Source organism: Phyllobates terribilis, unplaced genomic scaffold (genome assembly GCF_046119375.1).
Source record: "Phyllobates terribilis strain yellow unplaced genomic scaffold, ASM4611937v1 Scaffold_6__1_contigs__length_29720123, whole genome shotgun sequence".
Taxonomy (NCBI): Eukaryota; Metazoa; Chordata; class Amphibia; order Anura; family Dendrobatidae; genus Phyllobates; species Phyllobates terribilis.
Window position 1 is genome coordinate 26939303 of NW_027362766.1, and position 1153433 is coordinate 28092735.

General features: G+C 47.9%; 8 protein-coding genes across 14 annotated transcripts; 7 read left to right on the forward strand and 1 right to left on the reverse strand.

Annotated features, from left to right (window-relative positions):
• The first annotated feature begins 167871 nt into the window (after positions 1-167871).
• Positions 167872-263289, forward strand: LOC141152646 (embryonic protein UVS.2-like). 2 transcript variants are annotated; one of them, XM_073637203.1, is made up of 11 exons: positions 167872-168007; positions 178756-178890; positions 178981-179098; positions 191720-191898; positions 192195-192276; positions 192419-192546; positions 192677-192792; positions 209072-209297; positions 238971-239089; positions 261658-261868; positions 263111-263289. In XM_073637203.1, exons 2-11 carry the CDS (start codon positions 178812-178814, stop codon positions 263113-263115), a joined length of 1263 nt encoding a protein of 420 aa, XP_073493304.1. In that variant the 5' UTR covers positions 167872-168007; positions 178756-178811; the 3' UTR covers positions 263116-263289. The 2 variants fall into 2 exon arrangements, with proteins under 2 accessions (XP_073493304.1, XP_073493305.1); XM_073637204.1 differs by having other exon boundaries at positions 167889-167951.
• A 114821-nt stretch (positions 263290-378110) lies between these two features.
• LOC141152760 (cholinesterase-like) lies at positions 378111-431727 on the forward strand. The gene is made up of 4 exons (XM_073637444.1): positions 378111-378266; positions 401025-402537; positions 421019-421182; positions 430391-431727. The coding sequence occupies exons 1-4, from the start codon at positions 378251-378253 to the stop codon at positions 430492-430494; spliced, it is 1797 nt and encodes a 598-aa protein (XP_073493545.1). The 5' UTR covers positions 378111-378250; the 3' UTR covers positions 430495-431727.
• Positions 431728-482717: 50990 nt separating this feature from the next.
• LOC141152761 (uncharacterized) lies at positions 482718-969163 on the forward strand. Of its 6 annotated transcripts, XM_073637450.1 has the most exons (6): positions 482726-482765; positions 534489-534563; positions 888850-888942; positions 894785-894908; positions 897937-898029; positions 955093-956162. In XM_073637450.1, exons 3-6 carry the CDS (start codon positions 888874-888876, stop codon positions 956040-956042), a joined length of 1236 nt encoding a protein of 411 aa, XP_073493551.1. In that variant the 5' UTR covers positions 482726-482765; positions 534489-534563; positions 888850-888873; the 3' UTR covers positions 956043-956162. The 6 variants fall into 6 exon arrangements, with proteins under 6 accessions (XP_073493550.1, XP_073493551.1, XP_073493549.1 ...); XM_073637449.1 differs by lacking the exon at positions 534489-534563 and having other exon boundaries at positions 482718-482765; positions 955093-956161; XM_073637448.1 differs by lacking the exons at positions 482726-482765; positions 534489-534563 and adding an exon at positions 803976-804199 and having other exon boundaries at positions 955093-956160.
• LOC141152647 (embryonic protein UVS.2-like) lies at positions 586766-624767 on the reverse strand. Its single transcript, XM_073637206.1, has 10 exons — positions 624637-624767; positions 624429-624546; positions 620781-620959; positions 620400-620481; positions 620130-620257; positions 619884-619999; positions 615255-615480; positions 597637-597755; positions 588288-588498; positions 586766-586842 (listed from the first exon to the last, which is right to left on the reverse strand). Exons 1-10 carry the CDS (start codon positions 624713-624715, stop codon positions 586838-586840), a joined length of 1263 nt encoding a protein of 420 aa, XP_073493307.1. The 5' UTR covers positions 624716-624767; the 3' UTR covers positions 586766-586837.
• Positions 927417-928768, forward strand: LOC141152655 (uncharacterized). Its single transcript, XM_073637213.1, has one exon. The coding sequence runs from the start codon at positions 927866-927868 to the stop codon at positions 928766-928768; it is 903 nt and encodes a 300-aa protein (XP_073493314.1). The 5' UTR covers positions 927417-927865.
• Positions 942138-943731, forward strand: LOC141152762 (uncharacterized). Its single transcript, XM_073637452.1, has one exon. It carries the CDS (start codon positions 942587-942589, stop codon positions 943664-943666), a length of 1080 nt encoding a protein of 359 aa, XP_073493553.1. The 5' UTR covers positions 942138-942586; the 3' UTR covers positions 943667-943731.
• Positions 965023-966002, forward strand: LOC141152763 (uncharacterized). The gene has a single exon (XM_073637453.1). It carries the CDS (start codon positions 965118-965120, stop codon positions 965985-965987), a length of 870 nt encoding a protein of 289 aa, XP_073493554.1. The 5' UTR covers positions 965023-965117; the 3' UTR covers positions 965988-966002.
• Positions 969164-992465: 23302 nt separating the features above from the next.
• Positions 992466-993404, forward strand: LOC141152648 (olfactory receptor 6N2-like). The gene has a single exon (XM_073637207.1). The coding sequence runs from the start codon at positions 992466-992468 to the stop codon at positions 993402-993404; it is 939 nt and encodes a 312-aa protein (XP_073493308.1).
• The last annotated feature ends 160029 nt before the right edge of the window (positions 993405-1153433 follow it).

Sequence of the window (1153433 nt, forward strand, 5' to 3'; positions counted from 1 at the left end):
CATCTAGCTCTGAAAAAATATTTGGGCTTCTAGCAGTTTGTGGGACTTGGTCTATTAGTCCATCTATACTGACCTCCATCAGGTTGCAAATTGAATATAATTTTTTTCAGCATCTAGCTCTGAAAAAATATTTGGGCTTCTAGCAGTGTGTGGGACTTCGTCTATTAGTCCATCTATACTTACCTCCATCAGGTTGCAAATTGAATATAATTTTTTTCTGCATCTAACCCAGCCAATAGTTTTGGCTAATACCACAGTTTGGCCACTCAGCTCTGCTCGGTTCCCATCCATTGTTTTTTTGTGCAAACAACTCCAGAGTTGTGAATTAGTTAACCACCAAAATGAGTGGAAAAAGGCCTGCTGCTGTTGTAAAGGGTAATAGGTGTGTTGGGAAGGGGAAAAAAGGTTGTGTCCGTGGGGTAGGTGTTAAAGCAACAGTAACATTTGCAGAAGAAAGACCATCTTCCAGCCAAACTAAAATGTCTACTTCTTTTAGCGGACAATGTGATAAGATCCCTTTCTTACAGCCACGCCAATCGCTACAAATTCCAGATGAGGCACAAAAACAGCAGGTGCTTCAATGGATATCAAGTGCTCCTTTAAATGTGCTCTCCTCCACATCAACTTCAACATCACAAATACTTCAGTCCTCAGAGGTGTCACCCCAATCGCACTTGCTTCCTTACAGCTCCCAAATCTCCAGCTGCCCGTCTGAGTATGAGGTAGAACAGATGGTTGAGTCTGCAGAGCTGTTTACTCATACTATAGCCTGGGAATCAGAGGTCGGCTCCAGCGCTTCTGTGAATCCAGATGAGGAAATGATCTGCACTGATGCCCAGAATCTTCATGAGTCGGATCCAGGACCAGACGCAGAAGGTTCTTACCATAATGTAGACCCTCATTCCCAAACTGTAACTCCTGTTGGTGGAGACAATGAGGAAGACGATTATGAAACTCAAATACCTGATTGGAGCGACAACTTTAGTTTTTTGTCAGGGCAGGAACAGGTTGGCTCTGAGGACGACGGGTGTGATAACGCACAGGGTGATGATGATGAGGTTGGAGATCCCACTTACTGTCAACCCACAGTCAGCCAAGAGATGAGGTCAGCAGAGGAGGTGGAGGAGAATGCTAGTGACGACGAGATCAGGTTGCGCCTTCCTGGACAGAGACGTAGTACTGGAAGCACGTCAACAACTGCATCCTTAAACAAAACTCTGCCTCCCACCACAAGTCGTGGTGGCTCTTCAGGTCACATGAGTGCTAAGCTTTGCATAGCCTGGGCATTTTTTCAGATCGATAAAGATGACCCAACTCGTGTTATCTGTAACATTTGTCAGCAAAAGCTAAGTAGAGGCCAAAAATACATAGTTTGAGTACTTCATGCATGAACCGGCACATGGACATGAAGCATAAGTTGCAGTGGGAAGTAGAGATGAGCGTGTTTCTACTCGAACTGTTCGCCAATCTCAAATTCGAGCTGTTTTGGGCGGTGTTCGAGCCGTTCGGCGAACACGAACAATTTGAGAAAAATTCGGCTGTTCGAGGTTATGTTCGATAACTGTTCGTGCACCAAAATCATAACTGGATTTTTTCTCAGTAATGATGAAAATTAATGTTAATACGCAGTTTGAGTGTACAGCGGGGTGGGGGGAGGGGCAGGGGATGGATCTCTGCAGGAACAATGAAGATCTCCATTTTTTTTTCTCTTTCCCGCATTTGCAGTGGGGAGGTGCAATCTGTCAGCCTATCAGCAGCGCACACACGGAGCGAAGTGCTTTTTTTCACACAAGCAAGGGCATGTGTCATTGGCAGTGTATGTCACATGTCCTTGCCCTATAAGACCAATCCATTTTCCCCGTCGCCACCATTTTCTCACTGCTGCAGCTGCGTGTTAGATGGCACCGCTGTTGCTGTGTGCGCTATACCTTGTTAATTTCAAGCCAATTTTCGCACAAATATACAGATAGCTTGGGAGTAGGGAATAGTTGTGATTGCAGTCCTTTTAAGGACTAGGTTACAGCATTTCCTACGACTTTTATCAGGGAGGTCTGTGCTCTTAAATAGATAGGTTGTGGGAGTAAAGACTAATTGTAATTGGAGTCCTTTTCAGGACTAGGTTACATCAGTTCCTATCAGTTTTTGCCAGGCAGGTCTGTGCCAGTGCTGTGCAAGTTTTTTTCACAGCATTTGGCTGAATCTAGCAAAGCTAATTCTTTTTGGCCTATTGCAGAGTGTGTTAGTCAGTGGAGTAGCCTATCTGTGTTGCAAGATATACCACCTGTGTATAGAATACCAATTTTTTTACTGCACCTAGTGAAGTAAAATCTTTTGGGCATAGCATCATTCTATTAGTCCATCTATACTGACCTCCATCAGGTTGCAAATTAAAACTAATTTTTATCTGCATCTACAGTACCTCTGAAAAAATATTTGGGCTTCTACCTGTGTGTGGGACTTGTTGTATTAGTCCATCTATACTGACCTCCATCAGGTTGCAAACTGAATATATTTTTTTCCTGCATCTACCTCTGAAAAAATATTGGGCTTCTAGCTGTGTGTGGGTCTTGTTCTATTAATCCATCTATACTGACCTCCATCAGGTTGCAAACTGAATATAATTTTTTTCTGCATCTAGCTCTGAAAAAATATTTGGCCTTCTAGTAGTGTGTCGGACTTTCTCTATTAGTCCATCTATACTGACCTCCATCAGGTTGCAAACTGAATATAATTTTTTTCTGCATCTAGCTCTGAAAAAATATTTGGCCTTCTAGTAGTGTGTCGGACTTTCTCTATTAGTCCATCTATACTGACCTCCATCAGGTTGCAAATTAAAACTAATTTTTATCTGCATCTACAGTACTTCTGAAAAAATATTTGGGCTTCTAGCTGTGTGTGGGACTTGTTGTATTAGTCCATCTATACTGACCTCCATCAGGTTGCAAACTGAATATATTTTTTTCTGCATCTACCTCTGAAAAAATATTGGGCTTCTAGCTGCGTGTGGGACTTGTTGTATTAGTCCATCTATACTGACCTCCATCAGGTTGCAAACTGAATATATTTTTTTCTGCATCTACCTCTGAAAAAATATTGGGCTTCTAGCTGTGTTTGGGTCTTGTTCTATTAATCCATCTATACTGACCTCCATCAGGTTGCAAACTGAATATAATTTTTTTCTGCATCTAGCTCTGAAAAAATATTTGGCCTTCTAGTAGTGTGTCGGACTTTCTCTATTAGTCCATCTATACTGACCTCCATCAGGTTGCAAATTAAAACTAAATTTTATCTGCATCTACAGTACCTCTGAAAAAATATTTGGGCTTCTAGCTGTGTGTGGGACTTGTTGTATTAGTCCATCTATACTGACCTCCATCAGGTTGCAAACTGAATATATTTTTTTCTGCATCTACCTCTGAAAAAATATTGGGCTTCTAGCTGTGTGTGGGTCTTGTTCTATTAATCCATCTATACTGACCTCCATCAGGTTGCAAACTGAATATAATTTTTTTCTGCATCTAGCTCTGAAAAAATATTTGGCCTTCTAGTAGTGTGACGGACTTTCTCTATTAGTCCATCTATACTGACCTCCATCAGGTTGCAAATTAAAACTAATTTTTATCTGCATCTACAGTACCTCTGAAAAAATATTTGGGCTTCTAGCTGTGTGTGGGACTTGTTGTATTAGTCCATCTATACTGACCTCCATCAGGTTGCAAACTGAATATATTTTTTTCTGCATCTACCTCTGAAAAAATATTGGGCTTCTAGCTGTGTGTGGGACTTGTTGTATTAGTCCATCTATACTGACCTCCATCAGGTTGCAAACTGAATATATTTTTTTCTGCATCTACCTCTGAAAAAATATTGGGCTTCTAGCTGTGTGTGGGTCTTGTTCTATTAATCCATCTATACTGACCTCCATCAGGTTGCAAACTGAATATAATTTTTTCTGCATCTACCTCTGAAAAAATATTGGGCTTCTAGCTGTGTGTGGGTCTTGTTCTATTAATCCATCTATACTGAACTCCATCAGGTTGCAAACTGAATATAATTTTTTTCTGCATCTAGCTCTGAAAAAATATTTGGCCTTCTAGTAGTGTGTCAGACTTTCTCTATTAGTCCATCTATACTGACCTCCATCAGGTTGCAAATTAAAACTAATTTTTATCTGCATCTACAGTACCTCTGAAAAAATATTTGGGCTTCTAGCTGTGTGTGGGACTTGTTGTATTAGTCCATCTATACTGACCTCCATCAGGTTGCAAACTGAATATATTTTTTTCTGCATCTACCTCTGAAAAAATATTGGGCTTCTAGCTGTGTGTGGGACTTGTTGTATTAGTCCATCTATACTGACCTCCATCAGGTTGCAAACTGAATATATTTTTTTCTGCATCTACCTCTGAAAAAATTTTGGGCTTCTAGCTGTGTGTGGGTGTTGTTCTATTAATCCATCTATACTGACCTCCATCAGGTTGCAAACTGAATATAATTTTTTTCTGCATCTAGCTCTGAAAAAATATTTGGCCTTCTAGTAGTGTGTCGGACTTTCTCTATTAGTCCATCTATACTGACCTCCATCAGGTTGCAAACTGAATATATTTTTTTCTGCATCTACCTCTGAAAAAATATTTGGCCTTCTAGTAGTGTGTCGGACTTTCTCTATTAGTCCATCTATACTGACCTCCATCAGGTTGCAAATTAAAATTAATTTTTATCTGCATCTACAGTACCTCTGAAAAAATATTTGGGCTTCTAGCTGTGTGTGGGACTTGTTGTATTAGTCCATCTATACTGACCTCCATCAGGTTGCAAAGTGAATATATTTTTTTCCTGCATCTACCTCTGAAAAAATATTGGGCTTCTAGCTGTGTGTGGGTCTTGTTCTATTAATCCATCTATACTGACCTCCATCAGGTTGCAAATTCAAAATAATTTTTTTCTGCATCTAACCCAGCCAATAGTTTTGGCCTAATACCACAGTTTGGCCACTCAGCTCTGCTCGGTTACCATCCATTGTTTTTTTGTGCAAACAACTCCAGAGTTGTGAATTAGTTAACCACCAAAATGAGTGGAAAAAGGCCTGCTGCTGGTGGAAAGGGGAATAGGCCTGTTGGGAAGGGGAAAAAAGGTTGTGTCCGTGGGGTAGGTGTTAAAGCAACAGTAACATCTGCAGAAGAAAGACCATCTTCCAGCCAAACTAAAATGTCTACTTCTTTTAGCGGACAATGTGATAAGATCCCTTTCTTACGGCCACGCCAATCGCTACAAATTCCAGATGAGGCACAAAAACAGCAGGTGCTTCAACGGATATCAAGTGCTCCTTTAAGTGGGCTCTCCTCCACATCAACTTCAACATCACAAATACTCCAGTCCTCAAAGGTGTCACCCAAATCGCACTTGCTTCCTCACAGCTCCCAAATCTCCAGCTGCCCGTCTGAGTATGAGGTAGAACAGATGGTTGAGTCTGCAGAGCTGTTTACTCATACTATAGCCTGGGAATCAGAGGTCGACTCCAGCGCTTCTGTGAATCCAGACGAGGAAATGATCTGCACTGATGCCCAGAATCTTTATGAGTCGGATCCAGGACCAGACGCAGAAGGTTCTGACCATAATGTAGACCTTCATTCCCAAACTGTAACTCCTGTTGGTGGAGACAATGAGGAAGACGATGATAAGACTCAAATACCTGATTGGAGCGACAACTTTAGTTTTTTGTCAGGGCAGGAACAGGTTGGCTCTGAGGGCGACGGGTGTGATAACGCACAGGGTGATGATGATGAGGTTGGAGATCCCACTTACTGTCAACCCACAGTCAGCCAAGAGATGAGGTCAGCAGAGGAGGTGGAGGAAGATGCTAGTGACGACGAGGTCAGGTTGCGCCTTCCTGGACAGAGACGTAGTACTGGAAGCACGTCAACAACTGCATCCTCAAACACAACTCTGCCTCTCACCACAAGTCGTGGTGGCTCTTCAGGTCGCATGGGTGCTAAGCCTTGCATAGCCTGGGCATTTTTTAAGATCGATAAAGATGACCCAACTCGTGTTATCTGTAACATTTGTCAGCAAAAGCTAAGTAGAGGCCAAAAAATACATAGTTTGAGTACTTCATGCATGAACCGGCACATGGACATGAAGCATAAGTTGCAGTGGGAAGCTCAGTGTGCTACAATGCGGCCTAGCCGGCCGGGCCAACCACCGTCTGCCATATCTTGTGCATCCGCGGCCTCTTCATCCTCTGTGACTGGGGGGACAGCAGTCACACCTGTTTTGGGGCGCAGACCTGCCACCTCTTTACCCGCAACAGCCAGCGTGATTGGCAGGTCATCATTTTCTTTGGAGGTGGTAACACCAGCTGGTGTTGAGTGCTGTCCGACATCGATAGCACCACCTTTGGATCAAGGCAACCTAACATGTCCGCCTGCATCTTCCTCACAGACCGGCAGTTTGCCGGGGACACCCTTATCAACCCCGTCTAAGCACAATAGCCAGCCCTCGGTCCCTCAGATGTGGACAAGTAAAAGACCATTTCCTCCTAGCCATGAGAAAGCTAAGAGGTTGAATTTCACCATCTGCAAGCTCTTGGCTACAGAAATGCTGCCTTTCCGCCTGGTGGACACAGAGGATTTTTGAGACCTTATGTCCGTCGCAGTGCCCCAGTACCAGATGCCCAGTCGGCACTACTTCTCAAAGAAAGGTGTGCCTGCGCTCCACCAGCATGTCGCACATAACATCACCGCTTCTTTGAGAAACTCTGTGTGTGACAGGGTGCATTTCACCACAGACACTTGGACGAGTAGGCATGGACAGGGGCGTTACATGTCGCTGACTGGGCACTGGGTAACTATGGTGACAGCAGGACAAGGGGCTGCTGTCCAAGTCTTGCCGTCCCCACGAGTTGTGCGTCAATCCTCTTTATGTCAAAGTTCCTCCACTGCTTCTGCCTCCTCAACCTCCTCTCGGTCTTCCACCTGCAGCCAAAGCCTGTCTGGTCATGCCACAAGCTTTCTAACTGCGCAGAAGGGATCCTGCACACCTCCTTACTATGCTGGCAGTAGGGCTCAACGTCATCAGGCGGTTTTTACATTGAAATGTCTGGGAAATGTGAGTCACACAGCTGAGGAGTTGTGGTCAGCTCTGGAGAACCAATTTCATGAATGGTTGTCTCCACTGGACCTGAAACCAGGGAAGGCCGTGTGCGACAATGCTGCAAACCTGGGTGCGGCCCTTCGCCGGGACAATGTCACACACGTGCCTTGTATGGCTCACGTGTTGAACCTGGTTGTCCAGCAATTTTTAGCCCACTATCCCAGACTAGATGGCCTTCTGCAGAGGGCACGGTCGCTGTGTGCTCACTTCCGCTGTTCGCATCCCACAGCTCAGCGACTTACATCTCTACAGAAGTCGTTGGGCCTGCCACTTCACCGGCTAAAATGCGATGTGCCTACCCGGTGGAATTCAACTCTGCACATGTTGCAGCGACTGTGGCAGCACCGACAAGCCCTGGTGCAATACGTTCTGACGTATAGCCTGGGCCAACGAGATTCAGAGGTGGGGCAAATCACGCTGGAGGAGTGGTCTCAGATCAGGGACCTATGCACCCTTCTGCACAGTTTTGAAATATCGAAGAAGATGTTTAGTGCTGACGATGCCATTATCAGCATGACTATTCCGGTGATTTACATGCTGGAGCACATGTTAAACAGAATTCGGAGTCAGGTGGTGGCACAAGAGGAGGTGGAGGAAGTAGAGGAGGAGGAGTTGTATGCAGAAGGGCTAACATCTGCAAGGTCCAGACGGTCGGCAGCACCAAGGCGGCAGGCATGTGAGGGTGGGGGAGATGGTTTTACCAGGGCGCATGGTAGCAGCCAAACTAGTGAGGAAGGTGCAGGAGCCCAGGAAGAAGTGGAGGACGAACTGATGGAAGACTCATCAGATGAGGGAGACCTTGATCACATTTCTGTTGTGCGAGGTTGGGGGGAGAGGACAGAGAAAGGAAGCATGATTGTTACCTCGCCACCAACACAACAGGGACTTGGTGCTCCTGGATGTGCAACACACATGAGTGCCTTCTTGCTGCACTACCTGCAACATGACCCTCGAATTGTGAGAATTAGAAATAATCCTGACTACTGGGTTGCCACACTGTTAGATCCCCGGTACAAAAGTAAATTTGCAGAAATTATTCCTGCCATAGAAAGGGATGCACGCATGCAGGAGTATCAGCAGAGACTGTTGCAGAATCTTACATGTGCTTTTCCACAAAATACCAGTGGTGCACGTAGTGAATCTCACAGTTCCAACTTGCCAACCGTGGGACCGTCAAGTGTTCAGCACTCAAACCGTAACAGAACCACAGTATCTGCTGGTAACATCAATTTTGCGGAATCATTTCACCACTTTTTTAGCCCATCCTTTGCAAGGCCACAGGAGACAAGAAGTCTGACACATAGTCAACGCCTAGAGACGATGGTACAGGAGTATCTCCAAGTAAACATTGAAGCCACGACTGTGTCACTGGACCCTTACTCTTTTTGGGCTTCCAATCTGGATAAATGGCCGGAGCTAACCACTTACGCCTTGGAGATCTTGTCATGCCCCGCAGCCAGCGTTCTGTCTGAACGTGTGTTCAGCGCTGCTGGTGGTGTGCTGACAGATAAGCGCACGCGGCTCTCCACTGATAATGTAGACAGACTCACGTTCATAAAGATGAACAAATCATGGATCCGAAACGACTTTTCTACCCCTGTGTCATCCTGGGGAGAGTAAAAGCTTGATGATTGGTTAAAATCACCCTACCAACCGTTTTAAGCTTTCAAATTACTAATCATGTTTATCTGTATCTTGACTGGAAAATAATTTGGGCTTTGTAGCAGTGTGCAGCACTGATCCTATTAGGCCATCTATACTAAAGCTTCACCAGATTTAAAATTAAAAATAATTTTTAGCTGCATCTAGCCCGGAAAATAATTTTGGGGCTCAGAGATGCGCAAGGCACATAAGTGCCTTCTTGCTGCATTAACTGCAGCATGACCCTCATATTGTCAGAATTCGAAGTAATCATGACTACTGGGTTGCCACACTCTTAGATCCCCCAAACTTTTCGATCAACCTTTTCATTTTAATAAAGACCAAAAAAATGGTCATTTTTGAAATTATAAGCATTAGCAGGTTGTTAGAAACTGAAATCAAACAGTTTTCAACTCAAAACTTTATTCTAGGTGATGTTACATTTTCACATAGGACCCCTTGTTCGAAAGGAGCTTCTGAACTCTCTCGTCCATTGAATTTGTCAGGTTTTGGATGGTTTCTGCTTCAATTGTTTTGCATGAGGACAGAATACCCTCCCAGAGGTGTTGCTTAGATGTGAACTGCCTCCCGCCATCATAGACACTCCTTTTAATGATGCTCCAAAGGTTCTGAATGGGGTAGAGGTCAGGGGAGCATGGGGGTCAAACCATAAGTTTGTCCCCTTTTATGCCCATATCAGCCAGAGATGCAGATGTTTTATGTGCAGCATGAGATGGTGCATTATCATGCAGAAAAATGATCTTGTTGTGGAATACACGGTTCCTCTTCTTGAACCATGGCAGGAAGTGCTGTTTGAGAAAATCCACATACATTATGGAGTTCATCTTTAGCGCCTTCAGGGATCCTAAAGGGGCCGACAATCTCTCTCCCCATGATTCCAGCCCAAATCATTACTCCACCTCCTCCTTGTTGGCGCTGTAGCCGTGTTTGCGTGGGGTGTCCATCAACCAGCCATCCTCCACTCCATCCATCTGGACCATCGAGCGCTGCACGGCACTCATCCGTGAACAAAACAGTTTTGAAATCAGTCTTCATGTAATGTTTGGCCCACTGGAGCCGTTTCTGCTTGTGTGAAGTGGATAGAGGAGGTCGACAGGATGGCGCATGCACAGCTGCAAACCTCTGAAGGACCCTGCATTTTGTTGTTCGGGGGACGTTGGAGGCACAAGCAGCTTCAAAAACTTGTCTGCTGCTATGACAAGGCTTTTTTGCCGCTGCTCTTTCAACCTGACGTAATTGCCTGTAGGAAAGAGTCCTCAATTTGCCCTTATCAGCACGCACACGTGTGTACTGTGAATCAGCTACATACTTCTTGATTGCCAAGACACTTCATCCTGATCATCGCACAATGTTGATTGTAGTCATGCCTTGACCTAAACACTCCACAATTTGTTGCTTCTCAGCAGCCGACACATCCTTTTTCTTTCCCATTTTGGCAGAAAATGTAGGCTGCTTAATAATGTGAGAGAGCCTTCTTAAGTAGTCTTGCCTTTCATTGGACACACCTGCCAAACTAATTAGCACAGGTGTCTGCAATTGCTTACAGTGATATAAAGAGCCCTGACACACATCACCATCAATGAGTTTAACTGACAAACAAACAAATTCTTCCCTTATCACTCCTAAACACTTTTTGCATAATAATTTGGAACGCAGTGTACATGTGCTTTTCCACAAAACACCAGTGGTTCACGTAGTGAATCTTACAGTTCTAACTTGCCAACCGTGGTCTGTATGGAGTTGTTCAATAAAGGGCCCAAAATTAAGATAACATAGATGGGAGAGGTCTCTATGAATAGGAATTCCTAAGTATTTGATACCCTGTGAGGGCCAGGCAAAGAGAAAGTTGGACTGGATGGAATCCTATATGGATTTGGGGAGGGAGACATCGAGGGCCTCAGACTTCGCTGCATTGATTTTAAAATTTGACCATGTAACAAAGTGATCTATTTCAGCCATAACAGCATGGATGGATATATGTGATTGAGTGATATATACTAGGACATCATCAGCAAATAGAGAGCACTTGTACTCGGTGCCTCCCACCTCAATCCACCTAATATTGGGGTTATGGCGAATTGATGAGAGCAGGTGCTCCGTCACTAGGATGTATAAGAGAGGGGACAGAGGACATCACTGCCTTGTCCCATTGGTGATTGTGAAAGGTGATGAAAATGTTCTGACACACCCCCTGGGCCTTGGGACACCCGGAGCCGGACCCTTTTTGGTGGATGCTGGTGGTTGTAGTCTTCATGGCGGCGACCCGGTTCCGTGGCTCAGGGCGGTCAAACCAGTGGCGGAACTATTTATGTGGTTTTGATGCTTAAATGTCCGACTACGCCACCCGTGGAATGCGGTCAGAGTGAACCGCCGCTACAGGGCAGACCGCTGAGGCTGGTGTTGTGGGTGCAGCAGAGCGTAGCATAACTCCCCACGGGAGGAGTATAGCCTCAGGGCAGTGTATGCGGAGGATGGGGGTGATGGTGCAGGGCAGCAGCAGTTATGACACGGAGTCAGTGATGCAGTTCAGGGCCTTTACTCACAGTTCTTATTATCCAGACCACGTCTGCAGGTAACGGCTGCCCACGTCGTACTGTGCTCACCAGGTGAGGGGCTCAGACAACTCCCAGATAACTTTGGAGCACTTCACAGGACCCCCTTTGTGTGTCCTTTGTCTGGCCTTTCTTACCAACACTTCTGTCCGGCTGCCTCGGGCCTCCTCTTGGTAAACTTGGCGCCAGTTTCCCTGACCCTATGTGGTGCCTTCCTAGCGGGTGTAGCGAGGGGCTGCGCCACATAAAATGTCAGAGCCTCCGGTTTCTAGCTGAGGGTCGTTTCCTGCCTCCACTAGTTCGGGGACCGGTCTCCCCCTTTGGCCTGACCCCTCCACGCAGGTGGATTCGGGCGTGCGGTGGCGACTCGCCCGTCCGCACCCCTGGGATCCCTTCATTCCTCGTTCCTGGAGCCTTCTCCGCTCCTCTTCCTTCCTTCTCCCTCTTCCAGGCCTGGGCCTCTGTTACTAGGCCCGCCTCCGGAGCAGAGCTCATGCAGAGCCCCTGCTCCCTGCCACTTCTGCTCAGACTTCTCTGCACTGAACTAAGATGGTGCCCACCTTTTATACTCCCTTCTCAATGTACCCAGGAACTGCTTCCTCCCTGCTCCTGCACTACAGGGTTCCCCTTCCTCAGTGTTCCCTCCCCCCACTCCAGCCAGGGACAGGGACTGTCGTGCCCATCTCAGGGGCATATTGGTCGCCCTTCCCCACGGCAATGTGGTGTAATGCATGCAGGTGTCGGGTCCTGATCCACACTCCATCCTTACCTGAGAGTGAGATATCACACCTCTGGGTGAGGTGCAATACGTCTGTAGCAACCGAGCCCTCAGGGTGCTACAGTTCCATTTATCTTCAGCCTAGGTGACGTATTGCGATACAGGGCCGTGATTTTGGCTATAAAAGGGTCCCCTAGACCCCTACCCCAAGCTTTTTAAGAGAATCATATATGGCGTGCCAGGAGACTCTATGGAATGCTTTCTCAGCATCCAACGAGAGTATCTAATTACAAATTTTTAACTGCATCTAGCCCAGGAAATACTTTGTGCCTAGTAGCAGTGTCTGCTAGTCAGCGGATTATCCCGGCTGTTAAGCAAGCTGCACCACCTGTAGTTTAGACACTTAATTTTTTCAAAGGAAATGCTTCGGGACCATGGGATACTTAGTGAAGAGCATCAGGAGGCACCCCAAGGCATAGGGGCTGGGACTGGCAGTAGGATGCCTTGCGGTGGACAGCCGAGCTCGATCCTTATAAAAGCTTTTTAACTGCAGCAGCTTTAGTGGACGCTACTGGAGCTGGAATTACCGCGGCTGCTGGCATGAGACTTGCCCTCCAATAGATCCTTGTAAATGGATTTAAAGTGTAGTCATTCAAAATAGAGAGACAATTTAAATTAAAAAGCTTAGAGCTGCCTCCACCACAGGGGGGCTCGCTCGACCCACCAGCGGACAGGCACCAGTATTGGGAGAGGGGGGCTAGCCGTCAGGGTTCACCGCGGCTCTGGCACAAACCCGGCGACACGGAGGTGGCACGGGCAGGAGCGGACTGGCCGTGTCGGCTTCTCACTTTTTGGATTTTAGAAGGGCATGACATGCCTATTAGTGTTGAGACACCCCCGTAGTGTTCGAGTTCGGTTCGGTTCGTCGAACACCCGTGTGTTGGCCGAACTGTTCGTCGAACTGTTCGTCGAACACCTTCGAACACCGTTAAAACCAATGGCAGGCAAGCAAAAACACATAGAAACACATAGAAAACACCTTCAAAGGTGTCCAAAAGCTGACAAACTGCTCAGAAGACACAACTAACACATGGAAAAGTGACAAGTACATATAGTCATGCGAAAATAAAAGAGGTGGAGGAGTAAAAGGAGGGGGAGACACAGATATAGGCATGTCATGCCCTTCTAAAATCCAAAAAGTGAGAAGCCGACACGGCCAGTCCGCTCCTGCCCGTGCCACCTCCGTGTCGCCGGGTTTGTGCCAGAGCCGCGGTGAACCCTGATGGCCAGCCCCCCTCTCCCAATACTGGTGCCTGTCCGCTGGTGGGTCGAGCGAGCCCCCCTGTGGTGGGAGCAGCTCTAAGCTTTTTAATTTAAATTGTCTCTCTAATTTGAATGAATACACTTTAAATCCATTTACAAGGATCTATTGGAGGGCAAGTCTCATGCCAGCAGCCGCGTAATTCCAGCTCCAGTAGCGTCCACTAAAGCTGCTGCAGTTAAAAAGCTTTTATAAGGATCGAGCTCGGCTGTCCACCGCAAGGCATCCTAGTGCCAGTCCCAGCCCCTATGCCTTGGGGTGCCTCCTGATGCTCTTCACTGAGTATCCCGTGGTCCCGAAGCATTTCCTTTGAAAAAATTAAGTGTCCAAACTACAGGTGGTGTAGCTTGCTTAACAGCCGGGATAATCCGCTGACTAGCAGACACTGCTACTAGGCACAAAGTATTTCCTGGGCTAGATGCAGTTAAAAATTTGTAAGTAGATACTCTCGTTGGATGCTGAGAAAGCATTCCATAGAGTCTCCTGGCACGCCATATATGATTCTCTTAAAAAGCTTGGGGTAGGGGTCTAGGGGACCCTTTTATAGCCAAAATCACGGCCCTGTATCACAATACGTCACCTAGGCTGAAGATAAATGGAACTGTAGCACCGAGGGCTCGGTTGCTACAGACGTATTGCACCTCACCCAGAGGTGTGATATCTCACTCTCAGATAAGGATGGAGTGTGGATCAGGACCCGACACCTGCATGCATTACACCACATTGCCGTGGGGCAGGGCGACCAATATGCCCCTGAGATGGGCACGACAGTCCCTGTCCCTGGCTGGAGTGGAGGGAGGGAACACTGAGGAAGGGGTACCCTGCAGTGCAGGAGCAGGGAGGAAGCAGTTCCTGGGTGCAATGAGAAGGGAGTATAAAAGGTGGGCACCATCTTAGTTCAGTGCAGAGAAGTCTGAGCAGAAGTGGCAGGGAGCAGGGGCTCTGCATGAGCTCTGCTTCGGAGGCGGGCCTAGTAACAGAGGCCCAGGCCTGCAAGAGGGAGAAGGAAGGAAGAGGAGCAGAGAAGGCTCCAGGAACGAGGAATGAAGGGATCCCAGGGGTGCGGACGGGCGAGTCGCCACCGCACGCCCGAATCCACCTGCGTGGAGGGGTCAGGCCAAAGGGGGAGACCGGTCCCCGAACTAGTGGAGGCAGGAAACGACCCTCAGCTAGAAACCGGAGGCTCTGACATTTTATGTGGCGCAGCCCCTTGCTCCACCCGCTAGGAAGGCACCACATAGGGTCAGGGAAACTGGCGCCAAGTTTACCAAGAGGAGGCCCGAGGCAGCCGGACAGAAGTGTTGGTAAGAAAGGCCAGACAAAGGACACACAAAGGGGGTCCTGTGAAGCGCTCCAAAGTTATCTGGGAGTTGTCTGAGCCCCTCACCTGGTGAGCACAGTACGACGTGGGCAGCCGTTACCTGCAGACGTGGTCTGGATAATAAGAACTGTGAGTAAAGGACTTGAACTGCATCACTGACTCCGTGTCATTACTGCTGCTGCCCTGCACCATCACCCCCATCCTCCGCATACACTGCCCTGAGGCTATACTCCTCCCGTGGGGAGTTATGCTACGCTCTGCTGCACCCACAACACCAGCCTTAGCGGTCTGCCCTGTAGCGGCGGTTCACTCTGACCGCAATCCACGGGTGGCGTAGTCGGACATTTAAACATCAAAACCACATAAATAGTTCCGCCACTGGTTTGACCGCCCTGAGCCACGGAACCGGAACGCCGCCACGAAGACTACAACCACCAGCATCCACCAAAAAGGGACCGGCTCCGGGTGTCCCAAGGCCCAGGGGGTGCGTCAGAACATTTTCATCACCTTTCACAATCACCAATGGGACAAGGCAGGGATGTCCTCTGTCCCCTCTCTTATACATCCTAGTGACGGAGCACCTGCTCTCATCAATTCGCCATAACCCCAATATTAGGTGGATTGAGGTGGGAGGCACCGAGTACAAGTGCTCTCTATTTGCTGATGATGTCCTAGTATATATCACTCAATCACATATATCCATCCCTGCTGTTATGGCTGAAATAGATCACTTTGTTACATGGTAAAATTTTAAAATCAATGCAGCGAAGTCTGAGGCCCTCGATGTCTCCCTCCCTAAATCCATATAGGATTCCATCCAGTCCAACTTTCCCTTTGCCTGGCCCTCACAGGGTATCAAATACTTAGGAATTCCTATTCATAGAGACCTCTCCCATCTATGTTATCTTAATTTTGGGCCCTTTATTGAACAATTCCATACAGACCACGGTTGGCAAGTTAGAACTGTAAGATTCACTACGTGAACCACTGGTGTTTTGTGGAAAAGCACATGTACACCGCGTTCCAAATTATTATGCAAAAAGTGTTTAGGAGTGATAAGGGAAGAATTTGTTTGTTTGTCAGTTAAACTCATTGATGGTGATGTGTGTCAGGGCTCTTTATATCACTGTAAGCAATTGCAGACACCTGTGCTAATTAGTTTGGCAGGTGTGTCCAATGAAAGGCAAGACTACTTAAGAAGGCTCTCTCACATTATTAAGCAGCCTACATTTTCTGCCAAAATGGGAAAGAAAAAGGATGTGTCGGCTGCTGAGAAGCAACAAATTGTGGAGTGTTTAGGTCAAGGCATGACTACAATCAACATTGTGCGATGATCAGGATGAAGTGTCTTGGCAATCAAGAAGTATGTAGCTGATTCACAGTACACACGTGTGCGTGCTGATAAGGGCAAATTGAGGACTCTTTCCTACAGGCAATTACGTCAGGTTGAAAGAGCAGCGGCAAAAAAGCCTTGTCATAGCAGCAGACAAGTTTTTGAAGCTGCTTGTGCCTCCAACGTCCCCCGAACAACAAGATGCAGGGTCCTTCAGAGGTTTGCAGCTGTGCATACGCCATCCTGTCGACCTCCTCTATCCACTTCACACAAGCAGAAACGGCTCCAGTGGGCCAAACATTACATGAAGACTGATTTCAAAACTGTTTTGTTCACGGATGAGTGCCGTGCAGCGCTCGATGGTCCAGATGAATGGAGTGGAGGATGGCTGGTTGATGGACACCCCACGCAAACATGGCTACAGCGCCAACAAGGAGGAGGTGGAGTAATGTTTTGGGCTGGAATCATGGGGAGAGAGATTGTCGGCCCCTTTAGGATCCCTGAAGGCGCTAAAGATGAACTCCATAATGTATGTGGATTTTCTCAAACAGCACTTCCTGCCATGGTTCAAGAAGAAGAACCGTGTATTTCACAGCAAGATCATTTTTCTGCATGATAATGCACCATCTCATGCTGCACATAAAACATCTGCATCTCTGGCTGATATGGGCATAAAAGGGGACAAACTTATGGTGTGACCCCCATGCTCCCCTGACCTCTACCCCATTCAGAACCTTTGGAGCATCATTAAAAGGAGTGTCTATGATGGCGGGAGGCAGTTCACATCTAAGCAACAGCTCTGGGAGGGTATTCTGTCCTCATGCAAAACAATTGAAGCAGAAACCATCCAAAACCTGACAAATTCAATGGACGAGAGAGTTCAGAAGCTCCTTTCGAACAAGGGGTCCTATGTGAAAATGTAACATCACCTAGAATAAAGTTTTGAGTTGAAAACTGTTTGATTTCAGTTTCTAACAACCTGCTAATGCTTATAATTTCAAAAATGACCATTTTTTTGGTCTTTATTAAAATGAAAAGGTTGATCGAAAAGTTTGGGGGATCTAAGAGTGTGGCAACCCAGTAGTCATGATTACTTCGAATTCTGACAATATGAGGGTCATGCTGCAGGTAGTGCAGCAAGAAGGCACTTATGTGTCTTGCGCATCTCGGAGCCCCAAAATTATTTTCCGGGCTAGATGCAGCTAAAAATTATTTTTAATTTTAAATCTGGTGAAGCTTATTATAGATGGCCTAATAGGATCAGTGCTGCACACTGCTACAAAGCCCAAATTATTTTCCAGTCAAGATACAGATAAACATGATTAGTAATTTGAAAGCTTAAAACGGTTGGTAGGGTGATTTTAACCAATCATCAAGCTTTTACTCTCCCCAGGATGACACAGGGGTAGAAAAGTCGTTTCGGATCCATGATTTGTTCATCTTTATGAACGTGAGTCTGTCTACATTATCAGTGGAGAGCCGCGTGCGCTTATCTGTCAGCACACCACCAGCAGCGCTGAACACACGTTCAGACAGAACGCTGGCTGCGGGGCATGACAAGATCTCCAAGGCGTAAGTGGCTAGCTCCGGCCATTTATCCAGATTGGAAGCCCAAAAAGAGCAAGGGTCCAGTGACACAGTCGTGGCTTCAATGTTTACTTGGAGATACTCCTGTACCATCGTCTCTAGGCGTTGACTATGTGTCAGACTTCTTGTCTCCTGTGGCCTTGCAAAGGATGGGCTAAAAAAGTGGTGAAATGATTCCGCAAAATTGATGTTACCAGCAGATACTGTGGTTCTGTTACGGTTTGAGTGCTGAATACTTGACGGTCCCACGGTTGGCAAGTTGGAACTGTGAGATTCACTACGTGCACCACTGGTATTTTGTGGAAAAGCACATGTAAGATTCTGCAACAGTCTCTGCTGATACTCCTGCATGCGTGCATCCCTTTCTATGGCAGGAATAATTTCTGCAAATTTACTTTTGTACCGGGGATCTAACAGTGTGGCAACCCAGTAGTCAGGATTATTTCTAATTCTCACAATTCGAGGGTCATGTTGCAGGTAGTGCAGCAAGAAGGCACTCATGTGTGTTGCGCATCCAGGAGCACCAAGTCCCTGTTGTGTTGGTGGCGAAGTAACAATCATGCTTCCTTCCTCTGTCCTCTCCCCCCAACCTCGCACAACAGAAATGTGATCAAGGTCTCCCTCATCTGATGAGTCTTCCATCAGTTCGTCCTCCACTTCTTCCTGGGCTCCTGCACCTTCCTCACTAGTTTGGCTGCTACCATGCGCCCTGGTAAAATCATCTCCCCCACCCTCACATGCCTGCCGCCTTGGTGCTGCCGACCGTCTGGACCTTGCAGATGTTAGCCCTTCCGCATACAACTCCTCCTCCTCTACTTCCTCCACCTCCTCTTGTGCCACCACCTGACTCCGAATTCTGTTTAACATGTGCTCCAGCATGTAAATCACCGGAATAGTCATGCTGATAATGGCATCGTCAGCACTAAACATCTTCGTCGCCATTTCAAAACTGTGCAGAAGGGTGCATAGGTCCCTGATCTGAGACCACTCCTCCAGCGTGATTTGCCCCACCTCTGAATCTCGTTGGCCCAGGCTATACGTCAGAACGTATTGCACCAGGGCTTGTCGGTGCTGCCACAGTCGCTGCAACATGTGCAGAGTTGAATTCCACCGGGTAGGCACATCGCATTTTAGCCGGTGAAGTGGCAGGCCCAACGACTTCTGTAGAGATGTAAGTCGCTGAGCTGCGGGATGCGAACGGCGGAAGTGAGCACACAGCGACCGTGCCCTCTGCAGAAGGCCATCTAGTCTGGGATAGTGGGCTAAAAATTGCTGGACAACCAGGTTCAACACGTGAGCCATACAAGGCACGTGTGTGACATTGCCCCGGCAAAGGGCCGCACCCAGGTTTGCAGCATTGTCGCACACGGCCTTCCCTGGTTTCAGGTCCAGTGGAGACAACCATTCATGAAATTGGTTCTCCAGAGCTGACCACAACTCCTCAGCTGTGTGACTCACATTTCCCAGACATTTCAATGTAAAAACCGCCTGATGACGTTGAGCCCTACTGCCAGCATAGTAAGGAGGTGTGCAGGATCCCTTCTGCGCAGTTAGAAAGCTTGTGGCATGACCAGACAGGCTTTGGGTGCAGGTGGAAGACCGAGAGGAGGTTGAGGAGGCAGAAGCAGTGGAGGAACTTTGACATAAAGAGGATTGACGCACAACTCGTGGGGACGGCAAGACTTGGACAGCAGCCCCTTGTCCTGCTGTCACCATAGTTACCCAGTGCCCAGTCAGCGACATGTAACGCCCCTGTCCATGCCTACTCGTCAAAGTGTCTGTGGTGAAATGCACCCTGTCACACACAGAGTTTCTCAAAGAAGCGGTGATGTTGTGTGCGACATGCTGGTGGAGCGCAGGCACACCTTTCTTTGAGAAGTAGTGCCGACTGGGCATCTGGTACTGGGGCACTGCGACGGACATAAGGTCTCGAAAATCCTCTGTGTCCACCAGGCGGAAAGGCAGCATTTCTGTAGCCAAGAGCTTGCAGATGGTGAAATTCAACCTCTTAGCTTTCTCATGGCTAGGAGGAAATGGTCTTTTACTTGTCCACATCTGAGGGACCGAGGGCTGGCTATTGTGCTTAGACGGGGTTGATAAGGGTGTCCCCGGCAAACTGCCGGTCTGTGAGGAAGATGCAGGCGGACATGTTAGGTTGCCTTGATCCAAAGGTGGTGCTATCGATGTCGGACAGCGCTCAACACCAGCTGGTGTTACCACCTCCAAAGAAAATGATGACCTGCCAATCACGCTGGCTGTTGCAGGTAAAGAGGTGGCAGGTCTGCGCCCCAAAACAGGTGTGACTGCTGTCCCCCCAGTCACAGAGGATGAAGAGGCCGCGGATGCACAAGATATGGCAGACGGTGGTTGGCCCTGCCGGCTAGGCCGCATTGTAGCACACTGAGCTTCCCACTGCAACTTATGCTTCATGTCCATGTGCCGGTTCATGCATGAAGTACTCAAACTATGTATTTTTTGGCCTCTACTTAGCTTTTGCTGACAAATGTTACAGATAACACGAGTTGGGTCATCTTTATCGATCTGAAAAAATGCCCAGGCTATGCAAGGCTTAGCACCCATGCGACCTGAAGAGCCACCACGACTTGTGGTGAGAGGCAGAGTTGTGTTTGAGGATGCAGTTGTTGACGTGCTTCCAGTACTACGTCTCTGTCCAGGAAGGCGCAACCTGACCTCGTCGTCACTAGCATCTTCCTCCACCTCCTCTGCTGACCTCATCTCTTGGCTGACTGTGGGTTGACAGTAAGTGGGATCTCCGACCTCATCATCATCACCCTGTGCGTTATCACACCCGTCGTCCTCAGAGCCAACCTGTTCCTGCCCTGACAAAAAACTAAAGTTGTCGCTCCAATCAGGTATTTGAGTCTTATCATCGTCTTCCTCATTGTCTCCACCAACAGGAGTTACAGTTTGGGAATGAGGGTCTACATTATGGTCAGAACCTTCTGCGTCTGGTCCTGGATCCGACTCATAAAGATTCTGGGCATCAGTGCAGATCATTTCCTCGTCTGGATTCACAGAAGCGCTGAAGTCGACCTCTGATTCCCAGGTTATAGTATGAGTAAACAGCTCTGCAGACTCAACCATCTGTTCTACCTCATACTCAGACGGGCAGCTGGAGATTTGGGAGCTGTGAGGAAGCAAGTGCGATTTGGGTGACACCTTTGAGGACTGGAGTATTTGTGATGTTGAAGTTGATGTGGAGGAGAGCCCACTTAAAGGAGCACTTGATATCCGTTGAAGCACCTGCTGTTTTTGTGCCTCATCTGGAATTTGTAGCGATTGGCGTGGCCGTAAGAAAGGGATCTTATCACATTGTCCGCTAAAAGAAGTAGACATTTTAGTTTGGCTGGAAGATGGTCTTTCTTCTGCACCTACCCCACGGACACAACCTTTTTTCCCCTTCCCAACACGCGTATTCCCCTTTCCACCAGCAGCAGGCCTTTTTCCACTCATTTTGGTGGTTAACTAATTCACAACTCTGGAGTTGTTTGCACAAAAAAACAATGGATGGTAACCGAGCAGAGCTGAGTGGCCAAACTGTGGTATTAGGCCAAAACTATTGGCTGGGTTAGATGCAGAAAAAAATTATTTTTAATTTGCAACCTGATGGAGGTCAGTATAGATGGACTAATAGACCAAGTCCCACACACCGCTAGAAGACCAAATATTTTTTCAGAGCTAGATGCAGAACATTTTTTTATTCAATTTGCAACCTGATGGAGGTCAGTATAGATGGACTAATAGACCAAGTCCCACACACTGCTAGAAGCCCAAATATTTTTTCAGAGCTAGATGCAGAAAAAAATTATTTTTAATTTGCAACCTGATGGAGGTCAGTATAGATGGACTAATAGACCAAGTCCCACACACTGCTAGAAGCCCAAATATTTTTTCAGAGCTAGATGCAGAAAAAAATTATATTCAGTTTGCAACCTGATGGAGGTCAGTATAGATGGACTAATAGAATGATGCTATGCCCAAAAGATTTTACTTCACTAGGTGCAGTAAAAAAATTGGTATTCTATACACAGGTGGTATATCTTGCAACACAGATAGGCTACTCCACTGACTAACACACTCTGCAATAGGCCAAAAAGGATTAGCTTTGCTAGATTCAGCCAAATGCTGTGAAAAAAACTTGCACAGCACTGGCACAGACCTGCCTGGCAAAAACTGATAGGAACTGATGTAACCTAGTCCTGAAAAGGACTCCAATTACAATTAGTCTTTACTCCCACAATCTATCTATTTAAGAGCACAGACCTGCTTGATAAAAGTCGTAGGAAATGCTGTAACCTAGTCCTTAAAAGGACTGCAATCACAACCATTCCCTACTCCCAAGCTATCTGTATATTTGTGCGAAAATTGGCTTGAAATTAACAAGGTATAGCGCACACAGCAACAGCGGTGCTGTCTAACACGCAGCTGCAGCAGTGAGAAAATGGTGGCGACGGGGAAAATGGCTTGGTCTTATAGGGCAAGGACATGTGACATACACTGCCAATCACACATGCCCTTGCTTGTGTGAAAAAAAGCACTTCGCTCCGTGTGTGCGCTGCTGATAGGCTGACAGATTGCACCTCCCCACTGCAAATGCGGGAAAGAGAAAAAAAAATGGAGATCTTCATTGTTCCTGCAGAGATCCATCCCCTGCCCCTCCCCCCGCCCCGCTGTACACTCAAACTGCGTATTAACATTAATTTTCATCATTACTGAGAAAAAATCCAGTTATAATTTTGGTGCACGAACAGTTATCGAACATAACCTCGAACAGCCGAATTTTTCTCAAATTGTTCGTGTTCGCCGACCGGCTCGAACACCGCCCAAAGCAGCTCGAATTTGAGATTGGCGAACAGTTCGAGTAGAACAACGCTCATCTCTAATGCCTATATCTGTGTCTCCCCCTCCTTTTACTCCTCCACCTCTTTTATTTTCGCATGACTATATGTACTTGTCACTTTTCCATGTGTTAGTTATGTCTTCTGAGCAGTTTGTCAGCTTTTGGACACCTTTGAAGGTGTTTTTTATGTGTTTCTATGTGTTTTTGTTTGCCTGCCATTGGTTTTAACGGTGTTCGAAGGTGTTCGACGAACAGTTCGACGAACAGTTCGGCGAACACACGGGTGTTCGACGAACCGAACCGAACTCGAACACTACGGGGGTGGCTCAACACTAGTGGGAAGCTCACTGTGCTACAATGCGGCCTAGCCGGCCGGGCCAACCACCGTCTGCTGCATCTTGTGCATCCGCGACCTCTTCATCCTCTGTGACTGGTGGGACAGCAGTCACACCTGTTTTGGGACGCAGACCTGCCACCTCTTTACCCGCAACAGCCAGCGTGATTTGCAGGTCATCATTTTCTTTGGAGGTGGTTACATCAGCTGGTGTTGAGCGCTGTCCGACATCGATAGCACCACCTTTGGATCAAGGCAACCTAACATGTCTGCCTGCATCTTCCTCACAGACCGGTAGTTTGCCGGTGACACCCTTATCAACCCCGTCTAAGCACAACAGCCAGGTCTTGGTCCCTCAGATGTGGACAAGTAAAAGACCATTTCCTCCTAGCCATGAGAAAGCTAAGAGGTTGAATTTCACCATCTGCAAGCTCTTGGCTACAGAAATGCTGCCTTTCCGCCTGGTGGACACAGAGGATTTTCTAGACCTTATGCCGTCGCAGTGCCCCAGTACCAGATGCCCAGTCGGCACTACTTCTCAAAGAAAGGTGTGCCTGCGCTCCACCAGCATGTCGCACACAACATCACCGCTTCTTTGAGAAACTCTGTGTGTTACAGGGTGCATTTCACCACAGACACTTGGACGAGTAGGCATGGACAGGGGCGTTACATGTCGCTGACTGGGCACTGTTTAACTATGGTGACAGCAGGACAAGGGGCTGCTGTCCAAGTCTTGCCGTCCCCATGAGTTGTGCATCAATCCTCTTTATCTCAAAGTTCCTCCACTGCTACTGCCTCCTCAACCTACTCTTGGTCCTCCACCTGCACACAAAGCCTGTCTGGTCATGCCACAAGCTTTGTAATTGCACAGAAGGAATCCTGTACACCTCCTTACTATGCTGGCAGTAGGGCTCAAAGTCATCAGGTGGTTTTTACTTTGAAATGTCTGGGAAATGTGAGTCACACAGCTGAGGAGTTGTGGTCAGCTCTGGAGAACCAATTTCATGAATGGTTGTCTCCACTGGACCTGAAACCAGGGAAGGCCGTGTGCGACAATGCTGCAAACCTGGGTGCGGCCCTTCGCCGGGGCAATGTCACACACGTGCCTTGTATGGCTCACGTGTTGAACCTGGTTGTCCAGCAATTTTTAGCCCACTATCCCGAACTAGATGGCCTTCTGCAGAGGGCATGGTCGCTGTGTGCTAACTTCCGCCATTCACATCCTGCAGCTCAGCGACTTACATCTCTACAGAAGTCGCTGGGCCTGCCACTTCACCGGCTAAAATGCGATGTGCCTACCCGGTGGAATTCAACTCTGCACATGTTGCAGCGACTGTGGCAGCACCGACAAGCCCTGGTGCAATATGTTCTGATGTATAGCCTGGGCCAACGAGATCCAGAGGTGGAGCAAATCACGCAGGAGGAGTGGTCTCAGATCAGGGACCTATGCACCCTTCTGCACAGTTTTGAAATGGCGACGAAGATGTTTAGTGCTGACGATGCCATTATCAGCATGACTATTCCGGTGATTTACATGCTGGGGCACATGTTAAACAGAATTCGGAGTCAGGTGGTGGCACAAGAGGAGGTGGAGGAAGTAGAGGAGGAGGAGTTGTATGCGGAAGGGCTAACATCTGCAAGGTCCAGACGGTCGGCAGCACCAAGGCGGCAGGCATGTGGGGGTGGGGGGGATGGTTTTACCAGGGCGCATGGTAGCAGCCAAACTAGTGAGGAAGGTGCAGGAGCCCAGGAAGAAGTGGAGGACGAACTGATGGAAGACTCATCAGATGAGGGAGACCTTGATCACATTTCTGTTGTGCGAGGTTGGGGGGAGAGGACAGAGGAAGGAAGCATGATTGTTACCTCGCCACCAACACAACAGGGACTTGGTGCTCCTGGATGCGCAAAACACATGACTGCCTTCTTGCTGCACTACCTGCAACATGACCCTCAAATTGTGAGAATTAGAAATAATCCTGACTACTGAGTTGCCACACTGTTAGATCCCCGGTGTGCTGAAATATAAGCGCACGCGGCTCTCCACTGATAATGTAGACAGACTCACGTTCATAAATATGAACAAATCATGGATCTGAAATGACTTTTCTACCCCTGTGTCATCCTGGGGAGAGTAAAAGCTTGATGATTGGTTAAAATCACCTCACCAACCATTTTAAGCTTTCAAATTACTAATCATGTTTATCTGTTTCTTGGGTGGAAAATAATTTGGGATTTGTAGCAGTGTGCAGTATTGATTCTATTAGGCCATCTATACTAAGCTCCACCAGATTTAAAATTACTAATCATGTTTATCTGTATCTTGGGTGGAAAATAATTTGGGCTTTGCAGCAGTGTGCAGTAATGATTCTATTAGGCCATCTATACTAAGCTCCACCAGATTTAAAATTACTAATCATATTTATCTGTATCTTGGCTGGAAAATAATTTGGGCTTTGTAGCAGTGTGCAGCACTGATTCTATTAGGCCATCTATACTAAGCTCCACCAGATTTAAAATTACTAATCATGTTTATCTGTATCTTGGCTGGAAAATAATTTGGGCTTTGTAGCAGTGTGCAGCACTGATTCTATTAGGCCATCTATACCAAGCTCCACCAGATTTAAAATTACTAAACATGTTTATCTGTATCTTGGCTGGAAAATAATTTGGGATTTGTAGCAGTGTGCAGCACTGATTCTATTAGGCCATCTATACTAAGCTCCACCAGATTTAAAATTACTAATCATGTTTATCTGTATCTTGGCTGGAAAATAATTTGGGCTTTGTAGCAGTGTGCAGCACTGATTCTATTAGGCCATCTATACTAAGCTCCACCAGATTTAAAATTACTAAACATGTTTATCTGTATCTTGGCTGGAAAATAATTTGGGCTTTGTAGCAGTGTGCAGTGCTGATTCTATTACGCCATCTATACTAAGCTCCACCAGATTTAAAATTAATAATAATTTTTAGCTGCATCTAGCCCGGAAAATAATTTTGGGGCTCCGAGATGCGCAAGACACATAAGTGCCTTCTTGCTGCACTACCTGCAACATGACCCTCAGATTGTCAGAATTCGAAGTAATCCTGACTACTGGGTTGCCACACTCTTAGATCCCCCACACTCTTCGATCAACCTTTTCATTTTAATAAAGACCAAAAAAATGGTCATTTTTGAAATTATAAGCATTAGCAGGTTATTAGAAACTAAAATCAAACAGTTTTCAACTCAAAACTTTATTCTAGGTGATGTTACATTTGCACATAGGACCCCTTGTTCGAAAGGAGATTCTGAACTCTCTCGTCCATTGAATTTGTCAGGTTTTGGATGGTTTCTGCTTCAATTGTTTTGCATGAGGACAGAATACCCTCCCAGAGCTGTTGCTTAGATGTGAACTGCCTCCCGCCATCATAGACACTCCTTTTAATGATGCTCCAGAGGTTCTGAATGGGGTAGAGGTCAGGGGAGCATGGGGGTCACACCATAAGTTTGTCCCCTTTTATGCCCATATCAGCCAGAGATGCAGATGTGTTATGTGCTGCATGAGACGGTGCATTATCATGCATGAAAATGATCTTGCTGTGGAATACACGGTTCTTCTTCTTGAACCATGGCAGGAAGTGCTGTTTGAGAAACTCCACATACATTATGGAGTTCATCTTTACCCCTTCAGGGATCCTAAAGGGGCCGACAATCTCTCTCCCCATGATTCCAGCCCAAAACATTACTCCACCTCCTCCTTGTTGGCGCTGTAGCCATGTTTGCGTGGGGTGTCCATCAACCAGCCATCCTCCACTCCATCCATCTGTATCATCGAGCGTTGCACGGCACTCATCCGTGAACAAAACAGTTTTGAAATCAGTCTTCATGTAATGTTTGGACCACTGGAGCCGTTTCTGCTTGTGTGCAGTGGATAGAGGAGGTCGACAGGATGGCGTACGCACAGCTGCAAACCTCTGAAGGACCCTGCATCTTGTTGTTCCGGGGACGATGGAGGCACCAGCAGCTTCAAAAACTTGTCTGCTGCTTTGACAAGGCTTTTTTGCCGCTGCTCTTTTAACCTGACGTAATTGCCTGTAGGAAAGAGTCCTCAATTTGCCCTTATCAGCACGCACACGTGTGTACTGTGAATCAGCTACATACTTCTTGATTGCCAAGACACTTCATCCTGTTGATTGTAGTCATGCCTTGACCTAAACACTCCACAATTTGTTGCTTCTCAGCAGCCGACACATCCTTTTTCTTTCCCATTTTGGCAGAAAATGTAGGCTGCTTAATAATGTGGGACAGCCTTCTTAAGTAGTCTTGCCTTTCATTGGACACATCTGCCAAACTAATTAGCACAGGTGTCTGCAATTGCTTACAGTGATATAAAGAGCCCTGACACACATCACCATCAATGAGTTTAACTGACAAACAAACAAATTCTTCCCTTATCACTCCTAAACACTTTTTGCATAATAATTTGGAACACAGTGTACATGTGCTTTTCCACAAAACACCAGTGGTTCACGTAGTGAATCTTACTGTTCTAACTTGCCAACCGTGGTCTGTATGGAGTCGTTCAATAAAGGGCCCAAAATTAAGATAACATAGACTGGAGAGGTCTCTATGAATAGGAATTCCTAAGTTTTTGTTACCCTGTGAGGGCCAGGCAAAGGGAAAGTTGGACTGGATGGAATCCTATATGGATTTGGGGAGGGAGACATCGAGGGCCTCAGACTTCGCTGCATTGATTTTAAAATTTGACCATGTAATAAAGTGATCTATTTCAGCCATAACAGCAGGGATGGATATATGTGATTGAGTGATATATACTAGGACATCATCAGCAAATGCAGAGCACTTGTACTCGGTGCCTCCCACCTCAATCCACCTAATATTGGGGTTATGGCGAACTGATGAGAGCAGGTGCTCCGTCACTAGGATGTATAAGAGAGGGGACAGAGGACATCCCTGCCTTGTCCCATTGGTGATTATGAAAGGTGATGAAAATGTTCTGACGCGCCCCCTGGGCCTTGGGACACCTGGAGCCGGACCCTTTTTGGTGGATGCTGGTGGTTGTAGTCTCCGTGGCGGCGACCCGGTTTCGTGGCTCAGGGCGGTCAAACCAATGGCGGAACTATTGATGTGGTTTTGATGTTTAAATGTTCGACTATGCCACCCATGGATTGCGGTCAGAGTGAACCGCCGCTGCTGGGCAGACCGCTGAGGCTGGTGTTGTGGGTGCAGCAGAGCGTAGCATAAATCCCCACGGGAGGAGTATAGCCTCAGGGCAGTGTATGCGGAGGATGGGTATGATGGTGCAGGGCAGCAGCAGTAACGACGCAGAGTCAGTGATGCAGTCCAGGGCCTTTACTCACAGTTCTTATTATCCAGACCACTTCTGCAGGTAACGGATGCCCACGTCGTACTGTGCTCACCATGTGAAAGGCTCAGACAACTCCCAGAAAACTTTGGAGCGCTTTACAGGACCCCCTTTGTGTGTCCTTTGTCTGGCCTTTCTTACCAAACCTTCTGTCCGGCTGCCTCAGGCCTCCTCTTGGTAAACTTGGCGCCAGTTTCCCTGACCCTATGTGGTGCCATCCTAGCGGGTGTAGCGAGGGGCTGCGCCACATAAAATGTCACAGCCTCCGGTTTCTAGCTGAGGGTCGTTTCCCGCCTCCACTAGTTTCGGTGACTGGTCTCCCCCTTTGGCCTGACCCCTCCACGCAGGTGGATTCGACTCGCCCGTCCGCACCCCTGGGATCCCTTCGTTCTTCATTCCTGGAGCCTTCTCCACTCCTTTTCCTTCCTTCTCCCTCTTCCAGGCCTGGGCCTCTGTTACTAGGCCCGCCTCCGGAGCAGAGCTCATGCAGAGCCCCTGCTCCCTGTCACTTCTGCTCAGACTTCTCTGCACTCAGTGAAGAGCATCAGGAGGCACCCCAAGGCATAGGGGCTGGGACTGGCAGTAGGATGCCTTGCGGTGGACAGCCAAGCTCAATCCTTATAAAAGCTTTTTAACTGCAGCAGCTTTAGTGGACGCTACTGGAGCTGGAATTACATGGCTGCTGGCATGAGACTTGCCCTCCAATAGATCCTTGTAAAAGGATTTAAAGTGTATTCATTCAAATTAGAGAGACAATTTAAATTAAAAAGCTTAGAGCTGCCTCCACCACAGGGGGGCTCGCTCAACCCACCAGCGGATAGGCACCAGTATTGGGAGAGGGGGGCTGGACGTCAGGGTACACCGCGGCTCTGGCATAAACCCGGCGACACGGATGTGGCACAGGCAGGAACGGACTGGCCGTGTCAGCTTCACACTTTTTGGATTTTAGAAGGGCATGACATGCCTATATCTGTGTCTCCCCCTCCTTTTACTCCTCCACCTCTTTTCTTTTCGCATGACTATATGTACTTGTCACTTTTCCATGTGTTAGTTATGTTTGTCAGCTTTTGGACACCTTTGAAGGTGTTTTCTATGTGTTTCTATGTGTTTTTGTTTGCCTGCCATGGTTTTAACGGTGTTCGAAGGTGTTCGACGAACAGTTCGATGAACAGTTCGGCGAACACACGGGTGTTCGACGAACCGAACCAAACTCGAACACAACGGGGGTGGCTCAACACTAGTGCTCACTCAGCATAGAACACAGGATCAATGTGATCTAAAATGTTGTGTAAAAATGTTCCAAATCAATCCACAAAAAAAGCAAGTCCCCACTCAGGTCCATCATCTGTCAATGGAAATATAGGGGCTTCCACATTACTAGTAGAACAAAGGCTCTGGAAAAGCAAAATGGCTCCTCGCCCTTCAAAAGAAATCAGCAAATTTTGCACCTCCAAATCCAAATTTCCACTCCCTTCTGAGCCCCATTGTGCCCACATCACATTTAGCATTCACATGATTGGCATTTCTGTAGCCACGAGAGCCCGACTAATTAACAGGTGCATGTCTCCAGAAACATGAGCTGGGCACAACTTACTGGGCAATACAACTTACTGGTTACTACAACGTACTGGTTGCTACAATGTTAGTTTGCAATTTTCACTCAGCAACTTCCACTGCTGCTTGTTTCTTGAAAAGACCCATGGAATCAAAATCGTCACTACACCAATAGATAAATTCACAAATGGGTAAAATTTCCAAAATACGGTCACTTGAGGGGATATTCTGCTCTTCTAGCATGTAGGGGATCTGTATACAGAGTCCACAAAATATTCTAGGGAAATCTGCACTCTAGGAGGCAAAAAGTGCTCCATCCTTTCCGAGTCTCACCGTATGGCAAAGCAGTACTGCAAAGTCACATATTGGGTATTTCTACCTTCAGCAGACATTTTGGTGGTGAAAATGTAACTATTTTTTCTTCACTGCCCAATGGTATAAAATGTCATGACACGACTGTGGTGTCAATATGATCACTGCACCCCTATATGAATTCATTGAGAGGTGTAGTTTGTATAATGGGGTCACTTATGGGGGGTTCGGCTGATCTGGCACCTCAGGGGCTCTACCAAAATCTGAACTCCAATATGGTGCTTCTACCTTTCTGAGCTTTGCATTATGCCTCAAAAGTAGTTTTCAACCACATATGGGGTATATGCATGCTCAGGAGAAATTTCACAACAAATTTTGGGGTCCATTTTCTCTTTTTACCCTTGTGAAATTGCAAACTTTGGGGATAAAAAACATTTTTGTGGGAAAAATGTAATTTTTTTTATTTTCACGGCTCAACGTTATAAACTTCTGTGAAATACCTGTGGGTTCAAGATGCTCACCGCACATCTAGATAAGTTCCCTGAGGGGTATAGCTTCCAAAATGGTGTCACTTTGTGGGGTGTCTCCACTGTTTAAGCACATCAGGGGCTATCCAAACGCGACATGGTGTTTGCTAATTATTCCAGCAAATTTTACATACAGTGCATTGTGAAAGTGGCCCCCTTGAACTTTTCTACCTTTTGCCACATTTCTGGCTTCAAACATAAAGATATAAAATTCAAATTTTTGGGGGAAGAATCAACAAAAAGTGGGACACAATCGTGAAATTTATTGGATATTTTAAACTTTTTTAACAAATTTAAAGCTGAAAAGTGAGGCATGCAATATTATTCGGATCCCTTGAGTTAATACTTTGTAGCGCCACATTTTGCTGCGATTACAGCTGCAAGTCGCTTGGGGTATGTCTCTATAAGTTTTTCACATCGAGAGGATGAAATTATTGCCCATTCTTCCTTGCAAAACAGCTCGAGCTCATTGAGGTTGGATGGAGGGCATTTGTAAACAGCAGTTTTCAGCTCTCTCCACAGATTCTCGGTTGGATTCAGGTCTGGACTTTGACTTGGCCATTCTAACACCTGGATAAGTTTATTTTTGAGCCATTCCATTGTAGATTTTGCTTTATGTTTGGGATAATTGTCTTGTTGGAAGATAAATCTCCGTCCCAGTCTCAGGTCTTTTTCAGACTCCAACAGGTTTTCTTCCAGAATGGTCCTGTATTTGGCTCCGTCCATCTTCCCATCAATTTTAACCATCTTTCCTGTCTCTGCTGAAGAAAAGCAGGCCCAAACCATGATGCTGCCACCTCCATGTTTGACAGTGGGGATGGTGTTTTGAGGGTGATGAGCTGTGATGCTTTTACGCCAAACATATCGTTTTGCATTGTGGCCAAAAAGTTCGATTTTGGTTTCATCTGACCAGAGCACCTTATTCCACATGTTTGGTGTGTCTCCCAGGTGGCTTGTGGCAAACTTCAAACGAGACTTTTTATGGATATCTTTGAGAAATGGCTTTCTTCTTGCCACCCTTCCATAAAGGCCAGATTTGTGCCATGTACGGCTGATTATTGTCCTATGTACAGACTCTCCCACCTCAGCTGTAGATCTCTGCAGTTCATCCAGAGTGATCATGGGCCTTTTGGCTGCATCTCTGATCAGTCTTCTCCTTGTTTGAGATGAAAGTTTAGAGGGACGGCCGGGTCTTGGTAGATTTGCAATGGTCTGATACTCCATCCATTTCAATATCGTTTGCACAGTGCTCCTTGAGATGTTTAAAACTTGGTAAATCTTTTTGTATCCAAATCCAGCTTTAAACTTCTCCACAACAGTATCTCGGACCTGCCTGGTGTGTTCCTTGGTCTTCATGATGCTCTCTGCACTTGAAACAGAACCCTGAGACTATCACAGAGCAGGTGCATTTATACAGAGACTTGATTACACACAGGTGGATTCTATTTATCATTGCCAGTCATTTAGGACAACATTTGATCATTCAGAGATCCTCACTGTACTTCTGGAGTGAGTTTGCTGCACTGAAAGTAAAGGGGTCGAATAATATTGCACGCCCCACTTTTCAGTTTTTAATTTGTTATAAAAGTTTAAAATATCCAATAAATTTCGTTCCACTTCATGATTGTGTCCCACTTGTTGTTGATTCTTCCCCAAAAAAACTAGAATTTTATATCTTTATGTTTGAAGCCAGAAATGTGGCAAAAGGTAGAAAAGTTCAAGGGGGCCAAATAATTTCACAATGCACTGTACAAAAAGTAAAATGCCACTCCTTTCTTTCTGAGCCCTGCCGTACACCCAAACACTAGTTTTCCCCCACATATGGGGCATCAGTGTACTCAGGAGACATTGCACAACAAATTGCATAGTCCCACTTCTCCTTTTACCTATGTGAAAATGCAAAATTTGGGGTTATAAAATATTTTTGTGGGAAACGTAATATTCTTTATTTTCGTAGTTTAACATTTTAACCTTCTGTGAAGCACCTGGGAGTTCAAGGTGCTCATTACACATCTATAAAAATAGGTCTAGTTTCCAGAATGGTGTCACTTGTGCGTGGTTTCTTCTGTTAAGACTAGTGTTGAGCAAGCATGCTCGACACTGCTCGGTACTCGCCCGAGCATCTCACTACTCGGGATGTTCGGCGAGCATCAAGCATTTCCGGGTTACTCGGGCGGGAGCTCGGGTCTCCGCCCTGCACGTTTGGCGCTCTTTACAGAGCCAATGAACATGCAGGGATTGCCAGCCAGTCACTGTAATGCCGCAGCCATGTTGTTTGTGGGCATTACAGTGATTGACTGGCCGCACAACGTCACCTCGAGTATTTAAAACTGGGCGCCGCCATCTTGGACACAGTCGCCCCGGGAACAGACAGTGTAGGGTCAGTGCTGCTGAGTTATGGAGAGATATATAGTGCGAAATAGGTAGTGTAGGGTCTCTAAAGCCTGCCAAATCAAACAAACAGTCCTTCTCAGGACTAATATCCATCCCAGATATCAGGCAGACAGGCAGGCTGTATAGGAAACGCAGTGGTTATACCAACAAACAGTGCATTACAGTCCTTTGTGCTCCTGCTGGTCAAATTGCTAGACTTATCCCCTGGTCTCAGGGGCCAGGAAAAATCCTTTTTTTTATCTAAATCCTGTATTTTTTTTCCCTCAGTCAGACTGTAAAAATACGCGTCTTATTAACCTTTTGGTATTCCCCCTCTCCCCCCCCAAAAAAATTGATTGTGTCTGTGATTGTTCAGACACCAATATATCTGTTTAAAAGACTCTGGTGTAGGCCACATAACTATAACTGTGGTTTTGAAGTTCCATGGTTCAAATTTCTGTATTATCCAGCTTTTGGCATTTTTTCCGTAAAAAAAAACAGTAATAGTGTCTCCCTGACTGTTCAGACACCAATATATCTGTTTAAAAGACTCTGGTGTAGGCTACATAACTATAACTGTGGTTTTGAAGTTCCACGGTTCAAATCTCAGTATTATCCAGCTTTTGGCCTTTTTTCCGTAAAAAAAAACAGCAATAGTGTCTCGCTGACTGTTCAGACACAAATATATCTGTTTAAAAGATTCTGGTGTAGGCCAGATAACTAGAACTGTGGTTTTGCAGTTTCACGGTTCAAATCTCAGTATTATCCAGCTTTTGGCCTTTTTTCCTTAAAAAAAAACAGTAATAGTGTCTTCCGGACTGTCCAGACACAAATATATCTGTTTCTTTGTTGGGTGAAGAGAATGGGGCATCAAACTGCGCTGCTCGCCTGTCAGAATTATGTACCAGAGGAATCCAAGTCGATGTAATAATAAGATAGACTTTATTTCTACGCGTTTCGTGGTGATCACACCACTTCCTCAGGACAGTCTATACACATACACATACATGGTCTGTTATTTATAGTAAAAGGATACACATGGAGAAGCCTCCCTTCAAAAAATCACCACACCCAGTGGGCGGGGAATCAGACTAAATGAATGTATACACCGTAAAGCACACACAAAACAATCATAAAGCATAATGGAATATATCGCTTAAACATTTAAAAATATGACTGCTGTTTTTTTTTTTTTATATATACAGTACAGACCAAAAGTTTGGACACACCTTCTCATTTAAAGATTTTTCTGTATTTTCATGACTATGAAAATTGTACATTCACACTGAAGGCATCAAAACTATGAATTAACACATGTGGAATTATATACTTAACAAAAAAGTGTGAAACAACTGAAAATATGTCTTATATTCTAGGTTCTTCAAAGTAGCCAACTTTTGCTTTGATGACTGCTTTGCACACTCTTGGCATTCTCTTGATGAGCTTCAAGAGGTAGTCACCGGAAATGGTCTTCCAACAATCTTGAAGGAGTTCCCAGAGATGCTTAGCACTTGTTGGACCTTTTGCCTTCACTCTGCAGTCCAGCTCATCCCAAACCATCTCAACTGGGTTCAGGTCTGATGACTGTGGAGGCCAGGTCATTTGGCGTAGCACCCCATCACTCTCCTTGGTCAAATAGCCCTTACACAGCCTGGAGGTGTGTTTGGGGTCATTGTCCTGTTGAAAAATAAATGATGGTCCAACTAAACGCAAACCGGATGGAATAGCATGCCGCTGCAAGATGCTGTGGTAGCCATGCTGGTTCAGTATGCCTTCAGTTTTGAATAAATCCCCAACAGTGTCACCAGCAAAGCACCCCCACACCATCACACCTCCTCCTCCATGCTTCACGGTGGGAACCAGGCATATAGAGTCCATCCGTTCACCTTTTCTGCGTCGCACAAAGACACGGTGGTTGGAACCAAAGATCTCAAATTTGGACTCGTCAGACCAAAGCACAGATTTCCACTGGTCTAACGTCCATTCCTTGTGTTCTTTAGCCCAAACAAGTCTCTTCTGCTTGTTGCCTGTCCTTAGCAGTGGTTTCCTAGCAGCTATTTTACCATGAAGGCCTGCTGCACAAAGTCTCCTCTTAACAGTTGCTGTAGAGATGTGTCTGTTGCTAGAACTCTGTGCGGCATTGACATGATCTCTAATCTGAGCTGCTGTTAACCTGCGATTTCTGAGGCTGGTGACTCGGATAAACTTATCCTCAGAAGCAGAGGTGACTCTTGGTCTTCCTTTCCTGGGGCGGTCCTCATGTGAGCCAGTTTCTTTGTAGCGCTTGATGGTTTTTGCCACTGCACTTGGGGACACTTTCAAAGTTTGCCCAATTTTTCGGACTGACTGACCTTCATTTCTTAAAATAATGATGGCCACTCGTTTTTCTTTACTTAGCTGCTTTTTTCTTGCCATAATACAAATTCTAACAGTCTATTCAGTAGGATTATCAGCTGTGTATCCACCAGACTTCTGCACAACACAACTGATGGTCCCAACCCCATTTATAGGGCAAGAAATCCCACTTATTAAACCTGACTGGGCACACCTGTGAAGTGAAAAACATTTCCGGTGACTACCTCTTGAAGCTCATCAAGAGAATGCCAAGAGTGTGCAAAGCAGTCATCAAAGCAAAAGGTGGCTACTTTGAAGAACCTAGAATATAAGATATATTTTCAGTTGTTTCACACTTTTTTGTTAAGTATATAATTCCACATGTGTTAATTCATCGTTTTGATGCCTTCAGTGTAAATGTACAATTTTTAAAATCATGAAAATACCGAAAAATCTTTAAATGAGAAGGTGTGTCCAAACTTTTGGTCTGTACTGTAAATATATTAAAAAATGATTAAATAAATTTTACAAGCTAGGGGCGTGCTTGAACCTATGATGTTGACCCATTTGTTCTTTGTCAGCACCCGGCTGCTACTGCTGCTTTAAACCAGTGAGCCATGGGTGAATTTGATTTGATCTCTTTATTTGGTAATGGTTTCACAAGAATCAAAATAAATAATAATAATATTAATGATAATAATAATACTAATGGATAAAAGGAGCTCCAAAGCTCTTAGACTAGTTTAAAAGAAGGGATATTCAATTTTATAAGGAATTGCAGTTAGGTGATCCTTATAAAAATCACATAGCAATTGATGGGTCAAAAATAATGGAAAAAACGGGGGTTAGATAAAAGGGAGCAAAGACAAACCACACTGAAAGGGATGAAACCCCTTCCTAGAAAGAGCGGATGTTTGTCAGCAACATTCATTATTGCAAAATATAAAGAAAAAAAAGGAGGTGGGTTGTACAGAGGAACAAAGCAGAGTCCATAAATATATCTCAATTAATTGAACAAATCAGTTGTTTCATTGAGTCCATGTGGATTTATAGTGTTCAGCTTGTGAATCCAGAAGATCTCTTTCCTGTTAAGAGTCTGGACTCGATTGGAGGTCTCATGGGGGACATGGTCAATGGGGATCAACCTAAATGAGATCCTTTAATTGTGATATATCGCATAATGCCTAGAAAGGCCATGTTGTAAAAATCCTTCTTTTATATTATACCTGTGTGAGTTTATTCTTTTATGTAGCTGTTGTGTTGTCCTTCCCACATATAATTTCTTACATTCGCATATAATGACATAGATGACGAAACTGGATTGGCAAGTCAAATGATATTTGATTTGGAACTCATCGGGATTTTCACTGTCTGGTGGAAAATTTTTCGCATTATGAATGATGCTGGAGCAACATAGGCATCTCGGGATGCCACATCTATAGAAGCCTTGTCTGGCCTTTTCTACAGAGGGAGTAAAATCCTCTTTTTTCTTTAGCCGACTTGGGGCCAACATATTTTTTAATGTCGGGGCCCTTCGGAAGGTTATCAGGGGATTGTTGGGTAGAAGCCTCCCCAATATGGGATCATTGAGAAGTATACCCTAATGTTTTTTCAGAACTAAACGAATTCTCTTGTTCTGGGCTGAAAAAGTGGTGATAAAATTAAAATTAAACGTAGTGTTGGATGCTGATTTTTTTGTTTTTGTATTATTAGAGATTAAATCTATCTGTTCTATTTTTTTGCTTTCAGAGAATGCTCTCTGGATCAATTTTTTCAGGTAACTTCTTTCAATAAATCTATGTGATAAAACTTTTGATTGGTTGATGAAATCTATGTCCATACTACAGTTCCTCTTAATTCTTTTGTATTGGTTGAGCGGGATATTCCTCAACCATTTAGTGTAGTGTCCACTTTGATAATGGACATAACTGTTCGCATCTACAGGTTTAAAGTAGGTTCTTGTGTGAATTTCTTTATTGTCATGAAAGAAAGTGAGGTCAAGGAAGTCGACTTTGTCCGGGTTTACTACGGGGGTGAAACCCAAACCCCAGGTATTATTTTCAATGCTCCTGAGGAAAGACCCCACATAATCCTTTGAATTATCATAAATAAAAAATAAATCATCTATGTAACGTTTGTAAATGATGATATTGGGTGCATGTATACTACTGTATATGAAGATGGACTCGAAGATGGCCATGAACAAATTTACATAAGTTGGTGCCACCTTCGAGCCCATTGCGGTCCCAAGTATCTGATGGTATAAGGAATCTTGAAAAGTAAAGAAATTGTTATAAAGTATAAACTGCATGCTTTCATACAGAAAATCTTTTTGTATGGGTGTCATCCGTGGATCAATGTCTATGAACGTTTTGAAACACACCAGTCCCAAATCATGTGGGATACTGGAATAAAGGGCAGAAACATCCATGGAAATAAAAACAAATGTGTTCTTCCATGAAATGCCCTTCGTAAGTCTGATTAAATAACTGGAGTCCCTCAAGTAACTGTCTAGTTGGTCTACATGTGTGTGCATTACTACATCCACATAATTAGCAAGATTTGATGTCAGGGACCCTATCCCTGAAATTATGGGTCTCCCAGGGGGTTTTACAGCATCCTTATGGATTTTGGGGAGGTGATAGAAGAAAGCGATCGGTGGATTAACAACTTTTAGAAAATTTTTCTCTGATTTGTTCAGAATGTTCTGTCTATCCGCTTTTGATATTAAAGCGTTATAAGTGATCACTGCATTATTATATTGAGTGTTATTAACCTTTTTGTAAGTATTGGGGTCAGACAATAATCTCAATGCTTCTGCCAAATAATCCCCCCGTTGCTGTACCACTATCCCCCCCCCCTTGTCTGCCGTGCGGATGACAAGGTCTGGATTGTTCTTTAGGGATTTTAATGCCTCTTTTTCTTTTGGGGTAAGGTTGGATTCCCCCTTGCTGTGTGTCAAATTGATTTTGTCCAGGTCATTTGAAACAAGATCAGAGAAAGTTTTCAGATGGTGCCCTTGACTTTGGATGGGGTAAAAATTAGACGTTCCTTTTAATCCTGTGTGATAAATGGGATCTTCTGTTCTTTTACTACTCTGGAGGGGGTTTTCCTTGGCGAAATGTCGCTTAAGTGTTAGTTTTCTTATGAATGACTGGAAATCCATAAACAGATCTATATCCCTAGTGTTATGGGTGGGACAAAAAGAAAGTCCTTTCTGTAGGAGACAGATTTCTGTAGAAGAAAGGTTATAACTGGATAAATTGAAAATATTGTTACTTTTAGTGACAGAACCGATGGAAGCTGTATCCATGTCACTTTCATTTGTTGGTACTACTTTTACATCAGGGATGACCTCCCTTTTTTGTTTGTGTTTTCCACCCCCTCTTTTCCTTCTGGGGCGTTTTTTCGTTTTGCTGATTTTACTGAGAGGTACTTCGTGATGAGATTGTTCTGGAAGGAAGCCCTGGGTAAAAAAGGCACCAAAGAGCTTCCCCCACCAGTATTGTCAATTACAATCTTATTTCCATCTGTTTCTATTTCATTTGTGATACAAGGTGCTGTTTGAGATGATGCTCCCTCTTCTGTCTCATGTATGCTGAAATCAAGGAGATTGATCTCCACCTGATCGGTTTTCCCTTTGTCAGGTGAAGCTTTTGTCTGATCAATTCTTTCATTGTCAGACAAAATTTTAGTTGACGTGGCCAATTTCTTATCTTTTTTGATTTTTTCTATCTGTTCAATGATGGCCCTCAAATGGACCTGGGTGTCAGAAAGGGTTTTTCCTTTTGTTCCATCAATGTCATTATTGCACTCCTCAGTGTTGGTTGGATTGATCTCTGGGACCTGTTCAGACCTAGTGGAGCTAGTAATGACCTTTGGTTTGTTTATAATTAGTTCAACCCCCTTAGGTGTGTTCTCATTGATTCCAGATGATTCAGTGGTGGTCAGATCCACCATTGTCTCAGTATTGTCAGTTCCTTTATGTTGTTTGAGGAACATGTTTGTCAATAAACTAGAAGTAGGTGTATGACCTTTATGAAAGGGAAGGGATTTCTTAGGGGGGGCAGTCCCTATAGGGGATCCAGTTCTCTTAAAATTGCTGTTAGTGAACCTCCTTTTGTGAATGAATTCCACCCCTCTGTTGCCATTGGGAGGATGGGGCATCAGATTGGGATTAGGTGCTGAGGGGTTCCTTGGGGCCCCCTTGCTACTGGAGCTGTAATCCTCCCTATCCCTATAAAGCTTTTTTGATTTTTTTAAATGTTTAAGCGATATATTCCATTATGCTTTATGATTGTTTTGTGTGTGCTTTACGGTGTATACATTAATTTAGTCTGATTCCCCGCCCACTGGGTGTGGTGATTTTTTGAAGGGAGGCTTCTCCATGTGTATCCTTTTACTATAAATAACAAACCATGTATGTGTATGTGTATAGACTGTCCTGAGGAAGTGGTGTGATCACCACGAAACGCGTAGAAATAAAGTCTATTTTATTATTACATCGACTTGGATTCCTCTGGTACATAATTCTGACAGGCGAGCAGCGCAGTTTGATGCCCCATTCTCTTCACCCAACAAAGGATCATTGTTTCGGGGTTTGCAGCAGCCGCCAATGCTAAGTACAGTGGTTGTGTCTTACACAACCCCAATAGGTGAGTGAATTTGATTCATCTTTCACATTTATTCCCTTTATCTCGGATAAGACCCTATGTGCGCTCTATATTCCTTCTAGTTACCTTGTTAAATATATCTGTTTAAAAGATTCTGGTGTAGGCCAGTAGTGTAGTGGTGTAGTGTGGTGCCCCTGTGGGTTCATTCGCCACAGAGGTACTGCATCTCACCCAGAGGTGTGGAATCTCTCTCTCAGGTAAGGATAGAGTGTTGCCCGGGACCCTAACACCTGCATCCAACACTACACTACTCCAGACCAGCAGGAGGGGAAAGATGTGCTGCTCCTCTGCTGAGCCCTGTCCCTGGCTGGAGTGGGGGGAACCAAGAGAGGGGGAACCATGTAGTGGGTGTGGGTGGAAGAAAGAGTTTAGGGGAGCACTTCAGCAGGTGTATTAGAAGGGATGGAACCATCTAGAAGGGTTACAGTCAGAGGAGTACAGTGAGTGGGAGCAAGAGCTCTGCTGGAGGCCCAGAAGGTGAGACTGACTGAAGAGAGGAGAGGAGCAGGAAGGAAGGCTCCAGAAGGAAAGCGGGGACCCTAGGTGTACGGGAAGTGCTGGAGGCCACCCGTGTGCCCGAATCTACCAGGACGTGGAGGGATCATGCCGCAGAGGGGACCGGCCCCTAACTAGTGAGAATGGCAACATTTAACTGGAGGGTGCAGCATTTCAGGTGCTGCAGCCAACGGCCACATATAACTAACCAAAAAGGTGGCCATAGAGGACCCAGGGGACATCAGTCTATACAGACCACACCTGGCAGGCAATATGGAGAGAGGTCAGCCTGAAGCTCCATCTTGTGGCCTGCAAATGAGTGCATCACCCCTCACTTTGGAGGGAATGCTGTTGAAACTGTCCCTGGAGGATACTGGATTCCTCCCATATGAGGTGCAGGAACTGGGCAGGAGAATGGAGGAGGCCCAGAAAGCTGCAATTGCTGCCTGGAGAGTGGAGCTCATGGAGAAGATGATGACCCGGCAGCAGTCGGCGCTGCAAGTGACCCGCAGCGCCCCAGCCCCGGCGGAGCAGCTCCTGCACCAGGAGGTGTCAGGCCGAGCTGAAGCAATCGCGGGAGCAGGTAGGAGCGATATCCCTGTCCCTGATGCCACTGGTGCTAATCTGTTCCTGGTCCCCCTGCAGGAACCTCCTTCCCTGGGCACTTTCAACACCGACCCTGGAGACAGGGTCATCTACACCAGGCACAGAGGAGAACGTGGGTGGTACGCCTTGAATATGTGCAGAATGGAGGAGGAGGAGAATGCACCCCCGCCATCTAGAGCTGACGACCCGGCTGGGCCAGCCTATAGTGGACAGGTGTCTCCCAGAAGGGAGCACCACTACTGAACCATCAGTTAAAATTGAAAGAAACTGTATATAGTTACCCGTATAGGTATAGCAGGAATGCTGTGAGTTTAAAAAATTTTTTTTTATTTGTTTAGTGTACCCGGTTAAGGGTAGAAGAACTGACAGGCTTAGGACTGTGAGCAGCCAAAAACTTTTAAATTGTATATAGTTTGCACTTCTTAAGGTGCTTCTTATTGGTTTTATATTAAAAAGACAACTGAACAAAATCCCGTTTGGTGTGGCCGAAGACGTGGTCCAACAGCTGGATCACCTATGCCCTGCAGCCATGCCCAGGGCCTACGTTGAGGGTTTTCATACGGGTCTCTCATGTTGATCAGATTGCACCTTGTTCAGTGAAATGGACACTTGGCTATAGATTTCACTGTAGTTAATGGAAAATGTTTGATAGGGAAAATGTTTTATTGATTTGAGGAGAATTTTATTGGAAGAAAGTTTCATAATGTTTTATAAGCTGATATAGTAACAAGTAACGTAAGAAAATGTGCCTCCCATAAAGGGAAGAAAAAGTTGTGTATTATTCTACTATGTGAATGCATTCTAAAAATTGTATGTCTAAAACCTTGTTTTACTCTGTTCCAGCCCGTGGACGTGCTGTGTTTTACCAGGGGGGTATGTGGTGACCCTGCTGGTTCAGTTGCCACAGAGGTACTGCATCTCACCCAAAGGTGTGGTAACTCACTGTCAGGTAAGGATAGAGTGCTGCCCGGGACCCTAACACCTGCACCCAACACTACACTACTCCAGACCAGCAGGAGGGGCAAGATGCGCTGCTCCTCAGCTGAGCCCTGTCCCTGGCTGGAGTGGGGGGAACCAAGTGAAGGGGAACCATGTAGTGGGTGTGTGTGGAGGAAGGAGTTTAGGGGAGCACTTCAGCAGGTGCATAAGAAGGGATGGAACCATCTAGAAGGGTTCCAGTCAGAGGAGGACAGTGAGTGGGAGCAGGAGCTCTGCAGGAGCTCTGGTCAGGCGGAGCGGGCCTAGTGAGAGAGGCCCAGGAGGTGAGACTGACTGAAGAGAGTAGAGGAGCAGGAAGGAAGGCTCCAGAAGGAAAAAGGTCAACCTAGGGGTACAGGAAGTGCTGGAGGCCACCCGTATGCTCGAATCCAACAGGATGTGGAGGGATCAGGCCGCACAGGGGACCGGTCCCTAATTAGTAAGAATTGCAACGTTCAACTGGGTAACCGGAAGGTGCAGCATTTCAGGTGCTGCAGCCAACAGCCACATATAACTCACCAAAAAGGTGGCCATAGAGGACCCAGGGGACAGAGAAAATGTCGCCCGACAAGGTCCGAGGTCACTGGCTTTGGACACTCTTTGCGAGGCGCAGGGCAAGAAGGGTGAGAGCCAGCGCAGGAAGACTGCTGAGAAGGGCATATAGGATGGGGTCCTGTCAGGCACTCTTGAAATACCTGAGGGATTGCTGAACCCCTGCCCGGTGAACGCAGCACGACATGGGAAGTTATGATTAGTGTTGAGCCACCCCCGTAGTGTTCGAGTTCGGTTCGGTTCGTCGAACACCCGTGTGTTCGCCGAACTGTTCGTCGAACTGTTCGTCGAACACCTTCGAACACCGTTAAAACCAATGGCAGGCAAACAAAAACACATAGAAACACATAGAAAACACCTTCAAAGGTGTCCAAAAGCTGTCAAACTGCTCAGAAAACACAACTAACACATGGAAAAGTGACAAGTACATATAGTCATGCGAAAATAAAAGAGGTGGAGGAGTAAAAGGAGGGGGAGACACAGATATAGGCATGTCATGCCCTTCTAAAATCCAAAAAGTGAGAAGCCGAGACGGCCAGTCCGCTCCTGCCCGTGCCACCTCCGTGTCGCCGGGTTTGTGCCAGAGCCGCGGTGAACCCTGACGGCCAGCCCCCCTCTCCCAATACTGGTGCCTGTCCGCTGGTGGGTCGAGAGAGCCCCCCTGTGGTGGAGGCAGCTCTAAGCTTTTTAATTTAAATTGTCCCTCTAATTTGAATGAATACACTTTAAATCCATTTACAAGGATCTATTGGAGGGCAAGTCTCATGCCAGAAGCCGCGTAATTCCAGCTCCAGTAGCGTCCACTAAAGCTGCTGCAGTTAAAAAGCTTTTATAAGGATCGAGCTCGGCTGTCCACCGCAAGGCATCCTACTGCCAGTCCCAGCCCCTATGCCTTGGGGTGCCTCCTGATGCTCTTCACTAAGTATCCCGTGGTCCCGAAGCATTTCCTTTGAAAAAATTAAATGTCCAAACTACAGGTGGTGTAGCTTGCTTAACAGCCGGGATAATCCGCTGACTAGCAGACACTGCTACTAGGCACAAAGTATTTCCTGGGCTAGATGCAGTTAAAAATTTGTAAGTAGATAATCTCGTTGGATGCTGAGAAAGCATTCCATAGAGTCTCCTGGCACGCCATATATGATTCTCTTAAAAAGCTTGGGGTAGGGGTCTAGGGGACCCTTTTATAGCCAAAATCACGGCCCTGTATCACAATACGTCACCTAGGCTGAAGATAAATGGAACTGTAGCACCGAGGGCTCGGTTGCTACAGACGTATTGCACCTCACCCAGAGGTGTGATATCTCACTCTCAGATAAGGATGGAGTGTGGATCAGGACCCGACACCTGCATGCATTACACCACATTGCCGTGGGGCAGGGCGACCAATATGCCCCTGAGATGGGCACGACAGTCCCTGTCCCTGGCTGGAGTGGGGGGAGGGAGCACTGAGGAAGGGGAACCCTGCAGTGCAGGAGCAGGGAGGAAGCAGTTCCTGGGTGCATTGAGAAGGGAGTATAAAAGGTGGGCACCATCTTAGTTCAGTGCAGAGAAGTCTGAGCAGAAGTGGAAGGGAGCAGGGGCTCTGCATGAGCTCTGCTCCGGAGGCGGGCCTAGTAACAGAGGCCCAGGCCTGCAAGAGGGAGAAGGAAGGAAGAGGAGCAGAGAAGGCTCCAGGAACGAGGAATGAAGGGATCCCAGGGGTGCGGACGGGTGAGTCGCCACCGCACGCCCGAATCCACCTGCGTGGAGGGGTCAGGCCAAAGGGGGAAACCGGTCCCCGAACTAGTGGAGGCAGGAAACGACCCTCAGCTAGAAACCGGAGGCTCTGACATTTTATGTGGCGCAGCCCCTTGCTCCACCCGCTAGGAAGGCACCACATAGGGTCAGGGAAACTGGCGCCAAGTTTACCAAGAGGAGGCCCGAGGCAGCCGGACAGAAGTGTTGGTAAGAAAGGCCAGACAAAGGACACACAATGGGGGTCCTGTGAAGCGCTCCAAAGTTATCTGGGAGTTGTCTGAGCCCCTCACCTGGTGAGCACAGTACGACGTGGGCAGCCGTTACCTGCAGACGTGGTCTGGATAATAAGAACTGTGAGTAAAGGCCCTGAACTGCATCACTGACTCCGTGTTGTTACTGCTGCTGCCCTGCACCATCACCCCCATCCTCCGCATACACTGCCCTGAGGCTATACTGCCCTGTAGCGGCGGTTCACTCTGACCGCAATCCACGGGTGGCGTAGTCGGACATTTAAACATCAAAACCACATAAATAGTTCCGCCACTGGTTTGACCGCCCTGAGCCACGGAACCGGATCGCCGCCACGAAGACTACAACCACCAGCATCCACCAAAAAGGGTCCGGCTCCGGGTGTCCCAAGGCCCAGGGGGTGCGTCAGAACATTTTCATCACCTTTCACAATCACCAATGGGACAAGGCAGGGATGTCCTCTGTCCCCTCTCTTATACATCCTAGTGACGGAGCACCTGCTCTCATCAATTCGCCATAACCTCAATATTAGGTGGATTGAGGTGGGAGGCACCGAGTACAAGTGCTCTCTATTTGCTGATGATGTCCTAGTATATATCACTCAATCACATATATCCATCCCTGCTGTTATGGCTGAAATAGATCACTTTGTTACATGGTAAAATTTTAAAATCAATGCAGCGAAGTCTGAGGCCCTCGATGTCTCCCTCCCTAAATCCATACAGGATTCCATCCAGTCCAACTTTCCCTTTGCCTGGCCCTCACAGGGTATCAAATACTTAGGAATTCCTATTCATAGAGACCTCTCCCATCTATGTTATCTTAATTTTGGGCCCTTTATTGAACAATTCCATACAGACCACGGTTGGCAAGTTAGAACTGTAAGATTCACTACGTGAAACACTGGTGTTTTGTGGAAAAGCACATGTACACCGCGTTCCAAATTATTATGCAAAAAGTGTTTAGGAGTGATAAGGGAAGAATTTGTTTGCTTGTCAGTTAAACTCATTGATGGTGATGTGTGTCAGGGCTCTTTATATCACTGTAAGCAATTGCAGACACCTGTGCTAATTAGTTTGGCAGGTGTGTCCAATGAAAGGCAAGACTACTTAAGAAGGCTCTCTCACATTATTAAGCAGCCTACATTTTCTGCCAAAATGGGAAAGAAAAAGGATGTGTCGGCTGCTGAGAAGCAACAAATTGTGGAGTGTTTAGGTCAAGGCATGACTACAATCAACATTGTGCGATGATCAGGATGAAGTGTCTTGGCAATCAAGAAGTATGTAGCTGATTCACAGTACACACGTGTGCGTGCTGATAAGGGCAAATTGAGGACTCTTTCCTACAGGCAATTACGTCAGGTTGAAAGAGCAGCGGCAAAAAAGCCTTGTCATAGCAGCAGACAAGTTTTTGAAGCTGCTTGTGCCTCCAACGTCCCCCGAACAACAAGATGCAGGGTCCTTCAGAGGTTTGCAGCTGTGCATACGCCATCCTGTCGACCTCCTCTATCCACTTCACACAAGCAGAAACGGCTCCAGTGGGCCAAACATTACATGAAGACTGATTTCAAAACTGTTTTGTTCACGGATGAGTGCCGTGCAGCGCTCGATGGTCCAGATGAATGGAGTGGAGGATGGCTGGTTGATGGACACCCCACGCAAACACGGCTACAGCGCCAACAAGGAGGAGGTGGAGTAATGTTTTGGGCTGGAATCATGGGGAGAGAGATTGTCGGCCCCTTTAGGATCCCTGAAGGCGCTAAAGATGAACTCCATAATGTATGTGGATTTTCTCAAACAGCACTTCCTGCCATGGTTCAAGAAGAAGAACCGTGTATTTCACAGCAAGATCATTTTTCTGCATGATAATGCACCATCTCATGCTGCACATAAAACATCTGCATCTCTGGCTGATATGGGCATAAAAGGGGACAAACTTATGGTGTGACCCCCATGCTCCCCTGACCTCTACCCCATTCAGAACCTTTGGAGCATCATTAAAAGGAGTGTCTATGATGGCGGGAGGCAGTTCACATCTAAGCAACAGCTCTGGGAGGGTATTCTGTCCTCATGCAAAACAATTGAAGCAGAAACCACCCAAAACCTGACAAATTCAATGGACGAGAGAGTTCAGAAGCTCCTTTCGAACAAGGGGTCCTATGTGAAAATGTAACATCACCTAGAATAAAGTTTTGAGTTGAAAACTGTTTGATTTCAGTTTCTAACAACCTGCTAATGCTTATAATTTCAAAAATGACCATTTTTATGGTCTTTATTAAAATGAAAAGGTTGATCGAAAAGTTTGGGGGATCTAAGAGTGTGGCAACCCAGTAGTCATGATTACTTCGAATTCTGACAATATGAGGGTCATGCTGCAGGTAGTGCAGCAAGAAGGCACTTATGTGTCTTGCGCATCTCGGAGCCCCAAAATTATTTTCCGGGCTAGATGCAGCTAAAAATTATTTTTAATTTTAAATCTGGTGAAGCTTATTATAGATGGCCTAATAGGATCAGTGCTGCACACTGCTACAAAGCCCAAATTATTTTCCAGTCAAGATACAGATAAACATGATTAGTAATTTGAAAGCTTAAAACGGTTGGTAGGGTGATTTTAACCAATCATCAAGCTTTTACTCTCCCCAGGATGACACAGGGGTAGAAAAGTCGTTTTGGATCCATGATTTGTTCATCTTTATGAACGTGAGTCTGTCTACATTATCAGTGGAGAGCCGCGTGCGCTTATCTGTCAGCACACCACCAGCAGCGCTGAACACACGTTCAGACAGAACGCTGGCTGCGGGGCATGACAAGATCTCCAAGGCGTAAGTGGCTAGCTCCGGCCATTTATCCAGATTGGAAGCCCAAAAAGAGCAAGGGTCCAGTGACACAGTCGTGGCTTCAATGTTTACTTGGAGATACTCCTGTACCATCGTCTCTAGGCGTTGACTATGTGTCAGACTTCTTGTCTCCTGTGGCCTTGCAAAGGATGGGCTAAAAAAGTGGTGAAATGATTCCGCAAAATTGATGTTACCAGCAGATACTGTGGTTCTGTTACGGTTTGAGTGCTGAACACTTGACGGTCCCACGGTTGGCAAGTTGGAACTGTGAGATTCACTACGTGCACCACTGGTATTTTGTGGAAAAGCACATGTAAGATTCTGCAACAGTCTCTGCTGATACTCCTGCATGCGTGCATCCCTTTCTATGGCAGGAATAATTTCTGCAAATTTACTTTTGTACCGGGGATCTAACAGTGTGGCAACCCAGTAGTCAGGATTATTTCTAATTCTCCCAATTCGAGGGTCATGTTGCAGGTAGTGCAGCAAGAAGGCACTCATGTGTGTTGCGCATCCAGGAGCACCAAGTCCCTGTTGTGTTGGTGGCGAGGTAACAATCATGCTTCTTTCCTCTGTCCTCTCCCCCCAACCTCGCACAACAGAAATGTGATCAAGGTCTCCCTCATCTGATGAGTCTTCCATCAGTTCGTCCTCCACTTCTTCCTGGGCTCCTGCACCTTCCTCACTAGTTTGGCTGCTACCATGCGCCCTGGTAAAATCATCTCCCCCACCCTCACATGCCTGCCGCCCTGGTGCTGCCGACCGTCTGGACCTTGCAGATGTTAGCCCTTCCGCATACAACTCCTCCTCCTCTACTTCCTCCACCTCCTCTTGTGCCACCACCTGACTCCGAATTCTGTTTAACATGTGCTCCAGCATGTAAATCACCGGAATAGTCATGCTGATAATGGCATCGTCAGCACTAAACATCTTCGTCGCCATTTCAAAACTGTGCAGAAGGGTGCATAGGTCCCTGATCTGAGACCACTCCTCCAGCGTGATTTGCCCCACCTCTGAATCTCGTTGGCCCAGGCTATACGTCAGAACGTATTGCACCAGGGCTTGTCGGTGCTGCCACAGTCGCTGCAACATGTGCAGAGTTGAATTCCACCGGGTAGGCACATCGCATTTTAGCCGGTGAAGTGGCAGGCCCAACGACTTCTGTAGAGATGTAAGTCGCTGAGCTGCGGGATGCGAACGGCGGAAGTGAGCACACAGCGACCGTGCCCTCTGCAGAAGGCCATCTAGTCTGGGATAGTGGGCTAAAAATTGCTGGACAACCAGGTTCAACACGTGAGCCATACAAGGCACGTGTGTGACATTGCCCCGGCGAAGGGCCGCACCCAGGTTTGCAGCATTGTCGCACACGGCCTTCCCTGGTTTCAGGTCCAGTGGAGACAACCATTCATGAAATTGTTTCTCCAGAGCTGACCACAACTCCTCAGCTGTGTGACTCACATTTCCCAGACATTTCAATGTAAAAACCGCCTGATGACGTTGAGCCCTACTGCCAGCATAGTAAGGAGGTGTGCAGGATCCCTTCTGCGCAGTTGGAAAGCTTGTGGCATGACCAGACAGGCTTTGGGTGCAGGTGGAAGACCGAGAGGAGGTTGAGGAGGCAGAAGCAGTGGAGGAAAAATGACATAAAGAGGATTGACGCACAACTCGTGGGGACGGCAAGACTTGGACAGCAGCCCCTTGTCCTGCTGTCACCATAGTTACCCAGTGCCCAGTCAGCGACATGTAACGCCCCTGTCCATGCCTACTCGTCCAAGTGTCTGTGGTGAAATGCACCCTGTCACACACAGAGTTTCTCAAAGAAGCGGTGATGTTGTGTGCGACATGCTGGTGGAGCGCAGGCACACCTTTCTTTGAGAAGTAGTGCCGACTGGGCATCTGGTACTGGGGCACTGCGACGGACATAAGGTCTCGAAAATCCTCTGTGTCCACCAGGCGGAAAGGCAGCATTTCTGTAGCCAAGAGCTTGCAGATGGTGAAATTCAACCTCTTAGCTTTCTCATGGCTAGGAGGAAATGGTCTTTTACTTGTCCACATCTGAGGGACCGAGGGCTGGCTATTGTGCTTAGACGGGGTTGATAAGGGTGTCCCCGGCAAACTGCCGGTCTGTGAGGAGGATGCAGGCAGACATGTTAGGTTGCCTTGAGCCAAAGGTGGTGCTATCGATGTCGGACAGCGCTCAAGACCAGCTGGTGTTACCACCTCCAAAGAAAATGATGACCTGCCAATCACGCTGGCTGTTGCGGGTAAAGAGGTGGCAGGTCTGCGCCCCAAAACAGGTGTGACTGCTGTCCCCCCAGTCACAGAGGATGAAGAGGCCGCGGATGCACAAGATATGGCAGACGGTGGTTGGCCCGGCCGGCTAGACCGCATTGTAGCACACTGAGCTTCCCACTGCAACTTATGCTTCATGTCCATGTGCCGGTTCATGCATGAAGTACTCAAACTATGTATTTTTTGGCCTCTACTTAGCTTTTGCTGACAAATGTTACAGATAACACGAGTTGGGTCATCTTTATCGATCTGAAAAAATGCCCAGGCTATGCAAGGCTTAGCACCCATGCGACCTGAAGAGCCACCACGACTTGTGGTGAGAGGCAGAGTTGTGTTTGAGGATGCAGTTGTTGACGTGCTTCCAGTACTACGTCTCTGTCCAGGAAGGCGCAACCTGACCTCGTCGTCACTAGCATCTTCCTCCACCTCCTCTGCTGACCTCATCTCTTGGCTGACTGTGGGTTGACAGTAAGTGGGATCTCCGACCTCATCATCATCACCCTGTGCGTTATCACACCCGTCGTCCTCAGAGCCAACCTGTTCCTGCCCTGACAAAAAACTAAAGTTGTGGCTCCAATCAGGTATTTGAGTCTTATCATCGTCTTCCTCATTGTCTCCACCAACAGGAGTTACAGTTTGGGAATGAGGGTCTACATTATGGTCAGAACCTTCTGCGTCTGGTCCTGGATCCGACTCATAAAGATTCTGGGCATCAGTGCAGATCATTTCCTCGTCTGGATTCACAGAAGCGCTGGAGTCGACCTCTGATTCCCAGGCTATAGTATGAGTAAACAGCTCTGCAGACTCAACCATCTGTTCTACCTCATACTCAGACGGGCAGCTGGAGATTTGGGAGCTGTGAGGAAGCAAGTGCGATTTGGGTGACACCTTTGAGGACTGGAGTATTTGTGATGTTGAAGTTGATGTGGAGGAGAGCCCACTTAAAGGAGCACTTGATATCCGTTGAAGCACCTGCTGTTTTTGTGCCTCATCTGGAATTTGTAGCGATTGGCGTGGCCGTAAGAAAGGGATCTTATCACATTGTCCGCTAAAAGAAGTAGACATTTTAGTTTGGCTGGAAGATGGTCTTTCTTCTGCACCTACCCCACGGACACAACCTTTTTTCCCCTTCCCAACACGCCTATTCCCCTTTCCACCAGCAGCAGGCCTTTTTCCACTCATTTTGGTGGTTAACTAATTCACAACTCTGGAGTTGTTTGCACAAAAAAACAATGGATGGTAACCGAGCAGAGCTGAGTGGCCAAACTGTGGTATTAGGCCAAAACTATTGGCTGGGTTAGATGCAGAAAAAAATTATTTTTAATTTGCAACCTGATGGAGGTCAGTATAGATGGACTAATAGACCAAGTCCCACACACCGCTAGAAGCCCAAATATTTTTTCAGAGCTAGATGCAGAAAAAAATTATTTTTAATTTGCAACCTGATGGAGGTCAGTATAGATGGACTAATAGACCAAGTCCCACACACCGCTAGAAGCCCAAATATTTTTTCAGAGCTAGATGCAGAAAAAAATTATATTCAATTTGCAACCTGCTGGAGGTCAGTATAGAAGGACTAATAGAACAAGTCCCACACACTGCTAGAAGCCCAAATATTTTTTCAGCGCTAAATGAAGAAAAAACTTATTTTTAATTTGCAACCTGATGGAGGTCAGTATAGATAGACTAATAGACCAAGTCCCACACACTGCTAGAAGCCCAAATATTTTTTCAGAGCTAGATGCAGAAAAAAATTATTTTTAATTTGCAACCTGATGGAGGTCAGTATAGATGGACTAATAGACCAAGTCCCACACACTGCTAGAAGCCCAAATATTTTTTCAGAGCTAGATGCAGAAAAAAATTATTTTTAATTTGCAACCTGATGGAGGTCAGTATAGATGGACTAATAGACCAAGTCCCACACACCGCTAGAAGCCCAAATATTTTTTCAGAGCTAGATGCAGAAAAAAATTATTTTTAATTTGCAACCTGATGGAGGTCAGTATAGATGGACTAATAGACCAAGTCCCACACACCGCTAGAAGCCCAAATATTTTTTCAGAGCTAGATGCAGAAAAAAATTATATTCAATTTGCAACCTGCTGGAGGTCAGTATAAAAGGACTAATAGAACAAGTCCCACACACTGCTAGAAGCCCAAATATTTTTTCAGAGCTAGATGCAGAAAAAAATTATTTTTAATTTGCAACCTGATGGAGGTCAGTATAGATGGACTAATAGACCAAGTCCCACACACCGCTAGAAGCCCAAATATTTTTTCAGAGCTAGATGCAGAAAAAAATTATATTCAATTTGCAACCTGCTGGACGTCAGTATAGAAGGACTAATAGAACAAGTCCCACACACTGCTAGAAGCCCAAATATTTTTTCAGAGCTAGATGCAGAAAAAAATTATATTCAGTTTGCAACCTGATGGAGGTCAGTATAGATGGACTAATAGAATGATGCTATGCCCAAAAGATTTTACTTCACTAGGTGCAGTAAAAAAATTGGTATTCTATACACAGGTGGTATATCTTGCAACACAGATAGGCTACTCCACTGACTAACACACTCTGCAATAGGCCAAAAAGGATTAGCTTTGCTAGATTCAGCCAAATGCTGTGAAAAAAACTTGCACAGCACTGGCACAGACCTGCCTGGCAAAAACTGATAGGAACTGATGTAACCTAGTCCTGAAAAGGACTCCAATTACAATTAGTCTTTACTCCCACAATCTATCTATTTAAGAGCACAGACCTGCCTGATAAAAGTCGTAGGAAATGCTGTAACCTAGTCCTTAAAAGGACTGCAATCACAACTATTCCCTACTCCCAAGCTATCTGTAGATTTGTGCGAAAATTGGCTTGAAATTAACAAGGTATAGCGCACACAGCAACAGCGGTGCCGTCTAACACGCAGCTGCAGCAGTGAGAAAATGGTGGCGACGGGGAAAATGGCTTGGTCTTATAGGGCAAGGACATGTGACATACACTGCCAATGACACATGCCCTTGCTTGTGTGAAAAAAAGCACTTCGCTCCGTGTGTGCGCTGCTGATAGGCTGACAGATTGCACCTCCCCACTGTAAATGCGGGAAAGAGAAAAAAAAATGGAGATCTTCATTGTTCCTGCAGAGATCCATCCCCTGCCCCTCCCCCCGCCCCGCTGTACACTCAAACTGCGTATTAACATTAATTTTCATCATTACTGAGAAAAAATCCAGTTATGATTTTGGTGCACGAACAGTTATCGAACATAACCTCGAACAGCCGAATTTTTCTCAAATTGTTCGTGTTCGCCGACCGGCTCGAACACCGCCCAAAACAGCTCGAATTTGAGATTGGCGAACAGTTCGAGTAGAACAACGCTCATCTCTAGTTATGATCTGCAGTTATAACCAGGAGCAAAGTGAGAACAGTGAGTAAATCTCGAAGACTGCACCCCACTGTCTCTGTGAATTATTACTGCTGCGCCATCACCCCCTGCACTAGACTGCACCACAACCGTTGCCTCAACATCTACAACATCTACACTGCACTGGAGCTAAGCTCTACCTGTGGAGAGCTAAACTAACTCTGCTGCATTAAAAACAGCTCCATAGGACCTGCTCTGCAGCGGTGGTTCCCTATAGCCGCATACCACAGGTGGCGTCACGAACAATAAAATCCCCTTTGTTAAATCATTCCCCTTTTCATTGACTGTTCTGGGTCACGGAGCGGGTCACTGCCAGTGTGACATCCCCAGCCCCAACGACCGGCCCTGCTACAGAGTACCCCATGGCCCATGGGGCGCGTCATACAAGCAAATCTCTCCCTGACTCAGCAGCAGCTCTCCCTACTCTGCCTGTTTCTGGGGTAGACTGTGACGAGCATGGCGGCACCTGGTCTTATATACACCTGATGATGCTGTGTGGCCAGCCACAACCAACATGGCTACGGCATTGCAGTGAGTGGCAAGCAATCCCTGCATCTTCATTGGCTTGCTAAAGAGCGGCAAACATGCAGGGAGGGGACCCGAGTTCCCACCCGAGCAACCCGGAAATACTCGCCCAGCGCCGAGATTGTTGACTTCCGAGCTCAGGCGAGTACCGAGCAGTGAAGAGCACGTTTGCGCTTCACTACTTAAGTTCTCATGTTAGCTTCAAAAAGGTTTCATCCAAAATTAGTAACATCTTTTGATAAGTGTGTATCTTATGATTTAAATTAATCCATCAACTCCCAAACCCTGATTATTATACAACTAAAATATATTTGACTATTAAAAGTAAAACAATATAAATTGGAAATTCTATAAATTATGTACATTATACATACATGCAGTCTAAAGAGCACAGATGACGTCCCATGTAAAGCTTGGAAATCTAACTGTAACAAACATGTTAATAAAATTATCAGTTAAAGTAACAAATTATACAAATTGTAGTTCTCTTTGTCAGATCTGACACACACACAATTATCTAATTTGTCTGTAGACCATGAAACTTTCTAGACGTGCTGAACAAATTAAACAACTTCTCCGTGATTGTCATCATTGTTGTCATATATGGAAATAATCATACATCTGTAACAAGCATATCTCTGCTTCAAGGTCTTCTTTTGAGCCATACAGAAACTAGCGATGAGCGAGTACCGTAATATTCGTAATCGCTATACTCGTAACGAGTACTTTGTAATAATAGCGTATTCATTCCGGGGAAATGCGAGTAATTTTCTGCTGGACCCTTCAAAGGGGTCTGGAGGCCTGAGGAGAAGGCTGAAATGGATGGGAAAGTGATGAAACAGAATGGGAAGAGCCTGGAGAATATACCTGCATGCATTTCTGACTCACATATGGTTTCTGGGAATAAGTTTGTTGCAGTATTACGCCACTTTTACAGACACACAAGAACAAGTACCAAACCTAACCTAAATTGCATTTAACAGGCCAAAAAGGTTAAGAAACAGTTTTCCCTGCACAATCACTTGTATATAAGGCTAAATAAACTAGAGAAACAAAAATTATATCCCTTTAGCGTTTGTTCACACATACTGTTGTGGCTTTTTTTCACATTTTACAATTGGGGGAGCCCTGACTTATACATTTTGTTGGTCCCTCAGTCATACATCATTTTTAGCTCGCTATTCCCCAGCACTTTACAAGCACAGCTAGAACGTACCAGTAGGTATGTTAATCCTTCACCTGAGAGGCCTCAGGTGGCTCTGTAACATGCGTTTTGGAGGGACAGCTGTTACTTAGACATTTACGCGGTCCCTCCATCATTGACACTCAGATAGTGGAATACAAATTCAATAGCAGTTTACAATATGCCCATTGTAGCGTTGGGCTTGACCCTCCTCCTCCTCCTCCTCAACCACCATGTGATACTGTGGCCCTAAATTCAAATATTCAGAGGGCCTGCAGTAGGCAGGAATGCTGAGTTTTCTGAGAGCCCTCGTGTTGCCCTGTAACATACATTTTGAAGTGCCCTCCTCTAGAGATTTTGGAGGTCCCGCTTGTGTACATTTGAGAGTGCCCTCACTTATTCATATTGCAGGGCCCTCACTCTATTATTTAATTCATTTAAGGACAGAGACTACAGAGAAAAAGGCCAAGAGACATGGAGAACTAGAAGGTAGCAGTGAATGCGGCCTGCGATCCTCAGATATGGCTGAACTCGGTGAACCGGAAAAATAAAGCTGCACTAGTCAACTGGATGACGAGCTCAAATATATCACTTGTACAAGTCAATGGACAAAGGATAAATGGTGGCCCCCCTCCAGGATGGGTTGGAGAAGCTTCTCTAAATGGCTCAGAGATTTTGATTGTCAATATTCCCCAGATTATATAGGAAGCGAAGACTTCTTGATACTGTACTACTTGGTCCAGTGCAGAATATGCATCATATTTCCAAAAATTACCCCTGGGGGCTGTGTCATAGGTGCAGGGAGATTCCATGACAAGGGCCTCCCTTGTCAAACATTATTTACAATGGAGTATTGTAGAATTTGTGGCCCTCAATTCAAGTTTTCAGAGGGCCATCAGTCGGTCATCAACAGTCAGTGTAAATTTCTATTGAATATGTATCCCCTATCTCAGTCACAATGTGGGACAACCTATGACAAGAGCCTCCAATGACAAATATTAGTTTGGTAGGACCACTGTACATTCCAGATTTGTCCACTGCAAAATGTACATAGGGTTTGTAAAAATGAGCCCTATGGGCTGAGTCATGGTTGACGTAGGTAGCCACCATCCCAAGGACCTTCAATCACAAATAGTTGTTAGGCTGGAGTAGGAATACTGTCCTGGTTTGTCCACTGCACAATGTGCAAAGGGAAAAAATCAAAAAGAGGAGGAGAACTCAGCATATCTTTGCAAAAAAGTGTCTTTATTTAAACATATTAAGAAAAGTGAATATTCCAACCAGACCAAAAGTAGGAAAAAGATGACTGGATAGAAACATACTGAAAAATCAGATACATATAATAATAAGACACTGGTTTTAGCCCTTTGGTATAGATAGAATTGCACATTTGCCCATGATAAATCATAAATATAATAAATATGCTACATATAATAGGAATATTCCACCTGTATAGGGTAAACAGGTACCATTAAAATAACATGGGGCAACACTGCCATGTGGTAAGGGGGCACACCAACATATGCCTAGTGCACAGTCCACATGTTTACCCTATACAGGTGGAATATTCCTATTATATGTAGCATATTTATTATATTTATGATTTATCATGGGCAAATGTGCAATTCTATCTATACCAAAGGGCTAAAACCAGTGTCTTATTATTATTATATGTATCTGATTTTTCAGTATGTTTCTATCCAGTCATCTTTTTCCTACTTTTGGTCTGGTTGTAATATTCACTTTTCTTAATATGTTTAAATAAAGACACTTTTTTGCAAAGATATGCTGAGTTCTCCTCCTCTTTTTGATATGTTCTTTCAGCATGCGGTTGGACAGATGCTCGCCACTTGACTAGCTATCCGCCCATTTTTTCGCAGTTATTATATGGCTCTCTCTTTGTTAACAATGTGCATAGGGTTGGTAAAAATTAACCCTATGGGCTGAGTCATGGTTGATGCAGGAAGCCACCATCCCAAGGGTCTCCAATAGTGTTGAGCGAGCGTGCTCGACACTGCTCGGTACTCGCCCGAGCATCACGCTACTCGGGATGTTCGGCGAGCACCGAGCATTTCCGGGTTACTCTGGCAGGAGCTCGGGTCTCCGCCCTGCATGTTTGGTGCTCTTTACAGAGCCAATGAACATGCAGGGATTGCCAGTCAGTCACTGTAATGCCGCAGCCATGTTGTTTGTGGGCATTACAGTGATTGGCTGGCCGCACAGCGTCACCTCGAGTATTTAAAACCGGGAGGCGCCATCTTGGACACAATCGCTGTGGATTAGACAGTGTAGGGACAGCACTGCTGAGCTAGGGAGAGATTTATCCTGCAAAATAGTTCGTGTAGGGTCTGTAAAGGCTGCCAGATCAAACAAACAGTCCTTCTCAGGACTAATATCCATCCCAGATATCAGGCAGGCAGGCTGTATAGAAGACGCAGTGGTTATACCAGCAAACGCTGCATTACAGTCCTGTGTGCTCCTGCTTCTGAAATTGCTGGCCTTAGCACAAGGTCTCGGGAGCCAGTAAAAATCCTCTTTTTTCATCTAAATCCTCTTTTTTTTTTCCTCCTTCACACTGTACAAATACCAGTCTTATTGACCTATTGGTGTCCCCCCCCCCCAAAAAAAAAGTGTGTCTCTGATTTTTCAGACACAAATATATCTATTGAAAAGTATCTGGTATAGGCCACAGAAACAGAAGTGTGGTTTTGCAGTTCCATGGGTAAAATCTCTGTAGCATCCAGTTTTGGGCCTTTTGTATCTAAAAAAAAACAGTTTGAGTGTGTCGCTCACTGTTCAGCCGCAAATAATATATTTTTAAAAAAGTCTGGTATGCACCAGTAAATTAAAACTGTGGTTTTGCTGTTCCACTGTAAAAAATCTCTATTTTCCTGTTTTTCGCATTTTTTGCCTTAAAAAAAACAGTAGTGTCTCCTGACTGTTCAGACACAAAAATATATCTGTTGAAAATAGTCTGTTGTAGGCGTGACAAATCCCAGTGTGGTTTTGCAGTTTCACGGGTCAAATCTCTGTAGTGTCCAGTTTGGGGCCTTTTACATTTAAAAAAAAACCAGTTTGAGTGTGTCGCTCACTGTTCTGCCACAAATATATATATTTAAAAAAGTCTGGTATACACCAGTAAATTATAACTGTGGGTTTGCTGTTCCATGGTAAAAAATCTCTATTATCCTGCTTTTCGCATTTTTTGCCGTAAAAAAAAAATGTAATCGTGTCTCCCTGATTGTCCAGACAAAAAAATATATCTGTTGAAAATAGTCTGTTGTAGGACCGACAAATCCAAGTGTGGTTTTTGCAGTTCCATGGGTCAAATCTCTGTATTATCCAGTTTTGGGCCTTTTGTATCTAAAAAAAAACAGTTTGAGTGTGTCACTCACTGTTCTGCCACAAATATAAATTTTTAAAAAGGTCTGGTATACCCCAGTAAATTAAAACTGTGGTTTTGCTGTTCCACGGTAAAAAATCTCTATTATCCTGTTTTTCGCATTTTTTGCCTTAAAAAAAAACAGTAGTGTCTCCTGACTGTTCAGACACAAAAATATATCTGTTGAAAATAGTCTGTTGTAGGCGCGACAAATCCCAGTGTGGTTTTGCAGTTCCACGGGTCAAATCTCTGTATTATCCACTTTTGGGCCATTTGTATCTAAAAAAAAAAACAGTTTGAGTGTGTCGCTCACTGTTCAGCTGCAAATATATATATTTAAAATTTTATGGTATACCCCAGTAAACAATAACTGTGGTTTTGCCATTCCACGGTAAAAAATCTCTATTATTCAAGTTTTGGTATTTTTTCCGTAAAGAAAAATAGTAATAGTTTCTCCCTGATGTTCTGATTGTTTAAAAGAGTCGGGTGTAGGCCAGATAAATAGAACTGTCGTTTTCCTCTTCCACGGTTCTAATCTACTTTTTATTGCCTTTTTTTCCATTGATAGTGCGAGTGTAAGCTATTTTACTTCCTTTACAATGGGCAAGGCGCGTGGCAAGGGACGTGGAAGTGGATGTTCTGGTGATGGTGCGTGCAGAGGACGGGGTCGTGGCCAAGGTGAAAATGTGCCACAACCAACAGCCACATCTTCTCGCTCCCACTTCTTGACCAAATTACTAGGGAAGCACAGAACAACACCAGTATTGTGAACTGATCAGTGTGAACAGATTATTAATTGGATAGCAGATAATGCTTCCAGTTACCTGGGCACCACCAACTCCGGTCTGTCTTCCACACGGTCAACTCTTAGTAGCCGTGAGTCTCGACCGCATACTCCTCCTCACCCTGATGCTCCTTCCTCACACCATGCCGAGTGTCGTCAGACAGAAACTGATCCCACACTTGGACACTCTGAAGAGCTGTTCACTGGTCCATTTCCAGATTTGTGCCCCTCGCCTGCTCCTCTTGAAGTGGAGGAAGAGGAGATCCCATGTAGCGATGCCCAAATATTTGAACAGCCACGGCCACAGGAAGTCGACGCTGGCAATTTGTCACAAGAGGTGGACGATGACGAGACACAATTCCAAGGAAGTGAGGAGGAGCATCGTGGTGCACAAGTGGAAGAAGAGGAGGAGGTGGATGATCTAGTAACTGACCCAACGCGGCAGGAGGACATGCAGAGTGAGGCCAGCAGCACACAGGGGGAGGTATGCAGAGTACCCCAACAGGCAGTAAGAAGCAGTGTGGTGGCCGCAGACAGGTCTTCCAGGTCTTCCAGAGTCTGGAATTTTTTTAAAGACTCTGCTAATAACCCCCAAAAGGCTATTTGTACCACCTGCCTTTCCAACATCAGCAGGGGTGACAAAACTACCAGCCTGACCACCACAAGCATGATCAGGCACATGGCAGCAAAGCACCCGACTTTGTGGGGCAAACCCCAGGGTCCACGACCAGTGTCAGCGGGTGTCACCACTGCTTCTTCCGCTGTTGTGCGTGCAATAGAACCCCCTGTTGTGTGTGCAAGGCAATCCCCTGTCCATGCTGCATGTAAAGATGCACCCTTCTCTCAGTCTTCATTTGTTATGGCAGTTTCTCAAGAAACAGCATCAACGTCCACGTCCACGTCCCACCGCAGCGTTCAATTGTCCATATCCCAGACCTTTGAATGAAAGCGGAAATTCACAGCTAACTAGTGTTGAGCCACCCCCGTAGTGTTCGAGTTCGGTTCGGTTCGTCGAACACCCGTGTGTTCGCCGAACTGTTCGTCGAACTGTTCGTCGAACACCTTCGAACACCGTTAAAACCAATGGCAGGCAAACAAAACACATAGAAACACATAGAAAACACCTTTAAAGGTGTCCAAAAGCTGACAAACTGCTCTGAAGACACAACTAACACATGGAAAAGTGACAAGTACATATAGTCATGCGAAAAGAAAAGAGGTGGAGGAGTAAAAGGAGGGGGATACACAGATATAGGCATGTCATGCCCTTCTAAAATCCAAAAAGTGAGAAGCCGACACGTTCAGTCCGCTCCTGCCCGTGCCACCTCCGTGTCGCCGGGTTTGTGCCAGAGCCGCGGTGAACCCTGACGGCCAGCCCCCCTCTCCCAATACTGGTGCCTGTCCGCTGGTGGGTCGAGCGAGCCCCCCTGTGGTGGAGGCAGCTCTAAGCTTTTTAATTTAAATTGTCTCTCTAATTTGAATGAATACACTTTAAATCCATTTACAAGGATCTATTGGAGGGCAAGTCTCATGCCAGCAGCCGCGTAATTCCAGCTCCAGTAGCGTCCACTAAAGCTGCTGCAGTTAAAAAGCTTTTATAAGGATCAAGCTCGGCTGTCCACCGCAAGGCATCCTACTGCCAGTCCCAGCCCCTATGCCTTGGGGTGCCTCCTGATGCTCTTCACTGAGTATCCCGTGGTCCCGAAGCATTTCCTTTGAAAAAATTAAGTGTCAAAACTACAGGTGGTGTAGCTTGCTTAACAGCCGGGATAATCCGCTGACTACCAGACACTGCTACTAGGCACAAAGTATTTCCTGGGCTAGATGCAGTTAAAAATTTGTAATTAGATACTCTCGTTGGATGCTGAGAAAGCATTCCATAGAGTCTCCTGGCACGCCATATATGATTCTCTTAAAAAGCTTGGGGTAGGGGTCTAAGGGACCCTTTATAGCCAAAATCACGGCCCTGTATCGCAATACGTCACCTAGGCTGAGGATAAATGGAACTGTATTACCCTGAGGGCTCGGTTGCTACAGAGGTATTGCACCTCACCCAGACGTGTGATATCTCACTCTCAGGTAAGGATGGAGTGTGGATCAGGACCCGACACCTGCATGCATTATACCACATTGCCGTGGGGCAGGGCGACCAATATGCCCCTGAGATGGGCACGACAGTCCCTGTCCCTGGCTGGAGTGGGGGGAGGGAACACTGAGGAAGGGGAACCCTGTAGTGCAGGAGCAGGGAGGAAGCAGTTCCTGGGTGCATTGAGAAGGGAGTATAAAAGGTGGGCACCATCTTAGTTCAGTGCAGAAAAGTCTGAGCAGAAGTGGCAGGGAGCAGGGGCTCTGCATGAGCTCTGCTCCGGAGGCGGGCCTAGTAACAGAGGCCCAGGCCTGGAAGAGGGAGAAGGAAGGAAGAGGAGCCGAGAAGGCTCCAGGAACGAGGAATGAAGGGATCCCAGGGGTGCGGACGGGCGAGTCGCCACCGCACGCCCGAATCCACCTGCGTGGAGGGGTCAGGCCAAAGGCGGAGACCGGTCCCCGAAACTAGTGGAGGCAGGAAACGACCCTCAGCTAGAAACCGGAGGCTGTGTCATTTTATGTGGCGCAGCCCCTCGCTACACCCGCTAGGAAGGCACCACATAGGGTCAGGGAAACTGGCGCCAAGTTTACCAAGAGGAGGCCCGAGGCAGACGGACAGAAGGGTTGGTAAGAAAGGCCAGACAAAGGACACACAAAGGGGGTCCTGTGAAGCGCTCCAAAGTTATCTGGGAGTTGTCTGAGCCCCTCACCTGGTGAGCACAGTACGACGTGGGCAGCCGTTACCTGCAGACGTGGTCTGGATAATAAGAACTGTGAGTAAAGGCCCTGGACTGCATCACTGACTCCGTGTCGTTACTGCTGCTGTCCTGCACCATCACCCCCATCCTCCGCATACACTGCCCTGAGGCTATACTACTCCCGTGGGGAGTTATGCTACGCTCTGCTGCACCCACAACACCAGCCTCAGCGGTCTGCCCTGGAGCGGCGGTTCACTCTGACCGCAATCCACGGGTGGCGTAGTCGGACATTTAAACATCAAAACCACATAAATAGTTCCGCCACTGGTTTGACGGCCCTGAGCCACGGAACCGGGTCGCCGCCACGGAGACTACAACCACCAGCATCCACCAAAAAGGGTCCGGCTCCGGGTGTCCCAAGGCCCAGGGGGCGCATCAGAACATTTTCATCACCTTTCACAATCACCAATGGGACAAGGCAGGGATGTTCTCTGTCCCCTCTCTTATACATCCTAGTGACGGAGCACCTGCTCTCATCAATTCGCCATAACCCCAATATTAGATGGATTGAGGTGGGAGGCACCGAGTACAAGTGCTCTCTATTTGCTGATGATGTCCTAGTATATATCACTCAATCACATATATCCATCCATGCTGTTATGGCTGAAATAGATCACTTTGTTACATGGTCAAATTTTAAAATCAATGCAGCGAAGTCTGAGGCCCTCGATGTCTCCCTCCCCAAATCCATATAGGATTCCATCCAGTCCAACTTTCCCTTTGCCTGGCCCTCACAGGGTAACAAATACTTAGGAATTCCTATTCATAGAGACCTCTCCCATCTATGTTATCTTAATTTTGGGCCCTTTATTGAACAACTCCATACAGACCACGGTTGGCAAGTTAGAACTGTAAGATTCACTACGTGAACCACTGGTGTTTTGTGGAAAAGCACATGTACACTGTGTTCCAAATTATTATGCAAAAAGTGTTTAGGAGTGATAAGGGAAGAATTTGTTTGTTTGTCAGTTAAACTCATTGATGGTGATGTGTGTCAGGGCTCTTTATATCACTGTAAGCAATTGCAGACACCTGTGCTAATTAGTTTGGCAGGTGTGTCCAATGAAAGGCAAGACTACTTAAGAAGGCTCTCTCACATTATTAAGCAGCCTACATTTTCTGCCAAAATGGGAAAGAAAAAGGATGTGTCGGCTGCTGAGAAGCAACAAATTGTGGAGTGTTTAGGTCAAGGCATGACTACAATCAACATTGTGCGATTATCAGGATGAAGTGTCTTGGCAATCAAGAAGTATGTAGCTGATTCACAGTACACACGTGTGCATGCTGATAAGGGCAAATTGAGGACTCTTTCCTACAAGCAATTACATCAGGTTAAAAGAGCAGCGGCAAAAAAGCCTTGTCATAGCAGCAGACAAGTTTTTGAAGCTGCTGGTGCCTCCATCGTCCCCCGAACAACAAGATGCAGGGTCCTTCAGAGGTTTGCAGCTGTGCATACGCCATCCTGTTGACCTCCTCTATCCACTTCACACAAGCAGAAACGGCTCCAGTGGGCCAAACATTACATGAAGACTGATTTCAAAACTGTTTTGTTCACGGATGAGTGCCGTGCAGCGCTCGATGGTCCAGATGGATGGAGTGGAGGATGGCTGGTTGATGGACACCCCACGCAAACACGGCTACAGCGCCAACAAGGAGGAGGTGGAGTAATGTTTTGGGCTGGAATCATGGGGAGAGAGATTGTCAGCCCCTTTAGGATCCCTGAAGGCGCTAAAGATGAACTCCATAATGTATGTGGATTTTCTCAAACAGCACTTCCTGCCATGGTTCAAGAAGAAGAACCGTGTATTTCACAGCAAGATCATTTTTTTGCATGATAATGCACCATCTCATGCTGCACATAAAACATCTGCATCTCTGGCTGATATGGACATAAAAGGGGACAAACTTATGGTGTGACCCCCATGCTCCCCTGACCTCTACCCCATTCAGAGCCTCTGGAGCATCATCAAAAGGAGTGTCTATGATGGCGGGAGGCAGTTCACATCTAAGCAACAGCTCTGGGAGGGTATTCTGTCCTCATGCAAAACAATTGAAGCAGAAACCATCCAAAACCTGACAAATTCAATGGACGAGAGAGTTCAGAAGCTCCTTTCGTACAAGGGGTCCTATGTGAAAATGTAACATCACCTAGAATAAAGTTTTGAGTTGAAAACTGTTTGATTTCAGTTTCTAATAACCTGCTAATGCTTATAATTTCAAAAATGACCATTTTTTTGGTCTTTATTAAAATGAAAAGGTTGATCGAAAAGTTTGGCGGATCTAAGAGTGTGGCAACCCAGTAGTCATGATTACTTCGAATTCTGACAATATGAGGGTCATATTGCAGGTAGTGCAGCAAGAAGGCACTTATGTGTCTTGCGCATCTCGGAGCCCCAAAATTATTTTTCGGGCTAGATGCAGCTAAAAATTATTATTAATTTTAAATCTGGTGGAGCTTAGTATAGATGGCCTAATAGGATCAGTGCTGCACACTGCTACAAAGCCCAAATTATTTTCCAGCCGAGATACAGATAAACATGATTAGTAATTTTAAATCTGGTGGAGCTTATTATAGATGGCCTAATAGAATCAGTGCTGCACACTGCTACAAAGCCCAAATTATTTTCCAGCCAAGATACAGATAAACATGATTAGTAATTTGAAAGCTTAAAACGGTTGGTAGGGTGATTTTAACCAATCATCCATCTTTTACTCTCCCCAGGATGACACAGGGGTAGAAAAGTCGTTTCGGATCCATGATTTGTTCATCTTTATGAACGTGAGTCTGTCTACATTATCAGTGGAGAGCCGCGTGCGCTTATCTGTCAGCACACCACCAGCAGCGCTGAACACACGTTCAGACAGAACGCTGGCTGCGGGGCATGACAAGATCTCCAAGGCGTAAGTGGCTAGCTCCGGCCATTTATCCAGATTGGAAGCCCAAAAAGAGCAAGGGTCCAGTGACACAGTCATGGCTTCAATGTTTACTTGGAGATACTCCTGTACCATCGTCTCTAGGCGTTGACTATGTGTCAGACTTCTTGTCTCCTGTGGCCTTGCAAAGGATTGGCTAAAAAAGTGGTGAAATGATTGCGCAAAATTGATGTTACCAGCAGATACTGTGGTTCTGTTATGGTCTGAGTGCTGAACACTTGACGGTCCCACGGTTGGCAAGTTGGAACTGTGAGATTCACTACGTGCACTACTGGTGTTTTGTGGAAAAGCACATGTAAGATTCTGCAACAGTCTCTGCTGATACTCCTGCATGCGTGCATCCCTTTCTATGGCAGGAATAATTTCTGCAAATTTACTTTTGTACCGGGGATCTAACAGTGTGGCAACCCAGTAGTCAGGATTATTTCTAATTCTCCCAATTCGAGGGTCATGTTGCAGGTAGTGCAGCAAGAAGGCACTCATGTGTAGAGATGAGCGTTGTTCTACTCGAACTGTTCGCCAATCTCAAATTCGAGCTGTTTTGGGCGGTGTTCGAGCCGTTCGGCGAACACGAACAATTTGAGAAAAATTCGGCTGTTCGAGGTTATGTTCGATAACTGTTCGTGCACCAAAATCATAACTGGATTTTTTCTCAGTAATGATGAAAATTAATGTTAATACGCAGTTTGAGTGTACAGCGGGGTGGGGGGAGGGGCAGGGGATGGATCTCTGCAGGAACAATGAAGATCTAGGACTAGGTTACAGCATTTCCTACGACTTTTATCAGGGAGGTCTGTGCTCTTAAATAGATAGGTTGTGGGAGTAAAGACTAATTGTAATTGGAGTCCTTTTCAGGACTAGGTTACATCAGTTCCTATCAGTTTTTGCCAGGCAGGTCTGTGCCAGTGCTGTGCAAGTTTTTTTCACAGCATTTGGCTGAATCTAGCAAAGCTAATCCTTTTTGGCCTATTGCAGAGTGTGTTAGTCAGTGGAGTAGCCTATCTGTGTTGCAAGATATAACACCTGTGTATAGAATACCAATTTTTTTACTGCACCTAGTGAAGTAAAATCTTTTGGGCATAGCATCATTCTATTAGTCCATCTATACTGACCTCCATCAGGTTGCAAACTGAATATAATTTTTTTCTGCATCTAGCTCTGAAAAAATATTTGGGCTTCTAGCAGTGTGTGGGACTTGGTCTATTAGTCCATCTATACTGACCTCCATCAGGTTGCAAATTAAAAATAATTTTTTTCTTCAATTAGCTCTGAAAAAATATTTGGGCTTCTAGCAGTGTGTGGGACTTGTTCTATTAGTCCTTCTATACTGACCTCCAGCAGGTTGCAAATTGAATATAATTTTTTTCTGCATCTAGCTCTGAAAAAATAGTTGGGCTTCTAGCGGTGTGTGGGACTTGGTCTATTAGTCCATCTATACTGACCTCCATCAGGTTGCAAATTAAAAATAATTTTTTTCTGCATCTAGCTCTGAAAAAATATTTGGGCTTCTAGCAGTGTGTGGGACTTGGTCTATTAGTCCATCTATACTGACCTCCATCAGGTTGCAAATTAAAAATAATTTTTTTCTGCATCTAGCTCTGAAAAAATATTTGGGCTTCTAGCGGTGTGTGGGACTTGGTCTATTAGTCCATCTATACTGACCTCCATCAGGTTGCAAATTAAAAATAATTTTTTTCTGCATCTAGCTCTGAAAAAATATTTGGGCTTCTAGCGGTGTGTGGGACTTGGTCTATTAGTCCATCTATACTGACCTCCATCAGGTTGCAAATTAAAAATAATTTTTTTCTGCATCTAGCTCTGAAAAAATATTTGGGCTTCTAGCAGTGTGTGGGACTTGGTCTATTAGTCGATCTATACTGACCTCCATCAGGTTGCAAATTAAAAATAATTTTTTTTTTCATTTAGCTCTGAAAAAATATTTGGGCTTCTAGCAGTGTGTGGGACTTGTTCTATTAGTCCTTCTATACTGACCTCCAGCAGGTTGCAAATTGAATATAATTTTTTTCTGCATCTAGCTCTGAAAAAATAGTTGGGCTTCTAGCGGTGTGTGGGACTTGGTCTATTAGTCCATCTATACTGACCTCCATCAGGTTGCAAATAGAGATGAGCGTTGTTCTACTCGAACTGTTCGCCAATCTCAAATTCGAGCTGTTTTGGGCGGTGTTCGAGCCGGTCGGCGAACACGAACAATTTGAGAAAAATTCGGCTGTTCGAGGTTATGTTCGATAACTGTTCGTGCACCAAAATCATAACTGGATTTTTTCTCAGTAATGATGAAAATTAATGTTAATACGCAGTTTGAGTGTACAGCGGGGCGGGGGGAGGGGCAGGGGATGGATCTCTGCAGGAACAATGAAGATCTCCATTTTTTTTTCTCTTTCCCGCATTTGCAGTGGGGAGGTGCAATCTGTCAGCCTATCAGCAGCGCACACACGGAGCGAAGTGCTTTTTTTCACACAAGCAAGGGCATGTGTGATTGGCAGTGTATGTCACATGTCCTTGCCCTATAAGACCAAGCCATTTTCCCCGTCGCCACCATTTTCTCACTGCTGCAGCTGCGTGTTAGACGGCACCGCTGTTGCTGTGTGTGCTATACCTTGTTAATTTCAAGCCAATTTTCGCACAAATATACAGATAGCTTGGGAGTAGGGAATAGTTGTGATTGCAGTCCTTTTAAGGACTAGGTTACAGCATTTCCTACGACTTTTATCAGGCAGGTCTGTGCTCTTAAATAGATAGATTGTGGGAGTAAAGACTAATTGTAATTGGAGTCCTTTTCAGAACTAGGTTACATCAGTTCCTATCAGTTTTTGCCAGGCAGGTCTGTGCCAGTGCTGTGCAAGTTTTTTTCACAGCATTTGGCTGAATCTAGCAAAGCTAATCCTTTTTGGCCTATTGCAGAGTGTGTTAGTCAGTGGAGTAGCCTATCTGTGTTGCAAGATATACCACCTGTGTATAGAATACCAATTTTTTTACTGCACCTAGTGAAGTAAAATCTTTTGGGCATAGCATCATTCTATTAGTCCATCTATACTGACCTCCATTAGGTTGCAAACTGAATATAATTTTTTTCTGCATCTAGCTCTGAAAAAATATTTGGGCTTCTAGCAGTGTGTGGGACTTGGTCTATTAGTCCATCTATACTGACCTCCATCAGGTTGCAAATTAAAAATAATTTTTTTCTTCATTTAGCTCTGAAAAAATATTTGGGCTTCTAGCAGTGTGTGGGACTTGTTCTATTAGTCCTTCTATACTGACCTCGAGCAGGTTGCAAATTGAATATAATTTTTTTCTGCATCTAGCTCTGAAAAAATATTTGGGCTTCTAGCGGTGTGTGGGACTTGGTCTATTAGTCCATCTATACTGACCTCCATCAGGTTGCAAATTAAAAATAATTTTTTTCTGCATCTAGCTCTGAAAAAATATTTGGGCTTCTAGCAGTGTGTGGGACTTGGTCTATTAGTCCATCTATACTGACCTCCATCAGGTTGCAAATTAAATAAAAAATTTTTCTGCATCTAGCTCTGAAAAAATATTTGGGCTTCTAGCGGTGTGTGGGACTTGGTCTATTAGTCCATCTATACTGACCTCCATCAGGTTGCAAATTAAAAATAATTTTTTTCTTCATTTAGCTCTGAAAAAATATTTGGGCTTCTAGCAGTGTGTGGGACTTGTTCTATTAGTCCTTCTATACTGACCTCCAGCAGGTTGCAAATTGAATATAATTTTTTTCTGCATCTAGCTCTGAAAAAATATTTGGGCTTCTAGCGGTGTGTGGGACTTGGTCTATGAGTCCATCTATACTGACCTCCATCAGGTTGCAAATTAAAAATAATTTTTTTCTGCATCTAGCTCTGAAAAAATATTTGGGCTTCTAGCAGTGTGTGGGACTTGGTCTATTAGTCCATCTATACTGACCTCCATCAGGTTGCAAATTAAAAATAATTTTTTTCTTCATTTATCTCTGAAAAAATATTTGGGCTTCTAGCAGCGTGTGGGACTTGTTCTATTAGTCCATCTATACTGACCTCCATCAGGTTGCAAATTAAAAATATTTTTTTTCTGCATCTAGCTCTGAAAAAATATTTGGGCTTCTAGCAGTGTGTGGGACTTGGTCTATTAGTCCATCTATACTGACCTCCATCAGGTTGCAAATTAAAAATAATTTTTTTCTGCATCTAGCTCTGAAAAAATATTTGGGCTTCTAGCAGTGTGTGGGACTTGGTCTATTAGTCCATCTATACTGACCTCCATCAGGTTGCAAATTGAATAAAAAAATTTTCTGCATCTAGCTCTGAAAAAATATTTGGGCTTCTAGCGGTGTGTGGGACTTGGTCTATTAGTCCATCTATACTGACCTCCATCAGGTTGCAAATTAAAAATAATTTTTTTCTGCATCTAACCCAGCCAATAGTTTTGGCCTAATACCACAGTTTGGCCACTCAGCTCTGCTCGGTTACCATCCATTGTTTTTTTGTGCAAACAACTCCAGAGTTGTGAATTAGTTAACCACCAAAATGAGTGGAAAAAGGCCTGCTGCTGGTGGAAAGGGGAATAGGCGTGTTGGGAAGGGGAAAAAAGGTTGTGTCCGTGGGGTAGGTGCAGAAGAAAGACCATCTTCCAGCCAAACTAAAATGTCTACTTCTTTTAGCGGACAATGTGATAAGATCCCTTTCTTACGGCCACGCCAATCGCTACAAATTCCAGATGAGGCACAAAAACAGCAGGTGCTTCAACGGATATCAAGTGCTCCTTTAAGTGGGCTCTCCTCCACATCAACTTCAACATCACAAATACTCCAGTCCTCAAAGGTGTCACCCAAATCGCACTTGCTTCCTCACAGCTCCCAAATCTCCAGCTGCCCGTCTGAGTATGAGGTAGAACAGATGGTTGAGTCTGCAGAGCTGTTTACTCATACTATAGCCTGGGAATCAGAGGTCGACTCCAGCGCTTCTGTGAATCCAGACGAGGAAATGATCTGCACTGATGCCCAGAATCTTTATGAGTCGGATCCAGGACCAGACGCAGAAGGTTCTGACCATAATGTAGACCCTCATTCCCAAACTGTAACTCCTGTTGGTGGAGACAATGAGGAAGACGATGATAAGACTCAAATACCTGATTGGAGCGACAACTTTAGTTTTTTGTCAGGGCAGGAACAGGTTGGCTCTGAGTACGACGGGTGTGATAACGCACAGGGTGATGATGATGAGGTCGGAGATCCCACTTACTGTCAACCCACAGTCAGCCAAGAGATGAGGTCAGCAGAGGAGGTGGAGGAAGATGCTAGTGACGACGAGGTCAGGTTGCGCCTTCCTGGACAGAGACGTAGTACTGGAAGCACGTCAACAACTGCATCCTCAAACACAACTCTGCCTCTCACCACAAGTCGTGGTGGCTCTTCAGGTCGCATGGGTGCTAAGCCTTGCATAGCCTGGGCATTTTTTCAGATCGATAAAGATGACCCAACTCGTGTTATCTGTAACATTTGTCAGCAAAAGCTAAGTAGAGGCCAAAAAATACATAGTTTGAGTACTTCATGCATGAACCGGCACATGGACATGAAGCATAAGTTGCAGTGGGAAGCTCAGTGTGCTACAATGCGGTCTAGCCGGCCGGGCCAACCACCGTCTGCCATATCTTGTGCATCCGCGGCCTCTTCATCCTCTGTGACTGGGGGGACAGCAGTCACACCTGTTTTGGGGCGCAGACCTGCCACCTCTTTACCCGCAACAGCCAGCGTGATTGGCAGGTCATCATTTTCTTTGGAGGTGGTAACACCAGCTGGTCTTGAGCGCTGTCCGACATCGATAGCACCACCTTTGGATCAAGGCAACCTAACATGTCCGCCTGCATCTTCCTCACAGACCGGCAGTTTGCCGGGGACACCCTTATCAACCCCGTCTAAGCACAATAGCCAGCCCTCGGTCCCTCAGATGTGGACAAGTAAAAGACCATTTCCTCCTAGCCATGAGAAAGCTAAGAGGTTGAATTTCACCATCTGCAAGCTCTTGGCTACAGAAATGCTGCCTTTCCGCCTGGTGGACACAGAGGATTTTCGAGACCTTATGTCCGTCGCAGTGCCCCAGTACCAGATGCCCAGTCGGCACTACTTCTCAAAGAAAGGTGTGCCTGCGCTCCACCAGCATGTCGCACACAACATCACCGCTTCTTTGAGAAACTCTGTGTGTGACAGGGTGCATTTCACCACAGACACTTGGACGAGTAGGCATGGACAGGGGCGTTACATGTCGCTGACTGGGCACTGGGTAACTATGGTGACAGCAGGACAAGGGGCTGCTGTCCAAGTCTTGCCGTCCCCACGAGTTGTGCGTCAATCCTCTTTATGTCAAAGTTCCTCCACTGCTTCTGCCTCCTCAACCTCCTCTCGGTCTTCCACCTGCACCCAAAGCCTGTCTGGTCATGCCACAAGCTTTCTAACTGCGCAGAAGGGATCCTGCACACCTCCTTACTATGCTGGCAGTAGGGCTCAACGTCATCAGGCGGTTTTTACATTGAAATGTCTGGGAAATGTGAGTCACACAGCTGAGGAGTTGTGGTCAGCTCTGGAGAACCAATTTCATGAATGGTTGTCTCCACTGGACCTGAAACCAGGGAAGGCCGTGTGCGACAATGCTGCAAACCTGGGTGCGGCCCTTCGCCGGGGCAATGTCACACACGTGCCTTGTATGGCTCACGTGTTGAACCTGGTTGTCCAGCAATTTTTAGCCCACTATCCCAGACTAGATGGCCTTCTGCAGAGGGCACGGTCGCTGTGTGCTCACTTCCGCCGTTCGCATCCCGCAGCTCAGCGACTTACATCTCTACAGAAGTCGTTGGGCCTGCCACTTCACCGGCTAAAATGCGATGTGCCTACCCGGTGGAATTCAACTCTGCACATGTTGCAGCGACTGTGGCAGCACCGACAAGCCCTGGTGCAATACGTTCTGACGTATAGCCTGGGCCAACGAGATTCAGAGGTGGGGTAAATCACGCTGGAGGAGTGGTCTCAGATCAGGGACCTATGCACCCTTCTGCACAGTTTTGAAATGGCGACGAAGATGTTTAGTGCTGACGATGCCATTATCAGCATGACTATTCCGGTGATTTACATGCTGGAGCACATGTTAAACAGAATTCGGAGTCAGGTGGTGGCACAAGAGGAGGTGGAGGAAGTAGAGGAGGAGGAGTTGTATGCGGAAGGGCTAACATCTGCAAGGTCCAGACGGTCGGCAGCACCAAGGCGGCAGGCATGTGAGGGTGGGGGAGATGGTTTTACCAGGGCGCATGGTAGCAGCCAAACTAGTGAGGAAGGTGCAGGAGCCCAGGAAGAAGTGGAGGACGAACTGATGGAAGACTCATCAGATGAGGGAGACCTTGATCACATTTCTGTTGTGCGAGGTTGGGGGGAGAGGACAGAGGAAGGAAGCATGATTGTTACCTCGCCACCAACACAACAGGGACTTGGTGCTCCTGGATGCGCAACACACATGAGTGCCTTCTTGCTGCACTACCTGCAACATGACCCTCGAATTGGGAGAATTAGAAATAATCCTGACTACTGGGTTGCCACACTGTTAGATCCCCGGTACAAAAGTAAATTTGCAGAAATTATTCCTGCCATAGAAAGGGATGCACGCATGCAGGAGTATCAGCAGAGACTGTTGCAGAATCTTACATGTGCTTTTCCACAAAATACCAGTGGTGCACGTAGTGAATCTCACAGTTCCAACTTGCCAACCGTGGGACCGTCAAGTGTTCAGCACTCAAACCGTGACAGAACCACAGTATCTGCTGGTAACATCAATTTTGCGGAATCATTTCACCACTTTTTTAGCCCATCCTTTGCAAGGCCACAGGAGACAAGAAGTCTGACACATAGTCAACGCCTAGAGACGATGGTACAGGAGTATCTCCAAGTAAACATTGAAGCCACGACTGTGTCACTGGACCCTTGCTCTTTTTGGGCTTCCAATCTGGATAAATGGCCGGAGCTAGCCACTTACGCCTTGGAGATCTTGTCATGCCCCTCAGGCAGCGTTCTGTCTGAACGTGTGTTCAGCGCTGCTGGTGGTGTGCTGACAGATAAGCGCACGCGGCTCTCCACTGATAATGTAGACAGACTCACGTTCATAAAGATGAACAAATCATGGATCCAAAACGACTTTTCTACCCCTGTGTCATCCTGGGGAGAGTGAAAGCTTGATGATTGGTTAAAATCACCCTACCAACCGTTTTAAGCTTTCAAATTACTAATCATGTTTATCTGTATCTTGACTGGAAAATAATTTGGGCTTTGTAGCAGTGTGCAGCACTGATCCTATTAGGCCATCTATACTAAAGCTTCACCAGATTTAAAATTAAAAATAATTTTTAGCTGCATCTAGCCCGGAAAATAATTTTGGGGCTCTGAGATGCGCAAGGCACATAAGTGCCTTCTTGCTGCACTACCTGCAGCATGACCCTCATATTGTCAGAATTCGAAGTAATCATGACTACTGGGTTGCCACACTCTTAGATCCCCCAAACTTTTCGATCAACCTTTTCATTTTAATAAAGACCAAAAAAATGGTCATTTTTGAAATTATAAGCATTAGCTGGTTGTTAGAAACTGAAATCAAACAGTTTTCAACTCAAAACTTTATTCTAGGTGATGTTACATTTTCACATAGGACCCCTTGTTCGAAAGGAGCTTCTGAACTCTCTCGTCCATTGAATTTGTCAGGTTTTGGATGGTTTCTGCTTCAATTGTTTTGCATGAGGACAGAATACCCTCCCAGAGCTGTTGCTTAGATGTGAACTGCCTCCCGCCATCATAGACACTCCTTTTAATGATGCTCCAAAGGTTCTGAATGGGGTAGAGGTCAGGGGAGCATGGGGGTCACACCATAAGTTTGTCCCCTTTTATGCCCATATCAGCCAGAGATGCAGATGTTTTATGTGCAGCATGAGATGGTGCATTATCATGCAGAAAAATGATCTTGCTGTGAAATACACGGTTCTTCTTCTTGAACCATGGCAGGAAGTGCTGTTTGAGAAAATCCACATACATTATGGAGTTCATCTTTAGCGCCTTCAGGGATCCTAAAGGGGCCGACAATCTCTCTCCCCATGATTCCAGCCCAAAACATTACTCCACCTCCTCCTTGTTGGCGCTGTAGCCGTGTTTGCGTGGGGTGTCCATCAACCAGCCATCCTCCACTCCATCCATCTGGACCATCGAGCGCTGCACGGCACTCATCCGTGAACAAAACAGTTTTGAAATCAGTCTTCATGTAATGTTTGGCCCACTGGAGCCGTTTCTGCTTGTGTGAAGTGGATAGAGGAGGTCGACAGGATGGCGCATGCACAGCTGCAAACCTCTGAAGGACCCTGCATCTTGTTGTTCGGGGGACGTTGGAGGCACAAGCAGCTTCAAAAACTTGTCTGCTGCTATGACAAGGCTTTTTTGCCGGTGCTCTTTCAACCTGACGTAATTGCCTGTAGGAAAGAGTCCTCAATTTGCCCTTATCAGCACGCACACGTGTGTACTGTGAATCAGCTACATACTTCTTGATTGCCAAGACACTTCATCCTGATCATCGCACAATGTTGATTGTAGTCATGCCTTGACCTAAACACTCCACAATTTGTTGCTTCTCAGCAGCCGACACATCCTTTTTCTTTCCCATTTTGGCAGAAAATGTAGGCTGCTTAATAATGTGAGAGAGCCTTCTTAAGTAGTCTTGCCTTTCATTGGACACACCTGCCAAACTAATTAGCACAGGTGTCTGCAATTGCTTACAGTGATATAAAGAGCCCTGACACACATCACCATCAATGAGTTTAACTGACAAACAAACAAATTCTTCCCTTATCACTCCTAAACACTTTTTGTATAATAATTTGGAACGCAGTGTACATGTGCTTTTCCACAAAACACCAGTGGTTCACGTAGTGAATCTTACAGTTCTAACTTGCCAACCGTGGTCTGTATGGAGTTGTTCAATAAAGGGCCCAAAATTAAGATAACATAGATGGGAGAGGTCTCTATGAATAGGAATTCCTAAGTATTTGATATCCTGTGAGGGCCAGGCAAAGGGAAAGTTGGACTGGATGGAATCCTATATGGATTTGGGGAGGGAGACATCGAGGGCCTCAGACTTCGCTGCATTGATTTTAAAATTTTACCATGTAACAAAGTGATCTATTTCAGCCATAACAGCATGGATGGATATATGTGATTGAGTGATATATACTAGGACATCATCAGCAAATAGAGAGCACTTGTACTCGGTGCCTCCCACCTCAATCCACCTAATATTGGGGTTATGGCGAATTGATGAGAGCAGGTGCTCCGTCACTAGGATGTATAAGAGAGGGGACAGAGGACATCACTGCCTTGTCCCATTGGTGATTGTGAAAGGTGATGAAAATGTTCTGACGCACCCCCTGGGCCTTGGGACACCCGGAGCCGGACCCTTTTTGGTGGATGCTGGTGGTTGTAGTCTTCGTGGCGGCGACCCAGTTCCGTGGCTCAGGGCGGTCAAACCAGTGGCGGAACTATTTATGTGGTTTTCATGTTTAAATGTCCGACTACGCCACCCGTGGATTGCGGTCAGAGTGAACCGCCGCTACAGGGCAGACCACTGAGGCTGGTGTTGTGGGTGCAGCAGAGCGTAGCATAACTCCCCACGGGAGGAGTATAGCCTCAGGGCAGTGTATGCGGAGGATGGGGATGATGGTGCAGGGCAGCAGCAGTAACGACACGGAGTCAGTGATGCAGTTCAGGGCCTTTACTCACAGTTCTTATTATCCAGACCACGTCTGCAGGTAACGGCTGCCCACGTCGTACTGTGCTCACCAGGTGAGGGGCTCAGACAACTCCCAGATAACTTTGGAGCACTTCACAGAACCCCTTTGTGTGTCCTTTGTCTGGCCTTTCTTACCAACACTTCTGTCCGGCTGCCTCGGGCCTCCTCTTGGTAAACTTGGCGCCAGTTTCCCTGACCCTATGTGGTGCCCTCCTAGCGGGTGTAGCGAGGGGCTGCACCACATAAAATGTCAGAGCCTCCGGTTTCTAGCTGAGGGTCGTTTCCTGCCTCCACTAGTTCGGGGACCGGTCTCCCCCTTTGGCCTGACCCCTCCACGCAGGTGGATTCGGGCGTGCGGTGGCGACTCGCCCGTCCGCACCCCTGGGATCCCTTCATTCCTCGTTCCTGGAGCCTTCTCCGCTCCTCTTCCTTCCTTCTCCCTCTTCCAGGCCTGGGCCTCTGTTACTAGGCCGGCCTCCGGAGCAGAGCTCATGCAGAGCCCCTGCTCCCTGCCACTTCTGCTCAGACTTCTCTGCACTGAACTAAGATGGTGCCCACCTTTTATACTCCCTTCTCAATGCACCCAGGAACTGCTTCCTCCCTGCTCCTGCACTACAGGGTTCCCCTTCCTCAGTGTTCCCTCCCCCCACTCCAGCCAGGGACAGGGACTGTCATGCCCATCTCAGGGGCATATTGGTCGCCCTGCCCCACGGCAATGTGGTGTAATGCATGCAGGTGTCGGGTCCTGATCCACACTCCATCCTTACCTGAGAGTGAGATATCACACCTCTGGGTGAGGTGCAATACGTCTTTAGCAACCGAGCCCTCAGGGTGCTACAGTTCCATTTATCTTCAGCCTAGGTGACGTATTGCGATACAGGGCCGTGATTTTGGCTATAAAAGGGTCCCCTAGACCCCTACCCCAAGCTTTTTAAGAGAATCATATATGGCGTGCCAGGAGACTCTATGGAATGCTTTCTCAGCATCCAACGAGAGTATCTAATTACAAATTTTTAACTGCATCTAGCCCAGGAAATACTTTGTGCCTAGTAGCAGTGTCTGCTAGTAAGCGGATTATCCCGGCTGTTAAGCAAGCTGCACCACCTGTAGTTTAGACACTTAATTTTTTCAAAGGAAATGCTTCGGGACCATGGAATACTTAGTGAAGAGCATCAGGAGGCACCCCAAGGCATAGGGGCTGGGACTGGCAGTAGAATGCCTTGCGGTGGACAGCCGAGCTCGATCCTTATAAAAGCTTTTTAACTGCAGCAGCTTTAGTGGACGCTACTGGAGCTGGAATTACCGCGGCTGCTGGCATGAGACTTGCCCTCCAATAGATCCTTGTAAATGGATTTAAAGTGTATTCATTCAAATTAGAGAGACAATTTAAATTAAAAAGCTTAGAGCTGCCTCCACCACAGGGGGGCTCGCTCGACCCACCAGCGGACAGGCACCAGTATTGGGAGAGGGGGGCTGGCCGTCAGGGTTCACCGCGGCTCTGGCACAAACCCGGCGACACGGAGGTGGCACGGGCAGGAGCGGACTGGCCGTGTCGGCTTCTCACTTTTTGGATTTTAGAAGGGCATGACATGCCTATATCTGTGTCTCCCCCTCCTTTTACTCCTCCAACTCTTTTATTTTCGCATGACTATATGTACTTGTCACTTTTCCATGTGTTAGTTATGTCTTCTGAGCAGTTTGTCAGCTTTTGGACACCTTTGAAGGTGTTTTCTATGTGTTTCTATGTGTTTTTGTTTGCCTGCCATTGGTTTTAACGGTGTTCGAAGGTGTTCGACGAACAGTTCGACGAACAGTTCGGCGAACACACGGGTGTTCGACGAACCGAACCGAACTCGAACAATACGGGGGTGGCTCAACACTAGTTGCAAATTAAAAATAATTTTTTTCTGCATCTAGCTCTGAAAAAATATTTGGGCTTCTAGCAGTGTGTGGGACTTGGTCTATTAGTCCATCTATACTGACCTCCATCAGGTTGCAAATTAAAAATAATTTTTTTCTGCATCTAGCTCTGAAAAAGTATTTGGGCTTCTAGCGGTGTGTGGGACTTGGTCTATTAGTCCATCTATACTGACCTCCATCAGGTTGCAAATTAAAAATAATTTTTTTCTGCATCTAGCTCTGAAAAAATATTTGGGCTTCTAGCAGTGTGTGGGACTTGGTCTATTAGTCCATCTATACTGACCTCCATCAGGTTGCAAATTAAAAATAATTTTTTTCTGCATCTAGCTCTGAAAAAATATTTGGGCTTCTAGCGGTGTGTGGGACTTGGTCTATTAGTCCATCTATACTGACCTCCATCAGGTTGCAAATTAAAAATAATTTTTTTCTGCATCTAGCTCTGAAAAAATATTTGGGCTTCTAGCGGTGTGTGGGACTTGGTCTATTATTCCATCTATACTGACCTCCATCAGGTTGCAAATTAAAAATAATTTTTTTCTGCATCTAGCTCTGAAAAAATATTTGGGCTTCTAGCGGTGTGTGGGACTTGGTCTATTAGTCCATCTATACTGACCTCCATCAGGTTGCAAATTAAAAATAATTTTTTTCTGCATCTAGCTCTGAAAAAATATTTGGGCTTCTAGCGGTGTGTGGGACTTGTTCTATTAGTCCATCTATACTGACCTCCATCAGGTTGCAAATTAAAAATAATTTTTTTCTGCATCTAGCTCTGAAAAAATATTTGGGCTTCTAGCAGTGTGTGGGACTTGGTCTATTAGTCCATCTATACTGACCTCCATCAGGTTGCAAATTAAAAATAATTTTTTTCTTCATTTAGCTCTGAAAAAATATTTGGGCTTCTAGCAGTGTGTGGGACTTGTTCTATTAGTCCTTCTATACTGACCTCCAGCAGGTTGCAAATTGAATATAATTTTTTTCTGCATCTAGCTCTGAAAAAATAGTTTGGCTTCTAGCGGTGTGTGGGACTTGGTCTATTAGTCCATCTATACTGACCTCCATCAGGTTGCAAATTAAAAATAATTTTTTTCTGCATCTAGCTCTGAAAAAATATTTGGGCTTCTAGCGGTGTGTGGGACTTGGTCTATTAGTCCATCTATACTGACCTCCATCAGGTTGCAAATTAAAAATAATTTTTTTCTGCATCTAGCTCTGAAAAAATATTTGGGCTTCTAGCAGTGTGTGGGACTTGGTCTATTAGTCCATCTATACTGACCTCCATCAGGTTGCAAATTAAAAATAATTTTTTTCTTCATTTAGCTCTGAAAAAATATTTGGGCTTCTAGCAGTGTGTGGGACTTGTTCTATTAGTCCTTCTATACTGACCTCCAGCAGGTTGCAAATTGAATATAATTTTTTTCTGCATCTAGCTCTGAAAAAATAGTTGGGCTTCTAGCGGTGTGTGGGACTTGGTCTATTAGTCCATCTATACTGACCTCCATCAGGTTGCAAATTAAAAATAATTTTTATCTGCATCTACAGTACCTCTGAAAAAATATTTGGGCTTCTAGCTGTGTGTGGGACTATTTGTATTAGTCCATCTATACTGACCTCCATCAGGTTGCAAACTGAATATATTTTTTTCTGCATCTACCTCTGAAAAAATATTTGGCCTTCTAGTAGTGTGTCGGACTTTCTCTATTAGTCCATCTATACTGACCTCCATCAGGTTGCAAATTAAAACTAATTTTTATCTGCATCTACAGTACCTCTGAAAAAATATTTGGGCTTCTAGCTGTGTGTGGGACTATTTGTATTAGTCCATCTATACTGACCTCCATCAGGTTGCAAATTCAAAATAATTTTTTTCTGCATCTAACCCAGCCAATAGTTTTGGCCTAATACCACAGTTTGGCCACTCAGCTCTGCTCGGTTACCATCCATTGTTTTTTTGTGCAAACAACTCCAGAGTTGTGAATTAGTTAACCACCAAAATGAGTGGAAAAAGGCCTGCTGCTGGTGGAAAGGGGAATAGGCGTGTTGGGAAGGGGAAAAAAGGTTGTGTCCGTGGGGTAGGTGTTAAAGCAACAGTAACATCTGCAGAAGAAAGACCATCTTCCAGCCAAACTAAAATGTCTACTTCTTTTAGCGGACAATGTGATAAGATCCCTTTCTTACGGCCACGCCAATCGCTACAAATTCCAGATGATGCACAAAAACAGCAGGTGCTTCAACGGATATCAAGTGCTCCTTTAAGTGGGCTCTCCTCCACATCAACTTCAACATCACAAATACTCCAGTCCTCAAAGGTGTCACCCAAATCGCACTTGCTTCCTCACAGCTCCCAAATCTCCAGCTGCCCGTCTGAGTATGAGGTAGAACAGATGGTTGAGTCTGCAGAGCTGTTTACTCATACTATAGCCTGGGAATCAGAGGTCGACTCCAGCGCTTCTGTGAATCCAGACGAGGAAATGATCTGCACTGATGCCCAGAATCTTTATGAGTCGGATCCAGGACCAGACGCAGAAGGTTCTGACCATAATGTAGACCCTCATTCCCAAACTGTAACTCCTGTTGGTGGAGACAATGAGGAAGACGATGATAAGACTCAAATACCTGATTGGAGCCACAACTTTAGTTTTTTGTCAGGGCAGGAACAGGTTGGCTCTGAGGACGACGGGTGTGATAACGCACAGGGTGATGATGATGAGGTCGGAGATCCCACTTACTGTCAACCCACAGTCAGCCAAGAGATGAGGTCAGCAGAGGAGGTGGAGGAAGATGCTAGTGACGACGAGGTCAGGTTGCGCCTTCCTGGACAGAGACGTAGTACTGGAAGCACGTCAACAACTGCATCCTCAAACACAACTCTGCCTCTCACCACAAGTCGTGGTGGCTCTTCAGGTCGCATGGGTGCTAAGCCTTGCATAGCCTGGGCATTTTTTCAGATCGATAAAGATGACCCAACTCGTGTTATCTGTAACATTTGTCAGCAAAAGCTAAGTAGAGGCCAAAAAATACATAGTTTGAGTACTTCATGCATGAACCGGCACATGGACATGAAGCATAAGTTGCAGTGGGAAGCTCAGTGTGCTACAATGCGGCCTAGCCGGCCGGGCCAATCACCGTCTGCCATATCTTGTGCATCCGCGGCCTCTTCATCCTCTGTGACTGGGGGGACAGCAGTCACACCTGTTTTGGGGCGCAGACCTGCCACCTCTTTACCCGCAACAGCCAGCGTGATTGGCAGGTCATCATTTTCTTTGGAGGTGGTAACACCAGCTGGTGTTGAGCGCTGTCCGACATCGATAGCACCACCTTTGGATCAAGGCAACCTAACATGTCCGCCTGCATCTTCCTCACAGACCGGCAGTTTGCCGTGGACACCCTTATCAACCCCGTCTAAGCACAATAGCCAGCCCTCGGTCCCTCAGATGTGGACAAGTAAAAGACCATTTCCTCCTAGCCATGAGAAAGCTAAGAGGTTGAATTTCACCATCTGCAAGCTCTTGGCTACAGAAATGCTGCCTTTCCGCCTGGTGGACACAGAGGATTTTCGAGACCTTATGTCCGTCGCAGTGCCCCAGTACCAGATGCCCAGTCGGCACTACTTCTCAAAGAAAGGTGTGCCTGCGCTCCACCAGCATGTCGCACACAACATCACCGCTTCTTTGAGAAACTCTGTGTGTGACAGGGTGCATTTCACCACAGACACTTGGACGAGTAGGCATGGACAGGGGCGTTACATGTCGCTGACTGGGCACTGGGTAACTATGGTGACAGCAGGACAAGGGGCTGCTGTCCAAGTCTTGCCGTCCCCACGAGTTGTGCGTCAATCCTCTTTATGTCAAAGTTCCTCCACTGCTTCTGCCTCCTCAACCTCCTCTCGGTCTTCCACCTGCACCCAAAGCCTGTCTGGTCATGCCACAAGCTTTCTAACTGCGCAGAAGGGATCCTGCACACCTCCTTACTATGCTGGCAGTAGGGCTCAACGTCATCAGGCGGTTTTTACATTGAAATGTCTGGGAAATGTGAGTCACACAGCTGAGGAGTTGTGGTCAGCTCTGGAGAACCAATTTCATGAATGGTTGTCTCCACTGGACCTGAAACCAGGGAAGGCCGTGTGCGACAATGCTGCAAACCTGGGTGCGGCCCTTCGCCGGGGCAATGTCACACACGTGCCTTGTATGGCTCACGTGTTGAACCTGGTTGTCCAGCAATTTTTAGCCCACAATCCCAGACTAGATGGCCTTCTGCAGAGGGCACGGTCGCTGTGTGCTCACTTCCGCCGTTCGCATCCCGCAGCTCAGCGACTTACATCTCTACAGAAGTCGTTGGGCCTGCCACTTCACCGGCTAAAATGCGATGTGCCTACCCGGTGGAATTCAACTCTGCACATGTTGCAGCGACTGTAGCAGCACCGACAAGCCCTGATGCAATACGTTCTGACGTATAGCCTGGGCCAACGAGATTCAGAGGTGGGGCAAATCACGCTGGAGGAGTGGTCTCAGATCAGGGACCTATGCACCCTTCTGCACAGTTTTGAAATGGCGACGAAGATGTTTAGTGCTGACGATGCCATTATCAGCATGACTATTCCGGTGATTTACATGCTGGAGCACATGTTAAACAGAATTCGGAGTCAGGTGGTGGCACAAGAGGAGGTGGAGGAAGTAGAGGAGGAGGAGTTGTATGCGGAAGGGCTAACATCTGCAAGGTCCAGACGGTCGGCAGCACCAAGGCGGCAGGCATGTGAGGGTGGGGGAGATGGTTTTACCAGGGCGCATGGTAGCAGCCAAACTAGTGAGGAAGGTGCAGGAGCCCAGGAAGAAGTGGAGGACGAACTGATGGAAGACTCATCAGATGAGGGAGACCTTGATCACATTTCTGTTGTGCGAGGTTGGGGGGAGAGGACAGAGGAAGGAAGCATGATTGTTACCTCGCCACCAACACAACAGGGACTTGGTGCTCCTGGATGCGCAACACACATGAGTGCCTTCTTGCTGCACTACCTGCAACATGACCCTTGAATTGTGGGAATTAGAAATAATCCTGACTACTGGGTTGCCACACTGTTAGATCCCCGGTACAAAAGTAAATTTGCAGAAATTATTCCTGCCATAGAAAGGGATGCACGCATGCAGGAGTATCAGCAGAGACTGTTGCAGAATCTTACATGTGCTTTTCCACAAAATACCAGTGGTGCACGTAGTGAATCTCACAGTTCCAACATGCCAACCGTGGGACCGTCAAGTGTTCAGCACTCAAACCGTAACAGAACCACAGTATCTGCTGGTAACATCAATTTTGCAGAATCATTTCACCACTTTTTTAGCCCATCCTTTGCAAGGCCACAGGAGACAAGAAGTCTAACACATAGTCAACGCCTAGAGACGATGGTACAGGAGTATCTCCAAGTAAACATTGAAGCCACGACTGTGTCACTGGACCCTTGCTCTTTTTGGGCTTCCAATCTGGATAAATGGCCGGAGCTAGCCACTTACGCCTTGGAGATCTTGTCATGCCCCGCAGCCAGCGTTCTGTCTGAACGTGTGTTCAGCGCTGGTGGTGTGCTGACAGATAAGCGCACGCGGCTCTCCACTGATAATGTAGACAGACTCACGTTCATAAAGATGAACAAATCATGGATCCGAAACGACTTTTCTACCCCTGTGTCATCCTGGGGAGAGTAAAAGCTTGATGATTGGTTAAAATCACCCTACCAACCGTTTTAAGCTTTCAAATTACTAATCATGTTTATCTGTATCTTGACTGGAAAATAATTTGGGCTTTGTAGCAGTGTGCAGCACTGATCCTATTAGGCCATCTATACTAAAGCTTCACCAGATTTAAAATTAAAAATAATTTTTAGCTGCATCTAGCCCGGAAAATAATTTTGGGGCTCCGAGATGCGCAAGGCACATAAGTGCCTTCTTGCTGCACTACCTGCAGCATGACCCTCATATTGTCAGAATTCGAAGTAATCATGACTACTGGGTTGCCACACTCTTAGATCCCCCAAACTTTTCGATCAACCTTTTCATTTTAATAAAGACCAAAAAAATGGTCATTTTTGAAATTATAAGCATTAGCAGGTTGTTAGAAACTGAAATCAAACAGTTTTCAACTCAAAACTTTATTCTAGGTGATGTTACATTTTCACATAGGACCCCTTGTTCGAAAGGAGCTTCTGAACTCTCTCGTCCATTGAATTTGTCAGGTTTTGGATGGTTTCTGCTTCAATTGTTTTGCATAAGGACAGAATACCCTCCCAGAGCTGTTGCTTAGATGTGAACTGCCTCCCGCCATCATAGACACTCCTTTTAATGATGCTCCAAAGGTTCTGAATGGGGTAGAGGTCAGGGGAGCATGGGGGTCACACCATAAGTTTGTCCCCTTTTATGCCCATATCAGCCAGAGATGCAGATGTTTTATGTGCAGCATGAGATGGTGCATTATCATGCAGAAAAATGATCTTGCTGTGAAATACACGGTTCTTCTTCTTGAACCATGGCAGGAAGTGCTGTTTGAGAAAATCCACATACATTATGGAGTTCATCTTTAGTGCCTTCAGGGATCCTAAAGGGGCCGACAATCTCTCTCCCCATGATTCCAGCCCAAAACATTACTCCACCTCCTCCTTGTTGGCGCTGTAGCCGTGTTTGCGTGGGGTGTCCATCAACCAGCCATCCTCCACTCCATCCATCTGGACCATCGAGCGCTGCACGGCACTCATCCGTGAACAAAACAGTTTTGAAATCAGTCTTCATGTAATGTTTGGCCCACTGGAGCCGTTTCTGCTTGTGTGAAGTGGATAGAGGAGGTCGACAGGATGGCGCATGCACAGCTGCAAACCTCTGAAGGACCCTGCATCTTGTTGTTCGGGGGACGTTGGAGGCACAAGCAGCTTCAAAAACTTGTCTGCTGCTATGACAAGGCTTTTTTGCCGCTGCTCTTTCAACCTGACGTAATTGCCTGTAGGAAAGAGTCCTCAATTTGCCCTTATCAGCACGCACACGTGTGTACTGTGAATCAGCTACATACTTCTTGATTGCCAAGACACTTCATCCTGATCATCGCACAATGTTGATTGTAGTCATGCCTTGACCTAAACACTCCACAATTTGTTGCTTCTCAGCAGCCGACACATCCTTTTTCTTTCCCATTTTGGCAGAAAATGTAGGCTGCTTAATAATGTGAGAGAGCCTTCTTAAGTAGTCTTGCCTTTCATTGGACACACCTGCCAAACTAATTAGCACAGGTGTCTGCAATTGCTTACAGTGATATAAAGAGTAGAGATGAGCGTTGTTCTACTCGAACTGTTCGCCAATCTCAAATTCGAGCTGTTTTGGGCGGTGTTCGAGCCGGTCGGCGAACACGAACAATTTGAGAAAAATTCGGCTGTTCGAGGTTATGTTCGATAACTGTTCGTGCACCAAAATCATAACTGGATTTTTTCTCAGTAATGATGAAAATTAATGTTAATACGCAGTTTGAGTGTACAGCGGGGCGGGGGGAGGGGCAGGGGATGGATCTCTGCAGGAACAATGAAGATCTCCATTTTTTTTTCTCTTTCCCGCATTTGCAGTGGGGAGGTGCAATCTGTCAGCCTATCAGCAGCGCACACACGGAGCGAAGTGCTTTTTTTCACACAAGCAAGGGCATGTGTGATTGGCAGTGTATGTCACATGTCCTTGCCCTATAAGACCAAGCCATTTTCCCCGTCGCCACCATTTTCTCACTGCTGCAGCTGCGTGTTAGACGGCACCGCTGTTGCTGTGTGCGCTATACCTTGTTAATTTCAAGCCAATTTTCGCACAAATATACAGATAGCTTGGGAGTAGGGAATAGTTGTGATTGCAGTCCTTTTAAGGACTAGGTTACAGCATTTCCTACGACTTTTATCAGGCAGGTCTGTGCTCTTAAATAGATAGATTGTGGGAGTAAAGACTAATTGTAATTGGAGTCCTTTTCAGGACTAGGTTACATCAGTTCCTATCAGTTTTTGCCAGGCAGGTCTGTGCCAGTGCTGTGCAAGTTTTTTTCACAGCATTTGGCTGAATCTAGCAAAGCTAATCCTTTTTGGCCTATTGCAGAGTGTGTTAGTCAGTGGAGTAGCCTATCTGTGTTGCAAGATATACCACCTGTGTATAGAATACCAATTTTTTTACTGCACCTAGTGAAGTAAAATCTTTTGGGCATAGCATCATTCTATTAGTCCATCTATACTGACCTCCATCAGGTTGCAAACTGAATATAATTTTTTTCTGCATCTAGCTCTAAAAAAATATTTGGGCTTCTAGCAGTGTGTGGGACTTGGTCTATTAGTCCATCTATACTGACCTCCATCAGGTTGCAAATTAAAAATAATTTTTTTCTTCATTTAGCTCTGAAAAAATATTTGGGCTTCTAGCAGTGTGTGGGACTTGTTCTATTAGTCCTTCTATACTGACCTCCAGCAGGTTGCAAACTGAATATAATTTTTTTCTGCATCTAGCTCTGAAAAAATATTTGGGCTTCTAGCGGTGTGTGGGACTTGGTCTATTAGTCCATCTATACTGACCTCCATCAGGTTGCAAATTAAAAATAATTTTTTTCTGCATCTAGCTCTGAAAAAATATTTGGGCTTCTAGCGGTGTGTGGGACTTGGTCTATTAGTCCATCTATACTGACCTCCATCAGGTTGCAAATTAAAAATAATTTTTTTCTGCATCTAGCTCTGAAAAAATATTTGGGCTTCTAGCAGTGTGTGGGACTTGGTCTATTAGTCCATCTATACTGACCTCCATCAGGTTGCAAATTGAATAAAAAAAATTTCTGCATCTAGCTCTGAAAAAATATTTGGGCTTCTAGCGGTGTGTGGGACTTGGTCTATTAGTCCATCTATACTGACCTCCATCAGGTTGCAAATTAAAAATAATTTTTTTCTGCATCTAACCCAGCCAATAGTTTTGGCCTAATACCACAGTTTGGCCACTCAGCTCTGCTCGGTTACCATCCATTGTTTTTTTGTGCAAACAACTCCAGAGTTGTGAATTAGTTAACCACCAAAATGAGTGGAAAAAGGCCTGCTGCTGGTGGAAAGGGGAATAGGCGTGTTGGGAAGGGGAAAAAAGGATGTGTCCGTGGGGTAGGTGCAGAAGAAAGACCATCTTCCAGCCAAACTAAAATGTCTACTTCTTTTAGCGGACAATGTGATAAGATCCCTTTCTTACGGCCACGCCAATCGCTACAAATTCCAGATGAGGCACAAAAACAGCAGGTGCTTCAACGGATATCAAGTGCTCCTTTAAGTGGGCTCTCCTCCACATCAACTTCAACATCACAAATACTCCAGTCCTCAAAGGTGTCACCCAAATCGCACTTGCTTCCTCACAGCTCCCAAATCTCCAGCTGCCCGTCTGAGTATGAGGTAGAACAGATGGTTGAGTCTGCAGAGCTGTTTACTCATACTATAGCCTGGGAATCAGAGGTCGACTCCAGCGCTTCTGTGAATCCAGACGAGGAAATGATCTGCACTGATGCCCAGAATCTTTATGAGTCGGATCCAGGACCAGACGCAGAAGGTTCTGACCATAATGTAGACCCTCATTCCCAAACTGTAACTCCTGTTGGTGGAGACAATGAGGAAGACGATGATAAGACTCAAATACCTGATTGGAGCGACAACTTTAGTTTTTTGTCAGGGCAGGAACAGGTTGGCTCTGAGTACGACGGGTGTGATAACGCACAGGGTGATGATGATGAGGTCGGAGATCCCACTTACTGTCAACCCACAGTCAGCCAAGAGATGAGGTCAGCAGAGGAGGTGGAGGAAGATGCTAGTGACGACGAGGTCAGGTTGCGCCTTCCTGGACAGAGACGTAGTACTGGAAGCACGTCAACAACTGCATCCTCAAACACAACTCTGCCTCTCACCACAAGTCGTGGTGGCTCTTCAGGTCGCATGGGTGCTAAGCCTTGCATAGCCTGGGCATTTTTTCAGATCGATAAAGATGACCCAACTCGTGTTATCTGTAACATTTGTCAGCAAAAGCTAAGTAGAGGCCAAAAAATACATAGTTTGAGTACTTCATGCATGAACCGGCACATGGACATGAAGCATAAGTTGCAGTGGGAAGCTCAGTGTGCTACAATGCGGTCAAGCCGGCCGGGCCAACCACCGTCTGCCATATCTTGTGCATCCGCGGCCTCTTCATCCTCTGTGACTGGGGGGACAGCAGTCACACCTGTTTTGGGGCGCAGACCTGCCACCTCTTTACCCGCAACAGCCAGCGTGATTGGCAGGTCATCATTTTCTTTGGAGGTGGTAACACCAGCTGGTCTTGAGCGCTGTCCGACATCGATAGCACCACCTTTGGATCAAGGCAACCTAACATGTCCGCCTGCATCTTCCTCACAGACCGGCAGTTTGCCGGGGACACCCTTATCAACCCCGTCTAAGCACAATAGCCAGCCCTCGGTCCCTCAGATGTGGACAAGTAAAAGACCATTTCCTCCTAGCCATGAGAAAGCTAAGAGGTTGAATTTCACCATCTGCAAGCTCTTGGCTACAGAAATGCTGCCTTTCCGCCTGGTGGACACAGAGGATTTTCGAGACCTTATGTCCGTCGCAGTGCCCCAGTACCAGATGCCCAGTCGGCACTACTTCTCAAAGAAAGGTGTGCCTGCGCTCCACCAGCATGTCGCACACAACATCACCGCTTCTTTGAGAAACTCTGTGTGTGACAGGGTGCATTTCACCACAGACACTTGGACGAGTAGGCATGGACAGGGGCGTTACATGTCGCTGACTGGGCACTGGGTAACTATGGTGACAGCAGGACAAGGGGCTGCTGTCCAAGTCTTGCCGTCCCCACGAGTTGTGCGTCAATCCTCTTTATGTCATTTTTCCTCCACTGCTTCTGCCTCCTCAACCTCCTCTCGGTCTTCCACCTGCACCCAAAGCCTGTCTGGTCATGCCACAAGCTTTCTAACTGCGCAGAAGGGATCCTGCACACCTCCTTACTATGCTGGCAGTAGGGCTCAACGTCATCAGGCGGTTTTTACATTGAAATGTCTGGGAAATGTGAGTCACACAGCTGAGGAGTTGTGGTCAGCTCTGGAGAACCAATTTCATGAATGGTTGTCTCCACTGGACCTGAAACCAGGGAAGGCCGTGTGCGACAATGCTGCAAACCTGGGTGCGGCCCTTCGCCGGGGCAATGTCACACACGTGCCTTGTATGGCTCACGTGTTGAACCTGGTTGTCCAGCAATTTTTAGCCCACTATCCCAGACTAGATGGCCTTCTGCAGAGGGCACGGTCGCTGTGTGCTCACTTCCGCCGTTCGCATCCCGCAGCTCAGCGACTTACATCTCTACAGAAGTCGTTGGGCCTGCCACTTCACCGGCTAAAATGCGATGTGCCTACCCGGTGGAATTCAACTCTGCACATGTTGCAGCGACTGTGGCAGCACCGACAAGCCCTGGTGCAATACGTTCTGACGTATAGCCTGGGCCAACGAGATTCAGAGGTGGGGCAAATCACGCTGGAGGAGTGGTCTCAGATCAGGGACCTATGCACCCTTCTGCACAGTTTTGAAATGGCGACGAAGATGTTTAGTGCTGACGATGCCATTATCAGCATGACTATTCCGGTGATTTACATGCTGGAGCACATGTTAAACAGAATTCGGAGTCAGGTGGTGGCACAAGAGGAGGTGGAGGAAGTAGAGGAGGAGGAGTTGTATGCGGAAGGGCTAACATCTGCAAGGTCCAGACGGTCGGCAGCACCAGGGCGGCAGGCATGTGAGGGTGGGGGAGATGATTTTACCAGGGCGCATGGTAGCAGCCAAACTAGTGAGGAAGGTGCAGGAGCCCAGGAAGAAGTGGAGGACGAACTGATGGAAGACTCATCAGATGAGGGAGACCTTGATCACATTTCTGTTGTGCGAGGTTGGGGGGAGAGGACAGAGGAAGGAAGCATGATTGTTACCTCGCCACCAACACAACAGGGACTTGGTGCTCCTGGATGCGCAACACACATGAGTGCCTTCTTGCTGCACTACCTGCAACATGACCCTCGAATTGTGAGAATTAGAAATAATCCTGACTACTGGGTTGCCACACTGTTAGATCCCCGGTACAAAAGTAAATTTGCAGAAATTATTCCTGCCATAGAAAGGGATGCACGCATGCAGGAGTATCAGCAGAGACTGTTGCAGAATCTTACATGTGCTTTTCCACAAAATACCAGTGGTGCACGTAGTGAATCTCACAGTTCCAACTTGCCAACCGTGGTCTGTATGGAATTGTTCAATAAAGGGCCCAAAATTAAGATAACATAGATGGGAAAGGTCTCTATGAATAGGAATTCCTAAGTATTTGATACCCTGTGAGGGCCAGGCAAAGGGAAAGTTGGACTGGATGGAATCCTATATGGATTTGGGGAGGGAGACATCGAGGGCCTCAGACTTCGCTGCATTGATTTTAAAATTTTACCATGTAACAAAGTGATCTATTTCAGCCATAACAGCATGGATGGATATATGTGATTGAGTGATATATACTAGGACATCATCAGCAAATAGAGAGCACTTGTACTCGGTGCCTCCCACCTCAATCCACCTAATATTAGGGTTATGGCGAATTGATGAGAGCAGGTGCTCCGTCACTAGGATGTATAAGAGAGGGGACAGAGGACATCACTGCCTTGTCCCATTGGTGATTGTGAAAGGTGATGAAAATGTTCTGACGCACCCCCTGGGCCTTGGGACACCCGGAGCCGGACCCTTTTTGGTGGATGCTGGTGGTTGTAGTCTTCGTGGCGGCGACCCGGTTCCGTGGCTCAGGGCGGTCAAACCAGTGGCGGAACTATTTATGTGGTTTTCATGTTTAAATGTCCGACTACGCCACCCGTGGATTGCGGTCAGAGTGAACCGCCGCTACAGGGCAGACCACTGAGGCTGGTGTTGTGGGTGCAGCAGAGCGTAGCATAACTCCCCACGGGAGGAGTATAGCCTCAGGGCAGTGTATGCGGAGGATGGGAGTGATGGTGCAGGGCAGCAGCAGTAACGACACGGAGTCAGTGATGCAGTTCAGGGCCTTTACTCACAGTTCTTATTATCCAGACCACGTCTGCAGGTAACGGCTGCCCACGTCGTACTGTGCTCACCAGGTGAGGGGCTCAGACAACTCCCAGATAACTTTGGAGCACTTCACAGGACCCCCTTTGTGTGTCCTTTGTCTGGCCTTTCTTACCAACACTACTGTCCGGCTGCCTCGGGCCTCCTCTTGGTAAACTTGGCGCCAGTTTCCCTGACCCTATGTGGTGCCTTCCTAGCGGGTGTAGCGAGGGGCTGCGCCACATAAAATGTCAGATCCTCCGGTTTCTAGCTGAGGGTCGTTTCCTGCCTCCACTAGTTCGGGGACCGGTCTCCCCCTTTGGCCTGACCCCTCCACGCAGGTGGATTCGGGCGTGCGGTGGCGACTCGCCCGTCCGCACCCCTGGGATCCCTTCATTCCTCGTTCCTGGAGCCTTCTCGGCTCCTCTTCCTTCCTTCTCCCTCTTCCAGGCCTGGGCCTCTGTTACTAGGCCCGCCTCCGGAGCAGAGCTCATGCAGAGCCCCTGCTCCCTGCCACTTCTGCTCAGACTTCTCTGCACTGAACTAAGATGGTGCCCACCTTTTATACTCCCTTCTCAATGCACCCAGGAACTGCTTCCTCCCTGCTCCTGCACTACAGGGTTCCCCTTCCTCAGTGTTCCCTCCCCCCACTCCAGCCAGGGACAGGGACTGTCGTGCCCATCTCAGGGGCATATTGGTCGCCCTGCCCCACGGCAATGTGGTGTAATGCATGCAGGTGCCGGGTCCTGATCCACACTCCATCCTTACCTGAGAGTGAGATATCACACTTCTGGGTGAGGTGCAATACGTCTGTAGCAACCGAGCCCTCAGGGTGCTACAGTTCCATTTATCTTCAGCCTAGGTGACGTATTGCGATACAGGGCCGTGATTTTGGCTATAAAAGGGTCCCCTAGACCCCTACCCCAAGCTTTTTAAGAGAATCATATATGGCGTGCCAGGAGACTCTATGGAATGCTTTCTCAGCATCCAACGAGAGTATCTAATTACAAATTTTTAACTGCATCTAGCCCAGGAAATACTTTGTGCCTAGTAGCAGTGTCTGCTAGTGAGCGGATTATCCCGGCTGTTAAGCAAGCTGCACCACCTGTAGTTTAGACACTTAATTTTTTCAAAGGAAATGCTTCGGGACCATGGGATACTTAGTGAAGAGCATCAAGAGGCACCCCAAGGCATAGGGGCTGGGACTGGCAGTAGGATGCCTTGCGGTGGACAGCCGAGCTCGATCCTTATAAAAGCTTTTTAACTGCAGCAGCTTTAGTGGACGCTACTGGAGCTGGAATTACCGCGGCTGCTGGCATGAGACTTGCCCTCCAATAGATCCTTGTAAATGGATTTAAAGTGTATTCATTCAAATTAGAGAGACAATTTAAATTAAAAAGCTTAGAGCTGCCTCCACCACAGGGGGGCTCGCTCGACCCACCAGCGGACAGGCACCAGTATTGGGAGAGGGGGGCTGGCCGTCAGGGTTCACCGCGGCTCTGGCACAAACCCGGCGACACGGAGGTGGCACGGGCAGGAGCGGACTGGCCGTGTCGGTTTCTCACTTTTTGGATTTTAGAAGGGCATGACATGCCTATATCTGTGTCTCCCCCTCCTTTTACTCCTCCACCTCTTTTATTTTCGCATGACTATATGTACTTGTCACTTTTCCATGTGTTAGTTATGTCTTCTGAGCAGTTTGTCAGCTTTTGGACACCTTTGAAGGTGTTTTCTATGTGTTTCTATGTGGTTTTGTTTGCCTGCCATTGGTTTTAACGGTGTTCGAAGGTGTTCGACGAACAGTTCGACGAACAGTTCAGCGAACACACGGGTGTTCGACGAACCGAACCGAACTCGAACACTACGGAGGTGGCTCAACACTACTCATGTGTGTTGCGCATCCAGGAGCACCAAGTCCCTGTTGTGTTGGTGGCGAGGTAACAATCATGCTTCCTTCCTCTGTCCTCTCCCCCCAACCTCGCACAACAGAAATGTGATCAAGGTCTCCCTCATCTGATGAGTCTTCCATCAGTTCGTCCTCCACTTCTTCCTGGGCTCCTGCACCTTCCTCACTAGTTTGGCTGCTACCATGCACCCTGGTAAAACCATCTCCCCCACCCTCACATGCCTGCCGCCTTGGTGCTGCCGACCGTCTGGACCTTGCAGATGTTAGCCCTTCCGCATACAACTCCTCCTCCTCTACTTCCTCCACCTTCTCCTGTGCCACCACCTGACTCCGAATTCTGTTTAACATGTGCTCCAGCATGTAAATCACCGGAATAGTCATGCTGATAATGGCATCGTCAGCACTAAACATCTTCGTCGCCATTTCAAAACTGTGCAGAAGGGTGCATAGGTCCCTGATCTGAGACCACTCCTCCAGCGTGATTTGCCCCACGTCTGGATCTCGTTGGCCCAGGCTATACGTCAGAACGTATTGCACCAGGGCTTGTCGGTGCTGCCACATTCGCTGCAACATGTGCAGAGTTGAATTCCACCGGGTAGGCACATCGCATTTTAGCCGGTGAAGTGGCATGCCCAACGACTTCTGTAGAGATGTAAGTCACTGAGCTGAGGGATGCGAACGGCGGAAGTGAGCACACAGCGACCGTGCCCTCTGCAGAAGGCCATCTAGTCTGGGATAGTGGGCTAAAGATTGCTGGACAACCAGGTTCAACACGTGAGCCATACAAGACACGTGTGTGACATTGCCCCGGCGAAGGGCCGCACCCAGGTTTGCAGCATTGTCGCACATGGCCTTCCCTGGTTTCAGGTCCAGTGGAGACAACCATTCATGAAATTGGTTCTCCAGAGCTGACCACAACTCCTCAGCTGTGTGACTCACATTTCCCAGACATTTCAAAGTAAAAACCGCCTGATGACGTTGAGCCCTACTGCCAGCATAGTAAGGAGGTGTGCAGGATCCCTTCTGCGCAGTTAGAAAGCTTGTGGCATGACCAGACAGGCTTTGGGTGCAGGTGGAAGACCGAGAGGAGGTTGAGGAGGCAGAAGCAGTGGAGGAACTTTGACATAAAGAGGATTGACGCACAACTCGTGGGGACGGCAAGACTTGGACAGCAGCCCCTTGTCCTGCTGTCACCATAGTTACCCAGTGCCCAGTCAGCGACATGTAACGCCCCTGTCCATGCCTACTCGTCCAAGTGTCTGTGGTGAAATGCACCCTGTCACACACAGAGTTTCTCAAAGAAGCGGTGATGCTGTGTGCGACATGCTGGTGGAGCGCAGGCACACCTTGCTTTGAGAAGTAGTGCCGACTGGGCATCTGGTACTGGGGCAGTGCGACGGACATAAGGTCTCGAAAATCCTCTGTGTCCACCAGGCGGAAAGGCAGCATTTCTCTAGCCAAGAGCTTGCAGATGGTGAAATTCAACCTCTTAGCTTTCTCATGGCTAGGAGGAAATGGTCTTTTACTTGTCCACATCTGAGGGACTGAGGGCTGGCTATTGTGCTTAGATGGGGTTGATAAGGGTGTCCCCGGCAAACTGCCGGTTTGTGAGGAAGATGCAGGCGGACATGTTAGGTTGCCTTGATCCAAAGGTGGTGCTATCGATGTCGGACAGCGCTCAACACCAGCTGGTGTTACCACCTCCAAAGAAAATGATGACCTGCCAATCACGCTGGCTGTTGCAGGTAAAGAGGTGGCAGGTCTGCGCCCCAAAACAGGTGTGACTGCTGTCCCCCCAGTCACAGAGGATGAAGAGGCCGCGGATGCACAAGATATGGCAGACGGTGGTTGGCCCGGCCGGCTAGGCCGCATTGTAGCACACTGAGCTTCCCACTGCAACTTATGCTTCATGTCCATGTGCCGGTTCATGCATGAAGTACTCAAACTATGTATTTTTTGGCCTCTACTTAGCTTTTGCTGACAAATGTTACAGATAACACGAGTTGGGTCATCTTTATCGATCAGAAAAAATGCCCAGGCTATGCAAGGCTTAGCACCCATGCGACCTGAAGAGCCACCACGACTTGTGGTGAGAGGAAGAGTTGTGTTTGAGGATGCAGTTGTTGACGTGCTTCCAGTACTACGTCTCTGTCCAGGAAGGCGCAACCTGACCTCATCGTCACTAGCATCTTCCTCCACCTCCTCTGCTGACCTCATCTCTTGGCTGACTGTGGGTTGACAGTAAGTGGGATCTCCAACCTCATCATCATCACCCTGTGCGTTATCACACCAGTCGTCCTCAGAGCCAACCTGTTCCTGCCCTGACAAAAAACTAAAGTTGTCGCTCCAATCAGGTATTTGAGTCTCATCATCATCTTCCTCATTGTCTCCACCAACAGGAGTTACAGTTTGGGAATGAGGGTCTACATTATGGTCAGAACCTTCTGCGTCTGGTCCTGGATTCGACTCATAAAGATTCTGGGCATCAGTGCAGATCATTTCCTCGTCTGGATTCACAGAAGCGCTGGAGTCGAACTCTGATTCCCAGGTTATAGTATGAGTAAACAGCTCTGCAGACTCAACCATCTGTTCTACCTCATACTCAGACAGGCAGCTGGAGATTTGGGAGCTGTGAGGAAGCAAGTGCCATTGGGGTGACACCTTTGAGGACTGGAGTATTTGTGATGTTGAAGTTGATGTGAAGGAGAGCCCACTTAAAGGAGCACTTGATATCCGTTGAAGCACCTGCTGTTTTTGTGTCTCATCTGGAATTTGTAGCGATTGGCGTGGCCGTAAGAAAGGGATCTTATCACATTGTCCGCTAAAAGAAGTAGACATTTTAGTTTGGCTGGAAGATGGTCTTTCTTCTGCAGATGTTACTGTTGCTTTAACACCTACCCCATGGACACAACCTTTTTCCCCTTCCCAACACGCCTATTCCCCTTTCCACCAGCAGCAGGCCTTTTTCCACTCATTTGGTGGTTAACTAATTCACAACTCTGGAGTTGTTTGCTCAAAAAAACAATAGATGGGAACCGAGCAGAGCTGAGTGGCCAAACTGTGGTATTAGGCCAAAACTATTGGCTGGGTTAGATGCAGAAAAAAATTATATTCAATTTGCATCCTGATGGAGGTCAGTATAGATGGACTAATAGAACAAGTCCCACACACAGCTAGAAGCCCAAATATTTTTTCAGAGGTAGATGCAGAAAAAAAAATATTCAGTTTGCAACCTGATGGATGTCAGTATAGATGAACTAATAGAGAAAGTCCCACACACTGCTAGAAGGCCAAATATTTTTTCAGAGCTAGATGCAGACAAAAAATTATTTTGAATTTGCAACCTGATGGAGGTCAGTATAGGTGGACTAATAGAACAAGTCCCACACACTGCTAGAAGGCCAAATATTTTTTCAGAGCTAGATGCTGAAAAAAATTATATTCAGTTTGCAACCTGATGGAGGTCAGTATAGATGGACTAATAGAGAAAGTCCCACACACTGCTAGAAGGCCAAAGATTTTTTCAGAGCTGGATGCAGAAAAAAATTATATTCAGTTTGCAACCTGATGGAGGTCTGTATAGATGGATTAATAGAACAAGTCCCACACACAGCTAGAAGCCCAATATTTTTTCAGAGGTAGATGCAGAAAAAAATATATTCAGTTTGCAACCTGATGGAGGTCAGTATAGATGGACTAATACAACAAGTCCCACACACAGCTAGAAGCCCAATATTTTTTCAGAGCTAGATGCAGAAAAAAATTTTATTCAATTTGCAACCTGATGGAGGTCAGTGTAGATGGAGTAATAGAACAAGTCCCACATACAGCTAGAGGCCCAAATATTTTTTCAGAGCTAGATGCAGATAAAAATTATTTTTAATTTGCAACCTGATGGAGGTCAGTATAGATGGACTAATAGAGAAAGTCCCACACACTGCTAGAAGGCCAAATATTTTTTCAGAGCTAGATGCAGAAAAAAATTATATTCAGTTTGCAACCTGATGGAGGTCAGTATAGATGGACTAATAGAGAAAGTCCCACACACTGCTAGAAGGCCAAATATTTTTTCAGAGCTAGATGCAGAAAAAAATTATATTCAGTTTGCAACCTGATGGAGGTCAGTATAGATGGACTAATAGAGAAAGTCCCACACACTGCTAGAAGGCCAAATATTTTTTCAGAGCTAGATGCAGAAAAAAATTATATTCAGTTTGCAACCTGATGGAGGTCTGTATAGATGGATTAATAGAACAAGTCCCACACACAGCTAGAAGCCCAATATTTTTTCAGAGGTAGATGCAGAAAAAAATATATTCAGTTTGCAACCTGATGGAGGTCAGTATAGATGGACTAATACAACAAGTCCCACACACAGCTAGAAGCCCAATATTTTTTCAGAGCTAGATGCAGAAAAAAATTATATTCAATTTGCAATCTGATGGAGGTCAGTATAGATGGAGTAATAGAACAAGTCCCACAAACTGCTAGAAGCCCAAATATTTTTTCAGAGCTAGATGCAGATAAAAATTATTTTTAATTTGCAACCTGATGGAGGTCAGTATAGATGGACTAATAGAGAAAGTCCCACACACTGCTAGAAGGCCAAATATTTTTTCAGAGCTAGATGCAGAAAAAAATTATATTCAGTTTGCAACCTGATGGAGGTCAGTATAGATGGACTAATAGAGAAAGTCCCACACACTGCTAGAAGGCCAAATATTTTTTCAGAGCTAGATGCAGAAAAAATTATATTCAGTTTGCAACCTGATGGAGGTCAGTATAGATGGACTAATAGAGAAAGTCCCACACACTGCTAGAAGGCCAAATATTTTTTCAGAGCTAGATGCAGAAAAAAATTATATTCAGTTTGCAACCTGATGGAGGTCTGTATAGATGGACTAATACAACAAGTCCCACACACAGCTAGAAGCCCAATATTTTTTCAGAGGTAGATGCAGAAAAAAATATATTCAGTTTGCAACCTGATGGAGGTCAGTATAGATGGACTAATACAACAAGTCCCACACACAGCTAGAAGCCCAATATTTTTTCAGAGCTAGATGCAGAAAAAAATTATATTCAATTTGCAACCTGATGGAGGTCAGTGTAGATGGAGTAATAGAACCAGTCCCACATACAGCTAGAGGCCCAAATATTTTTTCAGAGCTAGATGCAGATAAAAATTATTTTTAATTTGCAACCTGATGGAGGTCAGTATAGATGGACTAATAGAGAAAGTCCCACACACTGCTAGAAGGCCAAATATTTTTTCAGAGCTAGATGCAGAAAAAAATTATATTCAGTTTGCAACCTGATGGAGGTCAGTATAGATGGACTAATAGAGAAAGTCCCACACACTGCTAGAAGGCCAAATATTTTTTCAGAGCTAGATGCAGAAAAAAATTATATTCAGTTTGCAACCTGATGGAGGTCAGTATAGATGGACTAATAGAGAAAGTCCCACACACTGCTAGAAGGCCAAAGATTTTTTCAGAGCTAGATGCAGAAAAAAATTATATTCAGTTTGCAACCTGATGGAGGTCTGTATAGATGGATTAATAGAACAAGTCCCACACACAGCTAGAAGCCCAATATTTTTTCAGAGGTAGATGCAGAAAAAAATATATTCAGTTTGCAACCTGATGGAGGTCAGTATAGATGGACTAATACAACAAGTCCCACACACAGCTAGAAGCCCAATATTTTTTCAGAGCTAGATGCAGAAAAAAATTATATTCAATTTGCAATCTGATGGAGGTCAGTATAGATGGAGTAATAGAACAAGTCCCACACACAGCTAGAAGCCCAAATATTTTTTCAGAGCTAGATGCAGATAAAAATTATTTTTAATTTGCAACCTGATGGAGGTCAGTATAGATGGACTAATAGAGAAAGTCCCACACACTGCTAGAAGGCCAAATATTTTTTCAGAGCTAGATGCAGAAAAAAATTATATTCAGTTTGCAACCTGATGGAGGTCAGTATAGATGGACTAATAGAGAAAGTCCCACACACTGCTAGAAGGCCAAATATTTTTTCAGAGCTAGATGCAGAAAAAATTATATTCAGTTTGCAACCTGATGGAGGTCAGTATAGATGGACTAATAGAGAAAGTCCCACACACTGCTAGAAGGCCAAATATTTTTTCAGAGCTAGATGCAGAAAAAAATTATATTCAGTTTGCAACCTGATGGAGGTCTGTATAGATGGATTAATAGAACAAGTCCCACACACAGCTAGAAGCCCAATATTTTTTCAGAGGTAGATGCAGAAAAAAATATATTCAGTTTGCAACCTGATGGAGGTCAGTATAGAAAGACTAATACAACAAGTCCCACACACAGCTAGAAGCCCAATATTTTTTCAGAGCTAGATGCAGAAAAAAATTATATTCAATTTGCAACCTGATGGAGGTCAGTATAGATGGAGTAATAGAACAAGTCCCACACACAGCTAGAAGCCCAAATATTTTTTCAGAGCTAGATGCAGATAAAAATTATTTTTAATTTGCAACCTGATGGAGGTCAGTATAGATGGACTAATAGAGAAAGTCCCACACACTGCTAGAAGGCCAAATATTTTTTCAGAGCTAGATGCAGAAAAAAATTATATTCAGTTTGCAACCTGATGGAGGTCAGTATAGATGGACTAATAGAGAAAGTCCCACACACTGCTAGAAGGCCAAATATTTTTTCAGAGCTAGATGCAGAAAAAAATTATATTCAGTTTGCAACCTGATGGAGGTCTGTATAGATGGATTAATAGAACAAGTCCCACACACAGCTAGAAGCCCAATATTTTTTCAGAGGTAGATACAGAAAAAAATATATTCAGTTTGCAACCTGATGGAGGTCAGTATAGATGGACTAATACAACAAGTCCCACACACAGCTAGAAGCCCAATATTTTTTCAGAGCTAGATGCAGAAAAAAATTATATTCAGTTTGCAACCTGATGGAGGTCTGTATAGATGGATTAATAGATCAAGTCAAACACACAGCTGGAAGCCCAATATTTTTTCAGAGGTAGATGCAGAAAAAAATATATTCAGTTTGCAACCTGATGGAGGTCAGTATAGATGGACTAATACAACAAGTCCCACACACTGCTAGAAGCCCAATATTTTTTCAGAGATAGATGCAGAAAAAAATTATATTCAATTTGCAACCTGATGGAGGTCAGTATAGATGGAGTAATAGAACAAGTTCCACACACAGCTAGAAGCCCAAATATTTTTTCAGAGCTAGATGCAGAAAAAAATTATATTCAGTTTGCAACCTGATGGAGGTCAGTATAGATGGACTAATAGAGAAAGTCCCACACACTGCTAGAAGGCCAAATATTTTTTCAGAGCTAGATGCAGAAAAAAATTATATTCAGTTTGCAACCTGATGGAGGTCAGTATAGATGGACTAATAGAGAAAGTCCCACACACTTCTAGAAGGCCAAATATTTTTTCAGAGCTAGATGCAGAAAAAAATTATATTCAATTTGCAACCTGATGGAGGTCTGTATAGATGGATTAATAGAACAAGTCCCACACACAGCTAGAAGCCCAATATTTTTTCAGAGGTAGATGCAGAAAAAAATATATTCAGTTTGCAACCTGATGGAGGTCAGTATAGATGGACTAATACAACAAGTCCCACACACAGCTAGAAGCCCAATATTTTTTCAGAGCTAGATGCAGAAAAAAATTATATTCAATTTGCAACCTGATGGAGGTCAGTATAGATGGAGTAATAGAACAAGTCCCACACACAGCTAGAAGCCCAAATATTTTTTCAGAGCTAGATGCAGATAAAAATTATTTTTATTTTACAAGCTGATGGAGGTCAGTATAGATGGACTAATAGAATGATGCTAGGCCCAAAAGATTTTACTTCACTAGGTGCAGTAAAAAAATTGGTATTCTATACACAGGTGGTATATCTTGCAACACAGATAGGCTACTCCACTGACTAACACACTCTGCAATAGGCTAAAAAGGATTAGCTTTGCTAGATTCAGCCAAATGCTGTGAAAAAAACTTGCACAGCACTGGCACAGACCTGCCTGGCAAAATCTGATAGGTACTGATGTAACCTAGTCCTGAAAAGGACTCCAATTACAATTGGTCTTTACTCCCACAACCTATCTATTTAAGAGCACAGACCTGCCTGATAAAAGTCGTAGGAAATGCTGTAACCTAGTCCTTAAAAGGACTGCAATCACAACTATTCCCTACTCCCAAGCTATCTGTAGATTTGTGCGAAAATTGGCTTGAAATTAACAAGGTATAGCGCACACAGCAACAGCGGTGCCGTCTAACACGCAGCTGCAGCAGTGAGAAAATGGTGGCGACGGGGAAAATGGCTTGGTCTTATAGGGCAAGGACATGTGACATACACTGCCAATGACACATGCCCTTGCTTGTGTGAAAAAAAGCACTTCGCTCCGTGTGTGCGCTGCTGATAGGCTGACAGATTGCACCTCCCCACTGTAAATGCGGGAAAGAGAAAAAAAAATGGAGATCTTCATTATTCCTGCAGAGATCCATCCCCTGCCCCTCCCCCCACCCCGCTGTACACTCAAACTGCGTATTAACATTCATTTTCATCATTACTGAGAAAAAATCCAGTTATGATTTTGGTGCACGAACAGTTATCGAACATAACCTCGAACAGCCGAATTTTTCTCAAATCGTTCGTGTTCGCCGAACGGCTCGAACACCGCTCAAAACAGCTCGAATTTGAGATTGGCGAACAATTCGAGTAGAACAACGCTCATCTCTACAGCTAACGCCCCACAGGCCACAGTCCTAAATTCGCACATTTCATGACTGCTTGGATTGGAAATGCTGCCTTTTAGGCTGGTGGAGACGGAATCCTTCCGCAACCTTAAGGTGGTGGCCGTCCCTTGGTACTCGGTCCCCAGCCGACACTATTTTGCCCGGTGTGCCATCCCCGCACTACACAAGCACGTGTCCCAAAACATCTGCCGTGCCCTCAACAACGCAGTTACTGGGAGATTCCACCTGAAAACGGACACGTGGACAAATGCTTGTGGCCAGGGACGGTACATCTCCCTGACGGCACACTGGGTAAACATAGTGGAAGACGGGACGCAGTCGGACCTTGGGACGGAACACATCCTCCCCACACCAAGGATTGCGGGACCTATGTCTGTCAGAGTTGCCCCCCACAGTGTACAGCTCCTGCGCATCATCCTCCTCCTCATGTTCAGCCTCCATCTCAGATATCACCACATCAGTTACAAGCTGGAAGCACTGCGGTACTGCCTCCGCCAAGCGACAACAGGCTGTGCTGAAACCTACATCCAGGCATGGTCGTTTGTGGCAATGGCTGTAACCTGGTGGCGGCTCTAAGGTGAGGCGAGATCACACACGTATCATGCTTGGCTCATGTGCTTAACCTCATGGTTCAGCGGTTTCTTAAATAATACCCCGAGTTGCCAGATGTGCTCATCAAAGTACACCGCCTGTCAGCTCATTTTTGCAAGTCAGCTACAGCTTCCGCCGCCCTTGCTGTGTTGCAGCAGCGCTTGCAGCTTCCGTCACACCGACTGCTGTGTGATGTCCCCACACGTTGGAACTCTACCCTCCACATGTTGCTAAGGATTTGTGAGCAGAAGAGAGCAGTTGTGGAGTACCAGCTGCAACAAGGCCATCGATATTCAGGTCAGACTCCACACATAAGACCTCAGGAGTGGACCTGGATGTCTGACATATGTACCATCCTCACAAACTTTGAGGAGTCCACCAAAATGGTGAGTGGCGATGACGCCATCATTAGTGTCAGCTTCCCACTTGTCTGTCTTTTGCAACGCTCTCTGCAGAGAATTAAAGAGGAGGCATTGCAGCCAGAGTGTGATGAGATGGATCAAGAAGCCGCAGCAGGTGATTACACACAGCCCAGTCTCATCTCATCCCAACATGCATTGGGGGACAATGAGGGGGAGGAGGAGGAGGAGGAGGAAGAACAGGAGCTGGCATCATGCGCTGTAGACGGTGGTACCTGTACAACTGTCATACCGTTGGTTCAGCGTGGGTGGCCTGAGGGCAGGGGGAGGAGGAGGAGAGCAATGTCAGTCGTCATCTTGGTGAGGACACGGAAATCTTGCACGTTAACAGTCTGGCACGCATGGCTGACTTTATGTTACGCTGCCTTAACCGTGACCCTCGCATTGTCAAAATGTTGGGTGACAGTCATTACTGGTTGGTGACACTTGTAGACCCCCGCTACAAGGAGAACGTTCACTCTCTTATTCCTGAGGTGGAGAGGTCTACAAAAAAGGGTCAGTACCAAAAGGACCTTGCTGCAGAACTGTTAAAAAAATTCCCATCTGAATACGCTAGCGGCAGAGGTCACAGTTCGGTCCCAACCAAGGCGTACATGCGAGAGAGATGCAACTCCAATCCAGCAGAGGCAGGGGAACACTGTCAACGTTCTGGGACAGTTTTCTCAGACCCTCCCTTCAGACAGACCCTGAGGCATGGGGTACTCTTGCAAGGAGTGGAAAGTTTCAAAAGATGGTGAGGGAGTACCTTGCCGACCGTACCAGCATCCTCCGTGATTCCTCTGTGCCTTTAAATTAATGGGTATCCAAGCTGGACACTTGAAATGAACTCACTTTGTACGCCTTGGAGGTCCTGGCCTGCCCTGCCGCTAGCGTGTTATCGGAGCGTGTTTTTAGTGCCGCTGGGGGAATTATAACTGATAAGCGCACTCGCCTGTCAACTGACAATGCTGACAACCTAGCCCTTATCAAAATGATCAAGGGCTGTATTGGGCCAGACTTCTCATCACCACCAAATGACAGCAGAGTAACATAAAGTCAAATCCACTTTGTTATTTCGGGAGGTGTATTCACATGCACCGCTTCACACCCACACATGGGTATACGTTTCCTCATTTCGGCTGTTTTATGTTCTTTTCCTTATCCTCAGCCTCCACCATCACTATACCAACAGGGTGACCGTGGTCCGTGTTGCCATTATTGAAAGTTCTTCCACCCTGATTTTTGTCAGCTTTTGCTTGGAATTCATAAGCAAAGACTGTGGGAGACCCACTCCCCAATAATGGGAATAATATTTTTAAGATACTGTACTGTATGGTTCTTCCAAGGGGCATTAAAACCATCTTGTTATACCACTCTGACCTCCACATCTCTTCCAAGGGGCATTAAAACCGTCTTATTATACCACTCTGACCTCCACGTCTCTTCTGAGGGGCATTAAGAGTCTTGTTATACCACTCTGACCTCCACGTCTCTTTTGAGGAGCATTAAAAGCATCTTGTTATACCACTCTGACCTCCACGTCTCTTCTGAGGTGCATTAAAAGCGTCTTGTTAAGCTACTGGGACCTCCACGACTCTTCGAACGGGCGATGCATTTCCTCATAATTTTTGGAAGCTTTTGCTTGGAAGGCATAAGCAAATACTATGGGAGACCCACTCCCCAATAATGGGACTAATGTTTGTAATATGCTGTACTGCATGGCTCTTGTAAGGGACATTGCAAGTTGCTCCATCCTAATTTTTGGAAGCTTGTGCTTGGAAGGCATAAGCAAATACAATGGGAGACCCACTCTGCAATAATGGGACTAATGTTTGCAATATGCTGTACTGCATGGCTCTTGTAAGGGGCATTACAAGTTGCTCCATCCTAAATTTTGGAAGCTTGTGCTTGGAAGGCATAAGCAAATACTATGGGAGACCCACTCCCCAATAATGGGACTAATGTTTGTGATATGCTGTACTGCATGGCTCTTGTAAGGGGCATTGCAAGTTGCCCTGTCCTAATTTTTGCAAGCTTTTGCTTGGAAGGCATAAGCAAATACTATGGGAGACCCACTCCCCAATAATGGGACTAATGTTTGTAATATGCTGTACTGCATGGCTCTTGTAAGAGGCATTGCAAGTAGCTCCATCCTAATTTTTGGCAGCTTTTGCTTGGAAGGCATAAGCAAATACTATGGGAGACCCACTCCCCAATAATGGGACTAATGTTTGTAATATGCTGTACTGCATGGCTCTTGTAAGAGGCATCTCAAGTTGCTCCATCCAAATTTTTGGAAGCTTGTGCTTGGAAGGCATAAGCAAATACTATGGCTGACCCACTCCACAATAATGGGAATGATGTTTTTAAGATGCTGTACTGTATGGCTCTTGTAAGCTACTGTGAGCTCCACGTCTCTTCTAAGGGGCATTAAAACCGTCTTGTTAAACCACTCTGAACTCCACAGATCTTCCAAGGGGCATTAAAACCGTCTTGTTAAGCTACAGTGACCTCCATGTCTCTTCCAAGAGGCATTAAAACCGTCTTGTTAAACCACTCTGAACTCCACAGCTCTTCCAAGGGGCATTAAAACCGTCTTGTTAAGCTACCGTGACCTCCACATCTCTTCTGAGGGGCATTAAAAGCATCTTATTATACCACTCTGACCTCCACGTCTCTTCTGATGGGCATTAAAAGCATCTTGTTATACCACTCTGACCTCCACGTCTCTTCTGAGGGGCATTAAAAGCATCTTGTTATACCACTCTGACCTCCACGTCCCTTCCAAGGAGCATTAAAACCGTCTTGTTAAACCACTCTGAACTCCACCACTCTTCCAAATGGCATTAAAACCGTCTTGTTAAGCTACTTTGACCTCCATGTCTCTTCCAAGGGGCATTGATATTGTTTTTTTATTCCATTGAGACCTCCACCACTCTTCCAAGGGGCATTAAAACCATCTTGTTAAGCTACTGTGACCTCCACGTCTCTTCCAAGGGGCATAAACACCGTCTTGTTAAGCTACTGTAACCTCCACGTCTCTTCCACGGGGCATTGATATAGTCTATTTATTCCTTTGCAACCTCCACCACTCCTCCAAGGGGCAATAAAACCGTCTTGTTAAGCTACTGTGACCGCCATGTCTCTTCCACGGGGCACTGATATTGTCTTTTTATTTCACTGCAACCTCCACCACTCCTCCAAGGGTCATTAAAAAGGTCTGGTTAAGCTACTGTGACCTTCACGTCTCTTCCAAGGGGCATTGATATTGTCTTTTTATTCCACTGCGACCTCCACCACTCTTGCAAGGGGCATTAAAACCATCTTATTAAGCAACTGTGACCTTCAAGTCTCTTCCAAGGGGCATTAAAACTGTCTTGTCAAACCACTGTGAACTCCACAGCTCTTCCAAGTGGCATTAAATCCATCTTGTTAAGCTACTGTGACCTCCACGTCTCTTCCAAGGGGCATTAAAACCGTCTTATTAAGCTACTGTGACCTCCACGTCTCTTCCACGGGGCATTGATATTGTCTTTTTATTCCACTGCAACCTCCACCACTCCTCCAAGGGGCAATAAAACCGTCTTTTTAAGCTACTGTGACCTCTACGTCTCTTCCAAGGGCATTGATATTGTCTTTTTATTCCACTGCGACCTCCATCACTCTACCAAGGGGCATTAAAACCATCTTGTTAAGCTACCGTGACCTCCACGTCTCTTCCAAGGGGCATTAACACCGTCTTGTTAAACCACTCTGAACTCCACAGCTCTTCCAAGGGGCATTAAAACCGTCTTGTTAAGCTACTGTGACCTCCACGTCTCATCCAAGGGGCATTAACACCATCTTGTTAAGCTACTGTGACCTACACGTCTCTTCCACGAGGCATTGATATAGTCTTTTTATTCCACTGCAACCTCCACCACTCCTCCAAGGGGCATTAAAACCGTCTTGTTAAGCTACTGTGACCTCCACGTCTCTTACACGGGCATTGATATTGTCTTTTTATTCCACTGCAACCTCCACCACTCCTCCAAGGGGCATTAAATCCGTCTTGTTAAGCTACTGTGACCTCCACGTCTCTTCCACGGGGCATTGATATTGTCTTTTTATTCTACTGCGACCTCCACCACTCTTCCAAGGGTCATTAAAACCGTCTTTTTAAGCTACTGTGACCTCCACGTCTCTTCCAAGGGGCATTGATATTGTCTTTTTATTCCACTGTGACCTCCATCACTCTACCAAGGGGCATTAAAACCGTCTTGTTAAGCTACCGTGACCTCCATGTCTCTTCCAAGGGGCATTAACACCGTCTTGTTAAGCTACTGTGACCTCCACGTCTCTTCCAAGGGGCATTAAAACCGTCTTGTTAAGCTACTGTGACCTCCACGTCTCTTCCAAGGGGCATTAATATTGTCTTTTTATTCCACTGCAACCTCCATCACTCTACCAAGGGGCATTAAAACTGTCTTGTTAAGCTACCGTGACCTCCACGTCTCTTCCAAGAGGCATTAACACCGTCTTGTTAAACCACTCTGAACTGCACAGCTCTTCCAAGGGGCATTAAAACTGTCTTGTTAAGCTACCGTGACCTCCACATCTCTTCTGAGGGGCATTTAAAGCATCTTCTTAAGCCACTCTGAACTCCACAGCTCTTCCAAGGGGCATTGAAATGTTGTTTTTAATTACCTCTAATCTCCATGACTCTTCCAATGGGCATTGCATTTCCTCCTAATTTTAGTCAGCTTTTGCTTTTTAATGCAAAGGCGAAAACTAAGGGAGACACACTCCCCAATAATGGGTAGAAGGTTTTTAGTACGCTGTAATCCACGTCTGTTTCAAGGGGCATTGCAGTTCCTCATAATTTTTGGAAAGCCTTCCATTCACTGCTTAGGCCAACAGTGCACAGGAGACCCAGTTGCTATAAATGGAAAAAAAGGTTTAGTTAAGGCCCCCTAACCTGCATGTCATTTCCAAGGGGCATTGGAGTGCCTCGAAATTTTTGGTAGGCATTACACTCACTGTATGCCATATAACTGTGTAGCCGAACCGCTCCTTTTGTTACAGAAACATATCCTACAAGACCTATGTGGTTGACTGGCCTGATATTGATGTGAATTGTCCCTGTTCCTCCTGCTCTTTCTCCTTTGCCACCACCTCGTCCATCATTTATCACCTGAAGCTTTGTTTTAATGGGAGTCATAGAACTTGGACAGTAGCAGGAAAACATCCAGCAATCCTCGGAGGAGGTAGGATATGTGCCAAAACGCTGACCACTTCAGGCCTAGCCGCTACTGCATACATGCGCTTTCATTCCAAGAAAACAAAGCAGATGCTAACTTCTATCATCCTCATCATGCTCCTCACATTGGCACTCTCAACTCCCCTGATTGGGAAGCCCAGAGTCTGGTTCTCCGGTGGGCTCGTCCAATGCTGCCCTAAAGCTAGCCGGGCTAAGAAAAGTGTGTGGGGGGAAGTTCCAAGGAGAAATAGGGATGGCTGGGGACCGTTTATGGACACCTGGCCAGCTGCCCCAAGGCGGCTGGGGACCATGTCTTGACACCTGGCCGCGGGGCGGCAGGGGACCGAGTATGGACCCCCGGCTGCCCCCTGGGAAAGGGGATAGTTGCAAGTCTACAACAACAGGTGCAGGGTGGGAGGCATCTTCGCATGTACCATGAACAGGGGTTTGGCATGCACACACTACAGCGCAATAGGATGTCCTTCCCACTAAATGCACTGGGGAGGGCACAGGTAATGTGTCCATAAATGATCCCCAGCCGCCCCTATTTCTTCTTGGAAAAATATGGCGAAGCCCACGTCAAAATTTTTGGGAAAAATTAATTTAAAAATAATAATAAAAAATAATAATTTAGGGACTGCATCTTTATTAACCCCTCTCGTGGAGGGGTTAATAAAGATGCAGTCCCTAAATGTGTTTTTTTTTTAATTTTTATTGAATTTTTCACCAAAAATTTGACGTGGCCTTCGCCATATTTTTGTGTCCAGCCAGGTACAGCAGGCAGGAACGGGCTGCCCCCAACCCCCAGATGCCTATTTGTACCTGGCTGGAAACAAAAATACAGGGAAGCCCTTTTTTTAATTATTTCATGAATTTCATGAAATAATTTAAAAAAAATTGCCGTGGGGCTTCGCCTTATTTTTGTGTCCAGCCAGGTACAGCAGGCAGGAATGGGCTGCCCCCAACCACCAGCTGCCTATTTGTACCTGGCCGGACACAACAATATAGGGAAGCCCTTTTTTTTTAATTATTTCATGAATTTCATGAAATAATTAAAAAAAAAAATATGTGTGGCTTCGCCCTATTTATGTGTCCAGCCAGGTACATCTAGGCAGCTGGGGGCTGGAATCTGCAGTGCAGGGAGGCTCAAGATTTCTGCCCCCCCCCCAGCTGCAAATTGCAGTCCGCAGCCACCCCAGAAAATGGCGCATTCATAGAAGCGCCATCTTCTGGCGCTGTACCCAACTCATCCAGGGCCCTGGTGCGGTGGCTCACTGGGTAATAAAGGGGTTAGGGCCAACTTGGCATTATCAGCTGGCCCTAAGCCCGAAATTCATGGGGTTACGTCAATATTAGACATGACCTCCATGAATTTCTAGTAAAGTATTTAAAAAAACACAACACCAAGAATAAAGTCCTTTAATTGAAATAAACACACAATTTTTTAATGTTCTAAATTAAACCATACTTACCATCACGCCCATTCCAGCTGAAGCCAACGATCTCCTGCAATAAAAGTAAAATAATAAAGCAACCTCATCCTTACCTTTCCATGGTTCCCACGACAGCTTCAGCTCTGCTACATTCACAAGACAGGCTGGATCGCAGCCGAAAGCTGCCATCCAGCTTGCCACGCCACAGACACTGAGAAGCGCAGGCATGCTTGCGCTCCTCAGTGTCTCGCTGTGATGGCATCCAGATGAGCCGAGGTCATGTCCAATGAAATCGGCTCACCTCATGCACATCACTGACAGCGTGGGAAAATTCTCCTGCGCTCAGCGCTTGAGCAGGAGAATTCTCCCACGCCGCGATGGCATTGAGATGACAGGCTGGATGGCAGCTGAGCGCTGCCATCCAGCATGCCATCCTTCATAGACATTGCAGAGCGCAGGCAATTCTCTCACGCTGTCACTGACGTGCATGAGGTGAGCTGAGTTAATTGGACATGAGCTCACCTCATGCACGTCACAGACAGTGTGGGAAAATTCTCCTGCGCTCAGCGCTTCAGGAGGAGAATTCTCTCACGCTGACTGCAAGTACAGGAGAATTTTCCCACTCTGTCAGTGACGTGCATGAGGTGAGCTGAGTTCATTGGACATGACCATGGCTCATCTTTATGCCGTCACAGCCAGACACTGAGGAGCGCAAGCATGCCTGTGCTTCTCAGTGTCTGCGGCATGGCAAGCTGGATGGCAGCTTTCGGCTGCGATCTAGCCTGTCATGTGAATGTAGCAGAGCTGAAGCTGTCGTGGGAACCATGGAAAGGTAAGGATGATGTTGCTTTATTATTTTACTTTTATTGCAGAAGACATTGGCTTCAGCTCGAATGGGCGTGATGGTAAGTATGGTTTAATTTAGAACAATAAATAATTGTGTGTTTATTTCAATTAAAGGACTTTATTCTAGGTGTTTGTGTTTTTTTTAACTTTGACTATGGGGTTAGTAATGGGGGTGTCTTATAGACGCCTCTCCATTACTAACCTGGGCTTGATGTCAGCTGGCATTATAAGCTGACATCATCCCCAGCCCTATTACCCCACTGCCACCGCTACAGGGCATTGGGAAGAGCGAGGCTAAGTGCCAGAATTGGCGCATCCTATGGATGCGCCATTTCTGGGGCGGCTGACGGCTGGTGTTTCTAGCCTGGGAGGGGGCCAATATTCATGGCACCCTTGATGAGCTATTAATATCAGCCCCCAGCTGTCTGCCTAGCCTTTGTTAGCTATTAAAATAGGGGGGACCCCACGTCATTTTTTTGTGGGTCCCCCATTTTAATAGCTAGTAAAGGCTAGGTATTCAGCTGAGGGCTGATATTAGTAGCCTGGGAAGCTCTGTGGGTATTACCCCCTTCCCAGGCTTCAAACATCTGCCCCAGCCGTCTGCTTAACCTCCGCTAGAGACTAAAATTACGGGGAACACCACGCCAATTTTTTTTTTAATAAATCCTTTATTTTAACACTAAATGACAAGTACAGTAATCAACACTATCACTGTACTTCTTATATATGTGACTGACATGTTTCTATCTATCTAATCTATGTGTGATGCTCTATTCTTTCTGTTATAAATTGTCGGGTACCGATGCTGAATTGCCGGCGTCTTTTTTAAAGAGACAGTGCATGAAAACACTATTATTTTTTTATATAAATCCTTTAACACTAAATGACAAGTACAGTAACCAACACTGTCACTGTACTTCTTATATATGTGACTGACATGTTTCTGTCTATCTAATCTATGTGTGATGCTTTATTCTTTCTGTTCTAAATTGTCGGGTACCGGTGTATGCCGCTGCTGAATTGCCGGCCGGCTTTTTTTAAAGAGAGTGTCTTCTGAGCAGTTTGTCAGCTTTTGGACACCTTTGAAGGTGTTTTCTATGTGTTTCTATGTGTTTTTGTTTGCCTGCCATTGGTTTTAATGGTGTTCGACGGTGTTCGACGATGTTCGACGGTGTTCGAGCCGAACAGTTCCACGAACATCCCGGTGTTCGAGGAACCGAACCGAACCCGAACACTACCGGGGTGGCTCAACACTACCAAGGAGAACCCCAAACAAGTAAGGGACACAATTGTTGAGAAGAACAAGTCAGGGTTGGGTTATAAAAAAAAAATCCCAATCTCTGATGATCCCCCGGAGCACCATCAAATCTATCAACAAATGGAAAGAACATGGTACCACAACAAATCTGCCAAGAGAGGGTGCCCACCAAAACTCTCAGCTGGGGCAATGAAGGCATTAATCAGAGAGGCAGCACAGAGACCAAAGGTAACCGTGAAGGAGCTTCAAAGTTCCGAAGCAGGGACTGGAGGATCTGTCCATAAGACCACAATAAGCCATACACTTCAAAGAGCCAGCCTTTATGGAAGAGTGGGCAAAAAAAACACTTTACTTACACAAAAATTGTAAGGCTCATTTTGAGTTTGCCAAAAGATATCTGGGAGACTCCCCAAAAGTATTGTGGCAGGTGTTGTGGTCAGATGAGACCAAAACTGAACTTTTTGGTCACCAAGGAAAACTCTCTGTCTGGCACCAATCCAACACTGATTATCTCCCCAAGAATATCATCCCCACAGTGAAACATGGTGGTAGCAGCATCATGCTGTGGGAATGATTTTTGACAGAAGGGACAGGGAAAATGTTTGAAACCAAGGGAATGATGGATGGTGTGAAATAAAGGGAAACCTGTTTCAGTCTGTCAGTGATTTGAGACTGGGACAGAGATTCACCTTCCAACAAGACAATGACCCAAAGCATACTGGTAAAGCAACACTCCAGTGGTTTAAGGGTAAAAGTGTAAATGTTTTAGTGTGGCCTAATCAAAGCCCAGACCTTAATCCAATTGAGAATCTGTGGCAAGATGTGGAAAACGCATAGAGACTTATCCAAAGAGATTTGTAGCTGTAATTGCTGCAAAAAGAGGCTCTACAAAGTACTGACTTCAGGGATGTGAATAGTTATAAACACTGAAGTTTTTAATTATTTTATCTTATTTTTTTTCTTCACAATAAAAAGAAAAAAAACAAATATTCACAGTTGTAGGCATGTTCTTCACATGATCTGATGCAAACACTTTAAAAATAATAGTGAAATTCCAGGTTGTGAGGTAGCAAAACACAAAAAAATGACAAAGGGGTGAATAGTTTTGCAACCCACTGTATTTCTCATGTTTTCATGTTATTAGTGGAAAGATTGTACACAAAACTAGAGCTATTTTTTGGTTGAATTTGCATCTTATGAATGAAATCAACCCCAACTCCAAAAACTCAGACCATTAAACAAGTAAAATATTTTTGACTATTAAATGTAAAGGGGAAATATTATACATTATTTTCATTCTACATGCCTGCATGAGCACAGATGATGTCCCTTGTAGCGCTTGTAAATCTAACTGTAACAAACACATTTAAATAATTAAACGATCAAGTATCAAGGTGTACAAATTGGTCTTCTTTTATTCAGATTTGACACACACACAATTATCAATCAAGTCTGTAGACCATGAAAATTTCTTGACTTGCTGAACAAACTAAAGATCTTCTCTACGATCGTCATCATTGTTGTCATATATGAAGATAATTATACCATCTGTAACAAGCATATCCCTGTTTGGGAATCTTTTTTTAACCATTACAGATATATTTATTTCTGGTTTGTGATTGGATAGATGTGTGTATATAAGGCACTGTTGACATGAAGGTTAGCGTGCATTTTGGCAAGAGACAAATACTTCCAATATTGTAGACTTAGTCTTAAGATGGATAAGAATATGTTCCTACTTCTACTTTTTGTAGTGGGACCTGTGACAAGTCTACCTCTATCTTCATCTGTACAGGTAAGATACATTTTTATTTCCGCATTACAATAGTATCTTCTCAAATGTTCTGCGAGCCTCCTACATTGTGTAATCTATGTTTTTCGCTTGGCTTAATGATAGATGACATTACAAGCCATCTACAATTCATCAACAACTACTGCCAGTTATTTTGGACACGAAGAAGGGTTAAACTTTAATTGTCATATCTAAGTCAATTTTGTGGCACATTTAGCATCCCAATAACAGAATGCTTCAAGATTTTGAGAGAACGTTGTTGATAGAGTTTTTTATGAGCTTTCGAGAAGATGGCTGTAAGACCTCAGTGACTTCATGGATGCTCATTCTGTATAAACAGCAAACATTTACTGCAGTAAAGCTAATGATTGTACATATTTCTTCCATAGTTTTCCATACTTGGCTTAAAGGAATATGGTAAGCACTCTCTGTGTCATACCTATTTTATGCTTTATACCTGTCTTTATTATATGGTTTTATTTTCAATACGTAAAATTCAGTGAACTAACACTCAGTGTAGTTTTCAACAACATTTTCAGAATCCATTGTATACGCAAATGTAAAACATCTTGTAACATATTTTTTTTTATAAAAAAATATACTTTTTCTCTATTTCTGAGCCACTTCTCCTCCCTACCTCCTTTGCTCATCATTTGCACTAGAAATTAGTAAAAGTCCATATGCCTGAAGACAGATTGCCAGCTAATTGATGGCAGAGGATTGCGGAGCAGAATGAGATAGGAAGAAAGCCAGTGCAGCTGGTTTCTAATTGTTTTACCCCATCCCAATGCTGAATTCACAGCTAAACTGCTCAGTAGTTTTGAGCAAGCACTAAAATGCTCGAGTGCTCGAAGCTCGGGCCGAGCTCGCCGTGATACTCGGGTGCAACGAGCCCAATGTTAGTCTATGGGAGACCCAAGCATTTTTGCGGCGGCACCCCCGGCAGTTTTTTAAAAGCCTAACAAGTGCCCAAAACGATAGTTACAGTGCTCAAATGACATGAGGACAGCATGGGGATTGCCCCAGGAAGCATTTCTCACCCCCAGGTCACTGCTGTCAACAACGTGGTCAGAGGTATTAAGACACTTTTAAGGGCTCACAATAAAATGTTCAAAAACGAAACTGAAACTGCTTTCCTGTGAAATATGTTAAGGAAGTTCCTTTCTAGGGTTAAGACTTGTGTATAAGGTAAAATAAATAACCCCCCCCCAAAAAAAAATACTCCTCCACACCTTGGGCTATGTTCACAAGTAGCATTTTTTATGCGTTTTTGCACTTTTGTATTGCTTCAACCGTGACAAATGCATTCACCGGGAAATGTCATTTTAACATTTTACAACCTTAACCTTATCTGGCCATGTGCTGTGTGACACATGAATACAGTGCTAAAAAGACATGGGAACAGCATGGGGAAGACCCCTGGAAGCATCACTGACACCCAGGTCACTGCCAAAAGTGTGCCCATCAGAAGTGATCCTTGCTGCATCAGAAGATGCAGACTTGCAACTATCCCCTTGCAAGTCCTTGTCCCAGGGCAGTGTTCAATTGTATCTCTCCCATTCCTTGCAATGCAAGAGCAAGTATGCAGACTGCCACCCACCCACCCCCACCCTGCAATACCATACTGCTTGCTTGTTTGCACTTTAAATTGGGCCTTTTAGGCATGTGGAGGTGGAATCTGGCCACCACGTCATGGCTGCGTTGGCGGTCGGGTGTCCATACTTGGTCCCCAGCCGCCCCATGGCCGGGTGTCCACACACGGTCCCCAGCCGCCTGGGGGCGGCCGGGTGTCCATAAACGGTCCCCAGCCGCCCCTATTTCTCCTGTCACACACTTTCCTTAGCCTGGCCTGCTTTAGGGCAGCATTGGACGAGCCCACCAGAGAACGAGACTCCTCCAGTGGGCCCTCGCTTCTCCATCAGGGGAGTTGAGAGTGCCAAGGTGAGGAGCATGATGATGATGATAGAAGTTAGCATCTGCTTTGTTTTCTTGAAATGCAAGCGCATGTATGTAGTAGTGGCTAGGCCTGAGGTGGTCAGCATTTTGGCGCATATCCTACCTCCTCAGAGGATTGCTGGATGTTTTCCTGCTACTATACCAGTTCTATGACTCCCGTTAAAACAAAGTTTCAGGTGATAAATGATGGATGAGGTGGTGGCAAAGGAGAAAGAGCAGGAGGAGCAGGGACCATTCACATCAATATCAGGCCAGTCAGCCACATATGTCTTGTAGGATATGTTTCTGTAACAAAAGGAGCGGTTCGGCTACACAGTTATAGGGCATACAGTGAGTGCAATGCCTACCAAAAATTTCGAGGCACTCCAATGCCCCTTGGAAATGACATGGAGGTCAGAGGGCCTTAACTAAACCGATTTTTCCATTTATAGCAACTGGGTCTCCTGTACACTGTTGAACTAAGCAGTGAATGGAAGGCTTTCCAAAAATTATGAGGAACTGCAATGCCCCTTGAAACAGACGTGGATTACAGCATACTAAAAACCTTCTACCCATTATTGGGGAGTGGGTCTCCCTTAGTTTTCACCTTTGCATTGAAAAGCAAAAGCTGACTAAAATAAGGAGGAAATGCAATGCCCGTTGGAAGAGTCGTGGAGGTTAGAGGTAATTAAAAACAACATTTCAATGCCCCTTGGAAGAGCTGTGCAGTTCAGAGTGGTTTAAGAAGACGCTTTTAATGCCCCTTTGAAGAGACGTGGAGGTCACAGTAGCTTAACAAGATGGTTTAAATGCCCCTTGGAAAAGTGATAGAGGTCGCAGTAGCTTAACAAGACGGCTTTAATGCCCCTTGGAAAAGTGGTGGAGGTCACAGTAGCTTAACAAGACGGTTTTAATGCCCCTCGAAAGAGACGTGGAGGTCCCAGTAAATTAACAAGACAGTTTTAATGCCCCTTGGAAGAGACGTGGAGGTTACAGTTGCTTAACAAGATGGTTTTAATGCCCCTCGGAAGAGACGTGGAGGTCCCAGTAGCTTAACAAGACAGTTTTAATGCCCCTTGGAAGAGACGTGGAGGTCCCAGTAGCTTAACAAGATGGTTTTAATGCCCCTTACAAGAGCCATACAGTAAAGCATCTTAAAAGCATTATTCCCATTATTGGGGAGTGGGTCTGCCATAGTCTTTGCTTATGCATTCCAAGCAAAAGCTGCCAAAAATTAGGATTGAGGAACTTGCAATGTCCCTTACAAGAGCCATGCAGTACAGCATATTACAAACATTATTTCCATTATTGGGGAGTGGGTCTCCCATAGTCTTTGCTTATGCCTTCCAAGCAAAAGCTGCCAAAAATTAGGAGGAAATGCATTGCCCGTTCGAAGAGTCATAGAGGTTAGAGTTAATTAAAAACAACATTTCAATGCCCCTTGGAAGAGCTGTGGAGTTCAGTGTGGTTTAACAAGACACTTTTAATGCCCCTCAGAAGAGACGTGGAGGTCCCAGTTGCTTAACAAGATGGTTTTAATGCCCCTTTGAAAAGTGGTGAAGGTCGCAATGGCTTAACAAGATGGTTTTAATGCCCCTTGAAAAAGTGATGGAGGTCACAGTAGCTTAACAAGACAGTTTTAATGCCCCTCGAAAGAGACGTGGAGGTCACAGTAGCTTAACAAGATGGTTTTAATGCCCCTCGGAAGAGACGTGGAGGTCACAGGAGGTCACAGTAGCTTAACAAGATGGTTTTAATGCCCCTCAGAAGAGACGTGGAGGTCCCAGTAGCTTAACAAGACGGTTTTAATGTCCCTCGGAAGAGACGTTGAGGTCCCAGTAGTTTAACAAGATGGTTTTAATGCCCCTTGGAAAAGTGGTGGAGGTCACAGTAACTTAACAAGATGGTTTTAATGCCCCTCGAAAGAGACGTGGAGGTCACAGTAGCTTAACCAGACGGTTTTAATGCCCCTTACAAGAGCCATACAGTACAGCATCTTAAAATTATTATTCCCATTATTGGGGAGTGGGTCTCCCACAGTCTTTGCTTATGCAAAAGCTGACAAAAATAAGGATGGAGGAACTTTCAATAATGGCAACATGGACCATGGTCACCCGGTTTGTATAGTGGTGGTGGAGGCTTAGGATAAGGAGAATAACATAAAACAGCCGAAATGTGGAAGCATATACCCATGTGTGGGTGTGAAGCGGCGCATGTGAATACACCTCCCGAAATAACACAGTGGATTTGACCTTATGTTACTCTGCTGTCATTTGGTGGTGATGAGAAGTCTGGCCCAATCCAGCCCTTGTTAATTTTGATAAGGGTCAGCTTGTCAGCATTGACAGGCGAGTGCGCTTATCAGTTATAATTCCCCCAGCGGCACTAAAAACACACTCCGATAACACGCTAGCGGCAGGGCAGACCAGGACCTCCAAGGCGTAAAGAGCGAGTTCATTCCAAGTGTCCAGCTTGGATACCCAATAATTAAAAGGCACAGAGGAATCACGGAGGATGCTGGTACGGTCGACAAGGTACTCCCTCACCATCTTTTGAAACGTTCCACTCCTTGTGAGAGTACCCCGCGCCTCAGGGCCTGTAAGCTGTGCGAGTTAGAGAAAACTGTCCCAGAGCGTTTACAGTGTACCCCTGCCTCTGCTGGATTTGATTTGCGTCTCTCTCGCATGTACGCCTTGGTTGGCCAACGGATTGTGACCTCTGCCGCTAGCGTGTTCAGATGGGAATTTTTTTAACAGTTCTGCAGCAAGGGCCTTCTGGTACTGCCCCATTTTTGTAGACCTCTCCACCTCAGGAAAAAGAGAGTGAAAGTTCTCCTTGTAGTGGGGGTCTAAAAGTGTCACCAACCAGTAATGACTGTCACCCAACATTTACAACGCGAGGGTCACGGTTAAGGCAGCGTAACATAAAGTCAGCCATGCGTGTCAGACTGGTAATGGGCAAGACTTTCGTGTCCTCACCAAGATGACGACTGACCATGCTCTCCTCCTCCTCCCCCGTGTCCTCAGGCCACCCACGCTGAACCGACGGTATGACAGTTGTACAGGTACTACCATCTAGAGCTCATGATTCAAGCTCCTGTTCTTCCTCCTCCTCCTCCTCCTCTCCCTCATTGTCCCCCAAAGCACGTTGGGATGTGATGAGGCTGGGCTGTGTGTAATCAACCGCTATGGCTTCTTGATCCATCTCATCTTACTCTGGCTGCAATGCCTCCTCTTTAATCCTCTGCAGAGAGCGTTGCAAAAGACAGAAAAGTGGAATGCTGATACTAATGATAGCATCATCACCACTCACCATCTTGGTGGACTCCTCAAAGTTTGTCAAGATGGTACATATGTCAGACATCCATGTCCACTCCTGAGGTCTTATGTGTGGAGTCTGACCTGAATATCGATGGCCTTGTTACAGCTGGTACTCCACAACTGCTCTCTTCTGCTCACAAATCCTTAGCAACATGTGGAGGGTAGAGTTCCAATGTGTAGGGACATCACACACCAGTCGGTGTGGCGGAAGCTGCAAACGCTGCTGCAACACCGCAAGGGCAGCAGAAGCTGTAGCTGACTTGCGAAAATGAGCTGACAGGCGGCGTACTTTGATGAGCAGATCTGGCAACTCGGGGTACGATTTAAGAAACCGCTGAACCACGAGGTTAAGCACATGAGCCAGGCATGGTACGTGTGTGATCTCGCCTCACCTCAAAGCCGCCACCAGGTTATGGCCATTGTCACACATGACCATGCCTGGATGTAGGTTCAGCGGTGTCAGTCACAGATCTGCCTGTTCTTTCACAGCTGTCCACAGCTCACAAGCAGTGTGAGGTTTCTCACCTAAGCTTATGAGTTTCAGCACAGCCCATTGCCGCTTGGTGGAGGCAGTACTGCAGTGCTTCCAGCTTGAAAATGATGTGGTGATATCTGAGATGGAGGCTGAACATGAGGAGGAGGAGGAGGATGATGTGCAGTAGCTGTACACTGTGGGGGCAACTCTGACAGACATAGGGCCCGCAATCCTTGGTGTGGGGATGATGTGTTCCGTCCCATGGTCCAACTCGGTACTGGCTTCCACTATGTTTACACAGTGTGCCGTCAGGGAGATGTACCGTCCCTGGCCACAAGCACTTGTCCACGTGTCCGTTGTCAGGTGGACTCTCCCAGTAACTGTGTTGTTGAAGACACGGCAGATGTTTTGGGACACGTGCTTGTGTAGTGCGGGGATGGCACACCGGACAAAATAGTGTCGTCTGGGGACCGAGGGACGGCCACTGCCATAAGGTTGCGGAAGGATTCCGTCTCCACCAGCCTGAAAGGCAGCATTTCCAACTCAAGCAGTCGTGAAATGTGCGAATTTACGACTGTGGCCTGTGGGGCGTAAGCTGCGAATTTCTGCTTTCGTTCAAAGGTCTGGGATATGGACAATTGAATGCTGCTGTGGGACGTGGACGTGGACGTTGATGCTGTTTCTTGAGAAACTGCCATAACAAGTGAAGACTGAGAGGAGGGGGCATCTTTGCATGCAGTATGGACAGGGGATTGCCTTGCACACACAATATGGGATTCTATTGCACGCACAACAGCGGAAGAAGCAGTGGAGACACCCGCTGACACTGATCCTGGACCATGGGGTGCGCCCCACAAAGTCGGGTGCTTTGCTTCCATGTGCCTGATCATGCTGGTGGTGGTCAGGCTGGTAGTTTTGTCACCCCTGCTGATGCTGGCATGGCAGGTGGTACAAATGGCCTTTTTGGGGATATCAGTAGAGTCTTTAAAAAAATTCCACACTTTGGAAGACCTACCGGTTGTACTGGCAACGTCCCTCGTGTTGGTGTTACGGGGAACTGTTGCCCGCCTTCTGTGTGCGGCCACCACACTGCTTCTTACTGCCTGTTGGGTTACTCTGCCTCCCTCACCATGTGTGCTGCTGGCCTCGCTCTGCATGTCCTCCTGCCATGTTGGGTCAGTTACTAGATCATCCACCACCTCCTCCTCTTCCACTTGCGCACCACAATCCTCCTCCTCACTTCTTGGCAATTGTGTCTCGTCATCGTCCTCCTCTTGTGACAAATTGCTAGCGTAGATTTCCTGTGGCCGTGGCTTTTCAAATATTTGGGCATCGCTACATGGGATCTCCTCTTCCTCCACTTCAAGCGGAAAAGCGAGGGGCACAAATCTGGAAATGGACCAGTGAACAGCTCTTCAGAGTGTCCAAGTGTTGGATCAGTTGCTGTCTGACGACACTCGGCATGGTGGGAGGAAGGAGCATCAGGGTGAGGAGGAGTATGCGGTCGAGACTCACGGCTACTAAGATTTGATCACGTGGAAGACAGACCGGAGGTGGTGGTGCCCAGGTAACTGGAAGTATTATCTGCTATCCAATTAATAACCTGTTCACATTGATCAGTTCGCAATACTGGTGTTGTTGTGTGCTTCCCTAGTAATTCGGTGAAGAAGTGGGAGCGAGAAGATGTGGCTGTTGGTTGTGGCACATTTTCACTTTGGCCACGGCCCTGTCCTCTGCACGCACCATCACCAGAATGTCCAGTTCCACTTCCCTTGTCACGCGCCTTGCCCATTGTAAATTAAGTAAAATAGCTTACACTCGCACTATCAATGGAAAAAGGGTAATAAAAAATAGAAAAATATTTCTCTGGCCTACACCAGACTATTTTCAACAGATATATTTGTGTCTGAAATATCAGGGAGACGCTATTGTGTTTTTTTTTATGGCAAAAAATGCCAAAAACAGGATAATAGAGATTTTTTTCTGTGGAACAGCAAAACCACAGTTATAATTTACTAGTGTACCAGACTTTTTTAAATATATTTATTTGCGGCTGAACAGTGAGCGACACACTCAAACTGTTTTTTTTAGATACAAATGGCCCAAAATTGGATAATACAGAGGTTTGAACTGTGGAACTGCAAAACCACTCTTCTGTTTCTCTGGCCTACACCAGACCATTTTCAACAGATATATTTGTGTCTGAAAAATCAGGGAGACACTATTAGTTTTTTTTTTGCGGTTAAAAAATGCCAAAAGCAGGATAATAGAGATTTTTTTCTGTGGAACAGCAAAACCACAGTTATAATTCTCTGGTGTACCAGACTTTTTTAAATATATATATTTGCGGCTGAACAGTGAGCGACACACTCAAACTGTTTTTTTTTAGATACAAATGACCAAAAAATGAATAATACAGAGGTTTTAACCGTGGAACTGCAAAACCACACTTCTGTTTCTCTGCCCTACACCAGACTATTTTCAACAGATATATTTGTGTCTGAAAAATCAGGGAGACACTATTAGTTTTTTTTTTTACGGCAAACAATGCCAAAAGCAGGATAATAGAGATTTTTTAATGTGGAACAGCAAAACCACAGTTATAATTTACTGGTGTGCCAGACTTTTTAAATTTTTTTATATATTTGTGGCTGAACAGTGAGCGACACACTCAAACTGTTTGTTTTTAGATACAAATGGCCCAAAAGTGAATAATACAGAGGTTTGAACCGTGGAATTGCAAAACTACACTTCTGTTTCTCTGGCCTACCCCAGACTATTTTCAACAAATATATTTGTGTCTGAAAAATCAGGGAGACACTGTTAGTTTTTTTTTTACGGCAAAAAATGCCAAAAGCAGGATAATAGAGATTTTTTACCGTGGAACAGCAAAACCACAGTTATAATTTACTGGTGTTTACCAGACTTTTTAAAATATATATATTTGCGGCTGAACAGTGAGCGACACACTCAAACTGTTTGTTTTTAGATACAAATGGCCCAAAAGTGAATAATACAGAGGTTTTAACCGTGGAACTGCAAAACCACACTTCTGTTTCTCTGGCCTACACCAGACTACTTTCAACAGATATATTTGTGTCTGAACTGTCCCAGACACAATTTTATTTTTTTAAACAGATTTATTTGTGACTGAACAGACAGGGAGATACTATTACTGTATTTTTTTACGTAAAACATGCCAAAAGCAGGATAATACAGAGATTTGACCCGTGGAACTGCAAAACCACACTTCTATTTTTCTGGCCTACACCAGACTCTTTTAAACAGATATATTGGTGTGTGAACAGTCAGGGAGACACTATTACTGTTTTTTTTTATGGCAAAAAATGCAAAAAGCTGGATAATACAGAGATTTGACGTGTGGAACTGCAAAACCACAGTTATAGTTCTGTGGTGTACACCAGACTCTTTTAAACAGATATATTGGTGTCTGACCAGTCAGGGAAACACTGTTTCATTTTTTTTTACGGCAAAAAATGACAAAAACAGGATAATACAGAGATTTGACCCATGGAACTGCAAAACCACAGTTCTGTTTTTCTGGCCTACACCAGACTTTTTTAAACAGATATATTGGTGTCTGAACAGTCAGGGAGACACTTACTGTAATTTGTACTGAAAAAAATTCAAAAAGCAGGATAATACAGAGATTTGACCCGTGGAACTGCAAAACCACAGTTATAGTTATGTGGCATACACCAGAGTCTTTTAAACAGATATATTGGTGTCTGAACAGTCAGAGAGACACTATTACAGTTTTTTTTTTACGACAAAAAATGCCAAAAACAGGATAATAAAGAGATTTGACCCGTGGAACTGTAAAACCACAGTTCTATTTTTCTAGCCTACACGTCTTTTAAACAGATATATTGGTGTCTGATCAGTCAGGGAGACACTATTACTGTTTTTTTTATGGCAAAAAATGCTAAAAACAGGATAATACAGAGATTTGACCCGTGGAACTGCAAAACCACAGTTATATTTTTCTGGCCTACACCAGAGTCTTTTAAACAGATATATTGGTGTCTGAACAGTCACAGACACACTCAATTTTTTTTTTTTTGGGGGGGGGGAAATACCAAAAGGTTAATAAGATGCGTATTTGGACTGTCCTGGCCCCTGAGACCAGGGTGGGAAGTCTAGCAATTTGACCAACAGGAGCACACAGGACTGTAATGCAGCGTTTGCTGGTATAATCACTGCGTCTCCTATTCAGCCTGCCTGCCTGCCTGAAATCTGGGATGGATATTAGTCCTGAGAAGGACTGTTTGTTTGATTTGGCAGGCTTTAGAGACCCTATGTAATGGGTCTGGGAGGCGGAACCTCTGAGCTACTATACAAGGGGGCGGTCCTTGTAAGGGAGCGGGTGGCGACCAGGGAAGACGGGCTGGAAGTCTCAGCAGGTGAACGGGACAGTCTCTGAGTGAACGGGACAGTGTCTGAGTGAACGGGCTGGAGGTCACGGCAAGTGACCGGGGCAGTCTCTAGGTATAGGGTTGGTACGACCTGTGGCGGCTGAAGATAGACGTGAGCTCCCAGGTGAGCAGGCGAGAGTCTCTGGATGAACGGGTGGTCACAGCATGTGACGGCGGAGCCTCCAGGAAGGCCAGCGGACAGGCGACAGATGAGCGCTCCCAGGTGAGCGGGCAGAAGTCTCTGGACAGGCGGGTGGTCACAGCACGTGACGGCAGAGCCTCCGGGTAGGCAAGCAGACTGGTAGCAGATGAGCGCTCCCAGGTGAGCGGGCAGGAGTCACTGGACAGGCAGGTGGTCACAGCACGTGACGGCGGAGCCTCCAGGTAGGCTAGCAGGCAGGTAGCAGATGTGCGCTCCCAGGTGAGCGGGCAAGCTGGGCCATAGACAGACTGACAGGAGTTGGAAGGCAGACCGTCGGACCACAGGCAAGCAGGCAGGTAGCTGATGTGCGCTCCCAGGTGAGCAGGCAGGCTGGTCCTTAGACAGACTGACAGGATTAGTAAGGCAGACCGTCGGACCTCAGACTAGCAGGCAGGTAGCAAGTAATCAGGCAGGAATCTGGCAGGTAACTGGCAGGTAACTGGCAACGGGACCTGAGGGCTGAAGCACAGGTGAGACACAGGTGCAAACAACATTGCTCGGGCACCTCCATTTTGGAGGAGGTGCCTTATATATGGTAAAGTCCTCCGGCCATTGGCCGGGGACTCCTTAGGACGGCGCGCGCGGCCCCTTTAAGAGGGAGGGAGAGCGCGCGCGCCCTAAGCACAGTGGCCGGGAGGGAGCGCGCGCTGCCAGCAGAGCGGGAGAGGGACGCCGGGCACGGAGCAGAGCGGTGAGGGGAACAGCGTCCCTGCCTAGCAGAGGGCAGGGACGCCAGCACTACACCCTACACTACCTTTTTCGCACTATATATCTCTCCCTAACGCAGCAGCACTCTCCCTACTCCATCTGATCCGGAGCGACTGTGTCCAAGATGGCGGCGCCCGGTTTTAAATACTTGAGGTGACGCTGTGCGGTCAGCCAATCACTGTAATGCCCACAAACAACATGGCTGCGGCATTACAGTGACTGGCTGGCAATCCCTGCATGTTCATTGGCTCTGTAAAGAGCACAAAACGTGCAGGGCGGAGACCCGAGCTCCCGCCTGAGTAACCCGGAAATGCTCGGTGCTCGCCGAACATCCCGAGTAGCGTGATGCTCGGGCGAGTAACGAGCAGTGTCGAGCATGCTCGCTTAACACTACTGCCTTACTGAGACACACGTTCCAACAGAGAGAATCCCCCCCACCTCCATACTGTGCAGCTAGGCCTCACCGCAATCAGGCAGTGTTAAAATTAATATGCCTTGGAAATCCCAGTCATACAGCTGAAGAGTTGTGAACAGCTCTCCATGCCGAGTTTGAGCAATGGCTGTCTCCACTGAACCTGGAGCAAGGTAAGACCATGTGCGTTAACGGTGAAAACCCGGTGGCGGCCCTACGCCGGGGCAACCTCAGACACGTGCCTTGCATGGTTCACATCCTCAACCTGATGGTACAGCAATATCTCTGCCAGTATCCAGGCCTGGATGTGCTGCTGCAGAAACCACGGTCTCTGCATGCTCACTTAAAACTATAAAAATGAGAAGGATCTTTAGTATAAAAGAAAGACTACTAGACAACGAGCAAACGCCTTCTTGATGATAGAGGCCACCATCTCCTTAGCTTGCTGATACTTTTCTGTGGGAATGAGCTTGTCTCCAACCAGCCAGGAATATCCAGTGAATGGCACACCACGGTTTGGTATTAGCACCCAGTACCAGAAGCAAAGCTTGGAATGCAAGTGCAAGTATGCAGTCAGCCACCCACCCACAGGCCACAATACTGAACTTCCACATTTCTGGACAGCTGCTTGCACTTGAAATGTTGCCTTTTATGCTCGTGGAGGCGGATGATTTTCACAAGCTCATGGTGGCGGCCGAGTCTCCATATTCAGTCCCCAGTCCCCACTATTTCTCCCGATGTCGTCACCACCTTCCACAAGCATGGGTCTTAGAACATTACCCGTCCCCTCACCAGAGTATTTAGTGTGAAGGTCCGCCTAACCACAAACACATGGATAAGTGAATTTGGCCAGGGATGGTACATCTCACTGGAGCCAGTCCACAGTAGTTTAAACTTTAATACGCTGGGCAATAGGGAGCCAGTGAAGGGATGTTATAGAATGCAATCTTATGGATTTCTGGAGCCTGTAAAAAAGCAGCCATAGAGTGTTTGGGAACCTTCCCACACACTTTTCTTAGTCAGGGATGCCTCTCAGCAGGGTTGAACTGGCCCACCAGAGAACCAGAGAATCCTCTGATGGGCCCTGGCTTCTCCATCAGGAGAGTTCATAGCCCAAACCTTGCAGCTGCTATGGGGCTCTTTAGCAGGAGAGAAAGGTGGTCCCTCAGAATCAAATCCTCTGGTGGGCCCAATGTTCTTCAGTCTGACACTGCTTATCGGTGAGAGTTGTACTTCACCGCAGCCATATTCTTTAGCTCGGTGAAAGAACTTGCATAGAGGGAAACCATTTCTTCTCCGGCTGTCATTTCTCCCAGGAAGTCATCTAATGCAGCATGTTACATAAGCAATGGCAGCTCGTCCAACATCAGCTCACACTTCTCTATGGTACTTAGTCACAGATAAAGATCTTTCTTTACGCCTTGAATTTGATCATTACAGAGTTGGACAATGGCCTTATCTGCATTGCATTTTGAGAAATAACGCGCATATGCAAAGCCATGGTTTAGGCCACTGAAGGTCATTAAGCGAAACTCATACTGCTTTCCCACAGACTAAAAGTGAGGTATCAAGACTTCCAAGACAGCCAAAACTTCCTGTCCTCCCCAATAAGACGCCTGTCCATGTTTTCCTCCTTATTATCATCGCATTGAGATGAGATGAGGCTGGGCTGCATAGTTCCTTGCTCCGCCTGCAATGCTTCCTCTTTAACTGTGAGCACCAAGCGTTTCAGTAGACAGAGAAGCGGGATGGTGACGCTAATTATGGCGTCATTGCAGCGCACCATCTTGATGTAGTCATTAAAGTTTTGGAGGATGCCACAGATGTCAGACATCCATGCCCACTAATCAGTTCTTATGTGTGGAGGTTGACCTGAATGCCGATGGGCATGTTGAAGCTGCACTGAACAACTGCCTTCTGCTACTCACAAATCCTTCCCAACATGTGCAACATTGATTTCCAATATGTGGTGACATCGCACAACAGTCGTTGAGCTGGAAGCTGCATATGCTGCTGAAGCACTGCCAGGGTGGCGGAAGCTATAACTAACTTTTTGATATGGGCACACACACATTGTACTTTCACAAGCAGCTCTGGCAGATCTGGGTAGGTTTTGAGAAACCGCTGAACCACTAAGTTGAGCACATTTAGTGCTCTCTCATTACTAATGTGTACCCCTGTATGGAGAACAATTTCAGCACCAAAAAAATTAAATATGAAATATACCAAGGTAATAAGATAACCAATCTTGATTATATCTTGTGAACCCCTGTCACAAAAATATCTGCACCAAAGAATAAATTTCATTAGAGTAGAACTAGTATAATGGTGACCGACAATTCTTCCACTACAGCCAAACCCAATAGACGGAGACTTAATAAGGATTCCCCACATTTCCAAAAAATAGTGGCAGACACTAGCAAAGTGGCATCAATTTCACCAGAGTAGAAGTAGTTTAGGGGAGACAGAAATCTCTTCCACTACAGCCAACCCAATAGATGGAGACTAGTGATGAGCCACCCCCATAGTGTTCGGGTTCGGTTCGGTTCGTCGAACACCGGGATGTTCGTGGAACTGTTCGTCGAATACCTTAGAACACCGTCGAACACCATCGAACACCGTTAAAACCAATGGCAGGCAAACAAAAACACATAGAAACACATAGAAAACACCTTCAAAGGTGTCCAAAAGCTGACAAACTGCTCAGAAGACACTCTCTTTAAAAAAGCCGGCGGCAATTCAGCAGCGGCATACACCGGTACCCGACAATTTAGAACAGAAAGAATAGAGCATCACACATAGATTAGATACATAGAAACATGTCAGTCACATATATAAGAAGTACAGTGACAGTGTTGCTTACTGTACTTATCATTTAGTGTTAACGGATTTATTAAAAAAAATGATAGTGTTTTCATGCACCATCTCTTTAAAAAAGCCAGCAGGCAATTCAGCATAGGTACCCGACAATTTATAACAGAAAGAATAGAGCATCACACATAGATTAGATACATAGAAATATGTCAGTCACATATATAAGAAGTACAGTGATAGTGTTGATTACTGTACTTGTCATTTAGTGTTAAAATAAAGGATTTATTAAAAAGAAAATTGGCGTGGGGTTCCCCATAATTTTAGTCTCTAGCGGAGGTTAAGCAGATGGCTGGGGCAGATGTTTGAAGCCTGGGAAGGGGGTAATACCCACGGAGCTTCGCAGGCTACTAATATCAGGCCCCAGCTGAATACCTAGCCTTTACTAGCTATTAAAATGGGGGACCCCCAAAAAAATGACATGGGGTCCCCCATAATTTAATAGCTAGCAAGGGCTAGGCAGACAGCTGGGGGCTGATATTAATAGCCCAGGAAGGGTGGCATGAATATTGGCCCCCTCCCAGGCTAGAAACACCAGCCATCAGCTGCCCCAGAAATGGCGCATCCATAGGATGTGCCAATTAGAGATGAGCGTTGTTCGACTCGAACTGTTCACCAATCTCAAATTCGAGGTGTTTTGGGCGGTGTTCGAGCCGTTCGGCGAACATGAACAATTTGGAAAAAATTCGGCTGTTCGACGTTATGTTCGATAACTGTTCGTGCAACAAAAGCATAACTGGATTTTTTCTCAGTAATGCTGAAAATTAATGTTAATACGCAGTTTGAGTGTACAGCGTGGCGGGGGAGGGGGAGGGGATGGATCTCTGCAGGAATAATGAAGATCTCCATTTTTTTTTCTCTTTCCCGCATTTACAGTGGGGAGGTGCAATCTGTCAGCCTATCAGCAGCGCACACATGGAGCGAAGTGCTTTTTTCACACAAGCAAGGGCATGTGTTATTGGCAGTGTATGTCACATGTCCTTGCCCTATAAGACCAAGCCATTTTCCCCGTCGCCACCATTTTCTCACTACTGCAGCTGCGTGTTAGACGGCACCGCTGTTGCTGTGTGCGCTATACCTTGTTAATTTCAAGCCAATTTTCGCACAAATCTGCAGATAGCTTGGGAGTAGGGAATAGTTGTGATTGCAGTCCTTTTAAGGACTAGGTTACAGCATTTCCTATGACTGTTATCAGGCAGGTCTGTGCTCTTAAATAGATAGGTTGGGAGTAAAGACTAATTGTAATTGCAGTCCTTTTCTGGACTAAGTTACATCAGTTCCTATCAGTTTTTTGCCAGGCAGGTCTGTGCCAGTGCTGTGCAAGTTTTTTTCACAGCATTTGGCTAAATCTAGCAAAACAAATCCTTTTTGGCCTCTTGCAGTGTGTGTTAGTCAGTGGAGTAGCCTATCTGTGTTGCAAGCTACACCACCTGTGTATAGAATACCATTTTTTTTAGTGCACCTAGTGAAGTAAAACCTTTTGGGCATAGCATCATTCTATTACTCCATCTATACTGACCTCCACCAGGTTGCAAATTGAATTTAATTTTTATCTGCATCTAGCTCTGAAAAAATATTTGGGCTTCTAGCAGTGTGTGGGACTTGGTCTATTAGTCCATCTCTACTGATCTCCATCAGGTTGCAAAATGAATATAATTTTTTTCTGCATCTAGCTCTGAAAAAATATTTGGGCTTCTAGCAGTGTGTGGGACTTGGTCTATTAGTCCATCTATACTAACCTCCACCAGATTGCAAATTCAATATAATTTTTTTCTGCATCTAGCTCTGAAAAAATATTTGGGCTTCTAGCAGTGTGTGGGATTTGGTTTATTAGTCCATCTATACTGACCTCCATCAGGTTGCAAATTCAAAATAATTTTTATCTGCATCTAGCTCTGAAAAAATATTTGGGCTTCTAGCAGTGTGTGGGACTTGGTCTATTAGTCCATCTATACTAACCTCCACCAGATGGCAAATTCAATATAATTTTTTTCTGCATCTAGCTCTGAAAAAATATTTGGGCTTCTAGAAGTGTGTGGGACTTGGTCTATTAGTTCATCTATACTGACCTCCATCAGGTTGCAAATTCAATATCATTTTTATCTGCATCTAACCCAGCCAATACTTTTGGCCTAAAACCACAGTTTGGCCACTCAACTCATTGTTTTTTTGTGCAAACAACTCCAGAGTTGTGAATTAGTTAACCACCAAAATGAGTGGAAAAAGGCCTGCTGCTGGTGGAAAGGGGAATAGGCGTGTTGGGAACGGGAAAAAAGGTTGTGTCCGTGGGGTAGGTGTTAAAGCAACAGTAACATCTGCAGAAGAAAGACCATCTTCCAGCCAAACTAAAATGTCTACTTCTTTTAGCGGACAATGTGATAAGATCCCTTTCTTACGGCCACGCCAATCGCTACAAATTCCAGATGAGGCACAAAAACAGCAGGTGCTTAAACGGATATCAAGTGCTCCTTTAAGTGGGCACTCCTCCACCTCAACTTCAACATCACAAATACTCCAGTCCTCAGAGATGTCACCCCAATCGCACTTGCTTCCTCATAGCTCCCAAATCTCCAGCTGCCCGTCTGAGTATGAGGTAGAACAGATGGTTGAGTCTGCAGAGATGTTTACTCATACTATAGCCTGGGAATCAGAGGTCGGCTCCAGAGCTTCTGTGAATCCAGACGAGGAAATGACCTGCACTGATGCCCAGAATCTTTATGAGTCGGATCCAGGACCAGACGCAGAAGGTTCTGACCATAATGTAGACCCTCATTCCCAAACTGTAACTCCTGTTGGTGGAGACAGTGAGTAAGACGATGATGAGATTCAAATACCTGATTGGAGCGACAACTTTAGTTTTTTGTCAGGGCAGGAACAGGTTGTCTCTGAGGACGACGGGTGTGATAACACACAGGGTGATGATGATGAGGTTGGAGATCCCACTTACTGTCAACCAACAGTCAGCCAAGAGATGAGGTCAGCAGAGGAGGTGGAGGAGGATGCTAGTGACGACGAGGTCAGGTTGCGCCTTCCTGGATAGAGACTAGAGATGAGCGTTGTTCTACTCGAACTGTTCGCCAATCTCAAATTCGAGCTGTTTTGGGCGGTGTTCGAGCCGGTCGGCGAACACGAACTATTTGAGAAAAATTCGGCTGTTCGAGGTTATGTTCGATAACTGTTCGTGCACCAAAATCATAACTGGATTTTTTCTCAGTAATGATGAAAATTAATGTTAATACGCAGTTTGAGTGTACAGCAGGGCGGGGGGAGGGGCAGGGGATGGATCTCTGCAGGAACAATGAAGATCTCCATTTTTTTTTCTCTTTCCCGCATTTGCAGTGGGGAGGTGCAATCTGTCAGCCTATCAGCAGCGCACACACGGAGCGAAGTGCTTTTTTTCAAACAAGCAAGGGCATGTGTGATTGGCAGTGTATGTCACATGTCCTTGCCCTATAAGACCAAGCCATTTTCCCCGTCGCCACCATTTTCTCACTGCTGCAGCTGCGTGTTAGACGGCACCGCTGTTGCTGTGTGCGCTATACCTTGTTAATTTCAAGCCAATTTTCGCACAAATATACAGATAGCTTGGGAGTAGGGAATAGTTGTGATTGCAGTCCTTTTAAGGACTAGGTTACAGCATTTCCTACGACTTTTATCAGGCAGGTCTGTGCTCTTAAATAGATAGATTGTGGGAGTAAAGACTAATTGTAATTGGAGTCCTTTTCAGGACTAGGTTACATCAGTTCCTATCAGTTTTTGCCAGGCAGGTCTGTGCCAGTGCTGTGCAAGTTTTTTTCACAGCATTTGGCTGAATCTAGCAAAGCTAATCCTTTTTGGCCTATTGCAGAGTGTGTTAGTCAGTGGAGTAGCCTATCTGTGTTGCAAGATATACCACCTGTGTATAGAATACCAATTTTTTTACTGCACCTAGTGAAGTAAAATCTTTTGGGCATAGCATCATTCTATTAGTCCATCTATACTGACCTCCATCAGGTTGCAAACTGAATATAATTTTTTTCTGCATCTAGCTCTGAAAAAATATTTGGGCTTCTAGCAGTGTGTGGGACTTGGTCTATTAGTCCATCTATACTGACCTCCATCAGGTTGCAAATTAAAAATAATTTTTTTCTTCATTTAGCTCTGAAAAAATATTTGGGCTTCTAGCAGTGTGTGGGACTTGTTCTATTAGTCCTTCTATACTGACCTCCATCAGGTTGCAAATTAAAAATAATTTTTTTCTGCATCTAGCTCTGAAAAAATATTTGGGCTTCTAGCAGTGTGTGGGACTTGGTCTATTAGTCCATCTATACTGACCTCCATCAGGTTGCAAATTAAAAATAATTTTTTTCTGCATCTAGCTCTGAAAAAATATTTGGGCTTCTAGCAGTGTGTGGGACTTGGTCTATTAGTCCATCTATACTGACCTCCATCAGGTTGCAAATTGAATAAAAAAAATTTCTGCATCTAGCTCTGAAAAAATATTTGGGCTTCTAGCGGTGTGTGGGACTTGGTCTATTAGTCCATCTATACTGACCTCCATCAGGTTGCAAATTAAAAATAATTTTTTTCTGCATCTAGCTCTGAAAAAATATTTGGGCTTCTAGCAGTGTGTGGGACTTGGTCTATTAGTCCATCTATAATGACCTCCATCAGGTTGCAAATTAAAAATAATTTTTTTCTTCATTTAGCTCTGAAAAAATATTTGGGCTTCTAGCAGTGTGTGGGACTTGTTCTATTAGTCCTTCTATACTGACGTCCAGCAGGTTGCAAATTGAATATAATTTTTTTCTGCATCTAGCTCTGAAAAAATATTTGGGCTTCTAGCGGTGTGTGGGACTTGGTCTATTAGTCCATCTATACTGACCTCCATCAGGTTGCAAATTAAAAATAATTTTTTTCTGCATCTAACCCAGCCAATAGTTTTGGCCTAATACCACAGTTTGGCCACTCAGCTCTGCTCGGTTACCATCCATTGTTTTTTTGTGCAAACAACTCCAGAGTTGTGAATTAGTTAACCACCAAAATGAGTGGAAAAAGGCCTGCTGCTGGTGGAAAGGGGAATAGGCGTGTTGGGAAGGGGAAAAAAGGTTGTGTCCGTGGGGTAGGTGCAGAAGAAAGACCATCTTCCAGCCAAACTAAAATGTCTACTTCTTTTAGCGGACAATGTGATAAGATCCCTTTCTTACGGCCACGCCAATCGCTACAAATTCCAGATGAGGCACAAAAACAGCAGGTGCTTCAACGGATATCAAGTGCTCCTTTAAGTGGGCTCTCCTCCACATCAACTTCAACATCACAAATACTCCAGTCCTCAAAGGTGTCACCCAAATCGCACTTGCTTCCTCACAGCTCCCAAATCTCCAGCTGCCCGTCTGAGTATGAGGTAGAACAGATGGTTGAGTCTGCAGAGCTGTTTACTCATACTATAGCCTGGGAATCAGAGGTCGACTCCAGCGCTTCTGTGAATCCAGACGAGGAAATGATCTGCACTGATGCCCAGAATCTTTATGAGTCGGATCCAGGACCAGACGCAGAAGGTTCTGACCATAATGTAGACCCTCATTCCCAAACTGTAACTCCTGTTGGTGGAGACAATGAGGAAGACGATGATAAGACTCAAATACCTGATTGGAGCGACAACTTTAGTTTTTTGTCAGGGCAGGAACAGGTTGGCTCTGAGGACGACGGGTGTGATAACGCACAGGGTGATGATGATGAGGTCGGAGATCCCACTTACTGTCAACCCACAGTCAGCCAAGAGATGAGGTCAGCAGAGGAGGTGGAGGAAGATGCTAGTGACGACGAGGTCAGGTTGCGCCTTCCTGGACAGAGACGTAGTACTGGAAGCACGTCAACAACTGCATCCTCAAACACAACTCTGCCTCTCACCACAAGTCGTGGTGGCTCTTCAGGTCGCATGGGTGCTAAGCCTTGCATAGCCTGGGCATTTTTTCAGATCGATAAAGATGACCCAACTCGTGTTATCTGTAACATTTGTCAGCAAAAGCTAAGTAGAGGCCAAAAAATACATAGTTTGAGTACTTCATGCATGAACCGGCACATGGACATGAAGCATAAGTTGCAGTGGGAAGCTCAGTGTGCTACAATGCGGTCTAGCCGGCCGGGCCAACCACCGTCTGCCATATCTTGTGCATCCGCGGCCTCTTCATCCTCTGTGACTGGGGGGACAGCAGTCACACCTGTTTTGGGGCGCAGACCTGCCACCTCTTTACCCGCAACAGCCAGCGTGATTGGCAGGTCATCATTTTCTTTGGAGGTGGTAACACCAGCTGGTGTTGAGCGCTGTCCGACATCGATAGCACCACCTTTGGATCAAGGCAACCTAACATGTCCGCCTGCATCTTCCTCACAGACCGGCAGTTTGCCGGGGACACCCTTATCAACCCCGTCTAAGCACAATAGCCAGCCCTCGGTCCCTCAGATGTGGACAAGTAAAAGACCATTTCCTCCTAGCCATGAGAAAGCTAAGAGGTTGAATTTCACCATCTGCAAGCTCTTGGCTACAGAAATGCTGCCTTTCCGCCTGGTGGACACAGAGGATTTTCGAGACCTTATGTCCGTCGCAGTGCCCCAGTACCAGATGCCCAGTCGGCACTACTTCTCAAAGAAAGGTGTGCCTGCGCTCCACCAGCATGTCGCACACAACATCACCGCTTCTTTGAGAAACTCTGTGTGTGACAGGGTGCATTTCACCACAGACACTTGGACGAGTAGGCATGGACAGGGGCGTTACATGTCGCTGACTGGGCACTGGGTAACTATGGTGACAGCAGGACAAGGGGCTGCTGTCCAAGTCTTGCCGTCCCCACGAGTTGTGCGTCAATCCTCTTTATGTCATTTTTCCTCCACTGCTTCTGCCTCCTCAACCTCCTCTCGGTCTTCCACCTGCACCCAAAGCCTGTCTGGTCATGCCACAAGCTTTCTAACTGCGCAGAAGGGATCCTGCACACCTCCTTACTATGCTGGCAGTAGGGCTCAACGTCATCAGGCGGTTTTTACATTGAAATGTCTGGGAAATGTGAGTCACACAGCTGAGGAGTTGTGGTCAGCTCTGGAGAACCAATTTCATGAATGGTTGTCTCCACTGGACCTGAAACCAGGGAAGGCCGTGTGCGACAATGCTGCAAACCTGGGTGCGGCCCTTCGCCGGGGCAATGTCACACACGTGCCTTGTATGGCTCACGTGTTGAACCTGGTTGTCCAGCAATTTTTAGCCCACTATCCCAGACTAGATGGCCTTCTGCAGAGGGCACGGTCGCTGTGTGCTCACTTCCGCGGTTCGTATCCCGCAGCTCAGCGACTTACATCTCTACAGAAGTCGTTGGGCCTGCCACTTCACCGGCTAAAATGCGATGTGCCTACCCGGTGGAATTCAACTCTGCACATGTTGCAGCGACTGTGGCAGCACCGACAAGCCCTGGTGCAATACGTTCTGACGTATAGCCTGGGCCAACGAGATTCAGAGGTGGGGCAAATCACGCTGGAGGAGTGGTCTCAGATCAGGGACCTATGCACCCTTCTGCACAGTTTTGAAATGGCGACGAAGATGTTTAGTGCTGACGATGCCATTATCAGCATGACTATTCCGGTGATTTACATGCTGGAGCACATGTTAAACAGAATTCGGAGTCAGGTGGTGGCACAAGAGGAGGTGGAGGAAGTAGAGGAGGAGGAGTTGTATGCGGAAGGGCTAACATCTGCAAGGTCCAGACGGTCGGCAGCACCAGGGCGGCAGGCATGTGAGGGTGGGGGAGATGATTTTACCAGGGCGCATGGTAGCAGCCAAACTAGTGAGGAAGGTGCAGGAGCCCAGGAAGAAGTGGAGGACGAACTGATGGAAGACTCATCAGATGAGGGAGACCTTGATCACATTTCTGTTGTGCGAGGTTGGGGGGAGAGGACAGAGGAAGGAAGCATGATTGTTACCTCGCCACCAACACAACAGGGACTTGGTGCTCCTGGATGCGCAACACACATGAGTGCCTTCTTGCTGCACTACCTGCAACATGACCCTCGAATTGGGAGAATTAGAAATAATCCTGACTACTGGGTTGCCACACTGTTAGATCCCCGGTACAAAAGTAAATTTGCAGAAATTATTCCTGCCATAGAAAGGGATGCACGCATGCAGGAGTATCAGCAGAGACTGTTGCAGAATCTTACATGTGCTTTTCCACAAAATACCAGTGGTGCACGTAGTGAATCTCACAGTTCCAACTTGCCAACCGTGGGACCGTCAAGTGTTCAGCACTCAAACCGTAACAGAACCACAGTATCTGCTGGTAACATCAATTTTGCGGAATCATTTCACCACTTTTTTAGCCCATCCTTTGCAAGGCCACAGGAGACAAGAAGTCTGACACATAGTCAACGCCTAGAGACGATGGTACAGGAGTATCTCCAAGTAAACATTGAAGCCACGACTGTGTCACTGGACCCTTGCTCTTTTTGGGCTTCCAATCTGGATAAATGGCCGGAGCTAGCCACTTACGCCTTGGAGATCTTGTCATGCCCCGCAGCCAGCGTTCTGTCTGAACGTGTGTTCAGCGCTGCTGGTGGTGTGCTGACAGATAAGCGCACGCGGCTCTCCACTGATAATGTAGACAGACTCACGTTCATAAAGATGAACAAATCATGGATCCGAAACGACTTTTCTACCCCTGTGTCATCCTGGGGAGAGTAAAAGCTTGATGATTGGTTAAAATCACCCTACCAACCGTTTTAAGCTTTCAAATTACTAATCATGTTTATCTGTATCTTGACTGGAAAATAATTTGGGCTTTGTAGCAGTGTGCAGCACTGATCCTATTAGGACATCTATAATAAGCTTCACCAGATTTAAAATTAAAAATAATTTTTAGCTGCATCTAGCCCGGAAAATAATTTTGGGGCTCCGAGATGCGCAAGACACATAAGTGCCTTCTTGCTGCACTACCTGCAGCATGACCCTCATATTGTCAGAATTCGAAGTAATCATGACTACTGGGTTGCCACACTCTTAGATCCCCCAAACTTTTCGATCAACCTTTTCATTTTAATAAAGACCAAAAAAATGGTCATTTTTGAAATTATAAGCATTAGCAGGTTGTTAGAAACTGAAATCAAACAGTTTTCAACTCAAAACTTTATTCTAGGTGATGTTACATTTTCACATAGGACCCCTTGTTCGAAAGGAGCTTCTGAACTCTCTCGTCCATTGAATTTGTCAGGTTTTGGATGGTTTCTGCTTCAATTGTTTTGCATGAGGACAGAATACCCTCCCAGAGCTGTTGCTTAGATGTGAACTGCCTCCCGCCATCATAATAAGTAAAAAGATAGGGGCGCAATAGCGCTGTTATCCAACAACAACCACGTGGGTAAAAAGAAAATGTGCTCACCTTAATGAGTTGTGAAATGCACAACTCATGTAAGAATTAGTGACGAAGGGCTGCAGCCAGCACAGAATCCCTAGGGATCTTGTAGGTAGTCTGTAGTAGGATGAAGTAGGTGCTGGTAAAAAATCCGCGCTCCTCCGTAGTGAAGAATTATGACGAGAGATTGTATAATTAAACAATCTTGTGGTTTATTGTTAAAAGCTACGATTACTACGCGTTTCGTGGACGTCCCGTCCACTTCCTCAGGTACATAGCTGATGTAGACCGATTTATCAAACGGTCTTATATACATAAAACTACACGTGGTGAAAAAAAAAGGAGAAAAGCCCGCTGTTATTCTTGGCGCCAAGACCAACCAACCATAATAGACTCAATTCTCATAGACATAATATAACCACAGGATTCATGAAACATGGGCTGTCCCGACATATGGTCCTGCAACACAAGCAGGATTACAGGGATCTTAAGATCTTACCTATTGAACATGTTTTGCCTGACACCCCTAATAGGGTGCAATGTCTGAATCGTAAAGAAATTTATTGGATGTATAAACTCAACACTTTGAAGCCACAAGGGCTAAATGAAATCACAGAGGTTTTTATATGAGTCTTGAGGTCAGTTATCACATATACCCATTATATACATTTCTAATTCAATTATATATCATATGTCCACCCCACCCCCCTTTTTTATTCCCAATGTATTCTGACACATGGCTCAAACCCCACAATTCCTACAACACAAAATTCGTTATCGTCCTTATTCCTGCCATACATATTATATATATTGATGATAACAGAACAGCAAGATTTCTAGCCTTGCAATTCGCATACCAATTCCTTCCATGCATTTCCCGAGGTCTTCTACACTAACATCTATATACATATGCCACAGCACATAATAAGAATTAAGTATCTCAGCATTCTACAGTCACACAGCCATCTCCTCATTCCCCCACTCTTTCCTACAACCTGCCCCCTTCTATTTACACTGCTACTGATAACACACATAATATACCTTTAGCAGACTAGTACGTCCCACGGAGACTAGTTTGCATTTTCTTCTCTTCCTTTAGTTCCCTGTCCTCTGTCAGTCAGCCGACGAGGTGTGAGATCCAGCACAGTGATCTGGAAGATCTTATCTTCAATACATTGTAATATACCAATCGTTCAGGAGTTTACACACTTGCGGTCCTCAGTCATCTCTACATGCCCGTCCTCCCTCCTTCCCCCCCTTTCCTCACTGACAAACACCTCATACCTAATACACCAGTAGCAGGCTTGCACCTTCTGCCATTCCTTCAGCTCTTGGTTTTCCGCCTGTCAGCCGACTAGGTGTGAGGTCTGGCAGAGCGGTCTGGACTCTCTGATCTTTCACACATGATACAATATAGCTAGGACTTTGGGATCGCATACACTGCGGTCCTCGATCAACTACAAATGTTTTATCCCATGTGCTTTAATATAAATGTTTTAAAACATTTGGATCATTACATTTCAGAGGTCATTTTAATTATTTGTTCTATGGTTTTCATTTTATCTGCATAAGAGTGTAATTAGTCGACCAATAATTTTATTTAATCTATTTATAAATAATTTCACTGTCTCTCTGTAAACCGTTGGTTGGTCTTGGCGCCAAGAATAACAGCGGGCTTTTCTCCTTTTTTTTTTTCACCACGTGTAGTTTTATGTATATAAGACCGTTTGATAAATCGGTCTACATCAGCTATGTACCTGAGGAAGTGGACGGGACGTCCACGAAACGCGTAGTAATCGTAGCTTTTAACAATAAACCACAAGATTGTTTAATTATACAATCTCTCGTCATAATTCTTCACTACGGAGGAGCGCGGATTTTTTACCAGCACCTACTTCATCCTACTACAGACTCCCGCCATCATAGACACTCCTTTTAATGATGCTCCAAAGGTTCTGAATGGGGTAGAGGTCAGGGGAGCATGGGGGTCACACCATAAGTTTGTCCCCTTTTATGCCCATATCAGCCAGAGATGCAGATGTTTTATGTGCAGCATGAGATGGTGCATTATCATGCAGAAAAATGATCTTGCTGTGAAATACACGGTTCTTCTTCTTGAACCATGGCAGGAAGTGCTGTTTGAGAAAATCCACATACATTATGGAGTTCATCTTTAGCGCCTTCAGGGATCCTAAAGGGGCCGACAATCTCTCTCCCCATGATTCCAGCCCAAAACATTACTCCACCTCCTCCTTGTTGGCGCTGTAGCCGTGTTTGCGTGGGGTGTCCATCAACCAGCCATCCTCCACTCCATTCATCTGGACCATCGAGCGCTGCACGGCACTCATCCGTGAACAAAACTGTTTTGAAATCAGTCTTCATGTAATGTTTGGCCCACTGGAGCCGTTTCTGCTTGTGTGAAGTGGATAGAGGAGGTCGACAGGATGGCGTATGCACAGCTGCAAACCTCTGAAGGACCCTGCATCTTGTTGTTCGGGGGACGTTGGAGGCACAAGCAGCTTCAAAAACTTGTCTGCTGCTATGACAAGGCTTTTTTGCCGCTGCTCTTTCAACCTGACGTAATTGCCTGTAGGAAAGAGTCCTCAATTTGCCCTTATCAGCACGCACACGTGTGTACTGTGAATCAGCTACATACTTCTTGATTGCCAAGACACTTCATCCTGATCATCGCACAATGTTGATTGTAGTCATGCCTTGACCTAAACACTCCACAATTTGTTGCTTCTCAGCAGCCGACACATCCTTTTTCTTTCCCATTTTGGTAGAAAATGTAGGCTGCTTAATAATGTGAGAGAGCCTTCTTAAGTAGTCTTGCCTTTCATTGGACACACCTGCCAAACTAATTAGCACAGGTGTCTGCAATTGCTTACAGTGATATAAAGAGCCCTGACACACATCACCATCAATGAGTTTAACTGACAAACAAACAAATTCTTCCCTTATCACTCCTAAACACTTTTTGCATAATAATTTGGAACGCGGTGTACATGTGCTTTTCCACAAAACACCAGTGGTTCACGTAGTGAATCTTACAGTTCTAACTTGCCAACCGTGGTCTGTATGGAATTGTTCAATAAAGGGCCCAAAATTAAGATAACATAGATGGGAGAGGTCTCTATGAATAGGAATTCCTAAGTATTTGATACCCTGTGAGGGCCAGGCAAAGGGAAAGTTGGACTGGATGGAATCCTATATGGATTTAGGGAGGGAGACATCGAGGGCCTCAGACTTCGCTGCATTGATTTTAAAATTTTACCATGTAACAAAGTGATCTATTTCAGCCATAACAGCAGGGATGGATATATGTGATTGAGTGATATATACTAGGACATCATCAGCAAATAGAGAGCACTTGTACTCGGTGCCTCCCACCTCAATCCACCTAATATTGGGGTTATGGCGAATTGATGAGAGCAGGTGCTCCGTCACTAGGATGTATAAGAGAGGGGACAGAGGACATCCCTGCCTTGTCCCATTGGTGATTGTGAAAGGTGATGAAAATGTTCTGACGCACCCCCTGGGCCTTGGGACACCCGGAGCCGGACCCTTTTTGGTGGATGCTGGTGGTTGTAGTCTTCGTGGCGGCGATCCGGTTCCGTGGCTCAGGGCGGTCAAACCAGTGGCGGAACTATTTATGTGGTTTTGATGTTTAAATGTCCGACTACGCCACCCGTGGATTGCGGTCAGAGTGAACCGCCGCTACAGGGCAGACCGCTAAGGCTGGTGTTGTGGGTGCAGCAGAGCGTAGCATAACTCCCCACGGGAGGAGTATAGCCTCAGGGCAGTGTATGCGGAGGATGGGGGTGATGGTGCAGGGCAGCAGCAGTAACGACACGGAGTCAGTGATGCAGTTCAGGGCCTTTACTCACAGTTCTTATTATCCAGACCACGTCTGCAGGTAACGGCTGCCCACGTCGTACTGTGCTCACCAGGTGAGGGGCTCAGACAACTCCCAGATAACTTTGGAGCGCTTCACAGGACCCCCTTTGTGTGTCCTTTGTCTGGCCTTTCTTACCAACACTTCTGTCCGGCTGCCTCGGGCCTCCTCTTGGTAAACTTGGCGCCAGTTTCCCTGACCCTATGTGGTGCCTTCCTAGCGGGTGGAGCAAGGGGCTGCGCCACATAAAATGTCAGAGCCTCCGGTTTCTAGCTGAGGGTCGTTTCCTGCCTCCACTAGTTCGGGGACCGGTCTCCCCCTTTGGCCTGACCCCTCCACGCAGGTGGATTCGGGCGTGCGGTGGCGACTCGCCCGTCCGCACCCCTGGGATCCCTTCATTCCTCGTTCCTGGAGCCTTCTCCGCTCCTCTTCCTTCCTTCTCCCTCTTGCAGGCCTGGGCCTCTGTTACTAGGCCCGCCTCCGGAGCAGAGCTCATGCAGAGCCCCTGCTCCCTGCCACTTCTGCTCAGACTTCTCTGCACTGAACTAAGATGGTGCCCACCTTTTATACTCCCTTCTCAATGCACCCAGGAACTGCTTCCTCCCTGCTCCTGCACTGCAGGGTTCCCCTTCCTCAGTGTTCCCTCCCCCCACTCCAGCCAGGGACAGGGACTGTCGTGCCCATCTCAGGGGCATATTGGTCGCCCTGCCCCACGGCAATGTGGTGTAATGCATGCAGGTGTCGGGTCCTGATCCACACTCCATCCTTATCTGAGAGTGAGATATCACACCTCTGGGTGAGGTGCAATACGTCTGTAGCAACCGAGCCCTCGGTGCTACAGTTCCATTTATCTTCAGCCTAGGTGACGTATTGTGATACAGGGCCGTGATTTTGGCTATAAAAGGGTCCCCTAGACCCCTACCCCAAGCTTTTTAAGAGAATCATATATGGCGTGCCAGGAGACTCTATGGAATGCTTTCTCAGCATCCAACGAGACTATCTACTTACAAATTTTTAACTGCATCTAGCCCAGGAAATACTTTGTGCCTAGTAGCAGTGTCTGCTAGTCAGCGGATTATCCCGGCTGTTAAGCAAGCTACACCACCTGTAGTTTGGACACTTAATTTTTTCAAAGGAAATGCTTCGGGACCAGGGGATACTTAGTGAAGAGCATCAGGAGGCACCCCAAGGCATAGGGGCTGGGACTGGCACTAGGATGCCTTGCGGTGGACAGCCGAGCTCGATCCTTATAAAAGCTTTTTAACTGCAGCAGCTTTAGTGGACGCTACTGGAGCTGGAATTACGCGGCTGCTGGCATGAGACTTGCCCTCCAATAGATCCTTGTAAATGGATTTAAAGTGTATTCATTCAAATTAGAGGGACAATTTAAATTAAAAAGCTTAGAGCTGCCTCCACCACAGGGGGGCTCTCTCGACCCACCAGCGGACAGGCACCAGTATTGGGAGAGGGGGGCTGGCCGTCAGGGTTCACCGCGGCTCTGGCACAAACCCGGCGACACGGAGGTGGCACGGGCAGGAGCGGACTGGCCGTCTCGGCTTCTCACTTTTTGGATTTTAGAAGGGCATGACATGCCTATATCTGTGTCTCCCCCTCCTTTTACTCCTCCACCTCTTTTCTTTTCGCATGACTATATGGACTTGTCACTTTTCCATGTGTTAGTTGTGTCTTCTGAGCAGTTTGTCAGCTTTTGGACACCTTTGAAGGTGTTTTCTATGTGTTTCTATGTGTTTTTGTTTGCCTGCCATTGGTTTTAACGGTGTTCGAAGGTGTTCGACGAACAGTTCGACGAACAGTTCGGCGAACACACGGGTGTTCGACGAACCGAACCGAACTCGAACACTACGGGGGTGGCTCAACACTAATAGAGACGTACTACTGGAAGCACGTCAACAACTGCATCCTCAAACACAACTCTGCCTCTGACCACAAGTCGTTGTGGCTCTTCAGGTCGCATGGGTGCTAAGCCTTGCATAGCCTGGGCATTTTTTCAGATCGATAAAGATGACCCAACTCGTGTTATCTGTAACATTTGTCAGCAAAAGCTAAGTAGAGGCCAAAAAATACATAGTTTGAGTACTTCATGCATGAACCGGCACATGGACATGAAGCATAAGTTGCAGTGGGAAGCACACTGTGCTACAATGCAGCTTAGCCGGCCGGGCCAACAACCGTCTGCCACATCTTGTACATCCGCGGCCTCTTCATCCTCTGTGACTGGGGGGACAGCAGTCACACCTGTTTTGGGATGCAGACCTGCCACCTCTTTACCCGCAACAGCCAGCATGATTGGCAGGTCATCATTTTCTTTGGAGGTGGTAACACCAGCTAGTGTTGAGCGCTGTCTGACATCGATAGCAACACCTTTGGATCAAGGCAACCTAACATGTCCACCTGTATCTTCCTCACAGACCGGCAGTTTGCCGGGGACACCCTTATCAACCCGGCCTAAGCACAACAGCCAGCCCTCGGTCCCTCAGATGTGGACAAGTAAAAGACAATTTCCTCCTAGCCATGAGAAAGCTAAGAGGTTGAATTTCACCATCTGCAAGCTCTTGGCTACAGAAATGCTGCCTTTCCGCCTCGTGGACACAGAGGATTTTCGAGACCTTATGTCCGTCGCAGTGCCCCAGTACCAGATGCCCACTCGGCACTTCTTCTCAAAGAAAGGTGTGCCTGCGCTCCACCAGCATGTCGCACACAACATCACTGCTTCTTTGAGAAACTCTGTGTGTGACAGGGTGCATTTCACCACAGACACTTGGACGAGTAGGCATGGACAGGGGCGTTACATGTCGCTGACTGGACACTGGGTAACTATGGTGACAGCAGGACAAGGGGCTGCTGTCCAAGTCTTGCCGTCCCCACGAGTTGTGCGTCAATCCTGTTTATCTCAAAGTTCCTCCACTGCTTCTGCCTCCTCAACCTCCTCTCGGTCCTCCACCTGCACCGAAAGCCTGTCTGGTCATGCCACAAGCTTTCTAACTGCGCAGAAGGGATCCTGCACACCTCCTTACTATGCTGGCAGTAGGGCTCAACGTCATCAGGCGGTTTTTACTTTGAAATGTCTGGGAAATGTGAGTCACACAGCTGAGGAGTTGTGGTCAGCTCTGGAGAACCAATTTCATGAATGGTTGTCTCCACTGGACCTGAAACCAGGGAAGGCCGTGTGCGACAATGCTGCAAACCAGGGTGCGGCCCTTCGCCGGGGCAATGTCACACACGTGCCTTGTATGGCTCACGTGTTGAACCTGGTTGTCCAGCAATTTTTAGCCCACTATCCCAGACTAGATGGCCTTCTGCAGAGGGCACGGTCGCTGTGTGCTCACTTCCACCATTCGCATCCCGCAGCTCAGCGACTTACATCTCTACAGAAGTCGCTGGGCCTGCCACTTCACCGGCTAAAATGCGATGTGCCTACCCGGTGGAATTCAACTCTGCACATGTTGCAGCGACTGTGGCAGCACCGACATGCCCTGGTGCAATACGTTCTGATGTATAGCCTGGGCTAACGAGATCCAGAGGTGGGGCAAATCACGCTGGAGGAGTGGTCTCCGATCAGAGACCTATGCACCCTTCTGCATAGTTTTGAAATGGCGACGAAGATGTTTAGTGCTGACGATGCCATTATCAGCATGACTATTCCGGTGATTTACATGCTGGAGCATATTTTAAACAGAATTCGGAGTCAGGTGGTGGCACAAGAGGAGGTGGAGGAAGTAGAGGAGGAGGAGTTGTATGCGGAAGGGCTAACATCTGCAAGGTCCAGACGGTGGGCAGCACCAAGGCGGCAGACATGTGAGGGTGGGGGAGATGGTTTTACCAGGGCACATGGTAGCAGCCAAACTAGTGAGGAAGGTGCAGGAGCCCAGGAAGAAGTGGAGGACGAACTGATGGAAGACTCATCAGATGAGGGAGACCTTGATCACATTTCTGTTGTGCGAGGTTGGGGGGAGAGGACAGAGGAAGGAAGCATGATTGTTACCTCGCCACCAACACAACAGGGACTTGGTGCTCCTGGATGCGCAACACACATGAGTGCCTTCTTGCTGCACTACATGCAACATGACCCTCGAATTGTGAGAATTAGAAATAATCCTGACTACTGGGTTGCCACACTGTTAGATCCCCGGTACAAAAGTAAATTTGCAGAAATTATTCCTGCCATAGAAAGGGATGCACGCATGCAGGAGTATCAGCAGAGACTGTTGCAGAATCTTACATGTGCTTTTCCACAAAACACCAGTGGTGCACGTAGTGAATCTCACAGTTCCAACTTGCCAACCGTGGGACCGTCGAGTGTTCAGCACTCAAACCATAACAGAAACACAGTATCTGATGGTAACATCAATTTTGCGGAATCATTTCACCACTTTTTTAGCCCATCCTTTGCAAGGCCACAGGAGACAAGAAGTCTGACACATAGTCAACGCCTAGAGACGATGGTACAGGAGTATCTCCAAGTTAACATTGAAGCCATGACTGTGTCACTGGACTCTTGCTTTTTTTGGACTTCCAATATGGATAAATGGCCGGAGCTCGCCACTTACGCCTTTTAGATTTTGTCATGCCCCGCAGCCAGCGTTCTGTCTGAACGTGTGTTCAGCGCTGCTGGTGGTGTGCTGAAATATAAACGCACGCGGCTCTCCACTGATAATGTAAACAGACTCACGTTCATAAAGATGAACAAATCATGGATCCGAAATGACTTTTTTACCCCTGTGTCATACTGGGGAGAGTAAAAGCTTGATGATTGGTTAAAGTCACCTCACCAACTGTTTTAAGGTTTCAAATTACTAATCATGTTTATCTGTATCTTGGCTGGAAATTATTTGGGCTTTGTAGCAGTGTACAGTACTGATTCTATTAGGCCATCTATACTAAACTCCACCAGATTTAAAATTACTAATCATGTTTTTCTGTATCTTGGCTGGAAAATAATTTGGGCTTTGTAGCAGTGTGCAGGAGTGTTGAGCCACCCCCGTAGTGTTCGAGTTCGGTTCGGTTCGTCGAACACCCGTGTGTTCGCCGAACTGTTCGTCGAACTGTTCGTCGAACACCTTCGAACACCGTTAAAACCAATGGCAGGCAAACAAAAACACATAGAAACACATAAAAAACACCTTCAAAGGTGTACAAAAGCTGACAAACTGCTCAGAAGACATAACTAACACATGGAAAAGTGACAAGTACATATAGTCATGCGAAAATAAAAGAGGTGGAGGAGTAAAAGGAGGGGGAGACACAGATATAGGCATGTCATGCCCTTCTAAAATCCAAAAAGTGAGAAGCCGACACGGCCAGTCCGCTCCTGCCCGTGCCACCTCCGTGTCGCCGGGTTTGTGCCAGAGCCGCGGTGAACCCTGACGGCCAGCCCCCCTCTCCCAATACTGGTGCCTGCCCGCTGGTGGGTCGAGCGAGCCCCCCTGTGGTGGAGGCAGCTCTAAGCTTTTTAATTTAAATTGTCTCTCTAATTTGAATGAATACACTTTAAATCCATTTACAAGGATCTATTGGAGGGCAAGTCTCATGCCAGCAGCCGCGGTAATTCCAGCTCCAGTAGCGTCCACTAAAGCTGCTGCAGTTAAAAAGCTTTTATAAGGATCGAGCTCGGCTGTCCACCGCAAGGCATCCTACTGCCAGTCCCAGCCCCTATGCCTTGGGGTGCCTCCTGATGCTCTTCACTAAGTATCCCATGGTCCCGAAGCATTTCCTTTGAAAAAATTAAGTGTCTAAACTACAGGTGGTGCAGCTTGCTTAACAGCCGGGATAATCCGCTAACTAGCAGACACTGCTACTAGGCACAAAGTATTTCCTGGGCTAGATGCAGTTAAAAATTTGTAATTAGATACTCTCGTTGGATGCTGAGAAAGCATTCCATAGAGTCTCCTGGCACGCCATATATGATTCTCTTAAAAAGCTTGGGGTAGGGGTCTAGGGGACCCTTTTATAGCCAAAATCACGGCCCTGTATCGCAATACGTCACCTAGGCTGAAGATAAATGGAACTGTAGCACCCTGAGGGCTCGGTTGCTGCAGACGTATTGCACCTCACCCAGAGGTGTGATATCTCACTCTCAGGTAAGGATGGAGTGTGGATCAGGACCCAACACCTGCATGCATTACACCACATTGCCGTGGGGCAGGGCGACCAATATGCCCCTGAGATGGGCACGACAGTCCCTGTCCCTGGCTGGAGTGGGGGGAGGGAACACTGAGGAAGGGGAACCCTGTAGTGCAGGAGCAGGGAGGAAGCAGTTCCTGGGTGCATTGAGAAGGGAGTATAAAAGGTGGGCACCATCTTAGTTCAGTGCAGAGAAGTCTGAGCAGAAGTGGCAGGGAGCAGGGGCTCTGCATGAGCTCTGCTCCAGAGGCGGGCCTAGTAACAGAGGCCCAGGCCTGGAAGAGGGAGAAGGAAGGAAGAGGAGCGGAGAAGGCTCCAGGAATGAGGAATGAAGGGATCCCAGGAGTGCGGACGGGCGAGTCGCCACCGCACGCCCGAATCCACCTGCGTGGAGGGGTCAGGCCAAAGGGGGAGACCGGTCCCCGAACTAGTGGAGGCAGGAAACGACCCTCAGCTAGAAACCGGAGGCTCTGACATTTTATGTGGCGCAGCCCCTCGCTACACCCGCTAGGAAGGCACCACATAGGGTCAGGGAAACTGGCGCCAAGTTTACCAAGAGGAGGCCCGAGGCAGCCGGACAGAAGTGTTGGTAAGAAAGGCCAGACAAAGGACACACAAAGGGGGTCCTGTGAAGTGCTCCAAAGTTATCTGGGAGTTGTCTGAGCCCCTCACCTGGTGAGCACAGTACGACGTGGGCAGCCGTTACCTGCAGACGTGGTCTGGATAATAAGAACTGTGAGTAAAGGCCCTGAACTGCATCACTGACTCCGTGTCGTTACTGCTGCTGCCCTGTACCATCACCCCCATCCTCCGCATACACTGCCCTGAGGCTATACCCCTCCCGTGGGGAGTTATGCTACGCTCTGCTGCACCCACAACACCAGCCTCAGAGGTCTGCCCTGTAGCGGCGGTTCACTCTGACCGCAATCCACGGGTGGTATAGTCGGACATTTAAACATCAAAACCACATAAATAGTTCCGCCACTGGTTTGACCGCCCTGAGCCACGGAACCGGGTCGCCGCCACGAAGACTACAACCACCAGCATCCACCAAAAAGGGTCCGGCTCCGGGTGTCCCAAGGCCCAGGGGGTGCGTCAGAACATTTTCATCACCTTTCACAATCACCAATGGGACAAGGCAGTGATGTCCTCTGTCCCCTCTCTTATACATCCTAGTGACGGAGCACCTGCTCTCATCAATTCGCCATAACCCCAATATTAGGTGGATTGAGGTGGGAGGCACCGAGTACAAGTGCTCTCTATTTGCTGATGATGTCCTAGTATATATCACTCAATCACATATATCCATCCATGCTGTTATGGCTGAAATAGATCACTTTGTTACATGGTAAAATTTTAAAATCAATGCAGCGAAGTCTGAGGCCCTCGATGTCTCCCTCCCCAAATCCATATAGGATTCCATCCAGTCCAACTTTCCCTTTGCCTGGCCCTCACAGGGTATCAAATACTTAGGAATTCCTATTCATAGAGACCTCTCCCATCTATGTTATCTTAATTTTGGGCCCTTTATTGAACAACTCCATACAGACCACGGTTGGCAAGTTAGAACTGTAAGATTCACTACGTGAACCACTGGTGTTTTGTGGAAAAGCACATGTACACTGCGTTCCAAATTATTATGCAAAAAGTGTTTAGGAGTGATAAGGGAAGAATTTGTTTGTTTGTCAGTTAAACTCATTGATGGTGATGTGTGTCAGGGCTCTTTATATCACTGTAAGCAATTGCAGACACCTGTGCTAATTAGTTTGGCAGGTGTGTCCAATGAAAGGCAAGACTACTTAAGAAGGCTCTCTCACATTATTAAGCAGCCTACATTTTCTGCCAAAATGGGAAAGAAAAAGGATGTGTCGGCTGCTGAGAAGCAACAAATTGTGGAGTGTTTAGGTCAAGGCATGACTACAATCAACATTGTGCGATGATCAGGATGAAGTGTCTTGGCAATCAAGAAGTATGTAGCTGATTCACAGTACACACGTGTGCGTGCTGATAAGGGCAAATTGAGGACTCTTTCCTACAGGCAATTACGTCAGGTTGAAAAAACAGCGGCAAAAAAGCCTTGTCATAGCAGCAGACAAGTTTTTGAAGCTGCTTGTGCCTCCAACGTCCCCCGAACAACAAGATGCAGGGTCCTTCAGAGGTTTGCAGCTGTGCATGCGCCATCCTGTCGACCTCCTCTATCCACTTCACACAAGCAGAAACGGCTCCAGTGGGCCAAACATTACATGAAGACTGATTTCAAAACTGTTTTGTTCACGGATGAGTGCCGTGCAGCGCTCGATGGTCCAGATGGATGGAGTGGAGGATGGCTGGTTGATGGACACCCCACGCAAACACGGCTACAGCGCCAACAAGGAGGAGGTGGAGTAATGTTTTGGGCTGGAATCATGGGGAGAGAGATTGTCGGCCCCTTTAGGATCCCTGAAGGCGCTAAAGATGAACTCCATAATGTATGTGGATTTTCTCAAACAGCACTTCCTGCCATGGTTCAAGAAGAAGAACCGTGTATTTCACAGCAAGATCATTTTTCTGCATGATAATGCACCATCTCATGCTGCACATAAAACATCTGCATCTCTGGCTGATATGGGCATAAAAGGGGACAAACTTATGGTGTGACCCCCATGCTCCCCTGACCTCTACCCCATTCAGAACCTTTGGAGCATCATTAAAAGGAGTGTCTATGATGGCGGGAGGCAGTTCACATCTAAGCAACAGCTCTGGGAGGGTATTCTGTCCTCATGCAAAACAATTGAAGCAGAAACCATCCAAAACCTGACAAATTCAATGGACGAGAGAGTTCAGAAGCTCCTTTCGAACAAGGGGTCCTATGTGAAAATGTAACATCACCTAGAATAAAGTTTTGAGTTGAAAACTGTTTGATTTCAGTTTCTAACAACCTGCTAATGCTTATAATTTCAAAAATGACCATTTTTTTGGTCTTTATTAAAATGAAAAGGTTGATCGAAAAGTTTGGGGGATCTAAGAGTGTGGCAACCCAGTAGTCATGATTACTTCGAATTCTGACAATATGAGGGTCATGCTGCAGGTAGTGCAGCAAGAAGGCACTTATGTGCCTTGCGCATCTCGGAGCCCCAAAATTATTTTCCGGGTTAGATGCAGCTAAAAATTATTTTTAATTTTAAATCTGGTGAAGCTTTAGTATAGATGGCCTAATAGGATCAGTGCTGCACACTGCTACAAAGCCCAAATTATTTTCCAGTCAAGATACAGATAAACATGATTAGTAATTTGAAAGCTTAAAACGGTTGGTAGGGTGATTTTAACCAATCATCAAGCTTTTACTCTCCCCAGGATGACACAGGGGTAGAAAAGTCGTTTCGGATCCATGATTTGTTCATCTTTATGAACGTGAGTCTGTCTACATTATCAGTGGAGAGCCGCGTGCGCTTATCTGTCAGCACACCACCAGTAGCGCTGAACACACATTCAGACAGAACGCTGGCTGCGGGGCATGACAAGATCTCCAAGGCGTAAGTGGCTAGCTCCGGCCATTTATCCAGATTGGAAGCCCAAAAAGAGCAAGGGTCCAGTGACACAGTCGTGGCTTCAATGTTTACTTGGAGATACTCCTGTACCATCGTCTCTAGGCGTTGACTATGTGTCAGACTTCTTGTCTCCTGTGGCCTTGCAAAGGATGGGCTAAAAAAGTGGTGAAATGATTCCGCAAAATTGATGTTACCAGCAGATACTGTGGTTCTGTTACGGTTTGAGTGCTGAACACTTGACGTTCCCACGGTTGGCAAGTTGGAACTTTGAGATTCACTACGTGCACCACTGGTATTTTGTGGAAAAGCACATGTAAGATTCTGCAACAGTCTCTGCTGATACTCCTGCATGCGTGCATCCCTTTCTATGGCAGGAATAATTTCTGCAAATTTACTTTTGTACCGGGGATCTAACAGTGTGGCAACCCAGTAGTCAGGATTATTTCTAATTCTCACAATTCGAGGGTCATGTTGCAGGTAGTGCAGCAAGAAGGCACTCATGTGTGTTGCGCATCCAGGAGCACCAAGTCCCTGTTGTGTTGGTGGCGAGGTAACAATCATGCTTCCTTCCTCTGTCCTCTCCCCCCAACCTCGCACAACAGAAATGTGATCAAGGTCTCCCTCATCTGATGAGTCTTCCATCAGTTCGTCCTCCACTTCTTCCTGGGCTCCTGCACCTTCCTCACTAGTTTGGCTGCTACCATGCGCCCTGGTAAAACCATCTCCCCCACCCTCACATGCCTGCCGCCTTGGTGCTGCCGACCGTCTGGACCTTGCAGATGTTAGCCCTTCCGCATACAACTCCTCCTCCTCTACTTCCTCCACCTCCTCTTGTGCCACCACCTGACTCCGAATTCTGTTTAACATGTGCTCCAGCATGTAAATCACCGGAATAGTCATGCTGATAATGGCATCGTCAGCACTAAACATCTTCGTCGCCATTTCAAAACTGTGCAGAAGGGTGCATAGGTCCCTGATCTGAGACCACTCCTCCAGCGTGATTTGCCCCACCTCTGAATCTCGTTGGCCCAGGCTATACGTCAGAACGTATTGCACCAGGGCTTGTCGGTGCTGCCACAGTCGCTGCAACATGTGCAGAGTTGAATTCCACCGGGTAGGCACATCGCATTTTAGCCGGTGAAGTGGCAGGCCCAACGACTTCTGTAGAGATATAAGTCGCTGAGCTGCGGGATGCGAACGGCGGAAGTGAGCACACAGCGACCGTGCCCTCTGCAGAAGGCCATCTAGTCTGGGATAGTGGGCTAAAAATTGCTGGACAACCAGGTTCAACACGTGAGCCATACAAGGCACGTGTGTGACATTGCCTCGGCGAAGGGCCGCACCCAGGTTTGCAGCATTGTCGCACACGGCCTTCCCTGGTTTCAGGTCCAGTGGAGACAACCATTCATGAAATTGTTTCTCCAGAGCTGACCACAACTCCTCAGCTGTGTGACTCACATTTCCCAGACATTTCAATGTAAAAACCGCCTGATGACGTTGAGCCCTACTGCCAGCATAGTAAGGAGGTGTGCAGGATCCCTTCTGCACAGTTAGAAAGCTTGTGGCATGACCAGACAGGCTTTGGGTGCAGGTGGAAGACCGAGAGGAGGTTGAGGAGGCAGAAGCAGTGGAGGAACTTTGACATAAAGAGGATTGACGCACAACTCGTGGGGGCGGCAAGACTTGGACAGCAGCCCCTTGTCCTGCTGTCACCATAGTTACCCAGTGCCCAGTCAGCGACATGTAACGCCCCTGTCCATGCCTGCTCGTCCAAGTGTCTGTGGTGAAATGCACCCTGTCACACACAGAGTTTCTCAAAGAAGCGGTGATGTTATGTGCGACATGCTGGTGGAGCGCAGGCACACCTTTCTTTGAGAAGTAGTGCCGACTGGGCATCTGGTACTGGGGCACTGCGACGGACATAAGGTTTCGAAAATCCTCTGTGTCCACCAGGCGGAAAGGCAGCATTTCTGTAGCCAAGAGCTTGCAGATGGTGAAATTCAACCTCTTAGCTTTCTCATGGCTAGGAGGAAATGGTCTTTTACTTGTCCACATCTGAGGGACCGAGGGCTGGCTATTGTGCTTAGACGGGGTTGATAAGGGTGTCCCCGGCAAACTGCCGGTCTGTGAGGAAGATGCAGGCGGACATGTTAGGTTGCCTTGATCCAAAGGTGGTGCTATCGATGTCGGACAGCGCTCAACACCAGCTGGTGTTACCACCTCCAAAGAAAATGATGACCTGCCAATCACGCTGGCTGTTGCGGGTAAAGAGGTGGCAGGTCTGCGCCCCAAAACAGGTGTGACTGCTGTCCCCCCAGTCACAGAGGATGAAGAGGCCGCGGATGCACAAGATATGGCAGACGGTGGTTGGCCCGGCCGGCTAGGCCGCATTGTAGCACACTGAGCTTCCCACTGCAACTTATGCTTCATGTCCATGTGCCGGTTCATGCATGAAGTACTCAAACTATGTATTTTTTGGCCTCTACTTAGCTTTTGCTGACAAATGTTACAGATAACACGAGTTGGGTCATCTTTATCGATCTGAAAAAATGCCCAGGCTATGCAAGGCTTAGCACCCATGCGACCTGAAGAGCCACCACGACTTGTGGTGAGAGGCAGAGTTGTGTTTGAGGATGCAGTTGTTGACGTGCTTCCAGTACTACCTCTCTGTCCAGGAAGGCGCAACCTGACCTCGTCGTCACTAGCATCTTCCTCCACCTCCTCTGCTGACCTCATCTCTTGGCTGACTGTGGGTTGACAGTAAGTGGGATCTCCGACCTCATCATCATCACCCTGTGCGTTATCACACCCGTCGTCCTCAGAGCCAACCTGTTCCTGCCCTGACAAAAAACTAAAGTTTTCGCTCCAATCAGGTATTTGAGTCTTATCATCGTCTTCCTCATTGTCTCCACCAACAGGAGTTACAGTTTGGGAATGAGGGTCTACATTATGGTCAGAACCTTCTGCGTCTGGTCCTGGATCCGACTCATAAAGATTCTGGGCATCAGTGCAGATCATTTCCTCGTCTGGATTCACAGAAGCGCTGGAGTCGACCTCTGATTCCCAGGCTATAGTATGAGTAAACAGCTCTGCAGACTCAACCATCTGTTCTACCTCATACTCAGACGGGCAGCTGGAGATTTGGGAGCTGTGAGGAAGCAAGTGCGATTTGGGTGACACCTTTGAGGACTGGAGTATTTGTGATGTTGAAGTTGATGTGGAGGAGAGCCCACTTAAAGGAGCACTTGATATCCGTTGAAGCACCTGCTGTTTTTGTGCCTCATCTGGAATTTGTAGCGATTGGCGTGGCCGTAAGAAACTATTGGCTGGGTTAGATGCAGAAAAAAATAATTTTGAATTTGCAACCTGATGGAGGTCAGTATAGATGGATTAATAGAACAAGACCCACACACAGCTAGAAGCCCAATATTTTTTCAGAGGTAGATGCAGAAAAAAATATATTCAGTTTGCAACCTGATGGAGGTCAGTATAGATGGACTAATACAACAAGTCCCACACACAGCTAGAAGCCCAAGTATTTTTTCAGAGGTAGATGCAGAAAAAAATATATTCAGTTTGCAACCTGATGGAGGTCAGTATATATGGACTAATACAACAAGTCCCACACACAGCTAGAAGCCCAAATATTTTTTCAGAGGTACTGTAGATGCAGATAAAAATTAGTTTTAATTTGCAACCTGATGGAGGTCAGTATAGATGGACTAATAGAGAAAGTCCGACACACTACTAGAAGGCCAAATATTTTTTCAGAGCTAGATGCAGAAAAAAATTATATTCAGTTTGCAACCTGATGGAGGTCTGTATAGATGGATTAATAGAACAAGACCCACACACAGCTAGAAGCCCAATATTTTTTCAGAGGTAGATGCAGGAAAAAAATATATTCAGTTTGCAACCTGATGGAGGTCAGTATAGATGGACTAATACAACAAGTCCCACACACAGGTAGAAGCCCAAATATTTTTTCAGAGGTACTGTAGATGCAGATAAAAATTAGTTTTAATTTGCAACCTTGTGGAGGTCAGTATAGATGGACTAATAGAATGATGCTATGCCCAAAAGATTTTACTTCACTAGGTGCAGTAAAAAAATTGGTATTCTATACACAGGTGGTATATCTTGCAACACAGATAGGCTACTCCACTGACTAACACACTCTGCAATAGGCCAAAAAGGATTAGCTTTGCTAGATTCAGCCAAATGCTGTGAAAAAAACTTGCACAGCACTGGCACAGACCTGCCTGGCAAAAACTGATAGGAACTGATGTAACCTAGTCCTGAAAAGGAATCCAATTACAATTAGTCTTTACTCCCACAACCTATCTATTTAAGAGCACAGACCTCCCTGATAAAAGTCGTAGGAAATGCTGTAACCTAGTCCTTAAAAGGAATGCAATCACAACTATTCCCTACTCCCAAGCTATCTGTATATTTGTGCGAAAATTGGCTTGAAATTAACAAGGTATAGCGCACACAGCAACAGCGGTGCCGTCTAACACGCAGCTGCAGCAGTGAGAAAATGGTGGCGACGGGGAAAATGGCTTGGTCTTATAGGGCAAGGACATGTGACATACACTGCCAATGACACATGCCCTTGCTTGTGTGAAAAAAAGCACTTCGCTCCGTGTGTGCGCTGCTGATAGGCTGACAGATTGCACCTCCCCACTGCAAATGCGGGAAAGAGAAAAAAAAATGGAGATCTTCATTGTTCCTGCAGAGATCCATCCCCTGCCCCTCCCCCCACCCCGCTGTACACTCAAACTGCGTATTAACATTAATTTTCATCATTACTGAGAAAAAATCCAGTTATGATTTTGGTGCACGAACAGTTATCGAACATAACCTCGAACAGCCGAATTTTTCTCAAATTGTTCGTGTTCGCCGAACGGCTCGAACACCGCCCAAAACAGCTCGAATTTGAGATTGGCGAACAGTTCGAGTAGAACAACGCTCATCTCTAGTGTGCAGTACTGATTCTATTAGGCCATCTATACTAAGCTCCACCAGATTTAAAATTATTAATCATGTTTATCTGTATCTTGGCTGGAAAATAATTTGGGCTTTGTAGCAGTGTGCAGTACTGATTCTATTAGGCCATCTATACTAAGCTCCACCAGATTTAAAATTAATAATAATTTTTAGCTGCATCTAGCCCAGAAAATAATTTTGGGGCTCCTAGATGCGCAAGACACATGAGTGCCTTCTTGCTACACTACCTGCAACATGACCCTCAGATTGTCAGAATTCGAAGTAATCCTGACTATTGGCTTGCCACACTCTTAGATCCCCCACACTCTTCGATCAACCTTTTCATTTTAATAAACAACAAAAAAATGGTAATTTTTTTAATTATAAGCATTAGCAGGTTATTAGAAACTGAAAGCAAACAGTTTTCAAGTCAAAATTTTATTCTAGGTGATGTTACATTTGCACATAGGACCCCTTGTTCGAAAGGAGCTTCTGAACTTTCTCGTCCATTGAATTTGTCAGGTTTTGGATGGATTCTGCTTCAATTGTTTTGCATGAGGACAGAATACCCTCCCAGAGCTGTTGCTTAGATGTGAACTGCCTCCCGCCATCATAGACACTCCTTTTGATGATGCTTCAGAGGTTCTGAATGGGGTAGAGGTCAGGGGAGCATGGGGGGTCACACCATAAGTTTGTCCCCTTTTATGCCCATATCAGCCAGAGATGCAGATGTGTTATGTGCATCATGAGACGATGCATTATCATGTATGAAAATGATCTTGCTGTGGAATACACGGTTCTTCTTCTTGAACCATGGCAGGAAGTGCTGTTTGAGAAACTCCACATACATTATGGAGTTCATCTTTACCCCTTCAGGGATCCTAAAGGGGCCGACAATCTCTCTCCCCATGATTCCAGCCCAAAACATTACTCCACCTCCTCCTTGTTGGCGCTGTAGCCGTGTTTGCGTGGGGTGTCCATCAACCAGCCATCCTCCACTCCATCCATCTGCACCATAGAGCGTTGCACGGCACTCATCCATGAACAAAACAGTTTTGAAGTCAGTCTTCATGTATTGTTTGGCCCACTGGAGCCGTTTCTGCTTGTGTGCAGTGGATAGAGGAGGTCGACAGGATGGCTTACGCACAGCTGCAAACCTCTGAAGGACCCTGCATCTTGTTGTTCGGGGGACGTTGGAGGCACCAGCAGCTTCAAAAACTTGTCTACTGCTATGACAAGGCTTTTTTGCCGCTGCTCTTTTAAACTGACGTAATTGCCTGTAGGAAAGAGTCCCCAATTTGCCCTTATCAGCATGCACACGTGTGTACTGTGAATCAGCTACATACTTCTTGATTGTGCGATGATCAGGATGAAGTGTCTTGGCAAAGTTGATTGTAGTCATGCCTTGACCTAAACATTCCACAATTTGTTGCTTCTCAGCAGCCGACACATCCTTTTTCTTTCCCATTTTGGCAGAAAATGTAGGCTGCTTAATAATGTAGGACAGCCTTCTTAAGTAGTCTTGCCTTTCATTGGTCACACCTGCCAAACTAATTAGCACAGGTGTCTGCAATTGCTTACAGTGATATAAAGAGCCCTGACACACATCACCATCAATGAGTTTAACTGACAAGCAAAAAAATTGTTACCTTATCACTCCTAAACACTTTTTGCATAATAATTTGGAACACAGTGTACATGTGCTTTTCCACAAAACACCAGTTGTTCATGTAGTGAATCTTACAGTTCTAACTTGCCAACCGTGGTCTGCATGGAGTTGTTCAATAAAGGGCCCAAAATTAAGATAGTAGAGACGGGAGAGGTCTCTATGAATAGGAATTCCTAAGTATTTGATACCCTGTGAGGGCCAGGCAAAGGGAAAGTTGGACTGGATGGAATCCTGTATGGATTTGGGGAGGGAGACACCGAGGGCCTCAGACTTCGCTGCACTGATTTTAAAATTTGATCATGTAACAAAGTGATCTATTTCAGCCATAACAGCAGGGATGGATATATATGATTGAGTGATAGATACTAGGACATCATCAGCAAATAGAGAGCACTTGTACTCGGTGCCTCCCACCTCAATCCACCTAATATTGAGGTTATGGCGAATTGATGAGAGCTGGTGCTCCGTCACTAGGATGTATAAGAGAGGGGACAGAGGACATCCCTGCCTTGTCCCATTGGTGATTATGAAAGGTGATGAAAATGTTCTGACGCGCCCCCTGGGCCTTGAGACACCCGGAGCCGGACCCTTTTTGGTGGATGCTGGTGGTTGTAGTCTCTGTGGCGGCGACCCGTTTCCGTGGCTCAGGGCGGTCAAACCAGTGGCGGAACTATTTATGTGGTTTTGATGTTTAAATGTCCGACTACGCCACCCGTGGATTGCGGTCAGATTGAACCGCCGCTGCAGGGCAGACCGCTGAGGCTGGTGTTGTGGGTGCAGCAGAGCGTAGTATAACTCCCCACGGGAGGAGTATAGCCTCAGGGCAGTGTATGCGGAGGATGGGGGTGATGGTGCAGGGCAGCAGCAGTAACGACACGGAGTCAGTGATGCAGTCCAGGGCCTTTACTCACAGTTCTTATTATCCAGACCACTTCTGCAGGTAACGGCTGACCACGTCGTACTGTGCTCACCTGGTAAGGGGCTCAGACAACTCCCAGATAACTTTGGAGCACTTCACAGGACCCCCTTTGTGTGTCCTTTGTCTGGCCTTTCTTACCAACCCTTCTGTCCGGCTGCCTCGGGCCTCCTCTTGGTAAACTTGGCGCCAGTTTCCCTGACCCTATGTGGTGCCTTCCTAGCGGGTATAGCGAGGGGCTGCGCCACATAAAATGTCACAACCTCCGGTTTCTAGCTGAGGGTCATTTCCCGCCTCCGCTAGTTTCGGGGACCGGTCTCCCCCTTTGTCCTGACCGCTCCACGCAGGTGGATTCGGGCGTGCGGTGGCGACTCGCCCGTCCGCACCCCTGGGATCCCTTCGTTCCTCATTCCTGGAGCCTTCTCCGCTCCTCTTCCTTCCTTCTCCCTCTTCCAGGCCTGGGCCTCTGTTACTAGGCCCACCTCCGGAGCAGAGCTCATGCAGAGCCCCTGCTCCCTGTCACTTCTGCTCAGACTTCTCTGCACTGAACTAAGATGGTGCCCACCTTTTATACTCTTATACTCCCTTCTCAATGCACCCAGGAACTGCTTCCTCCCTGCTCCTGCACTACAGGATTCCCCTTCCTCGGTGTTCCCTCCCCCCACTCCAGCCAGGGACAGGGACTTTCATGTCCATCTCAGGGGCATATAGGTCGCCCTGCCCCACGGCAATGTGGTGTAATGCACGCAGGTGTCGGGGTCCTGATCCACACTCCATCCTTACCTGAGAGTGAGATATCACACCTCTGGGTGAGGTGCAATACCTCTGTAGCAACAGAGCCCTCGGGGTGCTACAGTTCAATTTATCTTCAGCCTAGGTGACGTATTGCGATACAAGGCCGTGATTTTGGCTATAAAAGGGTCCCCTAGACCCCTACCCCAAGCTTTTTAAGAGAATAATATATGGCGTGCCAGGAGACTCTATGGAATGCTTTCTCAGCATCCAACGAGAGTATCTAATTACAAATTTTTAACTGCATCTAGCCCAGGAAATACTTTGTGCCTAGTAGCAGTGTCTGCTAGTCAGCGGATTATCCCGGCTGTTAAGCAAGCTACACCACCTGTAGTTTGGACACTTAATTTTTTCAAAGGAAATGCTTCGGGACCCCGGGATACTCAGTGAAGAGCATCAGGAGGCACTGTTATGTTCTGCTACTAAAGCTAAGGAAAGAGAGGAGATCTGTCCCTACTATAAGACTCAGCTGAATCCCTACGATGTAACAGGGAACCTGATCCTGCGATCAGACCTGCTAAAGTCCTAATCTAGTCTGTACGAAGACCTATAGATGTGGGGAGGGAATCCCTACAAGTACTAAGGACTGGGAGGAATATGGGACACCTCCTAACAGAAATAGTAGCAGACAGATGAACAAACAAAATAGATAGAACATAGAGGTCCGTAGACCAAGCAAACTAACAGAGTTAGATACAGAGCACAGGCTAGCTAGAAAGTAGATATACAATGAAGTCCAGCAAAGCCAGAAGGGCGGAGCAGGATTAAATAGGCCAACAAAGTCATGTGACCAGCAAAGGAAAAAAAAACTAACAGCAAGGTTCTAACAGTACCCCCCCTTCTAAGAGGATCCTCCGGATCCCCTAGGACCAGGCTTATCAGGAAATCTCCTGTGAAACGCTCTGATAAGTCTGGACGCGGAAACATCATCTGACCTCACCCAAGAGTTATCCTCGGGTCCGAAACCTTTCCAGGCCACAAGATACTGCAAACTACCTCTATACCGTCTAGAGTCAAGGATGCGAGAAATTTCATATTCCCCGTCCTCCACCACCGGAGGAACAGAGGCAGAGGCGTCACCATCCGACACAACAGCTTTTTTTAACAGAGAGACATGAAAGACCGGATTAATTCTCCAGGAGGTAGGAACCTCCAACCTAACAGCAGATTGGTTGACAACCTGAAGCACCTTAAAGGGCCCTACAAACTTGGGACCCAATTTCTTAGAAGGAATCCTCAACCGCAGATTCCTAGAGGACAACCAAACCATGTCACCAACAGCGAACAAAACCTCCTGTCGTTTCCTATCAAAGTAGTCTTTAGATTTTCTGTTGGCCTCCTGAAGATTACCACGCACATCCGTCCAAACTCTTTCCAAATCACCGGAAAAATTCTCCTCCTCAGGCACGGCAGATCCCAACTTGGAGAACGACCCAAACGACGGATGTCTCCCAGAACAGCAAAAAAAAGGCGAACAACCAGCAGAAGAAGATGTATGATTGTTCAGAGCAAATTCGGCAAGTGGCAGAAACTCAGACCACCCCTCTTGATTGTCTGCCACAAAACAACGCAAGAACTGCTCAACATCCTGGTTTTTCCTTTCTGTCTGGCCATTAGATTCAGGATGATATCCGGACGAAAACGACAAATGAATTCCCAACCTGTCACAAAAGGCACGCCAAAAACGAGCCACAAACTGAGGACCCCTATCAGAAACAATGTCAGTAGGAACGCCATGAAGTCTGACAATTTCCTTGACAAAGGCCTTAGCGAGAGTTTTAGCGCAGGGCAGTTTGACGAAGGGAACCAAGTGACACATCTTGCTAAAACGGTCCACGACCACCCAGATGACAGTAAAACCCTCAGAGGGGGGAAGGTCAGTTATAAAGTCCATAGCCAAATGTGTCCAAGGAGCACTGGGGACCTCCAAAGGACAAAGCAACCCCGCAGCAGGAGTATGTGAGGACTTAGATCTAGCACATATAGTACATTGGTGCACCCACTTAATGACTTCCTTCTGCCATCCAGGCCACCAAAAACTGCGACCCACCAGTCTCTTGGTCTCAGAGATTCCGGGATGACCTGCCAACCGAGATTCGTGACACTCAACAAACAAATCTCTCCTAAAGGTCCCAGGCACAAACAACCTCCCATGAGGAGTGTTAGATGGGGCATTCTCCTGAGCTTTAAGAATCTCATCTTCCAAAACGGAGTCTAAAGCAGCTATCACAACACCTTCTTGTAAAATGTTTTCCTCTTTCTCAGCACCGACTATGGGAGAAAAACTGCGAGATAAGGCATCCGCCTTAACATTCTTAGTACCAGGGATGTAAGTAACGGAGAAATTAAACCGCGAGAAAAACAGTGCCCACCTAGCCTGACGGGCATTCAGGCGCTTGGCAGCATCAAGATATATCAGATTTTTATGATCCGTAAGAACCTGAACGGGAAATTCCGCACCTTCCAAGAAGTGGCGCCAGTGTTCAAATGCGAGTTTAATAGCCAATAATTCCCGATTACCAATATCGTAATTCAGTTCAGTCTCCGAAAATTTTTTTGAAAAAAAGGCACAGGGATGTAATCCATCCCCGTTATCCTGAGACAATACTGCGCCAACCCCCACAGAGGAAGCATCAACCTCAACCAAAAACGGCCTAGTAACATCAGGCTGCATAAGGATGGGAGCAGAGGTGAACCTCTCCTTGAGATACACAAAAGCTTCAATGGCCTCAGAAGACCACTGAACCGCATCAGCACCTTTCCTGGTGAGATCAGTCAGAGGTTTGACAATACTAGAAAATTTTTTTATGAATTTTCTGTAGTAATTGGCGAAACCCAAAAACCTCTGTATCGATTTCAAACCAATAGGCCTAGGCCATTCCTGCACAGCCTGAACCTTAACCGGATCCATCTCAAAACCTTTGCTGGAGATAATGTAGCCCAAAAAACTAATTCTCTGTACAGCGAACTCACATTTCTCCAGCTTAGCAAAAAGCGAATTGTCCATTAATAACTGTAATACCTCACGCACGCTCCGCCTATGAGACTCCAGATCTGGCGAATAAATCAAAATGTCATCCAAATACACAACCACATTTTTACCGATCAAAGGTCTAAGGATGTCATTAATCAGATTCTGAAAAAATGCAGGAGCATTAGTAAGACCAAAAGGCATAACCAGATTCTCAAAATGACCCACAGGAGTGTTAAAAGCAGTCTTCCATTCATCACCCTCCTTCATGCGCAACACATTGTATGCCCCCTTAAGGTCAATTTTAGAGAACCACTTGGCCCCCAATAACTGGTTAAACAGATCAGGAATCAATGGCAGTGGGTAAGGATTGCGTACCGTAATTTTGTTAATCTCACGAAAATCCAGACAAGGACGTAAACCGCCGTCCTTTTTTTTTACAAAAAAAAATCCAACCGCCACAGGAGACTTAGAGGGCCTAATGTGACCGGCGGCCAAACTTGTCTGTATGTATTCCTCCAAAGCCTTCCTCTCAGGAATAGTAAGGTTAAATAAACGACTTTTAGGAAGAGTCGCTCCAGGGACAAATTCAATAGAACAATCATAGTCTCTATGGGGAGGCAAAACCTGCGATTCCTTCTCAGAAAAAACTCTCCAAAAATCCTGAATAGGAACAGGCAATTCTCCCCTATCCAAAGCTGCAATACGCCCGTTACAACACTTGTCATAACATTTATGGCTCCAGGATTTAATTTCACTGGTAGACCAATCCAGTACAGGATTGTGAAATTTTAACCAGGGCAAACCCAATATTACTGGAGAAGGCAAGTTATTCAACACTACCAAATCCAATTTCTCATGGTGAACACCATTAATAGTGAGAGGAAATTCACTGACCTTGAGAGTAATATTCTTCAAAGGGGAGCCATCCACAGAAACCACAGCAATGGGGGATGATAAAGGTTCAGGTTTTAAATTGAGTTTTTCTACGAATCCCCCATCAATTACATTCAGTGTAGACCCGCAATCAACAAACACCCGAAATTCCATTAATTTTTTCTGAGCAATCGTGGAAGCAGCTAAAAATATACCCTTGGAATTTAAACAGGCAATACGGGCGTGACTGACCATTTTTTTTTCTTTCTTCATCCGAAGCTCACAGCCTTTAATCAAATGACCAGATTTTCCACAATAGAAGCACAAGCCTTCCGAAAAACGACGGTCTTTTTCTTGAGAGCGAGGTGCCACCGATCCAATCTCCATCGGTTCACCACTGTTAGTACACACATTATCATAACCAGAAACTGACATAGCAGAGGATTTGCTCTCATTAACCCTAGCACGCAGTCTTCTATCCACCCGTATAGCTAATTGCATAGCCTGTTGCAAATCCTCAGGTGTAGGATAAGCAATTAGCAGGTCTTTAACCCTTTCACTGAGCCCAGCAAGAAATAGACTTTTCAGAGCAGAATCGTTCCATCCTGTTTGAGTGGACCAACGACGAAAATGTGTACAATATTTTTCCACATTACCCGATCCTTGTTTTAGACGTCTCAACTCAGTCTCAGCTGATGCGACACGGTCAGGATCATCATATAATAGTCCCAAAGCAGAAAAAAAACTATCCACTGATCTGAAGCATGAATCACTAGGTTGCAAAGAAAAGGCCCACTCCTGAGGCTCTTTGCGCAAAAGTGACATTATGAACCCTACGCGCTGGGATTCATCCCCAGAGGACTTAGGTCTCAAACGAAAATACAATAAGCAAGCATTTTTAAATGAAAAAAATTCTCGGTGTTCACCAAAAAATAAATCCGGCAAACATACCTTAGGCTCCAAGAAATGTGCTCCAGGACAGTTACTCACGTGCTGACGGAGTTCGGCCACCTCCAGAGAGAGTCCCTGCAGGCGATGAGCCAAATCCTGAACCGACACCATGATGGAACAGAAAAATCTTTCCTTAGAGAATTTGCAGGCTGGACTTACTGTTATGTTCTGCTACTAAAGCTAAGGAAAGAGAGGAGATCTGTCCCTACTATAAGACTCAGCTGAATCCCTACGATGTAACAGGGAACCTGATCCTGCGATCAGACCTGCTAAAGTCCTAATCTAGTCTGTACGAAGACCTATAGATGTGGGGAGGGAATCCCTACAAGTACTAAGGACTGGGAGGAATATGGGACACCTCCTAACAGAAATAGTAGCAGACAGACGAACAAACAAAATAGATAGAACATAGAGGTCCGTAGACCAAGCAAACTAACAGAGTTAGATACAGAGCACAGGCTAGCTAGAAAGTAGATATACAATGAAGTCCAGCAAAGCCAGAAGGGCGGAGCAGGATTAAATAGGCCAACAAAGTCATGTGACCAGCAAAGGAAAAAAAACCTAACAGCAAGGTTCTAACAGGCACCCCAAGGCATAGGGGCTGGGACTGGCGGTAGGACACCTTGCGGTGGACCGCCGAGCTCGATCCTTATAAAAGCTTTTTAACTGCAGCAGCTTTAGTGGACGCTACTGGAGCTGGAATTACGCGGCTGCTGGCATGAGACTTGCCCTCCAATAGATCCTTGTAAAAGGATTTAAAGTGTATTCATTCAAATTAGAGAGACAATTTAAATTAAAAAGCTTAGACTTGCCTCCACCACAGGGGGGTTCGCTCGACCCACCAGCGGACAGGAAGCAGTATTGGGAGAGGGGGGCTGGCCGTCAGGGTCCACCGCGGCTCTGGCACAAACCCGGCGACACGGAGGTGGCACAGGCAGTAACGGACTGGTCATGTCGGCTTCTCACTTTTTGGATTTTAGAAGGGCATGACATGCCTATATCTGTGTCTCCCCCTCCTTTTACTCCTCCACCTCTTTTCTTTTCGCATGACTATATGTACTTGTCACTTTTGCATGTGTTAGTTATGTCTTCTGAGCAGTTTGTCAGCTTTTGGACACCTTTGAAGGTGTTTTCTATGTGTTTCTATGTGTTTTTGTTTGCCTGCCATTGGTTTTAATGGTGTTCGAAGGTGTTCGACGAACAGTTCGACGAACAGTTCGGCAAACACAAGGGTGTTCGACGAACCGAACCGAACTCGAACACTACGGGGGTGGCTCACACTAGTGCCAATTCTGGCACTTAGCCTCGCTCTTCCCACTGCCCTGTAGCGGTGGCAGTGGGGTAATAGGGCTGGGGTTGATGTCAGCTTATAATGCCAGCTGACATCAAGCCCAGGTTAGTAATGGAGAGGCATCTATAAGACACCCCCATTACTAACCACATAGTCAAAGTTAAAAAAAAAACACAAACACCCAGAATAAAGTCCTTTAATTGAAATAAAGACACAATTCTTTATTGTTCTAAATTAAACCATACTTACCATCACGCCTATTCCAGCTGAAGCCAATGTCTTCTGCAATAAAAGTAAAATAATAAAGCAACATCATCCTTACCTTTCCATGGTTCCCATGACAGCTTCAGCTCTGCTACATTCACATGACAGGCAGGATAGCAGCTGTAAGCTGCCATCCATCTTGCCATGCGGCAGACACTGAGAAGCTCAGGCATGCTTGTGCTCCTCAGTGTTTCGCTGTGACGGCATAAAGATGAGCCGAGGTCATGTCCAATAAACTCAGCTCACCTCATGCACGTCACTGACAGCGTGGGAAAATTCTCCTGTGCTTGCAGTCAGCGTGAGAGAATTCTCCTGCTGAAGCGCTGAGCGCAGGATAATTTTCCCACGCTGTCAGTGACGTGCATGAGGTGAGCTCATGTCCAATGAACTCAGCTCAGGAGTAATCTTGGTATTATTCATGGTATTATTATTATTATTATTATTATTATTATTATTATTATCTTTTCAGGGCATTTGGAGTTTTTGGAGTTGTTTTAATTTGTGGAGAAAATCTAATTTTTCAGCCAAATTTGGTGAAGCCGGATGATTTGAAATTTAAAAGATTCACTCATCAGTAATAAATATTCATATTTAGAATTACAGTATTACATCAATATGCATAATATTTATTTTATTATATAGAAAATTATAACCAATGGAAGCATTAAATGTATTAATACAAAAAATATTATGGTTGAGCAAACTTCTCTAATGCTTAATTGCTTCATTATGAATTTGTGCTTTAATTGGCAGATATAGAAGATGAAGAAGAACCTGAAGGAATCTTTAGCAAGATATTAAAAGCTAACAAAGGCTTAGGTAAAAACGTATTATCACATCTAACGGATAATAAAAGTGACAAAGTATAAACATTATAAACCTAATATTAAGCATTGACAACTTAAAGGGGACCTGTCACCATGTTAAAAGTTCCCAGTTTTTGTTCTTACTGTTCCCCTGAGATTTCCACTTTTTTTTATGGTTCCGCAATATTTTGGTGAGATCTCTCATCGTGCTCTTTGCTCACTGCTTTGCAATTTGGTAGAAAACAGTCCAGATGCGAATTTAAGAAATTAATATTTAAGGACCTGTTACAGTAATGATCTTTATATGTTTTGAGGAGATTTTCCACCAACTGTTCATAATTATCTGCTCTTGAGTTTACCAAAAAATGAGTTTCTACTAATGCGAATGCTACCCATGCAGCCTTATTCTTGCCCTGAAAAAACAGAGAAACTCCTCATCTAGAAGAAGCTTATAAATCTCAGGTCTAATAAGACTCCTCCCTTTATCTTTGCCTCACTCAACCTTGGAAAATTATCAATGAGATACTTGAATGTTTTTGCATTTTTATCCATTGTCTTTAAAAAGTTCTTCATCAGGTCCAACTTGATATGCAATGGCGGTAACAAACTTTTATGTGGGTCAACAAGTGCTGGATGCAGGACATTTTTACTCTTTCCTGGTTGAAGTGAATGTCGGAGAGGCCAGTCTCATTTATTGTAGTGATATTCTCTTGCACGACTGTCCCACTCACACAGAAAGCAACAGTACTTTTTTTTCTAACCTGGTGACCACTGAGGGGTCACAAATGTTGGTCATAGTTCAGGCACCTCAACAGCTCCTTCATGTTGCCATAGGTTTCTTTCATGTGGAGGCATAACCAACTAGAATTGAAGGTAGTGCATTGCAATTATGCAGCAAAACTTCTTTTAGACTTGTTTTGAACGAATCGATAAACAGTCTTCTTCTGGATTATCACTTATCTTCAGAGCTGCCATTAAACTGTTGATGTTGTTGCATGCCACAGTATCGCCCTCCTTGGGCTATTGGACAAGATCTTTATCACAGTTGTGGAACAAAGAAATCTGAACATCGGCCACTAGGAAATTTCACTGCTATCACCTGGAACCTAAGCACTCAGCCTTACTCTTGGGCAGGTCCAAACCTCTAACAAGATGGTTCCAGTCGCTTTGTAGTATAAGATGTGATTAAGTTGAAGTTGCTGACAGAAAGTCTGGGTCATGAGAGGAAGATGCTTCATGACACCAAGCACCCTTTTCTTCCTCACTTGACTTGACAGAGAATGTTTCTACTTTTGGAATTGGCAGTTCTTCTACATGTGGTATTGCAGATGAGAGATTTGGATACTGTAAAGTTCACTTCTTCTTCCTTGAAACTCCTTTCCTAATGGGGGGCACCACGCAGAAATACCAATCGGTAGTGTCATTGGTTGATTCTCTCCAGATCATTGAGACTAAAAAAGGCATAGATTTCCTCTTCCCATGCAGTCACTTGATAAGATGTGATGCACATCTATTGCAGCATATATGTGGAGCCTAACTCTTAACCTGATCTCCTATTCTGCAGCCAAAATACAGGTTGTAGGCTTTCCTTATCATGGTAGTCAAGTTTCGCTTTTGTGACGAAAAAGTGACTTCTCCGCATATGTAGCAAAAACTATCTGCTTTGTTAATGCAAGAATGAGACTTATATGAAAAAAACATATAGAAATATGTCTATATGCTAAGAAACTAAGCTAAGACATCCTAAAACTGTATATCTTACACAGAGAGCATTTATAAAAGTAGGTGACACAACTGTAATTAGGATTACGTCAACAGAGCTGAGTTGACACTTTTTGACTGGTCACACTAAGATAATAGAAGACTAAAGGCTCAATATACTAAATAGATGATGTAATAGACAAGCTACTAACAATGCAATAATGATGAGGAAATAATAAAGACACAGTTTTTCTATGAGCCTGTATGAATGGTGTCATAAGTAATTACAACCTCTTCCCTTCTTTGAGTTGTAGGGCAGACCTGTGCAGGCACTTTATGCTTTGTCCTACTAAGGGCAGAGCAAAGTCCTGAAATGCGCCAGAACCTATTAACCTGGGGGTGAAGTCGGTGACGGCTCTTGTGCAGTGTGGGACTTTACCCTGCTCTTATTATGACAGTGCATAGAGCGCCTGCGCAGGTAGTATTCATCATTCATTTTCAAAGAAGCCAGGAGGATGGCAGCTGCAAAAATTGAGGAGGTGCGAGAAAAGAAAAAAGACAGACCATACCGAGCCATATGCTAGAATTATATAAGGTATTTTGTAGCATTTGCAGCTGGAGTTGGGGGCTTAGATACAGGTCAATAAACTGAAGTAATAGACTATTTAAGGGTGGTGACTTTTGTTTCTATAGAGTTATAGGCGTAAATGCTATGTTGTGGTTTCTCTTGAATTAACGCTAAAGAGGACATCACTGAATTTAATTGAGAACACAATTGCAGAAACATTTTTAAGGAGTCATTTATAAAACTCAAACACATAATTTCGTAGATCGGAAACTCATATTATATGAAATGATCATTTCCATATAAAGTTTTCATCATTCTTCACAAGTTACTTTGAAGATTATGTTTAATTAGATGGAGGCCTGATGCTATCACATCGGGAGGGCGGTGATGTCACAATGGGGGCAGACTTTGCAGCGTTGAGAATCTCTCCCCGCCATGTGCTCACCCACCTATCCACTCTCTCTTTCCCCCATGTGCTGTCTTCTCCTCTCATGTGATCTCTTCTTTGACCTGTCTACCCCATGTGCTATCACCCTCGTCTGCTGTCTCTCTACTACCTGTGCTGTGTTCTCCTCTCATGTGCTGTCCCGTTTGAGCTGTCTCCCTCCTGTGCTCTGTCTCTCTCCCCCCTGTGTGCTTTCTCTCTCCCCCATCTGCTGTCTTCTCCTCTCATGTGATCTCTTCTTTGACCTGTGTACCCCATGTGCTATCACCCTCGTCTGCTGTCTCTCTACTACCTGTGCTGTGTTCTCCTCTCATGTGCTGTCCCGTTTGAGCTGTCTCCTCCCTGTGCTCTGTCTCTCTCCCCCCTGTGCGCTTTCTCTGTCCCCCATCTGCTGTCTTCTCCTCTCATGTGATCTCTTCTTTGCCCTGTGTACCCCATGTGCTCTCCCTCTTGTCTGCTCTCTCTCTCCACCCCTGTGCTGTCTTCTTCCCTCATGTGTTGTTTCATTTGAGAACACGGCTGGGATCAGCTGAGAGATTCACTGCGCCTGGGCGGAATTCGCAGCAGGAGCAGTAAATCAGATCGCCGCCATCTTTGTGCAGGCAGATAACGGCGTCACATTAAAACTGCAAATGCGCTCCTCCTTTACAAGGATGGCGGCGGTCAGTGAATCATTCGGCTGATCTTGCGTGTGCAGCGTGTACGGCGTGTTCACGACGGTGTTCCGCTGGTAGTACCGCGCTAGAGGTTGGTACCACCAGCGGTTTCCATATTGAGACACCCATCACTTGGGTGTCCCAATATGGTGGTCGGCGAACTTCCGCCTCTTGAAATTCTTGGATCTGGACACATCTGGACGGAACAGGACGTGAAGCCTAGTGTTGAGCCACCCCCGTAGTGTTCGAGTTCGGTTCGGTTCGTCGAACACCCGTGTGTTCGCCGAACTGTTCGTCGAACTGTTCGTCGAACACCTTCGAACACCGTTAAAACCAATGGCAGGCAAACAAAAACACATAGAAACACATAGAAAACACCTTCAAAGGTGTCCAAAAGCTGACAAACTGCTCAGAAGACATAACTAACACATGGAAAAGTGACAAGTACATATAGTCATGCGAAAATAAAAGAGGTGGAGGAGTAAAAGGAGGGGGAGACACAGATATAGGCATGTCATGCCCTTCTAAAATCCAAAAAGTGAGAAGCCGACACGGCCAGTCCGCTCCTGCCCGTGCCACCTCCGTGTCGCCGGGTTTGTGCCAGAGCCGCGGTGAACCCTGACGGCCAGCCCCCCTCTCCCAATACTGGTGCCTGTCCGCTGGTGGGTCGAGCGAGCCCCCCTGTGGTGGAGGCAGCTCTAAGCTTTTTAATTTAAATTGTCTCTCTAATTTGAATGAATACACTTTAAATCCATTTACAAGGATCTATTGGAGGGCAAGTCTCATGCCAGCAGCCGCGGTAATTCCAGCTCCAGTAGCGTCCACTAAAGCTGCTGCAGTTAAAAAGCTTTTATAAGGATCGAGCTCGGCTGTCCACCGCAAGGCATCCTACTGCCAGTCCCAGCCCCTATGCCTTGGGGTGCCTCCTGATGCTCTTCACTAAGTATCCCATGGTCCCGAAGCATTTCCTTTGAAAAAATTAAGTGTCTAAACTACAGGTGGTGTAGCTTGCTTAACAGCCGGGATAATCCGCTGACTAGCAGACACTGCTACTAGGCACAAAGTATTTCCTGGGCTACATGCAGTTAAAAATTTGTAATTAGATACTCTCGTTGGATGCTGAGAAAGCATTCCATAGAGTCTCCTGGCACGCCATATATGATTCTCTTAAAAAGCTTGGGGTAGGGGTCTAGGGGACCCTTTTATAGCCAAAATCACGGCCCTGTATCGCAATACGTCACCTAGGCTGAAGATAAATGGAACTGTAGCACCCTGAGGGCTCGGTTGCTACAGACGTATTGCACCTCACCCAGAGGTGTGATATCTCACTCTCAGGTAAGGATGGAGTGTGGATCAGGACCCGACACCTGCATGCATTACACCACATTGCCGTGGGGCAGGGCGACCAATATGCCCCTGAGATGGGCACGACAGTCCCTGTCCCTGGCTGGAGTGGGGGGAGGGAACACTGAGGAAGGGGAACCCTGTAGTGCAGGAGCAGGGAGGAAGCAGTTCCTGGGTGCATTGAGAAGGGAGTATAAAAGGTGGGCACCATCTTAGTTCAGTGCAGAGAAGTCTGAGCAGAAGTGGCAGGGAGCAGGGGCTCTGCATGATCTCTGCTCCGGAGGCGGGCCTAGTAACAGAGGCCCAGGCCTGGAAGAGGGAGAAGGAAGGAAGAGGAGCGGAGAAGGCTCCAGGAACGAGGAATGAAGGGATCCCAGGGGTGCGGACGGGCGAGTCGCCACCGCATGCCCGAATCCACCTGCGTGGAGGGGTCAGGCCAAAGGGGGAGACCGGTCCCCGAACTAGTGGAGGCAGGAAACGACCCTCAGCTAGAAACCGGAGGCTCTGACATTTTATGTGGCGCAGCCCCTCGCTACACCCGCTAGGAAGGCACCACATAGGGTCAGGGAAACTGGCGCCAAGTTTACCAAGAGGAGGCCTGAGGCAGCCGGACAGAAGTGTTGGTAAGAAAGGCCAGACAAAGGACACACAAAGGGGGTCCTGTGAAGTGCTCCAAAGTTATCTGGGAGTTGTCTGAGCCCCTCACCTGGTGAGCACAGTACGACGTGGGCAGCCGTTACCTGCAGACGTGGTCTGGATAATAAGAACTGTGAGTAAAGGCCCTGGACTCCATCACTGACTCCGTGTCGTTACTGCTGCTGCCCTGCACCATCACCCCCATCCTCCGCATACACTGCCCTGAGGCTATACTCCTCCCGTGGGGAGTTATGCTACGCTCTGCTGAACCCACAACACCAGCCTCAGCGGTCTGCCCTGTAGCGGCGGTTCACTCTGACCGCAATCCACGGGTGGCGTAGTCGGACATTTAAACATCAAAACCACATAAATAGTTCCGCCACTGGTTTGACCGCCCTGAGCCACGGAACCGGGTCGCCGCCACGAAGACTACAACCACCAGCATTAACCAAAAAGGGTCCGGCTCCGGGTGTCCCAAGGCCCAGGGGGTGCGTCAGAACATTTTCATCACCTTTCACAATCACCAATGGGACAAGGCAGGGATGTCCTCTGTCCCCTCTCTTATACATCCTAGTGACGGAGCACCTGCTCTCATCAATTCGCCATAACCCCAATATTAGGTGGATTGAGGTGGGAGGCACCGAGTACAAGTGCTCTCTATTTGCTGATGATGTCCTAGTATTATCACTCAATCACATATATCCATCCCTGCTGTTATGGCTGAAATAGATCACTTTGTTACATGGTAAAATTTTAAAATCAATGCAGCGAAGTCTGAGGCCCTCGATGTCTCCCTCCCCAAATCCATATCGGATTCCATCCAGTCCAACTATCCCTTTGCCTGGCCCTCACAGGGTATCAAATACTTAGGAATTCCTATTCATAGAGACCTCTCCCATCTATGTTATCTTAATTTTGGGCCCTTTATTGAACAATTCCATACAGACCACGGTTGGCAAGTTAGAACTGTAAGATTCACTACGTGAACCACTGGTGTTTTGTGGAAAAGCACATGTACACTGCGTTCCAAATTATTATGCAAAAAGTGTTTAGGAGTGATAAGGGAAGAATTTGTTTGTTTGTCAGTTAAACTCATTGATGGTGATGTGTGTCAGGGCTCTTTATATCACTGTAAGCAATTGCAGACACCTGTGCTAATTAGTTTGGCAGGTGTGTCCAATGAAAGGCAAGACTACTTAAGAAGGCTCTCTCACATTATTAAGCAGCCTACATTTTCTGCCAAAATGGGAAAGAAAAAGGATGTGTCAGCTGCTGAGAAGCAACAAATTGTGGAGTGTTTAGGTCAAGGCATGACTACAATCAACATTGTGCGATGATCAGGATGAAGTGTCTTGGCAATCAAGAAGTATGTAGCTGATTCACAGTACACACGTGTGCGTGCTGATAAGGGCAAATTGAGGACTCTTTCCTACAGGCAATTACGTCAGGTTGAAAGAGCAGCGGCAAAAAAGCCTTGTCATAGCAGCAGACAAGTTTTTGAAGCTGCTTGTGCCTCCAACGTCCCCCGAACAACAAGATGCAGGGTCCTTCAGAGGTTTGCAGCTGTACATACGCCATCCTGTCGACCTCCTCTATCCACTTCACACAAGCAGAAACGGCTCCAGTGGGCCAAACATTACATGAAGACTGATTTCAAAACTGTTTTGTTCACGGATGAGTGCCGTGCAGCGCTCGATGGTCCAGATGGATGGAGTGGAGGATGGTTGGTTGATGGACACCCCACGCAAACACGGCTACAGCGACAACAAGGAGGAGGTGGAGTAATGTTTTGGGCTGGAATCATGGGGAGAGAGATTGTCGGCCCCTTTAGGATCCCTGAAGACGCTAAAGATGAACTCCATAATGTATGTGGATTTTCTCAAACAGCACTTCCTGCCATGGTTCAAGAAGAAGAACCGTGTATTTCACAGGAAGATCATTTTTCTGCATGATAATGCACCATCTCATGCTGCACATAAAACATCTGCATCTCTGGCTGATATGGGCATAAAAGGGGACAAACTTATGGTGTGACTCCCATGCTCCCCTGACCTCTACCCCATTCAGAACCTTTGGAGCATCATTAAAAGGAGTGTCTATGATGGCGGGAGGCAGTTCACATCTAAGCAACAGCTCTGGGAGGGTATTCTGTCCTCATGCAAAACAATTGAAGCAGAAACCATCCAAAACCTGACAAATTCAATGGACGAGAGAGTTCAGAAGCTCCTTTCGAACAAGGGGTCCTATGTGAAAATGTAACATCACCTAGAATAAAGTTTTGAGTTGAAAACTGTTTGATTTCAGTTTCTAACAACCTGCTAATGCTTATAATTTCAAAAATGACCATTTTTTGGTCTTTATTAAAATGAAAAGGTTGATCGAAAAGTTTGGGGGATCTAAGAGTGTGGCAACCCAGTAGTCATGATTAATTCGAATTCTGACAATATGAGGGTCATGCTGCAGGTAGTGCAGCAAGAAGGCACTTATGTGTCTTGCGCATCTCGGAGCCCCAAAATTATTTTCCGGGCTAGATGCAGCTAAAAATTATTTTTAATTTTAAATCTGGTGGAGCTTATTATAGATGGCCTAATAGGATCAGTGCTGCACACTGCTACAAAGCCCAAATTATTTTCCAGTCAAGATACAGATAAACATGATTAGTAATTTGAAAGCTTAAAACGGTTGGTAGGGTGATTTTAACCAATCATCAAGCTTTTACTCTCCCCAGGATGACACAGGGGTAGAAAAGTCGTTTCGGATCCATGATTTGTTCATCTTTATGAACGTGAGTCTGTCTACATTATCAGTGGAGAGCCGCGTGCGCTTATCTGTCAGCACACCACCAGCAGCGCTGAACACACGTTCAGACAGAACGCTGTCTGCGGGGCATGACAAGATCTCCAAGGCGTAAGTGGCTAGCTCCGGCCATTTATCCAGATTGGAAGCCCAAAAAGAGCAAGGGTCCAGTGACACAGTCGTGGCTTCAATGTTTACTTGGAGATACTCCTGCACCATCGTCTCTAGGCGTTGACTATGTGTCAGACTTCTTGTCTCCTGTGGCCTTGCAAAGGATGGGCTAAAAAAGTGGTGAAATGATTCCGCAAAATTGATGTTACCAGCAGATACTGTGGTTCTGTTACGGTTTGAGTGCTGAACACTTGACGGTGCAGGTGGAAGACCGAGAGGAGGTTGAGGAGGCAGAAGCAGTGGAGGAACTTTGACATAAAGAGGATTGACGCACAACTCGTGGGGACGGCAAGACTTGGACAGCAGCCCCTTGTCCTGCTGTCACCATAGTTACCCAGTGCCCAGTCAGCGACATGTAACGCCCCTGTCCATGCCTACTCGTCCAAGTGTCTGTGGTGAAATGCACCCTGTCACACACAGAGTTTCTCAAAGAAGCGGTGATGTTGTGTGCGACATGCTGGTGGAGCGCAGGCACACCTTTCTTTGAGAAGTAGTGCCGACTGGGCATCTGGTACTGGGGCACTGCGAGGGACATAAGGTTTCGAAAATCCTCTGTGTCTACCAGGCGGAAAGGCAGCATTTCTGTAGCCAAGAGCTTGCAGATGGTGAAATTCAACCTCTTAGCTTTCTCATGGCTAGGAGGAAATGGTCTTTTACTTGTCCACATCTGAGGGACCGAGGGCTGGCTATTGTGCTTAGACGGGGTTGATAAGGGTGTCCCCGGCAAACTGCCGGTCTGTGAGGAAGATGCAGGCGGACATGTTAGGTTGCCTTGATCCAAAGGTGGTGCTATCGATGTCGGACAGCGCTCAACACCAGCTGGTGTTACCACCTCCAAAGAAAATGATGACCTGCCAATCACGCTGGCTGTTGCGGGTAAAGAGGTGGCAGGTCTGCGCCCCAAAACAGGTGTGACTGCTGTCCCCCCAGTCACAGAGGATGAAGAGGCCGCGGATGCACAAGATATGGCAGACGGTGGTTGGCCCGGCCGGCTAGGCCACATTGTAGCACACTGAGCTTCCCACTGCAACTTATGCTTCATGTCCATGTGCCGGTTCATGCATGAAGTACTCAAACTATGTATTTTTTGGCCTCTACTTAGCTTTTGCTGACAAATGTTACAGATAACACGAGTTGGGTCATCTTTATCGATCTGAAAAAATGCCCAGGCTATGCAAGGCTTAGCACCCATGCGACCTGAAGAGCCACCACGACTTGTGGTGAGAGGCAGAGTTGTGTTTGAGGATGCAATTGTTGACGTGCTTCCAGTACTACGTCTCTGTCCAGGAAGGCGCAACCTGACCTCGTCGTCACTAGCATCTTCCTCCACCTCCTCTGCTGACCTCATCTCTTGGCTGACTGTGGGTTGACAGTAAGTGGGATCTCCAACCTCATCATCATCACCCTGTGTGTTATCACACCCGTCGTCCTCAGAGCCAACCTGTTCCTGCCCTGACAAAAAACTAAAGTTGTCGCTCCAATCAGGTATTTGAATCTTATCATCGTCTTCCTCATTGTCTCCACCAACAGGAGTTACAGTTTGGGAATGAGGGTCTACATTATGGTCAGAACCTTCTGCGTCTGGTCCTGGATCCGACTCATAAAGATTCTGGGCATCAGTGCAGATCATTTCCTCGTCTGGATTCACAGAAGCGCTGGAGTCGACCTCTGATTCCCAGGCTATAGTATGAGTAAACAGCTCTGCAGACTCAACCATCTGTTCTACCTCATACTCAGACGGGCAGCTGGAGATTTGGGAGCTGTGAGGAAGCAAGTGCGATTTGGGTGACACCTTTGAGGACTGGAGTATTTGTGATGTTGAAGTTGATGTGGAGGAGAGCCCACTTAAAGGAGCACTTGATATCCGTTGAAGCACCTGCTGTTTTTGTGCCTCATCTGGAATTTGTAGCGATTGGCGTGGCCATAAGAAAGGGATCTTATCACATTGTCCGCTAAAAGAAGTAGACATTTTAGTTTGGCTGGAAGATGGTCTTTCTTCTGCAGATGTTACTGTTGCTTTAACACCTACCCCACGGACACAACCTTTTTTCCCCTTCCCAACACGCCTATTCCGCTTTCCGCCAGCAGCAGGCCTTTTTCCACTCATTTTGGTGGTTAACTAATTCACAACTCTGGAGTTGTTTGCACAAAAAAACAATGGATGGTAACCGAGCAGAGCTGAGTGGCCAAACTGTGGTATTAGGCCAAAACTATTGGCTGGGTTAGATGCAGAAAAAAATTATATTCAATTTGCAACCTGATGGAGGTCAGTATAGATGGACTAATACAACAAGTCCCACACACAGCTAGAAGCCCAATATTTTTTCAGAGGTAGATGCAGAAAAAAATATATTCAGTTTGCAACCTGATGGAGGTCAGTATAGATGGACTAATACAACAAGTCCCACACACAGCTAGAAGCCCAATATTTTTTCAGAGGTAGATGCAGAAAAAAATATATTCAGTTTGCAACCTGATGGAGGTCTGTATAGATGGATTAATAGAACAAGTCCCACACACAGCTAGAAGCCCAATATTTTTTCAGAGGTAGATGCAGAAAAAAATATATTCAGTTTGCAACCTGATGGAGGTCAGTATAGATGGACTAATACAACAAGTCCCACACACAGCTAGAAGCCCAATATTTTTTCAGAGGTAGATGCAGAAAAAAATTATATTCAATTTGCAACCTGATGGAGGTCTGTATAGATGGATTAATAGAACAAGACCCACACACAGCTAGAAGCCCAATATTTTTTCAGAGGTAGATGCAGAAAAAAATATATTCAGTTTGCAACCTGATGGAGGACAGTATAGATCGACTAATACAACAAGTCCCACACACAGCTAGAAGCCCAAATATTTTTTCAGAGGTACTGTAGATGCAGATAAAAATTATTTTTAATTTGCAACCTGATGGAGGTCAGTATAGATGGACTAATAGAGAAAGTCCGACACACTACTAGAAGGCCAAATATTTTTTCAGAGCTAGATGCAGAAAAAAATTATATTCAGTTTGCAACCTGATGGAGGTCAGTATATATGGATTAATAGAACAAGACCCACACACAGCTAGAAGCCCAATATTTTTTCAGAGGTAGATGCAGAAAAAAATATATTCAGTTTGCAACCTGATGGAGGTCAGTATAGATGGACTAACAGAGAAAGTCCCACACACTACTAGAAGGCCAAATATTTTTTCAGAGCTAGATGCAGAAAAAAATTATATTCAGTTTGCAACCTGATGGAGGTCTGTATAGATGGATTAATAGAACAAGACCCACACACAGCTAGAAGCCCAATATTTTTTCAGAGGTAGATGCAGAAAAAAATATATTCAGTTTGCAACCTGATGGAGGTCAGTATAGATGGACTAATACAACAAGTCCCACACACAGCTAGAAGCCCAATATTTTTTCAGAGGTAGATGCAGAAAAAAATATATTCAGTTTGCAACCTGATGGAGGTCAGTATAGGTGGACTAATAGAACAAGTCCCACACACTGCTAGAAGGCCAAATATTTTTTCAGAGCTAGATGCAGAAAAAACTTAGATTCAGTTTGCAACCTGATGGAGGTCAGTATAGATGGACTAATAGAATGATGCTATGCCCAAAAGATTTTACTTCACTAGGTGCAGTAAAAAAATTGGTATTCTATACACAGGTGGTATATCTTGCAACACAGATAGACTACTCCACTGACTAACACACTCTGCAATAGGCCAAAAAGGATTAGCTTTGCTAGATTCAGCCAAATGCTGTGAAAAAAACTTGCACAGCACTGGCACAGACCTGCCTGGCAAAAACTGATAGGAACTGATGTAACCTAGTCCTGAAAAGGACTGCAATTACAATTAGTCTTTACTCCCACAATCTATCTATTTAAGAGCACAGACCTGCCTGATAAAAGTCGTAGGAAATGCTGTAACCTAGTCCTTAAAAGGACTGCAATCACAACTATTCCCTACTCCCAAGCTATCTGTATATTTGTGCGAAAATTGGCTTGAAATTAACAAGGTATAGCGCACACAGCAACAGCGGTGCCGTCTAACACGCAGCTGCAGCAGTGAGAAAATGGTGGCGACGGGGAAAATGGCTTGGTCTTATAGGGCAAGGACATGTGACATACACTGCCAATGACACATGCCCTTGCTTGTGTGAAAAAAAGCACTTCGCTCCGTGTGTGCGCTGCTGATAGGCTGACAGATTGCACCTCCCCACTGTAAATGCGGGAAAGAGAAAAAAAATGGAGATCTTCATTTTTCCTGCAGAGATCCATCCCCTGCCCCTCCCCCCACCCCGCTGTACACTCAAACTGCGTATTAACATTAATTTTCATCATTACTGAGAAAAAATCCAGTTATGATTTTGGTGCACGAACAGTTATCGAACATAACCTCGAACAGCCGAATTTTTCTCAAATTGTTCGTGTTCGCCGAACGGCTCGAACACCGCCCAAAACAGCTCGAATTTGAGATTGGCGAACAGTTCGAGTAGAACAACGCTCATCTCTAGTGAAGACATTACAAGGTAATTATATTATAGACTGTTACTTCATCTCTCCATGGTGTCCATTAGTGCAACATCTGATAACTGAATAAAGAAGACAATGATATGCTGTGAATGTTTCTCTTTTACAATATATATATACATATAGATAGATAGATAGATAGATAGATAGATAGATAGATTCAGCATTTAAAATGTCACTATCTTTTACATTTAGCTAATACCTTGCCCTTACAAGAAGGGGACATTTTGGTGAAAACTGGACGCAATGCTATGATCTGTACAACTTGCAAGTGGCCCAAATCTGCAGATGGGACGGTCATTGTACCCTACAATTTAGCAGCAGCTTATAGTGAGTTTTTCTCGATTATTTTATAGCTAAGGTGATCATGCCTATTGTCCAACAATAGATTAATTATAAAAAATATTCTTGTAACTCCAGATGATAATCATCGCAAGCTGTTTCAGAACGCCATGGATGAGTTTGAATCACTTACATGTGTGAGGTTTGTGCCTCGGACAGTAGAAAACAGTTTTGTCAACATTGTGTCTGGAGGAGGGTAGGTTCATCTTTGACATTTTACCAAGTTGTATTGAATAAAAGGTTATTCCACTTCATGCCGAGTAAAATAATCTATTCTTGTAGATATACGGTATATCAAGTGAAGCAATGATAATTCTGTTTCTAAGATTATTGTATTGGGGAATTATGTATATGAAGCTTAGTGTATCAGTACTAATTTAAAGATGAATTCCGTAATGTAGTCAAAGTTTAGAACATTTTTCTAAAAGATATGAAGGAAAGTTAATATCCCCATCATTGCCTAACAAACTAAGCTTGTTAGAAGAACATTAGATGTGTATGGCAGTCTGTACTTACATGTATTCTGTTTATTGACCAAGATTTAATACTGCAATATCCCTTGTACATGGTTATTATCTCCTACTCATCTGGTGAGGGTCCATAAACACTTAGTACAGTGATTGCAAACCTTTTATAGATTGAGTGCCCAAACAGCAACCCAAAGCTCACTTATTTATCACAAAGTGACTACATGACAATTTAACCTGGGGCTGGTGCGGGCATCACAGGAGCAATTGGGGGCCAAGGGGCCAGTGCAGACATCACAGGAGACATTGGGACTGGTGTATGTATCACAGGAAACATTGGGGCTAATGCAGTCACCACAGGAGGCATTGGGACTGGTGTGGACATCACAGAAGACAATGGGGTTAGTGCATGTGACGCGCCCCCAGGGCAATGGGGTATTCGGCAGCCGGGCCTATGGATGCTTGGGGGGTTATGTCACAGTGGCTGGCCTGGTCCGCGGCCCAGGGTGGTCAACCAAAAAGGGGAATGTAACTTGGATAGAGATAAAAATAAAATAAATAGTTTGTGACGCCACCTGTGGTACCTGGTAAGGATTACCAGCGCTGCTGCAGACCTCCGGGGGGTGATGGGATGGCAGCTGGGATGTTTCTGCTCCCCACAGGTGGAGCGGGCCCCCGGGGCAGTGTGGAATTTGATGGTGGTGCTGCTGGGACTTGTAGTGCAGGCGGGATGGCGCAGCAGGAGTAACTGACAGAGACAGGGGATTCGCTGCAATACCTTTACTGGTGTGGATGTCAGGTACGGTCCAGGGTACTCAGTAGGATGGGTGCACTTCAGGACGTCTCCCCAGTGAGCGGGTATAAGGCCTCCTGGTCCGTGTCTGCCTCTCTGTATGCTCCTGGCCAGCCTACAACTGGGCCTAGCTTATGTGTCGTGCTGTTCCTTCACCTGTCGCTCGGTAGTAGGACCTTCTGCTGGCAACCACTATCCCTGTTAATGCTGGGGCCTTCGTGGTTCCTGGTCCTGTAATGTGTCTAGCTTCAGGTATGCCAGGGACTTATAGTCCTCCTGGAATGCCGGTGATCCCTACTGGGTATGCGCTGACCAGGTGTCCGGTTTGTATATTCGGGGTGAGCCTATGATGCTCCTCTGCCCCCTCAACTCCTCTCCCCTCTCCTCTTTGCCTTTGGCCACACTCGGGGCCCTCAGAACTCAACAGCAGACGCGCTGCATCTTCGCTGCTCTCAGCGTCAGCACGCTCTCAGACTCTCTGTCTCTGTCTGAACTGAACTGCCTGGCTCCACTCTCCATATATCTATGCCCCTAACGGGCTCCCTCTGCTGGTATGAGGTGGAAGGGTGGAGGTGTTTGTATGTAGCGAGGGCCTCTTGTGGAGAAGTCCGTCCATGCACCCTGGGTCCTGTGGTATCTGTGAACAGCAGGGTGCCACACATGTATCACAGGAAACATTGGGGCTAGTGCAGTCACCACAGGAGGCATTGGGACTGGTGTGGACATCACAGAAGACAATGGGGCTGGTGCATGCATCACAGGAAACATTGGGTCTGGTGCGGACACCACAGGAGGCATTGGGGCTGGTGTGGACATCACAGAAGACAGTGGGGCTTGTGTGGACATTGCAGGAGACAGTGGGGTTGGTGCGGACATTGCATGAGATAATGTGGCTTGAGCGAAAATCACAGGAGGCATTGGGTCTGGTGTGGATATCACTGGAGGTATTGGGGTTGATGCAGACATTTCAGGAGACAGTGGAGCTGGTGCCAACATGGCAGGAGACAGTGGGGCTGGAGCGAACATCATAGGAGGCATTAGGGCTAGTGCAGACATCACATGAGGCATTTGGGATGGTGCAAACATCACAGGAGGCATTGGGGCAGGTGCAGATATCACAAGAGGCACTAGGGCAGGCATGGCATTGCAAGAGGCATTGGGGCTGGTGCAGACATTGCAGGAGATAGTGGGGCTGGTGCGGACATCACAGGAGACAGTGGGGCTGGTGCAGACATCGCATGAGACGAAGCTGGTGTAGGCATCGCAGGAAACAGTGGGGCTGAAGCGAACATAACATGAGGCATTGGGGCTGGTGCAAACATTACAAGAGACAGTGGGGCTGGTGCATGCATCACAGGAAACATTGCGGCTGGTGTGGACATCACAGAAGTTAGTGGGGCTGGTGCGGACATTGCAGGAGACTGTGGGGCCGTAGCGGACATCACAGGAGGCACTGGGGCTGGTGAGTAAATCACAGGAGGCATTGGGGCTGGTGCATGCATCACAGAAACATAAGAGATGGTGTGAACATTGCAGTAGACAGTAGGGTGGATACAGACATCGCAGGAGACAGAGGGGCTGGTGCCAAAATCACAGGAGGCATTTTAGGCTGGTGTGTATGTGGCACCCCAGGGGTCTGGTACCACAGTAATAGAGATATTATGTCTGAGAGCAAGTGGAAGGTTTCTCTGGTCAGGAGCCCTAAGCATGCAACACGGCCCACCCAGACCTGGGAGGGGAGGAATCTGCCCTTATAAACTGGGTCTGGGGCGGGATTAGACAGTGAAGTTCCAGAGACAGGGAGAGTTACAACAGGAGCTCTGTAGGAGCAGGAGCGAGTGCCAGAGGCTGGAAGCTAGAAAGCTCGCTTTGGCTGAAGACACTAAGACCGGACACGGAGTCCGAGGCTGTGGGGACATCCAGGTCCAGCAGCAGAATCCAACCGGCAGGGGATTCCATGTCCTCTGGCCTTAGAAACCCGAAGGCACGGTCACAAGCAAGGGACCAGCACCGCCATCGTGAAGCGGAGGCTAACGGAAGGCCCCAAGTCACCGGCCATACGGGTGAGCACCACACGGTATACTCAGGGACGTGGGCTACTTCTACCCGCATAGAGCAAGGTAGCCAGGAAAGAGTGCAGATAGTCGGGGAGGCCTACAACTCCACCTGGCCAGGGGAGATCCTGCTTGCTCACAGACTGACCACGACCCTACTGCTAACCAGTACTCCCGGGAGGGTCTGCTTTATACCATCAGTAAAGACCCTGAACTGCACCACACGTCTCTGTGTTTCATCGCCGCACCAGCACCATTACTACTGGGACGCTCACACCATCACTCCCATCATCCACATTAGCTGCCCTGAGGCATTACTTCTCCCGTGGGGAGTTATCCCATACTCGGCTGCGCAAACTACATCAGCCTCAGCGGTCTGCAGCGCAGCGGCGGTCCCCACTGACCGCAATCCACGGGTGGCGTAGTCGGACAATTACAATAACAATAGACTGCCACTGGTTTGACCGCCCTGGGCACGGACCGGGTCACCGCCAGGGAGAACTACAACCCCCAGCGATCCGGCTCCAGGTATCCCCCTGCACAGCACAGGCCCAGGGGGCGCGTCAATTTTGGCGTAGTCGGCAGGATTTCGTGCCCGCAACCACCGGGAATTGCGTGCCTGAAATAGAGACTTTTATACTTCCCTGTGGTGAAGTTTCCCGCCGTCCGGAGTCGTTTCCCGCCATCCGCAGCCGTTTCCCGCCATCGGACGCCATCTTGGACCGTTTCCCGCCGTCTTCTGCCTTCTTCCCGCCATCCGCAGCTGCTTCCCGCCTTCGGACGCCATCTTCGGGACGCCGCGCGGGAAGAAGAGGGGCGTGGGCGCCGAAAGCGCGCGAGATCCGAAGCTCCGCCCCACGCTCCGCCCCACGCTTCGACGCTGCGTAAGGTCCCGGAAGGAAGGAAGAGCGACGCTGACGTCATCGGAGCGCGACGCCAGGTCCTCAACCCCGACGATCGACTGCGGAGCCGCAGCCTACGGAAGAAGAGCATCGCAAGGTAGGCCACGGTCCACTAGGGGGGAAGGAGGGTGTCGGACACAGAGGGGAGCTCCACCGCCACACCGGCCGCCAGCGCAACCGCTGCTGCGGTCATGCCATTCACCATGCCCTATATCCCGGGGGCAACCTGGCTACCCCAGTACTCAGGGGAGTCACATACACTGAGTGACTTTAGGGAAAGACTTGATAGCCTCTTCCAAGTATACCCCCTCACAGAAGAGCAAAAAGTGAGCATTCTGGTGGCCCAGTTAATCGGGGCAGCCCAAAGGGAGGTAAAGTCCTGGTCACCGGGGAAGAAGAGGACTGTCAGAGAAATACTAGCCCGGCTGAAAGACACATTTGATACCCGCACCTCAGCCGAAATAAAGCTCAGATTTTACGGGTGCAAACAACAGGCACATGAAGGTATAAGAGACTATGCCCTAAACCTACAAGAGGCCCTGAGAGCTATTAAGCAGGCAGACCCTGACAGTGTGGGAAATGAAGACAAGCTGTTGACTGAACAATTTATTGAGGGTCTACTGTGCAATGCCCTCCGAACCCAGTTGCGGGCTATGGCCTTACAGGACCCTGACCTGGACTTTGCACAGTTCAAGGACAGAGCCATCCGGGTGCTCCGAGAACCGGCACCAGGTGGCGCTGCGACCCACAGGCACCCTGCTATCACTTATCACCAGGAGACTTCGCCCTTGTCTGCAGGGCCTGTGGGAGCTGATGCGCAGGCTTTGAACAATGACCCGGCAACAGACCTGCCCCATCAGGTCCAAGAGCTGACTAAGAGCGTTGCCGCGCTAACCAGAACTGTGCAGTCTTTACAGGTCTCTTCTCCAGGAAAGATCCAGCTGGCATCCGGACCGGAGGATGTCCCGTGGCGCCATCTGAGGAGGACCCCACCGGCCAGAGGAAGACCCAGCGACAGATACAACGAGGACGGACGACCCATCTGCCGCCGCTGCAATCAACCCGGACATATGGCAAGGTACTGTCATTTAAACAGGCACAACCTGGGGTAGAGGGCCAACCCCCAGGCATAAGATCATCAGGCCCATCGAACTGGCGTGACAAATACGTAGGGGGACGTCCGGTCTTGCCTGTGGTACTGGATGGCATTCCTATGAGTGCCCTACTAGACACCGGGTCACAGGTCACCATCTTCCCGTACGTGCTCTTCAAGCGGTACTGGAATGACTCGGACATAACCCGCTACCCAGATGACGACCTGAGCATTATCGCCAGCAATGGTCAGCCCGTGCCACAGATAGGATTTAAGGAGGTGACCATCAAGGTCGGTAAGGTTGAACTGCCGGCACAAGGACTGATCATTGTGGACATTGACCGTCGCGAGAGTCACCCAAAAATAACCCTAGGTACTAATGTAATTGAAAACTGTCTTGCAGAGGTGATTCTTATTTTGCAACAGGTTGCCAAGAACGCCAGTTCCAGCCAGCAGCGTGTGCTCCAAAAAGAGATCCGGGCACTGATGAAGCGGCAACAAGTGGAACTATCTGGTGGTGAGATAGGTAGCGTGAGAATGTGTGACCCATTCCCTATTGCCATGCCCCCAAAAAGTGAGATGATGATTTGGTGCCGGGCAGCTATTGGTCTAAGAGGTAGAGACTACCAAGCAATGGTAGAACCCATCTACACAGACAGTAGGCCCACCATTTTGACAGCACGGGGGGTGGTCGATGTACGTCATGGGAGGGTGCCCGTCCGCATCATAAATATCGGGGAGAGAGAAGTATACCTGCCCCGGTATGCCACGCTAGCCAAATTGTTTGCCATCAACCAGAACTCTGTACAGGCCGTGGAACCCTTGCCTCCATCTCAACCAGAGGAAGGTAACGGCTCTAAGAAACCAATGGAGGGCTGGTGTCAGCAACTGCATTTGGGTACTGACTCCACTCCCTCACACCAAAAACAGGGAGTCTATCGGGTGGTTCAGGAGTACGAGAGAGTGTTTAGTAAACACCCGCTAGACTTCGGGTGAGTAAAGGGGGTAGAACATCACATCCCCACAGGAGACCATCCTCCCATAAAGGAGAGATACCGACCCGTACCCCCTGCACACTATCAACACGCTAAGGGGATGCTAAAAGACATGAAGGAGGCTGGGGTAATTAGGGACAGCTGTAGCCCCTGGGCAGCTCCACTAGTCTTAGTGAAAAAGAAAGACAACACCATGAGAATGTGTGTAGACTGCAGGAAGGTCAACCGTATCACACACAAAGATGCGTACCCGTTACCAAGGATAGAAGAGTCCTTAGCTGCATTAAAATCTGCTAACTTCTTCTCTACTTTGGATCTCACTAGCAGGTACTGGCAGGTTCCTGTAGCAGAGGCGGACCGGGAGAAAACAGCATTCACCACCCCGATGGGACTCAGCGAATTTAACTGTATGCCGTTCGGGCTCTGCAACGCACCAGGAACCTTCCAATGGTTGATGGAATGCTGTCTGGGACACCGGAACTTCGAGACGGTCCTACTATAAATGGACGACGTCATCGTCTATTCCAAGACCTATGAGGACCATCTGGAACACCTAGCAGAAGTGTTTGAAGCCCTGGCAAACTATGGCCTAAAGGTAAATCCCTCGAAGTGTCATCTACTGAAGCCAAAGGTACAGTACCTGGGACACGTGGTGAGTGCTGACGGAGTAGCCCCCGACCCTGACAAGATCACCGTGATTAAGGACTGGCCAAGACCATCCAGCATAAAGGAAGTGCGGCAGTTCCTCGGGTTGGTAGGCTACTACCGAAGATTCATTCCCGGTTTTACCAAGAAGGCAGCTCCTATGCAGGACCTCCTGATAGGCCAGTCCAGGAAGGCCAAAAAACAGAAGCCACCCTTCAAATGGGAAAAGCTGGAAGAGGAGTCCTTCCGCCAGCTGAAGATGGCCCTCACGGGGGATGAAATCCTGGCATACCCTGATTACAGCCAGCCCTTTATCCTCTACACGGACGCAAGCAACATCGGGCTAGGAGCCGTACTGTCCCAGATCCAGCAGGGGAGAGAACGGGTAATTGCTTACGCCAGCCGAAAACTGCGACCCACAGAAAGAAACCCTGAGAATTACAGCTCGTTCAAGCTAGAGTTCCTGGCAGTGGTGTGGGCAGTGACCGAACGTTTCAAGCATTACCTTGCCTCTTCCAGGTTCACCGTGTACACGGACAACAACCCGTTGACACACCTGGACACTGCAAGACTGGGTGCCCTAGAGCAGAGATGGATGGCCCGCCTGTTCAATTTTGAGTTCACCATCAAATACCGGGCAGGACGCTCCAATACCAACGCGGACGCCCTGTCCAGGATGCCAAACCTACCGGACGAAGGGGAGGATCCAGAAGAATTGGAAGAGATCGAACTCCCTGCATTTCACCGTCATGGGATTACCCAGTATTCCCACCATGTGAGGGGCCAGCAAACCGCTACGTTCAACCCCATACCCCACTACAACTGGGCGGAGACACAAGACAGTGACCCTTCAGTCCGTCTGGTGAAGGAGATGCTGACCCAGGCTGACGCCCGCCTGGACCCAGACGCTCCGGAAGAGACCAAGCAACTGTGGACGGAAAAGAGCAGACTGTTTCTCTACAAGGAGAAGTTGTGCCACAGAATGGTCAATTCCCGGACACATGAGCTGATCTGGCAGGTTGTGGTACCGAGACGGGACGCGGCTATGGTGCTGGAGGCCTACCACAATGGGGCAGGGCACTTCGGATGGAAGAAGCTGGAGTTCCTGCTGCGTGAACGGTTCTACTGGATAGGCATGAGAGGAGCCATTGAGAGGTGGTGTAGAGACTGTGGCCCGTGCAATCTAAGAAGAAGGGACCGTGCCAGCCAGAGGACTCCCTTGCAGCCCATCATCACCAGGCAGCAGCTGGAAATGGTCGCTCTGGACCATGTTAAACTGGCTCCAAGCAGAAGCGGGTATGTCTACACCCTAACCATCGTGGATCACTACTCCCGGTTCCTAGTGGTGGTCCCCGTCAAAGACTTAACAGCACATACAGCAGATAGAGCCTTCCAGCTGCACTTCTGCCGCCCACACGGGTACCCGGACCAAGTGCTGACGGACCAAGGACCAGCCTTCGAAGCGGAGGTCTTCCAGGAGTTCTGCAACCTGTATGGCTGCAAGAAGATAAGAACAACGCCCTATCACCCCCAAACCAATGGATTCTGCGAGAAGATGAACCAGGTGGTGATAGATCTGCTAAAAACATTGCCCCTGGAAGAACGCAGTCTGTGGCCTGAGAAACTGCCCGATCTGGTGGACCTGTATAACCACATCCCGGTAGGTTCCACCAACTGTACCCCGGCTTACCTAATGCGAGCAAGACCTGGTAAGCTGCCTGTTGACCTGGATATGGGAGTCCTTATACCCGAGGACACCTCGCCAGAGACAGACTGGGATACAGAACGGCAGCAGCAGTACCGGAAAGTACAGGAGAGCGTCGAGCGAAGTCTCTGCCAATCAAGAGAAAGGCAGGAGAGGACTTATAACCAACATGCTCCCCCTGTTCCCCTGGTACCTGGAGAGCAGGTCTTGAAAAGAAAAAGGCGGCTCCATAAGTTGGATGACCAGTGGGAAAAGGACCCATACACCGTACTGCCCTCAAGCCACAATAATCCAAGGGTGTACGTCATCAGCAAGGATGGAGGAGAGACCACAGCTACTGTCTCCAGAGACCACCTGAAAAAGTGCCCCGAGAAGTTGCAAAGCACGGATGAAGATCTGGAAGACCCTCAACCCGTAGAGGAAAAGGAAGAAATGATCAGCACCGTACTCGGAGATTTTCCCCGGTCCTGGACACAAGTAAAAACCGCTATCGTGGTGCCCGTCCTCACCTTTCTCCAGCCAGCCCCTCAAGTGCCTACAGAAGACCAGGTAGAGCTGGAAGAGCAGCCGGTCAAGGAGGCAGAAGAATCCACACCAGCAGCCCAGGAGAATCAACCCTCTGCTAGTAGTGAGCCTGCCGTGCCCCTAGTGAGCCAAAGAGTGCGCAGACAGCTGCCCAGCTTACCCATAACACCTCCTACACCCTGTAGTGCAGGACCAGTTAGTGAGCTCCGTAGGTCCACTAGAGTCACTAGAGGTCAAATGCCCACTCGCTGGAAAATCTAAAGTAATGCACTGTAAATTTACCTGTTTCTTGAAAATGTTTCCGGTTTTTGTTGTTGCCTGTTATTAATTATGTTTCTCAGTTACCCTGCAGATTTATTTGGACTAACAGGTTATGGACACTGGATAACCGGAACAATTTTGTAGATAGTTGCACCTTGGTGCCTCTTGTGAAGACGGCCGCGGAAGAGAAAACCTGTCTGGTGTGGCCTCCTTGCGGCCCAAAGTAGCTAGCTTCAGCCTTGCAGCCATGCCCAAGGCCAACGCAAGGGGTTTGCTTTGGACAGGTCCCCTACTTCGCTTAAAACTTCACCTTGGGTGATATGGACACCCAGTTGCGGACACGCCGTGACCTTTAAAGAACTAAAGCTTCTTGTAAATATGTTATTGTATTATTGTTATACCCTGTATTTATGTTTCTTTAAAAAATGTGTTTAGTCCCGGAGTACTAAAATTTACTAGGGGGGAATGTGGCACACCAGGGGTCTGGTTACCACAGTAATAGAGATATTATGTCTGAGAGCAAGTGGGAGGTTTCTCTGGTCAGGAGCCCTAAGCATGCAATACGGCCCACCCAGACCTGGGAGGGGAGGAATCTGCCCTTATAAACTGGGTCTGGGGCGGGATTAGACAGTGAAGTTCCAGACACAGGGAGAGTTACAACAGGAGCTCTGTAGGAGCAAGAGCGAGTGCCAGAGGCTGGAAGCTAGAAAGCTCGCCTTGGCTGAAGACACTAACCCGGACACGGAGTCCGAGGCTGTGAGGACATCCAGGTCCAGCAGCAGAATCCAACCGGCAGGGGATTCCATGTCCTCTGGCCTTAGAAACCCGAAGGCACGGTCACAAGCAAGGGACCAGCACTGCCATCGTGAAGCGGAGGCTAACAGAAGGCCCCAAGTCACCGGCCATATGGGTGAGCACCACACGGTATACTCAGGGACGTGGGCTACTTCTACCCGCATAGAGCAAGGTAGCCAGGAAAGAGTGCAGATAGTCGGGGAGGCCTACAACTCCACCTGGCCAGGGGAGATCCTGCTTGCTCACAGACTGACCAGGCCCCTACTGCTAACCAGTACTCCCAGGAGGGTCTGCTTTATACCATCAGTAAAGACCCTGAACTGCACCACATGTCTCTGTGTTTCATCGCCGCACCAGCACCATTACTACTGGGACGCTCACACCATCACTCCCATCATCCACATTAGCTGCCCTGAGGCATTACTTCTCCCGTGGGGAGTTATCCCATACTCGGCTGCGAAAACTACATCAGCCTCAGCGGTCTGCAGCGCAGCGGCGGTCCCCACTGACCGCAATCCACGGGTGGCGTAGTCGGACAATTACAATACCAATAGACTGCCACTGGTTTGACCGCCCTGGGCATGGACCGGGTCACCGCCATGGAGAACTACAACCCCCAGCGATCCGGCTCCGGGCATCCCCCTGCACAGCACAGGCCCAGGGGGCGCGTCATGTACATCACAGGAGGCATTGGGATTGGTATGGACATCAAAGGAGGCAATGGGGCTGGTGCGAATATCACAGGAGGCATCGGAGCTGGTGTGGACATCACAGTAGACATTAGGGCTTGTGCACACATCACAATAGACATTGGGGCGGGTGCAGACATCACAGGAGACATTTGGGCATCTGCAGACATCGCAAGAGACATTAGTGCTGGTGCAAACATCACAGGGAACATTGAGGCTGGTGCGGACATCACAAAAGACATTGAGGCTGTTGCAGATATCACAGGGCACATTTGGGACTGGAGCATATATACATCACAGGGCACATTTAGGGCTGGTACATATATTACAGTATACACTGGGCTGGTGCATTATAATTACATAGAATCATAGAATGTTAGAATTGGAAGAGACCTCCAAGGTCATCATGTCCGATTCACTAAACCATCTCAGACAGATGCCTGTCCAGCCAATGTTTGAAGACTTACATTGAAGGAGAACTCAACATTTCTCGTGGCAGCATATTCCACTTATTGATCATCCTCACTGTCAAAATGTTTTTTCTAACATCTAATCTGTATCTTCTGCCTTTCAGTTTCATTCCATTGCTTTTCATGTTTCCATGTGCAAATAAGAATAAGGATGATCCCTTTACACTGTGACATCCCATCAGATATTTGTAGACAGCTATTAAGTCTCCACTTAGCCTTCCTTTTTGCAAGCTCAACATGCCCAGATCGTTTAACCGTTCTTCGTAGGAAACAGTTTGCAGTCTACTCACCATCCTGATAGTTCTTCTCTGAACTTGCTCTAGTTTTTCAATGGCTTTTTAAAAATGTGGTGCCCAGAACTGGACATGGTATTCCGGATGAGGTCTGTGCAAGGACGAGTAGAGGGGGATAATTACTTCACATGATCTAGACACTATGCTTCTATTAATACATTCCAGAACTATGTTTGCCTTTTTTGCTGCTGCATCACACTGTTGACTCCTGTGCAGTCTGTGATATATGAGCATACCCAAGTCTTTTTCACACATGCTGTTGCTTAGTTCTATTCCTCCCATTCTGTAGATGTTATTTATATTTTTCTTGCCCAGATGTAGAATCTTGGATTTCTCCCTGCTAACTACCATTATATTAGTCACTGCCCATTGTTGGAGCTTATCTAGATCCTTCTGAATCCTTTCTCTGTCTTCTCTAGTGTTAGCAATCCCTCCTAGCTTTGCATCATTTGCAAATTTGATTAGTTTACTTGGAACTCTGGGGCTGCCGCTGCGATCTTCACTTCATCTGTGGGACGGGAGTGCATTGTGCACTTACTACACTCACAAAGTACGTCAGTAATCCTTCATTACACACGCCGCATCGTTCAGCTGCATGCACGTGCAAGAATAAATGAAAGGGCCTCCAGAACGACCCGAGCAATCTAGATGGGGGCTCCATGGTGCTGCTGGGACAGCATGCTGGGGTCACAGTGTGCATGCCCACCAAAAGGGCTCTGAGTGCTATAGGTTCGCCACCACTGGCATAGTATGTAAGACGCATCCCTATTTCACAGAAAAAACAGTTACATGGTATGGTTGAAATAAAGACCAATGAAAATCCTGTTAGACCAAGGTATAGGAGAGACTATTACACCCAGATCCTTATCTACAATCCTAGTTTTACTCCCTTACATTTAATAGAAAAATATGTTCTAAAAACTGCACAAACACACAATTCTAGTACTGGTATATTATTGTAAGAAACAGGTTGATTGCTTTAAAATGACTCATCCTGAAACAGTATTAATAACTTTTCATGTTTAATATAATGCAAGCTTTATTTATTAGATCTTATAATTCAACCTTTCCCTTGATTCTAATATTAATGGTAGCATTATTATAAAGTCTTATTTTCTCTCCATATTCAGATGTTATGCAATTATTGGAAGAACCGGAGGAGGCCAGGCAGTTGGGGTAGACATATATGGTTGCATGTATAAAGGAATTATACAGCATGAGCTAAACCATGCCCTGGGGTTCTACCATGAGCATATGCGGAGCGACCGTGACAGCTATGTCACCATCATGTACCAGTATATATCACCAGGTAATGCCCTCACCATGAGTACAAAACTATACTCTCATACAGATGTAACCATCTTATAACAAACATTCCTCGTGCCGCAAAGGTTAATTTGGAGCCACGAATGTTGAGATGGAATTTGTTCAACACAGATGCTTTAACACAAAGTTGGCATGTGGTGGTTGCATGTGTATCTACTAAAGGCATGCTAGATTAATGCTGTAGCACAACTTATAGATCTATTTTAAGATTACTACATCTCTACATTGATATCCTTATCATTATAAAATCCAGACAAATACAGATGTTTTGTCTTGTAGGCTATACCGGAAATTTTAAAAAACAAAACACTAATAATCTTGGTATTGAGTATGACTACACCTCAGTGATGCATTATGACAAGTAAGTCATTGGTTTTTGGTATCAGTAATTATACATGGCTACTAGAAAGATAAAAATGAATATAACATCTGGAATCTTCTATTCTACGATGTATCATTCTGTCTTCAGTTCAAGCTTTCAACCATGTTTTTCTCCTGTATAGGTATGCATACAGTAACACTTCAGGACAACCCACCATTGTCCCCATACCTAATCCCAATGTCCCAATTGGACAAAGATATGGACTGAGTGTTCTAGATATTTCTAAAATCAACCTATATTATCAGTGCGGTAAGCTCTTGAAAATCTTTTCAAATAGTTGTATTCAAGATTTACCAGAAAGCGACCTTAGAACCATAATGGGATATTAGAGATTTTCTTCATAAATATAAACATTTATTAAATCATTTTTCTCCTTTAGATGTCTGTTCTAATTTACTAATTCAAGATAATGGAATTCTGACCTCAGCCAACTACCCATCAGCGTACCCAACTAATGCCAACTGTGTCTGGCTGTTTAGAATACCATCAAATCAGGTACAGTAATGAGGAAACAGAAATATTGACATGGAAACAAAGTTCTGACTTTTTTTGACACAGGACAATATTGTATAACAAGATTTAATTTCTAATATATCAGGAAGGTGCACTTTTCTTATTGCATATGAAGTCTTCTCGGGCGCTCCAAAACCAGATTGAAAAAAGCTCTTACAAAATGCGAAAAATAATGAACATGTGCACTGCAGGGGCAAAACAATTTGCTGTGCATATTTTCAGCTTCTGTTAATGTCATTAGGCTTCTACTGGCACGAAGCAGTGGAAAGAGGTGACTTTACCATACTTCAGGCGGCTTCTGTTTGGAAGCCACTCACTATGTTATACATAGAAGTAAAAAAAATCCCGAAAAAAGTAAGAATAAAGGATGATAAAAAAGACACTTCAGAAAAAAACACTACAGACATCTTCCTGTTGCAAAATTAGTGACCTACGACGGTGTCGAAAAGACATTGTGTGGACATACCCCTATCGTATATCCCTGCTGATATATGGTGGTGTATTCAATCCTGATTTATTCTCCACCAATTTTTGAAATAACTTATTGGACCAATGTCGTAGGTTGGATTACCCAAATGTGATTGCCATTGATGATCCTTTTATCCATACTGTTACCATAGGCTAATTCTGAATTAGCTCTATTAAAGTGTCAAAAGTAACAACTGCTATGATTTTCTCTGTTCTCTTGCTTAAAATTAGTGTTGAGCCACCCCCGTAGTGTTCGAGTTCGGTTCGGTTCGTCGAACACCCGTGTGTTCGCCGAACTGTTCGTCGAACTGTTTGTCGAACACCTTCGAACACCGTTAAAACCAATGGCAGGCAAACAAAAACACATAGAAACACATAGAAAACACCTTCAAAGGTGTCCAAAAGCTGACAAACTGCTCAGAAGACACAACTAACACATGGAAAAGTGACAAGTACATATAGTCATGCGAAAAGAAAAGAGGTGGAGGAGTAAAAGGAGGGGAAGACACAGATATAGGCATGTCATGCCCTTCTAAAATCCAAAAAGTGAGAAGCCGACACGTTCAGTCCGCTTCTGCCCGTGCCACCTCCGCGTCGCCGGGTTTGTGCCAGAGCCGCGGTGAACCCTGACGGCCAGCCCCCCTCTCCCAATACTGGTGCCTGTCCGCTGGTGGGTCGAGCGAGCCCCCCTGTGGTGGAGGCAGCTCTAAGCTTTTTAATTTAAATTGTCTCTCTAATTTGAATGAATACACTTTAAATCCATTTACAAGGATCTATTGGAGGGCAAGTCTCATGCCAGCAGCCGCGTAATTCCAGCTCCAGTAGCGTCCACTAAAGCTGCTGCAGTTAAAAAGCTTTTATAAGGATCGAGCTCGGCTGTCCACCGCAAGGCATCCTACTGCCAGTCCCAGCCCCTATGCCTTGGGGTGCCTCCTGATGCTCTTCACTGAGTATCCCGTGGTCCCGAAGCATTTCCTTTGAAAAAATTAAGTGTCCAAACTACAGGTGGTGTAGCTTGCTTAACAGCCGGGATAATCCGCTGACTAGCAGACACTGCTACTAGGCACAAAGTATTTCCTGGGCTAGATGCAGTTAAAAATTTGTAATTAGATACTCTCGTTGGATGCTGAGAAAGCATTCCATAGTGTCTCCTGGCACGCCATATATGATTCTCTTAAAAAGCTTGGGGTAGGGGTCTAGGGGACCCTTTTATAGCCAAAATCACGGCCCTGTATCGCAATACGTCACCTAGGCTGAAGATAAATGGAACTGTAGCACCCTGAGGGCTCGGTTGCTACAGAGGTATTGCACCTCACCCAGAGGTGTGATATCTCACTCTCAGGTAAGGATGTAGTGTGGATCAGGACCCGACACCTGCATGCATTACACCACATTGCCGTGGGGCAGGGCGACCAATATGCCCCTGAGATGGGCACGACAGTCCCTGTCCCTGGCTGGAGTGGGGGGAGGGAACACTGAGAAAGGGGAACCCTGTAGTGCAGGAGCAGGGAGGAAGCAGTTCCTGGGTGCATTGAGAAGGGAGTATAAAAGGTGGGCACCATCTTAGTTCAGTGCAGAGAAGTCTGAGCAGAAGTGGCAGGGAGCAGGGGCTCTGCATGAGCTCTGCTCCGGAGGCGGGCCTAGTAACAGAGGCCCAGGCCTGGAAGAGGGAGAAGGAAGGAAGAGGAGCGGAGAAGGCTCCAGGAACGAGGAACGAAGGGATCCCAGGGGTGCGGACGGGCGAGTCGCCAACGCACGCCCGAATCCACCTGCGTGGAGGGGTCAGGCCAAAGGGGGAGACCGGTCCCCGAAACTAGTGGAGGCAGGAAACGACCCTCAGCTAGAAACAGGAGGCTGTGACATTTTATGTGGCGCAGCCCCTCGCTACACCCGCTAGGAAGGCACCACATAGGGTCAGGGAAACTGGCGCCAAGTTTACCAAGAGGAGGCCCGAGGCAGCCGGACAGAAGGGTTGGTAAGAAAGGCCAGACAAAGGACACACAAAGGGGGTCCTGTGAAGCGCTCCAAAGTTATCTGGGAGTTGTCTGAGCCCCTCACCTGGTGAGCACAGTACGACGTGGGCAGCCGTTACCTGCAGACGTGGTCTGGATAATAAGAACTGTGAGTAAAGGCCCTGGACTGCATCACTGACTCCGTGTCGTTACTGCTGCTGCCCTGCACCATCACCCCCATCCTCCGCATACACTGCCCTGAGGCTATACTCCTCCCGTGGGGAGTTATGCTCTGCTCTGCTGCACCCACAACACCAGCCTCAGCGGTCTGCCCTGGAGCGGCGGTTCACTCTGACCGCAATCCACGGGTGGCGTAGTCGGACATTTAAACATCAAAACCACATAAATAGTTCCGCCACTGGTTTGACCGCCCTGAGCCACGGAACCGGGTCGCCGCCACGGAGACTACAACCACCAGCATCCACCAAAAAGGGTCCGGCTCCGGGTGTCCCAAGGCCCAGGGGGCGCGTCAGAACATTTTCATCACCTTTCACAATCACCAATGGGACAAGGCAGGGATGTTCTCTGTCCCCTCTCTTATACATCCTAGTGACGGAGCACCTGCTCTCATCAATTCGCCATAACCCCAATATTAGGTGGATTGAGGTGGGAGGCACCGAGTACAAGTGCTCTCTATTTGCTTATGATGTCCTAGTATATATCACTCAATCACATATATCCATCCATGCTGTTATGGCTGAAATAGATCACTTTGTTACATGGTCAAATTTTAAAATCAATGCAGCGAAGTCTGAGGCCCTCGATGTCTCCCTCCCCAAATCCATATAGGATTCCATCCAGTCCAACTTTCCCTTTGCCTGGCCCTCACAGGGTATCAAATACTTAGGAATTCCTATTCATAGAGACCTCTCCCATCTATGTTATCTTAATTTTGGGCCTTTTATTGAACAACTCCATACAGACCACGGTTGGCAAGTTAGAACTGTAAGATTCACTACGTGAACCACTGGTGTTTTGTGGAAAAGCACATGTACACTGTGTTCCAAATTATTATGCAAAAAGTGTTTAGGAGTGATAAGGGAAGAATTTGTTTGTTTGTCAGTTAAACTCATTGATGGTGATGTGTGTCAGGGCTCTTTATATCACTGTAAGCAATTGCAGACACCTGTGCTAATTAGTTTGGCAGGTGTGTCCAATGAAAGGCAAGACTACTTAAGAAGGCTGTCTCACATTATTAAGCAGCCTACATTTTCTGCCAAAATGGGAAAGAAAAAGGATGTGTCGGCTGCTGAGAAGCAACAAATTGTGGAGTGTTTAGGTCAAGGCATGACTACAATCAACATTGTGCGATGATCAGGATGAAGTGTCTTGGCAATCAAGAAGTATGTAGCTGATTCACAGTACACACGTGTGCGTGCTGATAAGGGCAAATTGAGGACTCTTTCCTACAGGCAATTACGTCAGGTTGAAAGAGCAGCGGTAAAAAAGCCTTGTCATAGCAGCAGACAAGTTTTTGAACCTGCTGGTGCCTCCAACGTCCCCCGAACAACAAGATGCAGGGTCCTTCAGAGGTTTGCAGCTGTGCATACGCCATCCTGTTGACCTCCTCTATCCACTTCACACAAGCAGAAACGGCTCCAGTGGGCCAAACATTACATGAAGACTGATTTCAAAACTGTTTTGTTCACGGATGAGTGCCGTGCAGCGCTCGATGGTCCAGATGGATGGAGTGGAGGATGGCTGGTTGATGGACACCCCACGCAAACACGGCTACAGCGCCAACAAGGAGGAGGTGGAGTAATGTTTTGGGCTGGAATCATGGGGAGAGAGATTGTCGGCCCCTTTAGGATCCCTGAAGGCGCTAAAGATGAACTCCATAATGTATGTGGATTTTCTCAAACAGCACTTCCTGCCATGGTTCAAGAAGAAGAACCGTGTATTTCACAGCAAGATCATTTTTTTGCATGATAATGCACCATCTCATGCTGCACATAAAACATCTGCATCTCTGGCTGATATGGGCATAAAAGGGGACAAACTTATGGTGTGACCCCCATGCTCCCCTGACCTCTACCCCATTCAGAACCTTTGGAGCATCATTAAAAGGAGAGTCTATGATGGCGGGAGGCAGTTCACATCTAAGCAACAGCTCTGGGAGGGTATTCTGTCCTCATGCAAAACAATTGAAGCAGAAACCATCCAAAACCTGACAAATTCAATGGACGAGAGAGTTCAGAAGCTCCTTTCGAACAAGGGGTCCTATGTGAAAATGTAACATCACCTAGAATAAAGTTTTGAGTTGAAAACTGTTTGATTTCAGTTTCTAACAACCTGCTAATGCTTATAATTTCAAAAATGACCATTTTTTTGGTCTTTATTAAAATGAAAAGGTTGATCGAAAAGTTTGGGGGATCTAAGAGTGTGGCAACCCAGTAGTCATGATTACTTCGAATTCTGACAATATGAGGGTCATGCTGCAGGTAGTGCAGCAAGAAGGCACTTATGTGTCTTGCGCATCTCGGAGCCCCAAAATTATTTTCCGGGCTAGATGCAGCTAAAAATTATTATTAATTTTAAATCTGGTGAAGCTTTAGTATAGATGGCCTAATAGGATCAGTGCTGCACACTGCTACAAAGCCCAAATTATTTTCCAGTCAAGATACAGATAAACATGATTAGTAATTTTAAATCTGGTGGAGCTTATTATAGATGGCCTAATAGAATCAGTGCTGCACACTGCTACAAAGCCCAAATTATTTTCCAGCCAAGATACAGATAAACATGATTAGTAATTTGAAAGCTTAAAACGGTTGGTAGGGTGATTTTAACCAATCATCAAACTTTTACTCTCCCCAGGATGACAGAGGGGTAGAAAAGTCGTTTCGGATCCATGATTTGTTCATCTTTATGAACGTGAGTCTGTCTACATTATCAGTGGAGAGCCGCGTGCGCTTATCTCTCAGCACACCACCAGCAGCACTGAACACACGTTCAGACAGAACGCTGGCTGCGGGGCATGACAAGATCTCCAAGGCGTAAGTGGCTAGCTCCGGCCATTTATCCAGATTGGAAGCCCAAAAAGAGCAAGGGTCCAGTGACACAGTCATGGCTTCAGTGTTTACTTAGAGATACTCCTGTACCATCGTCTCTAGGCGTTGACTATGTGTCAGACTTCTTGTCTCCTGTGGCCTTGCAAAGGATGGGCTAAAAAAGTGGTGAAATGATTCCGCAAAATTGATGTTACCAGCAGATACTGTGGTTCTGTTACGGTTTGAGTGCTGAACACTTGACGGTCCCACGGTTGGCAAGTTGGAACTGTGAGATTCACTACGTGCACCACTGGTATTTTGTGGAAAAGCACATGTAAGATTCTGCAACAGTCTCTGCTGATACTCCTGCATGCGTGCATCCCTTTCTATGGCAGGAATCATTTCTGCAAATTTACTTTTGTACCGGGGATCTAACAGTGTGGCAACCCAGTAGTCAGGATTATTTCTAATTCTCACAATTCGAGGGTCATGTTGCAGGTAGTGCAGCAAGAAGGCACTCATGTGTGTTGCACATCCAGGAGCACCAAGTCCCTGTTGTGTTGGTGGCGAGATAACAATCATGCTTCCTTCCTCTGTCCTCTCCCCCCAACCTCGCACAACAGAAATGTGATCAAGGTCTCCCTCATCTGATGAGTCTTCCATCAGTTCGTCCTCCACTTCTTCCTGGGCTCCTGCACCTTCCTCACTAGTTTGGCTGCTACCATGCGCCCTGGTAAAATCATCTCCCCCACCCTCACATGCCTGCCGCCCTGGTGCTGCCGACCGTCTGGACCTTGCAGATGTTAGCCCTTCCGCATACAAATCCTCCTCCTCTACTTCCTCCACCTCCTCTTGTGCCACCACCTGACTCCGAATTCTGTTTAACATGTGCTCCAGCATGTAAATCACCAGAATAGTCATGCTGATAATGGCATCGTCAGCACTAAACATCTTCGTCGCCATTTCAAAACTGTGCAGAAGGGTGCATAGGTCCCTGATCTGAGACCACTCCTCCAGCGTGATTTGCCCCACCTCTGGATCTCGTTCGCCCAGGCTATACGTTAGAACGTATTGCACCAGGGCTTGTCGGTGCTGCCACAGTCGCTGCAACATGTGCAGAGTTGAATTCCACCGGGTAGGCACATCGCATTTTAGCCGGTGAAGTGGCAGGCCCAACGACTTCTGTAGAGATGTAAGTCGCTGAGCTGCGGGATGCGAACGGCGGAAGTGAGCACACAGCGACCGTGTCCTCTGCAGAAGGCCATCTAGTCTGGGATAGTGGGCTAAAAATTGCTGGACAACCAGGTTCAACACGTGAGCCATACAAGGCACGTGTGTGACTTTGCCCCGGCGAAGGGGCGCACCCAGGTTTGCAGCATTGTCGCACACGGCCTTCCCTGGTTTCAGGTCCAGTGGAGACAACCATTCATGAAATTGGTTCTCCAGAGCTGACCACAACTCCTCAGCTGTGTGACTCACATTTCCCAGACATTTCAATGTAAAAACCGCCTGATGACGTTGAGCCCTACTGCCAGCATAGTAAGGAGGTGGGCAGGATCTCTTCTGCGCAGTTAGAAAGCTTGTGGCATGACCAGACAGGCTTTGGGTGCAGGTGGAAGACCGAGAGGAGGTTGAGGAGGCAGAAGCAGTGGAGGAACTTTGACATAAAGAGGATTGACGCACAACTCGTGGGGACGGCAAGACTTGGACAGCAGCCCCTTGTCCTGCTGTCACCATAGTTACCCAGTGCCCAGTCAGTGACATGTAACGCCCCTGTCCATGCCTACTCGTCCAAGTGTCTGTGGTGAAATGCACCCTGTCACACACAGAGTTTCTCAAAGAAGCGGTGATGTTGTGTGCGACATGCTGGTGGAGCGCAGGCACACCTTTCTTTGAGAAGTAGTGCCGACTGGGCATCTGGTACTGGGGCACTGCGACGTACATAAGGTCTCGAAAATCCTCTGTGTCCACCAGGCGGAAAGGCAGCATTTCTGTAGCCAAGAGCTTGCAGATGGTGAAATTCAACCTCTTAGCTTTCTCATGGCTAGGAGGAAATGGTCTTTTACTTGTCCACATCTGAGGGACAGAGGGCTGGCTATTGTGCTTAGACGGGGTTGATAAGGGTGTCCCCGGCAAACTGCCGGTCTGTGAGGAAGATGCAGGCGGACATGTTAGGTTGCCTTGATCCAAAGGTGGTGCTATCGATGTCGGACAGCGCTCAACACCAGCTGGTGTTACCACCTCCAAAGAAAATGATGACCTGCCAATCACGCTGGCTGTTGCGGGTAAAGAGGTGGCAGGTCTGCGCCCCAAAACAGGTGTGACTGCTGTCCCCCCAGTCACAGAGGATGAAGAGGCCGCGGATGCACAAGATATAGCAGACGGTGGTTGGCCCGGCCGGCTAGGCCGCATTGTAGCACACTGAGCTTCCCACTGCAACTTATGCTTCATGTCCATGTGCCGGTTCATGCATGAAGTACTCAAACTATGTATTTTTTGGCCTCTACTTAGCTTTTGCTGACAAATGTTACAGATAACACGAGTTGGGTCATCTTTATCGATCTGAAAAAATGCCCAGGCTATGCAAGGCTTAGCACCCATGCGACCTGAAGAGCCACCACGACTTGTGGTGAGAAGCAGAGTTGTGTTTGAGGATGCAGTTGTTGACGTGCTTCCAGTACTATGTCTCTGTCCAGGAAGGCGCAACCTGACCTCATCGTCACTAGCATCTTCCTCCACCTCCTCTGCTGACCTCATCTCTTGGCTGACTGTGGGTTGACAGTAAGTGGGATCTCCAACCTCATCATCATCACCCTGTGCGTTATCACACCCGTCGTCCTCAGAGCCAACCTGTTCCTGCCCTGACAAAAAACTAAAGTTGTCGCTCCAATCAGGTATTTGAGTCTTATCATCGTCTTCCTCATTGTCTCCACCAACAGGAGTTACAGTTTGGGAATGAGGGTCTACATTATGGTCAGAAACTTCTGCGTCTGGTCCTGGATCCGACTCATAAAGATTCTGGACATCAGTGCAGATCATTTCCTCGTCTGGATTCACAGAAGCGCTGGAGTCGACCTCTGATTCCCAGGCTATAGTATGAGTAAACAGCTCTGCAGACTCAACCATCTGTTCTACCTCATACTCAGATGGGCAGCTGGAGATTTGGGAGCTGTGAGGAAGCAAGTGCGATTGGGGTGACACCTTTGAGGACTGGAGTATTTGTGATGTTGAAGTTGATGTGAAGGAGATCCCACTTAAAGGAGCACTTGATATCCGTTGAAGCACCTGCTGTTTTTGTGCCTCATCTGGAATTTGTAGCGATTGGCGTGGCCGTAAGAAAGGGATCTTATCACATTGTCCGCTAAAAGAAGTAGACATTTTAGTTTGGCTGGAAGATGGTCTTTCTTCTGCAGATGTTACTGTTGCTTTAACACCTACCCCACGGACACAACCTTATTTCCCCTTCCCAACACGCCTATTCCCCTTTCCACCAGCAGCAGGCCTTTTTCCACTCATTTTGGTGGTTAACTAATTCACAACTCTGGAGTTGTTTGCACAAAAAAACAATGAGTTGAGTGGCCAAACTGTGGTATTAGGCCAAAACTATTGGCTGGGTTAGATGCAGAAAAAAATTATATTCAATTTGCAACCTGATGGACGTCAGTATAGATGGACTAATAGAACAAGTCCCACACACAGCTAGAAGCCCAAATATTTTTTCAGAGGTAGATGCAGAAAAATTTTTTATTCAGTTTGCAACCTGATGGAGGTCTGTATAGATGGATTAATAGAACAAGTCCCACACACAGCTACAAGCCCAATATTTTTTCAGAGGTAGATGCAGAAAAAAAATATATTCAGTTTGCAACCTGATGGAGGTCAGTATAGATGGACTAATAGAACAAGTCCCACACACAGCTAGAAGCCCAAATATTTTTTCAGAGGTACTGTAGATGCAGATAAAAATTATTTTTAATTTGCAACCTGATGGAGGTCAATATAGATGGATTAATAGAACAAGTCCCACACACAGCTAGAAGCCCAATATTTTTTCAGAGGTAGATGCAGAAAAAAATATATTCAGTTTGCAACCTGATGGAGGTCAGTATAGATGGACTAATACAACAAGTCCCACACACAGCTAGAAGCCCAATATTTTTTCAGAGATAGATGCAGAAAAAAATATATTCAGTTTGCAACCTGATGGAGGTCTGTATAGATGGACTAATACAACAAGTCCCACACACAGCTAGAAGCCCAATATTTTTTCAGAGGTAGATGCAGAAAAAAATATATTCAGTTTGCAACCTGATGGAGGTCAGTATAGATGGACTAATACAACAAGTCCCACACACAGCTAGAAGCCCAATATTTTTTCAGAGCTAGATGCAGATAAAAATTATATTCAATTTGCAACCTGATGGAGGTCAGTATAGATGGACTAATAGAACAAGTCCCACACACAGCTAGAAGCCCAAATATTTTTTCAGAGGTACTGTAGATGCAGATAAAAATTATTTTTAATTTGCAACCTGATGGAGGTCAGTATAGATGGACTAATACAACAAGTCCCACACACAGCTAGAAGCCCAATATTTTTTCAGAGGTAGATGAAGAAAAAAATATATTCAGTTTGCAACCTGATGGAGGTCAGTATAGATGGAGTAATATAACAAGTCCCACACACAGCAAGAAGCCCAAATATTTTTTCAAAGGTAGATGCAGATAAAAATTATTTTTAATTTGCAACCTGATGGAGGTCAGTATAGATGGACTAATAGAGACAGTCCCACACACTGCTAGAAGGCCAAATATTTTTTCAGAGCTAGATGCAGATAAAAATTATATTCAATTTGCAACCTGATGGAGGTCAGTATATATGGACTAATAGAGAAAGTCCCACACACTGCTAGAAGGTCAAATATTTTTTCAGAGCTAGATGCAGATAAAAATTATATTCAATTTGCAACCTGATGGAGGTCAGTATAGATGGACTAATAGAACAAGTCCCACACACAGCTAGAAGCCCAAATATTTTTTCAGAGGTACTGTAGATGCAGATAAAAATTATTTTATTTTGCAACCTGATGGAGGTCAGTATAGATGGACTAATAGAGAAAGTCCCACACACTGCTAGAAGGCCAAATATTTTTTCAGAGCTAGATGCAGAAAAAAATTATATTCAGTTTGCAACCTGATGGAGGTCAGTATAGATGGACTAATAGAGAAACTCCCACACACTGCTAGAAGGCCACATATTTTTTCAGAGGTAGATGCAGAAAAAAATATATTCAGTTTGCAACCTGATGGAGGTCTGTATAGATGGATTAATAGAACAAGTCCCACACACAGCTAGAAGCCCAATATTTTTTCAGAGATAGATGCAGAAAAAAATATATTCAGTTTGCAACCGGATGGAGGTCAGTATAGATGGACTAATACAACAAGTCCCACACACAGCTAGAAGCCCAATATTTTTTCAGAGGTAGATGCAGAAAAAAATATATTCAGTTTGCAACCTGATGGGGGTCTGTATATATGGATTAATAGAACAAGTCCCACACACAGCTAGAAGACCAATATTTTTTCAGAGGTAGATGCAGAAAAAAATATATTCAGTTTGCAACCTGATGGAGGTCAGTATAGATGGACTAATACAACAAGTCCCACACACAGCTAGAAGCCCAATATTTTTTCAGAGCTAGATGCAGAAAAAAATTATATTCAATTTGCAACCTGATGGAGGTCAGTATAGATGGACTAATAGAATGATGCTATGCCCAAAAGATTTTACTTCACTAGGTGCTGTAAAAAAATTGGTATTCTATACACAGGTGGTATATCTTGCAACACAGATAGGCTACTCCACTGACTAACACACTCTGCAATAGGCCAAAAAGGATTAGCTTTGCTAGATTCAGCCAAATGCTGTGAAAAAAACTTACACAGCACTGGCACAGACCTGCCTGGCAAAAACTGATAGGAACTGATGTAACCTAGTCCTAAAAAGGACTCCAATTACAATTAGTCTTTTCTCCCACAATCTATCTATTTAAGAGCACAGACCTGCCTGATAAAAGTCGTAGGAAATGCTGTAACCTAGTCCTTAAAAGGACTGCAATCACAACTATTCCCTACTCCCAAGCTATCTGTAGATTTGTGCGAAAATTGGCTTGAAATTAACAAGGTATAGCGCACACAGCAACAGCGGTGCCGTCTAACACGCAGCTGCAGCAGTGAGAAAATGGTGGTGATGGGGAAAATGGCTTGGTCTTATAGGGCAAGTGACGCGCCCCCTGGGCCAGTGTTGTTGGGGATACCCGGAGCCGGATCAGATGGGGGTTGTAGTCTCCGAGTGGCTGTGACCCGGTCCGTGCCCAGGGTGTCAAACTCAGTGTGTGGCAGTCCTTATGATGTTACTAGATGTTCTTTTGTGTCGACTACGCCACCCGTTGATTTGCGGTCAATACGGCCGCCGCTGCAGCAGGGTCCACTGAGGCTGATGATGTGAGTGCAGCTTAGGTAGTATAACCCCCAACGGGAGGGGTATAGCCTCAGGGGGTCAGCCGTGGAGGATGGTGGTTGTGAAGGTGCAGCAAGGAGACTCAGAGGCATAAAATGCAGTTCCAGGGTTTTACTTACTGGTGTTGCTCGGGTCACTGTGTACAGCAGTGACCACCCAAGCCGTGCTGCGTCCACCAGGTCCTGGACTCGGTCAACTCCCAGGCAACTCCGGAGTGTGGTCCTGAGCTCCTTTCTGTCTCTCCCTTCTTCTGGCCGTTCCCACCAGGGATCCACCTAAGTCCGGCTCCCTCGGGCCTCTTGTTGGTCAAGCCTCCTCTGGGCTCCCTGACCCTATTCTTGGTCTGCCTTCCGGGTGGATTTAGTGGGTGATCGTGGCAGATCCTGCCCACGACCTCCGGTTCCTGGCTAAGGTGTGCTGTAGCCTCTGCCAGCTTGGGATCCGGTACCCTGTTGCCGACCCTTCACCCTATTAGCTCTCTTATGGGCTCTTGGGGTCCCCTCTGCGCCTCTGGGTCTCTCTCTCTTCTCCTCGGCTCTGCTTCTCAGGTTACACTCTGACAGACTGACGTCTCACAGACTGACAACTGACTGACTGACTGACCCTGATCTAAGATGGTGCCCACCTTATATACTCCCTCTATGTGTGAGCTCAGGTGACCAGCACCCAATGAGCTCCTAGCTTTACCCAGGCTGCTCCCCCTATCTGCCCCTACACTACTGGGATGTTCCACCCCCCTCCCACTCCAGCCAGGAACAGACACTGTCGTACCTGCACATTTCTCTAGTGGGAGTACCATCGGTCTGTTCCCCGGAAATGGGATGTGTGTAGTGCATGCAGCCTACTAGCTCAGTTCCACACTCCATCCTTACCCAGGAGTGGAATATCACACCTCTGGGTTGAGGTGCAATACCCCTGTAGCAGCCGAATCCTCAGGGTGCTACACAAGGACATGTGACATACACTGCCAATGACACATGCCCTTGCTTGTGTGAAAAAAAGCACTTCGCTCCGTGTGTGCGCTGCTGATAGGCTGACAGATTGCACCTCCCCACTGTAAATGCGGGAAAGAGAAAAAAAAAATGGAGATCTTCATTGTTCCTGCAGAGATCCATCCCCTGCCCCTCCCCCCACCCCGCTGTACACTCAAACTGCGTATTAACATTAATTTTCATCATTACTGAGAAAAAATCCAGTTATGATTTTGGTGCACGAACAGTTATCGAACATAACCTTGAACAGCCGAATTTTTCTCAAATTGTTCGTGTTCACCGAACGGCTCGAACACCGCCCAAAACAGCTCGAATTTGAGATTGGCGAACAGTTCGAGTAGAACAACGCTCATCTCTACTTAAAATACCATTGTTATTGTTGTTTTAAAGTGTTCAAAGCTAACTATTTCACTGTTTTATGGCTCTCTGTTGTACACTGGTTTGTTTATCCTTATCCTGCATAGTAATGCGGGGCTCTGGTCTTGTGCTATTTGGCTAATTACTCAACTGGTGCTGGATGTGAGCAGACATTTTAATTCATATATATATTCAGCTCTGACTCGGGATAGCACGCGTGCTGGGTCACGTGTGCAATAGACTTTAAGTGCTTTTAATAAGCAGTTATACAATGGCAGTTGGACAGGGCAGGAGACAGGTAAGGTGCAAAAGATATTCATACAAACGTGCTGCTTCTTGGTCAGTTGTATTGCATTATGCATTGGCCATAGCAATCTGCTTCTTACTTGTTTTAACCCCTCCCTTCTCCCCTCTCCCATGTTTAACTCTGAGGCTCTACTGACATTTATCACCCACTCCAAACCACCACTTTCACCATACAGCACTCAAAACGTTCATACAAATCATTGCACCACCTGCTCTTTCTCTTTTTTCTCTTTCTCCTAGTCACTGGCGACATCTCCCCCAACCCTGAGCCTCTCTCCACTAGCATAGACTACTCTCCTCTAGCTTCATATAGAAACCTTGCTAATCTTATTAACATTCAGTGCATGCCTTCTCCTATCACTTTCCACTGTGCTCTCTGGAATGCACAGTCTGTGTGTAACAAACTAACTTACATTCACAATTTTTCCTTTCTAATTCCCTTAACCTTCTGGCTATTACAGAACCCTGGATCCACTCCTGCTGCTGCTCTCTCATTTGGTGGGCTGACATTTTTACATACTGCCAGACCTGAGAATAGACAGGGTGGAGGTGTTGGTTTGTTCCTTTCATCACAATGTACTTTCCAGGTCATCCCTCTGGTTCCCTCACTTATGTTTCCTTCCTTTGAAGTCCACACTGTCAGACTCTTTAAACCCTTCTCCTTGTGAGTGGCGGTTGTGTATCACCCTCCAGGCTCCTTTCGCCAGTTCCTGGATAACTTTGCCACCTGGCTTCCTCACTTTCTATCCTGTGACATCCCAACCCTCATCAAGGGAGACTTTTACATTCCCATCGATGACCCCCTCTCCCAAAAGCCATCCCTGGACCATAATTGCACTACTAACTACAGACCCGTCTCTAACCTTCCTTTCATCTTTAAACTCTTGGAACGTTTGGTCCACTCCCGTTTAATCTGCTATGTCTCAGATAACTTTCTCCTCGACCCTCTACAATCTAGTTTCCGCTCTTCACACTCCATTGAAACTGTTCTCACTAAAATCTCTAATGATCTACTAACAGCTAAATCCAAAGGTCACTGCTCTCTTCTGATTCTCCTGGATCTCTGTGCAGCATTTGACACTGTGGATCAACAGCTCCTCCTCAGTATGCTCTGCTCTATAGGCCTCACGGAAACCGTTCTCTCCTGGTTCCCTTCCGACCTCTCTGACCACTCCTTTACTGTATCTTTTGCCGGCTTCTCTTCCTCTCCTCGTCCCCTTACTATTGGGGTTCCGCAGGGCTCAGTCCTAGGCCCCCTCCTCTTCTCTCTATACACTGCCCCTATTGGACAAACAATCAGCAGATTTGGGTTCCAGTATCATCTCTATGCTGACGACACCCAATTTTATACTTCTTCTCCCTGACATCACTCCTACCCTATTACAAAATACCAAGGACTGTCTGTCTGCTGTCTCTAACATCGTGTTCTCCCTCTATCTTAAACTGAATCTCTCCAAAACTGAACTTCTTGTGTTTCTCCCCTCTACTAACCTAACTCTACCTAACATCGAAATTAAATTGGAGGGTTCAACCATAACTCCCAAGCAGCACGCCGGCTGTCTTGGGGTCATATTCGACACTAACTTTTCCTTTACTCCCTATATCTGATCACTCACTCGCTCTTGTCACCTGCATCTTAAAAATATCTTCAGAATCCGACCTTTTCTCACCTTTGAACAGCTAAAACTCTTACTGTCACTAATATTCACTCTCTTCTGAATGCAGCAGCCAGGGTCGTATTTCTGTTCAGCTGCTTCACCGATGCCTCCATCTTGTGCCAGTCATTACACAGGTTGCCCATTCACTACATGGTCCAATATAAACTCATCGCTCTCACCCACAAAGCTCTCCACAGTTCTGCACCACCTTATATTTCCTCTCTCATCTCTGTCTATCGCTCTACACGTGCCCTCCGTTCTACAAATGAGCTAAGACTAACATCCCCCATAATCTGAACCTTTCACCTCCGTTTCCAATACTTCTCTCGTGCTGCGCCAGTTCTCTGGAATGCACTACCCTAAATGATCCGACTGATGCCTTGCCTAGTCCCCACATCTTCAAGCGCGCTTTAAAAACCCATCTCTCTAAACAAGCCTTCCACCTCAACTACTCAATAAACCAACTTTCCCCTGTTCCATCCTTCTAAATATTATTCATCTGTCTTCACACCCTCCATGAACACTATAACTGCACTCAATGCTTGATTATTGCGCTTAAGCATACTGACTGATGACTGGATCATGTAGCTTTATATGAAAACCCCTATTTATTATAATTGCCTGACCTGAAATAACAAGCACTTTTCACCTATTATGCCCCCCTATTCCCTTGTAGAATGTAAGCTTGCAAGCAGGCACCTCACTCCTGATGTAGCTGTTAAACTGTCTCACCTTGTATTGAATTTATTGTTTGTACATGTCCCCGCTTAATTGTAAAGTGCTGCAGAATATGTTGGCGCTATATAAATAAAAATTATTATTATTATTGTTTTTCTTTATTTTATGCTCAAGGCTTAATTATCCATCATTTCTATTGCTCATTGCTCTCTGTGACTTAATTATTAGATGATGTTAATGATTCACTAAACTATACAAATATTTTTTATGGTTTTAGATTTCATTGAACTTTGTTGCCTTTGATGTCCAGTCATCTCCTAATTGCGTATCTGACTACATTAAGATTTATGATGGCCCTACTAAGAGGCATCCCGTATTGATAGACAGAACTTGTGGATCTGGACTGGTGCCTCCAGTTATTGCATCTACCAACCAATTACTGGTTGAGTTCTCCAGTGATAGCAGTATTACCGGGACGGGCTTCAAAGCTTTATACAGCACAGGTACAGTGTTACATTTGATGACTGGTACTATAATTTACACTATCATTTTGTAGTTTTTATTATTTTCTAAACATTGTATTGGTTTTATGTTGTTACAAGAGTATTGGGACAGGTAGGAATTAAAGGAAAGGTAAGGTAGGAAAATATCTTTAGCACAGAAAAGATAAGGATAAGGAGTAAGGGAAAACAACATATTATGTACCAAAATACATAATACCTAAAGAGGTATATAATACTTTTTGTAGAAATAGAAGTATTAGGAAAACTACTACATCACCAAAAGCAGTCCACATAGAAGGGATCCCTAGTGGTTGTGCCGTCTATTCCATTTTCTGCAATACAAATTCTGCAGGATATGTAAGTTTAGAGACAAAGGACAATAAATCATTATTTCTGCTACCTTCCTCGAAGAACTAGCCAAGAGCAAAACTTTTAATGGGAACCTGTCACCAGAAATAACACTGATAACCTACCAATATGGGGTTAATATGCAGGTTAACAGCGTTATTTTGCTGCCCGGCACCTGCATGCAGCCAAATGCAGTGGGGAGAAAATGAACTTTATTCTCCCCTCCAGCATTCAGTTTCAGTCATGTGGTCAGGGGCACCGCTGGTTCAGTCACCTCTCTGAGTATACATAGCGGCCACCATAACCGCGCAACCGGCCCTGACTCAAAGATGAGCCCAAATGCAGAGCGATTGTCAGTCAGGGCCCATGGTGTGGTTACTCAGAGGGGTGACTGAACCCGTGGCGCCCCCGACACATATGCCATATGCAGAGCGATTGTCAGTCAGGGCCCAGGGTGTGGTTATTCAGGAGGTGACTGAACCCCTGTTGCCCCCACCACATATGCCGTATGCAGAGCGATTGTCAGTCAGGGCCCAGGGTGTGGTTACTCAGAGGGGTGACTGAACCCGTGGCGCCCCCGCCACATATGCCGTATGCAGAGCGATTGTCAGTCAGGGCCCAAGGTGTGGTTACTCAGAGGGGTGACTGAACCCCTGGTGCCCCGCCACATATGCTGTATGCAGAGCGATTGTCAGTCAGGGCCCAGGGTGTGGTTATTCAGGAGGTGACTGAACCCGTGGCACCCCTGCCACATATGCCGTATGCAGAGTGATTGTCAGTCAGGGCCCAGGGTGTGGTTACTCAGAGGGGTGACTGAACCCGTGGCGCACCCGCCACATATGCCGTATGCAGAGCGATTGTCAGTCAGAACTCAGGGTGTGGTTACTCAGAGGGGTGACTGAACCCCTGGTGCCCCCGCCACATATGCTGTATGCAGAGCGATTGTCAGTCAGGGCCCAGGGTGTTGTTACTCAGAGGGGTGACTGAACCCCTGGTGCCCCCGCCACATATGCCGTATGCAGAGCGATTGTCAGTCAGGGCCCAGGGTGTGGTTACTCAGAGGGGTGACTGAACCCGTGGCGCCCCCGCCACATATGCCGTATGCAGAGCAATTGTCAGTCATGGCCCAGGGTGTGGTTACTCAGAGGGGTGACTGAACCCCTGGTGCCCCCGCCACATATGCTGTATGCAGAGCGATTGTCAGTCAGGGCCCATGGTGTGGTTACACAGAGGGGTGACTGAACCTGTGATGCCCCCGCCACATATGCCGTATGCAGAGCGATTGTCAGTAAGGACCCAGGGTGTGGTTACTCAGGGGGTGACTCAACCCGTGGTGCCCCTGCCACATATGCCGTATGCAGAGCGATTGTCAGTCAGGGCCCAGGGTGTGGTTACTCAGAGGGGTGACTGAACCCGTGGCGCCCCCGCCACATATGCCGTATGCAGAGCGATTGTCAGTCAGGACCCAGGGTGTGGTTACTCAGAGGGGTGACTGAACCCGTGGCGCCCCCACCACATATGCCGTATGCAGAGCAATTGTCAGTAAGGACTCAGGGTGTGGTTACTCAGAGGGGTGACTAAACCCCTGGTGCCCCGCCACATATGCTGTATGCAGAGCGATTGTCAGTCAGGGCCCAGGGTGTGGTTACTCAGAGTGGTGACTGAACCCCTGGTGCCCCCGCCACATATGCCGTATGCAGAGCGATTGTCAGTCAGGGCCCAGGGCGTGGTTACTCAGAGGGGTGACTGAACCCGTGGCGCCCCCGCCACATATGCCGTATGCAGAGTGATTGTCAGTCAGGGCCCAGGGTGTGGTAACTCAGAGGGGTGACTGAACCCGTGGCGCCCCCGCCACATATGCTGTATGCAGAGCGATTGTCAGTCAGGGCCCAGGGTGTGGTTACTCAGAGCGGTGACTGAACCCGTGGCACCCCCGCCACATATGCGTATGCAGAGCGATTGTCAGTCAGGGCCCAGGGTGTGGTTACTCCGAGGGGTGACTGAACCCGTGGCGCCCCCGCCGCATATGCTGTATGCAGATCGATTGTCAGTCAGGGCCCAGGGTGTGGTTACTCAGAGGGGTGACTGAACCCATGGTGCCCCCGCCACATATGCCGTATGCAGAGCGATTGTCAGTCAGGGCCCAGGGTGTGGTTACTCAGAGGGGTGACTGAACCCCTGGTGCCCCCGCCACATATGCTGTATGCAGAGCGATTGCCAGTCAGGGCCCAGGGTGTGGTTACTCAGAGGGGTCACTGAACCCCTGGTGCCCCGTCACATATGCCGTATGCAGAGCGATTGTCAGTCAGGACCCAGGGTACGGTTACTCAGAGCGGTGACTGAACCCTTGGTGCCCCCGCCACATATGCCGTATGCAGAGCGATTGTCAGTCAGGACCCAGGGTGTGGTTGCTCAGAGCGGTGGCTGAACCCGTGGCGCCCCCGCCACATATGCCTTATGCAGAGCGATTGTCAGTCAGGGCCCAGGGTGTGGTTACTCAGAGGGGTGACTAAACCCGTGGCGCACCCGCCACATATGCCGTATGCAGAGCGATTGTCAGTCAGGACTCAGGGTGTGGTTACTCAGAGGGGTGACTGAACCCCTGGTGCCCCCGCCACATATACTGTATGCAGGGCGATTGTCAGTCAGGGCCCAGGGTGTGGTTACTCAGAGGGGTGACTGAACCCCTGGTGCCCCCGCCACATATGCCGTATGCAGAGTGATTGTCAGTCAGGGCACAGGGTGTGGTTACTCAGAGGGGTGACTGAACCCGTGGCGCCCCCGCCACATATGCCGTATGCAGAGCGATTGTCAGTCAGGACCCAGGGTGTGGTTACTCAGAGGGGTGACTGAACCCGTGGCGCCCCCGCCACATATGCTTTATGCAGAGCGATTGTCAGTCAGGGCCCACGGTGTGGTTACTCAGAGGGGTGACTGAACCCCTGGTGCCCCCGCCACATATGCTTTATGCAGAGCGATTGTCAGTCAGGGCCCACGGTGTGGTTACTCAGAGGGGTGACTGAACCTGTGACGCCCCCGCCACATATGCCGTATGCAGAGCGATTGTCAGTCAGGACCCAGGGTGTGGTTACTCAGGGGGTGACTCAACCCGTGGTGCCCCTGCCACATATGCCGTATGCAGAGCGATTGTCAGTCAGGGCCCAGGGTGTGGTTACTCAGAGGGGTGACTGAACCCGTGGCGCCCCCGCCACATATGCCGTATGCAGAGCGATTGTCAGTCAGGACCCAGGGTGTGGTTACTCAGAGGGGTGACTGAACCCGTGGCGCCCCCACCACATATGCCGTATGCAGAGTGATTGTCAGTCAGGGCCCAGGGTGTGGTAACTCAGAGTGGTGACTGAACCCGTGGCGCCCCCGCCACATATGCTGTATGCAGAGCGATTGTCAGTCAGGGCCCAGGGTGTGGTTACTCAGAGGGGTGACTGAACCCTTGGTGCCCCCGCCACATATGCCGTATGCAGAGCGATTGTCAGTCAGGGCCCAGGGTGTGGTTACTCAGAGGGGTGACTGAACCCCTGGTGCCCCCGCCACATATGCTGTATGCAGAGCGATTGTCAGTCAGGGCCCAGGGTGTGGTTGCTCAGAGCGGTGGCTGAACCCGTGGCGCCCCCGCCACATATGCCGTATGCAGAGTGATTGTCAGTCAGGGCCCAGGGTGTGGTAACTCAGAGGGGTGACTGAACCCGTGGCGCCCCCGCCACATATGCTGTATGCAGAGCGATTGTCAGTCAGGGCCCAGGGTGTGGTTACTCAGAGGGGTGACTGAACCCTTGGTGCCCCCGCCACATATGCCGTATGCAGAGCGATTGTCAGTCAGGGCCCAGGGTGTGGTTACTCAGAGGGGTGACTGAACCCCTGGTGCCCCCGCCACATATGCCGTATGCAGAGCGATTGTCAGTCAGGACCCAGGGTACGGTTACTCAGAGCGGTGACTGAACCCTTGGTGCCCCCGCCACATATGCCGTATGCAGAGCGATTGTCAGTCAGGACCCAGGGTGTGGTTGCTCAGAGCGGTGGCTGAACCCGTGGCACCCCCGCCACATATGCCGTATGCAGAGCGATTGTCAGTCAGGGCCCAGGGTGTGGTTACTCAGAGGGGTGACTAAACCCGTGGCGCACCCGCCACATATGCCGTATGCAGAGCGATTGTCAGTCAGGACTCAGGGTGTGGTTACTCAGAGGGGTGACTGAACCCCTGTTGCCCCCGCCACATATGCTGTATGCAGGGCGATTGTCAGTCAGGGCCCAGGGTGTGGTTACTCAGAGGGGTGACTGAACCCCTGGTGCCCCCGCCACATATGCCGTATGCAGAGCGATTGTCAGTCAGGACCCAGGGTGTGGTTACTCAGAGGGGTGACGGAACCCCTGGTGCCCCCGCCACATATGCCGTATGCAGAGCGATTGTCAGTCAGGACCCAGGGTGTGGTTACTCAGAGGGGTGACTGAACCCGTGGCGCCCCCGCCTCTTATGCCGTATGCAGAGCAATTGTCAGTAAGGACTCAGGGTGTGGTTATTCAGAGGGGTGACTAAACCCCTGGTGCCCCGCCACATATGCTGTATGCACAGCGATTGTCAGTCAGGGCCCAGGGTGTGGTTACTCAGAGGGGTGACTGAACCCCTGGTGCCCCCGCCACATATGCTTTATGCAGAGCGATTGTCAGTCAGGGCCCACGGTGTGGTTACTCAGAGGGGTGACTGAACCTGTGACGCCCCCGCCACATATGCCGTATGCAGAGCGATTGTCAGTCAGGACCCAGGGTGTGGTTACTCAGGGGGTGACTCAACCCGTGGTGCCCCTGCCACATATGCCGTATGCAGAGCGATTGTCAGTCAGTGCCCAGGGTGTGGTTACTCAGAGGGGTGACTGAACCCGTGGCGCCCCCGCCACATATGCCGTATGCAGAGCGATTGTCAGTCAGGACCCAGGGTGTGGTTACTCAGAGGGGTGACTGAACCCGTGGCGCCCCCACCACATATGCCGTATGCAGAGCAATTGTCAGTAAGGACTCAGGTTGTGGTTATTCAGAGGGGTGACTAAACCCCTGGTGCCCCGCCACATATGCTGTATGCAGAGCGATTGTCAGTTAGGGCCCAGGGTGTGGTTACTCAGAGTGGTGACTGAACCCCTGGTGCCCCCGCCACATATGCCGTATGCAGAGCGATTGTCAGTCAGGGCCCAGGGCGTGGTTACTCAGAGGGGTGACTGAAACCGTGGCGCCCCCGCCACATATGCCGTATGCAGAGTGATTGTCAGTCAGGGCCCAGGGTGTGGTAACTCAGAGTGGTGACTGAACCCGTGGCGCCCCCGCCACATATGCTGTATGCAGAGCGATTGTCAGTCAGGGCCCAGGGTGTGGTTACTCAGAGGGGTGACTGAACCCTTGGTGCCCCCGCCACATATGCCGTATGCAGAGCGATTGTCAGTCAGGGCCCAGGGTGTGGTTACTCAGAGGGGTGACTGAACCCCTGGTGCCCCCGCCACATATGCTGTATGCAGAGCGATTGTCAGTCAGGGCCCAGGGTGTGGTTGCTCAGAGCGGTGGCTGAACCCGTGGTGCCCCCGCCACATATGCCGTATGCAGAGTGATTTTCAGTCAGGGCCCAGGGTGTGGTAACTCAGAGTGGTGACTGAGCCCGTGGCGCCCCCGCCACATATGCTGTATGCAGAGCGATTGTCAGTCAGGGCCCAGGGTGTGGTTACTCAGAGGGGTGACTGAACCCTTGGTGCCCCCGCCACATATGCCGTATGCAGAGCGATTGTCAGTCAGGGCCCAGGGTGTGGTTACTCAGAGGGGTGACTGAACCCCTGGTGCCCCCGCCACATATGCCGTATGCAGAGCGATTGTCAGTCAGGACCCAGGGTACGGTTACTCAGAGCGGTGACTGAACCCTTGGTGCCCCCGCCACATATGCCGTATGCAGAGCGATTGTCAGTCAGGACCCAGGGTGTGGTTGCTCAGAGCGGTGACTGAACCCTTGGTGCCCCCGCCACATATGCCGTATGCAGAGCGATTGTCAGTCAGGGCCCAGGGTGTGGTTACTCAGAGGGGTGACTAAACCCGTGGCGCACCCGCCACATATGCCGTATGCAGAGCGATTGTCAGTCAGGACTCAGGGTGTGGTTACTCAGAGGGGTGACTGAACCCCTGGTGCCCCCGCCACATATGCTGTATGCAGGGCGATTGTCAGTCAGGGCCCAGGGTGTGGTTACTCAGAGGGGTGACTGAACCCCTGGTGCCCCCGCCACATATGCCGTATGCAGAGCGATTGTCAGTCAGGGCCCAGGGTGTGGTTACTCAGAGGGGTGACTGAACCGCTGGTGCCCCCGCCACATATGCCGTATGCAGAGCGATTGTCAGTCAGGACCCAGGGTGTGGTTACTCAGAGGGGTGACTGAACCCGTGGCGCCCCCGCCACATATGCCGTATGCAGAACAATTGTCAGTAAGGACTCAGGGTGTGGTTATTCAGAGGGGTGACTAAACCCCTGGTGCCCCGCCACATATGCTGTATGCACAGCGATTGTCAGTCAGGGCCCAGGGTGTGGTTACTCAGAGTGGTGACTGAACCCCTGGTGCACCCGCCACATATGCCGTATGCAGAGCGATTGTCAGTCAGGGCCCAGGGCGTGGTTACTCAGAGGGGTGACTGAACCCGTGGCGCCCCCGCCACATATGCCATATGCAGAGCGATTGTCAGTCAGGGCCCAGGGTGTGGTTATTCAGGAGGTGATTGAACCCGTGGCGCCCCTGCCACATATGCCGTATGCAGAGCGATTGTCAGTCAGGGCCCAGGGTGTGGTTACTCAGAGGGGTGACTGAACCCGTGGCGCACCCGCCACATATGCCGTATGCAGAGCGATTGTCAGTCAGAATTCAGGGATGGTTACTCAGAGGGGTGACTGAACCCCTGGTGCCCCCGCCACATATGCTGTATGCAGAGCGATTGTCAGTCAGGGCCCAGGGTGTGGTTACTCAGAGGGGTGACTGAACCCCTGGTGCCCCCGCCACATATGCCGTATGCAGAGCGATTGTCAGTCAGGACCCAGGGTGTGGTTACTCAGAGGGGTCACTGAATCCCTGGTGCCCCCGCCACATATGCCGTATGCAGAGCGATTGTCAGTCAGGGCCCAGGGTGTGGTTACTCAGAGGGGTGACTGAACCCGTGGCGCCCCCGCCACATATGCCGTATGCAGAGCGATTGTCAGTCATGGCCCAGGGTGTGGTTACTCAGAGGGGTGACTGAACCCCTGGTGCCCCCGCCACATATGCTTTATGCAGAGCGATTGTCAATCAGGGCCCACGGTGTGGTTACTCAGAGGGGTGACTGAACCTGTGACGCCCCCGCCACATATGCCGTATGCAGAGCGATTGTCAGTCAGGGCCCAGGGTGTGGTTACTCAGAGGGGTGACTGAACCCGTGGTGCCCCCGCCACATATGCCGTATGCAGAGCGATTGTCAGTCAGAACCCAGGGTGTGGTTACTCAGAGGGGTGACTGAACCCGTGGCACCCCCACCACATATGCCGTATGCAGAGCAATTGTCAGTAAGGATTCAGGTTGTGGTTATTCAGAGGGGTGACTAAACCCCTGGTGCTCCGCCACATATGCTGTATGCAGAGCGATTGTCTGTCAGGGCCCAGGGTGTGGTTACTCAGAGTGGTGACTGAACCCCTGGTGCCCCCGCCACATATGCCGTATGCAGAGCGATTGTCAGTCAGGGCCCAGGGCGTGGTTACTCAGAGGGGTGACTGAACCCGTGGCGCCCCCGCCACATATGCCGTATGCAGAGTGATTGTCAGTCAGGGCCCAGGGTGTGGTAACTCAGAGGGGTGACTGAACCCGTGGCGCCCCCGCCACATATGCTGTATGCAGAGCGATTGTCAGTCAGGGCCCAGGGTGTGGTTACTCAGAGCGGTGACTGAACCCGTGGCACCCCCGCCACATATGCGTATGCAGAGCGATTGTCAGTCAGGGCCCAGGGTGTGGTTACTCCGAGGGGTGACTGAACCCGTGGCGCCCCCGCCGCATATGCTGTATGCAGAGCGATTGTCAGTCAGGGCCCAGGGTGTGGTTACTCAGAGGGGTGACTGAACCCTTGGTGCCCCCGCCACATATGCCGTATGCAGAGCGATTGTCAGTCAGGGCCCAGGGTGTGGTTACTCAGAGGGGTGACTGAACCCCTGGTGCCCCCGCCACATATGCTGTATGCAGAGCGATTGTCAGTCAGGGCCCAGGGTGTGGTTACTCAGAGGGGTCACTGAACCCCTGGTGCCCCGCCACATATGCCGTATGCAGAGTGATTGTCAGTCAGGACCCAGGGTGTGGTTACTCAGAGCGGTGACTGAACCCTTGGTGCCCCCGCCACATATGCCGTATGCAGAGCGATTGTCAGTCAGGACCCAGGGTGTGGTTGCTCAGAGCAGTGGCTGAACCCGTGGCGCCCCCGCCACATATGCCGTATGCAGAGCGATTGTCAGTCAGGGCCCAGGGTGTGGTTACTCAGAGGGGTGACTAAACCCGTGGCGCACCCGCCACATATGCCGTATGCAGAGCGATTGTCAGTCAGGACTCAGGGTGTGGTTACTCAGAGGGGTGACTGAACCCCTGGTGCCCCCGCCACATATGCTGTATGCAGGGCGATTGTCAGTCAGGGCCCAGGGTGTGGTTACTCAGAGGGGTGACTGAACCCCTGGTGCCCCCGCCACATATGCCGTATGCAGAGCGATTGTCAGTCAGGGCCCAGGGTGTGGTTACTCAGAGGGGTGACTGAACCCGTGGTGCCCCCGCCACATATGCCGTATGCAGAGCGATTGTCAGTCAGAACCCAGGGTGTGGTTACTCAGAGGGGTGACTGAACCCGTGGCACCCCCACCACATATGCCGTATGCAGAGCAATTGTCAGTAAGGATTCAGGTTGTGGTTATTCGGAGGGGTGACTAAACCCCTGGTGCTCCGCCACATATGCTGTATGCAGAGCGATTGTCAGTCAGGGCCCAGGGTGTGGTTACTCAGAGTGGTGACTGAACCCCTGGTGCCCCCGCCACATATGCCGTATGCAGAGCGATTGTCAGTCAGGGCCCAGGGCGTGGTTACTCAGAGGGGTGACTGAACCCATGGCGCCCCCGCCACATATGCCGTATGCAGAGTGATTGTCAGTCAGGGCCCAGGGTGTGGTAACTCAGAGGGGTGACTGAACCCGTGGCGCCCCCGCCACATATGCTGTATGCAGAGCGATTGTCAGTCAGGGCCCAGGGTGTGGTTACTCAGAGCGGTGACTGAACCCGTGGCACCCCCGCCACATATGCGTATGCAGAGCGATTGTCAGTCAGGGCCCAGGGTGTGGTTACTCCGAGGGGTGACTGAACCCGTGGCGCCCCCGCCGCATATGCTGTATGCAGAGCGATTGTCAGTCAGGGCCCAGGGTGTGGTTACTCAGAGGGGTGACTGAACCCTTGGTGCCCCCGCCACATATGCCGTATGCAGAGCGATTGTCAGTCAGGGCCCAGGGTGTGGTTACTCAGAGGGGTGACTGAACCCCTGGTGCCCCTGCCACATATGCTGTATGCAGAGCGATTGTCAGTCAGGGCCCAGGGTGTGGTTACTCAGAGGGGTCACTGAACCCCTGGTGCCCCGCCACATATGCCGTATGCAGAGCGATTGTCAGTCAGGACCCAGGGTGTGGTTACTCAGAGCGGTGACTGAACCCTTGGTGCCCCCGCCACATATGCCGTATGCAGAGCGATTGTCAGTCAGGACCCAGGGTGTGGTTGCTCAGAGCAGTGGCTGAACCCGTGGCGACCCCGCCACATATGCCGTATGCAGAGCGATTGTCAGTCAGGGCCCAGGGTGTGGTTACTCAGAGGGGTGACTAAACCCGTGGCGCACCCGCCACATATGCCGTATGCAGAGCGATTGTCAGTCAGGACTCAGGGTGTGGTTACTCAGAGGGGTGACTGAACCCCTGGTGCCCCCGCCACATATGCTGTATGCAGGGCGATTGTCAGTCAGGGCCCAGGGTGTGGTTACTCAGAGGGGTGACTGAACCCGTGGCGCCCCCGCCACATATGCCGTATGCAGAGTGATTGTCAGTCAGGGCCCAGGGTGTGGTAACTCAGAGGGGTGACTGAACACGTGGCGCCCCCGCCACATATGCTGTATGCAGAGCGATTGTCAGTCAGGGCCCAGGGTGTGGTTACTCAGAGCGGTGACTGAACCCGTGGCACCCCCGCCACATATGCGTATGCAGAGCGATTGTCAGTCAGTGCCCAGGGTGTGGTTACTCCGAGGGGTGACTGAACCTGTGGCGCCCCCGCCACATATGCTGTATGCAGAGCGATTGTCAGTCAGGGCCCAGGGTGTGGTTACTCAGAGGGGTGACTGAACCCTTGGTGCCCCCGCCACATATGCCGTATGCAGAGCGATTGTCAGTCAGGGCCCAGGGTGTGGTTACTCAGAGGGGTGACTAAACCCGTGGCGCACCAGCCTCATATGCCGTATGCAGAGCGATTGTCAGTCAGGACTCAGGGTGTGGTTACTCAGAGGGGTGACTGAACCCCTGGTGCCCCCGCCACATATGCTGTATGCAGGGCGATTGTCAGTCAGGGCCCAGGGTGTGGTTACTCAGAGGGGTGACTGAACCCCTGGTGCCCCCGCCACATATGCTGTATGCAGAGCGATTGTCAGTCAGGGCCCAGGGTGTGGTTACTCAGAGGGGTGACTGAACCCGTGGCGCCCCCGCCACATATGCCGTATGCAGAGTGATTGTCAGTCAGGGCCCAGGGTGTGGTAACTCAGAGGGGTGACTGAACCCGTGGCGCCCCCGCCACATATGCTGTATGCAGAGCGATTGGCAGTCAGGGCCCAGGGTGTGGTTACTCAGAGCGGTGACTGTACCCGTGGCACCCCCGCCACATATGCGTATGGAGAGCGATTGTCAGTCAGGGCCCAGGGTGTGGTTACTCCGAGGGGTGACTGAACCCGTGGCGCCCCCGCCACATATGCTGTATGCAGAGCGATTGTCAGTCAGGGCCCAGGGTGTGGTTACTCAGAGGGGTGACTGAACCCTTGGTGCCCCCGCCACATATGCCGTATGCAGAGCGATTGTCAGTCAGGGCCCAGGGTGTGGTTACTCAGAGGGGTGACTAAACCCGTGGCGCACCCGCCACATATGCCTTATGCAGAGCAATTGTCATTCAGGACTCAGGGTGTGGTTACTCAGAGGGGTGACTGAACCCCTGGTGCCCCCGCCACATATGCTGTATGCAGGGCGATTGTCAGTCAGGGCCCAGGGTGTGGTTACTCAGAGGGGTGACTAAACCCCTGGTGCCCCCGCCACATATGCCGTATGCAGAGCGATTGTCAGTCAGGGCCCAGGGTGTGGTTACTCAGAGGGGTGACTGAACCCGTGGCGCCCCCGCCACATATGCCGTATGCAGAGCGATTGTCAGTCAGGACCCAGGGTGTGGTTACTCAGAGGGGTGACTGAACCCGTGGCGCCCCCGCCACATATGCCGTATGCAGAGCAATTGTCAGTAAGGACTCAGGGTGTGGTTATTCAGAGGGGTGACTAAACCCCTGGTGCCCCGCCACATATGCTGTATGCAGAGCGATGGTCAGTCAGGGCCCCGGATGTGGTTACTCAGAGTGGTGACTGAACCCCTGGTGCACCCGCCACATATGCCGTATGCAGAGCGATTGTCAGTCAGGGCCCAGGGCGTGGTTACTTAGAGGGGTGACTGAACCCGTGGCGCCCCCGCCACATATGCCGTATGCAGAGTGATTGTCAGTCAGGGCCCAGGGTGTGGTAACTCAGAGGGGTGACTGAACCCGTGGCGCCCCCGCCACATATGCTGTATGCAGAGCGATTGTCAGTCAGGGCCCAGGGTGTGGTTACTCAGAGCGGTGACTGAACCCGTGGCACCCCCGCCACATATGCGTATGCAGAGCGATTGTCAGTCAGGGCCCAGGGTGTGGTTACTCCGAGGGGTGACTGAACCCGTGGCGCCCCCGCCACATATGCTGTATGCAGAGTGACTGTCAGTCAGGGCCCAGGGTGTGGTTACTCAGAGGGGTGACTGAACCCTTGGTGCCCCCGCCACATATGCCGTATGCACAGCGATTGTCAGTCAGGGCCCAGGGTGTGGTTACTCAGAGGGGTGACTGAACCCCTGGTGCCTCCGCCACATATGCTGTATGCAGAGCGATTGTCAGTCAGGGCCCAGGGTGTGGTTACTCAGAGGGGTCACTGAACCCCTGGTGCCCCGCCACATATGCCGTATGCAGAGCGATTGTCAGTCAGGACCCAGGGTACGGTTACTCAGAGCGGTGACTGAACCCTTGGTGCCCCCGCCACATATGCTGTATGCAGAGCGACTGTCAGTCAGGACCCAGGGTGTGGTTGCTCAGAGCGGTGGCTGAACCCGTGGCGCCCCGGCCACATATGCCGTATGCAGAGCGATTGTCAGTCAGGGCCCAGGGTGTGGGTACTCAGAGGGGTGACTAAACCCGTGGCGCACCCGCCACATATGCCGTATGCAGAGCGATTGTCAGTCAGGACTCAGGGTGTGGTTACTCAGAGGGGTGACTGAACCCCTGGTGCCCCCGCCACATATGCTGTATGCAGGGTGATTGTCAGTCAGGGCCCAGGGTGTGGTTACTCAGAGGGGTGACTGAACCCCTGGTGCCCCCGCCACATATGCCGTATGCAGAGCGATTGTCAGTCAGGACCCAGGGTGTGGTTACTCAGAGGGGTGACTGAACCCCTGGTGCCCCCGACACATATGCCGTATGCAGAGCGATTGTCAGTCAGGGCCCAGGGTGTGGTTACTCAGAGGGGTGACTGAACCCCTGGTGCCCCCGCCACATATGCTGTATGCTGAGCGATTGTCAGTCAGGGCCCAGGGTGTGGTTATTCAGAGGGGTGACTGAACCTGTGACACCCTCGCCACATATGCCGTATGCAGAGCGATTGTCAGTCAGGACCCGGGGTGTGGTTACTCAGGGGTGACTCCACCCGTGGCGCCCCTGCCACATATGCCGTATGCAGAGCGATTGTCAGTCAGGACCCAGAGTGTGGTTACTCAGAGGGGTGACTGAACCCGTGGCGCCCCCGCCACATATGCCGTATGCAGAGCAATTGTCATTCAGGACCCAGGGTGTGGTTACTCAGAGGGGTGACTAAACCCCTGGTGACCCCGCCACATATGCTGTATACAGAGCGATTGTCAGTCAGGGCCCAGGGTGTGGTTACTCAGAGGGGTGACTGAACCCCTGGTGCCCCCGCCACATATGCTGTATGCAGAGCCATTGTCAGTCAGGGCCCAGGGTGTGGTTACTCAGAGCGGTGATTGAACCCGTGGCACCCCCGCCACATATGCGTATGCAGAGCGATTGTCAGTCAGGGCCCAGGGTGTGGTTACTCAGAGCGGTGACTGAACCCGTGGCACCCCCGCCACATATGCTGTATGCAGAGCGATTGTCAGTCAGGACTCAGGGTGTGGTTACTCAGAGGGGTGACTGAACCCCTGGTGCCCCCGCCATATATGCCGTATGCAGAGCGATTGTCAGTCAGCACACAGGGTGTGGTTACTCAGAGGGGTCACTGAACCCCTGGTGCCCCCGCGACATATGCTGTATGCAGAGCGATTGTCAGTCAGGGTCCAGGGTGTGGTTACTCAGAGGGGTGACTGAACCTGTGACGCCCCCGCCACATATGCCATATGCAGAGCAATTGTCAGTCAGGGCCCAGGGTGTGGTTACTCAGAGGGGTGACTGAAACCGTGGCGCCCCCGCCACATATGCTGTATGCAGAGCGATTGTCAGTCAGGGCCCAGGGTGTGGATACTCAGAGTGGTGACTGAACCCCTGGTGCCCCCGCCACATATGCCGTATGCAGAGCGATTGTAAGTCAGGGCCCAGGGCGTGGTTACTCAGAGGGGTGACTGAACCTGTGGCGCCCCCGCCACATATGCCGTATGCAGAGTGATTGTCAGTCAGGGCCCAGGGTGTGGTAACTCAGAGGGGTGACTGAACCCGTGGCGCCCCCGCCACATATGCTGTATTCAGAGCGATTTTCAGTCAGGGCCCAGGGTGTGGTTACTCAGAGCGGTGACTGAACCCGTGGCACCCCCGCCACATATGCGTATGCAGAGCGATTGTCAGTCAGGGCCCAGGGTGTGGTTACTCCGAGGGGTGACAGAACCCGTGGCGCCCCCGCCGCATATGCTGTATGCAGAGCGATTGTCAGTCAGGGCCCAGGGTGTGGTTACTCAGAGGGGTGACTGAACCATTGGTGCCCCCGCCACATATGCCGTATGCAGAGCGATTGTCAGTCAGGGCCCAGGGTGTGGTTACTCAGAGGGGTGACTGAACCCCTGGTGCCCCCGCCACATATGCTGTATGCAGAGCGATTGTCAGTCAGGGCCCAGGGTGTGGTTACTCAGAGGGGTCACTGAACCCCTGGTGCCCCGCCACATATGCCCTATGCAGAGCGATTGTCAGTCAGGACCCAGGGTACGGTTACTCAGAGGGGTGACTGAACCCCTGGTGCCCCCGCCACATATGCTGTATGCAGAGCGATTGTCAGTCAGGGCCCAGGGTGTGGTTACTCAGAGGGGTGACTGAACCTGTGACACCCCCGCCACATATGCCGTATGCAGAGTGATTGTCAGTCAGGACCCAGGGTGTGGTTACTCAGAGGGGTTACTGAACCCGTGGCGCCCCCGCCACATATGCCGCATGCAGAGCAATTGTCAGTCAGGACCCAGGGTGTGGTTACTCAGAGGGGTGACTAAACCCCTGGTGCCCCCGCCACATATGCTGTATGCAGAGCGATTGTCAGTCAGGGCCCAGGGTGTGGTTACTCAGAGGGGTGACTGAACCCCTGGTGCCCCCGCCACATATGCTGTATGCAGAGCCATTGTCAGTCAGGGCCCAGGGTGTGGTTAATCAGAGCGTTGACTGAACCCGTGGCACCCCCGCCACATATGCGTATGCAGAGCGATTGTCAGACAGGGCCCAGGGTGTGGATACTGAGAGCGGTGACTGAACCAGTGGCACCCCCGCCACATATGCTGTATGCAGAGCAATTGTCAGTCAGGACTCAGGGTGTGGTTACTCAGAAGGGTGACTGAACCCCTGGTGCCCCCGCCACATATGCTGTATGCAGAGCAATTGTCAGTCAGGACCCAGGGTGTGGTTACTCAGAGGGGTCACTGAACCCCTGGTGCCTCCGCCACATATGCCGTATGCAGAGCGATTGTCAGTCAGGGCCCAGGGTGTGGTTACTCAGAGGGGTGACTGAACCCCTGATGCCCCCGCCACATATGCCGTATGCAGAGCGATTGTCAGTCAGGACCCAGGGTACGGTTACTCAGAGCGGTGACTGAACCCCTGGTGCCCCCGCCACATATGCCGTATGCAGAGCGATTGTCAGTCAGGGCCCAGGGTGTGGTTACTCACAGGGGTGACTGAACCCCTGGTGCCCCCGACACATATGCTGTATGCAGAGCGATTGTCAGTCAGGGCCCAGGGTGTGGTTACTCAGAGGGGTGACTGAACCCGTGGCGCCCCCGTCACATATGCCGTATGCAGGGCGATTGTCAGTCAGGACCCAGGGTGTGGTTACTCAGAGGGGTGACTAAACCCCTGGTGCCCCCGCAACATATGCCGTATGCAGAGCGATTGTCAGTCAGGGCCCAAGGTGTGGTTACTCAGAGGGGTGACTGAACCCCTGATGCCCCCGCCACATATGCCGTATGCAGAGCGATTGTCAGTCAGGGCCCAGGGTGTGGTAACTCAGAGGGGTGACTGAACCCGTGGCGCCCCCCCCGCATATGTTCTATGCAGAGCGATTGTCAGTCAGGGCCCAGGGTGTGGTTACTCAGAGGGGTCACTGAACCCCTGGTGCCCCCGCCACTTATGCCGTATGCAGAGCGATTGTCAATCAGGACCCAGGGTACGGTTACTCAGAGCGGTGACTGAACCCTTGGTGCCCCCGCCACATATGCCGTATGCAGAGCGATTGTCAGTCAGGACCAAGGGTGTGGTTGCTCAGAGGGGTGACTGAACCCGTGGCGCCCCCGCCACATATGCTGTATGCAGAGCGATTGTCAGTCAGGGCCCAGGGTGTGGTTACTCAGAGGGGTGACTGAACCCCTGGTGCCCCGCCACATATGCCCTATGCAGAGCGATTGTCAGTCAGGACCCAGGGTACGGTTACTCAGAGCGGTGACTGAACTCTTGTTGCCCCCGCCACATATGCCGTATGCAGAGCGATTGTCAGTCAGGACCCAGGGTGTGGTTGCTCAGAGCGGTGGCTGAACCCGTGGCGCTCCCGACACATATGCCGTATGCAGATTGATTGTCAGTCAGGGCCTAGGGTGTGGTTACTCAGAGGGGTGACTAAACCCGTGGCGCACCCGCCACATATGCCGTATGCAGAGCGATTGTCAGTCAGGACCAAGGGTGTGGTTGCTCAGAGGGGTGACTGAACCCGTGGCGCCCCCGCCACATATGCTGTATGCAGAGCGATTGTCAGTCAGGGCCCAGGGTGTGGTTACTCAGAGGGGTGACTGAACCCCTGGTGCCCCGCCACATATGCCCTATGCAGAGCGATTGTCAGTCAGGACCCAGGGTACGCTTACTCAGAGCGGAGACTGAACCCTTGGTGCCCCCGCCACATATGCCGTATGCAGAGCGATTGTCAGTCAGGACCCAGGGTGTGGTTGCTCAGAGCGGTGGCTGAACCCGTGGCGCTCCCGCCACATATGCCGTATGCAGAGCGATTGTCAGTCAGGGCCTAGGGTGTGGTTACTCAGAGGGGTGACTAAACCCGTGGCGCACCCGCCACATATGCCGTATGCAGAGCGATTGTCAGTCAGGGCCCAGGGTGTGGTTACTCAGAGGGGTGACTGAACCCCTGGTGCCCCCGCCACATATGCTGTATGCAGAGCGATTGTCAGTCAGGGCCCAGGGTGTGGTTACTCAGAGGGGTGACTGAACCTGTGACACCCCCGCCACATATGCCGTATGGAGAGCAATAGTCAGTCAGGACACAGGGTGTGGTTACTCAGGGGTGACTAAACCCGTGGCGCCCCTGCCACATATGCCGTATGCAGAGCGATTGTCAATCAGGGCCCAGGGTGTGGTTACTCAGAGGGGTGACTGAACCCGTGGCGCCCCCGCCACATATGCCGTATGCAGAGCGATTGTCAGTCAGGACCCAGGGTGTGGTTACTCAGAGGGGTGACTGAACCCGTGGCGCCCCCGCCACATATGCCGTATGCAGAGCAATTGTCAGTCAGGACCCAGGGTGTGGTTACTCAGAGGGGTGACTAAACCCCTGGTGCCCCCGCCACATATGCTTTATGCAGAGCGATTGTCAGTCAGGGCCCAGGGTGTGGTTACTCAGAGGGGTGACTGAACCCCTGGTGCCCCCGCCACATATGCTGTATGCAGAGCCATTGACAGTCAGGGCCCAGGGTGTGGTTAATCAGAGCGGTGACTGAACCCGTGGCACCCCCGCCACATATGCGTATGCAGAGCGATTGTCAGTCAGGGCCCAGGGTGTGGCTACTGAGAGCGGTGACTGAACCAGTGGCGCCCCCGCCACATATGCTGTATGCAGAGCAATTGTCAGTCAGGACTCAGGGTGTGGTTAGTCAGAAGGGTGACTGAACCCCTGGTGCCCCGGCCACATATGCCGTATGCAGAGCGATTGTCAGTCAGGACCCAGGGTGTGGTTACTCAGAGGGGTCACTGAACCCCTGGTGCCCCCGCCACATATGCCGTATGCAGAGCGATTGTCAGTCAGGGCCCAGGGTGTGGTTACTCAGAGGGGTGACTGAACCCCTGATGCCCCCGCCATATATGCCGTATGCAGAGCGATTGTCAGTCAGGACCCAGGGTACGGTTACTCAGAGCGGTGACTGAACCCCTGGTGCCCCCGCCACATATGCCGTATGCAGAGCGATTTTCAGTCAGGGCCCAGGGTGTGGTTACTCAGAGAGGTGACTGAACCCCTGGTGCCCCCGCCACATATGCTGTATGCAGAGCGATTGTCAGTAAGGGCCCAGGGTGTGGTTACTAAGAGGGGTGACTGAACCTGTGACGCCCCCGCCACATATGCCGTATGCAGAGCGATTGTCAGTCAGGACCGAGGGTGTGGTTACTCAGAGGGGTGACTAAACCCCTGGTGCCCCCGCCACAAATGCCGTATGCAGAGCGATTGTCAGTCAGGGCCCAGGGTGTGGTTACTCAGAGGGGTGACTGAACCCCTGATGCCCCCGCCACATATGACGTATGCAGAGCGATTGTCAGTCAGGGCCCAGGGTGTGGTTACTCAGAGGGGTGACTGAACCCGTGGCGCCCCCGCCACATATGCCGTATGCAGAGCGATTGTCAGTCAGGGCCCAGGGTGTGGTAACTCAGAGGGGTGACTGAACCCGTGGCGCCCCCGCCGCATATGCCGTATGCAGAGCGATTGTCAGTCAGGGCCCAGGGTGTGGTTACTCAGAGGGGTGACTGAACCCGTGGCGCCCCCCCCGCATATGCTGTATGCAGAGCGATTGTCAGTCAGGGCCCAGGGTGTGGTTACTCAGAGGGGTGACTGAACCAGTGGCGCCCCCGCCGCATATGCTGTATGCAGAGCGATTGTCAGTCAGTGCCCAGGGTGTAGTTACTCAGAGGGGTGACTGAACCCTTGGTGCCCCCGCCACATATGCCGTATGCAGAGCGATTGTCAGTCAGGGCCCAGGGTGTGGTTACTCAGAGGGGTGACTGAACCCCTGGTGCCCCCGCCACATATGCTGTATGCAGAGTGATTGTCAGTCAGGGCCCAGGGTGTGGTTACTCAGAGGGGTCACTGAACCCCTGGTGCCCCCGCCACTTATGCCGTATGCAGAGCGATTGTCAATCAGTACCCAGGGTACGGTTACTCAGAGCGGTGACTGAACCCTTGGTGCCCCCGCCACATATGCCGTATGCAGAGCGATTGTCAGTCAGGACCAAGGGTGTGGTTGCTCAGAGGGGTGACTGAACCCGTGGCGCGCCCGCCACATATGCTGTATGCAGAGCGATTGTCAGTCAGGGTCCAGGGTGTGATTACTAAGAGGGGTGACTGAACCCGTCGCGCCCCCGCCACATATGCTGTATGCAGAGCGATTGTCAGTCAGGGCCCAGGGTGTGGTTACTCAGAGGGGTCACTGAACCCCTGGTGCCCCCGCCACGTATGCCGTATGCAGAGCGATTGTCAGTCAGGACCCAGGGTACGGTTACTCAGAGCGGTGACTGAACCCTTGGTGCCCCCGCCACATATGCCGTATGCAGAGCGATTGTCAGTCAGGACCCATGGTTTGGTTGCTCCGAGTGGTGGCTGAACCCGTGGCGCCCCCGCCACATATGCCGTATGCAGAGCGATTGTCAGTCAGGGCCCAGGGTGTGGTTACTCAGAGCGGTGACTGAACCCGTGGCACCCCCGCCACATATGCTGTATGCAGAGCGATTGTCAGTCAGGGCCCAGGGTGTGGTTACTCAGAGCGGTGACTGAATCCGTGGCACCCCGGCCACATATGCGTATGCAGAGCGATTGTCAGTCAGGGCCCAGGGTGTGGTTACTCAGAGGGTTGACTGAGCCCGTGGCGCCCCCGCCGCATATGCTGTATGCAGAGCGATTGTCAGTCAGGGCCCAGGGTGTGGTTACTCAGAGGGGTCACTGAACCCCTAGTGCCCCCGCCACATATGCCGTATGCAGAGCGATTGTCAGTCAGGACCCAGGGTACGGTTACTCAGAGCGGTGACTGAACCCTTGGTGCCCCCGCCACATATGCCGTATGCAGAGCGATTGTCAGTCAGGACCCAGGGTTTGGTTGCTCAGAGCGGTGGCTGAACCCTTGGCGCCCCCGCCACATATGCCATATGCAGAGCGCTTGTCAGTCAGGGCCCAGGGTGTGGTTACTCAGAGGGGAGACTGAACCCGTGGCGCACCCGCCACATATGCCGTATGCAGAGCGATTGTCAGTCAGGACTCAGGGTGTGGTTACTCAGAGGGGTGACTGATCCCCTGGTGCCCCCGCCACATATGCCGTATGCAGAGCGATTGTCAGTCAGGACCCAGGGTGTGGTTACTCAGAGGGGTCACTGAACCCCTGGTGCCCCCGCCACATATGCCGTATGCAGAGCGATTGTCAGTCAGGGCCCAGGGTGTGGTTACTCAGAGGGGTGACTGAAACCGTGGCGCCCCCGCCACATATGCCGTATGCAGAGCGATTGTCAGTCAGGGCACAGGGTGTGGTTACTCAGAGGGGTGACTGAACCCCTGGTGCCCCCGCCACATATGCCGTATGCAGAACGATTGTCAGTCAGGGCCCAGGGTGTGGTTACTCAGAGGGGTGACTGAACCTGTGACGCCCCCGCCACATATGCCGTATGCAGAGCGATTGTGAGTCAGGACCCAGGGTGTGGTTACTCAGGGGGTGACTCAACCCGTGGCGCACCCGCCACATATGCCGTATGCAGAGCGATTGTCAGTCAGGACCCAGGGTGTGGTTACTCAGAGGGGTGACTAAACCCCTGGTGCCCCCGCCACATATGCTGTATGCAGAGCGATTGTCAGTCAGGGCCCAGGGTGTGGTTACTCAGAGGGGTGACTGAACCCCTGATGCCCCCGCCACATATGCCGTATGCAGAGCCATTGTCAGTCAGGGCCCAGGGTGTGGTTACTCAGAGGGGTGACTGAACCCGTGGCGCCCCCGCCACATATGCCATATGCAGAGTGATTGTCAGTCAGGGCCCAGGGTGTGGTAACTCAGAGGGGTGACTGAACCCGTGGCGCCCCCGCCGCATATGCTGTATGCAGAGCGATTGTCAGTCAGGGCCCAAGGTGTGGTTACTCAGAGGGGTGACTGAACCCGTGGCGCCCCCGCCGCATATGCTATATGCAGAGCGATTGTCAGTCAGGGCCCAGGGTGTGGTTACTCAGAGGGGTGACTGAACCCTTGGTGCCCCCGCCACATATGCCGTATGCAGAGCGATTGTCAGTCAGGGCCCATGGTGTGGTTACTCAGAGGGGTGACTGAACCCCTGGTGCCCCCGCCACATATGCCGTATGCAGAGCGATTGTCAGTCAGGGCCCAGGGTGTGGTTACTCAGAGGAGTGACTGAACCCGTGGCGCACCCGCCACATATGCCGTATGCAGAGCGATTGTCAGTCAGGACTCAGGGTGTGGTTACTCAGAGGGGTCACTGAACCCCTGGTGCCCCCGCCACATATGCTGTATGCAGAGCGATTCTCAGTCAGGGCCCAGGGTGTGGCTACTCAGAGGGGTGACTGAACCCCTGATGCCCCCGCCACATATGTCATATGCAGAGCGATTGTCAGTCAGGACCCAGGGTGTGGTTACTCAGAGGGGTCACTGAACTCCTGGTGCCCCCGCCACATATGCTGTATGCAGAGCGATTGTCAGTCAGGGCCCATGTTGTGGTTACTCAGAGGGGTGACTGAACCCCTGGTGCCCCGCCACATATGCCGTATGCAGAGCGATTGTCAGTCAGGGCCCAGGGTGTGGTTACTCAGAGCGGTGGCTGAACCCGTGGCGCCCCCGCCACATATGCTGTATGCAGAGCGATTGTCAGTCAGGGCCCAGGGTGTGGTTACTCAGAGGGGTCACTGAACCCCTGGTGCCCCCGCCACGTATGCCGTATGCAGAGCGATTGTCAGTCAGGACCCAGGGTACGGTTACTCAGAGCGGTGACTGAACCCTTGGTGCCCCCGCCACATATGCCGTATGCAGAGCGATTGTCAGTCAGGACCCAGGGTGTGGTTGCTCCGAACGGTGGCTGAACCCGTGTCGCCCCCGCCACATATGCCATATGCAGAGCGCTTGTCAGTCAGGGCCCAGGGTGTGGTTACTCAGAGGGGTGACTGAACCCGTGGCGCACCCGCCACATATGCCGTATGCAGAGCGATTGTCAGTCAGGGCCCAGGGTGTGGTTGCTCAGAGCGGTGGCTGAACCCGTGGCGCCCCCGCCACATATGCCGTATGCAGAGCGATTGTCAGTCAGGACCCAGGGTACGGTTACTCAGAGCGGTGGCTGAACCCGTGGCGCCCCCGCCACATATGCCGTATGCTGGCGCGGAGAATAATTTTAATTTTCTCCCCGCTGCATGCAGGCGCCGGGCAGCATAATAACGCTGGTAACCAGCAGATTAACCCCATATCTGCAGGTTACCAGCATTATTTCTGGTGACAGGTTCCCTTTAAACAAAGCCTGCTAACACCCTGTATCATTATTCTTTTTAATGAAACATATATAAAGCTAATAGAAAAACAAAGTTATTAAAGATACATATATAGATCTAAATAGTTTCATTGATAATCAAAGCAAAATCTAAAATATTAACCATAACAGTACCAAATGCCTTCCTCAAGGAGATCATTGGATTGATTACAGATGGTATGATATTATCAACAAAGAGACTAATTTTATACTGTCCATAGTTGGAAGTTATTCAATGTATGGTTAAATTTAGTCTGATGCTTTACCCAATAGTTTAATTGCCAATACAAAGAGTAGTGGGAATAATGGGCACCCCCGCCTTGTTCCATTGGATATCTTGAATTTGTCAGAAAAGCTGTTGTTTGCATGACTCTGGCCGAGGGATATGAGTAGAGAGACCTGATACCAGCCAATGTGACACCTGAAAATTCTAATGTACTTTCTAAGTAGTCCAAGTGTAATCTGTCAAAGGCCTTCTATGCATCCAAAGTGAGCAGCAGAGAAGGCGTTTTGTCTCTTTCTGTAATGGCTATAAGATTAATCAGCTTTCTAGTTGTATCAGGAGTTTGTCTGTCTTGTATGAAACCTACTTGTCCTGACGGATAAGATGTGGAAGGAATTATTTTCTTCTATTAGCTAGAATGTTAGCATAAATTGTTATGTCTGAATGTATTCATTAGATTGTCCTACAGTGTGTACGGAAAGTATTCAGACCCCTTTACATTTTTCACTCTTTGTTTCATTGCAGCCATTTGGTAAATTCTAAAAAGTTCATTTTTTTCTCATTAAAGTCCACTCTGCACCCCATCTTGACTGAAAAAAAACAGAAATGTAGAAATGTTTGCAAATTTATTTCAGTTTTTTATATCAGTTTTTATTTTTTAATAAACTGGCGTGACAAATATGTGGGAGGACGTCCAGTCTTGCCTGTGGTACTGGATGGCATTCCTATGAGTGCCCTACTGGACACCGGGTCACAGGTCACCACCATCCCGTACGTGCTCTTCAAGCAGTACTGGAATGACTCGGATATAACCCGCTACCCAGACGACGACTTGAGTATCATCGCCAGCAATGGTCAGCCCGTGCCACAGATCGGATTTAAAGAGGTGACAATTAAAATCGGTAGAGTCGAGCTGGCAGCCCAGGGACTGATAATTGTGGACATTGATAAGCGCGAGAGTCACCCTAAGATAACTCTAGGAACTAATGTAATTGAAAATTGTCTTGCAGAGGTGATTTTTATTTTGCAGCAGGTTGCCAAGAACGCCAGCTCCGGCCAGCAGCGAGTGCTCCAAAAAGAGATCCGGGCACTAATGCGACGGCAACAGGTGGAACTCTCCGGCGGTGAGATTGGTAGCGTGAGAATGTGTGACCCTTTCCCTATTGCCATGCCCCCAAAAAGTGAAATGATGATTTGGTGCCGGGCGGCTATTGGTCTGAGAGGTAGAGATTACCAGGCAATGGTAGAACCAGTTTACTCAGACAGTAGGCCCACCACTTTGACAGCACGGGGGGTGGTCAATGTACGCCATGGGAGGGTGCCCGTTCGCATAATAAATATCGGGAAGAGGGAAGTATACCTGCCCCGGTATGCCACGCTAGCCAAATTGTATACCATCAATCAGAATTCTATACAGTCCGTAGAACCCTTGCCTCCATCTTCTCCGGAGGAAGGTAACGGCTCTAAACAACAAATGGAGGATTGGTGTCAGCAACTACATTTGGGTACTGACTCCACTCCCTCCCACCAGAAACAGGGAGTCTACCGGGTGGTTCAAGAGTACGAGAGAGTGTTTAGTAAACACCCGTTAGACTTCGGGCGAGTCAAGGGGGTAGAACATCACATCCCCACGGGAGACCATCCTCCCATAAAAGAGAGGTATCGACCCGTACCCCCTGCACACTACCAACACGCCAAGGGGATGCTTAGAGACATGAAGGAGGCTGGGGTAATCAGGGAAAGCTGTAGCCCCTGGGCAGCTCCACTAGTCTTGGTCAAAAAGAAAGACAACACCATGAGAATGTGTGTAGATTACCGGAAAATAAACCGTATCACACACAAAGATGCGTACCCCTTACCAAGAATAGAGGAGTCTTTGGCTGCTTTAAAATCTGCTAACTTCTTCTCCACCTTGGATCTCACTAGCGGGTACTGGCAGGTTCCTGTAGCAGAGGCGGATCGGGAAAAGACCGCATTCACCACCCCGATGGGACTTAGTGAGTTTACCTGCATGCCGTTTGGACTCTGCAACGCACCAGGAACCTTCCAGCGATTGATGGAGTGCTGTCTGGGACACCGGAACTTTGAGACGGTCCTGTTATACCTGGACGATGTCATCGTCTACTCCAAAACCTACGAGGACCACCTGAAGCACCTGGCGGAAATGTTTGAAGCTCTGGCAAGTTACGGCCTAAAGGTGAAACCCTCCAAGTGTCACCTCCTGAAGCCAAAGGTGCAGTACCTGGGACACGTGGTGAGTGCTGACGGAGTGGCTCCCGACCCTGATAAGATCACCGCAATTAAGGAATGGCCAAGCCCCTCCAGTGTAAAGGAAGTGAGGCAGTTCCTCGGGTTGGTAGGCTACTACCGAAGGTTCATACCCGGTTTCACCAAAAAGGCAGCTCCTATGCAGGACCTCCTGATAGGCCAGTCCAGGAAGGCCAAGAACCAGAAGCCGCCCTTCAGATGGGAGAAGTTGGAAGAAGAGTCCTTCCGCCAGCTGAAGATGGCCCTCACGGGGGATGAAATCCTGGCGTACCCTGATTATAGCCAACCCTTTATCCTCTACACCGACACCAGTAACATCGGGCTAGGAGCCGTACTATCCCAGATCCAGCAGGGGAAAGAACGGGTAATTGCTTACGCCAGCCGAAAACTGCGACCCACCGAAAGAAATCCTGAGAATTACAGCTCATTTAAGCTAGAGTTCCTGGCAGTGGTGTGGGCAGTCACCGAACGCTTTAAGCACTACCTCGCTTCATCCCGGTTCACCGTGTACACGGATAACAACCCGTTGACACACCTGGACACTGCAAGACTCGGTGCCCTAGAGCAGAGATGGATGGCCCGCTTGTCCAACTATGAGTTTACAATCAAATACCGGGCAGGACGCTCCAATACCAACGCGGACGCCCTGTCCAGGATGCCAAACCTACCGGACGAGGGTGAGGATTCAGAAGATTTGGAAGAGGTCGAACTCCCTGCGTTCCACCGTCATGGGACTATCCAGTATTCCCACCGTGTAAGGGGTAAGCAAGCCGCTACGTTCAACCCCTTACCTCACTACAACTGGGCGGAAACGCAAGACAGTGACCCTGCCGTCCGGCTGGTGAAGGAGATGCTGACTCAGCCAGAAGCTCGCCTTTACCCAGACGCTCCGGAGGAGGCCAAGCAACTGTGGGCAGAGAAGAGTCGACTGTTCCTTTACAAGGGGAAGTTGTGCCGCAGAATGGTTAACTCCCGGACGCATGAACTGATCTGGCAAGTAGTGGTGCCAAGAAGGGACGCAGCTATGGTGATGGAGGCATACCACGACGGGGCTGGGCACTTCGGATGGAAGAAGCTGGAGTTCCTGCTGCGCGGGCGGTTCCATTGGGTAGGCATGAGAGGAACCATCGAGAGGTGGTGCAGAGACTGTGGCCCATGCAACCTAAGAAGGAAGGACCATGCCAGCCAGAAGACCCCCCTTCAGTCCATCGTCACCCGGCAGCCGTTGGAACTGGTAGCCTTGGATCATGTAAAACTGACCCCAAGCAGAAGTGGCTACGTCTACGCATTAACCATCGTGGATCACTACTCCCGGTTCTTGGTTGTCGTCCCCGTCAAGGACTTAACGGCTCAAACAGCAGCTAGAGCCTTCCAGCAGCACTTCTGCCGTCCACACGGCTACCCAGAGCAGGTGCTGACGGACCAGGGACCTGCCTTTGAAGCGGAGGTCTTCCAAGAGTTCTGTACTCTGTATGGCTGCCGGAAGATCAGGACGACACCCTATCATCCGCAAACTAATGGACTTTGTGAGAAAATGAACCAGGTGGTGATAGATCTTCTAAAAACATTGCCCCTGGAAGAACGCAGTCTGTGGCCTGAGAAGCTGCCCGACCTGGTGGACCTATACAACTACATCCCTGTAGGTTCCACCAACTGTACCCCGGCTTACCTAATGAGGGCAAGACCCGGTAAGCTACCTGTTGACCTGGAGATGGGAGTCCTGACACCCGAGGACACTTCACCGGAAGCAGACTGGGACACAGAGAGGCAGCAGCAGTACCGGAAAGTACAGGAGAGCGTGGAGCGAAGTCTCTGTCTAGCTAGGGAAAGACAAGAGAAAACTTACAACCAGTATGCTCCCGCTGTTCCCTTGGTACCCGGAGAGCAGGTCTTGAAGAGGAAAAGACGGCTCCACAAGTTGGATGACCAGTGGGAGAAGGACCCGTACATTGTACTACCCTCAAGCCACGACAACCCGAAGGTCTGTACCATCAGTAAAGACGGAGGGGAAACCACAACCATTGTATCCCGGGATCACCTGAAGAAGTGTCCCGAACAGCTACGGAATCCTGAAGAGGAACAAGAAGACCCTCGACCCGTAGAGGAAAGGGAAGATGTGGTTAGTACTGTGCTCGGAGACTTCCCTCGGTCCTGGACTCAAGTCAATGGTGCAGTTGTGGTACCCGTCCTCACGTTCCTCCAACCAGCATCCCAAGTACTCACGGAGCAACCGGTAGAGCTGGAAGAACAGCCGGTCCAGGAGGCAGAAGACTCCACACAAGCAGATCAGGAGTATCAACCCTCTGCTTATAGTGAGCCTGCCATACCCCTAGTGAGCCAAAGAGCCTGTAGACAGCTGCCCAGTTTACCCTTAACAGCTCCTACACCCTGTAGTTCAGGGCCAGACAGTCAGCTCCGTAGGTCCACTAGGGCCACTAAAGGCCAGTTACCCGCACGTTGGAGAATTTGAAGTGTTTAAATTGTTTTATTTGTGGTCACCTGTCTGTTACTTGTAAATAATTATGTGTTTCTAGTTATTTTTATGAGTCCTTGGTGGATTTACCGGGAATCCTTGTACAATTGGTTGGAGCGTAACTTAGGAATGGACTAAAGACTGTTAAGGACTCGGGGCAGGACAGACCCCTACCTGGTTACGTCTCCCTGTTTTGGTGAAATGGACACCTTGCTTTTCTTCAAAAAACTGCACCCGGTTGCGGACACGCCGTGACCATTCTAATATGTTTTTTTTTTTCTATTGTACCGTTTCTGTTTGTATTGGTTATGTTTTTCTAAAATATGTTTAGTCCCGGAGTACTAAATTTCACTAGGGGGGAATGTGGCACCCCAGGGGTCTGGTTTCCACAGTAACAGCAGTGTTATGTCTGAGAGCAGGTGGGAGGTCTCTTGGTCAGGAATCCTATGCATGCCACACCTCCTGCCCAGTCCTGGGAGGGGAAGGACTTCCCCTATATAAACCTGGGGCTGAGGCAGGGTTAGTGAGAAGAGTAGAGAGAAGCAGTGATAGGAAAGAAAGATCAGGAGCTCTGTGGGAGTCGTGCTAAGAGGAGATCAGGGCTGGAAGCTGTAGAGCTCGCCCTGATTGAAGATTTCTTACCGGACCCGGAGTCCGAGGCTGTGGGGATTAACCCAGACCCAGCAGCAGAAACCGCCCGGCAGGGGATTTCAGGTCCTCTGGCCAAGAAACCCGAAGGCACGGTCACACGCGTGGGACCAGCACCGCCGTCGTGGAGCGGAAGCCACTAGAAGGCCCCGAGTCACCGGCCATACGGGTGAGCACCACACGGTACACTCAGGGACGTGGGCTACTTTTACCCGCCTCTAGCAAGGTAGCCAGAAGAGTACGATTAGTTGGGGAGGCCTACAACTCCGCCTGGCCAAGGGGGATCCCATCTGCTCAAGGACTGACCAGGCCCCGACCGCTAGCCAGTACTCCGGGAGGGTCTATCTTTGTCACCAGTAAAGACCCTGAACTACACCGCATCGTCTCTGAGTGGTTCCTGCTGCCCCCATCATCCACGTCGGCTGCCCCGAGGCCATACCCCTCCCGTTGGGGGTTATACCATCCACGCTGCACCATCCTTCCACCGGCCTCAGCGGTCTGCCCTGCAGCGGCAGCTCCATAGCTGCATTCAACGGGTGGCGTAGTCGTCCTACATCTACTGCTAATATACCGCCACTTAGTCTGACTCCCTGGGCACGGACCGGGTCACCGCCACGAGACTACTACCCCTATCAGATCCGGCTCCGGGTAGTCCCTGCGTGCGCAACGCTACGTCACATAGGCCCAGGGCGCGTCAAGAGCAGCACTTCCTCTTCTTGTCCTCTGTCAATGGGTCGTGCCAGCTGATGTCATGCTGATTGACTGCCTGCTCCCCACAGTGAGGCAGTGGGGCGCCATCTTGACATCGGCAGTCTTACTCCATGAGCAGAGCAGAATAGAAGAGAAGCAGCTGCTCTGTCGATTTGACACCAGCGGAAGCTGCAGAATCAATGGCAGAAGTGGTCTGTGACCGCTCTGAGCCTGCAGAGATCATGAGCTGGCAGAATAGGCAGGTAGTTATTAACCTGTTAGTTATTAGGCCCATAGTGAAATTATAATATAGTCCCAGATAACTACTTTAATGATATACTAGACAAATTGCCAATGTTACAAAATTACGTATCCTAAGACTACAGACTGTATAAGCTGTTTAACGATATATCCAGCATTTGAAAAATAGATATTTTTGAAAGCTTTACAGTTTATCTTTGTTTGTTTTTAAAAAAAAGCATACTCTCTTCTTTCTTCACAGTAATATAATACAATTCTAGCTACTGTGCAAATAGAAAGATGGGTATATTACTAGAAAATTGGATGCAATTAAATTAACAATTGTAAAAATTGTATTTCCTTTCTTCCTTAAGGCTACTATTTTAAAAATGTAAAGCTCAGGAATATCTAGCCAAAATTAATTAAAAAATATATAGTATTTTTAATTGGCACTTTATTAATGAGGATAAATGTCATTTCTACAGTTACTTGTGGAGGAACATTCTATACACCCGGGAGAAACATTACTTCCCCCAGTTACCCTAATTCCTATTACCCAAATCTGAAGTGTGACTATAAAATCACTGCTCCTGTTGGAAGCAGGGTAAGTTTTCTTATTTCTTTTAATAAATGTATTAAATAGTAATAAATGTTACATTTTGTCTTGCAGTCAAACAGATGATTAAAAAATTGGAGCAAATGCCAATAAGTATCGTGTGGTCATGACCTTTTACAAGGCTATAACGCTCACAAATAATAGTTGTGGAGTAAAAGATGGGAATACAGAATAAGAGTGTACAGATGAAGTATGTTCAGCCTCTCATATTGTACAGGCCGCTTCCTCTAGTTGGCCACGCTCACTAGATGGCCACTACACTAGCGACGCGGCTTCGGCTCCATACAAGTGTATGGAGCAAGACCGCTCCCACCTACCCGGGGTATGTATGACTGATACATACTCTCCAGTCCCCGGTCTGAAACCGGCGAGTCCCCACAGTGCACAGTCCGAGCACTGATGGGATTCATAAGTCTGCAGTCATACAGAGTGACTGCAGACTGATTAGCTTGGATTGGAGAACCCCTTTAATATTGCAGTAAATTGCCGCTGCACCTTTAAAACAACAGTCCTTGTCAAGGCTAAATATTTTCCTTTCTGTAGTAAAACCGCTGTTACTTGCATTGAGTGGAGGGATAGTTTTGGATTGGAGGCATCTAGGCAGGGTTTAATATTTCTAATGCAGGACTTGTATACCGCTGCTGCACCGTTACAACAACAGTCCTCTTCAGGGCTAAATATTTTCTTTTCCCTATAAATATTTAAACATAAAAAGCAAATATCCTGCAGTAAATAAATACTTTACTATAAAGAGTATTTGCTTTTTATGTTTTTATCTTAGGTTTTATCTGTTTAGTTGCCAGTGTGAACATGCGCCTCGATGCAGCATGCTCACCAACTTATATTCTACTTCATCACTTTGAGTTTTTTTGTTTCAGTTTTTTTTTACATTAGGTGCAAATAATGGTGTGGCCTCCCTTTTCTCTGAGCTGGACATTACATTCATGTAATTCACCATGCCTTGATGTCAATTGTCCGGGTATCGTTCCTTCTCAGCCCTTATGCACATGTACAATACTTGACAAATTGTAAGGTTTTAATACTAAAGGTTAAGACCGTCCCAGATAGGGTCACCGTGACGTGATGTTATGGCTTTTACATTTTTTTGATCAAAATTATGTTACCTAAGCACCATATATTATTTCAATGCACAATTGCTGTTTATTTGATTCTTTTCTGCAAGATATTTGCTTTTCATGTTTTTATCTTGAGTTTTGTCTGCTTAGAGGCCATTGTGAACATGAGTCTACATGCTGCATGCACAACAATTTATATTCCAGTTAATCTCTTTAATTTTTTTTCCCCTAGTAATACCAATAAGTTTGCAGGGATATAGATATATATCTATTTTAAAATGCGCAAGGTGTGCGGTAAGTGACGGGGAAGTGGACGTGCTGCTGATGGAGCACGCGGAGGCTCAGGCCATGTCAGCAGGTGAAACTGTGTCTGCTGCGGAAACACAACAGACACACTCATCCACAAGACCTAACTTCTTGTCCCATTTTGCATGGGGGCACGGGACACTACTCTTCAAGTCAAAACAGTGTGAACAGGTGGTCGGTTGGATGGCAGATAATGTTTCCAGCATGTTTCCATCCTGCCTTCCACACAGTCCAGTCTAACTAGCCAAGAGTCTAGACCACATAATCCTCACCCTGATCCTCGTTCTTCTCACCATGGCGAGTGATCCCCCACTCGGACAGTCTGTGCTCTTTACATTTCCATGTATTTATTCTTGCCTCTTGACATCCACTTTTCAAGAGGGACATGAGGAGATTGCGTGTAGTGATGTCCAAATATTTGAGCAGTCACGGTCAGAAAAAAATGACAGTGGGGAACTGAAATTAGTGTCTCAATAGGTAGATGATATTGAGACACAGTTGACAACAAGTGATGTTGTTAAGTCAACAAGTCAGGAGAGCCAGAGTGCGGAAGTAGAAGAAAGGATGGTGGACGATGAAGTCACCTACCCAACTTGGGAAGGTGCCAGGCAAAGCAAGGACAGCAGCACAGAGGAGGAGGGATCCATATCACTGCAATAGGCAGGAAAAAACCTGGGAGTCTGAACTGAAATGTAAATTGATGTGCATGCAAAATGTAAATGCATGTTCACATAAGGCTACTAGATAGAGAAAAACCAAAGACAAGCAAAATACCCAAATAACTGGAAGAAAATGGATAAATCGCACAGTGCAAAAATAATGATAAATAATAAAGGGTATTTAGTTAACATAATTTTGATCAAAATAATGTAAAAGCCATCCTGCCATGTCACGGCAACCCTCATGGGACAGTCCTAACTCTAATATTAAAACCTTACCATTTGTCAACTGACATACATATGGATAAGGGCAGAGAGACTGAACCCCTAGTAGAAGCATAAACCTGAAAGGCAGAATGAACCTTTCAGCTCTGACAAAGGACGGCCACAACCTTATATTCACTGAAGCACATTAAACTACAAAGAAAAAACCTGGGAGTCTGAACAGAAACGTAAATTGATGTGCATGCAAAATGTAAATGCATGTTCACATAAGGCCACTAGACAGAGAAAAACCAAAGACAAGCAAAATACCCAAATAACTGGAAGAAAATGGATAAATCGCACAGTGCAAAAATAATGATAAATTATAAAGGGTATTTAGTTAACATAATTTTGATCAAAATAATGTAAAAGCCATCCTGCCATGTCACGGCAACCCTCATGGGACAGTCCTAACTCTAATATTAAAACCTTACCATTTGTCAACTGACATACATATGGATAAGGGCAGAGAGACTGAACCCCTAGTAGAAGCATAAACCTGAAAGGCAGAATGAACCTTTTAGCTCAGACAAAGGGTGGCCACACCCTTATATGCACTGAAGCACACTAAACTACAAAGAAAAAACCTGGGAGTCTGAACTGAAACGTGAATTGATGTGCATGCAAAATGTAAATGCATGTTCCCATGAGGCCACTAGACAGAGAAAAAACAAAGACAGGAAAAAAAACCCAAATAACTGGAAGTAAATGGATAAATCGCACAGTGCAAAAATAATGATAAATAATAATGGGTATTTAGTTATTAGGAAGAGGCAGTGGGGTGGTCAGAGGGAGAAGGCAGGATTCGGTTTACTAGAGCACTCACGCAGCAAGTCAAGGGTTAGGAGTTCCCCAGTCTGACACTTTTTTAAAGAAAGTGCGGACAATAAAAGAACAGTCATTTACAATCTGAGCCCTGCCAAGATCAGATCAGCAGTGGCCAGACCACTACCAGCCTGACCACTACCAGCATGCTCAAACACATGTCATCAAAGTGCCTGACTAGGAGAACTGAATGCCTGGGTCCACAATCAGTGTCTGCGGGGACACTAGTGACTCTTCCCCTGTGTTGCGTGCTTGCCAATCCCCTGTCCAAGACGCAGGCATGGATGCCTCTTGCTCTGCACCTGTCATTGCAAATTTGCAAGCACCATCAGCAACCACGTCTACTTCCTTAGTCGAGAATTGCAGGCTCTAATTCTATCAGGGTTTCCTCCACCTCCTACACCACATTCTCCGCCTTCTCCTCATCCTTTTTCTCCGAATTGTTATCTTGGAGCAAGTCATTCATATAAGTCACAAGCTGGAAGCACTGCAGCACCGACTCGATGAAGCGACAACAGGCTCTGCTAAAACTAATTTGTTTAGGTGACAAACTGCACGCACACTGCAGCACAGTTGTTGAAAGGTATAAAAGACTAGACAGATCTGTGGCTCTTGCGGCTGAACCTACAGCCAGGCATGATCATGTGTGATAATGGCTGCAATCTGATGGTGGCTCTGAAGCGTGTCAACCTTGCACATGTACCATGCCTGGCCCATGTGCTCAACTTAGTTGTTCAGCGGTGTCTGAAAACCTACTCAGTTTTGCCTGATCCACTTGTGAAGGTATGCCGCGTGTGCGCCTATTTCCGTAAGTCCAGCATGGGCTGGAACATATTGCATATGTCAGCAATGCATTGTGAGCAGCACAGTGAAGTAGTTGAATACCAGCTACAACATGCCCGATGGTATTCTGGTCAGCCTCTGCACATAGCAACTGACGAGTGGATGTCTGGCTTCTGTGAGGTTCTACAAAGCTTTGAGGAATCAACTAAGGTGAAGGAGCAGTGATGATGCCATAATCAGAGTAACATTCCACTTCTGTGTCTACTCAAATGCTCGCTGCTCACAATTAAAGAGGAAGCTTTGCATATGGAGATGAAGGAAGAAAGTACATAGGGTGACGCTACCCAGCCCAGCATTATTTCATCTTCTCAGCATGGATTTCGTGATAATGAGGAGGAGGAGGCCGAGGAGGAGGAACAGGACATGGTTGCCTGCACTACAGAGGGTACAACCCACAACAGCTTCATCCAGTCTGTTCAGCGCAGATGGGCTGAGGGGAGGAGATGAAGAGTCATTCTCCTGGTGGGGACAGGGAAGCCTTGTCTGTTGGGAGTATGGCACATATAGCTGACTTTGTGTCCAGCTGCCTTTCCTATGACCCTCACGTTATACACATTTTGCCCAACAATGATTACTGGTTGTTCACCCTTCTTGACTCTTGCTACAAGGAACACTCTCTATCTCTCTTTCGGGTGGCAGAAAGGGCTAGTAAAATGTTGTAATACCAGCAGGCCCTAGTCAATTAGTACAAAAATTCCCATCTGATAATGCTGGCAGTAGAGGTCATAGATCCTTAGGCAACCAAGGAGGAGAGAAGAGGAAGTCACACACCAGGTCCAACAGAGGCATGGGAACAATATCAAAGGTCTGATTTAGTTTCATTACACCCTCTCAGCGCCCAGGCCCTGATGCTTGGGGTAGTCTGACAAGGAGGGAAACGCTTTGGAAGCATTAAGGGAGTACCTAGCCGACCTACCAGATTCCTCTGTGTCATACAACTATTGGGTATCCAGGCTGGACATGTGGCATGAACTGTCCCTCTATGCCTTGGAGGTGCTAGCCCGCCATGCAGCTAGCATTTTGTGAGAGCTAGTTTTTAATGCCGCCAGAGGCATAGTAACTGATAGGTGAATCCGCCTGTCAACTGAAAATGCTGACAGGCTGACTCTTATCAAAATGAAAAAGGCCTGTATTGGCCCTGACTTTTCAACCTTACCAGATGACAGCAGCGGCACATACTGTAAAGCCAATTCAAATGTTCCTTTTTTCTGGTATATTCCCATGCACCCTTTCATACCCAAAAAGGGTAAGAGTGGCAGTGGTATTGGAGGAAGAATAAAAGTCGGTTGCCATCTATTAAATTGTCCAGTATTCCTTTGGCGCTCCCTGAGACCGCTGCACCATTGTTTACTTGTGAAATATCTCCATACGGAGCCAAAGCGGCAGGAGCAGCCTGGTCTATTTGGATGTGTGAGGACCTGCGGTTATCCAACCACCGGGTTAAACTACTGAGGACCTGCGGTGACGTGGTATCTGGTCCGGTAGGATCGTGTGACCACTTGAGGAGCACGGAGTTGCGAGGCAAACACCTACAGGACGGTACTACAAATAGAGGTGACCCGGAGCCTCATTAATCACACGCTTAATCTTGGTTGTGTAGACTTACACAACCATCACAGGTGAGTGTACTGCCACTTTTTAAATTATTTAAATAGCCCTGTGAGTCTACACATGCGCCCTTTCTTTTCTTTTCGCAAAAAGGGCATATGGCTCATAGAATCTTCTTCTCCTCTTCTTCCTCCATTATATCAACAGGGTCATCATGCGGCCCTCTATCTGAATTTTTAGAGGATCATTGGGCGGCACTTGCTCCAAATTTTTAGAGTGTCTTCATGCGGCACTTGTTCAAAATTTTTAGAGGGTCATCAGGAGGCACTCGTTCAAAATTTTTTATAGGGTTATCACATGGCACTCGCTCCTAATTTTTAGAAGGTAAATAGTTGGCCCTCACTCAATCTTTATAGGGTCATCAGGTGGCCCTCACTCAAAATCTTTATAAGGTCATCAGGCAGCCCTCACTTTTAAAATTTTTATAGGGTTATCATGTGGCCCTCATTCAAAATCTTTAGAGTGTAAACAGGCAGCCCTAATTTTTAAAAAGTCATCAGGCGGCACTCACTCTAAATTATAAGAGGGTCAGCATGCGGCACTCACTTCAAATTATTAAAGGGTCATCATGCAGTAATGATTAAAAATTTTTAGAGGGTCATCATGCTGCACACGTTCAAAACTTTTTAAAAGGCCATCATGCGCCAATCGTTCAAGATTTTTGTCTTCCAGGGTGTATTGCAGTTCCTCCTACTTTTTTGCAGCCATTGCACTTAGTGCATAGGCTTTACTAGTAGAGATGAGTGAACATTTCAGTGTTCGGTGCGGAAATGATCGCCATATATTTAAACATTCGCCAAATTTATTCCTCGAATGTTCATCGAACATTACCGAACAACTAATTCAATGGGGGGATAAAAAAAATGCATATACAACACCTTCAAATGGGTCCAAAAGCAGCCAAAGCACATAAAATAAGGGGTAGACACCAGGAAAGTGCCATTAATTGACCCAGAGTACAAGTACTATAATTATTATTACTATTACAGCGACATTTATTCCGTGGAGCGTTACATGTGAAAAGGGGTCACCGACTGGTACAAGAGGAGAGAGGACCTTGCCCGCGAGGGCAAACAAACAATGTACAAGGGAAGGGTGAGGATACAGTAGGTCAGGGTACAGCTAATCATGTAGCGGTATGCTGGAGAAAGGGTTACTATAGATTGTACGCTTGTCACAAGAAGTGGATCTTCAGCTTCCTTTTCAAGGTTTCCACGGTAGGCGACAGTCTGATGTGTTGAGGCACAGTGTTACAGAGTAGGTGAGATGCACGGGACAAATCTTGTATGCGATCGTGACAAGAAGAGATAAGAGGGAAGTAGAGAAGGAGAACTTTGAAGGATGGGAGGTTACGTGCAGATAAATAGTACAGGGAGACTAGGTCACACATGTATGGAGGAGACAGGTTTTCGAAGGCTTGGTATGCCAAAGTTAGGCTTTTCAACTGCAGTGTCTGGGCAACAGGGAGCCAGCGCAGGGATTGACAGAGGGGAGAAGCCTGGGAATAGCAGGGTGACAGGAGGATTAATCAGTCAGCACAGTTTAGGATAGATTGGAGGGGTGCGAGAGTGGTAGAAGGGAGGCCACAGAGCAGGAGCTTATAGTATTCGAGGCGGGAGATGATGAGGGCGTGCACTGGTTTTTTTCTACATTCATGGTTGAGGAATGTGCGGATCCCCGAGATACTTTGGAGTTGGAGACAGCAGCCAGTGGAAAGGGCTTGGATCTAACGTTTGAAGGACAGATCAGAGTCAAGCTTGCGGGACTGGGGAGAGTGGGCAGCCATTCACTTTGATGAATAGGTCAGTTGGGGCGGATGAATGAGTTGGTGGAAAGATGAAGCATTCTATTTTATTTATGTTAATTTTTACAAATCTAGCAGAGAAGAAAGATGAAATACAGGACACACATTGTGGGATTCTGGTTTTTAAAGAGGTGATATCAGGTCCAGAGAGGTAAATCTGTGTGTCATCAGCATAGAGGTGATGCTGAAAGCCGTGAGACCATGAGCTGTCCCAGGCCGAAGGTGAAGATGGAGAAGAGCCTGGGTCCTAGAACTGAACCTTGGGAGACACTGACACATAGGGGGTGAGATGAGGAGGTGGTGTGTGAGTGGGAGACACTGAATGTCCTGTCTGATAGGTATGAAAAGATCCAAGGCAGGGCCAAGTCTGTGATGCCAAGAGATGAGAGTCTGTAGTGAGAGGGTATGGTCTACTGTGTCGAAGGCAGATGATAGGTCTAGGAGGAGGAGGACAGAGTAGTCTTGCTTGGATTTGGCAGTTAGTAGGTCATTGGTGACTTTAGTTTCAGTTTCAGTGGAATGGTGAGGTCGGAAGCCAGATTGTAAGCAGTCAAAGATGGAGCAGAAGGAGAGGTGGGAGGACAGTTCAAAATAGACAGTAGTTTGGAGGCATAGGGGAGAAGTGAGATGGGGTGATAGTTAAACATAGCTAAATATAGGATGGGTCAAGAGAGGGCTTTTGGAGGATGGGTGTGATCGAAGTATGTTTGAATCATGAGGGGAAGGCACCAGTTGTTAGTGACAGGTTGAAGAGGAGGGTTAGGCTTGGGATGAAGACTGTGGTACAGTTTGGAATGAGGTGGGATGGTATTGGGTCAAGTTCACAGGTGGTGAGATGTGATTTGGAGAGTAAAGATGATCTTCCGTGATGGCAGAGAAGCTGGTTATGAAGGAGGAGAGTTGAGTCTTTATGAGAAGAGGCTGTTGGGACTTTAAGCAAAAGTTTTGCCCTATGTTGTCAATCTTCTGCTTGAAGAATGAGGCTAAGTCTTCAGCAGAGATGATAGGAGAGGAAAGGAGAGGTAGGTCGAACTGGTGGACAGAGGAGGGACTTGAAAGTACTGAATAGCTGTTTAGGGTCATGAGACACGTATGATATGAGACATGAGAAGTAGGTTTGTTTTGCTGCAGTGAGCAATTGTGCAGCATTTTTAAATCTTCTGTTACCGGACTCCACTCCCTTTCTTTGGCAGTCAAACAGCAATACGCCTTGTAGATGAGGGGCAGGAAAAACATGTGCTTCAGTAGATGACAAGTGTTGCATCAAGTGGCCTCTGCTCCTCTTCCTCCACATTAACATCACACACAGTACAGTCCTCAGAGGTGCCACCCCACTTACCCTTGTTTTCACCCACGTCGCAACTCTAAAATCGGCCAACTGCTTGTGGGGAAGCACAGATGGGCAAGTCTGCAGAGCTGTTCAAACATTCTATTCCGGGGCATCAGAGGTCTGATCCAAACTTCACAAATTCAAGAGGGGGAAAGCATGTGTAGCGATGCCCATAATTTTTTTCAGTTGATCCGGGCCCGGATGAAGTAAGGTACAAGAAGGATCCAAACCCTCGTCACCAGACGTTAATCCCTGAGGGTGGGCATGGATGGGTTGGAGAATGAAACAAATAGAGACTAGAACATGGAGAACTAAACTAATAGAAAACATGGTGTGGAGAACTGAACTAATAAGACAACAGAGGTTGGAAAACTAACCTACTAAACAGCTAGGGTTGGAGAACTAAACCACTATACTCCACGGGATGGCGAACTAAATCACTAGACATGAAGGTGTCACTAGACAGCAAGTGTTTGAATCCCCAAGGTTTGCGGGACAAACTTCTGTATCTAACACTTCCTCCAGTGCTTCGGCATTCTCCACCTCCTCTAGGGCCTCCAACTGTGCCCTCAACCTCTGCCCTAATGAGACACACATTCCAACAGTGCAGAGAGAATCCCTCCACCTCCATACTGCGCAGCCAGGGCTCACCGCAATCAGGCAGTGTTAAAATAATATGCCCTGCAGATCGCAGTCATACAGCTGAAGAGTTGTGGACAGCTCTCCAGTTTGAGCAATGGCTGTCTCCACTGAACCTGGAGCAAGAGGAGGCAGTGTGCGATAATAGTGCATACCTGGTGGCGGCCCTACGCCGGGGCAACCTCAGACACGTGCCTTGCATGGCTCGCATCCTCAACCTGATGGTGCAGAAATTCTCTGCCACTATCCCAGCCTGGAAGCGCTGCTGCAGAAACCATGGTATCTGTGTGCTCACTTAAAACTAGAAAAATGAGCAGGATCTTTAGTATAAAAGCCAGACTACTACGAGCAAACTCCTTCATGATGATAGAGGCCACCATCTCCTTAGTTTGCTGGTACTTGTCTGTGGGAATGAGCTTGTCTCCAACCAGCCAGGAATATCCAGTGAATGGCACGCCACGGTTTGGTATTAGCACCCAGTACCAAAAGCAAAGCCGTCCACAATTTCCGTACCTCAGAAATTTTATTTGGTAGACTGGCTGAGCAAACATTAGTTTCTTACAAAGATGCTGAAGACACTGAGTTGCAGTAGGTGCAAGTTTCCCCATTCCTGTTTGTTATTGTTAGATATCAGAGGGAGAACATAACTGGGCTTTGCCAAGGTGCCATATTGCATCTTAAGTCTTATAAACCCTGCACTTGTGACCTTAAATTCTACAGGATGGTGGGGAAGGAGACAGTAGGTTGTGGAGTTGCATTAGCTCCGGTGGTGTTAAGGTGGCAGTGAGGCAATGGCAGGCTGTAGGCTGTCTTGAAGAGATGGGTTTTCAGGTTGTATCCGAAGGATCCGAATGTGGTGGCTAATCGGACGTGTTGAGGCACAGAATTCCAGAGGATGGGGGATACTTGTTAGAAGTATTGGAGGTGATTGGGTGAGGAACAAATAAGTGTGGAGAGAAGGAGGTCTTGGGAGGACTGGAGATTACGTAAGGGCATATATCGGGAGATTAGTTCAGAGATGTACGGAGAAGAAAGGTTATGGATGGCTTTGTATATCAGTGTTAGTAGTTTGAACTGGATACGCTGGGCAATTGGGAGTCAATGAAGGGATCTTATAGATTTTAATCTTATAGATTGCTGGAGCCAGTCCACAGTAAAAAATCAGTCATAGAGGGCCCACCAGAGAACCGGAGACTCCACCTGTGGGCCCTAGCTTCGTCATCAGGAGAGTTCGTAGCGCAAACCTTGCAGGTTATGATGATGATAGAGGCCACCATATCCTTAGTTTTCTGTTACTTGGAATGCAAGTTCAAGTATGCAGTCAGCCACCCACCTACAGGCCGCAATACTAAATTGCCACATTTCTAGACAGCTGCTTGCACTTGAAATGTTGCCTTTTAGGCTCGTGGAGGCGGAAACTTTTCACAAGCTGATGGCGGCGACCGGGTCTCCATTTTCGGTCCCCAGTCACCACTATTTCTCCCGCTATCGTCCCCGCCGTCTACAAGCATGGGTCCCAGAACATTACCCGTGCCCTCCCCAGTGCACTTAGTAGGAAGGTCCACCTAACCACAAACACGTGGACAAGTGAATGTGACCAGGGACGGAACATCTCACTGGAGCCAGTCCACAGTAAAAAAGCAGCCATAAAGTGTCCGGGAACCTTCACACAGACTTTTCTGTGGGCTGCTTCTCGGCAGGGTTGGACGGCCTATCAGCGAACCGGAGACTCCTACAGTTTGCCTTGGCTTCTCCTTCAGGAGAGTTCATAGTGCCAAGGTCGTAATGATGATGGAGGTCACCATATCCTTAGCTTGCTGATGGCACTTTTCTAAGGGAATCAGCTTGGATTCAATTAGCCTGGAATATTTCCAGTGAACTAAGGCATGACGCCATGGTATTAGCAGTACCCCCAGTACCATTAGTGAAGCCATTCACAATTTCCTTCTCAGGAATTTTATTTGGTAGACTGAGTGGCTGCCCAAATACATTTGTTTGTCACAAAGGAGCTGAAGATACAGAGTGGCAGTAGGTGCAAGTTTCTCCAGCATGTTAGATATCAGAGGGGGAACAGAGAGAACAGCACAGTGGCTCAGTGTTTAGCACTGAAGCCTTGCAGCGCTGGGGTCCTGGGTTCAAATCCCACCAAGGACAACATCTGCAAGGATTTTGTATGTGCTCCCCATGTTTGCGATGGTTTTCCCTCAGTAAAAAGCAGCCATAGAGTGTCCAGAAACCTTCACACATACTTTTCTTAGCCAGGGCTGCTTCTCGGCAGGGATGGACGGGCCTTCCAGAGAACCAGAGTATCCTTTGGTGGGCCCTGGCTTCTCCTTCAGGAAAGTTCATAGCGCAAACCTTGCAGCTACCATGGGGCTCTTTAGCAGGGGAGAAAAATGGTCCCTCAGAACCAGTCCTCTGGTGTGCCCAATATACTTCAGTCTGACAATGCTTCTTGGTGAGAGTTGTATTTCACAACAGCCATATTCTTTAGCTCAGTGAAAAGACTGACATAGAGTGAAACCATATCTAATCTGTCTGTCATTTCTCTCAGGAAGTCCTCTAATGCAGCTTGTTGCATAAATAATGGAAGCCTGTCCAACATCAGCTCACACTTCTCGGAGGTGCTTAGTCCAGACAAAGTTCTTTCTTTACACCTTGAATTTGATCACTACAGAGTTGAACAATGGCCTGATCTGCAATGCTATTTTTTAGAAAAAATGTGCATAAGCAAAGCCACAGTTTAGGCCACTGAAGGTCATTAAGCGAAACTCATACAGCGTTCCCACAGACTGAAAGAGGGGTATCAAGACTTTCAAGACAGCCAAGAGTTCCCTGTCCTCCCCAAGAGGATGACATTCCATGTTCTCCTCCTCATCCTCCTCATTATCACCCAATCTGCATTGAGATGAGATGAGGCTGGGCTGCATAGTTCCTTGCTCCGCCTGCAATGCCTCCTCTTTAACTGTGAGCACCGATTGTTTCAGTAGACAATGGAGACAAGTGGAGTCCTCAAAGTTTTGGAGGACGGCACAGATATCAGACATCCATGCCCACTCATCAGCTCTTATGTGCGGAGGCTGACCTAAATGCCGATGGGCGTGTTGAAGCTGGTACTCAACAACTGCCCTATTCTGCTCACAAATCCATCCCAAAATTTGCAACGTTGATTTCCAACATGTGGTGACATTGCACAACAGTCGGTGAGCTGGAAGCTGCAAACGCTGCTGAAGCACTGCCACGGTGGCAGAAGCTATAGCTGACTTTCTGAAATGGGTACACACTAGTGATGAGCGAGCGTGCTTGGCTGTTTTCCGACTATCTTCAGTGTGCTCGGTGTTATGTTTGAATCACTCCCTTGTGCATGATTTGCGACTGTTTGACAGCTTATTACATGTGAGGAATGCCTGTTTCTTAGGCATTTCTCACATGTAATAAAGCTGTCAAACAGTCGCAAATCATGCACACGGGAGTGATTCAAACATAACACCGAGCATGCTTTTAATACTCGGCGAGCACTAGAGCATGCTCGCTGAAAGGGTTAACAGAACATACTCGCTCAACACTAGTACACACGCGTTGTACTTTCACAAGCAGCTCTGGCAGATCTGGGTAGATTTTGAAAAACTGCTGAACCACTAATTTGAGCACATTTAGTGCTCTCTCAATACTAATGTGTACCCCTATATGGAGAACAATATCATCACCGAAAAATTAAAAGTTGAAATATAGCCTACTTTATATACCACGGTACTAAGAAAACCAATTTCGATTATATCTTGTGTACCCCTGTGACAAAAATATCTGCACTAAAGAATTAATTTCACTATAGCAGAACTAGTATAATGGTGACTGACAACTCTTCCTCTACAGCCAACCCAGCAGATGGAGACCCAATCAGGATTCTCCACATTTCCAAAAAATAGTGGCAGACACCAGCAAAGTGGCATTAATTTCACCAGAGTAGAAGAAGTTTAATGGAGACAGAAACCTCTTCCACTACAGCCAAACCCAATAAATGGAGACCCAATCAGGATTCCCCATATTTCCAAAAATTAGTGGCAGACACCAGAAAAATGGCATCAATTTCACTACAGTATAACTAGTGAAATTAGGACAGATACTTCTTCCAGTACAGCCAACCCTGTAGAAGGAGAATGAATCAGAAGTGTTTACATTTCACTAAATTAGGGTCTAAAACCACCAAAGTGGCATCAATTTCACTAGAGTTTAAGTTTTTTAACGGGGACCCACTCGGCTTCCACCACAGCCAACCCAACAGATGGAGACACAATCAGAACTGTTCACATTTAAAACAATTAGGGCCTAACACCACTATTTCCATGGCCTACAGATTAGAGATGGTGGAGTTCAACCTCTTAGCTTTGTCATGCGCAGGAGTAAACAATCTTTTACTTGACCACAAACTGCGGAACCGAGGCCTGGCTGCAGTGCTGAGAGAGGGCGGAGTACAGTGCAATGGACAAACTGCTAGACCGTGAGTGAGTTGCAGGCAGAGATGTTACAGTGGATTGAGAAACATGTGGTATGCTCAGTGAAACAAACACAGCAGGCATGTCCACTTCTGTTACAGCTGATGGGCTCTCACTCAGCCTGACCGGAGCGAGTTTACAACCGTAGGTTCTGCGGTTGGAGACCTGCATGACAATACTTGGCACGGCAACAGAGGAAGAGGAAGAAGCAGCAGATACGTTTGATGGGGCGGCTGATGGTTGTTTATTGAAAACCAATTTTGAATTTATCATGTTTGTGTACCCCTTTGTGGAGAACAATATCTGCACCAAATAATTAATTTCACTACAGTATAACTATACGAATAGCTGGAGACCAAAACCTCTTCCACTACGACCAACCCAGGAGATGGAGACCTAACAGGAGTGTTCACATTTCCCTAAATTAGGGCCTAACACCAACAAAGTGGCATCAATTTCACTAGAGTAGAAGTAGTATAATGGAGACAGAAACCTCTTCCACTACAACCAAACCCAATAGATGGAGACCCAATCAGGATTCTCCACATTTAAAAAAATTAGTGGCAGACACCAGAAAACTGGCATTAATTTTCCTACAGTAGAAATTGTAGAATTAGGTACGACACCTCTTTTCCTACGGCCAACCCACTAGATAGAGACCCTATCAGGATTCCCCACATTTTCAAAAATTAGTGGCAGACACCAGCAAATTGGTATTAATTTCCCTACAGTAGAAATTGTAGAATTAGTAACGACACCTCTTGCCTACAGCCAATCCAGTAGATGGAGACTCTATCAGGATTCCCCACATTTCCAAAAATTAGTGGCAGAAACCAGAAAAGTGGCATCAATTTCTCTACAGTAGAAATAGTATAATTAGGATCGATACCTCTTCCAGTACAGCAAGCCCAGTAGATGGAGACTCAATCAGAAGTGTTTACATTTCTCTAAATTAGGGCCTAACACAACCAAAGTGGCATCAATTTCACCAGAGTATAAGTAGTTTAATGGAGATAGAAACCTCTTCCATTACAGCCAAACCCAAAAGATGGAGACCAAATCAGGATTCTCCACATTTCCAAAAATTAGTGGCAGACACCAGCAAAGTGGCATTAATTTCACTAGAGTAGAAATTGTAGAATTAGGAACTAACACCTCTTCCACTACAGCCAACTCAGCAGATGGAGACTCAATCAGGAGTGCACCATCCTCTCTAGTCATTCACCACGTGTCAGACTTGAACTTTGTTGTACAGTTGCATGAGCTGGTCTAAAAAATGTGTGAAAGGACTCACAGAAATTGCTTCTGCAACTTACAATACCGCTTGCTGCTAATATTTTGGCATTGACGTGCCAGAGGTTGGAAGTGTAGAGCTACGATGAACTCTGTGTGCCTCACTGCTGGCTTGGGGAAAACCTATGTTAAGGTTGTGTAAAAGCGTGTTTCGATACTCCAGCATTCGCGGGTCCCTTTCAATGGCAGGAAGCATCTGGCAAAATTTACTCTTATAACGTGGATCTAACAGAGTGGCAAGCCAGTAGTCAGTACTATTTAGAATCATAACTATAGGGGGATCATGTTACAAATAATGCAGCAAGAATGCGCTCACATGTCGGGCTCTTAACTGAGGTTCAAACCTTTGCTGTGTTGGTGACTGGGTAATTCTGATGCTTGTTTCCTCCATCCCCTCCTGCCAAACACAAACAGAGAGGGGATGATTATCCTTTTCATGTTCTGACTGTTGCTTGCCCATCATCTCTACCTCTTCCATTTGCTCCTCGCCTTCACTAACACCTTCACTAACAGTTTTTCTGGTATCGCCAACCCCCCTCGATCGCAGTGAACCACCCTCCCTTGGCATCCTAGTGTATGACTTTAGTAACAGAAGAAAGTATTTTTTTAGTGTGGATGAGTCCTGTATAACATACGAGATATGCTATGAACAACTTCAAATAGAGATGTCCCCTACCGTATCACATTAGTAACAGAAGAAAGTATATTTTTATTGTTGATGAGGCCTATATAACATACGAGATATTCTCCAAACTAATTCAAACTGAGATATTCCCTGCTGTATAACATTAGGAATCGAAAAAAGTATTTTTTGATTGTGGATGAGGCCTGTATAACTTAGAATATATGCTCCAAGATATTTCAAACTCAGATGTAGCCTGCCATAACACGGTAGTAATAGTAAAAAATAGATTTTTTTTACTCTGTATGAGCTCTGCATACAGCTGAATTTCACCGCCACTAAAATAGTAGGTGGCTTTTAGCACATTTGCGATACAAAAAAATCTTTTGTGGACTCTGTCTAGCAAGACAAAAAATATTTTTTCTACTCTGAAAACAGCTGAGGTTCACTGCAACTAACGTAGTAGCTGACGTATAGCAGAGTGTATAACGTTTGCCACTCAAAAAAATCTTTGGTGGATACTGCCAAGCAATAGAAAAAAAACAATTTTGTTTACTCTAAAAACAGCTGAGGGTCACCGCCACTAAGATAGTGGGTGGCTTTTAGCACAAAAAAATCAATCATTTGTGGACTCTGCCTGCAAACAGAAAAAATATATTTGTTTACTGTGCATACAGCTGAAGTTCACCCACCAAAAAAATAACAAACTGGTCTAACACATCTTGCACTATCACATTAGCAACTTAAAAAAAAGGTTTTTGTTCTCTGCACTCAGAAGCCCTGCACTGACAAGCTCCGCAGATAGCTGAATTTCAACCCCATGAAATCAAAAAGTGGCCTACAAGGGCTTGCTTGCTTTATCACATTAGCAAGTGCAAAAATAGATTGAAGGCTACTGGAGCACAGTATAATTGGTGCACAACACTGTTCTATGCCATGGGCCCTGCTGTTTCTGTCAGAATCTCAGTAATTGTGTAACACGGGCACTTTAGATGCAGTGACACAGAAACACAGAGCAGCCAATACGGGGTTAATAAACAGGGGAAGTTTATAATAACAGGGTAAATCTCCACACAGGGAGTATCAGGGGAAAATATGGGGGAAAGACAAGGGAAAAGCAGGTAAAAGTCTATCACTGACAGTTCACAGTTTAACTGGATGTAGCAGAGTCGAACCGGTTATAATCAACAGTTTTTTGTTACTTAGCTGACTCGCGCTCCTCACAAGGCAGATGCATGCTAATGCCGGTGTTGATTTTTCAGGCGTCCCCGCCCAAACAATGCTCTGTCTTCTGGCGGCAGTGGGCGGTCTCCGGTTTTACCCGCTGAGCCCCTAGTCCATAACACGGCACCTCACGTGCCCGGCTCCACCGACCCTGCGTCTCTTCTCTAGTCGGCCTGACTCCTCCGGTCCACTGCACTCGGCTCTTGCTCCCAGTCCTGGAGCCAGGAGCCTGGACCCTCTCACACTGCTCTGCTGAGCAGGACCCTGCTCCGCTTTTCCGCGCAAAACATACTCGTATCTTCCTCTCTCTAGTCAGACCAGGAGTCCCCTGATCACCTGACCTCCCAGCTTTGTCCCTGGACACACCCCCAACTTCTCAGTCACATGACTCCTGTGCTTGCAGTCTGTCTCCCCCCTGCAACAGGAGGTACAGGCCCGGCAGTTCCGGATCCCTTGATCTGAAAGCACTTACACCCTGGTCTTCCCCCTTACAATTGCACAAGAAAAAAAAATGTGCTGCAAGGTCAATTGAACAGGTACACAGCAAAGAACTTATCTACACTATCTAACTTCCAAACAAGCGCCCATCTATCTAGCTAATATCTCTCAGTACACAGGCGCACACTCAGCAGCGTCTGTCTCCTTCAGTGACATGGATAAAATGGTGCTGAGGAAGCATGGCCAGTTTTTATATAGAGAGGACATGTGATTTCAGCAGCCAATTGCAGAAGCCCTTGTGTCTGGACAGTGTGGATGCTTCTTGCGCTCTAATTGGCTAGCCGCGCTTTCCTGATTTAAAGAAGTTGTCCACTACTTTATATGAACCCCCCAATGTATCCCCCCGGGGCCCAGAAGTGTTTTTGTAAATACCTTGCGGTGCCTTTTCTGCCTCTGAGCGGCACTATCGCTGGCCGCTCAGAGGCATCACGTGAACCGTCACTGATGTCACGTCAAGTGAGGCGTGACATTAGTGACGCACTCTCCACGGTGGAAGCTGGGCTGTGGGTGGGGTTACCCCCTGCATCACACCCAGAATCCATGGCACGCTTTCCCAGTGAAAACCCTGGCCACAACCCAGCAGCCACCGGTGGAACGCAGAAGAGGGACCCTTGGCTGCAGCCTGGACTTGTCGTGACGTCAACGGATGTCAGAGCCGGCTGCAGCCGGGGGTCACGTGATGCCTGTGAGCAGCCAGTGATAGCGCCACTCACAGGCAGAAAAGGCACCAAAGGTATTTAGAGGAACACTTATGGGCCCTGGGGGAATACATTGGGGGATCATATAAAGTAGTGGACAATCCCTTTAAAGTTACCTCCTACAAGAAGAAAAAAAAATTACAAGCACGCCGCTGATCTGACCTGTTCTGAGCTATCACCAATTCCCCCAGCCATCTACCATGTTCCCCCGCTCATCATACACAAGCACTATGCGAGCAAAACAGTTAAAAACGCTGTAGTTGCCCCGCAATCACATTCCCGCATTTATTCTCCGAACGTTGCAGATTTTTCCAGAATTTAAGAAATTTTGCTCGCATTTCCGATCACGAATCCGAATGTGCCATATTCGTGTCGAACTTAAGTTGTAAGATCGGATTTCAAACAAATTCACTCATCAATAATTACTAGTCTAGGAATCCCACTCCTTGAAAATGGAAACAAAATGTTTTCTGAGGCCATTCTCTATGTGTCTCCCAGGGTGTATTGCAGTCCCTCCTTGTAATTTTGGCATCACTTGCACTCAATCATAGGCTTTATGAGTGTATAAGTCCAACTACTTAACAATTTTAACAGAATGTGTATGAGACCCTCCTTTATGTGTAATACAGGGTGTATCGGGGTCTCTCTTCCTTCTAATTTTTGGCAGTTCTTGCATTGTCCGCATAGGCTTTGCGAGTTTCAGAGTCCCTCCAGTATAAATTAAACAGGATGTGTCTGATCATGTCACACACCACATGCTCAGATAAGGTAGTAACATGTAAAAATTACATTTACCAGTGACTACCAGTGGGTGTAGTTTTATTTTGCCCTCTACTATGTCATCTACTAAAGTCATCGGCAACAGCGAAATACAGTGAGAGATGGCCCGGCTATTGAGGGGTGGAGGAGGTGCTTTTTTTTTCTTTTCTTAATTCTGACTTATATAATAGTCATTATACAGAAAAAAAATGATTCCTAACATATTTTCCAGTAAAATCCATTTTATTTTCAGTTTTGTATGTTTTATTTTCAGCCCGTAAAAGTGGAGTAATATTCTGACAACATTGTTCACAGCAGCGACCTGGAAGTCAGAGATGCATCCAGACGTCTTCCCCATGCTGTTCTATTTGGGCACTTTTACCATCCATTTCAATGATTTTCCTTCCCCAGCTCTCCTGTTAGGGTCTGCCGGAAAAATGCTTGAGTTTCCCATTAACTTCTATTATACTTGTTCCTCACATCGAGCCCATCTGAACATCTGACCTGCTTGATTCGAGTATCAAGCACATGTTAATCCTCAATCATCACTAGTCATTATCAAAGAGATTTTTAAATATTAAAAAGCAACTGTACCACCATCATTTGCATAAAAAAAAATATTCACGCAAAGTAATTACCCAACTTTTAAAATAATGTAATATACACATTAGGGCAATGTAGTCAAATAAATATTATTACAGTAAATTAAATAGTCACTAAGCAATGTGAGAAAATGCAAAAAAAAATAAAAAATATATGTCATACTAACAATACTCCAATTAGTATTGTAAAATTTTTCATGATGAATTTTATGAATTTAATACTGGATAGGTGTCCATTACTACTTTTAATAGTGCACACTTAGCAATCATTGCTTGTTACAGTATTTGGTGATGCCACTTAAGATACCACATAGCAATTAAAGGGCTTGTCCAGTCCAAATCGATAACTCTGCAGTCTCTCTGTGTGACTGCAGACCTATGAATCTCCCCAAAGCACGCACTGTGCGCTGTGGGGATTGGCCGGTTTCAGACATGGGATTGGAGGGGATGTATGAGTTATATATACCCCCCGCCAGTGGGCACGACCTCGCTCTCCATACGCTTGTATGAAGCGAGGCCGCGCCTTCTAGTTGGTCACACCCACTGGACGGCCACGTCTGTAGTCAGTATGCAACTTTGGCTCAATACAAATGTATGGAGCGAGGCCGCGCTCACTGCCCGGGAGAATATACAGTTATACCTATCCCTGGTCAGTGGGTGCAGACTCGCTCCATACACTTGTACTGAGCCGAAGCTGCGTCCCTAGTGACAAGGCCGTATAGTGGCCATGGGCAACTAGAGGGAATGGCCTCGCTCAATACAACTGTATGAAGAGCGAGGATGTGTCCACAGGCGAGGGGTATGCATATCTCATGCCCTCCGGTCCCAGGCCAGAAACCGGCGAATCCCTGCAGCGTACAGTGCGTGCCCTGGGGGATTCATGAGTCTGCAGTCACACAGAGAGACTGCAGACTTATCGATTTGGACTGAGCAACCCCTTTAAGCTGCTGTGCAGAGAATAAGTTCTAAGGACATAAAATGTATTACCTACAACATGCCACGCTAATGAACCACATGACACAGTGCCCAGTATCCCGATGCAAGTTCTGCATAATGGTTTGTTTGGGAACACTGGATAGGTGTCCATTACTAGTTTTTTTAGTGCACACTTAGCAATCATTGCTTGTTACAGCATTTGGTGCATGTCAGGTGATCACCACCACATCCTTCATTGATTCTGGCATCCCAGAAGTTGCGCTGCACTTGTGCACAAAGCCCAAGTCCATTACTGATGCCACAGGCAAAATGCATGACTGTCCTAGATGGAGTATTATATCAAACTGAAACAAGTAAAAGCTACTGGACAGAGACAAACATTATAAGAGTTGTCCACTACTCGGACAAACCCCTCTCAATCAGCACTTTTGCCCCTGCAAAATATCAACAAATATACTCACCTTCAGTGCCGGTGCTGTTCTAGCTGTGTCGGCACGTGCTATCCCAGGGCTCATGTGACATTGCTCTGTCATGTGAGCCCTGCACCCAGTCAGCGCCGTCTTCACTCTCTCCACGTTCAGATGAATCAGACATAAAGAGGAAGGCAAATATATGGCTAATCACTCTCTCTCCCTCTTGATGTCTGATACGTCCAAAGGCGGGGAGTGTGAAGACAGCGCTGATTGGGTACAGGGCTCATGTGACAGAGCAAGAGAGTGAGTGTCCACACCACTGGAATAGCGCCGGCACCAGAGGTGAGTATAAGTGTTGTTATTTTACAGGAACTATTGGGAAGGGAAAAGAACAAAAGGTGGAAGAGAAGTGAACAGAAATTAATAAAATTAGCCTTTATTGAAATTCACTATTAAAATTGATTATTAAAATTTTCTTTGCAGATCACGTGCATCTATAGATTCATATAAGGTCACAATCTACATCAGGGGACTCAAACACATGACCTAAGGGCTGCATGCGGCCCCTCAGGCTCTGTTTTGCTGCCCTCGGGCCCCAGAGGCAATCGTGTCCAACGAGCCAGGGGCCGCCGACATCAATGCTTCTTTTCAATTGAATGTGCATCCGAGGACGTACATTCAATTGAAATTTATTACGGAGCAGAGACCAGCTCTCTACACCTTAATACTAATACAAGTCACCGGCAAATCAGAGCCAGCAGTTACCGACAGCATCCCTGCATGTCCGCACAGGACGTCACTGCTAAGAGCCCTGGCTGGGGAATTTTTGCGTGGGTGTGTAAAGAGCGAAAGAATGAGGTACATTGTGACAAGCAAGGGACAAGGATGAGAACATTTCAATAGGATGAAACCAGGATGGGAAAATTACTATAAGAATTGTATTCATTTCTATTCACTTCTTTTCCCCCTTTCTTCTTTTGCCTTCCCGAGTATCCATTCTTCAGTGTTGGTCTCTGGGCGAGAGATGTACAGTGTTCTCCTTCCACTTCTTTGTGTCTGGGCTAACAGTTTTCTTATACTCCAAACAGATCAGTTCAGCTTCTTGGGCCATTATTTATTCATTATGCTTTGATATATATAGAGCCATCTTTTACATGTGTCATACTTTATCTTGATGCCCTTATTATTTATTCTTCTCTTTTGTTGCACAACTTTTACTTATAGGCTTCATTGCCAAGTATAACACATTTGCTTCAATTGTTTGCTCCTCTGGGTGACTTTATTGCTATGACTTGTACTATCCAGCTCACCTCTCTTTATAAGTAGCAATTTTTGTTTTCTTGTATACTCTGAAATCTAAGAACATTTACTTTTCTATATCATAATACAATTATTAGACGTGTATCTCCATCTCTTGATGGCTCTTTATCCTTATTGAGAGAATCCTGTTACGTCTCGTTGTTCCTAGGTTGGGTAAAGTTTCACCGTGAGAGAGTAACCATCAATGCATGACGTTGTCTCACCGCTCTTCCCAACCATACACAAGTTACAATTTTCTGTTCTGTAAGAATCATAATAAATAATCCACATGTGATAGTGATGAAATATACAGACTTACATTAGCTCTACAATAGCCTGACAATGTTTCCTTCTGATCTTTACAGATTAGACTGACCGTTAGTGACTTCCAGATAGAGGATGGGGAAAATTGCCTATTCGATGCTTTTTATGTCGTGGATATCTACCGTAACCTTGGTTTATTCTGTGGTGAAAGAAGTATCCCTACCATTACCTCTGACTATAATATTATGACACTAAAGTTGAGAACTGATAAAACCATTCAGTTTAGAGGGTTCCTGGCGACATATACCTTTAGTAAGTATTACCGCCTCATCTCTATATTATCTTGTGCAATTAGGTATTAGATAATAATTCCATTATTCAGTAAAAAGTTTGATAGGGTCACAAAGGATGATGTGTCATACATATGACTTTCTAGAAGTTATTACGTTTTACAGATATAGATTTTTAATATTTTTCATTGTGTACAACTTCACTTGGTAAAAAGGACCTAGAATCCCTCTGCTGCTTTCCTCAGGAATCAACTATAACCTGTGAGAAAGCATGGCAGTAAGTGTTGGGACCACCATCGGCACCATTATACGGGAGAATATGCTCTACACACAAATGCCCATTTAAAGCAATGGATTGCTCATGTAATGCAGGACAGGACAGGTCCTCCAGACACTTTTGTTACTATTCTCTGATGTGACAAAAAGACGAGTCTTCAAGTCTAAGGCAACCCATTCTCTAAAGGACATCAACATAATTGTCTCATTTGGACTATCCTTTTAGTGTTAGACGGACTGTAGACAATATGCTCATCATAGTAGAACCCTCTGCTGTAATCTCAGGGAATTAATAGTTATCTGTAAGGCAAAGCAGCAAAAAGAGCCTCCAGTGAAGCAATAAGCATTATACAATTCTTATTGAACTCACTGATTGTCTATGTAATTTCTGGATCTTCTGAGTCCACCACTGAGGGATTGAGCATTACACAGTTCTTATTTATTCATTGGGTTCTCTATATAATTCCATGATTTTCTGATTCCTCTTTCGTGAGAGTTGCTCGTTTTGCCATTATTTTACACAATTGCCAACACATGTGAACATCGGCCTCTAGAGATGGTGCAAGTCGATTTGCAGGACCCATCACTGACTATATCAGTTATCAGCCTTAAAAACAGCCCCTTAGCTTCCAGAATCCTGACTCTTCTTTTGGTCAGTCAGCTTAGTGTGACGTTACATGTGATTCATGTCACAACATTGACACCATGCTACAACGGCTAATAGAAGGAAGAGCCATGGATGCCAGCACGTAAGAGGCGGTCTGCAGGGCTTCCTTCCAGTGGTCACAAATTACTGTGAATCGATTCACACCCACTCTGTCGGCCTCCCTTTTATTGGTAATAAAATATTTCAAATGTTTTTTAAACAGAAAAGCCTAGAATAAATCTGCTATTACAAGAAATTCTTTACATCTTTATGAAACATAATTGATAGAATTGGATTTATTTGTTGTTTTTTTAAAACATCTTTACGTCTCTTTCTCTACAGTATAACTGGAGACGGCCAAGCACCTGCATACCCCATAACCCTAACGGGTCATTACTGATGATTTATCACTGCCTGTATTTTCTTTTAGCAAATTTTAATTAAAATTAATTTCCAAATAAAATATTATAATGAATAACTTAATCTTTTAAATTATTTTGCTGTAGAAAAAAAAATCATTCTAATAAAGATTCTAATTAAATATTCTATAAGTATTGTGTTACATTTAATTGCTTGATGTTTCCAGAAAACTCCATTGCCACAAGTAATAGCTGTTAATAGAAAAGATCATTTAGAATATCCATTTATTGCCATCTCTTCCTCCGAAGGAGGTTAAGTCTCACGTATTATCATAAATGTTAATGGAGCCGTTCACACGTCCATGATTTTTTGCCAACTGAGCATTATGTGCAAAAGTGCGGAGACGAGTCTGATATTAATATAAGTGTCAGATCAATATCAACATAGCAAGTCTATGGGTACTTTCACTTTGGAGATAATGATATGCTCGTGCTCTGGGGCAGCCTGTGGGGGGCGCTCTATCTAGTGTTCTACTTACATATTCATCTGTATCCTCTTATAAAGATTACCCAAGAACCACAGGATGGATTTCATCAACCAAAGTATCATGTTAATCAGTGTAATGTCGCCCACCTGACAGTGTATGTAGTTTACTGAGCACAATCCTGCTGACAGGTGCACTTTAAACCAGAGAGCTATGTCACATAAAATAGTTAATAAATAACATTTCTCACATGTCTACTTTACATCAGCACAATTTTTGAAACATAATTTTTCTTTGTTAGGAAATTAGAAAGGTTAAAAGCTTACTGGTAATGATGAACGAGCACTTAAATGCTCAGGTGCTCGTTGCTTGAGCCGAGCAAATTGTAATTCTTGGGTGCTAGACCCGAGCAACGAGTCCAACGTAAGTCAATGGGAAACTCTAGCACTTATCTAGTAGCCCCCCCCGGAGGTCTGGAGGGGGCCTAACTATTGGCAAAATTGAAGGGAACAGTGCTGAAATGACATGGGAACAACATGAGGAATACCCCTGGAAGCATCTCTGACTCCTAGGTCACTGCTGTCAACAATGTTGTCAGAGTACTGTATTACTCTACTTTTATGGACTCACAATAAAACATACAAAAACGAAGCCAAAATGGATTTTCCTGGAAAACATGTTAAGGAACATTCTTTCCAGGGTAATGACTTGTATATAAGACAAAATAAAAAAACAAAAACAAAAATGCTCCTCCACACCTTGGACTATGTTCAGACATAGCATTTTTGAGGCGTTTTTGTACTCTTGCATTGCTTTCAATGGTGAAAAATACATTCACCAGTTAATGTAATTTTAACATTTTACTACCCTATCTGGTCATGTGGTGTATGATACATGATCAGACACATCCTGTTTCATTTATGAAGGAGGGTCTCTGAAAGTCACAAAGCCTATTTTTATAAGGCCATCAGGTGGCCCTTACTATTGTTAAAGGGATAGCAGTCATCCCGCACTATTGTTAAAGGGTCATCAGCTGGCTATGCTTTGTCGTTCCCATTATTAAAGAGTGGGTCTCCTATACTGTTATTGCGTATGCAGTGACTGCAAGGGCTGCCAAAAAATGAGGACGCACTCCAATACCCCTTTGAAGAGACATAGAGGAGGGTCCAGAAAAAAATGTTCCCACTATAAAGGAGTGAGTCTCCTATACTGTTATTGAGTATGCAGTGAGCGGCAGGACTGACAAAAATTTGAACACACTCTAATACCCCTTTGAAGAGACAGAGAGAAGGGCTTCAGTAAAAAAAATGTTTCCATTACAAAGGAGTGGGTCACCTATACTGTTATTGCATATGCAGTGAGTGGCAGGACTGCCAAAAATTTGGAAGCACTCCAATACCCCTTTGAAGAGATGTAGAGGAGGGTCTCATTAAAAAATATTTTCCCATTATTAAGGTGTGGGTCTCCTGTAGCGGTAATGCCCATGCATTAAGTTCATGGGCTGAAAAACATTTAACCCTCAGGGGTATACATGAACATACTGTTTACCATACAGAATGTTAGAGGTAGGCATCTAAAAAAATTTCCTATGTGTTGAGCGAGCACTAAAATGCTCGGGTGCTCGAAGCTCGGGCCGAGCTCACCGTGATACTCGGGTGCTTGACCCGAGCAACGAGCCCAATGTTAGTCTATGGGAGACATTTCAGACCCCAGGTCACTGCTGTCAACAACGTGGTCAGAGTTATTAAGCCACTTTTACAGGCTCACAATAAAACATTCAAAAACAAAACTAAAACTGTTTTCCTGTGAAATATGTTAAGGAACATCCTTTCCAGGGTAAAGACTTGTGTTTAAGGTAAAATAAATAACCAAAAACAATAATACTCCTCCACACCTTGGGCTATGTTCACAAGTAGCATTTTTTATGTGTTTTTGCACTTTTGTATTGCTTTCACTCTTGACAAATGCATTCACGGGGAAATGACATTTTAACATTTTACAGCCTTATCTGGCCATGTGCTGTGTGACACATGCATACAGTGTTGAAAAGACATAGGAACAGCATGGGGAAGACCCCTGGAAGCATCTCTGACACCCAGGTCACTGCCTAAAAGTGTGCCCATCAGAAGTCATCCTTGCCGCATCAGAAGATGCAGACTTGCAACTATCCCCGTGCAAGTCCTTGTCCAGGGCAGTGTTCAATTGTACCTCCCCCATTCCTTGCAATGCAAGCACAAGTATGCAACCTGCCACCCACCCACCCGCAGGCTGCAATACCATACTTCTTGCTTGCCTGCACTTGAAATTGGGCCTTTTAGGCATGTGGAGGCGGAATCTGGCCACCACGTCATGGCTGCGTCGGCGGCCTGGTATCCATACTCAGTCCCCAGCTGCCCAGCGGCCGGGTGTGCACGCTTGGTCCCCAGCCGCCAGGGCACGTCCGGGTGTCCATACTCGGTCCCCAGTCGCCCCACGGCTGGGTGACCACACATGGTCCCCAGCCGCATGGGGGCGGCTGAGTGTCCATAGACGGACCCCAGCAGCCCCTATTTGTCCCAATGCGCCTTATACACAAGCACGCATATCAAAACATTACCTGTGCCCTCCCTACTGCATTTAGTGGGAAGGACAGCCTAACCACAAACACGTGGACAAGTGAATGTGGCCAGGGATGGTCTATCTCACTGACGCCTTCACACTGGGTTAACCACTTCGCACCAGAGCCTGTTTTTGCCTTCGTGAAAAGGCCAATTTTTTCAATTCTGACCACTGTCACTTTATGAAGCAATTACTCTGGAACGCTTCAACGGATCCCCCTGATTCTGAGATTGTTTTTTTGTGACATATTGTACTTCATGATAGTGGTAAAATTTCTTTGATATCACATGCGTTTATTTGTGAAAAAATCAGAAATTTGGCGAAAATGTTGAAAATTTTGCAATTTTCAAACTTTGAATTTTCATGCCCTTAAATCAGAGAGATATGTCACACAAAATACTTAATAAATAACATTTCCCACATGTCTACTTTACATCAGCACAATTTTGGAACCAAAATTTTTTTTTGTTAGGGAGCTATAAGGGTTAAAAGTGGACCAGCGATTTCTCATTTTTCCAACAAAATTTACAAAAACATTTTTTTAGGGACCACATCATATTTGAAGTCACTTTGACGGGTCTTTATGACAGAAAATACCCAAAAGTGACACAGTTCTAAAAACTGCAACCCTCAAGGTGCTCAAAACCACATTGAAGAACTTTATTAACCCTTCAGGTGCTTCACAGGAATTTTTGGAATGTGGATGAAAAAAATTAACATTTAACTTTTTTCACAAAAATGTTACTTTAGACCCAATTTTTTTTATTTTCACAGGGGTAACAGGAAAAAATGGACCCCAAAATTTTTTGTGCAATTTCTCTTGAGCGTGCTGATACCCCATATGTGAGGGAAAACCACTGTTTGGGCGCACGGCAGGGCTCGGAAAGGAAGGAGCTCCATTAGATTTTTTGAATGTAAAATTTGTCTGAATAATTAGCAGACACCATGTTGCGTTTGGAGAGCTCCTGATGTGACTAAACAGTGGAAACCCCCCACAAGTGACACCATTTTGGAAACTAGACCCCTTAGGGAACATATCTAGATGTGTGATGAGCACCTTGAACCCCAAGGTGCTTCACAGAAGTTTATAATATTGAGCTGTAAAAATAAAATTTTCACATTTTTCCCACAAAAACGTTTTTCATCCCTTAATTTTCCATTATCATAATGGTAATAGGATAAATTGCACCATGAAGTTTGTTGTGAAATTTCTCCTGAACACGCCGATACCCCATATGTTGGGGAAAACCACTGTTTAGGCGCACGGCAGGGTTTGGAAGGGAAGGAGCGCCATTTGACTTTTTGAATGTAAAATTTGTCTGAATAATTAGCAGACGCCATGTTGCGTTTGGAGAGCCCCTGATGTTCCTAAACAGTGGAAACCCCCCACAAGTGACACCATTTTGGAAACTAGACCCCTTAGGGAACTTATCTAGATGTGTGGTGAGCACCTTGAACCCCAACGTGCTTCACAGAAGTTTATAATAATCAGCTGTAAAAATAAAATTTTCACATTTTTCCCGCGAAAACGTTTTTCATCCCTTAATTTTGCATTATCATAAGGGTAATAGGATAAATTGCACCATGAAATTTGTTGTGCAATTTCTCCTGAACACGTCGATACCCCATATGTGGAGGCAAACCACTGTTTGGGCGCACGGCAGGGCTCGGAAGGGAAGGAGAGCCATTTGACTTTTTGAATGTAAAATTTGTTTGAATAATTAGCGAACGCCATGTTGCATTTGGGGAGCCCCTGATGTGCCTAAACAGTGGAAACCCCCCACAAGTGACACCATTTTGGAAACTAGACCCCTTAGGGAACTTATATAGATATGTGGTGAGCACCTTGCACCCCCAGCTGCTTCACAGAAGTTTAGAATATTGAGCCATAAAAATAAAATTTTCACATTTTTCCCACAAAAAATGTTTTCCTTTCCCTAATTTTGTACTATCATAAGGGTAACAGGATAAATTGCACCATGAAATTTGTTGTTCAATTTCTCCTGAACACGCCGATACCCCATATGTGGGGGAAAACCACTGCTTTGGTGTACGGCAGGGTTCGGAAGAGAAAGGAGCGCTATGTTGGCTGGGATAGGCAGCAGACACCATGTCACATTTGAAGAGTCGCTGACATGCCGAAACAGCAGAAACCCCCACAAGTGACCCCATTTTGTAAACTACACCTCTCAAGGAATTTATCTAGGGAAGTGTAACATACCTGGCGGCGTCCTTGCATAGTGGTCCATCTCCCACTGTGCAAGAGCGCGCACTTGATCTCCTGTCCAGAATGTCTCTCTGGCTTCCCTCCATGCTGTCTGTTTGTGTCTGTTTCTGCTGCTTAAGGGCGGCGCCCAATCACTTCCTGCTTTTTGTACCTGCTGTGTGTCACACCCCTTGTGCTCTCCTCAGCCTATTGCTGTCTGTCACCTGGTATATAGCTCAGCTGCTCCAATCAATCCCTGCCTGAGCATAGTGTTTCATTCAGTGTGTGCTTGCACTCTGAAGGTGCCAGGTCCCGTTCTGTGTTCTCTTGTCTGCCTATCCTGGAGGCTGTATTTCCAGGCCTGTCTGAACACGCTCCTAACCTGTTCCTCCTGCCTTCTAGGGGCCGATTACCTAGACCCGCTCCTGTATCTTGTCTGTCCTGTCTGAACTCGCTCCTTGCCTGCTCGTCCTGCCTCTCTGGGGGCCGTATTCCCAGACCCGCTCCTGTATTCCGCTGCAGTGTCGGTCTCCTCCGTACACTCAGTTCCAGTCTGAACTCTCTCCTATCCTTTACCTGTTTTGCCTCTATGTCCGTTCCCTTCCTTTTTCTGCAGAGTCTGGACTCGTACCTAACTCCTGCTTGTTGTCTCTGTACTCCCGTTTGTGAGTTTGTGGTCCACTCGCTACTTCACTGCAAGTACCCTGTGGGTATCTGGCTCTGCCTTTCCCTTCCTGTCTGTTCCGTGTGAACAGAGCCCTGTCCCCCCTGCTCAGCCTTGCCTGCTCTGACTCCTTTGCTCACCGCTCCGGCGGTTCTAGCCTGCTCTGACTTCTTTGCTCACCGCTCCGGCGGTTCTAGCCTGCTCTGACTCCTTTGCTCACCGCTCCGGCGGTTCTAGCCTGCTCTGACTCCTTTGCTCACCGCTCCGGCGGTTCTAGCCTGCTCTGACTCCTTTGCTCACCGCTTCGGCGGTTCTAGCCTGCTCTGACTCCTTTGCTCACCGCTCCGGCGGTTCTAGCCTGCTCTGACTCCTTTGCTCACCGCTCCGGCAGTTCTAGCCTGCTCTGACTCCTTTGCTCACCGCCCCGGCGGTTCTAGCCTGCTCTGACTCCTTTGCTCACCGCTCCGGCGGTTCTAGCCTGCTCTGACTCCTTTGCTCACCGCTCCGGCGGTTCTAGCCTGCTCTGACTCCTTTGCTCACCGCTCCGGCGGTTCTAGCCTGCTCTGACTCCTTTGCTCGCTGCTCCGGCAGCCTTGCTCCGCTCTGACCCTTTTGCTCACTGCTCCGGCAGTCTCGTCCTGCTTTACTCTTGCTCACTGCTCCGGCAGTCTCGCTCAGCTCTGACCCTTTGCTCACCGCTCCTGGCGGCCTTGTCCTGCTCTACTCTTGCTCACCGCTCCAGGCGGTCTTGTCCTGCCCTGTTCTCGCTCACCTCTCTGGGCGGCCTCACTCTGCTGTGTTTGTCTGCCACATCTGTGGTTCTGTTCCTGAGTCCCAGTGTGTACTGGGTCCTATCCCGCCAGTGTCCCTACATGCTAGTGCCTCACTGTCTGCACTCTAGCTGTGCTTGCCTGTACCCCTCTGCCTGTATTGTTCCTGAGTCCCAGTGTGTACTGGGTCCTATCCCGCCTGTGTTCCTACCTGCTAGTGCCTCCCTGTCTGCACTCTAGCTGTGCTTGCCTGTACCCCCCTGCCTGCATACCCACCTGCCTGCATACCAGTCGTGCCTGCCTATACCCACCAGTCTGTGCGCCAGCCTAACCAGCCTGTTCCTGTATTCCCCTGTGTGGGTCAACAGCCGTGTCCGGGGTCTGTCCTGGAGTAGCACCTGGTCCCTCTGCTCGGTTCCTCCTTGGTGCACTGGCGTCGTATGCCGTCGTGCGACCCTGGTCGGATCGGGTGAATACCTAGTTACGCCCCTCCAGGCATTCACTCTCCGGCACGGTCCAGTGGAATCACACGCACACGCCGCTCAGCCCGGGCGTGTGCATTACAGCATGCTCAGGCCATGGTTCCCGTTGAGCCCCACGGCCTTCGCTCTCTGAGAAGTTTTCCAGCGAATACATGCATTAAAATAAATAATTTTTTTTTTCCCTTTAGCTGAGTTCCAGGCGAATTACGCACCCGTCCAGATGGATCTATCTGCTCTCGTTCCTGCGGATCCGCTACATTATTATGGGGATCCAAGACAAAGTCGTGCATTTGTGGAGCAATGCATGCTACACTTCAAGTTCTACCCTCTCTGTTTTCCCACCGATCGGGTTAAGGTGGCATTCATTATGTCTTACCTGGTGGGTGATGCCTTGGAATGGATCAACCCCCTATATGAAACACAGGATCCGATCCTCCTGGACCTAATGGCCTTCCTGGTGGCCTTTCTAATGGTCTTCGATGATCCTAACCCGGAGGCTCCTGCTGAAGCTTCACTTCCCAATATCCCGGAGCAGCCCCAATGGGTAATGTGTGTGGGTAGCGCAATAGTCCTCCAGCCCAATGAGACTACTGCCCACCCAGAATCCTCACAGGGTGACTACGCTTTCTGGAATACTTCTCCCAACCTCAAGAGGCAGTCCAGACGTGCTAGACGTAGAGGCAAGCCGTCACGCCAGGGTCTGTCCTCCCTGAGACCTCCTGACCCCAACCTTGAAGTCCCTACTGAAGCTTCATCTCCCTGTATCCCGGAGAAGCCCCAACGGGTAATGTGCGTGGGTAGTGCACCAGTTCTCCTGCCCGAAGAGACTTCTGCCCATCCAGACTCCACACAGGGGAACTTCCTGCACCCGGCATCAGATGCTTCACCCACTTTAACCGGTGTGCATGTCCAAGGATGCTCCAAAGCTGTGGTTACCTCAGAGTCTGTGCACCTCTACTACCTGGCGGAGGACCCCCTGTTGCCTCCTGAATCCTCCGGGATACCACTCGATGACAAATGGAGAGAGACTTCTCTACACCCGGTACTCGATACTTTGTCCGCTTCGTCCTGTGAGCCTGACAATGGGTACCCCAAAGTGGTAGTTATCCCCGAGTCTCTACACCCCTCCGACCAGGCGGAGGACCTCCAGTTGTCTCCTGAACCCTTCGGGGTGCTACCTGGTAGCGAAAGGACAGAGACTCTCCTATACTCTGTACCTGATACCTCGCTCACTTCGTCCAGTGAGTCGAACCTAGTGTACTCCGAAGCAGAGGTTACTCCCGGGTCTCTACACCCCTCCGACCAGGCGGAGGACCTCCAGTTGTCTCCAGAACCCTTCGGGGTGCTACCTGGTAGCGAAAGGACAGAGACTCTCCTATACTCTGTACATGAAACCTCGCTCGCTTCGTCCACTGAGTCAAACCTAGTGTACTCTGAAGCAGAGGTTACCCATGAGTCTCTACACCCCTCTGACCAGGCGGAGGACCTCCAGTTGTCTCCAGAACCCTTCGGGGTGCCACCTGGTGGTAAATGGACAGAGACTTTCCTATATCCTGGATCTGATACCTCGCTTGCTTCGTCCAGTGAGTCCGACCTAGTGTACTCTGAAGCAGATGTTACCCATGAGTCTCTACACCCCTCTGACCAGGCGGAGGACCGCCAGTTGTCTCCAGAACCCTTCGGGGTGCCACCTGGTGGTGAATGGACAGAGACTTTCCTATACTCGGTACCCGATACCTCGCCTGCTTCGTCCAGTGAGTCCGACCTAGTGTACTCTGAAGCAGATGTTTTCTCTGAGCCTCTGCACTCTTCTGACCCGGCGGAGGACCTCCAGTTGTTTCCTGAATCCTCCGGGGTACCACCAGATAACAAAGAGACAGTGACTTTTCCTCATTATGTACCTGATAACCCGTCTATTTCTTCCTGTGAGCTTGACAAAATGTACCTCGAAGCAGAGATTACCCCCAAGTCTCTGTCCCCCTCCAACCCGGTGGAGGACTTCCAGTTGTCTCCTGTACCCTCTGGGTTGCCACCTGAAAATATGTGGAGAGAGACTTCCTTGTGTGCTGTTTCTGGTACTCCACCCGTTTCGTCTGTTGCTGAGGATGGCTGGATGGGAGGTAGCATCCTAGCTACCCAGAGGAGACCAGTTTTTCCGGTGGACAGTGGAAGTGATCTCTTCGAAGTGAAGAATTGGCCCTCGAATTCCCTGCGGAAGATCCTGGTAGGCCTGAAGAAGAGGGGGCGTAAGGGGGGGGTACTGTAACATACCTGGCGGCGTCCTTGCATAGTGGTCCATCTCCCACTGTGCAAGAGCGCGCACTTGATCTCCTGTTCAGAATGTCTCTCTGGCTTCCCTCCATGCTGTCTGTTTGTGTCAGTTTCTGCTGCTTAAGGGCGGCGCCCGATCGCTTCCTGCTTTTTGTACCTGCTGTGTGTCACACCCCTTGTGCGTCCTCAGCCTATTGCTGTCTGTCACCTGGTATATAGCTCAGCTGCTCCAATCAATCCCTGCCTGAGCATAGTGTTTCATTCAGTGTGTGCTTGCACTCTGAAGGTGCCAGGTACCGTTCTGTGTTCTCTTGTCTGCCTATCCTGGAGGCTGTATTTCCAGGCCTGTCTGAACACGCTCCTAGCCTGTTCCTCCTGCCTTCTAGGGGCCGATTACCTAGACCCGCTCTTGTATCTTGTCTGTCCTGTCTGAACACGCTCCTAGCCTGTTCCTCCCGCCTTCTAGGGGCCGATTACCTAGACTCGCTCCTGTATCTTGTCTGTCCTGTCTGAACTCGCTCCTTTCCTGTTCGTCCTGCCTCTCTGGGGGCCGTATTCCCAGACCCGCTCCTGTATTCCGCTGCAGTGTCGGTCTCCTCCGTACACTCAGTTCCAGTCTGAACTCTCTCCTATCCTTTACCTGTTTTGCCTCTATGTCCGTTCCCTTCCTTTTTCTGCAGAGTCTGAACTCGTACCTAACTCCTGCTTGTTGTCTCTGTACTCCCGTTTGTGAGTTTGTGGTCCACTCGCTACTTCACTGCAAGTACCCTGTGGGTATCTGGCTCTGCCTTTCCCTTCCTGTCTGTTCCGCGTGAACAGAGCCCTGTCCCCCCTGCTCAGCCTTGCCTGCTCTGACTCCTTTGCTCACCGCTCCGGCGGTTCTAGCCTGCTCTGACTCCTTTGCTCACCGCTCCGGCGGTTCTAGCCTGCTCTGACTCCTTTGCTCACCGCTCCGGCGGTTCTAGCCTGCTCTGACTCCTTTGCTCACCGCTCCAGCGGTTCTAGCCTGCTCTGACTCCTTTGCTCACCGCTCCGGCGGTTCTAGCCTGCTCTGACTCCTTTGCTCACTGCTCCGGCGGTTCTAGCCTGCTCTGACTCCTTTGCTCACCGCTCCGGCGGTTCTAGCCTGCTCTGACTCCTTTGCTCACCGCTCCGGCAGTTCTAGCCTGCTCTGACTCCTTTGCTCACCGCTCCGGCGGTTCTAGCCTGCTCTGACTCCTTTGCTCACCGCTCTGGCGGTTCTAGCCTGCTCTGACTCCTTTGCTCGCTGCTCCGGCAGCCTTGCTCCGCTCTGACCCTTTTGCTCACTGCTCCGGCAGTCTCGTCCTGCTTTACTCTTGCTCACTGCTCCGGCAGTCTCGCTCAGCTCTGACTCTTTGCTCACCGCTCCTGGCGGCCTTGTCCTGCTCTACTCTTGCTCACCGCTCCAGGCGGTCTTGTCCTGCCCTGTTCTCGCTCACCTCTCTGGGCGGCCTCACTCTGCTGTGTTTGTCCGCCACATCTGTGGTTCTGTTCCTGAGTCCCAGTGTGTACTGGGTCCTATCCCGCCAGTGTCCCTACCTGCTAGTGCCTCCCTGTCTGCACTCTAGGTGTGCTTGCCTGTACCCCTCTGCCTGTATTGTTCCTGAGTCCCAGTGTGTACTGGGTCCTATCCCGCCTGTGTTCCTACCTGTTGGTGCCTCCCTGTCTGCACTCTAGCTGTGCTTGCCTGTACCCCCCTGCCTGCATACCCGCCTGCCTGCATACCAGTCGTGCCTGCCTATACCCACCAGTCTGTGCGCCAGCCTAACCAGCCTGTTCCTGTATTCCCCTGTGTGGGTGAACAGCCGTGTCCGGGGTCTGTCCTGGAGTAGCACCTGGTCCCTCTGCTCGGTTCCTCCTTGGTGCACTGGCGTCGTATGCCGTCGTGCGACCCTGGTCGGATCGGGTGAATACCTAGTTACGCCCCTCCAGGCATTCACTCTCCGGCACGGTCCAGTGGAATCACACGCACACGCCGCTCAGCCCGGGCGTGTGCATTACAGGAAGTAGTGAGTATTTTTTAATTTTTAAATTTATACCATTGGGCAGTGAAAAAAACATAATTATATTTTTACCACAAAAAAATGTTTTACTCTCAGATTTTACATTTTCACACAGGGCAATGGGTAAAAATGGTGCCGAAATGTGTCACACAATTTCTTCTAAAAGTGGCAATACCCCATATGTGGCTGTATCGTACCGCTCAGCCATATGGCGAGATCTGGGGGGGACGGAGTGCTATTTGACAATTGGAGAACAAATTATTGTAGAATAGGCATTTGGATTTGGGAGCACAAAATTTTTTGAATTTCTTTTGGGGGAAAAGGGCCATTTCGCTTTTCCAGAGCCTTTCTGCTACCAGTAACTTGGAAGTCCCTTATATTTTTAACAGATGACGGACCTGAGTGGGGACTAGCTTTTTTTGAGGACTGAGTTGAAACTTTTATTGGGAACATTTTACGTAACATTTATCCGGCGCTCTATGCTGAGCACTTACATCGGGGTTTCCATCTAAATTTCCAAGTGATGTAATTCAGATAAAACCCCTGCGGGATCCATTCACTGTAATGAGGCAGCAGAGTTACTCTGGACTCCGTCTGGCCTCTGTGTCCTTTTTTTCAGAAGTGCACAAAACTGTGGCCAACTGCACTTTTATGCACGCCTAAAACAAATGACACCGTGGGATCACAGGCCAGACGGCATCCACAGTGGCCTATATCTGCCTCATTACCGGGAATCTTCCGTCATGGGTTCCGGCTGAATCACATATTTCAGAGATTTACATGGAAACTCTGGCGTAAGTGCTCAGCGCAGAGCACAGGATAAATGTGTGCCGAGCCATACTGCGATCTTTGGGAGACATAATAAACAAATCAGTAGCAGGTGAAGAATTGGTTTTATTTATTTTTTATGCCGTTCCTAGTGTGATATAACTGATTAGATTACTTTATTCTTCGGGTCGGTGCAATTACAGAGATACCAGATTTATATCGGGTTTTTATGACTGACAGCTGTCACACACTAAGAGACGCTTTTTTTTTGCAAAATCTAGTTTTTGCATCGCCATATTTTGAGAGCTATAATTTTTCCATATTTCGGCCGACAGAGTCATGTTATAGCTTGTTTTTTGCGGGACGAGTTGACATTTTTATTGGTACCATTTGTGGGTACGTGACATTTTTTGATCGCTTTCTATTCAGTTTTTTGGGAGGTAAAATTAACAAAAACCAACAATTCAGGAATTGTTTTTTGAGGTTTTTTTTTTATGCCGTTCTGCGTGTGGTAAAAGTGATCAGGCAGCGTTATTCTTCGGGTCAGTACGTTTACAGCGATACTACACTTACTGTACATTTTTTTATGTTTTGGCGCTTTTACACAATAAAACAATTTTATAGAAAAAATATTTTTTTTGCATTGCTTTATTCTGAGAGGTATAACTTTTTTATTTTTTGGCTGATGGAGCTGTATAGCGGCTTGATTTTTGCGGAACAAGATGACGTTTTCAGCGGTACCAATTCTATTTCCATTTTGCTTTTTGATCGCATTTTTTTCCACTTTTTGTTTGGCGATATGAGGAAAAAGCATAGTTTTTTGCTACGTTTTTTATTTATTTTTATTACGTTGTACACATAAGGAGTTAATTAGTGTGACAGTTTTATAGCTCGGTTTGTTTCGGACGCGGCAATGCCAAATATGTGTACTTTTTTTATTTTTGCATAAATATATGGATTTATCGGTTTAATATTTTATTTATTTATTTTTATTTATTTTGTATTTTTTTTTAACAGTTTCAAAACATTTTTTTTTACTTTTTTTTACATTTTTACTTAGTTCCTGTATGGGACATTCATTTTTATTTTTCTGATCCCTGATCTCATGTAATGTAATAGACATGTATTACATTATATGAGATCTTCACTGACTGCTTCACAGTCTCCTGTCTGGCATCAGCTACAGGCTGAAGCCAGACAGGAAGGACACCATATATGGCAGAGCTGGAGGCGGTCATGTGACCTCCAGCTGCCATAGCAACGCCAGGTCCTGAAAGCAATCAAGGGGTCGTCGGAGAGGTAAGTGGACGACCCCCTCTCCTCCTGCTGTCTTCTATATGCCGCGATCACTATAGATTGCGGCATATAGAAGACAGCAAAGGGTTAACATCACTGGGACCTGATCTAATCAGGTCCCGATGATGTTCCCTGTCAGAGCTAACGCTCTGCACCGCTCTCACAGCGCTTGCAGGACCCTGGGGGTCCTGAGCACTGCGAGACCACCCACCGTTTTTAAACGTCCGCGCTGCACAGAGCCCAGGCAGCGCGGACGTTTATCTACAGTGGGCGGGCGGGAAGCGGTTAATATTGTGGAAGCCGGGACACAGTTGGACACTGGGATGCAACACGTCCTCCAGACATAGAGGATTGCGGGTCCTGGGTCAATCAGGCTTCAACACAAGGTTCAGAAGGTAGACAGCAGCAGTGGTCGGCCTTCTACACAACGAGTAAATTATTCATGATTATGAGGCCATCCATCTCCTTAGCTTTCTGTTCCTTGGAATGCAAGCGCAGGTATGTAGTAGCGGCTAGGCCTGAGGTGGTCAGCGTTTTGGCGCATATCCTACCTCCTCCAAGGATTGCTGGATGTTTTCCTGCTACTATTCCTGTTCTATGACTCCCGTTAAAACAAAGCTTCAGGTGATGAATGATAGATGAGGTGGTGGCAAAGGAGAAAGAGCAGGAGGAGCAGGGACCATTCACATCAATATCAGGCCAGTCAACCACTCATGTCTTGTAGGATATGTTTCTGTACCAAAAGGAGCGGTTCGTCTACACAGTTATAGGGCATACAGTGAGTGCAATGCCTACCAAAAATTTCGAGGCACTCCAATAGCAACTGGGTCTCCTGTACACTGTTGGCCTAAGCAGTGAATGGAAGACTTTCCAAAAATTATGAGGAACTACAATGCCCCTTGAAACAGATGTGGATTACAGCGTACTAAAAATCTTCTACCCATTATTGGGGAGTGGGTCTCCCTTAGTGGTCGCCAATGCGTTGAAAAGCAAAAGCTGACTAAAATTAGTGTAGCGTCGGCATCCCTGCCTCCTGCTAGGCAGGGACGCTGTTCCCCTCACCTCTCCGCTCCGTGCCCGGCATCTTCCTCCCGCTCTGCTGGCAGCGCGCGCTGCTTCCCGGCTACTGTGCTTAGGGCGCGCGCGCGCGCTCCCCCTCTCTTAAAGGGGCCGCGCGCGCCGTCCTAAGGAGTCCCCGGCCAATGGCCGGAGGACCTCACCATATATAAGGCACCTCCTCCAAAATGGAGGTGCCCGAGCAATGTTGTTGCATAGCCTATCACTCTGCTTCAGCCCTCAGGTCCCGTTACCAGATACCTGCCAGTTACCTGCCAGTTACCTGCCAGAATCCTGCTTGATACCTGCCTGTTACTTGTCTATCTACTTGCATTCCTGCGGTCCGACAGTCTGCCTACCAGCCCTGCCAGTCTGTCTATGGATCTGATTGCCCACTCACCTGGGAGCGCTCATCTGCTACCTGCCTGCTAGCCTACCTGGAGGCTCTGCCGTCACGTGCTGTGACCACCTACCTGTCCAGAGACTCTTACCCGCTCACCTGGGAGCACTCATCTGCAACCTGCCTGCTAGCCTACCTGGAGGCTCTGCCGTCACGTGCTGTGACCACCTGCCTGTCCAGAGACTCTTACCCGCTCACCTGGGAGCGTCCGCCTGCTACCTGCCTGCTAGCCTACCTGGAGGCTCTGCCATCACGTGCTGTGACCACCTGCCTGTCCAGAGACTCTTACCCGCACACCTGGGAGCGTCCGCCTGCTACCTGCCTGCTAGCCTACCTGGAGGCCCTGCCGTCACCTGCTGTGACCACCTGCCTGTCCAGAGACTCTTGCCCGTTCACCTGGGAGCGTCCACCTGCTACCTGCCTGCTAGTCTACCTGGAGGCTTAGCCATCACTTGCTGTGACCACCTGCCTGTCCAGAGACCCTTGCCCGCTCACCTGGGAGCGTCCACCTGCTACCCGCCTGCTAGCCTATCTGGAGGCTTAGCCGTCACTTGCCGTGACCACCCGCCTGTCAGAGACTGTCCCCGTCACTTGCTGTGACCTCCTGCCCTTCTACCCAGAGACTGTCCCCGTCACTTGCCGTGACTACCTGCCCACCTACCCTGGGAGCCACCTGCTTCCTTACAAGGACTGCCCCTTTGTATCGTTGCTCAGAGGTTCCACCTCCCAGACCCGTTACAGTTTGCTCGGGCCATGGAACCCGGTGGCACCCAATCTCCCTCGCTCTCGGACTTGTGTCATGAACTTTCCCATCAGAGGTCCCAACAGGAGTCCATCCCGAGTCATCTGCGTAGTGTTAACTCCCGCCTGGACACATTGTCTACCTCTTCAGGAGCTGCCTCCACACGCACACTTACTACCCCGGCACCGCTGCAGCCCATCAACACCATGGCATCCCTTCCTGGCCCCCGCCTCTCCGCTCCTCCTCATTTTGGCGGAGATCCCAGCCAGGCACGGGGCTTCATTAACCAGTGCACTCTGCACTTCGAACTGTTGGCACACCAGTTTTCCACTGACCGAGCCAAAGTAGCCTTCATCATGTCCCATCTCACGGGAGAGGCACTGGCTTGGCTAAATCCTTTATGGGAGAGAGGAGAACCCCTGGTGTACAACCTGCCAGCCTTTCTCACGGCTTTCCGGAAAGTCTTCGACGAACCAGGACGGAAGACCTCATCCGCATCATCTCTGCTACGCCTCCGTCAAGGAAATCTCACCGTGGGCCAATATGCCATACGGTTCCGTACCCTTGCTTCGGAGCAGGCCTGGGATAACGACGCCCTGGTGTCTGTCTTTTGGGAGGGTCTGTCTGGCCGTATTAAAGATGAACTCGCCGGTCGGGACATTCCTACCACTCTCGACGACTTAATAACTCTTGCCACCCGGATAGACATCCGGTTCCAGGAGCGCGCCAAAGAGGTCACCCGTGAGAGGAGGTTTCCACGTCTAGCCCCTACCTTCCAGAAACCCGTCACTTCTCCCGTTACTACCCAGGCGCACTCACCCGTGCCTATGCAGGTCGACCAGACCAAGATGGTCAAGACCCGTCAAGAGTTACGCCGAGCCGAGGGGAGCTGCTTCTACTGTGGCAGTAAGGAGCACCGGATCCGTTCCTGCCCGTAGAGGTCGGGAAACGCCTGTGTCTAGGATCGCTCAGAGAGGTCGTCCTAGAAAAGAGTAAACCCTCTCCATCTCTGTTGCTGTCGGTCTCTATCATCTGTGGGGAGAACCGTTATTTTGAACTAGCCCAACTTGACTCTGGAGCTGCCGGAAATCTCATTTCTCAGTCCCTGGTAGAGAAATACCGCATTCCCACCAAACCTCTAGCTGTACCCTTGTCTGTCGCTGCCGTAGATGGGGGTCTCTTACCACATCCCATCCAACTCATCACCGAATCCATAACCCTGCAGGTGGGAATGCTGCACTCAGAGAGCATCTTCTTTCATGTTCTGCCTGGACTCTCTCACGCCCTCTTGCTAGGCCTACCTTGGCTTCAGAAACATGCACCCGTGCTTGATTGGCAGACCGGAGAAGTCCTTCGCTGGGGACAGGACTGCCATAAGACTTGTTTAGTTCCCGTCCATCCTGTCCGTCCTTCTCCTACCCCAGCCAATCTACCTGGTCTTCCGGTTCCCTATTGGTCTTATGCGGACGTCTTTAATAAAAAGGAGACAGAGACATTACCCCCTCATAGACCATACGACTGCCCTATCGAACTGATGCCCGGCGCTACTCCTCCCCGTGGGCGTATTTACCCTTTGTCCGCTGCTGAGACCCGGTCCATGTCTGAATATATTGAGGAGAATCTGGCCCGGGGATTTATCCGGAAATCGACCTCCCCGGCGGGAGCAGGCTTCTTCTTCGTCAAAAAGAATGACGGCTCACTCCGTCCCTGTATAGACTGTAGAGGCCTTAACCAGATCACGGTGAAGAATAAATACCCCCTTCCGCTCATTCCGGAGTTATTTGACCATCTGAGGGGGGCTTGAATCTTCACCAAGCTGGATCTCCGTGGGGCGTATAACCTGGTCCGTATCCGTCAGGGGGATGAATGGAAGACGGCATTCAACACCCGGGACGGCCACTATGAATACCTGGTAATGCCCTTCAGTCTCTGTAACGCTCCCGCCGTCTTTCAAGAGTTGGTCAATGACATCTTCTGTGACCTTCTCTACTCCTGCGTGGTGGTGTACCTGGACGACATCTTGGTCTTCTCTCCGGATCTTCTCACTTACCGGAGGGAAGTTCGTCAGGTCCTGCTCAGGCTCAGGCAGAACCACCTCTACGCTAAATATGAGAAGTGCCTCTTTGAGCAGACCTCGCTTCCGTTTCTGGGCTACATAATCTCTCAGACCGGCCTACGAATGGATCCTGAGAAACTGTCTGCCATCCAGAAGTGGCCCCGACCAGAGGGGTTGAAGGCTATTCAGCGGTTCCTGGGCATCGCCAACTACTACCGCCTCTTCATGCCGCACTCCTCTTCCCGGACTGCCCCAATCTCTGCGCTCACCCGTAAGGGCACTAATCCCAGAGAATGGCCGCCCGAAGCAGAGGAAGCCTTTCTTTCCTTAAAACAGGCTTTCTCTTCCGCCCCGGTGCAGCATCGTCCGGACGGCAACAAACAATTCTTCCTGGAAGTGGACGCCTCCTCCTCTGGAGCCGGAGCGGTACTTACCCAAAAGTCGTCTTCCGGAAGAATGGTAACTTGCGGCTTCTTCTCCAAACTCTTCTCCCCTTCTGAGCGCAATTATTCTATAGGAGACCGAGAGTTATTGGCCATTAAGCTGGCACTGGAGGAGTGGCGTTACCTGCTCGAGGGGGCTCTTCACCCGGTAATTATTTACATGGACCACAAGAACTTGGCTTACCTCCAGAGCGCCCAGAGACTTAACCCACGCCAAGCCCGGTGGTCCCTGTTTTTTGCCCGCTTTGATTTAGTTCTACATTTTCGCCCGGCAGACAAAAACATCAAAGCTGACGCCTTGTCCCTATCCTTCCTGGTGTCTGATCTAGAGGAGGAGCCTAAGCACATCATTGATCCCGCCAGAGTAATGCAGGTGGCCCCCGTGAATCTAAATCGTCTCCCTCCCGGTAAGACGTTCGTAACAGTACCTGATCGGAAGAAGATCCTACACTGGTGTCACTCGTCTAAGCTAGCTGGCCACGCCGGTCAGAAAAAGACCCTCCAGCTTATTTCCCGGCATTACTGGTGGCCTACCCTGCACAAGGACGTAATAGACTTTGTTTCAGCCTGTGGGTCCTGCGCCCGCAACAAGGTTCCGAGACATCTGCCAGCCGGTCGCCTCCTTCCTCTTCCAGTACCTGCTGCCCCGTGGCAGCATATAGCTATGGACTTTATAACGGACCACCCTGTCTCTGCCGGTTGTACGGTCATATGGGTGGTCGCTGACCGCTTTTCCAAGATGGCTCACTTCATTCCCCTGCCGGGCCTCCCGTCTGCACCCGAGCTGGCTAAAGACTTTGTCCGCCACATCTTCCGTCTCCATGGCCTGCCCCTCCACATCGTGTCGGATCGTGGGGTTCAGTTCACCTCACGCTTCTGGAGAGCCACATGTAAGCTACTGGACGTCACCCTGCACTTCTCCTCCGCCTACCACCCACAGTCCAATGGTCAAGTGGAGCGGATCTATCAGATCCTGACCAGTTACCTCTGGCACTTCGTTAATGCCCACCATTCGGACTGGGTGGATCTCCTACCATGGGCCGAGTTCTCTTACAATAATCACGAGAGCGAATCTTCCTCCAAATCCCCGTTTTTTGCAGTCTTCGGTCAGCATCCTCGGATCCCATTTCCCGTCTCCACCTCGGTGGACAATCCGGCTGCAGAATCTTTCGTTAGCGAATTCTCCTCCATTTGGGAGAATACCCGATCCGCAATCCTTCAGTCGTCCGAGCGGATGAAAAAACAGGCTGACAAAAAACGCCTGGATCCTCCACAATTCCGTCCTGGAGATAAAGTCTGGCTCTCGTCCAAGTATGTCCGGCTCAAGATTCCTTCCTAAAAGTTAGGGGCTCGGTTCATCGGCCCACTGGAGGTTATCAAACAAATCAACCCTGTGGCCTATAAATTGAAACTCCCGGCCAACTTGCGGATCCCTAACTCCTTCCATGTATCTCTCCTCAAACCCGTGGTACTTAACTCTTTTTCCAAGTCTGCAGGTACGCCTCCTGCTCCGGTTTCCGCTGAAAACGAGTTTGAGGTAGAGAACATTCTGGCCACCAAAAGGGTAAGAGGAAAGACCTTTTTTTCTAGTGGATTGGAAGGGGTTTGGTCCTGAGGAGAGAACGTGGGAGCCCGGGAGAACATCCATGCCCCTCTCATCCTTGATAAATTTCTGTCTGGCCTAAAAAGGGGGGGGCCTAAAGGGGGGGGACTGTAGCGTCGGCGTCCCTGCCTCCTGCTAGGCAGGGACGCTGTTCCCCTCACCTCTCCGCTCCGTGCCCGGCGTCTTCCTCCCGCTCTGCTGGCAGCGCGCGCTGCTTCCTGGCCACTGTGCTTAGGGCGCGCACGCGCGCGCTCCCCGTCTCTTAAAGGGGCCGCGCGCGCCGTCCTAAGGAGTCCCCGGCCAATGGCCGGAGGACCTCACCATATATAAGGCACCTCCTCCAAAATGGAGGTGCCCGAGCAATGTTGTTGCATAGCCTATCACTCTGCTTCAGCCCTCAGGTCCCGTTACCAGATACCTGCCAGTTACCTGCCAGTTACCTTCCAGAATCCTGCTTGATACCTGCCTGTTACTTGTCTATCTACTTGCATTCCTGCGGTTCGACAGTCTGCCTACCAGCCCTGCCAGTCTGTCTATGGATCTGATTGCCCACTCACCTGGGAGCGCTCATCTGCTACCTGCCTGCTAGCCTACCTGGAGGCTCTGCCGTCACGTGCTGTGACCACCTGCCTGTCCAGAGACTCTTACCCGCTCACCTGGGAGCACTCATCTGCTACCTGCCTGCTAGCCTACCTGGAGGCTCTGCCGTCACGTGCTGTGACCACCTGCCTGTCCAGAGACTCTTACCCGCTCACCTGGGAGCGTCCGCCTGCTACCTGCCTGCTAGCCTACCTGGAGGCTCTGCCGTCATGTGCTGTGACCACCTGCCTGTCCAGAGACTCTTACCTGCTCACCTGGGAGCGTCCGCCTCCTACCTGCCTGCTAGCCTACCTGGAGGCCCTGCCGTCACCTGCTGTGACCACCTGCCTGTCCAGAGACTCTTGCCCGCTCACCTGGGAGCGTCCACCTGCTACCTGCCTGCTAGTCTACCTGGAGGCTTAGCCATCACTTGCTGTGACCACCTGCCTGTCCAGAGACTCTTGCCCGCTCACTTGGGAGCATCCACCTGCTACCCGCCTGCTAGCCTATCTGGAGGCTAAGCCGTCACTTGCCGTGACCACCCTCCTGCCAGAGACTGTCCCCGTCACTTGCCGTGACCTCCTGCCCTTCTACCCAGAGACTGTCCCCGTCACTTGCCGTGACCTACTGCCCTTCTACCCAGAGACTGTCCCCGTCACTTGCCGTGACTACCTGCCCACCTACCCTGGGAGCCACCTGCTTCCTTACAAGGACTGCCCCTTTGTATCGTTGCTCAGAGGTTCCACCTCCCAGACCCATTACAATTAGGAGGAAATGCAATGCCCGTTGGAAGAGTCGTGGAGGTTAGAGGTAATTAAAAACAACATTTCAATGCCCCTTGGAAGAGCTGTGGAGTTCAGAGTGGTTTAACAAGACGGTTTTAATTCCCCTTGGAAGAGACGTGGAGGTCACAGTAGCTTAACAAGACGGTTTTAATGCCCCTTGGAAGTGACGTGGAGGTCACAGTAGCTTAACAAGATGGTTTTAATGCCCCTTGGAAGAGACATGGAGGTCACAGTAGCTTAACAAGATGCTTTTAATGCCCTTTGGAAGAGACGTGGAGTTCAGAGTGGTTTAACAAGACGGATTTAATGCCCCTTGGAAGAGACGTGGAGTTCAGAGTGGTTTAACAAGACAGTTTTAATGCCTCTTGGAAGAGACGTGGAGGTCACAGTAGTTTAACAAGACGGTTTTAATGCCCCTTGGAAGAGACGTGGAGTTCAGAATGGTTTAACAAGACGATTTTAATGCCCCTTGGAAGAGACGTGGACGTCACAGTAGCTTAACAAGACGGTTTTAATGCCCCTTGGAAGAGACATGGAGGTCAGAGTGGTTTAGCAAGATGGTTTTAATGCCCCTTGGAGGAGACGTGGAATACAGAGTGGTTTAACAAGACGGATTTAATGCCCCTTATAAGAGATGTAGAGGTCACAGTAGCTTAACAAGACGGTTTTAATGCCCCTTGGAAGATACGTGGAGTTCAGAGTGGTTTAACAAGACGGTTTTAATGCCCCTTGATAGAGACGTGGAGTTCAGAGTGGTTTAATCTGCAAACACTGTTGAAACACGGCAAGGGGGGGGCTGTAGGTGACTTTCTAAAATGGGCACAGAGGCAGCGTACTTTAACAAGCAGATATGGCAGCTCCGGGTAGTATTTGAGAAACTGCTGAACCACGAGGTTAAGCACATGGGCCAGGCATGGAACTTGTGTGAGCTCGCCTTGCCTCAGAGCCACCACCAGGTACTGGCCATTGTCACACACGACCATGACTGGCTGTAGTTTCAGCAGTGTGAGCCACAGATCTGCCTTCTCTTTCAGAGCTGTCCACAACTCTTCAGCATTGTGTGGTTTGTCACCTATTTGTCGCATATTAGCTTCAGCACAGCCTGTTGCTGCTTGGCTGAGGCAGTGGTGCAGTGCTTCCAGCTTGTGACTGATGTGGTCATTTCAGAGATGGAGGCTGAAGAGGAGAAGGAGGTTGAGGAGGATGACGTGCAGGAGATGCAGACTGTAAGAGGCAACCCTGATTAATCTAGGGCCTGCAATCCTTGGCGCCTGGAGGACGTGTTCCGTCCCAAGGTCTGACTGGGTCCCAGCTTCCACTATGTTAACCCAGTGTGCCATCAGCGAGATGTACCATCCCTGTTCACAAGCACTTGTCCACGTGTCTGTGGTTATGTGGAATTTCCCGGTGACTGAGTTATTGAGGGAACGGCAAATGTTTTGGGACACGTGCTTGTGTAATACGGGGACGGCACACCGGGAGAAATAGTGGCGGTTGGGGACCGAGTACCAAGGATTGGCCCCCGCCATCAGGTTGCGGAAAGCTTCCGTCTCCACGAGCCTAAAAGGCAACAATTGTAGCGCAAGCAGTCGTGAAATGTGGGAATTTAGTAGTGTGGCCTGTGGGGTGTTGGTTGCATATTTGCATTTGCATTCCAAGCACTGAGGTATACTCAGCTGATCGATGCGCTGAGACAAGGATGTGGACGTGCTTCCTGATGCTGCTACTTGAGAGTGTGCAATGACAGGTGCAGGGCAGGAGGCATTTTTGCATACACCATGGATAGGGGATTTGCTTGCATGCACAACAGTGGAAGAAGCAGTGGTGCCACCCGCAGACACTGTTCCTGGACCCTGGGGTTCAGCCCACAAAGTCGGGTGCTTTGCTGCCATGTGCCTGATCATACTGCTGGTGGTCAGGATGGTAGTTTTGCCACCCCTGTTGATGCTGGCCTGGTAGGTGGTGCAAATGGCCTTTTTGGGGTTATCAGCAGAGTCTTTAAAAAGCAACCAGACTCGGGAAGACCTAACAGTTGTACTGGCAACTTCCTTTGTGTTGGTGTTTCGGGGAATGGTTGCCTGCCTTCTGCCTGTGGCCACCACACTGCTTCTTCCTGCCTTTTGGGGTGCTCTGCCTCCCTCCCCCTGTGTGCTGCTGTCTTCGCTCTGCATGTCCTCCTCCCAGGTTGGGTCAGTTACTATATTATCCTCAACCTCGACTTTCATTTCCGCACCCTGGATCTCCTCCTGAATTTCTGGCAATTGTGTCTCATCGTCCACCTCTTGTGACACTTTCCCACCATCGCCTTCATGTGACCGTGGATGCTCAAATATTTGAGCATCGCTACATGTGATCTCCTCTTTCCCTGCTTCAAGGGGACCGGGTGAGAGGCCCCAATCTATAAATGGAAAAGTGAACAGCTCTTCGGAGTGTCCAAGTGTGGGATCAGTTGTCTCTGGGCACTCGGCATGGTGGGAGGAAGGATGTTCAGGTTGAGGAATATGCAGTCCAGACTCACAGCTACTGAGACTTGACCGTGTGGAAGACAGGGTGGTGGTGGTGGTGGCTAAGTGACTGGAAGCATTATCTGCTATCCAACCAATAACCTTTTCACACTGCTCTTTGTTCAATAGTGGTGCTGTGCGGTCCCCTATTAATTGAGACAGGAAGGTTGAGCAAGAAGATATGGGTGTTTGTTGTGGCACAATTTCAGCTTGCCCATGGCCTCGGCCTCTGCATGCACTATCACCATCATGTCCATTTCCCCGTCCCTTGCCCACTTTAAATGGAGGACAATATCTTCCATGCTCACTACAAATGGAGCAAACTTATATATGATCCGTGTGATGGACAAACCACAGTTTTAAATAGTTATCCTGTAGGTAACTATTTTGAACAGCAAACTGGTGTCAATAACTTCACTGACACACTGAAACAAATTTTTAATGGAGGCCAGAAATGGCACTATTTTCTGAAAACTTATATGTGATCCGTGTCACGAAGAAAACATATTTTTAAATACCTGGCATGTAGGTAACTATTTTACACAGCAAACTGGTGTCAATAGCTTCCCTGACACACTGAAATAAATTTTTAATCGAGGCCAGAAATGGCAGTATTTTCTGATAACGTATGTGTGATCCATGTGACGGAGAAAACACAGTTTTTAATAGCTGACCTGTAGGTAACTATTTTGAACAGCAAACTGGTGTCAATAGCTTCACTGACACACTGAAACTAATTTTTAATGGAGGCCAGAAATGGCAATAATTTCTGTCAAAGTATATGTGATCCGTGTGACGGACAAACCACAGTTTTAAATAGCTGGCCTTTAGATAACTATTTTGAACAGCAAACTGGTGTCAATAGCTTCACTGACACACTGAAACACATTTTTAATGGAGGCCAGAAATGGCAGTATTTCAGCGCAATTATATGTGATCCGTGTGACGAACAAAAAACTGTTTTAAATAACTGGATTTTTAGCGCTGTAATATGGAAAGGACCTGGCTGTATTCTGCAGTGCCAACAAGCAAATGGCGCAGAAAAACAGTGTTCTCTGGATTGCTTTTTATGCAAATAATGAGGATTAAGATCCAAAAAAAAATTATTCCTGGCCCCTGAAACCTGGGCCTATGTCTAGAAATATCTAACAGCAGTAGTAGCAGCAGCAGCAGACAAAACTGGAATGGAGCCTCTTGTGCTATATGCACTGCAGTCTGCTATATACCCTGCCTGCCTGCCTATATACACTGCCTGCCTGATATCTCTGCAGATGGATTAGTCCTCAGAAGGACTGTTTGTTGAGATGAATATGTGTCTCTAATATAGTTTGGTATACCTACACTAACTAGAAACAAGCAAATCTCTCCCTGGCTTAACAGCACCTCTCCCTACACTGTCTGATTCCAGAACGACTGTGACGAGCACGGCGGCGCCAGGTCTGATATAGACCCGATGACGCTGTGCGGCCAGCCAATCACTGTAATGCCACAACCAACATGGCTGCAGCATTACAATGAGTGGCAGGCAATCCCTGCATGTTCAATGGCTCTGTAAAGAGCGGAAAACATGCAGGGAGGGTACCCGAACTCCCGCTGAGCAACCCCGGAAATAGCAGTGAGATGCTCAGGCGAGCACCGAGCAGTAGCAAGCATCACTAGCGAGCACTAAAATGCTCCGCTGCTCTTTACTCGAGTTAAGCAAATCGTAATGCTCGGTTGCGCGACCCAATTTCGAGGCACTCCAATAGCAACTGGGTCTCCTGTACACTGTTGGCCTAAGCAGTGAATGGAAGACTTTCCAAAAATTATGAGGAACTACAATGCCCCTTGAAACAGATGTGGATTACAGCGTACTAAAAATCTTCTACCCATTATTGGGGAGTGGGTCTCCCTTAGTGGTCGCCAATGAGTTGAAAAGCAAAAGCTGACTAAAATTAGTGTAGCGTCGGCATCCCTGCCTCCTGCTAGGCAGGGACGCTGTTCCCCTCACCTCTCCGCTCCGTGCCCGGCATCTTCCTCCCGCTCTGCTGGCAGCGCGCGCTGCTTCCCTGCTACTGTGCTTAGGGCGCGCGCGCGCGCTCCCCCTCTCTTAAAGGGACCGCGCGTGCCGTCCTAAGGAGTCCCCGGCCAATGGCCGGAGGACCTCACCATATATAAGGCACCTCCTCCAAAATGGAGGTGCCCGAGCAATGTTGTTGCATAGCCTATCACTCTGCTTCAGCCCTCAGGTCCCGTTACCAGATACCTGCCAGTTACCTGCCAGTTACCTGCCAGAATCCTGCTTGATACCTGCCTGTTACTTGTCTATCTACTTGCATTCCTGCGGTCCGACAGTCTGCCTACCAGCCCTGCCAGTCTGTCTATGGATCTGATTGCCCACTCACCTGAGAGCGCTCATCTGCTACCTGCCTGCTAGCCTACCTGGAGGCTCTGCCGTCACGTGCTGTGACCACCTACCTGTCCAGAGACTCTTACCCGCTCACCTGGGAGCACTCATCTGCAACCTGCCTGCTAGCCTACCTGGAGGCTCTGCCGTCACATGCTGTGACCACCTGCCTGTCCAGAGACTCTTACGCGCTTACCTGGGAGCGTCCGCCTGCTACCTGCCTGCTAGCCTACCTGGAGGCTCTGCCGTCACGTGCTGTGACCACCTGCCTGTCCAGAGACTCTTACCCGCACACCTGGGAGCGTCCGCCTGCTACCTGCCTGCTAGCCTACCTGGAGGCCCTGCCGTCACCTGCTGTGACCACCTGCCTGTCCAGAGACTCTTGCCCGCTCACCTGGGAGCGTCCACCTGCTACCTGCCTGCTAGTCTACCTGGAGGCTTAGCCATCACTTGCTGTGACCACCTGCCTGTCCAGAGACCCTTGCCCGCTCACCTGGGAGCGTCCACCTGCTACCCGCCTGCTAGCCTATCTGGAGGCTTAGCCGTCACTTGCCGTGACCACCCGCCTGTCAGAGACTGTCCCCGTCACTTGCTGTGACCTCCTGCCCTTCTACCCAGAGACTGTCCCCGTCACTTGCCGTGACTACCTGCCCACCTACCCTGGGAGCCACCTGCTTCCTTACAAGGACTGCCCCTTTGTATCGTTGCTCAGAGGTTCCACCTCCCAGACCCGTTACAGTTTGCTCGGGCCATGGAACCCGGTGGCACCCAATCTCCCTAGCTCTCGGACTTGTGTCATGAACTTTCCCATCAGAGGTCCCAACAGGAGTCCATCCCGAGTCATCTGCGTAGTGTTAACTCCCGCCTGGACACATTGTCTACCTCTTCAGGAGCTGCCTCCACACGCACACTTACTACCCCGGCACCGCTGCAGCCCATCAACACCATGGCATCCCTTCCTGGCCCCCGCCTCTCCGCTCCTCCTCATTTTGGCGGAGATCCCAGCCAGGCACGGGGCTTCATTAACCAGTGCACTCTGCACTTCGAACTGTTGGCACACCAGTTTTCCACTGACCGAGCCAAAGTAGCCTTCATCATGTCCCATCTCACGGGAGAGGCACTGGCTTGGCTAAATCCTTTATGGGAGAGAGGAGACCCCCTGGTGTACAACCTGCCAGCCTTTCTCACGGCTTTCCGGAAAGTCTTCGACGAACCAGGACGGAAGACCTCATCCGCATCATCTCTGCTACGCCTCCGTCAAGGAAATCTCACCGTGGGCCAATATGCCATACGGTTCCGTACCCTTGCTTCGGAGCAGGCCTGGGATAACGACGCCCTGGTGTCTGTCTTTTGGGAGGGTCTGTCTGGCCGTATTAAAGATGAACTCGCCGGTCGGGACATTCCTACCACTCTCGACGACTTAATAACTCTTGCCACCCGGATAGACATCCGGTTCCAGGAGCGCGCCAAAGAGGTCACCCGTGAGAGGAGGTTTCCACGTCTAGCCCCTACCTTCCAGAAACCCGTCACTTCTCCCGTTACTACCCAGGCGCACTCACCCGTGCCTATGCAGGTCGACCAGACCAAGATGGTCAAGACCCGTCAAGAGTTACGCCGAGCCGAGGGGAGCTGCTTCTACTGTGGCAGTAAGGAGCACCGGATCCGTTCCTGCCCGGAGAGGTCGGGAAACGCCTGTGTCTAGGATCGCTCAGAGAGGTCGTCCTAGAAAAGAGTAAACCCTCTCCATCTATGTTGCTGTCGGTCTCTATCATCTGTGGGGAGAACCGTTATTTTGAACTAGCCCAACTTGACTCTGGAGCTGCCGGAAATCTCATTTCTCAGTCCCTGGTAGAGAAATACCGCATTCCCACCAAACCTCTAGCTGTACCCTTGTCTGTCGCTGCCGTAGATGGGGGTCTCTTACCACATCCCATCCAACTCATCACCGAATCCATAACCCTGCAGGTGGGAATGCTGCACTCAGAGAGCATCTTCTTTCATGTTCTGCCTGGACTCTCTCACGCCCTCTTGCTAGGCCTACCTTGGCTTCAGAAACATGCACCCGTGCTTGATTGGCAGACCGGAGAAGTCCTTCGCTGGGGACAGGACTGCCATAAGACTTGTTTAGTTCCCGTCCATCCTGTCCGTCCTTCTCCTACCCCAGCCAATCTACCTGGTCTTCCGGTTCCCTATTGGTCTTATGCGGACGTCTTTAATAAAAAGGAGGCAGAGACATTACCCCCTCATAGACCATACGACTGCCCTATCGAACTGATGCCCGGCGCTACTCCTCCCCGTGGGCGTATTCACCCTTTGTCCGCTGCTGAGACCCGGTCCATGTCTGAATATATTGAGGAGAATCTGGCCCGGGGATTTATCCGGAAATCGACCTCCCCGGCGGGAGCAGGCTTCTTCTTCGTCAAAAAGAATGACGGCTCACTCCGTCCCTGTATAGACTGTAGAGGCCTTAACCAGATCACGGTGAAGAATAAATACCCCCTTCCGCTCATTCCGGAGTTATTTGACCATCTGAGGGGGGCTTGAATCTTCACCAAGCTGGATCTCCGTGGGGCGTATAACCTGGTCCGTATCCGTCAGGGGGATGAATGGAAGACGGCATTCAACACCCGGGACGGCCACTATGAATACCTGGTAATGCCCTTCAGTCTCTGTAACGCTCCCGCCGTCTTTCAAGAGTTGGTCAATGACATCTTCTGTGACCTTCTCTACTCCTGCGTGGTGGTGTACCTGGACGACATCTTGGTCTTCTCTCCGGATCTTCTCACTTACCGGAGGGAAGTTCGTCAGGTCCTGCTCAGGCTCAGGCAGAACCACCTCTACGCTAAATATGAGAAGTGCCTCTTTGAGCAGACCTCGCTTCCGTTTCTGGGCTACATAATCTCTCAGACCGGCCTACGAATGGATCCTGAGAAACTGTCTGCCATCCAGAAGTGGCCCCGACCAGAGGGGTTGAAGGCTATTCAGCGGTTCCTGGGCATCGCCAACTACTACCGCCTCTTCATGCCGCACTCCTCTTCCCGGACTGCCCCAATCTCTGCGCTCACCCGTAAGGGCACTAATCCCAGAGAATGGCCGCCCGAAGCAGAGGAAGCCTTTCTTTCCTTAAAACAGGCTTTCTCTTCCGCCCCGGTGCAGCATCGTCCGGACGGCAACAAACAATTCTTCCTGGAAGTGGACGCCTCCTCCTCTGGAGCCGGAGCGGTACTTACCCAAAAGTCGTCTTCCGGAAGAATGGTAACTTGCGGCTTCTTCTCCAAACTCTTCTCCCCTTCTGAGCGCAATTATTCTATAGGAGACCGAGAGTTATTGGCCATTAAGCTGGCACTGGAGGAGTGGCGTTACCTGCTCGAGGGGGCTCTTCACCCGGTAATTATTTACATGGACCACAAGAACTTGGCTTACCTCCAGAGCGCCCAGAGACTTAACCCACGCCAAGCCCGGTGGTCCCTGTTTTTTGCCCGCTTTGATTTAGTTCTACATTTTCGCCCGGCAGACAAAAACATCAAAGCTGACGCCTTGTCCCTATCCTTCCTGGTGTCTGATCTAGAGGAGGAGCCTAAGCACATCATTGATCCCGCCAGAGTAATGCAGGTGGCCCCCGTGAATCTAAATCGTCTCCCTCCCGGTAAGACGTTCGTAACAGTACCTGATCGGAAGAAGATCCTACACTGGGGTCACTCGTCTAAGCTAGCTGGCCACGCCGGTCAGAAAAAGACCCTCCAGCTTATTTCCCGGCATTACTGGTGGCCTACCCTGCACAAGGACGTAATAGACTTTGTTTCAGCCTGTGGGTCCTGCGCCCGCAACAAGGTTCCGAGACATCTGCCAGCCGGTCGCCTCCTTCCTCTTCCAGTACCTGCTGCCCCGTGGCAGCATATAGCTATGGACTTTATAACGGACCACCCTGTCTCTGCCGGTTGTACGGTCATATGGGTGGTCGCTGACCGCTTTTCCAAGATGGCTCACTTCATTCCCCTGCCGGGCCTCCCGTCTGCACCCGAGCTGGCTAAAGACTTTGTCCGCCACATCTTCCGTCTCCATGGCCTGCCCCTCCACATCGTGTCGGATCGTGGGGTTCAGTTCACCTCACGCTTCTGGAGAGCCACATGTAAGCTACTGGACGTCACCCTGCACTTCTCCTCCGCCTACCACCCACAGTCCAATGGTCAAGTGGAGCGGATCTATCAGATCCTGACCAGTTACCTCTGGCACTTCGTTAATGCCCACCATTCGGACTGGGTGGATCTCCTACCATGGGCCGAGTTCTCTTACAATAATCACGAGAGCGAATCTTCCTCCAAATCCCCGTTTTTTGCAGTCTTCGGTCAGCATCCTCGGATCCCATTTCCCGTCTCCACCTCGGTGGACAATCCGGCTGCAGAATCTTTCGTTAGCGAATTCTCCTCCATTTGGGAGAATACCCGATCCGCAATCCTTCAGTCGTCCGAGCGGATGAAAAAACAGGCTGACAAAAAACGCCTGGATCCTCCACAATTCCGTCCTGGAGATAAAGTCTGGCTCTCGTCCAAGTATGTCCGGCTCAAGATTCCTTCCTAAAAGTTAGGGGCTCGGTTCATCGGCCCACTGGAGGTTATCAAACAAATCAACCCTGTGGCCTATAAATTGAAACTCCCGGCCAACTTGCGGATCCCTAACTCCTTCCATGTATCTCTCCTCAAACCCGTGGTACTTAACTCTTTTTCCAAGTCTGCAGGTACGCCTCCTGCTCCGGTTTCCGCTGAAAACGAGTTTGAGGTAGAGAACATTCTGGCCACCAAAAGGGTAAGAGGAAAGACCTTTTTTTCTAGTGGATTGGAAGGGGTTTGGTCCTGAGGAGAGAACGTGGGAGCCCGGGAGAACATCCATGCCCCTCTCATCCTTGATAAATTTCTGTCTGGCCTAAAAAGGGGGGGGCCTAAAGGGGGGGGACTGTAGCGTCGGCGTCCCTGCCTCCTGCTAGGCAGGGACGCTGTTCCCCTCACCTCTCCGCTCCGTGCCCGGCGTCTTCCTCCCGCTCTGCTGGCAGCGCGCGCTGCTTCCTGGCCACTGTGCTTAGGGCGCGCACGCGCGCGCTCCCCGTCTCTTAAAGGGGCCGCGCGCACCGTCCTAAGGAGTCCCCGGCCAATGGCCGGAGGACCTCACCATATATAAGGCACCTCCTCCAAAATGGAGGTGCCCGAGCAATGTTGTTGCATAGCCTATCACTCTGCTTCAGCCCTCAGGTCCCGTTACCAGATAATTGCCAGTTACCTGCCAGTTACCTTCCAGAATCCTGCTTGATACCTGCCTGTTACTTGTCTATCTACTTGCATTCCTGCGGTTCGACAGTCTGCCTACCAGCCCTGCCAGTCTGTCTATGGATCTGATTGCCCACTCACCTGGGAGCGCTCATCTGCTACCTGCCTGCTAGCCTACCTGGAGGCTCTGCCATCACGTGCTGTGACCACCTGCCTGTCCAGAGACTCTTACCCGCTCACCTGGGAGCACTCATCTGCTACCTGCCTGCTAGCCTACCTGGAGGCTCTGCCGTCACGTGCTGTGACCACCTGCCTGTCCAGAGACTCTTACCCGCTCACCTGGGAGCGTCCGCCTGCTACCTGCCTGCTAGCCTACCTGGAGGCTCTGCCGTCATGTGCTGTGACCACCTGCCTGTCCAGAGACTCTTACCTGCTCACCTGGGAGCGTCCGCCTCCTACCTGCCTGCTAGCCTACCTGGAGGCCCTGCCGTCACCTGCTGTGACCACCTGCCTGTCCAGAGACTCTTGCCCGCTCACCTGGGAGCGTCCACCTGCTACCTGCCTGCTAGTCTACCTGGAGGCTTAGCCATCACTTGCTGTGACCACCTGCCTGTCCAGAGACTCTTGCCCGCTCACCTGGGAGCATCCACCTGCTACCCGCCTGCTAGCCTATCTGGAGGCTAAGCCGTCACTTGCCGTGACCACCCGCCTGCCAGAGACTGTCCCCGTCACTTGCCGTGACCTCCTGCCCTTCTACCCAGAGACTGTCCCCGTCACTTGCCGTGACCTACTGCCCTTCTACCCAGAGACTGTCCCCGTCACTTGCCGTGACTACCTGCCCACCTACCCTGGGAGCCACCTGCTTCCTTACAAGGACTGCCCCTTTGTATCGTTGCTCAGAGGTTCCACCTCCCAGACCCATTACAATTAGGAGGAAATGCAATGCCCGTTGGAAGAGTCGTGGAGGTTAGAGGTAATTAAAAACAACATTTCAATGCCCCTTGGAAGAGCTGTGGAGTTCAGAGTGGTTTAACAAGACGGTTTTAATTCCCCTTGGAAGAGACGTGGAGGTCACAGTAGCTTAACAAGACGGTTTTAATGCCCCTTGGAAGTGACGTGGAGGTCACAGTAGCTTAACAAGATGGTTTTAATGCCCCTTGGAAGAGACATGGAGGTCACAGTAGCTTAACAAGATGCTTTTAATGCCCTTTGGAAGAGACGTGGAGTTCAGAGTGGTTTAACAAGACGGATTTAATGCCCCTTGGAAGAGACGTGGAGTTCAGAGTGGTTTTACAAGACAGTTTTAATGCCTCTTGGAAGAGACGTGGAGGTCACAGTAGTTTAACAAGACGGTTTTAATGCCCCTTGAAAGAGACGTGGAGTTCAGAATGGTTTATCAAGACGATTTTAATGCCCCTTGGAAGAGACGTGGACGTCACAGTAGCTTAACAAGACGGTTTTAATGCCCCTTGGAAGAGACATGGAGGTCAGAGTGGTTTAGCAAGATGGTTTTAATGCCCCTTGGAGGAGACGTGGAATACAGAGTGGTTTAACAAGACGGATTTAATGCCCCTTATAAGAGATGTAGAGGTCACAGTAGCTTAACAAGACGGTTTTAATGCCCCTTGGAAGATACGTGGAGTTCAGAGTGGTTTAACAAGACGGTTTTAATGCCCCTTGATAGAGACGTGGAGTTCAGAGTGGTTTAATCTGCAAACACTGTTGAAACACGGCAAGGGGGGGGGGCTGTAGGTGACTTTCTAAAATGGGCACAGAGGCAGCGTACTGTAACAAGCAGATATGGCAGCTCCGGGTAGTATTTGAGAAACTGCTGAACCACGAGGTTAAGCACATGGGCCAGGCATGGAACTTGTGTGAGCTCGCCTTGCCTCAGAGCCGCCACCAGGTACTGGCCATTGTCACACACGACCATGACTGGCTGTAGTTTCAGCAGTGTGAGCCACAGATCTGCCTTCTCTTTCAGAGCTGTCCACAACTCTTCAGCATTGTGTGGTTTGTCACCTATTTGTCGCATATTAGCTTCAGCACAGCCTGTTGCTGCTTGGCTGAGGCAGTGGTGCAGTGCTTCCAGCTTGTGACTGATGTGGTCATTTCAGAGATGGAGGCTGAAGAGGAGAAGGAGGTTGAGGAGGATGACGTGCAGGAGATGCAGACTGTAAGAGGCAACCCTGATTAATCTAGGGCCTGCAATCCTTGGCGCCTGGAGGACGTGTTCCGTCCCAAGGTCTGACTGGGTCCCAGCTTCCACTATGTTAACCCAGTGTGCCATCAGCGAGATGTACCATCCCTGTTCACAAGCACTTGTCCACGTGTCTGTGGTTATGTGGAATTTCCCGGTGACTGAGTTATTGAGGGAACGGCTAATGTTTTGGGACACGTGCTTGTGTAATACGGGGACGGCACACCGGGAGAAATAGTGGCGGTTGGGGACCGAGTACCAAGGATTGGCCACCGCCATCAGGTTGCGGAAAGCTTCCGTCTCCACGAGCCTAAAAGGCAACAATTGTAGCGCAAGCAGTCGTGAAATGTGGGAATTTAGTAGTGTGGCCTGTGGGGTGTTGGTTGCATATTTACATTTGCATTCCAAGCACTGAGGTATACTCAGCTGATCGATGCGCTGAGACAAGGATGTGGACGTGCTTCCTGATGCTGCTACTTGAGAGTGTGCAATGACAGGTGCAGGGCAGGAGGCATTTTTGCATACACCATGGATAGGGGATTTGCTTGCATGCACAACAGTGGAAGAAGCAGTGGTGCCACCCGCAGACACTGTTCCTGGACCCTGGGGTTCAGCCCACAAAGTCGGGTGCTTTGCTGCCATGTGCCTGATCATACTGCTGGTGGTCAGGATGGTAGTTTTGCCACCCCTGTTGATGCTGGCCTGGTAGGTGGTGCAAATGGCCTTTTTGGGGTTATCAGCAGAGTCTTTAAAAAGCAACCAGACTCGGGAAGACCTAACAGTTGTACTGGCAACTTCCTTTGTGTTGGTGTTTCGGGGAATGGTTGCCTGCCTTCTGCCTGTGGCCACCACACTTCTTCTTCCTGCCTTTTGGGGTGCTCTGCCTCCCTCCCCCTGTGTGCTGCTGTCTTCGCTCTGCATGTCCTCCTCCCAGGTTGGGTCAGTTACTATATTATCCTCAACCTCGACTTTCATTTCCGCACCCTGGATCTCCTCCTGAATTTCTGGCAATTGTGTCTCATCGTCCACCTCTTGTGACACTTTCCCACCATCGCCTTCATGTGACCGTGGATGCTCAAATATTTGAGCATCGCTACATGTGATCTCCTCTTTCCCTGCTTCAAGGGGACCGGGTGAGAGGCCCCAATCTATAAATGGAAAAGTGAACAGCTCTTCGGAGTGTCCAAGTGTGGGATCAGTTGTCTCTGGGCACTCGGCATGGTGGGAGGAAGGATGTTCAGGTTGAGGAATATGCAGTCCAGACTCACAGCTACTGAGACTTGACCGTGTGGAAGACAGGGTGGTGGTGGTGGTGGCTAAGTGACTGGAAGCATTATCTGCTATCCAACCAATAACCTTTTCACACTGCTCTTTGTTCAATAGTGGTGCTGTGCGGTCCCCTATTAATTGAGACAGGAAGGTTGAGCAAGAAGATATGGGTGTTTGTTGTGGCACAATTTCAGCTTGCCCATGGCCTCGGCCTCTGCATGCACTATCACCATCATGTCCATTTCCCCGTCCCTTGCCCACTTTAAATGGAGGACAATATCTTCCATGCTCACTACAAATGGAGCAAACTTATATATGATCCGTGTGATGGACAAACCACAGTTTTAAATAGTTATCCTGTAGGTAACTATTTTGAACAGCAAACTGGTGTCAATAACTTCACTGACACACTGAAACAAATTTTTAATGGAGGCCAGAAATGGCACTATTTTCTGAAAACTTATATGTGATCCGTGTCACGAAGAAAACATATTTTTAAATACCTGGCATGTAGGTAACTATTTTACACAGCAAACTGGTGTCAATAGCTTCCCTGACACACTGAAATAAATTTTTAATCGAGGCCAGAAATGGCAGTATTTTCTGATAACGTATGTGTGATCCATGTGACGGAGAAAACACAGTTTTAAATAGCTGACCTGTAGGTAACTATTTTGAACAGCAAACTGGTGTCAATAGCTTCACTGACACACTGAAACTAATTTTTAATGGAGGCCAGAAATGGCAATAATTTCTGTCAAAGTATATGTGATCCGTGTGACGGACAAACCACAGTTTTAAATAGCTGGCCTTTAGATAACTATTTTGAACAGCAAACTGGTGTCAATAGCTTCACTGACACACTGAAACACATTTTTAATGGAGGCCAGAAATGGCAGTATTTCAGCGCAATTATATGTGATCCGTGTGACGAACAAAAAACTGTTTTAAATAACTGGATTTTTAGCACTGTAATATGGAAAGGACCTGGCTGTATTCTGCAGTGCCAACAAGCAAATGGCGCAGAAAAACAGTGTTCTCTGGATTGCTTTTTATGCAAATAATGAGGATTAAGATCCAAAAAAAAATTATTCCTGGCCCCTGAAACCTGGGCCTATGTCTAGAAATATCTAACAGCAGTAGTAGCAGCAGCAGCAGACAAAACTGGAATGGAGACTCTTGTGCTATATGCACTGCAGTCTGCTATATACCCTGCCTGCCTGCCTATATACACTGCCTGCCTGATATCTCTGCAGATGGATTAGTCCTCAGAAGGACTGTTTGTTGAGATGAATATGTGTCTCTAATATAGTTTGGTATACCTACACTAACTAGAAACAAGCAAATCTCTCCCTGGCTTAACAGCACCTCTCCCTACACTGTCTGATTCCAGAACGACTGTGACGAGCACGGCGGCGCCAGGTCTGATATAGACCCGATGACGCTGTGCGGCCAGCCAATCACTGTAATGCCACAACCAACATGGCTGCAGCATTACAATGAGTGGCAGGCAATCCCTGCATGTTCAATGGCTCTGTAAAGAGCGGAAAACATGCAGGGAGGGTACCCGAACTCCCGCTGAGCAACCCCGGAAATAGCAGTGAGATGCTCAGGCGAGCACCGAGCAGTAGCAAGCATCACTAGCGAGCACTAAAATGCTCCGCTGCTCTTTACTCGAGTTAAGCAAATCGTAATGCTCGGTTGCGCGACCCAAGTAACAAGTATATTGGAAGTCAATGGGAAACTCGAGCATTTTTCCGGCAGCCCTCCCTCCGGAGGTCTATAGGGGTCTAAAAATTGCTCAAATCGATGGAAATAGTGCTGAAATAACATGAGAACAGCATGGGGAAGACCACTGGTAGCATCTCTGAATCCCAGGTCGCTGCTGGGAACAATGTTGTCAGAGTATTATGTCACTTTTATGGACTGACAATAAAACATACAAAACTGAAGATAAAATGGATTTTACATTCTGTCCAGGATAATTACTTGTATATAAGGCAAAATAAATAAGAGAAAAAAATGCTCATCACACTTTGGGCTATGTTCACACGTACTGCTTTTGCACGTTCACATTGCTTTCAATGGTGAAAAAAAACATTCACCAGTAAATGGAATTTTAACATTTTACTACCTTAATTGACCTTGTAGTGTGTGAGATATGATCAGACACATCCTGTTTAATTTATGAAGGAGGGACTCTCCATTTTTTAGGGCTATCAGGCAGCCATTACTATTTGTAGTGGGCCAGCAAGTGGCCCTTACTATTGTCAGAGGGCCCTCACTCTAATTTTAAAGGGTCAGCAGCCAGCCCTCACTAAGCATTTTTGGAGGGCTAGCAGCCGGCTATACTTTGCATAGCCATATATTGATACTGTAATATAATATATCCATCTAAGGTGGGTATTTTTTTTTTAATAATAGTATTAATACTGTAAAGTTTGAAACTTGGAGGGCCAGCAGGCGGCCCTCACAATTTATAGTGTGCCAGCAGGCGGCCCCCGCTATTTTTAGAGGGCCAGCAGACGTCACGTGGACAGACTAAGATAGAGCTTTTTGTTAAAGCACATCAGTCAACTGTTTACTGTAAATGGAATGAGGCCTACAAATAAAAGAACACAGTACCTATAGTCAAATATGGTGGAATTTCAAAGATGTTTAAGGGTTGTTTTGCTGCCTCTGGCACTGCCTCTGACTGTGTGCAAGGCATCATGAAATGTGAATATTCCCAAAGGATTTTGGGTCACAATGTAGTGCCCAGTGTCGGAAAGCTGGGTTTCCATGTCATGAATCTTGCAGCAGGACAATGATCCCATGCATACTTCAATAAACAGCCAAAATGGATGGAAAAAAAGCACTGGATAGTTCTGAAGAAGTAATTCTTGTTCCAGTAGCGTAAAATCTCCCACCACTACCTCTTACATACGGATTCTACATATAAACTATGAATGAACACATTAAATCAGTCAATTTTGCCTGCTTTGATACATTTCTGAGTACATATCACCGTAAAAAAACACGAATCTGTCAATGAGTGTATAGAAAAAAGCAATGGACAGTGGAACAGATGCATGTTACCATAATGAACACTCATTTCTATCATATGATACCTAGCACCTATCCCTATTCTAAACGCAGCTAACAGCAGTATTAATAGGGAACAGAATAGACGTTTTTGGTTTTGCTTTTTTTTTTGGTTGAAGCAGCAAGGCAAGGCAATAAGGCAATAATCCCTGACTAGATGCCTATAATACGCTATCCCTAATGTGACAAATCACTGTACACAAATTGCAGATAAGAGGGGTAATATTGTAGAAAGTAAATGGATTTGACTTTGTAGTGAAAAGAGGTTTTTTTGCATGTGGGAGCACCAAAACGTGGAGGAACGCAAGCAACCCTTCATACTTTGATACATTTCTGAGTACAGATCACCATAGAAAACATGAATCTGTCAATGAGTCAATGGAAAAAAAGCAATCAAGTTATGAACAGTGGAAGAGATGTATGTCACCAGAATAAACACTCATTTCCAGCAGATGATACCTAGCACCAATCCCTATACTAAGCGAAGCTAACGCCGGTATTAATATGGAATAGATTAGATGTTTTCTGGGGTTTTATTCGGTTGTAGCAGTATTGAGTATAAGGAAATAATTCCTGACTAGATCCCTGTAATATGCTATCACTACTATGACAGCTCACCATACACAAATTGCAGATAGAGGTTTTATTATTAGAGAATATAATCTATTTGAATTAGCCCTGAAATAAGCTATTAGTTTAATGTAGCAGCATCAAGGACTATTATTTCATCAACCCTGTGGGGAATATAGTGGAGCGATTGACATCTACTCAGCCTGATATGGAGGAGACCAGGATCTTCTGCACTTACTGTACAAAGTCTCCGGTCCGGGCTGTGAAATCCTTTATGCAGTGTGAGAACTCCCTATGTGATGACCACCTGACAGCCCACAACAAGACACTGGATCATATACCAATAGAACCCACCAGCTCTTTTGGTTCCCAAAAATGTTCCCTCAACTAGAAGGTGAAGCCTCCGAAAAGCATTTATGCCCATTGCTAAGGAGTGGGTCTCCTAGACTGGTAAAGTGTATGCACTAAGTGCAAGGGGATGCCAAAAATGAGAAGAAGTCACTCCAATACCCCTTTGAAGAGATGTAGTGGAGGGCCTCAGAAAACATTTTCTCCCCATTATTAAGGAGTGGGTATGCTAGACTGGTAATGTGCATGCACTAAGTGCATGGGCTGAAAAACATTTACCCCTGGGGGCTTTACATATATATCAAAGAATGTTATAGGTAGGCCTCCAAATATTATTAATGCAGGCATCATAAACACCCTTCAAAAAATTAATGGGGGGTTGCATGATGATCGCCCTATTGATATGGTGCTGGAGGAGGAGGATGAGAAGGAGGAGGATGACATAAAAAAGACGAAATCCTGAAGTGTATACCCCTTTTTGGGTTGGAAAGTGTGCATGAGAATAGATCATAAAAAATAATAGCAAAAATCCTCAATTTGAGTTTATGTTCCACTGCTGTCATCCGGTACTGTTGAGAAGTCTAGGCCAATCCAGTCCTTGTTAATTTTGCTAAGAGTCAGTCTGTCAGCATTTTCAGTTGACAGGCAGATGCACCTATCAGTTATAATACTCCCGGCAGCACTAAAAACCCACTCTTACAAAATGCTAGCAGCAGTGCAGGCCAGGACCTCCAAGGCACAGAAAGACAGTTGATGCAACGTGTCTAGATTGGATAATAGTTGTAAGGCATAGAGGAATCACGAAGGATGCTGGTACGCTCGGCAAGGTACTCCTTCAGAGTCTTCCAAAACGTTTCCCTCCTTGTCAGAGTACCCCGCGCATCAGGGCCTGGGCGGTTGGAGAGTCTTAGAAAACTGTTCGAGAACTTTGATAGTGTTCCCCTGCCTCTGCTGCATCAGGTGTGTCTTCCTCGTCTCTACTCCTTGGTTGTCCAAAGAACTGTGACCTCTGCCGCCAACCTTGTCAGATGTGAATTTTTTTAATAAATCTTCAACTAGGGCCTTCTGATACTGCAACATTTTAGTAGACCTCACCACCACGGGAAGGAGAGATGGAAACTTCTCCTTATAGTGTGGGTCTAAATGGGTGACCATCCAGTAATTTCTCTCAGCCAAAATGCGTACAATGCGAGGGTCATGGGAAAGGCAGCAGAACATAAACTCAGCCATGTGTGCCCGACTGCCAACAGCCAAGACATTTCTGTCCCTACCAAGAGTATGACTGTCCATTCTCTCCTCTTTGACCTCCTCCTAGCTCTTCCTCTCCATTTCATCTTCAGGCTATCTATGCTGAACAGACAGAATGAAGGTGGTTTGGGTAGTACCGTCTGTAGGTCAGGCAACCAGCTCCTGTTCCTCCTCCTCCTCATTATCACCCAATCCACGTTAAGAAGATGAGATGAGGCTGAGCTGTGTAGCATCATCCAGTATAGTTTTTTGCTCTATCTCAACTTGCTCCACCTGCAAAGCCTCCAATTTAATTGTGAGCAGCAAGAATTTCAGAAGACAGAGAAGCAGGATGGTTACACTGATTATGGTGTCATCGCTGCTCACCATCTTGGCAGAGTCCTCAAAGTTTTGGAGGAAAGCACAAATGTCAGACATCCATACCCACTCATCACCTCTTATGTGCGGAGGCTGACCAGAATACTGACGGGCATGTTGGAGCTGGTATTCAACTACTGTCCTCTGCTGCTCTCAAAGCTTTGCCAACATATGTAAAGTTGAATTCCAACACATGGTGACATTGCAAACCAATCGGTGACCTGGAAGTTGATGGTCTCAGGTGGCCTCCTTGTGTCTATGGCCACCCCACTGCCTCTTCCTGCCTGTTGTGGTGCTGCGGATCCCTTCTTTTCTGCGCTGCTGTCCTCGCTCTGTGTGTCACCTTCCCAGATTGGGTCAGTGACTTCATCGTCCACCACCTTCAGTTCCACAACCTGGTCCTCCTCCTGACTTGCTGACTTAACAACATCACTTGTTGGCAGTTGTGTTTCTTCATCATCCATTTCTTGCGACAGTAATTGCAGTTTTCGATCGTCTTCTTGTGACCATGGCTGCTCAAATATTTTGGCATCGCTACACACGTTCTCCTCATGTCCCGCTTTAAATGGCAAGAGCAAGAGGCTAGAATTTATAAATGAAAATGTGAACAGCTCTTCGGAGTGTCCAAGTGCGTGATCACTAGTCTCTGGGCACTCAACATGGTGGGAGGAAGTAGGATCAGGGTGAGGATTATGTGGTCCAGAATCAAGGCTACTGAGACTGGACCATGTGGAAAACAGGGTGGTGCTGGCAAACTTACTGAAGCATTATCTGCTATCCAACCAACAACCTTTTCACACTGGTCTGGTTTCCGGAGTGATGTTCCGCGAACTCCTAAAAAGTGGGACAGGTAGCTAGGTTGACATGATGTGTGTGTTTGTTGTGCTCCCGCAGTAGGCACAGTTTCACCTTGCCCACAGCCTCGGCCTTTGCTCTCACTGTCAGCATCATGTCCACATCCCTGTCCCTTACCCCGTGCCTTGCCCATTTTAAATTACATATGATATATCCCTGTTGAGAAAACTTTGCAGAATTTCTATAGCAGGAAAATCTGCTCACCTCAGATGGACTTTTTCCACTGCTTGCACAATAGAGGGATGCTATTGCAACCAAACAAGTCTACCTGTGTGCTTTTAATGCACAAATTGATCAGCATAACTGACGTATAATATTTAGATGCATTGGAAACTTTTCAGGATTTGGATTGCAGGAAATTTAGCACACACCTCAGATGGACTTTTTCACAGTTTGCACTATACAGTATAACGTTGTTATTGCTATCCAAACAAGTCTGGCTGCATGCTTTTGATGCACAACTGGCGCAGTTTAAATGGCATATAATATTTAGATGCCGAAAAAACTCTGCAGGATTTGGATCGCAGGAAATTTAGCACACCTCTGATGGACTTTTTTCACTGCTTGGAGAGAAAAGAAGAAAATCTTCAGCGTAGGCTAAAGTTAAAACATAGACATTTATTGAGTCCAAGATAAAAAAATCTTTGAGTTCATCCGAGAAATACAAGCATCACATCAATCTGCTCCAGTGAGGATATACATCAGTCAAATCGACGTATTTCAATTCAGATGAGTCTTATTCATGATCTATAGTCAAAAAGAGGCAACTCACATATATAGGGTTAGTAAGCCACCATCCAGAATCAGGTGCACTCATTAGTGAATGAAATAACAAGCTGTCTAAATGGGAGGAAAAGGGTTAAAATCAGCAACACAGCTAGCAGGCAATATGAGGAATGTGAGCTCCATAAGAAAAAAGAACTGATAAAAACAATATCCAGAAAACCAACTCATGAATTAACTAACATCAATTGCAGTGTAGAATTAAATCCTGGCGAGTGTTTAAACCATAAGGGATGCGGGTTTGTAATTTAAAAATCCAAAAACTCTCTCTATTCAGAATTTTTCTCCTGAGGTCACCACCTCTGATGGGTTTAAAAACTTTTCTTATACCCATGTATTTTAAACATCGAGTATCTCCCCCATGTTTAGCGGCAAAATGCTTTGAAACCGCAGAGATATTAGTCGCAGAGGCGCTGGTAGTGTCAGAAATATGTCTACGAATGCGTTTTTGAGGGTATGTGCCCACGTAGCGTTTTACCAGCGCATATGCTGTGGAATTTCCGCAGCGTAAACGCTTGTGAAACGCTAAGTAATCCGCCACCCCATGGTCCCCAAGGGGAATCCGCAAGTTCTATGCCCATGCTGCGGATTTTTCCGCAGCGTTTTTGATGCGCGCAAAAATCCGCAGCATGTCAATTAATTTTGTGTTTCCGCAAGCGGAATTGCCTTTGCAAAGCAATATAAAACGCAAGGCAATTCCGCATGTCGAAAACGCGCGATAGACGCACGATAAACGTGTGCGGAAGGACATGCAGAAATGAAGCAGAAATTTTCTGCTTCATTTCCGCAACGTGGGCACATAGCCTTAAGAGGACCTGTAGTACATCCTACATATTGGATTTTACATATCACACATTCTATTAAATAAACCACAGAGGTCGTATTGCAGTTTATGAAACTCTTAATAGAATATTCCCGTCCATTGGTTGAAGATACAAAGGTTGGGGAAACATTTGCATAATTCCAAGACTTATTATGACCACATCTAAAAAAGCCTTTTGTAGATAGCCATGTGCCTGTATTATTGGCAGGTAATGATTTATCCATATAATAGCTGGGTGAAAGAATATTACCCAAAGTACAGGCTTTTTCAGCTACAAATCTTATATCCGTTTTCTGCAAAGTTTGTGCCAGTTTAGTATCATGATTCAGCATAGGAAGTAATCTTTTAATAATCAAAACTATTTTATGGAATTCAGTTCTATATTGTGTGGAGAATGTAATATAACCGTGTTGTTTCGGATACTCCATAAGTTTTGCTCCATTCTTATTTTTCTTGTTATTTTTATATGTATCCTTGTTCTTTTTAATAGTTCTATTAGTAGTCAAAAGATCATCCCTTTTCATGTTATCCACAATTGCCTCAGCTGGTAGGAGAGTCCATTCTGGGTAGCCACGTTCCCTCAGTCTGGTTTTAGTGGTGTGGAGTTCAGTTTCATATAAATCTCTGGTTGTGCAGTATCTCTTCATCCTGACCAGTTCCCCGACGGGGATGTTTCTAATTGTCTGCATGGGACGACAGGAATGTGCTTCCAAAATAGAGTTAGATTCTGATTGTAAAAACCTTGTTGTAGTAATTATCGCCTCTCAGGGTTATATACAAAAAATAATAGTTGTTTCAGCAGAGAAATGAGTGAATTTTAAGTTATAATTATTGTCATTGATGTAAGACATAAAATTATTTATTTCTGTTTCCCCTCCATTCCAAATCAGTATTGTATCGTCCATAAAAAAACTATATGCTCTGAAAAACGATTGCTATCAATAAAAATATATTCTTCTTCCCATATGGCCACTACTATATTAGCTAAAGAGGGGGTGAATTTACCCCCCATGCTCACACTTTGTTTTTGTAGATAAAATAATTTATCAAAAGTAAAATAATTATGGTTTAACAGAAAAGTGACAGCCATAGTAATAAATTGTTGAATAGCAATCAAATATGTACTGTATTTATATAGAAACATTTCTAAGCATTTGGTCGCTATATTATGTGGAATTGAAGGATATAAACTGACAATATCACAGCTAAGCCATCTATATTGGGATTTCCATGATTGATTAGAAAGAGCATTGAGAATTGATTTGGTATCCTTGATGTGACCGGGGATAAAACTAATAAGAGGCTGTAGATAATGATCTACCCATTTTCCCAGCCTTTCCAGCGTTGAACCTATGCCTGATATAATTGGCCTAAAAGGTGGGGGAAAGACCCTCTTATGGACTTTCGGAAGAGCATGGTAAATAGGGATTATCGGATTGTCCACGTAAAGATATTCAGAAAGTTTGGTGTCTATTGCTCCTAAATATATACCTTCACTTAATAATTTACTCAATTCTTGTTGGAAGGCTGAAGTAGGATCCCCCCTAAGTTTGATATAAGTATTATCATCATTAAGAACCTTTTGATTTTCTTGGAGATATAAGGAGGCATTAAGGACAACTATCCCACCTCCCTTGTCTGCATTCTTGATCATTAGATCTTTATTCTTGGTAAGATTGTCTAAAGCCAACTTTTACCCTATAGTAAGGTTAGAAATTAAAAGATGACTAGAAGTGTCCAATTTAACCAATTCTTCCTCTATGCGTTCTTGGAAGAGATCCAACGCTTGTGGTCTCGACTGTACCGGATAAAAAAAGGGGTTATGCTGTACAATTGTATCATTACGAGTGCTAGATGGAACAATCGACTCCACCTCTAAATTGCGAAGAGCTGTGAGATGTAATAATTCCTGAAATGAAAAAATATCATTAGACAGACATGGTGTAGATCTGGAGTCCTGGTCACATTGAAAAGGTCTTTCTGGGGAGAGAGTGTCATTCAAAAAGTGACATTTTAAAGTTAAGTTCCTCGCAAATTTATTTACGTCCAGCAGGGTTTTAAAAATGTCAAATTTGGTATCTGGAGCAAAACCCCAGCATTTAGAAAGAAGTGAAATCTGATCTTCAGAAAGAATGTAGCTGGAAAGGTTCCAGACAGGGCAGGTTAGTAGCGATTTTTGTTTCTCTGTGGATACCTTTTTGCAGCGGTGTTTTCTTCCTGCCCCTCTCTTGCGTTTTTTGAAGTCTGATGTGAGGAGGGCTTAGGCTGTATATTATCTTGACGCAGGAGAGGAGGAAAATCCGGGTTGTCATCTGAAGAATATAAATTAGAAGATCCGGTTGAAAGATTTAGGCTGGTATTTGAGAAACTGACTCTCCGTCCCTGTTTTTTTCCTGCATAGCCGTGCGATACACCAGGTTTTAAGATAGATCTTCTGGATTTAACAGTATTCCAGGAATAGACTTTATTCTGTTTATAGTCCATCGTATCCCGTTCACATTTTGATTTCTTTGTTTCTGATATAGTATCCTCCAGTTTCTGCAAGTTTTTCATAATTTTTTGATTGAGACTGTCAAAACTCATTTGATTTGACATATGGGCTGAGCGAAGACTGTAATATATTAATTTCATCTTTTAAAACAGCCATTTCTTGTGTCTCATATTTAACAATTAATTCCATGAGTCTAATTGAACATGCAGATAAGATTCTGTTCCATTCACATTGGAACGTTTCTGGATAGGAGAAAGTTGGATTTTTCCTGAGTCTCAATCCCCTAGGAATCATTTCCTTAGATATATAGGATGGTAATGATGTTGAGTTCCACCATAATTTGAGTTCTTTAATTTTCTTATTCTCAAGTTGTTTCATGAGAGAATCAAGATTGTCCTTCACTGGGTCAGATGTAGTTGTAATCTTAGAAACAATGCTGTCATTAAAGATCGATGCAAACTTGTCAAGTCTGTTTGAATCTGTGTTCAAATCTCGGAAACATGTTGGCAGAGGATTATCCATAGTGGTAGTAAATGAATGTAAATATATATCAGATAAATCTTTCAGAGACCAGGAGCACGACTAAAAACCCAGTAAATGCATGGAAACAGGGAGGGAAAGAAAAGGAGAGTCAGCTCACCGGAATGCAGTGTGCAAATCCTCTGTCCAGAGATCCTCGCAGGGAGTCGCCCTGGCTCGGGTCGGTGCAATGAAGAGAAAAGAGGGAAAATATATATTCTTGTACCGTGTTAGCCAGTAGATAGAAAAATATTTAGATTTGAGAGTCCTCAGTGGTTGATACCTTTTAATGGCTCTTCAGATTTTGTGGTATACTATGCCTGATGAAGAGACCTGAGTAGTCTGGAAAGCTTGCAATTCGTTACCATCTTTTCAGTTAGCCATTAAAAGGTATCAACCACTGAGGACTCTCAAAAGAGAAAAGAGGAAAATCTCCAGCGTCGGATAAAGTTAAAACATAGTAATTTATTGAGTAAAAATAAAAAAATCTTTGAGTTCATCCGAGAAATACAAGCATCACATCAATCTGCTCCAGTGAGGAATTGCATCAGTCAAATTGACGCGTTTCAACTCAGACGAGTCTTATTCATGATCTGTAGTCAAAAAGAGGCAAATCACATATATAGGGTTAGTAAGCCACCATCCCGAAACAGGTGCACTCATTATCCATATAGCTATTATCCATATAATAGCTAGGTGAAAGAATATTACCCAAAGTACAGGCTTTTTTAGCTACAAATCTTATATCTGTGTTCATAATATTAAACTGGCAAAATTTGTGCCAGTTTAATATCATGATTCAGCATAGCAAGAAATCTTTTAATAATCAAAATTATTTTTTTAATTCTGAATAGAGAGAGTTTTTGGATTTTTAAATTACAAACCCGTATCCCTTATGGTTTAAACACTCGCCAGGATTTAATTCTACAGTACAATTGATGTTAGTTAATTCATGAGTTGGTTTTCTGGATATTGTTTTTATCAGTTCTCTTTTCTTATGGAGCTCACATTCCTCATATTGCCTGCTAGCTGTTTTGCTGATTTTAACCCTTTTCCTCCCATTTAGACAGCTTGTTATTTCATTCACTAATGAGTGCACCTGATTCTGGATGGTGACTTACTAACCCTATATATGTGAGTTGCCTCTTTTTGACTATAGATCATGAATAAGACTCGTCTGAGTTGAAACGCATTGATTTGACTGATGTAGTTCATCACTGGAGCAGATTGATGTGATGCTTGTATTTCTCGGATGAACTGAAAGATTTTTTCATCTTGGACTCAATAAATTTCTATGTTTTAACTTTATCCTACGCTGAAGATTTTCCTCTTTTCTCTTCATTGCACCGACCCGAGCCAAGGCGACTCCCTGCGAGGATCTCTGGACAGAGGATTTGCAGACTGCATTCCCTTGAGCTGATTCTCCCTTTCTTTCCCTTCCTTTTTCCATGCTTTTTCACTGCTTGCACTATATAACAACGCTATTGCAACTAACCATCCTCTCTGACTAGCTATAGCCCCTTATCACTTCTCCCCTATGCCTCAAAACTACTGGAACAACACATCCATTCTGAGCTGTTCTCCCACCTTTCCTCCTGCTCCCTCTTCGACCGCCTACAATCCGGTTTCCGACCGCACCATTCTACTGAAACTGCCCTGACTAAAGTCACCAATGACTTACTAACTGCCAAATCCAAGCGACAATACTCTGTTCTCCTCCTCCTAGACCTGTCATCTGCCTTCGACACAGTGGACCATTCCCTCTTACTACAAACTCTCTCATCTCTCGGCACCACAGACTTGGCCCTATCCTGGACTCCTCATATCTTACAGACAGGAAATTCAGTGTCTCCCACTCACACACCACCTCCTCATCTCTCCCCTTTTCTGGCGGTGTCCCCCAAGGTTCAGTTCTAGGACCCCTAGTCTTCTCCATCTACACCTTAAGCCTGGGACAGCTCATAGAGTCTCATGGCTTTCATTATCACCTCTATGCTGATGACACACAGATCTACCTCTCTTGACCTGATATCACCTCCTTACTAATCAGAATCCCATAATGTCTGTCCACTATGTCATCCTTCTTCTCTGCTAGATTTCTAAAACTTAACATGGACAAAACAGAATTCATCATCTTTCCCCCATCTCATTCAACCACCCCAACTGACCTATCTATCAATGTCAATGGCTGCCCACTCTCCCCAGTCTCTCAAGCTCGCTGCCTTGGGGTAACCCTTGACTCTGAACTCTCCTTTAAACCACATATCAAAGCCCTTTCCACTTCCTGCCAACTCCAACTCAAAAATATCTCCCGGATCCGCACATTCCTCAACCATGAATCTGCAAAAACACTAGTACACGCCCTCATCATCTCCCGCCTTGACTACTGCAACCTCCTGCTCTGTGGCCTCCCTTCCAACACTCTCGCACCCCTCCAATCCATCCTATACTCTGCTGCCTGACTAATCCACCTGTCCCCCCGCTATTCCCCAGCCACTCCTCTCTGTTAATCTCTTCACTGGCTCCCCATTACTCAGAGACTCCAGTTCAAAACCCTAACCATGGCATACAAAGCCATTCACAACCAGTCTCCTCCATATATCTCTGACCTTGTCTCCCATTACATACCCGCACGCAACCTCCAATCCTCACAAGATCTCCTTCTCTACTCCCCTCTAATCTCCTCCTCCCATAATCGCATTCAAGATTTCTCCCGAGCTTCCCTCCAACTCTGGAACTCTCTACCCCAACACATCAGACTCTCATCGACCGTGGAACCCTTCAAAAGGAGCCTGAAGACCCACCTCTTCCGACAAGCCTACAACCTGCCGTAACAACCGCTGCATGACCAGCTCTACCCTCACCTACTGTATCCTCACCCATCCCTTGTAGATTGTGAGCCCTCGCGGGCAGGGTCCTCGCTCCTCCTGTACCAGTCGCTGTCACATTGTGTTCAAGATTATTGTAATTGTTTTTGCTCTGTATACCCCTTTTTCTCATGTAAAGCGCCATGGAATAAATGGCGCTATAATAATAAATAATAATAATAACCAAGTCTGGCTGTATGCTTCTAATGCACAACTGGTGCAGTATAAATGGTGTATTATATTTCTTTTCACAACAACTTACAGGATTAAGAGCAAAAAGAACATTAGTAGCCCTGAGAAGGGCTATTGATCTTTGAGTTGCAGCAAAAATGACGAGCAATTACACTAGACTACACTATCCCTTTGGCACAATCTCTCCCTAAGTGCTGCAAACAGTAGTATTAATATTGATTATAATGAGCCCTAATAAGCGCTGTTGATACAAATGAAAGAAATAAAAGTGGTGTCGAATCGCTGCCTATACACAGACCAAACTATCTCCATTGCTCAGCTGCAGTTCTCCCTGCTCTGACTGTTTCAGTTGGTAGACTGTGATGAGCATAGGTCTTATATAGACTCTATGGCGCTATATGGCCAGCCAATCACAGTAATGCCACTAAAAATATGGATACAGCATTACAGTGATTGGCAGGCAATCCCTGCATGTTTATTGGCTGTCTAAAAACAACAAATATGTGGGGCGGGGACTTGAGCTTCCACCTGAGCATTCAAAAAAATCGAACACAATGATATTCGATCAAGTAACAATCAGTGACCAGCATGCTCACTCATTGCTAATAATTAACAATAAATGTGCCAGTACTGTAGTAAATTTGCAACTCACGTTTCGCCACTTACTTTTGACAAGTCTGTGAAGAAGTACATGGATCCCCATAATGTCTGCAAACTGTGGAACTGACTGGCTTAATTTTTAGAGTGGCCATTGTGGTAGAGCATCTTGCTCGGCAGTACACGGAGGTAGACACGGTACACTGTTTCTTTAAGGTTTGGATTGGTTTATTAAAAATGTCGTAAACCAACCTACAGTTCATAAAGTAAACACAGCCCATTCGGCATAACGGCAAAGCAAAATAGAAGATACAGCACAGTCCGCATATCGGCCGCGGTCCGGCCACTCAGGGTTAACAGTAGCACATGGTCCCGGTTAGCACAAAACACAAGATCCTCTCTCTCAGGAGTTAGATTCTCCATACACTGAACAACACCTCAGTCAAAAGGCTGACTGTTTATAGCCCAGACCAAACCCTGGGGTGGAGATACGGAAAATGGCCTCCCACCTGCCCTATAGCCATTCACAAACAAAAACATGCCCTTATAAATATGGCTGATTAACCCTTTGCACATACCATGCAGGAGAATACTTCCACGTTTAACATCACTGAAGCTAATAGCCTCAGTGAAACATATCTCCCCTCCAGCACTCTGCCAATGACTTTGGCACACCATGTAGACTTGGATTAAACATGATTTTCTTCTTGGAAAATCTTTAGGTTGTTCATCCACATAGATTCTTTCTCCTTTATGAGCATACTGTATGCTATAAATCTAGATGAGAAAAAAAATACCCTTATCTGCTGCTATGCTTATGTGTGTAATAAGTGCACATTTACCTGTTGTCAATTTACAAAAATGTTATTACAATTTATACAGTCATGGGAAAAAGAAAGTACACCCTTAACGGTGAGACCAAAGAGTGCAGATGAACACATCCAGCCACATGTAATCATTATTAGCCACTGCTTGTGGATGTGGTTTGGTGTGTGTAGTGATGAGCGAGCATGCTCTCTACTGTTCGGTGCTCGCCCGAGCATCTCACTGCTCGAGAAGCTCGGTGCTCGCTGAATATTTCTGAGTTTCCTCGGCGGGAGCTTGGGTCTCCTCCCTGCATGTTTGGCGCTCTTTACAGAGCCAATGAACATGCAGGGATTGCCTGCCACTCAATGTAATGACGTAGCCATGTTGGTTGTAGCATTACAGTGATTAGCTGACCGCACAGCGTCATCAGGTCTATATCAGACCTGGCGCCGCCATGCTCGTCACAGTCACTCTGGAATCAGACAGTGTAGGGAGAGGTGCTGCTGAGCTAGGGAGATATTTGTTTGTTTCTAGTTAGTGTAGGGAGAAAAAACGTACATTACACACATCCATCTTAACAAACAGTACTTCTGAGGACTAATCCATCTGCAGACATATCAGGCAAGCAGTGTATATAGGCAGGCAGGGTATATAGCAGACTGCAGTGCATATAGCACAAGAGGCTCCATTCCTATTTTGCCTTCTGTTGCTGTTAGATATTTCTATACAAAGGCCCAGGTCTCAGGGGTCAGGAATACTTTTGTTTGGATCTTAATCCTCATGATTTGCTTAAAAAACAATCCAGAGAACACCATTTTTTTCTGCACCATTTGCTTGTTGGCACTGCAGAATACAGCCAGGTCCTTTCCATATTAGAGCGCTAGAAATCCAGCTATTCAAAACCGTGTTTTCTCCGTCAAACGGATCACATATACCTTGTCAGAAAATACTGTCATTTCTGGCCTCCATTAAAAATTTCCTTTACTGTGTCATTGAAGCAATTCACAGCACTTTGCTGTTCAAAGTACTTACCTACAGGCCAGGTATTTAACACTGTGTTTTCTCCATCACACTGATCACATATACGTTCGCTCCAAACTCTGTCATTTGTAGTGAGCATAGAAGATACTGTACTCCATTTAAAATGGGCAAGGCACATGGCAAGGGACGGGGAACTGGATGTGATGGTGATGGTGCATGCAGGGGCCAAGGACAAGGCCGTGGGCAAGCCAAAATTGTGCCACAACAAACACCCACATCTTCTCGCCTGACCTTCCTGTCCCAATTTCTAGGGGACCGCAGCACACCGCTATTGAACCCAGAGCAGTGTCAAAAGGTTGTTGGTTGGATAGCGGATAATGTTTCCAGTGACTTAGCCACCACCACCCTGTCTTATACACAGTCAAGTCTCAGTAGCCGTGAGTCTGGACCGCATATTCCTCACCCTGATCCTCCTTCCTCCCACCATGCTGAGTACCCAGAGACAACTGATCCCACACTTGAACACTCTGAAGAGCTGTTCACTTTTCCATTTATGGATTCGGGCCTCTCGCCCCGTCCGCTTGAAGCGGGGCAAGAGGAGATTGCGTGCAGCGATGCCCAAATATTTGAGCAGCCACGGTCACACGAAGGCGACGGTGGGAAAGTGTCACAAGAGGTGGACGATGATGAGACACAATTGCCAGAAAGTCAGGAGGAGGACCAGGGTGCGGAAGTGGAAGACGAGGTGGTGGATGATATAGTAACTGACCCAACCTGGCAGGAGGACATGCAGAGTGAGGACAGCAGCACACAGGGGGAGGGAGGCAGGGCACCCCAACAGGCAGGAAGAAGCAGTGTGGTGGCCGCAGACAGAAGGCAGGCAACCGTTTCCCGTAACACCAACACGAAAGAAGTTGCCAGTACATCTGTTTGGTCTTCCTGAGTCTGGTTGTTTTATAAAGACTCTGCCGATAACCCCAAAAAGGCCATTTGCACCATCTGCCAGGCCAGCATCAGCAGAGGTGGCAAAACGACCAGCATGACCACCACCAGCATGATGAGGCACATGGCAGCAAAGCACCCGACTTTGTGGGCCGAACCCCAGGGTCCAGGAACAGTGTCTGCGGGTGGCGCCATTGCTTCTTCCGCTGTTGTGCATGCAAGCCAATCCCCTGTCCATAGTGCATGCGAAGATGCCTCCTGCCCTGCACCTGTTGTTGCACACTCTCAAGTAGCAGCATCAGAAAGCACGTCCATGTCCTTGTCCCAGCGTAGCGTTCAGTTGTCCATACCCCAGTCCTTGGAACGTAAGCGCAAATATGCAGCCAACGCCCCACAGGCCACACTACTAAATTCCCACATTTCACAACTGCTTGCGCTCGAAATGTTAACTTTTAGGCTCATGGAGACGGAAGCATTCCGCAACCTAATGGCGGCAGCCATCCCTCGGTACTCGGTTCCCAGCCGCCACAATTTCTCCCGGTGTGCCGTCCCCGCATTACACAAGCACGTGTCCCAAAACATTAGCCATGCTCTCAACAACACAGTTACCGGTAAAGTCCACCTAACCATGGATACGTAGACAAGGGATTGTGGGCAGGGACGGTACATCTCGCTGACGGCACACTGGGTTAACATAGTGGAAGCTGGGACCCAGTCGGACCTTGGGAAGGAACACGTCTCGATTCCAAGAATTGCGGGCCCTAGGTCAATCAGGGTTGCCCCCACGGTCTACAGCTCCTGCACCTCATCCTCCTCAGCCTACTCCTCCTCTTCAGCCTCCATCTCTGAAATGACCACATCATTCACAAGCTGGAAGCACTGCAGCACTCGCCAAACGGCAACAGGCTGTGCTGAAGCTAATATACTTAGGTGAAAAACCGCACAATGCTGAAGAGTTGTGGATAGCTCTGAAAGAGCAGGCAGATCTGTTGCTCACACCGCTTAACCTACAGCCAGGCATGATCATGTGTGACAATGGCCGGAACCTGGTGGCGGCTCTGAGGCGAGGCGAGCTCACACACGTACCATGCCGGGCCCATGTGCTTAACCTCGTGGTTCAGCGGTTTCTCAAATCCTACCTGGAGCTGCCGGATCTGCTTGTTAAAGTACGCCGCCTGTGTGCCCATTTTAGAGAGTCAGCTACAGCTTCCGCCGCCCTTGCAGTGTTTCATCAGTATTTGCAGCTTCCGGCTCACAGACTGGTGTGTGATGTCCCCACGCGTTGGAATTCTACACTGCAGATGTTGGGAAGGATTTGTGAGCAGAAGAGGGCAGTTGTTGAGTACCAGCATTGACAAGGCTGTCGGTATTCATTTCAGACTCCACACATAAGACCACAGGAGTGGACATGGATGTCAGACATATGTACCATCCTCCAAAACTATGAGGATTCCACCAAGATGGTGAGCGGCGATGACGCCATAATTAGCGTCACCATCCTGCTTCTCTGTCTTCAGAAACGCTCTCTGCTCACAATCAAAGAGGATGCATTGCAGGCGGAGCACGATGAGATGGAGCAAGGAACCATACAGGGTGATTACACACAGCCCAGCCTCATCTCATCCCAACGTGAATTGGGTGACAATGATGAGTTTATGTTACACTGCCTTTCCCATGACCCTCGCGTTCTCAAAATTTTGGGTGACAGTCATTACTGGTTGGTGACACTTCTAGACCCAAGCTACAAGGAGAACTTTATATCTCTTTTTCCTGAGGCGGACAGGTGTACAAAAATGGCGCAGTACAAGATGGCCCTTGTTGCGGAACTATTAAAAAAATTCTCATCTGAAAAAGCTGGCAGCAGAGGGTACACTTCATTGGACAACCAAGGAGTACAGGCGAGAGAGACACAACTTCAATCCAGCAGAGGCAGGGGAACACTGTCAAAGTTCTGGGAGAGTTTTCTCAGACACTCCCATCGCACAAGCCCTGAGGCGCGTGGTACTCTCACAAGGAGTGCAAAGTTTTGGAAAATACTGAGGGAGTACCTTGCCGACCGTAGCAACGTCCTCCGTGATTCCTCTGTGGCTTATAATTATTGGGTATGCAAGCTGGATATGTGGAATGAACTGGCTCTCTATGCCTTGGAGGTCCTGGCCTGCCCTGCCACCAGCGTTTTATCAGAGCGGGTTTTAGTGCCGCTGGTGGAATTATAACTGATAAGCGCATCCGCCTGTCAACTGAAAATGCTAACAGGCTGACTCTTATAAAAATGAACAAGGGCTGGATTGGGCCAAACTTCTCAACATCACCGAATGATAGCAGCGTAACAAACTCAAATCCAGTGTCTTTTCTTGGGAGGTGTATTCCCATGCACTTTTTCACACCCACATATGGGTATACTCTTCCTGATTTTGGATATTTGCTCTTGTCCTCCTCCGTCTCCTCATCCTCCACCACCATATCACCAGGGTGACTGTGGTCCGTGATGCAACACCCACATAATTTTTTTATAGGGTCTTTATGATGCCCGTAAAAAAAATTTTTTATACAGTATGTTCATGTATACCCTCCTGGGGTAAATGTTTGTCAGCCCATACACTTAGTGCATGGGCATTACAAGTATAGGAGGCCTGCTCCTTTCTAATGGGAACAGTTTTTTATGAGGCCCTCCTCCACGTCTCTTCCAAGGGTCATTGAAGTGCCTCTAAATTTTTGGCAGCCCTTGCATTCACTGCATAGGCCAACACTATGGGAGACTCTCTCCTTTCTAATGGGAATTTGTCGTTACTGTGGCCCTGCTCTATGTGTCTTTAAATTCTTAGTGGGGTTTCTCCTAAAATTGGTCAGCCACTGGACTCACTGCATAACCTATAACTGTATAGCAGACCCTTTCCTTTCTAATGGGAACATGTCGTACCTTCTTACTGTGGCCCTGCTCTGTGTGTCTTTAAATTCTTAGTGGGGTTTTTCCTAAAATTGGTTAGCCATTGGACTCGCTGCATACCCTTTAACTGTATAGCAGACTCTCTCCTTTCTAATGGGATCATGTCGTACCTTGTTACTGTGGCCCTGCTCTATGTGTCTTTAAATTCTTAGTGGGATTTTTCCCAAATTTTGGCAAGCCTTGCAGTCACAGCATGGGCATTACCACTATAGGAGAACCGCTCCTTTATAATTGGGAACATTTTTTTTACTGAGACCCTCCTCTATGTCTCTTCAAAGGGGTATTGGGTTGCGTCCAAATTTTGGCAGTCCTTGCAGTCACTGGATAGGCAATAACAGTATAGGAGACCCACTTGTTAATAATGGGAACGACAAAGCATAGCCAGCTGATGGCTCTCTAACAATAGCGAGGGCCGACTGCTGGCCTCTTAAGAATATTAAGGACCGTCTGATGGCCCTATAAAAATAGGCTTTATGACTTTCAGAGTCCCTCCATCATAAATAAAACAGGATGTGTCTGATGATGTGTCACACACCACATTGCCAGATAAGGTTGTAAAATGTTAAAATGACATTTCCCGGTGAATGCATTGGTCTTAAAAAATAACGTAAAAAAAACAAAACAATGGGATCTTTCTTTAGTATATAAAACAGCGTCACCAATTTGACCTCAATGCAATCATATTGTTCAGCTCATGCACCTCCTCCTCCATCTCCAAAATGACCAAATCAGTCACAAGCAGACAGCACTGCAGCACTGACTTGGCCAAGTGGCAACAGGCTGTGCTGAAGATAACATGATTAATGCTTAATTGACAAACCGCCCAGCGCTGCAGAGTTGTTGAAAGCTGTAACACAGCTGCCTGATCTGTGTCTCTCACCGCTGAACATACAGCCAGGCATGGTCGTGTATGACAATGGGCGGAACCTGGTGATGGAGAAATGACAGCCGGGGTAGATACGGTTTGCCTCTATGCCAGTCCTTTCACTGAGCTAAAGATTATGGCTGTGGTGAAATACAACTCCACTGAGAAGCTGTTTCAGATTGAAAAACATTGTGCGGGCTAAGCTTTCTCACCCGCTCAAGAGTAGAGATGAGCATTGTTCGACTCGAACTGTTCGCCAATCTCAAATTCAAGCTGTTTTGAGCGGTGTTCGAGCCGTTCGGCGAACACGAACGATTTGAAAAAAATCCGTCAGTTCGAGGTTATGTTCGATAACTGTTCGTGCACCAAAATCATAACTGGATTTTTTTTACAGTAATGCTGATAATCAATGTTAATACGCAGTTTGAGTGTACAGCGGGGCGGGGGGAGGGGCAGGGGATGGATCTCTGCAGAAATAATGAAGATCTCCATTTTTTTTCTCTTTCCTGCATTTACAGTGAGGAGGTGCAATCTGTCAGCCTATCAGCAGCGCACACACGGAGCGAACTGCTTTTTTTCACAGAAGCAAGGGCATGTGTCATTTGCTGTGTATGTCACATGTCCTTGCCCTATAAGACCCAGCCATTTTCCCCACCGCCACAATTTTCTCACTGCTGCAGCTGCGTGTTAGACGGCACCGCTGTTGCTATGTGTGCTATACTTTCAGTGTTAATTTCTAGCCAATTTTCTCTGAAATATACAGATAGCTTGGGAGTAGGGAATAGTTGTGATTGCAGTCCTTTTGAGGACTAGGTTACAGCATTTCCTATGACTTTTATCAGGCAGGTCTGTGCTCTTAAATAGATAGGTTGGGAGTAGGAACTAATTGTAATTGCAGTCCTTTTGAGGACTATTTTACAGCATTTCCTAGGACTTTTTGCCAGGCAGGTCTGTGCCAGTGCTGTGCAAGTGTTTTTCACAGCATTTGGCTAAATCTAGCTAAGCAAATCCTTTTTGGCCTCTTGCAGTGTGTGTTAATCAGTGGAGTAGCGTATCTGTGTTGCAAGCTACACCACCTGTGTATAGAATACAATTTTTTTTACTGCACCTAGCCAAGTAAAACCTTTTGGGCATAGCATTATTCTATTAGGCCATCTATACTAAGCTCCACCAGCTTGCAAATTAGAAAATAATTTTTATCTGCATCTAGCTCGAAAAATAATTTTGGGCTTGTAGCAGGGTGTGGGACTTATTCTTAGTCCATCTATACTAAGCTCCTACAGCTTGCAAATTACAAATATTTTTTATCTGCATCTAGCTCAGAAAATAATTTTGGGCATAGCCGCAGTGTTTGGTACTCATTCTATTAGGCCATCTATACTAAGCTCCACCAGCTTTCAAATTATTAATAATTTTTAGCTGCGTCTTGCCTGGAAAATAATTTTGGGCATAATAGCAGTGTGTGGTACTCATTGTATTAGGCCATCAATACCAAGATCCACCAGCTTTGCAAGTAATAATAATTTTTAGCTGCATCTTGCCTGTAAAATCATTTTGGGCATATTAGCAGTGTGTGGTACTCATTCTATTAGGCCATCTATACAAAGCTCCAGCAGCTTTCAAATTACTAATAGAGATGAGCGGTGTTCGACTAGAACTGTTCGCCAATCTCAAATTCGAGCTGTTTTGGGCGGTGTTCGAGTCTTTCGACGAACGCGAACGATTTGCAAAAAATTCAGCTGTTCGAGGTTATGTTCGATAACTGTTCGTGCACCAAAAGCGTGTCCTGCATGTCTAGCGCTATTTAGAGCACCAATCATGCAGAGATTGTCTGCCACTCACTGTAATGCCACAGCCATGGTGGTTGAGGCATTACAGTGGTTGCCCAATCGATGGGAACAGTGCTCACAGTGAAACATGAAAAGCCGGTAATTCAGCAGCAATAAATGGATATGAATAGCGGTACCAGAGCGCCAATAACAGGGCAAAAATATTAAAAGGACTGATTTATTAATATACACACAACGCGTTTCGGTGGACACAGCAGCGGCATACACCGCTACCGACAATTTAGAACAGAAAGAATAGAGCATCAAACATAGATTAGATAGGTAGAAACATGTCAGTCACATATATAAGAAGTACAGTGACAGTGTTGGTTCTGCTGCGGTCCAGCATGTCATGTGAATGTAGCAGAGCTGAAGCTGTCGTGGGTACCATGGAAAGGTAAGGATAATGTTGCTTTATTATTTTATTTTTATTGCAGGAGATCGTTGGCTTCAGCTGGAATGGGCGTGATGGTAAGTATGGTTTAATTTAGAACAATAAAGAATTGTGTCTTTATTTCAATTAAAGGACTTTATTCTGGGTGTTTGTGTTTTTTTTTTAACTTTGATTATGGGGTTAGTAATGGGGGTGTCTTATAGATGCCTCTCCATTACCAACCTGGGCTTGATGTCAGCTGGCATTATAAGCTGACATCAACCCCAACCCTATTACCCCACTGCCACGGCTACAGGGCAGTGGGAAGAGCGAGGCTAAGTGCCAGACTTGGCGCATCCTATGGATGCGCCATTTCTGGGGCGGCTGACGGCTGGTGTTTCTAGCCTGGGAGGGGGCCAATATTCATGGGCTATTAATATCAGCCCCCAGCTTTCTGCCTAGCCTTTGCTAGCTATTAAAATAGGGGGGACCCCTTGTCATTTTTTTGGGGTCCCCCATTTTAATAGCTAGTAAAGGCTAGGTATTCAGCTTGTGGCTGATATTAGTAGCCTGGGAAGCTCTGTGGGTATTACCCCCTTCCCAGGCTTCAAACATCTGCCCCAGCCGTCTGCTTAACCTCCGCTAGAGACTAAAATTACGGGGAACCGCAAGCCAATTTTTTTTTAAATAAATCCTTTATTTTAACACTAAATGACAAGTATAGTAACCAACACTGTCACTGTACTTATTATATATGTGACTAACATGTTTATATCTATCTAATCTATGTGTGATGCTCTATTCTTTCTGTTATAAATTGTCGAGTACCGATGCTGAATTGCGAGCCGGCTTTTGTAAAGAGACGGTGCATGAAAACACTAATATTTTTTTTAATAAATTCTTTAACACTAAATGACAAGTACAGTAACCAACACTGTCACTGTACTTCTTATATATGTGACTGACATGTTTCTATCTATCTAATCTATGTGTGATGCTCTATTCCTTCTTGTCTAAATTGTGGGGTACCGGTGTATGCCGCTGCTGAATTGCCGGCCGGCTTTTTTAAAGAGAGAGTCTTCTGAGCAGTTTGTCAGCTTTTGGACACCTTTGAAGGTGTTTTCTATGTGTTTCTATGTGTTTTTGTTTGCCTGCCATTTTAACGGTGTTCGACGGTGTTCTAAGGTGTTCGACGAACAGTTCCACGAACATCCCGGTGTTCGACGAACCGAACCGAAACCAAACACTACGGGGGTGGCTCAACACTAATTACTAATAATTTTTAGCTGCATCTTGCCTGGAAAATAATTTTGGGCATAGCAGCAGTGTGTGGTACTCATTGTATTAGGCCATCTATACCAAGCTCCACTAGTTTTGAAATTAATAATAATTTTTAGCTGCATCTTGCCTGTAAAATAATTTTTGGCATACTAGCAGTGTGTGGAACTCATTCTATTCGGCCATCTATACCAAGCTCCACCAGCTTTCAAATTACTAATAATTTTTAGCTGCATCTTGACTGGAAAATAATTTTGGGCATAGTAGCAGTGCGCGGTACTCATGGTAATAGGCCATCTATACCAAGCTCCACCAGTTTTGAAATTAATAATAATTTTTATCTGCATCTTGCCTGGAAAATAATTTTGGGCATAGTAGTAGTGTGTGGTACTCATTGTATTAGGCCATCTATACCAAGCTCCACCAGCTTTGAAATTAATAATAATTTTTAGCTGCATCTTGCCTGTAAAATAATTTTGGGCATAGGAGCAGTGTGTGGTACTCATTGTATTAGGCCATCTATACCAAGCTCCACCAGCTTTGAAATTAATAATAATTTTTAGCTGCATCTTGCCTGTAAAATAATTTTGGGCATATTAGCAGTGGGTGGTACTCATTATATTAGGCTATCTATACTAAGCTCCACCAGCTTGCTAATTACAAATAATTTTTATCTGCATCTAGCTCGGAAAATAATTTTGGGCTTGTAGCAGTGTGTGGGACTTATTCTTAGTCCATCTATACTAAGCTCCTCCAGCTTGCAAATTACTAATAATTTTTATCTGCATCTAGCTCAGAAAATAATTTTGGGCTTGTAGCAGTGTGTGGGACTTATTCTTAGTCCATCTATACTAAGCTCCTCCAGCTTGCAAACTACAAATAATGTTTATCTGCATCTAGCTCGGAAAATAATTTTGGGCTTGTAGCAGTGTTTGTGACTCATTCTATTAGTCCATCTATACTAAGCTCCATCACCTGTGTATGTAATAAAATTGTTTTACTGCATCTAACCGAGGCAATCCTTTTGGGCCAATACCACGGTTTGGCCACAAAGCTCTGCTCGGTTCCCATCCACCATTTTTTGTGCAAACAACTCCAGAGTTGTCAATTAATTAACCACCAAAATGAGTGGAAAAAGGCCTGCTGCTGGTGGAAAGGGGAATAGGTGTGTTGGGAAGGGAAAAAAGGTTGTGTCCATGGGGTAGGTGTTAAAGCAACAGTAACATTTGCAGAAGAAAGACCATCTTCCAGCCAAACTAAGATGTCTACTTCTTTTAGTGGACAATGTGATACGATCCCTTTCTTACGGCCACGTCAATCGCTACAAATTACAGATGAGGCACAAAAACAGCAGGTGCTTCAACGGATATCAAGTGCTCCTTTAAGTGGGCTCTCCTCCACCTCAACTTCAACATCACAAATACTCCAGTCCTCAGAGGTGTCACCCCAATCACACTTGCTTCCTCACAGCTCCCAAGTCTCCAGCTGCCCGTCTGAGTATGGGGAAGAACAGATGGTTGAGTCTGCAGAGCTGTTTACTCATACTATAGCCTGGGAATCAGAGGTCGGCTCCAGAGCTTCTGTGAATCCAGACGAGGAAATGATCTGCACTGATGCCCAGAATCTTTATGAGTCAGATCCAGGACCAGACGCAGAAGGTTCTGACCATAACGTAGACCCTCATTCCCAAACTGTAACTCCTGTTGGTGGAGACAATGAGGAAGACGATGATGAGACTCAAATACCTGATTGGAGCGACAACTTGAGTTTTTTGTCAGGGCAGGAAGAGGTTGGCTCTGAGGACAACGGGTGTGAGAACACACAGGGTGATGATGGCGAGGTTGCAGATCCCACTTACTGTCAACCCACAGTCAGCCAGTCGATGAGGCCAGCAGAGGAGGTGGAGAAGGATGCTTGTTATGACGAGGTCAGGTTGCGCCTTCCTGGACAGAGACGTAGTACTGGAAGCACGTCAACAACTGCATCCTCAAACACAGCTTCTGCCTCTCACCACAAGTCGTGGTGGCTCTTCAGGTCGCATGGGTGCTAAGCCTTGCATAGCCTGGGCATTTTTTCAGATCGATAAGGATGTCCCAACTCGTGTTATCTGTAACATTTGTCACCAAAAGCTAAGTAGAGGCCAAAAAATCCATAGTTTGAGTACTTCATGCATGAACCGTCACATGGATATGAAGCATAAGTTGCAGTGGGAAGCTCACTGTGCTACAATGCGGCCTAGCGGGCCGGGCCAACCACTGTCTGCTCCATCTTGAGCATCCGCGGCCTCTTCATCCTCTGTGTCTGGGGGGACAGCAGTCACACCTGTTTTGGGACGCAGACCTGCCACCTCTTTACCCGCAACAGCCAGCGTGATTGGCAGGTCATCATTTTCTTTGGAGGTGGAAACACCAGCTGGTGTTGAGCGCTCTCCGACATCGAGAGCACCACCTTTGGATCAAGGCAACCTAACATGTCCGCCTGCATCTTCCTCACAGACCGGCACTTTGCCGGGGACACCCTTCTCGACCCAGTGTAAGCACAACAGCCAGCCCTCGGTCCCTCAGAAGTGGACAAGTAAAAGACCATTTCCTCCTAGCCATGAGAAAGCTAAGAGGTTGAATTTCACCATCTGCAAGCTCTTGGCTACAGAAATGCTGCCTTTCCGCCTGGTGGAGGATTTTCGAGACCTTATGTCCGTCGCAGTGCCCCAGAACCAGATGCCTAGTCGGCACTACTTCTCAAAGAAAGGTGTGCCTACGCTCCACCAGCATGTCGCACACAACATCACCGCTTCTTTGAGAAACTCTGTGTGTGACAGGGTGCATTTCACCACAGACACTTGGATGAGTAGGCATGGACAGGGGCGTTACATGTCGTTGACTGGGCACTGGGTAACTATGGTGACAGCAGGACAAGGGGCTGCTGTCCAAGTCTTGCCGTCCCCACGAGTTGTGCGTCAATCCTCTTTATCTCGAAGTTCCTCCACTGCTTCTGCCTCCTCAACCTCTTCTCGGTCCTACACCTGCACCCAAAGCCTGTCTGGTCATGCCACATGCTTTCTATCTACGCAGAAGGGATCCTGCACACCTCTTTACTATGCTGGCAGCAGGGCTCAACGTCATCAGGCGGTTTTTACTTTGAAATGTCTGGGAAATGTAAGTCACACAGCTGAGGAGTTGTGGTCAGCTCTGGAGAACCAGTTTCATGAATGGTTGTCTCCACTGGACCTGCAACCAGGGAAGGCCGTGTGCGACAATGCTGCAAACCTCGGTGCGGCCCTTCGCCGGGGCAATGTCACACACATGCCTTGTATGGCTCACGTGTTGAACCTGGTGGGCCAGCAATTTTTAGCCCACTATCCCGGACTAGATGGCCTTCTGCAGAGGGCACAGTCGCTGTGTGCTCACTTCCGCCGTTTGCATCCCACAGCTCAGCGACTTACATCTCCACAGAAGTCGTTTGGCCTGCCACTTCACCGGTTAAAATGCGATGTGCCTACCCGGTGGAATTCAACTCTGCACATGTTGCAGCGACTGTGGCAGCACCAACAAGCCCTGGTGCAATACGTTCTGATGTATAGCCTGGGCCAACGGGATCCAGTGGTGGGGCAAATCACGCTGGAGGAGTGGTCTCAGATCAAGGACCTATGCACCCTTCTGCACAGTTTTGAAATGGCGACGAAGATGTTTAGTGCTGACCATGCCATTATCAGCATGAATATTCCAGTGATTTACATGCTGGAGCACATGTTAAACAGAATTCGGAGTCAGGTGGTGGCACAAGAGGAGGTGGAGGAAGTAGAGGAGGAGGAGTTGTATGCGGAAGGGCTAACATCTGCAAGGTCCAGACGGTCGGCAACACCAAGGCGGCAGGCATGTGAGCGTGGGGGAGATGGATTTACCAGGGCGCATGGTAGCAGCCAAACTAGTGAGGAAGGTGCAGGAGCCAAGGAAGCAGTGGAGGACGTACAGATGGAAGACTCATCAGATAAGGGAGACCTTGATCACATTTCTGTTGTGCGAGGTTGAGGGGAGAGGGCAGAGGAAGAAAGCATGATTGTTACCTCGCCACCAACAAAACAGGGACTTGGTGCTCCTGGATGCGCAAGACACATGAGTGCCTTCTTGCTGCACTACCTGCAACATGACCCTCGAATTGTCAGAATTCAAAATAATCCTGACTACTGGGTTGCCACACTCTTAGATCCCCGGTACAAAAGTAAATTTGACGAAATAATTCCTGCCATAGAAAGGGATTCATGCATGCAGGAGTATCAGCAGAGACTGTTGCAGAATCTTCCATGTGCTTTTCCACAAAACACCAGTGGTGCATGTAGTGAATCTCACAGTTCTAACTTGCCAACCGTGGGACTGTCGAGTGTTCAGTAGTGTTGAGCCACCCCCGTAGTGTTCGAGTTCGGTTCGGTTCGTCGAACACCCGTGTGTTCGCCGAACTGTTCGTCGAACTGTTCGTCGAACACCTTCGAACACCGTTAAAACCAATGGCAGGCAAACAAAAACACATAGAAACACATAGAAAACACCTTCAAAGGTGTCCAAAAGCTGACAAACTGCTCAGAAGACACAACTAACACATGGAAAAGTGACAAGTACATATAGTCATGCGAAAAGAAAAGAGGTGGAGGAGTAAAAGGAGGGGGAGACACAGATATAGGCATGTCATGCCCTTCTAAAATCCAAAAAGTGAGAAGCCGAGACGGCCAGTCCGCTCCTGCCCGTGCCACCTCCGTGTCGCCGGGTTTGTGCCAGAGCCGCGGTGAACCCTGACGGCCAGCCCCCCTCTCCCAATACTGGTGCCTGTCCGCTGGTGGGTCGAGAGAGCCCCCCTGTGGTGGAGGCAGCTCTAAGCTTTTTAATTTAAATTGTCCCTCTAATTTGAATGAATACACTTTAAATCCATTTACAAGGATCTATTGGAGGGCAAGTCTCATGCCAGCAGCCGCGTAATTCCAGCTCCAGTAGCGTCCACTAAAGCTGCTGCAGTTAAAAAGCTTTTATAAGGATCGAGCTCGGCTGTCCACCGCAAGGCATCCTAGTGCCAGTCCCAGCCCCTATGCCTTGGGGTGCCTCCTGATGCTCTTCACTAAGTATCCCGTGGTCCCGAAGCATTTCCTTTGAAAAAATTAAGTGTCCAAACTACAGGTGGTGTAGCTTGCTTAACAGCCGGGATAATCCGCTGACTAGCAGACACTGCTACTAGGCACAAAGTATTTCCTGGGCTAGATGCAGTTAAAAATTTGTAAGTAGATACTCTCGTTGGATGCTGAGAAAGCATTCCATAGAGTCTCCTGGCACGCCATATATGATTCTCTTAAAAAGCTTGGGGTAGGGGTCTAGGGGACCCTTTTATAGCCAAAATCACGGCCCTGTATCACAATACGTCACCTAGGCTGAAGATAAATGGAACTGTAGCACCGAGGGCTCGGTTGCTACAGACGTATTGCACCTCACCCAGAGGTGTGATATCTCACTCTCAGATAAGGATGGAGTGTGGATCAGGACCCGACACCTGCATGCATTACACCACATTGCCGTGGGGCAGGGCGACCAATATGCCCCTGAGATGGGCACGACAGTCCCTGTCCCTGGCTGGAGTGGGGGGAGGGAACACTGAGGAAGGGGAACCCTGCAGTGCAGGAGCAGGGAGGAAGCAGTTCCTGGGTGCATTGAGAAGGGAGTATAAAAGGTGGGCACCATCTTAGTTCAGTGCAGAGAAGTCTGAGCAGAAGTGGCAGGGAGCAGGGGCTCTGCATGAGCTCTGCTCCGGAGGCGGGCCTTGTAACAGAGGCCCAGGCCTGCAAGAGGGAGAAGGAAGGAAGAGGAGCGGAGAAGGCTCCAAGAACAAGGAATGAAGGGATCCCAGGGGTGCGGACGGGCGAGTCGCCACCGCACGCCCGAATCCACCTGCGTGGAGGGGTCAGGCCAAAGGGGGAGACCGGTCCCCGAACTAGTGGAGGCAGGAAACGACCCTCAGCTAGAAACCGGAGGCTCTGACATTTTATGTGGCGCAGCCCCTTGCTCCACCCGCTAGGAAGGCACCACATAGGGTCAGGGAAACTGGCGCCAAGTTTACCAAGAGGAGGCCCGAGGCAGCCGGACAGAAGTGTTGGTAAGAAAGGCCAGACAAAGGACACACAAAGGGGGTCCTGTGAAGCGCTCCAAAGTTATCTGGGAGTTGTCTGAGCCCCTCACCTGGTGAGCACAGTACGACGTGGGCAGCCGTTACCTGCAGACGTGGTCTGGATAATAAGAACTGTGAGTAAAGGCCCTGAACTGCATCACTGACTCCGTGTCGTTACTGCTGCTGCCCTGCACCATCACCCCCATCCTCCGCATACACTGCCCTGAGGCTATACTCCTCCCGTGGGGAGTTATGCTACGCTCTGCTGCACCCACAACACCAGCCTTAGCGGTCTGCCCTGTAGCGGCGGTTCACTCTGACCGCAATCCACGGGTGGCGTAGTCGGACATTTAAACATCAAAACCACATAAATAGTTCCGCCACTGGTTTGACCGCCCTGAGCCACGGAACCGGATCGCCGCCACGAAGACTACAACCACCAGCATCCACCAAAAAGGGTCCAGCTCCGGGTGTCCCAAGGCCCAGGGGGTGCGTCAGAACATTTTCATCACCTTTCACAATCACCAATGGGACAAGGCAGGGATGTCCTCTGTCCCCTCTCTTATACATCCTAGTGACGGAGCACCTGCTCTCATCAATTCGCCATAACCCCAATATTAGGTGGATTGAGGTGGGAGGCACCGAGTACAAGTGCTCTCTATTTGCTGATGATGTCCTAGTATATATCACTCAATCACATATATCCATCCCTGCTGTTATGGCTGAAATAGATCACTTTGTTACATGGTAAAATTTTAAAATCAATGCAGCGAAGTCTGAGGCCCTCGATGTCTCCCTCCCTAAATCCATATAGGATTCCATCCAGTCCAACTTTCCCTTTGCCTGGCCCTCACAGGGTATCAAATACTTAGGAATTCCTATTCATAGAGACCTCTCCCATCTATGTTATCTTAATTTTGAGCCCTTTATTGAACAATTCCATACAGACCACGGTTGGCAAGTTGGAACTGTGAGATTCACTACGTGCACCACTGGTATTTTGTGGAAAAGCACATGTAAGATTCTGCAACAGTCTCTGCTGATACTCCTGCATGCGTGCATCCCTTTCTATGGCAGGAATAATTTCTGCAAATTTACTTTTGTACCGGGGATCTAACAGTGTGGCAACCCAGTAGTCAGGATTATTTCTAATTCTCACAATTCGAGGGTCATGTTGCAGGTAGTGCAGCAAGAAGGCACTCATGTGTGTTGCGCATCCAGGAGCACCAAGTCCCTGTTGTGTTGGTGGCGAGGTAACAATCATGCTTCCTTCCTCTGTCCTCTCCCCCCAACCTCGCACAACAGAAATGTGATCAAGGTCTCCCTCATCTGTTGAGTCTTCCATCAGTTCGTCCTCCACTGCTTCCTGGGCTCCTGCACCTTCCTCACTAGTTTGGCTGCTACCATGCGCCCTGGTAAAATCATCTCCCCCACCCTCACATGCCTGCCGCCCTGGTGCTGCCGACCGTCTGGACCTTGCAGATGTTAGCCCTTCCGCATACAACTCCTCCTCCTCTACTTCCTCCACCTCCTCTTGTGCCACCACCTGACTCCGAATTCTGTTTAACATGTGCTCCAGCATGTAAATCACCGGAATAGTCATGCTGATAATGGCATCGTCAGCACTAAACATCTTCGTCGCCATTTCAAAACTGTGCAGAAGGGTGCATAGGTCCCTGATCTGAGACCACTCCTCCAGCGTGATTTGCCCCACCTCTGAATCTCGTTGGCCCAGGCTATACGTCAGAACGTATTGCACCAGGGCTTGTCGGTGCTGCCACAGTCGCTGCAACATGTGCAGAGTTGAATTCCACCGGGTAGGCACATCGCATTTTAGCCGGTGAAGTGGCAGGCCCAACGACTTCTGTAGAGATGTAAGTCGCTGAGCTGCGGAATGCGAACGGCGGAAGTGAGCACACAGCGACCGTGCCCTCTGCAGAAGGCCATCTAGTCTGGGATAGTGGGCTAAAAATTGCTGGACAACCAGGTTCAACACGTGAGCCATACAAGGCACGTGTGTGACATTGCCCCGGCGAAGGGCCGCACCCAGGTTTGCAGCATTGTCGCACACGGCCTTCCCTGGTTTCAGGTCCAGTGGAGACAACCATTCATGAAATTGGTTCTCCAGAGCTGACCACAACTCCTCAGCTGTGTGACTCACATTTCCCAGACATTTCAATGTAAAAACCGCCTGATGACGTTGAGCCCTACTGCCAGCATAGTAAGGAGGTGTGCAGGATCCCTTCTGCGCAGTTAGAAAGCTTGTGGCATGACCAGACAGGCTTTGGGTGCAGGTGGAAGACCGAGAGGAGGTTGAGGAGGCAGAAGCAGTGGAGGAAAAATGACATAAAGAGGATTGACGCACAACTCGTGGGGACGGCAAGACTTGGACAGCAGCCCCTTGTCCTGCTGTCACCATAGTTACCCAGTGCCCAGTCAGCGACATGTAACGCCCCTGTCCATGCCTACTCGTCCAAGTGTCTGTGGTGAAATGCACCCTGTCACACACAGAGTTTCTCAAAGAAGCGGTGATGTTGTGTGCGACATGCTGGTGGAGCGCAGGCACACCTTTCTTTGAGAAGTAGTGCCGACTGGGCATCTGGTACTGGGGCACTGCGACGGACATAAGGTCTCGAAAATCCTCTGTGTCCACCAGGCGGAAAGGCAGCATTTCTGTAGCCAAGAGCTTGCAGATGGTGAAATTCAACCTCTTAGCTTTCTCATGGCTAGGAGGAAATGGTCTTTTACTTGTCCACATCTGAGGGACCGAGGGCTGGCTATTGTGCTTAGACGGGGTTGATAAGGGTGTCCCCGGCAAACTGCCGGTCTGTGAGGAAGATGCAGGCGGACATGTTAGGTTGCCTTGATCCAAAGGTGGTGCTATCGATGTCGGACAGCGCTCAAGACCAGCTGGTGTTACCACCTCCAAAGAAAATGATGACCTGCCAATCACGCTGGCTGTTGCGGGTAAAGAGGTGGCAGGTCTGCGCCCCAAAACAGGTGTGACTGCTGTCCCCCCAGTCACAGAGGATGAAGAGGCCGCGGATGCACAAGATATGGCAGACGGTGGTTGGCCCGGCCGGCTAGACAGCATTGTAGCACACTGAGCTTCCCACTGCAACTTATGCTTCATGTCCATGTGCCGGTTCATGCATGAAGTACTCAAACTATGTATTTTTTTGCCTCTACTTAGCTTTTGCTGACAAATGTTACAGATAACACGAGTTGGGTCATCTTTATCGATCCGAAAAAATGCCCAGGCTATGCAAGGCTTAGCACCCATGCGACCTGATGAGCCACCACGACTTGTGGTGAGAGGCAGAGTTGTGTTTGAGGATGCAGTTGTTGACGTGCTTCCAGTACTACGTCTCTGTCCAGGAAGGCGCAACCTGACCTCGTCGTCACTAGCATCTTCCTCCACCTCCTCTGCTGACCTCATCTCTTGGCTGACTGTGGGTTGACAGTAAGTGGGATCTCCGACCTCATCATCATCACCCTGTGCGTTATCACACCCGTCGTCCTCAGAGCCAACCTGTTCCTGCCCTGACAAAAAACTAAAGTTGTCGCTCCAATCAGGTATTTGAGTCTTATCATCGTCTTCCTCATTGTCTCCACCAACAGGAGTTACAGTTTGGGAATGAGGGTCTACATTATGGTCAGAACCTTCTGCGTCTGGTCCTGGATCCGACTCATAAAGATTCTGGGCATCAGTGCAGATCATTTCCTCGTCTGGATTCACAGAAGCGCTGGAGTCGACCTCTGATTCCCAGGCTATAGTATGAGTAAACAGCTCTGCAGACTCAACCATCTGTTCTACCTCATACTCAGACGGGCAGCTGGAGATTTGGGAGCTGTGAGGAAGCAAGTGCGATTTGGGTGACACCTTTGAGGACTGGAGTATTTGTGATGTTGAAGTTGATGTGGAGGAGAGCCCACTTAAAGGAGCACTTGATATCCGTTGAAGCACCTGCTGTTTTTGTGCCTCATCTGGAATTTGTAGCGATTGGCGTGGCCGTAAGAAAGGGATCTTATCACATTGTCCGCTAAAAGAAGTAGACATTTTAGTTTGGCTGGAAGATGGTCTTTCTTCTGCACCTACCCCACGGACACAACCTTTTTTCCCCTTCCCAACACGCCTATTCCCCTTTCCACCAGCAGCAGGCCTTTTTCCACTCATTTTGGTGGTTAACTAATTCACAACTCTGGAGTTGTTTGCACAAAAAAACAATGGATGGTAACCGAGAAGAGCTGAGTGGCCAAACTGTGGTATTAGGCCAAAACTATTGGCTGGGTTAGATGCAGAAAAAAATTATTTTTAATTTGCAACCTGATGGAGGTCAGTATAGATGGACTAATAGACCAAGTCCCACACACCGCTAGAAGCCCAAATATTTTTTCAGAGCTAGATGCAGAAAATTTTTTTATTCAATTTGCAACCTGATGGAGGTCAGTATAGATGGACTAATAGACCAAGTCCCACACACTGCTAGAAGCCCAAATATTTTTTCAGAGCTAGATGCAGAAAAAAATTATTTTTAATTTGCAACCTGATGGAGGTCAGTATAGATGGACTAATAGACCAAGTCCCACACACTGCTAGAAGCCTAAATATTTTTTCAGAGCTAGATGCAGAAAAAAATTATTTTTAATTTGCAACCTGATGGAGGTCAGTATAGATGGACTAATAGAACAAGTCCCACACGCTGCTAGAAGCCCAAATATTTTTTCAGAGATAAATGAAGAAAAAAATTATTTTTAATTTGCAACCTGATGGAGGTCAGTATAGATGGACTAATAGACCAAGTCCCACACACTGCTAGAAGCCCAAATATTTTTTCAGAGCTAGATGCAGAAAAAAATTATTTTTAATTTGCAACCTGATGGAGGTCAGTATAGATGGACTAATAGACCAAGTCCCACACACCGCTAGAAGCCCAAATATTTTTTCAGAGCTAGATGCAGAATAAAATTATATTCAATTTGCAACCTGCTGGAGGTCAGTATAGAAGGACTAATAGAACAAGTCCCACACACTGCTAGAAGCCCAAATATTTTTTCAGAGCTAAATGAAGAAAAAAATTATTTTTAATTTGCAACCTGATGGAGGTCAGTATAGATGGACTAATAGACCAAGTCCCACACACTGCTAGAAGCCCAAATATTTTTTCAGAGCTACATGCAGAAAAAAAATTATATTCAGTTTGCAACCTGATGGAGGTCAGTATAGATGGACTAATAGAATGATGCTATGCCCAAAAGATTTTACTTCACTAGGTGCAGTAAAAAAATTGGTATTCTATACACAGGTGGTATATCTTGCAACACAGATAGGCTACTCCACTGACTAACACACTCTGCAATAGGCCAAAAAGGATTAGCTTTGCTAGATTCAGCCAAATGCTGTGAAAAAAACTTGCACAGCACTGGCACAGACCTGCCTGGCAAAAACTGATAGGAACTCATGTAACCTAGTCCTGAAAAGGACTCCAATTACAATTAGTCTTTACTCCCACAATCTATCTATTTAAGAGCACAGACCTGCCTGATAAAAGTCGTAGGAAATGCTGTAACCTAGTCCTTAAAAGGACTGCAATCACAACTATTCCCTACTCCCAAGCTATCTGTATATTTGTGCGAAAATTGGCTTGAAATTAACAAGGTATAGCGCACACAGCAACAGCGGTGCCGTCTAACACGCAGCTGCAGCAGTGAGAAAATGGTGGCGACGGGGAAAATGGCTTGGTCTTATAGGGCAAGGACATGTGACATACACTGCCAATCACACATGCCCTTGCTTGTGTGAAAAAAAGCACTTCGCTCCGTGTGTGCGCTGCTGATAGGCTGACAGATTGCACCTCCCCACTGCAAATGCGGGAAAGAGAAAAAAAAATGGAGATCTTCATTGTTCCTGCAGAGATCCATCCCCTGCCCCTCCCCCCGCCCCGCTGTACACTCAAACTGCGTATTAACATTAATTTTCATCATTACTGAGAAAAAATCCAGTTATGATTTTGGTGCACGAACAGTTATCGAACATAACCTCGAACAGCCGAATTTTTCTCAAATTGTTCGTGTTCGCCGACCGGCTCGAACACCGCCCAAAACAGCTCGAATTTGAGATTGGCGAACAGTTCGAGTAGAACAACGCTCATCTCTAGTGTTCAGCACTCAAACCGTAACAGAAACACAGTATCTGCTGGTAACAGCAATTTTGCGGAATCATTTCACAGCATTTTTAGCCCATCCTTTGCAAGGCCACAGGAGACAAGAAGTCTGACACATAGTCAACTCCTAGAGACGATGGTACAGGAGTATCTCCAAGTAAACATCGAGGCCATGACTGTGTCACTGGACCCTTGATCTTTTTGGGCTTCCAATCTGGATAAATGGCCGGAGCTCGCCACTTACGCCTTGGAGATCTTGTCATGCCCCGCAGCCAGCGCTGCTGGTGGTGTGCTGACAGATAAGAGCACGCGGCTATCCACTGAGAATGTAGACAGACTCACGTTCATAAAGATGAACAAATCATGGATCCGCACGGACTTTTCTACCCCTGTGTCATCCTGGGGAGAGTAAAAGCATGAGGATTTCGTAAAATCGCCTCACCAACCGTTTTAAGCTTTCAAATTACTAATAATTTTTAGCTGCATCTTGTCTGGAAAATAATTTTGGGCCTGTAGCAGTGTGCGGTTCTCATTCTATTATGCCATCTATACTAAGCTCCACCAGCTTGCAAATTACTAATAATTTTTAGCTGCATCTTGTCTGGAAAATAATTTTAGGCATAGTAGCAGTGTGTGGTACTCATTCTAACCACCCGTTTAAGCAACTCTGGGGCAATTGATGCCACTTAAGTGGTGTCTGTTCCACAAATTTTTGGAAAAAATGGAGACTCTTTTTCGAGTCCCCTTGCTTTGTTTTACGTGACGTTGCCATCGTCCCCCCCCTTTTAACCGTAAGAAAATACATACACTATGGCTTGGGGTAACACAGATGGTTGAGTCTGAAGAGCTGTTTACTCTGAGGTCTGCTCCAAAGATTCAGTGTCTGCTAGTCAGCATCGTAACCCAGCTGCGAAGCAAGCTGCGCCGCCTGTGTATCTAATAATGATTTTTAAATGCATCTAGCCTAGGCAGACTGTGGGGACCCCTAACCTTACCCAGACGCTCAGCCCCCTAACGCCCCCCTTTCATTGACAATACAATCATGTAACTCTTACAACTGGATGGGTGAGGATCGGTCACAGCTTTATTAACTGTTTATACTCATTCCATTAGAAATGCATTTTATTTCTAAAATAATTCAGCTTGTTGCAGCATGCCCTGTGTCTCCAGTCTCCACAACGTCAAGTTGGCCAACAAGTGTAACTCTCCAACATGTCCTTTCTATTTCCAGGCCACAGAGGATCCTGCTTACTCGTATGCAGGACTCCGACCCCCATCCATCACTCTTAACGCTTGTTCCACGCCATCCTGGAGTCCTGACAGGAATATGTCCAGTCCAATATCCATTAAGTGAACACTGTCGGGCCGTATGAGGCCTGCTTTATCTCCTTCCAGTTGTCGCTGTCGTATCACTACACAGCCTCTGTCTCTTATAAATTTTGCCATCCGAATATTTATTACCTGCCTTGTCCGTTCGATGGCCGTGATGTCTCACGCACCTTGCCATACCGTTCTCGACACAATCTCTGACCATACTATAGTTAGTTTTGTGAAAAATTCTCTGAAGCGCTCAGTGTCTAGTTTCATTATTGCCATTAGTTATGCGCTCTTGTGATAAGCTATGTCGTTTCCCCCGGCCTGTATAACTAAGATGACCGGACCTCTTGCCTCTCTCCCTACCTTGATTACCTCCATTAGTACCTGTGGCCATTGCAGGCCTCTAATACCTCTCCAGTTCAAATATGTGTTATGAAACTCCAATTTCCTCCCGCCAGGGCGGACTTTCACCCTTCTTTCTGCACAATATATATACGAGTTCTTAATGATTGCATAGCAAAAAAACAGCAAGGAAGTGGTATTTATATGTCATTTCCTGCTATGCTCCTGTTCAAGGCTGAGTTAATCCGAAATTTAAACACACATACCATTTTAAAATCGTATAGCATAGAAGCAATGCATATAAAAGTAAATATTCAAAAAGAAAAAGAAAAGAAGAAAAAAGGAACATATATAATGATAATTTATAAATGATCACCCATAATGATACATCAAATCATGTCTGATGTTTAAACCCGCTGGTACACATGTATTTAAAGTATAAATCCACCAACTTTCTCTATTAAGGAGCTTTCTCCTATAATCATCCACCAAATATCCACCAATCGCCACGGCCCACGGAGGGGCTTCCACAGTCAGTGAATCCTTCCTTATTTAGTATAGAGTCTACCGATACTTTGGGCGTATTAGCCCAGCTGCGAAGCAAGCTGCACCGCCTGTGTATCTAATGAGAATTTTTAACTGCCTCTAGCCTAGGCAGACTGTGGGGACCCCCAACCAAACCCAGACGCTCTGCATCTAACCCAGCCAATCATTTGATAGTATTGCTAGTAGCAGAGTCGCATGGGCTCTAAACCTTGCATAGCCTGCGCATTTTTTCAGATCACTAAGGATGACCCAAATCGTGTTATCTGTAACATTTGTCACCAAAAGCTAAGTAGAGGCCAAAAAATCCATAGTTTGAGCACTTCATGCATGAACAGTCACATGGATATGAAGCATAAGTTGCAGTGCTAAGCTCACTGTGCTACAATGCGGCCTAGCGGGCCGGGACAACCACCATCTGCCCCACCTGTGTCATCCTGGGGAGACTAAAAGCTACTGCGTTGTCTTTTCCAAAAATTTGAGCGAATTACCACGGGAATGGTTTGGAAGAGGTATAAGAGTTTAGGTAGGACGTTCATTTTTAGTATGCTTATTCTGCCGAACCAAGAAAAATCCTTCACCATCCAAGAAGTAAGATCTTTATGGAGTTGTTCAATAAAGGGTCCAAAATTAAGATAAAATAGACGGGAGAGGTCTCTATGAATACGAATTCCTAAGTATTTGATACCCTGTGAGGGCCAGGCAAAGGGAAAGTTTGACTGGATGGAATCCTGTATGGATTTGGAGAGGGAAACATCGAGGGCCTCAGACTTCGCTGCATTGATTTTAAAATTTGACCAAGTAACAAAGTGAACTATTTCAGCCATAACAACAGGGATGGATATATGTGGTTGAGTGATATATACTAGGACATCATCAGCAAATAGAGAGCACTTGTACTCGGTGCCTTCCACCTCAATCCACCTAATATTGGGGTTATGGCGAATTGATGAGAGCAGGTGCTTCGTTACAAGGATGTATAAGAGAGGGGACAGAGGACATCCCTGCCTTGTCCCATTGGTGATTATGAAAGGTGATGAAAATGTTCCATTTATCTTTAGCCTAGCTGACGGATTGCGATACAGAGCCATGATTTTGGCTATAAAAGGGTCCCCTAGACCCCTACCCCAAGCTTTTTAAGAGAATAATATATGGCGTGCCAGGAGACTCTATAGAATGCTTTCTCAGCATCCAACGAGAGTATCTAATTACAAATTTTTAACTGCAACTAGTCCAGGCAATACTTTGGGCCTAGTAGCAGTGTCTGCTAGTCAGCAGAGTAGCCTCCGCCTGTAGATCTAATTACAAATTTTTAACTGCATCTAGACCAGGAAATACTTTGGACCTAGTAGCAGTGTCTGCAAGTCAGCGGATTATCCCAGCTGTTAAGCAAGCTACACCACCTGTAGTTTGGACACTTAATTTTTTCAAAGGAAATGCTTCGGGCCCCCGGGACACTCAGTGAAGAGCATCAGGAGGCACCCCAAGGCACAGGGGCTGGGACTGGCGGTAGGACGCCTTGCGGTGGACCGCCAAGCTCGATCCTTATAAAAGCTTTTTAACTGCAGCAGCTTTAGTGGACGCTACTGGAGCTGGAATTCCCGTGGCTGCTGGCATCAGACTTGCCCTCCAATAGATCCTTGTAAAAGGATTTAAAGTGTACTCATTCAAATTACAGAGACAATTTAAATTAAAAAGCTTAGACCTGCCTCCACCACAGGGGGGCTCACTCAACCCACCAGCGGACAGGCACCAGTATTGGGAGAGGGGGGCTGGCCGTCAGGGTCCAACGCAGCTCTGGCACAAACCCGGCGACACGGAGGTCGCACGGGCAGGAACGGACTGGCCGTGTCAGCTTCGCACTTTTTTGGTTTTAGAAGGGCATGACATGCCTATATCTGTGTCTCCCCCTCCTTTTACTCCTCCACCTCTTTTCTTTTCGCATGACTATATGTACTTGTCACTTTTCCATGTGTTAGTTGTGTCTTCTGAGCAGTTTGTCAGCTTTTGGACACCTTTGAAGGTGTTTTCTATGTGTTTCTATGTGTTTTTATTTGCCTGCCATTGGTTTTAATGGTGTTCGACGGTGTTCGAGGAACATACGGATGTTCGACGAACCGAACCGAGCTCAAACACTACGGGGGTGGCTCAACTCTACTCAAGAGCCCCAAAGCAGCTGCAAAGTTAGCGCTATCATGAACTCTCCTGAGGTAGAAGCCAAGGCACACCAGAGGATTCTCTGGTGGGACCGTCCAACCCTACCGAGAAGCAGTCCTGGCTAAGAAAAGTGTGTGGGAAGGTTCCTGGAAACTCTATTGCTGCTTTTTTACTGAGGAGGAAACACACGCAAACACTGGGAGAACATACAAAGTCATTGCAGATGTTGTCCTTGCTGGGATTTGAACCCAGGATCCCAGCGCTGCAAGGCTTCAGTGCTAACCACTGATCCAATGTGCTGCCGTTCACCCTCTAATATCTAACAGGCTGGAGAAACTTGCATCTACTGCCACTCTATCTTCAGCTCCTTTGTGAGAAAATGTATTTGGGCAGTCACTCAGTCTACCAAATAAAATTCCTGAGAAGGAAATTGGAGATGGCTTTTCTACTCGTACTGGGGCAGTGCTCATACCATGGCGTCATACCATAGTTTGCTGGAAATATTCCAGGCTGGTAGGAGGCAAGCAAATTCCCACAGAAAAGTACCAGCAGTAATGTTCAGGCCACATTTCAAGTGCAAGCAGCTTTAGAGGACTTCCTGGGAGAAATGACATGCAGGGTAGATACGGTTTCCCTCTATGCCAGTCCTTTCACCGAGCTAAATACAACTCTCAGCAAAAAAAGTTGTGGACTGGCTCCGAACCACCCTTGCCACATTCACCTGTCCATGTGTTTGTGGTTAGGCGGTCCTTCCCAGTAAGTGCACTGGGGAGGGCACGGGTAAGGTTGTGGGACCCGTGCTTGTGGAAGGCGGAGGCGATACTGGGAAATATAGTGTCTTCTGGGGACCGAGTATGGATGCCAGCATGAGGTCATGAAAAGCTTCCGCATTGGCAGTATAGTATTGCAGCCTGTGGGTGGGTGGCTGCCTGGGGTAGGGACAACTGAACGCTGCAGTGGGACAAGGACGTGGACGGTGATTGTTGCAAGTCTGCAACGACAGGTGCATGGCGGGAGGCATCTTCGCATGTGCCAAGGATCGCTTATGATGGGCACAGTTTTAGGCAGCGACCTGGGAGTCAGAGATGCTTCCAGAGGTCTTTCCCATGCAGTTCCCATATATTTTCTGCACTGTATGCATGTGTCTGATGATGTGTCACACACCACATGACCAGATAAGGTTGTAAAATGTTAAAATTATATTTCCTAGTGAATGCATTTGTCTTGGTTGAAAGCAATGCAAAAGTGCAAAAAAGCATCAAAAACGCTACCTGTGAACATAGCCCAAGGTGTGGAGGAGTATTATTGGTTTTGGTTATTTATTTTGCCTTATATACAAGTCATTACCCTGGAAAGGATGTTCCTTAACATATTTCCCAAGAAAATCCATTTTGGTTTAGTTTTTGTATGTATTATTGTGAGTCCGTAAAAGTGGCATAATACTCTGACAACGTTGTTGACAGCAGTGACCTGGGAGTCAGAAATGCTTCCAGGGGTCTTCCCCATGCTGTTCCCATGTCATTTGATCACTGTTCCCATCGATTTGGGCAATTTTTAGGCCCTCTGCAGACCACTGTGGGGAGCCACCTGTAAAATGCTCAAGTTTCCCATAGACTTACATTGGGCTCGTTGCTCGGGTCGAGTACCCGAGAATTCCAATGTGCTCGACCCAAGCAACGAGTACCCGAGCATTTTAGTGCTCGCTCATCACTACAGACAATTTATTGGGTCTGTACATGATAAAATAAGAGCTGTGTCCTATGTAGATAAAGAGCTGCCATTGAGTCATCTGTGATTCAGCAGAAATTATCAGGCAGTAAATTTATATCACATACCAATTGCTTTAAGATTGGATAGGAGCATAACATAGATAGAACTGTGTTATCTGTATCCCCTATTTCCAAAAAGGGATAGGAGAAAAAAATCTCTCATTTTTTTGTATAACTCCGACTGTATATGAGAAGGGGTCCATGGTCTGATATTTTGCAGAGGGCAAAGTGCAATAATAATTATATGCTCCCTCTGTGGGAATAATTGATATCTGCTCAAGAGTTGGTAATTAAGGAACGATACAGATTTATTGAGAGTAGTCTAAGCATCAGGTATTATACATTGGGTGATTGGTTTTAGGGAATATTAGTATTCTGAGTATGACCCGTGTGACAAAATAGTGGGGCATAGAGTTTAGACTGCATACAGTGTGGTGGTTTTGTTTATAGGATTTTAATATTTACAATAAAGTATTGTTTTTAATTATTGCTATACCACCTCAGTCAGTGATTTTTCTCTATTTTGGTGGTTTTAATATATTTTGAGTTGTTGGTCCTCAGTCACTGAATCTCAAAATAGATACAGGCCAGGTATCTAAAACTGTGTTTTCTGCGTCACACGGATCACATATACGTTTTCAGAAAATTCTGCCATTTCTGGCCTCCATTAAAAATTTTTTCAGTGTGTCAGTGAAGCAATTCACACCAGTTTGCTGTCCAAAATAGTTACCTACAGGCCAGGTATTTAAAATTGTGGTTTCTCTGTCACACGGATTACATATAACTTCACTCCAAGTTCAGCAATTTGTAGTGAGTGTGGAAGATATTGTCCTTTATTTAAAATGGGCAAGGCTCGTGGCAAGGTAAAGGGAACTGGACGTGATGGTGATGGTGCATGCAGAGCCTGAAGACGTGGGCAAGCTGAAATTGTGCCACAAGAAACACCCATATCTTCTCACCCGAACTTTCTGTCCCAATCCCTAGGGGACCCAGCACATGACTATTGAACCCAGAGCAGTGTCAAAAGGTTGTTGGTTGGATAGTGGATAATGTCATCCACACGGTCAAGTCTCAGTAGCAGTGAGTCTGGACTGTTATATTCCTCACCCTGATCCTTCTTCCTCCCACCATGCCGAGTACCCAGAGACAACTGATCCCACACTTGGACACAGCGAATAGCTGTTCACTTTTCCATTTATAGATTCGGGCTTCTCGCCCAGTCCACTTGAAGCGGGGCAAGAGGAGATCGCATGTAGCAATGATCAAATATTTGAGCAGCCACGGTCACATGAAGGCGACGGTGGGAAAGTTTCACAAGAGGTGGACGGTGATGAGACACAATTGCCAGAAAGTCAGGAGGTGCGGAAGTGGAAGATGAGGTGGTGGATGATATAGTAACTGACCCAACCTGGCAGGAGGACATGCAGAGCGAGGACAGTAGCACACAGGGGGAGGGAGGCAGAGCACCCCAAAAGGCAGGAAGATGTTAGTGTGGTGGCCGCAGACAGAAGGCAGGCAACCGTTCCCCGTAACACCAACACGAAGGAAGTTGCCAGTACAACTGTTAGGTCTTCCCGAGTCTGGTTGTTTTTTAAAGACTCTGCCGATAACCCCAAAAAGGCCATTTGCACCACCTGCCACGCCAGCATCAGCAGAGGTGGCAAAACTGGCAGCCTGACGACCACCAGCAGCATGATCAGGCACATGGTAGCAAAGCACCCAACTTTGTGGGCCGAACCCCAGGGTCCAGGAACAGTGTCTTCAGGTGGCACCACTGCTTCTTCCGCTGTTGTGCATGCAACCCAATCCCCTGTCCAAGGGGCATGCGAAGATGCCTCCTGCACTGCACCTGCCATTGCACACTCTCAAGTAGCAGCATCAGGTAGCACATCCAAGTCCTTGTCCAAATGCAGCGTTCAGTTGTCCATACCACAGTGCTTGGAACGCAAGCGCAAATATGCAGCCAATGCCCCACAGGCCACAATACTAAATTCCCACATTTCACAACTGCTTGCGCTCGAAATATTGCCTTTTAGGCTCGTAGAGACAAAAGCATTACGCAACCTGATGGCGGCGGCTGTGCCTCGGTACTCGGTCCCCAGTAGTCACTATTTCTCCCTGTTTGCCATCCCCGCATTACACAAGCACGTGTCCCAAAACATTAGCCGTGCCCTCAACAACACAGTTACTGGGAAAGTCCACCGAACCACGGACACGTGGACAAGGGCTTGTGGGCAGGGATTGTACAGCTCACTGACTGCACACTGGGTTAACATAGTGGAAGCTGGGTCCCAGTCGGTCCTTGGGAGGGAACATGTCTTCCCGACGCCAATGATTGCGGGCCCTAGGTCTATCAGGGTGGCCACCACAGTCTACAGCTCCTGCACCTCATCTTCCTCAGCCTCCTCCTTCTCTTCAGCCTCCATCTCCAAAATGACCACATCAGTCACAAGCTGGAAGCACTTCTGCACTGCCTCGGCCAAGCGACAACAGGCTGCTCTGAAGCTAATATGCTTAGGTGACAAACCGCACAATGCTGAAGAATTGTGGACAGCTCTGAAAGAGCAGGCAGATCTGTGGCTCACACCGCTGAACCTACAGCCAGGCATGGTCTTGTGCGACAATGGCCGGAACCTGGTGGAGGCTCTGAGACGAGGCGAGCTCACACACGTACCATGCCTGACCCATGTGCTTAACTTTCTGGTTCAACGGTTTCTCAAATCCTACCCGGAGCTGCCATATCTGCTTGTCAAAGTACGCCACCTGTGTGCCCATTTTAGAAAGTCATCTACGACTTCCGCCGCCCTTGCCATGTTTCAGCTACCTTTGCAGCTTCCGGCTCACAGACTGGTGTGTGATGTCCCCACGCGTTGGAACTCTACACTGCAGATGTTGGGAAGGATTTCTGAGCAGAAGAGGGCAGTTGTTGAGTAACAGCATCAACAAGGCCATTGGTATTCAGTTTAGACTCCACACAAGACCTCAGGAGTGGACATGGATGTCAGACATATGTACCATCCTCCAAAACTTTGAGAACTCCACCAAGATGGTGAGCAGCGATGACGCCATAATTAGCGCCACCATTCCGCTTCTCTGTCTTCTGAAATGCTCTCTGCTCACAATCAAAGAGGATGCACTGCAGGCGGAGCACGATGAGATGGAGCAAGGAACCATACAGGGTGATTACACACAGCCCAACCTCATCTCATCCTAATGTGGATTGGGTGACAACGAGGAAGAGGAGGAGAAAGAGGAAGAACAGGAGCTAGTTTCATGTGCTATAGACGGTACTACCTGCACAACTGTCATATGGTCTGTTCAGCATGGATGGCCAGAGGACAGAGAGGAGGAGGAGGAGAGTGTGGTACCCCAGGGGTCTGGTTACCACAGTAATAGAAATATTATGTCTGAGAGCAGGTGGGAGGTTTCTCTGGTCAGGAGCCCTTAAGCATGCAACACCTCCCGCCCAGACCTGGGAGGGGAGGAATCTGCCCTTATTAACTGGGTCTGGGGTGGGATTAGTCAGTTCAGTCAGAGCCTGGAGAGGGAAAGTTACAGCAGGAGCTCTGTAGGAGCTAGGAGCAGAAGACCAGGGGCTGGAAGCTAAGCAGAGGTATAGCTCGCCCAGGCAGAAGAATCTGATAACCGGACACCGGAGTCTGAGGCTGTGGGGACTGATATCCACCCAGTAGCAGAAACCAGCCGGCAGGGGATTCCAGGTCCTCTGGCCATAGAAGCCCGGAGGCTCAGTCACAAGGAAGGGACCAGCATCGCCATCCAGGAGCGGAGGCTAACAGAAGGCCCCAAGTCACCAGTCATACGGGTGAGCACCACATGGTATACTCAGGGACGTGGGCTACTTCTACCCGCTTACAGCAAGGTAGCCAGAAAGAGTGCAGATAGACGGGGAGGCCTACATCTCCACCTGGCCAGGGGAACTCCTGTTTGCACCTAGACTGACCAGGCCCCTTATGCTAGCCAGTACTCCCAGGAGGGTCTGCCTTCATATCACAAGTAAAGACCCTGAACTGCACTGCAAAGACTCTGAGTCGTTCCTGCTCATCGCCACACCAGCACTACTAGTGCTGGGACTCCCGTGCACTATCACTCCCAACATCCACATTCCCTGCCCTGAGGCCATACTCCTCCCGTGGGGAGTTATCCCATCTCTTGCTGCGTACACCACACCAGCCTCAGCGGACTGCCTCGCAGCGGCGGTACACCCTGACCGCAATCCACGGGTGGCGAAGTCGGACAATTAACCTAAAACCCCTAAAAGACTGCCATCGGCCTGACCACCCTGAGCCACGGGACCGGGTCACCGCCACGGAGACTACAATCCCCAGAGACCCGGCTCCGGGTAACCCACACACGTCCACACTAGGCCCAGGGGGCGCGTCAGCTTTGGCGTAGTTGGCAGGATTTCGTGCCCGCAACCACCGGGTACTGCGTGCCTTCAAAAGACTGTCCTACCTACCGTGGTGAAGGTTCCCGCCATCCGGAGCCATTTCCCGCCATCTTCAAAAGTTTCCCGCCATCCCTAGTCGTTTTCCCGCCATCGGACGCCATCTTCGGGATGCCGCGCGGGAAGAAGAGGGGCGTGGACGCCGAAAGCGCGAGAGACCCGAAGCTCCGCCCCACGCATCGACGCTGCGCAAGGTCCTGGAAGGGAGAGAGAGCGACGCTGACGTCACCAGAGCGCGACGCAAGGTCCTCCACCCTGACGATCGTCTGCGGAGCCGCGGCCTACGGAGAAGAAGCAGCAGAAGGTAGGCCACAATTAACTAGGGGGGAGGAAGATGACGGATACGGAGGGACCCACTACAACCAGCGCGGCCGCTGCCGCAGTAATGCCATTCACCATGCCCAATATCCCCGGAGCGGCCTGGCTGCCCCAGTACTCAGGGGAGTCGCATACCCTAAGCGACTTTAAAGAGAGACTGTACAGCCTGTTTAAGGTATACCCCCTGACAGAAGGACAAAAAGTGAGCATATTGGTAGGACAGCTAACCGGGGCAGCCCAACATGAAGTAAAGTCCTGGTCAGTCCGGGACAAGGAGACTGTAAAAGAGATCTTAACCCGTCTGAGAGACACTTTTGATACCCGCACCTCAGCAGAGATCAAAATGAAATTCTATGGGTGCAAGCAGCGGGCCCAAGACAGTATAAGAGACTATGCTTTGAACTTGCAAGAGGCCCTGGGAGCCATTAAACAGGTAGACCCTGACAGTGTGCGGAATGCAGATGAACTGTTAACTGAGCAATTCATTGAGGGTCTGCTGTCCAATGCCCACCGAACCCAGTTACGTGCTATGGCCTTGCAGAACCCTGGTTTGGACCTTGCAAAGTTCAAAGACAGGGCCATCCGGGTGCTCCGAGAACCGGCACCGGGTTGTGCTGTAACCCACCGGCACCCTGCTATTACCTATCACCAGGAGGCGGTGCCCTTGTCTACAGAGTCTGTAGGAGCTGATGCGCAGGCTTTGGATACCAACCCGGCTACCCACCTGCACCATCACGTCCAAGAGCTAACCAAAAGTGTAGCCCCGTTAACCAGAACTGTGCAGTCTGTACAGGTCTCTAATCCAGGGAAAATCCAGCTGGCATCCAGACCGGAGGACGTCCCGTGGTGCCGACAGAGGAGGATCCCAACGTCCAGAGGAAGACCCAGCGACAGATACAACGAGGACGGACAACCCATCTGCCACCGCTGCAATCAGCCCGGACATATGGCAAGGTACTGTCATTTAAACAGGCACAACCTGGGGTAGAGGGCCAACCCCCAGGCATAAGATCATCAGGCCCATCGAACTGGCATGATAAATACGTAGGGGGACGTTCGGTCTTGCCTGTGGTACTGGATGGCATTCCTATGAGTGCCCTACTGGACACTGGGTCACAAGTGACTACCATCCCGTACGTGCTCTTCAAGCGGTACTGGAATGACTCGGACATAACCCGCTACCCAGATGATGACCTGAGTATCATCGCCAGCAATGGTCAGCCCGTGCCGCAGGTGGGGTTCAAAGAGGTGACCATTAAGGTCGGTAAGGTCGAACTGGCGGCACAAGGACTGATCATTGTGGACATTGACCGTCATGAGAGTCACCCTAAAATAACCTTAGGGACTAACGTGATTGAAAATTGTCTTGCAGAGGTGATTCTCATTTTACAGCAGGTTGCCAAGAATGCCAGTTCCAGCCAGCAGCGTGTCCTCCAAAAAGAGATCCGGGCACTGATGAAGCGGCAACAAGTGGAACTATCTGGTGGTGAGATAGTTAGCGTGAGAATGTGTGACCCGTTCCCTATTGCCATGCCCCCGAAAAGTGAGATGATGATCTGGTGCCGGGCAGCTATTGATCTAAGAGGTAGAGACTACCAAGCAATGGTAGAACCCGTCTACTCAGGCAGTAGGCCCACCATTTTGACAGCACGGGGGGTGGTCGATGTACGCCATGGGAGGGTTCCCGTCCGCATCATAAATATCGGGGAGAGAGAAGTATACCTGCCCCGGTATGCCACGTTAGCCAAATTGTTCACCATAAACAAAAATTCTGTAAAGGCCGTAGAACCCTTGCCTCCATCTCAACCAGAGGAAGGTAACGGCTCTAAGAATAAAATGGAGGACTGGTGTCAGCAACTGCATTTGGGTACTGACTCCACTCCCTCACACCAAAAACAGGGAGTCTACCGGGTGGTTCAGGAGTATGAAAGAGTCTTTAGTAAACACCCGCTAGACTTCGGGCGAGTAAAGGGGGTAGAACATCACATCCCCACAGGAGACCATCCGCCCATAAAGGAAAGATACCGACCTGTGCCCCCTGCACACTATCAGCATGCAAAGGGGATGTTGCGGGACATGAAGGAGGCTGGGGTAATCAGGGACAGCTGTAGCCCCTGGGCAGCTCCACTAGTTCTAGTGAAAAAGAAGGACAACACAATGAGAATGTGTGTAGACTACAGAAAGGTCAACCGTATCACACACAAAGATGCGTACCCGTTACCTAGAATAGAAGAATCTTTAGCTGCATTAAAATCTGCTAACTTCTTCTCCACTTTGGATCTTACTAGCGGGTACTGGCAGGTTCCTGTAGCAGAGGCAGACAAGGAGAAGACCGCATTCACCACCCCGATGGGTCTCAGCGAATTCAACTGTATGCCGTTCGGGCTCTGCAACATACCAGGAACCTTCCAGCGGTTGATGGAATGCTGTCTGGGACACCAGAATTTCGAGACGGTCCTGTTATACCTGGACGATATCATCATCTATTCCAAAACCTACGAGGACCACCTGAAACACCTGGCAGAAGTGTTTGACGCCCTGGCAAGCTACGGCCTAAAGGTGAAACCCTCCAAGTGTCACCTGCTGAAACCAAAGGTGCAGTACCTGGGACATGTGGTGAGTGCTGACGGAGTGGCTCCCGACCCCGATAAGATCACCGTGATTAAGGACTGGCCAAGACCCTCCAGCATAAAGGAAGTGCGGCAGTTCCTCGGGTTGGTAGGCTACTACCAAAGATTCATTACCGGTTTCACCAAAATGGCAGCCCCTATGCAGGACCTCCTGATAGGTCAATCCAGGAAGGCCAAAAACCAGAAGCCGCCCTTCAGGTGGGAAAAGCTGGAAGAGGAGTCCTTCTGCCAGCTGAAGATGGCCCTCACGGGGGATGAAATCCTGCCGTACCCTGACTACAGCCAGCCCTTTATCCTCCACACGGACGCGAGCAACATCGGGCTAGGAGCCGTACTGTCCCAGATCCAGCAGGGGAAAGAACGGGTAATTGCTTACGCCAGCCGAAAACTATGGCCCACAGAGAGAAACCCTGAGAATTATAGCTCATTCAAGCTAGAGTTCCTGGCAGTGGTGTGGGCAGTGACCGAACATTTCAAGCATTACCTTGCCTCTTCCAAGTTCACCGTGTACACGGATAACAACCCGTTGACACACCTGGACACTGCAAAACTTGGTGCCCTGGAGCAGAGATGGATGGATCGCCTGTCCAACTATGAATTCACCATCAAATACCGGGCGGAACGCTCAAATGCCAACGCGGATGCCCTGTCCAGAATGCCAAACTTACCGGACGTCGGGGAAGATCCAGAAGAACTGGAAGAAATAGAACTCCCTGCGTTCCACCGTCATGGGATTACCCTGTATTCCCACCGTGTGAGGGACAGGCGCTCAGCTACGTTCAATCACTTACCCCACTACAGCTGGGCAGAGACACAAGACAGTGATCCCGCAGTCCATCTGGTGAAGTAAATGCTGACACAGGCTGATGCCCGTCTTGACCCGGATGCTCCGGAAGAGACCAAGCAACTGTGGAAGGAGAAAAGCAGGCTGTTTCTTTACAAGGAAAAGCTGTGCCGGAGAATGGTCAACTCTAGAACACATGAGCTGACCTGGCAGGTAGTGGTCCCAAGACGAGACTCGGCTATGGTTCTGGAGGCGTACCACGACGGAGCCGGACACTTCGGATGGAAAAAGCTGGAGTTCTTGTTGCGTGAACGGTTCTACTAGGTAGGCATGGGAGGAGCCATCGAGAGGTTGTGCAGAGACTGTGGCCCGTGCAACCTAAGAAGAAAGGACCGTGCCAGCCAGAAGAGTCCCCTGCAGCCCATCATCACCAGGCAGCCACTGGAACTGGTAGCCCTGGACCATGTGAAACTGGCTCCAAGCAAATCTGGGTACGTCTACGCCCTTACCATCGTAGATCACTACTCCCGGTTCCTGGTGGTGGTCCCTGTCAAGGACTTAACGGCCCAAACAGCAGCCAGGGCCTTCCAGCTGCACTTCTGCCGTCCACACGGGTATCCGGAGCAAGTGCTGACGGACTAAGGACCAGCCTTCGAAGCGGAGGTCTTCCAGGAGTTCTGCAATCTATATGGCTGCAGGAAAATAAGAACAACGCCCTATCACCCTCAGACCAACGAACTATGTGAGAAAATTAACCAGGTGGTGATAGACTTGCAAAAGACGTTGCCCTTGGAAGAACGCAGTCTCTGGCCTGAAAAACTGCCTGATCTGGTGGACTTATATTATCACATCCCTGTAGGTTCCACCAACTGTATCCCGCCTTACCTAATGAGAGCAAGACCTGGTAAGCTGCCTATTGACCTGGATATGGGAGTCCTGACTAGTGTTGAGCCACCCCCGTAGTGTTCGAGTTCGGTTCGGTTCGTCGAACACCCGTGTGTTCGCCGAACTGTTCGTCGAACTGTTCGTCGAACACCTTCGAACACCGTTAAAACCAATGGCAGGCAAACAAAAACACATAGAAACACATAGAAAACACCTTCAAAGGTGTCCAAAAGCTGACAAACTGCTCAGAAGACATAACTAACACATGGAAAAGTGACAAGTACATATAGTCATGCGAAAATAAAAGAGGTGGAGGAGTAAAAGGAGGGGGAGACACAGATATAGGCATGTCATGCCCTTCTAAAATCCAAAAAGTGAGAAGCCGACACGGCCAGTCCGCTCCTGCCCGTGCCACCTCCGTGTCGCCGGGTTTGTGCCAGAGCCGCGGTGAACCCTGACGGCCAGCCCCCCTCTCCCAATACTGGTGCCTGTCCGCTGGTGGGTCGAGCGAGCCCCCCTGTGGTGGAGGCAGCTCTAAGCTTTTTATTTTAAATTGTCTCTCTAATTTGAATGAATACACTTTAAATCCATTTACAAGGATCTATTGGAGGGCAAGTCTCATGCCAGCAGCCACGGTTGCAGGAGGAGGAAGAGGTGGAGCCTGCCGTGTGCTGCTGTGTTTGGTGTGTGGAGAGAGCTCCTGGGAAGGGAGGTTTTGCCTTTACCATCTGGGACTTTTTGTCTGCCCCCTTCCCAGGAAAGGAGGCTTGCTGTGGGATTGGCCTCCGGGGCTGGGCCCCCAGCTCCTGCCCCCCGGTCCAAGCCGGCGGGGGGCAGGAGGAATACCATCGTGGCTGGGATGACCAGGTCCGGAAAAGGCAAGGCGTCCGGCATGAAGACCAGAGGGACCCCCGAGGCCACGGCCGCGGCAGCTCCTCCCCCCGGAGGTAGGCCGAGTACGTGCAGGGGTGCTGCAGCGGTGCCCCCTGATTGGGGCACCAAGGTGGCGAAGGAGTCCACTGTCATCTATGGCTCCCGCATCCATGCGCACCTCTGCGAGTATGAGGACGCCTCTAGGAAGCTAAAATCCCTCTGGGGGGAGTTGAGGGTAGCTCAGGAGAGGTCCGACAGGGCCTCTAGCAGCAAGAAGCCTGAGCTATCTGCCGCGGTCAGGAGGATTAAGAAGGCCATCCAGGAGGTGGAGAACCGGCGGTGTACCATCCTGGCCGGCAGCGGGCCATTCAGAGAAAAGTTGGAGAACGACGACCGGTTCAGAGCCATGGCCGGTGGATCTCTGGAGGGGTCACGGAGCTCCAGCCAGGTGGTGGCGGTGGAGGATGAGGAGGAAGAGGACTGTGAGGAGGAGGTTGCACCCTACCCGCCATCTGGTGGCCTGGTAAGTGATCTCCAGGCATCGCATAGCGGGATAGCCCCTCAGCAGATGGCTCTCCCGTCTGACTCTAGCCCTTCAGAGGGCAGCGGGAGCGAAGGGGAGGATGAGGATGGTGGTAGTACTAGTGAGGGGGGCTGCCTCGTCATGAAGCAGATCAGGCAGATTGAGTCCCCGGTACGTTTTAACCAGCTGACGTTCGGGGATGAGATCTGCGAGGACGAGGCAACCGGGAGGGGGATGAAGAGGAAAGCGAAGAGAGCTATGAAAAAGAAAACATCGGTAACACATAAATTTGTGTATGTCCCCCTCTCTGGGGCCCCCCGGTCCCGTTGTGCGGCACCCGCCACCCACCCCGGCTCGGGCCCTGATGTGGGTCTGCAGCGAGGGGGCGGGGAGACTATAGGCCATGGTACGCAGAGCGCCGCCTCTGTTTGTAGTAATGAAGGTGGTGTGTCGGATGTGTCTGACATGGAGCATGGCACGGAGGGCGGCCCGGCGGCGGGCAAAAACCATGGTGGTGCTCAGGCTGGGTCCCCTGTGAGAGAGGGGGCTGGCCTGGCACCTGGTGTGCCTGCTGGCGTGCGGGGGGCGGCGAGCGTAACTGCCGCTGCCACCTGCTCTGCTGGCGGCACACCGGCAGCCGGGGCCGCATCTCCGGCGGCGTGTGCTGGGAAAGTGTCTGGGTCCCTCACTCACGGATCCGTTAAATCTGGATCACTTTTGGGGACCCAGGCATCCGGTAAGGCATCTGGCGGGGCAAAAAGTGCGGGGCCTGCAGCTCCGGCAGAGCCGGTTCGTAAAAGGAAGGTGGTGGGGCCTGCTCCCCCGGCGGGGTCCGTGGCGAAGTCGGGGCCCCCGGCGCAGGGGCCCAGTAAGGGGTCGGCGCTGAGGGCTCTGCCGCCGGTGGATGCCGAGGGGGAGTGGCCTAGCCTGGGGCCGGCCGCCGGAGTTGCTGTGGCCAAGCTCTTTGTGGCTAAGGGAGTGACGGTGGGGGGAGCTGTGCCTCCGGGAATTGATGCCGCTGGATCAGGGACCCCCGAGAGTAGACCCGGCTCCGGGCCGGTTTTAGGGGTCCCGTCGCGGCCATTTTTGGGGGCGTGGCCTCCCTGGCGTCCCCCACCCATGTGGGAGTGGCCACGGAGGGCCGCACTGTGCTGCCGGGTGCAGGGGGTGTGGCTTCACAGGTGGGGGCCGCCCATGTAGGAGTGGCCACAGTGAGCAGTACTGTGCTGCCGGGCGCTGGGGGCGTGGCTTCCCGAGCCGGGTCTGCCCATGTGGGAGTGGCCACGCCCGGGGGGCAGGGCTTAGCGCCGGCGCCGGTGGCTGCTCCTGGAGCAACAGACACCACAGCTGCGGCCAGTGCCAGTGTGGGGGCTGCCGCTGTAGCTGATGCGGGTGCCTGTGTGCCGGGGTCCGCTGTGTCTGGGGGCTTACCTGGGGCAGGGGATCCGGCACTGCGGGTATCCAGGAAAGCTGCAGCAGGGCTGGATGGTGCAGTGGGAGAAGCTACACCTGGCTCTCTTCCTGCCAGTAAATCAGGAAGCTCCAGGTATGCTGGGAGCAGTGGTGCTGGACTTGGACTGACCTCTGTCGAGCTCTTTCTTGGGGGTTCTGACCTGGACGGCCCCTCACGGGGATTCATCTTAGAGCTCCTCCGTTTTATCCTCTGCCATAACTATTTTCTTTTTAAAGATACGGTGTACCTGCAGCGACGTGGCACGGCCATGGGGGCGGCCTGCGCACCATCGTATGCAAACCTCTTCCTTGGCGCTTGGGAGAGGGTAATTTTTGGGGACGATGGTGTCCGGGGCGCTGACCGGGTCGTGGCATGGCTCAGGTACATCGATGATATTTTATTTTTTTGGCGGGGGTCAACGGAGGAGCTTGATGATTTTATGGGGCGGCTCAATACCAATGAGTGGGGTATTAAATTAACATATACCCACAGCTTCACACGTTTGGACTTCCTGGACGTCACTCTGATGGTGGACTCACACTCCCTCATTCAGACTGACGTCTTCAGGAAGCCAACGGCTGTGAACTCTTTGGTACACGCTGCCTCTGGCCATACCCCTTCTACCATCAGGGCCGTCCCGGTCGGACAATTCCTCAGGATTAGGCGCATTTGCTCGACGGAGGACAGCTTTGATAAGCAGGCGGCTGCTCTGACACAACGTTTTAGACAAAGAGGTTATAGCAACCGGTGTATCGGCCGTGGCTATGGTAGGGCCCGCAGTACCCCCCGCAGTAGTCTATTATACCCCCCTCCGAGATCGCCACCGTCTGAGTGTCCTGGGAGGACCCGCTTCATTTCCACCTATAATCATGGGTGGGATTCTATGAGGCGGGTCCTCTCGAGACATTGGAGTGTTCTTGGGGCGGAGCCCTCTCTGAGGGATGTTGTGGGACAATCTCCACTTATGACTGCTAGAAGAGCCAGGAATCTGGGGGACTTGGTTACCTCCAGTCATTACGTCCCACCAACACCCAACTTTTTTGGGTCGCGCGGCCCCAGGGTTGGTTCCTATCCATGTGGCCATTGTGTAGCTTGCGCTAATGTGCTCCGCTGCTCCTCTTTTATGAACTCAGAGGGCTCCCGGACATACCGAATCCTCCAATATATTTCCTGTGGTACAACACACGTGGTGTATTATGCCACGTGTGGGTGTCATAAAATCTATGTAGGTCTTACTACAAGGGAATTGAGGATTCGGGTACGGGAGCATGTTCGGGATATTGGCGCGGCTAGATTCGTGTCGGACCCCCGGGAGCTCAGAACCTTACCACGGCATTTTAAACTAGCCCATGACTGCGATCCGCGCAGCCTTATGGTGCGCGGAATTGACGTGGTACATCTGGGCTCTCGGGGGGGTGACTATAAATTGTGCCTAGCACAAAAAGAGGCCAGATGGATCGGCATCCTGGATACCCTGGTACCGCGCGGCCTTAATGAGAATCTGAATTTTTCATCATTCCTGTGATTGGTCCTTTTTTGGTTGTTGGTGCTCTCCCTCAGTGTTGACTTTTTCCGATCCGTTGTCTGTGCCTCAGTTTTTAGCTTCTGTTTTATTCCATTTTTCTTACTTTTCCCTTCTTATATTTTTTTAGATTTACGGCTATGAATTTCCTATAATGTGCACCTTATGGACTCTGTTCTACTCAGTATTCATGATGATCAACAGTTGACACTCTGGAGCATCTCCCAAGAACTGTCTGATACCTATCAGCTTCCAATTATTTTTCTTTGGGGGAATGTGGCCTTATGTCGAATTATATTTATGTATATATTCTGTGATCCAGACTTTATTTTGGGGATTGTTCCTAATTATATATGTGACTATTTTGGGTCCTTTGTACTTTGATGCCCCAGTTATTTGTCATATTTATTGTTAAGTGACAGAGAATTTTCTACTTCACTGATGTCTTTGTATTTCATGCTCTTAGTGCCTCTTGCACACCTCCATGTGCTATTCTTACTTATTCATTGGTGGAGCGCGCGTTCTCTGACTCTTGTCCCTCCTGCGCTTGTGTCTGGCCGCCTGGGATCCCGGGCGCGACCCTGGGGGCGTTTCCTAGGCACGCCCCCGGGCGCGCGCTCTGGTGTTGGTGGCCGTGACGCGTGCGGCCGGGGGGGCGTGGTTCCGAGTGCGCGCGCCGCTTTACACCAATGAACTACGCCCCTACCAGTCACGTGACTTATCACGTGACTGGTTGTGGGCGTATATATTCAGGTCCTGTTAGGTACACTAAATAGCGCCTCTTGAAAAAGAAGAGCGAAACGCGCGTCGAGGCGCGTCTTCACCTGTTGGCACTCCCTTTGATCCCTCTGGCAGTCTGCAGGCTCTCCGTTGCCCGGTGCCCGGTGTCTATCATCTGGGAGAGTTATTGTCCTCACTTCTCTGGCATTTTCTGTGTTTCCAGGCACTTCCTGGGTATATAGCAGTTAGGACTTCGATCTCTGACAGTCATATTATCCTTACATGGAGTTACTATTCTTTGAGTTTCGTGCTCATCATATGACCCCTTTTTTGATTCGTGTCTTATAAGGGTTAATTACTGCTATTATGCATGAATAGTATGCATTACTACCGGGAGTGTTCTTGGACTATATGGCCCTCCTTAGATATGTGCCCTATTAAGGGTTAACCATTATAACTATATGTGGTTACTATATACTGGCATTTGGAGTGTCGTTACATATGTACATTTAATGATGCCCTCTTTACCTGGGACGGCCTTGCAGCTTCACTGCCATGGGTCATGGGGTCTGGCACTGCCTTTTTAGATCCCCTTTGCCCTATTACTTTGTTTTTGCAATATTTTCTACTATTATGTTTATGTATTATTAATAAATATATTTTGTTTTTTGCTACTATACTCGTGTGTCCTCTGGTTTCTCCATATTGTTTAAGAGTAGGCAATTTGAACCTGGTGCTGGACTACTTGTCCTAGCACCATGTTCTATACCATAGTATTTATTTGGCCAGTTTTGTTTTCACACTGCTTAAGTCCTGCAGTGTGGTGCTTGATAGGCCAGCAGCATTAAAAGTGAACCCCCTGGCAGGGAAGATGCCACCAGCAGGCGGCAGTACTGGCAACACAAGTAATATGGACGGTGGTAGTGAAACTGTGCCCAGAAAGTGTACACAAAAAAAGAAAAACATTGACCCCGGTGCACATGGGAGTGGGAGCGGGGCGAGTGGGGTGATTGTAGACACAAATGGGGATGGTGTGGGTACGAATGTGTCTGTGGCTGGGGATGCAAATGGTGGGGTGTCTGCGGTAGGGTGCGTAAATGGAGTGTCTGTTGGTAGCGGGGAGCACTGGGGGGGGACTGGTCCATCTGCTCCCCCGGCCGCGAGCCCCCGGAGTTTTGCGGGGGTAGTGGCTGGGGCCTCGGGGTCCTCTCAGGGGGTTTCCTCGCCTCTGGACCTCAGGGACGGTGACTTGCGACGCCGTTTTCTGGAGGCCCTCAAGAAGGGAGAACGGACGATCACAGTAGAGGAAAGAGAGGTGGATCTGGCCTTTTGGCTGGACAGGCATGGCCAGGCTGCCTTCCAAGATAAAAGGGAGGGGGAAACAGTGTGGTCCCTCCCGACAGCCGGGCAGGGGGTGGCCAGGAGGAATGTAGTCCGTCTTCGGTGGAGGGGTAGTGAAGCGTGCCCGCCTAGAGCGAGGGTCGTGGAGCTCCTCCTGAAGATGGACTTCAGGGCAATTGACATCTTTGCCCTGATCCATCCTTTTGGTACCTCCATCTTTGACATCAGTTTTGTTCGGCCGGAGGGCTTAGAGCTTTTCTGGTCGAATTTTGAACTGGTGAAGGGGGAGCCCGGCTGGCGAGACTTTGCCGTACAGGCGGTGTCTCGCCAAAATGGCGTAAAGAGGGTGACCGTTCTAACAAATAACGAGTCACTCTCAGGGATCGATATTATGACGTGGCTTTCTCGTTATGGGGAAGTCACAGAGGTCCCAAAGAAGAACAGGGACGAGTTCGGCATTTGGTCAGGGGGCTGGACCTTCATGATGAAATTGAAGGTTTCAGGTGGTACTGTCACTCACATCCCCTCCTCGGCATTCCTGGGGAGGGACAGGATCCTGATCTTCTACCAGGGGCAGCCGAAGGTCTGCCACAGGTGCGGTGACCCCCGCCACTTCAGCGCGGGCTGCAAGGTGCAGAAATGTGCCTTGTGTGGCGGGGTAGGTCATCTGGCCGCGGCCTGTGGTGACATTAGATGTCACCTGTGTGGTGATCTAGGTCACCCGTATAGCCGCTGCCCACATTCCTTTTCCAACACCATCTCTGGTCAGGCGGAGGAGGGCCGCGGGGGGGTTCCCAGTGGTTCATCTTCTGCTGGAACTGGAGGTGGGGGCAGGAGGGGAGTTGAGGGGTCAGGGAGGAAAGGCGAGGCAAATACACCTGCCCACCAGTGGCAACAGGTGAGGCGCCGAAGGGACAGGGGGCAGGATAAGCCCCAGGCGACTGGGGTGATGACTGTCCCCTCCCCGGAGGTTGCAGCCGGAGCCTCTGAGGCCCTGGGGGAAAAGGCGGTGAGCGAGGAGATCAGGAGGATGGAGACGGAGGAGGCGGCTGCTTCCGATAACTCCTCCCAGTATGAAAGTCTGGATGAGGAGGTGGTGGAGCAGCCAAAAAAATCAGGTGACAAAAGTACCAGTAGTCGGAGGAAAAAGAACAGGAAAAGGGTAAAAAAAACTAAAGCCCCCCACCCCTTGACCACTACGGTGCCTACGGAAGGGCTCACCGGCTCCCCTCTGATCCCCCTCTCCAATCGGTTCCAAGCCCTCGATGACTCTGCTGTGTCGGAGGTTGGGGGTAAGGAGCCGGAGACAACATCTGGGGTGCCTTCAGGGGGCGGCGGGGTCTGTCCCCCGGGGGACTCGGCTGCCCCTGGGGGGGGGACTGCCCCGGGGTCTGGAGGCGAGGAAACCTGTGCTAGGAAGGAAGTGTCCGATGCTGGAGGGGCGGGCATGGACACCTCGGTATCCCTAAAGAGGAGGGGTGACTCGGGCTCCTCCTCAGAAGGCGAGAGGAAAAAGGGGGGTACGGGGAAAAAGAAGGCCATCTAACTCAATCACCCATGATGGCAGAACCTACCCCGTTGACTCTGGCGTCGATTAATGTCGCCAGTATAAAGTCAGATGCGGCCAGATTTACGGCCTTTGATTTTTTCACCCGAGTTGAGGCTGACATTTTATTTTTGCAGGAGACCAGACTAACGGACATGGGGGCCATTTATAAAGCAAAGAGGGAGTGGAGGTGTGGGCCCTCATACTGGTCTCTTGCGGCCGAGCCGTATAGCGGGGTAGCGGTCCTTTTTAAGGCCGCTTCGGTGGAATGCAGACGGGTGATTGAGGTAGAAATGGGGAGGTGCTTGGTTCTTGACGTCTTCATGAGGGGACAGGAGCTCCGGCTCATTAATATCTACGGCCCGCAATCTAAGTGGGACCGTAAATGTCTCTTCCTGAAGGTCAAGCCCTATCTTTTTACAAGCCGGCAGGTGGTCTTCGGTGGGGATTTTAACACTGTAACTAGATCCCGTGATAGGGGAGGCCCCGGAGACCGGCTGGCTTATGATAGCATAGCCCTGAATAGCATAGCAAGTGAAGCTCGCCTGGTGGATGTCCACATCCGGCACACCCCAGGTCACGGGGGTTTCACCTTTCATAGGGGTAGCAGTAGGTCTAGGATAGATAGGTTTTATTTAAAGGAGGAGGCCGTCTCTTCTGCAGTGTCCGCTGTGGAGGTGGAATTCTCCGATCACTGTTTCATTTTCTTTTCCTTGAATGTTACAGAGACCCCCCGGATGGGGAGAGGCCTGTGGAAGCTGAATTCGTCCCTGTTGGAAGAAGCTGATGTAAGACAATCCTTTGAGGAATTTCTTCAGAGCCAGGTACCTCTCTTGGGTCTCTGTAGTACTAAGTCTGAGTGGTGGGAGATCTTCAAAAGAAGGGTTGCAAGGTTCTTCCGTCAGCTCTCGAGCCTCAGGTGCCTGGACAGGCACCGCCTGTATCGGGATCTGGGGAGGAAACTCGAGCAGCTCGTCTCGACTGGAGGGGACCGTGAGGAAGTCTCTAGGGTGAAGGCCTTGCTCAAGGGGTGCCAGTATGATAGGCACACATCCTTGGTTTTTGAGAGGGATTTCGGGAGGTACCGCTCGCCCGACCCTTACAGGAACTGCAGGATGTCAGTGAGTTGTAAGGTGGTAACAGGACTGATCGACAGTACGGGGTCCCTGAACAGATCCAAATCAGGGATCCTGGAGGTGGTCAGATCCTTCTACTCGCACCTCTTGGGGGGGAGGGAACCTGATCGGGATGAGATGTCGGCTTTCCTGGCTGAAACCATCCCTGAGCCAGGGGATGACCCCTCTCTTCATGTTTTGGTGGAAGCAATCAGGGAAGAGGAAGTGAGACGGGCGGTTGATGGGCTCCGGCCCAAAAAGTCGCCTGGTCCGGATGGCTTAACATCCGAGTTTTACAAGACTTTTAGGGACTCCTTGGTCCCCCTCTTGACTGAGGTGTTTAATGAGTGTCTCTCCTCGGACGCTCTGCCCAGTTCAATGAGGAAGTCAGCCCTGATTATTCTGTCAAAGGGTAAAGACTCGTCACGTATTGAGAATTGGCGTCCCATAGCGCTTCTCAATACGGACCGAAAGGTTCTGGCAAAGGTGCTTTTTAATCGGTTGGTGAAATTTGCGCCCCGGCTCCTTTCGGGGGCCCAGCACTGCTCTGTTCCAGGCCGCAGCACATTTAGTGCTGTGCTCGGTGTCCGAGAGGCAGTGGAGCAGAGCAGGTCAGGTCACTGGAAGGGGTACTTGCTGTCCTTAGACCAGGCGAAAGCCTTTGACCGGGTTAACCACGAGTACCTCTGGTCCGTCCTTCTGAGGTACGGTCTGCCCGGGAGGTTTGTTGATTGGTTGAGAGTTTTATACAATGGGGCAGAGACTTTTCCACTTGTGAACGGTTGGGTCGGACCCCCTTTTGAGGTGAAGTCTGGTGTCCGCCAGGGCTGTCCACTGAGCCCACTGTTATACGTATTTGCGATTGACCCCCTTCTAAGGAGGGTGGAGCGTGGACCGTTGGTGGGAGTCGGGATGGACCAGGTGGAGCCAGATGCCACCTTGAGGGTAGTGGCATACGCCGATGACGTTTCCCTTTTTGTAACCTCGAGAGGGGAGGCAGATTGGGTCATGTCTGAGGTTGAGCGCTACTCGGTGGCATCCGGGTCCATGATCAACCGGGATAAGTGTGAAAGTCTCTGGCTGGGAGGGGGAGATCCTAGTTTTGATCTCCCGGACACTCTTCCAGGGCCTCAGGCCACAGCAAAAATACTAGGCATTAGTTTCGGCCCGGGGGACTACCCCCAGCAAAACTGGGAGGGCAGACTTAAGATTGCCGCCCAGAAGGTGGATCAGTGGAAGGGCTGGTCCTTGACCCTGAGGGAAAGGGTTAGCCTGGCCAAAGGGTATTTGCTTCCTTTACTAATATACCTGGGCAGTGTCTGCATCTTGCCAGAGCCTCTTTGGACACGGGTCTACAGCCTGTTCTTTCAACTATTATGGGGGAATAGGCTGAACCTAATCAGGAGGGAGGTCACGTACCGCACGAGGAGACTTGGAGGGTTGGGTATGGTCAACCCAGTGGTGTTCCTAGTACACACCTTTATTAAGGCAAACATCGCCAACCTCTGGTTAGAGAGGGCTCCTCCGTGGGTATTCTCCTGTAGGGGGTGGTTTCGTCCTTTCTTCCAGGAATGGGAGACAGGAGGGCAGGTGAAGGACCTTCGAACGCCTCATGGGCATCTTCCGGCTTATGCTACCCCGGTTCTGAAGGTGATCCGTCGGTGGGGTCTGGGAGTGTGGGAGATCAGGACCTTGTCAAGGAGGTTACTTGACAATAGGGTCCTGTTGACCCACTTTCAGAAGCCCCTGGGGCTCAAGGATTGCCCAAGCCGGGATCTGGAGGTAGGGCTTGGGTTATTGAACTCTAAACGGATCCCCTTGAAGTTTTGGGACTTGGCTTGGCGCTGCTTCCATGGGAGACTGTATGTGAGGGACAACCTGAAGTACAGGAACTCTGATGACCGGGATTGTCCCCGCGAGGAGTGTGGCGGCATGCTTGAGAGCATGGAGCACTTCCTGCTTCGGTGTCCCTTTAATACAGAGGTCTACAGTAGGGTGGGTGCTTCCATTGGCTGGCCCAGGCTGGCAGGCCTTTCCTATGCGGAGTGGGCCTATGGGGCATTCAGGTCCCTGGGTGGCCGAGATCGGGGCACTGTTTTCTTAGTTAGCTTAGTGACTAGGTTTTACACGTGGAACGCGCGGTGCTTAGTGTCCACCCAGCAGAAAGCCCTCCCCCGGGAAGAGGTGATTAGGAACATCCTGGGTGACCTGGCAAAAGTGCGCTCGCTGGAGTATGAGAGGCTGGGTGCAGGGAGGGCTTCCCTTCTATGGAGGGGGTTCTCATTCAATGTGCCCTAGGGAGAGTTAGGTTATGCGTGTCTGTGATAGGGTGAGTTAATCTCCTTCTATACTTTATTTTTTTTTTTTTTTTTTTTTTTTTTTTTTGTAGGGTCAGGTCGTTGTGTAGGGTCAGGAAGGGACAGACAGGGACAGTCATCAGGGATAGGTAGTTTAGTATTAGGTTGGTAGTGAGGGTCAGTGAGGGACAGGTAGGGACAGGTAGGGAAAGATTGGTAGGGCCCTAGGGACAGGTTTTTTTTTTTTTTTTTCTTTTCTTTAATAGGGAGGGACAGGGTGTTGTGTGTTAGATTAGGGTGAGAGCCTCTGTAGTCTCCAGTTTCCTGGTGGTGGGCTGCTCCCCTCACATTGTAGTTTTTTGTTTTGCGGTATTGGAATCGGAATATAGGGCTTGCAAGCACTGAACTTGGGTCTGATTTTTGATTTATGGTTGGTTCTTTGTGGTTTGAAATTATCATGTTACTGCTAAGTGTTAAAACAGACTTTTTATGTTGTGTATTGTATGTATATGTGCATTATATGTATATATATGTGTATTGCGCGTGGGGGGATGTAGTTTTAGGTTGGGTGGGGGGTTTCGGGGGGAGGGGGAAGAGGTGTTTTTATAAAAAAAAAAAAGAAAAATGGACATCCTGCGGGATGCGGGAAAGGGACCCTTTTTGCGCGTAAATGGCCACAAACTTTCGTGGGACCTTGTTGGTGTTAAGAGGCCACAGACTTTCGTGGGACCTTGGGTGTTTAAAAATGGTGGTGGGGAAAAAAAAAAAAAAAAAAATTCTATGTAGAGTGTTAGTTTTGGCCAGGTGGCCCATCTCTTATTTTTTGCGGTGGGCCGGTTATTTAGTTTTCCTTTTTGGGGTTAGGTGTGAATGTGCAGGTATGAATGTTGCAGATGTTAGGGGTCTTGTGCGCTTAAGGGCGTGGCCTGGCTGGTAGGTAGGGAAGGTCTTCCCTTGCTGGCGGGTCTTTTGGAAAGAACGAAGACGTTTTGTGTTTCGTGTCAAGTATCATGTGTTAGTTTGTTGGACTCTATATAATTTTTGGATTTGGGCTATGTCTTGCTGGGGTTTTTTGTTTTTCTTGTATAATGTTTGTATTTGTGGTTTATATTTGTGTTTTGTTTTTGTGTTTTTGTACTTTTATATAAAATAAAAAAAAGAGTTCCAGCTCCAGTAGCGTCCACTAAAGCTGCTGCAGTTAAAAAGCTTTTATAAGGATCGAGCTCGGCTGTCCACCGCAAGGCATCCTACTGCCAGTCCCAGCCCCTATGCCTTGGGGTGCCTCCTGATGCTCTTCACTAAGTATCCCATGGTCCCGAAGCATTTCCTTTGAAAAAATTAAGTGTCTAAACTACAGGTGGTGCAGCTTGCTTAACAGCCGGGATAATCCGCTCACTAGCAGACACTGCTACTAGGCACAAAGTATTTCCTGGGCTAGATGCAGTTAAAAATTTGTAATTAGATACTCTCGTTGGATGCTGAGAAAGCATTCCATAGAGTCTCCTGGCACGCCATATATGATTCTCTTAAAAAGCTTGGGGTAGGGGTCTAGGGGACCCTTTTATAGCCAAAATCACGGCCCTGTATCGCAATACGTCACCTAGGCTGAAGATAAATGGAACTGTAGCACCCTGAGGGCTCGGTTGCTACAGACGTATTGCACCTCACCCAGAGGTGTGATATCTCACTCTCAGGTAAGGATGGAGTGTGGATCAGGACCCGACACCTGCATGCATTACACCACATTGCCGTGGGGCAGGGCGACCAATATGCCCCTGAGATGGGCACGACAGTCCCTGTCCCTGGCTGGAGTGGGGGGAGGGAACACTGAGGAAGGGGAACCCTGTAGTGCAGGAGCAGGGAGGAAGCAGTTCCTGGGTGCATTGAGAAGGGAGTATAAAAGGTGGGCACCATCTTAGTTCAGTGCAGAGAAGTCTGAGCAGAAGTGGCAGGGAGCAGGGGCTCTGCATGAGCTCTGCTCCGGAGGCGGGCCTAGTAACAGAGGCCCAGGCCTGGAAGAGGGAGAAGGAAGGAAGAGGAGCGGAGAAGGCTCCAGGAACGAGGAATGAAGGGATCCCAGGGGTGCGGACGGGCGAGTCGCCACCGCACGCCCGAATCCACCTGCGTGGAGGGGTCAGGCCAAAGGGGGAGACCGGTCCCCGAACTAGTGGAGGCAGGAAACGACCCTCAGCTAGAAACCGGAGGCTCTGACATTTTATGTGGCGCAGCCCCTCGCTACACCCGCTAGGAAGGCACCACATAGGGTCAGGGAAACTGGCGCCAAGTTTACCAAGAGGAGGCCCGAGGCAGCCGGACAGAAGTGTTGGTAAGAAAGGCCAGACAAAGGACACACAAAGGGGGTCCTGTGAAGTGCTCCAAAGTTATCTGGGAGTTGTCTGAGCCCCTCACCTGGTGAGCACAGTACGACGTGGGCAGCCGTTACCTGCAGACGTGGTCTGGATAATAAGAACTGTGAGTAAAGGCCCTGAACTGCATCACTGACTCCGTGTCATTACTGCTGCTGCCCTGCACCATCACCCCCATCCTCCGCATACACTGCCCTGAGGCTATACTCCTCCCGTGGGGAGTTATGCTACGCTCTGCTGCACCCACAACACCAGCCTCAGTGGTCTGCCCTGTAGCGGCGGTTCACTCTGACCGCAATCCACGGGTGGCGTAGTCAGACATTTAAACATGAAAACCACATAAATAGTTCCGCCACTGGTTTGACCGCCCTGAGCCACGGAACTGGGTCGCCGCCACGAAGACTACAACCACCAGCATCCACCAAAAAGGGTCCGGCTCCGGGTGTCCCAAGGCCCAGGGGGTGCGTCAGAACATTTTCATCACCTTTCACAATCACCAATGGGACAAGGCAGTGATGTCCTCTGTCCCCTCTCTTATACATCCTAGTGACGGAGCACCTGCTCTCATCAATTCGCCATAACCCCAATATTAGGTGGATTGAGGTGGGAGGCACCGAGTACAAGTGCTCTCTATTTGCTGATGATGTCCTAGTATATATCACTCAATCACATATATCCATCCATGCTGTTATGGCTGAAATAGATCACTTTGTTACATGGTAAAATTTTAAAATCAATGCAGCGAAGTCTGAGGCCCTCGATGTCTCCCTCCCCAAATCCATATAGGATTCCATCCAGTCCAACTTTCCCTTTGCCTGGCCCTCACAGGGTATCAAATACTTAGGAATTCCTATTCATAGAGACCTCTCCCATCTATGTTATCTTAATTTTGGGCCCTTTATTGAACAACTCCATACAGACCACGGTTGGCAAGTTAGAACTGTAAGATTCACTACATGAACCACTGGTGTTTTGTGGAAAAGCACATGTACACTGCGTTCCAAATTATTATACAAAAAGTGTTTAGGAGTGATAAGGGAAGAATTTGTTTGTTTGTCAGTTAAACTCATTGATGGTGATGTGTGTCAGGGCTCTTTATATCACTGTAAGCAATTGCAGACACCTGTGCTAATTAGTTTGGCAGGTGTGTCCAATGAAAGGCAAGACTACTTAAGAAGGCTCTCTCACATTATTAAGCAGCCTACATTTTCTGCCAAAATGGGAAAGAAAAAGGATGTGTCGGCTGCTGAGAAGCAACAAATTGTGGAGTGTTTAGGTCAAGGCATGACTACAATCAACATTGTGCGATGATCAGGATGAAGTGTCTTGGCAATCAAGAAGTATGTAGCTGATTCACAGTACACACGTGTGCGTGCTGATAAGGGCAAATTGAGGACTCTTTCCTACAGGCAATTACGTCAGGTTGAAAGAGCAGCGGCAAAAAAGCCTTGTCATAGCAGCAGACAAGTTTTTGAAGCTGCTTGTGCCTCCAACGTCCCCCGAACAACAAGATGCAGGGTCCTTCAGAGGTTTGCAGCTGTGCATGCGCCATCCTGTCGACCTCCTCTATCCACTTCACACAAGCAGAAACGGCTCCAGTGGGCCAAACATTACATGAAGACTGATTTCTAAACTGTTTTGTTCACGGATGAGTGCCGTGCAGCGCTCGATGGTCCAGATGGATGGAGTGGAGGATGGCTGGTTGATGGACACCCCACGCAAACACGGCTACAGCGCCAACAAGGAGGAGGTGGAGTAATGTTTTGGGCTGGAATCATGGGGAGAGAGATTGTCGGCCCCTTTAGGATCCCTGAAGGCGCTAAAGATGAACTCCATAATGTATGTGGATTTTCTCAAACAGCACTTCCTGCCATGGTTCAAGAAGAAGAACCGTGTATTTCACAGCAAGATCATTTTTCTGCATGATAATGCACCATCTCATGCTGCACATAAAACATCTGCATCTCTGGCTGATATGGGCATAAAAGGGGACAAACTTATGGTGTGACCCCCATGCTCCCCTGACCTCTACCCCATTCAGAACCTTTGGAGCATCATTAAAAGGAGTGTCTATGATGGCGGGAGGCAGTTCACATCTAAGCAACAGCTCTGGGAGGGTATTCTGTCCTCATGCAAAACAATTGAAGCAGAAACCATCCAAAACCTGACAAATTCAATGGACGAGAGAGTTCAGAAGCTCCTTTCGAACAAGGGGTCCTATGTGAAAATGTAACATCACCTAGAATAAAGTTTTGAGTTGAAAACTGTTTGATTTCAGTTTCTAACAACCTGCTAATGTTTATAATTTCAAAAATGACCATTTTTTTGGTCTTTATTAAAATGAAAAGGTTGATCGAAAAGTTTGGGGGATCTAAGAGTGTGGCAACCCAGTAGTCATGATTACTTCGAATTCTGACAATATGAGGGTCATGCTGCAGGTAGTGCAGCAAGAAGGCACTTATGTGCCTTGCGCATCTCGGAGCCCCAAAATTATTTTCCGGGCTAGATGCAGCTAAAAATTATTTTTAATTTTAAATCTGGTGAAGCTTTAGTATAGATGGCCTAATAGGATCAGTGCTGCACACTGCTACAAAGCCCAAATTATTTTCCAGTCAAGATACAGATAAACATGATTAGTAATTTGAAAGCTTAAAACGGTTGGTAGGGTGATTTTAACCAATCATCAAGCTTTTACTCTCCCCAGGATGACACAGGGGTAGAAAAGTCGTTTCGGATCCATGATTTGTTCATCTTTATGAACGTGAGTCTGTCTACATTATCAGTGGAGAGCCGCGTGCGCTTATCTGTCAGCACACCACCAGCAGCGCTGAACACACGTTCAGACAGAACGCTGGCTGCGGGGCATGACAAGATCTCCAAGGCGTAAGTGGCTAGCTCCGGCCATTTATCCAGATTGGAAGCCCAAAAAGAGCAAGGGTCCAGTGACACAGTCGTGGCTTCAATGTTTACTTGGAGATACTCCTGTACCATCGTCTCTAGGCGTTGACTATGTGTCAGACTTCTTGTCTCCTGTGGCCTTGCAAAGGATGGGCTAAAAAAGTGGTGAAATGATTCCGCAAAATTGATGTTACCAGCAGATACTGTGGTTCTGTTATGGTTTGAGTGCTGAACACTTGACGGTCCCACGGTTGGCAAGTTGGAACTGTGAGATTCACTACGTGCACCACTGGTATTTTGTGGAAAAGCACATGTAAGATTCTGCAACAGTCTCTGCTGATACTCCTGCATGCGTGCATCCCTTTCTATGGCAGGAATAATTTCTGCAAATTTACTTTTGTACCGGGGATGTAACAGTGTGGCAACCCAGTAGTCAGGATTATTTCTAATTCTCACAATTCGAGGGTCATGTTGCAGGTAGTGCAGCAAGAAGGCACTCATGTGTGTTGCGCATCCAGGAGCACCAAGTCCCTGTTGTGTTGGTGGCGAGGTAACAATCATGCTTCCTTCCTCTGTCCTCTCCCCCCAACCTCGCACAACAGATATGTGATCAAGGTCTCCCTCATCTGATGAGTCTTCCATCAGTTCGTCCTCCACTTCTTCCTGGGCTCCTGCACCTTTCTCACTAGTTTGGCTGCTACCATGCGCCCTGGTAAAACCATCTCCCCCACCCTCACATGCCTGCCGCCTTGGTGCTGCCGACCGTCTGGACCTTGCAGATGTTAGCCCTTCCGCATACAACTCCTCCTCCTCTACTTCCTCCACCTCCTCTTGTGCCACCACCTGACTCCGAATTCTGTTTAACATGTGCTCCAGCATGTAAACCACTGGAATAGTCATGCTGATAATGGCATCGTCAGCACTAAACATCTTCGTCGCCATTTCAAAACTGTGCAGAAGGGTGCATAGGTCCCTGATCTGAGACCACTCCTCCAGCGTGATTTGCCCCACCTCTGAATCTCGTTGGCCCAGGCTATACGTCAGAACGTATTGCACCAGGGCTTGTCGGTGCTGCCACAGTCGCTGCAACATGTGCAGAGTTGAATTCCACCGGGTAGGCACATCGCATTTTAGCCGGTGAAGTGGCAGGCCCAACGACTTCTGTAGAGATGTAAGTCGCTGAGCTGCGGGATGCGAACGGCGGAAGTGAGCACACAGCGACCGTGCCCTCTGCAGAAGGCCATCTAGTCTGGGATAGTGGGCTAAAAATTGCTGGACAACCAGGTTCAACACGTGAGCCATACAAGGCACGTGTGTGACATTGCCCCGGCGAAGGGCCGCACCCAGGTTTGCAGCATTGTCGCACACGGCCTTCCCTGGTTTCAGGTCCAGTGGAGACAACCATTCATGAAATTGGTTCTCCAGAGCTGACCACAACTCCTCAGCTGTGTGACTCACATTTCCCAGACATTTCAATGTAAAAACCGCCTGATGACGTTGAGCCCTACTGCCAGCATAGTAAGGAGGTGTGCAGGATCCCTTCTGCGCAGTTAGAAAGCTTGTGGCATGACCAGACAGGCTTTGGGTGCAGGTGGAAGACCGAGAGGAGGTTGAGGAGGCAGAAGCAGTGGAGGAACTTTGACATAAAGAGGATTGACGCACAACTCGTGGGGACGGCAAGACTTGGACAGCAGCCCCTTGTCCTGCTGTCACCATAGTTACCCAGTGCCCAGTCAGCGACATGTAACGCCCCTGTCCATGCCTACTCGTCCAAGTGTCTGTGGTGAAATGCACCCTGTCACACACAGAGTTTCTCAAAGAAGCGGTGATGTTGTGTGCGACATGCTGGTGGAGCGCAGGCACACCTTTCTTTGAGAAGTAGTGCCGACTGGGCATCTGGTACTGGGGCACTGCGACGGACATAAGGTCTCGAAAATCCTCTGTGTCCACCAGGCGGAAAGGCAGCATTTCTGTAGCCAAGAGCTTGCAGATGGTGAAATTCAACCTCTTAGCTTTCTCATGGCTAGGAGGAAATGGTCTTTTACTTGTCCACATCTGAGGGACCGAGGGCTGGCTATTGTGCTTAGACGGGGTTGATAAGGGTGTCCCCGGCAAACTGCCGGTCTGTGAGGAAGATGCAGGCGGACATGTTAGGTTGCCTTGATCCAAAGGTGGTGCTATCGATGTCGGACAGCGCTCAACACCAGCTGGTGTTACCACCTCCAAAGAAAATGATGACCTGCCAATCACGCTGGCTGTTGCGGGTAAAGAGGTGGCTGGTCTGCGCCCCAAAACAGGTGTGACTGCTGTCCTCCCAGTCACAGAGGATGAAGAGGCCGCGGATGCACAAGATATGGCAGACGGTGATTGGCCCGGCCGGCTAGGCCGCATTGTAGCACACTGAGCTTCCCACTGCAACTTATGCTTCATGTCCATGTGCCGGTTCATGCATGAAGTACTCAAACTATGTATTTTTTGGCCTCTACTTAGCTTTTGCTGACAAATGTTACAGATAACACGAGTTGGGTCATCTTTATCGATCTGAAAAAATGCCCAGGTTATGCAAGGCTTAGCATCCATGCGACCTGAAGAGCCACCACGACTTGTGGTGAGAGGCAGAGTTGTGTTTGAGGATGCAGTTGTTGACGTGCTTGCAGTACTACGTCTCTGTCCAGGAAGGCGCAACCTGACCTCGTCGTCACTAGCATCTTCCTCCACCTCCTCTGCTGACCTCATCTCTTGGCTGACTGTGGGTTGACAGTAAGTGGGATCTCCGACCTCATCATCATCACCCTGTGCGTTATCACACCCGTCGTCCTCAGAGCCAACCTGTTCCTGCCCTGACAAAAAACTAAAGTTGTCGCTCCAATCAGGTATTTGAGTCTTATCATCGTCTTCCTCATTGTCTCCACCAACAGGAGTTACAATTTGGGAATGAGGGTCTACATTATGGTCAGAACCTTCTGCGTCTGGTCCTGGATCCGACTCATAAAGATTCTGGGCATCAGTGCAGATCATTTCCTCGTCTGGATTCACAGAAGCGCTGGAGTCGACCTCTGATTCCCAGGCTATAGTATGAGTAAACAGCTCTGCAGACTCAACCATCTGTTCTACCTCATACTCAGACGGGCAGCTGGAGATTTGGGAGCTGTGAGGAAGCAAGTGCGATTTGGGTGACACCTTTGAGGACTGGAGTATTTGTGATGTTGAAGTTGATGTGGAGGAGAGCCCACTTAAAGGAGCACTTGATATCCGTTGAAGCACCTGCTGTTTTTGTGCCTCATCTGGAATTTGTAGCGATTGGCGTGGCCGTAAGAAAGGGATCTTATCACATTGTCCGCTAAAAGAAGTAGACATTTTAGTTTGGCTGGAAGATGGTCTTTCTTCTGCAGATGTTACTGTTGCTTTAACACCTACCCCACGGACACAACCTTTTTTCCCCTTCCCAACACGCCTATTCCCCTTTCCACCAGCAGCAGGCCTTTTTCCACTCATTTTGGTGGTTAACTAATTCACAACTCTGGAGTTGTTTGCACAAAAAAACAATGGATGGTAACCGAGCAGAGCTGAGTGGCCAAACTGTGGTATTAGGCCAAAACTATTGGCTGGGTTAGATGCAGAAAAAAATTATTTTTAATTTGCAACCTGATGGAGGTCAGTATAGATGGACTAATAGACCAAGTCCCACACACCGCTAGAAGCCCAAATATTTTTTCAGAGCTAGATGCAGAAAAAAATTATTTTTAATTTGCAACCTGATGGAGGTCAGTATAGATGGACTAATAGACCAAGTCCCACACACTGCTAGAAGCCCAAATATTTTTTCAGAGCTAGATGCAGAAAAAAATTATTTTTAATTTGCAACCTGATGGAGGTCAGTATAGATGGACTAATAGACCAAGTCCCACACACCGCTAGAAGCCCAACTATTTTTTCAGAGCTAGATGCAGAAAAAAATTATATTCAATTTGCAACCTGCTGGAGGTCAGTATAGAAGGACTAATAGAACAAGTCCCACACACTGCTAGAAGCCCAAATATTTTTTCAGAGCTAAATGAAGAAAAAAATTATTTTTAATTTGCAACCTGATGGAGGTCAGTATAGATGGACTAATAGACCAAGTCCCACACACTGCTAGAAGCCCAAATATTTTTTCAGAGCTAGATGCAGAAAAAAATTATTTTTAATTTGCAACCTGATGGAGGTCAGTATAGATGGACTAATAGACCAAGTCCCACACACTGCTAGAAGCCCAAATATTTTTTCAGAGCTAGATGCAGAAAAAAATTATTTTTAATTTGCAACCTGATGGAGGTCAGTATAGATGGACTAATAGACCAAGTCCCACACACCGCTAGAAGCCCAAATATTTTTTCAGAGCTAGATGCAGAAAAAAATTATTTTTAATTTGCAACCTGATGGAGGTCAGTATAGATGGACTAATAGACCAAGTCCCACACACTGCTAGAAGCCCAAATATTTTTTCAGAGCTAGATGCAGAAAAAAATTATATTCAATTTGCAACCTGCTGGAGGTCAGTATAGAAGGACTAATAGAACAAGTCCCACACACTGCTAGAAGCCCAAATATTTTTTCAGAGCTAAATGAAGAAAAAAATTATTTTTAATTTGCAACCTGATGGAGGTCAGTATAGATGGACTAATAGACCAAGGCCCACACACTGCTAGAAGCCCAAATATTTTTTCAGAGCTAGATGCAGAAAAAAATTATTTTTAATTTGCAACCTGATGGAGGTCAGTATAGATGGACTAATAGACCAAGTCCCACACACTGCTAGAAGCCCAAATATTTTTTCAGAGCTAGATGCAGAAAAAAATTATTTTTAATTTGCAACCTGATGGAGGTCAGTATAGATGGACTAATAGACCAAGTCCCACACACTGCTAGAAGCCCAAATATTTTTTCAGAGCTAGATGCAGAAAAAAAATATTTTTAATTTGCAACCTGATGGAGGTCAGTATAGATGGACTAATAGACCAAGTCCCACACACCGCTAGAAGCCCAACTATTTTTTCAGAGCTAGATGCAGAAAAAAATTATATTCAATTTGCAACCTGCTGGAGGTCAGTATAGAAGGACTAATAGAACAAGTCCCACACACTGCTAGAAGCCCAAATATTTTTTCAGAGCTAAATGAAGAAAAAAATTATTTTTAATTTGCAACCTGATGGAGGTCAGTATAGATGGACTAATAGACCAAGTCCCACACACTGCTAGAAGCCCAAATATTTTTTCAGAGCTAGATGCAGAAAAAAATTATATTCAGTTTGCAACCTGATGGAGGTCAGTATAGATGGACTAATAGAATGATGCTATGCCCAAAAGATTTTACTTCACTAGGTGCAGTAAAAAAATTGGTATTCTATACACAGGTGTTATATCTTGCAACACAGATAGGCTACTCCACTGACTAACACACTCTGCAATAGGCCAAAAAGGATTAGCTTTGCTAGATTCAGCCAAATGCTGTGAAAAAAACTTGCACAGCACTGGCACAGACCTGCCTGGCAAAAACTGATAGGAACTCATGTAACCTAGTCCTGAAAAGGACTCCAATTACAATTAGTCTTTACTCCCACAACCTATCTATTTAAGAGCACAGACCTCCCTGATAAAAGTCGTAGGAAATGCTGTAACCTAGTCCTTAAAAGGACTGCAATCACAACTATTCCCTACTCCCAAGCTATCTGTATATTTGTGCGAAAATTGGCTTGAAATTAACAAGGTATAGCGCACACAGCAACAGCGGTGCCGTCTAACACGCAGCTGCAGCAGTGAGAAAATGGTGGCGACGGGGAAAATGGCTTGGTCTTATAGGGCAAGGACATGTGACATACACTGCCAATGACACATGCCCTTGCTTGTGTGAAAAAAAGCACTTCGCTCCGTGTGTGCGCTGCTGATAGGCTGACAGATTGCACCTCCCCACTGCAAATGCGGGAAAGAGAAAAAAAAATGGAGATCTTCATTGTTCCTGCAGAGATCCACCCCCTGCCCCTCCCCCCACCCCGCTGTACACTCAAACTGCGTATTAACATTAATTTTCATCATTACTGAGAAAAAATCCAGTTATGATTTTGGTGCACGAACAGTTATCGAACATAACCTCGAACAGCCGAATTTTTCTCAAATTGTTCGTGTTCGCCGAACGGCTCGAACACCGCCCAAAACAGCTCGAATTTGAGATTGGCGAACAGTTCGAGTAGAACAACGCTCATCTCTAGTCCTGACACCTGAGGACACCTCGCCAGAGGCAGACTGGGATACAGAACGGCAACAGCAGTATCGGAAAGTACAGGAGAGCGTCGAGCGAAGTCTGTCTCAAGCAAGAGAAAGGCAAGAGAAGACTTATAACCAGTACGCTCCCGCTGTTCCCCTGGTACCTGGAGAGCAGGTCTTGAAGAGAAAGACGTGGCTCCACAAGTTGGACGACCAGTGGGAGAAGGACCCGTACACCGTACAGCCCTCAAGCCATGAGAACCCAAAAGTGTGTGTCATCAGTAAGGATGGAGGAGAGACCACAGCCATTGTCTCCAGAGACCACCTGAAGAAGTGTCCCGAGCAGCTGCAAAGCCCTGAAGAAGATCAAGGAAACCCCCAACCCGCAGAGGAAAGGGAAGAAATGATGAGTACCGTACTCAGAGACTTTCCCCGGTCCTGGACTCAGATCAACAACGCAGTCATGGCACCCGTCCTTACCTTTCTCCAGCCAGCCCCTCAAGGACCTACAGATGAACGGGGAGTGTCAGAAGAGCAGCCGGCCCAGGAGGCAGAAGAATAAATACCAGCAGCCCAGGAGAATCAACCCTCTGCTAGTAGTGAGTCTGCCGTGCCCCTAGTAAGCCAAAGAGTACGCTGCCAGACCTACCTGCAACACCTCCTACACCCTGTAGTGCAGAGCCAGATAGTGGGTTACGTAGGTCCACCAGGAGCACTAGAGGACAAATGCCCGCTCGCTGGAGAATCTAACATGTAATGTGAATTTGCTTGTAAATTGCCAATGTTGAAAAAGGTTTGTTTTTTTTACCTGGTTACTAATTATGTTTCTCTCGTTACCCTTCAGGTTTATTTGGACTGACAGGTTATGGACGCTGAGTAACCGGAACTACATGTAGATAGTTGCACCTTGGTGCCTCTTGCGAAGATGGCCGCAGAAGAGAAAACCTGTCTGGCGTGGCCTCCTTGTGGCCCAAAGTAGCTAGTCTCAGCCTTGCAGCCACGCCCAGGGCCAACGCTTGGGGTTTGCCTTGGACAGGTCCCCTACTCTGTGCCAAGACTTCACCTTGTTGGGTGACATGGACACCCGGTTACGGACATGCCGTGACCTCTAAAGACTAAAGCTTCTTGTATATGTGTTGTTGTATTATTGTTTATACCCTGTATTTGTGTTTTCTTAAAAATGTGTTTAGTCCCGGAGTACTAAAATTTACTAGGGGGGAATGTGGCACCCCTGGGGTCTGGTTACCATAGTAATAGAAATATTATGTCTGAGAGCAGGTGGGAGGTTTCTCTGGTCAGGAGCCCTCAAGCATGCAACACCTCCCGCCCACACCTGGAAGGGGAGGAATCTGCCCTTATAAACTGGGTCTGGGGCGGGATTAGTCAGTTCAGTCAGAGCCTGGAGAGGGAAAGTTACAGCAGGAGCTCTGTAGGAGCTAGGAGCTGAAGACCAGGGGCTGGAAGCTAAGCAGAGATATAGCTCGCCCTGGCAGAAGAATCTGATAACCGGACACCGGAGTCCGAGGCTGTGGGGACTGATATCCACCCAGCAGCAGAAACCAGCCAGCAGGGGATTCCAGGTCCTCTGGCCATAGAAGCCTGGAGGCTCAGTCACAAGGAAGGGACCAGCACCGCCATCCAGGAGCGGAGGCTAACAGAAGGCCCCAAGTCACCAGCCATACGGGTGAGCACCACACGGTATACTCAGGGACGTGGGCTACTTCTCCCCGCTTACAGCAAGGTAGCCAGAAAGAGTGCAGATAGACGGGAGGCCTACAACTCCACCTGGCCAGGGGAACTCCTGTTTGCTCGCAGACTGACGAGGCCCCTTATGCTAGCCAGTACTCCCGGGAGGGTCTACCTTCATATCACCAGTAAAGACCCTGAACTGCATTGCAAAGACTCTGAGTCGTTCCTGCTCATCGCCACACCAGCACTACTAGTGCTGGGACTCCCGTGCACTATCACTCCCAACATCCACATTCCCTGCCCTGAGGCCATACTCCTCCCGTGGGGAGTTATCCCATCTCTTGCTGCGCACACCACACCAGCCTCAGCGGACTGCCTCGCAGCGGCGGTACACCCAGACCGCAATCCACGGGTGGCGTAGTCGGACAATTAACCTAAAACCCCTAAAAGACTGCCATCGGCCTGACCACCCTGAGCCACGGCACCGGGTCGCCGCCACGGAGGCTACAATCCCCAGAGACCCGGCTCCGGGTAACCCACACACGTCCACACTAGGCCCAGGGGGTGCGTCAATAGCATGGTCAGTCATCCTCTTGGTGAGGACATGGAAGTTTTGCCTGTTAGCAGTCTGGCACGCATGGCTGAGTTTATGTTATGCTACCTTTCCCATGACCGTCGTATTCTCAAAATTTTGGGTGACAGTCATTACTGGTTGGTGACACTTCTAGACCCACGATACAAGGAGAACTTTATATCTCTTATTCCTGAGGTGGACAGGTCTACACTAATGGGGCAGTACCAGAAGGCCCTTGTTGCGGAACTATTAAAAAAATTCCCATCTGAAAATGCTGGCGGCAGAGGGCACACTTTGTTGGACAAACAAGGAGTACAGGCGAGAGAGACACAACTTCAATACAGCAGAGGCAGGGGAACACTGTCAAAGTTGCACAGGTCCTGAGGCGTGGGGTACTCTCACAAGGAGTGCAAAGTTTGGGAAGATGCTAAGGGAATACCTTGCTGACCGTACCAACATCCTCTGTGATTTCTCTGTGCCTTATAATTATTGGGTATCCAAGCTGGATACGTGGAATGAACTGGCTCTCTAAGACTTGGAGGTCCTGGCCTGCCCTGCCGCCAGCGTTTTATCACAGCGGGTTTTTAGTGCTGCTGGTGGAATTACAACTGATAAGCGCATCCGCCTGTCAACTGAAAATGTTGACAGGCTGACTCTTATAAAAATGAACAAGGGCTGGATTTAGCCAGGCTTTTCAACACCACCGAATGATAGCAGCATAACATAAACTCAAATCCAGTGTTTTTTTTTGGGAGGTGTATTCCCATGCACCTCTTCACACCCACGCATAAGTATATACTTCCAGATTTTGGCTATTTGCTCTTGTCCTCCTCCTTCTCCTCATCCTCATCCTACACCACCATATCACCAGGGTGACCGTCGTCCATCTTGCAACACCCACATAATTTTTTTAAAGGGTGTTTGTGATGGCCGTCAAAAAAAAAATTATACAGTATGTTCATGTATACCCCCCAGGAGTAAATGTTTGCCAGCCCATAGACTTAGTGCATGGGAATTACAAGTATAGGAGACCCGCTCCTATGTAACGTGATCATTTTTTATGAGGCCCTCCTCCACGTCTCTTCCAAGGGGCATTGGAGTGCCTCCCAATTTTTGGCAACCCTTGCATTCACTGCATAGGCAAACACAATGGGAGACCCACTTCCTAATACTGGGAACATTGTTTTCAGGAGGCCCTCCTCTAAGTCTCTTCAAAGGGGTATTGGGGTGCGTCCAAATTTTCAAAGTGGTATTGGGATGTGTCCAAATTTTGGGCAGCCCTGCTACTCACTGCATACGCAATAACAGTATATGAGACCCACTCTTTAGTAATGGGAACAAGAAAACATAGCCGGCCCTTTAAGAATAGTAAAGGCCGCCTGATGGCCCTATAAAAATAGGCTTTGTGACTTTCAGAGTCCCTACATCATAAATGAAACACAATGTGTCTGATGATATCTCACACACCACATGGCCAGATAAGGTTGTAAAATGTTAAAATGACATTTCCTGGTGAATGCATTTGTCACGGTTGAAAGCAATAGAAAAATGCAAAAACGCATCAAAAACGCTAAGTGTGAACATAGCCCAAGGTGTGGAGGAGTATTTTTGTTTTTAGTTATTTATTTTGCTTTTATACAAGTCAAAACCCTGGAAAGGATGTTCCTTAACATATTTCGCAGGAAAATACATTTTGTTTTTGTTTTTGTATGTTTTATTGTGAGTCCGTGAAAGTGGCGTAATACCTCTGGCAACGTTGTTGACAGCAGTGACCTGGGAGTCAGATGCTTCCAGGGGTCTTCCCCATGCTGTTCCCATGTCATTTGAGCACTTTTCCCATCGATTTGGGCAAATTTTTAGGCCCTCTGCAGACCGCCGGGTGGAGCCCCCTGAAAAATGCTCAAGTTTCCCATAGACTTACATTGGGCTCGTTACTCGTCTCGAGCACCCGAGTATTCCAATGTGCTCGACCCGAGCAATTAGCACCCGAGCATTTTAGTGCTCGCCCATCACTAGTGGAGCACATGGACACACCATGTGGTCTCACTCATAAGAGTTTAGGCAGTAGTTAGGGGTTACTTATCAAATTGAATAAGATCAATTTGACCAGCATGTACGACAGATACAGTTGAATTACATGTCAAAGGTTAGGCATCTTTTTTTGCATTGCTTATACAAAACATTACAAACTGCTTATAACCATTCAGTGTCTCCAGTCATTCTCCAATGGTCTCCAAGCCTTTCAGTCTTCTCTTGAATGTATAATTGAGCTCAATTGTTTCCATATCAAATCAGACTTAAGCGTGAATTCAGGAGAAAACAGGAAGGGAGCAAGATTAGTAGGGCAGGCTCTGAACAGCATCAAGCAGCTTGAAATGTATTATAATATATGCAAGCTGCAAAATCAAAGCAGTTAAACATTCTTTTCATAAAAAAATATTTTATATGCATTATATGAAATGTAATAAAAAACAAGTTTCAAAGATGTCAATAGATTTTGGGAAATTACATCACATCAGTTGTGTAAGAAATTAATTGCAACTTAAATATGTTAGAAACACACAGCAGAGATCTTACTATATATATATATATATACAGTATATATATATATATATATATATATATATATATATATATATACACTGTATATCATTATAATATTAGCCTACATGAAAATGATGTATGTGCTTTCTTTCTTCTGTTTGGATAATGCTACTCTCATTGTTACTGAGTAACAGTTTATTACTGAGGCAGTTTAATGACTTTTGGTTAGTACTAGAGGAAAAAAGTCAGTCTCTTAGTTATTATGATTGCAAAACAGTTTAGACAGGACAAGTGACAGAAACTTTGATGAAAAACCTATTTGGTGAGTACTTGGAAAATTATATAATTTTCAATCTTGTGAATAGATATGCATGCTACAATTGACGAACATTGGTTTCTGCAGGCGAGTTGATGGCAGTTTTCACTTACAGGAGTACTCCCATCAAAAAATGTTATTGGGTATCACTAGGGTATAACATATCATTATGATTATTGAGGGCAATACCTCTAATACTCTAGCCAGTTATGATAAGTAAACATAGGTCATTTTGGCTTAATGCCTGTGCTGAGGTGCTTTCAATGATAGACTGTTAATTGCATTTCCATTAAAGTGAACAAGGATTACAGTTTAGTGTTGACATATATACGTAGACACCAAAGCAAACTCATGTGAGCCAGAAGCATTAATAATATATATATATATATATATATATATATATATATATATATATATATATATATATACACACACACACATACAGTATATATCCCTATATGCAACATTAATGGAGAAAATATAACACAATAAGTGCACAGTGGTGGGAAAAAGTGTTTGCCCCCTTCCTGATTTCTTATTATTTTGCTTGATTGTCACACTTAAATGTTTTTAGATTATAAAACAAATTTAAATATTAAATATACAAACTCCATACGATCCGTACATCATGTCCCGTGGACAAATAGTCAACAGGCACATAAAAACTCCAACCATAGGACAAAGAAACAAAAAAACGAAAAAGGAGAGAAAGTGTGCAATTGAGATATTTAATCAAATGAGGTAATAACTTTGCTTTTGTACAGCTTCTTGTTGAAACTGGAGGTAGGTGCAAAGGAGGGGGAAATCATTGCATGGCACATACAATTGTATAACCCCAGGATGCACCCATGAGCCCGTACCCAGATTATAACATACAATGATGCATTCTGCAAAGAAATATCAGTATATCATGATAAGTCATCCGGAATAATTAACAGAATATCAAAATGTCAACAGTCCACATTAATATATAAAGTAGTAATAACAGGCGGATATGTATGACTACATGTCACTGAAGTAGCAAAACATCATGCTGAGGGAAGGGACAAATGGCAAACAATCACAAAAGGGGTAAACTATAATAATGGAGATGCATAATATAATGCAAGCGGTATCAAGCCCATCATAGGTCTAGTTTAGCGCCATGCAAAACCCCCACAGTGGAAGAATCCCCCGCTTACAAACCCCAAAGTACGTTTCTTCTTTAAGTTATAGCTTCATCAGGGGGAATATGATGCGTCCCTTTTTATATATCCCATAGTGTTTTTACAATACCAGACGCTGGACACTCAGCAGCACTACGTCACTTCCTGTCTCTCACCTCCGAACCGGAAGTGCACCAGCGTCATCGCGGCAAACAGTGCGCGCACGTCCGGGAGCAGGGACGTGTCACCATGACTCCCGGGCATGTGCACTCGTGATCTAAGATGCCGTGTCTCCCAGAGGAGGGGGAAGGAAGTGAAGGAGCGCAGATCACAGCAATGGATGAAATGGAGGTAGATCTGAATCCCATCAGGGCCTGGGCAAAATAGCACCACTTGCATTAACCCAGAAACAGTCTACCCCAAAAAAGTAAATATATGAGAGTCCAGAAAGCAGTCATAATTAGTGTTGAGCCACCCCCGTAGTGTTCGAGTTCGGTTCGGTTCGTCGAACACCCGTGTGTTCGCCGAACTGTTCGTCGAACTGTTCGTCGAACACCTTCGAACACCGTTAAAACCAATGGCAGGCAAACAAAAACACATAGAAACACATAGAAAACACCTTCAAAGGTGTCCAAAAGCTGACAAACTGCTCAGAAGACACAACTAACACATGGAAAAGTGACAAGTACATATAGTCATGCGAAAAGAAAAGAGGTGGAGGAGTAAAAGGAGGGGGAGACACAGATATAGGCATGTCATGCCCTTCTAAAATCCAAAAAGTGAGAAGCCGAGACGGCCAGTCCGCTCCTGCCCGTGCCACCTCCGTGTTGCCGGGTTTGTGCCAGAGCCGCGGTGAACCCTGACGGCCAGCCCCCCTCTCCCAATACTGGTGCCTGTCCGCTGGTGGGTCGAGAGAGCCCCCCTGTGGTGGAGGCAGCTCTAAGCTTTTTAATTTAAATTGTCCCTCTAATTTGAATGAATACACTTTAAATCCATTTACAAGGATCTATTGGAGGGCAAGTCTCATGCCAGCAGCCGCGTAATTCCAGCTCCAGTAGCGTCCACTAAAGCTGCTGCAGTTAAAAAGCTTTTATAAGGATCGAGCTCGGCTGTCCACCGCAAGGCATCCTAGTGCCAGTCCCAGCCCCTATGCCTTGGGGTGCCTCCTGATGCTCTTCACTAAGTATCCCGTGGTCCCGAAGCATTTCCTTTGAAAAAATTAAGTGTCCAAACTACAGGTGGTGTAGCTTGCTTAACAGCCGGGATAATCCGCTGACTAGCAGACACTGCTACTAGGCACAAAGTATTTCCTGGGCTAGATGCAGTTAAAAATTTGTAAGTAGATACTCTCGTTGGATGCTGAGAAAGCATTCCATAGAGTCTCCTGGCACGCCATATATGATTCTCTTAAAAAGCTTGGGGTAGGGGTCTAGGGGACCCTTTTATAGCCAAAATCACGGCCCTGTATCACAATACGTCACCTAGGCTGAAGATAAATGGAACTGTAGCACCGAGGGCTCGGTTGCTACAGACGTATTGCACCTCACCCAGAGGTGTGATATCTCACTCTCAGATAAGGATGGAGTGTGGATCAGGACCCGACAACTGCATGCATTACACCACATTGCCGTGGGGCAGGGCGACCAATATGCCCCTGAGATGGGCACGACAGTCCCTGTCCCTGGCTGGTGTGGGGGGAGGGAACACTGAGGAAGGGGAACCCTGCAGTGCAGGAGCAGGGAGGAAGCAGTTCCTGGGTGCATTGAGAAGGGAGTATAAAAGGTGGGCACCATCTTAGTTCAGTGCAGAGAAGTCTGAGCAGAAGTGGCAGGGAGCAGGGGCTCTGCATGAGCTCTGCTCCGGAGGCGGGCCTAGTAACAGAGGCCCAGGCCTGCAAGAGGGAGAAGGAAGGAAGAGGAGCGGAGAAGGCTCCAGGAACGAGGAATGAAGGGATCCCAGGGGTGCGGACGGGCGAGTCTCCACCGCACGCCCGAATCCACCTGCGTAGAGGGGTCAGGCCAAAGGGGGAGACCGGTCCCCGAACTAGTGGAGGCAGGAAACGACCCTCAGCTAGAAACCGGAGGCTCTGACATTTTATGTGGCGCAGCCCCTTGCTCCACCCGCTAGGAAGGCACCACATAGGGTCAGGGAAACTGGCGCCAAGTTTACCAAGAGGAGGCCCGAGGCAGCCGGACAGAAGTGTTGGTAAGAAAGGCCAGACAAAGGACACACAAAGGGGGTCCTGTGAAGCGCTCCAAAGTTATCTGGGAGTTGTCTGAGCCCCTCACCTGGTGAGCACAGTACGACGTGGGCAGCCGTTACCTGCAGACGTGGTCTGGATAATAAGAACTGTGAGTAAAGGCCCTGAACTGCATCACTGACTCCGTGTCGTTACTGCTGCTGCCCTGCACCATCACCCCCATCCTCCGCATACACTGCCCTGAGGCTATACTCCTCCCGTGGGGAGTTATGCTACGCTCTGCTGCACCCACAACACCAGCCTTAGCGGTCTGCCCTGTAGCGGCGGTTCACTCTGACCGTAATCCACGGGTGGCGTAGTCGGACATTTAAACATCAAAACCACATAAATAGTTCCGCCACTGGTTTGACCGCCCTGAGCCACGGAACCGGATCGCCGCCACGAAGACTACAACCACCAGCATCCACCAAAAAGGGTCCGGCTCCGGGTGTCCCAAGGCCCAGGGGGTGCATCAGAACATTTTCATCACCTTTCACAATCACCAATGGGACAAGGCAGGGATGTCCTCTGTCCCCTCTCTTATACATCCTAGTGACGGAGCACCTGCTCTCATCAATTCGCCATAACCCCAATATTAGGTGGATTGAGGTGGGAGGCACCGAGTACAAGTGCTCTCTATTTGCTGATGATGTTCTAGTATATATCACTCAATCACATATATCCATCCCTGCTGTTATGGCTGAAATAGATCACTTTGTTACATGGTAAAATTTTAAAATCAATGCAGCGAAGTCTGAGGCCCTCGATGTCTCCCTCCCTAAATCCATATAGGATTCCATCCAGTCCAACTTTCCCTTTGCCTGGCCCTCACAGGGTATCAAATACTTAGGAATTCCTATTCATAGAGACCTCTCCCATCTATGTTATCTTAATTTTGGGCCCTTTATTGAACAATTCCATACAGACCACGGTTGGCAAGTTAGAACTGTAAGATTCACTACGTGAACCACTGGTGTTTTGTGGAAAAGCACATGTACACCGCGTTCCAAATTATTATGCAAAAAGTGTTTAGGAGTGATAAGGGAAGAATTTGTTTGTTTGTCAGTTAAACTCATTGATGGTGATGTGTGTCAGGGCTCTTTATATCACTGTAAGCAATTGCAGACACCTGTGCTAATTAGTTTGGCAGGTGTGTCCAATGAAAGGCAAGACTACTTAAGAAGGCTCTCTCACATTATTAAGCAGCCTACATTTTCTGCCAAAATGGGAAAGAAAAAGGATGTGTCGGCTGCTGAGAAGCAACAAATTGTGGAGTGTTTAGGTCAAGGCATGACTACAATCAACATTGTGCGATGATCAGGATGAAGTGTCTTGGCAATCAAGAAGTATGTAGCTGATTCACAGTACACACGTGTGCGTGCTGATAAGGGCAAATTGAGGACTCTTTCCTACAGGCAATTACGTCAGGTTGAAAGAGCAGCGGCAAAAAAGCCTTGTCATAGCAGCAGACAAGTTTTTGAAGCTGCTTGTGCCTCCAACGTCCCCCGAACAACAAGATGCAGGGTCCTTCAGAGGTTTGCAGCTGTGCATACGCCATCCTGTCGACCTCCTCTATCCACTTCACACAAGCAGAAACGGCTCCAGTGGGCCAAACATTACATGAAGACTGATTTCAAAACTGTTTTGTTCACGGATGAGTGCCGTGCAGCGCTCGATGGTCCAGATGAATGGAGTGGAGGATGGCTGGTTGATGGACACCCCACGCAAACACGGCTACAGCGCCAACAAGGAGGAGGTGGAGTAATGTTTTGGGCTGGAATCATGGGGAGAGAGATTGTCGGCCCCTTTAGGATCCCTGAAGGCGCTAAAGATGAACTCCATAATGTATGTGGATTTTCTCAAACAGCACTTCCTGCCATGGTTCAAGAAGAAGAACCGTGTATTTCACAGCAAGATCATTTTTCTGCATGATAATGCACCATCTCATGCTGCACATAAAACATCTGCATCTCTGGCTGATATGGGCATAAAAGGGGACAAACTTATGGTGTGACCCCCATGCTCCCCTGACCTCTACCCCATTCAGAACCTTTGGAGCATCATTAAAAGGAGTGTCTATGATGGCGGGAGGCAGTTCACATCTAAGCAACAGCTCTGGGAGGGTATTCTGTCCTCATGCAAAACAATTGAAGCAGAAACCATCCAAAACCTGACAAATTCAATGGACGAGAGAGTTCAGAAGCTCCTTTCGAACAAGGGGTCCTATGTGAAAATGTAACATCACTTAGAATAAAGTTTTGAGTTGAAAACTGTTTGATTTCAGTTTCTAACAACCTGCTAATGCTTATAATTTCAAAAATGACCATTTTTTTGGTCTTTATTAAAATGAAAAGGTTGATCGAAAAGTTTGGGGGATCTAAGAGTGTGGCAACCCAGTAGTCATGATTACTTCGAATTCTGACAATATGAGGGTCATGCTGCAGGTAGTGCAGCAAGAAGGCACTTATGTGTCTTGCGCATCTCGGAGCCCCAAAATTATTTTCCGGGCTAGATGCAGCTAAAAATTATTTTTAATTTTAAATCTGGTGAAGCTTATTATAGATGGCCTAATAGGATCAGTGCTGCACACTGCTACAAAGCCCAAATTATTTTCCAGTCAAGATACAGATAAACATGATTAGTAATTTGAAAGCTTAAAACGGTTGGTAGGGTGATTTTAACCAATCATCAAGCTTTTACTCTCCCCAGGATGACACAGGGGTAGAAAAGTCGTTTCGGATCCATGATTTGTTCATCTTTATGAACGTGAGTCTGTCTACATTATCAGTGGAGAGCCGCGTGCGCTTATCTGTCAGCACACCACCAGCAGCGCTGAACACACGTTCAGACAGAACGCTGGCTGCGGGGCATGACAAGATCTCCAAGGCGTAAGTGGCTAGCTCCGGCCATTTATCCAGATTGGAAGCCCAAAAAGAGCAAGGGTCCAGTGACACAGTCGTGGCTTCAATGTTTACTTGGAGATACTCCTGTACCATCGTCTCTAGGCGTTGACTATGTGTCAGACTTCTTGTCTCCTGTGGCCTTGCAAAGGATGGGCTAAAAAAGTGGTGAAATGATTCCGCAAAATTGATGTTACCAGCAGATACTGTGGTTCTGTTACGGTTTGAGTGCTGAACACTTGACGGTCCCACGGTTGGCAAGTTGGAACTGTGAGATTCACTACGTGCACCACTGGTATTTTGTGGAAAAGCACATGTAAGATTCTGCAACAGTCTCTGCTGATACTCCTGCATGCGTGCATCCCTTTCTATGGCAGGAATAATTTCTGCAAATTTACTTTTGTACCGGGGATCTAACAGTGTGGCAACCCAGTAGTCAGGATTATTTCTAATTCTCACAATTCGAGGGTCATGTTGCAGGTAGTGCAGCAAGAAGGCACTCATGTGTGTTGCGCATCCAGGAGCACCAAGTCCCTGTTGTGTTGGTGGCGAGGTAACAATCATGCTTCCTTCCTCTGTCCTCTCCCCCCAACCTCGCACAACAGAAATGTGATCAAGGTCTCCCTCATCTGATGAGTCTTCCATCAGTTCGTCCTCCACTTCTTCCTGGGCTCCTGCACCTTCCTCACTAGTTTGGCTGCTACCATGCGCCCTGGTAAAATCATCTCCCCCACCCTCACATGCCTGCCGCCCTGGTGCTGCCGACCGTCTGGACCTTGCAGATGTTAGCCCTTCCGCATACAACTCCTCCTCCTCTACTTCCTCCACCTCCTCTTGTGCCACCACCTGACTCCGAATTCTGTTTAACATGTGCTCCAGCATGTAAATCACCGGAATAGTCATGCTGATAATGGCATCGTCAGCACTAAACATCTTCGTCGCCATTTCAAAACTGTGCAGAAGGGTGCATAGGTCCCTGATCTGAGACCACTCCTCCAGCGTGATTTGCCCGACCTCTGAATCTCGTTGGCCCAGGCTATACGTCAGAACGTATTGCACCAGGGCTTGTCGGTGCTGCCACAGTCGCTGCAACATGTGCAGAGTTGAATTCCACCGGGTAGGCACATCGCATTTTAGCCGGTGAAGTGGCAGGCCCAACGACTTCTGTAGAGATGTAAGTCGCTGAGCTGCGGGATGCGAACGGCGGAAGTGAGCACACAGCGACCGTGCCCTCTGCAGAAGGCCATCTAGTCTGGGATAGTGGGCTAAAAATTGCTGGACAACCAGGTTCAACACGTGAGCCATACAAGGCACGTGTGTGACATTGCCCCGGCGAAGGGCCGCACCCAGGTTTGCAGCATTGTCGCACACGGCCTTCCCTGGTTTCAGGTCCAGTGGAGACAACCATTCATGAAATTGGTTCTCCAGAGCTGACCACAACTCCTCAGCTGTGTGACTCACATTTCCCAGACATTTCAATGTAAAAACCGCCTGATGACGTTGAGCCCTACTGCCAGCATAGTAAGGAGGTGTGCAGGATCCCTTCTGCGCAGTTAGAAAGCTTGTGGCATGACCAGACAGGCTTTGGGTGCAGGTGGAAGACCGAGAGGAGGTTGAGGAGGCAGAAGCAGTGGAGGAAAAATGACATAAAGAGGATTGACGCACAACTCGTGGGGACGGCAAGACTTGGACAGCAGCCCCTTGTCCTGCTGTCACCATAGTTACCCAGTGCCCAGTCAGCGACATGTAACGCCCCTGTCCATGCCTACTCGTCCAAGTGTCTGTGGTGAAATGCACCCTGTCACACACAGAGTTTCTCAAAGAAGCGGTGATGTTGTGTGCGACATGCTGGTGGAGCGCAGGCACACCTTTCTTTGAGAAGTAGTGCCGACTGGGCATCTGGTACTGGGGCACTGCGACGGACATAAGGTCTCGAAAATCCTCTGTGTCCACCAGGCGGAAAGGCAGCATTTCTGTAGCCAAGAGCTTGCAGATGGTGAAATTCAACCTCTTAGCTTTCTCATGGCTAGGAGGAAATGGTCTTTTACTTGTCCACATCTGAGGGACCGAGGGCTGGCTATTGTGCTTAGACGGGGTTGATAAGGGTGTCCCCGGCAAACTGCCGGTCTGTGAGGAAGATGCAGGCGGACATGTTAGGTTGCCTTGATCCAAAGGTGGTGCTATCGATGTCGGACAGCGCTCAACACCAGCTGGTGTTACCACCTCCAAAGAAAATGATGACCTGCCAATCACGCTGGCTGTTGCGGGTAAAGAGGTGGCAGGTCTGCGCCCCAAAACAGGTGTGACTGCTGTCCCCCCAGTCACAGAGGATGAAGAGGCCGCGGATGCACAAGATATGGCAGACGGTGGTTGGCCCGGCCGGCTAGACCGCATTGTAGCACACTGAGCTTCCCACTGCAACTTATGCTTCATGTCCATGTGCCGGTTCATGCATGAAGTACTCAAACTATGTATTTTTTGGCCTCTACTTAGCTTTTGCTGACAAATGTTACAGATAACACGAGTTGGGTCATCTTTATCGATCTGAAAAAATGCCCAGGCTATGCAAGGCTTAGCACCCATGCGACCTGAAGAGCCACCACGACTTGTGGTGAGAGGCAGAGTTGTGTTTGAGGATGCAGTTGTTGACGTGCTTCCAGTACTACGTCTCTGTCCAGGAAGGCGCAACCTGACCTCGTCGTCACTAGCATCTTCCTCCACCTCCTCTGCTGACCTCATCTCTTGGCTGACTGTGGGTTGACAGTAAGTGGGATCTCCGACCTCATCATCATCACCCTGTGCGTTATCACACCCGTCGTCCTCAGAGCCAACCTGTTCCTGCCCTGACAAAAAACTAAAGTTGTCGCTCCAATCAGGTATTTGAGTCTTATCATCGTCTTCCTCATTGTCTCCACCAACAGGAGTTACAGTTTGGGAATGAGGGTCTACATTATGGTCAGAACCTTCTGCGTCTGGTCCTGGATCCGACTCATAAAGATTCTTGGCATCAGTGCAGATCATTTCCTCGTCTGGATTCACAGAAGCGCTGGAGTCGACCTCTGATTCCCAGGCTATAGTATGAGTAAACAGCTCTGCAGACTCAACCATCTGTTCTACCTCATACTCAGACGGGCAGCTGGAGATTTGGGAGCTGTGAGGAAGCAAATGCGATTTGGGTGACACCTTTGAGGACTGGAGTATTTGTGATGTTGAAGTTGATGTGGAGGAGAGCCCACTTAAAGGAGCACTTGATATCCGTTGAAGCACCTGCTGTTTTTGTGCCTCATCTGGAATTTGTAGCGATTGGCGTGGCCGCAAGAAAGGGATCTTATCACATTGTCCGCTAAAAGAAGTAGACATTTTAGTTTGGCTGGAAGATGGTCTTTCTTCTGCACCTACCCCACGGACACAACCTTTTTTCCCCTTCCCAACACGCCTATTCCCCTTTCCACCAGCAGCAGGCCTTTTTCCACTCATTTTGGTGGTTAACTAATTCACAACTCTGGAGTTGTTTGCACAAAAAAACAATGGATGGTAACCGAGCAGAGCTGAGTGGCCAAACTGTGGTATTAGGCCAAAACTATTGGCTGGGTTAGATGCAGAAAAAAATTATTTTTAATTTGAAACCTGATGGAGGTCAGTATAGATGGACTAATAGACCAAGTCCCACACACCGCTAGAAGCCCAAATATTTTTTCAGAGCTAGATGCAGAAAAAAATTATTTTTAATTTGCAACCTGATGGAGGTCAGTATAGATGGACTAATAGACCAAGTCCCACACACCGCTAGAAGCCCAAATATTTTTTCAGAGCTAGATGCAGAAATTTTTTTTATTCAATTTGCAACCTGATGTAGGTCAGTATAGATGGACTAATAGACCAAGTCCCACACACTGCTAGAAGCCCAAATATTTTTTCAGAGCTAGATGCAGAAAAAAATTATTTTTAATTTGCAACCTGATGGAGGTCAGTATAGATGGACTAATAGACCAAGTCCCACACACTGCTAGAAGCCCAAATATTTTTTCAGAGCTAGATGCAGAAAAAAATTATTTTTAATTTGCAACCTGATGGAGGTCAGTATAGATGGACTAATAGAACAAGTCCCACACGCTGCTAGAAGCCCAAATATTTTTTCAGAGATAAATGAAGAAAAAAATTATTTTTAATTTGCAACCTGATGGAGGTCAGTATAGATGGACTAATACAACAAGTCCCACACACAGCTAGAAGCCCAAATATTTTTTCAGAGCTAGATGCAGAAAAAAATTATTTTTAATTTGCAACCTGATGGAGGTCAGTATAGATGGACTAATAGACCAAGTCCCACACACCGCTAGAAGCCCAAATATTTTTTCAGAGCTAGATGCAGAAAAAAATTATATTCAATTTGCAACCTGCTGGAGGTCAGTATAGAAGGACTAATAGAACAAGTCCCACACACTGCTAGAAGCCCAAATATTTTTTCAGAGCTAAATGAAGAAAAAAATTATTTTTAATTTGCAACCTGATGGAGGTCAGTATAGATGGACTAATAGAATGATGCTATGCCCAAAAGATTTTACTTCACTAGGTGCAGTAAAAAAATTGGTATTCTATACACAGGTGGTATATCTTGCAACACAGATAGGCTACTCCACTGACTAACACACTCTGCAATAGGCCAAAAAGGATTAGCTTTGCTAGATTCAGCCAAATGCTGTGAAAAAAACTTGCACAGCACTGGCACAGACCTGCCTGGCAAAAACTGATAGGAACTGATGTAACCTAGTCCTGAAAAGGACTCCAATTACAATTAGTCTTTACTCCCACAATCTATCTATTTAAGAGCACAGACCTGCCTGATAAAAGTCGTAGGAAATGCTGTAACCTAGTCCTTAAAAGGACTGCAATCACAACTATTCCCTACTCCCAAGCTATCTGTATATTTGTGCGAAAATTGGCTTGAAATTAACAAGGTATAGCGCACACAGCAACAGCGGTGCCGTCTAACACGCAGCTGCAGCAGTGAGAAAATGGTGGCGACGGGGAAAATGGCTTGGTCTTATAGGGCAAGGACATGTGACATACACTGCCAATCACACATGCCCTTGCTTGTGTGAAAAAAAGCACTTCGCTCCGTGTGTGCGCTGCTGATAGGCTGACAGATTGCACCTCCCCACTGCAAATGCGGGAAAGAGAAAAAAAAATGGAGATCTTCATTGTTCCTGCAGAGATCCATCCCCTGCCCCTCCCCCCGCCCCGCTGTACACTCAAACTGCGTATTAACATTAATTTTCATCATTACTGAGAAAAAATCCAGTTATGATTTTGGTGCACGAACAGTTATCGAACATAACCTCGAACAGCCGAATTTTTCTCAAATTGTTCGTGTTCGCCGACCGGCTCGAACACCGCCCAAAACAGCTCGAATTTAAGATTGGCGAACAGTTCGAGTAGAACAATGCTCATCTCTAGTCATAATGATGCAATGGTTTTCAGCCCATGCCAATCTCGTCCAGAAAATGGAATCCCTTCACATGGATCATGCCGAGGGCGAGGAGGGAGGCAACATCAAATGAAACAGGAACTGTTAAAAGAATTTATTAGAAAAATATATATTAAAAAGTTATAGGTATATAAAACAGAAGACACGGGGGCAACGATCACAGAAAAGGGGCAAAACTAAAAGATTTGTTTAAACCCCCAGGGGTCATCGTCCCTAGGGTTACAATCCAGCGTGTTTCGCTTTGGGCAAGGATCCTTCTAATGTTGCCACCGCGGATCCCACCATGTACGATCTCAATCCCCCTAATTTTAAGGGAGACAGGGTCGCAATCATGGTGGGTCCTAAAATGACGGGGCAAAGTTTTCAACAAAGAGGGATCCTCCACTGTCTGGGCCGCCGCAATGTCCCTCACATGCTCCCTCACACGTCTGCGTAACTCTCTAGAAGTTAGACCAACATATATAAGTTGGCACCCGCAAGTGGCATAATACACCACATTGCGGGTGCCACAATTCAGATATCCCTTAATATCATATGTTTTGGTCCCATCTGCTGACGTAAATGAAGCAATGCGAAGGACATTGATGCAGGCCAGACAGTGTCCACACTGGAAACAACCGCTCAGGGATCAACTGGATCCAAGCAAGGTTGGTGTTTGTGGCACATAATGACTCCGAACAAGTATGTCGCGCAAGTTTCTAGACATGCGAGCTGTCATTAATGGGTAGTCCATCAGAGAGTCCCTTAAATGAGGATCGGTTTGGAGGACCGGCCAATGACGCTTGAGGATAGACCTCATGTTCTCCCACTCCTGGTTGTAAGTAGTAATAAATCTAACATGCGACTGACTGGTGGTCATTCTCCTAGTATGAAGCAACTCTAAACGAGGGGTATGCTTAGCCCTAAGATACTCCTTCTTGATGCTACAATTACTGTAGCCTCTTTCCCTGAAACGCAATGCCAAATCAGACGCCCACTCCTCAAATTGTGCGTCCGAGGGGCAGAAACGTCGCATGAGTAAAAACTGCCCGGTGGGGATGGCGCGAATCGTAGACCTGTCATGGGCAGATGATGCATGTAAGAGGGCATGTAAGAGGGCATTGACAGAGGTGGGTTTGCAGTATACGTCGGTTGTAATCAGACGATCTGTCCCCACCTCTATCAAGATGTCCAAAAATTCCACTTTCCTGACATCAGGTTTGTATGTTAACTTAATGTTGAATGGATTAACGCCCAATCTGTCCATGAATATACCGAGCTCCTCCGCCGTGCCCTGCCACAAAAAAAGTAAGTCATCAATATAGCGGAACCAGCACTGCACATGTTCGCAGCCCGCCACACCCCCGTCACCGAACAACCAACGTTCCCAGTATCCCAGGAAGAGGTTGGCGTATGAGGGTGCACAGGCAGCGCCCATGGCAATGCCGCATCCCTGCAAATAAAAAACATCCTTAAATACGAAAAAATTATGAGTCAAGGCAAAACGGAGAAGCTCAAGTATCAGGTTATTCATCGCACCATCCCGACCGGCAGACGTCAAAAAGAATCTCACGGCCTCCAGGCCATCATCATGGCGGATGCATGTGTACAGGGACTCTATATCAGCTGTGACAATTAGCACATCATGTTCAACAAAGATGCCATCGATCCTCGCCAGGACGTCCGTCGTGTCACGTACATAGGAGGGAAGACTCTCAACAAGTGGTTTTAAGTAATAGTCAATGAACTGACAGATTGGTTCACATAGCCCCCCAATGCTGGACACGATCGGGCGCCCCGGCGGGGCCGTAGCATCCTTGTGGACTTTTGGTAACAAGTACAAGGTCGGGACCTTGGGAAACCTGACCGTTAGTCCCTCGACCACCTGTTTATTGATAATTCCCTGTTCACATGCATCCCCAAGGATGGACTGGAGTTGTTCAGAAATTTAAATATTAGACAAAGATAAGACAAGTAACCACAAGATGCAGTTTTTAAATTATGGTCTTTATTATTAAGGGAAAAAGAAATCCAAACCTACAGGGCACTGTGTGAAAAAGTGATTGCCCCCTAAGCCTAATAACTGGGTCGACCACCCTTAGCAGCAACAACTGCAATCAAGCGCTTGCGATAACTGGCGATGAGTCTTTTACAACGCTTTGGAGGAATTTTGGCCACTCCTCTTTGCAAAATTGTTGTAGTTCAGCTACATTGGAGGGATTCCAAGCATGAACCGCCTTTTTAAGGTCATGCCACAGCATGTCAATCAGATTAAGGTCAAGACTTTGACTAGGCCACCACAAAGTCTTAAATTTGTTTTTCTTAAGACAATCAGAGGTGGACTTCCTGGTGTGTTCTGGATCATTGTCCTGCTGCATAACGCAAATGCGCTTCAGATTGAGGTCACGAACAGATGGCCGGACATTCTCCTTCAGGATTTTTTGGAAGACAGCAGAATTTATGGTTACATTTACCACAGCAAGTCATCCAGGTCCTGAAGCAGTAAAACAGCCCCAGACCATCACACTACCACCACCATATTTTTCTGTTGGTGTGATGTTCTTTTACTGAAATGCTGTGTTACTTCTATGCCAGATGTAATGAGACTTACACCTTCCAAAAAGTTAAACTTTTGTCCAGTCAGTCCACATAGTATTGTCCCAAAAGTCTTGGCAATCATCAAGCTGTTTTCTGGCAAAACTGAGATGAGCCTTTATGTTCTTTTTGCTCAGCAGTGGTTTTCATTTTGGAACTCTGCATGTAATTTTTGCCCAGGCTCTTTCTGATGGTGGAGTTATGAAAATGGACCTTAACTGAGGCAAGTGAGGCCTGCAGTTCTTTGGATGTTGTTGTGGGTCTTTTGTGAACTCTTGGATGAGTCGTCACTGCACTTTTGGGGTAATTTTGGTAGGCCGGCCAATCCTGGGAAGGTCCACCACTGTTCCATGTTTTTGCCATTTGTAGATAATAGCTCTCACTGTGGTTCTCTGAAGCTTCAAAGCTTTAGAAATGGCTTTATAACCTTTTTCCAGACTGATAGATCTCAATTACTTTGTTTCTCAGTTGTTCCTGAATTTCTTTGGATCGCAACATGATGTCTAGCTTTTGATGATCTTTTGACTACTTCACTTTGTCAGGCAGGTCCTATTTAAGTGATTTATTGATTGAGAACAGGTGTGGCAGTAAGCAGGCCTGTGTGTGGTTAGGGAAATTGAACTCAAATTCCCAAAGATGTGATAAACCTCAGTTAATTTATGTTTTGAGTGGGGCGGGCAATCACTTTTTCACCCTACTGTATATATTAGAGAGAAGCAAATTTAATAGATGCAAATCGAAATTTTGCCAAGAATTTGCAGGAACCAACAATTTTAAACAATATGGGATTCATATCAGGCTTAGGAGAATCACAAAAAGGGTTCTCCATAAGGCCTTGCAACTATCACATCACATATTATAGTACAGCCAATCAGGAGGTACCTTTATAGACTGTATAAAATCAGAAGCAGGAAAGGCAGCAGCCAATTTGTGGTGATTTGGATAGTGAGAGGATGAAAAAGCTTACAGTTTAGCCATAGAGATAGGTAGAGAAAATCATAAAGTCAAAAAACACCAAAGAAACTGTACAGATAGTGTGTGGCAGGACAAAAGTCAAGTAGAATAGTGTATAAGGAAAATAGATGAATTCAAATTTGAGTGAAAGAGAGAGATAGGAGAGTCACTGTCTGTGAAACAGGGCCAGAAAGGGCCACGTTGATGGTCACTAAGGTGTACAAAGGGTTACAAAGGGTACAAAGGGTTACAAAGGTAACAAAGAGGTTGTTTATGCCTGGTTATACATAACCATATATGTTGAGGTCACTTTTATATTACTGATATGCCAGTGTCTGTTTTTTAGAGCTTGGAAGGGGCTGGATACAGTCCTAGGAGATCTCAGAGGGTCATACATGTCTTTTCTGGCCAACTGGAGAGTTTGGAGAAATTTCCACTTTAGGTGAATTGGTTTATTGCAAATTAAAGTTAAAATATAAGGCATCCACAACTGTACCAGCTCCATAAGAAATGCTTGCTTGGTTCAAAAGTCACAGGACGATTATTGGGATTTTAGCAATATCTTCAACAATAAACAGCAATACTGAGAGTTACAGATATCCGTCCAAGCCTTCCTTTGCTTAAATTTGGATAGCGACTCACAAAGCTAATTTAATGATTGTAACATGCCCCTAAAATACTGCAAATAACATCACAACATAAAGGTGGCTGTACATAGCTACCAGTAACATACACATCTCTTGACAGAGTGCAGCAAAGCTCATGATCTTACATCACATATTGGGATTTGTCAAGAAAAAGTAATGAGGCTCAAATTCATAGCACTAGACTTCTGTTAAATTAAATACCCAGTCAAGGCAAAGTGTGTTTTTGGCCTTCACCATCTGGTAGACATGCTTCAACAGCCCTCTGAGCTCTGTCCTACTTATGCTGTCTTGAAATTTCTTACTATATTGAACATAATTACTATTGGTGGAATTTTATTTCTGCTAGTCTAATGTCAGTCTAATATATCATATCAATTTGGTAGCAGTTAATGTCTGTACATACTACACCAACCTCAATCATTTTAGGATTTATACACAGAAGAAATAGGACTCATAGGGAGTTCAGGGCCAATTGATGGGTTAACGACCTCTATGAAAATATGTGAAAAGCAGTAAAAACACACCTTTTATTTTATATTGAGGTTTGAAGTCCAAGGTTCCAATCTTGTAACTATCCTCAGAATTGCAATTCCGTATTGAGTAATTTGCTTATTTTACAAAGGCAAATAAAGCCTTAGATAAATTGAGGTCAATGACCTCCAAACACATGTACTGTGCTGGTCTAAAGATTTATTAAAGTAAGCCAACCAGGCCAGAACAACAATAAAAACGGTAGGTCAAAAAAGCAAACGATCCTAAACAAGAACACGACCTCCATGCAAGATGACGATAAAAATAATTTCAAACTTTATTCACCAATACATTAAAAGAACACATCATTAACAGATATATACGGGGACAAATAACATGACTGGAACAGGAAAAAAGCTGGAGACATTCCAAAATTGGAATGGTACATAGTAAAAAATATAATATTGCCCAATGCCCTCAATGAAAAATACAACCGGCTGGTTGTCACGACGTGCATGATGATCCACGGTACCATCTTAGACAGTGGGGGCTGCTTCCATTATGCTGCTAAACATAGATACACAAATATGCAGGTGCAGGATGTCATTTAAATAGTACATAGTTCTGATTCTATCTGTGTGATGGACACAAGAGATCATAACTTGTGCTCTGAAAGGAAAATGGGAACCATGTCCCAAATTCTTAGTTAATGCCACAATGGAACAAAAAGGGAGAGATATCCTAGACAGATACTAAATATACCACAAATGGAATGGAGAGATTCTATAATTAATAGACCTAATGTATGGCTCAGAATCCTCCTTACTATCACATATCTAATCTCCATGGATTTAATTCATTAATCAACAGCAGGGCTGAAAAAATACAGAGTTCTTTATTATATAAAGTGCTGCATGCTACAGTCGCTTAGGATGTCTACCAGGAAGCCATTAGGCATACTGATGAATGCTGCATAGTTAAAGGGAATCTGTCACCCCCTGGGCGATATAAGACCTCTACTATTGCCATCCAGGGTATAGAAAAGTAAATCTATACATACCTGTATGGCCCATAGCAGAGGTCTGATTGCAGAGAAAAGCACTTCTTTTTTCCACAGGCTTGGCATCTGGGGGACGCCAAGCAATCCCCGCCTGTCTGCTTATTATTCCCCCAAATCCCCGCCTGTATGCTTAAATATCATATCCCCGCTCCCCTGCAGGTCACAGGGCCCTGTGACGTGCACTGTGCTCCCCGACTTCCGCTCACATACAGCGCGCTTTGCTCCACCCCTGCCCCATCTGCCTGTGCTCTGCGATGCAGGTTTTTATTGCGCAGGTGCCAGAAAGTGACAGTAACTCCCCGGCGCCTGCGCAATAGAACCCTGCGGCAGACGGGGCCGGGGTGGAGCAAAGCGCGCTCTGTGAGCGGCGCTTTGCACATGCCCGGAGTTCAGGGAGCTCAGTGCACGTCACAGGACCTGTCACAGGGCCCTGTGATGTGCAGGGGAGGGGGATATGATAATTAAGCAGAGAGGTAGGGATTTAGGGAATAATAAGCAGATAGGCGGGGATTGCTTGGCGTCATTCGATCATCATGCACGCCATTGTGACAACCAGCCGGTTGTATTTTTCATTGAGGGCATTGGGCAATATTATATTTTTTTATTATGTACCATCCCAATTTTGTAATGTATGGAATGTCTCCAGCTTTTTTCCTGTTCCAGTCATGTTATTTGTCCCCGTATATCTGTTATGTTAATGATGTGTTCTTTTAATGTATTGGTGAATAAAGTTTGAAATTATTTTTATCGTCATCTTGAATGGAGGTCGTGTTCTTGTTTAGAAGTGATTTATTAAAGTAGCAAACTATTCAGAAATATTGTACTGTTCTCCCTCAACACCAGATATTCCAAATGCCTGTAGCCAATTGCTCAATATTTTCACCAGATGACATTGCGCATGTACAGTAAAGTTTGATCTTATTTATTTGCTTGGTCTTAATTGGACAAATTCAAGTGAACAAAGTGAAATTGAATTGTACTTGGCACAGGTTTACCGTGACAGAGAGGAGCCATACTGCAGTGTCTGATTCCTCCCAATCCTGCAGTCACTAGAAGCCTTTTGCCTTCATATTAATCGGTGCAGGGTTTTATTAGCAGTACAGGGGTTAATCTGCTCAGTTGTGAGCTCCTGGAAGCTTACCTTCATTTAGGCTCTCAGCTGTTCAGTGTTAGCCACTCCCAACTCCTATTTATTCTACATACTCTCACTACTATATATTCCACAATCACCTTTTCAACACCATACAGCAGACAATTTAACAATATCAAGGATATAATTCTAAAATACTTACCCATAGTCAGCCAGGACAATACTAACTTCTGCATAATGATAGCAGAGTTGTAACCAAGAGAGGTATGTCGGCAACATGCTGTCTCCAAGCATGATTAAACCTGTCCGCCCTTCTAACACATGTTGCAATGTTTGCACTTTTGCCATTAATAAGAAAAAATGTTTTTCTCTTCCCCAAGGTGCAGTTCACAATATCAGGTCATTTATCAGTTGTGACTCTGATCCCATAGTGTATTGCATTGAATGTTGAACTTGCAATATTAAATACATTGGATGCACAATTAGAAAAATAAATAAAAAGAATAGCTGAACATATAGCAAACATAAAAAATAATAACAGCACATATTCAGGTGCTGTGAAGCATTTTATTTCAATGCACAAAGGTGATTTATCACATTTTTCTGTCTTTGGAATTGAAAGGTTTAAATGCCCAACTCCTGGAGGGAACTGGCAAAATGCTTTAGCACTAAGAGAGGCACATTGGATTCTTCATTTAGATATAAAATTCCAAAAAGGCATGAAATATAAAAATTATTTATTTTACTTTAATCAACATTACTGGTCCTTATTCACTAATAATCAATATACACCAGTGTTAGCCTGTCCTATTTACTCTTCCCTCTATACCTGCCCATGTGTTTGGCAGGAATTAACATAGTCGTGGTTTGTGATGTGAGTGCTCAGCCTTCATCTGCAATTAACTTAGATCAATTGTAATTGGATTCTTTGTATATATAACATTGTGCTTCATTGATGCTTTATATCCTATGACTAAGGGCACACCTCAGTGTCAGAAACACGCAAGGAAGTTTGATTTTAACTCAGTTTTCATGGTATACAAATAAAGAATAATTATTTTACCTGGACGGTGATGCTGGATTACATTCCTCTCCCCTCCGTCCTTGTTGCATATGGCTGCAGTCGCCAACAGGACTAGCTCCTTCAATGAATCTCCGACCGGAGCTGATGACTATGGCGGCATGGTGAGCTATATACCTCTTTTGCTTAAACTAGCTAAAACACTTGTCCATTGGATGAAATTATTTATAAGCTTGCTAAAAAATTATTGTTCTCAGCAGCATATTATCCTTTTGATCCTTTTCTTAGCCCAAGTAACTAATCAGTGTTTTGTGAATCAGATAGTAATGATATTCTATGTGCACAGGACAATCATATTAACAATCGTTCAGTGCACATGGAATTGACGTAATCCTGTCCAAACAGGCCAATAAACCACTACCGATTGGCTTATTTGTAATACATCCCATTAGTGACCAGGCCAAATTTTTCAAATCTGTCATGAGTCACTTTATGTAGCAATAACTCTGGAATGTTTCAACATATCCCATTGATTTGGGGACTGTTTTTTTGTGACACATTGTACTTTATGTTAGTAGTAAATTTAGGTCAATATGTTTTTACGTTTAAATATATTGTCATATTGACTTAATTATTCTGATATACAGTACAGACCAAAAGTTTGGACACACCTTCTCATTTAAAGATTTTTCTGTATTTTCATGACTATGAAAATTGTACATTCACACTGAAGGCATCAATACTATGAATTAACACATGAGGAATTATATAGTTAGCAAAAAAGTGTGAAACAACTGCAAATATGTCTTATATTCTAGGTTCTTCAAAGTAGCCACCTTTTGCTTTGATGACTGCTTTGCACACTCTTGGCATTCTCTTGATGAGCTTCAAGAGGTAGTCACCGGAAATGGTCTTTCAACAATCTTGAAGGAGTTCCCAGAGATGCTTAGCACTTGTTGGCCCTTTTGCCTTCACTCTGCGGTCCAGCTCACCCCAAGCCATCTCGATTGGGTTCAGGTCTGGTGACTGTGGAGGCCAAATCATCTGGCGTAGCACCCCATCACTCTCCCTCTCGGTCAAATAGCCCTTACACAGCCTGGAGGTGTGTTTGGGGTCATTGTCCTGTTGAAAAATAAATGATGGTCCAACTAAACGCAAACCGGAGGGAATAGCATACCGCTGCAAGATGCTGTGGTAGCCATGCTGGTTCAGTATGCCTTCAATTTTGAATAAATCCCCAACAGTGTCACCAGCAAAGCACCCCCACACCATCACACCTCCTACTCCATTCTTCACGGTGGGAACCAGGCATGTAGAGTCCATCCGTTCACCTTTTCTGCGTCGCACAAAGACACGGTGATTGGAATCAAAGATCTTAAATTTGGACTCATCAGACCAAAGCACAGATTTCCACTGGTCTAATGTCCATTCCTTGTGTTCTTTAGCCCAAACAAGTCTCTTCTGCTTGTTGCCTGTCCTTAGCAGTGGTCTCCTAGCAGCTATTTTACCATGAAGGCCTGCTGCACAAAGTCTCCTCTTAACAGTTGTTGAAGAGATGTGTCTGCTGCTAGAACTCTGTGTGGCATTGACCTGGTCTTTAATCTGAGCTGCTGTTAACCTGCGATTTCTGAGGCTGGTGACTCGGATAAACTTATCCTCAGAAGCAGAGGTGACTCTTGGTCTTCCTTTCCTGGGGCGGTCCTCATGTGAGCCAGTTTCTTTGTAGCGCTTGATGGTTTTTGCAACTGCACTTGGGGACACTTTCAAAGTTTTCCCAATTTTCCGCACTAACTGACTTTCATTTCTTAAAGTAATGATGGCCACTCGTTTTTCTTTACTTAGCTGCTTTTTTCTTGCCATAATACAAATTCTAACAGTCTATTCAGTAGGACTATCAGCTGTGTATCCACCAGACTTCTGCACAACACAACTGATGGACTCAACCCCATTTATAAGGCAAGATATCCCACTTATTAAACCTGACAGGGCACACCTGTGAAGTGAAAACCATTTCCGGTGACTACCTCTTGAAGCTCATCAAGAGAATGCCAAGAGTGTGCAAAGCAGTCATCAAAGCAAAAGGTGGCTACTTTGAAGAACCTAGAATATAAGACACATTTTCAGTTGTTTCACGCTTTTTTTTAAGTATATAATTCCACATGTGTTAATTCATAGTTTTGATGCCTTCAGTGTAAATGTACAATTTTCATAGTCATGAAAATACATTAAAATCTTTAAATGAGAAGGTGTGTCCAAACTTTTGGTCTGTACTGTATAAATATCAGAATTTTTGACAGAAATTCTGATATTTGTCAAATTTCTGATATTTTCATATGTCAGAAAATCTGCAATTTTCAAACGTTGAATGTGTATAACTGGAATCCAAATAGTCATACCACACAATAGTTAATAGTTATGTCTAACATACATGAACATTATTGGTCAATTTTCCTTTTGTTTTGTTAGAATGTTAGAAGGTTTAAAAATTTCTCAGCAATTTTTCATTTTTTTTCAATGAGCTTTAAAAAACTTGTTTTTTTAGGAACCTATTCAGTTTTGAAGAGACTTTGTGGGGGCGTATACACTGTAAAAACAAAAGTGATGCTATTTAAAAAATACAATACCCCTCAACATATTCAGAACTGTAGTCAAGTAGTTTGTTAACACTTCAGGTGTTTTGCAGGAATTAATTAAAAGTGGAATGACAGGAATGAAAAATTATATATTTTTTCTCACTTAAATGTTGCTAACATCTGAACAGTCCGAGATAGCTTTCAGACTCTAAAGCCATTCCTTGGCCTTGGATTGCTATGGCATCATCAGGATTACACAATCACGATCTCAGGGTGCCATTTAGGCTAAATATAGAGCGCCCATGCTCTGTTAACCATCTAGATGTCGCTGTCACTATTGACAGCAGCATCTAAGGGGTTAAACAACCATGGTCGATGCCAATGCTGATCGAGGCTGATACAGAAGGAAGTCAGCTATAGTGTAAGCTGACAAATGCAGCATTTTTTAAGGGAATATGCAGTGTAAATGCAGCCTTAGTGAAAATTTGAGGTTGCTTGATAGACATTGTAACCCCAAATATCTTTTGACTGAGGCTCTAGAGCTCTTGTTTCAGCTTAACATGTGTTTTAAAGTAATTAATTGCTTATTATTTCTATTACAGGAATAATGGAAAAAGAAAGACCTAAAGTAATCACCTTTTTGGTGGCATATGCCATTTTGATACTTGCTTTAAATGTCTATGCTGAGCATGGAACAATTGTGGAAACGAAACAAGGAAAGGTCAGAGGTTTCCATATACCTATAAATTCTGGATCAGTGATTGCCTATCTGGGAATACCTTATGGAGAACCACCAATGGGAACACTAAGATTCAAAAAGCCAGAGCCTCGAAAACCATGGCAAGGTGTCTATGACGCTTCAAAATTTGGCAATTCCTGTTATCAAAATAGAGATGAAGCTCAAGCTAGCTTTTCTGGTGCAAATATGTGGCAAGTAAACAATGAAATGAGTGAAGATTGTCTATTTTTGAATGTTTGGGCTCCATCATCTAATCTAAAGTCTGCACATGTAATGATATTTATCTATGGTGGGGCTTTCCTTTCTGGGACTTCATCCATGGAGCTATATGATCCAAGTATTCTCGCTTTCTCTGAGGAAATGATTGTGGTATCAATGAACTACAGAGTTGGAGCCCTAGGTTTTTTGGCATTACCAGGAAATAAGGACATTCCGGGAAATGCTGGCATGTTTGACCAACAGTTGGCACTTCGGTGGGTTCACGAAAACATTGCATCTTTTGGGGGCAACCCTGACAGTGTTACCTTGTTTGGACATAGTTGTGGAGCAGCATGTGTTGGCTTACATTTACTTTCTCCAGGAAGCCAAAATTACTTTAATAGGGTGATTGTGCAAAGTGGTTCTGCTAGTGCGGGATGGGCCATGAGTTCTCATAAAAGAGCCAAGAGGCTGACTATGAAATTAGCCAAACTTTTACACTGTCCAGTTGACAATGATGATGCACTGGTAACATGTCTTCAAAACATAGATCCTACAAAAATAGTCCAAAAGCAATTATTGGTTGAAACCAAATACCCATTTGCTCTCACACGCATTATACCAATTATTGACTTTGACTTTATTAGTGATATGCCAAATAATATTATAAAGCAAATATCTAAAAAAACTGAAATTTTAATAGGCGGCACCAAGGATGATGGAAATCCTTTTACAGTAGCGTGGGCACCTGGCTTGAGCAGAGAACATGATAGTCTTATAACTACCGAACAGCTAATAGAAGGAATTACGAGGTTGCTCCCAGTAGCTGGAGATATTGGAATCGAAGCCATATTGTTTGAATATAAAGATTGGGAGGATGAACAAAACTTGGAGAAAAACAGAGAAGCCATGGAGCTTATATTACGAGATTATTACATGATTTGTCCAATGAAATATTTTGCTGATGAAATGGCAAAACAAGAAGCAAACATATATTTTTATGAATTTAACCATCGCTCCTCAAAAGAAGTTTGGCCTAAATGGATGGGAGTCCTTCATGGTGCTATCCTGCCATTTATGTTTGGAAAGCCTCTCAGTAAAGGAAATAATTTCACTGAAGAAGAACAGTTGCTCAGCAAAAGAATTATGAAAGCCTGGGGCAATTTTGCAAGAACCGGGTATGGTATAGTATTACGTTCTACTTATAAGTAAGGATTAATGATGTGGACATGGCTTGTCAAAAATAAGAATGATGTCTTTAGGTAACATTTCTATTTAATTTTATACATTTTCATTTGGTTTTTCATCTATGAAGGCTTAGACTACTGACCTACACCCGTGGTCAAAATTGTTGGTACCCCTCGTTTAATGAAAGAAAAACCCACAATTGTCACAGAAATAACTTGAATCTGAAAAAAGTAATAATAAATTAAAAATCTATGAAAATGAACAAATGAAAGTAAGTCATTGCTTTTCAATCCTGCTTCCACAGAATTTAAAAAAAAATTAAACTCATGAAATAGGCCTGGACAGAAATGATGGTACCCCTGAAAATAATGTGACAAAAGGGACATGTTAAATCAAGTTGTGTCCACTAATTAGCATCACAGGTGTCTACAATCTTGTAATCAGTCAGTGGGCCTGTATATAGGGCTACAGATACTCATTGTGCTGTTTGGTGACATGGGGTGTACCACACTCAACATGGACCAGACGAAGCAAAGGAAAGAGTTGTCTCAGGAGATTAGAAAGAAAATTATAGACAAGCATGTCAAAGGTAAAGGTTATAAGACCATCTCCAAGCAGCTTGATGTTCCTGTGACTACAGTTGCACATATTATTCAGAAATTTAAAATCTATGGGACTGTAACCAACCTCCCTGGATGTGGGCGCAGAAGGAAAATTGATGACAAATCAAAGAGATGGATAATAAGAATAGTAACAAAAGAGCTTAGTATAACTTCTAAAGAGATTAAAGGTGAACTTCAAGCTCAAGGAACATCAGTGTCAGATCGCACCAACCGTCGTTGTTTGATCCAAATTGGACTTCATGGGAGACGACCAAGGAGAACACCATTGTTGAAAAAAAAAATCATAAAAAAGCCAGGCTGGAATGTGCCAAACTACATGTTGACAAGCCACAAATCTTCTGGGAGAATGTCCTTTGGACATATGAGATAAAAATGGAAGTTATTGGCAAGACACATCAGCTCTATGTTCACAGATGGAAAAATGAAGCATATAAAGAAAAGAACACTGTCCCTACTGTGAAACATGGAGGAGGCTTTTTTCTGTTCTGGGGCTGCTTTGCTGCATCTGGCACAGGGTGTCTTGAATATGTGCCGGGTACAATGAAATCTCAAGACTATCAAGGGATTCTAGAGAGAAATGTGCTGCCCAATGTCAGAAAGCTTGGTCTCAGTCACAGGTCATGGGTCTTGCAACAGGATAATGACCCAAAACACACAGCTAAAACCACCCAAGAATGGCTAAGAGGAAAACATTGGACTATTCTGAAGTGTCTTCTATGAACCCTGACCTAAATCCTATTGAGCATATTTGGAAAGAGCTGAAACATGTCATCTGGAAAAGGCAACCTTAAAACAAGAGACAACTGGAGCAGTTTGCTCATGAGGAGTGGGCCAAAATACCTGTCGAGAGGCGCAGAAGTCTCATTGACAGTTACAGGAATTGTTTGATTGCAGTGATTGCCTCAAAAGGTAGTTCAACAAAATATTAAGTTAAGAGTACCATCATTTCTGTCCAGGCCGATTTCATGAGTTTAATTTTTTTTAAAATTCTGTTGAAGCAGGGTTGAAAATTAACGTCTGACTTTCATTTGTTCATTTTCATAGATTTTTAATTTATTATTACTTTTGTCAGAATCAAGTTATTTCTGTGACCATTGTGGGTTACCAACAATTTTGACCACGTGTGTACACAGCAAAATTGTGCGCCTTTCTTGACACCACCTTCCCTCTGCTATGGCAAACCTATCATCAGCACCACAAATTAGGGTCATGGGATGGGAAGCCAATTACTGTATATGCCATGGTTAAAGGGTTAATCTCTTTTATAGGATAAGTGATAACTTGCTGATCATTGTTAGTTCAGCTATTTAGACCCCTTATAATAATAATAATTTTTATTTCTATAGCACCAACCTATTCCACAGTACTTTACATTTCAGAGGGGACTTGTAAAGACAATCAAGACACAGCAGAGTAAACACATAATTCAACAGATACCAAGAGGAGTGAGGTTTCTGCTGCTCGCGAGCTACAATCTATGAGGAAATAGGGGATAAACAAAAGAGAAATGGTAAAAAGTGCTTATATTATATGGTCCGGCCATCAATATAATAAATAGGGAGTTCACACAATGCAGCATGAGCCGGTCACCAGCCAGTGTGTGCACAAGTACAGACACAGAGGGCTAATAAGTGCATGGAGGTTGTGTAAACAGACGCTACGAGGGACCAGATTTGGTAGAAAATTTTGGAAGGGCAAGGGAGGAATAGTTACATAAGCGACATGAGGCGATAGGCAGGTCTAAAGAAGTGCATTTTTAGGGCATGCTTAAAACTGTGGATATTGGGGACTAATCATATTATCCTGGGTAGTGCATTCCAGCATTTCTGGGCTTTTAATTGTTTTTACTGTCATTTGGTGTGTGGCAAGCATGTATACTGATTAATTTTGTGAACAATAAAAGATTTTTTCATTCATTTTGGTGATCACTGCACTTAAGCATGTCCTCTTTCTTGTTTTTGGTGGTTATGTAACTTGGTTTGACATGCTGCAGGGAGATCCCAAGTATATGATGGTGCCCTCCATTTTTATTGTTTAAATTGAGCATTCCAGAGAATTGGCACAGCACGTGAGAGGTCTTGGAGAAGGTAGTGGGAGGTTCGGATTATTAAGGATGACAGAGATGAGTGAGGAGATGTAAGGTGGTGCTGAACTGTGGAGAGCTTTGTGGGTGAGTGTGATAAGTTTATATTGTACTCTGTAGTGGATGGGCAACCAGTGCAATGACTGGCACATGGTAGAGGCATTGGTATAGCAGTTGGGGAGGAATATGATCCTAACTGATGCATTCAGGACGGATTGGAGAGGTCTTATTTTAGTTAGAGGCAGACCGATTAGTAGAGAGTTGAGAATGAATAAGAGAAACAGTAAGTTTTTTTAAGAGTCAAAGGTAAGAAAACACTAAATTACTTACCAGTAATGTGATTTTCCTGAGCCCATGACAGCACCACAACGAGAGAGGGGATCCGCCCTTCCAGGACAGGAAACCTACAGAATAAAACCAAAAAAAGCCACCTCCTCATTTGTTTACAGAATATGAGAGGACACTACTTAATAGTTATATATCCCATGATTTTTCCTTCTACACACCGCATGAATCAAACACTACAAAAGAAATTAAGTGATCAACTTTTAACAGTGATGGGAGGGAATATAAGGGTGCTGTCATGGGCTGAGGAAAATCACATTACCGGTAAGTAATTTAGTGTTTTCCTATCACCCATGACAGCACCACATCGAGAAATTTACAGAGAAAAAACTGAATCGCAACCGTACATAATGCTTGATGGGGACATCCGCTTCTTACAGTTCTGCCATGGATTCCTTGGATTAGCACAGAAAGTAGGGTGCACAATTTCATGACTTCTATGGAAATTGGAAGCTCTTTTCGGAAGATAGGGTAGCTCCGGAACCGGCCCATATTCTAGGATATGTATAAACAGAGGATTAACCGACAAAGCTTGAATGTCACTAACTTACCATGCTGAAGTCAGGGCCACTGGGATAATAGTCTTTAATGTGGAGACCCTGAATCCATGGGTTCAAGCGAAGGCTTGTTAGAGCCATAAGCACTGAATTTAGATCCCAGGGTACCATCTTTGGACTGGAAATGGGCCTAGCTCCAAAGCTCACTTTCACATTCCTTGCTTATTCAATGCAGGTTGGACACTGTTCCAGTAGTTTACGGCTAAAAAGGTCCACTTGTAATTCTCTTCCTCTTTATATGAGGTGCTGTAAAAGATAAAAGGTGAGTCAGGAAACGGCATGTGTAATTGGGCGTCATCAGCATAGAGATGGTTCTGAAAACCAAATTTACAGAGGTTTGTCCAATAGGGGCAGTATATAAGGAGAAGAGGAGGGGACCTAGAACTGAAACCCAACAGTAAGGGCAAGATAAAGAGAATCTAGCAAAAGATATAGTGAAGGAGCGGTCAGATAGGTGAGAGAGACAGGAGAAGACCAAACATTCCAGAAGTTTAGAAATGAAGGGGAGATTAGAGTCAGGTCTGTAGTTGGCAGCACAGTTCTGGTCGAGAGATGTTTTTTAACTAATGGGTGTATGCTGGAGTGTTTGAAGGAGAAAGGAAAGATACCAGATGAGAGAGGTTAAATATTTTAGTTAGGCAAGTGTTGAGATCCGGGGAAAGGAATTGAAGGAGATGTGAGGGAATATGGACTCTGGTGCTGGTGGTAGGGCAAGAAGATTTGAGGAGCCCGGTAACGTCTTCTTCCATGACCAGTTGAAAGACAGAAAGTTAGCTAGGTGAAGTGCAGGAGGGAAGAGAATGCATGATATTAAGGGATTGGGAGAAGATTTCCTGTTGAATATGGTAAATTTTTTCTTTTAAATATTTGGCCTGATCATCAGCGCTGAGGTTGGTGGTTGAGGCCTGCACTCTTGGACTGAGGAAGGCTATTTAGGATTGTTGGATAGTAAGTAGTGTTGAGTGATACCTTCCGATATCGGGAAATATCGGATCGGATTGGATCGGACCGATACCCAAAAAGTATCGGATATCGCCGATTCCGATACAGGAAACCAATGCAAGTCAATGGGACAGAAATATCGGAATGAAAATGAACCCTTTCTTTCTTTGTAGGTTAATTCTACATGAAGGAAAACAACTAAGAATAATGTAGAATGTATTGGGGGAGGTGGCGGAGACAATAAAGGCATAGAGGTTTAGCCCAATCAAATGGAATAGCAGGAATTAATATTTTTTTTAAGACGTTCTGAGTTACGGAAATATTGACTATGTTAAGTATTTTTATATTTTGTCAGATATTTATGTTTCACTACTTCCATGCTCTTCACCTTCTTTTTTACTTCTCCCACACTTTCTCCTTCATCATCCTCAGCATCAGCATCTTTTTCATCCACTTCTTCTTCACCTTCATCATCTTCTTCTTCTTCACCTTCTTCGTATTATTCTTTTTTTTTACATTCTTCATATTCTACTTCTTCATCTTCTTCATATTCTTCTTCTTCATCATATTCTTATTTGTGACAGGCATTCCTGTAGTTGTTTTCTATAAAAGGTTGGACATTACACCTTTCGTTCTGCCCATCACAAAAGATTTACAACAGGATTTGTCCGCGTTCAGTTTGGCCTGCAGCAGCAGGTCTTTTCCAGGGGCACCACGAGGAGGAACGGACTCACCCCCATACATTGCTTAGTGATCTTCTGCTTATAATTTAGATATTATCTATTGCTCTGATTTTTAGTCTTATGCTTAATGTTCTTCCGCTTTTTGTTCTGCAGCTTCTTGTATTCTGCTTCTTGGTTTTCGGTCTCTTGTTCTTCTGTATCTTGGTGGTTGTCTTCTCTTCTTTGTCCTCTTGGTCAACTTCTTCAGGGTCAACTTCTTGGTCTTCTTCGGGGTGGTCTTCGGGGTCGTCGTCTTTGGGGGTTCTCGTCTTCGGGGTCCTCGTCTTCTTCGGGGTCCTCGTCTTCTTCAGGTTGGTCTTCAGGGTCCTCGTCTTCTTCGGGGTGGTCTTCAGGGTCCTCGTCTTCTTCGGGGTGGTCTTCAGGGTCCTCGTCTTCTTCGGGGGGGTCTTCAGAGTCCATTTCTTCAGGGTAATCGTCTTCGGGGTCCTCGTCTTCTTCGGGTTGGTCTTCAGGGTCCTCGTCAGGGAGATCCAGAGTGATTACCAAGAACCATTTCAAAAAGCTTGAACTTGGAAATGTAGCAGAAGGTACAAGAAGGCTGAGGAACTACCGAGGACCAGCTGATGGTACTGGAACCCGGATGGGTAGCAGAAGGTACAAGAGCCAATGGAACTACCGAGGACCAGCTGATGGTACTGGAACTCGGTTACTAAGCAGGAAGTACCTGTGCCAGAAAGCACTACCAAGGACCAGCAGACGTTGGTGGAACTTGGATACCGAGAAGGAGGCACCTAATCCAAAGGCACTGCCGAGGACCAGCTGACGGTACTGGAACCCGGATGGATAGCAGAAGGTACAAGAGCCAATGGAACTACCGAAGACCAGCTGACGGTACTGGAACTTGGTCACTAAGCAGGAGGTAGCTGTGCCAGAAAGCACTACCAAGGACCAGCAGACGTTGGTGGAACTTGGATACCGAGAAGGAGGCACCTAATCCAAAGGCACTGCCGAGAACCAGCTGACGGTACTGAAACCCGGATGGGTAGCAGAAGGTACAAGAGCCAATGGAACTACCGAAGACCAGCTGACGGTACTGGAACTCGGTTACTAAGCAGGAGATACCTGTGCCAGAAAGCACTACCAAGGACCAGCAGACGTTGGTGGAACTTGGATACCGAGAAGGAGGCACCTAATCCAAAGGCACTGCCGAGAACCAGCTGACGGTACTGGAACCCGGATGGGTAGTAGAAGGTACAAGAGCAAATGGAACTACCGAGGACCAGCTGAAGGTACTGGAGCCCGGATGGGTAGCAGAAGGTACAAGAGCCAATGGAACTACCGAACACCAGCTGACGGCACTGGAACTCGCTTACTAAGCAGGAGGTACCTGTGCCAGAAAGCACTACCAAGGACCAGCAGACGTTGGTGGAACTTGGATACCGAGAAGGAGGCACCTAATCCAAAGGCACTGCCGAGAACCAGCTGACGGTGCTGGAACGTTAATGGGTAGCAGAAGGTACCCATGTAAAAAAAAGTTTCAAGGCCGCGAGCCGCAGTTACCAAAACCCACAGTCCTACAGGGGGTGCTTGTCCTATTGGCACTATGGAACCAGCCTTCATTGCCAGATCCCGCAGCCCACATAGGAGTCACCTAAACTGCAGGCACCATAGAGTCGGCTAACGCGACCCCAACACGACAGGACAATGCATTGGAGGCAAAGTGACGTTGATACTACCCGGAAACAGCTGGCGTGCTGGAACCAGGCTGGGCAGGAGGGAGTACCCGTGCCAAAGACACTGCCGAGAACCAGCTGACGGTACTGGAACCCGGATGGGTAGCAGAAGGTGCAAGAGCCAATGGAACTACCGAAGACCAGCTGACGGTACTGGAACTCTGTTACTAAGCAGGAGGTACCTGTGCCAGAAAGCACTACCAAGAACCAGCAGACGTTGGTGGAACTTGGATACCGAGAAGGAGGCACCTAATCCAAAGGCACTGCCGAGAACCAGCTGACGGTGCTGGAACCCGAATGGGTAGCAGAAGGTACCCATGTAAAAAAAAAGTTTCAAGGCCGCGAGCCGGCCGCAGTTACCAAAACCCACAGTCCTACAAGGGGTGCTTGTCCTATTGTCTCTATGGAACCAGCCTTCATTGCCAGATCCCGCAGCCCACATAGGAGTCACCTACACTGCAGGCACCATAGAGTCGGCTAACGCGACCGCAACACGACAGGACAATGCATTGGAGGCAAAGTGACGTTGATACTACCCGGAAACAGCTGGCGTGCTGGAACCAGGCTGGGCAGGAGGGAGTACCTGTGCCAAAGACACTGCCAAGAACCAGCTGACGGTACTGGAACCCGGATGGGTAGCAGAAGGTACAAGAGCCAATGGAACTACCGAAGACCAGCTGACGGTACTGGAACTCGGTTACTAAGCAGGAGGTACCTGTGCCAGAAAGCACTACCAAGGACCAGCAGATGTTGGTGGAACTTGGATACCAAGAAGGAGGCACCTAATCCAAAGGCACTGCCGAGAACCAGCTGATGGTACTGGAACCCAGATGGGTAGCAGAAGGTGCCCATGTAAAAAAAAGTTTCAAGGCCGCGAGCCGGCCGCAGTTACCAAAACCCACAGTCCTACAGGGGGTGCTTGTCCTATTGTCACTATGGAACCAGCCTTCATTGCCAGATCCCGCAGCCCACATAGGAGTCACCTAAACTGCAGGCACCATAGAGCCGGCTAACCTGATCGCAACACGACAGGACAACGCATTGGAGGCAAAGTGACATTGACACTACCTGGAAACAGCTGGCATACTGGAACCAGGCTGGGCAGGAGGGAGTACCCGTGCCAAAGACACTGCCGAGAACCAGCTGACGGTACTGGAACCCGGATGGGTAGCAGAAGGTGCAAGAGCCAATGGAACTACCGAAGACCAGCTGACGGTACTGGAACTCTCTTACTAAGCAGGAGGTACCTGTGCCAGAAAGCACTACCAAGAACCAGCAGACGTTGGTGGAACTTGGATACCGAGAAGGAGGCACCTAATCCAAAGGCACTGCCGAGAACCAGCTGACGGTGCTGGAACCCGAATGGGTAGCAGAAGGTACCCATGTAAAAAAAAAGTTTCAAGGCCGCGAGCCGGCCGCAGTTACCAAAACCCACAGTCCTACAAGGGTTCTTGTCCTATTGTCTCTATGGAACCAGCCTTCATTGCCAGATCCCGCAGCCCACATAGGAGTCACCTACACTGCAGGCACCATAGAGTCGGCTAACGCGACCGCAACACGACAGGACAATGCATTGGAGGCAAAGTGACGTTGATACTACCCGGAAACAGCTGGCGTGCTGGAACCAGGCTGGGCAGGAGGGAGTACCTGTGCCAAAGACACTGCTGGGAAACAGCTGGCGGTGCTGAAACCCAGGGTAAATACTAAAAACAGAGTGGAGCCAGAGGCGTAATTGGAGCAACTTTAAAATCTGTAGTAGTGTGAATGTGGACAGAGCAGGAGAATTTGCCGGACGCACAGCAGGGGAACAGCTGACGTTACTGAACCCCAATAACACGTCAGCAAGTGTTGACTGTGCAGACGGCACTTCCGAGCGCTAACTGGCGGTGTTGGAGCTCAGGGATAATACTGAAAACAGAGGAGCCAGAGGTGTAATTGGAGCAACTTTAAAATCTGTAGTAGTGAGAATGTGGACAGAGCAGGAGAAATTGCTGTCCGCACAGCAGGGGAACAGCTGACGTTACTGAACCCCAATAACACGACAGCAAGTGTTGACTGTGCAGACGGCACTTCCGAGCGCCAACTGGCGGTGTTGGAGCTCAGGGATTACAGTTCAGGTGGTAGAAACATGAACACAACAGGAGACCTGGATACTGTTGTCAACAATTATTTATTCTGGAAGAGGCCTGGCAAATTCATGAGAGATCCAGGCCTTGTTCATTTTGAGAAAAGTAAGCCGGTCAACGTTATCGGAGGATAGTCGCATGCGAAGGTCTGTTAGTACACCACCTGCGGCACTAAAGACGCGTTCCGATAATACACTAGCAGCAGGGCAAGCTAGCACCTCCAGTGCATACTGACTAAGCTCTGGCCATGTATCCAGCTTACAGACCCAAAACTTGAATGGAGAAGAGCCGTCTGGGAGTACACTAAGAGGGCAAGACATGTAGTATGTCACCATCTGACGGAAACGTTGCCTCCTGCTGACTGGAGCCGTCTGTGATGGTGTAGACATTTGTGGCGGCGGGGACACAAAACTTTGCCACATTTCGGCCATACTGGTCTAGCCTTGTGCTGAGGCACTGCTTCTGCTCCCTCTTTGTGCAGAGCTTCCTCCACTGCCTTGACACACTGAGCTGCTTTGTAAAGCACTAGCAGCACTGCTCTCGGTTGGAATGGAGAACATGATGGAATGCACCAGTGCGTCTTGGTACTCCCGCATTTTACGCTCCCGGTTCAATGGTGTTATGAGGCTTTGTAAGTTGTCCTGGTAGCGAGGATCTAGGAGGGTGGACACCCAATAATCAGCCATGTTGAGAATGTGGGCGATGCGGCGGTCGTTTCTCAGGCACTGCAGCATGAAATCAACCATGTGCTGCAGACTGCCAACTGGCCAAGAAATGCTGTCCCCTGCTTGAGGCGTGATCTCTGCCTGCTCTGCATCACCCCACCCTCGCTCTAGATACTGACTACTAGAGCATTGTGTACCTCCCTCCTCTGGACAGATGTCTTCCTCATCCATTGACTCCTCCTCATCCTCCTCACAAAGTGTCCCCTGCCTAGGCCTTTGTGAGGAACCACGTTGCGCAGACTGTAGAGAAGCAGATGGCATTTTGTGACTCCTCATCCTCCACCTCTTCCAAACCTCGTCCCTTAGTGCTTGCAGTGTTTTTTCAAGCAGGCAGATAAGGGGGATAGTCATGCTGACTAGTGCATCATCTTCACTCGCCATCCGCGTGGAATAATCGAAGGCACGCAAAATGTGGCAAATGTCCTTCATAAAGGCCTACTCAGTGGTGGTGAAGAGTGAACGGCGCGCACTGCGACTTGTTTGCGCCTGCTGCAGCTGGTACTCCATTACTGCTGCCTGCTTCTCACACAACCTCTCCAACATATGTAACGTTGAATTCCACCTGGTGGGTAGGTCACATATGATGTGATGTTCCAGAAGACGTAATCGGCGCTGCAGAGCTGCAATGCGTGATCTTGCGTTGCTGGAACGCCGCAAGTGAGCGCACTCTATGCGGACCTTGTGAAGCAGTCCATCAAGATCCAGATAGTTCCTCAAAAAACTCTGCACGACCAAGTTGAGCACATGTGCCAGACATGGGATGTCAGTGAGGTTGCCTAGGCCCAGAGCTGCCACCAGATTTCGGCCATTGTCACACACTACCATGCCTGGCTGGAGATTCGCTGGCACAAACCACACGTCGCTCTGCTGCTTGATGGCATTCCAGAGCTCCTGCGCTGTGTGGCTTCGATTCCCCTAATAAATTAATTTTAATACGGCCTGTTGACGTTTGGCCACGGCTGTGCTCATATCGGTCATCATAACAGGTAACCGTTCACGGGTCGATGTGGAGGTAGACCGTGACGGCTCCGGCAGCGCTGATTCAGAGGAACTGGAGTATGAGGAGGAGTCAATGTGTACAGACTGGATTCCTGCAATCCTTGGAGTTGGCAGAACACGTACAGCGCCACTCTCAAGATCTGTACCCGGCTCCACAACATTTCCCCAATGGGCAGTGAGGGAAAGGTATCGTCCCTGTCCATGCTTACTGGTCCACGCATCGGTGGTCAGGTGGACCTTGCTACTGACTGCGTTGTGTAGGGCATGTTTAATTTTTCCCTCCACATGATGTTGCAGGGCAGGGACGGCTTGCCTGCTGAAATAAAAGTGGCTGGGCACATTGTATTATGGGACTGCCAATGCCATAAAGTTACGGAAGGTGTCAGTCTCCACCAGCCTGAATGATAGCATTTCAAGGGACAGTAGTTTAGCAATGCCAGCATTCAGAGCCTGTGCTCGGGGGTGGTTTGCCGAGTATGGGCGCCTTTTCTCCCATGCCTGTGCTAACGATGGCTGTAGACTGGCCTGGGTGTGTGAGGATGACTGGGAAAGTGGTGCTGTGGGTGGAATTACACTGTGTCTCTGTACAACAGTGCCAGAGATTCTTCCATGGCGATCCTGTGAGGAAGCCAAACCAGCTGTGTGTGAGCTGGAGGAAGAGGCTACAACACGAGCTGAAGAGGTGGTAGGTGGCACTGTAGGTTGGCCTAGGTCTTCAGTGTGTTTTTGTAACTCCGCACATGTTTCCACATATTTGTGGTATTGAGGTTGCTGACACTTTTCCTCTTTTCACCTTCTGATTACACAGCTTGCATTTGACAAAGCAATAACTATTAACCCATCCCTTTATGGGAGGCACTTTTCTCTTTTAACGTTACTGGTACTCTTTTTCTTTTCTTTAACTTTCTTCTTTCACTTAGCTATGGTCAAAACTACCGGAACTCTTTTATCATATAAAACATCACATAAAACATTTGCATTATTACTCTAGCAGCATATAAAACTTTTTCATTATAAAACATTCGCAAGGAAAACATTCTCAAAACACATTCTTGAATCCTGGCCGCGGTGCAACTTGTGACCAGGTGTTCAATCTTCTTTTTAAGTGCAAAAACTTCAGTAGACTTGTAAACGGGAGGGACTCTCGGTCCTGAGGTAGACATTACAGTCTTTTTATAAAACCAGTAGGGGGCGCTTTAAGAAGCGCAACTATTTACAGGATGGCCGCTCCCAGTCCTCGGCCAGGTAGGAAAGGGGGAATGGCTGTTCTCAGTCCCCAGCCAGGTAACTTAGGGATATAGAGGGCAACTTTTATCAGGAAACAGTTTCATAACAGTTCTGATACCCTGACGGGTAACTATTTACAGTTACACTTTACCGTTTATTGGTAACGATGTCCTCCTGTTGCTCCTTCTTCTGGGTAGTCTTCAGGTCCATCCGGACCCTCTGGGTACTCAGTGTCTGGGCGGTACTGCAGTTCCTCCTCAGTCAAGCGGTGGACATGGAGGGCGTACAGTCCCTTAGCGCCCTTGTGCCGGGTGTAAGTGACCACGTCCCCAGGGTACAAGTCACGGCCGTGATGTCCCTCTGGCAGGTGACTCTCGACGTCCCTTCTGGTCACGAAGACGTCGGTTGCGGCCTCCGGGACTCTAATGAAGCCCCATCCGTGCTCCAGCTGGAACTTTACTATGGTCTAGGTGGCTCGGGGACCACGGATGGCTTGGGAGTCCTGGCGGGCCCTCCGCTTTTGTTCCGCGCTCCGGGCTTGGAGTCGCCCCTCCCTGATGCATCTCTGCCGCCGCTCTCTTTCGAAGGTGGCCATCAGCTGACGGCAGGATTCCAGGCGATGTGCTGCGTCCGCCATGTTTCTTGGGGGAACCCCATTAGATTTTCGTCAGTGGGGTCCCATTCAAACTGGGCTTCCTGCAGTGAGGGCTGGGTGATTTCTACAGGTTCTGGAGCCTGTATTAGAGGCTCGCGTGGGGGTTGGACTCTCCATGGGTGGCCACTGGTCAGCTCGGCCGGCCACAACAGGGGCATTCCATCTGGGCCCGTTTGCTGGGCGAATAGATCCGCCCCCATGGGTGGTATGGCAGGGGGCCCCGGGTGTGGAGCAGCGCCCGGGGGCACTCGGCCTTGTGACCAGGCCGGTGGTCGTCTGCTGGTAGTGCCCGGGGGTGGCACAGTCAAGGTAGGGGGCGCTGGTGAGGCAACGGCGCCCGGGTGCACTGGGCCCTGTGTCTCGGCCTGTGGCACCTCCCTCTTTACTGCGCCCGGGTTCAAAGGGCACAGCGCGGGGCGGGGCGTGACAGTGACGCTTGCAGCCTGAGGCCTAGCTGGCGCCGGTGGAGGCGTGGTGTCAGGTACGGGTCCCACATCGGAGAGTGGGGGCAGGCTGGTGGCCTCAGGGCTTGGGGTGATGACGTCCCCGCTACTTGCCTCGGTCTCTGTGGCCTCCTCTGCGGCGTCGTCCGCAGCCGCCAGTCTACCTTCACCGCCCTCGGAGGCAGGCGTGCTGCTCGGCCCTGATGTTGTCTCCTCCTGGCGGTTTACGTGCTGCTGGGCCAACTCCTCCTTCCACCCGGCAAACACATCTCACTGCGCCCGGACCATCCTCCGATTTAGATCTTCTAGCGCTGCTCGCGCGCAGTCTGGGTCTCCGGGCAGCTGCGCCAGCAACTCTGTCAGGCTGCATGGTGGTTCGGCCTGCAGCAGGCTGCGGGCCAGGGTGCTGGTGGGGTTCGCGGCTCCTTCCATCTCCGGGTGCGGTGTGTCCAGACTGATCCAGACAGCACCCTGCCCCACAGTTTTCTTTCCTGTCCGCCCCCATTGGGGGTGGTCTTGGGGCCACCTGCTGACAATCACCTTCAGGGGCAGCCCCCCCACGTTGATGGACATCTCCACAGCCGCACTCATGGCTGTGGGGGTGGGCTCCATCTTTGGCGCCATTCTGGGTCCAGGCCCACGATAGGAGGTGGCTTCCTGTTGTCTTTTGGCACGCACATTATGGTGTCCGCTCATCTGGGGCGGGCGCCATCTTTAATACAATAAAACAGTCTCTTTTCAGGCGCGCAACACCCGCTTGTGGCGGGCTGGTTACAATCCTGCCGACTACGCCAAAGTTGACACGCCCCCTGGGCCGCATGGGGAACCCGGAACCGGACCTTTTGTAGGATGCTGGGGGTTGTAGTCTCCGTGTGGCGGTGACCCGGTCCGTGGCTCAGGGTGGTCAAACCAGTGGCAGTCTATTTATGGGGTTTTTGTGGTTTAATGTCCGACTACGCCACCTGTGGATTGCGGTCAGTGCGGACCGCCGCTGCAAGGCAGTCCACTGGGGATGATGGTATATGCAGCTTAGGTAGTACGACTCCCCACGGGGAGAGTGCAGCCCCAGGGCAGTGTAGTGGATGGAGGGGTTGATGGTGCGGGTGTCCCAGTACTAGTAGTGCTGACGCGGTGAGAAAGCACAAAGACAAGGTATTGCAGTTCAAATGCTTTACTCACAGTTCTCATCCAGGTCACTTGTGCACAGGTAGGACCGCCTGAGCCGTGCTGCGTTCACCAGGCAAGGGGCTCGGTCAACCCCCAGGTAATTCCAGAGTGTGGCCCAGGACTCCCTTCTTTTCCTTTCTCTGGCCATGCCCCACCAGTGACACTACTTTTGTCCAGCTGCCTCAGGCCTTCTTTTAGGAGGGCTTCGTGCTCACTTCCCTGACCCTATGTGGTATGCCTTTCTAGTAGGTGTAGTGAGAGGTTGCACCAAGATATGATCGCGACTGCCGGTCCTTGGCTGAGGATTAGTCGCCTCCACCAACTTGGGATCCGGTACCCTGTTCTGCCAACCCGTCACCCGCAATCTCCTGGGCCTTTGGGGTTCCTTCTGCCTTCGTGTCTCTGGGCCTCTCTTGGTGTTCCGTTCCCTTTCTTCCTTTCCTCTCTCTTCTTTTCTGTTCCTTTTCTTACTTCTCCTCCTTCCTCGGCCTCTTCTCTAAGCCCACTTCTCCTTCTCCTCTCAGGCTCCGGCCTCTTCTCTAGGCCTGCCTCTGGAGCAGCACTCAACCTGAGCTGCTGCTCCCTGTCAGCTCTCCTCTCAACTTCTCCTCACAGACTCAACACTGTTCTAAGATGGTGCCCACCTTTTATACCTCCCTCTCTGTGTATGAGCCCAGGTGACTTGCAACCAATGGGCTCCTACCTATGCCCAGAAGCCCAACCCCTATCTGCTCCTACACCACTGTGTGTGCTTCCCCCTCCCCACTCCAGTCAGGGACAGATGCTGTCGTGTCTGTACTTCTGTCTCGTGGGATCACCGTTGAACTGTCCCCCGGAAATGGCGGTGTGTGTGATGCATACAGACTACTGAACCCTGGTCCACACTCCATCCTTACCCGGGAGTTGGATATCACACCTCTGGTTGAGGTTCAATACCGCTGTAGCGGCCGAACCCTCGGGGCGTTACATAAGTATGTGAACTGTATACTATCTAAAAAAGCTCAAGTGCTACTGTGTCAATCAATATTTCATGAGTATAGTTCAGAGTCAGCATTCCTAAGGTGATATTACAGATTAGACAGTATAAAAAACATGTACTGTAAAATCCCATGGCTTACCTGTATCCTTGTGTTGGACCTCGTGCCTGCAACCTTGACGTGCATTTCATGTGGGCTTCTCAGGGTGTTGTGATAGACCGATAGACTGTATGCTGACTACCAATATATGAAATCCTCCACGGGATAAAGAATTAAGCCGCATGAAATGGCGCACGATGTTAGTATACATGCAGGGAGCGCATCACTTCTGGTTATCTATGTGACGCTATAAGTCAGAGGAGAATCCCCCGTGACATCAACGATCCGCACATTACACAAAGATGAGCAGACAGGGAGTCACAGTGGGCATGCGCTCAAGTGGGTGCCATATTTGAAAGAGGAACATCACAGATATGAAATGGGAAAGACAAAGAACGTACAGAAATGTTATGTGGATAAAGTTGTAGAGAAAGGTGATGCAGAAAAAGAATAAGAATGATCAAGTGATGTACAATGTCTATGCCAAAGTAAGTCTGTATAGTATTCATAAACTCATGGCCAGACAATATACAAAAAATTATGATATGTGAGATACATCACACCTAAGTGACTAGTAAAAACGGAAGAGATTATAAAAAGATCAAAAAAATAATGAAACAATAATGTAGTGCAGTGAATAGTGTATACAATTAAAAAATCATCCTAACTAATTGTAAGGAATAAGAAGGATCATCACATGCATGTGGTATATAAAGAAATATGACCTAAAACACATATGTTCATATTGAAAAACTAATGGAAAAACTAAAAAATATTAATTAAGATGCCCATTATTGAATAACATAAATATACTTAAGGCCAGAGATTAGTTGGACATGAAAATCATAATAACGTGACAGTAAAAGTCATCAGACTATTCTGTCACAGTGTATGAATTTCATGGAGGTGATGTTCAGCTTAAAGAGGTTATCCACTACTTTTACATTGATGGCCTATCCCCTTAGGATAGGTCATCAATGTTTGATCAGCCGGGGTCCGACACCCGGCACCCCCAACAATCAGCTGTTAACGGTGTTGGCGGCGACCGGCCGGTAGTAGTCACTTGCCGAGCTTCTCTGTCTATTTGTAGTGGCTGCCACAGGGTACTACACATCCGACTCCTATTCAAATCAATTGGATGCGGATGTGCAGTACCAATCTCTGGCCACTACAAGTAGACGGAGCAGCTCGGCAAGTGAGTACTTTAAACCGGCCACAACTGACACCGATAACAGCTGACCGGCAGGGGTGCTGGGTGTCGAATCCCAACCGATCAGACATTGATGACCTATCCTAAGGATAGGCAATCAATGTAAAATTAGTGGATAACCTCTTTAAGTGTAATAGTCCATAATTCACATTAGATGATCAAATCGGTGGAGGAGAAATCACAGCAGTCATTCAGAAGTGTCATCAAAAGGTGGAGACTAAAACTAAAAATATGACAATACACAAAAATTAAAATACAAGACTAGAGACATGAAATACTAATAAAAATGGAATGTCTAGATTCGTTAAGCCAAGGGAAATACCCTATTGTGTTTGTGTTGACTTGTGAATGTATGTGTTTTTTTTTGGATGGTCAAGAAGGAGATACTATTATTTCTATAAATCTGAATGTTTATTTAAAGAGCCCCCTGCTATACCAACTATGTAAATTGATTAAATGCTCAAACAATGAGACCTGCTTCCTGTTGAATAATACCCTCCCTAGTCCTTTACCTGTAGATGTGTGCTTGAAAGATCAATCGTAACTATTTAAGGGACACATGCCTCTGTAGCAGAGAGAATCAAAGATCAGTCAGACTCTTCAGGACATCAGCTTGGTAGCATGACTCGATCCAGAGAGACACCAATTTGGATTCTACATGATTAAGGCCTAAGAGTGCACGGCCCTGAATGGAAGGATCCAGATCTGCTCCATTGACCATCAGAGAACTCATGGATACATTTGGGGAAACCAGGTTGGGACAATAAGGTTACCTGGCCCAATGGATATGCTGTTTGGGGTTGCAAAGTGGGACCCTCCGGTTGCCTGGAACCCATGGAAACATTCAGAGAAGCAAGATTGTGACTAGCCGGTCATCTGGCCCCATGGAAACTCTTGGAGAGGCCAGAGTGGGAACTTCGGGTTTCCTGGTCTTGTACCTCAATAGACTGTCAGCTTCCTAAGCTTGCCACTACCTCCTCTCTGTGGGGGCCCACCAAAAGCGGGGGGCCACTGGTTGAAGTAATTGGCCCTGGAAGTCCAAAAGTCGCAGTTCTATTTCTAGGTGGGCCAGCGGAAGGGTGAGACTGCGTAATTTTGCACCATCTTGGGTATTTGCTGGGACTGTTCTATGTGCTTATTGTCCGTTTGGTGGTTCAGTAAAGTATTGCCACTATCTATACCATGGATTTTAAAATCATTAGTGTTTCATTTGTGACAGGTCTTAAAATGTCTGGGAATGGGTTTAAGTGTAGTCAAATCCTCCTCTCCACGGGCTGCCAAGATGTCTCTTACATGTTCGAGGGTACGTATACGTAATTACTAAGAAGTAAGTCCCACGTATTTCAGTTTGCATGTGCATGTGGCATAGTAGACAAAGCAGGTGGTGCTGCAGGAAATATTGACTATGATTGCAGATTTATTCAAAACATTAGCTGATGTACAATATGTAGCACAAAGCATGTTTTTACAACATAATAAGCAGTCTCCGCATGGATAACACCCCCACTTGAAGTTGCATCAAAATTTTTCTACTTTTGGTGTTTTCTAACACCTATCACAAAATGGACAGAGCTGGGGCAGGACAGGGTGCAGCGGGGGCAGGACAAGGGGCGGCGGAGGCAGGACGGCACAGCTCGTCTAATTCATGACGAGCTGTGGAGCTCCGTATGCCAGAAATCTCACTCCAGTACCTGACCGGAGTTAGATTTCTGGCATGACACACAGAGGTGCACACTACTTGTCAAATGCTCCAGATTCATGAAGAGGCAGAACCTCTTAATGAATAAGGAGCATCTCACTTCGACACAACACCAGTCTTAATGAATTGGTCCCTTATAGTATTATTTTATTTTTTTTAAATAATCATTTTCTTGCAGAATCCCTCATGATGACGACAATGCTTTTATATGGCCTCCGTACACATATCAAGAACAAAACCATGTCGTGCTGAAGACTGGCAAATGGGAAGTTCAAAGAAATTTATATTCTAAACGATGCCAGTTTTGGAATTTCCTCCTTCCTAAAATTGTAGGAGAAGTCGGTAAGGAACTGTTAATACAAAGTGATGTTATTAATTAGTCTACTTGAAATATATAATGGCTAGGACAAGGCATTGATGGTCACTTAGGAAAAAACTATTGTAGGAGATGGATGGAAGCTTCTGGTAAGTGTATGGCTAAGGGAAAAGGTGCAGATTTCAGGCATGTTGTAGGTTACCAATAAAATAACATAAGGTGATACAGAATTAGGCACACCTGCTTCTTCAGGTTTGGAGTAATCTGAGTGACTTTAAAGGAGGCATGGATATCTGCAGTAGAGTAGCAGGTACTAGTTTTTTAAAAGCTTTCCAATGATTTAAGCATTTTCTAGTATAACAGTGTAGATAGTTTGCCGAGCAGTGAAAAAAAATATCGCCTGGTCAGATTAATGAAGACACCATGCAGATAGGTAGGTCAGAATTTGGCACAAGCAGCATGAATCGATGAACCCTTCAGGATCAGGTGTAAAAAGTTCAGCTTGGTGAGGTGCAGCAATGATGAATGTTTTATTGGACACCCTGAGTCCTCTGATACTTGTGGATTTATATTTGAACAATAGGGTTTACCTAAGTATTGTGGACCACAAAGTCAATCCCTTTATGTTTACCCTATATCAGAAGGAGACTTTTAGCAGGACAATGCACTCTTCTAGAAGGGTTATGGTTATGGATTATTTCCAGAAACATGACTGCAAAGTTTCCTTGCTTCTTTGACCTTCACAGTTCGAAGATCCTACAACCCCTGGCAAAAATTATAGAATCACCAGGCTCGGAGGATGTTCATTCAATTAATTCATGTTGTTGAAAAAAAGCAGATCCCAGACATGGCACAAAATTAAAGTCATTTAAAATGGCAACTTTAGGGCTTTAAGAAACACTAAAAGAAATCAAGATTAAAAATGTGGTACTCAGTAAGGGTAATTTTTTTCAGACCCAGCAGAGGGAAAAAAATATGGAATCACTCAATTCTGAGGAAAAAATTATGGACTCATCCTGTAAATTTTCATTTCCAAAACTAACACCTGCATCAAATTAGATCTGCTCGTTAGTCTGCATCTAAAAAGGAGTGATCACTCCTTAGAGAGCTGTTGCACCAAGTGGACTGACATGAATCAAGGCTCCAACACGAGAGATGTCAGTTGAAACAAAGGAGAGGATTATCAAACTCTTAAAAGAAGGTAAATCATCATGCAATGTTGCAAAAGATGTTGGTTGTTCACTGTCAGCTGTGTCTAAAATCTGGACCAAATACAAACAACATGGGAAAGTTGTTAAAGCCAAACATACTGGTAGACCAAGGAAGACATTAAAGCGTCAAGACCGGAAACTTAAAGCAATATGTCTCCAAAACAGAAAATGCACAACAAAACAAATGAGGAACGAATGGGAGGAAACTGGAGTCAATGTCTATGACCGAACTGTAAGAAACCGCCTAAAGGAAATGGGATTGACATACAGAAAAGATAAACATAAGCCATCATTAACACCTAAACAGAAAAAAACAAGGTTACAATGGGCTAAGGAAAAGCAATCGTGGACTGTGGATGACTGGATGAAAGTCATATTCAGTGATGAATCGCGAATCTGCATTGGGCAAGGTGATGATGCTGGAACTTTTGTTTGGTGCCATTCCAATGAGATTTATAAAGATGACTGCATGAAGAGAACATGCAAATTTCCAGTCATTGATGATATCAGGCTGCATGTCAGGTAAAGGCACTGGGGAGATGGCTGTCATTACATCTTCAATAAATGCCCAAGTTTACATTGATATTTTGGACAGCTTTCTTATCCCCGTCAATTGAAAGGATGTTTGGGGATGATGACATAAATTTTCAAGATGATAATGCATCCTGCCATTGAGCAAAAACTGTGAAAACATTCCTTATAAGAAGACACATAAGGTCAATGTCATGACCTGCAAATAGTCCGGATCTCAATCTAATTGAAAATCTTTGGTGGAAGTTGAAGAAAATGGTCCGTGACAAAACTCCAACCTGCAAAGCTGATCTGGCAACAGAAATCAGAGAAAGTTGGAGCCAGATTGATGAAGAGTACTGTTTGTCACTCATTAAGTCCATGCCTCAGAGACAAGCTGTTATTAAAGCCAGAGGTGGTGCAACAAAATACTAGTGATGTATTGGAGTGTTCTTTTGTGTGTTTGTTTTTCATGATTCCATAATTTTTTCCTCAGAATTGAGTGATTCCATAATTTTCTTCCCTCTGCTTGGTCTGAAAAAAAATACCCCTATTGAGTACCACATTTTAAATCTTGATTTCGTTTAGTGTTTCTTAAAGCCCTAAAGTTGCCATTTGAAATTACTTTAGATTTGTGCCATGTCTGTGATCTGCTTTTTTTCAACAACATTAAATAACTGAATGAACATCCTCCAAGCCCAGTGATTCCATAATTTTTGCCAGGGGTTGTAATTGCACAGATGAGGTAGAACTGGCTGTTCAGAGAATGTCAGTACCTTCATCTAATCTGTGGCAACTGCAAGACACAATACTGTTCACATTGGCCAATATTCCTGCAGATTGATTTAAACACCTAGTGGAATCTATGCCACAATAAATTGCTTTGGTTTTGTACAGCAAAGGAGATCCAACACACTACTAGATTGGGGTCTCTAATAAAATGGTCATTTAGGATATATACAGTACAGACCAAAAGTTTGGACACACCTTCTCATTTAAAGATTTTTCTGTGTTTTCATGACTATGACAATTGTACATTCACACTGAAGGCATCAAAACTATGAATTACCACATGTGGAATTATATACTTAACAAAAAAGTGTGAAACAACTGAAAATATGTGTTATATTCTAGGTTCTTCAAAGTAGCCACCTTTTGCTTTGATGACTGCTTTGCACACTCTTGGCATTCTCTTGATGAGCTTCAAGAGGTAGTCAACAGAAATGGTCTTCCAACAATCGTGAAGAAGTTCCCAGAGATGCTTAGCACTTGTTGGCCCTTTTGCCTTCACTCTGCGGTCCAGCTCACCCCAAACCATCTCGATTGGGTTCAGGTCTGGTGACTGTGGAGGCCGGGTCACTGGCGTAGCACCCCATCACTCTCCTTCTTGGTCAAATAGCCCTTACACAGCCTGGAGGTGTGTTTGGGGTCATTGTCCTGTTGAAAACTAAATGATGGTCCAACTAAACACAAACCGGATGGAATAGCATGCCGCTGCAAGATGCTGTGGTAGCCATACTGGTTCAGTATGCCTTCAATTTTGAATAAATCCCCAGCAGTGTCACCAGCAAAGCACCCCCACACCATCACACCTCCTCCTCCATATTTTGCGGTGGGAACCAGGCATGTGGAGTCCATCCGTTCACCTTTTCTGTGTCGCACAAAGACACGGTGGTTGGAACCAAAGATCTCAAATTTGGACTCATCAGACCAAAGCACAGATTTCCACTGGTCTAATGTCCATTCCTTGTGTTCTTTATCCCAAACAAGTCTCTTCTGCTTGTTGCCTGTCCTTAGCATTGGTTTCCTAGCAGCTATTTTACCATGAAGGCCTACTGCACAAAGTCTCCTCTTAACAGTTGTTGTAGAGATGTGTCTGCTGCTAGAACTCTGTGTGGCATTGACCTGGTCTCTAATCTGAGCTTCTGTTAACCTGCGATTTCTGAGGCTGGTGACTCGGATAAACTTATCTTCAGAAGCAGAGGTGACTCTTGGTCTTCCTTTCCTGGGGCGGTCCTCATGTGAGCCAGTTTCTTTGTAGCGCTTGATGGTTTTTGCAACTGCACTTGTGGACACTTTCAAAGTTTGCCCAATTTTTCGCACTGACTGACCTTCATTTCTTAAAGTAATGATGGCCACTCGTTTTTCTTTACTTAGCTGCTTTTTTCTTGCCATACAAATTCTAACAGTCTATTCAGTAGGACTATCAGCTGTGTATCCACCAGACTTCTGCACAACACAACTGATGGTCCCAACCCCATTTATAAGGCAAGAAATCCCACTTATTAAACCTGACAGGGCACACCTGTGAAGTGAAAACCATTTCCGGTGACTACCTCTTGAAGCTCATCAAGAGAATGCCAAGAGTGTGCAAAGCAGTCATCAAAGCAAAAGGTAGCTACTTTGAAGAACCTAGAATATAAGACATATTTTCAGTTGTTTCACACTTTTTTGTTAAGTATATAATTCCACATGTGTTAATTCATAGTTTTGATGCTATCAGTGTGAATGTACAATTTTCATAGTCATGAAAATACAGAAAAATCTTTAAATGAGAAGGTGTTTCCAAACTTTTGGTCTGTACTGTATGAAGGTAGGTAAGGTATGGAGTTGAAAAAGCAGCTGCAGGGTCATGAAGAACCCAATACAGAGAGTTAGGTTGGCTAGACTTTAGAGAGAACCGAATATTTGTGTCATGGTAAGAGCACACAGTCATGTGCAAGGAGGATGCCGGCTGTGTTATACAGAGAGCTCCAATCACTGCTGTTTAAGTTTCTAGGGGAGCCAAATAAAATAAGTCAAATGTAATAAAACATGATTTACATATATTTAAGAGATTTAAAAAAAGAAAAATTAAAAGTTCAAATTACCTTTACCCCTTCCAAAAATATTTTTTAAAGAAAAAATTAAAATCTAAGGAAATATTTTAATGAATGGTGTAAATAAAAACCTAAATGATTAAATTGCCTTTTTTGGTCATCACACTTCCCCCCAAAAATGCAATAAGAAGGGATCAAAACATTCCATGTATCTCAAAATGGTATCAATTAAAACAGCCTGCAACACAAAAAAATAAACAAAACAAGCCTATATGCAAGTAAAAATTTAAAAAAAATTTACAGGTACTGGCAACACAAACCAATTTATTTTTACTAAGTTCTGAAATTTTTTAAATACTAATGTATATATATATATATATATATATATATATATATAAACTATACATTTGACACAACTGTACTGATTTGGGGAATCTTGCTGTCAAGTAATTTTTACTCTGGTCGATTCACCAAAAATTTACGCCACAAAAGTGGCGTAAAAGCTTTGATAAGTCTCAACATTTTTTTCACGCCACTTTGGATGAGATCCGCTGAAATGAGCAGAGCTGAGGGGTAACCGGGATGGGGCAAGGCCACATCCCCATCAAACTCATCAAATATGCCATGTTTTCTACGCCACAAATAGTAGCCTATCTGTTATATTCTGCAACTTAGAACTAAGGAATAGGAGGGAAAAGCTCTCTCTGCACTGAGACTCAGCTTAATCCTACACTGGGGTGGGTGCCGTATTCCTTATGAATAGCCCCACCGAAACTCCTGCACTGAACTTAAACGAAGACCTGTAGGATGGGGAAAGGGATCCCTAAAAGATCTAAGGACTGGGAGCAAAAGCAGGAGACCTCCTAACAGAAAAATTAGCTGCAGAAATGAAAATTAAAGGTATCAAAACTGGTGGAACAAGAAGTCCCAGGATAATAATCGTCCAAAGCAAGAAGAACTAAACAAGGCTACTTAGCCAGAGCACGAGCGTTACAACACTGATGTCCAGCGGAGAATTGGAGCCAAGTGCTGAGTAATAAAGAGTGCAGAGATCACGTGACCAAGAAACCCAGCACCAGAGGAAAAGACTAGAAGCCATCAAACCACAACAAGATGGCCGATAGTAAAACAAAATAGATTCTAACAGTACCTTCCCTTTTACGAGGATCCTCCGGATCCTCCAGGCTGAGCCTTACCAGGAAATCTCCTGTGAAAAGCCTTAATTAGTCTTGAGACTGAGACATCCTCGGCCTTCACCGAGGAATTATCCTCGGGGCCGAAACCTCTCCAGGACAGATACTGTAATCTAATCTCTGTGCCACCTGGAATCCAAAATGCGAGGAATTCAAATTCACCATCCTCATCAACAGGTGGAACAGTAGGCTTCGCCTGCTTATCAGTCGTGTCCGCCTTCTTAAGTAACGACACATGAAACACAGAATTAATCCTCCAGGACGAGGGAATGCCCTGCCTCATGGCTACTGAGTTGATAATCTGAACCACTTTGAAAGGACCCACAAATTTAGGCCCCAGTTTTTTAGAAGGAATCTTCAAACGAAGATTCCTAGAGGACAACCAAACCATATCCCCAACAGCAAACAAGGACTCCTTTCTTTTTTTGTCAAAATACCTTTTTGATCTCCTGTTAGCCTCTTTAAGGTTCAGACGTACACTGGTCCAAACCCTCTCCAAATCGCCAGAAAAATTGTCCTCCTCTGGTACAGCAGCCCCAACTTTGGAAAATGGACCAAAAGACGGATACCTGCCAGTACAACAAAAAAAAAGGAGAACAACCAGCCGAGGAAGAAGTATGATTATTAAGGGCAAACTCCGCAAGTGGTAGAAATTCTGACCACATTTCCTGATTGTCTGCCACAAAACATCTCAAAAACTGCTCAACATCCTGTTTCTTTCTTTCAGTCTGTCCATTGGACTCTGGATGATAATTCGACGAGAATGACAAATGAATTTTCAATCTGTCACAAAAAGCACGCCAAAAGCGAGTCACAAACTGTGGTCCTCTATCGAAACAATGTCCGTGGGAACACCATGGAGCCTAACAATCTCCTTCACAAAAGCCTTAGCAAGAGTCTTGGCGCAAGGTAACTTATTGAACGGAACCAGATGACACATTTAACTAAAACGGTCCACAGCAACCCAGATGACAGAAAAACCCTCCGATAAAGGCAGATTGGTGATAAAATCCATGGCAAGGTGCGTCCATGGCGAACTAGGAACTTCCAAGGGGCACAGCAACCCCGCAGGCGGAGTGTGAGAGGCCTTCGACCTAGCGCACATAGAGCACTGACGCACCCACTTGATGACTTCCCTTTGCCACCCTGGCACCAGAAACTCCGACCGATAGACTTTCTAGTTTCCGAAATCCCTGGGTGAACTGCAAACCGAGACTCATGACATTCAACAAACAACGCTCTCCTCAAGGCTCTAGGCACAAACAATTTACCACACGGAGTGTTAGTTGGTGCCGCACTCTGAGCTCCTAGGATGCTATTCTCCAACTCAGAATCCAATGCGGCCACCACCACCCCTCTCTGCAAAATACACTCCTCCCTCTCAGCATTCACCGCTGGAGAGAAACTACGAGACAAAGCGTTAGCCTTAACATTTTTTGTCCCCGGGACAAAGATTACGGAAAAATTGAACCAGGCAAAAAACAGTGCCCACCTAGCCTGACGGGCATTCAAACGTTTAGCTGCGTCCAGATAAATCAAATCCTTATGATCAATCAAAACCTGTATAGGATGTCGAGCCCCCTCCAAAAAATGTCGCCAATGCTCGAACACGAGTTTAATAGCCAACAACTCACGATTCCCAACATCATAGTTGAGCTCTGTCTCAGAAATTTTTTTTGAAAAGAAAGCACAGGGATGCAACTCATCCTCACCCTCCTGGGACAGAACTGCCCCTACGCCTATAGATGAGGCATCCACCACAACCAAACATGGCTTGGTCTCATCCGTCTGGATAAGAACAGAAGCAGAGCTGAACCTCTCCTTGAGATACTCAAAAGCTTCAATAGCCTCAGTGGACCATTGGACTGTATTAGCACCCTTCTTCGTGAGATCAGTAATGGGTTTAGCGATGACAGAGAAATTCTTTATGAATTTCCTGCAATAATTGGCAAATCCCAAAAACCTCTGTATGGACTTCAAACCCTCAGGCCTTGGCCACTCCAGCACAGCCTGAACTTTCACCAGGTCCATCTCAACCCCATCACAAGAGACAAAGTAACCCAAAAAACTAATTTTCTGGACAGCAAACTGACACTTCTCCAATTTATCAAAGAGTGTGTTATCTCTCAGTATCTGAAGAACTTTGCGGACTCTCTGTCAATGAGATTCAAGATCCGATGAATAAATCAAAATGTCATCAAGATAAACAATAACACTCCTGCCGATCAAGGGTCTCAGAATGTCAATGATGAAATTTTGAAAAATGGAGGGGCGTTAGTAAGCCCAAAAGGCATCACCAAACACTCAAAATGTCCTTCTGGGGTGTTAAAAGCTGTCTTCCATTCTTCTCTGTCCTTCACCCGCAGCAAATTATATGCCCCACGAAGGTCAATCTTAGAAAACTATTTAGCTCGGGTCAATTGGTTAAACAAATCCAGAATAAGTGGTAACAGCTAAGGATTGCGCATAGTGATCTTATTAATCTCCCAAAAATCCAGACATGGCCTAAGACCCCAATCCTTCCTTTTGACAAAAAAGAACCCAACCGCCACAACAGACTTAGAGGGTCTTATGTGACCTGCAGCTAAACTAGTCTGAAGGTACTCCTTCAAAGCCTCCCTCTCGGGAATTGTCAGATTAAACAACCGACTCTTACGGAGTTTAGCATCAGGGACGAAGTCAATAGCGCAATCGTAATCTCTATGAGGTGGTAAAGCTTTCGACTCCACCTCTGAAAAAAACCTCCAAAAATCTTGAATGGGTTCAGGTAACTCCCCCTTCACAACAGCCGCAATGTGAACATTACAACACTTACCATAACACCCCTGACCCCAGGATCTTATGGAGCCAGACGACCAGTCCAGCAAAGGATTATGCACTTTTAACCAGGGCAACCCCAGGACGACCGGGGAATGCAACTTAGCAAGTACAAATAAGTCAATCTGCTCCTGATGCTCCATATTCATAGTAAGCGGAAACCCAGTGACCTTTCAAAGAATGCTCCCATGCTCCAGGGGAGTATTATCAATCGCCACCACAGGAAAAGGAGACGACAAAGGTTCAGAATCAAACTTATACTTTTCAAGAAATTATAGATCAATCAAATTAAGTGCAGAACCACAATCCACCATAACCTGAATCTCAATCAAACGACCCTGATAGGTGGTATTGCCAGGAAAAAGCACCCCAGCAGAACGTAAAAACGCAATGCGAACGGGAGAGTCATTTCTACTGACCATTTTTTTTTTCTTTCCTTAAGCGAACCTGGCTGGAGTAGCATGAGCTTGCGATGCCAGGCTTAATCAATTGGCTACATACTTTTTGGAAGAAGAGGAGGAAAAATGCAAAATTGAAAAATCGCCTGTTTCAGCTTAAACACAGTACCATAAACCATAGCTTGCAATAAACATCAGAGCCAGAAAGATGGTTTTTACATCAATACAAATTAGAAATTGTATACTTAATACTAAAAATGTTACTAAATACTGTAATTTCTTTCAGGTAAAGGCTTTGATGGGAATTTATGGAGTTCTACTGTGAAGGCGGAACAAGCGTGCCCAAGGGATGCACGATCAGAAGATTCTTGTCAATCAATTTTGAACTGAAGTTTTATTGTTCAATACAATTGTGCAATTTCCAGATTACTAATCCACTGAAAATATAAAAATTCACTAAATTTAAGGCTGCGTTCACATATTGTGGCTGTTTGCTGTGATCACAGTAAAACTGTAACAAATGTATAATTGCTGCCTAACACACACCAGCATTTATTAATTATTGAGAACTCCGGGTAAACTCTCTGTTAGGCTAGACTTCTTGCTGAGCTTTCAGAGGAATCACTGAGCAGAAACTCAAAGTTTGAGGAGTTTTGAGATTTGGAGAAGAGAGAGTTTCCACTCAGTTTCTGCTCCAAAAACTCCTTGAAAAACTCTGCGTTCACAGACCCATAGGGCTTAGCATATATTGGGTCCATACTTGCACACATACAGCACAAGGGCTGAATATACTCTCATCTGAACAGGACATGGACCAATTAAAGGGAACCTGTCAATTCCCAAAATGCTATTAACTTGCTGATATGAGGTTAAAAAGTGGACACTGCACTGAATGCTCGATTGTCAATAGAAAATGAACTTTCTTCCTCCCGGTAGCCTCCGACTTTCCTTTATAGAGGTGCGGCTGGCATGGCTTCAGTCTGAACAGAGCTTGTAAGCCCTCCTCTGAAGCTGGCCAGATCACTGGAGTGCAATGTTAGCTCACAGTTCAGCTATCTTTAGAGGCACTATGCTCCGCCAATACTGTCATAGGAGGCAGCTTTTACTCTGCAGCATTCGAGGAGCACACAGATTGGGCACAACTGTCAATCAAGCTTAAGAGCACAGCTGGCCTGGCAAGCTGCAAGCTGGATGCCAGGAGGCTAAGGAGTGGTGTGGTCCTTCATAAGATCCTGAGACAATTTCCACTAATAATGATCCAAGTTTACCAAGTATAGACTCAGCTTTAAGGACCTGTGAAGGGGATTGCTTCAAGGCCTACCTAGGGGCTACCGAATCTAAATTGAAAATCCATCTAGATTCTAGTTTTAAAAGTTCATTAATATAATCAATGCACCGGAAGTTAGTTTGGATTTTTTGCAAACCCACTACACTGAGTCTTGATTTTTCCCACTTGTGCATGTAAAAAATGTGATGCTACTGTAGGGTCTTTTCCCCTTGCTTAGATCCTGTCTAGCTAAATTGATATTAGAAGTGTGCTGCTGACCTCTCCTACATAATTCCTGTGATATTTAATGCACATAGACTTTAGGTCAAGTACAAATTAAAGCGTAGATGGCATTATGTGTTGTTATAATCTCTACTTTTATACTGCAGTTGACTGAAAGTTTCGAAGAAAGGAAAGTAAGCGGCACATTCGTCCAACGATATATATCGTTGGACGGATGTGTCACTTACTTTCCTTTCTTCTAATCCTTGGCAGAGCTTCAGCAGTAGGACCAACACCTGACACACAGGTTTCACATTCCAGCGTTAGATGGCATGGCGTGGTGAGCTCATAATTAGTGTTGAGCCACCCCCGTAGTGTTCGGGTTCGGTTCGGTTCGTCGAACACCCGTGTGTTCGCCGAACTGTTTGTCGAACTGTTCGTCGAACACCTTCGAACACCATTAAAACCAATGGCAGGCAAACAAAAACACATAGAAACACATAGAAAACACCTTCAAAGGTGTCCAAAAGCTGACAAACTGCTCAGAAGACACAACTAACACATGGAAAAGTGACAAGTACATATAGTCATGCGAAAAGAAAAGAGGTGGAGGAGTAAAAGGAGGGGGAGACACAGATATAGGCATGTCATGCCCTTCTAAAATCCAAAAAGTGAGAAGCCGACAAGGCCAGTCCGCTCCTGCCCGTGCCACCTCCGTGTCGCCGGGTTTGTGCCAGAGCCGCGGTGAACCCTGACGGCCAGCCCCCCTCTCCCAATACTGGTGCCTGTCCGCTGGTGGGTCGAGCGAGCCCCCCTGTGGTGGAGGCAGCTCTAAGCTTTTTAATTTAAATTGTCTCTCTAATTTGAATGAATACACTTTAAATCCATTTACAAGGATCTATTGGAGGGCAAGTCTCATGCCAGCAGCCGCGTAATTCCAGCTCCAGTAGCGTCCACTAAAGCTGCTGCAGTTAAAAAGCTTTTATAAGGATCGAGCTGGGCTGTCCACCGCAAGGCATCCTACTGCCAGTCCCAGCCCCTATGCCTTGGGGTGCCTCCTGATGCTCTTCACTGAGTATCCCGTGGTCCCGAAGCATTTCCTTTGAAAAAATTAAGTGTCCAAACTACAGGTGGTGTAGCTTGCTTAACAGCCGGGATAATGCGCTGACTAGCAGACAATGCTACTAGGCACAAAGTATTTCCTGGGCTAGATGCAGTTAAAAATTTGTAATTAGATACTCTCGTTGGATGCTGAGAAAGCATTCCATAGAGTCTCCTGGCACGCCATATATTATTCTCTTAAAAAGCTTGGGGTAGGGGTCTAGGGGACACTTTTATAGCCAAAATCACGGCCCTGTATCGCAATACGTCACCTAGGCCAAAGATAAATGGAACTGTAGCACCCTGAGGGCTCAGTTGCTACAGAGGTATTGCACCTCACCCAGAGGTGTGATATCTCACTCTCAGGTAAGGATGGAGTGTGGATGAGGACCCGACACCTGCATGCATTACCCCACAAATATTTTTTTCAGAGCTAGATGCAGACAAAAATTATTTTGAATTTGCAACCTGATGGGTGTCAGTATAGATGGACTAATAGAGAAAGTCCCACACACTGCTAGAAGGCCAAATATTTTTTCAGAGCTAGATGCAGACAAAAATTATTTTGAATTTGCAACCTGATGGGTGTCAGTATAGATGGACTAATAGAGAAAGTCCCACACACTGCTAGAAGGCCAAATATTTTTTCAGAGCTAGATGCAGATAAAAATTATTTTTAATTTGCAACCTGATGGTGGTCAGTATAGATGGACTAATAGAGAAAGTCCCACACACTGCTAGAAGCCCAAATATTTTTTCAGAGCTAGATGCAGATAAAAAACATTTTTAATTTGCAACCTGATGGAGGTCAGTATAGATGGAGTAATAGAGAAAGTCCCACACACTGCTAGAAGGCCAAATATTTTTACAGAGCTAGATGCAGATAAAAATTATTTTTAATTTGCAACCTGATGGAGGTCAGTATAGATGGAGTAATAGAGAAAGTCCCACACACTGCTAAAAGGCCAAATATTTTTTCAAAGCTAGATGCAGACAAAAAATTATTTTGAATTTACATTCTGATGGAGGTCAGTATAGATGGACTAATAGAGAAAGTCCCAAACACTGCTAGAAGGCCAAATATTTTTTCAGAGCTAGATGCAGACAAAAGATTATTTTGAATTTGCAACCTGATGGAGGTCAGTATAGATTGACTAATAGACAAAGTCCCACACACTGCTAGAAGGGCAAATATTTTTTCAGAGCTAGATGCAGATAAAAATTATTTTTAATTTGCAACCTGATGGAGGTCAGTATAGATGGAGTAATAGAGAAAGTCCCACACACTGCTAGAAGGCCAAAAAAATTTTCAGAGCTAGATGCAGACGAAAAATTATTTTGAATTTGCAATCTGATGGAGGTCAGTATAGATGGAGTAATAGAGAAAGTCCCACACACTGCTAGAAGGCCAAATATTTTTTCAGAGCTAGATGCAGACAAAAAATTATTTTGAATTTGCAACCTGATGGAGGTCAGTATAGATGGACTAATAGAGAAAGTCCCACACACTGCTAGAAGGCCAAATATTTTTTCAGAGCTAGATGCAGACAAAAAATTATTTTGAATTTGCAACCTGATGGAGGTCAGTATAGATGGACTAATAGAACAAGTCCCACACACTGCTAGAAGCCCAAATATTTTTTCAGAGCTAGATGCAGATAAAAATTATTTTTAATTTGCAACCTGATGGAGGTCAGTATAGATGGACTAATAGAACAAGTCCCACACACTACTAATAGCCCAACTATTTTTTCAGAGGTAGATGCAGAAAAAAATTATATTCAGTTTGCAACCTGATGGAGGTCAGTATAGATGGACTAATAGAACAAGTCCCACACACTGCTAGAAGGCCAAATATTTTTTCAGAGCTAGATGCAGATAAAAAATATTTTTAATTTGCAACCTGATGGAGGTCAGTATAGATGGACTAATACAACAAGTCCCACACACTGCTAGAAGCCCATATATTTTTTCAGAGCTAGATGCAGATAAAAAATATTTTTAATTTGCAACCTGATGGAGGTCAGTATAGATGGACTAATAGAACAAGTCCCACACACTGCTAAAAGCCCAAATATTTTTTCAGAGGTAGATGCAGAAAAAAATTATATTCAGTTTGCAACCTGATGGAGGTCAGTATAGATGGACTAATAGAACAAGTCCCACACACTGCTAAAAGCCCAAATATTTTTTCAGAGGTAGATGCAGAAAAAAATTATATTCAGTTTGCAACCTGATGGAGGTCAGTATAGATGGACTAATAGAACAAGTCCCACACACTGCTAGAAGGCCAAATATTTTTTCAGAGCTAGATGCAGAAAACTATTATTTTTAATTTGCAACCTGATGGAGGTCAGTATAGATGGAGTAATAGAGAAAGTCCCACACACTGCTAGAAGGCCAAATATTTTTTCAGAGCTAGATGCAGATAAAAATTATTTTGAATTTGCAACCTGGTGGAGGTCAGTATAGATGGACTAATAGAGAAAGTCCCACACACTGCTAGAAGGCCAAATATTTTTTCAGAGCTAGATGCAGATAAAAAATATTTTTAATTTGCAACCTGATGGAGGTCAGTATAGATGGACTAATAGAACAAGTCCCACACACTGCTAGAAGCCCAAATATTTTTTCAGAGCTAGATGCAGATAAAAATTATTTTTAATTTGCAACCTGATGGTGGTCAGTATAGATGGACTAATAGAACAAGTTCCACACACTGCTAATAGCCCAAATATTTTTTCAGAGGTAGATGCAGAAAAAAATTATATTCAGTTTGCAACCTGATGGAGGTCAGTATAGATGGACTAATAGAACAAGTCCCACACACTGCTAAAATCCCAAATATTTTTTCAGAGGTAGATGCAGAAAAAAATTATATTTAGTTTGCAACCTGATGGAGGTCAGTATAGATGGACTAATAGAACAAGTCCCACACACTGCTAGAAGGCCAAATATTTTTTCAGAGCTAGATGCAGAAAAATATTATTTTTAATTTGCAACCTGATGGAGGTCAGTATAGATGGAGTAATATAGAAAGTCCCACACACTGCTAGAAGGCCAAATATTTTTTCAGAGCTAGATGCAGATAAAAATTATTTTGAATTTGCAACCTGGTGGAGGTCAGTATAGATGGACTAATAGAGAAAGTCCCACACACTGCTAGAAGGCCAAATATTTTTTCAGAGCTAGATGCAGATAAAAAATATTTTTAATTTGAAACCTGATGGAGGTCAGTATAGATGGACTAATAGAACAAGTCCCACACACTGCTAGAAGCCCAAATATTTTTTCAGAGCTAGATGCAGATAAAAATTATTTTTAATTTGCAACCTGATGGTGGTCAGTATAGATGGACTAATAGAACAAGTTCCATACACTGCTAATAGCCCAAATATTTTTTCAGAGGTAGATGCAGAAAAAAATTATATTCAGTTTGCAACCTGATGGGGGTCAGTATAGATGGACTATTAGAACAAGTCCCACACACTGCTAGAAGGCCAAATATTTTTTCAGAGCTAGATGCAGATAAAAAATATTTTTAATTTGCAACCTGATGGAGGTCAGTATAGATGGACTAATAGAACAAGTCCCACACACTGCTAGAAGCCCAAATATTTTTTCAGAGCTAGATGCAGATAAAAAATATTTTTAATTTGCAACCTGATGGAGGTCAGTATAGATGGACTAATAGAACAAGTCCCACACACTGCTAAAAGCCCAAATATTTTTTCAGAGGTAGATGCAGAAAAAAATTAGATTCAGTTTGCAACCTGATGGAGGTCAGTACAGATGGACTAATAAAACAAGTCCCACACACTGCTAAAAGCCCAAATATTTTTTCAGAGGTAGATGCAGAAAAAAATTATATTCAGTTTGCAACCTGATGGAGGTCAGTATAGATGGACTAATAGAACAAGTCCCACACACTGCTAGAAGGCCAAATATTTTTTCAGAGCTAGATGCAGAAAAATATTATTTTTAATTTGCAACCTGATGGAGGTCAGTATAGATGGAGTAATAGAGAAAGTCCCACACACTGCTAGAAGGCCAAATATTTTTTCAGAGCTAGATGCAGATAAAAATTATTTTGAATTTGCAACCTGATGGAGGTCAGTATAGATGGAGTAATAGAGAAAGTCCCACACACTGCTAGAAGGCCAAATATTTTTTCAGAGATAGATGCAGACAAAAAATTATTTTGAATTTGCAACCTGATGGAGGTCAGTATAGATGGAGTAATAGAACAATTCCCACACACTGCTAGAAGGCCAAATATTTTTTCAGAGCTAGATGCAGAAAAAAAGTATATTCAGTTTGCAACCTGATGGAGGTCAGTATAGATGGACTAATAGAACAAGTCCCACACACTGCTAGAAGCCCAAATATTTTTTCAGAGCTAGATGCAGAAAAAAATTATATTCAATTTGCAACCTGATTGAGGTCAGTATAGATGGACTAATAGAATGATGCTATGCCCAAAAGGTTTTACTTCACTAGGTGCAGTAAAAAATTGGTATTCTATACACAGGTGGTATATCTTGCAACACAAATAGGCTACTCCACTGACTAACACACTCTGCAATAGGCCAAAAAGAATTAGCTTTGCTAGATTCAGCCAAATGCTGTGAAAAAAACTTGCACAGCACTGGCACAGACCTGCCTGGCAAAAACTGATAGGAACTGATGTAACCTAGTCCTGAAAAGGACTCCAATTACAATTAGTCTTTACTCCCACAACCTATCTATTTAAGAGCACAGACCTGCCTGATAAAAGTTGTAGGAAATGCTGTAACCTAGTCCTTAAAAGGACTGCAATCACAACTATTCCCTACTCCCAAGCTATCTGTAGATTTGTGCGAAAATTGGCTTGAAATTAACAAGGTATAGCGCACACAGCAACAGCGGTGCCGTCTAACACGCAGCTGCAGCAGTGAGAAAATGGTGGCGACGGGGAAAATGGCTGGGTCTTATAGGGCAAGGACATGTGACATACACTGACAATGACACATGCCCTTGCTTGTGTGAAAAAAAGCACTTCGCTCCGTGTGTGCACTGCTGATAGGCTGACAGACTGCACCTCCCCACTGTAAATGCGGGAAAGAGAAAAAAAAATGGAGATCTTCATTATTCCTGCAGAGATCCATCCCTTGCCCCTCCCCCCGCCCCGCTGTACACTCAAACTGCGTATTAACATTAATTTTCATCATTACTGAGAAAAAATCCAGTTATGTTTTTGGTGCACGAACAGTTATCGAACATAACCTCGAACAGCCGAATTTTTCTCAAATCGTTCGTGTTCGCCGAACGGCTCGAACACCGCCCAAAACAGCTCGAATTTGAGATTGGCGAACAGTTCGCGTCGAACAACGCTCATCTCTACTCATAATCCCCACTCTCTATAAGCTGATTGAAAGGGTTAATACAAGAATCTTAAAGTAAGGACAAACATTGCACTCTCCACAAGGAAAAAAACCTTTGCAACATGAACTCACGTGAGTCGTAAATGTCGCCCGCCTGTAGTGACTCCTAACTAATTTATCATGTAAATCTGAGGTATAAGACTGGAGATGAGGCTATCAGTTTTACGATACTCCAGTGCTTGTAAAAGATTCTACTAATCAGATTCCACTGATTATTAAATGTACTTATAAACCTGATTTGATTATCTTTGGGTTGAGAAGAAGGATTAAGTAAATGATTACATGGTTTTAACAACAATTTTCTGAAAAGCTCGGGAAATAACCGATTTGGGATATCCACAATCCCAGAAGTGTGAGATGAGAGATTTGACCTCTTGGTTGTATTCATCCAATTTAGAACAGTTTAGTTTTAACCCAGGAGAGTGGACCAACAGGTATCCCATCTTTCAATGAAGGGGGATGAAAACTTTGATAGTGGAGTAAACCGTTAGTTGACGTAGATTTTCTGTACAAATTAGTGGTGATACGATTGCCAATATTGGTGATCTTCAAGTCCAGGAAACTGAGTGAAAGGCAAGAAATATTATAAGTGAGATGAATATTCAAAGGGTTATTATTAAAGTGAACCTATCTCTAAAATTGTTTTATTTATTTTAAAAGATGGTATAATATTGTTAACAATTTCACAAAAACTCCTAAGCAAAGCATATACCAAACAAAACTCCTCATCATGGCAGAAGCCTCTCAGTCAGATGAGCCGACTTCAGTTGAGGTCGCCTCCAGCCAGAGGATTCCCCAAATTCTGCTCTGCTCACACTCTCCCATGATGCCTAGCATCAAGAGGAAATGAGTTATGTGCTGTAATAGCTGCTTATCGCTCCCCAGCACCGGCTGAGACTCTGAATCTCATCACCCTGTCCTGCTCTGTAAACAGTGGGGCAAGAAGTGAAAATCAGCAGCCAGCTGACAGAAGTAGGACGCAGACAAGGTGATGACTTCTGCACAGGTCTGCTGCACGTAATGTGTCTCTGTGCTGCTGCCTCCATCCCTCCTCCTGTCATGCAAAGTGTGGGAAAGACTAAATGCAACACAAAGGAAAGAGGGGAAGGGAGTCCAAACACTAGGGAAAGGTGGAGTGGAGACCTCCTAGGCTAATCTGATATCACCCTGTCTCCCCTATCATCCCTATATTGGTTTCTCACCAATTACCGCACTGGAGCCTAAACCCTGTATTTCCCTAGAGCTTGGCCCTGGAGAGTGAAGGGAGGATGAGCGCTGGTCTGTCCCCACTAACCACTAAAGACAACAAGTGAGACAAACACAGGGGAAAGTAACTTTGATTGAGCGGAGTTCAAACAGATTACACCATACATCCTCCTAGCATGTGAGAGGAAGTAAGCCGGCTGCAATAGCTCCAAGACTTCATAAGGGAACATGTGAATATCACCGGCGCCTCTCTGTAGCAAACAGAAAGTAGTTAAACACCCAGGACTGGGCGTCAATTAGCAGGAGGGAAGTAGCCTCTGATTCCTAGAGTGAGACAGATCTAAGAAGGTGCCTGTAATTAGAGATGAGCGTTGTTCTACTCGAACTGTTCGCCAATCTCAAATTCGAGCTGTTTTGGGTGGTGTTCGAGCCGTTCGGCGAACACGAACAATTTGAGAAAAATTCGGCTGTTCGAGGTTATGTTCGATAACTGTTCGTGCACCAAAATCATAACTGGATTTTTTCTCAGTAATGATGAAAATTAATGTTAATACGCAGTTTGAGTGTACAGCGGGGTGGGGGGAGGGGCAGGGGATGGATCTCTGCAGGAACAATGAAGATCTCCATTTTTTTTTCTCTTTCCCGCATTTGCAGTGGGGAGGTGCAATCTGTCAGCCTATCAGCAGCGCACACACGGAGCGAAGTGCTTTTTTTCACACAAGCAAGGGCATGTGTCATTGGCAGTGTATGTCACATGTCCTTGCCCTATAAGACCAAGCCATTTTCCCCGTCGCCACCATTTTCTCACTGCTGCAGCTGCGTGTTAGATGGCACCGCTGTTGCTGTGTGCGCTATACCTTGTTAATTTCAAGCCAATTTTCGCACAAATATACAGATAGCTTGGGAGTAGGGAATAGTTGTGATTGCAGTCCTTTTAAGGACTAGGTTACAGCATTTCCTACGACTTTTATCAGGGAGGTCTGTGCTCTTAAATAGATAGGTTGTGGGAGTAAAGACTAATTGTAATTGGAGTCCTTTTCAGGACTAGGTTACATGAGTTCCTATCAGTTTTTGCCAGGCAGGTCTGTGCCAGTGCTGTGCAAGTTTTTTTCACAGCATTTGGCTGAATCTAGCAAAGCTAATCCTTTTTGGCCTATTGCAGAGTGTGTTAGTCAGAGGAGTAGCCTATCTGTGTTGCAAGATATAACACCTGTGTATAGAATACCAATTTTTTTACTGCACCTAGTGAAGTAAAATCTTTTGGGCATAGCATCATTCTATTAGTCCATCTATACTGACCTCCATCAGGTTGCAAACTGAATATAATTTTTTTCTGCATCTAGCTCTGAAAAAATATTTGGGCTTCTAGCGGTGTGTGGGACTTGGTCTATTAGTCCATCTATACTGACCTCCATCAGGTTGCAAATTAAAAATAATTTTTTTCTGCATCTAGCTCTGAAAAAATATTTGGGCTTCTAGCAGTGTATGGGACTTGGTCTATTAGTCCATCTATACTGACCTCCATCAGGTTGCAAATTAAAAATAATTTTTTTCTGCATCTAGCTCTGAAAAAATATTTGGGCTTCTAGCGGTGTGTGGGACTTGGTCTATTAGTCCATCTATACTGACCTCCATCAGGTTGCAAATTAAAAATAATTTTTTTCTGCATCTAGCTCTGAAAAAATATTTGGGCTTCTAGCAGTGTGTGGGACTTGGTCTATTAGTCCATCTATACTGACCTCCATCAGGTTGCAAATTAAAAATAATTTTTTTCTGCATCTAGCTCTGAAAAAATATTTGGGCTTCTAGCAGTGTGTGGGACTTGGTCTATTAGTCCATCTATACTGACCTCCATCAGGTTGCAAATTAAAAATAATTTTTTTCTGCATCTAGCTCTGAAAAAATATTTGGGCTTCTAGCAGTGTGTGGGACTTGGTCTATTAGTCCTTCTATACTGACCTCCAGCAGGTTGCAAATTGAATATAATTTTTTTCTGCATCTAGCTCTGAAAAAATAGTTGGGCTTCTAGCGGTGTGTGGGACTTGGTCTATTAGTCCATCTATACTGACCTCCATCAGGTTGCAAATTAAAAATAATTTTTTTCTGCATCTAGCTCTGAAAAAATATTTGGGCTTCTAGCAGTGTGTGGGACTTGGTCTATTAGTCCATCTATACTGACCTCCATCAGGTTGCAAATTAAAAATAATTTTTTTCTGCATCTAGCTCTGAAAAAATATTTGGGCTTCTAGCGGTGTGTGGGACTTGGTCTATTAGTCCATCTATACTGACCTCCATCAGGTTGCAAATTAAAAATAATTTTTTACTGCATCTAGCTCTGAAAAAATATTTGGGCTTCTAGCAGTGTGTGGGACTTGGTCTATTAGTCCATCTATACTGACCTCCATCAGGTTGCAAATTAAAAATAATTTTTTTCTTCATTTAGCTCTGATAAAATATTTGGGCTTCTAGCAGTGTGTGGGACTTGTTCTATTAGTCCTTCTATACTGACCTCCAGCAGGTTGCAAATTGAATATAATTTTTTTCTGCATCTAGCTCTGAAAAAATAGTTGGGCTTCTAGCGGTGTGTGGGACTTGGTCTATTAGTCCATCTATACTGACCTCCATCAGGTTGCAAATTAAAAATAATTTTTTTCTGCATCTAGCTCTGAAAAAATATTTGGGCTTCTAGCAGTGTGTGGGACTTGGTCTATTAGTCCATCTATACTGACCTCCATCAGGTTGCAAATTAAAAATAATTTTTATCTGCATCTACAGTACCTCTGAAAAAATATTTGGGCTTCTAGCAGTGTGTGGGACTATTTGTATTAGTCCATCTATACTGACCTCCATCAGGTTGCAAATTCAAAATAATTTTTTTCTGCATCTAACCCAGCCAATAGTTTTGGCCTAATACCACAGTTTGGCCACTCAGCTCTGCTCGGTTACCATCCATTGTTTTTTTGTGCAAACAACTCCAGAGTTGTGAATTAGTTAACCACCAAAATGAGTGGAAAAAGGCCTGCTGCTGGTGGAAAGGGGAATAGGCGTGTTGGGAAGGGGAAAAAAGGTTGTGTCCGTGGGGTAGGTGTTAAAGCAACAGTAACATCTGCAGAAAAAAGACCATCTTCCAGCCAAACTAAAATGTCTACTTCTTTTAGCGGACAATGTGATAAGATCGCTTTCATACGGCCACGCCAATCGCTACAAATTCCAGATGAGGCACAAAAACAGCAGGTGCTTCAACGGATATCAAGTGCTCCTTTAAGTGGGCTCTCCTCCACATCAACTTCAACATCACAAATACTCCAGTCCTCAAAGGTGTCACCCAAATCGCACTTGCTTCCTCACAGCTCCCAAATCTCCAGCTGCCCGTCTGAGTATGAGGTAGAACAGATGGTTGAGTCTGCAGAGCTGTTTACTCATACTATAGCCTGGGAATCAGAGGTCGACTCCAGCGCTTCTGTGAATCCAGACGAGGAAATGATCTGCACTGATGCCCAGAATCTTTATGAGTCGGATCCAGGACCAGACGCAGAAGGTTCTGTCCATAATGTAGACCTTCATTCCCAAACTGTAACTCCTGTTGGTGGAGACAATGAGGAAGACGATGATAAGACTCAAATACCTGATTGGAGCGACAACTTTAGTTTTTTGTCAGGGCAGGAACAGGTTGGCTCTGAGGACGACGGGTGTGATAACGCACAGGATGATGATGATGAGGTCGGAGATCCCACTTACTGTCAACCCACAGTCAGCCAAGAGATGAGGTCAGCAGAGGAGGTGGAGGAAGATGCTAGTGACGACGAGGTCAGGTTGCGCCTTCCTGGACAGAGACGTAGTACTGGAAGCACGTCAACAACTGCATCCTCAAACACAACTCTGCCTCTCACCACAAGTCGTGGTGGCTCTTCAGGTCGCATGGGTGCTAAGCCTTGCATAGCCTGGGCATTTTTTCAGATCGATAAAGATGACCCAACTCGTGTTATCTGTAACATTTGTCAGCAAAAGCTAAGTAGAGGCCAAAAAATACATAGTTTGAGTACTTCATGCATGAACCGGCACATGGACATGAAGCATAAGTTGCAGTGGGAAGCTCAGTGTGCTACAATGCGGCCTAGCCGGCCGGGCCAATCACCGTCTGCCATATCTTGTGCATCCGCGGCCTCTTCATCCTCTGGGACTGGGGGGACAGCAGTCACACCTGTTTTGGGGCGCAGACCTGCCACCTCTTTACCCGCAACAGCCAGCGTGATTGGCAGGTCATCATTTTCTTTGGAGGTGGTAACACCAGCTGGTGTTGAGCGTTGTCCGACATCGATAGCACCACCTTTGGATCAAGGCAACCTAACATGTCCGCCTGCATCTTCCTCACAGACCGGCAGTTTGCCGGGGACACCCTTATCAACCCCGTCTAAGCACAATAGCCAGCCCTCGGTCCCTCAGATGTGGACAAGTAAAAGACCATTTCCTCCTAGCCATGAGAAAGCTAAGAGGTTGAATTTCACCATCTGCAAGCTCTTGGCTACAGAAATGCTGCCTTTCCGCCTGGTGGACACAGAGGATTTTCGAGACCTTATGTCCGTCGCAGTGCCCCAGTACCAGATGCCCAGTCGGCACTACTTCACAAAGAAAGGTGTGCCTGCGCTCCACCAGCATGTCGCACACAACATCACCGCTTCTTTGAGAAATTCTGTGTGTGACAGGGTGCATTTCACCACAGACACTTGGACGAGTAGGCATGGACAGGGGCGTTACATGTCACTGACTGGGCACTGGGTAACTATCGTGACAGCAGGACAAGGGGCTGCTGTCCAAGTCTTGCCGTCCCCACGAGTTGTGCGTCAATCCTCTTTATGTCAAAGTTCCTCCACTGCTTCTGCCTCAACCTCCTCTCGGTCTTCCACCTGCACCCAAAGCCTGTCTGGTCATGCCACAAGCTTTCTAACTGCGCAGAAGGGATCCTGCACACCTCCTTACTATGCTGGCAGTAGGGCTCAACGTCATCAGGCGGTTTTTACATTGAAATGTCTGGGAAATGTGAGTCACACAGCTGAGGAGTTGTGGTCAGCTCTGGAGAACCAATTTCATGAATGGTTGTCTCCACTGGACCTGAAACCAGGGAAGGCCGTGTGCGACAATGCTGCAAACCTGGGTGCGGCCCTTCGCCGGGGCAATGTCACACACGTGCCTTGTATGGCTCACGTGTTGAACCTGGTTGTCCAGCAATTTTTAGCCCACTATCCCAGACTAGATGGCCTTCTGCAGAGGGCACGGTCGCTGTGTGCATCCCGCAGCTCAGCGACTTACATCTCTACAGAAGTCGTTGGGCCTGCCACTTCACCGGCTAAAATGCGATGTGCCTACCCGGTGGAATTCAACTCTGCACATGTTGCAGCGACTGTGGCAGCACCGACAAGCCCTGGTGCAATACGTTCTGACGTATAGCCTGGGCCAACGAGATTCAGAGGTGGGGCAAATCACGCTGGAGAAGTGGTCTCAGATCAGGGACCTATGCACCCTTCTGCACAGTTTTGAAATGGCGACGAAGATGTTTAGTGCTGACGATGCCATTATCAGCATGACTATTCCGGTGATTTACATGCTGGAGCACATGTTAAACAGAATTCGGAGTCAGGTGGTGGCACAAGAGGAGGTGGAGGAAGTAGAGGAGGAGGAGTTGTATGCGGAAGGGCTAACATCTGCAAGGTCCAGACGGTCGGCAGCACCAAGGCGGCAGGCATGTAAGGGTGGGGGAGATGGTTTTACCAGGGCGCATGGTAGCAGCCAAACTAGTGAGGAAGGTGCAGGAGCCCAGGAAGAAGTGGAGGACGAACTGATGGAAGACTCATCAGATGAGGGAGACCTTGATCACATTTCTGTTGTGCGAGGTTGGGGGGAGAGGACAGAGGAAGGAAGCATGATTGTTACCTCGCCACCAACACAACAGGGACTTGGTGCTCCTGGATGCGCAACACACATGAGTGCCTTCTTGCTGCACTACCTGCAACATGACCCTCGAATTGTGAGAATTAGAAATAATCCTGACTACTGGGTTGCCACACTGTTAGATCCCCGGTACAAAAGTAAATTTGCAGAAATTATTCCTGCCATAGAAAGGGATGCACGCATGCAGGAGTATCAGCAGAGACTGTTGCAGAATCTTACATGTGCTTTTCCACAAAATACCAGTGGTGCACGTAGTGAATCTCACAGTTCCAACTTGCCAACCGTGGGACCGTCAAGTGTTCAGCACTCAAACCGTAACAGAACCACAGTATCTGCTGGTAACATCAATTTTGCGGAATCATTTCACCACTTTTTTAGCCCATCCTTTGCAAGGCCACAGGAGACAAGAAGTCTGACACATAGTCAACGCCTAGAGACGATGGTACAGGAGTATCTCCAAGTAAACATTGAAGCCACGACTGTGTCACTGGACCCTTGCTGTTTTTGGGCTTCCAATCTGGATAAATGGCCGGAGCTAGCCACTTACGCCTTGGAGATCTTGTCATGCCCCGCAGCCAGCGTTCTGTCTGAACGTGTGTTCAGCGCTGCTGGTGGTGTGCTGACAGATAAGCGCACGCGGCTCTCCACTGATAATGTAGACAGACTCACGTTCATAAAGATGAACAAATCATGGATCCGAAACGACTTTTCTACCCCTGTGTCATCCTGGGGAGAGTAAAAGCTTGATGATTGGTTAAAATCACCCTACCAACCGTTTTAAGCTTTCAAATTACTAATCATGTTTATCTGTATCTTGACTGGAAAATAATTTGGGCTTTGTAGCAGTGTGCAGCACTGATCCTATTAGGCCATCTATACTAAAGCTTCACCAGATTTAAAATTAAAAATAATTTTTAGCTGCATCTAGCCCGGAAAATAATTTTGGGGCTCCGAGATGCGCAAGGCACATAAGTGCCTTCTTGCTGCACTACCTGCAGCATGACACTCATATTGTCAGAATTCGAAGTAATCATGACTACTGGGTTGCCACACTCTTAGATCCCCCAAACTTTTCGATCAACCTTTTCATTTTAATAAAGACCAAAAAAATGGTCATTTTTGAAATTATAAGCATTAGCAGGTTGTTAGAAACTGAAATCAAACAGTTTTCAACTCAAAACTTTATTCTAGGTGATGTTACATTTTCACATAGGACCCCTTGTTCGAAAGGAGCTTCTGAACTCTCTCGTCCATTGAATTTGTCAGGTTTTGGATGGTTTCTGCTTCAATTGTTTTGCATGAGGACAGAATACCCTCCCAGAGCTGTTGCTTAGATGTGAACTGCCTCCCGCCATCATAGACACTCCTTTTAATGATGCTCCAAAGGTTCTGAATGGGGTAGAGGTCAGGGGAGCATGGGGGTCACACCATAAGTTTGTCCCCTTTTATGCCCATATCAGCCAGAGATGCAGATGTTTTATGTGCAGCATGAGATGGTGCATTATCATGCAGAAAAATGATCTTGCTGTGAAATACACGGTTCTTCTTCTTGAACCATGGCAGGAAGTGCTGTTTGAGAAAATCCACATACATTATGGAGTTCATCTTTAGCGCCTTCAGGGATCCTAAAGGGGCCGACAATCTCTCTCCCCATGATTCCAGCCCAAAACATTACTCCACCTCCTCCTTGTTGGCGCTGTAGCCGTGTTTGCGTGGGGTGTCCATCAACCAGCCATCCTCCACTCCATCCATCTGGACCATCGAGCGCTGCACGGCACTCATCCATGAACAAAACAGTTTTGAAATCAGTCTTCATGTAATGTTTGGCCCACTGGAGCCGTTTCTGCTTGTGTGAAGTGGATAGAGGAGGTCGACAGGATGGCGCATGCACAGCTGCAAACCTCTGAAGGACCCTGCATCTTGTTGTTCGGGGGACGTTGGAGGCACAAGCAGCTTCAAAAACTTGTCTGCTGCTATGACAAGGCTTTTTTGCCGCTGCTCTTTCAACCTGACGTAATTGCCTGTAGGAAAGAGTCCTCAATTTGCCCTTATCAGCACGCACACGTGTGTACTGTGAATCAGCTACATACTTCTTGATTGCCAAGACACTTCATCCTGATCATCGCACAATGTTGATTGTAGTCATGCCTTGACCTAAACACTCCACAATTTGTTGCTTCTCAGCAGCCGACACATCCTTTTTCTTTCCCATTTTGGCAGAAAATGTAGGCTGCTTAATAATGTGAGAGAGCCTTCTTAAGTAGTCTTGCCTTTCATTGGACACACCTGCCAAACTAATTAGCACAGGTGTCTGCAATTGCTTACAGTGATATAAAGAGCCCTGACACACATCACCATCAATGAGTTTAACTGACAAACAAACAAATTCTTCCCTTATCACTCCTAAACACTTTTTGTATAATAATTTGGAACGCAGTGTACATGTGCTTTTCCACAAAACACCAGTGGTTCACGTAGTGAATCTTACAGTTCTAACTTGCCAACCGTGGTCTGTATGGAGTTGTTCAATAAAGGGCCCAAAATTAAGATAACATAGATGGGAGAGGTCTCTATGAATAGGAATTCCTAAGTATTTGATACCCTGTGAGGGCCAGGCAAAGGGAAAGTTGGACTGGATGGAATCCTATATGGATTTGGGGAGGGAGACATCGAGGGCCTCAGACTTCGCTGCATTGATTTTAAAATTTTACCATGTAACAAAGTGATCTATTTCAGCCATAACAGCATGGATGGATATATGTGATTGAGTGATATATACTAGGACATCATCAGCAAATAGAGAGCACTTGTACTCGGTGCCTCCCACCTCAATCCACCTAATATTGGGGTTATGGCGAATTGATGAGAGCAGGTGCTCCGTCACTAGGATGTATAAGAGAGGGGACAGAGGACATCACTGCCTTGTCCCATTGGTGATTGTGAAAGGTGATGAAAATGTTCTGACGCACCCCCTGGGCCTTGGGACACCCGGAGCCGGACCCTTTTTGGTGGATGCTGGTGGTTGTAGTCTTCGTGGCGGCGACCCAGTTCCGTGGCTCAGGGCGGTCAAACCAGTGGCGGAACTATTTATGTGGTTTTCATGTTTAAATGTCCGACTACGCCACCCGTGGATTGCGGTCAGAGTGAACCGCCGCTACAGGGCAGACCACTGAGGCTGGTGTTGTGGGTGCAGCAGAGCGTAGCATAACTCCCCACGGGAGGAGTATAGCCTCAGGGCAGTGTATGCGGAGGATGGGGGTGATGGTGCAGGGCAGCAGCAGTAACGACACGGAGTCAGTGATGCAGTTCAGGGCCTTTACTCACAGTTCTTATTATCCAGACCACGTCTGCAGGTAACGGCTGCCCACGTCGTACTGTGCTCACCAGGTGAGGGGCTCAGACAACTCCCAGATAACTTTGGAGCACTTCACAGGACCCCCTTTGTGTGTCCTTTGTCTGGCCTTTCTTACCAACCCTTCTGTCCGGCTGCCTCGGGCCTCCTCTTGGTAAACTTGGCGCCAGTTTCCCTGACCCTATGTGGTGCCTTCCTAGCGGGTGTAGCGAGGGGCTGCGCCACATAAAATGTCAGAGCCTCCGGTTTCTAGCTGAGGGTCGTTTCCTGCCTCCACTAGTTCGGGGACCGGTCTCCCCCTTTGGCCTGACCCCTCCACGCAGGTGGATTCGGGCGTGCGGTGGCGACTCGCCCGTCCGCACCCCTGGGATCCCTTCATTCCTCGTTCCTGGAGCCTTCTCCGCTCCTCTTCCTTCCTTCTCCCTCTTCCAGGCCTGGGCCTCTGTTACTAGGCCCGCCTCCGGAGCAGAGCTCATGCAGAGCCCCTGCTCCCTGCCACTTCTGCTCAGACTTCTCTGCACTGAACTAAGATGGTGCCCACCTTTTATACTCCCTTCTCAATGCACCCAGGAACTGCTTCCTCCCTGCTCCTGCACTACAGGGTTCCCCTTCCTCAGTGTTCCCTCCCCCCACTCCAGCCAGGGACAGGGACTGTCGTGCCCATCTCAGGGGCATATTGGTCGCCCTGCCCCACGGCAATGTGGTGTAATGCATGCAGGTGTCGGGTCCTGATCCACACTCCATCCTTACCTGAGAGTGAGATATCACACCTCTGGGTGAGGTGCAATACGTCTGTAGCAACCGAGCCCTCAGGGTGCTACAGTTCCATTTATCTTCAGCCTAGGTGACGTATTGCGATACAGGGCCGTGATTTTGGCTATAAAAGGGTCCCCTAGACCCCTACCCCAAGCTTTTTAAGAGAATCATATATGGCGTGCCAGGAGACTCTATGGAATGCTTTCTCAGCATCCAACGAGAGTATCTAATTACAAATTTTTAACTGCATCTAGCCCAGGAAATACTTTGTGCCTAGTAGCAGTGTCTGCTAGTGAGCGGATTATCCCGGCTGTTAAGCAAGCTGCACCACCTGTAGTTTAGACACTTAATTTTTTCAAAGGAAATGCTTCGGGACCATGGGATACTTAGTGAAGAGCATCAGGAGGCACCCCAAGGCATAGGGGCTGGGACTGGCAGTAGGATGCCTTGCGGTGGACAGCCGAGCTCGATCCTTATAAAAGCTTTTTAACTGCAGCAGCTTTAGTGGACGCTACTGGAGCTGGAATTACCGCGGCTGCTGGCATGAGACTTGCCCTCCAATAGATCCTTGTAAATGGATTTAAAGTGTATTCATTCAAATTAGACCCACCAGCGGACAGGCACCAGTATTGGGAGAGGGGGGCTGGCCGTCAGGGTTCACCGCGGCTCTGGCACAAACCCGGCGACACGGAGGTGGCACGGGCAGGAGCGGACTGGCCGTGTCGGCTTCTCACTTTTTGGATTTTAGAAGGGCATGACATGCCTATATCTGTGTCTCCCCCTCCTTTTACTCCTCCACCTCTTTTATTTTCGCATGACTATATGTACTTGTCACTTTTCCATGTGTTAGTTATGTCTTCTGAGCAGTTTGTCAGCTTTTGGACACCTTTGAAGGTGTTTTCTATGTGTTTCTATGTGTTTTTGTTTGCCTGCCATTGGTTTTAACGGTGTTCGAAGGTGTTCGACGAACAGTTCGGCGAACACACGGGTGTTCGACGAACCGAACCGAACTCGAACACTACGGGGGTGGCTCAACACTAACTGTAATGCCAAAAGAAGAGATCTTCTGCAACCAACTGCACGGCAACTGTCTGTCACATATGACACACCCGTGACAGTCCCTGCCCCCCCTCTACGAGTGGTCTCCGGACACTCAGGATCAGGCTTCTCAGGATAAGAGGTGTGGAATGAATGAACCAACCTGGGAGCGTTCACCTCTTATGCTGAAACCCACATCCTCTCTTCTGGACCATAACCCTTTAAGTGCACCAAGTATTGTAGGGAACAACTTTGTAGATCTACAATCCTTGAAATCTGAAACTCCAGATTACCATCAACCATTATTGGGGGCAGCGGTAGGGGTGAAGGCTCAAGAGGTTCCATATATTCCTTGAATAAGGACCTGTGGAAAACATTTTGGACCTTAAGGACCTGAGGATGCTCAAGACAAAACACTGCAGGGTTAATGATGGCGGTTATTTTATAGGGAACAATAAACCTAGGCCCCTGCTTCCAAGAAGGAACTTTCAACTTGATATTCCTGGTAGACAACCACACAATGTCATTCACATTCAGGTCCGGACCTAGCAAGCATTTTCTGTTAGCCATGCATTTATACCTGTCTCCCATGATCTTTAAATTACTCAGAACCCCCCCGCCACACCGACGAGAGCGATGAACCAAAATGTTCCTCCTCAGGAACTCCTTTAACTCCTCCCCCACTAAGGGTACCAAACTGTGGATGGTAACCGCATGCACTAAAGAACGGTGATCTGCCAGTGGATCCTTGACGATGGTTATTAATGGCAAATTCTGCCAGCGGTAAGTAGGATGCCCAATCCTCCTGATTTTCTGAGACTAAACACCTGAAGTAGGTCTCCAAATTCTGAATGACGCGCTCAGTCTATCCATTCGAATGAGGGTGGAAGGCAGAGGAAAAGGACAGCTGCACCCCCAGTTTAGAACAGACTGCTTTCCAGAACTTGGAAACAAATAAGGTCCCCCGATCTGACACCACATCGGAGGGAACCCCATGAAGCTTCATGATCTCATTTATAAACACCTGAGTAAGTGTCTTGGCATTTGGAAGTTCAGGTAATGCGATGAAGTGAACCATTTTACTGAACCTATCTACAACCACCAAAACCACCGTTTGCCTGCAGAAAATGGTAGGTCAGTAATAAAATCCATGGACAAGAGTGTCCATGGCCTGCTAGGGATAGGTAGTGAAAATCTGGGCAGTGAGAAAGATAAAAACTGGGAGAAGAAAGGAGCGCTATCTGAGTGCAGTAAATAGCATCACATATAGAATTTTGAAAAGGTAACTGGAGAGGCACACCTTTGTGGGTTGTGCAGATCCAGGCACAACCCTTATAAAGATTTAATAAAATTGTAACATAACTGGTGGCGTCCTTGCATAGTGGTCCATCTCCCACTGTGCAAGAGCACGCACTTGATCTCCAGTCCAGAATGTCTCTCTGGCTTCCCTCCATGCTGTCTGTTTGTGTCTGTTTCTGCTGCTTAAGGGCGGCACCCGATCACTTCCTGCTTTTTGTACCTGCTGCAGGCACACCCCTTGTGCGTCCTCAGCCTATTGCTGTCTGTCACCTGGTATTTAACCCAGCTGCTCCAATCAATCCCTGCCTGAGCATTGTGTTTCATTTAGTGTGCTCTTGCACTCTGAATGTGCCAGGTCCCTTCTGTGTTCTCTAGTCTGCCTATCCTGGAGGCTGTATTTCCAGGCCTGTCTGAACACGCTCCTATCCTGTTCCTCCCGCCCTCTAGGGGTTGCATTCCTAGACCCGCTCCTGTATCTAGTCTGTCCTGTCTGAACACGCTCCTAGCCTGTTCCTCCCGCCTTCTAGGGGCCGATTACCTAGACCCGCTCCTGTATCTTGTCTGTCCTGTCTGAACACGCTCCTAGCCTGTTCCTCCCGCCTTCTAGGTGCCGCTACCTAGACCCGCTCCTGTATCTTGCTACTGTGTCTGTTCTTGTCTGTATACTCTTCTAGCCTGTTTTCCGTGTTTCTCTATGTCCGTACCTTTCCTTTTTCTGCAGAGTCTGAACTTGTACCTAACTCCTGCTCGTTGTCACTGTACTCTCGTTTGTGAGATTGTGGTCCACTCGCTACTTCACTGCATGTACCCTGTGGGTATCTGGTTCTGCCTTTCCCTTCCTGTCTGTTCCATATGAACAGAGCCCTGTCCAGCCTGCTCTCCTTTGCTCACCGCTCCGGCGGTTCTAGCCTGCTCTGACTCCTTTGCTCACCGCTCCAGCAGTCTCGCTCTGCTCTGACTCCTTTGCTCACTGCTCCGGCAGTCTCGCTCTGCTCTGACTCCTTTGCTCACCGCTCCGGCGGTTCTAGCCTGCTCTGACTCCTTTGCTCACCGCTCCAGCAGTCTCGCTCTGCTCTGACTCCTTTGCTCACTGCTCCGGCAGTCTCGCTCTGCTCTGACTCCTTTGCTCACTGCTCCGGCAGTCTCGCTCTGCTCTGACTCCTTTGCTCACTGCTCCAGAAGTCTCGCTCTGCTCTGACTCCTTTGCTCACTGCTCCGGCAGTCTCGCTCTGCTCTGACTCCTTTGCTCACTGCTCCGGCAGTCTCGCTCTGCTCTGACTCCTTTGCTCACTGCTCCGGCAGTCTCGCTCTGCTCTGACTCCTTTGCTCACTGCTCCGGCAGTCTCGCTCTGCTCTGACTCCTTTGCTCACTGCTCCGACAGTCTCGCTCTGCTCTGACTCCTTTGCTCACTGCTCCGGCAGTCTCGCTCTGCTCTGACTCCTTGCTCACTGCTCCGGCAGTCTCGCTCAGCTCTGACCCTTTGCTCACCGCTCCAGGCGGCCTTGTCCTGCTCTACTCTTGCTCACTGCTCCAGGCGGCCTTGTCCTGCTCTACTCTTGCTCACCGCTCCAGGCGGCCTCGTCCTGCTCTACTCTTGCTCACCGCTCCAGGCGGCCTCGTCCTGCTCTACTCTTGCTCACCGCACCTGGCGGTCTCGTCCTGCCCTCGCTCACCTCTCTGGGCGGCCTCTGCTGTGTTTGTCCTCCACATCTGTGGTTCTGTTCCTGAGTCCCAGTGTGTACTGGGTCCTATCCCGCCTGTGTTCCTACCTGCTGGTGCCTCCCTGTCTGCACTCTAGTCATGCCTGCCTATACCCACCAGTCTGTTTGCCAGCCTAACCAGTCTGTTCCTGTATTCCCCTGTGTGGGTCAACAGCCGTGTCCGGGGTCTGTCCTGGAGTAGCACCTGGTCCCTCTGCTCGGTTCCTCCTTGGTACACTGGCGTCGTATGCCGTCGTGCGACCCTGGTCGGATCGGGTGGATACTTAGTTACGCCCCTCCAGGCATTCACTCTCTGGCACGGTCCAGTGGAATCACACGCACACGCCGCTCAGCCCGGGCGTGTGCATTACAGCATGCTCAGGCCATGGTTCCCGTTGAGCCCCACGGCCTTCGCTCTCTGAGACGTTTTCCAGCGAATACGTGCATTAAAAATAAATAATTTTTTTTTTTTTTCTCTAGCTAAGTTCCAGGCGAATTACGCACCCGTCCAGATGAATCTATCAGCTCTCATTCCTGCGGATCCGCCACGTTACTATGGGGATCCAAGACAGAGTCGTGCATTTGTGGAGCAATGCATGCTACACTTCAAGTTCTACCCTCTATGTTTTCCCACAGATCGGGCTAAGGTGGGATTCATGATGTCTTACCTAGCGGGTGATGCCTTGAATTGGATCACCCCCCTATGGGACGCACAGGATCCTATCGTCCTGGACATAATGGCCTTCCTGGTGGCCTTTCTAATGGTCTTCGATGATCCTAACCCGGAGGCTCCTGCTGAAGCTTCACTTCCCAATATCCCGGAGCAGCCCCGATGGGTAATGTGTGTGGGTAGCGCAATAGTCCTCCAGCCCAATGAGACTACTGCCCACCAGGAATCCTCACAGGGTGACTACGCTCTCCGGAATACTTCTCCCAACCTCAAGAGGCAGCCCAGACGTGCTAGATGTAGAGGCAAGCCGTCACGCCAGGGTCTGTCCTCCCTGAGACCTCCTGACCCCAACCTTGAAGTCCCTACTGAAGCTTCATCTCCCTGTATCCCAGAGAAGCCCCAACGGGTAATGTGCATTGGTAGTGCACCAGTTCTCCTGCCTGAGGAGACTGCTGCTCACCCAGGATCCACACCGGAGGACCCCCTGTTGCCTCCTGAATCCCCCGGGATACCACTTGATGACAATTGGAGAGAGACTTCCCTATACTCTGCACCTGATACCTCGCCCGCTTTGTCCAGGGAGTCTGACCTAGTGTTCTCCGAAGCAGAGGTTACCCCCGAGTCTCTACACCCCTCCGATCAGGCGGAGGATCTCCAGTTGTCTCCTGAACCCTTCGGGGTGCTACCTGGTAGCGAATGGACAGAGACTTTCCTATACTCGGTACCTGATACCTCGGCTGCTTCATCCAGTGAGTCCGACCTAGTGTACTCCAAAGCAGAGGTTACCCATGAGTCTCTTCACCCCTCCGACCTGGCGGAGGACATCCAGTTGTCTCCTGAGCCCTTCGGGGTGATACCTGGTAGCGAAAGGACAGAGACTCTCCTATACTCTGTACGTGATACCTTGCTCGCTTCGTCCAGTGAGTCCAACCTAGTGTACTCCGAAGCAGAGGTTACTCCCGAATCTCTACACCCCTCTGACCAGGCGGAGGACCTCCAGTTGTCTCCAGAACCCTTCGGGGTGCCACCTGGTGGTGAATGGACAGAGACTTTCCTATACTCGACACCCGATACCTCGCCTGCTTCGCCCAGTGAGTCCGACCTAGTGTACTCTGAAGCAGAAGTTATTCATGAGTCTCTACACCCCTCCGACCAGGCGGAGGACCTTCAGTTGTCTCCAGAACCCTTCGGGGTGCCACCTGGTGGTGAATGGACAGAGACTTTCCTATACTCGGCACCCGATACCTCGCCTGCTTCGCCCAGTGAGTCCGACCTAGTGTACTCTGAAGCAGAGGTTATTCATGAGTCTCTACACCCCTCCGACCAGGCGGAAGACCTCCAGTTGTCTCCAGAACCCTTCGGGGTGCCACCTGGTGGTGAATGGACAGAGACTTTCCTATACTCGGCACCCGATACCTCGCCTGCTTCGTCCAGTGAGTCCAACCTAGTACACTCTGAAGCAGATGTTTTCCCCGAGCCTCTGCACCCTTCTGACCACGGCGGAGGACCTCCAGTTGTTTCCTGAATCCTCCGGGATACCACCAGATAACAAAGAGACAGTGACTTTTCCTCCCCCTGTACCTGATAACCCGTCTATTTCTTCCTGTGAGCTTGACAAGATGTACCTCGAAGCAGAGATTACCCCCAAGTCTCTGCTCCCCTCCAACCCGGTGGAGGACTTCCAGTTGTCTCCTGTACCCTCTGGGGTGCCACTTGAAAGTATGTGGAGAGAGACTTCCTTGTGTGCTGATCCTGCTACTCCACCCGTTTCGTCTGTTGCTGAGGATGGCTGGATAGGAGGTAGCATCCTAGCTACCCAGAGGAGACCAGTTTTTCCGGTGGACAGTGGAACTGATCTCCTTGAAGTAAAGGATTGGCCCTCCAATTCCCTGCGGAAGATTCTAGCAGGCCTGAAGAAGAGGGGGCGTAAGGGGGGGGTACTGTAACATACCTGGCGGCGTCCTTGCATAGTCGTCCATCTCCCACTGTGCAAGAGCGTGCACTTGATCTCCAGTCCAGAATATCTCTCTGGCTTCCCTCCATGCTGTCTGTTTGTGTCTGTTTCTGCTGCTTAAGGGCGGCGCCCGATCACTTCCTGCTTTTTGTACCTGCTGCAGGCACACCCCTTGTGCGTCCTCAGCCTATTGCTGTCTGTCACCTGGTATTTAACCCAGCTGCTCCAATCAATCCCTGCCTGAGCATTGTGTTTCATTTAGTGTGCTCTTGCACTCTGAATATGCCAGGTCCCTTCTGTGTTCTCTAGTCTGCCTATCCTGGAGGCTGTATTTCCAGGCCTGTCTGAACACGCTCCTATCCTGTTCCTCCCGCCCTCTAGGGGTTGCATTCCTAGACCCGCTCCTGTATCTAGTCTGTCCTGTCTGAACACGCTCCTAGCCTGTTCCTCCCGCCTTCTAGGGGCCGATTACCTAGACCCGCTCCTGTATCTTGTCTGTCCTGTCTGAACACGCTCCTAGCCTGTTCCTCCCGCCTTCTAGGTGCCGCTACCTAGACCCGCTCCTGTATCTTGCTACTGTGTCTGTTCTTGTCTGTATACTCTTCTAGCCTGTTTTCCGTGTTTCTCTATGTCCGTACCTTTCCTTTTTCTGCAGAGTCTGAACTGGTACCTAACTCCTGCTCGTTGTCACTGTACTCCCGTTTGTGAGTTTGTGGTCCACTCGCTACTTCACTGCAAGTACCCTGTGGGTATCTGGTTCTGCCTTTCCCTTCCTGTCTGTTCCATGTGAACAGAGCCCTGTCCAGCCTGCTCTCCTTTGCTCACCGCTCCGGCGGTTCTAGCCTGCTCTGACTCCTTTGCTCACCGCTCCGGCAGTCTCGCTCTGCTCTGACTCCTTTGCTCACTGCTCCGGCAGTCTCGCTCTGCTATGACTCCTTTGCTCACTGCTCTGGCAGTCTCGCTCTGCTTTGACTCCTTTGCTCACTGCTCCGGCAGTCTCGCTCTGCTCTGACTCCTTTGCTCACTGCTCCGGCAGTCTCGCTCTGCTCTGACTCCTTTGCTCACTGCTCTGGCAGTCTCGCTCTGCTCTGACTCCTTGCTCACTGCTCCGGCAGTCTCGCTCTGCTCTGACTCCTTGCTCACTGCTCCGGCGGTCTCGCTCAGCTCTGACCCTTTGCTCACTGCTCCAGGCGGCCTTGTCCTGCTCTACTCTTGCTCACTGCTCCAGGCGGCCTTGTCTTGCTCTACTCTTGCTCACTGCTCCAGGCGGCCTCGTCCTGCTCTACTCTTGCTCACCGCTCCAGGCGGCCTCGTCCTGCTCTACTCTTGCTCACCGCACCTGGCGGTCTCGTCCTGCCCTGCTCTCGCTCACCTCTCTGGGCGGCCTCACTCTGCTGTGTTTGTCCTCCACATCTGCGGTTCTGTTCCTGAGTCCCAGTGTGTACTGGGTCCTATCCCGCCTGTGTTCCTACCTGCTGGTGCCTCCCTGTCTGCACTCTAGTCGTGCCTGCCTATACCCACCAGTCTGTGTACCAGCCTAACCAGTCTGTTCCTGTATTCCCCTGTGTGGGTCAACAGCCGTGTCCGGGGTCTATCCTGGAGTAGCACCTGGTCCCTCTGCTCGGTTCCTCCTTGGTGCACTGGCTTCGTATGCCGTCGTGCGACCCTGGTCGGATCGGGTGGATACTTAGTTACGCCCCTCCAGGCATTCACTCTCCGGCACGGTCCAGTGAAATCACACGCACACGCTGCTCAGCCCGGGCGTGTGCATTACAAAAATGTTCTACAGGGTCTCCACCAATGGTCTGCCGCTCATCCAGAAGCCGTGGTTGCACACCTTTCCTGGCCAGACAGGTTGCCTCCACGTGGGTTTGTGACAAGAGATTACCGGAGGCGCTCCCGTGGATAATGATAGTGACTCCACTGTAAGTTTAGTGGAAACGTTCCAATAGGCTCGCAGGTGACTGCTCAAAAGCGCATAGGTTCAAGATATAAAAATTTATTTTGAATTAAAAACCACTCAAGGGATGAGTGCTTGACATATAATAGCATAGAATGGAACAACGCATTTCTGCTCTCAAGGAGCCTTCATCAGGTGCATGTTGAGCTATACAATATACAAGCTTTAAATACCCTTATTTGTAAAGTAAGGGGTGGGTCTCTCTCCCCCTGCATCTCTAACGGAACCTCCGGTAATCTCTTGTCACAAAACCACAGGGAAGGGTAGTGGAAGAAGAGTACCAGACGGACGGGTATGCGAAACCTTAGAATGCACACAAATATTACAAGCAGCTATGTGTTCAATCACATCTCGATGCAACTCCGGCCATCAAAAACGATGAGAGATGAGGTCCGCGGTTGCCTTACCACCTGGATGACCACAAAGCACAGAGTTGTGATGTTCTGCGTCCCCCTGAGCCTCCAACACCTCACCGTCCAGTTCAGGATACCATGCTGAAATGACTACCCCCTTCTGTAAAAGGCAAGGTTCTCATGGTCATGGTCACCACCACCAGGGAAGCTCCGGGACAAAGCAACAGCCTTTACATTTTTGACCAATGGACGAAAAGTGACAACAAAATTGAACCTAGTAAAAAATGGGGACCATCTGGCTTGCCTAAGGTTGAGACGTTCATCTGACTGGAGATATGACAGATTCTTATTGTCAGTAATAACAGAAATAGGATGCACAGCCCCATCCAACCAATGTCGCCATTCTTCGAGCGCTAATTTGATCACCAAAAGTTACCCACATCATCATTTCACTCAGCCGAAGACAATTTTTTAGAAAAGAAAGCGCATGGACACCATTAGGGGGGCACTGCTAGACCTGATATTATTCAACATGGCCAGACTGCATATCAAATATACGAGTTGGGGGTCACTTGGGTAATAGTGATCACAAAATAATAAGTTTTCATGTATCTTTTAATAAGAAGTGCAGTAGAGGGGTTACAAGGACACTAAACTTCAGGAAGGTAAATTTCCAACGGTTGAGAGATGATCTTAGTGCAATAAACTGGGACGATATCCTGAGACATAAAACTACACAAAGCAAATGGGAGACATTTATTAGCATCCTGCATAGGACCTGTGCACAATATATATACCCTATGGGAATAAACATGCTAGAAATAGGAGGAAACCACTATGACTAAATAGAGCTGTAAGGGGCGCAATAAGTGACAAAAAGAAAGCATTTAGAGAACTAAAGCAAGTAGGTAGTGATGAGGCATTAAATAAATACAGAAAATTAAAGAAATTCTGTAAAAACCAAATCAAGGCAGCAAAGATTGAGACAGATAGACTCATTGCTAGAGAAAGTAAAAATAATCCCCAAATATTCTTTAACTACATAAATAGTAAGAAACTAAAAAATGATAGTGTTGGCCCGATTAAAAATAGTCTGGGTGAAATGGTGGATGATGATGAGGAAAAAGCCAATATGCTAAATGATTTTTTTTCAACAGTATTTACACAAGAAAATCACATGACAGAAAACATGATTAGTGATAACAAAAAATCTCCATTAAATGTCACTTGCTTAACCCAGCAGGAAGTATGGTGGTGTCCAAAAATCACTAAAGTTGACAAATCCCCGTGCCCGGATGGGATACACCTGAGAGTACTGGAGGAATTAAGCAAAGTCATAGATAGACCATTATTTTTAATCTTTAAAGCTCCGTGCACACGATGCGTTTTTCATGCGTTTATGCTGCGGAATTTCCGCAGCGGAAACGCATCAAAAACGCATGGTAATCCACACCCCATGGTCCCCAATGGCATTCCGCAATGTCAATGCACATGCTGTGGATTTTTCCGCAGCATTTCTGCAGCGCTCATAAATCCGCAGCATGTTCATTAATTTTGCGGAAGCGCAGCAGAAGCACCGCCATTGACTTGCATTAAGACGCATAGATTCCGTGTCAGTACATTTGCACAAGCAGATTATATGCGTTTCAATGTGCGGATGGTACCCAGTTCTGGAGGAGAGAAGACTCTCATCCAGACCTGGGTACCATTGTACCTGTGAAAAAAAGAATAAAATAAAAAATAAAGTTTATATTCACCTGTCCGGCGGCACCTGCAGCGCTTCTCCTTGTAGGACCTGAGATGACGTCGCGGTCATGTGACTGCAGGCTGTCTCGCGAGATGCCAGCAAGCCAGGAAGGAACCAGGAAGGAGCGCGACAGCACACGCGGCGGCATTGGCAGTAAGTATAGCTTTTATTTTTTTATTTTTACGGTCACACTGTATAAATCCATGCCGTTTGCATGGATTTATACAGTGTGACCTAGTTGTCAAGCACTTTCTAAGTGATGCTATCGCCTGGAAAGTGCTTGTCAGTCCGCATGCAGAAACACATGCGTTAACGCATGTGGATACGCATGTGAATCCGCATGTATTCCGCATGTATTCTGCAGGAAAAACGCATGCACAATCAGCATGCATATTTTTTGCCAGGGAGATGCAGAAATGCTGCAGAAATTTTCTGCTTCATTTCTGCATCGTGGGCACATAGCCTAAAGATTCCATAATAACAGGGTCTCTACCACAGGACTGGCGTATAGCAAATGTGGTGCCAATATTCAAAGAGGGGACAAAAACTGAACTTGGAAATTATAGGCCGGTAAGCTTAACCTCTACTGTGGGTAAAATCCTGGAGGGTTTCCTAAGAGATGATATACTAGAGTATCTGAAGAAGAATAACCTCATGACCCAATATCACATGGGTTTACGAGGGACCGTTCCTGTCAAACTAATCTGATCAGCTTTTATGAGGAGGCAAGTTCTGGACTGGACCAAGGAAATGCAGTGGATGTTGTGTATATGGACTTTCCAAAAGCTTTTGATATGGTTCCACACAAAAGGTTGATGCATAAAATGAGAACAATGGGGATAGGGGAAAATATATGTATGTGGGTTAAGAACTGGCTCAGTGATAGGAAACAAAGGGTGGTTATTAATGGAAAACACTCAGACTGGGTCTCAGTTAACAGTGGGGTACCACAGGGGTCAGTATTGGGCCCCCTTCTTTTGTAACATATTTATTAACCCCTTAACAACATCTGACGTACTAATACGCGTCTGTGCCCTGGGACTTAAGAGCCAGACCCGTATTAGTACGTCATGGCGATCGCGCGCGCACACAGGCTGTGCGGGCGCAATCGCCGCTGGGTGTCAGCTGATTGTCACAGCTGACACCCAATACTATGTACAGGGAGAGGTCCTGCTCCGCTCCCAGCACATTAACCCGCGCGATGCTGCGATCGAAGTCGATCGAAGTCGATCGCAGCATTGCGGGGGCAAGGGGAGGTGATCGCAGATACTCACCTCCTTTTCCGGCTTCCAGCGCTGTCTGACGCGGCTTCCCGGGTGTTGCCATGATGACCCGATGTCGTCATGACAACATCTGGGTGACCAACAAGCAGGAAGATTGTTTGAACATGCGCAGTGCATCTCCAAACAATCTTCTCCCTGTCCAGCGCTGACAGCCTGCATGACACAGGGATGGTGCTGCATTCCTGTGCCATGCAGGTGATCAGAGAAAAAAAGTGAAAGTCCCAGAGTGGGACAAAGTAATAAAGCATATAAACTTTCAGAAAGTGAAAAAAAAAAATATTAAAAAATAAATAAAAAAAATAATCCACCAAAAATAAAAATATAATGTACCCATCAATAAATATTATTATAAAAAAAAAAACAATAAAAGTACACATATTTGGTATCGCCGCGTCCGGAACAACCTGACCTATAAAACTGTCCCACTAGTTAACCCCTTCAGTGAACACGGTAAAAAAAAAAAAAACTAAGCAAAAAACAATGCTTTATCACCATACTGCCAAACAAAAAATGGAATAACACGCGATCAAAAAGACAAATATAAATAAAAATGGTACCGCTGAAAACGTCATCTCGTCTCGCAAAAAACAAGCCAACATACAGCTCCATCAGCCGAAAAATAAAAAAGTTATAGCTCTCAGAATAAAGCTATGCTAAAAAATATTTTTTTCTATAAGATTGCTTTTATTATGTAAAAGTGCAAAACATAGAAAAACGATATAAATGTGGTACCGCTGTAAACATACTGACCCGAAGAATAAAGCTGTCTTATCAATTTTACCACACGTGGAACAGAATAAAAAAATTAAAAAAAACATTTTCTGAATTGTTGGTTTTTGTTTATTCTGCCTCCCAAAAATCGGAAAGCGATCAAAAAATGTCACGTGCCTGAAAATGGCACCAATAACAACGTCAACTCATCCCGCAAAAAACGAGCCGTCACATGACTGTCTGCCAAATTCTGGAAAAATTATAGCTCTCAAAATATGGCGATGCAAAAACTAGATTTTACAAAAAATGCGTCTTTTAGTGTGTGCCAGCTGTCAGTCATAAAAACCCCATATGATTCTGGTATTGCTGTAATCACACCGACCCGAAGAATAAAGTCGTCTAATCACTTATATCACACGAGGAACGGCGTCAAAAATAAACTCTCGGGTTAGGGTTGGGCTAGAGTTAGGGTTGTGCTAGGGTTAGGGCTGGGGTTAGGGTTATGATGGGGTTGGGATTTTTTTCAAAAGTAAGAAAAAAAGATGACGATATGGCGACTAGTGTTGAGCGCAAGTGCTCACTACTTGAGTTTGCATCGGGTGCTCTGGTATGCATTGAGTATCGTGGGTATTTGAGTGACATGCTCAAGTCTCCGCCCCATATGCTTCGCGGCCAAAAAAACTTTACGGGGATTGCCTGCCATGCACGAGCGATCCCCGCATGTTTTTGTTTGGGTGTCTAATAACCATGAAACATGCGGAGCAGGGACTCGAGCATGTCACTCGAGCACACGCTGTACATGGTGCATACCTGAGTACCCAATGGAAACTCAAGTAGTGAGCACTTGCGCTCAAGACTAATGACAACTTATTCAATATGATGACCTAATGTTATCAAATTCTGTGTCGTACCTCTGGGTTCAAAATGTTCACTATACACCTTAATAAAATCCTTGAGGGGTATAGTTTCCAAAATGGGGTCACTTGTGGGGGAGCTCCACTGTTTAGGCACATCACGGGCTCTCCAAACGCGACATGGTGTCCGCTAACAAATTGAATGGAAAATCAGCTCAAATTGTTAGCGGACGCCATGTTGTGTTTGGAGAGCCCCTGCGTGCCAAAACATTGGAGCTCCCCCACAAGTGACCCCATTTTGGAAACTAGACCCCCCAAGGCACCTATCTAGATGCATAGTGAGCACTTGGAACCCCCAGGTGCTTCACAAATTGATTCATATAAATGAAAAAGTGTTGTTTTTTTTCACTTTTTTATTTTTACGAATCAATTTGTGAAGCACCTGGGGGTGCCAACTGCTCACTATGCATCTAGATAGGTGCCTTGGGGGGTCTAGTTTCCAAAATGGGGTCACTTATGGGGGAGCTCCACTGTTTAGGCACATCAGGGGCTCTCCAAACGCAACATGGTGGCCGCTAACAATTTGAGCCGATTTTCCATTCAATTTGTTGAATTTGGAGAGTCCCTGTGTGCCCAAACATTGGAGGTCCCCCACAAGTGACCCCATTTTGGAAACTAGACCCCCCAAGGCAGCTATCTAGATGCATAGTGACCACTTGGAACCCCTAGGTGCTTCACAAATTGATTCGTAAAAATGAAAAAGTGAAAAAAAAAACACTTTTTCATTTTTACTAATCAATTTGTGAAGCAACTGGGGGTTCCAAGTGCTCACTATGCATCTAGATAGGTGCCTTTGGGGGTCTACTTTCCAAAATGGGGTCACTTGTGGGGGAGCTCCAATATTTGGGCACACAGGGACTCTCTAAATACAACATGGCGTCCGCTAATTATTCAAGCAAATTTTACAATCAAAAAGTCAAATGGCGCTCCTTCCCTTCCGAGCCCTGCCATGCGGCCAAACAGTGTTTTTCCCCACATATTGGGTATCTGCGTGCCCAGGGGAAATTGCATAACAAATTTTAGGGTCCATTTTTTCTTGTTACCCCTGTGAAAATAAAAAAAATTGGGTCTAAAGTAACATTTTTGTGAAAAAAGTTAAATGTTCATTTTTTTCTTCCACATTCCAAAAATTCCTGTGAAGCACCTGAAGGGTTAATAAAGTTCTTTAATGTGGTTTTGAGCACCTTGAGGGGTGCAGTTTTTAGAATGGTGTCACTTTTGGGTATTTTCTGTCATAAAGACCTCTCAAAGTCACTTCAAATGTGATGTGGTCCCTAAAAAATGGTTTTGTAAATTTTGTTGGAAAAATGAGAAATCGCTGGTCAATTTTAACCCTTATAGCACCCTAACAAAAAAAAATTTTGGTTCCAAAATTGTGCTGATGTAAAGTAGACATGTGGGAAATGTTATTTATTAACTCTTTTGTGTGACATATAACTCTGATTTAACGGCATAAAAATTCAAATTTTGAAAATTGCAAAATTTTCTAAATTTTCGCCATATTTCTGTTTTTTTCACAAATAAACGCAAGTGATATCGAAGAAATTTTACCACAATCATGAAGTGTAATATGTCACCAAAAAAACATCTCATAATCAGGGGGATCCGTTGAAGCGTTCCAGAGTAATTACCTCATAAAGAGACAGTGGTCAGAATTGTAAAAATTGGCATGGTCATTAACGTGCAAACCACCCTCGGGGGTTAAGGGGTTAATGACCTTGTAGGGGGCATACAGAGTAATATTTCAATATTTGCAGATGACACTAAATTATACAGGGTAATCAATACAGAGGAGGACAATTTTATATTACAGGAGGATCTATGTAAACTAGAAGCTTGGGCTGATAAATGGCAAATGAGCTTTAATGGGGATAAATGTAAGGTAATGCACTTGGGCAGAGGAAATAAAATGTATAATTATATGCTTAATTGTAAAACACTGGGCAAAACTGTCACTCAAAAAGACCTGGGTGTATTGGTGGACGACAAGCTCAAGTTTGGTGGCCAGTGTCAGGCAGCTGCTGAAAAGGCAAATAAAATAATGGGATGCATTAAAAGAGGCATAGATGCTCATGAGGAGAACATAATTTTACCTCTATACAAGTCATTAGTGCGACCACACTTAGAATACTGTGTACAGTTCTGGTCTCCGGTGTATAAGAAAGACATAGCTGAACTAGAGCGGGTGCAGAGAAGAGCGACCAAGGTTATTAGAGGACTGGGGGGTCTGCAATACCAAGACAGGTTATTAGAGGACTGGGGGGTCTGCAATACCAAGACAGGTTATTACACTTGGGGTTATTTAGTTTGGAAAAACAAAGGCTTAGGGGTGATCTTATTACTATGTACAAGTATATGAGGGGACAGTACAAAGACCTTTCTACTCATCTTTTTACTCTGAGGCCAGAGACGGGGACAAGGGGGCATCTTCTACGTCTGGAGGAAAGAAGGTTTAATCATAATCACAGACGGGGATTCTTTACTGTAAGAGCAGTGAGACTATGGAGCTCTCTGCTGCATGATGTTGTAATGAGTGATTCACTACTAACATTTAAGAAGGGCCTGGATGCCTTTCTTGAAAAGTATAATATTACAGGTTATATATACTAGATTCCTTGATAGGGCGTTGATCCAGGGAACTAGTCTGATTGTCATATGGAGTCAGGAAGGAATTTTTTTCCCCAATGTGGAGCTTAGCGTTTGGCATATGGGTTTTTTTTGCCTTCCACTGGATCAACATGTTGGGCTATGGGTTGAACTAGATGGACTTAGTCTTTCCTCAACCTTAAAAAACTATTTACCAGGGGATGGACCCTGAGACATAACAGCCCCAACACACACATCGGACGCATCAAGTTTCACAATAAAGGGTTGGGAAACATTGGGCTGACTTAGTATAGGTGCCGTTGCAAAACAATTCTTTAAGGAAGAAAAAGCCTGGGAGGCATCCGACCATTTGGAAATATCTGATTTGTATGCACCTTTGGGAATATTTAAAATGTTGGTATGATGTTTTTTTTTTTATATGGATGTAATTAGTGATGAGCGAGCATGCTCACTACTGCTCGGTGCTCGCCCGAGCGTCTCACTGCTAGAGATGCTTGGCGCTCACCGAGTATTTCCGGGTTGCTCGGGCGGGAACTCGGGTCCCCTCCCTGCATGTTTGGCGCTCTTTAGAGAGCCAATGAACATGCAGGGATTGCCTGCCATGCAACTGTAATGCTGTAGCCATGTTGGTTGTGGGCATTACAGTGATTGGCTGGCTGCACAGCATCATCAGGTCTATATCAGACCTGGGGCCGACATGCCCATCACAGTCACTCTGGAATCAGACAGTGAAGGGAGAGCAATCCAGAGAACACCGTTTTTCTGAGCCATTTGCTTGTGTAGGGAGAAGTGCTGCTGGGTCAGGGAGAGATTTGCTTGTGTATTAGGTAGTGTAGGGAGAAAAACCGTACATTACACATATCCATCTTAACAAACAGTCCTTCTGAGGACTAATCCATTTGCAGAGATATCAGGCAGGCAGTGCATATAGGCAGGCAGGCAGGGTATATAGCAGACTGCAGTGCATATAGCACAAGAGGCTCCATTCCAATTCTGCCTTCTGCTGCTGTTAGATATTGTTATACAAAGGCCCAGGTCTCAGGGGCCAGTAATACTTTTCTTTGGATCTCAATCCTCATTATTTGCTTACAAAGCAATCTAGAGAACACCATCTTTTCTGCGCCATTTGCTTGTTGGCACTGCAGTATACAGCCAGGTCCTTTCCATATTACAGCGCTAGAAATCCAGCTATTTAAAACTGTGTTTTCTCCATCAAACGGATCACATATACGTTGTCAGAAAATACTGCCATTTCTGGTCTCCATTAAAAATTTACTTTAGTGTGTCAGTGAAGCAATTCACACCAGTTTGCTGTTCAAACTACTTACCTATAGGCCAGGTATTTAAAACCCTGTTTTCTCCGTCACACGGATTACATATAAGTTCTCTCCAAACTCAGTCAATTGTAGTGAGCGTGGAAGATACTGTCCTCCATTTAAAATGGGCAAAGCACGTGGCAAGGGACGGGGAACTGGACGTGATGGTAATGGTGCATGTAAAGGCTGAGGACAAGGCCGTGGGCAAGCTGAAATTGTACCACAACAAACACCCACATCTTCTTACCTGACCCTCCTGTCCCAATTTCTAGGGGACCGCAGCACACCACTATTGAACCCAGAGCAGGGTCAAAAGGTTGTTGGTTGGATAGCGGATAATGCTTCCAGTCACTTAGCCACCACCACCCTGTCTTCCACACGGTCAAGTCTCAGTAGCCGTGAGTCTGGACTGCATATTCCTCACCCTGATCCTTCTTCCTCCCACCATGCAGAGTACCCAGAGACAACTGATCCCACACTTGGACACTCTGAAGAGCTGTTCACTTTTCCATTTATAAATTCGGGCCTCTCGTCCGGTCCACTTGAAGCGGGGCAAGAGAAGATCGCGTGTAGCGATGCCCAAATAATTGAGCAGCCATGGTCACATGAAGTCGACGGTGAGAAAGTGTCACAAGAGGTGGACGATGATGAGACACAATTGCCAGAAAGTCAGGAGGAGGACCAGGGTGCAAAAGTGGAAGACGAGATGGTGGATGATTTAGTAACTGACCGAACCTGGCAGGAGGACATGCAGAGCGAAGACAGCAGAATACAGGTGAAGGGAGGCAGAGCACCCCAACAGGCAGGAAGAAGCAGTGTGGTGGCCGCAGACAGAAGGCAGTCAACTGTTATCCGTAACGCCAACATGAAGGAAGTTGCCAGTACAACTGTTAGATTTTCCCGAGTCTGGTTGTTTTTTAAAAACTCTGCCGATAACCCCAAAAAGGCCATTTGCACCATCTGCCAGGCCAGGATCAGCAGGGGTAGCAAAACGACCAGCCTGACCACCAACAGCATGATCAGGTACATGGCAGCAAAGCACCCGACTTTGTGGGCCGAACCTCAGGGTCCAGGAACAGTGTCTGCAGGTGGTACCATTGCTTCTTCCGCTGTTGTGCATGCAAGTCAATCCTCTGTCCATGGTGCAAGTGAAGATTCCTCCTGCCCTGCACCTGTCGTTGAACACTCTCAAGTAGCAGCATCAGGAAGCATGTCCATGTCCTTGTCCCAGCGCAGCGTTCAGTTGTCCATACTAGAGATGAGCGTTGTTCTACTCGAACTGTTCGCCAATCTCAAATTCGAGCTGTTTTGGGCGGTGTTCGAGCCGGTCGGCGAACACGAACAATTTGAGAAAAATTCGGCTGTTCGAGGTTATGTTCGATAACTGTTCGTGCACCAAAATCATAACTGGATTTTTTCTCAGTAATGATGAAAATTAATGTTAATACGCAGTTTGAGTGTACAGCGGGGCGGGGGGAGGGGCAGGGGATGGATCTCTGCAGGAACAATGAAGATCTCCATTTTTTTTTCTCTTTCCCGCATTTGCAGTGGGGAGGTGCAATCTGTCAGCCTATCAGCAGCGCACACACGGAGCGAAGTGCTTTTTTTCACACAAGCAAGGGCATGTGTGATTGGCAGTGTATGTCACATGTCCTTGCCCTATAAGACCAAGCCATTTTCCCCGTTGCCACCATTTTCTCACTGCTGCAGCTGCGTGTTAGACGGCACCGCTGTTGCTGTGTGCGCTATACCTTGTTAATTTCAAGCCAATTTTCGCACAAATATACAGATAGCTTGGGAGTAGGGAATAGTTGTGATTGCAGTCCTTTTAAGGACTAGGTTACAGCATTTCCTACGACTTTTATCAGGCAGGTCTGTGCTCTTAAATAGATAGATTGTGGGAGTAAAGACTAATTGTAATTGGAGTCCTTTTCAGGACTAGGTTACATCAGTTCCTATCAGTTTTTGCCAGGCAGGTCTGTGCCAGTGCTGTGCAAGTTTTTTTCACAGCATTTGGCTGAATCTAGCAAAGCTAATCCTTTTTGGCCTATTGCAGAGTGTGTTAGTCAGTGGAGTAGCCTATCTGTGTTGCAAGATATACCACCTGTGTATAGAATACCAATTTTTTTACTGCACCTAGTGAAGTAAAATCTTTTGGGCATAGCATCATTCTATTAGTCCATCTATACTGACCTCCATCAGGTTGCAAACTGAATATAATTTTTTTCTGCATCTAGCTCTGAAAAAATATTTGGGCTTCTAGCGGTGTGTGGGACTTGGTCTATTAGTCCATCTATACTGACCTCCATCAGGTTGCAAATTAAAAATAATTTTTTTCTGCATCTAGCTCTGAAAAAATATTTGGGCTTCTAGCAGTGTGTGGGACTTGGTCTATTAGTCCATCTATACTGACCTCCATCAGGTTGCAAATTAAAAATAATTTTTTTCTGCATCTAGCTCTGAAAAAATATTTGGGCTTCTAGCAGTGTGTGGGACTTGGTCTATTAGTCCATCTATACTGACCTCCATCAGGTTGCAAATTAAAAATAATTTTTTTCTTCATTTATCTCTGAAAAAATATTTGGGCTTCTAGCAGCGTGTGGGACTTGTTCTATTAGTCCATCTATACTGACCTCCATCAGGTTGCAAATTAAAAATAATTTTTTTCTGCATCTAGCTCTGAAAAAATATTTGGGCTTCTAGCAGTGTGTGGGACTTGGTCTATTAGTCCATCTATACTGACCTCCATCAGGTTGCAAATTAAAAATAATTTTTTTCTGCATCTAGCTCTGAAAAAATATTTGGGCTTCTAGCAGTGTGTGGGACTTGGTCTATTAGTCCATCTATACTGACCTCCATCAGGTTGCAAATTAAAAATAATTTTTTTCTGCATCTAGCTCTGAAAAAATATTTGGGCTTCTAGCAGTGTGTGGGACTTGGTCTATTAGTCCATCTATACTGACCTCCATCAGGTTGCAAATTAAAAATAATTTTTTTCTTCATTTATCTCTGAAAAAATATTTGGGCTTCTAGCAGCATGTGGGACTTGTTCTATTAGTCCATCTATACTGACCTCCATCAGGTTGCAAATTAAAAATAATTTTTTTCTGCATGTAGCTCTGAAAAAATATTTGGGCTTCTAGCAGTGTGTGGGACTTGGTCTATTAGTTCATCTATACTGACCTCCATCAGGTTGCAAATTAAAAATAATTTTTTTCTGCATCTAGCTCTGAAAAAATATTTGGGCTTCTAGCAGTGTGTGGGACTTGGTCTATTAGTCCATCTATACTGACCTCCATCAGGTTGCAAATTGAATAAAAAAAATTTCTGCATCTAGCTCTGAAAAAATATTTGGGCTTCTAGCAGTGTGTGGGACTTGGTCTATTAGTCCATCTATACTGACCTCCATCAGGTTGCAAATTGAATAAAAAAATTTTCTGCATCTAGCTCTGAAAAAATATTTGGGCTTCTAGCGGTGTGTGGGACTTGGTCTATTAGTCCATCTATACTGACCTCCATCAGGTTGCAAATTAAAAGTAATTTTTTTCTGCATCTAGCTCTGAAAAAATATTTGGGCTTCTAGCAGTGTGTGGGACTTGGTCTATTAGTCCATCTATACTGACCTCCATCAGGTTGCAAATTGAATAAAAAAATTTTCTGCATCTAGCTCTGAAAAAATATTTGGGCTTCTAGCGGTGTGTGGGACTTGGTCTATTAGTCCATCTATACTGACCTCCATCAGGTTGCAAATTAAAAATAATTTTTTTCTGCATCTAGCTCTGAAAAAATATTTGGGCTTCTAGCAGTGTGTGGGACTTGGTCTATTAGTCCATCTATACTGACCTCCATCAGGTTGCAAATTAAAAATAATTTTTTTCTGCATCTAGCTCTGAAAAAATATTTGGGCTTCTAGCAGTGTGTGGGACTTGGTCTATTAGTCCATCTATACTGACCTCCATCAGGTTGCAAATTAAAAATAATTTTTTTCTTCATTTACCTCTGAAAAAATATTTGGGCTTCTAGCAGCGTCTGGGACTTGTTCTATTAGTCCATCTATACTGACCTCCATCAGGTTGCAAATTAAAAATAATTTTTTTCTGCATCTAGCTCTGAAAAAATATTTGGGCTTCTAGCAGTGTGTGGCACTTGGTCTATTAGTCCATCTATACTGACCTCCATCAGGTTGCAAATTAAAAATAATTTTTTTCTGCATCTAGCTCTGAAAAATTTTTGGGCTTCTAGCGGTGTGTGGGACTTGGTCTATTAGTCCATCTATACTGACCTCCATCAGGTTGCAAATTGAATAAAAAAATTTTCTGCATCTAGCTCTGAAAAAATATTTGGGCTTCTAGCAGTGTGTGGGACTTGGTCTATTAGTCCATCTATACTGACCTCCATCAGGTTGCAAATTGAATAAAAAAATTTTCTGCATCTAGCTCTGAAAAAATATTTGGGCTTCTAGCGGTGTGTGGGACTTGGTCTATTAGTCCATCTATACTGACCTCCATCAGGTTGCAAATTAAAAATATTTTTTTTCTGCATCTAGCTCTGAAAAAATATTTGGGCTTCTAGCAGTGTGTGGGACTTGGTCTATTAGTCCATCTATACTGACCTCCATCAGGTTGCAAATTGAATAAAAAAATTTTCTGCATCTAGCTCTGAAAAAATATTTGGGCTTCTAGCGGTGTGTGGGACTTGGTCTATTAGTCCATCTATACTGACCTCCATTAGGTTGCAAATTAAAAATAATTTTTTTCGGCATCTAGCTCTGAAAAAATATTTGGGCTTCTAGCAGTGTGTGGGACTTGGCCTATTAGTCCATCTATACTGACCTCCATCAGGTTGCAAATTAAAAATAATTTTTTTCTGCATCTAGCTCTGAAAAAATATTTGGGCTTCTAGCAGTGTGTGGGACTTGGTCTATTAGTCCATCTATACTGACCTCCATCAGGTTGCAAATTAAAAATAATTTTTTTCTTCATTTATCTCTGAAAAAATATTTGGGCTTCTAGCAGCGTGTGGGACTTGTTCTATTAGTCCATCTATACTGACCTCCATCAGGTTGCAAATTAAAAATAATTTTTTTCTGCATCTAGCTCTGAAAAAATATTTGGGCTTCTAGCAGTGTGTGGGACTTGGTCTATTAGTCCATCTATACTGACCTCCATCAGGTTGCAAATTAAAAATAATTTTTTTCTGCATCTAGCTCTGAAAAAATATTTGGGCTTCTAGCAGTGTGTGGGACTTGGTCTATTAGTCCATCTATACTGACCTCCATCAGGTTGCAAATTAAAAATAATTTTTTTCTGCATCTAGCTCTGAAAAAATATTTGGGCTTCTAGCGGTGTGTGGGACTTGGTCTATTAGTCCATCTATACTGACCTCCATCAGGTTGCAAATTAAAAATAATTTTTTTCTGCATCTAGCTCTGAAAAAATATTTGGGCTTCTAGCAGTGTGTGGGACTTGGTCTATTAGTCCATCTATACTGACCTCCATCAGGTTGCAAATTAAAAATATTTTTTTTCTGCATCTAGCTCTGAAAAAATATTTGGGCTTCTAGCAGTGTGTGGGACTTGGTCTATTAGTCCATCTATACTGACCTCCATCAGGTTGCAAATTAAAAATAATTTTTTTCTTCATTTATCTCTGAAAAAATATTTGGGCTTCTAGCAGCGTGTGGGACTTGTTCTATTAGTCCATCTATACTGACCTCCATCAGGTTGCAAATTAAAAATATTTTTTTTCTGCATCTAGCCCAGCCAATAGTTTTGGCCTAATACCACAGTTTGGCCACTCAGCTCTGCTCGGTTACCATCCATTGTTTTTTTGTGCAAACAACTCCAGAGTTGTGAATTAGTTAACCACCAAAATGAGTGGAAAAAGGCCTGCTGCTGGTGGAAAGGGGAATAGGCGTGTTGGGAAGGGGAAAAAAGGTTGTGTCCGTGGGGTAGGTGCAGAAGAAAGACCATCTTCCAGCCAAACTAAAATGTCTACTTTTTTTAGCGGACAATGTGATAAGATCCCTTTCTTACGGCCACGCCAATCGCTACAAATTCCAGATGAGGCACAAAAACAGCAGGTGCTTCAACGGATATCAAGTGCTCCTTTAAGTGGGCTCTCCTCCACATCAACTTCAACATCACAAATACTCCAGTCCTCAAAGGTGTCACCCAAATCGCACTTGCTTCCTCACAGCTCCCAAATCTCCAGCTGCCCGTCTGAGTATGAGGTAGAACAGATGGTTGAGAATGCAGAGCTGTTTACTCATACTATAGCCTGGGAATCAGAGGTCGACTCCAGCGCTTCTGTGAATCCAGACGAGGAAATGATCTGCACTGATGCCCAGAATCTTTATGAGTCGGATCCAGGACAAGACGCAGAAGGTTCTGACCATAATGTAGACCCTCATTCCCAAACTGTAACTCCTGTTGGTGGAGACAATGAGGAAGACGATGATAAGACTCAAATACCTGATTGGAGCGACAACTTTAGTTTTTTGTCAGGGCAGGAACAGGTTGGCTCTGAGGACGACGGGTGTGATAACGCACAGGGTGATGATGATGAGGTCGGAGATCCCACTTACTGTCAACCCACAGTCAGCCAAGAGATGAGGTAAGCAGAGGAGGTGGAGGAAGATGCTAGTGACGACGAGGTCAGGTTGCGCCTTCCTGGACAGAGACGTAGTACTGGAAGCACGTCAACAACTGCATCCTCAAACACAACTCTGCCTCTCACCACAAGTCGTGGTGGCTCTTCAGGTCGCATGGGTGCTAAGCCTTGCATAGCCTGGGCATTTTTTCAGATCGATAAAGATGACCCAACTCGTGTTATCTGTAACATTTGTCAGCAAAAGCTAAGTAGAGGCCAAAAAATACATAGTTTGAGTACTTCATGCATGAACCGGCACATGGACATGAAGCATAAGTTGCAGTGGGAAGCTCAGTGTGCTACAATGCGGCCTAGCCGGCCGGGCCAATCACCGTCTGCCATATCTTGTGCATCCGCGGCCTCTTCATCCTCTGTGACTGGGGGGACAGCAGTCACACCTGTTTTGGGGCGCAGACCTGCCACCTCTTTACCCGCAACAGCCAGCGTGATTGGCAGGTCATCATTTTCTTTGGAGGTGGTAACACCAGCTGGTGTTGAGCGCTGTCCGACATCGATAGCACCACCTTTGGATCAAGGCAACCTAACATGTCCGCCTGCATCTTCCTCACAGACCGGCAGTTTGCCGGGGACACCCTTATCAACCCCGTCTAAGCACAATAGCCAGCCCTCGGTCCCTCAGATGTGGACAAGTAAAAGACCATTTCCTCCTAGCCATGAGAAAGCTAAGAGGTTGAATTTCACCATCTGCAAGCTCTTGGCTACAGAAATGCTGCCTTTCCGCCTGGTGGACACAGAGGATTTTCGAGACCTTATGTCCGTCGCAGTGCCCCAGTACCAGATGCCCAGTCGGCACTACTTCTCAAAGAAAGGTGTGCCTGCGCTCCACCAGCATGTCGCACACAACATCACCGCTTCTTTGAGAAACTCTGTGTGTGACAGGGTGCATTTCACCACAGACACTTGAACGAGTAGGCGTGGACAGGGGCGTTACATGTCGCTGACTGGGCACTGGGTAACTATGGTGACAGCAGGACAAGGGGCTGCTGTCCAAGTCTTGCCGTCCCCACGAGTTGTGCGTCAATCCTCTTTATGTCAAAGTTCCTCCACTGCTTCTGCCTCCTCAACCTCCTCTCGGTCTTCCACCTGCACCCAAAGCCTGTCTGGTCATGCCACAAGCTTTCTAACTGCGCAGAAGGGATCCTGCACACCTCCTTACTATGCTGGCAGTAGGGCTCAACGTCATCAGGTGGTTTTTACATTGAAATGTCTGGGAAATGTGAGTCACACAGCTGAGGAGTTGTGGTCAGCTCTGGAGAACCAATTTCATGAATGGTTGTCTCCACTCGACCTGAAACCAGGGAAGGCCGTGTGCGACAATGCTGCAAACCTGGGTGCGGCCCTTCGCCGGGGCAATGTCACACACGTGCCTTGTATGGCTCACGTGTTGAACCTGGTTGTCCAGCAATTTTTAGCCCACTATCCCAGACTAGATGGCCTTCTGCAGAGGGCACGGTCGCTGTGTGCTCACTTCCGCCGTTCGCATCCCGCAGCTCAGCGACTTACATCTCTACAGAAGTCGTTGGGCCTGCCACTTCACCGGCTAAAATGCGATGTGCCTACCCGGTGGAATTCAACTCTGCACATGTTGCAGCGACTGTGGCAGCACCGACAAGCCCTGGTGCAATACGTTCTGACGTATAGCCTGGGCCAACGAGATTCAGAGGTGGGGCAAATCACGCTGGAGGAGTGGTCTCAGATCAGGAACCTATGCACCCTTCTGCACAGTTTTGAAATGGCGACGAAGATGTTTAGTGCTGACGATGCCATTATCAGCATGACTATTCCGGTGATTTACATGCTGGAGCACATGTTAAACAGAATTCGGAGTCAGGTGGTGGCACAAGAGGAGGTGGAGGAAGTAGAGGAGGAGGAGTTGTATGCGGAAGGGCTAACATCTGCAAGGTCCAGACGGTCGGCAGCACCAAGGCGGCAGGCATGTGAGGGTGGGGGAGATGGTTTTACCAGGGCGCATGGTAGCAGCCAAACTAGTGAGGAAGGTGCAGGAGCCCAGGAAGAAGTGGAGGACGAACTGATGGAAGACTCATCAGATGAGGGAGACCTTGATCACATTTCTGTTGTGCGAGGTTGGGGGGAGAGGACAGAGGAAGGAAGCATGATTGTTACCTCGCCACCAACACAACAGGGACTTGGTGCTCCTGGATGCGCAACACACATGAGTGCCTTCTTGCTGCACTACCTGCAACATGACCCTCGAATTGTGAGAATTAGAAATAATCCTGACTACTGGGTTGCCACACTGTTAGATCCCCGGTACAAAAGTAAATTTGCAGAAATTATTCCTGCCATAGAAAGGGATGCACGCATGCAGGAGTATCAGCAGAGACTGTGGCAGAATCTTACATGTGCTTTTCCACAAAATACCAGTGGTGCACGTAGTGAATCTCACAGTTCCAACTTGCCAACCGTGGGACCGTCAAGTGTTCAGCACTCAAACCGTAACAGAACCACAGTATCTGCTGGTAACATCAATTTTGCGGAATCATTTCACCACTTTTTTAGCCCATCCTTTGCAAGGCCACAGGAGACAAGAAGTCTGACACATAGTCAACGCCTAGAGACGATGGTACAGGAGTATCTCCAAGTAAACATTGAAGCCACGACTGTGTCACTGGACCCTTGCTCTTTTTGGGCTTCCAATCTGGATAAATGGCCGGAGCTAGCCACTTACGCCTTGGAGATCTTGTCATGCCCCGCAGCCAGCGTTCTGTCTGAACGTGTGTTCAGCGCTGCTGGTGGTGTGCTGACAGATAAGCGCACGCGGCTCTCCACTGATAATGTAGACAGACTCACGTTCATAAAGATGAACAAATCATGGATCCGAAACGACTTTTCTACCCCTGTGTCATCCTGGGGAGAGTAAAAGCTTGATGATTGGTTAAAATCACCCTACCAACCGTTTTAAGCTTTCAAATTACTAATCATGTTTATCTGTATCTTGACTGGAAAATAATTTGGGCTTTGTAGCAGTGTGCAGCACTGATCCTATTAGGCCATCTATAATAAGCTTCACCAGATTTAAAATTAAAAATAATTTTTAGCTGCATCTAGCCCGGAAAATAATTTTGGGGCTCCGAGATGCGCAAGACACATAAGTGCCTTCTTGCTGCACTACCTGCAGCATGACCCTCATATTGTCAGAATTCGAAGTAATCATGACTACTGGGTTGCCACACTCTTAGATCCCCCAAACTTTTCGATCAACCTTTTCATTTTAATAAAGACCAAAAAAATGGTCATTTTTGAAATTATAAGCATTAGCAGGTTGTTAGAAACTGAAATCAAACAGTTTTCAACTCAAAACTTTATTCTAGGTGATGTTACATTTTCACATAGGACCCCTTGTTCGAAAGGAGCTTCTGAACTCTCTCGTCCATTGAATTTGTCAGGTTTTGGATGGTTTCTGCTTCAATTGTTTTGCATGAGGACAGAATACCCTCCCAGAGCTGTTGCTTAGATGTGAACTGCCTCCCGCCATCATAGACACTCCTTTTAATGATGTTCCAAAGGTTCTGAATGGGGTAGAGGTCAGGGGAGCATGGGGGTCACACCATAAGTTTGTCCCCTTTTATGCCCATATCAGCCAGAGATGCAGATGTTTTATGTGCAGCATGAGATGGTGCATTATCATGCAGAAAAATGATCTTGCTGTGAAATACACGGTTCTTCTTCTTGAACCATGGCAGGAAGTGCTGTTTGAGAAAATCCACATACATTATGGAGTTCATCTTTAGCGCCTTCAGGGATCCTAAAGGGGCCGACAATCTCTCTCCCCATGATTCCAGCCCAAAACATTACTCCACCTCCTCCTTGTTGGCGCTGTAGCCGTGTTTGCGTGGGGTGTCCATCAACCAGCCATCCTCCACTCCATTCATCTGGACCATCGAGCGCTGCACGGCACTCATCCGTGAACAAAACAGTTTTGAAATCAGTCTTCATGTAATGTTTGGCCCACTGGAGCCGTTTCTGCTTGTGTGAAGTGGATAGAGGAGGTCGACAGGATGGCATATGCACAGCTGCAAACCTCTGAAGGACCCTGCATCTTGTTGTTCGGGGGACGTTGGAGGCACAAGCAGCTTCAAAAACTTGTCTGCTGCTATGACAAGGCTTTTTTGCCGCTGCTGTTTCAACCTGACGTAATTGCCTGTAGGAAAGAGTCCTCAATTTGCCCTTATCAGCACGCACACGTGTGTACTGTGAATCAGCTACATACTTCTTGATTGCCAAGACACTTCATCCTGATCATCGCACAATGTTGATTGTAGTCATGCCTTGACCTAAACACTCCACAATTTGTTGCTTCTCAGCAGCCGACACATCCTTTTTCTTTCCCATTTTGGCAGAAAATGTAGGCTGCTTAATAATGTGAGACAGCCTTCTTAAGTAGTCTTGCCTTTCATTGGACACACCTGCCAAACTAATTAGCACAGGTGTCTGCAATTGCTTACAGTGATATAAAGAGCCCTGACACATATCATCATCAATGAGTTTAACTGACAAACAAATTCTTCCCTTATCACTCCTAAACACTTTTTGCATAATAATTTGGAACACAGTGTACATGTGCTTTTCCACAAAACACCAGTGGTTCACGTAGTGAATCTTACAGTTCTAACTTGCCAACCGTGGTCTGTATGGAGTTGTTCAATAAAGGGCCCAAAATTAAGATAACATAGATGGGAGAGGTCTCTATGAATAGGAATTCCTAAGTATTTGATACCCTGTGAGGGCCAGGCAAAGGGAAAGTTGGACTGGATGGAATCCTATATGGATTTGGGGAGGGAGACATCGAGGGCCTCAGACTTCGCTGCATTGATTTTAAAATTTGACCATGTAACAAAGTGATCTATTTCAGCCATAACAGCATGGATGGATATATGTGATTGAGTGATATATACTAGGACATCATCAGCAAATAGAGAGCACTTGTACTCGGTGCCTCCCACCTCAATCCACCTAATATTGGGGTTATGGCGAATTGATGAGAGCAGGTGCTCCGTCACTAGGATGTATAAGAGAGGGGACAGAGGACACTCCCCCTATTGCCATAAAGTGCTGTAAATAATAAGATCCACTCTACTCTAATCTAAACATAAAGTGCAAGTGCATGAGAGAAACTTTTAACTGTATTTAAGAAGGTTAACTATACTTGTAAATATAAGTACATTAATACAGTTACCCAATATGTGAGACTCAAAAAGCTTGCAAAAATATGATCAATGGTAAGGATTTTAGCAACTATAATAACAGCAAAGTGTATGAAATCAGAAAAAAACTTTCCTGTGATTCTAAAGGCGTGATATACTATGCACAATGCCCTTGCAGCAAAGTTTACATTGGTCTAACAACCCGGGAATTAAAGGTAAGAACGAGAGAGCATGTTCTGGATATAGAAAAATCCTCCTTAACAGATGAAGTGGCTGGGTTGAGGACTCTTCCCAGGCACTTCAAACTTCATCACAATAGTGACCCTAGGGGATTGATAATAAAGGGAATCGACCAAATCGATATGGGTACGAGGGGTGGAGATTTGAGTCAGGCCTTGGCAAAACTTGAAAACAAATGGATTTATAGACTTGGCGCAATATCCCCCCAGGGTTTAAATGAACAGTTCAGGTTTTCTGCCTTTCTATGATATCGGATTGTTTTAGTGAGGGAATTATTTGCATCTACTGAAAGCCCCACTTTGTGAATTATATTATTCCTCACTTTATAAACACAAGCATCTATCCCGGTAATAGCAAACAGTTGCACCATTGGTGGCATTTTACCTTATATTCCCTTATATTCTGTGGGGCACTTCTTTTAAAAGTCCGTTTTTTAAGTGATTTTAATTATGGTTTTGTTCATCTAGTTCTCACCTGCTGATAAACTGTTGGACGTCGGGATGTTGTGAGAGGTGTTTGGGGGGACCCTTCTGCCTGGAAGGGAATCCTGAAGGAAGATGGGTGTGGAATCTGGACTATGCAATTGTGACCTGATTGGAAAGGAAAAGGAGATAAGAAGAGTGTTAATTATGGACTGAAAAAATCTAGTTACATCACTAAGTTGTCAGCAATAATTAATTTTTATGTTGGTTATTGCTGTATTATAATTTTTTTGTTATTTATGTCTAGTGTCACTTTAATAATGCAACCTTATCATTTACACACTACTTGTCACTGTACACTAATGAAATTTACATTTTTTATTTATTTATTTATTTTTTTAGTATTTTTTTACACTCATTAGCACTGTCATTAATTTAAATAGATTTTAGTCTCAATACAGCACTATTTTACATATAGCACTTATGCACTTTCTAAATCCCTTTTTTGGGTTTTCATTATTTGTAAATATTATTAAAACTAAACGGATCCTAGTTTTTAGCTTTCCATATTTTAACATCTAGTATTTGTGCACTTCCCTGTCCCCCCCCTTTTTTGGATCTATCATTTGTAATCAGGATTATATGGGTAGTCTGGGAGAATATTGACAGGCTGGTTCTTGTTGTGCGCTGTCTACACGCCCCTTAGTGTTGGTGCGCCCCTTCTGAACTCCGCTACCTCTGTATGGGGATTCCACAACAGAGAGTGCGCATGCGTGCGAACGGACCCGTTGGACTTCCGGTCCTGCGCAGTAGACACGCTATGCGTTCCACCGCATTGCGTGTCAGACGCAGGATGTCGGAAGTCACCGTTAGACACACGGGACTTCCAAGTAATTACGCATGTGCCGCAACCACTCTGGCTTACCTAGAATAATTACATCCAGCTGGTGAGAGGGATATATAAAAAGGGACACTGCGTACATACATTCACGCCCCCATTGAAGGAGCATATGGCGAAACAGCGTAGTCGGGGTAGATTCCTTCAAACACCTGTAGCGCCCCGAGGGTTCGGCCGCTACAGGGGTATTGCACCTCAACCAGAGGTGTGGTATTCCACTCCCGGGAAAGGATGGAGTATGGACCAGGGCTCAGTTAGCTGCACACATATACACTCCTCATTTCCGGGCGACAGCTCTACGGTGCTCCCATTAGTATGCAGGCACGACTGACTATGTCCCTGGCTGGAGTGGGGAGGGGGGGAACTCTAGTGATGTGGGAGCAGATAGGGGCTGGTTTCTGGGCATAGGAAGGAGCTCATTGGATGCAGGTCACCTGAGCTTAGACAAGGAGGAGGAGGCATAAAAGGTGGGCACCATCTTAGAACAGTGTTCAGTCTGTGAGGAGGAAGTGAGAGTGGAGGAGCAGGGGAGCAGAGGCTCCGCTGGAGTTCTGCTCCAGAGCCAGGCCTAGGGACACGGGCCGGGCGAGTGGGAGAGAAGGAAAAGGAACAGAACAGAAAGAGAAAGGAACAGAACAGAAAGGCCCAGAAACACGAAGGTAGAAGGGACCCTAAGGACCCAGGAGATTACGGGTGACGGGTCAGGCAAGAAAAGGGTGCCGGATCCCAAGTTGGTGGAGGCAAATAATCCTCAGCCAAGAATCGGAGGTCGTGATCATTTAATGGTGCGACCCCTCGCTAAACCTACTAGGAAGGCACCACGTAGGGCCAGGGAAGCTGGCGCCAAGTTCTCCCAGAGAAGGCCCAAGGCAGCCAGACAGAAGTTTGGTCACTGGTGGGGCACGGCCAGAGAAAGGATAGAAGAGGGTCCTGTGCCATGCTCCTGAATTGCCTGGGGGTTGACCGAGCCCCTCACCTGGTGGACGCAGCACGGCTTGGGCAGTCACTACCTGTACAGAAGTGGCTTGGAGTATACGAACTGTGAGTAAAAGACCCTGGACTGCGACACGTTGTCTTTGTGTGTCTTACCTCGCCAACACTAACGGTACTGGGACGCCCTGCACCACCACCCCCAGCATTCACCTACACTGCCTGAGGATACACTCTTCCCGTGGGGAGTTATCCTATCCCTGTGCTGCATATCTACATCAGCCTCAGCGGTCTGCCTTGCAGCGGCGGTCCTCCCTGACCGCAATCCACGGGTGGCATAGTCGGACATTGCAAAACATATAGAAGACTGCCACTGGTCTGACCACCCTGAGCCACGGACCGGGTTGCCACTACTACCCCCATTATTGCCCTGTTGCCCAGTTCCGAGTGCCCCACGGCCCAGGGGGCAAGTCACACCTCTACAGTCTTTATCCTGTTATCAATAGTCCACATGTAAGTACTAATTTTCAGCTCATGCCCATGGTTAATGATTTAATGATTTTATGCATATAGCTCTCCATTATAACTTGACCTAGTGCTGTTTGTCTCTCACATATTGGGTAACTTTATTAATGTACTTATGTTTACAAGTATAGTTAACCTTCTTAAATACAGTTAAAAGTTTCTCTCATGCACTTGCACTTTATGTTTAGATTAGAGTAGAGTGGATCTTATTATTTACAGCACTTTATGGCAATAGGGGGAGTGCAATATAGGCACCATGGATTTGTAGGCATGTGTGTATTATGTACTGTGGCATGAAATTGTAATCAGTATTGAGGTTTGTATTGTTGGAATCTGAAGGCACCTGTTTTTTATTTTAAGAAAATTGTTTTAAAAAAACTTTTTGGAATAAAAATTATTGATTTTAATGAACTGGCATTTAATCTTCCTTTAAGCCGGGCCTTTGTAGCCCGAGCTTTGCGTGATAAATAACTTTTAATTAAAGTATATTACAAAAAAGATTAGATTTTGACATTAAATAGATAGAGATTTAGGAGTAAAATAAAATTTACTTTCGGTCCACCCCTTTAAATGGCTTGGGGGAGTAGAAGTTTTTGACGGGTTCCCTTCTATAGTACTGTACAGTTATTGATTATACCCCATGTACACATTGCAGGTTTTGTTTCTCTGTGGTTGCATATGATTATAACTCTAACTATGTATGTTGCAGAAAAAAATAATGAACATTTTTTGAATATAATAAAAAAAACCACAACCTAAAAAATCAGTCTTTTTTGAGATTTCAAAGTAAAGGTAAATTAAGGTAATCTATGGCTTTATCGATTTCTGTTAATATTTAATTGATCTTACATTACGGTCTCAGATTCTAGAGAGATCACGTGATATTATTTGCCAAGTTAAGATTAACTTTATAAAATACATAGGCTTTATAAAGTTACTGGCGATGTCAATTAAAAAGACAAAACATAGACTGACAAAACGGTGGTGAGTAAAATATGACATAGGAAAAACTTAAAAGATTGCTGTATATAATTCTTCAATGTTATACAAACTTTTAGTTCTGGTTTACTTTAGAAGTTATTCTCAAGCTGATTTGGTTAGAAGGGATCTCCATTTCATAGGATAAAAGGGTATTTAGCTTCTGGGATCCTCAAAAATCATATACTATCTGTGAGGAAACTTGGGAGTGTTCATTTTCCTGCAGCACCCCCGCAGGAAAAACAATGCTTTACATGCTATCCCATGAAACTGACTAGTGTTGAGCCACCCCCGTAGTGTTCGAGTTCGGTTCGGTTCGTCGAACACCCGTGTGTTCGCCGAACTGTTCGTCGAACTGTTCGTCGAACACCTTCGAACACCGTTAAAACCAATGGCAGGCAAACAAAAACACATAGAAACACATAGAAAACACCTTCAAAGGTGTCCAAAAGCTGACAAACTGCTCAGAAGACACAACTAACACATGGAAAAGTGACAAGTACATATAGTCATGCGAAAAGAAAAGAGGTGGAGGAGTAAAAGGAGGGGGAGACACAGATATAGGCATGTCATGCCCTTCTAAAACCAAAAAGTGAGAAGCCGACACGTTCAGTCCGCTCCTGCCCGTGCCACCTCCGTGTCGCCGGGTTTGTGCCAGAGCCGCGGTGAACCCTGACGGCCAGCCCCCCTCTCCCAATACTGGTGCCTGTCCGCTGGTGGGTCGAGCGAGCCCCCCTGTGGTGGAGGCAGCTCTAAGCTTTTTAATTTAAATTGTCTCTCTAATTTGAATGAATACACTTTAAATCCATTTACAAGGATCTATTGGAGGGCAAGTCTCATGCCAGCAGCCGCGTAATTCCAGCTCCAGTAGCGTCCACTAAAGCTGCTGCAGTTAAAAAGCTTTTATAAGGATCGAGCTCGGCTGTCCACCGCAAGGCATCCTACTGCCAGTCCCAGCCCCTATGCCTTGGGGTGCCTCCTGATGCTCTTCACTGAGTATTCCGTGGTCCCGAAGCGTTTCCTTTGAAAAAATTAAGTGTCCAAACTACAGGTGGTGTAGCTTGCTTAACAGCCGGGATAATCCGCTGACTAGCAGACACTGCTACTAGGCACAAAGTATTTCCTGGGCTAGATGCAGTTAAAAATTTGTAATTAGATACTCTCGTTGGATGCTGAGAAAGCATTCCATAGAGTCTCCTGGCACGCCATATATGATTCTCTTAAAAAGCTTGGGGTAGGGGTCTAGGGGACCCTTTTATAGCCAAAATCACGGCCCTGTATCACAATACGTCACCTAGGCTGAAGATAAATGGAACTGTAGCACCCTGAGGGCTCGGTTGCTACAGAGGTATTGCACCTCACCCAGAGGTGTGATATCTCACTCTCAGGTAAGGATGGAGTGTGGATCAGGACCCGACACCTGCATGCATTACACCACATTGCCGTGGGGCAGGGCGACCAATATGCCTCTGAGATGGGCACGACAGTCCCTGTCCCTGGCTGGAGTGGGGGGAGGGAACACTGAGGAAGGGGAACCCTGTAGTGCAGGAGCAGGGAGGAAGCAGTTCCTGGGTGCATTGAGAAGGGAATATAAAAGGTGGGCACCATCTTAGTTCAGTGCAGAGAAGTCTGAGCAGAAGTGGCAGGGAGCAGGGGCTCTGCATGAGCTCTGCTCCGGAGGCGGGCCTAGTAACAGAGGCCCAGGCCTGGAAGAGGGAGAAGGAAGGAAGAGGAGCGGAGAAGGCTCCAGGAACGAGGAATGAAGGGATCCCAGGGGTGCAGACGGGCGAGTCGCCACCGCACGCCCGAATCCACCTGCGTGGAGGGGTCAGGCCAAAGGGGGAGACCGGTCCCCGAAACTAGTGGAGGCAGGAAACGACCCTCAGCTAGAAACCGGAGGCTGTGACATTTTATGTGGCGCAGCCCCTCGCTACACCCGCTAGGAAGGCACCACATAGGGTCAGGGAAACTGGCGCCACGTTTAACAAGAGGAGGCCCGAGGCAGCCGGACAGAAGGGTTGGTAAGAAAGGCCAGACAAAGGACACACAAAGGGGGTCCTGTGAAGCGCTCCAAAGTTATCTGGGAGTTGTCTGAGCCCCTCACCTGGTGAGCACAGTACGACGTGGGCAGCCATTACCTGCAGACGTGGTCTGGATAATAAGAACTGTGAGTAAAGGCCCTGGACTGCATCACTGACTCCGTGTTGTTACTGCTGCTGCCCTGCACCATCACCCCCATCCTCCGCATACACTGCCCTGAGGCTATACTCCTCCCATGGGGAGTTATGCTACGCTCTGCTTAACCCACAACACCAGCCTCAGCGGTCTGCCCTGCAGCGGCGGTTCACTCTGACCGCAATCCACGGGTGGCGTAGTCGGACATTTAAACATCAAAACCACATAAATAGTTCCGCCACTGGTTTGACCACCCTGAGCCACGGAACCGGGTCGCTGCCACGAAGACTACAACCACCAGCATCCACCAAAAAGGGTCCGGCTCCGGGTGTCCCAAGGCCCAGGGGGTGCATCAGAACATTTTCATCACCTTTCACAATCACCAATGGGACAAGGCAGGGATGTCCTCTGTCCCCTCTCTTATACATCCTAGTGACGGAGCACCTGCTCTCATCAATTCGCCATAACCCCAATATTAGGTGGATTGAGGTGGGAGGCACCGAGTACAAGTGCTCTCTATTTGCTGATGATGTCCTAGTATATATCACTCTATCACCTATATCCATCCATGCTGTTATGGCTGAAATAGATCACTTTGTTACATGGTCAAATTTTAAAATCAATGCAGCGAAGTCTGAGGCCCTCGATGTCTCCCTCCCCAAATCCATATAGGATTCCATCCAGTCCAACTTTCCCTTTGCCTGGCCCTCACAGGGTATCAAATACTTAGGAATTCCTATTCATAGAGACCTCTCCCATCTATGTTATCTTAATTTTGGGCCCTTTATTGAACAACTCCATACAGACCACGGTTGGCAAGTTAGAACTGTAAGATTCACTACGTGAACCACTGGTGTTTGTCAGTTAAACTCATTGATGGTGATGTGTGTCAGGGCTCTTTATATCACTGTAAGCAATTGCAGACACCTGTGCTAATTAGTTTGGCAGGTGTGTCCAATGAAAGGCAAGACTACTTAAGAAGGCTGTCTCACATTATTAAGCAGCCTACATTTTCTGCCAAAATGGGAAAGAAAAAGGATGTGTCGGCTGCTGAGAAGCAACAAATTGTGGAGTGTTTAGGTCAAGGCATGACTACAATCAACATTGTGCGATGATCAGGATGAAGTGTCTTGGCAATCAAGAAGTATGTAGCTGATTCACAGTACACACGTGTGCGTGCTGATAAGGGCAAATTGAGGACTCTTTCCTACAGGCAATTACATCAGGTTGAAAGAGCAGCGGCAAAAAAGCCTTGTCATAGCAGCAGACAAGTTTTTGAAGCTGCTGGTGCCTCCAACGTCCCCCGAACAACAAGATGCAGGGCCCTTCAGAGGTTTGCAGCTGTGCATACGCCATCCTGTCCTCTATCCACTTCACACAAGCAGAAACGGCTCCAGTGGGCCAAACATTACATGAAGACTGATTTCAAAACTGTTTTGTTCATGGATGAGTGCCGTGCAGCGCTCGATGGTCCAGATGGATGGAGTGGAGGATGGCTGGTTGATGGACACCCCACGCAAACACGGCTACAGCGCCAACAAGGAGGAGGTGGAGTAATGTTTTGGGCTGGAATCATGGGGAGAGAGATTGTCGGCCCCTTTAGGATCCCTGAAGGCGCTAAAGATGAACTCCATAATGTATGTGGATTTTCTCAAACAGCACTTCCTGCCATGGTTCAAGAAGAAGAACCGTGTATTTCACAGCAAGATCATTTTTCTGCATGATAATGCACCATCTCATGCTGCACATAAAACATCTGCATCTCTGGCTGATATGGGCATAAAAGGGGACAAACTTATGGTGTGACCCCCATGCTCCCCTGACCTCTACCCCATTCAGAACCTTTGGAGCATCATTAAAAGGAGTGTCTATGATGGCGGGAGGCAGTTCACATCTAAGCAACAGCTCTGGGAGGGTATTCTGTCCTCATGCAAAACAATTGAAGCAGAAACCATCCAAAATCTGACAAATTCAATGGACGAGAGAGTTCAGAAGCTCCTTTCGAACAAGGGGTCCTATGTGAAAATGTAACATCACCTAGAATAAAGTTTTGAGTTGAAAACTGTTTGATTTCAGTTTCTAACAACCTGCTAATGCTTATAATTTCAAAAATGACCATTTTTTTGGTCTTTATTAAAATGAAAAGGTTGATCGAAAAGTTTGGGGGATCTAAGAGTGTGGCAACCCAGTAGTCATGATTACTTCGAATTCTGACAATATGAGGGTCATGCTGCAGGTAGTGCAGCAAGAAGGCACTTATGTGTCTTGCGCATCTCGGAGCCCCAAAATTATTATCCGGGCTAGATGCAGCTAAAAATTATTATTAATTTTAAATCTGGTGAAGCTTTAGTATAGATGGCCTAATAGGATCAGTGCTGCACACTGCTACAAAGCCCAAATTATTTTCCAGTCAAGATACAGATAAACATGATTAGTAATTTTAAATCTGGTGGAGCTTATTATAGATGGCCTAATAGAATCAGTGCTGCACACTGCTACAAAGCCCAAATTATTTTCCAGCCAAGATACAGATAAACATGATTAGTAATTTGAAACCTTAAAACGGTTGGTAGGGTGATTTTAACCAATCATCAAGCTTTTACTCTCCCCAGAATGACACAGGGTAGAAAAGTCGTTTCGGATTCATGATTTGTTCATCTTTATGAACGTGAGTCTGTCTACATTATCAGTGGAGAGCCGCGTGCGCTTATCTGTCAGCACACCACCAGCAGCGCTGAACACACGTTCAGACAGAACGCTGGCTGCGGGGCATGACAAGATCGCCAAGGCGTAAGTGGCTAGCTCCGGCCATTTATCCAGATTGGAAGCCCAAAAAGAGCAAGGGTCCAGTGACACAGTCGTGGCTTCAATGTTTACTTGGAGATACTCCTGTACCATCGTCTCTAGGCGTTGACTATGTGTCAGACTTCTTGTCTCCTGTGGCCTTGCAAAGGATGGGCTAAAAAAGTGGTGAAATGATTCCGCAAAATTGATGTTACCAGCACATACTGTGGTTCTGTTACGGTTTGAGTGCTGAACACTTGACGGTCCCACGGTTGGCAAGTTGGAACTGTGAGATTCACTACGTGCACCACTGGTATTTTGTGGAAAAGCACATGTAAGATTCTGCAACAGTCTCTGCTGATACTCCTGCATGCGTGCATCCCTTTCTATGGCAGGAATAATTTCTGCAAATTTACTTTTGTACCGGGGATCTAACAGTGTGGCAACCCAGTAGTCAGGATTATTTCTAATTCTCACAATTCGAGGGTCATGTTGCAGGTAGTGCAGCAAGAAGGCACTCATGTGTGTTGCGCATCCAGGAGCACCAAGTCCCTGTTGTGTTGGTGGCGAGGTAACAATCATGCTTCCTTCCTCTGTCCACTCCCCCCAACCTCGCACAACAGAAATGTGATCAAGGTCTCCCTCATCTGATGAGTCTTCCATCAGTTCGTCCTCCACTTCTTCCTGGGCTCCTGCACCTTCCTCACTAGTTTGGCTGCTACCATGCGCCCTGGTAAAACCATCTCCCCCACCCTCACATGCCTGCCGCCTTGGTGCTGCCGACCGTCTGGACCTTGCAGATGTTAGCCCTTCCGCATACAACTCCTCCTCCTCTACTTCCTCCACCTCCTCTTGTGCCACCACCTGACTCCGAATTCTGTTTAACATGTGCTCCAGCATGTAAATCACCGGAATAGTCATGCTGATAATGGCATCGTCAGCACTAAACATCTTCGTCGCCATTTCAAAACTGTGCAGAAGGGTGCATAGGTCCCTGATCTGAGACCACTCCTCCAGCGTGATTTGCCCCACCTCTGGATCTCGTTGGCCCAGGCTATACGTCAGAACGTATTGCACCAGGGCTTGTCGGCGCTGCCACAGTCGCTGCAACATGTGCATAGTTGAATTCCACCGGGTAGGCACATCGCATTTTAGCCGGTGAAGTGGCAGGCCCAACGACTTCTGTAGAGATGTAAGTCGCTGAGCTGCGGGATGCGAACGGCGGAAGTGAGCACACAGCGACCGTGCCCTCTGCAGAAGGCCATCTAGTCTGGGATAGTGGGCTAAAAATTGCTGGACAACCAGGTTCAACACGTGAGCCATACAAGGCACGTGTGTGACATTGCCCCGGCGAAGGGCCGCACCCAGGTTTGCAGCATTGTCGCACACGGCCTTCCCTGGTTTCGGGTCCAGTGGAGACAACCATTCATGAAATTGGTTCTCCAGAGCTGACCACAACTCCTCAGCTGTGTGACTCACATTTCCCAGACATTTCAATGTAAAAACCGCCTGATGACGTTGAGCCCTACTGCCAGCATAGTAAGGAGGTGTGCAGGATCCCTTCTGCGCAGTTAGAAAGCTTGTGGCATGACCAGACAGGCTTTGGGTGCAGGTGGAAGACCGAGAGGAGGTTGAGGAGGCAGAAGCAGTGGAGGAACTTTGACATAAAGAGGATTGACGCACAACTCGTGGGGACGGCAAGACTTGGACAGCAGCCCCTTGTCCTGCTGTCACTATAGTTACCCAGTGCCCAGTCAGCGACATGTAACGCCCCTGTCCATGCCTACTCGTCCAAGTGTCTGTGGTGAAATGCACCCTGTCACACACAGAGTTTCTCAAAGAAGCGGTGATGTTGTGTGCGACATGCTGGTGGAGCGCAGGCACACCTTTCTTTGAGAAGTAGTGCCGACTGGGCATCTGGTACTGGGGCACTGCGACGGACATAAGGTCTCGAAAATCCTCTGTGTCCACCAGGCGGAAAGGCAGCATTTCTGTAGCCAAGAACTTGCAGATGGTGAAATTCAACCTCTTAGCTTTCTCATGGCTAGGAGGAAATGGTCTTTTACTTGTCCACATCTGAGGGACCGAGGGCTGGCTATTGTGCTTAGACGGGGTTGATAAGGGTGTCCCCAGCAAACTGCCGGTCTGTGAGGAAGATGCAGGCGGACATGTTAGGTTGCCTTGATCCAAAGGTGGTGCTATCGATGTCGGACAGCGCTCAACACCAGCTGGTGTTACCACCTCCAAAGAAAATGATGACCTGCCAATCACGCTGGCTGTTGCGGGTAAAGAGGTGGCAGGTCTGCGCCCCAAAACAGGTGTGACTGCTGTCCCCCCAGTCACAGAGGATCAAGAGGCCGCGGATGCACAAGATATGGCAGACGGTGGCTGGCCCGGCCGGCTAGGCCGCATTGTAGCACACAGCTTCCCACTGCAACTTATGCTTCATGTCCATGTGCCGGTTCATGCATGAAGTACTCAAACTATGTATTTTTTGGCCTCTATTTAGCTTTTGCTGAAAATGTTACAGATAACACGAGTTGGGTCATCTTTATCGATCTGAAAAAATGCCCAGGCTATGCAAGGCTTAGCACCCATGCGACCTGAAGAGCCACCACGACTTGTGGTGAGAGGCAGAGTTGTGTTTGAGGATGCAGTTGTTGACGTGCTTCCAGTACTACGTCTCTGTCCAGGAAGGCGCAACCTGACCTCGTCGTCACTAGCATCTTCCTCCACCTCCTCTGCTGACCTCATCTCTTGGCTGACTGTGGGTTGACAGTAAGTGGGATCTCCAACCTCATCATCATCACCCTGTGCGTTATCACACCCGTCGTCCTCAGAGCCAACCTGTTCCTGCCCTGACAAAAAACTAAAGTTGTCGCTCCAATCAGGTATTTGAGTCTTATCATCGTCTTCCTCATTGTCTCCACCAACAGGAGTTACAGTTTGGGAAAGAGGGTCTACATTATGGTCAGAACCTTCTGCGTCTGGTCCTGGATCCGACTCATAAAGATTCTGGGCATCAGTGCAGATCATTTCCTCGTCTGGATTCACAGAAGCGCTGGAGTCGACCTCTGATTCCCAGGCTATAGTATGAGTAAACAGCTCTGCAGACTCAACCATCTGTTCTACCTCATACTCAGACAGGCAGCTGGAGATTTGGGAGCTGTGAGGAAGCAAGTGCGATTGGGGTGACACCTTTGAGGACTGGAGTATTTGTGATGTTGAAGTTGATGTCAAGGAGAGCTCACTTAAAGAAGCACTTGATATCCGTTGAAGCACCTGCTGTTTTTGTGCCTCATCTGGAATTTGTAGCGATTGGCGTGGCCGTAAGAAAGGGATCTTATCACATTGTCCGCTAAAAGAAGTAGACATTTTAGTTTGGCTGGAAGATGGTCTTTCTTCTGCAGATGTTACTGTTGCTTTAACACCTACCCCACGGACACAACCTTTTTTCCCCTTCCCAACACGCCTATTCCCCTTTCCACCAGCAGCAGGCCTTTTTCCACTCATTTTGGTGGTTAACTAATTAACAACTCTGGAGTTGTTTGCACAAAAAAACAATGGATGGGAACCGAGCAGAGCTGAGTGGCCAAACTGTGGTATTAGGCCAAAACTATTGGCTGGGTTAGATGCAGAAAAAAATATATTCAATTTGCAACCTGATGGAGGTCAGTATAGATGGACTAATAGAGAAAGTCCCACACACTGCTAGAAGGCCAAATATTTTTTCAGAGCTAGATGCAGATAAAAATTATTTTTAATTTGCAACCTGATGGAGGTCAGTATAGATGGACTAATAGAGAAAGTCCCACACACTGCTAGAAGGCCAAATATTTTTTCAGAGCTAGATGCAGATAAAAATTATTTTTAATTTGCAACCTGATGGAGGTCAGTATAGATGGACTAATAGAGAAAGTCCCACACACTGCTAGAAGCCCAAATATTTTTTCAGAGGTAGATGCAGAAAAAAATATATTCAGTTTGCAACCTGATGGATGTCTGTATAGATGGATTAATAGAACAAGTCCCACACACAGCTAGAAGCCCAATATTTTTTCAGAGGTAGATGCAGAAAAAAATATATTCAGTTTGCAACCTCATGGAGGTCAGTATAGATGGACTAATACAACAAGTCCCACACACAGCTAGAAGCCCAATATTTTTTCAGAGGTAGATGCAGAAAAAAATATATTCAGTTTGCAACCTGATGGAGGTCTGTATAGATGGATTAATAGAACAAATCCCACACACAGCTAGAAGCCCAATATTTTTTCAGAGGTAGATGAAGAAAAAAATATATGCAGTTTGCAACCTGATGGAGGTCAGTATAGATGGACTAATACAACAAGTCCCACACACAGCTAGAAGCCCAATATTTTTTCAGAGCTAGATGCAGAAAAAAATTATATTCAATTTGCAACCTGATGGAGGTCAGTATAGATGGACTAATAGAATGATGCTATGCCCAAAAGATTTTACTTCACTAGGTGCAGTAAAAAAATTGGTATTCTATACACAGGTGGTATATCTTGCAACTCAGATAGGCTACTCCACTGACTAACACACTCTGCAATAGGCCAAAAAGGATTAGCTTTGCTAGATTCAGACAAATGCTGTGAAAAAAACTTGCACAGCACTGGCACAGACCTGCCTGGCAAAAACTGATAGGAACTGATGTAACCTAGTCCTGAAAAGGACTCCAATTACAATTAGTCTTTACTCCCACAATCTATCTATTTAAGAGCACAGACCTGCCTGATAAAAGTCGTAGGAAATGCTGTAACCTAGTCCTTAAAAGGACTGCAATCACAACTATTCCCTACTCCCAAGCTATCTGTAGATTTGTGCGAAAATTGGCTTGAAATTAACAAGGTATAGCGCACACAGCAACAGCGGTGCCGTCTAACACGCAGCTGCAGCAGTGAGAAAATGGTGGCGACGGGGAAAATGGCTTGGTCTTATAGGGCAAGGACATGTGACATACACTGCCAATCACACATGCCCTTGCTTGTGTGAAAAAAAGCACTTCGCTCCGTGTGTGCGCTGCTGATAGGCTGACAGATTGCACCTCCCCACTGTAAATGCGGGAAAGAGAAAAAAAAATGGAGATCTTCATTGTTCCTGCAGAGATCCATCCCCTGCCCCTCCCCCCACCCTGCTGTACACTCAAACTGCGTATTAACATTAATTTTCATCATTACTGAGAAAAAATCCAGTTATGATTTTGGGGCACGAACAGTTATCGAACATAACCTCGAACAGCCGAATTTTTCTCAAATTGTTCGTGTTCGCCGAACGGCTCGAACACCGCCCAAAAGAGCTCGAATTTGAGATTGGCGAACAGTTCGAGTAGAACAACGCTCATCTCTAAAACTGACTATATGTGTATTTGATGCAGGTCTAGACTGAGGGACCTTTTATATTACTTCAGTTCTACATTTGCTGATGAATCTACTAAACTAAATGTCCAGACTTGAATAGTATAGGATACGGCTGACATGGCCATACACTGGTACCCAAAATCACCCGGTTCTATAGTATCCGCACTTCCGTATTCTTTATATAGAATACTCAAAAAAGGAATGGAAGCAATGGAGACCATATAAATATGTGTAAGAATTACATTGTATTAGGAAACAGTTTTTACCATAAAAACATTAAATGACAATTAGATATGGAGAGAGTAACAATGAGCGTCCCACCACTCAGGGAGTATAAAGCAGCGTAGAGGGGATTCCTTGCTATTAACTCTCTCAGGTCTGGTATGAAAAAAATCCCCTCTACTCTACTTTATACTCCCTGAGTGGTGGGATGCTCTTTGTCACTCTCTTCATCTCTAATTGTCCTTCAATGTTTTAATGGTAAAAACTGTTTCCTAATACAATGTGATTCTTACACATATTATAAGGTCATCATTGCTTCCATTCCTTTCTTTTCTATTTCATGTCCTTACACTGCAATACAGAAGTATGTCAGTGATCGAGCCAGTGAGACTAACGAAAAAGTTAGAAAAAAGTCTAACAAAATGTTACAATTCTTCCTACCTTGACTGACATGTTTTTCTTTCCTTTTTTCAAGTTGTAACTTTTTATTTTTCCATCAACATAGCAGTATAAGGGCTTCTCTTTTAGTTTTGAATGACATCTTTCATTTTACTGTAAAATGTAGTGATGAGCGAGCATGCTCGCAAGTACTCGGTACTCGCCCGAGCATCTCAGTACTCGAGATGCTCGGAGATCACCGAGTATTTCCGGGGTTGCTCGGTGGGTGCTCGGGTCCCCTCCCTGCATGTTTGGCGCTCTTTAGAGTGCCAATCAACATGCAGGGATTGCCTGCCACTCATTGTAATGCCACAGCCATGGTGGTTGTGGCATCACAGTGATTGGCTAGTCACACAGCGTCATCAGGTTTATATCAGACCTGGCGCCGCCATGCTCATCACAGTCACTCCGGAATCAAGCAGAGTAAGGAGAGGTGCTGCTGAGCTAGGGGGAGATTTGCTTGTGTATTACGTAGTGTAGGAAGAAAAACCGTACATTACACATATCCATCTTAACAAACAGTCCTTTTGAGGACTAATCCATCTGCAGATATATCAGGCAGGCAGGCAGGGTATATAGTCAGGCAGTGTATATAGCAGACTGCAGTGCATATAGCACAAGAGGCTCCATTGCAATTCTGCCTTCTGCTGCTGTTAGATATTGTTATACAAAGGCCCAGGTCTCAGGGGCCAGGAATACTTTTTTTGGATCTTAATCCTCATTATTTGCTTAAAAAGCAATCCAGAGAACACGTTTTTTTTGTGCCATTTGCTTGTTGGCACTGCAGAATACAGCCAGGTCCTTTCCATATTACAGCGCTAAAAATCTAAAAATCCAGCTATTTAAAACTGTGTTTTCTCTGTCACACGGATCACATATACGTTGTCAGAAAATTCTGCCATTTTTGGCCTCCATTCAAATTTTTTTTCACTGTGTCAGTGAAGTTTTTGACACCGGTTTGCTGTTCAAAATAGTTACCTACAGGCCAGGTATTTAAAACTGTGGTTTCTCCGTCACACGGATCACATATAAGTTCGCTCCAAATTCAGTCATTTGTAGTGAGCGTGGTAGATATTCTCCTCCATTTAAAATGGGCAAGGCATGTGGCAAGGGACGGGGAACTGGATGTGATGGTGAAGGTGCATGCAGAAGCCGAGGACAAGGCCGTGGGCAAGCTGAAATTGTGCCACAACAAACACCCACATCTTCTCGCCCGACCTTCTTGTCCCAATTGCTAGGGGACCGCAGCACACCACTATTGAACCCAGAGCAGTGTCAAACATTTGTTGGTTGGATAGCGGATAATGCTTCCAGTCACTTAGCCACCACCACCACCACCACCCTGTCTTCCACACGGTCAAGTCTCAGTAGCCGTGAGTCTGGACCGCATATTCCTCACCCTGATCCTCCTTCCTCCCACCATGTCGAGTACCCGGAGACAACTGATCCCACACTTGGACACTCTGAAGAGCTGTTCACTTTTTCATTTATAGATTCGGGCCTATCGCCCGGTCCACTTGAAGCGGGGCAAGAGGAGATCGCATGTAGCGATGCCCAAATATTTGAGCAGACACGTTCACACAAAGGCAACGGTGGGAAAGTGTCACAAGAGGTGGACGATGATGAGACATAATTGCCAGAAAGTCAGGAGGAGGACCAGGGTGCGGAAGTGGAAGACGACGTGGTGGATGATATAGTAACTGACCCAAACTGGCAGGGGGACATGCAGAGCGAAGACAGCAGAACACAGGAGGAGGGAGGCAGAGCACCCCAACAGGCAGGAAGAAGCAGTGTGGTGGCCGCAGACAGAAGGCAAGCAACTGTTCCCCGTAACACCAACACGAAGGAAGTTGCCAGTACAACTGTTAGGTCTTCCCGAGTCTGGTTGTTTTTTAAAGACTCTGCCGATAACCCCAAATAGGCCATTTGCACCATCTGCCAGGCCAGTATCTGCAGGGGTGGCAAAACGACCATCCTGACCACCACCAGCAAGATCAGGCACATGGCAGCAAAGCACCCGACTTTGTGGGCCGAACCCCAGGGTCCAGGAACAGTGTCTGCGGGTGGCACCATTGCTTCTTCCGCTGTTGTGCATGCAAGCCAATCCCCTGTCCATGGTGCATGCGAAGATGCCTCCTGCCCTGCACCTCTTGTTGCACACTCTCAAGTAGCAGCATCAGGAAGCATGTCCACGTACTTGTCCCAGCACAGCGTTCAGTTGTCCATACCCCAGTCCTTGGAATGTAAGCGTAAATACGCAGCCAACACCCCAGAGGCCAGACTACTAAATTCTCACATTTCACGACTGCTTGCGCTCGAAATGTTGCATTTTAGGCTCATGGAGATGGAAGCATTCCACAACTTGATGGCGGTGGCCGTCCCTCGGTACTCGGTCCCCAGTCGCCACAATTTCTCCCGGTGTGCCGTCCCCGCATTACACAAGCACATGTCCCAAAACATTAGCCGTGCCCTCAACAACACAGTTACCGGGAAAGTCCACCTAACCACGGTCGCGTGGGCAGGGACGGTACATCTCACTGACAGGACTCTGTGTTAACATAGTGGAAGCCGGGATCCAGTCAGACCTTGGGACGTAACACGTCCTCCTGACGCCAAGGTTTGCAGGCCCTAGGTCAATCACAGTTGCCCCCACAGTCTACAGCTTCTGCACCTCATCTTCCTCAGCCCCTCCTTCTCTTCAGCCTCTATCTCCGAAATGACCACATCAGTCATAAACTGGAAGCACTGCAGCACTGCCTCGGCCAAGCGGCAACAGGCTGTGCTGAAGCTAATATGCTTAGGTGACAAACCGCTCAATGCTGAAGAGCTGTGGACAGCTCTGAAAGAGCAGGCAGATCTGTGGCTCACACGGCTGAACCCACAGACAGGCATGGTCGTGTGTGACAATGGCCGGAACGTGGTGGCGGCTCTGAAGCGAGGCGAGCTCACACACGTATCATGCCTGGCCCATGTGTTTAACCTCGTGGTTCAGCAGTTTCTCAAATCCTACCCGGAGCTGCTGGATCTGCTTGTTAAAGTACGCCGCCTGTGTGCCTATTTTAGAAAGTCACCTACAGCTTCCCCCACCCTTGCCGTGTTTCAGCAGCATTTGCTGCTTCTGGCTAACAGACTGGTTTGTGATAACCCCACGCGTTGGAACTCTGCACTGCAGATGTTGGGAAGGATTTGTGAGCAGAAGAGGGAAATTGATGAGTACCAGCATCAACAAGCCCGTCAGTATTCAGTTCAGACTCCACACATAAGACCTCAGGAGTGGACATGGATGTCAGACATATGTACCATCCTCCAAAACTTTGAGGACTCCTCCAAGATGGTGAGCGGCGATGATGCCATAATTAGTGTCACCATCCCACTTCTCTGACTTCTGAAATACTCTCTGCTCACAATCAAAGAGGATGCATTGCAGGCAGAGCACGATGAGATGGAGCAAGGAACCATACAGGGTAATTACACACGGCCAAGCCTCATCTCATACCAACGTGGATTGGGTGACAATGAGGAAGAGGAGGAGGAGGAGGAAGAACAGGAGCTAGTTTCATGCGCTATAGACGGTACTACCTGCACAGCTGTCATACCGTCTGTTCATCGTGGATGGCCAGAGGACAGAGAGGAGGAGGAGGAGGACAGCATGGTCAGTTATCCTCTTGGTGAGGACACGGAAGTCTTGCCTGTTAATAGTCTGGCACAGATGGCTGAGTTTATGTTACGCTGCTTTTCCATGACCCTAGCGTTCTCAAAATTTTGGGTGACAGTCATTACTGGTTGGTGACACTTCTAGACCCACGCTACAAGGAGAACTTTGTATCTCTTATTCCTGAGGCGGACAGGTCTACAAAAATGGGGCTGTACCAGAAGGCCCTTGTTGCGGAACTATTAAAAAATTTCCCATCTGAAAATGCTGGCGGCAGAGGGCTCACTTCGTTAGACAACCAAGGAGTACAGGCGAGAGAGACACAACTTCAATCCAGCAGAGGCAGGGGAACACTGTCAAAGTTCTGGGAGAATTTTTTCAGCCCCTCCCATCGCACAAACCCTGAGGCACTGGGTACTCTCACAAGGAGTGCAAAGTTTGGAAAGATGCTGAGGGAGTACCTTGCCGACTGTACGAATGTCCTCAGTGATTCCTTTGTGCCTTATAATTATTGGGTATCCAAGCTGGATACGTGGAATGAACTGGCTCTCTATGCCTTGGAGGTCCTGGCTTGCCCTGCCGCCAGCGTTTTATCAGAGCGGGTTTTTAGTGCCGCTGGTGGAATTATAACTGTTAAGCGCATCCGCCTGTGAACTGAAAATGCTGACAAGCTGACTCTTATAAAAATGAACAAGGGCTGGATTGGGCCAGACTTCTCAACACCACTAACTGATAGCAGTGTAACATAAACTCAAATCCAGTGTCTTTTCTTGGGAGGTGTATTCCCATGCACCTTTTCACACCCAGACATGGGTATAGGCTTCCTGATTTTGGCTATTTGCTCCTCTCCTCCTCCTTCTCCTCATCCTCCACCACCATATCACTAGGGTGACCGTGGTCCATGATGCAACACCCACCTAATTTTTGTAAAGGGTGTTTATGATGCCCGTAAAAAAAATTTTTTTATACAGTATGTTCATGTATATGACGCGCCCCCTGGGCCGTGGGGTACTCGGCAGCCGGGCCTATGGATGCCGGTATGGGGGATATCACGGTGGCCGGCCGGGTCCGTGACCCTGGGCGGTCAATGAAAAGGGGAATTATTTAAAGGAAATTTGGAAAGTTTGTGACGCCACCTGTGGAATGTGGCTAAAGGGGGCCGCCGCTGCGGAGCAGTCCTCTGGAGCTGGTATTACGGCAGAAGGGGTGGTGTGGCTCTCCACAGGTAGAGCTAGCTCCAGGGCAGTGTGAATGATGGTGGTTGCGCTGGGCCTTGTAGTGCAGGGGGAAAGATGGTGCAGATGAAAGAATGGACAGAGGCAGTGCGGTGCAGTCATCCGAGTTTTTACTCACAGTTCTTATGACAGTTCCACTGGTGCACTGTACAGGTGCCAGCCTCTTCCTCAGGTAGTTTAGGAGTGCCTGACAGAACCCCACTTTCTTGTGTTCCTAGCTAGACCGTCTTCACGTTGGGTCTTTCTCCCTCCTGCCCTGCGCTTCCCCACTCTCAATCCTGCTCGGGTGCTCTGAAGTCCCTCCTGTCATGTCGGATGTTCCCGGACCTGCTTGACCCTCACGGGGATTAGAATGAAGCTTCGGCAACTGACTATATAAGCCAGAAGCCTCCGGTTTTCCCAGCCGAGACTTAGAGTAACATGTCTGAACCAGGGGCCGGTCCCCTTCTTGCGGCCTACGATCCCTCTGTCTTCTGACAGATTTGGGGCATACGGGTGCCGTCCTGCACTCGCCGTACCCCCTAGGATCCCTTCAACAGAACAGAGCCTACTCCCTGCTCCCCTCCTGGGCCTCTAGGACTAGGCCCTACTTGTGGAGCAGAGCTCCTAATGAGACTCTGCTCCCTGACTGTCCTCCTGAACTGTTCTTCTGAACAGACCCGCCACCCTAAGATGGCTTCCCTTTTTATACCTCCTACTAATGTGCTCCACTAAACTGCTTCCTCCACCCACACCCACTACTGTTTCCCCCTACCTCTGGGTTCCCCCCACTCCAGCCAGGGTCAGGGCTCAGCAGGAAAACACATTGTATCTTGTCCTTCCAGCTGGCCTGGAGCAGTGTAGTGTTGGATGCAGGTGTTGGGGTTCCGGGCAGCACTCCCTCCTTACCTGAGAGCAGGGGATACCACACCTCTTGGTGAGGTGCAGTACCTCTGTGGCGACTGAACCCTCAGGGGCGCCACACTCCCCCCTGGTAAAACACAGTACTCCTGGACTGAAGCATTTTGTAAAAACAGGTTAAAAACAAAAATAACAATGACAATTACAAGTATAACAGCATTAATACATCTCCTTATAGTCTCAGTGAGATCCAATAACTGGTGTCCATCTCACCGAAAGAAGAACACGAGGGACCCGCCTGAAAACCCTCAACGTATGCCCTGGGCGTGGCTACAGGGCGTGAGCGATCCAGGTGCTGGACCACGTCTTCGGCCACGCCAAATGGGTTTTTGTTCTGTGGTCACTTAAGGGGCACTCCAGGAAGTGCAACTATGTACATGACAGTTTTTGGGGCTGCTCACAGTACTCAGCCACCGAGTACTTTATGTATACCCTTATGGGTAACTAAATAAACACATATATTTAATTTCAGTTTATACAATAAACATTATGCAATACCCTACTGGGTAACTATTTACACTGCAGGTATTCTTTTAACTTACTACTTATACTGTACCTGGCAGGGGTCTGGCCTTTTGTGCTACGCGATGACCTACGTAGTACTGGGATGCGTGTAGTGTGGATGCTTGCGCTATTGTCCGCTCTATGTGTTGGTGGACTGCAAGACTGCCTTAACCTCTCTACGGGACTGGCAAGTACACTGGTTACTGGGCCTATTGGCTCTGCTTCCACCGGTGATCCTTCTTCCGGGATTCTTCCTGAGCATGCTCTTCTGGGGCGCTTACAGGTCTTACTTGCAGTGGAGAGTCTTCTGGCTGTTGGTAGAAGTGTAGCACAGGTATTATTACCACTCCATCCAGTTGAGGCCAATCTGCCGGGAAATCTCCTAAGACAGTATGGAGTATTTCTTCTTTAGGCTCCTCCGGTACGGTGAGAGGCACTTCCTCCTGGGGCTTCAGCAGACTTGGGCACAGCTGCAGATGGTCTCTTGATACCGTTGCAGTTGTTCTTCCTCTGTCTTTGCTAATTAGACAGGTTTTTCTATTGTCGAAGCTAGAGTTCAACACAGTGTAAGGTTCCCTTTCCCACTGGTTGTCAAGCTTGTGGCTTCTTCTCTTTCGTTTCAGCACTTCTCCAGGTGTCAAGGGTTCAGCTGGTGCACTCTTGTTGTACTGCGCTTCCTGCTTATCTCTCACCCTATTTAGACTGTCTTCGACACAGGCTTGTACTCTCTTGTACTGCTCCTGTCGGGTCGTATCCCAGTCTTCATATGTGCTTCTGGCTCTAAAACTCCAAGCTCCAGGTCCATGGGCAACTTTCCGTGTCTTGCTCTCATGAGGTACGCTGGAGTACAATTGGTGGAACTCACAGGTATGTGATTGTACAGATCTACCAGGTCAGGTAGTTTGTCTGGCCACTGGTTTCTTTCTTCTAGAGGTAAGGTCTTCAACAGGTCGATGACTATGTTATTCATCTTTTCACATAACCCATTGGTTTGGGGGTGGTACGGTGTAGTCCGGATCTTCTTACACCCGTACAGATGGCAAAACTCTCTGAACAGCTCGGCTTCAAAGGCAGGGCCTTGATCCGTCAGCACCTTTTCCGGGTATCCATGGGGCCTGCAGAAGTATGCATGGAACGTCCTTGCTGCAGTTTCTGCCGTCAGATTCTTGACGGGGGCTACCACCAGGAACCGGGAGTAGTGATCCACCATGGTCAGGGCATACGAGCAGCCTGACCTGCTAGGTGACAGCTTGACGTGGTCCAGAGCGACAATCTCCAGGGGCTGGGTTGTCTTGATGGACTGCAGGGGTGCTTTCTGGCTGCTGTAGTCTTTTCTTCTGAGGCTACAGGGTCCACAATCCCAGCACCACCTCTCTATGGAACTCCGCATTCCAATCCAATAGAACCGATTCTTCAGGAGGGTTTCCAGCTTCTTCCAGCCAAAGTGCCCTGCTTGATCGTGGTAGGCCTCCAACACCATCTGGATGTCGGTCCTGGGCACTACGATCTGCCATACCATCTCTTGGGTCCTAGGGTTGACATACCTCCGGCACAACTTCTCTCTATAGATGAACAGCCGGCTTCTCTCATTCCACAGTTGCTTGACTTGTGGAGAAGCGTCCTTCTCCAGGGAGGAACCTTCCTGGGTTATCAGTTCTTTGATATGGCTGACACTTTGTCGCTGTCCTGGGTCTCCTTCCAACTGTGATGAGGTAACGGGTTTAGTGTCTTACCACGATACCTCCTGGAGGTGCGCTGCTCGTGTACCATCCCATTTCTGTGGAAGGTAGGTAGCTCAATCTCCTCCAGGTCATCCACTTCTTATTCAGTGTCTGACTGGTCAGGCATTCTGGATAGGGCATCAGCATTGGCGTTCTTGTGGCCTGCCCGGTACTTGATGGTGAATTGATAGTTTGACAGCCGGGCCATCCAACGCTGCCCCATGGCTCACAACTTGGCTGTCTCTAGATGCGTCAAGGGGTTGTGGTCAGTATAGGCCGTGAACTTAGTGGAGGCTGTTACATACCTGGCGGCGTCCTTGCATAGTGGTCCATCTCCCACTGTGCAAGAGCGGGCTCTTGATCTCCAGTCCAGACTACCACTTTGGCTTCTTTCCATGTTGTCTGCTTTGCTTTGCTCTGTCTGCTTAGGGCAACGCCCGCCAAACTTCCTGCTTCTTGTAGCTGCTGCAGACACACCCCTGATGCGTCCTCAGCCTATTGCTGTCTGTCTCCTGGTATTTAACCCAGCTCCTCCCTGGAATCCTTGCCTGAGCATTGTGTTCTGTCAGTTGACTTCTGGTCGCTGACGTGCCAGGTCCTGTCTATGTTTCCTGCCTTGCGGTATCAGTTCCCGTGTCTGAACTGAGTCCTGTCTGTGTTCTCTTGCCAGCTGCCTTTCCTGGAGGCTGTATTTCCAGGCCCGTGTGAACATGCTCTTTGCCTGTTCATCTCGCCCTCTGGGGGCCGCATGCCCAGACTCGCTCCTGTACCTCGGTTCAGTAGCAGTTCCTGTCTGAACTGTCTCCTAACCTGCTTCCTGCTTTTCTCTGTGTCCGTACCTTCCCTTTGTTCTGTTTTGTCTGAACCAGCACTTGGCTTTACCTTGGCTCGTTCCTGTATTTGTTGCAGTAACAGTTCCTGTCTGAACTGTCTCCTAACCTGTCTCCTGTTTTTCTCTATGTCCGTACCTTCCCTTTTTCTGCAGAGTCTGAACCTGCACCTAACTCCTTCTCGTTGTCGCTGTGCTTCTGTTTGTGAGTTTAGAGTTCACTCGCTACTTCATTGCAAGTATCGATTGTGTATCTGGTTCTGCGTTTCCCTTCCTGTCTGTTCCGTGTGAACAGAGCCCTGTCCCTTCTGCTGTACCTTGCTCACCGCTCCGGCGCTTCTAGCCTGCTCTGCCTTGCTCACCGCTCCGGCGGTTCTAGCCTGCTCTGCCTTGTTCACCGCTCCGACGGTTCTAGCCTGCTCTGCTTTGTTCACCGCTCCGGCGGTTCTAGCCTGCTCTGCCTTGCTCACCGCTCCGGCGGTTATAGCCTATGCTGCTTTACTCACTGCTCTTGCGGTTTCCGCTCTTCTCTGTCTTGCTCACCGCTCTTGCGGTTTCCGCTCTGCTCTGCCTTGCTCACCACTCTTGCGGTTTCCGCAATGCTCTGCCTTGCTCACCGCTCTTGCGGTTTCTGCCCTGCTCTGCCTTGCTCACCGCTCTTGCGGTTTCCGCCCTGCTCTGCCTTGCTCACCGCTCTTGCGGTTTCCACCCTGCTCTGCCTTGCTCACCGCTCTTGCGGTTTCCGCCCTGCTCTGCCTTGCTCACCGCTCTTGCGGTTTCTGCTCTGCTCTGCCTTGCTCACCGCTCTTGCGGTTTCCGCTCTGCTCTGCCTTGCTCACCGCTCTTGCGGTTTTCGCTCTGCTCTGCCTTGCTCACCGCTCTTGCGGTTTCCGCTCTGCTCTGCCTTGCTCACCGCTCTTGTGGTTTCCGCTCTGCTCTGCCTTGCTCACCGCTCTTGAGGTTTCCGCTCTGCTCTGCCTTGCTCACCGCTCTTGCGGTTTCCGCTCTGCTCTGCCTTGCTCACCGCTCTTGCGGTTTCCGCTCTGCTCTGCCTTGCTCACCGCTCTTGTGGTTTCCGCTCTGCTCTGCCTTGCTCACCGCTCTTGCGGTTTCCGCTCTGCTCTGCCTTGCTCACCGCTCTTGCGGTTTCCGCTCTGCTCTGCCTTGCTCACCGCTCTTGTGGTTTCCGCTCTGCTCTGCCTTGCTCACCGCTCTTGCGGCTTCCGCTCTGCTCTGCCTTGCTCACCGCTCTTGCGGTTTCCGCTCTGCTCTGCCTTGCTCTCCGCTCTTGCGGTTTCCGCTCTGCTCTTACCCGCCGCTCCGGGAGGTCTCACTCGGCTGTGTTTGTCTACCGCATCTGCTGTTCTGTTCCTGAGTCCCAGTCTGTACTGGGTCCTATCCACTTTGTGCTCCAACCTGTCGTAACTGCCAGTACCTTTCTGCCTGCATACCAGCTGTGCTTACCAGCATCCACCTGCCTGCATTCCGGCCGTACCTGCCTGTACCTCCCTGCCTGCATACCAGTCGTGCTTACCAGTATCCACCCATCTGCATACCAGCCGTGTCTGCCTATACCCCCAGTCTGTGTGCCAGCCTAACCTTCCAGTTCCTGTATTCCCCGGTGTGTGGGCCAACAGCCGTGTCCGGAGTCTGACCTGAAGTAGACTCTGGTTCCTCTGCTCGGTTCCTCCCTGGTGCACTGGCGTCGTATGCCGTCGTGCGACCTTGGTCGGATCGGGCAGATACTTAGTTACGCCCCTCCAGGCACTCTCCGGTTCATGGCCCAGTGGAACTACTAAACACGCACACGCCAGTCAGTCCGGGCGTGTGCATTACAGAGGCCAGGTAGTGCTTGAATAGTTCAGGGATGGCCCAGACCATGGCCAGGAGCTCCAACTTGAAGGAGCTATAGTTTTCTGGATTCCTCTCGGTAGGGTGAAGCTTCCTGCTGGCATAGGTGATCACCTTCTCTTTGCCATACTGCTTCTGGCTTAACACAGTTCCTAGTCCCTCGTTGCTGGCATCAGTGTACAGCAGGAAAGGTTGGCTGTACTCAGGGTAGGCCAGGATCTCTTCGCCAGTCAGGATCTCTTTCATCACTGCAAAGGACTCAGCCTGTTCTTTACCCCACTGGAAGGTTTTTGCCTCTGTTGGACTGTCCTACCAGGAGATCTAGCAAAGGCGCTGCCTTCTTGGTGTAGTCCTTTACAAATCTCCGGTAGTACCCGACCAGTCCCAGGAACTGACGTACCTCCTTGAGATTCTTCGGCTCCGGCCATTTCTGGATGGCTGTGACCTTCTCCGGGTCTGGTGCTACTCCTTCTGGACTGACGATGTGCCCCTGTTTGAGCAGGTGGCACTTGGAAGGTTTCAATTTCATCCCATACCGGGACAACGACTCAAATACCTCCGCCAGGTGCTTCAAATGGTCCTCGTACATCTTGGAACACACGATCACGTCATCCAGGTATAGCAGTACTGTCTCGAAGTTACGATGTCCCAAACAGCACTCCATCAATCTCTGGAACGTTGCAGGGGCATTGCAGAGTCCGAACGGCATACTGTTGAACTCACAGAGCCCCATCGGGGTAGTAAAGGCTGTCTTCTCCCGGTCCTCCTCAGCAACTGCTACTTGCCAGCACCCACTAGTGAGGTCAAGGGTAGAGAAGTAATTTGCAGACTTTAATGCTGCCAGGGATTCCTCTATACGGGGCAAAGGGTATGCATCTTTATGTGTTGTGCAATTTACCTGTCTGTAATCCACACACATCCTCATGCTTCCATCCTTTTTCCTGACCAGGACCAGGGGAGCTGCCCAGGGGCTACAGCTATCTCTTATTACCCCTGCTCTCTTCATATCATGCAACATTTCCTTCGCTTTCTGGTAGTTTGCTGGTGGTATGGGCCTGTAACGTTCCTTGATGGGTGGATGGTCACCTGTGGGTATATGGTGTTGTACCCCTTTAATCCTCCCAAAATCAAGTGGGTGTTTGCTGAATACCTGTTCGTATTCCTGAACCACCCTGTGTACACCTTGTTTTTGATGGACAGGAGTGGCGTCAGTCCCAATATGGAGCTGTTGACACCAATCCTCCACCTGAATTTTGGAGTCATTGTCTTCCACTGTATCTGGTGGGGTCAAGGATTCCACTGTGTGTATGGCATCATCATTCACAGTATACAACCTGGCAACAGTGGCGTATCTTGGTAGCTTAACTTCATCCTCCCCACAATTTAGGAGATGTACGGGTACCCTCCCATTGCGTACATCAACCACCCCCCTGGCAGTTAAGAGTGTAGGTCTGTGCTCCGAGCTAATGGACTCCACTACCGCCTGGTAGTTCTTTCCTTTGAGACCTATTGCTGCCCTACACCAAATCAGAATTTCACTCATCGGGGGAATCACAATGGGTATCGGGTCTGTCACCGGTACATTACCAATCTCACCACCGGTTAGCTTTACCTGTTGCTGGTACAGGAGGGCTTGTATCTCTCTCTGGAGTACCTTCCTCTGCCCTGGTTTGGCAGTGTCGGCAATCTGTTGGAGCAAAAACAACACTCCTCCCAAACAGTTACCGACAATATTTGTACCTAGTATCATATACAAGTCTGTATCACCAGGGTTAGACTCCACTACAATGAGTCCTTGGTCCTTTAGTTCCACTCTCCCCTCCTTCACTGTCACGTCCTTAACCCCTACTAGGTTAAGAGGAAGGCCGTTAGAGGCATACACAGAGAGGTTCGGGGCTGGCGGTTGGAGTTCATCTACGGACCAGTACCTTTTATAGAGGACATCAGGTATGATGGTTACCTGCGAGCCGGTGTCCAGTAATGCAGGTGTTGCTATCCCGTCCAGCACGATGGACAGGAAAGGCCTTCCTCCTACGAACCGGTGATACCAGCTTGATGGGCCTGGTTGATTTACTCCTGGGTGTCGGCCCTCGGCCCCAGGGTTTGCTCGTTTAAAGGGCAGTTCCGCGCTGTGTGGCCAGCCTTGTGGCAGCGGTAGCAGAAGAAGTCTCCTGGAGGGCGACGTTGGTCGTTGGTCCTCCCACGGGGTGACATTGTCCTCCTCCGGGGTGGCTTTGTCCTCCTACGGTGTGGCGTTGTCCTCCTTCTTCTCCTCATCCACGGGACATCCTCAGGGCTGTCGGCCAGTAGGATCCTTCCAGGCTCAGGTTCCGTCTGTAGCTGCAGGGCGCTCTGGACAGTGGCCAGGGTTTTACTTAACTGGCGCACTTCAGAGCGCAGGCTGTCCAACTCGCTAGGGGGCACTGTTTGCATGTTTGTTTCAACCGTTAATGAAGGAGCAGTGGGTGCTGCGGGCACTGGAGTGGCCCTCCCTGGTAACGCTGGATAGCAGTATCTGTTGTTTTCTGGGGCTGCAGTCCCTTTATAGCCATGTCCTAAAGGGTGTCAAAGGTGGCATCTGGATGATCTAAGGCCCACCACCGTACAGTTCTGCTCTCCTCCTGGGACCTCAACCCCCGGATGAACTGTTCCATCAGCATTTTATTTTCATTTTGTGTGCTGGCTGGACTAACCTGTTTTAGGGCCCGCAGGGCCTCCTGTAAGCGCCAGGCATAGTCCCGGATACTGTCCTGAGGTTTCTGGACACAGTGGTAGAACCTCATCCGGAGGTCCGTCTCAGTGCGGTTTTCAAACACAATTTGCAGTCTTTTAAAGATGATGGATACTGATTCCTGGTCTGCGGCTGGCCAGGTTTCAACTTCCCGCTCTGCGGCACCAGTCAATTGTCCTAACACGACAGCGGCTCTCTGTTTGCCAGTCATAGAATACATGTCCAGTACACCGCATATTTTTCTCTTGAATCCAGACAGGGTGTCTGGTTTGCCATTATACTGCGGAAGCCATTTCGCTCCAGGGATATACAGCAAGGCCATGGGTATCAATGGGGTCACGACCCCTGCTGGTGGAGCGGCCACGCCGGCCTGGGCAGCGCCGGGCGCAGGTTGGGCATCAGGAGCGTTAACCGGTGCTCCGGCGGCTTGCTGGTCGTCGGCCATGGTTGCGCCCCCCTAGTGAACCGGAGCCTACCTTCTTCACTTCTTATCAGGTAGGCCGCAGCTCCGCGGGCGACGGTCTTCTTCCAGGACCTTGCGTCGCTCGCGTCTGACGTCAGAGCGTCCTCTGGACTCCTTCCAGGACCTGACGCTTCCTGGTTCGACGTCAAGGGTGGGGCGTGTCCTGGGATTTGCGCGCTTCCAGCGGTTACACCTCTCCCATTCCCGCGGTTACGCCCCTCTTCTTCCCGCGCGGTGACAGGAAGATGGCGGACAATGGCGGGAAATCTCGGGAATGGCGGGAAACCTTCACCACAGTGAGTACTACAGTCTTTTAAGGCGCATAGAACCCGATGGCAATGGGCACGGGATCCTGTTCGTGACGCCAAGGTTGATGCTCCCCCTGGGCCGTGGGGTAATCGGCAGCCGGGCCTATGGATGCCGGTATGGGGGATATCACGGTGGCCGGCCCGGTCCGAGACCCTGGGCAGTCAATGAAAAGGGGAATTATTTATAGGAAATTTGGAAAGTTCGTGATGCCTCCTGTGGAATGCGGCTAATGGGGGACGCCGCTGTGGAGCAGTCCTCTGGAGCTGGTGTTACGGCAGCAGGGGTGGTGTGGCTCTCCACAGGTAGAGCTAGCTCCAGGGCAGTGTGAATGATGGTGGTTGCGCTGGGCCTTGTAGTGCAGGCGGAAAGATGGCGCAGATGAAAGAATGGACAGAGGCAGTGCGGTGCAGTCATCCAAGTTTTTACAGTTCTTATGACAGTTCCACTGGTGCACTGTACAGGTGTCAGCCTCCCACGCAGAACGGGGGTTCAGCTCTTCCTCAGGTAGTTTAGGAGTGCCTGACAGAACCCCACTTTCTTGTGTTCCTAGCTAGACCGTCTTCACGCTGGGTCTTTCTCCCTCCTGCCTTGCGCTTCCCCACTCTCAATCCTGCTCGGGTGCTCTGAAGTCCCTCCTGTCACGTCGGAGTTCCCGGACCTGCTTGACCCTCACGGGGATTAGAATGAGGCTTCGGCAACTGACTATATAAGCCAGAATCCTCTGGTTTTCCCAGCCGAGACTTAGAGTAACAAGGCTGGACCAGGGGCCGGTCCCCTTCTTGCGGCCTACGATCACTCTGTCTTCTGACATATTCGGGGTGTACAGGTGCCATCCTGCACTCGCCGTACCCCCTAGGATCCCTTCAACAGAACGGAGCCTACTCTCTGCTCCCCTCCTGGGCCTCTAGGACTAGGCCCTACTTGTGGAGCAGAGGTCCTAATGAGACTCTGCTCCCTGACTGTCCTCCTGAACTGTTCTTCTGAACAGACCCGCCACCCTAAGATGGCTTCCCTTTTTATACCTCCTTCTAATGTGCTCCACTAAACTGCTTACTCCTCCCACACCCACTACTGGTTCCCCCTACCTCTGGGTTCCCCCCACTCCAGCCAGGGTCAGGGCTCAGCAGGAAAACACATTGCATCTTGTCCTTACAGCCGGCCTGGAGCAGTGTAGTGTTGGATGCAGGTGTTGGGGTTCCGGGCAGCACTCCCTCCTTACTTGAGAGAAGGGGATACCACACCTCTGGGTGAGGTGCAGTACCTTTGTGGTGACTGAACCCTCAGGGGCGCCACATATACCCCCCAATCGTAAATGTTTGTCAGCCCATACACTTAGTGCATGGGCATTACAAGTATAGGAGGCCCGTTCCTTTCTAATGGGAACATTTTTTTATGAGGCCCTCTGACCTCCACGTCTCTTCCAAGGGGCATTGGAGTGCCTCCGAATTTTTGTCAGCCTTTGCATTCACTGCATAGGCAAACACAATGGGAGACCCAATTCCTAATAATGGGAACATTGTTTTCAGGAGGCCCTCCTCTAAGTCTCTTCAAAGGGGTATTGGGCTGCGTCCAAATTTTCAAAGTGGTATTGGGGTGTGTCCAAATGTTGGGCAGCCCTGCCACTCACTGCATACGCAATAACAGTATAGCTGATAGCTTTCTAAGAATAATGAGGGTCGACTGCTGGCCCTTTAAGAATTGTAAAGGCCGCCTGATGGCCCTATAAAAATAGGCTTTGTGACTTTCAGAGTCCTTCCTTCATAAATGAAACACGATGTGTCTGATGATATCTCACACAGCACACGGCCAGATAAGGTTGTAATATGTTAAAATTACATTTCCTGGTGAATGCATTTGTCTTGGTTGAAAGCAATGCAAAAGTGAAAAAACGCATCAAAAACCCTACGTGTGAACTTAGCCCAAGGTGTGGAGCAGCATTTTTGTTTTTGGTTATTTATTTTGCTTTATATACAAGTTATTACCCTGGAAAGGATGTTCCTTAACATATTTCCAGGAAAATCCATTTTGGTTTGTTTTTTTATGTTTTATTGTGAGTCCGTAAAAGTGACGTAATACCTCTGACAACGTTGTTGACAGAAGTGACCTGGGAGTAAGAAATGCTTCCAGGGGTCTTCCCCATGCTGTCCCCATGTCATTTGAGCACTGTTCCCATCGATTTGGGCAATTTTTAGGCCCTCTGCAGACCACCGGTGGGGAGCCGCCTGAAAAATGCTCGAGTTTCCCATAGACTTACATTGGGCTCGTTGCTCGGGTCGAGCACCCGAGTATTCCAATGTGCTTGACCCGAGCATCAAGCACCCGAGCATTTTAGTGCTTGCCCATCACTAGTAAAATGTGCTAAAAAATTGGAAAAAATGCCAAGTAAGGTGAAATGATATCTGGTTGTATCGCTATTTTCTGGGAACTGTAAGTTTTATATTTTTCCATCATTGGAGATGTGTGAGGGCTTTTGGCCAGAAATTTTAATTTTTATCATTTTGGGGTACATAGGATGTTTACATGACTTTTTCGTATATTTTTGGGGAGGAAGGTACAGAGAGAGCAATTTGGATGGTTCTTTATTTTTTTTTTTGCTTTCTGGAATTTGTTAAAAATTATTTTATACTTTTATAGATCACACTGGCGATGGCAAATATATGTGTTATTTTTATTACATATATAGTAGGAAAAGGGGGTGATTCAAACATTTATGGGTTCCTTTCTTTAGTTTTGGATTTTTTTTTGTTATTTTTTTTTAGAACCTCTAGGGGACTTTGACCTGCGATTGTTTAATCGCTTATACTACGTGCTGCACTACCTTAGTACCTAGTGAAATTAACAATCTTGACTGCTGTCATTCTTGAAATCCTATGAAACCTGGGGTTGTGCCTCATAGGATTATACAAATAGCAGCTATACAAATGCAGCTATACCTAGGAGCATATGGGTGCCCAAATCAATGCCCCACAAATGCCGCTATCAGAGCCACAGATGTTGTAAATTATTGGGATTATCCCTGTCACTGTTCCACCCCTCACTGTGTCTGGGATACAGTTGCTGACAGCTCAGCCGTCCAATCTTGTACAGGGGCATGCTGGAGCTGTCAGTACTGTGATTTACAGCTCGACCGTCCAATCTGGTACAGGGGCGTGCAATAGCTCAGTGAGGTGATTGACAGCTCGGATGTCCAATCATAGACTGGGAAGCACTGGCTATCTTCAGTTGTTCATTATCCCAGGTGAATGCCTGGCTACTTAACTGAGCTGTTTGTCCCAGATCTCTGCCAGACCTACATTCAGCTAGTGTGTGTGGTTTGATCTCTGTGCTTTGGGTTCTGTTTATTGATCTTCTGCTGCCTGACCTTGTCCTGACCATCAGTCTGTTTAACCCCTTCTGCTCTGATCTACTGTCCTCCTGGAATTCTGACCAATGGTACGTTACCTGACTACATCTTTGCCTCTTCCCTCTGTTTATGATGTACCCTCCTGGCTTTGACTTCGGACTCCTTGACTATCTCCTCTCACGGCCTGGCCGTGAAAAGTGACTCAGCATCACATTACGTCTGGCCCATAAGTTTTCCTTTTTCGCCAGTATGGAGACTGTCCACACTCTCTGTGATCAGGTGGTGAATCTGAAGCAGATGACTCAGGATCTGGCTAAAGAATGCCAGAGTCTGGAGTCATCACAATGTCAGTTGCAGGGTCAGATAGCTAATTTAATGAAGACCTTCCACAGCCCTCCACTGCTGGCAGTGGCTGTGATGTCAGTACCCTCTGATGTAGTTTGTCTCTCCCGAACCTGTAATAGCCCTCCCTGATAAATTTTCTGGAGAGAAACACCAGTTTAGAATCTTTAGCGAGAGCTGTAAGTTATTTTTTACCATTCACCCTCAATCATCAGGGGAGGAGTTCCTGCGGGTGGGAATAATCATGTCCCTACTGCGAGGGGGCCCTCAGACCTGGGCATTTTCCTTGTCCCCATAAGCCCCAGAACGGTTTTCTGTTTACGCCTTCTTTGACAGTTTAGGACTGATAAGTGACGAACCCGACAGGATCCAGGTCGCTAAGGCTAAGATCACGAACCTAGCACAAGGAGGTCGCACAGCTGAGGACTACTGTACTGAGTTCTGGCAGTGGTGCACTGCAGTTCTGTGGAACGATGCAGCTCTCAGGTGCCTGTTCCACAAAGATCTTTACGAAACCCTTAAGGACGCCCTGGTCCTGCATGATGCCTCTTTTTTTCTGGTGGAGGCCATGACCCAGGCCATGCAAATGGACCGTAGAATCCGCGAGAGATGGGATGAATAGCAGGCTGCCCATTATTCTTCCCCGGAGCAGGTCCATTCACCGAAGGTGGAGAGATCGGAGATTAGAGTTGCCACTCTTCATGTTGTATAGAATAAACGTAGACAAGATCTCGGACTCTGTCTGTACTGTGGTCTCTATGGACATTTTCTCAAGAATTGCCCAACTCATCCTAAGGTTGGCAAACCATCAGGGGAACGTCTGGGTCTGGGTGATGGCCAAGGAGGTCATCCAGACTCCCAGGTATCTTTTTCTTCCTCTTCGAGAACCAGGTGTTATCAACACTGGCATTCATTGACTGTGGGTCTGCTGCTTACTTTATTGATTCGGGACTGGTTCTGAAGTTAGGGTTAAGGACAGTTTGTTTAGAAAGACCATGCAAATCTTCACCCTTGACAAGACACCATTTGGTCAAGAAGGTAACGGTGTATTTCACACTTCAAGTAGGAGCTCTCCACTCTGAATCCATCTCATGCTTTGTATTGGATAATTTGCCTGCTAGGTTGGTACTGGGGCTTCCATGGTTGGAGATTCACAATCCTGTGATTGATTGGTGTCAGAGGGAGATTGTTAAATGGCGCTCCAATTGTTGCAAGAAATGTCTAAAAACTGTACAAATATGCTCCGCTAGTCTGAAGGGTCTGCCGGGGTACCTGAAGGACATCAGAGATGTGTTCTCGGAGAAAGAGGCGGAGATACTACCTCTCCATCGTCCTTATGATTGTGCTATTGATCTTATTCCTAGTGCCAAATTGCCTAAAGCTCAACTTTACAATTTGTCTGGGCCTAAATGGGCCACCATTAAAGAATATGTTAATGAAAGTTTACGGAAGGGTCATATCCGTCCTTCCTCCTCTCTGGTAGATGACGGATTTTTCTTCGTAAAAAAGAATGATGGGGGTCTCCGTCCTTGCCTTGATTTCCGAGAACTAAACAAAATCACAGTTAAAAATACTTACCCACTTCCACTCATTCCCGACCTATATAATCAGCTTCTAGGGGCAGGGTGTTCTCTAAACTTGATCTTAGAGAGGCTTCCAATTTGATATGCATCCGGGAGGGTGATGAGTGGAAAACTGAGTTTTTAATGTCCAAGGGTCTGTTTGAAAACCTTGTCATGCCATTTGAGTTATCCATTGCACCTGCTGTGTTTCCAAATTTTATGAATGATATTTTCTCTGATTGCATTGGAAGATATGTTGTGACTTACCTGGATGATATTCTAATTTTCTCTCCAGACTTGGATTCTCATCAGGAGCAGGTTGCGTTACAAAGGTTAAGGGAGATCTCATTGTTTCCTAAATTAGAGAAATCTGTTTTTTTCTGTTCAGGAAATGTCATTCTTGGGGTTCATCTTGTCAGCAGAAGGGTTTAAGATGGACCCTGGGAAGGTACAGGCCATAATTGACTGGGTTCAGCCTCGTGATCTTAAGGCTTTGCAATGATTTCTGGGATTCACCAACTATTATAGGAAATTTATCAAGGGTTTCTCTGAGATTGCTAAACCTCTTACTGACCTGACACGTAAGGGGGTGAATCTCAAGATATGGTCGCCGGGTGCTATCAGGGCTTTTGACAAATTAAAAGAGTGTTTCATGTCTGACCCCATTCTGATCCAACCTGATCTCCAAGAGCCATTCATTGTAGAGTTGGATGCTGCGGAGGTCAGAGTTGCGTCGATGTGCTTTTTTGTATAAGAAATTTTTGCCGGCCGAAAGAAATTATGATGTCGGGAATCTTGAGTTACTTGCTGTAAAATTAGCCTTTGAGGAATGGAGGCATTTATTGGAGGGAGTGGTTCATCCAGTTACTGTGGTCACTGATCAGAAGAATCTAGCCTATAGTGAGTCAGCTAAAAGGTTAACTACCAGACAGGCCAGATGGTCCTTATTTTTCTCAAGGTTTAATTTTTCGATTACATTCAGACCGGGGTCTAAGAATGTGAAACCTGATGCACTGTCTCATAGTCTCGATCCAGTTTCTCCTTCAGAACCTCCATCCTCCATTATTCCTCAGGGTATTGTGGTTTCTATGGTAACTTCAAAATTGGAGGAGTAATGCCCAGTCATTGGCTACTCCTGCTACTCCAGGGTCTATATTATTTGTGCCTATGTATATAAGATTATGTGTGCTACAGGAATTTCATGATTCCGTTTTGAGTGGTCATCCTGGGGTTACTGCTACACGGAAATCCATTGCCAGACTTTCATGGTGGCCGTCCATGCATAATGATATTAAAGATTTTGTATCTGTTTGTGAGGTCTGCACACGCGCTAAAGTCAGTCATAGCTGGCCGGTGAATTGGCTCCATTGCCAATTCCAGAAAGACCATAGACTCATTTGTCCATGGATTTCATCACATATTTGCCTCTGTCTGATGGGAAAACTGCTATCTGGGTGGTAGTGGACCAATTCAGCAAACAAGCTCATTTTGTTGCCTTGTCTGGTTTACCTAATGCAGAGACACTCTCCAGGTTGTTTATTTCCCATATTGTAAGGTTACATGGTATCCCTCTTAACATTGTGTCCGATAGGGGAGTACAATTCAATTTGTCTCTAAATTATGGAGGACTTTTTGTAATAAGCTTGGGATTGAATTGTCATTTTCATCTGCTTACAACCCTGAGACCAACGGTCAGACTGAGAGGACAAATCAATGTTTGGAACAAATATAAAGGTGTTTTGTGGCGGCTCAGCAGGAGGACTGGAATTAGTTTTTACCTCTCGCTGAGTTTGCCTTTACTAGTCGAGTTAATCATTCTACTGGAACCTCTCCGTTTTTCTGTAATTATGGTTTTCATCCCCATTTTAGTGAATTTTCTAGAATTAGTTCTGAATGTCCTGGGGTGGAGCTCACCGTACAAAAACTCGGGGATGTTTGGAAGGAGGTTCAAAAGAATATTGGGACTGCTCAGACTCGCCAAAAACTGAAGGCCGATAGAAGACGTTCGGTGGGTCCTGTTTTTAAGATTGGAGATAAGGTTTGGTTGTCATCCAGGAACGTTAAACTTAAAGTGCCATCGGCAAAGTTGGGTCCAAAGTTTATTGGTCCTTATGAGATCCTTGAAGTGGTCAATCCAGTGGCATTCAGATTAATGCTTCCTCCATCCCTCCCTTCGCATCCCTACCCCCTCCTCCAGTGTCAGTCAAAGGTGGCTTGGAGTATGAGGTTCAGAGAGTGGTGGATTCTCGTAGGGTAATTCCCTCCAGTACCTCATCCACTGGAGGGGATACGGACCAGAGGAGAGATCATAGGTCCCTGCTCGAGATGTGAATGCCGATCAGTTAGTCAGAGCCTTCAATCTAAAGTTTCCTGGGAAGCCTGGGGTCTGGTGGCCCCCCTTAGAAGAGGGGGTACTGTCATGGTTCCACCCCTTACTGTGTCTTTGATGCAGTTGCTGACAGCTCAGCTGTCCAATCTTGTACAGGGGCGTGCTGGAGCTGTCAGTACTGTGATTGACAGCTCGACCGTCCAATCTGGTACAGGGGCGTGCAATAGCTCAGTGTGGTGATTGACAGCTCAGATGTCCAATCATAGACTGGGAAGCACTGGCTATCTTCAGGTGTTCATTATCCCAGGTGAATGCCTGGCTACTTAACTGAGCTGTTTGTCCCAGATCTCTGCCAGACCTACATTCAGCTAGTGTGTGTGGTTTGTTCTCTGTGCCTTGCATTCTGTTTATTGATCTTCTGCTGCCTGACCTTGTTCTGACCATCAGTCTGTTTAACCCCTTCTGCTCTGATCTGATGATCTCTTGGAATTCTGACCAACGGTACGTTACCTGACTACGCCTTTGCCTCTTCCCTTTGTTTATGACGTACCCTCCTGACTTTGACTTCGGACTCCTTGACTATCCCGTCTCACGGCATGGTCATGAAAAGTGACTCAGCGTCACAGTCAGAGCATGCAAAATAAGTTTTCTTCCAATATGATAGTAAAATATCTTGCTAGCTCACCCTATTGCACCCTTTAAGTTCACATCCAACACTTAAAGTACCAAGCCACCATTTTTTCATTTTATTTCAGCATTTGTTAGCTATCAGTAATGCATATACAGTGTGCACATTGAAATACTTACTGCTTGCTGTCTTCTGCCATTTCCAGTGCTGCTCCAGTCCTCTCCTGGATCTTGTGATCACAGTTGTGACAAGCCAAGTTCACACAGGGATTTATGTGTGGAACAAAAGTTACTCTCTCAAAAGAAGTCTATGAGACTTAGGACAAGGCTCTCATAGATTTACATTAAGAGGGACTACCGGCTGCTGTCACAATGATGCAGGAGCAGGACCGGAACAGTGCTGGAAGCAGCAGAAGAGAGCGACTGGGAAGAATTTTAATTTACCCACTAAACATAAATTACTGATAACTAACAAATGAAATTAATAAAAAAAACACAAACGCTGATATGGGACTTTAACGAGTAATGATATTTGCCAAGCTAGACAACTGGTCTGCAGCAATCTGCTCAATTCAATAGAAAGCAAGGTATAGCTGATAAATGAGGCACAGTCAAACCTTACTGATAAGGAATACGCACCCAAAACACATGGGTGTCCAGGTCTAGTAATATCCCTGGTCATGATGCAATAGTACCACCCCTCGAGGAGGCGCACACTCCAAATTCAAACTATTTTAAGGGGGGCAGGAATGTATTGCTTGTATGACATGCTGAAGACAGTGGTACACTTTCTAAATGCATTGTCCACTTATAACAACGGTAGTAAATGGTTCCTTAATTTCACCATTCAGAATATACCGATCATTGGCCAAATTCACTGTGGTTGATGCCCTCTATACTCAACTTTTTTTCTTGGATCCAGTGGTGTAAACTGGTCAAAGCATTGGACATTGGCACATAGGTTAGCTACGTACAATAGATATATTTTAGTAAAATTGTTTTCTTTCCTGTGGGTGAGAACTCATGTAAATATTTTTATTATAGCAAGAGGATAGCAGTAGTATTTGTCGCTTGATGGTTAGGGGTACGTTGAACAGATTTTGCATTGGAGCCTCTCAGACCTTGTAACCATTTCTATTGCTTTTAAAGTAAAACTTTTCTGCATATTTTTTAGATTTTTGCAGCCACTTTACATGCCTACAGATTGGTGGGGATCTGGGTCCTGAGACCACCACCGATTGTTCAAAAGACGGCAGAGAAGAAAGTAGCTTGGGAGGCAAGTGAAGTAGAAAGCCTGTGGAGCCAACTCATAAAAGCTTTTATGCCAAAAATCTTGCATAAAAACATTGAAAAGTCATAATATTATTGTGCAATGGACAGTTTTCATGACAGTTTGAATCAACACTATCAAACTAGGCAGATCTGGAGCACAACTGGGTCAGGTCAAGGGCATGGCCATTCCCCGTCAAAATCATCAAAAATGCCGGCATTTTATAGGCCAGAAGTGCTAATCCAGTCTCTATGGCACTCAGGAAAGACACCAAATTCATTAAATAGCATGCACCTCTTAATGAATTTGGCGCCTTCCACTCCAGCAAGTCTGACGTAGTGCGAGTGTGCGCTACACCACTCTTGATAAATTGACCCCCATGACTTGCCGTTGTATCCGTACTCCAAAGTGTGTGCACTCAGGCAGGAACAGTGTGCTTCGGCCTTCTGAGCTGCACACTTCTCTGCCATCTTTTGAGAGATCAGTGGGGACACAGAACACCATCAATCTTCAAAAATATATAATATCTGCAAAATGTAAAAAAAAAAGTGCAAAAAAGTTTAGTTGCTCTTTGAGAAGTGAATCACTCAAATAACATTAGTTTATTTAAAGAAAAATGTATGTGATGCATATCAATATATTATATTTTTAAAATTGCAGAAAAGAGCATGGAGAACAAAAATATGTGGTTCTGCTGCAATAAAATCTGTTTCGTAATACTCACTATACTTGCTGTATACTGTATGGCAGAAGATGACACCATTGTAGACACAAAGCAAGGGAAAGTGAGTGGAATAAAAAAATCTGTGGATTCTCATATTGTCATAGCCTATCTTGGAATTCCATATGCAAAGGCACCGACCGGAGGAAAAAGGTTCAAAAAACCAGAACCTCGAGCACCATGGGAAGATGTCTTCAAAGCCACTACTTTTGGAAGCTCTTGCTTCCAAGATAGAGGTGATGCCTACAGTGAAATTGCTGGAACAGATATGTTTCTTGTAAAAAATGAAATAAATGAGGACTGTCTTAGTCTAAATGTATGGGTTCCTCAATTAATATCAAAACCAGCAGATGTCATGGTGTACATACATGGAGGAGGATTTATTTACGGTACCTCCGCATTAGAAATATATGATGGAAGTGTGTTGGCAGCTTCTGAGAACATAATCGTAGCTAGTGTTGAGCCACCCCCATAGTGTTCGAGTTCGGTTCGGTTCGTCGAACACCCGTGTGTTCGCCGAACTGTTCGTCGAACTGTTCGTCGAACACCTTCGAACACCGTTAAAACCAATGGCAGGCAAACAAAAACACATAGAAACACATAGAAAACACCTTCAAAGGTGTCCAAAAGCTGACAAACTGCTCAGAAGACACAACTAACACATGGAAAAGTGACAAGTACATATAGTCATGAGAAAAGAAAAGAGGTGGAGGAGTAAAAGGAGGGGGAGACACAGATATAGGCATGTCATGCCCTTCTAAAATCCAAAAAGTGAGAAGCCGACACGTTCAGTCCGCTCCTGCCCGTGCCACCTCCGTGTCACCGGGTTTGTGCCAGAGCCGCGGTGAACCCTGACGGACAGCCCCCCTCTCCCAATACTGGTGCCTGTCCGCTGGTGGGTCGAGCGAGCCCCCCTGTGGTGGAGGCAGCTCTAAGCTTTTTAATTTAAATTGTCTCTCTAATTTGAATAAATACACTTTAAATCCATTTACAAGGATCTATTGGAGGGCAAGTCTCATGCCAGCAGCCGCGTAATTCCAGCTCCAGTAGCGTCCACTAAAGCTGCTGCAGTTAAAAAGCTTTTATAAGGATCAAGCTCGGCTGTCCACCGCAAGGCATCCTACTGCCAGTCCGAGCCCCTATGCCTTGGGGTGCCTCCTGATGCTCTTCACTGAGTATCCCGTGGTCCCGAAGCATTTCCTTTGAAAAAATGAAGTGTCCAAACTACAGGTGGTGTAGCTTGCTTAACAGCCGGGATAATCCGCTGACTAGCAGACCCTGCTACTAGGCACAAAGTATTTCCTGGGCTAGATGCAGTTAAAAATTTGTAATTAAATACTCTTGTTGGATGCTGAGAAAGCATTCCATAGAGTCTCCTGGCACGCCATATATGATTCTCTTAAAAAGCTTGGAGTAGGGGTCTAGGGGACCCTTTTATAGCCAAAATCACGGCCCTGTATCGCAATACGTCACCTAGGCTGAAGATAAATGGAACTGTAGCACCCTGAGGGCTCGGTTGCTACAGAGGTATTGCACCTCACCCAGAGGTGTGATATCTCACTCTCAGGTAAGGATGTAGTGTGGATCAGGACCCGACACCTGCATGCATTACACCACATTGCCGTGGGGCAGGGCGACCAATATGCCCCTGAGATGGGCACGACAGTCCCTGTCCCTGGCTGGAGTGGGGGGAGGGAACACTGAGGAAGGGGAACCCTGTAGTGCAGGAGCAGGGAGGAAGCAGCTCCTGGGTGCATTGAGAAGGGAGTATAAAAGGTGGGCACCATCTTAGTTCAGTGCAGAGAAGTCTGAGCAGAAGTGGAAGGGAGCAGGGACTCTGCATGAGCTCTGCTCCGGAGGCGGGCCTAGTAACAGAGGCCCAGGCCTGGAAGAGGGAGAAGGAAGGAAGAGGAGAGGAGAAGGCTCCAGGAACGAGGAACGAAGGGATCTCAGGGGTGCGGACGGGCGAGTCGCCACCGCACGCCCGAATCCACCTGCGTGGAGGGGTCAGGCCAAAGGGGGAGACCGGTCCCCGAAACTAGTGGAGGCAGGAAACGACCCTCAGCTAGAAACAGGAGGCTGTGACATTTTATGTGGCGCAGCCCCTCGCTACACCCGCTAGGAAGGCACCACATAGGGTCAGGGAAACTGGCGCCAAGTTTACCAAGAGGAGGCCCGAGGCAGCCGGACAGAAGGGTTGGTAAGAAAGGCCAGACAAAGGACACACAAAGGGGGTCCTGTGAAGCACTCCAAAGTTATCTGGGAGTTGTCTGAGCCCCTCACCTGGTGAGCACAGTACGACGTGGGCAGCCGTTACCTGCAGACGTGGTCTGGATAATAAGAACTGTGAGTAAAGGCCCTGGACTGCATCACTGACTCCGTGTCATTACTGCTGCTGCCCTGCACCATCACCCCCATCCTCCGCATACACTGCCCTGAGGCTATACTCCTCCCGTGGGGAGTTATGCTACGCTCTGCTGCACCCACAACACCAGCCTCAGCGGTCTGCCCTGGAGCGGCGGTTCACTCTGACCGCAATCCACGGGTGGCGTAGTCGGACATTTAAACATCAAAACTACATAAATAGTTCCGCCACTGGTTTGACCGCCCTGAGCCCCGGAACTGGGTTGCCGCCACGGAGACTACAACCACCAGCATCCACCAAAAAGGGTCCGGCTCCGGGTGTCCCAAGGCCCAGGGGGCGCGTCAGAACATTTTCATCACCTTTCACAATCACCAATGGGACAAGGCAGGGATGTTCTCTGTCCCCTCTCTTATACATCCTAGTGACGGAGCACCTGCTCTCATCAATTCGCCATAACCCCAATATTAGGTAGATTGAGGTGGGAGGCACCGAGTACAAGTGCTCTCTATTTGCAGATGATGTCCTAGTATATATCACTCAATCACATATATCCATCCATGCTGTTATGGCTGAAATAGATCACTTTGTTACATGGTCAAATTTTAAAATCAATGCAGCGAAGTCTGAGGCCCTCGATGTCTCCCTCCCCAAATCCATATAGGATTCCATCCAGTCCAACTTTCCCTTTGCCTGGCCCTCACAGGGTATCAAATACTTAGGAATTCCTATTCATAGAGACCTCTCCCATCTATGTTATCTTAATTTTGGGCCCTTTATTGAACAACTCCATACAGACCATGGTTGGCAAGTTAGAACTGTAAGATTCACTACGTGAACCACTGGTGTTTTGTGGAAAAGCACATGTACACTGTGTTCCAAATTATTATGCAAAAAGTGTTTAGGAGTGATAAGGGAAGAATTTGTTTGTTTGTCAGTTAAACTCATTGATGGTGACGTGTGTCAGGGCTCTTTATATCACTGTAAGCAATTGCAGACACCTGTGCTAATTAGTTTGGCAGGTGTGTCCAATGAAAGGCAAGACTACTTAAGAAGGCTGGCTCACATTATTAAGCAGCCTACATTTTCTGCCAAAATGGGAAAGAAAAAGGATGTGACGGCTGCTGAGAAGCAACAAATTGTGGAGTGTTTAGGTCAAGGCATGACTACAATCAACATTGTGCGATGATCAGGATGAAGTGTCTTGGCAATCAAGAAGTATGTAGCTAATTCACAGTGCACACGTGTGCGTGCTGATAAGGGCAAATTGAGGACTCTTTCCTACAGGCAATTACGTCAGGTTGAAAGAGCAGAGGCAAAAAAGCCTTGTCATAGCAGCAGACAAGTTTTTGAAGCTGCTTGTGCCTCCAACGTCCCCCGAACAACAAGATGCAGGGTCCTTCAGAGGTTTGCAGCTGTGCATACGCCATCCTGTCGACCTCCTCTATCCACTTCACACAAGCAGAAATGGCTCCAGTGGGCCAAACATTACATGAAGACTCATTTCAAAACTGTTTTGTTCACGGATGAGTGCCGTGCAGCGCTCGATGGTCCAGATGGATGCAGTGGAGGATGGCTGGTTGATGGACACCCCATGCAAACACGGCTACAGCGCCAACAAGGAGGAGGTGGAGTAATGTTTTGGGCTGGAATCATGGGGAGAGAGATTGTCGGCCCCTTTAGGATCCCTGAAGGTGCTAAAGATGAACTCCATAATGTATGTGGATTTTCTCAAACAGCACTTCCTGCCATGGTTCAAGAAGAAGAACCGTGTATTTCACAGCAAGATCATTTTTTTGCATGATAATGCACCATCTCATGCTGCACATAAAACATCTGTATCTCTGGCTGATATGGGCATAAAAGGGGACAAACTTATGGTGTGACCCCCATGCTCCACTGACCTCTACCCCATTCAGAACCTTTGGAGCATCATTAAAAGGAGTGTCTATGATGGCGGGAGGCAGTTCACATCTAAGCAACAGCTCTGGGAGGGTATTCTGTCCTCATGCAAAACAATTGAAGCAGAAACCATCCAAAACCTGACAAATTCAATGGACAAGAGAGTTCAGAAGCTCCTTTCGAACAAGGGGTCCTATGTGAAAATGTAACATCACCTAGAATAAAGTTTTGAGTTGAAAACTGTTTGATTTCAGTTTCTAACAACCTGCTAATGCTTATAATTTCAAAAATGACCATTTTTTTGGTCTTTATTAAAATGAAAAGGTTGATCGAAAAGTTTGGGGGATCTAAGAGTGTGGCAACCCAGTAGTCATGATTACTTCGAATTCTGACAATATGAGGGTCATGCTGCAGGTAGTGCAGCAAGAAGGCACTTATGTGTCTTGCGCATCTCGGAGCCCCAAAATTATTTTCCGGGCTAGATGCAGCTAAAAATTATTATTAATTTTAAATCTGGTGAAGCTTTAGTATAGATGGCCTAATAGGATCAGTGCTGCACACTGCTACAAAGCCCAAATTATTTTCCAGTCAAGATACAGATAAACATGATTAGTAATTTTAAATCTGGTGGAGCTTATTATAGATGGCCTAATAGAATCAGTGCTGCACACTGCTACAAAGCCCAAATTATTTTCCAGCCAAGATACAGATAAACATGATTAGTAATTTGAAAGCTTAAAATGGTTGGTAGGGTGATTTTAACCAATCATCAAGCTTTTACTCTCCCCAGGATGACACAGGGGTAGAAAAGTCGTTTCGGATCCATGATTTGTTCATCTTTATGAACGTGAGTCTGTCTACATTATCAGTGGAGAGCCGCGTGCGCTTATCTGTCAGCACACCACCAGCAGCGCTGAGCACACGTTCAGACAGAACGCTGGCTGCGGGGCATGACAAGGTCTCCAAGGCGTAAGTGGCTAGCTCCGGCCATTTATCCAGATTGGAAGCCCAAAAAGAGCAAGGGTCCAGTGACACAGTCATGGCTTCAATGTTTACTTGGAGATACTCCTGTACCATCGTCTCTAGGTGTTGACTATGTGTCAGACTTCTTGTCTCCTGTGGCCTTGCAAAGGATGGGCTAAAAAAGTGGTGAAATGATTCCGCAAAATTGATGTTACCAGCAGATACTGTGGTTCTGTTACGGTTTGAGTGCTGAACACTTGACGGTCCCACGGTTGGCAAGTTGGAACTGTGAGATTCACTACGTGCACCACTGGTATTTTGTGGAAGAGCACATGTAAGATTCTGCAACAGTCTCTGCTGATACTCCTGCATGCGTGCATCCCTTTCTATGGCAGGAATAATTTCTGCAAATTTACTTTTGTACCGGGGATCTAACAGTGTGGCAACCCAGTAGTCAGGATTATTTCTAATTCTCACAATTCGAGGGTCATGTTGCAGGTAGTGCAGCAAGAAGGCACTCATGTGTGTTGCGCATCCAGGAGCACCAAGTCCCTGTTGTGTTGGTGGCGAGGTAACAATCATGCTTCCTTCCTCTGTCCTCTCCCCCCAACCTCGCACAACAGAAATGTGATCAAGGTCTCCCTCATCTGATGAGTCTTCCATCAGTTCGTCCTCCACTTCTTCCTGGGCTCCTGCACCTTCCTCACTAGTTTGGCTGCTACCATGCGCCCTGGTAAAACCATCTCCCCCACCCTCACATGCCTGCCGCCTTGGTGCTGCCGACCGTCTGGACCTTGCAGATGTTAGCCCTTCCGCATACAACTCCTCCTCCTCTACTTCCTCCACCTCCTCTTGTGCCACCACCTGACTCCGAATTCTGTTTAACATGTGCTCCAGCATGTAAATCACCGGAATAGTCATGCTGATAATGGCATCGTCAGCACTAAACATCTTCGTCGCCATTTCAAAACTGTGCAGAAGGGTGCATAGGTCCCTGATCTGAGACCACTCCTCCAGCGTGATTTGCCCCACCTCTGGATCTCGTTGGCCCAGGCTATACGTCAGAACGTATTGCACCAGGGCTTGTCGGTGCTGCCACAGTCGCTGCAACATGTGCAGAGTTGAATTCCACCGGGTAGGCACATCGCATTTTAGCCGGTGAAGTGGCAGGCCCAACGACTTCTGTAGAGATGTAATTCGCTGAGCTGCGGGATGCGAACGGCGGAAGTGAGCACACAGCGACCGTGCCCTCTGCAGAAGGCCATCTAGTCTGGGATAGTGGGCTAAAAATTGCTGGACAACCAGGTTCAACACGTGAGCCATACAAGGCACGTGTGTGACATTGCCCCGGCGAAGGGCCGCACCCAGGTTTGCAGCATTGTCGCACACGGCCTTCCCTGGTTTCAGGTCCAGTGGAGACAACCATTCATGAAATTGGTTCTCCAAAGCTGACCACAACTCCTCAGCTGTGTGACTCACATTTCCCAGACATTTCAATGTAAAAACCGCCTGATGACGTTGAGCCCTACTGCCAGCATAGTAAGGAGGTGTGCAGGATCCCTTCTGCGCAGTTAGAAAGCTTGTGGCATGACCAGACAGGCTTTGGGTGCAGGTGGAAGACCGAGAGGAGGTTGAGGAGGCAGATGCAGTGGAGGAACTTTGACATAAAGAGGATTGACGCACAACTCGTGGGGACGGCAAGACTTGGACAGCAGCCCCTTGTCATGCTGTCACCATAGTTACCCAGTGCCCAGTCAGCGACATGTAACGCCCCTGTCCATGCCTACTCGTCCAAGTGTCTGTGGTGAAATGCACCCTGTCACACACAGAGTTTCTCAAAGAAGCGGTGATGTTGTGTGCGACATGCTGGTGGAGCGCAGGCACACCTTTCTTTGAGAAGTAGTGCCGACTGGGCATCTGGTACTGGGGCACTGCGACGGACATAAGGTCTCGAAAATCCTCTGTGTTCACCAGGCGGAAAGGCAGCATTTCTGTAGCCAAGAGCTTGCAGATGGTGAAATTCAACCTCTTAGCTTTCTTATGGCTAGGAGGAAATGGTCTTTTACTTGTCCACATCTGAGGGACCGAGGGCTGGCTATTGTGCTTAGACGGGGTTGATAAGGGTGTCCCCGGCAAACTGCCGGTCTGTGAGGAAGATGCAGGCGGACATGTTAGGTTGCCTTGATCCAAAGGTGGTGCTATCGATGTCGGACAGCGCTCAACACCAGCTGGTGTTACCACCTCCAAAGAAAATGATGACCTGCCAATCACGCTGGCTGTTGCGGGTAAAGAGGTGGCAGGTCTGCGCCCCAAAACAGGTGTGACTGCTGTCCCCCCAGTCACAGAGGATGAAGAGGCCGTGGATGCACAAGATATGGCAGACGGTGGTTGGCCCGGCCGGCTAGGCCGCATTGTAGCACACTGAGCTTCCCACTGCAACTTATGCTTCATGTCCATGTGCCGGTTCATGCATGAAGTACTCAAACTATGTATTTTTTGGCCTCTACTTAGCTTTTGCTGACAAATGTTACAGATAACACGAGTTGGGTCATCTTTATCGATCTCAAAAAATGCCCAGGCTATGCAAGGCTTAGCACCCATGCGACCTGAAGAGCCACCACGACTTGTGGTGAGAGGCAGAGTTGTGTTTGAGGATGCAGTTGTTGACGTGCTTCCAGTACTACGTCTCTGTCCAGGAAGGCGCAACCTGACCTCGTCGTCACTAGCATCTTCCTCCACCTCCTCTGCTGACCTCATCTCTTGGCTGACTGTGGGTTGACAGTAAGTGGGATCTCCAACCTCATCATCATCACCGTGTGCGTTATCACACCCGTCGTCCTCAGAGCCAACCTGTTCCTGCCCTGACAAAAAACTAAAGTTGTCGCTCCAATCAGGTATTTGAGTCTTATCATCGTCTTCCTCATTGTCTCCACCAACAGGAGTTACAGTTTGGGAATGAGGGTCTACATTATGGTCAGAACCTTCTGCGTCTGGTCCTGGATCCGACTCATAAAGATTCTGGGCATCAGTGCAGATCATTTCCTCGTCTGGATTCACAGAAGCGCTGGAGTCGACCTCTGATTCCCAGGCTATAGTATGAGTAAACAGCTCTGCAGACTCAACCATCTGTTCTACCTCATACTCAGACGGGCAGCTGGAGATTTGGGAGCTGTGAGGAAGCAAGTGCGATTGGGGTGACATCTTTGAGGACTGGAGTATTTGTGATGTTGAAGTTGATGTGGAGGAGAGCCCACTTAAAGGAGCACTTGATATCCGTTGAAGCACCTGCTGTTTTTGTGCCTCATCTGGAATTTGTAGCGATTGGCGTGGCCGTAAGAAAGGGATCTTATCACATTGTCCGCTAAAAGAAGTAGACATTTTAGTTTGGCTGGAAGATGGTCTTTCTTCTGCAGATGTTACTGTTGCTTTAACACCTACCCCACGGACACAACCTTTTTTCCCCTTCCCAACATGCCTATTCCCCTTTCCACCAGCAGCAGGCCTTTTTCCACTCATTTTGGTGGTTAACTAATTCACAACTCTGGAGTTGTTTGCACAAAAAAACAATGGATGGGAACCGAGCAGAGCTGAGTGGACAAACTGTGGTATTAGGCCAAAACTATTGGCTGGGTTAGATGCAGAAAAAAATTATATTCAATTTGCAACCTGATGGAGGTCAGTATAGATGGACTAATAGAACAAGTCCCACACACAGCTAGAAGCCCAAATATTTTTTCAGAGGTAGATGCAGAAAAAATTTTTATTCAGTTTGCAACCTGATGGAGGTCTGTATAGATGGATTAATAGAACAAGTCCCACACACAGCTAGAAGCCCAATATTTTTTCAGAGGTAGATGCAGAAAAAAATATATTCAGTTTGCAACCTGATGGAGGTCAGTATAGATGGACTAATAGAGAAAGTCCCACACACTGCTAGAAGGCCAAATATTTTTTCAGAGCTAGATGCAGACAAAAATTATATTCAGTTTGCAACCTGATGGAGGTCAGTATAGATGGATTAATAGAGAAAGTCCCACACACTGCTAGAAGGCCAAATATTTTTTCAGAGGTACTGTAGATGCAGATAAAAATTATTTTTAATTTGCAACCTGATGGAGGTCAGTATAGATGGACTAATAGAGAAAGTCCCACACACTGCTAGAAGGCCAAATATTTTTTCAGAGCTAGATGCAGATAAAAATTATATTCAGTTTGCAACCTGATGGAGGTCTGTATAGATGGATTAATATAACAAGTCCCACACACAGCTAGAAGCCCAAATATTTTTTCAGAGCTAGATGCAGATAAAAATTATTTTTAATTTGCAACCTGATGGAGGTCAGTATAGATTGACTAATAGAGAAAGTCCCACACACTGCTAGAAGGCCAAATATTTTTTCAGAGCTAGATGCAGATAAAAATTATTTTTAATTTGCAACCTGATGGAGGTCAGTATAGATGAACTAATACAACAAGTCCCACACACAGCTAGAAGCCCAATATTTTTTCAGAGGTAGATGCAGAAAAAAATATATTCAGTTTGCAACCTGATGGAGGTCTGTATAGATGGATTAATAGAACAAGTCCCACACACAGCTAGAAGCCCAATATTTTTTCAGAGGTAGATGCAGAAAAAAATATATTCAGTTTGCAACCTGATGGAGGTCAGTATAGATGGACTAATACAACAAGTCCCACACACAGCTAGAAGCCCAATATTTTTTCAGAGCTAGATGCAGAAAAAAATTATATTCAATTAGCAACCTGATGGAGGTCAGTATAGATGGACTAATAGAATGATGCTATGCCCAAAAGATTTTACTTCACTAGGTGCAGTAAAAAAATTGGTATTCTATACACAGGTGGTATATCTTGCAACACAGATAGGCTACTCCACTGACTAACACACTCTGCAATAGGCCAAAAAGAATTAGCTTTGCTAGATTCAGCCAAATGCTGTGAAAAAAACTTGCACAGCACTGGCACAGACCTGCCTGGCAAAAACTGATAGGAACTGATGTAACCTAGTCCTGAAAAGGACTCCAATTACAATTAGTCTTTACTCCCACAATCTATCTATTTAAGAGCACAGACCTGCCTGATAAAAGTCATAGGAAATGCTGTAACCTAGTCCTTAAAAGGACTGCAATCACAACTATTCCCTACTCCCAAGCTATCTGTAGATTTGTGCGAAAATTGGTTTGAAATTAACAAGGTATAGCGCACACAGCAACAGCGGTGCCGTCTAACACGCAGCTGCAGCAGTGAGAAAATGGTGGCGACGGGGAAAATGGCTTGGTCTTATAGGGCAAGGACATGAACTTTTTATTATTAATTATTATTAGTACTATTATTATTACTACTATTATTATTATCCTTTCAAACCAAAACTATGTGTGACACAGGTGCCTTACCATTAAACTGTAGGTTCATTTTTGATTATTTAGGTAGTGATATATAATAATAATTACATAGCAAAAGTAATTGGGAGTTTGCAGCAAGTTCTTGGGTGGATAGAAATAAAAATTGACAAATTTGACAATAAAGAATTTTTTTCATTAGACCCCTTTAAGAAATTCTGCAAATGTACAGTCACTTGGAAATAGATATGTAGTAAATTAGTGCTTCCCAATTTACTTTGGCTATGTAATATACCATGCAAATAGACAGCGTGTCTGAAACTCTTAACACGTTGGGATGACAATCAGAATGTAAGATATTAAAAGTAAAACTCCCTTGTAGCTTGTGTGCTAAATAGGCATAATTAAAAAAGACAATATTCCTTTCTCTATTGGGATTTGAACCTTGACTCTGTAGCTTTAAAGGCTGATGCTTTACCATTGAGCTATCCAGTGAAGTAATAATGAATTATATTGTGATTCTGATTCTGATGTTTGAAGAAAGTAACACATCAGTCTCACACATCAAAATCAAAAATCATTTGAATTTGGCTTGCTTGCAGTCTGTGCTTAAGTCCCAATGAGTTTCAATCAGGTTTACACTGAAAATCATATAACCAAATAAAACTCCTAGGTTTCTTCAACTGAGTTTATAGCTTAGTGGTTAGTCCACTGGTGTCTGGACATGGTATTTTGGGTTCAAGTCCCATCACCAAAAAGTGATTTATTTATTTTTTTATTATTATTATTACAGTTGTAAAAGTCACTTATCCAACAGGGTATTTAGCCTCAAACTGACATCATTCTGATGTTTGATATCTGATCATGTCCTAAAATGGACACTGTAGAAAGAATTTACTCCAGAAATGAACTAGCTGACTTGCAGGCGCCTTGTCCTGTGGCCGGGTCAATGGTCTATTGCAGCTGTACATGAGCCCTGAAAACCACCTCCTACCTTCCGGAATCTCTGTCGCTTCCTCTCAGAGGTGTATCTAGGTTTTCTGGCACCCGGGGCAAGAATTCAGTTTGTCCATTCTCCATTCTCCCCCCCAAGCACATATGCGATTGGCACACTTATTCATGTGTCGATGAACTGCTCTCCCTAATTCTCTCAATGTTCAGTGAAAAAATGAGAGAAACATGAAAAAAAGCTCTTTGTCACTTGACCATAAGTATGAAAATCACATATGAGTGAAGAGGCCAAGCGATGACTGCTGGAGCCCGCAAGCAGAACTGAATCCTGACAGTGAGGATATCATACACTGTTAGGATTGGCATGCTACAGGGCTTCATTATATTATATTAAAGGGTTTGTCCAGGTTTGAGATGAAAGTCTACAGTCACTCTATGTGACTGCAGGCTTCTGAATTCTCACAGCGCATGCACTACACACTTTTAGGATTCTCCCTTGCCGGTAGCAAGAGTGGACCGTCATGTCAGCACAAGTATGAGAATTGTATACTTCTGACCACATTCTGACTAAATGTGTCCGGCAACGCTGAATTCATTTTCATTGAGTGAGGCCACAAATGTCTAGTCAGTATGTCTAGTCTCAGAATAAAGCGATACAAAATTGTTTTTTTTTCTAGAAAATAGTTTTTATTGTGTAAAAGTGCCAAAACATAGAAAAACAATATAAATGTGGTACCACTGTAAACGTACTGACCCAAAAAATAACGCTGCATTATCAATTTTACCACATGTGGAATAGATATTAGAATTCCGGAATTGTTTTTTGTTTATTCTGCCTCCCAAAAATCGGAATAGAAAGCGATCAAAAAATATAATGTGCCCAAAAATAGTACCAATAAAAACACCAACTTGTCCTGCAAAGAACAAGGCCTTACATGACTTTGTCGGCCAAAATATGGAAAAGTTATAGCTCTCAAAATATGGCGATGCAAAAACTAGTCTTTGCAAAAAAAAGCATCTTTTAGTGTGTGACAGCTGTCAGTCATAAAAACCCGATATGAATCTGGTATCGCTGTAATCGCCCCCTAAGAAAAAAGTCGTCTAATCACTTATACCGCATGAGGAACGGCGTAAAAAATAAATGTTAGGGTTGTGCTAGGCTTAGGGTTGTGCTAGGGTTAGGTTTGTTCTAGGGTTAGGGGTGGGCTAGCATTAGGATTGGGCTAGGGTTAGGGTTGGGCTAGGGTTGGGATTGTGCTAGGGTTAAGGTTGGGCTAGGGGGGTTAGGGTTGGGCTAGGGTTAGGGTTGGGCTAGGGCTAGGGTTGGGCTAGGGTTAGGGTTGGGCTAGAGTTAGGGTTGTGCTAGGGTTAGGTTTGTGCTAGGGTTAGGAGTTGGGCTAGGGTTAGGGTTGGCGTAGGGTTGGAGTTGTGCTAGGGTTAGGGTTGGGCTAGGGGGGTTAGGGTTGGGCTAGGGTTAGGGTTGTGCTAGGGTTGGGGTTGGGCTAGTGTTGGGGTTGTATTAGGGTTGGGGTTAGGGTTTTGCTAGTGTTGGGCTAGGGTTAGGGTTGGGGTAGGGTTAGGGTTGGGCTAGGGTTAGGGTTGGGATTTTTTCAAAAGTAAAGAAAAAAAAATGATGATGATATGGCGACCAGTGTTGAGCGCAAGTGCTCGCTACTTGAGTTTGCATTGGGTGCTCAGGTATGTACTTAGTATCACTGGTGTTAGAGTGACATGCTCATGCTTTGTGGCCAAAAAAAACCATTGCTGGAATAGCCTGCCATGCACAAGTGGGAAGGGCATCGAACTCAAACATGTCACTCGAGCACCCGTGATATATGGTGCATACCCGAGTACCCGATGCAAATTCAAGTAGTGAGCACTTGCGCTCAAAACTAATGACTACTTATTTAATATGATGACCTAATGTTATCAAATTCTGTCATACCACTGGGTTCAAAATGTACACTATACCCCTTGATAAAATCCTTGAGGGGTCTAGTTTCCAAAATGGGGTCACTTGTGGGGGGTTTACACTATATATGCAGGGGGGCTCTCCAAACGCGACATGGCATCTGCTCTCAATTCCAGCCAATTTTGCGCTCAAAAAGTCACACAATGCTCCTTCCCTTCTGAACCCTGCCATGCGCCCAGTGTATTTTCCCCACATATGGGGTATTGGAGTAATTGCACAACAGTTTTTAAGTTTAATTTTCTCCTCTTACCCTTGTAAAAAGAAAAAATTTAGGGCTAAAACATAATTTTTGTGGAACAAGTTTGATTTTTTTTATTTTCACGGCTCCATGTTATAAACTTCTGTGAAGCACCTGGGGTTCAGGGTGCTCACCACACATCTAGATAAGTTCCCTGAGGGGTCTAGTTTCCAAAATGGTGTCACGTGTGGGAGGGGGGGGGGTTTCCACTGTTTAGGCACAACTGGGGCTCTCCAAAAGCAACATGCTAACTATTCAAGCAAATTTTACATTCAATAAGTCAAATGGTGCTCCTTCCCTTCCGAACCCTGCCGTGCACCCAAGCAGTGGTTTTCCCCCACATATGGGGTATTGGCTTACTCAGGAGAAATTGCACAAGTTGCATGGTGCAATTTCTCCTGTTACCCTTATGAAAATGCTAAACTGGGAGTCTGAAAAAAATTTTGTGGGAAAAATGTGAAAATTTTATTTTCACTGCTCCATCTTAAAAACTTCTGTGAAGCACCTATGGGTTCAAGGTGCTCACCACAAATCTAGATAAGTTCCCTGAGGGGTCAAGTTTCCAAAATGGTGTCACTTGTGGGGGGGTTTCCACTGTTTAGGCACATCAAGGGCTCTCCAAATGCAACATGGCGTCTGCTAATTATTCAAGCAAATTTTACATTCAAAAAGTCAATGTAAAGGCCCTTCAAAGTCACTTCAAATGTGATGTGGTCCCTAAAAAAATGTTTTTGTAAATTTTGTTGTAAAAATGAGAAATCGCTGGTCAACTTTTAACCCTTATAGATCCCTAATAAAAAGAAAATTGGTTCCAAAATTGTGCAGATGTAAAGTAGACATGTGGGAAATGTTATTTATTAACTATTTTGTGTAAAATGTCTCTCTGATTTACGGGCATAAAAATTCAAATTTTAAAAATTGCTAAATTTTCAAAATTTTTGCCAAATTTCTGATTTTTTTCACAAATAAATGCAAGTGATATGGAAGAAATTTTACCACAATCATGAAGTACAATATGGCACGAAAAAACATTCTCAGAATCAGCGGGATCCGTTGAAGCGTTCAACAGGTATTACCTCATAAAGTGACAGTGGTCAGATTTGTAAAAATTGGCCTGGTCATTAACGTGCAAACCACCCTCGGGGTTAAAAGGGTTAAGTAATGAGCTGGTTCAGTCCTGACCATAAATTTTAGGCTTGCATTTCAGCCCAAGAGAGGTGACAGAGAAGGACAGGGACCCAACAATGAAAGACGCCTTGACGATGGTTGTTGGGCACACATATATTGGCCAATCTATGCGCTAAGTGCTTTCCTTTATTGTAAGCCAATTATGGATTTTATCAATGCCAGGTCTTGCCCCTTCTTGCAATAATTGACGTTCCCAAAATCCCATAAATAGATTAGCATAAGACGGGCCACAGGATGCCCCCATGGCGGTCCCCTGTAATTGTAAATAAGTTTTTCCGTTAAAGGTGAACACATTATGTGTTAGTATCAATTCCAATAGAGTCAAAATTAATTTTACCAGGGAAGGGTCAATATTACTAGATCGAAGAAACCAGGAAGCCTCCATGAGGCCATCACTGTGCCTTAAGGAGGTATATAAAGCCTCCACATCAGCCGTCACAATTAGCATATTCTCGTTTAGATGTATATTGTTAAGACGGCGCAAGACCATGGTAGTATCTTTAACAAAAGATGGCAATTCGGAAACAAGCGGTTTAAGATAATGATCCACAATTTTGCATATAGTCTCACATAGGCTTTCATTTCCAGAGACAATAGGTCTACCAGGAGGATCCAGTACATTTTTATGCACTTTAGGGATTAGATATAAAGTAGCTAATCTGGGACTCATGCTTTTATATAGATCAAGAAGTTTTTTTGGGATGATGTGGTCCTCAAAGGCCGACAACAAAGTGCTCAAAAGTTCAGAATGGAAAACAGTGGTGGGATTATAAGTCAACTGTTTGTAACGTTTGCGATCACTAAGTAATTTATTGGCCTGTTTCTCATACATTGAGTTAGGCCACACCACTACATTTCCACCTTTGTCAGCCATTTTGAAGACCACATCATGCCACTCCTTCATTTCTTCTATTGCTTTCCTTTCTCTGAAACAGAGATTAGACTGGGATCTAGACTCATGAGCCAATTTTTCAACATCACGTGAGACCATTTTAGTGAAAATTTCCACGGCCGGTACAAGAGAAAGAGCAGGAAATTTTTTGGATTGACCTACCAGATGTGTGGGAAAGTGGCTTCCATCTGTGGAACTTTCATCGGCCAATGATTGCAAGGTAGCCAAAGCCTCCTGTTCTTCCGTAGAGGGGAACATATCAAAAATATCTGATCTGTGATGAAGCTTCTTCAAAATTAGTTTACGAGCAAATAAATGTATGTCTTTTATGGCCGTGAATGTATCTAAATGAAATGAGGGAGAAAATGTTAAGCCCCTCTTTAAGACTGACATTTGAGTTTCTGTTATAGGATGAGAAGACAAATTTATTACCTTCAAAGAATCATCACGATAATTTTTACAGTAATTTCTGGTGTTAGGCCTCTTCTTTTGAAATTGTCTTATCTTAGGTCCAGTTTCAGAATCGGTTCCTGAACTCAAATCATCATGATAAGAAGACAAGGATTGGCTAGACACACTTCTAGGTAAATCTTTCTTCTTCATGCTTTTCCTCACTTGCCATCTGAAGATTATACCGCTTTGAAAATCATTAATATCCCGTTCATATTTTTTATGTTTGTCCATACTGATATTTTTCTCCCATTTTTCAAAATCCTTGTCCAAATTATTTAGTGTCTCCTGAAAACACCCGGCTGTCATCACTTGTTGTAATTTCTTTTGAAGGATTTCAGTTTCATCCTCAGTGACCCCAATCATTTTCTCATTTTTATCTATTATAATTTGAATAAACTCCAGAGAACATACATTAGCGGCATTAATCCACCTCTGAATAAGCGTTTCATCATCAAGGTCAAACGTTGGATATTTTTGAATTCTCAAGCCTCTCGGGATAATTTTCTGGTCCCGGTAATTTTGTAAAGATGTCCACCACAACTTAGTCTTTCTATAAAGTAAATTCTTATATTTTTTGAGACTCTCCTGACTGGAGTATGAAACATAACGTGACTCAGGATTGGTACCTTTCCTGAAAATATCAGTAGCTTTAGCCAACCAAGAGGTTTCCTTGGCTTTAAAATCCATATTAAGGACGATCTGTTAGGATAACAGTAAATAACAAGTTTTCACACAGGTAGTCCGTATGTACAAAAAAGTACCAGTACTCCCAATAACAATCTTATACACAAATTTTTACAAAGGTGTATGATAATCACCCAGCAAAAAAGGAGTAACAACAAAATATTAAAATAAATATTTTATTTGAAACATATATAAAAATAAAAATAAAAAGATAAAAGGGAAAGGTACCAATCCAGAGAAGACATAATAGGAGCTTTTAACATTAAAGGGATACAGGATGAATAAACTGTACAAAATCAAGCTTACATTGTCCTTCATAAAGATTTCATAATAGAAAATATTTCATAAAATTTGATTGATAAAAGGATTGAGTTATTACATCGAGGAAAATCCACTACGATGTTCTTTATAAATATAATCAATAAAGTTTCAACATAATTTGATCAATCAAAAGAATAAAATGATATATGAAGAGCAAAGATATACATAGGTTAACCAATGTGTTCCACATATAAAGGCAAATCACATACAACCACACATCAGATGCAGGGACACAGCAGTGTTCTCGTGCATCAAGCACATAGAATAACACAGCCAAATACTATATGTGATTCCCCTCTAACTGATATGCCTATTGTCCAAGTGAGTCCTCCGATAAAGGTGGAATGCCACACATTAATATCAACGCATGAAAAGTGGATTTACAATAAATCATCCATAAAATCCCATACCTATAGATGCTCCTGCTTCCTGCCCCGACGCGCACGTTTCGCTTTAGCTTCCTCGGGAGGCGTGCCGAATGAGGGGCATGTGTGCTTTTTATGTGTGTCTCCTTACACTGTTTTTCCTTTCCATAATATGGAGACTGCATCTCTGTTTTGCACCTGTCACTTTATTTTAATATTTATTTTCAAAATATGGACATTGTGTATTTGTTTTGCACTGCTACTTTATTTCAATATTTATTTCTAAAATACGAGTGTGCACTTGTGCTGCACTGTCACTTTATTCTAATATTTATCTCTAAAATATGGAGATTGAGTATTTGCTTTGCACTGCCACTTTAGATTAATAATTATTATTCTTTATTCATCAAAATTGTATTGTAATTTTAATATTGCAAATATGAATTAGAATATCCCTTTGCATAATATTGTCACTTCATATCGCATGTAGAGATGAGCGTTGTTCTACTCGAACTGTTCGCCAATCTCAAATTCGAGCTGTTTTGGGCGGTGTTCGAGCCGTTCGGTGAACACGAACGATTTGAGAAAAATTCGGCTGTTCGAGGTTATGTTCGATAACTGTTCGTGCACCAAAATCATAACTGGATTTTTTCTCAGTAATGATGAAAATTAATGTTAATACGCAGTTTGAGTGTACAGCGGGGTGGGGGGAGGGGCAGGGGATGGATCTCTGCAGGAACAATGAAGATCTCCATTTTTTTTTCTCCTTCCCGCATTTACAGTGGGGAGGTGCAATCTGTCAGCCTATCAGCAGCGCACACACGGAGCAAAGTGCTTTTTTCACACAAGCAAGGGCATGTGTCATTGGCAGTGTATGTCACATGTCCTTGCCCTATAAGACCAAGCCATTTTCCCCGTCGCCACCATTTTCTCACTGCTGCAGCTGCGTGTTAGACGGCACCGCTGTTGCTGTGTGCGCTATACCTTGTTAATTTCAAGCCAATTTTCGCACAAATATACAGATAGCTTGGGAGTAGGGAATAGTTGTGATTGCAGTCCTTTTAAGGACTAGGTTACAGCATTTCCTACGACTTTTATCAGGCAGGCCTGTGCTCTTAAATAGATAGATTGTGGGAGTAAAGACTAATTGTAATTGCAGTCCTTTTCAGGACTAGGTTACAGCATTTCCTACGACTTTTATCAGGCAGGTCTGTGCTCTTAAATAGATAGATTGTGGGAGTAAAGACTAATTGTAATTGCAGTCCTTTTCAGGACTAGGTTACATCAGTTCCTATCAGTTTTTGCCAGGCAGGTCTGTGCCAGTGCTGTGCAAGTTTTTTTCACAGCATTTGGCTGAATCTAGCAAAGCTAATCCTTTTTGGCCTATTGCAGAGTGTGTTAGTCAGTGGAGTAGCCTATCTGTGTTGCAAGATATACCACCTGTGTATAGAATACCAATTTTTTTACTGCACCTAGTGAAGTAAATGTTAGAACCTTGCTCTTAGGTTTTTTCCTTTGCTGGTCACATGACCTTGTTGGCCTATTTAATCCTGCTCCGCCCTTCTGGCTTTGCTGGACTTCATTGTATAACTACTTTCTAGCTAGCCTGTGCTCTGTATCTAACTCTGTTAGTTTGCTTGGTCTACGGACCTCTATGTTCTATATATTTTGTTTGTTCGTCTGTCTGCTACTATTTCTGTTAGGAGGTGTCCCATTTTCCTCCCAGTCCTTAGTACTTGTAGGGATTCCTTCCCCACATCTATAGGTCTCCATACAGACTAGCTTAGGACTTTAGCAGTTCTGATCGCAGGATCAGGTCCCCTGTTACATCGTAGGGATTAAGCTGAGTTCTATCGTAGGTACAGATCTCCTCTCTTTCCTTAGCTCTGGTAGCAGAACATAACAGTAAGTCCAGCCTGCAAATTCTCTAAGGAAAGATTTTTCTGTTCCATCATGGTGTCGGTTCAGGATTTGGCTCATAGCCTGCAGGGACTCTCTCTGGAGGTGGCCGAGCTCCGTCAGCACGTGAGTAACTGTCCTGGAGCACATTTCTTGGAGCCTAAGGTATGTTTGCCGGATTTATTTTTTGGTGAACACCGAGAATTTTTTTCATTTAAAAATGCTTGCTTATTGTATTTTCGTTTGAGACCCAAGTCCTCTGGGGATGAATCCCAGCGCATAGGGTTCATAATGTCACTTTTGCGCAAAGAGCCTCAGGAGTGGGCCTTTTCTTTGAAACCTAGTGATACATGCTTCAGATCAGTGGATAGTTTTTTTTCTGCTTTGGGACTATTATATGATGATCCTGACCGTGTCTCATCAGCTGAGACTGAGTTGAGACGTTTGAAACAGGGATCAGGTAATGTGGAAAAATATTGTACTCATTTCCGTCGTTGGTCTACTCTAACAGGGTGGAACGATTCTGCTCTGAAAAGTCTATTTCTTGCTGGGCTCAATGAAAGGGTTAAAGACCTGCTAATTGCTTATCCTACACCTGAAGATTTGCAACAGGCTATGCAATTAGCTATACGGGTGGATAGGAGACTGCGTGCAAGGGTTAATGAGAGCAAATCCTCTGCTATGTCAGTTTCTGGTTATGAGAATGTGTGTACTAACAGTGGTGAACCGATGGAGATTGGATCGGTGGCACCTCGCTCTCAAGAAAAAGACCGTAGATTTTCTGAAGGCTTGTGTTTCTATTGCGGAAAATCTGGTCATTTGATTAAAGGCTGTGAGCTTCGTATGAAGAAAGAAAAAAAAAATGGTCAGTCATGCCCGTATTGCCTGTTTAAATTCCAAGGGTGTATTTTTAGCTGCTTCCACTATTGCTCAGGAAAAATTAATGGAATTTCGGGTGTTTGTCGATTGTGGGTCTACTCTGAATGTAATTGATGGGGGATTCTTGAAAAAACTCAATTTAAAACCCGAACCTTTGTCATCCCCCATTGCTGTGGTTTCTGTGGATGGTTCCCCTTTGAAGAATGTTACTCTCAAGGTCTGTGAATTTCCCCTCACTATTAATGGTGTTCACCATGAGAAATTGGATTTGGTAGTTTTGAATAACTTGCCTTCTCCGGTGGTGTTGGGATTGCCCTGGTTAAAATTTCACAATCCTGTACTGGATTGGTCTACCAGTGAAATTAAATCCTGGAGCCATAAATGTTATGACAAGTGTTGTAACGGGCGTATTGCAGCTTTGGATAGGGGAGAATTGCCTGTTCCTATTCAGGATTTTTGGAGAGTTTTTTCTGAGAAGGAATCGCAGGTTTTGCCTCCCCATAGAGACTATGATTGTTCTATTGAATTTGTCCCTGGAGCGACTCTTCCTAAAAGTCGTTTATTTAATCTTACTATTCCTGAGAGGAAGGCTTTGGAGGAATACATACAGACAAGTTTGGCCGCCGGTCACATTAAGCCCTCTAAGTCTCCTGTGGCGGTTGGATTTTTTTTTGTAAAAAAAAAGGACGGCGGTTTACGTCCTTGTCTGGATTTTCGTGAGATTAACAAAATTACTGTACGCAATCCTTACCCACTGCCATTGATTCCTGATCTGTTTAACCAGTTAATGGGGGCCAAGTGGTTCTCTAAAATTGACCTTAAGGGGGCATACAATCTGTTGCGCATGAAGGAGGGTGACGAATGGAAGACTGCTTTTTACACTCCTGTGGGTCATTTTGAGAATCTGGTTATGCCTTTTGGTCTTACTAATGCTCCTGCATTTTTTCAGAATCTTATTAATGACATCCTTAGACCTTTGATCGGCAAAAATGTGGTTGTTTATTTGGATGACATTTTGATTTATTCGCCGGATCTGGAGTCTCATTGGCGGAGCGTACGTGAGGTATTACAGTTATTAATGGACAATTCGCTTTTTGCTAAGCTGGAGAAATGTGAGTTCGCTGTACAGAGAATTAGTTTTTTGGGTTACATTATCTCCAGCGATGGTTTTGAGATGGACCCGGTTAAAGTTCAAGCTGTACAGGAATGGCCTAGGCCTATTGGTTTGAAATCGATACAAAGGTTTTTAGGTTTCGCCAATTATTACAGAAAATTCATAAAAAAATTTTCTAGTATTGTCAAACCTCTGACCGATCTCACCAGGAAAGGTGCTGATGTGGTTCAGTGGTCTTCTGAGGCCATTGAAGCTTTTGTGTATCTCAAGGAGAGGTTCACCTCTGCTCCCATCCTTATGCAGCCTGATGTGACTAAGCCGTTTTTGGTTGAGGTTGATGCTTCCTCTGTGGGGGTTGGCGCAGTATTGTCTCAGGATAAAGGGGATGGATTACATCCCTGTGCCTTTTTTTCAAAAAAAATTTCGGAGACTGAACTGAATTACGATATTGGTAATCGGGAATTATTGGCTATTAAACTCGCATTTGAACACTGGCGCCACTTCTTGGAAGGTGCGGAATTTCCCGTTCAGGTTCTTACGGATCATAAAAATCTGATATATCTTGATGCTGCCAAGCGCCTGAATGCCCGTCAGGCTAGGTGGGCACTGTTTTTCTCGCGGTTTAATTTCTCCGTTACTTACATCCCTGGTACTAAGAATGTTAAGGCGGATGCCTTGTCTCGCAGTTTTTCTCCCATAGTCGGTGCTGAGAAAGAGGAGAACATTTTACAAGAAGGTGTTGTGATAGCTGCTTTGGACTCCGTTTTGGAAGATGAGATTCTTAAAGCACAGGAGAATGCCCCATCTAACACTCCTCATGGGAGGTTGTTTGTGCCTGGGACCTTTAGGAGAGATTTGTTTGTTGAGTGTCACGAATCTCGGTTGGCAGGTCATCCCGGAATCTCTGAGACCAAGAGACTGGTGGGTCGCAGTTTTTGGTGGCCTGGATGGCAGAAGGAAGTCATTAAGTGGGTGCGTCAATGTACTATATGTGCTAGATCTAAGTCCTCACATACTCCTGCTGCGGGGTTGCTTTGTCCTTTGGAGGTTCCCAGTGCTCCTTGGACACATTTGGCTATGGACTTTATAACTGACCTTCCCCCCTCTGAGGGTTTTACTGTCATCTGGGTGGTCGTGGACCGTTTTAGCAAGATGTGTCACTTGGTTCCCTTCGTCAAACTGCCCTGCGCTAAAACTCTCGCTAAGGCCTTTGTCAAGGAAATTGTCAGACTTCATGGCGTTCCTACTGACATTGTTTCTGATAGGGGTCCTCAGTTCGTGGCTCGTTTTTGGCGTGCCTTTTGTGACAGGTTGGGAGTTCATTTGTCGTTCTCGTCCGGATATCATCCTGAATCTAATGGCCAGACAGAAAGGAAAAACCAGGATGTTGAGCAGTTCTTGCGTTGTTTTGTGGCAGACAATCAAGAGGGGTGGTCTGAGTTTCTGCCACTTGCTGAATTTGCTCTGAACAATCATACATCTTCTTCTGCTGGTTGTTCGCCTTTTTTTTGTTGTTCTGGAAGACATCCGTCGTTTGGGTCGTTCTCCAAGTTGGGATCTGCCGTGCCTGAGGAGGAGAATTTTTCCGGTGATTTGAAGAGAGTTTGGACGGATGTGCGTGGTAATCTTCAGGAGGCCAACAGAAAATCTAAGGACTACTTTGATAGGAAACGACAGGAGGTTTTGTTCGCTGTTGGTGACATGGTTTGGTTGTCCTCTAGGAATCTGCGGTTGAGGATTCCTTCTAAGAAATTGGGTCCCAAGTTTGTAGGGCCCTTTAAGGTGCTTCAGGTTGTCAACCAATCTGCTGTTAGGTTGGAGGTTCCTACCTCCTGGAGAATTAATCCGGTATTTCATGTCTCTCTGTTGAAAAAAGCTGTTGTATCGGATTGTGACGCCTCTGCCTCTGTTCCTCCGGTGGTGGAGGACGGGGAATATGAAATTTCTCGCATCCTTAACTCTAGATGGTATAGAGGTAGTTTGCAGTATCTTGTGGCCTGGAAAGGTTTCGGACCCGAGGATAACTCTTGGGTGACGTCGGATGATGTTTCCGCGTCCAGACTTATCAGAGCGTTTCACAGGAGATTTCCTGATAAGCCTGGTCCTAGGGGATCCGGAGGATCCTCTTAGAAGGGGGGGTACTGTTAGAACCTTGCTCTTAGGTTTTTTCCTTTGCTGGTCACATGACCTTGTTGGCCTATTTAATCCTGCTCCGCCCTTCTGGCTTTGCTGGACTTCATTGTATAACTACTTTCTAGCTAGCCTGTGCTCTGTATCTAACTCTGTTAGTTTGCTTGGTCTACGGACCTCTATGTTCTATATATTTTGTTTGTTCGTCTGTCTGCTACTATTTCTGTTAGGAGGTGTCCCATTTTCCTCCCAGTCCTTAGTACTTGTAGGGATTCCTTGCCCACATCTATAGGTCTCCGTACAGACTAGCTTAGGACTTTAGCAGGTCTGATCGCAGGATCAGGTCCCCTGTTACATCGTAGGGATTAAGCTGAGTTCTATCGTAGGGACCGATCTCCTCTCTTTCCTTAGCTCTGGTAGCAAAACATAACATTAAAATCTTTTGGGCATAGCATCATTCTATTAGTCCATCTATACTGACCTCCATCAGGTTGCAAATTGAATATAATTTTTTTCTGCATCTAGCTCTGAAAAAATATTTGGCCTTCTAGCAGTGTGTGGGACTTCCTCTATTAGTCCATCTATACTGACCTCCATCAGGTTGCAAACTGAATATAATTTTTTTCTGCATCTACCTCTGAAAAAATATTTGGCCTTCTAGCAGTGTGTGGGACTTGTTCTATTAGTCCATCTATACTGACCTCCATCAGGTTGCAAATTAAAAATAATTTTTTTCTGCATCTACCTCTGAAAATATATTTGGGCTTCTAGCTGTGTGTGGGACTTGGTCTATTAGTCCATCTATACTGACCTCCATCAGGTTGCAAATTAAAAATAATTTTTATCTGCATCCAGCTCTGAAAAAATATTTGGCCTTCTAGCAGTGTGTGGGACTTGTTCTATTAGTTCATCTGTACTGACCTCCATCAGGTTGCAAACTGAATATAATTTTTTTCTGCATCTAGCTCCCAAAAAATATTTGGACTTCTAGCTGTGTGTGGGACTTGGTCTATTAGTCCATCTATACTGACCTCCATCAGGTTGCAAATGAAAAATAATTTTTATCTGCATCTAGCTCTGAAAAAATATTTGGCCTTCTAGCTGTGTGTAGGACTTGTTCTATTAGTCCATCTATATTGACCTCCATCAGGTTGCAAACTGAATATAATTTTTTTCTGCATCTAGCTCCCAAAAAATATTTGGACTTCTAGCTGTGTGTGGGACTTGGTCTATTAGTCCATCTATACTGACCTCCATCAGGTTGCAAATGAAAAATAATTTTTATCTGCATCTAGCTCTGAAAAAATATTTGGCCTTCTAGCAGTGTGTGGGACTCATTGTGTTAGTCCATCTATACCAAGCTCCACCAGCTTTTAAATTAATAATAATTTTTAGCTGCATCTAGCCCTGAAATTAATTTTTCTTCCCAATAGTGGTAGCAATAGAAATATGGGGCGCGCGCCTGGCTTGCAAAAATATACGCTTCATAACAAAAAACACCAGCCTAGCGCACTGCATTAATAAGATGGCATCATCGTCTCCCCCAGTGCTAGGCCTACTACCCAGGCTAGCATTCCTGTGCCTAAAACACAATGTATGGGTCTGGGCTAGCCACTATGCTGAGGGGTCTAAAGCTGCTGCTAACGCTTTATAACAATTCAATTGGCAGATTTTCACAGAGCTCTTCCACAACGCCCACCCATCGGGCAACAGTTGCCCACCTTCCCTATGGGATCTAGTGGCGAATAGTTGATGCCATTAATCAGAGCGTCAGTTGCCCCGTCGACGTGGCAAGCATACGGTAAGGCAAGGGAAGAGTGGACACGACTAGTAGCAGGCAGACGGGTTGACCAATGTGAACAAGCCAGATCACAAGTCACCATAGAATTTCTCCACCAGCTAATTATGAGGGGCATATCAGGGGCGTCAGGGCAGCGGTGTCTGACCGGAGTAGCATTTCATTTCCAACTACTGAATTGGGGAGATGTGACAAAGGTTCATCATCAGACAATCCATAAAAGGGTGGAAAAGGGGTCAGCCAAGTCAGGAGTGTAGACGTCCCGTCCCGTGTCACTAAAACTGATTTCTCACATCATATCCCTAACACCATTAACATGACACTCACAATTTGAAGCAACACTACTGTCTACTGCATTTGCGATCGCCTTCTTCGGGGCGCTATGCATAAGCGAATTAGTCCCTCAATCCAAAATTACCACCAGTGGAGGCTTATTACACCAGGACGTAGTCATAGCCAATAATGCAATACGTCTACGCATACACAAATCGAAAACGGTTCCAGCGGGCAGGGGCGCTTGGGTACTTCTACAACCCACAAACGGTACACTGAGTTGGGTAACAGTAGTAAAAACATATCTAACCATCAGATCACAAAGTAATTTCTTCCTATCACACATTGATGGAATGCCATTATCAAGATACCAGTTCCAAGCTATATTTAATAAATGCATAACATCGGCAGGGAACCACCCCAAAGATTACGGGACACACTCATTCCGCATAGGCGTGGCCACGGAAGCAGCAAGAGCAGGACTGTCAGAAACGGAAGTTCAGAGGATAGGGAGATGGCGATCCACGTGTTTGACAAGATACATAAGACCGGACTTGTTATTGTTAGAACCTTGCTGTTAGGTTTTTTTTCCTTTGCTGGTCACATGACCTTGTTGGCCTATTTAATCCTGCTCCGCCCTTCTGGCTTTGCTGGACTTCATTGTATATCTACTTTCTAGCTAGCCTGTGCTCTGTATCTAACTCTGTTAGTTTGCTTGGTCTACGGACCTCTAGGTTCTATCTATTTTGTTTGTTCGTCTGTCTGCTGCTATTTCTGTTAGGAGGTGTCCCATATTCCTCCCAGTCCTTAGTACTTGTAGGGATTCCCTCCCCAAATCTATAGGTCTCCGTACAGACTAGATTAGGACTTTAGCAGGTCTGATCGCAGGATCAGGTTCCCTGTTACATCGTAGGGATTCAGCTGAGTCTTATAGTAGGGACAGATCTCCTCTCTTTCCTTAGCTTTGGTAGCAGAACATAACAGTAAGTCCAGCCTGTAAATTCTCTAAGGAAAGATTTTTTTTTGTTCCATCATGGTGTCGGTTCAGGATTTGGCTAAACACCTGCAGGGACTCTCTCTGGAAGTGGCCGAGCTCCGTCAGCACGTGAGTAACTGTCCTGGAGCATATTTCTTGGAGCCTAAGGTATGTTTGCCGGATTTATTTTTTGGTGAACATCGAGAATTTTTTTCATTTAAAAATGCTTGCTTATTGTATTTTCGTTTGAGACCCAAGTCCTCTGGGGATGAATCCCAGCGCGTAGGGTTCATAATGTCACTTTTGCGCAAAGAGCCTCAGGAGTGGGCCTTTTCTTTGCAACCTAGTGATACATGCTTCAGATCAGTGGATAGTTTTTTTTCTGCTTTAGGACTATTATATGATGATCCTTACCGTGTGGCATCAGCTGAGACTGAGTTGAGACGTTTAAAACAAGGATCAGGTATTATGGAAAAATATTGTACACATTTTCGTCGTTGGTCCACTCAAACAGGGTGGAACGATTCTGCTCTGAAAAGTCTATTTCTTGCTGGGCTCAGTGAAAAGGTTAAAGACCTGCTAATTGCTTATCCTACACCTGAGGATTTGCAACAGGCTATGCAATTAGCTATACGGGTGGACAGAAGACTGCGTGCTAGGGTTAATGAGAGCAAATCCTCTGCTATGTCAGTTTCTGGTTATGATAATGTGTGTACTAACAGTGGTGAACCGATGGAGATTGGATCGGTGGCACCTCGCTCTCAAGAAAAACACCGTCGTTTTTCAGAAGGCTTGTGTTTCTATTGTGGAAAATCTGGTCATTTGATTAAAGGCTGTGAGCTTCGTATGAAGAAAGAAAAAAAAATGGTCAGTCACGCCCGTATTGCCTGTTTAAATTCCAAGGGTATATTTTTAGCTGCTTCCACGATTGCTCAGGAAAAATTAATGGAATTTCGGGTGTTTGTTGATTGCGGGTCTACACTGAATGTTATTGATGGGGGATTCGTGGAAAAACTCAATTTAAAACCTGAACCTTTATCATCCCCCATTGCTGTGGTTTCTGTGGATGGCTCCCCTTTGAAGAATATTACTCTCAAGGTCAGTGAATTTCCTCTCACTATTAATGGTGTTCACCATGAGAAATTGGATTTGGTAGTGTTGAATAACTTGCCTTCTCCAGTAATATTGGGTTTGCCCTGGTTAAAATTTCACAATCCTGTACTGGATTGGTCTACCAGTGAAATTAAATCCTGGAGCCATAAATGTTATGACAAGTGTTGTAACGGGCGTATTGCAGCTTTGGATAGGGGAGAATTGCCTGTTCCTATTCAGGATTTTTGGAGAGTTTTTTCTGAGAAAGAATCGCAGGTTTTGCCTCCCCATAGAGACTATGATTGTTCTATTGAATTTGTCCCTGGAGCGACTCTTCCTAAAAGTCGTTTATTTAACCTTACTATTCCTGAGAGGAAGGCTTTGGAGGAATACATACAGACAAGTTTGGCCGCCGGTCACATTAGGCCCTCTAAGTCTCCTGTGGCGGTTGGATTTTTTTTTGTAAAAAAAAAGGACGGCGGTTTACGTCCTTGTCTGGATTTTCGTGAGATTAACAAAATTACGGTACGCAATCCTTACCCACTGCCATTGATTCCTGATCTGTTTAACCAGTTATTGGGGGCCAAGTGGTTCTCTAAAATTGACCTTAAGGGGGCATACAATCTGTTGCGCATGAAGGAGGGTGATGAATGGAAGACTGCTTTTAACACTCCTGTGGGTCATTTTGAGAATCTGGTTATGCCTTTTGGTCTTACTAATGCTCCTGCATTTTTTCAGAATCTGATTAATGACATCCTTAGACCTTTGATCGGTAAAAATGTGGTTGTGTATTTGGATGACATTTTGATTTATTCGCCAGATCTGGAGTCTCATTGGCGGAGCGTGCGTGAGGTATTACAGTTATTAATGGACAATTCGCTTTTTGCTAAGCTGGAGAAATGTGAGTTCGCTGTACAGAGAATTAGTTTTTTGGGCTACATTATCTCCAGCAAAGGTTTTGAGATGGATCCGGTTAAGGTTCAGGCTGTGCAGGAATGGCCTAGGCCTATTGGTTTGAAATCAATACAGAGGTTTTTGGGTTTCGCCAATTACTATAGAAAATTCATAAAAAATTTTTCTAGTATTGTCAAACCTCTGACTGATCTCACCAGGAATGGTGCTGATGCGGTTCAGTGGTCTTCTGAGGCCATTGAAGCTTTTGTGTATCTCAAGGAGAGGTTCACCTCTGCTCCCATCCTTATGCAGCCTGATGTTACTAGGCCGTTTTTGGTTGAGGTTGATGCTTCCTCTGTGGGGGTTGGCGCAGTATTGTCTCAGGATAACAGGGATGGATTACATCCCTGTGCATTTTTTTCAAAAAAATTTTCGGAGACTGAATTGAATTACGATATTGGTAATCGGGAATTATTGGCTATTAAACTCGCATTTGAACACTGGCGCCACTTCTTGGAAGGTGCGGAATTTCCCGTTCAGGTTCTTACGGATCATAAAAATCTGATATATCTTGACGCTGCCAAGCGCCTGAATGCCCGTCAGGCTAGGTGGGCACTGTTTTTCTCGCGGTTTAATTTCTCCGTTACTTACATCCCTGGTACTAAGAATGTTAAGGCGGATGCCTTGTCTCGCAGTTTTTCTCCCATAGTCGGTGCTGAGAGAGAGGAAAACATTTTACAAGAAGGTGTTGTGATAGCTGCTTTAGACTCCGTTTTGGAAGATGAGATTCTTAAAGCTCAGGAGAATGCCCCATCTAACACTCCTCATGGGAGGTTGTTTGTGCCTGGGACCTTTAGGAGAGATTTGTTTGTTGAGTGTCACGAATCTCGGTTGGCAGGTCATCCCGGAATCTCTGAGACCAAGAGACTGGTGGGTCGCAGTTTTTGGTGGCCTGGATGGCAGAAGGAAGTCATTAAGTGGGTGCGCCAATGTACTATATGTGCTAGATCTAAGTCCTCACATACTCCTGCTGCGGGGTTGCTTTGTCCTTTGGAGGTCCCCAGTGCTCCTTGGACACATTTGGCTATGGACTTTATAACTGACCTTCCCCCCTCTGAGGGTTTTACTGTCATCTGGGTGGTCGTGGACCGTTTTAGCAAGATGTGTCACTTGGTTCCCTTCGTCAAACTGCCCTGCGCTAAAACTCTCGCTAAGGCCTTTGTCAAGGAAATTGTCAGACTTCATGGCGTTCCTACTGACATTGTTTCTGATAGGGGTCCTCAGTTCGTGGCTCGTTTTTGGCGTGCCTTTTGTGACAGGTTGGGAATTCATTTGTCGTTTTCGTCCGGATATCATCCTGAATCTAATGGCCAGACAGAAAGGAAAAACCAGGATGTTGAGCAGTTCTTGCGTTGTTTTGTGGCAGACAATCAAGAGGGGTGGTCTGAGTTTCTGCCACTTGCCGAATTTGCTCTGAACAATCATACATCTTCTTCTGCTGGTTGTTCGCCTTTTTTTTGTTGTTCTGGGAGACATCCGTCGTTTGGGTCGTTCTCCAAGTTGGGATCTGCCGTGCCTGAGGAGGAGAATTTTTCCGGTGATTTGGAAAGAGTTTGGACGGATGTGCGTGGTAATCTTCAGGAGGCCAACAGAAAATCTAAAGACTACTTTGATAGGAAACAACAGGAGGTTTTGTTCGCTGTTGGTGACATGGTTTGGTTGTCCTCTAGGAATCTGCGGTTGAGGATTCCTTCTAAGAAATTGGGTCCCAAGTTTGTAGGGCCCTTTAAGGTGCTTCAGGTTGTCAACCAATCTGCTGTTAGGTTGGAGGTTCCTACCTCCTGGAGAATTAATCCGGTCTTTCATGTCTCTCTGTTAAAAAAAGCTGTTGTGTCGGATGGTGACGCCTCTGCCTCTGTTCCTCCGGTGGTGGAGGACGGGGAATATGAAATTTCTCGCATCCTTGACTCTAGACGGTATAGAGGTAGTTTGCAGTATCTTGTGGCCTGGAAAGGTTTCGGACCCGAGGATAACTCTTGGGTGAGGTCAGATGATGTTTCCGCGTCCAGACTTATCAGAGCGTTTCACAGGAGATTTCCTGATAAGCCTGGTCCTAGGGGATCCGGAGGATCCTCTTAGAAGGGGGGGTACTGTTAGAACCTTGCTGTTAGGTTTTTTTTCCTTTGCTGGTCACATGACCTTGTTGGCCTATTTAATCCTGCTCCGCCCTTCTGGCTTTGCTGGACTTCATTGTATATCTACTTTCTAGCTAGCCTGTGCTCTGTATCTAACTCTGTTAGTTTGCTTGGTCTACGGACCTCTAGGTTCTATCTATTTTGTTTGTTCGTCTGTCTGCTGCTATTTCTGTTAGGAGGTGTCCCATATTCCTCCCAGTCCTTAGTACTTGTAGGGATTCCCTCCCCAAATATATAGGTCTCCGTACAGACTAGATTAGGACTTTAGCAGGTCTGATCGCAGGATCAGGTTCCCTGTTACATCGTAGGGATTCAGCTGAGTCTTATAGTAGGGACAGATCTCCTCTCTTTCCTTAGCTTTGGTAGCAGAACATAACAGTTATCCTAACGTGGTTTGTTTCTTTTACAGGTGACGCTAAGCCAATAGTGTGGGTGATAGGCCACTCGTATATGTATTGGGCAGAAAAAAGGGCGAAAGTCTGCTTAGGCGGGAGGAAATTAGAGTTTCATAACACATATTTCAACTATAGAGGTATTAGAGGCCTGCTATGGCCACAGGTACTAATGGAGGTAATCAAGGTAGGGAGAGAGGCAAGATGTCCGGTCATCTTAGTTATACAGGCCGGGGGAAACAACCTAGGTCATCATAACAGCGCATAACTAATGGCAATAATGAAACTAGACACTGAGCGCTTCAGAGAATTTTTCACAAAACTAGCGTTAGTATGGTCAGAGATTGTGCCGATAGCGGTATGGCAAGGTGCGCGAGACATCACGGCCATCGAACGGACAAGGCGGGTAATAAATATTCGGATGGCAAAATTTAGAAGAGACAGAGGCGGTGTAGTGGTACGACACCGACAACTGGAAGGAGATAAAGCAGGCCTCATACGGCCCGACGTTGTTCACTTAATGAATATTGAACTGGACATATTCCTGTCAGGACTCCAGGACGGAGTGGAACAAGCGTTAAGAGTGATGGGTGGGGGTCAGAGTCCTGCATACGAGTACGCAGGATCCTCCGTGGCCTGGAAATAGAAAGGACATGTTGGAGAGTTACACTTGTTGGCCAACTTGCCGGAGTGGAGACCCAGGGCATGCTGCAACAAGCTGAATTATTTTAGAAATAAAATGCCTTTCTAATGGAATGAGTATAAAGAGTTAATAAAGCTGTGACCGATCCTCACCCATCCAGTTGTAAGAGTTACATTATTGTATTGTCAAGGAAAGGGGGGCGGTAGGGGGGCTGAGCGTCTGGGTTTGGTTGGGGGTCCCCACAGTCTGCCTAGGCTAGATGCATTTAAAAATTCTTATTAGATACACAGGCAGTGCAGCTTGCTTCGCAGCTGGGCTACTACGCCCAAAGTATTGTCTAGGCTAGATGCAGTTAAAAATTCTACGCTGACTAGCAGACACTGAAGATTTGGAGCAGACCTCTGAGCTCTTCAGACTCAACCATCTGTGTTACCCCAAGCCATAGTGTATCTAGTTTCTTACAGTTAAAAAGGGGGGGGAGCGACCCAACCCACCTGGAATTGACGATGCCAACGTCACGTAAGACACAGCAAGGGGACTCCAAAAAGAATCTCCATTTTTTCCCAAAATTGTGGCACAGACACCACTTAACCCTAGAACGCATACCTGGGGCCTCGCAGGCCCGCCCTGTTAATTGTTTTCTATTTTCTGCAAGATTACTTTAGTTAGAATTTTGAAACTCTAGGTATTCTTCATGTATATAGTTGTTTGTCATTTGAGTTTGAGTTATTCCATGTTATTTGCACATGAGCCTAAAAGGCCCCAGGTATATGAAAGTGTAGATTTTTATGGTCATGCGTTCTAGGGTTAAGTGGCATCAATTGCCCCACAGTTGCTTAAAACGGTTGGTGAGGTGATTTTACCAAATCATCAAGGTTTTAGTCTCCCAAGGATAACACAGGGGTAGAAAAGTCCTTGCGAATACATGATTTGTTCATCTTTATGAACGTGAGTCTGTCTACATTCTCAGTGGACAGACGCGTGCGCTTATCTGTCAGCACACCACCAGCAGCGCTGAACACACGTTCAGAGAGAACATTGGCTGCAGGGCATGACAAGATCTCCAAGGCGTGAGTGGCGAGCTCCGGCCATTTTTCCAGATTGGAATACCAAAATGAGCAAGGGTCCAGTGACACAGTCATGGCTTCGATGTTCACTTGGAGATACTCCTGCACCATCCTCTCTAGGCGTTGACTATGTGTCAGACTTCTTGTCTCCTGTGGCCTTGCAAAGGATGGTCTAAAAAAGTGGTGAAACGATTCCACAAAATTGCTGTTACCAGCAGATACTGTGTTACTGTTACGGTTTGAGTGATGAAGACTCGACAGTCCCACGGTTGGCAAGTTAGAACTGTGAGATTCACTACGTGCACCACTGGTGTTTTGTGGAAAAGCACATGTAAGATTCTGCAACAGCGTCTGCAGATACTCCTGCATGCGTCAATCCCTTTTTATGGCAGGAATTATTTCGGCAAATTTACTTTTGTACCGGGGATCTAAGAGTGTGGCAACCCAGTAGTCGGGATTACTTCGAATTCTGACAATCTGAGGGTCATGTTGCAGGTAGTGCAGCAAGAAGGCACTCATGAGTCTTGCGCATCCAGGAGGACCAAGTCCTTGTTGTGTTGGTAGCGAGGTAAGAATCATGCTTCCTTCCTCTGCCTTCTCCCCTCAAACTCGCACAACAGAAATGTGATCAAGGTCTCCCTCATCTGATGAGTCTTCCATGCCCATCACCAGTTCGTCCTCCACTTCTTCCTCGGCTCCTGCACCTTCCTCAACAGTTTGGCTGCTACCATGCGCCCTGGTTAATCCCTCTCCCCCACCCTCACATGCCTGCCGCCTTGGTGCTGCCAACCGTCTGAACCTTGGAGATGTTATCCCTTCCGCATACGACTCCTCCTCTACTTCCTCCACCTCCTCTTGTCCCACCACCTGACTCTGAATTCTGTTTAGTGTGTGCTCCAGCATGTAAATCACCGGAATAGTCATGCTGATAATGGCATCGTCGTCAGCACTAAACATCTTCGTCGCCATTTCAAAACTGTGCAGAAGGGTGTGTGGCGCCCCTGAGGGTTCAGTCGCCACAGAGTTACTGCATCTCACCCAGAGGTGTGGTATCTCACCCTCAGGTAAGGAAGACATATGGCTCGGGACCCTAACACCTGCATCCAACACATACCCGCAGTGGGGGTAGGGCAAGATTGCTCCTAAGGGAGAGCACAGTCCCAGGTCCCTAGCTGGTGGAAGGGTCCTATGTAGTGGGTGCTTAGGGGAGCAGCTTAGCGGAGCACATGACAGGGAGAGTATAAATAGGAAGCTATCTTAGAAAGAGCAAGCCAGTCAGAGGAGGAAAAGTGACAGGAGCAGAGGCTCGGCATGAGCTCTGCTCCAGAGGCGGGCCTAGCCTTGGAGGCCCAGGACTGAAGGAGAGAAGAGAGGAGTGGGAGCAGGAAGGCTCCAGGAACCGAAGGGACCCTAGGGCTATGGGCAGTGCAGAAGGCCACCCGTGCTCCTGCTGCTACCAGGAGGTAGAGGGGTCAGACCAGATAAGGGGAACCGGTCCCTCAACTAGCGGAGAAACAGCAAGGCTCAACTATAAACCGGAGGCTGCAGCATTTCATGTACTGCAGGTAAAAGTCCACACCAGTCTCACTAAGAAGGTAGCCACATAGGACCCAGGGGACGGAACACAAGTCGCCCGCCAAGGCCCGAGGATACCGGATAGAAGTGTCACTGGGTGTGAGGTGCAGGTAGAAGGCCAGAGAAAGGACACACAGAAGGGGTCCTGCTAAGTACTCCGGAGCTATCTGGGGGTGGACTGAGCCCCTCACTGAGTACGCACAGCACGACGGGTGAGATTGCTCTGGTACCTGTAATCTGGACTGCAACAACTGTGAGTAAAGATCTTGGGACTGCATCACACGAACTCTGTGTTCATTACTGACACCCTGCACTACAACCACCATCATCCACCCACACTGTCCTCAAGCTACACTCTTCCTGTGGTGAGTAATAATACCATTGCTGCAAAACCACCAGCTTCAGAGGACTGTTCCGCAGCGGCGGCCCCTTTTGCCCCACTCCAGAGGTGGCGTAGTCAGACATTATAAAACCCATATATACAAATTACCCTTGGATTGACCGCCCTGGATCACGGACCGGGTCACCGCCACAGTGACTACAACCCCCAGCGTCTACCAGCCCGGCTCAGGGTACCCCACGGCCCAGGGGGCGCGTCAACTTCATAGGTCCCTGATCTGAGACCACTCCTGCAGCGTGATTTGCCCCACCTCTGTATCTCGTTGGCCCAGGCTATACGTCAGAACGTATTGCACCAGGGCTTGTCGGTGCTGCCACAGTCGCTGCAACATGGTCAGAGTTGAATTCCACTGTGTCGGCACATCGTATTTCAGCCGGTGAACTGGCAGGCCCAACGACTTCTGTAGAGATGTAAGTCATTGAGCTGCGGGATGCGAACGGCGGAAGTGAGCACACAGCGACCGTGCCCCCTGCAGAAGGCCATCTAGTCCGGGATAGTGGGCTAACAATTTATGGACAACCAGGTTCAACACGTGAGCCATACAAGGAACGTGTGTGACATTGCCCCGGCGATGCAGCATTGTCGCACACGGCCTTCCCTGGTTGCAGGTCCAGTGGAGACAACCATTCATGAAACTGGGTCTCCAGAGCTGACCACAACTCCTCAGCTGTGTGACTCACATTTCCCAGACATTTCAAAGTAAACACTGATGCCTTGAGCCCTGCTGCCAGCATAGTAAGGAGGTGTGCAGGATTCCTTCTGCGCAGTTAGAATGCAGGTGGCATTACCAGACAGGCTTTGGGTGCAGGTGGAGGACCGAGAGGAGGTTGAGGAGGCAGAAGCAGTGGAGGAACTTCGAGATAAAGAGGATTGAGGCACAACTTGTGGGGACGGCAAGACTTGGACAGCAGCCCCTTGTCCTGCTGTCACCATAGTTACCCAGTGCCCAGTCAGCGACATGTAACGCCCCTGTCCATGCCTACTCGTCCAAGTGTCTGTGGTGAAATGCACCCTGTCACACACAGAGTTTCTCAAAGAAGCGGTGATGTTGTGTGCGACATGCTGGTGGAGCGCAGGCACACCTTTCTTTGAGAAGTAGTGCCGACTGAGCATCTGGTACTGGGGCACTGAGACGGACATAAGGTCTCGAAAATCCACTGTGTCCTCCAGGCGGAAAGGCAGCATTTCTATAGCCAAGAGCTTGCAGATGGTGAAATTCAACCTCTTAGCTTTCTCATGGCTAGGAGGAAATGGTCTTTTACTTTTCCACATCTGAGGGACCGAGGGCTGGCTGTTGTGCTTAGACGGGGTTGAGTAGGATGTCCCCGGCAAACTGCCAGTCTGTGAGGAAGATGCAGGCGGACATGTTAGATTGCCTTGATCCAAAGCTGGTGCTCTCGATGTCAGAGAGCGCTCAACACCAGCAGGTGTTTCCACTTCCCAATGAACTGATGACCTGCCAATCACACTGGCTGTTGCAGGTAAAGAGGTGGCAGGTCTGCGTCCAAAAACATGTGTGACTGCTGTCCCCCCAGTCACAGAGGATGAAGAGTAGTGTTGAGCCACCCCCGTAGTGTTCGAGTTCGGTTCGGTTCGTCGAACACCCGTGTGTTCGCCGAACTGTTCGTCGAACTGTTCGTCGAACACCTTCGAACACCGTTAAAACCAATGGCAGGCAAACAAAAACACATAGAAACACATAGAAAACACCTTCAAAGGTGTCCAAAAGCTGACAAACTGCTCAGAAGACACAACTAACACATGGAAAAGTGACAAGTACATATAGTCATGCGAAAAGAAAAGAGGTGGAGGAGTAAAAGGAGGGGGAGACACAGATATAGGCATGTCATGCCCTTCTAAAATCCAAAAAGTGAGAAGCCGAGACGGCCAGTCCGCTCCTGCCCGTGCCACCTCCGTGTCGCCGGGTTTGTGCCAGAGCCGCGGTGAACCCTGACGGCCAGCCCCCCTCTCCCAATACTGGTGCCTGTCCGCTGGTGGGTCGAGAGAGCCCCCCTGTGGTGGAGGCAGCTCTAAGCTTTTTAATTTAAATTGTCCCTCTAATTTGAATGAATACACTTTAAATCCATTTACAAGGATCTATTGGAGGGCAAGTCTCATGCCAGCAGCCGCGTAATTCCAGCTCCAGTAGCGTCCACTAAAGCTGCTGCAGTTAAAAAGCTTTTATAAGGATCGAGCTCGGCTGTCCACCGCAAGGCATCCTAGTGCCAGTCCCAGCCCCTATGCCTTGGGGTGCCTCCTGATGCTCTTCACTAAGTATCCCGTGGTCCCGAAGCATTTCCTTTGAAAAAATTAAGTGTCCAAACTACAGGTGGTGTAGCTTGCTTAACAGCCGGGATAATCCGCTGACTAGCAGACACTGCTACTAGGCACAAAGTATTTCCTGGGCTAGATGCAGTTAAAAATTTGTAAGTAGATACTCTCGTTGGATGCTGAGAAAGCATTCCATAGAGTCTCCTGGCACGCCATATATGATTCTCTTAAAAAGCTTGGGGTAGGGGTCTAGGGGACCCTTTTATAGCCAAAATCACGGCCCTGTATCACAATACGTCACCTAGGCTGAAGATAAATGGAACTGTAGCACCGAGGGCTCGGTTGCTACAGACGTATTGCACCTCACCCAGAGGTGTGATATCTCACTCTCAGATAAGGATGGAGTGTGGATCAGGACCCGACACCTGCATGCATTACACCTCATTGCCGTGGGGCAGGGCGACCAATATGCCCCTGAGATGGGCACGACAGTCCCTGTCATTGGCTGGAGTGGGGGGAGGGAACACTGAGGAAGGGGAACCCTGCAGTGCAGGAGCAGGGAGGAAGCAGTTCCTGGGTGCATTGAGAAGGGAGTATAAAAGGTGGGCACCATCTTAGTTCAGTGCAGAGAAGTCTGAGCAGAAGTGGCAGGGAGCAGGGGCTCTGCATGAGCTCTGCTCCGGAGGCGGGCCTAGTAACAGAGGCCCAGGCCTGCAAGAGGGAGAAGGAAGGAAGAGGAGCGGAGAAGGCTCCAGGAACGAGGAATGAAGGGATCCCAGGGGTGCGGACGGGCGAGTCGCCACCGCACGCCCGAATCCACCTGCGTGGAGGGGTCAGGCCAAAGGGGGAGACCGGTCCCCGAACTAGTGGAGGCAGGAAACGACCCTCAGCTAGAAACCGGAGGCTCTGACATTTTATGTGGCGCAGCCCCTTGCTCCACCCGCTAGGAAGGCACCACATAGGGTCAGGGAAACTGGCGCCAAGTTTACCAAGAGGAGGCCCGAGGCAGCCGGACAGAAGTGTTGGTAAGAAAGGCCAGACAAAGGACACACAAAGGGGGTCCTGTGAAGCGCTCCAAAGTTATCTGGGAGTTGTCTGAGCCCCTCACCTGGTGAGCACAGTACGACGTGGGCAGCCGTTACCTGCAGACGTGGTCTGGATAATAAGAACTGTGAGTAAAGGCCCTGAACTGCATCACTGACTCCGTGTCGTTACTGCTGCTGCCCTGCACCATCACCCCCATCCTCCGCATACACTGCCCTGAGGCTATACTCCTCCCGTGGGGAGTTATGCTACGCTCTGCTGCACCCACAACACCAGCCTTAGCGGTCTGCCCTGTAGCGGCGGTTCACTCTGACCGCAATCCACGGGTGGCGTAGTCGGACATTTAAACATCAAAACCACATAAATAGTTCCGCCACTGGTTTGACCGCCCTGAGCCACGGAACCGGATCGCCGCCACGAAGACTACAACCACCAGCATCCACCAAAAAGGGTCCGGCTCCGGGTGTCCCAAGGCCCAGGGGGTGCGTCAGAACATTTTCATCACCTTTCACAATCACCAATGGGACAAGGCAGGGATGTCCTCTGTCCCCTCTCTTATACATCCTAGTGACGGAGCACCTGCTCTCATCAATTCGCCATAACCCCAATATTAGGTGGATTGAGGTGGGAGGCACCGAGTACAAGTGCTCTCTATTTGCTGATGATGTCCTAGTATATATCACTCAATCACATATATCCATCCCTGCTGTTATGGCTGAAATAGATCACTTTGTTACATGGTAAAATTTTAAAATCAATGCAGCGAAGTCTGAGGCCCTCGATGTCTCCCTCCCTAAATCCATATAGGATTCCATCCAGTCCAACTTTCCCTTTGCCTGGCCCTCACAGGGTATCAAATACTTAGGAATTCCTATTCATAGAGACCTCTCCCATCTATGTTATCTTAATTTTGGGCCCTTTATTGAACAATTCCATACAGACCACGGTTGGCAAGTTAGAACTGTAAGATTCACTACGTGAACCACTGGTGTTTTGTGGAAAAGCACATGTACACCGCGTTCCAAATTATTATGCAAAAAGTGTTTAGGAGTGATAAGGGAAGAATTTGTTTGTTTGTCAGTTAAACTCATTGATGGTGATGTGTGTCAGGGCTCTTTATATCACTGTAAGCAATTGCAGACACCTGTGCTAATTAGTTTGGCAGGTGTGTCCAATGAAAGGCAAGACTACTTAAGAAGGCTCTCTCACATTATTAAGCAGCCTACATTTTCTGCCAAAATGGGAAAGAAAAAGGATGTGTCGGCTGCTGAGAAGCAACAAATTGTGGAGTGTTTAGGTCAAGGCATGACTACAATCAACATTGTGCGATGATCAGGATGAAGTGTCTTGGCAATCAAGAAGTATGTAGCTGATTCACAGTACACTTGTGTGCGTGCTGATAAGGGCAAATTGAGGACTCTTTCCTACAGGCAATTACGTCAGGTTGAAAGAGCAGCGGCAAAAAAGCCTTGTCATAGCAGCAGACAAGTTTTTGAAGCTGCTTGTGCCTCCAACGTCCCCCGAACAACAAGATGCAGGGTCCTTCAGAGGTTTGCAGCTGTGCATACGCCATCCTGTCGACCTCCTCTATCCACTTCACACAAGCAGAAACGGCTCCAGTGGGCCAAACATTACATGAAGACTGATTTCAAAACTGTTTTGTTCACGGATGAGTGCCGTGCAGCGCTCGATGGTCCAGATGAATGGAGTGGAGGATGGCTGGTTGATGGACACCCCACGCAAACACGGCTACAGCGCCAACAAGGAGGAGGTGGAGTAATGTTTTGGGCTGGAATCATGGGGAGAGAGATTGTCGGCCCCTTTAGGATCCCTGAAGGCGCTAAAGATGAACTCCATAATGTATGTGGATTTTCTCAAACAGCACTTCCTGCCATGGTTCAAGAAGAAGAACCGTGTATTTCACAGCAAGATCATTTTTCTGCATGATAATGCACCATCTCATGCTGCACATAAAACATCTGCATCTCTGGCTGATATGGGCATAAAAGGGGACAAACTTATGGTGTGACCCCCATGCTTCCCTGACCTCTACCCCATTCAGAACCTTTGGAGCATCATTAAAAGGAGTGTCTATGATGGCGGGAGGCAGTTCACATCTAAGCAACAGCTCTGGGAGGGTATTCTGTCCTCAAGCAAAACAATTGAAGCAGAAACCATCCAAAACCTGACAAATTCAATGGACGAGAGAGTTCAGAAGCTCCTTTCGAACAAGGGGTCCTATGTGAAAATGTAACATCACCTAGAATAAAGTTTTGAGTTGAAAACTGTTTGATTTCAGTTTCTAACAACCTGCTAATGCTTATAATTTCAAAAATGACCATTTTTTTGGTCTTTATTAAAATGAAAAGGTTGATCGAAAAGTTTGGGGGATCTAAGAGTGTGGCAACCCAGTAGTCATGATTACTTCGAATTCTGACAATATGAGGGTCATGCTGCAGGTAGTGCAGCAAGAAGGCACTTATGTGTCTTGCGCATCTCGGAGCCCCAAAATTATTTTCCGGGCTAGATGCAGCTAAAAATTATTTTTAATTTTAAATCTGGTGAAGCTTATTATAGATGGCCTAATAGGATCAGTGCTGCACACTGCTACAAAGCCCAAATTATTTTCCAGTCAAGATACAGATAAACATGATTAGTAATTTGAAAGCTTAAAACGGTTGGTAGGGTGATTTTAACCAATCATCAAGCTTTTACTCTCCCCAGGATGACACAGGGGTAGAAAAGTCGTTTCGGATCCATGATTTGTTTATCTTTATGAACGTGAGTCTGTCTACATTATCAGTGGAGAGCCGCGTGCGCTTATCTGTCAGCACACCACCAGCAGCGCTGAACACACGTTCAGACAGAACGCTGGCTGCGGGGCATGACAAGATCTCCAAGGCGTAAGTGGCTAGCTCCGGCCATTTATCCAGATTGGAAGCCCAAAAAGAGCAAGGGTCCAGTGACACAGTCGTGACTTCAATGTTTACTTGGAGATACTCCTGTACCATCGTCTCTAGGCGTTGACTATGTGTCAGACTTCTTGTCTCCTGTGGCCTTGCAAAGGATGGGCTAAAAAAGTGGTGAAATGATTCCGCAAAATTGATGTTACCAGCAGATACTGTGGTTCTGTTACGGTTTGAGTGCTGAACACTTGACGGTCCCACGGTTGGCAAGTTGGAACTGTGAGATTCACTACGTGCACCACTGGTATTTTGTGGAAGAGCACATGTAAGATTCTGCAACAGTCTCTGCTGATACTCCTGCATGCGTGCATCCCTTTCTATGGCAGGAATAATTTCTGCAAATTTACTTTTGTACCGGGGATCTAACAGTGTGGCAACCCAGTAGTCAGGATTATTTCTAATTCTCACAATTCGAGGGTCATGTTGCAGGTAGTGCAGCAAGAAGGCACTCATGTGTGTTGCGCATCCAGGAGAACCAAGTCCCTGTTGTGTTGGTGGCGAGGTAACAATCATGCTTCCTTCCTCTGTCCTCTCCCCCCAACCTCGCACAACAGAAATGTGATCAAGGTCTCCCTCATCTGATGAGTCTTCCATCAGTTCGTCCTCCACTTCTTCCTGGGCTCCTGCACCTTCCTCACTAGTTTGGCTGCTACCATGCGCCCTGGTAAAATCATCTCCCCCACCCTCACATGCCTGCCGCCCTGGTGCTGCCGACCGTCTGGACCTTGCAGATGTTAGCCCTTCCGCATACAACTCCTCCTCCTCTACTTCCTCCACCTCCTCTTGTGCCACCACCTGACTCCGAATTCTGTTTAACATGTGCTCTAGCATGTAAATCACCGGAATAGTCATGCTGATAATGGCATCGTCAGCACTAAACATCTTCGTCGCCATTTCAAAACTGTGCAGAAGGGTGCATAGGTCCCTGATCTGAGACCACTCCTCCAGCGTGATTTGCCCCACCTCTGAATCTCGTTGGCCCAGGCTATACGTCAGAACGTATTGCACCAGGGCTTGTCGGTGCTGCCACAGTCGCTGCAACATGTGCAGAGTTGAATTCCACCGGGTAGGCACATCGCATTTTAGCCGGTGAAGTGGCAGGCCCAACGACTTCTGTAGAGATGTAAGTCGCTGAGCTGCGGGATGCGAACGGCGGAAGTGAGCACACAGCGACCGTGCCCTCTGCAGAAGGCCATCTAGTCTGGGATAGTGGGCTAAAAATTGCTGGACAACCAGGTTCAACACGTGAGCCATACAAGGCACGTGTGTGACATTGCCCCGGCGAAGGGCCGCACCCAGGTTTGCAGCATTGTCGCACACGGCCTTCCCTGGTTTCAGGTCCAGTGGAGACAACCATTCATGAAATTGGTTCTCCAGAGCTGACCACAACTCCTCAGCTGTGTGACTCACATTTCCCAGACATTTCAATGTAAAAACCGCCTGATGACGTTGAGCCCTACTGCCAGCATAGTAAGGAGGTGTGCAGGATCCCTTCTGCGCAGTTAGAAAGCTTGTGGCATGACCAGACAGGCTTTGGGTGCAGGTGGAAGACCGAGAGGAGGTTGAGGAGGCAGAAGCAGTGGAGGAAAAATGACATAAAGAGGATTGACGCACAACTCGTGGGGACGGCAAGACTTGGACAGCAGCCCCTTGTCCTGCTGTCACCATAGTTACCCAGTGCCCAGTCAACGACATGTAACGCCCCTGTCCATGCCTACTCGTCCAAGTGTCTGTGGTGAAATGCACCCTGTCACACACAGAGTTTCTCAAAGAAGCGGTGATGTTGTGTGCGACATGCTGGTGGAGCGCAGGCACACCTTTCTTTGAGAAGTAGTGCCGACTGGGCATCTGGTACTGGGGCACTGCGACGGACATAAGGTCTCGAAAATCCTCTGTGTCCACCAGGCGGAAAGGCAGCATTTCTGTAGCCAAGAGCTTGCAGATGGTGAAATTCAACCTCTTAGCTTTCTCATGGCTAGGAGGAAATGGTCTTTTACTTGTCCACATCTGAGGGACCGAGGGCTGGCTATTGTGCTTAGACGGGGTTGATAAGGGTGTCCCCGGCAAACTGCCGGTCTGTGAGGAAGATGCAGGCGGACATGTTAGGTTGCCTTGATCCAAAGGTGGTGCTATCGATGTCGGACAGCGCTCAAGACCAGCTGGTGTTACCACCTCCAAAGAAAATGATGACCTGCCAATCACGCTGGCTGTTGCGGGTAAAGAGGTGGCAGGTCTGCGCCCCAAAACAGGTGTGACTGCTGTCCCCCCAGTCACAGAGGATGAAGAGGCCGCGGATGCACAAGATATGGCAGACGGTGGTTGGCCCGGCCGGCTAGACCGCATTGTAGCACACTGAGCTTCCCACTGCAACTTATGCTTCATGTCCATGTGCCGGTTCATGCATGAAGTACTCAAACTATGTATTTTTTGGCCTCTACTTAGCTTTTGCTGACAAATGTTACAGATAACACGAGTTGGGTCATCTTTATCGATCTGAAAAAATGCCCAGGCTATGCAAGGCTTAGCACCCATGCGACCTGAAGAGCCACCACGACTTGTGGTGAGAGGCAGAGTTGTGTTTGAGGATGCAGTTGTTGACGTGCTTCCAGTACTACGTCTCTGTCCAGGAAGGCGCAACCTGACCTCGTCGTCACTAGCATCTTCCTCCACCTCCTCTGCTGACCTCATCCCTTGGCTGACTGTGGGTTGACAGTAAGTGGGATCTCCGACCTCATCATCATCACCCTGTGCGTTATCACACCCGTCGTCCTCAGAGCCAACCTGTTCCTGCCCTGACAAAAAACTAAAGTTGTCGCTCCAATCAGGTATTTGAGTCTTATCATCGTCTTCCTCATTGTCTCCACCAACAGGAGTTACAGTTTGGGAATGAGGGTCTACATTATGGTCAGAACCTTCTGCGTCTGGTCCTGGATCCGACTCATAAAGATTCTGGGCATCAGTGCAGATCATTTCCTCGTCTGGATTCACAGAAGCGCTGGAGTCGACCTCTGATTCCCAGGCTATAGTATGAGTAAACAGCTCTGCAGACTCAACCATCTGTTCTACCTCATACTCAGACGGGCAGCTGGAGATTTGGGAGCTGTGAGGAAGCAAGTGCGATTTGGGTGACACCTTTGAGGACTGGAGTATTTGTGATGTTGAAGTTGATGTGGAGGAGAGCCCACTTAAAGGAGCACTTGATATCCGTTGAAGCACCTGCTGTTTTTGTGCCTCATCTGGAATTTGTAGCGATTGGCGTGGCCGTAAGAAAGGGATCTTATCACATTGTCTGCTAAAAGAAGTAGACATTTTAGTTTGGCTGGAAGATGGTCTTTCTTCTGCACCTACCCCACGGACACAACCTTTTTTCCCCTTCCCAACACGCCTATTCCCCTTTCCACCAGCAGCAGGCCTTTTTCCACTCATTTTGGTGGTTAACTAATTCACAACTCTGGAGTTGTTTGCACAAAAAAACAATGGATGGTAACCGAGCAGAGCTGAGTGGCCAAACTGTGGTATTAGGCCAAAACTATTGGCTGGGTTAGATGCAGAAAAAAATTATTTTTAATTTGCAACCTGATGGAGGTCAGTATAGATGGACTAATAGACCAAGTCCCACACACCGCTAGAAGCCCAAATATTTTTTCAGAGCTAGATGCAGAAAATTTTTTTATTCAATTTGCAACCTGATGGAGGTCAGTATAGATGGACTAATAGACCAAGTCCCACACACTGCTAGAAGCCCAAATATTTTTTCAGAGCTAGATGCAGAAAAAAATTATTTTTAATTTGCAACCTGATGGAGGTCAGTATAGATGGACTAATAGACCAAGTCCCACACACCGCTAGAAGCCCAAATATTTTTTCAGAGCTAGATGCAGAAAAAAATTATTTTTAATTTGCAACCTGATGGAGGTCAGTATAGATGGACTAATAGACCAAGTCCCACACAACGCTAGAAGCCCAAATATTTTTTCAGAGCTAGATGCAGAAAAAAATTATATTCAATTTGCAACCTGCTGGAGGTCAGTATAGAAGGACTAATAGAACAAGTCCCACACACTGCTAGAAGCCCAAATATTTTTTCAGAGCTAAATGAAGAAAAAAATTATTTTTAATTTGCAACCTGATGGAGGTCAGTATAGATGGACTAATAGACCAAGTCCCACACACTGCTAGAAGCCCAAATATTTTTTCAGAGCTAGATGCAGAAAAAAATTATATTCAGTTTGCAACCTGATGGAGGTCAGTATAGATGGACTAATAGAATGATGCTATGCCCAAAAGATTTTACTTCACTAGGTGCAGTAAAAAAATTGGTATTCTATACACAGGTGGTATATCTTGCAACACAGATAGGCTACTCCACTGACTAACACACTCTGCAATAGGCCAAAAAGGATTAGCTTTGCTAGATTCAGCCAAATGCTGTGAAAAAAACGTGCACAGCACTGGCACAGACCTGCCTGGCAAAAACTGATAGGAACTGATGTAACCTAGTCCTGAAAAGGACTCCAATTACAATTAGTCTTTACTCCCACAATCTATCTATTTAAGAGCACAGACCTGCCTGATAAAAGTCGTAGGAAATGCTGTAACCTAGTCCTTAAAAGGACTGCAATCACAACTATTCCCTACTCCCAAGCTATCTGTATATTTGTGCGAAAATTGGCTTGAAATTAACAAGGTATAGCGCACACAGCAACAGCGGTGCCGTCTAACACGCAGCTGCAGCAGTGAGAAAATGGTGGCGACGGGGAAAATGGCTTGGTCTTATAGGGCAAGGACATGTGACATACACTGCCAATCACACATGCCCTTGCTTGTGTGAAAAAAAGCACTTCGCTCCGTGTGTGCGCTGCTGATAGGCTGACAGATTGCACCTCCCCACTGCAAATGCGGGAAAGAGAAAAAAAAATGGAGATCTTCATTGTTCCTGCAGAGATCCATCCCCTGCCCCTCCCCCCACCCCGCTGTACACTCAAACTGCGTATTAACATTAATTTTCATCATTACTGAGAAAAAATCCAGTTATGATTTTGGTGCACGAACAGTTATCGAACATAACCTCGAACAGCCGAATTTTTCTCAAATTGTTCGTGTTCGCCGACCGGCTCGAACACCGCCCAAAACAGCTCGAATTTGAGATTGGCGAACAGTTCGAGTAGAACAACGCTCATCTCTAATGAAGAGGCCGCAGATGCACAAGATGGGGCAGACGGTGGTTGGCCCAGCCTGCTAGGCCGCATTGTAGCACAGTGAGCTTCCCACTGCAACTTATGCTTTATATCCATGTGCCGGTTCATGCATGAAGTACTCAAACTATGGATTTTTTGGCCTCTACTTATGTTTTGGTTACAAATATTACAGATAACACGAGTTGGGTCATCCTTATCATTCTGAATAAATGCCCAGGCTATGCAAGGCTTAGAGCCCATGCGACCTGAAGAGCCACTACGACTTGTGGTCAGAGGCAGAGTTGTGGTTGAGGATGCAGTTGTTGACGTGCTTCCAGTACTCCATCTGTGTCCAGGAAGGCGCAACCTAACCTCGTCGTCAATAGCATCTGTGACGCCCCGCTGTGCTTGGTATCACATATCCTAGAAGAGTGTATTGATGGAATCCTCCACAAGAGGCCCCCATAAACATTCACACATCTCCACCTTCCACCTCAGACCAGCAGAGGGAGCCCGTTAGGGATATAAATAGGGAAGGTGGAGCTAGGCAGTTCAGTTCCTCTGAAGAGTTCCTGCAGTAGAGAAGCCTAAGAGAGGTCAGTCTGCAGTGGAGCTCAGTCTAGTCTAGAGAACTCAGTTAATAGTTCAGCAGTGGAGCACGAGGCTCCTGCTAACTAGATTCAGTAAGGCATAACCGGAATCCCTGGAGAACTACAAGTCCCAGGATGGCTAAGGTGCTGATACGTAACAGAGCCAGGAGACGCTTAGGCCCCGCATAGTGGGAGCGTGAACTCCAAGAGAAGGCCCTACCACAAGGTCAGCCAGCGCAGGACAGAGACAAAGTTAGGCCTAGCTCCAGGCAGGTCAGAAACTTACTACGCAGAGGCAAGAAACAGGAGGCCCTACACCCGCTCATTGGGGAGGATCCTGATATTCACCCTTCACCCTACAGTGCTCCGGGATGTGCCTGAATTTCCTCCAGTAAAAGGTACTGAAGTGACTACCGTGTCCGTTCCCGTTCTTGCTCTGACCCAGCTGGGTCTCGCCTGTCCTGCATTCCCCCTGCATACGCTGCCCTGAGACCTAGCTCCACCTGTGGGGAGCTATACCATCGAGCAGCCTTATCACGGGTCTCAGTGGACTGCTGCAGCGCTGGTGCTTCTCACCAGATACCACAGGTGGCGTCACAAACTCTTATAAAATTAACAATTATACACTCTTTTAAAGAGTGACCCCAGGGTACGGGCCAGGGAGCCGACCACCGCGACATCCCCAAGGCCAGGCAAAGGCCCGGGTACCGAGTCATCCCCATCCCCTGGGCTAGTCACATCCTCCTCCACCTCCTCCTTTGACCTCATCGACTGGCTGACTGTGGGTTGACAGTAAGTGGGATCTCCAACCTCGTCATCATCACCCTGTGTGTTATCACACCCGTCGTCCTCAAAGCCAACCTCTTCCTGCCCTGACCGAAAAGTCAAGTTGTCGCTCCAATCAGGTATTTGAGTCTCATCATCGTCTTCATCATTGTCTCCACCAACAGGAGTGACAGTTTGGGAACGAGGGTCTACATTATGCTCAGAACCTTCTTCATCTGGTCCTGGATCCGACTTATAAAGATTCTGGGCATCAGTGCAGATCATTTCCTCGTCTGGATTAACAGAAGCTCTTTAGCAGACTTACGTTTCCCAGGCTATAGTATGAGTAAACAGCTCTGCAGACTCAACCATCTGTGTTACCCCATACTCAGACGGGCAGCTGGAGACTTGGGAGCTGTGAGGAAGCAAGTGCGATTGGGGTGACACCTCTGAGGACTGGAATATTTGTGATGTTGAAATTGAGGTGGAGGAGAGCCCACTTGAAGGAGCACTTGATATCCGCTGAAGCACCTGCTGTTTTTGTGCCTCATCTGGAATTTGTAGCGATGGGCGTGTCCGTAAGAAAGGGATCGTATCACATTGTCCACGAAAAGAAGTCGACATCTTAGCTTGGCTGGAAGATGGTCTTTCTTCTGCAGATGTTACCCCCCCCCCCACTGCGGGGGGGCTCGACCCACCAGCGGACAGGCACCAGTATTGGGAGAGGGGGGCTGGCCGTCAGGGTCCACCGCGGCTCTGGCACAAACCCAGCGACACGGAGGTGGCACGGGCAGGAACGAACTGGCCGTGTCGGCTTCTCACTTTTTGGATTTTAGAAGGGCATGACATGCCTATATCTGTGTCTCCCCCTCCTTTTACTCCTCCACCTCTTTTCTTTTCGCATGACTATATGTACTTGTCACTTTTCCATGTGTTAGTTATGTCTTCTGAGCAGTTTGTCAGCTTTTGGACACCTTTGAAGGTGTTTTCTATGTGTTTCTATGTGTTTTTGTTTGCCTGCCATTGGTTTTAACGGTGTTCGAAGGTGTTCGACGAACAGTTCGACGAACAATTCGGCGAACACACGGGTGTTCGACAAACCGAACCGAACTCGAACACTACGGGGGTGGCTCAACACTAATCGCATGTTCCACTTGGTAGTAATTATTGCACCTTTCCTTATATATTTTATTGTTCCATACGTTACTTCACATCATATGTATGGGTAATGTATTGATTAATTGTTGTCGATTAATTATTTGCATTTTCTCCAACACTTATTATTCATTTTTTGTTTGTTTTTTGGATTTTATTCCTGGTGATTCTTTATTCATCACCCTTATTTCTCACCTAGTCATACTTATTTTCTTCACATTTTATATGCCACACAAGAATTTCATTGGGTATGGGCTACAATAGAACATCAGCCGTTCACTTCTCTCATTTTGTGGTTGGTGCGCATGCGTGGGTTGTTGCTAAGCTATGCCCCGCATGCCGTGGTCCGTTAGTGCTGTTCACGCCTCGCTTCCGCTTCTCAGCTGAAGGCTGGTGCATCATTCGGCACATAACCATTGGCGCCGGGACACTTTCATCAGCTGTTGCTTCCACCTTCTCATGCGCCATTGGCTCCACATTGATTGCTTCACTCCATGTTCCCCGCCCATCATTTTTTGATTGGCCCCTTTCCACATAAAAAGCACACATGCCCCTCATTCGGCACGCCTCCCGAGGAAGCTAAAGCGAAACGTGCGCGTCGGGGCAGGAAGCAGGAGCATCTATAGGTATGGGATTTTATGGATGATTTATTGTAAATCCACTTTTCATGCGTTGATATTAATGTGTGGCATTCCACCTTTATCGGAGGACTCACTTGGACAATAGGCATATCAGTTAGAGGGGAATCACATATAGTATTTGGCTGTGTTATTCTATGTGCTTGATGCACGAGAACACTGCTGTGTCCCTGCATCTGATGTGTGGTTGTATGTGATTTGCCTTTATATGTGGAACACATTGGTTAACCTATGTATATCTTTGCTCTTCATATATCATTTTATTCTTTTGATTGATCAAATTATGTTGAAACTTTATTGATTATATTTATAAAGAACATCGTAGTGGATTTTCCTCGATGTAATAACTCAATCCTTTTATCAATCAAATTGTATGAAATATTTTCTATTATGAAATCTTTATGAAGGACAATGTAAGCTTGATTTTGTACAGTTTATTCATCCTGTATCCCTTTAATGTTAAAAGCTCCTATTATGTCTTCTCTGGATTGGTACCTTTCCCTTTTATCTTTTTATTTTTATATATGTTTCAAATAAAATATTTATTTTAATATTTTGTTGTTACTCCTTTTTTGCTGGGTGATTATCATACACCTTTGTAAAAATTTGTGTATAAGATTGTTATTGGGAGTACTGGTACTTTTTTGTACATACGGACTACCTGTGTGAAAACATTCGTAAGGATGTGCTGGCCACTTTCAATATGTGTATATGTATACATGTGTGTATGTACGTGTGTGTGTGTATATTTATATTTACGGTATATAAATATATTTACGGTATATAAATATATATATATGTATATATGTACATATATTTATATACAGTACAGTGGTGTGAAAAAGTGTTTGCCCCCTTCCTGACTTCTTATTCTTTGCATGTTTGTCACACTTAAATGTTTCAGATCAGAAAAAAATAGATATATTAGACAAAGATAACAAAATTAAACACAAAATGCATTTTTTAAACTAAGGTTTTTATTATTAAGGGAAAAAGAAATCCAAACCTACAGGGCCCTGTGTGAAAAAGCGATTGCCCCACCCCCCTTAAAACATAAATTAACTATGGTTTATCACATCTTTGGGAAGCTGAGCTCAATTTCCCCACACACACAGGCCTGATTACTGCCACACCTGTTTTCAATCAAGAAATCACTTACCGTATTTTTCGGACTATAAGACGCACTTTTTTCCTCCAAAATTTTGGAGGAAAGTGGGGGGTACGTCTTATAGTCCGATATACATAAATACTGTGGCTTTGGGTGGTGGGGGATGTGGTGGAAGTGACAGTGGTGGAGTAGTGGTGCACAGGAGGCAGTAGCCGCCTGCTGCAGTCTACACTGTGCCCGCTACTAAAGAAAATGAATATTCACTGCTCCACATGCCAATGGGCGTGGGGAACAGTGAATATTAATTTTCCTTAATAACCGGTACACTGTGCCCGCAGCGTAGCTCCTGGTATGTATGGCACCCTTCATCCCTGTATGTATGGCCCCCTCATCCCTCATTCCGGTATGTATGGCACCCTTCATCCCTGTATGCATGGCCTACCATCCTGGTATGCATCTCCTAATCCCTGTCACGCTGCACAGAAAAAAAATAATCTTTCATACTCACCTCCTCTCTCCTCCAGTGCTGTGTCCAGCTCTGTGTCAGAATAGTCACTGCTCCCCACGCCAGGACTACGTGCCTGGGGAGCAGTAACCATTCATTCTCCCTAATAGCGCGCACACTGTAGCCCCAGCACGGCTCCTGATGTGCTCGGCTGTCAATGTGCCCGCTATTAAAGGCCATAAATATTCACTACTCCCATGTGGGTGCCAAGCGTACCAGGATGAGGGGGCCATACATACAGGAATGAAGGGGGCCATGCATACACGGATTAGGGGGACCATACATACATGGATGAGGCATGAGGGGGGCCATACATACAGGGATGAGGTATGAAGAGGGCCATACATACAGGGATGAAGGGGGCCGTACATACAGGGATGAAGGTGGCAATACATACCAGGATGAGGGGGGCCATACATACAGGGATGAAGGATGAGGGGGGCTGTACATACAGGGATGAAGGGGGCCATACATACCAGGATGAGGGGGGCCATACATACAGGGATGAAGAGTGCCATACATACCAGGAAGAGGAATGAAGGTACCATACATACCAGGAAGAGGGATGAAGGTGCCATACATACCAGAATGGGTGTGAGGGGGGCCATACATAACAGGTTGAAGGGTGCCATACATACCAGGAAGAGGGATGAGGGGGCCATGCATACCAGGATGGGGGATTGGGGTGCCATGCATACCAGGATGGTGGATTGGGGTGCCATGCATATCAGGATGGGGATGAGGGCCATGTATAACAGGAAGGAGGGGGCCATATATATCAGTATTGGGGATATTAACAGAATTGGGGAACATTACCCCTATAACAGTGTCAGCAGCAGACCCCCTCCCCTTAACAGGGCATCATGACCACATTTTTTTTCTTAAATATCTTTTTCTATTTTCCTCCTCTAAAACCTAGGCGCGTCTTATGGTCTGGTGCATTTTATAGTCTGAAAAATACGGTAAATCGGACCTATCTGTCTGACAAAGTGAAGTAGACCAAAAGATCCTCAAAAGCTAGACATCATGCTGCGAGTCAGGAACAAATGAGAAACAAAGTAACTGAGATCTATCAGTCTAGAAAAGGTTATAAAGCCATTTCTAACGTTTTGGGACTCCAGCCAACCGCAGTGAAAGCCATTGGCGAAAACATGGAACAGTGGTGAATCTTCCCAGGAGTGGCCAGCCAACAAAAATAACAAGAGCGCACTGACGACTCATCCAAGAGGTCACAAAACACCCCACAACAACATCCAAAGAACTGCTGGCCTCACTTGCCTCAATTAAGTTCAGTGTTCATGACGTCACCATAAGAAAGAGACTGGGCAAAAATGGCATGCATGGCAGAGTTCCAAGACGAAAACAACTGCTGAGCAAAAAGAACATAAAGTCTCATCTCAGTTTTGCCAGAAAACATCTAGATGATCGCCAAGACTTTTGGGAGAATACTTTGTCTGACGAGACAAAAGTTGAACTTTTTGGAAGGTGTATGTCTCATTACATCTGGCGTAGAAGAAACACTGCATTTCAGAAAATGAACATCATACCAAAAGTAAAATATGGTGGTGGCAGTGTGATGGCCTGGGCCTATTTTGCTGCTTCAGGGCCTGGAAGACTTGCTGTGGTACATAGAACCATGAATTGTTCTGTCTACCAAAAAATCCTGAAGGAGAATGTCCGGCCATCTGTTCGTGACCTCAAGCTGAAGCGCAATTGGGTTATGCAGCAAGACAATGATCCAAAACACACCAGGAAGTCCACCTCTGAATGGCTTAAGAAAAACAAAATTAAGACTTTGGAGTGGCTTAGTCAAAATCCTGACATTAATCTGATTGAGATGCTGTGGCATGACCTTAAAAAGGCGGTTCATGCCCTAAAACCCTTCAATGTGGCTGAATTACAACAATTTTGCAGAGATGAATGGCCAAAATTCCTCCAGAGCGTTGTAAAAAACTCATTGCCAGTTATCGCAAATGCTTGATTGCAGTTGTTGCTGCTAAGGCTGGTCCAACCAGTTATTAGGTTTAGGGGGCAATCACTTTTTCACATAGGGCTCTATACATTTGGATTTCTTTTTCCCTTAATAATAAAGACATTCATTTAAAAACTGCATTTTGTGATTACTTGTCTTATCTTTGTCTAAAATTAAAATTTGTTTTGTGATCTGAAACATTTAGTTTGACAACATGTAAAAGAATAAGAAGTCAGGAAGGGGCAAACACTTTTTCCACACCACTGTATATAAATATATGTATATATATCTACATATATATATTGTAAGATTGCTGCCGGACATGTCCTTGAGGGGAGATATGTATCACTGAGGTTGGCAGCTTCAGTGATGTAAAACCGGGAAAACATGCTCCAGCACACATAGTGCTGAGAGGGTTAATAGGGTGTATCAGGGCCAGTTTTTAGGAGCAGTCATAAGAGATGGGTGGGAGTGGCTGCTCACATATCCCCACCCCGGGGCGTGGTTTGCTGTAAATAAAATGGAGGCCAAATGTCTCATTTGATGTCTGTGTCTGGAGACGTGTGGATCTCCACTGTGTGTCTGTGCTAAGGCTGTGAGAACTGGACACTGACCTCCAGTGGGCAAACCCGCACCATTGCATGGACATTTTGCTTGTGTTTTCCCTTTGTGCCGGAAAAAGCTGTTTTGTGTTTGCCTATGCTAAGCGGTTTATGAAGTCAGAATAAACCTGCCTGAACATTTTTATGAAAACGTTTCCTGTTCCTACCTGAACCGTGGCTGAGTGAATACAAAACCCCTACAGTTGGTGCTAGAAGTGCGGGCAAGATTTGAGGAAAACGTGTTCCTGCAGAGATCGGTGGATGTCCTGGGTAAAGGCAGCCAGCCAGCCAGAGATGTCTGGCACCATTGAGGAACTACTCAAATACCTGCTGAAAGCCAACAACAGCAGCACCAGCAGCACTTGCAGAGCCAGCAGAGCCTGCAAACGCAGCACCGGGAGCAGCAGCAGATGCAGCAAGAGACTAATAAATTCCTGATGCAGCATATTCAGCAGCAACAACGGCAGATGAAACTTCTAGTGGGGGAAGTTCATAGCAGAGAGGCCGCCCCTCCCCCAACTCCAGGTCATGATTTGCATGTCAGGAAGAAGGTAAGGAGAGCCCTACAAAAGATGACTCTGGGTGATGATGTCGAGGCATTAGTGACGGTCTTTGAGAGGGTGGAAGAGTGGGAGAGAGATTGCCTCCGGAGCAGTGGTCGGAGGTGCTGGTGCCATATTTAACGCGCGAGCCGCAGAAAGCCAAATTAAAAGCAGAAATTTTGGCGCACTTGGGAGTGACTCTGACTGTCAGGGCGCAATGGGTGCACCGCTGGGCCTATTGCAGTGACAAACCTCCCCGGTCAGAGATGTTTGACTTCCTGCACCTGGTTCAAAAGTGGTTGCAACCTGAATCCTCCCCAGCACAGATGGTGGAAAGGGTCGTCATGGACAGGTTCATCCACTCCCTTCCGAGATCGGTGCAAGCCTGGGTTGCCCAAGGAGATCCCCATAACGCCAATGATTTGGTGGGGTTAGTGGAAAGGTACCAGGTGGTGGAAAATTCCTTGGGAAAGCCCGAGGTCGTAGCGTCTCCATACTGGGGTTCCCAAAAGGGGGTGGACACCCAAAAGAGGGGAACTAGAGCCAGATCTGGGGGGCGCCTTAGAGCCCAGGAGTGGTCTGAGATGCTGCCAAAGGTCCTGCCAACTAACATAGTATGTTGGCGATGTCACACCCCAGGTCACATAGCTGCCCGGTGCCCCATGACAACTGAGCCAATGGACTGCAGCACAGGACGGCGTTGCTCATATTTTGAATATCCTGCCTGCAGTGCTGTCCCTCAACCAGGCGAGGGGCCACAGGCATGCCTCGTGTTAGTGACTGGTATGCAAGTGATTGCTCTGTTAGACTCGGGGAGTTTGGTAACCCTCATAAGGGCCACAGTTTCTCATCAGCTTGTTTTGAGGAAAAAAGTCGGCGTCCGTTGTATCTATGGGGACGCTAAGGACTACCCTTTGGCCGAGTGGTCATAGACACAAACTGTGGCACTGAGTCCCATGAGGTCGGCATAGTCAAGGACCTGCTGCACCCTGTGATAATAGGGCGGGACTTTGGGACTTCTGGGAGAAAGGGAGGAAGCCAGGTTTCCGGACAACAACCAGGTTGCTCCAGAAGAAACCTCATCACAGGCCACGGCCGACGGGTTTCCTTTTCGTGTGCTTGTTGGGGATGAGGATGAGGCAGCATCCCCGGAGGCCAATATCCCTGAGCTGGAGGTGTCCGGGGGAAACTTTGGAACCGCGCAACTCAGGGACTTAACTCTAAAAGGGGCATTTGATAATGACACTGTTATAAATGGTGTTGCTCAAGAGCCGGGGGCTAACACACAATATATGTACTTTGCTGTGAATGGGGAGTTGCTATATTTAGTCACCAAGTTCAGAGGGGAGGTAATTGAGCAGTTACTAGTGCCAGGGCCGTACAGACACAGGGTGTTAGATATGGCCCATACACATGTCTTAGGTGGGCATCTGGGGGTAGAAAAAACCCAGGAAAGGGTCCTCCAGAGGTTCTACTGGCCCGGTTGTCACCGAGAGATCATGAATTATTGTAGGTCATGTCCCACTTGTCATCTGACCTCCCCTGTGGTTCACTTCTGTAGCCCCTTAGTGCCACTACCCATCATTGAGGTCCCATTCGATCGCATTGCCATGGATTTAGTGGGGCCCCTGGTCAAGTCCACCAGAGGACATCAGTATATCCTGGTGGTACTGGACTACGCTACCCAGTACCCAGAGGCTCTACCACTACGAAACCCCTCAGCCAAGTGCATAGCCCAGGAGCAGGTCCACATCTTTTCGAGAACAGGGTTGCCTAAGGAGATCCTAACGGACCAAGGGACCCAATTTATGTTAAGGGTGATGAGGGAGTTGTGCAAAACACTGCAAATCACAAAACTCAGGAGCTCAGTCTACCACCCACAGACAGACGGCTTGGTGGAGAGGTTTAGTAAAACCTTGAAGGCCATGTTGAAGAATGTCGTGGAGAAAGACGGCCGGGACTGGGACTGCCTACTGCCGTACCTTCTGTTTTCCATTAGAGAAGACCCATAGGCCTCTACTGGATTCTCCCCGTTTGAGCAGTTATATGGCCGATACCCCCATGGTCTCCTGGACGTAGCAAGGAGACCCGTGGGGCAGAGTTTACACCCTACCGGAGTGTAGTCGAACACGTGGCCCAGATGCAAGAGAGGATTGCAGAGGAGATGCCCATTGTGAAAGAACACCTCCTCAAAGCACAAGAGGCACAGTCGAGGGTGTAAAATAGATCGGCCAGGGTGAGACACTTCAAACCTGGGGATCAGGTACTGGTACTGGTACCTACGGTGGAGAGCAAATTCCTGGCCAAGTAACAGTGCCCCTATGAAGTGGTTGAAAAGGTTGGCGATGTCAACTATAGGGTCCACCAACCTGGGAGAAGGAATCCCTACCAGGTGTACCACATCAACCTGATAAAGCCATGGAGAGATAGGGAGCCCGTGGAAGCTCCGTATATGGTGGCAAAGTCGGAAGCCAACGTGAGAGACATCAAGGTGACAGAATCGCTGTCACGTGCCCAGCAGCAACAATGCCAAGAGTTGTTGCAATGGAACAAGGACCTATTCTTGGATCTACCGGGGTGTACTCAGATCGTAGAACATGGAGTTCTTACAGAGCCTCATGTCCGAGTGAACCTAAAGCCATATAGGATTCCTGAAGCCCTCCGAGAGGTAATCTCAAAGGAGGTGGACAGAATGCTGAGTCTAGGTGTTATTGAAGAGTCCAAGAGTGGCTGGTACAGTCCCTTAGTCTTGCTGCTCCAGGTGGAGAATGGCGGTTCTGCAGTGACTATAGGAAACTAAATTAGGTCTCTAAGTTTGATGTGTACCCAATGGCAAGGGTAGATGAACTAATTAAAAGGCTAGGGCTGGCCAGGTACATTACCATCCTTGACCTTACAAAAGGGTATTGGCAAATTCCCATGTTCAAAGAGGCCAAAGAGAAGACAGCCTTTACAACTCCAGATGGGTGTTTCCAATACACCAGGATGCCGTTTGGGTTGCAAGGAGCTCCAGCTCACTTCCAGAGAGCCATGGACCGGATCCTAGCTCCCCAAAAGAAGTATGCAGCGGCTTACCTGGATGATAATGTGATCTACAGGCAGGATTGGAGAAGCCATCTGAGCAAAGTCCAGATGATATTCAATGCTCTACAGAAGGCAGGATTTTCCATCGACCCAAAGAAATGTGCTATGGGCACGGAGGAAGCCAGATATTTGGGCTATGTCGTAGGCAGAGGCATGATAAAGCCCCAAATAAATAAAACTGAAGCGATCCAGGTTTGGCCACAACCTCTCTCAAAAAAACAGGTCAGAGCCTTCCTGGGCATCGTGGGATACTACCGTCGGTTCATTCCTAAGTTCGCCATGATAGCCAACCCTTTGACAGACCTCCTGAAAGGGACAAAGTAGGCTATGGCTAAGTGTTCTCCAGAAACTGAGACGGCTTTCCAGGAGCTAAAGCAGGCGCTGTGTAAACAGCCAGTGCTGGTGGCGCCAGATTTCTCAAAAGAGTTTTTGGTCCAGACGGACGCGTCAGATGTCGGACTGGGGATTGTCCTATCACAAGACGTGAACGGGGAGGAGCACCAAATAATGTATCTAAGCCAGAAGCTGACATCTTGTGAGAAAAATTACTCCATAGTGGAAAAGGAATGTTTGGCAATCAAGTGGGCGTTGGACACCATGAGATACTACCTCTTAGGCAGAAAGTTCAGGCTGGCATTAGATCATGCCCCACTAAGGGGATGAGAGAGGAGGGGAACAATACCCAAGTGACCAGGTGGTTCCTGGCCCTCCAGGACTTTAGATTCCATGTAGAGCATAGACCTGAGACTCAGTGCATACCCTATAACTATATAGCAGACTCTCTCCTTTCTAATGGGAATTTGTTATTACTGTGGCTCTGCTCTATGTGTCTTTAATTTCTTAGTGGGATTTTTCATAAATTTGGTCAGCCGTTGGACTCACTGCATACCCTATAACTGTATAGCAGACCCTCTCCTTTCTAATGGGAACATGTCGTACCTTGTTACTGTGACCCTGCTCTATGTGTCTTTAAATTCTTAGTGGGGTTTTTCCTAAACTTGGTCAGCCGTTGGACTCACTGCATACCCTATAACTGTATAGTAGAACCTCTCCTTTCTAATGGGAATATGTCGTACTTGTTACTGTGGCCCTGCTCTGTGTGTCTTTACATTCTTAGTGGGGTTTTTCCAAAAAAATTTGTCAGCCGTTGGACTCACTGTATACCCTATAACTGTATAGCAGACTCTCTCCTTTCTAAATGGAATTTTTCGGTACTGTGGCCCTGCTCTATGTGTCTTTAAATTCTTAGTGGGGTTTTTCACAAATTTTAGCAGCCCTTGCAGTCATAGCATGGGCATTACCACTATAGGAGACCCGCTCCTTTATAATGGGAACATTTTTTTTACTGAGACCCTCCTCTATGTCTCTTCAAAGGGGTATTGGGTTGCGTCCAAATTTTTGGCAGCCCTTGCAGTCACTGGATACGCAATAACATTATAGGAGACCCCCTTGTTAATAATGGGAACAACAAAGCATAGCCGGCAGATGGCTCTCTAACAATAGCAAGGGCCGACTGCTGTCCTTTTAAGAATAGTAAGGGCCGTCTGATGGCCCTATAAAAATAGTCTTTATGACTTTCAGAGTCCCTCCATCATAAATAAAACAGGATGTGCCTGATGATGTGTCACACACCACATTGCCAGATAAGGTTGTAAAATGTTAAAATGACATTTCCCGGTGAATGCATTTGTCTTAAAAAATAGCTTAAAAAAATAAAACAATAAGATCTTTCTTTAGTATAAAAAACAGCGTCACCAATTTAATCACAATGCAATCACATTGTTCAACTCATGCACCTCCTCCTCCATCTCCGAAATGACTACATCAGTCACAAGCTGAGAGCACTGCAGCACTGCCTTGGCCAAGCGGCAACAGGCTGTGCTAAAGATAACATGCTTAATGCTTAATTGACAAACCGCCCAGCGCTGCAGAGTTGTTAATAGCTGTAACACAGCATCCTGATCTGTGGCTCTCACCGCTGAACATACAGCCAGGCATGGTCGTATGTGACAATGGGCGGAACCTAGTGATGGAGAAATGACAGCCGGGGTAGATACGGTTTCCCTCTATGCCAGTCCTTTCACCGAGCTAAAGAATATGGCTGTGGTGAAATACAACTCCCACTAAAAAGCTGTTTCAGATTGAAAAACATTGTGCCCACCAGAGGATTTGATTCTGAGGGATAACCTTTCTCATCCGCTCAAGAGCCCTATAGCAGCTGCAAAGTTAGCGCTATCATGAACTCTCCTGAGGTAGAAGCCAAGGCACACAAGAGGATTCTCTGGTGGGACTGTCCAACCCTGCCGAGAAGCAGTCCTGGCTAAGAAAAGTGTGGGGGAAAGTTCCCAGACACACTATTTTACTGAGGAGGAAACACACGTAACCACGGGGAGAGCATACAAAGTCCTCACAGATGTTGTCCTTGCTGGGATTTGAACCCAGGATCCCAGTGCTGCAAGGCTTCAGTGCTAACCACTGATGCAATGTGCTGCCGTTCACGCTCTAATGTCTAACAAGCTGGAGAAACTTGCACCTACTGCCACTCTATCTTCAGCTCCTTTGTGAGAAAATGTATTTGGGCAGCCACTCAGTCTACCAAATAAAATTCCTGAGAAGGAAATTTCAGATGGCTTCGCTACTGGTACTGGGGGCAGTGCTAACACCATGACGTCGTACCATAGTTTGCTGGAAATATTCCAGGCTGGTAGGAGGCAAGCAAATTCTCACAGAAAACTGCCAGCAGTAAAGTTCAGGCCACATTTCAAGTGTAAGCAGCTCTAGAGGACTTCCTGGAAGAAATGACTTGCAGGGTAGATATGGTTTCCCTCTATGCCAGTCCTTTCACTGAGCTAAATAAAACTCACAGCAAAAAAAGTTGTGGACTGGCTCCTTACCGTCCCTGGCCTCATTCACCTGTCCACGTGTTTGTGGTTAGGCGGTCCTTCCCAGTAAGTGCACTGGGGAGGACACGGGTAATGTTGTGGGACCCGTGCTTGTGGAAGGTGGAGGCGACACTGGGAGAAACAGTGACGGCTGGGGACCGAGTATGGACACCCGGCCGCCGCCGGCATGAGGTTGTGAAAAGCTTCCGCCTCCACGAGCTTAAAAGGCCACATTTCAAGTGCAAAGAGCTGCCCAGAAATCTGGTAGTTTAGTGTTGCGGCTTGTGGGTGGGTGGGTGGCTGGCTGCATACTTGTGCTGGCATTCCACGTGACAGAAAACTAAGCAGATGGTGGCCTCTATGATCATCATGGCCTCACCTCGACACTATAAAATATCCTGAGGGAGAAGCCAGGGCCCGCTGGAGGAGTCTCCGGTTCTCTGCTCGGCCCGTCCAACCCTGCCGAAAAGCAGCCCTGGCTAAGAAAAGTGTGGGGGAAGGTTCCCGGACACTCTATGGCTGCTTTTTTAATGTGGAACGGCCATGCTTATGCATGTAATTTCTCAAAACGCATTACAGATCAGGCCATTGTCCAACTCTGTATTCAAGAAATTAAATGTGCAAAGAAAGATGTGTGTGTGTCAAAGGACCACTGACAAGTGCGAGTTGATGTTGGACAGGCTGCCATTGCTTCTGTAACAAGCTCAATTACAGGACTTCCTTGGGAGAAATGACACGTAGGGTAGATACAGTTTCCCTCTATGCCATTCCTTTTACCGATCTAAATACAACTCTTAGCAAAAAAAGTTGTGGACTGGCTCCATACCGTCCCTGGCCACATTCACCTGTCCATGTGTTTGTGGTTAGGCGGTCCTTCCCAGTAAGTGTACTGGGGAGGGCATGGGTAATGTTGTGTGACCCGTGCTTGTGGAAAGCGTAGGCGATACCAGGAAATATACTGGCGGCTGGGCACCGAGTATGGACACCCGGCCGCCGCCGGCATGAGGTTATGAAAACTTCCACCTCCACGAGCCTAAAAGGCCACATTTCAAGTACATGCAGCTGTCAAAAATTTGGCAGTATAGTATTACAGCCTGTGGGTGGGTGGGTGGCTGCCTGCATACTTGCGCTTGCATTCCAAGGAATGGGGTAGGGACAACTGAACGCTGCAGAGGGACAGTTTTGGTTATTTATTTTGCCTTATATACAAGTCATTACCCTGGAAAGGATGTTCCTTACCATATTTCCCAGAAAAATCCATTTTGGTTTAGTTTTTGTATGTTTTATTGTGAGTCCGTAAAAGTGGCATAATACTCTGACCACGTTGTTGACAGCGGTGATCTGGGAGTCAGAGATGCTTCCAGGGGTCTTCCCCATGCTGTTCCCATGTCATTTGAGCACTGTTCCCATCGATTTGGACAATTTTTAGGCCCTCTGCAGACAGCCGGGGGGAGCCGCCTGAAAAATGCTCGAGTTAACCATAGACTTATATTGGGCTTATTGCTCGGGTCGAGCACCCGAGAATTCCAATTTGCTCGACCCGAGCATTTTAGTGCTTGCTCATCACTAATCAGGACTAATATTCTTTTTGCTCTTAATATTGATTATTTGCTTAAAAAGCTATATAATACAACATTTTAACTGCTCCATTTTCTTGTTAACAGAATACAGACAGATTTGTTTGATTTTATTTGCATTGCTGTATTGTGGAAGTAGAGAAACTTGTCCATCATCAGACGAGATCCGATATTACTGTTGGTAATAATCGTGACATTTTTTGGAGCGTGCCAAATATAACACTCCATTTAAAATCCCCCAGTTGTGTGTTGTTCAACCTATTCACACTTGGTCACTGAACAATACTATACTACAAGGCCACTGCCCAAAACCATGGTCATCAGACGTGATCTGATATTACTGCGGTCATATTCGTGACATTTTGGGGAGCGTGCAAAGTATTACTCCCCATTTAAAGTCTGCCAGTTTTGTGTTGTTCAACCTATTCACACTTGGTAGCTGACGAATACCATACAGCAAGGCCACTGCCAGAAACCGTGGTCATCAGACGTGAACCGATATTACTGTCGTAATAATTGTGACATTTTGGAGAGCATGAAAAATATCCATCAGCAGGGGCAGCAAAACTACCAGCCTGACCACAACCAGCATGCTCAGGCACATGACAGCAAAGCACCCGTTTTGCGGAATGCCAGGTCCAGAAACAGTGTCTGTGGGTGACACCACTGCCTGTTCTGCTGTTGTATGTGCACGCCAATCCACTGTCCATGGCGCAGGCGAAGATGCCTCCTGCCCTGCACTTGTCATTGCACACTTGCAACCACCACCATCAGCATCCACGTCCATGTCTTAGTTGCAGTGCAGCGTTCAGTTGTCCATACCCCAGTCCTTTGAACGAAGGACAAATAGGCATCAAACCACCCACAGTCCACATCACTAAACTGCGACACTTCTCGCATGCTTGCACTTGAAATGTTGCCTTTTAGGCTCGTGGAGACAGAATCTTTCCGCAACCTCATGGCGGCGGCCGTACCTTGGTACTCGGTCCTTAGCCACCACTATTTCTCCCGGTGTGCCGTCCCCGCATTACACAAGCATGTGTCCCAGAACATTAACCGTGCCCGCAACAACGCAGTTACTGGAAAGATCCAACTAATCATGGACACATGGACAAGTGCTTGTGGCCAGGGATGTACATCTCACTGATGTCACACTGGGTTAATTTAATGGAAGCTGGGACCCAGTCAGACCCTGGGACGGAACTCGACTTCCCGATGCCAAGGATTGCGGACCCTGGGTCAATCAGGGTTGTCCCACATTTTACAGCTCCAGAACCTCCTCCTCTTCAGCCTCCATCTCCGAAATTACCACATCAGTAGCAAGCTAGAAGCACGGCAGCACTGCCTCAGCCAAGCGGCAATAGGCTGTGCTGAAGCTTATATGCTTAAGGGACAAACTGCACACCGCTGCAGAGTTGTTGACAGCTGTAAGAGAGCAGGCAGGTCTGTGGCCGTCACCGCTGAACCTACAGCCAGGCATAATAATGTGTGACAGTGGCTGGAACCTATTGGTGGCTCTGAAGCTAGGCAAACTCACACACATACCTTGCCTGGCCCATGTGCTCAAGCTCGTGGTTCAGCAGTTTCTCAAAACATACTCGAATCTGCCTGAGCTGCTTAGGAAAATACGTTGTGTGTGTGCCCATTTGAGAAAGTCACCTACAGCTTCCACCACCCTTGCCGTGCTTCAGCAGCGTTTGCAACTTCCAGCTCATCGACTGGTGTGCGATGTCACCACGCTTTGGGAATCACTGTTGCATATGTTGGGAAGGATTTGTGAGCAGCAGAGGGCAGTTGTTGAGTATCAGTATCAACATGCCCGTCGTTATTCAAGTCAGCCTTCGCACATTAGAACGATGAGTGGGCATGGATGTCTGACATCTGTGCCGTTCTCCAAAACTTTGAGGACTCCACCAAGATGGTGAATGGCGATGACGCCATAATTAGTGTCACCCTCCCGCTTCTCTGTCTACTGAAACACTCGCTGCTCACAATCGAAGAGGAAGCATTGCAGGCGGAGCACGATAAGATAGAGCAAAGAATTATACAGAGTGATTGATGCCCCACAGCCCAGACTCATCTCATCTCAATGCGGATTGACTGATAATGAGGAGGAGGCGGAAGAGGAGGAGGAACAGGACCTGTTTTCCTGCGCTACAGACGGTACTACCCAGACAACAGTCATACAGTTTGTTCAGCGTGGATGGCCTGAAGAGAGTGAGAACGAGGAGGAGGACCAGGAGGAGGAGGAGAGCATGGTCAGTCGTCCTCTTGGTCAGGACAGGGAAGTCTTGGCTGTTGGAAGTCTGGCACACATGGCTGACTTTATGTTCTGCATCCTTTCCCGTGACCCTCGTGTTGTACGCATTTTGGGCAACAGTAATTACTGGTTGGTCACACTTCTAGACCCATGCTACAAGGAGAGCTTTCTATCTCTCCTTCCTATGGCAGAGAGGTCTAATAAATGTTGCAGTACCAGAAGGCCCTTGTTGAGGAATTATTAAATAAATTCCCATCTGAAAACGCTGGTGGCAGAGGTCACAGCTTGTTGGACAGCCAAGGAGTATGGGCAAGGGAGACACAAATACAATGCAGCAGAGGTAGGGGAACACTGTCAAACATGTGGGACAGTTTTCTCAGACTCTCCCAGTACCCAGGCCCTGATTCGTAGGGTACTCTGACAAGAAGGGAAAAGTTTTGGAAGATGCTGAAGTACCTTGCCGACCGTACCAACGTCCTCCGTGATTCCTCTGTGCCTTGTAACTATTGGGAATCCAAGCTGGACATGTGGCATGAACTGGCTCTCTATGCCTTAGAGGTCCTTGCCTGCCCTGCCACTAGCGTTTTGTCAAATGGGTTTTTAGTGCTGCCGGGGGCATTATAACTGATTGGCACATCCGCCTGTCAACTGAAAATGCTGACATACTGACTCTTATCAAATTTAAAAAGGGCTGGATTGGGCCAGACTTCTCAACACCACCGGATGATAGCAGCAGAACACAAAGTCAAATCCAGTGTTTTTTTTAAGGAGTCTCTTCCCATGCACCTCTTCACACCCAGACATGGGTATACACTTCCTGATTTAGTCTATTTTATGTCACCCTCCTCCTTCTCCTCATCCTTCACCACCATATAAACAGGGTAACAATCATGCAACACGCACATCATTTTTTTAAGGGTATTTATGATGCCCGTAGGAAATTTTTTTAGAAGCCTACCTCTAACATTCTGTATGGTAAACAGTATGTTCATGTATACCCCTGAGGGTTAAATGTTTTTCAGCCCATGCACTTAGTGCATGGGCATTACCGCTACAGGAGACCCACTCCTTAATAATGGGAAAATATTTTTTAATGAGACCCTCCTCTACATCTCTTCAAAGGGGTATTGGAGTGCGGACAAATTTTTGGTGGTCCTACCACTCACTGCATATGCAATAACAGTATAGGTGACCACTCCTTTATTATGGGAACATTTTTTTTACTGAGGCCCTCCTCTATGTCTCTTCAAAGGGGTATTAGAGTGTGTTCAAATTTTTGGCAACCCTGCCACTCACTGCATACTCAATAACAGTATAGGAGACCCGCTCCTTTATAGTGGGAACATTTTTTTCTGAACCATCCTCTATGTCTCTTCAAAGGGGTATTGGAGTGCATCCTCATTTTTGGCAGCCCTTGCAGTCACTGCATACGCAATAACAGTATAGGAGACCAACTCTTTAATAATGGGAACAACAAAGCATAGCCGGCTGATGGCCCTTTAACAAGAGTGAGGGATGACTGCTATCCCTATAACAATAGTAAGGGCCACCTGATGGCCTTATAAAAATAGGCTTTGTGACTTTCAGAGACCCTCCTTCATAAATGAAACAGGATGTGTCTGATCATGTATCATACACCACATGACCAGATAGGGTAGTAAAATGTTAAAATTACATTAACTGGTGAATGTATTTTTCACCATTGAAAGCAATGCAAAAGTACAAAAACGCCTCAAAAATGTTATGTCTGAACATAGCCCAAGGTGTGGAGGAGCATTTTTTTTTTTTTTTTTATTTTGTCTTATATACCAGTCATTACCCTGGAAAGAATGTTCCTTAACATGTTTTCCAGGAAAATCCATTTTGGCTTCATTTTTGTGTGTTTTATTGTGAGTCCGTAAAAGTGGCAAAATACTGTGACAACATTGTTCACAGCAGTGACCTGAGAGTCAGAGATGCTTCCAGGGGTATTCCACATGTTGTTCCCATGTCATTTCAGCACTGTTCCCATCAATTTTGACAATAGTTAGGCCCCCTCCAGACCTCCGGCGGGGGCCACTAGATAAATGCTAGAGATTCCCATTGACTTATATTGGGCTCGTTGCTCGGGTCTAGCACCCAAGTATTACAATTTGCTCGGCTCAAGCAACGAGCACCTGAGCATTTAAGTGCTCGTTCATCATTACCAGTAAGCTTTTAACCTTTCTAACTTCCTAACAAAGAATTTTATGTGACATAGCTCTCTGGTTTAAAGTGCACCTGTCAGCAGGATTGTGCTCAGTAAACTACATACACTGTCAGGTGGGCGACATTACACTGATTAATATGATACTTTGGTTGATGAAATCCATCCTGTGGTTCTTGGGTAATCTTTATAAGAGCATACAGATGAATATATAAGTAGAGCACTAGATAGAGCGCCCCTCAAAGGCTGCCCCAGAGCACGAGCATATTATTTTCTCCAAAGTGAAAGTACCCATAGATTTGCTATGTTGATATTGATCTGACACTTACAGTGGCATGCAAAAGTTTGGGCACCCCTTGTCAAAAGTACTGTTATTGTGAACAGTTAAGCAAGTTAAAGATGAAATTTTCTCTAAAAGGCCTAAAGTTAAAGATGACACATTTCCTTTGTATTTTAGGCAAAAAAAAATATATATATAATGTAATTTTTTTACATTTTAATAATTACAAAAAGGAAAACAGGCCAATGAAAAAGTTTGGGCACCCTACATGATTAGTACCTAGCAGCACCCCCTTTTGAAAGTATCATAGCTTGTAAACACTTTTTGTAGCCGGTCAAGTCTTTCAATTCTTGTTTGAGGGATTATATTTTCATCCATTCTTCTTTGGAAAATTCTTTCAGTTCTGTGAGATTCCTGGGTCATCTTGCATGCACTTTGAGGTCTAGCCACAGATTTTCAATGATGTTCAGATCAGAGGACTGTGAGGGCCATTGTAAACTTTTCAGCTTGTGCCTAGGTAGTCTATTGTGGATTTTGACATGTGTTTAACATCATTATCTGTTTGTAGAAACCATCTTCTTTTCAACGTCATCTTTTTTTTTTACAGATGGTGTTATGTTTGCATCTAGAATTTGTTGAAATTTCATTGTATCCTTTCTTTGCTCTACCCGTTAAATGTCCTCTGCATCATTGGCTGCAACACAACCCCAAAGCATAATTGATCCACCCCCATGCTTAATGCTTGGAGAGATGTTCTTTTCCTGAAATTCTGTGTCCCCTTTTCTCCACATATACCTTTGATCATTGTGGCCAAAGAATTCTATTTTAACCTCATCGGTCCACAGGACTTGTTTCCAAAATGCATCAGGCTTGTTTAGATGTACTTTTGTATACTTCAGACTCTGAATTTTATGGTGAGGACGCAAGAGAAGTTTTCTTCTGATGACTCTTTCATGAAGGCCATATTTATGCAGGTGTCTTTTGAACTGTGGGATAATGTAACACAACTCCAGAGTCTGCTAAAACTTTCTTAAGGTCTTTTGCAGTCAAGTGGGGGTTCTGATTTGCCTGTTTGGCAATCCTACAAACAGCTCTCACTGAAATTTAGCTTGGTCTTCCAGACCTTATCTTGACCTCCACTGTTCCTGATAACTGTAATTTCTTAATTATATTTTGAATTGAGGAAAGGGCAACTTGACAACGCTTTGCTATCCTCTTATAGCCTTCTCCTGCTTTGTGGGCCTCCACCATTTTCATTTTCAGAGTGCTAGGCAGCTTAGAAGAACCCATGGCTGCTCTTTTTTGGCACAAGGTTAGAGGAGGCTGGGTTTTATAAAGCTAGGAAATTTGCATCACTTGGCCTTTCCTATCGATGATAGTGAACAAGCAATTAGCCTGTTAGGGTTATGAAGGTCTGAAACCTTGGTCAAAGTTATCTGAGCACACAAATTTCCAAGGGTGCCCAAACTTTGGCATTGGCCCATTTTCCTTTTTGTAATTTTTAAAATGTAAAAAATGACAACATATATATATATGTTTGCCTAAAATACAAAGAAAATGTGTCACCTTTAACTTTAGCCCTTTTAGAAATAATTTCATCGTCAACTTGCTTGACTGTTCAAGATAACAGTAATTTTGACCAGGGGTGCCCAAACTTTTACATGCCACTGTATATTAATATCAGACTCATCTCCGCACTTTTGCACATAATGCTCAGTTGGCGAAAAATCATGGACGTGTGAACGGCTCCATTAACATTTATGATAATACGTGAGACTTAACCTCCTGAGGAGGAAGAGATGGCAATGAATGGATATTCTAAATGATCTTTTCTATTAACAGCTATTACTTGTGGCAATGGAGTTTTCTGGAAACATCAAGCAATTAAATGTAACACAATACTTATAGAATATTTAATTAGAAACTTTATTAGAATGTTTTTTTTTATACAGCAAAATAATTTAAACGATTAAGTTATTCATTATAATATTTTATTCGGAAATTAATTTTAATTAAAATTTGCTAAAAGAAAATACAGGCAGTGATAAATCATCAGTAATGACCCGTTAGGGTTATGGGGTATGCAGGTGCTTGGCCGTCTCCAGTTATACTGTAGAGAAAGAGACGTAAAGATGTTTTAAAAAAACAACAAATAAATCCAATTCTACCAATTGTGTTACATAAAGATGTAAAGAATGTCTTGTAATAGCAGATTTATTCTAGGCTTTTCTGTTTAAAAAACATTTGAAATATTTTATTACCAATAAAAGGGAGGCCGACAGAGTGGGTGTGAATCGATTCACAGTAATTTGTTACCACTGGAAGGAAGCCCTGCAGACCGCCTCTTACGTGCTGGCATCCATGGCTCTTCCTTCTATTAGCCGTTGTAGCATGGTGTCAATGTTGTGACATGAATCACATGTAACGTCACACTAAGCTGACTGACCAAAAGAAGAGTCAGGATTCTGGAAGCTAAGGGGCTGTTTTTAAGGCTGATAACTGATATAGTCAGTGATGGGTCCTGCAAATCGACTTGCACCATCTCTAGAGGCCGATGTTCACATGTGTTGGCAATTGTGTAAAATAATGGCAAAACGAGCAACTCTCACGAAAGAGGAATCAGAAAATCATGGAATTATATAGAGAACCCAATGAATAAATAAGAATTGTGTAATGCTCAATCCCTCAGTGGTGGACTCAGAAGATCCAGAAATTACATAGACAACCAATGAGTTCAATAAGAATTGTATAATGCTTATTCCCTCACTGGAGGCTCTTTTTGCTACTTTGCCTTACAGATAACTATTAATTCCCTGAGATTACAGCAGAGGGTTCTACTATGATGAGCATATTGTCTACAGTCCGTCTAACACTAAAAGGATAGTCCAAATGAGACAATTATGTTGATGTCCTTTAGAGCAGGGTTCTCCAACTCCAGTCCTCAAGGCCCACCAACAGGCCATGTTTTCAGGATTTCCTTAGTATTTCTCATGATAATTGCATCACCTGCATAGGCAATAATTCCATCACCTGTGCAATACCTGTGCAATACTAAGGAAATCCTGAAAACATGACCTGTTGGTGGGCCTTGAGGACTGGAGTTGGGGAACCCTGCTTTAGAGAATGGGTTGCCTTAGACTTGAAGACTCGTCTTTTTGTCACATCAGAGAATAGTAACAAAAGTGTCTGGAGGACCTGTCCTGTCCTGCATTACATGAGCAATCCATTGATTTAAATGGGCATTTGTGTGTAGAGCATATTCTCCCGTATAATGGTGCCGATGGTGGTCCCAACACTTACTGCCATGCTTTCTCACAGGTTATAGTTGATTCCTGAGGAAAGCAGCAGAGGGATTCTAGGTCCTTTTTACCAAGTGAAGTTGTACACAATGAAAAATATTAAAAATCTATATCTGTAAAACGTAATAACTTCTAGAAAGTCATATGTATGACACATCATCCTTTGTGACCCTATCAAACTTTTTACTGAATAATGGAATTATTATCTAATACCTAATTGCACAAGATAATATAGAGATGAGGCGGTAATACTTACTAAAGGTATATGTCGCCAGGAACCCTCTAAACTGAATGGTTTTATCAGTTCTCAACTTTAGTGTCATAATATTATAGTCAGAGGTAATGGTAGGGATACTTCTTTCACCACAGAATAAACCAAGGTTACGGTAGATATCCACGACATAAAAAGCATCGAATAGGCAATTTTCCCCATCCTCTATCTGGAAGTCACTAACGGTCAGTCTAATCTGTAAAGATCAGAAGGAAACATTGTCAGGCTATTGTAGAGCTAATGTAAGTCTGTATATTTCATCACTATCACATGTGGATTATTTATTATGATTCTTACAGAACAGAAAATTGTAACTTGTGTATGGTTGGGAAGAGCGGTGAGACAACGTCATGCATTGATGGTTACTCTCTCACGGTGAAACTTTACCCAACCTAGGAACAACGAGACGTAACAGGATTCTCTCAATAAGGATAAAGAGCCATCAAGAGATGGAGATACACGTCTAATAATTGTATTATGATATAGAAAAGTAAATGTTCTTAGATTTCAGAGTATACAAGAAAACAAAAATTGCTACTTATAAAGAGAGGTGAGCTGGATAGTACAAGTCATAGCAATAAAGTCACCCAGAGGAGCAAACAATTAAAGCAAATGTGTTATACTTGGCAATGAAGCCTATAAGTAAAAGTTGTGCAACAAAAGAGAAGAATAAATAATAAGGGCATCAAGATAAAGTATGACACATGTAAAAGTTGTAGATATAGTAGCCTATGGCTACAATAATGTCTGTAAAGCACTGTGGAATACGAAGGCACTATATATATCAAAGCATAATGAATAAATAATGGCCCAAGAAGCTGAACTGATCTGTTTGGAGTATAAGAAAACTGTTAGTCCAGACACAGAGAAGTGGAAGGAGAACACTGTACATCTCTCGCCCAGAGATCAACACTGAAGAATGGATACTCGGGAAGGCAAAAGAGGAAAGGGGGGAAAAGAAGTGAATAGAAATGAATACAATTAGCCTTTATTGAAATTAACTATTAAAATTAATTATTACAATTACTTAACATTTTCCTTACAGATGACAATCATCTATAGATGCAGATAAGGTCACAGTCTAGATGGTATTTGACAGTTACCCACAAAATGCCGGTTGCACTGTGATGTGAGAATAATATTACTGGGAATGCCTAACCCAGTCCCTTATAATAAATGGGTTAGGGCTGTATATTAAATACATTAGTATGCCCCAAACATTTTTAAGAATAAATTAATCAGTTGAAATCACCAATATATGTCAAAAGTGTAAATATAACTAGGACTTTAATCATGTCAGACAATTGACTCTGCAATGTGTGGCCTAAGTGGGTTACATACAGGGGATATAATTATTAAATTGTCTGTCTAGATGGATTTCCTTATATAAATAAAGGAATAATTTGTAAGCTGGGCAAATTGGGCATGTGATTTAATCGCACCTACTTCTGAGTGTACAGGCCATGTTATTGTCCATATGATCAATACTGTGTCTATCAATGAGTGCACATACAGTCATATGAAAAAGTTTGGGCACCCCTATTAATCTTAAGCTTAATGTTCTATAAAAATTGGTGTTTTTGCAACAGCTATTTCAGTTTGATATATGTAATAACTGTTGGACACAGCAATGTTTCTGCCTTGAAATGAGGTTTATTGTACTAACAGAAAATGTGCAATCTGCATTCAAACAAAATTTGACAGGTGCATAAGTATGGGCACCTCACCAGAAAAGTGACATTAATAGTTAGTAGATCCTCCTTTTGCAAAAATAACAGCCTCTAGTCGCTTCCTGTAGGTTTTAATGAGTTCCTGGATCCTGGATGAAGGTATTTTTGACCATTCCTCTTTACAAAACAATTCCAGTTCAGTTAAGTTTGATGGTCGCCGAGCATGGACAGCCCTCTTCACATGATCCCACAGATATTCAATGATATTCAGGTCTGGGGACTGGGATGGCCATTCCAGAACATTGTAGTTGTTCCTCTGCATGAATGCCTGAGTAGATTTGGAGCGGTGTTTTGGATCATTGTCTTGCTGAAAGATCCATCCACTTTGTAACTTCATATTTATCACTGATTCTTGAACATTATTGTCAAGAATCTGCTGATACTGAGTGGAATCCATGTGTCCCTCAACTTTAACAAGATTCCCAGTGCCAGCATTGACCACACAGCCCCAAAGCATGATGGAACCTCCACCAAATTTTACTGTGGGTAGCAAGTGTTTTTCTTGGAATGCTGTGATTTTTTGCCGCCATGCATAACGCCTTTTTGTATGACCAAATAACTCAATCTTTATTTCATCAGTCCACAGGACCTTCTTCCAAAGAGAAATTGGCTTCTCCAAATGTGCTTTTGCATACCTCAGCCGACTCTGTTTGTGGCGTGCTTGCAGAAACGGCTTCTTTCGCATCACTCTCCCATACAGCTTCTCCTTGTGCAAAGTGCCTTGTATAGTTGACCGATGCACAGTGACACCATCTGCAGCAAGTTGATGCTGCAGCTCTCTGGAGGTGGTCTGAGGATTGTCCTTGACTGATCTCACCATTCTTCTTCTCTGCCTTTCTGATGTTTTTCTTGGCCTGCCACTTCTGGCCTTAACAAGAACTGTCCCTGTGTTCTTCCATTTCCTTACTATGTTCCTCACAGTGGAAACTGACAGGTTAAATCTCTGAGACAGCTTTTTGTATGCTTCCCCTGAACAACTATGTTGAATAATCTTTGTTTTCAGATCATTTGACAGTTGTTTTGAGGAGCACATGATGCCACTCTTCAGAGGAGATTCAAACAGGAGAACAACTTGCAAGTGGCCACTTTAAGTAGCTTTTCTCATGATTGCATACACCTGGCTATAAAGTTCAAAGCTCCATGAGGTTACAAAACCAAAAAAAGTGCTTTAGTAAGTCAGTAAAAAGTAGGTAGGAGTATTTAAAACAAGAAAATGATAAGGGTGCCCATACTTATGCACCTTTCAAATTTTGTTTGAATGCAGATTGCACATTTTCTGTTAGTACAATAAACCTCATTTCAAGGCAGAAACATTACTGTGTCCAACAGTTATTACATATATCAAACTGAAATAGCTGTTGCAAAAACACCAATTTTTATAAAACATTAAGCTTAAGATTAATAGGGGTGCCCAAACTTTTTCATATGACTGTATCATCCCATTGAGGCAATAATAACCTCACAGAGTCTAATCTTGGTGATGACAGGTCGCCATGTGCATGTCCATCATCGCCTACAGCATGGCGGTAATGTATCCAGCCGCATAGACATATTAGCAACACTGATCATCGTCGGTGAGTATTCATCAAACCCGACAAAAGATGGAAATGGTCTCTGAATCAGGAGTGGTCAGTAATGAGCTGAACCCCACCATGTGCCGCCGACACTGCTCCTACAGCATTTTTAGTGGCCAACTATTATTCCATTATTTTTTCATTCTTTATTTTACTTTTTTTTTTTTAATGTTTTTCTTTTTTTTACTCTAAATCGGCCCCATATAGTAATACAGGTTTATAGTAAGTCCCTTTTAGTAATTCTGGCCCCCATCCGGTAATAATGTCTCTAATCCTGTAATAATGTCCCCTATCCTGTAATAACATCCCCGGTCATGTAATAATGTCCCCAGTCCTGTAATAGTGTCCGTCACCTTGTAATAATGTTCTCAAGCTTAAAATAATATCCCTTGACCTGTAGTAATCTCCCTCAGCCTGTAATAGTGTCCTCTGCCCTGTAATAATATCCCCACACTTGTAAGAATGTCCCCTGTCCTGTTATAATGTCACATGTCCTGTAGTAATGTCCCCATCCTGGTCCCATCTTATATTAATCTTCCCATCCTGGACCATCTTATAGAAATGTCCCCATACTGATTCCATTTTATAGTAATCTCCTAATCTTCTTTTCTTGGTCCCATCTTATAGTAATGTCCCAATCCTAGTCCCATCCTATAGTAATGTCCCCATCCTGGTCCCATCTTATATTAACCCCTTCGCAACCTTGGGTTTTGTCGTTTTTGCTTTTTCGTCTTTTGCTCCCCTTGTTCCCAGAGCCATAGCGTTTTTATTTTTTGGACAATATGGCCATGTGAGGGCTTATTTTTTGCGGGACAAGTTGTACTTTTCAACGCCATTACTAGTTTTACCATATCATGTACGGGAAAACGGAAAAAAAATTCCAAGTGCGGTAAAATTGCAAAAAAAGTGCAATACCACAGTTGTTTTTTATTTATTTTTTTACCACGTTCACTGAATGCTAAAACTGACCTGCCATTCTTATTCTCCAGGTCATTATGAGTTCGTAGACACCAAACATGTATAGGTTATTTTATATTTAAGTGGTGAAAAAAAATTCCAAAATTTGGTAAAAAAAACGAAAAAAAAATAGCGCCATTTTCCGAGACCTGTAGCGTCTCCATTTTTCGTGATCCGGGGCTGGGTGAGGGCTTATTTTTTGCGCGCCGGGCTTTCGTTTTTATTGATAACATTTTGGGGTAGATCCGATGTTTTGATCGCCCGTTATTGCATTTTATTGCAATTTTGCAGCGACCAAAAAACATAATTCTGGCGTTTAGAATTTTTTTCTCGTTACACCGTTCACCGATCGGATTCATTCTTTTTTCATATTGATAGATCGGGCGATTCTGAACGCGGCGATACCAAATATGTGTATGTGGGTTTTTTTTTTTTATATTTTATTTTGAATGGGGCGAAAGGGGGGTGATTTAAACTTTTATATTTTTTTTATTTTTTTTATATTTTTAAAAACATTTTTTTTTCACTTACTGCATGCTTCAATAGTCTCCATAGGAGACTAGAAGCAGCAGTTGTCTGATCGTCTCTGCTACATCCCCTGCAGATCCCCTGCATGCAGCAGAAATGGTCCTGTGCTATGAGCGCCGACCACTAGGTGGCGCTCATAGTGACCAGATCATGACAACCACAGGCGTCTGCTGCAGAACCTGGGTTGTCATGCCCACCCATCAGTGACCCGCGATCACGTGACGGGGTCACCGATGGGCGGGGCTTATGACGCACAACCCGGAAGTACGCGTCAAATGCCGCTGTCGGAGATTGACAGCGGCATTTAACATGTTAACAGCCGTGGGTGGATCGCGATTCCACCCGTGGCTGTTGTGGGCACATGTCAGCTGTAAGAATCAGCTGACATGTGCTCGGTTCAGTGAGGGCTCAGCGCAGCAGCCCTCACTGAACCAGGGGTACGCAAATGTGCGTACTAATACGGCAAGGGTTGGAAAGGGGTTAATCTTCCCATCCTGGACCATCTTATAGAAATGTCCCCATACTGATTCCATTTTATAGTAATCTCCTAATCTTCTTTTCTTGGTTCCATCTTTTAGTAATGTCCCCATCCTAGTCCCATCCTATAGTAATGTCCCCATCCTGGTACCATCTTATAGTAATGTCCCCATCCTGGTCCCATCCTATAGTAATGTCCCCATCCTGGTCACATCTTATTCCCATCCTGGTCCCATCTTATAGTAATGTCCCCATCCTGGTCCCATCTTATATTAATCTTCCCATCGTGGACCATCTTATAGAAATGATTCCATCTTATAGTAATCTCCTAATCTTCTTTTCTTGGTTCCATCTTATAGTAATGTCCCCATTCTAGTCCCATCCTATAGTAATGTCCCCATCCTGGTCCCATCTTACAGTAATGTTCCCATCCTGGTCCCATCCTATAGCAATGTCCCCATCCTAGTCCCATCATACAGTAATGTCCCCATCCTTGTCCCATCTTATGGTAATGTCCCCATTCTGGTCCCATCTTATTCCCATCCTGGTACCATCTTATAGTAATGTCCCCATCCTGGTCCAATATTATCCCCATCCTGGTCCCATCTTATCCCCATCCTGGTCCCATCTTATAGTAATGTCCCCATCCTGGTCCCTTCTTATAGTAATATCCCCATTCTGGTCCCATCTTTTTCCCATCCTAGTCCAATCTTACAGTAATGTCCCCATCCTGGTCCTATTTTATCCCTTTCCTGGTCCCATCCTATTCCCATCCTGGTCCTATCTTATAGTAATGCCCCATCCTGGTCCTATCTTATTCCCATCCTGGTCCCATTTTATAGTAATGTCCCCATCCTGGTCCCATCTTATCCCCATCCTGGTCCTATCTGATACCCATCCTGGTCCCATCTTATTCCCATCCTAGTCCAATCTTACAGTAATGTCCCCATCCTGGTCCCATCTTATCCCCATCCTGGTCCCATCTTATAGTAATGTCCCCATCCTGGTCCCATCTTATAGTAATGTCCCCATCCTGGTCTCATCTTATTCCCATCCTAGTCAAATCTTTTAGTAATGTCCCCATCCTGGTCCTGTCTTATTCCCATGCTGGTCCCATCTTATAGTAATGTCCCCATCCTGGTCCTATCTTATCCCCATCCTGATCACATCTTATTCCCATCCTGGTCACAACTTATAGTAATGTCCCCATCCTGGTCCCATCTTATTCCCATCCTAGTCCCATCTTATAGCAATGTCCCCATCCTGGTCCCATCTTATTCCCATCCTGGTCCCATCTTATAGTAATGTCCCCATCCTGGTCCCATCTTATTCCCATCCTAGTCAAATCTTATAGTAATGTCCCCATCCTGGTCCTGTCTTATTCCCATTCTGGTCCCATCTTATAGTAATGTCCCCATCCTGGTCCTATCTTATCCCCATCCTGATCACATCTTATTCCCATCCTGGTCACAACTTATAGTAATGTCCCCATCCTGGTCCCATCTTATTCCCATCCTGGTCCCATCCTATAGTAATGTCCCCATCCTGGTCCCATCTTATTGCCATCCTGGTCCCATCTTATAGTAATGTCCCCATCCTGGTCCCATCTTATAGTAATGTCCCCATCCTGGTCCCATCTTATAGTAATGTCCCCATTCTGGTCCCATCTTATCCCCATCCTGGTCCCATCTTATAGTAATGTCCCCATCCGGGTCCCATCTTATAGTAATGTCCCCATTCTGGTCCCATCTTATTCCCATCCTAGTCCAATCTTATAGCAATGTCCCCATCCTGGTCCCATCTTATCCCCATCCTGGTCCCATCTTATTCCCATCCTGGTCCCATCTTATAGTAATGTCCCCATCCTGGTCCCAGCCTATAGTAATGTTCCCATCCTGGTCCCATCTTATAATAATGTCCCCAACCTGGTCCCATCTTATAGTAATGTCCCCATCCTGGTCCCATCTTATAGTAATGTCCCCATCCTGGTCCCATCTTATAGTAATGTTCCCATCCTGGTCCCATCTTATAGTAATGTCCCCATCCTGGTCCCATCTTATAGTAATGTCCTCATCCTGGTCCCATCTTATCCCCATCCTTGTCCCATCTTATTCCTATCCTGGTCCCATCTTATAGTAATGTCCCCATCCTGGTCCCATCTTATCCCCATCCTTGTCCCATCTTATTCCCATCCTGGTCCCATCTTATAGTAACTTTCCCATCCTGGTTTCATCCTATTGAAATGTTCTCATCCTTGTCCCTTGCTTGTCACAATGTACCTCATTCTTTCGCTCTTTACACACCCACACAAAAATTCCCCAGCCAGGGCTCTTAGCAGTGACGTCCTGTGCGGACATGCAGGGATGCTGTCGGTAACTGCTGGCTCTGATTTGCCGGTGACTTGTATTGGTATTAAGGTGTAGAGAGCTGGTCTCTGTTCCGTAATACATTTCAATTGAATGTACGTCCTCGGATGCACATTCAATTGAAAAGAAGCATTGATGTCGGCGGCCCCCGGCTCGTTGGACACGATTGCCTCTGGGGCCTGAGGGCAGCACAACAGAGCCTGAGGGGCCGCATGCAGCCCTTGGGCCATGTGTTTGAGACCCCTGATATAGATTGTGACCTTATATGAATCTACAGATGCATGTGATCTGCAAAGAAAATTTTAATAATCAATTTTAATAGTGAATTTCAATAAAGGCTAATTTTATAAATTTCTGTTCACTTCTCTTCCCCCTTTTCCCTTCCCAATAGTTCCTGTAAAATAACAACACTTATACTCACCTCTGGTGCCGGCGCTATTCCAGTGGTGTGGACACTCACTCTCTTGCTCTGTCACATGAGCCCTGGGATAGCACGTGCCGACACAGCTAGAACAGCACCGGCACTGAAGGTGAGTATATTTGTTGATATTTTGCAGGGGCAAAAGTGCTGATTGAGAGGGGTTTGTCCGAGTAGTGGACAACTCTTATAATGTTTGTCTCTGTCCAGTAGCTTTTACTTGTTTCAGTTTGATATAATACTCCATCTAGGACAGTCATGCATTTTGCCTGTGGCATCAGTAATGGACTTGGGCTTTGTGCACAAGTGCAGCGCAACTTCTGGGATGCCAGAATCAATGAAGGATGTGGTGGTGATCACCTGACATGCACCAAATGCTGTAACAAGCAATGATTGCTAAGTGTGCACTATAAAATCTAGTAATGGACACCTATCCAGTGTTCCCAAACAAACCATTCTGCAGAACTTGCATCGGGATACTGGGCACTGTGTCATGTGGTTCATTAGCGTGGCATGTTGTAGGTAATACATTTTATGTTCTTAGAACTTATTCTCTGCACAGCAGCTTAAAGGGGTTGCTCAGTCCAAATCGATAAGTCTGCAGTCTCTCTGTGTGACTGCAGACTCATGAATCCCCCAGGGCACGCACTGTACGCTGCAGGGATTCGCCGGTTTCTGGCCTGGGACCGGAGGGCATGAGATATGCATACCTCTCGCCTGTGGACGCATCCTCGCTCTTCATACAGTTGTAATGAGCGAGGCCATTCCCTCTAGTTGCCCATGGCCACTATACGGCCTTGTCACTAGGGACGCAGCTTCGGCTCAGTACAAGTGTATGGAGCGAGTCTGCACCCACTGACCAGGGATAGGTATAACTGTATATTCTCCCGGACAGTGAGCGCGGCCTCGCTCCATACATTTGTATTGAGCCAAAGTTGCATACTGATTACAGACGTGGCCGTCCAGTGGGTGTGACCAACTAGAAGGCGCGGCCTCGCTTCATACAAGCGTATGGAGAGCGAGGTCGTGCCCACTGGCGGGGGGTATATATAAGTCATACATCCCCTCCAATCCCAGGTCTGAAACCGGCCAATCCCCACAACGCAAAGTGGGGAGATTCATAGGTCTGCATTATTTGTGAGCGTTATAACCTTGTAAAAGGTCATGACCACACGATACTTATTGGCATTTGCTCCAATTTTTTAATCATCTGTTTGGCTGCAAGACAAAATGTAACATTTATTACTATTTAATACATTTATTAAAAGAAATAAGAAAACTTACCCTGCTTCCAACAGGAGCAGTGATTTTATAGTCACACTTCAGATTTGGGTAATAGGAATTAGGGTAACTGGGGGAAGTAATGTTTCTCCCGGGTGTATAGAATGTTCCTCCACAAGTAACTGTAGAAATGACATTTATCCTCATTAATAAAGTGCCAATTAAAAATACTATATATTTTTTAATTAATTTTGGCTAGATATTCCTGAGCTTTACATTTTTAAAATAGTAGCCTTAAGGAAGAAAAGAAATACAATTTTTACAATTGTTAATTTAATTGCATCCAATTTTCTAGTAATATACCCATCTTTCTATTTGGACAGTAGCTAGAATTGTATTATACTACTGTGAAGAAAGAAGAGAGTATGCTTTTTTTAAAAACAAACAAAGATAAACAGTAAAGCTTTCAAAAATATCTATTTTTCAAATGCTGGATATATCGTTAAACAGCTTATACAGTCTGTAGTCTTAGGATACGTAATTTTGTAACATTGGCAATTTGTCTAGTATATCATTAAAGTAGTTATCTGGGACTATATTATAATTTTACTACGGGGCTAATAACTAACAGGTTAATAACTACCTGCCTATTCTGCCAGCTCATGATCTCTGCAGGCTCAGAGCGGTCACAGACCACTCCTGCCATTGATTCTGCAGCTTCCGCTGGTGTCAAATCGACAGAGCAGCTGCTTCTCTTCCATTCTGCTCTGCTCATGGAGTAAGACTGCCGATGTCATGCTGATTGACAGATGGCGCCCCACTGCCTCACTGTGGGGAGCCAGCAGTCAATCAGCATGACATCAGCTGGCACTACCCATTGACAGAGGACAAGAAGAGGAAGTGCTGCTCTGTTAATCTGAAGCAGCAGAATCTCCATCAGCAGCAGTCCATGACTGCTCTGAGCCTGTGCCAGGTAGAACATGTTGGCAACTACCTGCCTGTTAGTCCTTAGGCCTTTAGTAAAGAAAAATAGTCCCGTATAACCTCCTTAATAAGGCTGTTGGGCTCCAGTAAGAATGTGGATCATTCACCCACTTCATATATGAGGAGTCTCTCTCGTTAGAACTTTTATTATCTATCATTGTAGTTGTAGCAAAAGAAAAAGGAAATCCCTTAGAGATAATATATATATGTATACATATATATACAGTGGGTACAGAAAGTATTCAGACCCCTTTACATTTTTCACGCTTTGTTTCATGGCAGCCATTTGGTAAATTCTAAAAAGCTCAATTTTTTTCTCAGTAAAGTACACTCTGCACCCCATCTTGACTGAAAAAAAACAGAAATGTAGAAATTTTGCAAATTTATGTAAAAAAAAACAACTGAAATATCACATGGTCATAAGTATTCAGACCCTTTGCTCAGTATTGAGTAGAAGCCCCCTTTTGAGCTAGTAAAGCCATGAGTCTTCTTGGGAATGATGCAACAGGTTTTTCACACCGGGATTTGGGGATCCTCTGCCATTCTTCCTTGCAGATCCTCTCCAGTTCCGTCTGGTTGGATGGTGAACGTTGGTGGACAGCCATTTTCATGTCTCTCCAGAGATGCTCAATTGGGTTTAGGTCAGGGCGCTGGCTGGGCCAGTCAAGAATGGTCACAGAGTTGTTTTGAAGCCACTTCTTTGTTATTTTAGCTGTGGGCTTAGGGTCATTGTCTTGTTGGAAGGTGAACCTTTGGCCAAATCTGAGGTCCAGAGCACTCTGGAAGAGGTTTTCATCCAGGATATCTCTGTACTTGGCTGCATTTATGTTTTCTTCAATTGCAACTAGTCATCCTGTCCCTGCAGCTGAAAAACACCCCCACAGCATGATGCTGCCACCACCACCATGTTTCACTGTTGGGATTGTATTGGGCAGGTGATGAGCAAGTGCCTGGTTTTCTCCACACATACTGCTTAGAATTATCACCAAAAAGTTCTGCCTTCGTCTCATCAGACAAGAGAATCTTATTTCTCATAGTCTGGGAGTCCTTCATGTGTTTTTGAGCAAACTCTATGCTGGCTTTCATATGTCTTGCAATGAGGAGAGGCTTCCGTCAGGCCACTCTGCCGTAAAGGCCCGACTGGTGGAGGACTGCAGTGCTAGTTGACTTTGTGGAACTTTCTCCCATCTCCCTACTGCATCTCTGGAGCTCAGCCACAGTTATCTTGAGATTTTTCTTTACCTCTCTCACCAAGGCTCTTCTCCCACGATTGCTCAGTTTGGCTGGATGGCCAGGTCTAGGAAGACTTCTGGTGGCCCCAATCTTCTTCCAATTAAGAATTAAGAATTTAAGAATTATGGAGACCGCTGTGCTCTTAGGAAACTTGAGTAATGCAGAAATTCTTTTGTAACTTTGGCCAGATCTGTGCCTTGCCAAAATTCTGTCTCTGAGATCCTTGGGCTGTCCCTTTGAGCTCATGATTCTCATTATATAGACAGGTGTGTGCCTTTCCAAATCAAGTCCTATCAGTTTAATTAAACACAGCTGGACTCCAATGAAGGAGTAGAACCATCTCAAGGGAAATCACAAGGAAATGGACAGCATGTGACTTAAATATGAGTGTCTGAGCAAAGGGTCAGAATACTTATGACCATGTGATATTTCAGTTTTTCTTTTTTTATAACTTTGCAAAAATTTCTACTTTTTAGAATTTACCAAATGGCTGCAATGAAACAAAGAGTGAAAAATGTAAAGGGGTCTGAATACTTTCTGTACCCACTGTAGGACAATCTAATGAATACATTCAGACATAACAATTTATGCTAACATTCTAGCTAATAGAAGAAAATAATTCCTTCCACAACTTATCCGTCAGGACAAGTAGGTTTCATACAAGACAGACAAACTCCTGATACAACTAGAAAGCTGATTAATCTTATAGCCATTACAGAAAGAGACAAAACGCCTTCTCTGCTGCTCACTTTGGATGCATAGAAGGCCTTTGACAGATTACACTTGGACTACTTAGAAAGTACATTAGAATTTTCAGGTGTCACATTGGCTGGTATCAGGTCTCTCTACTCATATCCCTCGGCCAGAGTCACGCAAACAACAGCTTTTCTGACACATTCAAGATATCCAATGGAACAAGGCGGGGGTGCCCATTATTCCCACTACTCTTTGTATTGGCAATTAAACTATTGGGTAAAGCATCAGACTAAATTTAACCATACATTGAATAACTTCCAACTATGGACAGTATAAAATTAGTCTCTTTGTTGATAATATCATACTGTCTGTAATCAATCCAATGATCTCCTTGAGGAAGGCATTTGGTACTGTTATGGTTAATATTTTAGATTTTGCTTTGATTATCAATTAAACTATTTAGATCTATATATGTATTTTTAATAACTTTGTTTTTTTTATTAGCTTTATATATGTTTCATTAAAAAGAATAATGATACAGGGTGTTAGCAGGCTTTGTTTAAAGGGAACCTGTCACCAGAAATAATGCTGGTAACCTGCAGATATGGGGTTAATCTACTGGTTACCAGCGTTATTATGCTGCCCGGCGCCTGCATGCAGCGGGGAGAAAATTAACATTATTCTCCTCGCCAGCATACGGCATATGTGGCGGGGGCGCCACGGGTTCAGCCACCGCTCTGAGTAACCGTACCCTGGGTCCTGACTGACAATCGCTCTGCATACGGCATACGTGGCGGGGGCACCAAGGGTTCAGTCACCGCTCGGAGTAAACACACCCTGGGCCCTGACTGACAATCGCTCTGCATACAGCATATGTGGCGGGGGCACCAAGGGTTCAGTCACCGCTCTGAGTAACCACACCCTGGGCCCTGACTGACAATCGCTCTGCAAACGGCATATGTGGCGGGGGCGCCACGGGTTCAGTCACCCCTCTGAGTAACCACACCCTGGGCCCTGACTGACAATCGCTCTGCATACGGCATATGTGGTGGGGGCACCAGGGGTTCAGTCACCCCTCTGAGTAACCACACCCTGGGCCCTGACTGACAATCGCTCTGCATACGGCATATGTGGCGGGGGCGCCACGGGTTCAGTCACCCCTCTGAGTAACCACACCCTGGGCCCTGACTGACAATCGCTCTGCATACGGCATATGTGGCGGGGGCGCCACGGGTTAAGTCACCCCTCTGAGTAACCACACCCTGGGCCCTGACTGACAATCGCTCTGCAAACGGCATATGTGGCGGGGGCGCCACGGGTTCAGTCACCCCTCTGAGTAACCACACCCTGGGCCCTGACTGACAATCGCTCTGCATACGGCATATGTGGTGGGGGCACCAGGGGTTCAGTCACCCCTCTGAGTAACCACACCCTGGGCCCTGACTGACAATCGCTCTGCATACGGCATATGTGGCGGGGGCGCCACGGGTTCAGTCACCCCTCTGAGTAACCACACCCTGGGCCCTGACTGACAATCGCTCTGCATACGGCATATGTGGCGGGGGCGCCATGGGTTCAGTCACCCCTCTGAGTAACCACACCCTGGGCCCTGACTGACAATCGCTCTGCAAACGGCATATGTGGCGGGGGCGCCACGGGTTCAGTCACCCCTCTGAGTAACCACACCCTGGGCCCTGACTGACAATCGCTCTGCAAATGGTATATGTGGCGGAGGCGTCACGGGTTCAGTCACCCCTCTGAGTAACCACACCCTGGGCCCTGACTGACAATCGCTCTGCATACGGCATATGTGGTGGGGGCACCAGGGGTTCAGTCACCCCTCTGAGTAACCACACCCTGGGCCCTGACTGACAATCGCTCTGCATACGGCATATGTGGCAGGGGCGGCACGGATTCAGTCACACCTCTGAGTAACCACACCCTGAGTCCTGACTGACAATCGCTCTGCATACGGCATATGTGGCGGGGGCACCAGGGGTTCACTCACCCCTCTGAGTAACCACACCCTGAGTCCTGACTCACAATTGCTCTGCATACAGCATATGTGGCAGGGGCACCACGGGTTCAGTCACCCCTCTGAGTAACCACACCCTGGGCCCTGACTGACAATCGCTCTGCATACGGCATATGTGGTGGGGGCGCCACAGGTTCAGTCACCCCTCTGAGTAAACACACCCTGGGCCCTGACTGACAATCGCTCTGCATACAGCATATGTGGCGGGGGCACCAGGGGTTTAGTCACCCCTCTGAGTAACCACACCCTGGGTCCTGACTGACAATCGCTCTGCATACGGCATATGTGGCGGGGGCACCAAGGGTTCAGTCACCCCTCTGAGTAACCACACCTTGGGTCCTGACTGACAATCGCTCTGCATACGGCATATGCGGCGGGGGCGCCAGGGGTTTAGTCACCCCTCTGAGTAACCACACCCTGAGTCCTGACTGACAATCGCTCTGCATACAGCATATGTGGCGGGGGCACCAGGGGTTTAGTCACCCCTCTGAGTAACCACACCCTGGGCCCTGACTGACAATCGCTCTGCATATGGCATATGTGGTGGGGGCACCAGGGGTTCAGTCACCCCTCTGAGTAACCACACCCTGGGCCCTGACTGACAATCGCTCTGCATACGGCATATGTGGCGGGGGCACCAGGGGTTCAGTCACCCCTCTGAGTAACCACACCATGGGCCCTGACTGACAATCACTCTGCATTAGGGCTCAGCTTTCAGTCAGGGCCGGGGGCGCGGTTACGGTGGCCGCTATGTATACTCAGAGAGGTGACTGAACAAGCGGTGCCCCTGACCACATGACTGAAACTGAATGCTGGAGGGGAGAATAAAGTTCATTTTCTCCCCACTGCATTTGGCTGCATGCAGGTGCCGGGCAGCAAAATAACGCTGTTAACCTGCAGATTAACCCCATATTGGTAGGTTATCAGTGTTATTTCTGGTGACAGGTTCACTTTAAAAGTTTTGCTCTTAGCTAGTTCTTGGGGGAGGGTAGCAGAAATCATGATTTATTGTCCTTTGTCTCTAAACTTACATATCTTTTAGGTAACATAATAAACTATCCCCCCCCCCGCCCGTTTCTTCCTCTGGGCATAATAAAATACGTGTGGCTTGGGGTCTGAAACCAGACAAGCCTTGTACACTGATATATACTGGCTGTGTGTGTTCTTGTCTCCGATGAATGAATGAATGAATTAAGGTGTTTCCGCGACAGTACCATTCAATCTTTTTAATACATTTCCCATTATTGATTTTATAATCAATTTTAATAATCAATAAAAACAAAAAGCAATCTGGGAAAAAAGTTCTCTTTGCTCCAAATTTTTTGTTTTGCATACAATTTTCATTTATATCCCAATTAATTCAATCAACAAACTTCACAATCAAATTTCATATCTTATTTGGAGCAAGAAGAAACCCAGAATCAAGAAAGAAAAATTACAAAAATATTCTAAACATTTTGTCCAAAATCATTATTATTAATTATTAATGATTATTTATTATTTTAGATAAATAATCAAATTTCTGGAACCTTTGGAATAAATAATCCCGGCTCCTTCAGCTTCAGTTTCTAACTGACATTTTACAACAAAGTATATAACAAAGCTTCATTTTATCACACTTTCTGCAAAGTCAGAATGACGTGTGTCCTTTCTGATAAGTTATATTCAAAACCTTATATTCTAAACCACAAAAGTATTGCAGAAAAAGGAATAGACGGCACAACCACTAGGGATCCCTTCTATGTGGACTGCTTTTGGTGATGTAGTAGTTTCCCTAATACTTCTATTTCTACAAAAAGTATTATATACCTCTTTAGGTATTATGTATTTTGATACATAATATGTTGTTTTCCCTTACTCCTTATCCTTATCTTTTCTGTGCTAAAGATACTTTCCTACCTTACCTTTCCTTTAATTCCTACCTGTCCCAATAATCTTGTAACAACTAGAGATGAGCGTTGTTCTACTCGAACTGTTCGCCAATCTCAAATTCGAGCTGTTTTGGGCGGTGTTCGAGCCGTTCGGCGAACACGAACAATTTGAGAAAAATTCGGCTGTTCGAGGTTATGTTCGATAACTGTTCGTGCCCCAAAATCATAACTGGGTTTTTTCTCAGTAATGCTGAAAATTAATGTTAATACGCAGTTTGAGTGTACAGCGGGGTGGGGGGAGGGGCAGGGGATGGATCTCTGCAGGAATAATGAAGATCTCCATTTTTTTTTCTCTTTCCCGCATTTACAGTGGGGAGGTGCAATCTGTCAGCCTATCAGCAGCGCACACACGGAGCGAAGTGCTTTTATTCACACAAGCAAGGGCATGTGTCATTGGCAGTGTGTGTCACATGTCCTTGCCCTATAAGACCAAGCCATTTTCCCCATCGCCACCATTTTCTCACTGCTGCAGCTGCGTGTTAGACGGCACCGCTGTTGCTGTGTGCGCTATACCTTGTTAATTTCAAGCCAATTTTCGCACAAATCTACAGATAGCTTGGGAGTAGGGAATAGTTGTGATTGCAGTCCTTTTAAGGACTAGGTTACAGCATTTCCTACGACTTTTATCAGGCAGGTCTGTGCTCTTAAATAGATAGATTGTGGGAGTAAAGACTAATTGTAATTGGAGTCCTTTTCAGGACTAGGTTACATCAGTTCCTATCAGTTTTTGCCAGGCAGGTCTGTGCCAGTGCTGTGCAAGTTTTTTTCACAGCATTTGGCTGAATCTAGCAAAGCTAATCCTTTTTGGCCTATTGCAGAGTGTGTTAGTCAGTGGAGTAGCCTATCTGTGTTGCAAGATATACCACCTGTGTATAGAATACCAATTTTTTTACTGCACCTAGTGAAGTAAAATCTTTTGGGCATAGCATCATTCTATTAGTCCATCTATACTGACCTCCATCAGGTTGCAAATTGAATATAATTATTTTCTGCATCTAGCTCTGAAAAAATATTTGGCCTTCTAGCAGTGTGTGGGACTTTCTCTATTAGTCCATCTATACTGACCTCCATCAGGTTGCAAACTGAATATAATTTTTTTCTGCATCTACCTCTGAAAAAATATTTGGGCTTCTAGCTGTGTGTGGGACTTGTTCTATTACTCTATCTATACTGACCTCCATCAGGTTGCAAATTGAATATAATTTTTTTCTGCATCTAGCTCTGAAAAAATATTGGGCTTCTAGCTGTGTGTGGGACTTGTTGTATTAGTCCATCTATACTGACCTCCATCAGGTTGCAAACTGAATATGTTTTTTTCTGCATCTACCTCTGAAAAAATATTGGGCTTCTAGCTGTGTGTGGGACTTGTTCTATTAATCCATCTATACAGACCTCCATCAGGTTGCAAACTGAATATAATTTTTTCTGCATCTAGTTCTGAAAAAATATTTGGCCTTCTAGCAGTGTGTGGGACTTTCTCTATTAGTCCACCTATACTGACCTCCATCAGGTTGCAAACTGAATATAATTTTTTTCTGCATCTAGCTCTGAAAAAATATTTGGCCTTCTAGCAGTGTGTGGGACTTTCTCTATTAGTCCACCTATACTGACCTCCATCAGGTTGCAAACTGAATATAATTTTTTTCTGCATCTAGCTCTGAAAAAATATTTGGCCTTCTAGCTGTGTGTGGGACTTGTTCTATTACTCCATCTATACTGACCTCCATCAGGTTGCAAACTGAATATATTTTTTTCTGCATCTAGCTCTGAAAAAATATTGGGCTTCTAGCTGTGTGTGGGACTTGTTCTATTAATCCATCTATACAGACCTCCATCAGGTTGCAAACCGAATATAATTTTTTTCTGCATCTAGCTCTGAAAAAATATTTGGCCTTCTAGCAGTGTGTGGGACTTTCTCTATTAGTCCACCTATACTGACCTCCATCAGGTTGCAAACTGAATATAATTTTTTTCTGCATCTAGCTCTGAAAAAATATTTGGCCTTCTAGCAGTGTGTGGGACTTGTTCTATTAGTCCACCTATAATGACCTCCATCAGGTTGCAAATTCAAAATAATTTTTTGCCTGCATCTAGCTCTGAAAAAATATTTGGCCTTCTAGCAGTGTGTGGGACTTTCTCTATTAGTCCATCTATACTGACCTCCATCAGGTTGCAAACTGAATATATTTTTTTTCTGCATCTACCTCTGAAAAAATATTTGGGCTTCTAGCTGTGTGTGGGACTTGTTCTATTAGTCCATCTATACTGACCTCCATCAGGTTGCAAATTGAATATAATTTTTTTCTGCATCTAACCCAGCCAATAGTTTTGGCCTAATACCACAGTTTGGCCACTCAGCTCTGCTCGGTTCCCATCCATTGTTTTTTTGTGCAAACATCTCCAGAGTTGTGAATTAGTTAACCACCAAAATGAGTGGAAAAAGGCCTGCTGCTGGTGGAAAGGGGAATAGGCGTGTTGGGAAGGGGAAAAAAGGTTGTGTCCGTGGGGTAGGTGTTAAAGCAACAGTAACATCTGCAGAAGAAAGACCATCTTCCAGCCAAACTAAAATGTCTACTTCTTTTAGCGGACATTGTGATAAGATCCCTTTCTTACGGCCACGCCAATCGCTACAAATTCCAGATGAGGCACAAAAACAGCAGGTGCTTCAACGGATATCAAGTGCTCCTTTAAGTGGGCTCTCCTCCACATCAACTTCAACATCACAAATACTCCAGTCCTCAAAGGTGTCACCCCAATCGCACTTGCTTCCTCACAGCTCCCAAATCTCCAGTTGCCCATCTGAGTATGAGGTAGAACAGATGGTTGAGTCTGCAGAGCTGTTTACTCATACTATAGCCTGGGAATCAGAGGTCGACTCCAGCGCTTCTGTGAATCCAGACGAGGAAATGATCTGCACTGATGCCCAGAATCTTTATGAGTCGGATCCAGGACCAGACGCAGAAGGTTCTGACCATAATGTAGACCCTCATTCCCAAACTGTAACTCCTGTTGGTGGAGACAATGAGGAAGACGATGATGAGACTCAAATACCTGATTGGAGCGACAACTTTAGTTTTTTGTCAGGGCAGGAACAGGTTGGCTCTGAGGACGACGGGTGTGATAACGCACAGGGTGATGATGATGAGGTTGGAGATCCCACTTACTGTCAACCCACAGTCAGCCAAGAGATGAGGTCAGCAGAGGAGGTGGAGGAAGATGCTAGTGACGACGAGGTCAGGTTGCGCCTTCCTGGACAGAGACGTAGTACTGGAAGCACGTCAACAACTGCATCCTCAAACACAACTCTGCCTCTCACCACAAGTCGTGGTGGCTCTTCAGGTCGCATGGGTGCTAAGCCTTGCATAGCCTGGGCATTTTTTCAGATCGATAAAGATGACCCAACTCGTGTTATCTGTAACATTTGTCAGCAAAAGCTAAGTAGAGGCCAAAAAATACATAGTTTGAGTACTTCATGCATGAACCGGCACATGGACATGAAGCATAAGTTGCAGTGGGAAGCTCAGTGTGCTACAATGCGGCCTAGCCGGCCGGGCCAACCACCGTCTGCCATATCTTGTGCATCCGCGGCCTCTTCATCCTCTGTGACTGGGGGGACAGCAGTCACACCTGTTTTGGGGCGCAGACCTGCCACCTCTTTACCCGCAACAGCCAGCGTGATTGGCAGGTCATCATTTTCTTTGGAGGTGGTAACACCAGCTGGTGTTGAGCGCTGTCCGACATCGATAGCACCACCTTTGGATCAAGGCAACCTAACATGTCCGCCTGCATCTTCCTCACAGACCGGCAGTTTGCCGAGGACACCCTTATCAACCCCGTCTAAGCACAATAGCCAGCCCTCGATCCCTCAGATGTGGACAAGTAAAAGACCATTTCCTCCTAGCCATGAGAAAGCTAAGAGGTTGAATTTCACCATCTGCAAGCTCTTGGCTACAGAAATGCTCCCTTTCCGCCTGGTGGACACAGAGGATTTTCGAAACCTTATGTCCGTCGCAGTGCCCCAGTACCAGATGCCCAGTCGGCACTACTTCTCAAAGAAAGGTGTGCCTGCGCTCCACCAGCATGTCGCACACAACATCACCGCTTCTTTGAGAAACTCTGTGTGTGACAGGGTGCATTTCACCACAGACACTTGGACGAGTAGGCATGGACAGGGGCGTTACATGTCGCTGACTGGGCACTGGGTAACTATGGTGACAGCAGGACAAGGGGCTGCTGTCCAAGTCTTGCCGTCCCCACGAGTTGTGCGTCAATCCTCTTTATGTCAAAGTTCCTCCACTGCTTCTGCCTCCTCAACCTCCTCTCGGTCTTCCACCTGCACCCAAAGCCTGTCTGGTCATGCCACAAGCTTTCTAACTGCGCTGAAGGGATCCTGCACACCTCCTTACTTTGCTGGCAGTAGGACTCAACGTCATCAGGCGGTTTTTACTTTGAAATGTCTGGGAAATGTGAGTCACACAGCTGAGGAGTTGTGGTCAGCTCTGGAGAACCAATTTCATGAATGGTTGTCTCCACTGGACCTGAAACCAGGGAAGGCCGTGTGCGACAATGCTGCAAACCTGGGTGCGGCCCTTCGCCGGGGCAATGTCACACACGTGCCTTGTATGGCTCACGTGTTGAACCTGGTTGTCCAGCAATTTTTAGCCCACTATCCCAGACTAGATGGCCTTCTGCAGAGGGCACGGTTGCTGTGTGCTCACGTCCGCCGTTCGCATCCCGCAGCTCAGCGACTTACATCTCTACAGAAGTCGTTGGGCCTGCCACTTCACCGGCTAAAATGCGATGTGCCTACCCGGTGGAATTCAACTCTGCACATGTTGCAGCGACTGTGGCAGCACCGACAAGCCCTGGTGCAATACGTTCTGACGTATAGCCTGGGCCAACGAGATCCAGACGTGGGGCAAATCACGCTGGAGGAGTGGTCTCAGATCAGGGACCTATGCACCCTTCTGCACAGTTTTGAAATGGCGACGAAGATGTTTAGTGCTGACGATGCCATTATCAGCATGACTATTCCGGTGATTTACGTGCTGGAGCACATGTTAACCAGAATTCGGAGTCAGGTGGTGGCACAAGAGGAGGTGGAGGAAGTAGAGGAGGAGGAGTTGTATGCGGAAGGGCTAACATCTGCAAGGTCCAGACGGTCGGCAGCACCAAGGCGGCAGGCATGTGAGGGTGGGGGAGATGGTTTTACCAGGGCGCATGGTAGCAGCCAAACTAGTGAGGAAGGTGCAGGAGCCCAGGAAGAAGTGGAGGACGAACTGATGGAAGACTCATCAGATGAGGGAGACATTGATCACATTTCTGTTGTGCGAGGTTGGGGGGAGAGGACAGAGGAAGGAAGCATGATTGTTACCTCGCCACCAACACAACAGGGACTTGGTGCTCCTGGATGCGCAACACACATGAGTGCCTTCTTGCTGCACTACCTGCAACATGACCCTCGAATTGTGAGAATTAGAAATAATCCTGACTACTGGGTTGCCACACTGTTAGATCCCCGGTACAAAAGTAAATTTGCAGAAATTATTCCTGCCATAGAAAGGGATGCACGCATGCAGGAGTATCAGCAGAGACTGTTGCAGAATCTTACATGTGCTTTTCCACAAAATACCAGTGGTGCACGTAGTGAATCTCACAGTTCCAACTTGCCAACCGTGGGACCGTCAAGTGTTCAGCACTCAAACCATAACAGAACCACAGTATCTGCTGGTAACATCAATTTTGCGCAATCATTTCACCACTTTTTTAGCCCATCCTTTGCAAGGCCACAGGAGACAAGAAGTCTGACACATAGTCAACGCCTAGAGACGATGGTACAGGAGTATCTCCAAGTAAACATTGAAGCCATGACTGTGTCACTGGACCCTTGCTCTTTTTGGGCTTCCAATCTGGATAAATGGCCGGAGCTAGCCACTTACGCCTTGGAGATCTTGTCATGCCCCGCAGCCAGCGTTCGGTCTGAACGTGTGTTCAGCGCTGCTGGTGGTGTGCTGACAGATAAGCGCACGCGGCTCTCCACTGATAATGTAGACAGACTCACGTTCATAAAGATGAACAAATCATGGATCCGAAAAGACTTTTCTACCCCTGTGTCATCCTGGGGAGAGTAAAAGATGGAAGATAGGGTGATTTTAACCAACCAACCGTTTTAAGCTTTCAAATTACTAATCATGTTTATCTGTATCTTGGCTGGAAAATAATTTGGGCTTTGTAGCAGTGTGCAGCACTGATTCTATTAGGCCATCTATAATAAGCTCCACCAGATTTAAAATTACTAATCATGTTTATCTGTATCTTGGCTGGAAAATAATTTGGGCTTTGTAGCAGTGTGCAGCACTGATCCTATTAGGCCATATTATACTAAGCTCCACCAGATTTAAAATTAATAATAATTTTTAGCTGCATCTAGCCCGGAAAATAATTTTGGGGCTCCGAGATGCGCAAGACACATAAGTGCCTTCTTGCTGCACTACCTGCAACATGACCCTCATATTGTCAGAATTCGAAGTAATCATGACTACTGGGTTGCCACACTCTTAGATCCCCCAAACTTTTCGATCATCCTTTTCATTTTAATAAAGACCAAAAAAATGGTCATTTTTGAAATTATAAGCATTAGCAGGTTATTAGAAACTGAAATCAAACAGTTTTCAACTCAAAACTTTATTCTAGGTGATGTTACATTTTCACATAGGACCCCTTGTTCGAAAGGAGCTTCTGAACTCTCTCGTCCATTGAATTTGTCAGGTTTTGGATGGTTTCTGCTTCAATTGTTTTGCATGAGGACAGAATACCCTCCCAGAGCTGTTGCTTAGATGTGAACTGCCTCCCGCCATCATAGACACTCCTTTTGATGATGCTCCAGAGGTTCTGAATGGGGTAGAGGTCAGGGGAGCATGGGGGTCACACCATAAGTTTGTCCCCTTTTATGCCCATATCAGCCAGAGATGCAGATGTTTGATGTGCAGCATGAGATGGTGCATTATCATGCAAAAAAATGATCTTGCTGTGAAATACACGGTTCTTCTTCTTGAACCATGGCAGGAAGTGCTGTTTGAGAAAATCCACATACATTATGGAGTTCAACTTTAGCGCCTTCAGGGATCCTAAAGGGGCCGACAATCTCTCTCCCCATGATTCCAGCCCAAAACATTACTCCACCTCCTCCTTGTTGGCGCTGTAGCCGTGTTTGCGTGGGGTGTCCATCAACCAGCCATCCTCCACTTCATCCATCTGGACCATCGAGCGCTGCACGGCACTCATCCGTGAACAAAACAGTTTTGAAATCAGTCTTCATGTAATGTTTGGCCCACTGGAGCCGTTTCTGCTTGTGTGAAGTGGATAGAGGAGGTCGACAGGATGGCGTATGCACAGCTGCAAACCTCTGAAGGACCCTGCATCTTGTTGTTCGGGGGACGTTGGAGGCACCAGCAGCTTCAAAAACTTGTCTGCTGCTATGACAAGGCTTTTTTGCCGCTGCTCTTTTAACCTGACGTAATTGCCTGTAGGAAAGAGTCCTCAATTTGCCCTTATCAGCACGCACACGTGTGTACTGTGAATCAGCTACATACTTCTTGATTGCCAAGAGACTTCATCCTGATCATCGCACAATGTTGATTGTAGTCATGCCTTGACCTAAACACTCCACAATTTGTTGCTTCTCAGCAGCCGACACATCCTTTTTCTTTCCCATTTTGGCAGAAAATGTAGGCTGCTTAATAATGTGAGACAGCCTTCTTAAGTAGTTTTGCCTTTCATTGGACACACCTGCCAAACTAATTAGCACAGGTGTCTGCAATTGCTTACAGTGATATAAAGAGCCCTGACACACATCACCATCAATGAGTTTAACTAACAAACAAACAAATTCTTCCCTTATCACTCCTAAACACTTTTTGCATAATAATTTGGAACACAGTGTACATGTGCTTTTCCACAAAACACCAGTGGTTCACGTAGTGAATCTTACAGTTCTAACTTGCCAACCGTGGTCTGTATGGAGTTGTTCAATAAAGGGCCCAAAATTAAGATAACATAGATGGGAGAGGTCTCTATGAATAGGAATTCCTAAGTATTTGATACCCTGTGAGGGCCAGGCAAAGGGAAAGTTGGACTGGATGGAATCCTATATGGATTTGGGGAGGGAGACATCGAGGGCCTCAGACTTCGCTGCATTGATTTTAAAATTTGACCATGTAACAAAGTGATCTATTTCAGCCACAACAGCATGGATGGATATATGTGATGGAGTGATATATACTAGGACATCATCAGCAAATAGAGAGCACTTGTACTCGGTGCCTCCCACCTCAATCCACCTAATATTGGGGTTATGGCGAATTGATGAGAGCAGGTGCTCCGTCACCAGGATGTATAAGAGAGGGGACAGAGAACATCCCTGCCTTGTCCCATTGGTGATTGTGAAAGGTGATGAAAATGTTCTGACGCGCCCCCTGGGCCTTGGGACACCCGGAGCCGGACCCTTTTTGGTGGAAGCTGGTGGTTGTAGTCTCCGTGGCGGCGACCCGGTTCCGTGGCTCAGGGCGGTCAAACCAGTGGCGGAACTATTTATGTGGTTTTGATGTTTAAATGTCCGACTACGCCACCCGTGGATTGCGGTCAGAGTGAACCGCCGCTCCAGGGCAGACCGCTGAGGCTGGTGTTGTGGGTGCAGCAGAGCGTAGCATAACTCCCCACGGGAGGAGTATAGCCTCAGGGCAGTGTATGCGGAGGATGGGGGTGATGGTGCAGGGCAGCAGCAGTAACGACACTGAGTCAGTGATGCAGTCCAGGGCCTTTACTCACAGTTCTTATTATCCAGACCACGTCTGCAGGTAACGGCTGCCCACGTCGTACTGTGCTCACCAGGTGAGGGGCTCAGACAACTCCCAGATAACTTTGGAGCGCTTCACAGGACCCCCTTTGTGTGTCCTTTGTCTGGCCTTTCTTACCAACCCTTCTGTCCGGCTGCCTCGGGCCTCCTCTTGGTAAACTTGGCGCCAGTTTCCCTGACCCTATGTGGTGCCTTCCTAGCGGGTTTAGCGAGGGGCTGCGCCACATAAAATGTCACAGCCTCCTGTTCCTAGCTGAGGGTCGTTTCCCGCCTCCACTAGTTTCGGGGACCGGTCTCCACCTTTGGCCTGACCCCTCCACGCAGGTGGATTCGGGCGTGCGGTGGCGACTCGCCCGTCCACACCCCTGGGATCCCTTCGTTCCTCGTTCCTGGAGCCTTCTCCGCTCCTCTTCCTTCCTTCTCCCTCTTCCAGGCCTGGGCCTCTGTTACTAGGCCCGCCTCCGGAGCAGAGCTCATGCAGAGCCCCTGCTCCCTGCCACTTCTGCTCAGACTTCTCTGCACTGAACTAAGATGGTGCCCACCTTTTATACTCCCTTCTCAATGCACCCAGGAACTGCTTCCTCCCTGCTCCTGCACTACAGGGTTCCCCTTCCTCAGTGTTCCCTCCCCCCACTCCAGCCAGGGACAGGGACTGTCGTGCCCATCTCAGGGGCATATTGGTCGCCCTGCCCCACGGCAATGTGGTGTAATGCATGCAGGTGTCGGGTCCTGATCCACACTCCATCCTTACCTGAGAGTGAGATATCACACCTCTGGGTGAGGTGCAATACCTCTGTAGCAACTGACCCTCAGGGTGCTACAGTTCCATTTATCTTCAGCCTAGGTGACGTATTGCGATACAGGGCCGTGATTTTGGCTATAAAAGGGTCCCCTAGACCCCTACCCCAAGCTTTTTAAGAGAATCATATATGGCATGCCAGGAGACTCTATGGAATGCTTTCTCAGCATCCAACGAGAGTATCTAATTACAAATTTTTAACTGCATCTAGCCCAGGAAATACTTTGTGCCTAGTAGCAGTGTCTGCTAGTCAGCGGATTATCCCGGCTGTTAAGCAAGCTACACCACCTATAGTTTTGACACTTAATTTTTTCAAAGGAAATGCTTCGGGACCACGGGATACTCAGTGAAGAGCATCAGGAGGCACCCCAAGGCATAGGGGCTGGGACTGGCAGTAGGATGCCTTGCGGTGGACAGCCGAGCTCGATCCTTATAAAAGCTTTTTAACTGCAGCAGCTTTAGTGGACGCTACTGGAGCTGGAATTACGTGGCTGCTGGCATGAGACTTGCCCTCCAATAGATCCTTGTAAATGGATTTAAAGTGTATTCATTCAAATTAGAGAGACAATTTAAATTAAAAAGCTTAGAGCTGCCTCCACCACAGGGGGGCTCGCTCGACCCACCAGCGGACAGGCACCAGTATTGGGAGAGGGGGGCTGGCCGTCAGGGTTCACCGCGGCTCTGGCACAAACCCGGCGACACGGAGGTGGCACGGGCAGGAGCGGACTGAACGTGTCGGCTTCTCACTTTTTGGATTTTAGAAGGGCATGACATGCCTATATCTGTGTCTCCCCCTCCTTTTACTCCTCCACCTCTTTTCTTTTCGCATGACTATATGTACTTGTCACTTTTCCATGTGTTAGTTGTGTCTTCAGAGCAGTTTGTCAGCTTTTGGACACCTTTGAAGGTGTTTTCTATGTGTTTCTATGTGTTTTTGTTTGCCTGCCATTGGTTTTAACGGTGTTCGAAGGTGTTCGACGAACAGTTCGACGAACACACGGGTGTTCGACGAACCGAACCAAACTCGAACACTACGGGGGTGGCTCAACACTAGTAACAACATAAAACCAATACAATGTTTAGAAAATAATAAAAACTACAAAATGAAATTGTAAATTATAGTACCGGTCATCAAATGTAACACTGTACCTGTACTGTATAAAGCTTTGAAGCCCGTCCCGGTAATACTGCTATCACTGGAGAACTCAACCAGTAATTGGTTGGTAGATGAAATAATTGGAGGCACCACTCCAGATCCACAAGTTCTGTCTATCAATACGGGATGCCTCTTAGTAGGACCATCATAAATCCTAATGTAGTCAGATACGCAATTAGGAGATGACTGGATATCAAAGGCAACAAAGTTCAATGAGACCTAAAATCATAAAAAATATTTGTATAGTTAAGTGAATCAATAACATCATCTAATAATTAAGTCACAGAGACGTCTCCAACACCATTGTAGAGCAGCCAGATTACCCAGATGTCTATTTAGTTGTGAGAGCAATGAGCAATAGCAATGATGGATAATTAAGCCTTGAGCATAAAATAAAGAAAAACAACAATAATAATAATTTTTATTTATATAGCGCCAACATATTCCGCAGCACTTTACAATTAAGCAGGGACATGTACAGACAATAAATTCAATACAAGGTGAGACAGTTTAAACAGTTAAATTAGGAGTGAGGTCCCTGCTCGCAAGCTTACAGTCTACAAGGGAATAGGGGGGCACAATAGATGAAAAGTGCTTGCTATTTCAGGTCTGGCAATTATAATAAATAGGGGTTTTCATATAAAGCTACATGATCCAGTCATCAGCCAGTATGCTTAAGCACAATAATCAAGTATTGAGTGCAGTTATAGTGTGCATGGAGGGTGTAGAGACAGATGAATAGTAGGGTGCATATTCTGAATAATATTTAGAAGGAGGGAACAGGGGAAAGTTGGTTTATTGAGTAGTTGAGGTGGTAGGCTTGTTTAAAGAGATGGGTTTTTAAAGCGTGCTTGAAGACTTGGGGACTAGGCAAGGCATCAGTCGGATCATTTGGGGTAGTGCATTCCAGAGAACTGGCGAGAGAAGTCTTGGAGATGGAAGTGAAAGTTTCGGATTATGGGGGATGTTAGTCTTAGGTCAATTGTAGAACGGAGGGCACGTGTAGAGTGATAGACAGAGATGAGAGAGGAAATATAAGGCTGTGCAGAACTGTGGAGAGCTTTGTGGGTGAGAGCGATGAGTTTATATTGGACCATGTAGCGAATGGGCAACCAGTGTAATGACTGGCACAAGATGGAGGCATCGGTGAAGCAGCTGGACAGAAATACGAGAGGACATGATGTTAGAGACAGCAGACAGACAGTCCTTGGTATTTTGTATTATGGTAGGAGTGATGTCAGGGGGAAGAAGTATAAAATTGGGTGTCGTCAGCATAGAGATGATACTGGAACCCAAATCTACTGATTTTTTGTCCAATGGGGGCAGTATATAGAGAGAAGAGGAGGGGGCCTAGGACTGAGCCCTGCGGAACCCCGATAGTAAGGGGACAAGGAGAGGAAGAGGAGCCAGCAAAAGATACAGTGAAGGAGCGGTCAGAGAGGTAGGAGGAGAACCAGGAAAGAACGGTTTCCTTGAGGCCTATAGAGTGGAGCATACTGAGGAGGAGCTGGTGATCCACAGTGTCAAATGCTGCAGAGAGATTCAGGAGAATCAGAAGAGAGCAGTGACCTTTGGATTTAGCTGTTAGTAGATCATTAGAGATTTTAGTGAGAACAGTTTCAGTGGAGTGTGAAGAGTGGAAACCAGATTGTAGAGGGTCGAGGAGAAAGTTATCTGAGACATAGCGGATTAAAACGGGAGTGGACCAATCGTTCCAAGAGTTTAAAGATGAAAGGAAGGTTAGAGACGGGTCTGTAGTTAGCAGTGCAGTTATGTTCCAGGGATGGCTTTTTTTAAGAAAAGTGGTTATGATGGCATGTTTAAATAAGGATGGAAAGATACCTGAAGAAAGAAAGAGGTGAAATATTTTAGTCAGGTGAGTGATGACCATCAGTGAGAGGGACTGCAGGAGATTTGAAAGAATGGGGTCACTGTTGCAGGTTGTAGGCCGAGAAGAAGCAAGGAGCTGAGTAACTTCTTCTTCTGTAACAGGCTCAAAGAAGGCAAGTGAGCTTTTAGTGCAGCAGGGAACGGGATCCAGGCACTGGGGAGATTGGGCTCAGATGTCCTGATGGATGTGGTTGACTTTTTCTAGGAAATAAGTGACCAGATCCTCACTGCTGAGTTTGGTGATGGGGGCCTGTGCTTTAGGTCTCAGGAGGGAGTTTAAGGTTTCAAAAAGTTGTTTTGGATTGTTGGATAGTGAAGTGATGAGGGTGGTGAAGTAGAATTGCTTGACGGGATGACGGGCAGAGTTATAGGTTTTGAATATGAATTTATAGTGGAAGAAGTCCTCTGCTAAAAGAGATTTTCTCCGCTGATGCTCAGCACACCTTGAACAACGCTGAAGAAAACGTGTTTGCATTGTGTGACAGGGCTGCCGTTGTCTGTGTCAGGTCTTTCTGCGAGTAGAAGGAGCTGCTTCATCTAGGGCACTCTTCAGTGTATTATTGTAGTGTGACAATGCTAAGTCTGGACACGAGAGGGAGGAGATGGGGGCTAAAATGTGTGGAGATTGTCCTTAAGTTGCTGTGTATTAATGGTACGTGTATTCCTATAAGTGTGGTAAGTGGGGCTGTCTCGGGTCAGGAGACAATTCTTGACAGAGAAAGAAAGTAGGTTTTGGTCTGAGAGCGGGAGAGGGGAGTTGGTAAAGTCATGCAGCGAGCAGAGATGGAAGAAAACTAGGTCCAGAGTATTCCTGTCTTCATGCGTAGGAGAATTAGTAAACTGTGAGATGCCAAATGAGGAGGTTAGAGAAAGTAAATGAGAGGCAGACTGGGAGAGGGGATCATCGATGGGGATGTAAAAGTCTCCCATGATGAGAGTGGGGATGTCACAGGATAGAAAGTGAGGAAACCAGGTGGCAAAGTTATCCAGGAACTGGCGGAAGGAGCCTGGAGGGCGATACACAACCGCCACTCGCAAGGAGAAGGGTTTAAAGAGTCTGACAGTGTGGACTTCAAAGGAAGGAAACATAAGTGAGGGAACCAGAGGGATGACCTGGAAAGCACATTGTGATGAAAGGAACAAACCAACACCTCCACCCTGTCTATTCTCAGGTCTGGCAGTATGTGAAAATGTCAGCCCACCAAATGAGAGAGCAGCAGCAGGAGCGGTGTCAGACTGCTGGATCCAGGTTTCTGTAATAGCCAGAAGGTTAAGGGAATTAGAAAGGAAAAATTGTGAATGTAAGTTAGTTTGCTACACACAGACCGTGCATTCCAGAGAGCACAGCGGAAAGTGACAGGAGAAGGCATGCACTGAATGTTAATAAGATTAGCAAGGTTTCTATATGAAGCTGGAGGAGAGTAGTCTATGCTAGTGGAGCGAGGTCCAGGGTTGGTGGAGATGTCGCCAGTGACTAGGAGAAAGAGAAAAAAGAGAAAGAGCAGGTGGTGCAATGATTTGTATGAACGTTTTGAGTGCTGTATGGTGGAAATGGTGGTTGGAGTGGGTGAGAAATGTCAGTAGAGCCTCAGAGTTATACATGGGAGAGGGGAGAAGGGAGGGGTTAAAACAAGTAAGAAGCAGATTGCTATGACCAATGCATAATGCAATACAACTGACCAAGAAGCAGCACGTTTGTATGAATATCTTATGCACCTTACCTGTCTACTGCCCTGTCCAACTTCCATTGTATAACTGCTTATTAAAAGCACTTAAAGTCTATTGCACACGTGACCCAGCACGCGTGCTATCCCGAGTCAGAGCTGAATATATATATGAATTAAAATGTCTGCTCACATCCAGCACCAGTTGGCCAGCTGAGTAATTAGCCAAATAGCACAAGACTAGAGCCAAGCATTACTATGCAGGATAAGGATAAACAAACCAGTGTACAACAGAGGGCCATAAAACAGTGAAATAGTTAGCTTTGAACACTTTAAAACAACAATAACAATGGTATTTTAAGCAAGAGAACAGAGAAAATCATAGCAGTTGTTACTTTTGACACTTTAATAGAGCTAATTCAGAATTAGCCTATGGTAACAGTATGGATAAAAGGATCATCAATGGCAATCACATTTGGGTAATCTAACCTACGACATTGGTCCAATTAGTTATTTCAAAAATTGGTGGAGAATAAATCAGGATTGAATACACCACCATATATCAGCAGGGATATACGATAGGGGTATGTCCACACAATGTCTTTTCGACACCGTCGTAGGTCACTAATTTTGCAACAGGAAGATGTCTGTAGTGTTTTTTTCTGAAGTGTCTTTTTTATCATCCTTTATTCTTACTTTTTTTGGGGATTTTTTTTACTTCTATGTATAACATAGTGAGTGGCTTCCAAACAGAAGCCGCCTGAAGTATGGTAAGGTCACCTCTTTCCACCGCTTTGTGGCTGTAGAAGCCTGATAACATTAACAGAAGCTGAAAATATGCACAGCAAATTGTTTTGCCCCTGCAGTGCACATGTTCATTATTTTTCGCATTTTGTAAGAGCTTTTTTCAATCTGGTTTTGGAGCGCCCGAGAAGACTTCATATGCAATAAGAAAAGTGCACCTTCCTGATATATTAGAAATTAAATCTTGTTATACAATATTGTCCTGTGTCAAAAAAGTCAGAACTTTGTTTCCATGTCAATATTTCTGTTTCCTCATTACTGTACCTGATTTGATGGTATTCTAAACAGCCAGACACAGTTGGCATTAGTTGGGTACGCTGATGGGTAGTTGGCTGAGGTCAGAATTCCATTATCTTGAATTAGTAAATTAGAACAGACATCTAAAGGAGAAAAATGATTTAATAAATGTTTATATTTATGAAGAAAATCTCTAATATCCCATTATGGTTCTAAGGTCGCTTTCTGGTAAATCTTGAATACAACTATTTGAAAAGATTTTCAAGAGCTTACCGCACTGGTAATATAGGTTGATTTTAGAAATATCTAGAACACTCAGTCCATATCTTTGTCCAATTGGGACATTGGGATTAGGTATGGGGACAATGGTGGGTTGTCCTGAAGTGTTACTGTATGCATACCTATACAGGAGAAAAACATGGTTGAAAGCTTGAACTGAAGACAGAATGATACATCGTAGAATAGAAGATTCCAGATGTTATATTCATTTTTATCTTTCTAGTAGCCATGTATAATTACTGATACCAAAAACCAATGACTTACTTGTCATAATGCATCACTGAGGTGTAGTCATACTCAATACCAAGATTATTAGTGTTTTGTTTTTTAAAATTTCCGGTATAGCCTACAAGACAAAACATCTGTATTTGTCTGGATCTTATAATGATAAGGATATCAATGTAGAGATGTAGTAATCTTAAAATAGATCTATAAGTTGTGCTACAGCATTAATCTAGCATGCGTTTAGTAGATACACATGCAACCACCACATGCCAACTTTGTGTTAAAGCATCTGTGTTGAACAAATTCCATCTCAACATTCGTGGCTCCAAATTAACCTTTGCGGCACGAGGAATGTTTGTTATAAGATGGTTACATCTGTATGAGAGTATAGTAGTTTTGTACTCATGGTGAGGGCATTACCTGGTGATATATACTGGTACATGATGGTGACATAGCTGTCACGGTCGCTCCGCATATGCTCATGGTAGAACCCCAGGGCATGGTTTAGCTCATGCTGTATAATTCCTTTATACATGCAACCATATATGTCTACCCCAACTGCCTGGCCTCCTCCGGTTCTTCCAATAATTGCATAACATCTGAATATGGAGAGAAAATAAGACTTTATAATAATGCTACCATTAATATTAGAATCAAGGGAAAGGTTGAATTATAAGATATAATAAATAAAGCTTGCATTATATTAAACATGAAAAGTTGTTAATACTGTTTCAGGATGAGTCATTTTAAAGCAATCAACCTGTTTCTTACAATAATATACTAGTACTAGAATTGTGTTTGTACAGTTTTTAGAACATATTTTTCTATTAAATGTAAGGGAGTAAAACTAGGATTGTAGATAAGGATCTGGATGTAATAGTCTCTCCTATACCTTGGTTTAACAGGATTTTCATTGGTCTTTATTTCAACCATACCATGTAACTATTTTTTCTGTGAAATAGGGATGCGTCTTACATACTATGCCAGTGGTGGCGAACCTATAGCACTCAGAGCCCTTTTGGTGGGCATGCACACTGTGACCCCAGCATGCTGTCCCAGCAGCACCATGGAGCCCCCATCTAGATTGCCGGGGACCGCAGTGCTTGGGCCGTTCTGGAGGCCCTTTCATTTATTCTTGCACGTGCACGCAGCTGAACGATGCTGCGTGTGTAATGAAGGATTACTGACGTACTTAGTGGGCGCAATAAGTGCACAATGCACTCCCGTCCCACAGATGAAGTGAAGATCGCAGCGGCAGCCCCAGAGTTCCAAGTAAACTAATCAAATTTGCAAATGATGCAAAGCTAGGAGGGATAGCTAACACTAGAGAAGACAGAGAAAGGATTCAGAAGGATCTAGATAAGCTCGAACAATGGGCAGTGACTAATATAATGGTATTTAGCAGGGAGAAATGCAAGATTCTACATCTGGGCAAGAAAAATGAAAATGACATCTACAGAATGGGAGGAATAGAACTAAGCAACAGCATGTGTGAAAAAGACTTGGGTATATTAATAGATCACAGACTGCACATGAGTCAACAGTGTGATGCAGCAGCAAAAAAGGCAAACACAGTTCTGGAATGTATTAAGAAAAAAATAGTGTCTAGATCATGTGAAGTAATTATCCCCCTCTACTCGTCCTTGCTCAGACCTCATCTGGTATACCGTGTCCAGTTCTGGGCACCACATTTTAAAAAAGCCATTGAAAAACTAGAGCAAGTTCAGAGAGGAACTATCAGGATGGTGAGCGAACAACAAACTGTTTCCTACGAAGAACAGTTAAAGGATCTGGGCATGTTGAGCTTGCAAAAAAGAAGGCTAAGCGGAGACTTAATAGCTGTCTACAAATATCTTATGGGATGTCACAGTGTAAAGGGATCATCCTTATTCTCATTTGCACATGGAAACACGAAAAGCAATGGAGTGAAACTGAAAGGGAGAAGATACAGATTAGATGTTAGAAAAAACATTTTGACAGTGAGGGTGATCAATAAGTGGAATATGCTGCCACGAGAGGTGGTGAGTTCTCCTTCAATGGAAGTCTTCAAACATTGGCTGGACAGGCATCTGTCTGAGATGGTTTAGTGAATCGGACACAATGACCCTGGAGGTCTCTTCCAACTCCAACATTCTATGATTCTATGTGATGCTAATGCACCAGCCCAGTGTTTACTGTAATATATGTTCCAGCCCTAAATGTGCCCCGTGATGTATATATGCTCCAGTCCCAAATGTGCCCCGTGACGTCCACAACAGCCTCAATGTCTTTTGTGATATCCGCACCAGCCTCAATGTTCCCTGTGATGTTTGCACCAGCACTAATGTGTCTTGTGATGTCTGCTGAAGCCCAAATGTCTCCTGTGATGTCTGCACAACCCCCAATGTCTATTGTGATGTATGCAAAAGCCCTAATGTCTACTGTGATGTCCACACCAGCTCCGATGCCTCCTGTGATTTCCGCACCAGCCCCATTGCCTCCTTTGATGTCCATACCAATCCCAATGCCTCCTGTGATGTACACACCAGCCTAAAATGCCTCCTGTGATGTTGGCACAAGCCCCTGTGTCTCCTGCAATGTCTGTATCCGCCCCATTGTCTACTGCAATGTTCACACCATCCCCAATGTTTCTGTGATGCATGCACCAGCCCCAGTGCCTCCTGTGATGTCCGCTACGGCCCCACAGTCTCCTGCAATGTCCGCACCAGCCCCACTGACTTCTGTGATGTCGACACCAGCCGCAATGTTTCCTGTGATGCATGCACCAGCCCCACTGTCTCTTGTTATGTTTGCACCAGCCCCAATGCCTCATGTTATGTTCGCTTCAGCCCCACTGTTTCCTGCGATGCCTGCACCAGCTTCGTCTCATGCGATGTCTGCACCAGCCCTACTGTCTCCTGTGATGCCCGCACCAGCCCCACTATCTCCTACAATGTCTGCACCAGCCCCAATGCCTCCTGCGATGTCCATGCCAGCCTCAATGCCTCTTGTGATATCCACACCTGACCCAATGCCTCCTGTGATGTTTGCACCATCCCAAATGCCTCATGTGAGGTCCACACCAACCCCAATGCCTCATATGATGTCCACACTAGCCCTAATGCCTCCTATGATGTTCGTTCCAGCCCCACTGTCTTCTGCGATGTTGGCACCAGCTCCACTGTCTCCTGAAATGTCTGCATCAACCCCAATGCCTTCAGTGATATCCACACCAGACCCAATACCTCCTGTGATGTTCGCTCAAGCCACATTATCTCATGCAATGTCAACACCAACCCCACTGTCTCCTGCAATGTCCACACCAGCCCCACTGTCTTCTGTGATGTCCACACCAGCCCCAATGCCTTCTGTGGTGTCCGCACCAGACCCAATGTTTCCTGTGATGCATGCACCAGCCCCATTGTCTTCTGTGATGTCCACACCAGTCCCAATGCCTCCTGTGGTGACTGCATTAGCCCCAATGTTTCCTGTGATACATACACCAGTCCCAATGTCTCCTGTGATGTCTGCACTGGCCCCTTGGCCCCCAATTGCTCCTGTGATGTCCGCACCAGCCCCAGGTTAAATTGTCATGTAGTCACTTTGTGATAAATAAGTGAGCTTTGGGTTGCTGTTTGGGCACTCAATCTATAAAAGGTTTGCAATCACTGTACTAAGTGTTTATGGACCCTCACCAGATGAGTAGGAGATAATAACCATGTACAAGGGATAATGCAGTATTAAATCTTGGTCAATAAACAGAATACATGTAAGTACAGACTGCCATACACATCTAATGTTCTTCTAACAAGCTTAGTTTGTTAGGCAATGATGGTGATATTAACTTTCCTTCATATCTTTTATAAAAATGTTCTAAACTTTGACTACATTACGGAATTCATCTTTAAATTAGTACTGATACACTAAGCTTCATATACATAATTCCCCAATACAATAATCTTAGAAACAGAATTATCATTGCTTCACTTGATATACCGTATATCTACAAGAATAGATTATTTTACTCGGCATGAAGTGGAATAACCTTTTATTCAATACAACTTGGTAAAATGTCAAAGTAGAACCTACCCTCCTCCAGACACAATGTTGACAAAACTGTTTTCTACTGTCCGAGGCACAAACCTCACACATGTAAGTGATTCAAACTCATCCATGGCGTTCTGAAACAGCTTGCGATGATTATCATCTGGAGTTACAAGAATATTTTTTATAATTAATCTATTGTTGGACAATAGGCATGATCACCTTAGCTATAAAATAATCGAGAAAAACTCACTATAAGCTGCTGCTAAATTGTAGGGTACAATGACCGTCCCATCTGCAGATTTGGGCCACTTGCAAGTTGTACAGATCATAGCATTGCGTCCAGTTTTCACCAAAATGTCCCCTTCTTGTAAGGGCAAGGTATTAGCTAAACGTAAAAGATAGTGACATTTTAAATGCTAAATCTATCTATCTATCTATCTATCTAAATATATATGTATATATATATTGTAAAAGAGAAACATTCACAGCATATCATTGTCTTCTTTATTCAGTTATCAGTAGTGTTGAGCCACCCCCGTAGTGTTCGAGTTCGGTTCGGTTCGTCGAACACCCGTGTGTTCGCCGAACTGTTCGCCGAACTGTTCGTCGAACACCTTCGAACACCGTTAAAACCAATGGCAGGCAAACAAAAACACATAGAAACACATAGAAAACACCTTCAAAGGTGTCCAAAAGCTGACAAACTGCTCAGAAGACACAACTAACACATGGAAAAGTGACAAGCACATATAGTCATGCGAAAAGAAAAGAGGTGGAGGAGTAAAAGGAGGGGGAGACACAGATATAGGCATGTCATGCCCTTCTAAAATCCAAAAAGTGAGAAGCCGACACGTTCAGTCCGCTCCTGCCCGTGCCACCTCCGCGTCGCCGGGTTTGTGCCAGAGCCGCGGTAAACCCTGACGGCCAGCCCCCCTCTCCCAATACTGGTGCCTGTCAGCTGGTGGGTCAAGCGAGCCCCCCTGTGGTGGAGGCAGCTCTAAGCTTTTTAATTTAAATTGTCTCTCTAATTTGATTGAATACACTTTAAATCCATTTACAAGGATCTATTGGAGGGCAAGTCTCATGCCAGCAGCCGCGTAATTCCAGCTCCAGTAGCGTCCACTAAAGCTGCTGCAGTTAAAAAGCTTTTATAAGGATCGAGCTCGGCTGTCCACCGCAAGGCATCCTACTGCCAGTCCCAGCCCCTATGCCTTGGGGTGCCTCCTGATGCTCTTCACTGAGTATCCCGTGGTCCCGAAGCATTTCCTTTGAAAAAATTAAGTGTCCAAACTACAGGTGGTGTAGCTTGCTTAACAGCCGGGATAATCCGCTGACTAGCAGACACTGCTACTAGGCACAAAGTATTTCCTGGGCTAGATGCAGTTAAAAATTTGTAATTAGATACTCTCGTTGGATGCTGAGAAAGCATTCCATAGAGTCTCCTGGCACGCCATATATGATTCTCTTAAAAAGCTTGGGGTAGGGGTCTAGGGGACCCTTTTATAGCCAAAATCACGGCCCTGTATCGCAATACGTCACCTAGGCTGAAGATAAATGGAACTGTAGCACCCTGAGGGCTCGGTTGCTACAGAGGTATTGCACCTCACCCAGAGGTGTGATATCTCACTCTCAGGTAAGGATGTAGTGTGGATCAGCACCCGACACCTGCATGCATTACACCACATTGCCGTGGGGCAGGGCGACCAATATGCCCCTGAGATGGGCACGATAGTCCCTGTACCTGGCTGGAGTGGGGGGAGGGAACACTGAGGAAGGGGAACCCTGTAGTGCAGGAGCAGGGAGGAAGCAGTTCCTGGGTGCATTGAGAAGGGAGTATAAAAGGTGGGCACCATCTTAGTTCAGTGCAGAGAAGTCTGAGCAGAAGTGGCAGGGAGCAGGGGCTCTGCATGAGCTCTGCTCCGGAGGCGGGCCTAGTAACAGAGGCCCAGGCCTGAAAGAGGGAGAAGGAAGGAAGAGGAGCGGAGAAGGCTCCAGGAATGAGGAACGAAGGGATCCCATGGGTGCGGACGGGCGAGTCGCCACCGCACGCCCGAATCCACCTGCGTGGAGGGGTCAGGCCAAAGGGGGAGACCGGTCCCCGAAACTAGTGGAGGCAGGAAACGACCCTCAGCTAGAAACAGGAGGCTGTGACATTTTATGTGGCGCAGCCCCTCGCTACACCCGCTAGGAAGGCACCACATAGGGTCAGGGAAACTGGCGCCAAGTTTACCAAGAGGAGGCCCGAGGCAGCCGGACAGAAGGGTTGGTAAGAAAGGCCAGACAAAGGACACACAAACGGGGTCCTGTGAAGCACTCCAAAGTTATCTGGGAGTTGTCTGAGCCCCTCACCTGGTGAGCACAGTACGACGTGGGCAGCCGTTACCTGCAGACGTGGTCTGGATAATAAGAACTGTGAGTAAAAACCCTGGACTGCATCACTGACTCCGTGTCGTTACTGCTGCTGCCCTGCACCATCAGCCCCATCCTCCGCACACACTGCCCTGAGGCTATACTCCTCCCGTGGGGAGTTATGCTACGCTCTGCTGCACCCACAACACCAGCCTCAGCGGTCTGCCCTGGAGCGGCGGTTCACTCTGACCGCAATCCACGGGTGGCGTAGTCGGACATTTAAACATCAAAACCACATAAATAGTTCCGCCACTGGTTTGACCGCCCTGGGCCACAGAACCGGGTCGCCGCCACGGAGACTACAACCACCAGCATCCACCAAAAAGGGTCCGGCTCCGGGTGTCCCAAGGCCCAGGGGGCGCGTCAGAACATTTTCATCACCTTTCACAATCACCAATGGGACAAGGCGGGGATGTTCTCTGTCCCCTCTCTTATACATCCTAGTGACGGAGCACCTGCTCTCATCAATTCGCCATAACCCCAATATTAGGTGGATTGAGGTGGGAGGCACCGAGTACAAGTGCTCTCTATTTGCTGATGATGTCCTAGTATATATCACTCAATCACATATATCCATCCATGCTGTTATGGCTGAAATAGATCACTTTGTTACATGGTCAAATTTTAAAATCAATGCAGCGAAGTCTGAGGCCCTCGATGTCTCCCTCCCCAAATCCATATAGGATTCCATCCAGTCCAACTTTCTCTTTGCCTGGCCCTCACAGGGTATCAAATACTTAGGAATTCCTATTCATAGAGACCTCTCCCATCTATGTTATCTTAATTTTGGGCCCTTTATTGAACAACTCCATACAGACCACGGTTGGCAAGTTAGAACTGTAAGATTCACTACGTGAACCACTGGTGTTTTGTGGAAAAGCACATGTACACTGTGTTCCAAATTATTATGCAAAAAGTGTTTAGGAGTGATAAGGGAAGAATTTGTTTGTTTGTCAGTTAAACTCATTGATGGTGATGTGTGTCAGGGCTCTTTATATCACTGTAAGCAATTGCAGACACCTGTGCTAATTAGTTTGGCAGGTGTGTCCAATGAAAGGCAAGACTACTTAAGAAGGCTGTCTCACATTATTAAGCAGCCTACATTTTCTGCCAAAATGGGAAAGAAAAAGGATGTGTCGGCTGCTGAGAAGCAACAAATTGTGGAGTGTTTAGGTCAAGGCATGACTACAATCAACATTGTGCGATGATCAGGATGAAGTGTCTTGGCAATCAAGAAGTATGTAGCTGATTCACAGTACACACGTGTGCGTGCTGATGAGGGCAAATTGAGGACTCTTTCCTACAGGCAATTATGTCAGGTTGAAAGAGCAGCGACAAAAAAGCCTTGTCATAGCAGCAGACACGTTTTTGAAGCTGCTGGTGCCTCCAACGTCCTCCGAACAACAAGATGCAGGGTCCTTCAGAGGTTTGCAGCTGTGCATACGCCATCCTGTCGACCTCCTCTATCCACTTCACACAAGCAGAAACGGCTCCAGTGGGCCAAACATTACATGAAGACTGATTTTAAAACTGTTTTGTTCACGGATGAGTGCCGTGCAGCGCTCGATGGTCCAGATGGATGGAGTGGAGGATGGCTGGTTGATGGACACCCCACGCAAACACGGCTACAGCGCCAACAAGGAGGAGGTGGAGTAATGTTTTGGGCTGGAATCATGGGGAGAGAGATTGTCGGCCCCTTTAGGATCCCTGAAGGCGCTAAAGATGAACTCCATAATGTATGTGGATTTTCTCAAACAGCACTTCCTGCCATGGTTCAAGAAGAAGAACCGTTTATTTCACAGCAAGATCATTTTTTTGCATGATAATGCACCATCTCATGCTGCACATCAAACATCTGCATCTCTGGCTGATATGGGCATAAAAGGGGACAAACTTATGGTGTGACCCCCATGCTCCCCTGACCTCTACCCCATTCAGAACCTTTGGAGCATCATTAAAAGGAGTGTCTATGATGGCGGGAGGCAGTTCACATCTAAGCAACAGCTCTGGGAGGGTATTCTGTCCTCATGCAAAACAATTGAAGCAGAAACCATCCAAAACCTGACAAATTCAATGGACGAGAGAGTTCAGAAGCTCCTTTCGAACAAGGGGTCCTATGTGAAAATGTAACATCACCTAGAATAAAGTTTTGAGTTGAAAACTGTTTGATTTCAGTTTCTAACAACCTGCTAATGCTTATAATTTCAAAAATTACCATTTTTTTGGTCTTTATTAAAATGAAAAGGTTGATCGAAAAGTTTGGGGGATCTAAAAGTGTGGCAACCCAGTAGTCATGATTACTTCGAATTCTGACAATATGAGGGTCATGCTGCAGGTAGTGCAGCAAGAAGGCACTTATGTGTCTTGCGCATCTCGGAGCCCCAAAATTATTTTCCGGGCTAGATGCAGCTAAAAATTATTATTAATTTTAAATCTGGTGAAGCTTTAGTATAGATGGCCTAATAGGATCAGTGCTGCACACTGCTACAAAGCCCAAATTATTTTCCAGTCAAGATACAGATAAACATGATTAGTAATTTTAAATCTGGTGGAGCTTATTATAGATGGCCTAATAGAATCAGTGCTGCACACTGCTACAAAGCCCAAATTATTTTCCAGCCAAGATACAGATAAACATGATTAGTAATTTGAAAGCTTAAAACGGTTGGTAGGGTGATTTTAACCAATCATTATTTTCCAGCCAAGATACAGATAAACATGATTAGTAATTTGAAAGCTTAAAACGGTTGGTAGGGTGATTTTAACCAATCATCAAGCTTTTACTCTCCCCAGGATGACACAGGGGTAGAAAAGTCGTTTCGGATCCATGATTTGTTCATCTTTATGAACGTGAGTCTGTCTACATTATCAGTGGAGAGCCGCGTGCGCTTATCTGTCAGCACACCACCAGCAGCGCTGAACACACGTTCAGACAGAACGCTGGCTGCGGGGCATGACAAGATCTCCAAGGCGTAAGTGGCTAGCTCCGGCCATTTATCCAGATTGGAAGCCCAAAAAGAGCAAGTGTTATGTTCTGCTACCAGAGCTAAGGAAAGAGAGGAGATCTGTCCCTACGATAGAACTCAGCTTAATCCCTACGATGTAACAGGGGACCTGATCCTGCGATCAGACCTGCTAAAGTCCTAAGCTAGTCTGTACGGAGACCTATAGATGTGGGGAAGGAATCCCTACAAGTACTAAGGACTGGGAGGAAAATGGGACACCTCCTAACAGAAATAGTAGCAGACAGATGAACAAACAAAATATATAGAACATAGAGGTCCGTAGACCAAGCAAACTAACAGAGTTAGATACAGAGCACAGGCTAGCTAGAAAGTAGTTATACAATGAAGTCCAGCAAAGCCAGAAGGGCGGAGCAGGATTAAATAGGCCAACAAGGTCATGTGACCAGCAAAGGAAAAAACCTAAGAGCAAGGTTCTAACAGTACCCCCCCTTCTAAGAGGATCCTCTGGATCCCCTAGGACCAGGCTTATCAGGAAATCTCTTGTGAAACGCTCTGATAAGTCTGGACGCGGAAACATCATCCGACCTCACCCAAGAGTTATCCTCGGGTCCGAAACCTTTCCAGGCCACAAGATACTGCAAACTACCTCTATACCGTCTAGAGTTAAGGATGCGAGAAATTTCATATTCCCCGTCCTCCACCACCGGAGGAACAGAGGCAGAGGCGCCACAATCCGATACAACAGCTTTTTTCAACAGAGAGACATGAAATACCGGATTAATTCCCCAGGAGGTAGGAACCTCCAACCTAACAGCAGATTGGTTGACAACCTGAAGCACCTTAAAGGGCCCTACAAACTTGGGACCCAATTTCTTAGAAGGAATCCTCAACCGCAGATTCCTAGAGGACAACCAAACCATGTCACCAACAGCGAACAAAACCTCCTGTCGTTTCCTATCAAAGTAGTCTTTAGATTTTCTGTTGGCCTCCTGAAGATTACCACTCACATCCGTCCAAACTCTCTTTAAATCACCGGAAAAATTCTCCTCCTCAGGCACGGCAGATCCCAACTTGGAGAACGACCCAAACGACGGATGTCTCCCAGAACAACAAAAAAAAGGCGAACAACCAGCAGAAGAAGATGTATGATTGTTCAGAGCAAATTCAGCAAGTGGCAGAAACTCAGACCACCCCTCTTGATTGTCTGCCACAAAACAACGCAAGAACTGCTCAACATCCTGGTTTTTCCTTTCTGTCTGGCCATTAGATTCAGGATGATATCCGGACGAGAACGACAAATGAACTCCCAACCTGTCACAAAAAGCACGCCAAAAACGAGCCACGAACTGAGGACCCCTATCAGAAACAATGTCAGTAGGAACGCCATGAAGTCTGACAATTTCCTTGACAAAGGCCTTAGTGAGAGTTTTAGCGCAGGGAAGTTTGACGAAGGGAACCAAGTGACACATCTTGCTAAAACGGTCCACGACCACCCAGATGACAGTAAAACCCTCAGAGGGGGGAAGGTCTGTTATAAAGTCCATAGCCAAATGTGTTCAAGGAGCACTGGGAACCTCCAAAGGACAAAGCAACCCCGCAGCAGGAGTATGTGAGGACTTAGATCTAGCACATATAGTACATTGACGCACCCACTTAATGACTTCCTTCTGCCATCCAGGCCACCAAAAACTGCGACCCACCAGTCTCTTGGTCTCAGAGATTCCAGGATGACCTGCCAACCGAGATTCGTGACACTCAACAAACAAATCTCTCCTAAAGGTCCCAGGCACAAATAACCTCCCATGAGGAGTGTTAGATGGGGCATTCTCCTGTGCTTTAAGAATCTCATCTTCCAAAACGGAGTCCAAAGCAGCTATCACAACACCTTCTTGTAAAATGTTCTCCTCTTTCTCAGCACCGACTATGGGAGAAAAACTGCGAGACAAGGCATCCGCCTTAACATTCTTAGTACCAGGGATGTAAGTAACGGAGAAATTAAACCGCGAGATAAACAGTGCCCACCTAGCCTGACGGGCATTCAGGCGCTTGGCAGCATCAAGATATATCAGATTTTTATGATCCGTAAGAACCTGAACGGGAAATTCCGCACCTTCCAAGAAGTGGCGCCAGTGTTCAAATGCGAGTTTAATAGCCAATAATTCCCGATTACCAATATCGTAATTCAGTTCAGTCTCCGAACATTTTTTTGAAAAAAAGGCACAGGGATGTAATCCATCCCCGTTATCCTGAGACAATACTGCGCCAACCCCCACAGAGGAAGCATCAACCTCAACCAAAAACGGCTTAGTCACATCAGGCTGCATAAGGATGGGAGCAGAGGTGAACCTCTCCTTGAGATACACAAAAGCTTCAATGGCCTCAGAAGACCACTGAACCGCATCAGCACCTTTCCTGGTGAGATCGGTCAGAGGTTTGACAATACTAGAAAAATTTTTTATGAATTTTCTGTAATAATTGGCGAAACCTAAAAACCTCTGTATCGATTTCAAACCAATAGGCCTAGGCCATTCTTGCACAGCTTGAACTTTAACCGGGTCCATCTCAAAGCCCTCGCTGGAGATAATGTAGCCCAAAAAACTAATTCTCTGTACAGCGAACTCACATTTCTCCAGCTTAGGAAAAAGCGAATTGTCCATTAATAACTGTAACACCTCACGTACGCTCCGCCAATGAGACTCCAGATCCGGCGAATAAATCAAAATGTCATCCAAATACACAACCACATTTTTGCCGATCAAAGGTCTAAGGATGTCATTAATAAGATTCTGAAAAAATGCAGGAGCATTAGTAAGACCAAAAGGCATAACCAGATTCTCAAAATGACCCACAGGAGTGTTAAAAGCAGTCTTCCATTCGTCACCCTCCTTCATGCGCAACAGATTGTATGCCCCCTTAAGGTCAATTTTAGAGAACCACTTGGCCCCCATTAACTGGTTAAACAGATCAGGAATCAATGGCAGTGGGTAAGGATTGCGTACAGTAATTTTGTTAATCTCACGAAAATCCAGACAAGGACGTAAACCGCCGTCCTTTTTTTTTACAAAAAAAAATCCAACCGCCACAGGAGACTTAGAGGGCCTAATGTGACCGGCGGCCAAACTTGTCTGTATGTATTCCTCCAAAGCCTTCCTCTCAGGAATAGTAAGGTTAAATAAACGACTTTTAGGAAGAGTCGCTCCAGGGACAAATTCAATAGAACAATCATAGTCTCTATGGGGAGGCAAAACCTGCGATTCCTTCTCAGAAAAAACTCTCCAAAAATCCTGAATAGGAACAGGCAATTCTCCCCTATCCAAAGCTGCAATACGCCCGTTACAACACTTGTCATAACATTTATGGCTCCAGGATTTAATTTCACTGGTAGACCAATCCAGTACAGGATTGTGAAATTTTAACCAGGGCAATCCCAATATTACTGGAGAAGGCAAGTTATTCAAAACTACCAAATCCAATTTCTCATGGTGAACACCATTAATAGTGAGAGGAAATTCACAGACCTTGAGAGTAATATTCTTCAAAGGGGAACCATCCACAGAAACCACAGAAATGGGGGATGATAAAGGTTCGGGTTTTAAATTGAGTCTTTCCAAGAATCCCCCATCAATTACATTCAGAGTAGACCCACAATCAACAAACACCCGAAATTCCATTAATTTTTCCTGAGCAATCGTGGAAGCAGCTAAAAATACACCCTTGGAATTTAAACAGGCAATACGGGCATGACTGACCATTTTTTTTTCTTTCTTCATACGAAGCTCACAGCCTTTAATCAAATGACCAGATTTTCCGCAATAGAAACACAAGCCTTCAGAAAATCTACGGTCTTTTTCTTGAGAGCGAGGTGCCACCGATCCAATCTCCATCGGTTCACCACTGTTAGTACACACATTCTCATAACCAGAAACTGACATAGCAGAGGATTTGCTCTCATTAACCCTTGCACGCAGTCTCCTATCCACCCGTATAGCTAATTGCATAGCCTGTTGCAAATCTTCAGGTGTAGGATAAGCAATTAGCAGGTCTTTAAACCTTTCATTGAGCCCAGCAAGAAATAGACTTTTCAGAGCAGAATCGTTCCACCCTGTTTGAGTAGACCAACGACGGAAATGAGTACAATATTTTTCCACATTACCTGATCCCTGTTTCAAACGTCTCAACTCAGTCTCAGCTGATGAGACACGGTCAGGATCATCATATAATAGTCCCAAAGCAGAAAAAAAACTATCCACTGATCTGAAGCATGTATCACTAGGTTGCAAAGAAAAGGCCCACTCCTGAGGCTCTTTGCGCAAAAGTGACATTATGAACCCTATGCGCTGGGATTCATCCCCAGAGGACTTGGGTCTCAAACGAAAATACAATAAGCAAGCATTTTTAAATGAAAAAAATTCTCGATGTTCACCAAAAAATAAATCCGGCAAACATACCTTAGGCTCCAAGAAATGTGCTCCAGGACAGTTACTCACGTGCTGACGGAGCTCGGCCACCTCCAGAGAGAGTCCCTGCAGGCGATGAGCCAAATCCTGAACCGACACCATGATGGAACAGAAAAATCTTTCCTTAGAGAATTTGCAGGCTGGACTTACTGTTATGTTCTGCTACCAGAGCTAAGGAAAGAGAGGAGATCTGTCCCTACGATAGAACTCAGCTTAATCCCTACGATGTAACAGGGGACCTGATCCTGCGATCAGACCTGCTAAAGTCCTAAGCTAGTCTGTACGGAGACATATAGATGTGGGGAAGGAATCCCTACAAGTACTAAGGACTGGGAGGAAAATGGGACACCTCCTAACAGAAATAGTAGCTGACAGACGAACAAACAAAATATATAGAACATAGAGGTCCGTAGACCAAGCAAACTAACAGAGTTAGATACAGAGCACAGGCTAGCTAGAAAGTAGTTATACAATGAAGTCCAGCAAAGCCAGAAGGGCGGAGCAGGATTAAATAGGCCAACAAGGTCATGTGACCAGCAAAGCAAAAAACCTAAGAGCAAGGTTCTAACAGCAAGGGTCCAGTGACACAGTCATGGCTTCAATGTTTACTTGGAGATACTCCTGTACCATCGTCTCTAGGCGTTGACTATGTGTCAGACTTCTTGTCTCCTGTGGCCTTGCAAAGGATGGGCTAAAAAAGTGGTGAAATGATTCCGCAAAATTGATGTTACCAGCAGATACTGTGGTTCTGTTACGGTTTGAGTGCTGAACACTTGACGGTCCCACGGTTGGCATGTTGGAACTGTGAGATTCACTACGTGCACCACTGGTATTTTGTGGAAAAGCACATGTAAGATTCTGCAACAGTCTCTGCTGATACTCCTGCATGCGTGCATCCCTTTCTATGGCAGGAATAATTTCTGCAAATTTACTTTTGTACCGGGGATCTAACAGTGTGGCAACCCAGTAGTCAGGATTATTTCTAATTCTCACAATTCGAGGGTCATGTTGCAGGTAGTGCAGCAAGAAGGCACTCATGTGTGTTGCGCATCGAGGAGCACCAAGTCCCTGTTGTGTTGGTGGCGAGGTAACAATCATGCTTCCTTCCTCTGTCCTCTCCCCCCAACCTCGCACAACAGAAATGTGATCAAGGTCTCCCTCATCTGATGAGTCTTCCATCAGTTCGTCCTCCACTTCTTCCTGGGCTCCTGCACCTTCCTCACTAGTTTGGCTGCTACCATGCGCCCTGGTAAAACCATCTCCCCCACCCTCACATGCCTGCCACCTTGGTGCTGCCGACCGTCTGGACCTTGCAGATGTTAGCCCTTCCGCATACAACTCCTCCTCCTCTACTTCCTCCACCTCCTCTTGTGCCACCACCTGACTCCGAATTCTGTTTAACATGTGCTCCAGCATGTAAATCACCGGAATAGTCATGCTGATAATGGCATCGTCAGCACTAAACATCTTCGTCGCCATTTCAAAACTGTGCAGAAGGGTGCATAGGTCCCTGATCTGAGACCACTCCTCCAGCGTGATTTGCCCCACCTCCGGATCTCGTTGGCCCAGGCTATACGTCAGAACGTATTGCACCAGGGCTTGTCGGTGCTGCCACAGTCGCTGCAACATGTGCAGAGTTGAATTCCACCGGGTAGGCACATCGCATTTTAGCCGGTGAAGTGGCAGGCCCAACGACTTCTGTAGAGATGTAAGTCGCTGAGCTGCGGGATGCGAACGGCGGAAGTGAGCACACAGCGACCGTGCCCTCTGCAGAAGGCCATCTAGTCTGGGATAGTGGGCTAAAAATTGCTGGACAACCAGGTTCAACACGTGAGCCATACAAGGCACGTGAGTGACATGTTCCCGGCGAAGGGCCGCACCCAGGTTTGCAGCATTGTCGCACACGGCCTTCCCTGGTTTCAGGTCCAGTGGAGACAACCATTCATGAAATTGGTTCTCCAGAGCTGACCACAACTCCTCAGCTGTGTGACTCACATTTCCCGGACATTTCAATGTAAAAACCGCCTGATGACGTTGAGCCCTACTGCCAGCATAGTAAGGAGGTGTGCAGGATCCCTTCTGCGCAGTTAGAAAGCTTGTGGCATGACCAGACAGGCTTTGGGTGCAGGTGGAAGACCGAGAGGAGGTTGAGGAGGCAGAAGCAGTGGAGGAACTTTGACATAAAGAGGATTGACGCACAACTCGTGGGGACGGCAAGACTTGGACAGCAGCCCCTTGTCCTGCTGTCACCATAGTTACCCAGTGCCCAGTCAGCGACATGTAACGCCCCTGTCCATGCCTACTCGTCCAAGTGTCTGTGGTGAAATGCACCCTGTCACACACAGAGTTTCTCAAAGAAGCGGTGATGTTATGTGCGACATGCTGGTGGAGCGCAGGCACACCTTTCTTTGAGAAGTAGTGCCGACTGGGCATCTGGTACTGGGGCACTGCGACGGACATAAGGTCTCGAAAATCCTCTGTGTCCACCAGGCGGAAAGGCAGCATTTCTGTAGCCAAGAGCTTGCAGATGGTGAAATTCAACCTCTTAGCTTTCTCATGGCTAGGAGGAAATGGTCTTTTACTTGTCCACATCTGAGGGACCGAGGGCTGGCTATTGTGCTTAGACGGGGTTGATAAGGGTGTCCCCGGCAAACTGCCGGTCTGTGAGGAAGATGCAGGCGGACATGTTAGGTTGCCTTGATCCAAAGGTGGTGCTATCGATGTCGGACAGCGCTCAACACCAGCTGGTGTTACCACCTCCAAAGAAAATGATGACCTGCCAATCACGCTGGCTGTTGCGGGTAAAGAGGTGGCAGGTCTGCGCCCCAAAACAGGTGTGACTGCTGTCCCCCCAGTCACAGAGGATGAAGAGGCCGCGGATGCACAAGATATGGCAGACGGTGGTTGGCCCGGCCGGCTAGGCCGCATTGTAGCACACTGAGCTTCCCACTGCAACTTATGCTTCATGTCCATGTGCCGGTTCATGCATGAAGTACTCAAACTATGTATTTTTTGGCCTCTACTTAGCTTTTGCTGACAAATATTACAGATAACACGAGTTGGGTCATCTTTATCGATCTGAAAAAATGCCCAGGCTATGCAAGGCTTAGCACCCATGCGACCTGAAGAGCCACCACGACTTGTGGTGAGAGGCAGAGTTGTGTTTGAGGATGCAGTTGTTGATGTGCTTCCAGTACTACGTCTCTGTCCAGGAAGGCGCAACCTGACCTCGTCGTCACTAGCATCTTCCTCCACCTCCTCTGCTGACCTCATCTCTTGGCTGACTGTGGGTTGACAGTAAGTGGGATCTCCGACCTCATCATCATCACCCTGTGCGTTATCACACCCGTCGTCCTCAGAGCCAACCTGTTCCTGCCCTGACAAAAAACTAAAGTTGTCGCTCCAATCAGGTATTTGAGTCTTATCATCGTCTTCCTCATTGTCTCCACCAACAGGAGTTACAGTTTGGGAATGAGGGTCTACATTATGGTCAGAACCTTCTGCGTCTGGTCCTGGATCCGACTCATAAAGATTCTGGGCATCAGTGCAGATCATTTCCTCGTCTGGATTCACAGAAGCGCTGGAGTCGACCTCTGATTCCCAGGCTATAGTATGAGTAAACAGCTCTGCAGACTCAACCATCTGTTCTACCTCATACTCAGACGGGCAGCTGGAGATTTGGGAGCTGTGAGGAAGCAAGTGCGATTTGGGTGACACCTTTGAGGACTGGAGTATTTGTGATGTTGAAGTTGATGTGGAGGAGAGCCCACTTAAAGGAGCACTTGATATCCGTTGAAGCACCTGCTGTTTTTGTGCCTCATCTGGAATTTGTAGCGATTGGCGTGGCCGTAAGAAAGGGATCTTATCACATTGTCCGCTAAAAGAAGTAGACATTTTAGTTTGGCTGGAAGATGGTCTTTCTTCTGCAGATGTTACTGTTGCTTTAACACCTACCCCACGGACACAACCTTTTTTCCCCTTCCCAACACGCCTATTCCCCTTTCCACCAGCAGCAGGCCTTTTTCCACTCATTTTGGTGGTTAACTAATTCACAACTCTGGAGTTGTTTGCACAAAAAAACAATGGATGGTAACCGAGCAGAGCTGAGTGGCCAAACTGTGGTATTAGGCCAAAACTATTGGCTGGGTTAGATGCAGAAAAAAATTATTTTGAATTTGCAACCTGATGGAGGTCAGTATAGATGGATTAATAGAACAAGACCCACACACAGCTAGAAGCCCAATATTTTTTCAGAGGTAGATGCAGGAAAAAAATATATTCAGTTTGCAACCTGATGGAGGTCAGTATAGATGGACTAATACAACAAGTCCCACACACAGCTAGAAGCCCAATATTTTTTCAGAGGTAGATGCAGAAAAAAATATATTCAGTTTGCAACCTGATGGAGGTCAGTATAGATGGACTAATAGAACAAGTCCCGCACACAGCTAGAAGCCCAAATATTTTTTCAGAGGTACTGTAGATGCAGATAAAAATTAGTTTTAATTTGCAACCTGATGGAGGTCAGTATAGATGGACTAATACAACAAGTCCCACACACAGCTAGAAGCCCAATATTTTTTCAGAGGTAGATGCAGAAAAAAATATATTCAGTTTGCAACCTGATGGAGGTCAGTATAGATGGACTAATAGAGAAAGTCCGACACACTACTAGAAGGCCAAATATTTTTTCAGAGCTAGATGCAGAAAAAAATTATATTCAGTTTGCAACCTGATGGAGGTCAGTATAGATGGACTAATAGAGAAAGTCCGACACACTACTAGAAGGCCAAATATTTTTTCAGAGCTAGATGCAGAAAAAAATTATATTCAGTTTGCAACCTGATGGAGGTCAGTATAGATGGATTAATAGAACAAGACCCACACACAGCTAGAAGCCCAATATTTTTTCAGAGGTACTGTAGATGCAGATAAAAATTAGTTTTAATTTGCAACCTGATGGAGGTCAGTATAGATGGACTAATAGAATGATGCTATGCCCAAAAGATTTTACTTCACTAGGTACAGTAAAAAAATTGGTATTCTATACACAGGTGGTATATCTTGCAACACAGATAGGCTACTCCACTGACTAACACACTCTGCAATAGGCCAAAAAGGATTAGCTTTGCTAGATTCAGCCAAATGCTGTGAAAAAAACTTGCACAGCACTGGCACAGACCTGCCTGGCAAAAACTGATAGGAACTGATGTAACCTAGTCCTGAAAAGGACTCCAATTACAATTAGTCTTTACTCCCACAACCTATCTATTTAAGAGCACAGACCTCCCTGATAAAAGTCGTAGGAAATGCTGTAACCTAGTCCTTAAAAGGACTGCAATCACAACTATTCCCTACTCCCAAGCTATCTGTATATTTGTGCGAAAATTGGCTTGAAATTAACAAGGTATAGCGCACACAGCAACAGCGGTGCCGTCTAACACGCAGCTGCAGCAGTGAGAAAATGGTGGCGACGGGGAAAATGGCTTGGTCTTATAGGGCAAGGACATGTGACACACACTGCCAATGACACATGCCCTTGCTTGTGTGAAAAAAAGCACTTCGCTCCGTGTGTGCGCTGCTGATAGGCTGACAGATTGCACCTCCCCACTGCAAATGCGGGAAAGAGAAAAAAAAATGGAGATCTTCATTGTTCCTGCAGAGATCCATCCCCTGCCCCTCCCCCCACCCCGCTGTACACTCAAACTGCGTATTAACATTAATTTTCATCATTACTGAGAAAAAATCCAGTTATGATTTTGGTGCACGAACAGTTATCGAACATAACCTCGAACAGCCGAATTTTTCTCAAATTGTTCGTGTTCGCCGAACGGCTCGAACACCGCCCAAAACAGCTCGAATTTGAGATTGGCGAACAGTTCGAGTAGAACAACGCTCATCTCTACTCCTGATGCTCTTCACTGAGTATCCCGTGGTCCCGAAGCATTTCCTTTGAAAAAATTAAGTGTCCAAACTACAGGTGGTGTAGCTTGCTTAACAGCCGGGATAATCCGCTGACTAGCAGACACTGCTACTAGGCACAAAGTATTTCCTGGGCTAGATGCAGTTAAAAATTTGTAATTAGATACTCTCGTTGGATGCTGAGAAAGCATTCCACAGAGTCTCCTGGCACGCCATATATGATTCTCTTAAAAAGCTTGGGGTAGGGGTCTAGGGGACCCTTTTATAGCCAAAATCACGGCCCTGTATCGCAATACGTCACCTAGGCTGAAGATAAATGGAATTGTAGCACCCTGAGGGCTCGGTTGCTACAGAGGTATTGCACCTCACCCAGAGGTGTGATATCTCACTCTCAGGTAAGGATGGAGTGTGGATCAGGACCCGACACCTGCATGCATTACACCACATTGCCGTGGGGCAGGGTGACCAATATGCCCCTGAGATGGGCACGACAGTCCCTGTCCCTGGCTGGAGTGGGGGGAGGGAACACTGAGGAAGGGGAACCCTGTAGTGCAGGAGCAGGGAGGAAGCAGTTCCTGGGTGCATTGAGAAGGGAGTATAAAAGGTGGGCACCATCTTAGTTCAGTGGAGAGAAGTCTGAGCAGAAGTGGCAGGGAGCAGGGGCTCTGCATGAGCTCTGCTCCGGAGGCGGGCCTAGTAACAGAGGCCCAGGCCTGGAAGAGGGAGAAGGAAGGAAGAGGAGCGGAGAAGGCTCCAGGAACGAGGAACGAAGGGATCCCAGGGGTGCGGACGGGCGAGTCGCCACCGCACGCCCGAATCCACCTGCATGGAGGGGTCAGGCCAAAGGGGGAGACCGGTCCCCGAAACTAGTGGAGGCAGGAAACGACCCTCAGCTAGAAACCGGAGGCTGTGACATTTTATGTGGCGCAGCCCCTCGCTACACCCGCTAGCAGTGCAGCACATAGGGTCAGGGAAACTGGCGCCAAGTTTACCAAGAGGAGGCCCGAGGGAGCCGGACAGAAGGGTTGGTAAGAAAGGCCAGACAAACGACACACAAAGGGGGTCCTGTGAAGCGCTCCAAAGTTATCTGGGAGTTGTCTGAGCCCCTCACCTGGTGAGCACAGTACGACGTGGGCAGCCGTTACCTGCAGACGTGGTCTGGATAATAAGAACTGTGAGTAAAGGCCCTGGACTGCATCACTGACTCCGTGTCGTTACTGCTGCTGCCCTGCACCATCACCCCCATCCTCCGCATACACTGCCCTGAGGCTATACTCCTCCCGTGGGGAGTTATGCTGCGCTCTGCTGCACCCACAACACCAGCCTCAGCGGTCTGCCCTGCAGCGGCGGTTCACTCTGACCGCAATCCACGGGTGGCGTAGTCGGACATTTAAACATCAAAACCACATAAATAGTTCCGCCACTGGTTTGACCACCCTGAGCCACGGAATCGGGTCGCCGCCACGAAGACTACAACCACCAGCATCCACCAAAAAGGGTCCGGCTCCGGATGTCCCAAGGCCCAGGGGGTGCATCAGAACATTTTCATCACCTTTCACAATCACCAATGGGACAAGGCAGGGATGTCCTCTGTCCCCTCTGTTATACATCCTAGTGACGGAGCACCTGCTCTCATCAATTCGCCATAACCCCAATATTAGGTGGATTGAGGTGGGAGGCACCGAGTACAAGTGCTCTCTATTTGCTGATGATGTACTAGTATATATCACTCAATCACATATATCCATCCATGCTGTTATGGCTGAAATAAATCACTTTGTTACATGGTCAAATTTTAAAATCAATGCAGCGAAGTCTGAGGCCCTCGATGTCTCCCTCCCCAAATCCATATAGGATTCCATCCAGTCCAACTTTCTCTTTGCCTGGCCCTCACAGGGTATCAAATACTTAGGAATTCCTATTCATAGAGACCTCTCCCATCTATGTTATCTTAATTTTGGGCCCTTTATTGAACAACTCCATACAGACCACGGTTGGCAAGTTAGAACTGTAAGATTCACTACGTGAACCACTGGTGTTTTGTGGAAAAGCACATGTACACTGTGTTCCAAATTATTATGCAAAAAGTGTTTAGGAGTGATAAGGGAAGAATTTGTTTGTTTGTCAGTTAAACTCATTGATGGTGATGTGTGTCAGGGCTCTTTATATCACTGTAAGCAATTGCAGACACCTGTGCTAATTAGTTTGGCAGGTGTGTCCAATGAAAGGCAAGACTACTTAAGAAGGCTGTCTCACATTATTAAGCAGCCTACATTTTCTGCCAAAATGGGAAAGAAAAAGGATGTGTCGGCTGCTGAGAAGCAACAAATTGTGGAGTGTTTAGGTCAAGGCATGACTACAATCAACATTGTGCGATGATCAGGATGAAGTGTCTTGGCAATCAAGAAGTATGTAGCTGATTCACAGTACACACGTGTGCGTGCTGATAAGGGCAAATTGAGGACTCTTTCCTACAGGCAATTACGTCAGGTTAAAAGAGCAGCGGCAAAAAAGCCTTGTCATAGCAGCAGACAAGTTTTTGAAGCTGCTGGTGCCTCCAACGTCCCCCGAACAACAAGATGCAGGGTCCTTCAGAGGTTTGCAGCTGTGCATACGCCATCCTGTCGACCTCCTCTATCCACTTCACACAAGCAGAAACGGCTCCAGTGGGCCAAACATTACATGAAGACTGATTTCAAAACTGTTTTGTTCACGGATGAGTGCCGTGCAGCGCTCGATGGTCCAGATGGATGGAGTGGAGGATGGCTGGTTGATGGACACCCCACGTAAACACGGCTACAGCGCCAACAAGGAGGAGGTGGAGTAATGTTTTGGGCTGGAATCATGGGGAGAGAGATTGTCGGCCCCTTTAGGATCCCTGAAGGCGCTAAAGATGAACTCCATAATGTATGTGGATTTTCTCAAACAGCACTTCCTGCCATGGTTCAAGAAGAAGAACCGTGTATTTCACAGCAAGATCATTTTTTTGCATGCTAATGCACCATCTCATGCTGCACATAAAACATCTGCATCTCTGGCTGATATGGGCATAAAAGGGGACAAACTTATGGTGTGACCCCCATGCTCCCCTGACCTCTACCCCATTCAGAACCTCTGGAGCATCATCAAAAGGAGTGTCTATGATGGCAGGAGGCAGTTCACATCTAAGCAACAGCTCTGGGAGGGTATTCTGTCCTCATGCAAAACAATTGAAGCAGAAACCATCCAAAACCTGACAAATTCAATGGACGAGAGAGTTCAGAAGCTCCTTTCGAACAAGGGGTCCTATGTGAAAATGTAACATCACCTAGAATAAAGTTTTGAGTTGAAAACTGTTTGATTTCAGTTTCTAATAACCTGCTAATGCTTATAATTTCAAAAATGACAATTTTTTTGGTCTTTATTAAAATGAAAAGGTTGATCGAAAAGTTTGGGGGATCTAAGAGTGTGGCAACCCAGTAGTCATGATTATGAGGGTCATGTTGCAGGTAGTGCAGCAAGAAGGCACTTATGTGTCTTGCGCATCTCGGAGCCCCAAAATTATTTTCCGGGCTAGATGCAGCTACAAATTATTATTAATTTTAGATCTGGTGGAGCTTAGTATAGATGGGCTAATAGGATCAGTGCTGCACACTGCTACAAAGCCCAAATTATTTTCCAGTCAAGATACAGATAAACATGATTAGTAATTTGAAAAGCTTAAAACGGTTGGTAGGGTGATTTTAACCAATCATCAAGCTTTTACTCTCCCCAGGATGACACAGGGGTAGAAAAGTCGTTTCGGATCCATGATTTGTTCATCTTTATGAACGTGAGTCTGTCTACATTATCAGTGGAGAGCCGCGTGCGCTTATCTGTCAGCACACCACCAGCAGCGCTGAACACATGTTCAGACAGAATGCTGGCTGCGGGGCATGACAAGATCTCCAAGGCGTAAGTGGCAGCTCCGGCCATTTATCCAGATTGGAAGCCCAAAAAGAGCAAGGGTCCAGTGACACAGTCATGGCTTCAATGATTACTTGGAGATACTCCTGTACCATCGTCTCTAGGCGTTGACTATGTGTCAGACTTCTTGTCTCCTGTGGCCTTACAAAGGATGGGCTAAAAAAGTGGTGAAATGATTCCGCAAAATTGATGTTACCAGCAGATACTGTGGTTCTGTTACGGTTTGAGTGCTGAACACTTGACGGTCCCACGGTCCCACGGTTGGCAAGTTGGAACTGTGAGATTCACTACGTGCACCACTGGTGTTTTGTGGAAAAGCAGATGTAAGATTCTGCAACAGTCTCTGCTGATACTCCTGCATGCGTGCATCCCTTTCTATGGCAGGAATAATTTCTGCAAATTTACTTTTGTACCGGGGATCTAACAGTGTGGCAACCCAGTAGTCAGGATTATTTCTAATTCTCACAATTTGAGGGTCATGTTGCAGGTAGAGCAGCAAGAAGGCACTCATGTGTGTTGCGCATCCAGGAGCACCAAGTCCCTGTTGTGTTGGTGGCGAGGTAACAATCATGCTTCCTTCCTCTGTCCTCTCCCCCCAACCTCGCACAATAGAAATGTGATCAAGGTCTCCCTCATCTGATGAGTCTTCCATCAGTTCGTCCTCCACTTCTTCCTGGGCTCCTGCACCTTCCTCACTAGTTTGGCTGCTAACATGTGCCCTGGAAAAACCATCTCCCCCACCCTCACATGCCTGCCACCTTGGTGCTGCCGATTGTCTGGACCTTGCAGATGTTAGCCCTTCCGCATACAACTCCTCCTCCTCTACTTCCTCCACCTCCTCTTGTGCCACCACCTGACTCCGAATTCTGTTTAACATGTGCTCCAGCATGTAAATCACCGGAATAGTCATGCTGATAATGGCATCGTCAGCACTAAACATCTTCGTCGCCATTTCAAAACTGTGCAGAAGGGTGCATAGGTCCCTGATCTGAGACCACTCCTCCAGCGTGATTTGCCCCACCTCCGGATCTCGTTGGCCCAGGCTATACATCAGAACGTATTGCACCAGGGCTTGTCGGTGCTGCCACAGTCGCTGCAACATGTGCAGAGTTGAATTCCACCGGGTAGGCACATCGCATTTTAGCCGGTGAAGTGGCAGGCCCAACGACTTCTGTAGAGATGTAAGTCGCTGAGCTGCGGGATGCGAACGGCGGAAGTGAGCACACAGCGACCGTGCCCTCTGCAGAAGGCCATCTAGTGTGGGATAGTGGGCTAAAAATTGCTGGACAACCAGGTTCAACACGTGAGCCATACAAGGCACGTGTGTGACATTGCCCCGGCGAAGGGCCGCACCCAGGTATGGAGCATTGTCGCACACGGCCTTCCCTGGTTTCAGGTCCAGTGGAGACAACCATTCATGAAATTGGTTCTCCAGAGCTGACCACAACTCCTCAGCTGTGTAACTCACATTTCCCAGACATTTCAAAGTAAAAACCGCCTGATGACGTTGAGCCCTACTGCCAGCATAGTAAGGAGGTGTGCAGGATCCCTTCTGCGCAGTTAGAAAGCTTTTGGCATGACCAGACAGGCTTTGGGTGCAGGTGGAAGACCGAGAGGAGGTTGAGGAGGCAGAAGCAGTGGAGGAACTTTGACATAAAGAGGATTGACGCAAAACTCGTGGGGACGGCAAGACTTGGACAGCAGCCCCTTGTCCTGCTGTCACCATAGTTACCCAGTGCCCAGTCAGCGACATGTAACGCCCCTGTCCATGCCTACTCGTCCAAGTGTCTGTGGTGAAATGCACCCTGTCACACACAGAGTTTCTCAAAGAAGCGGTGATGTTGTGTGCGACATGCTGGTGGAGCGCAGGCACACCTTTCTTTGAGAAGTAGTGCCGACTGGGCATCTGGTACTGGGGCACTGCGACGGACATAAGGTCTCGAAAATCCTCTGTGTCCACCAGGCGGAAAGGCAGCATTTCTGTAGCCAAGAGCTTGCAGATGGTGAAATTCAACCTCTTAGCTTTCTCATGGCTAGGAGGAAATGGTCTTTTACTTGTCCACATCTGAGGGACCGAGGGCTGGCTATTGTGCTTGGACGGGGTTGATAAGGGTGTCCCCGGCAAACTGCCGGTCTGTGAGGAAGATGCAGGCGGACATGTTAGGTTGCCTTGATCCAAAGGTGGTGCTATCGATGTCGGACAGCGCTCAACACCAGCTGGTGTTACCACCTCCAAAGAAAATGATGACCTGCCAATCACGCTGGCTGTTGCGGGTAAAGAGGTGGCAGGTCTGCGCCCCAAAACAGGTGTGACTGCTGTCCCCCCAGTCACAGAGGATGAAGAGGCCGCGGATGCACAAGATATGGCAGACGGTGGTTGGCCCGGCCGGCTAGGCCGCATTGTAGCACACTGAGCTTCCCACTGCAACTTATGCTTCATGTCCATGTGCCGGTTCATGCATGAAGTACTCAAACTATGTATTTTTTGGCCTCTACTTAGCTTTTGCTGACAAATGTTACAGATAACACGAGTTGGGTCATCTTTATCGATCTGAAAAAATGCCCAGGCTATGCAAGGCTTAGCACCCATGCGACCTGAAGAGCCACCACGACTTGTGGTGAGAGGCAGAGTTGTGTTTGAGGATGCAGTTGTTGACGTGCTTCCAGTACTACGTCTCTGTCCAGGAAGGTGCAACCTGACCTCGTCGTCACTAGCATCTTTCTCCACCTCCTCTGCTGACCTCATCTCTTGGCTGACTGTGGGCTGACAGTAAGTGGGATCTCCAACCTCATCATCATCACCCTGTGCGTTATCACACCCGTCGTCCTCAGAGCCAACCTGTTCCTGCCCTGACAAAAAACTAAAGTTGTCGCTCTAATCAGGTATTTGAGTCTCATCATCGTCTTCCTCATTGTCTCCACCAACAGGAGTTACAGTTTGGGAATGAGGGTCTACATTATGGTCAGAACCTTCTGCATCTGGTCCTGGATCCGATTCATAAAGATTCTGGGCATCAGTGCAGATCATTTCCTCGTCTCGATTCACAGAAGCGCTGGAGTCGACCTCTGATTCCCAGGCTATAGTATGAGTAAACAGCTCTGCAGACTCAACCATCTGTTCTACCTCATACTCAGACGGGCAGCTGGAGATTTGGGAGCTGTGAGGAAGCAAGTGCGATTGGGGTGACACCTTTGAGGACTGGAGTATTTGTGATGTTGAAGTTGATGTGGAGGAGAGCCCACTTAAAGGAGCACTTGATATCCGTTGAAGCACCTGCTGTTTTTGTGCCTCATCTGGAATTTGTAGCGATTGGCGTGGCCGTAAGAAAGGGATCTTATCACATTGTCCGCTAAAAGAAGTAGACATTTTAGTTTGGCTGGAAGATGGTCTTTCTTCTGCAGATGTTACTGTTGCTTTAACACCTACCCCACGGACACAACCTTTTTTCCCCTTGCCAACACGCCTATTCCCCTTTCCACCAGCAGCAGGCCTTTTTCCACTCATTTTGGTGGTTAACTAATTCACAACTCTGGAGTTGTTTGCACAAAAAAACAATGGATGGGAACCGAGCAGAGCTGAGTGGCCAAACTGTGGTATTAGGCCAAAACTATTGGCTGGGTTAGATGCAGAAAAAAATTATATTCAATTTGCAACCTGATGGAGGTCAGTATAGATGGACTAATAGAGAAAGTCCCACACACTGCTAGAAGGCCAAATATTTTTTCAGAGGTAGTTGCAGAAAAAAATTATATTCAGTTTGCAACCTGATGGAGGTCAGTGTAGATGGACTAATAGAACAAGTCCCACACACAGCTAGAAGCCCAAATATTTTTTCAGAGGCAGATTCAGATAAAAATTATTTTTAATTTGCAACCTGATGGAGGTCAGTATAGATGGACTAATAGAGAAAGTCCCACACACTGCTAGAAGGCCAAATATTTTTTCAGAGCTAGATGCAGACAAAAAATTATTTTCAGTTTGCAACCTGATGGAGGTCAGTATAGATGGACTAATAGTACAAGTCCCACACACAGCTAGAAGCCCAAATATTTTTTCAGAGGTAGATGCAGAAAAAAATTATATTCAGTTTGCAACCTGATGGAGGTCTGTATAGATGGATTAATAGAACAAGTCCCACACACAGCTAGAAGCCCAATATTTTTTCAGAGCTAGATGCAGACAAAAAAATATTTTCAGTTTGCAACCTGATTGAGGTCAGTATAGATGGACTAATAGAACAAGTCCCACACACAGCTAGAAGCCCAAATATTTTTTCAGAGGTAGATGCAGAAAAAAATTATATTCAGTTTGCAACCTGATGGAGGTCTGTATAGATGGATTAATAGAACATGTCCCACACACAGCTAGAAGCCCAATATTTTTTCAGAGGTAGATGCAGAAAAAAAATATATTCAGTTTGCAACCTGATGGAGGTCAGTATAGATGGACTAATAGAGAAAGTCCCACACACTGCTAGAAGGCCAAATATTTTTTCAGAGCTAGATGCAGACAAAAAATTATTTTTAATTTGCAACCTGATGGAGGTCAGTATAGATGGACTAATAGAGAAAGTCCCACACACAGCTAGAAGCCCAAATATTTTTTCAGAGCTAGATGCAGAAAAAAATTATATTCAGTTTGCAACCTGATGGAGGTCAGTATAGATGGACTAATAGAACAAGTCCCACACACAGCTAGAAGCCCAAATATTTTTTCAGAGGTAGATGCAGAAAAAAATTATATTCAGTTTGCAACCTGATGGAGGTCTGTATAGATGGATTAATAGAACAAGTCCCACACACAGCTAGAAGCCCAATATTTTTTCAGAGGTAGATGCAGAAAAAAAATATATTCAGTTTGCAACCTGATGGAGGTCAGTATAGATGGACTAATAGAGAAAGTCCCACACACTGCTAGAAGGCCAAATATTTTTTCAGAGCTAGATGCAGACAAAAAGTTATTTTTAATTTGCAACCTGATGGAGGTCAGTATAGATGGACTAATAGAGAAAGTCCCACACACTGCTAGAAGGCCAAATATTTTTTCAGAGCTAGATGCAGACAAAAAATTATTTTTAATTTGCAACCTGATGGAGGTCAGTATAGATGGACTAATAGAACAAGTCCCACACACTGCTAGAAGGCCAAATATTTTTTCAGAGCTAGATGCAGAAAAAAATTATATTCAGTTTGCAACCTGATGGAGGTCAGTATAGATGGACTAATAGAACAAGTCCCACACACAGCTAGAAGCCCAAATATTTTTTCAGAGGTAGATGCAGATAAAAATTATTTTTAATTTGCAACCTGATGGAGGTCAGTATAGATGGACTAATAGAACAAGTCCCACACACAGCTAGAAGCCCAAATATTTTTTCAGAGGTAGATGCAGAAAAAAATTATATTCAGTTTGCAACCTGATGGAGGTCTGTATAGATGGATTAATAGAACAAGTCCCACACACAGCTAGAAGCCCAATATTTTTTCAGAGGTAGATGCAGAAAAAAAATATATTCAGTTTGCAACCTGATGGAGGTCAGTATAGATGGACTAATAGAGAAAGTCCCACACACTGCTAGAAGGCCAAATATTTTTTCAGAGCTAGATGCATAAAAAAATTATATTCAGTTTGCAACCTGATGGAGGTCAGTATAGATGGACTAATAGAACAAGTCCCACACACTGCTAGAAGCCCAAATATTTTTTCAGAGCTAGATGCAGAAAAAAAATTATATTCAATTTGCAACCTGATGGAGGTCAGTATAGATGGACTAATAGAATGATGCTATGCCCAAAAGATTTTACTTCACTAGGTGCAGTAAAAAAATTGGTATTCTATACACAGGTGGTATATCTTGCAACACAGATAGGCTACTCCACTGACTAACACACTCTGCAATAGGCCAAAAAGGATTAGCTTTGCTAGATTCAGCCAAATGCTGTGAAAAAAACTTGCACAGCACTGGCACAGACCTGCCTGGCAAAAACTGATAGGAACTGATGTAACATAGTCCTGAAAAGGACTGCAATTACAATTAGTCTTTACTCCCACAACCTATCTATTTAAGAGCACAGACCTGCCTGATAAAAGTCGTAGGAAATGCTGTAACCTAGTCCTTAAAAGGACTGCAATCACAACTATTCCCTACTCCCAAGCTATCTGTAGATTTGTGCGAAAATTGGCTTGAAATTAACAAGGTATAGCGCACACAGCAACAGCGGTGCCGTCTAACACGCAGCTGCAGCAGTGAGAAAATGGTGGCGACGGGGAAAATGGCTTGGTCTTATAGGGCAAGGACATGTGACATACACTGCCAATGACACATGCCCTTGCTTGTGTGAAAAAAGCACTTTGCTCCGTGTGTGCGCTGCTGATAGGCTGACAGATTGCACCTCCCCACTGTAAATGCGGGAAAGAGAAAAAAAAATGGAGATCTTCATTATTCCTGCAGAGATCCATCCCCTGCCCCTCCCCCCACCCCGCTGTACACTCAAACTGCGTATTAACATTAATTTTCATCATTACTGAGAAAAAATCCAGTTATGATTTTGGTGCACGAACAGTTATCGAACATAACCTCGAACAGCCGAATTTTTCTCAAATCGTTCGTGTTGGCCGAACGGCTCGAACACCGCCCAAAACAGCTCGAATTTGAGATTGGCGAACAGTTCGAGTAGAACAACGCTCATCTCTAGTCCAGATCCAAGAATTTCAAGAGGCGGAAGTTCGCCGACCACCATATTGGGACACCCAAGTGATGGCTGTCTCAATATGGAAACCGCTGGTGGTACCAACCTCTAGCGCGGTACTACCAGTGGAACACCGTCGTGAACACGCCGTACACGCTGCACACGCAAGATCAGCCGAATGATTCACTGACCGGCGCCATCTTTGTAAAGGAGGAGCGCATTTGCAGTTTTAATGTGACGCCGTTATCTGCCTGCACAAAGATGGCGGCGATCTGATTTACTGCGCCTGCGCGAATTCCGCCCAGGCGCAGTGAATCTCTCAGCTGATCCCGACGGTGTTCTCAAATGAAACAACACATGAGGGAAGAAGACAGCACAGGGGTGGAGAGAGAGAGCAGACAAGAGGGAGAGCACATGGGGTACACAGGGCAAAGAAGAGATCACATGAGAGGAGAAGACAGCAGATGGGGGACAGAGAAAGCGCACAGGGGGGAGAGAGACAGAGCACAGGGAGGAGACAGCTCAAACGGGACAGCACATGAGAGGAGAACACAGCACAGGTAGTAGAGAGACAGCAGACGAGGGTGATAGCACATGGGGTACACAGGTCAAAGAAGAGATCACATGAGAGGAGAAGACAGCAGATGGGGGAGAGAGAAAGCACACAGGGGGGAGAGAGACAGAGCACAGGAGGGAGACAGCTCAAACGGGACAGCACATGAGAGGAGAACACAGCACAGGTAGTAGAGAGACAGCAGACGAGGGTGATAGCACATGGGGTAGACAGGTCAAAGAAGAGATCACATGAGAGGAGAAGACAGCACATGGGGGAAAGAGAGAGTGGATAGGTGGGTGAGCACATGGCGGGGAGAGATTCTCAACGCTGCAAAGTCTGCCCCCATTGTGACATCACCGCCCTCCCGATGTGATAGCATCAGGCCTCCATCTAGTTAAACATAATCTTCAAAGTAACTTGTGAAGAATGATGAAAACTTTATATGGAAATGATCATTTCATATAATATGAGTTTCCGATCTACGAAATTATGTGTTTGAGTTTTATAAATGACTCCTTAAAAATGTTTCTGCAATTGTGTTCTCAATTAAATTCAGTGATGTCCTCTTTAGCGTTAATTCAAGAGAAACCACAACATAGCATTTACACCTATAACTCTATAGAAACAAAAGTCACCACCCTTAAATAGTCTATTACTTCAGTTTATTGACCTGTATCTAAGCCCCCAACTCCCCCTGCATATGCTACAAAATACTTTATATAATTCTAGCATATGGCTCGGTATGGTCTGTCTTTTTTCTTTTCTCGCACCTCCTCAATTTTTGCAGCTGCCATCCTCCTGGCTTCTTTGAAATGAATGATGAATACTACCTGCGCAGGCGCTCTATGCACTGTCATAATAAGAGCAGGGTAAAGTCCCACACTGCACAAGAGCCGTCACCGACTTCACCCCCAGGTTAATTGGTTCCGGCGCATTTCAGGACTTTGCTCTGCCCTTAGTAGGACAAAGCATAAAGTGCCTGCACAGGTCTGCCCTACAACTCAAAGAAGGGAAGAGGTTGTAATTACTTATGACACCATTCATACAGGCTTATAGAAAAATTGTGTCTTTATTATTTCCTCATCATTATTGCATTGTTAGTAGCTTGTCTATTACATCATCTATTTAGTATATTGAGCCTTTAGTCTTCTATTATCTTAGTGTGACCAGTCAAAAAGTGTCAACTCAGCTCTGCTGACGTAATCCTAATTGCAGTTGTGTCACCTACTTTTATAAATGCTCTCTGTGTAAGATATACAGTTTTAGGATGTCTTAGCTTAGTTTCTTAGCATATAGACATATTTCTATATGTTTTTTTCATATAAGTCTCATTCTTGCATTAACAAAGCAGATAGTTTTTGCTACATATGCGGAGAAGTCACTTTTGCGTCAAAAAAGCGAAACTTGACTACCATGATAAGGAAAGCCTACAACTTGTATTTTGGCTGCAGAATAGGAGATCAGGTTAAGAGTTAGGTCCACATATATGCTACAATAGATGTGCATCACATCTTATCAAGTGACTGCATGGGAAGAGGAAATCTATGCCTTTTTTAGTCTCAATGATCTGGAGAGAATCAACCAATGACACTACCGATTGGTATTTCTGCGTGGTGCCCCCCATTAGGAAAGGAGTTTCAAGGAAGAAGAAGTGAACTCTACAGTATCCAAATCTCCCATCTGCAATACCACATGTAGAAGAACTGCCAATTCCAAAAGTAGAAACATTCTCAGTCAAGTCAAGTGAGGAAGAAAAGGGTGCTTGGTGTCATGAAGCATCTTCCTCTCATGACCCAGACTTTCTGTCAGCAACCTCAACTTAATCACATCTTATACTACAAAGCGACTGGAACCATCTTGTTAGAGGTTTGGACCTGCCCAAGAGTAAGGCTGAGTGCTTAGGTTCCAGGCGATAGCAGTGAAATTTCCTAGTGGCCGATGTTCATATTTCTTTGTTCCACAACTGTGATAAAGATCTTGTCCAATAGCCCATGGAGGGCGATATTGTGGCATGCAACAACATCAACAGGTTAATGGCAGCTCTGAAGATGAGGGATAATCCAGAAGAAGACTGTTCATCGATTCATTCAAAACAAGTCTAAAAGCAGTTTTGCTGCATAATTGCAATGCACTACCTTCAATTCTAGTTGGTTATGCCTCCACATGAAAGAAACCTATGGCAACATGAAAGAGCTGTTGAGGTGCCTGAACTATGACCAACATTTGTGACCCCTCAGTGGTCACCAGGTTATAAAAACAAAGTACTGTTGCTTTCTGTGAGAGTGGGATAGTCGTGCAAGAGAATATCACTACAATACATGAGACTGGCCTCTCCGACATTCACTTCAACCAGGAAAGAGTAAAAATTTCCTGCATCCAGCACTTGTTGACCCACATAAAAGTTTGTTACCACCATTGCATATCAAGTTGGACCTGATGAAGAACTTTTTAAAGACAATGGATAAAAATGCAAAAACATTCAAGTGTCTCATTGATAATTTTTCAAGGTTGAGTGAGGCAAAGATAAAGGGAGGAGTCTTTATTAGACCTGAGATTTATAAGCTTCTTCTAGATGAGGAGTTTCTCTGTTTTTTCACGGCAAGGATAAGGCTGCATGGGTAGCATTCGCATTAGTGGAAACTCATTTTTTGGTAAACTCAAGAGCAGATAATTATGAACAGTTGGTGGAAAATCTCCTCAAAACATATAAGGATCATTACTGTAACAGGTCCTTAAATATTAATCTCTTAAATTCGCATCTGGACTGTTTTCTACCAAATTGCAAAGCAGTGAGCGACGAGCACGGTGAGAGATCTCACCAAAATATTGCGGCTATGGAGAGAAGACATCAAGATAAATGGAATCCATCGATGTTTGCAGATTACTGTGGACGATTGTAAGAGATGATCCGAAGCAGGAGTACAAGAGACAAGCAAAAAAGAGTTGTCACTGAATGAGAAAATTTTGTAGTGCAATTGCTATAACTGTTTGTAATTCTCAATAGGGTTTAGACAGGTTTTAGTTATTGTAGCACCCTGAGGATTCGGCTGCTACAGGGGTATTGCACCTCAACCCAGAGGTGTGATATTCCACTCCCGGGTAAGGAAGGAGTGTGGAACTGAGCTCAGATAGACTGCATGCACTACATACATCCCATTCCAGAGGAGCAGGCCGACGGTACTCCCACTTAGAAATGTGCAGGTACAACCGAGCCTGTTCCTGGCTGGAGTGGGAGGGGGGTGGTACATCCCATGTAGTGTAGGGGCAGATAGGGGGAGCAGTCTGGGTAGTGATAGGAGCTCATTGGGTGCTGGTCACCTGAGCTCACACATAGAGGGATATATAAGGAGGGCACCAACTTAGATCAGGGTCAGACGCTGAGAACAAGTCAGTTGGAGAGGAGAGAGAAGGAAACAGCAGCCCTGGAGAGAGAGAGAGTGGAGCAGAGAAAGACCCAGAGGGGGAAGACTGAAGGGACCCAAGAACCCAAATTAGAGCACCGGGTGAGGAGTCAGCATCAGGGTACCGGAACCCAAGCTGGTGGGGGTAAAGACATTCCCCAGCCAGAGACCGGAGACCGTGGGCAGTGTCTGTCACGGTCACCCACCACATTCACCCCGAAGGCACACCACATGAAGGGTCAGGGAACCCAGGGCCAAGGGTGTCCCAAAAGAAGGCCCGAGGGAGCTGGACCTAGGTGAATCACTGGTGGGGACGGCTGAAGAAAGGACAGAGGGAGAGCTCAGGGCCACGCTCTGGACTTGTTTGGGGGTTGACCGGATCCAGGACCTGGTGGACGCAGCACGGCTCGGGTGGTCACTAGCAGCTGGAGTGACCAGTACAACATCAGCAGTAAGTAAACACCCTTAACTGCACAACCCGAGTCTGTCTTCATTGCCGGCTGCATCGCACCACCACAACCCCCATCCTCTGCGCCTGTCCCCTCTGAGGCTATACCCCTCCCGTTGGGGGTTATCTCACCAAGCTGCGCACCCACCATCAGCCTCAGCGGACCCTGCTGCAGCGGCGGCCACAGTGACCGCATCACAACGGGTGGCGTAGTCGACACAAAAGAACTCTAGTAACATCTGTAAAGCTGCCACATAACACTGAGCTTGACGCCCTGGGCACGGGACCGGGTCACAGCCGCTCGGAGACTACAAACCCCCATCTGATCCGGTGCCGGGTATTCCCCTCAAAAAGGAATATGTCCCAGGGGGCGCGTCAACTTTGGCGTAGTCGGCAGGATTACGTGCCCGCAACACCCGGGTACTGCGTGCCTGAAGAAAAGTGCAAGTTTACCTCAGAAAGAAGTCTCCCGCCGGTTCCGGAGGGTCCACGCCATCGGACTCCATCACCAGTCGTTTCCCGCCGATTGTCCGCCATTTCCAGCTTGTTCCCGCCATCTGCCGAGTTTCCCGCCACTGGGAAGCGATTCCCGCCAAAACCGCAGATTTCCCGCCTTGGAAGAGCAGCGGACGCCATTATGGGCGTGCCAAAGGAGGGCAGGAGGCCACCTCCCATCGTGGGCCAGGACAGAAAATGGCGCCAAAAGTGGAAACCGCCCCCACCAACAGAGACTGTGATGTTGGAGGTGTCTGTCAGCGTGAAAGAACTACCCCTGGAGCTGACAGTCACCGAGTTGCCCCGGGACCGCCCTCGAAGTGGGAGGAGACGAAAGAGAAGAGAAAAGATGGGTGCCGCTTGGAGCAGTCTGGAGCGAGCGCACCCGGAGGCAAGAGGTCTAACGAGGAGTAGCGGAGAAGCTCACCCGGAGATGGAGAGAAAGCAGAACAGCACCGGCCCGCTGGCCAGGAGTCTGCTAGAGACCGAGGAAGGAGGGCAGAGCAGCACCGGCCCGCTGGCCAGGAGCCTGCCGGAAGCCGAGCAGAGCAGCACCGACCCGATGGTCAGGAGCCTGCTAGAGTCCACAACCCCGCTAGGTCTAGCGGAGATCCTAGCGCAGCTCCCCCGAGACCGGGAGTGTGCACAAACTGCCCTGGAGGGCCTCGCAAGGAGGATGGCCCGGGTACAGCGCGAGATACTGGCGGAGTGGGGCCGGGAGATGACCCAGCAAGCAAAGACCAGTCAACGGAGCACGCTACCCTGGAAGAGGAAGCAGACCGCCTCTGAGGATGGCGCAGGAGGACCCAAGGCCGGAGACGGCGCTGAGGAGGGAGCCGAACGCATGGAGGCAGGTAAAGGGGACGCCTATACCCCAAGCCGTGACACCGCTTACCTGCCCCAGCTCCCCGTCGCAGAGCCCGAAAGTCCCCCTGCTGTGCCCGTAGCCGCCAGGTCACCGCCATGGACTAGGCCCCGACCGGAAGCCGCCGCAGCGACCCCTGTGACGTCACGCGCCTCGACCCGGAGCGTGACAAAGCAGGAAATACCACCAGCCTGGTCGCAAGGCCTAGTACCCCCGGGCGCCGCACCACCAACAGCGCCCCCTACCTCCACGGAGCCTCCGGCCTGGCCGCAAGGCCAGGTAGCCCAGGGCGCCGCCGTCCTAACGGTGCCCTTCACCTTCCAGGTGCCCCAGGCCTGGCCGCAAGGCCTGGGCAACCCGGGCGCCACCACCACCGCGCCCGCGCCCGCAATACCTAGGGTGCCACACCTGGGGGAGGACCTCTTCGGCCAGCTCACATGGCCGGACGGGCGGCCCTTCATCTGGCCCGAAGGGTACCCTGAGCTGGAGCGGCAGCAAAGACTAGGGCCCTTGTGTGAGCCCCTAATCCCGGCTCCGAAGCCCGTGGCTCGGGTCTCGCCTCCTCTAGCAGAAGCCCAATTCGTGTGGGACCCCACGGGAGAAGATTTGATGGGGTTCACCGGAGAAACTCGGGCAGCCGCAGCTGAACGTACAGAGTGTTGCCGTCAACAGCTGGCAGAGTTTAAGAGAGAACGGGAGGAGAGGCGGGTCAGAGAACAACAGGCCCAAATCCAGAGCGCGGAGCAGAAGAGCCGGACTAGGAGGAACCCCCGTGCAGCGCATTGTCCCCGCACCATCGGGACAGTGATAAAGTTCAACCCGCAGCATGGGTGGGGCTTTATTCGGGACCGTAACAACCGCGGTGACGTTTTTGTGACCCGCAGAGACGTCGAGTCCCACCTGCCGGAAGGTCACAAAGGCCGTGACCTCTACGTCGGAGACGAAGTCACTTTCACCCGGCACAAGTGTGCCAAAGGACCTTACGCCCTCCACGTACACCGCTTGACGGAGGAGGAGTTGCGGTACGGGGAGGAGGAGTCAGAGGACCCGGACGGGTCTGAAGAAACATCATATCAAGAAAGAGCAGGAGGAAGACGCCGTTGAGTGCGGCAGAGCAGGAGCTGTAAATAGTTACCCAATCGGGGTATAAAGAAACTGAAACTGTTGCTGCTAAAATAAGTCCCCGTTGGGACCAGTGAACTGTTTACCCGTTAACCCCTTTTATCCTACAGGCTGAGGACTGTGAGCAGCCATTCCCTTCCCTCTACCTGGCCGAGGACTGAGAGCGGCCAACTTCCAACTTCTCCCTGTATATAGTTGCGCTTCCTAAAGCGCCCCCTACCGGTTTTATAGAAAACCAGTTTTTCTAAGAGACTGTCGCACTTTTCCCGGACACACGTTGCACAGTGTCCGGAGGAGGAACCAGAGACAAGAGAAGTCTACGAGAATGTTTATATAAAAAGTTTTATATATATGTAATGTTTATATGTTTTATATGTTCATATAAAAATTTTGTATGTTTTGGTGTTTTATGTCTTACAGCCCGAGGACGTGCTGTGATTTACCAGGGGGGAATGTAGCACCCTGAGGATTCGGCTGCTACAGGGGTATTGCACCTCAACCCAGAGGTGTGATATTCCACTCCCGGGTAAGGAAGGAGTGTGGAACTGAGCTCAGATAGACTGCATGCACTACATACATCCCATTCCAGAGGAGCAGGCCGACGGTACTCCCACTTAGAAATGTGCAGGTACAACCGAGCCTGTTCCTGGCTGGAGTGGGAGGGGGGTGGTACATCCCATGTAGTGTAGGGGCAGATAGGGGGAGCAGTCTGGGTAGTGATAGGAGCTCATTGGGTGCTGGTCACCTGAGCTCACACATAGAGGGATATATAAGGAGGGCACCAACTTAGATCAGGGTCAGACGCTGAGAACAAGTCAGTTGGAGAGGAGAGAGAAGGAAACAGCAGCCCTGGAGAGAGAGAGAGTGGAGCAGAGAAAGACCCAGAGGGGGAAGACTGAAGGGACCCAAGAACCCAAATTAGAGCACCGGGTGAGGAGTCAGCATCAGGGTACCGGAACCCAAGCTGGTGGGGGTAAAGACATTCCCCAGCCAGAGACCGGAGACCGTGGGCAGTGTCTGTCACGGTCACCCACCACATTCACCCCGAAGGCACACCACATGAAGGGTCAGGGAACCCAGGGCCAAGGGTGTCCCAAAAGAAGGCCCGAGGGAGCTGGACCTAGGTGAATCACTGGTGGGGACGGCTGAAGAAAGGACAGAGGGAGAGCTCAGGGCCACGCTCTGGACTTGTTTGGGGGTTGACCGGATCCAGGACCTGGTGGACGCAGCACGGCTCGGGTGGTCACTAGCAGCTGGAGTGACCAGTACAACATCAGCAGTAAGTAAACACCCTTAACTGCACAACCCGAGTCTGTCTTCATTGCCGGCTGCATCGCACCACCACAACCCCCATCCTCTGCGCCTGTCCCCTCTGAGGCTATACCCCTCCCGTTGGGGGTTATCTCACCAAGCTGCGCACCCACCATCAGCCTCAGCGGACCCTGCTGCAGCGGCGGCCACAGTGACCGCATCACAACGGGTGGCGTAGTCGACACAAAAGAACTCTAGTAACATCTGTAAAGCTGCCACATAACACTGAGCTTGACGCCCTGGGCACGGGACCGGGTCACAGCCGCTCGGAGACTACAAACCCCCATCTGATCCGGTGCCGGGTATTCCCCTCAAAAAGGAATATGTCCCAGGGGGCGCGTCATTATTAATTGTTGATAAGTTTCCTGTAAACAAATATCAGAAAATTGGCATAACAAAATATTCTGCATCTTTATATTTGCAAAAATATTAATGTTTCAAAGTACAAAAACGTTTATGCATTAAATATAAATAGCAGTAAAAGGAAAACTCTTTGATATTCTAGAAACAATAGCCAACTATAAATGATCATTGTCAGATTTGAATTCAGGAGGTGAAAATCAATAAGAAATTGCTCATTTCATACCTGAACCTGACAACGTTTGAAAATATGTAGAACATTGTTATATGAGTGTTAAATGTCCCATGTCATGTACACAATTAAAGGTCAAAATTGCATTTAATTACGCTATGTATTGCTGGGTTTTCTTTAAAAAGGATCTGTCTTCAGGTCAAAAGAAACAAGTTTTTGCTCTTATTTTAATAGCGCTGCTCCATCGAATATTCAGTTTATGATTTAGTTTTTTAAATCTTCCATACAGTTCCAGATGTATGTACCTTTTTATGGTCTTTGATAGTCTTCACCAAGGGGCGCTGTTCACAGGATTCTTTGGGGGCGCATCTTTATGCTGCTCTGCATTATTTCCTTTTAAGCCACGTCTTCTTGCAAAACCGTGAAAATTAGCAATAAATAAAAAGGCACATATCTTGAACCTTACAAAAAAGTGGAAATCTCAGGGGAACAGTAGGAACAAAAACTGGGAACTTTTAACATGGTGACAGGTCCCCTTTAAGTTGTCAATGCTTAATATTAGGTTTATAATGTTTATACTTTGTCACTTTTATTATCCGTTAGATGTGATAATACGTTTTTACCTAAGTCTTTGTTAGCTTTTAATATCTTGCTAAAGATTCCTTCAGGTTCTTCTTCATCTTCTATATCTGCCAATTAAAGCACAAATTCATAATGAAGTAATTAAATCTTATAGAAGTTTGCTCAACCATAATAATTTTTGTATTAATACATTTAATGCTTCCATTGGTTATAATTTTCTATATAATAAAATAAATATTATGCATATTGATGTAATACTGTAATTCTAAATATGAATATTTATTACTGATGAGTGAATCTTTTAAATTTCAAATCAGCCGGCTTCACCAAATTTGGCTGAAAAATTAGATTTTCTCCACAAATTAAAACAACTCCAAAAACTCCAAATGCCCTGAAAAGATAATAATAATAATAATAATAATAATAATAATAATAATAATAATAATACCATGAATAATACCATGATTACTCCTAAAACAGCATCCAATCCTTTTCAATCTCTTTAATGAAAGCACAATATTAGATATGTCAAAGTTACATCAACATTTATTTGTTTCTTTCAGCAATATTGTTGCTTACTTCTGCATTAGTGATGAGCGAGCATGCTCAGATTAGGTGTTATCCGAGCATGCTCGGGTGTTATCTGAGTATCTTCCGTGTGCTCTGCTAACATGTTTGAGTTCCTAAGGCTGGATGCTTTGCGGCGTTAGATGCAATACATGTAGGGATTGCCTAACAAACAGGAAATCACTGCGTCTGTCTCCCAAAAAATCCATCCGCAGGAACTCAAACATATTAGCAGAGCACGCCGAAGATACTCGGATAACACCCGAGCATGCTCGGATAACACCTTATCCGAGCACGCTCGCTCATCACTACTCTTTACTCTAATCAAGCACGTAGGACTGCTTGGGTGCTTGGCTACAGTAACAAACATAATAGAAGTCAAAGGGAAAATCGAGCATTTTTCCAGCAGACCCTCCCAGGAGGTCTCGGGGGCAGTAAAATTGCTGAAATGGATGGAAAAAGTGCTCAAACGGAATAGGAACAGCATGGGTGAAGACCCCTGGAAGCATCTCTGAATCCCAGGTCACTGCTGTGAACAATGTTGTCAGACTATTATGCAACTTTTATGGAGTGACAATAAAACATCCAAAACCGAAGATAACATTTTTCCTGTGAAATCCATTTTAAGAAAAATTCTTTCCAGTATAATGACTTGTATATAAGGCAAAATTAAAAAGAAAGAAAAAAATGCCTTCTCCACCTCTTAGGCTATGTTCACACACAGCGGTTTTGTATTTTCTCATTGCTTTCAATGTTCAAAAAACATTTACCGGTAATTGTAATTTTAACATTTTAATAATTAAATGGAGCATGTGGTTTGTGAGACATTATTAGACACATCCTGTTTAATTTATGAAGGAGGGGCTCTAAAACTCACAAAGTCTGTGCGGACAGTGCAAAAACTCCCAAAAATCAGAAGGAAGAAGGACTCAGATACACCCTGTATTAGACATAAAGGAGGCTCTCATACACATTCTGTTAAAATTGTTAGGTAGACACATAAAGCTTATGCACTAAGTGCAAGCGGTGTCAAAAATTAGAGGTATGTTCTGCAATACACCCTGGAAGACACGTTGATGAGGGCCTCAGAAAACATTTTTTCCCCATTTTTAAGGAGTGGGACTCCTAGACTGGTGAAGTGTATGCACTATGTGCATGGGATACCAAAAATCAGAAATAATTTTTTTACTATTTGGAAGGAGTGGGACTCCTAGTCTGGTAAAGCTGATGCACTAAGTGCAAGGGCTGCCAAAAATTAGAAGGAGGCGAAGCAATACACCCTGGAAAAGACATAGAGTCGGGCCTCAGAATTTTTTTTTTATCATTTGTGGGACTCTTAGTCTAGTAAAGCCTATGCATTTAGTGCAAGGGCTGAAAAATATTTACCCCTGAGGGGTATACATATCCATATATAAGAGAATTTTAGAGGTAGGCCTCTAAAAATTATAAAATAAAGCATAATACACACCATTGAAAAATTAGAAGAGAGGGTCGGATCATGACCCTGTAGATATGTTGGAGGAAGAGGAGGAGGACGCTAAAAATTAGAAAACAAGAACTATACACTTTGGGAGGGAAAGTGTGCATGAGAACATACCAGAAATAAAGGAACATTTTATTTGACTTTATGTTCCACTGCTGTCATCTGGTGGGGTTGAGAAGTCTGGGCCAAATCTTGCCTTGTTCATTTTTGATAAGAGTTAGCCTGTCAGCATTTTCAGTTGACAGGTATATGCGCCTATCAGTTATTATGCCCCTGGAGGCACTAAAAACCCACTCTGACAAAATGCTAGGCTAGCACCTACAAGGCATAGAGGGATAATTCATGTGACGTGTCCAGCTTGGACACCCAATGGTTGTACGGCACAGAGGAACCACAGAGTATGCAGATATGGTCGGCTAGGTACTCCTTCACCAACTTCATAAACTTTTCTCTCCTTGCCATAATACCCCATAAATCAGGGCCTGGGAGCAGGGAGGGTCTAATAAAACTGTCCCAGACCTTTGATAGTGTTTCCCTGCCTCTGTTGGACTTGGTGTGTGTCTCCCTTCTCTCTACTCCTTGGTTGTCCAAAGAACTCTGGCCTCTGTTGTTAGTGTTGTCAGATGGGAATTTTGTGACCAATTCTTCAACTGTGGCCTTCTGGTATTGCACCATTTTAGTAGCCCTCTCCGCTGCAGGAAGGAGAGAGGAATTGTTTTCCTTATAGCATGGGTCAAGAAGGGTAAACAACCAGAAATTAGGAATGGGAGAACAAAAATGGAAAAGTTCGGAGTCCGTACTGAACACCTAGTGTCCATTGATGGACCCCGAACATGGACTTCTCCAAGAAGTCAGTGTTACAGTTCAAGTTTGGCAGCCCGAACAAAGCTTGTTGAAAGGCTGCAGCACAGCCAATAAACAAACTTTCCTATGTGGGCACTTCCAGCTCAATCACAGCATTGTCAAGTATAGGCATAGCTGTGATTGAAAGGCACACTGTTTAACCCCTTAACCACCGAGGGTGGTTTGCACGTTAATGATCAGGCCAATTTTTACAATTCTGACCACTGTCATTTTATTTTTTATTTATTTTACTCTGGAACGCTTCAACGGATACCCCTGATTCTGAGAATGTTTTTTCGTGACATATTGTACTTCATGACTGTGGTAAAATTTCTTCGATATCACTTGCGTTTATTTGTGAAAAAAACGGAAATTTGGCGAAAATTTTGAAAATTTTGCAATTTTCAAACTTTGAATTTTTATGCCCTTAAATCAGAGAGATATGTCACACAAAATAGTTAATAAATAACATTTCCCACATGTCTACTTTACATCAGCACAATTTTGGAACCAAAATTTTTTTTTGTTAGGGAGCTAAAAGGGTTAAACGTTGACCAGAGATTTCTCATTTTTCCAACAAAATTAACAAAACCATTTTTTTAGGGACCACATCACATTTGAAGTCACTTTGAGAGGTCTTTATGACAGAAAATACCCAAAAGTGACACCATTCTAAAAACTGCACCTCTCAAGGTGCTTAAAACCACATTCAAGAACTTTATTAACCCTTCGGGTGCTTCATAGGAATTTTTGGAATGTGGAAGAAAAAAATGAACATTTAACTTTTTTCACAAAAATGTTACTTTAGACGCAATTTTTTTTAATTTCACAGGGGTAACAAGAAAAAATGGACCGCAAAATTTGTTGTGCAATTTCCCCTGGGCACGCAGATACCCCATATGTGGGGAAAAAACACTGTTTGGGCGCACGGCAGGGCTGGGAAGGGAAGGAGCGCCATTTGACTTTTTGATTGTAAAATTTGCTTGAATAATTAGCGGATGCCATGTTGCGTTTGGAGAGCCCCTGATGTGCCTAAACATGTGCCTAAAAATGAAAAAGTGAAAAAAAAACACATTTTCACTTTTACGATTCAATTTGTGAAGCACCTGGGGATTCCAAGTGCTCACTATGCATCTAGATAGGTGCCTTGGGGGGTCTAGTTTCCAAAATGGGGTCATTTGTGGGGGAGCTCCAATGTTTGGGCACACAGGGGCTCTCCAAACGCAACATGGTGTCCGCTAACAATTTGAGCCGATTTTCCATTCAATTTGTAAGCGGACACCATGCTGCATTTGGAGAGTCCCTGTGTGCCCAAACATTGGAGCTCCCCCACAAGTGACCCCATTTTGCAAACTAGACCACCCAAGGCACCTATCTAGATGCAGAGTGAGCACTTGGAACCCCCAGGTGCTTCACAAATTGATTCGTAAAAATGAAAAAGTGGAAAAAAAAATACTTTTCCATTTTTACGAATCAATTTGTGAAGCACCTAGGTGTTCCAAGTGCTCACTGTGCATCTAGATAGGTGCCTTGGGGGGTCTAGTTTCCAAAATGGGGTCACTTGTAGGGGAGCTCCAATGTTTAGGCACGCAGGGGCATGGCAGGCAATCCCCGCAAAGTTTTTTTGGCCGCGAAGCATATGGGGCGGAGACTCGAGCATGTCACTCAAATACCCACGATACTCAATGCATACCCGAGCACCCGATGCAAACTCAAGTAGCGAGCACTTGCGCTCAACACTAGTCGCCATATCGTCATCTTTTTTTCTTACTTTTGAAAAAAATCCCAACCCCATCACAACCCTAACCCAAAACCCAGCCCTAACCCTAGCCTAACCCTAGCCCAACCCTAACCCGAGAGTTTGTTTCTTACGCCGTTCCTCGTGCGGTATAAGTGATTAGACGACTTTATTCTTCGGGTCGGTGCGATTGCAGCGATACCAGAATCATATGGGGTTTTTATGACTGACAGCTGTCACACACTAAAAGACACATTTTTTGTAAAATCTAGTTTTTGCATCGCCATATTTTGAGAGCTATAATTTTTTCAGATTTCGGCCGACAGAGTCATGTGATGGCTTGTTTTTTGCGGGATGAGTTGACGTTGTTATTGGTGTCATTTTCAGGCACGTGACATTTTTTGATCGCTTTCTATTCCGATTTTTGGGAGGCAGAATAAACAAAAACCAACAATTCAGGAATTGTTTTTTTTGTTTTTTTTTATTCTGTTCTGTGTGTGGTAAAATTGATAAGGTAGCTTTATTCTTCGGGTCAGTACGTTTACAGTGGTACCACATTTATATCGTTTTTCTATGTTTTGCACTTTTACATAAAAGCAATTTTATAGAAAAAAATATTTTTTAGCATAGCTTTATTCTGAGAGCTATAACTTTTTTATTTTTCAGCTGATGGAGGTGTATGGCAGCTTGTTTTTTGCGGGACGAGATGATGTTTTCAGCGGTATCATTTTTATTTATATTTGTCTTTTTGATCGCGTGTTATTCCATTTTTTGTTTGGCGGTATGATGATAAAGCATTGTTTTTTGCTTCGTTTTTTATTTTTATTTTTTACCGTGTTCACTGAAGGGGTTAACTAGTGGGACAGTTTTATAGGTCAGGTTGTTCTGGACGTGGTGATACCAAATATGTGTACTTTTATTGTTGTTTTTTTGTTTTTTTTTATAATAATATTTATTGATGGGTACATTATATTTTTATTTTTGGTGGATTATTTTTTTTATTTTTTTTTTTAAATATTTTTACAATTTTTTTTTTTTTTTTTTTTCACTTTCTGACAATTTTTACACTTTTTTACTCTGTCTCACTCTGGGACTTTCACTTTTTTTATTTTGATCGCCTGCATGGCACAGGAATGCAACACCATCCCTGTGCCATGCAGGCTGTCAGCGCTGGACAGGGAGAAGATAGTTTGGAGATGCACTGCGCATGTCCAAACAATCTTCCTGTTGTCTGGTGACCCGGATGTTGTCATGACGACATCGGGTCGTCATGGCAACATCCTGGAAGCCACGGCAGACAGCGCTGGAGGCCGGAAGAGGAGGTGAGTATCTGCGATCACCTCCCCTTGCAACCGCAATACTGCAATCGACTTCGATCGCAGCATTGCGGGGGTTAATGTGCTGGGAGCGGTGCGGGACCGCTCCCTGCACATAGTACCGGGTGTCAGCTGTGACAATCAGCTGACACCCGGCGGCGATCGCGCCCGCACAGCCTGCGTGCGCTCGCGATCGCGATGACGTACTAACACGGGTCTGGCTCTGAAGTCCCAGGGCACAGACGCGTATTAGTACGTCTAATGTTGTTAAGGGGTTAAAGAAAAAAAACATCATCTATGATTGATAACCAGGGCAAGTAAAGCTGACAGCTGCGGGGTGCAGCCCTCAGCTATTAGCATTATCTTGGCTGTTTTTTAAAAAATAGTCATCCCAAGCCATTTTTTAAAATTATTTAAATAAAAAACTGCAAAAAAAAACATTGTGGGGTCTCCCCCATTTTTGACAACCATCTAAGCTAAAGCAGACAGCTGGGGGCTGGTATTCTCAGGTTGGGAAGGGGCTATCTATTAGATAGCTCTTCCTTCTTGCTCTGGTGCAGTGGCAATTTGGGTAATATTTGTGGAGTTGATGTAAGCTTTGTACTGTCAGCGGACATCAAGCCTAAGGGTTAGTAATGGAGAAAGACGCATCTATCAAATGTAATAAAGATACACAAAGAGTAAAGTCCTTTAATTGAAATAAATACACAGTTCTTTATCTGAAATAACCACTCCCCAACCTCTTTTTCCCATTTATTACTCTAAAATAAAAACAATAAAATATCATATTCCTCACCTGTCCGGCAATAATCACTATATCCCACAACATGCTCCAACTCTACTGCATCTGGGTGCATAGCTGAGCGGTGGCAAGATACGACTTCTAAGCTGTGCATCCAGGAGACACTGAGCTGAGCCTGAAAACTCAGCTTCAGTGCTGAGTACGGACATCGGTAAGGTGACTGGAGTTCATAGCAGATGATTTCTGGTCACCTCACTGACATCAGTGCTCGCTGCGTGAGAACTTTCTCACAAGCACTGACATCAGTAATGTGACTGCAGTTCATCGGTAATGAACTCCACTCACCTTATTGATGTAACCACTTGGCACTGAAGCTGAGTTCTCAGGCTCAGCTCAGTGTCTCCTGAAAGCAGGGCTGAGTGGTCACATCATGCCATCGGTCAGCAATGCATCCAAATGTAGCAGAGTTGGAGCATGGCGTGGTTCATATGGATTATCGGCAGACATGTGAGGAATATGGTGCTTTATTATTTTAAATTTTACAGTAATAAATGGGTAAAAGAGGGTGGGGAGTGTTTATTTCAAATAAAGGAGTCTTTTTTGTGTGTTTATTTCAATTAAAGAACTTTTTTCCTGAAAAAATGGCATAAGATCCTCCAAATTTTAATAACCAGCAAAGACTAAACAGACAGCTGCGGGCTAATATTAATAGGCTGAGAAGAGGCCATGGATATTGTCCCACTCCCAGTCTAAAAACACAAACCTCAGCTGCCCCATAAATTTTTCAAGCAGCGAGCGCTGACATCAGTGAGGTGACCGGAGTTCTTTGGTTATGAACTCCAGTCACCTTACTGATGTCAGCACTCAGCACTGAATCTGAGTTCTCAGGCTCAGCTCAGTGTCTTCTAGATGCACAGCTGAGCAGTCGCATCATGTCACTGCTCAGCTGTGCACTCAGATGTAGGAGAGTTGTAGCATGTTGTGGGACATATGGATTATCAGCGGACAGGTGTGGAATATGGTGTGTATTATGTTTCATTTTACAGTAATAAATGGGAAAAAGAGGATGGGAAGTGTTTATTTCAAATAAAGGACTTTTCTCTGTCAGTGTCTTTATTACATTTGACTACAGGGTTAGTAATGAGGGTGTCTTATATACGCCTCTCCATTATTAACCCCTGGGCTTGATGTCAGCGGACATGACAAAGTTTACATCAACCCCACAAATATTAGCAAAATTGGCACTGCACCAAATCAAATGGGAAAAGCAGGGCAACATGCCAGAATTGACGAATCTAATGGATGTGCCTTTTCTGGGGCAACTGTGGGCTGCTATTTTTAGGTTGGGGCTGGTCAATATCCATTTCCCCTTCCCAGTCTGAGAATTCCAGCCCCCAGCTGTCTGCTCTAGCTTGGTTGGTTGTCAAAAATGAGGGGACCCCACATTGTTATTTTTATTATTTATTAAATAATTTAAAAATACGGCGTGGGGACTCCTCTATTTTTTATAATCAGCCAAGATAACGCTGACAGCTGAGAGCTGCAGCCTGCAGTTGTCAGTTTTAGCTGAGCTGGTTATTAAAAATAGAATGGACCCCACCCCATTTTTTTTTTATTTATTCATCTATTGCACAGGTGCCAGCTGGTGAATACGAGACCAGGTGTACGCTGATCAGAGTAGCACTTTCATCAGCCAATGTGTGTGACCGGCAGTAACCTTTTTACCACTGGTCAGAGATCCTGGCTCACACTGTCATCTGTGTGAGAGCGTGGGAAACTTTGAGCTCTGACCGGGCCGGTGTTTCCCGCGTTGTCACATGGATGAAAGTATGGGAAACGCTGAGTGTTGGGATCCGGGTTCGAGTTCGGGTACCATTCTGGTACCCAAACCAAACCAAACATTTTTTTTATGTTTGGCCGAACCCGATGTACCTGAACATCCACGGGTCTGCCCATGACTATCAGTAATCAGTGGTGGCCAAAATGTGTATAATACGAGGGTCACAGGAAAGACAGCAGACATAAAGTCTGCCATGTGTGCCAGATTCTCAACAGGCAAGACTTCCCTGTCCCCACCAGGAGGACGACTATCCATCTCCTCCTCCTTCCCCCTCTCCTCCTCCTGCTGCTCATTTTCAGGCTATCCATGCTGAACTGACGAGAAGCTGGTGTTAGTAGTACCCTCTGCAGCACAGGCAACCATCTCCTTTTCCTCCTACTCTTCATTATCATCCAAACCACGCTGAGAAGATGAGATGAGGCTAGGCTGGGTAATATCACTTTGTGTATTCTCTTCCTCCATCGCCACCTGGTCCTCATGCAAAGCCGCCTCTTTAATTGTGAGAAGCGAGCGTGTCAGTAACAAAAGCAGGATGCTTACTCTGGTTATGTCATTATCGCTGTTCACCATTTTGGTTGGTTCTTCGAAGTTTTGGAGAAACGCGCAGATTTCAGATATCCATGGCCATTCTTTAGTTGCTGTGCGTGGATTCTGAACGAAATACCAACTGACATGTTGTAGCTGGTATTCAACTACTGCCCTCTGCTGCTCACAAAGCCGAGCCACCATATGCAATGTTGAGTTACAGCCTGTGGGCAAGTTACTAAGTAGTCGGTAAGGTGGCACAAGAAAACACTGCTGCAGCACTGCCAGACCGGCAGCAGCTATAGGTGACTTGCAGAAATGAGCGCACACGCCGTGTACTTTCACACGTAGCTCCGGCAAATCTGGGTAGGTTTTCTGAAAGTGATGAACCACTAATTTGAGCACATAGGCCAGGCATGGTACATGTGCGAGGTTGCCAAGCTTCAGATCAGCCATCAGGTTACGGCCCTTACATGTTTCATCTTATGGGGTTTGTTCATACATTTTTGACATGATTCACTTTTTCTTCATTTAAGCTGATATGTAATATTTGTGACTAGTGTCATCATTATGTATGTTTCTTTTATTCCCTTATATATAGTGGCACATTGTGATGTATCTATTTTATCTTTTTTTGATAAACTGTATTGTATTGGGGTCATAGAGGCAATCATTGTATGTGTGTTCACATTTGTGCCATCTGGTGGATTAGGGTGACCATAACTCTATTATGAGTTTTTGTTGACAGTATTCTTATGCCATGGGCTTTTTAAATGTTTTTAATCATATTTTTTGATCAATAAAATTTGGTGTTATTTGTTAAAGAGATCCCTGTAGATGGCATATTCTTTTTCTCTTATCTTATTGGTTACTACAATATATGCATAAGGTTGATCTTGATAAATTTGGCGGTGCCTGCCCTTATACTCTTAGATTATGGCCACTATCACACTCGACCATGCCTGGTTGTGGGTTCAGCAGCGAGATCCACAGATCTCTGGACCATTCAATAACTCTGCGGCGGTGTGCTGTTTGTCACCTAAAGATATGAGTTTAATCAGAGCCTGTTGCTGCTTCACCGAGGCAGTGCTGCAATGCCTCCAGCTTGCAACTGATATGGATGATAATTCTGAGATGGAGGATGATGAAGAGGAGGGGGTGCAGGAACTGGCATAAGTGGAGAGGAAAATCCTGATGAAAATTGTGCCCGCAATTCCAGGCTTTAGTAGCACATGTGCCATCCCAGGGTCCGACTCGGTCCTGGCCTCCACAGGTTCATCCAGTGTGCCATCTGGGAAATGCAGTGTCCCTGGCCACAAGCACTTGTCTATGTGTCGGTTGTTAAGTGGACCGTCTCAGAAATTGCATTGTTCAGGGCACGGGTGATATTATGGGACACGTAATGGTGTAAGGCAGGGACAGCACACCAGGAAAAAAAGTGATGGCTGGTGACCGAGTACCGACTGACAGTGGCCGCCATGAGGTTTTGGAAAGCTTTAGTGTCCACAAGTCTAAACAGCAACATTTCCAAGGCAAGCAGTCTGGAAATGTGGCCATTTAGTGTTTGAGCCTGTGGGTGGGTGGCTGCGTTTTTCTGCTTGCATTCCAAGGCCTGAGGTAGGGACAGCTGAACTTTCTGGGACAATGAAGTGGACATGGTTGCTGATGGTGTTTGCGAATGTGCAACAACAGGTGCAGAGCGGGTGGCATCCACGCTTGCATCATTTACAGGGGATTGGCAAGCACGTAGCAAGGGGAAATAGGCAGTGGTGTCACCCCCAGACACTGATTGTGGACCCAGGCGTTCGGCTCACCTAGTCGGGTGCTTGGATAACATGTGCCTGAGCATGCTGGTGGTGGTCAGGCTGATAGTGGTCTATCCCCTGCTGAGCTTGGTATCGCATGGGTTGCAAATTACTGTTTTTTTGTCTTCAGCACATTTCATAAAAAAGCGCCAGACTGGGGAACACCTAACCCTTGGCCTGGGATTTGGCCGCATGTGGTGATCTGGGAAACAGTTGAGTGCCTTCTCCCTCTGGCCACCCCACTGCCTCTTCCTGCCTGTTGTGGTGCTGCAGATCCATCCCCCTCTGCACTTTTGTGCTCCCTCTGCATGCCACCTTGCTAGGTTGGGTCAGTGACTTCATTAGCCACCACCTCGTCTTCCACTTCCTCACTCTTGTCCTCCTCTTCACTTGTTGACTTAACATGACTTGCTGGCAACTGTGTCTCATCATCATCCACCTCTTGAGACAATAATTGCCGTTCCCCACCGTTACCTTCTTCTGACCGTGGCTGCTCAAATATTTTGACATCACCGCACATGATCTCCTCATGTCCCACTTGAAAGGTGCATGGTGAGATGCCAGAAAAATCCATAAATGGAAAGTTAAAGAGCTCCTCGGAGTGTCCAAGTGTGGGGTCACTTGTCTCCTGGGACTCGCCATGGTGGGAGGAAGGAGGATCAGGATGAGGATTATGTGGTCCAGACTCTTTGCTAGTGATGAGCGAATATGTTCGAAATCCGAACTCAAATGTTAAGTTCAAAACGAATATAGCACTGAATGTTATCACTGAAGGAGATAGATGCTGCTCAGTGTGCTCTGTCCTGTGTAATGAGAGATATTAGCTAGATAGATGGGCGCTTGTGTGGAAGTCAGATAGTGTAGATAAGTCCTGTGCTGTGTACCTATTCAATCGACCTTGCAGCACTTTTTTTTGTGCAATTACTGAGATTCTGACACAAACAGCAGGGTCTATGGCTCAGAACAGTGCTGTGCACCGATTGTACTGTCTGTGCTCCATGCAGACCTTCAATTTTTTTTGCACTTGCTAATGTGATAAAGCAAGCAAGCCCGTGTAGGCCACTTTTTGTTTTTGTGGGGTTAAAATTCAGCTATCTGCAGAGCTTCTGATTGCAGAGCAGAAAAAACTTTTTTTTTTCCATTTGCTAATATGATAGTGCAAGCTGTGTTAGCCCAGTTTGTCATTTTTTTGGTGGATGAACTTCAGGTTTATGCACAGTAAAACAAATTTTTTTTTCTGTTGCTAGCCACAGTCCACCAAAGATTTTTTTGTGTCGCAGATGTATTACACTCTGCTATAAGCCACCTAGTGCTTTTAGTGGCAGTGAAATTCAGCTGTTTTCAGAGTAAAAAAAATAGATATTTTCTGTTGCTAGCCACAGTCCACCAAAGATTTTTTTGTGTTGCAGACGTGTTACACTCTGCTATAAGCCACCTAGTGCTTTTAGTGGCAGTGAAATTTAACTATTTTCAGATTAAAAAATAGTTTTTTTCTGTTGCTAACCACAGTCCACCAAAAAATGTTTTGTCTGGAAAACGTCATACACTGATATACGTCAGCCACATACTATTTTAGTGGCGGTGAAATTCAGCTGTATACAGAGCTTATGCAGAGTAAATAAATTTATTTTTTACTGTGACTAACGGGATACAGCAGGCTAGATCTGAGTTTGAAATATCTTGGAGCATATATTCTATGTTATACATGTCTCATCCACAGTCAAAAATTTTCTTATATTACTAATGTGATACAGTAGGGGACATCTCAGTTTGAAATTATCCGTAGCATAGCTCCTATGTTATACAGGCCTCATCCACACTAAAAAAATACTTTCTTCTGTTACTAACGTCATACCATACACTAGGGGACATATCAGGGTGCCAAGGGAGGGTGGTTCACTGCGATACCAGAAAAACTATTAGTGAAGGTGTTAGTGAAGGCAGGAACAACTGGAAGAGGAAGAGGTGATGTTTGGCGGGAGGGGACGGAAGAAACAAGCATCAGAATTACCCAGCCACCATCACAGCATGGGCTTGAACCTCAGGAAAGAGGCTGACATATGAGTGCGTTCTTGCTGCACTATCTGCAACATGATCCCCGTGTAGTTATGATTCAAAATAGTGCTGACGATTGGGTTGCCACTCTGTTAGATCCACATTATAACAGTAAATTTTGCCAGATCGTTCCCGCCCTGGAAAGGGACCAGCAATTGCTGGAGTATCGATACACGCTTTTACACAACCTTAAAATAGGTTTTCCCCAAGCCAGCAGTGAGGCACACAGAGTTCATTGCAGCTCTACACTTCAAACCTCTGGCACTTTAATTAGTCAACGCCAAAATATTAGCAGCAGCGGTAGTGTAAGCGGCAGAAGCAATTTCTGTGAGTCCTTTCACACTTTTTTTTAGACCAGTTCATGAAACTGCACAACAAAGTACAAGTTTGACACGTGGTGAACAACTGGAGAGGATGGTGCACTCCTGATTGAGTCTCCATCTGTTGGGTTGGCTGTAGTGAAAGAGGTTTTGTTTCATAATTCTTCAATTTCTACTGTAGTGAAATTAATGCCACTTTGATGGTGTCTGCCACTAATTTTTGGAAATGTGGAGATTCCTGATTGGGTCTCCATTTATTGGGTTTGGCTGTAGTGGAAGAGGTTTCTATTTCCATTAAACTACTTCTACTCTGGTGAAATTGATGCCACTTTTCTGGTGTCTGCCACTATTTTTTGGAAATGTGGGGAATCCTGATAGGGTCTCCATCTATTGGGTTGGCTGTAGTAGAATAGGTGTCGTTCCAAATTCTACAATTTCTACTGTACTGAAATTGATGCCACTTCGCTGCTGTCTGCCACTAATTTTTGGAAATGTGGAGAATACTTATTGGGTCTCCATCTATTGGGTTTGGTTGTAGTGGAAGAGGTTTCTGTCTCCATTATACTACTCCTACTCTAGCTAAATTGATGCCACTTTGTTGGTGTTACGCCCTAATTTAGGGAAATGTGAACACTCCTGGTTATAGGTCTCCATCTCCTGGGTTGGCCATAGTGGAAGAGGTTTTGGTCTCCATCTATTTGTATAGTTATACTGTAGTGAAATTAATTATTTGGTGCAGATATTGTTCTCCACAAAGGAGTACACAAACATGATTAACTCAAAATTGGTTTTCAATAAACAACCATCAGCCGCCCCATCAAACACATCCGCTGCTTCTTCCTCCTCCTCTATTACTGTGCCAAGTATTGTCACGCAGGTCTCCGACCACAGAACATACAGTTATATACTCTCTTCAGTCAGGCTGAGTGAGATCCCGTCAGCTGTAACAGAAGCGGACATGCCTGCTGTGTTTGTTTCACTGAGCACACCCCATGTTTCTCAAATCACCGTAACATCTTCACCTGCACCTCACTCACGGTCTAGCAGTTTGTCCGTTTCACCATACTCCGCCCTCTCTCAGCACTGCAGACAGTCCTCACTCCAGCAGTTGTGGTCACATAAAAGATCGTTTACTTCTACACATGACAAAGATAAGAGGTTTAACTCCACTATCTCCAGTATGTAGGCCACGGATATGGTGGTCTTAGGCCCTAATTTTTTTTAAATGTGAACACTTCTGCTTGTGTCTCCATCTGCTGGGTTGGCTGTAGTGGAAGCAGTGTCGGTCCCCATTATACTACTTAAACTCTAGTGCAATTGATGCCACTTTGCTGGTGTCTGCCACTAATTTTTAGAAATGTGGGGAATATTGATTGAGTCTCCATCTATTGGGTTGGCTGTAGAGGAAACGGTGTCGGTCCCCATTATACTACTTAAACTGTAGTGAAATTCATGCTACTTTGGTGGTTTTAGGCACTCATTTTTTTAAATGTGAACACTACTGATTGTGTCTCCATCTATTGGGTTTGGCTGTAGTGGAAGAGGTTTTTTTCTCCATTAAATTACTTCTACTCTGGTGAAATTGATGCCACTTTGCTGGTGTCTGCCACTAATTTTTGGAAATGTGGGGAATCCGGATTGGGTCTACATCTATTGTGTTGGCTGTAGTGGAAGAGGTTTTTGTCTCCATAAAACTACTTCTACTCTGGTGAAATTGATGCCACTTTGGTTGTGCTAGGCCCTAATTTAGGGAAATGTAAACACTTCTGATTGAGTCTCCATCGACTGGGTTTTCTTTAGGGAAAGACGTGTCATTCCTAATTCTACAATTTCTACTGTACTGAAATTGATGCCACTTTGCTGGTGTCTGCCTCTAATTTTTGGAAATATGGGGAATCCTGATTGGGTCTCTATCTATTGGGTTGGCTGTAGTGGAAGTGGTGTCAGTTCCCATTATACTACGTAAACTCTAGTGAAATTGATGCCACTTTGGTGGTTTTGGGCTCTCATTTTTTTAAATGTGAACACTACTGATTGTGTCTCCATCTATTGGGTTTGGCTGTAGTGGAAGAGGTTTTTTTCTCCATTAACTTACTTCTACTCTGGTGAAATTGATCCCACTTTGCTGGTGTCTGCCACTAATTTTTGGAAATGTGGGGAATCCGGATTGGGTCTACATCTATTGTGTTGACTGTAGTGGAAGAGGTTTCTGTCTCCATAAAACTACTTCTACTCTGGTGAAATTGATGCCACTTTGGTTGTGCTAGGCCCTAATTTAGGGAAATGTAAACACTTCTGATTGTGTCTCCATCTATTGGGTTGGCTGTAGTGGAACAGGTGTCGTTCCAAATTCTACAATTTCTACTGTACTGAAATTGATGCCACTTTGCTGCTGTCTGCCACTAATTTTTGGAAATGTGGAGAATCCTGATTGGGTCTGCCTCTATTGGGTTTGGCTGTAGTGGAAGAGGTTTCTGTCTCCATTATACTACTTCTATTCTAGTTAAATTAATGCCACTTTGTTGGTGTTATGCCCTAATTAAGGGAAATGTGAACACTCCTGGTTAGGTCTCCATCTCTTGGGTTGGTCGTAGTGGAAGAGGTTTTGGTCTCCATCTATATGTATAGTTTACTGTAGTGAAATTAATTATTTGGTGCAGATATTGTTCTTTACAAAGGGGTACACAAACATGATTAACTCAAAATTGGTTTTCAATAAACAACCATCAGCCGCCCCATAAAACACATCTGCTGCTTCTTCCTCCTTCCCTATTACTGTGCCAAATATTTTCACACAGGTCTCCGACCACAGAACATACAGTTGTATACTCGCTTCAGTCAGGCTGAGTGAGATCCCGTCAGCTCTAACAGAAGCTGACATGCCTGCTGTGTTTGTTTCACTGAGCACACCCAATGTTTCTCAAATCACCGTAACATCTCCGCCTGCACCTCACTCACGGTCTAGCAGCTTGTCCATTTCACCATACTCTGCCCTCTCTCACCACTGCAGCCAGTCCTCGGTCCCGCAGATGTGGTCACATAAAAGATCGTTTACTTCTACACATGACAAAGATAAGAGGTTTAACTCCACAATCTCCAATATGTAGGCCACGGATATGGTGGTCTTAGGCCCCTATTTTATTCTGCTGGGTTGGCTGTAGAAGAAGCAGTGTCGGTCCCCATTATACTACTTAAACTCCAGCGCAATTGATGCCACTTTGCTGGTGTCTGCCACTAATTTTTAGAAATGTAGGGAACATTGATTGGGTCTCCATCTATTGGGTTGGCTATAGTGGAAGCGGTGTCGGTCCCCATTTATACTACTTAAACTCTAGTGAAATTGATGCCACTTTAGTGGTTGTAGGCCCTCATTTTTTAAAATGTGAACACTCCTGATTGTGTCTCCATCTATTGGGTTTGGCTGTAATTGAAGAGGTTTCTGTCTCCATTAAACTACTTCTACTCTGGTGAAATTGATGCCACTTTGCTGGTGTCTGCCACTTATTTTTGGAAACGTGGGGAAACCTAATTGGGTCTCCATCTATTGGGTTGGCTGTAGTGGAAACGGTGTCGGTACCCATTATACTACTTAAACTGTAGTGAAATTCATGCCACTATGGTGGTTTTAGGCACTCATTTTTTAAAATGTGAACACTACTGATTGTGTCTCCATTTATTGGGTTTGGCTGTAGTGGAAGAGGTTTTTGTGTCCATTAAACTACTTAAACTCTGGTGAAATTGATGCCACTTTGCTGGTGTCTAGTGTTGAGCCACACCCTGTAGTGTTCAAGTTCGGTTCGGTTCGTCGAACACCCGTGTGTTCGCCGAACTGTTCGTCGAACACCTTCGAACACCGTTAAAACCAATGGCAGGCAAACAAAAACACATAGAAACACATAGAAAAGGTGTCCAAAAGTTGACAAACTGCTCAGAAGACATAACTAACACATGGAAAAGTGACAAGTACATATAGTCATGCGAAAAGAAAAGAGGTGGAGGAGTAAAAGGAGGGGGAGACACCGATATAGGCATGTCATGCCCTTCTAAAATCCAAAAAGTGAGAAGCAGACACCCTGACGGCCAGCCCCCCTCTCCCAATACTGGTGCCTGTCCGCTGGTGGGTCGAGCGAGCCCCCCTGTGGTGGAGGCAGCTCTAAGCTTTTTAATTTAAATTGTCTCTCTAATTTGAATGAATACACTTTAAATCCATTTACAAGGATATATTGGAGGGCAAGTCTCATGCCAGCAGCCGCGTAATTCCAGCTCCAGTAGCGTCCACTAAAGCTGCTACAGTTAAAAAGCTTTTATAAGGATCGAGCTCGGCTGTCCACCGCAAGGCATCCTACTGCCAGTCCCAGCCCCTATGCCTTGGGGTGCCTCCTGATGCTCTTCACTGAGTATCCCGTGGTCCCGAAGCATTTCCTTTGAAAAAATTAAGTGTCCAAACTACAGGTGGTGTAGCTTGCTTAACAGCCGGGATAATCCGCTGACTAGCAGACACTGCTACTAGGCACAAAGTATTTCCTGGGCTAGATGCAGTTAAAAATTTGTAATTAGATACTGTCGTTGGATGCTGAGAAAGCATTCCATAGAGTCTCCTGGCACGCCATATAATATTCTCTTAAAAAGTTTGGGGTAGGGGTCTAGGGGACCCCTTTATAGCCTAAATCACGGCCCTGTATCGTAATAAGTAACACCTAGGCTGAAGATAAATGGAACTGTAGCACCCTGAGGGCTCGGTTGCTACAGAGGTATTGCACCTCACCCAGAGGTGTGATATCTCACTCTCAGGTAAGGATGGAGTGTGGATCAGGACGCGACACCTGCATGCATTACACCACATTGCCGTGGGGCAGGGCGACCAATATGCCCCTGAGATGGGCACAACAGTCCCTGTCCCTGGCTGGAGTGGGGGGAGGGAACACTGAGGAAGGGGAACCCTGTAGTGCAGGAGCAGGGAGGAAGCAGTTCCTGGGTGCATTGAGAAGGGAGTATAAAAGGTGGGCACCATCTTAGTTTAGTGCAGAGAAGTCTGAGCAGAAGTGACAGGGAGCAGGGGCTCTGCATGAGGCCCAGGCCTGGAAGAGGGAGAATGAAGGAAGAGGAGCGGAGAAGGCTCCAGGAACGAGGAACGAAGGGATCCCAGGGGTGCGGACGGGCGAGTCGCCACCGCATGCCCGAATCCACCTGCGTGGAGGGGTCAGGTCAAAAGGGGAGACCGGTCCCCGAAACTAGTGGAGGCGGGAAACGACCCTCAGCTAGAAACCGGAGGCTGTGATATTTTATGTGGCGCAGCCCCTCGCTACACCCGCTAGGAAGGCACCACATAGGGTCAGGGAAACTGGCGCCAAGTTTACCAAGAGGAGGCCCGAGGCAGCCAGACAGAAGGGTTGGTAAGAAAGGCCAGACAAAGGACACACAAAGGGGGTCCTGTGAAGCGCTCCAAAGTTATCTGGGAGTTGTCTGAGCCCCTCACCTGGTGAGCACAGTACGACGTGGGCAGCCGTTACCTGCAGAAGTGGTCTGGATAATAAGAACTGTGAGTAAAGGCCCTGGACTGCATCACTGACTCCGTGTCGTTACTGCTGCTGCCCTGCACCATCACTCCCATCCTCCGCATACACTGCCCTGAGGCTATACTCCTCCCGTGGGGAGTTATGCTACGCTCTGCTGCACCCACAACACCAGCCTCAGCGGTCTGCCCTGCAGTGGCGGTTCACTCTGACCGCAATCCACGGGTGGCGTAGTCGGACATTTAAATATCAAAACCACATAAATAGTTCCGCCACTGGTTTGACCACCCTGAGCCACGGAACCGGGTCGCCGCCACGGAGACTACAACCACCAGCATCCACCAAAAAGGGTCCGGCTCCGGGTGTCCCAAGGCCCAGGGGGCGCGTCAGAACATTTTCATCACCTTTCATAATCACCAATGGGACAAGGCAGGGATGTCCTCTGTCCCCTCTCTTATACATCCTAGTGACGGAGCACCTGCTCTCATCAATTTGCCATAACCCCAATATTAGGTGGATTGAGGTGGGAGGCACCGAGTACAAGTGCTCTCTATTTGCTGATGATGTCCTAGTATATATCACTCAATCACATATATCCATCCCTGCTGTTATGGCTGAAATAGATCACTTTGTTACATGGTCAAATTTTAAAATCAATGCAGCGAAGTCTGAGGCCCTCGATATCTCCCTCCCCAAATCCATACAGGATTCCATCCAGTCCAACTTTCCCTTTGCCTGGCCCTCACAGGGTATCAAATACTTAGGAATTCCTATTCATAGAGACCTCTCCCATCTATGTTATCTTAATTTTGGGCCCTTTATTGAACAACTCAATACAGACCACGGTTGGCAAGTTAGAACTGTAAGATTCACTACGTGAACCACTGGTGTCTTGTGGAAAAGCACATGTACACTGTGTTCCAAATTATTATGCAAAAAGTGTTTAGGAGTGATAAGGGAAGAATTTGTTTGTTTGTCAGTTAAACTCATTGATGGTGATGTGTGTCAGGGCTCTTTATATCACTGTAAGCAATTGCAGACACCTGTGCTAATTAGTTTGGCAGGTGTGTCCAATGAAAGGCAAGACTACTTAAGAAGGCTGTCCCACATTATTAAGCAGCCTACATTTTCTGCCAAAATGGGAAAGAAAAAGGATGTGTCGGCTGCTGAGAAGCAACAAATTGTGGAGTGTTTAGGTCAAGGCATGACTACAATCAACATTGTGCGATGATCAGAATGAAGTGTCTTGGCAATCAAGAAGTATGTAGCTGATTCACAGTACACACGTGTGCGTGCTGATAAGGGCAAATTGAGGACGCTTTCCTACAGGCAATTACGTCAGGTTAAAAGAGCAGCGGCAAAAAAGCCTTGTCATAGCAGCAGACAAGTTTTTGAAGCTGCTGTTGCCTCCAACGTCCCCCGAACAACAAGATGCAGGGTCCTTCAGAGGTTTGCAGCTGTGCATACGCCATCCTGTCGTCCTCCTCTATCCACTTCACACAAGCAGAAACGGCTCCAGTGGGCCAAACATTACATGAAGACTGATTTCAAAACTGTTTTGTTCACGGATGAGTGCCGTGCAACGCTCGATGGTCCAGATGGATGGAGTGGAGGATATCTGGTTGATGGACACCCCACGCAAACACGGCTACAGCGCCAACAAGGAGGAGGTGGAGTAATGTTTTGGGCTGGAATAATGGGGGGAGAGATTGTCGGCCCCTTTAGGATCCCTGAAGGGGTAAAGATGAACTCCATAATGTATGTGGAGTTTCTCAAACAGCACTTCCTGCCATGGATCAAGAAGAAGAACCGTGTATTCCACAGCAAGATCATTTTTATACATGATAATGCACCATCTCATGCTGCACATAACCCATCTGCATCTCTGGCTGATATGGGCATAAAAGGGGACAAACTTATGGTGTGACCCCCATGCTCCCCTGACCTCTACCCCATTCAGAACCTCTGGAACATCATCAAAAGGAGTGTCTATGATGGCGGGAGGCAGTTCACATCTAAGCAACAGCTCTGGGAGGGTATTCTGTCCTCATGCAAAACAATTGAAGCAGAAACCATCCAAAACCTGACAAATTCAATGGACGAGAGAGTTCAGAAGCTCCTTTCGAACAAGGGGTCCTATGTGCAAATGTAACATCACCTAGAATAAAGTTTTGAGCTCAAAACTGTTTTATTTCAGTTTCTAATAACCTGCTAATGCTTATAATTTCAAAAATGACCATTTTTTTGGTCTTTATTAAAATGAAAAGGTTGATCGAAGAGTGTGGGGGATCTAAGAGTGTGGCAACCCAGTAGTCAGGATTACTTTGAATTCTGACAATCTGAGGGTCATGTTGCAGGTTGTGCAGCAAGAAGGCACTTATGTGTCTTGCGCATCTCGGAGCCCCAAAATTATTTTCGGGGCTAGATGCAGCTAAAAATTAATAATAATTTTAAATCTGGTGGAGCTTAGTATAGATGGCCTAATAGAATCAGTACTGCACACTGCTACAAAGCCCAAATTATTTTCCAGCCAAGATACAGATAAACATGATTAGTAATTTTAAATCTGGTGGAGCTTAGAATAGATGGCCTAATAGAATCAGTACTGCACACTGCTACAAAGCCCAAATAATTTTCCAGCCAAGATACAGATAAACATGATTAGTAATTTGAAAGCTTAAAATGGTTGGTGAGGTGATTTTAACCAATCATCAAGCTTTTACTCTCCCCAGGATGACACAGGGGTAGAAAAGTCATTTCGGATCCATGATTTGTTCATCTTTATAAACGTGAGTCAGTCTACATTATCAGTGGAGAGCCGCGTGCGCTTATCTGTCAGCACACCACCAGCAGCGCTGAACACACGTTCAGACAGAACGCTGGCTGCGGGGCATGACAAGATCTCCAAGGCGTAAGTGGCTAGCTCCGTCCATTTATCCAGATTGGAAGCCCAAAAAGAGCAAGGGTCCAGTGACACAGTCATGGCTTCAATGTTTACTTGGAGATACTCCTGTACCATCGTCTCTAGGCGTTGACTATGTGTCAGACTTCTTGTCTCCTGTGGCCTTGCAAAGGATGGGCTAAAAAAGTGGTGAAATGATTCCGCAAAATTGATGTTACCAGCAGATACTGTGTTTCTGTTACGGTTTGAGTGCTGAACACTCGACGGTCCCACGGTTGGCAAGTTGGAACTGTGAGATTCAGTACGTGCACCACTGGTGTTTTGTGGAAAAGCACATGTAAGATTCTGCAACAGTCTCTGCTGATACTCCTGCATGCGTGTGTAGCACCCCGAGGGCTCGGCTGCTACAGGGGTATTGCACCTCAAACCAGAGGTGTGATATTCCACTCCCGGGTAAGGATGGAGTGTGGACCAGGACTCGTTTAGCTGCATGCACCACACACACCCCATTTCCGAGGGACAGGTCAACGGTGCTCCCACTAGACAGAAGTGCAGGCACGACAGCATCTGACCCTGGCTGGAGTGGGGCGGTGGGTGGAATACCCAGTGGTGTAGGAGCAGATAGGGGTGGGTTTCTGGGCATAGGTAGGAGCCCATTGGTTGCAAGTCACCTGGGCTCACACATAGAAGGAGGTATATAAGGTGGGCACCATCTTAGAAGTCCAGTTCAGTTCAGAGAGGAGTTCAGCCAGAGAGGGCTGACAGGGATCTGTGGCTCAGTCTGGGCCCAGCTCCAGAGGCATGCCTGTAGTGGAGGCCAGAATCAGCAGAAAGAGAGAGGAGAAAGAACGGAAAGGAAAGTAAGAAAGGAACTGGAACAGAGGAGAAAGGAAGCAAGGAACACAGAGAAAGGCCCAGAGACACGAGGACAGAAGGAACCCCATATGCCCAGGAGATACAGGGTGAAGGGTTGGCAGAACAGGGTACCGGAACCCAAATTGGTGGAGGCAACAGATTCCTCAGCCAAAGACCGGAGGTTGTTACCACATCTTGGTGCGACCCCTCACTACATCCACCAGGAAAGCATACCGCATAGGGTGAGGGAAACCGGAGATAGGTTTCACCAAGAGAATGCCCGAGGGAGCTGGACAAAGGTGGGTCACTGGTGGGGACGGCCAGAGAAAGGAAAGGAAGGGAGCCCTGTGCCACGCTCTGGAATTGCCTGGGAGTTGGTCGAGTCCCTTGCCTGGTGAACGCAGCACGGCTCAGGCGGTCCCTCATGTGCACAAGTGACCAGAATAACAACCGTGAGTAAAGCATTGGAAACTGCAATTACAAGTCTCTGTGTTTCATCGCCGCACCAGCACCATTACTACTGGGACGTTCACACCATCACTCCCATCATCCACACTAGCTGCCCTGAGGCAATACTTCTCCCGTGGGGAGTTATCCCATACTCGGCTGCGCAAACAACATCAGCCTCAGCGGTCTGCAGCGCAGCGGCGGTCCCCACTGACCGCAATCCACGGGTAGCGTAGTCGGACACTTATTATAACACCAATAGACTGCCACTGGTTTGACCGCCCTGGGCACGGACCGGGTCACCGCCATGGAGGACTACAACCCCCAGCGATCCGGCCCCGGGTATCCCCCTGCACAGCACAGGCCCAGGGGGCGCGTCAACTTTGGCGTAGTCGGCAGGATCTTTACCAACCCGCCACAAGCGGGTATTGCGTGCCTGAAGAAGATAGTACATGTACCTTGAAAAGAAGTCTCCCGCCATTTCCAGAAGTTTCCCGCCGTCCGGAGTCGTTTCCCGCCATCCGGAGCCGATTCCCGCCATCAGACGCCATTTTGGATCGTTTCCCGCCATCTTCATCCATTTTTCCCGCCCTGGCAGAGCGGACGCCATTATGTGCGCACCAAAGGACAGCAGGAAGCCGCCTCCCATCGTGGGCCAGGTCCCAGAATGGCACCAAAGAAGGAGCCCGCCCCCACCAGCCATGAATGCAGCAGTGGGGATGTCCATCAACGTGGGGGGGCTGCCCCTGAAGGTGATTGTCAGCAGATGCCCCCAATACCAACCCCCATGGGGGCAGATAGGAAAGAAAACTGTGGGGCAGGGTGCGGCCTGGATCAGTCTGGACCTGCTGCACCCGGAGATGGAGGGAGCAGCAAACCCCACCAGCACCCTGGCCCGCAGCCTGCTGCAAGCTGAGCCACCCTGCAGCCTGACTGAGTTGCTAGCCCAGCTGCCCAGGGACCCGGACAATGCGCGCGCAGCGCTGGAAGACCTGAACAGGAGGATGGTCCGGGCGCAGCGAGATGTGTTTGCCGGGTGGAGGGAGGAGATGGCCCGGCAGCACGAAGGCAGCCAGCAGAGGACCCCGCCGGGACCGGGCAGTGCGCTTACCGCTGGGCGCGGAGAAGAGGGACCGGCAGCTGCAGACGACATCGCGGAGGAGGCCACGGAGACCGAGGCAGGTAATGGGGACACCATCACCCCAAGCCCTGGGAACACCAGCCTGCCCTTACCCTCCACTGCGGGACCCGAAGCCCCGGGGACCGTACCTGACATCATGCCTCCACCGCCGCCAGCTAGGCCTCAGGCTGCAAACGTCACCGTCACGCCCCGCGCTGTGCCCTCTGAACCCGGGTGCCGTAAAGCGGGAGACGTCACAGGCCGGGAAGCAAGGCCTAACACGCTCGGGCGCCGCTGCCTCACCAGCGCCCCCTACCTTGGCGGTGCCACCCCCGGGTGCGACCAACAAGCGGCCACCGGCCTGGTCGCAAGGCTGAGTGCCCCCGGGCGCTGCCACCCGTCCGAAGCCCGCGGTGCCACCCCTGGATGCAGACCTGTACGCCCACCATACCAGCCCAGACGGGCTGCCCCTTGAGTGGCCACCGGAGTTTGTCAACCCCCGTCTCCGGAAATAACAACCCCTGAGCGAGCCTCTGATCCCGGCCCAGGAGCCTGCCAACATCGCTCCACCCCCGCCGGAGGATGCCCAGTTTGCATGGGACCCCACCGGCGAGAATCTCATGGGGTTCACCCAGGAGACCCGGGAGGAAGAAGCCCAGCGCTTGGATTGCTGCCGCCAGCAGCTGGCCACCTATGAAAGGGAGCGGCGGCAGAGGCGCATCAGGGAGGAGCGACTCCAAGCCAGGAGCGCGGAACAAAAGAGGAGGGCCCGTCAGGACTCCCAAGCCATCCGCGGTCCCAGAGCCACCGGGACCGTAGTAAAGTTCCAGCTAGAGCATGGCTGGGGCTTCATCAGAGACCCGGAGGCTGACACCGACGTCTTTGTCACCAGAAGGGACGTAGAGAGCCACTTGCCAGAGGGACATCACGGCCGTGACCTGTACCCCGGCGACGTGGTCACCTACACCCGGCACAAGGGCGCAAAGGGACTGTATGCCCTCCATGTCCACCGTCTAACAGAGGAGGAGCTGCGGTACCGCCCAGACATGGACTACCCTGAGGGTCCGGACGGACCTGAAGACTACCCGGAAGAGCGAGGAGGACACAGTTACCAGTAAATGGTAAAATGGAACTGTTCCCGTTTTTGAAAGTGTGGTCCCCGTTGGGACAAATAGTGAACTGTTGACTGTTATCTGTGTGCCCCTAATCCCTAACCAGGCTGAGGACTGTGAGCAGCCATTCTCCTATCTCCACTGGCAGAGGACTGAGAGCGGCCACCCTTGTAAATAGTTGCGCTTCTTAGAGCGCCCCCTACTGGTTTTATACAAAAACCGCAACGTCTACCTCAAGGCGGATTAAATGGACTGTTGCACCTTTTCCTGGTCGCAAGTTGCACAGCGGCCAGAGCTCAAGAATCTGTTTGAAAATATTTTACTTGAAAATGTCTTAAATTGAAAAGTTTAATATGCTGCTAAAATAATAATGCCAAAGTTTTATATAGTATTTTATAAAAGAGTTCCGGTGGCATTAGTAAAATGTTTTATACCAGTAACGATGGAAAGAAAAGAGTACCTCCCATAAAGGGATGAGTTTTGTTTAAATGTCTTATATGCGAATGAATTCTAAAAATTTGTATGTTTTAAATTGTTTTATTCTTTTCCAGCCCGAGGACGTGCTGTGATTTACCAGGGGGGAATGTAGCACCCCGAGGGCTCGGCTGCTACAGGGGTATTGCACCTCAAACCAGAGGTGTGATATTCCACTCCCGGGTAAGGATGGAGTGTGGACCAGGACTCGTTTAGCTGCATGCACCACACACATCCCATTTCCGAGGGACAGGTCAACGGTGCTCCCACTAGACAGAAGTGCAGGCACGACAGCATCTGTCCCTGGCTGGAGTGGGGCGGGGGGTGGAATACCCAGTGGTGTAGGAGCAGATAGGGGTGGGTTTCTGGGCATAGGTAGGAGCCCATTGGTTGCAAGTCACCTGGGCTCACACATAGAAGGAGGTATATAAGGTGGGCACCATCTTAGAAGTTCAGTTCAGTTCAGAGAGGAGTTCAGCCAGAGAGGGCTGACAGGGATCTGTTCCTCAGTCTGGGCCCAGCTCCAGAGGCATGCCTGTAGTGGAGGCCATAAACAGCAGAAAGAGAGAGGAGAAGGAACGGAAAGGAAAGTAAGAAAGGAACTGGAACAGAGGAGAAAGGAAGCAAGGAACACAGAGAAAGGCCCAGAGACACGAGCACAGAAGGAACCCCATATGCCCAGGAGATACAGGGTGAAGGGTTGGCAGAACAGGGTACCGGAACCCAAATTGGTGGAGGCAACAGATTCCTCAGCCAAAGACCGGAGGTTGTTACCACATCTTGGTGCGACCCCTCACTACATCCACCAGGAAAGCATACCGCATAGGGTCAGGGAAACCGGAGATAGGTTTTGCCAAGAGAAGGCCCGAGGGAGCTGGACAAAGGTGGGTCACTGGTGGGGACGGCCAGAGAAAGGAAAGGAAGGGAGCCCTGTGCCACGCTCTGGAATTGCCTGGGAGTTGGTCGAGTCCCTTGCCTGGTGAACACAGCACGGCTCAGGCGGTCCCTCATGTGCACAAGTGACCAGAATAACAACCGTGAGTAAAGCATTGGAAACTGCAATTACAAGTCTCTGTGTTTCATCGCCGCACCAGCACCATTACTACTGGGACGTTCACACCATCACTCCCATCATCCACACTAGCTGCCCTGAGGCAATACTTCTCCCGTGGGGAGTTATCCCATACTCGGCTGCGCAAACAACATCAGCCTCAGCGGTCTGCAGCGCAGCGGCGGTCCCCACTGACCGCAATCCACGGGTAGCGTAGTCGGACACTTATTATAACACCAATAGACTGCCACTGGTTTGACCGCCCTGGGCACGGACCGGGTCACCGCCATGGAGGACTACAACCCCCAGCGATCCGGCCCCGGGTATCCCCCTGCACAGCACAGGCCCAGGGGGCGCGTCACGTGCATCCCTTTCTATGGCAGGAATAATTTCTGCAAATTTACTTTTGTACCGGGGATCTAACAGTGTGGCAACCCAGTAGTCAGGATTATTTCTAATTCTCACAATTCGAGGGTCATGTTGCAGGTAGTGCAGCAAGAAGGCACTCATGTGTGTTGCGCATCCAGGAGCACCAAGTCCCTGTTGTGTTGGTGGCGAGGTAACAATCATGCTTCCTTCCTCTGTCCTCTCCCCCCAACCTCGCACAACAGAAATGTAATCAAGGTCTCCCTCATCTGATGAGTCTTCCATCAGTTCGTCCTCCACTTCTTCCTGGGCTCCTGCACCTTCCTCACTAGTTTGGCTGCTACCATGCGCCCTGGTAAAACCATCTCCCCCACCCTCACATGTCTGCCGCCTTGGTGCTGCCGACCATCTGGACCTTGCAGATGTTAGACCTTCCGCATACAACTCCTCCTCCTCTACTTCCTCCACCTCCTCTTGTGCCACCACCTAACTCCGAATTCTGTGTAACATGTGCTCCAGCATGTAAATCACCGGAATAGTCATGCTGATAATGGCATCGTCAGCACTAAACATCTTCATCGCCATTTCAAAACTGTGCAGAAGGGTGCATAGGTCCCTGATCTGAGACCACTCCTCCAGCGTGATTTGCCCCACCTCTGCATCTCTTTGGCCCAGGCTATACGTCAGAACGTATTGCACCAGGGCTTGTCGGTGCTGCCACAGTCGCTGCAACATGTGCAGAGTTGAATTCCACCGGGTAGGCACATCGCATTTTAGCCGGTGAAGTGGCAGGCCCAACGACTTCTGTAGAGATGTAAGTCGCTGAGCTGCGGGATGCGAACGGAGGAAGAGAGCACACAGCGACCGTGCCCTCTGCAGAAGGCAATCTAGTCCAGGATAGTGGGCTAAAAATTGCTGGACAACCAGGTTCAACACGTGAGCCATACAAGGCACGTGTGTGACATTGCTCCGGCTAAGGGCCGCACCCAGGTTTGCAGCATTGCCGCACATGGCCTTCCCTGGTTTCAGGTCCAGTGGAGACAACCATTCATGAAATTGGTTCTCCAGAGCTGACCACAACTCCTCAGCTGTGTGACTCACATTTCCCAGACATTTCAAAGTAAAAACCGCCTGATGACGTTGAGCCCTACTGCCAGCATAGTAAGGAGGTGTGCAGGATCCCTTCTGCGCAGTTAGAAAGCTCGTGGCATGACCAGACATGCTTTGGGTGCAGGTGGAGGACCGATAGGAGGTTGAGGAGGCAGAAGCAGTGGAGGAACTTTGAGATAAAGACGATTGACGCACAACTCGTGGGGACGGCAAGGCTTGGACAGCAGCCCCTTGTCCTGCTGTCACCATAGTTACCCAGTGCCCAGTCAGCGACATGTAACGCCCCTGTCCATGCCTACTTGTCCAAGTGTCTGTGGTGAAATGCACCCTGTCACACACAGAGTTTCTCAAAGAAGCGGTGATGTTGTGTGCGACATGCTGGTGGAGCGCAGGCACACCTTTCTTTGAGAAGTAGTGCTGACTGGGCATCTGGTACTGGGGCTTGCAGATGGTGAAATTCAACCTCTTAGCTTTCTCATGGCTAGGAGGAAATGGTCTTTTACTTGTCCACATCTGAGGGGCCGAGGGCTGGCTATTGTGCTTAGACGGGGTTGATAAGGGTGTCCCCGGCAAACTGCCGGTCTGTGAGGAAGATGCAGGAGGACATGTTAGGTTGCCTTGATCCAAAGGTGGTGCTATCGATGTCGGACAGCGCTCAACACCAGCTGGTGTTACCACCTCCAAAGAAAATGATGACCTGCCAATCACGCTGGCTGTTGTGGGTAAAGAGGTGGCAGGTCTGCGCCCCAAAACAGGTGTGACTGCTGTCCCCCCAGTCACAGAGGATGAGGAGGCCACGGATGCACAAGATATGGCAGACGGTGGTTGGCCCGGCCGGCTAGGCCGCATTGTAGCACAGTGAGCTTCCCACTGCAACTTATGCTTCATGTCCATGTGCTGGTTCATGCATGAAGTACTCAAACTATGTATTTTTTGGCCTCTACTTAGCTTTTGCTGACAAATGTTACAGTTAACACGAGTTGGGTCATCTTTATCGATCTGAAAAAATGCCCAGCCTATGCAAGGCTTAGCACCCATGCGACCGGAAGAGCCACCACGACTTGTGGTGAGAGGCAGAGTTGTGTTTGAGGATGCAGTTGTTGACGTGCTTCCAGTACTATGTCTCTGTCCAGGAAGGCGCAACCAGACCTCGTCGTCACTAGCATTCTCCTCCACCTCCTCTGCTGACCTCATCTCTTGGCTGACTGTGGGTTGACAGTAAGTGGGATCTCCAACCTCATCATCATCACCCTGTGCGTTATCACACTCGTCGTCCTCAGAGCCAACCTGTTCCTGCCCTGACAAAAAACTAAAGTTGTCGCTCCAATCAGGTATTTGAGTCTCATCATCGTCTTCCTCATTGTCTCCACCAACAGGAGTTACAGTTTGGGAATGAGGGTCTACATTATGGTCAGAACCTTCAGCGTCTGGTCCTGGATCCGACTTATAAAGATTCTGGGCATCAGTGCAGATCATTTCCTCGTCTGGATTCACAGAAGCGCTGGAGCCGACCTCTGATTCCCAGGCTATAGTATGAGTAAACAGCTCTGTAGACTCAACCATCTGTTCTACCTCATACTCAGACGGGCAGCTGGAGATTTGGGAGCTGTGAGGAAGCAAGTGCGATTGGGGTGACACCTTTGAGGACTGGAGTATTTGTGATGTTGAAGTTGATGTGGAGGAGAGCCCACTTAAAGGAACACTTGATATCCGTTGAAGCACCTGCTGTTTTTGTGCCTCATCTGGAATTTGTAGCGATTGGCGTGGCCGTAAGAAAGGGATCTTATCACATTGTCCGCTAAAAGAAGTAGACATTTTAGTTTGGCTGGAAGATGGTCTTTCTTCTGCAGATGTTACTGTTGCTTTAACACCTACCCCACGGACACAACCTTTTTTCCCCTTCCCAACACGCCTATTCCCCTTTCCACCAGCAGCAGGCCTTTTTCCACTCATTTTGGTGGTTAACTAATTCACAACTCTGGAGTTGTTTGCACAAAAAAACAATGGATGGGAACCGAGCAGAGCTGAGTGGCCAAACTGTGGTATTAGGCCAAAACAATTGTCTGGGTTAGATGCAGAAAAAAATTATATTCAGTTTGCAACCTGATGGAGGTCAGTATAGATGGACTAATAGACCAAGTCCCACACACTGCTAGAAGGCCAAATATTTTTTCAGAGGTAGATGCAGATAAAAATTATATTCAGTTTGCAACCTGATGGAGGTCAGTATAGATGGACTAATAGAACAAGTCCCACACACTGCTAGAAGGCCAAATATTTTTTCAGAGCTAGATGCAGAAAAATATTATATTCAATTTGCAACCTGATGGAGGTCAGTATAGATGGACTAATGGACCAAGTCCCACACACTGCTAGAAGCCCAAATATTTTTTCAGAGCTAGATGCCGAAAAAAATTATATTCAATTTGCAACCTGATGGAGGTCAGTATAGATGGACTAATAGAACAAGTCTCACACACTGCTAGAAGGCCAAATATATTTTCAGAGCTAGATGCAGACAAAAAATTATTTTGAATTTGCAACCTGGTGGAGGTTAGTATAGATGGACTAATAGACCAAGTCCCACAAACTGCTAGAAGGCCAAATATTTTTTCAGAGCTAGATGCAGACAAAAAATTATTTTGAATTTGCAACCTGATGGAGGTCAGTATAGATGGACTAATAGAACAAGTCACACACACAGCTAGAAGCCCAAATATTTTTTCAGAGGTAGATGCAGAAAAAAATTGTATTCAGTTTGCAACCTGATGGAGGTCAGTATAGATGGACTAATGGAACATGTCCCACACACTGCTAGAAGCCCAAATATTTTTTCAGAGCTAGATGCAGATAAAAATTATTTTTAATTTGCAACCTGATGGAGGTCAGTATAGATGGACTAATAGAACAAGTTCCACACACTGCTAGAAGGCCAAATATTTTTTCAGAGCTAGATGCAGACAAAAAAATATTTTTAATTTGCAACCTGATGGAGGTCAGCACAGATGGACTAATAGACCAAGTACCACACACTGCTAGAAGGCCAAATATTTTTTCAGAGCTAGATGCAGACAAAAAATATTTTTAATTTGCAACCTGATGGAGGTCAGTATAGATGGACTAATAGAACAAGTCCCACACACTGCTAGAAGCCCAAATATTTTTTCAGAGCTAGATGCAGATAAAAATTATTTTGAATTAGCAACCTGATGGAGGTCAGTATAGATGGACTAATAGAACAAGTCCCACACACTGCTAGAAGGCCAAATATTTTTTCAGAGCTAGATGCAGATAAAAATTATTTTTAATTTGCAACCTCATGGAGGTCAGTATAGATGGACTAGTAAAATAAGTCCCACACACTGCTAGAAGCCCAAATATTTTTTCAGAGGTAGATGCAGAAAAAAATTATATTCAGTTTGCAACCTGATGGAGGTCAGTATAGATGGACTAATAAAACAAGTCCCACACACTGCTAGAAGGCCAAATATTTTTTCAGAGGTAGATGCAGAAAAAAATTATATTCAATTTGCAACCTGATGGAGGTCAGTATAGATGGACTAATAGAACAAGTCCCACACACTGCTAGAAGGACAAATATTTTTTCAGAGCTAGATGCAGAAAAAAATTATATTCAATTTGCAACCTGATGGAGGTCAGTATAGATGGATTAATAGAACAAGTCCCACACACTGCTAGAAGGCCAAATATTTTTCAGAGCTAGATGCAGACAAAAAAATATTTTTAATTTGCAACCTGATGGAGGTCAGTATAGATGGACTAATAGACCAAGTCCCACACACTGCTAGAAGGCCAAATATTTTTTCAGAGCTAGATGCAGATAAAAATTATTTTTAATTTGCAACCTGATGGAGGTCAGTATAGATGGACTAATAGAACAAGTCCCACACACTGCTAGAAGCCCAAATATTTTTTCAGAGCTAGATGCAGATAAAAATTATTTTTAATTTGCAACCTGATGGAGGTCAGTATAGATGGACTAATAGAACAAGTCCCACACACTGCTAGAAGCCCAAATATTTTTTCAGAGCTAGATGCAGATAAAAATTATTTTTAATTTGCAACCTGATGGAGGTCAGTATAGATGGACTAATAAAACAAGTCCCACACACTGCTAGAAGCCCAAATATTTTTTCAGAGGTAGATGCAGAAAAAAATTATATTCAGTTTGCAACCTGATGGAGGTCAGTATAGATGGACTAATAGAACAAGTCCCACACACTGCTAGAAGGCCAAATATTTTTTCAGAGCTAGATGCAGACAAAAAATTATTTTGAATTTGCAAACTGATGGAGGTCAGTATAGATGGACTAGTAGAACAAGTCCCACACACTGCTAGAAGGACAAATATTTTTTCAGAGCTAGATGCAGACAAAAAATTATTTTTAATTTGCAAACTGATGGAGGTCAGTATAGATGGACTAATAGAACAAGTCCCACACACTGCTAGAAGGCCAAATATTTTTTCAGAGCTAGATGCAGATAAAAATTATTTTTAATTTGCAACCTGATGGAGGTCAGTATAGATGGACTAATAGAACAAGTCCCACACACTGCTAGAAGCCCAAATATTTTTTCAGAGCTAGATGCAGATGAAAATTATTTTTAATTTGCAACCTAATGGAGGTCAGTATAGATGGATTAATAGAACAAGTCCCACACACTGCTAGAAGGCCAAATATTTTTTCAGAGCTAGATGCAGACAAAAAAATATTTTTAATTTGCAACCTGATGGAGGTCAGTATAGATGGACTAATAGACCAAGTCCCACACACTGCTAGAAGGCCAAATATTTTTTCAGAGCTAGATGCAGACAAAAAAATATTTTTAACTTGCAACCTGATGGAGGTCAGTATAGATGGACTAATAGACCAAGTCCCACACACTGCTAGAAGGCCAAATATTTTTTCAGAGCTAGATGCAGACAAAAAATTATTTTGAATTTGCAACCTAATGGAGGTCAGTATAGATGGACTAATAGAACAAGTCCCACACACTGCTAGAAGGCCAAATATTTTTTCAGAGCTAGATGCAGATAAAAATTATTTTTAATTTGCAACCTGATGGAGGTCAGTATAGATGGACTAATAGACCAAGTCCCACACACTGCTAGAAGGCCAAATATTTTTTCAGAGCTAGATGCAGACAAAAAATTATTTTGAATTTGCAACCTAATGGAGGTCAGTATAGATGGACTAATAGAACAAGTCCCACACACTGCTAGAAGGCCAAATATTTTTTCAGAGCTAGATGCAGATAAAAATTATTTTTAATTTGCAACCTGATGGAGGTCAGTATAGATGGACTAATAGACCAAGTCCCACACACTGCTAGAAGGCCAAATATTTTTTCAGAGCTAGATGCAGACAAAAAAATATTTTTAATTTGCAACCTGATGGAGGTCAGTATAGATGGACTAATAGAACAAGTCCCACACACTGCTAGAAGCCCAAATATTTTTTCAGAGCTAGATGCAGACAAAAAATTATTTTGAATTTGCAACCTGATGGAGGTCAGTATAGATGGACTAGTAGAACAAGTCCCACACACTGCTAGAAGGACAAATATTTTTTCAGAGCTAGATGCAGAAAAAAATTATATTCAATTTGCAACCTGATGGAGGTCAGTATAGATGGACTAATAGAATGATGCTATGCCCAAAAGGTTTTACTTCACTAGGTGCAGTAAAAAAAATGGTATTCTATACACAGGTGGTGTATCTTGCAACACAGATAGGCTACTCCACTGACTAACACACTCTGCAATAGGCCAAAAAGGATTAGCTTTGCTAGATTCAGCCAAATGCTGTGAAAAAAACTTGCACAGTACTGGCACCACAGACCTGCCTGGCAAAAACTGATAGGAACTGATGTAACTTAGTCCTGAAAAGGACTGCAATTACAATTAGTCTTTACTCCCACAACCTATCTATTTAAGAGCACAGACCAGCCTGATAAAAGTCGTAGGAAATGCTGTAACCTAGTCCTTAAAAGGACGGCAATCACAACTATTCCCTACTCCCAAGCTATCTGTAGATTTGTGCGAAAATTGGCTTGAAATTAACAAGGTATAGCGCACACAGCAACAGAGGTGCCGTCTAACACACAGCTGCAGCAGTGAGAAAATGGTGGCGACGGGGAAAATGGCTGGGTCTTATAGGGCAAGGACATGTGACATACACTGCCAATGACACATGCCCTTGCTTGTGTGAAAAAAAAGCAGTTCGCTCCGTGTGTGCGCTGCTGATAGGCTGACAGATTGCACCTCCCCACTGTAAATGCGGGAAAGAGAAAAAAAAATGGAGATCTTCATTATTCCTGCAGAGATCCATCCCCTGCCCCTCCCCCCGCCCCGCTGTACACTCAAACTGCGTATTATCATTAATTTTCATCATTACTGAGAAAAAATCCAGTTATGATTTTGGTGCACGAACAATTATCGAACATAACCTCGAACAGCCGAATTTTTTTCAAATCGTTCGTGTTCGCCGAACGGCTCGAACACCGCCCAAAACAGCTCGAATTTGAGATTGGCGAACAGTTCGAGTCGAACAACGCTCATCTCTACTGGTGTCTGCCAGTTATTTTTGGAAACGTGGGGAATCCTGATTGGGTCTCCATCTATTGGGTTGGCTGCAGTGGAAGAGGTGTTGGTCCCCATTATACTACTTATACTATTCTAGTGAAATTGATGCCACTATGGTGCTTTTAGGCCGTAATTTATTAAAATGTGAACAGTCCTGATTGAGTCTCCATCTTTTGGGTTGGCTGTAGTGGAAGAGGTTTCGGTCTCCTCTAAACTACTTCTACTCTGGTGAAATTGATGCCACTTTGCTGGTGTCTGCCACTATTTTTTGGAAATGTGAGGAATCCTGATTAAGTCTCCGTCTATTGGGTTTGGCTGTAGTGGAAGAGTTGTCGGTCACCATTATACTAGTTCTACTCTAGGGAAATTTATTCTTTGGTGCAGATATTTTTGTCACAGGGGTTCACAAGATATAATCGAGATTGGTTATCTTAGTACCGTGGTATATAAAGCAGGCTATAGTTCATATTTAATTTTTTTGGTGCTGATATTGTTCTCCTTACAGGGGTACACATTAGTAATGAGAGAGCACTAAATGTGCTCAACTTAGTGGTTCAGCGGTTTCTCAAAACCTACCCAGATCTGTCAGAGCTGCTTGTGAAAGCACAATGTGTGTGTGCCCATTTCAAAAAGTTAGCTATAGCTTCCACCACCCTGGCAGTGCTTCAGCAGCATATGCAGCTTCCAGCTCACCGACTGTTGTGCGATGTCACCACATGTTGGAAATCAATGTTGCAGATGTTGGGAAGGATTTGTGAGTAGCAGAAGGCAGTTGTTCAGTACAGCTTCAACATGCCCATTGGCATTCAGGTCAACCTCCGCATATAAGAACTGATTAGTGGGCATGGATGGACATCTGTGCCATCCTTCAAAACTTTAAGGACTACATCAAGATGGTGCGCTGCGATGACGCCATAATTAGCATCACCATCCCGCTTCTCTGTCTACTGAAACGCTTGGTGCTCACAGTTAAAGAGGAAGCATTGCAGGCGGAGCAAGGAACTATGCAGCCCAGCCTCATCTCATCTCAATGCGGTGATAATGAGGAGGAGAACATGGACAGTCGTCCTCTTGGGGAGGACAGGAAGTTTTGGCTGTCTTGGAAGTCTTGATACCTCACTTTCAGTCTGTGGGAAAGCTGTATGAGTTTCGCTTAATGACCTTCAGTGGCCCAAACCATGGCTTTGCATATGCACGTTATTTCTCAAAATGCATTGCAGATCAGGCCATTGTCCAACTCTGTAATGATCAAATTCAAGGCATAAAGAAAGATCTTTATCTGTGACTAAGCACCATCAAGAAGTGTGAGCTGATGTTGGACGAGTTGCCATTGCTTATGTAATAAGCTGCATTAGAGGACTTCCTGGGAGAAATGATAGCCGGAGTAGAAATGGTTTCCCTCTATGCCAGTTCTTTCACCGAGCTAAAGAATATGGCTGTGGTGAAAAACAACTCTAACCGAGAAGCAGTGTCAGACTAAAGAACATTGGGCCCACCAGAGGATTTGAATCTGAGGGGACCACCTTTCTCCCCTGCAAAAGAGCCCCATAGCAGCTGCAAGGTTTGCGCTATGAACTCTCCTGATGGAGAAGCCAGGGCCCATCGGAGGATTCTCCGGTTCTCTGGTGGGTCGGTCCAACCCTGCCGAGAAGCATCCCTTGCTAAGAAAAGTGTGTGGGAAGGTTCCCAGACACTCTATGGCTGCTTTTTTACAGGCTCCAGAAATCCATAAGATAGCAATCTATAACATCCCTTCACTGGCTCCCAATTGCCCAGCGTATCCAGTTCAAACTACTGTGGACTGGCTCCTGTTATGTTCTGCTACCAGAGCTAAGGAAAGAGAGGAGATCTGTCCCTACGATAGAACTCAGCTTAATCCCTACGATGTAACAGGGAACCTGATCCTGCGATCAGACCTGCTAAATTCCTAAGCTAGTCTGTACGGAGACCTATAGATATGGGGAAGGAATCCCTACAAGTACTAAGGACTGGGAGGAAAATGGGACACCTCCTAACAGAAATAGTAGCAGACAGACGAACAAACAAAATATATAGAACAAAGAGGTCCGTAGACCAAGCAAACTAACAGAGTTAGATACAGAGCACAGGCTAGCTAGAAAGTAGTTATACAATGAAGTCCAGCAAAGCCAGAAGGGCGGAGCAGGATTAAATAGGCCAACAAGGTCATGTGACCAGCAAAGGAAAAAACCTAAGAGCAAGGTTCTAACAGTACCCCCCCCTTCTAAGAGGATCCTCCGGATCCCCTAGGACCAGGCTTATCAGGAAATCTCCTGTGAAACGCTCTGATAAGTCTGGACGCGGAAACATCATCCGACCTCACCCAAGAGTTATCCTCGGGTCCGAAACCTTTCCAGGCCACAAGATACTGCAAACTACCTCTATACCGTCTAGAGTTAAGGATGCGAGAAATTTCATATTCCCCGTCCTCCACCACCGGAGGAACAGAGGCAGAGGCGTCACAATCCGATACAACAGCTTTTTTCAACAGAGAGACATGAAATACCGGATTAATTCTCCAGGAGGTAGGAACCTCCAACCTAACAGCAGATTGGTTGACAACCTGAAGCACCTTAAAGGGCCCTACAAACTTGGGACCCAATTTCTTAGAAGGAATCCTCAACCGCAGATTCCTAGAGGACAACCAAACCATGTCACCAACAGCGAACAAAACCTCCTGTCGTTTCCTATCAAAGTAGTCTTTAGATTTTCTGTTGGCCTCCTGAAGATTACCACGCATATCCGTCCAAACTCTCTCCAAATCACCGGAAAAATTCTCCTCCTCAGGCACGGCAGATCCCAACTTGGAGAACGACCCAAACGACGGATGTCTCCCAGAACAACAAAAAAAAGGCGAACAACCAGCAGAAGAAGATGTATGATTGTTCAGAGCAAATTCAGCAAGTGGCAGAACCTCAGACCACCCCTCTTGATTGTCTGCCACAAAACAACGCAAGAACTGCTCAACATCCTGGTTTTTCCTTTCTGTCTGGCCATTAGATTCAGGATGATATCCGGACGAGAACGACAAATGAACTCCCAACCTGTCACAAAAGGCACGCCAAAAACGAGCCACGAACTGAGGACCCCTATCAGAAACAATGTCAGTAGGAACGCCATGAAGTCTGACAATTTCCTTGACAAAGGCCTTAGCGAGAGTTTTAGCGCAGGGCAGTTTGATGAAGGGAACCAAGTGACACATCTTGCTAAAACGGTCCACGACCACCCAGATGACAGTAAAACCCTCAGAGGGGGGAAGGTCAGTTATAAAGTCCATAGCCAAATGTGTCCAAGGAGCACTGGGAACCTCCAAAGGACAAAGCAACCCCGCAGCAGGAGTATGCGAGGACTTAGATCTAGCACATATAGTACATTGGCGCACCCACTTAATGACTTCCTTCTGCCATCCAGGCCACCAAAAACTGCGACCCACCAGTCTCTTGGTCTCAGAGATTCCGGGATGACCTGCCAACCGAGATTCGTGACACTCAACAAACAAATCTCTCCTAAAGGTCCCAGGCACAAACAACCTCCCATGAGGAGTGTTAGATGGGGCATTCTCCTGTGCTTTAAGAATCTCATCTTCCAAAACGGAGTCCAAAGCAGCTATCACAACACCTTCTTGTAAAATGTTCTCCTCTTTCTCAGCACCGACTATGGGAGAAAAACTGCGAGACAAGGCATCCGCCTTAACATTCTTAGTACCAGGGATGTAAGTAACGGAGAAATTAAACCGCGAGAAAAACAGTGCCCACCTAGCCTGACGGGCATTCAGGCGCTTGGCAGCATCAAGATATATCAGATTTTTATGATCCGTAAGAACCTGAACGGGAAATTCCGCACCTTCCAAGAAGTGGCGCCAGTGTTCAAATGCGAGTTTAATAGCCAATAATTCCCGATTACCAATATCGTAATTCAGTTCAGTCTCCGAACATTTTTTTGAAAAAAAGGCACAGGGATGTAATCCATCCCCGTTATCCTGAGACAATACTGCGCCAACCCCCACAGAGGAAGCATCAACCTCAACCAAAAACGGCTTAGTCACATCAGGCTGCATAAGGATGGGAGCAGAGGTGAACCTCTCCTTGAGATACACAAAAGCTTCAATGGCCTCAGAAGACCACTGAACCGCATCAGCACCTTTCCTGGTGAGATCGGTCAGAGGTTTGACAATACTAGAAAAAATTTTTATGAATTTTCTGTAATAATTGGCGAAACCTAAAAACCTCTGTATCGATTTCAAACCAATAGGCCTAGGCCATTCCTGTACAGCTTGAACTTTAACCGGGTCCATCTCAAAACCTTCGCTGGAGATAATGTAACCCAAAAAACTAATTCTCTGTACAGCGAACTCACATTTCTCCAGCTTAGCAAAAAGCGAATTGTCCATTAATAACTGTAATACCTCACGTACGCTCCGCCAATGAGACTCCAGATCCGGCGAATAAATCAAAATGTCATCCAAATACACAACCACATTTTTGCCGATCAAAGGTCTAAGGATGTCATTAATAAGATTCTGAAAAAATGCAGGAGCATTAGTAAGACCAAAAGGCATAACCAGATTCTCAAAATGACCCACAGGAGTGTTAAAAGCAGTCTTCCATTCGTCACCCTCCTTCATGCGCAACAGATTGTATGCCCCCTTAAGGTCAATTTTAGAGAACCACTTGGCCCCCATTAACTGGTTAAACAGATCAGGAATCAATGGCAGTGGGTAAGGATTGCGTACAGTAATTTTGTTAATCTCACGAAAATCCAGACAAGGACGTAAACCGCCGTCCTTTTTTTTACAAAAAAAAATCCAACCGCCACAGGAGACTTAGAGGGCCTAATGTGACCGGCGGCCAAACTTGTCTGTATGTATTCCTCCAAAGCCTTCCTCTCAGGAATAGTAAGGTTAAATAAATGACTTTTAGGAAGAGTCGCTCCAGGGACAAATTCAATAGAACAATCATAGTCTCTATGGGGAGGCAAAACCTGCGATTCCTTCTCAGAAAAAACTCTCCAAAAATCCTGAATAGGAACAGGCAATTCTCCCCTATCCAAAGCTGCAATACGCCCGTTACAACACTTGTCATAACATTTATGGCTCCAGGATTTAATTTCACTGGTAGACCAATCCAGTACAGGATTGTGAAATTTTAACCAGGGCAATCCCAATATTACTGGAGAAGGCAAGTTATTCAAAACTACCAAATCCAATTTCTCATGGTGAACACCATTAATAGTGAGAGGAAATTCACAGACCTTGAGAGTAATATTCTTCAAAGGGGAACCATCCACAGAAACCACAGCAATGGGGGATGATAAAGGTTCGGGTTTTAAATTGAGTCTTTCCAAGAATCCCCCATCAATTACATTCAGAGTAGACCCACAATCAACAAACACCCGAAATTCCATTAATTTTTCCTGAGCAGTCGTGGAAGCAGCTAAAAATACACCCTTGGAATTTAAACAGGCAATACGGGCATGACTGACCATTTTTTTTTCTTTCTTCATACGAAGCTCACAGTCTTTAATCAAATGACCAGATTTTCCGCAATAGAAACACAAGCCTTCAGAAAATCTACGGTCTTTTTCTTGAGAGCGAGGTGCCACCGATCCAATCTCCATCGGTTCACCACTGTTAGTACACACATTCTCATAACCAGAAACTGACATAGCAGAGGATTTGCTCTCATTAACCCTTGCACGCAGTCTCCTATCCACCCGTATAGCTAATTGCATAGCCTGTTGCAAATCTTCAGGTGTAGGATAAGCAATTAGCAGGTATTTAACCCTTTCATTTAGCCCAGCAAGAAATAGACTTTTCAGAGCAGAATCGTTCCACCCTGTTTGAGTAGACCAACGACGGAAATGAGTACAATATTTTTCCACATTACCTGATCCCTGTCTCAAACGTCTTAACTCAGTCTCAGCTGATGAGACACGGTCAGGATCATCATATAATAGTCCCAAAGCAGAAAAAAAACTATCCACTGATCTGAAGCATGTATCACTAGGTTGCAAAGAAAAGGCCCACTCATGAGCCTCTTTGCGCAAAAGTGACATTATGAACCCTATGCGCTGGGATTCATCCCCAGAGGACTTGGGTCTCAAACGAAAATACAATAAGCAAGCATTTTTAAATGAAAAAAATTCTCGGTGTTCACCAATAAATAAATCCGGCAAACATACCTTAGGCTCCAAGAAATGTGCTCCAGGACAGTTACTCACGTGCTGACGGAGCTCGGCCACCTCCAGAGAGAGTCCCTGCAGGCGTTGAGCCAAATCCTGAACCGACACCATGATGGAACAGAAAAATCTTTCCTTAGAGCATTTGCTGGGCTGGACTTACTGTTATGTTCTGCTACCAGAGCTAAGGAAAGAGAGGAGATCTGTCCCTACGATAGAACTCAGCTTAATCCCTACGATGTAACAGGGAACCTGATCCTGCGATCAGACCTGCTAAAGTCCTAAGCTAGTCTGTACGGAGACCTATAGATATGGGGAGGGAATCCCTACAAGTACTAAGGACTGGGAGGAAAATGGGACACCTCCTAACAGAAATAGTAGCAGACAGACGAACAAACAAAATATATAGAACAAAGAGGTCCGTAGACCAAGCAAACTAACAGAGTTAGATACAGAGCACAGGCTAGCTAGAAAGTGAAGTCCAGCAAAGCCAGAAGGGCGGAGCAGGATTAAATAGGCCAACAAGGTCATGTGACCAGCAAAGGAAAAAACCTAAGAGCAAGGTTCTAACAGCTCCAGTGAGATGTACCGTCCCTGGCCAAATTCACTTGTCCATGTGTTGGTGGTTAGGTGGACCATCACACTAAATACTCTGGGGAGGGCACGGGTAATGCTCTAGGACTCGTGCTTGTGGAAGGCGGGAACGACAACGGGAGAAATAGTGGCGACTGGGGACTGAATATGGAGACCCGGCCGCCACCATGAGCTTGTGAAAAGCTTCCGCCTCCACGAGCCTAAAACGCAACATTTCAAATGCAAGCAGCTGTCCAGAAATGTGGAAGTTCAGTATTGTGGCCTGTGGGTTGGTGGGTGGCTGACTGCATACTTGCGCTTGCATTCCAAGCTTTGCTTCTGGTATTGGGTGCTAATACCAAACCGTGGTGTGCCATTCACTGGATATTCCTGGCTGGTTGGAGACAAGCTCATTCCCACAGAAAAGTATCAGCAAGCTAAGGAAATGGTGGCCTCTATCATCATGAAAAAGTTTGCTCGTTGTCTAGTAGTCTGGCTTTTATACTAAAGATACTGCTCATTTTTATAGTTTTAAGTGAGCACACAGAGACCGTGGTTTCTGCAGCAGAGCTTCCAGGCTGGGATACTGGCAGAGATATTGCTGTACCATCAGGTTGAGGATGTGAACCATGCAAGGCACATGTCTGAGGTTGCCCCGGCATAGGGCTGCCACCGGGTTGCACCATTATCGCACATGGCCTTCCCTTGCTCCAGGTTCAGTGGAGACAGCCATTGCTCAAACTCGGTATGGAGAGCTGTCCACAAATCTTCAGCTGTATGACTGGGATTTCCAAGGCATATTAATTTTAACACTGCCTGATTGTGGTGAGGCCTGGCTGCACAGTATGGAAGTGGGGGGGATTCTCTCTACACTGTTGGAACATGTGTCTCAGGAAGGCAGATGTTGAGGGTGCAGGTGGAGGCCTTAGAGGAGATGGAGGATGCAGAAGCACTTGAGGAAGTGTTAGATACAGAGGTTTGTCCCGCAAGCCTTGGGGATTCCAACATTTGCTGTCTAGTGACACCTTGGTTTCTAGTGGTTTAGTTCTCCATCCCCTGGTGTGTAGTGGTTTAGTTCTCCAACCATAGCTGTTTAGCAGGTTAGTTTTCCAACCCCTGTTGTCTTATTAGTTTAGTGCTCCAACCCCTGTTTTCTATTAATTTAGTTCTTCATGTTATGGTGTGTATTTGTTTCATTCTCCAGCCTTAGCTGGTTTGTAGTTTAGTTCTCCAACCCAGTTGTGTATTAGTTTAATTCTCCATTTTCTGGTTTGTATTTATTGCTTTCTTAAACCCATCCATGCCCACCATCATGGGTTAACGTCTGGTGATGAGGGTTTGGATTCTTCTCGGATCCTACTTAGTCCGGGCCCGGACCAACTGAAAAAAAATTTGGGCATCGCTACTCATGCTTTCCCCGTCTTGAGTCTGTGAAGCTTTGGATCAGACTAGTGATGGGCGAGCACTAAAATGCTTGGGTGCTCGATACTCGGGTCGATCAAATTGGAATGCTCGGGTGCTCGACCCGAGCAAAGAGCCCAATGTAAGTCTAAGGGAAACTCGAGCATTTTTCAGGCGACTTTCCCCGGCGCTCTGCAGAGGGCCTAAAAAGTGCCAAAATCGATGGGAACATAGCTCAAATGACATGGGAACAGCATGGGGAAGACCCCTGGAAGCATTTCTGACTCCCAGGTCACTGCTGTCAACAAAGTTGTCAGAGTATTACTCCACTTTTACGGACTCACAATAAAACATACAAAAATGAATCCAAAATGAATAGGGTAATGACTTGTATATAAGGCAAAATAAATAAACAAAAACAAAAATACTCCTCCATACCTTGGGCTATGTTCACACGTAGCGTTTTTGATGCGCTTTTGCACTCTTGCATTGCTTTCAACCGTGACAAATGCATTCACTGGGAAATGTAATTTTAACATTTTACAACCTTATCTGGCTATGTGGTGTGCGAGACATGATTAGACACATCCTGTTTCATTTATGAAAGGGGGACTCTGAAAGTCACAAATCTTATTTTTATAGGGCCATCAGGCAGCCTTTGCTATTCTTAAAGGGCCAGCAGTCGGCTCTCGCTATTCTTAGAGAGCCATCAGCTGGCTATGCTTTGTTGTTCCCATTACTAAATTTAGAGTGGGCCTCCTATTCTATTATTGTGTATGCAGTGAGTGGCAGGTCTGCCCAAAATGTGGACGCACCCCAATAACACTTTAAAAATTTGAAGGCACCCCAATATCTCTTTGAAGAGATGTAGAGGAGGACCTCCTGAAAAATTTTTTTCCCATTATTAGGAAGTGGGTCTTCCAATGTGTTTGCCTATATAGTGAATGCAAGGGTTTCCAACAGTTTGGAGGCACTCCAATGCCCCTTGGAAGAGACGTGGAGGTTGTGGAAAGCTTCAGTCTCCAGGAGCCTAAAAGGCAACATTTTGAGCGCAAGCAGTCGCGAAATGTGGGTATATAGGAGTGTGGCCTGTGGGGCGTTGGTTACATATTTGCGCTTGAGTTCCAAGGACTGGGGTATGGACAACTGAACGCTGAGCTGGGACAAGGACGTGGACGTGCTTGCTGGTGGTGATAATTGAGAGCGTGCAACGACAGGTGCAGCGCAGGAGGCATCTTCGCATGCGCTGGGGACAGGGGATTGGCTTGCACGCACAACAGCGGAAAAACCACTGGTGTTACCCGCAGACACTGTTCCTGGACCCTGGGGTTCGGCCCACAAAGTCAGGTGCTTTGCTGCCATGTGCCTGATCATGCTGATGGTGGTCAGGCTGGTAGTTTTGCTACCCCTGCTGATGCTGGCCTGGCAGGTGGTTTAAATGGCTTTTTTGGGGTTATCGGCAGAGTCTTTAAAAAACAACCAGACTCGGGAAGACCTAATAGTTGTACTGGCAACTTCCTTCGTGTTGGTGTTAAGGGGAATGGTTGCCTGCCTTCTGCGGCCACCACATTGCTTCTTCCTGCCTGTTGGGGTGCTCTGCCTCCCTCCTGCTCTGACACATAGAGCAAGGTCACAGTAACGAGTACGACATGTTACCATTAGAAAGGAGAGGGTCTGCTATACAGTTATAGGGTATGCAGTGAGTCCAATGGCTGACAAAATTTAGGAAATACCCCACTAAGAATTTAAAGACATATAGAGCAGGGCCACAGTAACGACAAATTCCCATTAGAAAGAAGAGGATCTCCCATAGTGTTGGCCCATGCAGTGAATGCAAGGGTTGCCAAAAATTGGGAGGCACTCCAATGTCCCTTGGAAGAGACGTGGAGTAGAGCCTCATGGAAAAATGTTCCCATTAGAAAGGAGAGGGTCTCCTACACTGGTAATGCCCATGCACTAAGTGTATGGGCTGACAAACATTTACCCCTGGGGGGTATATATGAACATACTGTATATATATATTTTTTTATGGGCATCATAAACACCCTTTAAAATAATTATGTGGGTGTTGCATCACGGACCACGGTCACCCTGGTGATATGGTGGTCGAGGATGAGGATGAGGAGAAGGACAAGAGCACATAGCCAAAATCAGGAAGCGTATACCCATGTGTGGGTGTGAAAAGGTGCATGGGAATACACCTCCCAAAAAAAGACACTGGATTTTTTGTTTATATTACGCTGCTATCATTCGATGGTGTTGAGAAGTCTGGCCCAATCTAGCCCTTGTTCATTTTTATAAGGGTCAGCCTGTCAGCATTTTCAGTTGACAGGCGGATGCGCCTATCGGTTATAATTCCACTAGCGGCACTAAAAACTCGCTCTAATAAAACGCTGGCGGCAGGGCAGGTCAGGACCTCCAAGGCGTAGAGAGCCTGTTCATTTTACGTATCCAGCTTGGATACCCAATAATTATAAGGCACAGAGGAATCACATAGGACCGTTAGTACGGTCGGCAAGGTACTCCCTCTGCACTCCTTGTGATGGTACCCCGCGCCTCAGGGCCTGTGCGATGGGAGGGACTGAGAAAATTCTCCCAGAATTTTGACAGTTTTCCCCTGCCTCTGCTGAATTGAAGTTGTGTCTCTCTTGCCTGTAGAGAGGCCCAAATCTATAAATGGAAAAGTGAACAAATCTTCGGAGTGTCCAAGTGTGGGATCAGTTGTCTCTGGGCACTCGGCATGGTGGGAGGAAGGAGGATCAGGGTGAGGAATATGCGGTCCAGACTCACAGCTACTGAGACTTGACCGTGGGGAAGACAAGGTGGTGATGGTGGTGGCTAAGTGACTGGAAGCATTATCTGCTGTCCAACCAATAACCTTTTCACACTGCTCTGTGTTCAATAGGGATTTTCTGCGGTCCCCTATTAATTGGGACAGGAAGGTCGAGCGAGAAGATGTGGGTGTTTGTTGTGGCATAATTTCAGCTTGCCCACGTCCTCGGCCTCTGCATGCACCATCATGTCTAGTTCCCCGTCCCTTGCCGCGTGCCTTGCTCATATTAAATGGAGGACAATATCTTCCACGGTCACTACAAATCACTGAATTTGGAGCGAACTTATATGTGATCCGTGTGGTGGACAAACCACAGTTTTAAATACCTGGCCTGTTGGTAACTATTTTGAACAGCAAACTGGTGTAATTGCTTCACTGACACTCTGCAACAAACTTTTAATGGAGACCAGAAATGGCAGAATTTTCTGAAAATGAATATGTGATCCGTGTGACGGACAAACCACAATTTTAAATACCTGGCCTGTAGATAACTATTTTCAACAGCAATCTGGTGTAATTGCTTCACTGACACACTGCAACAAACTTTTAATGGCGGCCAGGAATGGCAGTATTTTCACTGCAATTATATGTAATCCGTGTGACTGACAAACCACAGTTTTAAATAGCTGGATTTTTAGCGCTGTAATATGGAAAGGACCTGGCTGTATCCTGCAGCGCCAACAAGCAAATGGTGCCGAAAAACTGTGTTCTCTGGATTGCTTTTTAAGCAAATAATGAGGATTAAGATCCAAAAATAAGTATTCCTGGCCCCTGAGACCTGGGCCTTAGATATTTCTATGCAAACAGCAGCAGAAGGCAGAATTGGAATGGAGCCTCTTGTCCTATGTGCACTGCAGTCTGCTATATACACTGCCTGCTTATATACACTGCCTGCCTGCCTATATACACTGCCTGCCTGATATCTCTGCAGATGGATTAGTCCTCAGAAGGACTGTTGAGATGGATATGTGTCTCTAATATAGTTTGGTATACATACACTAACTAAAAACAAGCAAATCTCTCCCTAGCTCAATAGCACCTCTGGCTACTCTGCCTGATTCTGGAGTGACTGTGACGAGCATGGCGGCGCCAGGTCTGATATAGACCTGATGACGCTGTGCGGCCAGCCAATCACTGTAATGCCACAACCAACATGGCTATGGCATTACAGTGCATGGCAGGCAATCCTTGCATGTTCATTGGCTCTGTAAAGAACGCCAAACATGCAGGGAGGGGACCTGAGCTCCCGCCGAGCAACCCCGGAAATACTCGGAGAGTGCCGAGCATCTCGAGCAGTGAGATGCTCGGGCGAGCACCGAGCAGTAGTGAGCATGCTCTCTCATCACTACAATATATCTTTTCAGAGAGTTCTGCTTATTTCACAACTTAGACTGATTTTTCAATCAATTTTTGGGTAAAATCTGTAAAATCTTTATCTCATTTCTGAAATAGTAGATGACAGTTGGTACTTTTACAATTCTATGCATACTGAAGATAGGAACGAGGAGGGAAGAGACAGAAACAGACAGTGATATTCTGCTGCATCTTCTTCTGAAACAGTTACATTAAAAGAAAAACATACCAGGATGTTTAGTTCTGAAAGCCACTATGTAGTTACAATGACTAAGAATAGGGCTGTGCTTCTCAACAATTGGGTAAGTGGACTATGGAGATCTTTCGGGTTTTCCAGCATATAACAGCTGTAGATATACTTTTTCAATAGCATTCCAAGATTTTGGTGCTAAAATGTCATATCATAAAATGTCATATCAATCAGATAAGTCTTCAATAGGCTGTTTATCAGTTTGCAAAGGCTTGCAATCCCAAAAAACTGAATACCTCTGGACTAGGGGGTCTGTGTATGATTACAGTTTTCTGACTAGTGTTCAGTATAAACTCCATATGCATATTTTAATTATTCACTAAATTAATTTTTTTTCACTATTTCCAGGCACTATATATATATAAATATATATATATATATATGTATATATATATATATGACTTGTATCCAGCATCCTTCACTCATTTTCCAGTACTTAGGGTTTATTTCTAATTTGTATAGCTAATTGACTTTAAGCTACTGGGTTGACGTTAGTTCTTATGAAGTTTTTCATACATAGCACACTGAAATGTGAGGAGTTTGTACGGGTCTTTTTAAAGCACACCTCCAAATGCAGCAGCAGCATGGTGGGGACCATACAGCAGTGTAGCTGTGAATTCAGCATTGGGATGGGGTAAAACAATTAGAAACCAGCTGCACTGGCTTTCTTCCTATCTCATTCTGCTCCGCAATCCTCTGCCATCAATTAGCTGGCAATCTGTCTTCGGGCATATGGACTTTTACTAATTTCTAGTGCAAATGAAGAGTTAAGGAGGTAGGGAGGAGAAGTGGCTCAGAAATAGAGAAAAAGTATATTTTTTGATGAAAAAAAATATGTTACAAGATGTTTTACATTTGCTTATACAATGGATTCTGAAAATGTTGTTGAAAACTACACTGTTAGTTCACTGAAAATAAAACCATATAATAGAGACAGGTATAAAGCATAAAATAGGTATGACACAGAGAGTGCTTACCATATTCCTTTAAGCCAAGTATGGAAAACTATGGAAGAAATATGTACAATCATTAGCTTTACTGCAGTAAACGTTTGCTGTTTATACAGAATGAGCATCCATGAAGTCACTGAGGTCTTACAGCCATCTTCTCGAAAGCTCATAAAAAACTCTATCAACAACGTTCTCTCAAAATCTTGAAGCATTCTGTTATTGGGATGCTAAATGTGCCACAAAATTGACTTAGATATGACAATTAAAGTTTAACCCTTCTTCGTGTCCAAAATAACTGGCAGTAGTTGTTGATGAATTGTAGATGGCTTGTAATGTCATCTATCATTAAGCCAAGCGAAAAACATAGATTACACAATGTAGGAGGCTCGCAGAACATTTGAGAAGATACTATTGTAATGCGGAAATAAAAAAGTATCTTACCTGTACAGATGAAGATAGAGGTAGACTTGTCACAGGTCCCACTACAAAAAGTAGAAGTAGGAACATATTCTTATCCATCTTAAGACTAAGTCTACAATATTGGAAGTATTTGTCTCTTGCCAAAATGCACGCTAACCTTCATGTCAACAGTGCCTTATATACACACATCTATCCAATCACAAACCAGAAATAAATATATCTGTAATGGTTAAAAAAAGATTCCCAAACAGGGATATGCTTGTTACAGATGGTATAATTATCTTCATATATGACAACAATGATGACGATCGTAGAGAAGATCTTTAGTTTGTTCAGCAAGTCAAGAAATTTTCATGGTCTACAGACTTGATTGATAATTGTGTGTGTGTCAAATCTGAATAAAAGAAGACCAATTTGTACACCTTGATACTTGATCGTTTAATTATTTAAATGTGTTTGTTACAGTTAGATTTACAAGCGCTACAAGGGACATCACCTGTGCTCATGCAGGCATGTAGAATGAAAATAATGTATAATATTTCCCCTTTACATTTCATAGTCAAAAATATTTTACTTGTTTAATGGTCTGAGTTTTTGGAGTTGGGGTTGATTTCATTCATAAGATGCAAATTCAACAAAAAAAATAGCTCTAGTTTTGTGTACAATCTTTCCGCTAATAACATGAAAACATGAGAAATACAGTGGGTTGCAAAACTATTCACCCCCTTGTCATTTTTTGTGTTTTGCTACCTCACAACCTGGAATTTCACTGTTTTTTTAAAGTGTTTGCATCCGATCATGTGAAGAACATGCCTACAACTGTGAATTTTTGTTTTTTTTCCTTTTATTGTGAAGAAAACAACAAATAAGATAAAATAATTAAAAACTTCAGTGTGCATAACTATTCACACCCCTAAAGTCAGTACTTTGTAGAGCCTCTTTTTGCAGCAATTACAGCTACAAATCTCTTTGGATACGTCTCTATGAGTTTTCCACATCTTGCTATAGATTCTCAATTGGATTAAGGTCTGGGCTTTGATTAGGCCACACTAAAACATTTACACTTTTACCCTTAAACCACTGGAGTGTTGCTTTACCAGTATGCTTTGGGTCATTGTCTTGTAGGAAGGTGAACCTCTGTCCCAGACTCAAATCACTAACAGACTGAAACAGGTTTCCCTTTATTTTGCACCATCTATCTTTCCCTTGATTTCAACCATTTTCCCTGTCCCTTATGTCAAAAATCATTCCCACAGCATGATTCTGCTACCACTATGTTTCACTGTGGGGATGATATTCTTGGAGAGATAATCAGTGTTGGTTTGGTGCCAGACAGAGAGTTTTCCTTGGTGACCAAAAAGTTCAGTTTTGGTCCCATCTGACTACAGCACCTGCCACAATACTTTTGGGGAGTCTCCCAGATATCTTTTGGCAAACTAAAAATGAGCCTTACAATTTTTGTGTATGTAAAGACTTTTTTTTGCCCACTCTTCCATAAAAGTTGGCTCTATGGAGTGTATGGCTTATTGTGGACAGATCCTCCAGTCGCTGCTTCGGAACTTTGAAGCTCCTTCACGGTTACCTTTGGTCTCTGTGCTGCCTCTTTGATTAATGCCTTCATTGCCCAGGCTGAAAGTTTTGGTGGGCACCCTCTCTTGGCAGATTTGTTGTGGTACCATGCTCTTTCCATTTGATGATGGTGGATTTGATGGTGCTCCGGGGGATCATCAGAGATTGGGATATTTTTTTTATAACCCAACCCTGACTTGTTCTTCTCAATAATTTTGTCCCTGACTAGTTTGGAGATCTCCTTGGTCCTCATAGTGTTGTTTGGTTAGTGGTGCTTCTTGCTTAATGGTGTTGCAGCCTCTGTGGCCGTTAAGAAAAGGTAAAGTGTATATACTGACAGACATGTGACACTTAGATTGCACACATGTGGACGTCCTGTCACTAAGCATGTGACTTATGAAGGTAATCGCTTGTACCAAGAATTTTTATGGGCTTCATCGCAAAAGGGGTGAATACATCTGCACATACCAATGTTTAGCTATTTGATTCCATAAATGTAATTTATGCCTATATTTTTCTTACGTCACTCCAACAATTTAGAAAATTTAGTGCTGATTCATCACACACAAATCAAATAAAAAAATATTTAAAAGCAGTTTGTTATGTTACAAAATAGGAAAAAAGCCAAGAGGGGTGAATATTTTTGCAAGCCACTTTAATTAGAAGATTGCAGAGATGGGACTAATTGTGATGATTCTATTTTTTTCTTGCTTTAGTAACTATTAGTGTTGAGCGAGCATGCTCTACACTGCTCGGTACTCACCCGAGCATCTCGCTGCTCGGGATGTTCAGCGAACACCGAGCATTTCCAGGTTACTCGGGCGGGAGCTCGGGTCTCCGCCCTGCACGTTTGGCGCTCTTTACAGAGCCAATGAACATGCAGGGATTGCCAGCCAGTCACTGTAATGCCGCAGCCATGTTGTTTGTGGGCATTACAGTGATTGGCTGGCCGCACAGCGTCACCTCGAGTATTTAAAACCGGGCGCCGCCATCTTGGACACAGTCGCTCCGGATCAGACAGTGTAGGGTCAGTGCTGCAGAGCTAGGGAGAGATTTATACTGCAAAATAGTTAGTGTAGGGTCTCTAAAGCCTGCCAAATCAAACAAACAGTCCTTCTCAGGACTAATATCCATCCCAGATATCAGGCAGGCAGACTGTATAGGAGATGCAGTGGTTATACCAACAAACACTGCATTACAGTCCCGTGTGCTCCTGCTGGTCAAATTGCTAGACTTATCCCCCGGTCTCAGGGGCCAGGAAAAATCCTTTTTTTTCATCTAAATCCTGTATTTTATTTTTCCTCAGTCAGACTGTACAAATACGCGTCTTATTAACCTTTTGGTATCCCCCCCCCCCAAAAAAAAAAAATTGAGTGTGTCTGTGATTGTTCAAACACCAATATATCAGTTTAAAATATTCTGGTGTAGGCCAGATAACTAGAAGTTTGGTTTTGCAGTTCCACGGTTCAAATCTCTGTATTATCTAGCTTTTGAAATTTTTTCCGCAAAAAAAAAACAGTAATAGTGTCTCCCTGACTGTTCAGACACAAATAAATCTATTTAAAATATTCTGGTGTAGGCCAGATAACTAGAAGTTTGGTTTTGCAGTTCCACGGTTCAAATCTTTGTATTATACAGCTTTTGGCCTTTTTTTCCGTAAAAAAAACAGTAATAGTGTCTCCCCGACTGTTCAGACACAGATATATCTGTTTAAAATATTCTGGTGTAGGCCAGATAACTAGAAGTTTGGTTTTGCAGTTCCACGGTTCAAATCTCTGTATTATCCAGCTTTTGACCTTTTTTACATAAAAAAACAGTAATAGTGTCACCCTGACTGTTCAGACACAAATATATCTGTTTAAAATATTCTGGTGTAGGCCAGATAACTAGACGTTTGGTTTTGCAGTTCCACGGTTCAAATCTCTGTATTATCATGCTTTTGGCCTTTTTTCCGTAAAAAACAGTAATAGTGTCTCCCTGACTGTTCAGACACAAATATATCTGTTTAAAATATTCTGGTGTAGACCAGATAACTAGAAGTTTGGTTTTGCAGTTCCACGGTTCAAATCTCTGTATTATCCAGCTTTTGGCCTTTTTTACATGAAAAAAAACAGTAATAGTGTCTCCCTGACTGTTCAGACACAAATATATCTGTTTAAAATATTCTGGCGTAGGCCAGATAACTAGAAGTTTGGTTTTGCAGTTCCACGGTTCAAATCTCTGTATTATGCTGCTTGTGGCCTTTTTTACCTAAAAAAAACAGTAATAGTGTCTCCCTGACTGTTCAGACACAAATATATCTGTTTAAAATATTCTGGTGGCCAAGGTGAAAATGTGTCACAACCAACAGCCACATATTCTCGCTCCCACTTCTTGACCGAATTACTAGGGAGGCACACTACAACACCAGTATTGTGAACTGATTAGTGTGAACAGGTTATTAATTAAATAGCAGATAATAATTACAGTTACCTGGGCACCACCACCTCCGGTCTGTCTTCCACACGGTCAAGTTTTAGTACCATGAGTCTCGACCGCATACTCCTCCTCACCCTGATGCTCCTTCCTCCCACTATGCCGAGTGTCGTCAGACAGCAACTGATCCCACAGTTGGACACTCTGAAGAGCTGTTCACTGGTCCATTTCCATATTTGTGCCCCTCGCCTGCTCCGCTTGTAGTGGTGGAAGAGGAGATCCCATGTAGCGATGCCCAAATATTTGAACAGCCACGGCCCGAGGAAGTCGACGCTGGCAATTTGTCACAAGAGGTGGACGATGACGAGACACAATTGCCACGAAGTGAGGAGGAGGATAGTGGTACGCAAGTGGAAGAGGAGGAGGTGGTGGATGATCTAGTAACTGACCCAACGTGGCAGGAGGACATGCAGAGCGAGGCCAGCTGCACACAGGGGGAGGGAGGCAGAGTACCACAACAGGCAGAAAGAAGCAGTGTGGTGGCCGCAGACAGAAGGCGGGCAACAGTTCCCCGTAACACCAACACGAGGGACATTGCCAGTACAACCGGTAGGTCTTCCAGAGTCTGGAATTTTTTTAAAGACTCTGCTGATAGCCAAAAAAAGGCCATTTGTACCACCTGCCATGCCAGCATCAGCAGGGGTGACAAAACTATCAGACTGACCACCACCAGCATGATCAGGCACATGTCAGCAAAGCACCCGACTTTGTGGGGCGAACCCCAGGGTCCACGACCAGTGTCAGCTGGTGTCACCACTGCTTCTTCCGCTGTTGTGCGTGTAAGAGAACCCCCTGTTGTGCGTGCAAGGAAATCCCCTGTCCATACTGCATGCAAAGATGCCCCCTCTTCTCAGTCTTCACTTGTTATGGCAGTTTCTCAAGAAACAGCATCAACTTCCACGTCCACGTCCCACCGCAGAGTTCAATTGTCCATATCCCAGAGCTTTGAACGAAAGCACAAATTCGCAGCCAACGCCCCACAGGCCACAGTCCTAAATTCACACATTTCACGACTGCTTGCGTTGGAAATTCTGCCTTTTAGGCTGGTGGAGACGAAATCCTTCCACAACCTTATGGCGGTGGCCGTCCCTCGGTACTCGGTCCCCAGCCGACACTATTTTGCCCGGTGTGCCATCTCCGCACTACACAAGCACGTGTCCCAAAACATCTGCCGTGCCCTCAGCAATGCAGTTACTGGGAGAGTCCACCTGACAACGGACACGTGGACAAGTGCTTGTGGCCAGGGACGGTACATCTCCCTGACGGCACACTGGGTAAACATAGTGGAAGCCGGGACCCAGTCGGACCTTGGGACAGAACACATCCTCCCCACACCGAGGATTGTGGGCCCTATGTCAGTCAGAGTTGCCCCCACAGTGTACAGGTCCTGCGCATCATCCTCCTCCTCCTCCTCATGTTCAGCCTCCATCTCAGATATCACCACATCAGTTACAAGCTGGAAGCACTGCAGTACTGCCTCAGCCAAGCGGCAACAGGCTGTGCTGAAACTCATAAGCTTAGGTGAGAAACCTCACACTGCTTGTGAGTTGTGGACAGCTGTGAAAGAGCAGGCAGATCTGTGGCTGAGACCGCTGAACCTCCATCCAGGCATGGTCGTGTGTGACAATGGCCGTAACCTGGTGGCGGCTCTGAGGCGAGGTGAGATCACACACGTACCATGCCTGGCTCATGTGCTTAACCTCGTGGTTCAGCGGTTTCTTAAATCGTACCCCGAGTTGCCAGATCTGCTCGTCAAAGTACGCGGCTTGTCAGCTCATTTTCGGTAGTCGGCTACAGCTTTCGCCGCCCTTGCTGTGTTGCAGCAGCGTTTGCAGCTTCCGGCTCACCGACTGGTGTGTGATGTCCCCACACGTTGGAACTCTACCCTCCACATGTTGCAAAGGATTTGTGAGCAGAAGAGAGCAGTTGTGGAGTACCAGCTGCAACGAGGCCGTCGATATTCAGGTTAGACTCCACACATAAGACCTCAGGAGTGGACCTGGATGTCTGACATATGTACCATCCTGACAAACTTTGAGGAGTCCACCAAGATGGTGAGTGGTGATGACACCATCATTAGCGTCAGCATCCCACTTGTCAGTCTTTTGCAATGCTCTCTGCAGAGAATTAAAGAGGAGGCATTGCAGCCAGAGTATGATGAGATGGATCAAGAAGCCGTAACGGGCGATTACACACAGCCCAGCCTCATCTCATCCCAACATGCATTGGGGGAAAATGAGGGAGAGGAGGAGGAAGAGGAGAACAGGAGCTGGTATCATGCGCTGTAGACGGTAGTACCTGTACAACTCTCATACCGTCGGTTCACCATGGGTGGCCTGAGGACAGGGGGGAGGAGGAGGAGGAGGAGAGCATGGTCAGTCATCATCTTGGTGAGGACACGGAAGTCTTGCCCGTTACCAGTCTAGCACGCATGACTGACTTTATGTTACGCTGCCTTAACCGTGACCCTTGGGTTGTCAAAATGTTGGGTGACACTCATTACTGGTTGGTGACACTTTTAGACCCCCGCTACAAGGAGAACTTTCAGTCTCTTATTCCTGAGGTGGAGAGGTCTACAAAAATGGGGCAGTACCAGAAGGCTCTTGCTGCAGAACTGTTAAAAAAATTCCCATCTGAACACTCTAGCGGCAGAGGTCACAGTTCGTTGCCCAACCAAGGCGTACAGGCGAGAGACATGCAACTTCAATCCAGCAGAGGCAGGGGAACACTGTCAACGTTCTGGGACAGTTTTCTGAGACCCACCCAGCTTATAGGCCCTGAGGCACGGGGAACTCTCACAAGGAGTGGAAAGTTTCAAAAGATGGTGAGGGAGTACCTTGCCAACCGTACCAGCGTCCTCTGTGATTCCTCTGTGCCTTTTAATTATTGGGCATCCAAGCTGGACACTTGGAATGAACTCGCTCTGTACGACTTGGAGGTCCTGGCCTGCCCTGCCGCTAGCATGCTATCGGAGCGTGTTTTTAGTGCCGCTGGGGGAATTATAACTGATAAGCACACTCGCCTGTCAACTGACAATGCTGACAAGCTGACCCTTATCAAAATGAACAAGGGCTGGATTGGGCCAGACATCTCATCACCACCAAATGACAGCAGAGTAACATAAAGTCAAATCCACTGTGTTATTTCAGGAGGTGTATTCCCATGCACCGCTCACACATGGGTATATGCTTCCTCATTTCGGATATATTTGGCTCTTCTCCTTAACCTCTGCCTCCACCACCACTATACCACCAAGGTGACCGTGGTCCGTGTTGCCAGCATTGCAAGTTCCTCTGTCCTAATTTTTGGCAGCTTTTGCATGGAAGGCATAGGCAAAGACTATGGGAGACGAACTTCCCAATAATGGTAATAATGATTTGAATATGCTGTACTGCATGGCTCTTGTTTGCCAGCATTGCAAGTTCCTCCGTCATAATTTTTGGCAGCTTTTGCTTGGAAAGCATAGGCAAAGACTATGGGAGACCCACTCCCCAATAATGGGATTAATGTTTTTAATATCCTGTACTGCATGGCTCTTGAAAGGGGCATGAAAACCGTCTTGTTAAGCTACTCTGAACTCCACATCTCTTCCAAGGGGCATTAAAACCATCTTGTTAAACCACTCTGACCTCCACGTCTCTTCCAAGGGGCATTAAAACCGTCTTGTTAAGTTACGGTGACCTCCATGTCTCTTCCAAGGGGCATTAAAACCGTCTTCTTAAGCTACTGTGACCTCCACGTCTCTTCCATGGGGCATTGATATTGTCTTTTTATTCCACTGTGACCTCCACCACGCTTCCAAGGGACATTAAAACCATCTTGTTAAGCTACTGCGACCTCCACCACTCTTGCAAGGGGCATTAAAACCATCTTGTTAAGCTGCTGTGACCTCCATGACTCTTCCAAGGGGCTTTAAAACCGTCTTGTTAAGCTACTGCGACCTCCACCACTCTTTCAAGGGGCATTGATATTGTCTTTTTATTCCACTGTGACCTCCACCACTCTTCCAAGGGGCATTAAAACCGTCTTGTTAAGCTACTGTGACCTCAACGTCTCTTCCAAGGGGCATTAAAACCATCTTGTTAAGCTACTGCGGCCTCCACCACTCTTCCAAGGGGCATTAAAACAGTCTTGTTAAGCTACTGTGACCTCCACATCTCTTCCAAGGGGCATTAAAACCGTCTTGTTAAGCTACTGTGATCTCCACCACTCTTCCAAGGGGCATTAAAACCATCTTGCTAAGCTACTGTGGCCTCCACGTCTCTTTCAAGGGGCATTAAAACCGTCTTGTTAAACCACTCTGAACTACACAGCTCTTTCAACGGGCATTGAAATGTTGTTTTAAATTAACTCTAACCTCTACGACTCTTCCAACGGGCATTGCATTTCCTCCTAATTTTAGTCAGCTTTTGCTTTTCAATGCATAGGCGAACACTAAGGGAGACCCACTCCCCAATAATGGGTAGAAGGTTTTTAGTACACTGTAATCCATGTCTGTTTCAAGGGGCATTGCAGTTCCTCATAATTTTTGGAAAGCCTTCCATTCACTGCTTAGGCCAACAATGTACAGGAGACCCAGTTGCTATAAATGGAAAAAACGGTTTAGTTAAGGCCATCTGACCTCCATGTCACTTCCAAGGGGTATTGGAGTGCCTCGAAATTTTTGGTAGGCATTGCACTCACTGTATGCCCTATAACTGTGTAGCCGAACCGCTCCTTTTGGTACAGAAACATATCCTACAATACATGTGTGGTTGACTGGCCTGATATTGATGTGAATGGTCCCTGTTCCTCCTGCTCTTTCTCCTTTGCCACCACCTCATCCATCATTCATCACCTGAAGCTTTGTTTTAACGGGAGTCATAGAACTGGGATAGTAGCAGGAAAACATCCAGCAATCCTCGGAGGAGGTAGGATATGCGCCAAAACGCTGACCACCTCAGGCCTAGCCGCTACTACATACATGCGCTTGCATTCCAAGGAACAGAAAGCTAAGGAGATGGATGGCCTCATGATCATGAATAATTTACTCGTTGTGTAGGAGGCTGACCACTGCTGCTGTCTACCTTCTGAACTTTGTGTTGAAGCCTGATTGACCCAGGACCCGCAATCCTCTATGTCTGGAGGACGTGTTGCATCCCAGTGTCCAACTGTGTCCCGGCTTCCACAATATTAACCAGTGTGAAGGTGTCAGTGAGATGAACCATCCCAGGACACATTCACTTGTCCACGTGTTTGTGGTTAGGCTGTCCTTCAAATAGGGGTGGCTGGGGACCGTTTATGGACACCCGGCCGCCCCCTGGGGACTGAGTATGGATACCAAGCCGCCGACGCAGCCATGACATGGTGGCCGGCGTCTGCCTCCACTAGCCTAAAAAGCCTCATTTCAAGTGCAAGCAAGCTAGCAGTATGGTATTGCAGCCTGGGGGTGGGTGGGTGGCAGGTTGCACACTTAGGCTTGCATTCCAAGAAAACAAAGCAGATGCTAACTTCTATCAACATCATCAAGCTCCTCACCTTGGCACTCTCAACTCCCCTGATGGAGAAGCCAGGGCCCACCGGAGGAGTCTGGTTGTCTGGTGGGCTTGGCCAATGCTGCCCTAAAGCAGGCCAGGCTAAGAAAAGTGTGGGAAAGTTTACAGGGACAAATAGGGGCAGCTGGGGACCGAGTATGGACACCCGGCCGCCCCCTGGCAGCTGGGGACCGAGTGTGAACACCCGGCCGCCGGGCAGCTGGGGACTGAGTATGGATACCAGGCCGCCAACGCAGCCATGACATGGTGGCTGGCGTCTGCCTCCACTAGCCTAAAAGGCCTCATTTCAAGTGCAAGCAAGCTAGCAGTATGGTATTGCAGCCTGGGGGTGGGTGGGTGGCAGGCTGCACACTTACGCTTGCATTCCAATAAAACAAAGCAGATGCTAACTTCTATCATCATCATCATGCTCCTCACCTTGGCACTCTCAACTCCCCTGATGGAGAAGCCAGGGCCCACCGGAGGAGTCTGGTTGTCTGGTGGGCTCGGCCAATGCTGCCCTAAAGCAGGCCAGGCTAAGAAAAGTGTGGGGAAGGTTACCGGGACAAATAGGGGTGGCTGGGGACTGAGTATGGACACTCGGCCGCCCCCTGGTGGCTGGGGACCAAGCGTGGACACCCGGCCGCCGGGGGGCTGGGGACTGAGTATGGATACCAGGCCGCCGACGTAGCCATGATGTGGTGGCCAGATTCCGCCTCCACATGCCTAAAAGGCCCAATTTCAAGTGCAAGCAAGCAAGCAGTATGGTATTGCAGCCTGGGGGTGGGTGGGTGGCAGGCTGCATATTTGCGCTTGCATTGCAAGGAATGGGGGAGGTACAATTGAACACTGCCCTGGGACAAGGACTTGCACGGGGATAGTTGCAAGTCTGCATCTTCTGATGCGGCAAGGATCACTTCTGATGGGCACACTTTAAGGCAGTGAACTGGGTGTCAGAGATGCTTCAGGGGTCTTCCCCATGCTGTTTCCATGTCTTTTCAGCACTGTATGCATGTGTCACACACCACATGGCCAGATAAGGATGTAAAATGTTAAAATGACATTTCCCGGTGAATGCATTTGTCACGGTTGAAAGCAATACAAAAGTGCAAAAACGCATAAAAAATGCTACTTATGAACATAGCCCAAGGTGTGAAGGAGTATTTTTGTTTTTGGTTATTTATTTTACCTTATACACAAGTCTTTACCCTGGAAAGGAAGATCCTTAACATATTTCACAGGAAAACATTTTCAGTTTCGTTATTGAACGTTTTATTGTGAGCCCGTAAAAGTGGTTTAATACCTCTGACCACGTTGTTGACAGCAGTGACCTGGGGGCCAGAAATTTTTATGAAAAACAAAAAGTGCACATATTTGGTATCGCCGTGTGCAGAATGACCCGACCAATAAAACTGTTCCACTAGTTAACCCCTGCAATGAACACAGTAAAAAGCAAAAAAACAAAGCAAAAAACTTTGCTGTTACATCATAGCGCCGAAAAAAAGCGGAGTAAAACGCAATAAAAATTGCAATCAAAAAAGTTAAAGCTCTCAGAATCAAGTGATGCAAAAATAATTAGTTTTTCTACAAAATAGTTTTTATTGTGTAAAAATGCCAAAACACAAAAAAACAATATAAATGAAGTATTGCTGTAATAGTCCAGCAAAAGAAAAGCCTAACATGACTCTCTTGGCCGAAGTATGGAAAACTTATAGCCATGCAAAATTATTTTTTTCAACAAAAATAGCGTCTTTTAGTGTGTGACAGAAGCCAAACATTAAAATCCGATATTGCTGTAATCGCACTGACCCAAAGAATAAAGTTGTCTAATCACTTATACCTCACAAGGAACAGTGTAAAAAATAAATAAAACCAATTCTTGACCTGCTGATGATTTGTTCATTCTGCCTCCAAAAGATTGCAGAAAGGCTCGGCTCACTTTTATCCTACGCTCTAGGGTTTCCGTGTTAATCTCTGAAATACATGATTCATACGGAACCACCGGCCGAATATTCCCTACAATGAGGCAGATAAAGGCACTGTGGACACCGTATGGCCTATGACCCGGCGGTGTCTGTCTTTTTAGGCATGAAAGTGCGGTCGGCCACAGTTTTGTGCACTTCTGAAAAGAAGGACACCACTGAACAGAGGTCAGACTGCCAAGAGTAACTCTGCTGGCTCATTATAGTGAATGGACAGGTCGGGCGTGTCACCTGAATAACGCCATTTAAAGATTTAGATGGAAACCCCAAAGAAAATGCTCAGTGTAGAGTGCCAAATAAATGTGATCCCAAACGTTATGTAAAATGTTCCCCATAAAAGCTTTAACGCAATCCACAAAAAAGCAAGTCCTCACTAAAGTCCATCATGCTAACGGAAATATGGGGGGCTTCCACATTACTGGTACTACAAAGGTTCTTGAAAAGCACTATGGCTCCTCACCCCCCCAAAAGAAATTCAGCGAATTCTGCACTCCCAAATCCAAATATCCCCTACCTTCTAAGCCCCATAGTATTCCTAAACCACATTTAGCGTCCACATGTTTGTCAATTCTGTAGCGATAAGAGCCCACTTAATTTATGGATGCATGTCTCCAGAAGCACAAGGTTCGCATAACATACTAGGCACTATAACATACTGGGCACTACAATGTATGGGCACTAAAAGGAGATTTGCAATTTTCACTCAGCAACATCCACTGCTGCTTGTTTCTGGAAAACACCCATGGGTTCAAATCACCACTACACCTGAACACAAAATTCCCAAAGGTGTATGATTTCCAAAATGGGGTCACTTGACGGGGGATATTCTTCTCCTCTAACACTTAGGGACTCTGTGTATGGAGTCTGCAAACTATTCTAGGAAAATCTGCGTTCCAGAAAGCAAATAGAGCTCTGTTCCTCCCGAGTCTCGTTCTGTGGCTAAGCAGTACTATACAGCCACATATGAAGTATTTTCACGTTCAGCAGAAATTGTATGACAAATTTTGTTGCCATTTACCCATTATCCCTTTTGAAAATATAAAATATGGGCTTCTAAAACCAAATTTTAGTGTTAAAAATTTTATTATTTTTTCTTCACTGCCCAATGGTGTAAAATTATGTGCCACTTCTCTGGTGTCAATATGATCACTGCACCCTTAGATGAATTTATTGAGAGGTGTAGTTTGTAAAATAGGGTCACTTATGGAGGGTTCTGCTGTTTTGGCATTACAGGAGCTTTTCCGTGGGTCATGGCACTCCCAAACCATAACAGCAAAATCTAAAACTAAATTATGGCACTCCTTTCCTTCTGAGTTTTGCACTGTGCCTCAAAAGTAGTTGCAAATTACATGTAGGGTATTGGAAATTGGAATTGCACAGCAAAATGAGAGGTCCATTTTTTCCTATTAGCCCTTATAAAAATTAACAATTTGAGGCTAAAACATCATTTCAGCAGTAAAAATGTAATTATTCTTTCTTCACCGCCCAATGAGGCGCTTATGTGAGGCACATGTCCTGTCAATATGCTCACTGCACCCCTAGATTATTTCATTGAGAGGTGTAGTTTGTAAAGTGACATCACATATAGGGGGTTTCTGCTGTTCTGGCACCTCAGGGACCCAGCCAATGTGACATGGCATGCTCAATCCATTCCAGTTAAATATGAACTCCATTATGGCGCTTCTTCTGTTCTGAGCTTTGCGCTCAAATGTACCATATTTTTCGGACTATAAGATGCACTTTTTTCCTCCAAAATTTTGGCGGAAAGTGGGAGGTGTGTCATATGGTCCGGATAATACATAGTCCGGCTGTGGATGGTGGGGTGGGGGGGCATGGGAGCAGCGGCAAAGGAGCGGGTCACAGGCTGTAGCCAGCAGCTGCAGCTAACATTTGTGCCCGCTGTTAAAGAAAATGAATATTCACTTCTTTCCACTCCCAGGGGAGTTAGGAGCAGTGAATATTCATTCTCTTTAACAGAGGGCACACGTGATCGCTGAGCCACTGCAGGAGCGGCGGCTGCAGCTAACAGTGTACTGGCTATTAAACAAAATGAATATTCACTCCTCTGCATGCCCATAGTCCCAGAGTGGAGAGGAGTGAATATTCTGGCAGCTGACCTCAGCGTGTGAGGAAGCATGGCAGTGATGTCATGCGCTGCTCACACAATAAGATCAGCTGCTGGCAGCAGAACAGGATGCAGCGCTGGAGCAGAGGGAAGGTGAGTAGAATCCTTTATTTTTTATGTTTGCAGCATGTTGGGGCCCATGTATACCAGGATGGGGTTAGGGAGGCATATATACCAGGATGGGGATGAAGGGGCCATATATACCAGGATGGGGATGAGAGGGCCATGCATACCAGGATGGGGATAATGGGGCCATGTATACCAGGATGGGGATGAGCGAATTTGTTTGAAATCTGTACTTGCAACTTAAATTTAACACGAATTTGGCACATTCGGATTTGTGAGCAAAATTTCTTAAATTCGGAAAAAAGCGGCAAAGTTCAGCAAATAAATGCGGGAACATGATTGCGGGGCAACTACAGTGTTTTTAACAGTTTTGCTAGCATAGTGCTTGTATATGATGAGTAGTGTTGAGCCACCCCCGTAGTGTTCGAGTTCGGTTCGGTTCGTCGAACACGCGTGTGTTCGCCGAACTGTTCGTCGAACACCTTCGAACACCGTTAAAACGAATGGCAGGCAAACAAAAACACATAGAAACACATAGAAAACACCTTCAAAGGTGTCCAGAAGCTGACAAACTGCTCAGAAGACACAACTAACACATGGAAAAGTGACAAGTACATATAGTCATGAGAAAAGAAAAGAGGTGGAGGAGTAAAAGGAGGGGGAGACACAGATATAGGCATGTCATGCCCTTCTAAAATCCAAAAAGTGAGAAGCCGACACATTCAGTCCGCTCCTGCCCGTGCCACCTCCGTGTCGCCGGGTTTGTGCCAGAGCAGCGGTGAACCCTGACGGCCAGCCCCCCTCTCCCAATACTGGTGCCTGTCCGCTGGTGGGTCGAGCGAGCCCCCCTGTGGTGCAGGCAGCTCTAAGCTTTTTAATTTAAATTGTCTCTCTAATTTGAATGAATACACTTTAAATCCATTTACAAGGATCTATTGGAGGGCAAGTCTCATGCCAGCAGCCGCGTAATTCCAGCTCCAGTAGAGTCCACTAAAGCTGCTGCAGTTAAAAAGCTTTTATAAGGATCGAGCTCGGCTGTCCACCGCAAGGCATCCTACTGCCAGTCCCAGCCCCTATGCCTTGGGGTGCCTCCTGATGCTCTTCACTAAGTATCCTGTGGTCCCGAAAGCATTTCCTTTGAAAAAATTAAGTGTCCAAACTACAGGTAGTGTAGCTTGCTTAACAGCCGGGATAATCCGCTGACTAGCAGACACTGCTACTAGGCACAAAGTATTTCCTGGGCTAGATGCAGTTAAAAATTTGTAATTAGATACTCTCGTTGGATGCTGAGAAAGCATTCCATAGAGTCTCCTGGCACGCCATATATGATTCTCTTAAAAAGCTTGGGGTAGGGGTCTAGGGGACCCTTTTATAGCCAAAATCACGGCCCTGTATCGCAATACGTCACCTAGGCTGAAGATAAATGGAACTGTAGCACCCTGAGGGCTCGGTTGCTACAGAGGTATTGCACCTCACCCAGAGGTGTGATATATCACTCTCAGGTAAGGATGGAGTGTGGATCAGGACCCGACACCTGCATGCATTACACCACATTGCCGTGGGGCAGGGCGACCAATATGCCCCTGAGATGGGCACGACAGTCCCTGTCCCTGGCTGGAGTGGGGGGAGGGAACACTGAGGAAGGGGAACCCTGTAGTGCAGGAGCAGGGAGGAAGCAGTTCCTGGGTGCATTGAGAAGGGAGTATAAAAGGTGGGCACCATCTTAGTTCAGTGCAGAGAAGTCTGAGCAGAAGTGGCAGGGAGCAGGGGCTCTGCATGAGGAGGGCCTAGTAACAGAGGCCCAGGCCTGGAAGAGGGAGAAGGAAGGAAGAGGAGCGAAGAAGGCTCCAGGAACGAGGAACGAAGGGATCTCAGGGGTGCGGACGGGCGAGTCGCCACCGCACGCCCAAATCCACCTGCATGGAGGGGTCAGGCCAAAGGGGGAGACCGGTCCCCGAAACTAGTGGAGGCAGGAAACGACCCTCAGCTAGAAACCGGAGGCTGTGAGATTTTATGTGGCGCAGCCCCTCGCTACACCCGCTAGGAGGGCAGCACATAGGGTCAGGGAAACTGGCGCCAAGTTTACCAAGAGGAGGTCCGAGGCAGCCGGACAGAACGGTTGGTAAGAAAGGCCAGACAAAGGACACACAAAGGGGGTCCTGTGAAGCGCTCCAAAGTTATCTGGGAGTTGTCTGAGCCCCTCACCTGGTGAGCACAGTACGACGTGGGCAGCCGTTACCTGCAGACGTGGTCTGGATAATAAGAACTGTGAGTAAAGGCCCTGGACTGCCTCACTGACTCCGTGTCGTTACTGCTGCTGCCCTGCACCATCACCCCCATCCTCCGCATACACTGCCCTGAGGCTATACTCCTCCCGTGGGGAGTTATGCTACGCTCTGCTGCACCCACAACACCAGCCTCAGAGGTCTGCCCTGCAGCGGCGGTTCACTCTGACCGCAATCCACGGGTGGCGTAGTCGGACATTTAAACATCAAAACCACATAAATAGTTCCGCCACTGGTTTGACCACCCTGAGCCACGGAACCGGGTCACCGCCACGGAGACTACAACCACCAGCATCCACCAAAAAGGGTCCGGCTCCGGGTGTCCCAAGGCCCAGGGGGTGCATCAGAACATTTTCATCACCTTTCATAATCACCAATGGGACAAGGCAGGGATGTCCTCTGTCCCCTCTCTTATACATCCTAGTGACGGAGCACCTGCTCTCATCAATTCGCCATAACCCCAATATTAGGTGGATTGAGGTGGGAGGCACCGAGTACAAGTGCTCTCTATTTGCTGATGATGTACTAGTATATATCACTCAATCACATATATCCATCCATGCTGTTATGGCTGAAATAGATCACTTTGTTACATGGTCAAATTTTAAAATCAATGCAGCGAAGTCTGAGGCCCTCGATGTCTCCCTCCCCAAATCCATATAAGATTCCATCCAGTCCAACTTTCCCTTTTCCTGGCCCTCACAGGGTATCAAATACTTAGGAATTCCTATTCATAGAGACCTCTCCCATCTATGTTATCTTAATTTTGGGCCCTTTATTGAACAACTCCATACAGACCACGGTTGGCAAGTTAGAACTGTAAGATTCACTACGTGAACCACTGGTGTTTTGTGGAAAAGCACATGTACACTGTGTTCCAAATTATTATGCAAAAAGTGTTTAGGAGTGATAAGGGAAGAATTTGTTTGTTTGTCAGTTAAACTCATTGATGGTGATGTGTGTCAGGGCTCTTTATATCACTGTAAGCAATTGCAGACACCTGTGCTAATTAGTTTGGCAGGTGTGTCCAATGAAAGGCAAGACTACTTAAGAAGGCTGTCTCACATTATTAAGCAGCCTACATTTTCTGCCAAAATGGGAAAGAAAAAGGATGTGTCGGCTGCTGAGAAGCAACAAATTGTGGAGTGTTTAGGTCAAGGCATGACTACAATCAACATTGTGCGATGATCAGGATGAAGTGTCTTGGCAATCAAGAAGTATGTAGCTGATTCACAGTACACGCGTGTGCGTGCTGATAAGGGCAAATTGAGGACTCTTTCCTACAGGCAATTACGTCAGGTTAAAAGAGCAGCGGCAAAAAAGCCTTGTCATAGCAGCAGACAAGTTTTTGAAGCTGCTGGTGCCTCCAACGTCCCCCGAACAACAAGATGCAGGGTCCTTCAGAGGTTTGCAGCTGTGTATACGCCATCCTGTCGACCTCCTCTATCCACTTCACACAAGCAGAAACGGCTCCAGTGGGCCAAACATTACATGAAGACTGATTTCAAAACTGTTTTGTTCACAGATGAGTGCCGTGCAGCGCTCGATGGTCCAGATGGATGGAGTGGAGGATGGCTGGTTGATGGATACCCCACGCAAACACGGCTACAGCGCCAACAAGGAGGAGGTGGAGTAATGTTTTGGGCTGGAATCATGGGGAGAGAGATTGTCGGCCCCTTTAGGATCCCTGAAGGCGCTAAAGATGAACTCCATAATGTATGTGGATTTTGTCAAACAGCACTTCCTGCCATGGTTCAAGAAGAAGAACCGTGTATTTCACAGCAAGATCATTTTTTTGCATGATAATGCACCATCTCATGCTGCACATAAAACATCTGCATCTCTGGCTGATATGGGCATAAAAGGGGACAAACTTATGGTGTGACCCCCAAGCTCCCCTGACCTCTACCCCATTCAGAACCTCTGGAGCATCATCAAAAGGAGTGTCTATGATGGCGGGAGGCAGTTCACATCTAAGCAACAGCTCTGGGAGGGTATTCTGTCCTCATGCAAAACAATTGAAGCAGAAACCATCCAAAACCTGACAAATTCAATGGACGAGAGAGTTCAGAAACTCCTTTCGAACAAGGGGTCCTATGTGAAAATGTAACATCACCTAGAATAAAGTTTTGAGTTGAAAACTGTTTGATTTCAGTTTCTAATAACCTGCTAATGCTTATAATTTCAAAAATGACCATTTTTTTGGTCTTTATTAAAATGAAAAGGTTGATCGAAAAGTTTGGGGGATCTAAGAGTGTGGCAACCCAGTAGTCATGATTACTTCGAATTCTGACAATATGAGGGTCATGTTGCAGGTAGTGCAGCAAGAAGGCACTTATGTGTCTTGCGCATCTCGGAGCCCCAAAATTATTTTCCGGGCTAGATGCAGCTAAAAATTATTATTAATTTTAAATCTGGTGGAGCTTAGTATAGATGGGCTAATAGGATCAGTGCTGCACACTGCTACAAAGCCCAAATTATTTTCCAGTCAAGATACAGATAAACATGATTAGTAATTTGAAAGCTTAAAACGGTTGGTAGGGCGATTTTAACCAATCATCAAGCTTTTACTCTCCCCAGGATGACACAGGGGTAGAAAAGTCGTTTCGGATCCATGATTTGTTCATCTTTATGAACGTGAGTCTGTCTACATTATCAGTGGAGAGCCGCGTGCGCTTATCTGTCAGCAAACCACCAGCAGCGCTGAACACACGTTCAGACAGAACGCTGGCTGCGGGGCATGACAAGATCTCCAAGGCGTAAGTGGCTAGCTCCGGCCATTTATCCAGATTGGAAGCCCAAAAAGAGCAAGGGTCCAGTGACACAGTCATGGCTTCAATGTTTACTTGGAGATACTCCTGTACCATCGTTTCTAGGCGTTGACTATGTGTCAGACTTCTTGTCTCCTGTGGCCTTGCAAAGGATGGGCTAAAAAAGTGGTGAAATGATTCCGCAAAATTGATGTTACCAGCAGATACTGTGGTTCTGTTACGGTTTGAGTGCTGAACACTTGACGGTCCCACGGTTGGCAAGTTGGAACTGTGAGATTCACTACGTGCACCACTGGTGTTTTGTGGAAAAGCACATGTAAGATTCTGCAACAGTCTCTGCTGATACTCCTGCATGCGTGCATCCCTTTCTATGGCAGGAATAATTTCTGCAAATTTACTTTTGTACCGGGGATCTAACAGTGTGGCAACCCAGTAGTCAGGATTATTTCTAATTCTCACAATTCGAGGGTCATGTTGCAGGTAGTGCAGCAAGAAGGCACTCATGTGTGTTGCGCATCCAGGAGCACCAAGTCCCTGTTGTGTTGGTGGCGAGGTAACAATCATGCTTCCTTCCTCTGTCCTCTCCCCCCAACCTCGCACAACAGAAATGTGATCAAGGTCTCCCTCATCTGATGAGTCTTCCATCAGTTCGTCCTCCACTTCTTCCTGGGCTCCTGCACCTTCCTCACTAGTTTGGCTGCTATCATGCGCCCTGGTAAAACCATCTCCCCCACCCTCACATGCCTGCCGCCTTGGTGCTGCCGACCGTCTGGACGTTGCAGATGTTAGCCCTTCCGCATACAACTCCTCCTCCTCTACTTCCTCCACCTCCTCTTGTGCCACCACCTGACTCCGAATTCTGTTTAACATGTGCTCCAGCATGTAAATCACCGGAATAGTCATGCTGATAATGGCATCGTCAGCACTAAACATCTTCGTCGCCATTTCAAAACTGTGCAGAAGGGTGCATAGGTCCCTGATCTGAGACCACTCCTCCAGCGTGATTTTCCCCACCTCCGGATCTCTTTGGCCCAGGCTATACGTCGGAACGTATTGCACCAGGGCTTGTCGGTGCTGCCACAGTCGCTGCAACATGTACAGAGTTGAATTCCACCGGGTAGGTACATCGGATTTTAGCCGGTGAAGTGGCAGGCCCAACGACTTCTGTAGAGTCTGGGATAGTGGGCTAAAAATTGCTGGACAACCAGGTTCAACACGTGAGCCATACAAGGCACGTGTGTGACATTGCCCCGGCGAAGGGCCGCACCCAGGTTTGCAGCATTGTCGCACACGGCCTTCCCTGGTTTCAGGTCCAGTGGAGACAACCATTCATGCAATTGGTTCTCCAGAGCTGACCACAACTCCTCAGCTGTGTGACTCACATTTCCCAGACATTTCAAAGTAAAAACCGCCTGATGACGTTGAGCCCTACTGCCAGCATAGTAAGGAGGTGTGCAGGATCCCTTCTGCGCAGTTAGAAAGCTTGTGGCATGACCAGACAGGCTTTGGGTGCAGGTGGAAGACCGAGAGGAGGTTGAGGAGGCAGAAGCAGTGGAGGAACTTTGACATAAAGAGGATTTACGCACAACTCGTGGGGACGGCAAGACTTGGACAGCAGCCCCTTGTCCTGCTGTCAACATAGTTACCCAGTGCCCAGTCAGCGACATGTAATGCCCCTGTCCATGCCTACTCGTCCAAGTGTCTGTGGTGAAATGCACCCTGTCACACACAGAGTTTCTCAAAGAAGCGGTGATGTTGTGTGCGACATGCTGGTGGAGCGCAGGCACACCTTTCTTTGAGAAGTAATGCCGACTGGGCATCTGGTACTGGGGCACTGCAACGGACATAAGGTCTCGAAAATCCTCTGTGTCCACCAGGCGGAAAGGCAGCATTTCTGTAGCCAAGACCTTGCAGATGGTGAAATTCAACCTCTTAGCTTTCTCATGGCTAGGAGGAAATGGTCTTATACTTGTCCACATCTGAGGGACCGAGGGCTGGCTATTGTGCTTAGACGGGGTTGATAAGGGTGTCCCCGGCAAACTGCCGGTCTGTGAGGAAGATGCAGGCGGACATGTTAGGTTGCCTTGATCCAAAGGTGGTGCTATCGATGTCGGACAGCGCTCAACACCAGCTGGTGTTACCACCTCCAAAGAAAATGATGACCTGCCAATCACGCTGGCTGTTGCGGGTAAAGAGGTGGCAGGTCTGCGCCCCAAAACAGGTGTGACTGCTGACCCCCAGTCACAGAGGATGAAGAGGCCGCGGATGCACAAGATATGGCATACGGTGGTTGGCCCGGCCGGCTAGGCCGCATTGTAGCACACTGAGCTTCCCACTGCAACTTATGCTTCATGTCCATGTGCCGGTTCATGCATGAAGTACTCAAACTATGTATTTTTTGGCCTCTACTTAGTTTTTGCTGACAAATGTTACAGATAACACGAGTTGGGTCATCTTTATCGATCTGAAAAAATGCCCAGGCTATGGAAGGCTTAGCACCCATGCGACCTGAAGAGCCACCACGACTTGTGGTGAGAGGCAGAGTTGTGTTTGAGGATGCAGTTGTTGACGTGCTTCCAGTACTACGTCTCTGTCCAGGAAGGCGCAACCTGACCTCGTCGTCACTAGCATCTTCCTCCACCTCCTCTGCTGACCTCATCTCTTGGCTGACTGTGGGTTGACAGTAAGTGGGATCTCCAACCTCATCATCATCACCCTGTGCGTTATCACACCCGTCGTCCTCAGAGCCAACCTGTTCCTGACCTGACAAAAAACTAAAGTTGTCGCTCCAATCAGGTATTTGAGTCTCATCATCGTCTTCCTCATTGTCTCCACCAACAGGAGTTACAGTTTGGGAATGAGGGTCTACATTATGGTCAGAACCTTCTGCGTCTGGTCCTGGATCCGACTCATAAAGATTCTGGGCATCAGTGCAGATCATTTCCTCGTCTGGATTCACAGAAGCGCTGGAGTCGACCTCTGATTCCCAGGCTATAGTATGAGTAAACATCTCTGCAGACTCAACCATCTGTTCTACCTCATACTCAGACGGGCAGCTGGAGATTTGGGAGCTGTGAGGAAGCAAGTGCGATTGGGGTGACACCTTTGAGGACTGGAGTATTTGTGATGTTGAAGTTGATGTGGAGGAGAGCCCACTTAAAGGAGCACTTGATATCCGTTGAAGCACCTGCTGTTTTTGTGCCTCATCTGGAATTTGTAGCGATTGTCGTGGCCGTAAGAAAGGGATCTTATCACATTGTCCGCTAAAAGAAGTAGACATTTTAGTTTGGCTGGAAGATGGTCTTTCTTCTGCAGATGTTACTGTTGCTTTAACACCTACCCCACGGACACAACCTATTTTCCCCTTCCCAACACGCCTATTCCCCTTTCCACCAGCAGCAGGCCTTTTTCCACTCATTTTGGTGGTTAACTAATTCACAACTCTGGAGTTGTTTGCACAAAAAAACAATGGATGGGAACCGAGCAGAGCTGAGTGGCCAAACTGTGGTATTAGGCCAAATCTATTGGCTGGGTTAGATGCAGAAAAAAATTATATTCAATTTGCAACCTGATGGAGGTCAGTATAGATGGACTAATAGAGAAAGTCCCACACACAGCTAGAAGCCCAAATATTTTTTCAGAGGTAGATGCAGAAAAAAAATATATTCAGTTTGCAACCTGATGGAGGTCAGTATAGATGGACTAATAGAGAAAGTCCCACACACTGCTAGAAGGCCAAATATTTTTTCAGAGCTGGATGCAGATAAAAATTATTTTTAATTTGCAACCTGATGGAGGTCAGTATAGATGGACTAATAGAGAAAGTCCCACACACAGCTAGAAGCCCAAATATTTTTTCAGAGCTAGATGCAGAAAAAAATTATATTCAGTTTCCAACCTGATGGAGGTCAGTATAGATGGACTAATAGAACAAGTCACACACACAGCTAGAAGCCCAAATATTTTTTCAGTGGTTGATGCAGATAAAAATTATTGTTAATTTGCAACCTGATGGAGGTCAGTATAGATGGACTAATAGAGAATGTCCCACACACTGCTAGAAGGCCAAATATTTCTTCAGAGCTAGATGCAGAAAAAAATTATATTCAGTTTGCAACCTGATGGAGGTCAGTATAGATGGACTAATAGAACAAGTCCCACACACAGCTAGAAGCCCAAATTTTTTTTCAGTGGTTGATGCAGATAAAAATTATTTTTAATTTGCAACCTGATGGAGGTCAGTATAGATGGACTAATAGAGAAAGTCCCACACACTGCTAGAAGGCCAAATATTTTTTCAGAGCTAGATGCAGACAAAAAATTATTTTCAGTTTGCAACCTGATGGAGGTCAGTATAGATGGACTAATAGAACAAGTCCCACACACAGCTAGAAGCCCAAACATTTTTTCAGAGGTAGATGCAGAAAAAAATTATATTCAGTTTGCAACCTGATGGAGGTCTGTATAGATGGATTAATAGAACAAGTCCCACACACAGCTAGAAGCCCAATATTTTTTCAGAGGTAGATGCAGAAAAAAAATATATTCAGTTTGCAATCTGATGGAGGTCAGTATAGATGGACTAATAGAGAAAGTTCCACACACTGCTAGAAGGCCAAATATTTTTTCAGAGCTAGATGCAGACAAAAAATTATTTTTAATTTGCAACCTGATGGAGGTCAGTATAGATGGACTAAGAGAAAGTCCCACACACTGCTAGAAGGCCAAATATTTTTTCAGAGCTGGATGCAGATAAAAATTATTTTTAATTTGCAACCTGATGGAGGTCAGTATAGATGGACTAATAGAGAAAGTTCCACACACTGCTAGAAGGCCAAATATTTTTTCAGAGCTGGATGCAGATAAAAATTATTTTTAATTTGCAACCTGATAGAGGTCAGTATAGATGGACTAATAGAGAAAGTCCCACACACTGCTAGAAGGCCAAATATTTTTTTCAGAGCTAGATGCAGACAAAAAAATATTTTCAGTTTGCAACCTGATGGAGGTCAGTATAGATGGACTAATAGAACAAGTCCCACACACAGCTAGAAGCCCAAATATTTTTTCAGAGGTAGATGCAGAAAAAAATTATATTCAGTTTGCAACCTGATGGAGGTCTGTATAGATGGATTAATAGAACAAGTCCCACACACAGCTAGAAGCCCAATATTTTTTCAGAGGTAGATGCAGAAAAAAAATATATTCAGTTTGCAACCTGATGGAGGTCAGTATAGATGGACTAATAGAGAAAGTCCCACACACTGCTAGAATGCCAAATATTTTTTCAGAGCTAGATGCAGACAAAAAATTATTTTTAATTTGCAACCTGATGGAGGTCAGTATAGATGGACTAATAGAGAAAGTCCCACACACTGCTAGAAGGCCAAATATTTTTTCAGAGCTGGATGCAGATAAAAATTATTTTTAATTTGCAACCTGATGGAGGTCAGTATAGATGGACTAATAGAGAAAGTCCCACACACTGCTAGAAGGCCAAATATTTTTTCAGAGCTACATGCAGACAAAAAATTATTTTCAGTTTGCAACCTGATGGAGGTCAGTATAGATGGACTAATAGAACAAGTCCCACACACAGCTAGAAGCCCAAATATTTTTTCAGAGGTAGATGCAGAAAAAAATTATATTCAGTTTGCAACCTGATGGAGGTCTGTATAGATGGATTAATAGAACAAGTCCAACACACAGCTAGAAGCCCAATATTTTTTCAGAGGTAGATGCAGAAAAAAAATATATTCAGTTTGCAACCTGATGGAGGTCAGTATAGATGGACTAATAGAACAAGTCCCATACACTCCTAGAAGCCCAAATATTTTTTCAGAGCTAGATGCAGAAAAAAATTATATTCAATTTGCAACCTGATGGAGGTCAGTATAGATGGACTAATAGAATGATGCTATGCCCAAAAGATTTTACTTCACTAGGTGCAGTAATAAAATTGGTATTCTATACACAGGTGGTATATCTTGCAACACAGATAGTCTACTCCACTGACTAACACACTCTGCAATAGGCCAAAAAGGATTAGCTTTGCTAGATTCAGCCAAATGCTGTGAAAAAAACTTGCACAGCACTGGCACAGACCTGCCTGGCAAAAACTGATAGGAACTGATGTAACCTAGTCCTGAAAAGGACTGCAATTACAATTAGTCTTTACTCCCACAATCTATCTATTTAAGAGCACAGACCTGCCTGATAAAAGTCGTAGGAAATGCTGTAACCTAGTCCTTAAAAGGACTGCAATCACAACTATTCCCTACTCCCAAGCTATCTGTAGATTTGTGCGAAAATTGGCTTGAAATTAACAAGGTATAGCGCACACAGCAACAGCGGTGCCGTCTAACACGCAGCTGCAGCAGTGAGAAAATGGTGGCGACAGGGAAAATGGCTTGGTCTTATAGGGCAAGGACATGTGACATACACTGCCAATGACACATGCCCTTGCTTGTGTGAAAAAAGCACTTCGCTCCGTGTGTGCGCTGCTGATAGGCTGACAGATTGCACCTCCCCACTGTAAATGCGGGAAAGAGAAAAAAAAATGGAGATCTTCATTATTCTTGCAGAGATCCATCCCCTGCCCCTCCCCCCACCCCGCTGTACACTCAAACTGCGTATTAACATTAATTTTCATCATTACTGAGAAAAAATCCAGTTATGATTTTGGTGCACGAACAGTTATCGAACATAACCTCGAACAGCCGAATTTTTCTCAAATCGTTCGTGTTCGCCGAACGGCTCGAACACCGCCCAAAACAGCTCGAATTTGAGATTGGCGAACAGTTCGAGTAGAACAACGCTCATCTCTAATGATGAGTGGGAAGACATGGTAGATGAGTGGGGGTGCTGGTGATAGTTCAGAACAGGTCAGATGAGCGGCGCGATTGTAATTTTATTATTTTTTTCTTCCTGTAGGCGGTAACTTTAAGCCAGGAAAGCGTGGCTAGTCAATCAGAGCCCAGGAAGAATCCACACTGTCCAGACACAAGGGCTTCTGCAATTGGCTTCTGAAATCACATGTCCTCTCTATATAAAAAGCGGCCATGTTCCCTCAGCACCATTTTATGCATGTCACTGCTGGAGACAGACGCTGCTGCGTGTGCTCTGTCCTCTGTAATGAGAGATATTAGCTAGATAGATGGGCGCTTGTTTGCAAGTCAGATAGTGTAGATAAGTCCAGTGCTGTGTACCAGTTCAATCAACCTTGCAGCACATTTTTTTTCTTGTCCAATTACTGAGATTCTGACAGCAGGGCCCATGCCATAGAACAGTGTTGTGCATCAGTTTTATTGTGCTGTATGCACGAGTATACCTTCAAACTATTTTTGCACTTGTGATCACTGATAAAGCAATCCAGCCCTTGTAGGCTACTTTTTGATTTTGTGGGGTTGAAATTCAGCTATAAACAGAGCTTATCAGTGCAGAGCTTCTGAGTACAGAGCACAAAAACTTTTTTTTTCATTTGCTAATGTGATAGTGCAAGCTGTGTTAGCCCAGTTTGTCATTTTTGGTGGGTGAACTTCAGCTGTATGCACAGTAAAACAAATATATTTTTTCTGTTGGCAGGCAAAGTCCAGAAAAGATTTTTTTATGTAACAAACGTGATAAACTCTGCTAAAAGCCACCTACTGTCTTAGTGGCAGTGAACCTCAGCTGTTTATAGTGTAAAAATTTTATTTTTTTGTCTTGCTAGGCAGAGTCCACAAAAGATTTTTTTGTGTCGCAAATGTGATACACTTTTCTAAAAGCCACCTACTATTTTAGTGCCAGTGAACTTCAGCTGTTTTCAGAGTAAAAAAAAATATTTTTTTGTCTTGCTAGGCAGAGTCCACAAAAGATTTTTTTGTGTCACAAGCGTGATACACTCTGCTAAAAACCACCTACTATTTTAGTGGCGGTGAAATTCTGCTGCATGCAGAGTAAAAAAATCTATTTTTTACTGTGACTAACATGATACAGCAGGCTACATCTGAGTTTGACATACAGTACAGACCAAAAATTTGGACACACCTTCTCATTTAAAGATTTTTCTGTATTTTCTTGACTATGAAAATTGTACATTCACACTGAGGGCATCAAAACTATGAATTAACACATGTTGAATTATATACTTAACAAAAAAGTGTGAAACAACTGAAAATATGTCTTATATTCTAGGCTCTTCAAAGTAGCAACCTTTTGCTTTGATGACTGCTTTGCACACTCTTGGCAGTCTCTTGATGAGCTTCAAGAGGTAGTCACCGGAAATGGTTTTCTAACAATCTAGAAGGAGTTCACGATGCTTGGCACTTGTTGGCCCTTTTGCCTTCACTCTGCGGTCCAGCTCACCCGAAACCATCTCGATTGGGTTCAGGTCTGGTGACTGTGGAGGCCAGGTCATCTGGCATAGCACCCCATCACTCTCCATCTTGGTCAAATAGCCCTTACACAGCCTAGAGGTGTGTTTGGGGTCATTGTCCTGTTGAAAAATAAATGATGGCCCAACTAAATGCAAACCGGATGGAATAGCATGCCGCTGCAAGATGCTGTGTTAGCCATGCTGGTTCAGTATGCCTTCAATTTTGAATAAATCCCCAACAGTGTCACCAGCAAAGCACCCCCACACCATCACACCTCCTCCTCCATGCTTCACGGTGGGAACCAGGCATGTAGAGTCCATCCGTTCACCTTTTCTGCGTCGCACAAAGACACGGTGTTTGGAACCAAAGATCTCAAATTTGGACTCATCAGACAAAAGCACAGATTGCCCCTGGTCTAATGTCCATTCCTTGTGTTCTTTAGCCCAAACAAGTCTCTTCTGCTTGTTGCCTGTCCTTAGCAGTGGTTTCCTAGCTGCTATTTTACCATGAAGACCTGCTGCACAAAGTCTCCTCTTAACAGTTGTTGTTGAGATGTCTGCTGCTAGAACTCTGTTTGGCATTGACCTGGTCTCTAATCTGAGCTGCTGTTAACCTGCGATTTCTGAGGCTGGTGACTCGGATAAACTTATCCTCAGAAGCAGAGGTGACTCTTGGTCTTCCTTTCCTGGGGCGGTCCTTATGTGAGCCAGTTTCTTTGTAGTGCTTGATGGTTTTTGCAACTGCACTTGGGGACACTTTCAAAGTTTTCCCAATTTTTCGCACTGACTGACCTTCATTTCTTAAAGTAATGATGGCCACTCGTTTTTCTTTACTTAGATGCTTTTTTCTTGCCATAATACAAATTCTAACAGTCTATTCAGTAGGACTATCAGCTGTGTTTCCACCAGACTTCTGCACAACACTACTGATGGCCCCAACCCCATTTATAAGGCAAGAAATCCCACTTATTAAACCTGACAGGGCACACCTGTGAAGTGAAAACCATTTCCGGTGACTACCTCTTAAAGCTCATCAAGAGAATGCCAAGAGTGTGCAAAGTAGCCATCAAAGCAAAAGGTGGCTACTTTGAAGAACCTAGAATATAAGATATATTTTCAGTTGTTTCACACTTTTTTGTTAAGTATATAATTCCACATGTGTTAATTCATAGTTTTGATGCCTTCAGTGTGAATGTACAATTTTCATAGTCAAGAAAATACAGAAAAATCTTTAAATGAGAAGGTGTGTCCAAACGTTTGGTCTGTACTGTATGTTGGAGCATATATTCTATGTAATACGGGCCTCATCCACAGTCAAAAACTACTTTCTTTGATTCCTAACGTTATACAGCAGGGAATATCTCAATTTGAATTAGTTTGAAGAATATCTCGTATGTTATATAGGCCTAATTCATAGTAAAAAAATAATTTCTTCTGTTACTAATGTGATACAGTAGGGGACATCTCAGTTTGAAATTGTTTGTAGCATATCTCCTATTTTATACAGGCCTCATCCACACTAAAAAAAATGCTTTCTTCTGTTACTAACGTCATACACTAGGGGACATCTCAGGGTGTCAAGGGAGGGTGGTTCTCTGCGATCGAGGGGGGTTGGTGATAACAGAAAAACTGTTAGTGAAGGTGTTAGTGTAGGCGAGGAACAAATGGAAGAGGAAGAGGTGATGGGCAAACAACAGTTAGAACATGAAGAGGATAATCATCCCCTCTCTGTTCGTGTTTGGCGGGAGGGGACGGAGGAAACAAGCATCAGTATTACCCAGTCACCAACACAGCATGGGCTTGAACCTCATCAAAGAGGCTGACATATGAGTGCGTTTTTGCTGCACTGTCTGCAACATGATGCCCGTATAGTTATGATACAAAATAGTGCTGACTACTGGGATGCCACTCTGTTAGATCCAAGTTAAAAGAGTAAATTTTGCCTGATGCATCCCGCCCTGGAAAGCGACCCGTGAATGCTGGAGTATCGACACACGCTTTTACATAACCTTAAGATAGGTTTTCACCAAGTCAGCAGTGAGGCACACAGAGTTCATCGCAGCTCTACTCTTCCAACCTCTGGCATGTCAGTTCGTTAATGCCAAAATATTAGCAGCAGCAGTAGTGTAAGCGGCAGAAGCCATTTCTGTGAGTCCTTTCACACATTTTTAGACCAGCTCCTGCCCAACAGAGTACAAGTCCGACACGTGATGAACGACTGGAGAGGATGGCACACTCCTGATTGTGTCTCCATCTGCTGGGTTGGCTGTAGTGGAAGAGGTTTTGGTATATGTATATAATATGCATATTTTTCCTTATCTGAGAGCCCTATGGATGAGCTGTAACACCAGAGGGCAGATATAACCAATGGCAGTTATGTCATGTCTAGTCTCTAAAGAAAGATAAATTTGTAATAAAAAATATGGTATCACTTGCAAACTTCTGCGATCAACCAGCGAGAAGTTATCACAGAAGTTAGAGATTTTAATAAGGACATGAAGGGTGGAGCCCATGTGAGGTAATCACAGGGGAGTTTGTGGGCAGGGCACCCCTTTGGCATAAAAGATCCAGCTGAAGATGGGACCATACTCATGCCGGTGGATACATATTTTGTAAGCAAGGGTCCCATTTGATAACGGTCCATTACAGCGCCTCCCTCCAACTAAACTGAATCGTCTCAGCGATCTGTCTAGTAAGTTCTCTGTTAATCCCTTTTTATTTTGTGTAACTGTATATTCTGTATTATTTTGTCTCCCTTTGTAAAATCTTTGTATATTTTTCATAAACACTTCCTCCCTTTTGGATTAAACATAAAATTTAATAGCTCTGTTTCTTTTGTTTTGTAATCGTTCCTCCCCCAAAGCCATATAAACTACCAGAAAGCAGGCATCCAATCAGGCCTGTCTTATAGTTGAATATTTAAAACTGATTAGTGGTAGCAGCGAATAATCTTAATTGGGCTATCGTGAAGTTGGCAGTCATCGTACGGGGGCATATACACATATTCCATGCTTTGGAATTCGGAGGTGTGTGCGCCATACGCTCACTGCTCGCTTGCCAATAGCTACGTAGTGAGTAATCGGGATCGTGCGTGTGCTGAATCCCTGACAAACTGACAGCAGTGGTGGGATATTGTATGGTCTCATCTGATTCTGTGGAGAATCCTGATTGGGTCTCCATCTATTGGGTTGGGCTGTAGTGGAAGAGGTTTCTGTCTCCATTAAACTACTTCTACTGGTGAAATTGATGCCACTTTGGTGGTGTTAAGCCCTTATTCAGGGAAATGTGAATACTCCTGATTGAGTCTCCATCTACTGTGTTGGCTGTAGTGAAAGAGGTGTCATTCACAATTCTAAAATTTCTACTATACTGAAATTGATGCCACTTTGCTGGTGTGTGCCACTAATTTTTGGAAATGTAGAGAATCCTGATTGGGTCTCCATCTATTGGGTTTGGCTGTAGTGGAAGAGATTTATTTCTGTCTCCATTAAATTACTTCTACTCTGATGAAATTGATGCCACTTTGGTGGTGTTAGGACCTTCTTTAGGGAAATGTGAACACTCCTGATTGGGTCTCCATCTACTGGGTTGGCTGTAGTGAAAGAGGTGTCGTTCTCAATTTTACAATTTCTACTGTACTGAAATTGATGCCACTTTGCTGGTGTGTGCCACTAACATTTGGAAATGTGGAGAATCCTGATTGAGTCTCCATCTATTGGGTTGGCTGTAGTGGAAGAGGTGTCGTTCCTAATTCTACAATTTCTATTGTAATGAAATTGATGCCACTGTGCTGGTATCTGCCACTAAATTTTGGAAATGTGGAGAATCCTGTTTGGGTCTCCATGTATTGGGTTTGGGTGTAGTGGAAAAGGTTTCAGTCTCCATTAAACTACTTCTACTCTGGTGAAATTGATGCCACTTTGGTGGTGTTAGGCCCTAATTTAGGAAAATGTGAACACTAGAGATGAGCGGTGTTCGACTAGAACTGTTCACCAATCTCAAATTCGAGCTGTTTTGGGCAGTGTTCGAGTCGTTCGACGAACGCGAGCGATTTGCAAAAAATTCGGCTGTTGGAGGTTATGTTCGATAACTGTTCGTGCACCAAAAGCGTGTCCTGCATGTCTGGCGCTATTTACACTGTGTTCCAAATTATTATGCAAAAATAGTTAAACTCATTGATGGTGATGTGTGTCAGGGCTGTTTATATCACTGTAAGCAATTGCAGACACCTGTGCTAGATAGTTTGGCAGGTGTGTCCAATGAAAGGCAAGACTACTTAAGAAGGCTGTCCCACATTATTAAGCAGCCTACATTTTCTGCCAAAATGGGAAAGAAAAAGGATGTGTCGGCTGCTGAGAAGCAACAAATTGTGGAGTGTTTAGGTCAAGGCATGACTACAATCAATATTGCCAAGATACTTCTTCGTGATCATCGCACAATCAAGAAGTATGTAGCTGATTAACAGTACACACGTGTGCGTGCTGATAAGGGAAAATTGAGGACTCTTTCCTACAGGCAATTACGTCAGGTTAAAAGAGCAGCGGCAAAAAAGCCTTGTCATAGCAGCAGACAAGTTTTTGAAGCTGCTGGTGCCTCCAACGTCCCCCGAACAACAAGATGCAGGGTCCTTCAGAGGTTTGCAGCTGTGCGTAAGCCATCCTGTCGACCTCCTCTATCCAATGCACACAAGCAGAAACTGCTGCAGTGGGCCAAACAATACATGAAGACTGACTTCAAAACTGTTTTGTTCACCAATGAGTGCCGTGCAACGCTCGATGGTCCAGATGGATGGAGTGGAGGATGGCTGGTTGATGGACACCCTATGAAAACACGGCTACGGCGCCAACAAGGAGGAGGTGGAGTAATGTTTTGGGCTGGAATCATGGGGAGAGAGATTGTCGGCCCCTTTAGGATCCCTGATAGGGTAAAGATGAACTCCATAATGTATGTTGAGTTTCTCAAACAGCACTTCCTGCCATGGTTCAAGAAGAAGAACCGTGCATTCCGCAGCAAGATCATTTTCATGCATGATAATGCACCGTCTCATGCTGCACACAACACATCTGCATCTCTGGCTGATATGGGCATAAAAGGGGACAAACTTATGGTGTGGCCCCAATGCTCCCCTGACCTCAACCCCATTGAGAACCTCTGGAGCATCATCAAAAGGAGTGTCTATGATGGCAGGAGGCAGTTCACATCTAAGCAACAGCTCTGGGGGGTATTCTGTCCTCATGCAAAACAATTGAAGCAGAAACCATCCAAAACCTGACAAATTCAATGGACGAGTGAGTTCAGAAGCTCCTTTCGAACAAGGGGTCCTATGTGCAAATGTAACATCACCTAGAATAAAGTTTTGAGTTGAAAACTGTTTGATTTCAGTTTGTAATAACCTGCTAATGCTTATAATTTCAAAAATGACCATTTTTTTGTTCTTTATTAAAATGAAAAGGTTGAAAACTCAGCTGTGCATAATAATTTGGAACATGCATTTTGAGTGCAGTTTGAGTGTTTTATTTTTTTAAAAATATACCGTTATCATAGGCACTTTGTACAAAAACCTTTCAATTGTACTCTAATAGTTATTTGACTGGAAAATTACAATGACTGCAATTCATATAGGTCATTTGGGAAAATCTGAGAAAATATTATTTGCATAATAATTTGGAACACAGTGTAGAGCACCAATCATGCAGGGATTGTCTGCCACTCACTGTAATGCCACAGCCATGGTGGTTGTGGCATTACAATGGTTGCCCAAATCGATGGGAACAGTGCTCACAGTGAAACATGAGAAGCCGGCAATTCAGCAGCGGCATACACCGGTACCCAACAATTTAGAACAGAAAGAATAGAGTATCACACATAGATTAGATAGATAGAAACATGTCAGTCACATATATAAGAAGTATAGTGACAGTGTTGGTTACTGTACTTGTCATTTAGTGTTAAAGGATTTATTAAAAAAAATATTAGTGTTTTCATGCACCGTCTCTTTAAAAAAGCCGGCCGGCAATTCAGCATCGGTACCCGACAATTTATGACAGAAAGAATAGAGCATCACACATAGATTAGATACATAGAAACATGTCTGTCACATATATAAGAAGTACAGTGATAGTGTTGATTACTGTACTTGTCATTTAGTGTTAAAATAAAGGATTTATTAAAGAAAAAATTGGCGTCGGGTTCCCCATAATTTTAGTCTCTAGCGGAGGTTAAGCAGACGGCTGGGGCAGATGTTTGAAGCCTGGGAAAGGGGCAATACCCACGGAGCTTCCCAGGCTACTAATATCAGCCCCGAGCTGAATACCTAGCCTTTACTAGCTATTAAAATGGGGGACCCCCAAAAAATGACGTGGGGTCCCCCCTATTTTAATAGCTAGCAAAGGCTAGGCAGACAGCTGGGGGCTGATATTAATAGCCCAGGAAGGGTGCCATGAATATTGGCCCCCTCCCAGGCTAGAAACACCAGCCGTCAGCCACCCCAGAAATGGCGCATCCATAGGATGCGCCAATTCCTGCACTTAGCCTCGCTCTTCCCACTGCCCTGTAGCAGTGGCAGTGGGGTAATAGGGCTGGGGTTGATGTCAGCTTATAATGCCAGCTGACATCAAGTTCAGGTTAGTAATGGAGAGGCGTCTATAAGACACCTCCATTACTAACCCCATAGTCAAAGTTAAAAAAAACCACAAACACCCAGAATAAAGTCCTTTAATTGAAATAAACACACAATTCTTTATTGTTCTAAATTAAAGCATGCTTACGATCACGCCCATTCCAGCTGAAGCCAACGATCTCCTGCAATAAAAGTAAAATAATAAAGCAACATCATCCCTACCTTTCCAAGGTTCCCACGACAGCTTCAGCTCTGCTACATTCACATGACAGGCTGGACCGCAGCAGAACGCTGCCATCCAGCTTGCCATGCGGCAGACACTGAGAAGCGCAGGCATGCTTGCGCTCTGCAGTGTCTGGCTGTGACGGCATAAAGATGAGTCGAGGTCATGTCCAATGAACTCAGCTCACCTCATGCATGTCACTGACAGCATGGGAAAATTCTCCTGCGCATGCGGTGAGTGCAGGAGAATTTTCCCAAGCTGTCAGTGTTGTGCATGAGGTGAGCTCATGTCCAATGAATTCAGCTCACCTCATGCACGTCACTGACAGCGTGGGAGAATTCTCAGCGCTCAGCGCTTCAGCAGGACAATTCTCCCACGCTGGGATGGCATTGAGATGACAGGCTGGATGGCACCTGAGCGTTGCCATCTAGCATGCCATCCTTCATAGACACTGCAGAGCGCAGGCATGCTTGTGCTCTGCAGTGTCTCTGAAGGATGACAAGCTGGATGGCAGCGCTCAGCTGTGATCCAGCCTGTCATCTCAATGCCATCACAGCGTGGGAGAATTCTCCTGCTGAAGAGCTGAGCGCTGAGAATTTTCCCACGCTGTCAGTGACGTGCATGAGGTGAGCTGAGTTCAGTGGACATGAGCTCACCTCATGCACGTCACTGACAGCATGGGAAAATTCTCCTGCACTCACCGCATGCGCAGGAGAATTTTCCCACGCTGTCAGTGACGTGCATGAGGTGAGCTGAGTTCATTGGACATGACCTCGGCTCATCTTTATGCCGTCACAGCGAGACACTGAGGAGCGCAAGCATGCCTGCGCTTCTCAGTGTCTGCCGCATGGCAAGCTGGATGGCAGCTTTTGGCTGCGGTCCAGCCTGTCATGTGAATGTAGCAGAGTTGAAGCTGTTGTGGGAACCATGGAAAGGTAAGGATGATGTTGCTTTATTATTTTACTTTTATTGCAGAAGACATTGGCTTCAGCTGGAATGGGCGTGATGGTAAGTATGGTTTAATTTAGAACATTAAAGAATTGTGTGTTTATTTCAATTAAAGGACTTTATTCTGGGTGTTGGTGTTTTTTTGTTTAACTTTGACTATGGGGTTAGTAATGGGGGCGTCTTATAGACGCCTCTCCATTACTAACCTGGGCTTGATGACAGCTGGCATTATAAGCTGACATCAACCCCAACTCTATTACCCCACTGCCACCGCTACAGGGCAGTGGGGAGAGCGAGGTTAAGTGCCAGAATTGGCACATCCTATGGATGCGCCATTTCTGGGGCGGCTGACGGCTGGTGTTTCTAGCCTGGGAGGGGGCCAATATTCATGGCACCCTTCCTGGGCTATTAATATCAGCCCCCAGCTGTCTGCCTAGCCTTTGCTAGCTATTAAAATAGGGGGGGCCCCACGTCATTTTTTTTGGGGTCCCCCATTTTAATAGGTAGTAAAGGCTAGGTATTCAGCTGAGGGCTGATATTAGTAGCCTGGGAAGCTCCGTGGGTATTACCCCCTTCCCAGGCTTCAAACATCTGCCCCAGCCGTCTGCTTATCCTTCGCTAGAGACTAAAATTACGGGGAACCCCACGTCAATTTTTTTTTAATAAATCCTTTATTTTAACACTAAATGACAAGTACAGTAATCAACACTATCACTGTACTTCTTATATATGTGACTGACATGTTTCTATCTATCTAATCTATGTGTGATGCTCTATTCTTTCTGTTATAAATTGTCGGGTACCGATGCTGAATTGCCGGCCGGCTTTTTTAAAGAGACGGTGCATGAAAACACTATTATTTTTTTTTATAAATCCTTTAACACTAAATGACAAGTACAGTAAGCAACACTGTCACTGTACTTCTTATATATGTGACTGGCATGTTTCTATCTATCTAATCTATGTGTGATGCTCTATTCCTTCTTGTCTAAATTGTCGGGTACCGGTGTATGCCGCTGCTGAATTGCCGGCCGGCTTTTTTAAAGAGAGTGTCTTCTGAGCAGTTTGTCAGCTTTTGAACACCTTTGAAGGTGTTTTCTATGTGTTTCTATGTGTTTTTGTTTGCCTGCCATTGGTTTTAACGGTGTTCAACGGTGTTCGAAGGTGTTCTAAGGTGTTCGACGAACAGTTCCACGAACATCCCGGTGTTCGACGAAAAGAACCGAACCCGAACACTACGGGGGTGGCTCAACACTAGTGAATACTCCTGATTGAGTCTCCATCTACTGGATTGGCTGTAGTGAAAGAGGTGTTGTTCCTAATTTTACAATTTCTACGGTACTGAAATTGATTCCACTTTGCCAGCGTCTGCCACTAATTTTTGGAAATGTGGAGAATCCTGATTGGGTCTCTATCTATTGGGTTTGCTGTAGTGGAAGAGGTGTCATTCCTAATTCAACAATTTCTACTGTAATGAAATTGATGCCACTTTGCTGATGTCTGGCACAAATTTTTGGAAATGTGGAGAATCCTGATTCTGTCTCTATCTGCTGGGTTGGCTGAAGTGGAAGATTTGTCAACATTATACTTGTTCTACTCTACTGAAATTAATTCTTTGGTGCAGATATTTTTGTCACAGGGGTACATAAGATATAATCAAAATTGATTTTCTTATTACCGTGGTATATAAAGCAGGCTATATTTCATCTTTAATTCTTTGGTGCTGATATTGTTCTCCATACAGGGGTACACATAAGTAATGAGAGAGCACAAAATATGCTCAACTTGGTGGTTCAGCGGTTTCTCAAAACCTACCTAGATCTGCCAGAGCTGCTTGTGAAAGTACAACTCGTGTGTGCCTATTTCAGAAAGTCAGCTATAGCTTCCACCACCCTGGCAGTGCTTCAGCAGTGTTCACAGCTTCCAGCTCACCGACCGTTGTACGATGTCATCACATGTTGGAAATCAACGTTGCAGATGTTGGGAAGGATTTGTGAGCAGGAGAGGGCAGTTGTTGAGTACCAGCTTCAACACGCCCATCGGCATTCAGGTCAGCCTCCACACATAGGAGCTGATGAAAGGGCATGGATGGCTGACATCTGTGCCGTCCTCCAGGGACTACACTAAGATGGTGAGCGACGATGATACCATAATTAGCAGCACCATCCCGCCTCTCTGTCTACTGAAATACTCGGTGCTCACAGTTAAAGAGGAGGCATTGCAGGCAGAGCAAGGAACTATACAGCCCAGCTTCATCTCATCTCAATGCGGATTGGGTGATCATGAGGAGGAGGAGGATGAGGAAATGATGGACAGTCGTCCTCTTGCTAAGGACAGGGAACTCTTGGCTGTCTTAGAAGTCTTGATACCCCTGTTTCAGTCTGTGGGAAAGCTGTATGAGTTTTGCTTAATGACCTTCAGTTGCCTAAACCGTGGCTTTGCTTATGCACACTATTTCTCAAAATGCATTGCAGATCAGGCCACTGTCCAACTCTGCACTTATTAAATTCAAGGCGTCAATAAAGATCTCTGTCTGTGACTAAGCACCACCGAGAGGTGTGAGCTAATGTTGGACAGGCTGCCATTGCTTATGAAACAAGCTGCATTAGAGGACTTCTTGGGAAAAATGACAGCCGAAGTAGATAGGGTTTCCCTCTATACCAGTCGTTTCACCGAGCTAAAGAATATGGCTGTGGCGAAATACAACTCTCCCCGAGAAGCAGTGTCAGACTAACGAATATTGGGCCCATCAGAGGATTTGATTCTGAGGGACCACCTTTCTCCCCGCTAAAGAGCCCCATAGCAGCTGCAAGGTTTGCGCTATGAACTCTCCTGATGAAGAAGCCAGGGCCCACCGGAGGATTCTCCGTTTCTCTGGTGGGCATGTCCAACCCTGCTGAGAAGCAGCCCTGGATAAGAAAAGTCTGTGTGAAGGTTCCTGGACATTCTATGACTGTTTTTTTACTGAGGGTGAAACCCACGCAAACACGGGGAGAACATACAAAATCCTTGCAGATGTTGTCCTTGCTGGGATTTGAACCTAGGATCCCAGCGCTGTAAGGCTTCAGTGCTGACCACTGAGCCACTGTGCTGCCATTCTCCTTTTTTATATCTACCATGCTGGAAAAACTTGCACCTGCTGCCACTCTGTATCTTCAGCTCCTTTGTGAGAAAATAATGTATTTGGGCAGCCACTCAATATACCAAATAAACTTCCTGAGAAGGAAATTGTGGATGGCTTCATTACTGGTACTGGGGGCACTGCTAAGACCATGGCATCATGCCATAGGTCACTGGACATATTCCAGGCTGGTAGGAGCCAAGCAGATTCCCCCAGAAAGGTACCAGCAGTAATGTTCTGAGACCTGTGATTGTGGAAGGTGGGGACGATACTGGGAGAAATAGTTGTGGCTGGGGACCGAGTATAGAGACTCGGCGGCTGCCTCCATGAGGTTGTGAAAAGCTTCCGCCTCCACAAGCCTAAAAGGCAACATTTCAAGTGCAAGCTGCTGTCCAGAAATGTGCCAGTTTAATATTGCAGCCTGCGGGTGGATGGGTGGGTGGGTGACTGGCTGCATACTTGCGCTTGCATTCCAAGTAACAAAAAACTAAGGCGATGGATGGCCTCATCATCATCACAGCCTGAAAGGTTTGCACTATGAACTCTCTTGATGGATAAGCCAGGGCCCACTGGAGAATTCTCCGGTTCTCTGGTGGGCCAGTCCAACTCTGTCGAGAAGCAACCCTGGCTAAGAAAAGTCTGTGTGAAGGTTCCTGGACACGCTATGGCTGCTTTTTCAATGAGGGGGAAATCCACGCAAACACTGAAGAACATACAAAATCCTTGTGGATGTTGTCCTCGCTGGGACAATTCATGATCCCAGCGGTGTAAGGCCTCAGTGCTAACCACTGAGCCAATGTGCTGCCATTCTCCCTCTGATATCTAACAGGCTGGAGAAACTTGCACCTACTGCCACTTTGTATCTTCAGCTCCTTTGTGAGAAACTAATGTATTTGGGCAGTCACTCAGTCTACCAAATAAAATTCCTGAGAAGGAAATTATGGATGGCTTCGCTACTGGTACTGGGGCACTGCTAATATCATGGCGTCGTGCCATAGTTCACTGTAAATATGCAAGGTTTGCACTATGAATTCTCTCTGCACTTTTGCAACATGTGTCTCATTAAGGCAGAGGTTGAGGGGGCAGGTGGAGGCCCTAGAGGATGTGGAGGTTGTAGAAACACTGGAGGAAGTGTTAGATACAGAAGTTTGCCCCGCAAGCCTTGGGGATTCCTATACTTGCTGTCTAGTGACACCTTGGTGTCTAGTGGTTTAGTTTTCCATCCACTGGTGTGTAGTGGTTTAGTTCTCCAACCCTAGCTGTTTAGTATGTTAGTTTTCCAACCCCTCTTGTCTTATTAGTTTAGTTCTCCAACCCCTATTTTCTATTAGTTTAGTTCTCCATCTTCTGGTGTGTATTTGTTTCATTCTCCAACCTTGGCTGTTTAGTAATTTCATTCTCCGAGCCCTGTTGTCTTATTAGTTTAGTTCTCCTACCCCTGTTTTCTATTAGTTTAGTTCTCCATGTTCTGGTGTACATTTGTTTCATTCTCCAACCTTAGCTGTTTAGTAGTTTAGCTTTCCAACCTCTGTAGAAAATCAGTTTAGTTCTCCATGTTCTGGTGTGTATTTATTTCTTTCTCCAACCTATCCATGCCCACCCCCAGAAGTTAACATCTGGTGATGAGGATTTGGATTCTTCTCAGACCCTACTTCGTCCGGGCCCAGATCAACTGAAAAAAATTTGGGCATAGCTACATACGCTATCCTCCTCTTGAGTCTGTGAAGCTTTGTATCAGCCCTCTGATACCCCGGAATAGAATGTGTTAACAGCTCTGCAGACTCGCCCATCTGTGCTTCCCTACAGTCTGTTGGCCAGTTGGAGAGTTGTGACGTGGGTGAAAACAAGGGTAATTGGGGTGCCACCTCTGAAGACTGTACTGTGTGTGATGTTAAGGTAGAAGAAGAGGTGCAGGGGCCACTTGATGCAGCGCTTGTCATCTACTAAAGCACAAGCTCTTTTCGCCCCCCATCTACAAGGCATACCGCTGTGCGACTGCCAAAGAAAGGGAGTGGCTTCCAGTAACAGAAGTTTTAAAAATGCTGCACAATTGCTCACTGCAGCAAAACAAACCTACTTCTCATCTCTCATATTATACGTGCCTCACAACCTTAAACAGCTATTCAGTACTTTCAAGTCCCTCCTCTGTCCACCAGCTCCCCCTCCCTCTTCTCTCCTCTCATCTCAGCTGAAGACTTAGCCTCATTCTTCAAGCAGAATATTGACAACATAGGGCAATGCTTTTGCTTAAAGTCCCAACAGCCCCTTTTCATAACGACTTAACTCTCCTCCTTCATAACCAGCTTCTCTGCCATCATGGAAGATCATCTTTACTCTCCAAATTACATCTTCCCACCTGTGAACTTGACCCAATACCATCCCATCTCATTCCAAACCGTACCACAGTCTTCATCCCAAGACTAACCCTCCTCTTCAACCTGTCACTAACAACTGGCGTCTTCCCCTCATGATTCAAACTTACCTCGATCACACCCATCCTCCAAAAACCCTCCCTTGACCCATCCTATGTTTAACTATCACCCCAACATGTCTATTTTGGAATTTTGGATCAACAAGTCTATTTTGAACTGTCCTCCCACCTCTCCTCCTGCTCTCTATGACCGCTTACAATCTGGCTTCCAACCTCACCATTCCACTGAGACTGCCCTGACTAAAGTCACCAACAACAAATTAACTGCCAAATCCAAGCAAGACTACTCTGTCCTCCTCCTCCTCCTAGGCCTGTCATCTGCCTTTGACACAGTAGACCATACCCTCTTACTACAGACTCTCATCTCTCAGCATCACAGACTTGGCCCTGTCTTGGATCTTTTCATACCTAACTGACAGGACATTCAGTGTCTCCCACTCACACACCCCCTCCTCATCTCTCCCCCTATGTGTCGGTTCTAGGACCCAGGCTCCTATATGTATTCCCATGCACCTCTTCACACCCACACATGGGTATACACTTCCTGATTTTGGCTATTTGCTCTCGTTCTCCTCCTTCTCCTCATCCTCATCCTCCACCACCATATCACCAGGATGACCGTGGTCCGTGATGCAACACCCACATAATTTTTTTAAAGGGTGTTTATGATGCCCGTAAAAAATTTTTTTTTTTACAGTATGGTCATGTATACCCCCCAGGGGTAAATGTTTGTCAGCCCACACATTTAGTGCATGGGCATTACAAGTATAGGAGACCCGCTCCTTTCTAATGGGAACATTTTTTTATGAGGCCCTCTAAGTTTCTTGCAATGGGGCATTGGAGTGCCTCACAATTTTTGGCAACCCTTGCATTCACTGCATTGGCCAACACTATGGGAGACCCACTTCCTAATAATGGGGACATTTTTTAATGAGGCTCTGTATGTCTCTTCCAAGGGGCATTAGAGTGCCTCACAATTTTTGGCAACCCTTGCATTCACTGCATAGGCCAACACTATGGGAGATTCTCTTCTTTCTAATGGGAAATTGTCGTTACTGTGGCCTTGCTCTATGAGTTTTTAAATTGTTAGTGGAGTTTTTCCTAAATTTGGTCAGCCGTTGGACTCACTGCATACCCTATAACTGTATAGCAGACTCTCTCCTTTCTAATGTGAACATGTTATACTCCTTACTGTGGCCCTGCTCTCTGTGTCTTTAAATTGTTAGTGGGGTTTTTCCTAAATTTGGCCAGCCGTTGGACTCACTGCATACCCTATAACTGTATAGTAGACTCTCTCCTTTCTAATGGAAACATGTCGTACTCGTTACTGTGGCCCTGCTCTATGTGTCTTTAAATTGTTAGTGGGGTTTTTCCTAAATTTGGTCAGCCGCCTGACTCACTGCATACCCAATAACTGTATAGCAGGTTTCCCTCTATTCCAGTCCTTTCACCAAGCTAAAGAATATGGCTGTGGTGAAATACAACTCTCAGCATAAAAAGCTGTGGACTGGCTCCATACCATCCCTGGCCACATTCACCTGTCCACGTGTTTGTGGTTAGGCGGTCCTTCCCAGTAAGTGCACTGGGGAGGGCACGGGAATTGTTGTGGGACCCGTGCTTGTGGAAAGCGGAGACGATACCTGGAGAATTAGTGGCGGCTGGAGACGGAGTAAGGACACTCGGCCGCCGCCGGCATGAGGTTGAGAAAAGGTTCCGCCTCCACGAGCCTAAAAGGCCACATTTCAAGTGCAAGCAGCTGCCCAGAAATCTGGCAGTTTAGTATTGCGGCCTGTGCGTGGGTGGGTGTCTGGCTGCATACTTGCGCTTGCATTCCAAGTAACAGAAAACTAAGCAGATGGTGGCCTCTATCATCATCATGGCCTCACCTCGGCACTATGAACTCTCCTGAAGGAGAAACCAGGGCCCATCGGAGGAGTCTCCGGTTCTCTGGTGGGACCATCCAACCCTGCCGAGAAGCAGCTCTGGCTAAGAAAAGTGTAGGGGGAGGTTCCCGGACATTCTATGTCTGCTTTTTTAATGTGGATCGGACATGCTTATGCATATTATTTCTCAAACCGGATTGCAGATCAGGCCATTGCCCAACTCTGTAGTCATAAAATTAAATGTGCAAAGAAAGATGTTTGTGTGTCAAAGCACCACCGACAAGTGTGAGCTGATGTTGGACGGGCTGCCATTTCTTCAGCAACAAGCTGCGTTAGAGGACTTCCTGGGAGAAATAACACCCAGAGTAGATACGGTTTCCCTCTATGCCAGGCCTTTCACCGAGCAAAAGAATATGGCTGTGGTGAAATACAACTCTCAGAAAAAAAAGCTGTGGACTGGCTCCATACCATCCTTGGCCACGTTGACTTGACCACTTGTGATGAGCGAGCACTAAAATGCTCGGGAACTTATTGCTCGGGTCGAGCAAATTGGAATACTCGGGTGCTCGACCCGAGCAACGAGCCCAATGCATGTCTATGGGAAACTCGAGCATTTTTCAGGCGGCTCCCCCCAGCGGTCTGCAGAGGGCCTAAAAATTGCCCAAATCGATGGGAACAGTGCTCAAATGACATGGGAACAGCATGTGGAAGACCCCTGGAAGCACTTCTGACTCCCAGGTCACTGCTGTCAACAATGTTGTCAGTGCATTACGCCACTTTTACGGACTCACAATAAAACATACAAAAACGAAACCAAAATGGATTTTTCTGGGAAATATGTTAAGGAACATCCTTTCCAGGGTAATGACTTGTATATAAGGCAAAATAAATAACCCAAACCTTTGTTCACATGTAGCGTTTTTGATGCGTTTTTGCACTTTTGCATTGCTTTCAACCAAGACAAATGCATTCACTGGGAAATGTCATTTTAACATTTTACAACCTTATCAGCCCATGTGGTGTGTGACACATCATCAGACACATGAATACAGTGCTGAAAAGACATGGGAACAGCATGGGGAAGACCTCTGGAAGCATCTCTGACTCCCAGGTCACTGCCTAAAAGTGTGCCCATCATAAGTGATCTTTGACGCATGCAAAGATGCCTCCTGCCATGCACCTGTCATTGCAGACTTGCAACAATCACCATCCATGTCCTTGTCCCAGTGCAGTGTTCTGTTGTCCCTACCCCTTTCCTTGGAATGCAAGCACCAGTATGCAGCAAGCCACCCACCCTCAGGCTGCAATACTATACTGCCAAATTTTTGAGAGCTGCCTGCACTTGAAATGTGGCCTTTTAGGCTCGTAGAGGTGGAAGCTGTCCACAATCTTATGGCAGCGACCGGGTATCCATGCTCGGTCCCCAGCTGCCACTATTTGTCCCGGTGTCGTCTCCGCCTTCCACAAGCACGGGTCCCACAACATTACCCGTGCTCTCCCCAGTGCACTTACTGGGAAGGACCGCCTAACCACAAACACGTGGTCAAGTGAATGTGGCCAGGGATGGTATGGAGCCAGTCCACAGCTTTTTTTGCTGAGTTGTATTTCACCACAGCCATATTCTTTAGCTTGGTGAAAGGACTTGGGAAACCATATCTACCCAGCTGTCATTTCTCCTAGGAAGTCCTCTAAAGCTGCTTTCACTTAAAATGTGGCCTTTTAGGCTCTTGGAGGCGGAAGCTTTTCATAATCTAATGCCGGAGGCGGCTGGTTGTCCATACTCGGTCCCCAGTCGCCACTATTTCTCCCGGTATTGTCTTCGCCTTCCACAAACACATGGACAGGTGAATGTGGCTAGGGACAGTACGAAGCCAGTCCACAGGTTTTTTTAGCTGCGAGTTGTATTTCACCACAGCCATATTCTTTAGCTCGGTGAAAGGACTGGCATAGAGGGAAACCGTATCTACTCTGGGTGTCATTTCTCCCAGGAAGTCCTTTAATGGAGCTGGTGCAGAAGCAATTGCAGCCCATCCAACATCAACTCGCTCTTGTTGGTGGTGTTTTGACACACAAACATCTTTCTTTGCTACTTTAATTTCATGACTACAGAGTTGGGTAATGCGGTTTGAGAAATAATATGCATAAGCACGTCCAATCCACATTAAAAAAGCAGCCATTGAGTGTCCGCAAATCTTCCCCCTCACTTTTCTTAGCCAGGGCTGCTTCTCGGCATGGTTGGACGGACCCAACAGAAAACCGGAGACTCCTCCGGTGGGCCCTGGCTTCTCCTTCAGGAAAGTTCATAGTGCCTAGGTGAGGCCATAATGATTATTATTGTTATTATTAATTTATATAGCGCCATTGATTCCATGGCGCTGTACATAAGAAGGGGTTACATACCAAATACAGATATCACTTACAGTAAACAAACTAACAATAATAGAATGGTAAGGAGGGAAGAGGACCCTGCCCTTGCGGGCTTACATTCTACAGGAATGATGATGAAAGAGGCCACCATGTGCTTAGTTTTCTGCTACTTGGAGTGCAAGCGCAAGTATGCAGCCAGCCACCCACCCACCCACAGGCCGCAACACTAAACTGCCAGATTTCTGGGCAGCGGCTTGCACTTGAAGTGTGGCCTTTTAGGCTCGTGGAGGCGGAAGCTTTTCACAACCTCATGCCCCGTGTCCATACTTGGTCCCAGCCGTCAATATTTCTCCCAGTGTTGTTTCCGCCTTCTACAAGCATGGGTCCCTGAACATTACTGCTGGTACTTTGCTTGCTGTGGAAATTTGCTTGCTTGCCTACCAGCCTGGAATATTTCCAGTAAACTATGGTACGACACCATGGTATTAGCACTGCCCCCAGTACCACTAGCGAAGCCATCCACAATTTCCTTCTAAGTAATTTTATTTGGTAGACTGAGTGGCTGCCCAAATACATTCGTTTCTCACAAAGGAGCTGAAGATAGCGTGGCAGTAGGTGCAAGTTTCTCCAGCCTGTTAGATACTAGAGGGTGAACGGCAGCACATTGGATCAGTGGTTAGCACTGAAGCCTTGCAGCTCTGGGATCCTGGGTTCAAATCCCAGCAATGACAACATCTGCAAGGACTTTGTATGTTCTCCCCTTGTTTGCGTGGGTTTCCACCTCAGTAAAAAAGCAGCCATAGAGTGTCCGGGAACCTTCCCACACACTTTTCTTTGCCAGGACTGCTTCTCGGCAGGCTTGGACGGTCCCACCAGAGAATCCTCTGGTGTGCCTTGGCTTCTACATCAGGAGAGTTCTGTTATGTTCTGCTACCAAAGCTAAGGAAAGAGAGGAGATCTGTCCCTACTATAAGACTCAGCTGAATCCCTACGATGTAACAGGGAACCTGATCCTGCGATCAGACCTGCTAAAGTCCTAATCTAGTCTGTACGGAGACCTATAGATGTGAGGAGGGAATCCCTACAAGTACTAAGGACTGGGAGGAATATGGGACACCTCCTAACAGAAATAGTAGCAGACAGACGAACAAACAAAATAGATAGAACATAGAGGTCCGTAGACCAAGCAAACTAACAGAGTTAGATACAGAGCACAGGCTAGCTAGAAAGTAGATATACAATGAAGTCCAGCAAAGCCAGAAGGGCGGAGCAGGATTAAATAGGCCAACAAGGTCATGTGACCAGCAAAGGAAAAAAAACCTAACAGCAAGGTTCTAACAGTACCCCCCCTTCTAAGAGGATCCTCCGGATCCCCTAGGACCAGGCTTATCAGGAAATCTCCTGTGAAACGCTCTGATAAGTCTGGACGCGGAAACATCATCTGACCTCACCCAAGAGTTATCCTCGGGTCCGAAACCTTTCCAGGCCACAAGATACTGCAAACTACCTCTATACCGTCTAGAGTCAAGGATGCGAGAAATTTCATATTCCCCGACCTCCACCACCGGAGGAACAGAGGCAGAGGCGTCACCATCCGACACAACAGCTTTTTTTAACAGAGAGACATGAAAGACCGGATTAATTCTCCAGGAGGTAGGAACCTCCAACCTAACAGCAGATTGGTTGACAACCTGAAGCACCTTAAAGGGCCCTACAAACTTGGGACCCAATTTCTTAGAAGGAATCCTCAACCGCAGATTCCTAGAGGACAACCAAACCATGTCACCAACAGCGAACAAAACCTCCTGTCGTTTCCTATCAAAGTAGTCTTTAGATTTTCTGTTGGCCTCCTGAAGATTACCACGCACATCCGTCCAAACTCTTTCCAAATCACCGGAAAAATTCTCCTCCTCAGGCACGGCAGATCCCAACTTGGAGAACGACCCAAACGACGGATGTCTCCCAGAACAACAAAAAAATGGCGAACAACCAGCAGAAGAAGATGTATGATTGTTCAGAGCAAATTCGGCAAGTGACAGAAACTCAGACCACCCCTCTTGATTGTCTGCCACAAAACAACGCAAGAACTGCTCAACATCCTGGTTTTTCCTTTCTGTCTGGCCATTAGATTCAGGATGATATCCGGACGAAAACGACAAATGAATTCCCAACCTGTCACAAAAGGCACGCCAAAAACGAGCCACGAACTGAGGACCCCTATCAGAAACAATGTCAGTAGGAACGCCATGAAGTCTGACAATTTCCTTGACAAAGGCCTTAGCGAGAGTTTTAGCGCAGGGCAGTTTGACGAAGGGAACCAAGTGACACATCTTGCTAAAACGGTCCACGACCACCCAGATGACAGTAAAACCCTCAGAGGAGGGAAGGTCAGTTATAAAGTCCATAGCCAAATGTGTCCAAGGAGCACTGGGGACCTCCAAAGGACAAAGCAACCCCGCAGCAGGAGTATGTGAGGACTTAGATCTAGCACATATAGTACATTGGCGCACCCACTTAATGACTTCCTTCTGCCATCCAGGCCACCAAAAACTGCGACCCACCAGTCTCTTGGTCTCAGAGATTCCGGGATGACCTGCCAACCGAGATTCGTGACACTCAACAAACAAATCTCTCCTAAAGGTCCCAGGCACAAACAACCTCCCATGAGGAGTGTTAGATGGGGCATTCTCCTGTGCTTTAAGAATCTCATCTTCCAAAACGGAGTCTAAAGCAGCTATCACAACACCTTCTTGTAAAATGTTTTCCTCTTTCTCAGCACCGACTATGGGAGAAAAACTGCGAGACAAGGCATCCGCCTTAACATTCTTAGTACCAGGGATGTAAGTAACGGAGAAATTAAACCGCGAGAAAAACAGTGCCCACCTAGCCTGACCGGCATTCAGGCGCTTGGCAGCATCAAGATATATCAGATTTTTATGATCCGTAAGAACCTGAACGGGAAATTCCGCACCTTCCAAGAAGTGGCGCCAGTGTTCAAATGCGAGTTTAATAGCCAATAATTCCCGATTACCAATATCGTAATTCAGTTCAGTCTCCGAAAAATTTTTTGAAAAAAAGGCACAGGGATGTAATCCATCCCCGTTATCCTGAGACAATACTGCGCCAACCCCCACAGAGGAAGCATCAACCTCAACCAAAAACGGCCTAGTAACATCAGGCTGCATAAGGATGGGAGCAGAGGTGAACCTCTCCTTGAGATACACAAAAGCTTCAATGGCCTCAGAAGACCACTGAACCGCATCAGCACCTTTCCTGGTGAGATCAGTCAGAGGTTTGACAATACTAGAAAAATTTTTTATGAATTTTCTGTAGTAATTGGCGAAACCCAAAAACCTCTGTATCGATTTCAAACCAATAGGCCTAGGCCATTCCTGCACAGCCTGAACCTTAACCGGATCCATCTCAAAACCTTTGCTGGAGATAATGTAGCCCAAAAAACTAATTCTCTGTACAGCGAACTCACATTTCTCCAGCTTAGCAAAAAGCGAATTGTCCATTAATAACTGTAATACCTCACGCACGCTCCGCCAATGAGACTCCAGATCTGGCGAATAAATCAAAATGTCATCCAAATACACAACCACATTTTTACCGATCAAAGGTCTAAGGATGTCATTAATCAGATTCTGAAAAAATGCAGGAGCATTAGTAAGACCAAAAGGCATAACCAGATTCTCAAAATGACCCACAGGAGTGTTAAAAGCAGTCTTCCATTCATCACCCTCCTTCATGCGCAACAGATTGTATGCCCCCTTAAGGTCAATTTTAGAGAACCACTTGGCCCCCAATAACTGGTTAAACAGATCAGGAATCAATGGCAGTGGGTAAGGATTGCGTACCGTAATTTTGTTAATCTCACGAAAATCCAGACAAGGACGTAAACCGCCGTCCTTTTTTTTTACAAAAAAAAATCCAACCGCCACAGGAGACTTAGAGGGCCTAATGTGACCGGCGGCCAAACTTGTCTGTATGTATTCCTCCAAAGCCTTCCTCTCAGGAATGGTAAGGTTAAATAAACGACTTTTAGGAAGAGTCGCTCCAGGGACAAATTCAATAGAACAATCATAGTCTCTATGGGGAGGCAAAACCTGCGATTCCTTCTCAGAAAAAACTCTCCAAAAATCCTGAATAGGAACAGGCAATTCTCCCCTATCCAAAGCTGCAATACGCCCGTTACAACACTTGTCATAACATTTATGGCTCCAGGATTTAATTTCACTGGTAGACCAATCCAGTACAGGATTGTGAAATTTTAACCAGGGCAAACCCAATATTACTGGAGAAGGCAAGTTATTCAACACTACCAAATCCAATTTCTCATGGTGAACACCATTAATAGTGAGAGGAAATTCACTGACCTTGAGAGTAATATTCTTCAAAGGGGAGCCATCCACAGAAACCACAGCAATGGGGGATGATAAAGGTTCAGGTTTTAAATTGAGTTTTTCCACGAATCCCCCATCAATTACATTCAGTGTAGACCCGCAATCAACAAACACCCGAAATTCCATTAATTTTTCCTGAGCAATCGTGGAAGCAGCTAAAAATATACCCTTGGAATTTAAACAGGCAATACGGGCGTGACTGACCATTTTTTTTTCTTTCCTCATACGAAGCTCACAGCCTTTAATCAAATGACCAGATTTTCCGCAATAGAAACACAAGCCTTCTGAAAAACGACGGTCTTTTTCTTGAGAGCGAGGTGCCACCGATCCAATCTCCATCGGTTCACCACTGTTAGTACACACATTATCATAACCAGAAACTGACATAGCAGAGGATTTGCTCTCATTAACCCTAGCACGCAGTCTTCTATCCACCCGTATAGCTAATTGCATAGCCTGTTGCAAATCCTCAGGTGTAGGATAAGCAATTAGCAGGTCTTTAACCCTTTCACTGAGCCCAGCAAGAAATAGACTTTTCAGAGCAGAATCGTTCCACCCTGTTTGAGTGGACCAACGACGAAAATGAGTACAATATTTTTCGACATTACCTGATCCTTGTTTTAAACGTCTCAACTCAGTCTCAGCTGATGCCACACGGTCAGGATCATCATATAATAGTCCTAAAGCAGAAAAAAAACTATCCACTGATCTGAAGCATGTATCACTAGGTTGCAAAGAAAAGGCCCACTCCTGAGGCTCTTTGCGCAAAAGTGACATTATGAACCCTACGCGCTGGGATTCATCCCCAGAGGACTTGGGTCTCAAACGAAAATACAATAAGCAAGCATTTTTAAATGAAAAAAATTCTCGATGTTCACCAAAAAATAAATCCGGCAAACATACCTTAGGCTCCAAGAAATATGCTCCAGGACAGTTACTCACGTGCTGACGGAGCTCGGCCACTTCCAGAGAGAGTCCCTGCAGGTGTTTAGCCAAATCCTGAACCGACACCATGATGGAACAAAAAAAAAAAAAAAAAAAAATCTTTCCTTAGAGAATTTGCAGGCTGGACTTACTGTTATGTTCTGCTACCAAAGCTAAGGAAAGAGAGGAGATCTGTCCCTACTATAAGACTCAGCTGAATCCCTACGATGTAACAGGGAACCTGATCCTGCGATCAGACCTGCTAAAGTCCTAATCTAGTCTGTACGGAGACCTATAGATGTGAGGAGGGAATCCCTACAAGTACTAAGGACTGGGAGGAATATGGGACACCTCCTAACAGAAATAGTAGCAGACAGACGAACAAACAAAATAGATAGAACATAGAGGTCCGTAGACCAAGCAAACTAACAGAGTTAGATACAGAGCACAGGCTAGCTAGAAAGTAGATATACAATGAAGTCCAGCAAAGCCAGAAGGGCGGAGCAGGATTAAATAGGCCAACAAGGTCATGTGACCAGCAAAGGAAAAAAAACCTAACAGCAAGGTTCTAACAAGTTCATGATAGCACTAACTTTGCAGCTGCTATGGGGCTCTTGAGAGGGGGTGAAAAGTATGCCCTCGGAATCAAATCCTCTGGTGGGCACAATGTTTTTCAATCTGAAACAGCTTCTCAGTGGGAGTTGTATTTCACCAAAGCCATATTCTTTAGTTTGGTGAAAGGAATGGCATAGAGGGAAACTGTATCTACTCCGGCTGTCATTTCTCCGTCACCAGGGTCCGCTCATTGTCACACACGACCTGGTTGTATGTTCAGCGATGAAAGCCACAGATCAGGCTGCTGTGTTACAGCTTTCAACAACTCTGCAGCGCTGGGCCGTTTTTCACCTAAGCATTAAGCATGTTATCTTCAGCACAGCCTGTTGCCGCTTGGCCAAGGCAGTGCGGCAGTGCTTTCAGCTTGTGACTGATGTGGTCATTTTGGAGATGGAGGAGGAGATGCAGGAGCTGAACAATGTGATTATATTGAGGTTACATGGGTGACTTTGTTTTTTATACTAAAGAAAGATCCTACTGTTTTTTTTTACGTTATTTTTTAAGACAAATGCATTCACCGGGAAATGTAATTTTAACATTTTACAACCTTACCTGGCAATGTGGTGTGTGACACATCATCAGAAACATCATGTTTCATTTATGACGGAGGGACTCTGAAAGTCACAAAGCCTATTTTTATAGGGCCATCAGGCGGCCCTTACTATTCTTAAAAGGCCAGCAGTCGGCCCTCGCTATTGTTAGAGAGCCATCAGCCGGCTATGCTTTGTTGTTCCCATTATTAATGAGTGGGTCTCCTATACTGTTATTGCGTATGCAGTGACTGCAAGGGCTGCCAAAAATTCGTACGCAACCCAATATTCCTTTGAAGAGACATAGAGGAGAGTCTCAGTAAAAAAAATGTTCCCATTATAAAGGAGCCGGTCTCCTATAGTGGTAATGCCCATGCTGTGACTGCAAGGGCTGACAAAATTTGGGAAAAAACCCACAAACAATTTAAAGATACATAGAGCAGGGCCACAGTAACAACAAATTCCCATTAGAAAGGAGAAAGTCTGCTACTCTTTCACAAAGTTTTATTATTCAAAATGGGACGAGGCAAGGTTGCCCCCTCTCACCTTCCCTCTTTATACTCCTCATGGAAACACTTGTCCAAGTAATCAGACAGGATCCAGTTATTCAGGGAGTTAAAATTAAAAATACCGAACTCTTGTCGGCAGTTTTTGCAGATGATCTGCTCCTCATGCTTTCCAATCCAATTAAAGCATTCCCCAAACTCATGTCTATTTTTGATCAATTTGGAGATCTCTCTAATTTTAAAATTAACAATGAGAAATCGGAAGCATTAAACATCTCCACCCCCACATCTGACGTTGAATTTCTACAGAGTTCTACCCCCTTTAAGTGGCCACACGGCTGTATCAAATATTTAGGGATCCAGATCACTAATAACCCAGATCTTCTATATGAGAAAAATTTTACACCATTGGTGGTGAAAATTAGATCCCTCCTTAAAACCTACAACAACCCACTGTTATCTTGGATTGGTAGGAAAAATGTAGTAAAAGCATAAATTCTCCCTAAAATCATCTACCACATAAATATGCTCCCCACATGCCTCCCTATGTCTTTCTTTTCTTCCATAAAACAAGTACTAGCTCAATACATATGGAAACATAAAAGACCTAGGCTCTCACATAAATTATTATCCCAACCAAACCATAGAGGTGGCATTGGACTTCTCGACATCCTAAGATACTACAAATCCATTCACATGCTCAGATGGCTAAAGATGGCCAGGGCCTCCAAAATAAGAGATACTACAGATATTGACTATCTACTACTAGGTAACAACCCCCATAAGTTCATATGGGCAGATGTAATTCCTGTCTCTGAGATGTCAAGGTACACCATTACATCCACCTCTCTGGCTATTAAACGTAACTTGGTTCAAGAACTCCATGGTGACACTATCCCTATGTCTGATGCCCCAATATCTACTATCCCTTACTTTTTAGACCCCAAGTACACAAACCCTTATAAACTCTGGTCAGAGTTACCAAACTATTCTATTAAACAATTCCTTTCAAATGAGATCCCTATGCTACACTCTTGGCCAGTTTGTACCTCGACGCGGCCCAAAAACTTCCTGCAATATAATCATGTCTTTCATATCTTCTCTCAGTTTAGAGCTAGATTTTCTAACATTAGGAAGGGCTCTAGGATTGACATATTAAGTAGACTTTCTTTCCCTTTTCCCAAAGGTATTTCGAAGATTTATGACCATTTGACATTATACCAGTTCTCTCAAAAACCCACTTTCATATATTCCTGGGAGAAGGAATTAAATATTACATTGTCCAAAGAGGAAACTGACTCCATCCTTTCCAATTCACATGGCTTCTCAAGATGTATAACTTTACAAGAGAATTCATATAAAATTGGTAAAGAATTGCGTTGGTACAGAACCCCGGAATTATTACACCATTTTGGTCTGAGTGACTCTAACTTATGTTGGAGATGCAAACTAGCTGTGGGTAATATGACACATATCTTTTGGTCAAGCTCAAAGATTAGACCATTTTGGGGTAAAGTAGAAGTGACCTTAAAAAAACAAGGCCTGATAAGACACTCATTAACCCCTAAAGAAATCCTATTTTCCTGTCCAACAGATAACTATCAACCAAAAAAACATGACTTGATAACCCTGTTGTTGGGTTTAGCAAAACAACTGATCTCTCTACATTGGAAGCAGGAATCTCCCCCCACTCACTCCGAATGGTTAAAGAAGGTAAACATGATTAGACCTTTAGAGGAACTCACCAGTTGGGAAACCTATAGTCATCCCAAATTTACTAAACTTTGGAGCCAATGGAGTCAGGAGGTTTAATTTTTTCTTTGTCCCCCACCCCTCTTGAAAACCATATCAATCTCCTGATATGATATTCTTTCTATTCTTATTCCCTTACCCTTTTGTTTACACCCATCCACTCCTCCCATCCTTCTGCAAATAAAGTACTCCCTTGGTCGAGAGTGTTTATCAACCACTAATATTTTAAGTCACTAAACCTTAAGAGACCTACTATTCCTTTATAGGGTTATTTGACTGCAATTATTTTATTTCATATTCATATGTCTTTTAATCATACGTCTGGCCGCTCTTTATTCTTGTTTTAATTTATTTCTTTTAGGAGGTCTAATTTGTGGGCTACGAGCTTGTTTATGTTGTTGTCCTTTTCTAGTTTTTATTCTGTCTTTTATGTTACTACAGTATGTCCTTTTGAGGTATCAACACGACTTCTGTATTTTTGACCTTGGTGCAATTATTTACTTGTCAAATATTTTCAATCTTTTGTGTTCTATACTTTTCTCAGAAAAAAAGAATGTTAACAAAAAGAAAGGAGAGGGTCTGCTATACAGTTATAGGGTATGCAGTGAGTCCAACGGCTGACCAAATTTAGGAAAACCCCCACTAAGAATTTAAAGACACAAAGAGCAGGGCCACTGTAATGACAAATTCCCATTAGAAAAGAGAGGGTCTCCCATAGTGTTGGCCTATGCAGTGAATGCAAGGGCTGCCAAAAATTAGGAGGCACTCCAATGCCCCTTGGAAGAGACGTGGAGGAGGGCCTCACAAAAAATGTTCCCATTAGAAAGGAGCGGGCCTCCTATACTTGTAACGCCCATGCACTAAGTGTATGGGCTGACAAACATTTACCCCTGGGGGTATACATGAAGATACTACATACATTTTTTTTTTTTACGGGCATCATAAACACCCTTTAAAAAAATTATGTGGGTGGTGCATCACGGACCACGGTCACCCTGGTGATATAGTGGTGGAGGATGAGGATGAGGAGAAGGAGGAGAACGAGAGCAAATAGCCAAAATCAGGAAGTGTATACCCATGTGTGGGTGTGAAAAGGTGCATGGGAATACATCTCCGAAAAAAAGGCACTGGATTGGAGTTTATGTTACGCTGCTATCATTCGGTGGTGTTGAGAAGTCAGGCCCAATCCAGCCTTTGTTCATTTTTATAAGAGTCAGCCTGTCAGCATTTTCAGTTGACAGGCGCATGCGCTTATCAGTTATAATTACACCAGCGGCACTAAAAACCCACTCTGATGAAACGCTGGCATGAGGGCAGGCCAGGACCTCCAAGGCGTAGAGAGCCAGTTCATTCCACGTATCCTGCTTGGATACCCAATAATTATAAGGCACAGAGAAATCATGGAGGATGTTGGTACAGTCGGCAAGGTACTGTCCCAGCATCTTCCCAAACTTTGCACTCCTTGTGAGAATACCCCGCATCTCAGGGCCTGTCCGATGGGAGGGTCTGAGAAAACTGTGCCAGAACTTTGAGTGTTCCCCTGCCTCTGCTGGATTGCATTAGTGTCTCTCTCGCCTGCATTCCTTGGTTGTCCAACGAACTGTGACCTCTGCCGCCAGCGTTTTCAGATGGGAATTTTTTTAATAGTTCCGCAACAAGGGCCTTCTGGTACTGCCCCATTTTTGTAGACCTGTCCGCCTCAGGAATAAGAGATATAAAGTTCTCCTTGTAGCGTGGGTCTAGAAGTGTCACCAACCAGTAATGACTGTCACCCAAAATTTTGAGAATGCGAGGGTCATGGGAAAGGCAGCGTAACATAAACTAAGCCATGCGTGCCAGACTGCTAACAGGCAAGACTTCCATGTCTTCACCAAGAGGATGACTGACCATGCTCTCCTCCTCCTCCTCTCTGTCCTCTGGCCATCCATGCTGAACAGTGCAGGAAACTAGCTCCTGTTCTTCCTCCTCCTCCTCATTGTCACCCAATCCACGTTGAGATGAGATGAGGCTTGGCTGTGTGTAATCAGCCTGTATGGTTCCTTGCTCCATCTCATCGTGCTCCGCCTGCAATGCATCCTCTTTCATTGTGAGCAGAGAGCATTTCAGAAGACAGAGAAGCGGGATGGTAATTATGGCGTCATCGCCGCTCACCATCTTGGTGGAGTCCTCAAAGTTTTGGAGGATGGTACATATGTCTGACATCCATGTCCACTCCTGAGGTCTTATGTGTGAGGTCTGAACTGAATAGCGACGGCCTTGTTGATGCTGGTACTCAACACTGCCATCTTCTGCTCACAAATCCTTCCCAACATCTGCAGTGTAGATTTCCAACGCGTGGGGACATCACACACCAGTCTGTGAGCCAGAAGCTGCAAAAGCTGCTGAAACACGGCAAGGGCGGCGGAAGCTGTAGCTGACTTTCTAAAATGGGCACACAGGCGGTGTACTTTAACATGCAGATCCGGCAGCTCCAGGTAGGATTTGAGAAACTGCTGAACCACGAAGTTAAGCACATGGGCCAGGCATGGTACGTGTGTGAACTCGCCTCGTCTCAGAGCCACCACCAGGTTCCGACCATTGTCACTCACGACCATGCCTGGCTGTAGGTTCAGAGGGGTGAGCCTCAGATCTGCCTGCTCTTTCAGAGCTGTCCACAGCTCTTCAGCATTGTGCGGTTTGTCACCTAAGCACATTAGCTTCAGCACAGCCTGTTGCCGCTTGGCCAAGGCAGTGCTTCCAGCTTATGACTGTTGTAGTCATTTCGGAGATGGAGGCTGAAGAGGAGGAGGAGGCTGAAGAGGATGAGGTGCAGGAGCTGTAGACTGTGGGGGCAACCCTGTCTGACCTAGGGCTCGCAATGATTGGCGTCGGGAGGACGTGTTCCGTCCCAAGGTCCGACTGGGTCCCGGCTTCCACTATGTTAACCCAGTGTGCCGTCAGTGAGATGTACCATCCCTGCCCACAAGCACTTGTCCACGTGTCCGTGGCTAGGTGGACTTTGCCAGTAACTGTGTTGCTGAGGGCACGGCTAATGTTTTGGGACACGTGCTTGTGTAATACGGGGACGGCACACAGGGAGAAATAGTGTCGGCTGGGGACCGATTACCGAGGAACGGCCACCGCCATCAGGTTGCGGAAAGCTTCCATCTCCACGAGCCTAAAAGGCAACATTTCGAACGCAAGCAGTCGTTAAATGTGGGAAATTAATAGTGTGGCCTGTGGGGCGTTGACTGCGTATTTGCACTATCGTTTCAAGGACTAGGGTATGGACAAATGAATGCTGCGCTGGGACAAGGACGTGGACATGCTTCCTGATGCTGCTAGTTGAGAGTGAGCAACGACAGGTGCAGGGCAGGAGGCATCTTCGCATGCACCATGGACAAGGGATTGGCTTGCATGCACAATAGTGGAAGAAGCAATGGTGCCACCCGCAGACACTGTTCCTGGACCCTGGGGTTTGGCCCACAAAGTCGGGTACTTTGCTGCCATGTGCCTGATCATGCTGGTGGTGGTCAGGCTGTTCGTTTTGCCACCCCTGCTGATGCTGGCCTGGCAGGAGGTGCAAATGGCCTTTTTGGGTTTATCGGCAGAGCCTTTAAAAAACAACCAGACTCTGGAAGACCTAACAGTTGTACTGGCAACTTTCTTCGTGTTGGTGTTACGGGGAATGGTTGTCTGCGTTCTTTCTGCGGCCACCACACTGCTTCTTCCTGCCTATTGGGGTACTCTGCCTCCCTCCCCCTGTGTGCTGCTGTCCTCGATCTGCATGTCCTCCTGCCAGGTTGGGTCAGTTACTATATCATGCACCACCTCGTCTTCCACTTCCGCACTCTGGTCCTCCTCCTGACTTTCTGCCAATTGTGTCTCATCAACATCCATCTCTTGTGACACTTTCCCACCATCGCCTTCGTGTGACCATGGCTGCCCAAATGTTTCGGTATCGCTACATGAGATCTCCTCTTGTCCCACTGTAAGTGGACAGGGCGAGAGGCCCGAATCTATAAATGGAAAAGTGAACAGCAGTTTCGGGGTGCAGCTTTTCCGCAGTGTCGGGGTGCAGCTATTCCGCAGTGTCGGGGTGCAGCTATTCCGCAGTGTCGGGTGCAGCTATTCCGCAGTGTCGGGTGCAGCTATTCCGCAGTGTCGGGGTGCAGCTATTCCGCAGTGTCGGGGAGCAGCTATTCCGCAGTGTCGGGGAGCAGCTATTCCGCAGTGTTGGGTGCAGCTATTCCGCAGTGTCGGGTGCAGCTATTCCGCAGTGTCGGGGAGCAGCTATTCCGCAGTGTCGGGGAGCAGCTATTCCGCAGTGTCGGGTGCAGCTATTCCGCAGTGTCGGGTGCAGCTATTCCGCAGTGTCGGGGTGCAGCTATTCCGCAGTGTCGGGGAGAAGCTATTCCGCAGTGTCGGGTGCAGCTATTCCGCAGTGTCGGGGTGCAGCTATTCCGCAGTGTCGGGGTGCAGCTATTCCGCAGTGTCGGGGTGCAGCTATTCCGCAGTGTCGGGGTGCAGCTATTCCGCAGTGTCGGGTGCAGCTATTCCGCAGTGTCGGGTGCAGCTATTCCGCAGTGTCGGGGAGCAGCTATTCCGCAGTGTCGGGTGCAGCTATTCCGCAGTGTCGGGGTGCAGCTATTCCGCAGTGTCGGGGTGCAGCTATTCCGCAGTGTCGGGGAGCAGCTATTCCGCAGTGTCGGGGTGCAGCTATTCCGCAGTGTCGGGGAGCAGCTATTCCGCAGTGTCGGGGTGCAGCTATTCCGCAGTGTCGGGGTGCAGCTATTCCGCAGTGTCGGGTGCAGCTATTCCGCAGTGTCGGGTGCAGCTTTTCCGCAGAGTCGGGGTGCAGCTTTTCCGCAGTGTCGGGGAGCAGCTATTCCGCAGTGTCGGGGTGCAGCTATTCCGCAGTGTCGGGGAGCAGCTATTCCGCAGTGTCGGGTGCAGCTATTCCGCAGTGTCGGGTGCAGCTATTCCGCAGTGTCGGGGAGCAGCTATTCCGCAGTGTCGGGTGCAGCTATTCCGCAGTGTCGGGAGCAGCTATTCCGCAGTGTCGGGGAGCAGCTATTCCGCAGTGTCGGGGAGCAGCTATTCCGCAGTTTCGGGTGCAGCTATTCCGCAGTGTCGGGTGCAGCTATTCCGCAGTGTCGGGGAGCAGCTATTCCGCAGTGTCGGGGAGCAGCTATTCCGCAGTGTCGGGTGCAGCTATTCCGCAGTGTCGGGTGCAGCTATTCCGCAGTGTCGGGTGAAGCTATTCCGCAGTGTCGGGTGCAGCTATTCCGCAGTGTCGGGTGCAGCTATTCCGCAGTGTCGGGGAGCAGCTATTCCGCAGTGTCGGGGAGCAGCTATTCCGCAGTGTCGGGGCGCAGCTATTCCGCAGTGTCGGGGCGCAGCTATTCCGCAGTGTCGGGTGCAGCTATTCCGCAGTGTCGGGTGCAGCTATTCCGCAGTGTCGGGTGCAGCTATTCCGCAGTGTCGGGTGCAGCTATTCCGCAGTGTCGGGTGCAGCTATTCCGCAGTGTCGGGAGCAGCTATTCCGCAGTGTCGGGGAGCAGCTATTCCGCAGTGTCGGGGAGCAGCTATTCCGCAGTGTCGGGTGCAGCTATTCCGCAGTGTCGGGGAGCAGCTATTCCGCAGTGTCGGGTGCAGCTATTCCGCAGTGTCGGGGAGAAGCTATTCCGCAGTGTCGGGCGCAGCTATTCCGCAGTGTCGGGCGCAGCTATTCCGCAGTGTCGGGCGCAGCTATTCCGCAGTGTTGGGGGCGCAGCTATTCCGCAGTGTTGGGGGCGCAGCTATTCCGCAGTGTTGGGGGCGCAGCAACTCCACAGTGTTGGGGGAACAGTAATTCCGCAGTGTTGGGCGTAGCTATTCCGCAGTGTCGGGGAGCAGCTATTCCGCAGTGTCGGGGAGCAGCTATTCCGCAGTGTCGGGGAGCAGCTATTCCGCAGTGTCGGGGTGCAGCTATTCCGCAGTATCGGGGTGCAGCTTTTCCGCAGTGTCGGGGTGCAGCTATTCCGCAGTGTCGGGGTGCAGCCATTCCGCAGTGTCGGGTGCAGCTATTCCGCAGTGTCGGGGTGCAGCTATTCCGCAGTGTCAGGGAGCAGCTATTCCGCAGTGTCGGGTGCAGCTATTCCGCAGTGTCGGGGAGCAGCTATTCCGCAGTGTCGGGGAGCAGCTATTCCGCAGTGTCGGGTGCAGCTATTCCGCAGTGTCGGGTGCAGCTATTCCGCAGTGTCGGGGAGCAGCTATTCCGCAGTGTCGGGGAGCAGCTATTCCGCAGTGTCGGGGAGCAGCTATTCCGCAGTGTCGGGTGCAGCTATTCCGCAGTGTCGGGTGAAGCTATTCCGCAGTGTCGGGTGCAGCTATTCCGCAGTGTCGGGTGCAGCTATTCCGCAGTGTCGGGGTGCAGCTATTCCGCAGTGTCGGGGTGCAGCTATTCCGCAGTGTCGGGGAGAAGCTATTCCGCAGAGTCGGGTGCAGCTATTCCGCAGTGTCGGGGTGCAGCTATTCTGCAGTGTCGGGGAGAAGCTATTCCGCAGTGTAGGGTGCAGCTATTCCGCAGTGTCGGGGTGCAGCTTTTCCGCAGTGTCGGGGTGCAGCTATTCCGCAGTGTCGGGGTGCAGCTATTCCGCAGTGTCGGGTGAAGCTATTCCGCAGTGTCAGGTGCAGCTATTCCGCAGTGTCGGGGAGCAGCTATTCCGCAGTGTCGGGTGCAGCTATTCCGCAGTGTCGGGGTGCAGCTATTCCGCAGTGTCGGGGTGCAGCTACTCCACAGTGTTGGGGGAACAGTAATTCCGCAGTGTTGGGCGTAGCTATTTCGCAGTGTCGGGGAGCAGCTATTCCGCAGTGTCGGGGAGCAGCTATTCCGCAGTGTCGGGGTGCAGCTATTCCGCAGTATCGGGGTGCAGCTTTTCCGCAGTTTCGGGGTGCAGCTATTCCGCAGTGTCGGGGTGCAGCTATTCCGCAGTGTCGGGTGCAGCTATTCCGCAGTGTCGGGTGCAGCTATTCCGCAGTGTCGGGGTGCAGCTATTCCGCAGTGTCAGGGAGCAGCTATTCCGCAGTGTCGGGTGCAGCTATTCCGCAGTGTCGGGGAGCAGCTATTCCGCAGTGTCGGGGAGCAGCTATTCCGCAGTGTCGGGTGCAGCTATTCCGCAGTGTCGGGTGCAGCTATTCCGCAGTGTCGGGGAGCAGCTATTCCGCAGTGTCGGGGAGCAGCTATTCCGCAGTGTCGGGGAGCAGCTATTCCGCAGTGTCGGGTGCAGCTATTCCGCAGTGTCGGGTGAAGCTATTCCGCAGTGTCGGGTGCAGCTATTCCGCAGTGTCGGGTGCAGCTATTCCGCAGTGTCGGGGTGCAGCTATTCCGCAGTGTCGGGGTGCAGCTATTCCGCAGTGTCGGGGAGAAGCTATTCCGCAGAGTCGGGTGCAGCTATTCCGCAGTGTCGGGGTGCAGCTATTCCGCAGTGTCGGGGAGAAGCTATTCCGCAGTGTAGGGTGCAGCTATTCCGCAGTGTCGGGGTGCAGCTATTCCGCAGTGTCGGGGTGCAGCTATTCCGCAGTGTCGGGGTGCAGCTATTCCGCAGTGTCAGGTGCAGCTATTCCGCAGTGTCAGGTGCAGCTATTCCGCAGTGTCGGGGAGCAGCTATTCCGCAGTGTCGGGGTGCAGCTATTCCGCAGTGTCGGGGTGCAGCTATTCCGCAGTGTCGGGGTGCAGCTATTCCGCAGTGTCGGGGAGCAGCTATTCCGCAGTGTCGGGGTGCAGCTATTCCGCAGTGTCGGGGAGCAGCTATTCCGCAGTGTCGGGGAGCAGCTATTCCGCAGTGTCGGGGTGCAGCTATTCCGCAGTGTCGGGGAGCAGCTATTCCGCAGTGTCGGGGTGCAGCTTTTCCGCAGTGTCGGGGTGCAGCTATTCCGCAGTGTCGGGTGCAGCTATTCCGCAGTGTCGGGTGCAGCTATTCCGCAGTGTCGGGTGCAGCTATTCCGCAGTGTCGGGTGCAACTATTCCGCAGTGTCGGGGAGCAGCTATTCCGCAGTGTCGGGGAGCAGCTATTCGGCAGTGTCGGGGAGCAGCTATTCCGCAGTGTCGGGTGCAGCTATTCCGCAGTGTCGGGTGCAGCTATTCCGCAGTGTCGGGTGCAACTATTCCGCAGTGTCGAGGAGCAGCTATTCCGCAGTGTCGGGGCGCAGCTATTCCGCAGTGTCGGGGCGCAGCTATTCCGCAGTGTCGGGTGCAGTTATTCCGCAGTGTCGGGTGCAGCTATTCCGCAGTGTCGGGTGCAGCTATTCCGCAGTGTCGGGAGCAGCTATTCCGCAGTGTCGGGGAGCAGCTATTCCGCAGTGTCGGGGAGCAGCTATTCCGCAGTGTCGGGTGCAGCTATTCCGCAGTGTCGGGGAGCAGCTATTCCGCAGTGTCGGGGAGAAGCTATTCCGCAGTGTCGGGCGCAGCTATTCCGCAGTGTCGGGCGGAGCTATTCCGCAGTGTCGGGCGCAGCTACTCCGCAGTGTCGGGGAGCAGCTATTCCGCAGTGTCGGGGAGCAGCTATTCCGCAGTGTCGGGCGCAGCTATTCCGCAGTGTCGGGCGCAGCTATTCCGCAGTGTCAGGCGCAGCTATTCCGCAGTGTCGGGCGCAGCTATTCCGCAGTGTCGGGGAGCAGCTATTCCGCAGTGTCGGGGAGCAGCTATTCAGCAGTGTCGGGTGCAGCTATTCCGCAGTGTCGGGTGCAGCTATTCCGCAGTGTCGGGGTGCAGCTATACCGCAGTGTCGGGTGCAGCTATTCCGCAGTGTCGGGTGCAGCTATTCCGCAGTGTCGGGTGCAGCTATTCCGCAGTGTCGGGGAGAAGCTATTCCGCAGTGTCGGGCGCAGCTATTCCGCAGTGTCGGGCGCAGCTATTCCGCAGTGTTGGGGGCGCAGCTACTCCACAGTGTTGGGGGAACAGTAATTCCGCAGTGTTGGGGGAACAGTAATTCCGCAGTGTTGGGCGTAGCTATTCCGCAGTGTCGGGGAGCAGCTATTCCGCAGTGTCGGGGAGCAGCTATTCCGCAGTGTCGGGGTGCAGCTATTCCGCAGTGTCGGGGTGCAGCTTTTCCGCAGTGTCGGGGTGCAGCTATTCCGCAGTGTCAGGGTGCAGCTATTCCGCAGTGTCGGAGTGCAGCTATTCCGCAGTGTCAGGTGCAGCTATTCCGCAGTGTCAGGTGCAGCTATTCCGCAGTGTCGGGGAGCAGCTATTCCGCAGTGTCGGGTGCAGCTATTCCGCAGTGTCGGGGTGCAGCTATTCCGCAGTGTCGGGGTGCAGCTATTCCGCAGTGTCGGGGAGCAGCTATTCCGCAGTGTCGGGGTGCAGCTATTCCGCAGTGTCGGGGAGCAGCTATTCCGCAGTGTCGGGGAGCAGCTATTCCGCAGTGTCGGGGTGCAGCTATTCCGCAGTGTCGGGGAGCAGCTATTCCGCAGTGTCGGGGTGCAGCTTTTCCGCAGTGTCGGGGTGCAGCTATTCCGCAGTGTCGGGTGCAGCTATTCCGCAGTGTCGGGTGCAGCTATTCCGCAGTGTCGGGTGCAGCTATTCCGCAGTGTCGGGTGCAACTATTCCGCAGTGTCGGGGAGCAGCTATTCCGCAGTGTCGGGGAGCAGCTATTCGGCAGTGTCGGGGAGCAGCTATTCCGCAGTGTCGGGTGCAGCTATTCCGCAGTGTCGGGTGCAGCTATTCCGCAGTGTCGGGTGCAACTATTCCGCAGTGTCGAGGAGCAGCTATTCCGCAGTGTCGGGGCGCAGCTATTCCGCAGTGTCGGGGCGCAGCTATTCCGCAGTGTCGGGTGCAGCTATTCCGCAGTGTCGGGTGCAGCTATTCCGCAGTGTCGGGTGCAGCTATTCCGCAGTGTCGGGAGCAGCTATTCCGCAGTGTCGGGGAGCAGCTATTCCGCAGTGTCGGGGAGCAGATATTCCGCAGTGTCGGGTGCAGCTATTCCGCAGTGTCGGGGAGCAGCTATTCCGCAGTGTCGGGGAGAAGCTATTCCGCAGTGTCGGACGCAGCTATTCCGCAGTGTCGGGCGCAGCTATTCCGCAGTGTCGGGCGGAGCTATTCCGCAGTGTCGGGCGCAGCTACTCCGCAGTGTCGGGGAGCAGCTATTCCGCAGTGTCGGGGAGCAGCTATTCCGCAGTGTCGGGCGCAGCTATTCCGCAGTGTCGGGCGCAGCTATTCCGCAGTGTCGGGCGCAGCTATTCCGCAGTGTCGGGGAGCAGCTATTCCGCAGTGTCGGGGAGCAGCTATTCAGCAGTGTCGGGTGCAGCTATTCCGCAGTGTCGGGTGCAGCTATTCCGCAGTGTCGGGGTGCAGCTATACCGCAGTGTCGGGTGCAGCTATTCCGCAGTGTCGGGTGCAGCTATTCCGCAGTGTCGGGTGCAGCTATTCCGCAGTGTCGGGGAGAAGCTATTCCGCAGTGTCGGGCGCAGCTATTCCGCAGTGTCGGGCGCAGCTATTCCGCAGTGTCGGGCGCAGCTATTCCGCAGTGTTGGGGGCGCAGCTACTCCACAGTGTTGGGGGAACAGTAATTCCGCAGTGTTGGGGGAACAGTAATTCCGCAGTGTTGGGCGTAGCTATTCCGCAGTGTCGGGGAGCAGCTATTCCGCAGTGTCGGGGAGCAGCTATTCCGCAGTGTCGGGGTGCAGCTATTCCGCAGTGTCGGGGTGCAGCTTTTCCGCAGTGTCGGGGTGCAGCTATTCCGCAGTGTCGAGGAGCAGCTATTCCGCAGTGTCGGGGCGCAGCTATTCCGCAGTGTCGGGGCGCAGCTATTCCGCAGTGTCGGGTGCAGCTATTCCGCAGTGTCGGGTGCAGCTATTCCGCAGTGTCGGGTGCAGCTATTCCGCAGTGTCGGGAGCAGCTATTCCGCAGTGTCGGGGAGCAGCTATTCCGCAGTGTCGGGGAGCAGATATTCCGCAGTGTCGGGTGCAGCTATTCCGCAGTGTCGGGGAGCAGCTATTCCGCAGTGTCGGGGAGAAGCTATTCCGCAGTGTCGGGCGCAGCTATTCCGCAGTGTCGGGCGCAGCTATTCCGCAGTGTCGGGCGGAGCTATTCCGCAGTGTCGGGCGCAGCTACTCCGCAGTGTCGGGGAGCAGCTATTCCGCAGTGTCGGGGAGCAGCTATTCCGCAGTGTCGGGCGCAGCTATTCCGCAGTGTCGGGCGCAGCTATACCGCAGTGTCAGGCGCAGCTATTCCGCAGTGTCGGGCGCAGCTATTCCGCAGTGTCGGGGAGCAGCTATTCCGCAGTGTCGGGGAGCAGCTATTCAGCAGTGTCGGGTGCAGCTATTCCGCAGTGTCGGGTGCAGCTATTCCGCAGTGTCGGGGTGCAGCTATACCGCAGTGTCGGGTGCAGCTATTCCGCAGTGTCGGGTGCAGCTATTCCGCAGTGTCGGGTGCAGCTATTCCGCAGTGTCGGGGAGAAGCTATTCCGCAGTGTCGGGCGCAGCTATTCCGCAGTGTCGGGCGCAGCTATTCCGCAGTGTCGGGCGCAGCTATTCCGCAGTGTTGGGGGCGCAGCTACTCCACAGTGTTGGGGGAACAGTAATTCCGCAGTGTTGGGGGAACAGTAATTCCGCAGTGTTGGGCGTAGCTATTCCGCAGTGTCGGGGAGCAGCTATTCCGCAGTGTCGGGGAGCAGCTATTCCGCAGTGTCGGGGTGCAGCTATTCCGCAGTGTCGGGGTGCAGCTTTTCCGCAGTGTCGGGGTGCAGCTATTCCGCAGTGTCAGGGTGCAGCTATTCCGCAGTGTCGGGTGCAGCTATTCCGCAGTGTCGGGTGCAGCTATTCCGCAGTGTCGGGGTGCAGCTATTCCGCAGTGTCAGGGAGCAGCTATTCCGCAGTGTCGGGTGCAGCTATTCCGCAGTGTCGGGGAGCAGCTATTCCGCAGTGTCGGGGAGCAGCTATTCCGCAGTGTCGGGTGCAGCTATTCCGCAGTGTCGGGTGCAGCTATTCCGCAGTGTCGGGTGCAGCTATTCCGCAGTGTCGGGGAGCAGCTATTCCGCAGTGTCGGGGAGCAGCTATTCCGCAGTGTCGGGTGCAGCTATTCCGCAGTGTCGGGTGCAGCTATTCCGCAGTGTCGGGTGCAGCTATTCCGCAGTGTCAGGGTGCAGCTATTCCGCAGTGTCGGGGTGCAGCTATTCCGCAGTGTCGGGGAGAAGCTATTCCGCAGAGTCGGGTGCAGCTATTCCGCAGTGTCGGGGAGAAGCTATTCCGCAGTGTAGGGTGCAGCTATTCCGCAGTGTCGGGGTGCAGCTATTCCGCAGTGTCGGGGTGCAGCTATTCCGCAGTGTCGGGGTGCAGCTATTCCGCAGTGTCGGGTGAAGCTATTCCGCAGTGTCGGGGAGCAGCTATTCCGCAGTGTCGGGTGCAGCTATTCCGCAGTGTCGGGGTGCAGCTATTCCGCAGTGTCGGGGTGCAGCTATTCCGCAGTGTCGGGGAGCAGCTATTCCGCAGTGTCGGGGTGCAGCTATTCCGCAGTGTCGGGGAGCAGCTATTCCGCAGTGTCGGGGTGCAGCTATTCCGCAGTGTCGGGGTGCAGCTATTCCGCAGTGTCGGGGTGCAGCTATTCCGCAGTGTCGGGTGCAGCTATTCCGCAGTGTCGGGTGCAGCTATTCCGCAGTGTCGGGTGCAGCTTTTCCGCAGTGTCGGGGTGCAGCTTTTCCGCAGTGTCGGGGAGCAGCTATTCCGCAGTGTCGGGTGCAGCTATTCCGCAGTGTCGGGGAGCAGCTATTCCGCAGTGTCAGGTGCAGCTATTCCGCAGTGTCGGGGTGCAGCTATTCCGCAGTGTCGGGTGCAGCTATTCCGCAGTGTTGGGGAGCAGCTATTCCGCAGTGTCGGGTGCAGCTATTCCGCAGTGTCGGGAGCAGCTATTCCGCAGTGTCGGGGAGCAGCTATTCCGCAGTGTCGGGTGCAGCTATTCCGCAGTGTCGGGGAGCAGCTATTCCGCAGTGTCGGGGAGCAGCTATTCCGCAGTGTCGGGGAGCAGCTATTCCGCAGTGTCGGCTGCAGCTAATCCGCAGTGTCGGGCGCAGCTATTCCGCAGTGTCGGGCGCAGCTATTCCGCAGTGTTGGGGGCGCAGCTACTCCACAGTGTTGGGGGAACAGTAATTCCGCAGTGTTGGGGGAACAGTAATTCCGCAGTGTTGGGCGTAGCTATTCCGCAGTGTCGGGGAGCAGCTATTCCGCAGTGTCGGGGAGCAGCTATTCCGCAGTGTCGGGGTGCAGCTATTCCGCAGTGTCGGGGTGCAGCTTTTCCGCAGTGTCGGGGTGCAGCTATTCCGCAGTGTCAGGGTGCAGCTATTCCGCAGTGTCGGGGTGCAGCTATTCCGCAGTGTCAGGTGCAGCTATTCCGCAGTGTCAGGTGCAGCTATTCCGCAGTGTCGGGGAGCAGCTATTCCGCAGTGTCGGGTGCAGCTATTCCGCAGTGTCGGGGTGCAGCTATTCCGCAGTGTCGGGGTGCAGCTATTCCGCAGTGTCGGGGAGCAGCTATTCCGCAGTGTCGGGGTGCAGCTATTCCGCAGTGTCGGGGAGCAGCTATTCCGCAGTGTCGGGGAGCAGCTATTCCGCAGTGTCGGGGTGCAGCTATTCCGCAGTGTCGGGGAGCAGCTATTCCGCAGTGTCGGGGTGCAGCTTTTCCGCAGTGTCGGGGTGCAGCTATTCCGCAGTGTCGGGTGCAGCTATTCCGCAGTGTCGGGTGCAGCTATTCCGCAGTGTCGGGTGCAGCTATTCCGCAGTGTCGGGTGCAACTATTCCGCAGTGTCGGGGAGCAGCTATTCCGCAGTGTCGGGGAGCAGCTATTCGGCAGTGTCGGGGAGCAGCTATTCCGCAGTGTCGGGTGCAGCTATTCCGCAGTGTCGGGTGCAGCTATTCCGCAGTGTCGGGTGCAACTATTCCGCAGTGTCGAGGAGCAGCTATTCCGCAGTGTCGGGGCGCAGCTATTCCGCAGTGTCGGGGCGCAGCTATTCCGCAGTGTCGGGTGCAGCTATTCCGCAGTGTCGGGTGCAGCTATTCCGCAGTGTCGGGTGCAGCTATTCCGCAGTGTCGGGAGCAGCTATTCCGCAGTGTCGGGGAGCAGCTATTCCGCAGTGTCGGGGAGCAGATATTCCGCAGTGTCGGGTGCAGCTATTCCGCAGTGTCGGGGAGCAGCTATTCCGCAGTGTCGGGGAGAAGCTATTCCGCAGTGTCGGGCGCAGCTATTCCGCAGTGTCGGGCGCAGCTATTCCGCAGTGTCGGGCGGAGCTATTCCGCAGTGTCGGGCGCAGCTACTCCGCAGTGTCGGGGAGCAGCTATTCCGCAGTGTCGGGGAGCAGCTATTCCGCAGTGTCGGGCGCAGCTATTCCGCAGTGTCGGGCGCAGCTATTCCGCAGTGTCGGGCGCAGCTATTCCGCAGTGTCGGGCGCAGCTATTCCGCAGTGTCGGGGAGCAGCTATTCCGCAGTGTCGGGGAGCAGCTATTCAGCAGTGTCGGGTGCAGCTATTCCGCAGTGTCGGGTGCAGCTATTCCGCAGTGTCGGGGTGCAGCTATACCGCAGTGTCGGGTGCAGCTATTCCGCAGTGTCGGGTGCAGCTATTCCGCAGTGTCGGGTGCAGCTATTCCGCAGTGTCGGGGAGAAGCTATTCCGCAGTGTCGGGCGCAGCTATTCCGCAGTGTCGGGCGCAGCTATTCCGCAGTGTCGGGCGCAGCTATTCCGCAGTGTTGGGGGCGCAGCTACTCCACAGTGTTGGGGGAACAGTAATTCCGCAGTGTTGGGGGAACAGTAATTCCGCAGTGTTGGGCGTAGCTATTCCGCAGTGTCGGGGAGCAGCTATTCCGCAGTGTCGGGGAGCAGCTATTCCGCAGTGTCGGGGTGCAGCTATTCCGCAGTGTCGGGGTGCAGCTTTTCCGCAGTGTCGGGGTGCAGCTATTCCGCAGTGTCGAGGAGCAGCTATTCCGCAGTGTCGGGGCGCAGCTATTCCGCAGTGTCGGGGCGCAGCTATTCCGCAGTGTCGGGTGCAGCTATTCCGCAGTGTCGGGTGCAGCTATTCCGCAGTGTCGGGTGCAGCTATTCCGCTATTCCGCAGTGTCGGGCGCAGCTATTCCGCAGTGTCGGGGAGCAGCTATTCCGCAGTGTCGGGGAGCAGCTATTCAGCAGTGTCGGGTGCAGCTATTCCGCAGTGTCGGGTGCAGCTATTCCGCAGTGTCGGGGTGCAGCTATACCGCAGTGTCGGGTGCAGCTATTCCGCAGTGTCGGGTGCAGCTATTCCGCAGTGTCGGGTGCAGCTATTCCGCAGTGTCGGGGAGAAGCTATTCCGCAGTGTCGGGCGCAGCTATTCCGCAGTGTCGGGCGCAGCTATTCCGCAGTGTCGGGCGCAGCTATTCCGCAGTGTTGGGGGCGCAGCTACTCCACAGTGTTGGGGGAACAGTAATTCCGCAGTGTTGGGGGAACAGTAATTCCGCAGTGTTGGGCGTAGCTATTCCGCAGTGTCGGGGAGCAGCTATTCCGCAGTGTCGGGGAGCAGCTATTCCGCAGTGTCGGGGTGCAGCTATTCCGCAGTGTCGGGGTGCAGCTTTTCCGCAGTGTCGGGGTGCAGCTATTCCGCAGTGTCAGGGTGCAGCTATTCCGCAGTGTCGGGTGCAGCTATTCCGCAGTGTCGGGTGCAGCTATTCCGCAGTGTCGGGGTGCAGCTATTCCGCAGTGTCAGGGAGCAGCTATTCCGCAGTGTCGGGTGCAGCTATTCCGCAGTGTCGGGGAGCAGCTATTCCGCAGTGTCGGGGAGCAGCTATTCCGCAGTGTCGGGTGCAGCTATTCCGCAGTGTCGGGTGCAGCTATTCCGCAGTGTCGGGTGCAGCTATTCCGCAGTGTCGGGGAGCAGCTATTCCGCAGTGTCGGGGAGCAGCTATTCCGCAGTGTCGGGTGCAGCTATTCCGCAGTGTCGGGTGCAGCTATTCCGCAGTGTCGGGTGCAGCTATTCCGCAGTGTCAGGGTGCAGCTATTCCGCAGTGTCGGGGTGCAGCTATTCCGCAGTGTCGGGGAGAAGCTATTCCGCAGAGTCGGGTGCAGCTATTCCGCAGTGTCGGGGAGAAGCTATTCCGCAGTGTAGGGTGCAGCTATTCCGCAGTGTCGGGGTGCAGCTATTCCGCAGTGTCGGGGTGCAGCTATTCCGCAGTGTCGGGGTGCAGCTATTCCGCAGTGTCGGGTGAAGCTATTCCGCAGTGTCGGGGAGCAGCTATTCCGCAGTGTCGGGTGCAGCTATTCCGCAGTGTCGGGGTGCAGCTATTCCGCAGTGTCGGGGTGCAGCTATTCCGCAGTGTCGGGGAGCAGCTATTCCGCAGTGTCGGGGTGCAGCTATTCCGCAGTGTCGGGGAGCAGCTATTCCGCAGTGTCGGGGTGCAGCTATTCCGCAGTGTCGGGGTGCAGCTATTCCGCAGTGTCGGGGTGCAGCTATTCCGCAGTGTCGGGTGCAGCTATTCCGCAGTGTCGGGTGCAGCTATTCCGCAGTGTCGGGTGCAGCTTTTCCGCAGTGTCGGGGTGCAGCTTTTCCGCAGTGTCGGGGAGCAGCTATTCCGCAGTGTCGGGTGCAGCTATTCCGCAGTGTCGGGGAGCAGCTATTCCGCAGTGTCAGGTGCAGCTATTCCGCAGTGTCGGGGTGCAGCTATTCCGCAGTGTCGGGTGCAGCTATTCCGCAGTGTTGGGGAGCAGCTATTCCGCAGTGTCGGGTGCAGCTATTCCGCAGTGTCGGGAGCAGCTATTCCGCAGTGTCGGGGAGCAGCTATTCCGCAGTGTCGGGTGCAGCTATTCCGCAGTGTCGGGGAGCAGCTATTCCGCAGTGTCGGGGAGCAGCTATTCCGCAGTGTCGGGGAGCAGCTATTCCGCAGTGTCGGCTGCAGCTAATCCGCAATGTCGGGTGCAGCTATTCCGCAGTGTCGGGTGCAGCTATTTCGCAGTGTCGGGGAGCAGCTATTCCGCAGTGTCGGGTGCAGCTATTCCGCAGTGTCGGGGTGCAGCTATTCCGCAGTGTCGGGGTGCAGCTATTCCGCAGTGTCGGGGAGCAGCTATTCCGCAGTGTCGGGGTGCAGCTATTCCGCAGTGTCGGGGAGCAGCTATTCCGCAGTGTCGGGGAGCAGCTATTCCGCAGTGTCGGGGTGCAGCTATTCCGCAGTGTCGGGGAGCAGCTATTCCGCAGTGTCGGGGTGCAGCTTTTCCGCAGTGTCGGGGTGCAGCTATTCCGCAGTGTCGGGTGCAGCTATTCCGCAGTGTCGGGTGCAGCTATTCCGCAGTGTCGGGTGCAGCTATTCCGCAGTGTCGGGTGCAACTATTCCGCAGTGTCGGGGAGCAGCTATTCCGCAGTGTCGGGGAGCAGCTATTCGGCAGTGTCGGGGAGCAGCTATTCCGCAGTGTCGGGTGCAGCTATTCCGCAGTGTCGGGTGCAGCTATTCCGCAGTGTCGGGTGCAACTATTCCGCAGTGTCGAGGAGCAGCTATTCCGCAGTGTCGGGGCGCAGCTATTCCGCAGTGTCGGGGCGCAGCTATTCCGCAGTGTCGGGTGCAGCTATTCCGCAGTGTCGGGTGCAGCTATTCCGCAGTGTCGGGTGCAGCTATTTCGCAGTGTCGGGAGCAGCTATTCCGCAGTGTCGGGGAGCAGCTATTCCGCAGTGTCGGGGAGCAGATATTCCGCAGTGTCGGGTGCAGCTATTCCGCAGTGTCGGGGAGCAGCTATTCCGCAGTGTCGGGGAGAAGCTATTCCGCAGTGTCGGGCGCAGCTATTCCGCAGTGTCGGGCGCAGCTATTCCGCAGTGTCGGGCGGAGCTATTCCGCAGTGTCGGGCGCAGCTACTCCGCAGTGTCGGGGAGCAGCTATTCCGCAGTGTCGGGGAGCAGCTATTCCGCAGTGTCGGGGAGCAGCTATTCCGCAGTGTCGGGCGCAGCTATTCCGCAGTGTCGGGCGCAGCTATTCCGCAGTGTCAGGCGCAGCTATTCCGCAGTGTCGGGCGCAGCTATTCCGCAGTGTCGGGGAGCAGCTATTCCGCAGTGTCGGGGAGCAGCTATTCAGCAGTGTCGGGTGCAGCTATTCCGCAGTGTCGGGTGCAGCTATTCCGCAGTGTCGGGGTGCAGCTATACCGCAGTGTCGGGTGCAGCTATTCCGCAGTGTCGGGTGCAGCTATTCCGCAGTGTCGGGTGCAGCTATTCCGCAGTGTCGGGGAGAAGCTATTCCGCAGTGTCGGGCGCAGCTATTCCGCAGTGTCGGGCGCAGCTATTCCGCAGTGTCGGGCGCAGCTATTCCGCAGTGTTGGGGGCGCAGCTACTCCACAGTGTTGGGGGAACAGTAATTCCGCAGTGTTGGGGGAACAGTAATTCCGCAGTGTTGGGCGTAGCTATTCCGCAGTGTCGGGGAGCAGCTATTCCGCAGTGTCGGGGAGCAGCTATTCCGCAGTGTCGGGGTGCAGCTATTCCGCAGTGTCGGGGTGCAGCTTTTCCGCAGTGTCGGGGTGCAGCTATTCCGCAGTGTCAGGGTGCAGCTATTCCGCAGTGTCGGGTGCAGCTATTCCGCAGTGTCGGGTGCAGCTATTCCGCAGTGTCGGGGTGCAGCTATTCCGCAGTGTCAGGGAGCAGCTATTCCGCAGTGTCGGGTGCAGCTATTCCGCAGTGTCGGGGAGCAGCTATTCCGCAGTGTCGGGGAGCAGCTATTCCGCAGTGTCGGGTGCAGCTATTCCGCAGTGTCGGGTGCAGCTATTCCGCAGTGTCGGGTGCAGCTATTCCGCAGTGTCGGGGAGCAGCTATTCCGCAGTGTCGGGGAGCAGCTATTCCGCAGTGTCGGGTGCAGCTATTCCGCAGTGTCGGGTGCAGCTATTCCGCAGTGTCGGGTGCAGCTATTCCGCAGTGTCAGGGTGCAGCTATTCCGCAGTGTCGGGGTGCAGCTATTCCGCAGTGTCGGGGAGAAGCTATTCCGCAGAGTCGGGTGCAGCTATTCCGCAGTGTCGGGGAGAAGCTATTCCGCAGTGTAGGGTGCAGCTATTCCGCAGTGTCGGGGTGCAGCTATTCCGCAGTGTCGGGGTGCAGCTATTCCGCAGTGTCGGGGTGCAGCTATTCCGCAGTGTCGGGTGAAGCTATTCCGCAGTGTCGGGGAGCAGCTATTCCGCAGTGTCGGGTGCAGCTATTCCGCAGTGTCGGGGTGCAGCTATTCCGCAGTGTCGGGGTGCAGCTATTCCGCAGTGTCGGGGAGCAGCTATTCCGCAGTGTCGGGGTGCAGCTATTCCGCAGTGTCGGGGAGCAGCTATTCCGCAGTGTCGGGGTGCAGCTATTCCGCAGTGTCGGGGTACAGCTATTCCGCAGTGTCGGGGTGCAGCTATTCCGCAGTGTCGGGTGCAGCTATTCCGCAGTGTCGGGTGCAGCTATTCCGCAGTGTCGGGTGCAGCTTTTCCGCAGTGTCGGGGTGCAGCTTTTCCGCAGTGTCGGGGAGCAGCTATTCCGCAGTGTCGGGTGCAGCTATTCCGCAGTGTCGGGGAGCAGCTATTCCGCAGTGTCAGGTGCAGCTATTCCGCAGTGTCGGGGTGCAGCTATTCCGCAGTGTCGGGTGCAGCTATTCCGCAGTGTTGGGGAGCAGCTATTCCGCAGTGTCGGGTGCAGCTATTCCGCAGTGTCGGGAGCAGCTATTCCGCAGTGTCGGGGAGCAGCTATTCCGCAGTGTCGGGTGCAGCTATTCCGCAGTGTCGGGGAGCAGCTATTCCGCAGTGTCGGGGAGCAGCTATTCCGCAGTGTCGGGGAGCAGCTATTCCGCAGTGTCGGCTGCAGCTAATCCGCAATGTCGGGTGCAGCTATTCCGCAGTGTCGGGTGCAGCTATTTCGCAGTGTCGGGGAGCAGCTATTCCGCAGTGTCGGGGAGCAGCTATTCCGCAGTGTCGGGGCGCAGCTATTCCGCAGTGTCGGGTGCAGCTATTCCGCAGTGTCGGGTGCAGCTATTCCGCAGTGTCGGGTGCAGCTATTTCGCAGTGTCGGGAGCAGCTATTCGGCAGTGTCGGGGAGCAGCTATTCGGCAGTGTCGGGGAGCAGCTATTCCGCAGTGTCGGGTGCAGCTATTCCGCAGTCTCGGGTGCAGCTATTCCGCAGTGTCGGGGAGCAGCTATTCCGCAGTGTCGGGTGCAGCTATTCCGCAGTGTCGGGGAGAAGCTATTCCGCAGTGTCGGGCGCAGCTATTCCGCAGTGTCGGGCGCAGCTATTCCGCAGTGTCGGGCGGAGCTATTCCGCAGTGTCGGGCGGAGCTATTCCGCAGTGTCGGGCGCAGCTATTCCGCAGTGTCGGGGAGCAGCTATTCCGCAGTGTCGGGGAGCAGCTATTCCGCAGTGTCGGGCGCAGCTATTCCGCAGTGTCGGGCGCAGCTATTCCGCAGTGTCGGGCGTAGCTATTCCGCAGTGTCGGGGAGCAGCTATTCTGCAGTGTCGGGGAGCAGCTATTCCGCAGTGTCGGGGAGCAGCTATTCAGCAGTGTCGGGGAGCAGCTATTCAGCAGTGTCGGGGACCAGCTATTCAGCAGTGTCGGGTGCAGCTATTCCGCAGTGTCGGGTGCAGCTATTCCGCAGTGTCGGGGTGCAGCTATACCGCAGTGTCGGGTGCAGCTATTCCGCAGTGTCGGGTGCATTCCGCAGTGTCGGGTGCAGCTATTCCGCAGTGTCGGGAGCAGCTATTCCGCAGTGTCGGGGAGCAGCTATTCCGCAGTGTCGGGGAGCAGCTATTCCGCAGTGTCGGGTGCAGCTATTCCGCAGTGTCGGGTGCAGCTATTCCGCAGTGTCGGGGAGCAGCTATTCCGCAGTGTCGGGGAGCAGCTATTCCGCAGTGTCGGGGAGCAGCTATTCCGCAGTGTCGGGGAGCAGCTATCCCGCAGTGTCGGGGAGCAGCTATTCCGCAGTGTCGGGTGCAGCTATTCCGCAGTGTCGGGTGCAGCTATTTCGCAGTGTCGGGTGAAGCTATTCCGCAGTGTCGGGTGCAGCTATTCCGCAGTGTCGGGTGCAGCTATTCCGCAGTGTCGGGGAGCAGCTATTCCGCAGTGTCGGGGAGCAGCTATTCCGCAGTGTCGGGGCGCAGCTATTCCGCAGTGTCGGGGCGCAGCTATTCCGCAGTGTCGGGTGCAGCTATTCCGCAGTGTCGGGTGCAGCTATTCCGCAGTGTCGGGTGCAGCTATTCCGCAGTGTCGGGTGCAGCTATTCCGCAGTGTCGGGAGCAGCTATTCCGCAGTGTCGGGGAGCAGCTATTCCGCAGTGTCGGGGAGCAGCTATTCCGCAGTGTCGGGTGCAGCTATTCCGCAGTGTCGGGGAGCAGCTATTCCGCAGTGTCGGGTGCAGCTATTCCGCAGTGTCGGGGAGAAGCTATTCCGCAGTGTCGGGCGCAGCTATTCCGCAGTGTCGGGCGCAGCTATTCCGCAGTGTTGGGGGCGCAGCTATTCCGCAGTGTTGGGGGCGCAGCAACTCCACAGTGTTGGGGGAACAGTAATTCCGCAGTGTTGGGCGTAGCTATTCCGCAGTGTCGGGGAGCAGCTATTCCGCAGTGTCGGGGAGCAGCTATTCCGCAGTGTCGGGGAGCAGCTATTCCGCAGTGTCGGGGTGCAGCTATTCCGCAGTGTCGGGGTGCAGCTATTCTGCAGTGTCGGGTGCAGCTATTCCGCAGTGTCGGGGTGCAGCTATTCCGCAGTGTCAGGGAGCAGCTATTCCGCAGTGTCGGGTGCAGCTATTCCGCAGTGTCGGGGAGCAGCTATTCCGCAGTGTCGGGGAGCAGCTATTCCGCAGTGTCGGGTGCAGCTATTCCGCAGTGTCGGGTGCAGCTATTCCGCAGTGTCGGGGAGCAGCTATTCCGCAGTGTCGGGGAGCAGCTATTCCGCAGTGTCGGGGAGCAGCTATTCCGCAGTGTCGGGTGCAGCTATTCCGCAGTGTCGGGTGCAGCTATTCCGCAGTGTCGGGTGCAGCTATTCCGCAGTGTCGGGTGCAGCTATTCCGCAGTGTCGGGGTGCAGCTATTCCGCAGTGTCGGGGTGCAGCTATTCCGCAGTGTCGGGGAGAAGCTATTCCGCAGAGTTGGGTGCAGCTATTCCGCAGTGTCGGGGTGCAGCTATTCCGCAGTGTCGGGGAGAAGCTATTCCGCAGTGTAGGGTGCAGCTATTCCGCAGTGTCGGGGTGCAGCTTTTCCGCAGTGTCGGGGTGCAGCTATTCCGCAGTGTCGGGGTGCAGCTATTCCGCAGTGTCGGGTGAAGCTATTCCGCAGTGTCAGGTGCAGCTATTCCGCAGTGTCGGGGAGCAGCTATTCCGCAGTGTCGGGTGCAGCTATTCCGCAGTGTCGGGGTGCAGCTATTCCGCAGTGTCGGGGTGCAGCTACTCCACAGTGTTGGGGGAACAGTAATTCCGCAGTGTTGGGCGCAGCTATTCCGCAGTGTCGGGGAGCAGCTATTCCGCAGTGTCGGGGAGCAGCTATTCCGCAGTGTCGGGGTGCAGCTATTCCGCAGTATCGGGGTGCAGCTATTCCGCAGTGTCGGGGTGCAGATATTCCGCAGTGTCGGGTGCAGCTATTCCGCAGTGTCGGGTGCAGCTATTCCGCAGTGTCGGGGTGCAGCTATTCCGCAGTGTCGGGGAGCAGCTATTCCGCAGTGTCGGGTGCAGCTATTCCGCAGTGTCGGGGAGCAGCTATTCCGCAGTGTCGGGGAGCAGCTATTCCGCAGTGTCGGGTGCAGCTATTCCGCAGTGTCGGGTGCAGCTATTCCGCAGTGTCGGGGAGCAGCTATTCCGCAGTGTCGGGGAGCAGCTATTCCGCAGTGTCGGGGAGCAGCTATTCCGCAGTGTCGGGTGCAGCTATTCCGCAGTGTCGGGTGAAGCTATTCCGCAGTGTCGGGTGCAGCTATTCCGCAGTGTTGGGTGCAGCTATTCCGCAGTGTCGGGGTGCAGCTATTCCGCAGTGTCGGGGTGCAGCTATTCCGCAGTGTCGGGGAGAAGCTATTCCGCAGAGTCGGGTGCAGCTATTCCGCAGTGTCGGGGTGCAGCTATTCCGCAGTGTCGGGGAGAAGCTATTCCGCAGTGTAGGGTGCAGCTATTCCGCAGTGTCGGGGTGCAGCTATTCCGCAGTGTCGGGGTGCAGCTATTCCGCAGTGTCGGGGTGCAGCTATTCCGCAGTGTCGGGGTGCAGCTATTCCGCAGTGTCAGGTGCAGCTATTCCGCAGTGTCGGGGAGCAGCTATTCCGCAGTGTCGGGTGCAGCTATTCCGCAGTGTCGGGGTGCAGCTATTCCGCAGTGTCGGGGTGCAGCTATTCCGCAGTGTCGGGGAGCAGCTATTCCGCAGTATCGGGGTGCAGCTATTCCGCAGTGTCGGGGAGCAGCTATTCCGCAGTGTCGGGGAGCAGCTATTCCGCAGTGTCGGGGTGCAGCTATTCCGCAGTGTCGGGGAGCAGCTATTCCGCAGTGTCGGGGTGCAGCTTTTCCGCAGTGTCGGGGTGCAGCTATTCCGCAGTGTCGGGTGCAGCTATTCCGCAGTGTCGGGTGCAGCTATTCCGCAGTGTCGGGTGCAGCTATTCCGCAGTGTCGGGTGCAGCTATTCCGCAGTGTCGGGTGCAACTATTCCGCAGTGTCGGGGAGCAGCTATTCCGCAGTGTCGGGGAGCAGCTATTCGGCAGTGTCGGGGAGCAGCTATTCCGCAGTGTCGGGTGCAGCTATTCCGCAGTGTCGGGTGCAGCTATTCCGCAGTGTCGGGTGCAACTATTCCGCAGTGTCGAGGAGCAGCTATTCCGCAGTGTCGGGGCGCAGCTATTCCGCAGTGTCGGGGCGCAGCTATTCCGCGGTGTCGGGTGCAGCTATTCCGCGGTGTCGGGTGCAGCTATTCCGCAGTGTCGGGTGCAGCTATTCCGCAGTGTCGGGAGCAGCTATTCCGCAGTGTCGGGGAGCAGCTATTCCGCAGTGTCGGGGAGCAGATATTCCGCAGTGTCGGGTGCAGCTATTCCGCAGTGTCGGGGAGCAGCTATTCCGCAGTGTCGGGGAGAAGCTATTCCGCAGTGTCGGGCGCAGCTATTCCGCAGTGTCGGGCGCAGCTATTCCGCAGTGTCGGGCGGAGCTATTCCGCAGTGTCGGGCGCAGCTACTCCGCAGTGTCGGGGAGCAGCTATTCCGCAGTGTCGGGGAGCAGCTATTCCGCAGTGTCGGGCGCAGCTATTCCGCAGTGTCGGGCGCAGCTATTCCGCAGTGTCAGGCGCAGCTATTCCGCAGTGTCGGGCGCAGCTATTCCGCAGTGTCGGGGAGCAGCTATTCCGCAGTGTCGGGGAGCAGCTATTCAGCAGTGTCGGGTGCAGCTATTCCGCAGTGTCGGGTGCAGCTATTCCGCAGTGTCGGGGTGCAGCTATACCGCAGTGTCGGGTGCAGCTATTCCGCAGTGTCGGGTGCAGCTATTCCGCAGTGTCGGGTGCAGCTATTCCGCAGTGTCGGGGAGAAGCTATTCCGCAGTGTCGGGCGCAGCTATTCCGCAGTGTCGGGCGCAGCTATTCAGCAGTGTCGGGCGCAGCTATTCCGCAGTGTTGGGGGCGCAGCTACTCCACAGTGTTGGGGGAACAGTAATTCCGCAGTGTTGGGGGAACAGTAATTCCGCAGTGTTGGGCGTAGCTATTCCGCAGTGTCGGGGAGCAGCTATTCCGCAGTGTCGGGGAGCAGCTATTCCGCAGTGTCGGGGTGCAGCTATTCCGCAGTGTCGGGGTGCAGCTTTTCCGCAGTGTCGGGGTGCAGCTATTCCGCAGTGTCAGGGTGCAGCTATTCCGCAGTGTCGGGTGCAGCTTTTCCGCAGTGTCGGGTGCAGCTATTCCGCAGTGTCGGGGTGCAGCTATTCCGCAGTGTCAGGGAGCAGCTATTCCGCAGTGTCGGGTGCAGCTATTCCGCAGTGTCGGGGAGCAGCTATTCCGCAGTGTCGGGAGCAGCTATTCCGCAGTGTCGGGTGCAGCTATTCCGCAGTGTCGGGTGCAGCTATTCCGCAGTGTCGGGGAGCAGCTATTCCGCAGTGTCGGGGAGCAGCTATTCCGCAGTGTCGGCTGCAGCTAATCCGCAATGACGGGTGCAGCTATTCTGCAGTGTCGGGTGCAGCTATTCCGCAGTGTCGGGTGCAGCTATTTCGCAGTGTCGGGGAGCAGCTATTCCGCAGTGTCGGGGAGCAGCTATTCCGCAGTGTCGGGGCGCAGCTATTCCGCAGTGTCGGGTGCAGCTATTCCGCAGTGTCGGGTGCAGCTATTCCGCAGTGTCGGGTGCAGCTATTTCGCAGTGTCGGGAGCAGCTATTCGGCAGTGTCGGGGAGCAGCTATTCGGCAGTGTCGGGGAGCAGCTATTCCGCAGTGTCGGGTGCAGCTATTCCGCAGTCTCGGGTGCAGCTATTCCGCAGTGTCGGGGAGCAGCTATTCCGCAGTGTCGGGTGCAGCTATTCCGCAGTGTCGGGGAGAAGCTATTCCGCAGTGTCGGGCGCAGCTATTCCGCAGTGTCGGGCGCAGCTATTCTGCAGTGTCGGGCGGAGCTATTCCGCAGTGTCGGGCGCAGCTATTCCGCAGTGTCGGGGAGCAGCTATTCCGCAGTGTCGGGGAGCAGCTATTCCGCAGTGTCGGGCGCAGCTATTCCGCAGTGTCGGGCGCAGCTATTCCGCAGTGTCGGGCGTAGCTATTCCGCAGTGTCGGGGAGCAGCTATTCTGCAGTGTCGGGGAGCAGCTATTCCGCAGTGTCGGGGAGCAGCTATTCAGCAGTGTCGGGGAGCAGCTATTCAGCAGTGTCGGGGACCAGCTATTCAGCAGTGTCGGGTGCAGCTATTCCGCAGTGTCGGGTGCAGCTATTCCGCAGTGTCGGGGTGCAGCTATACCGCAGTGTCGGGTGCAGCTATTCAGCAGTGTCGGGTGCATTCCGCAGTGTCGGGTGCAGCTATTCCGCAGTGTCGGGAGCAGCTATTCCGCAGTGTCGGGGAGCAGCTATTCCGCAGTGTCGGGGAGCAGCTATTCCGCAGTGTCGGGTGCAGCTATTCCGCAGTGTCGGGTGCAGCTATTCCGCAGTGTCGGGGAGCAGCTATTCCGCAGTGTCGGGGAGCAGCTATTCCGCAGTGTCGGGGAGCAGCTATTCCGCAGTGTCGGGGAGCAGCTATCCCGCAGTGTCGGGGAGCAGCTATTCCGCAGTGTCGGGTGCAGCTATTCCGCAGTGTCGGGTGCAGCTATTCCGCAGTGTCGGGTGAAGCTATTCCGCAGTGTCGGGTGCAGCTATTCCGCAGTGTCGGGTGCAGCTATTCCGCAGTGTCGGGGAGCAGCTATTCCGCAGTGTCGGGGAGCAGCTATTCCGCAGTGTCGGGGCGCAGCTATTCCGCAGTGTCGGGGCGCAGCTATTCCGCAGTGTCGGGGCGCAGCTATTCCGCAGTGTCGGGTGCAGCTATTCCGCAGTGTCGGGTGCAGCTATTCCGCAGTGTCGGGTGCAGCTATTCCGCAGTGTCGGGTGCAGCTATTCCGCAGTGTCGGGTGCAGCTATTCCGCAGTGTCGGGTGCAGCTATTCCGCAGTGTCGGGAGCAGCTATTCCGCAGTGTCGGGGAGCAGCTATTCCGCAGTGTCGGGTGCAGCTATTCCGCAGTGTCGGGGAGCAGCTATTCCGCAGTGTCGGGTGCAGCTATTCCGCAGTGTCGGGGAGAAGCTATTCCGCAGTGTCGGGCGCAGCTATTCCGCAGTGTCGGGCGCAGCTATTCCGCAGTGTTGGGGGCGCAGCTATTCCGCAGTGTTGGGGGAGCAGCAACTCCACAGTGTTGGGGGAACAGTAATTCCGCAGTGTTGGGCGTAGCTATTCCGCAGTGTCGGGGAGCAGCTATTCCGCAGTGTCGGGGAGCAGCTATTCCGCAGTGTCGGGGAGCAGCTATTCCGCAGTGTCGGGGTGCAGCTATTCCGCAGTGTCGGGGTGCAGCTATTCCGCAGTGTCGGGTGCAGCTATTCCGCAGTGTCGGGTGCAGCTATTCCGCAGTGTCGGGGAGCAGCTATTCCGCAGTGTCGGGTGCAGCTATTCCGCAGTGTCGGGGTGCAGCTATTCCGCAGTGTCGGGGAGCAGCTATTCCGCAGTGTCGGGGAGCAGCTATTCCGCAGTGTCGGGGTGCAGCTATTCCGCAGTGTCGGGGAGCAGCTATTCCGCAGTGTCGGGGTGCAGCTATTCCGCAGTGTCGGGGTGCAGCTATTCCGCAGTGTCGGGTGCAGCTATTCCGCAGTGTCGGGTGCAGCTTTTCCGCAGAGTCGGGGTGCAGCTTTTCCGCAGTGTCGGGGAGCAGCTATTCCGCAGTGTCGGGGTGCAGCTATTCCGCAGTGTCGGGGAGCAGCTATTCCGCAGTGTCGGGTGCAGCTATTCCGCAGTGTCGGGTGCAGCTTTTCCGCAGTGTCGGGAGCAGCTATTCCGCAGTGTCGGGGAGCAGCTATTCCGCAGTGTCGGGGAGCAGCTATTCCGCAGTGTCGGGTGCAGCTATTCCGCAGTGTCGGGTGCAGCTATTCCGCAGTGTCGGGGAGCAGCTATTCCGCAGGGTCGGGGAGCAGCTATTCCGCAGTGTCGGGGAGCAGCTATTCCGCAGTGTCGGGGAGCAGCTATTCCGCAGTGTCAGGGAGCAGCTATTCCGCAGTGTCGGGGAGCAGCTATTCCGCAGTGTCGGGTGCAGCTATTCCGCAGTGTCGGGTGCAGCTATTCCGCAGTGTCGGGTGAAGCTATTCCGCAGTGTCGGGTGCAGCTATTCCGCAGTGTCGGGTGCAGCTATTCCGCAGTGTCGGGGAGCAGCTATTCCGCAGTGTCGGGGAGCAGCTATTCCGCAGTGTCGGGGAGCAGCTATTCCGCAGTGTCGGGGCGCAGCTATTCCGCAGTGTCGGGGCGCAGCTATTCCGCAGTGTCGGGGCGCAGCTATTCCGCAGTGTCGGGTGCAGCTATTCCGCAGTGTCGGGTGCAGCTATTCCGCAGTGTCGGATGCAGCTATTCCGCAGTGTCGGGTGCAGCTATTCCGCAGTGTCGGGAGCAGCTATTCCGCAGTGTCGGGGAGCAGCTATTCCGCAGTGTCGGGGAGCAGCTATTCCGCAGTGTCGGGTGCAGCTATTCCGCAGTGTCGGGGAGCAGCTATTCCGCAGTGTCGGGTGCAGCTATTCCGCAGTGTCGGGGAGAAGCTATTCCGCAGTGTCGGGCGCAGCTATTCCGCAGTGTCGGGCGCAGCTATTCCGCAGTGTTGGGGGCGCAGCTATTCCGCAGTGTTGGGGGCGCAGCAACTCCACAGTGTTGGGGGAACAGTAATTCCGCAGTGTTGGGCGTAGCTATTCCGCAGTGTCGGGGAGCAGCTATTCCGCAGTGTCGGGGAGCAGCTATTCCGCAGTGTCGGGGAGCAGCTATTCCGCAGTGTCGGGGTGCAGCTATTCCGCAGTGTCGGGGAGCAGCTATTCCGCAGTGTCGGGGTGCAGCTATTCCGCAGTGTCGGGGAGCAGCTATTCCGCAGTGTCGGGGTGCAGCTATTCCGCAGTGTCGGGGAGCAGCTATTCCGCAGTGTCGGGGTGCAGCTATTCCGCAGTGTCGGGGAGCAGCTATTCCGCAGTGTCGGGGAGCAGCTATTCCGCAGTGTAGGGGTGCAGCTATTCCGCAGTGTCGGGGAGCAGCTATTCCGCAGTGTCGGGGTGCAGCTATTCCGCAGTGTCGGGGTGCAGCTATTCCGCAGTGTCGGGTGCAGCTATTCCGCAGTGTCGGGTGCAGCTATTCCGCAGTGTCGGGTGCAGCTTTTCCGCAGTGTCGGGGTGCAGCTTTTCCGCAGTGTCGGGGAGCAGCTATTCCGCAGTGTCGGGGTGCAGCTATTCCGCAGTGTCGGGGAGCAGCTATTCCGCAGTGTCGGGTGCAGCTATTCCGCAGTGTCGGGGAGCAGCTATTCCGTAGTCTCGGGGAGCAGCTATTCCGCAGTGTCGGGGAGCAGCTATTCCGCAGTGTCGGGGAGAAGCTATTCCGCAGTGTCGGGTGCAGCTATTCCGCAGTGTCGGGGTGCAGCTATTCCGCAGTGTCGGGTGCAGCTATTCCGCAGTGTCGGGTGCAGCTATTCCGCAGTGTCGGGTGCAGCTATTCCGCAGTGTCAGGGAGCAGCTATTCCGCAGTGTCGGGTGCAGCTATTCCGCAGTGTCGGGTGCAGCTATTCCGCAGTGTCGGGGAGCAGCTATTCCGCAGTGTCGGGGAGCAGCTATTCCGCAGTGTCGGGTGCAGCTATTCCGCAGTGTCGGGTGCAGCTATTCCGCAGTGTCGGGGAGCAGCTATTCCGCAGTGTCGGGGAGCAGCTATTCCGCAGTGTCGGGTGCAGCTATTCCGCAGTGTCGGGTGCAGCTATTCCGCAGTGTCGGGTGAAGCTATTCCGCAGTGTCGGGTGCAGCTATTCCGCAGTGTCGGGTGCAGCTATTCCGCAGTGTCGGGGTGCAGCTATTCCGCAGTGTCGGGGTGCAGCTATTCCGCAGTGTCGGGGAGAAGCTATTCCGCAGAGTCGGGTGCAGCTATTCCGCAGTGTCGGGGTGCAGCTATTCCGCAGTGTCGGGGAGAAGCTATTCCGCAGTGTAGGGTGCAGCTATTCCGCAGTGTCGGGGTGCAGCTATTCCGCAGTGTCGGGGTGCAGCTATTCCGCAGTGTCGGGGTGCAGCTATTCCGCAGTGTCGGGTGAAGCTATTCCGCAGTGTCAGGTGCAGCTATTCCGCAGTGTCGGGGAGCAGCTATTCCGCAGTGTCGGGTGCAGCTATTCCGCAGTGTCGGGGTGCAGCTATTCCGCAGTGTCGGGGTGCAGCTATTCCGCAGTGTCGGGGAGCAGCTATTCCGCAGTGTCGGGGTGCAGCTATTCCGCAGTGTCGGGGAGCAGCTATTCCGCAGTGTCGGGGAGCAGCTATTCCGCAGTGTAGGGGTGCAGCTATTCCGCAGTGTCGGGGAGCAGCTATTCCGCAGTGTCGGGGTGCAGCTATTCCGCAGTGTCGGGGTGCAGCTATTCCGCAGTGTCGGGTGCAGCTATTCCGCAGTGTCGGGTGCAGCTATTCCGCAGTGTCGGGTGCAGCTTTTCCGCAGTGTCGGGGTGCAGCTTTTCCGCAGTGTCGGGGAGCAGCTATTCCGCAGTGTCGGGGTGCAGCTATTCCGCAGTGTCGGGGAGCAGCTATTCCGCAGTGTCGGGTGCAGCTATTCCGCAGTGTCGGGTGCAGCTATTCCGCAGTGTCGGGGTGCAGCTATTCCGCAGTGTCGGGTGCAGCTATTCCGCAGTGTCGGGGAGCAGCTATTCCGCAGTGTCGGGTGCAGCTATTCCGCAGTGTCGGGGAGCAGCTATTCCGCAGTGTCGGGTGCAGCTATTCCGCAGTGTCGGGTGCAGCTATTCCGCAGTGTCGGGGAGCAGCTATTCCGCAGTGTCGGGGAGCAGCTATTCCGTAGTCTCGGGGAGCAGCTATTCCGCAGTGTCGGGGAGCAGCTATTCCGCAGTGTCGGGGAGCAGCTATTCCGCAGTGTCGGGTGCAGCTATTCCGCAGTGTCGGGTGCAGCTATTCCGCAGTGTCGGGTGCAGCTATTCCGCAGTGTCGAGGAGCAGCTATTCCGCAGTGTCAGGGCGCAGCTATTCCGCAGTGTCGGGGCGCAGCTATTCCGCAGTGTCGGGGCGCAGCTATTCCGCAGTGTCGGGTGCAGCTATTCCGCAGTGTCGGGTGCAGCTATTCCGCAGTGTCGGGAGCAGCTATTCCGCAGTGTCGGGGAGCAGCTATTCCGCAGTGTCGGGGAGCAGATATTCCGCAGTGTCGGGTGCAGCTATTCCGCAGTGTCGGGGAGCAGCTATTCCGCAGTGTCGAGTGCAGCTATTCCGCAGTGTCGGGGAGAAGCTATTCCGCAGTGTCGGGCGCAGCTATTCCGCAGTGTCGGGCGCAGCTATTTCGCAGTGTCGGGCGGAGCTATTCCGCAGTGTCGGGCGCAGCTATTCCGCAGTGTCGGGGAGCAGCTATTCCGCAGTGTCGGGGAGCAGCTATTCCGCAGTGTCGGGCGCAGCTATTCCGCAGTGTCGGGCGCAGCTATTCCGCAGTGTCGGGCGCAGCTATTCCGCAGTGTCGGGGAGCAGCTATTCCGCAGTGTCGGGGAGCAGCTATTCAGCAGTGTCGGGTGCAGCTATTCCGCAGTGTCGGGTGCAGCTATTCCGCAGTGTCGGGGTGCAGCTATACCGCAGTGTCGGGTGCAGCTATTCCGCAGTGTCGGGTGCAGCTATTCCGCAGTGTCGGGGAGAAGCTATTCCGCAGTGTCGGGCGCAGCTATTCCGCAGTGTCGGGCGCAGCTATTCCGCAGTGTCGGGCGCAGCTATTCCGCAGTGTTGGGGGCGCAGCTATTCCGCAGTGTTGGGGGCGCAGCTACTCCACAGTGTTGGGGGAACAGTAATTCCGCAGTGCTGGGGGAACAGTAATTCCGCAGTGTTGGGCGTAGCTATTCCGCAGTGTCGGGGAGCAGCTATTCCGCAGTGTCGGGGAGCAGCTATTCCGCAGTGTCGGGGTGCAGCTATTCCGCAGTGTCGGGGTGCAGCTTTTCCGCAGTGTCGGGGTGCAGCTATTCCGCAGTGTCGGGGTGCAGCTATTCCGCAGTGTCGGGTGCAGCTATTCCGCAGTGTCGGGTGCAGCTATTCCGCAGTGTCGGGGTGCAGCTATTCCGCAGTGTCAGGGAGCAGCTATTCCGCAGTGTCGGGTGCAGCTATTCCGCAGTGTCGGGGAGCAGCTATTCCGCAGTGTCGGGGAGCAGCTATTCCGCAGTGTCGGGTGCAGCTATTCCGCAGTGTCGGGTGCAGCTATTCCGCAGTGTCGGGTGCAGCTATTCCGCAGTGTCGGGGAGCAGCTATTCCGCAGTGTCGGGGAGCAGCTATTCCGCAGTGTCGGGTGCAGCTATTCCGCAGTGTCGGGTGCAGCTATTCCGCAGTGTTGGGTGCAGCTATTCCGCAGTGTCAGGGTGCAGCTATTCCGCAGTGTCGGGGTGCAGCTATTCCGCAGTGTCGGGGAGAAGCTATTCCGCAGAGTCGGGTGCAGCTATTCCGCAGTGTCGGGGAGAAGCTTTTCCGCAGTGTAGGGTGCAGCTATTCCGCAGTGTCGGGGTGCAGCTATTCCGCAGTGTCGGGGTGCAGCTATTCCGCAGTGTCGGGGTGCAGCTATTCCGCAGTGTCGGGTGAAGCTATTCCGCAGTGTCGGGTGCAGCTATTCCGCAGTGTCGGGGAGCAGCTATTCCGCAGTGTCGGGTGCAGCTATTCCGCAGTGTCGGGGTGCAGCTATTCCGCAGTGTCGGGGTGCAGCTATTCCGCAGTGTCGGGGAGCAGCTATTCCGCAGTGTCGGGGTGCAGCTATTCCGCAGTGTCGGGGAGCAGCTATTCCGCAGTGTCGGGGTGCAGCTATTCCGCAGTGTCGGGGTGCAGCTATTCCGCAGTGTCGGGGTGCAGCTATTCCGCAGTGTCGGGTGCAGATATTCCGCAGTGTCGGGTGCAGCTATTCCGCAGTGTCGGGTGCAGCTTTTCCGCAGTGTCGGGGTGCAGCTTTTCCGCAGTGTCGGGGAGCAGCTATTCCGCAGTGTCGGGTGCAGCTATTCCGCAGTGTCGGGGAGCAGCTATTCCGCAGTGTCGGGTGCAGCTATTCCGCAGTGTCGGGGTGCAGCTATTCCGCAGTGTCGGGTGCAGCTATTCCGCAGTGTCGGCTGCAGCTAATCCGCAATGTCGGGTGCAGCTATTCCGCAGTGTCGGGTGCAGCTATTCCGCAGTGTCGGGTGCAGCTATTCCGCAGTGTCGGGGAGCAGCTATTCCGCAGTGTCGGGGTGCAGCTATTCCGCAGTGTCGGGGAGCAGCTATTCCGCAGTGTCGGGTGCAGCTATTCCGCAGTGTCGGGTGCAGCTATTCCGCAGTGTCGGGGTGCAGCTATTCCGCAGTGTCGGGTGCAGCTATTCCGCAGTGTCGGGGAGCAGCTATTCCGCAGTGTCGGGTGCAGCTATTCCGCAGTGTCGGGGAGCAGCTATTCCGCAGTGTCGGGTGCAGCTATTCCGCAGTGTCGGGTGCAGCTATTCCGCAGTGTCGGGGAGCAGCTATTCCGCAGTGTCGGGGAGCAGCTATTCCGTAGTCTCGGGGAGCAGCTATTCCGCAGTGTCGGGGAGCAGCTATTCCGCAGTGTCGGGGAGCAGCTATTCCGCAGTGTCGGGTGCAGCTATTCCGCAGTGTCGGGTGCAGCTATTCCGCAGTGTCGGGTGCAGCTATTCCGCAGTGTCGAGGAGCAGCTATTCCGCAGTGTCGGGGCGCAGCTATTCCGCAGTGTCGGGGCGCAGCTATTCCGCAGTGTCGGGTGCAGCTATTCCGCAGTGTCGGGTGCAGCTATTCCGCAGTGTCGGGTGCAGCTATTCCGCAGTGTCGGGAGCAGCTATTCCGCAGTGTCGGGGAGCAGCTATTCCGCAGTGTCGGGGAGCAGATATTCCGCAGTGTCGGGTGCAGCTATTCCGCAGTGTCGGGGAGCAGCTATTCCGCAGTGTCGGGTGCAGCTATTCCGCAGTGTCGGGGAGAAGCTATTCCGCAGTGTCGGGCGCAGCTATTCCGCAGTGTCGGGTGCAGCTATTTCGCAGTGTCGGGCGGAGCTATTCCGCAGTGTCGGGCGCAGCTATTCCGCAGTGTCGGGGAGCAGCTATTCCGCAGTGTCGGGGAGCAGCTATTCCGCAGTGTCGGGCGCAGCTATTCCGCAGTGTCGGGCGCAGCTATTCCGCAGTGTCGGGCGCAGCTATTCCGCAGTGTCGGGGAGCAGCTATTCCGCAGTGTCGGGGAGCAGCTATTCAGCAGTGTCGGGTGCAGCTATTCCGCAGTGTCGGGTGCAGCTATTCCGCAGTGTCGGGGTGCAGCTATACCGCAGTGTCGGGTGCAGCTATTCCGCAGTGTCGGGTGCAGCTATTCCGCAGTGTCGGGGAGAAGCTATTCCGCAGTGTCGGGCGCAGCTATTCCGCAGTGTCGGGCGCAGCTATTCCGCAGTGTCGGGCGCAGCTATTCCGCAGTGTTGGGGGTGCAGCTATTCCGCAGTGTTGGGGGCGCAGCTACTCCACAGTGTTGGGGGAACAGTAATTCCGCAGTGCTGGGGGAACAGTAATTCCGCAGTGTCGGGGCGTAGCTATTCCGCAGTGTCGGGGAGCAGCTATTCCGCAGTGTCGGCGAGCAGCTATTCCGCAGTGTCGGGGTGCAGCTATTCCGCAGTGTCGGGGTGCAGCTTTTCCGCAGTGTCGGGGTGCAGCTATTCCGCAGTGTCAGGGTGCAGCTATTCCGCAGTGTCGGGTGCAGCTATTCCGCAGTGTCGGGTGCAGCTATTCCGCAGTGTCGGGGTGCAGCTATTCCGCAGTGTCAGGGAGCAGCTATTCCGCAGTGTCGGGTGCAGCTATTCCGCAGTGTCGGGGAGCAGCTATTCCGCAGTGTCGGGGAGCAGCTATTCCGCAGTGTCGGGTGCAGCTATTCCGCAGTGTCGGGTGCAGCTATTCCGCAGTGTCGGGTGCAGCTATTCCGCAGTGTCGGGGAGCAGCTATTCCGCAGTGTCGGGGAGCAGCTATTCCGCAGTGTCGGGTGCAGCTATTCCGCAGTGTCGGGTGCAGCTATTCCGCAGTGTTGGGTGCAGCTATTCCGCAGTGTCAGGGTGCAGCTATTCCGCAGTGTCGGGGTGCAGCTATTCCGCAGTGTCGGGGAGAAGCTATTCCGCAGAGTCGGGTGCAGCTATTCCGCAGTGTCGGGGAGAAGCTTTTCCGCAGTGTAGGGTGCAGCTATTCCGCAGTGTCGGGGTGCAGCTATTCCGCAGTGTCGGGGTGCAGCTATTCCGCAGTGTCGGGGTGCAGCTATTCCGCAGTGTCGGGTGAAGCTATTCCGCAGTGTCAGGTGCAGCTATTCCGCAGTGTCGGGGAGCAGCTATTCCGCAGTGTCGGGTGCAGCTATTCCGCAGTGTCGGGGTGCAGCTATTCCGCAGTGTCGGGGTGCAGCTATTCCGCAGTGTCGGGGAGCAGCTATTCCGCAGTGTCGGGGTGCAGCTATTCCGCAGTGTCGGGGAGCAGCTATTCCGCAGTGTCGGGGTGCAGCTATTCCGCAGTGTCGGGGTGCAGCTATTCCGCAGTATCGGGGTGCAGCTATTCCGCAGTGTCGGGTGCAGATATTCCGCAGTGTCGGGTGCAGCTATTCCGCAGTGTCGGGTGCAGCTTTTCCGCAGTGTCGGGGTGCAGCTTTTCCGCAGTGTCGGGGAGCAGCTATTCCGCAGTGTCGGGTGCAGCTATTCCGCAGTGTCGGGGAGCAGCTATTCCGCAGTGTCGGGTGCAGCTATTCCGCAGTGTCGGGGTGCAGCTATTCCGCAGTGTCGGGTGCAGCTATTCCGCAGTGTCGGCTGCAGCTAATCCGCAATGTCGGGTGCAGCTATTCCGCAGTGTCGGGTGCAGCTATTCCGCAGTGTCGGGTGCAGCTATTCCGCAGTGTCGGGGAGCAGCTATTCCGCAGTGTCGGGGAGCAGCTATTCCGCAGTGTCGGGGCGCAGCTATTCCGCAGTGTCGGGTGCAGCTATTCCGCAGTGTCGGGTGCAGCTATTTCGCAGTGTCGGGAGCAGCTATTCCGCAGTGTCGGGGAGCAGCTATTCCGCAGTGTCGGGTGCAGCTATTCCGCAGTGTCGGGTGCAGCTATTCCGCAGTGTCGGGTGCAGCTATTCCGCAGTGTAGGGTGCAGCTATTCCGCAGTGTCGGGTGCAGCTATTCCGCAGTGTCGGTGCAGCTATTCCGCAGTGTCGGGGAGCAGCTATTCCGCAGTGTCGGGTGCAGCTATTCCGCAGTGTCGGGTGCAGCTATTCCGCAGTGTCGGGTGCAGCTATTCCGCAGTGTCCGGTGCAGCTATTCCGCAGTGTCGGGGAGCAGCTATTCCGCAGTGTCGGGGCGCAGCTATTCCGCAGTGTCGGGTGCAGCTATTCCGCAGTGTCGGGTGCAGCTATTCCGCAGTGTCGGGGAGCAGCTATTCCTCAGTGTCGGGGCGCAGCTATTCCGCAGTGTCCGGTGCAGCTATTCCGCAGTGTCGGGTGCAGCTATTCCGCAGTGTCGGGTGCAGCTATTCCGCAGTGTCGGGTGCAGCTATTCCGCAGTGTCGGGTGCAGCTATTCCGCAGTGTCGGGTGCAGCTATTCCGCAGTGTCGGGTGCAGCTATTCCGCAGTGTCAGGGTGCAGCTATTCCGCAGTGTCGGGTGCAGCTATTCCGCAGTGTCCGGTGCAGCTATTCCGCAGTGTCGGGGTGCAGCTATTCCGCAGTGTCGGGTGCAGCTATTCCGCAGTGTCGGGGTGCAGCTATTCCGCAGTGTCGGGTGCAGCTATTCCGCAGTGTCGGGGTGCAGCTATTCCGCAGTGTCGGGTGCAGCTATTCCGCAGTGTCCGGTGCAGCTATTCCGCAGTGTCGGGGTGCAGCTATTCCGCAGTGTCCGGTGCAGCTATTCCGCAGTGTCGGGGTGCAGCTATTCCGCAGTGTCGGGTGCAGCTATTCCGCAGTGTCGGGGTGCAGCTATTCCGCAGTGTCGGGTGCAGCTATTCCGCAGTGTCGGGTGCAGCTATTCCGCAGTGTCGGGTGCAGCTATTCCGCAGTGTCTGGGCGCAGCTATTCCGCAGTGTCGGGAGCAGCTATTCCGCAGTGTCGGGAGCAGCTATTCCGCAGTGTCGGGGTGCAGCTATTCCGCAGTGTCGGGGTGCAGCTATTCCGCAGTGTCGGGTGCAGCTATTCCGCAGTGTCGGGGCGCAGCTATTCCGCAGTGTCGGGGCGCAGGTATTCCGCAGTGTCGGGAGCAGCTATTCCGCAGTGTCGGGGTGCAGCTATTCCGCAGTATCGGGTGCAGCTATTCCGCAGTGTCGGGTGCAGCTATTCCGCAGTGTCGGGTGCAGCTATTCCGCAGTGTCGGGTGCAGCTATTCCACAGTGTCGGGGAGCAGCTATTCCGCAGTGTCGGGGAGCAGCTATTCCGCAGTGTCGGGGAGCAGCTATTCCGCAGTGTCGGGTGCAGCTATTCCGCAGTGTCGGGTGCAGCTATTCCGCAGTGTCCGGTGCAGCTATTCCGCAGTGTCCGGTGCAGCTATTCCGCAGTGTCCGGTGCAGCTATTCCGCAGTGTCGGGGTGCAGCTATTCCGCAGTGTCCGGTGCAGCTATTCCGCAGTGTCCGGTGCAGCTATTACGCAGTGTCGGGGTGCAGCTATTCCGCAGTGTCGGGTGCAGCTATTCCGCAGTGTCCGGTGCAGCTATTCCACAGTGTCGGGGAGCAGCTATTCCGCAGTGTCGGGGTGCAGCTATTCCGCAGTGTCGGGGAGCAGCTATTCCTCAGTGTCGGGGCGCAGCTATTCCGCAGTGCCGGTGCAGCTATTCCGCAGTGTCGGGTGCAGCTATTCCGCAGTGTCGGGTGCAGCTATTCCGCAGTGTCGGGTGCAGCTATTCCGCAGTGTCGGGTGCAGCTATTCCGCAGTGTCGGGGAGCAGCTATTCCGCAGTGTCGGGTGCAGCTATTCCGCAGTGTCGGGGAGCAGCTATTCCTCAGTGTCGGGGCGCAGCTATTCCGCAGTGCCGGTGCAGCTATTCCGCAGTGTCGGGTGCAGCTATTCCGCAGTGTCGGGTGCAGCTATTCCGCAGTGTCGGGTGCAGCTATTCCGCAGTGTCGGGTGCAGCTATTCCGCAGTGTCGGGTGCAGCTATTCCGCAGTGTCAGGGTGCAGCTATTCCGCAGTGTCGGGTGCAGCTATTCCGCAGTGTCCGGTGCAGCTATTCCGCAGTGTCGGGGTGCAGCTATTCCGCAGTGTCGGGTGCAGCTATTCCGCAGTGTCGGGGTGCAGCTATTCCGCAGTGTCGGGTGCAGCTATTCCGCAGTGTCGGGGTGCAGCTATTCCGCAGTGTCGAGTGCAGCTATTCCGCAGTGTCCGGTGCAGCTATTCCGCAGTGTCGGGGTGCAGCTATTCCGCAGTGTCCGGTGCAGCTATTCCGCAGTGTCGGGGTGCAGCTATTCCGCAGTGTCGGGTGCAGCTATTCCGCAGTGTCGGGGTGCAGCTATTCCGCAGTGTCGGGTGCAGCTATTCCGCAGTGTCCGGTGCAGCTATTCCGCAGTGTCGGGGTGCAGCTATTCCGCAGTGTCGGGTGCAGCTATTCCGCAGTGTCGGGTGCAGCTATTCCGCAGTGTCGGGGCGCAGCTATTCCGCAGTGTCGGGAGCAGCTATTCCGCAGTGTCGGGAGCAGCTATTCCGCAGTGTCGGGGTGCAGCTATTCCGCAGTGTCGGGGTGCAGCTATTCCGCAGTGTCGGGGCGCAGCTATTCCGCAGTGTCGGGGCGCAGGTATTCCGCAGTGTCGGGAGCAGCTATTCCGCAGTGTCGGGGTGCAGCTATTCCGCAGTATCGGGTGCAGCTATTCCGCAGTGTCGGGTGCAGCTATTCCGCAGTGTCGGGTGCAGCTATTCCGCAGTGTCGGGTGCAGCTATTCCGCAGTGTCGGGGAGCAGCTATTCCGCAGTGTCGGGGAGCAGCTATTCCGCAGTGTCGGGTGCAGCTATTCCGCAGTGTCGGGGAGCAGCTATTCCGCAGTGGCGGGGAGCAGCTATTCCGCAGTGTCGGGGAGCAGCTATTCCGCAGTGTCGGGGAGCAGCTATTCCGCAGTGGCGGGGAGCAGCTATTCCGCAGTGTCGGGGAGCAGCTATTCCGCAGTGTCGGGGCGCAGCTATTCCGCAGTGTCGGGGCGCAGCTATTCCGCAGTGTCGGGTGCAGCTATTCCGCAGTGTCGGGTGCAGCTATTCCGCAGTGTCCGGTGCAGCTATTCCGCAGTGTCGGGGAGCAGCTATTCCGCAGTGTCGGGGTGCAGCTATTCCGCAGTGTCCGGTGCAGCTATTCCGCAGTGTCGGGTGCAGCTATTCCGCAGTGTCCGGTGCAGCTATTCCGCAGTGTCGGGGAGCAGCTATTCCGCAGTGTCGGGGCGCAGCTATTCCGCAGTGTCCGGTGCAGCTATTCCGCAGTGTCGGGTGCAGCTATTCCGCAGTGTCGGGTGCAGCTATTCCGCAGTGCCGGGTGCAGCTATTCCGCAGTGTCGGGTGCAGCTATTCCGCAGTGTCCGGTGCAGCTATTCCGCAGTGTCGGGTGCAGCTATTCCGCAGTGTCGGGGTGCAGCTATTCCGCAGTGTCGGGTGCAGCTATTCCGCAGTGTCCGGTGCAGCTATTCCGCAGTGTCGGGGTGCAGCTATTCCGCACTGTCGGGTGCAGCTATTCCGCAGTGTCGGGGTGCAGCTATTCCGCAGTGTCGGGTGCAGCTATTCCGCAGTGTCGGGGTGCAGCTATTCCGCAGTGTCGGGTGCAGCTATTCCGCAGTCTCGGGGTGCAGCTATTCCGCAGTGTCCGGTGCAGCTATTCCGCAGTGTCCGGTGCAGCTATTCCGCAGTGTCGGGGTGCAGCTATTCCGCAGTGTCCGGTGCAGCTATTCCGCAGTGTCGGGGTGCAGCTATTCCGCAGTGTCCGGTGCAGCTATTCCGCAGTGTCGGGTGCAGCTATTCCGCAGTGTTGGGGCGCAGCTATTCCGCAGTGTCCGGTGCAGCTATTCCGCAGTGTCCGGTGCAGCTATTCCGCAGTGTCCGGTGCAGCTATTCCGCAGTGTCGGGGTGCAGCTATTCCGCAGTGTCCGGTGCAGCTATTCCGCAGTGTCGGGTGCAGCTATTCCGCAGTGTTGGGGCGCAGCTATTCCGCAGTGTCCGGTGCAGCTATTCCGCAGTGTCGGGTGCAGCTATTCCGCAGTGTCCGGTGCAGCTATTCCGCAGTGTCCGGTGCAGCTATTCCGCAGTGTCGGGGTGCAGCTATTCCGCAGTGTCCGGTGCAGCTATTCCGCAGTGTCGGGGTGCAGCTATTCCGCAGTGTACGGTGCAGCTATTCCGCAGTGTCCGGTGCAGCTATTCCGCAGTGTCGGGGTGCAGCTATTCCGCAGTGTCAGGTGCAGCTATTCCGCAGTGTCCGGTGCAGCTGTTCCGCAGTGTCCGGTGCAGCTATTCCGCAGTGTCCGGTGCAGCTATTCCGCAGTGTCCGGTGCAGCTATTCCGCAGTGTCCGGTGCAGCTATTCCGCAGTGTCCGGTGCAGCTATTCCGCAGTGTCGGGGTGCAGCTATTCCGCAGTGTCCGGTGCAGCTATTCCGCAGTGTCGGGGTGCAGCTATTCCGCAGTGTCCGGTGCAGCTATTCCGCAGTGTCGGGTGCAGCTATTCCGCAGTGTTGGGACGCAGCTATTCCGCAGTGTCCGGTGCAGCTATTCCGCAGTGTCCGGTGCAGCTATTCCGCAGTGTCGGGGTGCAGCTATTCCGCAGTGTCCGGTGCAGCTATTCCGCAGTGTCGGGTGCAGCTATTCCGCAGTGTTGGGGCGCAGCTATTCCGCAGTGTCCGGTGCAGCTATTCCGCAGTGTCGGGTGCAGCTATTCCGCAGTGTCCGGTGCAGCTATTCCGCAGTGTCCGGTGCAGCTATTCCGCAGTGTCGGGGTGCAGCTATTCCGCAGTGTCCGGTGCAGCTATTCCGCAGTGTCCGGTGCAGCTATTCCGCAGTGTCCGGTGCAGCTATTCCGCAGTGTCCGGTGCACCTATTCCGCAGTGTCCGGTGCACCTATTCCGCAGTGTCCGGTGCACCTATTCCGCAGTGTCCGGTGCAGCTATTCCGCAGTGTCCGGTGCAGCTATTCCGCAGTGTCGGGTGCAGCTATTCCGCAGTGTCGGGTGCAGCTATTCCGCAGTGTCGGGTGCAGCTATTCCGCAGTGTCGGGTGCAGCAATTCCGCAGTGTCGGGGTGCAGCTATTCCGCAGTGTCGGGGTGCAGCTATTCCGCAGTGTCGGGGTGCAGCTATTCCGCAGTGTCGGGGTGCAGCTATTCCGCAGTGTCGGGTGCAGCTATTCCGCAGTGTCGGGGTGCAGCTATTCCGCAGTGTCGGGGTGCAGCTATTCCGCAGTGTCGGGTGCAGCTATTCCGCAGTGTTGGGGTGCAGCTATTCCGCAGTGTCCGGTGCAGCTATTCCGCAGTGTCCGGTGCAGCTATTCCGCAGTGTCGGGTGCAGCTATTCCGCAGTGTCGGGGTGCAGCTATTCCGCAGTGTCCGGTGCAGCTATTCCGCAGTGTCCGGTGCAGCTATTCCGCAGTGTCCGGTGCAGCTATTCCGCAGTGTCCGGTGCAGCTATTCCGCAGTGTCGGGTGCAGCTATTCCGCAGTGTCGGGAGCAGCTATTCCGCAGTGTCGGGGAGCAGCTATTCCGCAGTGTCGGGGTGCAGCTATTCCGCAGTGTCGGGGAGCAGCTATTCCGCAGTGTCGGGGTGCAGCTATTCCGCAGTGTCCGGTGCAGCTATTCCGCAGTGTCCGGTGCAGCTATTCCGCAGTGTCCGGTGCAGCTATTCCGCAGTGTCGGGTGCAGCTATTCCGCAGTGTCCGGTGCAGCTATTCCGCAGTGTCCGGTGCAGCTATTCCGCAGTGTCCGGTGCAGCTATTCCTGTTTTCCAGGTCACAGCTGTGTGTACAGCCGGCAGCGGCTACAGTGACTGAAACATAAGGAGGAAAGTATAATACTGGGAGGAAAAGCAAAGCAGAATTTGGCCCGGGTGTGAAATGGTTAAATAGATTCATAAAGAAAACATAAAAATCCCTGCTGGTAGTGTGAACGGTGGCAACGCGGCTCCTGGGGAGAAGCGAGGACCCGCCTCAGCCCCACCCTGGGACCGCAGCATTGGTCGCCATAGTAACCGCGGTCTGCCACCACCGCGCCGCATGTCTGGTCCGCACTGACTGGTGGACCCGCAGCCTCCCGTTGTCCTGGTAACAGCCAATCACGTCTCCCCTTCCATCACGGCTGCAGGGGTGGGCGCGCCTGGAGGCCGTGTGACGTCACATCCTGTTTATCCCGCGCCGGAGGGGGAGGACGGCAGGTAAGAGGTGAGGAGAGAATGGCGGCGGCTGTGGCCGGGCGGTGTGCGGGGAGCAGTCACCTCTCCCGCCCTCAGCGCTGCACACGGCCGCTGTACGGGGTGCGGGGGGGCTCAGTGCTGGAGCTGATGCACTGATACACAATGAAAACACACAGATGTGCAAGTCCTGGAGGCGCCTGATACCGGAGACAGCCGGCAGGACACACACTGCGGTATATAGATGTATGCAGACATATACACACTGTTTGTGCTGTGCTGTAACTGAGCTCCACTGGGCCCCGGGGCATAACTGGGATCATCCCCTCCTCACACACCCCCCATCCGCCCCCACATAGTGGTCCGCTGTATGAGGCCTGGACATAACTGGGATCATCCCCTCCTCACACACCCCCCATCCGCCCCCACATAGTGGTCCGCTGTATGAGGCCTGGGCATAACTGGGATCATCCCCTCCTCACACACCCCCATCCTCCCCCACATAGTGGTCCGCTGTATGAGGCCTGGGCATAACTGGGATCATCCCCTCCTCACACACCCCCCATCCTCCCCCACATAGTGGTCCGCTGTATGAGGCCTGGGCATAACTGGGATCATCCCCTCCTCACACACCCCCATCCGCCCCCACATAGTGGTCCGCTGTATGAGGCCTGGGGCATAACTGGGATCATCCCCTCCTCACACACCCCCCACCCGCCCCCACATAGTGGTCCGCTGTATGAGGCCTGGGGCATAACTGGGACCATCCCCTCCTCACACACCCCCCATCCGCCCCCACATAGTGGTCCGCTGTATGAGGCCTGGGGCATAACTGGGATCATCCCCTCCTCACACACCCCCATCCGCCCCCACATAGTGGTCCGCTGTATGAGGCCTGGGGCATAACTGGGATCATCCCCTCCTCACACACACCCCCATCCTCCCCCACATAGTGGTCCGCTGTATGAGGCCTGGGGCATAACTGGGATCATCCCCTCCTCACACACCCCCATCCGCCCCCACATAGTGGTCCGCTGTATGAGGCCTGGACATAACTGGGATCATCCCCTCCTCACACACCCCCCCATCCGCTCCCACATAGTGGTCCGCTGTATGAGGCCTGGACATAACTGGGATCATCCCCTCCTCACACACCGCCATCCGCCCCCACATAGTGGTCCGCTGTATGAGGCCTGGGGCATAACTGGGATCATCCCCTCCTCACACACCCCCCATCCGCCCCCACATAGTGGTCCGCTGTATGAGGCCTGGACATAACTGGGATCATCCCCTCCTCACACACCCCCATCCGCCCCCACATAGTGGTCCGCTGTATGAGGCCTGGGCATAACTGGGATCATCCCCTCCTCACACACCCCCATCCGCCCCCACATAGTGGTCCGCTGTATGAGGCCTGGGCATAACTGGGATCATCCCCTCCTCACACACCCCCATCCGCCCCCACATAGTGGTCCGCTGTATGAGTCCTGGGGCATAACTGGGATCATCCCCTCCTCACACACCCCCATCCGCCCCCACATAGTGGTCTGCTGTATGAGGCCTGGGGCATAACTGGGATCATCCCCTCCTCACACACCCCCATCCGCCCCCACATAGTGGTCCGCTGTATCAGGCCTGGGGCATAACTGGGACCATCCCCTCCTCACACACACCCCCATCCGCCCCCACATAGTGGTCCGCTGTATGAGCCCGGGGCATAACTGGGATCATCCCCTCCTTACACACACCCCCATCCGCCCCCACATAGTGGTCCGCTGTATGAGGCCTGGGGCATAACTGGGACCATCCCCTCCTCACACACCCCCATCCGCCCCCACATAGTGGTCCGCTGTATGAGGCCTGGGCATAACTGGGACCATCCCCTCCTCACACACCCCCATCCGCCCCCACATAGTGGTCCGCTGTATGAGGCCTGGGCATAACTGGGATCATCCCCTCCTCACACACCCCCCATCCGCCCCCACATAGTGGTCCGCTGTATGAGGCCTGGGCATAACTGGGACCATCCCCTCCTCACACACCCCCATCCACCCCCACATAGTGGTCCGCTGTATGAGGCCTGGGCATAACTGGGATCATCCCCTCCTCACACACCCCCACATAGTGGTCCGCTGTATGAGGCCTGGACATAACTGGGACCATCCCCTCCTCACACACCCCCCACCCGCCCCCACATAGTGGTCCGCTGTATGAGGCCTGGGCATAACTGGGATCATCCCCTCCTCACACACCCCCATCCGCCCCCACATAGTGGTCCGCTGTATGAGGCCTGGGGCATAACTGGGATCATCCCCTCCTCACACACCCCCATCCGCCCCCACATAGTGGTCCGCTGTATGAGCCCTGGGGCATAACTGGGACCATCCCCTCCTCACACACCTCCATCCGCCCCCACATAGTGGTCCGCTGTATGAGGCCTGGGCATAACTGGGATCATCCCCTCCTCACACACACCCCATCCGCCCCCACATAGTGGTCCGCTGTATGAGCCCTGGGGCATAACTGGGACCATCCCCTCCTCACACACCCCCATCCGCCCCCACATAGTGGTCCGCTGTATGAGCCCCGGGGCATAACTGGGACAATCCCCTCCTCACACACCCCCATCCGCCCCCACATAGTGGTCCGCTGTATGAGCCCCGGGGCATAACTGGGATCATCCCCTCCTCACACACCCCCATCCGCCCCCACATAGTGGTCCGCTGTATGAGGCCTGGGGCATAACTGGGATCATCCCCTCCTCACACACCCCCATCCGCCCCCACATAGTGGTCCGCTGTATGAGGCCTGGGCATAACTGGGATCATCCCCTCCTCACACACACCCCATCCGCCCCCACATAGTGGTCCGCTGTATGAGCCCCGGGGCATAACTGGGATCATCCCCTCCTCACACACCCCCATCCGCCCCCACATAGTGGTCTGCTGTATGAGGCCTGGGCATAACTGGGATCATCCCCTCCTCACACACACCCCATCCGCCCCCACATAGTGGTCCGCTGTATGAGCCCTGGGGCATAACTGGGACCATCCCCTCCTCACACACCCCCATCCGCCCCCACATAGGGGTCCGCTGTATGAGCCCTGGGCATAACTGGGATCATCCCCTCCTCACACACACCCCCACCCGCCCCCACATAGTGGTCCGCTGTATGAGGCCTGGACATAACTGGGATCATCCCCTCCTCACACACCCCCCATCCGCCCCCACATAGTGGTCCGCTGTATGAGGCCTGGACATAACTGGGATCATCCCCTCCTCACACACCCCCATCCGCCCCCACATAGTGGTCCGCTGTATGAGGCCTGGGTCATAACTGGGACCATCCCCTCCTCACACACACCGCCCACCCGCCCCCACATAGTGGTCCGCTGTATGAGGCCTGGGCATAACTGGGATCATCCCCTCCTCACACACCCCCATCCGCCCCCACATAGTGGTCCGCTGTATGAGGCCTGGGCATAACTGGGATCATCCCCTCCTCACACACCGCCATCCGCCCCCACATAGTGGTCCGCTGTATGAGGCCTGGGGCATAACTGGGATCATCCCCTCCTCACACACCCCCCATCCGCCCCCACATAGTGGTCCGCTGTATGAGGCCTGGACATAACTGGGATCATCCCCTCCTCACACACCCCCATCCGCCCCCACATAGTGGTCCGCTGTATGAGGCCTGGGCATAACTGGGATCATCCCCTCCTCACACACCCCCATCCGCCCCCACATAGTGGTCCGCTGTATGAGGCCTGGGCATAACTGGGATCATCCCCTCCTCACACACCCCCATCCGCCCCCACATAGTGGTCCGCTGTATGAGGCCTGGGGCATAACTGGGATCATCCCCTCCTCACACACCCCCATCCGCCCCCACATAGTGGTCTGCTGTATGAGGCCTGGGGCATAACTGGGATCATCCCCTCCTCACACACCCCCATCCGCCCCCACATAGTGGTCCGCTGTATCAGGCCTGGGGCATAACTGGGACCATCCCCTCCTCACACACACCCCCATCCGCCCCCACATAGTGGTCCGCTGTATGAGCCCGGGGCATAACTGGGATCATCCCCTCCTTACACACACCCCCATCCGCCCCCACATAGTGGTCCGCTGTATGAGGCCTGGGGCATAACTGGGACCATCCCCTCCTCACACACCCCCATCCGCCCCCACATAGTGGTCCGCTGTATGAGGCCTGGGCATAACTGGGACCATCCCCTCCTCACACACCCCCATCCGCCCCCACATAGTGGTCCGCTGTATGAGGCCTGGGCATAACTGGGATCATCCCCTCCTCACACACCCCCCATCCGCCCCCACATAGTGGTCCGCTGTATGAGGCCTGGGCATAACTGGGACCATCCCCTCCTCACACACCCCCATCCACCCCCACATAGTGGTCCGCTGTATGAGGCCTGGGCATAACTGGGATCATCCCCTCCTCACACACCCCCACATAGTGGTCCGCTGTATGAGGCCTGGACATAACTGGGACCATCCCCTCCTCACACACCCCCCGCCCGCCCCCACATAGTGGTCCGCTGTATGAGGCCTGGGCATAACTGGGATCATCCCCTCCTCACACACCCCCATCCGCCCCCACATAGTGGTCCGCTGTATGAGGCCTGGGGCATAACTGGGATCATCCCCTCCTCACACACCCCCATCCGCCCCCACATAGTGGTCCGCTGTATGAGCCCTGGGGCATAACTGGGACCATCCCCTCCTCACACACCTCCATCCGCCCCCACATAGTGGTCCGCTGTATGAGGCCTGGGCATAACTGGGATCATCCCCTCCTCACACACACCCCATCCGCCCCCACATAGTGGTCCGCTGTATGAGCCCTGGGGCATAACTGGGACCATCCCCTCCTCACACACCCCCATCCGCCCCCACATAGTGGTCCGCTGTATGAGCCCTGGGGCATAACTGGGACAATCCCCTCCTCACACACCCCCATCCGCCCCCACATAGTGGTCCGCTGTATGAGCCCCGGGGCATAACTGGGATCATCCCCTCCTCACACACCCCCATCCGCCCCCACATAGTGGTCCGCTGTATGAGGCCTGGGGCATAACTGGGATCATCCCCTCCTCACACACCCCCATCCGCCCCCACATAGTGGTCCGCTGTATGAGGCCTGGGCATAACTGGGATCATCCCCTCCTCACACACACCCCATCCGCCCCCACATAGTGGTCCGCTGTATGAGCCCTGGGGCATAACTGGGACCATCCCCTCCTCACACACCCCCATCCGCCCCCACATAGTGGTCCGCTGTATGAGCCCTGGGGCATAACTGGGACAATCCCCTCCTCACACACCCCCATCCGCCCCCACATAGTGGTCCGCTGTATGAGCCCCGGGGCATAACTGGGATCATCCCCTCCTCACACACCCCCATCCGCCCCCACATAGTGGTCTGCTGTATGAGGCCTGGGCATAACTGGGATCATCCCCTCCTCACACACCCCCATCCGCCCCCACATAGGGGTCCGCTGTATGAGCCCTGGGCATAACTGGGATCATCCCCTCCTCACACACACCCCCACCCGCCCCCACATAGTGGTCCGCTGTATGAGGCCTGGACATAACTGGGATCATCCCCTCCTCACACACCCCCCATCCGCCCCCACATAGTGGTCCGCTGTATGAGGCCTGGACATAACTGGGATCATCCCCTCCTCACACACCCCCATCCGCCCCCACATAGTGGTCCGCTGTATGAGGCCTGGGTCATAACTGGGACCATCCCCTCCTCACACACACCCCCCACCCGCCCCCACATAGTGGTCCGCTGTATGAGGCCTGGGCATAACTGGGATCATCCCCTCCTCACACACCCCCATCCGCCCCCACATAGTGGTCCGCTGTATGAGGCCTGGGCATAACTGGGATCATCCCCTCCTCACACACCCCCATCTGCCCCCACATAGTGGTCCGCTGTATGAGGCCTGGGGCATAACTGGGATCATCCCCTCCTCCCACACACCCCCACCCGCCCCCACATAGTGGTCCGCTGTATGAGGCCTGGACATAACTGGGATCATCCCCTCCTCACACACCCCCATCCGCCCCCACATAGTGGTCCGCTGTATGAGGCCTGGGCATAACTGGGATCATCCCCTCCTCACACACCCCCATCCGCCCCCACATAGTGGTCCGCTGTATGAGGCCTGGGGCATAACTGGGATCATCCTCTCCTCCAACACACCCCCACCCGCCCCCACATAGTGGTCCGCTGTGTGAGGCCTGGACATAACTGGGATCATCCCCTCCTCACACCCCCCATCCGCCCCCACATAGTGGTCCGCTGTATGAGGCCTGGACATAACTGGGACCATCCCCTCCTCACACACCCCCATCCGCCCCCACATAGTGGTCCGCTGTATGAGCCCTGGGGCATAACTGGGACAATCCCCTCCTCACACACCCCCACCCGCCCCCACATAGTGGTCCGCTGTATGAGGCCTGGACATAACTGGGATCATCCCCTCCTCACACACACCCCCATCCTCCCCCACATAGTGGTCCGCTGTATGAGGCCTGGGCATAACTGGGATCATCCCCTCCTCACACACACCCCCATCCGCCCCCACATAGTGGTCCGCTGTATGAGGCCTGGACATAACTGGGATCATCCCCTCCTCACACACACCCCCACCCGCCCCCACATAGTGGTCCGCTGTATGAGGCCTGGGTCATAACTGGGATCATCCCCTCCTCACACACCCCCATCCGCCCCCACATAGTGGTCCGCTGTATGAGGCCTGGGTCATAACTGGGATCATCCCCTCCTCACACACCCCCATCCGCCCCCACATATTGGTCCGCTGTATGAGGCCTGGGTCATAACTGGGACCATCCCCTCCTCACACACACCCCCACCCGCCCCCACATAGTGGTCCGCTGTATGAGGCCTGGGCATAACTGGGATCATCCCCTCCTCACACACCCCCATCCGCCCCCACATAGTGGTCCGCTGTATGAGGCCTGGGCATAACTGGGATCATCCCCTCCTCACACACCCCCATCCGCCCCCACATAGTGGTCCGCTGTATGAGGCCTGGGGCATAACTGGGATCATCCCCTCCTCCCACACACCCCCACCCGCCCCCACATAGTGGTCCGCTGTATGAGGCCTGGACATAACTGGGATCATCCCCTCCTCACACCCCCCATCCGCCCCCACATAGTGGTCCGCTGTATGAGGCCTGGACATAACTGGGACCATCCCCTCCTCACACACCCCCATCCGCCCCCACATAGTGGTCCGCTGTATGAGCCCTGGGGCATAACTGGGATCATCCCCTCCTCACACACCCCCATCTGCCCCCACATAGTGGTCCGCTGTATGAGGCCTGGACATAACTGGGATCATCCCCTCCTCACACCCCCCTTCCGCCCCCACATAGTGGTCCGCTGTATGAGGCCTGGACATAACTGGTATCATCCCCTCCTCACACCCCCCTTCCGCCCCCACATAGTGGTCCGCTGTATGAGGCCTGGACATAACTGGGACCATCCCCTCCTCACACACCCCCCATCCTCCCCCACATAGTGGTCCGCTGTATGAGGCCTGGGCATAACTGGGACCATCCCCTCCTCACACACCCCCATCCACCCCCACATAGTGGTCCGCTGTATGAGGCCTGGGCATAACTGGGATCATCCCCTCCTCACACACCCCCACATAGTGGTCCGCTGTATGAGGCCTGGACATAACTGGGACCATCCCCTCCTCACACACCCCCCACCCGCCCCCACATAGTGGTCCGCTGTATGAGGCCTGGGCATAACTGGGATCATCCCCTCCTCACACACCCCCATCCGCCCCCACATAGTGGTCCGCTGTATGAGGCCTGGGGCATAACTGGGATCATCCCCTCCTCACACACCCCCATCCGCCCCCACATAGTGGTCCGCTGTATGAGCCCTGGGGCATAACTGGGACCATCCCCTCCTCACACACCTCCATCCGCCCCCACATAGTGGTCCGCTGTATGAGGCCTGGGCATAACTGGGATCATCCCCTCCTCACACACACCCCATCCGCCCCCACATAGTGGTCCGCTGTATGAGCCCTGGGGCATAACTGGGACCATCCCCTCCTCACACACCCCCATCCGCCCCCACATAGTGGTCCGCTGTATGAGCCCCGGGGCATAACTGGGATCATCCCCTCCTCACACACCCCCATCCGCCCCCACATAGTGGTCTGCTGTATGAGGCCTGGGCATAACTGGGATCATCCCCTCCTCACACACACCCCATCCGCCCCCACATAGTGGTCCGCTGTATGAGCCCTGGGGCATAACTGGGACCATCCCCTCCTCACACACCCCCATCCGCCCCCACATAGTGGTCCGCTGGATGAGCCCTGGGGCATAACTGGGACAATCCCCTCCTCACACACCCCCATCCGCCCCCACATAGTGGTCCGCTGTATGAGCCCCGGGGCATAACTGGGATCATCCCCTCCTCACACACCCCCATCCGCCCCCACATAGTGGTCTGCTGTATGAGGCCTGGGCATAACTGGGATCATCCCCTCCTCACACACACCCCATCCGCCCCCACATAGTGGTCCGCTGTATGAGCCCTGGGGCATAACTGGGACCATCCCCTCCTCACACACCCCCATCCGCCCCCACATAGTGGTCCGCTGTATGAGCCCTGGGGCATAACTGGGACAATCCCCTCCTCACACACCCCCATCCGCCCCCACATAGTGGTCCGCTGTATGAGCCCCGGGGCATAACTGGGATCATCCCCTCCTCACACACACCCCATCCGCCCCCACATAGTGGTCCGCTGTATGAGCCCTGGGGCATAACTGGGACCATCCCCTCCTCACACACCCCCATCCGCCCCCACATAGTGGTCCGCTGTATGAGGCCTGGGCATAACTGGGATCATCCCCTCCTCACACACCCCCATCCGCCCCCACATAGTGGTCCGCTGTATGAGGCCTGGGGCATAACTGGGATCATCCTCTCCTCCCACACACCCCCACCCGCCCCCACATAGTGGTCCGCTGTATGAGGCCTGGACATAACTGGGATCATCCCCTCCTCACACCCCCCATCCGCCCCCACATAGTGGTCCGCTGTATGAGGCCTGGACATAACTGGGACCATCCCCTCCTCACACACCCCCATCCGCCCCCACATAGTGGTCCGCTGTATGAGCCCTGGGGCATAACTGGGACAATCCCCTCCTCACACACCCCCACCCGCCCCCACATAGTGGTCCGCTGTATGAGGCCTGGACATAACTGGGATCATCCCCTCCTCACACACACCCCCATCCTCCCCCACATAGTGGTCCGCTGTATGAGGCCTGGGCATAACTGGGATCATCCCCTCCTCACACACCCCCATCCGCCCCCACATAGTGGTCCGCTGTATGAGGCCTGGACATAACTGGGATCATCCCCTCCTCACACACACCCCCACCCGCCCCCACATAGTGGTCCGCTGTATGAGGCCTGGGCATAACTGGGATCATCCCCTCCTCACACACCCCCATCCGCCCCCACATAGTGGTCCGCTGTATGAGGCCTGGGCATAACTGGGATCATCCCCTCCTCACACACCCCCATCCGCCCCCACATAGTGGTCCGCTGTATGAGGCCTGGGGCATAACTGGGATCATCCCCTCCTCCCACACACCCCCACCCGCCCCCACATAGTGGTCCGCTGTATGAGGCCTGGACATAACTGGGATCATCCCCTCCTCACACCCCCCATCCGCCCCCACATAGTGGTCCGCTGTATGAGGCCTGGACATAACTGGGACCATCCCCTCCTCACACACCCCCATCCGCCCCCACATAGTGGTCCGCTGTATGAGCCCTGGGGCATAACTGGGATCATCCCCTCCTCACACACCCCCATCTGCCCCCACATAGTGGTCCGCTGTATGAGGCCTGGACATAACTGGGATCATCCCCTCCTCACACCCCCCTTCCGCCCCCACATAGTGGTCCGCTGTATGAGGCCTGGACATAACTGGGACCATCCCCTCCTCACACACCCCCCATCCTCCCCCACATAGTGGTGCGCTGTATGAGGCCTGGGCATAACTGGGACCATCCCCTCCTCACACACCCCCATCCACCCCCACATAGTGGTCCGCTGTATGAGGCCTGGGCATAACTGGGATCATCCCCTCCTCACACACCCCCACATAGTGGTCCGCTGTATGAGGCCTGGACATAACTGGGACCATCCCCTCCTCACACACCCCCCACCCGCCCCCACATAGTGGTCCGCTGTATGAGGCCTGGGCATAACTGGGATCATCCCCTCCTCACACACCCCCATCCGCCCCCACATAGTGGTACGCTGTATGAGGCCTGGGGCATAACTGGGATCATCCCCTCCTCACACACCCCCATCCGCCCCCACATAGTGGTCCGCTGTATGAGCCCTGGGGCATAACTGGGACCATCCCCTCCTCACACACCTCCATCCGCCCCCACATAGTGGTCCGCTGTATGAGCCCCGGGGCATAACTGGGATCATCCCCTCCTCACACACCCCCATCCGCCCCCACATAGTGGTCTGCTGTATGAGGCCTGGGCATAACTGGGATCATCCCCTCCTCACACACACCCCATCCGCCCCCACATAGTGGTCCGCTGTATGAGCCCTGGGGCATAACTGGGACCATCCCCTCCTCACACACCCCCATCCGCCCCCACATAGTGGTCCGCTGGATGAGCCCTGGGGCATAACTGGGACAATCCCCTCCTCACACACCCCCATCCGCCCCCACATAGTGGTCCGCTGTATGAGCCCCGGGGCATAACTGGGATCATCCCCTCCTCACACACCCCCATCCGCCCCCACATAGTGGTCTGCTGTATGAGGCCTGGGCATAACTGGGATCATCCCCTCCTCACACACACCCCATCCGCCCCCACATAGTGGTCCGCTGTATGAGCCCTGGGGCATAACTGGGACCATCCCCTCCTCACACACCCCCATCCGCCCCCACATAGTGGTCCGCTGTATGAGCCCTGGGGCATAACTGGGACAATCCCCTCCTCACACACCCCCATCCGCCCCCACATAGTGGTCCGCTGTATGAGCCCCGGGGCATAACTGGGATCATCCCCTCCTCACACACACCCCATCCGCCCCCACATAGTGGTCCGCTGTATGAGCCCTGGGGCATAACTGGGACCATCCCCTCCTCACACACCCCCATCCGCCCCCACATAGTGGTCCGCTGTATGAGGCCTGAGCATAACTGGGATCATCCCCTCCTCACACACCCCCATCCGCCCCCACATAGTGGTCCGCTGTATGAGGCCTGGGGCATAACTGGGATCATCCTCTCCTCCCACACACCCCCACCCGCCCCCACATAGTGGTCCGCTGTATGAGGCCTGGACATAACTGGGATCATCCCCTCCTCACACCCCCCATCCGCCCCCACATAGTGGTCCGCTGTATGAGGCCTGGACATAACTGGGACCATCCCCTCCTCACACACCCCCATCCGCCCCCACATAGTGGTCCGCTGTATGAGCCCTGGGGCATAACTGGGACAATCCCCTCCTCACACACCCCCACCCGCCCCCACATAGTGGTCCGCTGTATGAGGCCTGGACATAACTGGGATCATCCCCTCCTCACACACACCCCCATCCTCCCCCACATAGTGGTCCGCTGTATGAGGCCTGGGCATAACTGGGATCATCCCCTCCTCACACACCCCCATCCGCCCCCACATAGTGGTCCGCTGTATGAGGCCTGGACATAACTGGGATCATCCCCTCCTCACACACACCCCCACCCGCCCCCACATAGTGGTCCGCTGTATGAGGCCTGGACATAACTGGGATCATCCCCTCCTCACACACCCCCATCCGCCCCCACATAGTGGTCCGCTGTATGAGGCCTGGGCATAACTGGGATCATCCCCTCCTCACACACCCCCATCCGCCCCCACATAGTGGTCCGCTGTATGAGGCCTGGGTCATAACTGGGACCATCCCCTCCTCACACACACCCCCACCCGCCCCCACATAGTGGTCCGCTGTATGAGGCCTGGGCATAACTGGGATCATCCCCTCCTCACACACCCCCATCCGCCCCCACATAGTGGTCCGCTGTATGAGCCCTGGGGCATAACTGGGACCATCCCCTCCTCACACACCCCCCATCCGCCCCCACATAGTGGTCCGCTGTATGAGGCCTGGGCATAACTGGGATCATCCCCTCCTCACACACCCCCATCCGCCCCCACATAGTGGTCCGCTGTATGAGGCCTGGGGCATAACTGGGATCATCCCCTCCTCCCACACACCCCCACCCGCCCCCACATAGTGGTCCGCTGTATGAGGCCTGGACATAACTGGGATCATCCCCTCCTCACACCCCCCATCCGCCCCCACATAGTGGTCCGCTGTATGAGGCCTGGACATAACTGGGACCATCCCCTCCTCACACACCCCCATCCGCCCCCACATAGTGGTCCGCTGTATGAGCCCTGGGGCATAACTGGGATCATCCCCTCCTCACACACCCCCATCTGCCCCCACATAGTGGTCCGCTGTATGAGGCCTGGACATAACTGGGATCATCCCCTCCTCACACCCCCCTTCCGCCCCCACATAGTGGTCCGCTGTATGAGGCCTGGACATAACTGGGATCATCCCCTCCTCACACCCCCCTTCCGCCCCCACATAGTGGTCCGCTGTATGAGGCCTGGACATAACTGGGACCATCCCCTCCTCACACACCCCCCATCCTCCCCCACATAGTGGTCCGCTGTATGAGGCCTGGGCATAACTGGGACCATCCCCTCCTCACACACCCCCATCCACCCCCACATAGTGGTCCGCTGTATGAGGCCTGGGCATAACTGGGATCATCCCCTCCTCACACACCCCCACATAGTGGTCCGCTGTATGAGGCCTGGACATAACTGGGACCATCCCCTCCTCACACACCCCCCACCCGCCCCCACATAGTGGTCCGCTGTATGAGGCCTGGGCATAACTGGGATCATCCCCTCCTCACACACCCCCATCCGCCCCCACATAGTGGTCCGCTGTATGAGGCCTGGGCATAACTGGGATCATCCCCTCCTCACACACCCCCCACCCGCCCCCACATAGTGGTCCGCTGTATGAGGCCTGGACATAACTGGGACCATCCCCTCCTCACACACCCCCCACCCGCCCCCACATAGTGGTCCGCTGTATGAGGCCTGGGGCATAACTGGGATCATCCCCTCCTCACACACCCCCATCCGCCCCCACATAGTGGTCCGCTGTATGAGCCCTGGGGCATAACTGGGACCATCCCCTCCTCACACACCTCCATCCGCCCCCACATAGTGGTCCGCTGTATGAGGCCTGGGCATAACTGGGACCATCCCCTCCTCACACACCCCCATCCGCCCCCACATAGTGGTCCGCTGTATGAGGCCTGGGCATAACTGGGATCATCCCCTCCTCACACACACCCCATCCGCCCCCACATAGTGGTCCGCTGTATGAGCCCTGGGGCATAACTGGGACAATCCCCTCCTCACACACCCCCATCCGCCCCCACATAGTGGTCCGCTGTATGAGCCCCGGGGCATAACTGGGATCATCCCCTCCTCACACACCCCCATCCGCCCCCACATAGTGGTCTGCTGTATGAGGCCTGGGCATAACTGGGATCATCCCCTCCTCACACACACCCCATCCGCCCCCACATAGTGGTCCGCTGTATGAGCCCTGGGGCATAACTGGGACCATCCCCTCCTCACACACCCCCATCCGCCCCCACATAGTGGTCCGCTGGATGAGCCCTGGGGCATAACTGGGACAATCCCCTCCTCACACACCCCCATCCGCCCCCACATAGTGGTCCGCTGTATGAGCCCCGGGGCATAACTGGGATCATCCCCTCCTCACACACACCCCATCCGCCCCCACATAGTGGTCCGCTGTATGAGCCCTGGGGCATAACTGGGACCATCCCCTCCTCACACACCCCCATCCGCCCCCACATAGGGGTCCGCTGTATGAGCCCTGGGCATAACTGGGATCATCCCCTCCTCACACACACCCCCACCCGCCCCCACATAGTGGTCCGCTGTATGAGCCCTGGGGCATAACTGGGACCATCCCCTCCTCACACACCCCCATCCGCCCCCACATAGGGGTCCGCTGTATGAGCCCTGGGCATAACTGGGACCATCCCCTCCTCACACACCCCCATCCGCCCCCACATAGGGGTCCGCTGTATGAGCCCCGGGGCATAACTGGGATCATCCCCTCCTCACACACCCCCATCCGCCCCCACATAGTGGTCCGCTGTATGAGGCCTGGACATAACTGGGATCATCCCCTCCTCACACACCCCCCATCCGCCCCCACATAGTGGTCCGCTGTATGAGGCCTGGACATAACTGGGATCATCCCCTCCTCACACACCCCCATCCGCCCCCACATAGTGGTCCGCTGTATGAGGCCTGGGCATAACTGGGATCATCCCCTCCTCACACACCCCCATCCGCCCCCACATAGTGGTCCGCTGTATGAGGCCTGGACATAACTGGGATCATCCCCTCCTCACACACACCCCCACCCGCCCCCACATAGTGGTCCGCTGTATGAGGCCTGGGGCATAACTGGGATCATCCCCTCCTCACACACCCCCATCCGCCCCCACATAGTGGTCCGCTGTATGAGGCCTGGGCATAACTGGGATCATCCCCTCCTCACACACCCCCATCCGCCCCCACATAGTGGTCCGCTGTATGAGGCCTGGGTCATAACTGGGACCATCCCCTCCTCACACACACCCCCACCCGCCCCCACATAGTGGTCCGCTGTATGAGGCCTGGGCATAACTGGGATCATCCCCTCCTCACACACCCCCATCCGCCCCCACATAGTGGTCCGCTGTATGAGGCCTGGGCATAACTGGGATCATCCCCTCCTCACACACCCCCATCCGCCCCCACATAGTGGTCCGCTGTATGAGGCCTGGGGCATAACTGGGATCATCCCCTCCTCCCACACACCCCCACCCGCCCCCACATAGTGGTCCGCTGTATGAGGCCTGGACATAACTGGGATCATCCCCTCCTCACACCCCCCATCCGCCCCCACATAGTGGTCCGCTGTATGAGGCCTGGACATAACTGGGACCATCCCCTCCTCACACACCCCCATCCGCCCCCACATAGTGGTCCGCTGTATGAGGCCTGGACATAACTGGGATCATCCCCTCCTCACACCCCCCTTCCGCCCCCACATAGTGGTCCGCTGTATGAGGCCTGGACATAACTGGGATCATCCCCTCCTCACACCCCCCTTCCGCCCCCACATAGTGGTCCGCTGTATGAGGCCTGGACATAACTGGGACCATCCCCTCCTCACACACCCCCCATCCTCCCCCACATAGTGGTCCGCTGTATGAGGCCTGGGCATAACTGGGACCATCCCCTCCTCACACACCCCCATCCACCCCCACATAGTGGTCCGCTGTATGAGGCCTGGGCATAACTGGGATCATCCCCTCCTCACACACCCCCACATAGTGGTCCGCTGTATGAGGCCTGGACATAACTGGGACCATCCCCTCCTCACACACCCCCCACCCGCCCCCACATAGTGGTCCGCTGTATGAGGCCTGGGGCATAACTGGGATCATCCCCTCCTCACACACCCCCATCCGCCCCCACATAGTGGTCCGCTGTATGAGCCCTGGGGCATAACTGGGACCATCCCCTCCTCACACACCTCCATCCGCCCCCACATAGTGGTCCGCTGTATGAGGCCTGGGCATAACTGGGATCATCCCCTCCTCACACACACCCCATCCGCCCCCACATAGTGGTCCGCTGTATGAGCCCTGGGGCATAACTGGGACCATCCCCTCCTCACACACCCCCATCCGCCCCCACATAGTGGTCCGCTGTATGAGGCCTGGGCATAACTGGGATCATCCCCTCCTCACACACACCCCATCCGCCCCCACATAGTGGTCCGCTGTATGAGCCCTGGGGCATAACTGGGACAATCCCCTCCTCACACACCCCCATCCGCCCCCACATAGTGGTCCGCTGTATGAGCCCCGGGGCATAACTGGGATCATCCCCTCCTCACACACCCCCATCCGCCCCCACATAGTGGTCTGCTGTATGAGGCCTGGGCATAACTGGGATCATCCCCTCCTCACACACACCCCATCCGCCCCCACATAGTGGTCCGCTGTATGAGCCCTGGGGCATAACTGGGACCATCCCCTCCTCACACACCCCCATCCGCCCCCACATAGTGGTCCGCTGGATGAGCCCTGGGGCATAACTGGGACAATCCCCTCCTCACACACCCCCATCCGCCCCCACATAGTGGTCCGCTGTATGAGCCCCGGGGCATAACTGGGATCATCCCCTCCTCACACACACCCCATCCGCCCCCACATAGTGGTCCGCTGTATGAGCCCTGGGGCATAACTGGGACCATCCCCTCCTCACACACCCCCATCCGCCCCCACATAGGGGTCCGCTGTATGAGCCCTGGGCATAACTGGGATCATCCCCTCCTCACACACACCCCCACCCGCCCCCACATAGTGGTCCGCTGTATGAGCCCTGGGGCATAACTGGGACCATCCCCTCCTCACACACCCCCATCCGCCCCCACATAGGGGTCCGCTGTATGAGCCCTGGGCATAACTGGGACCATCCCCTCCTCACACACCCCCATCCGCCCCCACATAGGGGTCCGCTGTATGAGCCCCGGGGCATAACTGGGATCATCCCCTCCTCACACACCCCCATCCGCCCCCACATAGTGGTCCGCTGTATGAGGCCTGGACATAACTGGGATCATCCCCTCCTCACACACCCCCCATCCGCCCCCACATAGTGGTCCGCTGTATGAGGCCTGGACATAACTGGGATCATCCCCTCCTCACACACCCCCATCCGCCCCCACATAGTGGTCCGCTGTATGAGGCCTGGGCATAACTGGGATCATCCCCTCCTCACACACCCCCATCCGCCCCCACATAGTGGTCCGCTGTATGAGGCCTGGACATAACTGGGATCATCCCCTCCTCACACACACCCCCACCCGCCCCCACATAGTGGTCCGCTGTATGAGGCCTGGGGCATAACTGGGATCATCCCCTCCTCACACACACCCCATCCGCCCCCACATAGTGGTCCGCTGTATGAGGCCTGGGCATAACTGGGATCATCCCCTCCTCACACACCCCCATCCGCCCCCACATAGTGGTCCGCTGTATGAGGCCTGGGTCATAACTGGGACCATCCCCTCCTCACACACACCCCCACCCGCCCCCACATAGTGGTCCGCTGTATGAGGCCTGGGCATAACTGGGATCATCCCATCCGCCCCCACATAGTGGTCCGCTGTATGAGGCCTGGGCATAACTGGGATCATCCCCTCCTCACACACCCCCATCCGCCCCCACATAGTGGTCCGCTGTATGAGGCCTGGGGCATAACTGGGATCATCCCCTCCTCCCACACACCCCCACCCGCCCCCACATAGTGGTCCGCTGTATGAGGCCTGGACATAACTGGGATCATCCCCTCCTCACACCCCCCATCCGCCCCCACATAGTGGTCCGCTGTATGAGGCCTGGACATAACTGGGACCATCCCCTCCTCACACACCCCCATCCGCCCCCACATAGTGGTCCGCTGTATGAGGCCTGGACATAACTGGGATCATCCCCTCCTCACACCCCCCTTCCGCCCCCACATAGTGGTCCGCTGTATGAGGCCTGGACATAACTGGGATCATCCCCTCCTCACACCCCCCTTCCGCCCCCACATAGTGGTCCGCTGTATGAGGCCTGGACATAACTGGGACCATCCCCTCCTCACACACCCCCCATCCTCCCCCACATAGTGGTCCGCTGTATGAGGCCTGGGCATAACTGGGACCATCCCCTCCTCACACACCCCCATCCACCCCCACATAGTGGTCCGCTGTATGAGGCCTGGGCATAACTGGGATCATCCCCTCCTCACACACCCCCACATAGTGGTCCGCTGTATGAGGCCTGGACATAACTGGGACCATCCCCTCCTCACACACCCCCCACCCGCCCCCACATAGTGGTCCGCTGTATGAGGCCTGGGCATAACTGGGATCATCCCCTCCTCACACACCCCCATCCGCCCCCACATAGTGGTACGCTGTATGAGGCCTGGGGCATAACTGGGATCATCCCCTCCTCACACACCCCCATCCGCCCCCACATAGTGGTCCGCTGTATGAGCCCTGGGGCATAACTGGGACCATCCCCTCCTCACACACCTCCATCCGCCCCCACATAGTGGTCCGCTGTATGAGGCCTGGGCATAACTGGGATCATCCCCTCCTCACACACACCCCATCCGCCCCCACATAGTGGTCCGCTGTATGAGCCCTGGGGCATAACTGGGACCATCCCCTCCTCACACACCCCCATCCGCCCCCACATAGTGGTCCGCTGTATGAGGCCTGGGCATAACTGGGATCATCCCCTCCTCACACACACCCCATCCGCCCCCACATAGTGGTCCGCTGTATGAGCCCTGGGGCATAACTGGGACAATCCCCTCCTCACACACCCCCATCCGCCCCCACATAGTGGTCCGCTGTATGAGCCCCGGGGCATAACTGGGATCATCCCCTCCTCACACACCCCCATCCGCCCCCACATAGTGGTCTGCTGTATGAGGCCTGGGCATAACTGGGATCATCCCCTCCTCACACACACCCCATCCGCCCCCACATAGTGGTCCGCTGTATGAGCCCTGGGGCATAACTGGGACCATCCCCTCCTCACACACCCCCATCCGCCCCCACATAGTGGTCCGCTGGATGAGCCCTGGGGCATAACTGGGACAATCCCCTCCTCACACACCCCCATCCGCCCCCACATAGTGGTCCGCTGTATGAGCCCCGGGGCATAACTGGGATCATCCCCTCCTCACACACACCCCATCCGCCCCCACATAGTGGTCCGCTGTATGAGCCCTGGGGCATAACTGGGACCATCCCCTCCTCACACACCCCCATCCGCCCCCACATAGGGGTCCGCTGTATGAGCCCTGGGCATAACTGGGATCATCCCCTCCTCACACACACCCCCACCCGCCCCCACATAGTGGTCCGCTGTATGAGCCCTGGGGCATAACTGGGACCATCCCCTCCTCACACACCCCCATCCGCCCCCACATAGGGGTCCGCTGTATGAGCCCTGGGCATAACTGGGACCATCCCCTCCTCACACACCCCCATCCGCCCCCACATAGGGGTCCGCTGTATGAGCCCCGGGGCATAACTGGGATCATCCCCTCCTCACACACCCCCATCCGCCCCCACATAGTGGTCCGCTGTATGAGGCCTGGGTCATAACTGGGACCATCCCCTCCTCACACACACCCCCACCCGCCCCCACATAGTGGTCCGCTGTATGAGGCCTGGACATAACTGGGATCATCCCCTCCTCACACACCCCCATCCGCCCCCACATAGTGGTCCGCTGTATGAGGCCTGGGCATAACTGGGATCATCCCCTCCTCACACACCCCCATCCGCCCCCACATAGTGGTCCGCTGTATGAGGCCTGGGGCATAACTGGGATCATCCCCTCCTCCCACACACCCCCACCCGCCCCCACATAGTGGTCCGCTGTATGAGGCCTGGACATAACTGGGATCATCCCCTCCTCACACACCCCCATCCGCCCCCACATAGTGGTCCGCTGTATGAGGCCTGGGCATAACTGGGATCATCCCCTCCTCACACACCCCCATCCGCCCCCACATAGTGGTCCGCTGTATGAGGCCTGGGCATAACTGGGATCATCCCCTCCTCACACACCCCCATCCGCCCCCACATAGTGGTCCGCTGTATGAGGCCTGGGCATAACTGGGATCATCCCCTCCTCACACACCCCCATCCGCCCCCACATAGTGGTCCGCTGTATGAGGCCTGGGCATAACTGGGATCATCCCCTCCTCACACACCCCCATCCGCCCCCACATAGTGGTCCGCTGTATGAGGCCTGGGGCATAACTGGGATCATCCTCTCCTCCCACACACCCCCACCCGCCCCCACATAGTGGTCCGCTGTATGAGGCCTGGACATAACTGGGATCATCCCCTCCTCACACCCCCCATCCGCCCCCACATAGTGGTCCGCTGTATGAGGCCTGGACATAACTGGGACCATCCCCTCCTCACACACCCCCATCCGCCCCCACATAGTGGTCCGCTGTATGAGGCCTGGACATAACTGGGATCATCCCCTCCTCACACCCCCCTTCCGCCCCCACATAGTGGTCCGCTGTATGAGGCCTGGACATAACTGGGATCATCCCCTCCTCACACCCCCCTTCCGCCCCCACATAGTGGTCCGCTGTATGAGGCCTGGACATAACTGGGACCATCCCCTCCTCACACACCCCCCATCCTCCCCCACATAGTGGTCCGCTGTATGAGGCCTGGGCATAACTGGGACCATCCCCTCCTCACACACCCCCATCCACCCCCACATAGTGGTCCGCTGTATGAGGCCTGGGCATAACTGGGATCATCCCCTCCTCACACACCCCCACATAGTGGTCCGCTGTATGAGGCCTGGACATAACTGGGACCATCCCCTCCTCACACACCCCCCACCCGCCCCCACATAGTGGTCCGCTGTATGAGGCCTGGGCATAACTGGGATCATCCCCTCCTCACACACCCCCATCCGCCCCCACATAGTGGTACGCTGTATGAGGCCTGGGGCATAACTGGGATCATCCCCTCCTCACACACCCCCATCCGCCCCCACATAGTGGTCCGCTGTATGAGCCCTGGGGCATAACTGGGACCATCCCCTCCTCACACACCTCCATCCGCCCCCACATAGTGGTCCGCTGTATGAGGCCTGGGCATAACTGGGATCATCCCCTCCTCACACACACCCCATCCGCCCCCACATAGTGGTCCGCTGTATGAGCCCTGGGGCATAACTGGGACCATCCCCTCCTCACACACCCCCATCCGCCCCCACATAGTGGTCCGCTGTATGAGGCCTGGGCATAACTGGGATCATCCCCTCCTCACACACACCCCATCCGCCCCCACATAGTGGTCCGCTGTATGAGCCCTGGGGCATAACTGGGACAATCCCCTCCTCACACACCCCCATCCGCCCCCACATAGTGGTCCGCTGTATGAGCCCCGGGGCATAACTGGGATCATCCCCTCCTCACACACCCCCATCCGCCCCCACATAGTGGTCTGCTGTATGAGGCCTGGGCATAACTGGGATCATCCCCTCCTCACACACACCCCATCCGCCCCCACATAGTGGTCCGCTGTATGAGCCCTGGGGCATAACTGGGACCATCCCCTCCTCACACACCCCCATCCGCCCCCACATAGTGGTCCGCTGGATGAGCCCTGGGGCATAACTGGGACAATCCCCTCCTCACACACCCCCATCCGCCCCCACATAGTGGTCCGCTGTATGAGCCCCGGGGCATAACTGGGATCATCCCCTCCTCACACACACCCCATCCGCCCCCACATAGTGGTCCGCTGTATGAGCCCTGGGGCATAACTGGGATCATCCCCTCCTCACACACCCCCCATCCGCCCCCACATAGTGGTCCGCTGTATGAGGCCTGGACATAACTGGGATCATCCCCTCCTCACACACCCCCATCCGCCCCCACATAGTGGTCCGCTGTATGAGGCCTGGGCATAACTGGGATCATCCCCTCCTCACACACCCCCATCCGCCCCCACATAGTGGTCCGCTGTATGAGGCCTGGACATAACTGGGATCATCCCCTCCTCACACACACCCCCACCCGCCCCCACATAGTGGTCCGCTGTATGAGGCCTGGGGCATAACTGGGATCATCCCCTCCTCACACACCCCCATCCGCCCCCACATAGTGGTCCGCTGTATGAGGCCTGGGCATAACTGGGATCATCCCCTCCTCACACACCCCCATCCGCCCCCACATAGTGGTCCGCTGTATGAGGCCTGGGTCATAACTGGGACCATCCCCTCCTCACACACACCCCCACCCGCCCCCACATAGTGGTCCGCTGTATGAGGCCTGGGCATAACTGGGATCATCCCATCCGCCCCCACATAGTGGTCCGCTGTATGAGGCCTGGGCATAACTGGGATCATCCCCTCCTCACACACCCCCATCCGCCCCCACATAGTGGTCCGCTGTATGAGGCCTGGGGCATAACTGGGATCATCCCCTCCTCCCACACACCCCCACCCGCCCCCACATAGTGGTCCGCTGTATGAGGCCTGGACATAACTGGGATCATCCCCTCCTCACACCCCCCATCCGCCCCCACATAGTGGTCCGCTGTATGAGGCCTGGACATAACTGGGACCATCCCCTCCTCACACACCCCCATCCGCCCCCACATAGTGGTCCGCTGTATGAGGCCTGGACATAACTGGGATCATCCCCTCCTCACACCCCCCTTCCGCCCCCACATAGTGGTCCGCTGTATGAGGCCTGGGACATAACTGGGATCATCCCCTCCTCACACCCCCCTTCCGCCCCCACATAGTGGTCCGCTGTATGAGGCCTGGACATAACTGGGATCATCCCCTCCTCACACCCCCCTTCCGCCCCCACATAGTGGTCCGCTGTATGAGGCCTGGGACATAACTGGGATCATCCCCTCCTCACACCCCCCTTCCGCCCCCACATAGTGGTCCGCTGTATGAGGCCTGGACATAACTGGGATCATCCCCTCCTCACACCCCCCATCCGCCCCCACATAGTGGTCCGCTGTATGAGGCCTGGACATAACTGGGACCATCCCCTCCTCACACACCCCCATCCGCCCCCACATAGTGGTCCGCTGTATGAGGCCTGGACATAACTGGGATCATCCCCTCCTCACACCCCCCTTCCGCCCCCACATAGTGGTCCGCTGTATGAGGCCTGGACATAACTGGGATCATCCCCTCCTCACACCCCCCTTCCGCCCCCACATAGTGGTCCGCTGTATGAGGCCTGGACATAACTGGGACCATCCCCTCCTCACACACCCCCCATCCTCCCCCACATAGTGGTCCGCTGTATGAGGCCTGGGCATAACTGGGACCATCCCCTCCTCACACACCCCCATCCACCCCCACATAGTGGTCCGCTGTATGAGGCCTGGGCATAACTGGGATCATCCCCTCCTCACACACCCCCACATAGTGGTCCGCTGTATGAGGCCTGGACATAACTGGGACCATCCCCTCCTCACACACCCCCCACCCGCCCCCACATAGTGGTCCGCTGTATGAGGCCTGGGCATAACTGGGATCATCCCCTCCTCACACACCCCCATCCGCCCCCACATAGTGGTACGCTGTATGAGGCCTGGGGCATAACTGGGATCATCCCCTCCTCACACACCCCCATCCGCCCCCACATAGTGGTCCGCTGTATGAGCCCTGGGGCATAACTGGGACCATCCCCTCCTCACACACCTCCATCCGCCCCCACATAGTGGTCCGCTGTATGAGGCCTGGGCATAACTGGGATCATCCCCTCCTCACACACACCCCATCCGCCCCCACATAGTGGTCCGCTGTATGAGCCCTGGGGCATAACTGGGACCATCCCCTCCTCACACACCCCCATCCGCCCCCACATAGTGGTCCGCTGTATGAGGCCTGGGCATAACTGGGATCATCCCCTCCTCACACACACCCCATCCGCCCCCACATAGTGGTCCGCTGTATGAGCCCTGGGGCATAACTGGGACAATCCCCTCCTCACACACCCCCATCCGCCCCCACATAGTGGTCCGCTGTATGAGCCCCGGGGCATAACTGGGATCATCCCCTCCTCACACACCCCCATCCGCCCCCACATAGTGGTCTGCTGTATGAGGCCTGGGCATAACTGGGATCATCCCCTCCTCACACACACCCCATCCGCCCCCACATAGTGGTCCGCTGTATGAGCCCTGGGGCATAACTGGGACCATCCCCTCCTCACACACCCCCATCCGCCCCCACATAGTGGTCCGCTGGATGAGCCCTGGGGCATAACTGGGACAATCCCCTCCTCACACACCCCCATCCGCCCCCACATAGTGGTCCGCTGTATGAGCCCCGGGGCATAACTGGGATCATCCCCTCCTCACACACTCCCCATCCGCCCCCACATAGTGGTCCGCTGTATGAGCCCTGGGGCATAACTGGGACCATCCCCTCCTCACACACCCCCATCCGCCCCCACATAGGGGTCCGCTGTATGAGCCCTGGGCATAACTGGGATCATCCCCTCCTCACACACACCCCCACCCGCCCCCACATAGTGGTCCGCTGTATGAGCCCTGGGGCATAACTGGGACCATCCCCTCCTCACACACCCCCATCCGCCCCCACATAGGGGTCCGCTGTATGAGCCCTGGGCATAACTGGGACCATCCCCTCCTCACACACCCCCATCCGCCCCCACATAGGGGTCCGCTGTATGAGCCCCGGGGCATAACTGGGATCATCCCCTCCTCACACACCCCCATCCGCCCCCACATAGTGGTCCGCTGTATGAGGCCTGGGTCATAACTGGGACCATCCCCTCCTCACACACACCCCCACCCGCCCCCACATAGTGGTCCGCTGTATGAGGCCTGGACATAACTGGGATCATCCCCTCCTCACACACCCCCATCCGCCCCCACATAGTGGTCCGCTGTATGAGGCCTGGGCATAACTGGGATCATCCCCTCCTCACACACCCCCATCCGCCCCCACATAGTGGTCCGCTGTATGAGGCCTGGGGCATAACTGGGATCATCCCCTCCTCCCACACACCCCCACCCGCCCCCACATAGTGGTCCGCTGTATGAGGCCTGGACATAACTGGGATCATCCCCTCCTCACACACCCCCATCCGCCCCCACATAGTGGTCCGCTGTATGAGGCCTGGGCATAACTGGGATCATCCCCTCCTCACACACCCCCATCCGCCCCCACATAGTGGTCCGCTGTATGAGGCCTGGGCATAACTGGGATCATCCCCTCCTCACACACCCCCATCCGCCCCCACATAGTGGTCCGCTGTATGAGGCCTGGGCATAACTGGGATCATCCCCTCCTCACACACCCCCATCCGCCCCCACATAGTGGTCCGCTGTATGAGGCCTGGGCATAACTGGGATCATCCCCTCCTCACACACCCCCATCCGCCCCCACATAGTGGTCCGCTGTATGAGGCCTGGGGCATAACTGGGATCATCCTCTCCTCCCACACACCCCCACCCGCCCCCACATAGTGGTCCGCTGTATGAGGCCTGGACATAACTGGGATCATCCCCTCCTCACACCCCCCATCCGCCCCCACATAGTGGTCCGCTGTATGAGGCCTGGGCATAACTGGGATCATCCCCTCCTCACACACCCCCCATCCGCCCCCACATAGTGGTCCGCTGTATGAGGCCTGGACATAACTGGGACCATCCCCTCCTCACACACCCCCATCCGCCCCCACATAGTGGTCCGCTGTATGAGGCCTGGACATAACTGGGATCATCCCCTCCTCACACCCCCCTTCCGCCCCCACATAGTGGTCCGCTGTATGAGTCCTGGACATAACTGGGATCATCCCCTCCTCACACCCCCCTTCCGCCCCCACATAGTGGTCCGCTGTATGAGGCCTGGACATAACTGGGACCATCCCCTCCTCACACACCCCCCATCCTCCCCCACATAGTGGTCCGCTGTATGAGGCCTGGGCATAACTGGGACCATCCCCTCCTCACACACCCCCATCCACCCCCACATAGTGGTCCGCTGTATGAGGCCTGGGCATAACTGGGATCATCCCCTCCTCACACACCCCCACATAGTGGTCCGCTGTATGAGGCCTGGACATAACTGGGACCATCCCCTCCTCACACACCCCCCACCCGCCCCCACATAGTGGTCCGCTGTATGAGGCCTGGGCATAACTGGGATCATCCCCTCCTCACACACCCCCATCCGCCCCCACATAGTGGTACGCTGTATGAGGCCTGGGGCATAACTGGGATCATCCCCTCCTCACACACCCCCATCCGCCCCCACATAGTGGTCCGCTGTATGAGCCCTGGGGCATAACTGGGACCATCCCCTCCTCACACACCTCCATCCGCCCCCACATAGTGGTCCGCTGTATGAGGCCTGGGCATAACTGGGATCATCCCCTCCTCACACACACCCCATCCGCCCCCACATAGTGGTCCGCTGTATGAGCCCTGGGGCATAACTGGGACCATCCCCTCCTCACACACCCCCATCCGCCCCCACATAGTGGTCCGCTGTATGAGGCCTGGGCATAACTGGGATCATCCCCTCCTCACACACACCCCATCCGCCCCCACATAGTGGTCCGCTGTATGAGCCCTGGGGCATAACTGGGACAATCCCCTCCTCACACACCCCCATCCGCCCCCACATAGTGGTCCGCTGTATGAGCCCCGGGGCATAACTGGGATCATCCCCTCCTCACGCACCCCCATCCGCCCCCACATAGTGGTCTGCTGTATGAGGCCTGGGCATAACTGGGATCATCCCCTCCTCACACACACCCCATCCGCCCCCACATAGTGGTCCGCTGTATGAGCCCTGGGGCATAACTGGGACCATCCCCTCCTCACACACCCCCATCCGCCCCCACATAGTGGTCCGCTGGATGAGCCCTGGGGCATAACTGGGATCATCCCCTCCTCACACACACCCCATCCGCCCCCACATAGTGGTCCGCTGTATGAGCCCTGGGGCATAACTGGGACCATCCCCTCCTCACACACCCCCATCCGCCCCCACATAGGGGTCCGCTGTATGAGCCCTGGGCATAACTGGGATCATCCCCTCCTCACACACACCCCCACCCGCCCCCACATAGTGGTCCGCTGTATGAGCCCTGGGGCATAACTGGGACCATCCCCTCCTCACACACCCCCATCCGCCCCCACATAGGGGTCCGCTGTATGAGCCCTGGGCATAACTGGGACCATCCCCTCCTCACACACCCCCATCCGCCCCCACATAGGGGTCCGCTGTATGAGCCCCGGGGCATAACTGGGATCATCCCCTCCTCACACACCCCCATCCGCCCCCACATAGTGGTCCGCTGTATGAGGCCTGGGTCATAACTGGGACCATCCCCTCCTCACACACACCCCCACCCGCCCCCACATAGTGGTCCGCTGTATGAGGCCTGGGCATAACTGGGATCATCCCCTCCTCACACACCCCCATCCGCCCCCACATAGTGGTCCGCTGTATGAGGCCTGGGGCATAACTGGGATCATCCCCTCCTCCCACACACCCCCACCCGCCCCCACATAGTGGTCCGCTGTATGAGGCCTGGACATAACTGGGATCATCCCCTCCTCACACACCCCCATCCGCCCCCACATAGTGGTCCGCTGTATGAGGCCTGGGCATAACTGGGATCATCCCCTCCTCACACACCCCCATCCGCCCCCACATAGTGGTCCGCTGTATGAGGCCTGGGCATAACTGGGATCATCCCCTCCTCACACACCCCCATCCGCCCCCACATAGTGGTCCGCTGTATGAGGCCTGGGCATAACTGGGATCATCCCCTCCTCACACACCCCCATCCGCCCCCACATAGTGGTCCGCTGTATGAGGCCTGGGCATAACTGGGATCATCCCCTCCTCACACACCCCCATCCGCCCCCACATAGTGGTCCGCTGTATGAGGCCTGGGGCATAACTGGGATCATCCTCTCCTCCCACACACCCCCACCCGCCCCCACATAGTGGTCCGCTGTATGAGGCCTGGACATAACTGGGATCATCCCCTCCTCACACCCCCCATCCGCCCCCACATAGTGGTCCGCTGTATGAGGCCTGGACATAACTGGGACCATCCCCTCCTCACACACCCCCATCCGCCCCCACATAGTGGTCCGCTGTATGAGCCCTGGGGCATAACTGGGACAATCCCCTCCTCACACACCCCCACCCGCCCCCACATAGTGGTCCGCTGTATGAGGCCTGGACATAACTGGGATCATCCCCTCCTCACACACCCCCATCCGCCCCCACATAGTGGTCCGCTGTATGAGGCCTGGACATAACTGGGATCATCCCCTCCTCACACACACCCCCACCCGCCCCCACATAGTGGTCCGCTGTATGAGGCCTGGGGCATAACTGGGATCATCCCCTCCTCACACACCCCCATCCGCCCCCACATAGTGGTCCGCTGTATGAGGCCTGGGTCATAACTGGGACCATCCCCTCCTCACACACACCCCCACCCGCCCCCACATAGTGGTCCGCTGTATGAGGCCTGGGCATAACTGGGATCATCCCCTCCTCACACACCCCCATCCGCCCCCACATAGTGGTCCGCTGTATGAGGCCTGGGCATAACTGGGATCATCCCCTCCTCACACACCCCCATCCGCCCCCACATAGTGGTCCGCTGTATGAGGCCTGGGGCATAACTGGGATCATCCCCTCCTCCCACACACCCCCACCCGCCCCCACATAGTGGTCCGCTGTATGAGGCCTGGACATAACTGGGATCATCCCCTCCTCACACCCCCCATCCGCCCCCACATAGTGGTCCGCTGTATGAGGCCTGGACATAACTGGGACCATCCCCTCCTCACACACCCCCATCCGCCCCCACATAGTGGTCTGCTGTATGAGGCCTGGGCATAACTGGGATCATCCCCTCCTCACACACACCCCATCCGCCCCCACATAGTGGTCCGCTGTATGAGCCCTGGGGCATAACTGGGACCATCCCCTCCTCACACACCCCCATCCGCCCCCACATAGTGGTCCGCTGGATGAGCCCTGGGGCATAACTGGGACAATCCCCTCCTCACACACCCCCATCCGCCCCCACATAGTGGTCCGCTGTATGAGCCCCGGGGCATAACTGGGATCATCCCCTCCTCACACACACCCCATCCGCCCCCACATAGTGGTCCGCTGTATGAGCCCTGGGGCATAACTGGGACCATCCCCTCCTCACACACCCCCATCCGCCCCCACATAGGGGTCCGCTGTATGAGCCCTGGGCATAACTGGGATCATCCCCTCCTCACACACACCCCCACCCGCCCCCACATAGTGGTCCGCTGTATGAGCCCTGGGGCATAACTGGGACCATCCCCTCCTCACACACCCCCATCCGCCCCCACATAGGGGTCCGCTGTATGAGCCCTGGGCATAACTGGGACCATCCCCTCCTCACACACCCCCATCCGCCCCCACATAGGGGTCCGCTGTATGAGCCCCGGGGCATAACTGGGATCATCCCCTCCTCACACACCCCCATCCGCCCCCACATAGTGGTCCGCTGTATGAGGCCTGGGTCATAACTGGGACCATCCCCTCCTCACACACACCCCCACCCGCCCCCACATAGTGGTCCGCTGTATGAGGCCTGGACATAACTGGGATCATCCCCTCCTCACACACCCCCATCCGCCCCCACATAGTGGTCCGCTGTATGAGGCCTGGGCATAACTGGGATCATCCCCTCCTCACACACCCCCATCCGCCCCCACATAGTGGTCCGCTGTATGAGGCCTGGGGCATAACTGGGATCATCCCCTCCTCCCACACACCCCCACCCGCCCCCACATAGTGGTCCGCTGTATGAGGCCTGGACATAACTGGGATCATCCCCTCCTCACACACCCCCATCCGCCCCCACATAGTGGTCCGCTGTATGAGGCCTGGGCATAACTGGGATCATCCCCTCCTCACACACCCCCATCCGCCCCCACATAGTGGTCCGCTGTATGAGGCCTGGGCATAACTGGGATCATCCCCTCCTCACACACCCCCATCCGCCCCCACATAGTGGTCCGCTGTATGAGGCCTGGGCATAACTGGGATCATCCCCTCCTCACACACCCCCATCCGCCCCCACATAGTGGTCCGCTGTATGAGGCCTGGGCATAACTGGGATCATCCCCTCCTCACACACCCCCATCCGCCCCCACATAGTGGTCCGCTGTATGAGGCCTGGGGCATAACTGGGATCATCCTCTCCTCCCACACACCCCCACCCGCCCCCACATAGTGGTCCGCTGTATGAGGCCTGGACATAACTGGGATCATCCCCTCCTCACACCCCCCATCCGCCCCCACATAGTGGTCCGCTGTATGAGGCCTGGACATAACTGGGACCATCCCCTCCTCACACACCCCCATCCGCCCCCACATAGTGGTCCGCTGTATGAGCCCTGGGGCATAACTGGGACAATCCCCTCCTCACACACCCCCACCCGCCCCCACATAGTGGTCCGCTGTATGAGGCCTGGACATAACTGGGATCATCCCCTCCTCACACACCCCCATCCGCCCCCACATAGTGGTCCGCTGTATGAGGCCTGGACATAACTGGGATCATCCCCTCCTCACACACACCCCCACCCGCCCCCACATAGTGGTCCGCTGTATGAGGCCTGGGGCATAACTGGGATCATCCCCTCCTCACACACCCCCATCCGCCCCCACATAGTGGTCCGCTGTATGAGGCCTGGGTCATAACTGGGACCATCCCCTCCTCACACACACCCCCACCCGCCCCCACATAGTGGTCCGCTGTATGAGGCCTGGGCATAACTGGGATCATCCCCTCCTCACACACCCCCATCCGCCCCCACATAGTGGTCCGCTGTATGAGGCCTGGGCATAACTGGGATCATCCCCTCCTCACACACCCCCATCCGCCCCCACATAGTGGTCCGCTGTATGAGGCCTGGGGCATAACTGGGATCATCCCCTCCTCCCACACACCCCCACCCGCCCCCACATAGTGGTCCGCTGTATGAGGCCTGGACATAACTGGGATCATCCCCTCCTCACACCCCCCATCCGCCCCCACATAGTGGTCCGCTGTATGAGGCCTGGACATAACTGGGACCATCCCCTCCTCACACACCCCCATCCGCCCCCACATAGTGGTCCGCTGTATGAGCCCTGGGGCATAACTGGGATCATCCCCTCCTCACACACCCCCATCTGCCCCCACATAGTGGTCCGCTGTATGAGGCCTGGACATAACTGGGATCATCCCCTCCTCACACCCCCCTTCCGCCCCCACATAGTAGTCCGCTGTATGAGGCCTGGACATAACTGGGATCATCCCCTCCTCACACCCCCCTTCCGCCCCCACATAGTGGTCCGCTGTATGAGGCCTGGACATAACTGGGATCATCCCCTCCTCACACCCCCCATCCGCCCCCACATAGTGGTCCGCTGTATGAGGCCTGGACATAACTGGGACCATCCCCTCCTCACACACCCCCCACCCGCCCCCACATAGTGGTCCGCTGTATGAGGCCTGGGCATAACTGGGATCATCCCCTCCTCACACACCCCCATCCGCCCCCACATAGTGGTCCGCTGTATGAGCCCTGGGGCATAACTGGGATCATCCCCTCCTCACACACCCCCATCCGCCCCCACATAGGGGTCCGCTGTATGAGGCCTGGACATAACTGGGATCATCCCCTCCTCACACCCCCCTTCTGCCCCCACATAGTGGTCCGCTGTATGAGGCCTGGACATAACTGGGACCATCCCCTCCTCACACACCCCCCATCCTCCCCCACATAGTGGTCCGCTGTATGAGGCCTGGACATAACTGGGACCATCCCCTCCTCACACACCCCCCATCCTCCCCCACATAGTGGTCCGCTGTATGAGGCCTGGACATAACTGGGATCATCCCCTCCTCACACCCCCCATCCGCCCCCACATAGTGGTCCGCTGTATGAGGCCTGGACATAACTGGGACCATCCCCTCCTCACACACCCCCCATCCTCCCCCACATAGTGGTCCGCTGTATGAGGCCTGGACATAACTGGGATCATCCCCTCCTCACACCCCCCATCCGCCCCCACATAGTGGTCCGCTGTATGAGGCCTGGGCATAACTGGGATCATCCCCTCCTCACACACCCCCATCCGCCCCCACATAGTGGTCCGCTGTATAAGGCCTGGGCATAACTGGGATCATCCCCTCCTCACACACCCCCATCCGCCCCCACATAGTGGTCCGCTGTATGAGGCCTGGGCATAACTGGGATCATCCCCTCCTCACACACCCCCATCCGCCCCCACATAGTGGTCCGCTGTATGAGGCCTGGGGCATAACTGGGATCATCCCCTCCTCCCACACACCCCCACCCGCCCCCACATAGTGGTCCGCTGTATGAGGTCTGGACATAACTGGGATCATTCCCTCCTCACACCCCCCATCCGCCCCCACATAGTGGTCCGCTGTATGAGGCCTGGACATAACTGGGACCATCCCCTCCTCACACACCCCCATCCGCCCCCACATAGTGGTCCGCTGTATGAGCCCTGGGGCATAACTGGGACAATCCCCTCCTCACACACCCCCATCCGCCCCCACATAGTGGTCCGCTGTATGAGCCCTGGGCATAACTGGGATCATCCCCTCCTCACACACACCCCCACCCGCCCCCACATAGTGGTCCGCTGTATGAGGCCTGGACATAACTGGGATCATCCCCTCCTCACACACACCCCCATCCTCCCCCACATAGTGGTCCGCTGTATGAGGCCTGGGCATAACTGGGATCATCCCCTCCTCACACACCCCCATCCGCCCCCACATAGTGGTCCGCTGTATGAGGCCTGGGGCATAACTGGGACCATCCCCTCCTCACACACACCCCCACCCGCCCCCACATAGTGGTCCGCTGTATGAGGCCTGGACATAACTGGGATCATCCCCTCCTCACACACCCCCATCCGCCCCCACATAGTGGTCCGCTGTATGAGGCCTTGGTCATAACTGGGACCATCCCCTCCTCACACCAACCCCCACCCGCCCCCACATAGTGGTCCGCTGTATGAGGCCTGGACATAACTGGGATCATCCCCTCCTCACACACACCCCCACCCGCCCCCACATAGTGGTCCGCTGTATGAGGCCTGAACATAACTGGGATCATCCCCTCCTCACACACCCCCATCCGCCCCCACATAGTGGTCCGCTGTATGAGGCCTTGGTCATAACTGGGACCATCCCCTCCTCACACCAACCCCCACCCGCCCCCACATAGTGGTCCGCTGTATGAGGCCTGAGCATAACTGGGATCATCCCCTCCTCACACACCCCCATCCGCCCCCACATAGTGGTCCGCTGTATGAGGCCTGGGCAAAACTGGGATCATCCCCTCCTCCCACACACCCCCACCCGCCCCCACATAGTGGTCCGCTGTATGAGGCCTGGACATAACTGGGATCATCCCCTCCTCACACCCCCCATCCGCCCCCACATAGTGGTCCGCTGTATGAGGCCTGGACATAACTGGGACCATCCCCTCCTCACACACCCCCATCCGCCCCCACATAGTGGTCCGCTGTATGAGCCCTGGGGCATAACTGGGATCATCCCCTCCTCACACACCCCCCATCCGCCCCCACATAGTGGTCCGCTGTATGAGGCCTGGACATAACTGGGATCATCCCCTCCTCACACCCCCCTTCCGCCCCCACATAGTGGTCCGCTGTATGAGGCCTGGACATAACTGGGACCATCCCCTCCTCACACACCCCCCATCCTCCCCCACATAGTGGTCCGCTGTATGAGGCCTGGACATAACTGGGATCATCCCCTCCTCACACCCCCCATCCGCCCCCACATAGTGGTCCGCTGTATGAGGCCTGGACATAACTGGGACCATCCCCTCCTCACACACCCCCATCCGCCCCCACATAGTGGTCCGCTGTATGAGGCCTGGGCATAACTGGGATCATCCCCTCCTCACACACCCCCATCCGCCCCCACATAGTGGTCCGCTGTATGAGGCCTGGGCATAACTGGGATCATCCCCTCCTCACACACCCCCATCCGCCCCCACATAGTGGTCCGCTGTATGAGGCCTGGGCATAACTGGGATCATCCCCTCCTCACACACCCCCATCCGCCCCCACATAGTGGTCCGCTGTATGAGGCCTGGGGCATAACTGGGATCATCCCCTCCTCACACACCCCCATCCGCCCCCACATAGTGGTCCGCTGTATGAGGCCTGGGGCATAACTGGGACCATCCCCTCCTCACACACCCCCACCCGCCCCCACATAGTGGTCCGCTGTATGAGGCCTGGACATAACTGGGATCATCCCCTCCTCACACCCCCCATCCGCCCCCACATAGTGGTCCGCTGTATGAGGCCTGGACATAACTGGGACCATCCCCTCCTCACACACCCCCATCCGCCCCCACATAGTGGTCCGCTGTATGAGGCCTGGGTCATAACTGGGATCATCCCCTCCTCACACACCCCCCATCCGCCCCCACATAGTGGTCCGCTGTATGAGGCCTGGACATAACTGGGATCATCCCCTCCTCACACCCCCCTTCCGCCCCCACATAGTGGTCCGCTGTATGAGGCCTGGACATAACTGGGACCATCCCCTCCTCACACACCCCCCATCCTCCCCCACATAGTGGTCCGCTGTATGAGGCCTGGGGCATAACTGGGACAATCCCCTCCTCACACACCCCCCATCCGCCCCCACATAGTGGTCCGCTGTATGAGGCCTGGGGCATAACTGGGACAATCCCCTCCTCACACACCCCCCATCCGCCCCCACATAGTGGTCCGCTGTATGAGGCCTGGGGCATAACTGGGACAATCCCCTCCTCACACACCCCCCATCCGCCCCCACATAGTGGTCCGCTGTATGAGGCCTGGGGCATAACTGGGATCATCCCCTCCTCACACACACCCCTATCCGCCCCCACATAGTGGTCTGCTGTATGAGCCCGGGGCATAACTGGGATCATCCCCTCCTCACGCACACCCCCATCCGCCCCCACATAGTGGTCCGCTGTATGAGGCCTGGACATAACTGGGATCATCCCCTCCTCACGCACACCCCCATCCGCCCCCACATAGTGGTCCGCTGTATGAGGCCTGGACATAACTGGGATCATCCCCTCCTCACACACCCCTCATCCGCCCCCACATAGTGGTCCGCTGTATGAGGCCTGGGCATAACTGGGACAATCCCCTCCTCACACACCCCCCATCCGCCCCCACATAGTGGTCCGCTGTATGAGGCCTGGGCATAACTGGGATCATCCTCTCCTCACACACCCCCCACCCGCCCCCACACAGTGGTCCGCTGTATGAAGCCTGGGGCATAACTGGGATCATCCCCACCTCACACACACCCCCTTCCGCCCCCACATAGTGGTCCGCTGTATGAGGCCTGGGCATAACTGGGACCATCCCCTCCTCACACACCCCCCACCCGCCCCCACATAGTGGTCCACTGTATGAGGCCTGGACATAACTGGGACAATCCCCTCCTCACACACCCCCCATCCGCCCCCACATAGTGGTCCACTGTATGAGGCCTGGGGCATAACTGGGACCATCCCCTCCTCACACTCACCCCCAACCGCCCCCACATAGTGGTCCACTGTATGAGGCCTGGGGCATAACTGGGACCATCCCCTCCTCACACTCACCCCCAACCGCCCCCACATAGTGGTCCGCTGTATGAGGCCTGGGCATAACTGGGACAATCCCCTCCTCACACACCCCCCATCCGCCCCCACATAGTGGTCCGCTGTATGAGCCCTGGACATAACTGGGATCATCCCCTCCTCACACACCCCCCATCCGCCCCCACATAGTGGTCCGCTGTATGAGGCCTTGACATAACTGGGATCATCCCCTCCTCACACACCCCCCATCCGCCCCCACATAGTGGTCCGCTGTATGAGGCCTGGACATAACTGGGATCATCCCCTCCTCACACACCCCCATCCGCCCCCACATAGTGGTCCGCTGTATGAGGCCTGGACATAACTGGGACCATCCCCTCCTCACACACCCCCCATCCGCCCCCACATAGTGGTCCGCTGTATGAGGCCTGGACATAACTGGGATCATCCCCTCCTCACACACCCCCCATCCGCTCCCACATAGTGGTCCGCTGTATGAGGCCTGGGACATAACTGGGACCATCCCCTCCTCACACACCCCCATCCGCCCCCACATAGTGGTCCGCTGTATGAGCCCTGGGGCATAACTGGGACCATCCCCTCCTCACATACCCCCCATCCGCCCCCACATAGTGGTCCGCTGTATGAGGCCTGGACATAACTGGGATCATCCCCTCCTCACACACCCCCATCCGCCCCCACATAGTGGTCCGCTGTATGAGGCCTGGGGCATAACTGGGATCATCCCCTCCTCACACACCCCCCATCCGCCCCCACATAGTGGTCCGCTGTATGAGGCCTGGGGCATAACTGGGATCATCCCCTCCTCACACACACCCCCCACCCGCCCCCACATAGTGGTCCGCTGTATGAGGCCTGGACATAACTGGGATCATCCCCTCCTCACACACACCCCCCACCCGCCCCCACATAGTGGTCCGCTGTATGAGCCCTGGGCATAACTGGGATCATCCCCTCCTCACACACACCCCCATCCGCCCCCACATAGTGGTCCGCTGTATGAAGCCTGGGGCATAACTGGGATCATCCCCTCCTCACACACCCCCCACCCGCCCCCACATAGTGGTCCGCTGTATGAGGCCTGGACATAACTGGGATCATCCCCTCCTCACACACACCCCCCACCCGCCCCCACATAGTGGTCCGCTGTATGAGGCCTGGACATAACTGGGATCATCCCCTCCTCACACACCCCCCATCCGCCCCCACATAGTGGTCCGTTGTATGAAGCCTGGGGCATAACTGGGATCATCCCCTCCTCACACACCCCCCATCCGCCCCCACATAGTGGTCCGCTGTATGAGGCCTGGACATAACTGGGATCATCCCCTCCTCACACACCCCCATCCGCCCCCACATAGTGGTCCGCTGTATGAGGCCTGGACATAACTGGGATCATCCCCTCCTCACACACACCCCCACCCGCCCCCACATAGTGGTCCGCTGTATGAGGCCTGGGGCATAACTGGGATCATCCCCTCCTCACACACCCCCATCCGCCCCCACATAGTGGTCCGCTGTATGAGGCCTGGGTCATAACTGGGACCATCCCCTCCTCACACACACCCCCACCCGCCCCCACATAGTGGTCCGCTGTATGAGCCCTGGGGCATAACTGGGATCATCCCCTCCTCACACACCCCCATCTGCCCCCACATAGTGGTCCGCTGTATGAGGCCTGGACATAACTGGGATCATCCCCTCCTCACACCCCCCTTCCGCCCCCACATAGTAGTCCGCTGTATGAGGCCTGGACATAACTGGGATCATCCCCTCCTCACACCCCCCTTCCGCCCCCACATAGTGGTCCGCTGTATGAGGCCTGGACATAACTGGGATCATCCCCTCCTCACACCCCCCATCCGCCCCCACATAGTGGTCCGCTGTATGAGGCCTGGACATAACTGGGACCATCCCCTCCTCACACACCCCCCACCCGCCCCCACATAGTGGTCCGCTGTATGAGGCCTGGGCATAACTGGGATCATCCCCTCCTCACACACCCCCATCCGCCCCCACATAGTGGTCCGCTGTATGAGCCCTGGGGCATAACTGGGATCATCCCCTCCTCACACACCCCCCATCCGCCCCCACATAGTGGTCCGCTGTATGAGGCCTGGACATAACTGGGATCATCCCCTCCTCACACCCCCCTTCTGCCCCCACATAGTGGTCCGCTGTATGAGGCCTGGACATAACTGGGACCATCCCCTCCTCACACACCCCCCATCCTCCCCCACATAGTGGTCCGCTGTATGAGGCCTGGACATAACTGGGACCATCCCCTCCTCACACACCCCCCATCCTCCCCCACATAGTGGTCCGCTGTATGAGGCCTGGACATAACTGGGATCATCCCCTCCTCACACCCCCCATCCGCCCCCACATAGTGGTCCGCTGTATGAGGCCTGGACATAACTGGGACCATCCCCTCCTCACACACCCCCCATCCTCCCCCACATAGTGGTCCGCTGTATGAGGCCTGGACATAACTGGGATCATCCCCTCCTCACACCCCCCATCCGCCCCCACATAGTGGTCCGCTGTATGAGGCCTGGGCATAACTGGGATCATCCCCTCCTCACACACCCCCATCCGCCCCCACATAGTGGTCCGCTGTATAAGGCCTGGGCATAACTGGGATCATCCCCTCCTCACACACCCCCATCCGCCCCCACATAGTGGTCCGCTGTATGAGGCCTGGGCATAACTGGGATCATCCCCTCCTCACACACCCCCATCCGCCCCCACATAGTGGTCCGCTGTATGAGGCCTGGGGCATAACTGGGATCATCCCCTCCTCCCACACACCCCCACCCGCCCCCACATAGTGGTCCGCTGTATGAGGTCTGGACATAACTGGGATCATTCCCTCCTCACACCCCCCATCCGCCCCCACATAGTGGTCCGCTGTATGAGGCCTGGACATAACTGGGACCATCCCCTCCTCACACACCCCCATCCGCCCCCACATAGTGGTCCGCTGTATGAGGCCTGGGGCATAACTGGGACAATCCCCTCCTCACACACCCCCATCCGCCCCCACATAGTGGTCCGCTGTATGAGCCCTGGGCATAACTGGGATCATCCCCTCCTCACACACACCCCCACCCGCCCCCACATAGTGGTCCGCTGTATGAGGCCTGGACATAACTGGGATCATCCCCTCCTCACACACACCCCCATCCTCCCCCACATAGTGGTCCGCTGTATGAGGCCTGGGCATAACTGGGATCATCCCCTCCTCACACACCCCCATCCGCCCCCACATAGTGGTCCGCTGTATGAGGCCTGGGGCATAACTGGGACCATCCCCTCCTCACACACACCCCCACCCGCCCCCACATAGTGGTCCGCTGTATGAGGCCTGGACATAACTGGGATCATCCCCTCCTCACACACCCCCATCCGCCCCCACATAGTGGTCCGCTGTATGAGGCCTTGGTCATAACTGGGACCATCCCCTCCTCACACCAACCCCCACCCGCCCCCACATAGTGGTCCGCTGTATGAGGCCTGGACATAACTGGGATCATCCCCTCCTCACACACACCCCCACCCGCCCCCACATAGTGGTCCGCTGTATGAGGCCTGGACATAACTGGGATCATCCCCTCCTCACACACCCCCATCCGCCCCCACATAGTGGTCCGCTGTATGAGGCCTTGGTCATAACTGGGACCATCCCCTCCTCACACCAACCCCCACCCGCCCCCACATAGTGGTCCGCTGTATGAGGCCTGAGCATAACTGGGATCATCCCCTCCTCACACACCCCCATCCGCCCCCACATAGTGGTCCGCTGTATGAGGCCTGGGCAAAACTGGGATCATCCCCTCCTCCCACACACCCCCACCCGCCCCCACATAGTGGTCCGCTGTATGAGGCCTGGACATAACTGGGATCATCCCCTCCTCACACCCCCCATCCGCCCCCACATAGTGGTCCGCTGTATGAGGCCTGGACATAACTGGGACCATCCCCTCCTCACACACCCCCATCCGCCCCCACATAGTGGTCCGCTGTATGAGCCCTGGGGCATAACTGGGATCATCCCCTCCTCACACACCCCCCATCCGCCCCCACATAGTGGTCCGCTGTATGAGGCCTGGACATAACTGGGATCATCCCCTCCTCACACCCCCCTTCCGCCCCCACATAGTGGTCCGCTGTATGAGGCCTGGACATAACTGGGACCATCCCCTCCTCACACACCCCCCATCCTCCCCCACATAGTGGTCCGCTGTATGAGGCCTGGACATAACTGGGATCATCCCCTCCTCACACCCCCCATCCGCCCCCACATAGTGGTCCGCTGTATGAGGCCTGGACATAACTGGGACCATCCCCTCCTCACACACCCCCATCCGCCCCCACATAGTGGTCCGCTGTATGAGGCCTGGGCATAACTGGGATCATCCCCTCCTCACACACCCCCATCCGCCCCCACATAGTGGTCCGCTGTATGAGGCCTGGGCATAACTGGGATCATCCCCTCCTCACACACCCCCATCCGCCCCCACATAGTGGTCCGCTGTATGAGGCCTGGGCATAACTGGGATCATCCCCTCCTCACACACCCCCATCCGCCCCCACATAGTGGTCCGCTGTATGAGGCCTGGGGCATAACTGGGATCATCCCCTCCTCACACACCCCCATCCGCCCCCACATAGTGGTCCGCTGTATGAGGCCTGGGGCATAACTGGGACCATCCCCTCCTCACACACCCCCACCCGCCCCCACATAGTGGTCCGCTGTATGAGGCCTGGACATAACTGGGATCATCCCCTCCTCACACCCCCCATCCGCCCCCACATAGTGGTCCGCTGTATGAGGCCTGGACATAACTGGGACCATCCCCTCCTCACACACCCCCATCCGCCCCCACATAGTGGTCCGCTGTATGAGGCCTGGGTCATAACTGGGATCATCCCCTCCTCACACACCCCCCATCCGCCCCCACATAGTGGTCCGCTGTATGAGGCCTGGACATAACTGGGATCATCCCCTCCTCACACCCCCCTTCCGCCCCCACATAGTGGTCCGCTGTATGAGGCCTGGACATAACTGGGACCATCCCCTCCTCACACACCCCCCATCCTCCCCCACATAGTGGTCCGCTGTATGAGGCCTGGGGCATAACTGGGATCATCCCCTCCTCACACACACCCCATCCTCCCCCACATAGTGGTCCGCTGTATGAGCCCTGGGGCATAACTGGGACAATCCCCTCCTCACACACCCCCCATCCGCCCCCACATAGTGGTCCGCTGTATGAGGCCTGGGGCATAACTGGGACAATCCCCTCCTCGCACACCCCCCATCCGCCCCCACATAGTGGTCCGCTGTATGAGGCCTGGGGCATAACTGGGACAATCCCCTCCTCACACACCCCCCATCCGCCCCCACATAGTGGTCCGCTGTATGAGGCCTGGGGCATAACTGGGATCATCCCCTCCTCACACACACCCCTATCCGCCCCCACATAGTGGTCTGCTGTATGAGCCCGGGGCATAACTGGGATCATCCCCTCCTCACGCACACCCCCATCCGCCCCCACATAGTGGTCCGCTGTATGAGGCCTGGACATAACTGGGATCATCCCCTCCTCACGCACACCCCCATCCGCCCCCACATAGTGGTCCGCTGTATGAGGCCTGGACATAACTGGGATCATCCCCTCCTCACACACCCCTCATCCGCCCCCACATAGTGGTCCGCTGTATGAGGCCTGGGCATAACTGGGACAATCCCCTCCTCACACACCCCCCATCCGCCCCCACATAGTGGTCCGCTGTATGAGGCCTGGGCATAACTGGGATCATCCTCTCCTCACACACCCCCCACCCGCCCCCACACAGTGGTCCGCTGTATGAAGCCTGGGGCATAACTGGGATCATCCCCACCTCACACACACCCCCATCCGCCCCCACATAGTGGTCCGCTGTATGAGGCCTGGGCATAACTGGGACCATCCCCTCCTCACACACCCCCCACCCGCCCCCACATAGTGGTCCACTGTATGAGGCCTGGGGCATAACTGGGACCATCCCCTCCTCACACACCCCCACCCGCCCCCACATAGTGGTCCACTGTATGAGGCCTGGGGCATAACTGGGACCATCCCCTCCTCACACTCACCCCCAACCGCCCCCACATAGTGGTCCGCTGTATGAGGCCTGGGCATAACTGGGACAATCCCCTCCTCACACACCCCCCATCCGCCCCCACATAGTGGTCCGCTGTATGAGCCCTGGACATAACTGGGATCATCCCCTCCTCACACACCCCCCATCCGCCCCCACATAGTGGTCCGCTGTATGAGGCCTTGACATAACTGGGATCATCCCCTCCTCACACACCCCCCATCCGCCCCCACATAGTGGTCCGCTGTATGAGGCCTGGACATAACTGGGATCATCCCCTCCTCACACACCCCCATCCGCCCCCACATAGTGGTCCGCTGTATGAGGCCTGGACATAACTGGGACCATCCCCTCCTCACACACCCCCCATCCGCCCCCACATAGTGGTCCGCTGTATGAGGCCTGGACATAACTGGGATCATCCCCTCCTCACACACCCCCCATCCGCTCCCACATAGTGGTCCGCTGTATGAGGCCTGGGACATAACTGGGACCATCCCCTCCTCACACACCCCCATCCGCCCCCACATAGTGGTCCGCTGTATGAGCCCTGGGGCATAACTGGGATCATCCCCTCCTCACATACCCCCCATCCGCCCCCACATAGTGGTCCGCTGTATGAGGCCTGGACATAACTGGGATCATCCCCTCCTCACACACCCCCATCCGCCCCCACATAGTGGTCCGCTGTATGAGGCCTGGGGCATAACTGGGATCATCCCCTCCTCACACACCCCCCATCCGCCCCCACATAGTGGTCCGCTGTATGAGGCCTGGGGCATAACTGGGATCATCCCCTCCTCACACACACCCCCCACCCGCCCCCACATAGTGGTCCGCTGTATGAGGCCTGGACATAACTGGGATCATCCCCTCCTCACACACACCCCCCACCCGCCCCCACATAGTGGTCCGCTGTATGAGCCCTGGGCATAACTGGGATCATCCCCTCCTCACACACACCCCCATCCGCCCCCACATAGTGGTCCGCTGTATGAAGCCTGGGGCATAACTGGGATCATCCCCTCCTCACACACCCCCCACCCGCCCCCACATAGTGGTCCGCTGTATGAGGCCTGGACATAACTGGGATCATCCCCTCCTCACACACACCCCCCACCCGCCCCCACATAGTGGTCCGCTGTATGAGGCCTGGACATAACTGGGATCATCCCCTCCTCACACACCCCCCATCCGCCCCCACATAGTGGTCCGTTGTATGAAGCCTGGGGCATAACTGGGATCATCCCCTCCTCACACACCCCCCATCCGCCCCCACATAGTGGTCCGCTGTATGAAGCCTGGGGCATAACTGGGATCATCCCCTCCTCACACACCCCCCACCTGCCCCCACATAGTGGTCCGCTGTATGAGGCCTGGACATAACTGGGATCATCCCCTCCTCACACACCCCCATCCGCCCCCACATAGTGGTCCGCTGTATGAGGCCTGGGCATAACTGGGACCATCCCCTCCTCACACACACCCCCATCCGCCCCCACATAGTGGTCCGCTGTATGAGGCCTGGGGCATAACTGGGATCATCCCCTCCTCACACACACCCCCACCCTCCCCCACATAGTGGTCCGCTGTATGAGGCCTGGACATAACTGGGATCATCCCCTCCTCACACACACCCATCCGCCCCCACATAGTGGTCCGCTGTATGAGGCCTGGACATTACTGGGATCATCCCCTCCTCACACACCCCCATCCGCTCCCACATAGTGGTCCGCTGTATGAGGCCTGGGGCATAACTGGGATCATCCCCTCCTCACACACCCCCATCCGCCCCCACATAGTGGTCCGCTGTATGAGGCCTGGACATAACTGGGATCATCCCCTCCTCACACACCCCCCATCCGCCCCCACATAGTGGTCCGCTGTATGAGGCCTGGACATAACTGGGACAATCCCCTCCTCACACACACCCCCATCCGCCCCCACATAGTGGTCCGCTGTATGAGCCCTGGGGCATAACTGGGATCATCCCCTCCTCACACACCCCCCATCCGCCCCCACATAGTGGTCCGCTGTATGAGGCCTGGACATAACTGGGACTATCCCCTCCTCACACACACCCCCCACCCGCCCCCACATAGTGGTCCGCTGTATCAGGCCTGGACATAACTGGGATCATCCCCTCCTCACACACACCCCCATCCGCCCCCACATAGTGGTCCGCTGTATCAGGCCTGGACATAACTGGGATCATCCCCTCCTCACACACACCCCCACCCGCCCCCACATAGTGGTCCGCTGTATCAGGCCTGGACATAACTGGGATCATCCCCTCCTCACACACACCCCCATCCGCCCCCACATAGTGGTCCGCTGTATGAGGCCTGGACATAACTGGGATCATCCCCTCCTCACACACACCCCCATCCTCCCCCACATAGTGGTCCGCTGTATGAGCCCCGGGGCATAACTGGGACAATCCCCTCCTCACACACCCCCATCCACCCCCACATAGTGGTCCGCTGTATGAGCCCTGGGGCATAACTGGGATCATCCCCTCCTCACACACCCCCATCCGCCCCCACATAGTGGTCCGCTGTATGAGCCCTGGGGCATAACTGGGATCATCCCCTCCTCACACACCCCCCATCCGCCCCCACATAGTGGTCCGCTGTATGAGGCCTGGACATAACTGGGACCATCCCCTCCTCACACACACCCCCATCCGCCCCCACATAGTGGTCCGCTGTATGAGGCCTGGACATAACTGGGATCATCCCCTCCTCACACACCCCCCATCCGCCCCCACATAGTGGTCCGCTGTATGAGGCCTAGGGCATAACTGGGATCATCCCCTCCTCACACACCCCCATCCGCCCCCACATAGTGGTCCGCTGTATGAGGCCTGGACATAACTGGGATCATCCCCTCCTCACACACCCCCCACCCGCCCCCACATAGTGGTCCGCTGTATGAGCCCTGGGGCATAACTGGGATCATCCCCTCCTGACACACACCCCCATCCTCCCCCACATAGTGGTCCACTGTATGAGGCCTGGGCATAACTGGGATCATCCCCTCCTCACACACCCCCATCCGCCCCCACATAGTGGTCCACTGTATGAGGCCTGGGCATAACTGGGATCATCCCCTCCTCACACACCCCCATCCTCCCCCACATAGTGGTCCGCTGTATGAGGCCTGGACATAACTGGGATCATCCCCTCCTCACACACCCCCCATCCTCCCCCACATAGTGGTCCGCTGTATGAGGCCTGGACATAACTGGGATCATCCCCTCCTCACACACCCCCCATCCGCCCCCACATAGTGGTCCGCTGTATGAGGCCTGGACATAACTGGGATCATCCCCTCCTCACACACCCCCCACCCGCCCCCACATAGTGGTCCGCTGTATGAGGCCTGGGGCATAACTGGGATCATCCCCTCCTCACACACCCCCATCCGCTCCCACATAGTGGTCCGCTGTATGAGGCCTGGACATTACTGGGATCATCCCCTCCTCACACACCCCCATCCGCCCCCACATAGTGGTCCGCTGTATGAGGCCTGGACATTACTGGGATCATCCCCTCCTCACACACCCCCATCCGCCCCCACATAGTGGTCCGCTGTATGAGGCCTGGGGCATAGCTGGGATCATCCCCTCCTCACACACCCCCATCCGCTCCCACATAGTGGTCCGCTGTATGAGGCCTGAGGCATAACTGGGATCATCCCTCCTCACACACCCCCATCCTCCCCCACATAGTGGTCCGCTGTATGAGGCCTGGGGCATAACTGGGATCATCCCCTCCTCACACACCCCCATCCGCCCCCACATAGTGGTCCGCTGTATGAGGCCTGGGGCATAACTGGGATCATCCCCTCCTCACACACACCCCCATCCGCCCCCACATAGTGGTCCGCTGTATGAGGCCTGGGGCATAACTGGGATCATCCCCTCCTCACACACCCCCATCCGCCCCCACATAGTGGTCCGCTGTATGAGGCCTGGACATTACTGGGATCATCCCCTCCTCACACACCCCCATCCGCCCCCACATAGTGGTCCGCTGTATGAGGCCTGGGGCATAACTGGGATCATCCCCTCCTCACACACCCCCATCCGCTCCCACATAGTGGTCCGCTGTATGAGGCCTGGGGCATAACTGGGATCATCCCCTCCTCACACACACCCCCATCCGCCCCCACATAGTGGTCCGCTGTATGAGGCCTGGAAATAACTGGGATCATCCCCTCCTCACACACACCCCCATCCTCCCCCACATATTGGTCCGCTGTATGAGGCCTGGGCATAACTGGGATCATCCCCTCCTCACACACACCCCCATCCTCCCCCACATAGTGGTCCGCTGTATGAGGCCTGGGCATAACTGGGATTATCCCCTCCTCACACACACCCCCATCCGCCCCCACATAGTGGTCCGCTGTATGAGGCCTGGGCATAACTGGGATCATCCCCTCCTCACACACCCCCATCCGCCCCCACATAGTGGTCTGCTGTGTGAGGCCTGGACATAACTGGGATCATCCCCTCCTCACACACCCCCATCCGCCCCCACATAGTGGTCCGCTGTGTGAGGCCTGGACATAACTGGGATCATCCCCTCCTCACACACCCCCATCCGCTCCCACATAGTGGTCCGCTGTATGAGGCCTGGGGCATAACTGGGATCATCCCCTCCTCACACACCCCCATCCGCCCCCACATAGTGGTCCGCTGTATGAGGCCTGGACATAACTGGGACCATCCCCTCCTCACACACCCCCATCCTCCCCCACATAGTGTTCCGCTGTATGAGGCCTGGGGCATAACTGGGACCATCCCCTCCTCACACACCCCCATCCGCCCCCACATAGTGGTCCGCTGTATGAGGCCTGGGCATAACTGGGACCATCCCCTCCTCACACACACCCCCATCCACCCCCACATAGTGGTCCGCTGTATGAGGCCTGGGGCATAACTGGGATCATCCCCTCCTCACACACCCCCATCCACCCCCACATAGTGGTCCGCTGTATGAGGCCTGGGCATAACTGGGACCATCCCCTCCTCACACACACCCCCATCCGCCCCCACATAGTGGTCCGCTGTATGAGGCCTGGGGCATAACTGGGATCATCCCCTCCTCACACACCCCCATCCACCCCCACATAGTGGTCCGCTGTATGAGGCCTGGTACATAACTGGGATCATCCCCTCCTCACACACCCCCATCCGCCCCCACATAGTGGTCCGCTGTATGAGGCCTGGGGCATAACTGGGATCATCCCCTCCTCACACACACCCCCATCCGCCCCCACATAGTGGTCCGCTGTATGAGCCCTGGGGCATAACTGGGATCATCCCCTCCTCACACACCCCCATCCGCCCCCACATAGTGGTCCGCTGTATGAGGCCTGGGCATAACTGGGATCATCCCCTCCTCACACACCCCCATCCACCCCCACATAGTGGTCCGCTGTATGAGCCCTGGGGCATAACTGGGACAATCCCCTCCTCACACACCCCCACCCGCCCCCACATAGTGGTCCGCTGTATGAGGCCTGGACATAACTGGGACCATCCCCTCCTCACACACCCCCCATCCGCTCCCGCATAGTGGTCCGCTGTATGAGGCCTGGACATAACTGGGATCATCCCCTCCTCACACACCCCCCATCCGCCCCCGCATAGTGGTCCGCTGCATGAGGCCTGGACATAACTGGGATCATCCCCTCCTCACACCCCCCCATCCTCCCCCACATAGTGGTCCGCTGTATGAGGCCTGGACATAACTGGGATCATCCCCTCCTCACGCACACCCCCATCCGCCCCCACATAGTGGTCCGCTGTATGAGGCCTGGACATAACTGGGATCATCCCCTCCTCACACACCCCTCATCCGCCCCCACATAGTGGTCCGCTGTATGAGGCCTGGGCATAACTGGGACAATCCCCTCCTCACACACCCCCCATCCGCCCCCACATAGTGGTCCGCTGTATGAGGCCTGGGCATAACTGGGATCATCCTCTCCTCACACACCCCCCACCCGCCCCCACACAGTGGTCCGCTGTATGAAGCCTGGGGCATAACTGGGATCATCCCCACCTCACACACACCCCCATCCGCCCCCACATAGTGGTCCGCTGTATGAGGCCTGGGCATAACTGGGACCATCCCCTCCTCACACACCCCCCACCCGCCCCCACATAGTGGTCCACTGTATGAGGCCTGGGGCATAACTGGGACCATCCCCTCCTCACACACCCCCACCCGCCCCCACATAGTGGTCCACTGTATGAGGCCTGGGGCATAACTGGGACCATCCCCTCCTCACACTCACCCCCAACCGCCCCCACATAGTGGTCCGCTGTATGAGGCCTGGGCATAACTGGGACAATCCCCTCCTCACACACCCCCCATCCGCCCCCACATAGTGGTCCGCTGTATGAGCCCTGGACATAACTGGGATCATCCCCTCCTCACACACCCCCCATCCGCCCCCACATAGTGGTCCGCTGTATGAGGCCTTGACATAACTGGGATCATCCCCTCCTCACACACCCCCCATCCGCCCCCACATAGTGGTCCGCTGTATGAGGCCTGGACATAACTGGGATCATCCCCTCCTCACACACCCCCATCCGCCCCCACATAGTGGTCCGCTGTATGAGGCCTGGACATAACTGGGACCATCCCCTCCTCACACACCCCCCATCCCCCCCCACATAGTGGTCCGCTGTATGAGGCCTGGACATAACTGGGATCATCCCCTCCTCACACACCCCCCATCCGCTCCCACATAGTGGTCCGCTGTATGAGGCCTGGACATAACTGGGACCATCCCCTCCTCACACACCCCCATCCGCCCCCACATAGTGGTCCGCTGTATGAGCCCTGGGACATAACTGGGACCATCCCCTCCTCACACACCCCCATCCGCCCCCACATAGTGGTCCGCTGTATGAGCCCTGGGGCATAACTGGGATCATCCCCTCCTCACACACCCCCCATCCGCCCCCACATAGTGGTCCGCTGTATGAGGCCTGGACATAACTGGGACTATCCCCTCCTCACACACACCCCCCACCCGCCCCCACATAGTGGTCCGCTGTATGAGGCCTGGACATAACTGGGATCATCCCCTCCTCACACACACCCCCCACCCGCCCCCACATAGTGGTCCGCTGTATGAGCCCTGGGCATAACTGGGATCATCCCCTCCTCACACACACCCCCATCCTCCCCCACATAGTGGTCCGCTGTATGAAGCCTGGGGCATAACTGGGATCATCCCCTCCTCACACACCCCCCACCCGCCCCCACATAGTGGTCCGCTGTATGAGGCCTGGACATAACTGGGATCATCCCCTCCTCACACACACCCCCCACCCGCCCCCACATAGTGGTCCGCTGTATGAGGCCTGGACATAACTGGGATCATCCCCTCCTCACACACCCCCCATCCGCCCCCACATAGTGGTCCGTTGTATGAAGCCTGGGGCATAACTGGGATCATCCCCTCCTCACACACCCCCCATCCGCCCCCACATAGTGGTCCGCTGTATGAAGCCTGGGGCATAACTGGGATCATCCCCTCCTCACACACCCCCCACCTGCCCCCACATAGCGGTCCGCTGTATGAGGCCTGGACATAACTGGGATCATCCCCTCCTCACACACCCCCATCCGCCCCCACATAGTGGTCCGCTGTATGAGGCCTGGGCATAACTGGGACCATCCCCTCCTCACACACACCCCCATCCGCCCCCACATAGTGGTCCGCTGTATGAGGCCTGGGGCATAACTGGGATCATCCCCTCCTCACACACACCCCCACCCTCCCCCACATAGTGGTCCGCTGTATGAGGCCTGGACATAACTGGGATCATCCCCTCCTCACACACACCCATCCGCCCCCACATAGTGGTCCGCTGTATGAGGCCTGGACATTACTGGGATCATCCCCTCCTCACACACCCCCATCCGCTCCCACATAGTGGTCCGCTGTATGAGGCCTGGGGCATAACTGGGATCATCCCCTCCTCACACACCCCCATCCGCCCCCACATAGTGGTCCGCTGTATGAGGCCTGGACATAACTGGGATCATCCCCTCCTCACACACCCCCCATCCGCCCCCACATAGTGGTCCGCTGTATGAGGCCTGGACATAACTGGGACAATCCCCTCCTCACACACACCCCCATCCGCCCCCACATAGTGGTCCGCTGTATGAGCCCTGGACATAACTGGGACTATCCCCTCCTCACACACACCCCCCACCCGCCCCCACATAGTGGTCCGCTGTATCAGGCCTGGACATAACTGGGATCATCCCCTCCTCACACACACCCCCACCCGCCCCCACATAGTGGTCCGCTGTATCAGGCCTGGACATAACTGGGATCATCCCCTCCTCACACACACCCCCATCCGCCCCCACATAGTGGTCCGCTGTATGAGGCCTGGACATAACTGGGATCATCCCCTCCTCACACACACCCCCATCCTCCCCCACATAGTGGTCCGCTGTATGAAGCCTGGGGCATAACTGGGATCATCCCCTCCTCACACACCCCCATCCACCCCCACATAGTGGTCCGCTGTATGAGCCCTGGGGCATAACTGGGATCATCCCCTCCTCACACACCCCCATCCGCTCCCACATAGTGGTCCGCTGTATGAGCCCTGGGGCATAACTGGGATCATCCCCTCCTCACACACCCCCCATCCGCCCCCACATAGTGGTCCGCTGTATGAGGCCTGGACATAACTGGGACCATCCCCTCCTCACACACCCCCATCCGCCCCCACATAGTGGTCCGCTGTATGAGGCCTGGACATAACTGGGATCATCCCCTCCTCACACACCCCCCACCCGCCCCCACATAGTGGTCCGCTGTATGAGCCCTGGGGCATAACTGGGATCATCCCCTCCTGACACACCCCCATCCTCCCCCACATAGTGGTCCACTGTATGAGGCCTGGGCATAACTGGGATCATCCCCTCCTCACACACCCCCATCCTCCCCCACATAGTGGTCCGCTGTATGAGGCCTGGACATAACTGGGATCATCCCCTCCTCACACACCCCCCATCCTCCCCCACATAGTGGTCCGCTGTATGAGGCCTGGACATAACTGGGATCATCCCCTCCTCACACACCCCCCATCCGCCCCCACATAGTGGTCCGCTGTATGAGGCCTGGACATAACTGGGATCATCCCCTCCTCACACACCCCCCACCCGCCCCCACATAGTGGTCCGCTGTATGAGGCCTGGGGCATAACTGGGATCATCCCCTCCTCACACACCCCCATCCGCTCCCACATAGTGGTCCGCTGTATGAGGCCTGGACATTACTGGGATCATCCCCTCCTCACACACCCCCATCCGCCCCCACATAGTGGTCCGCTGTATGAGGCCTGGACATTACTGGGATCATCCCCTCCTCACACACCCCCATCCGCCCCCACATAGTGGTCCGCTGTATGAGGCCTGGGGCATAACTGGGATCATCCCCTCCTCACACACCCCCGTCCGCTCCCACATAGTGGTCCGCTGTATGAGGCCTGGGGCATAACTGGGATCATCCCTCCTCACACACCCCCATCCTCCCCCACGTAGTGGTCCGCTGTATGAGGCCTGGGGCATAACTGGGATCATCCCCTCCTCACACACCCCCATCCGCCCCCACATAGTGGTCCGCTGTATGAGGCCTGGGGCATAACTGGGATCATCCCCTCCTCACACACACCCCCATCCGCCCCCACATAGTGGTCCGCTGTATGAGGCCTGGGGCATAACTGGGATCATCCCCTCCTCACACACCCCCATCCGCCCCCACATAGTGGTCCGCTGTATGAGGCCTGGACATTACTGGGATCATCCCCTCCTCACACACCCCCATCCGCCCCCACATAGTGGTCCGCTGTATGAGGCCTGGGGCATAACTGGGATCATCCCCTCCTCACACACCCCCATCCGCTCCCACATAGTGGTCCGCTGTATGAGGCCTGGGGCATAACTGGGATCATCCCCTCCTCACACACACCCCCATCCGCCCCCACATAGTGGTCCGCTGTATGAGGCCTGGAAATAACTGGGATCATCCCCTCCTCACACACACCCCCATCCTCCCCCACATATTGGTCCGCTGTATGAGGCCTGGGCATAACTGGGATCATCCCCTCCTCACACACACCCCCATCCTCCCCCACATAGTGGTCCGCTGTATGAGGCCTGGGCATAACTGGGATTATCCCCTCCTCACACACACCCCCATCCGCCCCCACATAGTGGTCCGCTGTATGAGGCCTGGGCATAACTGGGATCATCCCCTCCTCACACACCCCCATCCGCCCCCACATAGTGGTCTGCTGTGTGAGGCCTGGACATAACTGGGATCATCCCCTCCTCACACACCCCCATCCGCCCCCACATAGTGGTCCGCTGTGTGAGGCCTGGACATAACTGGGATCATCCCCTCCTCACACACCCCCATCCGCTCCCACATAGTGGTCCGCTGTATGAGGCCTGGGGCATAACTGGGATCATCCCCTCCTCACACACCCCCATCCGCCCCCACATAGTGGTCCGCTGTATGAGGCCTGGACATAACTGGGACCATCCCCTCCTCACACACCCCCATCCTCCCCCACATAGTGTTCCGCTGTATGAGGCCTGGGGCATAACTGGGATCATCCCCTCCTCACACAACCCCCATCCGCCCCCACATAGTGGTCCGCTGTGTGAGCCCCGGGGCATAACTGGGATCATCCCCTCCTCACACACCCCCATCCTTCCCCACATAGTGGTCCGCTGTATGAGGCCTGGGGCATAACTGGGGTCATCCCCTCCTCACACACCCCCATCCTCCCCCACATAGTGGTCCGCTGTATGAGCCCTGGGCATAACTGGGATCATCCCCACCTCACACTCACCCCCACCCGCCCCCACATAGTGGTCCGCTGTATGAGGCCTGGGCATAACTGGGATCATCCCCTCCTCACACACACCCCCATCCACCCCCACATAGTGGTCCGCTGTATCAGGCCTGGGGCATAACTGGGACCATCCCCTCCTCACACACCCCCACCCTCCCCCACATAGTGGTCCGCTGTATGAGCCCTGGGCATAACTGGGATCATCCCCTCCTCACACACACCCCCATCCGCCCCCACATAGTGGTCCACTGTATGAGCCCCGGGGCATAACTGGGACCATCCCCTCCTCACACACCCTCATCCGCCCCCACATAGTGGTCCGCTATATGAGCCCTGGGCATAACTGGGATCATCCCCTCCTCACACACACCCCCATCCTCCCCCACATAGTGGTCCGCTGTATGAGGCCGGGGCATAACTGGGATCATCCCCTCCTCACACACACCCCCATCCTCCCCCACATAGTGGTCCGCTGTATGAGGCCGGTGCATATCTGGGATCATCCCCTCCTCACACACCCCCATCCTCCCCCACATAGTGGTCCGCTGTATGAGGCCTGGGGCATAACTGGGATCATCCCCACCTCACACACACCCCCACCCGCCCCCACATAGTGGTCCGCTGTATGAGGCCTGGGCATAACTGGGACCATCCCCTCCTCACACACACCCCCATCCACCCCCACATAGTGGTCCGCTGTATGAGCCCTGGGCATAACTGGGACCATCCCCTCCTCACACACCCCCATCCGCCCCCACATAGTGGTCCACTGTATGAGCCCCGGGGCATAACTGGGATCATCCCCTCCTCACACACACCCCCATCCACCCCCACATAGTGGTCCGCTGTATGAGCCCTGGGCATAACTGGGATCATCCCCTCCTCACACACACCCCCATCCACCCCCACATAGTGGTCCGCTGTATGAGGCCTGGGCATAACTGGGATCATCCCCTCCTCACACACACCCCCATCCACCCCCACATAGTGGTCCGCTATATGAGCCCTGGGCATAACTGGGATCATCCCCTCCTCACACACACCCCCATCCACCCCCACATAGTGGTCCGCTGTATGAGGCCTGGGCATAACTGGGATCATCCCCTCCTCACACACACCCCCATCCACCCCCACATAGTGGTCCGCTGTATGAGGCCTGGGCATAACTGGGATCATCCCCTCCTCACACACCCCCCATCCGCCCCCACATAGTGGTCCGCTGTATGAGGCCTGGGGCATAACTGGGACAATCCCCTCCTCACACACCCCCATCCGCCCCCACATAGTGGTCCGCTGTATGAGGCCTGGGCATAACTGGGAACATCCCCTCCTCACACACCCCCCACCCGCCCCCACATAGTGGTCCGCTGTATGAGGCCTGGGGCATAACTGGGATCATCCCCTCCTCCCACACACCCCCACCCGCCCCCACATAGTGGTCCGCTGTATGAGGCCTGGGCATAACTGGGATCATCCCCTCCTCACACACCCTCATCCGCCCCCACATAGTGGTCCGCTGTATGAGGCCTGGGGCATAACTGGGATCATCCCCTCCTCACACACCCTCATCCGCCCCCACATAGTGGTCCGCTATATGAGCCTTGGGCATAACTGGGATCATCCCCACCTCACACTCACCCCCACCCGCCCCCACATAGTGGTCCGCTGTATGAGGCCTGGGCATAACTGGGATCATCCCCTCCTCACACACACCCCCATCCACCCCCACATAGTGGTCCGCTGTATGAGCCCTGGGGCATAACTGGGATCATCCCCTCCTCACACACCCCCCATCCGCCCCCACATAGTGGTCCGCTGTATGAGCCCGGGGCATAACTGGGATCATCCCCTCCTCACACACCCCCCATCCGCCCCCACATAGTGGTCCGCTGTATGAGCCCGGGGCATAACTGGGATCATCCCCTCCTCACACACCCCCCATCCGCCCCCACATAGTGGTCCGCTGTATGAGGCCTGGACATAACTGGGATCATCCCCTCCTCACACACACCCCCATCCACCCCCACATAGTGGTCCGCTGTATGAGGCCTGGGCATAACTGGGATCATCCCCTCCTCACACAACCCCCATCCGCCCCCACATATTGGTCCGCTGTATGAGGCCTGGGCATAACTGGGATCATCCCCTCCTCACACACACCCTCATCCACCCCCACATAGTGGTCCGCTGTATGAGACCTGGGCATAACTGGGATCATCCCCTCCTCACACACCACCCCCCATCCGCCCCCACATAGTGGTCCGTTGTATGAGGCCTGGGCATAACTGGGATCATCCCCTCCTCACACACCCCCCATCCGCCCCCACATAGTGGTCCGCTGTATGAGGCCTGGGCATAACTGGGATCATCCCCTCCTCACACACCCCCCATCCGCCCCCACATAGTGGTCCGCTGTATGAGGCCTGGGCATAACTGGGATCATCCCCTCCTCACACACCCCCCATCCGCCCCCACATAGTGGTCCGCTGTATGAGCCCTGGGACATAACTGGGATCATCCCCTCCTCACACACACCCCCAACCGCCCCCACATAGTGGTCCGCTGTATGAGCCCCGGGGCATAACTGGGATCATCCCCTCCTCACACACCCCCCATCCTCCCCCACATAGTGGTCCGCTGTATGAGGCCTGGGGCATAACTGGGATCATCCCCTCCTCACACACCCCCATCCTCCCCCACATAGTGGTCCGCTGTATGTGGCCTGGGGCATAACTGGGATCATCCCCTCCTCACACACCCCCATCCGCCCCCCACATAGTGGTCCGCTGTATGAGGCCTGGGGCATAACTGGGATCATCCCCTCCTCACACACCCCCATCCTCCCCCACATAGTGGTCCGCTGTATGAGGCCTGGGGCATAACTGGGATCATCCCCTCCTCACACACCCCCCATCCTCCCCCACATAGTGGTCCGCTGTATGAGCCCTGGGCATAACTGGGATCATCCCCTCCTCACACACCCCCATCCGCCCCCACATAGTGGTCCGCTGTATGAGCCCTGGGGCATAACTGGGATCATCCCCTCCTCACACACCCCCATCCGCCCCCACATAGTGGTCCGCTGTATGAGGCCTGGACATAACTGGGATCATCCCCTCCTCACACCCCCCATCCGCCCCCACATAGTGGTCCGCTGTATGAGGCCTGGGCATAACTGGGATCATCCCCTCCTCACACACCCCCCATCCTCCCCCACATAGTGGTCCGCTGTATGAGGCCTGGGGCATAACTGGGATCATCCCCTCCTCACACACATCCCCATCCGCCCCCACATAGTGGTCCGCTGTATGAGGCCTGGGCATAACTGGGATCATCCCCTCCTCACACACCCCCCATCCTCCCCCACATAGTGGTCCGCTGTATGAGGCCTGGGGCATAACTGGGATCATCCCCTCCTCACACACCCCCATCCGCCCCCACATAGTGGTCCGCTATATGAGCCCTGGGCAAAACTGGGATCATCCCCTCCTCACACACACCCCCATCCGCCCCCACATAGTGGTCCGCTGTATGAGGCCTGGACATAACTGGGATCATCCCCTCCTCACACACCCCCATCCGCCCCCACATAGTGGTCCGCTGTATGAGGCCTGGGGCATAACTGGGATCATCCCCTCCTCACACACCCCCATCCGCCCCCACATAGTGGTCCGCTGTATGAGGCCTGGGGCATAACTGGGATCATCCCCTCCTCACACACCCCCATCCGCCCCCACATAGTGGTCCGCTGTATGAGGCCTGGGCATAACTGGGATCATCCCCTCCTCACACACCCCCACCCGCCCCCACATAGTGGTCCGCTGTATGAGCCCTGGGCATAACTGGGATCATCCCCTCCTCACACACCCCCATCCACCCCCACATAGTGGTCCGCTGTATGAGGCCTGGGGCATAACTGGGATCATCCCCTCCTCACACACACCCCCATCCGCTCCCACATAGTGGTCCGCTGTATGAGGCCTGGGGCATAACTGGGATCATCCCCACCTCACACACACCCCCATCCGCCCCCACATAGTGGTCCGCTGTATGAGACCTGGGCATAACTTGGACCATCCCCTCCTCACACACACCCCCATCCGCCCCTACATAGTGGTCCGCTGTATGAGGCCTGGGGCATAACTGGGACCATCCCCTCCTCACACACACCCCCATCCGCCCCTACATAGTGGTCCGCTGTATGAGGCCTGGGGCATAACTGGGACCATCCCCTCCTCACACACACCCCCACCCGCCCCCACATAGTGGTCCGCTGTATGAGGCCTGGGGCATAACTGGGATCATCCCCTCCTCACACACCCCCATCCGCCCCCACATAGTGGTCCGCTGTATGAGGCCTGGACATAACTGGGATCATCCCCTCCTCACACACCCCCCATCCGCCCCCACATAGTGGTCCGCTGTATGAGCCCTGGGGCATAACTGGTACAATCCCCTCCTCACACACACCCCCATCAGCCCCTACATAGTGGTCCGCTGTATGAGGCCTGGGGCATAACTGGGATCATCCCCACCTCACACACACCCCCATCCGCCCCTACATAGTGGTCCGCTGTATGAGGCCTGGACATAACTGGGATCATCCCCTCCTCACACACCCCCATCCGCCCCCACATAGTGGTCCACTGTATGAGGCCTGGACATAACTGGGATCATCCCCTCCTCACACACACCCCCACCCGCCCCCACATAGTGGTCCGCTGTATGAGGCCTGGGCATAACTGGGATCATCCCCTCCTCACACACCCCCCATCCGCCCCCACATAGTGGTCCGCTGTATGAGGCCTGGGGCATAACTGGGACCATCCCCTCCTCACACACACCCCCATCCGCCCCTACATAGTGGTCCGCTGTATGAGGCCTGGGCATAACTGGGATCATCCCCTCCTCACACACCCCCATCCGCCCCCACATAGTGGTCCGCTGTATGAGGCCTGGGGCATAACTGGGACAATCCCCTCCTCACACACCCCCCACCCGCCCCCACATAGTGGTCCGCTGTATGAGGCCTGGGGCATAACTGGGATCATCCCCTCCTCACACACACCCCCACCCGCCCCCACATAGTGGTCCGCTGTATGAGGCCTGGGGCATAACTGGGATCATCCCCTCCTCACACACCCCCCACCCGCCCCCACATAGTGGTCCGCTGTATGAGGCCTGGGGCATAACTGGTACAATCCCCTCCTCACACACACCCCCATCAGCCCCTACATAGTGGTCCGCTGTATGAGGCCTGGGCATAACTGGGATCATCCCCTCCTCACACACCCCCATCCGCCCCCACATAGTGGTCCGCTGTATGAGGCCTGGGGCATAACTGGGACCATCCCCTCCTCACACACCCCCATCCGCCCCCACATAGTGGTCCGCTGTATGAGGCCTGGGGCATAACTGGGATCATCCCCTCCTCACACACCCCCCACCCGCCCCCACATAGTGGTCCGCTGTATGAGGCCTGGGGCATAACTGGGACCATCCCCTCCTCACACACCCCCATCCGCCCCCACATAGTGGTCCGCTGTATGAGGCCTGGGGCATAACTGGGATCATCCCCTCCTCACACACCCCCCACCCGCCCCCACATAGTGGTCCGCTGTATGAGGCCTGGGGCATAACTGGTACAATCCCCTCCTCACACACACCCCCATCAGCCCCTACATAGTGGTCCGCTGTATGAGCCCTGGGCATAACTGGGATCATCCCCTCCTCACACACCCCCCATCCGCCCCCACATAGTGGTCCGCTGTATGAGTCCTGGGCATAACTGGGACCATCCCCTCCTCACACACCCCCCATCCGCCCCCACATAGTGGTCCGCTGTATGAGCCCTGGGCATAACTGGGATCATCCCCTCCTCACACACCCCCCATCCGCCCCCACCTAGTGCTCCGCTGTATGAGGCCTGGGGCATAACTGGGATCATCCCCTCCTCACACACCCCCATCCGCCCCTACATAGTGGTCCGCTGTATGAGGCCTGGACATAACTGGGATCATCCCCTCCTCACACACACCCCCATCCGCCCCTACATAGTGGTCCGCTGTATGAGGCCTGGGCATAACTGGGACCATCCCCTCCTCACACACACCCCCATCCGCCCCCACATAGTGGTCCGCTGTATGAGGCCTGGGGCATAACTGGGATCATCCCCTCCTCACACACCCCCCACCCGCCCCCACATAGTGGTCCGCTGTATGAGGCCTGGGGCATAACTGGTACAATCCCCTCCTCACACACACCCCCACCCGCCCCCACATAGTGGTCCGCTGTATGAGCCCTGGGCATAACTGGGATCATCCCCTCCTCACACACCCCCCATCCGCCCCCACATAGTGGTCCGCTGTATGAGCCCTGGGGCATAACTGGGATCATCCCCTCCTCACACACCCCCATCCGCCCCCACATAGTGGTCCGCTGTATGAGCCCTGGGCATAACTGGGATCATCCCCTCCTCACACACCCCCCATCCGCCCCCACATAGTGGTCCGCTGTATGAGGCCTGGGGCATAACTGGGATCATCCCCTCCTCACACACCCCCATCCGCCCCTACATAGTGGTCCGCTGTATGAGGCCTGGACATAACTGGGATCATCCCCTCCTCACACACACCCCCATCCGCCCCTACATAGTGGTCCGCTGTATGAGGCCTGGGACCATCCCCTCCTCACACACACCCCCATCCGCCCCCACATAGTGGTCCGCTGTATGAGGCCTGGGGCATAACTGGGATCATCCCCTCCTCACACACCCCCCATCCGCCCCCACATAGTGGTCCGCTGTATGAGGCCTGGGGCATAACTGGGATCATCCCCACCTCACACACACCCCCATCCGCCCCTACATAGTGGTCCGCTGTATGAGGCCTGGACATAACTGGGATCATCCCCTCCTCACACACCCCCATCCGCCCCCACATAGTGGTCCACTGTATGAGGCCTGGACATAACTGGGATCATCCCCTCCTCACACACACCCCCACCCGCCCCCACATAGTGGTCCGCTGTATGAGGCCTGGGCATAACTGGGATCATCCCCTCCTCACACACCCCCCATCCGCCCCCACATAGTGGTCCGCTGTATGAGGCCTGGGGCATAACTGGGACCATCCCCTCCTCACACACACCCCCATCCGCCCCTACATAGTGGTCCGCTGTATGAGGCCTGGGCATAACTGGGATCATCCCCTCCTCACACACCCCCATCCGCCCCCACATAGTGGTCCGCTGTATGAGGCCTGGGGCATAACTGGGACAATCCCCTCCTCACACACCCCCCACCCGCCCCCACATAGTGGTCCGCTGTATGAGGCCTGGGGCATAACTGGGATCATCCCCTCCTCACACACACCCCCACCCGCCCCCACATAGTGGTCCGCTGTATGAGGCCTGGGGCATAACTGGGATCATCCCCTCCTCACACACCCCCCACCCGCCCCCACATAGTGGTCCGCTGTATGAGGCCTGGGGCATAACTGGTACAATCCCCTCCTCACACACACCCCCATCAGCCCCTACATAGTGGTCCGCTGTATGAGGCCTGGGCATAACTGGGATCATCCCCTCCTCACACACCCCCATCCGCCCCCACATAGTGGTCCGCTGTATGAGGCCTGGGGCATAACTGGGACCATCCCCTCCTCACACACCCCCATCCGCCCCCACATAGTGGTCCGCTGTATGAGGCCTGGGGCATAACTGGGATCATCCCCTCCTCACACACCCCCCACCCGCCCCCACATAGTGGTCCGCTGTATGAGGCCTGGGGCATAACTGGGACCATCCCCTCCTCACACACCCCCATCCGCCCCCACATAGTGGTCCGCTGTATGAGGCCTGGGGCATAACTGGGATCATCCCCTCCTCACACACCCCCATCCGCCCCCACATAGTGGTCCGCTGTATGAGGCCTGGGGCATAACTGGGATCATCCCCTCCTCACACACCCCCCATCCGCCCCCACATAGTGGTCCGCTGTATGAGGCCTGGGCATAACTGGGATCATCCCCTCCTCACACACCCCCCATCCGCCCCCACATAGTGGTCCGCTGTATGAGGCCTGGGCATAACTGGGATCATCCCCTCCTCACACACCCCCCATCCGCCCTGTTATGAAAGCCGGCCGGTGGGTGCAGCTCTCTGGCGCCCCCTTACCTCTCAGGTCAGTCAAGGTACTGCACCTAGAGAAAGTAGTGCCAGGTAGCTGCAACCAGCGCAGGGAACACGGTAGTGTGTTATCCCTTCAACGTCACTACACAGCACAACTCGCTAGCGCCCTCTTAGCCTCAGGTCAGTCAAGGAACTGCACCTAGGATAAGCGGTCGCCAGAGAGACTGTCCTGTAACCTACTGGGTATCGGGGCCCTCTGTAGTGAGGGCGGTATATATATCTTCCTTGGCCGCGCCAGGAATATATATATCTGAACCTCCGACCGTCACTACCAGCCTTCCCCAATCCCCAGTTGGTATGCTGCCACCAGTCCCTATTTTAGATATACGCCCAGTCCGTGAATGGGCCTATATCGGGTCAGGAACCAACCCTGGGTAGCGTTTTTGGCTTGAGCCGAGCTCACACGGACGTGCGTTCGTTATGCAGAATAAAAGGCAGGCCCACAATTACTTGAGGTAATTGATTATAATAATACACTAGATACACGATATACAACTAAATATACACAGGTATAAGGTCAGGCTAAACTATACAACAATGGAATACAACACACAGAATCACCACAGCATATCAGTTACCGGTTTCTTGATTTTCTTGTGACGCAGGGAGAGGATTCTGCGGTCGCAGGCACGGTTCTTTGTTACAGGCTGAGGCCTACCACCGCATGGTCAAACTGCTCCTCCCCTTGGTGGCCTCAGCTGGTGCTCAGATGTTCAGCACACCACTCTTGGGTCAAAAACTGACTTGTCTCTTGTCTGTCCTGCTATCTTACCTGCCCCGTCCCGCCCACTGCTGGTGAGGTCAGCTGGCTCAGTCTCCACCCTCAGGTCTAACTTCGATCAGAAGCCCAAATTCTATGGAACCCAATAACTTCTTCTGGGATGGTCTCATGATACCCCCAGGGGTTCCCATGGATTCGGGCCGCCGTAACCGACCTTTTGATATCAATTATGATACCATACGGTCCTCAGGAATGGCTCCGCGCTATATCTTGGCTTCCAGAGCACGTACAAACGTCTACCGCGGAGGCTTGTGTGCGCAATGGCTCCGGGACGCCGTGATATTTTTTTTATTGGCCCATCCCACGCAACATGCGTGTACTATTCATGTTTCTATATCTTATGCCTCCATGCTTGTGACAGACAAAGAAACTAGTCCTATGGGACAAATGGTCAGGTACAGATAGACGAAGCACCCCCCCCTGCTGGCTGTGTTTCCTCTCGAAGTCTTTGAAGCTCCTAGCATTCAAGTGTTAAGTAGGCTTCTTATCTTACAGGAGCCTGGATGGGGGGAAACTATCTAGTTGACGTTTTAACAGAAGGTCCCAAGGGTGGGGGCTGCTGAAGTGTGGCCATCCCTGGATATGATTTATCATTACCAAGATGGCGGCTACAGGTTCATCACACCTCCCCCTATACGAGGGCGCGAGGGGGTAGCACATTCCTGTGTTCCCCCGTGCGTCCTTCTGCACCCTCCCCTTGCCGGGATAACCCGTCAGCGTTACCGTGGTCACGGCCTCTTCTGTGGCGAATGGAGAAGTGGTACTGCTGGAGAGCGAGGCTCCAGCGTAGCAACCTGCCATTCGACCCAGAGACCGTGTGTAACCAGCTGAGGGGGTTGTGGTCCGTCTCCACGGTGAAATGGCTCCCGTACAAGTAGGGCTGCAGACGCTGCAGGGCCCATACAATTGCCAGGCATTCTTTTTCCACCGTGGAGTAAGCCACCTCCCGGGGCAGTAGCTTCCTGCTCAGGTACAAGACAGGATGTTCCTGGCCTGTCGTGTTGACCTGACTTAGCACAGCACCGAGGCCAAAGTCACTGGCGTCGGTCTGTACCACAAACGGCCGGTCGAAGTCGGCAGCTTGCAGTACAGGGGAGCTACTTAGGGCGGCCTTGAGTGCCCCGAAAGCTGTCTCGCAGGCGACTGTCCAGTCGACTGCGACGGGCAGCTTCTTCTTGGTGAGGTCCATCAGGGGCTTGGCCAGGATGCTATAGTGTGGGACGAACCTCCTATAGTACCCGGCGGTCCCCAAGAAGGACATCACCTGCTTTTTGGTCCTAGGAGTGGGCCAGGATGCGATGGCATCCACTTTCCCCGGTTCTGGCTTCAGAACCCCCCCGCCTACCCGGTGACCCAGGTAGAGGACCTCACTCATGCCCAGCTGGCACTTTTCCGGCTTGATGGTCAAGCCTGCCCGGTGGATCCGACCGAGCACCTGCCGCAGGTGCTCTAGGTGATCCTCCCAAGTGGGACTGAAGACTGCAATATCGTCCAAGTACGCAGCCGCGTACCCTTCAAGTCCCTCAAGCAGCGTATTGACCATCCGCTGAAAAGTGGCAGGGGCATTCTTCATGCCGAATGGCATCACTGTGGACTCGTACAGTCCAAAAGGGGTGATAAAGGCAGAGCGTTCCCTTGCCGCGGGGGTCAGAGGAATCTGCCAGTACCCCCGGCTCAGATCCATGATGGTCAGGTACTTAGCCCCGGCCATCCGATCGAGCAGGTCATCGATGCGTGGTATGGGGAACGCATCGGTGGCCGTTACAGCGTTGAGCCCCCGGTAGTCCACGCAGAACCGTGTAGTTCGGTCCTTCTTTGGTACGAGGACTACAGGCGAGGCCCACGCGCTGCTGGATGCCTGGATCACCCCCAGCTTCAGCATCTCGTCTATCTCTTGGCGCATGTTTCCCTGCACCTCGAAAGAGACCCGATATGCTGAACGCCGGATCGGCGGGTGATCGCCAGTGTCCACGTCGTGGACAGCCATCTCAGTCCTTCCGGGCAGGCTGCTGAACAGCCCCCGGAAGGGGTGCAGGGTGGTCCCCAGCTGGGACCGTTGGTCCTCCGTGAGCTGGTGGCCAACCCCCACATCCTCGATGGACCCACCCGCCTTGGCTTGGGTGGCAGATCCAGGAGGGTTTCTACCTCTCCTTCCTCGGGAAGGTTGCACACTGGGTGGGCAGTCGCTTCCCGCTCATGATGAGCCTTCATCATGTTCACGTGGAAGGCCTTCCTCCTTCCACGGGCGTGATCCAGGGTGACCAGATAGGTGACGGCATTGAGTTTCTGGTGCACGAAGTAGGGACCTTCCCAGGCTGCCTGAAGCTTGTTCTGTGGTACGGGGACCAGTACCCACACCTTTTGACCCACCTGGTAGGTCCTCTCACAAGCATTCTGGTCGTACCACCGCTTCTGGTCGGCCTGGGCCTGGGCCATATTGTCCTGCACCAGCTTTGCCAAGGCCATCATCCTGTCCCGGTGGCGCACGACATACTCGATGACCGACACCTCGGGGGTGGCCAAATCCCCTTCCCATGCTTCCTTCACCAGAGCCAGGGGGCCCCGTACCCGTCGCCCGTACAGGAGCTCAAAGGGGGAGAACCCCGTTGAGGCCTGCGGAACCTCACGGTAAGCAAATAGGAGGTGTGGGAGGTAACGCTCCCAGTCTCTCCCGTGGGAGTCGACCAACATCTTAAGCATCTGCTTTAAGGTGCCATTGAACCGCTCACACAGGCCATTAGTCTGTGGGTGATACGGGCTGGCCACCAGATGTTGCACCTGCATTTGCTTACAGAGGGACTCCATCAGCCGCGACATGAACTGGGTCCCTCGGTCGGTGAGCATTTCTTGGGGGAAACCCACTCTGGAGAAGATCTCCAGTAAGGCGGTAGCCACCTTGTCGGCCCGAATGGACGACAAAGCTACCGCTTCCGGGTACCGGGTGGCATAGTCCACTACCGTGAGTATGAAGCATTTCCCGGAGTGGCTGGGAGTGGACAGAGGTCCAATAAGATCCACAGCGACCCTCGAGAAAGGCTCTTCGATGATTGGCAGAGTTACCAGTGGGGCATTGGGGCGCGGCCCCGCCTTCCCCACCCTCTGACAGGTGTCACACGAACGGCAGTAGGCACCCACCGCGGCTCCCATCCCAGGCCAGTAGAAATGCTGAGCTATCCTGGCCTTGGTTTTAGCGATCCCTAGGTGTCCGGCCATCGGAATCTCGTGTGCGATCCGCAACAATTCCGCCCTGAACGGATAGGGTACCACTAACTGTCGGTCCCTGGGCCACGCCTCCGGTGAACCCTGCTGGACCGTTACCCGGTACAGCCGTCCCTGGTCCCAGACCACCCGCTCGCAGTCTGACTCCATGGGAGGCTGTGCCGCCTGTTCCTTGAGAGCTTTCAGGCTGTCGTCTGCTTCCAACGCAGCCTGAAATTCCTGACTTGATGTGGCCAGAATCGACGAAACTGCCACATCCTCTGTCAGCCCCTCCGGGCATGTCACCTGGCCGCTGTCTGACCCGGCAGACACTTGGTCAGAAGTGGGGAAGCCGTCGGACCTCTGCAAGGCTCCTTGGGCTCCGGCGCTCCCACTCCTGGTGACAGCGGCTATGACCGCTGTGACCGTGGGTAGTGCCTGCTTCCCCTCTGTTTCTGACCAAGCCGCCCGATCAGGCAGGCTTCCTAGGCCTTTGGACATCTCGGATGTGGGGAACTCCTGCCCTGGGGTCTTACCTGGCGGCTCCTCTCTTGGGACACCCCCACCTCCCATGGCCTGTTCCTCCCCCTGCAGTGGGCCTATACTCAGCAGCCTGGATACCCCTGGGAGCCCTACACTGCCGGTAGCTGCCCCCCTCTCCATCCCTGAGCTTCCCTCTACAGAATCCTGCCCGCCCCCTCCCTCACCGGAGGACAAGAGGTCACGGCACGCCGGCTGAGCACCTCTGCGGGCATCCCCACACTCCCCACCTGCTTTCACTAACCCTGTTTGTGTTGTGTCTGTGCAGGTGTTACCCTCAGGTTTCACTCCCTCCTCCTCAGCAGGACACACACTACATACAACATGGTTGGCATTAGCAGCAGACAAATCAATACACTCTTGGGGGGCCGAACTTGGGGGTTCAGAGGGTACATACTGCGATACTAGGCGCCCCAAGTCGGTCCCTAATAAAACATTTGCGGGAATATTTGGCGTTACTCCCACCTCCCGCATCCCCCTTCCGGCACCCCAGTCCAAATACACCATGGCAACGGGAAGTGCCGGCTCCACGCCTCCAACCCCGGAGACGGAAAGAGTCTTTCCTGGTACCAAGTCCTGGGGGGACACCACCTCAGGCCGTACCAGTGTTCGTTCAGCGCCCGTGTCCCGCAGTCCCATGACCGCAGAACGGCCTATGGTGACGGGTTGGATGTTGTCCAGGGACCTACCACCACCCCCTCCCACACACAAAACATTGGGCGCTCTCTGGGACTGGGATGGGGTCTTTTGGCGCTGGGGACACTCAGCCCTAAAGTGTCCTGGTTTGTTGCATAGATGACAACGTCTTACGTCTGGTCCTTGCCTGGAGAGGGCAACAGGGGGATACACCCCTTGTGTTCTAGGGGCCGGGGAAACAGGGGCATGACTGGGCTTACCCCCTCTCCAGGTGCTGCTGGCAGACTTCTTCAGCTCAGGCGCCCTGTTATTGGCATACTCGTCTGCCAGGGCGGCTGTAGCAGAAGCCCCTGTTGGTTTTCGGTCACGGAGGAACTGTCGGAGGTCCTCTGGGCAGTTCCACAAGAACTGCTCCGTGACGAACAGTTCCTGGACCTCCTGGCGGGTAGTAAGCGCTAGACCCGAGGTCCAGTGCTCTGCGGCTCTCAACAGCGCCCGCATATGATCGGTCCAGGTGTCCTTGGGGCCACGCAGCAGGCTCCGGAACTTCTGGCGGTACGACTCGGGAGTGAGGTTGTACTGCCGGATCAGGGCCCGCTTGATGCAGTCGTAGTTCTGTACCTCCCCGGCAGGTAAGTCCCCCAAGGCATCCAGGGACTTACCCCTCAAACGGGGGGTCAGGTATCTGGCCCACTGATCCCGGGCCAGATGGTGCTGAAGACAGGTCCGTTCAAATGCCACCAGAAAGGAGTCCAGGTCCCCATCCTTCTCCAGTAGAGGGAAGTCCTCAGCTCGGACTTTGGACGACTTGGTCTCCTGATGGGTTGGTTGCTCTAGCGGAAGCCCCCGCTGGGCCAGGTCCAGTTGGTGCTGGCGCTCCGCAGCTCGCTCTGCACGCTCCGCAACCTCCCGGCGCTCTGCAGCTTCACGCTCCGCAGCCTCCCGGCGCTCTGCAGCTTCACGCTCCGCAGCCTCCCAGCGCTCTGCAGCTTCACGCTCCGCAGCCCGCTCCGCAGCCCGCTCTGCACGCTCCTCCTCCGCTGCCTTCTCTGATGCTGCCAGGAGGGTTTTGTAGACGGCATCGCCATGAGACTGGAGACTTGCCATAGCCGCTTGTAAAATGGCTTGTGATCTGGACAGGCTGGGCTGGGTAGGTGGTGGGCAGCCCACTGCGGGACCGTATACTGGGGACTGGCTCCCTGAGGTGCCCGGGCTGGACTCCTCCTCGCCATGAGTAACAATGTCCTCCCCTCCTGCCACACGGACCGTAGCATTAGCCTCTTGCAGGGTCTTGCTCCTGGTGCCGTCTGCCATCTTGGTAACCGACACCGCTGCAACCCTGAGTTTGCACACACCTTGTTATACTTTTAGCCTGACCGTCTAACGTTGGGCTGACCTTAAGACTCCAGCAGTGGAAGTTACCACTGGCAGTCTTTAGTGCCTGGGAGTAGGGGTCCCACAACACTATTATTCTGCAATCCCACCGCTCTGCCACCAATGTTATGAAAGCCGGCCGGTGGGTGCAGCTCTCTGGCGCCCCCTTACCTCTCAGGTCAGTCAAGGTACTGCACCTAGAGAAAGTAGTGCCAGGTAGCTGCAACCAGCGCAGGGAACACGGTAGTGTGTTATCCCTTCAACGTCACTACACAGCACAACTCGCTAGCGCCCTCTTAGCCTCAGGTCAGTCAAGGAACTGCACCTAGGATAAGCGGTCGCCAGAGAGACTGTCCTGTAACCTACTGGGTATCGGGGCCCTCTGTAGTGAGGGCGGTATATATATCTTCCTTGGCCGCGCCAGGAATATATATATCTGAACCTCCGACCGTCACTACCAGCCTTCCCCAATCCCCAGTTGGTATGCTGCCACCAGTCCCTATTTTAGATATACGCCCAGTCCGTGAATGGGCCTATATCGGGTCAGGAACCAACCCTGGGTAGCGTTTTTGGCTTGAGCCGAGCTCACACGGACGTGCGTTCGTTATGCAGAATAAAAGGCAGGCCCACAATTACTTGAGGTAATTGATTATAATAATACACTAGATACACGATATACAACTAAATATACACAGGTATAAGGTCAGGCTAAACTATACAACAATGGAATACAACACACAGAATCACCACAGCATATCAGTTACCGGTTTCTTGATTTTCTTGTGACGCAGGGAGAGGATTCTGCGGTCGCAGGCACGGTTCTTTGTTACAGGCTGAGGCCTACCACCGCATGGTCAAACTGCTCCTCCCCTTGGTGGCCTCAGCTGGTGCTCAGATGTTCAGCACACCACTCTTGGGTCAAAAACTGACTTGTCTCTTGTCTGTCCTGCTATCTTACCTGCCCCGTCCCGCCCACTGCTGGTGAGGTCAGCTGGCTCAGTCTCCACCCTCAGGTCTAACTTCGATCAGAAGCCCAAATTCTATGGAACCCAATAACTTCTTCTGGGATGGTCTCATGATACCCCCAGGGGTTCCCATAGATTCGGGCCGCCGTAACCGACCTTTTGATATCAATTATGATACCATACGGTCCTCAGGAATGGCTCCGCGCTATATCTTGGCTTCCAGAGCACGTACAAACGTCTACCGCGGAGGCTTGTGTGCGCAATGGCTCCGGGACGCCGTGATATTTTTTTTATTGGCCCATCCCACGCAACATGCGTGTACTATTCATGTTTCTATATCTTATGCCTCCATGCTTGTGACAGACAAAGAAACTAGTCCTATGGGACAAATGGTCAGGTACAGATAGACGAAGCACCCCCCCCTGCTGGCTGTGTTTCCTCTCGAAGTCTTTGAAGCTCCTAGCATTCAAGTGTTAAGTAGGCTTCTTATCTTACAGGAGCCTGGATGGGGGGAAACTATCTAGTTGACGTTTTAACAGAAGGTCCCAAGGGTGGGGGCTGCTGAAGTGTGGCCATCCCTGGATATGATTTATCATTACCAAGATGGCGGCTACAGGTTCATCACACGCCCCCACATAGTGGTCCGCTGTATGAGCCCTGGGCATAACTGGGATCATCCCCTCCTCACACACCCCCCATCCGCCCCCACATAGTGGTCCGCTGTATGAGGCCTGGGGCATAACTGGGATCATCCCCTCCTCACACACCCCCATCCGCCCCTACATAGTGGTCCGCTGTATGAGGCCTGGACATAACTGGGATCATCCCCTCCTCACACACACCCCCATCCGCCCCCACATAGTGGTCCGCTGTATGAGGCCTGGGCATAACTGGGACCATCCCCTCCTCACACACACCCCCATCCGCCCCCACATAGTGGTCCGCTGTATGAGGCCTGGGGCATAACTGGGATCATCCCCTCCTCACACACCCCCATCCGCCCCCACATAGTGGTCCGCTGTATGAGGCCTGGGCATAACTGGGATCATCCCCTCCTCACACACACCCCCAATCGCCCCCACATAGTGGTCCGCTGTATGAGGCCTGGGCATAACTGGGATCATCCCCTCCTCACACACACCCCCATCCGCCCCCACATAGTGGTCCGCTGTATGAGGCCTGGACATAACTGGGACCATCCCCTCCTCACACACACCCCCATCCACCCCCACATAGTGGTCCGCTGTATGAGGCCTGGGCATAAGTGGGATCATCCCCTCCTCACACACCCCCATCCACCCCCACATAGTGGTCCGTTGTATGAGCCTTGGGGCATAACTGGGATCATCCCCTCCTCACACACCCCCCATCCGCCCCCACATAGTGGTCCGCTGTATGAGCCCTGGGGCATAACTGGGATCATCCCCTCCTCACACACCCCCCATCCGCCCCCACATAGTGGTCCGCTGTATGAGAAGTGGGCATAACTGGGATCATCCCCTCCTCACACACCCCCCATCCGCCCCCACATAGTGGTCCGCTGTATGAGGCCTGGGGCATAACTGGGATCATCCCCACCTCACACACACCCCCATCCGCCCCTACATAGTGGTCCGCTGTATGAGGCCTGGACATAACTGGGATCATCCCCTCCTCACACACCCCCATCCTCCCCCACATAGTGGTCCGCTGTATGAGGCCTGGGGCATAACTGGGATCATCCCCTCCTCACACACCCCCACCCGCCCCCACATAGTGGTCCGCTGTATGAGGCCTGGGCATAACTGGGATCATCCCCTCCTCACACACCCCCATCCGCCCCCACATAGTGGTCCGCTGTATGAGGCCTGGACATAACTGGGATCATCCCCTCCTCACACACCCCCCATCTGCCCCCACATAGTGGTCCGCTGTATGAGGCCTGGGGCATAACTGGGATCATGCCCTCCTCACACACCCCCATCCGCCCCCACATAGTGGTCCGCTGTATGAAGCCTGGACATAACTGGGACAATCCCCTCCTCACACACCCCCATCCGCCCCCACATAGTGGTCCGCTGTGTGAGGCCTGGGGCATAACTGGGATCATCCCCTCCTCACACACCCCCATCCTCCCCCACATAGTGGTCCGCTGTATGAGCCCTGGGGCATAACTGGGATCATCCCCTCCTCACACACCCCTATCCGCCCCCACATAGTGGTCCGCTGTATGAGGCCTGGGGCATAACTGGGACCATCCCCTCCTCACACACACCCCCATCCTCCCCCACATAGTGGTCCGCTGTATGAGCCCTGGGCATAACTGGGACCATCCCCTCCTCACCCACACCCCCAATCGCCCCCACATAGTGGTCCGCTGTATGAGGCCTGGGGCATAACTGGGACCATCCCCTCCTCACACACCCCCATCTGCCCCCACATAGTGGTCCGCTGTATGAGGCCTGGGGCATAACTGGGATCATGCCCTCCTCACACACCCCCATCCGCCCCCACATAGTGGTCCGCTGTATGAGGCCTGGACATAACTGGGATCATCCCCTCCTCACACATCCCCATCCGCCCCCACATAGTGGTCCGCTGTATGAGCCCTGGGGCATAACTGGGATCATCCCCTCCTCACACACCCCCACCCGCCCCCACATAGTGGTCCGTTGTATGAGCCCTGGGTAAAACTGGGATCATCCCCTCCTCACACACCCCCATCCGCCCCCACATAGTGGTCCGCTGTATGAGGCCTGGGGCATAACTGGGACCATCCCCTCCTCACACACACCCCCATCCTCCCCCACATAGTGGTCCGCTGTATGAGGCTTGGGCATAACTGGGACCATCCCCTCCTCACCCACACCCCCAATCGCCCCCACATAGTGGTCCGCTGTATGAGGCCTGGGGCATAACTGGGACCATCCCCTCCTCACACACCCCCATCTGCCCCCACATAGTGGTCCGCTGTATGAGGCCTGGGCATAACTGGGATCACCCCCTTCTCACCCACACCCCCAATCGCCCCCACATAGTGGTCCGCTGTATGAGCCCCGGGGCATAACTGGGAGCATCCGCCCCCACATAATGGTCCGCTGTATGGGCCCTTGTAGCGCTCTAAATCCTATAAGCTCATACTCGTCCCCTCGTTAAGTAGTAATGTACCTCATCCTGGGCCCATCCTAATGTGTGTGTGTATATATAGATGGATAGATAGATATATGTACAGTGGGTACGGGAAGTATTCAGACCCCTTTAAATTTTTCACTCTTTGTTTCATTGCAGCCATTTGTTAAAGTCTAAAAAGTTCATTTTTCTTCTCATTAAAGTACTCTCTGCACCCCATCTTTACTGAAAAAAACAGAAATGTAGAAATGTTTGCAAATTTATTAAAAAAGAAAAACTGAAGTATCACCTGGTCATAAGTATTCCGACCCTTTGCTCAGACACTCATATTTAAGTCACATGCTGTCCATTTCCTTGTGATCCTTCTTGAGATGGTTCTACTCCTTCGTTGGAGTCCAGCTGTGTTTAATTAAACTGATAGGACTTGATTTGGAAAGGCGCACACCTGTCTATATAAGACCTCACAGCTCACAGTGCATGTCAGACCAAATGAGAATCATGAGCTCAAAGGAACTGCCCAAGGAGCTCAGTGACAGAATTGTGGAAAGGCACAGATCTGGCCAAGGTTACAAAAGAATTTCTGCGTTACTCAAGTTTCCTAGGAGCACAGTGGCCTCCATAATCCTTAAATGGAACAAGTTTGGAACCTCCAGAAGTCTTCCTAGACCTGGCCGTCCAGCTAAACTGAGCAATCGTGGGAGAAGAGCCTTGATGAGAGAGGTAAAGAAGAACCCCAAGATCACTGTGGCTGAGATCCAGAGATGCAGTAGGGAGATGGGAGAAAGTTCCACAAAGTCAACTATCACTGCAGTCCTCCACCAGTCGGGCCTTTATGGCATAGTGGCCCGACGGAAGCCTCTCCTCAGTGCAAGACATATGAAAGCCCGCATAGAGTTTGCTCAGAAACACATGAAGGACTCCCAGACTATGAGAAATAAGATTCTCTGGTCTGATGAGACGAAGATAGAACTTTTTGGTGATAATTCTAAGAGGTATGTGTGGAGAAAACCAGGCACTGCTCATCACCTGCCCAATACAATCCCAACAGTGAAACATGGTGGTGGCAGCATCATGTTGTGGGGGTATTTTTCAGCTGCAGGGACAGGACCGCTGTTTGCAATTGAAGGAAACATGAATGCGGCCAAGTACTGAGATATCCTGGATGAAAACCTCTTCCAGAGTGCTCTGGACCTCAGACTTGGCCGAAGGTTCACCTTCCAACAAGACAATGACCCTAAGCACACAGCTAAAATAACAAAGGAGTGGCTTCAGAACAACTCTGTGACCATTCTTGACTGGCCCAGCCAGCGCCCTGACCTAATCTCTGGAGAGACCTGAAAATGGCTGTCCACCAACGTTCACCATCCAACCTGATGGAACTGGAGAGGATCTGCAAGGAAGAATGGCAGAGGACACCCAAATCCAGGTGTGAAAAACTTGTTGCATCATTCCCAAGAAGACTCATGACTGTACTAGCTCAAAAGGGGGCTTCTACTCAATACTGAGTAAAGGGTCTGAATACTTATGACCATGCGATATTTCAGTTTTTCTTTTTTAATAAATTTGCAAAAATTTCTACATTTCTGTTTTTTTTCAGACAAGATGGGGTGCGGAGTGGACTTTACTGAGAAAAAAAATGAAGGTTTTAGAATTTACCAAATGGCTACAATGAAACACACACACAGTTGTACCCCGGCTTTTTTCTCTGCTCATGGTTATTGGTTGGGTGAAGCCATTTATTATCAAACTACAGGGTGGGCCATTTATATGGATACACCTAAATTAAATGGGAATGGTTGGTGATATCAACTTCCTGTTTGTGGCACATTAGTATATGGAAGGGGGAAAACTTTTCCAGATGGGTGGTGACTATGGTGGCCATTTTGAAGTCGGCCATTTTGGATCCAACTTTATTTTTTTCAATGGGAAGAGGGTCATGTGACACATCAAACTTAGTGAGAATTTCATAAGAAAAACAATGGTGTGCTTGGTTTTAACGTAAGTTTATTCTTACAGGAGTTTTTTACAAGTTTATGACCACTTCTAAAATGTGTTCAAAGTAACATAGTAACATAGTTTTTAAGGTTGAAGGAAGACTAAGTCCATCTAGTTCAACCCATAGCCTAACTTGTTGATCCAGAGAAAGGCAAAAAAAACCCATGTGGCAAACACTAAGCTCCACATTGGGGAAAAAAATTCCTTCCCGACTCCATACGACAATCAGACTAGTTCCCTGGATCAACGCCCTATCAAGGAATCTAGTATTTATAACCTGTAATATTATACTTTTCAAGAAAGTCATCCAGGCCCTTCTTAAATTTTAGGAGTGAATCACTCATTACAACATCATGCGGCAGAGAGCTCCATAGTCTCACTGCTCTTACAGTAAAGAATCCCCGTCTGTGATTATGATTAAACCTTCTTTCCTCCAGACGTAGAAGATGCCCCCTTGTCCCCGTCTCAGGCCTCAGAGTAAAAAGATCAGTAGAAAGGTCTTTGTACTGTCCCCTCATATACTTGTACATAGTAATAAGATCACCCCTAAGCCTTCGTTTTTCCACAGTAAATAACCCCAAGTGTAATAACCTGTCTTGGTATTGCAGACCCCCCAGTCCTCTAATAACCTGTCTTGGTATTGCAGACCCCCCAGTCCTCTAATAACCTTGGTTGCTCTTCTCTGCACCCGCTCTAGTTCAGCTATGTCTTTCTTATACACCGGAGACCAGAACTGTACACAGTATTCTAAGTGTGGTCGCACTAGTGACTTGTATAGAGGTAAAATGATGTTCTCCTCATGAGCATCTATGCCTCTTTCAATGCACCCATTATTTTATTTGCCTTTGCAGCAGCTGCCTGACACTGGCCACTAAACGTGAGCTTGTCGTCCACCAATACACCCAGGTCTTTTTCAGTCACAGTTTTGCCCAGTGTTTTACAATTAAGCATATAATTATACATTTTATTTCCCCTGCCCAAGTGCATTACCTTACATTTATCCCCATTAAAGCTCATTTGCCATTTATCAGCCCAAGCTTCTAGTTTACATAGATCCCCCTGTAATATAAAATTGTCGTCCTCTGTATTGATTACCCTGCAGAGTTTAGTGTCATCTGCAAATATTGAAATACTACTCTGTATGCCCCCTACAAGGTCATTAATAAATATGTTAAAAAGAAGGGGGCCCAATACTGACCCCTGTGGTACCCCACTGTTAACTGAGACCCAGTCTGAGTGTGTTCCATTAATAACCACACTTTGTTTCCTATCACTGAGCCAGTTCTTAACCCACATACATATATTTTCCCCTATCCCCATTGTTCTCATTTTATGTATCAACCTTTTGTGTGGAACCGTATCAAAAGCTTTTGAAAAGTCCATATACACAACATCCACTGCTTTTCCTTGGTCCGGAACTTGTCTCCTCATAAAAACTGATCAGATTAGTTTTACAGGAACGGTCCTTCGTAAACCCATGTTGATATTGGGTCATGAGGTTCTTCTTCTTCAGATACTCTAGTATAGCATCTCTTAGGAAACCCTCCAGGATTTTACCCACAGTAGAGGTTAAGCTTACCGGCCTATAATTTCCAAGTTCGGTTTTTGTCCCCTTTTTGAATATTGGCACCACATTTGCTATACGCCAGTCCTGTGGTACAGACCCTGTTATTATGGAATCTTTAAAGATTAAAAATAATGGTCTATCTATGACGTTACTTAATTCCTGCAGTACTCGTGGGTGTATCTCATCCGGGCCCGGGGATTTGTCAACTTTAGTGATTTTTAGACGCCGCCGTACTTCCTGCTGGGTGAAGCAAGTGACATTTAATGGAGAATTTTTGTCATCACTGATCATGTTTTCCGTCATGCGATTTTCTTGTGTAAATACTGTTGAAAAAAAATCATTTAGCATATTGGCTTTTTCCTCCTATTTCTAGCATGTTTATTCCCATAGGGTATATATATTGTGCACAGGTTCTATTCAGGATGCTAATAAATGTCTCCCATTTGCTTTGTGTAGCTTTATGTCTCAGGATATCGTCCCAGTTTATTGCACTAAGATCATCTCTCAACCGTTGGAAATTTGCCTTCCTGAAGTTTAGTGTCCTTGTAACCCCTCTACTACACATCTTATTAAAGGTTACATGAAAATGTATTATTTTGTGATCACTATTACCCAAGTGACCCCCAACTCATATATTTGATATGCGGTCTGGCCTGTTGGTTAATATTAGGTCTAGCAGTGCCCCCCTTCTTGTTGGGTCCTGAACCAGTTGTGAAAGGTAATTGTCTCTCATAGTTGTCAAAAACCTATTACCTTTGCTTGAACTACATGTTTCTGTCCCCCAATGTATTTCAGGGTAGTTGAAGTCCCCCATAATAATGACTTCTCCTTGAGTCGCTGCTTCATCTATTTGCTTTACGAGGATATTCTCCGCTACTTCCATTATTTTTGGAGACTTATAACAAACTCCTATCAGTAATTTATTATTTTTTCCCCCTCCCCTTATCTCCACCCATAGAGACTCTACATTTTCATTAGATTCACATATATCCTCCCGCAAGACGGGTTTTAAGGATGATTTTACATATAAACACACCCCCCCCCCTTGCTTGTTTGTACGGTCATTTCTGAACAGACTATAGCCCTGTAAATTAACTGCCCAGTCATGGCTCTCGTCCAGCCACATCTCAGATATCCCCACCATGTCATAATTATTTTCCAACAAAATTAATTGTAATTCCTCCATTTTGTTGGTGAGGCTTCTGGCATTAGTGTACATGCATTTTATGTATCTCTCTGTACCTCTATTCCTTCTTACTTTATTGACTGTTCTAAAGCCACCCCCAATTTCTTTATTTGTGCCCATTTCACTCTCTGCACTATCTTCCCCACCTATAAAATGAATACTCTCCCCCCAATCCCTAGTTTAAACACTCCTCCAATCTTCTAGCCATTTTCTCCCCCAGCACAGCTGCACCCTCCCCATTGAGGTGCAGCCGGTCCCTAGCGTAGAGTCTGTAGCCAACTGAGAAGTCGGCCCAGTTCTCCAGGAACCCAAATCCTTCCTTCCTACACCAGTTCTTGAGCCACTTATTTATCTCCCTAATCTCCCGTTGCCTCTCTGGCGTGGCACGTGGTACCGGTAGTATTTCAGAGAATACCACCTTGGAGGTCCTTCCTTTCAGCTTGCAGCCTAATTCCCTGAAATCATCTTTAAGGACCTTCCACCTACCTCTAAAGTGTTGCCTATTGTGTTGGATTGTCAATGCAACCCTCTTCTCCCACTCTTGACACACTGATAGCAACACCGCAGAAGAAATGGTAGCACAGGCTTCCAGTATCTGTTGTTTTTCAGATGCTGCACATCTCGTATCTTCACAGCATAGACAATTGCCTTCAGATGACCCCAAAGATAAAAGTCTAAGGGAGTCAGATCGGGAGTCCTTGGTGGCCATTCAACTGGCCCACGACGACCAATCCACTTTCCAGGAAAATATTCTTGTAGGAATGCTCGGACCTGACACCCATAATGTGGAGCTGCACCATCTTGTTGGAAAAACTCAGGGAACGTGCCATCTTCAGTGCATAAAGAGGGCAACACATCATCATGTAGCAATTTCAGTTATCCAGTGGCATTGAGGTTTCCATTGATGAAGAATGGCCCCACTATCTTTGTACCCCATATACCACACCATACAATCAAGATACGAGATGTTCAGCATCTGAAACAACGGATACTGGAAGCCTGTGCTGGCATTTCTTCTGCGGTGTTGCTATCAGTGTGTCAAGAGTGGGAGAAGAGGGTTGCATTGACAATCCAACACAATGGGCAGCACTTTGAACACATTTTATAAGTGGTCATAAACTTGTAAAAAACTCATGAAAGAATAAAGTTATGTTAAAACCAATCACACCATTGTTTTTGTTATGAACGTCTCAATAAGTTTGATGTGTCACATGACCCTCTTCCCATTGAAAAAAATAAAGTTGGATCCAAAATGGCCAACTTCAAAATGGCCGCCATGGTCACCACCCATCTGGAAAAGTTTTCCCCCTCCCATATACTAAAATGCCACAAACAGGAAGTTGATATCACAAACCATTCCCATTTAATTTAGGTGTATCCATATAAATGGCCCACCCTGTACTGTGTTTTCTCTTTTTAAATCTTAATGACAACCAAAAACTTCCAAATGACTGTGATCAAAAGTTCACATACCCCAATTTTTAATGACGTTTATTGCCCCCTCTAACATCAATGACAGCTTGAAGTCTTTTGTTGTAGTTGTGGAAGAGGTTCTTTATTTTCTCACTTAATAAAGCTGCCCATTCTTCTTGCCAAAAAGCCTCCAGTTCCTGTGAATTCCTGGGCTGTCTAGCATGAACTGTGCGCTTGAGATCTCCCCAGAGTTGCTCAATGATATTGAGGTCAGGAGACCGAGATGACCACTCCAGAACCTTCTCTTTGTTCTGCTGTAGCCAATGACAGGTTGACTTGGTCTTGTGTTTTGGATCGTTGTCATGTTGGAACGTCCAAGTACGTCCCATGCGCAGCTTTCGGGCTGATGAGTGCAAATTTGCCTCCAGGATTTGCTGATATTGTGTTGCATTCATCTTTCCTTCAACTTTTACCAAGTTTCCTGTGCCTATGTAGCTCATACATCCACAAAACTTCAGCGATCCACCTCCGTGCTTTACTGTAGGAATGGTGTTCCTTTCATCATAGGCCTCGTTGACCTCTCTCCAAATGTAACGTTTATGGTTGTGGCCAAAAAGTTAAATTTTGGTCTCGTCACTCCAAATGACCTTGTTCCAGAAGTTTTGAGGCTGGTCTCTGTGCTGTTTGGCATATTGTAGACGAGATACTTTATGGCATTTGCGCAGTAATGGTTTTATTCTGGCGACTCGACCATGCAGCCCATTTTTCTTCAAGCCAAACCGCTAGTTTTCAGAGAGTCCTGAATTTCAGCTAATGTTATTTGTAGGTTTTTCTTTGTATCCCAAACAATTTTCGTGGCAGTTGTGGCCGAAACCCTTGTTGGTCTACCTGACCGTGGTTTGGTTTTTACAGAGCCCCTGATTTTCCATTTGTTAATCACAGTTTAAATGCTGCTGACTGGCATTATCAATTCCTTGGATATTTTTTTGTATCCCTTTCCTGTGTTATACAGTTCAACTACCTTTTCCCGTAGATCCGTTGACAATACTTTTGCTTTCCCCATGACTCACAATCCAGAAACATCAGTGGCTGGATGAAAGATGCAAGAGTCTGTCTGGATCCCAGAAACTCACTTAGCTTTTATGCACACACACTGATTACATGCAAACAGGTCACAGGTGAGGATGTTACCTTTAGTAGCCATTCAAACCCATTTGTGTCAAATTTTGTGCATGTTATCAGGCCAAAATCACCAGGTTATGTGAACTTTTGATCAGGGTCATTTGGATGTTTTTGGTTGTCATTAAGATTTAAAAAGAGAAAACACAGTAGTTTGACAATAAATGGCTTCACCCAACCAATGACCATGAGTGGAGAAAAAGTGTTTTTGTTATCATTAATATTCTCTGAAACAAGGCCAAGAAAGGAAAAATTCTGCCGGTGTATGTAAACTTTTGAGCACAACTGTATCCCCCATCCTGGTCCCATCCTAGTGAGTGTGTGTGTATTTATCCATCCCTCATCCTGGGCGCATCCTAGTGTGTGTGTGTGTGTGTGTGTGTGTGTGTGTGTGTATATATGTATGTATGTGTGTGTATGTATGTATATATATATATCTATCCCTCATCCTGGGCCCATCCTAGTGTGTGTGTGTGTGTATATATCTATCCCTCATCCTGGGCCCATCCTAGTGTGTGTGTGTGTGTATATATCTATCCCTCATCCTGGGCCCATCCTAGTGTGTGTGTGTATATATCTATCCCTCATCCTGGGCCCATCCTAGTGTGTGTGTGTTTATATATCTATCCCTCATCCTCAGCCCATCCTGGTATTAACAGTGGGGTTAATAAGTATTTGATCCACTGCCGATTTTGCAAGTTTTCCCACCTACACAGAATGGAGAGGTCTGTAATTTTTATTGTAGGTATACTTCACCTGTGAGAGACATAATCTAAAAAAAATCCCGAAAATCACATTGTATAATTTTTACATAATTAATTTGCATTTTATTGCATGAAATAAGTATTTGATCACCTACCAACCAGCAAGAATTCAGGCTTTCACAGACTTGTTAGTTTTTCTTTGAGAAGCCCTCCTGCTCTGCACTCATTAACTGTATTAATTGCACCTGTTTGAACTTGTTACCTGTATAAAAGACACCTGTCCACACAATCAATCACACTCCAACCTCTCCACCTTGGCCAAGACCAAAGAGCTGTCTAAGGACACTAGGGACAAAATTGTAGACCTGCAGAAGGCTGAGATGGGCTACAGGACAATAGGAAAGCAGCTTCGTGAGAAGGCAACAATTGTTGGCACAATTATTAGAAAATGGAAGAAACTCAAGATGACTGTCAATCTTCCTCGGTCTGGGGATCCATGCAAGATATTGCCTCATGGGGTAAGGATAAACCTGAGAAAGGTCAGGAATCAGCCCAGAACTACATGGGAGGGCCTGGTCAATGACCTGAAAAGAGCTGGGATCACAGACATTACCGTTAGTAACACGCTGCACCGTCATGGATTAAAATATTGCTGGGCACGCAAGGTCCCCCTGCTCACACCAGCACATGTCCAGGCCCATTTGAAGTTCTCCAGTGACCATCTGGATGATCCAGTGGAGGCATGGGAGAAGGTCATGTGGTCAGATGAGACCAAAATAGAACTTTTTGGTATCATCTCCACTCGCCATGTATGGAGGAAGAAGTAGGATGAGTACAACTCCAAGAGCACCATCCCAACCGCGAAGCATGGTGGGGGAAACATCATACTTTGGGGGCATTTTTCAGTAAAGGGGCAAGACTATTGCACCGTATTGAAGGGAGAATGGATGGGGTCATGTGTCGCAAGATTTTGACCAACTTCCTCCTTCCCTCAGTAAAAGCATTAAAGATGGGTCGTGGCTGGGTCTTCTAGCATGACTATGACCCAAAACATACAGCGAGGACAGCTAAGGAGTGGCTCCGTAATAAGCATTTCAAGTTCCTGAAGTGGCCTAGCCAGTCTCCAGACCTAAACCCAAAAGAAAATCTTTGGAGGGAGCTGAAACTCAATGTTGCCCAGCGACAGCCCCAAAACCTGAAAGATCTTGAGAAGATCCGTATGGAGGAGGGGGCCAAAATCCCTGATGCAGTGTGTGCAAACATGGTCATGGTCAAGAACTACAAGAAACGTGTGACCTGTGTAATTGCAAATTGTACCAAATATTAAGTTCTGTTTTTCTATTGTATCAAATACTTATTTCATGCAATAAAATGCAAATGAATTATGTAAAAATCATATAATGTGATTTTCTGGATTTTTTTTAAGATTCTGTCCCTCACAGATGAAGTGACCTACGGTAAAAATTACAGACCTCTCCATTCTTTGTAGGTGGGAAATCTTGCAAAATTGTCAGTGTATCAAATACTTATTTTCCCCACTGTATGACGGTCATACTGGGCCCCATCCTGGAAATACATCCCTTATCCTGGTACAGTGGCATATAAAAGTTTGGGCACCCCTATTCAAAATTACTGTTATTGTGAACAGTTACGCAATGTGAAAATGAAATGATCTCTGAAAGGTCTAAAGTTAAAGATGACACATTTCCTTTGTATTTTAGGCATTTTTTCATTTTAAAAATTACAAAAAGGAAAAATGGGCTGTTGCTAAAGTTTGACCACCCTGCATGGTTAGTAGCTAGTAGCGCCCCCCCCCACTTCAGCAAGTATCACAGCTTGTAAATGCTTTTTGTAGCCAGACAAAAATCTTTCAATTCTTGATTGAGGTATTTTCATCTATTCTTCCTTGGAGAATTCTTCCAGTTCTGTGAGATTCCTGGGGCGTCTTGCATGCTCTGCTATTTTGAGGTCTTGCCACAGATTTTCAATGATGTGAAGATCAGGGGACTGTGTGGGTCACTGTAAGACCTTCAGCTTGCGCCTTTTGAGGTCGTCTATTGTGGATTTTGACGTGTATTTAGGATCATTCTCCATGTTTAGAAGCCTTTCTCTTTTCAACTTTTTTACAGATGGTGTTATGTTTTCATCAAGAATTTGTTAAAATTTCATTGAATCCATTCTTCCCTCTACCCGTGAAATGTTCCCCGTGCCATTGGCTGCAACACAAACACACAGCATGATTGATCGTCCCCCATTCTTAATGGTTGACGAGATGTTCTTTTCCTGAAATTCTGTGCCCTTTTTTCTCCACACATACCTACTTGGATTATTGTGGCCCAAGAGGTGGATTTTACCTCACCGGTCCATAGGACTTGTGTCCAAAATGCATTAGGCTTGTTCTGATGTTCTTTTGCACTTCTGACACTGAATTTTATGGTGAGGATACTGGAGAGGTTTTCTTCTGATGACTCTTTCATAAAGGCCATATTTGTGCAGGTGTCTCTGAACTTGTAGACTGTGGGTGCCATGCATACCAGGATGGGGGACACGTATAACGGGAAGGAGGGGGACATATATACCAGTATGAGGGATATTAACAGAATTTGGGGATATTACCCCTGTAACAGTGTCAGCAGCAGACCCCCTCCCCTTAATAGGGTATCATGACCACATCTTTTGCTTCAATTTTTTTTTCTATTTCCCTCCTCTAACACCTAGGTGCATCTTATGGTCCGGCGCGTCTTATAGTCCGAAAAATACGTTGTGTGTGTATATACAGTACAGACCAAAAGTTTGGACACACCTTCTCATTTAAAGATTACTCTGTATATTCATGACTATGAGAATTGTACATTCACACTGAAGGCATCAAAACTATGAATTACCACATGTGGAATTATATACTTAACAAAAAAGTGTGAAACAACTGAAAATATGTCTTATATTCTAGGTTCTTCAAAGTAGCCACTATTTGCTTTGATGACTGCTTTGCACACTCTTGGCATTCTCTTGATGAGCTTCAAGAGGTAGTCACCGGAAATGGTTTTCGCTTCACAGGTGTGCCCTGTCAGGTTTAATAAGTGGGATTTCTTGCCTTATAAATGGGGTTGGGACGATCAGTTGTGTTGTGCAGAAGTCTGGTGGATACACAGCTGATAGTCCTACTGAATAGACTGTTAGAATTTGTATTATGGCAAGAAAAAAGCAGCTAAGTAAAGAAAAACGAGTGGCCATTGTTACTTTAAGAAATGAAGGTCAGTCAGTGCGAAAAATTGGGAAAATTTTGAAAGTGTCCCCAAGTGCAGTTGCAAAAACCATCAAGCGCTACAAAGAAACTGGCTCAGATGAGGACCGTCCCAGGAAAGGAAGACCAAGAGTCACCTCTGCTTCTGAGGATAAGTTTATCCGAGTCACCAGTCTCAGAAATCGCAGGTTAATATCAGCTCAGATTAGAGACCAGGTCAATGCCACACAGAGTTCTAGCAGCAGACACATCTCTACAACAACTGTTAAGAGGAGACTTTATGCAGCAGGCCTTCATGGTAAAATAGCTGCTAGGAAACCACTGCTAAGGACAGGCAACAAGCAGAAGAGACTTGTTTGGGCTAAAGAACACAAGGAATGGACAATAGACCAGTGGAAATCTGTACTTTGGTCTGATGAGTCCAAATTTGAGATCTTTGGTTCCAACCACCGTGTCTTTGTGCGACGCAGAAAAGGTGAATGGATGGACTCTACATGCCTGGTTCCCACCGTGAAGCATGGAGGAGGAGGTGTGATGGTGTGGGGGTGCTTTGCTGGTGACACTGTTGGGGATTTATTCAAAATTGAAGGCATACTGAACCAGCATGGCTACCACAGCATCTTGCAGCGGCATGCTATTCCATCCGGTTTGCGTTTAGTTGGACCATCATTTATTTTTCAACAGGACAATGACCCCAAACACACCACCAGGCTGTGTAAGGGCTATTTGACCAAGGAGAGTGATGGGGAGCTACGCCAGATGACCTGGCCTCCACAGTCACCAGACCTGAACCCAATCGAGATGGTTTGGGGTGAGCTGGACCGCAGAGTGAAGGCAAAAGGGCCAACAAGTGCTAAGCATCTCTGGGAACTCCTTCAAGATTGTTGGAAGACCATTTCCGGTGACTACCTCTTGAAGCTCATCAAGAGAATGCCAAGAGTGTGCAAAGCAGTCATCAAAGCAAAAGGTGGCTACTGTGAAGAACCTAGAATATAAGACATATTTTCAGTTGTTTCACACTTTTTTGTTAAGTATATAATTCCACATGTGGTAATTCATAGTTTTGATGCCTTCAGTGTGAATGTACAATTTTCATAGTCATGAAAATACCGAAAAATCTTTAAATGAGAAGGTGTGTCCAAACTTTTGGTCTGTACTGTATATATATATATGTATGTATGTATGTATATATATATATATGTGTGTGTGTGTGTGTGTGTGTGTGTATATATCACGATTACGGTGATACTAAACATGTCCAGTTATTTTTTTATTAATGTAGTGAAAAAAATCAGAAATTTGTATAAAAAAAAATCCACCGTTTTCCCAGACTCCGTAACGTTTTAAATTTTTTGGTTGATGGAGCTGTGTGATGACTTATATTTGGCAGGGCGAGACCATCTGTTATTTTATACTATTTTGGGATAGATATGACGTTTTGGTTGCTTTTTTACGGCATTTTTTGTGTATTTCAGCTACTAAAAAAATCCAATTTTGGCGTTTTGAATTTTTTTCTGTTTACGTTGTTCACCGATCAGGTTAATTATTGTTATATTTTGAGAGATCTGACTTTTCTGAACGTGATGATACCAAACTTTTATTTAGTTATTTTTACTTTCTTTATTTTAATGGGGGAAAAAGAATGATTTAAACTTTTTCTTTTCTGTATTTGCTAGTCCCATTAGGGGACGATCGCTTCTACAATACTATATATGCTGAGCGTTCCGTCCTATAACTGTGATAAAAGTGTCGATGGGGCCCTTCCCATTAGTCACTCCCCATGATTGATAAATTATCGCTGCTCAATCCCTATAACCAGACATCTGCCATTTTGCTCTTGTGTTGGCCAGGTCCATCATGGGAATTCTGTTGAAGTCTCTTTTAGTTGATGATTTGTGACGTGTCGGCCTCATTGTCTGAGACTGTTTCTTTTCACATGTTTTTATCATTTCCTCCTATATATGATGTCGGTGTTTTTACAGGATGTCCAATTAAAGAGCGTGACAATGAGAAAGTTGAAGAAGAGACCACTATTAAGGAAGACCCTGAAAGGGAAAAAGAAAGAATCTCTGCAGGTAATGTCCATTTTACTTCATTCATGTGACAGCAAGGAAAACCCAGTGGCACAAAAGCAGAAAAATAAAATGCCGTCCTTCTACCAACTTCCATCGCTGCATCTCCATGAAAGCCTTGAAATCAAGTGATCTCACCACCGGCCGTGTCTGAGATCGCACGAGCCATGAATTCACGTCAATAGGACTGAAATGCAATACCACACACGGCCCACTGACAAGCGGGGCACTGCTTAATGAATGCAACCTTCATTTTCTATTCTCACATAGCCCCTTTTAAGCCCTTCAGACCCCCAAGCCTGTTTTCACCTTCCTGACCGGGCCAATTTTTACAATTCTGACCACTGTCACTTTATGAGGTAATAACTCTGGAACGCTTCAATAGATCCCCCTGGTTCTGAGTTTGTTTTTTTCGGGACCTATTGTAGTTCATGATAGTGGTAAAATTTCTTCGATATGACTGGCATTTATTTGGGAAAAAAACTGAAATTTGGTTAAAAATTTTGCAATTTTCAAGCTTAGTTTTTATGCTTTTAAATCAGAGAGCTATGTTACAGAAAATAGTTAATAAATAACATTTCCCACATGTCTACTTTACATCAGCACAATTTTTGAAACACATTATTTTTCATTGTTTGGAAGTTATAAGGGTTAAAAGTTGAGCGATTTCTAATTTTTCCAACAAAATAAAACCATTTTTTTAATGGGACCGCATCCTATTTGAAGTGACTTTGAGGGGTCTATATGACTGAGAATACCCAAAAGTGACACTATTCTAAAAACTGCACCCTTCAGGGTGCTCCAAACCACATTCAAGAAGTTTATTAATTAACCCTTCAAGTGGTTCACAGGAATTAATGGAATGTGGAAGAAAAAAAATTAACATTTCACTTTTTTTTCACAAAAATGTTACTTTAGACCCAATTTTTTTACACTCACAAGGGTGACAGGATAAATAGTACCATACAATTTTTTGTGCAATTACTCTTGAGTACGCCGATACCCTATATGTGGGGGAAAACCACGGTTTGGGCGCACAGCAGGGCTTGGAACTAACGGAGCTGCATTTGACTTTTTGAATGTAAAATTTGCTGGAATAATTAGCAGACGCCATGTTGCTCTTGGAGAGCCCTTGATGTGCCTAAACAGTGGAAACCCCCTCCACAAGTGAAACCATTCTGGAAACTAGACCCCTCAGGGAACTAATCTAGATGTGTGGTGAGCACCTTGAACCCCCAGGTGCTTCACTGAGTTTTATAACGTAGAGCCGTGAAAATAAAAAAAAAATGTTCCCACAAAAATGTTTTTAGCCCCAAATTTTTTATTTTCACAAGGGTAACAGGATAAAATGGACCCCAAAATGTGTTGTGCAATGTCTCTTTAGTACACAGATACAATATATGTAGTCGAAAACTACTTTTGAGGCACAGTGCAAACCTCAGAAGAGAAGGAGCACTATATTGGAATTCAGATTTTGCTGGGCTGGTTTGACGGTGCCATGTCACATTAGCAGAGCCCCTGAGGTGCCAGAACCAGGGCTGTGGAGTCGGTAAGCCAAACTTCCAACTCCAACTCCTCAATTTCCATGACACCGACTCCACGACTCCAACTCCCTCATACACGGCTCATGTTTAAGTGATAAATTTACTGTAGCACAGATTCATCTCAGCTAAAAGTCTAGACCCTTAGATCAGGAATAGGACAGATATTTATAGGACATTTCCTAACTTTACCAAATTCTTATGAAAAAAATATTCCCTACAAACTGCATTGAACTACTGTACCCAATTTATTATATATTTTAGGAATTGGAGTCTGTCCATTTTATACCGATTCCGACTCCACCAAAGTGGACACCGACTCCACGACTCCAACTCCACAGCCCTGGCCCGAACAGTAGGACCCCCCATAAAAAGAAAAACATTTTACAAACTACCCCCCCTCAATGAATTCATCTAGGGGTGCAGTGATCATATTGACACCACAGGTTGGCCACAAAACTTCATGCCATTGGGTAGAGAATAAAAAAATAATTACATTTTTACCAACAAAATTTTGTTTTAGCCCCAGATTTTACATTTTCACTCTGGGAAATGGGTAAAAATGGCACAAAGATTTGTCCCACAATTTCTGCTGAATGTAGAAATACCCCATATGTGGCTGTACAGTACTGCTTAGTCATACTGCGAGATTTGGGAGGGACGGAGCGCTTTTTGTCTCCTGTAGCGCAGATTTTCCTACAATAATTTGCAGACTCCATATACAGAGACCCTAAGTGCTAGAATAGCAGAATTCCCCTCAAGTGACCCCATTTTGGAAATTATACTTCTTTGGGAATTTATCTACAGGTTTGATGAGGATTTTGACTCCATTGGCTGTTTTCCAGAAACAAGTAGCAGTGGATGTTGCTGAGTGAAAATTGCAAACTGTCGTTGTAGTGACCAGTACATTGTAGTGACCAGTATGTTGTGCCCAGCTCGTGCTTCTGGAGATATGAACCCAGAAATTAGGTGTGCTCTCATCGCTACAGAAATGCCAAACATGTGGATGCTAACTGTGGTTTAGGCACATTTTGGCTCAGAAGGGAGGGGGACATTTGGATTTGGGAGCGCAGAATCTGCTGGATTTCTTTTGAGGAGCGATGACCAATTTCCTTTTTCCAGAGCTTTTGTGCTACCAGTAACGAGGAAGTCCCCTTTATTTCTGATAACAGATCATGGACCTGAGTGGGGACTTGCTTTTTTGTGGATTGATTTGAAGCTTTTGTTAGGAATATTTTACATAACATTATGGATCACATTTATCCGGCGCTCTAGGCTGAGCACTTATATCGGGGTTTCCACCTTAATCTCCAAGTGATGTGATTCAGATGAAACCCCCAAGGGATCCATTCACTGTAATGAGGCAGCAGAGTTACTCTGAACTCCGTCAGGCCTCTGTTCAGTGGTGTCCTCCTATTCAGAAGTGCACAAAACTGGCATATCATGCTATTATGCACTCCTAAAAGGACGGACACCACCGGATCACAGGCCAGACGGCGTTCACAGTTCCTCCATCTGCGTCATTATAGGGAATCTTCCGCCGGGGGTTCCGTCTGAATCACGTATTTCAGAGATTTACAGGGAAACCCCGATGTAAGCGCTCAGCACAGAGCGCAGGATGAATGTGATCGAAGTCATACTGCGATCTTTGGGAGGCAGAATGAAAGGGGTTGTCCACTACTTTATACCCCCCCCCCCACCCCCATGTATCCCCCTGGGGCCCCTAAGACTTCTTATAAATACCTTCTGTTGTTGATAATGCCTGTGAGCAGCGCTATCACTGGCCGCTCACAGGCATCAAGTGACCCCCGGCTGCAGCCAGCCCCGACATTCGCTGATGTCACGACAAGTTCTGGCAGCCGCCGGGGGTCACAATCTTCCTGGTTCCACTGTGGATGCCAGGCTGTGGGCAGGGTTACCCTGCACATCACACCCGGCATCCACCGCTCGCTCTGCCTTTCCCCATTCATTGGGAAAGTGCGCTGTGGATGCTGGGTGTGACGCGGGGGGGGTAACCCCGTCCCCAACCCAGCAGCCACCGCGGGGACCTCAGCGCTGAGTCACACCTCACTTGTCGTGACGTCAGCGCAGGGTCACGTGATGCCTGTGAGCGGACACCGATAGCGCCGCTCACAGGCATTATCAGCAACAGAAGGTATTTACAAGAATTCTTAGGGGTCCCGGGGGGGATAAATTGGGGGGGAATAAAGTAGTGGACAACTTCTTGAACAAATCAACAGGAGGTGAAGAATTGGTTTTATTTATTTTTTATGCCGTTCCTCATGCGGTATAAGTGATTAGACAACTTTATTCTTCGTGTCGGTGCGATTACAGCGATACCAGATTTATATCGGGTTTTTATGATTGGCAGCTGTCACACACTAAAAGACGCCTTTTATTGCTCATCGCCATATTTTAAGAGCTATAATTTTTCCATATTTCGGCCGACAGGGTCATGTAAGTGTTTGATTTTTGTGGGATGATTTTACTTTTTTATTGGTTACCATTTTCGGGCAAATTAGTTTTTTTGATCTCTTTCTATTCCAATTTTTGGGAGGCAAAATGAACAAAAAAACATCAATTCAGGAATTATTTTTTTTTATTTTTTTTTTATGCCATTCCATGTGTGGTAAAATTGATCAGGCAGCTTTATTCTTCAGGTCAGTACAATTACAGCGGTGCCACACTTATATAGTTTTATATAGTTTTTTTTGGCTCTGTTACAAAATAAAAATTATTTTATAGAAAAAATAATTGTTTTTGCACCACTGTATTCTCAGAGCTGTAACTCTTATTTTTTGGCTGATGGAGCTGTATGGTGGCTTGTTTTTTGAGGGACAAGATGAAATTTTTAGCGGTATCATTTTTATTTACATTCGTCTTTTTGATCGCGTTTTATTCCACTTCTTGTTCAACGGTATGATGATAAAGCATATTTTTTGCCTTGTTTTTTTATTTTTTTACGGTGTTCACTAAAGAGGTTAACTAGTGGGACAGTTTTATTGGTCTGGTTGTTCCGGATGCGGCGATACTAAGTATGTGTACTTTTTTTGTTTATATTTTTTTTTTCATAAAAATATTTATTTATGGGTACAGTGTATATATATATTTTTTAATTATTTTATTTAGTTATTTTAATATTTTTACTATATATATATATATATATATATATATATATATATATATATATATATATATATATATATAATTTTTTTTTTTTTTTTGCTTTGTTCCACTATGGGACTTTCACTTTTTTCAGCCTGATTGCTTGTATGGTCTAGGAATGCAGGAGCATTCCTATACTATACAAACTGTCAATGCAGCACTAACTGGCAAACTTGCTAGATCATGCTGTGCGCATCATCTAGCAACTTTGCTAGGTCTGGTGAACCGGATGTCATCATGACAACATCGGGTCACCAAATCAACGTCGTCGTAAACCCCCCCCCCGCGCGATGACGTTTCTTGGGCGCTGATCCAAGGCCAGAGGGGCTTCCTCCCTCTCTAAATGCTTCTGATCTTGATTGCAGTATTTCGAAGGTTAAAGTGTCGGGAGTGGTGCCGCACCACTTCTGGCACTGAGTGCCGGGTGTTAGCTGTCAGAATCAGCCAACACCCGGCGGCGATCGCGCGCAGCGTCTGTGTGCTTAAAATCGCCTGGACGTATCCATACATCCAACGTCGGTAAGTTAAAGGATTCCATCACCCCCTAAAATGCATGTTAAATGGGCTACACAGTGTTGTAGGAGTCTTGGCCCGTATAACAGCTATACTAGCACTGGTTCAGTGCCTGAAAAAATAACTTTTTTTCACAACTTCGGTGCACCCTTGTCGTGGCCAAGAATTGCTGCCAGCGTGTTTGCACTCGCACCTACTTGCAGTGGCCGCACGCCCTCTCTTCTGACTGTATTAGTGCAGCAAGCGGCGTCAGAAGAACGGAGACGGAGGAGAACACTGGTGGCCACAGACTCGCCGCAGTATTCAGACAGTGCCCTGAATCCTCCTGATTTGCATATGGTGACGGACTCCCTTTGACTCCTTGTTGGGGGGGTGAGAATTCAACCTTAGTGATGTTATTGGATGTAGGACCTTTTTCTTCTTCAATGATTTTCATTATGTTTTATGCATTTTGCAGAAGTATGTTTGTGGCCAGTGAGTTTATGTTTTGTTTTGGGCATCTTCCTTTTTTCATATTAAAAATGCTAAATATTTTGCATCTAAAAATGTATGTTTTTGGCGGGATTGTCAACCCTCATAATCTTTACCGTTTTCTGTTCTAAATAAAGTTTTGATTTATGTTTAAGACTCTCCCCGAGTTTGACGACATCGCTGTGTATTTCTCAAGTGAGGAATGGGGGTCTCTAGAAGAAGCCCAGAAGGAGCTCTATCGACAGGTCATGATGGATAATTACCAGACCTACACGTTGGGTAAGTTCATGCAATTCATTTCAGAAAACAGACTTGTGACGACACAGCATTTAATCTTAATTATACCAGATGTACTGTATATTCTCAGTAGGCCAGGAGACGTAGACTATTGTCATATGAGTCTTAATGTTGACTCTTGAAATTGATGTTTGTGAATTGTTGAATGGCTGCTGTTTACCTCTTATATCAGCTCCCACAGTGTATTGTGTTACTATCTTTGGAGGATCGGGACTCAGGATCATTGAACAATTGATGTTTGCTAATATGTTGATTACCCATTGTATAAGTCCATGTAGCTTGTTGACCTGCGAAACAGTGGAGAACAAACTAGGCACATTGATTAAATACTCAAATAATGAGAGTTGTTCTCATCCCACCCCCTCTCCCTCATTTGGATTTACATGAACCACAGATGTGGTTATAAAAAGGGATTTCTATCGTACTGCAAAGAAGACACTACAAAACAGCAGGCTGGACACCATGGCTCCATCAAGAGGGACACAGATTTGACATTCTACAGGATTCCCGCCTAAGGGACCACTGCCCTAGCTGGAAGAATATAGATTTGGGGAAGCCAGGTTGGGACCCTACTGTCACCTAGCCCTATGGAGACATTCGGAGAAGCCAGGTTGGGACAATCTGGTCACCTGGCCACATACCTCAATGGACTGTCAGTTTCCTAAGCTTGCTGCTACCTCCTCTCTGTGGGTGCCCGTCCAAAGCAGGCTGCCACTGGTTGGGGTAGTTGGCCCTGGAAACCCCGAAGTCGCAGCTGCTTCCAGTGAAAGGGGGAGACTCTGTAATTTGCACCATCTTGTGTATTTGTTGGGACTGTTCAACAGTGGGGAAAATAAGTATTTGATACACTGCTGATTTTTCAAGTTTTCCCAGATACAAAGAATGGAAAGGTCTGTAATTTTCCTCATACACTTGAACTGTTAGAGAATCTAAAAAATAAAAACAGAAAATCGCATTGTATGATTTTTAAATAATTAGCATTTATTGCATGAAATAAGTATTTGATCACCTACCAACCAGCAAGAACTCTGCCTCTCACAGACCTGTTAGTTTTTCTTTAAGAAGCCCTTCTACTCTATTATTTGTATTAATTGCACCTGTTTGAACTCGTTACCTGTATAAAAGACACCTGTCCACACACTCAACCAATCACACTCTAACCTCTCCATCATGGCCAAGATCAAAGAGCTGTCTAAGGACACCAGGGAATAAATTGTAGACCTGCACAAGGCTGGGATGGGCTACAGGACATTAGGCAAGCAGCTTGGTGAGAAGGCAACAACTGTTGGCACAATTACTAGAAAATGGAAGAAACACAAGATGACTGTCAATCTTCCTCGGTCTGGGGCTCCATGCAAGATCTCGCCTCATGAGGTAAGGATGATTCTGAGAAAGGTCAGGAATCAGCCCAGCACTACACGAGCGGACCTGGTCAATGACCTCAAGAGAGCTGGGACCACAGTCTCAAACATTATCGTTAGTAACACACTACCCCATGATGTATTAAAATCCTGCTGGGCACGTAAGGTCCCCTGCTCACACCAGCTCATGTCCAGGTCCATTTGAAGTTAGCTAATGACCATCTGGATGATCCAGAGGAGGCATGGGAGAAGGTCATTGGTCAGATGAGACCAAAATAGAACTTTTTTGTATCAACTCCACTCTCTGTGTTTGGAGAAAGAAGGATGAGTACAACCCCAAGAACACCATCCCAACCGTGAAGCATGGTGGGGGAAACATCAATTGTTGGGTGTGCTTTTCTGCAAAGGGACAGGACAACTGCACTGTATTGAAGGGAGAATGGATGGGGTCATGTATTGTGAGATTTTGGCCAATAACCTCCTTCTCTCAGTAAAAGCATTGAAGATGGGTTGTGGCTGGGTCTTCCAGCATGACAATGACCCAAAATACAAAGCCAGGACAACTCAGAAGTGGCTCCTTAATAAGCATTTCAGGGTCCTGGAGTGGCCTAGCCACTCTCCAGACCTGAACCCAAAAGAAAATCTTTAGAGGGAGCTGAAGCTCAATGTTGCCCAGTGACAGCCCCGAAACCTGAAGATCTGGAGAAGATCTGTATGGAGGAGGGGGCCAAAATCCCTGCTGCAGTGTGTACAAACCGGGTCAAGAACTACAGGAAACGTCTGACCTCTGTAATTGCAAATTCTACCAAATATTAAGTTCTGTTTTTCTATTGTATCAAATACTTATTTCATGCAATAAAATGCAAATTAATTATATAAAAATCATACAATGTGATTTTCTGGATTTTGTTTTTAGATTCTGTCTCTCACAGGTGAAGTGACCTACGTTATAAATTACAGACCTCTCCATTCTGTGTAAGTGGGAAAACTTGCAAAATCGTCAGTGTATCAAATACTTATTTTCCCCACTGTATATGTTTATTGTCTGGTGGTGGTTGAATAAAGTATTGCCACACTGTTTTACCCTCACCCACGAGTGCTGGCGTTCTGTGGGAGGCGCCTTAGTCCATGCGGTCTCAGGCCAGCGGATGAGAGCACCCACTTAGCTGCCGTAGGTCAGTGTATGAATTTTGGATGTACTTTCCATGGCCCCGATTCATCAAGACCAGCATTGTGTAGTCAGAGTCTCTTAATTCCTGAAGAGGGGCATGCTTTTTTAAGAATCTTTAATGTCTGAAGAATAGCATGCGTCTCCGTGTTCCACGCCAAACATCTTACTCCATTCAGAGACTGGAGTGAGATTTCTGGCATGGGGAACGCCAAAGTTCTTCATGAATTTGTCAAGCTGTGGCGTCACATCCCTGTCCTTTCCCAGCTCCTTCCATATTGGCAGAGCTGGGAGACACTGTTGGGAAAGCACTAAAAGTCGCCGCGGCATAAGACACTCGTATACAACCTGTGTCCGTAGATGTTGCACTGTGTGTACCTGCAGCTGGTACGTCAGAGTGAATGGTGTTCTTTTCCTATTTTGGATAAAGATTCTATAAAACCTGCGTGGTTAATAACATAATTGCGCTATCTGTTTTCAGGTCAGCATAACAAAAAACCAAAATTAATATCATGTCTTGAACGAGGAAAAGACCCATCAATAACAGGCCGGGGAAGGCATTTAAAAGCATCTGGTATGTTTTATCTTTTTTTTTATTTAATTCATAATTTGTTGCACAATTAGTAAAAAAAAGAAAAAGAAGACTGTCATCTGCATAAATTGTGTGTTTGTTCAGTTTTTCCTTCCTTTCTTATGTAATTGAGGGAGGGGTGATGACCCATTGCATCTCCAAGACTTCTATTACCTTAAAGGGGTTTTCCACTACTCAGTCAACCCCTTCTCAAAACTGTAAGTAAAATAATAACACCTATAATGTCCTATCGGCCTCGGTGCTGTTACAGCAGTGTGGGCACTGGCTCTCCCTGGGCGATTCCTGCAGCCAATCAGCGGCCACTTCACTGTCCCCATCCTTCATCCAAATTGGATATCCTGAGGAAGCGAGAGAGCAGGTTCCGCTCTCACTTACTCTTCCTGTCAGAGTTACGTTTCAAAGATGGGACAGTGAAGTGGCCGCTCATTGGCCAAATGGATCACATGACATTATGTTACACAAGCCCCGGGAGAGCCAGTGCCGACACTGCTGGAATGACAACAGCACAACAAGAGGTGAGTATAGGTATTTATTATTTTACTTGGGGCATACATACTTATTGATAAGTGGTTGTCCCAAGTAGTGAACATCCCATTTAAAGGGAATCTGTCAGCAGGTTTTTGCTATGTAATCTGACAGCAGCCCAATGTAAGGGTAGAGATCCTGATTCCAGCGATATATCGCTTTGTTTACTGGTTGCAGCAGTTGTGAGAGAATTCCCATTTTCTTTGCTGCAGATCTACAGTTGCGCTCGGAATGATGCGCTCGGAATGTTGCGCTCGGAATGTTGCGCTCGGAATGTTGCGCTCTTTGTAACCCCTCCCACAGCACTGATTGGCTGCTTTTTGTGTACACTATGTAATGACAGAAAGTTGCTACTCAGTGCTGGGGACGTGGTTGGATTAGGAGGCACGAGCCACTTAGTCCTGTAGTGATAATCTCCTGCTGATGAAATATTGATTTTATTGAAACAGCAAAACACAGCCCAGTAAGTGAGACATCATCACTGGAATCTGAGTCTCTGCCCCTACATCATGCTGCTCTCAGATTACATAGCAAGACCTGCTGACAGAGTCCCTTTAAAGTGATTCTCCACTTTGGACAATGTCTACATGTTAAAGGGAATCTGTCACCAGTTTTATGGTTCTCAATCTGAGGGAAAGAGACTGATGCCATCATGTGGGCTATGTGCTTTAGTTGTAATAATGTACGTGTTTAATCTGCTAGTTGTCCCTCTGTCTAATTCCACCAGCACCATTGGTTGACAGTTTTCTGTTTTCACCGTACAGAGGAAGAAAGCTGCTAATTGGTGGTAGGTATATGGATAATCGAGGACTACATAGCAGGAGTTTCAGAGGGCTAGGAGATCTGCAGCAGATAAGTGATTTATCTCAAGTATGGCCAGAGGGTGTTAATAGACGGTTTCACTTTATGCAGGATAACTCTGGTGACAGATTCTCTTTAAAAAAGACATAAAGCGGAACACAACACACCGCCACCCGGTGCAGCCAGGTCAGTGGATTGTGGTCCGTTACTGTGGTGAATTTCCTCCCATACACATAAGTTAACAGGATTTTCAGTGCCCAGACAACGGCCAGGCATTCCTTTCCTATGGTGGTGTACGCTTTTTCTCGGTCTACCAGTTTCCTTTAAAGATACGCCACTGGATGTCCCTGCCGTGTGCTGTCCACCTAAGGACAGCACCCAACCCACTGTCTGATGCATCAGTCTGCACCCAAAGTCTCTTGATATAATCAGGCGCAGCAAGCCTGTTCACATGCTTCAGCCCATTCCATCTGCTTTCATCGGTACAGCGGCTGTCGAAATGGCCTTGGTGTCCACCCGATGCTCAGTCAGAGTAGTTTGACCAGGCTGGTTAGAGAAGAGCCCACAATACTGGTCTAATAACCCCCGTACTTGACTGGATTGGGCTGGGGTGAGGTGATCCACTATGGTGACTTGCTCCACCCTCCTTTTTTGTAGGTGTGCTGTAACCAGGGCTGTGGAGTCAGTGTGTGTCCATTTTGGTGGAGTCGTATAAAATGGATCTACTCCGACTCCTAAAATATATAATACATTGGGTGCAGTAGTACAATGCAGGATGTGCTGTAAATGTTTTCATAAGAATTTGGGAAAGCTGTGAAATGTTCTATTCCTGATCACAGGATCTCGGCTTTTAGTTGAGATGAATCTGTGCTGCACTTTATGTACATGCTCAGTAGTGAGGCAGGGCTGTGGAGTCTGAAGTCGGTGATATTGAGGAGTCGCAGGTTTGGCTTACCAATTCCTCAGCCCTGGCTGTAACAAGGCTAGGAGGGGACGAGGTTCTGAAGCATCTTGAGGGGGGCAGCATATAGCTACCGCACAGGTATCTCTGGCCTGCTACCCTTTTAATCGGTCAATATGAATCCTCTTAGTTTGGGTGTGGTGGGGGACAAACGCTTCTGGATAGGTGACCCCCCCTTTTTTGCCGACTTGTTGTGGCGAATAAGAATTAGTACCATCACTTGCTGGCCCACATTGAACTCTCGGGGCTGGGTACCCCTATCATAGTAGGTTTTTTGTTGCCCTTGTACCCCCGCTATGTGTACCCTTGCAAGCCGCCCAGTGTCTTGTATCCTCTCTCGCATCTGCCTCACATAGCGGATCACTGGTACTCCCACAGAATCGGAGCAGTCTTCCCTGTGTTCCCACTCCAAGTTTAGCGGGCCCCGAGGCAGCCTGCCTTATAAGAGTTCGACTGGGGAAAAACCGGTAGAAGCCTGCGTCATCAATCTGCAGGCAAACAGGAGCTGTGGCAGAGCTTCTTCCCAGTCCCCCTCCCTCCGTTTCTAAGTAGGCACAGATCATTAGTTTTCGGGTCCCATTGAACCGCTCGCAGAGTCTGTTCGTCTGTGGGTGGTATGCAGAGGTGAAAACTGGTTAAACCCAAGACCATCTCCACAGGGCACGCAATGCCTTCCTCACGAATTGTTTTCCCTGATCCGACACAACCTCCTTGGGGAAACCCACCTGGCTAAATATCTTGATTAATGCTTGGGCCACCCTCTTTACAACTATTCCTCAGAGAGCTACCGCATCAGGGTATCTGGTGGCAAAATCCACAACCATTAGTATGTATTTCTTCCCTGAGTGACTGGGTCAGGGCAGAGGGTCTATCAAGTTCACCCAAACCCCTTTAAAAGGTTCTGCTATTAACGGCATGGGTTATAAAAGGGATTTGCGCTTGGGGGGCCTTCCACCCGTTGGCAGGGGGCACAGGAGCTTACAAATTTTTTGATTTCAAGGGTCACCCCAGGCCAGAAGAACCTGCTCATAACCCTGCGTTGGATCTTTCTCACTCCCTGGTGTAACCGTATTGGACCTGCATGGGCTAAGGACAGGATCTTCCTTCTGTATTTGTCCGGCACCACCAACTGCTTAGTACCCTGCCCCACTGTGTCTCGTGTGGTTTTCTATCCGCCACCCATTCTTTTAAGTCACCTGGGAGCTTGGACATAAACTGTTCCAGCATGAATATATCCAAGAAAGGTTCTGCTTCCCGAGCCCCCAGTCCTTCTATCCACCGAGTGCATTCTGTACGTAATGTATTGGCAAACTCCCGGTGCGTGTGTGCCCTGGGCATGTCAGTCTCCTGAAACTTCTTCCGGTAGGTTTCAGGCATGTTGTCATACCTCTCTATTAATATGCTACGAGTAACATCTCTGATACCCGGAAGATAGGTTATTAAAAGTTTCTATTGCTTTTCCGGGCAAGCAAACCCTCAAAAATCTGGGCCAGTCGCCGACTGACACCTCATGCAGCAGGCAGAGGTTCTCAAATAACTGGAGATGTTCATCAATGTTCTAGTTGTCTTCATTGAACTGTGGTATGTCCCTGGACCTTAAAGATGTGGGCCCCTTTCTCCTTTTATCCTCTGTCACCTGCGCTGGAACGGGTGGGGGTACTTCTACATGCACATCCAGTTATTTGCTTACCACTGCCGCCCACTCTATCTCCGTGGCCAGCGTCTGCCTCAACTTATTCGGTCGATCCTCCGCCATCTGGATGACAGCCCTAGGCTGTGGTCCCTTTACGGAGCTGACCTCCTCCTGTGGGTGTTTTCTGTCCCACTTGGCCAAGCGTTGTATTAGGGTCGCCCGGTTGTTCTCTGGCAACCTCTCTAGCTCGCTCCCAAACCAAAGGGCTCTCAGCTACTCCTTGAGCTTCTTGTAGATTGAGTCTGCCATCTTTTCTGCCAAGTCACCGCTCAGTAACTTTACTGGATAAGCTGTCCATAAATAGATGATCCCACTGCTGACACTACTTCTGAAGATCTGAGGTTGTGGGTTGTATTAATCACCTAGGCCGGTTAACGATGCAATTAGTTTTATTTGTTCCATCTACGGTCTTACAGGAACTCCGGGTAGATGGCCACAATGAGATGCCCCCCAGTCCACAAGATTCCAACCCAGACCGGTAGTTTTACTACCCCCTTCCCAGGCGATACCCACTGTCTCCCAACTTTTGGTTGGCCCACAGCTTTTGTATCTCCCCTTGGTATAGTCTATAGTCACAGCCTATCCTCCTCCAGACGACAGATACCACAACCGTAGTACAAACGTGTATCCAGCTCCAGCCAGCAACAACCCTCCCATTCCCTCATCAGTGTACAAAACACCCCAAGCTGTCCTCCAGAATTGAACTCGGCCCTGGGGAAAAATACGCCTTCCCCTCTTTGCTTCAGCTAACTGCTTTGGTGAAGGTATTCTCCTGAGGCCGAGCCCCTCACTTGGGACTGCATATGAGATCCTCTGTGGTGACGGCTCCATTGGGTCTTCTTTCTCCATCCACATTATGGGACTAGTGACTTGGAGAACAATGGCTTAATTGAGACCCCTGAGACAATAACGAGAGTAATGGAATGCTTGCTTTACCTGATTACCAAATTCGTGTCTGGCATTATGTATACACAAGATCCAACCCGCACGTCTTTCTCTGCTTATTGTCACTGAATGGAAACATCGATTCCTGAGGCTGGAGACTTTCCAGGAGACATTTATGCACCTTAAACTGACGAGCAAGCAAATCTGTAATAAACCACAGCAAGCAAATCTGTAGTAAACCACAGCAAGCAAATCTGTAATAAACCACAGCGAGCAAATCTGTAATAAACCACAGCGAGCAAATCTGTAATAAACCACAGCAAGCAAATCTGTAATAAACCAGAGCAAGCTAATCTGTAATAAACCACAGCAAGCTAATCTGTAATAAACAACAGCAAGCAAATCTGTAATAAAACACAACAATAAGATCGACTTAACCGGTGGTCCGTGCTGGAAATAGTTTGCATCGCTTAGAGCCGTGGACTCTGCTCTACGTCCATTGGTCCAATATTCGGTAGAGAGTCAGTGACTTTTTATGTTCTCAGGCAAGAGCTTGTGCTTTTACCTCCAGAGCTGCTCACTTCTCAGATGTCTTTAGGTTTCCGTGATCAGTGGGGATCTTTGGAGCTGGACCCCCAACAATTTACATGATATTTAAAGGTACCTAAATATACATATGCAATATAAAAAGTTTAGCTACTTTTTAAAGGTTTTATATTTACTGAAATGCGTGTATTTTCAATTTTAGGTAATTTTTGCAATTGGACTTTAAGAATTTTACACCGGTTGTGGTCTTCATTTTCCAGTCTATTGCTGACTGCAGAATGAGTTAACTGAGAATCTGTCAATGAGCTTGTTCTGACGAGAGAATCTGTAACTCCTATATTCCTTTTTTCTTTTTTTTTTTTAGCTCCTCTTGGCTGATTGTATAACCACCTGAATGAGCTGAGATTTTGTGGTAAAAAATCAATGGAGGGGAGCACAATAGTTCTATTCTCTCATCTTTCATTGTTAAGGTTGACGGTAGATCAAAATCCATAGGGTTCAACCAATAGCCTAACATGTTGATAGAGAGGAAGACAAAATCCCCATGAAGCAGATGCTAGTTGCCCCATACAATGGAGAAAATAAGTATTTGATACACTGCAGATTTTGCATGTTTTCCAACCTACACAGAATGGAGAGGTCTGTAATTTTTATCGCACGTACACTTCACCTGTGAGAGACAGAATTTTAAAATAAAAAACAGAAAATCACATTGTATGATTTTTAAATAATTAATTTGTATTTTATTGTATAAAATAAGTATTTGAGACAGTAGAAAAACAGAACTTTTGGTACAGAAACCTTTGTTTGCAATTACAGAGGTCAGACTTTTCCTGTAGCTCTGTGTGCTTTGGGTCATTGTCCTGTTGGAAGACTGAGCTGCAACCCGTCTTTAGTTCTCTTACTGAGGGAAGGAGGTTGTTGGTCAAAATCTCTTGATACATGACCCCATCCATCCTCCCTTAAGTATGGTGCAGTCATCCTGTCCCTTTGCAGAAAAGCACCCCCAAAGTATGATATTTCCCCCCACCATGCTTCACTGTTGGGACGGTGTTCTTGGGGTTGTACTCATCCTTCGTCTTTCTCCATACACGGCGAGTGGAGTTGATACAAAAAAGTTCTATTTTGGTCTCATATGACCTTCTCCCATGCCTCCTCTAAATCATCCCGATGATCATTGGCAAAATTCAAACGGGCCTGGACATGTGCTGACGTGAGCAGGGAGTTCTTGCATGCCCAGCAGGATTTTAATCCATGACTTCGTAGTGTATTACTAACGGTAATGTTTCATACTCTGGTCCCAGCTCTCTTCATTGACCAGGTCCTCCCGTGTAGTTCTGGGCTGATTCTTGACCTTTCTCAGAATCATCCTTACCTCACAAGGCGAGATCTTGCATGGAGCCCTAGACCGACGAAGATTGACAGTCATCTTGTGTTTCTTCCATTTTCTAATAATTGTGCCAACAGTTGTTGCCTTCTCACCAAGCTGCTTGCCTATTGTCCTGTAGCCCATCCCAGCCTTGTGCAGGTCTACAATTTTGTCCCTGGTGTCCTTAGACAGCTCTTTGGTTTTGGCCATGGTGGAGAGGTTGGAGTGTGATTGTGTGGACAGGAGTCTTTTATACAGGTAACAAGTTCAAACAGGTGCAATTAATACAGGTAATGAGTGCAGAGCAGGAGGGCTTCTTAAAGAAAAACTAACAGGTCTATGAGAGGCAGAATTCCTGCTGGTTGGTAGGTGATCAAATACCTGTTTCAATCCATAAAATACAATTTAGTTCTGTAAATATCATACAGCTTGATTTTCTGTTTTTTATTTTTAGATTCTGCCTCTCACAGTTGAAGTGTAGCTACGATAAAAATTACATACCACTCCTTCTTTGTAGGTGGGAAAACTTGCAAAATCGGCAGTGTATCAAGTACTTACTGTATTTTTCCCCTCCCCCATGACAGCACACCTTGAGAGAGAGGATCCGCCCCACCAAGGACAGGAAACCGTCTGAAATAAAAGGGCGGTACCTCTCCCTCGCTTCAGTTGGTTTCCTGTCCTTGATGGGGAACCTGTCTGGAAGAAAGAAGACTTACCTGGGGCTGTCCCGGTGTGGAAGAGCGGGCACTGGCCTGTGCACCGGGTTCAGTATCCCAGAAGCGCCGTCCGCAGCTTCCCCTGGGGTCTGTCCTCCCGGAGACCGCGGCGCCGTCCTCCCCCTGCAGTGTGGAACGCTTCCGGGTGTGACGCGCCTGACGTCACGGCGCAGGGCACGCTGGGAGCGGCGCGCTGGGTGACATCAGGAGGCGGCGCCGATCCAAGATGGCGGCGCCCATCGGAGCGTCCCAGGCCGTTTTTTTTTTTTTTTTTTTCAACGGAGCGCCGGCCTGAGGAAGGGGGAGGGCCCACAGACCGGAGGAGGCTGGATGGCCCTATATTTAAGGGGGGGGAGCTATCCTGGAAGCGTGGTGCGCTTCTGAGACATGGCTGATCCAGATAGCCAGGAGCAGCAGCAGCTTACCCCCCCACCTCAGCAACAGAAAAAGCAGAGGAATGCATCGTATACAGACAGCCGCTCGAGTAATCGTAGTGGCAGCCGCAGGAGTAAGGCTTCGAGTGCCTCGGGACCATCCAGAATGGAATCATCGGTTCCGCGACAGCCTCCGAATCCGGTACCCGTTTGTGACCTCCGAGGGTGAGTGAGCTTCGTGAATGTCACTGGTTAATAACGGGAAGTCTCTTATGTGCTTCCTTTTTTTAGGAGCCTAAGAAGAGTAGTGCCAAGCAAAAGCATAGTGTGTGCCCTTTGCCAAGCTTCTCTCTCAGTAGAGTGGCAGAAACCACTTTGCCAGGGCTGTGTGACCAAAACCATAGCTGAGAATTCCCGGGATTTTGCTGCAGATTTAAAGTCCATAGTACATGCAGAAGTTCAGGGGTCCCTGAAAAGGTTCCTTAGAGGGAAGAAAAGGCCCCGTAGAGAGGTTTCCCCCGTCTCTGATTCCTCCCAGTCCGAGGAGCAGTGGGATTCATCGTCCTCTTCCTCATCGGGGGGCGGTAGACCCTGCTTCCCCATTGAGAATACAGACAGACTGGTTAGGGCAGTAAGATCAACCATGGGTCTGGAGGAAGAGAGCATCTAAATCCCGGGAGGACATCATGTTTGCGGGCTTGGGAGAGAAGAGACGCTCATTTCCGGTTAACAGTAAGATTCAGGGCCTCATTGACCGGGAGTGGAGGAGACCTGAGAGATCAGGGGCTTTACCCTCCTTCTCCAAAAGAAGGTACCCCTTCGAAGAGAAGGATGCGGAACCTTGGGATAAGATCCCCAAGGTGGACGGAACTGTGGCAAGGTCATCGAAAAGATCTTCCCTGCCCTTGGAGGACTCTGGCGTCCTAAAAGATGCCCTGGATAAAAGAGCTGACTCCTTCCTGCGCCACACGTGGGAGGCGGCGGCAGGTGGCCTAAAACCAGCGGTGGCTAGCACCTGTGTGGCGAGGTCCTTGATGGTGTGGCTCCAACAGCTGGAAGACCAGCTTAAAGATAAAAAGGTCTCCAGACAGGCAATACTTGCAGAGCTACCTCTAATACAAACAGCATCGGCCTTCCTGGCCGACTCTTCAGCTGACTTGGTCAGACTGTCAGCTAGGGCAGCGGGACTATCCAACGCAGCCAGGCGGGCCTTGTGGCTCAAAGGTTGCCCAGGCGACCTACCTTCGAAACAGAAACTGTGCTCCCTCCCATGTGATGGTAGACTCCTGTTTGGCCAAAAGTTAGAAGACCTGTTGGAAAAAGCAGGCGATAAAACCAAAGGGTTCCCGGGATTTTCGGGGGAACCAAGAAGATTTAGTTTTCGGAGGAGAAAATTTAACCGGGGTCGTCCTACGGGAGACAAAAAGAAATGGGAAGCCAAGTCCAAAAAAGAATCGGGCTACATGTTTGGAGGACCATCCTCGAGTTCGAAGAGATCCTCCCAATGACGCCAGGCTGGAAGTGGGTGGAAGGCTTTCCCACTTTCTTCCAGCTTGGGATGCGATAACAGCAAACCCCTGGATTCTGAAAATTATCAGTGGGGGCCTGAAGATCCGGTTCAGCCAGACCCCCTGGCGGACCTTTGTGGTTACCCCCCTACGAAAGGTCCAGGAAGAACAATTAGCCCTGGAAACAGAAGTGTTAGAGTTAGTAGGAAAGCAGGTCCTTCTCGAAGTACCAGCAACACAGAGAGGGAGGGGGTTCTATTCCCCACTATTCATGATAAAAAAAACAAACGGGTCCTTAAGGACCATCATCAACCTCAGGAGTCTGAACCAAGTAGTAGAAAACCAGACTTTCAAGATGGAGTCAGTAAGCTCGGCAGTGAAGCTCTTACATCGCAACTGCTTTATGGCTGTAATAGACTTGAAGGACGCATATTATCACGTCCCAATCCATCCGGAGTATCAGAAGTATCTGAGAGTAGCCCTGTTTATTCAGGGGAAGCTGAGGCATTTTCAGTTTGCTGCCCTACCCTTTGGCCTCTCCATTGCCCCGAGAATATTTACGAAACTAATAGCAGAAGTGACAGCCTTCCTACGGATCAAGAATGTAGTGATCGTGCCATATTTAGACGACTTCTTGATAATAGGGAAAACAGAAGCCCACTGCTCCAGTCAGCTCCTAGTGGTCACGGAAGTGTTGCATCAGCTGGGGTGGTTAGTAAATTTCCAAAAATCAAGACTAACCCCCTCCAGGACTCAGACCTTTCTGGGTCTAATCCTAGACTCTCGTCGCCAAACCTGCTTCCTCCCAGAGGACAAAATCTGCAGGTTGATTGCATTAGTCTCGAAGGCCATTCAAGCTCCAGAGATGTCTCTGAGAGAGGCAATGTCCCTCCTGGGTTCTATGACAGCCTGTCTCCCAGCAGTAATGTGGGCCCAGGGGCATATGAGGCGGCTTCAGTGGGAGGTCCTGTCAGCACAGAGGTCCTGCAATGGGCATTTAGAAGGCAGGCTCTCTCTCTCCCCACAAGTAGTAGATTCCCTTTTGTGGTGGACAGTCAGGGGAAATCTAACCGCAGGCGTTCAATGGTCCAGACCAGTAGATCGGGTAATTACGACTGACGCAAGCAGTTCCGGATGGGGGGGGTCATCTGGCAGAACTCGCAATACAGGGTCACTGGGCTTACCACGAGGGGGGAGCATCCTCAAACTTAAAGGAGCTTTGGGCCGTAGAAAGATCCCTCAGGGGCTTCCTCCCTCACATCCAAAATCACCATGTCCAGGTCAGGTCCGACAACCGGACAGCAGTAGCCTATGTGAATCACCAAGGAGGGACAAGGTCACGCCCTCTGATGGTGGTGGCAGACAGGATCCTTGGTCTAGCAGAGCGAAACCTCCTATCCCTCAGCGCCCTTCACATAAAGGGGATAGAAAACGTGAAAGCAGATTTTCTAAGCCGCCATACCCTAAGACAGGGGGAGTGGGGGTTGAACCCGGAGGTCTTCCATCAGATTGTCCAGTTATGGGGGCAGCCAGACATAGACCTGTTCGCCACAAGGGCAAACAGAAAGGTGCAGAGATTTTGCTCCCTAAATCCGGCAGAAAATCCCCATGCCGTAGATGCCCTCCAGATTCCTTGGGGGTTCAGGAAGGCCTATGCCTTTCCGCCATTAGTGATGATTCCAGTAGTGGTGAGGAAGATCCGGGAGGAAGGCGCCAGGGTGATTTTGATAGCCCCTTTTTGGCCCAAGAGGCCTTGGTTCTCTCTGCTTCGGCTAATGTCGGTGTCAGATCCCTGGATTCTACCAGAGAGGCCGGACCTTCTCATGCAGGGACCAGTATTCCATGCCCAGGCCAGGGGGTTCCATCTTTCGGCATGGAATTTGAGAGGTCGCTATTGAGTAGCAAGGGGTTTTCACCAGGCTTGGTTTTCTGCTCCCCAATAAAGTAGAAACTAATTACAACTAAGATTTATAGCAGGGTTTGGGGTAAATTCCTAGAGTTTATAGATATCCCGCTATCGAGCAAACCTCCGATCAGAGGGATCCTGGAATTTCTGCAAAAGGGGCGGGACCTGGGTCTAGCTACAGGGACCCTTAAGGTTCAAGTTTCAGCTTTGGGAGCACTCTACAATTGTAATCTGGCTGGGAATAGGTGGATCTCGAGGTTTATCAAGTCCTGTGCCAGAGCAGGACCGGTTAGATCCTTGGGACCTGAACTTAGTCTTGAACGCTCTTACTAGTGAACCATTTGAACCTCTACACAAGGTTTCTCCAAAAATTCTCACCCTTAAGACCATCCTCCTAGTGGCCTTAACGTCAGCCCGTAGGGTGGGGGATCTGCAGGCCCTTTCGGTTAATCCTCCTTACACACAAATCTTTGAGGATAGGGTCACCTTGCGGCCAGATCCAGCATACCTTCCCAAGGTGGTATCTAGATTTCACCGTAGTCAGGAGATTGTGCTACCCTCGTTCTGCAGCAATCCCAAGAACCCAGGGGAAGTCAGGTTCCATAGCCTAGATGTTAGGAGGTCCCTGCTACAGTACATTCACATGACTAGTCTGTGGAGGAAAGACGGTTCTCTGTTCCTGGCCTTTCAAGGGTGTAGGAAAGGTCACGGGGTGTCCAAGGGTACCATCTCTAGGTGGCTCAGGGAGGCCATTTGCTTAGCCTATACGTCCACAGGGGTTCCAGCCCCGGACAATGTGAGGGCTCATTCCACCAGAGCCGTTGCAACCTCCTGGGCAGAGAGAGCAGACGTCTCGATCGAGCAGATATGTAGGGCTGCTACTTGGTCTACACCATCCACCTTCTTTAAGCACTATCGGTTGGATCTATCCTCTTCTGATCTCACCTTTGGGAGAAGGGTACTTCAGGCGGTGGTCCCTCCCTAGGGTGCTCATAAATTCTCCAAAATTCTCTCAAGGTGTGCTGTCATGGGGGAGGGGAAAACACCAAGGTTACTTACCGGTAGCCGGTTTTTCCTGAGCCCATGACAGCACCCGTAGTTCCCCCCCCCTTATTTTTTCTATGTTTCTCACACCCTGGTGTGCACTGTTTGGGGTGGTGTGTATATGTATATTGTGGTGTTGGTTATGTGCCTAACCTGTTTAGGGAGGTCCTCTCAATGCTCTGTAAACAACTGAAGCGAGGGAGAGGTACCGCCCTTTTATTTCAGACGGTTTCCTGTCCTTGGTGGGGCGGATCCTCTCTCTCAAGGTGTGCTGTCATGGGCTCAGGAAAAACCGGCTACCGGTAAGTAACCTTGGTGTTTCCCCACTGTATTAAGGGAATAATTGCTTCCAGACTACACATGAGGCAATCAGACGTGTTCCCTGGATCAATGTCGCATCACAAAATCTAGTTCCCATAACCTGTAATATTATATTTTCAAAAGAGGAACCTGGCTATCCTTGAACATTTTTAATGACTCAGCCATGATTAAAATGAGCTCACTGACAGATACTCAGTTAACCCTTCATACAGCTAGCAACAGAAAGTGTAACATAGATGATTAAAATAAGGAAATTGTGGAAAATTTTCAATAACATCCAAATGTAAAAATACTTGCAATTATGAGGAGGAAAACCCCTCAATTAGTTGTCTGTGTAATACAGAGACACTCTTCTCTCTGCCCAAGAGATAAGATTTTTTTACACGGGATCTCCCCACTTAGAAGAACTCGACAGTCCTCTTCAGCACAGCCCAAATTCCACAAGATGAGACTCCACCTATTGAAGAAATATTCATTCACCCTTAAAGAGTTATCCCTATCTTGGTACTTTCATGTCATATCCACATCATAGATGTGGGTCTCACCTCTGGGACCTGCTGATGGTCTCGACTCCCAGACATTTTGAAATAAGATGATTGTCAGGGTCTTCCCAACACACACAGGACTACACCGGGGAGATCACACAATATCTCACCGTGCCGTCACGCTGTCCGTATTTCGTCCGGAGTCGCGAGCACGCGATCCAGACTACTCTCTGCGTAGGTATCAGTAAGCGACCAGTGAGCATATGGCGCAACACCCTGGGTTCCACAGCCTGGAATCCGTGTTTAACGCCCTCCGTACAGTCACTGTCAGCTTCACGATAGCCCAATTATTAATACTCTCTGCCACCACTGGCCGAGTTTAAAATATAATACAGGCCTGGCCGGACTCCTGCGTTTTGGTAGCGTATATGGCTTCGGGGAAGGGAACGATTACAGAACAAAAGAAACAGAACTATTAAATTTTATATTTAATCCAAAAGGGAGGCAGTGTTTAGGAAAAATATATACAAGGATGTTACAAGATAGACATTAAAATACATAGGCAGTTACATAAAATAAAACAGGATAAAAAGGTGAAACTTACACTATAAAGTTCACTGTGACGACTCAATATAGGTGAAGGATGGGCTCCCCCGTTGTAATATGCTGTTATTGAACAGGACCCGTTGCTTATAATTCTTATTCCCCCCTGTCAATGAGTGCTCCTGTCTTCTCCATAGATTCTCTTATACCTAAGGGGAGATCTGGCCACACGCCCCTTGTGGTGACATCATGTGGGCCGGTCTCCAGCCTGTACATTTTTATTAAAAACGCTGACTTCTGCGATAACTCATCGCTCGTTGATCGCAGAAGCTTGCAAGCGACGCCATTTTTTCCCTTATGATTTTATCTTTATTTAGATATCACACATCCCATATCTGCAGTCTGCTATTCTGGTGTTTTTGCGCTACAGTTCCCTGATTTCGGTTACAGCCCTGGAAAACTACCTATACATTCCTGGGCTGATTTGGTCACTACACATATGGGTCCCGTTACTGTCGGACCTATGGAACTCACAAGATTTCATATTTCATATCGGAGTCAATGCATCTAGAAATTTTCCTTTGAGGCTTGGGAAGCAGCTTCAACAGTTACACGCAAATTAGTGCAAGCCTGCGTTTCAATTACCTCCTGCGTCTTTCAGAGACAAGATGCTTGCTTCCTAACGAAGTTATAACACACCTTGGCTGGCCCTGTTTGCATTAGCTATCTCTCAGGCGTGTGCTAATTGGGGCTTTTGTGCTGAGCAGAAGGGGAATAAGGGAAGGGGGTGAACATCTATGTCAGGCAGATATGGAAGAACATCTTCCTGATATTAATATTTTCCTTACAATGATCATCTGATAACAGGAGCCAGAGTAGACGCAACTGAGCCAAGAGCAACCCTTGCTTTGGAGGGACCCATTTATGGTTCGCTATTCATTCAAATGACATGTAACACTATTTGGCTGCCAGCAGCCTTTTCTGGGGATGGCATCTATGGGGTTCAAAGTGCAAGCCTCTTGGTCCACGGGATAGCACTTAGTGAAGACCTCACTTTGCAAAGAGGTGGCCAGACAGATGAGAGGGTTGTCAGCCAAACAAGCATCCGTCAGATTGGTCTGTCCGAAATTCTTCACACACAAGTTCTCAGCTCCCTGCTTTAAAAAGGGAGAGGGAAGAGCCTCTGCTATCGGATGTTTACATTTATTCTTTCCAACCCTTCTCTTCCACGACTTTATCTACCATGATAATAGAAAGGCCTGAAAAACATCAAATGGTTAGCCAGCCTTACTGAAAATGGCAAAATGGGCCAAATTTCTTGTGAACGGGAACGATCTGTCCTTAGACACACGTAGTGAGATGATGGGTAGCTTCTCCAACTAACGTACTCTGAACTCTCCACTGTAGAGGATTCATGGTGTCTATTGACTTGCATGGTATTTTTTTTGGTGGTTTTGATTCATCGAAATATGACTTTATTATAGTTGTCCCTAATATCCTGAAATTTCTATATTTTGGCTGGTTTACGGTTGGGTTGACCAGGCTCTTACAGTGTATACCTTTTATAGATGCCTCCAACAATCGAATGGCTGAGCTGAATACATCGTTGTTTACCCCTGATGGATTGACAGTAGAAGGTATACATTTACTGGATGACATTGAAGAGGACAGTGTCACCACAAAACGCCGGTACAACTTTCGAGACAGAGTTAGGATAGAATACTCAGCATTTTTCGATGATGAAATAAGAGAACTTAAGAGGAAGAAAGGTTTACGAGTCAAGTTGAGCAGTGATGAACTAAAGCCAATGATTGGCGGACTGTACCCTTGTAGTGAATGTGGCAAAACGTATAAGCAGAAATCGAGCCTGGCTAAACATCAGAAATTGCATACTGGCATGTCTCACTTCATCTGTATGAAATGTGATAAGTGTTTCACACACCGGTGTTTTCTGAGGAGACATGAAAGAATCCACGCGGTGAAGAAACCATTTGCTTGTCCCGACTGTGAAAAATGCTTCAGCGATTTTTCCGCTCTACAGAAGCATCAGAGACTCCATTCTGGATACAAGCCATATAAATGTTCTGAATGTGATAAAACCTTTAGTATTAGTAATTACCTAATTCTTCACCAGAGAACCCACACTGGGGAGAAACCGTATATTTGTGACAAATGTGGTAAAAGTTTTACACAAAGTTCCCAATCTGAGGGAAAGAGACTGATGCCATCATGTGGACTATGTGCTTTAGTTGTAATAATGTACGTGTTTAATCTGCTAGTTGTCCCTCTGTCTAATTCCACCAGCACCATTGGTTGACAGTTTTCTGTTTTCACCGTACAGAGGAAGAAAGCTGCTAATTGGTGGTAGGTATATGGATAATCGAGGACTACATAGCAGGAGTTTCAGAGGGCTAGGAGATCTGCAGCAGATAAGTGATTTATCTCAAGTATGGCCAGAGGGTGTTAATAGACGGTTTCACTTTATGCAGGATAACTCTGGTGACAGATTCTCTTTAAAAAAGACATAAAGCGGAACACAACACACCGCCACCCGGTGCAGCCAGGTCAGTGGATTGTGGTCCATTACTGTGGTGAATTTCCTCCCATACACACAAGTTAACAGGATTTTCAGTGCCCAGACAACGGCCAGGCATTCCTTTCCTATGGTGGTGTACGCTTTTTCTCGGTCTACCAGTTTCCTTTAAAGATACGCCACTGGATGTCCCTGCCGTGTGCTGTCCACCTAAGGACAGCACCCAACACACTGTCTGATGCATCAGTCTGCACCCGAAGTCTCTTGATATAATCAGGCGCAGCAAGCCTGTTCACATGCTTCAGCCCATTCCATCTGCTTTCATCGGTACAGCGGCTGTCGAAATGGCCTTGGTGTCCACCCGATGCTCAGTCAGAGTAGTTTGACCAGGCTGGTTAGAGAAGAGCCCACAATACTGGTCTAATAACCCCCGTACTTGACTGGATTGGGCTGGGGTGAGGTGATCCACTATGGTGACTTGCTCCACCCTCCTTTTTTGTAGGTGTGCTGTAACCAGGGCTGTGGAGTCAGTGTGTGTCCATTTTGGTGGAGTCGTATAAAATGGACCTACTCCGACTCCTAAAATATATAATACATTGGGTGCAGTAGTACAATGCAGGATGTGCTGTAAATGTTTTCATAAGAATTTGGGAAAGCTGTGAAATGTTCTATTCCTGATCACAGGATCTCGGCTTTTAGTTGAGATGAATCTGTGCTGCACTTTATGTACATGCTCAGTAGTGAGGCAGGGCTGTGGAGTCTGAAGTCGGTGATATTGAGGAGTCGCAGGTTTGGCTTACCAATTCCTCAGCCCTGGCTGTAACAAGGCTAGGAGGGGACGAGGTTCTGAAGCATCTTGAGGGGGGCAGCATATAGCTACCGCACAGGTATCTCTGGCCTGCTACCCTTTTAATCGGTCAATATGAATCCTCTTAGTTTGGGTGTGGTGGGGGACAAACGCTTCTGGATAGGTGACCCCCCCTTTTTTGTCGACTTGTTGTGGCGAATAAGAATTAGTACCATCACTTGCTGGCCCACATTGAACTCTCGGGGCTGGGTACCCCTATCATAGTAGGTTTTTTGTTGCCCTTGTACCCCCGCTATGTGTACCCTTGCAAGCCGCCCAGTGTCTTGTATCCTCTCTCGCATCTGCCTCACATAGCGGATCACTGGTACTCCCACAGAATCGGAGCAGTCTTCCCTGTGTTCCCACTCCAAGTTTAGCGGGCCCCGAGGCAGCCTGCCTTATAAGAGTTCGACTGGGGAAAAACCGGTAGAAGCCTGCGTCATCAATCTGCAGGCAAACAGGAGCTGTGGCAGAGCTTCTTCCCAGTCCCCCTCCCTCCGTTTCTAAGTAGGCACAGATCATTAGTTTTCGGGTCCCATTGAACCGCTCGCAGAGTCTGTTCGTCTGTGGGTGGTATGCAGAGGTGAAAACTGGTTAAACCCAAGACCATCTCCACAGGGCACGCAATGCCTTCCTCACGAATTGTTTTCCCTGATCCGACACAACCTCCTTGGGGAAACCCACCTGGCTAAATATCTTGATTAATGCTTGGGCCACCCTCTTTACAACTATTCCTCAGAGAGCTACCGCATCAGGGTATCTGGTGGCAAAATCCACAACCATTAGTATGTATTTCTTCCCTGAGTGACTGGGTCAGGGCAGAGGGTCTATCAAGTTCACCCAAACCCCTTTAAAAGGTTCTGCTATTAACGGCATGGGTTATAAAAGGGATTTGCGCTTGGGGGGCCTTCCACCCGTTGGCAGGGGGCACAGGAGCTTACAAATTTTTTGATTTCAAGGGTCACCCCAGGCCAGAAGAACCTGCTCATAACCCTGCGTTGGATCTTTCTCACTCCCTGGTGTAACCGTATTGGACCTGCATGGGCTAAGGACAGGATCTTCCTTCTGTATTTGTCCGGCACCACCAACTGCTTAGTACCCTGCCCCACTGTGTCTCGTGTGGTTTTCTATCCGCCACCCATTCTTTTAAGTCACCTGGGAGCTTGGACATAAACTGTTCCAGCATGAATATATCCAAGAAAGGTTCTGCTTCCCGAGCCCCCAGTCCTTCTATCCACCGAGTGCATTCTGTACGTAATGTATTGGCAAACTCCCGGTGCGTGTGTGCCCTGGGCATGTCAGTCTCCTGAAACTTCTTCCGGTAGGTTTCAGGCATGTTGTCATACCTCTCTATTAATATGCTACGAGTAACATCTCTGATACCCGGAAGATAGGTTATTAAAAGTTTCTATTGCTTTTCCGGGCAAGCAAACCCTCAAAAATCTGGGCCAGTCGCCGACTGACACCTCATGCAGCAGGCAGAGGTTCTCAAATAACTGGAGATGTTCATCAATGTTCTAGTTGTCTTCATTGAACTGTGGTATGTCCCTGGACCTTAAAGATGTGGGCCCCTTTCTCCTTTTATCCTCTGTCACCTGCGCTGGAACGGGTGGGGGTACTTCTACATGCACATCCAGTTATTTGCTTACCACTGCCGCCCACTCTATCTCCGTGGCCAGCGTCTGCCTCAACTTATTCGGTCGATCCTCCGCCATCTGGATGACAGCCCTAGGCTGTGGTCCCTTTACGGAGCTGACCTCCTCCTGTGGGTGTTTTCTGTCCCACTTGGCCAAGCGTTGTATTAGGGTCGCCCGGTTGTTCTCTGGCAACCTCTCTAGCTCGCTCTCAAACCAAAGGGCTCTCAGCTACTCCTTGAGCTTCTTGTAGATTGAGTCTGCCATCTTTTCTGCCAAGTCACCGCTCAGTAACTTTACTGGATAAGCTGTCCATAAATAGATGATCCCACTGCTGACACTACTTCTGAAGATCTGAGGTTGTGGGTTGTATTAATCACCTAGGCCGGTTAACGATGCAATTAGTTTTATTTGTTCCATCTACGGTCTTACAGGAACTCCGGGTAGATGGCCACAATGAGATGCCCCCCAGTCCACAAGATTCCAACCCAGACCGGTAGTTTTACTACCCCCTTCCCAGGCGATACCCACTGTCTCCCAACTTTTGGTTGGCCCACAGCTTTTGTATCTCCCCTTGGTATAGTCTATAGTCACAGCCTATCCTCCTCCAGACGACAGATACCACAACCGTAGTACAAACGTGTATCCAGCTCCAGCCAGCAACAACCCTCCCATTCCCTCATCAGTGTACAAAACACCCCAAGCTGTCCTCCAGAATTGAACTCGGCCCTGGGGAAAAATACGCCTTCCCCTCTTTGCCTCAGCTAACTGCTTTGGTGAAGGTATTCTCCTGAGGCCGAGCCCCTCACTTGGGACTGCATATGAGATCCTCTGTGGTGACGGCTCCATTGGGTCTTCTTTCTCCATCCACATTATGGGACTAGTGACTTGGAGAACAATGGCTTAATTGAGACCCCTGAGACAATAACGAGAGTAATGGAATGCTTGCTTTACCTGATTACCAAATTCGTGTCTGGCATTATGTATACACAAGATCCAACCCGCACGTCTTTCTCTGCTTATTGTCACTGAATGGAAACATCGATTCCTGAGGCTGGAGACTTTCCAGGAGACATTTATGCACCTTAAACTGACGAGCAAGCAAATCTGTAATAAACCACAGCAAGCAAATCTGTAGTAAACCACAGCAAGCAAATCTGTAATAAACCACAGCGAGCAAATCTGTAATAAACCACAGCGAGCAAATCTGTAATAAACCACAGCAAGCAAATCTGTAATAAACCAGAGCAAGCTAATCTGTAATAAACCACAGCAAGCTAATCTGTAATAAACAACAGCAAGCAAATCTGTAATAAAACACAACAATAAGATCGACTTAACCGGTGGTCCGTGCTGGAAATAGTTTGCATCGCTTAGAGCCGTGGACTCTGCTCTACGTCCATTGGTCCAATATTCGGTAGAGAGTCAGTGACTTTTTATGTTCTCAGGCAAGAGCTTGTGCTTTTACCTCCAGAGCTGCTCACTTCTCAGATGTCTTTAGGTTTCCGTGATCAGTGGGGATCTTTGGAGCTGGACCCCCAACAATTTACATGATATTTAAAGGTACCTAAATATACATATGCAATATAAAAAGTTTAGCTACTTTTTAAAGGTTTTATATTTACTGAAATGCGTGTATTTTCAATTTTAGGTAATTTTTGCAATTGGACTTTAAGAATTTTACACCGGTTGTGGTCTTCATTTTCCAGTCTATTGCTGACTGCAGAATGAGTTAACTGAGAATCTGTCAATGAGCTTGTTCTGACGAGAGAATCTGTAACTCCTATATTCCTTTTTTCTTTTTTTTTTAGCTCCTCTTGGCTGATTGTATAACCACCTGAATGAGCTGAGATTTTGTGGTAAAAAATCAATGGAGGGGAGCACAATAGTTCTATTCTCTCATCTTTCATTGTTAAGGTTGACGGTAGATCAAAATCCATAGGGTTCAACCAATAGCCTAACATGTTGATAGAGAGGAAGACAAAATCCCCATGAAGCAGATGCTAGTTGCCCCATACAATGGAGAAAATAAGTATTTGATACACTGCAGATTTTGCATGTTTTCCAACCTACACAGAATGGAGAGGTCTGTAATTTTTATCGCACGTACACTTCACCTGTGAGAGACAGAATTTTAAAATAAAAAACAGAAAATCACATTGTATGATTTTTAAATAATTAATTTGTATTTTATTGTATAAAATAAGTATTTGAGACAGTAGAAAAACAGAACTTTTGGTACAGAAACCTTTGTTTGCAATTACAGAGGTCAGACTTTTCCTGTAGCTCTGTGTGCTTTGGGTCATTGTCCTGTTGGAAGACTGAGCTGCAACCCGTCTTTAGTTCTCTTACTGAGGGAAGGAGGTTGTTGGTCAAAATCTCTTGATACATGACCCCATCCATCCTCCCTTAAGTATGGTGCAGTCATCCTGTCCCTTTGCAGAAAAGCACCCCCAAAGTATGATATTTCCCCCCACCATGCTTCACTGTTGGGACGGTGTTCTTGGGGTTGTACTCATCCTTCGTCTTTCTCCATACACGGCGAGTGGAGTTGATACAAAAAAGTTCTATTTTGGTCTCATATGACCTTCTCCCATGCCTCCTCTAAATCATCCCGATGATCATTGGCAAAATTCAAACGGGCCTGGACATGTGCTGACGTGAGCAGGGAGTTCTTGCATGCCCAGCAGGATTTTAATCCATGACTTCGTAGTGTATTACTAACGGTAATGTTTCATACTCTGGTCCCAGCTCTCTTCATTGACCAGGTCCTCCCGTGTAGTTCTGGGCTGATTCTTGACCTTTCTCAGAATCATCCTTACCTCACAAGGCGAGATCTTGCATGGAGCCCTAGACCGACGAAGATTGACAGTCATCTTGTGTTTCTTCCATTTTCTAATAATTGTGCCAACAGTTGTTGCCTTCTCACCAAGCTGCTTGCCTATTGTCCTGTAGCCCATCCCAGCCTTGTGCAGGTCTACAATTTTGTCCCTGGTGTCCTTAGACAGCTCTTTGGTTTTGGCCATGGTGGAGAGGTTGGAGTGTGATTGTGTGGACAGGAGTCTTTTATACAGGTAACAAGTTCAAACAGGTGCAATTAATACAGGTAATGAGTGCAGAGCAGGAGGGCTTCTTAAAGAAAAACTAACAGGTCTATGAGAGGCAGAATTCCTGCTGGTTGGTAGGTGATCAAATACCTGTTTCAATCCATAAAATACAATTTAGTTCTGTAAATATCATACAGCTTGATTTTCTGTTTTTTATTTTTAGATTCTGCCTCTCACAGTTGAAGTGTAGCTACGATAAAAATTACATACCACTCCTTCTTTGTAGGTGGGAAAACTTGCAAAATCGGCAGTGTATCAAGTACTTACTGTATTTTTCCCCTCCCCCATGACAGCACACCTTGAGAGAGAGGATCCGCCCCACCAAGGACAGGAAACCGTCTGAAATAAAAGGGCGGTACCTCTCCCTCGCTTCAGTTGGTTTCCTGTCCTTGATGGGGAACCTGTCTGGAAGAAAGAAGACTTACCTGGGGCTGTCCCGGTGTGGAAGAGCGGGCACTGGCCTGTGCACCGGGTTCAGTATCCCAGAAGCGCCGTCCGCAGCTTCCCCTGGGGTCTGTCCTCCCGGAGACCGCGGCGCCGTCCTCCCCCTGCAGTGTGGAACGCTTCCGGGTGTGACGCGCCTGACGTCACGGCGCAGGGCACGCTGGGAGCGGCGCGCTGGGTGACATCAGGAGGCGGCGCCGATCCAAGATGGCGGCGCCCATCGGAGCGTCCCAGGCCGTTTTTTTTTTTTTTTTTTTCAACGGAGCGCCGGCCTGAGGAAGGGGGAGGGCCCACAGACCGGAGGAGGCTGGATGGCCCTATATTTAAGGGGGGGGAGCTATCCTGGAAGCGTGGTGCGCTTCTGAGACATGGCTGATCCAGATAGCCAGGAGCAGCAGCAGCTTACCCCCCCACCTCAGCAACAGAAAAAGCAGAGGAATGCATCGTATACAGACAGCCGCTCGAGTAATCGTAGTGGCAGCCGCAGGAGTAAGGCTTCGAGTGCCTCGGGACCATCCAGAATGGAATCATCGGTTCCGCGACAGCCTCCGAATCCGGTACCCGTTTGTGACCTCCGAGGGTGAGTGAGCTTCGTGAATGTCACTGGTTAATAACGGGAAGTCTCTTATGTGCTTCCTTTTTTTAGGAGCCTAAGAAGAGTAGTGCCAAGCAAAAGCATAGTGTGTGCCCTTTGCCAAGCTTCTCTCTCAGTAGAGTGGCAGAAACCACTTTGCCAGGGCTGTGTGACCAAAACCATAGCTGAGAATTCCCGGGATTTTGCTGCAGATTTAAAGTCCATAGTACATGCAGAAGTTCAGGGGTCCCTGAAAAGGTTCCTTAGAGGGAAGAAAAGGCCCCGTAGAGAGGTTTCCCCCGTCTCTGATTCCTCCCAGTCCGAGGAGCAGTGGGATTCATCGTCCTCTTCCTCATCGGGGGGCGGTAGACCCTGCTTCCCCATTGAGAATACAGACAGACTGGTTAGGGCAGTAAGATCAACCATGGGTCTGGAGGAAGAGAGCATCTAAATCCCGGGAGGACATCATGTTTGCGGGCTTGGGAGAGAAGAGACGCTCATTTCCGGTTAACAGTAAGATTCAGGGCCTCATTGACCGGGAGTGGAGGAGACCTGAGAGATCAGGGGCTTTACCCTCCTTCTCCAAAAGAAGGTACCCCTTCGAAGAGAAGGATGCGGAACCTTGGGATAAGATCCCCAAGGTGGACGGAACTGTGGCAAGGTCATCGAAAAGATCTTCCCTGCCCTTGGAGGACTCTGGCGTCCTAAAAGATGCCCTGGATAAAAGAGCTGACTCCTTCCTGCGCCACACGTGGGAGGCGGCGGCAGGTGGCCTAAAACCAGCGGTGGCTAGCACCTGTGTGGCGAGGTCCTTGATGGTGTGGCTCCAACAGCTGGAAGACCAGCTTAAAGATAAAAAGGTCTCCAGACAGGCAATACTTGCAGAGCTACCTCTAATACAAACAGCATCGGCCTTCCTGGCCGACTCTTCAGCTGACTTGGTCAGACTGTCAGCTAGGGCAGCGGGACTATCCAACGCAGCCAGGCGGGCCTTGTGGCTCAAAGGTTGCCCAGGCGACCTACCTTCGAAACAGAAACTGTGCTCCCTCCCATGTGATGGTAGACTCCTGTTTGGCCAAAAGTTAGAAGACCTGTTGGAAAAAGCAGGCGATAAAACCAAAGGGTTCCCGGGATTTTCGGGGGAACCAAGAAGATTTAGTTTTCGGAGGAGAAAATTTAACCGGGGTCGTCCTACGGGAGACAAAAAGAAATGGGAAGCCAAGTCCAAAAAAGAATCGGGCTACATGTTTGGAGGACCATCCTCGAGTTCGAAGAGATCCTCCCAATGACGCCAGGCTGGAAGTGGGTGGAAGGCTTTCCCACTTTCTTCCAGCTTGGGATGCGATAACAGCAAACCCCTGGATTCTGAAAATTATCAGTGGGGGCCTGAAGATCCGGTTCAGCCAGACCCCCTGGCGGACCTTTGTGGTTACCCCCCTACGAAAGGTCCAGGAAGAACAATTAGCCCTGGAAACAGAAGTGTTAGAGTTAGTAGGAAAGCAGGTCCTTCTCGAAGTACCAGCAACACAGAGAGGGAGGGGGTTCTATTCCCCACTATTCATGATAAAAAAAACAAACGGGTCCTTAAGGACCATCATCAACCTCAGGAGTCTGAACCAAGGAGTAGAAAACCAGACTTTCAAGATGGAGTCAGTAAGCTCGGCAGTGAAGCTCTTACATCGCAACTGCTTTATGGCTGTAATAGACTTGAAGGACGCATATTATCACGTCCCAATCCATCCGGAGTATCAGAAGTATCTGAGAGTAGCCCTGTTTATTCAGGGGAAGCTGAGGCATTTTCAGTTTGCTGCCCTACCCTTTGGCCTCTCCATTGCCCCGAGAATATTTACGAAACTAATAGCAGAAGTGACAGCCTTCCTACGGATCAAGAATGTAGTGATCGTGCCATATTTAGACGACTTCTTGATAATAGGGAAAACAGAAGCCCACTGCTCCAGTCAGCTCCTAGTGGTCACGGAAGTGTTGCATCAGCTGGGGTGGTTAGTAAATTTCCAAAAATCAAGACTAACCCCCTCCAGGACTCAGACCTTTCTGGGTCTAATCCTAGACTCTCGTCGCCAAACCTGCTTCCTCCCAGAGGACAAAATCTGCAGGTTGATTGCATTAGTCTCGAAGGCCATTCAAGCTCCAGAGATGTCTCTGAGAGAGGCAATGTCCCTCCTGGGTTCTATGACAGCCTGTCTCCCAGCAGTAATGTGGGCCCAGGGGCATATGAGGCGGCTTCAGTGGGAGGTCCTGTCAGCACAGAGGTCCTGCAATGGGCATTTAGAAGGAAGGCTCTCTCTCTCCCCACAAGTAGTAGATTCCCTTTTGTGGTGGACAGTCAGGGGAAATCTAACCGCAGGCGTTCAATGGTCCAGACCAGTAGATCGGGTAATTACGACTGACGCAAGCAGTTCCGGATGGGGGGGGTCATCTGGCAGAACTCGCAATACAGGGTCACTGGGCTTACCACGAGGGGGGAGCATCCTCAAACTTAAAGGAGCTTTGGGCCGTAGAAAGATCCCTCAGGGGCTTCCTCCCTCACATCCAAAATCACCATGTCCAGGTCAGGTCCGACAACCGGACAGCAGTAGCCTATGTGAATCACCAAGGAGGGACAAGGTCACGCCCTCTGATGGTGGTGGCAGACAGGATCCTTGGTCTAGCAGAGCGAAACCTCCTATCCCTCAGCGCCCTTCACATAAAGGGGATAGAAAACGTGAAAGCAGATTTTCTAAGCCGCCATACCCTAAGACAGGGGGAGTGGGGGTTGAACCCGGAGGTCTTCCATCAGATTGTCCAGTTATGGGGGCAGCCAGACATAGACCTGTTCGCCACAAGGGCAAACAGAAAGGTGCAGAGATTTTGCTCCCTAAATCCGGCAGAAAATCCCCATGCCGTAGATGCCCTCCAGATTCCTTGGGGGTTCAGGAAGGCCTATGCCTTTCCGCCATTAGTGATGATTCCAGTAGTGGTGAGGAAGATCCGGGAGGAAGGCGCCAGGGTGATTTTGATAGCCCCTTTTTGGCCCAAGAGGCCTTGGTTCTCTCTGCTTCGGCTAATGTCGGTGTCAGATCCCTGGATTCTACCAGAGAGGCCGGACCTTCTCATGCAGGGACCAGTATTCCATGCCCAGGCCAGGGGGTTCCATCTTTCGGCATGGAATTTGAGAGGTCGCTATTGAGTAGCAAGGGGTTTTCACCAGGCTTGGTTTTCTGCTCCCCAATAAAGTAGAAACTAATTACAACTAAGATTTATAGCAGGGTTTGGGGTAAATTCCTAGAGTTTATAGATATCCCGCTATCGAGCAAACCTCCGATCAGAGGGATCCTGGAATTTCTGCAAAAGGGGCGGGACCTGGGTCTAGCTACAGGGACCCTTAAGGTTCAAGTTTCAGCTTTGGGAGCACTCTACAATTGTAATCTGGCTGGGAATAGGTGGATCTCGAGGTTTATCAAGTCCTGTGCCAGAGCAGGACCGGTTAGATCCTTGGGACCTGAACTTAGTCTTGAACGCTCTTACTAGTGAACCATTTGAACCTCTACACAAGGTTTCTCCAAAAATTCTCACCCTTAAGACCATCCTCCTAGTGGCCTTAACGTCAGCCCGTAGGGTGGGGGATCTGCAGGCCCTTTCGGTTAATCCTCCTTACACACAAATCTTTGAGGATAGGGTCACCTTGCGGCCAGATCCAGCATACCTTCCCAAGGTGGTATCTAGATTTCACCGTAGTCAGGAGATTGTGCTACCCTCGTTCTGCAGCAATCCCAAGAACCCAGGGGAAGTCAGGTTCCATAGCCTAGATGTTAGGAGGTCCCTGCTACAGTACATTCACATGACTAGTCTGTGGAGGAAAGACGGTTCTCTGTTCCTGGCCTTTCAAGGGTGTAGGAAAGGTCACGGGGTGTCCAAGGGTACCATCTCTAGGTGGCTCAGGGAGGCCATTTGCTTAGCCTATACGTCCACAGGGGTTCCAGCCCCGGACAATGTGAGGGCTCATTCCACCAGAGCCGTTGCAACCTCCTGGGCAGAGAGAGCAGACGTCTCGATCGAGCAGATATGTAGGGCTGCTACTTGGTCTACACCATCCACCTTCTTTAAGCACTATCGGTTGGATCTATCCTCTTCTGATCTCACCTTTGGGAGAAGGGTACTTCAGGCGGTGGTCCCTCCCTAGGGTGCTCATAAATTCTCCAAAATTCTCTCAAGGTGTGCTGTCATGGGGGAGGGGAAAACACCAAGGTTACTTACCGGTAGCCGGTTTTTCCTGAGCCCATGACAGCACCCGTAGTTCCCCCCCCCTTATTTTTTCTATGTTTCTCACACCCTGGTGTGCACTGTTTGGGGTGGTGTGTATATGTATATTGTGGTGTTGGTTATGTGCCTAACCTGTTTAGGGAGGTCCTCTCAATGCTCTGTAAACAACTGAAGCGAGGGAGAGGTACCGCCCTTTTATTTCAGACGGTTTCCTGTCCTTGGTGGGGCGGATCCTCTCTCTCAAGGTGTGCTGTCATGGGCTCAGGAAAAACCGGCTACCGGTAAGTAACCTTGGTGTTTCCCCACTGTATTAAGGGAATAATTGCTTCCAGACTACACATGAGGCAATCAGACGTGTTCCCTGGATCAATGTCGCATCACAAAATCTAGTTCCCATAACCTGTAATATTATATTTTCAAAAGAGGAACCTGGCTATCCTTGAACATTTTTAATGACTCAGCCATGATTAAAATGAGCTCACTGACAGATACTCAGTTAACCCTTCATACAGCTAGCAACAGAAAGTGTAACATAGATGATTAAAATAAGGAAATTGTGGAAAATTTTCAATAACATCCAAATGTAAAAATACTTGCAATTATGAGGAGGAAAACCCCTCAATTAGTTGTCTGTGTAATACAGAGACACTCTTCTCTCTGCCCAAGAGATAAGATTTTTTTACACGGGATCTCCCCACTTAGAAGAACTCGACAGTCCTCTTCAGCACAGCCCAAATTCCACAAGATGAGACTCCACCTATTGAAGAAATATTCATTCACCCTTAAAGAGTTATCCCTATCTTGGTACTTTCATGTCATATCCACATCATAGATGTGGGTCTCACCTCTGGGACCTGCTGATGGTCTCGACTCCCAGACATTTTGAAATAAGATGATTGTCAGGGTCTTCCCAACACACACAGGACTACACCGGGGAGATCACACAATATCTCACCGTGCCGTCACGCTGTCCGTATTTCGTCCGGAGTCGCGAGCACGCGATCCAGACTACTCTCTGCGTAGGTATCAGTAAGCGACCAGTGAGCATATGGCGCAACACCCTGGGTTCCACAGCCTGGAATCCGTGTTTAACGCCCTCCGTACAGTCACTGTCAGCTTCACGATAGCCCAATTATTAATACTCTCTGCCACCACTGGCCGAGTTTAAAATATAATACAGGCCTGGCCGGACTCCTGCGTTTTGGTAGCGTATATGGCTTCGGGGAAGGGAACGATTACAGAACAAAAGAAACAGAACTATTAAATTTTATATTTAATCCAAAAGGGAGGCAGTGTTTAGGAAAAATATATACAAGGATGTTACAAGATAGACATTAAAATACATAGGCAGTTACATAAAATAAAACAGGATAAAAAGGTGAAACTTACACTATAAAGTTCACTGTGACGACTCAATATAGGTGAAGGATGGGCTCCCCCGTTGTAATATGCTGTTATTGAACAGGACCCGTTGCTTATAATTCTTATTCCCCCCTGTCAATGAGTGCTCCTGTCTTCTCCATAGATTCTCTTATACCTAAGGGGAGATCTGGCCACACGCCCCTTGTGGTGACATCATGTGGGCCGGTCTCCAGCCTGTACATTTTTATTAAAAACGCTGACTTCTGCGATAACTCATCGCTCGTTGATCGCAGAAGCTTGCAAGCGACGCCATTTTTTCCCTTATGATTTTATCTTTATTTAGATATCACACATCCCATATCTGCAGTCTGCTATTCTGGTGTTTTTGCGCTACAGTTCCCTGATTTCGGTTACAGCCCTGGAAAACTACCTATACATTCCTGGGCTGATTTGGTCACTACACATATGGGTCCCGTTACTGTCGGACCTATGGAACTCACAAGATTTCATATTTCATATCGGAGTCAATGCATCTAGAAATTTTCCTTTGAGGCTTGGGAAGCAGCTTCAACAGTTACACGCAAATTAGTGCAAGCCTGCGTTTCAATTACCTCCTGCGTCTTTCAGAGACAAGATGCTTGCTTCCTAACGAAGTTATAACACACCTTGGCTGGCCCTGTTTGCATTAGCTATCTCTCAGGCGTGTGCTAATTGGGGCTTTTGTGCTGAGCAGAAGGGGAATAAGGGAAGGGGGTGAACATCTATGTCAGGCAGATATGGAAGAACATCTTCCTGATATTAATATTTTCCTTACAATGATCATCTGATAACAGGAGCCAGAGTAGACGCAACTGAGCCAAGAGCAACCCTTGCTTTGGAGGGACCCATTTATGGTTCGCTATTCATTCAAATGACATGTAACACTATTTGGCTGCCAGCAGCCTTTTCTGGGGATGGCATCTATGGGGTTCAAAGTGCAAGCCTCTTGGTCCACGGGATAGCACTTAGTGAAGACCTCACTTTGCAAAGAGGTGGCCAGACAGATGAGAGGGTTGTCAGCCAAACAAGCATCCGTCAGATTGGTCTGTCCGAAATTCTTCACACACAAGTTCTCAGCTCCCTGCTTTAAAAAGGGAGAGGGAAGAGCCTCTGCTATCGGATGTTTACATTTATTCTTTCCAACCCTTCTCTTCCACGACTTTATCTACCATGATAATAGAAAGGCCTGAAAAACATCAAATGGTTAGCCAGCCTTACTGAAAATGGCAAAATGGGCCAAATTTCTTGTGAACGGGAACGATCTGTCCTTAGACACACGTAGTGAGATGATGGGTAGCTTCTCCAACTAACGTACTCTGAACTCTCCACTGTAGAGGATTCATGGTGTCTATTGACTTGCATGGTATTTTTTTTGGTGGTTTTGATTCATCGAAATATGACTTTATTATAGTTGTCCCTAATATCCTGAAATTTCTATATTTTGGCTGGTTTACGGTTGGGTTGACCAGGCTCTTACAGTGTATACCTTTTATAGATGCCTCCAACAATCGAATGGCTGAGCTGAATACATCGTTGTTTACCCCTGATGGATTGACAGTAGAAGGTATACATTTACTGGATGACATGGAAGAGGACAGTGTCACCACAAAACGCCGGTACAACTTTCGAGACAGAGTTAGGATAGAATACTCAGCATTTTTCGATGATGAAATAAGAGAACTTAAGAGGAAGAAAGGTTTACGAGTCAAGTTGAGCAGTGATGAACTAAAGCCAATGATTGGCGGACTGTACCCTTGTAGTGAATGTGGCAAAACGTATAAGCAGAAATCGAGCCTGGCTAAACATCAGAAATTGCATACTGGCATGTCTCACTTCATCTGTATGAAATGTGATAAGTGTTTCACACACCGGTGTTTTCTGAGGAGACATGAAAGAATCCACGCGGTGAAGAAACCATTTGCTTGTCCCGACTGTGAAAAATGCTTCAGCGATTTTTCCGCTCTACAGAAGCATCAGAGACTCCATTCTGGATACAAGCCATATAAATGTTCTGAATGTGATAAAACCTTTAGTATTAGTAATTACCTAATTCTTCACCAGAGAACCCACACTGGGGAGAAACCGTATATTTGTGACAAATGTGGTAAAAGTTTTACACAAAGTTCCCAATCTGAGGGAAAGAGACTGATGCCATCATGTGGACTATGTGCTTTAGTTGTAATAATGTACGTGTTTAATCTGCTAGTTGTCCCTCTGTCTAATTCCACCAGCACCATTGGTTGACAGTTTTCTGTTTTCACCGTACAGAGGAAGAAAGCTGCTAATTGGTGGTAGGTATATGGATAATCGAGGACTACATAGCAGGAGTTTCAGAGGGCTAGGAGATCTGCAGCAGATAAGTGATTTATCTCAAGTATGGCCAGAGGGTGTTAATAGACGGTTTCACTTTATGCAGGATAACTCTGGTGACAGATTCTCTTTAAAAAAGACATAAAGCGGAACACAACACACCGCCACCCGGTGCAGCCAGGTCAGTGGATTGTGGTCCGTTACTGTGGTGAATTTCCTCCCATACACATAAGTTAACAGGATTTTCAGTGCCCAGACAACGGCCAGGCATTCCTTTCCTATGGTGGTGTACGCTTTTTCTCGGTCTACCAGTTTCCTTTAAAGATACGCCACTGGATGTCCCTGCCGTGTGCTGTCCACCTAAGGACAGCACCCAACCCACTGTCTGATGCATCAGTCTGCACCCGAAGTCTCTTGATATAATCAGGCGCAGCAAGCCTGTTCACATGCTTCAGCCCATTCCATCTGCTTTCATCGGTACAGCGGCTGTCGAAATGGCCTTGGTGTCCACCCGATGCTCAGTCAGAGTAGTTTGACCAGGCTGGTTAGAGAAGAGCCCACAATACTGGTCTAATAACCCCCGTACTTGACTGGATTGGGCTGGGGTGAGGTGATCCACTATGGTGACTTGCTCCACCCTCCTTTTTTGTAGGTGTGCTGTAACCAGGGCTGTGGAGTCAGTGTGTGTCCATTTTGGTGGAGTCGTATAAAATGGACCTACTCCGACTCCTAAAATATATAATACATTGGGTGCAGTAGTACAATGCAGGATGTGCTGTAAATGTTTTCATAAGAATTTGGGAAAGCTGTGAAATGTTCTATTCCTGATCACAGGATCTCGGCTTTTAGTTGAGATGAATCTGTGCTGCACTTTATGTACATGCTCAGTAGTGAGGCAGGGCTGTGGAGTCTGAAGTCGGTGATATTGAGGAGTCGCAGGTTTGGCTTACCAATTCCTCAGCCCTGGCTGTAACAAGGCTAGGAGGGGACGAGGTTCTGAAGCATCTTGAGGGGGGCAGCATATAGCTACCGCACAGGTATCTCTGGCCTGCTACCCTTTTAATCGGTCAATATGAATCCTCTTAGTTTGGGTGTGGTGGGGGACAAACGCTTCTGGATAGGTGACCCCCCCTTTTTTGTCGACTTGTTGTGGCGAATAAGAATTAGTACCATCACTTGCTGGCCCACATTGAACTCTCGGGGCTGGGTACCCCTATCATAGTAGGTTTTTTGTTGCCCTTGTACCCCCGCTATGTGTACCCTTGCAAGCCGCCCAGTGTCTTGTATCCTCTCTCGCATCTGCCTCACATAGCGGATCACTGGTACTCCCACAGAATCGGAGCAGTCTTCCCTGTGTTCCCACTCCAAGTTTAGCGGGCCCCGAGGCAGCCTGCCTTATAAGAGTTCGACTGGGGAAAAACCGGTAGAAGCCTGCGTCATCAATCTGCAGGCAAACAGGAGCTGTGGCAGAGCTTCTTCCCAGTCCCCCTCCCTCCGTTTCTAAGTAGGCACAGATCATTAGTTTTCGGGTCCCATTGAACCGCTCGCAGAGTCTGTTCGTCTGTGGGTGGTATGCAGAGGTGAAAACTGGTTAAACCCAAGACCATCTCCACAGGGCACGCAATGCCTTCCTCACGAATTGTTTTCCCTGATCCGACACAACCTCCTTGGGGAAACCCACCTGGCTAAATATCTTGATTAATGCTTGGGCCACCCTCTTTACAACTATTCCTCAGAGAGCTACCGCATCAGGGTATCTGGTGGCAAAATCCACAACCATTAGTATGTATTTCTTCCCTGAGTGACTGGGTCAGGGCAGAGGGTCTATCAAGTTCACCCAAACCCCTTTAAAAGGTTCTGCTATTAACGGCATGGGTTATAAAAGGGATTTGCGCTTGGGGGGCCTTCCACCCGTTGGCAGGGGGCACAGGAGCTTACAAATTTTTTGATTTCAAGGGTCACCCCAGGCCAGAAGAACCTGCTCATAACCCTGCGTTGGATCTTTCTCACTCCCTGGTGTAACCGTATTGGACCTGCATGGGCTAAGGACAGGATCTTCCTTCTGTATTTGTCCGGCACCACCAACTGCTTAGTACCCTGCCCCACTGTGTCTCGTGTGGTTTTCTATCCGCCACCCATTCTTTTAAGTCACCTGGGAGCTTGGACATAAACTGTTCCAGCATGAATATATCCAAGAAAGGTTCTGCTTCCCGAGCCCCCAGTCCTTCTATCCACCGAGTGCATTCTGTACGTAATGTATTGGCAAACTCCCGGTGCGTGTGTGCCCTGGGCATGTCAGTCTCCTGAAACTTCTTCCGGTAGGTTTCAGGCATGTTGTCATACCTCTCTATTAATATGCTACGAGTAACATCTCTGATACCCGGAAGATAGGTTATTAAAAGTTTCTATTGCTTTTCCGGGCAAGCAAACCCTCAAAAATCTGGGCCAGTCGCCGACTGACACCTCATGCAGCAGGCAGAGGTTCTCAAATAACTGGAGATGTTCATCAATGTTCTAGTTGTCTTCATTGAACTGTGGTATGTCCCTGGACCTTAAAGATGTGGGCCCCTTTCTCCTTTTATCCTCTGTCACCTGCGCTGGAACGGGTGGGGGTACTTCTACATGCACATCCAGTTATTTGCTTACCACTGCCGCCCACTCTATCTCCGTGGCCAGCGTCTGCCTCAACTTATTCGGTCGATCCTCCGCCATCTGGATGACAGCCCTAGGCTGTGGTCCCTTTACGGAGCTGACCTCCTCCTGTGGGTGTTTTCTGTCCCACTTGGCCAAGCGTTGTATTAGGGTCGCCCGGTTGTTCTCTGGCAACCTCTCTAGCTCGCTCTCAAACCAAAGGGCTCTCAGCTACTCCTTGAGCTTCTTGTAGATTGAGTCTGCCATCTTTTCTGCCAAGTCACCGCTCAGTAACTTTACTGGATAAGCTGTCCATAAATAGATGATCCCACTGCTGACACTACTTCTGAAGATCTGAGGTTGTGGGTTGTATTAATCACCTAGGCCGGTTAACGATGCAATTAGTTTTATTTGTTCCATCTACGGTCTTACAGGAACTCCGGGTAGATGGCCACAATGAGATGCCCCCCAGTCCACAAGATTCCAACCCAGACCGGTAGTTTTACTACCCCCTTCCCAGGCGATACCCACTGTCTCCCAACTTTTGGTTGGCCCACAGCTTTTGTATCTCCCCTTGGTATAGTCTATAGTCACAGCCTATCCTCCTCCAGACGACAGATACCACAACCGTAGTACAAACGTGTATCCAGCTCCAGCCAGCAACAACCCTCCCATTCCCTCATCAGTGTACAAAACACCCCAAGCTGTCCTCCAGAATTGAACTCGGCCCTGGGGAAAAATACGCCTTCCCCTCTTTGCCTCAGCTAACTGCTTTGGTGAAGGTATTCTCCTGAGCCCCTCACTTGGGACTGCATATGAGATCCTCTGTGGTGACGGCTCCATTGGGTCTTCTTTCTCCATCCACATTATGGGACTAGTGACTTGGAGAACAATGGCTTAATTGAGACCCCTGAGACAATAACGAGAGTAATGGAATGCTTGCTTTACCTGATTACCAAATTCGTGTCTGGCATTATGTATACACAAGATCCAACCCGCACGTCTTTCTCTGCTTATTGTCACTGAATGGAAACATCGATTCCTGAGGCTGGAGACTTTCCAGGAGACATTTATGCACCTTAAACTGACGAGCAAGCAAATCTGTAATAAACCACAGCAAGCAAATCTGTAGTAAACCACAGCAAGCAAATCTGTAATAAACCACAGCGAGCAAATCTGTAATAAACCACAGCGAGCAAATCTGTAATAAACCACAGCAAGCAAATCTGTAATAAACCAGAGCAAGCTAATCTGTAATAAACCACAGCAAGCTAATCTGTAATAAACAACAGCAAGCAAATCTGTAATAAAACACAACAATAAGATCGACTTAACCGGTGGTCCGTGCTGGAAATAGTTTGCATCGCTTAGAGCCGTGGACTCTGCTCTACGTCCATTGGTCCAATATTCGGTAGAGAGTCAGTGACTTTTTATGTTCTCAGGCAAGAGCTTGTGCTTTTACCTCCAGAGCTGCTCACTTCTCAGATGTCTTTAGGTTTCCGTGATCAGTGGGGATCTTTGGAGCTGGACCCCCAACAATTTACATGATATTTAAAGGTACCTAAATATACATATGCAATATAAAAAGTTTAGCTACTTTTTAAAGGTTTTATATTTACTGAAATGCGTGTATTTTCAATTTTAGGTAATTTTTGCAATTGGACTTTAAGAATTTTACACCGGTTGTGGTCTTCATTTTCCAGTCTATTGCTGACTGCAGAATGAGTTAACTGAGAATCTGTCAATGAGCTTGTTCTGACGAGAGAATCTTTAACTCCTATATTCCTTTTTTCTTTTTTTTTTAGCTCCTCTTGGCTGATTGTATAACCACCTGAATGAGCTGAGATTTTGTGGTAAAAAATCAATGGAGGGGAGCACAATAGTTCTATTCTCTCATCTTTCATTGTTAAGGTTGACGGTAGATCAAAATCCATAGGGTTCAACCAATAGCCTAACATGTTGATAGAGAGGAAGACAAAATCCCCATGAAGCAGATGCTAGTTGCCCCATACAATGGAGAAAATAAGTATTTGATACACTGCAGATTTTGCATGTTTTCCAACCTACACAGAATGGAGAGGTCTGTAATTTTTATCGCACGTACACTTCACCTGTGAGAGACAGAATTTTAAAATAAAAAACAGAAAATCACATTGTATGATTTTTAAATAATTAATTTGTATTTTATTGTATAAAATAAGTATTTGAGACAGTAGAAAAACAGAACTTTTGGTACAGAAACCTTTGTTTGCAATTACAGAGGTCAGACTTTTCCTGTAGCTCTGTGTGCTTTGGGTCATTGTCCTGTTGGAAGACTGAGCTGCAACCCGTCTTTAGTTCTCTTACTGAGGGAAGGAGGTTGTTGGTCAAAATCTCTTGATACATGACCCCATCCATCCTCCCTTAAGTATGGTGCAGTCATCCTGTCCCTTTGCAGAAAAGCACCCCCAAAGTATGATATTTCCCCCCACCATGCTTCACTGTTGGGACGGTGTTCTTGGGGTTGTACTCATCCTTCGTCTTTCTCCATACACGGCGAGTGGAGTTGATACAAAAAAGTTCTATTTTGGTCTCATATGACCTTCTCCCATGCCTCCTCTAAATCATCCCGATGATCATTGGCAAAATTCAAACGGGCCTGGACATGTGCTGACGTGAGCAGGGAGTTCTTGCATGCCCAGCAGGATTTTAATCCATGACTTCGTAGTGTATTACTAACGGTAATGTTTCATACTCTGGTCCCAGCTCTCTTCATTGACCAGGTCCTCCCGTGTAGTTCTGGGCTGATTCTTGACCTTTCTCAGAATCATCCTTACCTCACAAGGCGAGATCTTGCATGGAGCCCTAGACCGACGAAGATTGACAGTCATCTTGTGTTTCTTCCATTTTCTAATAATTGTGCCAACAGTTGTTGCCTTCTCACCAAGCTGCTTGCCTATTGTCCTGTAGCCCATCCCAGCCTTGTGCAGGTCTACAATTTTGTCCCTGGTGTCCTTAGACAGCTCTTTGGTTTTGGCCATGGTGGAGAGGTTGGAGTGTGATTGTGTGGACAGGAGTCTTTTATACAGGTAACAAGTTCAAACAGGTGCAATTAATACAGGTAATGAGTGCAGAGCAGGAGGGCTTCTTAAAGAAAAACTAACAGGTCTATGAGAGGCAGAATTCCTGCTGGTTGGTAGGTGATCAAATACCTGTTTCAATCCATAAAATACAATTTAGTTCTGTAAATATCATACAGCTTGATTTTCTGTTTTTTATTTTTAGATTCTGCCTCTCACAGTTGAAGTGTAGCTACGATAAAAATTACATACCACTCCTTCTTTGTAGGTGGGAAAACTTGCAAAATCGGCAGTGTATCAAGTACTTACTGTATTTTTCCCCTCCCCCATGACAGCACACCTTGAGAGAGAGGATCCGCCCCACCAAGGACAGGAAACCGTCTGAAATAAAAGGGCGGTACCTCTCCCTCGCTTCAGTTGGTTTCCTGTCCTTGATGGGGAACCTGTCTGGAAGAAAGAAGACTTACCTGGGGCTGTCCCGGTGTGGAAGAGCGGGCACTGGCCTGTGCACCGGGTTCAGTATCCCAGAAGCGCCGTCCGCAGCTTCCCCTGGGGTCTGTCCTCCCGGAGACCGCGGCGCCGTCCTCCCCCTGCAGTGTGGAACGCTTCCGGGTGTGACGCGCCTGACGTCACGGCGCAGGGCACGCTGGGAGCGGCGCGCTGGGTGACATCAGGAGGCGGCGCCGATCCAAGATGGCGGCGCCCATCGGAGCGTCCCAGGCCGTTTTTTTTTTTTTTTTTTTCAACGGAGCGCCGGCCTGAGGAAGGGGGAGGGCCCACAGACCGGAGGAGGCTGGATGGCCCTATATTTAAGGGGGGGGAGCTATCCTGGAAGCGTGGTGCGCTTCTGAGACATGGCTGATCCAGATAGCCAGGAGCAGCAGCAGCTTACCCCCCCACCTCAGCAACAGAAAAAGCAGAGGAATGCATCGTATACAGACAGCCGCTCGAGTAATCGTAGTGGCAGCCGCAGGAGTAAGGCTTCGAGTGCCTCGGGACCATCCAGAATGGAATCATCGGTTCCGCGACAGCCTCCGAATCCGGTACCCGTTTGTGACCTCCGAGGGTGAGTGAGCTTCGTGAATGTCACTGGTTAATAACGGGAAGTCTCTTATGTGCTTCCTTTTTTTAGGAGCCTAAGAAGAGTAGTGCCAAGCAAAAGCATAGTGTGTGCCCTTTGCCAAGCTTCTCTCTCAGTAGAGTGGCAGAAACCACTTTGCCAGGGCTGTGTGACCAAAACCATAGCTGAGAATTCCCGGGATTTTGCTGCAGATTTAAAGTCCATAGTACATGCAGAAGTTCAGGGGTCCCTGAAAAGGTTCCTTAGAGGGAAGAAAAGGCCCCGTAGAGAGGTTTCCCCCGTCTCTGATTCCTCCCAGTCCGAGGAGCAGTGGGATTCATCGTCCTCTTCCTCATCGGGGGGCGGTAGACCCTGCTTCCCCATTGAGAATACAGACAGACTGGTTAGGGCAGTAAGATCAACCATGGGTCTGGAGGAAGAGAGCATCTAAATCCCGGGAGGACATCATGTTTGCGGGCTTGGGAGAGAAGAGACGCTCATTTCCGGTTAACAGTAAGATTCAGGGCCTCATTGACCGGGAGTGGAGGAGACCTGAGAGATCAGGGGCTTTACCCTCCTTCTCCAAAAGAAGGTACCCCTTCGAAGAGAAGGATGCGGAACCTTGGGATAAGATCCCCAAGGTGGACGGAACTGTGGCAAGGTCATCGAAAAGATCTTCCCTGCCCTTGGAGGACTCTGGCGTCCTAAAAGATGCCCTGGATAAAAGAGCTGACTCCTTCCTGCGCCACACGTGGGAGGCGGCGGCAGGTGGCCTAAAACCAGCGGTGGCTAGCACCTGTGTGGCGAGGTCCTTGATGGTGTGGCTCCAACAGCTGGAAGACCAGCTTAAAGATAAAAAGGTCTCCAGACAGGCAATACTTGCAGAGCTACCTCTAATACAAACAGCATCGGCCTTCCTGGCCGACTCTTCAGCTGACTTGGTCAGACTGTCAGCTAGGGCAGCGGGACTATCCAACGCAGCCAGGCGGGCCTTGTGGCTCAAAGGTTGCCCAGGCGACCTACCTTCGAAACAGAAACTGTGCTCCCTCCCATGTGATGGTAGACTCCTGTTTGGCCAAAAGTTAGAAGACCTGTTGGAAAAAGCAGGCAATAAAACCAAAGGGTTCCCGGGATTTTCGGGGGAACCAAGAAGATTTAGTTTTCGGAGGAGAAAATTTAACCGGGGTCGTCCTACGGGAGACAAAAAGAAATGGGAAGCCAAGTCCAAAAAAGAATCGGGCTACATGTTTGGAGGACCATCCTCGAGTTCGAAGAGATCCTCCCAATGACGCCAGGCTGGAAGTGGGTGGAAGGCTTTCCCACTTTCTTCCAGCTTGGGATGCGATAACAGCAAACCCCTGGATTCTGAAAATTATCAGTGGGGGCCTGAAGATCCGGTTCAGCCAGACCCCCTGGCGGACCTTTGTGGTTACCCCCCTACGAAAGGTCCAGGAAGAACAATTAGCCCTGGAAACAGAAGTGTTAGAGTTAGTAGGAAAGCAGGTCCTTCTCGAAGTACCAGCAACACAGAGAGGGAGGGGGTTCTATTCCCCACTATTCATGATAAAAAAAACAAACGGGTCCTTAAGGACCATCATCAACCTCAGGAGTCTGAACCAAGGAGTAGAAAACCAGACTTTCAAGATGGAGTCAGTAAGCTCGGCAGTGAAGCTCTTACATCGCAACTGCTTTATGGCTGTAATAGACTTGAAGGACGCATATTATCACGTCCCAATCCATCCGGAGTATCAGAAGTATCTGAGAGTAGCCCTGTTTATTCAGGGGAAGCTGAGGCATTTTCAGTTTGCTGCCCTACCCTTTGGCCTCTCCATTGCCCCGAGAATATTTACGAAACTAATAGCAGAAGTGACAGCCTTCCTACGGATCAAGAATGTAGTGATCGTGCCATATTTAGACGACTTCTTGATAATAGGGAAAACAGAAGCCCACTGCTCCAGTCAGCTCCTAGTGGTCACGGAAGTGTTGCATCAGCTGGGGTGGTTAGTAAATTTCCAAAAATCAAGACTAACCCCCTCCAGGACTCAGACCTTTCTGGGTCTAATCCTAGACTCTCGTCGCCAAACCTGCTTCCTCCCAGAGGACAAAATCTGCAGGTTGATTGCATTAGTCTCGAAGGCCATTCAAGCTCCAGAGATGTCTCTGAGAGAGGCAATGTCCCTCCTGGGTTCTATGACAGCCTGTCTCCCAGCAGTAATGTGGGCCCAGGGGCATATGAGGCGGCTTCAGTGGGAGGTCCTGTCAGCACAGAGGTCCTGCAATGGGCATTTAGAAGGAAGGCTCTCTCTCTCCCCACAAGTAGTAGATTCCCTTTTGTGGTGGACAGTCAGGGGAAATCTAACCGCAGGCGTTCAATGGTCCAGACCAGTAGATCGGGTAATTACGACTGACGCAAGCAGTTCCGGATGGGGGGGGTCATCTGGCAGAACTCGCAATACAGGGTCACTGGGCTTACCACGAGGGGGGAGCATCCTCAAACTTAAAGGAGCTTTGGGCCGTAGAAAGATCCCTCAGGGGCTTCCTCCCTCACATCCAAAATCACCATGTCCAGGTCAGGTCCGACAACCGGACAGCAGTAGCCTATGTGAATCACCAAGGAGGGACAAGGTCACGCCCTCTGATGGTGGTGGCAGACAGGATCCTTGGTCTAGCAGAGCGAAACCTCCTATCCCTCAGCGCCCTTCACATAAAGGGGATAGAAAACGTGAAAGCAGATTTTCTAAGCCGCCATACCCTAAGACAGGGGGAGTGGGGGTTGAACCCGGAGGTCTTCCATCAGATTGTCCAGTTATGGGGGCAGCCAGACATAGACCTGTTCGCCACAAGGGCAAACAGAAAGGTGCAGAGATTTTGCTCCCTAAATCCGGCAGAAAATCCCCATGCCGTAGATGCCCTCCAGATTCCTTGGGGGTTCAGGAAGGCCTATGCCTTTCCGCCATTAGTGATGATTCCAGTAGTGGTGAGGAAGATCCGGGAGGAAGGCGCCAGGGTGATTTTGATAGCCCCTTTTTGGCCCAAGAGGCCTTGGTTCTCTCTGCTTCGGCTAATGTCGGTGTCAGATCCCTGGATTCTACCAGAGAGGCCGGACCTTCTCATGCAGGGACCAGTATTCCATGCCCAGGCCAGGGGGTTCCATCTTTCGGCATGGAATTTGAGAGGTCGCTATTGAGTAGCAAGGGGTTTTCACCAGGCTTGGTTTTCTGCTCCCCAATAAAGTAGAAACTAATTACAACTAAGATTTATAGCAGGGTTTGGGGTAAATTCCTAGAGTTTATAGATATCCCGCTATCGAGCAAACCTCCGATCAGAGGGATCCTGGAATTTCTGCAAAAGGGGCGGGACCTGGGTCTAGCTACAGGGACCCTTAAGGTTCAAGTTTCAGCTTTGGGAGCACTCTACAATTGTAATCTGGCTGGGAATAGGTGGATCTCGAGGTTTATCAAGTCCTGTGCCAGAGCAGGACCGGTTAGATCCTTGGGACCTGAACTTAGTCTTGAACGCTCTTACTAGTGAACCATTTGAACCTCTACACAAGGTTTCTCCAAAAATTCTCACCCTTAAGACCATCCTCCTAGTGGCCTTAACGTCAGCCCGTAGGGTGGGGGATCTGCAGGCCCTTTCGGTTAATCCTCCTTACACACAAATCTTTGAGGATAGGGTCACCTTGCGGCCAGATCCAGCATACCTTCCCAAGGTGGTATCTAGATTTCACCGTAGTCAGGAGATTGTGCTACCCTCGTTCTGCAGCAATCCCAAGAACCCAGGGGAAGTCAGGTTCCATAGCCTAGATGTTAGGAGGTCCCTGCTACAGTACATTCACATGACTAGTCTGTGGAGGAAAGACGGTTCTCTGTTCCTGGCCTTTCAAGGGTGTAGGAAAGGTCACGGGGTGTCCAAGGGTACCATCTCTAGGTGGCTCAGGGAGGCCATTTGCTTAGCCTATACGTCCACAGGGGTTCCAGCCCCGGACAATGTGAGGGCTCATTCCACCAGAGCCGTTGCAACCTCCTGGGCAGAGAGAGCAGACGTCTCGATCGAGCAGATATGTAGGGCTGCTACTTGGTCTACACCATCCACCTTCTTTAAGCACTATCGGTTGGATCTATCCTCTTCTGATCTCACCTTTGGGAGAAGGGTACTTCAGGCGGTGGTCCCTCCCTAGGGTGCTCATAAATTCTCCAAAATTCTCTCAAGGTGTGCTGTCATGGGGGAGGGGAAAACACCAAGGTTACTTACCGGTAGCCGGTTTTTCCTGAGCCCATGACAGCACCCGTAGTTCCCCCCCCCTTATTTTTTCTATGTTTCTCACACCCTGGTGTGCACTGTTTGGGGTGGTGTGTATATGTATATTGTGGTGTTGGTTATGTGCCTAACCTGTTTAGGGAGGTCCTCTCAATGCTCTGTAAACAACTGAAGCGAGGGAGAGGTACCGCCCTTTTATTTCAGACGGTTTCCTGTCCTTGGTGGGGCGGATCCTCTCTCTCAAGGTGTGCTGTCATGGGCTCAGGAAAAACCGGCTACCGGTAAGTAACCTTGGTGTTTCCCCACTGTATTAAGGGAATAATTGCTTCCAGACTACACATGAGGCAATCAGACGTGTTCCCTGGATCAATGTCGCATCACAAAATCTAGTTCCCATAACCTGTAATATTATATTTTCAAAAGAGGAACCTGGCTATCCTTGAACATTTTTAATGACTCAGCCATGATTAAAATGAGCTCACTGACAGATACTCAGTTAACCCTTCATACAGCTAGCAACAGAAAGTGTAACATAGATGATTAAAATAAGGAAATTGTGGAAAATTTTCAATAACATCCAAATGTAAAAATACTTGCAATTATGAGGAGGAAAACCCCTCAATTAGTTGTCTGTGTAATACAGAGACACTCTTCTCTCTGCCCAAGAGATAAGATTTTTTTACACGGGATCTCCCCACTTAGAAGAACTCGACAGTCCTCTTCAGCACAGCCCAAATTCCACAAGATGAGACTCCACCTATTGAAGAAATATTCATTCACCCTTAAAGAGTTATCCCTATCTTGGTACTTTCATGTCATATCCACATCATAGATGTGGGTCTCACCTCTGGGACCTGCTGATGGTCTCGACTCCCAGACATTTTGAAATAAGATGATTGTCAGGGTCTTCCCAACACACACAGGACTACACCGGGGAGATCACACAATATCTCACCGTGCCGTCACGCTGTCCGTATTTCGTCCGGAGTCGCGAGCACGCGATCCAGACTACTCTCTGCGTAGGTATCAGTAAGCGACCAGTGAGCATATGGCGCAACACCCTGGGTTCCACAGCCTGGAATCCGTGTTTAACGCCCTCCGTACAGTCACTGTCAGCTTCACGATAGCCCAATTATTAATACTCTCTGCCACCACTGGCCGAGTTTAAAATATAATACAGGCCTGGCCGGACTCCTGCGTTTTGGTAGCGTATATGGCTTCGGGGAAGGGAACGATTACAGAACAAAAGAAACAGAACTATTAAATTTTATATTTAATCCAAAAGGGAGGCAGTGTTTAGGAAAAATATATACAAGGATGTTACAAGATAGACATTAAAATACATAGGCAGTTACATAAAATAAAACAGGATAAAAAGGTGAAACTTACACTATAAAGTTCACTGTGACGACTCAATATAGGTGAAGGATGGGCTCCCCCGTTGTAATATGCTGTTATTGAACAGGACCCGTTGCTTATAATTCTTATTCCCCCCTGTCAATGAGTGCTCCTGTCTTCTCCATAGATTCTCTTATACCTAAGGGGAGATCTGGCCACACGCCCCTTGTGGTGACATCATGTGGGCCGGTCTCCAGCCTGTACATTTTTATTAAAAACGCTGACTTCTGCGATAACTCATCGCTCGTTGATCGCAGAAGCTTGCAAGCGACGCCATTTTTTCCCTTATGATTTTATCTTTATTTAGATATCACACATCCCATATCTGCAGTCTGCTATTCTGGTGTTTTTGCGCTACAGTTCCCTGATTTCGGTTACAGCCCTGGAAAACTACCTATACATTCCTGGGCTGATTTGGTCACTACACATATGGGTCCCGTTACTGTCGGACCTATGGAACTCACAAGATTTCATATTTCATATCGGAGTCAATGCATCTAGAAATTTTCCTTTGAGGCTTGGGAAGCAGCTTCAACAGTTACACGCAAATTAGTGCAAGCCTGCGTTTCAATTACCTCCTGCGTCTTTCAGAGACAAGATGCTTGCTTCCTAACGAAGTTATAACACACCTTGGCTGGCCCTGTTTGCATTAGCTATCTCTCAGGCGTGTGCTAATTGGGGCTTTTGTGCTGAGCAGAAGGGGAATAAGGGAAGGGGGTGAACATCTATGTCAGGCAGATATGGAAGAACATCTTCCTGATATTAATATTTTCCTTACAATGATCATCTGATAACAGGAGCCAGAGTAGACGCAACTGAGCCAAGAGCAACCCTTGCTTTGGAGGGACCCATTTATGGTTCGCTATTCATTCAAATGACATGTAACACTATTTGGCTGCCAGCAGCCTTTTCTGGGGATGGCATCTATGGGGTTCAAAGTGCAAGCCTCTTGGTCCACGGGATAGCACTTAGTGAAGACCTCACTTTGCAAAGAGGTGGCCAGACAGATGAGAGGGTTGTCAGCCAAACAAGCATCCGTCAGATTGGTCTGTCCGAAATTCTTCACACACAAGTTCTCAGCTCCCTGCTTTAAAAAGGGAGAGGGAAGAGCCTCTGCTATCGGATGTTTACATTTATTCTTTCCAACCCTTCTCTTCCACGACTTTATCTACCATGATAATAGAAAGGCCTGAAAAACATCAAATGGTTAGCCAGCCTTACTGAAAATGGCAAAATGGGCCAAATTTCTTGTGAACGGGAACGATCTGTCCTTAGACACACGTAGTGAGATGATGGGTAGCTTCTCCAACTAACGTACTCTGAACTCTCCACTGTAGAGGATTCATGGTGTCTATTGACTTGCATGGTATTTTTTTTGGTGGTTTTGATTCATCGAAATATGACTTTATTATAGTTGTCCCTAATATCCTGAAATTTCTATATTTTGGCTGGTTTACGGTTGGGTTGACCAGGCTCTTACAGTGTATACCTTTTATAGATGCCTCCAACAATCGAATGGCTGAGCTGAATACATCGTTGTTTACCCCTGATGGATTGACAGTAGAAGGTATACATTTACTGGATGACATGGAAGAGGACAGTGTCACCACAAAACGCCGGTACAACTTTCGAGACAGAGTTAGGATAGAATACTCAGCATTTTTCGATGATGAAATAAGAGAACTTAAGAGGAAGAAAGGTTTACGAGTCAAGTTGAGCAGTGATGAACTAAAGCCAATGATTGGCGGACTGTACCCTTGTAGTGAATGTGGCAAAACGTATAAGCAGAAATCGAGCCTGGCTAAACATCAGAAATTGCATACTGGCATGTCTCACTTCATCTGTATGAAATGTGATAAGTGTTTCACACACCGGTGTTTTCTGAGGAGACATGAAAGAATCCACGCGGTGAAGAAACCATTTGCTTGTCCCGACTGTGAAAAATGCTTCAGCGATTTTTCCGCTCTACAGAAGCATCAGAGACTCCATTCTGGATACAAGCCATATAAATGTTCTGAATGTGATAAAACCTTTAGTATTAGTAATTACCTAATTCTTCACCAGAGAACCCACACTGGGGAGAAACCGTATATTTGTGACAAATGTGGTAAAAGTTTTACACAAAGTTCCCACCTCACTACACATAAAAGAACCCACACAGGCATAAAACCTTATGGTTGTATTGAATGTGGAAAGGGTTTTTCAACTAGTTCCCACCTTATCACCCATCAAAGGACCCATACTGGGGAAAGACCCTATAAATGTGAAGAATGTGCAGCGGCCTTTAAGCACAGCACCCACCTCGTGTTACATATACGGAAACACACCGGGGAGAAGCCATTCAGCTGTGATAAATGCAAAAAGAGATTTTCCCAAAGAACACATATTCTTAAACATCAGCAGAAATGTCGTGTAGATGAATGATGTCCATGTCAGGTCTGAGCACCTGTTCGTCTGTAATTTCTTGCCCCATTTGCTTTTTAGTCAAAATGTATTTATCTCTGAAAATAAATGTTATATACCAAGTCTTCAATTTTCCAGTTACTTCTTTATGAACCCTAGTACAGCACAGTGGGTGCCTATTGGGTAGGATTGGACCCTTTTAATTGTAATTGGTTATAATGTTCCACTGTAAAATCAAAGCTTGTCATTAGGATTTTGATTAGGGTTGAGCGAGTATGTTCTGTTCCGAGTATGCTCGGGCCGAGCTCCGAGTATTTACAGCTGCTCGGTGATATGGTTGAATCGCTCCCGTGTGCATGATTTACAACTGTTTGACAGCTTTATTACTTGTGAGGAATGTGTAAGAAATAGACATTCCTCACATGTAATAAAGCTGTCAAACAGTTGCAAATCATGCACACGGGAGCGATTCAACCTTATCACCGAGCAGCTGTAAATACTCGGAGCTCGGCTCGAGCATACTCGGAACAGAACATACTCGCTCAACTCTAATTTTGATACGAATTTGCTGAGGAATAACATTTTGGAAATACAAAAGCTTTATTATTGGCAAATAGATGTTAAAACTAGAGGTTCGAAAAATCTCCCTACTGTTATATGCATCCCATTCAACAGCCTACAGTGAAACTGTTATTATTATTTCTTGTATAACAGCATGACACGTTTACCGCACTGCCTGAGCCAAGATAAGCAGTAATTACACTAAATGTTGCAAGCAGAAAATTTACGACTTACAAGAGGGTTACTATCAATGTCCTCTGCTTTTTATCCTTCCCTGCCATATCTGTGTAGAGGGTTGTTAATATTGACGATCTTGATGGAGGAGCTATTCAATCTATCACATAAACAGGAATTTGCTATCATCTTTATTAATAAAGTTATATCACTGTTACATCACTTTGTGAAAGGCCCTGAAAGGGCTGTAGTGAAGCTGCAATGTCTGCTGTAGAACTTGATGAACATCTGTCTTTATAAAGCCTTATCAAAAATGTACAGTTGCGATCAAAATTATTCCCCCTCACCCCGCCACACATTGCAAATTAGGTTTATTAGCAAAATTTGCTAACTTTCTGCCATTTACAATAAATCACCCAAACAAGAAAAATATAAAAAAGCTCAACACAACTAATGTAGCAAGTAAATTCTCCAAATTCAATAAAAAAAAAATGCTACAGGTGCTTCTCACAAAATTACAATATCATCAAAAAGTTAATTTATTTCAGTTCTTCAATACAAAAAGTGAAACTCATGTATTATATAGAGTCATTACACACAGAGGGATCTATTATATACAGTCATTACACACAGAGCGATCTATTATATAGAGTCATTACACGCAGAGCGATCTATTATATAGAGTCATTACACACAGAGGGATCTATTATATAGAGCCATTACACACAGAGGGATCTATTATATAGAGTCATTGCACACAGAGGGTTCTATTATATAGAGCCATTACACACAGAGGGATCTATTATATAGAGTCATTACACACAGAGCGATCTATTATATAGAGCCATTACACACAGAGGGATCTATTATATAGAGTCATTGCACACAGAGGGATCTATTATATAGACTCATTACACACAGAGGGATGTATTATATAGAGTCATTACACACAGAGGGATCTATTATATAGAGTCATTACACACAGAGGGATCTATTATATAGAGTCATTACACACAGAGGGATCTATTATATAGAGTCATTACACACAGAGGGATCTATTATATAGAGCCATTACACACAGAGGGATCTATTATATAGAGTCATTGCACACAGAGGGATCTATTATATAGAGTCATTGCACACAGAGGGATCTATTATATAGAGTCATTACACACAGAGGGATGTATTATATAGAGTCATTACACACAGAGGGATCTATTATATAGAGTCATTACACACAGAGGGATGTATTATATAGAGTCATTACACACAGAGGGATCTATTATATAGAGTCATTACACACAGAGGGATCTATTTCAAGTGTTTATTTCTGTTAATGTTGATGATTATGGCTTACAGCCAATGAAAACACAAGTTATTATCTCAATAAATTAGAATAATAAACAGAAAACACCTGCAAAGGCTTCGGATGCGTTTAGAAAGGTCCCGTAGTCTGTTTCAGTAGCCACCTGTAAGCACCTGTACTTTTACTGGCTATTGCAGTTTCAGAAATGTTCACCTCCTTCTTGAGAAGTGTCTTTAATACTTAGTAGAACACCTCTGGCTGTTATGACCTGCTGCAAATATGATTTATAGCCAGGCACCAACATCTTTCAGTGGTCCTTAACAATATTAGTCCAATCCTTATGAGTACTGACCTCCAGTTTGCTAATATTCTTGGGCTCTCAAGGGAGTGGTCCAAAAAGTTGAGAAGAGATTAGTGCTTTGCAGTAACCCGAAAGATGATACAAAAAGATAGATATTGATGTTACTAGAGATACATTTAGAAGCATCGTTCACAAGTTCAAAGTTTATACCTACAAGTGGCGGAAACAGGAAGCTGTCATCGGTTGTCACCACATTCCTGAGACGTCAGGTAGTCAAAAACTCTTCAGTGACTGCAATAGACTTGCAGCGAGATTTGGTGGTAGCAGGCACTGAGGTTTCAGTTTGCGTAGTAGTCGTATACTAAGCTCTGAAGTTCTCCATTCCTGGTCTTCAAGACATACACTTCTAATGGCCCAAAAAAATAATAAAGAAGTCGGCTCAATATACTTAAAGGGAATGTGTCACCCCCCCTGGGTGATATCAGACCTCTACTGTGGCCATACAGGGTATAGAATAGTAAATCTATACTTACCTGTATGGCCCATAGTAGAGGTCTGATATCGCCCAGGGGGGTGACACTTTCCCTTTAAAGACATGTAAGTAAACCACATAAGTTTTATGATTCTGGTCTGTGGAGCAATGAAACAAAACTGAAACATCTGGGCCGTTGGATCAGGAGTTTGTTTGGAGTGGAAGGAATAAAGCATACACTGAAAAGAACACCCTACCTACTGTGAAGCATGGTACAGGCTCTATGCTTACATAGAAGCATTGAATGAATTGGCTCAATTGTGTCTATACTGAGGCATACCTGTGACTCTGTGATGCCTATAATAAAACATGGTGTTAGCTTGACGATGCCTACTGTGAATCATGATGGCTCGATTATTCCTGCAGTGAAGCATGGCGGTTGCTAGATGATGACTAAAGCATATTTCCAGGTCGATGATGCCTACATTGAATCATTGAGTTGGCTCGATAGTGCCTACACTTAGGCATGTTGGTGGCTCAGTCATGCATACATTGAAGCATAGTGGTGGCTCTGATCATAGAATCATAGAATAGTAGAGTTGGAAGGGACCTCCTGGGTCATCTGGTCCAACCCCCTGCTCAAAGCAGGATTCACTAGATCATCTCAGACAGATGTCTGTCCAGCCTCTGTTTGAAGACGTCCATTGAAGGGGAACTCACCACCTCTCGTGGCCTCCTGTTCCACTTATTAATCACCCTAACTGTCAAAAAGTTTTTTCTAATATCTAATCTGTGTCTCCTCCCATTTAGTTTCATCCCATTGCTTCTAGTCTTTCCTTGTGCAAATGAGAATAAAGATGATCCTTCTACAATGTGACAGCCCTTGACATATTTGTAGACAGCTATTAACTCTCCTCTCAGTCTTCTTTTTTGCAAGCTAAACATTCCCAAATCCTGCAACCGTTCCTCATAGGACATGGTTTGCAGACCAGTCACCATTCTGGTCGCTCTTCTCTGAACTTGCTCCAGTTTGTCTATGTCTTTTTTAAAATGTGGTGCCCAAAACTGTACACAGTATTGCAGATGAGGTCTGACCAAAGAGGAGTAAAGTGCGATAATGACTTCACGTGATCTAGACTGTATGCTTCTGTTAATACATCCCAGAATTGTATTTGCCTTTTTTGCTGCTGCATCACACTGTTGACTCATGTTCAGTCTATGATCTATTAGTATACCTAAGTCTTTTTCACATGTACTGTTGCTTAGCTCTATTCCTCCCATTCTGTATATGCTTTTTTCATTTTTATTGCCCAGATGTAGTACTTTGCATTTTTCCCTGTTAAAAACCATTCTGTTGGTTGCTGCCCGCTGCTCCAGTTTATTTAGGTCTTTTTGAATCCTCTCTCTCTCTTCTCTAGTGTTAGCTATCCGTCCTAGCTTTGTGTCATCAGCAAATTTAATCAGTTTACCCTCAATTCCTTCATCTAAATCATTGATAAAGATGTTGAACAATACAGGTCCCAGGACGGAGCCCTGTGGTACCCCACTTGAGACATTCATCCAGCTGGATGTGAAGCCATTTGCAACCACCCTTTGAGTCCGATCACTAAGCCAGTTATGAATCCACCTAACAATTGCCTGGTCCATTGCATACTTGGTCATTTTTTCAATAAGGATGGTGTGAGATACTTTGTCAAATGCTTTGCTGAAGTTAAGATATACTATATCTACAGCATTTCCCTGATCCACCCAGTCAGTGATTCTGTCATAGAAGGAAATTAAGTTAGTCTGACGTGACTTGTTAGTTACAAACCCATGCTGACTCTGGTTAATCACTTCATTCTTATCCATGTACTTACATACATGTTGTTTAATAATTTGTTCAAAGATCTTTCCTGGTATAGAAGTCAGACTCACCGGCCTATAGTTCCCTGGGTCCACCTTCTTCCCCTTTTTGAAGATAGGAACAACATTTGCTCTTCTCCAGTCTTCTGGGACTTCTCCTGTTCTCCAAGAATTTTCAAAGATTATGGAGAGTGGTTCTAAAATTTCTTCTACGATCTCCTTCAGTACTCTGGGGTGTAATTCATCTGGACCTGGAGACTTGAACTCATTTATGTTAGCTAACTATTCCCTCACAATCTTTCTGTTTACAGATAACCTGGATTCTTCTATTCCTTTAAAAGGACAGTGAAGATCAGTTGATGTTACATTTTCTTTCTGAGAGAAAACAGATGCAAAATAGAAATTAAAAAGTTCGGCCTTCTCAACATCCTCTCTTACCATTTCTCCATTTTCATCCTGTAAAAATCCTATAGCATCTTTGACTTTTCTTTTACTTTTGACATACCCCCAAAATCCTTTTTTATTGCTTTTGATATCTCTTGCAAGCCTTAATTCATTGTCAGCTTTAGCTAACCTGATACGTGCCCTGCAGGATCTGCAGACTGCATTATAATCTTCTTTAGATATGCCTCCCTCTTTCCATTTAATAAACATTTCTTTCTTTCTTTTTAGCATGTGTTTAAGTTCTGTGTTCATCCATCCTGGTTTCCTTAAATGCTTCCCATTCTTCCTACTTTTCGGGATTGTTAACGATTGTGCTTTGAGAATCTCATTTTTAAAAATTTCCCATCCCTCCTGGACATTTTTGTCCTTAAGGACATCCAGCCATTGGATCCCTCTTATTCTCTTTCTGAGTCTCTTAAAATCTGCCTTTCTAAAATCTAACCTTGAAGTTTGAGTCTTCACATGTCTTCCTCCTCTAGTTATCCAAAATTCTATAATAGCATGATCGCTGCCTCCTAGGGTCCCAGCCACCTTTACCTCCTCAACCATTTCCTCCCTGTTTATAAGGATTAGATCCAAAGTAGCAGATCCCCTTGTTTTCTCCCCTACCTTTTGGAAGATAAAGTTGTCAGCAAGAGAGGATAAGAATTTGCTTGACCTGTTAGTTTTACTTGAGAGAGATTCCCAACAAATGTCTGGATAGTTGAAATCTCCCATGACCACTACGTCATATTTTTTGGAGAACTTGGTCATTTGATACATAAAGAGTTCATCCATATCTTCAGCTTGCCCAGGTGGCCTGTAGTAAATGCCTACAATGGTGTCCTTTCCGTTGTTCTCTCCTTGTATTCTTACCCAAACAGTTTCCACAGAACTCCCAGTCTCTGAAGCTTCAAATCTCTGTGCAGATATACGCTTTTCTAACATACAATGCGACACCTCCTCCTCGTTTATCAAGTCTGTTTCTTGCAAATAAGTTGTATCCTTTTAGCCTCGTATTCCAATCATGTGTATCGTCCCACCAAGTTTCAGTGATTCCAATGACATCATATTCCTTTTCCTGCATTAGTAGTTCCAATTCTCCTTGTTTGTTGCCCATGCTTTGTGCATTTGTATAAAAACATTTTAGTTTGTGATTGGTTTCTCTTCCTCCCATAGTTTTATTATTTAAATTGTTTTGTCTTTGTTCTTCTTTTCCACTTCCAGTAGCAGAGATCTCAATAGTATTTGTCAGCTGTATGGCTTTTTCTGGCCTTTTGCTTCCCTTCCCACATTGTTCTAGTTTAAAGCTCTTCTGATGAGTGTAGCAAGGCGACTTCCAAATACATGTTTTCCAGTCTTCGTAAGGTGCACCCCATCTCTAGCAAGTAGTCCATCGTATAGGTAATTCATTCCGTGATCCAGAAATCCAAATCCTTGTTGATGGCACCATCGATGTAGCCAGTTGTTCACCTGTAGAATCTTATTCCACCTCATTGTTCCATGGGCCATCCACTGGCAGGATAGATGAGAAGACCACCTGCGCTCCCAATTCTTTCACTTTTTTGCCTTAGTCTTCAAAGTCTCTGCAGATGGTTTCCAGGTCCTTTCTTGCGGTGTCATTTGTCCCCACATGTATTAGCAGGAATGGGTAGTGATCTGTAGGTCTGAAGAGTCTTGATATCCTGTCAGACACATCTTTAATTTTTGCTCCTGGTAGACAGCACATTTCTCTTGAGGTTATGTCTGGTCTGCAGATAGCAGCCTCTGTTCCTCTTAACAGGGAATCCCCCATGACCACCACTCTGATGCCTGCAGTGAAGCATGGCTGTAGCAGGAGATGCTCTAAGGCTGATTTACTTCCTCTGAATCTTTAAATGTAAGGCATGTGGCACACAATATGGATTCAATGAAGTATCAGAAAATCACAGGAGAAAAAATGTCTTCTATGTTGAAGCTGCAACTTCTTTCTCATTGGACCTTTCAAAAGATCAGTGATCCCAAGCATACCTCAAAATTCACCGAAGGCCTGGAAGTTTCTGGAGTGGCTATCACAGTTGCTTGACTTGAACCCAATAAAAAAACTATTTGTGGCATTTGAGGAAGTCAGTTGCAGCACGCAAACCCAAGAATATTAGTGAACTTAAAGCCTATGAAGAATGTGCTAAGATTTCTCAGGAATGTGGCCAATATACACTGCTCAAAAAAATAAAAGGAACACTCAAATAACACATCCTAGATCTGAATGAATGAAATATTCTCATTGAATACTTTTGTTCTGTAGAAAGCTGAATGTGCTGACAACAAAATCACACAAAAATCATCAATGGAAAACAAATTTATTAACCAATGGAGGCCTGGATTTGGAGTCACCCCCATAATTAAAGTGGAAAAACACACTACAGGCTGATCCAACTTTGATGTAATGTCCTTAAAACAAGTCAAAATGAGGTTCAGTATTGTGTGTGGCCTCCACGTGCCTGTATGACCTCCCTACAACGCCTGTGCATGCTCCTGATGAGGCTCAGTATTGTGTATGGCCTCCACGTGCCTGTATGACCTCCCTACAACGCCTGGGCATGCTCCTGATGAGGCTGAGTATTGTGTGTGGCCTCCACGTGCCTGTATGACCTCCCTACAATGCCTGGACATGCTCCTGATGAGGCTGAGTATTGTGTGTGGCCTCCACGTGCCTGTATGACCTCCCTACAACGCCTGGGCATGCTCCTGATGAGGCTGAGTATTGTGTGTGGCCTCCACGTGCCTGTATGACTTCCCTACAACGCCTGGGCATGCTCCTGATGAGGCTCAGTATTGTGTGTGGCCTCCACGTGCCTGTATGACCTCCCTACAACGCCTGGGCATGCTCCTGATGAGGCTGAGTATTGTGTGTGGCCTCCACGTGCCTGTATGACCTCCCTACAACGCCTGGACATGCTCCTGATGAGGCTGAGTATTGTGTGTGGCCTCCACGTGCCTGTATGACCTCCCTACAATGCCTGGGCATGCTCCTGATGAGGCTGAGTATTGTGTGTGGCCTCCACGTGCCTGTATGACCTCCCTACAACGCCTGGGCATGCTCCTGATGAGGCTCAGTATTGTGTGTGGCCTCCACGTGCCTGTATGACCTCCCTACAACGCCTGGACATGCTCCTGATGAGGCTGAGCATTGTGTGTGGCCTCCACGTGCCTGTATGACCTCCCTACAACGCCTGGGCATGCTCCTGATGAGGCTGAGTATTGTGTGTGGCCTCCACGTGCCTGTATGACCTCCCTACAACGCCTGGACATGCTCCTGATGAGGCTGAGCATTGTGTGTGGCCTCCACGTGCCTGTATGACCTCCCTACAACGCCTGGGCATGCTCCTGATGAGGCTGAGTATTGTGTGTGGCCTCCACGTGCCTGTATGACCTCCCTACAATGCCTGGGCATGCTACTGATGGGGGTGCGGATGGTCTCCTGTGGGATCTCCTCCCAGACCTGGACTAAAGCATTCGCCAACTCCTGGACAGTCTGTTGTGCAACGTGGCGTTGGTGGATGGAGCGAGACATGATGTCCCAGATGTGCTCAATCGGATTCAGGTCTGGGGAACGGGCGGCCAGTCCATAGCTTCAATGCCTTCATCTTGCAGGAACTGCTGACACACTCCAGCCATATGAGGTCTGGCATTGTCCTGCATTAGGAGGAACCCAGGGCCAGCCGCACCAGCATATGGTCTCACATATGGTCTCCACGGCGTCTCCAGACTCTGTCACGTCTGTCACATGTGCTCAGTGTGAACCTGCTTTCATCTGTGAAGAGCACAGGGCGCCAGTGGCGATTTTGCCAATCCTGTTGTTCTGTGGCATTTCTTTGGAGGGCTGCACAGCCCTCCATTTGCTCGCCAGAGGTAGCCTGACTGCCATTAGGTACCGACATGAGATCCTCAGACCCCTTGTGAGACCATATGCTGGTGCGGTTGGTCTCACAAGGGGTCCTGGAGCGATCGCATGCCGCTGGCAGCTCACAAACCACTGGAGGGTTGGATTCCAGCGGTCCTGTGACCAAGCATCAGCAAGGTCCTGGAGAGACAAGGGGTGAAGGCAAGGTCCTAGAAAATCTCCAAGCAATAGGCAGCTCCTCAAAGAGGGAAGTAGGCAACAAGGAAAAAGAAAAGGCGGTTTGGAAGGAGATCCAAATAACTAGGATGAGGCAAATAAGTGGGATTAATTTTTTTTAAATTTATTAATCACAACGCGTTTCTGCGGAAAAAAACGCCTTCAGGTGATTTTTTGAGTAGTGTATATGCAGCAGGTCGTAACAGCCAAAGGTGCTCTCTGAAATTCTAAACAAGCTTCTCTTGGAACAATAATTCTGAGACTGCATTAATCAGTAAAAGTGAAATCTTGTGTCAACTTTGGAGAAGCCACTTATTACCTTATTTTTCGGACTATAAGACGCACTTTTTTCCTCCTAAATTTTGGCGGAAAATGGGGGGTGTGTCTTATAGTCCAAATTCTTTGCTAAAGAAAATGAACATTCAGTGCTCCCCACGCCCTATGGGCGTGGGGAGCACTGAATATTCGTGCTCCTTAATAACAGCACATAGTGTAGCTGCGCTGCGGCTCCTGCTGCTGCCGGAATCACCTGTGCCCGCTGTTAAAGGGCATGAATATTCAACCTCTTTCCACGCCCATGGGTGTGGGGAGGGGGTGAATATTCATGCTCTTTAATAAGCGGGCACACGCGATAGCCCAGCAGCAGCAGGAACCGCAGCAGGAGCCGCAGCGCGGCTACGCTGTGTGCCGGCTATGAAGGAGAGTGAAGTCACTGCTCCCAACGCACACAGTCCCGGCTTGGGGAGCAGTGACTTTCGGCAGTTGATCTCTCCTTGTGAGCCGCGCATGGCAGTGACGTCATGCGCGGCTCACATGGAGAAATCAGTGTGGGCAGACAGGACGCAGCGCTGGAGGAGAAAGAAGAAAGGTGAGTAGGAGTGTTTATTTTTTTTATGTGCAACATGATGGGGATTAGGGGGACCTTGCATACTAGGATAAGGATGAGGGGGCCATACATACCAGGGTAAGGATGAGGGGTGCCATGCATACCAGGATAGGGATTAGGGGTGTCATGCATACCAGGCTAGGGATTAGGGATGCCATGCATACCAGGATAGGGATTACGGGTGCCGTGCATACCAGGATAGGGATAAGAGGTGTCATGCATACCAGGATAGGGATGAGGGTCCATGCATACCAGGACAGGGATGAGGGGTGCCATGCATACCAGGACAGGGATGAGGGGTGCCATGCATACCAGGACAGGGATGAGGGGTGCCATGCATACCAGGACAGGGATGAGGGGTGCCATTCATACCAGGACAGGGATGAGGGAGCCATGCATACCAGGGTAAGGATGAGGGGGGCCATGCATACCAGGATAAGGATGAGGGGTGCCATGCATACCAGGATAAGGATGAGGGTTCCATGCATACCAGGATGGAGGGGTTCCATTCATACCAGGACAGGGATGAGGGAGCCATGCATACCAGGGTAAGGATGAGGGGGGCCATGCATACCAGGATAAGGATGAGGGTTCCATGCATACCAAGATGGAGGGGTTCCATTCATACCAGGATGGGGATGGGGACCATGTATATAAGGAAGGGGGGCATATATACCAGGATGGGGGATATTGTCAGAACTGGGCGACATTACCCCTATACCAGTGTCAGCAGAAGACCCCCCCCTTAAAAGTGCATCATGAACACATTTTTGGCTTAAATTTTTTTTTCCCTCCTCTAAAACCTGTGTGTGTCTTATGGTCCGAAAAATACGGTAAATAGTTTTAGTTTATTGCCAACAGTGGAAAATTTGTACATTTTGAAGAACTGAATTTGCAATGGGGTGTGAATAATTTTGAGTGCTGTTGTAATTATGTAATCCTGTTTCAAATTGAAAACTTCGCACAAAAAAACAATTTAGGACAGTAGTTTTTGAGGGGCTTAAAGGGATTCTGCCAGGTTTATGCTGCTTGATATGAGGGCAATAGGAACCTTGATTCCACCTGTGAGTCGATCTTGATAAAATCGCTGTTTTAGGTGCTGCAGCTCTGCTAGTCTTCTCAATGATGAGTTAGTACTGTGTAGTCTGCATACATTTGCTTGTAACTGTACTAATGCATTTCTAAGTTGCCTGCACTTTACACCATTTTCACATTATGTAAGTAAATGTTTGTTTTCTCTATACACATTCATTGATTCATTCCCTAACTGTTGTCTGAAATATACTATGACCTTGGCAATCTCCATTTTTATCAAATGTATGTCTTGACTTTTTTTTACTTTTTGGTTGGTCGGGTTCTCACAGTGTATACCTTTTGTAGATGCCTCCAACAATCGAACAGATGAGCTGAATGCATCGTTGTTTACCCCTGATGGATTGACAGTAGAAGGTATACATTTGATGGATGACTTGGAAGAAGATCTTCACATTTCATCAAAAGAGGACAGTGTGACCACTAAGCACCGGTACAATTTTCGAGACCGAGATAGAGTTGAATACTCAGAATTTTTTGATGATGAAATAAGAGAACTTAAGAGGAAGAAAGGTTTACGAGTCAAGTTCAGCAGTGATGAGATCGAGCCAAGGATTTGCGGACTTTACACTTGTAGTGAATGTGGCAAAAAGTATAAGCTGAAGTCAAACCTCATCAAACATCAGAAATTGCATACAGACATGTCGTGCTACATCTGTTTGAAATGTGATAAGTGTTTCACACACCGGTCTCTTCTGAGGAGACATGAAAAAATCCATTCGATGAAGAAACCATTTGCTTGTCCCAACTGTGAAAAATGCTTCACCGATTCTTCAACTTTGCTGAAGCATCAGAGACTCCATACTGGATACAAGCCGTATAAATGTTCTGAATGTGATAAAACCTTCAGCATTAGTACTTACTTAATTCTTCACCAGAGAACCCACACTGGGGAGAAACCGTATATTTGTGATCAATGTGGAAAAAGTTTTTCACAAAGTTCTTCCCTCATCACACATAAAAGAACCCACACAGGCATAAAACCTTATGGTTGTATTGAATGTGGAAAAGGCTTTTCAACTAGTTCCCACCTTATCACTCATCAAAGAACTCATACTGGGGAAAGACCCTATAAATGCAAAGAATGTGCAGCGGCCTTTAAGCACAGCACCCACCTCGTGTTACATATACGGAAACACACCGGGGAGAAGCCATTCAGCTGTGATAAATGCAAAAAGAGATTTTCCCAAAGAACACATATTCTTAAACATCAGCAGAAATGTCGTGTAGATGAATGATGTCCATGTCAGGTCTGAGTACCTGTTCGTCTGTAATTTCTTGCCCCATTTGCTTTTTAGTCAAAATGTATTTATCTCTGAAAATAAATGTTATATACCAAGTCTTCAATTTTCCAATTACTTCTTTATGAACCCTAGTACAGCACAGTGGGTGCCTATTGGGTAGGATTGGACCCTTTTAATTGTAATTGGTTATAATGTTCCACTGTAAAATCAAAGCTTGTCATTGGGATTTTGATATGAATTTGCTGAGGAATAACTCTGAAAAATCTGCATACAAGAAATGGATTTTAAGGCATGTTTGTTAAGGTTGTAAATGCCGCTCATACACATTAGACTTACGTTGGCCGAATGAACCGATCTTGGCGGCTTGGACAACAGTCTAGTGTGTGTAAGAGCCCCCAACAGATGATCGCCAGTAAGGAGTATAACCTCAGTGCCCACCTGACCATTCGTCCTATGATGTACATAGGCAAGTCTTTCATCTTCCTTGCAAGTTTCTACTTGACCATAACATTTTGGAAATACAAAAGCTTTATTATTGGCAAATAGATGTTAAAACTAGAGGTTCGAAAAATCTCCCTACTGTTATATGCTTCCCATTCAACAGCCTACAGTGAAACTGTTATTATTATTTCTTGTATAACAGCATGACACGTTTACCGCACTGCCTGAGCCAAGATAAGCAGTAATTACACTAACTTTTGCAAGCAGAAAATTTACGACTTACAAGAGGGTTACTATCAATGTCCTCTGCTTTTTATCCTTCCCTGCCATATCTGTGTAGAGGGTTGTTAATATTGACGATCTTGATGGAGGAGCTATTCAATCTGTCACATAACAGGACTTTGCTATCATCTTTATTAATAAAGTTATATCACTGTTACATCACTTTGTGAAAGGCCCTGAAAGGGCTGTAGTGAAGTTGCAATGTCTGCTGTAGAACTTGATGAGCATCTGTCTTTATAAAGCCTTATCAAAAATGTACAGTTGCAATCAAAATTATTCCCCCTCACCCCGCCACACGTTGCAAATTAGGTTTATTAGCAAAATTTGCAAACTTCCTGCCATTTACAATAAATCACCCAAACAAGAAAAATAAAAATAGCTCCACACAACTAATGTAGCCAGTGAATTCTCCAAATTCAATAAAAAAATGCTACTTTTACTGGCTATTGCAGTTTCAGAAATATTCACCTCCTTCTTGAGAAGTGTCTTTACTACTTAGTAGAACACCTCTGGCTGCTATGACCTGCTGATAATATGATTTATAGCCAGACACCAACTTATTTCAGTGGTCCTTAAGAATATTAGCCCACTCCTCATGAGGACTGACCTCCAGTTTGCTAATATTATTGGGCTGTCAAGAGAATGATCCAAGAAGTTGAGAAGAGATTAGTGCTTTGCACTAACTAGGAAAAGGATACAAAAAGATAGAAAGGCAATATTGATGTTACTTGAGATAGATTTCAAAGCATCGTTTACACGTTTATACCTATAAGTGGCAGAAAGAGGAAGCTGTCATCGGTTGTCACCACATTCGTGAGACGGCAGGTTGTAAAAAACTCTTCAGTGAGTGCAAGAGACTTGCAGCAAGATTTGGTGGTAGCAGGCACTGAGGCTTCAGTTTGCACAGTAGTTGCAAACTAATCTCTGAAATTCTCCATTCCTGGTCTTCAAGACATACACATCTGCTGTCCCAAAAGAATAATAAAGAAGTTGTCAGCTCATTTTACTTAAAGCCATATAAGTAAACCACATACGTTTTGGATTCTGATCTGTGGAGCAATGAAACAAAACTGGAATATTTAGGCTGTTGAATCAGGAGTTTGGGGTGGAAGGAGTAAAGCATACACTGAGAAGAACACTCTGCCTACTGTGAAGGATGGTATTGGCTCGATGATGCTTTCAGAGAAGCATAGAGTTGACTCGATAGTGCCCACACTGAGGCTTGGTGGCTAAAGTTATGCCTACATTGAAGCATAGTGGTGGCTCTGATGCCTACAGTGAAGCATGGTGATAGCAGGAGATGCTCTAAGGCTGATTTACTTCTTCTGAATCTGGAAATGTAATGCATGCGACCCACAATATGGATTTAATCAAGTATCAGGAAATCATAGGAGAAGCTTCTGTTTCATTGGACCTTTTAAAAAATCAGTGATCCCAAGCATACCTCAAAATTCACCAAAGCTTTGGTTTCAGATGAAGGCCTGGAAGTTTCTGGAGTGGCTATCACAGTTGCTTGACTTGAACCCAATAAAAAACTTTTGGTGGCATTTGAAGAAGTCAGTTGCAGCACGCAAACCCAAGAATATTAGTGAACTTAAAGCCTATGAAGAATGTGCTAAGATTTCTCAGTAATGTTGCCATATTGTATGCAGCAGATCGTAACAGCCAAAGGTGCTCTCCGAAATACTAAACAAGCTTCTCTTGGAAGAATAATTCTGAGACTGCATTAATCGGTGTGAGGACCTGGCCACTTACTAAATACTTTTCCAGCACTGAGCACCCATTTTCGTTAATCTTAATTTTGTGTTTTGTTAGAAATTTGCTTGCTGTGTTTTGTTAGTGATTTGTTTGCTCATCAGTTCAACCTCAGGTATCTATTCCATTCAGTGACCATATCTCCGAGACCTTGGACCATTGTTCTCTCCGTCACCACAGGTAGTCTCACATGCAAACCCAGGGGATGGGTTCCACCTGAGAAAATATCTCCACTAATGCACAATTAGCTGGGGGAGGGAGGGCTGAGCTCTTCTGCCGATTCAGGGGGCTGATCCCCGTGCAGGAGAAAGAGAAGATTCATTGCTAGTCGGACTGAGAGCTGGGTTGTATCACGGGCTGCGGTCGTGATATCCATCAACCAATGGAGCATATGCTGTGACTGCCAATATACCGGCGGGAGAGCTGTGGGCCAACCAAAAGTTGGGGGACAGTGGGTATCACCTGGTACAGGACAGTGGAACTACTGATCCCAGGTCAGAAACTCGAGGACTAAGAGAATTGCCTGTTGGACATTTACCTGGAATTGCTGTTCACCGTGGTCGGGAGGAATAAAACTATTTGCATCGATAACCTGCCTAGGTGATTATTAAAATCCACAACCACACATCTTTACAAGTGGTGGCAGTGGTGGGATCACCTATCTCTGGACAGCATACCAGGGAAAGTTACTGAGTGGCGACTTGGCAGAAGAGATGGCAGACTCCATCTACAAGAGGCTCAGGAAGGAGGAGTTGAGAACACTTTGCTCTGGGAGAGAGCTAGAGTGGTTGCCAGAGAATAACTGTGCGACCCTAATACAATGCTTGGACGATTGTGACCGTGAACTGCCACAGGAGGAGGTCAGTTCAGACGTGGAGGAGGGCATCTCCATGGAGGGACCACAGCCCAGGGCTGTCATCCAGATGGCAGAGGATCAACCAACTGAGTTGAGGCGGCTGCTGGACTCGCTAGGAGAGCAGGCCACGGAGATGGAGCGGGCGGCAGTGCTAAGCTAATATCTGGGTGTGCATGTAGCGATACCCCCACCCACCCCAGTGCAGAGGATAATGGATTACAGGATAGAGGGGCCTACATCTTTAAGGTACCGAGATATACCACAGTTTAATGAGGACACCTCAGATATTGATGAACATCTCCGGTTATTTGAGAACCTCTGCCTGCTGCATGAGGTGTCAGTCAGTAACTTGCCCAGATTTTTGAGCGTTGGCCTGACCGGAAAAGCAAGAGAAGCTTTTAATAACTTGTCTTCGGTGGAACAGAGATGTTACTCTACCATTCGCAGTGCATTGCTAGAAAGGTATGCCGTCACGCCGGAATCCTACCGGAGGAAGTTTCGGGAGACTGACAAGCCCACTGCACACACACATTGGGAGTTTGCCAACACGCTATGTACAGCATGCACTCGGTGGATAAAAGGACTGGGGGCTCATGAAGCAGATCATGTAGTGGACATACTCATGCTGGAACAATTTATGTTAAAGCTCCCAGGTAATTTAAAAGAATGGGTGGCAGATAGAAAACCACTCAGCCTGGATGAGGCTGCCAGATTGGCTGATGATTGGTCTGCCAATCGACCCGGGCAATGTGGAAGTACAGCCCCAGTGAGTCGGGAACCAGGGCTTACACGGAGGCCAGTGAGACCCATGGACCACCGAGAGGAGGCACTGCAGGGATTTTGTACTTCACAAAGAGGGGAAGGTTTCCCAAGCCCCCAAGTACGGCCCACGTCAGGGTGACGAGGGTTAATTTGCCATAACTGTGGACACATGGGACGCTTTGCCAGGGAATGCCGGGAACGTTCTAGCTCACATCATACACGTCCCCAACTAGTGAACACTGTACAGCAATGTGGCTGGAATACTGAGGGAGAGAGGATTCCACTACCCCGACCAGAAGAGGAAGACGCATATGTGGTACAAGGACAAGTGTCTTGGACTAGATGGGACACCTCAGCGTCCTTGAACCAGCATCTGCAGCCAGTCTGGGTAGAGGGCGTGGAGGCTGTGGGGCTCCGTGACTCCGGAGCCTCAGTCACATTGATCAAAGACTACCTAATACCAGACCAATGTATTGTTCCTGCCAGCCGGATGTTAGTCCATGTAGCTGGGGGAGAATCTCTGAACATTCGAAGGGCCCGACTACATTTAGACTGGGGTCACAGTCATGGAATAGTGGATGTAGGAGTAGTTCGGCACCTACCAGTACATGTGTTTCTGGGAAACAACCTAGGAGCAGGTTTGGTTTGCCACTGGGCCAATGTAACCCGAAGTCAAGGACCAGTTCACACTGCATCAGCCGAGAGGGAACAGATCGACATGCTGACAACCCCCTCGCCAGTGGTGAGTAATGCACAAAATACAATGCCTGCTAGCATGATAGAATGTAACCTGGGGGAGGTAAATGACATCGGGGAGGAGTTACAGGGAGATCCATCCCTAGCGGGATTGAGGAGTGCAGCGGCTGCCGAAGGGTCTGAAGAAGAGGGGGTCTGCATTATATGGGAAAGAGGGTTGATGTATTGGGTGACACGAGACACAGCGGGGCGGGATAACAAGCAGTTGGTGGTGCCGGAGAAATAGAAAAGTGAGATTCTGTCCTTAGCCCACAAGGTCCATTAGGGGGACACTTGGGAGTGAGGAAGACCCAGCGCAGGGTTATGAGCAGGTTCTTCTGGCCCGGGGTGACTCTTGAAGTAAAAAAATTGTAAGCTCCTGTGAGACTTGTCAACGAGTGGGAGGCCCTCTCGCACAGAGCTCCTTTACAACCCATGCCGTTAATAGCAGAACCTTTTCAACGGGTAGGGATGGATTTGATAGGTCCCTTGCCTCGACCCAGTTGCTCAGGGAAGAGATATATATTAACGATTGTAGATTATGCCACCCGATACCCTGAGGCGGTAGCTCTCAGAGGAATAGATGCAAAAAGGGTGGCCCACGCATTATTTGAAATATTTAGCAGGGCGGGTTTCCCGAAGGAGGTTGTTTCGGATCAGGGAACCCAATTCACGGGTGAGGTATTGCGTACCCTGTGGAGTCAGTCCGGGGTCCGACCAGTGTTCACCTCTGCATACCACCCACAAACAAATGGACTCTGTGAGCGGTTCAATGGGACCCTGAAACGATTGATCTGCGCATACTTAGAGGCAGAGGGGGGGGGGGGGACTGGGAAGAAGCTCTGGCCCAGCTTCTGTTTGCCTACAGAGAGGTGCCACAGGCTTCTACAGGTTTTTCCCCAATCAAACTCTTATATGGCAGGCAGACTCGGGGCCCGCTAGACTTGGTGCGAGAACACTGGGAAGACCGATCTGATTCTGGGGGGGTGTCAGTGCTCCGCTATGTGAGGCAGGATACAACACCTTAGGCTGCTTGCACGGGTACATCTAGGGGGGGTACAAGGGCAACAGAAAACTTACTATGATAGGGGCACCCAGCCCCGAGAATTCACAGTAGGCCAGCAAGTGCTGGTACTATCTCCTGTCCGGCATGACAAGTTGCAGCCCAACTGGAAGGGTCCTTATACCATAGTCGACAAAAAGGGTGCAGTCACCTATCGGGTAGCATTCGACACACACTACACCCAAACCAAGGTTATTCATGTTAACCGATTAAAAGCATACCAGGCGAGAGATACATGTGCAGTAGCTATATGCTGTCCCCCTCCTGATGCCTCAGAATCCGATCCCCTGCTGGACTTATTACAGCACACCAAAGAAAAGGGAGGGGTGGAGCAAGTCACCTTAGGGGACCATCTCTTCCCTTCCCAATCCAGCCAACTACGGGAGTTATTAGACCAGTATTGTGAGCTGTTCTCTAACCAGCCTGGCCGGACCACTCTGACTGAGCATCGAGTGGACACTGGGACAGCAAGGCCGATTCGACAGCCGCTGTACCGAGTGGCACCCGAGGTTCAGCAGATGATTCGGAGGGAAGTGGAAGAAATGTTAGAGTTCGGAGTGGTGGTTCCCTCGTGCAGTCCCTGGGCGGCCAGCGCAGTCCTTGTACCGAAAAAGGACCAGAGCACAAGGTTCTGCGTAGACTACAGGAGGCTGAACGAGATAACCATCACTGATGCCTACCCCATGCCCCGAATAGATGATCTGTTAGACCAAATGGGGGGAGCGACATTTGTGTCCACCTTAGATCTCAGTAAAGGATACTGGCAGATCCCTTTGTCACCAGACGCCCAGGAGCATTCAGCTTTCCTCACTCCCTTTGGTCTGTTCCAATTTACGTTCATGCCAATTGGGATGAAGAATGCACCAGCTACCTTTCAACGAATGGTGGATGTCATGCTTGCAGGCTGTCAGGAGTTCTCCCAGACTTATCTGGATGATATTGCCATATTCAGTAAGACATGGGAGGAGCACCTGCAGCATGTGAGGGAGATACGCCAGCGCATTCAGCAGGCTGGGTTAACCATCCGGGCAGACAAGTGCCAAATGGGGATGGCTGAGGTCCAGTACCTAGGACATCGAGTAGGGAGTGGTATGATAAAGCCTGACCCAACCAAAGTGGAAGCAATAACTCAGTCGCCCCGACCACGCAACCAAAAGCAAGTGCAAGCCTTCTTGGGTACCACCGGGAATTACCGAAAATTCATTGCGGGGTACAGTACTATAGCAAAGCCTCTGACTGACCTGACGACAAAGAAATTCCGAAGACAGATAGAATGGACTGAACCATGTGAGCAGCCTTTTGTGCCGCTTAAACAAGCCCTGGCGGGGGCCCCTGTGCTGGCTGCAGCCGATTACACCAAGAGGTTCCTGGTGCAGACTGATGCCTCGGACAGTGGGTTGGGCGCTGTCCTTAGTCAGGTGGATGGCACAGGGCAGGAACACCCAGTGGTATACCTTTCAAGGAAACTGTTAGACCGAGAGAAAGCATATGCCACCATAGAAAAGGAATGCTTGGCTATTGTCTGGGCACTGAAAAAACTATTACCCTATGTGTATGGGAGGGAATTCACCATAGTAACGGATCACAATCCACTAACCTGGCTGCACCGGGTGGCGGGGGAGAATGGGCGATTATTACGATGGAGCCTGGCATTGCAACCGTTTAACTTTACCATTTCGCACAAAAACGGGAGAGACCATGGCAATGCTAATGGCCTATCGAGACAAACTGAGGAAGCCCTGAACCCCGGTAATTGCCGCCAGAGGAAGGTGGATAGTCAATCCCAGGAAATGGAGACTAGCGCTGGCCGTGCTGGAAAAGTGGGGGAGGAGTGTGAGGACCTGGCCACTTACTAAATACTTTTCCAGCACTGAGCACCCATTTTCGTCAATCTTAATTTTGTGTTTTGTTAGAAATTTGCTTGCTGTGTTTTGTTAGTGATTTGTTTGCTCATCAGTTCAACCTCAGGTATCTATTCCATTCACTGACCATATCTCCGAGACCTTGGGCCATTGTTCTCTCCGTCACCACAGGTAGTCTCACATATAAACCCAGGGGATGGGTTCCACCTGAGAAAATGTCTCCACTAAGGCACAGTTAGCTGGGGGAGGGAGGGGTGAGCTCTACTGCTGATTCAGGGGGCTGAACCCTGTGTAGGAAAAAGAGAAGATTCATTGCTAGTCGGGCTGCGGTCGTGATATCCATCATCCGAAGGAGCATATGCTGTAACTGCCAATATACCGGCGGGAGATACAAAAAGCTGTGGGCCAACCAAAAGTTGGGGGACAGTGGGTATCACCTGGTACGGGGCAGTGGAACTACTGATCCCAGGTTGGAAACTCGAGGACTAAGAGAATTGCCTGATTGCCTGTTGGAGGAATTGCTGTTCACCGTGGTCGGAAGGAATAAAACTATTTGCATCGATAACCTGCCTAGGTGATTATTAAAATCCACAACCGCACATCTTTACAATCAGTAAAAGTGAAATTTTGTATTGAATTTGGAGAAGTCACTTTATTAAATAGGTTTTGTTAAACCGTTTAATTTGTTCTCATTTGATTAGTTTATTGTAAACAGTGGAAAATTTGTAAATTTTGAAGAACTGAATTTGCAATGGGGTGTGAATAATTTTGAGTGCTGTTGTAATTATGTAATCCTGTTTCAAACTGAAGACTTCACACAGAATAACAATTTAGGACAGTCGTTTTTGAGGGGCTTAAATGGATTCTGCCAGGTTTATGCTGCGTGATCTGAGGGCAATAGGGACCTTGATTCCACCTATCTGTGTGCTTTGATAAAATCGCTGTTTTAGGTGCTGCAGCTCTGCTAGTGTTCTCAATGATGAGGTAGTACTCTGTAGTCTGCATACATTTGCTTGTAACTAATGCATTTCTAAGTTGTCTGCAATTTACACCATTTTCACTTAATGTAAATAAATGTTTCAGTTTTCTCAACACATTTAATCGGTTCATTGATTCATTCCCTAATTGTTTGAAATATACTAGGATCTTGAAAATCTCCATTTTCATCAAATGTATGTCTTGACTTTTTTACTTTTTGGTTGGTCGGGTTCTCACAGTGTATACCTTTTGTAGATGCCTCCAACAATCGAACAGATGAGCTGAATGCATCGTTGTTTACCCCTGATGGATTGACAGTAGAAGGTATACATTTGATGGATGACTTGGAAGAAGATCTTCACATTTCATCAAAAGAGGACAGTGTGACCACCAAGCGCCGGTACAATTTTCGAGACCGAGATAGAGTTGAATACTCAGAATTTTTTGATGATGAAATAAGAGAACTTAAGAGGAAGAAAGGTTTACGAGTCAAGTTCAGCAGTGATGAGATCGAGCCAAGGATTTGCGGACTTTACACTTGTAGTGAATGTGGCAAAAAGTATAAGCTGAAGTTAAACCTGATCAAACATCAGAAATTGCATACTGACGTGTCTTGCTACATCTGTTTGAAATGTGATAAGTGTTTCACACACCGGTCTCTTCTGAGGAGACATGAAAAAATCCATTTGATGAAGAAACCATTTGCTTGTCCCGACTGTGAAAAATGCTTCACCGATTCTTCAACTTTGCTGAAGCATCAGAGACTCCATACTGGATACAAGCCGTATAAATGTTCTGAATGTGATAAAACCTTTAGTATTAGTAATTACCTAATTCTTCACCAGAGAACCCACACTGGGGAGAAACCGTATATTTGTGACAAATGCGGGAAAGGTTTTTCACAATGTTCTTCCCTCATTACACATAAAAGAACCCACACAGGCATAAAACCTTATGGTTGTATTGAATGTGGAAAGGGTTTTTCAACTAGTTCCCACCTTATCACTCATCAAAGAACTCATACTGGGGAAAGACCCTATAAATGCGAAGAATGTGGGGCGGCCTTTAAGCACAGCACCCACCTCGTGTTACATATACGGAAACACACCGGGGAGAAGCCATTCAGCTGTGATAAATGCAAAAAGAAATACGCCCAGAGACCAAATTTTCTTAAACATCAGCAGAAATGTCGTGTAGATAAATGATGTCCATTTCAAGTATGAGTACCTGTTACATCTGTAATGTCTTCTGTAATTTTTTGCCCCATTTTCTTTTTAGTCAAAATGTGTTTATCTCTGGAAATAAATGTCTTTAGATATCAATTCTTTAATGTTTTGTTCCATTTATTTTCTATATACCCTACGGCACAGTAGGATTGGACCCTTTTAAATTAAAAATGGTTTCAATGGGCTGTAATGTTCCACTGGTAGCAAATTTGCTGAAAAATACTGATTCGAATTTGCGGAGGAATAGCTCAGGGAAAAATTATTTTGTGGCAAATTTTCTTTGAAATCTTCACGTAAGACATGGATTTTAAGGTAAATTTGTCAAGGGTATAAATGCCACCCCATACACATTTGACTTATGTTGGCCGGAACCAACATTGTCAGCGGGCTCGGCCAACAATCTAATGTGTGTAGAAGCCCCTGACAAATTAATTAAATGTTGGCTTTGGCTACCTATTGGTGATATTGTGTTTTATGCATTCTTACAAGTATTAAGGGCTTTCAGGCCAGTGATCATCTGACCATTCACTCTGTCATGTGGATGGGCAAAACTTTTAGCTTCCTTGCACATTTCAACTTGACCTTGCCATTTTGGCTTTATTATTGGTTAATAGCTATTGAAACTATAGCTTTGAAAGATCTCCTGACTGGTCAAAAGCATCCCATTCAACAAGCAACAGTGAAACTGAATGTCATTTTCTTGTTGGCATCACTTGTATGATAGCATCACAGTCTTACTGAGTAGCCTGAGCCAAGATGAGCAGTATTTACACTGACTGTAGCAAACGTAAAAGAGGGTTGTTGATGTTATTGTAAATGTTGTTTGCTTCTTGATCCATGAGTACCATATCTAAGTAAATGGGTTGGTAATATTGAGAATCTTGATGGGGGAGCTTATTCTCTATCCTCACATGCTATATCTGTGTGAAGGAGTTGGTAATATTGATGATCTTGATAGCTTCTTGCTCATCGCATACTGCATCTATGTGAAGCTGATGCTAATATTGACGATCTTGACTGAGTTGCTATTCAATCCCCCTGACCCATTAACAAGATACTGCAACCATCTTTATTAATAGTTATATCACTGTTAAATGACTATGTGAAAAGCCTTGACAGTGCTGTAGTGGGTGAACCTGCCGTTGAATTTGATGAACATCTGACTTTATTCAACCATGCACAGTTGCAATCAAAATTATTCCTCTATTACATCCTCGCCCCCACACACACACACACACACACACACACACACACACACACACAGACACACGTGCTGCAAGTTTGATTTATTTGCAAAATAAATCACCTAGACAAGAACAATTAAAATAGCTCAACACAAATAATGTAACAAGTACATTTTCCATAACTGCATTAATTAGTAAAACTGAAACTGTGTTGAACTTGGAGTAACCACTTGTTACATAGCTTTTGTTAAACTATTCAAAATTGTCTTTATTTTATTGGTTTATTGTAAACAGCAGACAATTTTTAAATTTTGATAAACCAAATTTGCAAAAGGGTGTGAATAATGTTGATTGCTAATATAATTATGTAATTGAAGTCTGCACACAAAATAACAATGTTGGGTCTTAAGTTTTAAAGTAATATTTGAGAGTTTTAAAAAGGAATATTGTGGCTAGGTTTATGCTGCATGATCTGAGGGCAACGGATTTTGATTCTATCTGTTAATCACTTACTCGGCTTCTTGCTGTTTGTTTTATGTGCTGCAGCTCTGCTAGTCTTCTCAGGGAAGAGCTGCGGCTGTTTATTCTGCATATATTTGCTTATAACTGTACTAATGAATTTCTAAGTTGCCTGCATTTACACCATTTTTCCATGATGCAAGTAAATGTTCCAATTATCTTCACACATTCTTTGATTCATGGGGTGACACTTCATCCCTAATTGTTGTCCGAAATATACTATCATTTGGGGTATTTGCATTTTCATCAAATGTATGTCTTGACTGGTTTACTTTTTGGTTGATCGGGTTCTCACAGTGTATACCTTTTGTAGATGTCTCCAACAATCGAAAGGATGAGCTGAATGTATCGTTGTTTACCCCTGATGGATTGACAGTAGAAGGTATACATTTGCTGGATGACATGGAAGATGATCTTCACATTTCATTAAAAAAAGACGGTGTGACCAAGCGCCGGTACAACTTTCGAAACATTGTTAGGATAGAATACTCAGCATTTTTCGATGATGAAATAAGAGAACTTAAGAGGAAGAAAGGTTTACGAGTCAAATTCAGCAGTGATGAGATCGAGCCAAGGATTTGCGGATTTTACACTTGTAGTGAATGTGGTAAAAAATATAAGCAGAAATCAAACCTGATAAAACATCAGAAATTGCATACTGACGTGTCGTGCTACATCTGTTTGAAATGTGATAAGTGTTTCACACACCGGTGTCTTCTGAGGAAACATGAAAAAATACATGCTGTGAAGAAACCATTTGCTTGTCCCGACTGTGAAAAATGCTTCAGCGATTCTTCAGTTTTGCAGAAACATCAGAGACTCCATACTGGATACAAGCCGTATAAATGTTCTGAATGTGATAAAACCTTTAGTATTAGTAATTACCTAATTCTTCACCAGAGAACCCACACTGGGGAGAAACCTTATGTTTGTGACAAATGTGGTAAAAGTTTTACACAAAGTTCCCACCTCACTACACATAAAAGAACCCACACAGGCATAAAACCTTATGGTTGTATTGAATGTGGAAAGGGTTTTTCAACTAGTTCCCACCTTATCACCCATCAAAGGACCCATACTGGGGAAAGACCCTATAAATGTGAAGAATGTGGGGCGGCCTTTAAGCACAGCACCCACCTTGTGTTACATATACGGAAACACACCGGGGAGAAGCCATTCAGCTGTGATAAATGCAAAAAGAAATATTCCCAGAGACCAAATTTTGTTAAACATCAGCAGAAATGTCATGTAGATGAATGATGTCCAAATTAAGTCCAAGTACTGCTTGCAACTCTAATTTATTCTTCCTTTTTGAAGCAAAATCATGTGGCAATGGTTCTTGTAAGTAATTGTCTTAAAACAAAGTTTTATTTGCATACATTTCATATGATCCTCGTTGAAGAATAATTGTAATTGTTAAATGTGCACAAATTGTTACTGTAATAAATATAAGTAAAGTGGTTTTACGGAAGTTTGTTTTTTCTAGTCTCACATTTCTTACTTGTTAGTGTTAATTTTTTACACGTCAAAGAGACATGTCCAAAATTGGTGGCCTGTCCCTTCGAGTTTTAGTTTAGCTTGTCAAAATTTTTTATTATAGGCCTTATTTAACATGTAAGAAGTAAGCAAACAGTAGTGGCACAAAGGTCTATTGCGCCTATCATTTAAGCAAAAGCTTTAAAACACTAAAAATATTAAGAGAAACAAGTTATCAGCAAGTATAATAAAGACTATAAAGATGCCATCAATAATTTAGAGTTTTACCATTAATGTTTGGCAGGTGCCTCCCAGTTTTCTACTTTCTGAGATGTCCTGTGCTCCTGGTTGATTGACAGTTCAGACCAGTTCAGATTGTCTTGTTGGCCCAAACTATGTGCTCTCCATTGTTGCTGTAAGATGTAGGTTTGCCTGTACAGCAAAGACATTCGGTGGCACTGAAGCTGGCCTGCAGTAAGAGCTAACTGCACTCCAGTATTCCTATCCAGCTTCAGATCAGTGTTTACAAGCTCTGTTGAAAGGTAGACCAGTGTGCACTTAGCTTCTGGTAGACTATAGTAGTGTCCAAAAAGTTGGTGGCTATGAGCATGAAAGAAAATATCGTAATAAACAGCAAATTAGAAAGTTGTATATTTTCACAAGCAGTTTCCAATTATGCCCATCAATGGAAATTAGAATAACTTGATAATTTGTAAGCATGAGATGCTAGGTAAAAGCCTATACCTCGTGGCTGCCGCATTTTACTCTCAATGCCGGGGCCCCGGATTGATGAACATGTGGGAAAAGAAGGCAACCAACAGTTCTCTGAGGTTCATGCACCTACTCCTAGAGAACCTAAAAACAAAGTTGCACTCTTTGGATGAAGACTAAAAGAACAGATTGATATCGCAAAAAAGTTTGTCAGAGCAATAAGTCTTGGGCAAAGAAAAGCCACTTGAAAACAGCAGGTTTCAGTATCATCTAAAAGATTACAATCACAAAGAAATTGCAAGATTTTAAGGATGGTAAGGCCTGTTTCTGGACAAGACAACAGCCAGGGAACAAGATATCAATATCTCATCTCCTAAAATCAAGGCATTGGATTTAGAGAGTCAGAGGAGAGGTTCTGAGGGGACAGACAACCACCCCCCCCCTCCCAACAAAGCTCTAGGAATATTTTAGAGCAGGGTTATTGTGAAGAAACGGCACCAGGGGGGCCCCGCAGAATCCTGCTGTTGCTGCTTCTTGCGGTGGATCCACACCCCGCCTAACTTCAGATGGAGCATGTGATACGGATCTACCCCTTGCACCAACATGATTTTCCGCACCCCCCTGAAGGATGCGTAAGGTCAGATTGGTACAGTTCTACACAGTCACTTCCTGTCCACGTGGGTACAGAGGCACCAGGGAATGAGAAAAGGTGGTCCACTCATACACTGATGTGGCCCCACACTCAGATGCCTGAGAGGCTCTTTCACTACTCCAGTGAAGCAGGGCCTTGTCGGCCTGGTAGAGCTGCCACCAGTCTCTATTTGATATAACAGACTTATATCGGGCTAGAAACCAGCCCGGTAGCGTGTTCGTTGAACCGAACAACAGACGTAAGGTTCGGGGATCGAGATAAAAGAACAGCCCAAGGTTAAATTATATATTTAATCACCATAAGGGCTCACTAAACAATCTGCTATATACATCAGGGTTATACATATACAGTGGTCAGAGTAACAAATTCAAAAGCATGGTACAGTAAGTATAAGCAGATCTTAAAGTCCGTTACCAGTTCAGATGGAAAGCCTGGCTTGAGGGGGGAGGGCGACCACATTGGGAGAGTGTAGGCCCTCACTGAGTTACTGGACTTGTCCCACAAGTCTTGATGGCACAGGCTCCCCAGGAACAAAGACAAGGGGAGGAGACCTGCAGGAGTTTTAAAACTCTCTGGGTTACTCCCAGGGCTGGACCTAACTCTCCACCCCCCTGGCCTAAGCTTGCTACCATCTCACAGAACCAAAATGGGCTACAATTCCTTACTGGATACCCCTAGGGAGTCGGTTCTGGAGTCATTGGATCCAGCTGGGCCCCTGCTACGCTTGGAGACCAAACACACTGGTCCTTGGAGCTTCCTATAAGCTGGGGCAGGTATTTCCTCATCCTTACAGGCTAGACTGGGCTGGGATGCAGTCTGGCATTCGCTATCTCCCCCTGAGCTAGAAAATCCATTTTGTGAAGAGCTGGGACATATAGTTCTTCCACAACTCTGTATTGAAGTATAGTACCTTACACAATAGAGCACATGTTGTGTAAGAAAGGAAGGGATCACTATGTGGGGCCCTTCCTGTCAGCTCAGTTCACAGCTGCAGAGAGACACTCATGCAGAAGTCCCCCTCCCTCCTCTCCTACAGTTGCGGGTCAGATTACACTGTGCCTGGAGACCGGTCAAACAGGTCACAATGATTGACATGGGGGATCTTGCATTTTCTTCACAGTTATCAATTAAGGAATCATAATCAGGTATGTCAAGGAACGAATTCCACATAGTTACAACTTCTGAACCTCTCCCAATGGGCCTTAAAGGAATCAGAAAAGGCAGTTCTGAATAAAGAACTCTATTCTCTTTGAGTGGGTAAAGGATTTGCATGAATTTTTTATCTAAGGGGTAAGGTTTCTCCTTGTGGAGAGTAACAAGCCAGGTCTGACATGCTCATATGAGGAGACTTAAATGCCTTGCATGCTCCTTTGGGAAATTAAATATGCAAATTGTGTCTTCAGAGAGGAAGGGGACTTGAACTCCAGCGCCACCTATTGGAAGTAGCAATCGTACAAGACAGTATTGACCTTTTAAAGGGTCAATATTGACTTGTAAAATTGCTACTTCCAATAGGTGGCTTTAGAGTTCAAGTCCGCTTTCTCTCTGAAGAGACGATTTGCACATTTATTTTGGGATAAATACCACACATGATTAGTATGAGAACCTATGCCCCACCTTAGGGATAATATTGGATATGCTTCCTAAAATCAGATTACTGGATAGTTGTGAGAAAAACACAAAAAGCAAAGCCACACTAAGAAGAATTTAAATACCCCCAAGATTCAAGAAAAAAACAGCAAAAAAGAGGGCAGCAGTGTTTACCTTCCCAGATCTCAGAACTAATGCACTACCAGGGTGCAGCAAACCCACATAAAGATGGCGGCTAGACAGGTGCAAAATACTGATGAGCTAATCACTCACAACCTACCATTTCATGGAGGGGTGACTTCTCAGTATTTGAATTGCACACAAAAAGGCTTGTATAGGGAACTGTTCACACTTGGGTAGTGCACAGTATCCGGCTTACAGCCTATTAGTTACGCCCATACTATTAGATTAGACAGGCTGCCCGATACTATCCAAGTGCACCCCATGGGAAAAGACACTCCAGTTTTGAATTCCTCTTAGTGTGGCTTTGCTTTTTGTGTTTAGCGTAGGGACTTGTAAGCATGATGACCCTTGACGCTGGTTACAAGCTTGCGTATTTTGGCCAAAACAACGAGTAATACCTTATATATTATATGTATGCATTTTTGCACTTTTTTATTCCAGGGTGCAGCCAGGCCCATCAGTGCTGGCATTGTAAACTGGGGTGTCTTCTCATGGGGTGCCCTTGGATAGTACCGGGTTTCCTATACTGTTATTGCATATGCAGTGACTGCAAGACCTGCCCAAAATTTTGAAAAATCCAAATACATCTTTGAACAGACATAGAGGAGGGCCTGATTTTTTTTAAAAATGTTTCCATTATAAAGGAGTGGGTCTCCTATACTGTTATTGCGTAGGCAGTGGCTGCAAGGGCTGCCAAAAATTTGGACGTACTCCAATACCCTTTTGAAGAGAATGAAATATTCTCAGTGAATACTTTGTTCTGTACAAAGTTGAATGTGCTGACAACAAAATGACACAAAAATCATCAATGGAAATCAAATTTATTAACCAATGGAGGCCTGTATTTGGAGTTACCCCCAAAATGAAAGTGGAAAATCAATACAGGCTGATCCAACTTTGATGTAATGTCCTTAAAACAAGTCAAAATGAGGCTCAGTATTGTGTGTGGCCTCCACGTGCCTGTATGACCTCCCTACAACGCCTGGGAATGCTCCTGATGAGGTTGCGGATGGTCTCCTGTGGGATCTCCTCCAGGATGGCACATCAATGCGAGCTGTGGCAAGACGATTTGCTGTGTCTGTCAGCGTAGTGTCCAGAGGCTGGAGGCGCTACCAGGAGACAGGCCAGTACACCAGGAGACGTGGAGGGGGCCGTAGGAGGGCAACAACCCAGCAGTAGGACCGCTATCTCCTCCTTTGTGCAAGGTTGAACAGGAAGAGCACTGCCAGAGCCCTGCAAAATGACCTCCAGCAGGCCACAAATGTGCATTTGTCTGCACAAACGGTTAGAAACCGACTCCATGAGGGTGGTATGAGGGCCCAACGTCCACAGATGGGGGTTGTGCTCAGAGCCCAACACCGTGCAGGACGCTTGGCATTTGCCACAGAACACCAGGATTGGCAAAGTCGCCACTGGTGCCCTGTGCTCTTCACAGATGAAAGCAGGTTCACACTGAGCACATGTGACAGACATGACAGAGTCTGGAGACGCCGTGGAGATCGATCTGCTGCCTGCAACATCCTTCAGCATGACCGGTTTGGCAGTGGGTCATTAATGGTGTGGGGAGGCATTTCTTTGGAGGGCCGCACAGCTCTCCATGCGCTTGCCAGTGGTAGCCTGACTGCCATTAGGTACCGACATGAGATCCTCAGACCTCTTGTGAGACCATATGCTGGTGCGGAGGGCCCTGGGTTCCTCCTAATGCAGGACAATGCCAGAACTCATGTGGCAGTGTGGCAGCAGTTCCTGCAAGATGAGGGCATTGAGGCTTTGGACTGGCCCGCCCGTTCCCCAGACCTGAATCTGATTGAGCACATCTGGAACATCATGTTTCGCTCCATCCACCAACGTCACGTTGCACCACAGACTATCCAGGAGTTGGTGGATGCTTTAGTCCAGGTCTGGGAGGAGATCCCACAGGAGACCATCCGCAACCTCATCAGGAGCATTCCCAGGCATTGTAGGGAGGTCATACAGGCACGTGGAGGCCACACACAATACTCAGCCTCATCAGGAGCATGCCCAGGCGTTGTAGGGAGGTCATACAGGCACGTGGAGGCCACACACAATACTCAGCCTCATCAGGAGCATGCCCAGGCATTGTAGGGAGGTCATACAGGCACGTGGAGGCCACACACAATACGGAGCCTCATTTTGACTTGTTTAAGGACATTACATCAAAGTTGGATCAGCCTGTAGTGTGTTTTTCCACTTGAATTTTGGAGGTGACTCCAAATCCAGGCCTCCATTGGTTAATAAATTTGATTTCCATTGATGATTTTTGTGTGATTTTGTTGTCGGCACATTCAACTTTGTACGGCGCAAAGTATTCAATGAGAATATTTCATTCATTCAGATCTAGGATGTGTTATTTGAGTGTTCCCTTTATTTTTTTGAGCAGTGTATATAACATACAGAATGTTAGAGGTATGCCTCTAAAAAAATTTCCTACGGGCATCATAAACACCCTTACAAAAAAAATTATGTGAGTGTTACATCACGGTCACCCTGGTGATATGGTAGTGGAGGATGAGGAGAAGGACAACTGAAAATAGAAAAAATCAGGAAGCGTATACCCATGTCTGGTAGTGAAGAGGTGCATAGGAATAGAACCCCCCACCCCCCCCCAAAAAAGCCACTGGATTTGATTTTATGTTCCGCTGCTGTCATCCGGTGGTGTTGAGAAGTCTGGCCCAATCCAGCCTTTGTTCATTTTTATAAGAGTCAGCCTGTCAGCATTTTCTTTTGACAGGCGGATGCGCCTCTCAGTTATAATGCCCCGACGGCACTAAAAACCCGCTCTGACAAAACACCAGCGGCAGGGCAGGCCAGGACCTCCAAGGCATAGAGAGACAGTTCTTGCCATGTGTTCAGCTTGGAGACTGTGAAGACCCCGGGGCCTTCCATGGGTGTAACTCTACTCAGACAACACAGGGTGAGGGTAAAACAGCGTGGCAATAATTTATTGAACCACAAAGCGGACAATAAACACACAGAACAGTCCCAGCAAATGCCCAAGATGGTACAACATTACCCTTCCTTCTCCGCCTGCCTGGGATAGAACAGCTGCGACTTTGGAGACTTCTGTAGTTGCCGTATCTTGTTGCTGCTGTATATCCTCTCCGATCTTCCTCCCAAGGATGGGCTGGTGGGGTTGGGCATGGTAGCATCTGAAACACGCTGTGTATGTCTCACCTATGGACTGCTGGGTCTGTCTACATGCCTCCCTGGTTGTGGTGCTCTTTGGATGGTGTGTGCTAACACCAGTCCCCTGCAGCTCCTCCAGCTCTGCTGGGCTGTGTAGTATCCCACCGCTGCCTCCAAAAATGTGAAGACCCGGGGTCTTCCGTGGGTTTAACGCTACTCAGACAACACAGGGTGAGGGTAAAACAGCGTGGCAATACTTGATTGCACCACAAAGCGGACAATAAACACAGAACAGTCCCAGATGCCCAAGATGGTACAACATTACACAGTCACATCCTTCCTTCCCTGCCCGCCTGGGATAGAACAGCTGCGACTTTGGAGACTTCCAGGGCCGACTACCTCAACCAGTGGCCCCCCGCTTCTGGCGGGGCCCCACAGAGAGGAGGTAGCAGCAAGCTTAGGAAGCTAGCGCTCCATCAAGGTACAAGAGCAAGAGACCCGTGGGTCTAAATCTGGCCTCTCCGAGAGTTCACCCCAAAATGTATTCATGTCTCTCTGATGGTTAATGGAGCAGATCCGAATCTTTCCAGTCAGGGCCAGTACCCTTAGGCTAGAATAATATAGAATTCAAATCTATGTCTTTTTGGTAATGCCATGCAATCCATCTGCTGTCCTGGAGGATGTCTCTCATTCTCCTTCCAAAGTCTGTTTGAATCTCTGTCCCATGACTCTCTGTCTCAGAAGCACATCTCCTTTCTGCCTCTCTGGGCCCAAGTCTAACTCTTACAAAAACACATGTCCCTTCTGCTTCTCTGGGCTCAGCCCCCTGAACGTCAGAACTGCTCTCACCCTCCTCCCCCAAAGCTTAGTGTGTATATCACATGTCAGAGGTAAAGGTGCAGGGCTCACCTATCACTGTTTGAGATAATCTATTTACATAGTTGATATCACAGGGGCTCTTGTAAATACACATCATTGTTTCAGAATCAAAGAGCAGATAACATTCAGGGATATACAAATAGTAGTCTGTGTTAATCAACTAAAGAAGAACAGAGATTAAAGAGTCTACATAAAAATAAAGGAATGCTGCTCTTACGATCAGAAATTATGTCTGGCATATTTAAGATTTTACTCTGTATTGTCACAGATACCCAATAATTATAAGGCATAGAGGAATCACGAAGGACGTTGGTACGGTCGGCAAGGTACTCCTTCAGCATCTTCCAAAACTTTTCATTCCTTGTCACTGTACCCCACGCATCAGCGCCTGGGCGCTGGGAGGGTCTGAGAAAACTGTCCCACATCTTTGACAGTGTTCCCCTGCCTCTGCTGCATCATATTTGTGTCCCTTTCTTCTGTACTCCTTAGTTGTCCAAGGAACTGTGACCTCTGCCGCCATAATTTTCAACTAGAATTTTTTTTAACAATTTCGAAACAAGGGCCTTCTGGTACTGCAACATTTTACTAGACCTCTCCACCATGAGAAGGAGAGATAGAAAGTTCTCCTTGTAGTGTGGGTCTAGAAGTGTGACCAACCAGTAATTACTGTCAGGGAAAATGCGTACAACGCGAGAGTCACGGAAAAGGCAAAGGAACATAAAGTCAGCCATGTGTGCCAGACTGTCACCAGCCAAGTCTTCCCTGTCCTAACCAAGAGGACGACTTTCCATGCTCTCATTCTCCTTCTCCTCATTCTCCCTTAGGTTATCCATGCTGAACTGACGGTATAAATGTGGTGAGGGTAGTACCGTCTAGCGGAAGAAACTCCTGTTCCTCCTCTTCCTCCTCCTTCCCATTAGCACCCAATCCGCGTTGGGGTGAGATGAGGCTAGGCTGTGTGGCATCACCCTGTATGGTTTCTTGGTCCATCTCATCATGCTGCGCCTGCAATGCCTCCTCTTTAATTGTGAGCAGCGAGCGTTTTAGAAGACAGAGAAGCGGGATGATGATGCTAATTATGGCGTCATCGCCACTCACCATCTTGGTGGAGTCGTCAAAGTTTTGGAGGATAACACAAATGTCTGACATCCATGCCCACTACTCAGTTCTTATGTGCGGAGGCTGACGTGAATGCCGACGGGCGTGTTGAAGCTGGTACTCAACAACTGCCCTCTGCTGCTCACAAATCCTTCCCAACATCTGCAACGTTTAGTTCCAATGCGTGGAACATTGCACACCAGTCAGTGAGCTGGAAACTGAAAACACTGTGAAGCACGGCAAGGTCTGCAGAAGCTGTTGGTGACTTTTGAAAATGGGTACACACGCGGCGCACTTTGACAAGCAACTCAGGCAGATCCAAGTAGGTTTTGAGAAACCTCTGAACCACTAGGTTGAGCACGTGAGCCAGGCAAGGTACATGTGTGAGGATGCCTAACTTTGAAGCCGCCACTAAGTTCCGGCCATTGTCACATGCGACCATGCCTGGCTGTAGGTTCAGCAGTGACAGTCACAGATCTGCCTGATTTGTTTCATCTGTCAACAACTCTTCAGAGGTGTGTGGTTTGTCCCCTAAACATGATAGCTTCAGCAGTGCCTGTTGCTGCTTGGTTGAGGCAGTGCTTACAGCTTCCGACTGATGTGTTCATTTCGAAGATGGAGGCTGAGGAGGAGGAGGTGCAGGAGCTGTAGAATGTGGGGGCAACCCTGATTAACCCAGGGCCCACAATCCTCAGCTTCGGGAGGACGTGTTCCGTACCAGGGTTCGACTGGGTCCCCGCTTCCACAATATTATCCCAGTGTGCCAACAGCGAGATATACCCTCCCTGGCCACAAGCATTTGTCCACGTGTCCGCGGTTAAGTGGACCTTCCCAGTAACTACATTGTTGAGGGCATGGCTAATGTTCTGGGACACGAGCTTGTGTAATGTGGGGACGGCACACCGGGAGAAATCATGGCGGCTGGGGGCCGAGTACCGGAGGACGACCTCCGCCATCAGGTTGTGGAAAGATTCCATCTCCTCGAGCCCAAAAGGCAATTTTTCAAGCATTAGCATTTGAGAAATGTGTTAAGTTTCGTAGTGTGGTCTGTGGAGCGTTGGCTGTGTATTTGAGCTTGTGTTCCAAGGACTGGGTTAGGGACAACTGAATGCTGCGCTGGGACAAGGACGTGGTTGCTGATTGTGGTAGTTGTTAGTGTGCTGTGACAGGTGCACGGCGGGAGGCATCTTCGCCTGCGCCATGGGCAAGAGAATGGCATGCATGCACAACAACGTAACAGGCAGTTGCGTCATCCACAGACACTGTTTATGGACCCTGGTATTCGGCCCACCTAGTCAGGTGCTTTGCTGTCATGTGACTGATCATGCTGGTGGTGGTCAGGTTGGTAGTTTTGCTGCCCCTGCTAATGCTGGCCTGACAGATGTTGCAAATGGCCTTTTTGGAATTATCTGGACAGTCTCTAAAAAAGAGCCAGACTCTGGAAGACCTAACAATTGGACTGGCAACTTCCGTCGTGTTGGTGTTCCGGGGATCAGCTGCCCACCTTGTGTCTGTGGCCACCACACCGCTTGTTCCTGTCTGTTGTGGTGCTACGCCTCCCTCCCCCTGTGTGCTGCTATCCTCGCTCTGCAGGTCACCTTGCCAGATTGGGTCAGTGACTTCATCATCCACCACCTCGTTATCCACGTACTCACCCTTGACCTCCTCCTGACTTGGTGGCATTTGTGTCTCATCATCCACCTCGTGTGACAGGTTTCCCACTGTCGACTTCGTTTGACCGTGGCTGCTCAAATATTTGGGCATCACTACATGCGATCTCCTCTTGCCCCGCTTGAAGCTGGCTGGGTGAGAGGCCCGAACCTATAAATGGAAAAGTGAACAGTAGTGATGAGCGAGCATGCTCGCCACTGCTCGGTACTCGCCCAAGCATCTCAGTACTCGAGATGATCGGAGCTCGCCGAGTACTTTCGAAGTGCTCGGGCGGGAGCTTGGGTCCCCGTCCTGCATGTCTGCCGCTATTTAGAGCACCAATCATGCAGGGATTGTCTGCCACTCACTGTAATGTCACAGCCATGGTGATTGGGGCATTACAGTGATTGCCCAAATCAATGGGAACAGTGCTCACAGTGAAACATGAAAAGCCGGCAATTCATCAGCGGCATACACCGGTACCCGACAATTTAGAACAGAAAGAATAGAGCATCACACATAGATTAGAAAGATAGAAACATTTCAGTCACATATATAATAAGTACAGTGACAGTGTTGGTTACAGTACTTGTTATTTAGTGTTAAAATAAAGGATTTATTAAAAAAAAATTGGCTTAGGATTCCCCGTAATTTTAGTCTCTAGTGGAGGTTAAGCAGAAGGCTGGGGCAGATGTTTGAAGCCTGGGAAGGGGGTAATACCCACGGAGCTTCCCAGGCTACTAATATCAGCCCCCAGCTGAATACCTAGCCTTTACCAGCTATTAAAATGGGGGACGCCCCCCAAAAAATGACGTGGGGTCCCCCCTATTTTAATAGCTAGCAAAGGCTAGGCAGACAGCTGGGTGCTGATATTAATAGCCCAGGAAGGGTGCCATGAATATTGGCCCCCTCCCAAGCTAGAAACACCAGTCCGTCAGCCGCCCCAGAAATGGCGCATCCATAGGATGTGCCAATTCTGGCACTTAGCCTCACTCTTCCCACTACCCTGTAGCGGTGGCAGTGGGGTAATAGGGCTGGGGTTGATGTCAGGTTATAATTCCAGCTGACATCAAGCCCAGGTTAGTAATGGAGAGGCGTCTATAAGACACCCCCATTACTAAACCCATAGTCAAAGTTAAAAAAAAACCACAAAGACCCAGAATAAAGTCCTTTAATTGAAATAAATACACATTTCTTTATTGTTCTAAATTAAACCATACTTACCATCACGCACATTCCTGCTGAAGCCAATGTCTTCTGCAATAAAAGTAAAATAATAACGCAATCTCATCCTTACCTTTCCATGGTTCCCAGGACAGCTTCAGCTCTGCTACATTGCTGCTCATCTGGATGTCACAGCCAGACACTGAGGAGCGCAAGCATGCGTGCGCTTCTCAGTGTCTGCGGCATGGCAAGCTGGATGGCAGCTTTCTGCTGCGATCCAGCCTGTCATGTGAATGTAGCAGAGCTGGAGCCGTCCTGGGAACCATGGAAAGGTAAGGATGAGGTTGGTTTATTATTTTATTTTTATTGCAGGAGATAGTTGGCTTCAGTTGGAATGGGTGTGATGATAAGTATGGTTTAATTTAGAACATTAAAGAATTGTGTGTTTATTTCAATTAAAGGACTTTATTCTGGGTGTTTGTGTTTTTTTAACTTTGACTATAGGGTTAGTAATGGGGGTGTCTTATAGACTCCTCTCCATTACTAACCTGGGCTTGATGTCAGCTGGCATTATAAGCTGACATCAACCCCAGCCCTATTACCCCACTGCCACCGCTACAGGGCAGTGGGAAGAGCGAGGCTAAGTGCCAGAATTGGCGCATCCTATGAATGCACCATTTCTGGGGCTGCTGACGACTGGTGTTTCTAGCCTGGGAGGGGGCCAATATTCATGGCACCCTTCCTGGGCTATTAATATCATCCCTCAGCTGTCTGCCTAGCCTTTGCTAACTATTAAAATAGGGGGGAGCACACGTCATTTTTTTTTTGGGTCCCCCATTTTAATAGCTAGTAAAGGCTAGGTATTCAGCTGGGGGCTGATATTAGTATCCTGGGAAGCTCCGTGGGTATTACCCCCTTTCCAGGCTTCAAACATCTGCCCCAGCCGTCTGCTTAACCTCTGCTAGAGACTAAAATTACTGGGAACCCCACGTCAATTTTTTTTTTAATAAATCCTTTATTTTAACAATAAATGACAAGTACAGTAATCAACACTATCACTGTACTTATTATATATGTGACTGACATGTTTCTATCTATCTAATCTATGTGTGATGCTCTATTCTTTCTGTTCTAAATTGTCTGGTACAGGTGTATGCTGCTGATGAATTGCCGGCCGGCTTTTTTAAAGAGACAAAAACACTATTATTTTTTTTTAATAAATCCTTTATTTTAACACTAAATAACAAGTACAGTAACCAACACTGTCACTCTACTTATTATACAGTACAGACCAAAAGTTTGGACACACCTTCTCATTTAAGGATTTTTCTGTATTTTCATGACTATGAGAATTGTACATTCACACTAAAGGCATCAAAATTATGAATTAACACATGTGGAATTATATACTTAACAAAAAAGTGTGAAACAAATGAAAATATGTCTTATATTCTAGGTTCTTCAAAGTAGCCACCTTTTGCTTTGATGACTGCTTTGCACACTCTTCGCATTCTCTTGATGAACTTCAAGAGGTAGTCACCGGAAATTGTTTTCACTTCACAGGTGTGCCCTGCCAGGTTTAATAAGTGGGATTTCTTGTCTTATAAATTGGGTTGGGACCATCAGTTGTGTTGAGCAGAAGTCTGGTGGATACACAGCTGATAGTCCTAGTGAATAGACTGTTAGAATTTGTATTATGGCAAGAAAAAAGCAGCTAAGTAAAGAATAACGAGTGGCCATCATTACTTTAAGAAATGAAGGTCAGTCAGTCCAAAAAATTGGGCAAACTTTGAAAGTGTCCCCAAGTGCAGTTGCAAAAACCATCAAGCGCTTCAAAGAAACTGGCTCACATGAGGACCGCCCCAGGGAAGGAAGACCAAGAGTCACCTCTGCTTCTGAGGATAAGTTTATCCGAGTCACCAGCCTCAGAAATCGCAGGTTAACAGCAGCTCAGATTAGAGACCAGGTCAATGCCACACAGAGTTCTAGCAGCAGACACATCTCTTCAACAACTGTTAAGAGGAGACTTTGTGCAGCAGGCCTTCATGGTAAAATAGCTGCTAGGAAACCACTGCTAAGGACAGGCAACAAGCAGAAGAGACTTGTTTGGGCTAAAGAACACAAGGAATGGACATTAGACCAGTGGAAATCTGTGCTTTGGTCTGATAAGTCTAAATTTGAGATCTTTGGTTCCAACCACCGTGTCTTTGTGCGACGCAGAAAAGGTGAACGGATGGACTCTACATGCCTAGTTCCCACCGTGAAGCATGGAGGAGGAGGTGTGATGGTGTGGGGGAGCTTTGCTGGTGACACTGTTGGGGATTTATTCAAAATTGAAGGCATACTGAACCAGCATGGCTACCACAGCATCTTGCAGCGGCATGCTATTCCATCCGGTTTGCGTTTAGTTGGACCATCATTTATTTTTCAACAATACAATGACCCCAAACACAACTCCAGGCTGTGTAAGGGCTATTTGACCAAGAAGGAAAGTGATGGGGTGCTCTGCCAGATGATCTGGTCTCCACAGTCACCAGACCTCAACCCAATCGAGATAGTTTGGGGTGAGCTGGACAGCAGAGTGACGGCAAAAGGGCCAACAAGTACTAAGCATCTCTGGGAACTCCTTCAAGATTGTTGGAAGACCATTTCCAGTGACTACCTCTTGAAGCTCATCAAGAGAATGCCAAGAGTGTGCAAAGCAGTCATCAAAGCAAAAGGTGGCTACTTTGAAGAACCTAGAACATAAGACATATTTTCAGTTGTTTCACACTTTTTTTGTTAAGTATATAATTCCACATGTGTTAATTCATAGTTTTGATGCCTTCAGTGTGAATGTACAATTCTCATAGTCATGAAAATACAGAAAAATCTTTAAACGAGAAGGTGTGTCCAAACTTTTGGTCTGTACTGTATATGTGACTGACATGTTTCTATCTATCTAATCTATGTGTGATGGTCTATTCTTTCCGTTCTAAATTGTCGAGTACCAGTGTATGCCGCTGATGAATTTCCAGCTGGCTTTTTTAAAGAGACGGGTGCATGAAAATCGGAGGGCACTAGTGTGTCCCAAGTGCCTTGCTATGTTTTTCATGCACCCTCCTATATACCCCGCCTGCCTGTCTGCCTATATATTCTGCCTGCCTGACGTTTAATTGAGCACCGTTCCCATCGATTTGGGCAATTTTTGACCTTCTGCAGACCGCCGGGGAGGACTACCAGAAAAATGCTCGAGTTTCCCATAGACTTACATTGGGCTCGTTGCTCGGGTCGAGCACCTGAGTATTCCAATGTGCTCGACCCGAGCTTCGAGCACCCGAGCATTTTAGTGCTCGCTCATCACTAGTGAACAGCTCTTCAGTGTCCAAGTATGGGATCAGTTGTCTTCAGGCACTCGGCATGGTGGGAGGAAGGAGGATCAGGGTGATGAGTAGACTCACGGCTACTGAGACATGACCGGGAGGAAGACAGGATGGTGGTGGTTGTGGTAAAGTCTCTGGAAGCATCTGCTATCCAACCAACAACCTTTTCACACTCCTCTGGCTAAAAGAGTGGTGTTCTGCGGCCCCCTAGTAATTGGGACAGGAAGGTTGTTCGACATGATGTGGGTGTTTATTGTGCTTCCTCAGCAGGCACAGTTTCATCTTGCCCACAGCCTCGGCCTCTGCGTGTACCATTACCATCACGTCCACTTCCCCGTCCCATACCACGTGCCTTTACCATTCTAAATGGAGTGTAATGTTTGACCCGCTCCTCAAAATGTCTCTATTATTACCACAGTAATATGCGATCATGTGTGATGACCACAGTTTTAGGCTGTGGCCTTTTAGTATAGTATTGGTCAGCGACCAACTGTGAGTAGGTTCAACTAAACACAGATGGCTCACTTTAAATGGAGTATATTTGGCATGCTCCACAAAATGTCTGTATTATTACCGCAGTAATATGCGTGTGACGACCACGGTTTTCGGCTGTGGCCATGTAGTATAATATTGGTCAGCGACCAAATGTGAATAGATTTAAAAACACACAGCTGGCTGACTTTAAATAGAGCATATTTAGCATGCTCCACAAAATGTCTGTATTATTACCGCAGTAAATCACGTGTGATGATGGATACGTTTCTCTGCTTACACAATACAGCAATGTGAATAAACTCAAAAAATTCTGCCTGTATTCTGCTAGCAAGCAAATGGAGTACTGTATTGCTTTTTAAGCAAAAAAGAAGGATTAAGAATAAAAAAAAATAGCCCTGATATCTAGCAGACAAAGCATGCGATTGTGCTGTATACACTGTCCACAAACCCTGCCTGCCTAACTTCTGCTATTACCCTCACCAGTAATATATGCAGCTGGATTAGTCCTCAGCAGGACTCTTAGTTTAGATGTGTATACATACATATATTTGCCGCCACTATATACTGCATATAGCTGTGAAATACCTGACTAAAACCACCAATTCTGTCCCTCACGCAGCAACAACTCTCCCTACTTTGCCTCTTTCCGGGGTAGACTGTGACGAGCATAGGGTCACCAGGACTTATATAGACCTGATGACGCTATGCGGCCTGCCAATCACTGTAATGCCACAACCAGCATGGCTACTGCATTCCAGTGAGTGGCTGGCAATCCCAGCATACTAATTGGCTGTCTAAAGAGCATCAAACATGCAGGGCGGGGACCTGAGCTCCCGCCCGAGCATCCCGAAAATACTCGAGCACCAAGCATCTTGAGCAGTGAGATGCTCGAGCGAGTGGCGAGCACGCTCGCTTGCTCATCACAAATGTAAAGGCATTGTACTCTTCTATTCCACATGATAAGGGTCTGGAGGCAGTACAGTACTTTCTGCATACATTCTTCTGAACCCTGCCCTGTCAAAACATTTTTTATTCTTTAATGGAAGGTTTTACCACCAGCTCAAGGCCTCTGCAATGGGAACTGCTAACCACTCTATCTACATTTCCCGTGAATATCCTTGATCAAGCATTTGGAAGATCAAACCACTTTTTTAATTTGAGCACTGGAATTACTCTGTACCTATTGTGTTGAAATAGGAGAAATGGTTTGATTGCCAATAAATGTTACATGAGTTGTGATGAATTTTCCATTTGAGGAGACCTGCAACTATAATATAACCGGGGATGCGTGTCTCTATCTGAAGCTTTGATAGACTGCGCATGCGCGACGCGCAGTCTGGCTCCAGACAGAATCACGCATCCAGCCGTTACAGGTAAGAGGAGTTTGTATGGCGCTGGAGATCGCGGTATGTGTAGACACTGAATGCATACCGCGATTTCCGGCGCCATGCTTACATACTTACCTGACCGAGAGGAGCGTTGCCTCGGTGCCTCTCATCGCCGGAGACCGGGGCAGGAGTGAGGCGTCAGATCGGCGCATGCACATAGCGCTATCGGGCGCCATTTTACTGAGGACACAGCAAAATGGCTCCGGAGCCGCACTCTTCCCCCGGCCTCCGGCAGAACAGGACGCAGCAGTGCTGGAGCACAGAGAAGAAAGGTGAATATAACTGTTTATTTTTTTGTATGTGTGTACAGTGTAAAAGGGATAAGGGGGCCACACATACCAGGATTGGGGGATCAGGGGGCCACACATACCAGGATTGTGGGGTGAGTGGACCATGCATACCAGGATTGCGGGGTGAGGGGATCATGCATACCAGGATTGGGGGTGAGGAGTACCACACATACCAGGATTGAGGGGTAAGGGGACAGTGCATACCAGGATTGAGGGGTGAGGGGTACCATACATACCAGGATTGGGGGGTGATGGGACCATGCATACCAGGATTGGGGGTGAGGGGTACCACACATACCAGGATTGCGGGGGTGAGGGGACCATGCATACCAGGATTGGGGGGTGAGGGGTACCACACATACCAGGATTGCGGGGTGAGGGGACCATGCATACCACAATTGGGGGTGAGAGGTACCACACATACCAGGATTTGGGGGTGAGGGGACCATGCATACCAGGATTGGGGGGTGAAGGGTACCAAACATACCAGGATTGCGGGGTGAGTGGACCATGCATACCAGGATTGGGGGTGAGGGGACCATGCATACCAGGATGAGGGGTACCACACATACGATTATTGGGGGGTGAGGGGACCATGCATACCAGGATTGAGGGGTGAGTGGATCATGCATACCAGGATTGGAGGATGAGGACCATGCATACCAGGATTGGGGGGTGAGGGGACCATACATACTAGGATTGGGGGGTGAGGGGTACCAGACATACCAGGATTGGGGGGTGAGGGGACCATGCATACCAGGATTGGGGGGTGAGGGGTACCACATATACCAGGTTTGGGGGGTGAGGGGACCATGCATACCAGGATTGGGGGTGAGGGGTACCACACATACCAGGTTTGGGGGGTGAGGGGACCATGCATACCAGGATTGGGGGGTGAGGGGTACCACACATACCAGGATTGGGGGGTGAGGGGACCATGCATACCAGGATTGGGGGGTGAGGGGTACCATACATACCAGGATTGAGGGGTGAGGGGACCATGCATACCAGGATTGGGGGGTGAGGAGTACCACACATACCAGGATTGGGGGGTGAGGAGACCATGCATACCAGGATTGGGGGTGAGGGGTACCACACATTCCAGGATTGCTGGGTGAGGGGACCTGCATACCAGGATCGGGGGGTGAGGGGTACCACACATACCAGGATTGAGGGGTGATGGGACCATGCATACCAGGATTGGAGGGTGAGGGGTACCACACATACCAGGATTGGGGGGTGAGGGGACCATGCATACCAGGATTGGGGGGTGAGGGGTACCACACATACCAGGATTGGAGAGTGAGGGGATCATGCATACCAGGATTGGGGGGTGAGGGGTACCACACATACCAGGATTGGGGGGTGATGGGATCATGCATACCAGGATTGGGGGGTGAGGGGTACCACACATACCAGGATTGGGGGGTGATGGGACCATGCATACCAGGATTGGGGGGTGAGGGGTACCACACATACCAGGATTGGGGGGTGAGGGGACCATGCATACCAGGATTGGGGGGTGAGGGGTACCACACATACCAGGATTGGGGGGTGAGGAGACCATGCATACCAGGATTGGGGGTGAGAGGTACCACACATACCAGGATTGCTGGGTGAGGGGACCATGCATACCAGGATTGGGGGGTGAGGGGTACCACACATACCAGGATTGAGGGGTGATGGGACCATGCATACCAGGATTGGGGGGTGAGGGGTACCACACATACCAGGATTGGGGGGTGAGGGGACCATGCATACCAGGATTGGGGGGTGAGGGGTACCACACATACCAGGATTGGGGGGTGAGGGGACCATGCAAAACCATGTCCTATGAGGAACGGTTGCAGGATTTGGGAATGTTTAGCTTGCAAAAAAGAAGACTGAGAGGACACTTAATAACGATCTACAAATATCTCAAGGGCTGTCACATTGTAGAAGGATCATCTTTATTCTCATTTGCACAAGAATAGACTAGAAGCAGTGGGATGAAACTGAATAGGAGGAGACTCAGATTAGATATTAGAAAAAACTTTTTGACAGTTAGGGTGATCAATGAGTGGAACAGGCTGCCACGAGAGGTGGTGAGTTCCCCTTCAATGGACGTCTTCAAACAGAGGCTTAACAGACATCTGTCTGAGATGATTTAGTGAATCCTGCTTTGAGCAGGGGGTTGGACCAGATGACCCAGGAGGTCCCTTCCAACTCTACCATTCTATGATTCTGTGATACCAGGATTGGGGGGTGAGGGGTACCACACATACCAGGATTGGGGGAGTGAGGGGACCATGCATACCAGGATTGGGGGATGAGGGGTACCACACATACTATTATTGGGGGGTGAGGGGACCATGCATACCAGGATTGGGGGTGAGGGCTACCACACATACCAGGATTGGGGGGGTGAGGGGACCATACATACCAGGATTGTGGGGTGAGGGGTACCACACATACCAAGATTGGGGGTGAGGGACCATGAATACCAGGATTGTTGAGTGAGGGGTACCACACATACCAGGATTGGGGGGTGAGGGGACCATGCATACCACGATTGGGGGGCAAGGGGTACCACACATACCAGAATTGCGGGGTGAGGGGACCATACATACAAGGATTGGGGGGTGAGGGGTACCACACATGCCAGGATTGGGGGGTGAGGGGACCATGCATACCAGGATTAGGGGGTGAGGGGTACCACACATACCAGGATTGCGGGTTGAGGGGACCATGCATACCAGGATGAGGGGTACCATGCATACCAGGATTGGGGGGTGAGGGGACCATGTATACCAGGATTGGGGGGTGAGGGGACCATGCATACCAGGATTGGGGGGTGAGGGGACCATTTATACCAGGATTGGGGGTGAGAGGACCATGCATACCAGGATTGGGGGGTGAAGGGACCATGCATACCAGGTTTGGGGGGGTGAGGGGACCATGCATACCAGGATTGGGGGGTGAGGGGACCATGCATACCAGGATTGGGGGGTGAGGGGACAATGCATACCCGGATTGGGGGGTGAGGGGTGCCATGCATACCAGAATAGGGATGTGAGGGGTGCCATGCATACCAGAATAGGGATGAGGGGTACCATACATTCCAGGATATGAATGCGGGGTACCATGCATACCAGGATGAGGGGTACCATACATACCAGGATAGGGATGAGGGGTACCATGTATACCAGGATTGGGGATGAGGTGTACCGTGTATACCAGGATTGGGAATGAGGGGCCCATGCATACCAGGATAGGGATGAGGAGAGCCATGCATACCAGGATGGGGGTGAGGGAGCCATGCACACCAGGATTGGGGATGAGGGAGCCATGCATACCGGGATTGGGGATGAGGGAGCCATGCATACCAGTATTAGGGATGAGGGGTGCCATGCATACCAGGATTGGGGATGAGGGATGCCATGCATACCAGGATTGGGGATGAGGGGTGCCATGCATACCCGGATTGGGGATGAGGGGTGCCATACATACAGGGATTGGGGATGAGGGTGCCATACATACTGGGATTGGGGATGAGGGGTGCCATGCATACCGGGATTGGGGGTGAGGGGTACCATACATACCGGGGTTGAGGATGAGGGGTGCCATGCATACCAGGATTGGGGATGAGGGGTGCCATGCATACCAGGATTCGGATGAGGGGCCATGCATACCAGGATAGGTATGAGGGGTACCATGCATACCAGGATTTGGATGAGAAGCCGTGCATACCAGGATAGGGATAAGGAGTGCCATGCATACCAGGATAGGGATGAGGAGTGCCATGCATACCACCATTCGGATGAGGGGCTATGCATATCAGGATAGGCATGAGGAGTGCCATGCATTCCAGGATTTGGATGAGGGGTCATGCATACCAGGATGGGGATGAGGGGTGCTATGCATACCAGGATGTGGGTGAGGGGCCCATGCATAACAGGATGAGGGATAACAAACATACTAGGATAGGGATGAGGGATGGGGTACCACACATACCAGGATTGGGGATGAGGGGTGCCACGCATACCAGGATTGGGGGTGAGGGGTGCCATGCATACCAGGATTGGGGATGATGGGTGCCATGCATACCAGGATTGGGGGTGAGAGGTGCCATGCATACCAGGATTGGGGGTGAGGGGTGCCATGCATAACAGGATGAGGGATACCATACATACCAGGATAGGGATGAGGGATGGGGTACCACACATACCAGGATTGGGGATGAGGGGTGCCACGCATACCAGGATTGGGGGTGAGGGGTGCCATGCATACCAGGATTGAGGATGAGGGGTGCCATGCATACCAGGATTGGGGGTGAGAGGTGCCATGCATACCAGGATTGGGGGTGAGAGGTGCCATGCATACCAGGATTGGGGGTGAGGGGTGCCATGCATTCCAGGATAGGATAGTGGGGACAGGATGGGGGCAGCACAAATTCCAGGAGGGGGGCAGCACATACCATAAAAATGCTCGCCACCCGGGCGTAGAACGGGTTCAATAGCTAGTTGACATTTACATCTGTGTGCGGAACAACTTATTGCCGAGATCAGTTCTTTACAAAACTTATCTCAAAAAGTCGACTGCTCTCCTGACGGACGCAAACCTGGAAAAGCAGTTGCAGCATCATAAATACCACCTAACATCACACGCCTCACCAATGAGAAACAGGGCCAACCGTCACATTAGGGGTGAGTAAATTAAATATTTAACCAAATATAGCAGGTTAAAGACATTGTCCACTACTTTTTCATTGATGACTTATCCTTAGCATAGGTCATCAATATTCTTATCGGCCTGGGTTCAACACCCTGCACCCCCGGTGATCCGCCGCTCTCAGTGGCGGTGGCCGCTGCCAGCCATACCTGCTTGATTGTGGAGATTCTTCAGCTTCTGGCCGCAGCAGGGTATTTCACATCCACCTCCTGTTGAAATAAATAGGAGGCAGATGTACAGTACCCTACCTCGACCAATATCAGAAGACTAACGAGCAGTTTTGGCTGCCGACGACTAGAATAGCTGATCGGTGGGGGTGCCGGGTGTCGGACCCCGACCGATCAGAAATTGATGACCTATCCTAAGGATAGGTCATCAATGAAAAAGTATGATCAACCACTTTAATTTTTAAGGTTGATAATTTTGTATGGCCAAATCACCCATCGCCGAAGAAAGGTCCCCCACCCCTGGTCTAAAGCATTTCCATATTTGTAAAATAATGTTGAAATTAAAAACTATTTTCAATAGGAATAGTTACATTTTTTTAATTGGATTCTATAAATTGCCCTGGGAAATTGTTTCTTGTATGATCATTAAATAACACCAGCACAATGTAAGTCCCAAGTGTCTAAATGCTGGTAATGATTGTTGTAGTAATATATAAGTGGCAGCCATTTCAGTTTCTCATCATTTCACCACATTCGTAAATAACGTAAATTTACTTCTACATGTGAATAGCTAAGTACAAACTGACAAATTCACTCTAGATTTTATCTTTTCCGCCACTTTTTTTACTATGATTTTTCTTTCGTCTAACGTTAAGTAAAACTCAAGTCTTAGGAAAGTCATAGATTGTTGCCTATACATGCTAAAACATTATAATTACTTTGACATACTGAAGTTTCTTTTAGATATTTGTCATCCTCAAGGTAAGTTTCCTCTATTATTTTTTTCCTTTATTCCTTATTTGTACTGTGCAGTAGCATGCCATTTCCAAAAATATATACATTGCCAAAATTAGTAATTGTATAGGTAAAAGAAAAGATCTTTAACTTAATTTAATAGTAGCTCTTAATAATAATAATAATAATAATATTAATAATCTTTTTATTTATAGTGCCCTCATATTCCACAGCTCTTTACAATTCAGACAATTTACAGCCATTAGGGCTCACAGTCTACATTCCCTATCTTTGGCGTGTGGGAGGAAACAGGAGAAATTGGAGGAAACCCAGCAAACACGGAGAGAACATTCAAACTCCTTGCAGATGTTGTCCTTGGTGGGATTTGAACAAATGACCTAAGCGCTGCAAGACTGCAGTGCTAACCACTGAGCCACCGTGCTGCCCTCTTATTAAGAAGCAAACGGATTGCCAATCCTCACACAACCATGTATGGCAGTAATGGCCAAATATCATCTCTGAAGCCAAATAAAGCCAAATTCATAATGCAGATGCATTCTCTGGGATAATGTTTAGGCATTAGAGCTGTAGACTTACTTCTCTGCCCAAGCCTTGAACAGAAGACCACCTCTAGTCTCTGCTCTGTTATGGTGGCAGTTTGGTATTATTCCCTTCTCAAAATGTTGAGATAGTCATTGTGTGCTCATATCTACATATAGGATTTTTATATGACATTGTTTGCATTTCTTTTGATGAGTATGTTGCTAAAAACAACATATTTTAGATAATACTGAATACAAATGTAGTTAGCTATGTGAAGAAGGTCATGTGCATGCACGCCTACTTCTTGACCCAACTTTGGTGGAATGTAATCCGTGGCTCTTTGAAGGTGTCAATGACTTTTTTTTCCTGATTATTAATTTAGTTTTAGAAGTATATTTTATACATATTATAAAAAGTTACATTTACTTTAAGCATGGCTTTCATCTGGTATACTTTATATTTCTAGAAGACCCTTTGGACTACTGAGACTTAAAATGAGAGATTTTCATGTTTAATGAACAAAATGATGGCCACTTCAAATCAGTCTTTAGTCACACAATTCATTATCTTAGGCTTCCCTGACCTCAATGAAGCTGAAGGCTTGGTTTTCACCCTTCTGAGTATTATATATGTCTTCATCCTTAGTGGTAATATTCTAGTTATTACCCTAATCTGCACTCATCACCACCTTCATGTTCCTCTCTATATCTTTGTTGCGATACTTTCCTTCCTGGAGATCTTTTACACTGGAGTCACTATCCCAAAGATGTTGACAAATTTACTGAATGAGAAGATGATTTCGTATATTGGTTGCCTTCTCCAAATCTACTTTCTTCATTCTTTGGGAATTACGGAAACCTATCTTCTAACAGCCATGGCTTATGATCGTTACATGGCCATTTGCAACCCTTTACGATATCCTTCCATTATGACAAATACTTGTTGTTTTCAGTTAGCAGCGTGTTGTTGGGCTGTCGGCTTCTTTGGACCTTTGACTCAGATTATCTTGCTATCTCGTCTTTCCTTTTGTAAGTTAAACAAGGTTGAACATATCTTCTGTGACTTTACACCACTGATAAACTTGGCATGTTCTGATACATCACTCAACATCACCGTTGACTTTGCAATCAACTCTTTCCTTCTCTTCTTGGCCTTCATATTCATTATCACATCCTACATCAAAATCATTTCAGCAGTTTTAAAAATAAAGACGGCAGCAGGAAGGAAAAAGGCTTTTTCTACCTGTGGTGCCCACCTTACTGTTGTCCTGCTCTTTTTTATCAGTGTGGGCTTTATGTATGTCAGGCTGACCAATAATCCTTCAATAGAGTTTGATCGTGTGATGGCTGTCATCTACTCGGTATTAACACCAATGTGTAATCCAATCATTTATAGTCTACGGAATCGAGAAATAAGAGAAATTTTGAAGAAGAAGTTGAGTGAACTATTTTAGAGGATTATTATATTGCCTATATATATATATACATATATGTATATTATATATTATATTTTTTTATTTTGTTTTACAAATTAAATCAGATGTTGATACATATTATTTTTTTCTAACCTGTTTTTATACTTTTATGGTAAATTTTGTATTTTAGATTTTTTTGTGGCCTTTTTATTTTGTTCTTTTTATTATGATGGCTATTTACAGGATTCAGCAACCACGTAGACTCTAAGAAACACTGAAGCAATGGACTGGAGATTTTCATTTATATTCTGTGGTTGGGATCTGTTCTCACTTATCCGTGGGTAAATTAAAGCAATTTCCCAATAAATGCCAAATATAATAATATAAACTCTCTCTTCTGTCTCCATGCAATGCTCTGCAGCCTATCAATTTCTGGTATATATTTTTCACTGCTTGTGTGATCTGTCCTGAAAACTGCATTATATCTCCATGCAATGCTCTGCAGCCTATCAATTTCTGGTATATATTTTTCACTGCTTGTGTGATCTGTCCTGAAAACTGCATTATATCTCCATGCAATGCTCTGCAGCCTATCAATTTCTGGTATATATTTTTCACTGCTTGTGTGATCTGTCCTGAAAACTGCATTATATCTCCATGCAATGCTCTGCAGCCTATCAATTTCTGGTATATATTTTTTCACTCCTCTAGCTTTTTTATTCCATGATACTTAAAGGTCACCACACTTACTTTAAGAGTTTATGATCCATGCCGAGTTTGCTAGTCTGTTTTTTTTTTTTTTTTTTTTTTTCCCTGCACTTTATGGTCTCCTGTTGTCTTTTAAGCTAGTGATTGATTGTTAATGAGTTAAATCTGTGCAGATCTAAGCAGATACGTCCCTATATATTGAGACTTAGTTAAGGGGCAGCATTTATGCGGGGGCATTTATGCATATAGCATTTATGCATACTTTATCGAAGTGCCATAATTTAGCAAAGTGCCCTGGCAGTTAGAAAATGGCAGTTGGACAGGGCAGGAGACAGGTAAGACATGCAAGACAAACCAACAAACTTGCTTACAGGTCATCTTTTTGGCAAACAGTATTCACCATTTGTATCTGTGCCATTTATTTTCTGGTTGCTACAATCATCCACATTCACCGTTCTCCCACAAATGCGGCACACTTCATCCATATTAATCCCTCACTCCTCTCTTCTCCTATGTACAGTTGTCATGCTCTCTTCACAATGTTATACCACGCAGATCCATTCATTCCCACCATACAACGCAGGAAACGCTCTCACAAATCACTCAATCATCTGCTCACTCTCTGTATCTTCCTTCTATTAGTCGCAGGTGATATTTCTCCCAACCCAGGACCCTTCAGTAATAATAACACTAACTCTTTCCCTGTTACATTCAGAAACCCTGCTAATCTCATTAATATTCCCTGCATATCTTCTGTCTCATTCAACTGTGCCCTTTGGAATGCACGCTCAGCTTGTAATAAACTCTCTTACATCCATGACTTTTTCCTCTCTAATTCCCTCAACCTTCTGGCTCTCACTGAAACCTGGATCCAGCAGTCGGACACCACCGCCGCTGCAGCTCTCTCCTATGGTGGCCTACATTTCTCTCATACCCCGCGACCTGACAACAGATCAGGTGGAGGTGTTGGTCTGCTTCTTTCAACAAAATGTACTTTTCAGGTTATCCCCCCTGTACCCTCCCTTATCTTCCCGTCCTTTGAGGCCCACACAGTCAGACTCTACAGGCCCTTCTCCCTGAGAGTGGCGGTTGTCTATCACCCCCCAGGTCCCCCCCGTCAATTCCTGGATCACTTTGCTGCCTGGCTTACAAATTTTCTATCCTGCGACATCCCCACGATAATCATGGGAGACTTTAACATCCCAATTGGCGATCCTCTTTCCCCATCTGCCACGCATCTTTTATCATTAACCTCCTCCTTCGGCCTTTCACAGCTTGCTAATTCTCCTACACATGAGGACGGGAACACATTGGACCTGATCTTCTCCCGGCTTTGCTCAGTACATGACTTTACTAACTCTCCCCTTCCACTCTCTGACCATAATCTTCTTTCATTCTCTGTCAAGAACTGTGACTCTACTCAAGACACTCCCACTGTCCACACTTATAGAAATTTACGCGCCATTAACACCCAGAAATTTATAAAAAGGTTGCAATCATCATTGGCCCCAATCTCCTCCCTCTCATGTCCCGACTCTGCATTGAAGCATTATAACCAAATAATGCTATGCGCCCTGGATGAAGCCGCACCTCCTACACAAAGAACAATTCGGCATAGACGGCGACAACCCTGGCACACGCCTCAAACACGTCTTCTCCAGAGGTACTCCAGGTGCGCTGAACGGCTGTGGAGAAAATCAAATCTGCCCGAAGATTTCCTCCACTATAAATTTATGCTGAAAACATATAACTCTGCCCTTCACCTCTCCAAACAAACCTACTTTAACAACCTCATCATCTCACTTTCCAATAATCCTAAACGACTCTTTGACACGTTTCATTCTCTCCTCAATCAAACAGCACAGGCCCCGACCACCGACCTCAGCGCTGACGATCTGGCTAACTATTTCAAAGAAAAAATTGACCATATCCGACAGGAAATTTTCTCCCAATCCCCAAATGTTATGCATGCTCCCCCCCGCCACATTGTATCTTGCTCATTTTCTGACTTCGAACCAGTCACGGAAGATGAAGTGATCAGGCTCCTTGCATCTTCTCGCCCTACCACCTGCACCAGCGACCCTATTCCCTCACATCTCCTTCAGTCCCTTGCTCCAGCTGTCACCTCTCACCTAACTAAAATTTTCAACCTTTCCCTCTCATCTGGTATCTTTCCCTCTTCTTTTAAACACGCCAGCATACAACCATTACTTAAAAAACCATCCCTCGACCAGAACTGCACGGCCAACTACAGACCTGTTTCCAATCTTCCCTTTATCTCTAAACTCCTGGAACGCCTGGTCCACTCCCGTCTAATCCGCTATCTCTCAGACAACTCTCTTCTTGACCCTTTACAATCTGGTTTCCGCTCTTTACATTCTACTGAAACTGCCCTCACTAAAGTCTCTAATGATCTACTAACAGCTAAATCTAATGGTCACTACTCCCTGCTGATTCTCCTGGATCTCTCTGCAGCATTCGACACTGTGGATCATCAACTCCTCCTCACTATGCTCCGCACTATTGGCCTCAAGGACACGGTTCTCTCCTGGTTCTCCTCTTATCTCTCTGACCGCTCCTTCTCTGTGTCTTTTGCCGGCTCCTCCTCCTCCCTACTTCCTCTTACTGTCGGGGTTCCTCAAGGATCAGTCCTAGGCCCCCTTCTTTTCTCCTTATACACCGCTCCTATTGGACAAACAATCAGTAGATTCGGTTTTCAGTACCATCTCTATGCTGATGACACCCAATTATACACCTCTGCTCCGGACATCACCCCTGCATTACTACAAAAGACCAGTGATTGTCTTTCTGCTGTGTCTAACATTATGTCCTCCCTCTACCTAAAACTGAATCTGTCAAAAACTGAACTACTCGTCTTTCCTCCCTCCATTAATCTACCTGTGCCCGATATTGCCATCTCCGTTTGTGGCTCAACCATTACTCCCCAGCTACAAGCCCGCTGTCTTGGGGTCATTTTTGATTCAGATCTTTCTTTCACTCCTCACATCAAATCACTCGCTCGTTCATGTCATCTACACCTCAAAAACATCTCAAGAATCAGGACTTTTCTCACCTTTGACTCGGCAAAAACTCTTACTGTCGCTCTTATTCATTCTCGTCTTGACTATTGCAACGCTCTACTAATCGGTCTCCCTCTTACTAAACTCTCCCCTCTCCAATCCGTCCTGAACGCAGCAGCCAGGATCATATTCCTCGCCAACCGCTACTCAGATGCCTCTTCCCTGTGCCAGTCATTGCATTGGTTGCCCATCCAATATAGAGTTCGTTTTAAACTTATCACGCTTACCCACAAAGCGCTCCATGCTTCAGTACCCCCCTACATCTCCTCCCTTGTCTCAGTCTACCACCCTACACGTGCCCTCCGTTCTGCAAATGACTTGAAACTAAAATCCTCCATAATCCGAACTTCCCACTCCCGTCTCCAAGATTTCTCGTGTGCTGCGCCAATTCTCTGGAATGCACTACCCAGGACAGTTCGATTAATTCCCAATACCCACAGTTTCAAGCGAACCCTAAAAACACATTTCTTTAGACTGGCGTATCACCTAAACACACTCTGTCCATCCCAGCTTTCCCCCATATTAAAATCTTCTTCAACTTCGGGTTCAAACCAACCATGCACATAAAAGCCTCTGTCAGGACTGCACACATACTGGCTGGCGACCAGTCCATGTATTATTATTTATCCTATTCAGTATATCAAGGCTGCATTATACAATATATGTACTTTTTACCTTTTGTGTCTCCCCCACTTCCTCATAGACTGTAAGCTCGCGAGCAGGGCCCTCACTCCGTTCGATATGAGATATGCTTATTCTGTATTGTCTGTATAAGTCCCCCCTAAAATTTGTAAAGTGCTGCGGAATATGTTGGCGCTATAAAAATAAACTATTATTATTATTATTATTATTATTATTATTATCTCTACCATTACTATACAGCATTTTATATTTCGGACTGTTAACATGTACAGTATATCACAAAAGTGAGTACACCCCTCACATTTTCGTAAATGTTTTATTATATCTGTTCATGGGACAACACTGAGGATTAGTGATGAGCGAGCTTACTCGCAAGTACTCGGTACTCGCCCGAGCATCTCAGTACTCAAGATGCTCGAAGCTCGCCAAGTACTTGCGAGATGCTCGGGCGGATGCTCAGGTCCCCTACCTGCATGTTTGACGTTCTTTACAGAGCCAATGAACATGCTGGGATTGCCTGCCACTCACTCTAATTCCGCAGACATGTTGGTTGTGGCATTACAGTGATTGGCTGGCCGCACAGCGTCAATAGGTCTATATCAGACCTGGCACCGCCATGCTCGTCACAGTCACTCCGGAATCAGGCAGTGTAGGGCGAGCTGCTGCTGAGCTAGGGAGAGATTTGCTTGTTTATTAGGTAGTGTAGGTAGAACAGAAGTACACTGCTCAAAACAATAAAGGGACCACTCAAACAACACATCCTACATCTGAATGAATGAAATATTCTCATTGAATACTTTGTTCTGTACAAAGTTGAATGTGCTGACAACAAAATCACACAAAAATCATCAATGGAAATCACATTTATTAACCAATGGAGGCCCTGATTTGGAGTTGCCCCCAAAATTAAAGTGGAAAAACACACTACAGGCTGATCCAACTTTGATGTAATGTCCTTAAACCAAGTCAAAATGAGGCTCAGTATTGTGTATGGCCTCCACGTGCCTGTATGACCTCCATACAATGCCTGGGCATGCTCCTGATGAGGCTGAATATTGTGTGTGTCCTCCACGTGCCTGTATAACCTCCCTACAACACCTGGGCATGCTCCTGATGAGGTTGCGGATGGTCTCCTGTGGGATCTCATCCCAGACCTGGACTAAAACATCCGCCAACTCCTGGACAGTCTGTGGTGCAACGTGACGTTGGTGGATGGAGCGAGACATGATGTCCCAGATGTGCTCAATCGGATTCAGGTCTGGAGAACGGGAGGGCCAGTCCATAGCTTCAATGCCTTCATCTTGCAGGAACTGCTGACACGCTCCAGCCACATGAGGTCTGGCATTATCCTGCATTAGGAGGAACCCTAATGCAGGACAACTTCTGTGGGTTGTAGAGTCCGTCTCATGCTACCACGAATGTGAAAGCACAACCAAGATTCAAAAGTGGCCAAAACATCAGCCAGAAAGCATTGGTACTGAGATGTGGTCTGTGGTCCCCACCTGCAGAACCACTCCTTTATTGAGGGTGTCTTGATAATTGCCAATAATTTCCATATATTGTCTATTCCATTTGCACAACAGCATGTGAAATTGATTGTCAATCAGTGTTGCTTCCTAAGTAGACAGTTTGATTTCACAGAAGTTTGATTTACTTGGAGTTATATTCTGTTGTTTAAGTGTTCCCTTTATTTTTTTGACCAGTGTTTATTACACATATCCATCTCAACAAACAGTCCTTCTGAGGACTAATCCATCTGCAGAGATATCAGGCAGGCCGTGTATATAGGCAGGCAGGCAGTGTATATAGCGGACTGCAGTGCATATAGCACAAGAGGCTCCATTCTGTCTGGCACTGCAGAATACAGCCAGGTCCTTTCCATATTACAGCGCTAAAACTCCATCTATTTAAAACTGTGTTTTCTCAGTCACACGGATCACGTATACGTTTTCAGACAATACTTCCATTTCTGGCCTCCAATGTTTTCAGTGTGTCAGTGAAGTTTTTGACACTGGTTTGCTGTTCAAAATAGTTACCTACAGGCCTGGTATTTAAAACTGTGGTTTCTCTGTCACACGGATCACATATACGTTTTCAGAAAATACTGCTATTTCTGGCCTCCATTAAAAATTTGTTCAGTGTATCAACGAAGTTTTTGACACAGGTTTGCTGTTCAAAATAGTTACTTACAGGCCAGGTATTTAAAACTGTTTTTTCCCCATCACACGGATCACATATAACTTCGCTCCAAATTCAGCCATTTGTAGTGAGCATTGAAGATATTGTCCTCCATTTAAAATGGGCAAGGCGCGTGGCAAGGGACAGGGAATTGGACATGATGGTGATGGTGCATGCAGAGGCCGAGGACAAGGCAGTGGGCAAGCCGAAATTGTGCCACAACAAACACCCACATCTTCTCGCCTGACCTTCTTTTCCCAATTCCTAGGGGACCACAGCACACCACTATTAAACCCAGAGCAGTGTCAAAAGGTTGTTGGTTGGATAGCGGATAATGCTTCCAGTCACTTTGCCACCACCACCACCCTGTCTTCCACACGGTCAAGTCTCAGTAGTCATGAGTCTGGACTGCATATTCCTCACCCTGTTCCTCCTTTCTCCCACCATGCCGAGTGCCCAGAGACAACTGATCCCACACTTGGACACTCAGAAGACCTGTTCAATTTTCCATTTATAGATTCGGGCCTCTCGCCTGGTCCACTTGAAGCGAGGCAAGAAGAGATCGCGTGTAGTGATGCCCAAATATTTGAACAGCCATGGTCACACGAAGGCGATGGTGGGAAAGTGTCACAAGAGGTGGACATTGATGAGACACAATTGGCAGAAAGTCAGGAGGAGGACCAAGGTGCGGAAGTGGCAGGCGAGGTGGTGGATGATATAGTAACTGACCCAACCTGGCAGGAGGACATGCAGAGCCAGGACAGCAGCACACAGGGGGAGGGAGGCAGACCACCCCAACAGGCAGGAAGAAGCAGTGTGGTGGCCGCAGACAGAAGGCAGGCAACCATTCCCCGTAACACCAACATGAAGGAAGTTGCCAGTACAACTGTTAGGTCTTCCCGAGTCTGGTTGCTTTTTAAAGACTCTGCCGATAACCCCAAAAAGGCTGTTTGCACCATCTGCCAGGCCAGCATCAGCAGGGGTGGCAAAACTACTAGCTTGACCACCACCAGCATGATCAGGCACATGGCAGCAAAGCACCCATTTTTGTGGGCCGAACCCCAGGGTCCAGGAACAGTGTCTGCTGGTGGCACCACTGCTTCTTCCGCTCTTGTGCATGCAAGACAATCCCCTGTCCATGGTGCATGCGAAGATGCCTCCTGCCCTGCACCTGTCATTTCACACTCTCAAGTAGCAACATCAGGAAGCACGTCCTTGTCCCAGCACAGCGTTCAGTTGTCCATAACCCAGTCCTTGGAATGTAAGCGCAAATACGCAGCCAACACCCCACAGGCCACACAGGCTTGTGGAGATGGAAACATTCCTCAACCTGATGGCGGCGGCTGTCCCTCGGTACTCAGTCCCCAGCCACCACTATTTCTCCCGGTGTGCCGTCCACGCAATACACAAGCATGTGTCCCAAAACATTAATCGTGCCCTCAACAATGCAGTTCCCGGGAAAGTCCACCTAACCACGGACACGTGGACATGTGCTTGTGGGTAGGGACGGTACATCTCGCTGACGGCACACTGGGTTAACATCGTGGAAGCCGAGACCCAGTCGGACCTTGGGACGGAACATGTCCTCCTGACGCCAAGTATTGCGGACCGTAGGTCAATCAGGGTTGCCCCCACAGTCTACAGGTCCTGCACCTCATCCTCCTCAGCCTCCTCCTCTTCAGCCTCCATTTCCGAAATGACCACATCAGTCGCAAGCTGGAAGCACTGCAGCACTGCCTCGGCCAAGCGGCAACAGGCTGTGCTGAAGCTAATATGCTTAGGTGACAAACCGCACAATGCTGAAGAGTTGTGGACAGCTCTGAAAGAGCAGTCAGATCTGTGGCTCACACCGCTGAACCTACAGCCAGGCATGGTCGTGTGTAACAATGTCCGGAGCCTGGTGGCGGCTCTGAGGTGAGGCGAGCTCACACACGTACCATGCTTGGCCCATGTCCTTAACTTCGTGATTCAGCGGTTTCTCAAATACTACCCGGAGCTACTTGTTAAAGTATGCCACGTGTGTGCCCATTTTAGAAAGTCACCTACAGCTTCCACCGCCCTTGACGTGTTTTAGCAGCGTTTGCAGCTTCCGGCTCACAGACTGGCGAGTGATGTCCCCACGCGTTGGAACTCTACACTGCAGATGTTGGAAAAGATTTGTGAGCAGAAGACGGCAGTTGTTGAGTATCAGCATCAACAAGGCCGTTGGTATTCAGTTCAGACTCCACACATAAGACCTCAGGAGTGGACATGGACGTCAGGCATATGTACCATCCTCCAAAACTTTGAGTACTCCACCAGGATGGTGAGCGGCGATGACGCCATAATTAGCATCACCATCCTGCTTCTCTGTCTTCTGAAACCCTCTCTGCTCACAATGAAAGAGGATGCATTGCAGGCGGAGCACGATGAGATGGAGCAAGGAACCATACAGGGTGATTACACACAGCCCAGCCTCAACTCATCACAACGTCTATTGGGTAACAATTGTGGAAGAGGAGGAGGAAGAACCGGAGCTAGTTTCCTGCGCTCTAGACGGTACTACCTGCATAACTGTCATACCGTCTGTTCAGTGTGGATTGCCTGAGGACAGAGAGCACGAGGAAAAGAGCATTGTCATTCGTCCTCTGGGTGAGGACACTGAAGTCTTGCCTGTTAGCAGTCTGGCACCCATGGCTGAGTTTATGTTACGCTGCCTTTCCCATGACCCTCACGTTCTCAAAATTTTGGGTGACAGTCATTACTTGTTGGTGACACTTCTAGACCCACGCTACAAGGAGAACTTTATATCTCTTATTCCTGAGGCGGACCGGTCTACAAAAATGGGGCAGTACCAGAAGGCCCTTGTTGCGGAACTATTAAAAGAATTCCCATCTGAAAACGCTGGCAGCAGAGGTCACAGTTCATTGGACAACCAAGGACTACAGGTGAGAGAGACACAACTCCAATCCAGCAGATGCAGGGGAACACTGTCAAAGTTCTGGGAGAATTTTCTCAGCCCCTCCCATCGCACAGGCCCTGAGACGCGGGGTACTCTCACAAGGAGTGCAAAGTTTGGGAAGATGCTGAGGGAGTACCTTGCTGACCATACCAATGTCCTCCGTGATTCCTCTGTGCCTTATAATTATTGGGTATCCAAGTTGGATACCTGGAATGAACTGGCTCTCTACGCCGTGGAGGTTCTGGCCTGCCCTGCCGCTAGCGTTTTATCAGAGCGGGTTTTTAGTGCCACTGGTGGAATTATAACTGATAAGCGCATCTGCCTGTCAACTGAAAATGCTGACAGGCTGACTCTTATAAAAATGAATAAGGGCTGGATTGGGCCAGACTTCTCAACACCATCGGATGATAGCAGCGTAACATAAACTCAAATCCAGTGTCTTTTTTTGGGAGGTGTATTCCCATGCGCCTTTTCACAAACACACATGGGTATATGCTTCCTGATTTTGGCTATTTGCTCTTGTCCTCCTCCTTCTCCTCATCCTCATCCTCCACCACCATATCACCAGGGTGACCGTGGTCCGTGATGCAACACTCACATAATTTTTTTAAAGGGTGTTTATGATGCCCGTAAAAAAAAAATTTTTATACAGTATGTTCATGTATACCCCCCAGGGGTAAATGTTTGTCAGCGCATACACTTAGTACATGGACATTACTAGTATAGGAGGCCCGCTCCTTTCTAATGGGAACATTTTTTGGCAGCCCTTGCATTCACTGCATAGGCCAACACTATGGGAGACCCACTTCCTAATAATGGGAACATTTTTTCATGAGGCCCTCTATGTCTCTTCCAAGGGGCATTGGAGTGCCACCCAATTTTTGGCTGCCCTTGCATTCACTGCATAGGCCAACACTATGGGAGACCCACTTCCTAATAATGGAAACATTTTTTCATGAGGCCCTCTATGTCTCTTCCAAGGGGCATTGGGGTGCTTCCTAATTTTTGGCAGCCCTTGCATTCACTGCATAGGCCAACACTATGGGAGACCCACTTCCTAATAATGGGAACATTTTTTCATGAGGCCCTCTATGTCTCTTCCAAGGGGCATTGGAGTGCCTCCCAATTTTTGGCAACCCTTGCATTCACTGCATAGGCAAACACAATGGGACACTCACTTCCTAATAATCGGAACATTGTTTTCAGGAGGCCCTCTGACCTCCACGTCTCTTCCAAGGGGCTTTGGTGTGCCTCCAAATTTTTGCAACCCTTGCATCCACTGCATAGGCTAACACATTGGAAGACCCACTTCCTAATAATGGGAACATTGTTTTCAGGAGGCCCTCTGACCTCCACGTCTCTTCCAAAGGTCATTGGAGTGTCTCCAAATTTGGCAACCCTTGAATTTATTGCATAGGCAAACACAGTGGAAGACCCACTTCCTAATATTGGGAACATTGTTTTCAGGAGGCCCTCTGACCTCCAGACCTCCTCGTCTCTTCCAAGGGGCATTGGAGTTCCTCCAAATTTTTTGCAGCCCTTGCATTCACCACATAGGCAAACACAATGGGAGACCCACTTCCTAATAATGGGAACATTTTATTTCAGGAGGCCCTCCTCTAAGTCTCTTCAAAGGAGTATTGGGGTGCGTCCAAATTTTCAAAGGGGCCCTATAAACATAGGCTTTGTGACTTTCAGAGTCTCTCCTTCGTAAATGAAACAGGATGTGTCTGATCATGTCTCACCCACCACATGGCCAGATAAGGTTGTAAAATGTTAAAATGACATTTCCTGGTGAATGCATTTGTCACTGTTGAAAGCAATGCAAAAGTGCAAAAACGCATTAACAACGCTACGTGTGAACATAGCCTATGGTGTGGAGGAGTATTTTTGTTTTTGGTTATTTATTTTGCCTTATATACAAGTCATTACCCTGGAAAGGATGTTGCTTAACATATTTCCCAGGAAAATCCATTTTGTTTTTGTTTTTGTATGTTTTATTGTGAGTCTGTAAAAGTGGCATAATACCTCTGACAACATTGTAGACAGCAGCGACCTGGGAGTTAGAAATGCTTCCAGGGGTCTTCCCCATGCTCTTCCCATGCCATTTAAGCACTGTTCCCATCGATTTGGGCAATTTTTAGGCCCTCTGCAGACCACCGGGGTGAGCCGCTGGAAAAATGCTCGAGTTTCCCATAGACTTACATTTGGCTCCTTGCCCGGGTCAAGGACGCGAGAATTTTAGTGCTCGCCCATCACTACTGAGGATATGACACTTTAACACAATGTAAAGTAGTCAGTGTACAGCTTGTATAACAGTGTATACATTTATGTCTAAACCACTGGCAACAAAAGTCAGTACACCTCTAAGTGAAAATGTCCAAATTGTGCTCAATTAGCCATTATCCCTACCCGGTGTCATGTGACTTATTAGTGTTGCAAGGTCTCAGGTGTGATTGGAGAGCAGGTGTGGTAAATTTGGTGCTATCGCTCTCACACTCTCTCATACTGGTCACTGGAAGTTCAACATGGCACCTCATGGCAAAGAACTCTCTGAGGATCTGAAAAAGAGAACTGTGCTCTACGTTAGATGGCATCGGCTATAAGAAGATTGCCAACACCCTGACACTCAGCTGCAGCACTGTGGCCAAGACCATATAGCGGTTTAACAGGACAGGTTCCACTAAGAACAGGCCTCGTCATGGTCGCCCAAAGAAGCTGAGTGCACTTGCTCACCATCATATCCAAAGGTTGTCTTTTCAAAATAGACGTAGGAGTGCTGCCAGCATTGCTGCAGAGGTTACAGGCCAGGCATGGGGGGTCAGCCTCTCAGAGCTCAGACCATACACTGCATCAAATTAGCCTGCATGGCTTTTGTCCCAGAAGTAAGCCTCTTTTAAATATGATGGACAAGAAAACCCACAAACACTTTGCTGAAGACAAGGTCATGGATTACTGGAACCATGTCCTGTAATCTGATGAGACCAAGTTAAACTTATTTTGTTCTGATGGTGTCAAGCATGTGTGGCAGCAACCAGGTGAGGAGTACAAAGACAAGTGTGTCTTGCCTACAGTCAAGCATGGTGGTGAGACTGTCATGGCTACAGGTCATTGAGGGAACCATGAATGCCAACATATACTGTGACATACTGAAGCAGAGCATGATCCCCTCCCTTTGGAAACTGCCACATGCCAGTATTCCAGCATAACGACCCAAACACATCTCCAAGACCACCACTGCCTTGCTAAAGAAACTGAGGGTAAAGTTGCTGGACTGGCCAAGCATGTCTCCACACCTAAATCCTATTGAGCATCTGTGGGGCCTCCTCAAACGGAAGGTGGAGGAGCACAAGGTCACTAACATCCACCAGCTCCGTGACGTCATGGAGGAGTGGGAGAGGATTTCAGTGGCAACCTGTGAGGCTCTAGTGACCTCCATGCCCAAGAGAGTTAAGTCAGTTCTTGAAAAGAACATATTGATACTCATGCTAGAACAACTCCATTTTGTCTGCTTGCTTTAAAATCATGTTATTATCACTCCTTGCATAACATACATTCTTTCTTTCTCTTCCCATGGAACTTCTCTCACACTAACTTTTTCTCAAGAGAACATTTTGTAAGACACTCTGTTATCTAACTTCCTTAGGCCAGGTTTGACCTTGTAAAATTTCCATAGTGCTTTGAACTAAATGATAATATGACCATATATGTGTTTCCGTAATAATTGTACTAACATTGGTTAGCCTATAGTACTGTAGTATGGCTGCAGAGTTGATTGGCTATTGATATACTCAAAACAATATAAAATGCTAAGCAAAATAAACGGGATCAGAGATTCTTTGAATCCTCCCAATACAGAGCACGCATTGCTTCCATTTGGTTTTCTGTGGATTGCGCAATCAACATAATAATTTGACACTCACTTGGTCAACCGTGAAGGGTTATTGCCCTCCCTTAACAGCCACACAAAATATTGACACTTTGGGTACAAATTGGACATTTTCACTTAGGGGTGTACTCACTTTTGTCGACAGCGGTTTTGACATTAAAGGCTCTGTGTTGAGAGGACACAACAAATTTACACTGTTATACATGCTGTACACTGACTACTTTTAGTGATGAGCGAGCATGCTCGCCACTGCTCGGTACTCGCCCGAGCATCTCAGTACTTGAGATGCTCAGAGCTCGCCGAGTACTTTCGAGATGCTCGGGCAGGAGCTCGGGTCCCCGTCCTGCATGTCTGGCACTATTTAGAGCACCAATCATGCAGGGATTGTCTGCCACTCACTGTAATACCACAGCCATGGTGGTTGTGGCATTACAGTGATTGCCCAAATCGATGGGAACAGTACTCACAGTGAAACATGAAAAGCCGGCAATTCATCAGCGGCATACACCGGTACCCGACAATTTAGAACAGAAAGAATAGAGCATCACACATAGATTAGATAGATAGAAACATGTCAGTCACATATACTGTATAATAACTACAGTGACAATGTTGGTTACTGTACTTGTCATTTAGTGTTAGAATAAAGGATTTATTAAAAAAAATAATAGTGTTTTCATGCACCCGTCTCTTTAAAAAAGCCGTCCGGCAATTCATCCTTGGTACCCGACAATTTAGAACAGAAAGAAAAGAGCTTCACACATAGATTAGATAGATAGAAACATGTCAGTCACATATATAATAAGTACAGTGACAGTGTTGGTTACTGTACTTGTCATTTAGTGTTAAAATAAAGAATTTATTTAAAAAAAAATTGGCGTGGGGTTCCCCGAAATTTTAGTCTCTAGCGGAGGTTAAGCAGACGGCTGGGGCAGATGTTTGAAGCCTAGGAAGGGGGTAATACCCACAGAGCTTCCCAGGCTACTAATATCAGCCCCCAGCTGAATACCTAGCCTTTACTAGCTATTAAAATGGGGGACCCCCAAAAAAATGACGTGGGGTCCCCCTTATTTTAATAGCTAGCAAAGGCTAGGCAAACAGCTGGGGGCTGATATTAATAGCCCAGGAAGGGTGCCATGAATATTGGTCCCCTCCCAGGCTAGAAACACCAGCCGTCAGCCACCCCAGAAATAGCGCATCCATAGGATGTGCCAATTCTGGCACTTAGCCTCGCTTTTCCCACTGCCCTGTAGCGGTGGCAGTGGGGTAATAGGGTTGGGGTTGATGTCAGCTTATAATGCCAGCTAACATCAAGCCCAGGTTAGTAATGGAGAGGCTTCTATAAGACACCCTCATTACTAACCCCATAGTCAAAGTTAAAAAAAACACAAACACCCAGAATAAAGTCCTTTAATTGAAATAAAGACACATTCCTTTAATGTTCTAAATTAAACCCTACTTACCGTATCGCCCATTCCAGCTGAAGCCAACGATCTCCTGCAATAAAAATAAAATAATAAACCAACCTCATCCTTACCTTTCCATGGTTCCCAGGATGGCTTCAGCTCTGCTACATTGACATGACAGGCTGGAGCACAGCAGAACGCTGCTATCCAGCTTGCCATGCCGCAGACACTGAGAAGCTCCTCAGTGAAGCTCCTCAGTGTCTGGGTGTGACGGCATCCAGATGAGCTGAATTCATGTCCAATGAACTCAGCTCACCTCATGCACGTCACTGACAGCGTGGGAGAATTCTCCTGCGCTCACAACTTGAGGAGGAGAATTCTCCCACTCTGGGATGGCATTGAGATGACAGGCTGGATCGCAGCAGAGCGCTGCCATCCAGCTTGTCATCCTTCAGAGACACTGCAGAGCGCAGGCATGCTTGCACTCTGCAGTGTCTCTGAAGCTTTACTTGCAGTGTCTCTGAAGCGCTGGATCGCAGCAGAGCGCTACCATCCAGCTTGTCATCCTTCAGAGACACTGCAGAGCGCAAGCATGTCTGCGCTCTGTAGTGTCTCTGAAGGATGACAAGCTGGATGGCAGCGCTCTGCTGTGATCCAGCTTGTCATCTCAATGCCATCCCAGCGTGGGAGAATTCTCCTGCTCAAGCGGTGACATAATTTGCCGCCACCGCATGCGCAGGAGAATTCTCCCACGCTGTCAGTGACATGCATGAGGTGAGCTGAGTTCATTGGACATGAACTCTGCTCATCTGGATGCCTTCACAGCCAGACACTGAGGAGCTTCACTGAGGAGCTTCTCAGTGTCTGCGGCATGGCAAGCTGGATGGCAGCGTTTTGCTGCTCTCCAGCCTGTCATGTCAATGTAGCAGAGCTGGAGCCGTCCTGGGAACCATGGAAAGGTAAGGATGAGGTTGGTTTATTATTTTATTTTTATTGCAGGAGATCGTTGGCTTTAGCTGGAATGGGCGATACGGTAAGTAGGGTTTAATTTAGAACATTAAAGGAATGTGTCTTTATTTCAAATAAAGGACTTTATTCTGGGTGTTTGCGTTTTTTTTTAACTTTGACTATGGGGTTAGTAATGGGGGTGTCTTATAGACGCCTCTCCATTACTAACCTGGGCTTGATGTCAGCTGGCATTATAAGCTGACATCAACCCCAGCCCTATTACCCCACTGCCACCGCTACAGGGTTGTGGGAAAAGCGAGGCTAAGTGCCAGAATTGGCACATCCTATGGATGCGCCATTTCTGGGGTGGCTGACGGCTGGTGTTTCTAGCCTGGGAGGGAGCCAATATTCATGGCACCCTTCCTGGGCTATTAATATCAGCCCCCAGCTGTCTGCCTAGCCTTTGCTAGCTATTAAAATAGGGGGGACCCCACGTCATTTTTTTGGGGTCCCCCATTTTCATAGCTAGTAAAGGGTAGGTATTCAGCTGGGGACTGATATTAGTAGCCTGGGAAGCTCTGTGGGTATTACCCTCTTCCCAGGCTTCAAACATCTGTTCCAGCCATCTGCTTAACCTCCGCTAGCGACTAAAATTACGGGGAACCCCACGCCAATTTTTTTTTTAATAAATCCTTTATTTTAACAATAAATGACAAGTACAGTAACCAACACTGTCACTGTACTTATTATATATGTGACTGACATGTTTCTATCTATCTAATCTATGTGTGATGCTCTATTCTTTCTGTTCTAAATTGTCGGGTACTGATGATGAATTGCCGGCCGGCTTTTTTAAAGAGACGGGTGCATGAAAACAGTATTATTTTTTTTTAATAAATAATTTATTTTAACACTAAATGACAAGTACAGTAACCAACACTGTCACTGTACTTATTATATATGTGACTGACATGTTTCTATCTATCTAAACTATGTGTGATGCTCTATTCTTTCTGTTCTAAATTGTTGGGTACCGGTGTATACCGCAGCTAAATTGCTGGCTTTTTTAAACAGAAGGGCGCATGAAAATTGGAGGGCACTAGTGTGTTCCAAGTGCCCTGCTATGTTTTTCATGCACCCTCCTATATACCCTGCCTGCATGTCTGCCTATATATTCTGCCTGCCTGATGTTTAATTGAGCACTGTTCCCATCCATTTGGACAATTTTTAACCTTCTGCAGACAGCCGGGGGGGGTGACCGCCAGAAAAATGCTCGAGTTTCCCATAGACTTACATTGGGCTCGCTGCTTGGGTCGAGCACCCGAGCATTCCAATGTGCTCGACCCGAGCTTCGAGCACCCGAGCATTTTAGTGCTCGCTCATCACTTACTACTTTACATTGTATCAAAGTGTCATATCTTCAGTGTTGTTCCATGAAAAGATATATTAAAAAATAATATTTACAAATATATGAGGTGTGTACTCACTTTTGTGATATACTGTAGTGGCCTAAACTACCAACCTTCATAGGCCTTAAAGCATTTGTCCTACCTTATTGATATTAGTGAATTTTACTTTCATCTGAAAACAACACATTGGACCACTGAGCAACAGTCCAGGTCTCTTTCTCCTTCGCCCAGGTAAGACTCTTCTGGCGTTGTCTATTGGTCATGAGTGCCTTGACACAAGGAATGCGACACTTGTAGCCCATGTCCTGGATACGTCTGTGTGTGGTGGCTCTTAAAGCAATGACTCCAGCAGCAGTCTGCTCCTTGTGAATCTCCCCCAAATTTTTGAATGGCCATTTCTTAACAATCCTTTCAAGGCTGTGGTTATCCCAGGTGCTTGTGCACCTTTTTCTACCACACTTTTTCCTTCCTCTCAACTTTCCATTAATATGCTTAGATACAGCACTCTGTGAACAGCCAGCTTCTTTAGAAATGACCTTTTGTGGCTTACCCTCCTTGTGGAGTGTGTCAATGACTGCCTTCTGGACATCTGTCAAGTCAGCAGTCTTCCCCATGATTGTGGAGCCTACTGAAACAGACTAAGGGACCTTTTTAAACATGTAGGAAGCCCTTACTGGTATTTTATGTTAATTCTAATTTACTGAGATAATGACTCGTGTTTTCATTGGCTGTAAGCCATAATCATCAACATTAACAGAAATAAACACTTGAAATAGATCACTCTGTTTTTAATGACTCTATGTAATATATGTGTTTCACTCTTTGAATTGAAGAACTGAAATAAATTAACTTTTTAATGATATTCTAATTTTGTGAGAAGCACCTCTATGTCCATTAAATTAATTTCCATTTTATTTTTTTTCCCAATCAACATACCCTCCTGAGAAGCTTTGTCCGAGAGTGAGAGGCCTTCCAAATTAGTCAGCTATCTTGGCCACTGCATGCAGGTTGACCTGGTGCGGGTCTTATGAATTGTCCTGTACCTCAAGCATTTTTTAAATAGTATCAGTAGGTTTAGACTTATTTTCAGTGTCTTGCTGACTGTTCAGACACCAATATATCTGTTTAAAAGAGTCTGGTGTAGGCCAGAGAACTAGAACTGTGGTTTTCCTCTTCCACAGTTCAAATCTGGGTGTTATCAACCTGCTTGCCTTTTTTCCATAAAAAAAAACAGTTTGAGTGTGTCGCTGACTGTTCAGACACAAATATATATATATTAACAAGTCTGGTATACACCAGGAAATTATAACTGTGGTTTTGCAGTTCCACTGTTCAAATCTCTGTATTATCCACTTTTTTGTCTTTTTTCCATAAAAAAAATATTTTCAGTGTCTCGCTGACTGTTCAGACACCAATATATCTGTTTAAAAGATTCTGGTGTAAGCCACAGAAATAAAACAGTGGTTTTCCTCTTCCATGGTTCTACTCTACTTTTTATTACCATTTTGCCATTGATAGTGTGAGTGTAAGCTATTTTACTTCATTTACAATGGGCAAGGTGCGTGGCAAGGGACGTGGAAGTGGACATTCTGGTGATGGTGCATGCAGAGGACGGGACCGTGGCCAAGGTGAAAATGTGCCACAACCAACAGCCACATCTTCTTGCTCCCAGTTCTTGACCGAATTACTAGGGAAGCACACAACAACAATACCACTATTACGAACTGATCAGTGTGAACAGTTTATTAATTGGATAGCAGATAACACTTCCAGTCTCATGGGCACCACCACCTCCGGTCTGTCTTCCACACGGTCAAGTGTTAGTAGCCGTGAGTCTCGACCGCATTCTCCTCCTCACCCTGATGCTCCTTCCTCTCACCGTGCCGAGTGTCGTCAGACAGCAACTGATCCCACAGTTGGACACTCTGAAGAGCTGTTCACTGGTCCGTTTCCATATTTGGGCCCCTCGCCTGCTCCGCTTGAAGTGGTGGAAGAGGAAATCCCATGTAGCAATGGCCAAATATTTGAACAGCCACGACCACAGGAAGGCAACGCTGGCAATTTGTCACAAGAGGTGGATGATGACGATACACAATTGCCACAAAGTGAGGAGGAGGACCGTGGTGCGGAAGTGGAAGAGGAGGAGGTGGTGGATGATCTAGTAACTGACCCAACGTGGCAGGAGGACACGCAGAGCGAGGCCAGCAGCACACAGGGGGAGGGAGGCAGAGTACCCCAGCAGGCAGAAAGAAGCAGTGTGGTGGCTACAGACAGAAGGCGGGCAACCGTTCCCCGTAACACCAACACGAGGGACATTTACAGTACAACCGGTAGGTCTTCCAGAGTCTGGAATTTTTTTAAAGACTCTGCTGATAACCCCAAAAAGGCCATTTGTACCACCTGCCAGGCCAGCATCAGCAGGGGTGACAAAATTACCAGCCTGACCACCACCAGCATGATCAGGCACATGTCAGCAAAGCACCCGACTTTGTGGGGCAAACCCCAGGGTCCACGACCAGTGTCAGCGGGTGTCATCATTGCTTCTTCCGCTGTTGTGCGTGTAAGAGAACCCCCTGTTGTGTGTGCAAGGCAATCCCCTGTCCATACTGCATGCAAAGATGCCCCCTCCTCTCAGTCTTCACTTGTTATGGCAGTTTCTCAAGAAACAGTATCAACGTCCACGTCCCACCGCAGCGTTCAATTGTCCATATCCCAGACCTTTGAACGAAAGCGCAGATTTGCAGCCAACGCTCCACAGAGGCCACAGTCCTAAATTCGCACATTTCACGACTGCTTGCGTTGGAAATGCTGCCTTTTAGACTGGTGGAGACGGAATCCTTCCGCAACCTTATGGCGGTGGCCGTCCCTCGGTACTCGGTCCCCAGCCGACACTATTTTGCCCGGTGTGCCATCCCCGCACTACACAAGCACGTGTCCCAAAACATCTGCCGTGCCCACAACAGCGCAGTTACTGGGAGGGTCCACCTGACAACGGACACATGGACAAGTGATTGTGGCCAGGGACGGTACATCTCCCTGACGGCACACTGGCTAAACATAGTGGAAGCCGGGACCCAGTCGGACCTTGGGACGGAACACATCCTCCCCACACCGAGGATTGCGGGCCCTATGTCAGTTGGAGTTGCCCCCACAGTGTACAGCTCCTGCACATCCTCCTCCTCCTCCTCATGTTCAGCCTCCATCTCAGATATCACCACATCAGTTACAAGCTGGAAGCACTGCAGTACTGCCTCAGCCAAGCGGCAACAGGCTGTGCTGAAACTGATAAGCTTAGGTGATAAACCTCACACTGCTTGTGAGTTGTGGACAGCTGTGAAAGAGCCAGGCAGATCTGTGGCTGAGACCGCTGAACCTACATCCAGGCATGGTTGTGTGTGACAATGGCAATAACCTGGTGGCGGCTCTGAGGCGAGGTGAGATCACACATGTACCATGCCTGGCTCATGTGCTTAACCTCGTGGTTCAGCGGTTTCTTAAATCGTACCCCGAGTTGCCAGATCTGCTCGTCAAAGTACGCCGCCTGTCAGCTCATTTTCGCAAGTCGGCTACAGCTTCCGCCGCCCTTGCTGTGTTGCAGCAGCGTTTGCAGCTTCCGGCACACCGACTGGTGTGTGATGTCCCCACATGTTGGATCTCTACCCTCCACATGTTGCAAAGGATTTGTGAGTAGAAGAGAGCCGTTGTGGAGTACCAGCTGCAACAAGGCCGTCGATATTCAGGTCAGACTCCACACATAATACCTCAGGAGTGGACCTGGATGTCTGATATATGTACCATCCTGACAAACTTTGAGGAGTCCACCAAGATGGTGAGTGGCGATGACGCCATCATTAGCGTCAGTGTTATGTTCTGCTACCAGAGCTAAGGAAAGAGAGGAGATCTGTCCCTACGATAGAACTCAGCTGAATCCCTACGATGTAACAGGGAACCTGATCCTGCGATCAGACCTGCTAAAGTCCTAAGCTAGTCTGTACGGAGACCTATAGATGAGGGGAAGGAATACCTACAAGTACTAAGGACTGGGAGGAAAATGGGACACCTCCTAACAGAAATAGTAGCAGACAGACGAACAACATAATATATAGAACAAAGAGGTCCGTAGACCAAGCAAACTAACAGAGTTAGATACAGAGCACAGGCTAGCTAGAAAGTAGTTATACAATGAAGTCCAGCAAAGCCAGAAGGGCGGAGCAGGATTAAATAGGCCAACAAGGTCATGTGACCAGCAAAGGAAAAAACCTAAGAGCAAGGTTCTAACAGTACCCCCCCTTCTAAGAGGATCCTCCGGATCCCCTAGGACCAGGCTTATCAGGAAATCTCCTGTGAAACGCTCTGATAAGTCTGGACGCGGAAACATCATCTGACCTCACCCAAGAGTTATCCTCGGGTCTGAAACCTTTCCAGGCCACAAGATACTGCAAACTACCTCTATACCATCTAGAGTTAAGGATGCAAGAAATTTCATATTCCCCGTCCTCCACCACCGGAGGAACAGAGGCAGAGGCGTCACCATCCGACACAACAGCTTTTTTTAACAGAGAGACATGAAATACCGGATTAATTCTCCAGGAGGTAGGAACCTCCAACCTAACAGCAGATTGGTTGACAACCTGAAGCACCTTAAAGGGCCCTACAAACTTGGGACCCAATTTCTTAGAAGGAATCCTCAACCGCAGATTCCTAGAGGACAACCAAACCATGTCACCAACAGCGAACAAAACCTCCTGTCGTTTCCTATCAAAGTAGTCTTTAGATTTTCTGTTGGCCTCCTGAAGATTACCACGCACATCCATCCAAACTCTCTCCAAATCACCGGAAAAATTCTCCTCCTCAGGCACGGCAGATCCCAACTTGGAGAACGACCCAAACGACGGATGTCTCCCAGAACAACAAAAAAAAGGCGAACAACCAGCAGAAGAAGATGTATGATTGTTCAGAGCAAATTCAGCAAGTGGCAGAAACTCAGACCACCCCTCTTGATTGTCTGCCACAAAACAACGCAAGAACTGCTCAACATCCTGGTTTTTCCTTTCTGTCTGGCCATTAGATTCAGGATGATATCCGGACGAGAACGACAAATGAACTCCCAACCTGTCACAAAAGGCACGCCAAAAACGAGCCACGAACTGAGGACCCCTATCAGAAACAATGTCAGTAGGAACGCCATGAAGTCTGACAATTTCCTTGACAAAGGCCTTAGCGAGAGTTTTAGCGCAGGGCAGTTTGACGAAGGGAACCAAGTGACACATCTTGCTAAAACGGTCCACGACCACCCAGATGACAGTAAAACCCTCAGAGGGGGGAAGGTCAGTTATAAAGTCCATAGCCAAATGTGTCCAAGGAGCACTGGGAACCTCCAAAGGACAAAGCAACCCCGCAGCAGGAGTATGTGAGGACTTAGATCTAGCACATATAGTACATTGACGCACCCACTTAATGACCTCCTTCTGCCATCCAGGCCACCAAAAACTGCGACCCACCAGTCTCTTGGTCTCAGAGATTCCGGGATGACCTGCCAACTGAGACTCGTGACACTCAACAAACAAATCTCTCCTAAAGGTCCCAGGCACAAACAACCTCCCATGAGGAGTGTTAGATGGGGCATTCTCCTGTGCTTTAAGAATCTCATCTTCCAAAACGGAGTCCAAAGCAGCTATCACAACACCTTCTTTTAAAATGTTCTCCTCTTTCTCAGCACCGACTATGGGAGAAAAACTGCGAGACAAGGCATCCGCCTTAACATTCTTAGTACCAGGGATGTAAGTAACGGAGAAATTAAACCGCGAGAAAAACAGTGCCCACCTAGCCTGACGGGCATTCAGGCGCTTGGCAGCATCAAGATATATCAGATTTTTATGATCCGTAAGAACCTGAACGGGAAATTCCGCACCTTCCAAGAAGTGGCGCCAGTGTTCAAATGCGAGTTTAATAGCCAATAATTCCCGATTACCAATATCGTAATTCAGTTCAGTCTCCGAAAATTTTTTTGAAAAAAAGGCACAGGGATGTAATCCATCCCCGTTATCCTGAGACAATACTGCGCCAACCCCCACAGAGGAAGCATCAACCTCAACCAAAAACGGCTTAGTCACATCAGGCTGCATAAGGATGGGAGCAGAGGTGAACCTCTCCTTGAGATACACAAAAGCTTCAATGGCCTCAGAAGACCACTGAACCGCATCAGCACCTTTCCTGGTGAGATCGGTCAGAGGTTTGACAATGCTAGAAAATTTTTTTATGAATTTTCTGTAATAATTGGCGAAACCTAAAAACCTCTGTATCGATTTCAAACCAATAGGCCTAGGCCATTCCTGTACAGCTTGAACTTTAACCGGGTCCATCTCAAAACCATCGCTGGAGATAATGTAACCCAAAAAACTAATTCTCTGTACAGCGAACTCACATTTCTCCAGCTTAGCAAAAAGCGAATTGTCCATTAATAACTGTAATACCTCACGTACGCTCCGCCAATGAGACTCCAGATCCGGCGAATAAATCAAAATGTCATCCAAATACACAACCACATTTTTGCCGATCAAAGGTCTAAGGATGTCATTAATAAGATTCTGAAAAAATGCAGGAGCATTAGTAAGACCAAAAGGCATAACCAGATTCTCAAAATGACCCACAGGAGTGTTAAAAGCAGTCTTCCATTCGTCACCCTCCTTCATGCGCAACAGATTGTATGCCCCCTTAAGGTAAATTTTAGAGAACCACTTGGCCCCCATTAACTGGTTAAACAGATCAGGAATCAATGGCAGTGGGTAAGGATTGCGTACAGTAATTTTGTTAATCTCACGAAAATCCAGACAAGGACGTAAACCGCCGTCCTTTTTTTTTACAAAAAAAAATCCAACCGCCACAGGAGACTTAGAGGGCCTAATGTGACCGGCGGCCAAACTTGTCTGTATGTATTCCTCCAAAGCCTTCCTCTCAGGAATAGTAAGGTTAAATAAACGACTTTTAGGAAGAGTCGCTCCAGGGACAAATTCAATAGTACAATCATAGTCTCTATGGGGAGGCAAAACTTGCGATTCCTTCTCAGAAAAAACTCTCCAAAAATCCTGAATAGGAACAGGCAATTCTCCCCTATCCAAAGCTGCAATACGCCCGTTACAACACTTGTCATAACATTTATGGCTCCAGGATTTAATTTCACTGGTAGACCAATCCAGTACAGGATTGTGAAATTTTAACCAGGGCAATCCCAATATTACTGGAGAAGGCAAGTTATTCAAAACTACCAAATCCAATTTCTCATGGTGAACACCATTAATAGTGAGAGGAAATTCACAGACCTTGAGAGTAATATTCTTCAAAGGGGAACCATCCACAGAAACCACAGCAATGGGGGATGATAAAGGTTCGGGTTTTAAATTGAGTCTTTCCAAGAATCCCCCATCAATTACATTCAGAGTAGACCCACAATCGACAAACACCCGAAATTCCATTAATTTTTCCTGAGCAATCGTGGAAGCAGCTAAAAATACACCCTTGGAATTTAAACAGGCAATACGGGCATGACTGACCATTTTTTTTTCTTTCTTCATACGAAGCTCACAGCCTTTAATCAAATGACCAGATTTTCCGCAATAGAAACACAAGCCTTCAAAAAATCTACGGTCTTTTTCTTGAGAGCGAGGTGCCACCGATCCAATCTCCATCGGTTCACCACTGTTAGTACACACATTCTCATAACCAGAAACTGACATAGCAGAGGATTTGCTCTCATTAACCCTTGCACGCAGTCTCCTATCCACCCGTATAGCTAATTGCATAGCCTGTTGCAAATCTTCAGGTGTAGGATAAGCAATTAGCAGGTCTTTAACCCTTTCATTGAGCCCAGCAAGAAATAGACTTTTCAGAGCAGAATCGTTCCACCCTGTTTGAGTAGACCAACGACGGAAATGAGTACAATATTTTTCCACATTACCTGATCCCTGTTTCAAACGTCTCAACTCAGTCTCAGCTGATGCGACACGGTCAGGATCATCATATAATAGTCCCAAAGCAGAAAAAAAAACTATCCACTGATCTGAAGCATGTATCACTAGGTTGCAAAGAAAAGGCCCACTCCTGAGGCTCTTTGCGCAAAAGTGACATTATGAACCCTATGCACTGGGATTCATCTCCAGAGGACTTGGGTCTCAAACGAAAATACAATAAGCAAGCATTTTTACATGAAAAAAATTCTTGGTGTTCACCAAAAAATAAATCCGGCAAACATACCTTTGGCTCCAAGAAATGTGCTCCAGGACAGTTACTCACGTGCTGATGGAGCTCGGCCACCTCCAGAGAGAGTCCCTGCAGGCGATGAGCCAAATCCTGAACCGACACCATGATGGAACAGAAAAATCTTTCCTTAGAGAATTTGCAGGCTGGACTTACTGTTATGTTCTGCTACCAGAGCTAAGGAAAGAGAGGAGATCTGTCCCTACGATAGAACTCAGCTGAATCCCTACGATGTAACAGGGAACCTGATCCTGCGATCAGACCTGCTAAAGTCCTAAGCTAGTCTGTACGGAGACCTATAGATGAGGGGAAGGAATCCCTACAAGTTCTAAGGACTGGGAGGAAAATGGGACACCTCCTAACAGAAATAGTAGCAGACAGACGAACAAACAAAATTTATAGAACAAAGAGGTCCGTAGACCAAGCAAACTAACAGAGTTAGATACAGAGCACAGGCTAGCTAGAAAGTAGTTATACAATGAAGTCCAGCAAAGCCAGAAGGGCGGAGCAGGATTAAATAGGCCAACAAGGTCATGTGACCAGCAAAGGAAAAAACCTAAGAGCAAGGTCCTAACAGTCAGCATTCCACTTGTCTGTCTTTTGCAACGCTCTCTGCAGAGAATTAAAGAGGAGGCATTGCAGCCAGAGTATGATGAGATGGATCAAGATGCCGTAGCAGACGATTACACACAGCCCAGCCTCATCTCATCCCAACGTGCATTGGGGGACAATGAGGGAGAGGAGGAGGAGGAGGAAGAGCAGGAGCTGGTATCATGCGCTTTAGACGGTAGTACCTGTACAACTGTCATACCGTCGGTTCACCGTGGGCCGTGGGTGGCCTGAGGACAGGGAGGAGGAGGAGGAGAGCATGGTCTGTCGTCATCTTGGTGAGGACACAGAAGTCTTGCCCGTTACCAGTCTGGCACGCATGGCTGACTTTATGTTACGCTGTCTTAACCGTGACCCTCGCGTTGTCAAAATGTTGGGTGACAGTCATTACTACCCCTGCTACAAGGAGAACTTTCACTCTCTTATTCCTGAGGTGGAGAGGTCTACAAAAATGGGGCAGTACCAGAAGGCCCTTGCTGCAGAACTGTTAAAAAAAATTCCCATCTGAACACGCTAGCGGCAGAGGTCACAGTTCGTTGACCAACCAAGGCGTACAGGTGAGAGAGACGCAACTCCAATCCAGCAGAGGCAGGGGAACACTGTCAACGTTCTGGGACAGTTTTCTGAGACCCGCCCAGCTTACAGGCCCTGAGGCGTGGGCTACTCTCACAAGGAGTGGAAAGTTTCAAAAGATGGTGAGGGAGTACCTTGCAGACCATACCAACGTCCTCCGTGATTTCGCTGTGCCTTTTAATTCTTGGTTATCCAAGCTGGACACTTGGAATGAACTCGCTCTGTATGCCTTGGAGGTCCTGGCCTGCCCTGCTGCTAGCGTGTTATCGGAGCATGTTTTTAGTGCCGCTGGGGTAATTATAACTGATAAGCACACTCGCCTGTCAACTGACAATGCTGACAAGCTGACCCTTATCAAAATGAACAAGGGCTGGATTGGGCCAGACTTCTCATCACCACCAAATGACAGCAGAGTAACATAAAGTCAAATCCACTGTGTTATTTCGGGACGTGTATTCCCATGCACCGCTTCACACCCACACATGGGTATACGCTTCCTCATTTCGGCTGTTTTTTGCTCTTCTCCTTATCCTCAGCCTCCACCACCACTATACCACCAGGGAGACCGTGGTCCGTGTTACCAGCATTGCAAGTTCCTCCATCCTAATTTTTGGCAGCTTTTGCTTGGAAGGCATAGGCAAAGACTATAGGAGACCCACTCCCCAATAATGGGAATAATGTTTTTAATATGCTGTACTGCATGGCTCTTGTAACTGGCATTAAAATCGTCCTGTTAAGCTACTGTGACCTCCACGTCTCTTCCACGGGGCATTGTTATTGACTTTTTATTCCACTGCGACCTCCACCACTCTTCCAAGTTGCATTAAAACTGTCTTGTTAAGCTACTGTGACCTCCACGTCTCTTCCACGGGGCATTGATATTGTCTTTTTATTCCACTGCGACCTCCACGTCTCTTCCAAGGGGCACTAAAACCATCTTGTTAAGATACTGTGACCTCCACCACTCTTCCAAGGGGCATTAATATTGTCTTTTTATTCCACTGCGACCTCCACCACTCTTCCAGGGGGCATTAAAACCATCTTGTTAAGCTACTGTGACCTCCACGTCTCTTCCACGGGGCATTGATATTGTCTTTTTATTCCACTGTGACCTCCACATCTCTTCCAAGGGGCATTTAAACCGTCTTGTTAAGCTACTGTGACCTCCTCGGCTCTTCCAAGGGGCATTAAAACCGTCTTGTTAAGCTACTGCGACCTCCACCACTCTTCCAAGGGGCATTGATGTTGTCTTTTTATTCCACTGCAACCTTCACCACTCTTCCAAGGGGCATTAAAACCATCTTGTTAAGCTACTGTGACCTCCACCTCTCTTCCAAGGGGCATTAAAACTGTCTTGTTAAACCACTCTGAACTCCACAGCTCTTCCAAGGGGCATTGAAATGTTGTTTTAAATTAACTCTAACCTCCACGACTCTTGCAACGGGCATTGCATTTCCTCCTAATTTTAGTCAGCTTTTGCTTTTCAATGCATAGGCGAACACTAAGGGAGACCCACACCCCAATAATGGGTAAAGGTTTTTAGTACGCTGTAATCCACGTCTGTTTCAAGGGGCATTGCAGTTCCTCATAATTTTTGGAAAGCCTTCCATTCACTGCTCAGGCCAACAGTGTACAGGAGACCCAGTTGCTATAAATGGAAAAAACGGTTTAGTTAATGCCCTCTGACCTCCATGTCACTTCCAAGTGGCATTGGAGTGCCTCGAAATTTTTGGTAGGCATTGCACTCACTGTATGCCCTATAAGTGTGTAGCCGAACCTCTCCTTTTGGTACAGAAACATATCCTACAAGACATGTGTGGTTGACTGGCCTGATATTGATGTGAATGGTCCCTGTTCCTCCTGCTCTTTCTCCTTTGCCACCACCTCATCCATCATTCATCAGCTGAAGCTTTGTTTTAACGGGAGTCATAGAGCTGGGATAGTAGCAGGAAAACATCCAGCAATCTTCGGAGGAGGTAGGATATGCGCCAAAACGCTGACCACCCCAGGCCTAGCCGCTACTACAGACATGCGCTTGCATTCCAAGGAACAGAAAGCTAAGGAGATGGATGGCCTCATGATCATGAATAATTTACTCATTGGAGCCCGACCACTGCTGCTGTCTACCTTCTGAACTTTGTGTTGAAGCCTGATTGACCCATGACCCGCAATCCTCTATGTCTGGAGGACGTGTTGCATCCCAGTGTCCACCTGTGTCCCGGCTTCCACAATAATAACCCAGTGTGAAGGTGTCAGTCAGATGGACCATCCCTGGCCACATTCACTTGTCTACGTGTTTGTGGTTAGTCTGTCCTTCAAATAGTGGCGGCTGGGGACCGTTTATGGACACCCGGCCGCCCCCAGGTGGCTGGGGACTGTGTGTGAGTACCCAGCCACGGGGCGGCTGGGGACCGAGTATGGACTCCCAGCCGCCCCCTGGCGGCTGGGTACCAAGCGTGTACACCTGACCGCTGGGCTGCTGGGGACTGAGTATGAATACCAGGCCGCCAACTCAGCCGTGATGTGGTGGCCAGATTCCGCCTCCACATGCCTAAGGCCCAATTTCAAGTGCAAGCAAGCAGTATGGTATTGCAGCCTGGTGGGTGGGTGGGTGGCAGGCTGCATACTTGCGATTGCATTGCAAGGAATGGGTGAGGTACAATTGAACACTGCCCTGGGACAAGGACTTGCACGGGGATAGTTGCAAGTCTGCATCTTCTGATGCCGCAAGGATCACTTCTGATGGGCACACTTTTAGGCAGTGACCTGGGTGTCAGAGATGCTTCCAGGGGTCTTCCTCATGCTGTTCCCATGTCTTTTCAGCACTGTATGCATGTGTCACACAGCACATGCCCAGATAAGGTTGTAAAATGTTAAAATGACATTTCCCGGTGAATGCATTTGTCACAGTTGAAAGCAATACAAAAGTGCAAAAACGCATAAAAAATGCTACTTGTGAACGTAGCCCAAGGTGTAGAGGAGTATTTTTGGTTTTGGTTATTTATTTTACCTTATACACAAGTCTTTACCCTACCCTGGGAAGGATGTTCCTTAACATATTTCACAGGAAAGCGGTTTCAGTTTCATTTTTGAACGTTTTATTGTGAGCCCGTAAAAGTGGCTTAATACCCCTGACCACTTTGTTGACAGCAGTGACCTGGGGGTCAGAAATGCTTCCTGGGGCGAACCCCATGCTGTCCCCATGTCATTTGAGCACTGTCACTATCGTTTTCGGCACTTTTTAGGCTCTCTACAGACTGCCTGGGGTGCCGCCTAAAAAATGCTCGGGTCTCCCATAGACTAACATTGAGCTCATTGCTCGGGTCGAGCACCCGAGTATCACGGTGAGCTCGGCCTGAGCTTCGAGCATCCAAGCATTTTAGTGCTCGCTCAACACTTGTAAGTGCACATCAAACATTGTATCAAATGTCACACTGGATTACACTCCTCTTCTTGCCACGTCAAGATGCTGTAGCCAGAGATACTTTAATTGTGAACTAGTAAATCCTGCTTCCAAATGTATCTCTAGAAACATTTAATACATGTTTATATTTTGTATGCTTTACCTTGTTTGTTCAAAATAATAAGTTCTTTTCCTAACTTTTTAGACCACTGTTTTGAAAACTAAATATTTTCAGTGACCTGGAGGTCATTGCCCATTAGGAATGAGTTAAGATTCTTTAGGAATGAAACCAGAAGCTGTTTTCTGGCTATGCATCAGGTTTGTAGCAGGTCATAACAGCCAAAGGATTATCTTCTAAGTACTAAAGATTACTAATGTTAATGATAACCAACGATAACAAATAATATCGGTGATCTGGAGGCCATGAAGAATGAGCTAAGATTCCTTAGGAATGCAGGCAGAAACTTTTGTCTGCCTATGCATCACATTTGCAGCATGTTATAACGTCAAAAGGATCCTCTGCTGAGCACTAAGGATGCTTGTCACGAATGGGGCAATAATTTTCAGACTGCAGTAATCAGTAAAAGTGACATTTTGACTTAAATTTGGAGACATGACTTATTGGTTGTGTTCAGCTGTTTACATTGTTTTTATTTCATTGGTTTATTGAAAGTTTATTCATTTTAGTAATCAATCTAATTTGCAATGGGGTGAATAATTTCTTATGTCTATTTGCTATTATTATATTAGATCTTATAGCGGGTGATCATTTGACAGTAGACACACGGGTGGTTGACTCTTCCCAGGACAGTATCCGAGTCATGGCTTGTGTGTCCATTGCATTATTACGACAAATTTTCATCTTCTTGAAATAAACAGAACGGGATCACATACAAATAACAGCAAAAAGATTAAAATTTAAAGAAATTAAAAATATGTATTATACAATGAATAATCTTTATTTTCTGAAACCATCTGAACCATCAGATCATGAAAATCGTTTATTTATTTTTCATTCATTGTTTCTAGTAATGACATATTAAGGCATAAAATACTTTATAATTATGTGTTGCAGAATAACAGGCCGTGATTATTTAGTATAATTAATCCTTCGGGAGCAATTGTTGAACATAATAATGAACGTTCTTACAATGATCCTCTCCATTGCTGTGCTCAGTTTAGCTGTGTTGTTCAGAGATTTTGCTAATGGCCTAGCTCATTTGTTAGTCCCATGGCTATGATTTCATGCAATTCTACTGAGGCCAATTATCCAGAACAGAGCTGAGACATTATGTTGTAATTCTTTCTGGCCTTAAATGACTCTGAAATAGACATTGTGCGAAACAATTGCCTTCATTGACACAAACAAATGTAATATCTCAATCCGCAGTTTATGACATGTCTACACTGGAGCAAAGAATAATAACTAGTGCTTTATATGATTCCTTCATTGAATCAAAGAAAGTTGGAAAGTCAAAGGGGTTGTCCCAAGTTATAAAGTTATAAACTATCTAAGGGACCCCCAACGATCCCCAAAATAGGGCTCTGATAGGACCAGTTTGAAAAGGGCGATGGCCATGCACACACATCACTGCTCCATCAGTGGGGGTAGGTCAGCAACTTTTCACTGCTCTGTGGGACAACTCCATTAAGCATTACATGGCCCTACTGAAATAGATGGATGCCCATGTATTACACTGATTCTGGAGGCTTTCAAATGTCCCTAAATATTCTGATTGAGGGACCTCCATGTATCCAAAAGAAGTTTTATTGACTTGATTCATGGTAGTCCCCTGATCAGAAACCCCTCTAATGCCAAGAGCAGGGACCACTAACAAAGCAGCTCCCATTCTGGTGGAAGCCTGTAAGTGAGTATATAAGGAGATCAGCCATTTAAAAGGATTGTAATAGTAATACAAGTGCGTCTAAAAGCCCCTTTGGTTGATGTCTATGCTGTCAGTTTGACAACTATTCATGTAAGATCCACATCAAAGTTTTTTCACTAGAAAACTGGCACAATAAATTTTGAAAACTTGCTCAGAATTGTTGCACAGTATTGAATTGTGCAAAATTTTAATGACTTTTGGCATTTTCATGCCAGTATGAAGCAGCTCTGCCAAAATAAGAGCTAGGGAGGTACTGGGGCATCACATGACTGTAACATACCTGGTGGCGGGCTTGCATGGTGCACCATCTCTCACCATGCAAGATCGCAAACTTGATCTTCAGTCCAGTCTGCTAGTCTGGCTTCTATTCATGCTGTCTGTTTGTCTCTGTTTTGACTGCTTAGGGCGGCGGCCCGGTTACTTCCTGTTTCTTGTAGCTGCTGTGGGCACACCCCTAATGCGTCCCCAGCCTATTGCTGTCTGTCACTGGATATTTAAACCAGCTTCACCTGGAAGCTGATGCCTGAGCAACGCTATCATTCAGTGTACTCTTTGACTCTGAATGTGCCAGGTCCTGTTCTGTTCTTGTCTGTTTCTGCCATTCTGGGGACTGTATTCCCAGACTGGCTCCTCTATCTCTTTCAGTAGCAGTTCCTGTCTGAACTGTATCCTAGCCTGTTCGTCCCACCTTCTAGGGGCCGCATACCTAGATCTGTTATCAGTGTTTTCTTGCCTGTCTGTCCGCCTTCCTGGAGGCTGTATTTCCAGGCCAGTCTGAACACGCTCCTAGCCTGTTCGTTCCGCCTTTTCTGGGGGCCGCATACCCAGACTCGCTCCTGTATATCGCTGCAGTGTCAGTTCCTCTCTGAACACTCAGTTCCTGTCTGAACACTCTCCTAACCTGTTACCTGTTTTTCTCTATGTCCGTACCTTCCCTTTTTCTGCAGAGTCTGAACATGCACCTAACTCCTACTCGTTGTTGCTGTACTTCCGTTTGTGAGTTTAGAGTCCACTCGCTACTTCATTGCAAGTATCTTGTGTGTATCTGGTTCTGCCTTTCCCTTCCAGTCTGTTCCGTGTGAACAGAGCCCTGTCCCCTCTGCTCTGCCTTGCTCACCGCTCTGGCGGTTCTTGCCTGCTCTGCCTTGCTCACTGCTCCGGCAGTTTTTGCCTGCTCTGCCTTGCTCACCGCTCCGGTGGTTATTGCCTGCCCTGCCTTGCTCACCGCTCCGGCGGTTCTTGCCCGCTCTGCCTTGCTCTCCGCTCCGGCGGTTTCTGCCCGCTCTGCCTTGCTCACCGCTCCGGCGGTCTTGCTCTGCTCTGCCTTTGCTCACCGCTCCAGGCGGTCTCGCTCTGCCCTGCCTTTGCTCACCGCTCCAGGCGGTCTCGCTCTGCTTTTGCTCACCGCTCCAGGCGGTCTCGCTCTGCTCTGCCTTTGCTCACTGCTCCAGGTGGTCTCCCTCTGCTCTGCCTTTGCTCACCGCTCCAGGCGGTCTCGCTTTGCTCTGCCTTTGCTCACCGCTCCAGGCGGTCTCGCTCTGCTCTGCCTTTGCCCACCGCTCCAGGCGGTCTCGCCCTGCTCTGCTCTTGTTCACCGCTCCGGCGGTCTCGCTCTGCTCTGCTTGTTTACCGCATCTGCCGTTCTTGTTCCTGAGTCCCAGTCTGTACTGGACCTTATCCAGTCTGTGCTCCAACCTGCTAGTGCCTCTCTGTTGGCACTCCAGCCGTGCTTGCCAGTACTCCCTTCCTGCATACCAGTCGTGCTTACCAGTGCCCGCCTGTCTGCATACCTGCCGTGCCTGCCTATACCCACCAGTCGGTGTGCCAGCCTGACCTGCCTGTTCCTGTATTCTCCGGTGTGGATCAACAGCCGTATCCGGGGTCTGACCTGGAGTGGCACCTGGTCCCTCTGCTCGGTTCCTCCCTGGTGCACAGGCGTCGTATGCCGTCGTGCGACCTTGGTCGGATCGGGTAGATTCTTAGTTACTCCCCTCCAGGCACTCTCCGGTTCATGGTGCAGTGGGATCACTAAACACGCACACGCCAGTCAGTCCGGGCGTGTGCATAACAATGGCAATGCCCTTCTGTCAAATTCAGCAACAGTGCTGACATTTTGTATGTCAGAAATGCTGCTCAAGTTCCCGAATTGAGTAGCATTTCTGGCAGAGAGCATGCCGCAGAAAAGATGCGCTAAATTCACTAAGTGGATTCAGCGCTTTGTATTCCAGCGAGGCCAGTGCGGAACGCCAGTCTTAATATATCGTACCCTGAATGTTTTAAAACATTACCATGCCAATTATTAAATTGCACTGGGGTTGTAATTTTATGGAGACCACTTGCGATGCTGGTTTTCTTCATAATTACATAAAAGTTTTCTCAATGCTAAAACTGATTTAGTTCTAGAAAGTTTTAAGTTATCTCTATCATAGTGTGACCTAACATTACAAGTAAGCACATGCAGAGCAAGCCATTAATATATTTCAAATATTAAACTTAATATAAAGTTAAATAATATTACATAGAAAATGGACAAATATATATACATTTAATTTCATTTAGTGGGGTTTCCCAACCTTTTGAAATGGGGCAGCACTTTGGCTCAGTGGTTAGCATTGCAACCTTGCAGTGCTGGGGTCCTGGGTTCAAATCCCACCAAGGACAACATCTGCAAGGAATTTGTACAGTATTTTCTCCCCGTGCTTGCATGGTTTTCCTCTGGGTTCTCCGGTTTCCTCCCACACTCCAAAGGGAATGTAGATTTGAGTAGTGTTGAGCAAATTTGTTCGGGTTCGTGTTCGGGGTTCCGGCTTGTTCACGCTAAAAAGTCATCTCTGCCCATGAACATCCCTGATTTTCCATGCTGTCACGCAGATATCATGTGACAAATTCCTCAACACTAATTGTGAACCCCAATGGGGACAATGCTGATAATGTCTGTAAAGTGCTGTGGAATTAATGGCGCTTTATAAGTGAATAAAACAATAATAAATGCCCACATAATACCTACATTGGTGAAAAATGCTTCTGGCTGGAAAACCTCTGTAATGAATTACTGTTAAAATATGTTAATATATAAATCTCAAATTATGGTGTAGTGCAAATAAAAAAGAAGAAAAAACGCTCACCACACTGCAGATGATTTCACAGCCTCAGCCTCAATGTCCTGGTAGAAGCCCGTCCTTCCCATCTTGCCAGCAAACCATCCAAAAAATATATATTGATAGGAAAAGACGGCACTGCATACCAGTCAATAAAATTCCAAAGTGCTTATTTAATAATCCATCATTAAATGATGGAATACAGCCCCACATCATGCGAAGACAACTGACGTTTCTGGCGCCACTGCGCCCTTAATCATAGAATAAAACTATGCTCAAGTGAAATTTAAAATCAATGGCATGGCAATCCCACCTCTGAAAGGAGGAACAATTCATTATTTATGCTATACATATGGATGCTTGAGCTCAATATAGTGCAAATCGCATATATAATTTTATACACCAACAGTATGCATACCAAGATGGACTTACTGAATAGACCAATATCACATCACAAAAGATATATATAAGACTGGAGATATCTGAAACAATCAAAAAAACTTTCTTTTTAAAAAAATATATATACGACCCCTGGCAAAAATTATGGAGTCACCGGGCTCGGAGGATGTTCATTCAGTTGTTTAATGTTGAAAAAAAGCAGATCACAGACATGGCACAAAACGAAAGTCATTTCAAATGGCAACTTTAGGGCTTTAAGAAACACTAAAAGAAATCAGGATTAAAAATGTGGTACTCAGTAAGGGTAATTTTTTTTCAGACCAAACAGAGGGAAAAAATTATGGAATCACTCAATTCTGTGGAAAAAATTATGGAATCATGAAAAACAAGCACACAAAAGAACACTCCAATACATCACTAGTATTTTGTTGCACCACCTCTGTCTTTAATAACAGCTTTCAGTCTCTGAGGCATGGACTTAATGAGTGACAAACAGTACTCTTCATCAATCTGGCTCCAACTTTCTCTGATTTCTGTTGCCAGATCAGCTTTGCAGGTTGGAGCCTTGTCATGGACCATTTTCATCAACTTCCACAAAAGATTTTCAATTGGATTGAGATCCGAGCTATTTGCAGGCCATGACATTGACCTTATGTGTCTTCTTTCAAGGAATGTTTTCACAGTTTTTGCTCTATGGCAGGATGCATTATCATCTTGAAAAATGATGTCATCATCCCCAAACATCCTTTCAATTGATGGGATAAGAAAACTGTTCAAAATATCAATGTAAACTTGGGCATTTATTGCAGATGTAATCACAGCCATCTCCCCAGTGCCTTTGACTCGCCCCCTGGGCCGTGGGGCACTCGGAACCGGGCAATAGGGAGACGATGGGGGTAGTAGTGGTGACCCGGTCCTGTGGCTCAGGGTGGTCAGACCAGTGGCAGTCTTTTAGATGTTTTAGATAATGTCCGACTACGCCACCCGTGGATTGCGGTTATTAGGAACCGCCGCTGCAAGGCAGTCTGCTGGGGCTGATGTTGTATGCAGCTGGGATGGTGTGACTCCCCACGGGAAGAGTGCGGCCCCAGGGCAGTGTAGTGGATGGTGGGAGTGATGGTGATGAGAGTCCCAGTACCGGTAGTGCTGGAGGAGCGAAAGAGCACACAGACAACGTACTGCAGTCCAATGTCTTTTACTCACAGTTCAGGTACTCCAGGTCACTTCTGTACAGGTAGTGACCGCCTGAGCCATGCTGCGTCCACCAGGTGAGGGGCTCGGTCAACTCCCAGGCAGTTCAGGAGTATGGCTCAGGACCCCCTTTTGTCCTTTCTCTGGCCTGCCTCACCAGTGACCCACTTCTGTCCAGCAGCCGCGGACTTGTGCGGTTAAACGTGGGCCCCGTCCTCCGCTGTCCTATATGGTGCCTTCCTAGCAGGTTTGATGAGGTGTCGCACCAATAAATGATCACGACGACCGGTCTTTGGCTGAGGGTGGTTTCTCCTCCACCAACTTGGGATCCGGTACCCTTAATCTGCCTGACCCTTCACCCTGGATTCTCGTGGGTTCTTAGGGTCCCTTCCACCTTCTTGTTCCTGAGCCCTTCTGTTTCTCTGTCTCTTCTTCTCCTTTTCTGTTCCTTCCTGTTCCTCTCTCTTGGAGCTGGGATGAGCCACAATCTCAGCTCCCCTTCACTCTCCTCCTCGGCCTCTCACTAGGCCCTCCGGGAGTAGAGCTCCTACAGAGCCTCTACTCCCTGTCTTCTGCTCTCTGGACAGAACCCAGATCTTCGATGGCTCCTCCCTTTTATACCTCCCTCCAGAACATGAGCCCAGGTGACCAGCAACCAATGTGCTCCTACCTACGCTCAGGAACCAACCCCTATCTGCCCCTACAGCACTGGGTGTTCCACCCCCCTCCCCACTCCAGGCAGGGACATAGTCGGTCGTGCCTGCACTTCTGTCTAGTGGGAGCACCGTTGAGCTGTCCCTCGGAAATGGGGTGTGTGTGCTGTATGCAGCTAACTGAGCTCTGGTCCATACTCCATCCTTACCCGGGAGTGGAATACCACACCTCTGGCAGAGGTGCAATACCCCTGTAGCGGCCGAACCCTCGGGGCACTACATTCCCCCCTGGTAAACCACAGCACGTCCTCGGGCTGGAAAAGAGCAAAAACAGTTGATTACAGGACATGCAAAACTTTTTCAAAACTTTTCACATCAGAAAACAGGCAATACGGTTCAATTCCCTTTATGGGAAATGCTTTTCTTTCCACTAGACATTATGAAAACACTTTCAATACTTCCGGAACTCTTTTGTCATTTGTCTTATAAAACGGTTTCAAGATTATGTAAAACATTTTCTAGCAGCATACTAAACTTTCTCATGTAAAACATTTTTAGGCAAGACACATTCTTGTATTCTTGGATCATGGCCGCGGTGCAAGTTGTGACCAGGTAAAGGTGCAACAGTCCAGTAAACTTGTCTCGAGGTAGACGTTGCGTTTTTTGTATAAAACCAGTAGGGGGAGCTTTAGGAAGCGCAAATATATACAAGGGAATGGCCGTTCCCAGTCCTCGGACTGTTTTGGGGAGAGGAATGGCTGCTCACAGTCCTCAGCCTGTTAGGGGAAGAGGGATGGCTGCTCTCAGACCTCAGCCAGGTTACTTAGGGGATAGGGCAACAATCAACCAGTCCTATATCAGTCCCAACGGGGACCACACTCATTTTGTGAAACAGTCCCAAACAGTTCTCTGTACCCTGACGGGTAACTATTTACATTGGCGCTTCTTCTTACTCTCTACCGTCGTCCTCCATATGCGCCTTGCTCCTCCTCGTCATCTTCAGGCCCATCCGGGTCCTCTTGGTGGTACTCAGCGTCCGAGTAGTGCTGTTCCTCCTCCTCCTCTACTACTCTGTGGACGTGGAGGGCGTATCATCCCTTCATGCCTTGGTGCCGGGTGTAAGACACCACATCCCCTGGAAATAGATCCCGCCCTCGATGGCCTTCCGGCAGGTGGCTCTCCACATCCCTCCTCATCACGAACACATCGCTGATGGTCTCAGGGTCTCGGATGAAACCCCAGCCGCGCTCCATCTGGAACTTTACAACAGTCCCGGTGACTCGGGGACTGCGGGCAGTTCGGGGATCTCGCCGGGCCTTCATTTTCTGCTCCGTGCTCCGGACCTGCAGCTTCTCTTGTTTCACCCGCCGCTCTCGCTGCTCCCTCTCAAACATCTCCAGCTGTTGGCGGCAGGTCTCCCGCCGTTCGGCTGTGCCCGCTCGTGTTTCCCCTTGTGAACCCCATTAGGTCCTCCCCGGTGGGGTCCCATTCAAACTGGGCATCCTCCAATAGCAGCTGGGGGATTTCCTGAGGCGCCGGAGCAGGTATGAGGGTCTCAGATGGTATTTCAACCTCCGCGGGCGGGCTCCTCCGGCAGCGGGGGTTGACATACTCGGGGGGGCAGATAAAAGGAAGCCCATCCAGGCTGGTATGTTGAGCGAGGAGATCCGCGCCCAGCGGTAGTACTGCAGAGGCAGGGGGCGCGAGTGGGTTGGCGGCGCCCGGGGGCACGTGGCCTTGCGACCTGGCCCGTGCTGGTCGTTTCCTTGTTGCTCCCAGGGGTGGTACAGCGGGTGCAGGGGGTTCCGTCGGGGCAGCGGCGCCCGGGGGCGCTAGGCCTTGCGGCCGGGCCTACGATGGCGGTTGGCTGAGCACGCCCAGGGTCAGAGGGCACGGCGTGGGGCGGGGCAGCGTCGCCGGCCTGGGGGCCGGTTGATGGCGGTGGAGGCACAGTGTCGACGGCGGGTCCAGGTGCATTGGGCTCCTCAACGGGGTGCAGGGGCTGGTCGGCGGCCCCAGGGTTCGGGGTAGGGGCGTCTCCGTTACCTGCCTCTGCTGTCGCGGCCTCCTCCGCGGCGTCGTCTTCAGCCTCCGCTCTGTCTTCACTGCCCTCGGTGGCTGGTGTGCCGCTGGATGTCGCTGGCGCCTCCTGCTACAGGGTCACAGCCCGCCGGGCCATTTCCTCTTTCCACCCGGCGATCACGTCCTGCTGCGCCCGGACCATCCTCCGGTCCAGCTCCTCCAGCGCCGCCCGCGTATACTCGGGGTCCTCCTTGGGGAGATGGGCTAGCAGCTCCGTGAGACTGCATGGTGGTGTGGCTTGCAGCAGGCCCCTTGCCAAAGTGCTGGAGCTGGTTCCTTTCTCCATCTCCGGGTGCGGCCTGGCCAGACTGATCCAGACCACCCCCTGCCCCGCAGTTTTCTTCTCTTTCCGCCCCCATGGGGGGTGGTCCTGGGGCATTCTGCTGACAATCACTCTCAGGGGGGCAGCTTCCCCACGTTGACGGACATTTCTACAGCCGTGCTCATGGTTGTTGGGGGAGGGCTTCCTCTTTGGCGCCATTCTGGGACCCGGCCCACGATGGGAGGCGGCCTCCTGTTGTCTTTTGGCGCGCACATTATGGCGCTGGTTCTTCTGGGGCGGGCGCCATCTTTAGTACAGTGAAACAGTCTCTTTTCAGGCGCGCAGTACCCGTGGTTAGCGGGCACGAGATCCTGCCGACTACGCCAAAGCTGACTCGCCCCCTGGGCCGTGGGGCACGCGGAACCGGGCAATAGGGAGACGATGGGGTAGTGGTGGCGACCCGGTCCCGTGGCTCAGGGTGGTCAGACCAATGGTAGTCTGCGATGTACTGATGATAATGTCCGACTACGCCACCCGTGGATTGCGGTTATTAGGAACCGCTGCTGCAAGGCAGTCCGCTGGGGCTGATGTTGTATGCAGCTGGGATGGTGTGACTCCCCACGGGAAGAGTGCGGCCCCAGGGCAGTGTAGTGGATGGTGGGAGTGATGGTGATGAGAGTCCCAGTACCGGTAGTGCTAGAGCAGCGAAAGAGCACACAGACAATGTACTGCAGTCCATTGTCTTTTACTCACAGTTCAGGTACTCCAGGTCACTTCTGTACAGGTAGTGACCGCCTGAGCCATGCTGCGTCCACCAGGTGAGGGGCTCGGTCAACTTCCAGGCAGTTCAGAAGTATGGCTCAGGACCCCCTTTTGTCCTTTCTCTGGCCTACCTCATCAGTGACCCACTTCTGTCCATCTGCCGCGGACTTGTGCGGTTAAACGTGGGCCCCATCCTCCGCTGTCCTATATGGTGCCTTCCTAGCAGGTTTGATGAGGTGTCGCACCAATAAATGATCACGACGACCGGTCTTTGGCTGAGGGTAGTTTCTCCTCCACCAACTTGGGATCCGGTACCCTTAATCTGCCTTACCCTTCACCCTTGATTCTCGTGGGTTCTTAGGGTCCCTTCCACCTTCTTGTTCCTGAGCCCTTCTGTTTCTCTGTCTCTTCTTCTCCTTTTCTGTTCTTTCCTGTTCCTCTCTCTTGGAGCTGGAATGAGCCACAATCTCAGCTCCCCTTCACTCTCCTCCTCGGCCTCTCACTAGGCCCTCCGGGAGTAGAGCTCCTGCAGAGCCTCTACTCACTGTCTTCTCCTCTCTGGACAGAACCCAGATCTAAGATGGCTCCTCCCTTTTATACCTCCCTCCAGAACATGAGCCCAGGTGACCAGCAACCAATGTGCTCCTACCTACGCTCAGGAACCAACCCCTATCTGCCCCTACAGCACTGGGTGTTCCACCCCCCTCCCCACTCCAGGCAGGGACATAGTCGGTCGTGCCTGCACTTCTGTCTAGTGGGAGCACCGTTGAGCTGTCCCTCGGAAATGGGGTGTGTGTGCTGTATGCAGCTAACTGAGCCCTGGTCCATACTCCATCCTTACCCGAGAGTGGAATACCACACCTCTGGCAGAGGTGCAATACCCCTGTAGCGGCCGAACCCTCGGGGCGCTACACCTTTACCTGACATGCAGCCCCATATCATCAATGACTGTGGAAATTTGCATGTTCTCTTCATCTTCATGAATCTCATTGGAACGGCACCAAACAAAAGTTCCAGCATCATCCCCTTGCCCAATGTAGATTCCCGATTCATCACTGAATATGACTTTCATCCTGTCATCCACAGTCCACGATTGCTTTTCCTTAGCCCATTGTAACCCTGTTTTTTTCTGTTTAGGTGTTATTGATGGCTTATGTTTAGCTTTTCTGTATGTAAATCCCATTTCCTTTAGGCGGTTTCTTACAGTTCAGTCATAGACATTGACTCCAGTTTCCTCCCATTCGTTCCTCATTTGTTTTGTTGTGCATTTCCTGTTTTGGAGACATATTGCTTTAAGTTTCCGGTCTTGACACTTTGATGTCTTCCTTGGTCTACCAGTATGTTTGCCTTTAACAACCTTCCCATGTTGTTTGTATTTGGTCCAGATTTTAGACACAGCTGTGAACAATCAACATCTTTTGCAACATTGCGTGATGATTTACCTTCTTTTAAGAGTTTGATAATCCTCTCCTTTGTTTCAATTGATATCTCTCATGTTGGAGCCATGATTCCTGTCAGTCCACTTGGTGAAACAGCTCTCCAAGGTGTGATAACTCCTATTTAGATGCAGACTAATGAGCAGATCTAATTTGATGCAGATGTTAGTTTTGGAAATGAAAATTTACAGGATGATTCCATAATGTTTTCCTCAGAATTGAGTGATTCCATAATTTTTTCCCTCTGCTTCGTCTGAAAAGAATTACCCTTACTGAGTACCACATTTTTAATCTTGATTTCTTTTAGTGTTTCTTAAAGCCCTAAAGTTGCCATTTGAAATGACTTTAGTTTTGTGCCATGTCTGTGATCTGCTTTTTTTATGGTGATTCCATAATTTTTGCTAGGGGTTGTATATATTTCTTTTTTTCTCTTCCCTTATCATATCAGGTCACACGTATTATATATCTTGCAATTAAAAATTGCTACAAGTGACCCGTTGAAGGGCAGGCGTGCAAAGCAACTAATATATGTAATATAAATCACTTTTGCGATTCATGCCTGTTGGAAATTTTGTGCCCATTTTAAGGATCCAATAAGCTTCTCGCAACAAAAGCTTTTTGTGCCAATCCCCACCATGAGTAGGGCATCTTACTTTTTCTATTCCATAGAATATCAAATTGGTCACATCCCCATTGTGTATGTTCACAAAGTGTTTTGCACACCCTGAATAAGAAGCATTTTTGTCCTTAATCTTTTTAATATGTTCGGACAAATGTTTTTTCACTTCCCGTATTGTGCACCCTATATACTTTACATTGCACGCCTGACACTGCACACAGTACACTATATGGTGAGAATTGCAGTTCATAAAACAATGTATAAGAAAATCTGAACCATCTGATAATGACTCTTTTTACTTTTTATCCTCTGTAAACTTGCACAAATTGTACCTGGAGCCTGAACATCTGTAAAAACCTGTGGCAGAAATCCATGTGGTTTTCGTCGCTTTTTCACTAAATAAACTTGGTACTAATAAGCTTGCTAGGGTGTTACCTTTTTTAGCTACAAAATTACACCCCCACTGTAGGATTTTTTCTATGTATGGGGTCTTGGTTTAAGATAGGGAGATATTTGAAAATAATCTTTTTAATCCCATGAAACTGCCTGCTGTGTGCAGTACTCAGAATAATGGAGGTTTTTTGATTAGCAGAATTTGTTTTTTTCTTATGCAAGATCCTGCAGATCGTATTCACCCTTTTTACCGCTGAATTCATTGAATATGTTTTGTAACCTCTCTGAACAAGTCTTTTCTTGATAGTGGAACATTTCTCCAAAAAAATATCCTCCCTAGAACAAATCCGTCGGGCTCTGATTAGTTCTCCATATGGAATGGCCCCGATTGTGTGGCTTGGGTGACAACTGCTGGCCAGCAAAATGGTATTGGCAGCCATTTCTTTATGATATAATGATGTATCTACTGCTTTATTTACTACATTGCCTGTGAAAAGAATGTCCAGGACGGGTACACTCTTAGCAGGTTCACTGAACGTGAATCGAAGGGTTAAATCATTATCATTGACATACTTGATGAAATCAGTTATGTTACCAGTTTCATCACTCCACACAATCAGCAGGTCATCCACATAACGACTTGTAATGCAGCAGCTTGCTAGCATTACTGTAAATGGTCCAGGATGTGTTTTACCTGACCATGTACCTTCCCCTTGAACTGACTGGTCACATGACAGTGACATCACACAGGTCCTGTATGCACAGTAAAGGTCTGTACACATGACTGGGACAGCACACAGGACCTATACACACAGCTGACTGATCACATGACTGTGACATCAGCAAGGTCCTGTCAGTATGGGTGTATGTGTGCACAGGATATATAAACCCCGGTAATTGGAGACAGGGGTGTTCGGTGTGAGAGACATGAGGACTGTTCCCCATGTGTGTGGGACACCGTTCTGCCTAGTGAGGCTGAGTGAAGCCTGGCTGCCTGAAAGGCTGAGACTGGATCCTGTGAGTGGATGCTAGTGGCCTTGGAAGGCAGAGGCTTGGTGAAGAGTCCAGAAAGGCGCAGACTGGATGTGTGTGAGTGAAACATTCCAGTAGCCTTAGACGGGACGACGGCTAGAGACCCCTACCTGGGAAGCCACAAAGCCACAGTGGTGGCGGATTAACGGGACTGCAGCAACTAAACCCGGCAAAGGTAATACACTTTGTTACATGGACTGTGTTATGGACATTGCTATAGTATTACCTTGCTGAAGGCTGTGTCCTGGGCCAATTGGGCCTGTCTGCTATTTGAGAGACTCCCGGATGTTAAGTGTGTAAACATGCCGGTGACAAACTAAGATGGACATCATGTGTGTGAACAGCGGTTTATGATAACATAATAAACTGCTGTATTGAGAAAATACCGGAAGGACATTGCACGTGTGCTTAATTTACCCGGTGCAGCGAGTATCCCCCAGTATGATGACTAGCGCTGCCTTACATATGGTTCGAGGATGCGGGCAACGACAGCCCGGTTGCTAGCGTCAACGGCACAGGAAGACGAGTGTGGATAAAGCATCTTGCGGCAACTCGGCGGGGTTGTGAAGATTATCGTCGCACTCAAACCTGGTTTGCGGTGGCTCGGCGGGGCCACGAATATTTTTTCCGGGAGAGCGGTGAAGTTCTAGTGTGAACAGCGTACCGCGATGGCTGTGAGCAAAGCAGCAGATCTGTCTGGAGCTATTGAGCGGTTGGGACCGGAGCAGGTATTTGGGAAACTTTTACTGGACAGGGTGCAGGAACCGCAGGAGCTGTGGGCACCATATGGAATGGCGGCAGTGGACCATTCTATGGACTCTCCGGGGGCGCCAGTGTTGTCCCAGAGTGCCGGGGGAGGTGGTAAGAGATGTTGTGAGCTGAGTCCTAAGACTACTGCTGATTTTTTGTGTAAAAATTACCCTGCCGGTGTGGTTGTTAAAAAGGGGGCGGAGACAAAAAAAAGGGGCGGATTTTCACAAGAGTGTGGACTGCAGAAAACTGGAAATTGTTACTGGTTGTGGGTTGGTACCTCATAAAAATGACAATGTGACCGTTGATAATGGGGTAACTCCAGTAGAAGGGGGTGACATCAAAGTGGGAGGTGACCTGTTAGTCCACAACACCATGAGGAGTGACACAGACCCCGTAGCTGACTGTGACACTATGAAAGTAAAAAGTGAGTTCAGTCAGGAGGGGCTAGACGAGGGGGGAGAGTCCCCCTCTCGTCGTCGACGGCGCAAGGGCCACAAAAAGATTGCTCCGGTAGTACTCCCTGAAAATGAAAATAAAGAGAATGTAGTACTGTGTGCCTATGCTTCAAGTGTGGATCCTCCTTTAGAGGTAGAAGAGGAGATGACGTTGCCAGTAGCAACCTCCGGTATGGTACTGAGACTGACGAGTCAGGATCCGACAGCCCTGAAAGGGGAGGCGGCCAGTCATGACCAAGAGCTGGAGCCTATCAGGCCGCAGTGTCAGATTGACGTGCAGCAGTTATGTGAAAACCTGGGGAACATGTCCTCAGACCAGCAGAACCTGGAGTCTGAGCAGCAGAAAATATACCAGGTTATGAGGAACTGGCAGCGAGACATGGAGGGAAGCAACGTGGAAATTAACCATTGGAAGGCAATGTTCTATGGAATTAAGGAGGACCGCCGCAAAATCAAGGAGGAGGTTTTTCAATTACAGATTGACAAAGCAGTGTGTGAAGATGAGTTATGCGAGGTGAAAGATCGCTTCTCCTGGTACAGTTAGAGCTGTCTGCCCTCAAAGAGGCGCTGCAGCATGAAGTTGCTGGGCATGAACAAAACCTAGAACGATTGCGTGAACAGTTCAACCAGGAGCTGTGTGACTCTAAGAAGGAGTGTGATGAAAAGTTCGGTATGGAACTGCAACAACTTAACAGAGATTATGAGGATCTCCTCAAGGTAAAAGAAAAACTAGAGGAGGATAAGGCGGGTGCAGAGCAAGTGCGCCAAGTGGTTGAGACCACTCTGCAAGACACCCGTGAGGAGAATGATGGTCTCCGGGGAAAGACCCTAGATCTGGAAGCTCAGGTGAAGGAGCTACAGATGTCCTGTGATACTCTCCAGAAGGCGGAGACGTACCTTAAGGAAACAGTCAGCAAGATGGAAGCTGAGTGAGAGAGGATGGAGGAGTCCATCGGAAAAGCCACAGACCAGGGCCAGGAGTTGACCGCTGGTGATGGGAGGTTTGAAGCAGATACCTCCTCGAGTGATGCGAGCTTGGATGATACGGTGGAAGTAAGAGCTGAAATCAGGGAGCTCAAGGAATTGCTTCAGGCCCATTTGAAGCAAGAGAGGTCTGAGAGAACTCTACTGTTAAAAGAGCAGTTGAAGCAGGAAGAGCTTCAGAGACGGGCCGCTGAGAGGTGAGTGACGGAACTAGAGGAAGAGGTTTCCTGGCTCAAAAGTCGCATGACAAAGTATCACTCAGTGAACGAGGCCTCCTTGGAGAAGGAAAAGGGCAAACACGTTGCACTCACTCCCTTATACCATGAGAAAGTGGACCTGAGGAGAGCTAAGAGCATGATAACAGAAGATAAATATGAAGTGGAAGTGGTCAAGACGAAAATTCGTGAATTTGTAGCTGTGAGTCAGCTCAGGGTAAGCATACAGGGGGAAGAAGCTGAAAGTCAGTTGTCCCTGAACCCTGAGCTGGTTGATCATCTGGAAACCACTGGTGAGACCGAAACGTCTTGGTACAAATGCGTCGTAGATGTACCCGAGGATTTGAGGGAAGAATGCACCCGTGAGTCCGTGCATGAAGAGTTTAAGAAGGCTGTGGGAGCCTGTAAGGTGTACTTGACCTCCGAAGCTAAACAGCTGGTGGTTCTGTCCATGACCGAAGTCACAGTGAAGAGGGTGGCGATCCTAAGTGATATGCATTGGCGATGTATTCGCACGAAGCGGTTTCTCCGGTTGAAGACGGAACAAGCCATTAGACAACTGGAGCTGATGAGGAAAGCTCACAGTATGCGTGAAGAGGTCATCCGGGTGCCTCATGTTCTGGTGAGAAAGCTCATTGGGAGAAGTGGTCGAGCCATGCAGATGATGGTCAAGAAGTCTGGTGTGGTGAAAGTAAGCAGTCCACGTGATCGTCAGGACTGGATACCAGACGAAGACGGCATGGTATCATTCTCCGCTGTAGGAACAGAAGAAAGCCTAGAATATATACGCATGCTGTTGGAGTACCGAGTGACCTACCTGCGAGAGGTAGAACAGTTGAATCTCGCTAGACTGCGAGTGGATAGACAGCATCATCTGAGTAACAGAAGATGGCAGCCGTCTAGAAGTTATGAGACCAGACAGAGAAAGGGCCCCCTAAATAACAGAACAGCTATAGCTGGAGTTAGGGACCTTTCAAGATGTCCTGAGAGTAGTGGGCATGGGTTTAGAGGTAGTGATACCTCCAGTAACTCAGGTTTGAGCAGCCCATACAAACGACCCAATAGAGGACGGGACATTACGGAGTCGAACCGGACCTTAGATACCAGGGCATGTGAGTCACACCGCTGTATGACTGACCGCTGGGAGCGGGGAAGACCTGACAAGGTTACGACTGACCGCTGGGAGCGGGGGAGGTCTGACAAGATTATGACTGACCTCTTGGAGCGGGGAAGACCTGACAAGGTTACGACCCGGAAAGGTGACCTGACGAAGTCTGTGACAATGACAAATGGTAGGTCCCTAAGGAATGGGCTAATGTCATTGACTAAGGTTCCAGGGGCTGAGAAGCACAATTGTAAAGTACATGGTCTCTATGTGAGCTGGGGGTTATAATGTTATTGTGTATATTATGTGTTCAACCCCACAAGTTTGAACAGAAGGGGGGGGGATATGTAATGCAGCAGCTTGCTAGCATTACTGTAAATGGTCCAGGATGTGTTTTACCTGACCATGTACCTTCCCCTTGAACTGACTGGTCACATGACTGTGACATCACACAGGTCCTGTATGCACAGTAAAGGTCTGTACACATGACTGGGACAGCACACAGGACCTATACACACAGCTGACTGAACACATGACTGTGACATCAGCAAGGTCCTGTCAGTATGGGTGTATGTGTGCACAAGATATATAAACCCCGGTAATTGGAGACAGGGGTGTTCGGTGTGAGAGACATGAGGCCTGTTCCCCATGTGTGTGGGACACCGTTCTGCCTAGTGAGGCTGAGTGAAGCCTGGCAGCCTGAAAGGCTGAGACTGGATCCTGTGAGTGGATGCTAGTGGCCTTGGAAGGCAGAGGCTTGGTGAAGAGTCCAGAAAGGCGCAGACTGGATGTGTGTGAGTGAAACATTCCAGTAGCCTTAGACGGGACGACGGCTAGAGACCCCTACCTGGGAAGCCACAAAGCCACAGTGGTGGCGGATTAACGGGACTGCAGCAACTAAACCCGGCAAAGGTAATACACTTTGTTACATGGACTGTGTTATGGACATTGCTATAGTATTACCTTGCTGAAGGCTGTGTCCTGGGCCAATTGGGCCTGTCTGCTATTTGAGAGACTCCCGGATGTTAAGTGTGTAAACATGCCGGTGACAAACTAAGATGGACATCATGTGTGTGAACAGCGGTTTATGATAACATAATAAACTGCTGTATTGAGAAAATACCGGAAGGACATTGCACGTGTGCTTAATTTACCCGGTGCAGCGAGTATCCCCCAGTATGATGACTAGCGCTGCCTTACAGACTGTAAATCATTAACCTGTCATTGATAGGGTTATTAACATTATAAATCTTCCCTTCCTCCCACCATGCCATGTAAAGTATTGCTAATGAAGGGGAACATTTTGAGCCCATCGGGGCACCTCTAATCCGTAAATAAAATGTATCATTAAAAATGAAATAATTATAATTCAGCAGATACTTCAGTATTAAAAGGATAAATTCCTTCAATGAGTTAGAATAATTTCTGCACTGGTATAAATGATAACGTACCGCCTCCATGGCATGGTGATGTAGAATGGAAGAGTATAAGTTATTGACATCTCCTGTAAGGAACCCCAAATATTTTTGCCACTTAAAGGGGGAATAGATATTCATCAAGCCATTCACTGGGACCTTCTCCCAGAGAACCCATAATTGAGATAATTGGTCTCAGGGGGGGTGGAAAATGATTTTTCTGGGTTTTCGGGAGACCATAAAATATCGGTACAATTGGATGATCTTTGAATAAAAATTTACTCATTTTATCGTTAATGACCCCTAAGGCTTGGCCCTCTTTTAAAATATTTTTAAGGGCTTCTTTAAAAATGAGTGTGGGGTCTGAATCCAATTTTCGATATGTTGCACTATCATTTATGATTTCTAAGACCTGATTTCTAAGACCTGATCCTCATCCATCACCACTACACTTCCTGTTTTGTCTGATTGTTTCACAATTAGGTTGCTGTTATCTTGTATTTGTTTAATAGCTGAATATTGTATACTCTTCAAATTCCTTCTTTTTTTTGGATCATTCATCTCCCGATGGTGTATCTTTTCGTCCAGCAACCTCAAATCATTCTTAATCAAAGTCTGAGTGCGATCCTGCAATGGATAATAAGAAGGGTTGCTTGGGCGAAACAAAACCTCCTCATCAGTGACGCCTGATTTATTAGAGTTTTCACGATGCAACTCATTCATCAATAACAATGTTTTTTGTTCATTAAACATTAAGTTAGAGAACTCATTCTCTACTGCATAAGGTGTTTTATTATTATTCATATTATTTGTATCATTGTTATCATAATTGAATAAGTGTTTTTTGTGGTTAACAACCTAGAAAAATGATTAACATCACAGATGGTACAAAAAAGGTCAAAATCAAAGGGTTAAATCATTATCATTGACATACTTGATGAAATCAGTTATGTTACCAGTTTCATCACTCCACACAATCAGCAGGTCATCCACATAACGACTGTAAATCATTAACCTGTCACTGAAAGGGTTATTAACATTATAAATCTTCCCTTCCTCCTACCATGCCATGTAAAGTATTGCTAATGAAGGGGAATATTTTGAGCCCATCGAGGCACCTCTAATCCGTAAATAAAATGTATTATTAACCATGAAATAATTATAATTCAGCAGATACTTCAGTATTAAAAGGATAAATTCCTTCAATGAGTTAGAATAATTGCTGTACTGGTTTAAATGATAACGTACCGCCTCCATGGCATGGTGATGTGGAATGGAAGAGTATAAGTTATTGACATCTCCTGTAAGGAACCCCAAATATTTTTGCCACTTAAATTATTCAAATAAATTCAAAAATGCTCCACTATCTTTTAAATAACCTGGTATTCTCAGCACTAGAGGGAATAGATATTCATCAAGCCATTCACTGGGACCTTTGAAGAAAAAATTTGGGAAGAAACGACCGCGTTAAAAACACTACCTGATAATGTTGTCATTTTAACACCTACTATATTGACTCCTGAGCAGGTCCAGGTCCTGGCCAAAGGACTTAATTTTGCACCTAGAGCAACTGCGGCTTTGGGACTTACAGGGCCAACTACCTCAACCGGTGGCTCCCCGCTTTTGGCGGGCACCCACAGAGAGTAGGCAGCGGCAAGCTTAGGAAGCTGACAGTCCATTGAGGTACGTGGCCAGGAGACCTGAAGATCCCACTCTGGCATTCTCCGAACATATCCATGGATCCAGGTGATCGGATGGTCCCAACCTGGATTTCTCCGGGTTTATACATGGGTTCCAGGTAACTGGATCGTCCCAACCTGGTTAACCCAAACATATCCATGGGACTAGTGTTGAGCCACCCCCGTAGTGTTCGAGTTCGGTTCGGTTCGTCGAACACCCGTGTGTTCGCCGAACTGTTCGTCGAACTGTTCGTCGAACACCTTCGAACACCGTTAAAACCAATGGCAGGCAAACAAAAACACATAGAAACACATAGAAAACACCTTCAAAGGTGTCCAAAAGCTAACAAACTGCTCAGAAGACATAACTAACACATGGAAAAGTGACAAGTACATATAGTCATGCGAAAATAAAAGAGGTGGAGGAGTAAAAGGAGGGGGAGACACAGATATAGGCATGTCATGCCCTTCTAAAATCCAAAAAGTGAGAAGCCGACACGGCCAGTCCGCTCCTGCCCGTGCCACCTCCGTGTCGCCGGGTTTGTGCCAGAGCCGCGGTGAACCCTGACGGCCAGCCCCCCTCTCCCAATACTGGTGCCTGTCCGCTGGTGGGTCGAGCGAGCCCCCCTTTGGTGGAGGCAGCTCTAAGCTTTTTAATTTAAATTGTCTCTCTAATTTGAATGAATACACTTTAAATCCATTTACAAGGATCTATTGGAGGGCAAGTCTCATGCCAGCAGCCGCGGTAATTCCAGCTCCAGTAGCGTCCACTAAAGCTGCTGCAGTTAAAAAGCTTTTATAAGGATCGAGCTCGGCTGTCCACCGCAAGGCATCCTACTGCCAGTCCCAGCCCCTATGCCTTGGGGTGCCTCCTGATGCTCTTCACTAAGTATCCCATGGTCCCGAAGCATTTCCTTTGAAAAAATTAAGTGTCTAAACTACAGGTGGATAATCCGCTCACTAGCAGACACTGCTACTAGGCACAAAGTATTTCCTGGGCTAGATGCAGTTAAAAATTTGTAATTAGATACTCTCGTTGGATGCTGAGAAAGCATTCCATAGAGTCTCCTGGCACGCCATATATGATTCTCTTAAAAAGCTTGGGTAGGGGTCTAGGGGACCCTTTTATAGCCAAAATCACGGCCCTGTATCGCAATACGTCACCTAGGCTGAAGATAAATGGAACTGTAGCACCCTGAGGGCTCGGTTGCTACAGACGTATTGCACCTCACCCAGAGGTGTGATATCTCACTCTGAGGTAAGGATGGAGTGTGGATCAGGAACCGACACCTGCATGCATTACACCACATTGCCGTGGGGCAGGGCGACCAATATGCCCCTGAGATGGGCACGACAGTCCCTGTCCCTGGCTGGAGTGGGGGGAGGGAACACTGAGGAAGGGGAACCCTGTAGTGCAGGAGCAGGGAGGAAGCAGTTCCTGGGTGCATTGAGAAGGGAGTATAAAAGGTGGGCACCATCTTAGTTCAGTGCAGAGAAGTCTGAGCAGAAGTGGCAGGGAGCAGGGGCTCTGCATGAGCTCTGCTCCGGAGGCGGGCCTAGTAACAGAGGCCCAGGCCTGGAAGAGGGAGAAGGAAGGAAGAGGAGCGGAGAAGGCTCCAGGAACGAGGAATGAAGGGATCCCAGGGGTGCGGACGGGCGAGTCGCCACCGCACGCCCGAATCCACCTGCGTGGAGGGGTCAGGCCAAAGGGGGAGACCGGTCCCCGAACTAGTGGAGGCAGGAAACGACCCTCAGCTAGAAACCGGAGGCTCTGACATTTTATGTGGCGCAGCCCCTCGCTACACCCGCTAGGAAGGCACCACATAGGGTCAGGGAAACTGGCGCCAAGTTTACCAAGAGGAGGCCCGAGGCAGCCGGACAGAAGTGTTGGTAAGAAAGGCCAGACAAAGGACACACAAAGGGGGTCCTGTGAAGTGCTCCAAAGTTATCTGGGAGTTGTCTGAGCCCCTCACCTGGTGAGCACAGTACGACGTGGGCAGCCGTTACCTGCAGACGTGGTCTGGATAATAAGAACTGTGAGTAAAGGCCCTGAACTGCATCACTGACTCCGTGTCGTTACTGCTGCTGCCCTGCACCATCACCCCCATCCTCCGCATACACTGCCCTGAGGCTATACTCCTCCCGTGGGGAGTTATGCTACGCTCTGCTGCACCCACAACACCAGCCTCAGTGGTCTGCCCTGTAGCGGCGGTTCACTCTGACCGCAATCCACGGGTGGCGTAGTCGGACATTTAAACATGAAAACCACATAAATAGTTCCGCCACTGGTTTGACCGCCCTGAGCCACGGAACTGGGTCGCCGCCACGAAGACTACAACCACCAGCATCCACCAAAAAGGGTCCAGCTCCGGGTGTCCCAAGGCCCAGGGGGTGCGTCAGAACATTTTCATCACCTTTCACAATCACCAATGGGACAAGGCAGTGATGTCCTCTGTCCCCTCTCTTATACATCCTAGTGACGGAGCACCTGCTCTCATCAATTCGCCATAACCCCAATATTAGGTGGATTGAGGTGGGAGGCACCGAGTACAAGTGCTCTCTATTTGCTGATGATGTCCTAGTATATATCACTCAATCACATATATCCATCCATGCTGTTATGGCTGAAATAGATCACTTTGTTACATGGTAAAATTTTAAAATCAATGCAGCGAAGTCTGAGGCCCTCGATGTCTCCCTCCCCAAATCCATATAGGATTCCATCCAGTCCAACTTTCCCTTTGCCTGGCCCTCACAGGGTATCAAATACTTAGGAATTCCTATTCATAGAGACCTCTCCCATCTATGTTATCTTAATTTTGGGCCCTTTATTGAACAACTCCATACAGACCACGGTTGGCAAGTTAGAACTGTAAGATTCACTACGTGAACCACTGGTGTTTTGTGGAAAAGCACATGTACACTGCGTTCCAAATTATTATACAAAAAGTGTTTAGGAGTGATAAGGGAAGAATTTGTTTGTTTGTCAGTTAAACTCATTGATGGTGATGTGTGTCAGGGCTCTTTACATCACTGTAAGCAATTGCAGACACCTGTGCTAATTAGTTTGGCAGGTGTGTCCAATGAAAGGCAAGACTACTTAAGAAGGCTCTCTCACATTATTAAGCAGCCTACATTTTCTGCCAAAATGGGAAAGAAAAAGGATGTGTCGGCTGCTGAGAAGCAACAAATTGTGGAGTGTTTAGGTCAAGGCATGACTACAATCAACATTGTGCGATGATCAGGATGAAGTGTCTTGGCAATCAAGAAGTATGTAGCTGATTCACAGTACACACTTGTGCGTGCTGATAAGGGCAAATTGAGGACTCTTTCCTACAGGCAATTACGTCAGGTTGAAAGAGCAGCGGCAAAAAAGCCTTGTCATAGCAGCAGACAAGTTTTTGAAGCTGCTTGTGCCTCCAACGTCCCCCGAACAACAAGATGCAGGGTCCTTCAGAGGTTTGCAGCTGTGCATGCGCCATCCTGTCGACCTCCTCTATCCACTTCACACAAGCAGAAACAGCTCCAGTGGGCCAAACATTACATGAAGACTGATTTCAAAACTGTTTTGTTCACGGATGAGTGCCGTGCAGCGCTCGATGGTCCAGATGGATGGAGTGGAGGATGGCTGGTTGATGGACACCCCACGCAAACACGGCTACAGCGCCAACAAGGAGGAGGTAATGTAATGTTTCGGGCTGGAATCATGGGGAGAGAGATTGTCGGCCCCTTTAGGATCCCTGAAGGCGCTAAAGATGAACTCCATAATGTATGTGGATTTTCTCAAACAGCACTTCCTGCCATGGTTCAAGAAGAAGAACCGTGTATTTCACAGCAAGATCATTTTTCTGCATGATAATGCACCATCTCATGCTGCACATAAAACATCTGCATCTCTGGCTGATATGGGCATAAAATGGGACAAACTTATGGTGTGACCACCATGCTCCCCTGACCTCTACCCCATTCAGAACCTTTGGAGCATCATTAAAAGGAGTGTCTATGATGGCGGGAGGCAGTTCACATCTAAGCAACAGCTCTGGGAGGGTATTCTGTCCTCATGCAAAACAATTGAAGCAGAAACCATCCAAAACCTGACAAATTCAATGGACGAGAGAGTTCAGAAGCTCCTTTCGAACAAGGGGTCCTATGTGAAAATGTAACATCACCTAGAATAAAGTTTTGAGTTGAAAACTGTTTGATTTCAGTTTCTAACAACCTGCTAATGCTTATAATTTCAAAAATGACCATTTTTTTGGTCTTTATTAAAATGAAAAGGTTGATCGAAAAGTTTGGGGGATCTAAGAGTGTGGCAACCCAGTAGTCATGATTACTTCGAATTCTGACAATATGAGGGTCATGCTGCAGGTAGTGCAGCAAGAAGGCACTTATGTGCCTTGCGCATCTCGGAGCCCCAAAATTATTTTCCGGGCTAGATGCAGCTAAAAATTATTTTTAATTTTAAATCTGGTGAAGCTTTAGTATAGATGGCCTAATAGGATCAGTGCTGCACACTGCTACAAAGCCCAAATTATTTTCCAGTCAAGATACAGATAAACATGATTAGTAATTTGAAAGCTTAAAACGGTTGGTAGGGTGATTTTAACCAATCATCAAGCTTTTACTCTCCCCAGGATGACACAGGGGTAGAAAAGTCGTTTCGGATCCATGATTTGTTCATCTTTATGAACGTGAGTCTGTCTACATTATCAGTGGAGAGCCGCGTGCGCTTATCTGTCAGCACACCACCAGCAGCGCTGAACACACGTTCAGACAGAACGCTGGCTGCGGGGCATGACAAGATCTCCAAGGCGTAAGTGGCTAGCTCCGGCCATTTATCCAGATTGGAAGCCCAAAAAGAGCAAGGGTCCAGTGACACAGTCGTGGCTTCAATGTTTACTTGGAGATACTCCTGTACCATCGTCTCTAGGCGTTGACTATGTGTCAGACTTCTTGTCTCCTGTGGCCTTGCAAAGGATGGGCTAAAAAAGTGGTGAAATGATTCCGCAAAATTGATGTTACCAGCAGATACTGTGGTTCTGTTACGGTTTGAGTGCTGAACACTTGACGGTCCCACGGTTGGCAAGTTGGAACATTGAGATTCACTACGTGCACCACTGGTATTTTGTGGAAAAGCACATGTAAGATTCTGCAACAGTCTCTGCTGATACTCCTGCATGCGTGCATCCCTTTCTATGGCAGGAATAATTTCTGCAAATTTACTTTTGTACCGGGGATCTAACAGTGTGGCAACCCAGTAGTCAGGATTATTTCTAATTCTCACAATTCGAGGGTCATGTTGCAGGTAGTGCAGCAAGAAGGCACTCATGTGTGTTGCGCATCCAGGAGCACCAAGTCCCTGTTGTGTTGGTGGCGAGGTAACAATCATGCTTCCTTCCTCTGTCCTCTCCCCCCAACCTCGCACAACAGAAATGTGATCAAGGTCTCCCTCATCTGATGAGTCTTCCATCAGTTCGTCCTCCACTTCTTCCTGGGCTCCTGCACCTTCCTCACTAGTTTGGCTGCTACCATGCGCCCTGGTAAAACCATCTCCCCCACCCTCACATGCCTGCCGCCTTGGTGCTGCCGACCGTCTGGACCTTGCAGATGTTAGCCCTTCCGCATACAACTCCTCCTCCTCTACTTCCTCCACCTCCTCTTGTGCCACCACCTGACTCCGAATTCTGTTTAACATGTGCTCCAGCATGTAAATCACCGGAATAGTCATGCTGATAATGGCATCGTCAGCACTAAACATCTTCGTCGCCATTTCAAAACTGTGCAGAAGGGTGCATAGGTCCCTGATCTGAGACCACTCCTCCAGCGTGATTTGCCCCACCTCTGAATCTCGTTGGCCCAGGCTATACGTCAGAACGTATTGCACCAGGGCTTGTCGGTGCTGCCACAGTCGCTGCAACATGTGCAGAGTTGAATTCCACCGGGTAGGCACATCGCATTTTAGCCGGTGAAGTGGCAGGCCCAACGACTTCTGTAGAGATGTAAGTCGCTGAGCTGCGGGATGCGAACGGCGGAAGTGAGCACACAGCGACCGTGCCCTCTGCAGAAGGCCATCTAGTCTGGGATAGTGGGCTAAAAATTGCTGGACAACCAGGTTCAACACGTGAGCCATACAAGGCACGTGTGTGACATTGCCCCGGCGAAGGGCCGCACCCAGGTTTGCAGCATTGTCGCACACGGCCTTCCCTGGTTTCAGGTCCAGTGGAGACAACCATTCATGAAATTGGTTCTCCAGAGCTGACCACAACTCTTCAGCTGTGTGACTCACATTTCCCAGACATTTCAATGTAAAAACCGCCTGATGACGTTGAGCCCTACTGCCAGCATAGTAAGGAGGTGTGCAGGATCCCTTCTGCGCAGTTAGAAAGCTTGTGGCATGACCAGACAGGCTTTGGGTGCAGGTGGAAGACCGAGAGGAGGTTGAGGAGGCAGAAGCAGTGGAGGAACTTTGACATAAAGAGGATTGACGCAAAACTCGTGGGGACGGCAAGACTTGGACAGCAGCCCCTTGTCCTGCTGTCACCATAGTTACCCAGTGCCCAGTCAGCGACATGTAACGCCCCTGTCCATGCCTACTCGTCCAAGTGTCTGTGGTGAAATGCACCCTGTCACACACAGAGTTTCTCAAAGAAGCGGTGATGTTGTGTGCGACATGCTGGTGGAGCGCAGGCACACCTTTCTTTGAGAAGTAGTGCCGACTGGGCATCTGGTACTGGGGCACTGCGACGGACATAAGGTCTCGAAAATCCTCTGTGTCCATCAGGCGGAAAGGCAGCATTTCTGTAGCCAAGAGCTTGCAGATGGTGAAATTCAACCTCTTAGCTTTCTCATGGCTAGGAGGAAATGGTCTTTTACTTGTCCACATCTGAGGGACCGAGGGCTGGCTATTGTGCTTAGACGGGGTTGATAAGGGTGTCCCCGGCAAACTGCCGGTCTGTGAGGAAGATGCAGGCGGACATGTTAGGTTGCCTTGATCCAAAGGTTTTGCTATCGATGTCGGACAGCGCTCAACACCAGCTGGTGTTACCACCTCCAAATAAAATGATGACCTGCCAATCACGCTGGCTGTTGCGGGTAAAGAGGTGGCAGGTCTGCGCCCCAAAACAGGTGTGACTGCTGTCCCCCCAGTCACAGAGGATGAAGAGGCCGCGGATGCACAAGATATGGCAGACGGTGATTGGCCCGGCCGGCTAGGCCGCATTGTAGCACACTGAGCTTCCCACTGAAACTTATGCTTCATGTCCATGTGCCGGTTCATGCATGAAGTACTCAAACTATGTATTTTTTGGCCTCTACTTAGCTTTTGCTGACAAATGTTACAGATAACACGAGTTGGGTCATCTTTATCGATCTGAAAAAATGCCCAGGCTATGCAAGGCTTAGCACCCATGCGACCTGAAGAGCCACCACGACTTGTGGTGAGAGGCAGAGTTGTGTTTGAGGATGCAGTTGTTGACGTGCTTCCAGTACTACGTCTCTGTCCAGGAAGGCGCAACCTGACCTCGTCGTCACTAGCATCTTCCTCCACCTCCTCTGCTGACCTCATCTCTTGGCTGACTGTGGGTTGACAGTAAGTGGGATCTCCGACCTCATCATCATCACCCTGTGCGTTATCACACCCGTCGTCCTCAGAGCCAACCTGTTCCTGCCCTGACAAAAAACTAAAGTTGTCGCTCCAATCAGGTATTTGAGTCTTATCATCGTCTTCCTCATTGTCTCCACCAACAGGAGTTACAGTTTGGGAATGAGGGTCTACATTATGGTCAGAACCTTCTGCGTCTGGTCCTGGATCCGACTCATAAAGATTCTGGGCATCAGTGCAGATCATTTCCGCGTCTGGATTCACAGAAGCGCTGGAGTCGACCTCTGATTCCCAGGCTATAGTATGAGTAAACAGCTCTGCAGACTCAACCATCTGTTCTACCTCATACTCAGACGGGCAGCTGGAGATTTGGGAGCTGTGAGGAAGCAAGTGCGATTTGGGTGACACCTTTGAGGACTGGAGTATTTGTGATGTTGAAGTTGATGTGGAGGAGAGCCCACTTAAAGGAGCACTTGATATCCGTTGAAGCACCTGCTGTTTTTGTGCCTCATCTGGAATTTGTAGCGATTGGCGTGGCCGTAAGAAAGGGATCTTATCACATTGTCCGCTAAAGGAAGTAGACATTTTAGTTTGGCTGGAAGATGGTCTTTCTTCTGCAGATGTTACTGTTGCTTTAACACCTACCCCACGGACACAACCTTTTTTCCCCTTCCCAACACGCCTATTCCCCTTTCCACCAGCAGCAGGCCTTTTTCCACTCATTTTGGTGGTTAACTAATTCACAACTCTGGAGTTGTTTGCACAAAAAAACAATGGATGGTAACCGAGCAGAGCTGAGTGGCCAAACTGTGGTATTAGGCCAAAACTATTGGCTGGGTTAGATGCAGAAAAAAATTATTTTGAATTTGCAACCTGATGGAGGTCAGTATAGATGGACTAATACAAATAGTCCCACACACTGCTAGAAGCCCAAATATTTTTTCAGAGGTACTGTAGATGCAGATAAAAATTATTTTTAATTTGCAACCTGATGGAGGTCAGTATAGATGGACTAATAGACCAAGTCCCACACACTGCTAGAAGCCCAAATATTTTTTCAGAGCTAGATGCAGAAAAAAAATATTTTTAATTTGCAACCTGATGGAGGTCAGTATAGATGGACTAATAGACCAAGTCCCACACACCGCTAGAAGCCCAACTATTTTTTCAGAGCTAGATGCAGAAAAAAATTATATTCAATTTGCAACCTGCTGGAGGTCAGTATAGAAGGACTAATAGAACAAGTCCCACACACTGCTAGAAGCCCAAATATTTTTTCAGAGCTAAATGAAGAAAAAAATTATTTTTAATTTGCAACCTGATGGAGGTCAGTATAGATGGACTAATAGACCAAGTCCCACACACTGCTAGAAGCCCAAATATTTTTTCAGAGCTAGATGCAGAAAAAAATTATTTTTAATTTGCAACCTGATGGAGGTCAGTATAGATGGACTAATAGACCAAGTCCCACACACCGCTAGAAGCCCAAATATTTTTTCAGAGCTAGATGCAGAAAAAAAATATTTTTAATTTGCAACCTGATGGAGGTCAGTATAGATGGACTAATAGACCAAGTCCCACACACTGCTAGAAGCCCAAATATTTTTTCAGAGCTAGATGCAGAAAAAAATTATTTTTAATTTGCAACCTGATGGAGGTCAGTATAGATGGACTAATAGACCAAGTCCCACACACCGCTAGAAGCCCAACTATTTTTTCAGAGCTAGATGCAGAAAAAAATTATATTCAATTTGCAACCTGCTGGAGGTCAGTATAGAAGGACTAATAGAACAAGTCCCACACACTGCTAGAAGCCCAAATATTTTTTCAGAGCTAAATGAAGAAAAAAATTATTTTTAATTTGCAACCTGATGGAGGTCAGTATAGATGGACTAATAGACCAAGTCCCACACACTGCTAGAAGCCCAAATATTTTTTCAGAGCTAGATGCAGAAAAAAATTATTTTTAATTTGCAACCTGATGGAGGTCAGTATAGATGGACTAATAGACCAAGTCCCACACACTGCTAGAAGCCCAAATATTTTTTCAGAGCTAGATGCAGAAAAAAATTATTTTTAATTTGCAACCTGATGGAGGTCAGTATAGATGGACTAATAGACCAAGTCCCACACACTGCTAGAAGCCCAAATATTTTTTCAGAGCTAGATGCAGAAAAAAATTATTTTTAATTTGCAACCTGATGGAGGTCAGTATAGATGGACTAATAGACCAAGTCCCACACACCGCTAGAAGCCCAACTATTTTTTCAGAGCTAGATGCAGAAAAAAATTATATTCAATTTGCAACCTGCTGGAGGTCAGTATAGAAGGACTAATAGAACAAGTCCCACACACTGCTAGAAGCCCAAATATTTTTTCAGAGCTAAATGAAGAAAAAAATTATTTTTAATTTGCAACCTGATGGAGGTCAGTATAGATGGACTAATAGACCAAGTCCCACACACTGCTAGAAGCCCAAATATTTTTTCAGAGCTAGATGCAGAAAAAAATTATATTCAGTTTGCAACCTGATGGAGGTCAGTATAGAAGGACTAATAGAATGATGCTATGCCCAAAAGATTTTACTTCACTAGGTGCAGTAAAAAAATTGGTATTCTATACACAGGTGTTATATCTTGCAACACAGATAGGCTACTCCACTGACTAACACACTCTGCAATAGGCCAAAAAGGATTAGCTTTGCTAGATTCAGCCAAATGCTGTGAAAAAAACTTGCACAGCACTGGCACAGACCTGCCTGGCAAAAACTGATAGGAACTCATGTAACCTAGTCCTGAAAAGGACTCCAATTACAATTAGTCTTTACTCCCACAACCTATCTATTTAAGAGCACAGACCTCCCTGATAAAAGTCGTAGGAAATGCTGTAACCTAGTCCTTAAAAGGACTGCAATCACAACTATTCCCTACTCCCAAGCTATCTGTATATTTGTGCGAAAATTGGCTTGAAATTAACAAGGTATAGCGCACACAGCAACAGCGGTGCCGTCTAACACGCAGCTGCAGCAGTGAGAAAATGGTGGCGACGGGGAAAATGGCTTGGTCTTATAGGGCAAGGACATGTGACATACACTGCCAATGACACATGCCCTTGCTTGTGTGAAAAAAACACTTCGCTCCGTGTGTGCGCTGCTGATAGGCTGACAGATTGCACCTCCCCACTGCAAATGCGGGAAAGAGAAAAAAAAATGGAGATCTTCATTGTTCCTGCAGAGATCCATCCCCTGCCCCTCCCCCCACCCCGCTGTACACTCAAACTGCGTATTAACATTAATTTTCATCATTACTGAGAAAAAATCCAGTTATGATTTTGGTGCACGAACAGTTATCGAACATAACCTCGAACAGCCGAATTTTTCTCAAATTGTTCGTGTTCGCCGAACGGCTCGAACACCGCCCAAAACAGCTCGAATTTGAGATTGGCGAACAGTTCGAGTAGAACAACGCTCATCTCTACATGGGACCAGTTGACCAGAGGGTCACAATCCTGGCTTTCTGCAATTGTCTACATGGGACAAGGCGACCGGATGGTCCCAACGTGGCATCTCAGAACATATCCATGGGACCAGGTGACCGGATGGTCACAATCCTGGTTTCCCCATATGTCTCCATAGGGTCAGTGATTTTCAATGGAACAGATCTGTATCCTTCCAGCCAAGGCAGTGTTCCCTTTGGTTAGCATTTTGTAGAATCCAAATCTGTGTCCCTTAGGATGAAGCCATGCTTCCAAAATGCTGCCATGAAGAGTCTTTCTGATTCTCTTAGCCGCACTATAGAAATCTCTTTTATATATATCCATCTGTGGCTCAGGTCATCATTCACAGGTCAGGGTGGAAGGTGCAGGGCTCATGTCTCATTGTTTGAGCATTTAATCAATTTTCATAGTTGGTATCCCCCTGCTCTGTAAATCAACAACTAGCTGGCTTAGTACAATATGTAATTAGCATATTACAAACATCATTGTTCTCCAACACGGAGTCGCTGCACTCCATACAATAAGCTGCAGTAAATATCAACTTAAATGTCAACATTCAGGTTTATACAAATACTAGTCTGTCCTTCTTAACCCATCAAAGAAACACATAAATTCAAAAGTCAATCTAAACATAATAGTGTATTTCTCAAGGGCTAACGAGTCTAATTGTTTGGCTAATTAAGATTAGAAGCTGTGTCGTCAAAAGTCCCTATAAGTGGGAAGCATTTATATGGAGTAAGCACACACGCTGAGCCAGCATAGAAGGACCCATTTGATTTGTTTCATTTATTTGAACATGCAATAAGATATGGATAAGGAAAAGTTTTTAGAGTTCACAACAAAAGGACGATGGAGAATACCAGTAGCGATGGTTTGTAAGCATGACTATATACTAAAATTACATCCAGTCACCAAGAACGGAGATAATTGCTTAGCGGTAAGAGTGACATCTTCTATCGGTGGATAGATGGGGGCCCCATATACATTAGACTGTAGTTTATATTGGTAGCTTTGCCAGACATTATTCTAATGTGTATAACGGCCTTTAGTCCCAGGTGATTCGTGAGGCAGACAGAGGGGAACAGCCCAATTTTAGGTTATACTTATGTTTTGTTTATTATTATTGTTTAAAAAAATGTATTATAAGAAAGTAACTAGCTACAGATTCCTGGAAGTTTTAGATGGTTACTCTTGAGTATAGAGTGAATTGTTACCCATTCAGGTGTAATGACCCTTAGGCAAATTTGATTTATCCCAAGGTTTTGCAAGTCCAGCACAAAAATAAATTGTGCACCCTGCCAACATGATTTGTTAAAAATGCCAGAATTGCTGTTTTTTTAATCCTGCCTCCCAAAAATGTAATTAAAATTGATTAACCCCTTGACGACCCATGCTGAAGATTAACATCATGGTCAAGTGCTAGTTTTCACACTTTAATGTACAGTTTTGTCATGCTGATCTTGCTGGTGCTAACAGTACACCTGTAAGATCAGTGGCAGGAGCGGGGCTGTAAGATATAATCTTGGTCTTATTGCAACCACCAAGACAAAAGCTGGCTTTGATTCCAGCAGTTTTACCTCTTAAATTCAGTTGCCAACCCATTGCATCTTGCATGTTACGATTGGAGGATGCGAGAGTGTAACTCTGGCATCTGAGGGCCTAACATTAGCCCTCATGGTTGCCATCCCAGTACACTTATCAAACCCTGCCAAAGCAGGGCCTTATCGATTGCTTGCAATACGCTGCAATACTAAACTATTGCAGGCTATTATATAAGCAATCAGATTCATGCAAGGTAAAAAAAAGCAAAATAATACAATTCACCCCAAAATAAAGTTTGCTGTATAAAAAATTATTTCATTATAGAAAAAGTGAAAAACAAAATGAATAAAAACTACCTCGTAATTGTTTTCCCCTTGTCCATAAAGACCTGAGTTAGAAAATAAGCATTCTAATTAACTTATACAATGAACTCCATAACAAAAAAATAATGGCAAAATTGTAATTTTTCATTTGCTACATATAATAAAAAAGGACAAAAGGTGAGCAAAAAGTTGCATTTACCCCAAAATAATAACAATAAAAGTGTCAAAAATCAAAATCTATAAAAATAACCTCCAAATTATTAGTTTTGCATCCCCATGAAAAATAATTATAAAATCTTATCAATGTATTATATGTATACCAAAATAGTACCATTAAAATCTACAATGTGTGCTGCAAAAAACAAGCCATAGTATGTCAACTTTGCTGAAAAATATGTATGACAATGCCACAATTGCCCATCTCACAAATATAAAATAAAAAGTAATCAAAAAGTCTTATGTATCCCAAAACAGTTAAAATAAAGAAAAAAAACTAAAGCACTCAATACACAAAAAAAAACCTGACATAAGCCGAAAATTATAAAATTATTCCTTAGAATGTCTAATCAAAAAATAAAATATATGAATATTTATGCCATAATGGCAACAATGTAAAAAATTACAATAAGTAATGCCAGATTTGTAAATAATGTCATCTGATAACAAGCACTGCTAATAAGCTGAATGGTCCCTCTGTTCTAGAGTCCGCAGGACATTGCGCCCATAATTTCTATAAAGAGTTTTCAAATTTTGATTCATCTGGCCACTGAACAATTTTTTATTTTGCCTCAGTCCATTTTAACCTCTTCACTCCGAAGTCTATTTTTACCTTCCTGACCTGGCCATTTTTTTTAATTCTGATCACTGTCACTTTAGCCCCAAATTTTTTATTTTCACAAGGGTAATAGTTAAAAATGGACTACAAAGTTGGTGTGCATTTTCTCCTGAGCATGCGTGGGAGAAAACTTCTGTTTGGGCACACGGCAGTGTTCGGAAGAGAAAGAGCATCGTTTGACTTTTTGAACGCAAAATTTGCTGGAACTTAGAGCAGACGCTGTGTCGTGTTTGTGACTCACCCCCTGGGCCATGTTGTGTAGCGTTGTGCACGCGGGGAATACCCGGAGCCGGATCCGATAGGGGTAGTAGTCCTTGTAGCGGTGACCCGGTCCGTGCCCAGGGTGTCAAACTAAGTGGCGTTATTGATATGATGGTATTAGTGTCCGACTACGCCACCCGTTGAATGCGGCTATGAAGCCGCCACTGCAGGGCAGTCCACTGAGGCCAGTGGTACAGATGTGCAGCGTGGATGGTATAACCCCCAACGGGAGGGGTATAGCCTCAGGGCAGCTGATGAAGCAGGAAAAGATGATAGTGGTAGTGGTGGTGTGACAAGGAAGCTCAGAGACGTGCAATTGCAGTTTTCACAGCTTTACTCACAGTTCTTTTAGCTCCCCTCTCTTCCTTTCTACTGGCCGTCCCCACCAGGGATCCACCTTTGTCCAGCTCCCTCGGGCCTTCTGGTGGTGAAACCTTTCCCGGTTTCCCTGACCCTATATGGTATGCCTTCCTGGTAGATATGGCGAGGGGTCGCGCCAAAACTTGTCCACGACCTCCGGTTCCTGGCTAAGGATAATTGGCCTCCACCAGTTTGGGATCCGGCACCCTGTTCTGCCAACCCTTCACCCGTTATTTCGTGGGATCTTAGGGTTCCCTCTCTCTTGCGTCTCTGGGCCTTTCCTGGTGTTTCTGTTCCTTCTTCCTCTGACTTCTCTCTCTCTCCCTCTCTCAGCTTCAGGCCTCCACTCCAGGCCTGGCTCTGGAGCTGGGCCCAGACTGAGCCACAGCTCCCTGTCAGCCCTCTCTGGCTGAGCTCCTCTCTGCACAGAACAGACCGTGTCCTAGGATGGTGCCCACCTTATATACTCCCTCTGACACCCGAGCCCAGGTGACGAGCAACCAATGGGCTCCTACCTCTGCCCAGAGTCCCTCCCCTCTCTGCTCCTACACCACTAGGATGTTCCTCCCCCCTCCCCACTCCAGCCAGGGACAGAAGCTGTCGTACCTGCACATCTATCTGGTGGGAGTACCGTTGATCTGTCCCCCGGAAATGGGGTGAGTGTGGTGCATGCAGCTATCTGAGCCCAGTTCCACACTCCATCCTTACCCGGGAGTGGAATACCACACCTCTGGTCTGAGGTGCAATACCCCTGTAGCAACCGAGTCCTCGGGGTGCTACATTTGGAGAGCCCCTGATGTGCCGAAACAGTGGAAAAGCCCTACAAGTGACACCATTTTGGAAACTAGACCCCTCAAGGAACTTATCTAGATTTGTGGTGAGCACTTTGAAACCCCAGGTACTTCACAAATGTTTATAACGTAGAGCCGTGAAAATAAAAAAATATATTTTTTTTCACAAAAATGATCTTTTAGCCCCAAATTTTTTATTTTCACAAGGTTATCAGGAGAATATGGACCCCAAAATTTGTTTTGCAATTTCTCCTGAGTATGCTGATACCCCGTATGTGGAGGAAAACCACTGTTTAGGCACACAGCAGGGCTCAGAAGGGAAGGAGTGATGGTTTGGAGGTCAGACTTTGATGGAATGGTCTGCGAGCACCAATTCGCATTTGGAGATTTGGAGAGCCCCCGGTGTGACGAAATGGTGGAAAACCCCCACACGTGACCCTATTTTGGAAACTAGACCCCCCCAAGGAATAGTTTTATAGAAATGATTATAATGCTTTTGGTTTTGCTGGTTTTTGAATTTTTAATATGGTTTTATGCGTAAATTGTGCCGAGTAAATCAGATTATAAAAGTGTGTTGTGCCAACAGGGTAAAAACAAATTTTATTCATTTGTGGATGTGTGTCACTCTTAAAAGCAATCCTTAATGCAAAGGACAGATTTCTCAGGGCAGGTTTCACATTGGTAAATTGTGTCCTATCGGATTCCCCTCTTGGAGCTTACTCTGCACCGTTTTTGTGTTCTTTCCTTCTTCGCTGTTTGGGGAACCTCTTCTGGAAAATGTTGACCTGGGACGATATGGGCACTGTCAGTTTCAGAATTAATGGTACCCTCACCTTCCTGAGTGCCAAACATTAGGGCCTTAATGACTACCTCCTGAAACTGAATGAAGGTGCCCTTATTGCCTGCAGATCAAAATATCACAAAAGCATTGTTCACTGCCATCTATACAATGTGTACGGCCAATATCTGTACCTTACTTTAGCTTTTCGTATGGCGATGTTTGAGGACCTGATCTGAGAGATCTACACCCACCATGTACATATTAGAATTAGTGATGAGCGAGTACCGTAATATTCGCAATCGCTATATTCATAACGAGTACTTTGTAATAATCGCGTATTTGTTCTGAATAGCGAGTACAATGTAAGTCAATGGGAAATGCAAGTAATTTTCTGCTGGACCCTACAAAAGGGTCTGGGGGCCTGAGGAAAGGGCTGAAATGGATGGGAAAGTGATGAAGCAGAATGGGAAGAGCCTGGAGAATATACCTGCATGCATTTCTGACTCACATATGGTTTCTGGGAATAAGTTTGTCGCAGTATTATGCCACTTTTACAGACACACAAGAACAACTACCAAACCTAACCTAAATTGCATTTAACAGGCCAAAAAGGTTAAGAAACAGTTTTTCCTGCATAATCACTTGTATATAAGGCTAAATAAATCAGAGAAACCAAAAAAATATCCCTTTTAGCCTTTGTTCACACATACTGTTGTGGCTTTTTTTCGCCTTTTGCAATTGGGGGAGCCCTGACTTATACATTTTGTAGGTCCCTCAGTCATACATCAATTTTAGTTCGCTATTCCCCAGCACTTTACAAGCACAGCTAGAACGCACCAGTAGGTATGTTGATCCTTGACCTGAAATGCCTCAGGTGGCTCTGTAACATGCATTTTGGAGGGACAGCTGTTAGACACTTGGGCGGTCCCTCCATCATTGAAACTCAGATAGTGGAATACATATTCCATAGCAGTTTACAATGTGCCAATTGTAGCGTTAGGTTTGATCTTCCTCCTCCTCCTCCTCCTCCACCACCATGTGATACTGCGGCCATAAATTCAAATGTTCAGAGGCCCTGCAGTAGGCAGGAAAGCTGAGTTTTGTGAGAGCCCTCGTGTGGTCCTGTAGCATACATTTTGAAGTGCCCTCCTCTAGAAATTTTGGAGGTCCCTCTTGTGTACATTTGAGAGTGCCCTCACTTATTCATATTATAGAGCCCTCACTCTATTAGTTAACTCATTTAAGGGCAGAGACTACAGAGAAAAAGGCCAAATGACATGGAGAACTAGAAGGTAGCAGTGAGTGCGGCCTGCGATCCTCAGGTACGGCTGAACTCTGTGAACCGGAAAAATAAAGCTGCACTAGTCAACTGGATGACAAGGTCATATATATCACTTGTGCAAGTCAATGAACAAAGGATATATATGATATATGGTGCCCCCCCTCCACGATGGGTTGGAGAAGCTTCTCCAAATGGCTCAGAGATTTTGATTGTCAATATTCCCCAGATTATAAAGGAAGAGAAGACTTCTTGATACTGTACTACTTGGTCCAGTGAAGAATCTGCATCGTATTTCCAAAAACTACTCCTGGGGGCTGTATCATAGGTGCAGGAAGATTCCATGACAAGGGCCTCCCTTGACAAACATTATCTACCATGGAGTACTGTAGTATTTGTGGCCCTAAATTTCCAATTTTCAGAGGGCCATCAGTCGGTCATCAACTGTCAGTGTAAATTTCTATTGAATATGTATCCCCTATTACAGTCACAATGTGGCACAAGCCAGGCATGTTTTTTTGCCAAATAGGGTGACTGACAGTACATTTCTATTGAATATGTATCCCCTATCTCAGTCACAATATGGCGCAACTAGTGATGAGCGAGCACTAAAATGCTCAGGTGCTCGAAGCTCGGGCCGAGCACATTGTGATACTTGGGTGCTCGACCCGAGCAAAGAGCCCAATGTAAGTCTATAGGAAACTCGAGCATTTTTCTTGCGGTCCCCCCCGGCGGTCTGCAGAAGGTCAAAAATTGCCCAAATCGATGTGAACAGTGCTCAATGAAGCATGACAGGCAGAATATATAGGCAGACAGGCAGGCAGGGTATATAGGAGGGTGCATGAAAAACATAGCAGGGCACTGAGAACACACTAGTGCCCTCTGATTTTCATGCACCCATCTCTTTAAAAAAAGCCGGCAATTCAGCACCCGCACACAGTTATAACATCGGTACTCGACAATTTAGAACCAAAAGAATAGAGCATCACACATAGATTAGATAGATAGAAACATGTCAGTTACATATATAATAAGTACAGTGACAGTGTTGGTTACTGTACTTGTCATTTAGTGGTAAAATAAAGGATTTATAAAAAAAAAATTGGCTTGGGGTTTCCCGTAATTTTAGTCTCTAGCGAAGGTTAAGCAGATGGCTGGGGCAGATGTTTGAAGTCTGGGAAGGTGGTAATACCCACGGAGCTTCCCAGGCTACTAATATCAGCCCCCAGATGATTACCTAGTGTTATAATCTGCAACATAGGCTAAGGAAAGATGGGGAGAGCTGTCCCTACAGTAAGACTAAGCTGAGCCCCTACATTGTAGCGGGCTACCTGTTCCTTGTGAACAGATCCGCCTTCGTCCTCAGCTAGTCTGAACGGAGACCCATAGAGAAAGGGAGAGGTCCCTAAAGGAACTAAGGCCTGGGACAAAAAATGGGACACCTCCAAGCAGAAGTTGTTGCAGAGCAAAAGATAAACTGACAAAAAGTACTAGAGGTCCCAGAGGACCAAGCAAACTAGAGAGAGATAGGCACAAAAGCACCAGGCTAGAGAGACAGTAAAAACAACACTGAAGTCCAGCAAAGCCAGAAGGGCAGAGCTGGAATATATAGGCAGCTGGTCACGTGACCGCAAAACACAAGATAGCAAAAACTAACAGGAGGGTTCTAACACCTAGCCTTTACTAGCTATTAAAATGGGGGACCCAAAAAAAAATGACGTGGGGTCCCCCAACTTTAATAGCTAGCAAAGGCTAGGCAGACAGCTGGGGGCTGATATTAATAGCCCAGGAAGGGTGCCATGAATATTGGCCCCCTCCCAGGCTACAAACACCAGCCCTCAGTCGCCCCAGAAATGGCACATCCATAGGATGTGCCAATTCTGGCACTTAGCCTCGCTCTTCCCACTGCCCTGTAGCGGTGGCAGTGGGGTAATAGGGTTGGGGTTGATGTCAGCTTATAATGCCAACTGACATCAAGCCCAGGTTAGTAATGGGGAGGCATCTATAAGAGGCCCCCATGACTAACCCCATAGTGAAAGTGAAAAAAAAACACCAACACCTAGAATAAAATCTTTTAATTGAAATAAACAGACAATACTTTAATATTATAAATTAAACTCTACTTAAAATTACGCCCATTCCAGCTGAAGCCAACGATCTCCTGCAATAAATGTAAAATAATGAACCAACCTCATCCTTACCTTTCTATGGTTCCCACAACAGCTCCAGCTCTGCTACATTGAGATGGCAGGCTGGATCGCAGCAGAACGCTGCCATCCAGCTTGCCATGCTGTAGAGATACTGAGAAGCGGCATGACCTCAAGCTTGGCCACTCCGAGGATCTGTTTGGTACGTATCCTTTGGTTGGCTCTGGCCTATCACCATGTAGCATTGAGGAGGTGGCGTGTGTTGATGCTCAAGTATTTGAGGACCTATGGCTAGAAGAAAGCCACTTGGAGGAACGTCATTTACTGTCTTCAGAGGTGGAGGTTGACGATAATGAGACACAGTTTCCATCAGGTCAGTCTACAATGTCAACTGGGAAGGAGGATGAGATGGAAGACGTGGTGGTCGATGATGAGTCCACAGATCCGACCTGAACCATTGGCACACATAGCCATGACGGCAACACAGAGGAAGATGGATATGTAACACCAACACAGGCACCAAGGTGTCGTGGTTTGCCCAGAGTGAGAACTGGGTCAACTGTGTGCCAAGTCAAGGCAAGGGGGCATTCAGCTGCTGTGTGGAATTTTTTTCTGAAAGTCCTTCAAAGAAAAACATTGTAGTCTGTAGCATCTGCCATGCCAAGTTGAGCAGAGGCCAGGGCAAAGGCAACCTGAGCATCACAAGTATGCGAAAAAACATGGCAGCCAAGCACCTCAGTAGGTGGGCGGAACACCAGAGTACCAAATCTGCGGTTGCGGGTCAAACCAATGCCATGTCGCCTGGGCTATGTATTTCAGAATCTGCTGTTCAGGAAGCAGGCGCTCATACTCCTGCCCACAAGCTGCGGTTGCTCACACACATCAAACATCACCCACATCTAATTCCTTGTCCCATCGAAGCGTCCAATTGTCCATGCCTGAGAGCTTGGAAAGAAAGCGTAAATACCCAGCCATGCACCCACAGGCACAAATACTAAATTCGCACATTGCCAAATTGCAAGCTGTGGAGATGTTGCCGTTTAGGCTTGTGGGAACACAGTCTTTCTGTGATCTCTGTGCTGTGGCTGCCCCACGATACAGTGTTCCCAGCCACCAATATTTTGCCCGGTGTGCCGTCCCTGTGTTACACAAGCACGTATTAAACAATCTGAACAGTGCTCTCACTAATGCCGTAATCGGGAAGGTCCACCTAAAACAGACACCTGGACAGGTTGTTCTGGACAGGGACGATACATTTCTGTCACGGCACACTGGGTGAACCTGGTGGAGGGTGGGACAAAGGCGCAAACTGGAACTTCACACATCCTACCCACGCCAAGAATAGCGAGCCCATCTTCTGTCAGGGTTTCCGCCTTGTTACGGATCCAGGTGGTGGAACCTCTGTGCTGCGGTGCAAGGAGGGACCAGAGGGGCGTGACTAAGTACCTACTCGGCCTGACCAAGGTCGAACGGCGGCTCAATCAACTCCGTGAACCAGGGAGGGATCGAGCAGGGGGACCAGGTGCCACTCTGGGACCGACCTTGTATGAGAGCAGGTGACTCCCACAGGTCAGATGTCAGGAACTGACTAGTACAGCGGATGAGCACGGCAGGCAGGCTGATGGGTGGCTGAGTAGACAAGCAGGCTGATTCGGCTGATAGCCAGACGGGTGCTCCAGGTAGGCAGGCTGGCGAGCACAACCGGTAACTGGCAGGAGCTTCCAGGTAAGCAGGCTGGCGGGCACGGCAGGTAAAAGACAGGTGCTTCCAGGTAAGCAGGCTGGCGGGCATGGCAGGTAACAGGCAGGTGCTTCCAGGTAAGCAGGCTGGTGGGCATGGCAGGTAACAGGCAGGTGCTTCAAGGTAAGCAGGCGGGCAGAGCCCATAGACAGACTGGCGGACTGGACTGTAGACAGACTGTCAGGCTGGATAGTAGTCAGACTGGCGGGCTGGACTGAAGAACAGACTGGGGGACAGGACTGACTTGCAGAGGGACCTGAGAGCTGAAGCAACAGTAAGAATCACAGAGCAACAACCTTGCATGTGCACCTCCATATTAGAGGAGGTGCTTTAAATAGGGAAAGTCCTCCGGCCGTCGGCCGGGGACTTTTTAGAACGGCGCGTGCGGCCCCTTTAAGAGGGAGGAAGCGCACGCGAGCCCTAAGCACAGTGCCCGGGAAGCTGCGTACACCAGCAGCAGCAACAGGGAGGCTGGAAGACGCCGGACCAGGAGCGCGGCAGTAAGGAGGACAGCATCTCCGCTTGGCAGAGGGCAGAGATGCCGATGCTACAGTACCCCCCCATTTACGCCCCCTCTTTTTTAGGCCTGGAAGAAGTTCTTTAAGAAGAAGGGGGGCATGGATGTTCTCCCTGTGTTCCCAAGACCTCTCCTCCGGGCCAAACCCCTACCAATCCACCAGAAAAAAGTTTTTTCCTCTTACCCTTTTTGTGGCCAAAATGTTCTCTACCTCATAGACGTCCTCAGTGGAGACCGGAGCTGGGGTGGTACCTGGATCGTCAGAAAAATACTTAAGAACAACTGGTTTGAGGAGAGATACTTGGAAGGAGTTGGGAATCCGTAAGGTGGCCGGGAGTTTTAGCTTGCAAGCCACGGGATTGATTTGATTGAGAACCTCAAACGGACCGATAAACTGCGGACCCAGCTTTTACGATGGTATTTTGAGATGAACATGTTTGGAGGAGAGCCAGACCTTGTCTCCCAGACAGAATTGAGGCAGATCCAGATGTCTCTTATCAGCATGTCTCTTCATCCGTTCGGAGGACTGAAGAAGTGCTGATCTAGTGTCTTCCCAAATAGTAGAAAATTTGCCGACCAGAGACTCCGTGGCAGGATTGTCCACTGAAGCGGAGATGGGAAACGGAATCAGGGAGTGTTGACCGTAGACCACAAACAACGGGGATTTGGAAGAAGACTCGCTCTCATGGTTGTTATAGGAGAACTCGGCCCAGGGCAGGAGCTCAACCCAATCGTTATGGTGAGCATTGACAAAGTGCCGGAGAAAGCTGGTAAGGACCTGGTTGATACGTTCTACTTGACCATTAAACTGAGGATGATAAGCAAAAGAGAAATCCAAGGAGACATCCAGTAGCTTGCCCGTAGCTCTCCAGAAGCACGAAGTGAACTGAACCCTGCGATCAGACACAATGTGGAGGGGTAGGCCGTGGAGACGAAAGATGTGATGGATGAAGTCCTTAGCCAGCACAGATGGAGACGGGAGACCAGGCAGAGGGATGAAGTGGGCCATTTTAGAAAATCGGTCAGCGACCACCCAAATGACAGTACAACCGGGAGAAACAGGAAGATCCGTAATAAAGTCCATAGCAATGTGTTGCCACGGAGCGGAAGGTACGGGAGGAGGATGGAGACGCCCGCTGGAAGATGCCCGGGAACCTTGTTATGGGCACAGGAGGAACAAGCCGTGACAAATTCCGCAACATCCTTGCATAGGGAAGGCTACCAATAATCCCGGGCGATGAGCAGGAAGGTCTTCCTTTGGCCAGCATGGCCGGCTAGTTTGGATGAATGGCCCCAGAGAAGAACCTTCTTACGATCCGGAACAGCTACAAAAGTCTTACCGGGTGGAAGACGAGACAGGTCAAACGGAGCCACAGTCATTACTTTGGAGGGGTCGATGATATGCAGAGGCTCCTCCTCTTGGTCAGAAGACAGGAAGGAGCGGGATAGAGCATCGGCTTTAATGTTCTTGTCTGCAGGGCGGTAATGTAGATTAAAGCAGAATCGGGCAAAGAACAGAGACGACCGGGCCTGACGCCGGTTAAGTCTTTGGGCGTTTTCTAAATATCCCAGGTTTTTTGTGGTCATTGTAGATGACCACTGTGTGCAGAGCCCCTTCCAGCAGGTAGCGCCACTCCTCCAGAGCCAATTTGATGGCAAGCAGCTCACGATCTCCAATGGAGTAGTTGCGCTCGGATGAGGAGAAGAGCTTGAAGAAGAAGCTGCAGGTTACCATTCTCCCGGACGGGGATTTTTGGATGAGCACCGCTCTGGCTCCGGAGGAGGATGCATCAACCTCCAGGAAGAACTGCTTGTTGCAATCCGGATGGTGCAGCATGGGAGCAGAGGAGAAAGCTTGTTTTAGGGAGACTAAGGCCTCCTCCGCTTTGGAAGTCCATTCCCTTGGATTTGCTCCCTTACTGGTGATCGTGGAGATGGGAGCGGTCCGGGAGGAGAAATGAGGGATGAAGAGGCGATAATAATTTGTAAAGCCCAGGAATCGCTGAATCGCCTTCAACCCCTCCGGTCGGGGCCACTTTAAGACGGCAGAGACCTTCTCGGGGTCCATCCTCAGACCATTCTCAGAAATAATATAGCCCAGGAGTGGAAGGGAAGACTGCTTGAAGAGGCATTTCTCAAATTTTGCATATAGGCGTTTCTGCCGGAGCCTAAGGAGAATCTGACGAACATCCCTCCGATGTGTGGGAGGATCCGGAGAGAAAACCAAGATGTCGTCCAGTTACACCACCATGCAAGAATACAGGAGATCACGGAAGATGTCGTTAACCCGCTCCTGGAAGACAGCTGGAGCATTACAGAGACCAAAGGGCATCACACGGTATTCATAGTGACCGTCCCGGGTGTTGAATGCCGTCTTCCACTCATCTCCCTGGCGGATCCGGACCAATTTGTGCGCCCCACGAAGATTGAGCTTGGTGAAGATCTTCGTGCCTTTAAGGTGGTCGAACTGCTCAGAGATGAGAGGCAGGGGTACTTATTTTTGATGGTGATCTGGTTAAGGCCTCTGCAATCGATACAGGGACGTAGTGAGCCATCTTTCTTCTTCACGAAGAAGAACCCTTCTCCAACCGGGGAGGTAGATTTCTTGATGAATCCCCTAGCAAGATTTTCTTCAATGTACTCAGACATGGCCCGAGTCTCGGCCAGCGACAAGGGGTAGATACGCCCGCGGGGTGGAGAAGCACCAGGTACCAGGTCGATGGGGCAATCATACGGCCTATAAGGTGGTAGTGTCTCTGCCTCTTTTTTGTCAAAAACGTCTGAATAGGACCAGTAAGGTGCCGGCAGACCAGGTAGATTAGCCGGAGTAGACAGAGGTCGAGCTGGACGGACTGGAACCAGACAGGACTCATGGCATACCTGACCCCTACAGAGTACTTCACCAGATCTCCAATTCAGGACGGGCTCATGTCTTTGTAACCAGGGTAGACCAAGCAGGAGGGGGTGAGAAAGACCGGACAGCACATGAAAGGAAATTTTCTCCTAGTGCAGCATTCCCACCTGAAGGGTTACAGGCTCTGTGATGAGCAGGATGTTGTCCGGAAGAAGCGTCCCATCCACAGAGGCGACCGCCAATGGTTCAGCCAGACGTATGGTAGGAATCTGATTCCGCTCCACTACAGTCTGTGAAATGAGGTTTCCAGCGGCTCCGGAATCCAGGTGGGCGGTCTCAAAGAAGTGGGTCTCGCCACAGGAAATAGAAACAGATAGAGTCAAGGACGGAGAGGATTTATTTTTGCCTAGGATGACCTCTCCGTGTGGTCTTAGACACTGGAGTTTCGCGACTTCACCCGCAGGAACGGATCAGATGCTCTTTACTGCCACAGCAAAAGCAACTCCCCTTAGCTTGGCGCATCTCCAGGCGAGACTTGACCATCTTGGTTTGGTCAATTTGCATAGGCTCTGGGGAACGAGACTGAGGTGCTGCTGGTTGCGAGGATGGGCTTTGGAATACGGAAGCGAGACGCGGAAATCTTCTCTCCAGGGTAGTCTCCTTAGCACGTTCTGAAAAACGGATGTCAATCCGGGTAGCTAAAGACACCAGGTCGTCCAGGGTGATAGGAATGTCACGACTGGCTAGCTCGTCCTTGATCCATCCGGAAAGACCCTCCCAGAAGTTGGACACCAGGGCCTCGTTGTTCCAGGCAAGCTCAGATGCGAGGGTTTGGAAACGTATGGCATACTGGCCCACGGTGAGACTCCCTTGGCGCAGGCGGAGAAGTGAGGAGGCAGTAGAAGATTTTCATCCAGGCTCATCGAAGACCTTCCGGAAGGCAGTGAGGAAGGCCAGAAGATTGGACACCAGGGGATCCCCTCTTTCCCACAGAGGGTTAAGCCATGCCAAGGCCTCCCCGGTGAGGTGAGACATGATGAACGCCACCTTGGCCCGGTCGGAGGGGAACTGATGTGCCAGGAGTTCAAAGTGCAGTGTGCACTGGTTCAGGAAGCCCCGACATAAGATGGGGTCACCACCAAAACGTGGGGGCACAAAGAGCCGGAGTCCAGAGCTGGGTGCCATAGAGCAAGTGGGTTGAGGTGCCGCCGGAGCGGGTGCCGCTCGGCTGGAGACGGACACAGACGGGGTGGACAGCGTGTCCAGGCGGGAGTTGACAGTCCGCAGGTAGGACAAGATACTCTCCTTTTGGGACCTCTGACTTGAGACCTCCTGGGACAGGTCAGAGAGTGAAGGAGCCTGGGGGCCATTAGGTTCCATGGCCCGTGCAAACTGTTATGGATCCGGGTGGTGGAACCTCTGTGCTGCAGCGCAAGGAGGGACCAGAGGGGAGTGACTAAGTACCTACTCGGCCTGACCAAGGTCGAACGGCGGCTCAATCGACTCCGTGAACCAGGGAGAGACCGAGCAGGGGGACAAGGTGCCACTCTGGGACCGACCTTGTATGAGAGCAGGTGACTCCCACGGGTCAGATGGCAGGAACTGACCGGTACAGCGGATGAGCACGGCCGGCAGGCTGATGGGTGGTCCGGGTAGACAAGCAGGCTGATTCAGCTGATAGCCAGATGGGTGCTCCAGGTAGACAGGCTGGCGAGCACGGCAGGTAACAGACAGGTGCTTCCAGGTAAGCAGGCTGGCGGGCACTGCAGGTAACAGACAGGTGCTTCCAGGTAAGCAGGCTGGGGGGCACAGCAGGTAACAGGCAGGTGCTTCCAGTTAAGCAGGCTGGCGGGCACGGCAGTTAACAGACAGGTGCTTCCAGGTAAGCAGGCTGGCGGGCACGGCAGGTAAAAGGCAGGTGCTTCCAGGTAAGCAGGCGGGCAGAGCCCATAGACAGACTTGCGGACTGGACTGTATAGAGACCTGTCGGGCTGGATAGTAGTCAGACTGGCGGGCTGGGCTGAAGAACAGACTGGCGGACAGGACTGACTTGCAGAGGGACCTGAGGGCTGAAGCAACAGTAAGAATCACAGAGCAACAACCTTGCACGGGCACCTCCATATTGGAGGAGGTGCTTTAAATAGGGAAAGTCCTCCGGCCATTGGCCGGGGACTTTTTAGGACAGCGCGCGCAGCCCCTTTAAGAGGGAGGAAGCGCTCGTGCATCCTAAGCACAGTGCCCGGGAAGCTGCGTGCACGAGTAGCAGCAGCAGCAGGGAGGCTGGAAGACGCCGGACCAGGAGCGCGACGGTAAGGGGGACGGCGTCTCTGCCTGGCAGAGGGCAGAGACGCCGATTCTACACGCCTCTTCATATTCCACTTCCTCTCTCACCTCCTCCTGCTCCTCATCCTCTGCTGAATTACCATCCCCATCAATGCCAAGCTGGGACCTGTGCAGCAGCACATGGGCAAAGTGGCAACACGCTCTGCTGAAGCTGATTAGTTTAGGTCAGAAAGCACACACTGCAGTAGAGCTGTGGCAAGTTTTAAAGCAACAGACGGATCAGTGACTCTCCCTGCTGCACCTCCAACCCGGTCTGGTCGTCTGTGATAATGGGTTTAACCTGGTGGAGACTTTAAAGGTCGGCAAGCTGGTACACGTGCCATGCATGGCTCACGTGCTGAACCTAGTTGTTCAGAAATTTCTGAAAACTTACCGTGACTTTCCGTACCTACTTGAGAAGGTGCGCTGTATTAGTGCCCATTTCCGCCATTCCTCTTCTTCTTTTGCTGCTCTTACAGGGCTGCAAAAGTGCTTGAATTTGCCAAGTCACTGACTCATTTTCGACCTGCCCATGCTGTGGAACTCAACCTATCATATGTTGGTGAGCATTAGTGAACAGCAGAGGGCAGTAGCTGAATACCAGCTTCAACATGCCCGTCAGACTGAGAGTCAGCCACCACACATAACAACTGTCGAGTCGGTGTGGATCGCTGACATTTGTGAGGTTCTTGAGAACTTTGAGTACTGCACCAACCTCGTGAGCAGTGATCAGGCTATTATCAGCGTAACCATCCCACTGCTGTGTCTCTTGAAACAATCACTGCATAATCTCAAAGAGGAAGCTTTGAGTGCCCAGCATGTTGGTATGGAGCCAGATTTCCCAATGGGTGATACTACCCAGCCCAGCCAATATTCTGAGGCAACATTGGTGATGAAGAGGAAGATGAGGAGGATGAGGACGGAGAGGACTTGTTTTCTGTGCTACTGAGGGGACTTGTAATGCTGCAGAGGGGACACCCAACCCAAGCTTCATGTCTCTCCAGCCTGGATGGGCTGGTGAGGAAGAGGTGGAGGAGGAGGAGGAGGAGGCGAGTCAGCGTGAGGAGAGGATGGGTACTGTTTCTACTGTTGGGGACACAGAACATTTGCCTTTTTGCAGCTTGGCCCACATGGCACAGTTCATGTGTAAGTGTCTGTGGCAAGACCCTCGCGTGATACACATTTTATCCAACAATAATAATTTTTATTTATATAGCGCAAACATATTCCGCAGCACTTTACAATTAAGCGGGGACATGTACATACAAAAATTCAATACAAGGTAAGACAGTTTAAACAGTTACATTAGGAGTGAGGTCCCTGCTCGCAAGCATACATTCAACAAGGAAATGGTGGATACAATATGTTAAAAGTGCTTGTTATTTCAGGTCAGGCAATTATAATTTTTTAGGGATTTTCACATAAAGCTGCATGATCCGGTCATCAGCCAGTATGCTTAAGTGCAATAATCAAGTATTGAGTGCTGTTATCGTGTGCATGGAGGGTGTGGAGACAGATGAATATTAGGGTGCAGATTCTGAATAATATTTAGAAGGAGGGAACAGGGGAAACTTAGTTTACTGAGTAGTTGATGTGGTAGGCTTGTTTAACGAGATTGTTTTTTAAAGCGCGCTTGAAGACATAGGGGCTAGGCATCAGTCGGATCTTCTGAGGTAGTGCATTCCAGAGAACTGGCGCAGCACGAGAGAAGTCTTGGAGGCGGAAGTGCGAGGTTCGGATTATGGGGGATGTTAGTCTTGGGTCATTTGTAGAACGGAGGGCACGTGTAGGGCGATAGAGATGATAGTGGAGATATAAGGCGGTGCAGAACTGTGGAGAGCTTTGTGGGTGAGAGTAATGAGTTTATATTGGACCCTGTAAAGAATGAGCAACCAGTGTAATGACTGGCGCAAGATGGAGGCATCGGTGAAGCAGCTGGACAGAAATACGAACGTGGCTGCCGCATTCAGGACGGATTGGACAGGAGAAAGTTTAGTAAGAGGGAGACCGATCAGAAGAGAGTTGCAGTAGTCCATACGAAAGTGAATAAAAGCGACAGTAAAAGTTTTAGCAGTTTCAAAGGTGAGAAAAGGTCGGATTCTGGAGATGTTTTAGGTGCAGGTGACAAGAGTGACCTATACTGGTTGGCCACCTTTCTCGATCCACGGTACAAGGAGAAATTTCCTTCTCTCCTTTTGTAGTCACCAAAGAGTTTTACAATGGGATCGTTCAAGAGGGCTGTTGTAGATCAGTTGCTGAAAACATCACCCTCAGATAATGCTGGTGGCAGAGTTACCAGCTCTTTCCAACACCAAGGGATAATGGGGAGAGACACGAACACCAGCTCCAACAGAGGTGGGGGGAAAATGTGCACAAATTGGGCAATTTTCAATAAACCAGCACAACAGCAAGGGCTATCTGTGCCTGTAACAATGCCAATGAGGGATAAGTTGCAGAACATGGTCAAGGGGTACTTAAGTGACCATACATGCATCCTTTCTGACACTTCAGTTCCCTTTAATTATTGGGTGTCTAAGCTGAACACTTGGCCCGACCTCTCCTTATATGCCTTGGAGGTGCTGGCCTGCCCGGCTGCTAGTGTGGTGTCACAGCATGTTTTCTGTTCCACTGGGGCAATCATCACTGATAGGCACACACGCCTCGCCACGGAAAATGCAGACAGACTTACTGTGATTAAATTCAACAAGGACTGTATATCTCCACAGTTTGTAATCCCTCCAAGTGACAGAAAGCCAACCTAAATTCACCAAAAATGCAGATTCATGCTACTGCTCTTACTGTCACCCCCTTCCCATAAAAACCCATTTCCTTCATTCGTCAACCATGACTCAGCGCATAGGGCTAATTTTTACAAACCCTATGCACATTGTGCAGTGGACAAACCAGGACAGTATTCCTACTCCAGCCTAACTACTATTTTTGATTTGTGGCCATTGAGATGGTGGCTTCCAAAATAGTGGGTAGAATGGCCTGGTGCATGCTTGGTAGCAGGCAGTAGGAAATGTTTGGACTTCTGCTTTGCATAGGGCACTAAACGCCTTTTTAACTGGACTAATGTGGACAGAAGGCAGGCTGTCACCCCCAAAACAGCGGGGAAAATGGCCTGGTGCATGCTTTGTAGCATGCAGTAGGAAATGTTTGGACTAGTGTTGAGCCACCCCGTAGTGTTTGGGTTCGGTTCGGTTAGTCGAACACCGGGATGTTCGTGGAACTGTTCGTCGAACACCTTAGAACACTGTCGAACACCATTGAACACCATTAAAACCAATGGCAGGCAAATAAAAACACATAGAAAACACCTTCAAAGGTGTCCAAAAGCTGACAAACTGCTCAGAAGACACTCTCTTTAAAAAAGCCGGCCGGCAACTCAGCATCGGTACCCGACAATTTAGAACAGAAAGAATAGAGCATCACACATAGATTAGATAGATAGAAACATGTCAGTCACATATATAAGAAGTACAGTGACAGTGTTGGTTAATGTACTTGTCATTTAGTTTTAAAGGATTTATTAAAAAAATAATAGTGTTTTCATGCACCGTCTCTTTATAAAAGCCGGCCGGCAATTCAGCATCGGTACCCGACAATTTAGAACAGAAAGAATAGAGCATCACACATAGATTAGATAGATAGAAACATGTCAGTCACATATATAATAAGTACAGTGATAGTGTTGATTACTGTACTTGTCATTTAGTGTTAAAATAAAGGATTTATTTAAAAAAAAATTGGTGTGGGGTTCCCTGTAATTTTAGTTTCTAGCAGAGGTTAAGCAGATGGCTGGGGCAGATGTTTGAAGCCTGGGAAGGGAGTAATACCCACGGAGCTTCCCAGGCTACTAATATCTGCCCCAAGCTGAATACCTAGCCTTTACTAGCTATTAAAATGGGGGACCCCCCAAAAAAATGACGTGGGGTCCCCCCTATTTTAATAGCTAACAAAGGCTAGGCAGACAGCTGGGGGCTGATATTAATAGCCCAGGAAGGGTGCCATGAATATTGGCCCCCTCCCAGGCTAGAAACACCAGCCGTCAGCCGACCCAGAAATGGCACATCCATAGGATGCGCCAATTCTGGCACTTAGCCTCGCTCTTCCCACTGCCCTGTAGCGGTGGCAGTGGGGTAATAGGGTTGGGGTTGATGTCAGCTTATAATGCCAGCTGACATCAAGCCCAGGTTAGTAATGGAGAGGCGTCTATAAGACACCCCCATTACTAACCCCATAGTCAAAGTTAAAAAAAAACACAAACACCCAGAATAAAGTCCTTTAATTGAAATAAACACACAATTCTTTATTGTTCTAAATTTAACCATACTTACCTTCACGCCCATTCCAGCTGAAGCCAACGATCTCCTGCAATAAAAGTAAAATAATAAACCAACATCATCCTTACCTTTCCATGGTTCCCAGGACGGCTTCAGCTCTGCTACATTCACATAACAGGCTGGATCGCAGCCAAAATCAGCCATCCAGCTTGCCATGCCGCAGACACTGAGAAGGCAGGCATGCTTGCGCTCCTCAGTGTCTGGCTGTGACGGCATCCAGATGAGCCGAGTTCATGTCCAATGAACTCAGCTCACCTCATGCATGTCACTGACAGCGTGGGAAAATTCTCCTGCACTTGCCGTGAGCGTGAGAGAATTCTCCGGCGCTCACTGCGGTGGGAAAATTCTCCTGCGCTTGCGCTTGCCGTGAGCGCAGGAAAATTCTCTCAAGCTCACCGCATGCGCAGGAGAATTCTCCCACGCTGTCAGTGACGTGCATGAGGTGAGCTGAATTCACTGGACATGAACTCGGCTCATCTGGATGCCATCACAGTCAGACACTGAGGAGCGCAAGCATGCCTGCACTTCTCAGTGTCTGTGGCATGGCAAGCTGGATGGCAGCTTTCCGTTGGTTTATTATTTTACTTTTATTGCAGGAGATCGTTGGCTTCAGCTGGAATGGGCGTGATGGTAAGTATGGTTTAATTTAGAACAATAAAGAATTGTGTGTTTATTTCAATTAAAGGACTTTATTCTGGGTGTTTGTGTTTTTTTTTTAACTTTGACTATGGGGTTAGTAATGGGGGTGTCTTATAGACGCCTCTCCATTACTAACCTGGGCTTGATGTCAGTTGGCATTTTAAGCTGATATCAACCCCAGCCCTATTACTCCACTGCCACCGCTACAGGGCAGTGGGAAGCGCGAGGCTAAGTGCCAGAATTGGCGCATCCTATGGACGCGCCATTTCTGGGGCGGCTGACGGCTGGTGTTTCTAGCCTGGGAGGGGGCCAATATTCATGGCACCCTTCCTGGGCTATTAATATCAGCCCCCAGCTGTCTGCCTAGCCTTTGCTAGCTATTAAAATAGGGGGACCCCACGTCATTTTTTTGGGGGTCCCCATTTTAATAGCTAGTAAAGGCTAGGTATTCAGCAGGTGGCTGATATTAGTAGCCTGTGAAGCTCCGTGGGTATTACCCCCTTCCCAGGCTTCAAACATCTGCCCCAGCCGTCTGCTTAACCTCCGCTAGAGACTAAAATTACGGGGAACCCCACGCCAATTTTTTTTTAATAAATCCTTTATTTTAACACTCAATGACAAGTACAGTAATCCACACTATCACTGTACTTATTATATATGTGACTGACATGTTTCTATCTATCTAATCTATGTGTGATGCACTATTCTTTCTGTTATAAATTGTCAGGTACCGATGCTGAATTGCCGGACGGCTTTTTTAAAGAGACGGTGCATGAAAACACTATTATTTTTTTAATAAATCCTTCAACACTAAATGACAAGTACAGTAACCAACACTGTCACTGTACTTCTTATATATGTGACTGAGATGTTTCTATCTATCTAATCTATGTGTGATGCTCTATTCTTTCTGTTCTAAATTGTCAGGTACGGGTGTATGCTGCTGCTGAATTGCCGGCTTTTCATGTTTCACTGTGAGCACTGTTCCCATCGATTTGGGCAATCACTGTAATGCCACAACCACCATGGCTGTGGCATTACAGTGAGTGGCAGACAATCCCTGCATGATGTGAAAAAATCCAGTTACGCTTTTGGTGCACGAACAGTTATCGAACATAACCTCGAACAGCCGAATTTTTTTCAAATCGTTCGCGTTCGTCGAACGACTCGAACACCGCCCAAAACAGCTTGAATTTGAGGTTGGCGAACAGTTCTAGTCGAACACCGCTCATCTCTAGTTTGGACTACTGCTTTGTGTTGGGCACTAACCTCCTGTTTAAGTGGACTAAGAGCTATTTTTGGTGGTATTATGGAGCTAGTGAGCGGCTCCTTTAAACATTGAACTAGTATACACTGCAGGTAGCCCTTAAAAGGGCTTTTGTTTAATCAAGAGACCTAAACACTCTCCCTTGCAGCTCAGCGATCTCTCCTTATGCAGGCTCCAGACGCAATGTGCACAAAATGACGGCGGCAGGGCTTAAATAGACTCTATGACGCTGGGCGGCCAGCCAATCACAGTAATGCCACAACCAAGATATCTGCGGCATTACTGTGATTGATTAAGAAGCCTAGCATGTTTAGTGGCTGCAAAGGAGACGCCAAAACGGCAGGGCGAGACATCCAAATATAGCGAGGCGAGTACACAAATACTCGCAATATAGCGAGTAACCCGAATACCGAACAATCCCTCCGAATAGTAACGAATACACTCGCTCATCACTAATTATAATCCAAGATACAATCTGGCTTTGGGACTTGTTTTGTTGTACCTTGGACAGTGACATGGAAGCTGTTGTCATGATGTATGGTGGTCAAGATAAGGACATCCCTCTTGTCATTATACTTGACCACCAGCATGTTGTCGCTGCATTGGGCTCTGCTTTCGCCCTTTCTCAGCAGTTGCCCAATTAGTGGCTTAGGGAGGCCTCTCTGATTTTTTCGCACGGTGCCGCATGCAACTGTACCTCTGACAGAGAGGGTCTTGAAGAGGAGGATGCTGGCGTAAAAGTTGTCAATGTAGAGGTGATAACCCTTATCCAGTAGTGGGTGCAGCAATGTTCCCATTCACCCCCAGGACAGGGGGGCATTCAAGGGGGTCAATCTGGGTGTCCTTCCCTTCGTAGACCCTAAATCTGTGGGTGCACCCTGAGGTACACTCGCACAGCTTGTACAGTTTATTTCCGTACCTGGCCCTCTTACTGGGCAGGTATTATCAGAATTTTAGGGTGTTGAACACCTCAGTAAATTTTCTGCTGAAGTGTTCAGTTACTGGCCAAATTTTATATAGATAATCAAAGTTAAGATCGTCTCGGGGAGGACATTGCTCATTATTATTATAATGCAAAAAATTTTGGATCTCTACAAATCGTGTCCTTGTTATGGCCATAATGAATGCTGGTGTGCTGTAGAGAATATCAGTACTCCAGTGTTGCCGAAGATCTGTTTTTTGTATTATGCCCATATGTAACATAATGCCTCAAAATGTCATCATCTCTGCTGCATTTACAGGGGTCCATCTGGTGTATGACGACGTACGATTTTGGGCGAAAAATTGATGGGCATAGAAATTTGTCTGAGCCACCATAACATTTATTATTTCCTCGCTGAAAAACAATTTGAAGAAGTCAATTTCACTGAGGCCTGTAACATCAAATTGGATTCCTGAGCTGCCGATGAAATCTGTAATAACAGGCTGATAGTTTTCAGGGGATGCAGTTCATATGGGATCGATTGCTGAAGGGATTGCCTGGTCCTAGATTGCATTGCTAGGGGTCCTCACTAGATGAGGAGGAGGAGGAAGAGAAATAGAGGAATGTGGGATCTTCTTCACTGCCTGAATCTGTGTCGAGGGAAGGAAAGCGTATGCCTTCTCTGGTGAATAGTGTCTTCTTGACGAATGAGCAATTTTTTTTCCTAAACACTGGGGATGTATGTAAGTGGCGCTTTTACGTGTGTATTGTGTGGGGCTTGTGTAAAGGGTAGTATTTATTATACAAAGTAGAGGATAAAAAAGAAAAAAAATTGAAAAAATGCTTTAAAGAAAAAAAAGAAAAGAATAATCAAATGTAACAAAAAGATTTGTATAAAAAAATTACGGTGTACGGTGACATTCACTACACTAATGCCCTACCTATAAATTTACCCGGCGCTAACCTTTTTTTTTGCAAACGAAAAACAGACGTCACCAACACTTCGATGTACTCTCCCTTAATGCACTAGCTACAATTTTTTTGCAAAAGAAAAACAGACATCACCAACACTGCAACGTACGCTCCCCTAAAGATTTTTTTTCCCTAAAACAAAATCGGACATCACCAAACACTGTGACGTCCACTACTCTAATGCGGTAAAAACTTCAATTTAGAGTGGGGTGGATGGGGAAGGGTGGTCTGGGAGACTGGGACATGGATTGGGGAACTGCTGCTGCTGTGATCTCAGGTCAGTCACACAGCGGCCAGCACGCAGCACAGGAGGAGATCGCATCATTAGGAGGCACAGGAGCACAGATTGCAGGGGTATCACACTGGCCACCAATAAATCTCTCTCAGTGTAACCCAAGGGGGTCTCACAACCACTCTGCATGCCAACTGACATAAAGATGACGTGCAGAGTGGGGATCGATATTTTAGATTAACCCCTTTGGCTCTCATTGGCCAGAAACTGTTGTTCAGATAATCAGCACCAAGGGGTTAATCAGGAGATGTGACGTCGCGATCACCCCACCCATTGTGACTGCTGTGATTGGTGCTGTCTCAGACGCCATCGATCACACCATGTTACAGGGTTTTTTTGTTTTTTTTTACAACTTTATTGACACATTGCTGTAATTGGCTGGTCAGAATTGAACGCCAACACGAAGGCAGTACAGACCCCTGGGGCGACATACAGGGATGGCCAGCTGTAAGAGACATGCATATATAGATACTCGGCACTCAAGTATTCATAAAATAATTCTTTATTTCATAAAGCAATCCCAAATTAGGTAACATTTCAGCCCTATGCTAGATCCCCAGCACATTTTGCCTTTCAGAAGCGCTGCATCTACAATTGTTATATATCCTTCCCTGTTCCTGTAGAATGTAAGCCTGCAAGGGCAGGGTCGTCTTCCCTCCGTACCAGTCTGTCATTGTTAGTTTGTTTAATGTAAGTGATATCTGTATTTGATATGTAAACCCTTCTTATGTACAGCACCATGGAATAAATGGTGCTATATAAATAAATAATAATTATATATTTGAAATCCGTGTTTGAAAAAGGCCCCTTGAATAGGGACAAAACGTTAGCTAATTTGGGATTCACAGGCAATGATTTCTGGACATATTCATTTTCATGAGTGAATCATGCCTGTTTTTAATAGATCACTAGCATCCAATATTGACGATCGGCCTTGGCATTTGTGAACATGGATTTCTCCAGAATCTCTAAATCTTTTAATGACATTATGTACTGTAGATGGTAGAATATTCAAAGTCTTTGAAATTTTGCATTGAATAACATTTTTTTGAAAGTTTTCCACAATTCTTAGGCACAATTGTCCACACATTGGTGAACCTCTGACCATCTTTGCTTCTTAGAGACTCTGCCTCTCCAACTTGCTTTTTTATACAGTCTTGTAACTTAGTTGAAAACTGTTTTTCATTAGTACTATTTACTTTTCCAGCCTTTTGTTAACCCATTAAACAGACAAAACCTAAGATAGAAACAAAATAAGCATATATCCCGCTGTAAGTAAGTAAAAAGCAATAGTACATATAAATAGCATAGGGTACTTAGTATACAGCGCCAAGGTGTACTCAATCGGGACAGTCCTAACCTCTACTATTAAAACCTTGCCATGTGCCAAAACTACCTTAATGTGAATAAGGGCCAATCAGGACCGGAACACGACTATGGACACCCAAATGGTTCATTTATTTCAGTTATGCTTTAACGTCCCGGTCCTGCTTGGCCCTTATTCACATTGAGGTCCTTTTTGACACATGGTAAGGTTTTAATACTAGAGTTTAGGACCGTCACGATTGGGGTACACCCAGGGCCGTACATAGGAATCATGGGGACCCATAGCAGAAGTTCTAATTGGGCAGCCACACCCAAAAAAATGTAAATAATTATTGGAGTCACAGAAGAACAGATCTCACAACTTTCCAGCCTTTACATAGTAATTTTTCTCCTGCTGAAGTCCTAGATTCCTCTTTCATTGCCCCATAAGGTATGATGCAAACAAAAGTGCCCCCCAAACACAGTATGATACCCCCACAGTGAATTCCTCCACATGCGCAGTATAATGACCCTACTGTACCCCACCTGAACTCCAAGGGCAAAGTATGCTGACCCTAACACAGTATGATCCCCCAATTGTGAGCCCTAGAGCTAGAGAGGATGGTAGATAATAAGGGAGGTTGTTATACATAATAAAACGTGAAACTATATAATGTAACTAAGGATGGCACTATACACAATAAATGAGTACACTATATACTAAGGGATTGTGCTATACATAATAATTGAGTACACTATATTCTAAGGGAGTATGCTGTACATAATACGGCTACATTCCTGCATACATGTGCAGGGTCGGTGTGCTGCCCTGTTTTTCAGACACATTGAGCATGTCCTATTCTAATCCTCAAAATCAGATCAGAACAGGACATTCTCTGACCCTCACAGATCTCATTATCAGATCCGTGATTTTCACGGATGTGTGAATGGATCTATAAAACTCTACAAGTCTATGGACCATTCGATGAAAAAATCTGGCAGCACACGGACATTTCACACAAATGTGAGAATGCAGCCTAAGGGATTTTACAGATAACATTATCACTCCAAGTCACACAGTGCAGATATAGAATAATATTTACATCCTGGCACTTACCGCTGACGTCACATCTGATCAGAGTCGGTTTCTGCTGCTTCTTCTCCATCTGGTCAGACCTTCATGTCGACATCTCCCAGCCATGACTCGTCTTGTCACGATGATCTCCAGCCTAGAAAATAACAAGGTCACATATATTGTACATATACATGTGTCTTCCCCGCACTGCACCCCTGAATACAGATATGTACCCTTCCTTCATTAATATACTATTAGCCACTTAATAATCAAAATATAAAGTGATAAGCAGCACTGTGCCCCCCCCCCTTAACTATAATCTCCACCGGCCAATAATATAAATTATTCAGTCTCTGTGACTCTCCCCAATTAACTGTAAGGCTCTGTGCACACGGAAAACATACAAGGCTTCACAGTACAAGCAAAGTGAAACCCCCATCATTGCTATTTCCCTGCCCCCCTGTCATTGCTCTCTCCCAGCACCCCCATCATTGCTCTCCCAGCACCCCATCATTGCTCTGTCCCAGCACCTCCATCATTGCTCTCACCCAGCACCCCTATCATTCCTCTTTCCCAGCATCCCCCTCATTGCTCTTCCAGCACCCCCATCATTGTTATGTCCCAGCACCTCCATCATTGCTCTCTTCCAGCACCTCCATCATTGCTCTCTCCCAGCACCCCCATCATTGCTCTGTCCCAGCACCCCCATCATTGCTCTCTCACATCACCCCCATCATTGCTCTCTCAGCACCCCATCATTGCTCTCTCCCAGCACCCCATCATTGCTCTCCCAGCACCCCATCATTGCTCTCCCAACACCCCCATCACTGCTCTCTCCCAGCACCCCATCATTGCTCTTTCCCAGCACCCCCATCATTGCTCTCTCCCAGCAACCCCCGTCATTGCTCTCCCAGCACCCCATCACTGCTGTCTCAAAGCACCCCCATTATTGCTCTCCCAGCACCCCCATCATTGCTCTGTCCCAGCACCCCCATCATTGCTCTCTCCCACCAACCCCCGTCATTGCTCTCCCAGCACCCCCATCATTGCTCTCTACCAACAACCCCCATCATTGCTTTACCCATCCCCATCATTGCTCTACCAAGCCCCATCTCCATTATTGCTCTCCTCAGTACCATCACTGCTCTCCCCAGCCCCACCATCCCAATCATTGCTCTCCCCAGCCCCACCATTCCCATTATTGCTCTCCCCATCATTGCTCTCCCCAGCCCCTTCAGCCCCATTATTGCTCTCCCCAGCCCCATCATTGCTGTCCCCATCCCCACAATCCCCCAAATTGCTCTCCCCAGCTCCATCAACCCCATCATCGCTCTCCCCAGCCCCACCACCCCCATCATTGCTCTCCCCAGCCCCACCATCCCCATCATTGCTCTCCCAAGCCGCTCCCATCCCCATAATTGCTCTCTCCAGCCCCATCATTGCTCTCCCCAGCCCTATCAGCCCCATTATTGCTCTCTCCAGCCCCACCATTGCTCTTCCCAGCCCCATCATTGCTCTCCCCAGCCCCACCATTCCCATCATTGCTCTCCCCCACCTCCCCTTCCAAGCGTTTCAGTAAAAAAAACACTTACCTCTCTGCACGTTCCCCTGCAGGCCGCAGCATCCTTGTTGACTGCAACTTTCTCCCTCACACAGGCCCGCGCTACATGATGATGTCATCAAGCAGAGCATGCCTGTGTGAGGGATAAAGCGGCCGTCAGGAAGCAGAGGATGAATTACTGCAGCTCTGCTGCCATTCTCTCCTGTCAGCATGGAGCTGCAGGGATCGCGAGCAGGGAGAAGCTGCACTGGCGGGCCCCTCGGCGCAGCTGCACCGACAGCGTATGTCCGCCCCTGGACTGCTAGGGGGCCCCCCGACTCATGGGCTCCATAGCAGTCGAGTGGCCTGCCGCCATTGGCGGTACACCACTGGGTACACCTTGTTGCGGTTGGATGGCTTTTAAGCTTTTTTTTTTATCAAAAACGGTGTTTACGAAGTTGCTTATCCTATTTATATGGACTATTGCTTTTTCTTTACTTTCTACAGGGTATATGTTTATTTAATTTCTCTTAGATTTTGTTAACCCTGTCCCCATGAGATGTGTTGCTGTTATCAATTTCTAAATGAGTTTTTTTTTATGAAATGTAGAAATGTTTAACTTTCAACTTCTAATATGTGATCTATGTTCTTTGGTAAATAAAATATGGATGTAAGGAATTTCCAAATAATTTCATTCTTGTTTTCTTTAAATTTTACACAGTGTCACATCTTTTTTGGATTTGAGGTTGTAGTATACAGGTGCTTCTTACAAAATTAAAATATCATCAAAACGTTAATGTATTTCAGTTCTTCAAAAAATGAAACTTATATATTATATAGAGTCATTATACACAGAGTGATCTATTTCACGTGTTTATTTCTGTTAATGTTAATGATTATGGCTTACCGCCTATGAAAACACAAAAGTCATTAACTCATTAAATTAGAATACTTTATAACAGCTTGAAAAATTATTTTAAAATCTGAAGTGTTGGCCTACTGAAATGTATGTTCAGTAAATGCACTCAATACTTGGTCGGGCTCCTTTTGCATCAATTACTGCATCAATGTGGCAATGTGGCATGGAGGCAATCAGCCTGTGGCATGGAGGGATCAGCCTGTGGCTGCTGAGGGGTTATGGAAGCCCAGGTGGCTTTGATAGCAGCCTTCAGCTCGTCTGCATTGTTGGGTCTGGGGTCTCATCTTCCTCTTGACAATACCCCATAGATTCTCTATAATAGATTCTCTATGGGGTTAAGGTCAGGCGAGTTTGCTGCCAATCAAGCACAGTGATACTGTTGTGTGTAAACCAGGTATTGGTACTTTTGGCAGTGTGGACAGGGGCCAAGTCCTGCTGGAGAAAGACATTTCCATCTCCAAAAAGCTTGTCGGCAGAGGGAAGCATGAAGTGCTGTGAAATGTCCTGGTAGACGGCTGCGCTGACTTTGGTCTTGATAAAACACAGTGGACCTCTAACAGCAGATGACATGGCCCCCCAAACCATCACTGATTGTGGAGACTTCACACTAGACCTCAAGCAGCTTGGATTATGGCCTCTCCACTCTTCCTCCAGACTTTGGGACCTTGATTTCCAAATGAAAATTGGAACTCTGGGACCCTGTGGAGTGTGTTAATGACTGCCTTCTGGACATCTGTCAAGTCTGTAGTCTTCCCCATGATTGTGGAGCCTACAGAAACAGACTAAGGGACCTTTTTAAATGTGTTGGAAGCCTTTGCAGGTGTTTTTTGTTAATTATTTTAATTTACTGAGATAATGACTTTTGTGTTTTCATTGGCTGTAAGCCATAATCATCAATATTAACCGGAATAAACACTTGAAATAGATCACTCTGTTTGTAATGACTCTATATAATATATGAGTTTCACTTTTTGTATTGAAGAACTGAAATAAATTAACTTTTTGATGATATTCTAATTTTGTGAGAAGCACTTGTAGTTGACTAAATTTGTAGTCAGTGCTATAAAAAAACAATTTAAGATTCTCTAGAGGACATGGCTTATTCACTGCCAATTAATTTCCCATTACTTTACACCCTTGCGAGCTCGAGACACTACATAATCTCCTTGGATAGGAGGTATGCACAGATATTGAAATAATGTATCCTAGGTTTCCTATAGGCGGTATTCATATAACAGGATTGCCATATCTTTCATTACTGACAGGGGTCAGTAGCAGGGGTTTCAGTAAGTAATTATTTTTCCATGAATATACTATACTAGTTCTTGTTTTCATTTTTGCTGCAGCTAGTTTGGCAGAAAAGTAAAAGGCTGAGCAACACTAAGTGCAATTTATTGTATTTCATTTCATAAAATTAGAATTCTTTTTCCCAGAAAGAAAATTTAGAAAATTTGCCTTTATAGTTTTGGTTTCAATTGATCGTGGTTTTCAATTAAAACAACAGATACACACAGATACAAGAACCTTTGTAGGAGGAAATGTGATGTTGCAGATTGCCAAAACAGAGATACTGCTGCCAAGAAAGGTGTCCATGAGAAGGGGCAGTAATCGGCACTGTGGAAGCATGCTGTGCTGCACTATGAAGGAGACAAAGTGTCTGTGTCTTTGTGAAGGAAGTGCTGCTAAAGCATTTGCCAGCTGTCAATAAAAAAATAATAATTTAAAGTTATTGATCTTGTAGCAAAGAACCTGACATGTCACATTTTTAAATGCAGGTTCCTATTGACTGACTACAGGCACACATGAATTAAAACTAGTGTTGAGCGAGCATACTCGACACTGCTCGGTACTCGCCCAAGCATCTAACTACTCGGGATGTTCGGCGAGCACTGAGCATTTCCGGGTTACTCGGGCGGGAGCTCGGGTCTCCGCCCTGCATGTTTGGCGCTCTTTACAGAGCCAATGAACATGCAGGGATTGCCAGCCAGTCACTGTAATGCCGCAGCCATATTGGTTGTGGGCATTACAGTGATTGGCTGGCCGCACAGCGTCACCTTGAGTATTTAAAACCGGTGTTTTAAAAAATTACTAGGGAAGCACACAACAGCACCACTATTGCGAACAGATCAGTGTGAACAGGTTATTAATTGGATAGCAGATAATACTTTCAGTCACCTGGGCACCACCACCTCCGGTCTGTCTACCACACGGTCAAGTGTTAGTAGCCGTGAGTCTCGACTACATACTCCTCCTCACCCTGATGCTCCTTCCTCCCACCATGCCGAGTGTCGTTAGACAGCAACTGATCCCACAGTTGGACACTCTGAAGAGCTGTTCACTGGTCCATTTCCTTATTTGTGCCCCTCGCCTGCTCTGCTTGAAGTGGTGGAAGAGGAGATCCCATGTAGCGAAGGCCAAATATTTGAACAGCCATGGCCACAGGAAGGTGACTCTGGCAATTTGTCACAAGAGGTGGACGATAACGAGACAAAATTGCCATGAAGTGAGGAGGAGGACCGTGGTGCAGAAGTGGAAGAGGAGGAGGTGGTGGATGATCTAGTAACTGACACAACGTGGCAGGAGGACATGCAGAGTGAGACCAGCAGCACACAGGAGGAGGGAGGCAGAGTACCCCAACAGACAGGAAGAAGCAGTGTGGTGGCCGCAGACAGAAGGAGGGCAACCGTTCCCCGTAACACCAACACGAGGGACGTTGCCAGTACAACCGGTAGGTCTTCCAGAGTCTGGAATTTTTTTAAAGACTGCTGATAATCCCAAAAAGGCAATTTGTACCACCTGCCATGCCAGCATCAGCAGGGGTGACAAAACTACCAGCCTGACCACCACCAGTATGATCAGGCACATGTCAGCAAAGCACCCGACTTTGTGGGGCGAACCCCAGGGTCCACGACAAGTGTCAGCCGGTGTCACCACTGCTTCTTCTGCTGTTGTGTGTGTAAGAGAACCTGCTGTTGTGCATGCAAGGCAATCCCCTGTCCATACTGCATGCAAAGATGCCCCCTCCTCTCAGTCTTCACTTGTTATGGCAGTTTCTCAAGAAACAGCATCAACGTCCACATCCACGTCCCACCGCAGCGTTCAATTGTCCATATCCCAGAGCTTTGAACGAAAGCGCAAATTCGGATCCAACGCCCCACAGGCCACAATCCTAAATTCGCACATTTCATGAATGCTTGCTTTGGAAATGCTGCCTTTTAGGCTGGTGGAGACGGAATCCTTCCACAACCTTATGGCGGTGGCCGTCCCTCGGTACTCGGTCCCCAGCCGACACTATTTTGCCCGGTGTGCCATCCCCGCACTACACAAGCACGTGTCCCAAAACATCTACCGTGCCCTCAACAACGCAGTTACTGGGAGAGTCCACCTGACAATGGACATGTGGACAAGTGCTTGTGGCCAGGGATGGTACATCTCCCTGACGGCACACTGGGTAAACATAGTGGAAGCCGGGACCCAGTCGGACCTTGGGACGGAACACTTCCTCCCCACACTGAGAATTGCGGTCCCTATGTCAGTCAGAGTTGCCCCCACAGTGTACAGCTCCTGCGCATCATCCTCCTCCTCGTCATGCTCAGCCTCCATCTCAGATATCACCACATCAGTTACAAGCTGGAAGCACTGCAGTACTGCCTCAGCCAAGCGGCAACAGGCTGCGCTGAAACTCATAAGCTTAGGTGATAAACCTCACACTGCTTGTGAGTTGTGGACAGCTATGAAAGAGCAGGCAGATCTGTGGCTGAGACCGCTGAGCCTACATCCAGGCATGGTCATGTGTGACAATGGCCGTAACCTGGTGGCGGCTCTGAGGCGAGGCGAGATCACACACGTACCATGCCTGGCTCATGTGCTTAACCTCGTGGTTCAGCAGTTTCTTAAATCGTACCCCGAGTTGCCACATCTGCTCGTAAAAGTACGCCGCCTGTCAGCTCATTTTCGGAAGTCGGCTACAGCTTCAGCCGCCCTTGCTGTTTTTCAGCATCGTTTGCAGCTTCTGGCACCCCGACTGTTGTGTGATGTCCCCACACGTTGGAACTCTACCCTCCACATGTTGCAAAGGATTTGTGAGCAGAAGAGAGCAGTTGTGGAGTACCAGCTGCAACAAGGCCGTCGATATTCAGGTCAGATTCCACACATAAGACCTCAGGAGTGGACCTGGATGTCTCATATATGTACCATCCTGACAAACTTTGAGGAGTTCACCAAGATGGTGAGTGGCGATGACACCATCATTAGCATCAGCAACCCACTTGTCTGTCTTTTGCAACGCTCTCTGCAGAGAATTAAAGAGGAGGCATTGCAGCCAGAGTATGATGAGATGGATCAAGAAGCCGTAGCGGGCGATTACACACAGCTCAGCCTCATCTCATCCCAACGTGCATTGGGGGACAATGAGGGAGAGGAGGAGGAGGAAGAACAGGAGCTGGTATCATGCGCTTTAGACTGTAGTACCTGTACAACTGTCATACTGTCGGTTCAGCGTGGTTGGCCTGAGGACAGGGGGGAGGAGGAGGAGGAGGAGGAGGAGAGCATGGTCAGTCGTCATCTTGGTGAGGACACGGAAGTCTTGCCCGTTACCAGTCTGGCACGCATGGTTGACTTTATGTTACGCTGCCATAACCGTGACCCTCACGTTGTCAAAATATTGGGTGACAGTCATTACTGGTTGGTGACACTTTTAGACCCCCGCTACAAGGAGAACTTTCACTCTCTTATTCCTGAGGTGGAGAGGTCTACAAAAATGTGGCAGTACCAGAAGGCCCTTGCTGCAGAACTGTTAAAAAAATTCCCATCTGAACACGCTAGCGGCAGAGGTCACAGTTAATTGCCCAACCAAGGCGTACAGGCGAGAGAGACGCAACTCCAATACAGCAGAGGCAGGGGAACACTGTCAACGTTCTGGGACAGTTTTCTGAGACCCACCCAGCTTACAGGCCCTGAGGCGCGGGGTACTCTCACAAGGAATGGAAAGTTTCAAAAGATGGTGAGGGAGTACCTTGCTGACCGTACCAGCGTCCTCCGTGATTCCTCTGTGCCTTTTAATTAATGGGTATCCAAGCTGGACACTTGGAATGAACTCGCTCTGTACGCATGGAGGTCCTGGCCTGCCCTGCCGCTAGCGTGTTATCGGAGCATGTTTTTAGTGCCGCTGGGGGAATTATACCTGATAAGCGCACTCGCCTGTCAACTGACAATGCTGACAAGCTGACCCTTATCAAAATGAACAAGGGCTGGATTGGGCGCCAGACTTCTCATCACCACCAAATGACAGCAGAGTAACATAAAGTCAAATCCACTGTGTTATTTCGGGAGGTGTATTCCCATGCACCGCTTCACACCCACACATGGGTATATGCTTCCTCATTTCAGCTGTTTTTTGCTCTTCTCCTTATCCTCAGCCTCCATCACCACTATACCACCAGGGTGACCGTGGTCCGTGTTGCCAGCATTGCAAGTTCCTCCGTCCTAATTTTTGTCAGCTTTTGCTTGGAAGGCATAGGCAAAGACTATGAGAGACCCACTCCCCAATAATGGGAATAATGTTTTTAATATGCTGTACTGCATAGCTCTTGTAAGGGGCATTAACCCCTTTAAAGCCCAAGATGTACTAATACGCGTCAGTGCCCTGGGCTTCAAGAGTCTGACCCGTAATAGTACCTCATCGCGATCGAGCGCGCGCACACAGGCTGTGCTGGCGCGATCGCCACTGGGTGTCAGCTGATTGTCACAGCTGACACCCGGTACTATGTGCAGGGAGTGGTCCCGCACCGCTCCCGGCACATTAACCCTCGCAATTCTGTGAACAAAGTCGATCGCAGCATTGCGGAGGCAAGGGGAGGTGATCGCAATATTCACCTCCTCTTCCGGCCTCCAGCGCTGTCTGCCGTGGCTTCCAGGATGTTGCCATGATGACCCAATGTCATCATGACAACATCCGGGTCACCAGACAGCAGGAAGATTTTTTGGACATGCGCAGTGCATCTCCAAACTATCTTCTCCCTGTCCAGCGCTGACTGCCTACATGGCACAGGGATGGTGCTCCATCCCTATGCTATGCAGGCGATCAGAATAAAAAAAGTGAAAGTCCCATAGTGGGACAAAGTAAAAAAGTAAAAAAACTCCCAGAAAGTGAAAAAAAAAAAAATATTGTAAAAATCTATAAAAAAAAAATAAAAAAAAGAATCCACTAAAAATAAAAATATAATGTACCCATCAATAAATATTATTATGAAAAAAAAGCAAAAAAACAATAAAAGTCCACATATTTGGTATCTCCGCATCCGTAACGACCTGACCTATAAAACTGTTCTACTAGTTAACCCCTTCAGTGAACACGGTAAAAAAAAAAAAAAAAAAAAACGAGGCAAAAAACAATGCTTTATCGTCATACCGCCAAACAAAAAATGGAATAACACGCGATCAAAAAGACGAATATAAATAAAAATGGTACCGCTGAAAACTTAATCTCGTCCCGCAAAAAACAAGCTGCCATACTGCTCCATCAGCTGAAAAATAAAAAAGTTATAGCTCTCAGAATCTCAGAATAAAGCAATGCAAAAAAATATTTTTTTCTATAAAATAGCTTTTTTGTGTAAAAGCGCCAAAACATAAAAAACGATATAAGTGTGGTACCACTGTAAATGTACTGACCCGAAGAATAAAGCTACCTTATCAATTTTACCACACGCGGAGTAGAATAAAAAATGTAAAAAACACAATTAATGAAATGTTGGTTTTTGTTTATTCTGCCTCCCAAAAGCTGGAATAGAAAGCGATCAAAAAATGTCACATGCCTGAAAATGGCACCAATAAAAACGTCAACTCATCCCGCAAAAAACAAGCCATCGCATGACTCTGTCGGCCAAAATATGGTGATGCAAAAACTAGATTTTACAAAATATGTGTCTTTTAGTGTGTGACAGCTGTCAATCATAAAAACCCGATATGATTGTGGTATCGCACCGACCCGAAGAATAAAGTAATCTCATCACTTATACCACAAGAGGAACGGCGTAAAAAATAAACGTTAGGGCTGGGGTTGGGGTTGTGCTAATGTTAGGGTTGGGGTTGTTTTTTTTTTTCAAAAGTAAAAAAAAAAAAAAAAAAAAGATGACGATATGGCAACTAATGTTGAACGCAAGTGCTCGCTACTTGAGTTTGCATCAGGTGCTCAGGTATGCACTGAGTATCGCGGGTGCTCGAGTCTCCGCCCCATGTGGTTCGCGGCCAAAAAAAACTTGCGGGGATTGCCTGCCATGTTTTTTTTGGGGTGTCTAATAACCGTGAAACATGCGGGCGGGGACTCGAGCATTTCACTTGAGCACCGTGATACATGGTGCATACCTGAGTACCCGATGCAAACTCAAGTAGCGAGCACTTGCGCTCAAGAGTAATGACAACTTACTCAATATGATGACCTAATGTTATCAAATTCTGTGTCGTACCTCTGGGTTAAAAATGTTCACTAAACCCCTTAATAAAATCCTTGAGGGGTATAGTTTCCAAAATGGGGTCACTTGTGGGGGAGCTCCACTGTTTAGGCACATCAGGGGCTCTCCAAACGCGACATGGTGTCCGCTAACAAATTGAATGGAAAATCGGCTCAAATTGTTAGCGGACACCATGTTGCGTTTGGAGAGCCCCTGTGTGCCTAAACATTGGAGCTCCCCCACAAGTGACTCCATTTTGGAAACTAGTCCACCCAAGGCACCTATCTAGATGCATAGTGAGCACTTGGAACCCCCAGGTGCTTCACAAATTGATTCGTAAAAATGAAAAAGTGTTTTTTTTCCACTTTTTCATTTTTATGAATCAATTTGTGAAGCACCTGGGGGTTCCAAGTGCTCACTATGCATGTAGATAGGTGCTTTGGGGGGTGTAGTTTCCAAAATGGGGTCACTTGTGGGGGAGCTACAATGTTTAGGCACACAGGGGCTCTCCAAACGCAACATGGTGTCTGCTAACAATTTGAGCCGATTTTCCATTCAATTTGTTAGCGGACACCATGTTGCGTTTGGAGAGCCCCTGATGTGCCTAAACAGTGGAGCTCCCCCACAAGTGACCCCATTTTGGAAACTATACCCCTCAAGGATTTTTCATTTTTACGAATCAATTTGTGAAGCATCTAGGGGTTCCAAGTTCTCACTATGCATCTATATAGGTGCCGAGGGGGGTCTAGTTTCCAAAATGGGGTCACTTGTGGGGGGTTTACACTGTTTAGGCACATCAGGGGCTCTCCAAACGCAACATGGCGTCCGCTAATTATTCAAGCAAATTTTACAATCAAAAAGTCAAATGGCGCTCCTTCCCTTCCGAGCCCTGCCGTGAGCCCAAAAAGTGTTTTTTCCCCACATGTTGGGTATCTGCGTGCCCAGGGGAAATTGCAAAACAAATTTTGGAGTCCAATTTTTCTTGTTACCCCTGCAAAAATAAAAAAAATTGGGTCTAAATTAACATTTTTGTGAAAAAAGTTAAATGTTCATTTTTTCCTTCCACATTCCAAAATTCCTGTGAAGCACCTGAAGGGTTAATAAAGTTCTTGAATGTGGTTTTGAGCACCTTCAGGGGTGCAGTTTTTAGAATGGTGTCACTTTTGGGTATTTTCTGCCATAAAGACCTCTCAAAGTGACTTCAAATGTGATGTGGTCCCTAAAAAAATGGTTTTGTAAATTTTGTTGGAAAAATGAGAAATCGCTGGTCAACTTTTAACCCTTATAGCTCCCTAACAAAAAAAAATTTTGGTTCCAAAATTGTGCTGATGTAAAGTAGACATGTTGGAAATGTTATTTATTAACTATTTTGTATGACATATCTCTCTGATTTAAGGGCATAAAAATTCAAATTTTGAAAATTGCAAAATTTGCAAAATTTTCGCCAAATTTTAATTTTTTTCACAAATAAACGCAACTGATATCGAAGAAATTTTACCACAATCATGAAGTACAATATGTCTCGAAAAAATAATCTCAGAATCAGGGGGATCCATTGAAGCATTCCAGAGTAATTACCTCATAAAGTAACAGTGGTCAGAATTGTAAAAATTGGCCTTGTCATTAACGTGCAAACCACCTTCGGGGGTAAAGGGGTTAAAATCGTCTTGTTAAGCTACTGTGATCTCCATGTCTCTTCCAAGGGGCATTAAAACCGTCTTGTTAAGCTACTGTGACCTCCACGTCTTTTCCAAGGGGCATTAAAACCGTCTTGTTAAACCACTCTGACCTCCATGTCTCTTCCAAGGGGCATTAAAACCATCTTGTTAAACCACTCTGACCTCCACGTCTCTCCCAAGGGGCATTAAAACTGTCTTGTTTTACCACTCTGACCTCCATGGTTCTTCCAAGGTGCATTAAAACCGTCTTGTTAAACTACTCTGACCTCCACTTCTCTTCCAAGGGGCATTAAAACCGTCTTGTTAAGCTACTGTGACCTCCACATCTCTCCCTAGGGGCATTAAAAACCGTCTTGTTAAACCACTTTGATCTCCACGTCTCTTCCAAGGGGAATTAAAACCATCTTGTTAAACCACTCTGACCTCCACGCCTCTTCCAAGGGGCATTAAAACCGTCTTGTTAAACCACTCTGACCTCCACGTCTTTTCCAAGGGGCACTAAAACCGTCTTGTTAAACCACTCTGACTTCCACGTCTCTTCCAAGGGGCATTAAAACTGTCTTGTTAAACCACTCTGACCTCCACGTCTCTTCCAAGGGGCATTAAAACCGTCTTGTTAAACCACTCTGACCTCCACGTCTTTTCCAAGGGGCATTAAAACCATCTTGTTAAACCACTCTGACCTCCACGTCTCTTCCAAGGGGCATTAAAGCCATCTTGTTAAACCTCTCTGAACTCCACAGCTCTTCCAAGGGGCATTGAAATGTTGTTTTTAATTAACTCTAACCTCCACGACTCTTCCATCGGGCATTGCATTTCCTCATAATTTTAGTCAGCTTTTGCTTTTCAATGCATAGGCAACCACTAAGGGAGACCCACTGCCCAATAATGGGTAGAAGGTTTTTAGTATGCTATAATCCACGTCTGTTTCAAGGGGCATTGCAGTTCCTCATAATTTTTGGAAAGCCTTCCATTCACTGCTTAGGCCAACAGTGTACAGGAGACCCAGTTGCTATAAATGGAAAAAAACGGTTTAGTTAAGGCCCTCTGACCTCCATGTCACTTCCAAGGGGCATTGGAGTGCCTCGAAATTTTTGGTAGGCATTGCACTCACTGTATGCCCTATAACTGTGTAGACGAACCGCTCCTTTTGGTACAGAAACATATCCTGCAAGACATGTGTGGTTGACTGGCCTGATATTGATGTGAATGGTCCCTGTTCCTCCTGCTCTTTCTCCTTTGCCACCACCTCATCCATCATTCATCACCTGAAGCTTTGTTTTAACGGGAGTCATAGAATTGGGATAGTAGCAGTAAAACATCCAGCAATCCTCAGAGGAGGTAGGATATGCGCCAAAACGCTGACCACCTCAGGCCTAGCCGCTACTACATACATGCGCTTGCATTCCAAGGAACAGGAAGCTAAGGAGATGGATGGCCTCATGATCATGAATAATTTACTCATTGTGAAGGAAACTGACTACTGCTGCTGTCTACCTTCTGAACTTTGTGTTGAAGCCTGATTGACCCAGGACCCACAATCCTCTATGTCTGGAGGACGTGTTGCATCCCAGTGTCCAACTGTGTCCCGGCTTCCACAATATTAACCCAGTGTGAAGGCATCAGTGAGATGGACCATCTCTGGCCATGTTCACTTGTCCACGTGTTTGTGGTTAGGCTGTCCTTCCCACTAAATGCACTGGGGAGGGCACAGGTAATGTTTTGGCATGCACGCTTGCGTATAAGGCGCATCGGGACAAATAGGGGCGGCTGGGGACCGTTTATGGACATCCGGCCGCCCCCAGGTGGTTGGGGACCGTGTTTGGGCACCTGGCCGCGGGCGGCTCGGGACCGAGTATGGATACCATGCCGCCGACGCAGCCATGACATGGTGGCCAGATTCTGCCTTCACATGCCAAAGAGGCCCAATTTCAAGTGCAAGCAAGCAAGCAGTATGGTATTGCAGCTTGGGGGTGGGTGGGTGGCAGGCTGTATACTTGCGCTTGCATTGCAAGGAATGGGGGAGGTGCAATTGAACACGGCCCTGGGACAAGGACTTGCACAGGGATAGTTGCAAGTCTGCATCTTCTGATGCGGCAAGGATCACTTTTGATGGGCACACTTTTAGGCAGTAACCTGGGTGTCAGAGATGCTTCCAGGGGTCTTCCCCATGCTGTTCCCATGTCTTTTCAGCACTGTATGCAGGTGTCACACAGCACATGGCCAGATAAGGTTGTAAAATGCTAAAATGACATTTCCCGGTGAATGCATTTGTCACGGTTGAAAGCAATACAAAAGTCCAAAAATGCATAAAAAATGCTACTTGTGAACATAACCTAAGGTGTGGAGGAGTATTTTTGTTTTTGGTTATTTATTTTACCTTATACACAAGTCTTTACCCTGGAAAGGAAGTTCCTTAACATATTTCACAGGAAAGCAGTTTCAGTTTAGTTTTTGAACGTTTTATTGTGAGCCCTTAAAAGTAGCTTAATACCTCTGACCACGTTGTTGACAGCAGTGACCTGGGGGTCAGAAATGCTTCCTGGGGCGATCCCCGTGCTGTCCCCATGTCATTTGTGCACTGTCACTATCGTTTTGGGCACTTTTTAGGCTTTCTACAGACTGCTGGGGGTGCCGCCGCAAAAATGCTCGGGTCTCCCATACACTATCATTGGGCTCATTGCTCGGGTCGAGCACCCAAGTATCACGGTGAGCTCGGCCCGAGCTTCGAGCACCCGAGCATTTTAGTGCTCGCTCAACACTAATTAAAACCGAAAATCTGTGGAAAATGTGTCTAACTTGTGATTTTACAAAGTACTGTATAATCCTTTAAAACTCCTAAAGATTAGAAGTTAGGGACCTCTTTAATGGTCTATTTTTGTTGCAGTTTTATAGATCTTTAAGTGTCTGTTAGGATTGGCCTACCAGAGATTCCTTAGGCTAACCTACCAGAGGTTCCTCCATCTGGCCTATCGGAGGTTCCTTCGGCTGGCTTACCAGAGGTTCCTTTGTCTGGCCTATCAGTGGTGCCTTCGTCTGGTCTACCAGTGGTTCCTTCATCTGGTCTACCAGAGGTTCCTTCGTCTGGCCTACCAGAGGTTCCTTCATCTGGCTTACCAGAGGTTCCTTCGGCTGGCTTACCAGAGGTTCCTTCGGCTGGCTTACCAGAGGTTCCTTTGTCGGGCCTAGACAAGCAACCCCACTTGGAGCTTGCTTTCATTTTCATTTTCAAGACATTTTTTAATCACAGACCTATCTTTCATACATGGCTTTCATACTTTGTATCATTTGTCTGCTAAAATTATTGTCTTTTGTTGTTTCACCAAAAAAGCATTAGTTATGGTTGAAATCCCCAATTTTTGTAAACTTTAATGTGTTTGAGCACCTAAGATATGGACTCACTTTGGAAGCTATCACCTGCGCATTCTCTGAAGCTTATCAGAAAGTAGCTATTACTTTTATCGCTTTTCATCAGCTCAGTCTGACATAGGAGCAGTGAGACATTTTCTGAGAAAATTCCAATTTGCAATGTTTTTTATTTCGCCATTTTTTGTTAGAAATTTCCTTAAAAATAAACACTATATGATGAATATAAAAGGATATAACGTTATTAACGTTTTAATGTGACCTAACATATCCTGTCCCTATTTTTATTTCTAGAATTTTCCAGAAAATTATTTCAGATGACTGGCTATGAAATTGTCTGTCAAGATGGCTGTTTCTAGCATATGCTCCATATCATAGAATCATAGAATCATAGAATGGTAGAGTTGGAAGGGACCTCCTGGGTCATCTGGTCCAACCCCCTGCTCAAAGCAGGATTCACTAGATCATCTCAGACAGATGTCTGTCCAGCCTCTGTTTGAAGACGTCCATTGAAGGGGAACTCACCACCTCTCGTGGCAGCCTGTTCCACTCATTAATCACCCTAACTGTCAAAAAGTTTTTTCTAATATCTAATCTGTGTCTCCTCCCATTTAGTTTCATCCCATTGCTTCTAGTCTTTCCTTGTGCAAATGAGAATAAAGATGATCCTTCTACAATGTGACAGCCCTTGACATATTTGTAGACAGCTATTAATCATACAATGTTAGAGTTGGAAGGGACCTCCAGGGTCATCTGGTCCAACCCCCTGCTCAATGCAGGATTCACTAAACCATCTCAGACAGAAGTCTGTCCAGCCTCTGTTTGAAGGCTTCCATTGAAGGAGAACTCACTACCTCTTGTGGCCGCCTGTTTCACTCATTGATCACCCTCACTGTCAAAAAGTTTTTTTCTAATATCTAATCTGTAGCTTCTCCCATTCAGTTTCATTCCATTGCTTCTAGTCTTTCTTTGTGCAAATGAGAATAAAGCTGATCCCTCTACAGTGTGACAGCCCTTCAGATATTTGAAGACTCCTATTAAGTCTCCTCCCAGTCTTCTCTTTTGCAAGCTAAACACTCCCAAATCCTCTAACCGTTCCTCATAGGACATTGTTTGCAGATTGGTCACCATTCTCGTCACTCTTCTCTGAACTTGCTCCATTTTCTTCATGTCTCTTTTAAGATGTGGTGCCCAGAACTGTACACAGTATTCCAGATGAGGTCTGACCAAAGAGTAGTGGAGGGGGATAATTATTTCACGTGATCTAGACTCGATGCTTCTGTTAATACAACCCAGAATTGTATTTGCCTTTTTTGCTGCTGCATCACACTGTTGACTCATGTTCAGTCTATGATCTATTAGTATACCTAAGTCTTTTTCACATGTACTGTTGCTTAGCTCTATTCCTCCCATTCTGTATATGCTTTTTTCATTTTTATTGCCCAGATGTAGTACTTTGCATTTTTCCCTGTTAAAAACCATTCTGTTGGTTGCTGCCCACTGCTCCAGTTTATTTAGGTCTTTTTGAATCCTCTCTCTCTCTTCTCTAGTATTAGCTATCCCTCCTAGCTTTGGGTCATCAGCAAATTTAATCAGTTTAAAGATGTTGAACAACACAGGGCCCAGGACAGAGCCTTGGGGTACCCCACTTGAGACATTCTTCCATTATACATGACATGAAATTTGCACACTGAGAGCAAAAACAATTATGGTTCAAATAATTAATTAATACACATAGTGTGATTACTGCTGTCATATTGGTGAAAGGCCTATGCATACAAAACTCATTTGTTAATATATGGATTTAATTCCAAGTTAAGTGCAATGTACATGTTTAAAGCATAAATATGCAAATAGGCCAAAGTTTTACTGTTATTTTCTCCTTTGTGCACTTTCTTTTTTTATGTGTCCAAAATCCTTCTTCTTAATAAAATATAGTTACATAGTTACATAGTTTATAAGGCCGAAAAAAGACAAGCGTCCATCCAGTTCTGCCTATTTCTTGTGCACTGCAGCTATTCCGCAGCGTTGATCCAGGGGAAGGCAAAAAAAAAAAAAAAAACATGCGGTATAGGCCAATTTACATCATTGAGGAAAAATTCACTTCCCGACACCAATCTGGCAGTCAGATTAAATCCCTGGATTAATTAACTATCAATAAGCATAAGATGTAATTTTATTGTTCTCGAGAAAGGCGTCCAGGCCTCTCTTGAACTCATTAAGTGAGTTGGACACCACCACTTCCTCTCCCAGAGAGTTCCAGAGTCTCACGGCTCTGACCGTAAAGAATCCCCTTCTATGCTGGTGCAGGAACCTCCTTTCCTCCAAACGCATAGTGTGCCCCCTCGTCTTTGTCACCATCCTTGGTATAAACAGGTCATGGGAGAGATCTCTGTACTGCCCCCTGATGTATTTATACATGTTTATGAGGTCTCCCCTAAGCTTTCTCTTTTCCAACGTAAATAGGCCTAATTTTGACAACCTCTCTGGGTATTCTAGTCCCTCCATTCCCTTTATTACCTTAGTCGCCCTCCTTTGTACCCTCTCTAGCTCCAATATGTCTTTCCTGAGCACCGGAGCCCAGAACTGTGCACAATATTCTAAGTGCGGCCTTACCAGCGCTTTATACAGAGAAAGAACAATGTTCTCATCATATGCCCCTATTCCTCTTCTGATGCATGCCATGACTCTATTTGCCTTCGCAGCTGCTGCCTGACACTGGGCACTCCAATTTAATTTGCTATTAACAAAGACGCCCAGGTCCTTCTCCATGTCAGATTTCCCCAATGGTTTCCCATTTAATATGTATGGGTGACTGCTGTTTTTCTTTCCCATGTGCATGACCTTACATTTATCGGCATTGAACCCCATTTGCCATTTTTTGGCCCAACTCCCCAATTTATCTAAATCCCTATCCTCATCTGTATTAACTACTTTATAAAGTTTAGTATCATCTGAAAATATTGCTATTTTACTATGCAACCCTTCCACTAGATCATTAATAAATATATTAAATAATATAGGGCCCAAGACAGACCCTTGAGGCACCCCGCTAGTAACCCTGACACCCCCTGAGCTTACTCCATTGATAACCACCCTCTGCTTTCTATCACTCAGCCAGCTATTTACCCACTTGCACACATTATCCCCCAGACCAAGCATTCTCATTTTATATACCAACCTTTTGTGTGGCACGGTATCAAATGCTTTGGAGAAGTCAAGGTATACAACATCCACTGACTCTCCCCGGTCCAGCTGTGAGCTCACCTCCTCGTAGAAGGCGATCAGGTTTGTTTGGCAGGAGTGATCCCTCATGAATCCATGTTGATATGGAGTTAGACAGTTATTATCATTAGGATATTCTACAATAGCATCTCTAAGAAATCCTTCAAACAATTTACCCACAACAGACGTTAAGCTTACTGGTCTATAGTTCCCAGGGTCACTTTTAGACCCCTTTTTGAATATTGGTACCACATTTGCTTGGCCCCAGTCTAGTGGGACAGACCCTGTCCATAAAGCGTGCTTGAATATAAGATACAGTGGTCTGTCTATCACATTACTTAATTCTTTTAGTACCCGGGGGTGTATGCCATCTGGGCCTGGTGACTTGTCTATTTTGATATTATTTAGGCGTTTCTGAACTTCCTCCTGGGTTAGGTGGGTGATATTTAGCGGAGGGTTTACTTTATCACTCTGCATTTCCTCCGATAAATTGTTTTCTTTTGTGAAAACAGTGGAGAAGAAGCTATTGAGTAGGTTTGCTTTACCCTCATCGCCCTTTATGATTTTACCCAGGTTATTTTTCAATGGGCCAACTCCATCAGTTTTAATCCTTTTACTGTTTATATAGTTAAAGAACAGTTTGGGATTCGTTTTACTTTCCTTGGCAATTAGTCTCTCTGTCTCCTCTTTTGCTATTCTTATTTGTTTCTTACAGATTTTGTTTTTTTCCCTATAAGATTTAGCGCTTCCTCGCTGCCTTCTTGTTTAAGTTTACCGAAAGCCCTTTTTTTGTTTTTCATTGCCCTCTTGACTTCCTTATTTAGCCACATTGGCTTCCTCCTATTCCTAGCCCTTTTATTCCCATAAGGTATGTACCTTCTACAGTGACTATGTAGGACTGTTTTGAAAATTTCCCATTTTCTATCCGTGCTCCTATTACTAAAGATACTATCCCAGTCTATAAGGTGAAGGGCATCTCTTAGCTGATCAAACTTTGCCCTCCTGAAGTTCAGTGTTTTTGTGACTCCCTTGCTGGGAGTCTCCTCTCAGTCTTCTTTTTTGCAAGCTAAACATTCCCAAATCCAGCAACCGTTCCTCATAGGACATGGTTTGCAGACCAGTCACCATTCTGGTCGCTCTTCTCTGAACTTGCTCCAGTTTGTCTATGTCTTTTTTAAAATGTGGTGCCCAAAACTGTACACAGTATTCCAGATGAGGTCTGACCAAAGAGGAGTAAAGACCGATAATGACTTCACGTGATCTAGACTGTATGCTTCTGTTAATACATCCCAGAATTGTATTTGCCTTTTTTGCTGCTGCATCACACTGTTGACTCATGTTCAGTCTATGATCTATTAGCATACCTAAGTCTTTTTCACATGTACTGTTGCTTAGCTCTATTCCTCCCATTCTGTATATGCTTTTTTCATTTTTATTGCCCAGATGTAGTACTTTGCATTTTCCCTGTTAAAAAACATTCTGTTGGTTGCTGCCCACTGCTCCAGTTTATTTAGGTCTTTTTGAATCCTCTCTCTCTCTTCTCTAGTATTAGCTATCCCTCCTAGCTTTGTGTCATCAGCAAATTTAATCAGTTTACCCTCAATTCCTTCATCTAAATCATTGATAAAGATGTTGAACAATACAGGTCCCAGGACGGAGCCCTGTGGTACCCCACTTGAGACATTCATCCAGCTGGATGTGAAGCCATTTACAACCACCCTTTGAGTCCGATCACTAAGCCAGTTATTAATCCACCTAACAGTTGCCTGGTCCATTGCATACTTGGTCATTTTTTCATATGCTCTGGTACATCATTTATTAACACTAATGTTCTTGTATATTATCAAAGAAATGTTACTACCTGGCCTTATGCCGTGCATGCATCCATCTCTTAGGCCAGTGACTTGCTGCACTGAATATTTCGTCACTGTAGGAACAGTCAGCGAGACCAGGGCCCACTGGAGTAAGAATTCCCTGCCTTTAATTGCCACAATATTAGTGGGAGAATTGATTCTCAAGACTCCGGTCATTTGGACAGGTAAGTAGTCATCCCAGTGGACAGGAGACCTAGGGATAGATTTACCTCCTGGCATTTTGAACCCTTTAGATGAATTGATTGGTGCAAGGTCATGGGTGCGTCACGCCCCACAGCAGTAACAAATTATTTACCTGGCCAATTAACCTGAGTCTTACAACTGTCTTACAACAACATCACTAATGATTTTTTTTCTTTGAAGTCTATAAGAAACGTTCTCCGATTTTCAAAGAGGAATTTAAATTCGAAAATTCAAAGTCATCTGTTAGCGCTGAATACTTTGGTATTCTAGTGCTTGAAAAGCGATGCATGACCTACCAACAAGATACTTTCTGTGCCCTGCATCACCTGATCAGGCCCTGTACTTGACATTTCCTAAAACGATCCACAGATAAAGAATTAATTACAATATATGCTTCTTGATTTACATGAAAAACCCTATTAAAAAATAACCTTTATTAAGCAATGTTAAAATTGTTCTTACAGAACCAAAAACTTAACTAAAGTGCAAATTACAAAAAAGTGAATCAGTACAATAAAATTAAATATTTATCTAACATGATGGAAGGGTGCTCTGTCCCAATAATATCCAACTGTACCCCTTCCTAACTGCGAGAGTAGGCACCCTAAGAAGATAAACGAGACTGGTGCCCCCACTTGTGCGTCGTCTGACCTTAGACTGCCCTAAGTATAGACGGACAGAAATCAGCGTTTACTGATTGACTATATATGGTTTACTAGCTATTGAACCCGTTCTACGCCTGGGTCGCAAGCATTTTTATTGGTATATGGTTTCTCATGCTGGTATGTGCTGCCCCCCTCCTGGTATTTGTGCTGCCCCCATCCTGCCCCACCATCCTATCCTGGTACGGCGCCCTCATCCCCAATCCTGGCATGCATGGCTCCCCTCATTCCCAATCCTGGTATGCATGGCTCTCTCATCCCCAATCCTGGTATGCAAGGCACCCCTCATCCCCAATCCTGGTATGTATGGCTCCCCTCATCCGCAATCCTGGTATGCATGGCTCCCGTCATCCCCTATCCTGGTATGCATGGCACCCCTCATCCCCAATCCTGGTATGCATGGCTCCCTCATCCCCAATCCTAGTATGCATGGCACCCCTCATCCCCAATCCTGGTATACATGGCACCCCTCATCCCCAATCCTGGTACGCATGGCTCCCCTCATCCCTAATCCTGGTATGCATGGCACCCCTCATCCCCAATCCTGGTATGCATGGCACCCCTCATCCCCAATCCTGGTATTCATGGCACCCCTCATCCCCAATCCTGATATGCATGGCACCCCTCATCCCCAATCCTGGTATGCATGGCACCTCTCATCCTCAATCCTGGTATATATGGCACCCCTCATTCCAAATCTGGTATACATTGCACCCCTCATCTCAATCCTGGTATACATGGCCCCCTCATCCTAAATTTTGTATACATGGCACCACATCCCTCATACTGGTATGTATGGTACCCCTCATCCCTATACTGGTATGTATGGTATCCCTCATCTTGGTATGCATGGTACCCCTCATCCCTATTCTGGTATGTATGGCACCCCTCATCACCCAATCCTGGTATGTATGGTACCCCTCATCCTGGTATGCATGGCACCCCATCCCTCATCCTGGTATGCATGGTACCTCTCATCCCTATTCTGGTATGTATGACACCCCTCATCCCCCAATCCTGGTATGTATGGCCTCCTCACCCCACTATCCTGGTGTGCATGGCACCCCATCCCTCATCCTGATATGCATGATACCCCTCATCCCTATTCTGGTATGTATGGTACCCCTCATCCTGGGTACATGTTACGATGATGCTCACCTCTATGAGAATGAATAATAGAAGTCTCTAAGTTTTATATGTGAGATCACTCCATTTATATTCCCTAATTTCATAACCATGAAAGAGGGTCATTTATTTTGGGAAGACTCTAATATTACAAATTGCTGCTTTATGGGTAAATAAATGTTACCTTTACATTTTCTCCTATCTTACAAGCATTTCTTATATTGACCCTTATCTAGTTAGTATGAAAATAAGACAATCACTGAAGGGTACCATTAAATGCTGTTTTGTTGCATGACCATTATTGTATCTGAGCAAAAAAAATTTTCCTGCCTTGAATATAGGTGGGGTAATTATTCGTACATGTTAAAGGTCATGTGAACACCTGATGTTATTGGGTGTTATACTGGAGAAAAGGAGTGTACGAGTGGATCACTCTTTTATTGTGTATATGTCAGTCAGTGAGCACCTGCACCTTATTTTATTTTATTATTCTGATTAAAAGTTAAATTTTAATTGATACACAGCTAATTTATTATATATTATATCATTTCATAACTAAGCCCAATAGCTATACTGTATTGAAATAGTGGGGCATGGCAGGGTTTCTAACTACGGGTCTGGATACCGAGCAGTGGATAAATGAAGCTAGAGAGGTCTTCTCTGATAGACTATTTGTATAAAAGAAATATACCCCCTCATTTAACGGGGCATTTAAAGAACTAAAAAAAATTTACAAAGACCAAATATTATCTTGGTGGGAGGTTCAATCATTGGACAATTATATTAAAGCAGGAATAGTTCCCAGGCACCTTAGGATTAATTTGTCTCCAGGGTTTAGATATAGAAGCCACACCCTTTTGGCGCTAAATGGGAAAAAGAATCGACAGATAGTACAATTAGACTGATGAAACTTCTTTTGGAGGAAGAAAAAATTAATTTAGCATCACCTAATGAAAAGTTAAATAGTCAGATTGAAATAACAGAGAAATTTATGTCTGAGTCTGAATTTTCACAAAAGGAGCTCTCTTTACAAAATACTGTTGAAAGGTTGCAGTTTCATTTGAAGGAAAAAAAACATCTATTTTTCAGCCGAGATTTACAGGAATTTAAAGAGAACAAAGCCTATTCTGTAGCAACTATACGTAATCGTAGTAATATAGAAACAGATCTATCCTCATCCGAAACAGATTTTTCAGACTCAGAGGGACGAGGTAGGAATCAAAAGGGAAAAGGACAAGGGAAGGGTAGAGGGCGTGGTAAGGGAAAAAGGTCACCCCAAAGGGGAGGTTTTTTAGACCCCATTTACCCTCTCAGGAATCGTCTAACAGGATACAATCCGATATAGACTCCAAAGTTATTAATCTTTCCTCAAGAAATATCTCTACAGACGAAATGTGTGTCCTTAGTAAAGGACTCTCTTTTGTACCTACTACAGATTGTGATATATTTGAGATAGAAAAAGATCTGCACCTATTTATGCGTAAATTAAAATGGAAAAACACTTCATCAGGGAAGACAAAAAGAAAAGCCTTCAGTTGGGTATTGATGATGGACTCTTGCAGGATGTCCGATTTTTATTCCGTCTGGGAGACATTAATCCAAATGTAAATGGGATGGGCCCGTTCACCAATCTCAAGAGTAGGAGTCGGAAGATGCCCCCTTCCACAGGAGACATCACACTAGATGTATTTCTTGATCTTGTGATTGGTGAACTTAGAGCTCTTGATATGGACAAATCAGACTGTCGTTTTAATCTCTCCAAGACTCAGAGGAATTGTTTACTTAGGCTAGAACAAGATAAAGACATAACGATCAAGCCTTCGGATAAAGGTGGGAACATCGTGGTATAAAGTATCATGAGTTATGCCTTTCCTTACTAAGTGAGGAGATGGGTTATCGTAGATTATTAGAAAATCCCACTAAACAATTCTCAATCGATCTAAAAAAAACTCTTGTAATATGCCTTGAAAAAAGAGTCATTGACAGTAATGAGAGAGACTTCCTGTATCCGGTCCATCCTGTTTTGGCAACATTTTATTGTTTGCCCATAGTGCACAAAGGAACTACTCCCCTCAAAGAGACCCATTGTGTCAGGGGTAAACAGTATGACACAAAATTTAGGTATCTACATTGACAAAATTTTGAAACCATTTGTGGTGTCACTCAGTTCTTACGTGCGAGACACAATGGACCTTTTGGGCAAAATTGGCGGTATTACGGTGGATGCAGACACAATTCTATGTAGCATCGATGTGGAGGCCCTTTATTCCTCGATCCCACACGACTGGGGAGTAAAAGCTGTTCAATGCTATTTGAAATCTAGGAGACAACAATTTGCTGCACATAATGAGTAGTGTTGAGCCACCCCCGTAGTGTTCGGGTTCGGTTCGGTTCGTCGAACACCGGGATGTTCGTGGAACTGTTCGTCGAACACCTTAGAACACAGTCGAACACCATTAAAACCAATGGCAGGCAAACAAAAACACATAGAAACACATAGAAAACACCTTCAAAGGTGTCCAAAAGCAGACAAACTTCTCAGAAGACACTCTCTTTAAAAAAGCCGGCCGGCAATTCAGCAGCGGCATACACCGGTACCCGACAATTTAGACAAGAAGGAATAGAGCATCACACATAGATTAGATAGATAGAAACATGTCAGTCACATATATAAGAAGTACAGTGACAGTGTTGGTTACTGTACTTGTCATTTAGTGTTAAAGGATTTATTAAAAAGAATATTAGTGTTTTCATGCACCGTCTCTTTAAAAAAGCCAGCCGGCAATTCAGCAGCGGTACCCGACAATTTATAACAGAAAGAATAGAGCATCACACATAGATTGGATAGATAGAAACATGTCAGTCACATATATAAGAAGTACAGTGATAGTGTTGATTACTGTACTTGTCATTTAGTTTTAAATAAAGGATTTATTAAAAAAAATTGGCGTGGGGTTCCCCGTAATTTTAGTCTCTAGCGGAGGTTAAGCAGACGGCTGGGGCAGATGTTTGAAGCCTGGGAAGGGGGCAATACCCACGGAGCTTCCCAGGCTACTAATATCAGCCCCCAGCTGAATACCTAGCCTTTACTAGCTATTAAAATTGGGGGCCCCCAAAAAAATGACGTGGGGTCCCTCCTATTTTAATAGCTAGCAAAGGCTAGGCAGACAGCTGGGGGCTGATATTAATAGCCCAGGAAGGGTGCCATGAATATTGGCCCCCTCCCAGGCTAGAAACATCAGCCGTCAGCCGCCCCAGAAATGGCGCATCCATAGGATGGCAGCGTTCTGCTGCGGTCCAGCCTGTCATGTGAATGTAGCAGAGCTGGAGCCGTCGCGGGAACCATGGAAAGGTAAGGATGATGTTGCTTTATTATTTTACTTTTATTGCAGGAGATCGTTGGCTTCAGCTGGAATGGGCGTGATGGTAAGTATGGTTTAATTTAGAACAATAAAGAATTGTGTCTTTATTTAAATTAAAGGACTTTATTCTGGGTGTTTGTGTTTTTTTTTAACTTTGACTATGGGGTTAGTAATGGGGGTATCTTATAGACGCTAGGTATTCAGCTGGGGGCTGATATTAGTAGCCTGGGAAGCTCCGTGGGTATTACCCCCTTCCCAGGCTTCAAACATCTGCCCCAGCCGTCTGCTTAACCTCCGCTAGAGACTAAAATTACGGGGAACCCCACGCCAATTTTTTTTTTAATAAATCCTTTATTTTAACACTAAATGACAAGTACAGTAATCAACACTATCACTGTACTTCTTATATATGTGAATGACATGTTTCTATCTATCTAGTCTATGTGTGATGCTCTATTCTTTCTGTTATAAATTGTCGGGTACCGCTGCTGAATTGCCGGCCGGCTTTTTTAAAGAGACGGTGCATGAAAACACTAATATTCTTTTTAATAAATCCTTTAACACTAAATGACAAGTACAGTAACCAACACTGTCACTGTACGTCTTATATATGTGACTGACATGTTTCTATCGATCTAATCTATGTGTGAAGCTCTATTCTTTCGGTTCTAAATTGTCGGGTACCGGTGTATGCCGCTGCTGAATTGCCGGCTTTTCATGTTTCACTGTGAGCACTGTTCCCATCGATTTGGGCAACCACGGTAATGCCACAACCACCATGGCTGTGGCATTACAGTGAGTGGCAGACAATCCCTGCATGATTGGTGCTCTAAATAGCGCCAGACATGCAGGACACGCTTTTGGTGCACGAACAGTTATCGAACATAACCTCGAACAGCCGAATTTTTTGCAAATCGTTCGCATTCGTCGAACGACTCGAGCACCACCCAAAACAGCTCGAATTTGAGATTGGCGAACAGTTCTAGTCGAACACCGCTCATCTCTAATAATGAGTTTGTTATGAAAGCTTTGGAATTTTGTCTTACAAGGAATATTTTCATATTTGACCAGAAGTACTTCCACCAGCTCAGGAGCACAGCAATGGGGAGCCCCTGTGCCCCCTCTTATGCTAATCTGCTCCTCGGTTGGTGGGAAGAAAATTTGGTATTTGGAGAACCCCCCCAGTGACCAGGTTAATAACATCTCGATGTGGCTTCGCTACATCGATGATGTATTTAAACTTTGGAGGGGGAGTCCTGAGAGCTTTGGAGAATTTGTTACTGAACTAAACGACAATCCAATCGGCCTTAAATTTACCTATGAGGCCCACACATCTAGACTAGCTTTTCTGGATGTTCTCATACAGAAAAATTGCAATGGCTTACTTGTTACTAATACCTACAGAAAGCCTACAGCAACCAACTCCCTCCTGAGATGAGATAGTTGTCATCCTGTCCCCCTGAAGAGGGGCATCCCTAAGGGCCAATTCCTTAGAATGAGGAGAAATTGCTCGGATATTGAGAATTTCAAGAAACAGGCATGGGATCTGAGGGGGAGATTTAGGGAAAGAGGATACCCTAAGCAAATTTTGGGAAAGGCCTTTAAAGAATCCCTCAATAGAGATAGAGCATCTCTTCTAAACCCTCAGCCTAAACAGACGGAAAAAATGAGGTGGTAAGATTTATTACGCGCTTCTCTAATCAATCTAATGGTATCAGAGCGATTCTCCAGAGACACTGGTCTATCTTACACATGGATTGTGATCTCAAAAATTTCATTCCAACAGCTCCCCAGATTACTTATAGGAGAGATAGGTCTCTACGAGATCGCCTTGTTCATAGTCATTATCAGCCAAAAAGAACTCAGTCGTGGTTGGATCGGGGTTGTGGGGGCTCCTTTCGATGTGGGGGCTGCTAGTCCTGTTACTTCATCACACAAGGGAAAAACTTTACAGGAAATGTAACTGGTGTGGTCTATGAGATTAGACACCTTATCAACTGTCGCACAAAAGGGATTGTATTTAAAGCAACATGTGAATGTCAACTTGAATATATAGGGAAAACTAAGCCAGAGTTTCGGAAAAGGATAGGAGAGCACATCAGAGATATTATTAACAAACGAGATTCTCCCTTGGCCTGCCACGTCAATACCATGCATAAGGGGGATCATAAGAAAATCACATTTGTGGAAATTGACAAAATTACCACACCAATTAGAAGAGGTGATTGGGATGCCCTTACATTGCAAAAAGAAACCTGGTGGATTTTTGAACTAAGGACCAGTACTCCCCTTGGCTTGAATGAACAACTATCCCTTTCTCCCTTTATCAACACATAAGGGTCTGAAGAGGGACCGCTTAGGCAGGGACTGCCGACGTTGAGTCGGGGCGCACTGGCGTAGGATGGTAGGGTGCCAACCTCCATGTAGGTAGGGATTAAGTCAGTTAGGGACATAATGATTGATATTGCCCATTGGTCATTTTTTCTCTTTCCTCTGTCTGTTTGTGCTCAGGTCCTTTGTGTCTCGCACCACCAAAAGGAACTGGTTACTCATATATTTTCCCCTTCTTATTTCTTCATCTTATGTTTTTGTGGTGATTTGAATTTTTCAAATGAAAAACAACAGAATATTAGTTACTATCACCTCTCTTAATGGATTTATTGTCTAATCAGAGATTTTGCCCCTGCTAGTATTGTCCCTTTCAGTCAAATATAAAAGCAAGATTAATGAAATTTTTGATTCTGTACATGCTGAGTAAGGGCATGTGGAGCTCCTTTATAGAGTTTACATAAGGGTCCCACAAGATGCGCCGCATAGGCTACGGGGGAATGCAGATATCCGCAGGGACTGCCTGTCTCCCTGGCAATAGGGTAGTTCTATGGCTATGGACCTGAGCGCTTTGTTTGGGTCCATTGCCGCACACCTGGGTATGACAAGCACTTGTTGGACCGCATTGAATATGCGTTCCACGCAAACCCGGAAGTGCGTCATAGAAAACCCTGAGGTGCGTCATGGCCACACCCCCGGAAATGACGCGTGCGTGTCAGGCAGCGCTCCATGAAGGAGAAAGTGGTTTTAGCATAGGTTTGGAATGGCAGCATGTGACAGGCTGCAACCAATCCAGGTGCAGCGCGTGATATTTAAAAGAGGGACCATCCCATGTGCTGTAGCAGCGCAAACTAAGGATGTTTTACCCCCTGAATGGAAACTTTTGAACCTCTGTTCCCCCTGGAGACTCAATTTGAAGAAACGGGGGTGGTTGGTGTTATGATGATGCTCACCTCTATGAGAATGAATAATAGAAGTCTCTAAGTTTTATGGGTGAGATCACTCCATTTATATTCCCTTTCTCTTTCTCAGGTCTATTTAAACGGGGGAGATGTGGTATAGGGTTTGAAATTAAGTGACTCTGTTCCTGGCCCTTGGTGTATGTGTACAATTTAAGTATCATAACCATGAAAGAGGGTCATTTATTTTGGGAAGACTCTAATATTACAAATTGCTGCTTTATGGGTGAATAAATATGTTACCTTTACATTTTCTCCTATCTTACAAGCATTTCTTATAGTGACCCTTATCTAGTTAGTATGAAAATAAGACAATCACTGAAGGGTACCATTAGATGCTGTTTTGTTGCATGACCATTATTGTATCTGAGCAAAAATGTTTTTCCTGCCTTGAATATAGGTGGGGTAATCATTCATACATGTTAAAGGTCATGTGAACACCTGATGTTATTGGGTGTGATAATTGGAGAAAAGGAGTGTACGAGTGGATCACTCTTTTATTGTGTATATGTCAGACTGTGAGCACATGCACCTTATTTTATTTTATTATTCTGATTAAAAGTTAAATTTTAATTGATACACAGCTAATTTAGTTATTATATATTGTATCATTTCATAACTAAGCCCAATAGCTATACCATACCCCTCATCCTGGTATGCAATGCACCCCTCATCCCTATCATAGTATGCATGGCACCCCATACCTTATCTTGGTATGCATGGCACCCCTCATCCCGATCCTGGTATGTTTGGCTCCCTCATCCCTCAATCCTGCTATGTATGCTACCAATTCCCTCATCCTGGCATGCATGGCACCACTCATTCCCCAATCCTGGTATGCATGGGACCCCATCCCTCATCCTGATATGTATGATATCCCTCATCCCTATCCTGGTATGTATGGTACCCCTCATCCTGGTATGCATGGTCCCCTCACCCCCCAATCCTGGTATGTGTGGTACCCCTCACCCCCCAATCCTGGTATGCATGGTTCCCTCAGCCCCCCAATCCTGGTATGCATGGTCCCTTCACCCCCAATCCTGGTATATATGGTCCCTCACCCCCCAATAATGGTATGTCTGGTACCCCTCATCCTGGTATGCATGGTCCCCTCACCCCCCAATCCTGGCTCGTGTGGTACCCTTTACCCCCCAATCCTGGTATGCATGGTCCCCTCACCCCCCAATCCTGGTATGAATGGTCCCCTCACCCCCAATCCTGGTATGCATGGTAGCCCTCATCTTGGTATGCATGATCCCCTCACCCCACAATCCTGGTATGCATGTCCCCTCACCCCCCAATCCTGGTATGCATGGTCCCCTCACCCCCCAATCCTGGTATGTGTGGTACCCCTCATCCTGGTATGCATGGTCCCCTCACCCCCCGATCCTGGTATGTGTGGTACCCCTCACACACCAATCCTGGTATGCATGGTCCCCTCACCCCCAATCCTGGTATGCATGGTCCCCTCAGCCCCTCAATCCTGGTATACATGGTCCCCTCACCCCCAATCCTGGTATACATGGTCCCTCAGCCCCCAATAATGGTATGTCTGGTACCCCTCATCCTGGTATGCATGGTCCCCTCACCCCCCAATCCTTGCATGTGTGGTACCCCTTACCCCCCAATCCTGGTATGCATGGTCCCCTCACCCCCCAATCCTGGTATGCATGGTCCCCTCACCCCCAATCCTGGTATGCATGGTCCCCTCACCCCCAATCCTGGTATGCATGGTAGCCCTCATCCTGGTATGCATGATCCCCTCACCCCACAATCCTGGTATGCATGTCCCCTCACCCCCCAATCCTGATATGCATGGTTCCCTCACCCCCCAATCCTGGTATGTGTGGTACCCCTCATCCTGGTATGCATGGTCCCCTCACCCCCCGATCCTGGTATGTGTGGTACCCCTCACCCACCAATCCTGGTATGCATGGTCCCCTCACCCCCCAATCCTGGTATGCATGGTCCCCTCAGCCCCTCAATCCTGGTATGCATGGTCCCCTCACCCCCAATCCTGGTATACATGGTCCCTCACCCCCCCAATAATGGTATGTCTGGTACCCCTCATCCTGGTATGCATGGTCCCCTCACCCCCCAATCCTTGCATGTGTGGTACTCCTTACCCCCCAATCCTGGTATGCATGGTCCCCTCACCCCACAATCCTGGTATGCATGGTCCCGTCACCCCCCAATCCTGGTATGCATGGTCCCCTCACCCCCCAATCCTAGTATGTGTGGTACCCCTCATCCTGGTATGCATGGTCCCCTCACCCACCAATCCTGGTAAGTATGCTCCCCTCACCCCACAATCCTGGAATGCATGGTGCCCCTCATCCCCCCAATCCTGGTATGTGTGGTACTCCTCATCCTGGTATGCATGGTCCCCTCACCCCCCAATCCTAGTATGTATGGTCCCCTCACCCCACAATCCTGGTATGCATGATACCCCTCATCCCCTCAATCCTGGTATGTGTGGCACCCCTCATCCCTTTCACGCTGCACACACATAAAAAAAAATAAACACTTATACTTACTTTTCTTTGCTATGCTCCTGCGCTGCTGTGTCCTGTTCTTCCGGAGGCCGGGGGAGGAGTGTGGCAACGGAGTACACGTGTGCCCATACCACGCTGTCCGGTGCCATTTTGCTGAAGAGACACTGCAAATGTGTCTTCAGTAAAATGGTGCCGGATAGCGCTATGCGCATGCACTGATTCTGACGCCTCACTCCTGCCCCGGTCTCTGGCGAAGAGAGGCACCGCGGCAACGCTCCTCCCGTTCAGGTAAGTATGTAAATATGGCGCCGGAGATCGCGGTATGCGCTCAGTGTCTACGCATACCGTGATCTCCAGTGCCATGCACTCCTCTTACCTGTAATGGCTCCATGCGGTCTTCTGTCTGGAGCCAGACTGCGCAGGCGTGTATAAAGGCTTCAGACAGAGACGCGCATCTCCCGTTATATTATAGATACTGCAAGGCAGTCACATAGAATGCTCCGAATTATATAAGCAGAATGTCAGGCAAAAAAAGGTGAATCTACCCAAAAAGTATAGATAAATTTATACACAATATATAATATATATATCAAGATTTCTTCATGAGCGTAGATATTTCTAGATAGTCTGCCCAAATGCCACCACATGTATTTAATGAATTATACAAGATATCAATATCAATGGCACTTGCAGTGCCATATAGAGCATATAACTGTCAATAAAATATATAGATAATCTACACTGGGGAAAAGGGAGCACAAGACACAGGTAAGGCTGTAATATCTACTGGTGTATTGAGTATATGCTGTAATTGGCAAGACACCATATACACATAGCCAACATACTTGAACAGTCATATACAAAAAGAGAGAAATGTAAGAGAATAAGTTAACCTCAGCCATATTACTTATCTTGAATGCCGGAATCTCTCCGTTTCGTATCTCGACATATTAGCCCACCAAATGTAGTTTCCTCAGGAGATCTACAGTATGATATGGGGTCAATAAAGACATGGGATGATACCCTGCAGATAGCTTATAGGCTGTCCCATATACATACAGTACAGACCAAAAGTTTGGACACACCTTCTCATTTAAAGATTTTTCTGTATTTTCTTGACTATGAAAATTGTACATTCACACTGAAGGCATCAAAACTATGAATTAACACATGTGGAATTATATACTTAACAAAAACGTGTGAAACAACTGAAAATATGTGTTATATTCTAGGTTCTTCAAAGTAGCCACCTTTTGCTTTGATCACTGCTCTGCACACTCTTGGACACAGGTGAGGAACATCAGGTCAGTGATCTTAATCAAAAGTACATAGCACTGAGCCACTTCAATAGAAAAAAAGGACAGCAGTATAATTATGTTACTATAAAGTGTGAATGCAAATTTAGAAAACAAATAATTAGAAGTGACTCAATACCTTAAATGTCACTATAAAGTGCAAATGCTAATTCAAGATATAAATAATTTAAAGTGACTCAGTGCTTAAACAGATATTAGGTCTCTGGCCAAGCAAAATGCAAATAATGCAAATACTAATTTATTCAAGTCAGGATGTCTTTAGTGTTTAGTAGAGATGAGCGTTGTTCGACTCGAATTGTTCGCCAATCTCAAATTCGAGCTGTTTTGGGCGGTGTTCGAGCCGTTCGGCGAACACGAACAATTTGAAAAAAATTCGGCTGTTCGAGGTTATGTTCGATAACTGTTCGTGCACCAAAATCATAACTGGATTTTTTCTCAGTAATGCTGAAAATTAATGTTAATACGCAGTTTGAGTGTACAGCGGGGTGGGGGGAGGGGCAGGGGATGGATCTCTGCAGGAACAATGAAGATCTCCATTTTTTTTTCTCTTTCCCGCATTTACAGTGGGGAGGTGCAATCTGTCATCCTATCAGCAGTGCACACACAGAGCGAACTGCTTTTTTCACACAAGCAAGGGCATGTGTCATTGGCAGTGTATGTTACATGTCCTAGCCCTATAAGACCAAGCCATTTTCCCCGTCGCCACCATTTTCTCACTGCTGCAGCTGCGTGTTAGACGCCACCGCTGTTGCTGTGTGCGGTATACTTTGAGTGTTAATTTCAAGCCAATTTTCGCACAAATCTACAGATAGCTTGGGAGTAGGGAATGGTTGTGATTGCAGTCCTTTTGAGGACTAGGTTACATCATTTCCTTCGACTTTTATCAGGCAGGTCTGTGCTTTTAAATAAATAGGTTGGGAGTAAAGACTAATTGTAATTGCAGTCCTTTTGAGGGCTAGGTTACATCAGTTCCTATCACTTTTTTGCCAGGCAGGACTGTGCCAGTGCTGTGCAAGTTTTTTTTACAGCATTTGGCTAAATCTAGCAAAGCAAATCCTTTTTGGCCTCTTGCAGTGTGTGTTAGTCAGTGGAGTAGCCTATCTGTGTTGCAAGCTACACCACCTGTGTATGGAATACAATTTTTTTTACTGCACCTAGTGAAGTAAAACCTTTTGGGCATAGCATCATTCTATTAGTCCATCTATACTAACCTCCACCAGATTGCAAATTTAAAATAATTTTTATCAGCATTTAGCTCTGAAAAAATATTTGGGCTTGGGCTTGTAGCAGTATGCGGGACTTGTTCTATTAGTCCATCTATACTAACCTCCACCAGGTTGCAAATTCAAAATAATTTTTATCTGCATCTAGCTCTGAAAAAATATTTTGACTTCGGCTTGTAGCAGTGTGTGGGACTTGTTCTATTAGTCAATCTATACTAACCTCCATCAGGTTGCAAATTCAAAATAATTTTTATCTGCATCTTGCTTTGAAAAAATATTTTGGCTTCGGCTTGTAGCAGTGTGTGGGACTTGTTCTATTAGTCCATCTATACTAACCTCCACCAGGTTGCAAATTCAAAATAATTTTTATCTGCATCTAGCTCTGAAAAAATATTTTGGCTTCGGCTTTTAGCAGTGTATAGGACTTGTTCTATTAGTCCATCTATACTAACCTCCACCAGGTTGCAAATTCAAAATAATTTTTATCTGCATCTAGTTCTGAAAAAATATTTTGGCTTCGGCTTGTAGCAGTGTGTGGGACTTGTTCTATTAGTCCATCTATACTAACCTCCACCAGATTGCAAATTTAAAATAATTTTTATCTGCATCTAGCTCTGAAAAAATATTTTGGCTTCGGCTTGCAGCAGTGTGTGGGACTTGTTCTATTAGTCCATCTATACTAACCTCCACCAGGTTGCAAATTCAAAATAATTTTTATCTGCATCTAGCTCTGAAAAAATATTTTGGCTTCGGCTTGTAGCAGTGTGTGGGACTTGTTCTATTAGTCCATCTATACTAACCTCCACCAGGTTGCAAATTCAAAATAATTTTTATCTGCATCTAGCTCTGAAAAAATATTTTGGCTTCGGCTTGTAGCAGTGTGTGGGACTTGTTCTATTAGTCCATCTATACTAACCTCCACCAGGTTGCAAATTCAAAATAATTTTTATCTGCACCTAGCTCTGAAAAAATATTTTGGCTTCGGCTTGTAGCAGTGTGTGGGACTTGTTCTATTAGTCCATCTATACTAAGCTCCACCGGGTTGCAAATTCAAAATAATTTTTATCTGCGTCTAGCTCTGAAAAAATATTTAGGCTTGGGGTTCCGCCAGGTTTCTCCCACGGGTCAGGTGGGCGGAAGTCTCTGGTAGCAGACAGGTGGTCACAGTTCGTGATAGCAGGGCAAGTAGCCGTCTTTAGGTTTACCAGGAAGGTGGTCACAGTTCATGATAGCAGGACAAGTAGCAGTCTTTAGGTTTACCAGGAAGGTGTTCACAGCAAGTGACGGCAGGGTCTCCAGGCAGGCTGGCAAGAAACAGGCGGGTACTCCCAGATGAGCGGGCAGACAGACGAGGCAGGTAATTGGCAGGTAACTGGTGGGCGCTCCCAGGTGAGCGGGCTGACGGACACAGCAGGTAACAGGCGGGTGCTCCAAGGTGAGCGGTCTGACGGACACAGCAGATAACAGGCAGATGCTCCCAGGTGAGCGGTCTGACAGACAAGGCAGGCGGATGCTCCTAGGTGAGCGGACTGATAGCCAAAGCAGGTAACAGGCAGGTAACAGGTGAGCGCTTCAGGTGAGCAGGCTGGCAGGCTCGGCAGGTAATGGGCAGATAACAGGCTGGCAGGCAGGACGAGGAGTCAGGCTAGCAGTGGGACCTAAGGGCTGAAGCAAAGATCAGACACAGTGCAAACAACTTTGCTCGGGCACCTTCATTTTGGAGGAGGTGCCTTATATATGGGAGGTCCTCCGGCAATTGGCTGGGGACTCCTTAGGATGGCGCGCGGTCCCTTTAAGAGAGGGGGAGCACGCGCGCGCCCTAAGCACACAGCCGGGGAAGGAGCGCGTGCCAGAAGCAGCAGGGAGAGAAGCGCTGGAGGACGCCGCGCCTGGAGCGGGGAGGTGAGAGGGACGGCATCTCTGCCTAGCAAGGGGCAGAGACGCCGATGCTACAGTACCCCCCCCTTTAGACCCCCTCTTTTTTAGGCCAGAAAGAAATTTTTCAAGGGGAAGCGGGTCGTTGATGTTCTCCCTGGGTTCCCAAGTTCTCTCCTCAGGACCAAACCCCTTCCAATCTACCAGAAAAAGGTCTTTCCTCTTACCCTCTTGGTGGCCAGAATACTCTCTACCTCAAAGACGTCTTCAGCGGAAACCGGAGCAGGGGGAGTACCTGGATTGTTGGAAAAAGAGTTAAAGACAACGGGTTTGAGGAGAGATATGTGGAAGGAGTTGGGAATCCGTAAGGTGTCCGGGAGTTTAATTTGTAGGCACTGGATTAATTTGCCTGAGGATTTCGAAAGGGCCGATGAAGCGAGGACCTAACTTGTAGTAGGGTATCTTGAGCCGTACATGTTTGGAGGAGAGCCAAACCTTGTCTCCCGGATGGAATTGAGGCGGATCCAGACGTCTCTTATCAGCATATCTCTTCATCCGCTCGGAGGACTGAAGAAGTGCGGACCTAGTACTCTCCCAAATGGTAGAAAACTCGCTGACAAGAGACTGCGCGGCAGGGTTGTCCGCAGAGGCGGAGACGGGAAATGGAATCCGGGGGTGCTGGCCATAGACAATAAAGAACGGGGACTTGGAAGAGGATTCGCTCTCGTGGTTATTATAAGAGAATTCGGCCCAAGGAAGGAGGTCCACCCAATCAGAATGGTGGGCATTAACAAAGTGCCGGAGATAGCTGGTAAGGATCTGATTGATCCGCTCCAGTTGATCATTGGACTGAGGGTGGTAAGCGGAGGAGAAATCCAGGGTGACGTCCAGCAGTTTACATGTGGCTCTCCAGAAGCGTGAGGTGAACTGAACCCCTCGATCCGACACGATGTGGAGGGGTAGGCCATGGAGACGGAAGATATGGCGGATAAAGTCCTTAGCCAGCTCAGGTGCAGACGGGAGACCAGGCAGGGGAATGAAGTGGGCCATTTTAGAAAAGCGGTCCGCGACCACCCAAATGACAATACACCCGGCAGAAACAGGGAGATCGGTAATGAAGTCCATAGCGATGTGTTGCCACGGAGCAACAGGTATGGGGAGCGGCAGGAGATGACCAGCTGGTAAGTGTCTGGGAAATTTGTTGCGGCCACAAGACGAACAGGCAGAGACGAAGTCTACCACATCCTTACGCAGGGTAGAGCACCAGTAATGCCGGGAAATGAGTAGAAAGGTCTTCTTTTGGCCGGCATGGCCAGCTAGTTTAGAAGAATGACCCCAGCGAAGAACTTTCTCATGGTCAGGAGCCGCCACGAACGTCTTGCCGGGTGGAAGACGAGTCAAATCCAAGGGGGCCACATTCATCACCTTGGAGGGGTCGATAATGTGCATAGGCTCCTCCTCTTGGTCGGAGGACAGGAAGGATTGGGACAAGGCATCAGCTTTGACATTCATGTCCGCGGGGCGGAAATGAAGGATGAAATCGAAGCGAGCAAAAAACAAAGACCACCGGGCATGACGTGGATTAAGTCTCTGGGCATTTTGGAGATATGCCAGGTTTTTGTGATCCGTGTAGATGATCACCGGGTATAGAGCCCCTTCAAGCAGATAGCGCCACTCTTCCAGCGCCAATTTGACGGTCCTCAGTTCTTTGTCTCCTATGGAGTAATTGTGCTCAGAGGAGGAGAAGATTTTGGAAAAAAAGCCGCAGGTTACCATTCTCCCGGATGAAGACTTTTGGGTGACCACCGCTCCGGCTCCAGAGGAGGAAGCATCAACCTCCAGGTAGAACTGTTTGTTGCAGTCTGGATGGTGCAGCACAGGGGCAGAGGAGAAGGCTTGCTTCAGGGAAGGGAAGGCCTCCTCAGCTTCGGGTGGCCATACCTTGGGATTTGCTCCCTTACGGGTGAGCGCAGATATGGGAGCAGTCCGAGACAAGAAGTGAGGAATGAAGAGACGATAGTAATTAGTGAAGCCCAGGAATCGCTGTATCGCCTTCAAGCCCTCCAGACGGGGCCACTTTAGGACAGCAGAGAGCTTCTCGGGATCCATTCGCAAGCCTGTCTGGAAGATAACATAGCCCAGGAATGGAAGAGAGGCCTGCTCAAAAAGGCACTTCACATATTTAGCATAGAGGTGGTTCTGCCTGAGCCTAAGCAGGACCTGACGAACATCCCTCCGGTGTGTGGGAAGATCCGGAGAGAAGACCAAGATGTCGTCCAGGTATACCACCACGCAGGAGTAAAGAAGGTCACGGAAGATGTCGTTGACCAGTTCTTGGAAGACGGCGGGAGCATTGCAGAGGCCGAAGGGCATCACATGGTACTCATAGTGTCCATCCCGGGTATTAAATGCCGTTTTCCACTCGTCTCCTTGATGGATACAGACCAGGTTATACGCTCCACATAGATCCAGCTTGAAAAAGATCGTGGCGCCTTTTAGGCGATCAAATAACTCAGAGATGAGCGGAAGGGGTATTTATTTTTAACCGTGATCTGATTGAGTTCTCTATAGTCAATACAGGGGTGTAGCGAGCCATCCTTTTTTTTGACAAAGAAGAATCCGGCTGCAGCCGGGGAAGTAGACTTCTGGATAAATCCCCTGGCCAGATTCTCCTCTATGTACTCTGACATGGCCCGGGTTTCGGCCGCAGACAACGGATAAATACGCCCACGGGGTGGAGTGGCGCCAGGTACCAGGTCGATCGAGCAATCATATGGCCTATGAGGTGGCAATGTCTCTGCTTCCTTTTTACCGAAGACGTCAGCATAGGGCCAGTAAGGAGCCGGAAGACCGGGTAAATTAGCTGGGGTAGGTGGAGGACGAACCGGACGAACCGGAACCAGGCAGGTCTTATGGCAGACCGGCCCCCACCGGAGTACTTCACCGGAATGCCAGTTCAACACGGGTTCATGTGTCTGGAGCCAAGGTAGACCTAGCAAAAGGGAGTGGGAGAGTCCGGGCAACACATGGAAGGAGATTACCTCAGAGTGCAGCATTCCCACCTGCAGGGTTATGGGTTCCGTGACGAGCAGGATGGTCACCGTAAGGAGTCTTCCATCCACGGAGGCGACTGACAAAGGTTCAGCCAGAGACTTGGTGGGAATACGGTATTTCTCAACCAGGGACTGGGAGATAAGGTTTCCAGCGGATCCAGAATCCAGGTAGGCGAGTTCAAAGTGACGGTTCTCTCCCCAGGAGATAGATACAGACAAAGTCAGGGTTGGAGAGGACTTACTTTTGTCTAGGGCGACCTCTCCGAGCGGTCCTAGACACTGGAGTTTCCCGGCCTCTCCGGGCAGGAACGGATCAGGTGCTCCTTACTGCCACAATAGAAACAGCTTCCCTCGGCTCGGCGTGACTCTTGGCGAGATTTGACCATCTTGGTCTGGTCGATCTGCCTGGGCTCGGGTGAGTGCACCCGGGGAGTGACAGAAGAGGAGACAGGTCTCTGGAAAGTAGGAGCTAGGTGGGGAAACTTTCTCTCATGGGTGGTCTCTTTGGTGCGTTCTTGAAACCGGATGTCAATCCGGGTAGCCAGCGACCACCAGGTCATCCAGGGTGGTAGGAATGTCCCGACCGGCGAGCTCATCTTTAATCCGACCGGAAAGACCCTCATAGAAGATGGACACCAGGGCCTCGTTATCCCAGGCAAGCTCAGAAGCGAGGGTGCGGAACAGTACGGCATATTGGCCCATGGTGAGACTCCCTTGGTGGAGACGTAGCAGAGAGGAGGCAGATGAGGTCTTTCGTCCCGGTTCATCGAAGACTCTCCGGAAGGCAGTGAGGAAAGATGACAGGTCGGACACCAGGGGGTCCCCTCTCTCCCACAGGGGGTTAAGCCATGCCAGTGCCTCCCCAGTGAGATAGGACATGATGAATGCCACTTTGGCCCGGTCGGAGATAAGCTGGTGAGCCAAGAGTTCAAAGTGCAGGGTGCACTGGTTTATGAAGCCCTGAGCTTGAGCGGGGTCGCCTCCGAAACGAAGAGGTGCAGAAAGCCGGGGTCCGGGGCATGATGCCATGGTATTGGTGGGGAGCGGCGCTGCCGGGGTGCGAGTCGTGCGACTAGCGGTGGTTGCTGGTGGAGCAGTCAGTGTGTCCAGGCGGGAGTTGACATTCCGCAGGTGGTTCAGGATGGACTCCTGCTGGGATCTCTGACAGGAGACTTCATGGTATGGGTCAGAGAGCGAGGGAGCTTGGGTACCACCGGGTTCCATGGCCCGAGCAAACTGTTACGGGTCCGGGTGGTGGAACCTCTGTGCCGAGGTGCAAGGAGGGACCCAGAGGGGCGTGACTAAGTATCAACCCGAACCGACCCTGGTCAGACGGTGGCTAACGACTCCGTGACCAGGGAGGATCCGGGCAGTGGGACCAGGTGCTACTCTGGGGACGACCTTGTAAGAGAGCAGGTGGCTCCCATGGGTCAGGTGGCTGGAACTGACCGATATGACGGATGGACACGGCAAGCAGGCGGAAGTCTCTGGTAGCAGACAGGTGGTCATAGTTCGTGATAGCAGGGCAAGTAGCAGTCTTTAGGTTTACCAGGAAGGTGGTCACAGTTCGTGATAGCAGGACAAGTAGCAGTCTTTAGGTTTACCAGGAAGGTGGTCACAGCAAGTGACGGCAGGGTCTCCAGGCAGGCTGGCAGGAAACAGGCGGGTGCTCCCCGATGAGCGGGCAGACAGACGAGGCAGGTAACTGGCAGGTAACTGGTGGGCGCTCCCAGGTGAGCGGGCTGACGGACACAGCAGGTAACAGGCGGGTGCTCCCAGGTGAGCGGTCTGACGGACACAGCAGATAACAGGCAGATGCTCCCAGGTGAGCGGTCTGACATACAAGGCAGGCGGATGCTCCTAGGTGAGCGGACTGATAGCCAAAGCAGGTAACAGGCAGGTAACAGGTCAGCGCTCCAGGTGAGCAGGCTGGCAGGCTCGGCAGGTAATGGGCAGATAACAGGCTGGCAGGCAGGACGAGGAGTCAGGCTAGCAGCGGGACCTGAGGGCTGAAGCAAAGATCAGACACAGTGCAAACAACTTTGCTCGGGCACCTCCATTTTGGAGGAGGTGCCTTATATATGGGAGGTCCTCCGGCAATTAGCCGGGGACTCCTTAGGACGGCGAGCGGTCCCTTTAAGAGAGGGGGAGTGTGCACATGCGCACCCTAAGCACACAGCCGGGGAAGGAGCGTGTGCCGGAAGCAGCGGGGAGAGAAGCGCTGGAGGACGCCACACCAGGAGCGGGGAGGTGAGAGGGACGGCATCTCTGCCTAGCAAGGGGCAGAGATGCCGATGATACAGAAAGGGGAATAGGCATGTTGGGAAGGGAAAAAAGCTTGTGTCCGTAGGGTAGGTGTTAAAGCAACAGTAACATCTGCAGAAGAAAGACCATCTTCCAGCCAAACTAAAATGTCTACTTCTTTTAGCGGACAATGTGATAAGATCCCTTTCTTACGGCCACGCCAATCGCTACAAATTCCAGATGAGGCACAAAAACAGCAGGTGCTTCAATGGATATCAAGTGCTCCTTTAAGTGGGCTCTCCTCCACCTCAACTTCAACATCACAAATACTCCAGTCCTCAGAGGTGTCACCCCAATCGCACTTGCTTCCTCACAGCTCTCAAGTCTCCAGCTGCCCGTCTGAGTATGGGGTAGAACAGATGGTTGAGTCTGCAGAGCTGTTTACTCATACTATAGCCTGGGAATCAGAGGTCGGCTCCAGAGCTTCTGTGAATCCAGACGAGGAAATGATCTGCACTGATGCCCAAAATCTTTATGAGTCGGATCCAGGACCAGACGCAGAAGGTTCTGACCATAATGTATACCCTCGTTCCAAACTGTAACTCCTGTTGGTGGAGACAATGAGGAAGACGATGATGAGACTCAAATACCTGATTGGAGCGACAACTTTAGTTTTTTGTCAGGGAAGGAAGAGGTTGGCTCTGAGGACGACGGGTGTGATAACACACAGGGTGATGATGACGAGGTTGGAGATCCCACTTACTGTCAACCCACAGTCAGCCAGACGATGACGTCAGCAGAGGAGGTGGAGGAGGATGCTAGTGACGACTAGGTCAGGTTGCGCCTTCCTGGACAGAGACGTAGTACTGGAAGCACGTCAACAACTGCATCCTCAAACACAACTCTGCCTCTGACCACAAGTCGTGGTGGCTCTTCAGGTTGCATGAGTGCTAAGCCTTGCATAGCATGGGCACTTTTTCAGATCGATAAGGATGACCCAACTCGTGTTACCTGTAACATCTGTCAGCAAAAGCTAAGTAGAGGACAAAAAATACATCGTTTGAGTACTTCATGCATGAACGGGCACATGGATATGAAGCATAAGTTGCAGTGGGAAGCTCACTGTGCTACAATGCGGCCTAGCCGGCCGGGCCAACCACCGTCTGCCACATCTTGTGCATCTGCGGCCTCTTCATCCTCTGTGACTGGGGGGACAGCAGTCACACCTGTTTTGGGACGCAGACCTGCCACCTCTTTACCCGCAACAGCTAGCGTGATTGGCAGGTCATCATTTTCTTTTGAGGTGGAAACACTAGCTGGTATTCAGCGCTGTCCGACATCGATAGCACCACCTTTGGATCAAGGCAACCTAACATGTCCGCCTGCATCTTCCTCACAGACCGGCAGTTTGCCGGGGAAACCCTTCTCAACCCCGTCTAAGCACAACAGCCAGCCCTCGGTCCCTCAGATGTGGACAAGTAAAAGACTATTTCCTCCTAGCCATGAGAAAGCTAAGAGGTTGAATTTCACCATCTGCAAGCTCTTGGCTACAGAAATGCTGCCTTTCCGCCTGGTGGACACAGAGGATTTTCGAGACCATATGTCCGTCGCAGTGCCCCAGTACCAGATGCCCAGTCGGCACTACTTCTCAAAGAAAGGTGTGCCTGCGCTCCACCAGCATGTCGCACACTACATCACCGCTTCTTTGAGAAACTCTGTGTGTGACAGGGTGCATTTCACCACAGACACTTGGACGAGTAGGCATGGACAGGGGCGTTACATGTCGCTGACTGGGCACTGGGTAACTATGGTGACAGCAGGACAAGGGGCTGCTGTCCAAGTCTTGCCGTCCCCACGAGTTGTGCATCAATCCTTTTTTTCTCGAAGTTCCTCCACTGCTTCTGCCTCCTCAACCTCCTCTAGGTCCTCCACCTGCACCCAAAGCCTGTCTGGTCATGCCACAAGCTTTCTAACTGTGCAGAAGGGATCCTGCACACCTCCTTACTATGCTGGCAGCAGGGCTCAATGTCATCAGGCGGTGTTTACTTTGAAATGTCTGGGAAATGTGAGTCACACAGCTGAGGAGTTGTGGTCAGCTCTGGAGAACCAGTTTCATGAATGGTTGTCTCAACTGGACCTGAAACCAGGGAAGGCCGTGTGCGACAATGCTGCAAACCTGGGTGCGGCCCTTCGCCGGGGCAATGTCATACACGTGCCTTGTATGGCTCACGTGTTGAACCTGGTTGTCCAGCAATTTTTAGCCCACTATCCCGGACTAGATGGCCTTCTGCAGAGGGCACGGTCGCTGTGTGCTCACTTCCGCCGTTCGCATCCCGCAGCTCAGCGACTTACATCTCTACAGAAGTCGTTGGGCCTGCCACTTCACCGGCTAAAATGCGATGTGCCTACCCGGTAGAATTCAACTCTGCACATGTTGCAGCGACTGTGGCAGCACCGACAAGCCCTAGTGCAATATGTTCTGACGTATAGCCTGGGCCAACGAGATCCAGAGGTGGCACAAATCACGCTGGAGGAGTGGTCTCAGATCAGGGACCTATGCACCCTTCTGCACAGTTTTGAAATGGCGACGAAGATGTTTAGTGCTGACAATGCCATTATCAGCATGACTATTCCGGTGATTTACATGCTGGAGCACATGTTAAACAGAATTCGGAGTCAGGTGGTGGCACAAGAGGAGGTGGAGGAAGTAGAGGAGGAGGAGTTGTATGCGGAAGGGCTAACATCTGCAAGGTCCAGACGGTCGGCAGCACCAAGGCGGCAGGCATGTGAGGGTGGGGGAGATGGTTTTACCAGGGCGCATGGTAGCAGCCAAACTAGTGAGGAAGGTGCAGGTGCCCAGGAAGAAGTGGAGGACGAACTGATGGAAGACTCATCAGATGAGGGAGACCTAGATCACTTTTCTGTTGTGCGAGGTTGGGGGGAGAGGGCAGAGGAAGGAAGCATGATTGTTACCTCGCCACCAACACAACAGGGACTTGGTGCTCCTGGATGCGCAAGACACATGAGTGCCTTCTTGCTGCACTACCTGCAACAAGACCCTCGAATTGTGAGAATAAGAAATAATCCTGATTACTGGGTTGCCACACTCTTAGATCCCCGGTACAAAAGTAAATTTACAGAAATTATTCCTGTCATATAAAGAGATGCACGCATGCAGGAGTATCAGCAGAGACTGTTGCAGAATCTTACATGTGCTTTTTAGTGTTGAGCCACCCCCGTAGTGTTCGAGTTCGGTTCAGTCTCATGCCAGCAGCCGCGTAATTCCAGCTCCAGTAGCGTCCACTAAAGCTGCTGCAGTTAAAAAGCTTTTATAAGGATCGAGCTCGGCTGTCCACCGCAAGGCATCCTACTGCCAGTCCCAGCCCCTATGCCTTGGGGTGCCTCCTGATGCTCTTCACTGAGTATCCCGTGGTCCCGAAGCATTTCCTTTGAAAAAATTAAGTGTCCAAACTACAGGTGGTGTAGCTTGCTTAACAGCCGGGATAATCCGCTGACTAGCAGACACTGCTACTAGGCACAAAGTATTTCCTGGGCTAGATGCAGTTAAAAATTTGTAATTAGATACTCTCGTTGGATGCTGAGAAAGCATTCCATAGAGTCTCCTGGCACGCCATATATGATTCTCTTAAAAAGCTTGGGGTAGGGGTCTAGGGGACCCTTTTATAACCAAAATCATGGCCCTGTATCACAATACGTCACCTAGGCTGAAGATAAATGGAACTGTAGCACCCTGAGGGCTCGGTTGCTACAGAGGTATTGCACCTCACCCAGAGGTGTGATATCTCACTCTCAGGTAAGGATGGAGTGTGGATCAGGACCCGACACCTGCATGCATTACACCACATTGCCGTGGGGCAGGGCGACCAATATGCCTCTGAGATGGGCACGACAGTCCCTGTCCCTGGCTGGAGTGGGGGGAGGGAACACTGAGGAAGGGGAACCCTGTAGTGCAGGAGCAGGGAGGAAGCAGTTCCTGGGTGCATTGAGAAGGGAGTATAAAAGGTGGGCACCATCTTAGTTCAGTGCAGAGAAGTCTGAGCAGAAGTGGCAGGGAGCAGGGGCTCTGCATGAGCTCTGCTCCGGAGGCGGGCCTAGTAACAGAGGCCCAGGCCTGGAAGAGGGAGAAGGAAGGAATAGGAGCGGAGAAGGCTCCAGGAATGAGGAAAGAAGGGATCCCAGGGGTGCGGACGGGCGAGTCGCCACCGCACGCCCGAATCCACCTGCGTGGAGGGGTCAGGCCAAAGGGGGAGACCGGTCCCCGAAACTAGTGGAGGCAGGAAACGACCCTCAGCTAGAAACCGGAGGCTGTGACATTTTATGTGGCGCAGCCCCTCGCTACACCCGCTAGGAAGGCACCACATAGGGTCAGGGAAACTGGTGCCAAGTTTACCAAGAGGAGGCCCGAGGCAGCCGGACAGAAGCGTTGGTAAGAAAGGCCAGACAAAGGACACACAAAGGGGGTCCTGTGAAGCGCTCCAAAGTTATCTGGGAGTTGTCTGAGCCCCTCACCTGGTGAGCACAGTATGACGTGGGCAGCCGTTACCTGCAGACGTGGTCTGGATAATAAGAACTGTGAGTAAAGGCCCTGGACTGCATCACTGACTCCGTGTCGTTACTGCTGCTGCCCTGCACCATCACACCCATCCTCCGCATACACTGCCATGAGGCTATACTCCTCCCGTGGGGAGTTATGCTACGCTCTGCTGCACCCACAACACCAGCTTCAGCGGTCTGCCCTGCAGCGGCGGTTCACTCTGACCGCAATCCACGGGTGGCGTAGTCGGACATTTAAACATCAAAACCACATAAATAGTTCCGCCACTGGTTTGACCACCCTGAGCCACGGAACCGGGTCGCCGCCACGAAGACTACACCCACCAGCATCCACCAAAAAGGGTCCGGCTCCGGGTGTCCCAAGGCCCAGGGGGTGCATCAGAACATTTTCATCACCTTTCACAATCACCAATGGGACAAGGCAGGGATGTCCTCTGTCCCCTCTATTATACATCCTAGTGACGGAGCACCTGCTCTCATCAATTCGCCATAACCCCAATATTAGGTGGATTGAGGTGGGAGGCACCGAGTACAAGTGCTCTCTATTTGCTGATGATGTCCTAGTATATATCACTCAATCACATATATCCATCCATGCTGTTATGGCTGAAATAGATCACTTTGTTACATGGTCAAATTTTAAAATCAATGCAGCGAAGTCTGAGGCCCTCGATGTCTCCCTCCCCAAATCCATATAGGATTCCATCCAGTCCAACTTTCCCTTTGCCTGGCCCTCACAGGGTATCAAATACTTAGGAATTCCTATTCATAGAGACCTCTCCCATCTATGTTATCTTAATTTTGGGCCCTTTATTGAACAACTCCATACAGACCACGGTTGGCAAGTTAGAACTGTAAGATTCACTACGTGAACCACTGGTGTTTTGTGGAAAAGCACATGTACACTGTGTTCCAAATTATTATGCAAAAAGTGTTTAGGAGTGATAAGGGAAGAATTTGTTTGTTTGTCAGTTAAACTCATTGATGGTGATGTGTGTCAGGGCTCTTTATATCACTGTAAGCAATTGCAGACACCTGTGCTAATTAGTTTGGCAGGTGTGTCCAATGAAAGGCAAGACTACTTAAGAAGGCTGTCTCACATTATTAAGCAGCCTACATTTTCTGCCAAAATGGGAAAGAAAAAGGATGTGTCGGCTGCTGAGAAGCAACAAATTGTGGAGTGTTTAGGTCAAGGCATGACTACAATCAACATTGTGCGATGATCAGGATGAAGTGTCTTGGCAATCAAGAAGTATGTAGCTGATTCACAGTACACACGTGTGCGTGCTGATAAGGGCAAATTGAGGACTCTTTCCTACAGGCAATTACGTCAGGTTAAAAGATCAGCGGCAAAAAAGCCTTGTCATAGCAGCAGACAAGTTTTTGAAGCTGCTGGTGCCTCCAACGTCCCCCGAACAACAAGATGTAGGGTCCTTCAGAGGTTTGCAGCTGTGCATACGCCATCCTGTCGACCTCCTCTATCCACTTCACACAAGCAGAAACGGCTCCAGTGGGCTAAACATTACATGAAGACTGATTTCAAAACTGTTTTGTTCACGGATGAGTGCCGTGCAGCGCTCGATGGTCCAGATGGATGGAGTGGAGGATGGCTGGTTGATGGACACAACACGCAAACACGGCTACAGCGCCAACAAGGAGGAGGTGGAGTAATGTTTTGGGCTGGAATCATGGGGAGAGAGATTGTCGGCCCCTTTAGGATCCCTGAAGGCGCTAAAGATGAACTCCATAATGTATGTGGATTTTCTCAAACAGCACTTCCTGCCATGGTTCAAGGAGAAGAACCGTGTATTTCACAGCAAGATCATTTTTTTGCATGATAATGCACCATCTCATGCTGCACATAAAACATCTGCATCTCTGGCTGATATGGGCATAAAAGGGGACAAACTTATGGTGTGACCCCCATGCTCCCCTGACCTCTACCCCATTCTGAACCTCTGGAGCATCATCAAAAGGAGTGTCTATGATGGCGGGAGGCAGTTCACATCTAAGCAACAGCTCTGGGAGGGTATTCTGTCCTCATGCAAAACAATTGAAGCAGAAACCATCCAAAACCTGACAAATTCAATGGACGAGAGAGTTCAGAAGCTCCTTTCGAACAAGGGGTCCTATGTGAAAATGTAACATCACCTAGAATAAAGTTTTGAGTTGAAAACTGTTTGATTTCAGTTTCTAATAACCTGCTAATGCTTATAATTTCAAAAATGACCATTTTTTTGGTCTTTATTAAAATGAAAAGGTTGATCGAAAAGTTTGGGGGATCTAAGAGTGTGGCAACCCAGTAGTCATGATTACTTCGAATTCTGACAATATGAGGGTCATGTTGCAGGTAGTGCAGCAAGAAGGCACTTATGTGTCTTGCGCATCTCGGAGCCCCAAAATTATTTTCCGGGCTAGATGCAGCTAAAAATTATTATTAATTTTAAATCTGGTGGAGCTTAGTATAGATGGCCTAATAGGATCAGTGCTGCACACTGCTACAAAGCCAAAATTATATTCCAACCAAGATACAGATAAACATGATTAGTAATTTTAAATCTGGTGGAGCTTATTATAGATGGCCTAATAGAATCAGTGCTGCACACTGCTACAAAGCCCAAATTATTTTCCAGCCAAGATACAGATAAACATGATTAGTAATTTGAAAGCTTAAAACGGTTGGTAGGGTGATTTTAACCAATCATCAAGCTTTTACTCTCCCCAGGATGACACAGGGGTAGAAAAGTCGTTTCGGATCCATGATTTGTTCATCTTTATGAACGTGAGTCTGTCTACATTATCAGTGGAGAGCCGCGTGCGCTTATCTGTCAGCACACCACCAGCAGCGCTGAACACACGTTCAGACAGAACGCTGGCTGCGGGGCATGACAAGATCTCCAAGGCATAAGTGGCTAGCTCCGGCCATTTATCCAGATTGGAAGCCCAAAAAGAGCAAGGGTCCAGTGACACAGTCATGGCTTCAATGTTTACTTGGGGATACTCCTGTACCATCGTCTCTAGGCGTTGACTATGTGTCAGACTTCTTGTCTCCTGTGGCCTTGCAAACGATGGGCTAAAAAAGTGGTGAAATGATTCCGCAAAATTGATGTTACCAGCAGATACTGTGGTTCTGTTACGGTTTGAGTGCTGAACACTTGACGGTCCCACGGTTGGCAAGTTGGAACTGTGAGATTCACTACGTGCACCTCTGGTGTTTTGTGGAAAAGCACATGTAAGATTCTGCAACAGTCTCTGCTGATACTCCTGCATGCGCGCATCCCTTTCTATGGCAGGAATAATTTCTGCAAATATACTTTTGTACCGGGGATCTAACAGTGTGGCAACCCAGTAGTCAGGATTATTTCTAATTCTCACAATTCGAGGGTCATGTTGCAGGTAGTGCAGCAAGAAGGCACTCATGTGTGTTGCGCATCCAGGAGCACCAAGTCCCTGTTGTGTTGGTGGCGAGGTAACAATCATGCTTCCTTCCTCTGTCCTCTCCCCCCAACCTCGCACAACAGAAATGTGATCAAGGTCTCCCTCATCTGATGAGTCTTCCATCAGTTCGTCCTCCACTTCTTCCTGGGCTCCTGCACCTTCCTCACTAGTTTGGCTGCTACCATGCGCCCTGGTAAAACCATCTCCCCCACCCTCACGTGCCTGCCGCCTTGGTGCTGCCGACCGTCTGGACCTTGCAGATGTTAGCCCTTCCGCATACAACTCCTCCTCCTCTACTTCCTCCACCTCCTCTTGTGCCACCACCTGACTCCGAATTCTGTTTAACATGTGCTCCAGCATGTAAATCACCGGAATAGTCATGCTGATAATGGCATTGTCAGCACTAAACATCTTCGTCGCCATTTCAAAACTGTGCAGAAGGGTGCATAGGTCCCTGATCTGAGACCACTCCTCCAGCGTGATTTGCCCCACCTCTGGATCTCGTTGGCCCAGGCTATACGTCAGAACGTATTGCACCAGGGTTTGTCGGTGCTGCCACAGTCGCTGCAACATGTGCAGAGTTAAATTCCACCGGGTAGGCACATCGCATTTTAGCCGGTGAAGTGGCAGGCCCAATGACTTCTGTAGAGATGTAAGTCGCTGAGCTGCGGGATGCGAACGGTGGAAGTGAGCACACAGCGACCGTGCCCTCTGCAGAAGGCCATCTAGTCTGGGATAGTGGGCTAAAAATTGCTGCATAACCAGGTTCAACACGTGAGCCATACAAGGCACGTGTGTGACATTGCCCCGGTGAAGGGCCGCACCCAGGTTTGCAGCATTGTCGCACACGGCCTTCCCTGGTTTCAGGTCCAGTGGAGACAACCATTCATGAAATTGGTTCTCCAGAGCTGACCACAACTCCTCAGCTGTGTGACTCACATTTCCCAGACATTTCAAAGTAAAAACCGCGTGATGACGTTGAGCCCTACTGACAGCATAGTAAGGAGGTGTGCAGGATCCCTTCTGTGCAGTTAGATAGCTTGTGGCATGACCAGACAGGCTTTGGGTGCAGGTGGAAGACCGAGAGGAGGTTGAGGAGGCAGAAGCAGTGGAGGAACTTTGACATAAAGAGGATTGACGCACAACTCGTGGGGACGGCAAGACTTGGACAGCAGCCCCTTGTCCTGCTGTCACCATAGTTACCCAGTGCCCAGTCAGCGACATGTAACGCCCCTGTCCATGCCTACTCGTCCAAGTGTCTGTGGTGAAATGCACCCTGTCACACACAGAGTTTCTCAAAGAAGCGGTGATGTTGTGTGCGACATGCTGGTGGAGCGTAGGCACACCTTTCTTTGAGAAGTAGTGCCGACTGGGCATCTGGTACTGGGGCACTGCGACGGACATAAGGTCTCGAAAATCCTCTGTGTCCACAAGGCGGAAAGGCAGCATTTCTGTAGCCAAGAGCTTGCAGATGGTGAAATTCAACCTCTTAGCTTTCTCATGGCTAGGAGGAAATGGTCTTTTACTTGTCCACATCTGAGGGACCGAGGGCTGGCTATTGTGCTTAGACGGGGTTGATAAGGGTGTCCCCGGCAAACTGCCGGTCTGTGAGGAAGATGCAGGCGGACATGTTAGGTTGCCTTGATCCAAAGGTGGTGCTATTGATGTCGGACAGCGCTCAACACCAGCTGGTGTTACCACCTCCAAAGAAAATGATGACCTGCCAATCACGCTGGCTGTTGCGGGTAAAGAGGTGGCAGGTCTGCGCCCCTAAACAGGTATGACTGCTGTCCCCCCAGTCACAGAGGATGAAGAGGCCGTGGATGCACAAGATATGGCAGACGGTGGTTGGCCCGGCCGGCTAGGCCGCATTGTAGCACACTGAGCTTCCCACTGCAACTTATGCTTCATGTCCATGTGCCGGTTCATGCATGAAGTACTCAAACTATGTATTTTTTGGCCTCTACTTAGCTTTTGCTGACAAATGTTACAGATAACACGAGTTGGGTCATCTTTATCGATCTGAAAAAATGCCCAGGCTATGCAAGGCTTAGCACCATTGCGACCTGAAGAGCCACCACGACTTGTGGTGAGAGGCAGAGTTGTGTTTGAGGATGCAGTTGTTGACGTGCTTCCAGTACTACGTCTCTGTCCAGGAAGGCGCAACCTGACCTCGTCGTCACTAGCATCTTCCTCCACCTCCTCTGCTGACCTCATCTCTTGGCTGACTGTGGGTTGACAGTAAGTGGGATCTCCAACCTCATCATCATCACCCTGTGCGTTATCACACCCGTCGTCCTCAGAGCCAACCTGTTCCTGCCCTGACAAAAAACTAAAGTTGTCGCTCCAATCAGGTATTTGAGTCTCATCATCGTCTTCCTCATTGTCTCCACCAACAGGAGTTACAGTTTGGGAATGAGGGTCTACATTATGGTCAGAACCTTCTGCGTCTGGTCCTGGATCCGACTCATAAAGATTCTGGGCATCAGTGCAGATCATTTCGGCGTCTGGATTCACAGAAGCGCTGGAGTCGACCTCTGATTCCCAGGCTATAGTATGAGTAAACAGCTCTGCAGACTCAACCATCTGTTCTACCTCATACTCAGACGGGCAGCTGGAGATTTGGGAGCTGTGAGGAAGCAAGTGCGATTGGGGTGACACCTTTGAGGACTGGAGTATTTGTGATGTTAAAGTTGATGTGGAGGAGAGCCCACTTAAAGGAGCACTTGATATCCGTTGAAGCACCTGCTGTTTTTGTGCCTCATCTGGAATTTGTAGCGATTGGCGTGGCCGTAAGAAAGGGATCTTATCACATTGTCCGCTAAAAGAAGTAGACATTTTAGTTTGGCTGGAAGATGGTCTTTCTTCTGCAGATGTTACTGTTGCTTTAACACCTACCCCACGGACACAACCTTTTTTCCCCTTCCCAACACGCCTATTCCCCTTTCCACCAGCAGCAGGCCTTTTTCCACTCATTTTGGTGGTTAACTAATTCACAACTCTGGAGTTGTTTGCACAAAAAAACAATGGATGGGAACCGAGCAGAGCTGAGTGGCCAAACTGTGGTATTAGGCCAAAACTATTGGCTGGGTTAGATGCAGAAAAAAATTATATTCAATTTGCAACCTGATGGAGGTCAGTATAGATGGACTAATAGAACAAGTCCCACACACTGCTAGAAGCCCAAATATTTTTTCAGAGGTAGATGCAGAAAAAAAATATATTCAGTTTGCAACCTGATGGAAGTCAGTATAGATGGACTAATAGAGAATGTCCCACACACTGCTAGAAGACCAAATATTTTTTCAGAGCTAGATGCAGACAAAAAATTATTTTGAATTTGCAACCTGATGGAGGTCAGTATAGGTGGACTAATAGAACAAGTCCCACACACTGCTAGAAGGCCAAATATTTTTTCAGAGCTAGATGCAGAAAAAAATTATATTCAGTTTGCAACCTGATGGAGGTCAGTATAGATGGACTAATAGAACAAGTCCCACACACAGCTAGAAGCCCAAATATTTTTTCAGAGGTAGATGCAGAAAAAAATTATATTCAGTTTGCAACCTGATGGAAGTCTGTATAGATGGATTAATAGAACAAGTCCCACACACAGCTAGAAGCCCAAATATTTTTTCAGAGGTAGATGCAGAAAAAAAAATATTTTTAATTTGCAACCTGATGGAGGTCAGTATAGATGGACTAATAGAGAAAGTCCCAAACACTGCTAGAAGGCCAAATATTTTTTCAGAGCTAGATGCAGAAAAAAATTATATTCAGTTTGCAACCTGATGGAGGTCAGTATTGATGGACTAATAGAACAAGTCCCACACACAGCTAGAAGCCCAAATATTTTTTCAGAGGTAGATGCAGATAAAAATTATTTTTAATATGCAACCTGATGGAGGTCAGTATAGATGGACTAATAGAGAAAGTCCCACACACTGCTAGAAGCCCAAATATTTTTTCAGAGCTAGATGCAGATAAAAATTATTTTTAATTTGCAACCTGATGGAGGTCAGTATAGATGGACTAATAGAGAAAGTCCCACACACTGCTAGAAGGCCAAATATTTTTTCAGAGCTAGATGCAGAAAAAAATTATATTCAGTTTGCAACCTGATGGAGGTCAGTATAGATGGACTAATAGAGAAAGTCCCACACACTACTAGAAGGCCAAATATTTTTTCAGAGCTAGATGCAGAAAAAAATTATATTCAGTTTGCAACCTGATGGAGGTCAGTATAGATGGACTAATAGAACAAGTCCCACACACAGCTAGAAGCCCAAATATTTCATCAGAGGTAGATGCAGAAAAAAATTATATTCAGTTTGCAACCTGATGGAGGTCTGTATAGATGGACTAATAGAACAAGTCCCACACACAGCTAGAAGCCCAATATTTTTTCAGAGGTAGATGCAGAAAAAAAAATATTTTTAATTTGCAACCTGATGGAGGTCAGTATAGATGGACTAATAGAGAACGTCCCACACACTGCTAGAAGGCCAAATATTTTTTCAGAGCTAGATGCAGAAAAAAATTATATTCAGTTTGCAACCTGATGGAGTTCAGTATAAATGGACTAATAGAACAAGTCCCACACACAGCTAGAAGCCCAAATATTTTTTCAGAGGTAGATGCAGATAAAAATTATTTTTAATTTGCAACCTGATGGAGGTCAGTATAGATGGACTAATAGAGAAAGTCCCACACACTGCTAGAAGGCCAAATATTTTTTCAGAGCTAGATGCAGATAAAAATTATTTTTAATTTGCAACCTGATGGAGGTCAGTATAGATGGACTAATAGAGAAAGTCCCACACACTGCTAGAAGGCCAAATATTTTTTCAGAGCTAGATGCAGATAAAAATTATTTTTAATTTGCAACCTGATGGAGGTCAGTATAGATGGACTAATATAGAAAGTCCCACACACTGCTAGAAGGCCAAATATTTTTTCAGAGCTAGATGCAGAAAAAAATTATATTCAGTTTGCAACCTGATGGAGGTCAGTATAGATGGACTAATAGAACAAGTCCCACACACAGCTAGAAGCCCAAATATTTTTTCAGAGGTAGATGCAGATAAAAATTATTTTTAATTTGCAACCTGATGGAGGTCAGTATAGATGGACTAATAGAGAAAGTCCCACACATTGCTAGAAGGCCAAATATTTTTTCAGAGCTAGATGCAGATAAAAATTATTTTTAATTTGCAACCTGATGGAGGTCAGTATAGATGGACTAATAGAGAAAGTCCCACACACTACTAGAAGGCCAAATATTTTTTCAGAGCTAGATGCAGAAAAAAATTATATTCAGTTTGCAACCTGATGGAGGTCAGCATAGATGGACTAATAGAACAAGTCCCACACACAGCTAGAAGCCCAAATATTTTTTCAGAGGTAGATTCAGATAAAAATTATTTTTAATTTGCAACCTGATGGAGGTCAGTATAGATGGACTAATAGAGAAAGTCCCACACACTGCTAGAAGGCCAAATATGTTTTCAGAGCTAGATGCAGATAAAAATTATTTTTAATTTGCAACCTGATGGAGGTCAGTATAGATGGACTAATAGAGAAAGTCCCACACACTGCTAGAAGGCCAAATATTTTTTCAGAGGTAGATGCAGAAAAAAATTATATTCAGTTTGCAACCTGATGGAGGTCAGTATAGATGGACTAATAGAACAAGTCCTACACACAGCTAGAAGCCCAATATTTTTTCAGAGGTAGATGCAAAAAAAAAATATATTCAGTTTGCAACCTGATGGAGGTCTGTATAGATGGATTAATAGAACAAGTCCCACACACAGCTAGAAGCCCAATATTTTTTCAGAGGTAGATGCAGAAAAAAAATATATTCAGTTTGCAACCTGATGGAGGTCAGTATAGATGGACTAATAGAGAAAGTCCCACACACTGCTAGAAGGCCAAATATTTTTTCAGAGCTAGATGCAGAAAAAAATTATATTCAGTTTGCAACCTGATGGAGGTCAGTATAGATGGACTAATAGAACAAGTCCCACACACAGCTAGAAGCCCAAATATTTTTTCAGAGGTAGATGCAGATAAAAATTATTTTTAATTCGCAACCTGATGTAGGTCAGTATAGATGGACTAATAGAGAAAGTCCCACACACTGCTAGAAGGCCAAATATTTTTTCAGAGCTAGATGCAGATAAAAATTATTTTTAATTTGCAACCTGATGGAGGTCAGTATAGATGGACTAATAGAGAAAGTCCCACACACTGCTAGAAGGCCAAATATTTTTTCAGAGCTAGATGCAGAAAAAAATTATATTCAGTTTGCAACCTGATGGAAGTTAGTATAGATGGACTAATTGAACAAGTCCCACACACTGCTAGAAGCCCAAATATTTTTTCAGAGCTAGATGCAGAAAAAAATTATATTCAATTTGCAACCTGATGGAGGTCAGTATAGATGGACTAATAGAATGATGCTATGCCCAAAAGATTTTACTTCACTAGGTGCAGTAAAAAAATTGGTATTCTATACTCAGGTGGTATATCTTGCAACACAGATAGGCTACTCCACTGACTAACACACTCTGCAATAGGCCAAAAAGGATTAGCTTTGCTAGATTCAGCCAAATGCTGTGAAATAAACTTGCACAGCACTGGCACAGACCTGCCTGGCAAAAACTGATAGGAACTGATGTAACCTAGTCCTGAAAAGAACTGCAATTACAATTAGTCTTTACTAGAGATTAGAGATGAGCGTTGTTCTACTCGAACTTTTCGCCAATCTCAAATTCGAGCTGTTTTGGGCGGAGTTCGAGCCGTTCGGCGAACACGAACAATTTGAGAAAAATTCGGCTGTTCGAGGTTATGTTCGATAACTGTTCGTGCACCAAAATCATAACTGGATTTTTTCTCAGTAATGATAAAAATTAATGTTAATACGAAGTTTGAGTGTACAGCGGGGTGGGGGGAGGGGCAGGGGATGGATCTCTGCAGGAATAATGAAGATCTCCATTTTTTTTTTCTCTTTCCCGCATTTACAGTGGGGAGGTGCAATCTGTCAGCCTATCAGCAGCGCACACACGGAGCGAAGTGCTTTTTTTCACACAAGCAAGGGCATGTGTCATTGGCAGTGTATGTCACATGTCCTTGCCCTATAAGACCAAGCCATTTTCCCCGTCGCCACCATTTTCTCACTGCTGCAGCTGCGTGTTAGACGGCACCGCTGTTGCTGTGTGCGCTATACCTTGTTAATTTCAAGCCAATTTTCGCACAAATCTACAGATAGCTTGGGAGTAGGGAATAGTTGTGATTGCAGTCCTTTTAAGGACTAGGTTACAGCAATTCCTATGACTTTTATCAGGCAGGTCTGTGCTCTTAAATAGATAAGTTGTGGGAGTAAAGACTAATTGTAATTGGAGTCCTTTTCAGGACTAGGTTACATCAGTTCCTATCAGTTTTTGCCAGGCAGGTCTGTGCCAGTGCTGTGCAAGTTTTTTTCACAGCATTTGGCTGAATCTAGCAAAGCTAATCCTTTTTGGCCTATTGCAGAGTGTGTTAGTCAGTGGAGTAGCCTATCTGTGTTGCAAGATATACCACCTGTGTATAGAATACCAATTTTTTTACTGCACCTAGTGAAGTAAAATCTTTTGGGCATAGCATCATTCTATTAGTCCATCTATACTGACCTCCATCAGGTTGCAAATTGAATATAATTTTTTTCTGCATCTAGCTCTGAAAAAATATTGGGCTTCTAGCTGTGTGTGGGACTTGTTCTATTAATCCATCTATACAGACCTCCATCAGGTTGCAAACTGAATATATTTTTTTCTGCATCTACCTCTGAAAAAATATTGGGCTTCTAGCTGTGTGTGGGACTTGTTCTATTAATCCATCTATACTGACCTCCATCAGGTTGCAAACTGAATATATTTTTTTCTGCATCTACCTCTGAAAAAATATTGGGCTTCTAGCTGTGTGTGGGACTTGTTGTATTAGTCCATCTATACTGACCTCCATCAGGTTGAAAACTGAATATATTTTTTTCTGCATCTACCTCTGAAAAAATATTGGGCCTTCTAGCAGTGTGTGGGACTTTCTCTATTAGTCCATCTATACTGACCTCCATCAGGTTGCAAATTCAAAATAATTTTTTGTCTGCATCTAGCTCTGGAAAAATATTGGGCTTCTAGCTGTGTGTGGGACTTGTTGTATTAGTCCATCTATACTGACCTCCATCAGGTTGCAAATTAAAAATAATTTTTATCTGCATCTACAGTACCTCTGAAAAAATATTTGGGCTTGTAGCTGTGTGTGGGACTTGTTCTATTAGTCCATCTATACTGACCTCCATCAGGTTGCAAATTGAATATAATTTTTATCTGCATCTAGCTCTGAAAAAATATTTGGCCTTCTAGCAGTGTGTGGGACTTTCTCTATTAGTCCATCTATACTGACCTCCATCAGGTTGCAAATTAAAAATAATTTTTATCTGCATCTACCTCTGAAAAAATATTTGGGCTTCTAGCTGTGTGTGGGACTTGTTCTATTAGTCCATCTATACTGACCTCCATCAGGCTGCAAATTAAAAATAATTTTTATCTGCATCTAGCTCTGAAAAAATATTTGGGCTTCTAGCAGTGTGTGGGACTCATTGTATTTGGCCATCTATACCAAGCTCCACCAGCTTTGAAATTAATAATAATTTTTAGCTGCATCTAGCCCTGAAAATAATTTTTCCCACTAGTGGTAGCAATAGAAATATGGGGCGCACGCCTGGCTAACAAAAAGATACGCTTCATAACACAAAACACCATCCTAGCGCATTGCATTAATAAAATGGCATCATCTTCTCTCCCAGTGCTAGGCCTACTACGCAGGCTAGCATTCCTGTGCCTAATACACAATGTATGGGTCCGTGCTAGCCACTATGCTGAGGGGTATAAAGCTGCTGCTAACGCTTTATAACAATTCAATTGGCAGATTTTCACAGAGCTCTTCCACAACACCCACCCATCAGGCAACAGTTGCCCACCCTCCCTATGGGATCTAGTGGCGAATAGTTGATGCCATTAATCAGAGCGTCAGTTGCCCTGTCAACGTGGCAAGCATACGGTAAGGCATGGGAAGAGTGGACACGACTAGTAGCAGGCAGACCGGTTGACCAATGTGAACAAGCCAGATCACAAGTCACCATAGAATTTCTCCACCAGCTAATGATGAGGGGCATATCAGGGGCGTCAGCGCAGCGGTGTCTGACCGGAGTAGCATTTCACTTCCAACTACTGAATTGGGGAGATGTGACAAAGATTCATCATCAGACAATCCATAAAAGGGTGGAAAAGGGGTCAGCCAAGTCAGGAATGTAGACGTCCCGTCCCGTGTCACTAAAACTGATTTCTCACATCTTATCCCTAACACCATTAACATGACACTCACAATTTGAAGCAACACTAATGTCTACTGCATTTGTGATCGCCTTCTTCGGGGCACTATGTATAAGCGAATTAGTCCCTCAATCCAAAATTACCATCAGTGGAGGCTTATTACACCAGGACGTAGTCATAGCCAATAATGCAATACGTCTACGCATACACCAATCGAAAACGGTTCCAGCGGGCAGGGGTGCTTGGGTACTTCTACAACCCACAAACAGTACACTGAGTCAGGTAACAATAGTAAAAACATATCTAACCATCAGATCACAAAGTAATTTCTTCCTATCACACATTGATGGAACGCCATTATCAAGATACCTGTTCCAAGCTATATTTAATAAATGCATAACATCGGCAGGGAACCACCCCAAAGATTATGGGACACACTCATTCCGCATAGGTGCGGCCACGGAAGCAGCAAGAGCAGGACTGTCAGAAACGGAAGTTCAGAGGATAGGGAGATGGCGATCCACGTGTTTGGCGAGATACATAAGACCGGACTTGTTATCCTAACGTGGTTTGTTTCTTTTACAGGTGACGCTAAGCCAACAGTGTGAGTGATAGGCCACTCGTATATATATTTGGCACAAAAAAGGGCGAAAGTCCACCCAGGCGGGAGGAAATTAGAGTTTCATAACACATATTTCAACTGGAGAGGTATTAGAGGCCTGCTATGGCCACAGGTACTAATGGAGGTAATCAAGGTAGGGAGAGAGGCAAGAGGTCCGGTCATCTTAGTTATACAGGCCGGGGGAAATAACCTAGGTCATCACAAGAGCGCATAACTAATGGCAATAATGAAACTAGACACTGAGCGCTTCAGAGAATTTTTCACAAAATTAGCTATAGTATGGTCAGAGATTGTGCCGATAGCGGTATGGCAAGGTGCGCGAGACATCACGGCCATCGAATGGACAAAGCGGGTAATAAATATTCGGATGGCAAAATTTAGAAGAGACAGAGGCGGTGTAGTGATACGACACCGACAACTGGAAGGAGATAAAGCAGGCCTCATACGGCCCGACGGTGTTCACTTAATAGATATTGGACTGGACATATTCCTGTCAGGACTCCAGGACGGAGTGGAACAAGCGTTAAGAGTGATGGGTGGGGGTCAGAGTCCTGCATACGAGTACGCTGGATCCTCCGTGGCCTGGAAATAGAAAGGACATGTTGGAGAGTTACACTTGTTGGCCAACTTGCCGGAGTGGGGACCCAGGGCATGCTGCAACAAGCTGAATTATTTTAGAAATAAGATGCCTTTCTAATGGAATGAGTATAAAGAGTTAATAAAGCTGTGACCGATCCTCACCCATCCAGTTGTAAGAGTTACATTATTGTATTGTCCATGAAAGGGGGGCGGTAGGGGGGCTGAGCGTCTGGGTTTGGTTGGGGGTCCCCACAGTCTGCCTAGGCTAGATTCATTTAAAAATTCTTATTAGATACACAGGCGGTGCAGCTTGCTTCGCAGCTGGGCTACTACGCCCAAAGTATTGCCTAGGCTAGATGCAGTTAAAAATTCTACACTGACTAGCAGACACTGAAGATTTGGAGCAGACCTCTGAATAAACAGCTCTTCAGACTCAACCATCTGTGTTACCCCAAGCCATAGTGTATGTAGTTTCTTACAGTTAAAAGGGGGGGGGGTGCGACCCAACCCACCTGGAATTGACGATGCCAACGTCACGTAAGACACAGCAAGGGGACTCCCAAAATTGTGGCACAGACACCACTTAACCCTAGAACGCATACCTGTGGCCTTGCAGGCTCGCCCAGTTAATTGTTTTCTATTTTCTGCAAGATTACTTTAGTTAGAATTTTGAAACTCTAGGTATTCTTCATGTATATAGTTGTTTGTCATTTGAGTTTGAGTTATTCCATGTTATTTGCACACGGGCCTAAAGGGCCCCAGGTATGAGAAAGTGTAGATTTTTATGGTCATGCGTTCTAGGGTTAAGTGGCATCAATTGCCCCACTGTTGCTTAAAACGGTTGGTGAGGTGATTTTACCTAATCCCCAAGCTTTTAGTCTCCCAAGGATGACACAGGGGTAGAAATGTCCTTGCGAATCCATGATTTGTTCATCTTTATGAACGTGAGTCTGTCTACATTCTCAGTGGACAGCCGCGTGCGCTTATCTGTCAGCACACCACCAGCAGCGCTGAACACACGTTCAGAGAGAACGCTGGCTGCATGGCATAACAAGATCTCCAAGGCGTGAGTGGCGAGCTCCGGCGATTTTTCCAGATTGGAATACCAAAATGAGCAAGGGTCCAGTGACACAGTCATGGCTTCGATGTTCACTTGGAGATTCTCCTGTACCATCCTCTCTAGGCATTGACTATGTGTCAGACTTCTTGTCTCCTGTGGCCTTGCAAAGGATGGTCTAAAAAAGTGGTGAAACGATTCCACAAAATTGCTGTTACCAGCTGATACTGTGTTACTGTTACTGTTTGACTGATGAAGACTCGACAGTCCCACCGTTGGCAAGTTAGAACTGTGAGATTCACTACGTGCACCACTGGTGTTTTGTGGAAAAGCACATGTAAGATTCTGCAACAGCGTCTGCAGATACTCCTGCATTCGTCAATACCTTTTTATGGCAGGAATTATTTCGGCAAATATACTTTTGTACCGGGGATCTAAGAGTGTGGCAACCCAGTAGTCGGGATTACTTCGAATTCTGACAATCCGGGGGTCATGTTGCAGGTAGTGCAGCAAGAAGGCACTCATGTGTCTGCGCATCCAGAAGGACCAAGTCCTTGTTGTGTTGGTAGCGAGGTAAGAATCATGCTTCTTTCCTCTGCCCTCTCCCCCCAACCTCGCACAACAGAAATGTGATCAAGGTCTCCCTCATCTGATGAGTCTACCATGCCCATCGCCAGTTCGTCCTCCACTTCTTCCTCGGCTCCTGCACCTTCCTCAACAGTTTGGCTGCTACCATGTGCCCTGGTTAATCCCTCTCCCCCACCCTCCCATGCCTGCCGCCTTGGTGCTGCCAACCGTCTGGACCTTGGAGATGTTATCCCTTCCGCATACGACTCCTCCTCTACTTCCTCCACCTCCTCTTGTCCCACCACCTGACTCTGAATTCTGTTTAATGTGTGCTCCAGCATGTAAATCACCGGAATAGTCATGCTGATAATGGCATCGTCGTCAGCACTAAACATCTTCGTCGCCATTTCAAAACTGTGCAGAAGGGTGTGTGGCGCCCCTGAGGGTTCAGTCGCCACAGAGTTACTGCATCTCACCCAGAGGTGTGGTATCTCACCCTCAGGTAAGGAAGGCGTATGGCTCGGGACCCTAACTCCTGCATCCAACACATACCCGCAGTGGGGGTAGGGCGAGATTGCTCCTAAGGGAGAGCACAGTCCCAGGTCCCTAGCTGGTTTGAGGGTCCTATGTAGTGGGTGCTTAGGGTAGCAGCTTAGGGGAGCACATGACAAGGAGAGTATAAATAGGAAGCCATCTTAGAAAGAGCAAGCCAGACAGAGGAGGAAAAGTGACAGGAGCAGAGACTAGGCATGAGCTCTGCTCCGGAGGCGGGCCTAGCCTGGGAGGCCCAGGACTGAAGGAGAGAAGAGAGGAGTGGGAGCTGGAAGGCTCCAGGAACCGAAGGGACCCTAAGGCTACGGGCCGTGAAGAAGGCCACCCGTACTCCCGCTGCTACCAGGAGGTAGAGGGGTCAGGCCAGATAAGGGGAACCGGTCCCTCAACTAGCGGAGAAACAGCAAGGCTCAACTAGAAACCGGAGGCTGCTGCATTTCATGTACTGCAGGCCAAAGTCCACACCAGTCTCACTAAGAAGGTTGCCACATAGGACCCAGGGGACAGAACACACGTCACCCGCCAAGGCCCGAGGATACCGGATAGAAGTGTCACTGGGTGTGAGGTGCAGGGAGAAGGCCAGAGAAAGGACACACAGAAGGGGGTCCTGCTAAGTACTCCGGAGCTATCTGGGGGTGGACTGAGCCCCTCACTGACTATGCACAGCACGATGGGGGAGATTGCTCTGGTACCTGTAATCTGGACTACAACAACTGTGAGTAATATCTTGAGACGGCATCAGACGGACTCTGTGTTCATTACTGACTCCCTGCACTATAACCACCATAATCCACCCACACTGCCCTGAAGCTACACTCTTCCTGTGGTGAGTAATAATACCGTTGCTGCAAAACCACCAGCTTCAGAGGACTGTTCCGCAGCGGCGGCCCCCTTGGCCGCACTCCACAGGTGGCGTAGTCAGACATTATAAAATCCATATATACAAATTACCCTTGGATTGACCGCCCTGGGTCACGGACTGGGTCACCACCACAGTGACTACAACCCCCAGCGTCTACCGGCCCGGCTCAGGGTACCCCATGGCCCAGGGGGCGCGTCAACTTCATAGGTCCCTGATCTGAGACCACTCCTGCAGCGTGATTTGCCCCACTTCTGGATCTCGTTGGCCCAGGCTATACGTCAGAACGTATTGCACCAGGGCTTGTCGGTGCTGCCACAGTCGCTGCAACATGTGCAGAGTTGAATTCCACCGTGTCGGCACATCGCATTTCAGCCGGTGAACTGGCAGGCCCAACGACTTCTGTAGAGATGTAAGTCGTTGAACTGCGGGATGCAAACGGCGGAAGTGAGCACACAGCGACCGTGCCCTCTGCAGAAGGCCATCTAGTCCGGGATAGTGGGCTAAAAATTGCTGGACAACCAGGTTCAACACATGAGCCATACAAGGCACTTGTGTGACATTGCCCCGGCGAAGGGCCGCACCCAGGTTTGCAGCATTGTCGCACATGGCCTTCCCTGGTTGCAGGTCCAGTGGAGAAAACCTTTCATGAAACTGGGTCTCCAGAGCTGACCACAACTCCTCAGCTGTGTGACTCACATTTCCCAGACATTTCAAAGTAAACACTGATGCCGTTGAGCCCTGCTGCCAGCATAGTAAGGCGGTGTGCAGGATTCCTTCTGCGCTGTTAGAAAGCAGGTGGCATTACCAGACAGGCTTTGGGTGCAGGTGGCGGACCGAGAGGAGGTTAAGGAGGCAGAAGCAGTGGAGGAACTTCGAGATAAAGAGGATTGACGCACAACTCGTGGGGACGGTAAGACTTGGACAGCAGCCCCTTGTCCTGCTGTCACCATAGTTACCCAGTGCCCAGTCAGCGACATGTAACGCCCCTGTCCATGCCTTCTCGTCCAAGTGTCTGTGGTGAAGTGCACCCTGTCACACACAGAGTTTCTCAAAGAAGCGGTGATGTTGTGTGCGACATGCTAGTGGAGCGCAGGCACACCTTTCTTTGAGAAGTAGTGCCGACTGGGCATCTGGTACTGGGGCACTGTGACGGACATAAGGTCTTGAAAATCCTCTGTGTCCTCCAGGTGGAAAGGCAGCATTTCTGTAGCCAACAGCTTGCAGATGGTGAAATTCAACCTCTTAGCTTTCTCATGGCTAGGAGGAAATGGTATTTTACTTTTCCACATCTGAGGGACCGAGGGCTGGCTGTCGTGCTTAGACGGTGTTGAGTAGGGTGTCCCCGGCAAACTGCCGGTCTGTGAGGAAGATGCAGGCGGACATGTTAGGTTGCCTTGATCCAAAGGTGGTGCTCTCGATGTCGGAGAGCGCTCAACACTAGCAGGTGTTTCCACTTCCCAATGAACTGACGACCTGCCAATCACACTGGCTGTTGCGGGTAAAGAGTAGAGATGAGCGTTGTTCTACTCGAACTGTTCGCCAATCTCAAATTCGAGCTGTTTTGGGCGGTGTTCGAGCCGGTCTGCGAACACGAACAATTTGAGAAAAATTCGGCTGTTCGAGGTTATGTTCGATGGATCTCTGCAGGAATAATGAAGATCTCCTTTTTTTTATCTCTTTCCCGCATTTGCAGTGGGGAGGTGCAGTCTGTCAGCCTATCAGCAGCGCACACACGGAGCGAAGTGCTTTTTTTCACACAAGCAAGGGCATGTGTGATTGGCAGTGTATGTCACATGTCCTTGCCCTATAAGACCAAGCCATTTTCCCCGTCGCCACCATTTTCTCACTGCTGCAGCTGCGTGTTAGACGGCACCGCTGTTGCTGTGTGGGCTATACCTTGTTAATTTCAAGCCAATTTTCGCACAAATATACAGATAGCTTGGGAGTAGGGAATAGTTGTGATTGCAGTCCTTTTAAGGACTAGGTTACAGCATTTCCTACGACTTTTATCAGGCAGGTCTGTGCTCTTAAATAGATAGATTGTGGGAGTAAAGACTAATTGTAATTGGAGTCCTTTTCAGGACTAGGTTACATCAGTTCCTATCAGTTTTTGCCAGGCAGGTCTGTGCCAGTGCTGTGCAAGTTTTTTTCACAGCATTTGGCTGAATCTAGCAAAGCTAATCCTTTTTGGCCTATTGCAGAGTGTGTTAGTCAGTGGAGTAGCCTATCTGTGTTGCAAGATATACCACCTGTGTATAGAATACCAATTTTTTTACTGCACCTAGTGAAGTAAAATCTTTTGGGCATAGCATCATTCTATTAGTCCATCTATACTGACCTCCATCAGGTTGCAAACTGAATATAATTTTTTTCTGCATCTAGCTCTGAAAAAATATTTGGGCTTCTAGCAGTGTGTGGGACTTGGTCTATTAGTCCATCTATACTGACCTCCATCAGGTTGCAAATTAAAAATATTTTTTTTCTTGATTTAGCTCTGAAAAAATATTTGGGCTTCTAGCAGTGTGTGGGACTTGTTCTATTAGTCCTTCTATACTGACCTCCAGCAGTTTGCAAATTGAATATAATTTTTTTCTGCATCTAGCTCTGAAAAAATATTTGGGCTTCTAGCGGTGTGTGGGACTTGGTCTATTAGTCCATCTATACTGACCTCCATCAGGTTGCAAATTAAAAATAATTTTTTTCTGCATCTAGCTCTGAAAAAATATTTGGGCTTCTAGCAGTGTGTGGGACTTGGTCTATTAGTCCATCTATACTGACCTCCATCAGGTTGCAAATTAAAAATAATTTTTTTCTTCATTTATCTCTGAAAAAATATTTGGGCTTCTAGCAGCGTGTGGGACTTGTTCTATTAGTCCATCTATACTGACCTTCATCAGGTTGCAAATTAAAAATAATTTTTTTCTGCATCTAGCTGTGAAAAAATATTTGGGCTTCTAGCAGTGTGTGGGACTTGGTCTATTAGTCCATCTATACTGACCTCCATCAGGTTGCAAATTAAAAATAATTTTTTTCTGCATCTAGCTCTGAAAAATATTTGGGCTTCTAGCAGTGTGTGGGACTTGGTCTATTAGTCCATCTATACTGACCTCCATCAGGTTGCAAATTGAATAAAAAAATTTTCTGCATCTAGCTCTGAAAAAATATTTGGGCTTCTAGCGGTGTGTGGGACTTGGTCTATTAGTCCATCTATACTGACCTCCATCAGGTTGCAAATTAAAAATAATTTTTTTCTGCATCTAGCTCTGAAAAAATATTTGGGCTTCTAGCAGTGTGTGGGACTTGGTCTATTAGTCCATCTATACTGACCTCCATCAGGTTGCAAATTAAAAATAATTTTTTTCTTCATTTAGCTCTGAAAAAATATTTGGGCTTCTAGCAGTGTGTGGGACTTGTTCTATTAGTCCTTCTATACTGACGTCCAGCAGGTTGCAAATTGAATATAATTTTTTTCTGCATCTAGCTCTGAAAAAATATTTGGGCTTCTAGCGGTGTGTGGGACTTGGTCTATTAGTCCATCTATACTGACCTCCATCAGGTTGCAAATTAAAAATAATTTTTTTCTGCATCTAGCTCTGAAAAAATATTTGGGCTTCTAGCAGTGTGTGGGACTTGGTCTATTAGTCCATCTATACTGACCTCCATCAGGTTGCAAATTAAAAATAATTTTTTTCTGCATCTAGCTCTGAAAAAATATTTGGGCTTCTAGCAGTGTGTGGGACTTGGTCTATTAGTCTATCTATACTGACCTCCATCAGGTTGCAAATTAAAAATAATTTTTTTCTTCATTTAGCTCTGAAAAAATATTTGGGCTTCTAGCAGTGTGTGGGACTTGTTCTATTAGTCCTTCTATACTGACCTCCAGCAGGTTGCAAATTGAATATAATTTTTTTCTGCATCTAGCTCTGAAAAAATATTTGGGCTTCTAGCGGTGTGTGGGACTTGGTCTATTAGTCCATCTATACTGACCTCCATCAGGTTGCAAATTAAAAATAATTTTTTTCTGCATCTAGCTCTGAAAAAATATTTGGGCTTCTAGCGGTGTGTGGGACTTGGTCTATTAGTCCATCTATACTGACCTCCATCAGGTTGCAAATTAAAAATAATTTTTTTCTGCATCTAGCTCTGAAAAAATATTTGGGCTTCTAGCAGTGTGTGGGACTTGGTCTATTAGTCCATCTATACTGACCTCCATCAGGTTGCAAATTGAATAAAAAAATTTTCTGCATCTAGCTCTGAAAAAATATTTGGGCTTCTAGCGGTGTGTGGGACTTGGTCTATTAGTCCATCTATACTGACCTCCATCAGGTTGCAAATTAAAAATAATTTTTTTCTGCATCTAACCCAGCCAATAGTTTTGGCCTAATACCACAGTTTGGCCACTCAGCTCTGCTCGGTTACCATCCATTGTTTTTTTGTGCAAACAACTCCAGAGTTGTGAATTAGTTAACCACCAAAATGAGTGGAAAAAGGCCTGCTGCTGGTGGAAAGGGGAATAGGCGTGTTGGGAAGGGGAAAAAAGGTTGTGTCCGTGGGGTAGGTGCAGAAGAAAGACCATCTTCCAGCCAAACTAAAATGTCTACTTCTTTTAGCGGACAATGTGATAAGATCCCTTTCTTACGGCAACGCCAATCGCTACAAATTCCAGATGAGGCACAAAAACAGCAGGTGCTTCAACGGATATCAAGTGCTCCTTTAAGTGGGCTCTCCTCCACATCAACTTCAACATCACAAATACTCCAGTCCTCAAAGGTGTCACCCAAATCGCACTTGCTTCCTCACAGCTCCCAAATCTCCAGCTGCCCGTCTGAGTATGAGGTAGAACAGATGGTTGAGTCTGCAGAGCTGTTTACTCATACTATAGCCTGGGAATCAGAGGTCGACTCCAGCGCTTCTGTGAATCCAGACGAGGAAATGATCTGCACTGATGCCCAGAATCTTTATGAGTCGGATCCAGGACCAGACGCAGAAGGTTCTGACCATAATGTAGACCCTCATTCCCAAACTGTAACTCCTGTTGGTGGAGACAATGAGGAAGACGATGATAAGACTCAAATACCTGATTGGAGCGACAACTTTAGTTTTTTGTCAGGGCAGGAACAGGTTGGCTCTGAGGACGACGGGTGTGATAACGCACAGGGTGATGATGATGAGGTCGGAGATCCCACTTACTGTCAACCCACAGTCAGCCAAGAGATGAGGTCAGCAGAGGAGGTGGAGGAAGATGCTAGTGACGACGAGGTCAGGTTGCGCCTTCCTGGACAGAGACGTAGTACTGGAAGCACGTCAACAACTGCATCCTCAAACACAACTCTGCCTCTCACCACAAGTCGTGGTGGCTCTTCAGGTCGCATGGGTGCTAAGCCTTGCATAGCCTGGGCATTTTTTCAGATCGATAAAGATGACCCAACTCGTGTTATCTGTAACATTTGTCAGCAAAAGCTAAGTAGAGGCCAAAAAATACATAGTTTGAGTACTTCATGCATGAACCGGCACATGGACATGAAGCATAAGTTGCAGTGGGAAGCTCAGTGTGCTACAATGCGGTCTAGCCGGCCGGGCCAACCACCGTCTGCCATATCTTGTGCATCCGCGGCCTCTTCATCCTCTGTGACTGGGGGGACAGCAGTCACACCTGTTTTGGGGCGCAGACCTGCCACCTCTTTACCCGCAACAGCCAGCGTGATTGGCAGGTCATCATTTTCTTTGGAGGTGGTAACACCAGCTGGTCTTGAGCGCTGTCCGACATCGATAGCACCACCTTTGGATCAAGGCAACCTAACATGTCCGCCTGCATCTTCCTCACAGACCGGCAGTTTGCCGGGGACACCCTTATCAACCCCGTCTAAGCACAATAGCCAGCCCTCGGTCCCTCAGATGTGGACAAGTAAAAGACCATTTCCTCCTAGCCATGAGAAAGCTAAGAGGTTGAATTTCACCATCTGCAAGCTCTTGGCTACAGAAATGCTGCCTTTCCGCCTGGTGGACACAGAGGATTTTCGAGACCTTATGTCCGTCGCAGTGCCCCAGTACCAGATGCCCAGTCGGCACTACTTCTCAAAGAAAGGTGTGCCTGCGCTCCACCAGCATGTCGCACACAACATCACCGCTTCTTTGAGAAACTCTGTGTGTGACAGGGTGCATTTCACCACAGACACTTGGACGAGTAGGCATGGACAGGGGCGTTACATGTCGCTGCCTGGGCACTGGGTAACTATGGTGACAGCAGGACAAGGGGCTGCTGTCCAAGTCTTGCCGTCCCCACGAGTTGTGCGTCAATCCTCTTTATGTCATTTTTCCTCCACTGCTTCTGCCTCCTCAACCTCCTCTCGGTCTTCCACCTGCACCCAAAGCCTGTCTGGTCATGCCACAAGCTTTCTAACTGCGCAGAAGGGATCCTGCACACCTCCTTACTATGCTGGCAGTAGGGCTCAACGTCATCAGGCGGTTTTTACATTGAAATGTCTGGGAAATGTGAGTCACACAGCTGAGGAGTTGTGGTCAGCTCTGGAGAACCAATTTCATGAATGGTTGTCTCCACTGGACCTGAAACCAGGGAAGGCCGTGTGCGACAATGCTGCAAACCTGGGTGCGGCCCTTCACCGGGGCAATGTCACACACGTGCCTTGTATGGCTCACGTGTTGAACCTGGTTGTCCAGCAATTTTTAGCCCACTATCCCAGACTAGATGGCCTTCTGCAGAGGGCACGGTCGCTGTGTGCTCACTTCCGCCGTTCGCATCCCGCAGCTCAGCGACTTACATCTCTACAGAAGTCGTTGGGCCTGCCACTTCACCGGCTAAAATGCGATGTGCCTACCCGGTGGAATTCAACTCTGCACATGTTGCAGCGACTGTGGCAGCACCGACAAGCCCTGGTGCAATACGTTCTGACGTATAGCCTGGGCCAACGAGATTCAGAGGTGGGGCAAATCACGCTGGAGGAGTGGTCTCAGATCAGGGACCTATGCACCCTTCTGCACAGTTTTGAAATGGCGACGAAGATGTTTAGTGCTGACGATGCCATTATCAGCATGACTATTCCGGTGATTTACATGCTGGAGCACATGTTAAACAGAATTCGGAGTCAGGTGGTGGCACAAGAGGAGGTGGAGGAAGTAGAGGAGGAGGAGTTGTATGCGGAAGGGCTAACATCTGCAAGGTCCAGACGGTCGGCAGCACCAGGGCGGCAGGCATGTGAGGGTGGGGGAGATGATTTTACCAGGGCGCATGGTAGCAGCCAAACTAGTGAGGAAGGTGCAGGAGCCCAGGAAGAAGTGGAGGACGAACTGATGGAAGACTCATCAGATGAGGGAGACCTTGATCACATTTCTGTTGTGCGAGGTTGGGGGGAGAGGACAGAGGAAGGAAGCATGATTGTTACCTCGCCACCAACACAACAGGGACTTGGTGCTCCTGGATGCGCAACACACATGAGTGCCTTCTTGCTGCACTACCTGCAACATGACCCTCGAATTGTGAGAATTAGAAATAATCCTGACTACTGGGTTGCCACACTGTTAGATCCCCGGTACAAAAGTAAATTTGCAGAAATTATTCCTGCCATAGAAAGGGATGCACGCATGCAGGAGTATCAGCAGAGACTGTTGCAGAATCTTACATGTGCTTTTCCACAAAATACCAGTGGTGCACGTAGTGAATCTCACAGTTCCAACTTGCCAACCGTGGGACCGTCAAGTGTTCAGCACTCAAACCGTAACAGAACCACAGTATCTGCTGGTAACATCAATTTTGCGGAATCATTTCACCACTTTTTTAGCCCATCCTTTGCAAGGCCACAGGAGACAAGAAGTCTGACACATAGTCAACGCCTAGAGACGATGGTACAGGAGTATCTCCAAGTAAACATTGAAGCCACGACTGTGTCACTGGACCCTTGCTCTTTTTGGGCTTCCAATCTGGATAAATGGCCGGAGCTAGCCACTTACGCCTTGGAGATCTTGTCATGCCCCGCAGCCAGCGTTCTGTCTGAACGTGTGTTCAGCGCTGCTGGTGGTGTGCTGACAGATAAGCGCACGCGGCTCTCCACTGATAATGTAGACAGACTCACGTTCATAAAGATGAACAAATCATGGATCCGAAACGACTTTTCTACCCCTGTGTCATCCTGGGGAGAGTAAAAGCTTGATGATTGGTTAAAATCACCCTACCAACCGTTTTAAGCTTTCAAATTACTAATCATGTTTATCTGTATCTTGACTGGAAAATAATTTGGGCTTTGTAGCAGTGTGCAGCACTGATCCTATTAGGCCATCTATAATAAGCTTCACCAGATTTAAAATTAAAAATAATTTTTAGCTGCATCTAGCCCGGAAAATAATTTTGGGGCTCCGAGATGCGCAAGACACATAAGTGCCTTCTTGCTGCACTACCTGCAGCATGACCCTCATATTGTCAGAATTCGAAGTAATCATGACTACTGGGTTGCCACACTCTTAGATCCCCCAAACTTTTCGATCAACCTTTTCATTTTAATAAAGACCAAAAAAATGGTCATTTTTGAAATTATAAGCATTAGCAGGTTGTTAGAAACTGAAATCAAACAGTTTTCAACTCAAAACTTTATTCTAGGTGATGTTACATTTTCACATAGGACCCCTTGTTCGAAAGGAGCTTCTGAACTCTCTCGTCCATTGAATTTGTCAGGTTTTGGATGGTTTCTGCTTCAATTGTTTTGCATGAGGACAGAATACCCTCCCAGAGCTGTTGCTTAGATGTGAACTGCCTCCCGCCATCATAGACACTCCTTTTAATGATGCTCCAAAGGTTCTGAATGGGGTAGAGGTCAGGGGAGCATGGGGGTCACACCATAAGTTTGTCCCCTTTTATGCCCATATCAGCCAGAGATGCAGATGTTTTATGTGCAGCATGAGATGGTGCATTATCATGCAGAAAAATGATCTTGCTGTGAAATACACGGTTCTTCTTCTTGAACCATGGCAGGAAGTGCTGTTTGAGAAAATCCACATACATTATGGAGTTCATCTTTAGCGCCTTCAGGGATCCTAAAGGGGCCGACAATCTCTCTCCCCATGATTCCAGCCCAAAACATTACTCCACCTCCTCCTTGTTGGCGCTGTAGCCGTGTTTGCGTGGGGTGTCCATCAACCAGCCATCCTCCACTCCATTCATCTGGACCATCGAGCGCTGCACGGCACTCATCCGTGAACAAAACAGTTTTGAAATCAGTGTTCATGTAATGTTTGGCCCACTGGAGCCGTTTCTGCTTGTGTGAAGTGGATAGAGGAGGTCGACAGGATGGCGTATGCACAGCTGCAAACCTCTGAAGGACCCTGCATCTTGTTGTTCGGGGGACGTTGGAGGCACAAGCAGCTTCAAAAACTTGTCTGCTGCTATGACAAGGCTTTTTTGCCGCTGCTCTTTCAACCTGACGTAATTGCCTGTAGGA

What these genes read in the sequence shown, in the direction of transcription:
- LOC141152655 (XM_073637213.1), top strand. Translation starts at nt 927,866, where the DNA reads ATGGTGTCTATTGACTTGCATGGTATTTTTTTTGGTGGTTTTGATTCA.
- LOC141152760 (XM_073637444.1), top strand. An exon ending in GGCAATTTTGCAAGAACCGG is followed by an intron (nt 402,538 to 421,018) that starts GTATGGTATAGT and finishes ATTTTCTTGCAG; the next exon opens with AATCCCTCATGATGACGACA. An exon ending in TAAAATTGTAGGAGAAGTCG is followed by an intron (nt 421,183 to 430,390) that starts GTAAGGAACTGT and finishes AATTTCTTTCAG; the next exon opens with GTAAAGGCTTTGATGGGAAT.
- LOC141152648 (XM_073637207.1), top strand. Translation starts at nt 992,466, where the DNA reads ATGAACAAAATGATGGCCACTTCAAATCAGTCTTTAGTCACACAATTC.
- LOC141152761 (XM_073637445.1), top strand. Translation starts at nt 804,348, where the DNA reads ATGTGCAAGTCCTGGAGGCGCCTGATACCGGAGACAGCCGGCAGGACA. An exon ending in AAAAGAAAGAATCTCTGCAG is followed by an intron (nt 888,943 to 894,784) that starts GTAATGTCCATT and finishes TTTATGTTTAAG; the next exon opens with ACTCTCCCCGAGTTTGACGA. An exon ending in AAGGCATTTAAAAGCATCTG is followed by an intron (nt 898,030 to 955,092) that starts GTATGTTTTATC and finishes TACCTTTTGTAG; the next exon opens with ATGCCTCCAACAATCGAACA.
- LOC141152762 (XM_073637452.1), top strand. Translation starts at nt 942,587, where the DNA reads ATGGTGTCTATTGACTTGCATGGTATTTTTTTTGGTGGTTTTGATTCA.
- LOC141152646 (XM_073637203.1), top strand. Translation starts at nt 178,812, where the DNA reads ATGATCTGTACAACTTGCAAGTGGCCCAAATCTGCAGATGGGACGGTC. An exon ending in AACATTGTGTCTGGAGGAGG is followed by an intron (nt 179,099 to 191,719) that starts GTAGGTTCATCT and finishes CTCCATATTCAG; the next exon opens with ATGTTATGCAATTATTGGAA. An exon ending in GTACCAGTATATATCACCAG is followed by an intron (nt 191,899 to 192,194) that starts GTAATGCCCTCA and finishes TTTGTCTTGTAG; the next exon opens with GCTATACCGGAAATTTTAAA.
- LOC141152763 (XM_073637453.1), top strand. Translation starts at nt 965,118, where the DNA reads ATGGATGACTTGGAAGAAGATCTTCACATTTCATCAAAAGAGGACAGT.
- LOC141152647 (XM_073637206.1), bottom strand. Translation starts at nt 624,715, where the DNA reads ATGATCTGTACAACTTGCAAGTGGCCCAAATCTGCAGATGGGACGGTC. An exon ending in TCAGTGATGCATTATGACAA is followed by an intron (nt 620,258 to 620,399) that starts GTAAGTCATTGG and finishes TCTCCTGTATAG; the next exon opens with GTATGCATACAGTAACACTT. An exon ending in CAACCTATATTACCAGTGCG is followed by an intron (nt 620,000 to 620,129) that starts GTAAGCTCTTGA and finishes TTTCTCCTTTAG; the next exon opens with ATGTCTGTTCTAATTTACTA.